This window comes from Aquila chrysaetos, chromosome 12 (genome assembly GCF_900496995.4).
Source record: "Aquila chrysaetos chrysaetos chromosome 12, bAquChr1.4, whole genome shotgun sequence".
NCBI classification, from domain to species: domain Eukaryota; kingdom Metazoa; phylum Chordata; class Aves; order Accipitriformes; family Accipitridae; genus Aquila; species Aquila chrysaetos.
The window spans coordinates 2127387-3165570 of NC_044015.1; the positions used below are offsets into that span (position 1 = coordinate 2127387).

General features: G+C 47.2%; 40 protein-coding genes and 6 long non-coding RNA genes across 158 annotated transcripts in view; 21 read left to right on the forward strand and 25 right to left on the reverse strand.

The window, feature by feature from the left end:
• PGPEP1 (pyroglutamyl-peptidase I) overlaps window positions 1–2406 on the reverse strand; it is a 16564-nt gene extending 14158 nt beyond the window's left edge. For 2 of the 3 annotated variants that reach the window (XR_003926162.1, XM_030034136.1), the window contains exon 1: window positions 1801–1900. Coding sequence is in view for 1 of the 3 variants with exons in the window: in XM_030034136.1 (XP_029889996.1) it covers window positions 1801–1834 (34 nt within the window). In the remaining 2 variants the exon portion in view is untranslated. Of the gene's footprint in view, window positions 1–1800; window positions 1901–2318 lie in introns of those variants that run through there. The other variant, XM_030034137.2, reaches the window with a different exon arrangement.
• Window positions 2349–8754, forward strand: LSM4 (LSM4 homolog, U6 small nuclear RNA and mRNA degradation associated). The gene is made up of 5 exons (XM_030034148.2): window positions 2349–2594; window positions 2788–2829; window positions 2961–3059; window positions 5592–5775; window positions 8320–8754. The coding sequence occupies exons 1-5, from the start codon at window positions 2592–2594 to the stop codon at window positions 8406–8408; spliced, it is 417 nt and encodes a 138-aa protein (XP_029890008.1). The 5' UTR covers window positions 2349–2591; the 3' UTR covers window positions 8409–8754.
• A 5818-nt stretch (window positions 8755–14572) lies between these two features.
• Window positions 14573–16051, forward strand: JUND (JunD proto-oncogene, AP-1 transcription factor subunit). Its single transcript, XM_030034112.2, has one exon. The coding sequence runs from the start codon at window positions 14782–14784 to the stop codon at window positions 15766–15768; it is 987 nt and encodes a 328-aa protein (XP_029889972.1). The 5' UTR covers window positions 14573–14781; the 3' UTR covers window positions 15769–16051.
• Window positions 16052–21120: 5069 nt separating this feature from the next.
• On the forward strand, window positions 21121–31884 carry PDE4C (phosphodiesterase 4C). Of its 6 annotated transcripts, XM_030034043.1 has the most exons (17): window positions 21121–21192; window positions 21764–21813; window positions 22422–22642; window positions 26755–26943; window positions 27032–27068; window positions 27179–27243; window positions 27365–27414; window positions 27989–28134; window positions 28265–28358; window positions 28887–29065; window positions 29149–29247; window positions 29319–29483; window positions 29567–29666; window positions 29756–29910; window positions 29996–30118; window positions 30324–30506; window positions 30579–31884. In XM_030034043.1, the coding sequence occupies exons 2-17, from the start codon at window positions 21772–21774 to the stop codon at window positions 31089–31091; spliced, it is 2361 nt and encodes a 786-aa protein (XP_029889903.1). In that variant the 5' UTR covers window positions 21121–21192; window positions 21764–21771; the 3' UTR covers window positions 31092–31884. The 6 variants fall into 6 exon arrangements, with proteins under 6 accessions (XP_029889903.1, XP_029889899.1, XP_040984058.1 ...); XM_041128124.1 differs by lacking the exons at window positions 21121–21192; window positions 21764–21813; window positions 22422–22642 and adding exons at window positions 23260–24071; window positions 24196–24802; XM_030034041.2 differs by lacking the exons at window positions 21121–21192; window positions 21764–21813; window positions 22422–22642 and adding exons at window positions 23261–24071; window positions 24196–24802 and having other exon boundaries at window positions 28025–28134.
• Window positions 31885–33759: 1875 nt separating this feature from the next.
• On the forward strand, window positions 33760–36522 carry RAB3A (RAB3A, member RAS oncogene family). Its single transcript, XM_030034135.2, is given in 6 exon segments — window positions 33760–33863; window positions 34948–35175; window positions 35475–35593; window positions 35739–35863; window positions 36301–36464; window positions 36466–36522. Coding segments are annotated over 5 exon segments (663 nt in total). The 5' UTR covers window positions 33760–33863; the 3' UTR covers window positions 36493–36522.
• A 1167-nt stretch (window positions 36523–37689) lies between these two features.
• MPV17L2 (MPV17 mitochondrial inner membrane protein like 2) lies at window positions 37690–41494 on the reverse strand. 5 transcript variants are annotated; one of them, XR_003926160.2, is made up of 8 exons: window positions 41364–41494; window positions 40131–40336; window positions 39718–39888; window positions 39333–39409; window positions 39115–39243; window positions 38904–39020; window positions 38566–38684; window positions 37690–37994 (listed from the first exon to the last, which is right to left on the reverse strand). XR_003926160.2 is itself a non-coding variant. In XM_030034132.2 (6 exons), exons 1-6 carry the CDS (start codon window positions 41477–41479, stop codon window positions 38955–38957), a joined length of 765 nt encoding a protein of 254 aa, XP_029889992.1. In that variant the 5' UTR covers window positions 41480–41494; the 3' UTR covers window positions 37690–38954. The 5 variants fall into 5 exon arrangements, 1 of the variants encoding a protein (XP_029889992.1); XR_003926161.2 differs by lacking the exon at window positions 38566–38684; XR_003926158.2 differs by having other exon boundaries at window positions 37690–38684.
• Window positions 41495–41585: 91 nt separating this feature from the next.
• On the reverse strand, window positions 41586–43818 carry IFI30 (IFI30 lysosomal thiol reductase). Its single transcript, XM_030034141.1, is given in 8 exon segments — window positions 41586–41722; window positions 41820–41888; window positions 41979–42131; window positions 42223–42318; window positions 42406–42480; window positions 42559–42738; window positions 43560–43710; window positions 43712–43818. Coding segments are annotated over 8 exon segments (882 nt in total). The 5' UTR covers window positions 43804–43818; the 3' UTR covers window positions 41586–41656.
• A 636-nt stretch (window positions 43819–44454) lies between these two features.
• On the reverse strand, window positions 44455–65143 carry PIK3R2 (phosphoinositide-3-kinase regulatory subunit 2). 3 transcript variants are annotated; one of them, XM_030034048.2, is made up of 16 exons: window positions 65013–65143; window positions 57323–58049; window positions 53701–53793; window positions 53110–53172; window positions 51945–52076; window positions 51541–51742; window positions 51145–51230; window positions 50740–50845; window positions 50536–50634; window positions 50217–50397; window positions 49851–49976; window positions 49421–49563; window positions 49037–49213; window positions 48679–48750; window positions 48280–48450; window positions 44455–48000 (listed from the first exon to the last, which is right to left on the reverse strand). In XM_030034048.2, exons 2-16 carry the CDS (start codon window positions 57660–57662, stop codon window positions 47808–47810), a joined length of 2184 nt encoding a protein of 727 aa, XP_029889908.1. In that variant the 5' UTR covers window positions 57663–58049; window positions 65013–65143; the 3' UTR covers window positions 44455–47807. The 3 variants fall into 3 exon arrangements, with proteins under 3 accessions (XP_029889908.1, XP_040984060.1, XP_029889910.1); XM_041128126.1 differs by lacking the exon at window positions 65013–65143 and adding an exon at window positions 62516–62860; XM_030034050.2 differs by lacking the exons at window positions 57323–58049; window positions 65013–65143 and adding an exon at window positions 53979–54338.
• A 1316-nt stretch (window positions 65144–66459) lies between these two features.
• MAST3 (microtubule associated serine/threonine kinase 3) lies at window positions 66460–101063 on the reverse strand. 10 transcript variants are annotated; one of them, XM_030034022.2, is made up of 29 exons: window positions 97957–98273; window positions 97088–97503; window positions 92328–92359; window positions 81039–81127; window positions 80707–80779; window positions 80492–80512; window positions 79301–79379; window positions 78591–78748; window positions 76788–76863; window positions 76193–76402; window positions 76010–76111; window positions 75257–75389; window positions 74682–74749; window positions 74206–74291; window positions 73856–74064; window positions 73370–73508; window positions 73004–73136; window positions 72727–72892; window positions 72338–72439; window positions 71935–72057; window positions 71504–71613; window positions 71214–71359; window positions 70781–71013; window positions 70469–70669; window positions 70158–70384; window positions 69911–70033; window positions 69623–69759; window positions 69237–69418; window positions 66460–69128 (listed from the first exon to the last, which is right to left on the reverse strand). In XM_030034022.2, the coding sequence occupies exons 1-29, from the start codon at window positions 98201–98203 to the stop codon at window positions 68083–68085; spliced, it is 5067 nt and encodes a 1688-aa protein (XP_029889882.1). In that variant the 5' UTR covers window positions 98204–98273; the 3' UTR covers window positions 66460–68082. The 10 variants fall into 10 exon arrangements, with proteins under 10 accessions (XP_029889882.1, XP_040984056.1, XP_029889881.1 ...); XM_041128122.1 differs by lacking the exons at window positions 97088–97503; window positions 97957–98273 and adding an exon at window positions 100887–101063; XM_030034021.1 differs by lacking the exons at window positions 97088–97503; window positions 97957–98273 and adding an exon at window positions 98294–98686.
• Window positions 101064–102551: 1488 nt separating this feature from the next.
• Window positions 102552–105618, forward strand: LOC115349029. Its single transcript, XM_041127815.1, has 4 exons — window positions 102552–102611; window positions 103063–103583; window positions 104010–104248; window positions 104559–105618. The coding sequence occupies exons 1-4, from the start codon at window positions 102552–102554 to the stop codon at window positions 104630–104632; spliced, it is 894 nt and encodes a 297-aa protein (XP_040983749.1). The 3' UTR covers window positions 104633–105618.
• Window positions 105619–111655: 6037 nt separating this feature from the next.
• On the reverse strand, window positions 111656–123307 carry ARRDC2 (arrestin domain containing 2). Of its 2 annotated transcripts, none has more exons than XM_030033155.2 (8): window positions 122779–123307; window positions 115446–115512; window positions 115144–115291; window positions 114701–114803; window positions 114148–114404; window positions 113641–113800; window positions 113203–113354; window positions 111656–113112 (listed from the first exon to the last, which is right to left on the reverse strand). In XM_030033155.2, exons 1-8 carry the CDS (start codon window positions 123041–123043, stop codon window positions 113059–113061), a joined length of 1206 nt encoding a protein of 401 aa, XP_029889015.1. In that variant the 5' UTR covers window positions 123044–123307; the 3' UTR covers window positions 111656–113058. The 2 variants fall into 2 exon arrangements, with proteins under 2 accessions (XP_029889015.1, XP_029889014.1); XM_030033154.2 differs by lacking the exon at window positions 122779–123307 and adding an exon at window positions 117196–117509.
• Window positions 123308–124133: 826 nt separating this feature from the next.
• TEX45 (testis expressed 45) lies at window positions 124134–129083 on the reverse strand. Its single transcript, XM_030033690.2, has 8 exons — window positions 128549–129083; window positions 127922–128025; window positions 127642–127736; window positions 127435–127550; window positions 126968–127086; window positions 126567–126768; window positions 125517–125605; window positions 124134–124972 (listed from the first exon to the last, which is right to left on the reverse strand). The coding sequence occupies exons 1-8, from the start codon at window positions 129081–129083 to the stop codon at window positions 124784–124786; spliced, it is 1449 nt and encodes a 482-aa protein (XP_029889550.1). The 3' UTR covers window positions 124134–124783.
• Window positions 129067–133551, forward strand: PEX11G (peroxisomal biogenesis factor 11 gamma). 4 transcript variants are annotated; one of them, XM_030033695.2, is made up of 6 exons: window positions 129067–129288; window positions 129367–129555; window positions 129641–129819; window positions 130021–130071; window positions 130195–130338; window positions 133431–133551. In XM_030033695.2, coding segments are annotated over exons 1-6 (771 nt in total). In that variant the 5' UTR covers window positions 129067–129081; the 3' UTR covers window positions 133432–133551. The 4 variants fall into 4 exon arrangements, with proteins under 4 accessions (XP_029889555.2, XP_029889556.2, XP_040983747.1 ...); XM_030033696.2 differs by lacking the exon at window positions 133431–133551 and adding an exon at window positions 132164–132250; XM_041127813.1 differs by lacking the exon at window positions 133431–133551 and adding an exon at window positions 130608–131327.
• Window positions 133446–136819, forward strand: LOC115349409 (ectoderm-neural cortex protein 1-like). Its single transcript, XM_030033691.2, has 2 exons — window positions 133446–135242; window positions 136219–136819. Exon 1 carries the CDS (start codon window positions 133446–133448, stop codon window positions 135213–135215), a length of 1770 nt encoding a protein of 589 aa, XP_029889551.1. The 3' UTR covers window positions 135216–135242; window positions 136219–136819.
• Window positions 136820–141823: 5004 nt separating this feature from the next.
• On the reverse strand, window positions 141824–195172 carry ARHGEF18 (Rho/Rac guanine nucleotide exchange factor 18). 4 transcript variants are annotated; one of them, XM_041127918.1, is made up of 31 exons: window positions 194792–195172; window positions 186970–187106; window positions 185981–186480; window positions 184132–184342; window positions 183156–183270; window positions 182151–182208; window positions 181892–181936; window positions 181523–181603; window positions 181013–181118; window positions 180280–180454; window positions 168197–168264; window positions 166556–166619; window positions 163317–163461; window positions 162401–162513; window positions 162095–162235; window positions 161373–161623; window positions 160518–160643; window positions 159139–159256; window positions 158493–158741; window positions 157608–157684; window positions 155174–155352; window positions 154692–154783; window positions 154200–154388; window positions 153389–153526; window positions 152232–152353; window positions 151735–151791; window positions 150994–151041; window positions 149927–150394; window positions 148883–149210; window positions 147035–147157; window positions 141824–146946 (listed from the first exon to the last, which is right to left on the reverse strand). In XM_041127918.1, exons 2-31 carry the CDS (start codon window positions 186982–186984, stop codon window positions 146786–146788), a joined length of 4563 nt encoding a protein of 1520 aa, XP_040983852.1. In that variant the 5' UTR covers window positions 186985–187106; window positions 194792–195172; the 3' UTR covers window positions 141824–146785. The 4 variants fall into 4 exon arrangements, with proteins under 4 accessions (XP_040983852.1, XP_029888758.1, XP_029888755.1 ...); XM_030032898.2 differs by lacking the exon at window positions 194792–195172 and adding an exon at window positions 193178–193268; XM_030032895.1 differs by lacking the exons at window positions 180280–180454; window positions 181013–181118; window positions 181523–181603; ... (5 more) ...; window positions 186970–187106; window positions 194792–195172 and adding an exon at window positions 174394–174467.
• Window positions 195173–198652: 3480 nt separating this feature from the next.
• On the reverse strand, window positions 198653–264145 carry INSR (insulin receptor). Of its 2 annotated transcripts, XM_041127889.1 has the most exons (22): window positions 264048–264145; window positions 259760–259876; window positions 246672–247223; window positions 223044–223359; window positions 221342–221487; window positions 220897–221041; window positions 220436–220650; window positions 217959–218085; window positions 217062–217312; window positions 216489–216656; window positions 215573–215774; window positions 210620–210891; window positions 210266–210408; window positions 209433–209592; window positions 209011–209110; window positions 208681–208748; window positions 208237–208466; window positions 207779–207889; window positions 207541–207700; window positions 206582–206711; window positions 206214–206348; window positions 198653–204540 (listed from the first exon to the last, which is right to left on the reverse strand). In XM_041127889.1, the coding sequence occupies exons 3-22, from the start codon at window positions 247210–247212 to the stop codon at window positions 204186–204188; spliced, it is 3975 nt and encodes a 1324-aa protein (XP_040983823.1). In that variant the 5' UTR covers window positions 247213–247223; window positions 259760–259876; window positions 264048–264145; the 3' UTR covers window positions 198653–204185. The 2 variants fall into 2 exon arrangements, with proteins under 2 accessions (XP_040983823.1, XP_029888215.1); XM_030032355.2 differs by lacking the exons at window positions 259760–259876; window positions 264048–264145 and adding an exon at window positions 254898–255284.
• On the reverse strand, window positions 262017–268091 carry USE1 (unconventional SNARE in the ER 1). 2 transcript variants are annotated; one of them, XR_005933696.1, is made up of 9 exons: window positions 267910–268091; window positions 267609–267658; window positions 267073–267151; window positions 266426–266578; window positions 266175–266193; window positions 265400–265430; window positions 265009–265171; window positions 264048–264776; window positions 262017–262351 (listed from the first exon to the last, which is right to left on the reverse strand). XR_005933696.1 is itself a non-coding variant. In XM_030032359.2 (8 exons), exons 1-8 carry the CDS (start codon window positions 268009–268011, stop codon window positions 264594–264596), a joined length of 780 nt encoding a protein of 259 aa, XP_029888219.1. In that variant the 5' UTR covers window positions 268012–268091; the 3' UTR covers window positions 263452–264593. The 2 variants fall into 2 exon arrangements, 1 of the variants encoding a protein (XP_029888219.1); XM_030032359.2 differs by lacking the exon at window positions 262017–262351 and having other exon boundaries at window positions 263452–264776.
• A 574-nt stretch (window positions 268092–268665) lies between these two features.
• On the reverse strand, window positions 268666–314067 carry MYO9B (myosin IXB). 19 transcript variants are annotated; one of them, XM_030032336.2, is made up of 45 exons: window positions 313995–314057; window positions 313326–313508; window positions 310879–310950; window positions 307408–307517; window positions 303233–304126; window positions 295063–295157; window positions 293277–293339; window positions 293051–293150; window positions 292802–292902; window positions 292458–292587; window positions 291928–292017; window positions 291572–291688; window positions 291151–291285; window positions 289099–289220; window positions 288351–288492; window positions 287865–288060; window positions 287200–287275; window positions 286654–286743; window positions 285505–285615; window positions 284369–284408; window positions 283715–283837; window positions 283158–283238; window positions 282841–282951; window positions 282169–282291; window positions 281532–281681; window positions 281254–281420; window positions 280075–281025; window positions 279466–279526; window positions 278965–279095; window positions 278123–278277; window positions 277810–278000; window positions 277236–277334; window positions 276541–276717; window positions 276010–276051; window positions 275361–275472; window positions 275107–275177; window positions 274461–274653; window positions 274012–274140; window positions 273274–273379; window positions 272408–272539; window positions 271319–271442; window positions 270804–270851; window positions 270130–270269; window positions 269718–269845; window positions 268666–269569 (listed from the first exon to the last, which is right to left on the reverse strand). In XM_030032336.2, the coding sequence occupies exons 5-45, from the start codon at window positions 304067–304069 to the stop codon at window positions 269130–269132; spliced, it is 6630 nt and encodes a 2209-aa protein (XP_029888196.1). In that variant the 5' UTR covers window positions 304070–304126; window positions 307408–307517; window positions 310879–310950; window positions 313326–313508; window positions 313995–314057; the 3' UTR covers window positions 268666–269129. The 19 variants fall into 19 exon arrangements, 13 of the variants coding, with proteins under 13 accessions (XP_029888196.1, XP_029888193.1, XP_029888197.1 ...); XM_030032333.2 differs by lacking the exon at window positions 313326–313508 and having other exon boundaries at window positions 313995–314058; XM_030032337.2 differs by lacking the exon at window positions 310879–310950.
• A 133-nt stretch (window positions 314068–314200) lies between these two features.
• HAUS8 (HAUS augmin like complex subunit 8) lies at window positions 314201–322278 on the forward strand. Of its 3 annotated transcripts, XR_003925967.2 has the most exons (12): window positions 314775–314844; window positions 314929–314999; window positions 315106–315161; window positions 315474–315570; window positions 316275–316388; window positions 316939–317021; window positions 317641–317712; window positions 318195–318353; window positions 319319–319460; window positions 320525–320666; window positions 321428–321603; window positions 321638–322278. XR_003925967.2 is itself a non-coding variant. In XM_030032358.2 (11 exons), exons 2-11 carry the CDS (start codon window positions 314930–314932, stop codon window positions 321546–321548), a joined length of 1056 nt encoding a protein of 351 aa, XP_029888218.1. In that variant the 5' UTR covers window positions 314201–314569; window position 314929; the 3' UTR covers window positions 321549–322278. The 3 variants fall into 3 exon arrangements, 2 of the variants coding, with proteins under 2 accessions (XP_029888218.1, XP_029888217.1); XM_030032358.2 differs by lacking the exon at window positions 314775–314844 and adding an exon at window positions 314201–314569 and having other exon boundaries at window positions 321428–322278; XM_030032357.2 differs by having other exon boundaries at window positions 321428–322278.
• A 3267-nt stretch (window positions 322279–325545) lies between these two features.
• On the forward strand, window positions 325546–390940 carry CPAMD8 (C3 and PZP like alpha-2-macroglobulin domain containing 8). 4 transcript variants are annotated; one of them, XM_041127886.1, is made up of 44 exons: window positions 325546–325621; window positions 326782–326879; window positions 334634–334785; window positions 336203–336225; window positions 338719–338884; window positions 339018–339070; window positions 339553–339570; window positions 340558–340612; window positions 340747–340860; window positions 341693–341777; window positions 342046–342154; window positions 342626–342853; window positions 343025–343195; window positions 343574–343702; window positions 345969–346158; window positions 347460–347632; window positions 347738–347887; window positions 348001–348162; window positions 350212–350354; window positions 351371–351433; window positions 354633–354864; window positions 355522–355675; window positions 356275–356417; window positions 356895–356946; window positions 357624–357922; window positions 358346–358571; window positions 359128–359304; window positions 362093–362174; window positions 363720–363876; window positions 364333–364407; window positions 366427–366592; window positions 367150–367236; window positions 368165–368301; window positions 368680–368835; window positions 369235–369297; window positions 369678–369916; window positions 373186–373273; window positions 378734–378808; window positions 379534–379639; window positions 379729–379839; window positions 380524–380736; window positions 381197–381271; window positions 386433–386601; window positions 386919–390940. In XM_041127886.1, coding segments are annotated over exons 1-44 (5631 nt in total). In that variant the 5' UTR covers window positions 325546–325555; the 3' UTR covers window positions 386920–390940. The 4 variants fall into 4 exon arrangements, with proteins under 4 accessions (XP_040983820.1, XP_029888209.1, XP_029888212.1 ...); XM_030032349.2 differs by lacking the exons at window positions 325546–325621; window positions 326782–326879 and adding an exon at window positions 332137–332334 and having other exon boundaries at window positions 351368–351433; XM_030032352.2 differs by lacking the exons at window positions 325546–325621; window positions 326782–326879 and adding an exon at window positions 332137–332334.
• Window positions 390941–391251: 311 nt separating this feature from the next.
• On the reverse strand, window positions 391252–395438 carry F2RL3 (F2R like thrombin or trypsin receptor 3). The gene is made up of 2 exons (XM_030032356.2): window positions 393732–395438; window positions 391252–393067 (listed from the first exon to the last, which is right to left on the reverse strand). Exons 1-2 carry the CDS (start codon window positions 393820–393822, stop codon window positions 391992–391994), a joined length of 1167 nt encoding a protein of 388 aa, XP_029888216.1. The 5' UTR covers window positions 393823–395438; the 3' UTR covers window positions 391252–391991.
• Window positions 395439–398384: 2946 nt separating this feature from the next.
• Window positions 398385–413044, reverse strand: SIN3B (SIN3 transcription regulator family member B). Of its 2 annotated transcripts, none has more exons than XM_030032367.1 (19): window positions 412938–413044; window positions 412098–412204; window positions 411388–411541; window positions 410105–410368; window positions 409559–409702; window positions 409184–409306; window positions 408581–408670; window positions 408027–408145; window positions 407050–407257; window positions 406201–406317; window positions 405596–405834; window positions 405160–405343; window positions 404340–404934; window positions 403665–403834; window positions 402934–403107; window positions 402557–402649; window positions 402188–402282; window positions 401535–401739; window positions 398385–401147 (listed from the first exon to the last, which is right to left on the reverse strand). In XM_030032367.1, exons 1-19 carry the CDS (start codon window positions 413034–413036, stop codon window positions 400917–400919), a joined length of 3411 nt encoding a protein of 1136 aa, XP_029888227.1. In that variant the 5' UTR covers window positions 413037–413044; the 3' UTR covers window positions 398385–400916. The 2 variants fall into 2 exon arrangements, 1 of the variants encoding a protein (XP_029888227.1); XR_005933693.1 differs by having other exon boundaries at window positions 401019–401147; window positions 401378–401739.
• An 86-nt stretch (window positions 413045–413130) lies between these two features.
• LOC121233706 lies at window positions 413131–437431 on the forward strand. 3 transcript variants are annotated; one of them, XR_005933698.1, is made up of 5 exons: window positions 413131–413302; window positions 419637–419703; window positions 421615–421663; window positions 423492–423643; window positions 436807–437431. It is a non-coding gene; the product is annotated as an uncharacterized LOC121233706 (long non-coding RNA). The 3 variants fall into 3 exon arrangements; XR_005933697.1 differs by lacking the exon at window positions 419637–419703 and having other exon boundaries at window positions 413137–413302; XR_005933699.1 differs by lacking the exons at window positions 413131–413302; window positions 419637–419703 and adding an exon at window positions 419732–419828.
• Window positions 413746–427592, reverse strand: NWD1 (NACHT and WD repeat domain containing 1). The gene is given in 18 exon segments (XM_041127901.1): window positions 413746–414145; window positions 414647–414752; window positions 415492–416048; window positions 416410–416527; window positions 417338–417531; window positions 417930–418020; window positions 418341–418447; window positions 418450–418612; window positions 418749–418948; window positions 419124–419246; window positions 419690–419884; window positions 420467–420631; window positions 421099–421216; window positions 421693–421852; window positions 422033–422236; window positions 422652–423924; window positions 424323–424611; window positions 427010–427592. Coding segments are annotated over 18 exon segments (4506 nt in total). The 5' UTR covers window positions 427163–427592; the 3' UTR covers window positions 413746–413855.
• On the reverse strand, window positions 429386–434282 carry LOC121233708. Its single transcript, XR_005933702.1, has 3 exons — window positions 432345–434282; window positions 430127–430585; window positions 429386–429507 (listed from the first exon to the last, which is right to left on the reverse strand). It is a non-coding gene; the product is annotated as an uncharacterized LOC121233708 (long non-coding RNA).
• On the reverse strand, window positions 434853–441562 carry TMEM38A (transmembrane protein 38A). 2 transcript variants are annotated; one of them, XM_030032376.2, is made up of 7 exons: window positions 441410–441560; window positions 439534–439612; window positions 439006–439162; window positions 438228–438412; window positions 437506–437593; window positions 437273–437390; window positions 434853–436963 (listed from the first exon to the last, which is right to left on the reverse strand). In XM_030032376.2, the coding sequence occupies exons 3-7, from the start codon at window positions 439149–439151 to the stop codon at window positions 436742–436744; spliced, it is 759 nt and encodes a 252-aa protein (XP_029888236.1). In that variant the 5' UTR covers window positions 439152–439162; window positions 439534–439612; window positions 441410–441560; the 3' UTR covers window positions 434853–436741. The 2 variants fall into 2 exon arrangements, with proteins under 2 accessions (XP_029888236.1, XP_029888234.1); XM_030032374.2 differs by lacking the exon at window positions 439534–439612 and having other exon boundaries at window positions 441410–441562.
• Window positions 441563–441622: 60 nt separating this feature from the next.
• SMIM7 (small integral membrane protein 7) lies at window positions 441623–444351 on the forward strand. The gene is made up of 5 exons (XM_030032377.2): window positions 441623–441877; window positions 441967–442008; window positions 442117–442169; window positions 442915–443005; window positions 443584–444351. The coding sequence occupies exons 1-5, from the start codon at window positions 441852–441854 to the stop codon at window positions 443597–443599; spliced, it is 228 nt and encodes a 75-aa protein (XP_029888237.1). The 5' UTR covers window positions 441623–441851; the 3' UTR covers window positions 443600–444351.
• Window positions 444352–446339: 1988 nt separating this feature from the next.
• Window positions 446340–470989, forward strand: MED26 (mediator complex subunit 26). Of its 7 annotated transcripts, none has more exons than XM_041127894.1 (4): window positions 446340–446769; window positions 465205–465279; window positions 466070–466147; window positions 466648–470989. In XM_041127894.1, the coding sequence occupies exons 1-4, from the start codon at window positions 446695–446697 to the stop codon at window positions 468340–468342; spliced, it is 1923 nt and encodes a 640-aa protein (XP_040983828.1). In that variant the 5' UTR covers window positions 446340–446694; the 3' UTR covers window positions 468343–470989. The 7 variants fall into 7 exon arrangements, with proteins under 7 accessions (XP_040983828.1, XP_029888229.1, XP_040983831.1 ...); XM_041127897.1 differs by lacking the exon at window positions 446340–446769 and adding an exon at window positions 447432–447626; XM_041127896.1 differs by lacking the exon at window positions 446340–446769 and adding an exon at window positions 453424–454145.
• A 979-nt stretch (window positions 470990–471968) lies between these two features.
• SLC35E1 (solute carrier family 35 member E1) lies at window positions 471969–480497 on the forward strand. The gene is given in 7 exon segments (XM_030032373.1): window positions 471969–472039; window positions 472041–472372; window positions 472910–472980; window positions 473376–473513; window positions 474210–474335; window positions 474840–475085; window positions 475542–480497. Coding segments are annotated over 7 exon segments (1203 nt in total). The 5' UTR covers window positions 471969–471983; the 3' UTR covers window positions 475776–480497.
• A 1259-nt stretch (window positions 480498–481756) lies between these two features.
• On the forward strand, window positions 481757–494745 carry LOC115349096 (calcium homeostasis endoplasmic reticulum protein). Its single transcript, XM_030032849.2, is given in 19 exon segments — window positions 481757–481873; window positions 481965–482138; window positions 482698–482879; window positions 483624–483761; window positions 483995–484146; window positions 484502–484613; window positions 484963–485052; window positions 485694–485928; window positions 486269–486447; window positions 486876–487272; window positions 489254–489324; window positions 489326–489493; window positions 490310–490443; window positions 490736–490822; window positions 491125–491274; window positions 491406–491522; window positions 492005–492099; window positions 492648–492833; window positions 493633–494745. Coding segments are annotated over 19 exon segments (2730 nt in total). The 5' UTR covers window positions 481757–481848; the 3' UTR covers window positions 493671–494745.
• Window positions 494691–500391, reverse strand: C12H19orf44 (chromosome 12 C19orf44 homolog). 5 transcript variants are annotated; one of them, XM_030032852.2, is made up of 8 exons: window positions 500114–500391; window positions 499227–499868; window positions 498617–498974; window positions 497966–498042; window positions 497116–497587; window positions 496133–496228; window positions 495839–496005; window positions 494691–495394 (listed from the first exon to the last, which is right to left on the reverse strand). In XM_030032852.2, exons 1-8 carry the CDS (start codon window positions 500360–500362, stop codon window positions 495308–495310), a joined length of 2148 nt encoding a protein of 715 aa, XP_029888712.2. In that variant the 5' UTR covers window positions 500363–500391; the 3' UTR covers window positions 494691–495307. The 5 variants fall into 5 exon arrangements, with proteins under 5 accessions (XP_029888712.2, XP_029888714.2, XP_029888713.2 ...); XM_030032854.2 differs by having other exon boundaries at window positions 499260–499871; XM_030032853.2 differs by having other exon boundaries at window positions 499254–499871.
• An 11-nt stretch (window positions 500392–500402) lies between these two features.
• On the forward strand, window positions 500403–504888 carry CALR3 (calreticulin 3). The gene is made up of 9 exons (XM_030034288.2): window positions 500403–500675; window positions 500830–500931; window positions 501084–501287; window positions 502003–502097; window positions 502861–503070; window positions 503186–503299; window positions 503413–503556; window positions 504205–504297; window positions 504398–504888. The coding sequence occupies exons 1-9, from the start codon at window positions 500489–500491 to the stop codon at window positions 504563–504565; spliced, it is 1317 nt and encodes a 438-aa protein (XP_029890148.1). The 5' UTR covers window positions 500403–500488; the 3' UTR covers window positions 504566–504888.
• Window positions 502344–506287, reverse strand: LOC121233707. 2 transcript variants are annotated; one of them, XR_005933700.1, is made up of 3 exons: window positions 505520–506287; window positions 503874–503991; window positions 502344–502675 (listed from the first exon to the last, which is right to left on the reverse strand). It is a non-coding gene; the product is annotated as an uncharacterized LOC121233707 (long non-coding RNA). The 2 variants fall into 2 exon arrangements; XR_005933701.1 differs by lacking the exon at window positions 502344–502675 and adding an exon at window positions 503485–503570.
• A 26-nt stretch (window positions 506288–506313) lies between these two features.
• Window positions 506314–553546, forward strand: EPS15L1 (epidermal growth factor receptor pathway substrate 15 like 1). 14 transcript variants are annotated; one of them, XR_005933695.1, is made up of 26 exons: window positions 506318–506433; window positions 511617–511658; window positions 511887–511976; window positions 512320–512367; window positions 513065–513160; window positions 513786–513848; window positions 514781–514906; window positions 517332–517391; window positions 517725–517961; window positions 518555–518712; window positions 519196–519352; window positions 520030–520092; window positions 521671–521756; window positions 522161–522233; window positions 522765–522932; window positions 523779–523976; window positions 524255–524419; window positions 526568–526694; window positions 526817–526867; window positions 527250–527386; window positions 528472–528532; window positions 528930–529012; window positions 530466–530598; window positions 543097–543302; window positions 547963–551605; window positions 552145–553546. XR_005933695.1 is itself a non-coding variant. In XM_030033004.2 (25 exons), exons 1-25 carry the CDS (start codon window positions 506404–506406, stop codon window positions 548107–548109), a joined length of 2745 nt encoding a protein of 914 aa, XP_029888864.1. In that variant the 5' UTR covers window positions 506316–506403; the 3' UTR covers window positions 548110–553546. The 14 variants fall into 14 exon arrangements, 12 of the variants coding, with proteins under 12 accessions (XP_029888868.1, XP_029888870.1, XP_040983825.1 ...); XR_005933694.1 differs by having other exon boundaries at window positions 547963–551162; window positions 551415–553546; XM_030033004.2 differs by having other exon boundaries at window positions 506316–506433; window positions 527250–527326; window positions 547963–553546.
• Window positions 553547–559918: 6372 nt separating this feature from the next.
• KLF2 (Kruppel like factor 2) lies at window positions 559919–562442 on the reverse strand. The gene is made up of 3 exons (XM_030033902.2): window positions 562310–562442; window positions 561230–562121; window positions 559919–560810 (listed from the first exon to the last, which is right to left on the reverse strand). Exons 1-3 carry the CDS (start codon window positions 562382–562384, stop codon window positions 560635–560637), a joined length of 1143 nt encoding a protein of 380 aa, XP_029889762.1. The 5' UTR covers window positions 562385–562442; the 3' UTR covers window positions 559919–560634.
• A 235-nt stretch (window positions 562443–562677) lies between these two features.
• On the forward strand, window positions 562678–568008 carry LOC121233709. Its single transcript, XR_005933703.1, has 3 exons — window positions 562678–564059; window positions 564147–565656; window positions 565893–568008. It is a non-coding gene; the product is annotated as an uncharacterized LOC121233709 (long non-coding RNA).
• Window positions 568009–589958: 21950 nt separating this feature from the next.
• AP1M1 (adaptor related protein complex 1 subunit mu 1) lies at window positions 589959–598392 on the reverse strand. The gene is made up of 12 exons (XM_030032998.2): window positions 598241–598392; window positions 597478–597634; window positions 597024–597091; window positions 596322–596452; window positions 596028–596175; window positions 595512–595638; window positions 594990–595132; window positions 594078–594149; window positions 593632–593790; window positions 592873–592998; window positions 592596–592671; window positions 589959–592070 (listed from the first exon to the last, which is right to left on the reverse strand). The coding sequence occupies exons 1-12, from the start codon at window positions 598280–598282 to the stop codon at window positions 592048–592050; spliced, it is 1272 nt and encodes a 423-aa protein (XP_029888858.1). The 5' UTR covers window positions 598283–598392; the 3' UTR covers window positions 589959–592047.
• A 446-nt stretch (window positions 598393–598838) lies between these two features.
• On the reverse strand, window positions 598839–600124 carry FAM32A (family with sequence similarity 32 member A). The gene is made up of 4 exons (XM_030032999.1): window positions 599987–600124; window positions 599744–599882; window positions 599572–599625; window positions 598839–599393 (listed from the first exon to the last, which is right to left on the reverse strand). Exons 1-4 carry the CDS (start codon window positions 600061–600063, stop codon window positions 599325–599327), a joined length of 339 nt encoding a protein of 112 aa, XP_029888859.1. The 5' UTR covers window positions 600064–600124; the 3' UTR covers window positions 598839–599324.
• A 710-nt stretch (window positions 600125–600834) lies between these two features.
• CIB3 (calcium and integrin binding family member 3) lies at window positions 600835–605824 on the forward strand. Of its 4 annotated transcripts, XM_041127518.1 has the most exons (7): window positions 600835–601241; window positions 601538–601572; window position 601639; window positions 603327–603418; window positions 603787–603934; window positions 604912–605107; window positions 605615–605752. In XM_041127518.1, the coding sequence occupies exons 1-7, from the start codon at window positions 601157–601159 to the stop codon at window positions 605634–605636; spliced, it is 579 nt and encodes a 192-aa protein (XP_040983452.1). In that variant the 5' UTR covers window positions 600835–601156; the 3' UTR covers window positions 605637–605752. The 4 variants fall into 4 exon arrangements, with proteins under 4 accessions (XP_040983452.1, XP_029888188.1, XP_029888190.1 ...); XM_030032328.2 differs by lacking the exon at window position 601639 and having other exon boundaries at window positions 603307–603418; window positions 605643–605824; XM_030032330.2 differs by lacking the exon at window position 601639 and having other exon boundaries at window positions 603307–603418.
• Window positions 605825–606336: 512 nt separating this feature from the next.
• Window positions 606337–614813, reverse strand: RAB8A (RAB8A, member RAS oncogene family). The gene is made up of 8 exons (XM_030032332.1): window positions 614640–614813; window positions 614081–614141; window positions 613777–613837; window positions 613298–613375; window positions 612747–612836; window positions 612019–612084; window positions 611446–611496; window positions 606337–610536 (listed from the first exon to the last, which is right to left on the reverse strand). The coding sequence occupies exons 1-8, from the start codon at window positions 614761–614763 to the stop codon at window positions 610444–610446; spliced, it is 624 nt and encodes a 207-aa protein (XP_029888192.1). The 5' UTR covers window positions 614764–614813; the 3' UTR covers window positions 606337–610443.
• A 303-nt stretch (window positions 614814–615116) lies between these two features.
• Window positions 615117–636144, reverse strand: TPM4 (tropomyosin 4). 5 transcript variants are annotated; one of them, XM_030032322.2, is made up of 11 exons: window positions 635974–636144; window positions 634547–635288; window positions 624837–624955; window positions 622222–622347; window positions 618929–619062; window positions 618536–618653; window positions 618125–618195; window positions 617806–617881; window positions 617096–617158; window positions 616941–617010; window positions 615117–615628 (listed from the first exon to the last, which is right to left on the reverse strand). In XM_030032322.2, the coding sequence occupies exons 3-11, from the start codon at window positions 624948–624950 to the stop codon at window positions 615546–615548; spliced, it is 855 nt and encodes a 284-aa protein (XP_029888182.1). In that variant the 5' UTR covers window positions 624951–624955; window positions 634547–635288; window positions 635974–636144; the 3' UTR covers window positions 615117–615545. The 5 variants fall into 5 exon arrangements, with proteins under 5 accessions (XP_029888182.1, XP_029888181.1, XP_029888184.1 ...); XM_030032321.2 differs by lacking the exons at window positions 634547–635288; window positions 635974–636144 and having other exon boundaries at window positions 624837–625380; XM_030032323.2 differs by lacking the exons at window positions 615117–615628; window positions 634547–635288; window positions 635974–636144 and adding an exon at window positions 616146–616382 and having other exon boundaries at window positions 624837–625422.
• Window positions 636026–648236, forward strand: LOC115348895 (putative ubiquitin domain-containing protein TINCR). 3 transcript variants are annotated; one of them, XR_005933618.1, is made up of 4 exons: window positions 643077–643228; window positions 643348–643556; window positions 645444–645566; window positions 646244–648236. XR_005933618.1 is itself a non-coding variant. In XM_041127519.1 (3 exons), the coding sequence occupies exons 1-2, from the start codon at window positions 636026–636028 to the stop codon at window positions 643115–643117; spliced, it is 264 nt and encodes an 87-aa protein (XP_040983453.1). In that variant the 3' UTR covers window positions 643118–643228; window positions 643348–643898. The 3 variants fall into 3 exon arrangements, 1 of the variants encoding a protein (XP_040983453.1); XR_003925961.2 differs by having other exon boundaries at window positions 645444–645549; XM_041127519.1 differs by lacking the exons at window positions 645444–645566; window positions 646244–648236 and adding an exon at window positions 636026–636285 and having other exon boundaries at window positions 643114–643228; window positions 643348–643898.
• A 141881-nt stretch (window positions 648237–790117) lies between these two features.
• ZNRF4 (zinc and ring finger 4) lies at window positions 790118–791131 on the forward strand. Its single transcript, XM_030032702.1, has one exon. It carries the CDS (start codon window positions 790118–790120, stop codon window positions 791129–791131), a length of 1014 nt encoding a protein of 337 aa, XP_029888562.1.
• A 57870-nt stretch (window positions 791132–849001) lies between these two features.
• Window positions 849002–850717, reverse strand: LOC115348707. Its single transcript, XR_003925907.1, has 2 exons — window positions 850238–850717; window positions 849002–849413 (listed from the first exon to the last, which is right to left on the reverse strand). It is a non-coding gene; the product is annotated as an uncharacterized LOC115348707 (long non-coding RNA).
• Window positions 850718–854199: 3482 nt separating this feature from the next.
• Window positions 854200–1019024, forward strand: PTPRS (protein tyrosine phosphatase receptor type S). 22 transcript variants are annotated; one of them, XM_030031769.1, is made up of 38 exons: window positions 854200–854325; window positions 918358–918525; window positions 937576–937721; window positions 938680–938821; window positions 946898–947086; window positions 950483–950491; window positions 954273–954290; window positions 956813–956923; window positions 959295–959306; window positions 969769–970038; window positions 972220–972801; window positions 973733–973866; window positions 974037–974181; window positions 980208–980513; window positions 982008–982201; window positions 982642–982668; window positions 984486–984603; window positions 988182–988772; window positions 989435–989532; window positions 989995–990248; window positions 990666–990759; window positions 990982–991197; window positions 992993–993150; window positions 994200–994211; window positions 996005–996117; window positions 998491–998538; window positions 1002758–1002855; window positions 1005624–1005747; window positions 1008544–1008719; window positions 1009300–1009419; window positions 1009550–1009704; window positions 1011731–1012016; window positions 1012531–1012709; window positions 1013705–1013831; window positions 1013911–1014036; window positions 1015084–1015238; window positions 1015951–1016086; window positions 1016638–1019024. In XM_030031769.1, exons 2-38 carry the CDS (start codon window positions 918438–918440, stop codon window positions 1016704–1016706), a joined length of 5826 nt encoding a protein of 1941 aa, XP_029887629.1. In that variant the 5' UTR covers window positions 854200–854325; window positions 918358–918437; the 3' UTR covers window positions 1016707–1019024. The 22 variants fall into 22 exon arrangements, with proteins under 22 accessions (XP_029887629.1, XP_029887637.1, XP_029887633.1 ...); XM_030031771.1 differs by lacking the exon at window positions 854200–854325 and adding an exon at window positions 858090–858109; XM_030031770.2 differs by lacking the exon at window positions 854200–854325 and adding an exon at window positions 880980–881097.
• On the reverse strand, window positions 1018226–1032625 carry LOC115348706. The gene is made up of 4 exons (XR_005933650.1): window positions 1031940–1032625; window positions 1028571–1028812; window positions 1027334–1027606; window positions 1018226–1019559 (listed from the first exon to the last, which is right to left on the reverse strand). It is a non-coding gene; the product is annotated as an uncharacterized LOC115348706 (long non-coding RNA).
• Between the last annotated feature and the right edge of the window lie 5559 nt (window positions 1032626–1038184).

Consider the following 1038184-nt stretch of genomic DNA (forward strand, 5'->3'; position numbering starts at 1 on the left):
AGCTAACCAATGTCAGTATCTCCCCAAAATAAATCTCCCAAAGGTCTCCACAAAATCAAACTGTAGGTGTGTTTTCCTGTGAGCAAACCCCCAACGTTACTAAGACAAGCTACGACTGCAGCACGGGCAAACAAGTCGAATAATTGAATGCCTTTTCAGCCGCTTCTGCAATTCAGCCATGTCCTACAGGACTCTCTGGAAACAATCGTGACCTGCTAGGTTTCATTCCTAAAGAAATCATGGTAGTCTTACAAGAGAAATAAAATACATCTATTCCTTTTTAACAACTCAACCACTGGAAGGCTGAAGTTCTACAGGTGCCCACGCATGTAACATAACCCTCTCACTCTGGAGCCAAACGCAAACTGGCACAAATACAACTGTGGGCTATTGCTCCTCTGACTCATCTCCTATATAGATCCCTCGTCTTATCTTTTTCGCAGAAGATAAGCAACTTTTGTCGGCAGCATCAAACTCCACCGAGCATGCCCAGGAGTTCCTCCGCATCCACAATAGGGCCCTCCAAGGCTCATTAGCAGTAAACCAGCTGCAGAGATCTTTATGGGATTATCTCCTTAAACAGTTCTAAAAAAGAAATTGCGCACAAATAATACTTATCCTCAGCGAGCACATGCTCGTAACTGAACGGGAACACAACGCCATTGCTAGTTTTAAAAAGGAATTTAGCATGACACTGACGACCGATTATCGAATATGGGTAGACCTGACAAGATAACCACTGCATTTTAGAAACAGACTTCCCTGAAAACGGGGGAAAAAAAGAGAAAGAAGAAGTACTGCAAGCAGCAGAGTATTTACTGACGCAAGTTTTCTGTTTAGTCACCGCTGCTCAGCACTAGATACAGGTTTGGGAAAGCCAGAATGTGCCACCTGCTTCTTCGCTCTCCGCAACTGTTCTCTGCAAAGACACTTGCCTCCAATTAAAACCGCTCCAGCGCATCGACGACAACGAACCCCTCGCCCCCACGCTTGCTATTCAAACGGCCTCAACTTCAGCTGCTGGGGGGGGGGGGGAGACCTGAATAGTTTCACCGAGTTCCCCATTTGTCACAGAACTGCCTTCCCCACAAATCAAGCCGTCCGGCCTTTGTACCCCGGGGAAAGGAGCCTGACAAGCTCTCGCCTGCGATGCCGGGGCCTTTCATTCCCTCGCTTATTCTTCCCTGAGGCGCTTCTGCCGTGCTGCTTGGGTGATTTTGATAACAGCTTCGACACCTTGACGGCTCAGGATGGGGCGGTCAGCGAGCAAATACCCCCCCCTCCGCCGCGCACGCCCCAATTGTTTTTCCCGCTCCTTGGAAGATTCAGTCCCCTTCTTTCCCCAACCAGCAAACTCTTGGGGAGGATCAGGGATGGAAGAGGGGGATCCCAAAGCCACCCCCCCACCAAGCGTTGGGAAAACCGCCGCAAAGCCCCTCACCGAACAACATACCCCCACCCCAGCTCCTGACACCCCCTCACCCACAGCGGCCCCCCCAACCCCTGCCCTCCATCCCCACTTAGCACCCCACACAGGGGACACCCCCCCCCCCCAAAACCAGCCCCCCAGGGTACACCCCCCCCCCCCTTCTTAGTCACCCCCTGAGGAGACAGCACCCCCCCCTCCAGCTCCTGGCCCCCCCCCCCCTCACTCACCTCAGAGAAGGGGTCCTCCATCAACCCCCCCCCCCATTTACCCCCTCACCGCCCCCCCCCCTCCTCCTCCTCCTCAGGACAGCCTCCCCCTCAGGCTCTCCCCCCCCCAGGACAGCTCCCCCAACCGCCCCCATTGCCCCGTACCCGTCACCACCACCGCCCGCCGCGGTTTCTCCATCGCGGATCCGTCCCGCCGCCGCCGCCGCCGCCGCCGCCGCCGCCGCCGCCCCGCACTGAGCGCTCGGCCCCGCCCCGCCACCGAGCGCGCTCCGCCCAGCCGCCTAGAGCGGCCCCCCCCACCCCCTCGACACCACCGAGAGCGCTCCGCCCAGCCTCCTAGAGCGGACACCCCCGCCCCGCCTCCTCCTACGCGCGGCCACAGAGCGCGCTCCGCCCAGCCGCCTAGAGCGGCCCATGGCTCGCCGCTTCCGCCGCCGGGGCGGAAGTTGTTCGGCGGGAGGGGGCGGGTGGGGGGGGGACCCGGGAGGGGCTGGGCCCGGAGCTGCTTCACCGTTAAACGGTGCCCTCCGGGCAGGAAATCTGTAAGGGGCTCCGGCCCTGCCGCCTCAGCGCGGGCCCCGGTGGAAGTTGGTTAAACCGTTATAAGACGCTCAGCCTGATCCACGCGCGGGGCTCTCCTCCCCCCCGGGAAGAGCACGAACCGGGACCTGGATCCGCGGGTACCGGGAGGGGACGCCGGGAAGCCGCGGGGCACTGTGGGTACTCCACCGCTTTCCCGCCCCGCTCTTCAATTTGCGGCGCTGTCGTAAAGACGCGGACCGGGCTCTCGCGACGTTGCTTGACGGCCGAGACCGTGTCCCGCTCTCTGATTGGCTCCGCCGGGGCCGCGCCGCGCTCTGATTGGTCCCGCGCGGGGCCGGGGGCGGTTTGAGCGGCACAACCCGGCGCGGCGGCGGCTCCGGGACTCAGGCACGATGGTGAGTGGTCGGTGGGGCCGGCCCGGGGGGCGGCGGGGCCCGGGGGGCTGGAGCCGTGGGAAGGGCCCGGCTCGCTTTTCTCCGCTGCCGCCGGGGGCGGTGTGCCCGGTGTCGCGGTCGGTGTCCCGGTTCTCAGCCGGTGTCCCGGTTCCCGGCGGTGCCTGAGGCCTCTCTCCTCATTTTCCTCTCACAGCTGCCCCTGTCCCTGCTGAAGACGGCGCAGAACCACCCCATGGTGAGTACCGGCAGCGCGGCACAGCCCCGGTTGGTCTCAGGCTCGCCGGTGCCGTGCGGGTGACACCGGGGGGGGGGGCAGGTCCCTGTACCGGGGCTGGCCCGGCGACCCGTGACTCCTGTCTCTTGCAGCTGGTGGAGCTGAAGAACGGGGAGACGTACAACGGGCACCTGGTGAGCTGCGACAACTGGATGAACATCAACCTGCGGGAGGTCATCTGCACGTCCCGGGTAAGGCCGGACCCCCCCGTCCCGGGCAGCCGGGCAGGGGTCACCCACCCTCCGTGCCCCCGGGGAGCGTCCCTGAGGGTGCCCGACCCCCGGCCCTGCAGTCGGGCTGGCTCTGCTGTAGCTCAGAGGCCATCGCTCCTCTGGAAGCGTGACTTCTGCCTGAACTGCAAGTTTAATATAGTTATTTATAATAGCTGCAATGAAGGAACGCAGTCGCCCGCACGCTCGAGCGGGGCGGCTTTCTGCACAGCACAGAAATGCCGTGCGAGCGTTTCCCCCGGCAAGAGGGTTCTCAGTGTGGGGCTGGGGGCCGCAGGATGGGGTGCGACAGCCCGTGCCGTGATGCTGAGCTGGGTTTCCCAAGAACGGAGCCTTCATCTGTCGCATGCTGTCCGAGAAGCGAGGTCTGCTTCAAACGCCACACTAACTTTTATTAATTTGCTTGTCTCTCACCCTCTTAACTCTCCACATCAAAACGGAGGAGCCTGTTGTTTACCTGTGCTGAGGCTCTGCGCTGTCTGGTACTTTCGCCCTTGGCCAAAGTTGCTCCAGAAGATTGTGATCTGTGTTTTGGGCTTTGACCTCAGTCAGAAGTGTCTGGTCTTGTCCCTACTGGCTGCGTGCTGTGGGAGGCGGCAGCCGGATGGATGTCGGCTGTCGTTGCTCTTTCCCTGCCCCGCAACATCAGAGCTAAATGGGAGAGACTGGCAGAGATCCTTGTTCTTCTGAAAAATCTCTCTGCAAACTCCCAGTACCTGTTGTCTCCACAACAGGAAAGCTTTGAGCGATATTGCTGGGGCACAGGGGCACATTTTCACGTCGATATGACAGAGTAAACATCTTGCACGAGGTTTAAGAGGGACCTTCGGGGCGGAGCAGTGGGGCTTAGAAATTTGTGGGCGCACCTTGGGTTGTGGTGGGACAAACGGGAAGGAACCACTGTTGAATTTAGCAGGAGGGGGACTAAAAGGAGGTGACAGCAAAGCCTTATCCGTGCCCACGACACGGGGGATATTGTCGTTCTCCTTGGGAAGTTGCTTCCTACGGCTCTGTGTTCTGCTGTGGAAGAGCAGTAGCTCAGGTTTTATTCCCTCTGAGTGACCTAGAGGGATCCTGTTCACACAACAAAGCAGCCGGGCTCATCAGCTGCGCCTCTGCCCGCCTTAAAACACCAAAACGCCTCCAAAGCCCGGGTGAAAGCGGAGCTGGAGCCTCTGCCCGGGTTGTACTGGTGGCACTGGTGGGGACTGGCCACTAGATGGCACGGAGCGGCGGCGGACGGGCTGGCCCGGCCCGGGGCGGGGGGCGGTTGTTTACTCCGGGGAGGCCGGAACGAGGAAGCGAGGGATCCTGGCTCCATCCCTTCCTGCATCCCGAGCCAAGGAGCAGCCAGGCAGATCCAAGGCAGGGTGGGGTTTGCTGGGTGTCTTTTGGAAGAGGACTGTTGCTCTCTGTCTTGTCTTGTGCGCAAAGGACTTGCCCGTACAGGCAGACTTGCCCCAAATAACTCCTGGGGTGGTGGTGGGGGGAAACCTGACTATTTTATCCCAGGAGAGGAGGAACGAGGCGTTCTTGTTTAACCCACTCTTCTGGGACATGACAGATGCCTCATCCGCATGCTGCCACTTGAGAATCGCTGGGCTCGAGCGATCCCATCTGCAGCCAAACCCTGACGGAGCTGCTGCCGAGCCGGGGCTGCGGTGGCGGAGCGGGGCGAGGTGGGTCCCCGTCCCTCCTCCCAGTTACATCATGGGCAGCAGAGTTGTTGTTCAGCTTCGATGCTCGATTCCTATTCCCACAGCCGCCCTCAGTATGCAGGAGCTGAAGCCCTGATAGCTTACGTCTAAGGAGAGCCCTGAAACTGCATTAAACAACTAACAAACAACGTACAGAGAGGGCTGCTCCGTAACTAGGCACCTGAAGACTTTCTTTTTTTGTATATATATGATCTGTAAGCTCCTTATTTTCCACAGCTGCAGTTACGGTGCTCTGGTGGCACACACCCTGCAGCCAGCTGGCTCCGGACCTGCCTCACTGCTCCATCCACACCCCAGAGGAGTGAAGGAGTGAGGTGACTCCCAGCCGAGGCTGCTGGAGAAGAAACCCGGCTGCGCATACGCCTTTACTGCAGCTGCGTTTTTCTTGCCAGAGTTGGTTGTTTGTAGCTGTTGTAACTTACCACCCTTGCCTCTCTATTCCTGCTTTCGATTCCCTTCTTACACAAGAAGGGAAGGTGCTTGTTTTCTCAGCCTCTTCTTCCTTCGTTTTCTGCGAGTGTTAGAGGCAGTTGTGGAACAGATTGAAACTACAGTTGCTCGTGGCTGAGTGCCCTCCCCGCCCCCAGGTTGTAGGGCTACGTGTTTTGGAGGGAAAAAAACACCCTTTTTTTTGCAGCTAGTTACAGATAACGCTTTCAGAAAAGATTGGCGGAGCTGTCGCACTCTCCAGAAGTGATGGAAATATTCAAATGCCCCAAAAGTGAAACAAAAGCACCAGGTTTTGTTTGTAGCCTAACGTGTTGCTCCCCAATAGGATGGAGACAAGTTCTGGAGAATGCCAGAGTGCTACATTCGTGGCAGCACGATTAAATACCTGCGTATCCCCGATGAAATAATTGACATGGTGAAAGAAGAGGTGGTGTCCAAGGGCAGAGGCCGTGGTGGGATGCAACAGCAGAAGCAACAGAAGGGCCGTGGTGTTGGAGGTGCTGGACGAGGTAACGATCCTGTTTGTATTTCAGCTCAGAGAGGGGTGAGCGGGATCCCTGCCTTTAAATTTCACCTCTTGTGCAAGGAACGGCTCTTCTCAGCTTTAAACCTGGGACTGCGTGTCTGGGAGAAGCTAGAGCCGCTCCTGCGCGAGATCTAGCCGAGCGAGTGTGTTGCCTCGCTTGTAAGGCAGCCTGTGCCAAAGAATAGAAGGGATTTGTGCCAGGGATGTGCCTCCCTCGTTACTGGGGTTGGGCAGGAGCTTAAGAGAGTCTGAACTTGACTGTTTCTACCCCTCCTGGCTGGTTTGGGAGCGTGGCCCTACAAAACTGGTGTCTGTTAGCTTAACAACTCTGGGAGGGAAACAAATGGCTATTCTGTTTGAAAATAGACTGGGCTCTGACCATGGCAGCGATAGAAAAACATCATCTTTTCTCCCATTATAATGGGCCTTTTGATCTCCTGACTTGTTCATTTGTTTATTTTTTTTTTTAAATATCTGAGGGTTTGTGTTCCTCCTGCTCGACATGAATAATTCGTTTCTGATAAAAGGGGAGGTTGCCACTTAGGAAGAAATAGGTCACCAAAACAACTCTTCCTTCCCTGTCCCACTTCATGGGGTTAGGTGATCTCGGAGCACTTCAGCCTGGGGATGTATTTGCTCTTTTCTCCCCAAACTGCCCTGCTGGAAGCCCAAGAGCCATTGCTCTCCTTTCCTGCTCACCCCTCCTGCCACGTCTTTGTGATTTTTGCTTTGTGGTCACCTCGCTCGGCCTCAGGGTTGCTCTCGATACAGGCTTAGCCTGCAGCAGGAACTTAAAATCCTGAGTGCGCTCACTTGCTACAACAAAATTGGGTTTGGCCCAGGAAATCTTAGCTTTTAAAAGAAGCCCTGGGGACTGAGACACCGACGGGCAAAGTCTCTGTACAGAGCACCCTGGGCAGAGTCTCTCCGCAGAGCACCCTTAACGAGCTGCCTGCATTTTGACTATGCAAGGAATCCTGGTAGGACAGCTGGGATCTACCTGGGGCCATCATGCCACGCTTGGACGCGCGACATGCGGCGTCTCCGACTCCCAGGGACTTCTGGAGGAAAAACCCCTGCGATTGCTGCTGCCCATGCTACCTCCTGGAAGCTCCAAGCATGCAACAGTGACCTTTACAAATCTGAAGGCGCCTTTATTTTTCCTCCTTCCCTTTTCAGTGTCCAAAGCGCTTGGCATAACAGCTTTTTTGGATATGGTTATTTGGACAAAACATTTTAGCTGAAATATTTTCTCTGCTGTGGAAATATCTACCTTGTGGAGAGCAGAGCTGAGCTCTGTTTGAGGTGGAGTTCCCTGCTGTTTTGATGTGCAGCTTAAATTCGCTGATGGAATATTTTAAAGGGAAGCTTCGGCATTTGCTAATTAGCTAAAAGGTTTGGCTCTCATTACTGAGACATGAAGGGAGGAGGGAAAAAAAAAAAGGCAGGACAATTTTGTTGAGAGGCCAGCAGGCAGAAGTAAAGCTATAATTGTGCACACAGTTGAAAGGATTATTGTTTCTGACACTGGTAATCCTTCGTCTTTTACTTCTCGGCTTGCCAAATTCAGAAGTATGGCAGTCTTTGCTCAGCTTCACTGGGAGCAGCCGGAGCCCTGTGAGCATCCCAAGGACTGCAGGCTTAGGAGCAATTTTTTTTTTTTTTTTTTTGCCTCTGGTCTAGGCATGCCTCCTCAATGAAGCAACCAGAGCAGAGGGCTCTAGAGAAGCAATTCTGCCTGGTGCCCGGACTGGGTCTCCTTTGGGTTCTGTCTTTCGTGCGGAGGTGGCTGACAGGGTAGATCCACAGTCCCTTTATTGCTTGCACGCCAAGATAAAAATTACTGCCTAGAATAGCTTTCTGTTTGGGGTGAATCTGAGGGGAGTGCGGGGGTGGGCTCAGCAGCTTCCACGACAAAAGGCAGTCGCAGCTCTCGGGTATGAGGACGCTCATAAGTCTGCAGCGGGTCTCACCGCAGCTTCCCAGTTCCTGCCACCTCACTGGCAGTGTGCTGTACCCAGTGCCCTCTCTGGAGCGGTGGATCGCTCTGACCAGCAGCGAGGCAATGACAGAGGGACGTATTTTTTCTGTTTTGTAGCTGAGCAGTCTTCAAACCGAGTCACCCTCTTCGCTGCTTTTGGTTTGCCCTTACAGCTTTGAGGGGACACAGTGTAACCTCCTCATCCCACTGGATTTAAAACCGTGGTATCGCTTCCTTGGTTCTATTTTTCAGAAGAAGTTCACTTCAATTTACAGTGATAGCACAGCTAGCTAGAGGGCACGTTAACACCCCGGGGAGGTATCGCAGAACTTGCTGGCAAGGGGGGATAAGTTTATGCACCTCATAAATACAGAGTCTGGAACTGACAAAGGTGAAATCGAAAAGTCCCGTTTCTGCTTCTAAGACTAGAAAACAGGCATGCATTTGGGTAAAACATAAATAGCTGTAGAGCTCTGAGCAGCTGGGAGATGTTGCTGGCTTACAGTGATGCTGTTACATCCGTGCTCTTTTCTTTCTGCCCCATAGGTGTGTTTGGTGGCCGTGGCCGAGGAATACCAGGCAGTGGAAGAGGCCAGCAGGAAAAAAAGCCAGGCAGACAATCAGCAAAGCAATGAGAGGCTGTCTGCACCCTGGCCGGGGACAGTGCTGCGATGCCGTTTGGTTTTTATCACCTCAGGATTGCCATGTGTTCAAAAGCGTTACCTTTCTACTCTTCCGTCAGTTGATCAGTGCCCGAATCGTGTAGTTTGGAAGCCCCTCGCAATTTAATCTCGTGAAGTGGAGTTATTCACTCCTTGTAGTCAGCAAGTCATTGGAAATATTTAAAAAATCATTCCTGGTTAAGGACCTAAGTTCTGCCTTCTCCTGAGAGTGAAAACACTCTTTACTTTTTCAGGGTCCCCAGGTTTAATTTAAAAGATTATCCTGTACAGTGGTATAAGAATGAAGGCAAACACTTTATGGATTGTTTGGATTTTTTTTATACTTGAAACTTGGGAAACTTACTGCATTTGTAACAGATGCAAGTGTTTTGGTTTAAAAACACTGAACTTGAGGATATTGTATCTTTACCTGAGTAGTCTTAAAGGTTTGGGGTTTTTTAAAAACAACAAACTTTTAAGCTATTGCTTATTTTCTATTTCTGGCCAGTCTGTTCTGTCTCTCTCCTATGGCTTAAAGGAGAACTTGGGATGAACATTGCATTGGCCTTCAAGGGTTGTTTCCAAGAGAGCTTTGTGATAAATGAGGATTTCCCAATTAATGTATTACTAATTTGACTTCAGGTTAGAAGCTTCCTTTAAAGGAAAGGGGTTTCTGTGTTTTCTTGCGGAAGGCTGGTGTGCCCCTTACTCTTCATGTGTAGGGGTTTTTTCTGAAAAGCAACCCAGCTGTTGATTTTTTTTTTTTTTTTCCCCACACTTTGAAAACTCTCTCCCTCATGCCTGCAACACAAAGTCCTGAACTCTGACAATATTTCTCAAGCTTATTTCTTCTGGTACCTAGTGATTGACTTCACTGTACGTACTTGCCATTTCCTTTTCTAGTCACCAATTATCTTTCCTTGGGGACAAAGACCGGCATGTGAGCGTGTCCCTCCTGTAGATTAAGAAAGCTCCTGTGAATTCCCAAGTCGGGTTGCTCCAGTCTTCCATCCCATGGGGTGCAGGGTCCCATGAGCAAAATGCACCTGCAAAATATCCAGGCTGATCTGAATTGAACGTCTGCATGGGAGCACGGGGGGAAGGAAGAGGCTCTGGCCATGCCTCAACCCCCTGAATGGATGAAATAGCTTAATTTTAGGGGAAAAGCTGATATTGTGACTTGCTCCGAACAGGTTTTTTTTTTTTTGGTTTGGTTTGGGTTTTTTTTTTTTTTTTTTTTTATAACCGATTCCCATGTTGAAGCCTACTCTCTGCCATCACCACGGTATTGAAAATGAGTAAAGAACATGCTTTTATATATACTTATTTTTTTAACGTTTATAGAACTTGTGCGCAGTGGTGAGTAGGAATAAATCGCCAACCTCTACAAAACGACTCCCTCTCTCTGTCTGCAACGGCGCTGAGCCCTGCCTGACCCCGCGCGCGCTCCCGCAGCTGGCCGGCTTCGCCTAAACCCTTGCTCGAGCCCAGGTATAAGTAATAAATCCCCAAGCAGATGGGCTAAACCTTTGGTTTCTAATAACAGCCACGTGTTTTCCGCAGCCACCTTTCCTCGGTGAGGCGTTAACCGGCAGCGCCGGCGCTCGATCCCCGTCCCGGGCGGGCCGGCTTCTGCCAAGGAGCCAATTCCAGACGATGGGAACAGGGCACGCGTGTCCTCCCTCCTGGAAACTCGGTCTCAACGTAAACACCCGTGTGGCATTTTAACAAAGTCCAAGCTGAGCCCTGTGTCAGACTTTCCCTTCCCAACCTGCTCCCTCCCTTTCGAGTCCCTCTAGCCACAGAAACTCCATGTGTTACAGCTGCCCTCGTGAAAAAGGAAACGACTGCAGCGCTGTCTGGATTTAAGGTCTGTTCTGGCCAGATAAATCTTCACCGCAACAATGGGACCTTTGGCTTCGGCTCAGGGTAGAGTCCTCCAAGTATGCCTTATCTCCTGGCGAAGCTCTGGGGTCAGGTGTTGGAGCTCGTTAAGTTCTGCTTTTGTTTAATTACAGCCTTCCCTGCTTGTCTCCCCCCTTCCTTTTTCCACCTCTGTAGGAAAATTTTTGTCCCACGCTGCGGCGCAGCCCCTGCGAGGGCAATTGGCCCCACGCGGCAGCAGGTTGGGTGGAAGATGGCTCCGTGTAAGAGCGGCATCGAGCCTGGGCATCGACGCGACGCTCATCTTTGGGCCTTTCTGCCCCGAAAACGGGTGTCTGGGGCTGTCGTGTGCTCCAGCCCTGCCCCACAGCAGCGCAGCAAGGGGTGTGGGGAGGCGAGCCATGACTGAGAAGAAAAAAAAAAAAAAAAAAAAAAAAAAAAAAAAAAAAGCAACCCAAACCAGGGAGGAGGAAAAAGGTCTGAGCCTTGCTGTCGGCGTGGGTGGGTGTGCGCAGCCTGGCAGGGCGAACGTGTCCCGGCCGGAAAGACGGGCTGGGCTGGGGGGGGACCAAGCAAAGGCCACCGTGGAAACCCTCCCTGCTCCTTTTGCCCCTGACGTTTTCATGGCGGCCGAGCCGGTGGCAGCCCCGGCAGCCGTGGGGCCGTGTCTCCGGCGCTGGTGCTGTGGCATGGCGCTGCTGGCCGCCCCACGGTGACTCATAACTTCTGTGCCTCGCCGGGGAGGCAGCACAGGAATAGTTACACACCAGCCGCCTGCGACGCGGAGGGAGTGGCTGCCGAAATATTTCAGGGTTGCGCTAAGCAACTAAAAATACACGTCAAACCCTCCTCCTCCTCCTTTTTCCTTTTAAAACGTGTTTTCTTTCTTTCTTTCTATTTTTTTTTTTTTTTTTTAAGTTCTTGTTTTTGATTGTTGGAGGCCCCTGCGTCTGGGGGCAACGCGGCCCCTCGGGGCTTCCTCGGGGACCTGTGTGGGTTTGGGGCAAGCGCTGGCGGCCGGCGACTTCTTGTTTTCCCGGCTTGGTTCCTCTCTCCCTCCCTGCGGCGATGACTAAGAGGCGGCTTCCCCTGTGTGCCCGGTGCCCGGGGTGCAAATCCCGGGATGGCAAACGCTCTCCTGCTTGTTCCCGTTCTGGGGAGAGGCTCGGTGTGCCGGGAGGGCAGGGGGATGCGGGTGCATCCACGGTAACTCGTGGGCATCTTGCTTTGGGTCCTGCCCGCGTCCTCGGTCGGAGCTGTGGGTGTCGAGCGCCGGCGCGGCACCTTGTCCCGGGCTCCCGGCTGGAGCGGCGGAGCGGGATCGGGTGCTGCCGGTGTAATGGAACCGGTTGCGCTCAGGGAATGGTCCCGTTGGGGCCGAGGAAATGGGGAGAGCAGGAACCGCGTGGGGACCCGCCGCGCCGGGAGGTGCGAGGATGCTCTGGTGAACGTGGCCCCGCTCGAGGCTCGTCGTGCCTCGCCGAGGTCCGGCGGCGGCGTGGGTTCCTCCGAAATCCTTGCTGCCTGCTCCGGGGTAAATATAGCCCGGCTGGCAGGTGGCAAGGCGCAGCGTGACTCAGTGGGCGCTCGCGGGGCCGAGCCGGGCTCCGACGCCTCTGGGAATAGCAGCTTCGGTCCCCAGCCGAGGTGATGGTGGCACTCGCCACCGGCTCCGTGGACGGGGACCGCCCCACTCGTGCTCCCCACGGGTCTGCCCTCCCGGCAGGCGGAAGGGGCAGCTGAATCATGACCCTCATTAAACGCTCATTAGGAAAATGAAGATGCCGGCTTGCCGCGGGCATCGGGCTGCCACCTGCGAGACAACCTGCGGTGTCTCCGGTTTGGGGACAAGGGACGTGCGGGACGAGCACCAGCGGTGACAGGGTGGGAGCGCGTGGGGTGTGGGGGGGGGACACACACACAACAGCGTGAGCACCCCGGGGTGCTGCGACCCTCAGGATGAGATGCCGGGGGGGCGGTGGGGTTTTGCCGGCAGGCGCCGGCGGCTGGACCCGGCCGGAGCGCGGCTCGTGGCTCGCATCCCTGGCCACCGGCCAGCCGCTCTTCCAAGGGAGGCCCCGGGGCCGGTTCGTTCCTCCCTGCAACTGATTAAAGCACCTACGGCCAAAGCTGGTTCTCGTTTCGTCCCGCCGCAGCCCGGATTGCGATGGTGGGGGGGGGGACACACACACGGGACGACACGCGGCACACGGGGGTGCGGGCAGGAGCACGTACGTGGGTGCCCGTGGGGCGTACACCAGTGACCGTGGGGTGCGGGCAGCCGTGTCCACGGGTGCGTCGCTGGTCCGGGGAGGGGGGGGGGTGTCCCTGTGTGGTGTCAGGGTGGAGCTGCCCCCCCCCTGCCCCGGTCCCTGTCTGCGTGTGTGTGTCCGTGTCCCCCCCACCCAAGTCCTTGTCCCTCGCTGGCCGGGTTTCGTCAGGACGGAAAGTCTGAACCTGCCGGTCCGGCCGCCGGCCGCACCCCTAATGACGGGTTTGCAGTGGAAACATGGACGGCGGCTTCACCTGGGAGCTCCTCGCCGGCCCGACCCGCCGAGGACACCGGCACCGGCACCGGCGCCTCTGCCGCCCTCCCTGGGTCAGGACGCCGGGGCTGGCGGGGATGGGAGGACACCAGGCACGGGGCTTGGTCACGCTCTGGTTTATTTGAGGTTTAATCGACTGAGTTTATTTGGGATTTAATTAATTGCAGCTGTGGGGCGGGGGGAGGGGAGGTCGCCGTCAGTCTCGTGCCTCGGTTTCCCCGGTGCCGGCACCGCGTGTCCCGGCCCCGTCCTGGTTGTCACCCGCGTGTCCCCCGCGGGCTGAGCTGTGCCGTGGCCTGCGCCGCGTGCCGTGCCGGTGCCCGGTGCCGTGCCGTCCCCACGCCGCGGCCCGCTGTGCCAGTCGGGCACGCCGGGACACGGGCTCCTCGCTGCCCTTGCCCACACCGGGAGGGCAGAGGGCACAGGGCCGACGCGGCACCGGCACAGCCGTCAACCTCCGGCCTGGCACCGCCGGCACAGGGTCCCACCGGGCCCCCCGCTGCCCCCCCCCCCCCCCCGGAGCTGCCACCGCTGATTTATTCGCCCTCGTTAGCGCAGGCCTGGAACCATCTGGCTGCAATCAGAGGCGGCTCGGCGTCACCCCAGCCCCGGCGTCCCTGCGGTCCTGCCGTGCACCGCGTGGTCCGGTGGGGGGGGGGGGGCGAGCGGTGCCGGGACCCCTCGGCCTGCGCCGCGGGGGCCGCATCCTGCCGGTGCGGGGGGGTTATCGGTGGTGACGTCAGCCGCTGACGCCGATCCACCCCCTCAGCCGCCCGCGGGCTTGGCCGGCCGTGACGTGCGCCATTGCCGCCGCCACCGTTGCCGCCGCTTAACTCCTTCCCCGCTGCCGGTTGAGCGGGGGGGGCCCATGGGGGGGGGTGGGGGGCCAGGCCCGGTTGACCCACCGTGCTGTGGCACCGGGCCCAGCCGGAGCAGGCCGGAACCGCGCTGGCGTGACCCCCACGGTGAACCGCGGTCGGCCACCCGCCACGCGGCGGTGCGCACCGGTGCTCGCTGGGCAAACCCCGCCGTCCCCGGTGCTACCGGGGGACGCGCCGGCGGCAAACGTCGGGGCTGCGGTGCCGGGGCGGGGGGGGTGTGTGTGTGAAACACGGTGAGAAGGGAGGTGCCGGGGGCACGCACGCCACGGCGGCCCCGTCCCACCGGGGCACGGACCGGGTGGGCAGGCCCCGGTGTGCCCGGGTACCGAACGGCCCCGCTGCCGGTGTAGCCGCCGGTCCGGCCCACGGCGGGGGGGGGGGGGGGGGGGTGGGATGTGTGTGCGTGTGTCACGTCCTGGCCACCACCGGAGGGTCCCGCCGGGGCGGCCCGCTGCGTTTATTGATTTATCGCGCCCTTTTCCAGACGGTTCCCGGTGCCCGGTTCCCGGTGCCCGCCGAGGCCCCGCCCCTCCCTTTGTGCCCATCAGCCCCGGCGGGGCGCGCGGCGCGCCACGTGACCGCCCCTCCCCCGCCCCTGACGTCAGCCCAGGGGCCCTCGCGCTGTTGTCCCGTTTACCCCGCCGGTCGCCGGGGCGACCGGCGGGGCCAGGAGGTGGGCGTGGCCCCACCTCCCCGGGGCGGAGGCCCCTCCCCTTCTTTATGCAAAGGACGGCGGGCGAGGACGTCATCTGCAACCAATAGGAGCTCGGCGCGGTGAGGTCACCGCGCCGGCGCCGCGTATTTAAGGCAGCGCGGGGGCCGCGGCGGCGGCAGACGCGTGTGTGCGCGCGCGCAGGAGCCGGGCAGCGGCCGGTGCTTACCGGCGCCTTTTCCCCCCCCCTCCCTTCCCCCTCCCCTCCCGTTTGCCCCGGCGGCGGCGTTCGCCCCGTTCCTTTTCTTTCCTTCCTCACCGCCCCCCCCCCCTCTTCCCCCCGCCCCGGCCCCGTTTCCCCCGCAGCCGGGCGGGGGAGGAGGATGGAAACACCCTTCTACCATGATGATGTGTTGAGCGGCCTCGGCAGCGGCTTCGCCCCGTCCTCCGGTAGCAGCGGGCTCCTCCTGCCCTTCCCCGGCGGCGGCAGCATGATGAAGAAGGACGCTCTCGGAATGGCCTTACCGGAGCAGGTGGCTGCGGCTTTGAAAGCACCGGGTTCGGCGAGCGGTGAAGCGGCGGGATTGCTGGGTTCGGCCGAACTGGGTTTGCTGAAGTTGGCGTCTCCCGAGCTGGAACGGCTCATCATCCAGTCCAACGGGTTGGTGACCACCACCCCGACCAGCGGGCAGTTCCTCTACCCCAAAACGGCCGCTTCCGAGGAGCAGGAGTTCGCCGAGGGGTTCGTTAAAGCGCTGGAGGACTTGCACAAGCAGAACCAGCTGGGCGGCGGCGCGGCGGGGAGCGGCGGCGGCGGAGGAGGAGGCGGCGGCGGCGGTGGAGGAGGTGGAGGAGGAGGAGGCAGCGGTGCGGGCGAGCTGCCCGCCGCCGGTCTGGCCCCGGAGCCTCCGGTGTACGCCAACCTCAGCAGCTACCCGGCGGTGAGCTACGCCGCCGATCCCGGCCCCTTCGCCGCGCCTCCTCCGCGGCTCCCCCCGCCGCCGCCTCCACCACCTCCTCCACCGCCACCGCCGTTAAAGGACGAACCTCAGATCGTCCCGGAGGTGCCGAATTTTGGGGAAAGCCCACCCCTTTCCCCCATCGATATGGACACGCAGGAACGTATCAAGGCGGAACGAAAAAGGCTGAGGAACCGCATCGCCGCTTCCAAATGCCGTAAGAGGAAGCTGGAACGAATCTCCCGCCTGGAGGAGAAGGTGAAGAGCCTCAAGAGCCAGAACACGGAGCTGGCCTCCACCGCCAGCCTGCTCCGGGAGCAGGTCGCCCAGCTCAAGCAGAAGGTCCTCAGCCACGTCAACAGCGGCTGCCAGCTCCTGCCCCAGCACCAGCACCAGGTGCCGGCTTACTGACCCCCCCCCCGCCTCCCCCACGGGGGGGGGGGGGGGGGGACCGAGGGGAATTCCCCTCACGTTTCACCGCGAACGGACTTGAGGGGAGGGAGAGGACGGTGTTCCTGAGGTGGGGATGGCGGGGGGGGGGGAAGCTGTGGGGGCTGCCCAGCAAACGGACTGAGGGGGAGCCCGAGCCGCCCCCCCCCACACACACACTCCCCACCCGCGCCCCCGCCGGGACTGGCGGGCCCCCGCGCCCGAGACATTCCAGTCAGGCCCCAGTAAAACCCCGCGACACGGAGACCCGCTTCTCGCTGTCTGCTGCGCCGAAGGGGAGCGACGCGGGGGGGGGGGGGGGTTGGTTGGTTGTGGGGTGGGTTGATTTTTTTTTGGGGGGGGGGGGGAGGAAGGGACGGATGGGCCCGGCGGAGCCTGGCGCGGCGGCGCGGGCAGGAAGCGGCGCGGCCGGCTGCCATCTTGGGGCGGGTGGGGGAAGGACGGGGACGGGTGAGGGGGGTCGGGGTGTGGGGTGCTGGTAGGGAGAGGGGGGGGGTTACCCCCTGGGAGACCCTGGGGGGGGGGTGCGAGGGGGGTTAGGAGGGTGTTGGGGGGGGGGGGCTCTGGGGTTGCTGGAGGGTGTTGGGGAGGAGGGATCTCATTTGGTGGTAGTGGAGGGTTTGGATGTTGGGGGGGGTCCTGGGGTTACCGGGGATCCCTTGGGGGGGTGTTTGGGGTTACTGGGGGTACCTTGGTGGGGGGGGGGTGTTTGGGGTTACTGGGGGTCATTTGGGAGGGCGGGGGGTGTTTGGGGTTACTGGAGGTCCCTTGGGGTGGTGTTTGGGATTACTGGGGGTCCCTTGGTGGTGGTGGGGGGTGTTTGGGGTTACTGGGGGTCCCTTGGGAGGGAGGGGGGGTGTTTGGGGTTACTGGGAGTCCCCGTGGGTGGGGAGGGGAACCCAGCTGCTGGTCCTGGCTGCAGCTCTGTCCTGGCTGCTGTCCTGCCAGACCCCTGGGGGGCAGCTGGTGCCTCCATGGGGGGGGTTCACCACCCCCACCCCCCCACACGCACTGCCCTGGCACCCTGGGGTCACCCCACGGGGCCCGGTTGGGCCCCAGCAAAGGCTGGGCCTCCGCAGCTCCTCCCCGGACTTCGGCAACCGGCCTTCGCTTCCCGGCACCACCGTCGCTGCTCCTCCTCCTCGTCCTCTTCCGCGTCCCCCACCTGCGAGGCCTGGTCCCCGCTCCATCCCACCGAGCGGCACCCAAGGGACGGACCCTCTTTTCCCTGGAGCGTTTGGGGACGGTGGGACTCGACGGCAGGGAGATCGGCCTGGCAGCCGTTGGCCTGCTCTGGCCTGTTTCAGCCGTGGCGTGCCGAGCGAGCGGTGCCATACTGTGCCAACACCCAGGATCGCCCTGCTGGCAGGGAGCCCGGCGTGCTGGGGCCCTGCCATGGGTGGTGGCGGGGGAGAGCGTGGCCTCCCCGGGGACCCGGTACGGTGCCGGGCTGGCTGCGGTTTGCCGTGCGGAAGCGCCCTTCCCCGCCGCGCGGAAGCAGCCCCGTGCCGGCATGGCCGTGCTGCGCCCCGGATGTGGTGTTGGCTTCGGCACGGAGACGGACGGGGTGGTGTCCCCCGGTCCCCCCCCCAGCGCAGCTCCTCCAGCAGCAGCTCCGGTGTCCCCGTGTCCCCACATCCCCACGTTTCCAGGTCCCTGTGTCCCCAAGCCCCTGTGTGCCAACATCCCCGAGTCCCAGAATCCCGATGTCCCCAGATCCCGTTGTCCCCACGTTTCCCCCCCCCAAGCATCCCTGTGTCCCCACCCTGACCCTTGTCCTCCTCGGGGTGATGCAGGCAGGGTTGGTTCCCCGGGGTGGCCTCACGGTCCGGGGGAAACTGAGGCACGGTGTGTACGGGTGTGTCTGTGTTGCCGGGGGGGGGGGGCTGTGAGATCCTCCCGGGGTCCGCAGGGTCCCCGGGGCTGCGGCACGGCCCCGGGAGCTGGCAGGGAGCGTTGGCGGGCGGGATCGCCCCCGCCTCCCCCGGGGCGGATAAAGGCGGCGGGCGGACGGCGTGGCCCCGGGACGGCGGCATGGCCCGGGGTCCGCTCCTCCTGCTGCTCTGCTGTGCCTCTGCCCTGCTGGCTGCAGGTACCGGGGGATGGAGCGGGGGGGGGGGGGGGGGGCACTTGGGGTTTGTGCACCCCACGAAGGCGGGGGGGGGGGGGGGGGCTGCGTGCTTCCCGGTGGCACCGGGAGGTGGGTCCGTGGCCTTCCCCGTCCAGCCCCGCAGCACCGGGCGGCGGGGTGGGGGGCGTCCGGGAGGTACGGGGCAAAGCGGGGGGTGTCCATGTGCTCCCCCATGCCCTGCACTCATGGGCTCAGTGTGTTCTGGGGCCACCGGGCGCTGGGAGGGAGGGAGGGAGGGGGTCACCGGGGGGGGGGTCCTGTCCCGCTCAGCCTGGGCCCGGGGGTTGCAGCGGGGCCGGATCCAGCCCTACGTGGGGCAGCCGGGGACGTGTGGCACAGGGGTGGGCTGCACCCACTCCCCGGGGGGCATTGGGGACTGAACCCCCAGGGATTCACCAGGCTGGAGGCGAGCACCCTGCTCCTCCCCGCAGCTGGTAGCGCCGTGGGACAGGATACAACCCCGGTGCTGCCAAACCGGCTGGGCCGGCTGGCGCTCGCGGTGGCGTGGGTGCTCCGGCACCGCCTTGGCATTCTGGGGGCAAAGGGCCTCGGTACCCTGTGCGGCTGGCGGCCGTCCTGCACCGTGTTCCCCCTGATTCCAGCCTGGGTCCTCAGCAGCCCCCACCCCGCACCCCGAAGTGCCTCGGCTCACCCGTCTCGGCACGGAAGCTGGCACCCAACGCTGGGTGCTTGGCCCCGGGTTCACCGCCATCCCGGCATAAGGTGGCAGCTTGGGTGGGAACGGCCTGTCCCGGTGGACCTGGCGGCTGTGGGGACCCCCAGCACCCAGCCACGCCGGTCCCCCTGGGTGCTGGCGCTGGGTGCTGGCTCTGCCATGTGGTATTTTGCTCCGGTGTCCCCCGGTGGGGCCAGGCTGGACCCGCTCCTCCTCTTGCGCAAACAGGACTCTGGCGGATAAGGGCACTGCCCAGCAAATGCTGCCGTGTCCCGTGCGCCCACGGCGGAGCCCCCCTCACGGCCCAGCCCCAAGGGTGTCCAGTGGGTGCCGCGAGTGCCGGGCTGGCACATGTCCCTGTGCCGTGGCACATGCCCGCCGCTGCCGCATTGCTCTGCTCGTCCCCGGCGGCGCTGTGCCCGTGCTTCAACAGCTTGGGAGGCTCTTCCTGACCCTGGATTTCTGGGATCTGATAATGGCTAAATCCCAGTTTTCTGGTCCTCTGTGTGTGGTGAAACCACCTGGAAAATGAGCACCGCAAGGCTGGGAGATGGGGCAGGCACTGCTGCCCTTTCTGGAGCCCTGCCTGTCCCCCCCCCGCCCACCAGGGTGCTGCCGTGTCCTTGCCGACCAGTTCTCTCCTCCACACTTCAGACACAGGACGTGGCATCAATGCCAGCAGCACAGTGTCTCTAAGCAGCTCAGGGACAACCGTGGCACCGTCTCCATCCATGACATCGGGATCAGCAACACCTTCATCTCCACCCAACACGATCACAGCACCATCTCCATCCACGAAACTGGGCTCAGCAACACCTTCATCTCCACCCAGTACGACCACGGCACCATCTCCATCCACGAAACCGGGCTCAGCAACACCTTCATCTCCACCCAGTACGACCACGGCACCATCTCCATCCACGAAACCGGGCTCAGCAACACCTTCATCTCCACCCAGTACGACCACGGCACAATCTCCATCCACGAAACTGGGCTCAGCAGCACCTTCAACATCTCCACCCAACACGACCACGGCACTGTCTCCATCCACGAAACCGAGCTCAGCAACACCTTCATCTCCACCCAACACGACCACGGCACTGTCTCCATCCACGAAACCGAGCTCAGCAACACCTTCATCTCCACCCAACACGACCACGGCACTGTCTCCATCCATGAAACCGAGCTCAGCAACACCTTCATCTCCACCCAACACGACCACGGCACTGTCTCCATCCATGAAACCGGGCTCAGCAACACCTTCATCTCCACCCAACACGACCACGGCACCGTCTCCATCCCACCCAACTGTGCCCAGCTCCCCGTCCACAGGGCATCCATCCAGCTCGACGGCAGCGCCAGCCCCGACCTCGCCTGGGCCCTCCAGGCCCCCTCCTGCTCCCAGCTCGCCAGCGCCCACTGTGAGCCCCAGTCCCAGCAGCTCCAGAACAACACCGGTCATCGGCACCAGCACCGCAGCCGGCAACTCAGGTGAGAGCCAGGCTGGGGGGGCACTGTGCAGGCAGGGAGCCCCCAAACCTGCCCGTGGCCATGGGCATGGCAGCAGCCCCGGGTACCCCCTAGACCCCCCACTCAGGGGCTGTGCCCAGAGCCCCCCTAGGCTGCCCCGTCCTCCTTGGGGGGGGGGGGATTTGAAAGCTCCCCCAGCCTCTGTATAGCAGAAGCCCAGCTGGGGAGGGTGGGGGGGCCCCAGGCTGGACCCCGCGGGTGGAGGTGACACAGGAGCTGGGTGCCAGGTCTGTGAGGGGTGGGATGGTGGTGGGGGGGGGAGCTGGAGCCAGTCTTGAGCCCCCTTCTCGCCCCGAGAACCGCCGCCGTGGTGCTCAGAGGCCAGGCACGAGGCTCAGCAGTGCCGGGGGGGGTCACAGGGTGCCCGTCTCACCCCTGCAGCGCAGCCCCCCGCCAAGCCTGACCCCGGCATGGTCATCGTCATCTGCCTCTTCGTCTGCGTACTGGTGGGGGAAGCAGCGATATTGCTGGTGTGGCTCTGCCGGCGTCGGACCCCCGGCTTCCATCACCTGGACGAGGTGCCCATGGTGCGTGGGGGGGGGGGCCGGGGAGCAGCGGGGGGGGCAGTGGGGCCAGGCTGTGGGTGCTCATCCTGCTCTCTCTCTTCCTTAGAGCAAGGTGACAGAAGGGTCCCCCATCACCCACCACGCACCCAGGTTGACCCCCACCACCACAGCCCCCCAGGCTCCCCACACGGCTGAATAAAGAAGCTGCTGCCTTGGCTCTGGTTTCCCGCTTGTCGTGTGCTCTGCTCCCCGCCTGGGGAAAACCCCCGGTCCCGGGGGGGGGGGGGAGGCCCTGACAGTTTTTTGGGGTCCCCCACACCGGGCTGGAGACCCTGGGGTGCCCCTAGGCCGGACAGGGTGGGTGCGGGTTGCGGTGCAGTGGTGCGCAGGGTGGTGGGGGCCGCGTAGCCCCCCCCCGGCGGGGTGGGATGGGAGGGAGCGAGCGGCCAGGCACGCACGTCGCCTTCCTTCTGCTCCGTTGCACTCGGCCGGGGCCGCGGCACGTTGCGAGGACCGTGGCACACCGCGAGGACCGGGCACCGGTAAGGGGCTGCGGGCGAGGGTGGGGGGCTGGCGGCAACACGGACCCCCGTGCCGGGGCTCGGCATCCCCCGGCCTTGGGTTAAGGCTGCTCCCGGTGCCGGCTGGAACGTGGGGGGCTCAACCCCAGGGGACGGGGGGGGGCTCCGTAGGCACAACCGGCTGAGCCACCCCCGGTGCGCCCCGGTTCCCCGGGGACGGTGGGTAACGGGTGCCCGTGGTTGATCATTAACGTGGTGCCAGCGGGTTCGCGGTGTGGCGGGTGCTGCGGGCTGGGGGGGGGGCCATCCCCGTGGCCTCGGGTCTACGTCCCCCGGGTGGCCCATCCTCATCCAGCCCTTGGGGGCACCGGAGGTTTGGGGGGGGGGAGAGGGAGCTGTGCCGGGGCGGGGGGGCCGGTGCGGAGCCCTGAAACCCGAGGCGGGGGCTGAGCCCGGGCAGCCGCCACGGCTGAGACCCGGTGCCCGTAAATCACGGGCGGGAGGAACCCCCGTGTCCCGGCCCCGGGGGGGGGGGGGGTCCTGCCGCTGAGCCCCCACCGGCCGCGGCTCCCGGAGCTCCCCCCCCCCGCAGGGACGGCGATGAGACGGAGCCGGACGGCACTGCCCTTCCTCGGTGCGGAGGTGAGACCGGCACCGGGACCGGGACCGGGTGTGGGGGGGGGACACACACACGACCGGGGGGGGGGGGGGGTGTTCCCGAAGGGGGTGTCCCCGGTACGAACGTCCGAGCGCCGGGCCCCCGGGCAACAATAACCGGGATGGCGGCGCTCAGCAGGAGTTAATTATCCCCTTAATGGGCGGTTAATTATTAGTCACCTCTGTGTAATTGCGCGCCGGCTCCGGGGTTTTTTCCGGTGGAGTCCCGGGGCGGGGGGGTCCCCTCCGGTGGCGACGGGGGGTGTCCCGGCGGCTCCGTGCGCTGTGGACCGAGCCGCTCCCGGTACATCGGCTGCGTCCTTGGCCCCGGTGTCCCCCCCTCCCCGGCCCGGGTGCCCCCCCCCCCGCCCCGGGCCCCGGTACCCCCGGGGTGCAGCGCGGCACCGTGCTCGGCAGGGGGAGCCCGCGCGCTACCGGCGCCCGGTGATGGGGAGGGGGGGTCCCCGGGGGAGGGAGGGACCCCCGTGCTGCGGAGGGGACACACACACACACAAGACACCGGGCAGCAGCACCCCGCAGAGCTCCCCGGTACCGGTACCCGCGCCCCTCACCGCCGCCCCGTTTCCCCACAGCGCTGCCGCGACGCCACCGATACCGCCCCGTCGGGACCGGGAACGGGACCGGGAACGGCGGTAGGAGCCGTCCGCCGGCGTTTCTCCGGGAGCCCCTTGCTGCCGCCGTTGGGATGCCGGTTGGCGGAGGCGGCCCGCGGTCCCGAGCCCGAGGGTAGCCGGGTGGTCTTCACCATCGAGGAGAGCGGCCCCAGCAGCGGCGACGAATCCGAACCCCCCCGGTAAGAGTGGAACGGGGAGGGGGGGAGGTGTTTGCTGGCCCCGGTGGTACCGGGATGGAGTTACGGGACAGGTCGCTGCCGTCGGTACCGCCTCCGGTTTCAGCACCGGTGGGCGGACAGCGGCTCCGGGGCACCGGCACCGGCACCGGCAGAGCACCCGCTGCGGCACCGCTGGGCTTGGGACAAACCCCTCTGTCACCGTCGCCGCTGCTGCGGCCCCGGGATGTCCGTCCTGATCAGCGTCTGTCCCCGTCACCCCTGTCCCCGTCACCTCCATCCTCAACAGCCCTGTCCCTTCCGTCCCCGTCACCTCCGTCCCCGTCACCTCCATCCCCATCACCCCCATCCCTGTCACCCTGTCCCCATCACCTCCATCCCCAACACCCTTGTCCCTGTCCCCCATGTCCCCTCCATCTCCACCGACTCCATCCCCATCACCTCCGTCCACATCACCCCCATCCCTGTCACCCTGTACCCATCACCCATCCCGGTCCCCATCCCCTGTCCTCATCCTCCTCACCCCATCCTTGTCCCCATCCCCTGTCCCAGCCGGGCTGGCCTGGCCCTGGTTGGAGATGACCTCGGTCCCTCCCGCTTGTGGCTCGGCCCCAGCTGTGCTGCTGCAGGGTTATTTTTGGGCCATTCCCCCCCACACACACTCCCTGTGCGTGTCCCAGCCCGGCTTGTGGGGACAGCACGGGGCTGGCACGGCCGAGGGACCTGGCTCCGGTGTCACTCCCTGTCCACCCCCTGCACAGACACGTGTCCGGCGGGGACAGCCGCAGCCCGGGAGGGGACAGGGACTGGCTGTCCTGGGGACGGGGACTGGCTGTCCTGTGGCCAGTCCTGCCCCGGCTGTCCCAGGGACTGCTGGCTGCCAGGCAGCCCGGGGGGGGGGGGGGGGCCAGCTCTGCCCCCACCCCACTGTCCCCTGGTGTCCCTCTGTCCCAGTGTCCCTCTGCCCTGATATCCCCATGGTCGTGCTTGCAGTCCCTCGGAAGCGAGGGGGACCCCTCCACCGGGACCCCTATCCGGTGGGTTTCGGGGTCCCCGCAGGTGCTGCCGTGGCAGGGGGGGCCCCGTTGCCGTCCCTCCTGGGTCCCTGCCAGCTGCCGGATATTTTTGTGGCCGTCGGGAACAGCAGGTATCCATCCAGCTGCCTCAGCGGGGCCGTGGCGTCGGGCTGGGCAGATGCCAGCTCCCACGGCCGGGCTAGTGGCTCCCCCACGGGTGCCACTGCCACCGGCCGGGCCTCATCCTGCTGCTCCCTGTCCTTATCGGGCACGGCCCCAGGAGGGGGCTCGGCACGGCAGCAAGGAGGGGCTGGGGGCACGATGTGAGCCCTGGGGCGGGTTTGGCTCTCACAGGTCCCTCAGTGGCACCGTGGCACAGCCACACCGCATGTCCGGGATGCTCCAGGCTCAGACACATCACTTGGTGGCACCGTGGCACGGCCACACCGTGTGTCTGGGATGCCTCAGGTTCAGCTGTGTCTCCCCGTGGCACCGCGGTGTGTCCACACAGTGTGTCTGGGATGCTCCAGGTTCTGACACGTCCCTTGGTGGCACCGTGGCACGGCCACACCGTGTGTCTGGGATGCTCCAGGCTCAGCCGTGTCTCTCGGTGGCAGCGTGGCGTGTCCACACAGTGTGTCCGGGTGGCTCGGCGCTCAGCGTGTCATTTTGCCGTGTGTGTCCGGACAGAGCACCCCTGCCCTTTCGGGAGCAGCTGCCACCTCGGGGACAGCAGGGTGGCCGGTGGCACAGGGCCAGCGAGGGACCACGTGCCCGAGCAGCCGGGTGCACACCGGGCCGATGCAGCCGGGGGGGACCCGTTCCATGTGCCGGCTGCCGGAGCCAGACAGTTGTTTAATTTCCCAGGCGCGGGCGGGAGGGGGATGGAAAGTTTCCCGGGGCCGCCGGGGCAGGGGCTGGGACGGCCGCACGCTTCCTGCTCCGCACCGGCGGGCAGCGTGGCCTCGCCGCCGCGCCAGGGGTCCCTGAGCTGCGCCATGCTGCCCACCGCACACCACTCGCCGGGGACTTCACCGGCGACGTCCCCCCGCAATTCCCCCCGCAATTCCCCCGTCCTCTTCAGGAAACTCTTGATGAACCAGAGCATCCGCCTGCAGCGGCGCTTCACCGTGGCGCATCCCCTCTGGTAAGGGGGGGGGGACGCCGGCGGGTCCCCGGCAAGGGGCCACGCTCGGCCCTGGGCGGGCGGGAGGAGGCACCGGGCTGCGATGCCGGGACGGGGTCAGTGTGGACCCCCCCCCCCCCCCCCCAACGCTGTGTCACGTTCCCAGGGCTGTGGGGACATGGGGGATGAGCAGGGGACAGCGGGGGTCACCACGCAGCCGGGGGCTGAGCCAGGCAGGGGGGAGCCGCCGGTTGAGCGTGGCTGAGCACTGGCGCACTCATTGCAGCGATGGCCAGGCAGGGACCTGGCAGATGTGACGGGCGTCCGCCCCACAGCGGCGGGGGGGGGGCCGTGGCGGGGAGGGAGAGGGACTTTTCCCGGCACAGCAAGCCACCAAACCGCCCACCGCAGCACAGCCGGGCACCTCACCGTGCCCCCCCCCCCCCCCCCCCACTGGAGTTATATAGGGTTTGTTTTGGGGTGCCCCCCTGCCCACACCCCGGTGTGCCAGTGGGTGCCGGCCCCACCTGCGTGGGCGCTGTGGGGATCAGCAGATCCCTCCTCAGCAGCAACAGCATCTATTTATAGCGGCCCCCGGCCCCCCCCGCCATCACCACCGCCATCCGGCACCGCCTGGCGGTTATTAATGCCGACAGCCTGTCACCGAAAAAAGGGGGGGGGGGGATTAATTAGGCACCAGCCCTGGGGTGGGGGGCTCGTGTCCCCCCCTGCCCTCCCCGGGGGCTCGGGGTTGTCCCCTGGGGTGGCAGGGGGGGGGGGTCAGAGGTGGTGGCACGAGGCCGGGAACAGACACGGGCCTCACCAGCGAGGCCGTCGGAGCCACAATGCGGCTTTGTGTCCCCGGTACCATCGGGGACGTGAAGCAGAGGCAGGAAAACAAGGGGCTGCGGGACGGTATGACGCGGTGCCTGGCTGGCAGTGCCGCTGCTGGGGACGGCCACGCCGCGGGGATCGGGGTTACCGGCGGCGTTGCCGAAGCGGGGAGATGCTGCCGGGAAATCGGTGTCCGTCCCGGAGGCATTCCTGCATCGGGTAGGTGCCGAGTTCCCAGCGGCGCGATGGGGATGGGGTGGTCCCAGTGGTACCCCCCGCTTTCCCAGTTCGCCCAGCGCACCGGGGTGGCTCGTCCCCGTCCCCCCGCAGCGGTGGCGGCTGCGGGAAGGGACAGGGGCCGGGTGGCCCTCGCCGTGTCCCCGCGCGCAGTCTTTCCCATGACCCCGAGGCCAGCGGAGCAGGAGGAGGGTGAGGCGGCCGTGGCCACCACGGGGACACCGCAGGGTCGCTGTCCCTGTCCCCTGTCCCCCCACAGACCCGCGTGGCTGCCAGGTGGCTCTGGTTGGGGTGTCCCCAGGCCGCCACCAGCGCGTCCCCAAGGGTCGGGGTTTGGTTTTTCCCGGCGGTTTCTGTCCTTCGACGTCCCCTGGCTCTGTGCCGTGGCAGGGACGCTGTCCCCCTCCGTGGGACACGGTGCCCCGAGCCAGGGTTGATGGAGGCTTTGGGACTTTCGAGGACTTGGGACAATCGGGGACCGTGGTGCTGGGGACAGGGAGGGGATGGGGCGGGCAGGGGCCAGCCCTTCCCGGGGTCTCTGGAGCCGGGGGAGTTTGGGGCAGGGGGTCCTGTCCCACCTGGGTGACATGGGACAACCTGCCTTTGCTGGCCGGTGTCCCCAGTCCCAGACTCCACTGTGCTGGCAGGGTGCTGAGGGGGTCCGCGTGCACTGAGTTGTGCCTGTTCTCAGCACCGGGGTGAAGGAACCAGCGGGGCCGGGCTGGGCAGTGGCCGGTGTCACCGCAGGGGCCACCGAGCCGGGGCGTGCTGGGCTGAGCGGGACGGTGGCACAGAGAGCCTGGCAAACCTGGCGGCATCCCCCGGGCTGTGCCCCCGCACCCGTTGGCTGAGGTCCCCAGGCCACCCGCCCCGTGCCAGCCTCGTCCCCTCTCCCCTCGCAGCTTTGACCTGGAGAATGGCCCCCCCGGCCGGGCCACGCTGGACCCCCAGGCCAGCCCGGGCGCGGGGCTGGTCCTGCAAGGCACCTTCCCCCATGGCCAGCGCCGCGAGTCCTTCCTCTACCGCTCCGACAGCGACTACGACTTGTCCCCGAAAGCCATGTCCCGCAACTCCTCCATCGCCAGCGACCTGTGAGTGTGTCCCGTCCCGTCCCCCCCCCAGACTCCCCTGGGACCCCCGGTCCCCTCCCTGAGGCTCACGCTCCCTTTGTTCCTGCAGGCACGGAGAAGACATGATCGTCACGCCGTTTGCCCAGGTAGGTGCTGTCCCCACGCCCCGGCGAGGAGGGGACCTGGCCATGCACCCAGCACCGGGGTGGGTGTCCCGGGGTGGTCCGGCCGGCCCCAGTCCCCTCTCGCCTCCCAGGTCCTGGCCAGCCTCCGCACCGTCCGGAGCAACCTGACCCACCTCCAGGACCGCACCGGCAACAAGTGAGTCGGCCGTGGGATGGCGAGGGTGAGGGTCTCGCCTGGCTGGGGGACTCCGACCCGTGGCAAGAGATGGGCGCTGCCCTGGGGGTCCCGGTCGCTCAGCCCCTCCATGTTTTTACAGGCGAGCGTCGAGCAGCAGCCTGCCCTCCGGGAGCAAGGCCAGCCTCGTCGGTGAGTGCCGGAGAAGGGGGGGGGGGGAAGATGGGGGGGATGCTTTCGGGACGAGCTGTCTGTCCCTATATCCCTGGGGATGGGTCCCGCTGGGCCCTGCGGTGGGGGCAGAGCTGCGGCTTTGCCCTTTGGGATCCATGTCTGGTTTTCGGCAGCTCCTCCCGCCTGGCCGCCCTTCGCGCCGCGGCGGCGGTGGAAAGGCTCCCGTTGACGTCAAACCTTCCATTAATAAAACCCAGGCGGTTGAGCGGGGCCCCACGGGAGCCTGGCTGCCCTGGGGCTGGCCGTCACCCCACGGGGACGGCATGGCACGCCGTGTGCCGGGGCTGCTGTACGATGAGGATTGTGTGACAGGGCTGAGACCCGCTGCCCGGGGATGCTCGACCCCGGCCCCCGGCCCCGGCCAGTGCCCCGCATCCCCCTGTGCCCCCGGCCGCCCCGCTCAGGGGGTGATGTGAGCAGCCAAGCCGGTGAGCCCCCGGGCTCGGTGCGGCACAACCAACCGCCGGGGCTCGGGGCGCCGTGGCCGGGACCCTGCGTGTGCCCCCGCGCCGGGTCGCCGTGCCATCGGCAGATCCCTTGCCAAGCCGGTGGGTGCCCCTGGCAGAAGATGCCCATCAGAAGCTCTCGCGGGAGACCCTGGAGGAGCTGGACTGGTGCCTGGACCAGCTGGAGACGTTGCAGACCAGGCACTCGGTCAGCGAGATGGCCTCTAACAAGGTAAGAGTCCCTGGCACGGAGTCCCCCATCACCCTGGGGGGTACCCCTGTACCACAGACCCCCCCCCGGACGGGCAGCCGGGGGGTCCTGCTTGCCCCCCACACCGCTGAGCCCTGCTTGCTGCCCGCAGTTCAGAAGGATGCTGAACCGGGAGCTGACACACCTCTCGGAGACCAGCCGCTCCGGGAACCAAGTTTCCGAGTACATCTCCAGCACTTTCCTGGGTGAGGACCCCGCCCCGGGGACACCGCCTGGTGTCACCTCTCTGCCGGCAGCAGGGTGGGCTTCGCACCTGGGCACGAATCCTGTGGCACTGGGTGCCCGCTGGGGTGGTGCCAGCAGCTGGTGCTGCTTGCTTCTTGCAAAGAAATTCAATGGGGGGAGTGGAGCGGGGGGGTCTTTCCCAGGTGTCCCCATGGGATTTGCTGCCTTGGGGGGTGTCACGGCCTTTATCCTGGCTGGGAATGCTGGTGTATACTGGTGCCTACTGGTGCGCATCGGCGCACTGGGGCTGTCCCTGTGGCCCCGAGGGGTGCCCAGGGCAGGGTCTGGGTCCCATGGCAGGCGGTTGGCCCCGTGCAGGGGGGTGAGGGAAAGCGTTGGGTATCCCCCATGAAGCCCCCCCCGTTGCCATGGCGTCACGGTGCTATCCGTGCCAGCTGACATCATCGGCATGACCGGGGAGAGGGATGCTGGGGAGGGGGAGTGGGATCAGGCTCCCACCCTGCTCACGGCCCCCCATGCCGGCCCAGACAAGCAGCATGAGGTGGAGATCCCCTCGGCGCTGGCCAAGGACAAGGAGAAGGAGCGGAGGAAGCGCCCCATGTCCCAGATCAGCGGCGTCAGGAAGCTCACGCACGGCTCCAGCCTTGCCGCTGCCGGCATCCCCCGTTTCGGGGTGCGGACGGACCAGGAGGGGCTGCTGGCCAAGGTGGGCCCCAGCGTGGGTGACCCGGCTGACTGTGGGGTCCCCGGCGCTGGCCCCGCATGGACGTCTGTCCCTCTGGTCCCCAGGAGCTGGAGGACACCAACAAGTGGGGGCTCGATGTGTTTAAAGTCGCCGAGTACTCGGGCAACCGCCCGCTGACGGTCATCATGTACAGCATCTTCCAGGTGAGCATCCCAACAGGATGTCCCCGTCCCCGTGCCCGGATGGGGACGAGCCACCTCCCGCCTCCCTGCAGGAGCGCGACCTGATGAAGACCTTCCGCATCCCTGTCAACACCTTCATCACCTACATGCTGACGCTGGAGGACCACTACCACGCTGACGTGGCCTACCACAACAACATCCACGCTGCTGACGTGGCTCAGTCCACCCATGTCCTCCTCTCCACGCCTGCGCTGGAGGTGAGCCCTGGTCACCCGAGGCCACCAAGTCTGTCTGGCGGGGCCATAACACACCTGCAATGCCTTTTTTTTACCATTTCTAGGCTGTCTTCACAGACCTGGAGATCATGGCTGCCATCTTCGCCAGCGCCATCCATGATGTTGACCACCCTGGTGTCTCCAACCAGTTCCTCATCAACACCAGTGAGCCAGGGTGCAGGGATGGAGCTGGGGGGGCGCGGGGGACCCCGGCGTCCAGGAGCCACTTTGGGGTGACCGGTGCCATCTCACAGACTCGGAGCTGGCGCTGATGTACAACGACGCCTCAGTGCTGGAGAACCACCATCTGGCCGTGGGCTTCAAGCTTCTCCAGGAGGAGAACTGCGACATCTTCCAAAACCTGAGCAAGAAGCAGAGGCAGTCACTCCGCAAAATGGTCATCGACATGGTATGGGGTCGGCGGGGGGGATCTGGGCTGGGGGGGCTTTGTGGTGGGGTCAGGCTGAGCCCCGTTCCTGCCTTGCCCTGCCCAGGTGCTGGCCACGGACATGTCGAAGCACATGAATCTGCTGGCGGATTTGAAAACCATGGTGGAGACCAAGAAGGTGACCAGCCTGGGGGTCCTGCTGCTGGACAACTACTCGGACCGGATCCAGGTGGGTGTGGGGACACGGGTGGGGAAACCTTCCTGGAATTGCAGGTGTTGGTCCTGGCTCCGGCCAGGGCTGCCGGGATGTCCTGCTTGGTGCCACCACCCCTCCCAACCCCAGTTAGCCATGGCCAAGGGGGTTCCTGGCGCAGGGGTGGTGGCTCTGGGGGACAAAGGACTTTAGGTAAGCGATGCCGTGGCTGTGTCCGCAGGTCCTGCAGAACATGGTGCACTGCGCCGACCTCAGCAACCCCACGAAGCCGCTGGAGTTGTACCGGCAATGGACCGACCGCATCATGGTGGAGTTCTTCCGCCAAGGCGATCGGGAACGGGAGAAGGGGATGGAGATCAGCCCCATGTGCGACAAGCACACCGCCTCCGTGGAGAAGTCCCAGGTGGAGCAGCGGCGTGGGGCTGGGGGGGAGGCCACAGGGTCGGGCTGGGGGCTCAGGTCTGTCTTCCCCCAGGTGGGCTTCATCGACTTCATCGCCCACCCGCTGTGGGAGACGTGGGCCGACCTGGTGCACCCGGACGCGCAGGAGATCCTGGAGACGCTGGAGGAGAACCGGGACTGGTACCAGAGCATGATCCCGCGCAGCCCGTCCCCACCGCCCGAGGGACCTGGAGCGTCCCCCGCCACCACCGACAAGTTCCAGTTCGAGCTGACGCTGGAGGAGGAGGGCGAGTCGGACACGGAGCTGGAAGGGGCCGACAGCCCCTTGGATGATGACAACAGCGGCTCCAAGACACCAGCCACAGACGACTCGGAGTTGGCCGACACCGAGCATCTGTCACCCGGCCCCGGGGACCAAGATTCACCTGTCACCCACCCCAGGGACGTGGACAACCGGCGGGCGCTGGAGGGGACGCTGCCGAAGGACAGCGGTGGCGGCGGGTGCTCGGTGCCGGGGCCCGAGGGCAGCCAGGGCCTGTGCTTGGACACAGAGGGCAACGTCACATTCCTGCCCCTGAGCACGTAGCGGCACCGGCCGGTGGGTCCCCTCGCTGCTGCGGGGACGTGGGACCGGGCGCTGCCCTGGCAAGTGCTGGGGGCAGTGGGCTGGCAGCGGAGAGCACCGGCACCGCAGGGACCGGGGTGGCCGCCGGGACGTGGAAGGACCCAAAGCGTGTCCCCATGCAGGAGCTGGGCAGGTCCTGATGGGCACAAGGACGCTGCTCGCCCTCTCCCAGCAACTGTCTCCTGCTCCCACCCAGCGTCCCTGTGTACAGCTGCTGGGAAAGGTCCCTGTCCCCTTCAGACAGGGCTTGGGGACACTGTGCTCCTGCCCTATCCCAGCCCTGGGGACATCGTGCCCCACAGGGCTCCAGGAGGAGGTCCCCCATGGGGCCAGGCATAGCCAAAAGCATTTCGGCGTCTCTCCGGTTGGCCCCTTGCAGAACAGCAGCCCCACGGCGGGACGGCGAGGTGGGTGAAGGGTGCTGGTGACAGCCCCCAGCACGAGGGACCTCAGTGCGGCCAGGCACCAGGGCACAGCACGGGCACGAGTCGGTGGTTTATTTATTTGGGGATAGGTTCACTTTTTAAAGCCTTTTGTAGCTCACTTTTTAATACAAGCCTCACCTAGGCGCACTCACACGCGTTCCTGTGGCAGAAAGATGCATTTCTGCTCTGTGATCAGCACTCGAAATGCTGTGTTTGTACTTTGCACTTTGGGCCCCGGCGGGCACTGCAACGCCCGGGGCAACCGCCGGGGTCCTTTCGGTTTCTTCCTTCACCTTCCAGAGATTAAACCTGGTTTGTTCCCCCCAAAATGTGAGCCTTGCAAGTGCCTCTTTTTACTGTGCTGCTGGCAGGGGAGCCATGGTTGTGCCGGTCAGGCCAGTGGCCCCAGGGACCGGTGTGGTTGGTGGCCCTGTCTCCTGCCGGGCAGCAGGGAGGGCCCTGCTCCGTCTTTGAACAAAAGGGAGCTCCTCCCTGGAAACGTCGATCCATCACTGGCAAACACAACCGGCTAAGGTAAATATTTAATCGCCGGCTTGGCGTGGAGCAGAGCCCGGTCCCCCCTCTCTTCCGCATTGCTCCCAACGGTGATTTGTATCTGCAAACACGTCCCCACCCGTGGCACTGCCTTGGCATGTGGGGCCCCGCCAGCTCTCACCCCGCTGCCCGCCCTGTGCTCCCCCATCAGCAGTGAGGCCGTGGGAGCTGGATGTTCCTTTCCCAGCCCAGCCGGTTTCCAGGGCTTGGCCGGGAGTGCCGGGTGCCGCACGGGCGGGCGGGTGGCTCTGTCCCATCCCTGCCTTGCAGGTGGGTGCTCGGGCATCCCCCCCCTGTCTCCCAGCGGAGAGGGGCTGCGTGCTGGCAGGTCGATAGGAACCAGGCGAGGCTCCGTGCTCCCAGAGCTCCCTGGGTGGCCTCATGCTGCACCCAGATCCAGTCCTTGGCTCTCCGCCAGGCTGGGAGCACGGCAGGAGCTGGCAGGAAAAGCCCTTTTCACCCCTTGTTTGGCTGAGGGGCTTGCAGCATCCATGCACCACGGAGGGCGGTGGATCCCGCACCCGGAGGAGGTGAGGGGCAGTAGCTGGATCCATCCCTGCCTCCCGGTCGTGACTTGACGGACTGCCGCTGCAGTCCCTCTGCTTCTGGGTGCTCCGAGCCGTATTCCTGCTGGGGGTGCTGCCGTCGGGCAGCTCCAGTGCCCACCGTGTCCGTCCGGGTTCCAGGCAAAGCCCCAAAGAGCCAGGGGCATCCGGCTCCGTCCTCCCACAGGCTGTGGCATCCTCGGCGAGTCCCTGCGGTGGAGAGGAGCTGCACCAGGACGCAGGCCCTTGAGACCCCAATGGCCGACGTGCCGCCACAGGCAGGGCAGGGCAAGGCAGGGCCGGCCTAGGAGGCTCCAGGGGACTGCCGGGCTCCGGGCAGGGCAGAGGCAGGCCCGGGGCGAGGGCAAGGCCGGCGGGCAGGGGAACGCCGCTGCCCCGGGGCCTGTGGAACTCCCCCCCCCACCCCGGGTCGGGCCTCCGCCACCCTCCCGCGGGGCCGCCATATGCTGCCTCCCCTTAATCCCCGCTGATTGCCTCAGGGGCGAGGGAGGACGCAGGGGCCCGGGCAGGACATGGCCGCCCACCTGCGCCCCTCGCCTCAGCTCGGGCCAGGCACTGGGGGTACTGGGAGGCACTGGGAGCACCGGGCTTCACCTCAGGGCCTGGTGCTGCTGTCAGGGGATGGAGTCAGGCTGCCTGTGGCTGCAGGCCTGAGGGGGGCCGCGCTGGCCGTCGCGATAGGGGGTCATGTCACGACATCGGAGGCTGTGAGGGATCGCCCCCCCGCCTTGAGCGGCGATGACTCGCCCCCCCCCCCCCCGAAGGGGGAATGGTCCGCCCCGCGCTCCCCCACCCGGCGTGGGGATGGCTCAGCCCCCAGCCCCCGGGGCTCCGCCGGACCACACCACTGCGCGCTGCGAGGGGGGCAGCGGCGCCCACCACCGCGGCGGGAGAGGGGGAGTGGGGGCGTGTGTTCTCCTCCCTCCCCCCCCCTCCCCTCCCCACCCCGCCCAGCGTAGCACCCACCAGCTGTCCATCACAGCGCGCTACCAGCCAATCACCACTCCCCCCCGGGGGCCTGTCTACTGACGTCCAGCTCTCATTTACATACTTCTCCCCGCCCCACACATCCCCCCCCCCGCCCCCCCGCGGCGACGTCATCCGGGCTCTGCAACCGCCGGGGCGGCGCGCGCCGCTGCTGCAGTTGCTGCAGGAGGAGGAGGCGGCGGCGCGAGCGCGGGCTGGAGGTGAGCGCGCGCCCCCCGCCCCCCCCCCCCGGTTCCCGGTCCCCCCCCCCCCCCCTTTCCCCGTTCCCCCCCCCCCCCGGCACCGGGGACGGTGGTGGCACCGGGGGGGGGGGGGTGGTGTGTGTGTGCTGCTCGGGGGGGATGGCGACTGCAGCGGGGTGGAGGGAGGAGGGGGGGGGGGAATCGCGTTCTCCGGTTTTGGGGGGGGGGGAAGCGGCGGTTTTGGGGGGGGGGGGGGTGTCTCTCGGTGCACCGGGGACCGGGTGGGTGCAGCGGGTTCGGGCCTGCGGGGAGGAGCAGGGGGTTGAGCCTCCTCCCTGCAGCACCCTGCACCTCCTCCCTGCAGCACCCTGCGCTCCACGCACCGCCCCCCCCCCCCCCCCCCGCAGCACCCTGCAGCACCCCCCCCCCACCCCCCCCCCCCCCCCCCCCCCACACGAAGCAGCACCCTGCACCCCGCAGCTGCCCGGCGCCCCCACGCTCCGCCCTGCAGCACCCTGCACCGTTCTGCAACCCCGGGCGAGCACCCCACTTCTGTGCACCCCTGCCCAGCATCACCACCCCCCCCCCACCCCCCCAGAGCACCCCCCCACCCCCCCCCCCCCAAAGCACCGAGCACCCTCCCCGCAGCACCCCGGCGCACCGCGCTGTGCCGTCAGGGTGGGCACGGCACGCGGGGGCATCGCTGCGGGTGCCATTTTGCAGGGGAGGTGCAGGAGAGGCTGCAGCACCCCGGTTGCCAGCTGTACCCCTGCCAGGGTCATGGCCCCCCCCCCCCCCCCCCAGTGCTGGCAAACACCAGGGTCTGCACACACCACACCCCCCCCCCATTTGCTGCGGGCACATTCTTGGGGTGACCGCATTGGGGGTGACGGGAGCTGGCCTGGCCGAGTGACACCCCCCCCCCCCCCCGCTGATGGCAGCGCACCTCGTTTCGGGTGATGCTCGCCCATCCCAAATCAAAACGTGACTTAACCACGCCCGCACCGGTGGGAAACGGCGGCTCCGCGTGCCACAACCGCGGCCCGGCGTCGCGCGAGTTTGCAACCGCCGTCCCCGTCGCGGCCTCTCCTCCGCCTTGCAGATGGCGTCCGCTACCGACTCCCGCTATGGACAGAAGGAATCCTCGGACCAGAACTTCGACTACATGTTCAAGATCCTGATCATCGGCAACAGCAGCGTGGGGAAAACCTCCTTCCTCTTCCGGTACGCCGACGACTCCTTCACGCCCGCCTTCGTCAGCACCGTCGGCATCGACTTCAAGGTCAAGACCATCTACCGGAACGACAAGCGCATCAAGCTGCAGATCTGGGTGAGACCCCCCCACCACCCCCCGGGGTGTCCCCGTCGGTCCCCACGCCGGCATGGGGGTGCGCGGCACGGCGGGGGGGGTCGGGGATGGTTGGCGTGGGGTCGTTCCGCTCTTTGCCGGGGCTGGAAGCGCCGGGGGCGATGCCGGGGGCGATGCCGGGAGCGATGCCGGTAGGGAGGGACGTGTCCGTGGGGATCCCACTGTCCCCCGAGGGGTGGCCGGACGCTGCAAGCTGCCCCACGTCCCCAGGGGGGGGTTAACATGCTACGTTTCCCCCCCCCCCCCCATGCCCAAACCAGGACACGGCCGGCCAGGAGCGGTACCGCACCATCACCACCGCCTACTACCGCGGTGCCATGGGCTTCATCCTGATGTACGACATCACCAACGAGGAGTCCTTCAACGCCGTGCAGGACTGGTGAGTTCCCCGGGGACACCCCCCTCACCCCCCCAACCATGTCGTCGTCGTTCCCCCCCCCCCCGCCACCTTCACGGGCATCCCCCTCCCGGTTCCGTGCTCTGCCCCCCATCCCGCGTGATTTCCCACTTTCCCTTCCCCGAAGGTCCACCCAGATCAAGACCTACTCCTGGGACAATGCCCAGGTCCTGCTGGTGGGGAACAAGTGCGACATGGAGGACGAACGCGTCGTCTCCTCGGAGAAGGGCCGCCAGCTTGCCGAGCACCTGGGTGAGTTGGCCGCCCCCCCCCCCCCCCCCCCCAACCCCATCTTCCCACAAATAATTTAATTAGGGGCTTAATTCCCTCGCCATAATTCTTCTGCTTCAATAGCAGCGGTGAGTTGTCACCTAAGGAAAAAAATAAGGTGTAATTAAGCCGTGAGCGCCGGGGTGCGACGGCGGTTTTTATTACAGACCGGTAAACCCGCCGCCGGCTGCTGAGAGGTGCCGGGGGGGGGGAAATTGGGTGTCGCTGGGTGGGCGCAGGGGCGGGTTGCAGCCGGGTGGTCCGGGCGTGCGGCACACGCAGCCCTTTCCATCTTTTAACGAAGGGAGGAGGAGATGTGAAAGGTTTCCCACCTCGGGTGGCTGGATGCAGGGCGGCAGCGGATGGGGTGGGGGTTTGCAGCCCTGATGTCGTTGTCGTCGTTCCCCCCGCCCCCCCAGGTTTTGAATTTTTTGAGGCCAGCGCCAAGGACAACATCAACGTCAAGCAGACCTTCGAGCGGCTGGTGGACATCATCTGCGAGAAGATGTCGGAATCGCTGGACACAGCCGACCCGGCGGTCACCGGCGCCAAGCAGGGCCCCCAGCTCACGGACCAGCAGGCCCCCCCCGCACCAGGACTGTGCCTGCTAGGGCCAGCCTCCCCACCCCCGACCCCCCCCCTACCCCCCCCAAAAAATCGGTCAGTGCACCCCTCCCTGCCACCCCCCCCCGCCCCGAGCCCCTCTTCTTGGGGGTCCCGCGGGGGCTTTTGCTGCTGATACCTCCGAAAGGGCTGCAGCCCCTCTAGGAGCCTTCCCCCCCCCCCCCCCCCCCCCCCATTCAGTTAGGCTGTGCCCCCCCCCGCCCCTTAATTTATTTTTAAGCCTGGGCTGGTAGAAAACTCCCCCCGTTCTGCTTTTAATTGCTCCACGAGCTCCGCTCTCCGAGAAATATCATTTTCTCTGTCTCCTCACCGCCGCCGGCTCCCATCACCACCGGTCCCGTTCACTCCCCGGGGAGCAGGGATGGGCCCCCTGCCCAGGGTTGGGGGGGGGGCTGCGATGGGACCCCAAAACCTTGTCCTGGCTGGGAGTCCCTGTGTGTCCCCCTCCCCAGCCTGGCAGTGATCCCCCCTGCCCAAAGAGCTCCTGGGGGCTCTTTGCACCCGGCTCCCCTCCCCAGATGAATGGATATTTCCTAACTCTTGTTTATTTGTATAAATAGATGCTAATTTATGCTCCCGCCGTCTTCCTCCTTGTACATAAGAAAAACTCCTTGTAAATAGGCATAGGAAGTGATGCTGTGCGCGTGACCTGCTGTGCTGTGGCCGTGTTGGTGCATTTATTTTTTATTTTATTTTATTTTTTTTTTCTCTGTGTGGTAACCTTGCTTGTGAATATCACTTTTGAAAAATCTATTATTTAAAGGTTTTAAAAAAAAAAAAATACATGAGCGAGGCTAGCCAAGCAAGCTGTAGCAAATTAGCCCCAGTTCAGGGATGGGGGACCTTTGCAGAGCCCCCAGTTTTGGCTCGTGGGGGGCGAGCAGGGCTCGGAGGAGCGTCACTAATTTGCTACAGGGCGTTCGGCTCCTCCTGTGTTCCTGTAGTACCGTGCTTCTGTGGAGACTGTGAATAAGTGGATATTCCTGTAGCGATGACGGACCCAGAGGTCTTGCTGCCCTCTTATTTATTTTTCTTGGAGCGCTGTGTCTTTATTTTACTGATTTCCCCCACTCCCAAACCCCAGTACCATCTTCTTCCCTTCCCCTTTCCTATTTTTTGTGAAGTTTACTTATGGAAGAGTTACACTGTACTGTACAAATGTCAAAAGTGTCAAAAGAGTACAATTTCCTAAAAATCACTGTATTAAAGAAATGTTGTGAAGAAATAAATCAATGCTGAGCACCGGTTCCTTGGGGTCATTGCAGGCGGAGAGGGGGCAGCGGGATGGTCCCTCTGCTTGGTGTCGATAACCTCGGCTCTCCCTCGGCCCCGCGCTGTTGAGCTCGTTGCCGGAGAGGAGCGAGAGCGATCTGGTTTCTTAATTAGCATTCACCAAATGGCTCCTGCCGTGGCTCAGCAGCTTGGCTTGCTGCGGTGGGAGGGATGGTGTCCCCCGGGGGGGTGGGTGGCAGGAGGGATGAGGACAGAGCTGTAAGTAAGACAGAGCTGTAAGTAAGGCACAGCTTTAAGCGTTAGGGGAAAAAAAAAAAAAAAAAAAAAAGTCACATTTAGGCAGTTTTGATCGATGCTGCAAATAATAAAGTGCCCAGGTTATGGAATGAGTGTCCTGCTTGCCCGGGGAGCTGCGGGGCTGGGAGAAGTGGGGGGGCTGTGGTCCAAACCCTGCAAAAACTTTGCCTTAAAAACCCCCAACCGCCTCCGTGTCGACTCTGCCGCTGTCAAACCTGGCGGCGAGCAGGTGGTGGCGATCACACCGCTATTTTTATAAAAATTGGGTGGCTGCAGCCCAGCCTAGCTGAGCCCACGCACGGCACCGGGAAGGGGGGCTGCAAGGTGGAGTGAAAAGGAGCCGAGTGACTTCTCCCTTCAGCTCGAAGACAAAAAGCAGCAGGGAAAGGGCTGAGGAGCGGCACTGAGAGCAGAGGGGCAGCATCTCTCTGCCAGGCAGCCGAAGCCGGAGCAAGGCAGGGACCCGAGTGGCTGGCTCTGCAGAAGAGCAGAGGGGAGGGTGGTGGAGGGGAGCAAGGGGCCAGCCTTGCCTTGGAGAAGGGAAAAAAAACCTGGCTGCAGCAGAGGGGAGAGCGCTGGGGCCCTTCCGTGGGGGCTGAAGGCAAAACGTAGCTGCAGCAGCTCCTCCCCACCCCGGGCAGCGCGGGTTCTGTGGAAGAATACAAAAAGAAATGGCTTTACAGGCTAGCCTGTGACACAAAATTGGTTAAAAACACCCAAACCCATCATTGCAATCAGTAGATGAGTTAATCGGCAAGATCCACCCAGGCTGCAGTGAGCTGCAGACAGCGGTTGCGGTGGTCTCCGGCCATCGCGTTCATTGGACATATTGAGCCGCGTCCACTGCGATGCCCAGAAAATCACTTGCCGCGGGCAGGAACCTCCGAAAACGTCACAGTCGTCGAGAGCAGCTGCCTCTTTACAGCCCGACACCGCGCTGGTTCTCACGTGGCGAGTCGTTCTCTGCACTCGGGGGGCTGCCAGGCTAGAAAATAGGAGAGACGGCACGTGTTCGGCGTGAGCCCGGCTGGTCGCGGCAGCGAGGCACGGCCACGTGGCACCGTGGTGCCGGTGCTTACCCTGTGTTTGAGGTAAGAGAGGTAGGTGTCCCAGCCCAGCGTGATCACATTGACGTAAACCACCCGGTACTTGGGCGGGACGAAGAGGAAATTCACGAGCTGAGCCGCCGGCCAGATGCACCAGTCAGCCTGCCGAAAGCAAAAAGCAGCCAGGTGCTCCCCGCCGGACCCTGGTCCACACCGGGGGCGGGAGGGAGAGCTCTGGGGGGTGTATTTACCTTGTAAAACTCCCAAAATTTCTCCTTCAGCTCCTCCCAGCTCTTCTCTAGAGACTGGCCCTCCAGTGTGCCCATGCCTGCGGGGACAGACGGACATCAGTGGGGATGGGAGCGCTCACAAGGCTCCACACTGGGGAGCGAGGATGGGAATTACTGTCTCAGCTGTGCCGGACACCAAAAAATACCCAAAAAACCCCCCACCGTGGGAGGGAAGGGCAGTGCCGGCACCAGCCAGAAGGAGGGAGCTCCAGGAAACCCACGTCCTCCCCACCAAGGGAGGGTGACAGGCGTCACGCCAGCACCCACGCACCGTAACACGTCACCGGCAGCGTGGGCCACGCACAATATTCAGCAACGCTGACATAAGGTGGGTGCCACCGCGTACCGAGGAAGTACCAGGCGCCCAGGGCGGGCGAAGCCACCAGCTGGTCGATAAGGACTTTCTTCAGGACGGTTTTCAGCCCCCGCACACCCCGCGCCGGGAAGGCAGCGTCCAGCCAGAGGTACCAGTAGTGCATCAGCGGGCCCATGCTGCAGCCGACGGCGAACATGCGTCCTGCAACACAACACCGCCCTGGTGACCGATGAATTATTTATGTGACCCCCTCCCTCTCTGCAACCCCCCCCCCCAGAAAGCGGATCCGGCTCTGGGGAAGGCAGGAAGGGAGCATGGTTTTACGTGGTACCGGGGAGCTGGACCCTAATTCCCCCCGCTACGATAACGAGCATGACTGAAACGCGTCAGGCTGCCCTGCACCCCCTCCCCAGTTCATGTGTACCCCCCCTCCAGGTTGTCACCTGTGCGGGCCAGCTGGGGCTCGGTGTCCGGGTGCCGCCGGCGGTGCCAGGCCTGCTGCAGCGTGTCGCCGGCGGCCAGCAGCGCGCCGCAGCTCGCCGTGTTGGTCAGCAGCAGCAGGCGGCCGGTGAAGAGCGGCTTCCAGCAGCGCAGGAGCCGCCGGCCCCGCGCCAGCATCCTGCGGGCAGACACCCCCCCCCGGCCCCCCCTGCCATGGGGGTCAGTGGGGATGGAGCCCCCACACACAGCCCCCCAGTTACCCTTGATGTAACCGCCCTCCCATCACCCTGTGCCCCCCAGTTACCCATGCTGTGCTCCCCAGTTAGCACTGCTGTACCCCCCCGGTTCCCCCTGTGGCCCCCCCAGTTAGCACTGCTATGCCCTCCCAGTTCCCTCTGTGCCCTCCAGTTATCCATGCTGTGCCCTCCAGCTCCCTCTGTGTCCCCCAGTTCCCCCAGTTAGCACTGCTGTAACCCCCCAGTTCCCCCTGTGCCCCCCAGTTAGTGCTGCTGTGCTGTCCTAGTTCCCTCTGTGCCCCCCAGTTATCCATGCTGTACCCCCCAGTTAGCACTGCTATGCCCTCCCAGTTCCCTCTGTGTCCCCCAGTTATCCATGCTGTGTCCCCCAGTTCCCTCTGTGTCCCCCCAGTTAGCACTGCTATGCCCTCCCAGTTCCCTCTGTGTCCCCCAATTATCCATGCTGTGTCCCCCAGTTCCCTCTGTGTCCCCCAGTTAGCACTGCTATGCCCTCCCAGTTCCCTCTGTGTCCCCCAATTATCCATGCTGTGTCCCCCAGTTCCCTCTGTGTCCCCCAGTTAGCACTGCTATGCCCTCCCAGTTCCCTCTGTGTCCCCCAATTATCCATGCTGTGCCCCCCAGTTCCCCCAGTTAGCACTGTTGTGCCCCCCAATTCCCCCTGTGCCCCCCAGTTTGCCCTGCTGTACCCTCCCAGTCCCCCCAGTTACTCCTGCTGTGCCCCCCAGGCCCCCCTGCTGCCCCCCCCCCGTCACTCCAGTGCCTCCCAGTCCCCCCAGTGACCCTTATGCCCCCCGTTACCCTTGCCGCACCCCCAGTCGTGTCCCCCCCCCCCCCGGACGCCCTCCCCCCTCACTCCAGTTATTCCTGTACCCCTATTTACTCCCCTGGGCCCGCCACTGACCCATCCCAGACCCTCCCAGTTCCCCCAGTTCCCCCCCCCCCCAGTTCCCCCGTCGCCGTCCCCCTCCCCCCGCTCACCGCCGCGCGCGCGCTTCCGCCCCCGGCACGCGGAAGAGGGGCGGTGTCCCGTGAACGGGACTTCTTCCGCTTCCGGCGTCCGCCATGACACCTACCGAGGCGCAGGCGGCCGCCATGACACCTACCGAGGCAGCAGCGTTTCCGCGGCACCGGGAAGAAGCCAGGCCCGGGGCCCAGCTCCCGCTCTTCCCCCCCCCCACCACAACACACCACTCCGGAGCCTTTTTGGTTTGCCACTAAACCCATCTTTTTTCTTTTTATTCACCGCCTCCTCAGTGCTCCCACGTCGTCCCTCAGCGCCTGCAGCCGGCCGGGGCCTTCGGGGCCCCCGAGCCCCCACAGGCACTGGGCTTCTCCCCCTGTCAGAGAGCGGCCGGTAGAGCCCCGGTGGGGACGGGGACGTGTCCCCCTCAAGCCCTGCCAGCCCCCACCACCTCCCCGGACCCCCATTCCCACCTGGTAGAGGCGGCAGATCAGCCCCAGCAGCGAGGCCTCGGCCTGCGCCTGCAGCTCGTCCGTGTGTTTCTGTGGGAGGGGGGAGAGGAGATGGAGCTGGTCAGGGGGGGTCCCTGCTGTACCCCGCTTCCCAAGCCCCCCCCCCCCCGGCCGCAGTACCCCGTTGATGACGATCCAAGGCACGTATTGGTGCGGGGGGTCGAGCGCCTCGGTCAACTGGGCGTTGCGGTGCATCAGGGCGGCCCCCGCGTCCCCCTGAACGCAGGCGGCGATGCGGCCGCCATCCAGCTGCGGGGCGTAAACCTGCAGGCACTGCCGGGACACGGACACGGACACACGGGTGAGGTCAGGGGGACGGGGACGTCCCTGCGGCGGGGCACAGGGGACGGAGAAGGGGACGTACGGCTTCCAGGTTCTTGGTGACGGAGCTTCCCGACTCCAGGCAGAAGATGACGGGGAAGTAGGTGCTGAAGTTCTTGGCCTCGTGCATCAGGCAGGTCTACGGGGACGGGGCAGGCGGTGAGGGGCTGCCGGACACCCCCCAGCCCCGTGCCGGTACCATGGGGACAGGGACCGTCGCTGTCACCTCGATCATGTTGCCCAAACATTCCTCCGGGCCGTGCTGGCACTGGAAGTGCCACTTCCCGCTGACGTTTCTCTCCTGCAGGACCAACCGGTCTGAGCGGGGCCGGTGGTGCCCCGGCGAGCGCCCGCGGCACCGGGTCGGGCCGGTTCCTACCTCGGCGTTGCCGTAGGGCACCAAGGTGATGCTCAGGACCTCGTCGGGCAGCAGCAGCCAGGTGGTGAAGAGCTCCTGGACCAGGAATCCGCGGCACGCCGGGCACAGACTCTCATAGAACAGGCTCAGCTCCACAGGGGCGGCCGCCGGGCGCGAGAGGTTGGCACAGCGGCTCTCCGCCTGCGTGCGGGAATGTTTCGGGGTACACAGCGGGGAGAGCGTGTGTGTGTGGATGTAACCCCCCTCTCCCATATTTGCAGGGGATGGGGCAAAGCTCTTGGGATGTGGGGCAGGAGGGGGACGAGGGTGTGCAGGGCCAGGAGGGAAGTGAGAGTGGCCGGGGGGCCTTCTGCAGCCGCAGGATGCTGTGTGCTGCCGGCACGCAGCGCTGGGGCTTTCCACAGGAACTTCCCCAAAATATTTTGGGGGGAAAATATATCCGGCAGGGCCAAGATGTGCCTGAGTGGGGGTACAGCCCAGCACCCACCACTGGGTGGGGGAAAACATATCCGGCAGGGCCAAGATGTGCCTGGGTGGGGGCTGCAGCCCCGCGGGGCTCGCAGGGTGCTGCCGAACCCGCCGTCACAGCGGTGTCACCATCCAGGGATGTTCAGGGCGGAATAAGCTGAAAAGCTATTTTATGCTGAAAAAGCAGAAGTGCCAGTGACGCCTAGGGAGGGCTTGGGATTGGGGTCCGGCTGCAGCACGGTGCTTCCCTGGGGATGCTGGGGAATGCCGCAGTGCCAGCGCAGCACGGGGGCTCTGAGCATCCCCAACGGCGTGCCAGCCTGTGCCGCGGGGATGCTCAGAGCTGGCACTTGCACCAAGTACGCTGCCCCGACACCGTCCCCGCGCACCCCATCCCTGCTTGCCGGGCAGGCACCCAGCCCCATCCGTGCCGTTTCGGTGGGACGTGTCCCCGCGTGCCGGGTGGCCCTGCCCTGCGTGGCCTGCCAGCGCGGGCGGGTGGTTGGGGCAGCCCTGGCACCGGCGGCTCTGACCTGGCAAGCGACGGCGATCTCCCATGAGCTGCACCAGAGGTGGACCGGGTAGTCACAGCCGGGGAAGGCCACCCCGAGCCCTGGGGCCAGCAAGGCCACCAGCGCCAGGAGAGCCAGCGGCACCGCGGGGGCCATGGGGGCGGTGGGGTGGCGTGGAGGCGAATCCGTCCCCGCGAAGACTTTTAAAGCCCGGCTGCGCCCGCCTCCGCGCGCCCTTCCTGCCCGGCTCAACCGGCCTCCTCATGTGACGCCGACGCTGCTGACTCACGCGGGGCCAGCCAGCTCTGGCCACCCTGTCCCCGCTGGGGGCCACAGCCCCGAAACGGGGCTTTGGGGTCACAGCCCCTCTTCCCAGCCCCGCCGGCGGCTGACGCTTCCCCGCAGGTTGCGACAGGTTGGGGACAGAAACCCAACTCTGAGCAGCCCGCGCTCGGCGTCTCCCAAACGGGCAAGGGGGTGGCTCCTTGCCGGACCCCTGCCGCTGGCTGCCGAGCCCCCACGGAGACCCCCCGGAGCTGGGTGCGGGTGCCGAAGCACCCCCAGCTTGGCAGCTGCCCAAAACACCCCTTGGGCTTATTTCTGGGGTTGAGCGTGGAGGAACCTCGTACTTCCCCGGCTGTTTATAGCTGTTCTTTCCGGCTGTTTCTCACCCCTTCGGGCTCGGCTGCCGCCTCCTCGCTTGCCCGGTCAGTGAGCCCGGGGCTGGCTTCCGTGTGCCCCAGTCCTGCAAGACCCCGGGGAGCAGAGTCCTGGCGCAGCCCAGCACCAGCTGGGCCATGGGCCGCATCCTGCACCCAGCCCAAGAGCTGGGGAACAGCCCCAAACCCCTCTCCTCCTCCAGCGTAACACCCCTCCCACAGAAACCCCCACAGCCGTTTCATTAATTCTGTTTCTTTCTTTCTTTTTTTTTTTTTTTTTTTTTGTGGGTTTTTTTGAAGTACCGTACAAAAATCCTCTTACAGTAACAAATACTGGGTTTACATTAGTAAACATCAACAGAAAGAGCATAGAGAACTACTGCTGGTAATGAACAGCTGAAGTGGCAAGTTATTTATTATTGCATATACCTAGGAACTAAAAATCTCAGGAGCGCTCACGCAGCCACCATATCCTCTCCGAGCACAAAGAGAGCACGAGAGCCCTCCGGGGTGGGGGGGGGTTTACACGGGGGAGCGTAGAGCGTCCCAAGCCGGGACACGGAGGGACAAGACCCGAGCTGTGCCCCGGGGAGCAGGAACGGCCACGTTGCACCCACGGGATGCGGGTGCGTGACCCGGTTGAGGGACACGGCGGGGGGGGTCAACAAGCAGCAAAGCACAGCCCAGGGCCTCAAAACACAGCGCTTACCGGGTTCATCCGGCAGCGTGAACAGCACGAGCGAAAGCATCAAAGGACAAATCACAACTAGCTTATTTTAAGGGAGCTGCGCTGCAGGCAGGGAGCTCAGGGCTTGGGCTTCCACTCCAGGGGGAGACGAGGAAAAAGCTGCGTTTTAGGGAGCCAAGTCAAGCACCGTCAGGGAAAGGCAGCCCTGGGGAAGGGCATTTTCCTCCTCGTTGTACACTGGACTTGCGAGCAGAGCCCTGTCGGGGATGGGCCACGGTGATGGGTGCTGGCGGGCAGGAATGGCAGTGCTGGAAGGGGTGACGGTGACCCCCGTGCTTACGCTGAGCTGCCCGCGCTCCTGGGGAGAAAGAGGCTCCGGCTGGGCGGCAGGAAGGGATAGCATGGGGAGAACAGCACAAATTCAGCCAAAAGGATAAAAAAAAAAAAAAAGCTGTCAAGAGAAGCTGGAATTTCCCCAGCCAGCAGAGCCAGGGTGAGCACCAAGCAAAATGTTGACAGGTGATGGCTTGAAACTGAGACTCTCCCAGATGCTCGGCAGGCCCTGGCATGAGCCAGGAGCAAACCTTCCCAGCAGGACCGGCCCCAAGCTCACGTTGCTGGGGTGGTGGTGGGGGACGCAGACCCCGTGGGGCGAGCGGCTGGAGGATCCCGTCTGCCTGCAGCCTGCCCCGTGGTGCAGGGATGTGCTGGAAGCGCAGGGACGAGCGCAGGACCAGCAGAGAGTCCCCCCAGGCTGAAAATGTGCCACCGGTGCGGGAGCCTGGCAGAAAGCTTTGGGGTGTTGGCACGGTCCCCCCGGCCACCCCACAGACCCCAGGAGGTCTCTGCAGAGAGGGCTATGAGCACCGGACCTCCCTGCCCCATTCCCACGTGCTCTTATCTCTCACATGTCTGAGCCCAAACTATTCCCTTAACTATCCCCGACAGCTTTTCCCAAGTGATCCCCAAAGCCAAACGCAGCCTTCCCCCGGCTGTGTGCCCCACAGCTCCCCCGACCTATCGCCTGCCCCTTCCGTGGCACTTTGGCACCCGAGCGTGTGCCCGGGCTGCGATGGGTCAGGGACAGCACCGCTGCCCCGCATCCTCAGAGCGCCAAACGCCGACAAACCAGAACCAAAAAACACAGCCCAGGGTCCGGAGAGGGCATGCAGAAAAGCAGGGAATGGGGTCTGTACAGTCAAGCATAGGAGAGCTGCCACAAGCAACAGGAATGGGATGTTTGCTCCAGCAATCCCAGATCCAAAAGGATCCGGGGACCAGCCCAGAGCAAGGCGAGCAACAGAGCTGACCAGGGGGAGGAGGGACAGCGCGGTCCCCGATGCAGACAGCATGTCGAGGACACGAGCAGCGGGAAGAGCACGAGCACACAGCACCCTGCAGATTCGGCAGAGCCCGAGTCACAACACAAAACAGAAGCGGCAAAGCCTACAGCATCCACCAGCCCGTCCTGAGGACGCAGCCTCCAAAAGGGAAAGAGCCTCTCTGGCAAATCAAGAGAACAATTAACGCTTTCTTCAAGCCAGGCAGACGGGATAACCCAATAAAGCACATGCCACCACGGCCTCAACTCTCAGCCCAGGTCCGGCTTTTAAAGCTCTTCCAGGACCACCTCCGTTGCCCTCGAGCCCTCTGAACTCATTCACAACAAATCCCTGCCCGGGCCAGCCAGCTACGATGGGCAGCACTACAGCAACCCCCAGCTCTTTCACCCCAAGTCCCCATACAGTACTCATGATTATAAGTGCTTTGCGTACATAGTTCGACATCATGCATATACATTGCTATGCGCTAAGGCCCGTGGCCCAGCGGAGATACCGTCCTCCTGCAGCAGAGAGGTCCTTCATTTTGTGTAGGGCTCGTAGTGTGCGTCGGACTTTGGCCCCCTCCTGCTTCAGCTGGCAGGACCCGAGTCTGCAACAGCCTGGCCAGCTGCTGCCCACGCGCTTGCATATCATAATGGGAGTTCAGCAAACACCAGTACTAGGTAAGCAGCCGATTACAAAAAGAACCGTATTTACAGAGCTACAGTTAGCTTCAACGGGTTACGTTTGCAGAGATTCACCGAAGACAGCCGGAAACAACGAGCTGTGCATCCCATAGATTCTGCCGGGAAAAACACGGGTACCAACACGGATTTCACAGCTTAGTTGGCACAACTAAGGCGAGAGATTCATCGCTAACCGGATCCTCCCTCCCCAGACAGCAACACTCAAGAGGTGGTTATGACACTAGGGAACAAGACGGTGAGGTGGGGCACAGCACAGAGCGGAGACCTCGGCCGAGAAGCCCCACTGAGGATGGGGTTTCTCCTTTTAAATGAGTCTCTGCACAGGAAGAGCAGTACCCCTCGTACCAGACACCACCTCAGCCTGCAAGATCACCGAGGGAAGCGAGAGTGGAGGATGCACACGCTCAACCATTCAGCAGAGCCTCCTCCTCTTCCTCCTCCTCCGGCATCCAGGCAGGGAGCCCCTTGCTCAGAGCAGCGCTCGCGGCTGCTCGGCCGGGACGGTGACTGATGCCGTAGCGCACCGAGGAATCGGGAACCTAGCTCTACAGTGTTGCGTTGTGGGGCGACCTGCCAGCAAGAAGGGGATCTGACCTGTTTATCGGGGAAGGGCAGGGGGCTGTGCTTGCCCCCAGCAATTCAATCACAACTGGATCCCGCCTCCTAGAGGCTGGAGCCCACTGGGAAGCAACAGCTCAGCCTTTTTGCCCCATCAGCCAACACGGGTTTCAGCTACTGACCAAGAGGGACATCAGGAACGGTCACAGACATCTCAGAGGCTCTGGAGGGGCAGGAGCACAGAGACTCAACTATACAGGGTGCAAGAGTCCAGAGCCAGAAAGCAGCGCTCTGGGGAGAAGCTGAAGGCAGCTGCTGTGTTGTGCACGGGCTGCTCATCTGGCTGGTGGCTGGGAAAGGACCGGGTGAGCCAGCGTGACATTCAGGGAGTCATTGTGCTGCACCAGGGACGTGTGCTTGTAGTGCAAGACCAGGTCCTTGAGGGAGGCGTAGAGGTTGTAGGGTTCAGCGAACCCGTAGCCGGTCGCTGTTTTGTAGATCACGCAGTGCTTGGTGTCACCGTCCACCCTGCCAGGGAAACAAGGCAGCACAGGTCAGCGGCACGCTAGGGAGACCCACTGGGATAGGCACAGGGACAGCAGAGCACAAGTGGGCATCACCGAAGCAGCCCAAAAATACATCTGGCCCTGGCAGGAGGAGCTGAGGCAGACGGGAGACCTCGGGGAAGCCCAGCCTGCCAGCTGACGCCTCCGCCAGCCTCCAGCATCTGGCGAGAGAAGGGCAGAGCGATGTGGGAGCGCAGCCCCTGCCAGCCCCATCCCACCGCGTCCGTGCGGGGGTACTCACACCACGGAGCAGGCGTAGCATCCCTTCTGGCTGCTCTCGCGGATCAGGAAGGTGCCGTCCCGCTTGCCGCACAGCATCTCTTCTGCCTGCAAGCGGTTGATCTTCCCCACGTACCACGTTCGTTCCTCATGGTGGGGCAGCTCCTCCTCATCGTCCATCATGGAGTACTGGCTGCAATCGAGCACAGGCAGGGTCAGACCCCCTCAGTTTCGGCATGTGGCCCCCACATCTCCCCTCACACTGCTAGCTGCCATCACCCCTTCTGGCAGGGAAGATGTCCTCAGCTCCCAGGCAGGGAGATGGGACTTGCCCGCAACCCCGAAGCAGGCAGAACCGGCTGCGCAGCCTGTGCTCCTGCAGCCCCCCCACATCCCACAACGCCCAAACAGGGACACTCACTCCTCCGTCTCGTTCTTGATGCCCAGCCACTCGTTGATTTTCTTCTGCCGGGCACCTTTCTGCGTCAGCCACCTGGAGAAGGAGAAGCAGAACTCAGCACAGGCAGCGTGCCCGGCCTGCGGCGTCCGGACCAGACACCGCTTGCGCAGCCATCACCAGAGGGCAGCAGCCGTCCCCTTTGAGGGACTGCCGTGCCCCAAGGCTGCATGCTGCAGGGCTCCATCCTGCACCCAGCAGCCCACAAGCCGGTTCGACAAGCCCCAAAGCCCTCGAGGAGCTAGCTGGATCGCTCCTGGTCCATGCCGGAGTGGCAGCAGGGCCCCGCTCCCAGCCCTCTGGGGAGGCAGGCTCTACGTACACCAAATACTGGTCTCGCAGTTTGCGCAGCTGCATGAGGTCTGGCTTGAGGCTGTTCATGCGCTTGTCGATCTCCCGGTTCTCCGAGGCTTGTTTCTTCAGGTCCTGCTCCAGCTTCATCTTGCTGTCGTGGATCTCTGTGATGCGAGACTTCAGCTTCTCCGAGTTCATGAGGATCCTGGGAGAAAGAAGGGGGGGGGGGGGTTTAGGCTGTGAGCCAGGGTGGGGGAGGCAGAGGAGGCAGCCTGCCAGCTCCAGCCCACAGCACGCTTCTGGAGAGACAAGGATTGCGCATGCCTCGGCTCTGCGCTGGGCCAGGATGATCCTTCCAGCCCCCAGAGCCTTTCCCCAGGCAGGGCAGGTCACCACCGCTCCGTGTTCTCACCGTTGCACCTCCTTCTCGTTGCCCTCCCGGCGGAAGCGCTCGATGTACTCCTTGCTGCATTTCTCCTGCGTCTGACACTGCTCCTCAAAGATCTTGATCGTCTCATTGAAGGCCTCGATTGCCGTCCTCTTCATCTGCAGCTCCTGAAAAGGGAGGGGAGAGCTGAGGAAAGGGGAGCATTTCGGCAGGTTTCTGCCCATTCGCATCCCCTCTTTCCCCCTCCCCAAAGCAGCACTGTCCTTGCTGCAGTCCAAATCTCCCCCTCTTCAAAGCCCATTCTTTGGAAGTCCCCTCAAGTCCCGGAGCAGACAAACGGGGCAGTGGGTGCCCGATCTCTGCTCTCCTCTGTGCACAGCGGTGCGGCAATCGGGGGATATCAGGGCAGCCCATGGGGCCTGCGCTCCCAAGGGGAAGGCAAGCGCCTGCGTACCTGGGAAGTGCGTGTGTACTCCTCATACAGCAGGTCGTACTCCCAGCTCTTGTCCTGGTACTGCTGGTGATAGACCTTCAGCTGCTCCCCAACGGCTTCCACACTGTCCTCTTTCACCACTTGGTCCTGCCATACGCACAGCCTCAGTCAGGACCTGCTCCTGCCCTACAGCAGCCTTTCTTCAAGGCAGCTGGTCCCACAAAACCCCAACCAGCCCTGCAGGATGTCTGTCACCCCACAAAGCAATGTCCCAGCACAGGAGAAGGGGTGGGATGTTGTCATCTACCAAAGGATCAGGGATGGATGAGAACATGGCCCTGGTTCAGGCTGTGCTGGCCAGCCACATCCCTGCGGCCCAGGCCTCACCTGCTGGTACTTGGAGATGGGGTAAAGCAGCCTGGTGTCCAGCTTGGCATTGTACTGGGCGAGCGATTCGTGCCGGTAATGGGTGATGAGCTCCACCACCGAGCCGAAAGTCAGCGGCTCTGAGAAGCCGTACTTCCCTTCCCGGTGAAAGATCTTGATAAGCTTGTTATTGCCTCCCTTCCTGTAGCAGGGAGGAGAGAGAGGGCACTTATCACCACCCCAGCACCCTACACCCGCCTGACGTCTGGGTGTCCAGGCAGCCGCAAGCACAAGGACACGTGCCGACAGCAGAAGCTCTCAGGGGACCCCAGCGCCCTACCTGAGTGTGAGCGTGTACTCTCCCTGGATCTTGCTGGAGGCATCGCGCACCAAGAAGGTACCATCCGGCGTGTCCCGTAGCTTCTCGTTCACCTCCTCCCTACAAGGAACACGATTGTCACGGCCTGTGAGGTGCAACCAGAGCTCCCCTAGATAACTCCACGGACAGGGCACCCAGGACGTGAGCTGCCAGCCACCCCCTTACCGAGAAATGTCACCCCAGTACCACTCGGCGTCCTGCAAGGGCACGCTGTTCCCGTTGGCCAAGCTGGCTGCACTGGGCTTTGGCTTAGGTGGTTTTGGAGGCAAGGCTGTAAGAGAAGGAGGGTTGAAGCATGGTGACCCCAAGTCCCAGCTCCCCACAGGCAATCCCTTGGAGCGCTGAGTCCCCCTCCCTGCAGTGACCATCCTGGGAAGCCCCGTTGGCCGGCACGCTGCCAGGAGCTGCTCCAGGTACATCTGCAGCAGCAGATAAATGCCTCGAGCCTGCCTCCAGGCACAGCTGGGCTACAGAAATGCCCTCGGCAACCCACTCACGGGGGCAGAGACTCCATACCCACGGAGCACAAACACCAGAGCCTTGGGCCCCAGGGAAGGGGCATCTCAGTACCTGGAGGCAACTGTTCCGGCTCCAGCTCCTTCGTCTGCAGAAGTATCTCCAAAAGCAGCACAGAGAAGTCAGGGCTCAGCTCTGGGCTGCAGGGAGAGAGGAGCCAAGTAAGAACAGCAGTTGTGGGGGAGAAGTTGGCACTGCTCCCGTGCCCCCCAGGCAAAGGGGCAGCCGGGGTCAGCTGGTTCATCCCAGCTGCCAGATCCCAGGCTGACACAGAAGCAAGGGCTCTGCCCTGGCTTTGAGTCCCACCTCTGTGTGCTGCCAGCAGTTTAATCCCACGTGCAACAAGGCAGGGGCTGTGGGCAGACCTGCTGTTACAGGCTGGACTCCTTGTCCTGGCAGGCACAGCAGCCAACGCTCAGTACGCGGCTGGAACCCAAAAGCCTCACGTACCTGGCACCAGGCAGCCGGAGGAGAAGGGGGCCGAAGATCTCTCCCAGGGCGCGAGGGTGGAGGCTGTTGCTCTCGGCCTGCTGCGATACCTTCCCCAGATGCCGGAGCAGGAACTGCAGGGTGAGCGTGTTCTGGAGCGGGACCGCAGGCGACTCCAGGGCCAGCAGCAGCTGCTTCCGACAATTCTCCGGCTGTGGGATCTCTGGGGAGAGACCAAGACACGATGGAAGGGCTGGGACAGCCGGCACTGCTCTCTACACTCCGGTCGCGTCACAGCGTGGGAGCGCTGTCAGCAGCAGGGGCCGTGAGCCAGACCCCATAGGGACAGGACTTATTTTAATACCCCAAACGCATCCGTCCTGCCCCGCCACCCATTCCCAAGCATGGCCAGGGGAGGCCCTTACCCTGCAGGACGCGAAGGATGTCTCCGTGCACGGACACCGGCACCACGGGGGAAGGCAGGTCCTGCAGGTAGCCTCGCAGCGCCTCGCCCAGGGAGTGCACATCAAAGGGCTCCAGGTCACCCAGGGTCCAATCTGCCAGGGCACAGATTTCCCATGGGTGGCAGGCACAGCACCAGGCACCCAGCCAGCAGCTCTGGTGCTGCCAGCACCCATCCCAGAGACCATCACACACCACCCAGCCAGCTATCACGGGACACAAGCAGCCCACATGACAAAGAATGCCTGGAAGTGCCCCCTGCATCCCAGAAATAAGCTGGCTCTGGGATCACACGCAGGTCCCCCCTGGGGAGGGGGTAGAGGTCATTTCAGGTGCCCACACCCTTTGCCCTGAGCCCTGCCACAGGAATTCAGGGCACGCATGACTCGGGTGAGAGTTTTGTTCCCTGCTGCTGGTAGAGACAAGTGCAGACTGACCAGTCACACACCGAACCCAACGGGGAAAACATCTCCCTCGAACTGCGATGTCCCACGAATCCAAGATGCAGGCTGTCAGGACAGCACGTAAAGCCTGTCCCGAAAGTGGCGTGGCCAGAGCTGACAGCACTGCGCAGTTGGGGTTTGCAAGAACATCTCTGGAAGGGGACAAGCCAGCGTGGTGCTGGATGAGGCCCAAGCCCAGCCGAGAGGCAGACAGCTCCGAAGGCTCCCCAACAGAGACATCAGCCGCTGGCACAGCGGAGCTAAGGCTCCAGCCACCAAGCTGAGCTGAAAGATCCTCCCTTGCTTATTAGTGGCGTGACAGAGCCAGAGAAGCCTCCGCCAGCCCATCGGCAGAGCACCCCGAGAGTGGGGCACGCCGAAGAGACAGCGGGAGACAAGCACAGGGGTTCACTTGTTGGCCTGCGAGTCTCCGAGCCGGTGCCGCGTCCCTTTGCTCCAGCCCACGGACAGTGGCAGGAATCCCCCCCTTTCCCATCCCTTCCTCGTGAGACAGGGACGTGTCAGGACGGGGACGGCCCAGCCCCACAGGCAGCGTGACGGGAGTCAGGAACTGCCGGGGACAGGCGAGCTTGGCCTGGATTGCATTACTGCTGGCGCTGTCACATCCACTAATCTCCTCCATCTGAGCCGATTCGCCTCCTCACCACGCGGAGCTGGTTCTTACCGGTTCTCAGCGCTTGCCTCAGTTCGGAGCCAGATGTCCTGTACAACATCTCGCTGTCTAACCCTGCGGAAGCGGGGACACCGCTGTGAGTTGCGCAGCTCCCAGCGCGCGCACCGTTTCGGTGCCAGCCCGGCACCCGCGCGCTGGCCGGGCAGCGGCTGCGGCATGGCTAACCAGGCCTGGGTGGTGTCCAAGCCAATGTCCTGCAGATGCTGCCGCAGCCCCCTTGGCCCCCAGGACACCCGGTTCAGTGGCCCCGTTTCTCCCCCATGGTGCAGATCCGGGCTGGAGGTGCTTCCCAAACTCCAGCACTCATCCGGGGCACGTAGGCATCCTGCGTGCAGACCCAGCCCCCTCATCCCAGGCCTCTGTGCAGGATGGCACAGGGGGTCAAGCTCGGCTCTGGGGAACAGCAGCTCAAGCCAAGCAGGAGCGGGAGGGCCTCCCCTTCTGCAGGCTGCTGTGTCCTGCCCGTCCCAAGGAGCTCAGTCCGACATCAATAGCTTTTGAAGACAGCTGCCTCCCCCTCTGCCCTCACTGGGGGGGTTTTGGGAGGTATCAGCCCCTCAGTGCTCAGCATTCCCCCCTTACCTTTCTTCTCAATAGCTTCCACCAGCTTCACCAGCAGCGGCGGTGCAATCTCGGGAGGGCTGAACTGCTCCTGCAAGTCCGGGAGAGGAGACCCTGGGGGAGAGGGAGGGAGAGAAGGGGTCAGCCCCAGCTCAGTCCCCACCAGATGCTCTGCAGTGGAACCAGGCCAGGGCACAACCAACGCTGCTCCCAAAGGCAGCGTCCGAGGGTGAGGAAAGCCGTGGCCCCTGCAGCGAAGCCGCAGCCCACACAAACGCCGCACAGAGGCTGCAGGGAACCTGTGAGCTGGCCCAGAAAACAGCACGGCACTTGTTGAGTCCGGCCTTGCTCCGAGCCCCCGACGGTGTGTGCATCCCTACTGCTCCCTGCAAGAGGCAAGGAAGCAGAGTCTGTCTCCCTGGGGACCCTGGCACCCTGGGCAGGGAGCACAGGGGTTACCAGGGCTCCTGGAGCTCAGGCCGGTTTCAGTCCCTGCCCAGCACAGGGGCTGCGCAGGGCTGACGGAGGAGCACGGCTAGGGAGCTCGCCCGCGGTGGTGAGCTGTGATTAATCCAGCGATTCAGACAGAACGCCATGTCAGCAAATTCCTGCCCTTGATTGCTCGTTTAACATGGAAACCAGCCCTCTGCCTCCCCCTCCCCGCGAGCCCACAGCCTCCGTGCAAGCTGTTACAGGGTGCGGACAGCCCGCGGCACAGGACCGGGGTCCCCCCCTTTCTGGGGGATCTACAGCCCTACATCGGGTGACATTTCGCTGCCACTTCCAGAAGATCTTGAGGTCCCAGCTCTGGGCACCCCCCTTTCCCCGTGCCGGAGGGGTGACGCATGCCGGGGCAGGAGCACGCAGGCCCGGCCGGAGAGCTGCCAGCGGGAGGTTTGCCGAAGGATGAGCGGTGCCAGGCTCCGTTTCGCTTCCAACTGAGCACCAGCCGGTGCAGGAGGCTCCTTGGGGCCGCTCCACAGCACCGGGCAGACCCTGGGGAGCCCACGGTCGGCGAGGATACCCAGCACGCTCCGCTCTGCAGGGAGGCAGAGCCAAAAATCTGTTGCCCGTTGCGAAACGCAGCTCTGTTGTCACGGATCTGACCCGAACTCGCCCAGTGTGGTCTCGCCACGAGGTGCGGCAAGCTGAAACTCCGCACCCGGCTGAGCCTCCTGCACCCACGGCTTCGCGGGGAGGTGAAACAGCTCGTGTCGGTGCAGCCACGGAAAAGGGGAGTAAATGGGGCAGGCACCCAGCGGTTCTGCAAGGGTCTGTGCTGCTGGGGGGGGGGGTGATCCCCCCACCAGAGAGAGCCCCTGGGCACAGGAAAGGGTTCAGGATGGTGCTGGTCAGGGTAGGGAAGCTGCAGGAAAGCTGCCAGGCTGGCAGCTCCGAGCCTGACCCTTGGGAAGGGCTGAAGGGAGAGTAAATACTGGTGCTGCCCACGTGGCCCAGCCGGGAATGTGCTGCTTCAGCAGGCAGCAGCTTGCCTTTTTTTATCAGGCAGCCTGTGCCGGAGCCAGCAGCGGCTCCCAAGCCTGCCGGGCCCTCCAGGCTGGGCTGCCGTGAACAAGGCCGCTCACAGCACGGCCGGGGCAGCTGCGGAAATATTTCCAAGCCACATTTTCCGCTCGTGTTCTCTGCGGAAGGCAAACACCGGCAGCTCGTAAATTCACCGGCAGAAAGCGCTGAGTCTCGATGCTCTGCGGGGCTAGCCCTGCTCCTGGGCTGCGTGACAGCTGTGGCATTGGTCCTGCTCCACGTGTGACACCGGGGGGCTAAGGGATCCCTGCCAGCCAGGGCAGGACCCGGGAAACACGGCAGAAACGCCACCAGTATAAGCTTTGTGGGGCAGCCAGGAGACATCTCTGCACCTCCCAAAGTGCAGACCACGAAGAAATAACATGGGCTTGGCTTAAATACAGTTTCTCGGTTGCAAAAACGTGTCTCCGCACCAGCATCCCAGCAGGCTGCGTGTAAAATGGCTTTGGGCATTTGAATTGCCACCCTGCAGGCGCCAGCTGTGCCCAAGGTGGAGGCTGGCCGTGGGGATGCACCCACCGGGGACAGGGCTGGCACCCCCTCATGTGCCCTGGTACCTGACCCTCACTCTGCTCCAGCACCGGACAGGATGCAGACAGGCTGGCTTTTGGTTTCTTTCCCAACCGCGTCTTTTCTGTGTGTCAGGAGCTTTAGCACGTATCTTCTTCCGCATCCCAATGATCCCCACCCCTGTGCAGGGCAGCGGCTTTGACCACCCAGACACACCTCCACCAAGCCGCGCTTGAGAAGAAGAGGAGAGCCCACGAAGGCATAAATACAGCCCCCGAGGGAGCACAAGGCTGGATGCAGGCAAGGTCGCCGCATCCACCGCAGAGCATGTCCCAGGCTCCCAAGAGGAGCTGCTTTCTTGGAAAGGCAGGTTGCGAGTGGGATGACTCAGGTCAGCAGCTCTTGCTGCCAACCCAAACGCATGGCCCGGTCACGTTCCCACCCTGCGGAGACGTTTCCTGGGGCCGCCTCTCCGGCTCCCGGAGCGAGAGCTTGGGAGGCAGCTGCAGGGAGCTGCCCCAGTCCCACCACCCTGGTTTCTGAGACAGGGGCTCCTTTCCATTCCTTAAGACCCCAGAGAGGTTTCACACAGCTAGAAGCATCTGATGGGACAGCCGTGGCTCCCAGGCAGAGAGGGACGAGGAGGACGCAGGACTGCCAGCTGGGAGTGTGCTTCGATGCCCACCACCTCCTGCTTCTGACCCTACTCCTCCCATGCCCACAAGCACAAGGTCTTCTGCAAGGCATGGGAAGGCAAAGTGTGGTTATCACCCCTATTTGCTGTCTCAAAGCACCCGGGGGCTGCTGAGCCCCTGCCACAGGGTTCATATGCCTGGGAGCAAAAAAAAATAGGCAAAGATAAGGCAGCTGCTACAGGCAGCACTGAGGCACGGCGGCTCTCCCAGCTCCCGGACCAGGTCCGTGCCAAGCCCAGCGCCGGCTGGGAGGCAGCCGCAGGTGCGGAGCAGCCCAAGCCCTGCCCGAGGGCGGCTGCCCAGCCCCAGCGAGAGCTCTGCCATCCGCGGGGAGGGACGGGTGCCAGGCAGACAAGCAATTAGCTGCAGTTCTCAGAAGTACTCTTTTAGACCCTGACTTTTCTCCTCTTGCCCAGAGACAAGTAATTGTGTGTCTCAGCGGGGCTGAGCGGCTCTTGGCAGGGAGCAATGCCCTGAGCGCTCCAGAGGCCGAGGCAGGGAGGTGGTTGGGAGAGGTCAGGACTTTTTCCTAAAGGGAGGGAGCAGGGCAAAACCCTCAGCGGAGCAGGGAAAGGAACCAAGGACCATGGGGATCATGGCTGGTCATGGGCCAGAGAAGGAGAAGGATCTCGGAGAGGTAAGAGCGGGACAAGGCTCGCCCCAAAAATCTGCTAAGCAGATTGATAAACTGGGGGAACAACGTGCTTTTCTCTCGGCCAGTACTGAGCCCACAAGCCCCAGGCAACTCGACTGCATTGCTGCCGGTGGGGACAATGCAGTGCTACCGAGCCAAGGGCTTCACCGCTGTCCTGCAAAGCCACTCACACTCCCTCACCCATCGCACGCTGGGAGCGGAGGTCTCCCGCAGCAACACGGCACGCAGCAGGGCTTACCTTGCTCCAGAGCATCCTGCAGCCGGCAGCCGCTGGCCCCCGGCGTTGCGGGCAGGGGTCTCTGCACTCGGGGCCGATGAGAAGGGACAGAGATCTTCACAGGCCCCACGTACTCCACGTACGTGCCGGGAAAGTCGCCCTTCTGCTTGGTTCGCTCGTTGACGCCCAGGATCCACCCGATCTGATTGGGGGTCTGCTCATCCCCGTCTTTGAAGCCCAAGGCTTGCAGGGCCCCCTTGCTCACCACCAGGATGTCCCCAGGCAGCAGATCAATGTCCTCCTCACGCTCCTTGCGGTAGGGGTAGAGCGCACGGTACTGGAACCCATCGGTGCTGCCCATTCTTTCTGCCGTGGGGAGAAGGGCTCTGAAGAGTAAGGCAGTGCGTTTCGGGCAGGATTGAAGGGATCTCAGAGGCAGCTCTCCCCCATCAGCACTCTGAATGTCTCTGCATGAACCAGCACCCCAGGTGCCTGGTACGGGTGCCCCAGTGCGCTTAGGTGCAGCCCCTTTTCCTTAGCTTGAAACCACGATTCAACCAAATTATGGAGCAAAGGGAGAAGGAGACAAACATAATCCAGCACTTGTGAGCGGGCATGCAACAAAGAAACAGGAGATCAGGGTCCGCTTCACCAAAAAAGAAGCAGGTTTCTTGGAGTCCAGGGGGCAAAAGCACAGCAGGCTTCCAGCCCAGAACGGCGTAGCATGCTACGTCTCCCTTCCCAGTGCCTGCAAAGAGAAGAAGACCTGTCACTGCACAGCCAGGCACCCCACACCCTCCTGAGACGCCAACATTCAAAGTAGGGGTTCATCTGAGTAGCTGAGAGAGGCAGGACTCGTTTCTCTCCTACCAACCAGCTGATGCTGAGCCCTGGATCCAACCAGAACACGCTAATACCAATTTACACTCCCAAAAGCAAGAGAAGAGCCAGCGGCTGTGGGCAGGAATGCCACCTCCTCTCTGCTACAGTCAGGCACCAGCTCTGCATCTTAAAGAGGTTCGCTCCTGCTTCTTCAGCTTACCCTCCTCGCAGCACTTATGCAAACAAGACAACAAGCAGGACAAAACAGCCTTTATGCAGAACTTTTGCAAACAGAAAAGGGTGACCCTGCAACCACCAGCTGGAGGCTCTGAATAGCAGCAAAACAAACAGATTTAACCTTTCCTTGTTAAATCGATTAAATTTCACAGTTCACCTTTACATCTCCCCATGCAATCCCCCACAAAGTCATTTTCTGAAGGTAGCTGCCCACAAAGGTAGGTTAACCAAGCTTTCAGCAAAAGGCTTTTGAGATGCTTTGCCATTCCCACAGAGCAGCACTTCAAAGCTTTGCTCTGAGCAAAGTAAATTTTTGAACTTTTCAAAAGCAGCAGCAGCATCAAGTGCAGGCATGGGTTCTTTTCACAGAGAGGGAGGTGAGAGGAGTTAAAAAAACCCAACCTTTAGAAGCCTTCAAGTCTACTTAGAACTGCTAACTGCCTTTCAGCTATTCAGAGAGAAACTGAAGAATATGCTGCCTGCCCTGCCCAGAAATCCACCAAAAAGAATAAACCTAGGTTCTAACATGTTCTGGAAGGGATGTATGAGCTGGGGCATTCCCACCAGCTGGGCACGTCCTCTTTTCCATCCCCTCCCGGCCACACAGGCGAGTTTTCCACCTCCCCCAGGCAAATCCCAGCGTTCCAGTTCCCGCAGCCACGGCATGCAACCAAGGACCGGACCTACAAGGCACCAGGGCAGCCAGAAACCAGCCTTCCCAGGGACACCCTAGGCCTGCTGAAACACTGCTTGAGCTGTTTTGGCCCAGAAACCACCAAACCCAGCTCAAACACTTGAGTCTCATCTGAAAACTATTAGTGAGCAGGAAGGCGCTTCTCAGGGCTGCCGGAGCCTCTGCAGAGGGAGGCGAGGAGGCAAAGGGAGCCAGGGCACCCTTCCCGGCGGGGTCAATGCACAACCAAGCACGGCACGAAGCCAAGGCTGCTCCGACCGACCGCTGGCTGGACTCTGCGAGAGGCACTAGCGTTGGTGATCTGCAGTATTTCAAAATAACCCTTTTGGGCCAGAAACACATTACGGTTCACATCAGCTACAAGCCCCCCCCGCTTCCCTCCTGCACATGCTACCGCCCCTGCACGCTACCAGAAAGTCTGAGATTGGTGCGAGTCCCCTCAGGGAAGCCAGCTTCACCTCTCTGCAGGCAGGCTCTCCAGCCCAGCACCACGCTGAGGGCTCCTTCCCTTGACAAAGAAGAAAGGCACAAAGAGGCCATGGCACATGAAACCTGTGCAGCAGCCAGAGCCCGCGCTGGTTGCCCGAGCTCGGGCAAGCGTCCCAGCTGGGCTGTCTTTGCCATGAATGAGCAGGCACTGCCCTCAGGGAGGTAAGACACTTGCAGCCAGGATTGAGCCTGATCCGGGTCACTGGAGAGCTTCTCTGGAGCTCCAGGAGTAAAACCAGGCTGCAGGACTCATGGAGAGACCCTGAGGACAGGGGGTGTTTGTGGGAGAAGCAGTACAACCCAGCACAGCTGCCGTGCAAGCTCCCACCACGCTGGGATGGCAGCCGCAGGGAACTCGCAGCGGAGCCCGCATTTCCCCAATCCAACTGGCCCCGGCCAGGAAAATATTACTTCATAATCCAGAGCATAAAGAGAGATTTATGACCAGGCTCGCTGCCTGCCGCTCGCCCCTCTGAACGCTGCCTGTCAGGGTCTGACGGAGCCGAGATGGCAGCACCGGGGGCAATGTCTGACTGCCAGGGGCCCGAGCGGCCACTGTCTGCTGGGAAAGGCGCCGGCAGCTCCCACTCCTCACGGAGCGGACAGACCCTGTAACGCACCCAGAGGCAACGGAGCCCAAACCCAGCGGGGTCGATGCTCCCCCAAAGGCACCTCCCCAGCTTCCACCCGCAGATCCCAGCCCCGACTCCAGGCGCCTCAGACATGCTGGTGCAGCTGAAGAGGCTGGAAGGACAAAACACTCAGCCCTGGCAAACTCGTTCAGTAGCTTTTAAAAGCAGATCTGCGTGGAGGGGTGGGAAGAGGAGAGTGTTGCTCCGGAGCACCGAGTGTCTCCAAAGAGCAGGTCCCGCAGCTCCTGCTCCGTCGACTCCTTCCAGCCTCCTTCCCTGCGGCGGGAACGCAGATGTGCAGCTCTGTGCCACCTTGCTCTCCACGTCCCAGCGGGTCACTGGACACGTGAAAAAATACAGATAACTTAGAGCCAGCCTGGTCCTGGAAGCAGCCTCACCTGCCTTCCCCGCACTCAGCCCATGTGGGGATCAAAAGCCCATGAACACGGGTGAGGAGCCACCCAGGAAACCCAAATGAGCACGGCTAATGCCGGCACCATCCTCTCCAGGCTAAAGACTTGTCCTCTGTCCTGCCGTGGACCCAGTGAGCGGCTTCCCAGGCTAAGCTGCGTGTGCAGGATGGCAGCCGCCAGTCAGAAAAGCTCTGCACCCCACAGAGAGCAGCTGACCGAATCGGAGTGTCTTTGGAGAGAGGGAATGCACACTTCTCAAAGCCCTTAAACAGCTCTTCGGAGGGAAGGCGAGTTGGGGAAGGCAGCGCCGAGAGCCTGGGACACGCACGAGCCTGTCGGCTGGAAGCACACCTCCGAGCGCAGGAGAGAGGGAGCAGCTTGCCAAAAGATTTCGGCTGGGCCTGGCTCCAGGTTCGCTCAGCTCTCCGAGAGGAACCTCGTGTGTCTGTGCTGGCGAGCACTTTGCTTAGGCTGCTCTGAAAATCCCATGCATCAGACATCTAAATACCTTTGGTAAATCTATCTCAGTGCCCAGAAACAATCCCTCGATTCATTAACTGCTGTCAATACTTTCTTTGTTTAATACATCGGTTTGAAACAAAAAACACATTACGAGTCTTTTTGTGTGTGCCCAGCACATAAATAAAAGCATCTTAACGTTTTAAATGTGGTTCCTGTGCTTTTTAACCCAGTTCCAAATGCAGTTCAAAGTGCAGCTTGACTTGAAGCGAGACTGAGCGTTACTTTCCCTCCAGTGAGGCGAAAGAACACATAAAAATATTTAAAAGAAGAATATGCCTACAACAATCTACACAGCTCAAACCTTTCCAAGTTACATCAGATCCTTAGCGAGCAAAAAACCACCAAAGCAAGTTTTGAACTGCAAAACGCTACATGTTAATGGGTTACAAACAATGAGAACAAATCTTTCCTTTATTAAAGGGAGAAAATAGGACAATGCAACTAGGGATGGAAATAAAAACGGACACGGAACTGCCTGCCACATCGTGGCCTATCGTGACAACTGCTGCTGCATCAAGTCTTTCTGACCTACACAGCCAGGGCAGCTCTGCCGGCCCCATCGGAGTAGCAGAAGCCGGCAGTGCCGAGCACGCCGTGGGTCACACTGCGTCCACAGGCAGCCAAAACACCGAGCAGCACCGGGGCAGAGAGGGCAAGGGCTTGGCAACCCCTGGTTTATAATTTGGGACAAACAGCACAGCAATTCCCCGCGATCCCAGGCAGCTTCCCAGGCCGGCTCCCTCCCCAGCCCTGCCGAAAAGCCTGAACGACGACTCGCAAGGCTTGAGCTACAAGCGAGGCCACGGCGGAGGTGGCAACGCCACGACGACCTGCGGAGGAATGAGCCGGGCAAGCCCGCAGGGAACTGGTGCGGGCGGGAAGCGGAGCTGGACACAGTCCACCAGCTGCCCCCAGGGAAGCAGCCAGAGGAGCGGGGAGAGCCGGAGCCATGCCGGGGGCTCATGCTCCCAGATTGGCAAGGGCTACGACACTGCCAAGCCAGCTGGTATTTCCCTCCAAAGAGGGAAAAGAGGCAGAGGAGGCGAGTTACGCCATAAGTCGTGCCCAAGCCAGGCCTGCTGTCCTGAGAGCGACCACATTGCAGCAGAGGCATGGGGCAGCCGAGGCCATTTTCACCTCTTTTCTCACCAAGAAATGCTTCCCACGCAGCTGGCAACAGAGCCTAAGGAGCAGCATCATCCTGCCCATGGCCACCAGCTGCCCTTTGCCCGGATACAGAGCATTTGCTGCTCAGACTTGAGTTTCATTAAATATTTTGCTTTATTCACTGAAGCCCAAGGAAGTGAAGGAATATCTGAAGCATTTCACTGAAAACGTAAATGTTATGGTTAGCAGAGACCTGAGGAGCCTCATAAATCCCTGCCTTGGCATAACCGATACCTACCTCGTTTTTGAGAGGCGTCTGGAGGTCTCAACAACCTCCTCCTCAAAGGCTGGACAGTCTGAGAGCACCTCAGGCAATCTGCAGACCTACTCCAAGGCTTCTCTTACTGTCTGGAGGCTTCTCCTGACATCGGACATTCTTGCTTCAGTTGAAGCCTGTCCTGTCTCACCCACCTCAGGGACTTTCTCCTCCTCCCTGCAAGAGCCTTTTACTTGGCTGGAGACTTTTACACACCCACACCAAGCAGAGAAGGACCAAGCACCCTATACCAGCGCTGTTGCTTCACTCCAGGCTCCCTTTATACCAGCCCCCAAGCAGCAAGAACGCACTACTTCCATTTTAGGAGCATTCATGGGGCTGGGTTTAGGGACTTTTTTCAGAAATAAACCCAGGAGCTGTATTTCAGCTACTTCCCTCAAAAATTACAGTTCTAAAAAAACTGAGTCCATTAAAAAAAAAATAAAAAAATATCCAACTGCTCTTGCTAACTTATCTGCTTAAAATCACATTCCCCGGGGTATTTGGAATTTATATGACTATTTCTTAGCAGCTCTGCACAATGCAGCAATCACATGAAGTAACCTACAAGATGAGAAGCAACCATGTTAGCAGACCAGCATTATTTGGATATTGGCTGAGAGAAGCAAGACCTTCCAACTTGAGAAATCCACTGTCCCTTCCCCTGTTTGCTTTTTATCTTCCATTACTTGATTACTTTAGCTCCAAGCTGCAGCTCCAGATATTCCCAGAGGAATCAAAAGAGCCCTCAATATTATAAATACTCTTTTTCATTGTAAACACACCCCAGCACTCAGAGCAAAGCGCCGGCGCTCTGACACGGCTCCAAACTGGCTCCGCAAACCACTCTGCTCCTCGCCGCATTCCAGCTGAGCTGTGGTTTCTCTTCCAACCCAGAGCTTTTGTCCAGCAAGACCCAACTGCGGGCAGAAAGGATTTTCCTGCGTGCTTAAAACCTTGTTCTACGAGTGAAAACCCGAGGGTTTGGGGCAGCAATCACCTTTAGGACAGAAGCCTCGCCGCAAACCACACAGGCAGATTGAAGCACGATCTGCCCACGTCAGAGAAGAGAGTCACCAAAGAAACCAAACCATGGCTTGGACTTTCCCACATCATGGAAGAGTCGATGACTGGAGCAGAGGCCAACCCAGCCTCGGGGACACACCAGCCCTTCGCATGTTAGGGAAGGGCGGGGGAATGGCCAGGAAAGCAGTGATTTAGGCTATATTTACTCAGCTGTCTCCATTCTCTGCTCTCACAGAGAAAGTCACAGGGCCAGTTCCCCAGTGACTCTAAGAGCTACTCGGGAAATAAAAGCCACGCATTAATGGGGAGGAGAGGCAGCCATTCCTCTGCCGCGCTGGGCACGGGTGCCGAAAGGCGCAATGCTGGTGCCGCTCCAGCTCTTCGCAGCTCTCGCAGAGCTCACTGTAGACAGGTTTCCCCCCCCAGGTTTTATTTCCCATTGAACACAGACCCTCAGTTTCGGAGGTACGTGACCATGAGAAGCTTCCCCTTCAAGGGGCTGAGAAACGTCCCCAGGATTGGGAGAGACATGGAGCACAAACCTCACTGGAAAGAGGTGGCCTGGCCAACCGTCCCAGAGCCAGGGTTTGGGGGCAACTGTGCCTAGAGCCAACAAAGCCACAGCCACCCCCAGGCTGGACTCCAACACATCCAGCCGGACAGGCGCATCCCTGGGTCATCCGGCCCCAACCTGGGGTCTGCTGGGGTAAAACCGTGGTGGGACCAAACCGCAGCCGGGGCAGGGGAGGGGGGACGGCGGTGGGTCCAAGCCCTCAGCCCCCAGGCTGGAGCCACCCAGCCCTGACAGGCTGCTTTTCTCCGGCTCTGTCACGCAAAGAGGGGGCTCAGGACCCCTGGCAATGGGGGCTGCACCCTGCCAAGGGGGGGGTGGGGGTGTCCCTGCCCTGGCACCACTGCAGGGGGAATGGCACAGAGATCCCCGTGCTGGCAATGGAGATAGACTGGGGGGGGGGGGGGGTTGATGGGGGGCACAGCCCTTGCACAGGGAGGGGACAGGGACAGCCCTGGCACCACGGTGGAGGGGACACAGCTCTGGCACAGGGGACCTGCCCTGGCACCTCAGGCTGGGGGGGAACGACGACACACACGACACAGGGCCAGCCCGGGGGTGGCACGGCCCGGGGGGGGGGGGGGGTGACACTGCCCTGGCAGCGGAGCACCCTGCGCTGACACCACCGGGAGGGGGACGGGGACAGCCCCGGTGCTGTCCCCGGAGAAGGGACAGAGGTTCGGCCCGTGGGCGGGAGGGGGGGGGGCCCGGCGAGGTGCTCCCACCCGGGGCGGGGGGGCCTCACGCTGAGGGGCCGCGCTCACGGCAGGTCCCGGCGCCAGCCAGCCCGCCCGCCCGCCAGGCCCTGGGTCCGATCCCGGCTCCCCTCTCTCCCGGTCCCGGCCTCCCTCTCCCCCGTCCCCGTCCCGGTCCCCGTCCCACCTCTCCGCCGGCCCCATCCGCCGCCGCTCGGCTCCAGCCCGCTCCTGCCTCTCAGCCCGGCGGCAGCCTGGGAAAGGGCCCGAACGCCGCCGGAACGGCCCGAACCCGCCCCGGAAAGACCCGACAGAAGCCGGAGAGGGACGAACTTACCCGAAGCCTCTGCGGCCCCGCCCCTTTCCCTAGGCCGCCGGCAGCGATCGGAGCCACGCCCCTCGCCCGAGCGGCTCCGGAAGGAGCCGAGGGGTCCCCGGCGCCAACCGCCGAGCGGCGCTTGCGGGAGAGCGCGGCGGCGCCCCCTGGCGGCGGGTCGGGACCGCGGGTCGGGCACGGCACCGGGCACCGGGACGGCACCGGGACGGCACCGGGCACCGGGACGGCACCTGGCTCTGGGACTGCACTGGGCATGGGGCACGGCACCGGCCATGGGGTACGGCACCGGGGTTGCACCGGGCACCGGGACTGCACTGGGCATGGGGCACGGCACCGGCCATGGAGCACGATACCGGGACTGCACCGGGCACCGGGACTGCACCGGGCATGGGGCACTGCACCGGGCATGGGGCACTGCACCGGGATTGCACCGGGCATGGGGCACTGCACCGGGACTGCAGCAGGCGTGGGGCACGGCACTGGGCACCGGGACTGCACCGGGCATGGGGCACTGCACCGGGACTTCACCGGGCATGGGGCACTGCACCGGGCAGGGGGTACGGCACCGGGACTGCACCGGGCATGGGGCACTGCACCGGGCAGGGGGTACGGCACCAGGACTGCACCGGGCATGGGGCACTGCACCGGGCAGGGGGTACGGCACCAGGACTGCACCGGGCATGGGGCACTGCACCGGGACTTCACCGGGCATGGGGCACTGCACCGGGCAGGGGGTACGGCACCGGGACTGCACCGGGCATGGGGCACTGCACCGGGCAGGGGGTACGGCACCGGGACTGCACCGGGCATGGGGCACTGCACCGGGCAGGGGGTACAGCACCGGGACTGCACCGGGCATGGGGCACTGCACCGGGCAGGGGGTACGGCACCGGGACTGCACCGGGCATGGGGCACTGCACCGGGACTGCACCGGGCATGGGGCACGGCACTTGGCACTGGGACTGTACTGGGCATGGGGGACAGCACTGGGCACCGCATTGGGCTGTGGGTGCTGTGCACATGGGGTACCGCACCGGGCACCGGGTGCTGCACCGGGCACGGCCCTGGGCACCCACAATCCAGGCCCAGGGCCAGGGCCAAGCACGGTGCCAGGCGTGCCGCTGGCAGGGCCATGTTCCCCCAGCCCCCCCTGCCCGAGCTGGGGCAGCTCCAGCACCCACCAGCCCCATTTACCCCTCGCCATCACCCCACGCAACGGGCGCTCCCTGCCCAGCCACGCGCCGGTGCCGGCAGCGCCGAATCCACCCGCCCCGGCTGCAGACACCACACCGCGGGCTCATCGCAAGGAACAATTTTAATACAACATAAAACTTCCCGAAGGTAAGAACAGAGCTGGGCGCTGGGCAGGAAGACACGGTCCCCTTGGCTTTTAAGACATTTTCCATTAAAAAAATCCTTTTCCCGCCATATCCACGCCTCCGGTGCGCAGCCGAACCCTCCTTTCCCACGGTGCCGGTGGGCACGGGGTGCCCGGTGTCTCCCCCAAATCCCGCTGCCTTCCTGAGACCTTAATACAGACGGTGGAGGAAGAAGCAAAGGAAACGCCGAGCAGCTCTGGCTGCTTGTTTTTTTGGGGTTAAACGGCGCCGGTTTAACGGCAGGAGAAGCAGGATACGGAGCCTGGCACAAACCGCACGCGCACAAAATAGTCCAACACGCAGCCAAAAAATCCGTTGGCTGCATTGGGGTAGGAAATGCGCCCGTCGGCGGTGGCGCGGTGATGCCCGACGGCAGGGGGGTCGGCAAACCGGGGATGGTCCCCCCCATCGCCAGCACGGTGCTCAAAGCACCGGGGCAGCAAACCGTGGCAGAGGGGAAAAGCCGGTACATGCATTATCAAATGGAAACATTTATATCATAGAAAACAGTAGAAATGGAGGGGGGAAATGCCAGGTTGAGCTGTAGTTTGCTGGATAAAAAGCGACGGGGGAGAAGACAGGGATGAAATTTCCAAATTACAAATGAAGCAGCAGCACAGGCGCTCGCTGGGTTGGGTTTTTAAAAAAAAAAAAAAAAAGAAATATTGGCTTTTCACGGATGTCTGTATGCACCCACCAACAAATGCCGTGGGCTGTGGTGGCAGAAGAAATGCAAAAAGCAAAAACCGACCCTAAAAATCCCATTAGTATTCGCATCCGATTGCTGACCCCACGGGGAGGTCTCTGCTTTTCCCGCCTGGAAGAGCTGATGGAGCCGGGTGGCTCCAAAAGGCTCCGAATAAAAGAATTAAAACCTTTACATCCGCTATACGCTTATAAAATGAACCATATGCATCATCATACGATGAAACATATGCATATAAAATCACCCATATGCATCCCAGCTCGGGCTGCCAGCGTTTGGGGGATGTTGCTGTGGGTTTTGGTTTTGGTTTTTTTATTTTAAATATTACAATTACCCCTCCTGACGGGGGTTTCTTAGGAGATTTGGGGTGTTTCCAGCTAACACTGACGTTAAAGTGGGTCTTTGCAAGGTTAGAAAAGAGCGTGTCATCCGGCTGGGAGCTGGGAGACGCACGGAAAAGCCTAGGACCCCCCCTGGGGCCGAGTCGGACCCTGTGACGGTCCTGCACTGCCCGTTTAGCTTATAAAAAGTAATAAATTAATTAACGAATATTTGCATCGAGTCCTTTCTATACACAAAGGCTGGGGCCCTGCCGGGGAAACGCCGCCACCGGAAAAGCTCCCGCGTCTCTATAAAAATATGAGCATCTTTCGGGGAGTACAAAAAGCCTTCGGGGGAGGCGAAGTGCCGGGGTGCAGCCAGCCCGGCCAGCGCCGACGTCCAAAATGGCTCCGAGGACGTTTATCTCACGGATACGCCACGCGGGATGGGTTTTTCGGGGAGGCGGTGGGATGCTGTGGGAAAGCTGAACCATCCCTGGGTGCCGGCGCGGGGCTCAGGCGTGTTCGGCCCCGCTCCACGTGCCGCCCCGGGGTGCCGGGAGCCGAGCGCCCGCCGGCTCCTGGCCGTGCGTCAGCAGCGCCGGCGGCACCCGCGGCGGTTGCCGGCGGCTGGTTGCTCTCTCCCCGCAGTTCCGATGCTGCCGGGAGCCGCGGTCCCGATATTCGCATCCATCCCGCCGCGGCGATGAGATGCTGCCGTCTGGCTGCTCGGTGTTGCCGATGGGGTAGGAGCCCTGGCATTCCCACTCGGCTGCCGCCGGCTCCTGCTCGTCGCTCTCGGAGCCCTGCACCGCGATCTGCGGGACCGGGCTGGGCTTCGGTTTCGGCTCCACGCCGGCCACGCCGCCGCACTGGAGAGCTACACCCTGCCCGGCTTCGCTCTTGCCGCCGTCTTCGCTTGCCGGCACCGTCTCCGGTTCATCGAAACTCACTTCTTGAACCGCTTCTTGCTTCTTGAAGGAGTCCCGGCGCTCAGAGAGGTTCAAGCGCCGCATGACCACCACCTCCTGGTCCCGGTCGTGCCTCTCCCCAAGCCGGGAGCCGGCAGGGTGATAACCGTGCTCCCCGGGGTACGCCGACGCTTCGCCCTCCCCAACGGCCTCCCCATCCATCGCTGGCATCTCCAGCCCCAGCTTGCGGCTGCCGCCGGTTTTCTTCTCCGCCAGGATGGTGACGATCTTCTCGGCCGACTGAACGCGTTTGAGGAGAGGGGAGCGGGGGCAGTCGGCGCTGCGGGGTCGCGAGCTCTGCCGGACGATGGTGGGGGGGGACAGGGTCTTGCCCTGAAAGGAATGGGGGGTTTTGGGGTACCCGGGAAGCGGAGACGGGGAGCGCTGGGGAGAAGGCGGGCGCTGGGCGGAGGAAGGGGTGCAGGCGAGGGGTGAGGGGGGGATGCTGCTGGTGGATTTGCGACGTCCCACTTTGTAGCGCTGCCCACCCAGTTTGGGTGCCAACCCGTGCAGGGAGCTGGGGCGCACGTGGCCGGCGGGTGACGTTGGGGTGCTGGAGGAGGGAGAGGTGCTCTGCGGGGACGCAGCATCTGCCGTACAAAGAGAAACAGGTCACCGCGAAGGATGGAGGGACACGTGGCATCCCCGCCCTGCCCGGAGCAAATATCCCCCCCCAACCCCGCCGTGGGTTGGGGTACCTGGGGGCAGGTCGGGAGCGGGGCTGCGGCAGGGTGTCGCGGGACCCGGGGACAGGCTGTGCGTGGGGGACTCCGGGAGGCTCTCGCTGGAGGACAGCGAGTGATGGAGACCGGAGGAGAAGCTGCGGCTGGTGTGGAGGACCGACGACTGCTTGGAGATCTTCTTGAAAAGGGATTTTCTCCTGGTGGAGGCGGGGGGACAAAGGTAGCAGGAAAGGAATAGACTCGGCTTCTTCTTAAAGCTGGTGGCCCCGAGTCTGCTCAGCTGGTGCCGGCAGGACCGGAGCCCACTGGACACCCCAGTATGGCAGAGCCGGAGCATCCCCCCCCAGCTTCAAGGACACCCCGGGAGAAATGCCATTTTATCCCGCTCTGGTTCTACCCACCTGTCCTGGCCGTCCCTTTTCCTGCTCTTCTTACTCCTCCGCGCCATCCTCGTCTTGGAACTGTTTTTCCGAGCAGGGCCGATTTTAATGGAGGTGTTCTCCAGGGCGGTGGTCCGCAGGGCCACTTTATTCCCGCTCTGAGGCACGGAAAACAAATTGCTGCAGCGTGCCGGATCTAAGCACCGAATCCAAACCTGCTCCTGCCTCGGCTGCCGGCAGAGGCGATGCCGGGGAGCCGCTGGATTGATGCACCAGTCCCAGGTGGGCAGAGCAGTGCCGGTCACCTACCTTCAGCAGCAGCTCCACGACGTCCCGGTGAACTAAACCCAGCACTGACTCGCCGTTCACGTGTGTGATGAGATCGCCCGCTCTCAGCCCCGCTTCCTGCGCAGGGCTTCCCTCTTCCACGCTCTGCAATTGAGAGACCAAGGTTTTATTCGGGTACCAACCGAAGTTTCCTCTGGGGGTTTTCCCATCGGGAAACGCGCTGTCTGGCACCACCCGTCCTTCTCCACGTGGAGCCCAGGCCACGTACCCAGACCATATGGTGGACAGTATAGACGTCGCTGTCGCCCATGTAGACGCGGATGGCTCGCAGGGTGAAGCCGTACTTCTTGCCCGAGCTGTGGATGATGATGGGGGGCCGCAGGCTGGCGATGGCGAGGGATGAGTCTCGGCTTGGGGAGGAGTCACGGGAAGAGGGGTTGGAGGAGAGGGAGTGGGGGGAGATGGGGCTCATCAGGGCACCGCCGCCAAAGTCATCTGCAAGCGGGAGAAGCCAAGCTCAGCCTGGGAAAACCACACGGCAACCGCCATCCACCAGGATAAACCACACGGCACACAGACCTGAGGTGATGATGAGGGACAGGGCTGAGACGGAGGCGGATTTGGGGACACGGCTGCCCGGCGAGGCTCTCTGCCTGTCTGGCACGTCCTTCTGGCTGCCCAGCCGACGGCTCCCGCCCGGCTCCAGGCCCCGGGGAGTTGAGTTTTTGGTGCCGGTGCTATTGCTCCGGAGACGGATACGGTTCAGGCTGACGAGATCGGCTGCACAGAGGGGAGGAGGGAGAGTTTGGGGACATAGAAAAGCCGCCCCGTGCCACGCAGGACCCCAGCTGGCCCCAGAGCATCCCGCACCAGTGTCCACAGCCAACACACCAGATAGTGCCGAGGGCTTCACCGCGCTGCCGGTCCCCGCGTCGGGGTCTCCCAGCACAAACTTGGGTCTCTCTGGCTTGGAGGATGCCACGCAAGGGCTTTCGTCCTCCGAGGAGAAGGCAAACTTGGGCATGGTGTCCAGGCTGTAGGTGCTGGGCAGTGCGGCGGGGCTGCGGCTTCGCTCGTGCCGGGAGGTGTACGGCGTGGAGCTGCAGGACGTCCAGGAGCGGAGCCTGTGTGGAGGGAGCAGGAGGGCTCGGGAAAATCAAAGATGGGCAAGGGGGATGACATTGAGCCGCCTCAGCACCCCCAGACACATCCCACCGATGCCTCTGCAAACCCTCGGTGCTGGCAAAAACCCTCCACGCTGGCACAAAGCCTCGGCACCGGCACAAACCCACATCAGCGTTGCATCCCCCATCTCAGCACGCACCGGGGCTCTGTGCCTGCCAGCCGGCTCCGGTCCTCGTCTCCCGAGTGCCTGTCCCATCGCTCCTCTTTGTCCTCGCTGTGACTCCGGTCGGAGGATGAGAGGCTGAGGTTGGAGTTAGCCGCCAAGAATTCGGAGCTGCTGTACACCTGAGGAGGAGACGAGCCGTCAGCAAGGAGCAGAAATTCAGGAATCCCCACGTGCTCCAGCATCAGCCAGGACACTGATGCTTGGCACAACCGTGCCAGCCACAGCACCCATCGTTTTGGATGCCGGAGGAGGGATTGGAGCACCTTGCTGAAACGATGGGAGCAGGAGGAGAACTGCCCGATCTCCACGGATGATTCCTCATCGTTGGTTTCTTCATCCTCCGAATCCAAATGGCGGTACCTCTCGGAGCGAGCTGAAAGCAAGAGCCAGAGCAGGCAGGGCTGTCACCCTGCCTGCAACACAGCGCGTCCTGCCTGCCCATGGGGCCCCGGTGGGACCTGCACCTGCAGGGAGCTGACAGCCCGGTCCCAAATCCCAGGAGAGTTTTGGGGTAAGAAAGCAAGGCTTTTGGTAAGGCTGAGCAGCCTGGAAACAGGATTGCACCTGTTTTGTGACTTTGGTTGTAAAGCGACCGACTTTACCCAGGAGATTTTCATCTCCTGCGGGAGCATCCGACCTGCAGCTGAGATAACGGATTGGCAGAGGGGGGGAAAGGGGATGGATTTGGCCTCACTGTCAAAGTAGCTGGTGTCGTCCTCTGACTCCAGCTGGGGGATGAACTCGGCCTTCTGCCGCAGCAACCCGTTCCAGTCCAGGTGGAGGAAGAAGGAATGGTGCTTCACCTCGTGCGCACCCCCTGCCAGGCAGAGAAACCTGCGTCAGGGGGACGGGGCAGGATCCGGGATGCTCCCGCTGCCAGCCCAAACAGTACGGTCTCTCCTCCACGCAGAGCAAATGACTTAAAACAGGATGGCCTCGAGCCCTGAGCTGCCTTCCCGGGGTGAACCCCAAGCAGGCGACCTCCCCTGAGCATCCTCAATGTGCCAGGACACACTTTGATTTCAGAAAATGGCTTGACATGAATTAGGGTTCCAGGTAACCCCCCTCGAGCGCTGCGCGGGGGCTGCCAGGCGTACCGGTGCCCAAGCGCTCGAGGGGACACTGTCTCAGCAACCGTGTGATCAGGTCCTGGGCGTCCGCGGGAAGAGCCTCGTCCCCTTCCGGCCACATAATTTCATCTGCAGGGAAAAAGGAAAAGGAGTTCGGAGTGGCTGGAAGAGTTTGGACACGATGGGGGCTGTGATGATGCGAGGTCGCAGGACAAGTCACTTCTGGGCAAGAGAAAAGTCCCCCAGGAGCCGCAGCAGATGAAAGCGTCCTCCCAAACTGGGAAATCAAAGCTTGAGGAGCCTCCTTGCCATTTAGCTGAGTATGAAATGAAGGAATGAAGCTCTCCATGTGTTAAGGATGAGCCATGACTGCTGGGAAGAGCAAACGGAGGAGCAAAGTTGCCACTGATACTCACCGCTGATGACCTGCCCGAAGAGCTCCTCGGGGGTGTCTCCGAAGAAGGGGACGCAGCCCACCAGGAACTCATAGAGGATGATGCCCATGGCCCACCAGTCGACGGGCTTCCCGTAGCCCTGTATGAGGATGACTTCTGGGGCGATGTACTCCGGAGTACCACACACCTGCGTGGGAAGCGGTGGCTGACACCTCTGCAATGACCTTTGCAACAAGTCCTGAGGCTATCCCCATCTCCCGGTGATGGCAGATCGGCCAAGCGGAGCAGGACCTCGTACCTGCTTGTCCATGAACTCCCGAGTGTCCTTCTCCATATGGCCTTCGTAGAGGTTCGTGGTCATGTTCATCAAGCCGATCTTTGACAGACCGAAGTCTGTCAGCTTTATGTGGCCCATGGAGGTGATGAGCAAACTGCAAGAGACGACAGATGCCCCATGATGATGCTCTTTGCTTCTGGGAAGACCTGGGCAGGACCAGGCAGACTCCAAGACCTCTGGTCCTGGTGCAATGGCACAGAACCAGGTCTTTGGGCACCAAAAAACCATGACCTCATTCTCCCTTACCCTCTTGGCTTGGATCAGTCCCTCTCCCTTCCCCATCCAAACCCAACCCTGTCCTTGCTCAGACCTGACCCGCGTCCTCACTTGTCAGGTTTGAGGTCCCGGTGGACGATGCCGTAGTTGTGGAGATACTCCAGCGCAAGAACGGTCTCAGCGAAGTACATCTTCGCCATGTCGACGGGCAGCGGGCCCATGTTCTTCAGCAACGTGGCACAATCCCCCCCTGCAGGGACACGGGTCCTCCTGAGCACGGGAGGCTCAGAGAAGGCAGGGAGGTCACCGGGCAGGGCTATGCTGCCTCTCCTGCCAAGCAGGCTCCCAGCCAGACCCTCCCATCCCTCCTTGGAAGCAGCGTTGATCCCTGGGAATGGGGCACAAACGCTCTCCTAGGTGAGCATGGCCACCACCTTCATTGAGGTGAGACTCAGGATCACCAAAGCATCTCCTTGTGCTTCCCTCTGCTCCCTGGAGCAAAGCAGGGCAGGAGATGTCCCGGTGCTGTCCTCGATACTCAGACATTGATTTTCCCCTGTCCCCGCTGCCCTGTCCAGCCCTGGATCCCGTTCTCACCTTCCACATACTCCATCACCATGCAGAGGTGTCGCTTTGTCTCAAAGGAGCAGAACATGCTGACCACGAAGGGGTTCTCCGCGAAGGTGAGGATGTCCCTCTCCACGAACACCTGCTGGATCTGGTTCCTCAAGATGAGGTTCTGCTTATTGATTTTCTTCAAGGCGAAGCGCTGCCGCGTCTCCCTGTGCCTCACCAGGTAGACGGCCCTAGGAGACAGTGAAACAGCTGGACCTCAAAACATGTCCTCCAACTACCAGGACCGACCATGCAGCACTGCAGGGCTCGGATGGGGAGGACTTTGGAGATGTTTACAGAGGGACACAAGTGTTAGGAACTTCCCAACTGACCCGTAAGCCCCGTTGCTGATCAGCTTGATGGTCTCAAAGTCCCCTTCGCACGGCTTCCTCCGAGGAGCGGTGGCCGAAGGCTGAATCTGAAGACGACAGAGGTTTTTAAGGTTTCCCGGTGTGCCAGCGCTCTGAGTGCAGGCAGGAATTCACCGAGCAACATCACATATCACCTCCGAGTGCTCCTCACTGCCAGAGAACATCCCTCCCTGAGCCCTCTCCAGCCACAAACCCCAAACCAGAAGAGCAAGATGCTCTGCAGATCAAGAGCCCCACTCTGAGCTTTGTCCACTCAAGAAGCCAGACGAGGGACTGTGAGATATTACACCTGAATACAAGTCACCCTTGGGGACAACCCGAATTAACGTCTCCCAGCCTAAGATAGCAGAGGAGCTGCTGGAAGGAGCTTTGGTGTGGGGTGAGGCAGGACGAAGCTGGAGGCAGCAGGTGGGACAGGCAGGTAGGGCCGTGCTCACCTCACAGGCGTCATCGTTCTCCGGTGTGATAGTGTTCCCGCTGTCAAAGTGATCCAGCTGGACCATTTCTGCAGAAGACAGGGATGGTTTTCACCTTCTTCATGCTCAGCCCCCACCAAAATAACCCCCCACCAACCACTCTCCCTCCAAACTCAGAGATCCCGCGGGGATTTAGCCACACGCTTTGCTCGAGCTATTGTATGGAGAAATTCAGGTCATGGCGTTAAGAGGTTCAACAGGAGGTTAAACATTTATATAATTCTCTTTTTTCCATGGTCATTCCCGTGTTCTTCAGGGATTATGGTTCCCCCCCAAGGCCATGGCTTCCTATGGATTAAGCGTTCTTGAGCTTAATCTGCTTTGCTGAACGTGTTGGGAGCAATAACGAGGGATGTGGGGCTGGCCAGGAGACCTGGACACCATCCTGGTCCTGCTGTGACCCACCCCATGACACCAGCTCAGCCCTGCCGGTCCCCCTGCCACCTCCCAGTGCTCATTCACGCTCGCCAGTGGCCAAACTGGGAGTCCGCATCCCACTGCAGGCCTCAAGGCCACCAACCCAAGCGGTTCCCTACCCTCCAGTGGGTCCTTGACGAGCCCCAGTTGGCTGATGATGTATCGGGGAATATCGGTCTTTATTCCCTGGCCAACTTTGGCGTGTCCTTCTGCAGCTTCCAGGAGATGGTAAAACTCCTCCGGGTCAAACTCCTGGATGGGGAAAACCAAGCACAGCTGAGGAGCGAGACTTTGCAAAGTTAAACCTTTCCTCTAAGCTTGCAAGTGACACCTGTAATTGGGGACAGGCTCTGGATGCTTGCAGGAGCAAGCTAAACACTCTGCTCCTGTTTCTAGCATTGTTCCCCATGTGAAGGGTTGATGGAAAAAAACGGAGCCCCGTGAGTTGGCCTTAGAGGGGAAACCAAGGAGAGCACACCAGCAGCACATTTCATCACAGCTCCTTCTTCCAGCTGCAGGAACCATAGCACAAAGGCAAGTGCTTTAGAAATTCAGCACAACAGCTAGAATAAACCTGAAAATGGATGAGAAAGTTCACTTCTTGCTAAGAAGTTCACATCCCACTACTCCACTAGGACAAACCAGCTTCTCCTCTGCAAGAAATGGCTTTAATGCTAGGAATGGTCTCAGCTCCTTGCTGCAGCCTGATCAGGATGGTGTGGAGCAGAGGTTCCCATGGTGGACCAGGCAAGGTGGTGAGGAGATGCCTTGTCCTTCATGGTCTGCGCCCACTCAGAGAGGAAGCAAAGCCTCCTCTCCGGGCAGGCACGGACCATGAAAGATAAGAAACATCAGGAGCTGCCATGTCTTACCAGGCACTCCAGAAGGCGAGCAGGACGGGAGATGATGATCAGCAGCTTCCTCACCAGTTGGTCGATGAACTTCACCTCCTCGCTCTCCGAACGCTCCTGAGCCTGCCAGAGAGGAGACAGAAGCCAGGCGTCTATCGGTAGCCTCAGGAGATGGCACCAGCCAGGGAACTGCCCTGTACTCACATCCCGGAGCATCTTCTCGAGTTTCTCCTGCAGCTCCATGAAGTAGCGGGAGGTGATGAGAGCTCCCTGGGACTTTGCCAGGCAGTCGCGGGCCAGCTCGATGATTTGGTGGTGGATGAAGCCCAGCACCCCGTCTGCCAGTGGCAGAGTGCTGCTCGGAGAGAAGTTTGTGATGGTGTCCTGCAGACGCTCTTCCATTTGGGCTGTGGCCTGCAAGGCAGAATGGATGGTGATGCCCGGGAACACGCGTCCCCATGGCATGCATTGGGTTTGGCCAGCCAGGATCTCATGCTACTACCTCCTGCAGCTCCAATATCCACATGCACATCACGGCCCCACGTGGGACCCAGCTTCCAGCAGACTGGAAAAACTCCATCAAAGTCTCCCAGAGACCTCTGCCTGCACGTGTGATGAGGCAGACCCACAGGTCTCTGCCTCCCCAGTTCATTACCACATCTCCAGTGTCCTCAATGCCCCCTGGTATCTACCCATGCATTCTATATTCCAGCACAGAGAAGAGGTTGTTCTGGAGAAGATGCTATCAGGATGCCAAGGAGGGACTAACGTGCTCATCCCCCCCAGTCCCGGCAGTTACCTTGGGGAACCTCTCCTTGTAGACATGGTTCATCATCACAACCTCATTATCAAACGTTCCACTCGTCCGTCCAGGGCTGTGGAGGGAGAAAACCAGTTGCATTATGAGGTCCAAGTCATTTAAATCTATGCAAATAGCTACTGCCCCTGGAGAGCAATTTGTTCCCTCCTCCTAACTCCCAATCCCAAGCAGTTAAAGCTCATCCGAGCGGAGCCATCAGCCTTGGGCCAGCACTTTCAGCAGCATCTCCCACCACGCATGGATCTAGTCGTCCCTGGCACCTGGTCCAGGGAATGTTAACCTCCCACAGACCCAGGTCTCCAAACTCAAGTCACTTGAAAATCCAGAGCTGAGAGGCTGGTGCATCAGTCAACTTGGCTTTGAAGAGTGAGCTCATCCTTTCCTTCCTCTGGATTCCACAATTTCTCACCATTGTTGCCCTTTTTGCAGCTCACCAGCAAAAAAACCCCAACCAAACCTCATGGTGGACGCAGGGACCTTCATTAAACAAGGCTTCTCTCTTCCCCTCACCCAACATTGCCTCTCGCAGGCCCCTGCCTGGTGATCCCCTTACGCAAAGCAAGTCGCAGGAGCAGCCAGCAACTCATTAACCACTATATAATAAATGCAGCGATTAAAACCAGACCCAAGCTGCTCGCTGCCAGCCCCAGCTCAGCCATTGCCGTGCCATGCTGACTGCAGAGCTGGCATCTCCTCGGTGAAAACTTCACCACCTACAAAACCCTGTCAGATAATTAATCCGATTTTAATGAAATTTCAGCCGCAACACGCAGGGCTATGGCTCTGCCTCTGGCGCAAAGAGGGTTGGGAGCTTTTTCAGTGGGAAAAGAGGATTTAACCGAAACATCCCCTGTAAAAAACACAAGCTCCTGGTGCTGGACAAGCAGAAACATGACCGGCTCCTTGCATGGGGCACGATCTTGGAGCAGCAACACAGAGCTCGGCAGGTCTGTAGGGTCAGCTCGCACGATGCTACGGCCACCGGCTTGACGCTCCCTCCAAATTTTCCTCTCTCCAGCCCGCAAATGCCTGTCCACCTGCACTCCTTGTTTTTTGCAGAGGCAAAGACCAGGCTGATGCTCAGCCCCAGCAAACAGAGGTGATCTTTCCTTACCCAAGCCCAGAAACGGGATTTTTAACCTTTTAATGGCAGGTCAGGCCGGTGGCCTCCCAGCCGTGCCCTGCAAGGATGGCCACCGCTCAGGCTTCTGCTCGGCGGTCCCCTTCTCTCCTCTGAAACCTTTGAGACAATTGAGCAAGAAGCTGCAAACCAACTATTTTGGAACAAATGCCACTTTCTCCAGCTTCAGCCTCAGGAAACCTCACTCTCAGGTGTTGGCTGCTGCCAGGAGAGCAATGCCACATCCCGACAGCTGAGAAGATGCTGAGAACGAGACCCTACTGCCCAAAATCACAGAGCTTAGGATCATAGAATTATAAACTCATGGAACGGTTTGGGTGGGAAGGGACCTTTCAAGGTCACCTAGTCCAACCCCCCTGCAACGAGCAGGGACATCTTCAACTAGATCAGGTTGCTCAGAGCCCCGTCCAACCTGACCTTGAATATTTCCAGGGATGGGGCATCTACAACCTCAAGCCATAGCTTCTCCACTCCCCTGCAAGGAGAAAACCCGTATCGGTGTCAACACCTTGGGATGGGCTCAGCAGGACCAGGACGTCCCAGGAGCAGCTTACGAGAGGGCAGAGGATGCGCTGGACGTGCCGGCGCCCGGCGCATCGTCCCAGCGGCGCTGTGGGTGCTCCCCGCAGCGGGTGCCGTACCTGAGGCTCCTCGATCGTGGGCGCAGGCAGGGCGAGTGCCGCCCCTCCTCGTCCGTGACGCTCTCCGTACTGCGGAAATGCTTAGAAAGGAAATGCAGCTCGTCGGGTGTGGGTTGGTACGGCAGCTGGTGCAGGCGCTCCTGGGAGGACGAAGACGACTGGAAAGAGAGAGAGATGCAGGGGGATCAGGAAAAGGATCCGCGCTTCCCGGCAGCGGGGTGGAAACCACCAAACCCACGAGTGAAATATCCCTCGGAGCCTCTTAGGAGGCTGGAAACACTGACGGGCAGCATGCTCTGTGCTCGGTAATGTGAAATAGGGACGGCAAGACCAGCCCGGGGAGGTCTGCGCTGCCCACTCCCACCCCAAATCCCCCTCCGGCTCTCCCACTCAATCCAGCTCCGCTGAGCCCCATCCCTTGTACCTGCAGCATCCCGGGCAGCTCCTGCCCGGCCATTCCCCTGCGCGGTTGGGATGTGCCATGACATGCAGGGATGCTGTAATGCCCAGGGATGCTGTAAAGCCATTCACGAGGCTCTACGGCTTTCTTAAAAAGCACATTTGGAAAGCACGATGCAGCTAAAGCACGTGGTCGTCTAGGAATGGAGGGGCTGCCTAGGAACCAACACCGCGGGGCTCAGGAGGCATTTCACCAAAAATCAAGGGGTTTGGGTTCTTCTCGCCTGCTGTCATGAGAAAGTAAACGTTACCGAGACAGTGGAGCTGGGGGTGTTGGTCCCATAGCCAGAGGAGGGTAACGAAGCCAGTGACCACCTTCTGCCATCAGCCCTGTGAGTGCAAACGTGCCAATCACATACAGGAAAAAAACAACATCTAAATGCAAATAAATAACGTCAGAGCGGTAAGGGTAGGGAAGAAGATGCAGGTTTGGCTTGAATAATAAAGCCCTGAAACCTCTTTGCAGAATGGACTGAAATTGAGTGAAATAAGAGGGGTTTGCAGGGGAGGGGGGCTGTTCTGCAACCCCAGCGTGCAGGCGGCCATGGGGACGGGGACAGTGACAGCGAGCAGGGTCCCCGCAAAGGGACAGCGCTGGGGCTCGGGCGGGTGGCAAATCTGATTCAGATGGGTTAAAAAAAAAAAAAAACCCCTCTGTGAGAATCTGATTTTTAATTAGAGCAAAATTCAGCCTTCTGGGACTTTGTTCTATGAGAAATCGGGATTCCTAAAGACCCATCCTGAGACAACAGGCGCCGCGGAGCAGAGCCCGGTTATAAACAGGAAGGCAACTGCTCACACGTAGGCGAATGCTTCCTCTTGGAGATGTTTCTAATGGACGGGGCAATGTCCACGTCAAGATGAGGCCCTTCACCTCCCGCCGCTGTTTCCCGTGCAGGGCCAAGGACGACGGGAGCTGGCAGGGTGCCGGATCCGGCACCGGCCCCACCGCATGCCCTCGCCGCCGGCAGGCTCGCAAATCCCCAGCCCTGCAGTTTGGCTTTTCGCTGTTACAAGCGTGAAAACCATCCGTAAGCCTCCAGTTTTTTTTCCATGTGACGATCAATGGGTTAAAATCAGCTGTCGCTCCCCATGCGTGCAGTTAATTAATTAGTTAAACAGGATTTTGGCATCTGTGTCTGGAGCAGTGCAGGCTGGGGAGGGGATGCAGCAAGATCTGCATCTGCGGGGACCCGGCCGAGCATCCGTCCCCGGACATCTGCCGAGCATCCGTCGGGAGCGTTCAGACTGGGTCCGAGCTGGGGCTGAGCTCGTGGCTGGGGACGGTGTGATGGGAATAGGGATATTTCTGCTCCTGGAGCTGCAGGGAGCCCAATCCCAGAGCAAAATCTCCCGCCCAGGGATGCACACAATGAAGGGCCTTGCCGATGCGGAGCAGACATCTCCCCGGAATGCAGCCCCAGCTGGTTTCCAGTACTCACCTGTCAGTCCGAGGAGCATGGCTGGGGGAGAGGGAGGTACCGGTCGCGGCAGTGGCAGAGCAAACAACACCAGACCAAAAAAATAAGGGAGAAAAAAGAAAAAAAAAAAACCAAAAAACAAAACCAAATCATTTGAGATCAACAGAACAGTCCCAGTTGGTGGATTATAATTATTAGTGAATATTAATGGTCTGGGAGGGGGGCCGGGAGCTCACCTGCGAGCGAAGGGGAAGTTGATGGAGGTGCTGGCAGAGAAGTTGCGTGGGCTGTCCAAGGGGCTGCTCCCGGCTGTGGGGAGAAAGGGGGAAAAGTCACCCCGATACCGGCCCCGGTGAGATGCCCAGGGTGCCGCGGGCTGCTCCTTCAGGGGAAAGAGGGGGTAAATCACTTCCCAAGCTATTCCCTCCTGGAAAAGGCACCTGTGGCCAGGAGCCAGTCCACTGCTGCTAACAGGTGCTGCAGAAGCAGAAGGGTCCCCCGCCACCCCTCCGAAATATTTGGGTCACTTTGGGAGATGGTCAACCCATCCCCTTGGGACAGCCCTTACCTGTCGGCACGGAGAGGGGGGAGAGAGGCCGCGAGAGGGTCGGAGAGGGGGTGCCCACCACTAAGCTCTTCCTATTGCTGCTTCGGCAACTAGGGAGGAAAAAGAGGAAATTAATTTGGGGAAGCGAAGGACGGGCAGGGCTGGACAGGCTCAGGCACGTACGGGTCCACTGGTACGTGATGTCCTGTGCCAGGGGACATGACTGCCATCACCCCATTGATTACGGATCTCCCACCGCAGGGAAGATCTGTCCCCGGTTCAACGCTGCCAGAGACGGGCCGACGGGGTTATTTTTAACGATGAACTGTCTTGTCAAGGTCCCACTTCTGGTTTTGGCTGGCTGGGGAGGGCAGAGGCAGGCGGCCCCTTGGGCAACGGGCCGAGGGCAGGAATAGAAAAAGGGATGTAAAAGAAGGAAGCGATGGAAATGCCAAGTGGCTCCAGGCCACAACCCAACCTGCTCCATCACATGGAAAATGCCCCCCAGTTCCTATAAACCTCCCCGCACTTGGTGGTCCCCAGGTCACAGCGGGGAGGACAGTTGGTCCCCGACCCTCTGAGACTTTGCGGTATCGCTGGGCATTTGCGATGCCACGGCAGAGATCCAGCTCGGCCGCGCTCCGGCAGGCAACAGGAGGAAGCCACGTGCACCGGCGCCAGGTGAAAAGCAGGACCACGTGCAGGTCCACGCTGACGGCACCGGCACCTTGACACCCCAAACACCCCGAAACTCCCATCCCAGTGCCGAGCTCCGGTATCCCGCAGAGCTCCTCTGGAACAACCAAAAGGCCACGTCCGCAAGCGCCGGGTCTCCGTATGACCATCTCCATTCCCACCCCCCCAACTCACAAGATTTCAATCCTTCTTGCAGGAATTTCCTTTTGCCTTTCCTTCCAGCCCTTCTCCAAGCCCTGAGCCCAAGGTTGCCTTACAAGCACAGCCCAGCCTCGAAAAGCCCACCCGCCCGCAGTGATGCTGCAGCCCCACTCCCACCGTATGCAGCCCATTTCAATATGAATAAAATATGATCAGCTCATTTAAGTTCTCTTTCACTCTGCCGAGAGGGAACTGCAGATATCCACAGCACAGAGCAGAAGCTCAAGCACGAGGACAACCTTCCCCTTCCTCTATCTGTGCTTCCTCGGGCTGCAAATTCTGCAAAGGTGACGCTGAATTTCCTCACTAGGCTGGGAACGGGAACCCACAAGGATGCCGCTAATTAAAGGACATTGTTTAACATCACGCCGCAGCCAGGTACACCCACAAAATCGAGGGGATGAAACCGGAGCGAAGGGATTCTCCCCGGATCCCAAAACCAGAAGTGAACAGCAGATACGGTATCCAGGGTGCAAAGGACGACATTTTGCAACACGCCATCCCTCCAGACAGATGTACATAGCACCGATGCACGGGCAATGCCAGCCACGCGTGGTCAGAGCTCCACACGTGTGGTCAGAGCTCCACACGCGTGGTCAGAGCTCCACATACATGGTCTGGTCAGAGCTCCACACGCGTGGTCAGAGCTCCACACACGTGGTCAGAGCTCCACATACATGGTCTGGTCAGAGCTCCACACGCGTGGTCAGAGCTCCACATACATGGTCTGGTCAGAGCTCCACACGCGTGGTCAGAGCTCCACACCCAACGCCTGGCACCCCGGCACCTCCTGCTGGCATCTCCCCCCCTGCGGAGCTCCTCCTGCTCCCACCCTAAAACTAGGAGCCCCAAGTTTTCTGCTCAAGACTGAAGGTCTCAGCCAAGCCGGTGACCGGGGAGGCTGCTTGGGGCCCCCCCAAAACCCTCCCCCCCCCCCAGGATGAGGTGTCCCTGGGTGCACCCCTGGGACATGCACCCCCGGGACACGCACCCCGTGACCACCCTGAGCTCACTCGGAGCTGCAGCGGCGTACCGGCGGGGGGGGGAAGGCAGAAACCTTCCCCCCCTGCAACCATTCACCCCTTCCTGCCCCTGCCTGGCCTCTGCATTTGCTTTTCTTGCTTAAACGCAGGCTTGAACACCAATTGCAGCACCCACAGCTGCAAACTCCCAGCTCAGCACCCACCCCCGGAGCAAGAGCAAACCACAGCCTCTTGCTGCCACCGGCTCTGCGTGCCGGATGGGAAACCGAGGCACTGCAAGCAAACCTGCTTCGCCGCCGAAGCGGCACAAGCAGAGGTTTGTTAACCAGAAGGGCTGCAGAGAGCTGCCAGCTTTGGCATTACTTCACCATTCGGTCCCGCCGCGGGGACCGGGGTGCACGTGCATCTGTGTCTTGCAGGGGGGGACATCCCAGGGGACGAGGGGCTTGCTCCTGCTTGCTGGGTTTCATTTTGGAAGTGAAAACAAACCTTTAACGAAGCAAGTTCCAGTAATGGTGACACAGAGGGAGGCCGACGTTTCCTGTTTCCGTGCGCTCCACCCTCGGCTCCGCAACCATCTTGCGCCACTTTAACCCCGCTTCGCCTGATGCATCATCTACAGCTGGTTCCCATCTTTTACGGCATGGAAACCTCGGGCTAGAAACAAGCCTCGGGGTAGAGACGAGCTGCCAAGCCCTGAAGGCAGGAGCTAGGGCTGCTGTCCTCGCTGCCTCTGTCACCTAATTGCACATTGGGTACCAAAAATGGAGTGGAAAATCGCCGTCAGCATCTCCCACGCTGCTCGTGCGGAGGCTGCCCCGGCCTCGGCGCTGCCGTTGCCATCCAGCACATATTTCAAAGGATGCGGAAAGTGTGTGACAACCAGTGTGACCCTGAAGCCTGGAGCAAAATAACGTGTCACCTGTCCCCAGGCCGCCTGCAATGAGGAACCGGCACGTCCCACCGCCTGCCGGCACCTGCACCGGCACCCGGCCTCGGCACGGCACGGCCGGGATGTCCACAGGCAGGAGACAGAGCAAAATCTGGCAGCTTCCCGAAGGCTGCCTCCTCGGAGCTGCGGGAAGGGCAGGATCCGGCTGCGCAGCACAACACTGATGCCTCTAACCGGCAAACGGCTCCACCAGGATCCGGGCGAGCGGCACTGGGTGGCAAGGAGTCAGCGCCGTGCAATACCGAGGGTCACGCTAAAGCACCCGGCCATCACCGGGAAATACACGGAGGGACTGCAGCATCCCGCTCCTCTCCTACAGGATCCGACCCCTAAAACTTCCCAGGATGGCAGAGCATCGTGTGTCAGATGCCAGGCCGGTGCTGGGCAGAATACCAGGCAGAAAAGCGGCTGTTTGGGGCAAAGTGGGTGCAGGGTGGTGGGAGCAACGTGGCTGCGAGGGCAGAGTCAGGCCGATAAGGGAGCGGGCGCAGTCTCAAAGGGCAAGCAGGCGGCTCCGCTCCCGGCTGCATGATTAAGAGCATGAGTCGGCGCTCCCGGCTCCCTTCTTTACATGGCTGCGGACAACATTTTTCCTCCATATCCCCCAAACGGGCACACGGCGCTCACGTGCCTGGAGCTTTGGGGAAGTGCCATGGATCACCACGTCCTGGAAAAATCGGTTTCCAGTGGGATAAGTTTGTGTTTAACGTTGAAAGTTGCCGAACCAAGCAGCTGCATCCCAAGTTTCTCCATGACATTTCTCCTCCGTGACTTGTGACGGCGGCGCTGAACTCGGCTGCCTCCAGGGATGGAGGCTGGGGTGGGGGAGGCTGGGGACCGGGGTCTCGATGGTAAAACGCAACACGCCGCCTGGCACGGGCCACGCACAACCCCACCACATCCGCACAACCCCACCAGACACCCGGCATCGCTCTGCGGAGCCGCTCTGGCCCCTCGTCCCACCCCAGCCGAAAGCCTGGCGCTGCAGATGCTTTTATTAACCCACCCCGGAGCACTGAGCAACACGCCGGGCACCTGTCAAGAGCAAAATCCCAAATCCTCGCAGGGACTCGCGGGATAATGAGTTGGCTATAGACTTATTTATTTCTTTGCGCTGCAAGAAAACAGCCTGAAGAAACCGCCCCGCACCCTGGAATGCATCCCTGCACGTCCCCGTGCCGCAGTTTCCCATTAGTGGGTAGAAAATGGTACCTGTTACGTCTGCCGGCACGTTTTTCTGCAGTGCGCGAGGTGTGAACAACCACAGGCGGCATCCACGGAGAAGAAGAGCCCCGTCAGCCATCGAAACACTGGCTGTCCTGCCCCGCGCCGGCCATCTCAGCAACCCTCCGCAGGAAATTAGGATCCCTCAGACCTCTTAATCCCACTAAATAACATCATATGCTTTCTGCCCACTGTAAAATAGGCCAGACCAGTTCTCGCTGCGGATTCTAGGAATACCGATGAAAGAAGAGCAAATCCTCTGCCCTTCATGAGAATTACAGACTCATCATGCTCAGCTGGAGACAGATGACTGCCTAGATCATCTCTCCAATTACACATCTCTCCCAGGGCCCCCCCGGCTCAGCCATCCCAGGTTGGAAAACCCCATCCAATGCCTTTTCTTATTTATTAAAGGTCCCCCTTGCCCGTCCTCGTGCGCTGGCAGCAGTAATTTCCACAGCCCAGGTGAAGCAGGCACCTTCCTGGAACGGGATCGGTGCTGGATGGATTCATTTGCTAAGCAACCGTGTTGCTTTGTGCCAGCCCACAGTAATATTAAAAGACATTCACAATGGCAATATCTCCCTTCTGCCTCCGCACTGTCTTAAACACCTTTTTTATATCAAGCCGTGGAAGGGTTTTATGCCTGGGCGGGCTGCAGCACCCCAAATCTGCTGGATGGAGGTGCCAGCCTCCACCACCCAGACCCGGGGGGGCTCAGCGGGTGCTCGTTGCACCTCTCCCAGGGCCAGCAGCGCTGCCTGGCCCCCTCCTCGGGGACACGTCCCACCTACCTGCCCAGGTCAAGCCTGGCGTTGTAGCTGGAGACCTGGGGTAGCCCCCTTAGCACCCCATTTTTGCAGCAGCCCCCAACACTGCCCCAGCCCTACTGCCGAAGGGCGTGTGAGCCCTTTGCCCCCCACTTTGACCCCCCCTGCAGCCTTGCCCAAGGGACTGGCCCCTTCCCCCCCCCTCCCCGGGCACCCTGGGGACTCTCACCCTGGCTCAGGACATGTCACCGCATGGGACACGTCCCATCAGTGCAGTGCCCACCTCAGCATGGGGGCTCACAGGGGTATTTTCCCCCCCCTTATGCATGGGAGACACCCCCCCCCCCCCCCGACATGCACCCTGCTGCAAAGAGCCCCAACCCACCCCCACCCCCCAGGACTAGTGCCCAGCACCCCAAAATGTGCATCCCCTAATGTCCCGGGACCCTAAACTCTGCACCCCCCCCGTGGCACTCTGCACCCCCCCCGTGGCACTGGGCTCCCAACCGACGCACCCTCGGATGCACAGCGCACCCCACCCCGGCAGCCTCGGGGCTTTGAGGATGCACCCTCAGTGCACAGCACCCCCCAAAAAGATGCACAGCACCCCCAAAACACACACCTCGGTATGCACCCCCCAGTGCAAAGCCCCACCCCCCCAAACCACACACGTCGGTGCACAGCCCCCCCAAATCCAAGCACCCCGGTGCCCCCCCCACCCCAAACCACGCACCCCGGTGCACCCCCTCCCCAAAAAACCATGCACCCCAGGGTGCACCCCCCGGTGCAAAGACCCCCCCCCAAACCCATGCACCCCCGTCTGCCCCCCCCCCCAGTGCAAAGCCCCCCCACCCCCCAAACCACACACGTCGGTGCACAGCCCCCCCCAAACCCAAGTACCCCGGTGCCCCCCCCTCCGGTGCACAGCACCCCCCTACCCCAAACCACGCACCCCGGTGCACCCCCCCCCAACCACGCACCCCAGGGTGCCCCCCCACCGTGCACAGCACCTCCCTACCCCAACCCACGCACCCCAGGGTGCCCCCCCCGGTGCACAGCACCCCCCCACCCAAACCACGCACCCCAGGGTGACCCCCGACCGTGCACAGCACCTCCCTACCCCAAACCACGCACCCCAGGGTGCCCCCCCCCCGCTGCACAGCACCCCCCTACCCCAAACCACGCACCCCAGGGTGCCCCCCCCCCCGTGCACAGCACCCCCCTACCCCAAACCACGCACCTCAGGGTGCCCCCCCCCCCCGGTGCACAGCACCCCCCCCTACACCAAACCACGCACCTCAGGGTGCCCCCCCCCCCCCGGTGCACAGCACCCCCCCTACACCAAACCACGCACCTCAGGGTGCCCCCCCCCCCCGGTGCACAGCACCCCCCCTACACCAAACCACGCACCTCAGGGTGCCCCCCCCCCCCGGTGCACAGCACCCCCCCTACACCAAACCACGCACCCCGGTGCACCCGCCCCACAACCACACACCCCAGGGTGCCCCCCCCCCCCCGGTGCACAGCACCCTCCCACCCAAACCACGCACCCCGGTGCACCCCCCCACCCAAACCACGCACCCCAGGGTGCCCCCCCCCGGTGCACAGCACCCCCCCACCCAAACCACGCACCCCAGGGTGACCCCCCCGGTGCACAGCACCCCCCCCACCCAAACCACGCACCCCAGGGTGCCCCCCCCCCGGTGCACAGCACCCCCCTACCCCAACCCGCGCACCCCAGTGTGCCCCCCCCGGTGCTCAGCCCCCCCCCCCCGGTACCTCTTGGAGCGCTGGAGCAGGACGCCGGCGGCCCGCTGGCCCCGGTAACCGGGCGGGGCGGCTCCCCAGCAGCTCGGGTCCGACATCGCGGGGGAGGCTCGGTTACCCCCCCCCCCCCTCCCTCAACCCACCCCGGGGCCCGACCGCATCCACCGACACGGCCGAGCGGCGCCGTCGGGGGCGCGCGGGACCGGGACGGGGCCGGGAACGGGGCCGGGAACGGGGCCGGGAACGGGGCCGGGCCGGGCTCCCGCCGCCGCCTCCCGCCGGCTCCCGCCCCTTCCCGCCCGGCGGCGCCGGGGTTCCCATGGAGACGGGCAGCGCCCCGAAACGGGGTCCGGGTTTCCATGGAGACTTTTTTGGGGGAGGGGGGGAGCACCCCCAAAAGGAGAAGGGGGGGGGAAATGGGGGGGGTAGTATAGAAACGAGGCAGCGCGCCGATATGGGGTTGGGGTTATTGTAGAGGTGGGGCTGCACCCCGAAATTGGAGGCTTGGGGTTGCCATAGAGGTGGGGCTGCACCCCGAAATTGGGGCTGAGTTATTGTAGAGGTGGGACATCACCCCAAAATGGAGGCTTGGGGTTACCGTAGAGATGGGGCAGCACCCCAAAATGGAGGTTAGGGGTTACTATAGAGATGGGGCAGCACCCCAAAATGGGGTTAGGGTTGCCATAGAGATGGGGCTGCACCCCAAAATGGAGGCTTGGGGTTACCATAGAGATGGGGCAGCACCCCAAAATGGGGTGAGGATTACTATAGAGATGGGACATCACCCCAAAATGGAGGCTAGAGGTTACCATAGAGATGGGGCAGCACCCCAAAATGGGGTTACAGTTGCCATAGACATGGGGCAGCACCCCAAAATGGAGGCTTGGGGTTACTGTAGAGATGGGGCAGCACCCCAAAATGGGGTTAGGGTTGACATAGAGATGGGGCTGTGCCCCAGAATTGGGGCTGGGTTATTGTAGAGGTGGGACATCACCCCAAAATGGAGGCTAGGGGTTACTATAGAGATGGGGCAGCACCCCAAAATTGGGGCTGGGGTTACCATAGAGATGGGGCTGCACCACAAAATTGGGGCTTGGGGTTACCGTAGAGATGGGGCAGCACCCCAAAATGGGGTGAGGATTACTATAGAGATGGGACATCACCCCAAAGTGGAGGCTTGGGGTTACCATAGAGACAGAGCAGCACCCCAAAATGGGGTCAGGGTTTCCATGGAGATACAACATCTGCCGCTGATGCATTTCGAGGGGCATGAATCCCGCTCCCAAGTCAGCGGGGGCAGCCCCAAAGCCTGGGACTCCCTTGGGGGCCTCCCCTAACGGCACCCTGCCACCCATGGGACACCGTGCTCAGAGGCCACCCTCCCGGCAGCACCCCATCGCCCCGCAACCTCCCTCCCACGCTGGCTTTCATATTTAATCGGGGAGATCCCGAGCAAAGACCCGGTGACATCCATCCTCCTTAGTGCCGGTGACAAAACCCCGCGCGGTGGCACACCGGGGGCTGGCGGAGCCTCCAGAGCCACCTGGGATGGCATCGCCACGCTCACCGGGCCGCAGCCGGCCAGTGCCACGGCCAAAAATCCCAACGCCGGCGGGTTTGGGCAGGGTTTCAGTGGGGCGAAAGGGCAGGACCGAGAGCCAGGCAGCACCACGCTTGCCTTCACCCCCTGCCCGGCAGCCGCAAGACGCCAGCACGTGGAGGCACCCATGGGTGCTGCCAGACTCCCCATCCTCATCCCCATCGTGAGTATCCCCAAAACCCGCCCTTCCCGAGGCCTCGGCTGAGCGACCGCATGGCCGCGCTTGTTTTTCCACACGCCGCGGTCGTTGCGGGCGAGGGGTGGCCAGCCAGGGCTAGCGGAGGGACCGCAGCAGGCAGGGACCCCGGCGTGCAGGCAGAGCGCAGGCAGCACCCTGGCTCCTGCCCGCCCGCAGCAAATGGCTCTGCCTGTTGCTGAGCAGCGGCAAAGCTCCCCGCCGGTTCCTTCTCGCTCGGTGCCAGCCGCTCTCCCCGACAGATGGATGGACGCACCCAGCGTCACCCATGGGTGCCGGGGCAGGTCGCAGCTCTGCCCTGCAAGCGCCACGCAGCAGCACAGGGCCGGGGTGTGACCAGCACGCCCGCTGCACCTTTGTCCCCAGGGCACGGCGCAGCCCGCACGTGCCGCAGGGTCCGGCCACACGCCTCCGTGACGGCAGCACCCCGTGGGGCGTCTCAAGGGGCTTGGAGGATTTTGGGTGGGGGGCACCCATCCCCCAGAGCAGCTCTCCCCCTCTCCTTCCCCCACGGCGGAGCAGAAAAGGCGGCGAGGGAGGTTTCCCGGGTGGGGTGAAGGTGGCATCCCTGCTCCCACCCCGCTCCCATCACGGTGCCCTGCCCCGGTCCGATTTTGAGGCGATCCCCCATCAAAACAAGGATGCTCGGAGCCTGAGCTCGAGCTACTGCGATGGCGTTCCCATCAGGGCTCCCCAAAATGGACCAGTCGGTAGCAAAGACGGAGCCCATCGGCACGGCCAGGCCGTTTTTGGGGTGCGCAGGGCTGGGGACAGACCCTGGCCACGTTGCCCTGCATGCCCTGCAGCAGACAGCACCGCTTTTGGGACCTCCCAGGGCATCTCTGGTGGGGGGGCACCCACCTTGCTGCCCCCATCTCCACCTCTCCCCCCTCCCCTACCCCGGAGCTGATGCCCAGGGAGGTTTTTTGGGGGGTCTTACCTCCAGGGGTGCAGGGTTAGTAAGGGGCTGCAGGGGCTGCAGGGGCTGCAGGGGCTGCAGGGGCTCAGCACTGTCGGGCTCTGGCTGCTCGGAGACAAGCTGCAAGGCAAGACGTGCCGGCGTGGCATCAGGGGGTGCCGGTGGGCACCCCGGTGGTACAGCCCCCCCGGCCAGGCTGGGGGGTCCGGAGGGGGCCAGGGACCAAGAGCAGAGGGGACAAGGGCTGGAGCCAGGGGACCAGGGCTGAGGGTCCTGGCAGGGGGGGAGAGACTGGAGGGGGAGTGCAGGGGACAGCAGGGACACTGCGGGGGGGGGGGGGGGGAAACACCGGGTGGTCTGATGCTGCCGAGGGTGGGAGGGTGTCACCGGGAGGGCCCGGGGCTGTGGATGCAGGAGGAAGGGCTGGGACCTGCGGCCCGGGAGTGGGGATACAGCGGGATGGGGGATGGACCGGGATGGGGATGCTCCGGGATGGGGATGGACCGGGATGGGGATGCTCCGGGATGGGGTTGGATCGGGATGGAGATGGACCGGGATGGGGATGGACCGGGATGGGGATGCTCCGGGATGGGGATGCGGCGGGACGGGGACGCCCCGGTACAGGGATGCCCCGGGGCCCCGTAGCCCTCCCCCGGGGGCCGGTACCGGCGCACCCCACCCCGGCCCCGACTCACTCCAAGGTCAGCGAGGGGATCTTCAGCCTGTCCCGCCGCGACTTCATGCCGCCGCCGCCCCGCTCCGCTCCCCGCTCCCCCCGCCGCCGCCGCCGCCGCCGCCGCACCGGCTGCCCCCGCGCTGGGCGGCTCCCGCGGGCGGGCGGCAGCGGCGGCCCCGCCGGGGCTCCGTGCTCGGCCCGCCGGGCCCGGGCCCGCCCCTGCGGCACGGCACGGCTCGGCACGGTACGGCACGGCAGCCCCCGGGCCCCCGGTGCTCCCGGCCCGGTCCGGCGGCAGCCCCGATCCGTACCGTTCCCGGGATGTGCTGGGGTGCTGCCGGTGCTGAGACACTGCAGCCCCAGCACAGCTCCAGTACAGCCCCAGTATAGCCCCAGTGCATCCCTAACACAGCCCCAGTACGGCCACAGTGCCCCTCCAGTGCACCCCTAACACAGCCCCAGTATGGCCACAGTGCCCCTCTGGTGCATCCCTAACACAGCCCCAGTACGGCCACAGTGCCCCTCCGGTGCATCCCTAACACAGCCCCAGTACGGCCACAGTGCCCCTCCGGTGCACCCCTAACACAGCCCCAGTACGGCCACAGTGCCCCTCCGGTGCACCCCTAACACAGCCCCAGTACGGCCACAGTGCCCCTCCGGTGCATCCCTAACACAGCCCCAGTACGGCCACAGTGCCCCTCTGGTGCATCCCTAACACAGCCCCAGTATGGCGCCAGCACAGCCCCAACATCTCTCCAGTGCCCTCCCAGCACAGTCCGTACGCCCCCCAGCACACAGCCCCATGACCCCCTGACAGCCCCAGCCCAGTGCCAAGACCCCCCTGCGTTACCTCCGCATCACCCCAAAACACCCCCAGTACACCCCAACACACAAACCCAGTGCAGCTTCGCAACAGCCTCCTACGACAGCCCAGTACACCCCAGTACACCCCAATACCGCTCAGAACAACCCAACACAGCCCAATACAGCCCAGCACACCCCAACACACTTCCAGCAGAGCACAGCACACCCCAGTACATCCCAGTACACCCCAGTACCACTCAGAACAACCCAACACAGCCCAATACAGCCCACCACACCCCAATACACTTGCAGCAGACCACAGCACATCCCAGTACACCCCAGCACATACACAATCAGGTCCCTCCAGTATCAGAGAACACGGCGATGCCACGCTGGATTTGAGCGCAACAAGCCCCGGCGCCATCCAACACCCATCCCCGCTGCCCCCCCGCGGTGTCGGTGCCGCGTCCCACCCGGTGACACCCCATCCCGTGCCCCGGGTGGCCCAGTTCGGGGACTTACGCTCTTCCTCGGCGCGGCAGGCTCAGCTCCTTCTGCAACGAGAAAAGCGAGAAGCAGGATCAGAGCGTGACCCCAGGTGTCGGGGGGGGGTGCCCAACGGATGGGACCCCCACCTCCTGCCAGCCACGGCCACGCGTCCGGCAGCATCCCCGCTGCCCGCAGCACCAAGCTGTCACCGCAGAATCCGTCCCAGCTCACTGTGCCCAGGGTGTCCCTGCTCTGCTGTGCCGGGTGAGGGTGACAAATCACCCTCCCAGGGTCAGGGCAAGGGGGACATCTCCTTCCAAAGTCCCCAGGGCTGGTGGCCCTGTGGCCAGGCCCAGGAGCAAGGGCACGAGGGCGGTGGAGCGGGAGCAGCACCCAGCTGCCCGGCTGGAGCGTGGCCCAGGGGTGGTGGTGGCCGTGCCCTGTCCCCCACCCCGTCCCCATAACCCCGGGCGTGGGGAGCAGCCGGCAGCTCCCACGCTGTTTATTTTTCCAGCCGCTGGGAATATTTCTTGCAAGAGACGTTTGCTCGCAGGTGGTGCAACAGGGCAAAGGGCAGCTGCGCGGGCAGGAACCCTGGCCCATGCCATCCTCCCGGCGTGGCGGGCACCAGCCGGCTCCGGCACAGACCCAGCGCCCACCCGTGCACCACCGGGCACGCCACAGAGAGTGGCAGAGATCCCACCGGCACGCTGCGAGGGGCACGGCGTGAACGGGCCGGTGCGTGCCCCGGCACGCCGCGGGATGCTGGCACGTGTGGTGTGCGCACGTGCTGGCTCATGCCCCGCCGTCGCCTTGATCCTGCGCCCACCGCCGGTGCCCGCCGGCCCCATCCGTACCCCTAAGCAGCTTAGACACATTCCTGGCACGGGCAGGGAGCTCCCCCCGGGCAGGGGCTGCTGCCACCCATGTAGGGGCACGCAGCAGCACCCATGCACCCTACAACCCCCGGGGTGCCTGCGCCCCATCCCGCTGCCCACGCCACGCAGCCCCTGCGGAAATCCCGGAGTTGGGGCGAGCTGCAACACAGTGATGCAGCAGAATCGCCATAGCAACGGGTGACATCATGCCTGGGCGCACAGGGACTCGGCAGCCCCCGGGTGTATGTCTGCCCCGGGGTGGCGTGGGTGCTGGGGGGGGGGGGCGGTTGTGGGTGCAGGGGGTGGTTGCCCGAAGCGGGTGTGGGTGTCCCAGTGCACCCAGCAGCACTGGGTGACCCCAGGCCTGGGTTGGGGAAGGGGATGCAGGGTCCCTGCATGGAGCAGGAGCCCCCCAGCACCCTCACCCGGTCCTGCCGTCGCCCAGCCCGGATCCCCACCCGCACCCGGGCCCGTGCCGCCGGCCAGCAGCCCCCGAGGAGAGGATGAGGCAGAGAAGGGTGACGCCGAGGGTTTTACTGCTCGGCCATCTGCAGATGGGACAGTGGGACAGAGGACAGACACCCTTGTCCCCCCACGCTCACCCCTGCCCCGAGGCACAGCCTCCTCACCCAACTATGGGTGCAAGGGTGCAGAGCGGTGCTGTGGCACCCAACACCCATCGCGGCCGGGGGCTCCCCGGCCACGCTGCATCCATGGGGACGGCCAGAGCATCACCCGAGGGCCCTGGGGACCCGCGTGGGGCAGCGCCATAGGGCCAGCACCCACAGGGTGCCCGATGCACCCATCCGGCACAGCGCATCTCCCATCAGCAGGTCCTGCTGGGAGCCAGGATTAAGCATCAGCTGATCCCTGCGGGGACGGCATCGGGGACAGCATCGCTGCTCGGCGCTTTGGGATTAGGTCCCTGGTGGGAGCCCCGTCCCACCCCTCCCGCCATGGGGATGTGGGCATGCAGGCGGCACCCCACGGCTCTGCTCTCCCCGGGGACTGCCAGGAATGACACCCACGGCCAAGAGCCCCGAAGCCCACTGCCGTGGCTCCGTCCATCCATCCATCCATCCATCCATCCACCCGCATCCGTGGGGAGGCAGCTCCCATGCAAGGCTCTTTCCCGGGCTGAGCGTGCAGCGGAGCGCAGTTGCCCCGCGGAGCTGCCAGCTCGGATGAAGGCAGCACCGTGCCATCTTCCAACCACCCAGACAGCTCGGGCCAGGCCCCCCGGTTACTGCGGCTCCGTTCTGCAGATGGGGATGAAGGCGTGAGGTCACCCGGAAAATTGGGCTCAGCCCTACGAGCTGGGAGGGGGGGAAGCCGTGGTCGTCACCCCTCCAAGAATGACAGCGGGTGCCGGGGTTCCTGCGGGGAGCGGGTGCGGGATGGGCAGGGAGGATGGGTGCCCATCGGCCTGCCAGGAGCAGGAGCACAGGGTGATGGAGGCTGTTCGGAGGGGCAAATCCGTGCTGGCACAGCCGTTTGGCATCGTGTGCTGGGCTGGAGGGACCACGGCGCTCCCACGGGATCCCTCGCACAGGCGGGTGCTCCCCCCCGCCCAGCACCCCGCGGCGTGGCTGGGGCTCGTACCCTGCCCTGCTCCCAGCGCTGGGTGCCCGGCTCCCGTCCCCCCCCCCCAATTCCCACGCTGCTCACACGCAACACCCACCTCTCGCACACGCAGCCCCCACCTCCCATGCGCACACACACACACACACACACACACGCGGGCGCAGCACCCACCTCTCACCCGCAGCACCCACTCCCTGCGCCCGCAGCGCCCACCGAGCGCGCACCCCGAGCGCCCACCTCTCGCTCACAGCACCCACCTCCCACGCGCGGCGCCCACCTCTCGCACACACACACCCCCCCCACCACCACCCCCGGCACCCAACTCCTACGCGCAGCACCCGCTTCTTGCACGCCCTCCCCCGGAGCACCCACCTCTTCTTGCACCCGCAGCACCCGCTTCTTGCACACGCAGCGCCCACCTCGCGCGCACCCAGAGCACCCACCTCTCACTTGCAGCACCCACCCCTTGCAGACCCGCACCCAGAGCACCCACCTCGCCCCCGGGTTCACCGGGGCTGGGTTCCCCCCCCCCGCCCTCACCCCGGTTCCCTCCCGTCCCCGCCGTGCCCCGCCGGGCTCCGGGCCGCCGCCGGTGCCCCGTTCCCCCGTCGCCGGTGCCCGCTCCCCGGTGCTCACCTGGAGGCCCCGGCGCCGCAGGATGCTGGGCTCGTCCATCCCGCCGCAGCCGCCTCCCGCTGCGCCCGCTCCGCCCGGTGCGCCCGGTCCGCCCCGCCGCCGCCGCCGCCGCCGCCGCCGCCGCCCGGTGCGCCCGGGGCGCCGCCCAGCGGCCCCGCCGCGTCACCGGACGCGCATCAGCACCGAGCCCGGGGCTGGCACGGCACGGCACGGCACAGTCCGGGGCTGGCACAGTCTGCCTGGCTCGGTAGAGCCCAGCACGGCAGGGGCTGGCATGGCACGGCACGGCACAGAGCTGGCATGGCATGGCATGGCGTGGCATGGAATGGCATGGCACAGAGCTGGCACGGCATGGCATGGCATGGCATGGAATGGCATGGCACAGAGCTGGCACGGCACGGCATGGCATGGCATGGAATGACATGGCATGGCATGGCGCAGAGCTGGCACGGCACGGCACGGCACGGCACGGCACGGCATGGCATGGCGCAGAGCTGGCGCAGAGCTGGCACGGAGCTGGCACAACATGGCATGGCATGGCACGGCACAGCATGGCATGGCACAGCACGGCATGGCACAGCACGGGGCTGGCGTGGTATGGCATGGGACTGGCATGGCAGGGCACAGTCTGGGGCTGGCACAGTCTTCCTGGCTCGGTACAGCCCAGCATGGCAGAGTTTGCCATGACACAGCATGGCACAGGGCTGGAACAGCCTGGCACAGCGTGGCACAGCACGGGATGGCCTGGGGCTGACATAGCACAGCACAGGGCTGGCACAGCCTGCCTGGCTCGGTACAACCCGGCACGGCACGGCCTGGGGTTGGCACAGCAGGGCACAGGGTGGGAACAGCCCCCCTGGCTCGGTGTGGCCCAGCCCAGGTCTGTCCTGTGGCTGGCGTGGCACAGCACGGTCCTTATGGCCTGGAGCAGCCCAGTACAGTCCAGCATGGCATGGCCCAGCCCAGTCCGGCATGGCATGGCCCAGCATGGCCCAGCCTGGCGTGACATGGTACAGCGTGGCCTGGCCCAGTTTAGCATGGCACGGCCCAGTCCTGCTGTATGTCGCGGCACGGCAAAGCCCGGCACGGCTCAGTTTGGCACGGCACGGCTTGGTGTGTCCCCCCACCCCAGGCGGGCAGGAGAGGGCACACAGCGAGGCAGGAGGGCAGGAGGTGCCAGGAGACCCTCTGTGCCCCCCACCCCGGCCATGCCCGCGGCAACGGGACGGAGGGGTCCCGGCAGCGCCGTCCTGGTGCAGGAACGCTCCCACCACCGCCGCCCTCCAGCCCCGAGCAAAAGCCACACAAGGGGACACTTTCTGCGGGAACAAGGGGACTCTGTGCGCGGCCCTCGGTGCCACCCGGCTCCACCGTCCCGGGGTCACCCGGCCCGTCACGCGGCCGCCGGCGTTCCAGTGACACCGCGCTCTCCTGCCTCACTGGGGCTTTGTTCGCGGCCGCAGGGGACAAGTCGTGCCCGGGATGGGCGCAGGAGCCCGGTTTCGGCGAGAGCCACGCGCACACGTGGCCGCGCAAACGCACACGCGTGCTGCCAAAAACCCGAACGACCCCAACCTTCGAGCGGCCGCGGGAGATTTTACCCGGTTACGGGCAGGGGATCCAAAACGTGCCCTGAAGTTAGCAAAAAAAAAAAAAAAAAAAAGCCAAAAACCCCAAGACATCTCTTTCGCTTACCTTGCGCTTCTCGCCGGGCCGGAGCACGCGGTGCGGCCGGGGCATGCGGTGCAGCCGGGGCAGGGTTTGGCCAAGTCCCAGCAGGCGTGCCAGCAGAAAAGGGGGATATTTCGTTTGCTTTCTCTTTTGCTTTTGGTAAAAGTGAGGCACGCATTCACGCCTCGCGCTCTGCCCTGCCTGGGAACAGCCACCCTTCGGCAAGCTTTTAGCAGAAGAGGAAACGCCGGGTGTGGGGAGCTGCGCCGAGCGCCGGGGCTGCCACCGAGCCGGGGGGGGGGGCACCCACTGGGTGCCGGGAAAGTGGGCAGCCAGGAAAGGCAGCGGAGCCCCGGATCCGGCGTGGGACATCCCGGGTGGCCGATGCTGGGGTGGCTGCTGGCAGCGCTGGCGGTGCTGGCGCGGGTTGGTAAGTGCTCCTGCGGCGATGGGAGATGAGAGATAACTTCAGAAAACTTTCAATGAACGATTTGGGGGCGATAAGGCCCCGGGGAGCTGTTGCTGCGATGGGGATGCTCGCTCAAAATGACAGGGTCGGGGTAAAGCCGGGTGAATCCCTGCCGGGGCGAGCAGCGCCAACCAGCACCGCATCCCCAGGGAGGAGGGAAATGGTGTTTTTTTGGGCGAGAATCACCCGCACAGCTGCTCCCATCGCCCGGGCGAGCAACACGGTGATCGGGCGACAGCTACGCCGCTGCTCCATCCTGGCCTTGCCCGACCCGCCGGGGTTTGGGGTGCAGCAACCCCCCCAGCCGTTGCCCTCTCCTGCAGGCACCGCCACGGCCCCTGGCTTCTCCTGCTGGAAGCAATGTGGCTCCCGCTGGTTCCTCTGCTCCTGGCCACCCCACGGCCCCGCCGGCAACACCTCCTACCTCCTGACGCTCTGGTGAGTCGGGCACTGCGGCGGGGAATGAGCACCACGTCCCTGGGGAGCCCGTGGGATGCGTCCTGAGCGGGACACGTGGGGACGCGTGCCCTCCGCATCCCAAGCCCATCCGGATGGCGAGCGTTGCCCCATCCGGATCCGACCTTGCGCCCGCTCCCCGCCCCAGCTACACGACGCCCAGGCTGTGCCAGCGGTTCGAGGCGGGCGCGAGGACGACGTACGCCCTGAAGCATCACCGCGTCTACGTCCTCACCAACGCCACGGCCTGGGTGGAGGCGCGCTGGGGGGACCACGTCCGCAGGACCCCCAATCTCACGCTGTACCTCAACGAGGCCGGTAAGCGCCGGCGGGGCAAGGCTGGGCGCCAGCGCCGGCGCTGATAACCGCGAGACCGCCTCGTCTTTACAGTCAAGCTGGATCCGCCCCCCGCCGGGATGCCCTTCACCAAAACCGGTGGCCGGCTGCGGCTGCGGGTGCCGTGGCCGCCGTGCCACCGTGAGGGCCAGCCGTTGCAGCGGGAGGCTCGCTTCCGAAGGACGGGCGACCGCGGCTGGACGCAGGTAAAAATGCCGTTTGCCAGAGCCGGCGGTGACCGAAAGGATGGTCAGTAGTGTCCGGCAGCCCGGGCAGCCCAGGCAGTGTGGGGGCTTGGTGACGCCGGTGTCCCCTCCCCAAACCCATCCATGTCCCATCTGTTTCATGGCGTTATCGGCTCTTTCCCGTCCTCCCGGCCACAGGATCCTGCTGCCGCCCTTTAACAGGATCAGGCCGCGATTCGCGGGGATTACACAGGCAAAACCCCAGATTATAGTAATGATGACGATGGATGAAATCTGGATGCTTGTCCCCAGCGAAACCCCCCGCAGCCAGGGATCCCCCCCCCACCCCTCTCGATTACTGCCAGGGGTGTCCCGGGGCCAAATCCGTGGTACCCTGGCCAAGGGGACCATCCTGGCCACCATGTCCCCTGCACCCCATTTGGCTCTCCCAGCCCCTGGGATGTTTGGGGGACACAGGGCAGCATCTGCTTTCATGTCCCAGTAGCCATACTGGTTTTACTGGCTGGCTGCCTCTGTCCCCGGTTCTCTCCGCAGGTGACATGCGAGACGGTGACGGATGAGGATGACTCAGGTTGGTTTAGCCTGTGGGGAAGTGGGGGACGAGCATCTCCTGGGGGTGCCCCCGGGTCCTGGCAGGGGTCTCTGCCCTGCGCTCCCCCCCCAGCACCCCATGATGGCCAAAAGCTGGGTGAAAGGGGGTGTCACCCCCCGCCTGACCCTGCCACCCCGCTCCAGTGACCTGCACCCTCGGGGGGGACGGCGCCTTCGAGGTCCAGCTCCGGCACAAGCCCCCCCCACTGGAGCAGCTACTGGAGCGACTGGAGCGGCTCCATCTTCGTTCCCCAGGGTGAGGAAGAGGAGAGGAGGCGGGTGGGATCCCAACAGCTCCCGAAAATGCCGACAGCCCAGCCGGCCTCATTCCTCTTGCAGAAATCCTGGCGAGTCCGGTACTGAGCTACCAGCTGGGAAAACTGGGGAGAGACGGGCAGCGGGTGCTGAGCCTGGGCTGGCAGGTACGGCGGCATCCCCCGGGGACCCTCCCGGGTGTCCCCCCACCATTTCATCCCCCGAGCCGTCCCTTCTCCCTCCCCCAGCGAGCCCCCGAGGACCAAGGGGACGTCACCTACACCCTGCGCGCCCGCGTGCCGGCGTGCCGCTGCGCCGAGGCGACCGCGGAGGACACCGTGGTGCTGGGGACGGAGGTGACGGCGCACAACCTCACCCTCTCCGGGGCCGAGTACGAAATCCTACTGACGGCGGCCAACGCCGCCGGGCCGGGGCCGGAGCGGCAGCTCCGTGTGCCGGCAGAGCAGCGTGCAGGTACCTGCCCAGCAGAAGGAACGAGCTCCCCGGCAGCCTCGAGGGTGTTATTCTCCCAACCATCCCTCACACGCCCTGTTTCATCCCAGATCTCGGCTTCAAGGACGTCAGCGTGGCCGGCAGCACCGTGTCGGTGCGGTGGGAAGCACGAAGCCCCGGCTTTGCCTACTGCTTCGAGCAGCAGCCGCTGCCAGGAACCCTGAAACAGGGTGTTTGCATCCCACGGGATTTCCCTGCCGAGAGCATCCACACGGAGAGAGGCAAGGGAGCGCCCTGAGCCCCTGTCCCGTCCCCTTCACCTGGGGCTGGAGCCTGGTGGAGATTTAACCGGCATCGCTGGTTCCTGCCCCAGGAGCGCTGGAAGCACCGGTGTGTTACCGCCTCGCCGTGCACGGCTGGGCCCCGGCACGGGGCTGGTCCACCTTCGCCCTGCAGCACCACTACGCCGGCAACGGTACGTATGGAAACACGGAGCATCCGCGCCCGGTTTAACCGCAAAAAGGGGGATTCCCGAAATGCTCCCTCTTTTTTTTTTTTTTTTTTTTTTTTTTTTGCACCCCCTCACCATCACGTGCAGCCTCGTTGGCCGTGCCCATCCGCATCGACGCCGGCGCCGGGGATGCCGCCGTCGTCCTCCGGTGGAGCCCGTCCCCCCGTGCCGCCTGTCCCGGGGCACTGGCCAAGTATCTCATCTGCCACGCGGCCGAGGGGGACAACGTGACCTGTGAGTGGGGACCCCCCCCCCAATCCCCGTGGGGCAGGAGGAGGGCGCTGCCTGTAACCTGCAGGCAGCTGCCGGACTATTGCCTGCTCGTTGTCGTTTGCCCAGACGGCGAAGCGGACGCCACGGCATCGCACTACACCCTCCAAAACCTACGGCCCGGCACAGCCTACAGGGTGGGCGTTTGGGAGGTGATGGCGGAGAGCGGGGGGACCTGCGGTGCTTGGTGGCACTTCCAGACCAAGGCACTGGGTAATGGCTGGAGACCCCATCCCCTCCCCGCTCCCCGTGGGGTGCTCTCTGTGGGGTGCTCACCCTCGTCCCAAAACAGCTCCCGCGTCCCACGCGGGGTGCTGGGGACAGAAATGCCACCACCCAGCCGTGCCCGTCCCCAGGTCCCCAAGGAGCAGCGTGGAAATCCAACCTGAAGTACCTGGGCATCTCGCTCACTCTCCCCGCCGTGGCCACCATCTACCAGCTGAGCAAAAAGAGGTGACGGCAGCACCCTCACCCCCACCCTGCTCTGGCCAACCCCCCCTCTAACCTTCCCCGTTACCCACCCCCTCACCAACCACCCCCCCTCCCCAGGGCTCGCCGCCTCCTCTTCCCACCCCTGCCCAAACCCGTGGGCAGCAAAGCCATCCAGTTCTCCGCCAGCGAAATGAGCCAGGTGAGATGCAAGGCGCAGGAGGGGCCGGATCCTGCACCCCGGCAGGTACCCGCGGGCGGCCCCGCCACGGGACCTTCCCACCCCAAACGCATCCGACCCTTAGGGCCAGCCCCGGCCGGCGTTCCTGGAGCCCTCGGAGAGGTTCAGCCCGGCTGAGCTGCTGCTACCGGAGCCAAATCCCGGCAAGGAGACGACCGACGCCGGCACACGGTCCGGCACGCCGCAGCCCGGCCCCGCGGCCGACGAACTGGCAGCGGTGTGCCCGTCGGGCTGCGAGAAGGAGCTGCCGTTTACCTACCGCAGGCAGGAGGTGCTGAGCCAGGAGGGATTTCTACCGCCTGGCAGCACCAGCTGCACCGGCCACCCACCGGGCGAGGAGGAGGAAGAGGAGGAGGAGGAAGAGGATGGAAGGCAGGGCCCGCGCCAACCGCCGGTCCCCATCGCCCTGCTCATCTCCGACAAACCCATCATCATCAGGGGCGAGGAAGGATGGGACCCATCGCTGGAGAAGTCGGTGCTGTAGCCAACACCGGGCTGGGGCAGCGGGGACGGATGGCGGGAGTGGGGGGTCCCGCGGGATGCCGAGCACCCACGCGGGATGCTGAGCACCCACCCCGTGGGTTCGTGGTCGCACCGGCACTTTCAGAGGGTTTTCTGGTTTCCAGGACACAGAAGGCGATGCCTCCGGATACAGCGTTGCACAGGGCCAGGATCTGGCCACGCGCTTCCCAGCCTCAACCTTTCATTGACGATAAATAACGAGGGAAGGCGGTCGCAGAATCCCGACGGGGCTGAGGGTTATTTCCTTGGCCGGATCGGGAGGAGAGGCAGAGCTTCATCCCAGCCGGCTGCCTCCTGCTCTCCTGCCGCAGCTGGGGCCAGCATCGCCCCGGCAGGATGGGGGCACAAACAGCCTCAGCACCAAACACCACAAAATACTTGCAAAAAACAAAAAATGGGGAAAAAAATTTAAAATGGGCAAAAATAAAAAAAATGTGCAAAAAATTTTAAAAAGTGCAAAAATAAAATATCTGCAAAAAATTAAAGACGCACAAATACAAAAATAAATGCAAAGACAAAAAAATTTAAAATAAATGCACGAAGCAGCAGGGCTGAGATGGCTTCCCTCGCCTGACCAGGCAGATTACAGCAAGGATTTAGAGTCGAGAACAATCCACGGCGCTGCGGAGGATGCAGCCAGGCAGCGGGGCCGGGACTGGGGGTGACCCGGGGCAGGCAGGGCCCCCCCCCAGCACCCCCAGCGTGGGGCCGTGCCGCCGCCTCGGGCTTTATCTGGGGCAGAACCGGAGATGCTGCTGAAGATGAAGAGCGGTTTGCGGTTTTGTCTGCCCTGCGCGCGGGGGCCGGAGGTGTCAGCGTTTACTTGCTGAGAGTGCAAAAAATAAAAAGGAAAAAAAAAAAAATATATATAAATGGGGTTAGTAGCACGGGGAAGTCCGGGGAAAGGCTGTGCCAGCGCAGTCGCGGTGCCTCCGCCGCAGCCGCCGGCGTACGGCTCGGCCTCGTCGCTGCTGCCTTTAGCCCCAGTCGTGTTTTGCAAGGGATTTCACCAAAACTACGCTTGCAGCACCGGCACGCGCAGGCGGAAACCGCGCCGACGCCGACTGGAGATAACGCACCGGGGGGCGGCGGGGGGGAGCACGACCGGAGCATCACACGGCTGCGTTTCGGCACGTTCCCCCACGCGACCTCCGCCACCCGTGGGTGGGTTGGGATTTACGGCTTTTCCCGGCTCTCCGGGAACGGTTGCGACGGTGTCGTTCCCGTGGCCGGGGGTCCCGGCTGGTTGCGTGCGCGCAGGACACCCCACCACCGTGCCCACCGCCGTCGTGCCCACCGGTGTCCGGCGCCGCGCGCCCGGGGCGTCTCGGCTGCCGGCGGAGCCACGAGGTGGCACCAGCCCCGCGTCCCCACGGTGCTTCCCCACCTCCCGGCGGAGCAAATCCATCTTTCCCTCCCCGCCACGCCGCCAGGCATCACGCCACGGGCCCCCGCGTGGCCGGCAGCCTCCGTCCTTGCTCTCCGACACCCCAAATCCCTTGGGGATCGGCTGACGGCCGGCGATCCGGCATCCTCCTGGCCCCAGAAACCCAGCCAGAGAGACCAGATTTAGGGTTTTTTTTACTGAGATTTGGGCGATGCCGGGTTTGCCGTCGGAGCGCACCGGGCCGGCCACGTGCGGAGGAAGTATTCGGTTACCGGCTCGGCGTGAGCGCACACTTGGGTTTCAGTGCCGGCCCTTGTTTACAGCCTGTTTTTGGGGCCGGAGCGGCGAAGGAAGAAGCACTGGCGTCACGGCTCAGCACGGCTGGGCGGCAGCGGTAAACACATTGCCCGGCTCGGGGCCAGCGCCGCCACCGGTTAATCATTCTTGTCCGTGGAAGAAGTTCATGCCGGGACAGCCGGTCCCGACCGCTGCATTAAAAACACCCCAGGGAGAGGGGGGGGGACACGACGGGAGACACCCCCCATCGCCCCAGTGGGGTCACCTCCTGTGGATCCATCCCACCCGTGGTGCCACTCATGTCCCCCCCCCCCCCCCCCGATGCCTTTGGGGATGGCCCCGTCCCCACCGGCAACCCCACGCATCCTTTCCCACACGTGTCCCGAGTTGGCCGGTGCTCTGCCGGGAACGCTGCGCCGCGCAGAGCCCACAGGCAATGTGTCGGTGAAAACTAATTAAGTCGGCCTTGCCAATTAGTGCAAGCGACTGGCTCAGGACTTTCTAATTAGTTTAAATTTCACAGGACTGTTTTCCAAACGAGTCTCCGGGAACCGCTCTCAGGCCAGCGACCCAAGGACAGCTGCCGGGCCAGCTTTCGCAGCCAGGACGTGACCTTCCCGGCTCCTCCGTCCGGCTCCGACCCCGTCCAGGACCCAGACGTGCCGCAGGCCATCGGTTACACCCGGTTACACCGCCACCCACAGCCTGAGAACAGGCAACTCATTACACCGAATGAGGGACTCCTTCTAGGACAGCTCTGGGGTAAGCAGCAAAAAGCCATCGCAACGGTGGGAAAAAAAAAAATAAATACTCAGCCCAGGGCAGGGGGATGGCAGGAGCGTGGCCGGATCGGCATCGATCCCAAAGGCACACCGAGCCGTGGGGTCCCCCCCGGCTTTGGGGTCTTCCCGGGTGAGCAGAGCGGAGCAGCCCCAGCCATCTACACACACATCCCCCAACACCTTTACAAGAAGCTAATTTAAGACCCGCCGCCTTTTATTTTTAGGGGCTATCTGATTATGTCCCACAATGCCTTTTTATATTGCCTGATAGGCTGACTATTTCCGTACAGCTGTTTACACCCGCCGGTGCCAGCGCTGCCCAAATGCCGTGGGTGAAGGTGCCGTTTGCCGGGGCCAGCGCTGAGCATCCCTCCTCCTATTCCCTCCCTATTCCCACAGGGTCCTGGCGATGTGTCCCCAAAAGCAAGTGGCACCAGGGACACACACGGGTGGATTTACCCCCCCCCCCCCCCCGCTGCCTCTGCTTGCTCTTGCTACGCAGAAAATTCAGTGCTGCATCCCGAGAAAGCACGCAGTGCAGCCAGCCGGAGCTGCGGGAAGATGCTCGGAGCCTGGGGATTTGCTTTGGCCTCCCTGATTTAGGGGGATACAAGCTCAGCTAGCACAGGGGGAAAACCATAAAATAGCCAGAGGGTTTTGCTGCAGCCCCAAAAACACCAGCTCTTGGGGTGTCCAAACCCCCAGGGAAGGTGAGGTCCATCCCTGTGGGTCCGGGCTGGGATTTTGCTCCCGGATCGAGGAGTTTAACCTGTTTCTCAGCCTTGGGGAAACACAGCCCCACAGAACAACAGCCTGATTTTAGCACGGGCAGCTGAGAAGTTTACAACCCTGCAACCCCTTCCCTCGTCTGCCCTTCTCGCAGCCCCTTCCCTCATCTATCCGTCCCTCTCGCAGCCCTTTCTCCCTCCCCGAGCCTCAGCCCAGAGAAGAACCGATGCCAGCGAGGTGTTTGAGCCCAGCCCGACCACGAGCCGTGGCAGGGAGGAGGATTATTTACCGGGCAAAAAGCCACCGCTGCCACCACCTACACAATGCCACCCGCTCCCGGGGGGGATTAGGTGACCATTCAGGAGCTGCTTTGACTTAATCTCTAAGCAAACAAACTGATCCCTAGGATATTTTATTATTATTATTATTATTTTATTCTTTAAGCAGAATTCAAGGGCTGTATCGCACTCAGGCGCGAGTGGCTCATCACTCCCCCGCCCCCAGCCTTGCAAAACCCCCATGGCCGAGATGCCCTGCAGATCCTCAGGGTAGAAAAACCTCTGCAGCTGGGGAATTTTTGTTTTTCCTCCCTCAGAAAAGCTTTTGGGGTTCTCCCCCGCCCCCCAAAAACCGCCCCAAGCATCGCTGGCACAGGCATCCCAACTGTGCCCGTGCAGCGGGGAAGGGGCTGCAGGGACCACAGCTGGACAGTCGGCCACAGCTGGACAGACGGCCGCTGGCCACAGCTGAGTTCGGCTTGTTTTGAAAGTCAGGGGTATTTCAGCGCTGGCATTTCGCAACCATACGGGTGTCACAACAACAACTGCAGTTCTACTTTGCAAACAGGGTCCGCGGCCACCCAGCACCCCCGGCTCTTTCCTGCTCGTGTCAGGCTGAGCTCGCTTTGCTGCAACAGCTTCACCCGGGAGAGTGTTATTTCCAAACCCAAGAATGGAAAATGACTTGAAGCAGCATCAAAATTGAGTATTTAATGGTTTTTTTCCCCATCGAGAGGGGCTCGGAGCTGCCCCATCCCCTGTGGGGCTGCACTGGATGCTCAGATCCCTGCAAAAATCCCACCGGGATGCTGCGTGCCCCAGCACACAAGCTGGGAGAAGTGGTTAGAAACCATCTTCTCCCTCCGCCATGCGAGAAACGCCCGGGTGATGGCAGGAAATATTTTCTTTCTGCAGTTTTAATGTTTTCGGATGGCTGCTCTCAGGGCCGGCAGCCCCAGGGGCAGCTCAGCCTCTGGCACGGCCGAAGCTTTCCAGGCTTTGGCAGCAGCCTGGTACAGCAAAGCCACAGCTATTGACTTACTATTGACTTACTATTTTTTTTTTTCAACCAGAACGTTATAATAATAATAATAAAAGAAATCCTAAAACAAGGGTGTCGGGAGCCAGGCGGCCGCCTCCACGCGCTTCCCCGGCTATCGGGTGATCTGGAAGGAAAGGACGCGGCGCCCTTATCGGCACACACACACATTCCCCTGCCCGCTTGGCAGCGGAGCCGTCCAGAGGTTTGCGGCGTAAACATATTTTGCTCAAGCGGGCAGCCGGGGGTTGAGCTAAGGATAGCTGGCTTGGTAGGAACCAGAGAAACCCCCAAAAATCCCATTTTTGCAGCAAATCCCCATCTGTGCATGCAGGGAAAGGGCTGATCCCGGAGCGAGCAACCAGCTGAGCTTTGCGGCAATAAACACAGGACCAAGAGCAATAGCCCCCCCGCCTTAAATCTGCTCTCCTGGTGTTTACTAGCTCTTTGCAAGCAGATTGACTTTCCCTCATTTTTTCACATACAAAACCGCCGGGAAAGCGGAGCAAACCGGCTTGGGGCCCCCCAGGACCGTTTAGTGGAGCCCCAGCCACCTCCAACCGGCTGGGACCCCCCCGGGCTATCGCTGTCTCCATCGCAGTGCCGGGATACGGTGGCATTTACACAGCTGCTTAACAGAAAAATCCCTCTCCCTGCTTCACATAAATCCTTGCATTTAAAAGTAATTGGGTGCAGGCTTGCTAACGAGGTCGGTAAATGGGGAGGGGGTTTAATTGCAAGCTCCTGGTGATGTATGGGTGTCTCTGCAAGCTGGCTCGGAGCCTTCCTTGCCTCTAAATTGGGTTTGGCTCAAGGTTTTTTTTTTCTGAAACCAGCTCAAAACTGCTGCTTCTTGCAGGGGTGGGGGGAAAAGGGGAAGAAAAAAGGAGCACAACCCGGTTTCTGGAGACTTTGAGATTGGGGAGCAGATGGGGGGGACCGGAGCCGTAGGGTTTGCCAGGGTTGCCCCCATTCAGGAGCTGCCCTGGGAGCGGGGCTGAGATGGTGGGGGACGGGGAGCAGCAGGGGTGACGGCCCCCCCGGTCCTTGCCTTTCGGCAGGGGACGGCTGTGTCCCCACCGGCACGCTCACGTCCTCCCCGGCGCCAGATGCCCCGCGCGAGCAAGGTTTTAGCTGCGGGGAGATGCGGTGGTCGGGGGCATGGGATGCCACCGCGCCGCGTTCCCCCGAGATGGGGCAGGGGACAGGCGCTCCGCACAGGACAGCGGTTTCCGCAGCGGCCGGGAGCGACGGCAAACGCGGTCGCGGTGGGGAGCGATGCTGGGAGCAAAGTCCCATCGCGCCACGTCCCTGGCACGGGGCACGGCCGTGTCACCCGTAAATCCCAGCCCGTGCCGGCGTGGGAGCCGTGCCGTGTCCCCAGCCGGGCCAGCGCCATCCCCACGGGCCCTGTTTGTGTGCCAACACATCACGCGCCGCCGCCCGATGACTCGAGGGGGGGTGAGGGTATTTTTTTAGTGTTGTTGTTTTTTTGAACAAAGCCAAAATATTTGCGTCCGCATGGGGATGGCTCTGGGTCCCAGTAGGAGAGGGGACACCCAGCTCGGTGGGGAGGGTCCCTGCTGGCACCCGGCGCCGGCAGCTCCATCCTCCTGCGCGGTCCCTGCTGTTTATACATAGACATGTTTGTGCGCGGCGCCCGGCTCCTTCCTTGCTCCCAAACAACTGGATAAAAGTCAAAAAGTCATAAAAATTTTCCATTGCCCAAGGGAGGGAGCGGTGACCGCGCGAGAGGCCGGGCAGCCTCACAGCGAGGGACCCCAAATGGGGGAGGTCGGCCCCACCAAAACAAGAGGTTGGGTTTGATATAGTGAATAAAGGCGGGGGTTTGATATAGTGAATAAAGGCGGGGGTTTGATATAGTGAATAAAGGCGGGGGTTTGCTCCCGGCAGCCTGCGGCATCAGCTGGCCCTGTGGCAAACCCGGCACCGGTAGCACCCGCCGCCGCCATCGGGGCTTGTGGGGTGTCTCGGTGAGCACCGTGATGCCCGTTCGCACCGGCACGATGCTGCCAGGGACAGGACACACGGCACACGCAACACGTCCATCCAGCTGCTCCAGACCCTGGTTTTTGGCATAAACCGACCCCGGTTTCTCTGCAGTCTTCCCCTGCACCCGGAGGGGCTCGCTGCCTGCACCGGCTCCGTCACTGCTCCGGGAAAAAGCTGTGATTCCTGTTGAGCCGGCATGGAAAGCCCCAGCACGGTGATGCGGGGACTTTGCCTGCGGTTTCCGTGGGTGGGAGCAGCTCCGGCAAACAGGCGGCTGAGTCAGCAGGCGGAGGACGGCCGCGATGCCGCCCCGGCATGTCGGGGTGCACGGCTGCTTCCCGGCGCCCCGGCAGAGCTCTGGCACTGCCACGTGAAGGGGGACCCTGGCGATGCTGCCAGGGTTAAGCTGTGCTGTTCGCAGCCCCGGTACTTTTGCAGTGCTGGAGGTCGGAGCAAAACCAAAGCGGGGGACCGAATGTGTGTCCCTGAGGGGCTCCAGGACCTGCTGGCGCAGCATGAGTCCCGTAATCTGCGGACAAGGAGGTCCCCGTGCTCCTGAGCACCCATCGACACCGACTCGCTGCTCCCCGGGGTGTGACCGTCCCGTCGGCTGCAAAGATGCTGAATCTGGATGGTGCATCGACCCTGTCCCCAGCACGGGGACTGAGCGGGGCATCCCCATTTGGGCAAAAAAAAAAAATCCAGATTTATCATCGCCGACCGCCCCTCCTGCAAAAAGACCAGCCCCTGGTGCTCCCGTGGCGGGTGTTCTAGGGGCGAGCTGCACCCTGCGGGGCTCAGCCCAGCTGGGATGGGGGAAGGCGGCTCTTGTTTTGGGAGCTGGACGGGTGCCCGGACCAGGAGGCAGCAGCCGTGCAGCTAATCCCTGGCCCTCGCAAGGCTGCGCCGGCGCCGGCACATTCTGTCCCTGCCAGCGCCGGGACGGCCACGAGCTTCGCGTGTCACCCTCCCCGCGGCATGGCCGCTCTGGCTGACCCCCCCCCCCAGAGGACAACGGCCTCGAGCGAAGGCCACGGTTCCGCCGTGCCGGGACTGAGCATCCTCCGGAGACGGGGGAGAGCTGGGGGAGAAGGAGCAGCCCCTGCAATGCGCTGCTGCCCCTGCTCTGAGCTGCAATGGGGGGGGGGGGGGGGGGGTCCCGGCACCCTGGCAGGGGAGGGAGGTCCCCAGCACCCCAGCGCCTGGGGTAGAGCGGTCCCACACGTTTTTGGGGCTGAAGGGCAAAAAGGAAAAGAGAGAGGGGCCGAGTGGGGTGGGAGTGGGGGGGGGGGGGTTGTTTCCATGCCCCTCAGAAGAAGCAGATTTTGCTGGGTGGTCTGGGAAGCATTTTCCAACACGCCGGGCCAAGAGCTATAAATACTCCCGGCACTGTAATTGCGTAACACACCTCCTGCCCGGCTTCGGGTCTCCGTGCCACGGCCGGCATCACCGCACGTGGCACGGGGCTGTCCGGGCTCAGCAGACCCCCAGGGAGACCCCACGTGCCCCAAATCCGCCCCCCCGGTGCCAATAAACAGGAGAACAGCTCGGGCTGTTCGGTAAGGACTTTGGAGCCGGGGAAGATAAACAGCGGAAGGTTGGTGGGAGCACCGGCGGCACTACCAGCGGTTGCGAAAGCACTGCCCCGGGTCGGGGGGGGGTCCGCGTCTCACCCCCAGCTCCGAATATCCAGACGAGGTATTTTTAGCCCCTCTGGGATTCAGGAGCGCAGCCCTTTGCTGGCAAGAGACCCAGACCGGCTGTGCCCCCTGCCTCGCTGCACTGCTGTCCGGCTATACGAGGGGAAAAACCTGGAGGCATTTGCAAGAATTTGTGCTGGAAAGATCCCTCCCACGTGGGGACCGGGAGCGGTGCCCACCGGCATTGGAATCCCCAGGCTGGCATAGCCTGTCCCGTGGCTGTCACCCTCCCGGCGTGACGTTCTTTCCCAGAAAATTACAGTGGGACGGACGGGGTGCTCGGCGGCTCGCCTCCCCCCCGCTCTGGCCTCGGGAATAAGCAGCCCCTTGTGCAGCTGGGGCAGATGATCAGGGTCTGACCAGCGGCCCCCGGCCGTCTGTGCCGCTCGGCGTTTGCCGGCATAGAATGGCTCCCTTGTGCCGTGCCGCGGCGTGGCGGAGGTTGGCTGCACGCTGGCCCCCCGGGGGGGGCTGATCACAGGGTTTCCTTCAGAGGCATCTTTAACGGGGGGGGGGTTTTGCAGCAGATCTGTGGTTCGTGCCCTCTCTGATGCCACCGAAAAGCCCCAGCGTGGCTAAACCGTGAGGCCACGCAGCACCGGCCGCCGCTACCGCGAGCGGTGGATCCGGGCACGCATCCTCCCGAACAAGGATGCAAACAAATTCCCTGCAAGGCCGGTTAATCCTCTTCCGAGGAAAATTACTCAGTGTGGCTGGGGATGCCAAAGAAAAAAAATCAGATTTGAATAAAGGTTGCACGAGCACCAGGTTCTTGCAGGCGAATGCGGGGACGAGTTATCTCGCTGGGCTGCGGCCAAGCGCCTGGCCCACCACAGAAGCACGTGCTCCGACACAGCCGCGGCGCTGAGCAGCTCAGCAAACAACAACAAAAAAAAAAAAAAGGGGGGGGGGGGGAGGGAAAAAAAAAAATCACATTCCAGTGGCAATATTTTTAAACAGCACAGTCTGTGGAAGACATAACTTAAGCCCTGACTCAAGCCTTGCTTTGCCCGTGCCAAGATTTGCTGTGCTCAGCAGAGATGTGGAGCACAGAAATGCTGTTAAAAACCCAAATCCCAACCCAAGGAAGCAGGTGAAGGAGCCTCCCTGCTCTTCCTGCACGGCAGCAGCCGTTCCCAGCCGGCACAGCGTGAGGCTGATCCCAACCCTTCTTGGGAATGACCGAGCCACCGCGGGAGCGTCCCGGTTCCCAGTTGGACCTGCCGGGTCCCTGCCAGGCATGTCTGTCCTCCGACAGCCCAGACACAAATAGGAAGCGAGCGTGGAAAAATACAACGGGATCGCTTGCAGCCCTGCTAAATCGGTGACGGGAAAAGGGCCAAACCTGTACGGAGGTGGAGGAGCCGGAGGCACGGCATGGAGCACTGCTCTCGGCACTCACCGGGGGAGCCTGACATCCAGGCAGGGCAGCGGGGCTCCGAGCACAGGGGATCAATCCAGTTAATCCCAGTGTAGAGCGAGATCTGGGCGCAGGGTGGAGCTGGGTGCCCGCAGGGCGATTGAAGCGAGGGGAGGGATCACTCCCGCTCCCGCCAGCCACATGAGCTGCACGGCTCCAGGCAATGGGAAGGAGAAAGAGAGCAACAGAAAAATATCCAAGCAACATCTGGGTTTAAAGAATTTATTTCAAACAAAAAATTCCCCAACAAAAAGTCGTACAAAAAGAATAGAGACAAGAGTGGTCATTACAAAAGTGTTCACAGATACAAAAAAAAAAAAAAAAAAAAAAAATCATCTGAGCAATCCCCAGCGAGCAGAGCGCGGCCCCAGCACAGAGGCTAAGGCACGCTTGGCTTTGGTTGTGCGTGGGGAAGCGAGCAGCCTCGCGGGCAGGATTGTCTCAGTGAGGGAATGCAAAGGTCCTCAGCACCCAAACTCTGCTCAGGTCATGCCGGAGTGAGCGGGGTCGGCTCCTGGCACCTATGCTCGAGCGGTCCTTGCTCCAACACCCGGCTCACCGGTTCCCACACTGGTGGGCACAGGTTGCTGCTGTGTCCTCACCGCGCCGGGGCCACCGACCCCTCTACGGGCACAGGATCAAGCCTGTCCTGAGCAGGACTTTTGGCCCTGAAGGACTCATTTCAACTCCACATCTCCCATCAGCTTTTGTGGCTGCCACCAGTCTCGGACCGGGCTTCCTTCTCATCCCCTTGGCCACCAGGGAGATGCCAGAGCCACACAGCTCCAACACCGCCGTGGTGGTACAACCGCAGTTTGGGGGTTGGTTTCAGCCCCGTCACGGGGGAGGCATCAGCACGTTGCGCGGGTTTGGTGCCGACACACAGGAACCAGCTCTCCTGTTCTTGGTAAACGGCACCAAAACGCTGCCACAGATCGTAAATTCATCCCCCAAGTCCTCTGCCCTGGTAACAGCCCATGGAAGCCTTTACGGTTTTGGTAGACTAGCTCAAACCATTCCCCCTGCAGGCATCACCAGGCTTGTGGCAAAGATTATCAGCAGCGGACAAAGTCTCTGCTTCATCTGGCCAGAAAAGGCCTTTTACTTTGTTAGGGAACCGCAATCCTGGTGAGCTACTGCAGGAGAAGGGCTGCACCTGCATCACCACGGGACTCGAATCTGAGCAACATGAAAATATTTGCTAGTAATCCTGAGAAACACCTCCAAGCTCCTGTTTTCCATGACAGGATTTGCCAGAGTACGGCCACTGCAGGCAAGGGGAGAGCAAATATCCCCGCTTTGAACCCCCAAATCCTGGGGCAGTTATTAACCCTCCGCATCCTGCCCAACTATACACGGAGCCGCTCCACGCCGCGGGGTCTCACGTGTTCTCCTACCACGGGCGAGTCCACAACACCACGCTTGATGTCGGTCCGTGGGACAGTCACGACAAGAGGAGTTGAGGGCAGTGAGCGGGGCTGGGGTCTCAGCGCTGCAGGAGCTCCGGTCTCATGGCCACCGCATACCCATTTCCAGACCGAAGTGCTGCAAGGGTGCAAGCTTTCATCCCAAGGGATCACCACGCTGTCAACGGCATCCGATGCGCTTCTCTCAACAGGTCATGCAGCGCGGACGGATGCTGTCTGAAGGGGGGTTTGGATCAATCTGCAAAACCAAGTTTAGAGTCAAAACCCTCGGCAGTGGGTACATCCCAGCCCCCTCCACCAGCCCTCCCAGCCCAGGGGGATTTGTTACCTCCGAATACAGCGGAGGTGGTCGGAAACGGAACTCCTGGATGTAGGCGAAGAAGGGACCTTCCAGGATGCCGCCAAGTTCGCTGCGGCACGGCGGAGCCAGGCTCTGCTCGGCCTCCGGGCTGGACACTACTGCCGAGTATTCAGGGGGAGCTGAAGAGAGGAGAGAACCATCAGGGAATAGGAAACACTCTCCATTAATGGGAGGCATGCAGGTAAAAGGGCTTCAAATCCACTATTTTCCCAAACCCTCCCAGTTCCCTGGGGAAGGAACCCAGGAGATGCAGGACCCCAACCAAAAAATTAAGTAAAAAAGCAAAAGCTGGTCCTGGAGCAAGAGGCACGGTTGAGAACTTGCTCTGACCCTCGCTCTCCAGAGCGGGTTGACCAGGGGGGTTTGCAGCACCCACACAGATCCCGGGGAGAGGGAGACGCTCACCCTCTGGCTGCTCCGGGATGGTGCTCAGCCAGTCCAGGTTGACGCTGTACTGGCTACTGACGCTGGATGTGCGGCTCCCGAACGGATGCAGCGGGATCGTTCCGATGACAAGCGGCAGTTCAAGGAGCAGCTTGGATGTCCCAGGAATATCCACACAAACCTGCAGAGACAGGAGACAGCAGGGAAGCTTAGCTGTTGGTGTTTTCCCAGTCCGGAGGGACAGATATCTCCCCAGAGCACTGGCTCGAGCTGGCCAAGAGGGAATTCTTGCAGCAGGCTGCAAAGGGAGATGCAAACGCTCCTGCACGAGCCCTTGTGCTGTGCACGAGGGGCAACGGGGAGAGCACGCAACGGGGTAATGGGGAGAACCCAAGACCTCATACAAATCACCAGCCCCCAAATCTCTGCACCGGCCCAAAGCGGGCACAATGAGCACGGCTCTGGTGAGAAGGGGAAGGCTCAACGCTGAGCTGAGCCGCCTGCAATGCTCCCCGCGAGGTCCCTCACCTTCAGGGAGTATTCCACCTGGATGATGCGGCACTGGAGGATGGACGGACCCACCGGTGGGATCTTCAGCGCCCGCCCGTGCCACACTTCCCGCTTTCCTGCTGCAATGGAGTCACCGACGATGCTGGTCACCACTGACTTCTTCTGCTTCTTGGTGCCTCGAGCGATGAAGGTCTGAGTCTGGATGATGGCCGCCTTGGGCACCACCGCTCGGCTTGTGCAGTTGTCGATCTCGGCAAAGATAGGGATGACCTCACCTACCAAAACAGACGCACACGTTGGAGGAAGGGAGATGGAGCCGGCTCCTGCCTCAAGGAATTCCTGCATAGGATCACCAAGAGTTGGTCATGCTATCTGGCACTGCAGGCACAAGGTTTAATCTAGCAGAAGCCTGTCCCGAGGAGGCTGCCCACATCAGGCGCACACACTGAAGCTCTCTGACTGATTTCGTGCCAAAAGTCAAGAGCCCAGCTCACGGTGACCCCAAAACCCCTCCCGCCAGGGTCTACCCCAGGGCCCGCAGAGGTTCGAGGGCACCAGCACATCGTCTCACCGGGGGTGTAGCCTTTTCGGTCAATCTTGGCAGTCACAGAAACCTGGCCACGATTGCAGTACCAGGCACGAGCAAGTTTCTCCTTAGCACCTGCCTGGGGAGCCTGGAGAAAGGGAAATATTTAGGCTATTGGGTAAGAAAGGATGAAACTCAAAGCAAGCGCCTCCCTGGCGCTGAGAACCTGCCGGGGAGCATCAGCAACTTCTTAGGTATCTGATGCAAGATGCTGTTGCAATGCATTAAAGTTTCCAAGAACTAAGAGACTACAGATGGCCTCTACCCAGTTCAGGTAATGCTGGAGGGCACAAGTTACAGGGGGGCTAATATTCCCTCTGGAAATCAGGCCAACATTGTAATGCCAGAGGGGAGCCAGACACCTTCCCCGTGGGCTTCCCGGGAAGTTTTGGATGCCACAGCCCCGAGGTGGAGCAAGGGGAGCTCACCAGCAGTGCAGGCGTGTTGATGTCGATGGGTTCAATCACAGTGAACTCCTTCTTCACTTTCTTCACTGTCGACCAGGGTCTGTGCAGTTTGGCTTTCACCCAGTAGCGCACGCTGCCGTGCTTTCCCTCGAAGGAGGTAGCCAGGGTCCTGTCCGTAAGCAACGAGCAATTTAGAATGGCTTTGCTGAAAGAATCTCATTTTTGAAGTGCCCTGTCCCCACTCCCAGGACCTGTGTCACGCACCAAGCGGCTCCTAACCCCCTTTGCATTAAGGCAACAACAACAAAAAAATGTCAACTTACTCGGGGAGCTGGAAGGTGAAGGGGAACTCGTGCCTTCCTGCCTGCAGGACGGTGACCTCACCATTGTCTGTGGGCAAAACAGATTTAAGACTATTATCTCTCTCCTGCAGAACTTCCTCCCTGGGCAAATCAGTGGCAGAGACGTACAGTACACAGCAAAAGAGCAGCACAACGGCACAGGAATATTTCTGCCGGGGTTTAACTGCAGCAGCACTACCACAGCTGTGACACGAGAGCCGGGCATGTCCCGTGGGTGCCGGGCACTGTCTGCTTTCCACGTGTCTCCAGGCACGCACAACGCAGGGGCACGTCCTCGGAGAGCTGGGCAGCTTCCCCAGGTGGGCTCACTTCATCCTGCAGCCACCCTGCACTGTGGCTTCGGAGCGAGAGCCCAGAAGTGCCTGGCCAAGCCAGGAGCAGCTCTGGGGGGGCTGCCAGCCAAGCCCCCTGTGCCCCCCAAGGTTTGCACCCCCATTCTGCCTGCATTGCACAGAGCAGCTAGGGTTGGAAGGGACCTCTGGGGACCAGCCAGTCCAACCCCCCCCCCCCCCCACCCCCGGCTCAAAGCAAGCTCCTGAACCTCCGCAGGAGTTTTCCAACGTTGCTTCCCTGCCAGAGAGCACCCACAGCAAAAGGGGGAGTCTTGTGTGAGGCCAGTCCCTAACTGGGGTGCCCTGCAGAGCAGCAGGGTCTGGCTGCACACCCCAGGACCCCGGCGTACACTCAGCATTTGAGGCGTCTGCGGAGGACCCACGCACCCCGTCCCCAGAGTGCCCAGACCCTAAGGCTCCCCACGCACCCAGATTTCAGCTGGTTGGGGTGTCGTGCACCCAGCAACTGGGGTGTCCCAAGGCACCCAGATTTCAGCTGGTTGGGGCGTCATGCACCCAGCAGCCGGGGTGTCCCAAGGCACCCAGATTTTAGCTGGCTGGGGTGTCATGCACCCAGCAGCCAGGGTATCCCAAGGCACCCAGATTTCAGCTGGCTGGGGTGTCGTGCACCCAGCAGCCGGGGTGTCCCAAGGCACCCAGATTTTAGCTGGTTGGGGTGTCTGGAGCACCCAGCAGTCAGGCTGTCCCAAGGCACCCAGATTTTAGCTGGCTGGGGTGTCGTGCACCCAGATTTCAGCTGGTTAGGGCGTCGTGCACTCAGCAGCCGGGCTGTCCCAAGGCACCCAGATTTCAGCTGGCTGGGGTGTCTGGAGCACCCAACAGCCAGGCTGTCCCAAGGCACCCAGATTTTAGCTGGCTAGGGTGTCGTGCACCCAGATTTCAGCTGGCTGGGGTGTTGTGCACCCAGCAGCCGGGCTGTCCCAAGGCACCCAGATTTCAGCTGGCTGGGGTGTCGTGCACCCAGCAGCCGGGCTGTCCCAAGGCAGCCAGATTTTAGCTGGCTGGGGTGTCGTGCACCCAGATTTTAGCTGGCTGGGGTGCCATGCACCCAGCGGCCGGGCTGTCCCAAGGCACCCAGATTTTACCTGGCTGGGGTGTCGTGCACCCAGCAGCCAGGGTATCCCAAGGCACCCAGATTTCAGCTGGTTGGGGTGTCTGGAGCACCCAACAGCCAGGCTGTCCCAAGGCACCCAGATTTCAGCTGGCTGGGGCGTCTGGAGCACCCAGCAGCACCCCAGGCTGCCCCACACCCCCCGTTATTTCAGCCCCCGGGGGTCTCCGGTGCACCCCCGCTCTCGGAGCCGAGCGGCACAGGGGAGCACCCCGCGGGCGGGCGGGCGGGCGGGTGTCTGCCGTACCTGGGGGTGCCAGCAAGGTGTCGCGGTGGCTGAGAAACTCCACCTGGTCGCTGTAGCTCTGCGTGTAAGCGGTGCTGGAACGGGCGCTGCGAGACTCGGTCCAGTGAACGCGGGCGGCGCCCATCGCCCGCAGCCTCAGGGCTCCGAGCCGCGCCGCCGCCGCCAGCTCCAGCACCACGCGGCCCGAGACCGCCTGCCCGGGGCTAAAAGCCACCGGGTCGTCCCCTTCCGTAGCCTCCAGGACGATGAAGAACCGTTTAAGGCGTTCGAAGATCATGGCGACAAGCCTTTCGCCGCTGCCCTGCCGCCGCCGCCCACCGCCGCGCTTTAAGTCCGCGGCGCGCCCCGGGGGCGGCCCCGGTGGGGCGGGACGGGCCGGGCCGGGGCGGCCCCGGCGGGGCCCTGCAAAACAAGGCAGAGAGCATGTGCGGGCCCGCTCCGCCTCTTCCCGGCTCCGGGGGCTGCGGGCGTGGGCCTCCCGGGGCGGCTGGGGGGCGTGGGGGCTGGCCCCGCGGGGGTCCGGGCTCGGCGGGGGTCCCGTCCCAGCGGGGGTCCCGTCCCACCGTGGGTCCAGTCCCAGCGTGGGTCCTGTCCCAGCATGGGTCCAGTCCCACCATGGATCCCATGCCAGCGTGGGTCCCGTCCCAGTGTGGGTCCCGTCCCAGCATGGGTTCCATCCCAGCATGGGTCCAGTCCCACCATGGGTCCCATGCCAGCGTGGGTCCCGTCCCAGTGTGGGTCCCGTCCCAGCATGGGTTCCATCCCAGCATGGGTCCCATCCCAGCGTGGGTCCAGTCCCAGCATGGGTCCTGTCACAGTATGGATCCAGTCCCACCATGGATCCCATGCCAGCGTGGGTCCCATGCCACCGTAGGTCCCGTCCCAGCGTGGGTCCTGTCCCAGCATGGGTTCCGTCCCAGCATGGGTCCAGTCCCAGCGTGGGTCCCGTCCCAGCATGGGTTCCGTCCCAGCATGGGTCCAGTCCCAGCGTGGGTCCTGTCCCAGCATGGGTCCAGTCCCAGCGTGGGTTCTGTCACAGTAGGGATCCAGTCCCACCACGGATCCCATCCCAGCCTGGGTCCTGTCCCACCATGGGTCCTGTCCCAGCATGGGTCCCGTCCCACCATGGGTCCCGTCCCAGCGTGGGTCCTGTCCCAGCATGGGTCCAGTCCCAGCATGGATCCCATGCCAGCATGGGTCCCACGCCAGCGTGGGTTCCGTCCCACCTTGGATCCCATACTAGCATGGGTCCCATCCCAGTGTGGGTTCCATCCCAGCGTTGGTCCCATCCCAGCGTGTGTCCCATCCCAGCATGCATCCCATGCTAGCATGGGTCCCATCCCAGCATGGGTCCCCAGCTCCTCCAGCTGCCCCGCGACCCTGATGCCACCACCGAGACATCCCAAGGGGCGTCAGCCCACGGGAAGGTGGTCTGGGAGTGGGACAGTTCACGGGGCTGAGCACTTCCAGCCCTGCCGTGGATAACCCCCTGCCTGCTGCGGTGTTGCTCGGTGCCCCCCCAAAACCCCCTCCAGCTCCCATCCTGCAGTCCCATCCCATCTACAGCCTCGGCACCGGCCAGAGAATCCCCGTTCCCAGGGTCACAGCCAGCGGCTGTGCCAGGGGGATTTCTCTCTCGGAGCAGCAGCCCCTTTGGTTTCAGTTCCCGCAGGCGAGGGCCGCACGCGGATCCACGTCCTTCCTTTCCCAAGAGCCGTTCCCAGGGGTCGGAACAGGCTGCAACTGGATCTGGGCTCCTCGCGCGGTGTGGCCAGGCCAACTGGCGACGAAGGGAAAACTGGTCTGGGACATCGCTTCGCTTATTTCTAAGAAATCAAGAACTGGCTCCCATTCAGCTTGTGCAATTACAGAGTGAGCAATACATCTTCCCTGCGCTTTTTAACTAGGCGAGCGCTGGTTTTCTACCGGCTCATACTGGGGTTTGTGTGATGCCGCTCCAAAACCCAGCGACAAATTACACCTGCATAGGCAGGCACGGCGTGGGGACTTGCTCTGTCGGCAGCATCTGCTGCTGCCAGTACTCAGCCGGGGTAAAAGCATGAAAACTGGGAACTGGTGATTCTCAGGGCGGACATCACCATTAGCAGCGCCTCGAGATGTTGTAAAAAGGAGGAGAAAGGGGTCTATGCCCCCCCCCAAAGGGTTAATCAGCTTTAGAAACTTCCACTTTAGTCATGGTTGTCACATTTGCAGAGCACCAGAGCTCTCCACCCCGGGCATGGGCTGGGGATAAGACAAAACAGGCATTAAAAATGTTACTCAGCATTTGGCCACCAAAGTTTTGAGGATTTTTGAGTTGCTCCCAGCCATGCTGGGCAGGACCTGCTGTGCTGAATTGGGTTGATCTCAGCCACTGAAAATGAGCTGGGCTGAAGCCTTGCAAAGCTTTAGCTGTCTCCAAAGCCTAACTGGAATTGTCTCTCTCCCTCCCCAAGGGAAGGGGACCGTGTTTTATTTTATGTGCACGACCATTTGCTGCCACGAGCAAACATGAATCATAGCAAACGCTGTAAACGGAGCCCAACAGCAATGGGAGAGGGAAAGAAGGAAGAAAGGCACGTCACAGCATGAGTTAACGGGTGACGCCAGCTCTGGGAAGGTGCCTGGTGTCCCCGTTGCGATGCACGGTGACATTAGGGGTGGTGGGGGCTCTCGAGAGGGGTGGGAGCCTCGGCCGGGCCAAGGCAGCTCCATCCCGCGCATGGCACCTTCCTCCTCCCGCCCGTCGGCACGCAGCCCTCAGCCCGTGACTCAGCCTTCGCCCACGGGATGAGAATCTCTGCAAACCTCCCTCCCAGCGTCAGCCGCACGAGATGTCCACGGCTACCCCTCGTTGCCTCCACGTGGGGTGCGAAGCCCCTCTCTCACCTCTTTGGGACCCCAGCGTCGGGAGAGGGTCTCTCCTCTCTCCTGGGATCTCCAGGTGCAGGGGCTGTGGGACCACAGCCAAGGGCTTTCCATTCAGGAATGCTCCTGGGTGCCCAAACCCAACTAAAACCCAGGCCAGGCTCGGTGGAGGGAAGATCTCCAACTCTTCAGCCCCACCTAGAGTCTGGCCAGGCTTAAGCCGGTCCCAACAGGAGCTGACACCCCTGCCCGGCTCCGAAGGGGCTTCTCCATCCCTGACCCGCTGCTGGGACCCGGTGGCTTCTCCCCACTGACCCTGGAGCCACACAAGGGTCCCCGGGAAGCCAGAGAGAGGGGGATGCAGGAGGTAAAAAGGCGAGTCAGCAGCTCTACCCTGACCCAATGCGGGGACAAGACAGGACAACGCAGAGCCTTGCACAAGCGCACGCTCCCGGCTTGAGGAATAAGCTCCGTCCTTGCCGGATTTGCGAGTGTTGCGTATGTAGGAGGATTAAGGTGCTGATCAAGGGCCGCCCCACAACGGAACAAGCGCCCTGATGTGCTCTTAGCCCAAGTGCCGTAACTCTCCTGGATGTCTCCAGGAAAATAAAACGGCTTGCTTTGCCTCTCAGCGGGGCAGGACCTACACCTCTGGGAAGTGCTGCAGGACCCCCGGACAGAAGGGATCACTGCACAAAAAGCATTTATGTTTCCTAGGGCTCTCTCACATCACCTCATGCAGAAGAGTCCAGGGCCTTCATAGCCTTGCCTTTGCCCATTAAACCCCTAGCTTGTCCTCTCTTCCTGCTCCCTATCTAAGATGATTACACAATATACATTTAATGGCCCTGCCACTGTCTGAACGTCCTTCTTTAACCCTTTTTCTTGTCCCACAGCGCAGCAACCTGGTGCCAGCGCTTACCACCCTGCCAGGAAACTGCAGATAAACTCAAGCTCAGGGGAGAGCAGAAGGGAGGGCTCTTATCTCTGCCTAGCTTCCCTCCTCTGCACTGCCTTGTTACCATGACAAAACCTGCATTTTTTAAACACCACGCAGACACAGTTGATCTCATCGAGAAGCAACAAGAAGGGAGCAGTCACAGGGACCTTCCGATGATGGCACATTTTCAGCAGCTTCTCGCCAGCTGACATCAGGAAGGTCCTCACGCTGCCGTTGGGGACGGTGGGGCAGAGCAGGACCCAGCGGGATCCGAAGGAAGCAATTTTGGCTGCGGAACAGCGCTTCTCCGCAGCCCACAGCCTTCACTCCCTTAAAATGCTCCTGCGATCACGTGCCCGCGTCCCTCTCACAAAGCAGAAAAGGAATCCGCGTATCGACAGAGACAATAAAATCCCAGCCCACAAGTTCTGGCGAGGCTCTCTGCTCCCCAAGGAGCCCAGTTCAACTCGCCCCGTGCTGTAGGCGAGGGCCAGAAACCATCAGCTCCAAGCTACAGGAGTGCAGGGTGCTGGCGAGGCCGAGCAGCTCGTGCAATTCCTCCAGCCCCTGGCCAAGCGCCCTTCTCCAGATGGCTCCAGGGGCTTCTATCATACACAATCCCAGCAGCAAAATCCAAACATGCTCGCAGCAGCTTGTGGCTTCCCTACAGACATTCACTGCGGGGATAATGGGGAATAAAACTCACCCTGTAACCTTATAGCTAATGCGGACACCGTCCAACCACTGCAGTGACCAAACGCTCAGGACCTTCTCTGCTGGAGTTCAGGTCAAGGGCTTCTCCCATGTCCTTAATTGTAATCGGGGCACTTAGCACAGTTGCAGCTGCAAAGGGGCCATCCTCAGCCGCAGAACGGAAGAGCCACTGCCAAAAGACAGAAACTCCAGAGTAATGCAGGTGTTTGGAGCAGATGACAAGGTACAGTCATCCAGAAATTGAGAAAATGACCCCCTAGTGCAGTCCAGAGACAAGAACATCTCCAGGAAGGCAGCTCACGTCCTCTTTCCATCACTCCAGTTTCTTCCTGCAACCTCTACATTTGCCAGCTAGGGCTGGCACCACTTTCTGGGTTGCACTTGGCCACTGACACAATTAAATGCCCTCAGCATGAGTGAAGTCCTACGGCCATCTCCAGTGCTGGGCGGCCCATAGCACTGTCACGGGCAATAACAAGGCCATCAGAAGCAGGGAAAAGGGAAAAAAAAAAGCCACAGAGCCATGACTGTAACACTCGTTGGAGGGGAGGGTAAAAGACATGCACTTTCATAAGAAAAGACAGAGTTAATGAGCAGATGGACAGCTGAGATGTCCCGTGTCCCTCTGCTCCGGATCATTTCATCCCAACCACACAAAGAATTCAAGTGGCTTGTCCTCTTGCAGTAGATCTAAGCAACCTGACAGCTGGGCATGCGGCCCCAGCATCAGGAAACTGAAAACAAATATTTGCTGAACTACTAAGTGCTCTTTCCACACTTGCGAACAGACACTTCTATTTGCACTTCCCTGTGCAAACAGAACAAAAGCCACAACTCTTTTCGTGCTCACCAGCTCCGAGTTTGCAGGCAGCCTCCTAGAAACCAGCAGCAGAGAAACCATCGGCAAAGGTGAGAAAGAGGGTGTCCAAGAGGGACAACCCTGCTTGGGTTGGCAAGCACCCATCGGGGCAGAGGTTCACCCGGAGGGGATGCCTGCAGCCCGAGGGGGTCCCAAGCCAAGGCCCTGGAGCAGAGAATTACCCCCATACCTCCAGCCTTACCGGGGATGAGCTGGCAGCGGCGGTACAGGAAGGTCTGGTAGGCTGTGTAGTCATGGTAGACGGTGTTGAGCCCCACGCTGCGGCTCTCCAGCCAGTGCGTGACGGCGCGTCCGCGAGCGCACACCTCCAGCGCCCGTAGCCGCAGCGTGCCGCGTAGCTCCAGCTGCACCCGGCCGTGCAGCAGCTCCCCGCTGCCGTAGGCGCCCCACACTTGTCCGTCCTCCAGCTCCACCGCCAAGCTCCGTATGCGCCCCGGGGGCTGCATCGCTGCCGGCCCTGCTTATACGGCAGCTGCAGGAGGCTGGTCCCCACCTTGGGACAGGCAGCTGGGCAGCCCTCCAGGGAGGGGAGGAAAGAGCAAAGGCTACACCGAGATCCCCTGATTTATCCCTGCTCCTAACTGGCCCAACCCTGCAGGCCTAATCTTCCCCAGGTTTGGACCGAGACCCTGTTTTGCAGTGATGTTTTAGCGTTGACCTCATGCGCGAGGCCGATGCCGGGCCGAGGATGGGGCCGCGGAGGCGAGTGACGTGTTTTTAAACTGATCGAGAAATAACGTGACTTCATCTTATCTCTGAGTCACAGACACTGCCGACGTGCAACTGGTACGTGCCGGTGCCTCCATCGGCAGGGAGGGGTGTCACGCACCACCAACCGTGCTGGCAGATTTCACATAGCTGGGGGAATCAAAGAAAGGCTGTTTGGCCTTCCCGGTTCAGGCATTCCTGGGGCATTGCTGGAAGGGGTGGGAGAGGAGCTCAGAAAGCAAAGACCCTTACCCCAAAAGCCAGTTGTACTTTCTGTATCTGAAGTTGCATCAAAATCCACATGAAAAAGAAAGTGAGCAACCACAGGGTCCTCCCAGCAACAGCTCCCCAGCCAGCTGGTTCCACCAAAAGGGTGATGTTCACCATTTATCCCCAGTGAACCCTGGCTGCTTCTGCAGTAGCACAGGTGGCAATGCCACTTCAGGGTCACATAAAAGTGATGAGGCAGACTGCTAGCAGATGCAAGTCCCTGTTACTACACCAAATGATGCAGCTGAGGTGTTTAAATCGAGGTGTTTGCAACGTACCGGCGTAAGATACTGACGTGAGGTACCTGTGTGCTTTCACAAGACTTGAGTATGCGGCTTCTTTGAAGTATGCGTGGAGCAAAGACTGTCCCTTTCCTGAGGGATGTAGGGTCAAATCCCAAGAGGAAAGCACAGGGGGCTCGTGGACGCAGCCACTGCTCACACACAAACTGCAGGACCTGGAAATGGTTTAGTAACCCCTGCTCAAATGCTTTGGTGCTGGCTCACAGCACATGTGAATCAAGCCCATCCGCATCAAAAGGCTGAGAAGAGCTTGTGAAGTGGCAGCTGTGACAAGGCAGCAGCTAACCCTGCTCACTCGTCCCCCCAAGGGAGGGGGCTGACCGGCCCACACCAATTCCTCTCTAAAATATCTATAGCCCAAACAGAGTTAGTGCAAACTCAGCATTCAGGAAACCCACGTGAGTTATCAACTCAACAAAAATACATGGCTCACCTCTAGGAAAACAGCCCACTCATCATAAGCTGCAGAGAGCTACCTCTCTGCCCTACTGTTCACTGACCTTTGGTTTCAGGCCTTGACACCAAAATCCAAACAGATAATGAGGGAATATTCCAGCCCACACACAGCCCTGACAGTGCCTCTCACTTTGCTTCTGATCTCTTGCCCTTTCTCTGAGCTTCCCTCTACCCCACCTGCTTCCTCCTGCCCCACTGCCTGCCTAGAGGCACTCCGTGGGTCTCGCAATCCAGAAAGATGTGTCACCCATGCCTTTGGGCTAATCTCCCGGTGTTTATTCTTGCCGTCACAACACCAGCTTGTGTCCTCATTCAGTTTGAGAAATAAATGTTCCCTGTAAACACACACACAGGCCAAGAGCAGGGCACCAGGATGGCTAACAGGTAACGCGGCGTGTAGGCAGTCCACAGTGCAGGAAGTTCTGGGCGGTCACTGAAGAAGGTAGAACATCATGGTGCGAAGAGCACCTTCCTCCGGGGACAGTATTCTCTCAGGGTCCCCAGGGGGACGCAGCTCACTTGGGAGCTTGCTTTTTGGATTTCTGCTGGGCCTCTGGACTTGGGCGTGAACTCATCTTTCTGCTCAGTCCTGAAGAGGTCCTTTGCCCTCCAGGGTAGCCCCAGGTGTGAGTATTTGATCTGAGAAGAGAGAAAAGCTTTCAGCACACAGGGACGGGGCTGGGGAAGAGGCAGGTGGTAACATGGAACCTGGCAGCCCCTTACATCTGAGCCCCCTGTTGCTACCTGGGGGGTCACCTCCCCGGGCAGCTGCAGTCTGTGCCTGCCTGCATCCTCTCTCTCTGGCAGATGCACAGCCTTCTCTGCTGGTGGTGCAAAGAGACGTTTACCCTGGCTGGACGCCTCTAGCCATGCCAATTTTCCTCCTCTGACCCTCTGTGGGGGACCAGAATCACCTTCCACCTCCCTCCAACGTTTCTTCACTTAGGGATTTGGTTGCCTGTCTTTCCCTTCAAAGATTTTTCTCAGCTACGACTCTGCTCCCCACAGAGCATTTACTTGAGACTGGAGGTAGACAAGATTTGATCCATGGCTGTCCCATCTCAAGTAGGTCAACAGCATACACCAAAACTGATGATGTTAATGGGGAGGCTATAGCTTTGCTTGGTATAATCCCACTTCCCCAAGCTCCCCCATGGTAAATCCAAGCCTATTAAGGCTGTACCTGCTGTAGCATGTCTTCGGAGAGTCGTTGTTTCTGCTGTCTGTGTGGGACCAGCATGGCCTGCATGGTTGTGACAGAACTTTCACCTGCTGACAGATGGAATTGAAAGAAAAAGTAAATTCAACCCAGTAAATTAGGAAGCAATGTCAGAAAAGCTTTGCAGTTTGACTTGCAGTCACAGATCTGCATGCATTTCCATTAATGAGAGGAAAAGACAGGCTTTGCCATCAGCACTTTGCTGAAAACCTTTGCCCAGACAGAAACCAATTCTCAGGGTGAGGAGGTAAATGAAGAAATTCACATGGCAGTTACAGGAATATCACTCCATATGGTAGTTATGGAGCTGCTCCAGAAGTTTGGGGCCAAGGAAAAAATCAATTCAACTGTGATCTGTTCCACATTTAGTAAAACAAATGGCTTAAAAACAGATACACGGCATAAAGGGACCTCTCTCTTAGCTGCAGAGTACTGGCCATCAGAAACAGGAGGTAACGTCAGAGGAGGATTTTCTTAATGCCTTCCATGACCAGCTCTAACCACATCCCTTCCTGAGGTTGCATAAGCAGAGCTTTTGATCGAAATCCTCTCCTTCCTCCCAAATACAAATGCAAAACAACTTCTAAAAACAAATGTAGCAAGGGAGAAAGATCAAGCTGCTGCTTCATATCCCAGAAATCATTCATGTCATCTGAACATGCTAAATGTTGCTGTAGGATGGCAGTGAATGCCTATGGCTGGCACGGGCATCAAAGTGGCTGGTAAGTGAGATGTCATTTGGGGAGGTGAAAGTGCCTGAGATTAGGAGCCGCTGTGAGAACCAGCAGCAGCAGGCATGGGGCTGAGCATGGCTGTCCTGCCTGGCTTTAGGATAACAGTCTCATTTTACTAAAGACATGATGCTGCACCAGTGCCTTCCTGCCATCTCCAGCCCAAGATGTCTGGGCTGCCTCCTTTTCCAGAGCACCAGGCATCGCTGTCCCTTGCACAGAGCTAGGAGAACCTCAGCAGTCTTCATCTGTCACCACGACAGTCTGAGCAATGTGACCTTACTGTGGTAGTTGAAGGGGATATGGCTCTCGCGGTGTCTCTTGCTGTCTGCCATCACCCTCTGGCTCTGGTGGGGTGGCTGATAGTCTGACTGCTGTGTTGTGCTGAAGAAATGGGAGTCTGAACGCTCATCTCCCAAGCAGACGTTGCTTCGATATTTCTGAAGTAGCAAGTCGGGCTTCGGTGTGAAGTTCCACCTGTCAGTCTGCAGAACACAAGAGCTGCTTTAACAGAAACAGGCTGTAGCTGAGAAAGGCACCCTATTGCACATTACACCCTGCACAGCCCAGAGTGGGGAGGGGAGAAGGGACAACAGCATTGGCTTTAGGTACCAGACTAGTGTATGTAAAAGAACAGAAGGTCTCCACCAGAGAAACACCCACACAGCAAAGCTGGGAACAGACCTCTGGGTAGGAGAGCTTTGTGGTAGTAGTTCTTGCCAACGCTCGATTTCTCTCAGGGTCTTCATCACCTCTGGGGATGGATGAAGCGTATTTGTTTGGACGGGCAGTAGTTACAGGCTCTGGCAAAAGCGAGAGTGAAGGATGTCAGAATACACCGGTCTCTGAACAGTTTACAGCTACAGCAGCTTTTCCTCATGCAATAGAGCACAGGAATGAATACAGCTCTTCAACCTGCCAGGGAAGTGGACTGAGGATGAAACAGAGCCTCACAGTGACGACACTGATGCTGAGTACGTAAAAACTATAAAATATTAAAAATACAAAATTATATACATATTATGTGAATGCATTATATCTTTATCTATAATTCTCTCACTAAAACCAAGTGACAAAACCTACGGTTCAGCTCATTATAAACCTCAGTAGTCGTCTGCGCACATTGCCTCTGTGTCACAGACTTACCCTACCTAGACTGTGCACTGGGAAGAGCTCTGACGTCAAGGTGGAGAATCTGGTGCAACCATCCCCCAGCTGCAGGTTTGTGCGGTGGAGCTGGGAGGCAGCATGTTCCTTGTCATAGACTCTGCAAGATATCAGGTATGAGCTGCTTAACTAGCAACGTTCATCAGAAAGAGCAGTTCCTGGGGATGCCCACCAGGTTCTCCTGCTGATACCTGTGTGTCTTCTTCTTTGGGGCACTGTAGGCATGCTTCTGCTCGCTCACAGATCCACTGCTTCTGGGATCCCCAAATTTAATAGGAGACATGCGCTGAAGGGAAGCCAAGAGAGCTACAGAACAGCCACTTAAAGCATAATCCCTTTGTTTCCCCTCTCTGTCTTTCCGTCCATCTGGTTTTCAGTTGCACAGATCCCACCCCTTTCAGGACAGAATTCAACATGGGGATGTGCTGCCCTTTAACTGTGTCTTGGTCCTCCCTAAAATCATGCTGTTACCTTTTCACTTGGCTTTGCAGGTGGACTCCATTCACCCTTAAACTGTGCTTGGTAAGAAGTATGGTAATAGGACTGTCCATCCCCTTTAATAGTGGGAACACATCCTGCCAAACAGCCAGGAGAAATGAAGGGCGTTATTTCTAAAAATGCTCTATTTACCCTTGTGAGGAAATATTAATGATATTGGAGCTGCAATCTCGAGGCAGCTGCTCTTTTAGCATTTTGGTACTACTGAATCTATTTCGTATAATGAAATGGTAAAGCAATTGACACCAGCTTGCAGTAAGGTGAGCCGCAACACTGTGGAACGTGGATGCAGTCCATCAGAACCAATGCAGCTCTGGCATGAAAACTGCAGCATCTGAGGATGCAGCAAGTGTGGAAGACAGCCGGAAAGGCTGCGCAGCAAAAGCTTGGCTGGCGAGTGGCTCTACTTAGTGCTATTAACCTGTCTTATGAGCATCAGATTGATTTACTCAGCTATAAAAAGAGAAAGCAAAATATCCAAATAGTCAGCATGACTCTGAGCCAAGCTACCGACCCCGCCAGGTGCCCAGGAAGCCTGCGCAGCACCGAGGACCGCAGGGAAGGTCTGTTGGGGACAGACCGGTCTGTAAAACAGCTCACCCCTGTGCAAGTGCCGTGGCCTGGCAGCGGGCTGGATCTCATGTGCCGGGTATGAGAAAGTATAGACGGATGGAGGGAGCCTTATTTTCTCCCTGTCTCCACAAGGAATGTTATCCTTCCATTTCTTGGCTGTGGGCAGGGGGGGTCTCTGAAGGGGGGTGTGGGGACAGGGGAAGCTCTCCCTCGTCGCTGAAGAGAGGACGTGGATACGGGGGTCTGCGTGCATGCGGACACACGATTCCGGGGGAACAACCGGGGCCACCGGCTGCAGGGGCTTCTCTGGAAACGCCCGGCGAGTTTCCGAGCAGGTTTCCCCACCGTCACGCCCCGTCGGGCTCAGCACCCACCCGCTGCGGGGCGGCGCGGCCGGGGCCGGCCTGTAAACCCCCCAGAAAGGGGGGAACTGGCTGTGAGAAAATGGCCGACGGGCGCTTCCCGGCGCCCGACGCTCATCCCCCAGCTGAAGGTGGGATGCCTTCAGGAAGGGAAGGCCCGTGAGGGGCTCCGGGATCACCGGCACGGCGCTGGCCGCCATGGCCGAAGAGGCTGGAGGCCGCCGCCGGGCTTCGGTAACCACTAGGCCCCGTCGCCATGGCGACGGTTCCGCCACCTTCCCGGCGAACCCCGCGCCGGCTCCGACCGTGTGTGTGACGTCACATCCCGGAAGCGTTGCTATGGCGGCGGCCGCGCTCAACGGCCTAGTCGCCGTGTTAGAGACCTACCGCGGCCGTGACCGGGTGGTGAGTGACGGAGAGCGGCCCGGCGGGGCCCTGTCCTGCCGGTAACGGCGGGGCCTTCACCGGGCTGTGCCTCCGCAGGTCCGGGCTCTCTGTTATGGCTGTCAGCTGGCGGGCGGAGCGCTGGCCGGGCCGCAGGCCTCGCCATCCAGGCTGCCCGGGAGTCTCTTGGTCGTGTCGGCCCAGCTGAGCGCCTGCCGCACGGCCCTGCGCCTCTTCGACGATTTCGCCATGCTCAGCTACAGCTGCGGTTACGGGCTGGGCCCCAAGGTGAGCGTGGGGGCACGGGGTGCACCGGTAGCCTTCCCGGCCGTGCCGCAGGCGTCAAGGTGTGTCCCCGCCATGCTCCCCGCAGGACGAGGACGGCCTGGTGCGGGGGCTCTCGGTGCTCTGCAACCTGGCCAACCAGCTCTACTACCCCTGTGAGCACGTCGCGTGGGCGGCCGACGCTGGCATCATCCGTGTCGGCTCTCAGAAGTGGTGGACTGTGAGCACGGCGCTCTGGGCCTTCTCCCTGCTCCTGGGTGTCCTGCGGTAAGGCTGGCTGAGGTGCCGCGGTCTGCGGCGGGAAGGAGATGGACAGGGGATGAGCCTTGTTCCCTGTAATCAGGCTAAAATGAAGGACCCTCTCAGCTGCAGAAGGGTGCTCTTCCTCACAGACGCGTTTAATGCTAGAGGAAAAAAAATCATTCCCCTTTGATGCTGTAGGAGAAATAACTCTTGTCTTGTTTTCAGATCCCTGAGAATCTTGTTCCAGTTAAGAAGAAAGCTGAGGCAGCACAAGTGGTATGATTTCCCTCCTTGGCTATACAGCTAATTTAACCCAAATACATCTATTCTCATTTGTGAGCTATCGCTAATTATTATTACATGATGGGCTATCACTAATATTACTTTTGCTTCCAATAGCACATCTTCGCCTCTGAGTCAAAAGGAAATGAAAGCCCAAGTGAAGGCTGAAGTTTTGAGCATCCTCACCGACGTGGCAGATCTCTGCAACGCAATCCACTGGCTGCCTCCGGGATTTCTTTGGGCTGGACGCTTTCCTCCATGGTTAGTAGGTCTCCTGGGGACGATATCTTCCCTGATTGGTATCTACCAAGCATCTAGAGGAGGAAATTCTGAAGCTGTATAAACCATAATTAAGCTTCAGGAGCCCAATTTCTACATGGTAAAAATGCCTTTAGTGAGGCAGGGTGTATTTTAACTTGCTTGGGTGTCGACAACTGTAATTTCACGCATCCTGTAATTGGGATTATGGTCAAGATGTCTATTACAGCGAGGATTGTTTACGGTTAACACTTTTTATTACTCTTCATCAGAGAAATCTTTCAGGCGAATCCTCCGAAAATCAAGAAATCTCCTAGGACTGGTAAAATAGAGGGGGAAAAAAGTCACTTCTATCCTTCCTTCCTCCGTCCCAAAAGATAAATGCAACCCTCCAGTCTTTGCTGTCACTTAAAAGAGCACAAAGTCAGTGTTAAGCGGAGAAGCGGCCACAGTTCTGTCACACAAAACTTCTAAGGGACAGATCCAGTGAGTTTGAGCTCCGGGCTCAGCGCTTGGTGCCTCCTCTGAACCAGGGAAGTGACCCGTATCGTGGAAGTTTCTCCGTCAGAGAGATGTTGGTGTTTGAGCCCAGAGCAGATCCCCCAAGCGCAAACAGGAGCAAGCGGTTATTTGGTTTGTGACGGTTGTGTTTCTTTAGAGGTGAGAGGGGAAAGAAGTAGCAACTGTAAGCAGGGCCTTGCGAAGCTTTTTCTAGTCTGTGTTGCTCATTTAAGGAGAAATACTGGAAGCTGAGACTTGCCGTGTAAAGGAGAAGCAGCACTGAGCCTCCAGCTGTGCCTTTACGGAATGCCACCGGGTGGAGCTCTTCCACCAGGCTCTGGCAGCAGCCAACGGACTTGTTTTTTTTTTTAAAAAAAAAAACAGCACATTTATTAATCACCTTTCAAAGGACCAGTCGAACCAATGCCAAGATGAGTTTTACAGTTATATTTCTAGGTGGTGCCAGTAATAAATGAGACGAACGCTTCAAAGGTGGCCTTGAGTGATCAGTCCTTCTGATAACGGGGCAAATGTTCTTTGTCTGGTTCTAGAAAGCTCCAAACAGTGCCTGGGTGACAGAAAACGTTTGTGCTGCGTTAGCTGCAGCTCCCCATCTGTTACCAGCCTTCCTTCTCCTGAAATAATTCAGAGCACCTGACTAACTGTCACAAAAATGCATCTTTTGAAAACAGTTCTGCTTAGTCTGCGCAGTGCTCGTGCTCCCGGCAACGCAGTACGGCGCACACCGTGTTTCCAGGAGATTTGACCTCTTTTTTTGTTGTTATTGTTGTTGTTTTTGGCACGGACGCAGGAAACTATCTCCTGCCTCTGCTCAAAGAGCAGAGCGAGGTCTTGATACGCTTTATCCTTTGCCCTGTCCTTGCTGTTTTTCTGGACCTTCACCCCGCGAAGTGCCCCAGAGGACGCCTTCCCAACTCTGCTCAGAATTTGGTGTCAGATTTACAGGTTTTGGTACAACTCGGAGTGTGGGCAGGCGTTATCTGGAAGAGACTCTCGTTTTTCCTCTAGTCATGCCGCAGGTCTTGTGCCTGAAGAGGCGGAATACCCGGGTCCTGCTGCTTGGGGACAGCTGTAGCTACTGCCCAGTCCTGTCACCCGCTGCGGTGGCTCCTGCTGCAATTTAGTGTTTTTTTAATAAGAAATTGGATTCCATCTCTTTGTATTCTTAACCCCGTGAAACCATTCCTTCAGAACACGCTCTCCTGCTTAGCGTGGGACAAGGTGTAGCTATAGCGATTTAAGAAAAGCCCAAATACGCACACCTCCAATGCCAAAACTCTAAACCATGCTTTTTATTTTAACGTAGAGAAAGGACGCTGTAAACTGGCCTAAGTGTGTTTGCTTCATCTGCTTCCTTGTTGGGTGATTTTAAATCACACCCAGTGAAGCGCAGGACAAACTGAAATGTGCAAAACCTGGTAATTCGGAAATTCTGAAATCCATATTTTTCTGTGGAGTGCTTTTGGTCCCCACTGACACATAATATTTAAGCACCTATGGTGGCTGCTGCTGCCTGTCCTGGGCAGCACGCTCTCTTTTTTAGCACAAACCCTTGCTGGGCAGACCCCATCCTCCCAAAACCTGCTTTTTTTTATTTTTTTTTTTTTGTGTGTCTTTTTTTCCTTTTTTTTCTGCTGCGGCCATCAGCCCAACTCAGCTCCTGCATTGCCCCGTGCAAGAAAACATTTGCTGAGCAGGGATGGTTTGTTCCGGCCGTGACCTCCCTTTGTCAGCAGCCCGTTAGCAGATGAGCTGCTGATTCCAGCCCAGAGCCCTGGCTCCTGATTTTATGGCCCCTTTGTGGCCGCGGGGGGAGAACACACACACACAACTCCATGATCAAAGCTGCAGCCGGCCTTTATGGGCGTCACGGCTGCCCTACCGTCCCCCTTTTCGGCTGCTAACTCCTGCCTAAGCCTTGCTGCGGCAGGGAGCGGTGAGAGCTGCTCTTGCTGGGGGGGGAGCAGCGCTGCGAGGCGCAGAAATGGAGCTGGGGGGGTGGGAATACGGACACGCTGCCGGCGGGCGGGAAGGGGTTAAAGCGCGGCGCATGCGCACGCCCCGGCCTCGGTTTCCATTCACAAAAGAGCGAGGGGAGGGCGTTGAAGCCGCTGATTGGTTGTTGCGCCGCGCCGGTTGGGGGGAAGGGGGCGGGGCTGACGGTGGGGCGGCCACGCGGCGGCGGCGGCGGGGAGCGGTGGGTGAGTGCGGCGGGACCGGAGAGAGGTGCGGGATGGCGGGGAAGGGTGGGCACCGGTAGCACCGGGGAGCGCATATCGCCCACTCCGTACTACGCAGCGGCCCGGCGGAGCCGTACCCTGCACCGGCGTTCGGTACCGGATCGCCCCGTGCTCCGCTTCGGTCTGCGCTAGGCGAGTACCGCCGCTGCGGGACGCCCCCTCCGAGGTCCCCCTTACCGGTCGGGGACCGTACACCCGTCGCTGGCTTCTCTCTGCGGTCGCCGTCCCGCTGCAGCCCTCCGCCGCGACCCCAGCTGCACCCCCGCCGGTCCCGGTTCCCGGTGACCGCGCTCCCGGCCTTTCCCTGCTGACTCTCCGGTTTTTTCCTTGCAGAGCAGCCTCACCACCATGTCCGTCAGCAGCCACGAGAACCGGAAATCCCGCTCGAGCTCCGGCTCCATGAACATCCACCTTTTCCACAAACCGGGCCACGCCGACAGCCTCCTCACCCACCTCAACCTGCTCCGCAAGCGGCACCTCTTCACCGACGTGGTGCTGCGAGCGGGGAACCAGGCCTTCCACTGCCACCGGGCCGTCCTGGCCTCCTGCAGCCGTTACTTCGACGCTATGTTCAGCGGGGGCCTGAAGGAGAGCAGAGACGCCGAAGTCAACTTCCACGATTCCCTCCACCCCGAGGTGCTGGAGCTGCTGCTGGATTACGCCTACTCGGCCCGGGTGCTGATTAACGAGGAGAACGCGGAGTCCTTGCTGGAGGCTGGGGACATGTTGCAGTTTCAGGATATTCGGGATGCTTCGGCCGACTTTCTGGAGAAGAATCTTTACCCCGGGAATTGCTTGAACATGCTGCTGCTGTCCGATGCCCACTGCTGCGAGCGGCTGCTGGAGCTGTCCTGGAGGATGGCGTTGGCCAACTTCACCTCGCTCTGCAAGACCGAAGACTTCCTCCGCCTGCCCAAAGACAAGCTGCTGGAGCTGGTGGAGAGCGAAGAGCTGGAAGTAGAGGATGAGACGCTGGTCTACGAAGCTGTTATAGGTTGGATCCGGTACGATTTGCCCCGACGCCATGAAGTTCTGCCAGAGTTGCTGCGCTCCGTCCGCCTGGCCCTTCTGCCCGAGTCCTACCTGCGGAAGCAAGTGGCCTGCGAGAAGCTGGTGACCAGCCACAAGCTGGGGGAGGAGATCGTGGCCGACGCCGTACGATGCAAAATGAAGATCCTGCAAAACGACGGCCTGGTGACAGGGTGCTGTGCCCGACCCCGCAAGGTCAGCCAGGCCCTGCTGCTGCTCGGCGGCCAGACCTTCATGTGCGACAAGATTTATATGCTGGATCATAAAACCCGCGAGATCATTCCTCGTGCCGACATCCCAAGCCCTCGTAAAGAGTGCAGTGCCTGCGCCATCGGGTGCAAAGTGTACATCACCGGCGGCAAAGGCTCCGAGAACGGCGCTTCCAAAGACGTCTGGGTTTACGACACCCTCCACGATGAGTGGGCGAAAGCTGCTCCCATGCTGGTGGCGCGGTTTGGCCACGGCTCCGCTGAGCTGGACCACTGTCTGTACGTGGTGGGGGGTCACACGGCAGTGAGCGGCGCCTTCCCGGCCTCTCCCTCCGTCTCTCTCAAGCAAGTCGAACACTACGACCCGCAGCTGGACAAATGGTCCTTGGTGGCCCCTCTCCGAGAAGGCGTAAGCAACGCCGCCGTGGTGGGAGCCAAGATGAAGCTGTTTGTTTTCGGTGGCACCAGCGCCAACCAGGAGAAACTGCCCAAGGTGCAGTGCTTCGATCCCTGCCAGAACCGCTGGACGGTGCCTGCCAGCTGCCCCCAACCCTGGCGGTACACGGCCGCCGCCGTGGTGGGCAGCCACATCATTGTCATCGGAGGGGACACGGAGTTCTCCGCCAGCTCCGCTTACCGCTTCCACAGTGACACCTACCAGTGGTCCAAATTTGGGGACGTCACCGCTAAGCGCATCAGCTGCCGTGCTGTTACGTCGGGTAACAGACTGTACGTGGTGGGGGGCTACTGCGGGGCTCAGCGCTGCAAAACGCTGGACTGTTACGATCCATCATCTGACACCTGGAGCAGCGTCACGACAGTGCCTTATTCCCTCATCCCCACCGCCTTCGTCAGCACCTGGAAGTACCTGTCTGCCTGAGTTACGGTGTGGCGAAGAACCTGGAAGGTAAACAGTTGCGGATCAACCCAGAACTCCTCTATATAACTTTGTGCTGCACAGGGGTTAAACCCCGAGGGGCGGATGCACATGGATCGGGACTGGAGTTGTCCTAGAGAACAGCCTTGTGTGAGCGTCAGCTCCAGAAACGTGCTTCCAGGCTGGTAGTTTGGGATCTAAAACCCTGCAGGAGAGAGAACGTCTCTTTAGGTGCTGAAATGCTGCAGGGAGAAGATTAGTATAAATAACGAGACACTTAACCTGGCATCCTAGCCCTTCCACTGAGTCTTGGCCTATGCAAAGATTTTGGGGAATGCTCTCTGCGAGGAGGATTGGGTGTCATCCCGGGTACAGAAAGCTCGTGGAGTTGAGCGTTATATTAACAGGCAGTCTGTCTGCAGGAGCTGGGATAGACCCTGCGGTGCCATGGGGGACTGGCTGCTGCTTTTAGCACAGCCTCCTCCTCCTGGTGCCACGGTTAATCTGCTAGTGGCACCCAAATGTCTTGTGGGATGTGAGGGCTGTGAGCTGGTGCCAGAACAAGATTATAGCTGGGATTTAGTCCCAGAATGGTTGGTAATTGCATTTGTAAGACAAGCCCCGTCTACATATAAACACAAGGTTTCTCTGCTTCTAATTATTCTCTGGTGTCCCTTTCAAGCCATTTCTTTCCTGCTACACAGTGATTAACTTTTCAAAAATTTGCAACTGGAATTAAACCTTTCTAAAGGCTCTGGGCAGAAAAGATGCCAGTGAATCACAGATCCCTGCAGGCTTTTTCTTTTCCCCTTGCAAGAGATGTACTACCCAAATGAACTTGTTTAATGTAATAAAATATCCTGCGATACCTATAGAAAATTCCTGGACGTAGAGGGAAATACGCAGCAGTCACTCCATGATAACAGCGTTTGAGGTTTTTGAGGCTTGGGGAGTGTTCTCGGGTTTGCTGCACACTGGTTTGACAATACTTTCTTCTGCACTACAGGCCTCACACCTGATTTTGCCAGTGTCTCACTTCACTGAGGATCCAGACAGAAGACACGGGCAGTAGGAACGCCTCCTCCTACCTAGCAAGTCTGTGAACTGGATGCCAGCCCTTGCGTGGATCTCATTAGCATCAGCAGGGCTCACGGCAACACAGCTTTGGCTTTGAACTGCTTCTGTAAATCCCCTTCGTTCAGACCAGGCAGGGGACAAGCACGGAGGGACCTCCTCGGACTGGCAGCTTGTGCTGTCCCTTGAGACGGCAAAAGGTTTCCAAGTTTTCTCCTAACTCGTGTGGTCTCAGAGCAGGAACCAGAGGAATATTTTTTACTTCTTTCTTTGAATATTTTGTTTTAAGTGATATTTACTAGAAAGGACAAAGGAAGCTTCTAAGTAACTGGCAGCAGGCTCTGGACTGTGCTGCTGTGACTTGGAATGCAGGCAGCACCAGAGGCAGTTGCCTGAAATGTCTTAACATGTGACAGTACTTTGCCCATGGGCTGGTTCTGTACTACCTTTTTTTTTTTTTTTTTTTTTATACAGCAGTTGTGTGTGTTTATTACTCAGCCTGGAGCTGCTTCAATAAATCTGAATAAAATCCATTGTGTCCCTTGCCTGCTCTGTATGCTTAAGCTGCAAGTTTTCCCAGCCCATGGTTGAGATAATGTTTAGCAAAATAGCGAAGAGCATTCCCTGCTTGAGTCCAAATCTTCATCAGCCATCAAGGGCTCAGATCTTCCTATCCTTTTGTAACATGGGCCTTAGGAAAGCTCAGGTCTCATACTCCCTTCTAGCTTTGAAGGAGACACAAATCTGTTTAAAACTCCAAAGATTAAGCTATTCTCTGCCCTTACCTGGTCACCCTCTGTGGAGCTGGGTTTCCTCACTGCCAAAAAGAATGGAGGAAAGCGCTGCCACTTCTCTCCCCGAGGGCTGGGTGCTCCGGGCCCTGCTGCGGGTGATGGTGGGGGCAGCGGTCGGGAAGGAAAAGCTCTGTTAAGGGTGGGAGGTATGAGACAGGAATCAGCATGGTCAGAGGAAACAAGCACCAAAGGTGCAACCAACTGTCTCGCCACAGAAGCATGGTTTGGGTGTGATCCATTATTCAATTTCAGAGTTAAATAAATCAATGTCACAACCCTTCCTTGCTGCTAGTATAGGCAAGAACTGGCAAGACTGGAAGGAAGAAAGCTGCCCTGCTGCTGGTGGCTGAAGCAGATAAACTGACTTCATTTCCATCCTGTTTTCTGACGCCTCTGCCATTTTCAGCCCCCAGGCTGGGCCGTTTTTTCATATCCCCTTGCTGTGCCGCCTCTCCCATCGCTTGCCGAGCCTAACGGGAGGCTTGTGCACCAGGCTGCAGGGAGACGAGCCCACAGCTTGCCCTGCAAACCCAGCCTGGAGCACTACAGGCAGCAGCATGGAATCATTTAGGTTGGAAAAGACCTTTAAGATCATCGAGCCCAACCATCCGACAGCTGGAGCGTGGGGAAGCTCCCAGCTTGGCCATGCCTCGCACATGCAAGTGCAAGCAGGCTTGCAGCCCGGGGGAAAGTCACAGCACGGGACACGGCTGGGACTAGAAGCCAGCAAGAAGCATCTCCATCCCTGCTAGCAAGCCGGGAGCTGCTTCACCTTTATTATATCTACAGCTATTCCTGAGGGTCGGACAAAGTCCGACTTTGCTCAGCAAGTCAGAGGAGCAGAGGTTTCATTCATGGCCATTTGAGCAGCAGCTGTTTTATTTATGCTGCCAAGCAATAAAGTTTGGCTCCCAGCCACATCCGCCTTTTGCACCAGGGACAAAGTTGCTTCTAGCAACATGGGTCTGTCTGCCTCCTGCTCCTGGCGCTGGAATGTTATCTGAGCCATGCTTGCAGCATTTTCAGCTAGGGGAGCGAGTGGCCCTGCTGCTGAAACCTTTGCAAGCGTCTGTGAGTTGTTTGCTCATTTCAAACTATACTTACAGCTAACTACCTCTGAGGGAAAACCAGCACTTCAAGCACACCTGGGCTTGGCTGGTCCGCAGTGGCTTCCCACTGCTGGCAACAAAGACAGCCAGAGCTGCATTTCATTGCCTTCATCCTCCATCATCTGGCAGAAAGCCCCATGCTGTCCCTCCACCTCCTCCCGGCAGGAACCAGCTCCCGGCAGGGAGCACCCCTCGGGAAAACTAGACACCTTTTACTCTTGCATGCTTGACTTCGTCCCAGCAGACCTGTTTTCCCAGTTTAACATTTCCATGCATTGATCCACTCACTGCTTCAGTGCTAGGGCCAGAAGATTTAGGCCAACTGGGCTGCAGGTGAATTTGGTTTAGGGGTTAATTTGGTTACTGGGACAGAAATCCTTCTGAATTAATGGAATTAATTTAGAATCTTGACATAGGTCAAACCTAGGCCTCTCCTCCTAGCCCAGAACCCCGCTTCGTGGCTGCACCCCTCCAGCTGCAGGAGCTAGACCCTAGCCCACGCTCACATCTGGAGGAGGCAACACATATGGGCATCACTAGGCTCAAAGCCAAAACAATCTAAGCTTTGACGTCACTCTCCCATGGGATGTTCCTCTTCTCACACAAAGCCTACAAGCCACCATAGCCGGAGAAATACAGCACCAGACTGACCCACCTCCCTCCTGGCTGCAAGATATAAAGCCAGCGTTGATTTTAAGTGAACTATACCGCTTCTTGCGTTTGTAGGTGCATTCTGCTCAGCAGCCCCTGCTGCTAGAGTGCCAAGGCAGCACACAGCCTTTCTCCCTTCTCCACTGTGGATGGTCGGTGCTGTTAAGCAAAAAACCAGCACAGCAGTAACTGAGAAATTCCCTTTACTGGCTAACATTGGATACGGATCATTCAAATGTTCTGCAGTACACCCACCATGCAGCTAGCAAGGAATGGGACTACGCGCTGCTGTTACAACGACAATTCATGGCAGCTCAGGAAAAACAAAGCACCACCTACACACCGTGTGATTTTGTCCGTGACTTCAAACGTTATAGAAGGGAAAAAGGACATTACACAACTATCTGTCTCAAATTCCCTGAAAGATCCGCATATCACATGCAGCCATTGGGGATAGCTTCAGGTCTAGCAATACACTCTGCCCCGTACAGTGAAAAGGCACCAGCTGCTGCTCCGACACGGAGAGGCACATCCACGTTGTGCTGCTCAACGAGGATTTTTCACGCTCCTCTGTACACGGAGCCCCGTAACAAAGCGATCCCTGCCCTGTTTGAGCCTCCTGTGCATGCGACACTGTCCCAGAGCCAGCGACCGTGCGTCGCACGCTCCAGCACTGCCAGCTCCAAGAGGGTTTGGCTTTTATCCTCTGCCAGATCCCATGGGCCCAGAAGCAGCAAACAATGTAGGCACCACACAAGGACAGGCCCCCCATCCCTTGTCTGTTGAGCCTCGGGCTGGCCTCATCGCTGGGATGAGAAATTAAACCGGATTTGAGTCACAGCGGTGAGGAAAGGGAAAGGCAGAAAACAGCACATTCCCACTGTCAGAGCACACTACGGAGCCAATATCCTCTGTGCATGTTTGTCCTCAAGCATCTGGCTTGCCGATGAATCTCAGATGCACGTATGGGAACCATCAGCCGTGTCTCACCCACATGAAAGAGGAAGGTTTAGCATAAAGCTGGTCATTGCCTATGGCCTCAGAATGATTCATCCAAATAGAAAGAATGTGGTTTGGGTTTCGGGTTAATTAGCTACAGATTTTAAAGAGAGACAAGGCAGGGCGGAGCTGCTGGAATACTGGTATGAGCAAGTTAACAGCTCTGAAGGCACCGCCATCCATCCTGACATCACACCCTCTCCTGAAATCACACCCTCCTTGTGAAAAACGGTTAATGTGCCTCACAGCCCAGTGACAGCGTTATCAATGATACTGTCAGTCAAGGTGTTTGCAATCACCAAAGGAATGTCTGCCCTGCTGTTGCGGCAAGAACTGAAGCATAACACAGAAACACCCACACTCCTTTGAACACCGATGGCTGCAGCAGCACCAAACTTCTAACAGATGCAAATTCTGCCCAAGATTTAAACTTGCCCCTGCTGAGCTCTGGGCTGCTGCAGCCGGGCAGTTCCCAGTGGGAATCTGTGCTGCCGGGATCCCTCTTGGCCACGTTAACCCTGGATCGACCCGATCCAGGTTCTTCTGTCTTTCTAGAAACAATTCCTACTGGTCTGACACATGATTATGGCTGCAGGAGAGTAAGGTGCAATTAGAAAATAAAAAGTAAACCCACTGCTCTGGAAGCAACCCCTCGTAATTTCTGTCCTAGACTGTCCCTCTCAGCTGTCCCCCATGAAATCACTCCGATTCCATTTCTTGCTGCTGAAAAATATTTAGAAATGGGCATGAAGTCACTCGCCTTGCTCTAGCGACAAAGACAGCGAGGTCTGAAAGCGCACAGAGGCAGTGACCTCCAGTGGCCACTGCGGCTCAGCTCCCTGGAAGCTGAACAGAGCAGAAGCAGATGTAAGAAATAGTCTTAGAGGAAGCGCGAGCAAAAGCTTATACACACACACACTTAAAAACTTCATTCGCTAACACATCAGTCTGTTACTTCCCATAAAGATCAAGTCATATTTTAAACACTGGTGTGCCTAGAAGTTTTTGATTATTTGCATATGTTGGAAAAGTAGAAAAACTTGTGTTTTTCCAATTGAGTTCCAGTTTGTGCTGCAACCCAGACGTCAACTGCACTTCAGAGATGGAATAATGCAGACTGTATTCTACTGACTCCTGTACACAAAGAACCCGGGTCCTCCAAAGATGCTCTGATAGACACAAAGACTTATCACTGTGCAAAGTGATTTGCAGAGTGCACCACTGGCACTGGCACATCCAAAACTGGCTGAAGATTTTCCTCAACGCTGGCTACAGCGCAGGATTCGGATGATAAAAATCATACCTCTTCCTTTGAGAGCACCGATCCAAGTCCCAGTTCTCCCACTCTCCCCAGTTTTGCATCTATTCTAATCTCTCTATAAATTATTTGAGGTTACAGGTTTTGGGTTAGCTTGCCAGTATGCCACAAGTGGGGATTTTACCAGGAAACGCAACTTGCTGACTCTGGAGCTGGGAAGCACTGCACCAGCCAGAGGCCATGGGATGGTGCCGGGAGTGAGAGCTGCCAAATTGGCACAAACACTAGGGAGAAAGTTTCTATTTTTGTTATACTTGTTCCAAATGGGAACCGATACTGTCTGGGACAGAGCCAGGCATGTCTCAGACAGGCACCATGCAAAGTACCTACATGCTAATATAAGCAGCTTTGTTAAGTTCATGCTCTCGCTATTATGCTGAGTTCAGACATTTTGAGACCAGCTGATTTTTTCCTGGGGTGCCCACCTCACTGACAAGATCTGCAGCTATTGGTATCCTCCACTTAACACCTCCTATGCTCCATCCTCTCCTTTGGAAGAGTTTTGTTCATACGGCACATTATTTCTGTCCAGGGTAGAAAATGAGAAGCATGTGAGAAGTGGCTGCTGCTTTCATCTTTGGCTGGAATAGAAAATAATAAATATTTTTATATTTATATATATAAAAGCAGTCAGTTTTCAATTTTTTTTTTTTTTTTTTTTTTTTATTGCTAGAAGTTGGTTTCAGTCCTATTGCAGCTCTGAAATCCTTCAGTGGAGAAACATTGCAATCATTGTAAAAATCATCATTTGGTGTGCTAAGATCAAGTTTACAATTAATCAAGAGTGCACAATTCAACAGAATATTAACATTTAACCATCAACTTTACAAATAAAATAGACTACAAAGATGTTGCTACTGCAGTATCAACAGTAAAGGAATTATTTACAATGTTTACACCCTAACAAAAAACAAAACCAAACACTTCCCCAACAAAATGGTCAATTTAACCACAGACCATGATTATTTATTAAATCTTTACAGTGCAAGGTGGGCCTAGAAACCAGACCTAAGACTAAAGAGCATCAAGACAGTTCACAGCTCGGAGTGAGATGCACGCAGTTACGCCAACAGTATCTACTTTCATGAGAGATTTCCTTCCAGGTACAAACAGAAATGGAATTTGAAATAAACTTTTCTAAAGTGCTCCAATTTCTTCCAATACAAAAATATAAAAAACTGATTTATAAACATGGCACAAATGGCACAAACCAGAGCTCACACAAACGGTATTTGAAGAATAACATGCTGATGGTAAATGATAAAGAGCCGCCAGTGATTACAAAGATGTTGGGTCTGGCCTCGAAAGAGAGAGCAGGGGAAAAGGTTTTTCTTTCACCTATTCAGCAAGAAGCTCAGGCAAGGATAGCACATGGTAACCTGGCGCCAAGAAGACTTTTTTCTTGTAAATGTGACAACTGCTGGGGAAGACAACAAAATGCTCCAAATTCCCTTGTATGGGGGCACAACACGCAGGGACTCCACTGAGCAGCACCAGGGAGCCTTAGCTCCTATTCTGCAGAGTTGAAAGTAGAAGTGAAACAAAAGACATATTTTTAACCCTTTCCTAGTTTAACTTTCAACTTTCATTGTAAATGCAAATGACAAACACCAAGCTCCATGTATGCAGGATCATTTGACTATTACTCGGAAAGACAAAACTGTCTGCAAATTATTTAGAATTGCTCCTACCTTTGCAGGAATGCTATTACTTTGATGAGCAAGCGTCTCTAGAAATACCAATTCTTCTGCCTCACATTGGGAAATGATTAGCAATCTCAATTTGTGGGACATGCCACAACTACAATCCACAGATAGCACGGTTAAAAACTAGGAAAGCATTTACAATACACACAGGGCAGATGCGCTCAGTACTAGTGAAGATGGAGGGATCCTCAGTCCGAAATACAAAATGACCACCTTCCAGATGGGAAGGGAAAGAGGAAGCATCCTTTACACCAGAATAAAACTGAAAATCAGAACCATCGAAACAACCTCTACATTGCAACATCACAATATTAAAGGACAAACATGACAACAATTTTAAGGCTGTGACACGAAGCAAAGAAGGTGGCAGTTCAAAGCTCATGCTGTATCTCCTCCACACCCCAGCTCAGAAAGAAGCCAAAAGGCACCTGGGAGGCACAGAATTTTGAACGGTCTAATCCTCAGATATCACTTAAAAAGAAACTTTTATCTGAAGTAATCAAAAAGTCAAATAGAAAGGATATGACTCAGAATCAATAGCAGGTTACTTAGCCCAGGACACAGCAGTATTTTGCAATCTAATTTGCCTAGAAAATTTATTTTTCTAGGAACAACATCTGAGTAAAGAGTCCAAAACTAGTTCAACTCAATTGGAGTGGTAACAATTTCAGAGGTTTAGTTTTGTAGAATTGAAGAGATGACCCATTATTCAGCTAAAGAAAATCTTTCACTTGCTTACCTCAGCCTTCTATAAATAATTTTACCATACTCTGGTATGGTAAACTCCACACTAGCAATGATATATCACAGCATTTACTAATTCTAAAACCTTCTCCGTGCTGGGTATGGTACTGGACAGGAAGCCACATGAATACTAGCATGGCACTTAGATGATTTTGACCCAAGTGAAAGGAGATGCAGTCTCTATTCAAGGTGAAAAGAGTTTTCATAAAGCTAGCTGCAGCTAGACATGTGTACTGAAGACAGATAATGACTTTTAAAGGTATTTTCTCAGTTACAGATTGAAGACCCATATTCCAAGGAGCTTTTGGGGTGCTGAACCAACAGCCTAGCCTGTAACGATTCTGGGTCCCTTTGCTAACAGCCAGAACTTATTCGAAGCACTGCTGACAATGAGTATTAAATTAGTTATGTTTAAGTTAAAACATTAAAAGAAATGAGACCTCACCGCATACTTTATTTTCCAGATGTCACTGTTCTATATCTGAGTTCAGTCATTGCACAGAAGAAGAAGAAAGTAGCCAAACCAACCCCTTCAGTCCATAGAAAACTCTCTCCCATATTTTAGGACAGGCACAAAATGAAACTAAATAAATGTTTCCAAAAATTACTTTCAAATACCCAAATAGACACATCCCTCTTTGGTTGAGGTGGTTTATTCCACTGATGCAACTTAGCTTTAGGCTAAAACTCCTAAAAACCTGGTAATTTAAGGCAATGGGGGCATAGAGTTTTCACTAGGAGTGGCCCAAACCACAGCACAAAGGAGAGAACATACTGTGCATTCTTGCTGCTTCACTGCATGTTTACAGGAGAAATTACACGGGTATCAGAGATGACTGAAGTCTCCACATCAGCCGATTCAAAAATCAGTCCTGTAGAGCTGCTGGATCTCACACGCTGGCTTGATCAGAAGTTACATTAATTTTAAGAAGAATTCCCCTCCATTCCAACCTAGCTTTTAGGAATGCAAAAAATGCATATAGGGTAGAACTATGTTCTAACCATCACCAACATCATATCACAACGCAAAAATCACTATGTTCCCCACACTGTTTTCTGCAAATCTAGCCACTGATAATCTGGGTAAATTCTGCAATGCTGATGATTTACCAAGCAGTCCTTTGGTATTACAGTGAAGCGTGTCCAATTTCATAGTAATAATTTGTTGCGGGGTGGGGGAGTATCACCAGCCTGGTAACAAGACAGATGGTTTAGAGTTTCCTCTCACTGAACTCAGTGCCATTGCTTCAGGTTTATACCAGTATCACTTTGCAAAGAAAAAGACCCTTAAATCCAAGAAGTGTTACAGCAAGGAGTGCTTGCTCCCTAAGACCAATTCAGTATTTTGTAGCTTATCTTTCCCCTCTCACACTGACCAGTAAATTTGGGTTTTTCAATTTCTTGTCTGAAGACAACAACCCAAATTATCACCACTTGAAAATAAACTCTGTATTTTCTGCTGAAAATTTATAATGTTTCTTGCACTGTAACTACTGAAATAATTTTAAAACTTTCAAGCAAAGCGAAGTTACGGCCTTAAAGAACATTACTAGCATCACATAGGGCCTACCCTGAGACAGCATCAATGATTTGAGGAGATTGACGCATTGCCATTTGATGCCATTGCCACACGACTGAATCGAGAACTGACCAGGCATTCCATCCACTGGTGCTAAAAATCACTTTAAACCAGAGTTAAAGATATGAAAAAAACATATTATCAATCATGTTCTGAAAGGTATTAACCCAAGTTTTTAAGCTCCAAGATACTGATTTAATTCTGTAATAACACCCTCTAAACAATCTCTCCTGTGCACAGTATATCTGACTGGTCACATTCAACATATATTGGAATACACATCCGTAGGCGACGTGTGTCATAAAGAACTGAGATACAGAGTGAAGTAATACAATACAACAAAATGACTGTGCAAATTACTACAAAGGGAAATAATGCCTTTTGAGCAGAACACTTAACGTCATCACTATTCCATGATTAAGAACTGACCCATTTAACAAGAGGTATCAAAGCTGGTTTAGCTGTAAGCAGCTAAGCCAACACAGGTTTAGCTAAGAGTATTTTTTTAAATATATTTTTTTAAATTTTAAAACCAAACTGTTTCCCTTCATTCCTAACACAGTACTGCAGAGAAGTCTCTGCAGTAACAGCAGCTTTGATATCTTCTGGTACTTGGAGTAAAGTCCCAACAAGTTAACAGACAAACAAAAGATGCAGAAAACTTAGGATTAAACAAGACAATAAATTACTGCATTCAAATGCTTCTTATACATGTCTTCAGCAAAGAACAAAATCCAAGTCTCTAAGTTCATTCTGAACCAACTCACGAGTTCTGCTCGGGAACCTGTACTGCTCTCACTAACATGGAGAGCTACCTAACATCTCCAGGGAGACAGGTATCCCAGTGCAAGCTGATGGCCCACGAAATGTGCATTTTGTCCAACTCCTCATTATCGTTGTATATTCTCACATGTCCAACCCTTCTCATCCACAAGCAGGTGGAGCTCCTGACCCTTGAAGACTCTGTTAAGAAGCTTACCTTCTCTCTTCCACTGTACCTGGCCACTGAGCATGTGCTCCACTGAATTCACTAGAGAAACAGAGATGCTAGTCTGGCTCCTGTGAGTGGGTATCACAATGCCTGTCATGCTTGGCTGTAAGGAGACTGGCTTGCTAGTCAACTACTTATCAACACACTGTTAGCATAATCCATTACTGACCATGTACCTGTGAAAACAGATTTAAAAATTCGCAGCCATTTTGGGGCCTACTACTAAAATTTTTACATAAAAATCTGCGCGGTTCAACATCAACTATAACAATTTACAAGATGGTGCCCACAAAGAGTGTACATTCTCTGAAAAGAGCACATTACAATAAATGGCAGCATTTTAATATGCTCTGAATTTATATACCCATGCCATGTGTCAATACATTTCCGTGTTTGGAGAATTTAAAAGCAAATTGTTACTACTGTGCCCTCATTCTGAGCTGCTGGCAGAGAAGCCAACAAAGTAGAACAGTAATCCTGGTCTGGTCCTTGCCAGTAGTAACGGGGCAGGGTGAAAAGACATCCATGTCAGGTCTCTGTCACGTTGAACACTGGGGCCTGAGTTCTTAAAACAGTATGTCAGAAGATTAATCTTTAAGTGGAAACAATTAGAAGAAAATCACATCTTCTTTGCTGGTATCATCTTGCACATTTAACAGACTCGGCTGAGAGGTCACCAGGGTCTGAACGTGAATGTTATTGGGCTTGAATAGGTTCGCTGAGGCAGATGAAAGTGCTTCTGGCTGAGAATCTGTAGGGCCATACAATTCTATAGGAAAAAATGGAAGAAGACAGGTTCATGACACTGGACAGAGCCTGACGCATTTCCATGGACATGCAAGTTGGTCAAGACATACCTGGCTGAAATGCAGTGGTCTGGCTGCTTGGGAGGACTGGACTTGCTGATCGTCTGCCCCTCAGGACACCCTCCTCTCGTCCAACAAGCCTGGGGGGAAGCAGCTGCTTCTGATCAACAGATGCTAAAGAAAATATTTTACAAATTAGTATTTGAGGCTAGCAGTACTTCACAAATTTCACTATTTCATGCTGGGGCCCACTGTACTGACACCTTTGCACATCCAAGGAAGCTGCTATACCACAAAGAGCCGGTGCTTCTGTTGCAAGTTACTTAGATTTTCTCTTCAGCTGTTTAGACCATGAATACTTTCTCTCTCCTCTTTCTTGAGGACTTCTAATTCAGTTACTAGCAGCCCCTGACAACCACAGATTTAAATCCTAGTATTATAAAGCACAGCAGAGGAAAAAAAACACAAAAAAACTTTGTCCCTAGCATTCAAATAGCAGTGGCTATTTGTGCTACTTTTAACACGCAGAACTGATGAACTTTTGTCTCTGCTTTCCATCTGTCTCACAGCTGCTCAGCAGCAGAGTACATTGATTCTGGTGTTATAGCCTGTCAGTTTCTTAATTTCAACAATAAAAGCAATTCATGACACGGTTACTCTGGATCCAAAGAACTCCTCTCAGTACACATTCCTCACACATCACAAAAACCAAATTCAATACACAGTATTTTGCCTCTGGTACAGAAAGTTTTGTTCCATTTTGTTCTAAAAATCTACGTATGGACATAACAAGCATGCATCCCACTAATGCTCATGAGAGAATAGAGACCAATATATTTGTTTTATACCTTTCATATAAATTACAGAAAAACACCATTAAGTACATTTCCACTGCAGAGATCATTACGTAAGAGCTATTAAAAAGAAACTTGGGGAGATGTGGTATTAGAGCTTTATTTTCCCTTTTACTAGCGTTTGGTATTCAGGGTAAGAGGATATTAGGCTTCATTTATGTGCAAAAACATAAGCAAGTTTGCATTTGTACTCAACTTTAGGCATGACAGAGACAGACGTTTCTACAATGTGCAAAAGACTGTCCCCCTCCCCTCCCTACACAGCTTTGGCCTTGAGTCCGCTATAGCAGTGTAGGCCCAAGTGATGGGTAAGCTTGCCAAGTCTGAATCCTACACAAAGCTAAAAAGATAATTTTGTAAATTAAAATTATAGGTCATTCTCCTAAACTGGCAGTAAGGCTATTTTAAGCGGTAGAGAAAAAGTGGTTTTTACTGCGTCTGTCATTGGCAAAGATCACTACTTTAGTACCTAGCAGTTAGCAGCAGAAATTACACCGTGACAGGGTGACTGTATTTTTACTTGCTTCTATTTGTGACAAAATTAGCCCCTTTCAACTTTACAACACGCACAGCATCTCAATTCTGGCGTGGAAATCTGTATTTAATGACTGACTGGTGCTAAGAAAGGCATTGCATTCAATGTCGTTACAACTTTGGACGGATAGTGAGAAAAGGTTAAGCCACAAAACATTTCACTCAGGCAGAACAAGATTTTTTTTTTTTTTTTTTTTCCCCCTGCCCCCTTTAACACTACAGTTAGGCAAGAAGATGTAAACATCCAGGTTTACAGAATGATTTCTGTCCTGCTGGATTACAGAACTTCACTTTCAACATTATCCCTTTGGGCTAGATTTCCAATTTAAATAGTATACACATGTAACTCCTAAGTTAAGGATTTGAAAAGCCTACTAACTGCAGTAAGCACACTAACAATTTGTAGCATATTAATTTCTTGGTTCCACATGGGTAGCCAGAGGTTTAAACTGCAGTGTTCTGTCTCCCTGTAATGCTGGCAGAGATCAGAAATGCATTTAAATACACTTACCTGAACTGTCTGTCCTATGAGAAGCTTTGCTCTTCCCACCTTTCTCTTTGCTTCCTTTTGTAAAAGTGGCCAGCTTAGTAGGAATCTGCTGCTGGACTGCAGCTGGTTTCTGTATTTGGTTAGTTGCACTCAGGAGATGTATTGGCACTTCATTCTTCAATGCAAGAACCGGACGATTCTCCAGGGTGGTACTGTCCCTACGAACCAAATCTGGCCGTTCCAGGTAATCCATCCCAGAGACGCTCACTCTCACAGAGGTTTTCAAGACGGGTAGAGATGGTTCCACCCCTTCTCCATTGAAGCTAACAGAATGACTTAGCATCTGGTTCTATGTGAGGAAAAAGGCATTCTAAGTCAAATAGGTATTTTCACACTTTCAGATACAATGAGAGACCACCCTCAGCCCTGAAAACATAAAGCACTTTCTAGTGAAAAATGCAACAGGTTAGACGAAGCCCACAGCATACTGGCAAACAGAAAGAAGAGCAAGATTGTAGGTCCTTGAACACTGAAAAGAACCTCAGCAGCTCCAGACTGTTTAATATTGCACCTAGCAAAGGAAGGCAAAAGCATACTGCATTAGGTGATGATAAGATGGACAGAAAGCAGGACTTTACAACAGGAACAAATGAGCCAATTTAATCAGACTCCAACCTTCACATTTTGAAACAAAAGAAATATTTTTAGAAATCAACCGTACAAAACGCTACCAATGTAGTACACCTTCTGCAATCACCTGCCTGCAATAGGGCAGTGCCTGTATTTAAAAAATCCTCAATCAGCCACGTTCAAAAATAACTTAATCTCTGTTTCTGTCTTTTAAAAAAAATATTCCCATTACCAAATGTCTCAGTGGAATCTCACAGACACTGGGGAACTGCCAAGCTCTGATCTCTCTGACAATAGCCATCACCAGCTATTTCAGATGATGGTTTAAGGAGCCCGGTAAAAAGCGACCATGGGTTAGTTCTGCAAAAAGGGCAACCTTCATTCAGAAACAAGCAGGTTAACAGAAATAAAACTCCAAGACAACAAATTCCTCACCTGTCCCATTTCTGGGGGGAACGTGCCTGACACTGTGTTCTGCTTCTTCAGCTTCCTTAGCTGATCCAGACGCTCCTTCTCTTTCTCAACTGCTCTCTGAGCTTCCCGCAGTCTCTCTAGGTCATGCTGATAGGCCTCCCGCTGCCTCTCGAGTTCTTCCCTGTCCTGATTCAACTTCTCTCTCAGCTGCCGAGTCTCCTCTTCACGCTCCTGCAGCCGAGCTTCTGTGCTTTCAAATTCCCTCTGCTGCCGACCCCTTTCCCGTTCCAGGCGTTGTTGCTCCAGCTTCAGCTGGCTCTGAAGTTTCTGTACATTCATCAGTTCTTCTCTCTGTTTTTCAAAGTTCCGCTGTTTCTCCTGCTCTAGCAGCAGATTGCCTCGTGTAGACTGCAGCCGATATTGCTTCTCCCGGTCCACCATGGTGGCTCGTTGCATCTCAATGTAGCTGTCCTGCTGAGATATCACTGCCTGGAGGGGAAATAAGAAGTTCAGCATAAGGCACATGGGTTCAAAAAACACGCACAGCTAAACAAAAGACAAGAGCATCTACCAGATTAGATCACAGAGACTTTTGTCTTCAGGAGCAGATCTAACTTCCAGCTTGTACAGCCCATCGTGACTGACACGATACTGAAGACGGACAAGCAAATAAGTTATGCTTACATATGTCCAAATTAACATTTCTTGCACCTAGAATTATCACTCTGAATCCAATCAGTGAAAATATTGCTGATTACAAGGTTACAGTAAAAACAACTAATACATACACACATGTGTATATCAACAATTTTAAGAGGAAATGAGCATGGAAAGCAGATGGAGCTCAAAGTAGCAAAAGAATTGCATTTAAGTGAGCAGGAAAAAGGAAACAATTACTTAAGACAACAGATCTAACACTTCCTCCAAAATACCAGACACAGTGTTTGTTTCCTTGAGTGTCACGTCTTAAATTCTGCACTTCGCTCTAGCTTTAGGGGATATTTTCAAGGTAGCTCCTCTCCACACCTGCATAAATTTTATTACATTTAATGCCTAACAAACCTCTTGGATAGTAAATAGTGGTTTACCTGAAGACTGAAGAGCAACTGTAACAGCGTTTGTATCCTCTGGACAAGCTGAAGAGGAGGTGAGGTAGGGAGAGGAAAAAAAGACATTAGACACTTGAACAGAGCTCTGTTTTGAAGCATTAGACTTTTCTTAAATTTTTAAACAGTGACCATAATCAACCCTATCCGTACAAAAACACACACAATGGAAGCATGGCTACAACAGTACTCTAACACAGTAACAGCCAACAGAGCAATATGCAGGCATGACAAATTTCAGTGTATCAGTCCTTGCACAGATGTAAATCAGTGCCCAGCAAATCTCACTGGGATTCCAGGGAGCAATCCTCATCATAGCTTTCTTCACATGAGCTATTTAATGACCACTTCCTCCCATGCTCCAGCACTGAATCACTACACAGGTACAGCACTCATGGGTGATTCAGAGGCAAGTTTTGTCAGTGAGCTGAGAACATGCAAACCCTCCAAAGATGCAGGAAAAGTAGTTATCCAGCTCTTTGAAACGCATGTCTACATATCCAGAACCCATCTTTATTTTCTAATGGGACTTTTATCTCTGCATTCATAATGCGTTAGAGTCATAAAGTACAGGCTGTTAATGTGCTTCTGGTTCCACAGACATTAAAAATACTGAGCTTTTTGGTGATTTTTTTTTTTGTTGTTGTTTGCTTGTTTTGTTTTTGCATGCTATTATAATATGGCTATTTCTCCTTAGATTTCCTAACAGCAGAAGTAACATACCTGAGACTCTATGGTGGGCTGAAAACCACTGCTGTCATCCAGCCTTGTCACATCACTCTGTAAAAAAGACAAAACCAACATTGCGCTAGAGACACTTGTTGGGCATTGGTAGTGCTGCCAGAACAAGCTGGAAGGGTTCTTCTCATTAGGGAACCGTGTTTACTGCTGGGAGTGGAGATTGGTCCCATAGACATATAAAAAAATACTTAAATCAGAGGCTAGGCTGAAACAGATGCATAGTGATTAAAACTAGTGTTAATGGTACAGCATCAAGTGAATAAATATAAAACCAAACGATCATGCCTCTCAAGTGCTAAGCTATGAACTCCCCCCACAAAACACCCTTAATAGACTCCAGTAATTTGACAGACAGAACTCTGTTACAGTCTAGCCCTACCAGCTATTACAATTTTTAACTTTACAAGATTTGTTCTGCACCACTATTATGAAGAGGAACACGAGGAAATGCATTTAAATAATGCATAAGCCCAACATACGGTTTGAGATCCTTCTTCTGCATCAGAAGGGAGGTCATGGAGTTGCACATCTGAACTTACTGCAGGGCCTCTCCAGTCCCACTGTCTCTGGTCACCACCACTGTTCTTCCTAAAACTACCACCTGAAAGAAGAGTGGAGTATGAGCAGCTCACACCAGCACAGGGCCTGTGAAAAATCATTGCATAACAAAGCAAGCAGAAAAGAATTGTGACTTTGATGTTAGAACCAATATGCAACTGCATGGCTTCTCCATGCTGATTCAAAGTAGAAGAGCAGACAACAGTGACTAGTAGAACTGCTCAAAAAAGCATAAAAACTTGAGGAGAGTGGGTTAAGGTAAACAGGGAGAGTAAGTTCAAATTACGTTATACTATTTTAAGTGAAGCAACCACAATGTATGCATGAAAATGATCATCTGTGGCTACCAGAATTGCAAGCTCATAACATGGAATACTTGTTAGTAGAAAGATTCTATTCAAAGCAGCACCACTGTAAGCGTGGAAGGAGGTAGCAGGAGATGGAAACCATACTATATGAAGCACCTATAGTATGACAGACCTATATAGCCTTTCAGAGACAACAGAAAGTATTCTGGATATTAACAACCAGTGAAGTAAAGACCATTTTATTTTTCAATAAATGCATGAAGCAAAACCAGAGATAAATAGTATCTAGTATTTCCACTCATTTCATTAATTAACTGATAAATCATCTGTGCCAAAAGGACCATTTATATTATCTAAGGATTCAGCAACTCTTTAGTGACTCTGCAGGTACAAAAAAAAGTGGAAAAAAAGTTTTCATGATTCAATAATAAAAGCAGGCAGCTGAATTTGAATTTCCTAGGTTTTCAGGTCAAGCTTTCCCCCCCCCCGCCCCCAACAAAATTAAAATTCTGTGTGGAATTGTGGTAATTATAAAGTATGGGTTAAGGTCATGCTCTTAGTGTAACACCAAGAGCCCTACTCTGCTCTCTAGTGTTGGTATCAGAAGCAAAACATGCTAGAAGTTTGCTCTTATCCTCCTTTTAGAGCCTGGTGAACCTTCCTTATATCAGAGCCTCACTTAATTCATTGTTCTTATCTCATTCTCTGTACAGAGAAACACGGTAAAGAGCTAAGAAGCTCAGAAGAATGCTGAATGGTCCCTTTCTTACTTTTATTTGAAATGGAGGGACTACTGTCATATCCTCCAAAGGTCTCTGCTCTCCTGGGCAGTCCTGACCCAGAGCCATCTTCCGGCTGACAGGATCCATTGCCTAAGTGAGTGAAGATAAGGTTCTGGAGATTTTCAGCTAGGAAAGAAGAGAACATGTCATGTAAACAGCCATGCCTATGCAGCAAGACAAGCGCATGATGCTAACAAGTTAAAAAAAAAAAAAAAAAAATTTCAACCGTCAAGTACATTAAAAGATCAGGCAGTTTAAGAAATTGCCTGCAGTACAGATGAATTTTCTTTTGCGACTAGCTCTTTACGACAGACTCTTTGTATTGCACGTATAAAGATGACCTCTTCCTTGATTGCAAGTTAGATTATCAAGCCTTGTGTGTTTGGTTTTTCTTTTTTTTCCCAAAATAAAAATTATGTTTGTGTTTATTTTCTTTCTAAATGTACTATCTTTAGATAGGCTATTTTAATATATAACCCTCATATAATATTATATTTCAGGACTGGTGTATTATTAGAGCACTCAGTTACCGATCTGAATAGACTCATCCTAAGACTCTTACTGGCTGACCCTTAAAAATAAAAAAATCCAATCTGTGGACAAGGTCCTCAACCTAAACACACAAGGTGCACTTTACGTACCTTGCAGATTGGTTTTGAGAATAAGGAAGTCTGAACAGTGTTACATAAAAGTATTATGTTATTACAGGGTGATATTCAGGATCTGTACTTAGATCCTATATGCTTATCCCCACCCCTGCATTTGAGTGAATGCATACACATTCCCACATTGCATTTACCTTCTGTCACTGCAGACCTCAAAATTGCCTCTCCTTGCAGATTTTCTGAGATATCCCCCCGAAGAAGTAGCCTACATCGAGATCCTTGGGAATGGTCTTCAAACCCATTCATTTCAGACATTTCCAGATAAATCTGTTGCTTCTCAGTTAGACTTTGCATAATCAGGTCATCTTTCATGTTCAAACGCTCTAAAGGAAGAGACAAACTCAGTTTTGCCTTCCTAATCACTGTCGGAATACAACGTTCAATTACTCATTTTACGGTCAGAGCATCAAATGCAGAGATATAATTAACAGTTAAGGGGAAAAACTCATGGAGCACACAAAGCTTATTAGGCTTATTTAACTTAACTATTTCTATATAATCTTGCACTACCTTGAAAGACTTATGAAGGAGAAAGTTGATCACATTATGTGATAAAAGAATAAGACAGTCATAAATCACAAATGATGCTGAGAAGCAGTTCGTGGAATATATAACTAAGTCATTACCTTGAAAGTCTTTTAACTTAGCAGCTCTTGCTTCAGCTAGCCTCCTCTCTGCTTCAGGTTCATTAAATGTTCCTCCTTCTTCATCAGGACAGCTGTAAAAAGGAAGAGACAGATGTTTGATTTACACATTAGACAACTTAAAACCATCTCGGGATTCAACCTGAAGTTTTTGCCTAGGATGTGGCTTATCTTGTGTGTCAATCTTTCTCCCTTATACAAAGTCCTGTTGTATTTGGCAACAGTGAACCAATTTTTTCGTTTATTCTTAAAAAAAGCAGAATAAAGTCTTTGGCTGTTTTTTATTACATCTTTATGAGTGGCTTCTTCCCAACGAACACAAACAGGATTGCATGCTTCAATCTTACAAAGGAAGTTTAGGGACAGTCAAATGGATTTTTACAATAAATTTACACCTATGAGTCCTGTGAAGAGAAGACAGATAAGCAAGAAATCAAACCCTCCCACTTTCACTCATAATTTACCTTTCTACAGCTCTGCGGATGTGTGCCATCCAGGAATTCCTCTCCTCTTTTGAGCTTGTGTGAATTTCATACATTTCTGGTCCTTTTAAGGAAGCGCTAATTAAGAACATTGCCTTTTCCTCATTAGCTACCTCTCTTACAATCAACTTTTGCAATGAGATAACTGGTGGTTTAGAGTCCTGTAAAACAAAATATAATTTATTGCACTACATTATACACGTTCTCTGGGGTTTGTGCTTCCTAGCTCCCCCCATCTTCCTACTTATACAGGGCCAACATGAGCCATAACTTCACAACACTATAACTTTATTGCTATGGCCTCTTCACATGACATTTTTTACATTGTCATTTTTTACTCATCAACCATAGATGAAAACATGGAATGGAGAATGTACATTTCAAAAACAAGAGGTCTTGGTACCGCTTGAATGTTAAAGCGTGTATCAATTTAAACACCTGAGGACTCCCCCTGGGTCCCAGAAGTCAAGAACAGGCTCAAAAATTTTGCTCAAAAAGACGCAAAAACAAAATTTGAAAAAGAAAACAAAAACCTTAACAACACATGTGAAGTGAAAGAGGAGAAGCGTTAGAAGTTCTAAGTTGGCAAGTTAGCTACAAAAGAAATAAAAACATAACACAGAGGTGTTACAGCGTGCCATCAGGCCCTGTGAATAATAAAACAAGGTGACAGATAGTATATTGTATAACTAAGGATTAACTGGATTAGCTGTCAGTCTTTGCAATGAAAACAAATTTACAGGAGGGATATTAGTTACTGAAAACCTATCTATGCTTCATACAGCATAGGTCCAATATATGTAGCCTAGAAAGATCCTCCCTAGAAGAAAACAGCTCTTTGTAACTGCTTAACCTTCACAACATAATCTACAGTGATGATAAAACGGAACTGTGAAACAGACTTCAGGAACACTACGTTTTTCCAGCTTCTCTGAGCAGCTGTACTGCAATTCAAGCCATGAAGAGAGGTCACTGGAAAAACAGAATCACTGAGCAGATCCATTTGCTCCTCTGGCTTGATTTATCTATGGAGAAGTGATATCTAAATTTCAAATGAACTGTATACATACAAAGATGCAAAAAATTGATCACTCTATAACTGTAGAGCATGTTACTGGGCGGGGGGGGGATCCACCATGTAGCAGAGATCAGCTTTTGGGGACTGTCATAAGCAACTGTATAATATATGCTCACAGAAAAGAAAAGTTACTAGGGGACATGTAAACAAGGGCATGACCTTGCCAGTGGAGCAGCCATACTGACTAAGAGCATATATGCATGCTCTTACTTCGTGGGAACAATGCTTTAGCCTTGATGTAAGCTACTCACACTTATCTCAAAGCAACGGCAGTCATATGGAAAACTGCCACAACAGTAAAGACACTGTACATGTATGTTTTTCCCCTCTATGAACTTGCTCTTCTGCTCATAGCTCAGATGCGTTTTGGAAAACAGGGCAGAATTAGTCTATCAGAGTCAATGTCATAAAATGAACTATTGTTCAAAGATTCACCTAATGCTGTTCAAGAGGAAACAACTTCCAGCCATCCTGATTTGTGAAAGTATCCCCATTCTGTGCATTAGAAGAAGGGTAATTTGAAAAGCAGTTGCTTTTACAGCCCTGAGGTCATCGAAATAGCTTTTGCCATTAGAATTCAGCTCTAATGTTAATGTCTTGAAAAAAATACACCCAAGAAAACAATTACATAAAATAGTTTCTCCGTTACTGGTTCTCTTACAGCCATAACTGAACTAGATCAGGACAAAATGTACACAATTAACTGCTCTGAGGATACCTGTAGAAATGCCCTAGAAAAGCAAGCAAATTCACTGAGTGTTCTAGAGTGCTGCAGTAATTACATTTGCATTTAGTGCTTACTACATTTACTTCAGGAAAGTTCTCTGCCCCAGTAAATCTTAGGCTACCATGACCCTGGTTACCATGTCCCTAACCAAAATGGAAGATTCTTCCCCTTCACATTAACACACAGAAGCAGACCTTACTTGCAAGTGCCTTTCAAAGCATGGTTCTAGCACGTTTAACATATATGACTTGTATAAAATAGGAGCCTAACAAAGTTCAGTGAAAGGGAAAGTCACAGCACAAGAAAAGGAGAAGCAGTGAACCTCAGAACGTGCTCAGGGCATCAGAAAGCCACAGGACATTTGGCAGCTAGAACTGGCTGATGCAAGGGACCGCTATTTTGCACTAAGGGACAGCGGGAGGGATTCAACAAGTACCAGAACTACTTCAGAAGAAGTGGTTCTGTAATAGCTGGCTGGTTTACTAACTTAATTTTCCATCTGAACCTACAATAACAAGTGTCTAACATCTCTAACTGTATCTCTTCTGTAGTTACTGTCACTTTCATAAATACTCTAAGTGAATCTATTAAATAAGGAGAACAATACCTACCACTGATGCAAATGTGTATTTTTGGTCCTTTTCTTGTAAGAGCAACAGTACATCAGTTAACAGGACTGCCAGAATATCTACAGTAACAACAGAGAAAAAAAAAAAGAAGATTTTAAAGCAGGAAGATTGTCCAGACTAAAAAAATCACTTGACTTAAATTTGCTGTGGGTCAGGGAATAGCACACGAACATCTGCAATATTGGGTGGGGTAATGCCTTCCGCTTGGGTTGTCCACAGACAGCTTGTAGTCGTGCAGAACCAGCACAATACAAATAGAGCCTATTTAAAGCTTGAAAAACAGCGACTCGAACACTCATGAGGGAACAGGTCTGCCTCAACAGCAGATTCTTCTGGAACTGCAGCCATTCACAGTACCACTTACTCTTGGCTGCATTTTATGTGCCATTGAAGCTTCTCCTTGAACACTTGAGCAATAAAGCTGTTAAAATATTTGCTGATGGACACTGTTTTGATTTTCTGGCAAAACAGACATTATGCAGAATGAAGGTGTCATGGGGTTGGCACGACACAATTTTTCAAAGTGTGAAGCAGAGCTCGCACAAGATAATGCCTTTCCACAGGAGACTAAGTCAGTATGACTCAAAGCTTTGTCATCTATCTAAAGACCTCCCACTTGAATTGGAAAGCAGATCAGACAGATAATAAGCAAACACCATAAGGAACTTACCATGGACCATTATAGAGATGCTTATTGGACAAGACAAGAATAGAACAAGTGCTATTTCTTTCAATATCCTATTAAACAAGCAGGTTATTGTCATCTTATTTTATACTCAATCGATCGGTAATAAACAGTTACTAAAAAAAAATTAAAAAAAAAGATCTTGTTCCCTAGTTGTACTTTTCCCCTTCCTGGTCCTTTACCTTTGAGTCGCCCTGATGCAGCTTTCCAGTACAGCATCCCATCCAGTAGAAGTCGCCTCTGTCCCATGTCATCCTTCCGGAAGAAAAGCCCATTCTTGCATTTCCCAGATGATTTTAGCTCCATTTTATGCATAATCTCTTTAAGGCGCTGCCCCTTCTCACACTCATTTACCATGGCATCTACATGAGTGATTGTGTCCTTAATTAAACTAAGGGCCTGGGTCAGGTCTTCATAATCTCTAGTTCCAGCTAAGAGAAAAGAGTAGCAGTCAGTCACACTTTCAACTCTGGAATGCAAGCTATGAGCCACCCAAACATATTTTAACATGAAGGTTCCATACTGAATATCTAATAGTATTTCCTAAGAGCTTAAGTTTAAAAACTCTAAACTCTAATGAACTGACAAGCTTTACTACGGTTTTGTGGTTTCAGACTTGAAACTGAATGCTGCTCTTGACCCTCTGATGAGGTGAGACTGATCTGGATCTGCATCTGGAACAGCATCTTCAGCTAACAAAGAAGTGAGAAGTAGGTACAAGGGAGTACCAGCCTATCCCTCCTTGTCTGAGGAAAGAACATGCAAAACATGGGAGAAAAAGGATCAGCAGGCGACTGTGAGGCTTCTAGGAAAGATTAAACAACCTACCTTCTGTATTCTGAATAATACGTTCCACCAAGACTGGATATTTGGTGATGCGTTGTGTAACTAGAAGAATACACTCCTGAACACCAAGTCTCCTCACAATGGAACAGTTGCCGATTTTCTAGAAAACAAGACAGGCTTATCACACCCGTTGCATATATTGCTCTTCTAACTCCCTCGCCTCTCCATCTGCACATTTTCTGCCTCAAAACATTTTTGTACAATTAGGCATAGCACCACATAATTAGCTGCACTCTTTTACTAAAGCAAAACTCCTGATAACACTATAAAAATTGCTTTTATTACTGGAAAATATTTTAGGTATTATTTTCAACTACTGTTAACTAAATCTGGAGCCAAGCAAAGTTCCATATCTGAACTGTCTGACTGCCTATTTGCTAAGTGATTGCCTTTTATAATAAGATCAGTCCTTAAATACATAGAAAATACTATCTTTTTAAAACAGACCCAATAACCTAACAGCCAAATTAGGTCAATAATGAATAAAATAAGTGTTTATTTTACCACTGTATATTCACGAGTAGGCTGATCTACAGAAACACATTTTTGTTTAGAAAGGGAAGACTGTAAAGCATCAGAATCCCACTAGTTAGTCTGACTGCAGGTACAGAACAATCCTGACAGCAGAATACAGTACCAAGATCTTTCTTTACAAGGACTGAGGCTGTATATTTTAAAACTCTGGTCACTTATTTAGTTCCTTGAAAGTAAAGGGTTCTCACTTTTAAAGACACCTAGTTAAGAAAAGCTATAAGTATAGAGCTATGTTGGAAAGTTCACACAGTATCACTTACTGATGACTGGAAAATGAGAATACTTAGGACTGTGCAACGCCACCTGAGATTCAGGTTACAGGCTTCCGCTTTGGCCATGTCTCTTCAGCCCTTCCTCTTAACTGCACATTACAGCGTACAGCAGATAAACAAACCACCCTGGAGCCAACCTTCTGGTTTTGGCAAGATGAAGTAGTGGTAGTAGTACTTGACTAAGAGTACCTGCTTCTTCTATAGTAGTTCATCAACAGCATTTCTCATTGATGTAATTTTTATCAAGCCGATTTACAAAGATGGCCACACAGTAGGGCAGTCGGTGGTAGAGCCATCAACAGAACAAATACTCTGTTCCCCAGTCCTATGTGCTCTCAAAAGCCTGCCTCAAATTTAACACCTGCTAATTGTGGCTTTGTGTCCAAACAGCTCAAAAGGTCTAAAATACAAGAAGCTAACAACCCATCAAATAACGAGATTATGCCTCTAATCGTGCTCATTCAAATTTAAGAGATCTTCAAGTACAAAATAAAACCCAAAGCGGTCAAGTATATTTTGCACGGTAAGAATGGGAGACTTCTGGTTGTCACTTACCTTTATTAAGTTTTGGAACTTCTTATTGCTTTGGAGAAGGTCTTTATAGTGACTAACAGCTTCATTGTGTCCACAACAAAACACACCGTATTTTTCTTTCATTCTCTCCCCATTTTCACCTGAAAACTAATTTGAAATATAAGAATGAAAGACATGAATCATTAAGAGTAAACCTACCTCCACTGCAAGACCCATGTTTAACACGGTTTTATGGTAACTGATTTCTGAGACATTTCTTCAATATTTCAATTTCTTCTGTACCAGAAATGAGAGATTTACAAGGTGTGACATCGGAGAACTTGGAATACCATAAGATAACCAAATATTAAATGACAGTTGTCATCATGAGAATTTTTAAAAGGATTTCTGGGCCTCTGCACTTAAAAAGACTGAGAACTGTAAAAAGCGAAGGGCAAAAAATGGTCATGATATATGAAAGAAATTGTTGCATCCACTCCATACCAGAATGGGTGCTAAAGCTGTAATGAGTTCAAAGGATCTTTACTGCATTTTTAAAAGGTCAGAACCAAGAAACTTGGCATTAAATGAAGGAGAGCCATGTTTGGGATGGGCACAAGAAATATGTTACTTTACTTTTGCAACAGAGGAAAAACAGAACCAAACCACCTGCATTCGCATATCGCACAACATGCATACACACATGCCCAAAGAACATTTAATGAACATTTCATATTATTTGTGACCAGGTATGTTCCTGGGAGTCATGCTCACACATTACACTGGGAAGATAATCTTAAACCCAGTATTAAATCAATCTTTACATAACTTTAACCTTACAGTTAGCTCTTTAGAAATTTAATAGTGTCAACAACATTGGTAGATTTTGATTCATACCTGTTTTACCAAGAGGTCTCCAATGTTCTGGATTATATAATTTCGGTCACTGCCTTCTTCCAAGGATTCCTTTCGTCGCTCCTTTAATTGGAGCAGAAATTGCCCATGCATCTCCAGCAGCTCATCCACACAGGGGAACAGCTTGTTGATGACTGCATTTGGGAACTGCAGTTCCTCTCTCATGGCTTTGGAGTATACCTTCAGCATTATTTTCAGTGTCCTAACATGGTGCATTTCAGTCTGCATTAGTTCTGGGCAAGGGGAAATAAAAAAAAATTAAAAGTCACTTATATGCTGTGCAGTGACTAGGGAGATATAAAAGAGCAGGCTCTGACAGCCACCACCTTTTGCACCACCTTCTTCTTCACCACAATCTTTGCATGACTGATGTGAAGCTCATAAATTTGCCCTGTTAATCTCCTAACCAAACAGTGACTGACCCTACTTATTTAATGACATCTCCCAGTTGCAGTTGAGCTATTCCCTAATTGTATAGCTGGTCTTTGCTGCTTACACAGGCATACTGAAAACTATGGGTTGCTTAAAATCATTAATAGGAGGACTTATGCACACTAAGACAGGTAACAGACTTGAAAATCTTCACTCAATTTTAGTTTTCAAGCACAAGTCAAAATTGGAGCCAATAAAAATGATTACTGCTTTGTTTCAAAACAATGGCACTATGAAATAGAAAAAGTTATAAGAATAACAAATACTCTTACCATAAATGACATCTTGCCTTTTTATAACGTCTTTCTTTTGCCTTTTTGCATAAGACTGTTCCACTGCAACACTCCAAGACTCCGCCTCAAACTCATGAGCATCTGTTTCTATTTCACTTCGGAGTGATACAGAATACGCATCTAGACCAAAAGCACATTTAAATTCAATTATTATTAATTTTTTTCCCACCATATTCCCTCACTGCCATCATTAACAACAACAACAAGAGTAAAACCATCTCAGTGCTGCTTTAAGACTGTGTAAGAAATTACATAAAAATCCTGAAAAGCACAGAAATTCCATACCTTCCAGAAAAATGGAGTCTGCTGTTGAAGGTGCAAGCGAGACAACGTCATCTGAAGTCTGCTTAAATTTTATAAAGCCTGAATCCCCTTCATCCATGTCTCCTGAAATTAGTCTAAATGGCCAAGGGACCAAAACAGAACATTAACATTTTTTTAAGTTGCTTGACAAAAAAAAAAAATCCAACTACTTTAACAAGCATCTTTCGTTAACTATAGTGCAATTAACTTAAAATAAATATATAAAAGGTATCATTGCACTCCAACTTTAAACAGTCCGATCAATTTAGCAACTCCACCACTGAAATATTACAGTTTTAATTAGAGCAGCATGAGTAAGTATGCAACTTCTGGTATGACATTTTAAAAAGACATCACCTGGTGACAAGCCATAGCCAGTTCAGAGTACAAAGGGCACTTTCACTGAGAAGGGAGCATAACTGTGGCACATAAAAAGTAAACAACTACTTTAAAACAGCAGATAGCTTTGAATTTGTCTACTATTTTAATCAAGGTATCCTACAATTTAAAACACTGCTGTCTTCTACAATAGTCAGAACTAGCACAACCTAGAATAATTGAACTCAGAAGAGATTACTGAATTTCAACAAGTCTGAAGACAAATATACCCATGAAAACCATAATCTAGACAGAGATACTCAAATACTGCCCTATTTTATATGCTATCTTTCATGACATAGTACAAAGAGACTAAAGACAGGGTGATTTAAACAAACAAACAAAAAAGCTTACTGTTCAGGGAAATTAATTTCAGCGTTAAAAGCTCAATAAATCTCTTTTGAGCTTGAAAACCAATGTGAGCTCTTGCTTTAGCTCTGCAATCGTTTTTCTTTTCACACTGGGGGAGTTGGGGGGTGCAGCAAAAGCTAGTGAATTAGAAGAGAAGCAGTTTACTTACCCAAATTTATTAACAGCTCCAGCAGTATTCAATGAAGACTGAGAATTTCCTCTTTGGGCGATAGTCATACCGAGATTCCGTGATAGTACTGGGGTGCCATCCGGTCCCAGGAGAAGACTTCGGGGCTGCTCCTTCAAAGAAGCAGCTAGAGAGGCAAAAATTGAATTGGTACTCAGAAAATGAGGCGTACACTGCAGATCGCCTGCTCTCAAACCTCTCTCTGAATGCGGACGGAGAACAGACAGGATCTTGGATGTCAAGAGCTCATTGTCCAAAAAAACATTCTCATTCCATTTTCTTGAAAAGGAACCACAAAAAGACAGCTCAGGATGAGCTGGAATTGTATTGCTTCTGCCGCTGCTTTTTGAATTTGTATTCCCCATGCTCACTACTGGCTGCCCTCAGACTTGGCACAGTAAAGTGGCCCCAGAGATGCACTGTTTTTATACTACCTGTGATCCTTCTAGAAATGTAAAGCTGCCACTTAACTTACTGTATTGGCTAAATCAGCAGGTCTGAAGTGCAGGAAATTGGTCCCTACTGTGCCCATTTAGTGTGGAAATTGCAAAGTATCTTCTCCTTTAGTAAAACACCAGAACCTACACACAATTATTCACACCCTACCGTATAAGGGCACAGAACATTTCATGGCAAACAAGAAAAATCTGAGATCACATAAAAACCACAAGTTCTTTGCAATGCTTATTGCTACACAGTGATTTATATCTGCATGCACACACACTGAACATAATAGATACCAGAGCTAAATTTAATTTTAATACCGCAGCTTTTTAATGCTTTTTAAATCTAGACAGGCTGTGAACTGGAAAGATATTTAAAACTTTAATCACTATTACACAATACATGGAAGCCTGTAATAGACTTATAAAAAATGGATACAATTATTTAGCACTAATGTCTGTAACGAATGATAAGGAACAGGAGACAAAATACATCCTTTTACAAAAGGAACTTCAGGGAAGTCAAAGATGAAGAATCAGCCAGACAATCTTTAAAACTTATCACTGACAAGGGCTGCAGCTGCCCTTTTTTCAAAGTGCTTTTAAGGACATGGGGGCAGAAGAAATCTCATGGACCCTTGAACCCAGGACTCTGCCATCGCAAGCAACCTTTGTCTTACACCCAGACCAAACTCCTCTTCCAGTACTGTGTCTGGGAGGCTGCTTCAGGACCATGCTGTTGTAGCAGTTCAAGAGGGTCTCCAGTTCCCCGCCAAGGTTTATGCATCGTCAATTTACAATTTTTCTTGTAAAAACACTGGTGTCTACCCATCCCCCAAAATTCCCCTTTCTTAGTCTGCACTCCTCGGTGTAGCTCCACTAACAATTACCTCTCCCTCTACTTCTGCCTTGCTCAACGAAACACAGCTAAATAAAGGTATTCATGTTTTTTCTTATGAAACAGGTTTTTCCACATTTCTTGATACCCCATACTCTACTTCCGCTTGTCTCTCATTTCACCTTCCTTGAAACAGTTGACTAGAATCGTATTAGCGCTGCAGTGAAGGTTTCATAAATGAGAGTTAATAGAAATTATATCACCACATCTCTTACTGCTAGAAATACCTTTCCCAAAATCTGTTTGGGTTTGCAATCTCCTGGTTACACACACAGCACATTCTCAATCTACAACAAACTGGTAAACTGAGTCCTCTTCCATCACCTCCAAGTGATGAGCTCCAAGCCCACTGTCCCAAAAGAGGAGACTAAGTAAATATTAGCAAGATTTGTAAAGGCGGCTTTCTTAAAGAAAAGCTTAATAATAAATGTCCTCCCATTTCCATTTGGGGAAGTATCGAAATCATTAGCCATCAAGTTCTCTTTCTGTGCTCCACAAGCCAAGAACAAGTTCTGTTTCACAATAGTAGGCCAAATCTAAAAATCTCCAGAGGTAAAACATGGGGAGAGGGATAGGGAGAACACAAACAACACAGTTTATACCTTTCTTAAAATGTATTTCTCTTTTACATTGATACAATACCTTTGGCCTTTTTTTACTGGGCAGTGCAGTCTGCAGTGTTTTACTGTGGGTGAAGACATATGATGCCCATGCCATTAGCTGTTCCTTTAACTTCCAGCTTCTGCTTTTGACTATGGAAAATAAGTACTGGCTGCCTAGCAGAGTCTGCACCAACAAAAAGCCATTTTCTGAGTTCAATTAGCACTGTCTGCACACTGCTGAGAGCCCGTATCGATCACTGTTAACCTATCACACCAGACCAGACTGTATACCACAGAGCTGTTTCAACGACAAGCCCTACGGCCAACTTTTCCTATTTTCATTATTCCTTATTGTTTCCTATTTTAGCCTCTGCACTTTCCCCTAAATGCACAAAACCATTCTCAGTAATGCAAACAGCCACTTATCTTCTTATAACAATTATTCCCTTTGCGCTACCTCTTGGTAAGAATCATTCCATATAGAAGTACACCTTGCAATGCAAGTCAACTGATACCTAACAAAAACATATGAAACACACATAGTAATACTCAGACATTCATGTCAACTGTGTTTCTTACAGCCATCAAAGCAACCAAATGGACCAACTGCAAGGCAGAAAATAATTCTGCTCCAGTTACAGTCAATCACCTGAGCACCAAGAAGCCTGTTCTCTTAATGCAGACTTCCTAACATCTACAAATTAAAATGCCATTTAAATTATACACCTGTGGCTGTGATGTCTTTTGCAGTAGCATAAAGCTATTTCAAAGCCTGTGCTGCAACAGAGCTGTTCTTTCCTCTTGTTTTTTTCTCCCAGATCCCTTTTCCCACTTCATCTCAACAAAGATTTATGTTCAGACCATTAGTGCTAGCTTGTCTTAGAGATTTCTAGCAACCACTAGCTACAGGCAAGTTTTAAATAGACAATTATGAAAATCTGATGTAAAACAAAGTTCACAGTTCTAGTCTTTTCAGAGGCCAGAGAATAGACAATCAATGAAAAACTAGCTTATTGATCCCTTTTCACCATGATATTTTGAGGTTACACAGCAAGAAGGTATAAAGAAAAATAAAAAGATAAAAAGATAAAAACACACAGGAGATTGCTAGGAGCCTCTAAGCCATTCCCAATAGAAAAAAAAATGAAGCCATCTTATTAAAAGAGACCTTTTCTATACTTCAATAACACGCTGTGTATAGCCTTTAAAACATATTAAAGAAAAAAATACAATCGAACAGATAAGCCTTGAGCACTGAAATCATTCTTTAGTACAAACCTGGGGAAATGCACTGGGGCGAACTTTGTGGAGATCCAGAAGGTCTGTGCTGCAAATCTTTCTGCTGTAGGAAAAAATACAATATTCTTACACATACAGACCAAACTCAGTCCAAAGTGAATCATATTTTTCCTATCATATAGCACTAACTGTAAGTGAAGCTGCATACAGAAAGTATAAAAGATTTGACACAGTAACAGTTTTGATTTTTTCCACATTTCAGAAGAATGGCATATAGACATTAACATTTTGTATAAAAATCCCATAAAGTATAAATCAGACTGAAGTAGAACCAAAAATTAAGTTACAGCTGAATTAAAGCTATGATAATAAATAATTTATTAAATGAAAGCAAACCCTTTATGTAGACAGTCTCCACCTACACTTTGTTGCTATTTAGTTTACAGCAATACTAACTAAACTAATCCAGCCAGTTTCAACAAAAATTTAGACTGCCCATTTAAAATTGCGTCTTTGGTAATCTGTACAGCTTTCTTGTTCTTACAACACTAGGATATTACAATTCATTGAGATACAATTTATCGAAGCTGCAAAGAAATTAAATAAGTAATACAGTCTGTAGCAAATGGCTTTTGGGGAGTCATGCTTCACTCTTGAGGATCTAATTTCTGACTTCATTCCTCATATCATTTTGTGCTACCGCTCCCTCTTTGCTCTCTTCAGGAGTGGTTTGTCAGGGCCGATTCAACCATGAAGGTGTGGGAGATGGTAAAGAATGGAAATGAAAGCGTCAGACCAAGTGAGTTTTTCAGTTTAAAAGGAAAATGCACAATGCCTTGAGAAGTTTGAAAGTATATATCGAAAACCCCACAAGAACATTTCTGCCCTCAAAAGAGTTACATACTAAATCACCAATGGTTGAAAGCACTTCCTCTAACCTCTAATTGGCCAGGTTTGAGCTGTTCTGCTCTCTCTTTTCCCCCTCATAGTACTCCCTAATCTGCTATCAGTCTCTGAAATCATCAACACTTGCAGGTTAAAACAAACTAAAACTCCCTCAAGTATAATTAGTTATAAGGAGGAGGAAATGGTTTTCAAAACCAATACCAGAATAAAAAACCCTGACAGATAGACAGCTATCTGAAACCAACCTGTGACCTTACATGCAATCACAGGCAGCACAGTGACACAGATAAAAAATGAACAGATTAGCAATATATAAAGTTCATCACAGTTCAAAAATGAAATCACTTATTGTGCATTGCTCAGCCTATACACAACTGTTTTAACCAAATTCCCCTCTACCCCTCACACTCTTCTGTCTTGCTTTGAGATGGCACAACCTATTAAAATAGAGTGGCATAAAATTCAGAGGTACCATATAATTCAATTATGTTCCCCCAAAAAGTGATGGGTTTCAGCATCCTTGTAAGGGTTAGTCACAGTTCTGACAGACACAAGCAATGGTAAGTAATTTTCAGTACAGCAATAAAATGTTTCAACTTTCTTTTCCTTACATACATTGTCATAAATTACTATAATGACAAGTTAATAACTATTCGATGTCTTGAAGATGTAGGGCAAGATCCTGTACTGATGTAAATTAAAACACTAGCACTAAATTAAGCTTACTATGCCAAGCACTGTTATTATAAAAGAAGAACAAATTTTAAAACCCACCTTGGGTCTGATGCTGCTGCATTCAGCCAGTAAACTCTTGCAGTTCTTATGGACATTCACTGCACAATCTGAAACACACACACAAAAAAGTCTTAAATTATTCCTGTCATTCCCATCTAGGGAAAAGGAAGAGTGACACATAAAAGATCTTAATTTTGTAAGAGATGCAGAGTAAGCTCAGGTGTTTCAGCGAGCATCCTTGTTGTGCATGGTCTGTTCTTCATTTTACACCAAATACTCAAGCTTCTTCAATAAGACTCAGAATCATTGATGATGCAATTCACTCGTGCAAGCATGAAGAGACACTACTGAATGCACTAACAGTACTCTGCTTAATTTCCACTCAACCAGGGCACTGCTCTCCTCATATTTGCAAAGGTTATTTCCATGTGTGTCAATTCAAATTTGATAACATTCAAGAAGGCAGCAATTTATTTGGCTCCGTAGGAATAGCTGCCTTTCTACACAGAGTATTAGTAGGAGCTGAAGTAAGTACAGTAAAGTTCAAAACGCACCACTGAATCACCAGAGTATTACCACCATCAGAGCATTACCACTTTTCTAGCTTCACAAAAGAACTGTTTCCAGATAAAGGAACTAAAGCAGCCCTCGCTCACCCAAAAGGCATAAACCCATTAATAGTATAGTAAAATCCAATCTCTTTTTTTTCCTTATAATAACTGCTGCTTGACAAAACAGGATGACAACTGGTAGTGTCAAATGTTTTCTGCAGTCTTTCTGCCCATGTATAAAATAAGATCCTTCAGCAGAAGCAGGACACCAGCAACTCAGACAGTAAAGGAAACCAGGATTGGTTTCTTCCCATATATTTCGGGCATGCCTGTTAAAAGAGAAATAGAACAAAACTGGGAAGATGAACACCGTATTTGCTAGAGAAAATCCTGTTTATGTTTAAAGCACAGAGAAAAAACTATTTAAGGTCTCTTCATCCAAACAGAACTATCACCCACGCCTGGCGCCAAGACTGGTGATCTGCTTTAAGGCTCCTGGCTTACATAGAGAAATGCTCACTTGTGTTTTCCATAATGACAGTACACCTCTAAGAACAGGAGCAAAATGCTTACTTGGCCTTAAACACAAGTAAATTAAGATAGATATAAAAACAAGACTGAGAGAAAGACTGAGTGCACAGTCCAACAGATGCTTACATGTTATGCAACTTCCACAAATGTGGGAAATAAGAGCAGAATACTGCACTTTGAGTGCCTGCACACAAAAAATTTCCACAAAAACAATCACCTCCTGTAACTTCTCTCTTATTTGTGATATTTCTACCAATACCACACCCTGTGCAACAAAACAAAAGGCCCTATATCTAATTTCAAATGCACATGCCTCTGCAAATGTATGATAAAAACCTATCAAAATTATTCACTAGCTAAAACTATGTAGAACTAACAAATATACTAGCTATTTCAGCATTGATAAGGCCTCCACCTATCACCAGAAAATGAACAGCTTGTTAAAAGACATGCCACAACAACAAACAACTAGTTGACAATGGAAACCTCTTTCCTCCTGAGACAAAGGAGCAAACTGTAGGACAAAAGGAAATAGAAAAAATTCTCCATGAGGTCAAGCTGGGCTGGATTCGAGTCCAGCTTACAGACAGGTTCCCTTCAGGGCAGAACAGGCACAGCGATGGAAGGAAGCGTTCTACAGCCACTGCCCTCCTACCCAGCCTGGCAACATCACCTCTTCTCTTGAAGTCCCCTTTATTCATCTAGAATTGTGTAATATAGTCATCTATAAACACTTTATCAAGCTTTAACTAGACCTTCATTTTCCCTGACATTTACATATCTTCAGTGATTACATTCGATAATTCTTTTCCTATTAATGATTAGTAGGACCAATTCTACTTCAAAAGCTTGTGTACTTGTTAAGCTAACTGTAAAAGGGATATCAACTTAAAATTGTATTTCAATTTTAAAATCATGCACTTGCTCTGTTAAAGATAACAGCTTATATCACTCTCGGGAGGTATTTTTCACTCAATCAGCTGACACATCTAATAGTGCTGTGTATTAGCACTGAAAGATTCTTTACACAACAGGAGAGAACATACTAGAAAACAGGAAAATGCTACAGAAAAGCCTCAGAAAACTGCAGTTGAATCCAAGGACCTGATTCTCCAAGAGTCTATTTGAAACACAATTAACTTAATGATTTCCAAGTGGCATTATTTTTGCCCATGTAAGAGAAGAGAATTTTGAAAACTGACAGAGGAATCAGACTGTTTTATAAGCATACTTCATTTATAAAACAGGCTCCAGCTTTCCCTATTCAACACACTATTGCAGACAGTGCTGAACCAACCACACTCCACTTAAGGATGAGAACAAGCATTCAAATACTAGTGAATTTGATTTCCTTTTTCTGCATGTAAGATCTCTTTGCATTCTTTATTCTTCTGGACAGCCTAATAGAGAACTGCAGGGGTCAAGAAAACAGTGAAGAGAAGAATGAGGGACAGAGGACAGTGAAGAAGTGACAGGAACCTGCACACATTGAGACTGATATATAAGAGCAGAGATACAAATGAAGGGTAGTTATAGGTGTACAGAAATAATAGGTATCTAACCTTAGAAAACACAGATGGCCATCCAAGGAAAAGGAGCACTGGTAAACTCAAAACTGACGAAGAAAAATATTTTTGCATGTACCATCTCTAAGTGGTAGCATTTGGTCTTACTTGGATCAAGAATTTGGGAAGGTGCAAAAATGAATTAGACAGTTGTGTTGGCAAGCTCTTCTCAAACTGGAGAGGCACAGAAGGTATTCCTGAGAAAGACAGAGCTAAAACCTCAGAGGACTGCCACCCATGCTCTTCCCTTCCTCTTCCACATCTTCTCCTCTCTCAATCACTCACTGGAACTGCAAGAAGATTTATTTAGCAGGGAAAAACATATCTTTGAAAGGATTTAATTTCGACACAGACTAATGAGAAGGGCCGTAGCTCTGGCTAGTGCTGAGAACACCAGTTAAACTGACCTAGAAGGTCCAAGAATTTGGGTTACCTCGACTGGGTGGGAACAGGACCAGCACTACTAGAGCTAAAGGTACTACAGCAATCGATACCACACATAGCATGGAAACTAAGCAAACCCACTGTGGTTGTTTCTGGGCTTAAATCAACAGTTTTGGAACTAAGACTGAGAATTTTGGGAGCATCACATTATCCCGCATCTGCTTACTACAGGGATTGACTGTCACTGCCTCTGAAGCATTTTGCATGGGCCAGTGCCAGCAATGACCTATTGCTCATTGATAGACTTAACTGAAACAGGGGCCTCATCCAGCAAAGAAATATTTAAGACCAAGAGGCTCATAAACATCATAGAAGATCCTGTTCACAACTGAGGGTAATTAAATTAGTATCTGGTATAACAAAAAAAAACCTTCCCTTATTAATGAGATGCTTTCCCAAAGGCTCACAGAAACCAATTTACAACTTAAGAGCATTTTATTGGACAACACATTACAATGCCCAAAAGCATAACACTGATTCACAGTATGCAAGAGGGCAATGAACCTAGCTGAAAAAGGGCAGGCGAATACATTTTCTCCCCCAGCTGGAATATCTTCCAGTGGATCAGACACTGGCAATGTCCTATAAATGTCTTCCAGAATTGGATTCCAGGACAAATCTATGACTCACCAGATATTACGAGGATTATGACCCTGACCTTTGGTCTGGAATGGTACTGCCCAATAAAATAACTCTTAAAAGGCCATTTGCAAACAACTACAACTAACAGACAGATATGCTGTGATTAATCTAAAATAGAACTACTGAAATTTTTTTTTCCCTCAAGCATATAGTTTTTTTAGTGTTTTTTAAATGACAGATTAAAAAAAACCACTTTAAAACAGCTAAGTTCAGGCAGGGACACCTTTTAACAGTGATTCTAATGATACAAGGAGCTCAAGCACTATTTTAATGCTAAGGATATATTCACCACCTATTAAATCCAACCAGCAGAAGGAAGCCATGGACAAAATAGTTTTCTTGAGAAATTAATCATTTTTCTATATTCAAATGTCCGATGCTTCAGGGATCAAAGAGAATCTCTTCCCTCTTTCCTCACCCTTACACCATACAAGGTAATTCCTCTCTCTTGAACTGACAAAGGTAACAACTTGCATATGAATGATTAATACAGAATATAAAATCTGAATTTATACATAGAGATACACAACAGCTGAGAAACATTTCAAACAACTACAGCATTCCAGAAAAAGCAGAGTGACTTCGTCATAGATCTCCTTAGGAAAGAGGAGGAGTTTCAGTGGAACATGAAGAAGTTTCTGTATTCAGTAAATCCAGGTCAGGTATCTTCAGGAACTCAGAGCAGATTTAACTTTGTCCTAGTGGCTTTGGTGACCGGTGTTTACTTGTTTTGCTAACTCGCCTAATTAGGCAGAGGCAGAAACTAAAAACTGGAAGGGTGCAGGGTGATGTGATACTTCAGAAATAGAGACTGTCCATGCGATAGAGCAACAACACTAATTTATCAGGTTTCAGCTTCCCTGTTAAAGCATTCCTCTTTGTCTCCAAAACGAACCTATAATTACTTTCTCACTGTATCTGATTTTATTGTCAAAATATCAGATAGACGGATCGGGGGGGGGGGGGGGGGGGGGGGGAAGGGGTGTCATTCCCAACACTGCAAGTTCTGGTGGCCTTGGGGTTTTCTTTAAGCACAGAAACCCAAACTGAACAAATGAAAACCTGATGTTTCTGTTTTTTAAACAATGCAAAGTAAAATTAGCATATTATCCTAAAAGAAATATGAGTAACATTTCAATTGTCTCACACGGAACCCTTCCCCCATTCTACAGGAACGCTACAGAACTGAAGCAGCAACTATGACAATTGTAAAAGGTATTCAAAATATTTCATAGGTAAACATTAGGTGGAACTACAACACACAATGTCTGATGGCTCCTGTTTGAGCGCCATATTTCATGGCTTTATTTTTTTTACCATACCAAAGGGAAACTATTGCCTTATAACTTTATAAATTTTAAAAAAAAGAAGTGCCAAATAAAAAAAGCCACCTACAAAACTCACTCTTAAGAGAGGGGAGTGAGAAGGAACTGAGAAGCAGCCATTTCTCCTCTTGGTTTTACATATTAGACACAGAGATACTACAATAACAAAACCACAGCACAAAATCTTCAAACAGTATTCAGAAATTTTGCTTATTTATTAGAGCAGCAAAACCAAATACAGTACCAGAAATATTCAGAAAGCTATTTGTTTGAATCACTCCCTGTTTCCCTCCACCTGCTCCAAAATCCGTCACCGCTCCTAGCTCCTAGCTCCTACTGGGGTTTCCTTTTGAGCACACACAAGCTAATCCTACAATCCGATATTATCTCCTGCTCCTCTCCCTAATATGCCAGGGCTGGGGAATATTTAAAATGGCTCAGACATCACAATTGTGGGTAAGGAGTTTTCACCTTTTTTTTTTTTTTTTCCCTAACACACTTAAGGTCTTTTTATGCACATCCCAGACTTTTCTCACGGCTGCAGCCCCAGCGCTAGCAGTACGTGTGTAAGTAACCGAGAAGACGAGGCGCAGGATTTCATTATCACAAGCATCAGGATGCTCAGACTCAAGCTGTGGCATAAAACGAACCAGTTTCACACGAGGCTGCACCAGCTCGCCTCCCTAATGCACTCGGTAACACTTCAGCTCCTTCTTTAGCCCCTCAAAGGTAAAGGCTGCATCTTCACAAGCTGCCTCCTGCCCCCCCGGTAAAGCCTTGAGCTGCCAACCTTGGGACGGCTATAAACCCTGCAGGATTTGTCAGGAAAAGGAAAATAAACCCGCCGGCCTGGCCAAACTGCCGGCGGAGGCCGGCCTCTTGTAACCCCCCGCTGCGGGACGTTGCTAGGCGGCAGCGGCCGGCGGGCAAGCTCCCTCCACAGTTCCCCGCTGAACCCCCGCCACCCCCTCAGCACTGCGAAGCCCCGGGAGGCAGCCCTGCCCCGCCACAGGGACCGGGGACGACCGGTCCCCGGGCCGCGGCCTCCCACTGCCCTGGGGAGGGGGAGCTCCCAGTGCCGGGAGGGCTCGCTAAGGCCGGGAGCGGGTGGCATCGCGGGGAGCCGGGGGCCGAGGCTCGGGGCGCCGGCGTGACGCGCTGACAGCCCGGTCTCTTACCGGACTCCCCGGGGAGCCGCCGGTTGCACTCTCGGTCCCGGGAGCCGCCGCCACAGCAACAGGAAACGCCCCCGTGTCCCGGAAGCAAAAGGGAGACGAAGCTGCGCGCCTGCGCGTCACTGCCCGGCTGAGGGGAGGGTCCCTTTCCCCTCAGGGAGGGCACGGGTCCCCCTCAGCCCGCGCTTTCCCCTCAGGGAGGGCACGGGTCCCCCTCAGCCCGCGCTTTCTCCTCAGGGAGGGCACGGCCACCCGCGCTTTCCCCTCAGGGAGGGCACGGCTCCCTCTCAGCCCGCGCTTTCCCCTCAGGGAGGGCACGGGTCCCCCCTCAGCCCGCGCTTTCTCCTCAGGGAGGGCACGGCCACCCGCGGCCCGCGCTTTCTCCTCAGCCCGCTCCTAGGACGGGGGAGGCGGCCGGAGTCGAGAGACCCCCCCCAGGTTTCTCCCTGACGGGGGTCCCAGGCTGCCTGCCCCCAGCCTGGGAACCGCTCTGGCCTCTTCCCCAGCCCCAGCCGGCGGATGTAAACATCCCGCACCACAGGGCATGTGCAGGGGACCTGCCTTCCATCAGCGCCTGGCTGCGGCCGGAACAAAGGCTAAACAGGCCCTTAACGGATGGGATGTAGCATCGCCCGTGACAGCTTTAACATGGTAGTTCATGTGTTTGCGCAGCGCCCGGGACTTAACTCTAAATAACATAATTCGTTATTAAAAGCCGGGTGGGATTTGCCATTCAAAACATGTTGACGTGTTTACAGCCACTCCTGCCGAGAGGAGGCTGGGGTGCCAGCTTCCTTATCGGCGAACGCGAGTGCCTGCCCAGGCCTTTGCAAATGACCCCTGTGCAGACAAACAGCGAAAGCGAAGGGGAATTATCTTCGCTATCAGCAGATTCATGCACTGACTTGTATAACTAAATTGCTTGCTGGAAAAAAACATCTTTTCCCCGACACCAATAAGATTTGACCTAGTGCTAGCAGCGGGCTGCTGAAGTACTCCGTGCAAGGGAGGAAAAATCAGAAAAGCTCATGACCTAGCCTTACCTCCTGATCTATGATTCACCCTGAGGATTTACAGTACTGGTCTCCATCACAAGTTTGTCATACTTTACATCATGCACATCCAAGTTGCCTGTCAAACTTGAAAATGGAACATACGCGATTACAAAACAAACTTCCCTCTCAAAATCCACCCTACAGCTTTCCCACGCTGCTTTGAAAGAATCTGTCACCATTTGGGCTGGAAATGTGCTGCAATCCTAGACTACCATGGGACCAATATTGTCTCTGCTTTCCACACTGTGACCTGTTTAATCGATTTTATTTTTCTCTTCATCCTATAGTTGCAAGCTTTTCAGAAATGTTCCCTTTTGTGCTGCTTCTGTACAGGACTTAGTACAATAAGGTCCGAGTCGTTTATTGGGGCCTCTCAGCACTACAGAGAAATAATCATTAAATAAAGCGATTTGGGGATAAACAGCTGGCTGTCACTTGGTGACAGATTAATCCTTAGACTTTGTGCTTCCCTATAATATGGAAGTAAAGCATTGCAGATTGCCCAACTACAGCTGTCATGGAGAGAACGTGCTGTGCTCATGTGGCTGGCCTCAGGGCATCTCCACAAAAATCAGTGCAAAATCTGGCACAGCAACCAGCTGAAAGACTTCGTAGCTTAGAGCTAAGGTTTGAATTGCAAAGAAGAGAATAGCACCAACTTTCTAATCCTGTGTAATTCTATAATAACAAAAGATTTCTTACTGAATGAGTTGCAGGTAGATTACTGTCATGCAGCCTTATGCATTTGTCAGGCTAAGTGTACAAGATCCTGAGGTTTTATCAGGGAATGGAAGGAGCAGCACCTTGGAGATGTTCCAGATGAAGGCGATACTGCCCAGATATGAAAAGAAAGTAAAAAGCAGAAAAGGAAAAGCACTGAGTATAGTATGTTCTTCACCTTCCTTTTCTAAAACCTCTAGAGTTCGGCAGAGCCAGCTCTGTGTCAGCAGACTCATAGCTCAGTGTTTCCTCTGAAACCAGCGCTGCAGACCACTTTCACATTTGCTTTAGATCCTGCTTCATTGGCTTATAACCGCATTAACCCACAGCCTATTGCAGTTGCTCTGGTTTTGCCTGTTTTATTTGGAGTCCTGTCAGTAATCATTTATTCCGAGTGGGACTCCCAGTCCATTTATCACTGTCATCATGTTACAGCAGCCAAACCTCCTTTATCCCCCCAAAATAGAAGCTTTTTGGCAGCTCTGTCTCTCTCCAGAAATGCAAAGTTTCAGGTTTCCTGCTGCTTTTCACATTTCTCAGGACTCTGTGTGGGCTATGAGCAGAAATTTCAGGATAGAAAATCAAGTAATTCCTCCTTATTATAAGCCAAAAACTGTCTTCCTGTATTGGCTTATTGGTGCTGCACTGGGAATCCTAAAAGCAAAAGCAGGCAGGCACAAGTGCCAAATGAGAGGTGAATTTCAAGTCCAAACCAAAAGCCATTCTGGACTCCCTTACAGATAAAGCAGCATGGGCGGAGGATGTTTGCCTGACAAACTGCAGAGACCCGCGTCCTCTATTAACCCACAGAACCGTTGTGAGAAAGGAAATGGTTCTCCAAACCTCTTTCACAACATGCTTTAAATAAGTCCTGGAGACTAGTTGTTACAGCAATTTGTTATAAATCAGCCCGTATACTGAAGCAGCCAGCAAAGGTCAGCCTAGGACAGGTGGACAGTCTGGTGTCCAGCACAGCCTGTATTGTTCAGGAAGATTCATTAAACCGAGCACCTTCTCTTAAAGAAGAGGAATTTGTCTGAAGCCTACCAAACACTTTGGTTGCAGCTATAGGTTTCCTTTTGAAGAGGATGGCCAATCTGACCTCCCTATGGGGGCCAGGGCTCTATCTTTCCCGTAAAGTAATAGACATGTAACTCTCAACTAAAGAAGGTGTAGAAGATCCACCCCTACCCCAGCGCTCAAGCTCAAGTCGCTAGGAGGGAAGCAATCCTCCTGCCATCTGTATTCCACGGCATATCCTTGGCTCGCCTCCATGGCACAGCCTGCTTGGAGAGCTCTCCTCCTGTCAGGGCTTTCCTGGGACTCATCTAACTCCTGTTGCATAAACTCTGGAAGCGTGTTTATAAGTGAGGATTAATTTAAGCACAGAACCTTCTCCACCCTTGACAGCAAAGGCTCAAAAGGAGCTTTCTCCATTTCCAGGTGAACAATAAACCTAGAGACTCGCAGCTCAAAGTTTACGTAACAGTGAAGTTTGGGTGGCCACTGTTGTCGAGATCCCAGCGACTGCAATCATTCCTCTTTGTTTTTCATCCCCTGCCAGGCTCCTAACATCACATCGGTGAGACTCCAAAACTAGAGCTGCAGAAACTCTCCTGCATCTATACTCTTGACACACACCACAGCCTCCTTCCCTGGGACACTTTCTACCATGTCGTGTCAGGATAGATGGGAGGAATCAGGTGGGAGAGGGAAACAGGTTACCATGTACAGGGCCACCCAGGCTGCCTACCCTGTTCACAGCTCATGTGCGTGTTTCTAGCAGTATGATGATTCCTTGTTCTGAATTAAAAGCAGAATTCCTCCTGCTGTTACTTTCTCTAATAAGAAGAGCTCTCGCTCTTCTATTTCATCACAGCCATGGAAGCCACTAGGCTTTCTGTGTCTACTGGACAGTGAAAAGAGCTCAGGCTTCCTAATCATTTCCCCATCCTTTCTCCCCCTGGCTTCAGCTCATCCCTTTCTTTAACCACCATCTTTTCTTGTTTTTTTTTTCCTTTCTATGAGCCTGTTTTGTCTTCTACCACGTGGTGGTGCTGCAGTTAAAAATACCATGGAGATAACATAAAGAGCAGCACCTGACCATGAGATGGACGGAGTGCTGGCCGAGGGCCGAAGCATATAGATGGTGAAATGTGAGTTCATTATGAGAAAACAAGAGGAGCAGCCAAAATATCCTCAGATCCTGGCAGCAACTACAGCTCAGACTGAGCCTTGATAGAGCAGCTCACACTTCTGAAAAGTAGGCCTGCCACTCTGGCTACCGGGTGGCCCCGAAGCTTGCTTTTCAAGAGCCCTATCAGTGACTTGTCAGGAGACCACGCACTGCTCCTAGCTGCAATAACAGGAGCTAGTGATATCAACTATCAACTCTGCTGCCCAGAAGCAGCTCGCAAAGATTTCAGCCCAGCATAATCCAAATATAGGCACTCTCAGGCTAACACCTGTCACACAACAAGTCCCAATCCAGATCTGACCACAGACAGGCCACTAATTTTAACGAACATCTCAGAACCCCGACCAATTGTTCAGCCTCCGTTCAAGCCACCACAAAGGGAACACGCAACAAAGAGCTCTGCTGCCCTGCCGCCCATGTTAGCCTGGCAACGTATCCCTGAGCAGCCCAGAAAGCCAGAGGAGATGTCACAGAGTCCCAAACACAAACCAGTTCCTCAGCCACCTTGGAGTTTTTCTCCTGAATGTTAGCAAGACTCAAGAACACAGATTCCTTACAGAAGGGCTGAGAAACAAGGTAAAAGTTACTATAACTCATGTCCAATCCCTGCGCATTTATGTTGGACAATGATATGCTGAGCCATACTCCCATTTCAACAGCTAGGTCCAACTCCTTGCCCTCCAGATCACAGATCTCCATAGTGGTTGTCTACAGAAGAATCACTCACACTGGCAATGTCCTCAGCGTTCCCAAGACCATCCAGAGCATGGCTCCAAGCTCTTGGTGCCGTGGGGATCAAGGACTGTCTGTATCCTCTCAGGTTCAGATATTTTTTGTAAAGCAGCACGCAGGACTGCAAACAGAGCCTCTGCTAGGAGGTTCCTCAGACAGGAATGACAAGGCATAACTCTGCCTTCTCTGGTAATATTTGGGTTCTCTCTAAATATCCACAAAGCACTTGCTCTTATTCAGCTCCCTGCTTCCTACTTTTTGCTGTGACGCCTGAAAAATGTTCACTAATAGCTGGGCCTGTGGTCCTTTTCAATTTCCCCCCAGCTGCCCTGAAGGGAAAATATGCTTCATGCAGTGCATGTGCAAGGGCAGCCCGTTCTTTTATGCCTCACGAAGGTTTTACTGACCTTAAGAGCCTCTGAGAGACCCTTACTGGAGAGCGAGCATACAGGGTAGAGAAAGAGAGCAATTCTCTCATTTCTAGAAGAATTTCTCTGCCCACAGACAATCCCTTGGGAATTAAATATGTTCTTCAGTGCCCTGAGTACCTCAAAGCGGAGGGACAGGGTTTGTCCATCAGCCAAAGCCATGCAGCAATGCCACAGTGAATGCAGTGGGACAACAGAGTCCCATGCACGTTGGCAAAGGAGCAGCTGCCATTCCTGTGCACTACTTACATCTGAAAAGCAACAGTCTCACCCATGCAGGTCCTGGGAGGCACCATTTGACTTTTGTGTTAGTTAATAACATTTTGGGTGCTCTAGAAAGCCCTGTACCCATACATAGGGCAGATGCTGAGCTGACACATCACTGCAGCTGTGAAAAACAGCCTAAAAGATCCAGCTTCACTCAGGCAGAAGGGATATTTGCTTGAGCAAAGCAGGACATTGTGAAAAAAAAAATTATTAAAGGAAAAGTTGACCTAGAGCCCTCCTTGGGGGAAAGGGGCAGGAAATGGTCAAGTGGCCAAAGAAAATGAGGATAAACTATTGCCAAGCAGGATTTAGAGATCATTTAGACTATTTGGAGAAACAACCGAGCCAAGCCAAGCAGGGTGGTGGGGTACAGTCAAGCCAGGCAGAAAAGTGAAGCAATCCATGAGGCTGAATTAGCCTCCGGAGCGGAGGCTGGGGAGCGGGATGCAGCCAGGCTGGGTCAGAGCCAGACAGTGACAGTCATACTCACTCAGGCACTGCAGACCACTTTTATTCACAAGAGGTTTGGCACACAGTGAGCAGCTGGTGCAACTGGAGAAAACCCCTGGCACAAGCTGGTGCCTATTGATCTCTTTCCACCTCTCTTTTGGCTCCTTTGTCTCTTTCTCCTTGTCTCTCTCTTTTGGCTGCTCTTTGTTCTTACCCTGGAAGGAGAGAAAAACACAGCTCTGTTACAGGCCTCGTGCTGCCCACACATTTCTTTCCCCGCTGGTAAAAATAAGCATGCAGAAAGCTGGTGCGCAGCAAGTACAGTGGGCACCTTTGTGCCTGAACCTTTGGGATGGTAATGCTTTTCCTAAGTGCCTTCCTAAGGCTTGGGCCAGTCCCTCCAGTCTAGGTCTATGTGTGATGAAGGGCAGGATGCAGCACTGCAGCACGTGTCTGTGCCTCCACAGGCTCTCCTCCTTGCCACAGCGGGTGATGCAGGCGGTCACCCAGCCAAAGCACTCCTCTCTTGGTCTGCACAACTCCTGCTAAGACAGCATGAGAGCAGCCAGAACATGTGCTGGAGCAAGGTGGGCTGAAAGTCGGGGATCACTCTGTTCAGTGCATTATGTTAGGGTTCACAGTGCATCTGCTGACCAATGTAGAGTCCTCAGCCATGCAAAAGCAATCCAAACAACTGGTCCCTGGGGTCAGATCCCCTTTTCTACTTGAAGTATTCAACAATTCCTTCTGCAAAGTCAGCATCTCTCCCTCACCTTATCCTTCTGCCAGGATCCAGTGACTCGGCTCCGCAGGGAACTCAGACGTCGCATCACCTTCGTTCCTTTCTCTGCTTTATCACTTTTTCCACTGTCTTCATTTCTGAAACAAGACCACAAATCTCTTAACTAAGGGGAAGTTAACTGGCCAAGCACAGTTCAAGGAGATCACTGATGAAGTTCATCCGAAGCATTATTACTTTAGGACCCCATCTCTGAGCTTTCCATCTCCTGGAGGATCTGGCTCAGCATCAGTCATGTCATTTATTAATGGGACACTTGAAAAAAAGGAACTGAACTTTCAAATTATTTGTGCAAATTCTGGCTATGTCTGTGTTTTTGTTCAGTGCCCTGCACAACGAGGCCCTGATCCTGGCTGAACCACTGCAGATACCGGTATCCTGCACACAGTATTAGCAGGGCAGTAAAGCTTAGATGGGGGGGGGGGCTCGAAATCAGTTTGCTCTGGGAACACAAAGTGTGTGGGTTACCGTCTGTCTCACTTACTCATTAGACAGGAACTCAAACCAGGTGAGGTTCTGCTGGGAAGAATCACTGCCTTCTTGCACACAAGCTCTCTGCTTCGCCCTGTGCAGGGAGAAGACATCAGACACATAGCAAAGAACACAAGAGCAGAACTTTTGGGTCAGTGGAAAGGCTCATCTTTGGAGACAGGGCAGGAACATGTTTAGAGTTACAGAAGAGGCACGTGAAATGCTACTTCTCCTTGCAATTCTACCCTAGTTTCACTGGAAGAATAGAGTGATTCTGGTACCCTGGGGATTTGCACCTCAGAGGACCAAGTGTCATTTGCCAGGTGGGTCCTAGGCAGACCTATGACCTCCCCACCCACATCCCTCTCCCAGACACACTTACCCATGGTAATGTTTCAGCTCCTGAAGTACCTGCTGGACAATTAGCCTACCAGGGATGGGGCAAAAGAAAAGCGAGGGATTAGAAAATGTCCTTGCAAAGACATTCTGCAGCCCACAAAGCATCAGGTGCTGGTTTACTACCAACTACGCAGCTGTGCCCCAGCATGGAGTGGGATCTCCTTTGCTATTGCACCTCCAGTAGCTCAGATATACTCAAGAACCTCAGCCATCTCAAAACTGCCAGGACTGACAATACCTACACGTGGTCTGGGGACACGTGGTCCTTCTCCAGCATCTCCAGAGCAGGGGGTTCAACACCTGGAACACAAAACACTCTCAGCAGTGATTCTGGTTTGCCTTTGCAGAGCACCATGTTCCAAGCTATGCAACTGGACCCCGTTAATCTTGCTGGGATATCTGCCTTTAATGGCGAGGGAGAAGTGCTGGGAGCAGTTAGGGAGGAAAAGACTGCACTGCATTTCTGTGAGGGAGATGAAGGCTATCTAACTTATTCTGTGTTACCCCTCCCTTCTCCAGTCTATATTAGTTTAACTTCTGAGGATCCTGCTTGCAGCCAGAGGGTAGGAGCTGACACCACCCCAGAGACCCTCTCCACGACAGCCAGCTTCCCCTCCACTTCCCAGGTGCTCTTAACAAGTCTCTACATTTTGCTCTGGGGCAGTCTGCACAGGTAGGAGAGGTTAATGGATTCCAGCAGCACAGAGAAGGCCAAAATTAAGTTTACAGGAGCTAAGGTGCCTCTGTTTTTCTAAAGCTCTTCAGCTTTCAGTGCGGAAACCAGAACCTGGCAGCCTTGTCCCAAAGCCTGCTCCCCTGCCAACTGTGCGCGGTGGGTTAGTAAAGGGCACTGCTGTCAGAAGGGACCTGCACACAGACGATGTTTGCCCCATTCTTTGAGGTACAGCAGAAAGGGCACATCTAAACCCAGGCAGATGAATCAGTGCCTTTTGTTCCTAGGAAACCATCTTTGCCTTGTGTGAGTAGGGAGTGACCAATGCACCAGCCACAGAGAGGTTATATAGCAATGTGTCACTGGGGATGGACATGTCTGAGCTTAGACTACGCCATTAGCCAGGATCAGAGTCAAAGTCAGCTTGACTTTTTATTTCAGGAGCTCCTGGGACCATGTAGAAGGGAAGGGCAGAGGATGTTTAGGCTTGCAGAGGTTACATCTCCAGTTTTTTATCTTCTTAATCACAAACACCTTGAACTCATTTAATGCCATATATATAGTCTATACCAACCTTCCACGGCTGGAAGAGAAGTGTCAAAACTGCAAGGTGTCTGAGGGGAGGCAACCGTCTCACAGACTGATGGGACAGACTTTGACCTCAGTCTCTTCCCGTTGCTGCCACATTCCTGGAGAAGTAAAAAGTCATGGTCATCTTTGGTCCTTTGTGCACCAAGGGAGCCTCCATCGGTGCACAGCATGGCTGGCAAGGTGTAAGGCAGGGAATCTTGACTTAAGTGCCAGTGACCATCCCTGCCTTCCCACAGCCTCCTACCCTGCATGCTCACCCTGGGAGCCCCAGGGCAGATTCTCTTGCTGTGTGGTTTGCTACCTGTGGTATATCAGAGCACAGGATTAGATCAAGACCCAGGATATCACTGGGAACAGGCTGACTCCTCACCCCTTCCCTCTCTTGTTTTGTCAGGGTTATGATGACGGGACACTATAAGGCACAGCTGTTTGTTGGCTTCAGGTGTGGGCTCCAGGGAGGCTGGAGCAAGTGAGACTTGTTGCTGAAACCTTCTTAGGCAGTTCTCACTTTTACAGGACACGTAGCACTGTGATGCAATTGTCCTTTTAATATTAATTGAATCCGAAGATATTCCCCAGAGGAAAGCAGTGTGAGAGGGGGGTGACACTGCTGTCTTCAACCACCTGACAGAGGATGGAGCCAGACTCTTCTTAGAGGTGCACAGTGGCAGGACAAGAGGCAACAGGCACAGGTTGCAGCAAGGGAAATTCCAGCTAGATATATGGGAAAAGGGGGCTGTGCATCAGCCAGCTCCCAGGGCCTTTATCCTGCAAGAAGGGGCAGTTTGTCCCAGAGCAGAGAAAGCCCATCCTTGCTGAGATTCCTGCAGACCTCCTGGCATACCTTGTGCAATGCTGGCATCAAAGGAGTCCAGCCTGCCGCTGACTCCTGCGTGGGTTGCCTTCTGCACCCCCAGCTTGCCCTGCTGCCAATACACACACAGCCCTCGCACACTCACCACCTCCTCCAAGCCAGAGCTGACCGTGAGGTTCGGGCGCAATGGCTCTATCTCCACTTTGATCACCATGCCACCCCTGCTGCTGCTCCAGGTTTCCAGTTTCCCTTTGGGCAGCTGAAGGGACATGCAAGGCTGTGGGCAGGACTGACTCCTCTTCTCCACATCCTCCTGCTCTGGGTCGCTGCCCATCTCTGTGGCATCCAGGCTGAACCTGATTCAGGGAAGAGGAACAAGCCAGTTTAGCAGACCCCTCCCATTGTGCCAGGCATGGCACAGCCCCTGGAATGTCCTAGCCTTGGGTGGACAGTCCTAAAGAGCTCATGCAGCTGGGACAAGGAGAGTCACCACAGCAGGCACATGGAAAAGGAAATGCCAGGAAGCATCAGCCTGGACACCAAGTCCTGACCCTCTTAAAAACAGCTTCCCTGGCTGCCATCAGCGAGTCCACGAGCTCCTTGGTCACCCAGGATGTTTAGTACTGGATGGCTCTCGCTGATCTCTTAGCAACCCCTGAGACTGTGCAGCCACCCAGACAGCAGCCTGCTTCACCCACGTGAGGGCTGCTGCCCTGTTAGCTGCAATGCCAGGAAAGTCCCTCTGGGCATTTAGAAATGGCAGATGTTGTCGTTTATCAAATCTTCACTGTGGCATCATGTCATAAATCCTGCTCCCACTGGGGCCCAGCTTCGAGGAAGGAAAAAGAAATCCTTTTCTGGGAAATGAGGGGTGGACCAGCTCCCCCAGTGCCCCATGGTTTCCCGAACACCAAGTGCTGTTGCAGTGCCAACAACATAGGAGCAAAATGATGGATAGGGCTCAGTGGAAAATCTTACTCTCTGCATGGGTTCTGTCTGCAGATCACTGTCACTTCATTCCTGCTGCCAGAGACGGGCTTCAGGAAGCATTTGCTTAGGGGACAGCGGGGCATATTCCCCTTCCCTGGCCCCGTGCTCACACATGCTTAATCACCCAGCGAGGGGACCGAACAAGTCCCTGACACTGACAGCCGCTCTGTGCTGCCGTTGCTCATGTGCCTGTTACACAGCATAAACTGTGAATGATCCACGGCACATGGAACAACAATAGGTCTGAGAACCAAGTCTGAGCTTGATAAAGAACTGCCAAGATTTCAGGCTGAGATAATTTTAGGGTACCTTATAAGGAGGAGAGATAAAAATAGTCCTTGCAGGCTTGCACCTAACTCCCAGTCATCTGGGAGATCAATACATTTGTCAGCAGGGAGAGCATGCACGTAGGAACCTGGAGCCCGAGGCATTCATGTAGCAGGAGCACAGGATGGCAGTAATGCCTGGTCTGGAAATCGTTCCCAGCCAGAGGTCAGCATCATGCTACAAAATACACTCTCCTCGGCAGCCACGTGGAGGACAGAGGGCTAGACGACACGGCGGCAATTGCAGGCACAGGCCCCACCAAGCCGACTCACAGACAAGAAGAAAAAGGATTTGACAGAGCTCCCTTAATCCCTCTGAGGTGGGCAAAGTTCCCTTTGAGCCAAAGGATGGAGGCCATCAGGGCAGCTGATGCTGTTCAAGGTTCCCTCCAGACAGAAACGAGCTCTCCCAGATGAGAGATCCTCTTCCCAGTCCCAAGACTGGGAAAAGAGGGTCTTCCTACTGCCAAGGAGACATTAAAGCCTCTTGCTGCCCTAGCATCTGTTCCTCCACATCCCACCCAACATGAGCAGTAGGCGTCCAGCTGCTTTGGCAAATGCTGACAAGTGAGGGAGACCACCCAGCAGCAGCTAGAGCTCAGGGCAGTGTGATCGCTCCAGCCTCACGCAGCATCATTGCACCGTATATATCAAATATTGCTCACAGTCCTGCTGTACCTGCGCTTGCAGTCCACGGGTGATAAAGGGCTCTCCCAGCTGTGCCTCCGAGAGGTAGACATAGATCTCACCAGTGTGGGGAAGGACTCCTTGGCCTTCTGCAGGTCCAGCTCTTTGTCTGCCTCTGCAGAACACTCAGAAGTGCTGGTACCATCTTCTGGCACCGCTGCACAGGAGCAAATGTGGCCTTTGTTCAGAAAGCGGCAGTCGGCCTCGCCGTAACGTACCGAGCAGGAAACGGGATTGGAAAAAGCAACATCCACAGACATTTTGCTCAGAGCCCCTGGTCTCTCTTCCAATAAGCAAATGGCAGACACAGCCTGGGCTGCTTGTTCTGGCTGCGCTGCCGTCTCTGGCGCTGTTTTGGCAACTGGCGGGCTCAGGAGTCCCAGATCTCTGTAATACTCCGTGCCATGGAGAGCAGAGTCTGAGAGGAGATCCTCCGTGCTGCTGTGCAAGTCTGCTGCTGGGACATCCAGCTCTGTGGAAGATGAGTCCTCCTGCAAAGGCAGCGACCGCTTAGCCTGAGCACACAAATCCCATCTGAGAGCCTTGCACCCATCCTGCGAAGGGACACCTCCTGTGCAGAGCTGAAGGTGCTTTTCTTTCCTTTCTCATGGCAAACAGCCCATCGCTGCTAGCAGGGCCAGGCCTGCAGCTGGGTTTCTCAAACCAGGCTTTCTAATAGTAGCACCCTCCTACCGCACCTTGCAGCCAGACCTGCCCCAGCCCCACCAGCTCGGCTTCCTCCAGTCCCCGAGATCTCTCTCTGCCTTATTCCCCCTAACGCCAATATAAAGCACATAGGTATGATTTTTTCCCAGCAGCAGAAGCAATATAACCTTGTATTCCTTGGTAGTCTGGATCAGTACCCATTTCCCCCATTCTTATTCCACCATGGACCCCTCTGAATATGGTGCTGACCACCCAGTTTGCTGACCCGGGCTCCTGCCTCGCATGGTGGTAGTGGAAGGAAAGAGGACACTTGCCTTTTGTTCAGCCATGCTGGTGCAGAAGGTGTCATCCTCAGCAATCAGGGATGGGAGGAAGCTTTTGGGGTTGGGATACTCCAAAGCAGGGGTGCTGTGGTCAGTGAATTCCCGTAAGCATGGCTTGCAGTCGGATCCTGCAAGACAGAGGAGATCACGGCAGGTAACAGATGGCTAGGAGGGATGTAAAATCAGCCACACACAGACAGGTGACATTAGGCAGCACCGAAATGCTCCACGTGGCCCTCTGCTCCCTCACCCCTTGCAGACAGGCACTGCCAGGCAATCTCAGGACCTCAGCAGTCTTGATCCGCTGGGAACCTGGTGCAGGGATCCCCTAACAGCAGAAACTTCATCCCTCAAGCCACAGCATGTGCAAGGGCAGAGACCAGGCTTGAACTGTCCCAGCCAGACTTCCATAGGACGTCCTATGCTGCAGGGGCTGTTTCCACAGTGAAACAGAAGAGTTAAGCACATTTTGATGGCCATTACTGACATTATGGACCCTTAAAGCAGAAATCTATGAATTAAAATACTGACAGTAATTTTGTTTTCATCCGTAAGGAATAAAGGATGCCACTGGGAGGGCAAATTAGAGGCACATTAGTGACTCCAGACAACACTGAATATGCAGAGCAATAGCGGGAGCGCATAATTCTCCTGGTGCCGGCTCACTCATGTGGATTTTCCCCACGCAGGAGAGCGAAGCGAGTGTGAACCTGAGTGTGTGTACAGCATCTGATAACTCATTGAGAAACAAAAACAAGATCTGGACGTGTATCATGGTACAATAGATTGTCCAGCTGACTGAAGCACATTCCTATGTAACGAGACACACTGTAAATGTTAGCCACGATCTCTAAACCATTGCATGACTCACGGAGGCCTTTTATTCCTTCGAGATACATACAGCTGAGGCGAATGGAAAATAGCCAGGCTGTTGGCCGAAGCACCGTGGTGGATCTCTGAAGATGCAGAGAACAATAGCAAGAGACTGTAAACGGCCATATCTATCCAGTGGGAAAAACGGCAAGAAACTGCTAGAAACCCATCATACTCCAGGAAAGCCAAGTATAAAAACATTAATATGAGGAAGATATTGTTAAAAAACACACTCTTGGAAACCTTGCATCCTGCCGTGGGTTTTAATGCTACACAATGCAGCCAGAAATTGTGTGGTGCCAAGTAGAAAAAGGCAGCAAACGTGAGGGAGAGTTTGGATGTTTGTTCCTTGGATCCCGCTGCACACTGCAGATGCCAGATTTTCTGTTTTAAGGAGTGTTTGGTGTGTTTAAATGTGTGTGATAATTTCAAGTGAGGGTCTATAAATAATAGGGAAAGAAAACACTCTGCGAAGGCACTATTTTAATTAAAGGTTTTCTAACTATAAGAGCATGGAAAATTTGGAACAGGCTCTCTAGCAAGGGTGTAGAATTTATTTCACAAGACATTTTTAATTAATAGACAAATTCCTGCCCAGGATGTCCTTGAGCCACATCTATAATGCTCTATCTGTAAAACGGGCAGAGGTTTAGTGAGCTATTGAACATCACCTTTTGCTTTCCTCAGATGCACCTGGATTGCCTCTCTTCAGCTTGCAATCAAAAATCAGCATTTTGAAGTGAATACACATTTGAACCAGGGCAGGTTTTGGCATGAGCTTGTAGGAAACAGCAGCCAAAGATGTCAGTGGGCAGTAAAAGCCACTGAACCCCCAAAACAGGGCTGGGATGAAGGCTAAAGTAGAACGGACTCAAGGGGAGCAAGGAGGTGGCGGGGAGGGCCCCAGGGGGACAAGAACAAAATCTTGCCCTCTTACAAGTCCAAGGAAGGAAGGAAAAGGACATTCCCTGCTCTCGCCATCCCTTGCAGCAGCGAACTACCCGCAGAGAAAGCGGCAAAGCCCCGAGAGGCGGCAGGGACGTAGCTGCAGGAGCTGACAAGCGCTGTGGCCTGACAGAGGCCAGAGCCCTGGCCCACAGGTTTAGCTAAAACAAAGAGTTTTTTTTCCTCCCAAGCAGAGTCCGGCCGTTCTGCCAAGGCTACGCTGGGCCTGCACCAGCCTCCAGCCTGCAGCTCTGAAGTGGATCCCTGGAACAGAGTCAGCTCCTCGGAGGCCTGGAAAATATTCCCTGTGCTCTGCCTGTGCCACGCAGGGCTCAGGATTTGGCCAAGACATAGGCTGCAGTCAACAGACCCCCTCCAGGCCCACCAAACGACTTCTATCCTCCTCGGAGACTTCAGACGCTCCCATTCAACGCGCGATAAATCAGGTTTGCAGCCAGCCGCCGGTGAACTCGGCGGCAGTGGCTGTTAGGCAGCAGCACGGGGCTACAGCAATGGGGAGACCATTTTAGGCAATGTGTGAGCACCAGACACGACAATTCGGGGCTCCCCGCATCCAACGCCTCCGTCGGTTGCTGCTGGGCTGGCACCGTGTATAGAGCCGAGCTGTTTGGACACTTGGGCAAGGGGAGGCTGCTGGAGGGGCTCACGGGGGAAAAAAACCGCTTTCAGGCGTCAGGTTGTGGCATGATGAGCAAGGAAGGACCAGCGTGGAGTACACACGGGAGGAAGGCACGTCTGGGGGACTGTGGACATCCCTATATCCATGATCGAGGTGGTCACCCATATATCATAGAATCATAGAACAGTTTGGGTTGGAAAGGACCTTAAAGATCATCTAGTTCCAACCCCCCTGCCATGGGCAGGGACACCTTCCACTAGACCAGGTTGCTCAAAGCCCCATCCAACCTGGCCTTGAACACTTCCAGGGATGGGGCATCCACAGCTTCTCTGGGCAACCTGTTCCAGTGTCCCACCACCCTCATAGCGAAGAACTTCTTCCTTACATCTAATCTAAATCTACCCTCTTTCAGTTTAAAGCCTTTACCCCTTGTCCTATCACTACATGACCACGTAAAAAGTCTCTCTCTGGCTTTCTTGCAGGCCCCCTTTAGGTAGTGGCAGGCTGCTCTAAGGTCTCCCCGGAGCCTTCTCTTCTCCAGGCTGAACAACCCCAACTGTCTCAGCCTGTCTTCACAGGAGAGGTGCTCCAGCCCTCTGATCATCTTCGTGGCCCTTTTCTGGACTCGCTCCAACAGGTCCATGTCCTTATGTTGGAGGCCCCAGCACTGAAGGCAATACTGCAGGTGGGGTCTCACGAGAGAGGAGTAGAGGGGGAGAATCACCTCCCTGCTGGTCACGCTTCTTTTGATGCAGCCCAGGATACGGTTGGCTTTCTGGGCTGCAAACGGACATTGCCAGGTCATGTTGAGCTCCTCGTCAACCAACACCCCCAACTCCTTCTCCTAATGGATTCTCTCAATCCACTCATCACCCAGCCTGTATCTGTGCTTGGGATTGCCCCGACCCACGTGCAGGACCTTGCACTTGGCCTTGTTGAACTTCACAAGGTTTGCACGGACCCATCATACCAGCAAGTATGGCAAACGCTGGAGCCCCTGGAGTCTCCTGGACTCCGTGCTCGAGCCTGTTTGGAAGGACCCATGCTCCGTCTACCTGCGGTGTGCTGGTAAGGGGACGGAGCATCTCGGCTCCCCAGGCACTGGTGGACAGCAGCATTCACCTCTATGCAGCTGCAGCTGAAGACGGGATGACAAAATGACACTTTCAAGAACATATGCTGTTTGCTTTAGGAGAACATTAAGCAGATTAGGTATTGCAGTTGCTTAATTCGCCTCTGGCCGGGAACCATAAAAGGTTATTGCTGCAGGGAGCAGCCTCATCAGAGGAATTCCCAGGGCAGAGCCGGGGATGAAGTGTCGCTGGCTGGGCCAGGCAGGTCCCGGCACACGAGTGGGGCTCCGCTGCACTTTGCCAGAGCTTCCCGGCAGGCAAAACATGATGACTCTGGGCTTCTGCGTGGGGAGGAAGGAAGTAGTGACAGCGTTCACTGCATGTGACAGCCTGGGAAAGTCTTGGGGGTTTTGATGCCATGGGGACAGTGGGACCAGCCAGCAGAGCTGGTTGGTCTTGAGGAAGAAAACTCCATGCTGCTGTAACTGCATGCAAGGCCATTGGGAGCCTAACAAAGATTTTAATACTTCCAATTCAGACCTACAGTCAAAACCTCCCTCCTGCAACCGCCTCTGCTGATTTCCCTTGGATGAGCCGGTCGCTGGAGACGCAGCCGCAAGCGTCATGGTGGGAGACAGCACCAGAGCAGCCAGCGCTGGAACAAGCCCTGCCGGCCCGTCCTCACCTGCCTGCTCCGCTGCTCGGCGCAGGATGCCGCAGGTCCCCGAGTGACCCTGGAGCCAAGCTGGCGCTGGCGGGGGAAACGTCAGAGGAAACACGGATGTGAGCTCTCGCCATGCAGATCACATCCTCCAAGCATCAAACACCCTCTGCGTTTTCACTGGGGAAAGGTCACACCAAACGCAGCGGGACAAAGGCACCGGTCAGTTCTGCTACATGAAACAATCCCAGGAGGAAGGAAAGACCAGAGCGTCTGGGCATTTCCCAGCAATGGGGTAGAGATTGTTGGGAAACTACAGAGACCATCACAGACAAGAAACAAAAATTATTCTGTCTCCTCCTGGCTCCTGCCCTGCTGGCCCTGCACCAGCTGCCCTTTATGTACCGCTGTGCAGGATGTCCAGAGCTATAGGGTAAAAACCTCTGTAAAGCAAGTGCTAAACTCGCTGTGCCAAAATCGGATGAAGTGCAGTGCTTCGCCTGGTCTGGGCCCCACATCATCGGCCGTTGGCAGCGGTGGGGATTGGCTCATGCGGCCCAGGCTGGAGGAGGGGAGAAGATAAGCTGTCCAACACTGTAACATACTGTACAGCGAGCTGCTGTCTTATCACTGCGTTTGGGGCCTGGGTTTTGGGCATGAAGGGCCAGGAGAGTGGGGAGCCAGCACAGTCCCCAGCTCACTCTCAGCCAAAGGGTCTCGGGGGGCCTGAGGGGGATTTGCAGCCCCTCTGATACTCTCCCAGTCACGAGAAAGAGTCACTGTGCGGCTTCTTCCTCCAGTGACTCTGCTGGGCACTGAGGGAAGGTCCCACGCGGACCGGTGAGTGCCATGGTGCAGAAAGCTAGTGCCAGGAGAGGAGCTGAGCGAGACCCAAAAGTTTTGTGCTAACAGCACAAGCCCCAGTGGGACAAATTGCTCTGCAAGCACATGCTGGGGGGAGAGGGCTCTACCAAGACACTCTCCAAAACAGTCAGTGCTTGCAAGCACTGTGAGGCTGATTTATTTCTTATAGAAATTAGCCCACCTGAGCCTTCCCAGTGAGCCCATGACTGCCCCAGCTGGCACAGCACTGGGGAGGTTGGAGTGGGGTGTCTTAGCCAGGGCTTGGGGGAGCTGCTCAGGGCTCACCACAGATCAGAGCCTGCATGACCCTGCCTCCTGCTCTGAATTAACCTTCCTTTGACCATTCGGTTTGGATCTTGGTCTCCTGCACATCCACATCGGAAGAGAACTGGGAGGCAGGAGAGTAAGGAGGGAGAAAGAGTATCAAGAGCTGTAATGCCACAGATAAAGGTACGCAAAGCATCAGCCTGAAGACGGTGTTTGCAGGCGAGGACAGCAGTGTCCAGCTCCTCCGGGACTGCAAACGTCCTGCTTCCTGGGGCTTTCGCGTCCCTCTTTCCAAGTGATGGCACTGCATGCAGGAATGAGGCCAGTTCACACCATTGCTGACATTTCCCATCCCTGCTGTTGGATACTGTGAAGCCCAGCCAGTGCCACACAAACCACCATGGCTCAGACTGTGCTCCGAACATGGGGGGGGTCTGCTTGTCAGCCCGCTCAAAAAGACTGGAGGAATCTTTTCCGCAGCATCTGCTCAAACACCAAACTCTCGACATAAGGCTCATCCCTCGCCAGGCAGCCGTGCACAGACAGCTGTCTGCAAACGCCGGGACCTCCAGCTCACTGGCAGCAACGAAACAAATTTATTACAAAACCAGAAGGCTGATATTTAACCCATTACCCAGCTCCTAAAAGCATTTATGTGCCTTGAAAAGAAGACAAAACGGAAGGAAAAGCGTTATCTGAAACTTATGCAGCGTTCCCCGCAGAGAGGAGCGGGGTGCGCTCAACACGAAGCCCTGCCCGAGGACCCCAGCGCTCTTTGCTACCTGCTCGTCCGGGACAGGCTCTCCCGACCGCTCTGCAGCAGCCCAGCTCCCGACACATGGCTCAGACCTCTTTCCCCGCACACAAGGCCATTACCTCGCTTAAAGGACCATCTCTTCTTCCAGCGCTTCGAAAATGATGGCCAGGAGTGGTTGAGCAGCGAGTCTGACATTTGGGAGCCCTCCGAGCCCTGTGCAAGGTATAACCCCAAGCAGGAGACAACAGCACGGAGCACGGCAGAGCTCAGCGCGGTCTAAGGCAGCACTGCAGGCTGCAGCCCAGGGGCTGCCAAGGGGGGAGTGGAGAAGCCAAGTGTTTTGTCAGAAGTATCAGCTGATGGAAGCTGTAGCCAGAGAGAAATTCCTGGTCTCTGGCGTTCCCACCTGTGTGACGGGTCAGTGACTTCCTACAGCGGGGCTTGGGGTTTAGTGGCCCCGGAGCGCACACAGCCCCTGAACGTTGCTTGAGGCTTTCAGATAGAAACAGAAAACAAGCTGTTAACACAGCACAACCCCCTTCCCCTCTCTGCCAACACCTCCCTGCTCCATTCATGACTATCAGCTGTCAGCCTGGCAAACCATCACCTTCAAGGCAGTTCTGCAGGGGCAGAACCTTCACCTGGGTAAGAGACACCTTCACCTTCAATGCAAAGTAAGACTTAAGACCACAGGCTTGATATTTGCACCTTTGGCATCGTTTTCAAGTGCCATGGCAGAGCCTCTGCAAGGGAAAGAGCGAGACCCTGTCCGTCCGCAACATCAGCATCATCTTGCAGCTCGCAGCAAGTCCCCATCCCCTGGCAAGGACCTTTCTCCAAGCCCTTCTCAGCTCTTCCATGTAGGGAGGCAGGTGGGCTATATCTCAGCTGTCTCCAAAATGCCCCAAGAGACTAAACTCCCCATCCCGAGGTCTCCAAGCCCACTGCTCCTGATCGGCACCAACCCCACAGCTCAGACTAGCTCCAAACTTTGCTCCTAACCCCTCGATTAGGCTGAAGAAGCCGAGTTTTACCCCTGTGCGGCTGCTGGGCTCCTGGGCCAGACCGAACCTTCTCCCCACTGTTCGGCTCACTCTTGTGGCCTCGCTGAGCAGAGCCCAGCCACTTTGGGAATGGCCACAAGCACTTCCACGGCATAGAGCCCACTCTAGGCTGGTGTTTTGTAAAGGCAAGTGGTGAAGAGCATTTTCCTCGCCTGGCCACAAACCTCAAAGCGTCATCTGCCCAGCGCAACCCTCCCCACACCCCCTCTGCTTTGATCTCCCCGATAATGCAGGGGCCCAGCCCTGGAGTGGACAGTTTGGAGGGGGATTCGGGGGACCCAGGTGCAGACCCCTCTTGTGTCCTGCCCAAACCCAGCTGTGGGCACTGCCAAGGTGTCCTTGCAAACCTCCAGCTGCGGCACAGCAGCAGCAGGAGCCAAGAGCAGCACCCACAGGGTGTTCGGCCACCCCAGAGCCAGCCACGGGACACACTGTGGGTTAAACCCTGACCTCATCTCCTCCTCTTCACTTGCAGCAGAGCGAAGCTCCTTGTAGGCTGGAGTCTCCCCAGCCCATGTTTTGCCTTCAAGCGCGTGCAGGGGGGAGGCTGAATGAAACCCAGCACTTGGACTTTTGGCTTCAAGACAAGCTGCTTCCTCCCAATGCCTTGAGGAAGATGAGCGACAACCCCGTTGTCGTGGGATGGACCTTGTGCAGAGAGCGACTTACCCGGCAGGCTGGAGGCATCTCTGTGGTGGGTTCCCCGTGCACGCTTGCACCTGACAGCCCTGGCTTCTTCTCCAGCTGCTGGAGCAAAGCAAGAAGCGGAGATTCATCGGGGAAGAAGCAGCTGTGCGGCCGGTTTGCTCACGAGGGCCTCTGGCTCAACCATCTCACCGCTTCCCCTTTCCGATGGCACAAACAAACCCGCTTCTCCCATGCTGCAGTTCCTTCGACAGCAGCCCCGGTGCTGCCCCGGCGCTCGTTCCCACCCTCGCGGGGGTCGGGGCTCTGGGAGGATCCAGCAGAGTCACCCGGGTTGTCGTGCGCCCCAAAGTGCCTGGTGCAGGGGCCCGGAGAGCTGCTGAACCAGAGATGGCTGCGAGGGCAGAAACTGCCGCAAACTGCTTCCTGTTCCGTTCAGAGAAAAACCGCTTGGTTTGTGCCACGAGAGCCTGGTACACGCGGGCTGTGCCCACGGGCTCGTTGCACCATTGCTCGTTAGCCTCCTGCCAGGGGCAGCGAGGCCTCACACAGGGCTCCTGTTATCGAGTCCTTTGTCTTCGCTGTCGTGGGTTGACTTTGGGCAGCAACAGAGACGCTGCCGCCCATCAGGTCTCGGTCTTACACGGGGTGAAGTGATAGCAGAGCACAGAAATGCCTGTGCTGGCCATATTCATCTGTGCAGGTGAGAGACAGGCACTTCAGCTCCCAAAGCAAGCGGGGTGATCCCTCTGCCCAGCCCTCGCCGCGTGCGATCTGGCAGGCAGAGCCCCCGGCACGGCCCGGGTTCGGGTTTTTCGGCACAGCCATTCGCTCCTTCCCAACAAGCCCCGTGGGCTGATGAGCGCACGCGCCTCATCCCTCTGCCCCGAGCACACGCCAACCCCGGCCAAGCCCTAATCAGAACAAGATCCACTCGCACTCCAATTACTCAGAGACCGCAGCTTTGGCAGCACTTGGAATAGCAATTACCCTGTGCTCCAGGAAACCACAAGAGCAAAGAGGAATTAAGGTTTAATTTCTCTGAAGTCCACGAGAGCTCGATTAGTATCAGAGATCGGGGCTGCTCCTAAATACCAGGCAGCTGCTCCAGCTGACGGGCTGGTGAGTTGTCCTCAGCTTGAACGAGGGCGAGATCTTCTCCTCCTGCCCGGTGCCTGACATGGTTTGGGGGTTACCGAAGCGAAGCCGTGGAGGCAGCCTGGAAGACCGACGAGGGATGATGGCACAAGGGCTGACCGAGCCTCAGCAGCCTCTCCACAGCATCCCAGAGAGCCCAGCAGGCAGCAAACCTCCTGCGACAGCAAGTTCAAGTTTTGTGGCTTTGCTTAATTTTGCATTTTACGATCCCCAGAGAGCAAGCATGTGCCAGAAGAGGCAACTCCAAAACATCTTAAAATTCCAGTTTGTATCTATCTCATTCCTCCCATCGTAAGAGAACTCCAGATGGGCTTAAAAAAGGGCTGAAGTCCAGCTGAGCTCCTTGGTGTGCCCAAAACCAGGCTTGGGGCGGTGGGCAGGGCAGGGCCAGCTCCGCTTGCCTTGTCCAGTCCCATGTTCAGAGGCACTAGGTGGCATCAGCACTGCACGCTTTCTGTTCAGCCAGGAACACCATCTCCCTCCCAGCCCTGGGCTGAGGTGGCTGAAGAAACAGTTACTGGAATTTGGCAGGGCCAGGGGCGAGGAGTGCGGCGAGGATTCACCTCGACCCCTCTGAAAAAGCAGCGCTTTTTGCAAAAAAGAAAATCACGCTGCTCGCTTTTATAGCAATTCATCGTATGAGTGTCAAACGACGTCCCTGGGTCCTCCCGAGGGGCAGGTCGGAGAGCAGAGCTCCGCGTGGGTCCAAGAACAGCCCCGAACCGCACGGTACCGTGTACAGGTCGGGCAGGGAAAGACCATCGCCAGGACGGAGGTGTGAAGAGCCAGGGCTACAGCGCAGGCTGTCAGCCCGCGAGCTGGGCAAATCGTGCTGTGGCTGCACCAGAGCCATGGGTAAGGAGGAAATATTAAGCCAAAACTATTAATTCCACCAGCTGCATTGCTGCACCATCCTGCCCGGCCGTCAGCGCCCGCGAGGAGCCTCCATCGGCAGCAGCTCCCGCGCACGACGTGGCTGGGGAAGGGGCTGCTCCTGCAGACGCGGCCGGTGGCAATCCCAAGGCTACGAGGAACAGCGCAACGCTGACCGATTTTGCTGAATGGAAGGAAAGCAGGATATCTTAACTGAGCGGCTAAATACAGCGAGAGGAAAAACAGCAACGGTCAGTTCCCCCACCTTCTTGGTGCAGCTGATCGGGAAGGAAATCTCACCTCTGGTGAAACAAAACATTTAAGTTAGAAAGATTTTACACTTCCAGAGTGGCCTGCTGCAGAGCAGACGGTGAGACCGTTCCCCGGTGCAAGCCTGGTTACAGCTGCTCAGCTGCGGGACAGGGATGAAGCAGATCCTCAGACTTTTAATTTTTTTTAAAAATTGCCTACAGGGAGGGAAGCCTGGGTCCGTGCATGTGGAAATAACAGAATTACGTTACAGAAAAGCAGCTCTCGCTGTTTCAGGCAGAAGGAATCCCTTTACCAATGTTTACCCGATGGCATCAGGCTGCCGAGAACCCCACGGTGAGGACACAGCCCAGCGTGGATCGCCCAAGCCAGCAGGCAGAGGAGTTAAACTGGCTTCAGACCACAAGCCTATAATTGGCAGATTGGGTTTTTTTTTTCTTAACACCATTCATTTTGCAACTGAAAGTATTGCTTAGTCCAAGATACGAATTTAGTGCTTTCTCTGTGGTAAAGCAGCATTCAGTGCTGCACAGACAGCAGACACAAAATGAACAGAGTTATTCTTGGATAATTTATTCAGAATTTTAATATAAACAGTTAATTGTTCAATATTCTGACACACAGCAAGATTTTTTTTTTTTTTCTTAATATTCAAAGGTATTTTCTGTACATGTTACTGCTTGGCTCATATAAGAAAACATTGAAAAAAATAAATCAAGGGGCAAGGTTTTTCCTCCTTTTTTAAAAAAAATCATGGCACATTGGATCCTTTATTTGAAACAAGAGGTATCTGCAATACTATTTGTATTCTGGAACCTTAGATATGCAGAGAGAAAGGTGGGAGCAGCAAGATTAAACAGAAAAAAAAAAAAAGAAAAAAAAGACTTCACAGAACATTGCTTAACACATAACTGAAACTGCCTTTAGTTTATTTAAGTGCAAGCAGAAAGCATTTGCTTTTTGGCTGTGTTTGATAAAGCCGATGTCCAGTACCCCCATCCATGCAGGTCCTCAAACACAAACCAGTGTTGATACTCCAAGAATAAAACCATTCCCCAAACTAAAGCAAAAGGAAACGCTTTTCCTTTTTAAATAACATTCTATCTTTTCAGATTTAGAAGTGGCTTTTCTAAAATTCTCCATCAGCCAGTTTTCATGGGACTCGCCTATGGGAGAAGTATTCGGGAACTAAGATGGCGGAAGCATTGCTGGATGCTGCTGGGAGAATCTGGATTAACAGAAGCGCTTTGGTAGGTATCAAGTCCAGCTCCGATCTCTTAGGTAATTAGTCCTGAGCTCAAGCTTTACTCGTGATGCTGGGACTGAAGAGGGGCTGGGACTCAGCTAAGCGAGCGCGTCTGTGCCCACATTTAAACTCCGCGGATGGTTCCTCTTTAGCTGCCAGAACTATCCCAGGTCCTCCCAGCCGGCCGGACCCTGCTCCCACAGGGACTTTTTCTGGACTGAGAGGAAGAACCTATTTAGTACCATCGGTTGGAACACTGGACTCGGAACAAAATACGACTGCCGCAAACACAATTTCTTGCCGATTGCAAATCTGTTGGCAAAAAAATAACACCACTGTAGGAGTTAATACCAACTTTATTATACAATATTTAAAAAGTCATTTCTCTACCTGTCCCCTTATAGCTTGCATTGTGCTGCAGTTAATTTGCTGAAACTGCAAGAATAAGTGCTTACTTCCGAGAAGGACAAGCAATTTCATTTTAAAAAGAAATACACATTTAATGACAGCAGATTTGCTAAAAACGGTAGCTTTAGAACTGCTTTTGAACAGTCAGGTTCCTCCAAAAGTCAATTGTATGATAAGCTTCACTCTTGTGATGCTCGTAACAAGGCAAGCCGGAACAGAACAGGTTGAACATGTTAATGCTCTTACACCAACATTCACATACAGAATCCAAGCAGAGTTAACGCAGAGCCAAGCAGAAGGTAATAAAAAGGCCAAATTCAATTAAGTTCATACAAATACCAAACAAATCTTATTTTGAATTTCATGTATTTCTGAAGTAACCATTTCTTGATTCCAATCCATTCAACAGCTCCTTTCCCTGGACCACGCGCACAGGAAACTACGAGGGGCATCGGCTGTTTGGCGGAGGTGAAGGGGTTCCTGCCGTGGCCGTGCCTGCGCGTCTCCCCACGGCGGCGGGCAGCTTCGAGGGAGGCTGGGACACTGCGAGAGGATCGGAGGGTTTATCTGCAGTTTCTTGCTCACTCCAGGCTCTGAACCGATCTCACATGGATCACGGGAGCACCTAGCACAGCCTTGAGAGTAAGGTATTTATGGCACAAAGATATTTTACTTTCTGACTTGTAAAACAAGGTTCCAGTCTCAGTATCAGGAATCGCTGCTCGCAGTGAAGGGCCCGGAGTACCTCAGGGTCCATCTTCGTATCGCAGCGATGTCAGGAGGGAACTTGATTGCCTCTCTCCCTCCCCTAAAACGGAGGCTCAAGAATAACCGGCACAGCACCCTTCTTGTTCCTGTCTTCTAGTTACCTTCATCATAGTTAGATCAATAACACAATAAGTGACTTTTGAGATTTTTCCAAAGAGATACCAACATTATATGCAACATACCAAAATTAAGCAAAGTGTCCCATCGCTATAATACAAATTTAGAAGGAAAGAGATACACTACCCATAAATTAAGAGTACCCTTTAGCAACCTAAAAGCAGCCTCCTTCCATACCAACACAGCTGCTTTATGATCAACAGAAAATATCCTCCTTGCAGCGTGGTCTAGTTCCTATCACCTTTCCCAACCCAGTGCTGGCACAGAGTTTATGTTATTAGCTCTTCTATTTTACAACACAATAGAGTATTTACAAGCAGCCAAGAAAGACACGTTTCTAACCTAGCAGCCAAGCTTTGCGATGCTGCACTGTACTGCAAGAGAAGTACCAGATTTGCAAGAGGCGTTCAGGAAGTGGCAATTGAATTTAACGTGCAAACACTTCTGAGAAACCTCTCCAGTCTCACGCTTCAAACATTTGCTCAGTGAAAACACAGCAGAGCGCAGAAAGCTGTTTCTTATACCTCCTGCTTCACCAGCTTTTGAGATAGTGAAGTTCTGGCTGGTTGCTGGTACCCTCCCTGTCCCCAGACCGCGCACAGGAGGCTACAGCTGCTCCTGAACAGGTTGAAGAGTCGGTCCTGCTGCCCTGGGCTGCGAGCGGGAAGTTCTCTGCCCACAAAGGGCAGGAGCCAACCCTCCAACAAATACCACCTCAAGGAAAGAAAGAGCTTCCCACCTGCCGGTCACGGCTGCTCTCCTCCAGCCATTCTACCTGCTTTCCTGCGCTATCACTTGCCTCCTCCTCAGCAGCAGCAGCAGCGAGTGCTCGTGCTCCCGCTGCAGCTGAGGTATTCTCACCCCGACACGGAGCTTGTCGGAGCGAAGAGCAGCAGCTCCCCCGACGAAGGCACGGCACCTGCTTGCACAGCACGCCTTTCTGGGCAGGAGTCCTTTGCAACACCCCACATAGAGGTTTCATTTAACACGTGCGATCTCAACTTGCACGCAAGCCCCGGTGTCTCCGACAGGTATCTGTGAGATCCAAGTGAGGGCTTCAGCATCCCCAGGGCGAGGATCTTCCAACAATAGAGACCAAAGTGTCAGCTGCGGGCTGAGAGTGAAGGATTTTCCAGGAGTGAGAGCTGGGCTTTACGGGTGATGTTCATTTCTTCTTCCTAATTCTATAGTCAAGTGCATGTAATCTTTAACAGCCACAAGTGGCAACCGCTAGTGTTATTTTTTTGTTTTTAAAAAGGGGGAAAACGATATCCTCACCACGAGTACCATACGCCTTTCCTCACCCTTGGCACAATGTAGAAAGGATGACTGGAATAATCTTTACACACAGTACTGGGTATAAACAACTGCTCTGTGTGGTGCAGAGTGAAGATGACAATATGAGCCATGTGAATGGACTGCCTGTCCACAAAGCAAAACACGTATTCCCTTGTTCAGTGAACTGAGTGTTGCAAGTCATGTGTACTCACAGGGCCAACCAATATCAACTAAATTTAAAAGCCAGACCCAATACAAGGTTCCAATGGTTGTTTATAGAAAGATCTTCTATTCCCACAGTTAGGATCACTGCAACTTAAAATGTTATCAAAACAAGGACATGCTGGGAAAGGTTTATTTCAGGAGGTCACATCCTACCGGCAGGACTCCGGATTACCTGTGCGTAGCGAGAAGGGCGGTGACCAAGATACCCCGATCCAACTCCAACAATGAGGGCTGGTCACAGTCCCTGCTCCACGCTGGCACATACTGCTCCAGGAGCAAGCAGTCTACTCCTTTTAGGTCATTAGTTCACTAAAGTCCAAACATTTGAATGGCTCCTTTGTTGTTTGTTTTTTTGGTTTTTTTAATCACAACAGAACTGAGAGGATGATATCAGAATATCAGATCCAAATTTGTAAATCAATTCCTTTGGTCACTACTGCTCAGATTAGCGACAAACAGTGACGAGCCGTTCTGCTACCCATTCCCTTCGGTGAATGGTCCCTAGTATTGGAATCAGCTGATATTGATTTTCCCTGATCCACAATAGGTCCAGACCAGAATATTTAAACAGGTTTAGAGGTGCGTAGTATTAAAAATATCCTTAAGAAACACTGAGGTAGACTGCACCAGAACAGGACAAAAATAATCCCACCACATCCACCTGCCAAGATTTTACGGATACAAATTTACATGTTCTGTGTGTTTAAGAAAACAAATTGTTTGTTGTTTTTTTTTTTTTTACAGTGTTTTATATATTAAAATAAATAAAAAAATTCTAATAAGAAAAACTTCTCTTCCTTAGAAAAGTGTGAGAATATGTCTTCTTTCCTGCAGTGTAGTATAGAGCTGCTAAACAGTTACTACTTTGTAAAGCAGAAGAAATGTAAACGAGGCCTTTTGAAATCGAAGGTTCTTACCCATGTCTGGACTGTATATCTTCCATCTAACTTTGCAAGCCACCTGTACCCTCCACCTTTGTCCGAACCGACCAGATTCAACCAGCACAAAGGCCCGACAGCTCGTGGTGGTGCACAGAGTCTGTCGGCCTCCCCCGACGTTGCACCGACCAGTTTAGCTACGGCGTGGCTGAGGGGAGCGGGCTCGGAGAGGCGCTTCCCTACCGACTCCAGCTCCTTTCATTCGGTTACAGGGAGAAAGCAGCAGCACCGCCCGGGGTGGAATGAAAAGCCACGCACCAGCTTGGCGTCCCCTCTCCAGCCGAGTCAGGAGAATGTCGTTTTCTCCTGGCAGAGAGCACAAACCGGCTCCTGGACTTCTCCAGGAGGAGAAGCGGAGGACTGAGCATCTCTCTCCCCTTTTAAGGCCACCTCCTGTATGACAAGGGGCTGCAACATCGCTCATCTTCATTTCTTGCTTTAGCACTTCTCCCTGCCAGCATGCTCCCTCATCACTACGAGACACGTTTAGTTTCACAATTATTTTCTAACATCTTATGCTAATCAGCTCTGTCTTTTACGCAAACAGCAGCAAAACAAAGCACAGTCCAGGAGACGAAAGCTGACATCCCGAAGAGCTGAAAGCAGTGGCTAACGCACGCACGCGTCCTGGGAAGTGCGCAGGACGCAGCACAGGTTATCTCGGGAAAACACGGAAGGCCTGCAGGCAGCACGAGGCCAGACGCCTGAGCAGCAGCAGACAGGCGGCGGGTAGCTAACCACAGTCACGTACAGCTTCTGCTTCACGTGCAGAGCGAAGAGCGTTGTGCTCTCCCCCCCTTAGATTGGCTTTAGTGTCTCTTTTTTCGGTTTGAGTTCTTGCTCGTCCTCTCTTGCCAGCTGCTTCCGCGGCACAGCGCGCACAGAAGGCAAAGCAAGGGACGTGGGGGCGAAGGAGTAGCAGGACTTGGGACCGGGATGTTCGGGTGTCCTTCGGCCCCCAAGAATCAAGTGAAGTCCCAACTACTTTATCTCAGGGCTTCGACTGGAGCCAGCTGACTGCATTGTATAAATCATGAAACTGTATTATAAAGCCTTGTCAAGTATAAACTTAACATGTGCTTCACAGCTCCTAAAAGGGTAATCGGCTAAAATTAGTTCATTCTGAAATCTTTGGACCACTTTAAGACCAAACAATCCCCCAAATTCTCCCCTCTCCGAAAAGGATCATAAACAGTCAATAATTTATATGAAGTTAAAAGTTAAACTAAAGACATTTTTAAATATGTTACAACAAACAATATATATACTCAATGCTGTAAAGGACAGAAAACTCCGTATCTCAGGTCAGGGGACTCCTACATCGTTTGGTCTTGAAAGTACCCACAAATCTCAGATTTCTGCTCCTTTGGCTCCCAGCACGTTTTCCTCATTTGTTAATGAGAGAAAACCTACTCCCAAGAGTCCTTAGTATAAAAATAATCTGTTTAGGATTCAGTCACTCCAGGGAAATGGGAAAAAAAGATAAGTACACACTTCCGAGAAGAGGAAAGCTTCTGTGAGAACATACAAAACTTATGTACAAAAAAAAGAAGTGTATATTTTGCTATACATATACACCCCACATATATATACTGCACACACACACACACACACGCACGCACCCCTGGGATTTAACCCATTTAAAAAGTATGAAAGCAGCAGCTATTGGTCAATCTGAGGATCTGGCGCGTCCAACTGATGTGTTGAATCCTTCAGCTCTAGTGAAGAGTATGCCTGAAAGCCTGGAATTCTACTGGAAATGCTTTTGTCCTGCAGAAATTTTGTTCCGCACCGTTAACGCTGTAGCTCAGATACCAGCAAATTTCACGTCTTTTGTTGGCAAACGTGGATGCTCCTCCTTCGGTTTAACTTACACGGTCGCTTCCTGTTTTGAAACCATGGTTACAGAAGGGACAGCAGCCATGGAAACCTCTTCCATTTATGTTCACAGATAAGTCCACTGACAACCAGTCAACTTGGCAAAAAAAAAAAAAAAAAAAAAAGTATTAATCATAAGATGATTACAAATCTGAAGAGTTTGTAGATGTGTGTCATACACTGTGGCAGCAATAACAACAGTCCTGAGATTTGTGGAGGGGAAAAGAGCAGACACAACCCTTGGGCCAAACAGGAAGCGTTAGGAAGGACTTGACCTGGGCATGGAGAGAATCCGCCCATTTTTCTTGCCACCGTTCATGTGAGTGTAAGGTATGTGCTCTTCATAGTTCCCCTTGAGAGCCATGGAGGGTCCGTTGTCCCGTCCCAGGACTTTGTCCCTCTGTGAGTACGAGGAGGGATCGAGGGGAATGCTCTCCATGTTCTCAAAGTCCATCTCGTACTCCTCTGTTTCCAGAGGTTTGTTCTCCTCACTGTAGAAGAACGAGACCTCGTGGAAGCTGGGGTGCAAGTCCTCCTTCAGCATCTCGATGATCTCGATGAAGGTGGGGCGCATTTTAGGGTTGTACTGCCAACACATCTGCATCAGGCTGTGCCTAGATCAGGACAAACAAGAGTCAGGGGTAGGAAGAAACAGTTTCACGTAGGCAGGGCTGGCACAGACCAAGACTGGTATCTGTGTCAGACCACACACACTACTCCTCTGACACTCCAACCGAGTTGTTTGTTCTCTTTCCAGTCTCCATATTTGCCTGTAGATCCTGACACTCCTTTTTCTCTATTTCTGTCTAGATCAAAAATTCCTTCCAATTCCTTCAATTGTTCTTAACTCAGCTTCCGAAGGAAACAGGGCTGTGGTTCACATACCCTGTGTATGTGCGCACGCACTTATAGCCACGTCACAATTTTTTAATTCATTCAATTTTAATTTCAGGTCAGCCTGAAAAATAACAAAGGTCCTAAAACTTCAAGGAAAATAGGAGACTGTGCAGAGGACAGAGGTCCTGTAAACATCCCACCCAAAAGAAAGGCTGCGGCAAGAGGTCATATGTTATCAGACACCATGGAGAAAGAACTTAAAAGTACAAATAAAAGTTTCAAACTGGAGTTTGTAACTGGCCATGAGACACAAACGTCCAGGACAGCAGGCTTTTTTCATAAGGATACTCACAAAGCATGTTTATTTTTTGACTCTGGAAGTGCTGTTTTGGCCAGAAGTGGGCTGGGTTAAGAGGTTACCAGAATTGGCGAGTTACCATCTGTGTTCCCTTTTCCAGCCAGGGCTCCTTCCCCTCACCGCTGCGCGCTGCTTCAGCAGTGGCTCCTTACACCCTTGAAAATGCCCTAGCTCAGGTTAAACACTTAATAACGGGATTTTTTTAATTACTCTGAGAGAAGCAGCTTAGGGAGCATCTGGGTATGCAGCCGTGCTGGCAGACCTGGGGACGCAGTAATCTCCAGACAGCAAACGTCACAAGCAGCTGCAGAGAATAACCCTTAACCCTGGCGCAGGAGAATGTCTGCCTTCAGTTTGTAATCTCTGCGAGGTGTTTTTCACTGTCTTCACGCAGTGCCCTCTTTTCTCCCTAACCTTGCAGGCAGCCTAGCCTTGTACTTTAAGTGGGGCAATGAGTCTGCAACAGAAATGAAAAGACCTCGGACATGATAAACAGCTCTTGGCTCAGCACAGCGTTCTGCTGCCTCTCCCTCCTAATTAGCCGTAAATTGGATTTTTGAAAATCAGTGGTAAAAAGTTGCTGTAATTCTCAAGACTACACAGTATAGAGAGATGAATTACAGAAAACCTCAGCAGACCTGGGATTAACAAGCTGCTCTCCAGCCTCTGTAGCCACGTGGATGCAGACAGTGGCCAGGCTTTGCCACGTGACATAAGCCAACGGCCATCTACTAGTTTGTAGTGGAGGAAAAGCATTTTGTTTGGGCCCATTGATACAGCGCTTATTTGTATTCTAAGCTTTTCCTGTGCTTTGTCCTTCCTTCTCTTGAGTCTGTACTCACAATGTAAGGTCCAGACTGGTTTAGCTTCCCTTCTAGTGAAATAGGCTGGCTCAGGGCTCTAGCTTTAATTCCTCAATCACTAAGGATGATGCATCAGTTGAATTTCTGAGAGAGGTGGCTCACTAAAGTCTGTTTTGTTCCTCCCCAACAGAGAAGGGGTCAAGAGGTGCCACATGTGGGGCCACCTTTGTTGGCCACACTTTAGTTGCAGAGTGCGGCTTGGTCGATTGTCCCCTGCTTTACTACTTACAGCCTCTCTGGGCAGTTGTCCGGCTGATCCAGGTATCCTCCATCCATTACAAACTTTAGCACCTGTTCGTTGGAGAGTCCCTGGTACGGCTGCTCTGCTAAACTGCTTATTTCCCAAAGGACAACACCAAATGACCTAAGAAAGAGAGAATGGTGAGGATAAAACATTCTGGAGATCTACAAGTGACAGTCTTATTTTGGAGAACACATACTTTAAAAGAACACAACTATATTTTTAAGAAAAGGGTTTCAAAACAATGTTTTTGTTTTGTCTGTACTCTGAAGAAGTCAGCAACTCACAATTTAAACTACGTGTGTTAAAACAGTGAGCTCTTGAGCCGGAATCTGGGATTGCAGAGTACAACTTACCACACATCAGAATAAGCAGTGAAAACACCATCCTTTAATGATTCGGGTGCCATCCACCGCACAGGCAGCAGTCCTTTGCCTCCTTTACGATAATAATCCGTCTCATAGATATCTCTGGTCATGCCAAAGTCTGAGAAAAGCAATTGGGATGTGTTAAGTGTTTCTCCTTCCTTGCTACTTTTACTGTGCAACACCTCCAGATGAATGTTCCTTCCTTTGATGCCAGGCTATTTTCATACACACAGTAAGCCTCCTATGGCCCAACTTGCAGTCATTTGTCACCTTATGATTAACATTCAAAACATTTTCCTTTTCCCTGCATTTTTTCTGCAGAGCTGTGGTAGAGATTCCAGAGTTAAAATTTTTAGTGACAGCTTCTATTCTAAACATTATTTTTATTCACCCTCTTTAAGTAAAACAGAGGTCTCTTTGCCCTGAAATCCCACTGCCTTGGCTTTAAGTCCAAAGAGGTCTGAAAAACCACCACGCTGTGGGGTTTTGGTTTATTTTTAAATGTTCTATTTACTTATTTCTAAAAAGGTTTGGGTTAAGAACTGGTTCTTGTGGAAGATAAATGACTTTTAAAAGGCACCTGACCTAATGATAGGATTATCAACACTTGGTTTGTTGTACCGAACACCTTCTTTGTCATAATTCTCATGAAAGCAAAGAACACTGAGATAACCCTAGGCAGCTTGGGCTGGAAAGGCAATAAACTTTTTGGATAGAGGTTTGAGAATAGAGAAGGTGAGAAAAGCTGCTCTGACTCTAAAGGAGATTATTTCTTACTAAAGTCCATAGAATTCTTTCACAGGGAAGAAAAAGAGGAAAGTTTGCTGCTTTTCCAAAGGTAGCCAGTGAAATTCACCTGTGTTTGCCACATTGGTCTTGGGCTTCCTGTATTTGCCTTTACAACAAATACGACCCACAGAATTATCTTCTCATCAAACATGACATACCTCCGATTTTTACGGTGAAGTCTTCTGCAACCATACAGTTACGAGCTGCAAGATCTCTGTGAACAAATTTTTTAGCATTCAGATAGGCCATGCCATCAGCGATCTCTGCAGCCATCTGGATCATTTCTCTCAGTGTTGGTGGCGGACGACCAGGGTTATTCTACAATAAATAAAGAAGTATTAAAAACCAAATTAAGTTACTCTGTCGCACAACAGACTCCCTCTCTCCTGTCTTTACCTCAGCATCAGGTCTTAAAGAGCGAAGATAACTTTTCAAATCTCCATGTGCCATTAACTCCATGACCACCAGAGTAGGTTGCCCTTTTGAGACCACTCCAAGGAGGCGAACCTGGAAAATAAGTGAGAAATTCCCTCAAGGTTGCGTCCAAACACACTGGGCAGAGCCCAGCTATGAAAAGAGGGGGTTGTAGCAAACCCAACACCCCCCCAAAAAAGAGCTCAGAACAGCACAACAAAGCCTCGTCACGCTGAGAAATTCTGAAAGAGCAAAAGCAAAATGACACAGGCAGATGCGTTTTATGAAATGTGACATGGAAAGATCCCAGCTCTTTTTGATCAACTGCCTCTGCAGATGGGCTGCTTTTGTAAGCTGAACGTTAAGCTTTGAAAGCGCTAAAGAACTGTTAGTTATACGATGAGACTTGCTAATCATCCGAGGCACCCAGTGATGCTTACCACATGATGGCAGCTGAATCCTTTCATCACAGAAGCTTCATTTAAGAACTCGATGCGCTCACGAAGGCTGGCTGATTCGTTAACAGTTTTCACAGCCACTCGAGTCTCCGGCTCTCCCTTCACTATGTCCTTGGCGATTCCTTCGTACACCATGCCAAAGGAGCCCTGTCCCAGCTCTCGGAGGAGAGTGATCTTGTCTCGTGGAACCTCCCATTCATCAGGCACATAGACTGTTGAGCAGAGGGAAACATTTCTGAATTGAGCAAGTACCTTTTGAAATACATTTCTGTAGCAGCCTTGTATACCACTGCCACAGGATACTATGGGTATACATTTAAAAGAAAGACTAAAACTCCAGAAAGACAATGCCAATCCCTTACTGCTGCACTGTCTGAATGCCTACACAAGAAATAAGTCACTGAAGAAAGCCCTCATTGTTCTCACCATCACTGGCGCTGAGATATTCAGGGTTAGAGGATGCATAGAGGGGTCCAGTTGGTCCTTCGGTTTGTCTGGAAGAGACACACAAATTTTTCATCACATTTGCAGCCTTTGACACATCAGAACTGAAGGCAGTTTGATTAATTCCCAAAGCATGCAGCAAATACAAACTGCCCCAATTTCCAAAGGCAGAAAATATTTCCTAAACTAAATTAATGTTGTAATCATTATCTAAATTAGAAAATAAACACAAACTTGCTCCCAACAAATAAACAAAACCTTTGGATATAAGTTTTGCTTGTCCTGGTGAAAACAACATAGAATTGCACTCACCTCTTCTTCACAAGCACGTAAGCAGCTCCAATAATTCCAGCAATTATTATGGCAAAAATAATCGGAACAATTATAACAGCAATATTAGGCTGAGCATTCACTAAAGAGAAAGAGAGAGTTGGAGGTATTATACAGGTCCAAAATTCAAGTCTTCTCCTCAATAAAATCTCCCCCTTGAATAAATTGGAACAAACATGAAACTAGAGGCTATTTCAGATACAGAATGCGGGGCTGGTCAGAATGAGAACTCATGAAGAAAAGCCACACATTTCTAAGTAATTTCAGTTTCTTGAAAGTAGATGTATTGGTAAATATTTTATGACCCTCTACAGATCTCTGCGCACTGCTTGCTAAACCCCCATCTTCCAAAAATAGCCTGTGTTTCCATCAGGAATTAAATGTTGAAAGTAAAATGAACTCACAATAATCGGCCACATAAAAATAGGTAGGTTCTGTCCATGAGCCATTTCCAGCCAGTGATGTAGCTCGTATACGGACACTGTAGTTTCCAGGCTGCAGTCCACGGAGTTTACAGCCCTGCTCGCTGGCAAAATGCTTACGGGAAACGCAGTAGTGTGCTTCCTGCGGGAGGAGGGAAGAGGAAGGCTGCGTTACGCTACCTCTGCAACAACCCAGAGCTCTGTAACAGCATACTAGGATTTCTACCTCGCCTCCTTGTCTGGCAAATGTACACAAATAGGGCTTTCACACGCTCAGGTCTTTTCCAATATAGTGGTTTGTCCTGGATTTGCATTTTACAGTTTAGTAGTTCAGATTACAGAGAGCGTATGCCATTTGCTGTACTAGACCTCAGCCCTGAAATCTGACCTGGGCTGGCAAGCCCTCCTACCCACACGGTACTGGCATTCTGCACAGGCAGCAGGGCTGCCCACAAGCTCTCTGGCTGCTCAACACTTTCTTAATTTCTCTAAGCAACTTAAATTTAGATGTATGGTGTCTGTCCTTCTGTGAAATAAAATTCCTAAAAAAACTCCATGCAGAAAGTTGGCAAATTAGATAAGCTTATTTTTCTAGGCACCATAGAGGTAGATTTTTATTTCTCGATGGCACCCCAGACAGAATTCCAGAGGATACAAATTCAGTAGTAAAGTTTTGTGTCACATTGGTTCATGCACAAGGAAACCAGACAGAACACCATACGCACGAGGACTATTAAAGACTAAACAGCCCTCGACTCCCAGGTGGAGCTACTTCTCCAAACGTGCTGTGTTGAGGGAAAAGCAGAAATTCTCACCTCTGTCTCTCCAAGACGTCCATAATTCACTTCATACAGCACAATAAGACCATTTGGCTCCTTTGGTTCTTGCCACTTCAAATGCACGGTATTTTTTTCCACCAGTTCATGGGTAACTGGACCAACGATGTCATCAGCCTTAGCTAGAATCAAGTTCATGATTAATAATAGTTTTATTTCATGTCTTTGGCAAAATTCAAAACTGCCAGTACTTCATCCATCATCCTTTCCTATCAGTACATAAAGACAGCACCAGTCCTACATGATGTGTCGGTACTGCAGCTGGCTCCCATAGAAAAAGCAGCATTTTGAGAACAGTCATCAACCCAAAGCAAAGCTCAGGAAGATAATTACCTTCTGGCATGGTCCTGGCACTGACGTAAGCTGCAACACTGCATCGGGATTCCTGAGCATCATGGTTACAAGCATGGAGCTCGATGCGATACCCGGTAAAATGCCGCAGGCCTGAGATAACCAAGGACTCCTTAGACTTAACTTTTTCAAAAGGTTTCTGTTCCTCTGCATTCTCGGGTGCTGCTGCAGAATTGTTTGGAGAGGATGAGATCGTGGGTATTACCACAGTGGCATTTGCCCCAAAGCCAAGGTCTCTTCGTTTTCTTGATGGTCTATTAAATAATAGAGGTTACAATGTTATTTGTTATATTCAGTGTAAACACATTCATCTGAAAAGGAAGAGTTAAAATGGGAGAGCTCAGGGTACCACTGAAAACTCATATTCAAGCCTCAAATTTGCAACACAACAGAGAAATTCAGGGCTTCTTGATTTTATTTTTTTTAAACAAGTAATCTGTCTTACCCCCTGTAATGCATACAGCTTTTAAAAATTATCTCTCTCTGAGACTCTCTCCCTGCACAACTTCATATAGCAAAAAAAAAAAAAAAATAAATGAATCCTAGTCTAAAGTATTTGCTTGAGAATTCAAGTTCTTCTAGATCCTCTCAGCTGAACACAACTTTACTAGGTTACCTCACGGATGCCTTGTACAGTGTTGCAATGCTGTGGAGTTCACCTCCTACACATCCTAGCTTTGAGCAAATGAGGTCATATCGCAGCCCCCAACTCTGATGATCTTAGATGTGCCACATGTTCCAAGTGTCATAAACTTGCATTTATAAAGCATTAGACCAGTTTCACAGCTCATTGGAATACACCTGCCACTCTGAACTCCAAGGCTGAATCTAGATAGATAAATTTTAACCTTTTCCTGAGAGACCAAATCTATTATGTTCTTTTCAACAGGTGCATTTTAAACTCACAGATTCAAACTACATATTAGTCGTGCGGTTTTGTTAACCAAATATTGCCACTCAAATTATTGCATTTTGGTCTGAAAATCAAGTTTTTTGCAGTTGTAAAAACAGAACCAGCAGCGTGATCCTGTCAGCTCCCCTGTTTGCAAGCGAGTGCTACTAGCCAACTTTAATGTCAGATTTTGTCAGTAAATAAACAGAATAAATTCAACAGAATTAAGAACAATTCACAAATTTCATTTTCTTGGAAATAAAAAGGAACATGTACCAAAACAAAATTCCTCGTTCTAACACTTTACGTCCTGCCACACGTTTGCCACGAGGAATTCCAGGTTGGGAACTACCCAACATGGTGAATCAGTAATGGTATTTAGTTACACAAAAGGAATTAATGCGATTTGAAAATCGGACCATGTATTTTAAGGGGATGATGATCTTTTTTTGTGTGTGCATGTGTGTGCAGCTATTAAAGGGTACAAAGAGTGACCTGAACTGAACCCACACTTGAGGCATCTCCAGTCTCTAAAAATGTAACAAGCTGTTGAAGCAAATCTTTGCTGCTGAACTGAACTTTCCACTGCCACCCTCTGACTACCAGGCAAATGATTGGCCAACAACTACAACGGGGGATTGCGTAGATCAGGTCTTTGGCTGCAACCCCCAGCTCCAGTCCCTAGTGTTATTTCTCCTCCAATGGCAAATGCAACCAGCTGGAAAGCAGATTTTAAGACTTCCTCAAACTAAACATCGGGTTGTACCCAACAATGTAAGCATATTCATCCACCTGATAGAAAAAAATGGGATGCCAAACGGCAGGTTCAGTAGAGCACATTCCAGTTTTTAGTTTTCTCTTTCCCTAATTACTAATTAACTCATTTTGGAGCTGCTGTTATCTCAGCTTATGCATTGTTCTGAACAGTGTCCCCTAACAATGGGGCAGAGTTCAGAGACCCAGGTCTGGGTCATGCCACCTCCCTCCTTTGGAAGGATTCTTTACGGTCAACCAGGACTTTGTTTGGACTTAAAAGCAAAGCTACACACCACTGTTTACAAAGTGTGGATTCAGCCGTTCCTCCTGTTTGAGAGAATTTTGTTTTTCACAAGTAAAACAGTAATTTGACCACTGATGCAACACAGAGTAAAACGCAAGAATAACTTCTCCCTTCTCAAGTAACAGAAAGCAAGAAAAACTTTTGAGGCTGTAAACCCCAATCTTCCTATATTTATTATCTTGGATTTGCAGCAATTTTCTCGCCAAATTCTCTGTATTTTCAAACATCTGATGTCTTCCCATAGTTGTTCCAGTGCAATTTTCATTATGGCCATTGCAGTAGCTCCAATGACTTTCCCTGTGAAATACTCAGATTCAGGTTCTTTCTCCTCCTACTGTCAGAGACGATCAGCGTGTGTGAGGTTCACAGAAGGATGGAAGTGACAGCTCATCACATGCAATATGGCCTGTGCTGGGGGATTTTAAAAATGCCTTAGCTAGCTTAAACCAAGTTTTTCCATGCACCTGAAACTAGCCCAGAACAGCTGGCCTGTCTTCCCCCTTGTGCTGGCAAAAGCATTTATATATTTGTCTGCACAATTAATGGGATTGAACTGGGAAACTCAGAAAAAAAGTTATTTTTAATATGAGCCATTTCCCAGACCTTGTTCAGTCTGTAACCCACTAATATTTGTAATGGCACAAGTGTGTGTGTGAGAGAGAGGATAGAGACAGAGAGAAGAGTGAGACTGCTTCTTCTGCAGTAGTGATGGTGGAGAGCATACATGAAATTACATCCTGAATAGCAGCCATTTAGTTTCCCTCTGCCTCTCAGGACTTTTATTGCTTTTGAAATCTTTCCACAGAATCACGGAGTGCTTGAGGCTGGAAGGCACCTCTGGAGATTGTCTGAGGCGACACCCCTGCTCAAAGCAGGGGCAGCTAGAGCAGGTTGCTCAGGACCATGTCTGGTCAGGTTTTGAATATCTCCAAGGATGGAGACTCCACAACCTCCCTGGGCAACCTGTTCCAGCGTGCAATCACCTATTTGCTCCAATCTGTACAAAACTCGTTCCAATATAAGAGCAAATAACACAGGAAAGAAGAAACAAAGCATCAGCTTCTGATGGCCACTTTGTTCAGCTACAAAGGGAGGTTACAAAGCACGTGGTGTAAAGATACCTGCTAGCTCTGACTGGGAAGGTGGGTATGGCAAGAAGCATTTAAAAACTTCATTTGCCTTGCCAGTGCCAGACCAAATTAATCCACAAGACTTGTGATAGTATCTCCTAGAGTATCCAATCAACCGTGGACATGGGGAAGGAACAGCTTCTGCGATTTCCAGAGGGGTTCTGAGCAAGTCAGGTGAGATCAGACCTGGACTAAGGCAGAGCATGGCAGATCCATGGCAGAGCCTCGTACGGACTGGATACTGCACAGGGATCAGATAGCTGGGAACAGGACAGGAGGAAAAAAATGGCACATGGAAGACAAGAAGACAAGACACTGGGGGAGTAACTCAACTGCTCTGTCTTCTGCACCTGTGCCACTTCATATTCCCTGCTGGCCTCATCTGTGAGATTCCTCCCCGTGACTGGCAGAACACTTCTTATCTCAAGGGAAGTCCACACAGTACCTCAAGAGAGGTCAATAAACTATCGAGAGTCACATAAAAAGCACCTGAAGTAAAACACACTTCACCTTCACTTGCCAGGCTCTAGATAGGCTGCCCTATGAACAGGCAATAGGCATAGTATTCACAGGAAAACTAATTCTAATTTACATTGTCACAGCCTGGAGCCTGTCAGAAGACAAGCAGGATGGACGCCAGCAGGAAGGTATCTTTCCTGCTGACTTATAACAGCAAAAGGGGCTTTGTATTAAAAGGATCAGTTAGCCTAGGGAACTGGAGATTTCTTCCTTAGCAGGCTGACAAGGTGGCACATCCTGGTGATTGGTTTCTTCCTAAAATACATACCCCAGAAACTGGCCTGAGAAGCATCCTGGGCTGGCTGCACAACAAAATTGAAAAAAAGAAAGAAAAAAAAAAAAAAGAAAGAAATCAGATTGTCAGAATTGTCTGCCTATATCAGGAGGAGTTTGGCTTTTCTACGTGGCTGGGTTCTCCTCTGCTTTTGAATATGTTGTGACCTGGCATCATTTTGCACGTTGAAACTTTCCCTTCTGATCAGCATGAACAGCAAAGAAACAGCAAAAGGAGTGACTCTGCACAAGCTTCCAGGTGACAACTGCAGGCATCAAACCAGGCTCGCAGATAAGAGACACCATCTACTAATGCACTCAATAATAAAAATGTTCAGTGCAGTGACAGAACTTTTGTCAAGCAGCTGCAAATAAACGTTTATTAGCTAAGTGCAGTAAGCAGAGAATACATTTAGAACACAAAATGCATGACAGTGAAGAGGGTAAATCATTACAGACTCTAACCTGATTCCCAGTGCTTCCTCTGTAAGTTGCATATGAAGTGTGAAGACATTCAACACCACTTAATGTGACACTGTGTGTGCCATTCAAAACAGGACATTCACCACCCACAGCAGTTGCATTCCTCATGGTATTGGAGGTATTTCCCAGACTAAGTGCAAGGAAGACCGCAAATACCGCGCTAAAGGACAAGGCTGTGGCATGGTAAACTTCCCTTTTCCTTTCTTTTCAACTGGATGAAAAAGCTAGACCACAAAATTTGAGGACAGAAAAAAAAAAAAAAGCTATTTTTGGCATCATACAAGTTTAAATGAGCTGCAGGCATTTAGCTATTTGTAAAGGATTCTCACTTCATTCTCAAGCCGAGGAGAATTCAGAGACAGGAAATAAGAGCAGGATCTCCCAAATCTGTAATAACATCAGTTGTAGCTGCTCAGCTCTCACCAGTCTCTGACACACGTATTCAGCTGGACTAGACAGTCTCATGGAAGCCCAGAGAGACTGGCAATATGGCCACATCCAGCCCAATATTTTTGTTTGATTATCAGCTACATTTCCCTACCCCTGACCAACTGGGCAATATTGTTTGATGTTCGTACCTGGGGACAAAGACCTCATTGTGAAGATAGTTCTCAAACGTCTTGCGGAAAGCAGACTCTTCCAGCTCCTTTTGTATTTGAGAGTCTGTTTTAGGACAGGAACAACATTCTCCACTGACATCCTCATTTTCACTCTGATTATACTTCTGAGGGTCTTCAGATTCAAAAGGAGGAGACCATGTCCTTGAGGGCAGTTTTAATCCTATGGAAAAAACAATTTTAGTATGACTTATGCTTGACATGGCAGCAGCAGATGTTTGATCCTACAAAGACCCAAAACTACTGTACACAAGATTTATAGCACATTCGGGCATCCTGAGCTTTCATATCCAGGCCTGAGCACCTTACCCTCTTTTATGACAGGCCTTTGATTCAAAACTGTGCTATTTTTGAAATGGAGCTCAGATGCTGCTGTAGTCAAACAGAGTTCTACCCCAGTTCATCTCAGTTTAGGTAACACAGGGCAGCAGGTGAGATTTTGGGAGTCCTCAAGTGAAACTCTGTGTTCTGAAAGAATTCCAAAACAGGCACAGGATGCCTTCAGAAATTACCTTGGCCACTGATCTCCAGAAGCACTGAAATTTTTTCCCTCACTACCTCCATAGCTGTTATTAAACTTATTACTCAGTTTAAAAGGAACTGTGCAGAAGGGAGATCCCCAAAGGAAAAAGTATCTGATTACTTTGTAAAAAAATGTTTTTGGAGAGCTTTTGCATGTAACTTGGCAATAGCACCTAATGTATAATGTAACGGAACAGTGGGAGACCACAGCTGCATCTCAGCCTGTTTCTTGAACAACAGTCTTGAAAACAGCAAAATCAGGCATCCAGAGCACCTCCAAAACATGTGAAAAATCTCCAGACAATTCTGAGAAAGCTTTAAAGAAAGGCAGAGAGAGAGAGAACCACACACTGACCTTTTAAGCAGTAATCCAGTTCATAAAGCTCACTATCTTCTGCCTGCTGCTGCCAGAACACCAGGTAGTGCGTGATGTTTCCATTGGGCTCTGAGGGTGGCTTCCACTTCAGAATGATCTGGGATGAAGAGTTGGAAACAGATATCGGATCTAATGGGACTGACGGAACTGCATGGGTGGGAAAAGAGACAGAGGTCACTTCCACTGCTCTGCAAGAGCTTGACAGAACAAAGGACAAACACAGGCGAGTTTCCATTTCCATGGGAATAAAGAGCGCTCTCCATAGTAGGTCAACTGACACCCAACAATCCTGCAGCAGGATACACCAGCGTGCACGCAAGCTCTTACACGTGGCCACATGAGCCTGAAGGAAGAAGAGCACGTTGGCACCATCTCCCCATGCAGGGAAGCATACGCCCTCCCATTTGTTTAGGAATACCTTCCTACCAAAGGAGAGCAGCAATGGCAGTGGAAAGTTTCATAGATATGGGACTATCATGACTACCAGGCAGAAGACTATGTAGCTCTATTTTCTTTTCACTTGCAAGGCAATTTTAATTTAATGATACTGACCAGTAGCGTTGGTCTGGACGTAGATGATTTCACTCTTTGCACCATATGTTCTTCGTTCATCTGAGAAGGTGACCAGAGTTTTAACAAATACAGCATACTGTGTCCATGGCTTCAAGCCCCTCAGAAGCCAACCTGGCTGGGCCTGGGCTTTGGGCTCATTTGACCGTGGGGGTGGGTCAACATCCACAACTGTCCAGCTATTTGACCCACATGCATCTTGGCCATCAAACTCCGTCACATTTTGGTATGGACTTCAGGAAAAAAAAAAAAAAAAAAAAAAAAAAGCCTCAAATTAACAGAATCCTAATTCAAGCTTTTAAAAACAACATTTCTAAAGACATCACTAAAAGTTATAATCCTTTACCATTTGGAGAAAGTATAACTATCTCATTGTATGTGTTCCGAAAATGAAGCATAGGGAGCTTTGCAACCCAGTCTCCTAACAGCATCACAGATCAGGTAGTGTTCCACAGATGATCACAACAACTAAATCCAGGCTAATTATTTCCAGCTTTATTAAAATCAGCTTGGTAACCTTGATTCTGTAAGAATGTTTCCTACCTCAAAGGGAATAGAAACCTCAACGTCCCATGGAGATAGTGGGGAGCTGATGAACTCCACGGTTAAGAGTATGTATGTCCAGAATAGTTGGAACAAGTAATGTTTGGATTGTTCTTAAATGAGGAATTTTGACTGTACACAACTCAGTAAGTCAGGGATCTTAATGAACACTTTTATATAAGGGTAACATCAGAAACTTAAGTGTAGGAGCCAGACAATTACAAAGATTAAATAGCTATGCCCACAGCAGGTTTAATATCTACTCTTCAATGCCAACTGCCATTTATGGAAGCCCAGCATGGCTATTATTTTGTAACCTAACAGTGGATCACTTACGCTTCTTTGTAAAAAAGCATAAATCCCAGGAGATCACGGAAATCAGGAGGCCAGTATGGCTCCCACTTCAAGAGGATCTTGTCATGAGAAGTTCTAATGGAAGAAAATTTCAGCAATTCATTTTCACCTGTTACAAAAGAGAAGTGACAATAATTTTGTGAATGCTAAAAAATAAAGGTTTCTATTTCTAATTATTTTAGAAGCTTATCTTCTCCACAGATAAATATAAGAATGTTGGCATTGAGAAGAGCTGTTCATTAAAAACTTATCTTACTTTGATGCTATTCCTGCCTTAAGCCAAGGGTTGGAATAGATGACCTCCTAAGGTTCCTGCCAGCTTAAATTTTTCTATGATTTTATGAAAATGACCCTGTAGAAGAGTTGAACTAAATTCTAATAAGTGGGAAATCTAAAGGCAACATATTTTGAAACTCGTGATGATCTACACAGCTGAACCCAGTAATATGGTTTGCATATAAGACAGAGGCTACAAAAACTAAGCACATGAATTCCCAGCCTTGCCCCGAAGTAGCATGGTCCCTTTGCAAACAGGAGGGAAGGACAACAAACAGTTGCAAGAGGGTGGAGTTCTGAGGCTCAAGGGACACATTATGATATGGTATGTCCAAGCAGCCCAAGAAGGACAAACTCTGTTGCTCTGATTGGATTTGCCATTCCTGCAGTAGCTGCACAAGAGAGGAAGAACATTCATTTCACTGGCACAACATCCAGAACAAACAAGGGCTTTTTTTTTTTTTTTTTTTGTAAACAGGATGCTGCCAATGTGAAAACTAGACTTGAAATGTAAAAACAAACAAAAAGCCAAACACACTGGCAACCTGTGGTTTGAGGTGGGGGGGGTGGCACAGAGAACAGCTCAGCACAGTGGAGTTAAAACTGGCAAAGAGAAGTGCAACCGTCTCCTCCAGCTGCCTTTAAGCATAACAACCAGCTGGCCCAGGAGTTGCACACAACCACACAACAGAGCTGGGTTTGAACCCCAAATCCAGTCTCATCCCCAAATGTGGGAAGAGCTCGTTAGTGTCTCGTGGGAGGAGATGACCTTTACAGGCAGCTAATTCCTTGTACCTCCTTCACTCTGCCCAAGCTAGAGCTGAGATATCCCCGAGGGTACGGCTCTAAGTAGGTTTTTTCACTGGTACTGCCGGTTTTTGGGCAGGCAGTCATTACGTTCCCTTCTCCCCACTGCACTGGCATGGCTGCATGTGTTGATATGTGGCAAACCAGATCAGGAAACTGATTCAGCTGAAGGATCTTCACTTTTTAAGTCTGTTCACAAATAGCTACATCAGCGTAACAAAGGCAGAATTGGGGAAGGCATTGTTTAAGCAGTGCTGTCACCAAATACAGAGAAACAGTGCAGCCACAGGATGATCTAAGCTGCATTGCAAGCTGTGAAAAGAACAAGGAACTGAAATGCAAGGAACTGAAATCATAGTTTAATTAACGCTGGGGGTTTTGGTGGCAATACCTGCTTAAGTGTCTCGTGTGTCAGCCTCCATGTGCTCCTGTTCCTGTGTGCATATTAAAACTTTGTGGGGCTAGACAATAAATCAGAGCACAGAGATGACACAACCCAAGAACAAAGCAGAAAGGGCTTGCTATTTTTTACCCCATATTACTTCAACAGTCTGGTTCACCATGTGGCCCTGTAAGAGTTTTACTGGCACAAACAGGGAAAGGGGATTGTGTGTGGCATAGAATGGGAACAAACAGCAGGGTTGGGGGCGCAAAAGGGATGCGCTTATGGTAGTACTGCTGCCCGAACAAGTGTCTGCAAAACTACATCTTCAGTAGCATGACTTTAGTTAGAGCATAAAGCGAGACTGTGTGTTTGCTCCTTAGCCATGCTGACACAGGCATGGTCTTATCATTGTTCACAAAGAAAGCCACTAGTTTAAAAACCTCTGAAAAGCTTAATAAAAATTATTGGAAAAATTTCTCTGACTGTTGTCATAGCAATTCCCCCACACGGCTCCAGAGATGGGTGGAAATCCTGTTTCTCTACTATGTTTATTCTGTGTGCATACTGTTGCCTCCTGAACACGGAAAAAGAAGTTTATGACTATTAATCAGGTACTCAGCAGTAACACAAAGTCCCAGTCTGGACTGAGGTTATGTTGCGCTAAACTCTTCAAAAAGACACAACAATACACTCAACCCTGAAAAACTCACAGCTGGGCACACAAAGAGCAAACTTCTGAAGACCAAAGTTGGCAAGGTAGGCTCCTGGCCAGATGGAGAACCCGTAAGTACTTTTACTCATGGCATATTGACAGTGTCACTGCAGTGCACAAGCAAGCAGCAAGTCACATGTCTGGTGCTTTACCAAAAGGACAAGGACAGTCCCTGGAAAAACATCATAGGCTAGGCTGAGAGAAATAAGAGTATGAGGTTAGCAAGGCAGAGGGAAAGGAAAATGATGCAAATCTTGCTGCATTCTGAGACTTTCTTACATGAGGCTTGATCACCGTTTGTCTTCAGGGCTATGTCGTTCCTTTCCTGACGCCCCTTAGTCCCAGAGATCTCCTCCATCTTGTGGATTTCTGACAAACACAGTTTGGGATTATAATGGAAGAAAAGTTTGCCTCGTGCAATAGTGAGGTTGTGTTTACTCCAGTCCCAGAGTTGGCGAAGATTCTGGTTGTCCAAGGCATAAAATGAGTAATTCCTGAAAGCAGAGAATGAAAATGTGGATTGGGAGGGGATCCACTGAAAACTCTTTTTTTCTCATGTGCTAATCCAGACACCAAAGAAAAATGAATGCAAACTATCTTCCCTGGCAGGCCATAAGCCGTGGGCAGGGGAACATTTAAAAATAACTTGGGAATTGTTTACCAATACAAATCACCCTGATAGCACTGGCACTCCTTACACTTCAAAGCATTAAAATAAAGTATCTTTTGAAAGAACTCACCCAGCTTCTAATGTTTCTCCTCTAATCAGATGTAGTTTACGAAAAAAAGAAAGAGAAACCAAGGCATAAGACCGGCGAATTTTTAGGTAACCTGAGATTTCTTCTATCAAGCCAAGATTCGCTTCTAGCTCAGCTGCTATGTTATCTATGGAGAGGAAAACATTGGGTTTAGTTTTCTGATATCACAGAAAGAAACACTGATATCGGAGCCCAAACATATTAAATAGAAGTGCTTCACATTAATTCATAAGACCTTACAAAAATCAGTTTGCAAAAAACCCCAAATGAACATCACAAGAGCCTTTGCTTTGTAGTTATTTTTCTGAATCACTCTTAAGATTCAGAGTGGTCAAAGCAAAAGAGAAATGCCCCAGCTCACATATAGTGTCATAGTCACTGATCTGACATCCAGTGCTCCCTACCCCCTTACTCATGCAGAACTTACTTCCTCCACGGATATTTATAACTAAGCTTCCATTAACAACTGTGCAGCCACGGAGCTCCTGTGCCGATGTCACTGAATCAATCGTCTTCTCTTTCCCGTAGTCGCAAACCTTTGGACAGGGCCCTGCGCAGGGTGTACAGTGCAAGCTGAAAAACAAGAGTTAGCAATGCAGATGCGATGCTTTTGCAGAACGTCATCTGGGGCATCCCTAGTGATTCTCAAAAGCAGAGTAATCAATTCAAAGCGACAGTGTTGCGACAATATGCCATGGGATTCACTTGCACCGAGCAGCACATGGCTCTTAGGAACTCCAAGTAACTGCTGATAATTCTTTAAGTTGTCATTTCCACAGTTTGAACACTAATTGCTCTGTCCCTTCCTACATAACAGAAACCAGAATGAAGTGATTTTGACTATTTTGAATAGCCCATCCACCACAGTGCTGCTTGGTGCTATACATACCAGGGGTTTCAACATCAAGAAACCCAGGCCCAGCCTCCATCCCAAGATCATTAACCAAACATGTAACTGATGAGCAGAGAGCTGGCCATTCATCTGGGAATCCTCTGATTAAGGACTGTACATAAAGTTGCTTTAAAAAAAGGCAAGCAAGCATGTGCTTTGTGCTCTGGGGAAATACTTCTTAAATGGCAGCAAGAGGATTGCTTGCCCTGGTCATAACACCACAAGAATGTGTTCCCAACTAGTTCAGAGAAATAAATGCTCTAGGAAAAGCATGGAGTAGTGTTGTGAGGTCCTACTGACAGCAGCCTGGAACAAGCATAGGAGAGAGGCGATGGCTGCTGTTACACAAGCAGCATATCTACTTTGGGGGCTGCTAGTCCATTCTTTTGAAAAGCAAAACAGGAAATGGAATAAAAAGTCCTGTTAAGAGTGAATTCCCTGAAATTATTATGGCAGGAGCAAATACATGCGAGCACAAAGCTACCAATATTCATAGGAAATCTGACTCATCACAATATATAATGTTATTGTGGGACAAGCAACAAAGTTTTCAGTGATAAACAGCTCAGCAACAAATTATTTAATTCCTTTGTTGAAAAACTCTGGGAATAGACAGAATGGCTGTTCCCTGCTTTGATTCATGCTACACTTGTTTGTTACATTGTCCATTTATGTCTGGCACAGCTTGAACCTGCTCATTGAAAGTAATTACAGGGATGAGGAACAGATATTCTGAGAATGATCCTCTCAAAATACACTATGCTCTTTTCATTAGACACGACTTGTCCCTATTCTGCTTAATAGCGAGGCTTTCTAGTCCGAGGTCTGCTTTGGAGGGGAAGGGAAGCAGGGCTACTACAGCTGCTCTATTGGCCATCTCCCATGTCCTGCTCAATTACAGAAAGACCCTTCCAACTTGAGGATGCTCCTCTTCCTTGTCCTCTCCCTCAATCTCCCTTTCCCACTTTTTCCAAGCTTGAGAGGAAACAAGGGAAGCCAAGGGAAGAATAAACTACTTGCCCGTGGCAGGTAGACCTGTCTGCTTTTAATGGCTTGAATTAGCAAGGTATTAGTTTGCAAATCATATTAAAGTAGACCAGGTAATTGTCACAGACACTCCAATGCCGGAAACCTTTGTTGGTCTTGACACAGAACACAGACCCTCTGTCCAAGCGAGAGAAAAGCACAGCACAAAAACTACAGCATGGTTTCTTCACCTGCAGACACTTGTACTTACTTGCTGGAATTCATGATGTACCCTGATGGGCATTCATGAACGCATTCGTTATTGTGGATGACGTGACACCCCGACTCCCTGGCATTTTTGCATTTGTTGTGCAGTTCCTGGCAGAAGCTGAAGGTCACACAACGCCACCCCTCAAAGCGATAGTAACCGGGGGGGCAGGTGTCCACGCATTTGCCTTCAAGGTAGAAGTTGCGGCAAGCCACGCATTTTTCAGGGTTGTTCGGCTCCGTGCAGTCCCCAAGACATTCGCTGTGACAGCACTGACCATCAGAGGTGCAGCCTTGGGACTTGCAGGCAGGTGGACAAACTGTGAAGAGAAAAGATGAAAGGCAACTGAGTATCATAGCACAACCTGATGACGTATGACCGTGAAAGGCTTATGAGCACCAACAGTTCATCCTGCTTGGCTTGGCAACTTTCTTTTCAGAGGCATCCATGAACTGCAGATGTCTGCCTCATCTACACTTTTCAGTGTAAATTCCAAATTTTAATAACATTTGTGAAGAGTGTTATCATTCGCCCTCACAATTCATTAATGCTCATCTTCAAAAAGAAAAAAACAAGTTTCCTCTTCTCTCAGTCCAGGACTACAAGGCTCCCAGGAGAGCTTTGCTTACTCCAACATTATTTCTGAAGTCCAGAAGTGATGAGACTCTACAGCGAGAGCTTCCCAGCCTGCGATAGCCAGTTTCAGCCAGAAGATTCTACTTTCTTAGTTTAAGAAACTAAGTTTCCCACAGTAATGTTGCAAATAAGGCATGCCCAACAATACTTCTATAAAACCCTTCAGCTTTATCAGGATTTGCTTCCTAGCTGTCTATCAACCTGTCACTGGTTCCCCTGGAGGAAACCTGCCACCCTGGCACCCAACACAAGCTCTTCGATGACTCTCCCAGCAAGTCCAAAAAGAAGGGCACCCACAAGTGTTATTGCTTGAGGTTTTTATGGTTTACTTTTTAATTACCCATTACTTAGCGCCTCACAATACTTTTAATGAGCGGTTTGGGCTTTGAAATAGAAACCAAGCAGGAGCATAGCTCAGAGCAAACACCATGACTAATACTGAGCAAAGAGCTGGAGGGGAGGCTGAGCAAATCCAGAGAAGCTCTGAAGGGAAGGACTCTGAAGTCCACGCTCAGCACCTTCACGCTCAGTCTTAACGGCTCAAACGAGGCTGAACCAATTAAATCCAACTGCTTAAACCAGAACACGCCACAGAACTTCAAGTCAGAAAAGATATAATAAAGCTGAAATCACTACTCCAAGAGCAAGCACCACAGCCAAGTACGGCTTTGACGCAGCCATTTAAACACCAGGAGGAAGAACTTTAGATGAGGGATGGGGGACATGGGCCTGGATTTATCCCTATGGTGACATACAGCCTTTGGGCTACAGCTGTGAGTTGCCAAGACGCAGATCAAGACATCACCTTCTTCTCACCAAACAGGAGAGTTTTGTCTGAGGGGACACCTGAATGGCTGCTGATGTCCTGTCTGAGCACCCTCAGTGAGGGAAGACAGAGATAAGTCCTCCTGTAATCTGTGCTGGCCAGACCAAGTAACTTCACGCTGAATTACCACCATCTGCCTTTAAACTTCCCAAGCTTTCTGTCCAATATTCAGTGTTGAAGCAGAAGGGGCTTTATTTGGGGAGGTCCCAGACACACCGATGTGCAGGGGCTAAAATGACATTTTAAATTTCTGGCTCATGTGCGTGAGCAGACCAATAGTGGAACGTGGTCTAGTTTTATTCAACTAAATGAGCAGCATGTAGGATCCACAGTACAGCGTGCTACCAATGTTTTGATGATCAAATCCCCTGCTGTGGTTAGGAAGAAAATCCCCCTCTGCCATTCTCCGCCCCATGTTAAAGGATTGCAGAATTAAGAGTGTTAAAGTGGTTAATGCTGTTCTTGGAATAAGCAGCAATAGCGGCAGTAGACGGGATAGTAAAGATGAGCAACCTCAGGTTTGTTCCAGCCTGATAAATCCTTTGAAGAAATATGAAATGGATAAGGTTGAAATTCTATCACAAGGTCAATTTAATCTCAAATATCTTACTGCTTCCATGTCAGTCACTCACTGAAGGTATTTTCTGTGTGCACCCCTCAAGATTCATCCACTAACAAGAAACACAAGCATGTATTTCAAATTCATTTTCTTTTACGCTGACCAACTTTTTGCCCTTTTCTAGCAATAGGTCTTATTTTGTGAACCTGTCATAAATAGTAACTGATCGAAATGCAACTGCCAAATAGAAGCAACCTGCAGCTGATACCTTGTATTAGACTAAATATAATATGAGAAGCTTGTTTTAAAAGCATGGTTATACATTCTTCACCAGGCCACAGATGGAGCACAGTTTAACAACAGAAGTTATGGCTGCAGTTTATGAGAAATATTGGCAACAGAAAAACACAAGACAGAAAATTCCAGAATTTAGTCCAAAACACTATCAAACTTACTAATTCCAGTCTAAAATATCAAGGTTTATCTGGCCAAAAAAGTCTGGGCTATTTCTCACACACTTCCCCATGTTCCTAAGTGAGCACTGACATACCGATGTGTTGCAAGGACTTCCACGCTTGCTAGTACCAGCGCTGGCTGCAGCACACACCTCCCTGAAGCGGGTTTAGCATCCAGCTGGAAAGTAAACTGCTACAGCAAATGCATGCAGCAATGATTTGTGCAAGCTGGAGGGCGAGTGCTGGCAGCGCAAGTCACAGTGTTCATCATCAGTGCTTCCTGCAAAAGGGTATTTTCCTGGGTCTGTTTCATGTTTGAGAACTACAAAGTTTAAAATATTCAGATGACAACATTTGTTTCTCAAGGAGCCAGTGGAGCAGACAGGTGATTGAGAAGAGTTGGTCCTCATGCAAAACACCCAGTGACACATGGCACCTATTTAACATTACGCTACACCGTATTTTTTTTAATCTGTTATGGAAACTAATCTTCAAAGTCCTATGCTTATTTACACATTTTGAACCCAGCTGCAAATATTCACAGGGCAGAAACTTTAAATTCTCAACTCTAAAGGCTTTTAGAAGATACAGTTAAACTATTTTTAAACTGTTCTTAATGTTTCTCTTTTTCCTGTTCTATGAGCTTTTGATGTCTAAAAGACAGCTTGAAGAAAGCAAAGCAGCCAAGGCAACATCTTTTTTTCCATTAAGCACTCAAGACCAGAAATTGTCAGTCACTATTTTGTGCAAATCCTCATTATGCAAGATCCTGAATAAATGTCATCTTGGCATTATCAAAGTATGCATGCTAGAAAGCACCTGAAAGTCATGTAGAAACCTCTCCAGCATATCTTCATTGCCACTTCTTATAACTATTTCTACAGCATCCATGCTATGTGACTCCGGATGGGTCAGATGGGGTTTTTTGTTTGGTTTTTTTTGCTGCCACATTAGGCTTTCACTGCAGGATGACATTGAATAGGTTTATGCTGACCAAGTGCACCTCATTAACCCTTCATGATTGAGGTTTGCAGGCTCCAATAATTGTCATTGGCCCGTGTAGATTTGCCTCTTCACAATGAGATCACACTTCTGGGAGCTGTGGCATGGTCCGGTACAAACCAAGGAGGCACAGGGTATGCTTAGGCATAGCATCTACGCAGCCCCAGCCTCTGGTTAATGCCGCGGGACTTTTGGACAATGCAGTGCCTCCCTCTCAGCATAGGGAAAAAAGTAAATTCTCTTCATTCCTCCCAGAAGAGGAGAAAGTCAAACGGGAACTTCATAAATCCTAGTTAGAGAAAGGGAAACAGCTATTTTGGGGTAGGGGCAGAAGCCACCACACTGTACCATAAAAGCTGCTGCAGGAAAAGGGCTTCAGCACCGGTACTGGAGCAAAGCTGTTCATCACAGCCATGAAACCGCTTCATCAGATCTTTAAGAACAGAACTTTGAAAATCTCTGTCCCAAAGATGACAAACAGCATAACACTTAACTAACCCGCCCTGGATGGGGGAGAAATGGAGCCGACACAGAGGTTCAAACCTGTTGTTCCAGAGGTGAATAAATATTTAACTAGCTAGCTAGAGTGGCTCCAAAGACTTAGGAAACAATGCATTTCCCAAACCTTTCTGATTATAGATTCAAACTGACATTTCTTCATGCTGCTGAGGCCCAGCTGGGGGGGACAAAAGGCAGCAGACTCAGCGCAAAGGAATTTCTACCTCTGTGGATTGCTCCTGTCATTTCACCACTTCCCTGTGCTTCAGGTGGAAACAAAACACACTGATACTGTAAACATATTCCCGAGCCAACACAGGTAACCAGGAGATCCACATTTAACAGGCAAGTCAATTAAGCATTAAGCTGTTCAGCTAATAAACACAGTGTGTCTGAATACTGAAGTATGATTGAACATGTTTGGGTTAGGTCTTATCTCTTGCTTTCTGCTAACAAAAGAAAAGCAGTTAATTGTCAGAAAAAGAGGAAAAAAAAAAAGATAAAAATAACTCAGGGTAAGTTTTGCTGTTCCTTTGGGATGCTCTGCCACTGGATGGGTTTAAATAGCAGTGTCCTGGGTGAGCTGAATTGAGTATTCAAATCCATGGTGGTTTGGGTATGATAAGAGGTACACGGTTCATTAAGAAGAATTCTAAACCACCCGTGTGAACATCAAGATACTGCATATATACTGTACAGGGACAGATGTTCCCACGTGGTTTTGGGACCGATCTGTCATGAATTGACACGATCTTTCTACCGTGCAATAACAAGCCCCATCTGTGTGAACGTGGGTCAGCAGCGGCAGCCCGGGCCACCACGGGTCCTCTCGGCCGGCCGGGGCCACCGGCCACATCCCACGCAAGTCACTCCTCTTGGCCGCTGGACGAGCCAGCGGCAAGAAGCAAACTCGCCTTACACCGACAGGTCCTTTTTCATGAATTACACAAGCTGGTATTTTGATTACAGACAAGGCAATTAAGAGGCTCCAGATCCAACAAAGTCCAGGACAGAAAACAACTGCGGCAGGAGAACCGCCCTCAACCTCAGCCAATGCATTTGCTGCCTGCACAGGGAGGCATCCAACCGCTCCGCTATCTGCACAAGGCAAATACGCCTTAACCCCTTGCCAGCCACCCAGAACGGGGCTCCCCAAACAAGCCCTCGCCTCCCACTGCTTGAACGGCAGCCCACGCCGCTCTCTGCCCACAACGCTGCAAAACTCATTAGGCTAACGCAACGTAACTGGCGATTGCAGAGTTTTTTTCTCACGGCGAGTGTTTAACTCGTGAGGCGTATTTATAACCAGGAGAAAAACGTAGGAGGAAGCCAGTACGAACCCGGCATTGACACAGCTTAAAATGGCTTGTTTTGGCCGCAATATGTATCGCTCAATGCCAGAGCTTAGGTTAGTGTAATGTTATATGACGTGCACAAGCGTATAATTCAAAGCCAGAGTCCCACAGAAACAGTATCAGAGCGCTCTGCATTTCCCTGTGTTTTTTTCTCCTACTGTAAATGGCTGTAATATCTGTCATATAAATTTATCCATGAATAGTCTTGCACACACACATATAATCATACTTGAGTTACAGTTGCAGCGGGAACTGTAATTTAATTTCCTAACTGTAGAGTCACGATAATGACCTCTGTAGAAATGGGTTCTTGTGGTTCTAAACAAAAACAAAACCAACAAGGAAAAAAAATGAAACCCGAGGACTAATCGCCCACAGCAGTAACTCCTCTGAGTGTGTGCTGCAAGCACGTGATCTTAATTTAGCACTATGGAGTTTGTGCTTGTTTCCTGAATTTCTGCAAGTGCTGAGCAGCATTGCTGCTATTGAAATCCATATGAATCTGACCTCCTTATAAAATTATATATTAAATCATGTTATACGTACATAGCATTTTCTACTTGATCACTTTTCCTCAAGATTAACTCATTCTCTTCCTGTCAGAAAGACTCCAAATTTACTAAGTCGTTAAGTAGTGTTTGTTACAGAGTTCTATAACATAATTTTTACCTGTAAAACAATTTTTAATTTTTTTCACTTGTGATCTTCTATTTTCTTGTAAGCATTTACTTGATCTGAACACGTCAAGATGACACCTAATCTGAGTGCATTAATGTATAAGGTTGAAAAGAGCTATTAAAATTAATTAAAACTGTGTCCAGTGAGGACTAGGTATAAATCCAAAGCTCCATAGCAGAGTGGGTTGACAGAGGGTTGCTGCAAGAAAAACAGTGTGCTGTCAGCCCCTCTGCACTGTGGCTTATGTCCTTCAATTATTTCTTCATGTCACCGAGACCAGAGAGGCAGAAACCTAAACCCTAAACCCCACCAGCGGCAGTTCTTGGGCTGCACAGGGCAAACTGCTCCCAGGGCATTACGACAGCAGTAACGTGCCTGGCAAGAACATAGTTAGAGAGGTCCACCGGACTGTAAAGAGCACAAGGACTTTTGATCGCCTCAGTGACTAACAACAGTAGCGCTCTCAGACCTCCCCGAATCTACAGAACAAATGCAGAAGCTAGAACAGAACAAAAAATAAGAGGTTAACATGCTTCTACAAAAAGAGTGTCAGCAACACCTGACACAGGCTGTAGTTATCAAGCAAAATTCAGGAAATAATCACAGGACATTCAAGCAAACTTTATGCCACTTGCTCACAGCGCTCAACTGCTCTAACAACATTTATTCCTCCCTTTTCCCCGACACCAAAGACATCCAAGGAACAACCCTCCCAAAAACTCATCAACTCAAATGCTGTTATCCACACACAGGATTTCAATTTTTAGCACCAACTCAGGAAGGAGCAAGTGCCAAATAAGTTCAAGGTTTTACAATCAGCACTAAAATTAAAGTGGTATTTATAAAATAAGATATTACAGTACATAATGCCACAACCCCACTGAACTGCAAGTTGGGAACGTTAGGAGGTCCGTATTTACACAGGAACAGATAAAATTAACTGCAGGTGCCTCCCTTCCCATAGACAGCGACTTCCAAAAACAACACACTGTTACTAAAACGTAAAGGAAACTCTTCCCATTGACATTTCTCAGGACAACTTTACAACTCTTATCTCATCTATCAGTAAGGATAAGAAAAAACTTGTTTCGCCTCCCAACCCTTTCACAGGTTACGTGCTCGTTTGGAGCTACAGGGAATGTCTCAAATATTCCAAAACAGGACCGGTGCCATTTGCAAACCCTGTGTATTCGGCTGCTTCCCGCAAGGCATCCTCCCAGACAAGAACAGCCACCACAGCTAAAACTGAAGGAGATGCTGGTACTGTTGTGTGGACCTGTTAGGATCGGCAAACGTGAGTTTAGAAAAGATAAAAGGGTTTGGAGTTGTGTGCCACCTTGTTCAGTTGTGATAATGGACGATATGGAGGTCTGTGAAGGAAGTTGTTGAATGGAGATAGAGGGACAAGGTTGAGCTCTGTTGTTGATAGAGGAAAAGAGCAGAAAAAGGGAGATCTCTCTAGAAATGCAGTCTCTTCCATGCCAACCTTCTGCTGTTTAGAATGTGGAGTAATCTATTATCTTCTGTGATACAACTGCTGGTGGCGTATTTCTCTGAAAACAGAGAAATTTACTCATATGTGAATTATGCCAAGGAATACAGAAAACTTACTAGGAGGAACTCATACATATATGCATGCATACATACATACACACATACTTTTATTTATGTAATATATAAAAATATATTTAAGTATAAGTCATCTTAATATGATGAAGCCTGGAGGAAGTCATCAACTGCAATGGATTCACAATGCCTTTGGTCACTTGCTCTTTATCTTCTTAAGAAGTTAAAACAATTGCAAACGAGCTTCTCCAGCTACCACACCAAGGACACAACGCAGTACCTGTGCCCAGGCGTACAAAGCCCTGCCTAACTTCAGATCCGATGGCTCACCTCCGTGGCTGGAGTTAGTAAGACAGCCCAACTAAAACCTCTTATTTTTGGGGATAGGACTTCTCAGGTTACAAACCTCAGCCAGGAAAGTTCCTCACCTTCTCCCATTGAACCTTCAGGACAGGCTCTCATTTCACAGATCTTCTAGACCTTTCTGTTTCTCTCCCTTGAAGGTTTTCACTTCTGCTCTCCTGTCACCTCATCTATTTACACAGAGAAGTGGATGCCTCCCACTCGAGTATGCCTAATATTGCCCAGACAGGATAAAGATCAAAGAAACATTTTCCTTTCATGCATTTTAAGCAGTCCATGTGGTGTTTACACCATGGCAGCAAGCCCCTTATGAACTTACAGAGCAAAGCATCTCTCTCTGGTGACAGCTAGGGGACAAAGACGAAAAACAAACAAACAAAAAATTAAAACTCAAGACTAGGTCTGTTTTCATTCTCCTAGTACCCTTCAGTCAAGCTGATTCCCCAAGCAGGTAAAAACAACTTGCAGAAATCTGGCTAAACTGTTGGCAATCAAGTTCAAAATACCAAAACAGGGAGCTTGATTTGAAAACACAGCAGCACTGTTAAAGGCGGAACAAGTGTCACAAAGTGCACACAAGGATAGCGACGAGAAGTTGTAAATACTTTACCTAGTGTCTACAACACTGCTGTTGTGCCATTCTCTGGCAAGCAGATCAAGCCTGCTCCTTGTACTTTGTGTTCAAAATTACACGGGAGCTTAGCATAAGGGATTGGAAATAACCACCAACCTCCGCCTGCTTGCTTGTTTTTCTTTAATATGCAAGCCCCCAAAATGACACTACATCTTCAGGCAACACCTGGAGTCCCCAGCCAGTTATCACTAAATATAACACCCCCATCCAAACCGATACTAACTCCAGGCTTTGCTGCTGTCAGTGCCTTTAATTATAATTGAAGAAGATTAACAAGCCACCACATCCACTCCTATTCCTCAGGTACCTGAGGATTGGGAGGCCAGAAGATTCTGAGCTTCAGTCCTTCTGACAGTAATTTGCTAAAGAGCCACTAAGAGAAATCTATCTCCCTATAAAAAGGGGCAGAACTGTTCAGCATACCTAACCTCTGGGGAACATGGAGATTGTAAGGAGTAGTTAATTTTAAAAGCAGTTTGGACATCAGCCACCTCATATTGTACTTGATTCTGTACATCAGAACTGAGGATTTGTAATTTAGACCAAGACCAGAATCTTTAAAGTTAATTTGGGGAATTTTTCTGTAAAGCTTTGTTCATTGTTTTACTCACAGCTACGAGGGTGCTTTTTTGTTGTTATGGCTTGTTAAATTTCAATCCTTATTACAACCTAAGGATTTGTTTTTATCATTCAGTGGTTGACACACCACCTGGGAGCCTCATGAAAGCTTCACGTTAATATTTAACTATATATTACTCTTTCTGATGTACAGCGTCTTGCAAACATCCCTGTTCACTTTAACCTATGCCCGTCAAACCTGCTCACTCACATTGCGATCCCAGAAGACCCAAGAGAATCACAGTGAAGTGGTCCATGCAGCCACAGATGTCCTAAAAATAAGTGTAATTGCATGTAAAGTCTCTATCCATACTGTATTTTGAATACAGATCTCTGCTCTCTGAACCAGCAGGATGTGACCCATCTCCCTCTCCAGCCAGGTGACCGTATCAGCACAGTGCTGGGGGCAAGCTTCTCATCAGACCAGTTTATTTCTTAGTGATCGGCAGCACAGACTGACCAGAGTAAGAAGTCAGCAGCTTAGTGCTGAATGAGAGAAGATGCTGCATCAGGACAAGCCATAAAAGAGAAGGATGGGAGTTGGTATCAGCCCTACTGAGAAACTGAGACAAATGGAGATATGCAGTAGTGCTTCAATGTACAGTGATGGTCTAAGAATAAGGTCCACCAAATTTTTCCAAACATAGGTCTAAGACAAGCGATTACTTTTACGTGCAAGCCCTGTCCTGAAAACGAGGAGCGATACGATCAAAGCGTGAGGCGAAATGTATAACCTTTGCTTTCTGCAAAGATAAGAGAGGGATAAGATTGCTTTTCTCAAGGCCATAGAGAAGTATGTTGTAGTAAACAAGGCACGAAAGAATGAAAGCTAAGTTGACACATTCAGCTATGTGGGGATAAAGAAGATTGCATTTTAGACATGTTATGTGAAAAGATGCGTAAAATGTAACCGAGACACACAAAATAAGAGCAAATCTACACCAAAAAGGACGTACAGATTACAGCAAATAGGAAAGTGGAGCTGTCCATAACTGAGAAAGGTAATGAAACGGGCGGAAGTATAAGATTAACCACAAGGAGATTAAGCTGATAACTAATGATCTACACAGAAGTGTCAGACAGAGGTTAAGATTTTAATCTGGACAGATTTCACGGCATAGTCATGAATTATAAACACAGATACTGAAATAGAACTTGTTTGTGGATGAAGATACTGAAAAGAAGCAGAGAGAAAGAAGAAACATAATTTATTCCAGATCCCCCCTTCCCACTTCACCGCCCAAAGAGGATGAGGAGAGAGAAAGGTAAAGTATTACCTGAAGGCTAGCTGTGCAAAGAAATATCTGGAGGATGAATTTTCCTGCGCAGCAGAGCTAACTAGCTCTACCAATCAGACGTTTTTTTCTTAAGTTACCAGGACATATAAACTGTTTTAGTGCACGGTCATTTAGCATGCTGCCCAAACCCATGCTAGACACAGAACGGCTGCGGTGGGAATCTGATCACAATGCCGGTCTCTGTCCCACTCCAGCCACTCCAAGGGTAAAGGGTTTCGCTCTGTGCCAAGAGAGGCTGACTACCGGAGACAGCAGCAGAGGGAAGGCGACTCTGGGTCTCGAGCAGCCTCTCTAAGCAGGCAGCGCCCTTGGAAGAAGTGCTGCTGGTCAGCTGCCTGCTCCCCAACATAACCCGAGGCTGGCAGCAGACAACCTGGCAGGAATCAAAACAGACCAGTTATACCCCACACGAGCAGCCAATGCACGGAAGGATTCACCAAAGGGCTAACGCATACATCCTTCTGTTACCAGATTTATTTCCCACGTAGATACATCCAAAACTAAATATTATAAAGCATGTCTTCCAGTAATTTAATAGGTGTCATGGTTTTCCCTGAACCTACAATAATTTTTTTCAAAATCATATTTGAACTGTGGAAAGGAGAAATGTATGCAGTATCTCATTACTAGGCATACTAGTATCAAATGCATAGGTTCTATGCACCCATATAATATTCTCTCAACCACTCTAGTCATTTTGGCCTCATCAGCTCATGCCCACTAATTTATACACCCTTCTCTCTTTGCCCAAAGCTGTAAGTATACTCTCCACAGTTTATTTCTAGGTATAAGAATTTACTTAGCTGTACTGAAATAGATACTGTTTGCTTGCAGTCCCAGAGCCAAGCAGTTGAGACCTCTCTATGAAATGTATTTTTATTTACTACTCGCCCCACTCATCTTTGGCATACCAGGAATACCCATTTTCAAGTAATTCAATGTATAACAATATGTGGCCCTGCACAAACTATCCAACTCAGCTCTATCCAGAGATATATCTGCTTAATGGCTTCTCATTACAAACATACTGATCCCTGTAGTTTTTGATCTATAGGATGTGTGCTGTGCCACATCACCCTGCTTCTCTAATCAAAGGGCCAAATGAGAAATGATAAAAATGACCAAAAGCCTCACAAATACAACCCTAAGGAAAAACAAATTGCTATAGATTAGTACAAAACCCATTAACTACATTGCGCAAGCCACCCTTAGAGGCTATTACTCTATTTCTCCTTGTAAATTATGCAAGCAAAAGTTGTAATCTGAAGGAATTTAATTCCAAACTAGTTGTACCATCCCAACAAGGAAAGACCAACAACGAGGGAACTGAATCTTCTGAAGTTACATTAGACTCCAAGGAGATCTCGGATTCTCAATCTTTCTTCCACAATAGTTAATAGATCCAACTGTCAATTGTCAGAATCATGAAAATTCTGTTTTATTTCATGCCTCTGCCTTGGTAAGCTCTTAAAATAACACTGACCGTCACTGAAGTCACTTTGTTCAATAATAAGGAAGTACAGTAGTAGCAAAAGTCTCATTATCTGCCCGTTAAACTGTGCTCGGCCATCAAGAGAAACAGGATCTGCTTACATAACACAAATTGTGCAGGCGTGCGCCACGGTTGCTAAAAAGCTTCAGCTTCGTGGATGTTTATCAGCATGGGAGTCAAGATACGGTCTAATCACCAGCTACCATCAGTATTGTCCATTTTAGAGCGATTAAGACTATTCAGAGCTGGTCTAATTGATACCCTAGCGTGAGCCGCGACACCTGCCGAACCCTAAATGGGGTAATTACTGAGAGTGTAGGGGAAACTTATGGAAATAACCTTACAATGGATAGAGTCCTCTGGGGAAAAAAAAAATTACACAAACTAGCGTTACCTAGCAAGAAGAAGAGATGGGACTCTCCTCTACAAGAAACCTGAAGCCATATCAGTTTCTCCAGAGACAAAGAGTCTTTTTCTTAAGCAAACTATAGAGGTTTCAAATCTCAGCACAGAGCTGCCTTTATTGAAAGCGATCTTCAACTGGAAGGGAGCCGAAGAAGTTTTTTGAGATGCCGCCCAGTCCTTCCACCTGTCCAAGGCCAGATCAAATACTTTACCTAAGATGTTTCTGACAGTTGTTTGTCTAAACCCATCTTAAAGTTAAATTCTGCCTTGAGGCACTTCCTGCATTCACCATCTGAAGTTTTCTAGCTCGTCAGCAGGTCGCTCTGATCAGCTCCACGTTACACTGAGGCACAGTGAGGGACACAGAACCACCCAAGAGGCCAACAGCAGCAGTGAGAAGGGATCGGTGGTATCCAAGTCCACATCCAGTGCACAATCCTCTGCAAAATACTTAGTATGAAGCGAAACACTTGACAGTTTATCGCTGAGTCCTGCTCAGCCTCCCTCAGTATCAAAGAAAGGCTCGTATTTGAAACTCAGCCACTTCAAATTAGGCTTTGGGTGGATGGATGTATTACCACAGTCGTTAGTCACTGGCAAATCTGAGTACCGAGAGACCTAAAGTGTGTTTGAAAAACACAATCTGGAGTTCTTTTTGTTATCACAGATTAGAGCATGTGGAAAAACAACACACTCTTCCCCACTGCTGAACAACAAGAACGGTCATGCAGCAACTCCTCCTTTCGCCAACAGAGCCATGCAAAACACGAGGACGTTTTTCTTATCACACCCACCAAATTCATGCACTGTGCAGGCTCAAAGGAGAACATTTTATATTCCCCAGAACAAAAACTGACACTTGATGCAGATACCGAGTTCTAATAGACTTGTGGACTAGAAACTTGATATCTAAGCACTGAATGAGCAGCCAAACACTATACAAATTATTTAAGCAGCCCTGGCGATAAGGTTATTGGAGTGTGGAAGAGAAGCCTAAGAAAAAGGTAATCTACACATGACATTTCTTTTGCTAATTTAATAATTGTAGAAACCTGCCGATGAGGTGAGAAGTTGTTTCAGATAAAGCACCAGTTTCCACGTAAATGCTTTTTCATTAGGTCTCCAGGTGAGACTGCTACTGCCCGCTACGCTTTCCCTTCTGCCAGAAACACAGAGCGTGCAGATTCCCCGAGCCTAAAATCCACAGAATTGAATGAACAGAGAAACGGTTTATAGAGCTTTAAAGGCTTCACTTCAAATACAGTTTTAAAACAAAAGCCTTATTCCTTTAAGCCATGTTAAGGCTCCACTGGGCGAGACTTTCAGACAGTCAGACATCACACCGAGGAGCTCCATTTCCTCTCTGGCTTTTGGGAGCTTTTGAGGGGTACTTACAAGGGAACTCTTGGACTCATTCATCTTGAACTGAAGCTGTGTAAACACATCCAGTGCGATCAGCCTTCCTTCAGAAAGATGACATTCAGAAAAGACTGAAGACCAGAAAAAACAAGTCCTATTCATTTTATTAAATCATTGCTGTTAAGTTTTCACTACCCACAGAATATAATTGGTTTGTCTTTTCTGCAAAGACAAGAAAAGCTTTTGTCTGATACTCAGATTTTAATGAATACTTTCATTGCTCATAAAATATTAAAATCCTTGCAGTGTTGTAATGCAACATGGATGCCTAATGAAGTTTAAAATGGTAACAGGAAAATGCTTAGTTATCCCGTGATGTCTGCTGAATTGGACGTGCCTTATTCCTAAGAAACCCAATACACTGGTAAAGCTTCCTGTATCATTCCTAAGATTTTCTAATCATGCCTTTAACAGTGCAGCAGGGTTCAAGCCCACCTTTGAGTGCAAGCATTCTTTACGTACTTTCTCAAACATAAAAAGTTGCCTATATGACAAGAGTTTTAGCGTGATGTCTGAAGTTTCTGCGCAAGAGATTTCCAGATGCTCAGGTCAGTGCAATAGCTGGAACTTGATTTTTTTGCAACAGGTTGCTTAGTAAAATCTCAGTTACTTTTCTCAGCTATTTCAGAACAAAACTCAGAAGCTAACAGCATCTCACTCGCATTATCAAAAGCAAAGCTGCCAAGTTCAGCAGCTCTCCCACAGACACTAAATAATCCTTCCCTTGAACACACGCCATCAGACTTGTCCCTCTTCACATCAATAGGGGAAAAATCAGCCAGCATATGAGCAACCCCATTTTCTGTCATGCAAACTGCCTTGCAGTTTTACCACACGAGAACGTTACATCTCAGCACTGAACTCTTTCCTCTTGGCAGGAAAGATCCATCTGTTCCTGCATCTCTGAAACACTGCAGATTACATCCTTCTGTTACCAACCTCTCCCTTACCGTACGCGTGGCTCTTTCGCCCCTGCCCATGGGTATTAAAGCCTTACATTGCAATAATGCTGTGCGCTGTTAATATAATTAAACCCCCACAGCTACAAAATCAGAGAAAATATTGAAAATTGAGTTGGAAATTATGGCTACACAACTCCAAGCCATGCCTGTTCCCTTGGCCTATAAACCCTTCCCTCCCTTACTATCCTACAGTCCAGCAGGCTTTATTTTGATGAACAAATTGAGACCAACCTCCTCCCTCCCTGCCCCAGACAATTCACTTTTTAAAAACACTAAATGAGGAACCATGCTTAGGGGTCAGGCTAAAGTGAACTGAGAGGAGCACGAAGAACCAGAAAGCCAGCAACCTTAGACATTACTGCTGCTCAGTCTGCAGATATTTTCTCTGATCTCTGACAAGCTTGCTACCTAAGTTGCCTTAACTCTGCGCATTGACTTAAAAAACATCGGTCTTTCCCTGTAACTTGAGCTCAGGCTCAGCTCCTCATGTCAGGGCCCTGAAATTCCAGCGTGGCCACATACCAGCAGCAATTCTGTAGGAGTCCCAAGTGACCAGCAATAAGATGTGTACATCTCCAGATGCCTTCAAATTGCACAGAAAACAAAAGATTGGAGTAGATCTATGAACAGATTAATGAAATTCCCCTTCCCCAACTAAAAAGACCTTGCAAATTTTACAGTCTTCATCAGATCAATCTCGCTAAATAGCTGTCACCCTCATTATGCTTGCATATAAACAAGGGTCATAATACTTAACAGCTCAACTGTCTGGCACCTGCCAGTGCTTCAGCAACTACAGTGTGGGAGCTGATGTCTGCAGAAGCTGAAATTGCCTAATTTACAATTACAATAGAGCAGTATTTCTTAACATCCTTGAAAAAGGGCACCTCTAACCTGATACACACAATTAAAATCACATTTATTTTTCTGGAGCGCACCAAAGTGATGCCAGCAAAACCACATATACCCCGAGTTCTTTAAAAATATGTAGAAGAAAATTAATCCCAGCATTCTGCTGAATGCTATTCTAACCGGACTTCCTTTCCAACTCTTTTATGGGATTTCCTTCAAAAGATCTTCTTCCTCAAAGCCTCCAACCTCTCAAGATGCCCACGAGCCAGCATCTGGTCAGGTAAATAAGAAAGCGCATTCTTAAATTAAGGAATTCACACTGAGGGTGCTGAGCTAGAAGCTCCTTGTTAGCACAGAGCATCCTCTTGCCTTGCCTGTGTCCTTCTCCTCGACAGCAATTCTGACCCTATTTTGAAGAAGGGAGAAGGAAATTACACGTTAGAAAACTTTTTAGATGTGAACAGGTGCCGAGCGTTCTGCCTTGTTTTTTTAGTTCATTTAAATACAGATTCACAAGGAAGCCAGACTCAAATGAAAACATTATAGTCGCTTAGCCAACATGTAAGCACTACACAGAGCCAAAGTTAATTCTCTGTTTGTTTTAAATGTCACAAGCCAAAATAAAAGCACCTCTCAAACAATGTCAGCCCAGCCAGCACAGTGCCCCCCCCATTACCCTCATCTAAAAAATCTAGATAAAGACGATGAACGCACACAGCTGTAATCTACAGTATTTCAGTGACCAAGCCGCAGCACGCTGGTTTGTACGCTTACGCCATGCCAGCCGCAAACCTGGGATCAAAGCAGCAACTGAAATAACTACAGGCACGTACCAAGCAGCTCAGCCCGCTGCCAGACAATCCCAGCCAGTACCCCCACAACTTCCCCCTACCCAACATTTTTTTTTTTTTCAGCTAACCAACCACCCTCATTAAGAAGCATAAACATCCCAGCAAGTTCATTCACATCCCTCCAATAGGAACTTGCACACAATTATAGGATATAATTGGGAAGCATGATCATTGAACTTTTAACCAGCTATTGTTACAAACTGAGTGAAGGGTAAGTGTTGCTTCCTCCAGGACACAGTTGGTTATTCACCAGCTCTGTAATTAATCAAAAGGTCCTGAAATCCTCAACCTTTCAGTTAGAAACAATCTTTGCACTGGTCACACCTGGGGTTTTTTGACCTTTTTTGTGTTTTGTTTTGTGGTGGCTTTTTTTTTTTTTTTAAAACACAAAATTTACTTACAGAGGCAATCCCTGTCAAATCCAATTTCTGATAGAGAAAGATGTCTCAGAGAGCTTTGCCAAGTGACATATTTCAGCTGGTCTTCTCACACACACTGAATACACTTCTTTGTATGGACTCAACCGTTCACAATCCCTTCAAAGCCTTCTACAACAAAGATTTCCAGTTCCTTCATCATAAAATGAAAGAATGCTATGCCATCATACACAGCTTAAATTTATTTTGCTCTGTTTGCCTAAATCCAGGAAGGGGCATCAGAATTGCATGTGAGATAAAAAACTTTTACAATTAATTAAAATTTTCAAGATTTAAAATACAGAATGATTGTTCTGCCTTCATTAAGGAGGGGTGAAGGGAGGAAAACATACAGGATATATAAGCTGGCCAACTCCTTATCTTCACTTAGGGCACCAAAGCACACCCAACATTCAGCAGGATTTACTCTGAATGAAACAAGTCTCCTCCTTCCTGAGCAAACACATCATACCAGGTGAACCATTTGCAGCTCTCCCATTCATGCATTACTAACACAGGTTAACTCTGTTGTCAGTATTATTTTTTTTTTTTTTTTTTTTTTTTTTTTTACATTCTGTGACTTCCCACTTCTACATCCATGCCCAGACAACAGCATTTTCCAACAAATGTGTCTGCCAAGTGTAGTCAGTCTTCTACATTTTATCTAACAAAGGGCAGTGCAGGTTCCCTTGTTTAAGCAAATAAGGTAACTTGGAACTGTTCTTGAAGCGGGAAAAATAAGTATTCTACCTGAAGTACCCTTGGCACGCCACCCTTGGAAATCACAAGCAGTCGACGTCACCACTGAAGATCGAACAGAGATCTTAAAACAACTTCCAGTAATATAAGTTCTGAACCACTGCATGTGAAGTAATAAACTCCTCTCAGCCTCCTCAGTGGCCCAGACACTGACTTAAATAACAAGTGTCTTGGGGAAGGGGCTAAGGATGAAAGAATTAAAATGGCAGCTTAGACCAAACAAGATGAAAACTTTTCCAATTTTCACTGTATCAGCAGCAACATACCTCATTCTCCTTTATAACTAATCAAAAACCTTTGCCTTGACAAGACCTCCGTACAGAAATTAAGATATCTTAACTTTGCGGAGAATTCTCTCAATTTACTGCTTATTAACTGTTGGGCGAGCTAGGAATTAGTTCTTGTTCAAATGCACTAAAGATGGAACCGATCAGACAGTGGCTTCTGTCTAAAGTGCTGGTCAGGAATTGGGGCGGGGGAAGAAAATCTTCAGCCCTTCTGCATTTAAAGTAAAGATGCAGCAGTGACGAAGCCAAAGAAACATAAATGTGGTGAGACCATAACAGCTGCACGCATGGGGATTTCTCAGCAAGTTGAAACTGTAAGTATTGAAATCCTACAGTCTTGTGCCACCCCAGGTCAGTGGAGAAAAGCCTAACTAGATGCTTCTTCACAGTCCCAAGTTTTATTTGGTGTTTTTAAAGTAAGTAGTATACTCTTAGACAGCCATTTGTACGGAGTGACTGTTTCCACCCCTTTTGCCCCAATTCTGGGCTGTATCACACCATCAAGCACCATAAATCTCTAAACTACTCTTAATAAGCTAAAGTGAATTAGTTTAGGATGTCTAGCCGTTTGCAAGCATCACAATAGCCCCAACCACAAGCACTACATGCACTCAATAAAGCTGTCGCTTGGCAAGGTTCAGAACAGACGCCCCAGTGAGATTATCGGGTGTCAACTTCCATCTGGCATTTGTCAGAGCTAGGGGAAAAAAAAAAAAAAAAAAAAAAAAGGCAGTTCTTATCAGATCTCGAAATAAAAGGAGCACTTCCACTTCATATGGTAGCAACTGGAAAAATTTCTTTTGTGTTTGAAGCTTTAAAAATATCTCGCCCTTGAGGTTAGCTAAGTCTGTTCAGTGCTTTGAGACCCTTTCCCATACAAAGGTAATAAAACTAAGCTTATGGTTACAGAAATTCCCAGCACATAAAAATTACAGGAAGCTGTTGCTAAGTAATATTTCTACCTAAGTAAACATCACAAAACATTTCCCACACACACCTCTGAACTTTGTTATTCAAACCTGCCTTGAAGATGTTCATAGTTGCAGAATTTCTTCTGGCACCGGTCTCTTTAAAAGCACTTGGTGCTATTTCACAGCAGTTGAAAGACATTTCAGGCTGAGCAATGTTTTTCTGACTGCTTTGTTGTGTTGCGTGTACTAGGAAACAAAGCAAGCTACTAAAGCTACTCTTCAGTTCCTTACCTGACTCCCACCTGTCCCAGAATTTTCCCTGGATAAATCACAGGAAAATTAAAGAGAGATTCTGTTGCATCCCTAGTCTCCAGACCTGCTTCCCCAACATCATTAAAAAAAATCTGGACAAACATTATTATTTTCATACAGTACCTTCCTTCAGCAGCTCCTTTGAACGTCAATTACTCCATCCAGACTGTCATCCCTTCTATCAGCTCTGTTTTACCATACTCTTCAACTGGCCCAAATGGTTTCATACTTTCCACTTTCTTTTCAAGAGGTTAACACTTTGTAACAAATTCTAGATTGCACTAATTGAGAGACACCACTTCTGATTTTATTGCATAAAGCCGGATAATAGATTGAAGAAAGAGCCTATCTACAAACCTGAAATGGCCCACACTCCTAATAACTCAAATTTCCTGGTAGCGTGAAGTCCCCAGATCAAGAAGATAACAGACTCCTACAAAAGTTTCATTCAGTACGAATAGGAGAACTTAAATTTCATCACATCCTCTACGGAACAAAGCCTATATTTTGCATATCCATCCTGATATTCCACGAATGCGGCCCTACAATATTCACCAAGGGACTGTCCGATATTGCAGATAATTTTCCTGGTCATTTTTATTTGGTTATCCTACTTTTCCTGGCTATTACCTTACTCCACCTCCAGATGACCCAATATGCAAGTAAAAGGCTGAACCCGCCTTTATAATTAGATCGTCAAAAACATCAGACAGCTTCAAATTATGTATGGACAGAGAAGAGTGACTGCAAAGAGAATTGGCAGGAAATCCTATTTCAGAGGGAATTGTTCCTTCCGCAAGTGGAGTGACAGACATATAGCATTTTTATTACATAAAAAAAACACATGTGGAAAAAAATGCAAAATATGAAAATCATGTTTGGCAGATCTAGACTGAGGTCTAGGACGTGGCATTTCAGCATTTTTGTTGTCTGCATTCTTCAGCAAAGACGCTCTCTGCATGAACATGCTGCACCAAATCAAGAACTACGTTTTTACGGCAATAAAAATAAGTATGTATGTAAAAAAAACCCTTATAAAAATGTGGGCTGAAAAGGTACAAAACCTCCAGAACAGGAACAGCACTTGGCTGCCATAAACAGCATAAGGCTAGACCCAAATTCCAAACCGACTACATAGTTCCCTCCCTTCCTACCCAAAATATAACATGAGTTGGCCTTAATTGAACCGACTTGCTTTTCACACCAACACAAGTAATTTAGAAAAAAGAAAAGAAAACTTTCAGGAAACACATCCCGACCAATCTCAATCTATGGTATATCCACCTACACATCTTTGCACTCAGACACAGATTCCTCAATACTGCAACTGTTTTTTCAAAGTGTGCAGCTGCCCACAAATCATTTCAGTTCCTCCCAACCAATTTCATCCACAACCTTCACTCTAACATCTGTAAGAAGATCCTTTACTTTGTTGTCTTGAACATGTTATCACCAACTGAAAAAACTTCTGGGCTGGAGTTATAGCTGCAAGGATGATTCAGAGACTTGGATGTGTGCCTCAGAGATAATTACATGCTATAACTGAAAGTTAGTTTTGGAGTTAACTGGGATATCTGTGCTGATTAAAATAAAGAACTATCAAAGATGCATGACCAATATGAGATGTGGCAGGGATAACGTGAAGGAAGCAACCACAGAAAGCAGGAAGGGGAAGGTCAGGGACTGGTGTGGAAGAGATGGGGGACACCCAGGACCCCACTCCAACCCCAACCACTGCCATCTCCCTTCCCACTCCCACAAGACCTTTCTGCGACATCTTTCAGCCTTCCCATGTGCGCGCTCTCAAACTTCTTGCCCATCTCCTAATTTTCTCCAAGAAGACTCAAAGCTTAGCAGGCTGGGAAAGCTTGCCAGCTTGGGACTTGTCTCTGTCAATTGACACACGCTCTGTAACATCAAAACAATCAATATTTACATATTCTGTAAGGATTTTTTCCAGTAGACAAAACAGCAAACAAAACCTGACCCGCAGTCCCAGGGCAGCAGTGCTATCAGTTTAGACAGCAACAACTTCCCATCCAGAGATGGAAAACCAAAAAATAGCAAACAGGAGATTCTACACCAAATTTTATAAAAACAAACTAGGGATACAAATAACCTGCGTTAAAACAAACAACACAAAAAACCAAACTTCCCCCAATAAAGTTACACTGAAATTGCTACATTTCACTCCAGGATTGGTCAAAAGACAAACAAAAATAAAAGAAGGGAACCCACTTAAAAACAGAGAGACAGGAGACTTCAGCACAACATTAGCTGCTGAAGACTCCCAGATAAACTGCAAAAATGCAGAGGGAAAGATTTAATGACATTAATACCCTCAGTACTGGGAGTTGCTATGAGGCTCTTCAGGCTAAGGAAAGCCAAAGTACAATTCACACAAGCTCTTAATAATCTTGACAAAACAAATACACATGCTAAGGATACATTATGGCTGGCATGAGAACAGAGAACACAGCGATTCCACCAACAGGTTCACTAAATAAATGTCACTTAATCTCTACCACAGTTACTAGCATGCATGTGTGCTGAAAGTCTAAAGACTACTCAAAAAAGTCTGAAAAGCCTCAAAGACTACTCAAGCTGGTAAAATAACTTTAGAAGCATACAGGCAGGTGTCACAAGGCACAATACAATACAGATAGCAGCTTGCCGAGAACACCAGCTACCAATAAATAAAAGTACAAATCTTAGCATTCAAAACAAAGATAAGCGTGGTTTGTTAAGTGATTTTGAAAACGCATACCAATTACAGCCAAAATACATAGAAGCATTGCTTCTCTAAATCTTCTACAAGGAATACAGAAAACCAGATGGGAGCATCTGTATATAATTACTTTTGAAACCATTTTCAAATTCAAATTTCAATCTCAAATTCAAGTCAAATGGACTTAGTAGCTTGGCTTCCTTAGGTAACTAAGCTAAGATAGCGTGTGATACTGTCTGGGTATTCTCCAACAGATTTAGCTGAATTTGTATGAGAGGCTGAGGAGCTGAGATTTCTGCCCCAATGGTAAAATACTACATTCCTACAGGTTTCATGGAATCAGGCAGTCATATAAAGGAGAGAAACCATACATTCCAGCCTGCTGTAGCACAGCCCCAGAAAATTCACAGGAACGAGGGACATTATGAATGGTCTAGCCACAGAAAAAGTTTCAGTTAGATCTTTAACCTTATGAAATAGCAGAAAACATAAAACACGAACGTGTAAGAAACCAGGTTTCAGCACTGCTGACAACCGTATACCAAAAGAGTTTACAAACTAAAATGCTTTATAACCTTATTTTTCATTTTAAAAAAGGAACACACATACACGTTTGCATCTTCTTGCCCATACCCTGTTATTCTGGCGACAAAAAATAACCACTTTCTTTAAAAGGAAGCTAGACGATTTTGGGGTGAGGAGTAGCAGAGGGGAAACCACATTAATTTCATTAGTTTATGCATACTGGTAGGAATTCCTTCTCAAATTTGGCACTTAGTGCTCAGAATTGCCCTTTAAAGCTTGGCAAGAAATTCTCTCCAGCCCGCAAGTTTCCTAATTTCATCTTAGGACACACTGCTTCATTTGGATGCACTACCTCCAGAAAGACAGACAACTCTAAATGTGTCAGTTTTACCTCAATTCACTTTGCTCCCCATCAGTCAGTTTTAACATAAATCAAAGTAAATATATAATTAAAACTAAACTTAAGCTCAGTTCCGAGTTTGGAAAACACAAATCTGCATGACATTAAAAGCAACCCTAACACAGTTTAAGAACTGGAGTTCAGGGATTGCAACAGCAGCTAGCTTTCTGAACATACCTTCTCCCCTGAACCAAAACCCCAGGCTCAAAGCCCAGTTATTTCACCCTCCCCAGGACTCCCGCTCCAGGCAATCCCCGTCCAGGTCCTCTCTCCTCCTTCTCCTTTTCCCTCAGGTCTGACTTGGCTTCCAGCTTCTTTATTCTGTGCAAATGTTGCTCACTCATCCACATATCTTACACCTTTTTATGGCAGGAAGGTTTCAGTAAAAACGTAATTGTACCTTTCTTGAGTTGGGTTTATTCCATAAAGACTTTTCCCCGCCGTTCTGTTTCTGCCTGCTGCAGCCTTTCAGTCAATCTGGACTTTTAATCCCCTACCCAAACCCCACCAGAGATACTAATGCCACTTTAAATATTATACCAGATACCAGTTACACCCACAGTCCGTTAAACTTATGAGTTCTAGGCAGTCCGTAACTTTCCAGGGAAACCAAACACATTATTCAAGTAGGTGAAAGAACTGCTAGAACAGCCCCCGCCCAAAGGTCCTCTCTTCACCTGTCTAACATCAATTTTGAGCCTTACTTTTAGGAACTTGTGCTAAAAGGTAGCAATTAATAGGTACCTATAAACCCTCCAACAGATCTGACAGGTTAAAAACTGACCGCAAAACCACAGTTGACATATGTGACTCTGCAGACTCACCTCTCTGACAGCGATCATGGGTCCAGCAGCGTTCAATGAAAATGCCATTTATCACAGTAGGCGGACAGTTGCTCTTCCCTTTCACAGTTCCCGGACACACATCTCCACACTCTTCTTTGTCGTCCTTGTTGGCCACGATGTAATTATCTTCTACAGAATCCAAAATCCTTGACCAGTCAATCGTGGACAAGTAACATAATTCGTTGTTCTTCTCAATCCGCACAGCGCCTCGAGTAATGTTCATCAGGTTATAGAGGCCGATCTCTTTTAGGTGAACCATTTCAAAAATGACTAGCGCGTAGTTAAAAAATAGATGAGTTCCTCGAATCACAGTGAGGTTGGGGAAAAGTCCCTTTAAACTCTCCAGACCATACACGCGAAAAAGAAGCAAGTAGTCTGTAATCATAGTCAGTTTAGGAAAGCTGAGCTCACGGAAATCTTCAGGCTTGGTTTTAAACATCAGCAATATTTGCAAGTGGCCCTCAATCACAGTGCAGTTCTCAAGCATGTTCAGCCGGGTCAGATTGTTGCGAATGTCCATGCTTCTGCAAACTGGAAAGCAAAGAACAACATTGTTTGTTTATTTAAGAAAAGGTAATTGTTTCAGTTTTCTAAATACAGTTTTGTCCAACTGCACCATAATATATAGCTACACTCAGAATTCACGACTAGGTCATTTTCAATAAAGCATGCTTCAAGTGTTAAGAAATATACTGGGGGGCACATTCCCTGGTATATGATTACAAAATAAGACTGAAAGAGTATTTCATAATTTTTTCTGCCATCTTGAGTTTCTGGATGTTACCTCTATCACGACTGCAGTTGTAACACCAGTCCTTAGACGTCATTCAGCGTTTACAGAAGTAAGAGATGTCTATGCAACAGAATCTGTTTTCTTTAGATAGTTGCCAGCGACACACCTACCTCATCTCAGATTGTGCAATTAATACCAGTGGATTAGAGGAAGTAATTTAGAATGGTTGCAGGGAGGGGAAGATAGGAAAAGAATAATAGCTAGGAAATGGTAGTGCTTCGGAAGAGAGCAGAAAAACCTGGAAATACACACATGCAAGAGCACAGCCGACACTCTTGCCTAGACTTTTTTGACAGGAGTAATTTACTACACTAGTAATTTTTGCCCTAAGCTTTCTTTTCAGATTAGGTGTTTAGGCTTTTTTGTTATTATTTTCTCAAGGTTGCAAATTTCTCTGTCTTGACTATCTGGACAGTCTATTTAGTAGAACTGGTAACCCAAAGAACTGGCAAAGCGAACAATAACATGAAGCATAAATTAGAAGGTAAGCAGAATAATATGAATCAAGGCACCAACAAAAGGAAAAGACGGAAAGCAAAGAGTTTGAATAGGGAAATTTTTTTTTAACTCTAAGCACAGGTAAGAAATCAAGAAGGAAGTTTAGAGCACCATGCCTGCATAGCACAACAGAAGTCCCTCAGATGACCCTTTTAAAACCAAACTTCATAAAAATATACACCCAGACCTCAATGTTCAAGGGAGAAGCCCGTGGAAAGGCAAGCCTGCTTGCCAATACAACGGTGCAAAACAACCGTCTACCTGTCCTGTCCAGGTGGATTCTTTTTTAATTTTTTTTTTTTTAAGACTGCATCCACTTTAGGGATTCTCTTCTGTTTATTGCTGAGACAGCCTCCCCACCAAGAATTAAAAGCACAGGATCTTTACTCTTTTTGTCACTGTATGTAAAGCTTACCAACTATAAAATTACCACGTTACAGTTTCAAGAAATCACCCAGCAACAATCAGGCCTTACAAAATTGATGTAGAGACAGATGTTTAATAGTTACAATTGTTTGACTCCTCATGGTTTTACAGAGACCACTGCTGTGTGGGTTAAAAATAAATTCTATGCAAACGTCTTAATGATTATTCAAAAATTTGCTCCACTGCAATAAAAAAAAATAAATTTGGCAACACTAATATAGGATTTGAAGCAATGTTATTGCCCAATGGGATTTTTTGGCACTATATCCAAGTCGTTTCATAAATTGCTTTCTGGAAGAACAAGCTAATGCACACAGTGCCTCAAAGATCAAGGATGTACTTTTTAGAAGTGGGAAAAGAAATCTGATGACCAACTAGCAGCAACCTCTTTGCCCCATGAAAAACTGCAGCCAAAGTGGAAGTAAGCCAGAAAGCTGTCTTGCTGCACATCCCAACTGTGGGCTACAAGAACTGGGAGAGCAACAGATTCAGTTTAAGTACTCTAAATATTTATTTAATTATTTAAGACAGGTATTTCCAAGGAAGCAAGTGTGTGACAGGCCAGGCCAGCGGTTTCTTCATGAAAGGAGAAACAACAGGACAAATAAAACTCAAACACTGAAACTCAACATACAAGTCACCAGTGCAGCTAAAGCTATCCAACAAATGCAGAATCCAACATCCTGGTTCTTATTCACTGCTTCCTGAGCACAATCAGGCAAAATACAGCATGCTTAGGTGGTACCCATGACCAGCTGCTGTATCACAGTATAAAGTACTACCTAGAATAATCTGAATGTATACAATTGACCTTAAGGAACGGTCAAAAAATACAGCTCAACTCTACAGACTAAGAACTACTTTCAAGAGTAAAAGCCATAGGCTTTTATTGTGGCTCAAGGCCACAAAATGCATCTATAGACTAAGCTTAATTACCCGAGCCTTTCATCATTTCAACTAGAATTAGGTAAGTCACTAGAAACTGGCCACAAGCTGGCCCCCAGACAACCCCCTGATCCACACAGCTATCCCTGCTCCGAGAGCGCTGCTAAAAAGAGAGAAGCGAAGCTTGGGAATAAACAGCAAAGCATTATGAAGTGTTAAATAATCATATAAATCTACCAGAGCTGGAAGTAGCCATCCACAATCAGGCAGTTGTTTGCATTTTAGAAACATTTTTGTATTTTTCACCAGCTCTCATACAGAATGCATTATTTGTAATTAGTGCTGCCAGCACAGACCAGACAGGAGATTCCACACATCCTGGCAAACCAGGATGTGACCCGAGTTATTCAAACTGTGCTGCTTTCAAAGCTGAGCAATAGCAATGTAATAAACTGGCACACTGTCTGCTGTGCTTAAGGGGTTCCAATAGTGGGGGCTTCTGCACAAGTCCCTTTAACTGAAGGCAATATGAGATGCCAACGTTAGCCTGGTATAGAAACTTAGGAGGAATTTAAAACAAATTAGAGGTTTGTTTCTGAAATAAACAACCGAATAAAAGGCTAATATAATTGTAAATGTACAAAGATTAAAAGGTTTTATACAGATTTTTCCACAGTTAGAGAAAATTACACTTAAGAATTATTTTTCATGTTCTACTTCAGTTTACTTTTTAAGTGATAAATGCCACCACGGTATCTGAGCTCCTTTTTTTTTTACCACCTCAGGGATCAAGGAGAATAATAAGAATGTCTGAAACAAAATATGGTTTTTTTTGTTGGGAGGGTTCTCGATCTTTTCATGCTTTTGAATTCTGTTCAGCAATTTGTACCTTCTCTTCAGTAGGTGCTTAAGTCACCCCATAAATTTGTTACCAAGACAACAAGAAGCAGTTTTAAGCAAAGTAATAAGTGTTTTTCCACAGCTTCTCTCGATAGTATTTCTTCTGCAGGGACAGAGGAATTAATCAACAATTCAGTATGAAGGCTAGGCAGGTTTGATCCCAGAAGGAGACCAAAGTTGAGCAGTCAATTGTAATACAGACAACCTGGTTTTAAAAAACCACATAAATCAGCTTTCAGGAAAATAAAAATCTCAGACTGATTCTCCAGTAGTAGGCCCAAAGCTATTCCTGTTCAAACTACTGGCAAAATCTCTACTAAACATAAATTCCTAAATTTCAGCAGAAACAGGCTCCATGTCCAGCAGCACAGCATTGCAACTGCCAGAAACACTCCTCCATCCCTAGTTACCAAGCTATTCAAAGTAACTTAAAAAAAAACCCAAAAACCCAAACATCGTTATAGACAAGTTTCATCAGACCCCCAAGAAAAAAAAGTTGCAAGGCATGCCTTTTAAAAACAAACAAACAAAAAAATCCCAAGATGCCAAAGCCTCTTGAACAAACTAGTTTGGTAACAACCTTAAAGTACTGAATGAAGAAACTAGATCTGACGTCAGAGGTTAGTTTTCAAGATAGAGTCTAACCAGGGGAATAGCTGGAACTTAAGCCTTGTTTATAGTAAACCATGTGGATACCAAACCTGAATGATTCACTGCTTCAGAGCTCTGGCCCTTTAACAATCAAGACCAGAATAATGTAGCATTGTACAGAAAGATCACAAACCATTTAAGATAACTATTAGTTAATTATGCATTTTTATAGTGTTTGCTGCCTACTTGAATAAAAGAATTATTTAAGAAAAATCACACTCACTTTGGTCAAGTCAAAAGCTTTGCAACTCTGTATAAGGCTGACTTTTAGAAGTGGTATTAGGAAACTGGAAAAAGGACTTTCGGGTCTTTCTTGGGATAACTGCTGAGACAGGATAACATCCTGTGAAGTGACAGGCTAGTAGAAGGGACTCTAAGACAGCTTCTAGCCTACTATAGCAACAGTTCAATAAACATAAAAATACCTAATTGTGAAATATTAATTTTTAAACTTCAGTTGTCCACCTCAGTCCTTTAGATCTGAGCAACGAAGCCAATTGAGATATGGACTCAAAAAGTAAGCCTGTCCATAAACCTCCAGCCCCCTCCAGTAACATCTCAGATGCCTGTTATCTTTCACTACTCAAGACAGTGCTGCCGAACTGAGGGCAAATCTCTCACCGAGGCTGCTTTCTTTAATGCCAAAAGCATATATAACCTCACAGTCTGGCCTGTAAAGCCTGGTTTGCTGTATCATTATGCTCTCCTCATTCAGTTCAAAACATAAACAGAAAATACGATTCATACTGTTACGCTTCCCATACAAAGATAAAAGGCAGCACAGCAACAGCATCCCAGGACCACGGGAGATCACTCAGGGTAACGGACAGAAGTCAACACTAACAGACCTTAAGATCCTCATCACTTCAAAGGCAGCAGGAACAGGTTTTACACGTTACCAATATCAACATAATTTATATTCTGCAAGACAGTCACCCCAAAATTGACCTCCAGAAAGCTTACGGGTTTTACAGACTATTCAGAGAGACAGTGTACTACCTCTCTTTAAAATAGCACAAGGGCACACTGGGATAGCCGACAGATGCAGTTGTTGCCCAGTTTTGATACAGCCCTGCCCTGCTGCACTTACTCTTTCTACTTTATACTCTTGGGAACAAAATCTCATTCTACACCGAGTCTCTCAACATCAAAAATTAACACAGGGTTGAGGTGGAACAAGGAACCAGTTTCTTAACGAGCTTACGAGCACAAAAAAATCTGCATGAGCCAGAAATAACAATTAAGAAGCAATTTATTTTAAAAGGCTATTACTATAGAAATACAAAGTGACATCTGTCCCATCTGATGATTTAGGTAGAGGGATCTCAGCTAGATTTCTAACTCCCACCATCAGCAGCAGGCAATGGAGCACACGTGCAATGCCCAAATTTAGGTGAAGAGTTTAGAAGGGGAAGAAGCGTATTCTAAACTCTAGTGACTGTATCGATTAGTTTTCTACTTATCACAAAAGGAGCTCAAAGCAAGTTGCTCAGTCGGTAGATGCAACCAACTAAAAACTGGGTGAGGTAAATCCCACCCTAAATACCACAGCTAATGAATTGACGTGCATGAGTCATGTGAGAGATTTATTTCAAGAAGTTGCATTATGTTTACACAGTGATAAAAAAAACACACAAACCTGTTTTTCTTCACAAAACAAGATATATGTATCTTCATTTTATGGGCAGGTCAGCTCTCCTTTCCTTAACCCTTGCTTCTACTCCTCTCAGTTATTTCTGAACTCACGAACTAACTTCAGTCACATGTAAAAGAGGAAAGAGAGTTCTCACACATCATATTCCTAAAAGACTTATGAAAACTGAGGATGGGTTAAGGAGGAAAAACTCAACATCTCCATCCAAAGGATGCTTTAAGCGTGAACTCAAACCATCCGCCCAGTTTGCCTACTGAGCCACCTACACGCACACCACATGCTGCTTTCCCCCAGCCTCTTACCAGATATTGTCTAAAAGAAGTAAAGGGAAGACAAAGATACGGGGCACAAAAAAACACTAGGTATGGTTGGGCTCAGAGATGGGAAGAATACTGTCACTGGAGAGTAGCATTATCATGGGGCATGTCTGTAGAGAATGCAGGACACAAATCTCCAAGAAAGCAGACTTCATTAGTTCCGTTGCTCAGGGAACAACTTGTTTGCTTATGCAACTATTGTACGTGCATTTACCCTTCGAGCCACACTGATGCAGGCCTTCGCGTTAGTTGTTGTTTTCCATCTGCACTGTAGCGCTGTGTGATCTAATCATTCTCAGAAAATGGAGTCAAACATCAAAGTGGCTGAAAACCTTTTGAATTAGGGACCTTATCATCCGAATTGTCTGCAAAATACTTTACAAAGTATTTGCACTGCATGAAAAATATAAAAATAATCCACCCCAGACTTGGCTGCGACATCTTGTGCATCGCTGCTGTTTCTCACTCCATAAATTGTAGAGCATATTATCCTACCACATAGTAATAAAGCAAAGATTGGAGAGTTAAGATTATAAACACACTTGCAACCCAAAAAGCAGAAAGTTATTTAAATAAACAAATAAGAAGCTTTACTGTAGTAGTTATAATAATATTTTCAAATTAGGAACTGCTGGACCGAAGTTGTATACGTATTTATTATTAGTGCTATATGTCAACTACCTTTTCCATTTCTCTACTGCTCATGGGCAGGTTTGTACATGCTTGCCAGCTGGAACTTAACCCTCCCAAGTTAAAACTGTACCACTGGTCTCTTCCAAGGCTTCTAATGTAAAAACATGCTAGGAAGGAACTGGGGTATTTTTGACATATACCGCTTGACCGATTGCTGGAAAAAAGAGGCTGTCTTAAGGGTACATCCTGATTTATTCCCTGAATACCAGACACGTCTCAAAAATGCCCATCATTGCATTGTCTGCACTTGAACCAGTTATCTCTCTATTGCCTTTTCCGATGGGAAAGCTAACAGGTAGACAATGGGACTGCCTACGGGACAGACAATTTACGTATCCAGTTAGCTCTCTCTAAACAAATACTTTCCCTTTATTAAAAAACAGCTGTAAACACCACCCAACATTAAAACGTCTAACTAGAAGAATTTCCTAAGCAAGTTTAACATAAGCCTTACGAGCTGTTTTGGTGGGTTAAACTCGCATCAGCCATAGATTTCAGAAGTTCGCGACCTCCAACACAACATCTTTCTATCCCTATCTTGTGTTTTACAAGACCCCGTTTAAACACAGAGCCCCACCTCCGAGCTTCATCCCCCTTTAATACCTGTGGATTTGAAAGACTACCTAAAAGTATTCCTGTGGTTAAAGGCAAAACCTCCCAACTCTGCGTCTCACCACAGCGAAAACCCTTCTGAAACCAGAGCCGGTTCTGAAACCGGCCGAGGAGAGAGCAGTGTCAGGGCACGGCGGCTCAGACCCTTCCCAGCAGCAGGGCCGGGGAAGGGACCGTGTCCTCCCTCGCACCTGACCCACGCAGAGCCCCGGGGCACGGCTATCCCCTCCCCGGTCCCACGCCTTAAAACCCGGTCGAGCGAAAGCCCCGGAGGGTCAGGACGCGCCGGTGAGTAAATCCCCAGGCGAACCGGGGAGTGTGGGGGGTTCCAGCCCTGCCCGGTACCGACCGTCGCAGCTCCAATCTCGGCCGCCGCCGAGCCCTCCTCCCTCACTGGCCCGCTCTGCCCCACCGCGGTTTGGGGCCGAAAACACCGAAGCCAGGGATGAAGGTGACCCCAGCCGTTCCCCGCGGGAGGGCTACCGGGCCCCGTTCCTCCGAACCGCAGGCCCCGGGCCGAGCCACCACAGCCGCCGTCCTCCGCGGTGCGGCCTGGAGCGGCGGTCGGTCCGTCGGTCGGCCGCCCCGAGCAGGTACAAAGGGTAAGCGCGGCGGGGCCGAAGCCGCCCCGCGCCGCCCGCCTCGCCCCCCTCACAGCCCGGGGGCCGCGGCCCGCCGCCGCCTCCTCCCTCCTCCTCCTCCTCCACAGCCCGGGCCCCGCCACCTGCGCCAGCTCCCCGCCGCCCGCCTAGGCCGCGCCCCCGGTCCCTACTCACTCTCCCCGCGGCTCCGACCGCACCAGGCCACCAGCACCACGGCCACGGCCAGCGCCGCCACCGCCGCCACCGCTCTCGGTCCCATGCCCGCGTCCTCTGGTAAAACCGCCGACGGTTCAGGCGCGTCCCGGTCGGGGGGCGAATCAGAGGCCGCGGGGCGGGCGCGGGGGCCGGGCCCGGTTTCGCATCGTCGGTAAGAGACCCGGCAGAGGTTCCGCGGGTCTCCTTTATAGAGCCCGGCCCCTCCCTGCCCCTTCGGTGTCGGCCCCGGCTCCGGCGGCCCCTTCCAGCGCAGGCCGGGGCTGCCTGCCTGCCTCTCTGGCCAGTAAACAAGGGGCTGCCCCCGTCAGCTGGGAGCGGAGCGGGGCGGCGGCAAGAGGCGGCGCGGAGCCGGGCAGGGGACGGGACGGGCCGCGCCGGGGGAGGAGCGGTAGCGGCGGCATCCACCTGCCGGGGACGGCCCCGCTGGAGGCGGCTCCGGGCCCGGGGAGGGCAGCGCCCGGCGGCGGCGGCGGTGGTGGTGGTGGCGAGGGGAGGCCGGAGGGGCCGCCCGCCCCGGCAGGAAAGCGGCCGGGGTGGTTTCTTGGGAGCTTTGGCCTGGCGTAAAACCGGCTGAGGGTGAAGATGCGGGAGGGGGGAAGCCGCCCGAGGGAGCGGTTTTGGCGTCGGTAGCTTTGAGCGAGTAGGAGGGAGAAGGTGAGGAGTTGTGCAGTAGCTGCTCCTGGGGGTGGGGATGGAAGGGGATGGCTGTCCCCGACGGGTGAGAGCCGGGCTTCTTCCCGACCTGTGACCGCTCCACTCCTCCTCTCAGTAAAGCACTTTTAGCAGAAAGGAATTGCCCCAGAGACTCCCTTTACAGGTCTTTCTTACTAAACGCTACCATTTTCACTTCAGTAGCAGAAAGCCCAGTCCACATGGCCGTTTCAAAGTCCCGGTTGTCATTTGCCAGAGGGATTCAGCATTTGATGCCACCTTCTCCTTTTTTAATCATCTCTGCATTGGAGTCGCATTAAGCCACGGCAGTAGGGCTCCTGGCAACTTCCAGTAATCTTATCTGGCACTTGCTTTCACCCATTTCTGCAAGATACCGAGTTATAAACTGCTGGAATAAAGCTTTTTTAATTCAAAAATACTTGGTAAATAGACGCTCTTCTTTCATGTCTTTCCACCATCTTCAGCTTACAACAGATCTCACTTTTGTATTACATTTCTTGCTCAATGAGCCACTAGACCGGCCAGTGGTTACCAGCAGGTCGCTTAGCATTGGCTCCTTTTTCTAGACACTGAATTGCATTAAGAGAGTTTGCACTACTTTAAATGCTTTGTGTTTCTCTTCCATTTAAAGAATTGCTGCAGTTGTCACAGGGATATTACATAGTTGTGAACAGGAGGAGGACTGGTCTATGAAATCACATCTATTTTGGCGTGGTTCACTCTTTGACGTTCCTTGGGGTTTCCCAGTTGGATGGGGTAAGGTTGAAGGCCTGATTGGACTAAATCACTTGAGTGCAAGTAGTATTAACTGTGATGATACCTGTGTAACAGTAACTACACTTAGCATTTCCAAACTATTTAAATGCTTAGATGAAAGGCCCTGCTTAAATGAGGATGCTTTCTCTGTCATCATTATATACAGCACGAGAAGATGTGTGTCTGCACAGCTCATTAGCTGTTGATTCAGCCTGTTGGTGTGTCAGAATTGCCATCAGGGGAACAAATTTCCCCCACTTTTCTGTTCTTGCTGCCATTTTCTCAAATGTACACTACTACATAGAACTCACAAGTGCAGAAGAGACTCAGAACCTAACTCATGTCAGAATACTTCAGGAAGTAAAGGCAGTTAAGGAAGGGAAATAAACAACAAAACTATGTGTTCTCTGCTTGCAAATTAACCTGCTTTATGACTATAGGCTTTGCATAAAACAGAACCAAACATCATCTAGACAGCTTGGGCTATGTGGAATTTATAATGTGACTGTAATAGCAACCTACTTTTGCTTACTCGCTTATGTTCTCATTGCCTTTCATGTAATAATGATATCAGCTTACAGATTGGCACAGGAGGATTAAAGGCTACAGATTTATTATCTTTCCCTAAAATACTATTTTTAGTTTCTAATTACTGATTAAGAACATCAGGGTGCAATCTTTCCAGCATCTTTCCCATACGCTCACTGCTACATATTCATCACGCTACAGTACACTAGGTTTGCCATCAGATAAACGAACAGTAGCAATGTGGGCACTAAGAAACTAAGCCAGTGCCTGCTTAGTCATTTATTTTTTTTTCTAATAGCTGCACTGCAGGCTCTTCTCTAATTTCTGATTCAAGAAACTACTAAAAATCACTAGTGTGATATACTGATGACTCCTTTCTTCGACAACATCCATGTTTCTTTCTCCCCTCCACAGGTGTTTCATGGTTTAGTTAAAATAACTTATAACTAAACGGTGGTAAGTGTCTGCTATGAACTGTGACACTTACAAACTACTGAGGTTCATTTCTGAACCCTCCTAAGAAAATAAATAGAGAGAGACTTGAAATAGAGGTGTCTATTTATTTGACCCCACAGATTTATTTTTTTGTTTTGGTCCGTTCCTTACTTAAATAAGTCTCCTAAGTATCAACTGCCAGGGAAAGGAAGGAAAATGGGTATGGAACTTTGAAATAATATTCTGTTTTCTAACATTTATCATTTTTTCTCTTTGATGCAGAAAATTATCTATAATTACATACCTGAACAGTGTACACTTGCTGAAGGATATTCTTCATAGGACGAAATTATTAAAAATGTACAAAAAGTATCAGCCAGGTTACTATTTGTGTCTAGAGAATCCTAAGTGCATTTGGAAGGCAGGGATCTTTTCCTTTTGAAACTATTTAGAAAATTAGCATGACAAAATTTTTATTGTATTTTCAGAGCTGGAACCCAAATGGTGATCCCCCACTGTGGTGTTTTCATGAAAATACCCTTCAGTTTTTGTCATCTTTGGCATTTCAGCTGAGGTAACACACAATAGAAGTGCTATATACTATACAGTATGAAAGCAGGACCTCACAAGATAATGCAGTAAATTTACAGGCCCCATCAAAAGCCTTGTTCCTTTTGAAATCCCAAAAAAGAGCCGTCCCATAGATTCACCTTTGCTCTACAGTCACTTCACAGCTGTCAAGAATCACAGGACAGACTAAAAGGGTACAAAAGAGCCAGAGAAAGAGCAATGTAAAGCTGTATGTCTAGTGCCTCCTCATAAAAGGTGCACAATGTCTGTAGGGTCAGTGCCCTCCAAACAATGGCATTCGCTGTTTAGAAAAAATAAAAAATGCAAGCCCTTATTCTTTGCTTATTAATGTAAATATACAGAAACACAAAGGTTAAAATAGTCTAGGGCTATGGGCATGTTGCTATCATGCCCGAAGTTGTTTCAGGTTATGTTCCTTTTACATGGCACACTTGGCATGTCTTCGAGTCCTGAAGAAGGACTTTGACATATACTGTCACCAAAAAAAAAGTTTGGGGGCCCAAACCTCACACTAGTTTTTTGCATTCTGTGTGCACTGGTCTGCTGTAGCCCACAAGGGCTGAGGAAAAAAAAATAAATTATAAAAAACCCTTTCTGGAGCTGTGTCCCAAGCTTCCTTTTCTGGGAGACTGGAAACATGGAGTCATACCGCTCTGCCCTACAAATGCCTCCACGTGAAACCAACCTAGGTGTACCGACTTCCTAATCAGATCCCAGCTCCTCCAGATCAATGCTGCTAGGAAGTGAAGTCCTTGGAAGCCCATCCCTGGCAGCAACATCCCTAGAGGAGGAACCACCTTTGCACGAATGAGTACAGAAGACGACTTTGTCAACTAGCTTGACATTACTCCCCTACCTTCTGAAAGGGCTGAAACTGCCAGCTGTATCATCATTTTCATTTAGCTTTCCCCTGCTCAAGTTAACAAAGCTAAGACAGACTGAGCTGTTTAGGCACCAAGAATACAGTTCTCCAAAGTCTCATCTCCAGGGCCTGCTGTCTGCAGCAGTGTGGGTACGCTAAATGCATCGGTGTTTGCACGCTACCCTTGGAGCAGTCACATCCTTGTATTGACACAACTGCATGTGGAGAGAGAACACAGCTTGGCTAACCAATCACCGAGATACTGCGCTTACTGAAAGCTTCGTGTCTTGAAAATGAAATGTATACACACTGGAAGCAAACGCACATGTGGGTGGGTGGGGTTTGGGTTGGTTTTTTTAGCCATACAAAAGTAAAGTTCCATACTAATTAATCAGTCCAGGAATATTCAAGGAACACAAAGCTTTGCGCCCAAAAGGAGCTTTAGAGCAGTTGACTCACCATGAAGGTAGATTGGTACTAATACTCTTTTAAGAATGAAACAGCTGAAAAACAGTTCAGTGAGCCAAAGCTACACAGCAAGCCAGAAGGCCGAGCTGAGAGTCTTTCTGCCTCATCCACCATTCAGTACGGCCTTTTCTTAACAACAGGCTGCAACTGCCTGAGTGAATTGTTACCCCGTTGCTCAGGTCGCTCTATTTTTATTGATTTGTCAAACATACTTTCCTGCTCACAAGTTTCTCACCATGCAGTACGCACATTATTCAGCCTCCTGTCCTTTGAAGATGCAGAAGAGTTGCTGTTGAAGCCAACAATAGCTAAGTCTCTGCATCATTGACAGGATGTTGCTGTAAAGGTTACAGAATTGACTTCTCAGTGACTAAACCTAAAGCTGAGAGTACAGGAGAGCTGACCTTGGAAAATTTATCTCATCCTGTTTGGAGTCACACAGAACCATTTGCCAAATCTCTTAATGTAAAATATTTCACGTCATGGATTGACAAAGTTCCTTTCTTACCCTTCCTTCCGTCCACACCAAATCCGATAAGTGACTGCTCTCTTCTCGATGGGAGAAAGCTCAGAGGATGAAGATCCGGTCACTTTACGTGCTAAGGACAGAAGTCCCAGTTTTTTACTGTTGAAACAGGAAACACTGTCAGATCCTTCTGGAGAATTCTATTCTTACATTATTAAATACAACCTTTGCACCCAAGGTGAAAATGGCAGAGGGTATCTCTCTGCCACATGCAGTTCAAAGAAACTAGAGATGAAGGATGCAAAGGAAATCACAGCTCTCCATGGCCTACTGCAGCGCTGCCTCGTTTTATCTTTTTTTGTCTGGTTTCTGGTTTTGTTCAGTTTGAATTTTGGATGTCACAGAGGCAGATGCAATATTGGACTTACTTTCCATTCCTTGTCAAAATTTTTTTGTTCTAATTCAGCATCAAACTTTTCAACTGGAAAGAACCTAGATTTTTCTTCATTGCTACAAGAACCACACGACAGTCAGCATTCCCAACCTGTGTCTACCATGCAGGACCCAGCTGCGAAACAGCCAGGCAGATCTATATCTGGCCTTCGGTCCCCTCCAGCCTCCTCATCCACCATTCTTTCCTACAGCTTCTCGCAGCCAACCCCACGTCTAGTTTGCACAACCTACTCTGCTGCTGCCAGGCATGCTGTTCTATATCAGCAGCCACGTGCGAGTTAGCGGCTGCGGCAGCGTCACTCTCTAATACATAGCATGGGCATGCCGTGCTCCAGGCGACCAACTGGCTACACCAGTTCTAATCTACAGCTCACCACCCCTACCCCCCTCCCCCTTTCTTTGTCTCTTTTTTCTTTCTTTACACCAAGGCACAGTTTTTGCTGAGCCAGAGTCAAATTTGGAGGGAGAGCCCTCTGAGCAGCATAGGGGAGTTCAGCAAACCATAACTGTGTGCTCCACACTGCTTTATCTCACGTTTTGCATTCTGGGCAACACAGAACTTCTAGTTCTCGTTTTGATAACCAGTTTGTTCTGTAGCTAGGAGACACGCCCTTTCTTTGTAAATGTTACAAATCAGGCATATCTGATCCATTATTCACTAACTGCTGCTGCTTCCCACTTCCATCTCCTATTAGGAGGTAGTGCTCATGCCAGAAATGTCACAGCAGTGTCATGTGACAGGTGGTATTGATTTAGCTAAGTCGGGTTTTAATGTCACTCTTATTTAGTGGGAACGCACGGGGAGTGCACAGCAAGCCTCAGCAATGTGGCAGATCAGGACAAGAGCTACCACCCACCCCTGCACTGGGCTATAGGACTCTGGAATGGCATCAGCACTCTGCTGTAGGCCAAGAAATTTAATTATTATTTTCTGCTCCTATCTGCTATATTATCATGGTTAAAATTTTTTTCATGCTTGTAACTATCAATCATAAGACTTTGATTCTGAGGTTTCATTTCAGGTTTACAGCAGAGACAATGAGAATGGAGGTGACTTCCCCGGTATCACATGGTGAACAATCAGGAGCAGAACCCTGGTCTGTCCCCTTCCATCATTTTCATCATTTTCACCCTTTTACAAGATACCCGCTTTTGGCAGAATAGCTGCCAGTTTTGGAAACCTGCTCACAGCCTATAAAGTCTGATACAGAGAGGCTTTGCAAAGTAAAGCCCGGGAAACATATGTCCAAAACAAGCTGAGAATACCCAGCCACAGAGCCACTGTACACAGCGATCTGTTCCTGCCATTCATGCATCCTTACTGACAGCCTATGTACTGTAAACAATCCTTCCAAAACATCAAAGCTAGCTGTGACTGAGGACATCGCTTAAACATTAAGCATTACAATACAAGGAGTCTCTGTCACCAAGGATGTTTGCCAGAAAAGCTTAGACTGACCCATAGTTACTGTTGCTGCCAGGCTTGGAAACGGTGCATTCACCGGCCTGACGTGACCCAAGTCTCCAAAAGATTATTTTTTTTTTTTGCTTGCTTGCTGTCTAAAAGTAGGTAGTCTGCCAAGAAGCCAACCAAGGCCCAGCCCTATGCCTGATAAACATCTCTCCATCTGGATTTCCCAAGCTTTTGGGAAAGTTAAGCAATTCTCACTTCACAATGTTTGCAACTCTCACAGAAAGCTATTTCTCCATATGACACTATTCTGTATTGAGAAGCACATCAGAGCCCCATGCTATGAAATGGAGCTGAGGGCTAGAGTAGCAGATCACACAACCACCACCACCACCCATATATCAGTCGAATATAAAAACTGTCACTCCATCGATGAAATGTCACAAAGCCTTGAGCGATTGTTTATTCTAAATACTACTGGCACTGATCTTCAAAGTGTTTTTGAATGACTGTAATTACTAAATGAACTCAAGAAAAGCAAAGACTGCAACTGCCAATTGACAAAACAGCCATTGTGTGCAGGGAGATTGCTGGCCACTGAGGCAATTAATCCGTTTGGTTTGCCAGGGCAGAAGGTAACATTCTTCCACCAGGTCAGAGGTAACCAGAAGCTCAGTGCAGCGCTGGAGGCACTATGCTCAACAGCCATGTGAGGTATCACAAAAGGTGTTAGCAGTTACAGGATTCAGTCTCAGTTCCAGCAGTTCATCCTTCAAAATAACAAACACTCATGAAACGTTAACAGTCAAAAGTGAAATAGCATGTGTTTCTGAACTGATTTCCTAGTAGGCTTCTTTGAAAAGGGATTGCTGTTGACTTAGAGGGGTGGATATTTTCTTGGGGGCAAGCTATCACTAGCAGTTCCCTTTCAGGTCTTTCCAATTGAACTTAATTTATAAGTGCCAAAAAGTTATAGGCAACACATGGCTGATAGCAAAATTCAGCTTTAAACTTGTCTGTAATGATGCACCAAGTCTTTTGCAAGCTGGAAAAAAAAAAAATTTCAAGTAATAAAGGGGAAAATGTTACAGATGATGAAGAATTAGTGTTCTATCATTCCAATATCTCACACACAAAAAGAATGCCAGCACTACATTCAACCTCTGCTTTAAGAGAAGAGCTCAGCACTAAAACGCCTGCAGGGAAAGTAGTAAACAATTTGAATTAAAAAAAAATTTGGTGACACAGCATTCACTAATGAAGCACAGTGAAATGTCAGACATTACAGTTGAAGAAAAACTTCTGGGAAAAGTAAAAATGTCCATAAATGGATTGCTACAACTGTAAATTTCTATAAAGTTCAAGGTAAGTAACAAGTTTGCTCAAAGAGAATGAGCATATCCCATAAATGAGTTGCTAGAAGAAAAAGGTGTACTTCACAATCTGAACGCTCATTTGATAATCCATAAGTGAATAGTATACTACATTGCAAACATCCTGTTAAATGACCAAAAATACTTTATGCAAAAAATCTTAATTGTCTTCATTAACACAGCTGTTTTTGTAAAGAACAAAGAACAATTCTGAAACAGAGCCTGCTACTTTGGGATGCATTCAAAGAAGCAGTCGGGTTTTCATAAGAACTCAATTGTTGGGACAAACAGCTCTTCCCCCCACCTTCCTCTCACCCAGGGCTGCTGTGATCACCAAACAGACAGGCCTAAACCACCCCATCTAGTGGTTCAAAACAGCAATAGAAATGGCAAAAGAGCACCCGGGGGTCATCTGCTGCTCCTCACTTCCTCAACGTGAAACTACACACCTGAACACCAGCACTTTCAGAGTAAGACTCCAGAAACGACAGCACAGATGCAGAATGGTTTGCTTTTACCTTATCACAAGCACCTAAAAGTGGCTCTTAACATTGTCACAACAAACTTTACTTTACTGCAGGCTCTAAACTTTTCTAGCAGTAGCAGTGTTTAAAAAATGTTCATTCTAGTTTATTTTATCTCTGCTTCAATGTAGTGACCTCTTAAGAATACAAGTTTGACACAAACACTGTTGACCAGTACGCAAGTTTGACACAAACACTTTTGACCACAATAATTTGTCTCGAAAAGTAAAGGCTGAATTTTTTTTTTTTAATTATTATTTCTGTCTTGAAGACACCAGCATCCTTTGCCCTCATCTTACAGTGAAAAAATGTTTGTACAGGTGAGGCCTACACCAGAGAGTACTGTGTGTACAATTCCGTGGTGCCAGGGTCACAGTGTTTTCTTGATACAACATCAACATAACAGACAATGAATAAGTGAGAACATTTGTGCATACAAAAAGGGAAGCAAACATTGCAACAGCAAGCAACTTCAGCCCTTCTATAGTAAGCCTAAACCAAAGAAGATTGCGAAGTTCAAAGTCCCAAATACCCATCTGGGAAAAAGGTGAGCCTGAGAATACTTTTACCTGTTGATACTCTCTGAATCTGAGCCAGGCAAGCAACTCAGTGGCAGCATTCTCTTCCTACGACCTACAGCTGTGTACGTATGTAACTTTGTAATTAAACATCCTGTTGGCAGCAAGGTGCTAGTTCAGTACAGTAAAGCTGAAAAGACAGGAAAAATGGTAAGACTTCGACTGTTACTTATATTCCTATTGAGTAAATGCCTTTTAGGAGTTGTAACATTTGCCAGACTACTGTGTCTATCCACTAAAGAACTTGATACCAGCTCAGTGTAAATTGCCACCTTTATCCCAGTTCTCTCCTTCATAGACAACAATATTCACTAAGTAAAAAAAGTAACTGAGTATCCAAGTGTAGAAAGCTGTCCCCATGAAACCCTTCACTGAATCCAGTGATCGCACAAGAGATGGAAGGGTAGCCCTTGGATGGCCTCTTTAAGGACATGACAGGTGGCAAAGAAGTTGATTGCTGAAAGTTATCATACCAGCTGAGCTTTCCAACTGCACCTCTGGCAGTTTTGGGGAGAAAAAAAAAAAAAAAAAAAAAAGTCATTTTAGTTTGGGGAAAATCCTGATAAAGAGAATCATGCTGATGAATATAAAACAAACGACAATTAACATTATCCATAATAGCCAGTTGACCGATTTCTTTGCATGCTGTTCAAGGCGATCAGATTCATCCTTGAGCTTCTCAAAGTTCTGGTCTGCCATCCTGAGAGAATGCGATAGTGTCTGGGGAGCAAAGAGAATGAATGGTTTCAGACTCAGATTTGAAAGTTCTGACCGTTATTTCTTCCAACGGAGAAAAGGTTCAATTGCACTATAAAAGCAGACAGGCATTGCCTCCAAGTCTCCCCACTCTAATCTCACCTGGAATCAAGTTATAGGTATAGTATTTAACTTATTAGCACTTTAACCTTCTGGGTTGCAAAATTGAGAGGTTAGCACTTTAAACACACGCTACCTGGTTATCTTGTTTTATCACATTCTGCGCAGCCAGAGTGTTGTTTTTGAGACTGCGAGCCAAGCTTAGCATTTCTTCAGCTAACTTCTCCTGCATATCCTGATGGTGCTGTAACACAGCATCCAGCTCGACTGCTGACTGCTTCTCATCAGATGTAAGGCCTCTGCAAGAGCATAAGGGGAAAAAAATTGGGATTTTTACTTCCTTGTGGGTTGACCTCCCAGACTCTGCAACTCTGACAAGACAAGAACTCTTAAGTCAGCTGAAGTCATTATATTTCGGTTTCTACCAGCAGGCACTTCACCCAAATGGAAGTACATCTGCGATTTAAAGGTCACTGGGAAAGCAGTTCCCAAAATGCTGAGCATGAGAATGAGAAATTTTGACTTACTTCCGCTTCCTTATGTTTAACTCCTCAGAATCTGGGAAAAAAAGAGTTAAATTTGTGTTTTAGCATGTTATAAATTCCCATGCAATCATAGACTGAAGAAAATCCCTTACAGAAAACTTGTTTCAGATGTCCAAATCCTACTTGGCCCTCTACCCCAGGGAATATGGATTTCAAATGCCTACCTGCTTTCCGCAGGGAAAAGACAACACATAACATCAAAAGTATGGTTGAGAGAAGAAAAACCCAGATGAATCATATCCCTGAGGGCATGGTTTAAGCCTGCGTGTCTTGGTGTTCTCTTTCAGGACACGTTAAGATTGGCCTAGCTCCAGCCACTGTAACAGTAGCTATGGAAACTGCAAATTAATTCCTACCAGTTCCCTACATGAATAATATGGCTGTATATTTAAGAGGAATTGAACAACGCCTACTCTAAGCGCCTAAAATAACATGATTTGCTCAGAGCAGAAGAGAACAGGAACAACAATAAAGGTAAACTGTACTTGCTAATTCTATAATTAAAATGTCTGTTTCTGTATGAATTCTAGAAAAATAGGTTCTGGCAAGTCCCTGCTACCATACTGATAACAACACTTAGGCTTTCATCTGTTAGGGTTTTTAGTTTTGTTTGTTTTTAAAATCTGCTATCTTGAAAAGAAGTGAACCACTAAATTAAAAGTACACTTTGGCCAATCTCTAATACCTGACCTTCCTCCTTCTTTCCCTGTAAGGCTCAGGTTAACTAAAGTTAGAGAAAACAACAGATTAAACTTACCATCGATAGCCAAGGGGTCCTGGGAAGTAGAAAGAGAAACAAATCAGAAGATTACAAAGGGCCAGTGAAAAAAGACAGTCCTCCAGGCCTCGCATAGTACCTGTGCCCAGTATTTAGACTATCCAAACCAGAAAAAGGTGACTCCCCACCCAGCCTGGGACATGTGTGAGGCACAGCCACCCAAGGCAGCTGAATGCAACAAGAGACAATCTATAAAGTAGCAGTAAGGAAGCAGCAGCACCAGAACATACTGTACCAAGCAGCTCACTCCTCATCTTGCCTGTGCAACGAGCCTTTGTCTGCAGATGGACTGTTTTAGTAGCTGGGGTTCTCTCTTTGGTTGTTGTAGGGGTACGTCCCGGGGCCAAGAACTGATTTGCCAGAGCCTTTTCAGTTGATGAAGACTGTGAGTAGCAAGAAGCAATGAAAAGTCATGAATACCACATTCTGTAGCATGAGGCCACCTGGGTGTGTAACTGACAAAGATGCAGGGAACAGTTCCACAGCTGCTTCCTGCAGAACAGTGAAGACAGTCTGAACAACAGCACTGACTGTACCCGCACTAATTGCGGTATGGCTTATTGGCATTTCATAGCTCTCCAGATGCATGTGGTACCATCCAAAACAGGCGTTAGGCCTAAAGGACAGTACCTGTCCCTGTATCTCTCATCAAAGAAGCGAGAAGGACATAGGCAAGATGTACTTTGCTTTTGAAAAGAGGAAAGAAGTTTCAGATTTCATACAAAATACAAAAATCCAATTTATTTATTCATGTTTTTACAAGGACTGTGTGATAAGATTTTAACAAGTGTTATTTTGAGACATAAGATAAAGGCAACGATAGGAACAAGGTGATAAGGTGAATATAAGCTTTTCAAGCTGAACTAGTAGATCTTACCAATTTTTCAGCTTCTAAAAGTCCCTTTAGGAAGTCCACTTTACGACAGTATTCATTCAGCAGTTCTGGGGCTGGCTTGCTATTAGAATTGAAAAATAAGAATAATGTGAAAACCAGAAGTTATCAGTATTTTCTATTGTTCAGGTGACTTTCCACATAAAATAAAATAAAAAAGCAACACAAGGTTCTTCAAAGAAGCATCTTCTAACAGAAGTAGCTTCAGGCTAGAAACATGCTTGCAACCCCCTGCAAATCACCTTTTCCAAGGCACTGACAGCTTGGGGCACGGGCACTGCCCAGGGCCAAGGCTGACATGCAGGGAAATGTGTCTAAGGACACGACAGAGTTGCACAGCTCCTCGCAAGGCTGTGTCGTAGCTGCTTTGGGGACACAGTTTCTCCCTCCCCGACAGCTATTTCCACAGAAAAGAGTAGGCACTGCTGCGGTGTTTGTGGGCTATGTCTGTCTTACAGGTAAAAGACTAACAACACCACAAAAGACACCCGCCCACCCCAGGATTTCAGAGAGGGACTCACCTGGACTGCTTCTTCAGCTCTCGGAGCATGTCTTCAAGAGCGGCCACATACTGAGGAGAAAAAAGCCTTTAGGAGACAGCATTAAGCAGAAACATTCTGTCTGGCAGAGGCTGCCGCACGGCTGAGAGCGAGGTTGAAGTTTTAACACTCCACAGCACTCGCTGCCTCAGTTTATTTCGAGGAGCCGAACCGCGCTGCTGCGGGGACAGAGGGGCGGGAGGCTCCCGGGCCGCCCGCTTTTCCCAGCCGGTGTCCCCCCACGGAGAAGGTCTCCCCCCCAGAAGGCCGGGCCGCGCCTCACCTTCTCCAGCCGCCACTCCTCGGGGTCCCGCCGCTCCGCCGCCAGCGCCTCGCACCGGCTCAAGAGCCGCATCAGGTTCAGCTCCAGCCGCGTCGCGGCCATGGCGGACGGTCGCCTCCGGAAGCTGCCTCAGGGACACTTCCGGGCGGCGGGCGCCATCTTGGGGCGGGGCGCCGGGCGCTGAGGGGGCTGGAGAGCGCTCGCAGTGGAGTGGCCTGAGTGCTGTTTTATTTTAAAAAAACACCCCAAAACCAGAATAAAAACCCCTCCACACACGTCCAGGGAGGTGGCTGCTGCTCCGGGCCAGGGGGACAGTGCTGTGGTGGCACTGCCACAGCTCCAGAGACAGCGACTGAGAGTGCCCGAGGCTGTGCTCTTTTGGTTCAACATGGAGCAGGGCCAACAGAGCAGGGAGTTCAGGCCAATTCAGGCGCAGAGCCTGCTGCTTTTCAAAACGTTTCATGTATGATCGCATCTCGCTCGCAGGGGTTTCACTGCGCGGCTGTGAAGCGTGGGGAAGAGGAGGCAGCTCCACGCAGCGCAAAAGCATCCAGCGCCATGGCTCGGCGTGGGGTTGTACGTTTGCTCCAAGAGCACCAAAATGCTCTGAGGTGACGCTCCGTTAGCGCTTCCTTTGTGTGGAGAGCTTTCCCAATGCTTTATTAAGTACTGACAAAGCTACGCGATTCCAATTAAAGGCTTCCTTCGGAAGAAGTTGTTCATCAGACAAGACAGACATTGATAAACTAACACATGTATTTTTAAAAAGTGCAATGTATTAATAAACGTTTTTATATATTTTGGTCTCAGTTAAGGCTATTACAACATTAACAGTTCTGTAAACCACACGGAAAGTTGTCATAAAAACATAAAAAAATTAAGGCAACACACATTGACCCAAACTCACTGTTGGTCCCATTAGTCCATTGTAAGGCAAATGGAAAAAGGCAGGGCAGCAGAATCAGGGGACTTTTTTTCTCCTGTACACTCAACCCATGTATTTTACTCAACACAAGTTTTATGTTCTGCTTTCTTTGTAGGGTTTTAATTTAAAGAGAAGAATATTTGTTTTAAACAACCTTGCTTAACCCTTACAGTACTGTACATTTCCAGGCTGCCTTCCCAGCCACGTAAAATAACATGAACAAGTTCACAGCCTTCAAAGGGTTAAAGCCAAAGCTGCAGTCAACTTCAAAAAAAGTCCAGACAGCTTAAGTATTTCACTTCTCTATACAGGGAATGTGAGAGTAAGGGTCCGAAAACCTCCGTTTTACTTTTGCTGTTGGTTCGTATTCATCCAAGAGTTCCTGAGCGTGGGCCATTGCAGACCCTTGTGCAATGTATACAGAGTGGATTTTATCAGTTCTCCTTGCTGGCTGCTCCCTTCGTCTCACCATTATTTGAGACTCTTCGTTAGCTGAAATCTTGCCCTGGGATTCTGTACATTTGAAAATCCCAGGAGGAAGTTTTATATTTGCTGTTGGCATCACTGGAGTTCGACGGGGCACTTTAATCCTGGACAGTGTTAAAGATGATCTGTGTCTTGAAGCCAGGGATGCAGAGGAAGAATTTGAAGAGGTTTGCAAAAGAGAAGGCACTTTGAAAATGTCTTTGGCAGGCATACTGGAGCTCTGAGCACGGCAGTGTAATCCGATAATTGCTTTAAAGAAACAAGATACTTAGATACTGAAAGCACGCATAAAAAAGTAACTCAATATAAGCAACTGTGACCAGGTAACATCTGGTCACCTGGCTGTATGCAGTGAAAGATGTAGAATAAAAAAAACACACACTACCTTAATACTGACCTTCGGTATCCATCCGTCCTGTTCTATCTTCAAGAAGGCTCTCTGTGCTTGCTGAGGTCTCAGAGTCTACATTTTCTTCATCAGAGCCTCGCTGATCAAGCTCAGGTAACCGGTAAGTTATATCTTCCCTACATCAAAACAGAGATTGTAGCACTCTGGAAAGACAATGTCTCTGACACAAGCAACTTTATGCAGCTCGTATTCAGACATAAACTTTCCTGCATGTAGTCACTAAATATTAATTCTCATGGTATTTTCTCTCAGCTAGTCCTTTGTATTTTCCTTTTCATGTTCATAAAGGCCTACAGAACAGAATGAACTAGATAATTTTGGACAAAAGTTATACTGCTTTACTATCTGTATTACCTCCAACTGCAAAAGGCATGACCTACAGAGATAAAGGGTGACTTACTTTTCTTCTTTTATTGACTGTATGCGATCAATGAGAATCTCCTTTTCCCGGTTATCGGCTTCAGAAACTTCCTCTTCTTCATGCAGTGAGTCCAGTTCTGAGTTGCCACTGTCATTTCCTTTGACCTGTGAGCTTTTACTCTGCAAGACAAATGTATGTGTAACACTTCTTAGTCATAAGAAGCTATACAAGCCTTGACTGTCTACTAGTTGCAAGGTGGAAGACAAATGAGTAGGCCAAATGAAAGGCTGATGGAACTGATGAAGAGCTGTTAGTTATCCGTATAAATGTTTCAAAAGGTAATAGAAAATTTTCTATTCACCTGATTTCTGGGATTTTGTTACTGTTTTTGAAGCACAGTAATTTGATTTGCCAGCCTCAGCTTAGTTTTAGTAGTCACTTATAAATAATATTATTACATCCAATACAAGTTGCATTCAGAATGTCTATAAAATACCAGAGTCATGACAGAACAGGTCAGCAGCCCTGCATGCAGTTTGAGGAGAAAGTTGCACCAATACATGCAGTCTCAATTGTTCGAAAGAGTATTTAAAATGAATTGAAAGAGCATTTAAAACCAAGTTACAATACATGTAGTAAGTATTTTAGTCATGCAATAGTACCATAAGAAAAAAATAAAAACCAACCATGCACTCTTAACACAGTGTACATACCAGCATCCCCTCATAAGGGGAAGAAAACCCAAGTTTTACAGGCCAGAGCTAGAGAGAGATGAAGATCAAATTCACTATATGCAGCTTCTGATCAGTTTGGTTTGTTTTAATCAGTACAACAAAAACAAAAGAAAAAGTGTATTTGCCCTAATAGAACGCAGCATATTTTTGTCCACCATCCATCTCTGGAGTGAAGGAACTCCTTTGCCACGTAAGGGACTCAGGAATCCTAGTTCTACTGAATGAATTATGTGGGCATAGATTTGAACACTACAAGAGCAGATCCCCACCCCTGAGCCCCTCATTTATGAAACTGAGATTCCAGTGCAGCTGTATATTTAGCTCCTACCTACAGCTCTGGGCAAGTCCAAATCCCTTTTCTTCTCATCTTGCAATTGATCTTTGACTTACTGGATGGGATGGACAGGATAAATAAGTAGCACACCCCTTCCCAAGAAATTGGTGGGATGCTTTCTGCTGGACAGTGCGGGTCTGTGATTTATTTCAACGCTTACCGTATTCTGCCGAAGCAACGAGAGTCGTCGAAAAGCAATGCTCTCAGCTGCTTCCAGCTGATTTATTTCATCCATTTTTATCTTGTACTTCCTTATCTGTTCCTTTATGAGCATCTCTACACACCTGGACAAAAAGGCAAGGAGTTTATTGAGCAGCCTCATACTATAAAGGCTGTAGGGACAACCATGGTGGGATGAGATGCCCCTCCTGGCTTGGGGATGTTTGCCACACACACATGTGGATGGCATGCAATCAAAGTGCCCCAATGCATGCCTTATAAGGGGTAGCACTGCATGGTAACAGGGTGAAGAGTCCAACACAGCAAGCAAAACAGGACAGACTGTTAAAGGTAATGGCACATGTTCTTCCTGGGATAACCACAGCCTCTCACACTGACTGTACACAACAATGGTAAGCAAACAGATATTACCATGGCTGCTAACTGCTTCTTCTACCTGTCTTCCCTGTGCTGGCACAGACTGGTAGATACAGAATGAGCCTGCAACCACCCTTTTCCACCTCTATGGCCCCATGGGTCAGTAGGAAGTTACAAAAAGCTGTCATTTTTCAAACTCTGTTTTCGTTGGAGGCAGATGCAAGGCCAGCCATGCAGTGAGGATGGCGAGGGGCATTCAGAGAGCCAGAGCTGCTGGAGGGTGAGGAGAACAAAGAGGATCAAGGACAGAACCTTCTTCAATTCAAGGAACAACACAGAAGAAATTATCAGGGGTTTCCAAGTATGCAGGAGACAGTTTAATTCTATATTCTACTGTTTATTACAGCTTGTATCTCAGCAAAATATATATGATTAGTGTACAAACCCCCCAAAAGATTATCTTGATGTAAAATACAAACCTGATATTTAAGATTTAAAAGTTGTCCTACTTTATGCTTTGTAAACTTGAGACAGGTGGAAGGACTCAGAGAAGGGCATATAAATTGGCAGCACTAGCAGAGCCAGAATTGAACAACTCTTAACCCTCAGTTTCTCAGCTTGATAAGAATAAGGTTGTAACAAATACAGGTAGTAGAACAGGTCTTCCATCATATTTTGAAGTACTACTTTGCAGCAGACTACTAAAACTTACATGGTTGTTTTTGAAACATCCTTCATGCTGGTTAAAGGGTCAGAGGTATCAGGACAACGCAAGAGGCATGGAGCAAAAACAATGGCCAAGGCATTGGGTGACATGCGGTTGACATCTTCTATCAAAGCCACTCTGAAATTCAATGTTCAGAACAAAAAAAGATTTTTTTAAGCGAACGTTTCTATAATACAAGTAATCTGATCAAACTTTGCCAGAGTTCCCAAATAACATGAAAGGAAGCCTCTAGGGTACTAAGTATGTACAGCAGTTCAAAGAAGTTTTAAAATTATTTCACACCTACTAAGTAGACAAGTTTCGTGCATCAGAAAAAGGAACAGGAAGCCAACCAGGTTAAGCTAGTTTGGTAGTCTCTCAAAGTATGTCTGGTGATTCAGTGCCTCCTCTTTAAAAATCCCTTTTCCCTATGTTCAGAGGGTCACTTGGAAAATTCACAAGTTCCTTGGATAAGAGCAGCCCCCTTTGCCAGTACCATTTATCCCTGCTCCCAAGACTAGCATATGTGCAAGCGTTTACAATCCTTATGCAGTCCCTACTAAGTACGCTAACATCCTTAGTTCACTGTGTACCCATCCATATAAATCCTGGTGTTCAGACAACTCGCCTAGTCTGTCAGATCTACCTTGTCTTCAAAGCTGTTCTTACATCATTTGATACAAATACACCAGATGGTAGAAGTAAGCACGCATCTGTTTTTAAGCACAACTATCAACTTCAATTCTTTCATTTCTAAACCAGCAGCACAATCCCTACACTGACACTCAAGGGGTTAAGATTTTAGAAAGCTTCCAAGAGGGACTCAAAGTCACATGGAGTTTCTCTCCAAATGAAGTAATTGAACTCATTACTTGACCAGATGGAAGATGAGTCGCTCCAAGGTATTATGATTTGCTTGTGGAAGCTGTTCAAGGACACTGTAAATGGCACAGAGTTGCTCCTGTTTTTCTGGTAGTTCTGCACAAGGGGAGAAAGCACAAGTTCATAACTGCTGTGCAACGCTAGTGGAAAGCCATCAAGCACTTAATGACATTGTCTCAAACTGCCTGCAACAGATAGAGATTAAATTCTTAGAAGTCACACTGTCAGTTCATTTACCAATTGTTGTAACTGGATGTTAAAGTACGCCTCACGGCACTGCAATTTTCCTGCTTTTTCAGCTGCTGCTGCTAGCAATCATCAAGTGACACATCAAGATCTCCAACAATATTTAGGGTGCCTTACTCCCACTGCAGTTAAATGAATCTAAAGATTTGAGATATCTGGCTAGCTAGATCTGGTCCAGAACATGAAGGAGAAGGAAAAAAAAAAAAAACCCCAACCTGTACAAAGGGAAACATGCTTGCTGTTTTTAGAAAGAGCAGTTATATAATGACATTATACTACAAAAAAAGGAATCCTAAAGCAAGGTCAAGTAAGCTAGAGGAGAAATTGCCTGAAAAGTGTTTTATGAAAAATGTCTAAAATCACTGCTGTAAGTGTACTGGTAGGAAGCTGCTCAGCCAACATGAGCATCTTAGAGGTTTCTTTTCCCAAGGACATAGGCAAGTTAAAGAAAAACCTTTGCTTCAAACATTTCTAAAACCTACCTACAGCTCGGAGAAAATCGTTGTACTGTGCAGATGTCATTAGTGGATCTGGTAATTCCCGTAGCCATTGCTTAAGAATCCCCGTAATAGTGTGAATAGGGTAATTCTCCAGTTTCACTGAGTTTGGATCTGAAAAGAAATGTTTTGTTTTGAGCCGTTCATTCCTTTGATGTACACAATGGGGCCCCAAAGAAATAAGATTAGAAACACTCAAATCTCCTGTTCACAGAATCGAAGTGGCAATTCAGAGGAAAAAAAAAATTTCGCTGACAGTCACTTATAGGTACTAAGTAGCTTTTTCCAGCCAACAAAAATAATACAGCCCACATGGCCACCAAAAAGCTGTTTTTTAAGACACTAAATGTGCCAGATACTTTCAGATAGAAGAGAATTGCAGGGAAAACCAACATTGTACAAGGAAGTCAAAAGGGTGGACAACATTGCCTGACCTGCTTGCAGCAACTGTTTCAGCTCCTTCATACGATTTGCTGATCCTGATTTCCTGTAAATGCCTTCTGTGTAGAGGCCGTGCATCTCCACATACTCTAGCAACTTCTCCATGACAACGGGGACTGAATTTTTCTCACTGGTCAGGGAACTCACACACACCCCAAAATGACGTGGTTCTGCATCCTGTTCGTTCTAGAATTCATACATGTCAAGCACTGTGAATACCTGTTTCCAAGCTAGAAAATTCTGTTGTTTCATGCTACAATTAGCTTATGCTTCCAGGAACAAAAGCTGAGTGTTTTATTCTAGCTTTCTACAAGCCTTTGATCATAAGGCAGATTTCCTGAGCTGCAGCAATAAAGAAACTTTATGGTACACATTGAGGGATCTCTTTTAACAGTTTGTCCAACACAGTGCACATAGTCTAAAGGGAGAGTTCCCAAAGTAGCTCAAGTATCACCTTTTAGAAGAATGTTCTGTTTCTGCAACTGCAGGGCCTGCCTCTGACTACAGGCAGAGAACCATTTAAGCAATTTTTATTCAGTGCCTGGACATCCACTGTTCATTTGCTGAGAAAATAAGGCAGTGTTTTGCACGCATCACTTATGGCATCACAGTACCGCATCCCAGTTCTACAGTTCTTACCTTTTTTCCACAGGATGTACAGCTGCTCTGGATTTTGGACATGCATTTCTTGTGACAAGTCAACTTGCAAACTAGAGAAAGGAGCAAATGTTACAAGCACTCCAAATCACATTAAAATGCTAAGTATCTTGTCTTAGTCACTTACTATATAACCTGCATGTACTGTTCACTAAGCCCCATCTGTACCAGCCAAAGTTACAAGGAATCTGCACATATTGTAAACTAAGTGGCAAGAACGATGTGTTTTCACTTACCACTGCAGAGACAGGCCTTTTCCATGGGCCAGATGTAGGATGAGCAGTGTTCACACGATTGCCGTATGCTCACTTGGTAGTTTGTGAATACGTGGCCATTGTGTTCTTCAATCTGGTAGGAGACAGGAAGAAACTAATGAACTTTTTTGCCTTTTTTATTATTATTAATAAAACTATCTACCCTATCTTAGATTTTCCACTTGTGTTTTACAATTACAGCTGATGGCTTTGACCTTGAAACCAAATTTCACTCTATCTTAAGGCAGCTGGTTTGCTGGATCATTTCATAATTGACTTGCCGCTTTGGTTAAAGCTCATCAGTGCAATACATTAGCTATAGTTTGTTATTAATATTTAGTAGTTGTTTTCCTTTAAACAGTCCCATGATTAAGGCAGCCATTAAGTTCTAAAAGATGCTATGGACAAGCAGGAAAATACTGGAGTACCACCTATCGCTGCATAAGCAAGGTCTTTGATTTATGGAAAACAGTTTTACACTGCGTCACATCTTCATAATAAAGGTAAGTGGTTTAGCATGCAAAATAAAACAGAACTTCAGTACAAAATCAAGCTCTTTCAAGAGTGTTTGTCTCTGTGTTCTGTGAGTGCAGCTGAGGACTTAGATTACTGCAAAAAAGAAAGTACTTACTGCACGATCTTGTTTTCGTTTCTTCTTCTGGGCTTTGGTTTGCTGCAGTGGAACACAAAACTGGCATTAGTCTTTGAAATTCAGACATTCCATTCCCTTTTTTTTCCTATTCAGTTTACCAGACTCTACTTCACCTCCAGACATTTGAGACACTATATTGCAGCTTCAGCCTGGTATGAGGGTTGTCTGAGCTCACACTGTCAACTTCCTAAAAATCAACTGAGCTCACTGCCTGATGACAAAGCAATTCCATCTCAAAAACCTTCAGAAAACTCCTAAGTTTTCACTAAAGAAAATGCGCAAACACTTTTAAGATTCTGAAAATACTAAGAGTAAGTTAAATAATGAACAATGCCAAAAAGGTGTATCAGCATTCAGAATTCGTTATACACATGATTTGTGTATGGGAAGTGTTTCCAAAATAATGAAGAATGCTATGGAAAAGATTTCTGAGGTAACACAGGTTCCTTATCCTAGGAGACTAACATTGTTTAATCATCCCATAAGCCAGTAACGGAGTAAGTTTTATACCTTGGGCTGCTCAGATTCCTCTTTTTTTGTATATCCCCTGATGAATTCATCCAGAAGGGATTGGAAGAGATTCAAAACCAGCTTGACTTCTTTCTCTTCCCTTTTTTTGGCCAGATTTGTAACTAGAAGCTGGTAATTTTCCACCAGATCTTTGTAGCCAACATGGATTTGCCCATTCTAGAAAAGGAAATGATATTATTCAGAAGACAGTCTTCTTGGATATCATTGAGACAGTTTCATATTTGTATGTGTTTAAGTTCAGAGATGAGAGAACATGCTCATGATTAAAGTAAAAGATAACAGCCCACGACAGAAACAAGTTAGCACACTTCCCTACTACACTGTAGAAGGGCACTTGGCTGAGACAAGGCCGTGTCGGAAGAATATTGGAAAAGCTGTTGGCACTTCTCTTTGGTGTTTAAACACAGCAACATAAAGAGGCTGAAGACAGCAAAATCCACCCATTTCTAAAAATAAGTTATGGCTGAGTAAATGAGAAAAGGGAAACAAAACACTGCTTAAGATTACAGCAGAACTCTAAAATGTTCTTTTTCAAGTCTAACATTCAGCTTTGAATTCTATGCTAAGAGTTGCTGAATTGCTTTGTTAAAGAGCTGTAGGTCAAGCATTTAAACTGCACATTCAATTCATTTACTACCTACCAACTTTTTACTTTATTGAGACTTACTACTTACAGGAGCAGAGTACATGGTCTTGATGTTTCCTCTAAACTTCTCTGTGGCTTCAAAAAACAAACATTCAACACCAGACTTCTGGGATCGTAAGTCATTGATCTAGAAGGCAAATACATCTGCATCAAATTTCATCCAACCAGCGTTAAGCTTCAGTTGCTGGACTTAGTCGTCTATGACCATTTCAATTATTTAAAACAACAGTTCTTAATGCACTGCAATGAGGATACAAAATAGGAGAGTCAGGTAGTCAGGTTCTAGAGAACTCTCTCTATTTCCTTATGACTCGTACTTTTTTTTTTTTTTTTAAATATACAACTTTTGCTGCCCACTTGTTTGTAAACAAATGAAGAACTAACACGAATGCCACAAGTATTTAATGTAACATAATGCGTTCAGAGACTTAAAGGAAGGAATACGAAGGGCTTTAATACAGATATAAGTTGGTCAAGCTATCAAATCAATTCCCCTTTGCTTTAAATCCTAATATAAACTTGTACCTAGAAAAGTAGTCTTTAAAATTCCACACAAACAGTGAACATAGACATGAATTTTATCATAGTTGCATGCCTTTTACCTTGTTTAGAAGGAACTCATCAAGATGTTTCAGTTCATTGGCATTCGCAATCTCACGGACCATCGAAGCTCGCCAATTCTGAGACACACTTGAGATCTTGCTGATCTTTATAGTACGGTTCTTCTTTGTTTTACTGCTCTCTTTCACATGGCGCTCCCCTGCCTGGAGGCGACTTGGCTGTCCAGAAGAAGCTGGAAAAGAAATTAATTTGTATATTAAAGCAGGATGACTGAATTCTGCAGTATTTGTTTCCATGCAAAACACTACGGAAAAGATGGACATTAGAAGCTGGGGATAAGTCACAGAAACTCACCTTCTGAAACTTTCAGGGTTCCTCCTGTTTCTGGAAAGAGGACACAAGATACAAGGGAAAGGCCATCTTCATCAATCACATCAGGACTTTCCTTTGGAATTTTCTTGTCTGGCTTTTTCCCCAAAAGTCTACGCAAAGGACTTTTAAAAGCAGACCTAAACGTAAAAGCAGACACAAGTCTGTCACATTAGTAATGGAAGCTGGCTCTACTACAAGAAAAGGCTCTTCTAACAGTATAGCTAACACCCACAATAGGATTGACCACTATTGTGCATATATTTCCTCTAAGGTCCAACCTGCAGAAAAACTGAGCCTCAGAAAAAAGGAAAGGCAGTCTGGAAGCACATCTGGACATGCTGATATTTACTGCATTAGGGCACAACCTTCAACATACACAGAGACAACACGTCACATATCCAAGACATCATTTCTGGCTCAGCAAGTCCCTGAGTTGCAGAATGCCAGAAGCTGGAGAGGCAGGCCAGGGAAAGAGAATTACATGCTTGCTGGGTTCTTAAGCTTTTCTCTTGGTGTCTTATTTCTTAGTCTGGATGACAGTATGCTATGTGAACCTTTGATCTGAGCCTGTACGATGGTTCTCGAGTTAAAAAGAACCAGTTCAAAGTCCAGTGTTATGCAAGAAGCAGAGGATCTGTTCCTCAACAGGGTCAGATATCATGCTTACATCAACACGAAGCAGCAACCCAGCCACTCGTGTAGCTGATGTCAACATGTGTGTTTCCACAATCACAGTCTCAAGATGCCCAATTCAAGTACCAGCGGAAAAAAATCTCCTTTTTTCGTTTTCTTAAAGGCAGGCCAGTCACACACAGAATACATACTTGGCATCTATTTGCTGACTTGCTGGCTGCATGGAAACAACAGCATCTGAGGTAGGTAAGAGGTCACTGGGCTTCTTTTGCACAGGATATTTCTTGTTGCCTTTTTCTTCTTCTGTTGCATCTGGTGATTGCTACAGCAGAGAGGAGTCATCAAAAAACTACATATTGAGTGAAACAGATTCTTTAAATGGTTTTAAAAACTAGAATGGCGAAAAAAGATTGCTTCATCAAGGCAGAACACTTTACCCAATACATATTAGCTTACTAATGTAAGATCTAAGTATATTTAATGCTTTGATCAAGGGTCCATTTATTAAAAATTAAGTTTTCAATTTGTTGTATAATATTTGCTAATGAAATTTTTTACATAGATATCAAGCCAAAAAAATCAACCTGAAAGGAACACAGGCATACAGAACACACTATAGCCAATTATTCACAAATATTTAATATTTATAAACAAGGATAATTAAGTATAAATATGCACAATAGCATCAGTACCTGATTCATGGCAACAGACTGGGCCAGTGTTGAGAGATCACTTAATGAATTCCCCTTCTTTCTGCAATGTTACAAGATTAGTTTCAGAATATATATTTTATAGAATTCTGTACCCTCTTAATATTTACCACCATTTAAGTAATGCACATATCAATGTTATATCTGAGAGAGAATCCTGATCAACTCTTGCAACTCACTTTCAAATGCAAAATGTACTAGAGAAGTAAAAAATATGGGTATGTCAGATTTCCTGCCACATCAGAGGGATGATGCTTGCAAACCACAAGTCACTAAAACCTTGTTTTCAATGGACAAAAGACACATGAAAATAAACTCCAGACACTACTTTAACTAAAGCCCTGACTCTCCATTTTAATTCAGTAAGGCAGGCTTTGTATCTTTTGTTAGCTTCTGAAAACATTCTACCCATACAGATTCAACTACAGGACTGGGGACTGGGAGCCAAGAAAAAGCAGCAGTTGTTCATAGCTCTATTTTCTGCCATAACACGGCCAGATGCACAGGCCCTCAGGAGTTCTCCATCTATTTTTAAATATTACAGGTATCTGTTTTCTGAAAACATCAAAGTAATTAGGAAGATGCCCTTACTCTAGCTGATCCTGAGGAGACTTATCCGCACGTGTTCTTTCATCCAAAGACTGACTCAGCATATCATTCTGACCAGCGTCAGACTGTCTCTTTCCTTTCCACTTCTCTCTCTTGTACTTCAGCTTCCCTGGGTCATCCACATATCTCTGGATTGGGGAAGAAGTGGGACTATCCAGATCTTTGGTTGCCTTCTGAACAAGACGTTTGGTTTTATCTGCCCAGCATTCAGCTGGAGTTTGAAAGCTCCCAGTAGCAGATAGTGTATTATGAAGATTCAGTGCAAGATTTGTTGGCCTTTCAGGGCAGTTAAAGCTTTGGCTGCCTCTTAACTGGTTATTTTGATTCCCTTGTGTTTTCATTCTATCAACTGCCTTATCATCTACTTCTGATACAGGTGGTTGCTCAGGAATAAAACTACTTTCTTTTATCTCGCTTGATGGTGACATGTCTGAAAGACCTTTTTCTTCACTCGGACTTTTCTCTCCCTCGCCGCTTCCTTGAAGGACAGTATCTTGTGCTGTGGATTTCTTTGGCTCTGGAACAGTTTCCAGGGCCTCTTCAGAAGAGGTTTGTTCCTCATAGCACGCTGAAGGTGGTCCTTCGAAGGAAAACAGGACATGCTTATTCTGTAACTCGTTATGTTCCAGCCCCCTCTGCCGGCGAGATTCACGTTTCTCCCGGCTGTTTGTTACTTTCTCAGAGCCCTCTGTCATGTTCTTCTGGGGTAATGTGGCTTTTTCAGATGAGCTCATGTTTTTGGCTTGCTCATTTGGAGTTTGATCTCTGTCCCCAACAGCTTGATCCACCTCTGACTTGTGTTTCACAAGCAACTGCTCTGTTGCTGGTTCACTGTGCTCATCCTTGCTTATATCATTCTCTCTGTCTTGATCTTCCTGCATTTCTCTCTGCTTTTCTTCAGCTTTCTGCTTTTCTATAGCCATTTTCTGAAATCTGTTAAGAATTTGTAAGATGAAAACACAAATATTTAATGCCCAGCAGTCAACAAAAGTACCCAACTGTTTAAATGCAGCCTAAATAGCAATACAGACACAAAGTACAAATACACTCACAGTCCCAGTATGTCAACATATCACACAGAAACTGAGCTTGGCAGGTGAAGCCAAGTAGCTAAGTGGTTAAAATGCATGTTTTCATATCATGTTGCTCCTCTTCCTTTACCTCTTACGCTGTAGATGCCCTCTGACCATGGCTTGCAGGAGACAAATTCTCTTTTTCTGTTGAAGGTAGCATTTTCGCTCCCTGTATCTTCGCCATGCTGACTGAATATAAATGGCAGCGTTATTCCTTTGCAGTGCCATCCTAACACAACGGGAACGCCAGTAGGCCTAAGAAAGAAGATTTCTAAAGTAAAGGAGGGGTACTTGAAGGTGGGGAGCATTATTTGAGAGGGTTTGTGTGTTTGTTAGGAAAAGAAGATTGGCAATTCTCAAAGATACCTGTAAAACAATGGCTGCTTGTCGTGTTCTGAGAAAACGCCTCCTTTCTAAAACCATCCTGAGCCAGCTCTGAAGGAGAATGATTTTCCTGATCACTTCTTTGTGTAGTGTATCCTGTAGTATCTGCCGTTCAGCCTCTTTCATAAAAACCTGCTCAGTTAAAGAAAAGTTCATCAATAAACAGTTAATAGGAGCCTTTCAGCCCCCACTGGATGTATCTCCACAAGCTTAAAAATAAGAATGGTAATGCTTATTAATGAACTAAACCTTATCAGCTGACAGCATCCCCCAAAAGTAAAAGTCCTTTTGTTTTACCAAATCTCAGTGTTTGGACTCTAAAATATACAATGGTACTTACAGCCTTCAAATCAGAACCCTTCCAAAATGAAAACATTGACCTGTTTGACAAATGCCAATAGCAACAATTTTCCAAAAGTAATATCCATATAAAACAGATTTGTACTGTATTGCAAGAAGACACGTTGGCATCAAAACCAAGGAGGCAACTACTAACATCTGTGTCAATATTTGCAAGAGTTAAAATAGCTAATTTAAGTACAAAATGCAGAAAAATGAATGGCACTAAATTTGCAGTGTACATCAGTATTTCTTATTAGCTTATGAAAGTTTCACAGACCTTCGTCTTCCCTATTTGATAGTAGTTTTCATCCAGTTTTAGTTTATTCAAATAAACACAAATGTCTTCCTTAGAGGCTTTGGCATTTTTGGGTAGTAACACCTGAAACTGGTCTATGAATTCCTGTGAAAAGCAGAGACAGCAAGAGATCAAAGTTAGAAGGCAAGTCACAAGTTTAGATTTTTAGCTTTATTTTAGAAATTTAGTTAAGACAGCTAAGCTACAGGGGTTTGAAAGTACTTATTTCTCATTCCAGACTTAGCTATTTTTTCCTACTCTGTAAAATGCAGGCTTCATTCAGCTTCCAGTTAATGGTAAAGATCACCTATATGTGATCTATAAAGCTACATGCATAGAGTATTTTATAGAAAACTAATTTACATACAGAGTAATGTGCAGCACCGATTGCTTGTATTTGCAGCACAGCACTCAGAATGTTTTCCTTCATGCAACAAGTAGAACAACTTTCTGGTAGATGACTCGCACAATAGTTTAGACTACAACTTGTTACCATGCCAGCTCTATCAAAACTACAATGAATTTTTACAGTTCATCCCAAGTGGTCATGAGCTTCAAATGAAGGGACACACAAAAGACTCTGACGCAATGCGTGTTTTTCCAAAAAGAGCAGGTTTTTCTGAAAGCATAATCCACTTCCAGTTCCTCACATACCTCGAATGTGTATTTGGCACTGTAGCCAGATCTTCTGATTCGCACAGTTTCTAGCATGCCAGTGTATCTTAACTGTTGAAGCACCAAGCTTTCATCAAAAAGCATCTCTTTCTGAAAAAGATCAGCAGTCAACAGCTAGTAAATGCCTGAAGAGTCCTGTTTCTATCTAGCAGAGAAAGCACATTCTGTTTTCACACCTTAGTTATCTTTCACCTTCATACAGAATGACAGTGAACAAGCTGAAAGTGTTATATTGCAGGGCTAGAAGACTTAGATCCTCAGCAGTGACATCAGGTCAGGTCTTAAGGCAGTCTTACCTTCTCAGCATTGGAGCGGATGCAACGGATGAAGAATGGCTCAGCTTTACCCAGTGTCTCCAATAACTTATTAAGTGAAGTCTGAAATGAAATATTCAGAAACATTTTTCTTCTTCAGATATCAGCATCTTGAGCTGCATTTGATAGCAGTACAGCTTCTTCCTCAGAAATAAGGTTGTTTCAGGTCTGATGGCTATACAAAATCCTATTTCATCCAATATGGAGGTTCTCCCATACTGCACAGCAGATCCCTGTATTTGTTTTTACCTTTTCTCAAGATAATTAAAAGTGGGGTTTGAATATGCTACAACAGTAGCACTAGATCTGCATACAAGGATGAGGCTGATTGGTAGAGAGAACTAACACATTTCATAGCATAAGAGTAGTCTCTAAATGTAGTCTAACTTTAATCAAGTAATAAACCTACTTCAGACAAATCCCAAGAATAAAAACCACTTTGTTTTTCAAGCAAAATCAGCCTAGATCAGACCAGGAAGGTCTGTTCCCATGAGGTCAGTGTGCACCCAGAGGTGTGTACCACCACATCAGTCACCTACCTGGAACTGTGCACTTATGCTAGGGGGTTTCTTCTTTTTGTGTAAGTGCAAGAGGGATTTTGTAGTTCGATCATGCAGAGTCATGCTCACTATGAGCTTCAGAGATTTGGAATCCAGCAAGTTCTAGAAGAAAGTTTTCATAATCAACAAAGTGCAAGTCTCTTCACTGAAGGGGAAATATTTCTGTCTGCATCAAAATGAGTAAGAATGAAACCAACTACCTACAGCTCCACATTCAATGACATGTTACACTTCATGATTACTTCTATTTTGGACCAAAGCATCTTCTTAAGAGTGGAACTTTTCCATTGCCCCATCCCAAGAGTGTAAGGTGAACAAGGTGCATTACATAATCACTGCGTTTGCCTTCCATGACTTGATAAGAAATGGCTTTATGTATTTATGGCATCTCTAGTCTAATTAAACAGATGCCAATTCACAATTTCTTCTGGTTCAGCAATTCTTATAAAGGTGAGCACTTACCTATCCTTTAGATAGTCAAAAAGGAAGTTTTGGAGGATAAATGATACAACTTCCCTACACTATGAAACAGTATTTTCTGAAGTGAGTTCTGTCAATCAAAATGAATGTTCACAGTGCAAAAAACACCAAACCAAAAAACAAGAGAGATCTAAATTTACTGAATAACTTTACCTTGGGAATGATCTGCTTTTGTTTGACACCTCTACTTTTCCTGTTAAAATATTAAAGGTCATTTAAGAAAAAAAATACGCATGATTTTTGGTTATTTCAGCAAGCCATAAGTTGGTGCAATTTATGAGGCAAGATAAAGAATAGAAAAAAATTAGCACAACAGCATCAGGGTGTGTTCATGCATGTCTCTTACAAGTGATCAATGCAAGAAATGCAAACTGCTTCGCAACAAGATTATTTTTTTTTTTTTAAATAAACTGTAGGTATTGGAAGCTTTCAAAAGTGAAACATTTTCTCTAAAGTTAAAGCTATTAAAAACTGCACTGTTGCATAGACTATTTTTGTGCAAGTTATTCTATTTAGCTAACTGTACAGTCATTGAACTCTTGTCATAATACTAAGGCGCTATCAAATAAAAATACCTGATTCAGAAGTTATTGCTGCTTGTACCAGAACCCCTGTGAAAGTACTTAACTGCTCACAGAAGGACAACACATGCCCCAGCACTCCACTTAAGAATTCTGATACATCTGAGATCATCCCCAGATCCTCCTGGGGCACTTCACAAACTTCAGGCATAACTCTCATCCACACACAGACAGTGAACTAGAAGGGGAAGCTCTCAGAAACAAGGCTGTAGTTTACAGCCTCCTAATTCTAAGCATGTTAATTCCATCATGTAAGGCATGTTCCAAATCCATGCCACCCAGTTTACATTTATTTATTGTACAAACGGACCACAGATTGATTTTCTTACACGTGCATAGGTGTGCACATGTGAAGAGTCTTAACCCAGCAGTATAGACAGCATTAGCATCCTAAATTTCAGGAAAGCATTAATTACAACTTATGAGAGATTTCATTGACGAACGTTTTGCAACAACAAGCTTGTAGTACATGCTTGGGTTTTAAAGCAAGTTTACATGAAAAGTAGGTTTAACTTTCAGCTAATGCAATGAAGCAACAAAGCCCTCTCCATAGCCTTTACATTTTTAGAAGAAATTATTTTATTCTTAATTGTCTTGTTTAGTTTTTTGCAGAAGACAAACTTGGGACAAGTATATTTTTTATGGACTAGAATAACTGCTTGGTTACTGTTGCACTTTCAAAGCAATACCTAGAGCACCAGAACTCACATGAAGTGGGAGCGGTGTTGAAGTCGACTGAGTGACCGAAGCAGCTTACAGGGATCATCACCCTGCCATGGAAGTCCTTTTATACTTGCGATGATTTGTTCATGCATGTCTCTAAAATGATTCACAGCAAAACAAAGATGGCAACAAAGATACACAGCCATGAGAGAGGGGAAAAAAAAGGAGATAAAAAACCAAGAGATCCCATCACCAAGTGCGCTCCAAACAGTAGCAGGTCAATCCCAGACTACTTTCCTAAGCATGAATGATTCTGATGTCAAGTCAGCACTTTCTACACTATCAGTGCCCTAAAATTTAATTGCCAGGGTCTCATATTCAACTTACTCTCTAATTCTACCTTTTAATGTAAATTCTTGAGCCATCAATTCAGAAAACAGAGGGAAATTTAGCAAAATGTAATTAATGGGCAAGGAACCTTTTTGTTAAGCTGAGTAGCCTTTTCAGATAGATATAAGCTTCTTTACAATCAAGCAGTAAATATTTTTATATATAGATTTAACTACCAAAATGAGGCTGCTTAAGCAGACTTGCATCAGAAAAATAAGTTAAAAACTAGCTATTACAGGAATACTTGATGAAATTTTGTTTTCCATTTCCATTTCAAACTTATTCACACGTTTAGCTTTTCAAAGTAAGCCTGGGATGGTCCCTAATTTGTGGCAGATTCCATTATTTTAAGCATGCACCGTGCTTGTGAACTGTTGTGTCTTGGTGCAGGACTTACCTTCTTTACTCTCCAGAGAGGCACAAACCAAAAATAACAGAAGCGTAAGAATCACTTCTGACTGTTAGATGCTATCACCATTCTGAGCTGCTCACTGAGGCAGCAACTTTATTACAGACAGTTGCTTGCTTCCCTTTGTACCTCTGAACACTCTTGAATACCGAGATTTTGTTTTAAGATATCACAAGGAAACAGATATATGACTAATCCTTTCATCCAAATTGTATCTTTAGTTCTTAGTTGCTACAAGCGACAAAGATTGTCCAGGATGAAGTAATTATGAAGCAGCGTGAAGTCACTACTTTGTGTACTTCATGGCTTCACTTTTACACAGAGCACGCTCAGAAGGTCAGTCTGTCCAGGAATGTGCCTCCCTGGCCTTTAAGTGCAGGCCTATTTCTACTTACTTCTTGTTTTCATAAAAAGAAATGATGTCTTCAAAAGCATTTATATCGAAATCCTCAGAACAATCAAATGAGAAATCAAGCATTGAGCAGCTGCAAAAGGAACATGTATAAAACCTAAATACTCCTTAGAAAGGCAAATATGCCTATGCAGAGCAACATGTGGAGGAGAACTGTAGGACTTGCCCTGCCTCCTAATCATGTCATAAGGCTGCAGAAAACATGAGTGCTCCTACGAATCCTTCAGTGACACAGACTGGCTGCAGAGGAACACACAATGCTAAAAGCAACATATACAAAGCACAGAGAACTCAAAAACCCAGTGGTAAATTGAACTGAGGCTATGTCACCAACATTTGGTAGTACTGGGTCTTACATAAAATAAGCTAGAGTACTGTTTTGATAATATTAAAAAGGTCAAACAAAACAAGACAGAAGAAATAAAACTTGCTATCCTTGTGGAAAGATCTAGCTGACATTTGATATATGAAAATGTGACTCAGCAATTCAGGTCTTTTCCCCAATATGGGTTACGTATGTGTTTCTCACCGATAAACTTTTTCTACTGGTGTATTTGATCTCTGGAGTTCTCCAAGGGGAACTCTGGGTCCTTGACGTACCACTCCTGTTATGAAATAATCAACAAGTTGAATTTTGACAGAGATATGAGCATAACAGAATAAAAACCCCAACAACCCACCAACTGTAAAAAGCAAAATATCTATCCAAGGGCCTGGAGTTTTTGTCTAGTACTTGAGCTGTCAAGCTAGATCACTTTGTTTCTCAAACTCCTCACTACTAGAAAGTAAATTACAGCTGCTCAGAAAAGCTTTTCAAAATTAGTATTTAATCCTGAATACTCATTTGAAACTTCAGGGAGGTCCGAGAAGACCAAAGCCAGTGATAGGACAAGCATGCATACTAGAACTAGTAATAGTTTCCCCAACTTTTACAAATAGGACTTCAAATTTGGCACAGCCTACTGGAAATGGTGCATTTATTGGAGGAGTAAGTCTGAACGATCTCAGATAAAACAGTGACAATCTCTTTGGTGTGTGAATGTTAAGCCATTTTCACAAGTCAGTTTTGTCCTTAGTACCAAACCAAAATCACATCTGGATTACAAGGTTTTGTCATAAACTAGTTCTGTCAACAAGCACTAACCAATTGTACAGTATTTGAAAGCTTTTCCAGAGCATTTTCTCATACCATACCTGCAGTCTTCTGAGCTCTCTGGCGTCCAGCTTCTGCAAAGACAGCCATTGCTCGAATAGCTGCTCGCAGAACTGCCCAACGGAACACAGCTACAGGGTCCATTCCTATCAGCTCCCGAACGTAAGCGCTGTCGCTGCTTCGTAGTAAAGCAACAATATCTGGTCTCATGTAATCCATATTTTTCTCTCTGAAATCCTGCAAAACAGGCACATTGAACCACAAGCTCTCAGGAAAGCTGTGTTTTGACGCAAGATATTAATCACTATTTAGAATAATTCATTATTCCAAACAGTTCTCACCACAGTGAGCATTATCTTCCAGTCTACACCACCAAAAAAAAAAAAAACCAAAAAAACCCTAAAGTACATCTGAGGACACATCTGATCCAGCCCATTCCCAGCAAATTTTCTACATCCTGACAAAACCTATCAGAAAGGTGAGGATTTTTTTTTTTTTTTTTTTTGGCCATCAGCGCTATCACCTACTTTTATCTGGTATTTAACTTTGCCGGCAAAGTGTCGAATAATAAAAGCAGGCTCCATCACTGGGGTTCCAACAAAAAACTTGTTCTCCTCATGCTGCTGTTTGAATTTTGCAAGTAGAGTTTGGTTGGTTGCATGTGGAAAACTAGGAATACAAAACAAAAGAGATCAGCTATTTTTCAAATACAGGTACGTTTATTGAGGTGCAAGGTGACAGAGTGAAGAATACCTACTGATCCTTGTGGAAAGTATCGTATTGTCCAAGATCTCTACACTTTAACTGAGACTTACACACCTGCTTTGCATCTTAGAGGTGGGCTTAATTTCTGGACCAAAACCAAACAGCTCCACACGTAACAGAATATTCTGAGGTTTCAGGAGTACATCAATGCTTCCTCCCACTTCACCAGTCAAGTTTAGTTAGCACCACATTAACTATTTACCACGTTTGCTACTTAATGTTCCAAAGACTTACATACATGCATTTTACTTTAATTGTAATTCCATGGTAAAACACAAAAGTGAAAGTTTCTAAGTTTGCTTAAGCCGAAGTTCAATTCTAGCATCAATTTCTATCACCACCATACTGGAGATGTTAGAAGCAAACTAGAGTGTAGATCATAGTCATAAGATGACCCGTTGCTTCCCACAACATTCCTCTCCTTTTTAAAGTGCTGTATTTTTGTTCCCTTTCACACTCCTTCCCTCCTCCCTGCCACACATTTTTTTTCAGAAGACGTTTGTTGCTTACTTGCTTTCTTCATCCAGAAGATAGAAGAGGCCAGTGGGCTTCTTGCTGATTAAGTGAATGCAGGCCACATTATCAGTATAGTCAATATTGTGCCAAGTGATCCCTTCACTCTTATATTCCTCCTGTGTAGCTCAAGAAAATTCCCTCATCAGTACAGTGCCCTGACCTTTAATGTCCTGTGGTCTAAGTGCTTAAAAGACATCCTTGAGCAGCTATGGCAAGTTGAGTTTGTTAGTTCAGGCAGCAGAAACAAAAATAAGGAAGATTTATAAATAAGAACAGAACAGCAGGCATATTGGGTCAGATCAAAGGTCCACCTAGGCAAGTCACTCAACAGCGGATGCTTGGGGTAAAACTATTTAAAAACCAAAACAGTGAAAAGAATGTTTTGCTGTGCCTTCCCAGCAATCAGCACTCTATGAACTTGGAGTTAGACATTACATCCACATCATTACGTTAAAACCCTACGTAGACATATATTGGAGGAATTTAAGTCTATTTTTCTCTTCCATAGTTCTTGTATTATGGGAAATGACAAATATTTAATATCAAGTTCCAGAGTTTCCAAATTGCACTGTCAGACGAAATAACAGAAGTTTCAAAACAGGCAGTTAAGCCCTACACAACATCAACACCAGAACTTCCCTAAGGAAGCAATGTATATCGCTGCTTAGGTTCAGAAAATTTGGAGCTCTCTGACAAGAGAATACAAAGCCCTTCTGCTGAAATGACAGTGCAACAAATGGCTGTCAGGACAAGCTTCCCATTAAGATATGGAACCAAAATATCAGTTTTTCTTAATGCTGTAAATGCCCACTGAAAAAAAACCTAATGATAAGGCACTAATGTAGAAAAAGATATCGCAAAAAATTAACTAATTTAGTTTTATGTTTAACAAAAGACAAAGAGCACCTCTCACTGTTCTATATGACGATGATGATAAGAAGTGGATTATTTTTAAGTAGGTAGAATTCAATCTGCCTGATGACAGACTGCTCAGTGTGCATGCCACATTACAGCACTGAAATGCCATTTTCCACAGACAAAAAAGTCTTTCTTTAAAAAGATATAGATATCCTCCCTGAGGGCCCTCATGCTGCAAGAGATACAGGAAATGGGTCATTCAAGGATTAAGCTTATTTAGAAAAATGGCATTAGAAAAAAGAAAACAATGTAACTATTTACTCTACTTAGCCTGGATAGCCACTTTTGTCGTAAGTTACAGAACAGGGACCTTAACATTATGTTTACATATGAAGTTTGTATGTTTGGTAATTTTCTTCTCTTTAAAATGCTTGTTTAAAGTTATCTACATGTTGACAAAATATCACATACTACAGAATGACTTCTTTCTTTCAGCAGAGTGACCTGAGAACAATACTTTAGCACAAACCAGAAAAAATCCAAGTCTAGAGCAAAAAACCCCCCAAACCTCAGTCTAGAAACAGGATCTGTTAGCTCTTGCAGCACTCAAAGCGCTCTGTAAGAAGATGATACCATCTGTGAACAAGTAAATCAATATATGCCAGTAATATCAGGATTTCAGAACTACTGCCAGTTATCAACATACAGTTGTATCCCTTAAATGCAGTCAAGTGGGAGAAGCAACAAAGACTGGTTATTAAATATTTACAAACTGACAGAAATATAAGAAACTGTTTCCCAACCATTAAAACAAAACAAAACCCTGAAACAAACACCTCACCTACAGACTTTCAATCTCAAAGTTTACAGTTTCATCTGACTTCTGTCTGGGATTGCCTGAATGTCTTTTTAGTTTCTTGCAGTCAAGCAGAAACTTAATGTTAGCCCTCTGAAGAAAGACCCCGCTATCATCAGTATACGTAGAGCACTAAATATAGTAAAGCTACAACCTTCAAACAATAACAAGCAATAATAAAACAAGATATTAAAACACAAGACTTTTGGAAATGTATTCAAGCAATTATAAAAATTATGCCATGGGGTTTTGCAGAATAGTGGCTAAGTTTGCATAATATATGAGCACTTGATAAAAAAGAAGCTTTTGTTTCAGCAACTCTAATTTCTTACCTGTTCCAATTTGAAAATATGCTGATTGAAATAATACTGAAGCTGCTCGTTTGCATAATTTATACAGAACTGTTCAAAACTGTTGGTTTCAAAGTCTTCAAATCCAAAAATATCAAGTACACCAATGGACAAACACTAAAAGGAGATGTGGAAATCTAGGTAAGCAATCTGTCATACAGTGACTTAACCCACAACAACTAACCATTACAAAAAGCACTGTAGTGTATGCTAATAGATTTTGAATATTTAACAGTTATGTCTATTCTGAAAGCAGAGATGATTAAATATTACCAAGAAATTTACCATGGACTTCAGAAGAATCACAATTTATCCCAGGTATCTGAACATGTCATCTATAGCATTGTCTGTCAGCTCTAACTACACAATCATCTATAAAGACTTGTTTTTGTGAGAAACTTACTGTAACAGATTCCTCCATGTCCTTCTTATTAAGGAGTGCATGATTAATTCGCAGAACAATCCAATCAAACAGAGCACTGTATAAAGACTTTGCCATTGAATCACGAGCTGTTATTGCCTGCAGATGAAACAATGTTCAGAACTTTGTTTAAAAACACACTTCTATTTCAGACCAGTGTCACTCAAAGGTTACAGTCCTAGCAGAGGCAAATAAAAACAAAATTTTCCTTTAATGCTAACTTCTAACTTTCCAAACATCCCTCACTAAATGTGAAAGTGTACCATATTAGCTCTTTTTAATCCAAAAAAGCAAGTTTCAGTTATTTAAAATCATTCTACTAGTGTTCTTTTACTCACCTCATTGAGACTATATGGCAAAATAAGCTTATCATTAGCAGTCACAGTTTTTCTTTTTGTTAGCACTTCTACTAGAATTTCTCGTTTAACCTTCAAAACAAGCAAGAACAAGAGTTACTGTCACCCTCAATTTCCTCAGAGAAGCCCAACCTCTTTGTCAGCAGCTACATTCATCATTCATCAATAGCTTTACAAGTTCTTCAACTTCTTTAAATTATTCTCACCTTAGATTCATTCAGATGTTTCCCTATGGTGGCAAAGAACACATCTCCACTAAATTTATTCTTGCTGAGCTCTAGGATTAGTGAGTAAACAAATTCTATTTCCATGCTATGGGCTATATTCCATCCCTAACCCCAATAATTTCACCAATTTCATCCATTTCCCCTCCCATAAGATAAATGTTGTGGAAGTACCATAAACAAGGTCTAGATATAACAAACTGAGCAACAAGATATTCAAGTAAAATGCTGAGGTAGAGCATAACAAAAAGGTGTATCAACCATTAGAGCTAAAGGGAAATACACTACTTTCAAAAGCTGTGAAAGAATATCCAACACTTCAGGAGGTCCTACTTCCAACCCTTCATCACGACCTGTAGCTTTCTTCTTGTACGTAACATTGCCCAGATAAAGAATAGCTGAAAGTATTGAAAAAATCCTAAGGAAGGAAAAAAGAATTTCATAAGAATAATGAACTCATAAGAAAAATAACACGTTAGCAGACTTAATTCTTCTTCAAGATTGTAAGCCCTCGAATACTCATCTCTTCTTGCTTCCTACTGGACTAAATGTGATCCTAACACACACAGTTTATTGCAATTCATAAACATTAACTAGCTATCAGTAACAAAAGCTTAAAGGATTCTACTTACTGTTTTTTAGTTGCTGAAAGGAAGCCAACCATCTCCATGGCTTGTTTTAATCTTTCAAAGTCATGTCGGAGATCTTCCCCATCTTCAATTTTCAAGTTATGCTGTGAAGAGAGATCCATAATTAAAGGCAAAGAACAAAGCCCAAACATCACAAGAAAACAAGCATGATCTGTTCTGCTTGCTTTCATCTTTAACACAACAGACAGACAACACTTATCAATGCATTAGTAAATCCCTGTCACAGATTACCTGATTGAGGTAGAAATAGTCTTCAGGTTGCTTGAGGTGAAATTCTTTACGCTCTTCCTCATTGACTCCAAGTAGCAAATAATAAAAGACATGGTAGTTCCTACAAAGCCAATACATTTCTGTTTCATGAAAATATAATTACTTTTCTTTTATTCTATATACTTTTGATGCTCTTAAACTCTTGCATTGATTATAATTGTGTTAGTAAAGCGTATTAATCTCTTACCTTTCATCCTTTTCTTGAGAAACCAGACGAGATTTTTCAAGCAGGTATTTTTCAACGACAGCCCTAAAGAGCCACAAAAAAATGAAAAAAGCATGAAAGAGCAAAAGAAAAGACCTCACAAAACATCAGGCAGCAACTGCCAAGACAGTTCAAATAATGAAATCTGCACTAAAATATACAAGAGAATAGCTTAGTCGCCATCTTAAATCTTAACCAAAAATTTCAGTATGCACTATGTTATAATTGGAACAAAAAGAAATACCTGAGAAACACCTATCTTCAGTGCTTGGTTTTAGTAGACATAACTGGAAAAAGGCAAAGCTAGAAAAGTGCTGATGAAAAATAGTAAGCAGAAAGAAGATATGCAGAGTGCTAACAATATGTTACCTACTCTGAGATTAACAGTTATCTGACAAGGAATACAAAGACTACAAGACCTGAAAAACACACTGGATAACTGTCTGATTCTCCATCTAACAAATTTGCTAGGTTTTTATGGCAGTATATATGTCAGCCTAAAACGGAAGCCAGGCAGACAGAAAACCCCTTACAATTTGACACAGTATCTCCTAAATGATAATCTAAACTCCTTGACATGGGATACAATGTATGAGGCCAAAGTTTGAGCAGCTGCTTCTCATGCTGAAGGCAAAACAAATGTATTCAAATTGTACCAATCGCCTGAGCTAGTGCGACTTCATCTGAAAAGATGCCAATTTTGTTCAGAGTAACACTCAAAGCCAAGTGTGGTACAGAGTTCCTAGTCATTTATGTTATTGCCATTTTCTAAACCGCAAACACGAAGACGACCCAAAGGAAAGACACACTGGAGCACAAAAGTCAGTGATAGCTAGTGACACTCCATAGTGCAGCAAACTTCAGCTTCAGGCAGAATTCCATACCAGTCTTATGTATTATGGCATTGCACCTAAACTAGCACAGGTACATCTTTATAATATGTGTGACACACTGCTGTGAATTTTGCAGATTCAAAGCATTAAAAATTTAAGAGGCATTTTACAGAGCAAGATCCAAAAGAAATTATTTTATGGCATGATGTTAGACAAGTAACTACACAAGTATTTGCACACAAATTACCAATATCACAGAAAATTTTTGGGCAAAATTCTTCACTTGAAGTGAAAGTGCCCACTACTGAAGAAGAGCGAAGCATAAGTTTTGATTAATATTGAGGGACTACAGTAATATGACATTATAGCATCTACTACAGGGTGAAAAATAGAAATAGAATCCTAAGACTCATCTGTGACTATCGTATATATAAAAAAATAAATGTAGTTATAGAATATTTCATGTTTGACCTTCAGATAGAAGCACACAATTTCAATTAAGTCAAGTAAAATCATAATTTTACAGTCTTCTTTATCTCTATAACTGGTGTTTAAATTGCTTCTTTAAAATGGCTTCCCCAAATCTATTTCTCTTTTCTCCAACTCTCCTCTTAAAAATTCAGATCTTCTGTTTTTAATTGCAAAATGGAGAGAACGATGAGCGTTATGAAAAAAGCCTTCATTTAGCATGAAGGTAAAGATGCAGCAGCAGTCAAATTCTTAACCTGGTGTGGTTGTACAGCAAGGTAAGAATATTACGTGTCACCTGATTATTCCACAAAGCTTCAGTTAAGAGAGTCTTGTAAACTCCACAGCAGCAAGCTATTCTCACATGAGAAGAGCCTCAATAAGGCAGCAATTTATATACAGCAGAGTCTTCACCAATTCCTAAAAGCACAGAGATCAACCCCAGAAGAACCTCATACCGTACTTACCCTCGCACAATACCATTCTCTAAATAGTTGACTTGAATAAACTTTCCAAAACGACTGGAGTTATTGTTATGTGCTGTTTTTGCATTTCCAAATGCCTGTAACAAAGCAAAATGAGTTAATTTGCAATTAAACAAACTATACCAACACATAGGTTTTCAAATTCTTCTTTGTTCAGCCTCCTGTTAGCCTCCAGTATAAACTCAAAATACTATGGAAATGGCAGCATACAGATACCAAAAAGGCAGGTTAGGCAGCTTCCACTCTTCCTCACACATCTATATCCATCTATTATTTGCCCCATGCAATATTATTTGAGGTACTGAGGGAGAGGAATAATACATTTAGATATTTCTCAGAGTACAGGAAAGGTAATCACAACTAGAGTGCACATATCAGCCTCAATCACTAACAATTATGACCTTAGAGAGGATATTCAGTAGGAAGAGGACAGCACAATTACCACGAAATTGCCTCTCCCATAGAAAAGCCACAAACTATGTCCTATTCCCTAATGTATTGCTCCCACTCAAAAACTTCACAATAAACACAATTTTTCTTTCAGTGAGAACAGAACATTAAGATCTCATTTATGAAAGTTAGTCCATGAATTTTCCAAGTTGTGTACTCAAGAAACAGGAAAAAGACAAACAGAAAAACTTTGGTTTACAGAACCACGTCATACTCCTTGGCCAGCTAACTCCACTATGCAACACCCAAAAATGTAGTTTCATTACGAGGTGTTAGGAAAGGGGAAACAACAGGTATGGCACAAATCCTAATTGTGCATCTTTAATACTTCTGCCTGTATCATGAGCCCTCTGATAGTTGCTAGCACACACATACCACAAAATATCCTCTGCATGAGCCATGCTTAAGAACTATAAAGATAACTTATTACACCTAAAAGTCCAGTAGAATTAGTTATTGGGAATGTCCTTAACTTTATCGACTCTTAACTATGTGTTCTTAGGTTAAGAGAAACTTGTCACCCTTCTAACATGCAGGAGGCAATCCAGCATATAGAGAAGAAACCCTGTGTAAAATGCAATTGTTTGGAAAAATACACTGCTTGGTGTAGACTATCACCAGCAATTCCTGCCACAGATACTTCCTCTTAAAGCTCCAAGCAATTAAGGCCTCCATTAGGAAATCCGCCTCCCCTAATATAGAACATTCGTGGAATGATTTCACAAAAAGGCCACCCTCTTCCTCCACACACACACATCCGGAGTATGATGGACATGTGCATACTGTACACAACATAGAACTAAACTGTTTATACATAAAACTGCCCAATTATGGTTTATATCGTAGGGGAGTACTGTTTTCATGACAGTCATATTGTCTGTATATTGAAACTCTTCCCTTCTCTCTCTCTTTTTTTTTTTTTTTTTTTCTCCAAGCTACCTTAAGGGTTGCAGCTGCACTGCAGTGTGACACCTGGATCACTCTTTCCAAAATAGGTTCTCAAAGCTCTCTTGCAAGTAGATTTCTACTGCCAGCTGCCTAGCGTTCAGAGAATCTGGGAAACTTCTTATGAACTGGGAGAATGTCCATAATTCTTCAGACAACTGTTATCTCTGACCTAGAGGAATAAGCTAAAGGAGCTCTTCCTGTGCATGGTGAAACCCCCCAGGGTGATTCTACTGTAACTTCAGAAAAGTCAACGGGTTTCTAAAGAGAGAATATTTGTGTCCAGCAGTGCTTATAGATGACTGAGGCTGAGTATAGCCTTCTAATTTCTAGAGATCATGCTACATGTGCTATAATCCAAACAACATCCCCACTCAGATTTTTCAAAGCAAGCATTGACCACAGTCATCAATATCTTTTTGTAGCTACTACCTAACAAGTTATCATCCAGATTTTTTTTAGCCCATTTTGCATACATATGCATATTAATGTATGCATAAAATCCAGGTCAGCTCCTTACAGTTACCAAACACCACCAAACCAAAAGTGGAAGTCCAGTAACATCCGCACAGCAAATTGTCTGCTTTGTAAATCAAAAAACCTATTCCTCTCCCACCAACAGTGGCTCAGCTGTGGCTCTCTGAAGAACACCATTCAACTTCCTATTTAGCATATTAAGAAATCTGTTATAGTGAACTTTGCCAGGCTGCAGAATTGTGAACTTGCAAATTGATTCTGGAAAAACTTCTTTTTAGAAAGTTTTCTAACTTAAGCCACCAGTTAACTATCAGTTTACTAGTTATATTCAAGAATTCAAAACAGAGTAGAGCTAAATTTCCCATATTATTTTTTAATAATAAATATTTTGGCATTATAGAGTTAAGAAATCCCATAACCCAGGCTTCCTGAAAAACTTTTCTTAGTGATTACTCATGTGAAGAATGAATACAGTTTAAAACTAAAGGCTCTTATGATCTCATGCGTCTGGTATTTAGTCAAAGCACACAGCAAATTCTTAAAAGCTGATCTAATATTATCAGTTTTTAGGAAAGTTTTCATGTACTGAATGGTTTTCTCATAAGAGCATTTAACATCTACAACTTTTTAAAGAACATTCCAAGTCACTTAACATTTTGGGTGGGAATTTTTTTTGGTAACATTTAACTTTAAATTCTAATCACTGCTACCATATTCTTCAATGTACTTTGATGAGTTAACTATGTAAGAAGTGACATTCCTGTCTAAAATCAGAAAGGTACAAAAATTTGAAGTGTTAAATATTTTGGTATTTAGCATTTAGATATCTTTAACCTACTGTAGGTTTATCCTAGAAAAAAAGGATTACAAACAAGAATGAAGGTCCCATATTACCTAGCCATTGCTCTGCATGGAAAGCATCTTTCACAGATAATTCTAGCCAGGTACTCCATACATAGCTCAAATTCAACTAAAATTATCTTCCTGGTTTGCCTTTACAGAGAGCCATCTATGCCTTCACAAAATAAATTCAAAAGATGTGAGTGGACAAGACACTATTTTACCTAAAGAGAAAGAATAATTTCTATAACCAAGCCAATTTACTGGTTTTCCTTGTGAGTCCATGAGGAGACAGATAAAAATGAAAAACTAAAACTAAATCTCTTCAATGCACAACACCAGCTATATAAAAAGAGGGTGAGTCAAAAATAGCAGACCAAGGCCTGCAGGAATCAGAGTTGGGATAGCCTATTCTGGGAGTCAGGAAGTCATCCAACCCATCCTCTTACCTTGAAATGCAAGAGTCATAAAATGGAGTTGGCTACTCAAAACTCCTACAACCGTGACAGCTTTAAAAGTATTTGGAAAAATGCCAAATTCTCCTTTTATTTGCTGTAAAAAGAAAATCCCAAACCACACACATGTCCTATCATCTACCTCAGGAACACAGCTAAAAATCTCATTTAATTCTTTCGTAAGAATTGCAAAAATCTGGAAAAGCTATCAGAGTTTCTAAGTAAACCACTCTAATCCATGGCAGAACCACCATTGCACAGACCAATCTTACTGTGCCAAATGACACCAAAGACTCTAGTTACACACCCTGGAAAAGGAAATGACTGCTTCAGAACTGAACTCAGTTTAGTAGTGGTCTTCACAAACATGCTGCAAAATATCCTCTCATTAACACAGAAGTTGCAGTGTTCAGGGTAATTTTGCAACTCTGCGTGCTGTATGATGTCCTGGAAAAGTCTAAGCAATCCACATGATAAGACTGCATAAAAGACAAGGTGATTTTTCCCCAAGAGACATGTGCAGCAGGGAAAAGTATGCAACAATGCATTTCCACCAAAAAAAACCTAGTAACATCCAACCAAATGGAAAAAGGAAGTTCCATTTCTCCTCTGATTATGATTCTTAAAACAAACACATGCAGATAATAGCCCCAAAACAACTACTTTCCCTTAAATAGAACAGACTACACCCACTAAATATATATGCAGACTTTTATGGCAAATACAAATGAAAACCAGAGTTGAAGCACCACTCAGCTTAAGTCCTTCTTATACCAAAACCACAAGCACAATGGGACTGTAATAAAGAAAACAGAGCTGATGGCAAATTGCTTTACTCTGTCTTCCATCAAATGGTAAAGCATGAAAGTTTACTTTCTACAATGAAATTTAACAAGCTTTTTAATATGCTGAGTTCTAGAAAATCTCATCCCCCCACCCACCTGATTGTGCTGTCAATATTAATTAATTCATATTTACAACTGCCTTTTTTAGAAGACCACCTAATGAATGCTTCCTGTTGGACTTTGCATTTTATTTGGGCCTTAATTCTTTTCAAAGAATGGTGCAGTGCCATTAAGAAACCTTCAAGAACTTATCCAAATGGAAATAAGCAATGCTTTTCAAAATAATACATGAAAAACTTATGACACCCCCAGCATTTCCATCTGTCCTGCCTCTCCTCAGCTTCCATTTCAAGGGGAAATGAACTTTCAGCACACTAAGCAAGTAACTTCTGTAATAAACTCAGGATACTAAGGGTTACAATTTAACAACAGACAGCAGGCCAACAGGAGCTTTGCTGCCAGAAGAGGAAGCTCCAATTCCCTCCTACATGTCCCTTGCCACATGCTCCCATCCTCTCGCTCAATTTTCTGCCACTTCACTAAATTAATTGGCTCGAAGAATCTGATAAGTTAACTTTATGTCTCCAAAACAAGTTCAGAGTCTTTGATTGCACACCATGCATTTTATAACTGAAACATACATTTAAAGACATTTTTCCCTGATGAAAGGAAAACACAAATTTCTTGGAAGCTTCTTAAGTGTGTATGGAAAGGTTTAATTCTCTTGTTCGAGACTAAAATAAACAAAAGTTTCATTCACTATTCCCAATTTGACCCAAATAATAGTTCCCAAATGTAAATTCCTTCTTAGGACTTCAACCGTAAGTAAACTAAACTTAACAGTCAATACAAGAAGGCAAAACTCCAAGTCAGGGAACTATACTTAAATCACTAAATTTAGAAGAGAATGAAAAAGTCAGGAGTATCTTAAAACAGAGCCTATCTTTATCTTCCTACCAGTTTTAAAGAAACTGCTCTTCACTAGAGATGATCCACGTTAGCCTGGAGAAACAATTAAAAAAAATAAAATAAATCTGAGAGCAATTCCTATACAGCTAAGGCAACTGTATGTCTCATGAACTGTTAAAAACCAGCACAATACATGGGTTTAGGCTGTGCTGCAGCATCATGAAGTGCCACGGAAGCAGCCAGCCGTTCAGATTCTTTTTCTCTAGAAAGCTCCAAGCAGTGCCAAACGTAATCAGAAGTAGCACAAGTTACCTCTGCTTATTAGATCCCTGGCAAGGAATCTTATGAACAGCTCAGACTCTGGTGCAGAGTTTGAGCAAGAAGCACTGAGGATCAGAGACTAACCCATGACCAGCTTTCCTTTCACTAGCGCATGTGACAGCAATTGTGCTAGCACTACATTTAATTTTTAACTACACTGTCTCAGTCTTATGTATTTCATTTCTCAGATGTTTGAGAAGGTAATATCAAGCCACATTTAAGGTCAAATCTCCTTTCACGGTATAGCTGTAACTCCATTTTTCCACGTCTAGAAATTGTGAACAAGGAGCCAAAATATTAACAATAGTTTATCTTCAAATTACTTACAGATTCGAACAGAGATTAGTTAGCCAACACAGAAAAAGTATTGGGTGAGAACTATGTTTCCAAGTTCACTAAGTATGTGATGATAAAATTATAAATCCACCTCCATAACACACTAATAGTGCTCACGTCTCTGTGTTAGAAATGTTTGCTTTAAATCCTTGAACTTTTACAAAAGGTCAGCCTACAAACAGACACATTTTACTTAGGTGTCAGGAAATTAAGAGGTCACTAAAAAGGGGAAGTTCTGAACCAAAATGCAACCAACTTTTACATCATAAAAGTCAGCGAAACAGACTCCAGTCAAGAGTACGTTTTAATCTTTCATGAGGACTCAAAATAAAACTTCAAAATTAAACAGAACATTCTCAAATAGTTTAGGCACACTACAAAACCGTTCATATGAAAAAATCCCCTGAAAATCCATTTAAGAAAAATTCCCTTGTACCACTTTAGTTCCCTTAAGTAAAAACCCAAATGAGTCACCATAGTTGGATTTAGAAGTGACCAACTCTAACAGAGGAGTTTGTCATCAGTTTAACTTCCACAAAGCAAAGTAAGCTTTCTGTGCATTCCTCCCCCAGACCAAGCTTTGACTTGTTTTTTTTAAAATTACGCTTAGTGACTGGAATTGCACAAGAGCATCCATATTGGGAAACATGGAAGCTTCACTGTCAGCTGAATCCACTCTGCTGTATCCAAAGTAGGACAGCTTGATTCTACTTCCCTATGTTCTAAACCTACCATAGCATCACTTTTTGATGTGCACTGAAGTTATGTAAACAGAGAAGTATATTCCCATTATTACCTTAAATAGAGTTGTGCCAAAATCACAGGTACCCCAGTGACTTATTTCAGCCTGGAGAAATCTTAGCCTCTGCAAGTTTCAAAAAGGTTTCTTTCTCCATAATTTCAAGTCAATGAATAATACTTTTAACACAAAAACAAATATTCAATTCTGAAAGATATTTTAGGATTCAGATGTTCCTACATTTTTTATATTTAGTTGTCATAAATGCTTTTATCTTTTACAGTATTTGGGAGGACAGGTTTACACTGAATCAATTTGCAACTGACAAACACCCTCAAAGAAGTAGAAGAAGAAGTTTCTCTGAGAATTTCAGAAAAGAGCCTCGCATTTTAGCCAATATGTACTCCAACAGCCATGTTAGAATCCATTTGGCAAGTTTGCAAACTAAACTTTCAATCAGTCATCATACTTATAGCTAGCAAGACTACTTTCTCGTGAAATGCATTGCTAAATGCTCAGTGGAAGTCTGAAGAAGTTGCAGTACTTATGACAACCAATCTTACTGTAGAAAATCACAAATGTCTCTTCATTAACATTCCCAGACATACACAACATTTACCTGTGACTCCAGCAAAGTTAACAATTTTAATTTTGAATCTAGGGCTATGTGCACTTCTCATTCAATGGACAAACCGCAACACAAGATTTCACACCTCTACCTGGTTTGACGCAGCTGTATCATGTCCAGTAGATGAGGATCTGAAACAGTTAATTTTATCAAAGGCAGAAAGATCAGCTGATCAAACAGTGCTTTCCACAGTGACCCCTTCCTGTTTTCTGTTTAGAACTGCATACTTGAACTCCAGCAACCAACAAACCTCAAACAATTTTACTTCTTCTTTCAAGCAGCAGAAAGCAAAGCAAAAAAGAACTTGCATATATTCCTCATTTGTTAAAGAAAAGCTTTCAAATCACATTTATAAATGTATCACATTTTAAAGTTTAACTTCGTTGCTTTTTCACATTTTGTCTAAAAGATTAAAAAAAAAAGCTTAAATTTTTTTTTAATGAAAGTGTTGTTACATTTGAGAATATTTAAACCTAAAAATTACAATGGCACTGTTCAATCTCCCTGCTGTTGAAGATTACGGGTGACCATTAAATCCATCCAAGCTTTCAGTTTTTCCTTTCAGATGAGAAAGTAAAAAGGAGAGGTTGAAGTCTAAAAGATCAGTTTAAGTTTGTCCTGCCGTCACCTAACGCAAAGCAAGCTGTACCCCCTCCTCACGTGTTTAGTTTTGCTTTCTGTTGGAAATGCTGTAGTAATGAAAAGCCAAAACCAACTCACACTTTCTCCCCAACCAACAATGTTGCTCTCTTCAAAACAAACAATTGTAGAAAGGAATTAACTCCCTCAAAAAGTGAGTTCATAAAAATGCTGCAGGACATGCTTACACACAAAGGTACAATTACACTAAGCAGTTAATGTTCCAGTGGAACAATCTTTTTATGAAAACATTTACTTACAATTTGATTCAAATGTCATCAAAACTTTAAGATGCAAAACACAGGTAACCTCTGTCCCAGAATATTAGTGTTTAGTGGTGGAAAGTTAAGTCAGAGATAAATTAAAAGCAACAGGAAGTCAACTGAACGGAAGGATGAATTAAGGAAAATCAATTAGAAGCAGTTGAGCAACACAGCCAAACACCAGTGCAACCTAGTGATATTTAAAGCCTAAACTGAGTAGGTGACTCAAAAGTAGTACTCAACAGCAGTTATTTGAAGTTTTCAAGACACAATTTTCACAGAAGGCAATTTTAGCATAAATTTACCTCCAGAACTGGTCCAGCTCCTAGAATAGTTCTTTCCACACCGCTTGCGTACCCTTTCTGGCTCAGTGCCGTGAGGCAGTGAATTAAGAAGTTTGTGCTTTGAGTTTTCCCAGACCCACTTTCACCTGATATAACTATGCACTGATTAACCTGTTTTTTAAGCATTGTGTGATAAGCCACATCAGCAATGGCAAAAATATGAGGCTCCAACTTGCCAAGTTGATGATTCTCATACATCTTGACATATTTAGGATTATAAATGGGCAGGAACTTGAAGGGGTTAATTGCAATCAGAATACTTCCTGCGTAAGTATAAATTTTGTGTTTTAGAAAGCGACATTTGAGATTCTCTAGGATTGTTGTCTCCGTTAAGCTGGGGAGATTGCACAAGTCATCAAAGTCCTCCTGGTGCCATGGAAGAAAACCCCTTTCAACCAAGCGTCGAGCATCTGTCTCCTTGGAAAGCAACTGCATCTGGACATATTTGATGGTCCCATCAGTGTTCCTTTCTTGCAAAAGAAAGTAGTACCCATCCTTCTGCGGATGCTCATCCTGAGCACGACGAGGCCAAAGTAAAACCCTATGAACAGGAGAATCATTTATATCAAGTACCCATTCTTCGCCACCTGATTCTTTCACTTCCACGAGCACATAATGTTTCGAGACATCCAGGTTTAAGGTATTAATCACATCCTTGATGACATCTGAAGATGTGCTGTCCTTGGTTGCTGTCACTTTGCAGCAGGGAGCACTTTCTGTTGAGAGTTGGGGGTAAATATGAAGATTATAGGCTGCCTTTGCCTGGCAAACTGCACTGTCAGCATCTTTAAAACTCATTCTGTCCCCAAATGGGCTTCAGTCTTCCACGCCTGCTTAATATGCAGTGCCCATCGTCTGAAAAAAAAAAAAAAAAAAAAAAAAAAAAAGAGAGAGAGAGAAGAAGAAAAGAAGAAAAAAGTCAGGTGTTAAAAAAATGTGTACAAGAGGTATTAGGGCAAGGTATTATTTTCTGGAGGATGAGAATAAAGCTATTAAATAATCAAATTATTAAAGAACAAATGCACTATTTATGCACCTCAGTGATAGTATTTCAGTCTGTTTAGCCTATCCCACGGAGTGGATAGCTGCCACAAAATCTATCCTCTTTTCACTTTTTCTTCTATTCCCATGCCAACCCTTCCTCCCTGTTATGGCAGCACAAGCATTCATACAGCCACAAAGCAAACTGAACTGGGATAAATGTTCAAATTAAAACTCCCTGATTTCCCCAGGTTAGTTTTAACCCAGATAATTTCCCTGACCTGGTTCACTGTATGGCTACACAAACATTTTTTCATCCTCCCACATAAACCCTCCCTTAAAGCTACACAAACAGCTTGAGGTAGAAACAGGGCCTGATCACTTCTTAAATCAGCAGGGACAGTTTAGAGCAGCCATGAACTATGGCAGAAGGACCAGTGCACAGCTGCAAGGAGAAAGATGGTTCTGACACTGAGATCCACACTTTTTTTTTTTGTTTCCCCCAGCTGACGTCTTTTCACAAAAGGTACAAGACAGGTACAGTATTTACCGCCACTCAACATAAGGAAACACTGCCTATAGCTGACCAGCAAAAATACTGCTGTCAACTCCTTCTAACCCTGCACACTGTAGTTATTTCTTGAACACGCATAATTTACCCAGACAAGAGACTGCTAATTTCACTTGAGTGAACCACATCCTTGCTACAGAAAGGTTTGAACGTGCTTTTTATCTTCCATTTTAGGCAACAAAGTAAAATTAGTCTTATTGCAACTACATTTCAGTTAAGCTAACAAGATACCAAATAACCCACACATTCACAAGCCTTTATACCTATCACATCAACTATTTCCTCACTGGGTTTCAGGAATCTCATGCATGAGTCTCCAAAAATCATTGATTCTGATTGCTTTTTCCTCCTTTCAACCCTGATGCAGGCCAGCAATCTAACTTCAGTCGAAGATCAAACTCACGGAAATCAACCTCCTCCTTACTGCCAAGTCTAAAAGTCTCTAGACTTAGTAACATTCTGTGCCTTTGCTGGTGATTTTTTTTCTCAACTGCAATTCAGTACACCCAGATTCCCAGGACTAAGCTTGCTTACGTTGCTTTAGTTCAACAGTTTACTAGCTTATCAATGGGTAGTAAAAGGAGAAGGATATTGAAGTACCCCCTTTGTTTTAACAGTCTGTAATACTTCATACCCAGAATATCAATTCAATTTTTGTTTCAAGAACAAGGTGTTCTAATTACACACTTACATGCTGAATATACATATGAGGAAAAAAAAAAAAGGCAGAAAAATGCCAATGAAGTTGCTTTTTGCCACTAAACAACTGCACAGGAACTTGCATAAGACCACAGAGAGCAATCATTTCAAATTAAAATCAGTAGAGTTGGAAGCATTTAGCTGCCACTTCCACTGCAAGTAATGAATCACTTCACAGAAACATATGACATAGTTCTGCCTCATCAACAGCCTCAGAGCAGAGAACTGTGCTTTAAGGGAACTCTGAACAGTAAGCTTACAGAAGACATTGTTATGCAAGCTGGATAATTCTTAGTGGCTACTCATCAAAAGGAAGGCTGAGCAAGCCACAGACAGCAAGACAAACCACAGCACATCTCTCATCAAGCTGTATGATCCCTCCGAGAAAGTTGTTTTTTTTTTTCCCCATTAAATTTCATTCTTCATTCATTAAGGACAGCTTATTGCAAGAACTTGATCATAGAGAAGGATGGACCAGTGAGCTCAAAGTCCCCTCTCCATTTCCTATAATTATCACTGACCAGTAGCTAATAAGTCTGAAGTACCTTTGAAGTAATTATGCAAGTGTAAAGCATTCTTAATGTACAGAAGCTCAAACACCTTAACATATAGTAGAATCTACAGTAGACTGCTGCTCATGGGGAAGATGAATCTGGAGCACAGACAGAAAAAAAGAACAGTGACCATTTTCCTCTCAAGTTAGCCAGCCAGTTCAAGGGACACAGTCTTGTGCAGACTTCCTTTTTTTCCCCCAGCAATTAGTTTCAGACACACAGTCTGGTACGATAGAGGAAGTCCCCTCAGTAAGCACTTTTGCCAAAACAGCACCCTAAGAAATGTGGCACCAACTTTTTGCCCACACAGAAGAGCTGAACCTAGGTGCTGACCTCTGACTTTACTAATATACATTTTCTAACCTCATCTCACGTCAGCTACCAAGATATATCTGATACATTGCTCAAGACTCCTATATCACAGTTTCCAAAGAGGAAACCGGAACACAGATGGCCTCTTCTCTACTGGTGAAAAACCCAGGCCAATTACAGGAAGCAACAATGCGATAGCTGGTAGTGTCTGCTCAGGTGTGTACAACTGAAAAACTAGAAAGACAAAGACCTCTCATCCTGAAGACAACAGATTTCTGACAAAGCAACATGCAGACATCGACCTTAATGTATTTATGCCATATACAGATTTCTAAATTATGCAGTCGTCATACAACTTGATAGAAGTTCAAGCAGGCTTCCATCACTCTATAGGAATGATTTGGAAGATAATGTACAGTAGAAAGAACTTGCTGAAATATGATTTCAATGCACAGTCACGTCAGCAGTAAACAGAAAGACAGTCAGCATAACACTGCCCCATTTCAACCAGATGTGAAATCGAGACACTACTTGCTTGTTTTCAACAGCATTGAGCTTTAAGACTGCTCTTTCACTCAACAACTTAAAACAGATATGCTACTTTGAATCATTTACTACTGATTATGAGGCTTTAAGAAAAAAAAATTAAATTCTAAAAGTCACTTACGGAAGAGTAACACCCAATTACTGTTAATTCCTTTTAAGCAATTCTGCTTTTGTCACCTACGGTTTATTTACCTGAAAATGCACTACATGAGTCCCAGAAGAAATAACATGATGCTTAAATTCTGCTATCCAAAAATCAGAAGGAGAATATCTAGTCATTACAAACAGAGGTTTGAGGAAAACCTGCTGGTTTCCAACTCCTTGTGATATTCTTAGAAAGGGTAACAAATTGATCTGATAATAATACTGCTCTAAAAGACAGACCTCTGACTTCATACTAAGCAATATTTCAAGCCACAAATTAGAACATAAAAGCAAAAGAGCATACACTGAACAGATTATAAGTTGGTTACCTAATCAGTCCCAGTATTCAACTAAGGACAGGGTATCATCAAGCAACTGGAGGATTAGATTCTAGTGAAGTTGGATTGCTGGCATCAAAGCAAACATTTTCATGATGGTTCTAAAAGAAAGAAGAGAGTTACTGATAAAGAATGTATCATAGAGAGATTGAGAAGGCACTAAGTAATTCAAAAAGCTAGATCAATTATATAGTTCAGTAGCACAGGAGCAAGAAAACAAACGCTAAACAAATTTCAGCTCAATTTATAGATATATAACTTCAAATTTATCCAAGAAACAATCCATACCAGAGGGATAGAATGGGAGCTATCCTGAAATAGGCTTGAAAACCTTAGCAAGTAATCATTTAAACATGGTATTCTAATATAGCACCGCAAGCAGGACAGTGAATGTAATCCCCAGATAAACATCAAATGACTATTTAGTTACACCGTATTACCCTTGTACTGAGAAGGTACATGACCAATACTGCATCTAGGATATATCCAAAATTCAATTAAGAAACTAAGAACAGCAACAACAACAAAATCTGTTAGAAAATACCCTCTTACAGCAAAATACTCTAGAAGCTTTGTCTATGAGAAATACACAGAGAAGACTGATATCAGTTTAAGTCCTTGCATGGAAAACTAGAGTTTGGTAACAATCACCAGTTTGGAGGACAAAGCTATAACACAAGCCAGTGGCTGGAATTCAAAGCTAGACAAACTCAGGCTAACATAAGACATAAATGTCACCAGAAGAGTACCCTACACTGCAAAAACTTAACTGACACTATGAGGCCTGATTGCTAAAGTTCTTTTTAGAAAATCAGCCAGTCCCCAGTTACAGATGTGCCTCTTAATTAGAAAAGTTAATTAGGTACTACCCTTTCATTTATGTCATGGTCTAAGCAGACAATTACAATGATTCCTTCTAATTTTATGATCTCTAATTATTTAGAAATTTTTTGAGCTATTGAAATATTTATGCCATGGAATTTGGCTCATCAAGGAAGCACAAGCCTGAATTCAGGTGCAGAGAATACTGGAAGAAAAAGGAGAAATACAAGAGTAGAAGGTAATAACGAAACCGTATTGGTCAGCATGCAAAACAGCAAACTTGGGAAAACAGCAGCCTAACCACCACTGTTGAGTTCTTCCTGTAGTTGGAAATTCTGCAAAGTTACCTCAATGTCTTTCAACACGCTTCCTTATAAGAAGCTCCATTCTAATGCATGGGAAAAAACCAAAGCTGTGTGTTAGAGAATTTAATAAGTGGGAGGCAGAAGCTGGCACTAGGTGCACATCAACTAATTTTAGACTTCACATTCAGACTCCTTCCTGTTTTATTTTTCACAAGCATTTTGTAGCACAAGTATACATCTTCACAGCACTTCAAATTTACTAAGTACAGTCATAAGCATCTACAAAACACAGCAAAGCATTATTTTTCACTACACTCCTGTTTTACAGATGCAAACACAGAGTTAGGCAAGCTGGGCAAGACAAAAAAGTCGAAAAAAGTTAGACATGCAAAGCTTTTCATTCTAACCTTTTATTCAATATATTACACTGTATTAATTTTGAGGGCATGAGTGGGGCAACTGCTGCATGGGATTACTGTGTTAAAAGATATAGTGATGTACAATTTGCACCCTTGAGGCAGTGGTTTCATTGTGCCAGTATAACATACACAATTTAGTGGTACCTATTTCAAGTGAGATTGAAAAGAAGTAAATCTGGAATAGTGCCAGACAAATTTAAATGTAAGATACCAGTTACAGACCACCTTTACTCAACTATCCTAGAAGGATAATTCCAACAGGTCTAGAAAAATGGAAGCAGGTCTAATCAATCTAGAATCTCTCTTCAGCATTTTGTTCCCTTACCTCATCCTTTGCAAGTTCTACAGTGTACTTGTTAATAGCACTAACATAAGTTTATAAGGCAACAGTCTAATGTCATATTTATTTTTATATTAGCTAGCAATTAGTACTTTCATTTGCTTATTAAAAAACCCAACTCACTGGGCTTACCAAACAATAACCTAAGTGAACATGGGGCTGTACTATTTAATCCATCACGGGAGGATTGATAATACTTGCCACTTAAATCACTGAGTAGGGCAACATTTCAGGTAACTACTTCAATACTTTGTAGAAGAAATGCAGTAGGCGACGTAATTGATCATGAATCTGTAATTTTACTTTTTGCTCAGACAGTGTTAACAGAAATAGAAAACAAAAAATTCCAATTCTATATAGTAATTTTGATGGTATTTTCTAAGTGTTTTCAAGTCTCCATTAAGCCAATTAGTTTTTTAATATGCATTAAAGCCAACATTGTCCAGTTAATAATGTAGTAAAATTCTAGAAGAGAACTTTGCCCCAATCAGCGCAGGGTATATGTTTAGTTTAAATAAGGCCATAATTTGAAGCCACATATTTAGTCAATGAATCATAGCGAAGCTAAAAAAGGAAAGCTACCATTACAGCAAAATTGTTGGGGATGAACTTTGTTATATTGCAGTTCTTCACATTTTCACGTACATTTCCAGTGCTGCTCAAACTGAAAGATTCAAGGTTCTCCCATTGTTCATCAAGTAACTTTCAACACAGAAGTGGAAACATATCCTAAGTACTTGACCTCTAATATTCTTGAATATCAGAATCGCCAATGACCATACCCAAAAGAGACCCTTCTGTCTGATCAAATTGAAAACATTTAGCAATTTCAAAAATACTCAGCTATTACTTATCCTTGATTTCCAAAGCAAGGAATTTCCAGCAAGATAATAGGCTATAGAGACACCCTAAAGTTTCTGCAATTAACTTTGCATTACATGTAAGGCAAGGGCCTCAACCCCTGCCTTACCTCCTGTCATAAGGACCTACGGTTGCCGTTAGTTGAGCATAATTAATTTTAATTTTTTTCCAATATTCCAGATATTTGCAGATTACCTGAAGATTGCTTAGCATTCTAGTAACACTTCAGTATTTTTCTTGGTCATAAAAAATTCTGCTGGACTAAACAACTTTAGACCCTTGGTTTTCTTAAATTAAAAGCTCTTGGCTTTTTCTACTCCAAAAGGAGTAGCTCTGAATGGAGCATACAAATTTACAACACATTTGTTACTACTCTTCGTAATCAACCCTGCCAGAGAAGTTACTGCCACAGACTGCCTGACAACGGAGAAGCTGGACTGCAATGTAATACAGGTAATGCAATGTAATACAGGAAAAAATAAAAGAAATTACTTTGATTACAGGCAGTTCCTTCCAGTCACCTTCTCCCTACTCCCTACGGCCCTTGAGACCCTGATACCAATCTAGGATCTCCATGGTCTCTTAGGTGGCCCTCAAACCACCTAAGATGCAGACCTCTACTTCCTCTCAATGACTCAGATGCACAATTTAACCTCAAGACAAGGATACCTTATCAGGCTTACAGTGACATTAAGTGTCTATAACATGTTATTACCTTACAAAAAGTGTGATGTCAGAGTTACAGATGTATGCTTGAGTATGATTCAGAGGAAATGAAAACACAGCCCTGTTGAGAAAATAAGGAATAAAGGCAAAACAACTGAGAGTGTTAGAGGCACAGAACATAAGCCAAAAGAACCTTGGAGACTATTCTACCTTCTTTTGTAGTTTTCTTAATTTTATCCTTAATAGCATTACAGCTGTCAACAAAGGAAGTAAAAATTTAACTGGTCTAATGCTGCATTTACACCAATAAGAAATTTTCTTAAGAAACTTTAGGTTGAACTTTTGTGTGAATTATAAGAAAAAAAAAAAAAAGGATGGTTCATCAGCAGAACATACACATGTCAAAAATACCTTTAAAAACTCTTTTACTGTTAAACATTGTTGGTCTTTAAAGGAAGAGCATATTTTTCTAGGATCTGCATTGAGTTTCATTTTGTAATCAGATACAAACAACACAATAAAGCCTAGATAAAAGCAACTCTGCAAGCCACACAAGTCACTTGATACATCAAGAAAACACAATATACTAGAGACAAAACCTCCAAATTTTCATTTTCTGAAACAAAGACACTCCTAGTCCTTTCAGAGGGCAGATCTTCTATTAAAATAGCTATTTACTGAAAAAAAAAGAAAATCCTTATCAGCATGTCAGGCTTTACTTCTCCTTGATGTTAGAATAAGTAGGTCTTGTTTCTTAGAAATGTGATTAATAAACATTTTCAGCCTTCAAAGACACAACGAAGTACTGAACCACAAACTTTTTGTTGAATCTTAATTTTTCACTCTTTTCCTTGACTGTTGACATAGTTAATACTGTTGCATCTTTTAGGAATTTTTCCTTTTTAAATGCAAAACGTGGTATTTGACCGTCTAGCCAAGGAACAGCCATATTTAGCCTCAGTAATATTGAACTACGTGCAGATGAGTCAAACAGTTATTCATACACAGGATTATTCAGGAGGTCTAATATTTGAATCATTATTTGTCAGAAAACTCAGTCTGTACAAAGCATTACTTTCTAGGTAAACCTCATTTAAATTTTTCATCAGCTGCATTTTCTCTTCCTAAATTATTCAGTTCTATAAGCATTTTAGGTTCCACAGAAAAACACAAACCTATGAGTCTTCCCACCTCTTGATTTGACTATCCATTTGCACAGACAGCTGCCCTGTCACTGCAAAAACTACAACATACAACTACTGAAAAAGCTTTTTGTTGAGACAAATGTTCAAGCAGGGCAACAAAAATAACCCCCACAAAAACCAAACTCCAAACAACCCAAATTGTACAGTGCCACAAAAACAGTTCCATCACATTACTGCAGTAACTCCTGAGTTTTATGGTAATAAGTAAACACTAATGATTAAGGAAATGGCCTTAGATACATCATCCTGAAAAGCACAGACAATGTTACTGGACTTTACACGTACAGAAAGTAAAGAATCTCATTGTTACTTCCAAGACAAAAATAATCAAGATTAACTCTTTTTAGACACAATGAATCTTGAAATGAATATGAATACACATATACATTAGAAGTTCTCCATATTGCTTCTCCTACATTAAATGGATTTGTTCCTGACAAGATTCCGAGTTAAAGACACCAAAGACTTGCTAAAACTTGAGGGGTGTGACACCAATATACTAAACTGGAAAGCAGGGTTACCTCACACTGTTACTTTAGGGTGAGTACTTCAGTCATGTATTCCAGCTAACAGACCTGAAATCAGAGAGCTTCTAATTACCCATGACAAACTCTTATTTGCAAACAGCTAGGTAGACAAACCGATACCAATCCACCTCTAGGAGTAATGTGGGAGGATGCTGATGACATCTTTGAAAGGCTAATTGCATTTGCCAGATGCCTGAGATCATCTCCAGCCCTTTTCTACACTGTCACCCATTTCCAGAAGGGAAAATCAAAGAACACTGAACTCATTTGTATCCAAAGTACTTCTCACTTTTCACAAACAGAACTTGCAAATAAAGCTGAGTAAGAATTTTGTCAAAATGCTTACAGAGTAATAGAAAACAAGGCTAAAAATTATACTGGGAAGTCATCTTACATTAGGATAACACATACCTCTATCAACTGTATGGTCACAATAGTCATGAATCAGGATAGTACTCTTGCTACTTTTAGTCTACAAACATGTAACAAAAAGATGTTCCCAGCTTGCAAAAGTTTTATTTTCCAGGGATTGCAAAACCAACCTTACCAAAAAGACACAGCACTACCAAGATACAAAAAACTACAGGCATATATCAATTAAGCAATGATGGTCACCATGATAAAGCATGGCCTCAACACAGTAGCAGCCCTGATGTTGTCAGGAGTTGCCTAAAAATAAAACAAAGAAACAAACCCAGAGAGTTTTAACGATTTTTTTGAAAGACGCTGAGATACTTGTACGAAAGTTTACAGGCTGTTCATACCCAGAGTTAGAGACATCATGTGAAAAAGCAGAACGCTGCGTGGCTGTAAGATCAGTAAGCAGGAGATGGAAGTTAACATCGTGCCCTGATCAACGGCAAGATCTTCCCCCTGCGTATCGCCTGAGAGACGGGAGGTGCAGACGGGCGGCGAGGCATGTTCCTTCCCTTAGGGCACGTCCAGCTCTTCGGGCACATCAGATGCAAAACGAGTCAGCAGCAACACATCTGCCATCCCGTCCGTTACAAGCCCACGCAGCCGCCCAGAAGCCAGGCACACCCCACAGCTCCAGCCTACCCCTCATCCCGGCCCCGAGCAGCGCACCGCTGCAGCGCCCACCGCCCCGGCCGGCCCCGGGGGCGTCCCCGAGGAACGGCTCCCGGCCCCCAGGCTCCCGAGGGAAGCGGCGAGGCCCCAAGGCTCCCGCCCGCCAGACACCACGACCACCAACCTCCCTCCTCCTCCACACACAGAACTCTCCCCCGCCCGCCACACCGGCCCCGGGGCTCGGTGGGTCAGCGCCGTCACGGGTCCGTGTGAGACCCGGTCCCCTCTGAGGCGCCGCCACCACAGAGTTCGGTCACCCACAGAGGAAGAAGGAAAGAAAAGGAAGGTAGGAAGGAAAGCGGGCGCCCGTTGGGGGCGCAGGGTCGCGCTTCGCCGCCGTTTACCTCAGCCGGTGGGTGAAGCGCTGGCGACCAGCACCGCCGCCCCGCCACAGGCCCCTGCTCGCCACTTCCGGGTGGAGGGAGGTAGGGAGCGGGGGGGGGGGAGGCAGGGCGGCGCCCATTCAGAGCCGCGCGCGCACCGCGCATGCGCCCCACCCCGCGGCGGGGCCGTGCGACGCGCCGGGGCGGGAGGCGCGAGGCGTCGCCCGCGGTTGTGGCGGGCAGCGCTCGCCTCGGCCCGGCTGCTTCGCCCCTGCCTGCGGCTCCCAACACAGCTCGGTGAACGGGTGCTCGTCGGGAGCCAGGTGTTTTCTGAGGCGGGGCCTTGCGGCGAGAAGCGGGAGTGGGCGAATTTCTGTCAAAACCAAAGAACCCCAGTGATGTTTCTCTGCGGGGAGCCTCGCCCCCCACCCCAACCCGCCCGACGCTGTGAGGGCTTCCGCAGAGGCGGTGCTGCTGCTCACCGCCCTTTTCCAGCAGAGAAGATCCCTAGCCTAGCGTTCTTGAGCTTCACCAGCTGAAGCCGCGGAGAGTGGCCTTCCTCCCACCAAAGGCCTGGAGGAAGAAGAGCATTTGGGGTCAGTCACGCTGTAGGCGTTGTCAGACTCTCGTTTCTTGCTTTACCTTGGTGCTGAGGGGAACGTAGCAGGCGCAGCCCGAGGGGGAAGGCATCCCCCTTGGCGAGGGTCCCCTGCGGCGGTGGGTGTCTGCCCTGAGGGAAGCCGGCGGCGACGGCTTGTTTCATTCCTCCGCGCCGCCAGGGGGCGCGCGGCTCCGTCTTCCCCTGGAGGGCGGGGGCGGTGCTGCGCCTGCGCGGCGGTTCGAACGGGATGGCGGCTGAGGCGGAGGAAGGGTGAGGGAGGGGGGGAGCGTCTCCCCCGCCCGTCTCCTCATTCGTCGCCCGGTGCCGTTGTCATCTCCCGTTCTGTCTTTGCAGGATGTCCGCGCTGGCGAGCGACTCTAGTACTAAGGTGGCGGGCGGAGAAATGTCTACGAAAAAGCGGAAAGGTAGCCGGCGGGTGAGGGGGAGCCCGCCTCGATGGAGGCGCGGCGGGTCGCTGAGGCGGGAAGCGTGGCGGCGGGCCCGGCTGAGCTCTCTTTGCTCCTTCTTCAGGAGGAAGAATCGTGAAGTCTCGCTACTTGCAGTACGATAAGAAAGACGCCAAGAAGGTACTTGGGCGCCTCGCTGCCAAGCTCAGGTGTCGCTCAGCGAAGGGTAGAAATGGTGTGAGGGGCGGCTGGGACGTGTGGCAGCGAGAGCTAAGCAAAAAATGACTCCGCTGGGGTTATGAGGGAGTCGTAGATGCAGATTACTAGATGCAGGCTGGGTTGGGAACTTGGGACTGTACTCAGGTGACTTGCAAAGCGTCAAGACGCCCTGGGATTGTAGTTGTTTATTGTCAGCATTCAAGGTGGAGGTAAGATATATTGCTGATCGTCATTACCGCTTATGTTCGGTCTTATCTGTTTCTCGGTTGTCAGAATACTTCAGCAAATTCCTTTTTATCGTCTGCTGCTAAACCATCTTCTGCAACTAAACCAAGATCAGTTCTTCTTCAGAAATGTAAAACTTCTGCTGGTAGGTTTCACCAGAATTTAAAAGCTATTTTGTGAATTTGTATTTCCAACCTGTGGAACTCTTAACAACTCTAAAACATTCTTAAGAGATGATATTTTGTATTACTGGCATCACTGCCAGTTATCACCTGTATACAAAGAGAATTAAGAAACTTGATGCAGGATTAAGAAGTGTAAACTCAAGTGCCTTAAACTCTTGTCTGGACATTCTGATAGAAAACTAATCTGGAACTGAGTAATTGGGCTGTCTAAAATAAGCATAGCTCTTGCCTTCTGCACAAGGCTTTGAACTATTCTCTTACTATGCCCTTGCCATTGCCCTGCTCTTTTTATTTAATCTTTTTAATAAACCCAGTGTAAATGATGGAAAATCCCTGTCTGCAAAACAGTCCATTTTTATTTATTTTGCAAGAATTGCAAAAGACTTTTCTGGTAAGACCTTAGCTTGACTTGAAAATACTGAGGAAATAACATTATTCCCTTTTCACATCTGAGTAGTGTTGTTGAACTGTGAAATGTTTAAGAGGATAACACTCTGAGCTACCTTATCTCTAGGTAAGTTAGGGAGTATACAAATGATGTATATAAAATAAATGTGTAAAAGTTCGCATAAGGTTGCCACATATTAGTGAAAGCATATATAATTGTGAACTTGTGCAGAATCTGTTCTAATTCTTTTAGTTTGATAATAGCTTTTTTCTACAGATGTTCTCCCTGGCTCATTAAATCAGAGTAGTTTTGAGAAAGGGGATTTGCAGTCCACTTTATTGGATGAAGGTAAAATTAGTCGACCGGACCTTGATCTTTCAGCTATTAATGGTAAGCTTCCACTCACACTCAATTTCTTGTTTTATTATTTTTAACATATGTGCTGTAACTTGATTTTACAATAAAATACAATTTACAATACAATACAATAACCCTTGTATTCTTCTATATTCACAAAAGGATTTTGTTAAATAAGGTGTATGTTATTTCAAGTGTCTTTAAGCAGAGGTATTAAGACCTTTGGGGTTTAAATTAACCTCTCGTTTTTTAGTATCTTTTGGGTGCTCTGTTCTTATTGTTTAAGATCAAATATTAAAGAACAAAGTGCCCTCAAGTCTTTGTTCCTATAACAGATGGGTGTTACAATTTTCAGAAGGGATGATAATCTATCACATCTATCTGTAACTGTCATTTAAAGCTAAATGCTCATATGATCCATATTCCATGAGTATCATCAGAGCCAGAAGTAGGGCACAAGTCGACTTTACTGGTACACATAATCATTTTGAAATTATCTTTGCCTTTGAGGAACCTGATGCCATGTTGACAAACCCTATATACTTTGGTAGAAGAGAGCAATAACTTTTCTGTTGTGATACAGATACAGCTGTCCGCAAAAAGACTCCTGGTTCAAAATCTGCTTACAAAGAAGGTACAGGGACATGTCAAAAAAACAAAAAAGTGGTGAGTCTTGCTGCTTTCATTTGTTAAGCATATTTATTTTGAAATGTGTGAAATGATTTTCTATTTATCTTTAATCTTAATAACAACTTTGAGGTCCTGAGCCTTCTGGCAGAAGTCAGAGGATAGGTCTGTTCTACTGCTAGCGGTGTTTGTTTTGTTTATCAGATGTCTCAACACGCTTTGCTTCCGTTTCTTGTGGTAAAGAATCTGCTCCGATTGTAGGATCTCCTCAAGTGGATTCTTTTTGTATTCCTGGCCATACTTTTTAATTATACCACATTATCCTTAAATATTTTCTGACATTTTTGCTCAGAAAACTAACATTGATTCAACCTAATTTGAAGTGCCTTATTTAGGGATCTCATTCAACGTAGCACTGAAACTTCAAGTTCTCTACCAGTATTACGAAAATCTGCTGAAAATGTTATAAAAAGTGGTGGAACGAAGGACAAAGAGGTATATTTAAAATGCGTTGCTAAAAAAACCCAAACTTTTTTCATTGAGCTGACTATTGTTGATGATGATTCCGGGCACAAATTGGACTTCCACTATTTGAATGTTGAAAAAATAATTGTTTAAATACCAAAATTGATGTAGTATATTCTTTTCTTTTCTGAAGGGAAATGATTCTGATGCTCTGATGGAAGAGCTGGAATCTCAGACACTGCTTTTAACTTACCTAAGAGTAAAGGTGAGAATCAGTCAAGTACTTGGTGTTTCAGATGGAAGAACTTGATATTGAGGAATTGTTTAATTTCTTCTCTACTCTATGCTTTCTGATCCGTAAAAGTTAGATTTTTGTGACATTATATGTTTAAATTAGTGCCAGTTTATTAAGCTGGTGCTGGTTCTTCATGAAGTAGGGGTATGCAGAAATTTTGGGAAAACCGTGAGTGAGAGTGTGTGGAATTCAAGGTTGTAGCAGTGACTTTGTGCTTTGTTCACTCAGTGCTGTATATGTATATTTTTCGTTTACAAAAAATATTAGTGGGGGTGGGGGAAGAAGATGGAGAGGGGCTTTAACTATAATGTACTGTGCTTACTGCGTGAGGTCTCCGATTCATTAATTGAAGCTCTTTGACCTTGTCCAATGCTTACATTTGTTTATTCAGAATATGTTAATTACTTAGATGTAGCATTACTTTAGTTGTGAATATTTTTTGGATGTAATAGGCAGAAAAAAATCTTGCCAAGCTGGAGAAAAAAGCAGAAAAAAACTTGTTAAAGTTGTGTGAAGAAAAGGAGAGACAACAGGAGAAGCTCTATGAGTTGAAGCGTGAAATTCTACTCAAAGAGAGAGAGCAGAAACTTGATGATGCATTAGACAAGCAGGTAGGCTTTATTACAATTTATGCTTCTCCTATATTTAAACAAGCTCACTTATGAAGTAGTCCTTTCCCCAGAGAAGATTTCTCTGCTTCTGTAGCCTGCTGGTGTACAATTTTATGCAGCTTAAACAAAATAAATATCTGCTTCCTGTGGTGGCACGTAATGCTCTCTAGTAACCTAAGCAAATGCCTTTGTCACTTTTTTGTTGTCCCTTGTGGGTAGGCAGGAAGGAGAAGTTAGAGCTATTAGGCAAGGGGCAGCAATAGCGCACTGGTTGCCAGGGCAGTTTACAGTTGATGCACAGGAGATGCAAGTATCTTAAACGACGTGAACATCCTGCAGTTATGCAATTACAGTTATGGCTAGAGCTGAGGTGCTAACTCTTAGGTGAGAAGTGAACATCTGTTCTTTATTTGTCTTATTTTCGTATGTTAGACAGTGATAGTTCTGGCCTGGTTGTAAGAAGGCAAGTTTCCAATGAAGTCCTTGATAATAGGTGATCTTAAAAGCTACACCCTCCCCCTCTTTGTCAGTATTTTGTTAGTTCTGTTGTGTGAAGTTAAAAGGTAGTACTTTCTGAATAATTATTTTTCAAAACTGAACCAATGTTTGCTTTTAACAAATATGCATTGCAAAAATTAAACAAGACTTGTCTTCTTGTGAATACACTGTTAACTACAGTCAAAGTATCATATATAGAACACTTTGCCTGCTATGTTGCTAATATCTCTGAGCTACAGTAACAAGGAAACTGGTATTGACCTAGGCGTTTTGGGGTGGTAGAGGAAAACTTATTAAACAGCATGACAGGAATATCATACCACAAATTTCTTGAATTCCTCTGTCAATGAGCATTTCAGAGTGGTACTTGGGTCTTTTTGTAAATTATTTTTCTGCATTGAGCCAGGTCTGTACTAACAAAATGGCTGCTTTTGAAGAAGTGTTGGTTCATCATGTATCTTTTTCAGATAGAAGTACTTTCTCCCCTTGTTCCAGTTTGTGGACAGTTTAAAGACCAATATAAAAGCTTTGCAGTTTCCCTGGATGCCACTAGACATGAATTACCCATAAAGAATATTCACATAGAAGGAGATATGCTAACATACCTTGGTATGAAAATTTGATTAATCAAATTTATTTTCAAAAATAGTGGGTTTTGGCATGCTAAAATTCTTACATTGTTATTATTGGATCTATCTGTGGCCACTGGAGGAATTTTGTGTACTCTTAGATCTTGTATAGACACTGGGCTGCAACATTAGTCACGTGTTTTGCTGCAAATAATTCTTGTTTCCGTTTAACCACTAAACTGCCCTTGAGCAAGTTTTTTATCTTGCAGCAGGAAAAAAATTAACTTTCTAAACTAGGGCAGTTTTCATATACACTTTCTTTAGCAAGTTTCTGTATCTTTTAACTGTGTTCATGGCATTCCTCCTCCTTTCTTGTTCCTAATGGGTAAGCAAGTTGTAGAAATGCTGTGATATCTTGTTTCTGTGTTTGAGGGATAAAGTCACAAGGGTAGACTTGCTCATGATTCCTGTAGAACTAGAGCTTAAATATATTGTGTGATGTCTTGAATCAGAGAGTGTTTGTTTAATAAATTAGTACTTGTGGTTTGTATTGAAGTCTGGGCAAAAAGTTATATTTTTAAACTGCTGGTCTGCAAGAAATGAGATTCTTAAACCATTTGCAATAATCTTGCTTACACTTTAAAATGAATGGAGAAGGTTTATCGAAGAGCTTAGAATTCTTGTAAGGAGGCTTGAGAGAAAATAAATACGTGTTTTTCATTTGTGAATGCTAAAGGAAAGGACTGGATAAATTTTGTGTTGGGGGTATATGCCAATAGCAATATATGTAACTGGCCAGGGAATTTTGGATGTTTAAAACTTGGTTTTTTTCTTGCATTTGTCTTGGAAAAAATCTTTGACATACTCTAAATGAGAGCTTGATTAGCAGTTTTAATAGCATGTTGCTGGTGTTAGTCTTCATAGCTGAAAATAATTTGGCTTTCACAGTGTTCTCATAGTGTGTTTGCAAAAGCTGAACAAACAGTAGTTTTCCATCATCTAGTTCACTTGTTTCTGTGGTTACTCCAGCTATTAAGTAACCTTGTATTACCTGATGCTACTGCATGCATTTTTGAATAATATCTTTAACATCTCATATTGCAGATGAACTGCAAAAGCAGTTAACTATCACACAGGAACTTCTGACAGAAGTTATGCCAAGCTACTCAGAAGAAAGTGCAAAAGCATTTAGTGTGCTGAAAGACCTTAAAGGAGTTTCTCAGCAACTGGATAAAGAGCTTCAAAGGTATTTACAACAATCAGGTGAAAAGACTCGTTGGCTAAATATTCAGAGGAAAATCTATAGTCTCAGTGGAATATATCCCAAATATAAATTAGAGGAGGATTAATTGAGGGGATAGCAGCACTAAGTTTAATTCTGTTTGTAGCAGACATCTGCATTTCTATCCCTACCCCATCTACAGTCAAAGTAAAGATGTTTGGGGGTTTTTGTTTGTGTATTCTAAGCAAACTACTTCAGCATGCCATTCTCTGACACTTCAGCTGAGAATTTCAGTGAGCAAGAATAGCCCTGGTAAAGTGCAAATACGTAGGAGAGTGGAGAACTCCAACAGACAGAAAAGTGAACTGGAAGCACTATGTCTTAAATAATAACCAGGCAAATATATCATCCTTTAGGAGGTACAACGAGGACAGAAAAGGTTTCTTTCCTGGAGTGTTGTGTCAACAAATACAAAGTATCATGGAGAGCATGAGGAAGAGATAAGGCATGATAAATTCCCTTTCCTTCCTTCATTTCCCTAGAAGAGATTACAGCAAAACCTTTGAAGATTGAAAGACCATAAAGCCACACATCTCCCCCCTCCTGCAGACTGCCCCTCCTCTCCTCCAAATTCTAGCCTTTGGGAAGAAAATTCATATTTCACATTTTTTCTTCTGGTGTCTCCATGGTAGGAGAATGATGCGAATGTCCAGGCACATAGCCTTTGGGGTTAAGCAGAAGTTATCCTCCAGAGTAACTGATTTAGCTTGCTTCATTTGTTCCAGGAGCTTCACAGAAGTGCAGAACCTGTCATTTGCAGTTACTAAAGAAGTTTCTCTGCATAACCAAAGAATATGCGAAGAGAAAAATGGACTAGATGTTGTGAAACACTGGTACTTCAACTAAGTTTGTGTATTGTTTTACTAACGAGTGGGTTCTAAATCAATGCCAGCATACTTCCTGTGTGAACATATAACTTATCCAAATTTTCAGTTATACCAGAATATGAAACCAGCAGCATGTATGCTTACTAATGTAAGAAATGGAGTTTTCTTCTGCATGTCCCATAAGGAGACATCTTTTTTTAATATGAATTTCTGTGACACCGTTTTCATCACCTTCTGCCTTGACAATACTGAAAGGTAAATAATAAATGTTATTCTTAGCAAATATGACCTATGTATTGTTAAACTTCTTGTTCTACTTCCTTGGAACTGGCTTCAAGTACACTGTTTTGCATCTCTTTCCGAAGTAGTGTTCCTTAGAGGGCAGCATATCAGAATATAGATGTGGAATTGTGTATGTGGTACTGTATATTTGCTGATCTCATCAGGAGGATCTGTAGGAATGTACAGCATGATCATTGGTGGCCCAGTGAAGAACTTCTGGAGGAACTCTTAATTGTCCCTTATTTCTGGATTTGCTGAGAGGAAAAGCTACCAGGGTAACAAATAATGAGGCTGATGCTTGGAAGGAGCCTGGTTACTTGTAACAAGTGAAAAGTTTTGGTAACTTGTTGCCTAATTGTCTTGGAAACAAATTATTAAAATCATAAATGCTTTTGTATTAACCTGATGCCTTCTCTTGAAGGACTTTATTTATTCTTTTTAATAATAAAGACTATTTTCCACTGCTATATCAATAGCCTTCATGTTTTAATATCTTCACTGATCTCCTGCAGAAGCTTTTGTTTCCATTTGGGCTTACATAGGACTAGTACTACACGATATATGCAGTGGTGGACTTATAGACACTAACCAGTCCCAGTGGCAAGCCATGACCTACTTGCATCCAAAGTGCTGAGACCAGAAGATTGTGCATGTGGAGAGAAACTTCAAACCTAACTACTGAGTAAGTGCCTGAGAGTGTGGTCTTGTTATGAACGTACTTGCCAGATGTGTCAGGTTTTTTCGACACACTTTACATTTTTATACATGGAATGCATTTCTCTCTGAAACGCATGCTATATCCTGTATTTTTTTTACCTGTGGAACCTCTTTCTCTGATGGTTTTTCAAAAGCTTTGCTTTGTATTGTCTGCTTAGTGTTATGTTTCTGGCTTAAGCTGTGTCTATAAAGCTTTTTGGCCCGCTCAAAAAATACTTGGAGCGTTCTCCTTGCACTCCTTGAAGTGCTATTCGGGCTTTCTTCCTGGTATTACTAAGAGTCTAACTAGATTCTTGTCTCCTTTTATTAAAAATTAGGAGTAAATTAAGCTGTAGTAACTGGATCAGTGAGATGTGCAGTGCACTGGATGAGAAGTCAATATATAACAAACTGTTAAGACTGTATATAATATCAGTGTCATTTTTTTCACAGTAACTTATCCATGAGCCAGTGGGAGGGCAATGAGTTATTTTAAGTTATTCATCTGTTATTTCTTCTTCCTCAAACATGTTAGGTGATCTGCACTTAACAGTTCACCTGTGTGTGCTGCCAGTCCCTGAGTCATAGGTGCTGCACACAGCAGGATCATGCTCTGGGCCAGGAACATGAGCTGCACCTACGAAGTTGGCCGCTGGATGGGGAACTTTGCTAAGCAGTCAAGTCATGGGTTAGCTGCAAATTAGTAGTCTGTTTATTTTTGGTGGATGGAGATCTCAGTAGAAAGGCTCCTATATGATGAACCTGGTGGTCAAACAACTGTTTTTCCTAGGTTTGGATAATTGCTAGGATGTGTGTCCTCATGCCTTTAAGCTGCTTATCATGAGTGTGTCATTCTGAAACTCAGAAAATTAAGAGTGGTCGTCTTAAATGTGAGGGGGGAGGGATGAAATGAAAATCAAGTTTAGAGTCTCTTGATAATTCTGTGTCTGCACAGACACAAGTCAGAATGTCTTTGCTAGGTTTTCTTGATGGTAGACCTCATTGCTGGTCTAAAAAAAGTTTGGTTTTTTTAAGAAATACTTTTAAATTAAACCCATCCTCTTCAGTCAAATTACTTTCTACCATTGAGATACTATTGTTTGTGTGTGTATATATATTTATTTTTATATATATATATACACACCCAAATGATACTTAAGCAACAGACAGCAATATAAATTTTTTTAGAAGTGCTTTGATTTCAGGTACATATTTTCAATCTAATGCATAAATGTACATGTTCTGATTTTAATGTTAACATATATCCTTTTACTCAGTAATTTGGAGAGGGGTGAAAGAGGACTTGGGTAGAGTTTCAGCTTCCTTCTGGATTTTCTCACTCGGATCAATTTCTAGACTAATCAAGTGCAATATATCTGCATTGATATTATAAAGTGAAGTGGAACGCTATTAGTTCTCTCCCATGAAGAAGGGTGGAGAGAAAGGTTCTGCTTGCTGTGATCACGATTAAAGGCTCTGAATTTTCGGGGGCAGTAGTTCATCCTTGCTGCTGCAGGTGGCAGTCATTGTCTACACAAGCCTAAGGCAAAGTGGGAGTCCTGGAGCTAAAGGCCAACTGCATGTACAAAACAATGAAATGCTTGGGGATGTGCGCTTATTGTTTCAGAAGAATCATAGGCATTGATTTGAGCATTCTGGCCATTCTTTTCCTTAAATTGGACACTTGTGTAATTCTTTGTACAAATGGTAGACAAGTGTTAGATAAAGCAGCTCAGCCTCTCCAGGAAAGGGTTTTAAGCTGTTTTGAACTGAGACTTTTCCATTTTTATTTTCCTGAATATTCTTTCTAAGTGGTTCTGGGTTGGCTCTTTGCAGAAGTGTTTTAGGCTCCTCCACCTTGAAATAGCCACAGAACTAGATGCTGCCACATTTAACACTGTACAAACAACAACAACAACAAAGAACTGCAGAATCACTGGAGCAGGAGCTAAACAGATGTGACACCACTTATTTTGTATTTTCCACCTATTTTCTGACAATGTCACATGCTCTGAATCGGTTGGAATCCTAAACAATTTAAGGGCTCTTTTTATTCAGGTTATCAATCTCCTTTTTTTTTTTTTTTTTTAAACCTAGAATTAATAATGTTCTCCCTTCTATAATTTGTATCAATGAAGATTTAGTTTTGTTCTCTCTGAATTTGTGCAGTACTTATTACCTATGTATTCATCTTCTAGGCCAGAGGTTCTTACTGACCAATTGTTAACATTCATGTGTCCTAATGCACTTTTTTTTGGGGGGGGGGGCGGATGTCTTTTTCTCTTCCAAAAACTGAAAGCAATTATGAAACAAGCCAGCTAGGTCTGAGGGCCTGGGTGGGAAGGGGAGAGCACACAGAATGTAAGTATTTGTACCCTGCAAAATTCTCTTAATTGTCTAAAAAGCAGTTGGCAAGATAGTTTTGAGCTAGGTTTGCACTGCACAGATTGCACTGCCTGGATTGTGATATTTCTGGGGGAGCTTTGACTGTGTTCTCTTCAGTTACGCTGGTGTTGCCTGACTGTTTTGACCACCAGCTCAGGAGGGCTGAATTTTTTTTTGCTGTAATTCCTGTGCTCTCTGCAATAGGGTCACCAGGGGTCAAGGTGAGGGAGCATCCCTCTTTGCCTGTGGTGCACTATCGTGGAGCTGCAGCCCAGGACATAATCGAGGCCCGTTCGTCTCTTCACCACCACCCCCCAACCCTGCAATTCTTTGTTCACACTAGCTTCAAATGGAGCTGATTCTTTGCTCATCAACAGCAAGTAAGCAGCTCATGACCCCAGCAGATGTTTCTGCATTTTAGGCTAATGAGAACTTATTGGATTACTGCAGTCTTCCCTGCCTCGGAGTAAATACCACTTTGTTGGAGATCCGGAAACTCATACTGAATATGATAAACAAACTGCTGGCTGGACTGTGATTGCCAGGACATGAAAAGAGTTCCACAGCGGCAGAAGATCTAACAGCTCTGAAATGCACCACTGAGCCACACCAATTAAGAGCATTTCCAGTGATTATGTGAGCATTCCTGTTCAACTCACAGAAATGATTTTATGTTGTTTCTTGCGCTGCGTTTGTGTGTGGTCTGTAAAGCAAGCACAAGGATGGAGGATGAGGTTTGCAGAGTAGTCTCAAATGCCTCTGATCAGTTTCTTTTAAAATATTTCTGTGATAATGTATCTGCGAGACCTATTGAGTTTCCTGCTATTTCAAGATCTTAAACTTCGTATGTTAGGGAAGCAAACACAATTTGCCTCTTAAGACATAACTAATTTCTTGTTTATATAGATAACGTGTTCAGAGATGGCCTGTAGGATATAAAAACTTAATTCCTTGTTTTAATATCTACTGCATGTGGTGGTGGGAATTTAAACAGCTGATTGATTAGTAGAGTTTTCAGGACTACTACCCGAAAAGATACTCTGTCTGTGGCACTTAATCCTTTCAGCAGTCATGCTTTGTTGTGTATTTCTTCAGAACTTTTTAGACAGTATTTCAGTAAGTGAAATGGTAAACAAGTAACTATAGGAGTGCAGCACTGATTCCCAGCTAAACCAAGATGAAGCTTATTAGCTTGACTATAGAGCAGTGTTGGTACACTTACACAGCTTCAGCATATTACGGACAGGGTAAGTATGGAATCTGTATAGGCAGTACCCAAATATGGCGAGAGCCTTTAACCCTTTCTTGCCACCTTCTTTGTCTTAAGAAATTTGTCTCCACCTAACTGAACAAACTCAAATTTCTCAAATTAATATGACTTGTATGATAAAAGGATGCCTCTACCCATTCCTAGTTATAAAGGTGTCCAGCTGAATTTTTAATAACTCTTAAGTGTGGAGACTTCACAAGCTCTCTAGATCCCTTATTTATGTATAAAACTGCCACCAAACACTAGACTATGCACAAACTTCTATTGCATCAGTCATATGTAGAGGCTGAGAAGAAAACTGGGAAGTAATTTCTTACTAAGTGTCTTAATGACCAGCCACTTTTAATTAAGCACAGTGCTCTATTCCCATTCTAAATTGACATCTGCCCATATGAATGATTTCTTAGTACTATCTCAGTCATTTTGTCAGGAATTAAAATGTTATACTACTGTGAAAGATCAGCCTCTCCTGTTCTGTAGATGATTAATAAGCATTTTTGACAGAACTGTTTAATAATTATGTTCTCGATATCATTATCTTCTTGTTATATGCTACTCAGATTACATTCTTATTTTGAATGTCCTTTTTAATTATCCTTCGCTTGTAATTTTGTTCTAGAGATGCTTGTGTTGCTGGGAGGCAGGATCAGTCTTGTTTCTACCGCTCTGTATCTGGACTGATGTAGTTTCTGTTAAAAGACATTGTCCTCATTGCTGGTAAGCTTGCAGTAGTATGGCGAAGCCAATAGGACACTTGTTTTGCAGTTATCAGTTTCTACATTAGGTATCCATGTTTGGCTAACGGAAAGGAGGCTGTCACAGGAACACAAAGGGAGAGCAAAACTGGGAGTTAAAGAAATGGGTGAGGGATTTTTACCATAAATATAATGCTGTAAAAAGTAACTAAGACCTTATTCTTGACTGGCGGTATGTAATGACTGACATGAGTGTTTTCCGTTGGGAACGGGGGACAAATGATTCTGGCTTCCCTGAAGCTGATGAATTGTCCCTTGTTTTTTATTTTTCACCCACCTTCTACTGAAATCTAGTGCGTACAGGACTTAATGCAAAACTAAATAGTTAATAACCTTGTTTTTACTGCAGCATCTTTTCTTATGTGCACAATTTACACATGTATTCTCAAAATTTTTAAATAAGTGAGTGTTACCTTGTGTGCCTTTAGGTCTGGTCACCTGTGTGACAAGTTAGTGATAACACTCATGCTGAGGCAGTTAAAAAGGGCTAATTATTAATGGCATGATCCTACCACTTGATTCTTGTGACTAGTCTTACTGATCTGAATTTTGTGATTGCGGGGGAGGGGGAGGCAAAAAGAGGTACAGCTGACAGTATCAGTACTCAAGAATTAGTATTATTTAGAGCTTAGTGTTAACGCTGTTTTTTATTTGACAAATACCTGTCTGATAATTTTAACATTGCATGTAGTTTATTTAGTAGATAGATGGGACATGGGGGGTGGTGGTGAATTCTTTCTTCTGCAGAGTAATGATGAGAATGTACAAGCAGTCAGGACATAAATTAGATCTAGTCAGAACCAATATAGATGTACTTGCACTTTCTTCTATAAACTGCAGTCCCTCCCTCACCTTTCTGACACACCAGTATAGCCATACCAATCCCCCACACACTTTCAACCTGGACAAGTGCCTGAGATTCCTAAAATTTCATGAGGAGCAGAATTACGTTTTTTGTAAACGAAATAAAAATCCGAACTATGCACAGTGCAAGCCGGTGGGTGAATATGGCCCATAGATTTGACTGATGAATAGTTTTTATACATAAGCAGTTCTTACAGAACTTCCTTTAAACTCCTAACTATTACCAGATGTGGGTTGCAGGCGGCTGCTGGAATTCCAACACCTGTTGCATCACACTGAATAGGATTCATTTTGGCAGGCACAGAAAATTCCATTTCAGTAACTAAATAGTTTGAAATGATATCTAAAGCCTCCTTTTTTCTCAGACCAAGCTGATTCTAGCTTTATTTACAGGATTGCACATACTTTCATAATTAGAAGATGGTTTGCAGTCTTTAGAGACTGTAATTGCCTGATATTTCTTATAGTCAGTAAATATCAAGTAGAAAATCTTCAATTTGGAAGAAATGTCTCCTTTAAAAAAAGTTAACAGTTATTTAAAATGGCTATACTCCTCATGACGATAATTTCTCGCTGTGATTTCTGAAATGTAGAAATACACTGTTTTGTGTTCAAAAATATTATAGCATTATGCTGAAGATGATGGAGCTCCATTTTAGAAGTGTACTGTGCTGCATTCATCAATTTGTTGCTGAATCATATTGCTTCTTCAATGTCCATACCCAGAGCTTTTTCAAAGATAAAATGTGGATTACTACAGAATGGATGTTTAGTGGCACTTTGTGGGGTTTTTTTGGTATGTACCCCATAGATCTCAGGCATGAGTCTGTAAGGAACTGTTTGTAGGTCTGCTCTATGAAGAGGTATGGATTAAGTGTAGAGATAGTTATTTTTTCAACAGCATGATGCTGTTTTACCCAAAACATACCTGATCTCTGGAGGACTATTATTAAAATCATTTTTTTGATTGGTGAGGTATTGTACATCAGTTATAGGCTGCTGTACCATAAGAACAGCAAAGGTGTTTCATTTTCGTTTTGCCTCCTTATTGTCTTTAATCAAGGGATTTCAACATGCTCTTAAGTGTTACCCTTAGGAAGGAGGCTAACATTAGTACTGCTGCTTTGCAGACAGGAAAACACTGAGGCATACAGGGTTTTGTGGATGTATTTGAGTATATGATGAAGCTGAAAAAGAACTTGGATTTACCAGATTTTGCTTTATCTTTGCATGTTTTGGTTTGTCAAAAAAAAAACCAAACCCAACAAACCAAAACCACAACATTCTCACTTTAATGGACTTTCTAGTAAGTTGCTTCTCATAAAGCCTAGCTGTTTGCTTGGGAAAGGATCTTTATGGTTCTAGAGTTTGAATGAGTTTGAATAAACTGGAGGAGAATGCAGCAGTAAGGAGGAATCTACTCTTTTAAATTTAGATAATCCAGCTATTTCCATTTCTAGTTAAGTTGCAAAGGCCAATCTGTGTTATAAACCAGAGTTATTTTATTAAGAATATCGTAAACTGTTTGAAGTGAGACCTAGGTTTGACAGAGTTGGTGCAAGTTAATGTTGATCTCAACAGTGCTATAGTTGCATTTAGTAGGGAGAAAGATAAAACTAATGTTCTAGTGAAACATTTGTAGAAAAATACAGCTCTTAATAAATCTGAATGGCAGGCATTATATTTAATTCCATGTAAAACCAGTGTAATGTCAATTGAACTGACATCACCCCAAAGAATACTAGCGCAAGGTTTGTGGAGAGTGTTCACATCTTAAACTAACATAATCTAACAAAATACATTACCTATTCTTACAGATACTGCCTTACTTATAACCTTGACCATCATAGCTAGTACAAGCTAGTACAACTCCTAGTACAAGTAGAATAGTACCATTTGAGTACAATTACACATTTCTGAGGAATGGGAGATCAGAGGAAAAACCCTATATTCTTTAAAGATGGAGAGAAAAGATGTGTTAGGAGGGCCTCTTTTTGACTTCATGCTTTCTTGCACGTGTCTTCAATTTGGGGCAAACAAAAGAGTCCCTTGGTAGCTCTTGTAGCGTTGTTTTGTCATGTGAAGATACATGAGCAATGAAGTGAGCAAGAGAGGAGCAGTTGTGCTTAAATAGCACAGCAGCAAGCAGAATGGATTCAGCTTACATAATATTAAAAGCTGAAAGCTGCTCCAAGACATTCTGCAACTCCTCCCACAGATGAGCTATAGCTAGAAAAATCCCATTAAAAATAAATAAAAATAACCTTTCCCAAGGTGATGAACAATCTTTAAAAACGTCTTGTTCAGTAGTGAGAGCATAATTTTGATGTTCTTATTGTATTGAATAAAATTTCTTGACAATTAGGGCAAGTCTTAAAACAGGATCTGTAGACAAACATTAGTTAAGGATTGTTGATGTAATAAGAGTGGTTTAAATAGGTGATTTCTTTAAAACCTTCTAAACTTGCTTGGCTATGATTTTAGCTGTCGTGTCCAGTCCTAAAAACTGTAATAAGCCTTGCAAAATACATAGTCCTTTTGATTTGAGACTGTGGTTTAAGTTGTCTGGTATAAGGAATTTTCAGGAGAGACACAGTTTTTAAAGCCCTAGCCTAGCTTTTCTTTTTTTTTTTTTTTTTTTAATTTGACAAAGTTTGTTCCCTCTTCTTCTAGACTTGTTATGCCTCTCCACAAAAATAAGACAATGCTGTTTTAAGATAAGTGTAAGTAGGAAAATGTAGCCACATCTAGCAGTGTTCTCCATTACTGTAGATAATCTGAATTTATCAAAAAGCTACTGAGTTAATGATTTATTTTTTTTTTAAGAGAAGTCATATTAAAATTAGTGTAAGTTTCAAACAAGATAAAAAATTTAGGCACCATTTTGTTGCTCTGCTGGCTGTGGACTGATCAGCCTCTGAAGTCCTATTGCTGAAGTAGTCAGGGAAACCTCACTCCTTTTGGTGACTTTTTGTTTTTAGGGAATGGACTGACTTGCAGAAAATGTGTTAGCTAGAAATGATACTGCTAAAATATATGGTGACTGAAATAATTTTAAGAGGGCGATAAAGAGTTTTAAAAGTTTAGCAGCATTAGCAACTTGATTTGCTGTTTTTCTTGTCAGAAGCTAGAAGAAAGGGCCTTTGGTAAACTATTGAGTTTACTTTTGGATACAAATCTGTATTTTTGCTATATAAAATGCTGGGCTCCATATCAGTGATTTTTAGAAGAAATGGAACTGAGGTTCAAATAACAGCGCTAACCTAGGGGAAAAAAAAATAATAGTATTTTAGAATTTTTTTTCTGTTTTCCAAGTAGTTTACCTTAACCCAGGTGTGTAGTGTTGGGGAAAAAAATATGATTCAAACTACCTCCATTGAAGGTTCTCACTTATTCCTGGGGAGAGAGTTCAGCTCTGCAGAAGCCCATCTGGGATCCTGCCTTGCCTGGGTTGTCTCCAGCAAGGGTTGGAGAAATCATTCCTTGGTATCTATATGCAGCATTTAATCCATGGCTGTGGGACATGGCATTTATTCTGTCACCTTCGATCTCTGCTGTTGCTTTGGATATGCTTTTCCTCGATTTGTGTAAGCTCTGCTCTTAGGCTGCACCCTCTTCTTCAGACCGGTGTAGTGAGAGCTCCCCCTCCTGTCTCAAGCCCCTGTAACCAGGGGCTAGGACAGAGGGATGGAGATGGATAGATTAGGGCCTAGGGATGGGGGAGGATAGAGTAGCATCAGTCCTGGCACTGGGTTTCGGGTCGGAAAGCAGTTCTTTGGCAGCGCTTAGTGGAGGGCCTCGGAGCACAAAGGCTTAGTGAATGGGACCAGACCATGCAGGGGCTGCTGTGCCCTGGTCCGGGTTGACGGGACCTTTAGGAACCTGAGCTCTGGCAGCTCTTGCATCTGCGTGAGGCGCACCGGCACCCTCGGGGGCTGGAGGAGGAAGGCGGAGGGCTCGGGCAGGTGCTCTCCCGGGGCTGGTCGGGCTCGGCAGAAGAGGAGCCGATGCCATAGCCACCCTCGGGGAAGAAGGCCGGCCGGGTTAGGCTGTCCGGGCTGCAGAGAGGATGGTGAAGGTGAGGAGCCGGTGGCTTGGAACCCTCCGGGGCCGGGGCCGGGGCCTGGCGCCGGGCGGGCAGCGCACCTGGGACCGGGCGGTGGCAGATTGCGGCCCGGGGCCGAGAGGCGGAGGTGCGGGGGCCCGGCCCCCTCCCTCCCCCGGTGCACGCTGTCAGGAGCAGGCGGGGAGCCGCAGACAAAGAGCCGGGGCCGGAGCCGAGCGGGCACCGGGGCCAGGAGGGGGCGGCCCGGGGGCGGGGACGCGGCGGGGGCGGCGGCCAGAGGCACCGGGGAGCCGAGCCCGGGAGCGGGGCGGCGGGGGAAGCTCGGGCTGCGCTCGCCGGGAACAAAAGGCTCCCTCTCGCCCGCGGAGAAACGCGTCCCGGCTTTGGGGCTCCGGAGCACCATGCCTCCCCGTAAGGAGCCCGGCTGTTCCTGGGGGGTCCTCCTGACCCTTTGCAGCCTGAGCGCAGCCCAGCCCCGAGAGAGGCAGTAAGTAGCGGGAGGAGGTCGCGCACCCTGCGGGGGGAGCCTCCCCGTAAAGGAGGCGGGGGGGGACGGGACACACGAACCCCTCTGTTTTGCGAGGGGGTTCCGGGGATGGCTGCAGCAGCCGCTTAACAAAGCCTGGGAAAAGTCCCCTCGAGGGGCTGGGGTCGGGGAGGCGAGCTGCGGCGGTTCCCCAGCCGAGCAGCACGTTTGTACTCGCCGGTGCAAAAGTGCATAGCGCAGGGAAAGGGGAAATTAAAAAAAAAAAAAAAAAAAAAAAAAGCAAGCCTCCTTAGAAATACCTGCCTCTAGCTCCTCCAGCCAGCGGCTGCAAAGCTTTTATCTGCAAACAATTATTTAAGGAATCTGGGGTGTTGCGCAGGGTCTGCTGTTGTGCTGGGGATGGTTGAAGGTAATGTTGGTTGCTCCCGAAGAGCGTGTGAAGCATTCTTGTGGGGAAGATCATCCGGGGAGAAACATTTCACTGCGGGGAAAGTTCTCTGGCTTTTAGAAACTGAATCCGGAGCTCGTTCCAGTGGGTTTAGGTTAACTTTGATTAAGGTTTGCTTTGTTCTTTATCCCTAGCTTATTATAACCCATCAACATCGTGAATAGCTGCGTTAACTGAGTGCCATGGAGAACTTATTTTCACTTGCTTGCTAGAAAATATTTCACGTCCTGCCAAGTTTTGGTGTAACCTGACAGAGCTGTTAGTCAAATGTGCTTAAAGGATCTGTCCAGTCACTGTCCAGTTAACTGTTTAATTGCCAGGTTAAATATTCAATATTCAAATGCCACTTAAGTGATTTAAAGAGCCGTATCGACACACTGATACTTCAGAAAGAGTTGCAGCAATTTAGAACAATGTGAATACATGTGCTTCACATATGGCACTGTAGTGCTGTGCTTATGTTGACAGTTTGAATCTAATCATTTCATACTGGATGCAGATGGTACTCTTTCTCCTTCTGCAACTAGATCAGCTATGCCTTTCTTACCAAGAATTTGCAGGCAAAGTAGTAACTTTTTATTGTTATTTATTATTGTTCTGATGAATTTTCAAACCTGGCAACCATAAGGTTTTGAATCTGCAAGTACCCCATGCAATTTAACTCAAATGCCAGAGAGATCTGAACTTCCTTTGGGGGTAATGGGATCTCCATGGCAATGAGGCCTGCTGAGAGAGAAACATGGGGTTGGAATTTGATAAAAGATGACTTGGGGGCTGTAAAACACTATCATCCTCATCCCAAAGCGATAATTAATCATGAACTAAAGCAACCTGGCTCATGGCACTGCAGAAAGGCATGGGCTGAGAAATTGGGCTTAAAGAGTTGTATGAGGAATCGCCTTCTTTTAAAAAATCCTTTTGGGTAGAAAAAAACCCCAGAAAGGTGTGTCATGAAGAGAATATAAATGTGTTGATTGCAGCCCAGTGCATCAGAGAGCTCAGAGACTGTAATGCTTTTAGTTGACAAGTTCATGGCATGGTGCCATTCAGCACAGAGGAATGGTACAGATTCCATTCAGAAACACAAGGATTGTAGTATATACGGGAGGTCGTCTAGGGTGGCTTCAAAACTGTGTGTGTGCCTGCTATGATAATTCCTTTTTGCTGGGGTTTTTAAACTTGAAGGATATAATTGTCTGAACAAAAAATTGGTAGCAGAACTGAGAATTTGAGCCCAATCTTGTAGCTGCAGTTTCTGGGCTGCTTCTATATAAATTGGAAGTTTAGACACGTTATATGTATGCGAGTCTGACATTTAGAAAGTGCTGAGTGTCAACACTGAGAGTCACTTCTTTTTTTTGTATATCAAGTTGAACTATGGAAATGGAGCCATGAAAAATAATTGAGGAAAAAATGTTAGAAGTGTCTAAACTGTTTCAAAAAAAAGCGTTATCTACAAAACTCTACTGGAGGTTCAGGTACCTCCTTATTCTTTCATGAACTTGACCTGTTTTATGATGAGCTAGTTGTATATTTAGTTTGTTTATATATAATATATAAATAAAATTATTTACTATATTTGCAATAAACATCAATATTACTGTGTGTCTTTGAATACTAAGGATTTGTAAGCCACTTGGGCTCTGTTTGTTTCTATGTGCATTCTGTGTTCATTTTATGCATGTTAGATACAGGCCTAGACTGCTGGTGTTCATGAATGTCACCCTACAGGGGCAAATATGTTACAGAGTAGTCTGTTCTTTTCCTTTTGTTGTACATAAAGTGGCTTACAAATAAAGATCACACTCTGGTTGCTGTTCTTGACCATCCACTTCCAATTTTGCTTCTCAGGGGCTATTTGATTGCGGCACCTTCTGTTTTCCGATCTGGTGTTGAGGAGGCTATAAGCGTAACCATCTTTAACTCTGTCAAGGAGACAACAGTCCAGATTCAGTTAGTAGTCAAAGGAGAAACTGTGTCACGAGGCCACGGAACAGTTTTGGGTAAGTTCCTGTAATTCTGAACTTGAGAACTAGTTTGTAAGTTGAAGTGCTGCGGGAGCACATCAGTATCTCTTAGAGAATTGCTTTAGGTGATAACAGTACTGGAACCAAAGTAATATTTAATTCATTGACTACTGCTAAATGTTCTCAGTTGATTGTGCTCATGTGGTTTTGATGTATGTGATCTCAAACTTCCAAGGCTGATAATTTTGGAACACCAAGACATACAGAGACCCTAGATAATTGATATTCAAGAGTTTTAGAGTGAATATCTTTCCTTTTGAAACCTGAATGTTTGACACTGGAGACTGTATAGGGAATAAGATAAGCTGACTTTAAAGAAAAAAAAAAAAATCTACATCATTTTCTACCCTTATTTTAAAATAAGTGCTGGAAATGCAGTCTCCCCATCTTCAGGACTGAGTATTGCTGAGAGAGGTGGTAATATTTGTGCAGTTGGATAAGTCTTTAAAATCCAAGACAGATACCTCTCTGTCCTGTGTGTAAAGACAAAAAATGTTTTGAATATGTCCCACTTAATACTGAATGAATTTACATTAGTGAAAATGAAGTCCTGTAGCACTGTTCTACCACTGCTAGTAGCGGTGTAAGCTGTAATGTAGACAAGGCTCAGGCAATCAGACTCTTTAACCATCATGTTTTAACCCTCTGTGTGTAAAAACTGGGAGTTATATAAAAGCCATTTCCTTTCTTGGAACAGATTGTCTCTGATTTTATCCTCCCCTTGTCATCTTTGAAATTGGCTGACAATTGCTAAGTAATTCAAAGGGAGTGATGCTTACACATGTGGACAACATATGCTAAAGAGAAATCTTAGGTATGGCTGTATCCAGCAATCAAAATAGATTCTATGAGTGTTTGTTTTGAGAATTAGTCAAGTCCCAAAAGAGGCCAGGTCCTTTTTACAGCAAAATACTTCTGTAAGCATAGGATGCCCTGTGCTGAAACTTCAGCCCTGGTGGTACTTTCTAACCACAGAACACTTTGCAGTTTACCTTGTAAACAAATGTGGGCTAAGTTTATTTTAGAGAACTCTACTGGTCCGACTTGCTCACACTGCAGATTGTTTTACACAATGCAGGAAAATTACTTCAGGTGAAATCGTAATTGCAGTTAGCAGCTCTATGACATGGGGTGTCCTTTCACTGAACTGCAAATGTCTAAAACATTAGTACCTTAGCTTGAGAAGAATAACACTCTCTCCCTCTCTCTCTCCCTCTCTCTCTCCCTCTCTCTCTCCCTCTCTCTCTCCCTCTCTCTCTCCCTCTCTCTCTCCCTCTCTCTCTCCTCTCCCTCTCCCTCTCCCTCTCCCTCTCCCTCTCCCTCTCCCTCTCCCTCTCCCTCTCTCTCCCTCTCCTCTCCCTCTCTCTCTCTCTCTCTCTCTCTCTCATTTTAGATAAAGGAACAATTAAACTGAAGGTGAGTGTCAATTATTTTAAGATGTTTTTGGTGAAAACCTGAGGGACTTGCCTTCAACCACATCAGGCATTGCTCTCTGAGCAGCTGCAGCACAAATACAGGTTACATTGTGGTGCACACACCAAGGAGGAAGCAACCTTCGCAAGAGGAAGAGTGGAGAGTGAAAAGAACAAAGCTTAATCCATCACAGCTCATCTGTCAGGCCCTTACACCACTGAAGAAAATCAATGGCGGAAGCTGTGGGTCATTGCTCAACATAAAGTTCTATGTTGTGATTATTTTATAAGAATGGTAGTACATATTGCTATGGAAGTGTTGTGGAGCATTGGACAGACCACAGAAATCCATAGAAATGGCAGATTATTGAACATTGTGTCTCTGCTAGTTATTCTGGTACTACTATGTTGTTTAAAAAACATAGGCTTTCACCAGTTTTGTCTACATTTTAGCCTTTGACATTAGTAATATTTTTGCCATCAGCATAGTCTGTAAAACGAAGCTTACCTGTCCTAAGAGATGGAGGGAATGAGAACAGCTTTTTATTTCCAATGAGGGTTTGTAGTGGAGTGAAATAATGATGAATTTAAATGCAATTCTGGCAGAGAGTTCTAGTAGCCATTAAAAAGAGACTACATATTCTTACCTTAGTAAATCACATTTTTTAAAGCAATATCTGGCTTTATTTGAATCCCTAGGATACTGGAGATCTGGGGTGCAGTGAAAGGTAGTCATTCTTACAGCAGAAAGACATCCTGTGAAAGATCTTCCCTGCTTTGCGCCTTGTGTGAGTTATCCTTCCTCATGCCAAGGAGTGAGCTAAATGCTACTGGTTCAGAGTTCACTGTTCATTGAAAGAAGTAATTCAGTTTATGCTGTATGTAGGACTAAGTGATACCATACAGAGAAAAATGAAGCCATTTTCATGGCTTCTGTGAGATTATTTGGCTGTGCTTCCATACCTTTGTCTCCATCCCTCTTCCTAGATCTTTGAAAAGTGGGGTGTAAATTCAAAGCAATATGAGTTTTCAGTCTTGTTGTTGATTAAGTGCCATCAAAACATTTGGAACTGGAAGAGGTGTATTATGTATGATGTTTGGTGATTTGCAGTGGAAGATTATTATTTCAAATGTAGGCAAAATGGAGCCGGACTGAAGAACAAGTCTTAAGTGTCGGATCTCTTAACTTAGGACTTGCTTTGGAGCTGTCATCTCTGATAGGAGGCAAAGGGGCCAAGTGGAACAAATCATATAAATATTAAATTGTGATGCACTTCTGGAATAGCAGTAGCTAGTACCATGCAGAGCTGTAGGCTCTGGATAGTATGCTAGATTAACCACTGTATCTTATGACCCTGGGGAAAAAAAACTCCATATTGCATTGCTAGCTCTTGACTGAAGCTGGTCATGTCTGAATGAGTCTTTTCTATGCAGTGCCATAAGAAAAATGGTCTGTTTTCTTTGCAGTGGATCCAGGTATTTGGGCACATTTCTATTGTATTACTGTAGCACAGCATAGGTGCCTTCACTGCAACTACTGCATCATCTACATTATCATTGGCCTATAAGTAAATTGAAGCCTTTGATTTACAGAAGTCTAACTAGCTTGGTGATGGTCTGTCATGACCAATTGGATCTCCTCTGCCTTGGTGGCATACCCCAGAGTTTTCTTTGTCTTCTCTTTAATTACTATATAGCTGATGTTAATACTGCTCTGTCCTGCCAGTAGTTAAACTGTGTCTGGGAATTAAATTCTAGAAAGGGTTTGATACTTCCCTGCCCCCACCCTTTACTGTGCTAATACACAAATACATAAGTATCTACTCCTTTTGTTTCAGGAAGGTATAATATAGACCTATGTAATAGGAAACATCAGCAGTTACACCAAACGCTATAGATTTCTTTATCCAAAGACTATAATTCAAAGCTGAATAAAAACTGCAGTGTCATTGCTGATTTCTGTTTTATTTATTTTTTTCACTCTCAAAATATGACACATTATGACAATATTTCTGTATGATCAGATTTTTTTACTTTGTAATTTTTAATCTACCATCATTTTAGAAGTCTTACTTCTCTGAGCAACTAGTTGAAAATGTGCAAGCATGCGTGTTTTGGTTTTGGGTTATTTTGTGTGGGTTTTTTTTATTTATTTCTCTGTCAATAGAGCTGTGTCTTCCATAACATTGTTGATTTTCCCATGTAACACACCTTCTTTATTGGAAGCTGCACATGTAGATCAAATATCACTTTACTTGAGTGATAAAGAAAGGGTAGAAGAGAATTTCCTGCCGTGTTTTTAGCATGACTTTGCATCCTTTGAAGTTTATACACTGTAAAAGATCTAGTATGTTCTTCATTTTCTTTTTATTACTAACACATAGTTACACTGAAATGCAGCAGGTGGCTGCTCTTTGCTCACTTCACTGTCAATTATATTCCCCAGAAAACTCAAAGGCTTTTCTGTGTCTTCCTCACCTCATGGTCTGTTTTCTAGGTGCCTTCAGGACTTCGTGGACAAGCACATCTAAAAGTCTGGGGCAACCGACATCTGGCAGAGGAAGGCTACATTTTTCACAACTATACCACAGTAACCATTGATAGCAAAGGATCATCAGTGTTCATCCAGACTGATAAACCTGTCTATAAACCTAAGCAGAAAGGTAAAGTGACCTTGCCAGATGCTAGGCTGCTTTCAAGCAAAACTTTTTTTCAAGGGTAGGTTCTAGGATGAGATCTTCTGTCCAGTGTCAGCTGTGATGACTAATAAATTTCCTCTTTTCCTTTTTTTTTTAGTGTTGATAAACCTCTTTATGGTGACTTCTGACTTGAGGCCAGTCAATGACAGGGTAAAGAAAACTGTTTTCTTTCACACTGTAAAATATGATGGAATACTTGGCAACCTGTATTTTATTCTAATGTACATTTATGCAGAAATATAATTGGATTTTTTTTAACCTATTTAGGCATATCTTGTCATTGCTTGTTGTTATTTACAATTTAGTTTTTTTCATTTGGTCACATTACTGTTGAAGGAGAATACACACTTTGGTAGTGCTAGTAAATACAATGTAACGATGCCAAAGCAGTCAGAAGAATTTTTCAGAGACTTGCACTCTGTTTAGGTAATGCACAGATATGCAAAGTATTACTTTTCCAGTTTGATGTGTGGATGAAATGTATGTTTCTCAGGCTACTCTTACCAAAGAAGAGATGTTTAAACTTTGTCACTTTGTGCATCATACCTTGCTTACTCAGCAGTTCATCACAAGAAGCAGAAAAAGTAGCTTTGTTTCACAAAGCCTTTTATTCTTTTGTTTTTTTCTTTCAGATTGAAGCTTATGTGGTGGTGAGTATCTGTCTGCCAATCATCTAGCATGTATCCTGTAGAGGCACAAGATTCTTGTGGCCTTAAGAGGAACAAGTCACACATCTGTACCTTTTCAAGTTCATTATGGCCATTCCCAACTGTAACCTATGCAATTATCTCTGTCCCTGTGTCTTTAACTGATCTTTGTGTCTTGCTTTTTTGTTATCACCAACAAATATACTTGTTTTCTACTTCAGTTTCAGAAATCCATTCCCATTTTTCAGCCTGAGAAGAATTGGCTAGATTCACTGGGGTTTATAAATGTAACAGTCCCACTCAATTTCTCCCTTCTTTTCAATGCAGACACACTCCTATCCTTCATCTGGCTGGGCTGATATAGCAGGGCCAATCTCATCTCTGCACCCAAACATTATGATAGTGGACAATAGAAATTCATGGCAAGGAAAGGGTGCTCCTGTCTTCTTCCTTATGAGGTGAATGAGAGGTTCCTTCTGTGTCTAGTCTTTTTTTTTTTTTTTTTTTTTTCTTAACCATGTGTTTTCTTTAGCTGTCAGCAAGCAGAAGAATTCACCCTCTTCTCTTGTTTGCATTCAGTCACAGATTTAATGCTGACAAAAACAGCGGGATTAATTTCATCTGACTTAGTCATCTAAAAATTGTCTTGCTAGTTGTACAGCTTGCCTTATGAATAGAAAGTGTCTTCAGAGGCCAGTTCATACCATCCAAAATAGGTGTCTTAAGATAGGTGGAAGATCTGCCGCTTGACAGTGCTTGCTTGTGTACATTGGTTACAGAAGCAGTGTCCTTAAATGAATACTGAATTTTAGAAAGCAAATACTCCCTGGTAAAGTATCTTCAGAAAAATTTTGACAGATGTTAGTTACATTTGAGCTGTTAGTGAAGTGTATGTATTACAAAATGAAGTTCTTTGTTACAAACTGAGTTAAATGTATTAGTGGTATTCATTTTCACTGTGATGTTTCTCATTCCTAAACCACTATGCAGGATCCTCGGGGGTCTCGTATGATAGAGTGGAGCAATTTGAAGCCATTTTGTTGTGGTAAGTTTCGGATTATCTTTTCTCAGTGTATTGTTATTTGCCTTTGCTTCTGCTTGTACTGAGTTGTGTTCAATAAGCCTTGACAAGGGCTGATGAGTGACACAGAGTTCACAGTATGTTGTTTACTTTTTCAGGTATTGTAAATATGACTTTTCCTTTGTCTGATCAGCCAGTATTTGGTGAATGGCTCATCTTTGCTGAAATGCAGGGGCACACATACAACAAATCCTTTGAAGTTCAGAAATATGGTGAGTTGTATCCAAGTCAACTTTGGCTATAACCCAAGTGCATTTGGAAGAACAAAACATTATGAAATTTTTCACTTGAGATGAAACACCTGAGAAGTAATGCATTTAAAATGTCATGAGGAAAAATTCTTCAGAGGCTATGTATTTCAGGGACATAGACACTTGCAACTTAACCAAGCCCTTTGTTTCTGTGCTCCACACTTCATAAAGTAAAGGACCTGAAATGGAGTGTCATACTGCACGGTCTATTCATGTAACGAAGATTTAATTTTGTTTTGGAAAAACTCTTTAAGATGCTTTTAGTCTGTCAGTGCTTTCCTTCCTTTCCCAGAGCCCTCCTTGGAATTCTGAATTCTTTTTTTGCTACCCTCCTTTTCAGTCTCAAAATCTCTCTGTTTGATGAAAGGTGGGCATCCTTACAAACCCAGCAAACCATCTATGACATCTGACCTGATCACACAAGCATTTATAGACACTGACAACTGCTAATATCTCGGCTCTATTCCTGACACATTGTGGAGGAGTCAGTAGCGAGTTGTCTTCTTTACCATGTATGTAAGAGAAAAAGTTTCGGCTCAAATCCTGGAACACAGATCCCTCTGAAAAGAAGTAAAAATCTAAGGGTGTTTTGCTAGGGTCATCTTGCCAGGATGGTCTTGGTTTGCTACTTTTGTTGATTCATTCTCTGCTGAGTGCTGTCCTGTCTAACATTAGCTACACTGCCCTCATCCGACCATAAGCAGTGATCTTGTCAGAGCTGTGTATGCTTTTGCTATAACCTGGACAATAAGATCTCCTTGACAAGATTCTATTGTATTTCTTTTCATTGTAGTATTACCAAAGTTTGAGTTGCTGATTGACCCCCCTCGCTACATTCGTGACCTTTCACTCTGTGAAAAAGGAACTGTCCATGCCAGGTAGGAACACATCCCAAAAAAAGTTTCATTGCAGTCACTGGAGCTTGCATCTCATCTGCTGCAGAATTTTCCAGATGATTTCTGGTCATCATCAGAAGCTTTCCTATGTAACAGCCTTCATAAAACATGTTAACAATAACAAGCTGGAAAACCTTCTGTGATATTTTTTTCTGTTTTCTAGATGTGCAGATCACATGGCACTAGCCTTGATACAATCAGGAAAACAGAAAACAGCTGGAAGTTATTCATTATCTTCTTTCCATTTCAGATACACATTTGGAAAACCAGTGACAGGAAAGTTAATTGTCAATATGACTATAAATGGTGTAGGGTACTACAGGCATGAAGTGGGACACCCTGTCCTCAAGACCACGCAGGTGAGGGAGACCATTGAGTCACCTGCGATAAAATGCCTGATCTGTACTCTTTGACGTTAATACCACAGCTCTATTTTACATTACTGATGGGAGATCAGAAAATAAATGAATAAATGTAATAATTGGGTCCAGCATAATAAAAATATTACATATTTTACATGATATGTTTATGATTTGGGGGGATGAGAATGTGTTGGCATAGTATTAATCTGGTTTTAGAGCATATGGGGCTGAGGGAGAACAGAAGAATGAGGGACTGTGACAGTCCAGACTATGGATAAGGGAGGAAAATGAAACTTGCTTTCTTTCCTCCTTCCTTCACCCACTCCCCAATTAATTGCCTTCACTCCACATCCTTTAAAAAATACTGCTGCAAACTCCTATCAAGTGCCTACACTTTAGATTTGGCTTCTAGACCCTTTTTCAATGCGAATACAAACTTATGTTTCCATTCCCCAACACACTTCATAGATTGATGGCTCTGCTGTTTTCGATGTGTGTGTGAAAGACATGATGCCAGCTGATGTTCCGGAACATTTTCGAGGTACAGTCAATATCTGGGCCACAGTGATCAGCTCTGATGGGAGCAAGCAAGTTACATTTGATGACTCAACACCTGTTCAGAAACAGCTGATTGATATCAAATACTCCAAGGATACCAGAAAACAGTTCAAACCTGGACTCCCCTACAAAGGAAAGGTAAGATTAAAAGTAGAGACACTGACATGTGGCTGATATAAGGTTATACTGACTTGATCTCAGCATGTTACACCACGTTCTGGTGTGTTTTTCCCACCTGCTGTTTCTGTCACTGACTGGAACTGCCTATAAATGTGAACCCTGTTGTTCTATAAATGAAACACTGTGTAGGTAGAAGTCACTTACCCTGATGGAAGTCCAGCTGACAGAGTCACTATCCGAATTAAAGCTGAACTCACACCAAAGGACAACGTTTATACAAGTGAACTGGTATCAAGAAATGGCCTCGTGGAGTTTGAAATCCCCTCCATCCCTACAGCTGCCCAATATGTCTGGCTGGAGGTGGGTGAAAGCTCTTTATAGGATTAGCGGGCTTTAATGTAACTAATCTTGTCAAACCTGCACTTTATAAATCAGTGCTACAAACAGGAAATCAGTGCCTTTTAGCTTCAACTTCTTGATTTAAATGCAGCAAACACTTACTTTGTTTCTTGCTGCCAATAGAACTGATGTTGATAACCATCATGAAAAGATGCTTCTCCAAATACAGCTTAACACAGTGGTAAGGGTCCAATATTTGGACAGTACTGTTGCTATGTAAAGATGACAAGAGATGAACAGCTGGAAAGTATAAAATGGGAGATGGTGATACAGTGTAAGAAGAGAGTACAAATCAGGCTTTCTATGCATGCATAACATTCAGATGTAACTTTTGTTAAGACCAAAGTGACAGCGATTGATGGGAAACCGTCTGGGGATCAATATCTGCCAAACTACTTGTCCATCAGTAGCTGGTACTCGCCCAGCAAGTGTCACATCCAGCTCCAGGCACCAGATAAACCTTTCCAGGTATGTTGGCTTCATATTCCATCATGGCAACAACTGCATTTCTTGGCTTAAAGTACTTTATTCTAGTTAAATATTTCTAGCTATTTCTGTTTCTGTGATCCTGGACTGTTATTGTTTCCACTACAAAGGTTGAAGTAGCTGCAATTCAGTCACCAAATAGTTGTTCAGTGTCGGCTGCATGCAGTTCTAAGCGAAGTACCTTTGATGCTTTGCACAGCATCTCATTCTCCTTTGTGTTGTGGGGATGGGGAGAGAGAGTGGATATAGGCAGTGACAACAATTTTAATTCTGTGCAACTCCAGTAACACTCACATATGAATTGTTTGGTGAAAATGACATGCTTTAATTAAAGTCAACAGATGTTGAAAGATTGGAAGTGATGTTAGTGGGAGTAGCTTAATTATTAAAGATCCAAATTAGGGCTATGTAGTCTCACTAGAACTTCCAGTTTAAATGTCAGATGGGTCTGTTTAGTCTTCCATTTAATAAACTATGACCATAGTTTTCTTGTCGTCTTTTGTAGTTTTTGTAGGAGCCTCTCTAAAAATGTAGTCCTTCCATATAAAAGTTGTCATTATCTCTCTCCTAAAGGAAAGATATGATTTAACCACAATTCCTGTTGCATATTGTTTTACTGAGTTGTTTAGGGTTTGTTCTCTACCCAAGAAGACGCTCTGAGGGTCTGCATATTGCTTTGGGGAGAAAAAAAAAAAAAAAAAAGAGGGTTTTGGCAATATACACACTTAGATTTCTATTATCAGCAGATCCGTCAGGTTGGTTTCAGACTCTTTGTATCCAAATAAGACCTTTTTTTTTTTTATCACTGCATTTCATGGAAGTTTAACGGCTAATTAATCTTTTACAAGTTTCCTGAGGTATGGAAAGGGGATTATACACTGCTAATCTGAACACATTGTTCTTATTATAACCTGATTAGAACTAATTCTTCTGTGGGAAAGCTAGGAGTTGGATAACCAGCTGATGTGGGAACTGTTTCCCTGCTTTGCCAGCTCTTACTGGGTGTTCCAATTAGCTACATTCATTTTTTAATGAATTGTTTCATCATTTGCACTGGGGAATTCTTAATACTTCAAATATTTAATGTCACGAGGCACTTCTTGGACTCTGTGGCATTCTCACTGTATTTAACCTTTAACAGCTCCTTGTATTCAAGTCCTTGCCATTTTGGTTTGTACCATATGTACATTCTGGAAAGATAACACTGTTAGAGCTGAAGAAAGAGGTTTTTCAAAAGATTTCTTTGGGATTTAACATTGCTATTCAGCCTTAACAGTCTTAGTTGGGCATTGCTATGCTTTAAATTGCAGGAGGATCAGGAGTGGCAGTTGCTGAAGAAATCCTACTTAACACAAGTGTTAGCTGCTCCTCATATCCCAGAAGCAAGAAGTTTGTGCTCCTAGGAAAGTTGGCTGCTCCACAGAGGGCTTATTACTCAGCCAGACATGACCCAGTCCTAATCCCATGACCGAGCACTGATGTCTGTTCTGTTGAGATTGGCGGGTTTGGGGGGATTTTGTCTCCAGGGTATTCAGTACTTAGTGAGTACCTCTGAGTGTAGGACTTCAGTGCACAAAAAGTGCAGGAGGTCAGTGTGCTGCTCTGAAGCCTATTGCAGGCATCAGATGAGTTTACCCAGAAAAAAGAAGCTCTCTTCTCATTTATTTGTGTTTGACAGCTCCTTGAGTGCCAGACTTGCAAATTAATATCAAGACTTGTGTAATTTGAAAGCATTTTCCCTCAGATCTATTCCCAGTAATTTCATGCCACGTTGATTATGTTTGAATTAGTATTTGCCATATGAAAGTAATCACCATGTATAATCTCAATTAACTGCAAAGACTATCAAACATACATCTCTTCCCACCCCCAACCCATCTCTTTCTTTTTGGACTGGACTACTGAAGGGGTGTCTAAAATTCAACCAATTCTGACAGCTGCTCTGTGCCAAAAGGCTTAACTTTCAGGATTCCAGAGATTCCTTTATTGTTTCATTAATGCATACAACGCCCCAGCCCATTCTCCTGTTAGATTTGCAGGGAGTGAAGAGCTGAACACAGGGCCCTTTTTATTGTGAAGAAAGTCCATGAAAACAGTGCTAATGTAATATAGTTTTCAATGCATACATTTCTTAGGAGAGGGGTCACATCTCTTGTGGACTGAAACCCAAATAAATTTCTGTGCTTTATAAATAAAAAGCATGCATTGTAACAGACCAGATCTTTTGCTTTTCTGTCTCTGGGTGCAGGTAGGAGAGGAGGCTTGGATTGCAGTGAAGTCCACATGTCCTTGCAACTTCACTCTACATTATGAAGTGGCATCGCGAGGCAACATTGTCCTTTCAGGACTGCAGCCCAGTAACGTCACCCAGCAGAGGAGCAAAAGAGCCACCTTTCCCTTTGAGAAGAACATTGATATCACACGCTTCCCAGGAACAGGTAGTTAGCATCATAAATGCAAATTCGCCCCTGTTTTCAGGGAAAAACAACCTTTCCGCAAACCTAAGTATCCTCTTTTTTAAATTTTATGCTCCTTAAAGGGCATAGAATAATTTTGTGCAAGAAAAATAGTTACATCCATTGCACACGTAGTCATATAGAAAAAAGATAATTTCTTCAAGAGGGATAACTCTTGGAGAATTTTCTCTAGTCTTTCTGTTGTCTTCCTCTGTTAAGAAAACTCTAGTCTTAATATGCTAGGCTTTGGATCAGCTGAGTGGTAGGGAAGTGTATGATGGGGCTGGGGCAATTTACTAAGCTGGCTGAGCTTAAACTAGGAAGATGATGTTAGATGAACTGACAGCATGGATCAGGCTAAAGGAGAAGATCATGCAGTTAGCATGGGGAAGGGAAATAGAGTGTGGGCTCCTAGTTTGTACAAGGAATAACAGAAAGATATGAATCTGATGAATTCAGGAAGCAGGGGGATAAAGAATGGTATACTTGGGAAGATGCATACAACACCTGCCAAAGGAAAAGTCCGTCTATCCCAGTAACATATCTGCAATAGTAGCCAGTTCCAGAGAATTAGGGAAAAAGTAAAAGAAACTTCCCTATGTGTACACATCCAGCTTCTGGTGATCAGTGGTTTAAGAATTCATAATAACTTTCTGCACTGAAGGTTGGTTCTGAGGTGGTGTATTTACAGGTTGCCCAGAGACATTTTGGTTGCTCTGTCATTGGAAGTGTTCAAGGTCAGGTTGGATGGGGCTTTGAGCAACCTGATCTAGTGAAAGATGTCCCTGCCCACAGCAGGACAGTTGGAACTTAGATGATCCTTAAAGGTCCCTTCTAACCCAAACCATACTGTGATTCTATTTAACTGTTGCTGGTAAAACGATGCTCTATAAACTGCACAATCCTTTTTCAAACTAATTTATACTTTTTCTCTCAGCAGCATTCTGCAGCAATAGATACCCTTTCTTTGTTTATTTTAAACGGCTTGATAACTTAATTGTATATTTCCTTGATTTTATGGCAGGAAAAACACTGGGTAGTCATTCTCTATTCACCTTCTCTATACTGCTCATTATGTTATGGGTGCTAATTGCCTATCAGCTTTCATAAAGAAAAGAAAAAGGAAAGGAAAAGTTTCTGAGTTCAAGAAGAACACATGCAACAGGAACAAGGGAAGGATGCAAGTCCTGGATGCAGAGTTCTGTGCCTTGCAGCATTTGGATGGGGCAGGAAGAGAGTGATTTTGATAAATAAAACTGTCCTTTCTTCAATTTATTTTTTAGCACCTACCAGTATCCCTGCAGCAGAGGTCGAAGTCTGCATGACATTCCTCCGTTTCTCAGTAGTTCACAACATGGCTCCCTTGGGCCGTCTTCTGGTGTATTACGTCAGGGAGAATGGAGAAGGGGTCACGGACAGCCTGCAGTTCACTGTGAAGTCCTCCTTTGAAAATCAGGTATTGGCAATGTAGCTAGTGGAGAGGAAGGAGTGGTGTGTTGTTACTCTTTGTAGTTTTGTCTGTTGATTATGAGTCAAGATAATGGAATTGTTAAATTCCTAGGTTGCAGTGGCTCTCTCAGCAAATGAGACCAGACCTGGTGATGTTGTGAATATCAAGGTCAGAGCTGCAAAATCAAGCTGTGTTTGCATTGCCACTGTGGATAAGAGTGTCTACTTGCTGAAGACAGGTTTTCAGCTGACAGCCAGTCAGGTAAAAGGAAGCTTAAGCCACTGATGTCTTTTTCTTAATACTGCTATCTGCACTTTACCTTTAGTAAGTAACCTTTATACCTAAGGACAGCAGTCTCTTCCCTTTCCCTGCAGGTTTTTCAAGAGCTTGCAGAGTATGATGTATCTGATGCTTTTGGAGCTCCGAAGGAAGAAGGGCACTTCTGGTGGCCAGGCATGTCCTCACGTAGACGCCGTAGATCATCTGTGTTTCCCTGGCACTGGGACATCACCAAGGATGCTCGCTTCGCGTTTACAGTAGGAAGAATCAGCCTCACTTCTCTATGGAGTGTCTTTTTTACTTTCATGTTTGCAGGATAATTTTCAGCTCCATAGGCCATTATTTTTTTTCACATCAGAGCTGTTTCTCTAGGGGGGTGGGCTTAAAAGTAATTTCTGAGAATGGAGAGTACACTGTTCCAGCAAACGTATTGGAGAAATGTGCTTTGATTTTGGCCAATCTTGATATCCTGTTGGGTGAAGGAATTCATGCAGGTGGTCTGGAGAATCAGGCAGGGGACCAGAAAGTTTCTCCAGTCATGGGCAAGCTTGCAGGTCTCTTCTGCAGTTACTTTGACAGGGAAGGAAGGTGGAACATGAGTCTTTACTTTTATAGCCTTTTAGGCTATCCTTTGGAAATCCTTTAAACTTCTTTCCTGCCCCAGTTCTGCCAGCTTCTGTGGCCATCTGTGTGAAAGATCAGTAATGTTTTTTTTGTATCCTTGATCAGGTTACTACTTACATGCCATACATTTAAGTAATTATGTTTGTTTGATGTCTTTAAATAGTTAAACTTGACCAGGTTTTAAAGATTTTTTTCCTTTGATCTGTGCTCTGTATTTGCATCAACTTTCAATCTGGGCATTTAAAATGAGTTAGTTGGGGTTTTTGTTTGGTGTTTTTTTTTACATGTACTCATGCAAGAATTCATTTCTTCATTGCTTTGGATACTAACAATGCAGTCCTTTAAAACCAGTTTGGTCATCTGTAGGTTTTAAAAGACATGCTACTGTGTTTCCATTAGCTTCTTGCTTTCCTTTTGATTAAAATTATTGTTACCTGATCTATTTGAAAAGTTTTGCTTGTTAGTCTCTTTCTTCCCTTCCTACTGTTGTACAGTAGAGTCCATCCACCCTTTCAGACCCTGCTGACATCCTCCCTCTTTGCCTTCCACACCACTGCGGCATGTAATCTCTATTCCTTGATTGCCCAAAGCTGTAAGGAGATGCCACGTGAAAGGCTGTGATATACATGCTTTATATACTTTACATAGGCTTCTGCTACTTGCTGCTCTTAATGGGCCTAGAGAACCAGTGTCACAGCTTTAATGTTTTATGTTCTTTCCATTTTTAATCCACATAACTGCTAATAATAATGAACCTTGCTTCCTTCAGATCCTCTGTCTCATCATTCTTTGTCCTTTCTGCAATTTTAGCTAAATTGTTCTATTGTGTTGTCTTAAACACCATAGGCTTCCACGTATTCCCCCAATGCCTCAATCTCTTAATCATAAACTCTCAATCCTCGTTAGTGTCCACTGCTGCAGGAGTCACTGCTTCTTCTCACCCTGTGATTTGTTGGGGTTTTTATTTTGATGCTTTTTTTTCTTACTGAGAGGCATAAACTGTTGGGAAAAGGTACATATGTTAATAGCTGGTATGTATGCATTACTGCATACCTGATCTATAATAACTGGATGTGTATGTAAAGAGAACAAAGCTCATACTCCCTTTGGTGTCTGGGAACTGCTGTCTCTTATGAATTAGTGCATTTAGGGGACAGAGCTGGCAGACAGTTTTCTTATGAATTCTGTATTTTTACTGTGAAGCTGTGTGGACAGTTTCCATTTTGCTTGGCATTCCCTGTAGTGCAGAATTGGTGATGTCTGATGTGATAACTGCCTGCTAACTGCAGCAGAACACATTGGAAACTTTTAGGAAGGGTAAAAAGCTGTAATGTAATATTTAGGGGAAAAATATGTGTAATAATTTTTCACCTGTAGCTGCCTGGCAGTTACACATGCCCAGTAGTGTTAGATATTGGTTTAAATGCATTTTCCAAGCAAACAAGAGCTTTCTCATAAAATCTCTGCCTATAAAGTGCCTATATATTTTCACATTAACAGTCATTTTTATATAAAGTTTTAAAAAATCCTCAAGTTTCAATTGAAATTTACTCTATAAATGTTGGAATAGGGTTGGGGAATTGTGTTCAGAAAAATTGTTATTGGTACATGTTTAATTTTTTTTTTTTTTTTTTCCCCCCCTTGCTGGTTTGTGTTTTGCGGTCTTCATTTTTATTGTCTAGGAAACTGGCTTGGTTGTAATGACTGATATAGTCAGCTTAAACCACAGACAGAATGGAGGCATGTACACAGATGAGGCTGTCCCAGCTTTTCAGCCGCATACTGGGACGTTGGTGGCTACAATGCATTCTAAAATAGCACCAAGGTAACATTTTTGTTGTAATGCATATTGTCTATGATAGCTTTAGCTATTTTTTTCTACATTCTCAGTTGTTTTCCACTTCCATGCCTCCAGGAAATTGCTTGGTTTAGACAACGTGGTTGTGGGGAAACTCTCTTCCGTTGTCTTGATAGACATAAAAATTATAACTGACAGTACTTTGTTAAATTAATTCTGGAAAAATGCAAAGTAATATTCTTCAAAAGGATCATTTGAAACTCTTTGCATATCTTAGTTTTCTGTGAATTAGTTGCTGCTTCTCAATATTTGCAAACTAGCCCTTGTTTTGCAGAGTTGCTCATTGCTTATTATTTTGACCATTCAGCTGGTGGTCAAAATAAATAAAATGAGGGACTGCATGAGGAAAAAGTCATGAAGTATTATGACTAATGCTGCAACTGAGGATGTGCCTTCCCTTTGTGTTCTGAACCACCTGGTGGACTCTCTTAGCGGAGTAAGTTTTGGAGGTTAGTGTAAGAAAAATATAATGAAGCATCACAGGTGTAGAAAAATGGACTAAATTATGAAAATATTAGAGATCAAGACAATTCCAAGAGAAGAAATGGAGGGGAATATAAAGTAGTGATTGTAGTAACTGCCATTAGTAAGGCTATATCATAATATCATGGGAAGTCACATGTTCTATACGGTCTCTTTGATTTTGTTTGGTGAAAGAATTTGGATAATAAAACCTTTATTTTTTTAAGATTCTATTATTTACGCTAGTTTTTAAGATTATCTTATTTATACTATTTTTTTTAGACTCTTATTCATGTCTCCAGACTGTTTGATGTGTGTGTGCACAATGGGATCATTTGGAAAGACCGTGTAATTTGTGTTATAGATGATACACCTATTCATTTTTTAATGATTCTATACTAGCTAGAGTTTCGGTTGGTCCTGTGAGCTGCATTCAGGTGATAACACTGATTTATCGGTTACTGTTAAAAACGTTTTATTAAAAGAATTCATTGCCAAGGACTTGTTTCTTGTTCCAGCAGAGCAGAGAAGAGAAAAAGAACCTTCTTTCCTGAAACGTGGATTTGGCATTGCCTCAATGTCAGGTATTGACAGGGAATTCCCTTAATTATATCCAGAGGGTTGATCCTCTTCAACTACAGAAAACAAAGCTCTTTAAAACCTACTGGAGTTACATTGACATTCTCTGATGTTTTTTGTTGTTGTTGCTTTTCTTCATTACTGCTTTAATCAATAATCTTTCTTTGTAACGTTTCATCTGGTCTTGAAGTCTATTCACTTCAGCTTGAAGTGTGTCAGTTGTGACTACCTTGCAACCCATGTGTAGTTCACCATGGTGTCACAAACAAAGGAGTATCTTCAGGGAAGAAAAGGAGCAATGGTTTGGTTCAACACACTTCTAGGTTTTGCTCACTTCTGGAAAGGGTGTATCGACAAGTTATTGAAGAGCAAGTGAGGATATAGGTTTGCAGTGATTAGCTACTGTGAGGAACTACTCGTTGCATAAGCTTGCCTCACAATAAATGCAAGTCAGACTGCTCTTGCAATAAAAAGAGACTATAAGATATAAAGTGATTATGCACTTCTAGCTCTGTGCTAAAATCTTCATATGAACCAGAATTCTATGTACCACTTAAAAGAGCAAAGGGGAATAGGAAATCTTGCTAGAGTTCACAGTCAAGAGGCAAGATCAGCCCCTCAGAAATGCCAGTTTCCATTTACAGTGGGAGATGAGTTGGGTCTGGATTTGTGTTTGGACCCTAGAGTAATCCAGAAATGTCAACTTCAGTGAGTGCTAGTGTTTTTCTTCCTTTCCACCCCTATTCTAGCACCAATTCCTGCATATGCTTTAGTGGGAAAATGATTCCAGGGTAATATGAGATGGAGGCACAATAGCTGCTTCTGTAAATGCTGGTATAGCCTAACCATGCACTGGTGAGTATTCTATATTGATCGCTTTTTAAATTGCACCGACCTCTTCTTTCTCTTTCATCTGATGCAAGAGCATCTCCCCCAAACCTTAATTTACTGCCCAATAAATCATGGCTTCCACCTGGTACAACTGGAACTAAAAAAAATGAATAAACAGATAACTAATCTTTCCCAGAAACAGCACATCTAGGATAATTTGAAGCAATTATTAAAAGGCTTCTACAGGTTTGCTAGTAAACTTCATTCTCAATAAATGATTATAAATTAAATTTGACAGGAACTTGCAGCAAGTGTATTCAAATCTGTTCAATTGAGTGTGAAATATGCTTTGTAGAAATACACAAAGAATTCCAGAAGTGCCCGTTTGGGCCTCAGCAAGCTGGGGCAGTTAATTATAAGTGGGAGAGTGTGGAATAAAAAGTTGCAGATTGCATTTTCTCCACTTCATTTCATTAGAAACAACTAAGTTGAGCATTCCTTGATTTCCACTCTCTTGAACAGGAAGAATTTTTTTTTTTCTTCTACCAGTTATAATTATAATATACAATCCTCAAAAAAAGAAACAAAAGCCTAATGTCAACTTCCCAAACCAATTCTAAAAATTCCTAAAGCCTGGCTGGAGGGTCTAATGGCTGGAAATGTGTGTGTACTTTGGACCCCCGCCCAGAAGAGTAAGTGCCCTCATGTGTGAAAATAATGTTAATGCTGGTTATGGGCTGAAATCCCAGTGGAAAGAACATCAGCTGCAACAAATTGTCCGGTTAAACAGACTGGAATACTGCCAGTTCTGGAGCTAGGACACCCTTCTGCTTACTCTTCAGGGCTGAAGTTTATTGCAGGTACCAGCTACCTAACTCCAGTTAGGATGAAGACCTAACTATTAAGAAACTAGTGTTCTTAAAAGAAGTTAAAATAACTTGGTGCTGTCAAGTCAAGTGCATTTCCCAGGCTCGCCACTCTGTAGTTTGAGCTGGGGAACCACATTCATTGGCCAGAGTGCTTGGAGCCTGACTGAACCTAGCATGCCTATTCAAAGGCATAGTGATCTCTAGTTTTTTATCAAACTATTTGTTTTAATCCTTTTCCTACTGTGATATAAATACACAGACCAGTACATGATATGCTGCCTGGTTACCAACAGTTACCATAGTTTAGGCTCATTGAAAATTACAAACAGCTGATTTAGACGATGAAAGTAAAGATACTTCATTGGTGTCGAAAGTGTGAATAACCTTCAGCTGAAAAGCGGTGAAAGCCCAATTCTTCCGTTTGTCCTGGATGTGAATCAGGCGGTATTGCAGTGTTGAAAGACAGTATGTTATGCTGTAGACTCACAGAGCTTATTCTGAAAATCTTGCTTTCTTGTTTTCCATGCCAACTAAGATGCACGTTGCTCTCAAAAGATTACAGAGTTAGCAGCATGTGTATCAAGCTCTGGGGAATAAATAAGAACTTGAGAAAAAACAACCTTAGGGTGTACTCATAACTGCACCAATCATCCTGCCAGTTGAGCCATGAAATAGCTTTTGTTCTTGCTTTAGAGGAAATGTTTTCTGTTCCAGGCAAGGCCAAAGCTTCTTTGCAGGAGGGAAATAGCAAAGTCTGCAGAACAAAATTGAATTTCTATTATTGCAAAGCATGGAAGAGGATACCAGCTTTATGACATCCTGTTGTGGTATGCACAGTAAAGCTGAATACTCAGGATAGAAATTTGATTTTTAATAATTAGTTTCAATCCCCGTTGGAAGAAAACGATGTTTTTGGAAATATTTCTGAGTCAGGCATTCCAAAAACCAACCAAAGAAAATGTTTCTGAATCAAAATACTCTCCCCTGGACAAGCAGTTGCTGAACTTGGTGTCTGGAAAATTTCTGATTTGCCCTAATGTTCAAGCAGAGTCTGCAATGTGGCAATGTATACAAGGACAATGGGTTCCAACAAAAATTACTTTTATTTCACTAGCTGTTAAATTATTTATCCAGGACTTCGGTCTAGGATTCTTTCTTTTCTTTTCTTCTTTTTTTGTTTTTTTGGACTTAGTGCAGACATTTGCCTCTAAGAAAAGTGACTCTATAAAGCTTTTAATCCACTAAGTATTTGTATGTTAGACTGTATTTTGCAGAAGCAACTACTTGCAGTTCTGCCCCTTATAAATGTGCATAGGTCTCAAAAAAACTGATAGAAAACATTGAGCCTTTTATAAGCTGTTGTTCATAGCAGACACTGATGCTATGTTGTAAGTTTGGATCTGGAGGGAATTCCCCAAAATGTTTGGGTCTGTGTGCTTTAGCTTCATTCAAAAGCATTTCATTAATCTGATCAACTGGAGTTATTCCCTGTTCTCTTTGGTAGTAATATATCGGGAGAAGCACAGCTGCACGTGGAAGTGCCAGACTCCATCACTACCTGGATAACCGAAGCTGTGGGTCTGTCTGAAGAGAAGGGGTTGGGCATTGCCAGTCAAACAGAACTGAAGACATTTAAACCTTTCTTCATTGATTTCACCTTGCCATACCATGTCATCCGGGGAGAACAGACCAAAATCCCACTGACTGTCTACAATTACTTAGCTGTCTGTGTAGAGGTAACAGCCCTCTTTATTCCTGTTACTAAATTCTGTTTTATCATCAGAATTTCCTAAGTGATCTACAACTTACAGTAGATAAGGTATAGGGATAATGTAGTGATAAGCTCGGCATAAATGCTTTGAACAAGATAAAAATATTGCTTTTCAATATGAATAAATGTCATTGCTTTACTTTTAGCTTGAAACAACTGTAGTAGTCTGAAGTGTCTTGCAACATTTCAGAAATACAAATATTGAAAAATGTAGGGAAGACAATTAGGAAGCTTATGCTGAACCACAGAGAGGAAGTTCTGTCATAATCAGAAAGGTGCTGAAAGTAATTTGTTTTGAAAGAATGTGGTGGTGGGTTTTTTTGGGTTTTTTTTGTTTGTTTGTTTGTTTTGTTTTTTTCTCCAAGAACTCCTGTCTCCCTGGATATTTTCTTCTCAAACTCATTATCTGTCTAGCTCCAGTAGTATCATTCTGAACTACCTGGAGAATTGTTAAGCTGAAAGTAATGCTGTCAGTCAAATATATTACTAGAAGGTTTGAAGAGTGAATAATCTGTGCGTAGTATGATTTTATTGAGCATTTTGTGCTTTTCAGATTTTGCACATGTGTCAGTTGGTTTTGCAGCTGAAATTTGCAATAAATGGCATTCAAAAATTTTCACAGGTCCATGTGAAGATTTCTGTTCCAAAAGGCATAAAGTTTGTTGGGCATCCTGGGAAACACCATCTGACAAGAAAGAAGTGCGTTGCCCCTGGGGAAGCTAAACCCACCTCTATCGTTTTGTCCTTCAATGAGCTTGGACTGAGCAACATCACTGGTAGTATAGAAATAAAAATAGCTTGCTGCTTGAGGGAGTTTTACAAGTGTTTCTTTTTATTACTTTTTCAGAAGAAAATTCTTATTTCCCTAGTACCCCAAAGTGGAATCATTCATTCCACTTGCTGCCAACTTAGCTTTTCAACCTCATTTGTTTCTGAGAAACAGATTCTATAGCTATAATGCACTGAAGAGGCTGTATGAACAAACTTCAGGAGATTCCCTGGTTATCAGTTTTCCTGTTGTGTGATATGTGGTCATAAGGTTTGGACCTGTTATATCTTCCTGAAGAGATCAGTGGAAATTTTTAAATAAGAGAATAAGAACAAATTCTGTACAACTCTCAAGCAAATAATCACAGTAATTGTGCAACGCTGGAAACTAGGAAAGAGTCTCTTCTTTGCCCCATGACTGTCCAAATATTGTCTAGTTTTAGATGTGACTGTTCAATACAGAATGAAGGTAATATGAGAGAGCTGTAATTACAAAACACTTGAGGTATTGCTAATCAACTGTATCTAACTAGTTTAGATCTTCACTTGAACTCCTGAAGATCTTCCTATCTCAAAATCTCTGCTTCTTTTCCCTTCTGTTTCTTAGCAAAAGCTTTTGCTTATGGTGGAACTAATTGCTGTCAGGATGAGATGCAGACCTTAAAGAATGGCAAGCACTCAGAGGACAATTATATGGACAAAAGGACCCCAGTGGGAGTGGATTATGTTCGCAGTAGTGTTATTATTGAGGTAAGAAAATATGAATTAGTAATAATTTGGAAAAAAAATTATAAATGGTTGGGCAAATCATGAAAGCTTTAGGTAGTTAATCAAATGTGAATAGGTTTATAAGAAACTTCAGGTTGATTTATGGTATGTTTACATGATTGGAAATAATCAATTTTAGTGGTATGTGTACAGAAAGAGCCCATTTGATTCTGAGTTCGTGCTGGTGAGTCTTCAGTACTGTTCAGAAGAAAAAGGGATAGAAATTTTATTGGATAAGCTTGTTCTGTTAATCTAAGAAATATGCTGTGACGTGAGATTTGCTAGTAGTGGTTAGCATACCTCTAGCTAACAGAATACAGTGTAATAACTTTTCAATAAAGGATATAAAACACTGTAAGCAGCAGAATATTATTTCTGTATTTTGTAAGTAAAATTGAATAGCTGTTACTGCTAATCCAAGCACTGTATTTTTATGTATGAATTTCTGTCTTTATATAGCCAGAGGGACTGTCCAGGGAATACACCTATAGTGTGTTCTTCTGCCCAAATGGTAAGTTTGTGATTTGAATTAGATATTAAGTTTGTTTGATTTAGTTATAGTAGAAACATGTGGCTTCATCTCATGGAAAAAAAAATTAAAAAATATTTGTTTCCATTTCTCTATGATTGATGAGTTATGGTGTGTAGGAGGAACTTTTGAATAAAGAGTCTTTCTTACCCGGCTGGCTAATTATGAATTTGCTTTAACTGCCCAAGTGATTTCTGGAAATGGCAATTAAATTCCTTTACTTTATGAAACAGTTTAAGTATTCAGCACTGCGGACAGTAACTGTGACTGTACTGTATTTTCAGTTGATGTTTTAAAATTCAGTTCTGGAATCAGTATGTCCGTCCTGCCTGAGATTTGGATAGCTCAAAGTTGGCTCCAGTAGCTAAACAGAGATGCTTTTGACCACTACATCAGAACTGAAAAATCACTTACAGATTTCGTAAGAAATCCAGCTAAGCAGTTTAAATTGAAGGATCTTCTATATTGGAAGGAGGTATAAATAGGAGAAGGGAAGAAAAATCCACATGTACTTTTATAGTTTGTTTGAGAGAAGATGGAAAAAACATGTACTTAGGAAAGGTCTGTTTGTTTAAATTTTAGTAGTTAGCTATGGGTTATTTTTGAAGTATGTGAGCTAAGCTCTAATTCTTACAATATTCCATTATTTTTCTGACTAGAGAAAATACACATTTCTACACCTAACAAATATGAGTACCAATACATGCAGAAACCTGCCCAGATGACACACTTTGACATTGCTGTGAAAGCACACAATGATGCTCACCTGGCCTTGTCCTCTGGTCCACATGACATGGCAGAGATGACCGAGATTGTTATTGGTGGACATCAAAATACTAAAACGTGGATTTCCATAAGCAAAATGGGTGAGCCAGTGGCCAGCAGAGACACAGCTGGTATCCTCTCCTGGGATGAATTCCGCAGCTTCTGGATCAGCTGGAAAAACGGAATTATCCAGGTAGTGAGTTTATCTATGTAATGGTCTGGAAGTCTCTTGCTCTCTTAAATAGAGTTTGAGCACACATATGGCAGATTTTCATTAGGCTTGTTGTAGAAGGTGAAAGCTTTGTTCCTGTTGCTTTTTCTATATTAGGTCTTGAGCAGGCTGTTTTAATCAGAACATATCTGCTTGCCACATTATGTTCTCAGGACCTCAGTCTTTGATGTTTTTAGTGCTAAGTGTGCTGAAAGCCTTGGATGTCAAGCCTGTGGAATTCTTATTAAGCTTCCTTGGATTGTTTTGTGGGTGGGAAAGAGCAATGTACTGGTCCATCTACAATGTTCTCTGATGCACACATAAGTTACTAGATCCAAGGACACATGGCAGACTGACTTCATATATGTGGGTTCTTGGAACTGCATGGTTTTTTGTTCCTTTCAGGTTGGCCATGGTACTCGGGTGCTAAATGAGTCTATTATTGTGGAGTGGACAGTCCCCAAACAGCTTGAGGTGAAGTACATTGGCTTTTCCACAGGCTGGGGGTCAATGGGAGAGTTTAAAATTTGGAGAAAAGAAGAGACTGATGAAAATCACAATGAAGCATTTACTCTTGGAGTTCCCCACAACATAATTCCAGGATCAGAAAGAGCTACGGCTTCAATAATAGGTATCAATTATGAGGAGGTATCACTAGGCACCAGTTATCAAATATGAAGAGTTACTGCAGCTGTTACTTACTTCTGACCAGTATTTGAGTAATACACACCAGATAAGGTGGTTATAGGCAGTTACAAAGGCATATGCTGCTTAATTCTGGGACAAATAATTTTTTTCTTTCATCACTTGTTTGAACCCTGTTTGAGTTGACAGTGACTTAAAGTTGATACCATCTGAGGGCTTTGCAGAGGCACCGTCTGTTAGAATTCATGGTATTAATTTCATAATCATCATGATCACAAATTGTGCTGTTATAAACTAGTAGTCTAAATTGGGGAGTTACGGCTAATCAAACTCTGAAATGTGAAATTTCTTTATTCCAGCACGAGCTTGAAGGGCTAAGACTTAACATTTGAAGGACTTCCAACTTATGATACAGTTTATTTAAGCTGACTATGTGTAGCTAGTAGAAATTAGTGTAGTCAGATGGGTTTTAATCATAAGACATCAAAAGGAAGTAAAGCGTAATTCCTTAATACTGAACATATTGCTTCTTTTTCAAACAGGAGATGTGATGGGTCCTACATTGAACAACTTGGACAATCTTTTGCGATTACCATTTGGATGTGGGGAGCAGAACATGATCCATTTTGCTCCTAATGTTTTTGTCCTGAAATATCTGCAGAAAACCAAACAACTCAGTCATGAGGTGGAGAGTGAAGCTACTGATTACCTTGTTCAAGGTAACTCATTACACTTACAGTTTATAGAAGGAGAAAAGGCTTGTAAGTTGGAAGAAAGTTTTACTAGTGTCACATTGTCCTTCTAATCAAGAGTATCCCAAGCGATGAGGATTCATCATTTCTTGTAGGATAATCTCACAGATTAACAGATTTTGATGGCAAGAAGTTTTCCCTTGATATGTAGCCTGTTTCCCTTCAAGAACTCATAGTTTAGATGCTTACTGATTTATATTTTTTATCTTTTTTTTTTTCCTTAGGCAGCTTATTTCTATGTTTAAACATTTCAGAAAGTCAAGGAAAAATAAATTTAGTAAAAATCTGTATGTTTAGGTGTTTTGCCTTAATCATAAACTGTCTTTCCAGTCCTTTAGTCACTACATGGCTCTTCTGATCTTTCTCTTTTTTAACAGCATTTTCTTAGGAACAGTATACCCAAAATCAAAAGTTAGTATCCAAAGTAGTTAACTTAGAGCCATATAATGAAGGCTTTTATCTGTCCTTTCAGTGTCCTGTCCTATCTCACTAAACAGCTCAAAGCAATCTATCTTTTTATGTGCTGTTTTTCTCAGCATTTGTTTGGGAAGAGTCACATGCAAAATAGTTTTATAACTAAATACAATTCTCAGGACAAGTAAGAGTTCAGAGATCATTAAAAACAAGAATGACCCAAAGGGACAAAGCTGTCTTCTGTATGAGTCAGACAATAGTCATGTCATGAAATCAGAGGTGACAGGATTAGGTGGTTCTCCTCTGAAAATATAAATATAAAATGTAATATGTAATATATTTCTTGTATTCAGCAGCAAAAGCCCAGTGCTGCTTCCTTTGCCTGGCTACAGTCATTTCACTTGTAATTTTTTGTGCTTGCTGATAGCAGTAAGACAAAGAGAGTTTTTTAATAGTTTGGGTCAGTGTTTCCTTTGCAATATCATTTGCTTTTGTTTCTTTTTATGAATCTGCAAACCTTCCAGGTTTTTGGCTCCGAACTCTGCCTGCTAATTAACCCTTACAGAAGAAATCCTCAAGACTTTTAAACTTTTCTGTGTTTATTGGAGCCCTGCCAAGTATAAGGTTTAGATGGGAAAGTCTGTTTGCTCACTCTAGAAGGCTTTTGTAACTTACTAAGCCAGAAAACTTTTTCATCACTTAGTCATCCATCATAGAATGTGCTGATACCCAGCAATTCCCATATATTCCCTAATCTTTAGAAGTGGCCTGAGCTAAACTAGCCAGTAATTTTTCTACTTTCCCACAATGCAGTTCTACCAAAGCAGGTGAACAGGTGAAAACTGGAAAGGTGAACCTCTCCAGTGAGTCCAAGCATCTAGAGGAGTGTTTAGAAAAAAGAAGATTTCAGAAGAGCAAGCAAGACATAAAGTCTGTGCCACTATCAACCTAGCAAGCAAAGAAGAATAAATGTAAGAGCAATGAAGCATAAGTCAACTCAAAATGAACATTCAGATAAAAGAACAGACAATATAATAAGACTGATATAAAAATACGAGTACTTAATTTGTCCATCTAACGCACTGGAAATGAATACTTAGGAACCATTTGAGGAGGAAGTGCTCAGTAGTAAATTGTATCTGAGGCCTATGTAGAAGAAAAGCAATCTCATTTAATGTAACACCTATTGTTTGGAGGAAGAAAAAAAAATAATACTGTTACTTATGCTTTCTGCCATGTATATATCCCACAATCCCCAGAGACATTGTTTTTACAACAAGAGCATCATTAATCTCTAGGGCTTTGCACCTTCCATTTTTCAAACCATTCTATCTGCATTCCCTATGAGCATTGGAAGGCTATGGAGAAACAGGAAAAAGTGTAGGAGTCACAGGCAGCCCTTACTCAGGGATTGTGGAGCTACCTATATCTGGAGAGGTCAACAAAGAAAGCTCACCTCCAGAAATGAAAAAGTAATCCATTCCCATAAAAATAGCATGCAATGTGTAATAAAACATCTATTAACGTATCAGAGAATTAAGCAGGCACTAAATGTCTTTGACACAGTCTTCTTGCAGTTTTGATGTGTCTCCATATCAAATACCCATTCTGAAGGGTTTGATCCCAGTGGGCATTTCAGAGCTTTATCAAAGTGTGTATTCTGTATTCCTCAATATGGAGGCTTAGAGTGCTTTATTAGGATGAGCAGTTCATGGTTGTAAGACAAACAGGTTTGAGAAGCAAATTCTTTTCTTAATAGGAAGAGCAGTTTGACTATTTTCAATCTCAAAAGACATTCTGGTAGAGAGTTCTTATCTTCAGCATTCAACTTGTTGATAATTGTTGTCTAAAACAAGCCTTATAAGACAGCCCTGGTAGCTAGGAAGTGTTCGTATATGTTAAGATCACAGCTATTATTGTCATGTTACACTAAGTTGTCCCAAAGAACAGCTTTGGAGAAAGGTCTGAATCCAGTTGTATCATAGGAAAAAAATTTTCATCTGCATGGTACTTTCAGTAAAATGGAAGGAGAATGGCTGTATGCTTAAGTAAAAATCTTTCAATACTGCATCTTTTCAGAGAGGTATAAAACTTTTAACATTTCTGCTGGCCAAAATGCAGGAGTTACAGTCTTACAGATGTTAGCCTGAATGGTTTTCTGAATAAGCTACAGCATACGTACACGGAGCTGGCTCTATCACTCACAGCAAAATAAGAGGTTGCCTCGGGCAGCAGAATCCCTTACACTAGTGCCAGATGGTCTAAGTCTTCATTCACTTTACATACTTGTTTTTCTCTGTGTGAGGATTTTGGACTCCCTCAGTTCTTTTGTGACTTCCAGGCTACCAGCGCCAGCTGACCTACAAGAGACAAGATGGTTCATACAGCGCTTTTGGCGAGAGGGATTCCTCGGGGAGTATGTGGTGAGTTGCTATTTAAAACAGAGTTAGAAAATTCAGTGTTTGCTAAATGGGAAAAATACACAATTGGCAAGGAAAGAAGAGTAATTTTCCAGCTTCCATCATGGTATCGCACACAGTGGAGAATAGAAGTAATACTCAGTGACTATAGACTTACTGTTTCAATGCTGCTGAGTGTTCATACTATACTAGCATGCGTATTATAGATATTTCAAGACTCAGGGGCAGTTAAGGTAGTGACATCTACTAATATGTCCAGGCTTTAGGCACAGAAGCTGTAGTTAAGGATCATATTTTGTCTACTGGAATTGGAGTAGCAATGTATGGGGCGTTTAAGCACCTAATTGCTCTAGGGAATGGAGCTTTGCCTGAAGCATGTACTGAACAACTTGCTGTCTCTAGAAGCGGCAGAGGCATCTAACAGGGTAGGGGAAAAAAAAAAAAAACCAACACCAAAACCAACCTCAAAAACCCCAAAGGAGTCTTTCTCCCAAGTGCTTTATGTCCCCTCACAGATGAAATGGAATGGTATGGATTTATGCCCTGAGAATTGAAGTGCCGGACCTTACAGAGTCAAACAATATGAGAGCCAGAAATTATGAAACTGAGAAATCAGCTCATCTCAGTAACGTCCCCCTTAGGAAACCATGGCCTTTACAGTTGTACGTTACATCACATTAGCATGTTAGTTGACTATAATATCTCAGATGTAGTAGATTCTTGTCTTCATTCATTTGCTTGTGCTTCTCCATCTGCTCTGTATTTTGCTTTAAGCTGATTTTCTTCATGAACTCATCTGAGGGGAAGTACCACTTCTATGATGCTGCTGCCTCACTATTTCTAAGATAGTAAACTTTTATCTTAGATCTGGCATCTCCCAGTCCCTAGATGTAAAATATGGTGACACAGAATTACTTAACACTTGAAAAATCCCCTGCCAGGCAGCATGCTTTCTACCCTCCCATTCCTCAGAGGCTTGTAAAATGAATGATTCAATCTCCCAAAGCTGGCCAGAGTTCACACTTGTTGCTTGTCAGAGGTTTAGAATTCCAAAAACACTTCTATTGCTTTCTTAAGTCTTAATTCTGTATAAAGCCTAACACAGCCTCAGACTTTAGCAATGGGTCTGGATATCTTTTTCTTTTTTAGTTAACAGTAGCAAAATTGGAAAATTTAGTCCTCTCTTTTCTTTACAAATAATTCCATATTTATAAGGATACTGATTCTTAACTTAAAAGTTTTAATAATGTGGGTAGCAGATGAGCACCTATAAAAGGGAACTGAACTTCAGAGTGTGTCATAACTAAGACAACTATACCTCCCAGTTATACTTTTCAATTTAATCTGTTGACCCTTAATCCTGCTCTTATCCAGAAGTTTGGACAGTATTCAGGTGCTTTTATGTACTATTAATTTTTTTTAACAGTGTTTAGTGTTTCCCCAACAAGATTTTTAAAATTTCTGCTTTCTAGGAATGTTGTTTTCCCCGTACTGATACATTATTCTGAATTTGTTTTCTCAGTAAAGATGATAAATTCGTATTTACAGGCTAACAGCTTTTGTCCTCAAGTCCTTTGCACAGTCTCGTGGGTTTATTTTCATTGACCCGAAAGAACTAACAGCTGCCAAAGACTGGATCATCCAGCATCAGAAAGAAGATGGTTCTTTTCCTGCTATGGGCAGGATACTAAATAAGGACATTCAGGTAAAAACTATACAGACTCAAAGTCATGCAGTAGGTGCATTTTTAAAGTTATTATTGAAGCATGAAGTGATGCAGTTTCTTATGCCTAATATGAGTATTGCATTTGAAAGGCTAGAATAGTGTAGGAAGAACCAGCAGAATTTTGGTTAAAAAAAAGTCTATCAATGTATCTGTGTGCTGTACTGTTAGAATGGAAAGCAAGATGTCAGAGTCATGTCTTGGAGTATGAAGTTATGTGCATTGAGTCTGTTCTCAGGCTATTGCTAGGGAAGGAAGCTACAATGTTGGATCAGGTTCCTAAGTTTCGTACTCCTTATGTGCAAAGGAAAAGAAGTTCTGTGATGCCACAGCTTCTCTTATAGTTATAACATATTCTTTGTCTTGCTTCAAGAGTCTTTTTATCCAGCGTCCTTTTCTCTAGTTTTCATCCAGTGGTTTGCGTTTGTTGTCCTCCAGGGTGGAATCCATGGTAAGATCTCCCTGACAGCTTATGTGGTTGCATCTCTTCTGGAAACAGGTGTAACTTCTGAGGTAACAAAAACTTAGCTAAAATAGCTCTCATGTTCTACATATTCTAAAAATTCTCTCCATTTTTTTTTTTAAACTTGATTTTACTGCTGTTCACTTTCAAAGGTTCTGTGCTCACTAGAATGATAGCATCCAGGTAACAGAGGCTGTTGGAAAGCCTTGAGATTATTCTAAAGTTAAGGAATCTTGAAGTTATTCAAGGTGATCTCCCATCCTTCAAGCACCACCTCAAGGGTTATTCTACCAGAGCAAAACTCTTCCCTGCAACCCCATCCCCCAACCTCTCCCAAAAATAGCTGCAAAAAATGTTTTCTGCCTTGCAATTTCAAGGTGTGATTGCAGCCTATGCAGATACTGGTAGTTTGCCTATATATACTCAAAAAAACTTTAACTAGCTAGCTTAGTGCTAACAGCAGATTAACTAGGGCTGCATAGGCTTTGGGGATCCAGAAAACTTCTGCGGTCTGCCTTTTGCTACAGCGGCCAAAATGCTACTGCTATTAGATTACAGTATCTTTGGAGAGCTGCGCTCCTGTAATGTGCTGGATTGAGGACTCTGGAGAAAAATGTTTCTCTTCTTTGTAATGAGACAGAACAGGAACGCTACAGAAAAAAATAAAAGCTACATAGGAACGTGCAATTACGCTGGATAATTTTTGACGGAGGGGAAAAAAAAAATCGCTTCCAGTACAACTGGCGTTTTAAAGATTCTTTCTTAAAACTCATGGTAAAAACAGTGCTCCTCTGCTCTGTTGTATTTTTGCCTGCATGTAATTTCACAAGAATGGAGGTGATCAGGTAACATCACAGTTAAACGTTCCCACTAACTGACTGGGAAAATGTCCACTTGCAGATGTGCTGAACAAGTCATGAATACAATTCTTCACTTGCTCTTCAACAGCCAAGGGAAAGAGTGGTGGTGGGCAAGTAGGTCTGTACAGGTAGAACTGGAAAATTAAAACAGGAGGTGTAGTGGATATTGCAGCATGTCTTGGTGATCTGTACTCAGACAAAAGGATTGCCCATTCAGGCAGTCCATTTCAACCCAGTGAGTTTATGGAGACTTTGAAACAGTCAGTGCAAACAGCAGTAACTATTCAGAAATTCTGTGATAATCTCAGCACTTCTGATGGCATCCCTGTAGAGCTTGAAGAGTGAGACCATGCTGCTGCTGCAAGCAGATACCCCCTAACCCCCAGTTCTTGTTGGAGCGGAAGGCCTTCAACCTTATTAAAAATTAAAAAAAAAATAAAAAAAAAAATTAGAAAAATCCTCCAATGCTTGTAGAGTAACTTTCTGCCTCCCTGTCAGCGGTGTCCCCCCTCTGAGAAGTGATGTGATGTTCTCCCTGGGCTGCTGTGTGTCAAGACAGCCCTAGCATTTTTATTTGCTGGAAGTGCAGTTTATGTGGATCTAATAGTTTTCCTAGAGGAGATTTGCAAGTGTTACTAACGATCTTAGCTAGGAAATGAGGAAGGGGAAGGTTAGTGCCACAGGGAAATCAAAGGAAACCAAATTACATCAAGTCCAATTAAATTGTTTCTATAAATTATCAGAGCCACGTTCCTACATGGTGAGGTCATTGAGGGAGTTAATAAAACATGTTTGTTGGCTGCAGGGACCCCTGGGAACCTTGGCCTTTATTATCCTCTGGCGTCTGCTAGACGCTCCAGAGTGTCAGGAACACAATCAAACATACAGTAGAGAGCTCGCTTCTGCTCTGTTCATCTGCTGCCTTGCAGGGGCATGAAATTTCTTCAGCGTTAGGGGGGAATAAATGTGTCTCAGTGTTAGTCTAGATCATTCTTGCTGTGCTATTTGCTACTTTTTTTGAATTTGTGATGCATGGCTTTTCTTAGGGAAAGGAAACTGTTAGTGTCATTCTGCAGAGAGCAAAATGCATCTTTCCTAGCTGTTTTTTGTTTTTTTTTTAATGGACATAAAGCAATGAGAAATAAAGTGATTCTAATTTCTGAGATATAGAGGCTGGTAATCTCTCTGGGCTCTTTCCCCTAAATATAGGAAGAAAGAACAGCTGTTGACAAAGCAAAACACTTCTTAGAGTCCAACTTGTATTCAGCAGAAGACCCCTACACTACTGCCTTGATTGCATATGCCCTGACACTGCTACACAGTCCTTCCGCTGCTGTGACGCTGCGGAAAATGAACAGCATGGCTATTACACAAGGTACTGTGCTCCTGGGTCCAATCTGGCAAGTCCCTGAACTGGCAATCCTCTTATAGGAACAAGCAAATAGCCCTTGCAACTTGAATGATATATTTGAGTTACTAGAGAGGATAGAGCCTGTGAGATGAGGTCTTCCTCACAGTACAATTTGACTCTGTAAGGCAAGAAGAGTTTTCCTGATTCTCTGTAAAGAGGGCTGAGTACCTTAGTTTCACACATGCAGCTGATGCTGAAGGAAGGCAAGTGTACCAGAGGCTCTCCAGTGCCTTTCCTGTCAATATGACAGAGTTTGCCTTTTAATACGTCATATTCCCTGATGGTGTATTTTGATCCAAAATCCAAGAATTACCTAATTTGTCACATTGAGCATCTTTGTAATTGCAAAGGGAGCCTTTTGCCCAGGGGATGCTTGTCTAAAAGGAGGGACAGTGCAGTTCAGGGCGTGAATCTGTTCTTTGAGTCAATGCAAAAGTAGAATTTGATTCTTCCCATATACAGAGGCTTAGCTGCAGTCCTGCTGTAATAACATGACATATTCCACTGTCCTATTTTTCTAGATGGCTTTACACACTGGAGCTTGACGGGAACTCTTGTTACTGATGAAGATACCTTCATGGGATTTAATGATGGTCTTTCTCAGTCAGGTACTTGTACTGCAAAGACAGAGATAAAGGAATGGTCTGCAACAGCAGGCCACTGACTGTGTGTGTTCTAGTGAATTGCTTATATAATACAAAGTATTCTGAAAATGGCAGTCAGTCAGGGCAGGGTCTGGATGAAATGAGAGCTCATAAAAGGCAGGTAACATGCTGAAAGTGCTGGTTAAGAGCAAATGAGAGACAGAACTAGATGTGGTCAAGACAGGACTGTCTTTTCAGCCCCCGCTATCTCACTATTTTTCAGTCCAGTTTTTATAAAAGACAGTGAGTGATACAGAAGAGTGAAAGCCATATGGGATTCCATCAGGGAGGAATCACTTGAAATGGAAAACTGAGAGAAGTCAAATACATGTAATTTTAGAGCTGTTTAGCTTGTATTTTCAAATGGACCTAAGCTAGGGATTGTATATCCAGCTTTTATTGCCAGTCACTGGCATTTCAGCTGATTTCCTAGACTTTAACTATCAAAGCCACAACAACAGTGAATGATGTTATAATTTTCAAGTCACTTAAAGCCACTGATTCTTCTAATATAATGTAGGTGCGCAAATGTTCAGGAGGGATCTAACTGGATGTTGTAAGAAAATCTCTAGGACAGGAATACAGTATGGGCAGCAGCAAAGTAGAACTGGAGTGGGAGAGAAATTCCTTATGGGATACAATCAAGTAGAAAGGAGGTTATCTATTGTGTGAAGGAAAGAGCGTATGTTGGAAGCAGAGATGTCTTTGGAAGGTGATGCATCTTGGGTGCAGACTTCTTTTAACTTCACTTTTCGTGTGTTTACTTCTACAGGCTCTTAACTTTTTTTTTATTTTTCAGTTAATGAATATTCATAGAACTATCTCTAGACTTGCCCAGATTCTCACTTCTAGATGGTATTTTGATTTTTATTTTTTCGCCCCTCTTTTTCAGTTGTTTCTGCAGAAGTGGAAATGACATCTTATGCCCTTTTGACGTACACACTCCTAGGAGATGTGGCCTCTGCGCTCCCAGTAGTAAAATGGCTTTCACAGCAAAGGAACGCACTTGGAGGATTCTCATCTACTCAGGTGGGCTGCCTCCGAAGAAGGTAGCTTCAATGCATGCATAATCAATTGTAGAAATCAATTGATTCAGGAATGGTTAACACAGAGTTTCTGTCTAGAGTCCAGACAAAAACTGTCTGTGTCCTGGTAAGAAGAAAATCTTTCCCATGCTCTTTACTGCTTTCTTCTCGGACTGATAATTTGGAAGGAACCTAGACTTTATCTTTACAGATGCCTTTGACAGCAAAAGTGAACAAAACCTAGTGTTTCTTTTGCTATCTGAATTAATAAGGAAGATTCTGCTACCAGAAGCTGATGACTGTACAGCATGGTGCTTGTTTGTAAGTTTAATGTGCTCCTGTATTCCTCACTATTCTAATCTCTACCTGTTCTGATCCGTAGGACACATGTGTAGCCCTGCAGGCTCTGGCTGAATATGCTATCCTTTCTTATGTTGGAGGAGTCAACCTTACCATTTCCTTGGCTTCTACTAATCTAGACTACCAGGAGACATTTGAGCTTAACAAGATGAATAAAAAAGTCCTCCAGACTGCAGTGGTAGGTGGCTTTGTGTTTATGTAGCCAATTTTTTAAAGTGATCCATGTGAGCTGTCTTCTGAATGACAACTCAGGTAAGTTCAGTAGTGGTAAAAGCACAAGTTAAACACTGAGATCTTGGGACTTTCTGGGGTTTTATGGCTGGGTTCTGATGTGAAGGAGACAGCACTCAAAGTTAAAGGCATTTTTACCATAACTAATGCCTGATGCTTATTTTGTGCTGCTGCTTGGTTCTACCATTGTTAAATGCAGGTGGCTGAAAAGAGTGAGCCCTACTAACTTCACTTCTGCAGTCTCCTCTATAACCGGAAAGATATTTTGTACAGAATAAAGCTAAAATTGATATTTGTTTCCATTCTGAGTGCCATGTCTTGTGTCTTAACTGTGGATTCTCTCCAGATCCCCAGTATTCCAACGGGGCTGTTTGTGAGTGCCAAAGGTGAAGGCTGCTGTCTGATGCAGGTAAAGTTGCTATAGGGCTGGAGAAAGTTTGTGAGCAGATGATCTCTAAACTCACAGTCTGTTTGCTACTTTTTTTAATCCCAGTTTGCTATGAGGAAGGAGTTACACTTTGAATTTCTCTCAAAGTAGTTGCATAACGTGGTGTTGCTTTAATTCATAGAAGTAAATGTGATTGTACTAGGGTGAATCTGCTCTGGTACAGCTTTACCTATATATAACTGTGTCGTAAAGCCTCTATTGCCTCTGTGCCCGCCATTACCTCTCTCTGAAGAGATCTGGTGTTTATGCTTGTCTTTAGGGAACATTTATAGATGCTATGAAACGTTGGGGTCTAATAAACTGCCCTGATTTGTTTTGGTTTTCCCCACTTTCTGCTGCAGATTGATGTCACTTACAATGTACCTGATCCTATTGCCAAACCAGCTTTCCAGCTCCTGGTTAACCTGAAGGAGCCAAAGTCAGAGCAGCATCTTCAAGCTCCAAATCTCCTGCGGTCTGTCTCTCCAGATGAGAATCGCTCTGAAGCCTTGCACAGAGAGAGGGCACTGGTGGATGATGATGACCCAGCTTCAGATCAGGACCATCGGGAATACAAAGTCATACTGGAGACATGCACTAGGTAGGAAATGCCAGTCTGCATCATGTCCTGCCTGTTTCTCAAAGACCGTCTAGTTTGCTGATCAGCACATCTATACTGATACATTCATTGATACAGGAAAAATATCAAATTCTTTCTGCACTGTCCGTATCTCAAACAGCGTAAGATAGAACACCTCACATGCAGATTCCAGAATTTTAACCATAATTGTGGGTTGTAGGACAGTTATTGCATGGACATCCACAGCATTGTCTGCTGGCATTAATAAGTTTAGTACTAAATATATGTCAAAGGTAGAGAAACAAGAACAAAATTTACTAAGAGGGCAACACCTTGGGTTTTTATCATTAAGTTTCATTATTGCCCCTCCAAACCCTGAAGAAGACAAATTGAACATCCTTTGCTTGTATCAGGAGGAAAATAAAAAGTTCTGGATTATTTTCTAGGTCTTCAGTAACAGGCTTTCCTTAAAGCCTAAAAGAGCTAGGTAATTTCAACTGGTTGACTAATATCTTAAACGTGTCAATAGTTCTATAAATATTATTGACTTGACTTTAATGTTTGAGTTGCTTATTCTTCAGTTCTGGATACCAAAAACCTAACAGAAGATGCTTGTTGCCATGGTATGAATTTGGAATCTATGGTAAAGGCACAATATATGCAGTTATTTGTTAATAAGCTCTCTAAAGCTCATTGCTTATCTCCTTGTTCCATATAAAGAAATTTAAAATAATTTTTAAAGATGGCATGATACTAAAGTCCCAGAAGTTTCATTCCTAGCTCTCAAAGCACTTTGCAAAGTCATTAGCAGTTCCGTCTCATTCTATAGATTGGGAAACTCAAGATATTAGGAGAAAACAACTTGCCTATAGACAAACAGCAGCAAGAATAGTTTCTGACCTGTATTCAATTCACTTGCATGTTTTGCTTAAACATGTTAGTACTGCTGTAGTTATCAGGAATTGCTGATCTCTTTACAAAATGTTTTGATTTTTAAGGAGGTTGTTGGAAAGTTGGCCCAAAAGAGGGAAAGCTACAACCACAATAAATGAGGGCTTACAGCATCCTACTATATACCAGAAGAAGCCATTCCCAAGAAATTCATAACTAACCTGCATATTTGTGACCAGGAGCATGGCAGGTGGTGGGGCTACAGCTTCACTGAACTCAAACAGCAGAAGTCAAGTGAATGGCTCAGATGCAATTCATGGAAATGGAAAACTTTCGCTCCCCCATCAGGTTCTGTCTCCTTCCTTCCTGCAGAGGCAAAACCATACAGTGACTACAGTCCTGAAAACAGTCGCAGTGACTCCAGGCAAAGATGAGATCTTGTTATCTGTCAACACACTTGCCCCTTGCTCGCATGGCCATGTTGCTGGCAGATGCATTGCCTCTGATTGCCACAAGCCTGTGAAATCCTGGGCCAGGCATTGTTTGGACTAGTTGAATTCTTCCTCCCTCCAGTAACAACAGCCAGTGACGAGCAACTCAAACTCATCATCCAAAAGTTTGCTAGGGTTGGTCTGGCTGTATATAACACAATATCCCTTTCTCAACCTCTTCTCCCCCTCCCTAAGCACTGCAGCTTGTATTGGGGAGGTAGGCTTGTAAAGTCTTGTCAGTCCCTTGAAGATGCCTGTAACTAAGGAGGCTGCCCTGCATCAACACAACCTTTCTGTTTTTATTTCTGAAACTTCTGCCCTGGGAATTGCTGGAACAAAGACAGAAATTTGAGAGGAAGCTCAGTCCACAGAGATTGATTGCTTGGAAAGAAAACAAAAGCTTTCCTCCCCTTCTTCCTATAATGGTGCTCCTTTAACTCCTTCATCATCTTATTTAGGCGATGCGAATAGAGGAGTGCATCTAAGGATGACAATTGAAATATTTTGAGCTGGGGGTGTTCTTCAGAATGTAATTAAGTGTTGTCATGCTCAGTGAAGTCCTTGGGGCGCTTTCGAGGAGTTAGGGAGAACACAGTATGGGAAATAGAGGGCTATGATATATAACAGAGGATGGGAAAAATGCAGGTAAAGGGATACCATAGGATTTTTTAGGGAGTATGGTGCATGGAATTAGATTGGGATTAACAAGGCTTAACGTCTCTGGGAGACTGTCAGCCCTGAACTGTCTTATGCAGAGCCAACTGGATCTGTCTGCAGACCATCTCACGCTACTGTGGGCGTATGAGCTGGGCTGTGGCATTACATCCAGGTTGGCTCTGTGCAGTGTTTCAGCAAACTCACACACCCACCCCAGCTGTGGAGGTCTCCATAGAGAGGCCTCCAAGTAGCCCTGCAGGAGCCAGTTCAGATCTGGCAAATTTTGTCCTGGAAGCTGTGTACTGTGTTTTCTCGGTGCTGGGCATGAGCTAGTAAGCCCTCCTGGGTCCAAGCTCATTGTCTTTGTGGTGCAACTGAACAGCAAGCAGGTAAGCTGCCAAGGAGGGATAGTTTAGAGCTGACTATATGTGGATGCAGAGAAAAGGAGCATTGTTTTGGAATTAGCAAGAGCTTCTTTGTTATGATGTCGACTCTTCTGCCATGCTGCAAGAAATTGAAATCTTTTGCAGTGGCCCAAATAAACTTTCTCTCCACCCCTTCCTGTGTTTTGTTTTTGGTTTTGAGTTTGTTTTGTGCACGTTTCAGCAGTAACAACTCTGAATTTCAGTGGTTTTTTTGAGTCTCCATTGATATTATAGAGGATGATATAGGCAGTGAATTCTTTAACACTAGTAGCTAGAGAGTGAGTTTGCCGAGTCATTAGCAAAGATACTTTTCTCAGTGTCAATTAGATGCTGCAGGGAAATGGCCATTTATGAAACTCCAGGGTTGAATGACTTTGCCTGGTATTGGGAAGTAACATTCTTCTTACACCACAATCCATTTACAGCCCTCCACTTAGGAAAGAACAGAAGTTTCTTCTACTCCAAGGGGTTATTTCCTTTTACCAAGTGCATTTTCTCAGTGATTAATTGAAAAATAAAGCAAGCAGCCCCACAGGAGACTACATCCTTCCTTCTGCTTTTCTACCTCCATTTGCCTGGACATCTTCTACATCTCTGCCCTCTGTGAGTTGTGCTTATTTTTTGTTGAATAAAAGCAGAAAAAAGGATTTTGTAAAACCAAGTAGGCTGTGGCTTTCAACAAGTCCTTCAAAGAAGAGTAGATCCTTTTAATATTTTTTCCTCTGAAGTTTGTTTCAGTTGTTCTCCATCATGAGTTGTCCATGTACCAGTTGTTATCTTGGATCCTGAGTTTGTTTTCATTCTTTCTTTTTGTTCTCATGGGAAGATGGCTGCACTCTGGATCTTCTAACATGGCTGTCTTGGAAGTGCCATTGTTCTCAGGGTTTCGTGCAGATATTGAGAGCCTAGAGCAGGTAAGATGTTGTAATGAGAGTGCAAGGCATGATCTTGGGCCTGGACCTGGCTCTCTAATTGGCAGGGATTCCCTTTGGGGAGCAAATGCCATTGAATGTTAGAGCACTGTCTGAAAAGATGCAATTAAAATTGGGGAGGCAGGAGATTTCACTTGTCAAAAAATATTTCTCAGAAATGAGTAAACAGATGTTCTGAGCAAGATTAACAAATTTACTGAACATGGCCAAGTGAAGGTTTATTACTGAGCACAGTGCACAGTAATTAAATGAGACCCATTTGGAAATGCTGAAGTGAAAATGTGCTCTAACAGGAGCTGTTTATGGCTTCTTAGTGGGCTGTGTTATCTCCAACATCTGGATTCCATTTCTTTGGAGGCTCTGTGTCTTGGAATTTTTTGCCTTTTTTTTTTTTTTTTTTTCTTTTCTTTTCTTCTGGGAGAACATCATGTTTATTGCAAGCCAAACTAAGGTGGACAGAATGTGCCTCTTACCCAGCCAGCCCTCTAGGGGAGATGAACTGTAATCTTTAGCTTTGCTTTACATTTTGTGGAAGCATTACAGTGTATTCATGTGGGGGTTTTATGCTGCAAATAGTTTTTAAGGACTCTTTAACTAAAGAGGTGTAAAATCTTTGCATCCTTGAGAAGTAGTAAAGAGCTAAAACCTATTTTGCTTCCAAAAGATCTCTTCCATTAATAACTTTATCTTCATTATACTGGGAGGGGGAGGGATTTGGGGAAAGAATTTTAAAGTAGAATTGTAGTGAAGACCAGGCAACTTAATTTGACATCCTAATTGAAGGAGAAGTGCACATTGCTTTGTCTTCTCTAGGATTTCAATTCATTTGGCTAATTTATAATATAAACACCATTGCATTTCCTTGGAGAAAATGAGACCGATATGTTCCTCTTCAGGGGCTTACAGTCCATGTCAAAAGTTGCTGTCAGATAGTCTCCTGGGCTGTCACTGAAGCCAGAGAAACTTGTGTATTAGTCCTTGAGAAGAGAATTGCATCCTTTCAGTATTAGGGAGCTGTGCTGGAATACTTTTGTACAGAGATGTGTGTTGATCAGATACGAAATTATTCCTGTAAAGAGAAATATCAAAGTTATTTTATATCTGTTCACAGCTGCATGTTGAGAAATCTGTTTTCAAATGCATGCATGTAAAATGTATCTAATTTTTATTTGCCTGTTGACCTTTGAGTCTGATATTCTCTCTCACATGCAACAAATGGTGCAACAAACTGAATATGGCTATTGAGATGAGGCAAGACCACCAGTAGGAGGTCACCAGTATCCCTGTGGTAAGAGAAAGGAGGAAAATTAGGTGAGGGGGCCTGTAGTGGGTTTGGTTACTATTTTATTGCCTCCTGCTGAAGGTGCTAGAGTGACAGTCGTTTGTACTGCTTTCAAATAAGTTCTCTTTCATGGTAATTTATGTAAATAATGGTAGAAAAAACATGGATGGAAACCTGGCTTAGGACCAGAGAACTCAAAATGGGACAGGAGGAGAACAACAGGATATCTTTATGGTGTTAAACCCACAGAATGTTTTATCAGCAGAGGGAAAGAGTTGAAACAAAGAGTGCAAAGGGGATTTCATTACAGAAGAACAGAAAAAATTTTAGGTTAAGTAACAAATCCCTGTACGCCTTATTTTTCTTGAAACAGGCTAAGAAGAAATTACAGAAATAGGAGCTCCCATTTTCCAGGCTGTAGCGAGTGAATATCTCCTTTACTGGTTTCAGCAGGGGACAGAGTTAAGAGTTTCTAGGCTGAGAGTCCTGAGAAGGTCCCATATGCTCATGTTTTACAAGGGACTCCATAGGTTCTGTCATTTCAGTCCCTGAACGTTTTTTCCTTTTTACCAAGGCAGCTGAGCTCTGGTGTGAGACTTATTTACATGGCTGGGCCATGCAGGTGTCCCAGACAAAGACTTGTAAACCAAACATGCTTATTTTGTATTTAGTTACTACTAAAAGGCTGCTATATGCAGCAGTCTGCTCCTGTGCTGTGTCTGATGGTTTACACTAACCTGAGTTCAGGGCATGTTGTACATGTTCTAAGTAGCGGAAACTGAAGATAATAGTGAATATAGATTAACGTTAGGATATACTCTCTGCAAGGAAACTCTGATTCTGCTTCCCCAATGAGCCAGCTGTATAATGTTTCAAAACACTTTTGTTTGAGGTATCTCTTGTTCTTTCTTGTCTGCTAGAGTGTTGCCATAATCCTTGTGCTCTGCGACACCAGCTTGCCTCTGATGTTTGGTTTCTCACGGTTTCAGAGATTCTTGTGTCACATTCAGTGCCATCTTGCTGGTGCCTCAGCACTGCTAGTTCCTTGACCAGGTGCTGGTCAGCACTCCTAAATCAGAAACAAACACTGGGCATATTGAAACTGGAGCAGAGAAAGAGAGAGACTTACCCACACTGCTTGTGTGTCAGATGCATCAACGTCTGGGAAGCTTCATGCGTCAGCTTCCTACCCTTCCTCCGTTCTGTCATCTCCCCAAGCGTGGTCTGGATGGAAGCAGTCAGAGGGTAAAAGCAAGCTGCCCTGCTACTGCACAAGAGTTATTTTCTCAAAGCTGAATTGAATGAGCTCTCCACCATGTTAGGCTTTCTTTAGCACTAAGCAGATCTGTTGGTTGTGTTTTCCCTTGTGGTATCTTGTTGCCTGTCTGAATCTCATGTTCCTGTCTCTATGGGTAGAGAAGCAACAGAGTCCCAGCATAGCCCCTTCTGTTAGGGTCTCTGGGCATAGAATAGCAGGTGGTTTCTTCTCCTTTCTCCCTGTCTTAAGGGGGAAAGGAGCTGATTCTGTTTCTTAACTGGTAAGGCTGAGTTCCTGCAGCACAGAGCTGATCTAAGTCCTTACAAATCTCAGAAGGATGTCAGGTACTTCATGCAGTGCATACTTCTTCAGTGCTTATAAGATACAAAAAAGCTGGTTCAAAACCCGCTGTTTTGAAAGTTCTTTGGGTGAAAGACAATGTAGTTGGTGCCTTGATTTGGAGAGAGGATTCTGCGCTTGCGATTCAGTACTGGGCCGTCTATTTCCATAATCAGAACAGAATTACTTCCTTTGGGCAGTAGGAGATTTTGCTAAATTGGGAAGGATATTGCATCTTCAAGGGGGAATGTTCCCCTTGAAGAGCTGAATTCCATCTTTGTTATTGCAGAAACACTTTGCATCTGTAAAAATGAAATGTAGGGACAAAGCTCAAGCATATATATAGGTAGGCAGTGAAGATGCAGATCCAACCCCTATGATTTATTCATGGCTATCAAATTTGTATCCAAATCATGCTGACCAAAATGAAATTCTTCAGTACTCAGTACTAGTTTTGTTATGTATTTTGGACACCAACTTCAGCAGAGGCAAGTCCTGTCATTCCCACTGCTGCATTTTCTTGTTACCCTAGCCATTTCCCTCTCCTCCTGGTGAGGAGGGGCAGGGCTGTAAATCAGATTTCCTTGTTTGTTGTTTGCCCTCACAAGGGAGCAGTGTGCGCAGAGCGGACCCACGTGCAGCTCCGGGGCAGTGATGGTTAATGAATGCTCTGTTGCACGTTGAGGGCAGCCCCCCTGGCTGTACAGCCACAAATCCTTCTAATAATGCTGGGTGTCGACAAGGTCAGGAGGTCACCACAGGCTGGTATATATCAAGCTTCACCAGAAAAATGCAACTTTAGCTGAGCTGAGCATTTCCCGGTGGCGCCAGCCTCTCCAAGCCCTCATAAAAGGACTGTCTGCAGCCATCTACTGCTGAGTAATAACAGCCACCATCAGGCCCCTAAAATTATAAGGACAAATTAAATTGGCCCTTTCCATATTGTGTGGGACTTAAACACATGTTCCTTTGCTTGTTACAGTAATAGCAGGAAGCTGTGTGCAGGGTTTTACAACTAGAAGCACTATACTGAAGAAATTCACAGTTAAAGCTGTTGGTAGCAGGTTTGGGCAAATTTCAGTAGAAATGCTTTTTGCTTCATGTCATTCTTTCTAATACATAACAATAATAATGCTTTATTCTCCTTTCCACAGAGTTTTCATTCTACGATCTCAAAATAACTTAGGAACATTTACTTAAAAAAAAAAAAAAGCCAAAGAAATATCATCCCTATGTCACAAATGGGATTGTCTGACAGAGAAGTTAAAATAATAGGACAGTTTGGAGGACGGAATTAAAGTTATCTGCTCTGGCCCTTACTCGACTCCCCAAACTGGGATTAAAATGCAAGAGTCCTTTTCCACAGACCATCATCCTTCCTAGATTCTGGATTATATGTTTTTCACATGATAGATGTGTTCTGAATACAATTTATCAAAACAGTAATGATTGATCAACTTATCAAGTACATACAGCATGATGGTCATCATAATATTGAGATGTTAGTATTCCAAATACAGAAAATCCTAGGACTAACTCTTTTGGAAATTTTATTTTTAAAATGTTGCAGAATTATATCAGATGACAGCATTTGTATTTTGGGGGTGATTCATTAACATTCTGTACCAGGGAGATAGTTACTGGATTCTTTGAGGCGGTGCAGTAATTTGTAAATGAGGGCTCTTGCACTTTCCTCTGAAGACTGTGATCATGATATACGTACAGACCCGCACTCAGCATGAGGAGATGAGCTAGGGCACTTTTACAAATGTCTGGGGTAGATTAGGGGCAGTAGCATCCCAGACGTGGGAAGTACTCCTGGACAGTATTCTGATATTCCTTAGGTATGCAGATTGTCCCAATAAATAAAAAGCATAAGAAGAGGTAGTTTGTGGGCCTGACTGGTTCAATGCAAATGACAAATCCCTGGGACTCAGAGGGAGAGAAGATGAGTAGCAGAAGCCTGGCCTGACCCCATTCGTCAAAAGGAAGGATGCCTAGGGCTCTTTCAAATGGCTGCTCTTTTCAAATGTAAGGATTAATTCTCCTGGCAGAAGAATGTTTTGGATTTTTCAGCTGGTGGGAGAAGGGGACCTCTAATACCCGGTGTGATCCAGCAGCATAATTCCCTGGCGATCTGAAGGAGTGTAAATAAGAGACTTTATCGAGTGTTTTGGGGTCTCTGAGGTCTTGCTTGAGCCTTGGTACTGAAAACAATCCAGGAGCTATTCAGTTAGATTATGGATGATTTGTCAGGCATAGTATGAGAGAGATAAATGCACCACAGACCAGGAAGAACACTCATCATTGTGCACCTTGCAGGCATTCCTCATGAGGTCACAGGAAAGAACACAGATGGCTTTTTCCTCAGTTGTATGATAGTGACTGCAAACCTCTTTGCATTTCCCTTCCTTTATTGAAACATCCTTTTCCAGCAAAGAAATCCCTGGGGTATAGTGTCTGGTCGGTTTTCTAAGCATTCTAAAAACCTTTCTTTTTCTCTAATTTCAACCCGTTCTCTATAAAATGAGATGAAACTAAACCTGTTGATTTTTTTCCCCAGTTATTGATGAACAAGCAAATTGGATTAAAAAGATATGAAGTGGATGGAAGAAAAGTCCTTTTTTATTTTGATGAGGTAATGATTTTGTTTCTTATAATTTTGTTGCTTTTCAATGAAAGGCAAATGACCGGTGAATCAGGCATAGATACATATTGATGTTGATGGTCCCTCACAGATGAAGGTTACCATGCAGCTTTAACTGGCCGCTTGCTTGAGCCTCTTTTGAGGCAGGTAGGTGTTGTGGTTTTGGTTGGAAACCAAAGCATAATAGAGGCAAGTGATTAGCTTCAGCCTATATAGAATTTCTGGGTAGGTATTAGTTAATTTTTGCTTCAAAATAATCTAACCTTCAGGTACAACTAGTGTTGCTAAAAGGACGGAGTAAAAGTGCAGTCTAATTCAGATCTCACAGCACATACCTGAGAGTGGAAGATGAGATCTCTCCTGGCTTGGTCATCAGCAGTAAATTGTTAGCTAGTTGCATTAGCAAGCTGGCTGATGACAGGAGTGGTGTTAGGTAAGTCAGAGAATAGAGCTTGAGTTTCAGGTTTGACTTTCTAACATTGTTGTATGGCAAGGATGTGCTTTAAAGACCAGCAAAGTATCACGTATTTTAATTCATCCTGTTTGGCTTTTATTCATTATCTTTGTCTCTATACCTAGTATTGGAGGTGTCTTTGTTCTCCCCAAGTCTCCAGCACAGCGAGGAGCATTAGGGGCACATGCTACGTTTATTTGTCTCTCTCTTCACTTAAAGTGCAGGTTTTGTTACAATAAGTCTTTTACACAATTTCATACAGATTCCTAGCCAGTGCATGACCTGTGTAAAGTTTCAAGCTTTCAGAGAGCATATAGTTGGGAAAACAGCTCCTGTTCCTATCAAAGTGTATGATTACTATGAGCCAGGTATGTGCCTGTTTTCCTTTGATTTTTGCCAGTATTAGAACTGTAGGCATAAGGCTTACTTGTGATTTCTCATTCTTGCTGGCTTGCAGCTTTTGAAGCAACTCGTTTCTACAACGTGAGTGAAAACAGTCCCTTGGCTCGGGAGCTCTGTGATGGGCCAACGTGCAATGAAGTGGAAAGCTCAGCTAGCCAATGGGTTGGTAAGTTGCACCAAAGCCAAGCAGATTTTTTCGAAAATGGAGCACACAGACATACTTTCCAGGAGTTCAGAACTCAAAATGATATTTAGAAAAATGCTCTATTTCACTATCTGTGTTAGTGGAAGTTTTACAAAGGTTTGTGGGATAGCAATATTAAACTTAGGACAGCCAAACAGACCAGTGTAGTCTGATCTTCAGTCATCAGAGTGACTATTATTTGCTTCAGAGTCAAGGTATAATGTGTAATTCTGGAAGAATGTGCACAAGGTGAGATGTGTTAATAAACATAAAGGTAAAAACTTTCAAATGCAATTTGGTTTTCTTTCTCTACAATATCTTGCAATAGAGTTCCACAATTAACTGTAGGAAGATTGAACAATTTCATGCATCAGTGAAAGAAATAACTTTCCCCAGAAACTATACGTTCCTTTCTGTTCTCTGTCATACAAAACAGTTGCTTTATCCTATATCTGGAATTTGCTTCAATATGGTTCTTTCAGAAAGACAGCTTTATTCCCCAAGCTTTTTATGCTACCAAGTTTGTAAATTCCTATGAGAAGTCTTAGGTTAGGGACTTCAACATGAAAACTTATATCAGAGAAATAGAAGAAAATTGCCACTCCATCTTCCCCTTCCCTATGCTATGCAAAAATATTGCTTTGGATGTTTGTGTTTACTTTTCAGGCTTTGTTCATTCTGGACCATGCAATAACATTTTTGGCTGCTTGGAGGATGAGTATTTCGAGCAGTGCATGTGTTCGCGAGACTGTGGCTATGATGGGGAGCCTGTATGTGGATCAGATGGACAGATTTACCCGAATCATTGCCAGATGGAAGTAGCATCGTGCAGGAATAATACAAGGATAGAACAGATGCCCATGTCTCAATGTTCTGCCTGTAGGTTTCATTCAATTCCCTTTTCTGTTATGATCTAGTTGCAGAACACTACAAATCCTCGTCTAAGCAAATGATAATTACATATGTGTGGTAGGGAAAAGAGGAGAACTCAAAACCTCCTATCTATTATTTTGCCACTCATACTACAGGGGATTAAATTATAAGAGCAGCTGCCTTCCTGCTTAGGTCAGAATAACTGGTTTTCTGTTCTCATGAATACATGTTTTACCAATCGGAATGAACTTCAGAGAAAATTAGTGATAGTGTTTTATCTGAAGTGAATAATCCTAGATAAAAATCACATCCATGAAATGTAACATTCTTTGGAGATTCTGCATGGGCTTTCAAGATGTGCAGTGTAGTAGCTCAGTGAACTGAGTATTCCACCCCTGGAAATGCAAACATTTTCTAGAGACTCATTAACAAATTTTATGACCAATGCATTTGTTTTTATTTACAGCCAAGAATTTGCCAGAAGAAAGGGAGACACAATCCCACACAGCTGAGCAACCCAGTGTTCAACAAACACCAGCAGGTAATATCATACCTTTGCATTTATCCAAGGCCTTTTTCTTTAGCAAAGTTAAAGCTTATCCTATCACTGCATAAAAGTATATATGGCTCTTAAGCACATTTAAGTAAAGATGCTGAATTTCTTCATCTTTTAGAAAAGACAGAACATTCAGAAATCAGGAAAAATTAAGAGGTCAAGGAAACTTAGGATGGTAACTATTCAACAACAGACTAGCTCTTCTAGTCTTTTTCCTTTCAGGAAGTCTTGAATGATACCTGTTCTATTCAATGCACGTGCAAGATTTAGGTAATTGTTCATAGGAGTGGGCAAGTGAACATCCTATTTTCTCAGCCTTGGTATGTTTGAACAACACATACTCTGATCTTTTCTTCAATGTTAAGCTGGAAAGATCACATTTAAAACCAGGCTGATGTAATGTGTTTCAACAAACAACTGAACAGGACATGACAACAGACCAAACCATTGCAAGAACTAGGATCCAGGTGGATTAACTTTGTCTCTAGCAGTTCTGTGCAAAAATTGAGCTGGCAGTCTTGATTCTCTCAGAGCTGCTGTTTGAAATAAAGGGCCTTAGTGAGCAAAAATGTTAAGGTCAGTAGATGGAGTAGCCAGGAATTTGACTGCTCATTTTATTTGGTGCTTATGTTCATACACTTTTTTCCAAGACTCATGTCGAACTTGCTCATGGCTCACAATAAATCTCACCAAGAAGCAGTGGAGGGTCAACAGAATAGTTTGTTTCATGCTGTTTCTAGTAAATAAACTGGACTAGATTTTTCCTGGCTGCTTTCCACTCATTAATTTTCCCCTGGCCTCTAACTCTCCTAACAAATCAGTAAAACAAGTTAATTCTTCAAGAGAAGACTCTGTGCCTTCTCATGTCCTTCTTGTGCACCAGAGTTCTGACAAGCATGTGTCCAACATGAGAGACACTGTCCTGTTCTTTGCCCTTCCTCTCCTCTACAGAAGTTGATGGACAGTTTTCTCATTAAGTTGTAAATGTGTAGTGAATATTCCATTATGACTATTTCTATAGGTCATTCAATCTTACAGTGTTTAGTGTCTCATGTTTTCCCTCCCTTTTTTTCTGGACTTAGTGTGAAAATATATATATATATATATATATATATATATATATATATATATATATATATACACACACTGTCTGTTGGAATAACTGAGATGAATGCTTGTTGTCTTTTATTCTGTGCAAATGCTGTGTACTCAGCATGGAAACTCTGTTTGCAATCTGAACCCTTTAAAGCAGCATTCCCAAATTGCTCTGTAGGGCACTGCTGGTATGCAAGGCCATAGAAAGTGTTTTGCTGCTGGTCTACAAAATGGGACTGCAATGACATTATTTTCAAATAAAAATTTGATAGTAAAAATATGGTTACCTGAGAAAAATATTGTGGAACTTGATGGTAGTCCACAGTCCAAAAATTCCTGGTTACTATTGTGCATAGGAGTGTTACAGTGCTTCTGAACTAATCTGCATTAAAGTATCTGTCTAAGAAAAATAACCCTCTGGTTTCTGTTCTAAACAGACAAAAGCACTGTTAGCTCAGAAGGCTATCAATAAAAGCAAAAGTGGAAACTCTGATTTATTTATTTATTTATTGTGTGTGTGTGTGATTTTATACAGATATTAGATTAACAAACCTGTATGCCGTAAGGATATGTTTGTCAAAGCACAAGCAGTTAGAGCTGTCTTTATTTTAGGATCTGTGAGTGTTCAAGTTGAGAGTCTCCTGGAAGGCAGATACTCTTCTGAACTGAGCTGTCTGAGCAGCCATGGCAGAGTGAGCATTCAAAAATAAAACTGACTAAATCCTGCATCAGGAAAAGAGCCCAGCATGTGATTTTCATTAATCCTCTGGGCTCCTCTCAGGTCAACCACATGGTACATGAATCAAAGTTTAACAAATGAATGAATCCCTCCTTATACACAGGTCTCATTTGGACTCACTGGTTTGTTAGCATTGAAGCATGTGATTGGTTTAAGTCGGCTCAGGTGCTCTGGGTTTCTAGTGAAAGTTCTGATGAGCCATGTCTAAATCTGTGATTTCCTAAAAGGATGCAAAACTCCAGGAGCCAAATCAAGCTTAGGGCAGGTTGGGGAAACTGCCTCAGTGTGTTAATCTTCAGGAAATACCATTTTCTTGGAGAACCGCGTGGTGTTTATATTGTCTGAAATGCTTCTGTATTTGCCATATGACTTGTGCAGGCTCAGCTTGGTTTGATTGATGCTTTCATTGTTAGCTCTTGTCTATGTTACCCCAGCAATGGAAACAATGAGAGCCAGCTTCCTTCCAGCAAACAGTGGGGAACTTCATAATGTGTTCGGGCTTACTCTGACAAACGCATACTTGCAGTGTAGTTCCATATACACCAGTGAGTTTGCTAGAATAAACAATAGCTTTTGAGTTATGCTATTCAAGGTAAGCAATTGTATATAGATGGTCCTGAAAAATCAGGATGCAGCGCTTCTTGCAGCACCTAGCTATTGTCAAAGCATTTTAAAATGCCTTTCAAAAGTCTGTAGCAGATGTTGCAGCAAGTGAGGCACAATGGCTGAGGTTTGACCTTAAAACTGTAGCCTTTTTTTGTACCGATGGGTAGATCCTCTTTGTATCTTTAGAAATATTCTTATGATTGAGAGGGAGGTGTGCAGGGTGACAGGACTCAACTAAAACAACTCATGCCTGAATCCCCTTCCTCAGCGGTTCTTTCTCACAGGTATATTACTGAGACTCAGAGGGATGGAACAGGCTTTTGATGAGTAGCATGGACCCATGTCTGCCTCTAAGCATTGAAGATCTGCTAGTATGCTTTCACAGCCTGTTCCAGTCATATTTGTTTGGACTGAAAGCTCCTGGAGCAGGATTTTGGTTGTTAACTGGAGTATCAGTATCTCAAGTGCCTCTCTGTCGGTGGCTTTCCTAAGATCATTGTCACACTAGGCTACAAAAATATGGGTGGATTTCAGAGCCTCGGGGATCCTCAGTAGCTCTGATACCATCTCTCTGATGAAGCGGTGCTTTGACTGCTTCTATAGATCATTAACGCTCTTCTGAAATTGCCTAAATCTGCTCTGCCAAAAGTGCTAAATGTATAGCCACTGATGTTGGAAGACAATATATTGATATGACGGTAATGTTGCGAATCTACATGTACTTGATAGAAAAGCAATATCCAAGTGCGTTGCGGCAGTATTCAGTGGTATCAGTGCTGCTGTGGTGTCACGCTCTGTGCTGCTCTGAGCAGGCAGCCCACCCAGCTGCGTGCTGTCTGACCCCCCAGCCTTCTCCCCACAGCTGGACCCCTATTATTTATACAGTTCTGCTCTAGCAGTTAGAAGGGCCAGTAGCTGGAAGAAAATTCTAGGTGGAATTATGATACTTTCATTTGGTAGTCTTATTACTATTTTTTAAAAATGAAATGCCATCACCCATTACTAGCTGCTAACAGGAACATCGGAGTGAACTCTGCTTCCAGGTGGAGTCATCTCGCAACACTCCCTGGCAGCCGCATTATTCACAGGACCGCTGTTCTTTTAGGATTGATTGAACTGGCAATGGGCCATTTTTCCTTTCACCCCATCGGTGTTCAGCAAACATTGGCTTAGGCACAAACATTTGGAGATGGGGGAGTGGTTTGTATGTAACAGGAAATGTCGGCCTTTTGTCTTTGCTTTGATTCCAATGCCGCATTCCTGGGAAGAGCAAGGTCTGTGATGTTAATTCTGTCCCTGGTGGACAGCAATCATCCATTCATAGAACGAGCTCATGATCTGGCAGGTTCTCACATGGAGAAGGCCAAGAAGAAGCGAACACAGAGACTGACTCTGCTTTCAGGCAAGCATTCCCTTGCCTAGAGCTGAGCCTGTTGCTGGAAGGATGTGGGAGGCAGCAGGGAAGAGCCTTCAGATATTTTATTTCTAGAGAACAAACATTTTCAAAGGCCTTGATGAGTGTTCCCCTTAAATAAAGCCAACTTTGCAGGGGAGGGAGAAGGGGGACTTTTCTTCCCTGCAACAGCTACGTTTCAGTGATTGCTTTGGTTTGGATTAGAGCAGTGTATACAGAAAGCAAACAGGAAAGATGGACAGCTGAGCTGGCTCGAGGAACAGTTTAGAAAACGGGGACTTATTGATATTCCTAGAAGTTTTATCTTGCAGTCTTTCACTCTGGACAGTGAGCAATCACCCAGCATAGAGAGGCACAGCCTGTTTTGAGTGGGATATGTACTGTGTGAGTGACCTCCCAATGTCTTAGTATAGACTGGAGTGAATGCAAGGAGGATAAATATCTTTTTCTGCCTGTCGTGTCTGTTCCCATCTTAAATGATGGAAGTTTCTCAGTGGTATGTGACTGTGCTGAAACAGATGTATCTCAGCTACTGCTAGTTCAGGCTGAGGGAGAAGTGAATGGCTTTGATGTAGGCTCGTGGCCTATTGTGCCAAAATCTTCTTTCTTGTTGGGCTGAAAAGAAATCTAGCTGCTTACACTGATCTATTTCATGACATGCACCAAGTAAACTACTCCATTACAGTCTGCCCTCTAGCTTTGTAACTTACTTTTATAAAACGGCGCTTAAATGAGCGCACACTTTACACATCTTCGTATGGATTGGACTCTCCTTAACTGAGGTACTTGGCTTGGACCTAGTCAAAGGAGAGTGATGTATTTCCAGGGTGCAGAGTAACTCATCTGTGACATCTGGCATTCCCAAGATATCTTTTACTTTTATCTTGCTATATACAGACCTCAGGGTGAACTGGTTCCTAACTTAAGCACCTCAGTTAGTTAGATACTTTAAAGTGAGACTTTGAGATTTTTTCAGATTACATGGCCCTTTTTTCTCCCCCCCACCTTTCATTTTTTCCAGTGCCCAGGTGTCAGACTGGGAAATTGAAAATTCTGATTTACAGCAGCTTTTCTCCTCACATGTGAATCTAAGCATGTGCACACATGCAGGTCCATTGACATGTGTAGCTGCCTTTACTCATGTAAGGCACTTACTTGGCCCCTGATTTGCCTCCCTGATTAAAATTCCTTTCCTCTTACGTCATTCCCCTTCTTTGTGATACAATATGTGATGCTGAAATGCAGTTTCTTTGGCTAAAGCACAATCTGACACTCTATGGTTTCCTTTCCAGCAGAGGAAGGCCCTCCACTACAGACAGATCTGTCATACTACTCCTATGAATATGAACCAGACCCCTATGCGTCGGAAGCTGATGTTTTTGAGATTGTGGCAGAACTGACAACAGCAAGCACATTAAAAGAAATGGACAAGATTCAGGAAGTAGTGACCACAGTAGAATGGTGAGCCGGAGAGCGGGGGATCATAGATCTGGTTTGAGAGTCAACATATAATGTACTAACTCATGTGTTGGGTCAAAGGTATTCAGTTCCTCAAAAGGGGCATTCTTACAACTGACTTGCTAACCTCTTTTGCAAGGAATCACCAGGAACAAGATCTTGCTAGGGCAGCATATAAAAGTCTTTGTGACCTGAATGTCTCCAACCCTAGCAGAATAAAAAGTGACCTTGTAAGATTCTCTCTGCCCAGCCCCAGTGATGCTTCACGAAGATATGTAATGGGAAAGTGACTTTTCTTCATTATCTTCTCTTTTCAACAGAAATATATAATTTAAATAAAGAGAAGAGGCTCAGAATCAACTCCTGTATGAGTTTGTTCCTACAGACGACCTGCTGCAGAACAGAAACCGAACGATGACTACTTCCTGATGCACTCAGAACTGTAGGCTTTGTTGCCCCATGGGGGGGGATCTGGAGCGCTAAGGGGGACACTCAGCGTTATTTTTCTGTCAATTTTCCTGCCTTTTGTGCATCCTCTTTGGAGTACTTCCAAGGATGGGAGACCAATATGCTGTGCCCTCTAGGTGAGAAAAATAGGGGCTGGAATTCAAACCTATAGACCATTTCAAAGTGTTTTCTCTACTATCAGAATATTGCAAATGCCATTTCCTAGCTACATTTAGAAGCTAAGTCCAGGCCTTGTGCTTAGCTGAACTGCTGTTTGAGGAAAGATGGCTGAGAAGTTTTCTCTCAAATTATAATAATAAAAATCAGTGTGTTTTGCTAATTACGACATAGCAAGAGGCTAATCATCTTCCCTAGCCCATAAGTCTACTGCACCCACGACAAAGTCCCACAAGAGAAAAACCTCCCTAGTGGCTCCATGTTCAGGAAAGTTGTTGGGAGGTACATTTCACAAGAGAAAACTGTAATCCACAGTCGGGCCTGAAAGGCTTGACTGTCTACCATGTGGCTGCGGGCTTCAGGTGCGGAGTTTGCCAGCCATAGCAGTGACAAGGATTAGGTGGGTGAACCCTCTTCATGTTGCACTATGTGCTGATAAGAGCTGCTTGCAGCCTTCTCAGCCCCTTTCCTCCTTGTAACGCTGGCATGAAAATAAAGCTGACCCAAGGTGCAGTCCTTTTAAATGCTTGCCTGACTTCACCAGTTACTTTTATTCTGCTCCCACTAGGATCCCCATACAATGGTTGTTCTGGATAGGGTAATCTATGCATAGGGCCTGGGTCTGCTGGCCAGTACAAATCACTGGTGTCACGGAGGCTGAACTCCCTTCGACTGACCTGCCCCAAGCAATGTGGTAAAACTAAAAACAAAAGCTTTGTGTTTCCAAAAGTGCAGGAGCCAAGATTTTTTGGTTTCCCTTCCTGCCTGGAGCAGCATTGTTCTCTTTGGAGGAGCTACATGCAATTGCCTGTTGCAAAATAGTGTTAATATTTTATCTTCCCACTTCTATTGTTACCAGGACCCAGAGTGGGGTGGAAACTCCTTTTGAGGGTGTTTATTGGTGAATGGAAACAGGAAAAAGCCCAGCTCCATTCATTTTTAGGGCTTGTTTACACAGGAACCATGACAAGAATATATCCCAGTATAGACATTCCATTCCAGAATAAAGGCAATTTTATTCCAGAAAAATGTCCACATGAGGACAAAACGGGAGGTATCCCAGGAGTTGGGCATATGTAGTTTCCAGTCCTTTTTGTCTGGGGCCAGATATTTGCAGAATGTAGTTGACATGATGAAGGTCTGGGTCTTGAAGTTCCCAGAAATTTCAGAACTGCTTTGCTGGCAAGTTCCCAAGCCTTCCTTCATGGCTGCCCTGAGCTTTCCTCACAGGATCTTGACGTGGCTTCTGCCCATGTGTACCCGCTGCTGCTCAGCAGAGGTTTTGCCACGTGTCTTCAGTGTGTCTTCAGTGTGCATGAACAGACCATGTCCTCACTGTGTCCGCACAGCACAGCGGAAGCACTGGCGGCTGCATTCCTGTCTGGCAGGTAAATAAATGCCTTTAAACTAAATTCCATCTCCTGTAAGCAACTGGCCTGGCAGACACTGGCTATTGTGTACACACACAGGACTGAGTCAATATTTATCCCCTGGGTAAATAACAGACCTAGTGTCAGCTGCAACAAGAGAGGTTTTTTTCTTTTCTAAATATCAAAGCTGCACAATACAAACCCTGCTGTTTGCTGGTTCCAGCCTCAGCTGTTTAATGCTTTGAGTCTGGGAGAATGAGACATTTAGTCACCCTGATAATGTCTGTGTGACTAGCTTCCCGCAGAAGATGGGACCTATGTTCTGGATTCTTGATTTTCCTGTCCTCTGTCCCTTTCTGACTTTAGTTTCCTTATCTCATCCATTGTGTGCTTCTGGATAGATATTTGAAGTAATTTTATATTGCTTGGTCTTCTCATAGCTCCTTGGGCAGTCAGACAGCATCACCAGTGGGGACAAGGAGATGTAGGTAGGGAGTTTCAGCCAAGTATTAAACCTGACTTTCTTTACTTTCCTCAGGCTCTGGTCCATGCAATGTACTAATTCAAGATGCAGACTTCTCCCCATTGCTGCCAGCTAAATAATTCCTTCTGGTGGTGCCAGCCCATCAATCACATCCTTGTTCCGTGGGGTCTCTGTGTGCCAGTGCACTCACCTGTTTGAGGCAGAGGAGTCTTGCTTCTGTTTTACAACTAGAAGAAAAGCCAGGGAGACCTGAACCCTCAGAAGGCAAAGGCAGAGCAGCCTTAGCATCCTTAAACAGAGACGGTTAGAACAGGACAGTGAGTGTGAGGTAATGTGCCAGGGTTTCTGGATCCTGGAGAGTGAATTCACCTTTAGTGTTTCTTCACAGCTTTGGCACTTTCAGGGAAATCACTAGTCTATCTGCTTTTGGCAACCTCCGCCTCCCCCCAGTCTTGCCACACCAAACCAGTTCCTTTCTGTAGTTAAAAAAAAAGTAATTTTATTTAAAGAATTGAATAAAGGAACCTGCAATTACACAGTTGTGGTTGCCATTTCTCCCCTATCACAGGAGTAAAGGAGCAGGTCTCTGCCCTCTTTTCCACCCCAGCTGATGGTCCCTCTGTCCATAGCTTTTCCCTGGCCCAGATCTGTTGTTCATGTTTCTTGTAATCATCATTAATTCTTATCTAGGAAAAAAAAATTTCCTAGATTATTTTTCCTCCATTCATCAACATCCTACTTGGAATACAGAAACTCTTTAGGGCTAGGTCCATGAGAAGCACTGGACACAGCATAGCCTTATCAGACTCAATGTTATTCGTAGGCTTTGGCCCAGTTCTGACTCTGAAGCTTATCAGTCACGTTCCCATCCCTGAGAACACAAGGACATCTCAGCACTGGAAACTTAGGCTCCAAGTTTGTGAAGACCAGCCAGTCGTAGTCTGGAGAGAAGGGATTAATTTTTTTCACCAAGGAAGAGACCAACTTGGTGGTGGAAAGCCAGCAAGGACAGCAGACCTGCTGCTGCTTTGGGCTTTGAATTGTTTTGGCTTAGAGACATTTGCCTCCCTCTGTCAGAGAGATGTTTCTCCTTTCTTTTTTGTGATGATCCCTCACTGCAAAATGAGAAAAGTGCCAGTGGGTTTGTAAGACACAGAAATTCCTACTTACATCAAGTTATGTTACTGAATAGCTGCAGCAGTGCTAGTTATCAGTGATTTTTGCTTGCAATCCTTTCAATGAAATTAATATTTATATATCTGTAACTGTACATTATGCAGAGTAATCACTACCGTGGTATTTATTTTAAAGCAATAGTTCCCTTGTTCTTTCTTGTCCAAGTGTTTTGGTTTTGCCTCTTTCCCTCCTTCTTAATCAGCCTCAATAGAAAACAAACACCAGAAGAATGTTCAGTTTGCTTGAAGAACGTCATTGAAACAACAGTACTTGCTTTGCTGATGTCGACTATTGACATTTAATGCACAATAACCTGGTTTTCATTATTGTGAATAGATCATCTATTTAGAAAACCTCAGCTCAGTTTGGGTTTTGGGGTTGGGGTTTGGTTTTTTGTTGGTTTTTTTTTTTTTTTAGTACTTGCTATTTCTGACTGAGTGGCAATAGCCCTGGCTACACCAGGTCTCCTGTGTTCAGTAGCTGGCACATCCTCTGCACGTGCAGTACTGCACCCATAGGAGACAGGCTCTAGTTTTTCACCTCCATTTCACCCCTGCACATACATGTACGTGCAAACAGTTCTATGACCATTTTTGTTTTGTTCACACAAATCTTAGCAAGTCTGAGTCCAGAAAAGGGTTTGTTTTAGATTCTGATAAATATTTTATTAAAAACTGATTTTAAGACTTATCTTGTCTGCCTCTACTTATTCACATTATAGGCTGTAAGTTTGTTTGGTAATAGGTTAGGGTGAGGACAGAAGTCCTGTCTGTACCAGTAAAACTAAAGAATTCAGGAACTCTAAGAAGGTTTATTGCTCATTTTCTACCTTGCTGCTTACTGGGATATGGCCTAGTTGTGTCTGAGAGATGAGCTGGCTGCATTTTGTCAAGTTGCAACAGCTTCCAATAAGCAACAAGTCTGGTCACCTGTTTCATGAGAGACAGCGCTTGATTATGTGAGACATTATACAAAAGAAGTGTGGAGTTCTAGAGCGAGGGTTTTCTCAATTCCTTCTTTAATATTTCCCTTCAAGAGACATAATTTTTAAAAAAATCCATTAATACAATCTTTGCCCTAAAGAAATTAGGGATGCCAAGGGTCATTTGCAAAAATAGGGATTAGTAAATGGGATTTTTACACTTGTTACCAACAATGGGCTGACATTACTATGATGTTGCTTACTAATCAAGCCAAGAATGTATTTGCTAGAAAAGTGCTCTACATTCTCTTGACAGAATATTTTAGTTCAGGAGAGTACCTTTCACATAGGTACTTCCTAGTACTTAAATGTTTAGAAATTTGGTTTTGCAAGTGCCTGTTCTTTTTCAGTTTTAGGTGAGGGGAGTATGCGTTCAAGGACAGCAAGCAAGTCAGTAGCAGAAAAAGAAATAGAACACAGATATCATCAGCTTGCAAGATGTATTAGGAAAACCAGACCTAGGTATATTAGCAAGAGCATCCCTGGCAATATGTGACCAGATGAGAAGCTGCATGCAGTGTCCCAGTAACAGATCTATACGTGTTCAGCACTCCGCATCTTGTCTGGGCTCCACACCTCTCAGAATCCTGTGGCCCAGGTTTATTCAGTTTTAGCTACTCAGATGGGAGGAAGGACTTGTCTCCTGGTAAATACTGCTCACTGCTCTGGATGAAACTTGTAGGATCCCAGTGTTGTCTTCATCTTATCCCCAATGTATGTTGTGAGTGCCTTGGGAGCACGAAGCTGGGATGGAGGCTTACACCAGTGAATCTTTGGAACTTTTTTGAGGGAGTGTTTCCTTGGAGGTTTTTAGGGATGTGGTGTTTTGTTTTCTGTGACTGAAGAATCTTCTTCTCACCTTATCCCTGAAGTCTTCAGAAACGTAGTAGTAGACAAAGGGATCGGCGCAGCTGTTAAAAGTGCTGATGGCCAGGCTCACCATGTAGCTGATGTACAGGTTGCCATACAGCTTGGAGTTATAGCTGGAGTAATGAACAAGGAGCAGAACGTTGCTGGGTGTGTAGAAGGCCACAAGTGTGAACAGCACGAGAGCTGTGAGCTTCATAGAGTAGGAGTACCGCTTCCCACTGTCCAGGAGGGCTCGCAATACTGAGCAGTAGCTGAACAACATCACCACGAGAGGAGCGAGGAAAGCACAGGCGATCAGGCAGATGAAGTAGTAGAAGTAATAGCCATCATCCTCGTGCCTGGGGAGAACATCGTGGCAGAGAGTGACGTTTACTCCGTACAGGGGATATGACTGCTGCTGCAGAGTCAGGGGCAGGATGAGGACGGCAGCACAGAGCCAGATGGCAGTGCAGGTGCAGGCAGCAAAGGCAGGAGTGCGGAAAGAACGCGAAAAGAAAGGATGCACCACAGCCAGGTACCGGTCAACACTGATGCATGTGAGCAGCAGTACTGAGCAGTACATGTTCCCATAGAAGAAAGCTGTGGTGAGCCGGCATAGGCCTTCCCCAAAGGGCCAGTTATTGCCCAGGAAATAGTAGAAAATCTTGAAGGGCAGCACCAATATGAGCAGCAGGTCTGCTGCAGCCAAGTTCATCAGAAAGACAGTGGAGGTCAACTTCTCAGTCCTGGTGGCCAAGACCCATAGGGCCAACCCGTTGGAAGGCAGCCCCACCAGGAAGATGAGGGTGTAGAGGCAGGGGATGAGCCGCACTGTGACCACGCTGCCCAGCTGAGAGCGTGTGGCCTCATGTATCAACAGGTACGTGATGTTGTTTATGATTGCCTTTTCCCCAGGGATGGCTCGGGGACACGGTGTGATCTCTGGTGTCGTTGCCTGCTCGTTGGTGCTGTTCTGAGAGTAATCTGTCAGATAAATGCAGTCTGTTACTTGCTGCTTGTGCGGTTACCCTTGTACTTTGCAGAGCAGGCTGCATACATAACGTTTACCCTAAAGGCTACGGTTTTGCATTTTACGTTGGGGTCCCTAAAAGTGGGAGTGTTGTGTAAAATGCTATTGTGTGATGGGCAGAAAAAGTTGCCTAACAGAATTAGGTGTGCAGGAATAACCATCAGCAATCTTACTGAAAATTTACACGATTCTTCTGTCGTGTGGTTTCCCACAGCTCACAAATGATTGCTATATTTTACAACTATCAGCAGGCCTGGGGAACCAGAGAGCGATTCCTCTGCCCAGCTTTCAAAAGAATCCTAAGACCTGGGGCCACTCCAGATTAAAGTGATGGCTGTGGGAGTCTAACTTTTAGCTAAAGATTTTGGTTTCAAGTGCTCTCTGTTTTATTTCTCCTCTAATTTTTCTTTCTCTTTCTAGTTTCTTTCACCCCAGTTTCTTTCTCTTCTGTATCCCCTTCTCTCGTCTCCCGCTTCAACTACAGTATGCATGAATCTCAATTAGAGTGTGCTCCTATGCGATAGCTTTAAAAAAAAGAGTTTTCAGGGGTCTTATAAAGGTACTGGATATCCAGTACTTTAAGAAGCAGCAATTTTTCTCCCAAAGATACACACTCACCATCATAGTCAGGAGAGGCCAGGCAGAGTCCCCAAAAGGCACAGCACAGCATAAGCCCGTGTGACAGCCGTCCACTCCTGAGGGTCTCCATTCTGGTGCAGGATCCAATAGTGCACTACTGTGCTCAGAGCTGTGTAGGAAAGGCAGTACTAGTGACCCTGCTTACGCATTTCCTTCTGTTAGTCCTTAACTCACGGAAGCACCAGGCTTTTCCCATAAAGGATGAAGCGTATGAGGGGCTGTCACGACATGCACAAGTGTGTGTTGCCCAAGCAGAGACTTAGCACCGGTATCGGACGCAGGACTGGGAGGAGCATACGTGTCCAGATCTACAGTATATTGGGGCCGTACTTAATTGTCAGAGCTAGACGATGGCTCAAGTGACTCATTTGGACCTCCTTCCTGCTCCAGAATATTCCTGGAAATAACAGATGTGGTCAGATTTGATGCAGTCTGAACTTGGTTTAGAGTGTAAACTGAACTTCTGACCTCCTACATCAAACATCCTTCCACCCAAGAGAGACCCAAGTGGCTCTGTGTGAGATTCAAGGTCTTTCCCCACACCCTGTTCAAGATGCTTTCTGGTAGTGCAAATTGCGAAGATATCATCCCCTCACAGAAACAAATGAAGTGCAGGAGAGCTGCAGATCCAGACAAACCTCCCCAGCTCCCAGGGATTACACAGGGCTCTTGCAGCCTCATGTTGTGGCAATTCAAGGTTTTTAGTGTCTGCCCTGCAGCCCCCAGATCAGGCTGGGCCTTTCAGAGTTCTCCTGTATTTTTAATTTCTGCTCCTGCTACCTGGCTAAAGAGGGGACAAAGCTCCTGCACCTTCTTTCTTGATCTCACTGCAGAGGTTGATCAAAAGTCCTGTGGGTCGGAGCTATTTGCTTTTGAAAGAATCAGCACTAGCACCAGCCTTGGGATGCCATAACATACAAACGATAAGTGGCAGGGTCTCACGGCTTTAGGGAGACACTGTGCTTCCGCTGATAAACTACCAGGAACAGGGAGAGCAGCTCCATCCAGCAGGAAAGGGGCCTGACAAGGGTGTACGGGAAGTCTCTGCTGTTGGGTAGATAATGGTGGATTTCAGTCACTCTTGCCCAAGAAGAGCTGTGTTTTTCCAGAGATGTGCAGTCTCCACCCAGTAAACCCCCAAGAGGGTTGAGCGCTCTGGGTTAGCTAATAGCCTGGAGCAGCGGCACGCCGCTGCCACATACCTGCTGGTTGTATGGGGAAGACGACTCGCGTAATGGTGTAAGAGGGACTGGCAGACGTTCCCTGAACCTTTAAGATCCTTTGCTGCTTGGTCCCCCCTTCTCTAACTCCTCGAGAGTGTAAGTTCCTTCTGTGCTCTGCCTTGCACAGCATTGCTGGGAAAGTCCCAAATCCTCTCCCAACACCTGTGTAAGAGCCCCAGCTCGAACACTTCCCAGTGGTCATCAAGTGGGTAGGCCAGTGGGGCAGAGCTTGAGAGGTTGCTGGTTTTTAGGCTTTTGCTCTCCAGTCCCCTGCCTGGCTCTGCAAGGGAGTAAAGACAGAAGCTGGAGTCTGGGCAGTAGGAACTGTAAATTTGGTTTGGCAACCTGAGGAGTAGTTCATTTCTTTCTCCTCAGCTTATGAATGGCCTCTTCTGTGAAGGTTGCAAATCTGAGCCTGGCTGCTGTTTGATGAGATTCTTCTATTCCAAGGAGAAAATGATCCTATTTCCTTTGCTTTCACCATATTCCCACATCCTTGTGCCGAGCGTGTCGAGAGGTGGAGTTCCACTGGCAGGGACAGGGAAGATGCAATGTTAGATGTTTTGCTTTTGTGATTCTCTCAGGATTTATGAACCATTACAGAATGACTCATGTGGCCACATATTTTCCATGCCTCAGCCAGGATCCTTTCCATGCTCTGTATGCAAAAAATTAAACATAATCAGGTTCAGATAGTGTGCAAATCGCAGCCCTGCTTCCTATGGCCAGGTCTCTGGAGTGGAGCAGAGAGAGGTTACTCATTGCTGTGTCCTTCATTTTTCAGATGCTGTGTGATCTTTAGTGACTGCTTTAGATGCAGAACAGCTTGCTTGAAAATTCGAATGCCAGAGGTTTGTCACGGCTTGTTAACATCTCTTTAAGTCGTGTGATCCCTGCCCTGTGGGGTAACAATTTGGTTTTAAAGTAATTCATTGTGCAATAGATCATCTCCTGGGAGAAGGCGCTCTTTTATTCCATGGCTCTGAACCCAAAAGATGTAATGCTGGAAAACAGGCTAGGGATTTTAAAGCTCAGAGGGAGGGTACAAACACCACCTGGCCTGTCCCATACAGCTTTAAGGCTTGGAAGAGCAAATTGTGGTAGGCAAATAATGGGGCTTGCTATTTCTGCTCTGTTCCAGCAGCTCCAGAGAGTTCTCCAGCTGCAGCCAGCAGGTGTGAAGACAGAAATCTTAGTGCAGCTAGTACCTGCCCCAGGCTGAGCTCGCATTTGCGATGCAGACACGAGAGGCAGCTGACCACGGAGGCAGCAGCCCTGCCTTAGCGCCAGCTGCATGAAGCATTTCCACCAGTGTCAGCACAGCCTCACATTTTCCATGAATGCAATGCTGGCCCTGCCTTTCCCAGCCACGGGGTGTGCAAGCATCTGAGCCTTCTCAGAACCACAAGGCACAGAAAACTTCCACTGACTATTGAAATAGAAATGATGGTCCTTTGAACCAGGTTCCCCCTACCCCAGATTTGTCTTCGCAGGCTCTGGCACGTACAAAATGACTTCGTACCTTGGGCACTCTTCCTGACTTTGCCATCACACTGGCTCCCCCTCCCCTCGCTTCGTCAGGTCTCTTACCATCTCCCTGAGACTCTCCCCAGCTCCAGGGAATCTCCCTGCCTCTCTTCTGCTCGTTCCACAGTTCTCCTGCTCCACTGGGATCCCACCCATCTCTTCCCTTGGTTATGCCACACCTTCTCCTCACCACTTACAAGACTTATGCTGGTGTAACACTTTGGGGGACACAGGTTTTTCTCAGAACTACTCTTCTACATGCTTGCAGTTTTTACTTCAGAGTGTAGAAGTCCACATGAAGCCATCCTTCAGGAATATTTGAAGTTTCTTTTTGGATTCATCCCTTAGCACAGGTACGGTTTAGAATGGCTGGACTTTAGTCTTTAATTTTGATGAGTGGAAGACAGAGTGTACCTCTAGTTTCATTAAGGCTAAGTTAGTTACTCATTTCTAATCCAGCGGAATGGCTAAAGCATGAAGAAAAACTCAACTCATATTTACACATATACTTCTAAACTGCCTCTCACTGGTTCGCAGTCCTGTATTTCTGTGCATCACTGCAATACAGAAACATGAAAAAAAAAAAAAAAAAAAAGTCCTGAAATATTAAATACTGAATTCAGGTACTCCCTTTAGCAGTTCTTAATTTAATTTAGAAAACCATTAATTCTTACTCCATCCTGCGAACCTGAAAGATTATTTTTAAGCTGTCTGTCTTTGCCAAAGCTGTCCACTTGCTGAGATCTCCAACTGCTCTTGGCTGATGTCAGATCTGGCTGTCCCTCCCCTTGAGCACAGGGAATGTCCTCTTTGTGAGAAGTCCAAGATCTCTGCGAGAAGACTTGTGTAAAGTGGACTGTGTCCTCTGAGACGCCACTACCATCATTTTAATCAAATTATTCCATGCAATTTATGCATCAGAGGATTGTTATTAGGAGAACAACAGCTTGTTTCCCTGTGAGCAAGTAATACGCTGCACAGAAAGCAGAGTTGCTTTTTGTTATGGCAACGGAAGTGTTGAGAATGATGTAAAGGAAACTCCTATCAGATCTGGGTCACATCACTACAGCTTAATTTGCAAAATCTACACATTCATTTGTTGTGCAGAGCTCACAGGGAACACAGTTAAACATGTTATTACCCAGGAATTTGGGGAGGTTGAGGGAAAGGCGGGTGGAGGGTTATTTTCATGGTTGCAGTTGTATTGTCTTAACCTGTAGCAGATGTGCTTATAGATTTCGGAACTGGAATCAGTCACTTTTCTTCCATGTCTGTTGTATTTAGCGTGCGAGTACTTGGGGGCCAGGCCTGGACCATATCTTTGCGCCACACCTCTCGTGGCAAAGGTGCTGCTAGAAATAAACCAATCTGCAAAAAGATATGCTTTGCTGGCACTACACAATGTTTTCTTTTGAAACCTACCTCTGTGTGGAGCAACTGTGCCACCCCCTGGACTCCCGTGCTCTCGGCCAGTCGAGGGCCTTTGCTCCGAGAGAGGTCTTGGCAGCACACACGTAAGGACAGAGCCACAGGCACCGTCTTCCTGCAGGGGATCTCCTATTGCACGCTACTTGCAGGAAACTTTTATTTCCCTTTTATGTTAGCTAGTGCACTGGCTCACGTATGCCTACTGTGCACTGACTTCTCAATGTGGGTAAGGTTCAAGATTTGCTGCCTGCTGGCCCAGTGGAAGCGAGCTGGCACATATATAAATCATGACATCCTGCAGCCTCTCCAGCAATTGCTTGAAGGGCAGTTTGTCTAACTTCTGAATTGCATTTTTCTACTGTTTAAAATTCAGTTTCAGGTGCAAGACAATCACTTCTGTGGATTATCAGAAAGTTTAAATTAATTTAAAATAAATTTAAAACAGAGAGCTGCAGACTTTTAAAATCAATATTTTATTTTACTTGAATGTGCAAATAAATATAAAAAAAACTACATTCAAAGAGCTGGCAAAGCAATTACAAGCCCAAAAGCAAATATCCTTCAAAAAAATGGAAGAACAAACTCTTGAATCAAGGTCGTGCTAGCAGATACACAGCAGTCGAGCTTAAACTCCCAGACATTAGCAAGCCACTCTCAAACCGGCACTGCCTGCTTATTCCATTTGCATCACTTGCTACTATCATTTTTGAGACAATAGCACTGTAAAGGGCAAAAGTCTTACTTAGTCTGTTCAGACTATAAATTAAGGTTTACAAAATAAGGATGCTTAAAAATACCTGAAGTACACTTAAAAATGGGGAGATGGAACAGGATGGTGCCCAGGTGCGTTACCCTCCTACACCCTGGTACACTTGGAATCAAATGCATTTTAAGCCACAAGTTGCAACCTATTTTCTAGTAAACATTTTTCTGTATCATAAAACCATAAAATTTGGCACAGTTGTCATCTCCACTGGAAGACAGCAGAGAGGTAAAGAGGACTGAGGTGTATTTTGTTGAGCTGTCTGGAAGCAAAAGGGGGATACTGTGCTTTGCACTGGGCTTGTCCCCCCGTTCTTCCACCCAGCCCTCCCATAGCTACGTCGTCAGTGTCTTTTATCACTTACTGCAACAAGAGGAGGGGAAGAACCTTCAGATCATTTCAGTAACCAAAATTTAACAGAGACCCAGACAACGAGAACATGAGTTCTTGATGAAAAGTCCTCCGCTGGCAGTGGTTGTGCAAGTGGCCAGGAATGCCAAAGACTGGCCTCCCTCCTTCCCTCCTACAGATTATTTTGCAAAAAAGACAAAGAGTCAGTACAGTTTTCTATTAAACGTACCCCAAAGGCCAATTTTTCTACTGTTAAGTGAGACAATTGCAAAACCAAATGTTGTACAGTGGAAATAACCAAGGACAAATCCTACAGGCTGCTACTTAGGCCTGGCAGAAATTATAACCTAAAAATCAAAGCCACAAAAAATATTGAGGTGGGGGCGGCTATTCCCCCAAAAGCCAGGAAAAAGTTGGAAGCAGAGCATAAAGGAGGCTGGACCTGCCTCAAGACATTATGTTTGTAATACACTCCATGGACAGTGTGCTTGCCCTTGGCCCCTGAAAAACAAGAGCGAAGTCACAGTGGGGTTACAGGACAGACACAACTAAATTTCCTTGATTTTTCAATAGATTTAAGTCAGACAATTGATGTAGTGTTCTGCACGGTTCGGGGTAGGTTTTTTGTTAGGTTTCATTGCAAAAAAGCTTAGATAGAAGTACAGACAGTTCAGTGGAAAAGCTTGTCTACGATGGTTGTGGCTGGATCTAATACTGCCCATTACAGATTTCCATGTGTCACTGCAAATACAGCATCTGTGCTGACCCAGCAGAAACAGCAAAGTATCTGGGACAAACCTCAGATCCAGTGCAAACACTGTGCTGCAAGAGCTCCATCTACTGATGTTATTTCAGCGGTACAACCCAGCAGAACCACGGAGTCCGGGCATGCACAAGGAAAGCAAAGCGCCTGAGAACACAGGCTCCAGAGGCTGCCAATCAACATGCAAAATACAAAAAAACCCCAAAACCAAAACAGGCCAGACCTCGCAATGGATATTCCTCCCCACGCACACGCCCCAAGCAGCTCCAGATCTGAGAAGGCAGAGTCTGCAACAGGTCGTAAGTTGACAAAGCAACAACATGGGATCCGGTGCACATCTGCAGAGGGGTAGCTGATGGGCCTAGGCTGTCTTGCGCCGCAAGTTGCTCTTGCCTAGCACTGCAGCTCAGAGAGTTTCTTCCCCTTAGTTCATGCTCCAAAATACTTAGTTGATGAGCAAGAGTTAGAGCGTTTAGTACGCTGTTCACCCATGTCTCTCAGTTTTGGCATTTTTCTCAGCAGAGCACCAGTAACAAATACTGCGTTCATTGCCTTATTAGTACACATAGATAACGAAGCAGCCCATAGCGGGGCTAGCAATCTGTGCCAGGTGCTCGCAGCCCCGCTGGCACTCGGAGGTTACATTGAAGAGTTCTGCAGGCTCCAAGACGGCATAAATTCAGGAAGATAGGGAACATTAAACCCTTCAAAGTGGAAGCAGCTGCCAGCATCTGCTCAAACACCAGCCCAGCTCCATCTGTCCAACAAAGCCACTAGTGGTAGTTCGCCCAGAGCCTGACCCCCTCGCTCAGCCTTCCAGTATTGGCTGGTCAGCAGTGGCCTAAAGCTAGGAAACTACTAAAAAGTGTGTGGCAATGCCAAGAGCCCTCTTCCCATAAAGCTTTTAAAAGTCTCTTCACGATGGCTGGAGGATTACACTGCAAGGAGACAAGTCTATGCCATATGGAAAATACATCATAATCCAAAGTAAAATGCTGTTTGGATAAATATCATTAATACATACATTGCATTCCCACCACTATTCTCAGAGTAAATGTGTTTCACCAGCAAGGCTCCTACTTGTCTTGGCCCCAGGAACAAGTCTCTGCTCACGGTGAAGCTGGACGGCGACTGTACTGAACTCTGTATCTGTTCACTGGGACCCCATGGACATTCACCGTCTCACAAGTTGTTTTACAGGGCACCATCTCCTCGTCTTCGTCTCCCATTAGCCAGTCTTGAACTACATCAACTGCCTCCATGGTCACGTTCTCTTCTAGCCACCTATTGTGCCACTCTTCAAACTGCTGGTGGTGCTTTAGCAGTACCATTGGCTGTACCTGAAAGCAGGACAGTAAAGATCACCGAGAGGTTTCTGGGCGAGAAGCCGAAACCCTCACCTATTTGTATGTCTGAGATGTGCATGCTTTACAACACAACACAAACAGTAAAACAGGAAACCGCATACCTGCATTTAAAGATCTCTATTTCTTAATGTTTGCCACTCCCCCTTAAAATTTGCATGGTAAAGAAAAGGCTGCTAAACTAAACCAAAGTACGGAGCATTTACCAGCTCTCCTCCATGTTTCATCCAACACAGAGTAGTAACTTCTGGGTGTAGTTTGCAGGAATTCAGCCACAATACTTCTTATTGGTACCTGTCTTTTGGCTCACATCCTCAACCTCTGCTACTGCCTGAGCTGCAGAGAGAGTAATAGGAGATGCACCTGCTTGGCTCGGCAGAGAGCTCCCCGCCTGTACATGTAATCCTCCGAGTTCATGATGAACATCATTTTGTGGGTGTTGAGCTTGAACCGGCAGTCCACGTTGCAGGCACTTTCCACCCCAATCAGCCTCTTCCAGGAGCTCTTCACTTCACTACGCAGAGCTCTCACTTGCTTACATTGCCACTTGCGAAACTTTTTTAGGTTTCTAGAACAAAACAATGATGACAAAACATGTGTCACGCTTGGTTATCCATTCTCTTAAGCTAGCAGAGCTGACAGCACAAGTATGAAATTTGTATTTCCACATTTAGTTTTCAGACTTTCTCCAGGACCTTCCCCCATACAGTCTGACAAATATTTAGTGAAATGGGAGCAAATTAGACCTCAAATTCCTCCCAGAAGGGACTGCTTAAACAGTCCCACTCCCTTCTAAACACGGTCTCATGAACAAACCTCAATGCAGTGGTCATTAATTTTTTCTTCAGCATTCTTATGCAGTACACTGGACTACAGCAGCCCCTTTGGACCTCAAAGATGAGTGCATTTCCCTGGAGTTGCTAGTATGGCACATCACCTAAAACCACTGCCACATATGCAGAGAGGAAGCAGTACCAGCTGCTGCAGGTGTGACTCAGGAGAGGGAGCGTGCTCACCTTTGCAGAAAGACTGGTTTCAATAAGAAGCCGTCATTCTGGTTGTTCGGAGCTCCTTCTACCCCAACGTACTGCTCCATGTAGTTAGCCAGGTGCTACACAAGAGAGACCAATTTCAAGTCAGATTTCGTGCTCATCAAGACAAACATCACCGCAAAGAACTAGTTTATTTCCAAGCTGCTTTTTATGGAGCTGATTTATGTTGAAACATACCCATTTCTGTCAATGACCACATGTAATCTTCCCACCTCCCAGGTAAACTTATCCTCCCGGCAAAGTCTCACATTTTAGAACAAGAAAGCGGGAAAGCATTCTTACACATCTGCTTTTTCTGTGGTACAGCAGACTCCGCAGTCACTGTAATATTACCTGGACCTCCACAGGATCTTCTGTCTGGGTTTCTTCTGTATCCAGAAGCTCAATGGTCATGATCACCTGTCCTTTCCGCTGAAGAAACATTACCTGTAATAAAGTTACAGGCACAAGATATTGGCCACATGGGTTCACAATAAAATGCTGTATACTCACAAGAAGTCATTTGGACAACAAATATGAGCTAGGAGAGGAGTAAGCAGCAGGGCTTTTCAGTGAGCCAGCATGCCACTTTTACTGTCTGTGCTCTGGTTTTTGTACCTTCTCTCCATATTGCTCTCTCTCACCCTTATGGCCTTGGAGCTTCCAAACCCAATTCTCCCAGGTAAAGTGCCACAGTCACTTTATGAAGTTCCCTGGCAGCATGTTCTTACCTTGAAACAGTTCTCATCCGCCATGCAACGTTCAGCCTTCCACTGATAGCTGGTCTCCTTTGCTGCCCGGACACACCTAGAGGATAAGTTACCTCCAGCAGCACCTCGCTTCCTTTCGTTCAAGTAGAGCTCAACAACCTTCAAGCAGATGTCATCGCTCACTAGATGGTGAAGCTTCCATTAAAAAAGGGGGAATTCAGTCAGCAAGTCTGGGCCAAGAGTTAACTCTAGTGTGTTATGAAAGGAGCACAAAACTCAGCACAGCATCACACCTCAGATGAAGTACCAAAGCTTTAACTCCAGAGACTTCACACATTTCACTCCCTTTTTCATTACTTTGCAATAAAAGGAACAGAGAAAAGCGAGGGGTTGATGTGCCTTAACTGTAACAAAACTACAATTAGAAGACAGATTTGAGTAAAAGGACTGGACCTTTTTGGTTTTTTTTCTTTTAGATGTATTTTGGGAATGGCAGAATTTTGAAAAGACTGGAACTTAAAAAATGCTGGAAAAGGCCAGGAAGAGTAACTCCCCTAAGGTAGTTCAGCTTCAGTACAGGGACCATCTCACTGAACTTCTGTTACTGTTTCCCCCACATATATAACTTTCCTATGAATTTGCTGTATGTTTAGTGAGTCCTTGCATTACAGGGTACTGCGAGAAACCTATTTGTCTATAGAAGGGAGATGTGCAGCCCCCCAAACACACAGCACAGCCATCAAATTAGTTACCTGGCGGACAATATTCTGCACCAGTTTGTCCATAGTAAAGCCAATATAGGCATGGATAGTGAACATCTCCCTCAGAGTGTCCTCATACTGCGTTGGGTCAATATTGCCATCCAGCAGACTCCTCACCATATCCAGGAACGCAGGGTAGTACTCCTCCAGTTCCACCTCACCTGGGTAGGGGAAAAGTGCAGTCACTTAATGCATGTAAGAGGCAGAGTGAAGTCAAGAGATACAAGGGACAGCACTGCTCGAGAAACATAACATTCAGTACCAAGAACATGCTTACAGACAGACAGTTCTCTGTAAGGAGTGCTGATGGACTGTAACAGTTTTATCTCATGCACTTCCATGACTACCTTGTGCAGTTAACTATTTCGTTGTGGAGCCATTTACATTTTAAATCAAAGTAACAGATTAATATGAGACACTTGAGAACATCTGACAACAGTGGGCTTGTGTGAAGTCTCTATGAACTATGCATGAGAGCCCTCAGAAGATAAATTACAAACGAGCTATCCTGTTAAATTAGCTGTGTCCACAAATCACAAATAAGTGGAGATTTGCACCTCTACATTCCTTACAGACTTGCCTGCTGGTCTCGGTTACTCAGATACATACAATTGAGCACTAGCAACCAGAGCATTAAGAATGGACTATGTCCCGGATTATTCTTACTTGGTTGCTTCAGTCTTAGTTCCATGGCTGGATCATTGGTTTTTTCTTTTCTTCCCTCACAAAGGAGTTTCTCTCTCTCTTTTTCAGTCCGATATTCTAGAAGCTGCTTCTGAGCTTGACGATAAATCTTTAGGAGCCTTGAGCACAGAGTCTGGTGAAGGCGGAGGAAGAAATACCAATTATTATTGACAAAGAATAGACTGTAAACATCATCCAGGGTGTTGTGGGGCTCAGCAGCTGTAACATCACAGAAGGTTGCTTTTGCCTCCAAAGGACTGCTTGGAGGCCCAGGCACGTGTTTTTTCCGTAGCTCAGGAGTATCCAGGTTCTGCCCCTGGTGGTTTTCTCTGTCTTCATCGGTTGATTCTTCAGAAATACTGTGCTCAGGGGGCTGAGAGAAGAACAGCTCAGGTATGAAGTGATGCACTATCTGCCGAATGGTTGCTTGATCCTCCTTTTGGATAGTAGGCTGCCTTTTTACATAATAGCTGATAAGTGACGCTGCATCTTCCAAAATCTGCTTATCTTCATAGATAAAGATAAGATGAGGCTCATTTGTGGACGAACTTCTCCCCTCTGAATGCTGCTCCTGATGCTGTAATCAAGAGACAAATAGATAAAGATCCTTCCAATCCATGCTCAAGAGCCACTCCTGCCAGAAGAAATAAGCCAGTATTAACGCTATGCTTGGGACAGTCATTTTTGACTGAGCACTCTTCAGAGCACTACCACTTCAACGAGGTCCCAGGTGCTACGTAAACTTCTAGATAATATCATAAATGAAGGACATACCGGATGGGTTATTTACTAGCGTACGCACCTCATCATAGACACTCTCAATTTCATTCAGCAAGCTCTTGGAGCGCAAAGCTTTGGTGTCATTTTGTTTGAAGTTGACGGCCTGGTGGTCAAGGGACTTCAAGTAGGCTTTCTCATACTGCTCCCGCCAAATTTTGTTAAAGCCCTGCTGGGCCTCCCGCCATTCCTCCTCTTTTGCTTTCAATCTATATAAATATATAGTCTACTTCAGTTCAAAAAGACAACCACAGAAATACACACAAAGCATTTTTAATGTAGCCAACTGTGATGTACCAAAAACTTTTCAATATCCTTGGAAGCAATAAATAAATAAATAAAATCACCACAGCTGAAGACGCGTTATCCTTTGAAACAACATCTACAGAAACCAGTTGTTTAAAAATGCTTTAAAAATCCTTTATCAGTTTCTTGAAAGAACACAGGAGAATGGGAATTACCTCTTAAGAACAACAGGAACTGCAGTAACTGGGTTTTTCTTAAGACTTTCAATGATCTCTGGTGCTTTATCACCATAGATGCGATAGATGGCCCTGCGCTGGATCACTTCTGATGTTCCTCCCAAGCAATCGTCCAGTCGAAATTTCTCCTGATCCTCTTGAGTCAGTCGAGACAGTTTTTTCTGCACGCTCTCCAGCACACGTATTGTGGCTAAATTGGTCTCCAAGACAACATCCAACTGTTAAGAGTTCACAAAAGACACAGTGTAAGAACAGGCATAGCAGGAAAATGGAGACCAGCAGCACTCAGCTTTGTGGCATGCATTCCAGCCCCACTGGGTGGAGCTAAGAAGCATCAGCAAGGTTTCTTCCTAGAAAATACACCTCCGCCAGTTCTCCCAAAGGTAACATGCTTTTTAGAACTGGACTCATGCCTAGAAGAACTATTAGACTCCAGGCAAGTGGAAAACACCAAACTCTACCTGAAACCAACAAACAGTAATAGAACTTTCAGTATTTGGCCACCAATTAATTCAGTCAAATTCCTCATAGCTAGAAGTTTTGCTTTCTGAGGAGGCAGACAGGAAGTTCAGTAGCAGAGGTACCTCAAACCGCTCATCTTCACAGCGGTGCAACTGCTCCTCATAAGGGGTCTTCTTGGAGCTGACAAAAGTGGAGTCTTCAGACCAGGATGGAAATGAAACCCAGGTATCATTTAACACCTGCAACAGTGCAAAGACATGACATTGAACAGAGCCCTATGAGCTCAGAGCTGTTCTCATGGGGTCTGATACTTCTCTGTTTCATTTTTGCAGTTCTTCCCTGAATTTCTATTGGAAGTTTCAGACCTAGTTCACAAGTCACTGTCACGACTGCTCCTCAGAAGATTAGTGGTCTGTGTGGAACTGTGCCAGGGCCCTGCTCAGAAAGCTCGAATGCACCTTCACCATCACCTAACAAACCACAGAGATCACTCTGCAGTAGTCAGCAACTGTAAGTAAAGGAGACAGAGTTGCCAACAGCAGCAAGAGGTAGGAGCAACTATGCTGCAGATGTCTGTTCTCACCGAGAACAGAGCTTAAGACGCTGGCTCACAGTGCTCTTTCAGGAGAAAAACTGTTTCTAAAGTCTATATTGGTCCACTGCTAGAAAATTAATTTCAGGCTATTTAATATTCTTTTCTGTCTATAGGAATAAATTTGTGTATGCACACAGACTCAAAAGGCATTAAAAATGAAAGACGCCATTTGAGATGGGTTCAGATAAAGTTAGTAAAATGCATGTGGATACTCTTATTTCAATAAATGGGATGAATAACCGATGTGAGATTAAAGCTGGCTAATCAGCATTAAAGAGGGGAATCCACATGCAGAAGCTGTAGCTCTAACTACCCCACTTCAAGTTATGTAAGTGCAATTTGTGTTCAGGGATTGAATAGGTTGATCCCAAAATACCTCCTTGCAAATGGCTGTTCTTCCACTGCACTTTGGCTGCTGATAGGTTTTTGGGAGAGCCCGGTAACTTGATCCTATGCGTTTACAGGAAGCATAATCAATTTCCCGACTCATTCCATCCCCAGATCGGTCGCTCAGTGGAGAAGCAAATGAAAGCTCTTTCACACCAAGAAAGGACTTGAACTGTGCAAAGAGTTCTGGGAATTTCCTTCAAAAAGACAAGTAAGGGTATTTTGTTATTTCACTCTGACAGTTTTAGGGTGGCTAACGTGTGTCATAAAAGCAAGGGAGAAAATCTAAACAAACTTAGCATTGCAGTGAGAAATCTTTTACCAACATTTTACCTCTGTTGTCATTCTCTCTGAATTACTCTAGGTTTTTTGTTGTTTTGGGTTTTTTTTGGTTTTTTTTTTTTTTTACTTAAGGCCGAAAAAGAATTTCCCTTCACAACTTCACAAATACTCCCCTCAACCAACTGAGGAGTCACTGATCCTTGCCATGTGACTCTCCCTCCCCTGCTGGAAGCCAAACAGCACAAGAGGCTCACATCAGAGCTCGAACTATTTATCCTTTTCACAGCTCTGTTCTGAGATTTCATGTTTATACCTGTATGGTATTTTGAGAGATTAGAACAGGGAGTGTGAACAGAGACCACCCTCCAGAATTCATGAGATTCTCTGCCCTCAATGACTTAGTATAACATCAGGTAGTCTGATGCTTGTGAGGCTTTCAACTGGATGCAGAGAGGAAAATATCCTCCCCAAAATGCATTTTAAGAGCTGTGTAGATACGTTAAAAGATTCAGATTTTATTACTCCTCTTTTTGGATTAGCCTTCCAATTTCTTGCATGCTACCTAGGAGATACTTCTTAAATTAAATCCCAAACTTTAGTAACAAAGTTCACAATGTCTACCAAAAAGTAACAGAGTAAGACCTAAAAAGTACGACACAGCAGAGAAGGTAGTCAGTAACTTACCCTAAAAATGGTGTAACTAGCTGGAGCAACTCAGAGCCAGAAACCAACTCCTGGTTGAAGAGAGCAATGCAACGGAGAAAATTTTCATAGACTTCCTGACTCTTTAGCACCCTACGCACCTAAAGCACAATTTGGAGAGAAACGATCAGATCACTTGAACACCACTTTTATTTAGTTCATATTCCAAGTAGTCTGAACCACGGGTACAGTGACAAACCTCTGTCTATTTTGCAACATAAAAAGAGAATATGCAAAAAAATGCCCAGTTTCAAACAATAATCTAGTAACTACAGATGGTAACATGAGGAAACATCACTGAAAAAGAAAGAAAAACACGTCCATAAGAGACAAGCATGCAGGAAAAGGTTAATTGTCAGTTTCTATTCATCTTCCAAACCCACCTATTTTCTCTTTTCTTGGTCTGTCTTTACCACTTGAAAAATCAGGCAATTGCTAAGTGCTGACAGACAGATTGTATAAAAAACCAACCAATTATAACTACATAAATGGTTGAAAATAAGTCCACAGAATGTGAGAACAGGCCAAATACTGACCTTGTCAAAGAAGGAAAACTCTTGCAGTGTTCCATATTTTCCCACTGTTGCTACTGACAGATCTTTGGTACCTCGCAGTTTCATTTTCTTCTGTTAAAAGAACAAGCAGTTACACTTAAAATGTTGTGACACAAATACTATCAAATTCCACTTCACTGATACATAACAGCTCTCTGCAAAGGCTGAAACTCCGTATTTCCCAAACAGTGGTCTAGCATTGCTGTGTCAACTCCTCCACAGCAATCTCTATCAAATGACTCCCAGCTAAGAAGAAGAAACAACAACAAAAAGGATGAATTGAGAATTAATTCCAAAGAAAGACTTCTTTCTAGAAGAAATAAATTGTCCCTTTCCAGGGCCAATGCTTAGTACAGAAGGTCTTGATATTTAGTATTCAATATGTTACCACGCACACGTAAGCATACTTTATAAATTCCTTTTCTCTGCAGTAATTATTATTTTTAAAATAACTTTGAAATTTTGTTCTCATACCGAATACCTACATACCTCAAAGATGCTACTCATTACTACTTTATCTAAGCAATTATCTAAACACAGTGAGTAATATCAGGTTATTCTAAGTTTTTACTTGCGAAAAGATACCTTTGCTGGGCCAGAAACAGGACGCAACAGCAGTGGTCTAGATCGCTTTTTGCTGTGTTCCAGATTCTTCTCATGCTCAGTTTTCTGGACACTGTTCACTTCACATGGTCCATTTCCTGTGAACTGAAGTAAATAAATAATGATTTCAATGTTCTCTTCTCCACTGGTGCAAATAAAGAATCCTATATAACTGAACAGAACACGGAGCATGTAAAGTCACCTGTTCTGCAAAATTCCAAGCAATGAAGAGGAGCAAAGTTCATCTACTGGCTGTATGTTTTTCCATAACGTTTTGCATTCCTAAAGCTTCTTTATGTATTCTACATACAAACAGAGAGTATTCAATATTCTGCCTTGTTCTAAGCGTACACATACCAAAGACCTTTTAGCCTCCGGGAGGAACTGTCCAAACTCAGAAAGCAGATCCTCCTGTCCCCTGAACAGATTTGCTACTTCAGTAAACACTTCTTCTTCTGACATGCCTCGAAAGGGTCGGCCTTTAGTGTTCAGCTGTTCTTTCTGAAAAGATACGCACAGATGTTAAAAAGAGTCAAAAACATACCTCACTATGCAAGAAAACTCATCAGCTCAGCCAAAAACCTTATGCTACACAAACTTGAAATAACTATCAGCTAGCCTAAGGTGCTCACAGTGCATCCTTTCACTCAGAATATCACTAAATCAACCAAAGGTTAGCAAAGACAGATCTAGATACGACCCCTTTGCACCTCAGACCCTGGAAAGTTCTACAGTTTTCACACTTTTGTCATTTCATGGGAATATCTATGAGGCAATTGTTGGACAAAGGCTAGTGCTTGGGAACTGTACAAGCCTGTTCAATAGGCAGACATTTCATTTGACAGCTACTCCTCAAACAGCTACAGTGCAAACCCACAATCGCTTATATGGAAGACTCTTTACCTGGTAAGTATGAAGAATTTCTAAAAAGGATCTGTAAATTTCTGGATGGTCAAGAAAACGTGTTTTGATCTTATTCACGTAACTGATAGCATTATTGAACTCTACAGAATCAGACTCCAAAGGAATTTGGGATTTATCTTCTTTGTACGGAAGCTGTTGCCTAAACTCCTCGGAACAGTCACTGTGATTGTGTGAATTCTCCTGGGAGTAATGCAACAACAGCCCGCTGCCAGGGAGAGCGCTGGGAACAGGCTCTGAGGGCACCTAGTGGCATAAGACACATAAGACAGTGACTTGTACAGAAACATAGGTGCAAGTTCAACAACAAGCTAGCATCAGGATTTTCAAGCTGTCTAGCTAAAAAAAGATTACCACGTGACGTGAAGAAGAAAGAAAAAAGATTTAATTAGCCGATAAATTTCCCTACCTAGTTTAATAACACCATCAGTTAAAAAAATCCCGTAAGTCATATCCTGGTTTATGAATCATCTGACTCATTACTGCTTTTGACTGTCACTGCATTATCCACTACACTTGAGAGGGTGTACCAAACAACACGCACTGCAGTTTCTGTTACCACTGTTTTATTTCAGAGGAACTGTCAGTTTTAAGAAACATATTAAAACATAAGGCTCTTAAAGGTGCTAAATTTCTAAGCAACAGAGAGATCTAAGGGAACTGAGATCTAAAAGATATTTACTGCTACTAATTAGAGTTAAACCACAAGTTTATCAGTAGAATTCAGGTAATAGCTCTGTTTCAGCCTCCACAACCACACAACAACAACAAAAAAAGCAGCAGAGGCCAATATGTATCCATCTGTAGTACAGCAGATGTCTTTCATTGCAGGATGTTAGCAATTGCATGGCAATACCTGACATTTTTTGCCTATTGCCTAAACACATCTCCCCGTTTCTCAGTGGAGGACTGGAAATGCAGTTCCTCCAGGATCTCTTTTTGAAATTTGTCACTACAGACACCATGTCTTAAGAATCTATATGTCAAGCTAATTACAATTTCAGTTTTCAAATCTGACTGAAGTATTTGGAGTTGAAGTGGCACTTCATGCAGGAATATCATTCTTGTGTAAGCTAAACTAACAACTGGTTTGAGAATAAATATTTAAATTTATATTATGCCCATTATCATAGACTTTGAAAACCATGTAAAAACTTTAGCAACATGCAATACACGTAAATCTACATAGCCTAAACTGTGCAAGAGATGTGTATAGCAACACATGTAACGGAATTTATTTAGAGAATATGAGCTCTATAACCTACCTGACTATTCAAAGGTGACTGTATACTTAACTTCCCGTTCTTTGGAATTTCTATCCTGTAGCCCAGAGGGAGGAAAGCATTGAATCCTACAATGAGGTCAGGATGCTCATGGAAAAGCTGTGAAACACGTCGGATTACTCCAGGTGTGTCAATGCTAAAATTGAGAAGAGTTTGTTACTTGTGTCCAAATCAGAAATACAAGTTAAACACAGAAAATTACACAGGTATGGGAAGCATCTGGCTTCTTAGAGATGCAATTTTTAACAAGCAAGTTTGGGAACCTCAGGCCTAGAAATTAGCCCAAGCAGAGGGAATGACCACTGCAGCCTCATACTGGGAGTGTTATCCACAGAGAGGAGATATGAGCGTGCAGGTTACCCAAAATGGGCAAGACAGCCATCACCTCTAGGGCTGACAGGTCACAGAGAGGCTCTGCATTCAAGCTTCCTCACTTATTTCCAGATCTGCATTTCAGAGTGGGAAGTAAAAACAGATTTGCCTTTTCCTGTGGATTTCATCTCTGAAAAACAACGGGAGGGACAGAGACCCTCCACCTCCAGCGTCTAGTGACTGCACTACTGGCGGACAGTGTGTCTGCGGAGATGGAGAGATGGCGTGAAGGCAGAGAGACCCCCGCAAAGGCTGAGCGACCCCCGCAAAGGCTGAGGAGCTCCCCGGAGCAGCCCTGGGGGGCAGGACCTGGGTTTTACCTCTGGCTCTTGAACTCCTTCATGATCTCCAGGAAGCCGTTGTAGGTAGCGGGGTCGCTGCCAAAGCGGATCTTCACCTGGTCCAGGTAGGAAAGCGCATCCTCCACCTGCGGGGCGAGAACGCGGGTGAGGCCCAGAAAGGGGGAACAGGCCCTGAGGCACCCCACGATCCCAGAACGGGGGGGCAGGGGCACCCCACGGCACCGAGAGAGGTGGGAACAAGCCCCGGGGGGGGGGGGGGGGAGCCCCACAGCACCGGGGAAGTGGGAGCAGCCCGGGGATGGACACACGGTACCAGATGAGGGAGGCCCCGAGGAAGGCAGACCCCCCCACGGTGGGGTGGGCACCACCGTACTAGGGAGGGTGGGCCTCACGGTGCTGGAGGAGGATGGCAAGGGGGGCTCGGTACCGTGGAGAGGGGGAACAGGTCCCCGGGGAGGATGACCGCGGTACCGGAGGAGAAGAACCGGGCGCGGGGGGGAACAGGCCTGGGGGGGGGGGCCTCGCGGTACCGGAGGAGGGGGACGCAGGCCCCAGGGGACCCCGGTGTACCGGGGAAGGATGGCGGGGGAAGGCCCCGGGGCACCCCAGGGTCCCGGTGCAGGGGAGGGGGGGGGGACACACAGGCACCGGGGGGTGGGTTCGGCGCGGAGGACAGGGCGAGGCAGGTCCCGGTGGGGCGGGCAGGGCCATCCCGCGGCGGGGGGGGGGGGGGGGGGGGTGTCGAGGGCGATGGGGAGCGGCCCTTCGCCGGAGGTGGGGGGGGGGGGGGGAAGGGGGGTTGGGGCGGAAAAAGGGAGAAATCACGGTGGTCCCGGCCGGGGCGGTCGCCGCACTCACATGCACCGGCAGCTTCTCCTGTGCCGCAGCCCGGCCGCCGCCGCCACCCCAACGCGGGGCGCTGCCCCCCCGGCCGCCGCCGCCGCCCCCCGCCGCCATGTTGGGAGTCGGGCAGCAGCGCGCGCCCCCCCCCCCCCCCAACACACACCCGCTCCCCCCCCCCGCCCCCCGCTCGCTCGTTCGCTCGCCCGCCCCCGTCAGCGCGTGCGGAGCGCCTGCGTCAGCGCGTACGGCGCCACGGCCCGGCGCGGAACCTTGGGCGGCGCGCGCTGCTTCCGGCCGTTTAACCGCCATGGCGGGAGCCGCGCCTCAGGGAAACTCATCCGGTGGCTGTGGGAGGGAGAACGGTGAAGGCAGCGGGCCCGGTGAGAGGTTTAAAGGAGGGAGAGGGGATCACCGGGGGGCGGTGGGGGGAGCGCGTTCCGGGCTGGGGGGGGGGAGGTCGGGGGTGGAGGTGGGTAGGGGGCTGGGGGGGGGGCGTCGGGCCTGGAGCCGAACCCCTAAGGGGGCAACGGCGGCCCAAAAATCCGGTGTTTCTGTGCCGGGAACGGGAGGCCTTCGCGGGAGGGGGAGAGCCGAGGTGGGGCGCGGGCAGGCCGCAGTGGCGAGAGCCGGTTGGGCTGCGAGCAAGGGGGCAGGCCGAGCTCTGGTGCCTGCTCTGTGCGGTTGGATAAAGTGTGAGTTTAGGGTCCGTTTCTTTTTCCTTCCTTATTTACCTTTCTTAAGTGGTTATGAATGGTACGCGACAGCAGTGGTGTTGTGCAAAAGTATCAATAGACTCTGAACAACCACACAGAGGGAGTTTTCAGCAATGTTTAATATTGTAATTCTGAGACACTGAGGCAAAAGGATAGAAAGAGAAACCTGCAAGCTCAATCCTGGGTGTTTATGCTGGTTTATCCTATTCATCTTTGCTTTTTACGTCACTGAACAGATTTGAGAGAGTTTGCTGGTATGAATCAGGCTCCCAGAAGAATTTCCTTGGTTGTACTGTTGCTTGTTTGAGTTTTCCCTCTCTGTCTTTCTGGATTTTACCATACCCGTTGCCACAATGTTCTGGAGTGGGTTATACCGAGGAGGGGTGGTCTTAGGACAGTGAAACTTCTTGTGAATTATATAACCAACTTCTGTTATTGCAACAAATCCATCTGCAGTTGGTACAATTCTGTTAGCAGTTGTGTATACACACTGTACAGCCAGCAAGGCACCTGTGGAAACCAAGCTTGGAATAAAGCATTTACTGTGTAGTAGGATTGGACTTAAAATATGCCACTTCCCTCAAATGGTCCCTTGTCACCAGACAATTTGAACGCAGTAAAATTGGGTCACATGAAGAGCAAGGAGGAGAGGGGGAAAAAAGTAGCCGTGCTGCTTGTTTCTCCTTAAAGCATTATAGAAGATTTGCATAATGGAAACTTACAGAAACCTTTCTTGCTTTGCCCTTAAACTCGCCGCTGGTATTTGAACCCAGAATGTATTTCTCTGCTATGGGCTGGAATACTCCAACTGTAGTTTTGCAATTGCAGCTTCCAGTCACAATGCGAATGTTACCTATGGATTTGGTATTCCAGCCTCTGTTCTGATACTTGTACAAACTGTTGCTGTATGGCATGTTTCCCCCCTTGCAACATGAAGGATGCTACAAGCCTATTTAGTACAGCAGGGAGTACAGGCTTTCTTGTTGTTGCTAGCATTTCACAATTACTTACCACTTGCAACATCCCAGACTGTAATGGACTGATCCAGCGACCCAGTGTACAAGTACTTATCTTTTGAGAAGCAAGCACAGCAAATGCCTTTCAGGAGCGATGTGGGCTGAAAATGGGTGTTTAGAATTAGATTGTTATGCTGATAAATACAGGTTGAAGTGAAGGTGCCTTAAAATATTCAGTTGTTATTCAATGGTTAAGAATAGAGGTAATAAGTAAAGATTTTTACAAGAGTGTTCCTGGAAGGAGGATGGGAGGTATCACAAAATAAAGCCCCTAGCTTGTGAAGCAGTCTATAGCTGTGCAGGAAAGAGAGCCTAGTATGACTGTACAAAAACCCATTATTCCACCTATGGAAAGGAGTAGCTCAGAGGTGTCCATAGTGTATTGTCAGGTAAAAGAGTAACAGCATTGATCCAGCCTCCACCATCATTTTTTTTCCCCCTACTGGATGCTCCTGAACTGGCCCAATTTACCCCTTGTGTTGCTATTGTTAACTTGAGAAGTCTCATTCTCTTCACTGATTTGTGTCTTCTAGCTTACACCAGCTAAATGAGCAGTAATAAGCTGTAGATAAATAACTCCTATGACTTACGTTTAGTGTCAGAGTGGTGTTAACAGTACTCATTCACTTAGACAGCATTGACACCTTGATAGTGTATCTAGATGTAAGGATGCTTTAAAATCAGACCTAGGTGCTGAGAATAGCTTGCTGCCTGTCAGTTTGAACAGCTGTGTACAGGATTTGGGTATTCTTTTTAAGAGCTGGGAATCCTGTCAGTTAGATTCTCCCTGACAGCTCAGGGCAGTACTTGACTATTGATACTGTCTTACCACGGTAGTACCTTGTAATAGCACATCTCGTGTTCCTGCTGACAGAACTCCAAGTCCCAGAGACGCTGCAGGGAATCTTCAGATCCACTGAGTGCTTGCTGCTCTCCGTGGCTGCTTTCCAAACAAGAGATCTGGCTTCTGTGACCTTCCAAAGGAAACACTTGGGCCCGAGGGCAGTCGTAAAGGAATAAGTCCCCGCTAGTCATGCCATAGAGGACTCTGTAATCTGCAAGGACAGCCACGCTGGAAATCAGAGAGCCAGGGATCTGAGTTTTAAAGGTGTAGGTGGGCCTGTCGATCACTGGGCATGGATCTGCAGGCATAATATCCAGCACAAGGACTAAATCATCATATGCTATGGCAAGCTGCTTTTCCTGTTTGTTGATTGCCATGTCGTTGACTGGTTTCTGTGACTCTGGAGGTGGGATGCATGCTACATCCTGCCTGGAGTTCAGTGAAAAGACAAGGACTGTTCCAGATACAAGCCCTGTGAAAATGAGCTGGTTTTGTTCAGCTATTTCCAGGCATCTCACTTGGGCAGAGGTGTCCAGTGTGTCATGCACTTCACCTGTAAAACAGAAGGAAATCAGCAAGACTGTTCTTATTCCAACTGCATGTGAATGTCTTCCCTCAGATGGGGCCCATGATTGGCTTCTTTATTTGTGAAATATTTTGCATATTATTCACATTTCCAGTTTTCCCATGTCATAATAATAAGCTATTCTAGACAAAAACTTTGGAGACGAGATGAAAAAGCTCTCCAAGCCTGAAACAAATTTCATGCTTAGAAAAAGCAGAAAGGAGCAGACTATGCTTGTCATATGCTCAGAAAGCTAACCCTGCCTTTGCTGCCTCTGTGAGTTGTTTTGTTTCTATCCTACCCCATATGCAGACTCAATTTAATGCAGTATTTCTGAGATGCAGTTCACCTTCTGTGGCGTTCCAGATGATGACTTTCTGTGTGTCTTCAGGCTGGGTAAAATAGACATAGTTCCCCCCATGGGACAATGCAGCGCAGCCTGTATTTGGGACAGGTGCCAAGGTTTTCTGCTGATGATTGTAAATGAGGTTCCACACTCCTAGATAAGGTGTGCTGTGGGAGGCAGAAAGCAAAGTGCAGTCGCACAGGTCTAAGAGTGTTACCAGTGCTCCCATGCCATCCAGTGTGTCAGTAAGCAACCCCTGGTCTAATAAACTCCACACCTGGGAAAAGTTGGGGGGGGAGAAGTCATCAGTGTCTGAGCTACTTTTTCCTTAGTCTTATTTAAGAGGTAGAGCAATATACCTTAACTAACTTGTACAGAAACGTAAGTAAAGTCAAAGAATAACATCTTAATACTAGAAGACAAAACATTGCATTCTTACTCTAAAACATATGTTTGAAGCACCTGGAGCCATTCAGCCCACTTGCTTCCTTTGTTCTGAAAGATGCCTAATTAGATTCTGCACATTTTGGACTGTTCTGGCTGTTTACCTCTTTCTTTGGCAAGAGATGGTGCTCCAGATGTGTGTTCCATCTGGCTCCTGCTCACAGATGGGTAACAAGGCAGCTTTTAGGAGTTCAAACTTAAAATATTTCAGAAATGAAATAGTATTTCAGGCCTCAGGCATACACTGGCTTGAGGCTTGCCCCCTGAACTGATAAAGTGCTCTCCATTCAGTGTCAAAAATAAAAGAACAGAAAGGCTTGAAGCAATGAAGAGGAAGGGTCAATGGTCATCTTCTTTTTAGAAGTGTGGCAGTACTAGAAACATGCTCAGAACTGCAAATCCAACCCCCAGACAGGTTGCTAGGGATCAAGACGACCCTTTTACTGGCTCAGGGGCATATTCTGTAAGCTGGATCTGTAAGAGATGCTTCTGATTGGGAAGATGCCCAGCCTTCCTCCCTCCCTACTTGGATAGATGCAGCCTGAGAACCAGTAACAATAATGCTGTTGCCAGCAGAGATAACAGCTGTATGAACCACTCCTTCATGTTTCAAATCTGCCGGTAGGAACCTGTGGAATCCCTTTGGGTTTGCCATGTACCCTCGCACATACTCCTCAAAGCCTAAAACAAGAAAATGTTAGTTACTGATTTATTGAGCTGAGGAAGTCTCTAATCCCATTCAACACCATGTCCTTATGCATATGATTTAATTCCTATATTTCTTTAAAGGTAAGCCCAAAGGGTAGCTTAGAAACTGTAAAAAATAATCATGCCAGTTTAAGTCCTTTTCACTACTGACATCTCACTTATTCCCTTGAGAAAGGGCTCCTGGTGCACAGGAAATGTTCTGACTCCTCACAAAGAGAGTTTCACCCAATCTTTGTTACCCCCTTAAGCACAATAGTTAAATAAGGCCAGGCTAATGGGAAATTCCACATGCTGGCCACTTTTAAAGGACACTTGGCATGTGGGAGAGCAGCTCTTACGAACGCTTTCCTAAGGAATGGGTGCTGTTGAACCTGCAGCAAGAATAGACTCATCTTCTGACACCATCGCAAAGTGAACCCTTCCAGGAAGCTTCTTTAGCAGACTGTTTCCATCAGAAGAGATCTGCACAATAATAAGGCAAGAGTAAGACGTGAAGTTAGGATAGCTGAGCTGCCTCTGTCCTGAAGGAAAGAGTATAGATTAGCAGTGACATTTAATTTGGCTGCATGGTATTGGGCAAAGCTATGAAGTGCAGCAGGATAAAAAGTGTTATGCTTGTCCACTTGGGAACTAGGATATGGAAGTCTGAGGAGGATGCTCTGTTCAGAATGGAGAAGGAAGGCCCATTCGTTACCAGATCTGTTGTCTGGCTCAGTAGACCTCTGGATATTGTAAGAAAATACAAGAAATATTGTAAGAAAGTTGAACAGATAGATGTGTACCATGGATAGAGATCCCCCGCTAAATCCCACTATCATCTTCCCTTGCTTCTGGATCAGAACACTGCATGTTGGTGTTTCTTCCTGTAGCCCTGATAGGTGACATTTGATCTCAGCTCGCCAGTGTTGCTGTTCCACAGATTTAGCATTCCTCCTTCAGACACAGTCATAATCACCAGCCTTGGGCTGAACACTGCAGAACACATCCATGCATCTGATGCCTCTCCAGAAATCTGGAAGATGAGTTCTGCTGTCTCCAGGTGCCAAGCATTGACCTAATAAAGAGGTGGCAAAAGAGATAGTACTAGCAGGGACTGAGCTAGCTTTTATGTCTACAACCTTTGTGATTGGTACTGTAACTTCTAAAGTTCTTGTTCCTTCAGCATGCTTTGAGTTATACAAAGGTATGGCCAGTCTTTCTGAGGAAGAATATACAATCATATGCCCCTCATCCACATGAAGGTGATGTGAGGGCTGTTCTTCGATATGTGTATCCCGGATGATAAACTTTGCTCTGCCAGAAATCAAATTCCAGATGCGCAGACTGTGATCCGTGGCAGCTGAAACAGCACAGGTTCCTTTTCCAAACACTTTCACACACCTCGCCTCAGCTATAAAATAAGATGAGGATTCACAAAATGAGGGATTCTCAGTGCTTTCAGCAATTGGGAGAATGCTGGCAGCTGGGAGGTGTCTGTGTGCCTACAGCTCAAGGATTGCCAAGCTGTCAGAGCTCTTTTTGACATGAAAAGAGCTTTCCAACCATAAAAAGTGGAGAAGGCTCACCAGAGTGCCCAGGAAGGACGTGCAGCATCTCAAAAACTTCCATATTCCAGACAAGCGTTGAGCCATCGTGGGAACCTGCCACCAGCAGCCGGTAATCAGAACGAAGTGCTATCACTGTGACACCTGCCATGAGACACAAAGAGGAAAGGCTGTTCTTTATACCACAGACAGAAAAGAGACATTTTGAGATTGTTAATATGTTGTGTTTCCCCAGCTGGAACCCCCCTATACTGTCTGAACCCCATAGTCTATGCCAAGAGCAAGATTAGGTTCCCTCAGACATATCTAGGTCAGTGTGTGCTTTTGTTGTCTTGATGACAAAATGACCCACTTTTTCCTCATTTGTGGAAGCAATTGCAAATGGGACTGGTGCATGACTGAGCACAAAGGCAAATGGACCTTTGTCCTGCCTTTGTGTAAGCTCACAGGCAAAACTGTATTTCTACATAAATAGATGTTCTCTCCTTCTTGCTCTGTTTATTTATTATGTTTCTTGGATCTCATTCATTACAGATGGATGATTAGATATATTCTTGGGCTGTATCTGTCCCCAGGACTAATCCTACCTTTGAGGAATCCGGTGAGTGTTCTGTGTAGGGCCCCACCAGGTGGCTGGAGAAATCCACACCGTGGAATGAGAACAGGATAGGGACAGACACTGCACCAGCTTAGACACTGCTGGCACAGCTTCCTGATTACCTCCGGGTAAGAAGGCACGAAAAAAAGAAGCGCGGCCAACATTTCTGTGTATATTATACTCACTCCTAAGAGGGCAGAGACAAAAAAGCATTTTAGAACATGACCTAAGGTGGGCCTATGAGAGCTACCATAGTTGTATTTTATGTGATGTGCAGTATGTAGTGAACTGAGCTGGCCTTTTCTGGCCAGGCACTTGAGTAATACAAGGAAGGTTACAGTGTAAAACATGGGTAAATTTAGTGGTGTGGCAGGATTTTTCCCCTGAGGGAGGAGTGGGTGTTCTGAGGAGAAGACAGAGGAGCAGCACTGTGTGCCGTCTCCTCTAGTTAACTTTAAAGCTGCGAGGGAATCCAAATAGCTAACAGGTACTTCTACTAGGCGTGGGGCAACAGGCACTTTGGTTGTGGTGAACTGCTCTAATCAAATAGACAAAGTGTCTGTTGGCAAAGAAGAAACCTCAGCTTCCCATACAAAGGCCCTACCAGCATGAGGCATTTATGAGTCTTTTGATGGATCCCAGAACAGAGAATTTTGTTACTGGTTTTAATTCCTCAGAAAAGTACTTCTTCTTGGAAAGGGAAGCTTCAATTCTTTCTTCTGGTAAACATTTGTGTCATGCTCTGTCACTGTGACATAGTTGTTACCTTCAGGGCTGTGTATACTGCTGACTGCAGGCTTCAAAAGGAGAAGTATGTCCTGCACAAGGTGCAGTTCTGGACAGCTGATGCATTCAGTGCACATGGCAAAGTCATCAACAACACTCTCTATTCCAGAGGCAATTATTTTACAGCTGATCCAGTTCATATTCCCTGCAGAAAGAAACACTATTAGAGCAGAGAATATCAGCCCTGAGAATGCACAGTTATTCTGAAAAAACTGAGATTAAAAAATGCTTTTTTGGGGAAGGAAGGAATAGGAGGATTTACAGCCACTAGCAGTGGAACTAGGACTCATTTGCTGAGGAAGTGGAGGGCTCCCATTGTCACAGTTCTTCTTTAGCCTCTTAAATGCTCTGTGTAATTTTTTTTTTAATTTGTTACATTTTTTAATATGTTTTCTTCTCAGCATTTGGAGGATCTAGATAATTTCTTTCAGCTACTAAGGGACTGTGGTGATAATTCTAGGATAACAGTTCATAAAAGTCAGCTTATTTCTCTCTTTCGAGCTTCCTTCTCACAGCGGTTATTGATGCTGTGCAAAAAGGTTGTGATTCTTACCTGTGGCTGTAAGCATGAAGCATGCCTCTGCAGAGCACCCCCTCTTGCCCAGTCCTTACCCAGCACATCCTGGTTTAGCTCCTGAATTCGTCCAGCTTTAAGTAAATGAAATGGCAATTCACTCAACTTCCTCAGATTTGCAACAGTATCAGAGAACCAGAGTGGCTGAGGGGCTACCTAGGAGTAACCAGAACAGTGGATTTGAGACATGGTGTGTGGATTAATCTGTTTGCTTTCACAACTGCAGTGCTAGATGCTATCTCATGGTATGCCAGACAGCACTTCCAGGACTTTCACTGTTTTCCTGTTAGTAGGAAATGTTTTTCGTGACTCTAAATTTCTCTTGCGACAATCTAAGACAGGCTGCCTTTCTGCAGATGTGAATAATAAATGACTTCCTTCCTTGTTGCAGTAGCCTTTTACATATATGAAGACTGCATGACATTTTGTAAAATTACTTTAGAGCTCCTTGGTTAGAGATACCTGTTTAAAAAAAACCCAATATATATCTTTGTCACTGTTGAATGCACTGAATAGTGTTATTTACTATTATTTTCATCGTCTTCTGATTTCAGACCCTGTCCAACAGTCTGGAGACAGAGAGCCCTGGTCCAGAGTTTACAGGTATGGAAAAGCCTGCTGTTAGTCCTCACCTTCCTGTCAGCATTCAAAGTCCTGCTAAGGTGTGGCAATGTAAGAGGTTTCTTCATTCCCCAGCTCCAAGTTCCCTTGAAGAAATCTGCCAGGAGAAAATGCCTCTTGATTTGGTCTTGTTTTGATAAATAACGAATCTGCATCATTTCAACAACTTGCCTGGGAAGGGAAAAAGTAATAGATGTACTGGAACAGGGAGCTGGAGCTGGTTTTTTTCTAGTCTCAGCACTGACAGAGTTTAAGAATGGGGAGGACTCTAGGCAGGGTGCCTGAAAGCCCAGGACGGAAACATCCCATACTCAGAGGTTTGGCTTCTCATTCTCTGCTCTCTAAAAGTACCTGTGTGCAAAGCAAAGAAGGGTGAAGCCATCTGCCTTCCATTCTGCCAGGCACTCTCCCATGTCACTGCGTAGCCGTGCCCGGCAGAGAGGAGGAAGGCGCAGGATAGTTTTACTTGAAGGAACGTGGCAGTGGTGAATCTCTGAGAGAAATTCATTGTCAAGGGATAAAATGTCCTTCAGCTCCGTGTCTGACAGCCCATTTCTGCAAGTGAAGTGTGAGATATGAAAGGAAATTATTTATCCTCCTCCTTACTGTTTACAGTGGTATCCATAGTGGGAGGGTGAGTGGTTTCTCTGGTAGTTCAGAAGTACTAGTCACCAAAAATCTCACTAGCTCACATGCACACATGGCAGTCTCAGCTGAGAGCTTAGACACTGGATAAGCCATGGAGATTGATTTCTTTTTCCAAGTAATCCCAGAACATCTCCCTTCAAGACAATGTTTTAGGTAGGCTGCCAGGTATGAGAGGAATGTTATGCTTGCTAAATATATGTATGAACACATTCACAGGCTCAAAGAACTGAGAGCTTTGGTTGGGTTTGGCTGTATTTAGACATACTCCCTATGAACAGCAGGAGGTATGGGCTACTTTCATCAGAGATACAGCAGTACTCACCGTGAGGAAGCAATATAGCCAAGCACGTGAGCCACAAGGACTGTGCCGTGTGACTTTTCCAGTCTCTTGGACAGACGGTACATGGCATCCTGGGCTGTGCTAGCAATCACTAGTTCTGAAGGTGAAGTGTAAGATATCCATTTTCTGGCCTCATGGAAGGCCAGCTTGAAGAGCAGGGCTTGCCCACCACTAGGGAAGCTCTGATGGAAACAGGCCCATTGACCTGGGCTTAGCCATCGTGTGTCTGATGCTAAGAGCTTCTCTAGCATCTCCTCACCTTCCTCACAGGATAAGGGTCCTACTTCAGATTATGCTTCAGCCTCAGGCACAGTGTGTTGGAGAGCTTTCAGAGTATCAGGCTCTGCTGTGGAAATGGAAATGATGATGTGAACCTTTGGAGGGCAGTCTGTAGGGAGCCAGTAGAATGTGTGAGCACCATCATTAGGAAGTAATCTTTCCACAGAGTCAAGGAACACCATCAGTGTCTGTGTTCCACAATGGGAGACAGTGAGGAGGAGTTTACTGAGGAACAAGACTAAATCACTGCAAGCCTGTTTGGTCTGGCTTGGAGGTGGTGGCAAATCAAATGCTAAACACACTTGGAGACAAAAGTCCCTCAGCAGGCTGTAAATGGCAGAACTGAGCTGGGATGTCCCCAGCAAACGAATCACAACTACACTGTCTTGCCCTAAAACAGCTTGCACCCGCTCAGATAGTTTGCACATCACAGCTGTTTTTCCACAGCCTGGCAGCCCACAAAGGATGAGGGTTGTGTGGGTTTTATCATTGTTCTGCCTAATACGGTGAAAAATGCTATCTGATAAATTCTGCCTCCCACAGAAAAATCTGCAGTTCTTCAGGCACAGAGCTGTGTGGTGGCCCAGCTCCTGCAGAAGTCGCCCTGGCTCCTTGCTGATCTCTCCTCAGTATCGAAGATTCTCTAAAACCTGGTGATTAGTGACAGCAGTGAACTGCTCACAAAGTTGTTTCAGGTATTTATTTCTCTCCTTGCACCGAGGGTTCCCAGAGTCTTTACTGTATGCCAGTGTGTGTACTTTGAGGTGTTCGGGATAATGGCTTGCAATTTTTGCTTTAAGGTTGCTGAGCAGCTGTTTAGCTTCGCTGTCCAGATTGTCCTCTTCTTCTAACAGCTCACTGTTTGTTGCTTGCCCAATTTGTCTGTTGGAATCCTCACCCTCTCTGAGGAATATGAAAGCCCCTGGGTTGCTCTCCTGGCTATTGAGGAGACCCTGTTCAATCTCCCATTCAATTGCTACCAAAAAAAAAAATGGGGGGAGATGTGAGCATTCCGTTTCAGAACAGAACACAGGAAAAGCCATCCATCAACATTAATGTGACATCCCTTGGTCCTTCTCTATTTCACATGATGCTAGCAGGTCAGCATTGCCCATGTCCTCTGAGCTAGGCATACTCCTGGATGTGGGCAGGGACATTGGGAGAAAAACGAGAAACATTTCTGTCTGGTGTATTATTGTTTGCTAGTCAGCACCAACTTCCCTCTTCAGGATTTGGGATATGGCAGATAGTTAGCAAGTCTCTTCCTTCCCTGCATCTTTCCTGTTATATACAATCTGGTGTTGTCTAGAAACAAACAGCTGTCCTCCCTGACAGCTCTGGTTAGAAGGACATTACAGCCCTGCCAGAACACACCTGATTTGTGGTAGCAGTGCCTCTGCTCTGGGCCAAGCAGCCCACACCTCTCTGCTTTCTGGGCTGCCACGCGCAGCGCTGAGGCCAGGCGTCTCTCCAGGCAATGCCAGGCCTGCCTGTCAGCCGGCTGCAGCACATAGCAGGTGGGCAGCGCGTTCTCGTCCCGCTGGTACCACTGTGTCATGAGCTGGGCAGAGTCCCCTGACAGCTGCAGAGTTAGGGCTTCAAATTCCTTCTCCACAATGAGCCGAGACACAGTCTGGTGCCCGTAGTGGTCCCCCAGAAGTCCCTGCAAGAGGCAAAAAAGGCTTCTGCAGTGACAGCTGGGGTGTGGACTGGCTGCTTGCCTTAGCACCTAGGATTGCCAGGGAGGGCTGCTCAGAAAACTCGCTGGTAACCACAGCGCCGTTGTGGCTTCCGTGTTGGATGAGGACAGCCAGGCAGAGCCCCAGCCTGCCCCATGGTCAGGGAGAAGCAGCTTTACAGCAGCTGCTCCTCAGGCCTTTACCATGTGTCTGAGGGGGGCGGAGAGTGATGGAGGTGAGGCAGTGGAAGCACAGAGCAGAACTGGTTTGGGGACTTTGGCCAATGGTGCTGTAAGACTGGCTTTGGGGTGGAGAAGAACTAAGGGAACGGGACTGAGTCTGGGGATGTCTGATTAGGACTGAAGGCTGGGCTGGGAAAGAGTGAGATCCTGAAAAGGGTCAGCATCCAGTATCCATGCAGTCTGAAAACAGCCAGAATGAGCTCAGAGCGCAAACCCACAGTGTAATCCTTGAGCAGTGCCCTTCTGGGGTGTGTAAAGACAAGTGGGAGTAGTCAGACCTTTGTGGCTGGCTCTGCTGAGGTATCTAGGCACACAGAGAACCAGCCCAAGGAAAACACTGCCTGAGTGCCTACTAGTGCCATCTGCATATGCGATACAGCGCTGCTAACAGAGGTGTGAGCTGCAGGGAGCTCAGCGATTGTGAGCTCCTGGGTGCAGTAATGCTGTGGTGAAGCTCTCATGGTCTCTGCCCCTCCATTGCTGGCCTCTGGTGGAAGTGTCTCGAGGGAAATCAGGCACAACTTGCACAAATACTTAATTGGTTATTTATTTACTTGTGGCTTCAATTATGCTCCCTGGGACTGCGTATTTATTCTCTTTGTTCAGCAAAACTTTCTTTCTCCCTTTCTAAAACCAAAACAACCTGAGGAAGCAACCTGGCACTTCTACAGGTGCGTCAGACTCCTCTCCCCTTCTGCAAGGCTTAAAGTTCTGAGTGTGGGTTTCTGTACGGGGCTGTCACCAAAGTGCTTCAAGGAAGCTGAGGTGGCCTGCTGCTGTGGAGAGCTTTCAGTGGTTCAAAGGAGTGATTGGAGGGATTTGAGTAGTATTTGCAGAAGCATGGAACAGGTATCAGCTTGCAGTGTGACACCCTGCTCTGTCCCTGGTGGTTGCTATGGCATTTTCATTTCTGGTTCTTTGCCTGGGGAATTTGTATTTATTCCTTAGTTACTGAGAAAACCTCCTCAATATTGAGGTATTGGGCAGGAAGCAAGCTTGGAGCTTCTTGCCTTATGTGCCTTATGTCTCCATCTGCCTCTTATATCTGCTAGTTAATACACACAGCCCCTGTTATCTTCTGCTCTGAAGAGACTCTGTGTTCAGGGCTGGACTATACGTGCGTGCCTGTCAGGGCTTCTTTTGTCTTTTAGGGACTACTGGCAGTTACTGACATCTCAGCCCCGTCTGCTAGCTGATTTGTGAAGCTGCTCAGGCAGGCTAATTACTTTTGAAAACCACCTTACTTGTCCAGTAGACCTTCTGAGTGCATGTGGCCTGCTCTCTATGTCTCACTTTAGCCATTGGGAATTGAGTGTGCACCACAGTGCTAGAACTTATGATGAAGGTGGGACCAGCTGACAGTTTCTGACAGGCTTCAGTTTCCTCCAGAGAGTTATGTGTTTCTGTAATCAGGGTCTACAAGCTCAGAAATACCCCATCTCAAGTCAATTAAGTCATTCTATCATGTTTTAATTTTTAGATCAGGATGAACACTAGTGGTACACAATTTTAATTACTGGAACTCTACAAAAGACACTGAGATATTCAAAATCTCTCAGTAGAGATTTCTCCTGTGAAAGACTTAGGAATTTGGGCCATGGATGACCAAGTAAGCAAATTGATATTTCAGAACAAGGAATCTCAAGACTGTAGGTTATTTGCTGCAACATTTCAAGCCTGTCTTCTATCATAGAAGATAAGGACCCCAAACATTTCAATAGCTCCTTTTATGCTAGAAGCTCTATGCAAATTAGTATAATTAGGACTAGTTCAACTACACCTGAAGTACATCCGGTGGAATTTATACATGGAGCTTTTTTTCCAATTGAATATATAAACAAAAGGATGATGTAAACTCTCATGTCCAGGTGCTTGGAAGATGGTTAGCCACCTAACTCTTCGTTGAAATCCATACAAGTCAAGCATACAAGATGGTTAGCCACCTAAGTCTTCGTTGAAATCCATACAAGTCAAGCATACAAGTGAACTTAATACAAAAGTTATAGGAAATTGGTACAGCAGTATTTGACTCCTAGGAGGCTTCTAAGGAGGTGGAAAACCTATGAGCATTTTGTTTTTTCCTCCATCACACATATTTTAATGGCCTTTGGACAGGATAGACAGGAGAGAAGTGATTTACCTCAAACATTAGGCCGTGCTTCTGACAGAAGGCCTGCACTTCTGGGTATGCTTTCTCCAGGAGGGTGTCTCTCTCTGTAGCCATGTCCGCATGGAAGGATTTGTGCAGCACAATAGAAGTTAGGAATTTGGAGCCAGGTTGTGTACTTGTCATTGTAGACCTTGCACTGAAAATGCAGTTCGTATTGCTATCATCTAATCTATGTTGAGTTTCATATAGATGACATTGTGGTGAAGTCTTGTAAAACCGTGGTTTCCAGATGTCTGCAGGCTTGTGCCCATGTTACATTACCAATGCGAGTGCATTTTCAAGGTTCTATACTGGCTTGTCACGTTGTATTTTTATTTGCTAATATGAAAACTCTGGATCTGGAAATTTTGGATTGCATAGTTATAGAACACAATACAGCAGCATTGATCCAGAAAAATATATTTCTTGCACCTTACTGCGGCAAATCCTCCATCCTATTTTAAGACCACTTGGCCATACTGTTGGCTATCTCAGCAGTGATAAATAGCCACAATAAAAGGCAATTCTACCCACAGGGAATCTTTTCATACAGAGTCAAGTCTGTGAAATTTTTATGGCCACTTCCCCTGCTGTGCTTTTTACAAGAGAGATTACCACTTTCTAGAAAAATCTTTGTGACACCTTTTAAGTGACATATTCACAAATTAAATCAAACAACAAATTAGGTAAATTTAAGATAAATTAAGAAGATAAAGCAAATAGGAAGAAAAGTAAGTGCATGTATGCACACAAACGCAAGCATGAGTGCTCACTCCCAGCGCCCACAGCTGTGTACCCTCTCCTGTTCACTGATACACAGGTCATGGATACTTTTCACACCTGCAAAATTGAAAGACATGGGGAACATAAAGGACGTTTTTCTCCTTATGTATGTTTTGTCATGAGAGATTATAATTTCTTCAGAACTGGGATATTCTTCCCCCCAAATTATGTAAAGGTTCATGGCACTGCATGGGTACTGCTAAAGTAGTACAAGAGGGAATGCTAAAATTAGGACGGGGAATGGCTGTATCTGCAGCTTTCCTTGGGACTGTTTGAAATGAAAAGTGATCACTAATGAAGTCTGTGCCAGCATCAGATGAGGAAGGAGCTCCCTTGGGTTAGGAATTATCATGTCTGCACTGCTGTCCAACAGGGAGCAAGCACTCTCAGTATAATACCTCTGGAATAATTCATTAGCTCTCACCAAGGTTGCAGTAGTTACGGGGAATCCTTGTATTGCTTTACACTCCAGCCCACATGAATTCCAAACCTTACAGTGAAAGAGTGGGTTTAACTTGTAACCCTGTCTTTTGGTGAAAATCCAGTCATGTCACATCCTTTGTCCCAAAACTGTTCCTGAAAATACATGAGGTCTACCACAACTTGGACAGGTGTTGTAGGTAAAATCTTAACACTAGTTGTGTCCTTATATGCCCACTAATTTTAGATTGTCTGCAGTTCTTGCATGTCTTCCAGAAACTGCAGCTCTAACTGTTTCTGTAAATGCTGACCTATCTGCTTAGGCTGGAAACACCTCACTGTCCAAACAGCATATTCATCCCATTACATCCTGCTGGAGGAGATGCTGCAGTATTTTCTTTCTTTGGAAGGCACTTTTTGTGGAATTGAGAGCCTATCTAAGCCTGTGTTTTCTTATTTAAAAATGGAGACAGAGTGAATGATTTTCAGAAGAAGGGGAAACTTGAGTTTTGTAATTCCCGAAAATCTGAGTCATTGCTACTACCCACTGCCAATTACCACTTCAGGAGTTCAGTCTGGCAATTGTCCCAGTAGGCAGAGGAAGTGGGAAATATTTGGATATTGCCCAAGAAGAGAAGTTCTTCACAAATATTTCTTGCTGTTACAGTGGTGGATGGGAATCAAATGCGTGTTGCCCAGGGTTTTGAGAAAGCCTGCAAACTTTGCTGTCTTGTGTGCAGACAGGCACTGCGTTGCCCTGAGCTGTTATTGCACAGTAGTGCCTAGGCTGAATTTGGCTTTACTGCAAATGCCATTAGGTCCTCAACTAATGCAGAATTCTGCCATCATCTCTGACGTGTTCTAAGTGCAAATTGGGTGTGACAGAGTAAAGCTCTATATAAAATGCAGCAGATCATAGGCCTCTTCACTTTCAAATGAAGCTGCAAGCTTACAGCGTCTCTGCTAAGCACAGTAGTCTAACCACATTCTAACACTTTGCAGACTCTAGCAGAGGGAGTGCCTGATGCATTCAGCAGCTTCAGGACTTTTTAGCTTATTTACCTGAAAAAACTGAGCTGATGAAGATTCAGACCAGGCTGGAGGGCTGGAAAGGAAGAGGAACCATCTTCCCACAGAGAAGATCCTGGCGTGTGTCTGGACTGAAGCTCATGCCGCTATCTCAACTCCCTGAGCTCTCCTCAGCAGACACTGCTCGTTATAGGGGAGATGACTAATGGCAGCGAACACCACGCTGTGGTGCCTCTCTCCAGAAAGCTGGCTTGCTCCTTTTTTTAAGGAAAACCTGGGAAAATTTCAGCTGCTTTGACAGGAACAGTAGGAAATGGTTGACTGTATCCACTGAGATGCAGTGAAACTTCACTGCATCCTGGAGTGATCCATCTGTATTTGAAGAGGACCGGTATCTCTATAGCAACCAGTGTTTGTCACTTGTGCAGAATCCCCAGGGTCTCTTTCTGAAGCACTAAATGTGCTCCCTATCAGGTGCTGTACACCTGAGGTCCCTTTGTTCACTACCCTCGACTATTTTAGAAATAATTGTCTCGGTATTTTAGCATCACATAAGCCTACCAGTACTAGTATCATGTATGGTTCAGGCACTTTCAGCATGTAAAGCAGGTTTCTTAATACCCAGGGAGTATGCCAAAGCCCTGTCACTATGTGCCTTCTGTCAGGCTGTGCAAGAGTGAATTTACTAAAAGGCGTTTAAACTGTGCACAATAAGTACTTACTACTTTATGGCTATGTTTGCACTGGAGTACCATCCCCAAAAGAGCAGCACATGGGAAAAGAGAGAAATAAAAATTTAATAATTAAAAAAAAAACCCAAACAGCGAGTAGGTAGAAATCAGAAAGAGAGAAGAAAAAAGATTTCCCAAAGGATACTACAGATAACAGTAGAACTCCAGCGACAGAAGCTGTTTGGCTGTTGCTCCTAGTTTTGTGTTATATAGTGCAGGACAACATCCAACACCCACCTGCTAATCCCACCCCGAGGGGATCAGTGCGTACTGCTGCAGTGCTCACCCTTAGTGTCAACTGTTGAGCTCAAAGGCAGGAAACTGCAGCTGTCAATGGAGAACAAGTAGAAAAATAACATCTTTGCCCAAACGCCCTTGGAATGCAGAGGGAGAAAAGATAACTGGTGCACACATCTCAACAGAAACCCTAAGAGAATAGGTGTCTCCATCTCATGTTCACAGAGCATGCTTTTCAATGTCTTTCTTCCATGCTGGTGTGTTTTCCAATATTCACAGCATGTTGCTATTTCAGTTTGTTTCAGTATGTGTTTCTGTATTTATTCAGTATAGCTTTTCCCATAAGAAATGATGCTCTCTCCATGTCCTGTGAAAACAGAGATGATGCTATACCAGCCAAGCAGATTTACTCACTTGGAACCACTTTCTGCTTCCCCATTTTCTCACAGGAGACCATAATCCGTTATTTCTGTGACTTTTTGCCTTTTCCAGGAAACTGAACTGAGCATGTCAGAGAAAACCAGTATCAGCCAGAGCAGCTGCTGTGTTTTTTCTGTTTCTCTCATGAAATGAGATTTAAGAGGCTGGTGTCTGCCCTTGTCTGTACACCCTCTGTATCCCTCTGGCATACAGAGGAATAATTAAAGAAAAATTAGTAATCTGTATTTATGGGCTCCTTTTGCAGACAATACTTGATTAATCTCCACAGTCATCTAGCCAAATAAGAAGAGATTAACCGACATCCTAATCTATCATAAATCAAACAGGCAGGGAGACGAAGCGTCTTACCTTAAGAGACAAACATTACAGAGAGCCTACATTAGGGTTTAGCCTACATTATTCTAAATCTAATTTAAGCCAACATTAGGACTCTAAAGTCATGGCTTTTTAGACTGTTCTTCAAGGCACTGCAATCTGTGACGTGCTATGTGCATCTCACACTGCATATACCTGTCATTGTTACTGATTACACCAATTCTTGTCACTAACAAATCAAAGAAAATTAGCTCACTCACTGATTGAAGCAGTGGGTTGCAGTGGGACCAGAAGTCCCCAACTAGCAGATCTTTTTTTGGAAAGTCAAGATCTGCCAGCTCAATTGAGAAGCATCAGGGGCTGGGATAATTGGAAAAGCAGCAGCTTGCTTTCTGCAGGAATGCAGCCTGTGTGTTACGGTTTCTGGTGAGCTTTCTGTAATTTGCAAATCAAAACCAAACAAAATCAACCAACCAAATCTTTTCCAGAGACATTCTGGATTTCCTCAGGCTATAAAAATGTTCAGGCCTCTAAACATATCAGACCTGTTTTCCTGCATTCCACGCCTATAGCCTACCTGTACCCTAAAGCTAAGATGAAATCACTATCTCACACTGATTCTTCCCAAAAGGTTACATTCACAAGCTCTCTAAAAAATTCCCTCCCCAAATTGTCTTTTGGCAGATAAGCGTCGTGATAGAAAATATCATAAATGGTACTTTTTCTAGGTATAATGTGTGAAAGATGCAAATGCACAAGTGTAGAAGAGAGACCAGACTCAAAGATATTCATGAATGTTGATCTTAGCGCTATCAACATCTCCTTTTTGTCAGAAATGTCATCACAGAGGTGAAGTGAGTAGCAACTGTGAGTCACGATGGCAGCGTGGGCTCTGGCATGATAGGGAACTTGTTTTCTCACCGTCTGTCTGTTCCATGAGCCATCATCCATCCCCCAACAGCTTGCTCACAGACCACATGAGAGCAGGATTAAATTCTTAGCTGGGAGGTAATTTTGTGGGTGTTTACCAAGTAAGAACCACACTGTGTCTGATGAAATCCAAACCCCTTTAATTGGTCTTTGCTTACAGTGGATGGGCACACAGGACAAACCAGATCTCCTTGGGGCTGATAGTAAGAGCATCCTAAAGAGGCAAATATCAACCCTCTGTGTGCAGAGTGACTGTCTCAGCTTCAGTATCAACAGCATATTTTCTCCACTGCTAGTAGTTTGCTTTGTCAGTGTCCTGTCTTCCTAGTAGAGATGGAAGAAGCTCATACTAAATCCAAACTATCTTTATGAGCTTTCTAGAAAATCTTTTATAGATGTATGTTCTGATTTTTCATTATTTTGGCAACGAACTAAAATACCTTGAGAGAAAAATCTTTCTTGCAGTAAAAAGCTGGGTATTCAAGGTCATAGGAAATGCCATGCTATACCAGCCTTACCTTCCATATAATCCTCTGTCTTGTGTCTTACACTAGCCAGTTAGGTCCTTTAAAGAATAGCACAAGAACCGTAAAGTAGACAATTATAGCTAAGGGCCCAAATAAAGATGTGCTACTGTGAAACGCATAATGCTGTAATTTTTAATGCTTCTGTGTGTCCTGTGTGCTATTTGGACTGACACTCTCAGCACTGATCTAGCACTTTACACCTTTAAAGCACCATACAGCAGTGAAATAGGGTGCAGGAAGAAGCAGTCATTTGGCAGCTAATCACCTGACAAGTGTTAAAAGGAACAACTTCTCTGTTGCTCAGGACATGGCCAAGGTAACATCCATCTTTATCTCCTGGGTCTTTCTGCTTAGCCGGATTATGTAATTTGGTTACTCTTTGCACAAAATGTGGAAGAATGTACATACTGTCATTAATAATAAAAGGAAAAGGGGAAAACAAGAACACTGGTTGTTCTAGCTTGGCGCTCTATTGTATTGGCTTTGCCCTTTCTCACATAAGCTCTTCAGCATAGAAATGCTTTCCTTTGGCCTCCCATTTTTTTTTTTACTTCAGTTCATTTACTGTGAAGAATTATTAATGTTTTCTGTAAAATTATCCTGTGGGTTTGGGTTTTTTCTACAAACACAGTAAGGGCTGTAGAGCTTTCCATATCTGTGAAGCTGATCTGCAATGATGAAAAAGTTGTAGACACTGGGTTTGGCTCGCTCTGTGTAATAGAAAAGGGAAACCTGTCAATCAACAAGAAATGCTGAGAGCAGCAACTGAAACACTTTGCTTTTTCCGTCAGGCAACCAGGGCCTCTTTGAGGATTAAACCTATTGCTAAATTTAGCTACATCTCACTAGAGTTAGTATCAGGAGTTATCAGATCAGAACATCTTTGGAGGGAATGACGTCTGTCCCATGGAAGTCTAAGCCCTGGCATGCTTCTCTCCTACCCTGTCCTGCAGTGGAGTTCGAAGCCGAGAACATTCTGCACAGCCAGCACAGCCTGGGACTCTTGATAAGACATCGTAGGATTTTTCAAAAGCACTTGAAATACCTACTCTTATCAGCCTGCTCACGTATTGTTCCGTCCAGGTCCTGAGCACAATTTATTGATAACACTGAAATGGATGTCACAGGAGAGGTTAAGCCACATGAAACATTCTAATGCTTTTTTCTGGAGTTTTTTGAAAATATGCATAAGGCTTGCACTGACCTACTTTTCCATTGGTTGGGTCACACAGATTCTTTAAATCCCACACTCCAATGCACCTTATATTCTCCACTGCTCTGATAAATTAAGGAGTATTAATAAACATTTGACAAGAGTTAGATCTGGGGGCAGTCAAGAGAAACCCTTCAGAAAATAAATAGCCCTTTACAGGTCCTCATTTAGTGAGCCAGGTAGATTGACTGTGTCAAGTTTTCCTCACTGCTCCCATCTCTGTGCCATGGCAGCGAGTTACTCCATCCCTCACGGAAATGCCCAGCTACCATTTTCATTCTGGTTGGAGAAGAGTCTTAAGGAAGAAGCATATGTGCAGGTGAAGTATGGCTTCCCAGAAACGTAGAAGCAGCTCTGTAGAACCCTGCGTCCCTGCAGCAATGGTTAAAGTATGCTGCTTTTTGAAAGATCCATCTTTGCTTCTTGGGATGAAGGATGCCTGTCTGGAATTGTACCAAAGACTACCAGTGCTGAGCCATGGAAATTCAAGAAAGGTTCCGTATCTCTCGCTATGAAAGGCTTCACTAAATAGAACTTGTGACTCTTCTTTATTACAGTTGTCTTCTCAATACTAATCCCATTCCAGATAAAGTACTTTGAAGGTGTACAGAGCTTTAATTTTAACATCTCTTGGAATATTTCTCCTGTCTGTTCTTGGTAGGCAGCTATGATTTGAGTCAGTCCAAAAGACTTTGAAGAGCAAGGACTCTGGCACTTAGAAAGGAGAGCAGCAGCTAAGAGTACCTTGCCAAATAAACACTGACCCTCGTTCAAAGCATTTTGATTTTTTTCAGTTTTAAATAGAAATACTGAAAAATCCATATGCTAGAATTGTGTGTGCTTGGTTGTATGTGTGTGTGTACATTTACCTGTCCCAGGTGAATGTCCACCTTCCTTTTATAGTGACAAAAAGGAAAGACAGTCAACTGGTATAAACACCAAAGGAAGTTAGTTTCCTTATTTCCCTCCCTGAAATCTCAGAAAGTCTGCTTGGATGCCAACACTACAAATACAACAAAAGCAATGGACCTTTCACCATGTTGTTTCCACTTATAACATGCTTAGGCATACTTGTAGGACATATCAAAATTTGATCTCTCCAGTTGGAATCATTTTGTCAACAGGTCAGGGAGAGCTTAAGCAGATCAAGGAGTGTGTGGCTTTTGAGACTGGTGAGAGTAAAAGAAACACGCATATTTCTTCAGGTGTCAGTGGACAATCAGAGTCACTTCACAATTTTTATTTGTTGACAGCTTTTATAAAACAAAATTCCCCTTGAATCAGACATCTCATAAAACATTTATAGTCTTGTGCATGCTAGTGATACATCAGGTTTCAGTAGACCAGTATCTGCAAAACCAGACAGTTGTACTGTCAGGCAGGATTCCTGTTTTCTACTGAAGGGGAGGGAAACTCACAAAATTAAGGCACTGTCAAAACCCAAGGCCACAAATCATTTGACCTTTTGTACTGGCTTTCATCTGGTTGTATACAAGAATTTTTTTTTTTTTTTTAATTAACTGTCAATTTCAATTTTGAACAGGGACAGAAAAACCAAAACAAAACGAAAAACGCTTTTCTTAAATCCTCCTATTTGTATTCCCGGTTGCAAGATGACAGCAGCAAACCTTATTGCTAGGGATGACAATATGCTGCTTAACTGAAAGCCCAGGGCTACATCCCCATGCATGCCATTTTCACCACAGTGATCCCAGCCCTTGGATGATGACACTTTTAAGAACAAAATCAGTTACAAGAACAGCTTAAAACTAGTCTAAAAGCCAGTATTTACTAAGCAGAACATGAACGAACTGACAGACTCCTCCCTCAGCCATGCAAGGCATTTCATATTCTTCTTCACTCATTGGGCACAAGCTGCTTTCAGAGACCAGTAGTTTGGCCAAAAGGGACCCACAAAGGACAATCGATATCTTCAGCTCATGTGCTTTTAGTAGTCCTTTAAAGTAGTTTTAATCAGCTGGTGTGAAATCTACATCTTCAGCCTTTATATCTGAATTTAAGAATATAGGAAACGTTCCTTCCTGCATCCAGTGAGAGTGTTCAGGCTGTCCTTTAGCACACCAAAATCACTGCATCAAGCACAAACCAGCATGTAGCTGTGGGCTTAGGACCATACTTAGAAGTATCCAATTCTCTATATAAAGATGCAACGTTTTAAAAAAGCCAGTTTCAGGTCCATGAATTAGATGCCCTGGCAATTATAAATAAATAGTAATAAATACTTACTTACACTCACACACCCTTCTTGTATCCCCTCGGATTACAAACAAACCAGAACCATGCTTCTTCCCTAGTTAAATATGATCAGGTTTGAGGTGGGACACACTATTATTAACAACGTGCAGCAACGCTACACAACAGTTTAGAATAATAACAGTACCAATACATAGCACTCGGAGCATTTCACAGCTTCAAAGCTCTTGCGAACACAGACTTAAGAAAGTGACAATGTTCTGTCCATTAACAATCAGCGGGAACTTAGGTGAGAGAAACAGAGTTTGGCTAGGACACCAGAGTCGATGTCCTTATTGCATATAAAATGTCACATTAATTGGAGGTATGGCAGATGTGGGAGCTAGGAAAAATTAGATCAGGCTCATATCAGACCATTTAATTTCCTTGAGTATGAAATCCAATTTCCACATTGATTGTGTCTAAACACTTTGTTGCTTTGGTAGACGTCAAAAAGGTCAATGAAAACTCAAAGGAACTTAGGAGTTGCAGGAGCACAAACCATTACCTCCATTCATAAATAAACACAGTGAAAGATTTTTACATCAATTGAAAATGCTGCATCATAATTACTGACAGCTTGGGAACTGGCACCCACTTATCATCCTGGCACAAATCTACAAATCCCTGAAAATATGATCAGAATAGAGAGACAGAGACCAAGAAGCAAGCAGCAGGACAGACAGCACAAGTGAAATTCAGGGACCTGCCTGGCAGTGTCCTGGCTTCCACCTCTCCTCTGCAGTCTGAGAGAGAAGGACGGGAGAATAAAGGAGGTCACAGGTGGTTTTGAGACTCAGCTCTGGAAGAATTTTCTTGGCCTATTTACTGTGTGGCTGCTTTTTTATTCAGCTTTTTTTGCTTTCCGTTTCCTTGTGCCTTCATTTAGCTCCTCTTTTGACTTTGCAGGAGGAGGCGGAGGATGGGAAACCTCATGGGAGGCCCCATGCTGATCATGATGATGACTAGTGTGTCCACTAGAAACAGAGCCAAAGAAAACTGGACAGATGAAGCTTTCCACTGGAGCAAAAGGCGAGGCGTGAGAGTGAGTTGCCGTCATGAAAACCTGCCATGCAACAGTGAATACTTAAAGATCACGTACATCAGCTATGAAATACTAACTAGTAAGGAGCATTCCACTTACTTACCCCAGATAAAAGTCCCTATTGCTACATGACTCAAGGCTATATCACGAGGATCTTCTACCATAGTGCCTATATCATGAAGAATTTAGCCTATAATTTCCTGAGCCGATCTTTCCTGGTATGTACAGCCAATGCCTTCGATAGTGGCTTAGGAAGGTGAACACCCCCAGTTTAAGAACCTTTTCTCTGGTTCTGTAGATCTGTTAGCAGCACACCTGCTGTAAACTTACCTTGCAAACTATCATGAACATGGTGAAAAAGAAGATGAGGTTGGCTTCAGAGATAGGGAGCCAGTGAGTTTGTTGCAGAGTGAAGAGGATTGTGCCATACAGACTAGCCTTTGTAGGGCTAGAAGAGAAATAAAGAAGTTTTCTAAGAGGTTTGCATCATTTGCATCCAGTCCTGAATGGTTCTTTAAATTCCATTTTTGGTCTGAAAGAGAATTTACAGGCTACCTACTTACAAGGACATATGAAGAATTTCGTTTGTTTCTGGCTTCCAGACCCCACGCAGCAGTTGCTCAAAGTTAGACATCAAGGCAACACCAGAACCTGTGAAACAGTAAAAGTGAACGGCTACAACTGCCACACCGGAAGAGAGCTCTGCTGTTTTTTCTAGATCCCCAAGGGATAAGGATAACCTAAGGGGAACAAAAGGTTCATTGCATTCTTCCCAAATTTAAAAGAAGTTAGCCTAGAACAACAGAGCAGGGCAAACACTTTCTAGACTTTCTATAAAGTGTTTCCTGATGCAGGGAAAGGGCATTTGCCTCTGTTCCATTTATTGATGCTCAAATGCTTGCTCCGAACAAAAGCTAAAGGAAAACTGACTGGGCTGTTTCAACACTGATAGAAACCCCCCCCAAAAGGTACAGGTGAGGCCAGACACGGTAGAACACAGGAGAAAGAACAAAGAATTCTACACCCATATTTCATAGTGACTCCAGTTCTTCATGCCTCCATTAAAGTTAGATGATGACTCAACTGACAACCATTCTGGAAGTATGAATAAATACCTGTGTTCTAGGGAACTTGATTGATTGAAGCCAGCAGACCACATCCACTAACCCACCTGCTGGTCAGCACTGAGTGATGTGGTCACCTTAAGCTTCACTCACAGATTCTCCCATCCCTCCCCACAGGGCTAGGTGCCTCCCTGCTGCATTAAGAGTATCTCATGTTTCACCTTTGACCCATCCAGTAGCCATCATAATGAACCACCCGTGGTGGTAACGGTGATGAGCGTGGTGGACCCCAGCTGCAATTTTGCGAACTCTGACCACCTCCTTCATTGCCACAAAGATGAGTTTCATAGGCAGAAAGCTAACACATTTGTAGAAGAGGTTCATGGGACAGAAGAATATCAAATACCTGGAACAAAACCACAAACAGTTTAAGGACGCATTTGTTTGTCCTGATCTGGGACGTATAGAGAGGATTGATTAAGAGTACTGTGGTGTTCGCCTGAATTATGTCAAGGAGAAGGAAATGCTGGTTCTGTCATGCAAAAGCACATACAACCCATACGCACCAAGGAAATTAAACTTGGAGTAACTGTGATTAATTTGTGCACATTTCACTAACACGATGAATAAAATGCCCCCAAATCTTCAGTGTGTGCCACTCCTCTACTCTAAGTGGTATCGGTGCAGTGCATGCTGCTTTTGCGGTTTGGCCACAGTTCAGCTGCAGCAGCTATGAATAGAAACGCCCAGCGATTGGACCGGACCCAACCCGTATAATCAAAGCGTTAGACAACTGGTCAGAGAAACTGGAAACTAGATCTAGGAATACAAAAGACTCAAAGACTACCTCACCGCACCTTTTCTTTCCCCAGTTAATCCAAGCAAGATAATACACGTGTGTCACACAAACAGAGTACCTCCCTTCACACCAGATGGTTTTTCGTACACAGCCGGCAGTGTCTCGTGCTTAATAAATTAGGTGAAGTGCAAAAGACTCACCAGACTGCTGTGGCCAGGATGACACTGGAGTTATTACTGAAGTAATCAATAGGCGGTTCTCCAAGTAACAGATCGGCAAGTATGTAACTTCCAAAGCAGTGGAGCATAGCACAAAGCCAGGAGGCAAAAGGGCTCTTACGAGACATCTCCACAGCTCCTGTGAAGCAAATTCTGAATGAGAAGACGGATTCAGCAAATAAGCAGAAACTTCAAGACCCTCTAAGAAAGAGGCTTATGATTCATGTTCTCCAACAAAATAAGTCAAAGAAAAGTGCTCGTAAACCAAAATACAAAAATGTGTATTCTGTGAAGCCTGAACAAGTACCAGATATTGTCAAGAAATGATATCTGTGATCATAGCTTGCAGGCCCCCCGTAAGGTTTCAAATGAACTGAGTCATTAGAAGTTTATGCACTGGTTAAGAGTTTATCTCCTGTATCTGCTGCTACTTACTGCAATCAGAAAGAACATTTTTTCTCTTCAAATCAATGTCTTTTTACAGTCTAAAAATAAAATGCATACTAGTACCATTCTCTCCATTGCTTCAACCTAGGTGCCCTCTAGAATTCATGAACAATCTGTTCAGCTCTTTCATTCATAAGATAACCTGTAAAAATAGAACAGTAATTTTTAATCTTTATTTGAAATAAGAGGATTTGAGGATTCTTCCCTGCTCCTGTAGTAGTTTGGAAATGCCCTCTGAAAATACAACTAGGTATTAAAACAGTGTTACTATTTGGTAATACATTATGGTCTCCTCCCACAACCTTCTATTGCTTTTTTTTTAATTCCTCTAGCCATTTTCATCCACCTCTGTACTTCTTCAAGGAAGTCTCTCAGGAACATCAATTCTGCAAGGTGGTTTCATCACCTTAAATGGCTCCAGAGGCCTTTGTGCAGCCTTTCAGATACCAGACTCTGTTCAGTAAGCCGGTAATAAGCAGTCAAGAGAGAATGCTAAAATGTTATGTCAACGTTACTAACAGTGGCCTACCTTAAATAGTAGCAAGTGAATCAGCATATGCTAAAACTATTGACTGCTCAGACTCCTCCATCCTCAAAGGCATTTGAACCAGCTGAAAACACAGTGGAAGTGAGACAGCTGCAACAGCCACAATAGGAAGCTGGTTCTATAGGAACCTGAAGTTTAGCTTGAGGCTTAAATTTAGTAACACTTGTTTTTCTTTGGCTCTGTGAAGCCATGCTGTCTCCGAGGAGGAAACAGGACAGACACCGATCTTCAGCACAGGAGCTGTGGGATGAAGCGGTGTAGGAATCTAGTGAAAGGTCCACCCCAGCATTATCCAGTCCAAGTGGATTACTGGGCTTACATATTTTTAAAAGCTATTTTCATAAGGGTTGCCTGTTAACTGTTCCGTTCAGGACTTAACGCTGGAAGACAGCTGTAAGTGATCGGGCCTTGAAACCCCAGCACTTCTGTTTACATGGAGTTTAAATAGAACAAGTATGCAGGTTGTACAGCACAGAGATCTGACAACTGGAGGATTTCGAAATCGTACCAGAGCGGATTTTTGTTCCTCCCTCAGTCACCGGGCAGTTACACTGAAACCGTTAAAAACAGAGCATGAAGAGTGCACACGCTATCAAAAATACATCGAGAAGGTGGCACTCGGAAAAGACCAAGGCACCATCAGACTGCCAACAGGGCAGAAAGTGAAAGCCAAGATGCAGGTCTATCGATCTTTACAAGATAAGCCCAAGAGAACAAACAAAGCAAGGTCAGCTAGGGTGCCTGAGAACAGATTACGGTATGTTCTGGAAGGTAGGAAAGAAATAAGGTTTTACTTATAGGCTTTTTGTATATAAATAGGAGGAGAGTATTGCCACAAAAATAGAAAAGCCAAGGAACTAGACTAAGTCCTGGGATAGCAGCAAAGAAGTGATTGGACTTAAATACTTCAATGTGGTTGGAATCCAATCTTAAATAAAATGCAAGATTAATTTCCAAAATCAGATTGCCTAGTTCTTGGGGGTTTTTTTCTGCTTTATATTTAGGCACGTGTGTCAGAACCTCTGAAAAAGCAGCGCAGCGAGGCTGCGAGCCCTCAATCCTACCACCTGCGCGGCACTGCGGCCGATGACAGCGACAACCGAGGAGTGCCGAACAGGCGGGCAGGATCACCCGTCCGTGCACAAAACCCCTCAGGTTTATACCTCAAGACAACGCGACCCCGGCGGTACTGCTGCTCCCCAACACGCACGTACAGCCCCATGTCATTCACCGCCCTTAAAAAGCGGTTTCACACCCCCCCCCCCCCCACCTCAGCCCAGCCCCGCCCGGCCCGCCCCCGGCCCTGACTGACGGGGCTAGATCCGAGGCGGCCGCCGGTTCTCCCGCCTCACCCGGGACCGGGCCGGGCGAGACCCGAGAGGCCGCACTCACCTGGCTCGTATTTGAGGTAGAGGACGGAGACGATGAAGTAGGCCGTGTCAAAAAGCGGGAAGACGGGAAGGGCGGCGAAGGCGGCCGCCAGCTCCCCGAGCTGCAAGGCTCCCGCCACCTCCATGGCGCCGCGGCAGCGGGCACCGCTGCCGCCCGCCCGCCCGCCCTCCTCCGCCGTTCGGCCCGGACCCGCCTCCAGAGGGACGTCCCGGGGCGCGGCCTGGCGTCTAACGGAGCTGTGGCGGCGGCGGGAGGCGTGACCGGCGCAGCTCAGACCCACGGGGCGGTTCGTTCTCCCGCCGCCGCCGCCGGCGGACAGGGGTCCGGCCGCGGTGGCCCCCCCGCCCCCGTCCGCCTCACACGGTGCCCTGAGGGAGCGCAGGCGCCGCAGCCGGTGCGAGCAGTTCCCGCCTTTTCCGCTTCCGCCGCCGAAGCCGCCGCCATGATCGGGGACCTGCTGCTTTGCGGGTACCGGGGAAGGGGCCAGGGATGGGGGGGCGGCCCGGTTCGGTCCCTCCCGGCCGTGCCTGACGGGTTCTCTCTTGTCTTTTCCTTAGGACGCTGCTGATGAACGCCGGCGCCGTGCTCAACTTCAGGCTGTGAGCGGGCAGGGAGGGAGGGAGGGAGGGTGGGTTTGGGGGGGGGGGGGTCGGTGGGGGTGGTCTTCACCCTACCTCACGGACCTCCCTCCCCTCGCCGACCCGCAGGAGGAAGAGAGACACGGAGGGCTTCGGCGAGGAATCGAGGGAACCCACGACCGGTAACGGAGGGGACCCGGGAACCGCGGAGCGGGTTCTGGGCACAGCCAACCTGCACCCTTAGGCCTGGACTGCCTGTCTGCTCGGGGTTGTCGAAATAGATACAGGAATGGGCGTTTTCTGAAGGAAATTGTTGGTTAAAGCATTTTCAAGGCGCCAAAGTACAAGTTTAACCCCGTTTTGTGTGGATGTTAATTACTCTGTGGCTGGAGTAACTGGTTTACTAAATTGCAACCTAAAATTGTCCTCCGTGATGTTTACGTACAGGCATGCTAAACCTAACTGTTGATCCCAAATTGGTGATTTCAGAAGAAATACAAAAACGCACATTTCCTTCTGCATTTTTGAATGTAGGTGCCTGTGCTACAGAGGTAATGCTCTGCATACAGCCCGATTTCCATTTTGGTGTCCATGCACACGCATTGCTCCTTTGTATCTCTGCTTGCTGGTTAAAAGTGGCAGGAAGGCTGTAAACGACAACAGGGGGCTGTCCTTCCCTAAAATGTGACCCCTTTTTATCATTTATTGTTTATTTTGCCACATGCCCTTATAAGGATGCACTGAACGTAGCACGGATCATACACCTAAAACTTCAACTTTCAGTTTTTTGTTGTCTTGACCTTTTTGTTTGGTTGGTGTTTTTTTCTCCTGTCAGAGTTGCTTATGTTTTTCAGGCAGTGTTGAAAATATGACTTGTCAGTGTGTTAGGTATTTTTCACATCAAGGGCTTCTCCTCTTGATTTTTAGGTGACAATATCAGAGAGTTCTTGCTGAGTCTCAGATATTTTCGAATCTTCATTGCCTTGTGGAACGTCTTCATGATGTTCTGCATGATTGTGTAAGTAACGCCGTGCAACATCTTGTCATTTGTTTATAGGCAGTCATATATGTTGGGATTGTTCTTGCACTTATATTTCTTTTTGGATCTCTTTTTCTCCCACTCTATTGTTCAGTAATTCCTTTTCATTTCACTTGTTTATTTCAATCTTCAAAGAGACATTGGTTGACATCACAGTTTTTTGCTAATGTGGGCACCTGTAGTGCATGAAAACCTTCTCTGCCAGCGTGTGAGTCATTTAGCTGTAGATGTAGTGTTCCTTGTTGTGGGTTGCTAAGATAAAACATCATTTGGGTCAGCATTTCAGTTTAACTTTTGGGATGTTTTTCATTTTGGGGGGGCAAAACCCCACCAAGTAATAGAATGGAATTGGCCTCGAGAACAGTCTCTGGAAATAAGAGGTTTTAGTTCTGATAGACAAGCCAGCAGGCTGCTTTCCTTTCACTATATGGTCTGATGTATGGGGGAGCAAAACCGATGGCCACGCGTGCGCTGGTGGTGTGAGTTTGAAGGGCATTGGCATGACGGTTCACAGTTGCACCCGGTTCTCATCTACTTTTTTCTGTTGCATCCACTAGGTTATTTGGATCTTGAAAGTCATCCACAAACATGTCTGTTAACTTGGAAGAGACTTTTGGCTGGAAACATAACTTTTCTATAAAGTAAAATATTATAATGCTTTCAAAATTCAGCCCTGGGATTGTGGCTTGTTCTTCGGTACAAACTCCTAACATGCTCAAGGGACAGGACACGTTCATCTTCTTCAGCCAGTCGTGTAATAATACGGTGCGTGCTGGTTTGCTTGCTGTCGGGGGGATTGAGCCTTTAGGCCCTTAAGCCAAAATCTTCAAAGTAAAATTATTTCAACTTTACTGAAATAAAGAGAATTTAAAATTGTTTTGCTAGGCTTAGAGTGGGTGCCCAGTATGCGAGGTAGAATTGCAGCACGACTGAAGACCACAGTCTTAAAACTCTGCATTGTTAGTCACTCCCAGCTCTGGATGTGTCTGCTAATGTCACCATTGTCTAGGGTACTTGGAAGTCCTACTGCTCGATTCTCGTTTTTACAAAGTTGAGCAAAGTCTTGGTGTAACTTCTCACTATTCCATTTAGTTTTGTTGGAGAAATAGAAAAGGATGGTTAAGAAAATGGGATTCTGACCTTCTCACTGTTTTTCCAACGAAATGCTTTTTAAATTAAAATCTCAAGGGTTTTTTTCTAAGCAATATGTAAGGGATTTTGAATAGGAACAATAGCAAAAATGATTCTATAAGCCAATGCTAAGGAATAGTTTTGGAATAATCTTGGATTTGGTTGAATAAAGTTGTTCTTATTTAAGGGTAAAATACGTATTTGATGCCGTGTTCATTCTGTTACAGGAGAAATCAACTCGGTATTGGTGCGTTTTGTGAAACTGTAACTAGTCTTGTAATTGTGTCTGGATTCTTGTGTTATTTTTATTTATGTTAAGTTAGCCTCTTTGACCAGAAACTTTTCCCCAGCCTCACCAAGATAATTTAAGAGAGAGTGCAGTGCTGCGTATCTTTTAAATCAAACTGTAAACTATTAGCGGAGCTTCCTCAGCTTCAGTTTCTTTAGCTGTCTGACTGCTGAGGAGGAGAGAGAGGCCTCACTTAAATGATTCTGAGGCTCAGGTTTTAGTGAATACCTTGAATTTTATCTGGACGCAGTGGAGCAGTCAGACACAAGTGTTGGGAACTCACAGCAATTCACTCAAGTCATTGTCTTTTGCGTTAACTGAAGTTTTCATGTTAATGAAACACGAAAGGGGAAGGGTAATTTGAGGGAAGATGCCTTGCTATAATGAACATAGAAAAATGAACGGAGGAAGGGATCCTTCAAGTGTGGTTTGAACTGTCTGGAAATACTTACAATCCTAGGTTAAATTTAAACATATTCCTTTTCTTGTCTGTAATTTCTGTGTTTTATATTTTAACCTCTTCCCAATTCTTTTGAATGAGAAAAAAACCCCAAGTAGCATGCTGCCTTGTCATGGCATCCAAACAAAATCCAGTGCTTTATGTAGTTCTTGGAAAACGTTTTCTCCCTAATTTTCATTAAACCAAGTCTTCCCCTGCAATGTAAAGGGGAGGGGTGGAAGCAACCATCAGCGTCCGTGTGTAGCACATTAGAGGCCCCTGGACTCGGCACCGCAGTGCTGGGGCTCGGGTTTGGACTCGGGGGGGGGGGGGGGGGGGGCTTTAATTCTTACTCGGAAAAAATGGTTGATCCTGTGCAGAACTGACAGTCTGCTTTCTGAGCAATGCTTTGAATACAGTGAATACAGGAAATAGAGGATGATCAGGCTCTCCTGGTAAAGGAACACGGACGATTTTACTGCTCTAAATAGATTACGTGGCCTTAATAGCGTGCTGTCGCCTCCAGATTTCAGTTGTTCACAAGAATAAAAGTCGTTGTTCAGCTCCTATGCGGGTGCTTTAAAAATTACCAGTTAATTTTAAGCTGCTCTTAAATGTTTTGGAAAGTTTCAATGCTGGGCTGAGGGCTTACCCGGCGTGGTGCAGGATGTCTTTCGCCGTCAGTCAGTGAAAACTTTTTGTGGTACGGCTGCTTTTGTACCAAGTCAGTTTTTGTACTCTGAGCTTCTGGAAACCTGACTGGCTTTTCACTTGCGCTTTCTTCTGAATCGAGGAGACAAGTGAGAAGGTAAACATGTCTGCATAAAGAACTACTTGTTCAGGTTTTGTAAGGTTAACTCTTTTTTGTAATGGTTGCCTGACCCGTTATTTTGAAAATAATGGAAATAAAACGTTCTGCCGCTTGGCAAAAACATTCAGTCCCAACACCTTCTTCCAGAACACACTGGGTTTTTCGCGACCGACAGGACCAGGGCCCCTGCCTGCGAGCCTGAAATAAGACACATACCATGGCGTTAGGTCCGCGGTCTCCGAGGGGCGATGCTTTATTTCCCAAATTAATTCACTTCGCCCCTCTCTCCCCACGAGGCTTCATCCCACCACCCGCCCGGGGCGGCCTACTCAGCCCGGGCTGCCCTGTAAGAAGCACCGACGCCCGGCTAACACCGCCGGCAGCCGTTCTCGGGGGCTCGGCGGGGACGCAGGGCTCGCTCCTCTCCCCTCCGAGCCGAACCCGGGGCTCCGGGCTCCGCCGGCCGCCATAATCCCCCGGCCTCCCCCTTCCCTCCACCCGCGCAGGCGCGCCCCCTTTCCCGCCCACTGCGCAGGCGCGCAGCGCGCCCCCTCCCCGCTCCTCCCGCAAAACCCCCACTGCGCAGGCGCCCTCCGTGCCCGCCGGTGCGTGCGGCGGGGCGTCAGGGGCGCGCCGTGCGTTACGGCGTCGGGCGTGTCCCAGGGTGCCCTGCGCGGGGCTGGCTCCTGCCCACAGTTGAGTTTGGCCCCGAGCGGAACAGTCGGGCCCGGGCCCGGTCGCGACGTCGCGGTTCCCTCTTTTCCCCCCCTTCCCCCTTCCCCTCCCCGCTTCCCCCGTTCCGACCGCCGCTGCCCGTTCCCTTCCCCTTCCCTCAGCCTTTCCCCCCCCCCCCCCCCCCCGCCTCGCGGGGAGCGAACATGCGACTCCGGCTCCCCGAGGAGGCCGCCGCCGGCGAGTGAGGAGCCGCCGCCGCCCCGGCCCGGCCTGGCCCCGCCGCCCGCCCGCCCCGGCCGCAGCCGCCCCGCTTCGCCCAGGCAATGACAGCGGCTCCGGCCCCCTCCCCGCAGCAGATCAGGGACCGGCTGCTGCAGGCCATCGACCCGCAGAGCAACGTGAGTACGGCCCGCCGGGCCCCGCGGCTCCCGTGCCGGCAGCGCGGGGAGACGCCGGCCGCGGGCCGTCGCCCCGGCCCCCCTCCCCTACCCCGACACACACCCCCGCGTCCCCGTCCCCCCCCCCCCCCCTCCCGCCCCGCACGCCGTCCGAGGGAGCGCCGGGACCGCGCCTCCCGCCGGGACCGCGGCTGCGGCCGGGCTCCGGTTCCTCCCCGGGCACCGGAAGCCTCCGCTGCGGGCGGTAGCGGGGAGCTCCCCAGCGCCCTGCCCGGTCGGGGTCCCGCTGCCAGCGGCGCCTCGCCGCCCGCTTATCTCACACACAACACCCCCCCCCGCCCCCGAGCCGGGACCGCGGGGCCGCCCCGGCGCTGGCACCGGAGGCCTCTCCCCCTCCTCCCCGGGGGGGGGCCGTGTCCGTCCCCCCCCCCCCCCGCCGCCGCTTCCCGCCGCCGCACGGCACACACACCACCCACCCCCCACACCCCCCCCCTCCGGGGCCCGGCCCCGGCGCTGCCCGGCCATGCGGCGTGCGGCCCGGCGGCCTCCCCACGCCAGGCCGCGGCTCGGGTGCGGCCTGCAGGGGGCTCTGGGCCGGGCTCCGTCGCGACCGACCGGCACCTTCCGGGGCGCCCACCTGTTCCTCGGCCCCTGCCGCCGCTTCCAGTCGGGGTCGTGGGGTACCCCGGGCTGCGGGGGCGCCGGGAGGGCTTCGACGGTGGCTTCGGGGCTTTGGAGCTGCTTCAGCACCGAGCAGCCTCGGTCTTGGCTGTTATCCTTTCCTGCAGCGCGCTAATGAGCTTATCTGCTCCTTCTGGGATGCGGTGTAAGCACAGAAGTCGGCGTATGTTTTACCTGTAAGTGGCCTTCACGTCTAAGTGGCGGTTATCCGAAGTATCATTCACTCCTTTTAAGGGTTTTTGGGGCACATTAAAGCGGTTCTCCGCTTAGGTGTTGGTTACTGTGAGAGGACCGCAGAGCCTGCGATATGTCAGGTTTTTAAATCTTAGATCAGCAGTCACCACAGCAGGACGCAAAGGTGGGTTTGTCTTGGCCATCTGCAGTTTGTGGGGGCAGCTACGGGTGCGTCAGGCTGAACGCATGCACGTGCGTGTTATTCCAGGAGGCTGGGTATGTGAAATGGTATTTTGGTTCTATTAAAGTCATACCTGCTTCTGTCTGAACGAGTGGGTTTTTTTGTAATAGACCTGTATGGAAGTCTTAAAGTAGGTAATGAAGTTGTTGCCCTTTGGAGACGTTCTGCAGTGGCCTGTGTGTGACATGAAAACTGAAGAAAAATCACCCTGACCTTGTAGCTTCTTTAGTAATCCCCCATGATGTGCGTTTGTCGAGCTGCAATGTTACATGTTCGAGTAACAGTAATGAATTATAATGGTAATTGTGGGCTTTTAAATGTCAAAAGTTGTTTGAGTTTGCAGTACTTTAACGTGGATCTTGCTGAAATGTCAGTTAGTACACTTCATGAATTTTGTTTGCTCTGAGTTCTCTTTTTGTGGCTGCAAATCTTTCACTTTACGTTAGACCAAGTGTCAACCTAGTAATAAGACTCTAACAGATCTATGGTTTCTTTTAACTTCAAAATTGTCAGTACCTAATTCTGGTGTTACTTTCTAAAACACTGTGGCTGTGCGGAATTAAGCAGCCAGGAAATATATTTTGTGATGGATACGTTTCCTTTTCTCCATATGTTAATGTTGCGTTATGCTGCGAACGTGCTTGCAGTTTGGTTGTGATGAGGGGGACCAGAAATAACCAGGCAGCTGTCTGCAGGGGGAAGTTAGAGCATCAGCCAATAGCTCTGCTGAGCTTCCAACAGGTCAGTAGCCCCATAAGCTTAGGAGTAATGTATGTTAAATTATAATTCTACATACTTGATACTTATCCAGGGCAATAATTGGTGGCAGAAAAATCAGCCCATTGTTTAGAAATGCCTGTAGGCAGAGGGCTGTCTTCCATTTTAACCTTTTCTTCGAAGGAGAGCAGAGGTGGTGTAGTTGAGATTCATTGTGCGGGCTTAGATCTCGGACTTTTTTCCTCCGAAGCACATAGAATATGTGGTAAACAGTCAGTAAAACTACCTGTCATGCCACTTTCACGAAGAGAAGAAAAACTTAAATTTTGAACGTGCTTAAAAGCAGATGCTGAATTTAATCACACTTGGGCAGCAGCGTAAAAGTATAAGAAACTGTTCCGACATTTTCCCGCAGGAAGAAGTCAGTGCAGCTACGAGCTGTTGCACTTGCAGGTACTCACAGAAAACCCTGGCTACTTTCTTCTGACTTTTGGAATCTTCTCCTAAAAGAAGTGGTTGCATTCAAACTTACAGTATTCATTCTTGTGATTGACTTCCTTGTTTACCAAGCAAGTCAAGCTTTGAGGCCTGGATTTCATTCAGGCTTTTCAATATAATTGTTGGTGTGTGTATGTGCGTGTTTCTGGAAAAGGGAGAGGGTGAAAACTGCACTAATGTTGTCAAGCGTGCAAAAAAAAGTCCAGTTTTGTGAGTTTGAGGAGGAGATGTAGTTCTTTATAGCGCTTTACTGTGGGACGCTGTAAATTTAAGCTTCACTGATGCGTTCTCCAATACAAGCTGTTTCTCCATTGTGGATATTCGTTCCAGTGTAGCTGTAAAGGTCTTTGTGGTATACACAGATCTTGGTTCACTCTGAGGTCCTGCCTTGAATTAAAAAAAGAGAGAGAGAAGTTTCCCTACCTGTATTGAGTTGAACTGGTCAAAATAATCTTTTCCCCAGGCTTTCAGAACCTGCTTGCTTTGAGAAACCATCTTCTTTGCCAATTGTTCATCTTTGTTTGGACTGCTGCATAAAGCCGTGCTGACTCAGGAGCAATGTTTTAATTGTACACATGCATTTAGCACTTGAGACCTCTTCTAGTAATTGCTGCAGAATATATTTATAACTTAGTTTCACATACTTAGTTCAGAATTTACAGGGGTAACCTCTATTTCAAAGGAGGCCTATAAGAAATAAGCTATTTTAAAAAAATTACATCATCTTGGAAGCCACCCGGGATGTCTGGTATTATGTCTTCATTTATTCAGCCTTTTCCCCTCGAAAAAACATATGGGCAAACTACTTCTGCTACATGACTTAAGCACTGAGTATCAACATCAATTTCCTTCCAAAGCCTGTGTGTTAGCAAGAACGTACCACGACTCATGTTGGAGGAAACATGAGTTTAGTGGTATCACCCACAACGATGGGTGATACGATTTTCTTGCAGGAAAATCCTTTTCCTGGAAGGACCGTGTAGAAACAGGAACTGGAGAAGAGTGTCCGAAACCTTATGGTAGCAGTTGTGTGAGGTCTTCTAGGGGAGATATTCCTTGGTTCTGGTAGAAGCAAGGCTTTTCCCTTTGGGCTCAGTGTGCTGAGAAACCGCCTCTTCCACCAAGCAGAGCACCTTTGCCTTGTTAAATCGCGCTCTGTACTCTTCAGGGAATTTATTACCTGATGCCAGGAATAATGAGATCTGTTAGTTTTTGCTCTGTGGGACAGCCTGTCGTTTCCAACTGGCTGTTAGAATTGTGCTTGCAATTAAATGGTTCCTCATCCTGAATATGTAGCAATCTTTTCCTGATTTTAAATATTAGACAATAATTTAATTATTTGCCATTAATACATCTCTGTGATGCAAACCCAGCTTTGGTTTGAGTAACAACCCATTATTTGCTCACCGTGTGGTTGGAGTTGATTGTAAATCAGGTTGCCATTCGTGCAGTATCTCAGTCGGCCTTGCTGCTCAGACCCTTCAGGAGAGGTCCATGATCTGAATTATTAATAATAAATTGGTCCGCCTGTTGTAATATGTTAAGTAGTGCATTGGCCTGGGGTGATCTTCCAGTTAACGCATGAGTTGCATAGTTAAAGATGCTTCCATGGCTGTTTTCTGTATTGATTGCTTTACCAAAGTCCTAGAAACAAAAGCCTCTGTCATCAGTGATAAATATGCCTTCTAGAATTGAGTTTAAAAAGGAGGGGAGAAGGTGCAAGACACTGCTATAATAATGTAAATGTAGAGAGTGGAGGAAGGTGATGGTTCACTCTGGGAGGGTCTTGGTGATTTCTTTGGATGTAGGGAAGGGTTACGTGTGGGCGAAAGTAGACTAGGCATGGCTTTTGCTTTAGCTTTATCCTTTTCTGTGAGGCCTTAATAAGCTTATCAGTTTTGAGGAAGCTGCAGTGCGCAAAGAGGCTGGAACCTGTTGTACCTCTTACCATTTTTGTTTATTTCCTTATTGTAGCTTGTCTTGTTTCAAGTATTGCATTTTGCGCATCAAGGCAGCGGATTCAGTGTTTCAGGTGCGTGGTGAAACGTGGGTGATTGTGGTGTTTCCTAATGCGTAGGGTCTGAAGCGTCGTTACCGTGTCAGTCCTGGGTTCCAGATAAAGATTTGGGCCTGTTGCAGTAAGTCCCTTTGTATTCAGTTTCTTCATAATTCTAAATAACCTTAAATGAGGATGACAGCTTTTTTTGATGCTCTATATTGTAAACAGCTGGATACACTTGAACTCACCTGTTTGAGGGTGGTGGTACAGTTAGTTTCTTGGCCTTCCTTTGCAGCTTTCCTGTCCATCTCTTTCCAAAACAGCTTTTTTTGCTTGGTGGAAGTGTATATTCCAACAGTGCCTGTGATGCTTACATAGGTACTGAGTTTAACTAGACCAAGTTAGCATTTGTCTGGTTAGTTGCCTGGATAGTCCTGGATAATTTTTTTGGAGGTAATAGGGCTGAGAGGTTTGGGGGGGTTAAAAACTTTTCACTTGCACAGTAACCCTTTGCAGTAGTGAGACCATTATAAAGTTTGAGGCTAAGACAAAATCTGAGCAAACAAAAGTGGCTGGAAGTTTAGGTTGAGGGGTCAAAGCAAGGGGAATGCCAAATTGCCTTTCTATTGTTAATTCCTTGAAACTCCACAGGTTGCAGTGATGATGGCAGTAGTCATTTGCTCTTAAGCTGTAATTTGAGTGTTTGTTTCGGCAGCAGTGACAATTTAAATAACACTCACTTCTTACTCCTGCTACACACACCCATTTTATGTGGGCCGGTGCAACTATTTGCAGGATCATATGGTGAACTGAACTGGGGAATTGATCAGGGTTTAAAAAAGAAAAGACAGTATTTTTTTTCTTTTTCCCCAGGTAGTTTTTGATGTAGCTCAGTTATCTGGTAAAACTTCTGGTGCATCACAAACAGGCACAGGTGTGGCAGCAGAATTGGGTGTTAAAGTGTTTAGGTATGGAAGCTTAAAAAATGGAGTGCTGCTTGCTTCCTCATGCTTCCCTGCTGCCTTAGGACGGCTTGGGACCTCGTAGGAAAGAGGTACGCGTTACCTGTAAAAGTTAACCACACCTGTCTGTGCTTTTTAAGATAAGAATGGATGCCTTATGGTCAAGTTTCACTTGTAGAGGTTTTATTGTCACTGTCACTTGTGGGGGGTTCACAGATGTCTGGCATCATCCCCCATGTTCGTTGCGATGCAGTAATGCAAGGGCTCCGCACGTGTCCCTGGGATAAATGCTGGGAAACTTCTTTATGGATAGCCAGGAGGATGCTCCTGAGTAGTAACTGATAAGTAAGCTTTGCAACTCAAAAGTAAATCACCTCACACTAAAGGTTGTGTGGCTAATGCTCTGAATAACCAAAAATTGAACTGACTTGGCTTAAACTTGCATGCTTACACCAGCTGAAACTGCCAACGGAGCCGCACCTGGCGGGAGAGCTGCTGTGATACCTGTCCACTTCCCCACCTCCAGCTGCACGTTCCTGTTACCTCCCTTGTGCGGACCCTGCACTGGGCCAGCCGAGGAACTCACCGGGCCAAACCCTACCTGAAAGGGGGCTCGTCTGGGGCCTCTTTCCCTGCCCTGGCTCATCCTGGGCTCGGGGAGGTGGTAGTTTTGGCACAAAGCAGTAGTTGGGGGAGTGTGTGTGGCGAGGAGAGGTGACGGTGGGGCAGTGGCAGCCCCAGGTGGTACGAGCTCAAGCTGTTGGAGAGCAGCACCCGCCAGCCAGACACCCCTCACTTTGTTGGGTTGTTTCATTAAAGGGGATCAGGCCTTTCAAATCCAAACAATAAAACTTTGCAGCAAGTACCTGTCTGCACACGCTGTAGTGTGGACCCTTGGTGGGAAATGAACGCTTTGATTGCTCAGAGCCTGGAGAGAGGAAGCGCAGGGAGGGAAATAACTAATCTAACACATTTTTCTTGGTGTAGCCATGAAGCAGTTTTACTGAATGGAAGAACCAACTCTTTGTAGGTAGAATAAGCATCAGGAATAATCTCTGACAGTCACCATGAACCACAGCATGGAAAAGACAGCTGATGTGCAAGATGCACATCCTTCCAGGAGAGATGTGCTAAACCAAACTTCCCAAACAGCAAAGAACCCAGGGCTGCAGTTTCCCAAGTTGCCGTGACTTGGGGCAGCTGTGTTCCTGTGGCCGCTGGTGCACCTAGCACCCTGTGTTAAGCCATTTCTGTGGACGTTGGCACACAATTAACCCAAGAAAGCAGGGAGCTGAGGCAGCTGAGCACGGGGTCCTGGGAGGGCTGGAGCTGGGGTGGGGTGGGCATGGGGTGCAGCTGATTCTGCTCCTGCTGCTGAGGCACTGCAGCCTGATGCTGGCATGGGTGGGAGGGAGAATATTTGCTGTCAAAAGCCCCCAAGCAGGGAGAGACCCAATCTGTGTCAGAAAATATGAAGACCTTCAGCTTAGCCCATGTTTCAGAAGTCTGGACTTAGGATAGAAACTCTAATTTGTCATTTGTTAGGGTTTTGTATAATAAGTTGAGGGTGAGCCCAGTTTAGGAGTGCGTAAGGTGTGGGTTGTTGCCTCTCTTCAGGGTTTTTGGTATGGCCATATGACACAACAGCACTGTCATTCTGGCACCTTTGGCTGCTGATCAAAGTAGTTTCAGAGCAGCTGAAGCTTTTTCTCCCAGTATGCTCTGAGGGGAGATCCTTTTCCAGTTTCTTCAAGGAGCTGCTGCAGTTGACAAGTAGTTTTCGTTTTTCAGGAACCACAAAAGTTTCAGGATAGGGAAAGAAGGAATTGATTCTGCCTGCTGTGGAAATTTGATGTTAATTAAGAAGCACTTCTTTTAAGGCATAGTTACTCCAATATAGTAGATTTGAGTTCAAATTAACGTCAGTATAGTTTTTATAAATGATGAAAAAAACGTGTCTGTTTTGGCTGATAACGCTTTACTGCTATCTTGTCTCACCCACTTTGCACTTGCTGATAACTTCAAATAAACTTTCTTCGGTCTGTATAACATATGGTATGATGTGGCCCCACTTACGCACTTGGTCTTTAAAGAAATATTTAAGGTAAAAGTAATTACATCACATTCAATTTAATGTAAATGTAGGTTTGTTTGTTCAGTATTCTAACAGCTGAATTATTCTTTCTGCAGGTAATTCATGCTTTCAGTGTTTGGAACAATATTTAAGTGCTAGCAAATTGCTTTAATTTGAGGTGCAATCTGCTAAACTTAACAGCGTGTCAGTGTTTTCTGGGGCATGGCTTTCATGGGGCAGTGGTGCATGCTTAAGTGTGACTGTTAATATCAAAGTATAGAATTTTCAGCATGTCCAAACAGTCGGTGGTAGAAATTTCTACTGAGGAATCACTGGAAGTAGAATGTAATTAGTTCCATTTTATTGAACAAAGTGGTTTTCTAACATAGCAGTTGGGGAGGAGAGGAATCCTACGTCCAAGTCGGTCTGTAGTATTCAGCAACATACTCAACTGGGTGTATTTTGAAACTTTGTGCTGTGAAGATGATTGTGCAGAGGTGGAAGTCTTGTCTGAGAGTGACAGCCAGCACTTTTGTGGAGCTGCTTTCTCACATACTGTTTTCATGCAGAATCAGCTTGCAGAACATCATGATTATACTACAGGGCTAAATTGATTTATTTTTTTAAGGAGTGTAGAACTTCTGAAGGTAGAGGAGCATGTTTTTTCCCCAGGGTAGTGATGCACATTCATAACTTGTCTTCAGTGACCAAACTTCCAGCTCATCTACAGCCAGCTCTGTGCTTCTGTAACTTGAGCTGTCGCTTAAGCAAACTCTGAGCTGGCTAGCATGGTCAGTATGTAACACTCCTTGTGCTGTGTAAATTAATTGCATGGGAAGGAACGTGGAATCTTTGTCTGTACATAAGTTATCTTGAAAGTTCCAGAAAAAATTTATACCTCAATATTATAGTTTATCCTTGGAGAAACTACAGTTGATTCTTGAATAGAGTTGAACATAGTGAGATGGAAGAGAAGGCGATGTTTTAAATGTATTTGCAAAGGTGGGGTGCCTGCAGCCTGTATACTTACCGTGACAACTCGGTCTCTGTTGTCATGTGTGTAAGAGTTTGTCTATCAAAATATGAGCTATTGGGTTTTGACTTTGTATATTATTTTCTTCACTGGACATTTTAAGACAGACTGCCAAGGGGCTTAAGCATCAGTGGGGCTTTTTTAAGTGGAAATCATGAAGTTTTTTGCTGCTAGATTAGAAATAACTAGCGCCAGGTTGTAGTTTCCTAAGTGTTCTGTATTTACATATAAATAAAATGCTGATGGGGTACTGTGTTCTTTTGTCTTGTCATGATCACACTTGGCAATTGGCTCTGGAGTGGAGCTGGTCTTAAAGTAAAGTAGCTCTCCAATTTGTAAGCCCCGAGATGAAAGGTGCTGTGCTGACGGTCCTCTGGGGGAAGATTTTTCCCCAGCCAAAGGTAGAAAACTCATTTTGTTTCCAAGTAGCTGCTAATGATCCTGCCACTGAATGGAATGGCCGAGCATTCCCGACTGATTATCAGGGGGGTCGTCTGCTTTCCCCGACAGGTTATATTCACCCGAGGACCTGCACAGTCTTCAGAGAATGGAGGCATTTGGAAATGGTTGACTGGCAGCAGCATTTTATCTAGAATTTGGCGAGCAGTAATTCTAGGAGATGGGTGAATTGATTTCAACTTTTTTTTGCATATCCATAAAACTTCTCTATGGCATGTGCTCACGGAAATTCTGTATTAGTAACTGCTGTTGAAAGGATACAGGGACTTCTCTCCAAACTTGGCATTTAAAACTTTCCCAATTTGTAAGACTCTTTTTCTCAGGTTTTGTGAACAAATACGCCATGCTTAAATTCTCATGAGCAGTCATGCAAGCATACTGCACTTCAGTGTGATGAATTAATAAATTCCACAATGCAGTGTATTCAACAGGCTCTTACCTTAGCCTCCTTTATCATTTAAGGAATCAGCTGAGAAGCTTCCCTAGCATTTTGAAAAAAGTTGGTCTGCTGCATTTAGAAGTATACCAATAATATGGTGATAGATGTTTCTATTTTTTTAAGAAAAGAGTGAAAAGTCTATATTGTGGTGACATTAGTAGGGCTTTTCTGTATATTACTTTCAGATATAAACAGCTTCATGATAACAGCTCTGGGTAGATACTCCATGAGATGGGTAACATAATATGTAAGAACTTCAGGAAGCTCTTGACCCTTTGAAGCCATTCTCATCAAGTCCTTAAATGCGTGTTGCATAATTTTAAATCTCCACTAGTTCTCTGGAGTGCATTAAGATTAAGCAGGTGATTGCAGAATGATTCTGTCCAGGCGATGCCTTTAAGGGTCATTCTCATAATCTAGTTCGGTGTCTGACTTTGCTCTTACCGTAACGCAGGCAGATAATAACAGCGAGCTCAGGTGAAGTGGAGAGCTGCTGTGCTGGGAGCGTCCTCGGCTGCGCTGGCACCTGCCTGTTGTGCATTAACTCTCAGCGTTGGCTTTTCACTTCCCTGAGTAACTGCAGTCAAAGTACAGACTTCTGGCTGAACGAATGGATCTCCCCTTACCACAGAATGCAGCAAGATAGTGATAAATCAGAAGGGGTGTGTTTTAAGGCTGAATTTTCTGTATATTCTGTATTATTTTGTCTGAAAAAATCAACAAACCCTGTGTTTCTCTCTTGTTGAAGTAGGACCTGTTGTTCCTGTGACTTTGATTGCACAGCAACCTCATTTTATGGCTCTCTAAATTTTTAAGCAATAGTTTTGAACTTCAGTTCATGGCTTATAATAAATAATAACTACCAAGATTCATCTGGTTAAAGTTTCTGTGCAGGTGGAAGAGGAGGAGAAATGGTTATCGCATATATAATGAAACTGTATCGTGCTTAGATGACGGTAGGACCAGCGTAGTGATTGGGTTTTTAGGGCTTGTGTGTTAGTGATGTGTTCTGTGGGTGTTAGGTATTGTGCTGAAATAATCTGTAGCAATTGCTGCACCAGCGGGGGCGTGGGGGGCACGTTGCATTATTTTGTACTCTTTGGTTGTGCAGCTCAACACTTGACAAGTCTCCTTCTGTAAGACATGCTACGTTTTTCCACTAAATGTTAAACACGTTTGTAGCTGGCCGTGTGATCGGTAGGATTTATACCAGAAGGCAATGGATGTACAGGGCTGGGTCAAACCTAATACTTTCCGTTGATATTCTTGTTTCATTATGCTTTGTTTTGGCAGGACCATGCTGTTTTAGAAATGCGCTTGGGTGTTGGGATGTAGAGGGGAAAGCACGAGGTGGTTGAAATGATATGAAGTGACTACAGAGCCTGAGTGGTGATGAGCCGCCTGCGACGGCTGGGACAGCCTTGGCGTTTCTTCTGGGGTCACGTTCGCTGGGGCACTGTGCTTGGGAGGGTGAGCCTGGCCTGTGTGGTGGGGCAGCGAACTGTGAAGTGCCGAATTTTTTCTAAGTCCTTTATAACACAAACCGCTTTGTGTAATTACCTGCGTGTACCTCTTTGAGGGGACAGAATTTAGAATTACTATTTTGAGTCTAGCTCGGACTAGATAGAAATGGGTGTTTCAGTGTGTTTCCACTACTTGCTGTTGAGTATCTGTTCCCCAGGTGTGAATCATAGGGGTGCATGGCTGGAAGGGACTTCATGAAGCTATGTGGTCCATCACCTTCACTGGAGTAGCATCACCTATACAAAGAAACTCCTTCCAGACTTGTCTAATCTGTTCTTAAACCTCTGTAGTGGCTATGGAAACTATTTGGGAGCTTGTCTGAGTGCATCTCTGGTTATTCCTAATATGTAATCGGTATTTGTCTCGTTGCAAATTAGGCCAGTGAGCATGAAAACAGTTGATTGCTGTTTTCTTTATTATGACTAATAATGCACAGGAAGGCTTATTTCAAGCTTTAAGTGTCTCTTCCCTATTTATTTCAATACTGTGTGAACTGAGTACTTAAACTTTTTCTTATTAACCATGTTTTCAAAACCTCTTATCACTGCTTTTCTCTGAACTCCTCTTTGTATATGTTCTTGAACTGTGGCGCCTTGAGATGAACATGTAATTCCAGCTGATTTTGATGCCTATACCATTCCTTATCAGTATGGTGTTGAGTGAAAAAACAAGACTAAAATTATCTTGCTTGCAGTATGCCGTGGTAGGTGCCATTGAGGCTGTGGTCTGCCCTGCTGTGACAATGACTGCCTGGCTTTGTGGCAGTCCACTCCTCTTCTTACTCTGTTCCCTTATCTTGAATTTGTGCCACACATGTCTGTCCAGTTTAATAGTATTTCATGTAACTAACCTTCACTTCAACTGCTGGGCTTTTTAAATAAATTTGTTCCCCAAAAAGGTTTTGCCCAACTTCATGGTCTGGTGGTCTGGGGTGGTTTTTTTTTTGTTGTTGTTGGGGGTGGAAGAAGAAGTGTTGGGGGATCACGTTGCAGTGAGTCTTCTGTGTTTCATAAACAACTGAGGGGTAGGCACTACAGGTACAACTCTTATGATATTATACAAAATGTTTAGCGAATGTTGAAGTTGACAGACAATTATTCTTCTCTGTAGTAACAAGAATGTTTTCCAATTATTGGCTAATAAATATGAATGGAGAAAAGTGTTATACTGTTGACTGTTTTCTATTTGCTTTAAAGATCTCTTCCTGTAGAACAGGAAGACTTCCCTCAACGTGCCACTGCTGTCCTGTGAATGGTTGTGTTCTGGGTGTGTGTCTTGTCTCCGTAATCTGTATTTTACTACCACTTATATCTTACCTTCTAAATGACTCCACCGATGGATACTCCTTTCATTGGGTGGTTTCCCCTGCCTTGCCGAAGTGTGGAGTGTTTTCCTGCTATGTTGAGGGCCCCTGCCAGGGTTAGACGTCTCCTTTGGAGAGGACCGTGTAGAGAAGAGCTAGAGTGTTGATGGCACTTATCAACTGCTGTGGATTTGTGTCTCGAGGCTGTAACTGCCAGGGTAAACTGCATTTTCTGCTGGCAAACTCCTCTTGATCTCTTGGCTGTTCTAGTCTCTCTACACCTTACTTATGTGCGTATGTACTGCCAAAAGGTAACAGAGGGCTAAACTGTTGTCTCACTCAAGTGAAATATTTCAGGTCTGCTGATTTCTTCCCAATGCGGTATTTTGTTGGAATCTGACCTTACTCTTGTTTGATGATCCTGGCTTTGTAAAGTGTATATGGGAAGGTGTCTGGATGATGTTACTTTACCATTTAATAAAGCCTAAGTACAAATAAAATATATGCAAATTGTTTTGACTCTTTAAATTAGACCTGGAAACTTTAAATGCAGAGGTAAGGATAAGTGCTTGCTGTGCCTAGCCACTTTTTTGACTGTTCTTGGTAGTCAAGGAGCATTTCTTCTACCTGTTGTTTTGCAGCACAAATTTGTGATCACTTTTCAAAGCGTGGACTCCAGATTAATTTCTCTGTCGTAGAAGATACTCTCAGTGGATGACTTTGAACCCAAATCATTGATTCCTTCATGTGTAAAGATCTGCTTTACTAAATACTATTAGAAAACTCGCCTCCACCTTTAAGAATATCTTTTGTGTACTGATGAATATTTGAACTCTGCTTAGCAAACTGACTTTCAAACATTTTCAAAAATTATGAACAAAGTAGTGCATGGTCATCTTTTTGGTATGTCATTTCTGTGAATAGTATCTCGTGTACCCTATCTTTAGACAACATCATGTCACATTGGGGGTAGGTGAAACTGTTAATAGATCAGTTGCAAGGGAACTGAACTACATACCAGCAGGTTGTAACCTGAATTCTAACTTTGTGTGTTTGGTCTGTATCTTTGAAAAAATGACATTATAGTTTATTGTTCATGATATGTATTGTTAGTGTCTGGTATCTAATGCATCCTATATGAAGTGCTAAATAAACACTATACTACTGTATTTCCGTTGCCACATTTAAATAAAGCCTACTATGAATAGCAACTTTTCTCTTCTTACTTCTTATTCCATGTTTCAGATTATTATGCAGTGAAGTAGCTTTTATACAAATGCAGTGCTGGGGGCAAGATCTGATACTGCTCAGAGACCCCAGGCTGGGGTAGGAATTGGTGCTTAGATGCAGGTAATCAGTACACTGCTTTGGAGAAAATAAATGCGAGCGGATGACATTGCTTGTGGTGCTGTTTCTGTACCCACCTTCTGAATCAGTTCTGCCTTCTTGGCCACTTCAGCAATATCGACCTTGAACCTGGGATTTTCTTGAACGTTATCCTGTGCTACTTAAGATATACGTGGCCCATAGATACATGACAGTTTTTATAACTACCCAATAAAATGCTGCTGTCCCTAGGAACAGAGGGAAGGCAATAAAAAATTGTACAAATGCTCCTGTGAACTTCTGTGTAGACCATACTCCACTTCTTATATTAATTGCCAACAGAAAACACCAACTTGGCAATGGAGATCTGGATTTGTATCCGTAGGAAAGGTAGAAAGATCTGTTTAGTCTTCCACAGGGGGTCCACTTCTCTGCTTGCTTTTGTGAAATTGCTTTGATACTACAGGTGGGAAAGTGTAACAAAAGTACTTTCTTTGAAACTAGCAAAATATTGAGTATTTATAGCATATTCTGAGGAAGTAAGTTGAAGTATGATGACAAGTACATTCTGTCAAAGCCAGTGTCTTCTGATACAGCTGTATAGTCTGTTTCAAAATGCCTGCAATGGAGTCAAGATTATTGATTATTATAACCTGTGATTTCAGGAGGATAATAGGTTTGTTTTTAGAAAAGTTTCAGTGATTAGGGACTCTAGACATACTAGGCCAAGTTTAAGTGCCCTTTAGAAACTTTTAAAGGTACTAATGTGACCCATATGGATGATGATACTGTGTCAAAAGATGCCTTTTAGTGCTGTTTTGTGAACTTTGTGCAAGTGGTTAAAAAGAGCCTTTCTAGCCAGAATCCAGTAGGATAGGAATCTGTATTAGCAGTTTCACTGCAATTTTTTTTGTATTTGTGCACCTAGCGCTCAGGTTTTCATGTTACAAGGAAATACCTACTCCTTCTCCTACTTGAGGCCTGTATAACTAAGTGTCTCAGCAGCATCAGCCTTGCTAACTCAGTTCTGGTTTGTCATCTATCGTGGTCTAGTCATGCATGCAAAGATCTTTAGAAAAATCCCTGTGAAACATTAAAAAAAAAAAAAAAAAACAAACAAAAAAAAAACCAAACCCAGAATTGCTATATTCAAATGACTGCAATTGAATGTTTCTGTAACGTTTGCTTCTTAGGCAGCAGTGGAGTGAGATGGAGGTTGTCCTGTGTGTCGAGGCAGTCCTGAGGAAGAAAGAAAAGTGTTACATCGGTGCTCATTTTGTGTTTTTTATCTGGACTGGCCTGTAGATGAAGGAAGAGAATCAAAGCATAACATCTGAGTGTGCTAGTCCAACATAAAACGCGTCCCAGCACGTGGAAACAGTGATACCGGCTCATGTGCGGATGCTGAGTTTGCTGCTATTTTCAAATCTGCCAGGGAAGGAGGCAGTAGAGTTGGAGGTGGCAGGGAACAGCTGTACATTAAGCTTCCCGAACCCTAACACACTTTTTATCCTTTTAAACTGCTGTATAACACTTACCCTGAAGTTAGTTACTGAATTGTTCTTGATTTATAAAAACTAAAATAAGATTAAGATGGCAGTTAAAGAAAGGAAATTAAGCTGCTTGATCTTTTCCAGAGAGTTCAGAAACCCATGCTTTTGTCTGAAGCTGTAGTAAAAACATTTAGTGCTTACTTGGAAAAGATCTCAGATACCAGTAGTAAGCTCCAGAGTATAGCTGAATGACTTAAGGAGACTTGCGTGGAATAAATAAGATTTGTTTTCTGTGACTGTCATTAGGGTTGGCTGGAAAGGATTATCATAGATGACTCAAAGCAGATGTTCTCCAGTAAACTTTCGAGTGAATTGGTCTGTGTGCCAGTCAATCTTCACAACATGGGAATAGCATGAGATAATTTGAAATGCCGTATGAATTATTTTTAGCTCATTTCTGCAAGCTCCTAAAATGCGAGGTCCTGGGGTTGCTTCATGAAAGTTCTTGTTTTGGGGGGGTAGTAATGGGTTGCACCGTAAGTAGACAAAGGCAAATAGAAGCTAAAATGATGTGCAAGTTCCTGAGATGCCATCTTACGCAATTGTACTCTTAACTATCGTCTGAAGAGAGCAAGGTTGCCAAACTCCCTTTTCCCACTCTGCTTTACGTTACTTTGGCTATCTGCTGTGTAGCCAGTAAGTATTTTTAATAGCAGCTTGCGTTAATAAATTATCGTTTCTGGTGCTGTTCAAAGTAGGATGATGTCCTGGTAGGTTTTGTAACTTCAGTCTCATGTCAGTAGTGTGACTATATATTAATTTTATTAAGCCAGTAACAGGTGGTTAAAGGTAAAGGTACTGATGAGCAATACTGATGTGCTGCTGGTACCAAAATAGATGTCTTCGCATTGAATAGATGATACTTGAGGCATTTTAGGGAGGTCATCTTGTTTTCATCATAATGTTTAACTATACCACAAGAAATTTCATAGTCTGCATTATTTTAAAATAGGTGAATATGATTTTTATTATAAGCTTCTCTTTGTGGCAGTTTGGGTGAAGCATTCCAAGAAAACTACACAAAACTACTGGGAAAGGGTGGAGAAGCTGTTGAACCTGCCTGAACGTTTTATTATTTTTAAGAACCACGCTTCCCTGCAGGTCAAAAAGAAGGAAAAAAAAAAAAATGAGAGGAGCTTCCTGCAGTTGATCTCGAGTGTGAGCCTTCGTGCTCCTTGCAGCGATTGCTTCAGTGCGACAGCATGTTTTCAATTGGTTACAAATGTGTGAAGAATCTGAAATGGGTGTTTTGTGTTTTACCAGAAGTTGAGTGATCAGCACAGACTCAGCGGTGTAAGACTGCTTTCACTGTCTTAATTGGCACCATGTGTCCCTCAAAGGAGGGAATGGAGTCTATCAGTCTTGGTGTAGACCTGGTCTCTGGTAGGTGATTTAGCATTCAGGGGTATCCCTGTATGTGTATTTGGGTATATTGAACAAAGGCAAAGCTGTTACTGGAAATTCCCTGACCAATTTCATCTTTCTGTAGGTGTGCATATATGTGAATGTATCGCTTTCCCCATCTTGACCTTTTGATAGACTAATGATCCTTCTTTGCCATCGGTTTGTCATTTAGATAATGAATATTTGGGGATTACCAGTAACTGCAAAAATAATTGTACCAATTATTGGTGTGTGCAATACACAGAGCCTTTTTGCACCCTGGTAATTCATAGTCTAAAATATGTGTTGGGAAGGAGAGTATCATGTTTTGCAAGTCTAAAAATGTTTGTCTGGAAACTCCCAGAATTGAGCATTAGCTATTCTAAGTACTCTGGTTCTAGAAACTGAAAAAACCCCCTGGTGTTATGTATTACTTAAACTGTGGTGCTAAATCAGCCTTCGTAGGCACCGAGGGCAGTGCAAGGATCAAAACATGGAAGAAAGTCAGTGCATTGAAGTGAAATAGTAAGAATTAGAATCTGTCAAAATACATGCTATTGCTGCTTTAAAGCTTAAGCAGAGTTTTAGCAGACCTGACCGGATGGTAGGGCTTTAAATATCTGCAGAGGCATTGTCGTTCAGTGAAGAAAAGACCATGACAAATTAACTCATCTTTGGTCTGAATTTGGTTTTACAGCCTGTAACCGTTAGAATCATTCAAAGCCTATATAGACTTTAAACATAAGTTTGATAAAAGTAAATCTAAAAATCAGGTAAAGTGTTTAATTGCTGACAGCTTTATCCAAGTATCTCCTACATTAAACAGTCCTGCTGTGATGGAAAAAACATTGTCTATGCACAAGACTTTCTGAAAGGAAGAGCCTTCGGCTCCTGATTCTCTTGTTGTATCTTAATAGAAGGGTAGAATTGACTTGAAAAAAGCTAATTCTTCCGAACTTGCAATCTTTTTAAAATGAAGAATCTTGCAGCGGAGTGTGTGACTGGGAGGGTAGAGCGACCTGATTATGCTCCTGATAAGACTTCAGGATAATGTGGGATCCCTGCAGAGGTTCTTGCTGAGAGATTTTTCTCACATGCAGTTCATGTCCAGTTGAGTCACAAATGCAATTAAGCAATAAATGAGACTGTGATTCAAGTTTTCCTTTGCTTATCTTTTAAATCTATCTACAAAGGTGAATTAGAAATTCCACTTTTTGGTGCTCTTAACATCAGGTAATGGAAATACGGATCTCTGTGTAGTCTGGGGTTTCTCATAGAAATTACTAAAATCACACCTGTGCTTAACATCTACGGATTGTGGCAATGGCTTTTGTGTGAGCTTACTCATGCCTACAGAAATGTTGCAGTGAAACCCATCAGAAAACGATGCAGGCTTTGTTAACGTAACATGAATATCTGCAGTTACTCCTCACCATCTTACATATGAGGAAATAGAGTGGTAGAATGATTGCGGAGTTTTTAGGGTGGCTCTATCCCACGCCTGGTGCTGGGCGATGGGCTGAGGACACCTACTGGGCACAGCTTTTGCTTCTCCTCTGCTCTTCAACTTGGAGGAGTTTGTGCCTGGGATTTTAGACTCTTGGTGCGTAGCTACAGGAAACATCGATATTTTGAACAAAATCATAGAACGGTGACTTGCGTAAATCTAAAGCAGTGCCTAAAGGGATGAATGCAAGAGTTCTGATTTGACTTGTTGCTCTTCTTGGCCCACTTGGCACTTAACGTTTCCAGTTAGGCTGTAGGACAATTAACTAACACCTTGGCTAGGAGTCTCAGAACTTTGCTAGTAAGTCACACTGGTTTTATTGCTAATGTTTCCTTTAGTTTTACATAAGAGTGTGTTTGTTACAGCTCCTGCAGTTTCCAACTAGGTCAGTAAAGTGTCCTTGTCCCTATTCTTTGAACAGTCAGCTCCCTAAAGCCAGACAGTGTGATAGCAATTTTGTGATTAATGCTTCCAGCAATTATAAAGTGGAAGGTCTTAAATTACATTTGATAACTAAGACCTGTACATGAAACATGAAGTGACTTTGTCTTCCTTGTTGCAGATCCATAACATGGTGGCAGTGCTGGAAGTGATCTCCAGCCTGGAGAAATATCCCATTACCAAAGAGGCACTTGAGGTATGTCACCCTCTAAACATTACTTGATTTTTGTGTGTATAAAAGGACTTTCTCTGCCTATCTAATTTCCATAAGAGCTTTTCTTGAAACAATAGAATGATTGCAAAGGATTCACAATTAAGATATTATTTTGTCCCTCGTGCTGCTTCTGACATCTCAATGCATACACAGTGATTCTTTCTGGATTCAGATCAGTATTCTGTGCAGCACAGTTCCTGTTTGTGTGGGGCACTAAATTAATCATTACTTGCTACTGATTAATTCTGTTGCATTCAGCAACATCACTCTGCTTGCTGAAGTACTGGTCACCTTTTTAGATGTTTGGTGACCAAGCACCAAAGAATCTGAAATAGGAATATAGTTACTCTGTGTCTACAAAATTAATCTTAAATGCAGCTAAGCAGGTTTCAGTGCCTGATCTAGTTGGTGAGATTAGTTGTATTAAAAGTTGAAGTATCAGATGGGATAGCTGCAGTCTCACTGGCCACTGTTAGAAACAGAGCCCAAAGAAGTTTTTATGGCTAAATTATAAAATTCTTTTATATCTTTATATTGAAATTATTGGTGTTACTTGCTTTTAGCTGTTGTTTAATTATAACTCCAGCTGTATTTCAACGTATGTATCGCAACGTGTTGCATATTTCTCTCACAGACTGGTCCATGTTTTCCTTTGAAGTGCTTTTCTTAAGTAATCTGACTTATGGAACAATTCTTTGTTTTCAAATGTGCTTTGGGAACAATCAAACACTTCACTTCCTTCCGCTTATGAAACCACTTTGGGACACCCTAGGAATGCTTGTTTAAATCGGTCTTTCATACCCTTTCAAGATACTGGGGAGTGAAGGGAGAGGAGAGATGGAGGAAGAAGGTAGGACATAAGTCGCACTCTGGCTAGTCAGGTTTGTGAAATGGAGATTTTCATTGTCAACGTATTACTGTAACAGGTGAAGATTCTGGAAGTTTCTTCTCTTGCCTCTTTCTGCAGATCTTATAATTTCATTGTGATAAACATGCACCTTTTTTGCCTTGGGTGCTGCACTTCCCCTCGAATCCAAGCTTGCACCTTTATTCTCAAGATTCTTGCTGATTAAAGAATTCCTTCCTGATGTTTTTCACAGCTAATGGCTCTGGTGCTTTAGCTGGGGAATAAAGACAGGGCGACTGGAAACCTACAGTAGGTTTCATGTTGCGTGGCGGAGCACTGAACCGGCTGGGCTAATCCTTTCCAAAAAGATTAATTCAACATTTAAATCTTTAGTGGATTTTAACTAGGTATTTCTTAGGGTAAGCATTACAAAGCAGAAATGTACCCTAAGAATTCTGTTTAGAATGATACCTGTTTGTAAAACAACTTTTCTTTCTTTATAGGAAACGAGACTTGGGAGGCTTATCAATGAGGTGAGGAAGAAGACATCCAATGAGGAACTTGCCAAACGTGCCAAGAAATTGTTGCGGAATTGGCAAAAGTTGATAGAACCTGTAACCCAGAATGAACCAGTGCCAAGAGGGTTGCCGAATCCACCTGGATCAGCAAATGGTGGTGCTCACAACTGCAAACCAGAAGCGCAACTTCCTGCTGTGGCTGGATCAAAGCCCATCAGCGAATTGAAAAGCAGGAATGATATACAGAAACTAAATTCTCCAAAACCAGAGAAATTGGGAAATCGGAAAAGGAAAGGTGAACACAGGGACGGGCATCAGGGCCCTCCTCCCCCCAAAGTCTCCAAAGCTAGTCATGAAGTATTACAAAACTCTTCACCCCCTCCCACAAATGGAATTGGAGGTAGTCCTGAAAATTTCCCTAGTCCTGTAGACATAAATCTACATGCAGGGCCCGAAAGCAGCAGGACAGAACTCAGTGAAAATGATAAACACAATAAGATCCCAGTCAATGCTGTAAAACCTCACACCAGTTCTCCAGGACTTGTAAAACCTTCAAGCACTTCCTCGTTATTAAAGACTGCAGTGCTTCAGCAGCATGATAAATCGGAAGAAACCACAGGACCGCACCAACCGAAGAGTCCTCGCTGTTCCTCGTTTAGCCCCAGAAATGTTAGGCATGATACTTTTGCTCGGCAGCATACTACGTACTCACCAAAGGATTCAATGCCTAGTCCATCTCAAAGGTCTCAGTTCTTAGATACTGCACAGGTGCCATCACCGCCACCATCCCTGATGCAACCGTCGACACCTCCAATGCCAGCAAAAAGACTGGAGTTCTCTCAGCAATCGGTAACTGAGGTATCTCAGCACTGGCAGGAGCAGCAGATAGCTTCTGAAAGCCAGCACAGGCATACAGCAGGGACACTTCAACAGCACACATCTTCCAGCTGCAAAACCAGCTCCCACCCTGGGGAATCTCTCACGCCACACATGGGCTTTTCACAGGACACTTCAAAAATGGACAGTGATGATGCTGCTTCAGGTTCCGATAGTAAAAAGAAGAAAAGGTACCGACCCAGAGACTATACAGTCAACTTGGATGGGCATGTGACAGAAGGGGGTGTGAAACCTGTGAGATTAAAAGAGAGAAAACTCACTTTTGATCCCATGACAGGACAGATAAAACCTTTAACACAGAAAGATCCTTTGCAGGTAGAAATCCCTGCACTTACTGAACAGCACAGGACAGAAACGGAAAAGCAGGAGCAAAAACCCAACCTGCAAAGCCCTTTTGAACAAACGAACTGGAAAGAATTATCCAGAAATGAAATCATTCAGTCATATTTAAACAGACAGAGTAGCTTGCTGTCTTCATCAGGAGTACAGACTCCAGGAGCTCACTACTTCATGTCTGAATATTTAAAGCAGGAGGAAAGCACTAGAAAAGAGGCTAGAAAGACTCATGTTCTAGCTCCTAACAGCAAACCTACAGACTTGCCTGGGGTCACAAGAGAGGTCACAAGTGATGACCTCAACAGAATACGTGAACATAACTGGCCAGGCGTGAACGGTTGTTATGACACACAGGGTAACTGGTATGATTGGACACAGTGCATATCTTTAGATCCACATGGGGATGATGGTAGATTGAACATCCTGCCTTACGTCTGCCTAGACTGAGTACAGTTTTGCTAAAAATGCTTTTACATCTGCAGTTAGCAAAAATGGCAGACACTATGCCACTTAAAGATGGAGAAAGCCTCCTGTCCTGGACAAACAGGCCCAACGAGCAGAGGGTGTGAGGGAGCTGGTTCTTTACAGCTCTTCCCTTTAAATTCTCCTTTTGTGAAATGCTGCTACCAGTTTACTAACAATTGCAAAGGAAGGCATACGAAGGTTGATAAATTGAGTTCAAAACTCTTATAGCGAGCCAGCTATAAAAAAGTGTTAGTCCCCAAGAAGTGAAGAGGATTTCCAGCACTTTCTGAATGCCGGAATCTTATTACAGGCAGGTACAGAGAAAATTGTGGAAGTTACCTTAACAAAATATGCATCTATTTATTTGACTTGATTTGGGTTTTTATTTGGCAGTGAGATATTCGAGAGACAATGTGCAAAAACTGTAGTTTTATTTGTATCACATCTCTGAACATGATTGCGTTTTTTTAAAGTCATGTGGTACGGAGATTGGGTTTTAAACAGCAGGTGTTGCACTGCAGGCTGGGAGACCAGCTTCAGCTCAACATTCCATAGGCATCCACATATTTTAGTCTGGTTTCAGTTTAAATCCAGTCTCTGAGAAATGCTGCAAAAACTAGATGTTTAATGATATTTTTGATCCCACCACCACCAGCCAAATATTTTTCCTCCTTTTCCCTTCCTGCAAACTTCTAGGAAAAAAAAAAAAAAAAGAAAAATCACCTTTTCTAGAATCTAAATGTAATGAGGGTGCTACAAGTTTGTAACTGTACTGTGAGAGGGAAAAAGGAAGCCTGTTTGTATGCTGGAAATATACTTGTTACCATTCCTTTAGATATTGTTTGCCTTATGGATATCCATCATAAACGCAATTTGCAAAAACAAAGAGCCTTAGTGAATGTACAGTACCTAGACTTCTGTGTTCTTGGGATGCAGAAGGGAGCAACTTTGCTATTTGGTCCTTTAAGTGGACACATTGTGATATAAATGTGGAAATAAAAAAAATTTGCACAAAACAGTTTGTGAATTATTTATACTTAACTCATTTTTTTTAAAGTTTGCTCAATTCAGACCAGCTAAGTGATCATCAACACTGAGAATCCGTCGGAGCAGTGTGGTGAAGCCGAATCCCATCCGACACTGTCGAAAGCAGCTGGCTGTTAGGGATATACAAGATGTCTTCCAAGTACGTTGGTGGTATTCAGTCGCACAGGTTGGATTTTTTTTTTTTTTTTTAAACTCTGGTTGCATCCAGGGTCTGGAGACTGATAACCCAATTGCTGTTAATGTACCTCAAAGTCTAAAAAGATCATAGTTCATCTTTTTTCTCAGTAACTTTGTAATATATTATTCCTAATTGTTAAAATGCTTTCTGAAGCAGCCTGGTTCAGTATAGAAGGCTAAGAATTTCTATTAACTGTAATTGCTTTAACATTCGGGACTAGTTGTTTTCTGCAGTCCCCGGTGCTGGGCTTCTGTCCAGGGGAAAAGGGGAGGGGACACTATACCAAAAATATTTCTAGGCTTAGTGATGTTAACTCTGTTAACCCGTTTGTGCTGGATCTCGCTTCTATGGAGAAGAGCCTTGGCAAGAGTTCTCCTGCCTTGAGAGGAGAGTCAAGCTCTTATGTGATTTTTAAAAGGGTGTTCCTCGCCAGGTATATGTTAAGTTGGTTCATTCCCTGGAATACAACTGATAAGGTTTGGTTTATTTTTAAGTCATTCTTGTTCAAACCTACTGCTTTTGTGATCTGACTGGTATTGAAATGTGTGGGTGTCTCAGAAATCTTAACTGATGTCTGTGCTTCCATTTCTGAAATCTGGGGTCTGAGTGTGAAACCAGAAAAAGTGGTTACCAAAAAAATGCTTCCAAGTATATTTTCAGTTTACTTCCATTTTGTCCTTCTGCAGTTGATGAGGTCAAGCAGTGTGTTTTAAAGTTGGGGAAAGCTACTATCCTGCAGTTCAGAAAGGTAGATTTGATGGTAGAGGGCTGAAAAGCTGGTCATTTTGGAAAATGCTTGGGTTTTGTTTATGTAAAAAATACTGTGCATCTTATCTCCCCCTGCCCCTTCTCCCTTTTTCCCTGAATGGTCGCATTTAGGAACAGGGTCCATGCTCTTCTGAGGCCTTTGAATATAGGGCAAATTTCAGGAAATGACAAAAGTATTACATTAACACTTTATAAAACCCATCTTTTTCTCCACTGCTTACGTTTCTGATGCAATCGATGGCCCTTGTGGACCACACTCGGTGAGGTGATGCCCTAAGGTCATCACTCCTTTCAAATTACATCCAGCTCTCAGTAGCAAAGCGACCTTGCTGATGCTCTCTTTGCTTGAGGGAGCGTCAGGTATTAGAGCCAGCCCTTTCCCTAGCGGTACTAAATCGTTAGAGAAATTCACTCACAATGCAAGCTTTAAATCTTGTTCCATACCGAGTTTGTTTCTGCTGTAAGGGTCAACTCACTGGGATGTCATCCAGGGTGAGACGAGGCTTGACAATCTTTATTTCAGCATGCTAGTATAACCAGTTCTGTGAGCTCCAACAAATGTGAATAAGTTTACAAGGTGATATTTTTTTTTGTCAATTTTGTAAACAAGTTCAAATGAAGTTTACCGTGTGCGTATCTGCTGTGTACTCTCATTTTTGCATGAACTCACGTTTCTTTGCTACTGCTTTCTTCCTGCCTTACAAAATTTATTCTTCTAATCCTAAAATCTTAAATTAATACACTGCCACCTCTTTCTTGTCACTGGATGACATGAAATGGCTCATCTGCAAATCTTTGGGGAATCGCCGTTACCTAAAGTGCATGTTCTTATAGGTAGATTAATGCTGTAGGAATGTCTTTTGACAGAGTGCATGGATGGAGTAGGCTCTAGTAGAACGCCCTCCTGCTTGACAGGTACTCACCCATCTTTTAATACAGCCAGCATTACATATTCCTTGAGTTAGTTTTAAAGGTCAGAACAATTGTCTCACTACCTTCCAGTACGTGACCTTTGCTCGGTCGCTGCGCCGACTGCCCTTTTGGTTTCCTGCGGCAGTCTTCAGGGGTTAGGGCCTGCCTTCCCCTCGGGAGCGCTCCCGCTGCTGTAAAACCAGATCAGAAAAAGAGTTTTTTTTTTTTTTTTTTTTTTGGGTGTGTTTCTTGTACACCGCGCTCCCTCCTGTGTTATTTTAACCCGGGGCTAAAGCACCCAGTGCTGTGACGGGGTGGGGGGGGGGGGGGGGGGGTGTGGCTGGGCGGGCTCCTGCCTAACGAAGGAACGGGCTTGAACTGAGGGGAAAACCGGGCTCCGGCCCTTCCCTCGGCCCGCTCTGGCGGCGGGAATGCGGCCCCGGCTCCCGCTCCTGCCGCAGGAGGGGCGCGGGGTGGGGGCGGAGGGGGGCTGTACCCGGAGGAACGGTGAGTGCGGGGCGGGCGGCAGCGGCCCCTCAGCGGCGGCTTCCCGCCAGAGGAGAGGGAACGGCGGCGGCGGAAGTGACGCGCGGGACCGGCGCGGCGGCTCCTCCCGGCACCCGTAAGCCGCTGAGGCGGCGGCGGGCCGGCCCCGCCTCAGGAAGCGACGCGTTGGCGGCGGTGACGTTTCACCGGCGGCCGGGCGGCGCAGGGAGCCATGGCGGCCCCGCTGGCGGCGGGGGGGGGCGGCGGCGGCGGCGGCGGCGGGGAGGGGGGGCGGCCGCGGGCCGGCGCTACGCGAAGGAGCGCGGGTGTCGGCGCTGTGCCTGGCCTGGTACGGGCTGAGCGCCGGCGGGAACGTGGTGAATAAGCTGCTGCTCGGTGGCTTCCCGCGGCCCGTTACCGTTTCGCTTTTTCACATCCTGGGGCTGTGCGGGCTCTTACCGCCGTTGCTGCGCGCCTGGCGGGTACCGCCCGCCGGTCCGGCCCAGCTGCCGCCCCGCGCCTACCCCCGCTACATCCTGCCGCTCGCCTTCGGCAAGTACTTCGCCTCCGTCTCCGCGCACGTCTCGCTCTGGAGGGTCCCGGTCTCCTACGCGCACACAGGTGAGGCCCGTTGTCCCGGGTCGGCGGGGTTGGGTAGTGCCCGGCGGAGTGGCCTTACGCCCGGTGCGTGCTCGGGAGGGTGCCCGGTGGGATGTCCCGGCGCCGGTTGCGCTCCTACGGGGGCCCGGTGCGGTGGCCCGGGGCCCGGCGTTTGCTTACACTGGTGCCCAGTGGGGTGACCTGAAGCCCGGTGCGTGCTCGTATGGGTGCCCGGTGCGGCGTCCCGGTCCCCGGCGCACGCTTGTACTGGTGCGGCGACCTGAAGCCCAGCGTGTGCTCGTGTGGGCGCTCGGCACGGTCTGCTGTGCCCCAATGTGTGCTCCCGTGGGTGCCCGGCACGGTCTCCCAGAGCACCAAGAACCGGCCCGCGTTTGTACGAGCGGCCAGCACGGTGACAAGGAGGGACGACCCGGCGTGGGCTGAGGTTACGGCTTTGGTGGGACCGGAGCTGAGCCCCTCCTCCGTCCCCAGCGGATGGTGGTTAACGGAGTTGGCCCAAGCTTCACGTCCCCACCAACATTTTCTTTCCGTTCTCAGTAAAAGCGACGATGCCAATATGGGTGGTTCTTCTTTCGCGGATCATAATGAAGGAAAAGCAGACGACGAAGGTGCGGACAGGTTTGCTGAGGTTTCTTCACTTGGTGGCGTTTGCGGTGCGCTCTGCTTGCTGGGATCGGGAAAGCTCAGGCTTCGGTTAGCTGGGTGAATTTTGTGATTGAAATTAGATTATGCAGTTTTTACAAGTTCCTTTCCTTTTGTTGTGAATGTAAAGAAAGCACGTCTAAACATTGAGCAAAGTGATGCTCTCTGATACACTGGAGTTGTTACAGTGTGTATTGTAGTCTCTTCATTTCTTCAAATTACAATAGTATAAAAGTTGATCCCTGATTCTGTTGCTTTACTCTCCTTTCTCCTTTCCTCCCCAAAACAGCAGTATGTATAAACTCAGATGAAACAAAAATTCTTAGAAGTCGTAAGTTGCTCCTCTCGATTCCTCTTTCAGGTGTACTTGTCTCTGATCCCCATAATAACTGGTGTCTTGTTGGCCACCGTCACAGAACTTTCCTTTGACATGTGGGGACTCATCAGTGCGCTTGCTGCTACTCTGTGTTTTTCACTTCAGAACATCTTCTCAAAGAAGGTAGTAGTTTTGCTGTTCATAACTTCGGTCAGTAGTATCATCCTTTAGCAGGACAGTATGTATTTTCCAGTACGTATAGATCTTGGGGTTTTTTTAAGTTGACTTTATAGTCAAAGGAGCCCAAAGTAATGGTTGGCTATTTTGTATGCCTGTTCTCTACAGCTCTTTCCTACCTGTCAAAGTGGTTATACTGAAAACTGGGCAGAACTCAGAGTTTATCCTGAGCCTTTTCTTTACTCCTTGGCATGGAGGGGTTTTTTCGGCTGACTGTTCAATAGTGCTTAAATTTAACAGTTTGTTTGAAAGCTTTTAATGTATCTTGCTGTATCGAATCCTTTCTCTGTAGCGAATGAGTCAGTGCTAACACTGGGCACTCCTTGAACTCTTAGAAACAAAATTAAAATGTATGCCTTGAATCTATTTAGTTACAAAATGATTTCTGGTTTGTAGAGCATTTTAAATGTATTATTATCTTGTTAATACTAAGAGTCACCACTCAAGAAACCATTGTTTTTCAAATGGACATCTGTTTTTCTTTAGTCATCTTGATAGGAAATTCATGCTATATAACAGTATTTACTTATTTTTGTAATTTATCTGTTGTCTAAAGCTGTTATTGTTACACGGCTTCTGAATCTCCACTGATAACGTGGGCAGTAGTGGCTGAAGAAAGTGTTTAATCATGTTTTTTGTCAGGTGTTAAGAGATTCCCGAATACACCATCTTCGGTTGCTGAACATACTTGGGTGCCATGCTGTGTTCTTCATGATCCCAACGTGGGTTTTGGTAGATCTTTCTTCCTTCTTAGTAGAGAATGACTTGGTAAGTGTTGTATTTGGGAAACTGTCTGCTATTAAGAAAAGAGGAAAAAAAACCCCAACCAAACGAACACCAACACCCATGCCAAAAAAGTGCACTTAAGTGTTTCAGTGTAGTTCCTCATCAGCACAGGAGGAACTGTTGTGAAATACCTGCAAACTGTTTCACGAAACAATATAAAAAAATAAGCATAGTGTTTATTGTGAGAATTCATGTCAGGGTTAGGAGAGGTAGCTTACGTGACAGCGTAAATCTCAGGAATTAGTAGCTGGAGACAGGAACAAATGCACCCGGAATGTGTGTTACAAGTGTGTAGAGAGATGTTTTCTCAGAGTTGCTGGTTGCAAAATGTAACATACTCGGGTGCTTCTTTAGAGTTAAGTTGCAGATGTTCTTCCTATCAATGGCAGGTAAGAAGTGACTCAAGTTGTATTTGTGTTTCTTTGTCTCTTACGTGAAACCTGAGATAATTTTTGTTTCTTCTTGTAACGTCTGTCTTTGTAACAGAGCACGATGTCTCATTGGTCCTGGACCTTGATGCTGCTTATAATCAGTGGATTCTGTAATTTTGCCCAGAACGTCATTGCCTTCAGTATTCTTAACCTGATCAGCCCGCTAAGTTACTCTGTCGCAAATGCCACAAAAAGAATCATGGTCATCACAGTGTCCCTTATAATGCTTCGCAATCCGGTTACAAGCACCAATGTCCTTGGAATGATGACAGCTATCTTAGGGGTCTTCTTATATAACAAGGTAAGGGGTTGGTTGATTGGTTTGTTTATTCAGGAAACTCACTAGAAATGGTCCAGTAGCTTTGAGCTATTTTTTGTACAACAAGTTAACAGCTAGCAGAACAAAAATGTAGAATGCATGGCATAAAACTTCATTGCAGAGGAAGTAGGTGTATCACCTAAGCGAAGTACTCAGGTGCTTGGGTCGGGCCAGCTGTTGCACCTCTAAAAAACTTAAATTTTGATCTTAATATTTTCATGAAAAATGAAGATTGGGAAGTAACTCAAATCCCTTGAGCAAAAGAGCAGCTTACTGATTTGGCATATGAGACAAATGAGCTTTTTATTAGAAGCCACTACTATTTTAAGACTCTAACAGGCACAAAGAGTAGTGTAATTGTAAAACTGTGTGCTTTTTTCTAGGTATATGAGTATGTTAGGTGACATCTAAGAAAAACATTCTTTCTTTCTTTCCTAGACAAAATATGATGCAAACCAAGAAGCAAAGAAGCAGCTACTTCCAGTTACAACTGGAGACCTTGTGAATTTGGACAGGCATCGAAACACTCCTGAAAAGTCTCAGAACGGACTTACGGCATTTGCACAACACGGAGACTATCAGTATGGTCGAACCAATATCTTAACAGACCACTTCCAATATAATCGGCAAAACTATCCAACTACCTACAACTTAAATCGTTTTGATATATAGAATCCTGGCAAGCAGGTATAGACTGTGATATCGAAGTGTCCCCAACATTATCAGAAACTTTCAGTACATCCATGAATGTAAAGCCATTTTATTGTACAGTTTTGCAGAAGGGAAGGTGCATGTGTAGTGAAAGCGGTACAGACCTTCAACAACTTCTAAGCAGACCTTTAAACGTGAAACAGCTAGATCTGACACTGGAACTAAATGCACAGTGTAGCCCTTGTACAGAGATTCTGGTGAAATGCACGTACGTAACTTCGGAGTAAAATTCCTGCTGTCACTGCTCCTTTTCAGAGCCTGTCAAGTGATTATTCTTTTGGCAGCTAAATTCTGGCCAGTATTTTGTTTCCGCGCTGGTAACGTCACCTTTAATTTGTTCTCTAATATGTTTTAATGATCCTTTCTTTTAATGAAATTTTCAGAAAGAAGTGAAACTAAGGCGTACTTCTGGTTATCAGGATTTGTCTGTTTGAGGAGGATTGACTTATGTCTATCAGTTGCAGATAGGTAGAGTTGAATTCACCTCGAGCGACTACGAAACTTCACGTGGGTATTAACTCCTTTTGTGCCTATGCCTCCGGTTCTTGATGACAAAACAGAAGTGTTTCTGAAAGAGTAGGCAGTGGAAGGATTGATCTCTTCAAGAAGCGTACTTCAGGCATAGAGAAACAGAATTCTCTGAAATCACTGTTGTCCCAGTCACTGTAGATAACAAACAAACAGAGCTTAAGACCATGATTGTTTTCTGAATAATGTAGTCCTGTAACTTCAGACATTGCTCTTCCTTGGCAATACAGAAAACACCTTCATAAATAAAGTGTTTGGAATAATACGATTTTTTTTTTACTTGCTTCACACCTGTTCTTAGAAAACTCTTCTGTTGCTTTAGAAATTGAGAGGTATCAGGTGTTTTCTTCTCAGTTTTATGCACAAATTATGCTCTCTTACATGATTCTTATATTATAAATGCATTAATTTGAATAATCATCATTCTTAATTGTTTCTTAAGTCTACCTTTTTAGCCCCTAATTGTTTAAGTTTCTTAATTACTGCTGTTGGAGTTGCTGCGTGCATTTAGCCTGACTTCCACTTCCCACTGAAAGAAGTTAAATTTTGTATCCTGCTCTGTTCCTGCAACTCCCCTAGCTCAAATAGTAAATTGTTAAGAAAAAATTATTTGAATCAGCAGTAAATAGATAATTTATGGTTAAGAAGAACTGATTCAGTTAGTATAAATGAACGTACTTAATTCTAGACAAGTTGATTGTTGTGCGTCAGATACTGCATTTGTGCGTGAAAGGAATGAAACCAGTTGAACTTGGGTTTCACTAAACCAGATTTTGTTATTGTTATTACTTTAGCAAAAGAAGATTTTAGGGACCTTCCTTCCTTAACAGAAAAGCTGTTGTACAGTGAGATTTTTGATAGCGTAAGTATTATGTTTTTACTAGAGAGGTATTAGACACCAGTGACAAAATTTAGGGTGTAGTACAGAACACCCCCTCTACTTATTTATTGCTTTTTAAATGACCATTTCCTTGATGTGAGGTGATGATTTGACTCCTTTCTGGATAATAAAGAATTTATTTTTAAGTGCAAAGCCAACCTGATCTTATTCTTTTGGCTGACTGTGGAGGTAGTTACGTAGACTGCCTTCCTCCATACAGCCCAAAAGAGGAAATGGTCCTTCTGAAACTTCAGAGATGGTTAAATATGCTGCTAATGTTTGTGAGCAGAACTTCCTTGACTTGACCGGAGTTGAATCTGTTCATGCTAGCTTAGAACTTGGGCTTTTAGTTTAGAAAATCTAAATAAATTATTGCCTATCCCATGTTAACAAGAACAAGATAACGAGGAAACGCATTATTTCAGATGAAATTTCTTTTGCCTGTTCAGTATTAACTTATGTATAATTCTTTCTTTTCAATGTGGGAAAGTGCAAAATGTGTATTTTTGAGGCTCACTTCCCGATATTCAAGTGCTTTTTACATGTATGTAAAAAGGATTGTGCGGACTCTGGATTTGGATTAGGTTCTGGCTCTGCAAAAGACTGATTTGAGGATGAGATATTTAGGCTGAGATTTTTAAGAGAGGCTGAAGTTCTCCAGCTCCTTTCAAAGGGAGCTAGCTGTAAACTGTTAGACTCCTGCAAACGCTTAATTGTGTTCTTTGTGCCTCAGTTTCCCGTTTGGAAAATGTAGATGATTCTTCCCTACTTCGTAGGGGGGTGAAATACCAGAAAAAAAGTAGCAGTGGGGGCCCCAGGGATGTACAGGTGTACTCTTGAGTTTATCTGTACATCTTCTGGTATGTCTACCGCTGTACCATCTTGATACAACTTGAACTGTTACTTGGAATAAAGCTCCGCATACTTTATTCACAGATCAGAAGCTTTATTAAATACATTTAAATGGTTTCCTTTTAAAGAACATAACCAGATCTTTTTTGCAACTGTTTTCAAAGAAAGCTGGCATTGTGCACTTACTGTAGGCAGGTCTTTAGCTCAGTTTTTTATTGTCAAGAGTACGGTAGCAGGTGAGGGCTTTCCGTTGAAAATACCTTGTCCCAAATTCCGGTCCGGGCTCATGGCCTCACTGTGTCTCCAAAACAAAACTACTGTACTTGCAGAGCAAAATGGGACTGACCCAAAACGAGGATATCATCCGTTCAGGGCCCAGAGAGTGAATCTCTTCCCTGGAGACTTCCTGACAGTGTTCATGCTCTTCTAGTTTAGGTCTGTGGTCAACTGGGTTAATTTTGTATGGTAGAACATATAATTAAAACAGTTAAGTGAATCGGTTACAAGAGGTGGTTTTGCTGATTACCTGAATCCAAGTCCTTAAGCAATATTGTCCACATTCAGGTAAAGGAAGTTTCTGATACTGTTGTAATATATATTTTAATCTTGGACCTCTGCGAGACTTTGTTTGGCAAGGTGAAACATTTGTTTTAACATGATTTGTAAATTAATGACATATTTAACAATGTACATAGGTCTGTAGAAAGTATGGAAACACTGGAATAAAAAGGGCATATCTAGACATTTCGTGCATAATGACCCTGTAAATAAATCAAAGTGAAGGGGGTTGGTTTGCGTTTTTTCCTTGCAGGAAACTTTGGGAGTGCCACACATAAGTAGTCATGGCCACTTGTGAGAAATCGGATGAGTGTGTTGCCGTGTGGGTGTGATACCTTACCGGACGGTTACGTAGGCTGAAACGACGATGATTTGGATGCCGTAACTAGTGTTAGCACACGAGTCGCTGGTATCCTTAGAAATGTTTTGATTTCCATTGTGCATTTCTAACATACATGTAAATGCATTACAAAATTGGGAAGTTCTTTCCAAAACAGTCCTGGATAGTTCTAGAAAGACCAGTGTGAAAGAAACCCATCTCTCCCCACTACGTATGGGTTTTCTGTTGATAGCTCCATGGAGTATTTGGTGCTCTTTGAAGAGATCTTCAAAATATTTCCCTTGCAGATTCAGTTTTAGTACCTAGTAGTGATTAGAGCATCTTCATCATCTGGTAAAATGCTTGTGTTTTTTAAATAACTGAATGCTAAATAAAATTGAGGCAATACTTAGGTTTTGTAGGTGTACAGTAATTTTTAAAATAATGTTGGTAATTTGGGGTCAACTTACGATGATTCCTGAAGCTCAAAACCTTTTCTTTCTGATCTGTGTTCAAACCCACGTTTTTCTGATGTAGCATTTTGCAGCAGCAGCGACTTCTGCCATGTAGCTATTTGTGAAAAAGGTGCAATATAAATAAAGGGAAAGTTTTGTTTTTCTAAGGCGTCCATTTCCGAACCATGTTGTAAAAGATGTTAAAGATAATTCTGAAATATCTTTGTGGTGATGGTACAGGCTGGTAAAACAAATTTCTCAATCCTGAGATGACTGGTATATGATACAATCACATTACATAGATACGTAAGGGCAAATACGCAGGTGGCAGTCACCACCCTTTTTTGTCTGTTTGATGTTGGTATTCTATAAATTGATGTGACTATGGGTGGTTTTACGAAAAAACCCAAACCCCGCGTTCCATACTGTATGAAATCTGGCACTTAAGCTAAATGAACGCTTTTGTATTGTTTTCCTGTTCTTACTTCAACTCTGTCGTTCTGCAAAGTTCTGGATGTTCCTCAGCTGGATTGCCTGCGACACACCCCTCCAGCCTGTCGATAACTGCTGTTGAAGCTGGGATCCCTCATGGGCTGACAGGAAGAAACCACACTGGTGACTTCCAGGTACTGGGACTCTTCCCTGTCTAAAATAAATCAGGGGTTCAGATGGTTTTTGGCAGACACCTCTATCAGGTAACTATAGCTTTTGGGGCATTTTGTGGATAAACCATTGCTGCATGCTGAGGGACGTGGCAGCCTGGACGGTGACTGTGTGGGCTCCAACATGCAAAGCAGTAACGTTTGCGTTGGGATGGAAAGCGACAGCAGGAATTTTGAAAAGTTTCTTATTTTTAAGTATGAGCCAAGATTTGAACTTAATCTGGTCTTCCGGGATCTGTGTTAATTTCCAGGACTGCAGAGTGATGTAGAATCATGGTCAGAGTCTGTATTTTTTTTTTTTTTTTCCATTTGTTATTTGGATACATGGAAACATCCCTCTTTCTGAGATTTTATATTCTGTAGATAATATAGAGGGGTCTTCATGGTATGTCTTGTTAAGAATAAAAAGTTCTACCTTTTTTGTGAGGATATCTGTGAGTGTTACCTGTGTGACTGGAAATCCTGTAATTTAATGCCTGAAACTAATATCATGATTACAGCTCCAGGTGAGCATTAGGATGCTCAGGTTTGCTTTTGGCCTCATGTAATTCCCAGATGATCACTTTCCACTTGTAGATTCAGTTTTCCTAAAATATTAAAGGATACTAAAATTATTTGGGCCCCACTTCGAGTTTTGATGTCTAGTTCTCATGTCCACGGTCTTCAAGTGTGGTGCGGTTTTGTGGTTTTTTTTGAATTGCGTAAGTAGAGGAAGTTGAGCAATTTCTGCTATGCCTTGTAGCTCTTGACTTTGGTGTGAAGCTGATCGGATCAGTACCTTGCTTTTGAAGGAATGTTTTCCTGAATCTAGCAGCCATGTAAATATTTTTAATCCCACTTTGAAAAATAACAGGGTATCAGGTGCAAAATGGAAGTTAAGAACCAGAAATTATTTGAACATTCTCGTTTTAACTGCATGAAGAAATGAAGTCGCTTGAAGAAAGCAACAGCGCTTAAGTAATGTCCCTGCATAGCAACTGCACTTTCTTTCTGTAACAGTTGTATTTTAGGTTCAATTTGCTCCTGCTGAGCTTCCTACACATCCATGTTCCTTCTTCCGTTATGCCAATGGTCTACGTTGCTGAAGTGCTGCTGCGATGGCTTGTCCCCCGAGATGAAACGGATGTTAAATGACATGCTTTCTTTTAATGCTCTCTATTAATTTCTGGCAACTGAACTGCCGCTTGGATGTGATGTTTTAAAAGTAGAGGAACCGTGCGCTTCTTGAGCGGAGTGATCTGGTGAGCGGGAAGCCGAGCGGGAAAGGATGAGGTCTCACACACCGCAGCCCAGAAGCAACTTCTCCTTCATTCAGGGGCCGGCGAAGGCGATGTGTGGTGCGAGCTGACGTGCCGAGATGGCTCCCGCAACCCTCACAGAGCTGCCTCAGGCCTTGACCCGCGGGCCCCTTACACACCCGGGCCTTGCCCTGGCCCTGCCCCAGGCCTGGCTCCCGCTCCCGGAGCCTGCCCCCGGCCTCGGGTCCCGCCCCCGGGACCTACCCGGCCGTCCCCGGGCCCTTCTTTCCCCCCCACACACCGACCCTTGTCCCTGGGCCGGTCCCCGGTTTCTCCTCAGGACGCTCCTTCCCGCCCGCCGCGCGCGGAGAGGGCGGAGGGCGGGGGAGCGGCCCCACGTGCCCTGCCGCCGCGCGCCGTCTCCATAGCGACGGGGCCGTAAAGCGCGGCTGCGCGTGTGTGCCGCCTTGGCGTCTCGCGGCACTTCCGGCCGGTGCGGCCTAGCAGTGGCGGCGGCGACCGTGCCCCGTTGTCCCGCAGCCATGGAGATGCCGCTGCCGCCCGACGGTGAGCGCGGCCCGGGCGGGAAGGAAGGGGAGGGGGAAGGAGAAGGGGAGAGCAGGGAACGGCGGGGTCTGACGGCGCTGCTTCCCCACAGACCAGGAGCTGCGGAATGTCATCGACAAGCTGGCGCAGTTCGTGGCGCGGAACGGGCCCGAGTTCGAGAAGATGACGATGGAGAAGCAGAAGGAGAACCCCAAATTCTCCTTCCTCTTCGGGGGCGACTTCTACGGCTACTACAAGTACAAGCTGGCCCTGGAGCAGCAGCAGCGTGAGTGGGGCCCGCGGCTTACGCGGGACCGGCACAGGGCCGCGGCGGGCTCTGCTTCTCCCCCCCCCCCCCACGGCCGCTGGTTCCCGGCCCCCGCTGGCGGAGCCGCTTTTCTCTCTCCTGGCCTTGCTGTGACCCGCCAGCCCCGGTTTGCAGCCTCCTCCTGTCCTCTGAGCTCCAGGTAGTTGGCCGAGCCCTGCCCGCGGCTCTTCACGCCTCCCACCCCCCCTCCCCGTTTGCGGGTTTTGGAGGTAGGCAGGGCTGCACCGCAGGGAGACGGAGCTCAACACCGGGAAGGGCCCTCGGGAATAGGGTGGTGCAGCGCAGCAGCAGCAGCTCCGGGGGCTGGTCTTGTGTTGGAGTCATTCCTCTCGAAGCGCGGGAGGAGTTGCTGACACTCCTTTTCTGCACCATCTACCCTTGACTGCACGATTTTCATTTTGTGTTAAGCAATTATGCGAGGGTCTGTTTTGGAACCGGCACGGTTTTCATGTGTGGGTTGGCGGTAGCAGGTTTCTCTGTGAGGCTTACTTTAAAAGTTTGCTTTGTCCAATGATAGTGTTGTGCAAGCAAAGTCAAGATATTGAGGCCACCGCACAGATCCAGCCACTGCCACAACCATCTCTCCCACCGGCTGCACCTATCCCAGCTCCTCAGGGCACTCCTTCTGTGGAGGAACTTATCCAGCAGAGTCAGTGGAACCTGCAGCAGCAGGAGCAGCATCTCCTGGCCATGAGACAGGTTGGTTGAAGATAAGCGCTCACCTGGTTTATCCTAGACTGCCAGTGGCTGTAGAAGTTAGGAGCAAAGCGGGAGAGGAAGGCTTCCTTCTGACTAGTGGTGGTGAGGACGAGGAGTATTACTTTGCTTATTTTTGTTCTGTGGTAGCTGCCGTCATCTCCGTACAACAGATGTATCTGATGTGCTAGCGAGATTGATCTTTGGTTAAAACAGTTTATTTACTATATGAAAAACCTTGTTGGTTTGCAGAGCGGAATAAATTGTGACTGCTTTAATCTTTGTTTAATGCTGCAGTTGCTGGGAACTGCAAGACATTCCAGCCTGGTGGTTTCTGATTAGGGGTGGAAGGGAACTGCGTGCTTTGAACTAGTTGGTTTTTGCAGGTGACGTTTTGCTGTTAAAGCTAGTGGGAACCAAATTGAAGAGTTCCTGGAGGAAACCAGTATGCCTAGATTGTGTTCTATACATTTAGGAGCTTCCCGCAATTATTTTTTGCATGATGGAGAGATTTTAGAGGTGAAAAATTAACTGGACTTTACGGGAAGAATGAGAAGAATCTTCTCAAAGACAAATAACTGAAACATTTTTATGGGATCACATTGCTTGTAAAAGGTCTTGGGTTTTGAGCTAACTACTTACGTACGGTTAAGAGGACAGGGATACAGAGGCTTAGTTCTTCAAAAGAACATTGGATGTAATATAATTCTTTTTTTGTTTTGTTTTGGTTTTCCTTCTTTTTTTCAGGAACAAGTCACGTCAGCAGTAGCCCTTGCAATTGAGCAACAAATGCAGAAGGTTTTGGAGGAAACTCAGTTAGATATGAACGAATTTGACAACTTGTTGCAGCCAATAATTGACACTTGTACAAAAGATGCAATCTCAGTAAGTGACCTAGATCTGAACAGTTATTTGATGGTGTTGTGGATTAAGTATAATTTGAATGTTGAGATTGCGTGTATAGTAAACAGCAGCTTTATTGCCGTGTTGTATGGTAGGTAAGATGATAGCTGTTACTTGAAAACTTCACTTCTTGCAGTTATTTCAGAGTTCTAGGAAGTCCATATGATGTGAACACGTTAGACTAGCTTAAAATATTTTAAATTTGCTTTTCTAAGGCTGGCAAGAACTGGATGTTTAGTAATGCAAAGTCTCCTGCACACTGTGAGCTGATGGCTGGGCACCTGCGAAATCGTATAACGGCAGAAGGAGCTCACTTTGAGCTTCGGTTACATCTAATCTACTTAATCAATGATGTATTGCATCACTGGTAAGAATTAAATTGTGGGTTTTGGTTTGATGTTTTGATTAATTTGGTGAAGTCTCTCTCTGCTAGATACATTGTTAGTTTGACTTTTTATCTTTAATGTATTAATCGTTTTTAGCAGCTGTCTTAAGATGTCCATAGCTGGCACAAATACCTAGTGCTTTAATAATCAAATTCAGCTTTTACCTGCTTTGTGTATTTTTCCTCCAGACAAGACTTGACTGTAAAAGTGTAGAGAACTCTATTTTATGAATCCACTACTTCTAGTATAGCAGAAGTTGAGATGAACTGAATGTTACAGTGCTCTTAGTGTTACAGCGAAAGGCGGTAACTCTTCTCTTCCATTCCTTTTTTGAAGCCAGCGGAAGCAAGCACGAGATCTCCTGGCTGCTTTACAGAAGGTGGTTGTGCCTATTTATTGCACCAGTTTTCTAGCAGTGGAGGAGGACAAGCAACAGAAGATTGCCAGAGTGAGTATCTGGTTTTGGTTTAACTGTATGCTTTGCTTTGTTAGGTTAGTGCTAGGCAAATGCACAGATATGAGGATGGAAGAAGATCACTGAGATTTTTCTAGTCTGATTGTCTTCATAAAGTCTATTACAGGATGTGCTTTAATTCATGTTTAAGCTAGAACTTAAAAGTACCTAGCTTTATTTAAAAGTTATTGTAATGATGAATGCATCTGTATCTTCAGTGGTTCAAAGACAAGCGCTGAAATCCTAGGTCTTTTGACAAAGTAAAGACATAAAAATGCTGTGCCTCAATTTTTCTTTTATTGTTCTGCATTTCTAAAAACCTTTCACTCTTGAATTTATGCAGCTTCTTCAACTATGGGAGAAAAATGGGTACTTTGATGAGTCAATTATTCAGCAGTTACAGAGCCCGGCTCTTGGACTTGGCCAGTACCAGGTTAGCCACAAAAGAAAAGTAATAGTTTTCTTATTTATGTAAATATTTTGAAAACAAATTTAGGAAATGTTTTCCTTTTTTGAAAGGTAAATATTAATTCCCTCCCTTCCCCCTCCTTGAAGTTGTTTACAAGGGATTACAAAAGTGATGTAAAACATAACCTCGTTATTTCAGACATTCAATAATCCGGCTGCTGATACGCTCCCGGAAAGTCTATTTGCCTTTGTAACTGCTACAGTCATGTACATATTTGACAGTGTGTTCTCTTTTTATGGAAATGAATGTTTGGTAAAAAGGAAACTAAAGAAACCATAGCTTTAAATTAGATACACTAAGCATAAAAATTGTTGTGGCAGCAGGAACTATTCATATTTAGCATTAATAATGAATGCTGTTGATTTTAGCTGTATTTGAAGCTGTATTGAATATAGACAGTGGATTCTAGCCGGCAGAGAATATTTTGGAAGTCTTCACAGAGCTTCATAGTGTGGCCAGGTGGTTCTGCCAGCAGGTTATCCTGCGTTCTCGTGCATTTTTGGGAGGGGGTGGAGAGCAATATAGGAGGTTCTGAATGAGCAGATAGGATAACTGTTTTAGGTACAGTCTTAACTTGTTCTTCTTAATTTATCTCATTTTATCAGGCAAATTTGATCACTGAATATGCAACGGTAGTACAGCCCGTACAAGTAGCCTTCCAACAGCAGATACAGAACCTGAAAACTCAACATGAAGAGTTTGTAAACAGTTTAACACAGCAGCAGCAGCAACAAATACAAATACCACCACTAGAGAACGAGGTGAAGTCAACACCCCCACCTCAAGCCCCCACAGCAGCACCAGCCTCAGCTCCACCGTCTGCTCCAGTTACGCAAGCAGGTACTAACCTGTTCTGGGGACCTGAGCAGAAATCAGTGGGTGGCAACACTGACTTTTTTTTGTTGTTGTTGTTCCTTTTTTAGTAGCGAGGTACTGGTTTGGTTCAGGCAAAAGCCTGAAACTGTTCTGAGGCTTGCAGCTGGTGCAGTCTGATGCTTGACTATAAAAAGAACCAAAGAAACGAATGTTAAACGGATCAGAAATCCTCTTTCCCAGTAATAGATATCTGCAGAGTGTTTACACATCCAGCGAAATTCAGACAGAGCCTGCTGTAGGTGCACGGGTGTTTTACTAACTACATGTGACCTGGATGCTTGTAATAGTCTCCAATTTGTTTCAGATGATGGTAAATCTCAGCTGCCTCTAGCTGGTTCTACGGAGTATGACACAACAGGGTCTGGAGTGCAGGATCCGGCCTCTGGTGGACCACGTGGCCCTGGATCTCATGATCAGATTCCTCCAAATAAACCACCCTGGTTTGACCAACCTCACCCTGTTGCACCATGGGGTCAACAACAGGTAAGAAACGCAGTTCTGAAACAAGGTGTAGAGGGAGGTGGGGGTTCAGCATGACCATCTTGGTCGTGGAAGTGTGGTGAACAGCTGTGAGAGTTAGAAATCCAGATTCAAATGCCAGGCTTTCTTATTCTGAGCCCAGTTAAAGGCAAAGTATAAACTGTATTTCAGTTTGTCAGCCATCACACTTTCCCTATGACCAAGCAGAACAAGAAGTTCTGTCTTGAGTACAGAGCTGTTTGATTTCAGTAACAGTTTGGTCTTTTCCTGTCTTTTCTCTGAAGCTGCAGTTTTTCAGACCTTGTATTCGGAAAGTTCTTTCACTTGTGCATGTTTCCTACAGGCTGTATTTACTTAAAAAAGGTAGATTGTTTTTATTGCGTTCTTTATTTCTGTAGTCTAATGACCAGGCTTCTTTTCTTCACCACTAGGGACCACCTCATTGTCCTCCGTGGAATAACAACCATGAAGGAATGTGGAACGAACAGAGAGATCAAGGCTGGAACAATCAGCGAGAGACACCTTGGAACAACCAGCCGGATCCTTCTTGGAACAACCAGTTTGAAGCACCGTGGAACAACCAGCATGAACAACCTCCATGGGGTGGGGGTCAAAGGGAACCTCCATTTCGAATGCAGCGGCCACCTCACTTCAGAGGCCCATTTCCTCCACATCAGCAACATCCCCAATTCAACCAGCCCCCGCATCCGCATAATTTCAACCGCTTTCCACCTCGCTTCATGCAGGATGATTTTCCACCTCGCCATCCCTTTGAAAGGCCTCCTTATCCTCATCGTTTTGATTACCCCCAGGGGGATTTTCCTCAAGGTAAAGTGTGTACCAGGCCAGGTTTTCTTATGTTGCGATGCTGATTGCCATTACAAAATTATCTAGCGCTTTGGGTGACAGCTTATTCGTGGTGGACTGTTGTGGTTTTCCTGAGAAATGTTGAGTTCGGGGGTTTGGGAAGCTACTGCTAACAACTCGGTAGGAAATACATGCAGAGTTGGATGCTTCCTTGCTTTTTGAGTCTTCCTTTTCTAACGGGTGCAGATAACCAGAAATTGTAATCCAAACTCAATTCAGCATCTCTACAGGCACCCCTTTTGTGACTATTTCACTTCAAAAATAGTAAGCTCAAAGGTGAGGAGCAGCATTTGCTTGTAAATTCAGCCTCCTGCACATCAGGCCATAGATGAGGGCTCTTCAGCTGTGCCCTCCATAGATGGAGGAAGTGAGAAGCCGCCAGGCTGGAAGCATTTGTTCTTGTGCAAACATTCATCTATGCCCTTCTTTTCTTCTCTTTATTTGTACTGAAAAGCTATTTTATCTGCCTTAATGTTGTGTGGCTTGGTAGTGTCTGGTGAAATGATCCTTACCTCCCATTCTCCCTTCTTGTTTGGTTTGCTCTCTTGCTGGAACAGGGGGGTGTCTGAGAGCATAGTCAATGCACTGCTTGCCTGGCCTTTGTGGCTCAGACTTGGCTGCGGGCTCCCTTGTGAAGTCTGGTATACTTCTGCGCCGATGTAGTTTCTATTCCACATGCAGAAGTTATGATTATTCTGGAATGATCCTTATCAACATAAAGTCTAAAGATCACTGTGGTTCTGTATGACAAGCCACTTAGAAGAGCAATTATGTTGCTATGTAGGAGTTGCTGTTTTAAGCTTAAAAGATTCTCGATTCCCCAGCTGCAAAAAACATTGAAAACCAACGAATTGGAGCTTATATATTTAGAATTGTGATTAACTTCTCCAGTAGAGATTGGGTTTGGGTTTTTGGGGGGGGGTTGGTTTTTTTTTTTCCTGTTTCTTTGGGTTTGTTGTTTGTTGGTTTTGTTTGGTTTTTTTTAAAAGTTGTGGTAGTGAGTAGGGAGAACAGCTTTTCTTGTCCTGGGGGAATTAAGGTTTAAGCTCAGAAAAGATGCTCTGTTTTGGATTGTAGTGGTGATCCAAAACATCTGTTGTTTCACGTAAAGTTGTTGGGAGTGGGTATCTACTAAAACAGATGGCTAAAATTGGGAAAGTGGTGAAGCAATGACAACACAGACTGTGCCTAAGTTCTGATGAAGATGAGTCAAATAATACTGGCTGAAGATTGGGCAGTGACTGTAATGGCTTTTCCTGCAAAAACTGTTGGTCCTGCTGCAGAAGATGTTGATTTTCAGTCTTGCGTTTTTCTCTGTATAGTGCAATGAATTCAGCAGGGTATCCTGGTGTTCATGGCAAATGGTTCGTCCATCAGTGATTGGATGGATGTCATTCACTTCTCTATTTTAACAGGATATTATCTCTACCTCTTCTCGAAACGCCTCTTTAATCAAAGTATTTTCTTGTCACCTACTCATGTGAGTTAATTCCTGCCATCTTTATTTCTTTATATATGATGATTTGGCATAGAGACAGAACTAATTACAGGTCCATGCAAAGCTGCGATTGTGTATTTAGGCTTCAGAAATAGATCTCATCAGTAGCTGCCCTGCTGCATCTGAAACCTTTTGTTCTTGAGCGTATCTTTCTTGTGGTACTTTTTGACCACAGTATGTCCCAAAGTAAGCAGTGGCTTAGGGTTAAAGTATCCTGTTGTCTTGCGAGTGGTTGCTATGGCCAGGGAGGGAGAGGCACTGCAAGATATTAACGAATGTGGACCTGTAGCCCGCCTCTAGTTCTTCAGTTCTGTTGCTTTTCTGGATCTGCAAGGCTGTGGGTGCCAAGATTGTTTTTTAGGATAAATGCACGAATTGAAGTACATCTCTCTGCTTTCCTTTCTCTATAGCTAAATAAAATGTTTTAACCCTCCCACTCTGCAGAAATTGGACCTCCTCATCACCACCCTGGTCATAGATTGCCTCATCCTGGAATCAGCGAGCATCCTCCCTGGGGGGGGGCCACAGCACCCAGATTTCGGGCCTCCCCCGCATGGATTTAACGGGCAGCCTCCTCACATGCGGCGACAAGGACCCCCTCACATGAACCATGATGATCCTAGCCTGGTGCCAAATGTTCCCTACTTTGATCTTCCTGCTGGACTGATGGCTCCACTTGTAAAAGTAAGTGCTTGCAATGGGCCCTGACTAGTAGAATTAAAAGATCAAAATCCCATGGCCAATAATAGGGACAGTTTAACATGGACATTTATAATTTCAAGTCTTTCCATCCAGCAACCATCAGCCAAAGTTGTTGTGGGGCATAAAAGGGCAGCAGCAGGGGGAGAAGGTGAAAATGGTAAAATTTTCAAGTGTCGTGTCCCCGTGAAAGCCATTTGAGCTCATATATGTGAAAGACTTAACTTACTCTTGAAAATCTTACCCGTTTTTAGCAAATAGAAATCACCAGTGATTTTCAGATGGGCAGAGGGACCTTGCAGTTCTGATGTGGCCACTGTGTACTAGTTTTTGGTATTCAGAGTTCTTTCTTACAAAGATGTTTTGCAGCACTAATGTTATATATACAAAGAGTGATAGAGAACAGGAAAAGTATCTGTATCAGCATCTTCGGGGATATATACATTTATGCATTAGGTCTCTTCCATCTCTAACTTTGTGTTACACTCAGCATACACCAGCTTTTGCCAGGCTTCCATCCAGGCACTGTTATCACAAAGGTGGATAGGTGAGCTCTGCATTTTATCTACCTGGCGATCCAGTTAATGCTGCAACCTGTGTAGTGCTGGCTTTTCTCATAGAACTCAAAATGGTAGTTATAGCATGAGAAAGCATTGGGTCATCTGCAGAATACTTATTTCTGGACCATTTGTTATCCAATACTGAAATGTGAGGTCCCTACACAGTTAAATCTATATTTATCTCTTCAGGTAGCCACCCCATGACACATGACACAAATGTAATTTGTTTTGTTTCCGGCAGCTTGAAGATCATGAGTATAAACCTTTAGATCCTAAAGATATACGTCTTCCACCCCCAATGCCCCCCAGTGAGAGACTACTGGCTGCGGTTGAGGCATTTTATAGTCCACCATCTCATGACAGGCCTAGAAACAGGTAAGAGTAGGTATAGCTAACAATATGGTAAGGAAAATGCCCTAAGAAGCTGTCTCAAACCACGAAGTGCCTCTCTCTTCCTTCGCCTGTGTCTTGGTTCTTCTAATGCTGAAATGAGTGCTCTTGTTGTGTTTTAAACTGCACACGCTGTTTGATCTTACACCGAGATTTGTGAGACCTTTTTGCCCAGGCCCTTTGTTCCCTGCAAAATCTAGTGGAAATCCTGAACGTCTCCATTGATCAAAATAGAATTTTACAGATGTCGGTTCTATGTGTGGTTGATTTATTGCAGTGAAGGCTGGGAGCAGAACGGACTGTACGAATTCTTCAGAGCTAAAATGAGAGCGAGGCGGAGGAAAGGTCAGGAGAAGAGAAATAGGTGAGAGATCCTGTCTGCTGCCTTCTGATGCATATGCTTTTTGTTTGGAAGCTGCTTGGAATACCTTGGGCTAAATGCAGAGGGAAAGCGTTCAGCAACATGCTGATGGAATAACTGAGTTTCAACTCGCTGGAATTTCTCTAATCTGCAGAAAATAAGTTTTTGCCACACTCCAGTCTTCACTGGATTGTCTGCAGAAATACAGTGCTTGTGTGTAATTTGAATTTAATGAGGGGTATATTTGCGTCTGCCGTGCTTCTCCCAGGAGTTTCACTGGAGTTTCTCTGCTTTTATCTGTGCAGTGGGCCTTCTCGGTCTCGCAGTCGGTCTAAAAGCCGAGGTCGCTCATCCTCCCGGTCCAATTCACGATCTTCAAAATCATCTGGCTCCTATTCGAGGTCACGATCTCGCTCTTGCTCCCGATCACGATCATATTCGCGCTCCCAGTCCAGGTAGAGTGCAAGGGGCTGAATCTCGGGAACTGGCAGGGTGGGAAAAAAACCAGCCCTCGGGGCTGAATGAAGAACCGTGGATGTTGCTCTGGTAACTTGCACATCTGATCTTGTGTGCTCTCCCTTTCCAGAAGCCGGAGCAGGTCCCGCTCTTCTCATAGCCGCTCGCGATCACGGTCACGCTCAAGGTCAAAATCGTACTCCCCAGGAAGGCGGCGCCGGTCCCGCTCTCGCAGCCCCACTCCTCCGTAAGCTCTTCTCTGTTTCTCTTTTTACCTTGGTTGTTTGGAAAAGGACCAACGAGGGTGCTTTCTCATAAGCTGGGTATAATAAGCATTTGAACAAATAGTAGAAAAGAAGATGGAAAGCAGATTTAGAAACTATGTATATGCGATATATGCATATAGAGAGAATATTACTCTGTTGGGGTGGCTTTTTGTTAAAACACTGTGCAACTATGAAGGCTTTGTATGCCTTTCTAGGAAGCAGGACGAATCCTGTGAGTAGTCTCTGTTAGGAAGACCGTAGTGTTTGATTTCCCATGTATTGAGAAGCAGGTAGGGTGTTTATGGCACCTTTGTGATGCCATAATCCATTAGCCTTATAAAAGAATAGCTTAGTGGAGTGGATGGGATTATATTGGGCATTAATGTTTAACAGAATATAAAAGACCTTGCTTTTTGTCAGAACAGGATCACTTGTTCTGAATTTGTTCTTTTTATTTCCTTAGTTCTTCTGCTGGTTTGGGCTCCAGTTCTGGGCCTCCTATACCAGAATCAAGACTTGGAGAAGAAAATAAAGGCCATCAAATGCTAGTGAAGATGGGTAAGATGCTGTTCTGGAATCTTAGACAAGCTAGGAAACAAAATCAGGCACCAAACTCTTGGACACAATTAATTAATGCATGTTCATAAGTAATTATCCCTTGGTATTCCAAGGTCAGTGTAAGGATATTCAGAGGTATAAGTATACAGAACATGGAGCGGTGGTGGTAGTTGCCTTTCTGGGAAGGATATGGAAGACAGGGATCTGAGTTTGGCATCAGATAGAACCTACCTGCCCCGAGGTATTTCATCACCCTGTAATGTAATCAGCAGGGTTGACTGGACAGATCGGGCTTGCGCTGTCTTTCCCCTTGCTGCCTTACACATTTTTAGGGATAGTGCTGATGTTTGCCAGCTCCCAGAATCTCTGCATATTAATGCTTTGGAAATAAACAGGACAGTTCATATGTTGTTTCAGGCAGGCTGTTACCATCCTGCTGTATCAAATTAACACTTGCTTTGGTTGTTTCCAAAATGCCTATGTCTGTCTGTCTTCAGAATTCTAGTAATAAATAGTTACAGAATTGCAATGTTGTGTCCTTTCTACAGGATGGAGTGGATCTGGTGGATTGGGAGCCAAGGAACAAGGAATTCAGGATCCAATTAAAGGAGGGGATATCCGAGACAAATGGGATCAATATAAAGGAGTGGGAGTTGCATTAGATGACCCTTATGAAAACTACCGAAGAAATAAAAGTTACTCGTTTATCGCACGCATGAAGGCCAGAGATGAATGTAAGTGAATGTTTCTAAGCAATTTAAAAAACTGTGCAGACTTGATAGCGATTTTGTCCTATTTACTGTAGACTGTAAACCCAAACCAAAAGACTAGTAACTCTTAATTCTGTCTAATGTAATGGACACAGTAAAACTACAGGTAAGTAGACATACACTGTGATTAACCCAGCATCTTTGCCCTTTTAGGAGTTGTGTTGTATTCTCATTTCTGAAACATTAATTCATTAGCCTGTTCAGTGTAAGCCGCTTCCTGGCTGCAATACCAAAAGCCTGCATCTTTGAATGTTACCCTTAAAAAACAGGAGCAATCCCAAAGGTAGAGGAGGGAGCCATGCCACAGGAGGGATGGTTGCCAGAGCAGGAACGTCTCTGTGGTTGGGATGACGTTAGACCACACTTACTGTTTTTCCCTGCCCGACTCCTGAGTTTCCTACAGTTAGTGCCGCGTTCTGCCAAAGCCAGAACTGGTAATAAATTCACTGTAGTGCAGAAAGGGTTCCAAAAAAGTGGAGGTGCTTCCTAAGAGATGAAGACAATTACCCAAATGATGGATTCTTGCAGAGAGTCTGTGTTAGGCAGAACAACTACACTTGCCAATGACTAAAAGGAAAAAAATTGGCATGCTAAATGAAAAGTCACTTCTGCCTACGGCTGCAGTAGATCTGTGTAATCAAATGGGTTCAAATAAAGCCCAAAAGGAAAAACTCCTTATTAATAGAGCCCTCATTCCATGAAACATTTCAGACAGCTTAGGTAACTGCAGAATGTGTAAGAACTCTTTTCCCTATTGTTTCAGTGAAGCGTGAAACGCAAGACCCTCCACCACCTGAATAAGACTCTCTGAAGAAAGATGTCTTGCATCTTCTACAAAACATTAAACTTGTATAAATCCGGATTAAAGTCTGGAGGAAGTGACAAATGAATTACTTTTAAAACTATGGTGAAAAATGGAAAGCTATGACATGTACTTCAACACTTGTCATTTAGTCTTTAAAAAAGGCCAGTCGTTACTATGACATGTCTAGCAAGTTTAAGAATTTCCATTTATTTTGCAAAATTTTTTAATTAGTTACCCATTTTATACTAGAATTAAACCCCAGTCAAGCTATCCCTGGTGCAGGATTGTGATTCATTCATTCCTGTGGAATACAGAGGTTATCTGATACGGTTATATGTTCTCTAGTTCCATAATGTATGTTTATTTCTCTCAAAAGGTTAATTCTATTTGAAGTGGAGGGGTGCTGCCTTGGGATCAAGTCAGACTGATGCTGAGCAGTGTATCCTAATGTCTAAATGGGGAATGAAGCATCTAGTTCCAGTACAGGTGACCTATGAGCACTGTGCAAGCTTGTTAGAACCTACCCTACAACTTAACGCCCCTACACACCAGCTGCTGCAGTCACAACTCTGGTCAGAACACGAGGGTTAACTGTTCTAGCTTTTCAAGCGCTCTAAGGGATGTTCAATGCTTTGTAATGGAAGACATTCTTTAAGCTTTTTATATTTTTGTATATACCCTTTAATAAAAGCTAATTAGTTCAATAGAAGAGAATCCATTTTCTCTGCTCTGCAAGTTTCTAACAATGAAACGTTCTTGGAAACTTCCTTTAATCTAAATGAGAAAAAAAACCTTTTGTAACTGTTTCCAGAGACCACCAGCTAAAGATGTTAGGCCCTTACACTGCACTTCCACTCCAGAGGTCTGCGTGGTGGTAACCTCTTCCAGCGTCATTTGTTTGTATAGCAGAAACCCTCTTAAAACCATTCAGTTAATATGGTGAAATATCAGTTTGTTCTAGATCTACTGTAGTTGTGGAACTGTAACTGTCTGTGAATCAGCATACAACACCTGTATGTTATCAACTTGTGAATTTTATTGTTTTGCCTTCCAATAAACACTTTTTTTTTTTAATAAAAAGAAAACAGTGGCTCCTATTTCAGAGTAAATGGATTCCCATACAATGGCTATAAGCCTTCCTTGTATTGAATTTATCTTAACTGTGCCTGTGTTTGGTTTTGTAGTAATCTGGCAAGGCTAATTATACATAAACACTGCTTAAATATGGCACTGTGAAGGCAGGACGTGGTATTTTTCTACTGTGATCACACTCCTCTAGTGCCATAGTACAGACTTTCATTTCTACCATGATCACAGGTGTGACCAGAGAACACACCATCTACACCATAAACATGCATCCTGTGACGACTTACCATACTCCCTTTGGAGAGAAGGGTTTTCTTGGTTTCTTTTTTGCTGAACACTGGCATAGTCTGGCTGAAGGTTCCTGCCTATCCCTGTATCATGGACATTAGTACGGAATTCCGGTATAGGAAAATAACAGTAAAATACATAGCAGTTAGTGCAAATCCTTCTAGCACAGAGTTTATAGCTTTTTATCTCTGCAATTTGGAAGGGTTTCTTGTTCCAGCTTGACTGCCATAAATGTAAATTTTACTTAAAATTCAAAGAATCAAAGCAGTTTTTCCTCCTGTGCTTTCTGAATTTCTTCACGTGCTTGCTCAATTGTTAGAGGTGGGGATTTGTGATTCTTGATGTACTGCAAAAAAAAGTTAATATACAAATTTCTTTATTATGTAGACAAATATTTTCTAGTATTTAATAAATAATAAATCTTCATGTCAAGACACCTGCACTTTTCTATAATAGCAACAGAAACTGATACTTCTGTTGCAGCATTAGGAAGATCCTTGCTTGTTGAGGACAGCTAAACACTACAGCAGAAAGCTTACGTTTTCAAAACTATGGCCTTCAGTAAGACTTCAGTCTTTTTTTACTGTATAAACTCCTGACTTGTTATTAATATGGGCACAAGCATTAGAATATTCTTCTTCTATGAAGTAATTTATTCAATGATAAAGTTTGTATTATCTGATTAATGAATAATATGCAAAGAAAATTTGTTTGCTGCAACTACTAGAAGTGTTTGGAGATGAGTAGATGCTCACTCTCTCTAGGCTGCTGTCTAGGCTATCAGAAATACCTCTTTAGCCTCTTCCAGGGTATGGTAGTGGAACTTCTCGTTCTCTAACGACTCCACAAGGGATAAGTGAAGGTGGTGAATGTTCTCTACAAACTGCTGAGTCAACATCAAGTGCTGTTTCAACATGGCATTTAAAACAAGAACTGACGGGCTGTACGCTGTCAAGGCTGCAAGAAATGGAGAGTATATACTTTAGTGATATGTTAGTCAGATAGTAAGGCAAAACAATCCAAGAAGGGCTTAGATGCATAAAATGTAGTAAAAAAGAATAGTAATAAATGTGTTTTTCAGTACCTTCTACTGCATCCGTGCTGACGACGTGACTGGCAATAGGTATTGGATCAACGTAACTGTTTCCTACCGGTGGGTCAAGTACTGCAGAGGTGTTTGCTGTGTATAGGAGAAAATCAGAATTACAGGGTTTGGAGGGTGGAAGGGTATAGCACCAGAACTCGGTTCATCTTCAGCAGTCTCTTGGGACATCAGTTGCCATAAGAACTGCTATAGAGCCTAACAGGAAACTGTCAGCCAAAAAATGTTAGAATAGTTCTATGACCTCCACAGTTTCCTTACTCTCACTTTCACAACACATGGCATTGCGGAAGGCATCTTTTCTAACCCTAGACAGAGTAAAAATAAAGGCTTTTGTACTTGACAGAAGCTCCTGGTTTCAAGCACACCCGAGTTTCTATTTTCTCCTCCTTGAATGTGGCAAGAAGTGGCTTTTCCCACTTTTTCCTTTAAGTAAAGAGAGGTAGGAACAGAGCTACCCCTCAGAAACAGTTAAAGGTTACGGCGGTCTTTTGTAAATGAGGCCATAGTGCTTTCCCAAGAAACAAAGACAATGCAAAAAAGAACTCTATGATGGGTGATCACTTTAGTAACAACACAAATGGTATTGTTTACAATAGTAAAGATACAATAAAAATGTTGAATTCTGTTTGAGAATATTACTGGGGCTATTGCAAGCTCTGTCACTAACGCCATCTCATCCATCCAGCGTTCCTGTTGGGTTTTTTTCAGCAAAAACCAGTTCCAAATTCTTATTCTGTTGTTCAATCCCAATCTTTTCTACAGACAGCAGATTAAAGTGTTGGGCTTTAGAAAGTTTTTAATTTAACATCAGCCAGGGGAAGCTAGTACTGAAACTAAGAACTCTATCAAGGCTCACTAAGGCCAGCATATAAATATTTTTTATATATATATATTATTTATATTCCACATAAAATACAAATATGTAAAAATTGCCTCAATAGGGCAATACCTTGCGAACTTACTCTTTGACCAGCAATAGGTGAATGGAGGATCCACTGTCTGAACCGCAGTTTCTTTGACAGTTACTCTGTGTACCTGGTCCTGCTGCTCTCTGGTAAATAAAAGTGACGATGCTGAAGATGGGTGTTTTCCAGAATATGTGCAGCTCTCAGAAAGTTCCTCTGACATTTTTGATACAGATTCCCTGTCTGTTGTAGACAGAGACTTTTCAAAGTCTTCAGAATATTCTGAATTAACAGTTCTCTCATCATGATCAAGATAATCCTGTTTGTGTCCAGGGAAGTCTGCAGAAACTCCACTCAAATGCTCAGAGATTTCAGCTTCAGTCACAGTTTTTTCAATATTCCCTTCGGAAGCATCATTCACACCAGTTACTGCACTTGTCATTTTAAGAGAAGTTTGGTCTTTTTCCACCAGGAATGTATCTTTTTTCTTATTTCTGTTTGATTCTTGAGTAACTTGAATGTCTGTCCCCTGTAAAACAAAACAGCTGTATGTTAGAAGAATCAGCAAAATATAACCTATAATATGCCTCCGTTATTCTTCATCTGTTCTGCTGTGTATCACCGAGTTAGCTACTGCTTTATTAGGAAATAAAAATGTTGCTTTTCTCTGTCACCCCACAAACTGTGCAGTGCTGTTACATTTAGTAAGGAAATGCAGACACTAAAAAAAAAGAATTTGGTCAGGTTTCAGTAGACTGTAAAATCCTGAGGGTAACCCTTACAGCTAGTGAGACATGCCCACTGCAGATAGCCTATGAGTAGAACAGAAGTATTTATTTTAGAATATTCACCCTCCACCAAACAAAGGCAGAATGGAAATATGTGCTAGTAGGGAATTTCTACTTACTTTCTGCTTTAATTCTGCTACCTCACTGGTGATATTTGGTGCCAAATCATCGAGGCTCAGGATATTCAGTCTGAAGTCTGCAATCAAATGACATATTGTCATGAGAATTTGCATGAAGATTACACTACACTTTCCCTTAAGTGAGAAAAGCGGAAAAAAAAAATTAGTACTACATTCCTAGTTTAAAGTGTAATACTAAAAAGTAATAGCAGTCAATCACTCTAAACCTTTAACTTAGCAGCACTTTCTAAAGTTTCCTCCTTTGCCTGTCGGCAGATCTAACCCAAGAGATTCTTGCTACCCCTCCTTCACACTTGTTCTCACTCAGACCAATTAGTACATTGTCCCATTGATGTATGAAAACTATTCTAAATGTTGTGATTCTTTTGATGTCATAAGTAAGTGTCACCCAGGGAAGGATCATTAAACTGAACCCATTAAATCAAAAGCCAAGAAAAATATAAATACGTTACACTAGAAAAAAGAAACAGATCAGCATAATTCCTTTGATAAAGCCTTGGTTTATGTAAGATTACACCAATGAATCCTTTCAAAGTGAGTATTTGCCCATGTTTATTAGTAAATTTATCAGTAGATTATTAGTACAGTTCATGCCAAATCTACTGAGACAATATTTTAGAATGAACTTACCATTTGAGCTGCTGCTAATTGAATCTTCTGCATCATCTGCTTTTGAAAATAATTCATCTAATGATTTTATTTCACTTCTGTCACTTTCAAGCGATATTTGGCTTTGCTTGGTGTTGCCTGTTCTAGGCAGAGTAATCTTTACGGTATTGTCTTTCATGGAAGACGACGGCGATTGAGATCTCATGTTATGTCGTATTGACAGGTTTCTGCTGGCTGGTGAAGGTGCTGGCGAATTACCTCTACCAAAACCATTTTTCTCTGAGTCTCTGCTATGAAAAGAAGACGTTTTAGATGCCTCTATCAGTGAAATTTCCTTATGAGATGGAGGAGGCATTCCTGACGAAACTGGAGTCTTACTCTTTTGAAGAACATGAAAAAGAGATGTGTTACTTCATTTATTATGTGTAGACCACTAAAAAGGAAAATAAATTATAATGGGTAAAACGCAGTAATTTTAAAACATGAATTGAAGCTAAATCATATCATGAGCAAGCTACAAATGCAAAATTAAAATTTAGTTTCTGGTGTTATCTAAAAAGTGACCTACCACTTAAAACAATTTCATGAAAGTCTAAATACAAATATATAATCCAGCAAAGTCTGTATTTACCTTTCCACCCCATTTAGAATCACTTACAACAACCTTCCAATTCTCATTTCCACTGGCAAACTCCAAAGAGCTCTCCATCAATTCTCTCATTTCCTCTTCATCACTATCCGAACCAAGCTGTTGTTTAACCATAACCTTCTTTTTAGGGCTTTGGATGCTTTCCTCTCCCTTAGAACAGGCATTACTGAGGGTTGTATTTCCACCAGTGGTAGCATAATTCTTCAGATATTTCTTGCCCCTTCCACCATGTTCGTGACTGGAAGCAGATGAGAAGGACTCTTCGTCCAAAGGCTTATGTCCCAAGTCAGTGTTTTGCAATTCCATCTGCTTTTTTCGATTCATGATTTTGCTTTCTAGCTGGGCCACTTTCCTCAGAGCTGAGCTCGAGCGCGTGTGGGAAGCACTACCCAGTGCGCTCTTTGCTTCGTGTCTGTTCACCATCCACCCAGCGCTTCCCGATGTCTGGCACCACCGGCTTCCTGGTCCGTTTTCGTTGCGCACCTTTAGGAATCTGCTGGCGCAGAACAGAGCTCTTCCACTTTTCTCCAACTCTGGGTCAACCACAGAGAAGTCACTGCAGGAGCGAGGAAGGACGCTGCGCCCGGCTGTGATGGTTCTCCCACGGGGAGCATCGCTGCGTCCCTGCCGAGAAGAGGATGCAAAGAGCGCTCAGAGGCGGACGGCCCAGTTCAGCTCCCAGGACTGAGCGGACACCCCCGCTCCCCACGGCCCTGCCCTCCGTCCCAGCCTGTGCCGGTCCCCTCCTCCCGCTCTCCGGTGTGGGCCCTCCCCACAGGCGGCTGAAACACCGGCTCGGGGCCCGCCGCTGCCCAGACACAGACCGAGGGCGGCTGGCGCTGAGGCCGGGACGAGAGCGGCCGCCTCACCTGCTCTCGGCCTGCGGGCGCCATCTGCGCCCGAGCGATCGCAGCCATCCGGGACGGACCGGCCGGAGGCGGCGGCGGCTCCCTCAGGCCGGGGCGTATCCCGGAGACCTGGACTCCCCAACATCCCGTCCTCTCATTGGCTCCGCGCAGAGTTCCCCCCTCCCCCTGGCGCGCCCATGCTTGGGCGTAACCAGCCAATCCCAAGAAGGCAAACCCGTGAGAGGGCCGACTACAAGCCCCAGCATGCATTTCGCCAGGAGGGCACGGGGCAACCCGCTCCTCCCTCGGGGGCCGCTACGCCAATCTGATTCCGTTTCACGATAAGCGAGGGAAGCGCAGCCAATCAGAGCTCGCGGCGGAAAAGGCGCCAGGCCGATGTTGATCGGAGGCGCGAGGACGCCAGTCCCTGTGAGGGCGGTGGCGGCCATGGCGGCGGCTGGGCTGAGAGGGCGCGGTGGGAGAGCCCCGGCCGTCGTCGCGCTGAGGCTGGCCCTGCTCCTTGGGGCCGCGCTGGGCTCTGCCCGGGCCAGGGTGTATTTCCAGGAGCAGTTTCTAGACGGAGGTTGGGCGAGGGCGGCAGGGGGGTAGAGGGGGCGGTGGGACAGCTACCGGTGGCTGTGTGAGCTGGCTGGGAGGGAGCCCCCCCCCCCCCCTCACGGTACCGTGCTTATTGACCCCGTTTTTGTGTTGTTGCTGGCGTTGGCCTTGCGGGACAGTCAACTGGCAGAAGAGGTGGATTAATTCTGAGTACAAGGCAGACCTTGGAAAGTTTAAACTCACTGCAGGGAAGTTTTACGGAGATCCAGTGCGAGATAAAGGTATGTGGGTTTCATTCAAAACACGCTATGGGAGCCGTCTCTAGAGTTGGGGGTTTGCCTTTATAGATGTGCTATGCATGGCAATAAAAGTATTTTTTTCTTTGCAAATGGAGAAACGTGTAAGTTTGACTATTACACTAATATCTCTACAGGTCTACAAACTAGTGAAAACTCTAAGTTTTACGCTATCTCCTCACGATTTAAACCATTTAGTAACAAAGGGAAGACTCTGGTCATTCAGTATACTGTGAAACATGAGCAGAAGATAGACTGTGGTGGGGGATATGTTAAGATTTTTTCCTCAGACTTGGACCAGAAGAACCTAAGGGGAGATTCACATTATTACATCATGTTTGGTGAGTTGATAGTTATTTCTTCATTAGTAAACCACTGTCGCTGCTGTTCTGCAGTTCTTCAAAGATGGTTGTGGAAATGGTGGAAAAACCATAAAGGAAGGCTGTCTTAAAAAAAAAAGGATGTCGTGACTGTAAGCAGTGAGTTCTTCCGTGCTTGAGAGATCTCTAAATATGTATTAACAAAATACATATTTATGCAAACATTCTGAGCTGATTTGAAGGACATAACTGAAAATTATTAGAGTGACCTTAGAATAAAAGTAGTTGTTCAGCAGGATTTATTTTTTTTTAAGACTTTTAACTGAAACAACATTCTGTAGGCCATTTTCTGCCCTTATATACTTGTATGTAGTTTCCAGTGACTTAGTGAAGTTTGTACATTTGTATGTCAAAGTGAAATTTGTCATTATGTATCTAATATAATTATATAGCTATTCAGCTTGTGCCATAGATAATGTTTATTTTGCCTGGATTTTTGTTTTCTGGGTTTAGTTCTGTAACAGAACTGTAGCAGAACTAAACCCCAAGCTACACAAAATCTAATTCTAAGGTAGATTTAGAGACTTTGAGTAGAAGCCACATCATCCATTAGAAATGGAATACACCAAAATACGTGGAATGGGAGAGATGTCTAGCAGTATTAGAAGGAAAAGGTAAACAATCTGTATTTTTCTGCAAAGAAGTTAAGGATACAAAGCATATAATCTCTTTGTAGGGCCAGATATTTGTGGATCTGAGACAAAGAAAGTCCATGTTATTTTAAATTACAAGAATAAACCCCATCCAATCAAGAAACCGATCAGATGCAAGGTAAATATACATTTCAAAGATACAAAAACTTTAAAATAAACAAGTTACAGGGATATTAGGAAGGGAAGAAAAAAAAAAACACCAAACCCAAACAACTATTCCAAACATCTAACACCTTTGAGAAGTTCTACTTTTCATCATATCTTAAGTCATGTTAATTTGGGACTTTAGATATTTCTTAGTTCATGATACGTTTGTAATTTAATGCTTGCATTCATAATACCTGATACTGATAAAGGATGAAACAAGGTTCCAAGGGTGCTGTATGTTGTTAAGAAATGTATGTCATTGTGTTTCTTAATTGTAACTTTAATTCCACATTTCCTAGTGAGAGCGCACTTTCTTCTGATATAAATGGCTGTATTTTCAATATTTTTGCTTTTAACCCATGTAGTAAGCCTTTTTATGTGCCTTTGCTGTACCTATTTGGGATATAAGTAGCTTGTATTTGATATTAACTAAAATCATTACTTTATCTGATACTATTTTCAATCTTGTGACACTTCCTCTTGCCAATCAGATATAGACTGTGTTTTCTTGCAACCACTCAGTTTTGTTCAGAGACCCAGATGGGAGGACTAGAAAATACATGTGAAAAAATGTCATTATTTTTCCCCTCTAGGAGACTTTGGGAATTACTTTTTCTTACTACTGCTTATGAAAAATCCATTAGAAATTAGTATTTTAATTCTGGTGCAAGGCCGTTCCTAAGAACTATATTTAAGGTTCTTAAAAAATTTTACTTGCTTTCTTTAAAACCCAGGTTGACGGATATACACATTTATATACTTTGATTATAAGGCCAGATCAGACTTATGAAGTAAAAATTGATAACGAAGTGGTTGCATCTGGCAACTTAGAAGATGATTTAGATTTTTTGCCACCAAGGAAAATTAATGATCCAACAGTGAGGAAACCCACTGACTGGGATGATCGAATCCAAATTGATGACCCAAATGACATTAAACCTGAGGTAATTTTCTCTCCTTATTCTGCATTACTGGATTTAATTTCTACTGAACACACATTTGATATAGTTGAATTCTGCACTAGTTTTGCTTTCTTAATCTTCCTGTGTCTTTTTAAAGGATTGGGATGAACCTGAATATATCATGGACACTAGTGCTGAGAAACCTGAAGGCTGGGATGATGCTGCGAATGGAGAATGGCATTATCCTATGGTCAAGAATCCTCTATACAGAGTATAAATAATCTTGTATACAGAGTATAAATAATCTTGCAATCCTAGTTATGGATAACACTTTAAGCAACTTTTCTGTGCCTGACTGTATTCAGAACATGTCATTTATCCTAGGGGGAATGGAAACCAAGGCAGATTGATAACCCAAATTATAGAGGAGTTTGGCCTCATCCACAGATTGACAATCCAAATTACTCACCAGACTCCAGCATCTATAGCTATGAAAATATTAGCATCATTGGACTAGATATCTGGCAGGTAAGATGCCTTTACTGGAAAATAAAGAACTTTTCTCTCACTGAGTATATAGCAACCTTTGCATATAAACATTATCTGTTGTTTTGGGATCTTAGAGACCTATGTCTTTAACTTGCTGTTATGTAAATATCTGTACAAAATTGAAAAATCTGTAAGACACACTGATCTTCTGTTGTAGTTATTGTTTGGATTGTAATCATCTACAGGTAAGTGAGGGGCCTAAATTAATTTGTGTAACTATTGTAAAGTATGACTTACTCCACCTGATGTGAGGTGCGTAACTGAGGTTTCAAGCAGCTCAGTTACTCCTGACTTACCCAAAGATTAATGAGGAGAAAAGTGCCCTCCCGGGTGCCTCTCAGATCTTCCTCTGTCTCAGGTTTCTTGACTAGCCAGTGATGAGACTTAAAACTTTGTAGAAGAGCAGTGAAGTACCTAAAGTTAAAACAAGTCCTTTACATTCTTGAAAACAGTTGTCCAAAAAGAGAGAATTCTTCATCAAATTCTGGGAAAAAAATCTAATGGGGTTCTTGACATGATTACTCTATATTGAATATATGATACAAACATATTGTTAAAAAAAGAGATGAAAGCTCTTAAGAAAACAGAGGCATTCTGTTGTGTTCCCCCCCCCCCATTCCTTTAAAGGTGAGAGCTGGCACAATTTTTGACAACTTCTTGATAACAGATGATGAGGTTTATGCAGAAGACTTTGGAGATGAAACATGGGGAGAAACGAAGGTAACATGAAACTCTTGTGCCTGTTTTGGTTCTTTATTACCCCATTGTAAAAATCCCCTGTCTAATCTGATCAAGAACTTCTTGGTGCATAAAAATGCAGGGTCCTGAAAAGGAAATGAACATAAAGCAGACTGAGGAAGAGCAGGAGAGAGAAAGGGTTACAGAAGAAAAATACTTTGAGCAATGGTTTAAGAAAAAGCTAGAGAGAAAAAAAGAATCTGGAAAGGTTAGAGCAGTGAGGAACACTATTGAGAAGGAAGAGCTTTAATTGTTATTTGAAAGAAGTTCACTTTTTTTTACTTAAGTCTCTCTATAGAGATTTTGGTTGTTAACAGCTTGTTGGAATCTGCAGTGATACAGTTGTATTAAAACAGGATTTTTTTTAAAAATTCAACGTTAAATTTTGTGACCAGTTTCAGTTATTTTTAATAAAAATACCATAACATAGTTAAATTCTCTATAGAAAGGTTGTTTTTTTTATTAACTGTATCTTAGCCCTCCTAAAATACATTAAAAACACCTGTAATAAAGTACTAGGTTTTGAAAGCGTTCTATACTTTCATGGTTTAATATTAAATGTAAAATTCATGCTCATTTTTGTTGAGGAAATATAATAATCTTTTTATATTTCATTAAAGGGTTCAGCGTGTCAAATGCGTGAAGCATGTTTCACAACATACTCCAGACTAAGGAGGAGATAAGCTTTGCTAAGCTTCTGTAGTAATTGTGCACCTGTCAGAGTTTCAGGGATTACTGCAGCTGCATAGCTGCCGCGAACACACCGTGGCTGCTCTTGGCTGTTCTGCCATTGCTTATCTGCTGATGGAACGTTCTAGCTCTCTGTCTCAGTGTGGGACCTGAGTGGACTCTGTCCACAAATCTGTCCTTAGAAGTTTAAATGTATTCAGACAATTTTTTCCCCTTCAAAAATCTGAAATGAACACATAACAGTGCTTGGAAGCTGTCTTAAAATTATTTTTTTTTTTTTTTTTTTTTTTTTTTTCCTTCTCGTGGGGGTTGGAATTTGAAACTGAAAGATGCGTCTATTTTTGTCTGACCGGTCTTGTAACTCACTCATGTAACTTGTTCAGTCACTTCCTTCATCGCTTCTCAGGTCCTTCTGCTCTTCTGCATTCCCCCCCCCCCCCCCCCCCCCAACCTAATGCTATAAATTTAGCAAAAACTGAAGCCCGACCTCCAAAGCCAATGGTTTTGCATTTACCTTTCAGTTACCCCGACACTGGCTGAGCAGGGTTTTGTGTGGTAAGGAGATGGGGAGGGGGAGGATCTGTGGAAGCCCTGACTTCAGACAGGCCAGTTTCTAGCCTGTGCGGCGACTTGAGGTCAAATTCTTTCGCTTCCGCTTGTCTGAGTGCTGTCCCCTGTAGCACAATTCCAGTGATGCTGTGGGGTGAAGAACTTTGAAAGCTATTGTAACACACTGGAATGACAGTCGCCCTTTACCTTTTTTCCTAAACAAATTCCTGTTGATTTAGCTTTTATATGGCCACAATGATCTAGCCTCGTTCAGGCTGCTCTTCAGTATTTTATACGTTGCAGTCGGGGATTTGTTAACTTTGTTGTATTTGACGCTGAATATTTGATCACAGACCAGAGGAAGCTTAATTGCGTGAGGTCTGTTTTGACAAGGTTTCATGTAATGAAGTAAAATAACTAGGTTTTTCCAGGAGAAAGTTGGTCATCCAGCTAAAAGGTCGATTGGTGCGTTGACTCGGTTACCTGGAAGAATATTCCACCGGGCAGCTGCAGTCTTCCCTAGACCTACTTTGTCCGTAACCGTAGGTAGGTCACCGCCAGCTTCGCTGGAGGAGAGAGCCCCGTCTGGGAGCAGAGAGACTGCGGGAAGCAGGGGCGGGACAGCGGGACCAGCTCATCGGGCTCGGGAACGAGCTGCCGGGCACAGATAAACCCCCGTCGCTTTGTTCCCGGGTCAAACGCGTCTCCTCAAAGCTTGCCGCGGCCCGCCGGCCGAGGCCAGGCCCAGCGGGGCCCCGCGGTGCCAGGCGCGGCCGGGCGGTCTCCCGCCGCCGCCGCTCGCTCCGCCTTTCCCCCCGCCCCGGCCGCTGCCCGAATCACGGGAGGAAGATGGCGGCGCTCATCCCCCTCAGCCAGCAGGTAATAACCGGCCCAGCCCGGCCCGGCGGCCGGACCCTAGTTGGGGGGTGGGGGGCGGCCATTTGGCGCCGGTGGTTGAGCGCCGATCGGGGAAGGGGGAGCGGGCCCTTCCCGGTGCGGGTCCCCCCCTTCTCCTCCTCCTCCTCCTCCTCCTCCTCCCGCAGGCGGGTGCATCCGGGGCCGGGTCGGCGCTGGGGCACAGGCCCTGCCTCTCCCCGCGGTCGGGGGGTGGCTCGGCCCGCGGAGGGGAGAGGGTCGGCGCGCGGCGGGAAACAGGCCCCGGGTGGGGACGAGGGGACCAGCAGCCCCCGGCTTGTCCCCCGCCGTCGGGCCGGGGCTGAGCCTCCCCTGGGCGGGCTCCGGCCGTTTCTGTGGGGGCACAAAAGGCGCTGGCTCCCTCCCCTCACGGAGGCCCCAAGGGCTGTCCCCCGGGGGAAGGGAACACCGAGGCTTTCTGAATTCTTTCCCTCCCCGAGCTGCAGCTCCGGGCTCTGAGCTGCGGGGGTTAATGCGGTGCCGGGGGTCTGAGGGTCGGGGGCTGGGCTGCAGGGAGAGATGGGGCTCGTTGTCTGCTCGAGACTCTCTGACTTGGGTCACGTCACCTTGTTTTTTTTCTTTGTAACACGGGGTTAAAGCCGCCTTCGGCTGTTGGGGTGTCATGACTGTGCTTAATATTTGGGAGGTGCGTGAGTAGCGTAGCCATAGGCGCGGGTACACCGGTAAAAGGACTCAGTACGTAGGAATGAGGAGGATTTCACCCCTCAGCAGGAGAGTGAGGATTCTGCAGGGAAGACCCTGAACCTCTCCCACAGGGAGGGTGGCGTGCCTTTTCGAGCTCTGGTTTAATGTTTGGGGTCCTTGGGTGGATCATTGTTGTTGTTACAAGTTTTTTTTGATGCATTTCTCACCCAAATAATTTAAACCTGAACAGTGTGACCGCTGTTTATTCTTTTCCATACTCTTGTGAGGATAGTCAGTTTACTTATTTCCTTTAAAACAAAAGAAAAGCAACGCCACCCCACCACTCCCCAATGACTTGAATTTAAAACTATTTTCTACACTGTGGCTAGGCCAGCCAGGAATTCAGAACAACACGTATTGGTAGTTCAAATTATTTAAATGTATCCATTTCTTTTTAATAATGGACCTTTATCTGTGATACTCTGAAAATTTATCTTTCAGTGGAGTTATGTCATACTTGGGTAATTGGTAGTTTGCTGTGTGTCTCATTAAGAGAGTGCACTGCTTTTTAGCTTTTGAATAGCAGTAGGAGTCCTGATTAACACCTGTTTAATTAAATGAACACGTTCAGAAACATCTGAAAACATCCATGCACATACAAACTGTTACCAAAAGTTTTCAAGTTCAGTAATGTGGTGCAAAATATACATGTAAAATAAACTCTGGACTTGAAAGAGTTTGTTTTTTAAATTCTATTTGATACTTGAGAGACTGGCATCAATGGTGTTTTCTTTTGTATAACTTAATATATTACCTTGAGGGAAAAAGGGCAACATTCTGTGAACATAACAGTTACTTTGATGTATTATTTTCCAACTAATTCACTGGAAGCATTCCAGTTTTCAAATTTTTTTTTCTATATTGAACTGTCAAGGGTAATCTACCTATAATCAGGGCAGTAAACAGATTTTTTTTTTTTCTGGAAATTAATAAACTTTCTCTTTTAATAACCTCAATTTCGTGATTACTACAGAGATATGTGCTAGTTATAATAAATGCCAGAAATGATGTTAAAAGGAATGGGAGAAGTTACAGGTGCTGTAATGTTGAAGCATGTTCACTTAGAAAGATATAAAATAAGAATATTGATAACATATTGGGAGCTATAAACAATATGGTTAATTCAAGCATGTGAAAGTGTTTAACCATATTTGTTCTCATAAATGAATTTTATTATGGTTCTATTGTTCTATGAAGTTATGTTTTTATGATGCTTTTATGAAAGAGAATTTACATGTCTAACAGTATGCAAATTATTTAACATTTTAGCTGTCTTTGTTTCAACCGACTATGCCTAAAAACAGTTGAAGAGCAAGCATGTAAAATCAGTTCTTGGAGTTAAACAACAACTGAAACTGGATTTATTTACCTTTGATAATTTTATTTTCTTGAATATTTGATCACCTTATCAGTGGTCTTTCCACTGTGCCACGCATGTTCAACCTACAGCCTCTGGAGGTCATGGAGAGTTATGTTAGAGATTTGGGGACAGCACAGATGATTTTGTAGCTCAGATTTCTGAGACAACTCAGGATACTCGGCAAGTAGAATAAGGGCAAAGGTAATCTTTCTGGGGTAGCAGTGACCTTCTTTTGGCTCTCATTTTTGTGGGACACACTGGTTTTTTCCCCTTTCACAGTACCTATTTTCATCCGTCATCGGATGTGACAAGAGTGGCTGAAAAAAAATTGTGAAACGGGAGAACATCAAGGAAAATAATTCATCTTATCCAAAGTTCTTTGTGGCCCTGAGATGACCTCCGGAAAGAGGGCTGCTAGGAACTGGCTTTATTACTTGTTCTGGTGGCAGCAGCTTAAGCCTGCCTTTTTCCCAGACCTGCGTTAAGGGACATGGAGACTTAGGCACGTGCGCGTACTGCGTACCACAAATGCGGTGTACCAGATCTGCTGTGAGAGTGCAAGTTCAAGGCTTGAACTTCAAATTTGTACAGGAAATCAACTTAGAGGTCGAACAACAAGGCACAAGGGTTCTGAAGCGTCTGTTTGGGAGACGGTGTGAAGTGCTGGTCATAGATGACGTTTTGGGGAATATGGAGTAGGCACAGAAACCAGAGCGTTGTTAAACTCTAAGTCAAACTGAACCGCTGTATAACAGGTTATATCCTTTGACCACTCAACTGCAAACTTTCCAAAATTCTTTTCTCTGATTGCTGACATTGACACTGTCTTGTGTAGGTTCTTCATCAGCAGATGTCATCAAATTACAGAATTCTCTTGAATGATAGTGATGTAGTCATATGTGGTGATGGGTAGGGAGGCAGCTGTGCTATTTTTATCACTTGATCCCATTTTGTCTGGTGTGTTTCATCACAGAGATGCAGTCATTTAGGTAAATCGGTCAGAGAGGCTTAATCTTTGTAAAATTCTACAAGTAGGGAATCGAGTGGTAAAGTGCTTTCCAGTAGCACTTGGATGCATATATTGCCGTAGAAGAAACTTGACAGCATTTAAGCACATTACCCTGGATTCTTGCCACCTCTGTCAGGTAACTCAGCTGTATGTCATGGCTGACAATATCAAATGAGGATGTCAAGAATGTCTGGTGATGGGATGAGATCATTCAATACTGCTGCTGGAGCGGTTTGCTTTGTATCTTGGTATGAATCCAGTCTCTGCGTGCTCTAGGATACTCGCCAAATTAGAGGAGCTCGTAGCTGGTCTTTGGCTAGCTTCTCTGAGCCATCTGATAAACGAGAGTCGTATAGTTGGGTGATAGTTGGCTAAAACATACTAGATTTTATTCAGAGTTGGACAGACTATTGCCTACTTCCACCTTTTCTCTGAATGATGTGTTTCCTACTTTAGACAGGAACATAGTGCTTATCTATGCTGATCATTTACAAGCCAGCAAAAAGATGAGTCAGATTTATGAGTTATGCTTGTAGCTTTCTTCTGAATGACTGTCCAGCTTCTGGAAGAGCAAGAGCTTCTAGAGTGTACAGGTGGAGAATGCAGTGGCTTGTTTTGTTGATGGACATAAATGAAATACCTTTAAAATGTTAAGGAAACACTTCCGAAAATGAATGATCTTTCTAACCAAGTAGAACAATTGATCTTGGAAGAGCTCAGTGTTCACTTGCTTTTGATTAATAGGGTTTAGTTATTTTGGATATCTCCTTAAATTAAGATTTGGCATGTTTATTGTAAACTCTACAGAAAGATTCTCTTTGTGTAAAACAAAATTTCATGCTCTTCATCTGTCTGTTTTTTTCCATCATGTTTCTGTCTCCCTTCCCCTCACTGTAGGCAGAACATCTTGAAATCCATGTGGATGACAAGGAAGAAGGTAGCATTTGGGAGGGGATATACCAGTGATCAGAGTTAGTGCAAAATAATCATTCGTCAGATCTCTGACTTGTGTCCTGTAGGTGGAGAGCAGTTGCCCCAGGCAGGCTTTGGGATGTTTTGACTTCTCTGCGTCTCAGTCATTAAGCTGTGTTTATTGGGTTGTTTTGTTCCTTGTTTTTTAAGGCCTTTGACTGCTCTAAGGGGTGACTTGCTTGATACTGGATCGTAATATTTTTGCTCTTGGCATTGAGGCTGGACAATGGTGTGGAGGTATAACCTGCTTGTGGCTAGAACCTGTGTGGCAATTGTACGAGGCAACTGAGAAGGCAACTGAGAAGATGGGTGTTGGGGCTTCTGCCTCCTTTGGCATTTCAGTTCCCATTTGCTTGGAATGTTAGTAAGAGGGAGGAGGAATCTGCTTGTTTAGTATTCCTAAAAGGCCTGGCCTACCTTTGTGTCTGCTGCTTTTGTGTAATGCAGTGATAACACCAAGTCAAAATCCTCAAACAACATTGTCAGGGAATTGTGATCTTTGTTAATTAACCATTCTTGGGTTTTTGTTTTTTTTTTTTACTCTGTTTCAATGTAAGATCTTAGTCCTGAAAATGCATAAACACAGGCATATTTTGATACTAGGGCCCTGTGTCTGTGTATATAATTGTCTGCTGAAATTATTCCATAAGTATATATACAATGCAGGAGGTAGTCAAATCAGTGTTATGTTGAAAACTCTGCCTTTGATATCAGTAGTTCTCAAACTGTGATCTGAAATACCTTGGCAAATAGTTCAAAGCTGTTCTACAAAACCTTTATTACCATATAAAGGTAATGGTAACTATATTACCATATAGTGTTGTTAATTAAAAGTGTGAGTTTAAGTATAAATGCTGGTGAGTAAGAAGTTTTAAGAGGTGACAATAGTCTGTTGGCTGCAAGTTTTGAGGGATCTCTGTTATCCACTCTTAGACTTCAAGTATCCAATTTGGAACACAGCAAATTAACATACCGTTTTATATTTTCGATAGAAGTAATACACAAAGTACTATATGCTTTTTTTTCTGTCAGTCCCTGAAGGTGTGCTATCTGTGATTGCAGTTCATTCTTTGTGTTCTTAACATCTCTCTTGTTTTTCAGTTTTCTACTGGGAATCCATTATATGAAACTTACTACAAACAGGTAGGTTGTTAAAAAAGAATTCAAAAAATAAAGTGCATTTTCCTCTGCCCTAAGATGTCCCTCTCTTTCCTTTCCCCATTGCAGTGCTAAACTTCTGTGAATTCTCTCTGCTGAGTGGTAATGCGTGCTTGTATAACTCCTTTTGACCTAAGACAAGAGGGGTTTCATTTCTTACCTCTGCTTTCATGACAGACATGCTTCAACTGAATGTGAATTTTTATCTTTCAGGTAGATCCAGCATATACGGGGAGAGTTGGGGCAAGTGAAGCTGCACTGTTTCTTAAAAAATCTGGTCTCTCTGATATTATCCTTGGAAAAGTAAGTTGAAGGAATTAGATAATGCAGTAATTGTTTGTACGCTTGCTTAAGTGCGGCTAACATTGAGAGAAGGGGTTTGCAAAAAGGAATTTGGTGGAATGCAAATCAGATCCATAGAACCAGGTTAGGTTAACCACAGATTGGTAATAGCTCCAAGGTATTGTTCCAAGTTTCGTAGGAATCTAAAAGGAAAAATTGTCTTTTCTGTAACATTTTTGTTATTAACTTGAGAATTAAATAACATTGTGTGTCATAACTTGGAAGTTCAAGGCATACAATATGAACTGTTGAGCTGAGTTAAGTTTTATTTTAAAATCACAATGGCTTTTTTGTATCTCCACAGATATGGGATTTGGCTGACCCGGAGGGTAAAGGATACTTGGATAAACAGGTAAATGAAATGTGCCTGTACACCTCTTAGTTTACCTTCTACAGATAAGCATCGTTTCAAGAAAACTCTGATATCAATAGTAGTTATCCTTAGCTTTTGTTTTTTAAAGTTTTCGTTTACAAGATGAGGTTTTATCCTAGCACTGCTCACATCCAAGTATATTACTTGGTGAGGCTGCTGGAGAAGTTTGGATCTAATTTTCTATCTCTTTTGTTTTGTAAATAATCAGTGTGTGTGATATAGAGATACAGAGTCATTGAGTCTTTCACAAATACAAACTATGATTTTAAGATTTATTTTAGAAGTCTTTTTTGCATGAGAAAATATAACTAGCATTACTAAAAGTGGCTTGGAATATCAAATACCAAGTTACTTGTAGATATGGAGAAATTTTTTAAAAACAGTATTAATTTTTAAGAAAAATTGGTGAAATTTACTTAATTTTGGGAGAGTCCTTAAAAACTAGCTTAGAAGTTTTTTGCTCTTTGTCCATGTTATTGCAGAGTTTTTCCTGAATCATCTTTAAAAGCAGTGAGGTAGTTGCCACTATGCAGTTAACTGAATGGGGCTATAGCTCTGTTGGTTCCATACGTTACTGAGTTGCACATGTACAGTGTTAGTAAAAATCATAAATGGGTTCTTGAAGACTGATTTAGACTGGTTGCTTTTTTTTAATAGAAAACACTATTGTTTGTAGGGTTTCTATGTCGCGTTGCGCCTCGTAGCATGTGCACAGAACGGCCATGATGTTAACCTGAGCAGTCTGAACTTGACTGTGCCACCTCCTAAATTTGTAAGTAATATATACCTAAATGTATGTATGAACTAAGGCTTCAGTCAGAACACTGGAATAATCTTCTGTTTCATAAATGTCATGGTTTTGAGACTTCAGGCTGCTGTCAAAACTGTTCCTTAAGACAACTGCAGTAATGGCTGCCGTAGTCCTGTCTTCCTGAGTAATATGTACCAGTCCCTTCCTGGACTGCAAAACTGATGCAAGTTTAACTAAGGTCAGCTTGTTCACGAAGCTGATGTGGCTAACTGCTAAATTTATGGGCGGAAAAAAAGAAAAAAAGATTATTTTTGGACTAGGTCGACAGGAGTGTGTAGCAAAGGGCATGACTGCAGCTTTGCCTGCAGTAGCTGCTGTGGAACCTCCTTTAGCTTGTCTTAGTTCTGTGTTTGGGTGCCTAATGCACCTAATGTCCTTATCAAAGTACTGTAATAGTATAAATCAGTATGACTTTTTTTTTTTTATTTGGGTACATGTGCAGCCTTTTTTCTTTTTATCAGTGTAGTTAAGCTTCATGTCTATAACCATCTCTTAAAGCAATTAGTAAGAATTAGAAACAGAAGTGTGTGTATTTTTATATATATATATATATATATATATAAATAAAAAATTCTTTAATTTTTAGCATGACACTAGCAGTCCTTTGCTGATCACACCACCTTCAACAGAGACTCACTGGGCTGTTAGGGTAAGTGTAAAAGACAACACATTCCATCCATTCTTTAAAAGTAAATATTTTCCTTGTCTGTAATTTTCCCAGTGAGAGAATTTTCTGTCAGATATATTTCCCATTTCAGAAGTCCTCCGTTTCTGATGACAGACTTGTGCACAATAGAGAATATTGAGCTGCAGTTTTATATTTGAAATAAGTATTAAACAAGCCTTTGACAACCCCTGGTGTGATGTTTTTAAGACACAATGAATTTTAATCTTCTGCCTGGATTTCTTCCAGGATCCTAGTAGTAGGCACTTTCATGTTTGTGTAAAGGAACCCCACTGAGAACAGCAAAGCATTTCACCAAATCCATCCTGAAGTATCAATTTAAAGCTTGACTTCATATGTTCTAATTAGTATTCTGTGATACATGCTACATATATAATTGGGAAAAAGTAACTTTTGATACATACATGGGATATTTGTATTTAGTTAATTTTCAATTGCAAACATTTTTGAAAAGGTAGAAATTTAATGAAATAACTTCTAATGCTGATTTTTTTTTTGTTTTGTTTTTTTTGTACTTGCATGTTGTACTTTTAAGTGGGATGCAAATTATTTGGGAAGAATAGTTTTTAGTTCTACAGAGTTTGTCAAAGTTTGCTTAAAATCTGATCAGCAGTGTTTTAATCGGAATGCACTGTCCTTTTAGAACACTACAGAAACACATCTTGTATGCTGCATGTTAAAATTTCTTGGCTATCATAACCTTAGCTTTGAAATTGAGCTCCTAAATCTAGCTCCATGGGGTTTACATTTAAATACAGCATGGTAGCACTTGCAAGAAAGCTTGGAAATCTAGAATGAATACATTACTGACCAGTCTTAATTTCTTGCAAGATCTCATTTTCAACACTCACACAGGCACACTTTTTTACTTATTCAGGCTATTTCTTACCAACTAGGTGGAAGAAAAAGCAAAGTTTGATGGTATTTTTGAAAGCCTTTTGCCAGTAAATGGTTTACTTTCAGGAGACAAAGTAAAACCAGTACTGATGAATTCAAAGCTACCTCTTGATATCCTAGGAAGGGTAAGTATGCTGTTTAGATTTAGCTATTCTCTATTTAGCTTCTTGTAGTTGCAGTGTTAAATATTTAAATGTAATGTATCAACATAGACCAGGTTTTGGCTGAGTTTTAACATCGAGTGCACTGAAGTCTTCCACTTAGAAATGAGAGTAATAGTAGTAATTTGGACCCTGGAGTAGATTGGCTTCATTATCTCTGTATTCATTTTAAGAGCTGGAAGTTTTGACTTTGGTTATTTAAAAACAGAAAAAAGCTCTCTTAAACCATAATAGCTTTTATAACATTGTATTCCACTGTTTTGTCATTTTTCCAAATACAAGTAGTTAGACATACCATTAAATCTATCCACTGTTTGTACAAGAGAACACTTTAAAACGTCCTAGTTTATTGTAGCTGTCAAATTGTCAAGTATTTTTTTCATGTATATTTATAAATACTTTTGATTCCTCCAGTACTTAAAGGGGGCCTACAGGAAAGATGGGGAGGGACTCTATCAGGGAACGTAGGGAGTCTAGTGATAGGACGAGGGGTAATGGATTTAAAATGAAAGAGGGTAGATTTAGATTAGATACAAGAAGAAATTCTTTACAATAAGGGTGGTGGGACACTGGAACAGGTTGCCCAGAGAAGTTGTGGATGCCCCATGCCTGGAAGTGTTCAAGGCCAGGTTGGATGGTGGTTTGAGCAACGTGGTCTAGTGGAAGGTGTCCCTGCCCATAGCAGGAGGGGTTGGAACTAGGTGATCTTTAAGGTCCTTTCCAACCCAAACTGTTCTATGATTTGATGATCTGAGTTTAGTGCATCCATTGCATATTTGCAAGGGAAGCAAACCTCAAAGTATTTTTCTGCTTCCATTTAAAATACATATTCTTTAATGTTTTGCATATTGATATGACTGAGAATGAATACATTTTGTGTAAGAGCTGTATGTGCGTTACATACTTTCATCTCTTCAGGAAGAACTGCCTCTTTGTATTATCTACAACATCTAAGTATGACTTGTTTTAATTCTGTACTTGAATATTGTGAAGTACTCAGTCTTGAAAGGCTTTGTATTTTATCTTGTTATTGTCACGATAGAAATTCAGGAAGCTTTTTCCTGTTCCAGAAAAGTTTGTGGACGAGATAGGGGACTGAGGAAATGGGCAAAGGAGTACTCAACTAGCTTAAATTTGTACAGAGGTCCAGTGATAGAGCTGGGAGTATAGAGTTCAGATGACTGAGCCTCAGTCCTAGTTTTCTGTCCACTCTACTGTCTCCAAGTCCTATTGATGATTAAACAGTGCTAGATAATGGCTGAGTATTAGAGTACACAAAGTTTTGTATCCTTGTAAATCTGCAAATTTTATTGACTGTACTTGACCTAATAATGACCTAAAGTTGATAGATGCTTAAATTCTGTCCTGTAGAAAATTCTGGAGGGTGGACATATTTTTTTGACTAAAAATGAAAACTAGAAATTTAAGAATGGAATGAAAATTGGAAATGTATTGACTTTTCTAAAATATTTTAACTTTCTTATAAGAGACAAATTTGGGAAATCTGCTAGCCCACACCCTCTGGACAATTCTGAAAGCCACCTCTGGATGTTTTTAGTCAGCTTGATGACTCCTTAACTGCAATATAGAAAGATGAAAAACCTGCCTGTGTTGCATCCAGAATTTGTTAGAACCAGTGTATGTTCACATTGCCAGAAAACTCTAATCCAGTCTGTTTCATCAGAGAATGTTTAGCTAGGTGTCATGGTTTAACCCCAGGCAGCAACTAAGCGCTATGCAGCTGCTCGCTCGCTCCCCCCAACTTATGGGTTGAGATAAAGACAGTTGAATAGGACAGAAGAGGAAGAAAATAATAATAATGATGATAATAATAAAATTACAATAATAATAAAAGAATTAGAATATACAAAACAAGTGTTGCACAATGCAATTGCTCACCACTCACCGACCGACGCCCAGTCAGTTCCTGAGCAGCAGTCACCCCTCCCAGCCAACTCCCCCCAGTTTATATACTGGGCATGACGTCGCATGGTATGGAATATCCCTTTGGCCAGTTTGGGTCAGCTGTCCCGGCCGTGTCCCCTCCCAACTTCTTGTGCCCCTCCAGCCTTCTTGCTGGCTGGACATGAGAAGCTTGAAAAATCCTTGACTTAGTATAAACATTCCTTAGTAGCAACTGAAAACATCAGTGTGTTAGCAACATGATTCTCATACTAAATCCAAAACTCAATACTGTACCAGCTACTAGGAAGAAAATCAACTCTATCCCAGCCAAAACCAGGGCACTAGGTCTAATATAACTAATATGATCTTCACAAAAATCTATTAGGACTCTTTAGAGAGCATGCTTAATATGATGACAATTAACATCAACAGCACAAGATATAACTTGTTCTCTAAGTCATTGTTTTTGTCATAATTGCTGTAGGTCTGGGATCTCAGTGATATTGATAAAGATGGTCACCTGGACAAGGATGAATTTGCTGTGGTAGGTTGCTTTAAATTCTCAGTTCACAGTGTGTCTGCTAAAGCAAATCGCTCATTTTTTTCTCAAGAGCTTTTCAGCTTTCTCTGCTACAGTTGACTTTTCTAATCTAAATTGTTCACATGGAGCTATTAAATGATCTTTCTCAAATCCTACTGACTCTTGCCTGTGTCATCAAGATTAAACTTTTTGGAATTACATTCAAAATTATCTGCTCTGGTTTACGTCTCTAATCTTACTGTCTTTGTTTTACTGATATGTAAATGACTGACACTGGAAAATCTTGTTACTTTTTCTTCTAATTGTTAATGTTATCTGACCTTTTTGCCTTTGCAGGCAATGCATTTGGTTTATAGAGCTCTTGAGAAAGAGCCAGTTCCTTCACTATTACCCCCTTCTCTCATACCACCTTCTAAAAGAAAGAAGACGCCTGTCTTTCCTGGTGCAGTTCCTGTTCTCCCTGCAAGTCCTCCACCAAAAGATAGCCTCCGTTCTACCCCATCTCATGGTAGTGTCAACAGTCTGAACAGCACAGGGAGTTTGTCTCCCAAGCACAGCATCAAACAAACACAGGTACAAATCTTTTTTTCTTCTTTTTTTCTTTCTGGCATCAGTAAACTGCAGGAAAAAAATAAAACTGCTTTTTGATTTCTGCCTCATGTGAGCACTTTTCTGAAAATGTGTTTGTTGTTGGGTGATTTGGCTGGAGGGAATGAAATGAGAAGGGTTAGACACGGAAGAACGGAAGAAGAGCAGGTGAATTTTAGTCAGAGTGACCATGAGATAGCAAATCTTACAGGGAATTTTCACTTTTCCTAGAAAGTGAAACCATAGAAAGGTTTTATTCATGTATCCGCTTTAATACCAAAGAAATCATTAATCTACCTTCTAAAGCTCCCATGTTATTAGCAGGACTTAATATGCCTAGTTGGGTCCATATTTTGAAAGAATGAATGCTTTTCAACTGATGAATAGCAGTTTATCAGTATTGATAATTCAGATAAAAAATATTAAGCTAAAACATTAATGGGAAAAGGGGAAGTACCTATTTACCAGACTTGATTGTGCAAGATGTTCAGCACATCTGACTGAATAATGTCATATATACTCAGTGTGTTGATAAAGACTGTTTATCTTCTTTTGAAATATAAAACTTTGTTTTACAGCCATCTGTGAATTGGGTAGTACCAATGTCTGAAAAAGTGCGATACGATGAAATTTTCTTAAAAACAGACACAGACATGGATGGTTTTGTGAGTGGCCAAGAAGTAAAGGACATTTTTATGCATTCAGGTCTGTCTCAGAATCTCCTAGCACATATATGGTAAGAATTCTCTAGTAGCTGTATTTTTGTAACTTGCTGATCTGGGAAGTCAGATTACCCAGCCAGAATTGTGATCCTAACATTAAAACAAAGCAAAATAAAACAAAAAAACCAAAACCCCACCAAACCCAACCTCTTTTACCTGTCCTGTTGCTGTACTACTCTATGTGGGCTATATGGAAAAACAAGGGAGAAATAAAAACTCACTTTGCTTTTCTGGGAGAGGGGTATAGGTCAGTTGGTGAATTGTGATTGTTCTTTGAAGTTCTCGTGCTCTAAATATTTTCTCAGAGTAATGTTATTCTATCCAGTTAAATATGTCTAATAAAATACTGCTCTGTTTATGGAACTCTTTCACTAGAATAAGCAAGCTCTGATGAGGCTGAATCCAAAAGGAAATTACATGTATATGTGTGTTTCAGGCTTCTTGGCAGAGGAGAAATAAGCTTTTCTTGTTTATTAGTATGATCTATTTTTTACCAGGGCTTTGGCAGACACAAGACAGATGGGAAAGCTAAGCAAAGATCAGTTTGCACTAGCAATGTATCTCATTCAACAGAAGGTCAGTAAAGGGATTGATCCTCCACAAGTGTTGTCCCCAGATATGATCCCTCCCACAGAGAGGAACACTCCCATACAGGTAAGTCATTGATTATTTGTAGATAATACTGAGCTTATGTGCTTTGAAAGTAATGGGCTTTGAGTATTAATTTTGTAAAATTTTTTTTTTTAATATTACGGTAAAGAATTGCCAATATTTTTTTTTCTTACCTCCTCTTACAAAATTCTTTTAAGATTTGAAAATACACGTCAATTTGTAACAACGCAAGACAGTAAATGAAGAAAAATGCAGTAGACTAGTCCATAAATAAGGGAATAATAGCTTTGAGAAAAGTGTAGCATGAAAAATACTCCTTTGTTATAGAGAAGGGGTTTTTTTAACTTCAGGGAACTGTTGAAAGCAACTGTTAAAAGCTGGTCTAGTAGCCTGTCCCTGACTGTGATCAGTACCAAATTCCTCCCATGAAAATGTAAAATTTTTTAATGGCTAAATGAAGAGTGATGACTTCCTAGTTTCTAGGAATTGGTGGTTGATTCGTCCCTTGTAGCATGACAGTCCATAGTCATATATCCATCACTGCTAATACCATTTTACTGGAGCATCTAATCTTTTACTGAACGCTTTCCATAAATTACATAGTATTTTCCTTTACTTTTTTTTACTTTCCCTAACCAGAAAGCTTTTGAGCCTCTAAATATATTTTGTTGCTGTTGCTCTGGTCCTTTTAAGGTTTTTCCTATATCCTTTTTCTATAGACTCTGTCAGGTTACTTGACCCCTGTAGGAACTGAGATCTCAGCACTAACAGAAATGCGTCGTGTGAGTAATTGTAATGTCCAAAAGAATGCAAATTTGTTTATGTACGCTACTTGTAACTTTAAAGAAGTTTTTATTTCTACCCCTTCTCCTGTCTCTTTGCTCTTGTTCTGTGACACTTGCTCTTGGCATGATGATAATGTCACAGTAGTGTGAAGTTACCAGTATTGGCTGTTGACCTGGTAATATTGCTTCCTTCAACAATTTGAGACACATTGATCTGTCAAGAAGTTTTTTGACAGGCAACTCGGTGTTGGCATGTTAAAGTTACTTGTGTACTAGTTCTCTGAAGCTGTGGGCAATAAATACACCGTAGTGTGAGAGCTTTAAGCTTCCCATTATTTTCAGTTCATTATATCTTTTTTTCTCATCTGCTGTGGTTTTAGCTGAATGTAACATGAAATAAACTGTATGCTACTGTGAACATAGCAGATTAGTTTTCTGTTCATGTGGAACAATGAACTGTGTTAGCCTAACCAATGCAGCAGCTCGTTTTAACTCATTTCATAATCATACTGGGTAACACCTTATTATGATCCTGTACAGCATACAGTACAGGTGTCTCGGCAAATCTGTATCTGGTCTGAAAATATAAAAGGGATATTAGAAGCTTTTGATTTGCTAGCTTGAAGAATTAGTCTGGATTGTTATTTATGATTACTTAATGGCATATTAACGAAAGGAATGCTCACCCAAAAGTGAGGACTTAATTAACTTACTGAAACTGTATATTCACTATTGTTTCTGCAAAAAATGTCACATTTTACTATGCTATCTGTTTGTGATTTGTTGGTTGGGTTCTTGGGCTTTTTTTTTTATACTGAATAAAGCCAAACTTTCTGTGGTTATCATGGTAATCTCAAAGTGAGCAAAGCAAGCAAACTGTACTGTCTTTTTTTTAAAATGCTATTTAAAAATGGTAGGTCTCCTGATTTTGTCATACTAGCAGTGAGTTTAAGTGTTGCAGGTTTTGCTCAGTTGCAGTGATTTTTTTCAAAGGACTAGCAATCCTTTTTATAATAATGACAAATTTTCTATCAAACACTGAGATCCTTTCTCCATAATTTCTAATGACAATTTTCTTGTCTAAAAGAAAAGGGATACCCTCTGCATCTTCCTTGATCTATGCCTGAATGGCTGTAGAAATGACCTGCAGGAAATCGGGTATAATTGCAGAACTTGGCATTAATTTGTGGCAGGGCTCAAGAAGACTGAAATTACAATATGATTTTGTTAAGTTCCCTGGAAGCTTTGCTATTGACAGTAGCAGAGCTGGGTTTTTAGTTTTTGAATTTGAATTCTACCATTGCCTGCAGTTTATTTGTTGACATTGTGCATGTCCTTTAACTGCTGTTTATTTTGACTATCCCATCTGGTAAATGGGCATAGAGAAAATTCTCCTGTCTCACAGGTAGAATTGTGTGGCACGCTCAGTGGTTTTTGCGTAATAATTTGATGTCTTCCATAGAATTTTGCAAATGCGTATATTGAGGATTGTGTCCCACCTTTGTCCTCAGCCTTTGTAAAGGAAGGTCTTCTGTTACGACTTCGCATTTTAATAGACTATTTCGTTCTTAACAGGATAGTTCAAGTTCTGTTGGATCAGGAGAATTTACAGGCGTGAAGGAACTGGATGATATTAGTCAAGAAATTGCACAGCTGCAGAGGTAACAATTGTGGACTATTAAGAAAATCTTGGAGTAGGAGAACCAATTAAGAACATAGTACTGATGTGTCTGTTACTTTTGTTTTCTTTTAGTCAGTTTATCATTACTTGTCACTGAAGTTGGTGGCAATCTCCCACTGATACCCTACACTTAGCCAATTACATAAAGCCAGCCTGGGTTCTACCAGGTGACTTCAGAAGATTTATTATGGAACAGATAGTATTTTTCAAAGAACAATTGATAGGTATACACCTTTACTCCTTTAAAGAATATATCAGGATATGGGCTGGCATTTTTGCCTGTGTGGTGTTTCCAGAATAATATTTAATTGATTTTTGCATGCACGCATGTGTATGTTGTATTATTTAACTATTCATGAATCTGCATGCTTGTTTATTTTACAGAGAAAAATACTCGCTAGAGCAAGACATTAGGGAAAAGGAAGAATCAATCAGACAGAAAACCAATGAAGTTCAGGTAAAAACTCTATTTATCATATCAGTTTTCATTTTAATCTGAAATAATATAGGGGGAATTAAGCGTTCTGTCTTTCCTTATGTTGCTTCTGGGCAAACCCTTCCTCCTTTCATGGGATTTTCCTCTAGCTTACAGAAAGATCTTTATTTTCCTGTTCTCCATCAGAAGTGTTTTCTTCTGATGCTGGTTAATATAAGTAGATGATGATATGTGAACAGTTTGAAATGTCTTTTTTTGTTGGTGCTTGACTAACACTGTAATTTAGGAAAACATTGTTCAAAGATATTGGGTTTGAAATCAGGACAGCTCAATGATATGTGCTCTGTGTCACAGTCTCTTTCCATCTTGTGGGCACTGATTTGTTTCCTGAGGTCTCATACAAGTTCCTGCAGAAACAAAACGTACACATGCAAGGAATAGCCTATATGACATAGAAAATGTTTTGGATTTTGCTAGCCTGTTTGTCTGTGGTTGACCATTCCTGTAAGATAACAGCTAAATGTAAGTTACAAACTGTGGAATTTTCCTCAGGAACTACAAAATGATTTAGATAGGGAGACAAGTAACTTGCAAGAGCTAGAGGCTCAGAAGCAAGATGCCCAAGACCGCCTGGATGAAATGGACCAGCAGAAAGCCAAACTGAAAGATATGCTGAATGATGTAAGGCAGAAATGCCAGGAAGAAACACAGGTGGTGAGTGTACGTTAATTCTGGACATGCTCAAGAGTATTGTGTCTTTTGTTGAAGGAAATTCTATATATTTAATGAATAAGCTTGCTTTGTTTTTCATTTTTACCATAAATAGCAATTTGCACACAAATACAGAGGTCCAAGAAAGGATTTTGCGAACCTAAATATCTTTCATAATGGTTGGAAATGGGGGGTTGAATCAGATGATCTCCAAGGGTCCCTTTCTACGTAAATTGTTATTGTTCTGTGAATGTATGAAACATTTATTCAACCTAATAGGGTGGTTGAGAAGCATTATTACTGACCCATGAGACAGTCATCAACATTTGATCACTGTGAACCTCATCAGTATTCTGAGTTAAAAGTGGGTTTTCAGGGGATACAATTGCCAATGTAGCTAGCATGCTATCTTAATGTAGAAACTTAGTGTATAAGCTCATGTAAGAAAGCATATAAGGAGAATCATATGCAACTGTGTAATTTTAACTCTTATCAGAGTTAAAAGTCAACTTTATAATACTTGGTAAATGTTTGAATGGAAAAAGAGCCAAATTCTGAAAACTACAAGGTAACCATCTAAGAAACACCTTTTAATTGCCTTAATAGTTAATGTGGTATTTCTGTAATTTAAAATAGTAATATTTCTTGGTTTTATTGAATGTCCTATGTGCTTTTTTATCAAGGATTTTGTGTAACATAATAAGTAGTATGCAGTTCTTCATATTAAGTTCTTGTTATCTTCCTTAGCGGTTGATAGATTGCTTTACAACTTCCTATTATTTATTATAAATTCATGATTTATTAAGGTACATTTATTTCAGATTTCACTCTGATTTTTGTAATGTTTTGTTTCAGATTTCATCACTAAAAATGCAGATTCAATCTCAGGAGTCAGATTTAAAATTACAGGAAGATGACCTTAATAGAGCAAAAGCAGAGCTGAATCGCCTCCAGCAAGAAGAGACTCAGCTAGAGCAGAGTATCCAGGCTGGAAAAGTGCAGCTTGAAACAATAATCAAATCTTTAAAATCAACACAGGAGGAAATAAACCAGGTATTCACTGTAGTTTATACAACTTCTCTTTTGCTTCTTGAAAGGCTAAGAGTTGAACATCACCTAGAAAGATTATTTTTCAGAAGAGAAAAAAAATACTGGTTCATGAAATAAGCCTTTTTGACCGGTGCTTAGTAGGTTAATTCCTAGTTTGAGTCAGGAAAAGTTCAGCTCTGGTGGGGGGAAATTGCAGCTGTCTGGCAACCATGTTTAATAAGAATGCAAGAATGACAGTGTTATTGAATGCATAACATAATAAAGCATTTTTCGCTGCTTAGGCAAGAAGTAAACTTTCTCAACTTCAAGATAGTCATCAAGAAGTCAATAAGAGTATAGAAGAATATAATGAAGCTCTCAATGGGATTCACGGCGGTAGTCTGACGAATTTAGCAGACATAAGTGAAGGCCTTGGGCAGACGGAAAGAAGCAATTATGGAGCTATGGTAAAAAAAAAAAAAAAATTACTGTGGTTTAGTGTATTTTACAATATTTAGGTTTGTAACTTGCACCTAATCTGAAATAGTTAAGATGTTTGCTTAGTTGGCTTTTGGTATTTTAGGAAATACCGTGATCCCTGCAAGGTAGCAATCTCCAGTGCAAGGCAGGGCAAAGATTTTAATGCTGGTGGAAAACCTGATTTTTAAGCGTTGGGTTAGATCTTGTGCTAGGATTTTGTGCCTGTCTAACTGTAACAGTGTGGATATGTAAGAAAACTGTAATTATGGAAACAAAAAGAAAAGGTCGTGTTAACCCTTGATTTGCAGCCTGTCACATCTTTAGTCTCAGGAACTAGGTAGGACTTTATTTCCAATTCAGGTATTCTGGTTTTTTCTTGCAAGTTCTCCAGTTTACCAAGGTGACACCTTCTCTTGCTGTAAACTTCCCTTTAATCATATATTTCTTTCTTATTTCCAAAAGAAGCTATACAAATTTCTCCTTTGCAGTGAGCTATATTTATTACATATTTCAGTAAAAAACACTTTCCCTTCCCAACAGACATAGATAGTTCTCTTCAGCTTAAGCAATTCCAGCATCATTTATCTCATTTATTGTGTTTTCTTTTAATCAGTATTTTTCCCAATTCATAAGATCCTTCAGGTTCTTAAAGATTTTTCCAGTCAATTTCTTTTGGGTATCAATTGTTGATTTGGATATTTAATAATACTCTAAATCACAAGATTTTTCATTTTTTAAGCCTATTTCTTCGCTTTAAACATGGAAGTTGCATACGTGCTTGATTCTACTTGCACATGTACTTGGTGCTTCCTCATTAGGGAAACATAATTTCCAAAATCCTTGTAGGCACAGTATTTGCTATGGTTTTAGTATGAAATTAAATATACGTCGTGTACAGTGTATTAACAAATATTCAGCAGGCATGCTACCTTTATGCCCTGCTTTACACTTCCTCTGTAAAAACAAAATGCTCAAAAGAAAAAAGTGTAGGTTAAAAACAACAATACATTGAGAGACATGGTCTTAAAACGCTTTGGTGCTTAGTTTCTGTGCTTGCATGGCTTGCATAAACATTATGTTTACTTTCCAGTGGAAACTTCCAGATGTTTCTCTTACTTGCAAAACCTAAGAATCACTTACTGGAACAAAACTCCAGTATATGTTCATAGTAAATTTTTTAAACCATTGTGTCCCTTTCCTGTTTCTTAATTCTTCCTTCCCCTTCCTCCGCTCCCCACCTCCCTCCCTGCTGTTCTGAGAGGTCTTAATTAAGACTTCTTCATTTGCATCTTTATATAAGGGATGAAAGAAATCCCGTATCTTTCTAGTGCTGGAGGCAGTGTAAGTGGGTAGTTGTTGTTAGGTATTTCTTAGATTGTCAGTGGAGCTCTGTTGTACAGGTGCTGTATGCACATATGGCTACTGTGGCAAGGACTGGTTTCATCAGAGACCCAAAACAGACAAAAAGACAGGGGTATCGTATGCAAACGAATGCAATGAACAGGTTTTGTAACTTTAGTTTGCTACTTTTTCATGCAGGATTTTTTTGTAACTTGACAAAGCTATAGGTTGGCCTCTGATGACAAACCTCTGTATTGTCAAAATGTTGGGGTGACGCTCTTCCTGCCATGTAGTGCTTTGTAATGTGAAATCAGTACTTGGAGCTTTGAGCTCAAGAATGGGTTAACAAGAAGCAATCTTGAGTATGACTACTCAGGAGTAATTTCTTGTATTTGTAGTCCACAAATGATTTGTGTATCCTTTCCTTTTAAATAACTGTCTTACCTGAAGCTGAGGTGTAAAATAGCTGGGAGAGAAGAATTTTTTGATAGTATGATGACTGGGGGTTTGGTTTGGTTTTGTTATTTAAGTATTTGAGAATTGAATATATTAATATGAGAAACAGTTTAACCTTTTATTGTTATATGTATTTTTATCTTTTGATGTTCTGCGTAGCCTTGGGCTATGTATTTCTTTTCACTGTGTAATTCCTTTTGCTTAGAAGCAACTTATTCAGAAAGTTCTTAGGAAGTAATTTTTAAGATCATTAAACAGGAACAGAATTTCTGCTAAATGGGTAACTGGGCATTTCAATCATGGTAAATTGCTGTAATGTTTCTTCTCTTAATTTTTAGGATGATCCATTTAAGAATAAAGCCTTGATGTTTACCAATAATACACAAGAATTGCATGCAGACCCATTCCAGTCAGAAGATCCTTTCAAATCTGATCCATTTAAAGGAGCAGACCCTTTCAAAGGCAGTAAGTGACCAGTGGCTTACCTGAGACCTTGAAGACCAATTGTTGAGTAAATTATATTTTCACAAACTTTTATCATCTTGGTAAATAGTGGATAAAACAAATGATTTTTCTATTCTGCATAGGTGACCCATTCCAGCATGATCCTTTTGCAGAACAACCACCTGCTCCAGCAGGTAATAGCCCTTTTGATGACAGGACAGATGTGATACAAACAATTTGTAGCCAAACACAAAGATTTCTAACGTTTCCCTGGCTTCAGATTTTTGATTTGCATGTGGGAACATGGAAACCTGACAGGGTGTGCATTCAGGATCAATATGTTAATAATATGCATGTAACTCTTTATTAAGTCCATAACCTTAATATGAACATGTACTTGTTCAAACTTAGTAAATATCCTGTTTAGAGAGGTGTCTGGAATTTTATCAGATTTACCAAATCATTGTGTGTTTTTATAAGAAAAATTAAACCAGTGAGTATGAGGTCAAATATAGAATGGTTCATAATGGACAGACTAGGTGCTACATTCTATTTACCTTTTAATCTTCCTTCTAGATCCATTTGGAGGTGATCCATTTAAGGAAAGTGACCCATTTCGTAGTTCTGCCCCTGAGGATTTCTTCAAGAAACAGGTGAAGAGTGACCCATTTACCTCAGATCCATTCACAAAACCCCCCACTTTACCCTCAAAGGTCAGTAATTTTTAAATCTACACCTAATAGATTTCTTTACTATTGACAAACTTCTTGTCTGAAAGCTAAAAAGAATGAAATATTACTAAATACTTTTCTCCTAACTGATGAAATATCATTAATTTTATTGTTAAAATTTAAGTATGAATTTTTAAGGCAATCAGCAGTTTGTTCTTTCCAGTTCCGTGATGATGATGTATATTCACCATGAAGATGCAGCTAGGTGGATGGGGTTTTTTTCGCTGTTGCCATTTCAAGCCACCAGCACCCACTCATTCACACCATTACCTCCATTCCATTGGTGTTTCTGTTTGCCCAGTCACGTAGTGAATCAGATCACGGAACTGATCTGGCTAAAGGATTACTGAGCTACCAACAGACAATAGAGCCAACACAGTGGAAGGACTGCACAGAACACGTTTGTCAAATGTATAGTCACAGTTCTTAAGCTGTCCTTACGTGTATGTGTGTGGTTGTTTTGGGGGGGGTGTATGGATTTTTTGTTTTGTTTTGTTTTTTAATTAATCCTTTCCCTCACCCTTACGGCTTTCATTGACTATTGCCACCCAAGTGTTAGAACAGTATTCTAGTATCCGTCAGTGGGAGGTTAGTTTGTCTTGCAATATGGGTTTGTACTTGGATAACAGCAGACTTTTCAAACTGAAGAGCAACTGCAAACACCATCTATTTAAAAAGAAGTGATATACAGACTCTCTGAATTAATAATAATGTAAATGCCTGACCAGGATATTCAGTCTCTGTTGCTTAAAGACTGAACACTTCTAGGTGTAATTTCTTATTTTGCCCTGGTAACTAATAATGCTTGTATTTCAGTGTGATTACACTTTTCACTAGAATGTGTTTCTCTGTAGGTACTTGGTGTTTTGTTTAAGGCTATCGATAGCCAAATGTACTAATAATGCAAATTTCATATAATCAGTCAGTTTTATCCTACTATATGTCCACTGAACAGAGTGGTCTGAAATTGGAAGTAATTTGTCTTAAAGCAAGAGATTTTGATATGCATAAAAAGACAAGTGCACAGTACAGCAGACCAATAATTATGTATATCTGTTCTTATTTAGCCTGACCCTTTTGAAAGCAGTGATCCTTTTACGTCTTCCAGTATCTCTTCAAAAGGTCCAGGTAAGAAGAATAAATTTTTCCATGAAGATGAATAAGGAGGTATCTCTTTATGAAAGAAGAATGAAATGTAAAAGTTGAGAATAAAGAAAGTTGTCTTGTGAACTGTTGGCAAATATCATTGTGGTCCTGTTACGGATTATGAAGATTAAGTCTTCACGTACACTGTATACCTCACTTATTTCTTTTTTTTTTTTTTTTTTTTTTTTTTCCCCCCTCCAAACAACTGGTAGAAAACCTATTGTTTTATGGAATTCTCATTTTAACGTCTCATGCTAGGTCAAAATGCAAGTGGTTTTTAATCACCTGCCTAGTTTTATACTTCATTGGTACCAAGCATTCTTCATAATTCTTAAGTATTATTTAAAATAACTTTTTTTTTTTCCTGTATCTGTTTCAGATCCATTTGGAACACTGGATCCATTCGGAAGTGGTGCTTTCAGTAGTGGTGAGGGATTTGCAGACTTCAGTCAGATGTCAAAGGTAAAGATTACAAGGAAAGCAACTGTCCTTTTAAAAAATGTATGTACAGGTACTTTTTTTTTTTTTAAGGGTGTGATACGATTGTAACTTTCCAGCTGACAATCCACTTTTGTTAATTTATTTTAATCAACCTCACCAGTTACTCCACAAAGTGTTTTTTGTCTATCTCGGATAAGGCAAAGTCCTACCAAGGCTGGTAGATTCAGCAGGGATAAATCAACTTTTCACAAACATTTTCAAATACCAGAAGAGCAAAAGAAATAAGTTCTAGTTTTTACTTGTAAGAAAAGGTAGTTGTTCCAGATGCTAATATATTTCAGTGTCCAACCTTCCTCTTAAGTCCTGAAGTCTGTTTCTTGGTTACTTCACCTCTCATAGTATTCTGACTTGTTTTTAAACTTCTCCATGAGTACAGGGAGCCAGGGGAAGGTGGAAAACATGGTGTGCTGACATTTCATAGCTCTTAACAGAATTGCTGTTTCCTTGGTTTCTTGGTAGAAACTGAGTATATAGAGTATTTCAAATAGAACTAGGGCCTTACCTCCTCATCTGGATCAGTCACAGTCTGCTGTTAGCTTTCTGGGATGGACTTTGGAATTTACGGTTGACATCAGCTGCCCAACTTTTTACACTTAGTTCCACAATAACGCCTGAACATTGTAGAGTAAATGTTAACTGGAAAATAGATTATCATATCACTTTGACTAATTAAACTTCTTGTATTTTTTTTTTTTTTCCTAACTTTTACTGTGCTTTGTGGGGGTTTTAGCTCTCCACTAGGTGGCAACAGTCTTTACAAATAGTGATGCGTTTGGCTTGAGTGAGAAGTTTTAGCCAAGGTCTGTCTGCGAGCTTTGCCTACAAAATTCCTCTTTCTTCATTTCAGAATGATAAATTTCCCTGCATGGCATAACTTTTTGTCCCTTTTTTAACTAATAGGAGAGTCCTTCACAAGAGCCAGCTGAATATAGGAAACATTAAAAAACACGTTCTTGGAATTTTCCCTGAGCTTTTACAAAAAAAGACAAATAGCTGTGTGTAATTTAAGAAAAGCTTGGAAAAAAGCTATCTATTCTGAAATCTACCGCATTTTTCCAGTTTCTATCATGGCTCTGTTTATTAGAGTGAAGGCCAGACTGTCGTATGACTGTTCATTGCCAAATAGTAAAAAGTAGAGTTTTACTTCCTTCTGTTTTTCTCAACAGCTTTTTGCTAGGAGTAAAAGTTCTAGAAGTATTTAAGTGATTAAGACCATAAGTACTTTTGAATGTTAGTGAAATCCTGGCACCTCTGTTAGTGGGTGTTAGCCTCTTACATCACTGACATAATTCTGTAAATCTGTCCTCATTTTTTGAAGTTAATGCTTTTACTTGAGTTAACTTGTAGCTTTCATGAAACAACAGATACTCTACAATGTGCTTACATCCTTTTTCATTTCTTTTTTCTCATGTAGTCAGTAGCTTCAGACCCCTTTGCCTCCTCTTTTGGAGGGATGGGATTCTCAGATGACCCTTTCAAAAGCAAATCAGACACACCAGCGTTACCACCGAAGAAAAATGTCCCTCCACGACCCAAGCCACCCAGTGGTAAGGAGGTTTTCTTTTTTTAATAGCGAGTTCCCCCAATTTTCTGTATATTATTGGACATAAGGACAAGTTGACAGTCTTCTATCTCATTATCTTATATTTCAACCATGGAGGAAGATATGAGATTATCAGTAAATTGGCAGAAATTGTCAGTAAGCGAGACTGGAACTCTTCAGACTGGAAAACAGATGATTAGGGAGTTGAATGACAGATCTGTAAAATCACTTGTGGCAGGGAAGAATGGGGAAAAAAAATTCTGTCTTTTCCAAGTACGCAACAGATGGAATTGTTTATTTTGAAGGTGCCATTTACTAAAGAGGTTTGTTTTTATACAATACTCTGAATGTGGGAAATTTTTTTTTTCCAGAGAATATGGTAAATCCGAAAAAGTTGAAATGGGCTTAAAAAAGAACTAGATAATTCTCAGAAGAAAAATCCAACAGGGGCAAGAGGGTCTACCAAAAGCCAAAGTACTCTCTCTGGCTCCTGTGTTGCTGAATGTCTGCAAGGTAGTCTGAAGTATGGCTGTATGTCTTGTTTTGATGTTCTTCCTGAGGCATTTGCCACTGGGTACTAAGAACAACAGGGTACAGGGCTAGATAGACCTGTCCTGATCTGTCCAGGTATGATCATTCTTACATTCACACATTGCTGCATTCATTAAATATAAACCACTTTCTGAATATATGGCTTGTTCCTGCTTCAAGTCCATTGTGTATGGAAAGTCTTAGAGATGTATGAATCTCCTGAATTGGAAATAAGATCTCTTTTAAAGAACAACTTCCACTTGTTTGCCCTCCCTAGAGTTGATTTTCAAAATATTCAGATACCAGTGAAACTGTTTCAAGAACTGAAGCCACTTAGAACTGTTAGTTTCAAGTCTCCTTTTAACAGCAGTGGTATAGTTCAGTTAATACTAGCAGTGAACATTTAGTTGGCTAAAAAAAAAAAAAAAAGCTGGGCTCTGCTTATGAATAGGCACATAATTTTGCACCAAATATGTAGGTCAACATCTAGTATTCTCATGTATCCACTGACAGTGTTAGGAAGCATAATACAAAGAAAACAGATCCATTATTAATGTCTCCCTGTCTAAATATGTGGACCTTTCTGCTGTTGCATTTTGGAGCAAAGCATGCACTCTGCACTCATCTTGTTTATAACAGGTATTGTTGAACTGGCTGGTTTTGCAAAGCAGTTATGCTAGAACTAGCTCCTTGGATAACGTGAAAAGTGCTTTCTATTACTGAGGTATCCTGAAGATGTCATTAACTATCCCATAGATTGATCCAAGGTTTGGAAAACATTATTTAATACAGTAGACCTGCCATTGCAGCAGCATTAGTTTGTTCCTATTACTATGATTTTGTTGCTCAAGAGATGATGATGCACACTAAAACCCTGTAATCAAATTATGAGGTTCTGTGTAGGTGAGTATTGATGAAAATTTGTCAGGAAATGCTGTAGAATTGTGGAAAAGTTCTTGCAGCAGTCTGTTCCATGCTTGCTTTGTGTAATTACTTTCTACTGTTGAGGTACTAGAAAACCTTTAGTAATTAAAAACCCCCATAATATGTCATGTTGACAAATATCAACTAATAGGACACAAATGAATAAAAGCAGAATTATAAACGCTGAAGGTAATCTTATTTGTCATTGTGAAGGATGTTATTTTTCTTTATTTGGTTTTCAAGGAAAGTATGTGAGTGGCCATCTTTTCTTTTTAAGAAGTGTCTACATAAAATTTAGTGTTTAAAGGGCCTGCATAAAGTTGAATGAGTCAAACAAATACTAAATGTACCTATATTATCTTTCATGTGGTTTCTTTCTATTTCTTGTTCGAAACATGATTATTCCTAGCAAATACAGTGTAGTAGTAGCAGCATAGATGAGAATTACATGCCGTAGGATTGACTCACCTACATGGTTGGGGGTTTTTTTTGATTTATGTCTCTTCATTCCCTCCTCTGTACATACTGGGGAATTTTGGAGAACATTTAGCTTTAATAATTTGTTTTGAATTTAGACGTGTGCACTCAGCCTTTAATCAGTCTTTTAAAAAATTTGTTTAAATGTGTACCTTCCCCTCTTCTAGGGAGATACAATATTTGTAAGGTTCCGCTGCTCTACCAAAAGCAAATGTTGTTATGATAAAATAGACTAAGGAGGAAACAAAGCAGGGTTTTTTTTAAAGCAAATGAGCCTCATGTGTTTATGCAGTTATACTCCTCCCTTCCTTCCACAACTAAGGCAATCTTCAGTGGTTACTTAAAGCATGAGAAATTATATAGTAATATACTGCGATTCTCGCAAGAGATACAGGCATGTAAGTGTATGTTAGAAATGGGAACGCTGCTCAGAAAACAAACAGACAAGAAACTTCCGTTGCTTCTTACCTTTCTCATTGGCCTGTTTAATTAAAAAACAAGTAGGTGATAAAGATCTTGCTGAAGGATGAATAAATGCTAGTTATTACCAGACAAATCTATAGTTTGCCTTTCTGTTCCCAGTCCGTACTCTTTTTAGTAAAACTGTTCTTTCGGGGGGGGGGGGATTTTTACTATTGAAAAGCACTTGTATGGTTTGCTTGCATTTTGCTAGGCAGGTGCAATGATCTAATATAAAGCTTTACTTGTCCTCAACACTCTACAGTCAAGTAGAAAATACTAATAAATATTTTTGCAGGGCTTTGAAAGCTGTCCGATTTTCCAAGTAGTTGTTGATAGGGGAAACTAGCAAAACCCACCAGGGATAGTTCCTAATTCAGTGCTTTTCTATATCCAAAGTGTTTTAGGGATTGTGTGATATGCAAGCATTGTCTGATCAATCCATTGAGGTATTGCAGGGTATCCTGGATGATCAGGTTGTGGCCAAAGTGTGCCACAATTTCCGTCTTGCCCACGTGGCTGTGTTTTGTCCAGATGAATGAGAAGTTGTGCATCAGGTCTCGTTTCTTCACGAAGGCAAACGGAGAGCAAACCTTTGGAGCTGAACACGGGGCCAGGGCAACACTTCAGAGACAGCCTCTGTCAGGTTAGATCAAAAGGCCTTCAGATGTACCTGGAAAAACCTGTAAAAGGAATATGTCATTCTGATTAGCTGCTCTGGTATTAAGGCTCTGGAGACCGTCTTCATACCATGCTTAAGGGAACTTTTCTGCTACTGCCAGCTTTGTCAGTAGCAGGATTGCAGTGGGTAATCATTGTCTGGCCTTATAAATCCTGACCTGTTTGCTTGCTGCTTGTAAAGTGAAGATTGGCTGGTTGTTTTGGTTTGGTTGTTTGCTTTTAGTTCGTGTTTGTTTTTTTTTCAAAGCTTGGACACTGAGAAGTAGCTATGATCTGCTGGCTGTATTAGCAGATACTTCAGTTCACAGCTGTTTGTGGTTGTCACTATCTGGTAGGGATAGGCAAACACTTACTGTGTGGCATGGATTAGACACCCTTGAGATCCATATCTTTCCCTTCTCAAAAACTAAGGTTAAGAGAGGGGATGACAATCATAAGATTATTTCCTTAAAGCCATATCTTAAGCTGAATCTCAGGCTTACACTTGTTCTGTTCTTCATAAATCATTTTGCTTCTTTCTCACTCCTTTTTGAACCAAAGTCTTTCAAGATCTTTCAGATGTTACAGAGTCTTAAACTGATCCTTGCTTGGTCCTAGAGAAACTTCATGTTTGTTTTTCTGATTAAATGCTCTATTGTGTTTTTTCAATATAACTATTTAAAGGTAAAGTGCAGAATCTTTAAAGAGAGTTGGAGGAAGGCTAATGAATCGGTGAATAAAAATAGAGAATGACAAAGAGAAGGTGTTGCAGAGGCAGCAAGCCTGGATACCAGTATACATCAGAGCTCCAACATACCTGTTACATGGAAAGATTTGAAAAATCACTATCTCTGTCCCTCACCTGGTTTAAGTTTCTCTTTTTAGGTTGAGGAAGATCAGCTAAGAAAAAGCTCTTTAGTTCTTCTCACTAGACTGTTCTAATAAAAGTTCCCAAGGGAGTTTGTGCATGTTCTTTCTTTTCAGGAATGCATTCATAGTCCGTGAAGTTCCTAATGGACATGAGGTTTCATACAGCTCCCCTGGGACTTGGCTGAAGTAATTTGATGTTCACCAGGTGGTACTGGAGAACTTGAAGGTTTCTTCCGAGAGAAGTGGAAGGTTTTCTGTATTAATTGTTGCTGTATCTTGAATAATGCTCAAAAAGCACCAAAACCAATACAGTATTAATTACTTATATTAACAAAAATAATAGTAGTGTATATTGACATACTTAAGCAAAGGTGCCCTGTGACAGGGATCTAAATTCCAGTGCAAATTATTTTCTCAAGCTGTCTTAAAACATAGCTAAGTTTTGTAGATTTATAAGTATGTTTTATTTCTGTCACAGAGGATTACCTGTAGTTTTTAGCGCTACTGAACTTCTGGTCACTTTACATTTCTTACACTAGTTCTTGGGTTTTGTAGGACTTCTGCGTAATTAAGAATAAAAAAGCCTGAAAGAGCTGATACACTGAAACCTGTCAGTTAAAATGGTTTTTGTAGGTTCTCACAGATTAACAATTCTGTTTTCTGCCATGAGCTGCAGATTGAAATCAGTCAGAGTTCACCGCTAACTAGTTTCTAGGTAAAAGTTGTTGATTACAAAAAGAGAGAAACAGATTTTTTTCTCTTTTTTTCTTCTTCTTTTTTTTTTTTTTTTTTAAAGTACAGGAAGTTGCTGTGTGGGTGTCAGTGATTGGGTTATAAGTAAAATTCAATGCTCTAGTGCTTTGATCGTGGGACCTACTGCTTTTGCCCCACCCTTACCACTTCCTTTAAATGCAGCACCATGCATTCCACATTGCGGTTATAACAGTACTGTTAACCAGTGATATTAGTGGAAGAACCTTCACCACTAACCAGTGTGTAACCTTCAACCTCTTCTAAATTTTTATTGCTTGCTTATAGTGGTTTTGACCTTTTTAACCTTGAAAGAATATAAAAGTTTTAAAAATGCAGGAAGAAAACATATTTTCCAATTTCAGTGTGCTTTCTTCTTGCAATGATTATTTAATAAAACCAATTATTTTTAACACTCTAGCTTTTTTTAGCCTGTGTAAATGTTATAATTTATATTAAATATATTGTATATTAGTGACTAATAGAGGTGATGGGTATAGTATTAATAGTGAACTTCTTCAGTGCTAATGTACTTCTAAAAATTCAGGGGTTTGGGGGGATGCCAATACATAAATAGCAGAAAAATATCATGTAACTTGGAATTCAAAGGACAACATACTGAATTCACCCCGTGTAAGAAAGATATCAGTGGATTTATTTAGCATGCTATTTGAAATACAGGTATTAAAATAAATTATATTGGGAAATTATTGTTCCAGACTGTACACAGTGAGTTTGTCGAAGGTCTTTGGCTTTGTTTTTTGATTCATTGATTCTTTGTAGGTCCGATGTATGTTGGCAACTGAATTTATAAATTGGCATTTCAGAAGATAGTGGTTAACACCTCTGTGTTTGAGTTAAGGACTTCGATTCTGTTCTCACATTGTTTTTATGACTGGTAGTGGTTTTAAAATGTCAAAATACTGGAAAAAGTCTTGAGAAGGCAGAATAGGGAACTAACCAGCCTGCCTTGAATTAAGAAGTCTGATTCTAATCCCTCAGAGATGCCTGGCTTGTGTGGAGCCCCAGAAGACCTCAGTGCAAGCACAAAGGTTTGCACAGTATTTAATATGAGTGACTAGAAATTATTACAAAATAATAGTAATGATGTTATTGATAATAAATCTAACCAGCCGAGGTGTTAGGGTTCAGTATTTTTAACAAACCACAAATTGCAAAACTGCTAGATGTATTTTGCTGTCCCACCAACAAAGTCAGAAAAGGCCTCTACTGACTTAAGCAAAACCTGACTGATCAAGTCCTACTTTTTTCATCTTGCCAGTTGGAAGATAAACAATATCTGAACCTGTTGGTGGCTTTAAAAAAAATGAAAAGGGGTCAGGGCTTTAAGATCTATTAAAGATCTATTAAGATCTTCAGGATCTTAATACTTTGTTGAACTAATCTGAAAGCTCTTTTAGCTGTGATGCATGTTGTAATCCATCATCTACAGAAATAATAATTCCCTAGTTTTGGGTGAGGATCCTTTGCCTTTCTTCACAAGTGTGGTTGCAGGAGAAGATTTGTTGTCAGCCCCAAAGAAGCTAGAAATACAAGAAAAATTAACAGCCAACTCACACAGCAGCTTTCTATTCTGTTCATATGTTGCATGGACCTTGGAAGGTAAATTTAAGATGGATTTGCCCGCTTAAGTGCTCATGATTAAGAATGTATACTGAAAGAAAGTATTCTGAAGGCAATTTGACTTCAGAGCTTTAGTGAGTGGATACCCAGATGGGGTATGCACACATCTTCGAGGCTTGCCTGGACCAGGATTGTCCAACTAGAAGTTTTTGAGCTAGATTCACTCTGTAGGATGTCTTTTTCACCCCTTGAACCATTTTAGATGCCTCTTACTGTGCATGATCAGATGCTTAATGCTGTCAGCCACCACTATGCTTGCATGAATCAGAAGGGCAGTGCAAGCAGCTCACAGAAAGGCGATGTTTGTACAGCCCTGTTCTGCTGTCTTCCTTTGTGTTTGATGCTTCCTCCTCCTTTATGTCAACGATAAATACAGTTCTTTTTCGTGTGTGTCACTTCTCTAAACTTAATTTTACTGTTTTTACCATTTTACACTTATTTTTCATTTATAAAGCAGTACAAGAGCACTGCCAGTTCACCTTGACCTATACTGACAGTTTTCAGTGAAGAAAGAGCGTAGATCTTTGCTACTTTTTGAGTTGGACATATAAATGTATTTAGTAGTGTTTGTTTGCCTATGCTGTGTCTTCAATGTCTCAATTAGATGAAAATTAAGACTTCACAGTTGGTTCAGTATCTTGCTTAAAAAACCATTCAGACAAAATCCTGAATGCTTTGTTGTGTGCATTTACTGATTAAATTTGTTGAAAGAAAATTGTCTTATGAATACTTGGTGTTTAAACACATGACATTTTTGTGGCCGTTCTTTTTGGCCTGCACCATGTACAATGTCCCCAGGATATGAATTTGCATAGAAATTTGTTCTATGTATTTAGTGAGATAATTTTAAGAAGAAAGAAACCATGTTAAGTATAATAGATGTAATCAGGAGTTATGAACAAAAAAAAGAATTGTATTAATCAGAAAAAAATGTAAAATAATTCCCTTGCATTTCTTTGCATGGGTATATTCAAGTTGTGGGGATCAATCATTTGGTCTAGAGGAGAGTATAGAGTTCTGCTCTTTATTCGTTGCATGATCACAGGAGTACAGGAGTGTTATGTTTATTTCTGAGTGGTACCACACACCTGTTTCCTTACAGCTTCTTGAGTACCCAAGGTTATTCACGAGTAGCGCAGTGCCTGTTTACCTTTATTTTTTTCCTCATCTGCAGCCGAGAGTGAAAAATTCAACCTCAAAGTTTGTGACTGACAGGAAAACTTTTTTTTTATTTTTGATGCCTTCTAGAAGACCTGACAGTTGCATTAGAACACAGGCATCCCTTGTTGTGTAGGATAAATGAGTCATGGGTGGAGCACCTGCCCAGCCACAAACTAAAAATTCCATTCACGCTTTGATTCTGTTGTTTATGCTGATCTCTCAAAGTAAAGATATTTCAGTACCGATTGTTAAAAGAGGTTGTTCAGAATCTGTTTCAGAACAGATTGTTAGCCTGAACGTATAACGATTTCTCTTCTCACCTTTCAAGAAGTTTGTAGTTTTCAGAATATTTCTCTTAAGCTAAGGTTTTCAGAGTTTCGGGCTAGCTCAAGGTGCAAATTTTGCAAATATTAAGCAAAAACGGTTTCGAGGGTTTTTTGCATAGGAAAAATTCTTCTGTTACTAAAAATATGTGTTGTGATTTTGTGCAGAGAGCATTATTGCCAAACAGTTGAGTTTGAAATACAGTGCAGAAATAGCCCCTGTTGAAGACAAATACCTCTTGAGTATTCTGTAGAAAATTGGTTTTAATGTAACTAACCTTCAAGCACATTTTGAAAACTAGTAATAATTTTTCTGTAGGTTCCTAAAGTTCACAGTTTATGAAAGTTTCACTCTGCATCAGTGGAAGAGCTGGATAGTTCAACAGGATGGTGAAAAACATGCTGAGTAAGTTAGGAACGATTGGTAAAGTGCCAAGAGAAAGATGTGCTGGGAGGCACCTTACATACTGCACAGTCTCCGAAGTTTTCTAGAGTAACACTTCCTCTGCCATATAGAGAGGTAGGAACCCTGGTATTATACGTTCAAGTATAATCACAGGTGTGGACTTAATTCACACTGTCACTACTTATCCTATGTAGCATGACTCTGACTCTTAAAGCATAATATTTTTCACTTTAGAAAGTTTCCTGGAAGGGAGTACTTGTTTAGTGAAAGTTTAAAGTTGTGTCATCTCAACTCTACCCTGTTTGCCTGTGATAATCCAGTCTTCAAACACATGAAAACATGCTGCTTCTCGTAATTCAAGAAGATACTCTTCTAAGCAGAAAGTTAGGACCATCTTTGAAACATAGAACATAGAGAAAATGATAAATGTTTCACTTCATTGTTTCATTGTCAATATCTTGTAATTCAGTAAGACAAATTCTGTAATTGCATCCTACCAGTGAGATTATATTTGCCTTGAACTATAGATCTCAACCCTAAAGTCTGCTGTGGGGTATGAAATTAGATAAAACCTTCATAAGGGTGGAGTTCACTATAAGTTAACAGCATTTGCTGTGGTAAACCATTTTGTTCATCATCTCTTTTTGCTGAAGTGAGTCCTCGGTGTGGTTTGGGTGCACCACTTGGGTAACTGCTGAAACTGCTGTGGTTTCAGAATAGGACCTGTTTTGCTTTTTTCTGAAGTTTTTTCCCTTGACACTAGTAGCAGAAAAATCAAATAAGTAAGGGTTACAACTGTTTGCCTGCACTTTTGTACTACCATACCTCAAAAACAATGAGCAGTATCATATGAAAATGTTTTTTCCAGTGAATATAAGATAAATGCAATCTCAGTTACTCCTAAGAGTATATTGTGCAATATTACAATTTTACCAGTGTCCTTCGGTTCAGTTGGTGACTTCTTAATGCGGTTTGAGTATCTTTGCTTTACATTATAGAAATACTGTACCCACATTCTTGACATACTAAACATGGGAATACAAAAATCTTTGTGTACTTCGGTATACACGTACTGCACTGGGAGATTCACACTTAGTATAAGCCAGCAAGGATGTCAGAAAGATAATTCTGGTGTCATTATTACTAATTTGTGGCTAATAAATGAGTAAATTTGAACATCTAACTGAACCAAACAAACTTCTGCCAGGCCTCAAAACCATGTTTGCTGAGTGTGGCAGGATGAAACAAACTATAAGCAATGTACAAAGCATAGTGAAAGAGGGCTTGTTGAGGACTCTGTCATGAGTGCCTGGATTGGTGTATTCAGCATGGGCACTGCCTTAAAATTGCTCTGCAAAAAGTAAACCTGGCTTTTTAAGGGTTTCCCTCTTTCACCTTTTCTTCAAAATAACAAAATTATAGTCCCTTTCTATTCTTTGATGTATAAAAAACTGAAGAAAATGGCACTTGGGCCATAAAATGAAAATTTTCAATATTATTAGCAGCAACTCTAGTATTCATGGTGACATTTCCTCTACAGCACAGTTACTCTTTGTAATCTGTTGTGAAGATGAAGCACGAGAAACCCCGATGCTCTTTGGGTATGTTCCGAAACCACTAGGGGCTTCGTGCAAAAACATTAAACAGGCCACCTAGAAAAAACAGGTTTGCTGAGCAAATACATTGCAAACCCTGCATTTGTATTAAGTCACCAGTTCCACAAAGTGGTTTTGGCAGCAGCAGATTTAACCTAAGTAAAGGGCAGCTTAAAATGGGTCATTTTTGCCTCTATCAGTCAAAATTGGTTTGGGGCAATATCGGGTGAAGGATACTAGGGGGAATTTGCTTGCTAGTAACTGGCAGTAGAGGAAGGAGAAAAAAAATGTAGACAGCTCTTGGTTTGCCTTGACCTTAAATTAGAAATGCAGATACTTTAATTCCCTTTGTAATTTAAAATAAGTTGCTCTTTTATCTGGAGAATTACATACAAAATGCAGAGTTACTCATCTCGTACCAGGTTTGCTTAATTACCTAGTACTGCATAGCTGTGACCAAAGGTGATATCTCCTAAAGGCCATGGTGGTGAGCGGGATGTCAATGCAGCACTCCATTTCAGAGAACAGAACGTGGCCTCTTGTTGATAGGAAAGGCAGTTTGATACTGTGGTGAAGGAGGGTCCATGCTTGTGGGGAGAGCAAATGCTGCTGGTATTTCCTGTATATTTTGTCACTTCCTTCCATGAAGGACAAATCACTGGTCTGATCTGCCTGTCTTTTCAAGTCCCACATGTGGTTGCTAATACGGGTATCTGTATATCCTTGCCACATCTGTTAACCAGGATGGAGCATGTACTGAACCATCAAAAATAGTACTGGAGTGAACTTGAACAGATCTCATTTATCCTCCAGCTTCAAGGCAGCTAAACCAGTGTGATTTCTAGAAACCAATTCTCAAACCTCATGGACATGGTGATGGAATGCAACAAATTCCCTACGCAGTCTTGAGTATTCTTAAGTTTTAAAAATGTTACAGATTGTATAATGTAAATCTCTCTTGGTAAACTCTAAATCCATTAGCCTTTTTCTTGATGGAAGACTTGCCTACAGGACTGTGATCAGATTTCCCTTGAATACCCTTAAGACTAAACAAATCCAATTATCTCCTACTGCATGTATCTTGTTTTCTACACCTCTTTCTGTCTGCTTGTTCAGCTGTGGGCTTTCTTGCTTCACATTTTCCCTGAAGCACAGTGCCTGCAGGCGGTCACTGTATTGCATCCGAGCACTGCGCTAACGAGATAAGAGTCTGCATGTTTTCCTTCAGCTCCCCTCTAAATCTGTGCCTGGCTGAGTTTTTGAGGACTATAGAGTCCGTGCGGTCGTTAAGGAGGTGCCACCAGCACGGTGCAGAGCCTGCTGTTGGCAGAGGGCTGTACGTCTGGCAAGCTGAGTGCCAGGGAAGATGGACTTTTGGCTGGCCCCTGGGATAGGAGAGGCCGAGCTGTGATTTATCGGCAGGTGAAGGCAGGCTGCTGGGTAGGTTATTTATTTAGTGCAAGTTTGCTGATCTTTATTTCTCTTTGACAAATGAGGATGTGCACAGATTTGAGCAAATATTATAAAGTTCATGAGCAGCTACCAAAGTACATTCTTAAAAGCTGTCAGGCTGTGTCTTAGACATGCCAAGTACATACTCTGAAATTTGGGGTTTCGACTCCATTTCTCTGTGCTTTCCTAGTATGTGTATCCTGATGTGAATAAATAATAAGAGTCCAATTAAATCATAGTTCAAAGAATTGGACATTTCAAAAAAAGATAGTTTTATTAATGCAAATAATGTATGTAATTCAGGTTAGTATGCAGGAAGTTGTAAATATTTGTTTCTTTTAAAAATGTTTCTGGATTTTCCTTTATCATTTTTCAAGTACACATTATAATCAGGATTGTTCATCCAAGGAGTATTTTTCCTGGAGGCTGGATCGTGTACCTGTCAGGAGCAATTGTTAATTTTTTTTTTTTTAAGAAAAAAAAAATTACATTTATCTGTTTAGTTATTTGACCTAACAAAATAGTACTTTTTGCAAGGGGAATTAAAAATTAACCATGGAGGTTCTAATTGCAACAAATAAAATATACAACCATTATTTATGAGCATACACAATAGTTTCTGAGATTTCATTTGTTACTGGGGTGGAATATAAGAACAAGCAGTCACCTACAAAAGGTGGGTTGCACAGCAAGCACCCCAGAACAAGGTGATTTCTTAATCAGTCTCTTTTCCCTTGTACGTGTGGTGGTAGAAGGATAAACCAGTTCCAGGAAAAAAAACCAGAATGCATGCATTCTGTAAAGTCCTAGATAAGTTGCTATTTAATTCTATTTAATATGATCAATTATTTATCTTTAGTGATAGATATTTTTTAAGTATTTTGTCTTTTATGTAATCCCGAACTTAAACTTGAAATGTCTCTAATCCTGGAAAATGAACTAAAGTCATACTTTTCAAATTCTTGTGACCAAATGTTTTTATATTGGGTTTTATCATTTAAAATCTTGGTGGTATTAATATTGCAGTATGTATAAGTAAGGTAATGAATCAATTTAAATAAAACAACTGTTTGAGATGATCTGCATTGAGAAATGAGTACCGTTATATTTGATTAAATTTTAAATCACCCCAGGAAGAATGGATGATGCTAAAGTGTATAAGCACAGTTTCCTATTTAAGGGGTTTGCATTGTCCATGGTAAGTAACTTCTCTTTTTCTCCTTTTGTTTTTTTTTTCCTAAACTTTCCAGGTAAAAGTACTCCTGTAAGCCACCTTGGGTCTTCAGATTTTCCCAAGCCCCATGATCCATTCCAGCCATTTGGGGCTGACAGCAGTGACCCGTTTCAAAGTAAAAAGGGGTTTGGGGACCCATTTAGTGGAAAAGATCCATTTGCTCCCTCCTCTTCAAGTAAAACTTCTAAAGACTCTTCCTTGGGGTTTGCAGACTTCAGCTCTGTAAGTTAAGTTCATTGTCTCTGAGCAAACCACTTTCTGCTCTGCTTGCAGCAATCTATTGGGGTTTTGTTTTAACTGCAAACCTACTGTTCACTGGCTTCTGTCTCTTAGTACCTTCATGCTGTCCTCATTGTTTTTGTATTAATATTTCTGTAATAAAAAGGCATTATTTCAATAAAAAAGAAGTTTCATACTAAATTTTAAAGGGTTTACTTGCATTTAAATTATTTTAGTACAGTGTGCCTTTACTCACAAATTCTTTGTAGCAGAATCTGTGTATTGTTTTTGTTGCATGGAGGCTATTTTGTAAACTGATTTTTGGGAGCCAATGATGTAAAGATTCAAAAACAATTGTTGAAAACATTTATATAGCAATTTCACCATATCCACAGAAGCAAATCCTTAAAGGGCGAGATTCCATAAAGTATTTGTAATTGTTTGTAAAAAAAGTTCTAACAATCCTGTCGCAATGTTTGCTGTATATGATGGACTGTGGTCATAAAGATACATATACAAGACAGAGATTGAAAATTTAGCTGTTGAATTTTGTTCCAATTACTGATATTGTTGAAAAGCCCTTGTTAGACAAAGAAAACAAATATGTTTTGTGGAACCACTATAGAAATGTCCATACTGCACTCCAAAAGACAGTGTCAGAAGGTTTGAAAGCAAAGCCAAGTACCCATTCATTAAAAAATACCAGGGTTTCTAAAAGCCTGGCTTTGGTTTTAGTGCTGGCAGTTATGTTATTGAGTTGGAAATCACTGTAAATGTAGTAGTAGTGTGGTTCTTATTGCTTCCATGAGTAGATAGAAATCTGTTCCATCCACAGCCTCAGGCTTCTTCCTCCTTTCATGTGTTTTTGTTCTGTCACATTGCCATGCAGTAAAATTGCCAACTTAATCTGTTATTTAACTCTGATGGACACAGTTCAGTGTTCAACAAGTGGAGATCTTTAAGCTGAATCTTTCAGGTTGCTTATTTTTAATGTTTTTTTCCCCTAGTTAATAGTAAACGTGTATCACTTTCCTATTTGATATTGTTAGTTGAGGTCATCTGTGCATACTTTTAGCTGGCCTCAGTGCTTTAATTTATCTATGATACTGAAGACGTCAAAGTTCAAGGTACTATGTATGCTTTACCACAGTTAGTACTAGCCTGTTGAATTTGCACAGTTAAATTCTGTGATTGTATACAAAATGGTGACATTCTTAATAAAAATAAGACGCAAAACTTGCTTTATCTGAAATTTCTTGAACAACATCTAATTTCTTCTTCCAATGAAAGACAAATAATGGAATGGAATGACTGTTACCCAACTATTGTCGTCTTACTTTGCAGACTGCATTTCTTAAGTTACAAGTGTGGCTTACACTGAGTTGATTGTATCAAATGATTAACCAAAATCTCTGATCCCCATCCCAGTGGGTGCTCTAGTGTTAAATTTGCAGTGCCATCAGGTTTTCAGGAGATGAGATTAACTTTAGAAGATAAGGAAAAAGTAGGAAAAATGAGATCTTGAGCAGCAGCCACTTATAATTACTGTTAAGTGGCACTTCGTCAAATGAATTAATTTTTTAATCAGTTTTGTGAATTGCTTTCTACTGCTGTAAGAAAAAAAAAAGAAGTGTTAACTGAATTTGACTGAAGGGAGAGAGACTTGATCCCTGTTCTTTTCAGTTTTTGGTTGGTTTTTTTTTTCCTTGCCTATAACACAATTATCTTGCTACACTTGATAATTCCTAATCCTTCTGTATGAAGTCTTAAGTGTACTAGTTACCTTGTAATCAGCAAGAATATTGTGCTTCTCTTTGCCTGATGTTTGGGAAACTTTGTTCATGATGGAAATTAAAAGCAATTTTACTTACAGAAGGATTTTGAAACGTAGTTTGAGTCCATGGAATCTGATAACAGAATCGTAGAATCGTGTAGATTTGAATAATTGAATAACCTGATTTTTAATTGGAATTCTTCACTGTTGCAAAGAAGTAACATGAGGACCTTCACTAGATTTTAGTAGCACTCTAGAAAACTTGCCTTTTTTTTGAGACACTGGCAAATTCATGCACCCAGACTTTAAGTATGTTCTCATTGCATTCTTAACTTTTCCGCTGGCATTAAATATGACTCTTTGGAACAAAACAAAGTCTTTTGGTAGCTCATATTTCAGGTATTTCTAGGTTCCAGCTTCAGTTTACAGAACAACAAGAAAAGCAATCTTTCCACCAACAGAAAGCATTTAAATTTCCAAGAAACAGAGCACTTAGAACTAAACTAAAATTTTTCTCTTAATATAAGCTGGTAATTTAGTAAACACAAGTCAGTGCAGCTTTTTGTGTATTTGATTAGTTTTGCTGCAGTCTGCTGTTTTCCTCATTTATACCTTGGGTCTAGCTGTACTTCTGAAAAAGAAGAAGAAAAAAAAAAAGAGGTTTTTAACGAAATTACAGATATGTGATATATATTTATAGACGTCTTGAAACCTGGACATATGCCAAAAAATTGTTACTGTATTAAATGACTTGTAATTCAGTTACATTACCTTTTTATAGGCAATCTGTGCAAGAATCAGTGGCATTAATGAACTGTTGTGTATTTCACTATCTAATGGTCAGAGTTATGCTCCTGAAAATTGTACTTTATGCTAACCATTTGTAATAAGGCACATCCAGATTTGTTTCCAATGAATCACTGGCCTATTTTTCCTTCTTTTTTTTTTTTTTTTTTTTACTCAGCACTTTTAACCACAAAAATATAACTTGTGTACCATAAACAAGTCATAATTGGGACTCTCATGAGCTTTGGAAGACTTATCCTAAGATGTACCCTATATAAGTAAAACTGTTTTCTCAACATTTAAAAAAAAAAAAAAAAAAAAAAAGACACCCCACAGGGTTTGACCAAAGCTTATTGTATTTCTGAAAATAGTAACTGTTTTTCTCCATCCCAGCTATATGATCTTTTTGAATTCTTGGAATAAGTAGAGAAGTCCTACTTCTATTTGAGTCCATCTTTACTGTATCTTGAAAAAAATAATCTATTTAAAATCTTAGTGAGCTTTTAAATCTTACCTGTCAGCATTATTTAAATGAGTAATGATAGTAGGTTTTCTTGATTTTAAAAGTAAATGATCGTAAAATTTGTGGCACTTCTATTGTATTTCAATAACAGTGAATGTAAAGGTCCTCATCTAAATTTTGATAGCAATGAAAGCAGAGGTATTGTTTGAAGAAAAGTAATTTTAAAAAACTCCTTTTTTTGCATCAGATCATCTGAAAAATCATATTGAGAGAAACAAAATGAGGAATTGTGAGCATCCGGAAGCACATAGATGATAACTAAATTATGAGTAAGGGAGAATTGGACTTGGGTTGAAAGAAATTCAAATAGGTGCATTTATTTAAAAATACGAATTATAGATACGATGCAGAGTGGAAAAGGCAGGGGTGGGGGCCGTCACGTAGTATGTATGCAGCCAGGCATAGGTCTAGCACTTAAAAGTTGCATTTAATACTCAGTTCAATATTTCAAGCTTGTGTGGGAAGGTGTAGCCATATCAGCTAGTGCAATGGCGTATTTTGCTGTGTTCAAAGTTACTGTGTTGTGGACCACAGGGCAATTTTTGCAGTATACATTCAGCTGAAATTGAACCTATAAATTCCACGTGGTTTTCTCTTCCAAAAATACCCCAAATAATATGTTTTCCTGAACATTCAGAAAAAAGATAGTACAAAGCAAATTTTAGAAGTGGGATATAATGCAAACATTGGCATGCAGCTGTGTGAACGCTTCTGTTACCATCATCCTCTTCAGCGAATACTAAAATTAAACAGTCATGGATTATATTTGAGTTTTGAATTGTTACGATTTCAGTAAAATACTTTAATATTTTGTGCAAAAAGGTTAAACAAGCAAACTTTTGCATACTTCAATGGTAAATACTGGAATATTATTTTGGAATAGTTTTGCTGCAGTGTACTTAAATGTGTTTTGGGAAGCTCAAACAGGCTTAGAAGCTGAATGTTCTAATGTGTTATATTTGCGTAGTGTTTTCTGCTGAAGTAAATTAGATTCTCTTACGTTATTTCTTACTGGAAAAACTCTGCACGTATTTTTATGAACAGTAACAGAAGCACTTCTTCTAACTTTTGATTTGGTGATGAAACTTCCCACAATCAGCAGTCTCCAGAGTCATTATTAAAGCCCCTCACCCTTCGCAGGAAATGCTACAATAAAACTCTCTGCAATGGAGTTGCATAAGAGTAAATAACTCTTGTTTTTTACCAGCTATTTACTATTCTTAAAAATGGATGTTAGGTTGCTATGGTCCCAAACCACTAACTTGCTTTTTTTGCGTTTGTGGAGCTTTTGTTTGGCTCCAATCCTCTGGCTATTTTCATACAAAACTGAGACATGGATGCAGGGACGTGCAGCCCAGATGGGTTAGTTTCCTGGTGGGAGGAGGAAGAAATTAAGAAAATAAATTAAAGGATGAAGTGAGGAAATCAGTGAATTTTTATCTTAATCCAGAAGAACTACCCTAAGACAGCTTCGTATACTTGATTCATATATTTAATAAATCTGATTTGTTGTATTTTCACATAGTTTCTTCTAGCTTTTTGGTAAATTTATTAATTTATTTTCCATTTTCATTTTTTAGTTTGGAAATGAAGAACAGCAGCTGGCATGGGCAAAGCGTGAGAGTGAAAAAGCAGAGCAAGAAAGACTAGCTCGATTGCGGAGACAAGAGCAAGAAGACCTTGAGTTGGCTATTGCGCTCAGTAAGGCTGATATGCCAAACTCTTAAATAGAGGTTCTTTGGCTCCACCCTGTCCAAGTGAAACCTTTAAACATGGCTTTTATAAAAATACTAAATTCTTGGTTTATGTTGTGAAAATAATTTTAGTCACCTTCAACTCTAAACAAGACTGGCTGGTTACGTCAAACTGGGTTCTGTGTGGCTTTTCAAGTGCATAATATGCAGGAAACACTGTATAAGCTGTATTACATGTTCTAGATAAAATTTACTGCTTGTAAGAAATTTAACGTATGATCCTAAGATACTGAAAACAAAGTTTCTTTATCTGGAAGACAATGTTGCATATAGTAAACTGCAACTTGTGAATCTGGCTTTTCTGAATTCCATTGGTTTTTTTGAGGCTGCAGTATGAATTTCAAAGAAAATGTCATAAAAAGATAATATTTATAGAATTAGCTTTCACTTGTTACATTGATTTAATAATCCATGGTAGGCTAATCAGTATGTCATCTATGTCAAAGTCTTCAGCATAAAGTCATTATTAGATGGTCCCTTTTTATCCAGGAGATGTGGTTCTTACAAAAGAATATGGCAATTTATATATGATGAATACAAACATAGTGAACTGTATAAAATAATATGAATTTGAAGCCTCTATGAATGAGTAGTTCTTCTAATTTAAATATTTGTTTGCATTGAGTTTTAATAATTGTATGTGATGTTGTAAAAGAGGGAGTTAATTCAGTTGTAGTAAATTGCACAACTAATTTGGTAATTAAACCATTAGGTAAAAATCTTGCTTTATCTCATAAGCAAATATGATTGCAGGGTTGTGATACAAGTTTGAGTGCTGCTTTCATGTAAAATCAAGTGATGGAAGACTTACTGAGCTTTTGAGCAGTGTTCATCGCTACAACTCATTTTACCCTCTTTTGCTCCAACTGCCAGAACATAGACCGTATTATTTGTGTTACCCAATGGACTGGGTCAGACAGTCCCTGCCTCTGTTTCTTTAATTCCACCTATCTTATATTATGGGGTTACAGATCAAACATAGTTTAGCTGAAATAAGGCCAAGTTGAAACAGATTTTATTTGCCAAATACATGTTCATGCATAAGTTATAGAAGTATTGGTAGACTGGATTGGCTTTAAAATACGGCTTGTGGTCGTAAGTCCAAATAGGAACAGATTTTATATATACCTGTAGAACTCAATACTTCCACCTGGTAAGGATAACACAGAATGTGTTTTACAAGTCATATATAAAATAAGTCCTTATGATACGTCTGTGAATTATTTACTTACTAAAAATGCCTTTTCTGATTACAGGAATTCTAAAACTTCCGTTGACTTTGCCTTGGACTTTTATGTCTAATGAGAGTAGGCATCTAGCACAAAATTTTTAAAATGTCCTTAATGTGTATCTGCTTTCCTGTCATTAGTTCTGTAGGAATACAAAGCTTAACATTCTGTGGTTTTACTGACGCGGCCCTTATAATGTTTTCTCTATTTTTTTGAAAATGTGGTATTCCTTCATCATCTTCAATGCATTTATATTTTTTACATTCTTGCTTCCTTACTTTTATTTTTTCACAATACAAAGATAGTGCCTGTTCACTGAATGAAAACAATCTTTCCCCATTCTGTTGTAATTGCCTTATTCTGGATGCTTTCCTTACACAGAGATAAGAATCAGACTGCATCATTTTAATCTTCTTAGTAGTTTTCAGCTCTGAAATGCAGCTAAGATGTGGCATTTGTTGTCTCAGGCATTTGTGAGTAGGTATATGGGCGAGTGCATGTCTGTGTATGTACATGCACACACACGTGCCCACATCCATCCATTTACATAGGCAGCAATACATATGACAAAACTGAAACCCCGTATCCCAAAATGCAGTTTTAGGGGTCACAGTTCCCAGTTTGTTGTGTGTCTCCTGTGCTAATGGTACTACAAATAATGTGAATCTTTAATTCCTCTCAGAAGGGGAGATGTATTCTAGTATCAAAACCAACCATATAGTGATTTTTAATACTGTCTTCTAATGACCCCTTTGGAATGCAGTAGAAGGTATTTCTAATTTTACAGAACCTGATTTGAAATCCTGTCCCACTGTGGTAATTTTTCTCTAAAATAAGTTAGGTTAAATGATCAAACGTACTAAAATGTCAGCAAATTCTCTTTTCTGTTGGTGTACAAGACTTGAAGTCTCTGAGAGCAAACTTGGGTCTGTCTATAGCTAACATGAGATAAAACTTTTGCTATGAGAGAGCAATTTTCAAAATTGAATGGCTGCAGGATTCTCAGTGAAGTTAAACAAATTGTATCCATGTGTAAGATTCTCCTTTTCATTTTCATTTGGGCCTGAGTCTTTGTGGTGTCTCTTCTGCTACAATAAAACCCCATTCATATGTAGTGCCATTTTAGAAAGGAAAACCACTTTTGGCCTACTGCTTGGATGATGTCGCTCCAGTGGGACGGGGTGGATGAGCTAAATAGCTTGATTCATTATTTGAGTTATGTACCATAACAAGACTTTCTGCTACTTTGTCAGTGCTCTAAAATACTGTAATTTATAATGCTTCTCAGGCAATGAGTCTGTGTTTTCAAGATGTTCAGCAGGAAGCCAGAAATGTGAATTAATCTAGCATTCCATATAGTGTTAGAACTAATTGCTCATTTTCCTATTTCCTTATTGATTCATTCTTCATATTTGCTTGGACAGTAACAGAAGATCAAGCAAATGAACAAGGACAGAACATGTTCTCTATGCACAGTGTATTAGATTTAGTAACCTTAGGTTTACTGAAACACTCTTGATTCAAAATTTTAGACACTGCAGTAGAAGAAAACTTAGCTGTGATTTCTCCCCATTGTATTTAATACAGTTTTCCATATAAAAAGGAAGATTACCCACGTTCTTCCCTTATGCTTGTAACTCAGTGTTTTGTATAATACCTGCACTTGTTCTTCTAAGACAAAACTTTTATCGCAGGACATTGATCATCTTCTTCCTCCAGAACAGTGAAATTTAAAGCACAAATAGGGCTATCGCTATTTGGGCAGAGAAAATATGTACAATGCAAGATATATAAAATGTGAGTATACACAATGCATATACAGTGTACATTATGAGATCCATATTATTTGTGTCTATGTGTGTATATATATATATAGTGTATTGTATAATGTAATAATAGTGTGTGTATATACTATATATGTCCACATACTATGTCTAGTATATAGTTACTTGTGCTGTACATAAAATGTGTATATACAATGAATATGTAGAATATGCATATATATTCTATATATTAAAGCTTGTGTGTATGTATGTATTCTCTAAACAGAGATGGATACAGAAATGGAATTTTTACAGAAATGCCGATTAGATCATGGCTCTTGGAATTTCAAAGTTCTGGTGAAAGAAAAAAAAGGAGAAATGACTACTTCTAATAAATTTGTTTCAAGATTACTTTTATTGGCATGAAAAAGTGTGTTCACTAGCTGTGCCAAGTGTAAGAGAGAAACCTGGCAGAAAGTAGGTATCATCTGCACTGGATGTGATTTCACATTCTTTTGAGGTTTTAAAGTGTCTTTTTGAAATGTAGACTCAATTTCTGATCTTCTTGCATGTGATGGTCATGTGGTGTCATCTTTTCTTTTTTCTCTAGGCTGAGGCAATGATTTTTCTCCTACGTTTGGTTGTAGTTTCACTTCTTTGGTTGTTTGGGTTTTTTTTTCCCCTCCCCTTTCTTAAAAACTCTTTTTGAGAAGCTGTTCTCATATACACACACCCCCCAAACAGTCGCACACTAAGGTGGAAAACATGTTTTTCTTGCTTCATTCCAGTTATATAGGTTGCACATAATTGTCATCTGGACTTCAGCTCTGTTTTTCCTCCATTTCCACCTAAGCTTTTACTTTAGGAGGAATGACTATCCATTGAATTCTTGGCTTTGAGCAAGAATGGAGGTGATTCTACTTTCTACTCGGATAAATTATTAGACTCTGTGGTACATTGAGCAATCACAAAGAGTTTAGTAGGCTTTTATAGTGGCACATGTGTGTTTTATACAGAGTATCGTCACTGCTGGAATGACTCATGGAAAACCGTGAATTGCACACAGCACCGAGGCACAACAGTTAAAACAGGAAAGACGGACAATTATTCACGTTGAACCTACGCATGCAAACTTTGCATGTAGGACACAGGTATTGAATTACCCACATTATCCTTTATAGACCAGTATGTTCACATTTGCCTCGAGTGGTTTCCCTAAGTTATATTCAAATAGTCTTCTTGTAAAACATACCAGTCATTCTGCAATAAAAACAGATGCTCATAAAAGTAGTACTTCTACAATAATGCTGTATGAAATATTTTTATATTGGCAAATATTTCCTTATGAAATCTCTGCCCTATGAAGATCATCAGTCCTTATGCATTTTGTTTCATATGGCGTGCTCTCAAAGTGTAGGAAATTCCAAGCTGTGTCTGACTGTGTAACCTTTTTTTTGTTTGTTTGTTTGTTTTAAATTCCTGTCTGTGAAATCTGTTGTCAGAAATTTTGTAGAAATTATTTTGTCATCTTATGCTCAAAGATAATGCACTTTTCTTGGATTCTTCTTATAATCCTTTTGGGGTTACTATTTCTTCTTTAGTGTTTCTCCATTGAGAAGAGTATTTATTCTGTAGAACTGAGGCCCAAGGAATTTTGGTCCAAGTATAATTGTTGCTTTCCCTCATGTAAGAGTTTGATTTCTCCCTTCTGCGTTTTATTCCTCCCTCTCAGGAATTTCATTTCTGTTTAATCCTCATTTAGAGTTGGAACTCAGTTAAAGTGAATTGATCTGTGCTAATAATGATCTAGTTCAAATATCTTCCTACACCGGTGGAACAGCTAAGTTTTTGTTGTGTGTCAACCATTGCATCTCTCTGTAGACTTCACAACAAACATCTTTTCTTAGAAAGGAATTTTGCTTGGAGTATGGTGGAATCATAGAAGATTTATTTTTAGAGCAAATATGTTAACTACTATTCATTGACACACCTGTTTTATCAGTTGATATACTGCTCTTTTTACTTGAAAGTTTTATAAATAAAGGCTAATTTGTTATAAAATGGAATTTTCATTTTTCCAACTTCTGCCTTCCCCTTTAAGTTTAACTTTGAAAGGAAGACTAGTGACTATGGTTCCTTCTGCTGTTACAATTACAGAGTGCTCTTCTGGTGTCCCTTTTAATATGACGTTCTTTAGTCGGACCTAAAAAAGGTGGAAACACAAAGTGGAAACTGCAATGTTGACCTAAATTTGACTAATATCTCCAAATATGTACAGTATTGTAGTTATATTTATCTTTCAAATATCATAACAAATTGAAAGGTATTTTAATTTTAACCCATCTCGTGTGTTTATTGTTTAATATAATAAGAGAAATGTTATTGTTTAATATAATAAATGAAAAGTTACTTTTTGGAGCTCTGAGACTTCAGCAATCTTTCTTTACTTTTTTTTTTTTTTTTTTTTTTTTGTCCGTGATTTCACAAGCTTTTGTGTCAAATTTGTGAATCTTGCTGTGAACAACTGCTTGATTCTCTGCGTGGAGATCCTTTTTCTTTTGGCTGGTGCCTTCTGCGCGCTGTTTTCCCTTCTGTCCTTCCCCTTCTTCCTTGTCCTGGCCACATTTGGTCTGTACAGCCCAGTCAGAAAATCCGATGCCGCACCCATTCCAAAACAATTTGTGTGCCGCAATGCTAAACATCCAGGCAATTTATACTGGGAGGGGTTCAAGAGATCACCAGAGACAAACCCTTTCTGCTTGCTGGAAAAACACACCTCACTATCGTACTATTCGACATTATTCACTTTGACTCATTATTCTCCCATCTGTTTATTTACTCTGCTTCTGCACACACTGGCATGGTTAACAACAGATTGCCAAGGCAGGTTTCTCTTGAAATTGCTCTCCAGCAGTATTTTTAGTACGTTGACATTTTGAAGCCAGGATTTTGACTATAGTGTGTCACGGACAGGCACAACTTCCTACCCAACTTCTTTCGTCGTGTAATGCTCCTCTTCGCTTACAAAAACATGGGCCACGGCTCTGTGTTTTGCTCCCACTCGAGTTTTTGGAGTCTGACATACACAATGTTCTCATCCTTACGCTTTCCCAAATACTTGCCTAATCCATGCTGTCCATGCCTAATCCAAGAGGAGTCCCTGTACCAGGCATCGCATGGAGACCACCAGGCTCTTCATTGGGAAGGGAAGAAAAGCGTAGGCATCCTCTTCCAGAAGGAACGTTTACAAGCGGAAACTCCAACATAAAGGAACTCCAAGCTATGAGCCCAGCTGTTAAACCTCTAAAAAGCAAATGTAGCGTTGTTGACTGTACCTAAATGTGACCCAAGAGCAGCTTGTGTTGTGAAAGTCTGAGCTCTCCGAACCCTTGCTGCCATCCCTATCACTGAAATTGCAGTCATATTTTTCTTGGGGAGGCACTACCGGGAGAAAATTGCTGAATCTCCTGTCTGCTGTACGTGACTATCAATTTAGTCACTCGGAACATCTTTTACCTCCTGGCTGGTTAGCATTTTTTTACTGTAATGACTGCAATTAAAACTTTTTTATTGGTGCTGATACAGCATTTCTTACAAATGCTGTAGCCTCCCCCATTGATGAATTCTCATAACGCTCTTTGCCAGCTCCAAACATAATATATTTCTGCTGTTTAACTTCCCATAAATGTCCTCAATCACAGCTTTTCAGAAGGGAACTGTGCAGAGGAACAAGCCCTGTGCTTTCTCAGCCCATCTCTTGCACCCGAAGGAAGGGCACCCAGGCATCTTATATCCCTTGTTTTGTAAGTGCTTGTGATATAAAATCATTAATATATCAAAAAACACTTATGCTGTCATCACGCATGGGCTGTAAAAAAAGTGGTTGTTGGGATTTGAGGATTTTTTGTGTGTGTTTTGCTTTGTGTTTAAGCCTCAGGCTCAGTAGCTTCTCACCTAATACATTAAATGTCACAGGGGATGTTCAGTGTGATATTCCAGATATTTCCTGATGACATAATGATAGGTCAGAACTCCAGGAATGCTCTGAGCTGTAAGAAGTGCAAGAAACTAAAGTAAAAGTGATTTAAAGGGATACCGTGTCTAATTATAAACCTGTAATAGGTAAGTTCATCTGCAATTTCTGAGTTGCTGAATTTATGCTTACTACAAAAGGGCAGAACACTTTTGATTTGCTAAAAGGAGTTAAAATTGAAGCAGGTAAATAAGCAGGTAACTTATGCTAACTATGGTTACGGAGGAAATGAGAACTTTGTTGCTCCTGCTCTCCTTGTGCTTGGAAAGGTGGTTTTGGTAAAGTTAATACATCTTCCTTATATAAAGCAGTGCATATGACTCGTTTTTTTGTGTCTACATAAAATATTATAAGATCAAATAATTGTGGCTGAAAAGTCAGACCTCAAAAGATTAAATCAAACGTATTTTCTGCCTAACAAGTTTAGGATAAATCCCTGCCTCCTCTGCGCGCTTCAGAGCACTGTTTCGTGGCAGAGGCTATTCCCAATCTCCGCCTAAGTGATGGGGAATTGGTTGTTTGGGATCAAATCGTACGGAGCTTTAAGGAGTCTCTGGGAATCAATAAATTGAACCAGTTACCTCCGGGGCCTGTGAACTGTGTATGGCTACGTGCTTTCGGTTGCTGGGGTTTGCCTTGTAAACCTATTCCTTCTCCTCCAAATCTACGGGAAGCACGTTTCTGAGCGGAGGTGTGCCTAAGCCTGGGTCTTCGGTCATGGCAGAGGGGGGGTTGCTGCAGTGCCGGCAAGTTTCGGGAGCTCTAACCACTCTGCTCTTGGCACGCAGGATGAGTCCCGGGCAGGTGGGACCTGTTACAGACCCAGCTGAGAGCGGCTGCTTCAAGGACACGCAGGAATTTTAAGGTTTGTAGATGCCACCGAGTACCTTTTGGATGTTAGCAACGGGGAGAGCTTTTTCCCTGTTAAATTACATGGGCTTTGGACTGAATGTTCCTCTTTATGTTTCCCCCCAACACTGCTAGTTACCATAGCGATGGCTACATGACTTTGTTGTAGTTGTTTTATTTAAATATAGCAAAAGAAATTGCTAGAGCTTGGGATTCTGGCTTCGAAAATTCAATTTAAGAAAAGCCTAACAGCTACTCTGTGTTATAGGTGCACAAAATAGCTTTAGAAACCACAGAGCTTCTACCACAGAAAACCACAGAACCGCACAATCCTATAATTTGAAGAATGGACAAACTTTTTTTGGCACTTCTTGTGGATGGAGGACCAAAGTTTAGAGCGAGTCAATGTTTTCAGGCAGTTTGTAAACGGCCGCGAGTAACCAAGGACTCGCACAGGCTGAAATCCCCCATCCCTGCGCGAGGTGAGCTACGGCCAAAATTAAACCTTAAACTCCCCCCAGCCGCGATCGTCTGCAAAACTGCAAATCTCAAATGAACTTCCAGAAAAGCCGGCGGGTTTCTAGTCCAGCCTTCCACTTCAGGGTTGAAAAAAGAGAGTGGTTTGAAACCACCCTGCCCGCTTGCTGGCAGGGTGCTGGCGTGGTGCTGGGCTGCTTTTGCAGGGTGCTGCGTCTCCCTCGAGAGCGGCCGAGCGACGGCAACGGCCCCTCGGGGCTGCAGGACGCCCGTTCTGTTCTGGGTGCTGGTTCAGCAGCAACAGCCTCCGTGTTAGGGTGTTTTCTGAAGATGAGTTCCCAAGTACAGATTTAACTGACTCTTCTGAAGTCAGCAGGTGAGAGAAAAACCGTTTTCAGCGTAGCGAAACACAGCGCTCTGAAACCCAGAGAGGAATTAACTGACTTTAAACAGTAACTCCTCTGGATGGTGTCTCGAGTTCAGAAATATTTGCTAAAAACTTTCACTAGGAACGTTGTGCAGGATTTGCTAGTTTCTGTACTTAATGTGCTCTATCTAATCTGGCAATCTATCTTGCAAGTATAGTGAGCCCATCACTGTGGTATCTTATAAGAATACGTGTGAAAATCTTGTTTACAACGGACTCTACATTTCCTCCTATCAGGTTCAACTGCAACTTCTTTTTTTTTCTTTTCCCTAGTGTGTCACAATCAGATCCAGGATAGCTGCAGATGGAAAGGGCAGGTCTTCACTGCATGATCCCCGGGAGGCATCTGGGATTCAGGGTCTCTGGTGTTAATTAGAACAGAATTACTTAAAAGGTGATGACCTGATGGTCTGTTATTAGAAGACGGTGCAGAGCATTAGTGATTTCCTGCTGGCCAGGGGAGGCTTGGTAGATAGATAGAATCGTATTGACGCATCTTTGGATGTACTAATTTAAGGCAATTAAAAAAAAAAAAAAAGAAAAAGAGAGTTGACAATTACTCATAATAGAATGTGAGAAGAATGAGATCAGCATCTCTTTCTTTCTGCTACAAGATTATCTCGAGATTCAAGAACCTGCAGTTTCCTGTAAAGATCACACAGAAATTATCGTATATGCCCTCCCTTAAACAATTAAAATAAAGTTGGTCATGAGTTTTTACTAGTGTTTTGGCCCCCCCATCTCTCCCCACTTTGAGAGGCCTGTATTTATGTATTTTTATATGGGTTTTTTTCTTTTTATATAAGAGGATGGCTTTGCCCTATTTTCTGTTGAGTCGCACCAAATCTAAAAGCTCAGAGGACACAGCACACTCGTCTGTACACAGTGAACAACACGGCGCAGAGCGTATCATCTCCACCGTTCGTCGTGATTTGAGCGTTGTTCGGTAACACGGTATCATGCAGATAACAAAGTGCCTTATCTGAACAGGAGCAGAGGTAGCAGAGGTTATGACCCTTACAGCTTGACGATTCACTGGAGCAAGGGGAAGCTTGGACCTTCCCATGCAGAGGTACCAGAGGAGGAGCACCCATTGCGGTGGGTGCTACAGAGGAGCCGCACAAGTGGGGTTTTTTTTAAGGGTTGGTGGATGCAGTAACGTTTCTCTCTGCGTGCAGGCACCGTGCAGCGTTCCTATGCTTTGTGCCGGCTCACTGGCTGTATCTGTCTTCCACCCTTGTCATTTGGGAGGGTACAGAAGTGGCCGGACCGAAGGCCACCCAGCCCAGTATGCGGCTTCTAACAGAGGTCAAGAGAGATGGCTGAGGACGAGCAAAGCCAGATAAGCACGTCGTGGTGCTTCCAAGCTCTCCCCCGCTGCTGGAGAGCTCTCGTCCGGGGACCTTCCCGAGCCAGATGTGGGGCTGTGCACTCAGGGGTGGCCGTAGCCACTGCAGCGAGGTGTCAAACCTCGGCGTCTTTTTTAATTATGTTACGAAAGAGGGAATAGTTTAAGATTGCACTGTATCACTGAAACCTGGGAATGACTGAAAACATTGCCAGTTGTTCAGAAAGAGCGAGGGAAAGCCAGGTGACTATGGCAAGGTAAGGGTAAGGCTTAATTTAAAAAATAGTGTTCTTAAGGTTATAAACACCAAAAGACATGCTGAAATAGGAAAATCTTCGGCTATGAGGAAAGAGAAGGAAATACCTAGAACTGTTGCAACAATGAATGTGCTAATTTTAGAACATCTTTAAGTCATCCTCACTTTCTGGAATTGGATTGTGCAATTTTTTTCTAGCAAATAAATGAGTTTTGTTTTTAATGAAGAAATGTTAAATCTCCCTTATATTTCACTTTGAAAGAGCTATAAAAGTGAAATGTGGAACTCATTCTTCCATGTCAATGATTAGAAGCCCAAAATACATCTGTTCCACATGAACAACTGCAGACTTTGCTTTCACAGAAGAATAGCTATATTTGTAGTTACTTTAAATGTATTCCTGTTGATTTCATTCTTGTGTATTCTAACTTGTAAAGTCAGAAAAATGTCACAACCTTGATTAAAATCAAGTTCCAAGTACCCAGATGTTAAGGAAAAATGCTTCAATATGAAGCTGAATCTGCATATTTAATTAACAGTGATTTTGTTCTACAAGTATCAAGGCTCACCACTAAACCATAGCTGTAAAAACAGAGGATCATCAGCAGAGTTTCAGAGTAATTGCACAGATATATTACTTGGACTTATGTTCTCATTTACAGCTGTGGAAGAGCTTTTTTGGGGGGCTCCATTTGACTTGTTGCAGCTATTTACTGCTATAGCTATTGCAGTATCCAGTTTATTTGAAATTAGTTTTCAGAATCTGGATTCCTGGCTAACTTACTTTCCTCCAAAATAGTTAATGTCTTTCTTAACTCCTGAAATCTAGGTGGGATTACAAACTATTAAGTGAATTTAAGTTTTGGGGAATGAGTTATGAAGGTATTTTAACCTGTGTTGTGAATTTATGTTTAAATTCCACTACTGTTCTATTGGAATTCTGCACTGAGCTCTTGAGAGCAAGGATAATTTATGTACAAGAATGCCTTAAAATAAGCCTCCGTAATTACAAAAATGCAGTGTTTAAATTTATAGTAAAAACCCACACACTGCTGGCAAAACTATAACTGCATCTGGAAAACATTAAGGATGCTATTAAAATAGTCTAGCATAAACTAGAAATGAGACTGAAATTACAGTGTTGCTTACTTAACCATTTTTAGGAAGTATATTTTGAATATGATCTACTTTCCTATTTGACTTTTTGATAAAACACCGCACTGTATCTTGTTTACTGCTGAGAATGAAGTACGTACTCTCTTATCTACTTTAGAAAAATCCATAGCTCAGATTTTTTTAAGCGTCTTCTTATAGTTGTCGATAATTTAAACCATAACCAGGTCCAGCCATCAGGGAAAAAGTAACAGGGAGATCTCAAAGGAGAATAAAAATCACAGCAATTAAAAACTTATTTTATTAAAAAGATGAAATGTTTTCAAACATTGAAAAATTACGTTTTTATAAAAACAGAAATAGGCAAAATACCCATTTGTCTTCTATTTACATATACAATATTTCTCATTGTATAAAATTATTTACAATATATAAAAAAATTACAGTAAAATAGGTTATTTTCTTACAAGACATCAAGCCCTGTACTTCTAGTGTAGATCATGGCAAACAAGAATATTATTGCACCTGTGAAACAAACAGTCTAACAATAGGAGTGTTCTCTTAGCCATGCCTTCAACTGAGATCTAAAATAACATCATTAGCTACAGTAACATTCATTTAATCTCTTCTAGGGTCAACTTCAGGCAGTTTCCATACAAACATTGTCTCGTAAAGCTTAGGACTGGGCAGTTAGAATCGGAAAAAAAAACATATTTACAGCTTCTTCTATACAATCTGTATGGAGTCTTATGGAGTTTACCCTTCACAGAAGCTGCATAAATTAACCCCTGTTCTCCTGACCGGGACGGTCAGGTTCACTGATACAGTCACGTCAAATTCTCTGCAGGAGATGACTGGCTAAGTCTCCTTGTGTCAAATCCTCCTCAGCTTCCATCGCTAGAGCGTCGGTGCCTCCCTACGTAGTACCAGCTACAAGTTTTTAACGCTTCTGCACCTGAGCAGTTAAATAACGTCCACTGTTCGCAGGTCAGAGTCTCTAGGGCTACATGTGCCGTTTCATGTGCAAAGCCAGGTGGTCTGACCTGGAGAACGCCCTGTCGCAGAGGTGGCACTGGAAGGGCCGGTGGCCGGTGTGCTTGCGATAGTGACGGGTGAGTTCGTCGGAGCGAGCGAACTTCCAGCCGCAGCCTTCCCAGTTGCAGTGGTAGGGCTTTTCACCTGTTGGAGAAATCACAGAGAGCGTGACTCAGCGCGGCACTCCCACGTACAGGCTGCATCCCCGTGCTAGGCGACCTTCCGAGTTTATCTCGGCGTACTCTTTTATTTGCTACCAAAGCCCTTCTGCGACAAGATCCAAGTGCTTTTAAGCCAAACGAGACTGCTCTAGCAATTCTTTTACTAACCTGTACCTGCAGTGAGAATCTTTCGAGAAAGGGCATTGGAAGTCCTTAGAAAAGCTTTGACCTACGTCTAAGTAGGAAAACACTTAGACATTATAATCTGACCACCTGTCATAGCTCAACCACGACTACTCCTGGAGTTTAAGAGACTACAGGGTTAAAAAACTGTTTTATACAGGCGGCTACTGCAACCAGCAAGCAGCGTATCTCTGGATGAAGGCAAGCGGCCGTATTTACCTGTGTGCGTCCTGAGGTGAGCCTTCAGGTGCGAACTCTTGGTGTAGGTCTTCCCACAACCTGCGTAGGTGCACGTGTGAGTGGCCGTCCTCTTCCGTGGCCAGGACCGACGTCCTCTTTTTGGTTTGGAGTCCAGCAGCTCCAGAGGGGAGGAAGGAGGGGTGAGCATGCCTCTGGGAGCGGAGGGTTGTAAGGGCAGGCTGTCCTCGAAAAGGCCAAACTGGGAGGTGTTCTGGTACTGGAGATGGGTCTGCGGGTGGTGGAAGCCGGAGGCCGGGTGGTAGCTTTGCTGGAAGGACATGGACGAGGGGCACATCATCTGTGTGTGGCAGTCATTCACCATGAGATCATCGGGGCTCAGCGGGGGGGTCTCTGCCCCGGGGATTTGGGGGGAGCTGGCCACCCGGGGCTGCTCGTAGGCCATCATGCAGGTCGCGTTGCCCTCCTGCTTGATCTTTGGGCAAGCCTGGGGCACCAGACCCAGGACCGGTCCATAATTGTCCATGTCGGGTTCGGGCTTAATGTTCTCAACGAACTGCGGACCCCCGAAGTTGGGTGTCACGAAGAACCGCCCGTGGACGTTGCCAGGAGGGCAGTAGTTGGAGTCCATCTCGGAGCGGATCATCTCCGGCACGATGCCGGCGTTGTAGGGCGGGGGGCTGCCCTGCTCCAGGGCACTGTAGCATCCCGGGGACGGGTTTGTCTGGTAAAAACCGCCGCTCTCCCCTTGGGCGGGGGGATAGTCCCCCCCAGCCGCTCCCTGGCCGTAGCCGTCGCTGCCCATGGAAAGGATAAAATCCAGCACGTTGTTGAGATCTTCATCCTCTTTGCGAGGGGAGAGGCCGCCCCAGGTGCCGGCGGGGGTCTTGGCCTCTTGGTCGCACTTCCACCTCTGGGGAAAGAAAGAAAAGGGAGAAGGTTAGAGGTGGTGGTTGAGGGGGGGGGGGGGTTCGGTGGCGGGTTTAGGGAGAAGCGGGACCGCGGCACCGCCGCCCACCCGTGCAATGAGCGGCGCCGGCCTCAGCGCGGGCTGGTGGGGTTGGTGGTGTTTGGGGGGGGGGGGGGGGGGCGAGAACTCACTTCGTGGAGGGTTTTCTCGCGGCAGGGGCTGGCGAAGGTGGCGAAGGAGGGCAGGATGGTGTCGCTCAGCGCCATGGTACGGCCGGGCGGGACGGCGGACGGCGCGGCGCGGCGAGCCGCCCTCCCCACCTTATAACGCGGGCGCGGGCGCTCTCAAGCCAATTGCAAAGAGCGGAGGAAACGCGTCCCGGACGGGGCGGGCGGGAGGCAGCGACTCGGGCGCAGCCTAAATTTAGCCCCGGTATAAAAGGACGCGGCGGCGGCGGTCCCAACCCGAGCGGGGCGGAGCGGAGCGGGGCCGGGGCCGGCACGGAACGGCACGGCATGGCCGGCGGGGCCTTCCCCCCCCCTCCGCCCCGGACCCCGATCGCCTTCTCCTCAGCGCGGGGCTCGCTGTGGAGCGGGGACCCCCCCCCCCCCCCCACGCCGCCTCGGGCCGTGGCCGCTGAGGGGAAGGGGAAGGGTCCCTGCCCCGGCGACGGCAAGGGACCCTCGTGAGCTGAGGGGACGCCGAGCGGGGTCTCTGCCTCCTCTGGGGACGCTGAGGGGCCGGGGGGGGGGGGGGTCCCAGGCCTGGGGACACTGAGGGAGTCTCCCTGACGTGAGGGGGGGGGCCATGCGCTGAGAGACGCTGTGAGGGAGCTGCTGTGGGGTGGGGGACACCGAAGGGGGTCCCTGCTGTGGGAACACCAAGGGACCGTCCATGACACGAGGGGACACTGAGGGGTCCAAGCTCCAACAGAGCCTGTGAGGGACTTGCAGTGGGGTGGGGGACACTGAGGGGTCCCTGCCCTGGGGGGGACGCTGAGGAAGACACCACGAATGAGGGGTTTGATTCCCCTCCCCGACCCATCCCTCACAGCGGCTGCCCCACAACCCGGCCTCATCGCCTGGGACGCGTGGTGGGACCAGACCCAGAAAACGAGGGTGGGAGCGGAAGGCGTAACGAGCACAGCAAGGGAGGCAGGTGCCCTGCGCCGCGTGGGTAGACGCGCTGGTGAGCCGGTAATGGAGGCCTCCGGCTCTGGTCACCCTAAAGGTCTCAGACCCATCTCGGTACTGACAGGAAAGCGTTTAATGCCGCTCTTGTACGGTCTCCGCTGGAGACTTGCGTTTAATGGAAGGCCAGGTCTCTAGCAGAGTTTCCATTTGCCGCATGAAGATTGCCAAAGTCAACGTTTCCCTATGACATTGTGAGAGAAATAATGCAAGTAGCTTCTGTGATCTCCTCTGGTCATAGCCAATTTATGGTCCTGGGCTGGATTTTTCAGAAGGGAAGACTGTTCTCCTCCCTTACCTTGGCCTCTAGCTCAGATGCCCAGTCTGAAGGAGCTATTCTCCAATAATTTTTGATAACGTGCCCCAGACTCCTGTTTTTGAGGATCACGGCTGCTTGGCAGTCTTCCAAGAGCAAAGGAGCAAAAGTGGCCATTCTTAAAGGAGGAAAAATGATGATCTATCACAGGACAGACTGATTCTTTGAGAGCCTGTTCAGAGAAAGAGCTATGCTTTCCCCTTACCTCCTCCATATTTCCTTTGCAATCACTTCTAAAAGGATTTCTAAGTGAGCTGAAGATCAGAAGAGTGCGGGAGAACAACTCTCACTTTTATGCACTGCGCGCCCCACGAGGGGAAAGAGTGATGGCCCTTGATGGGCTCTGGTTCTCAGAAGCATTTTGAGCATGTTCGTTAGAGCCCATCCCAGGCTTGTGGCTGTACGCAGCCTTCTCAGGAAAGCACGGTTGCTAGGGTGAGTAAATGATCTTTTCAATAGCTACACATGTTTTAAAATAATGAATGTCTCTTGTTCAACTTTCTATACTTCTTATTCTAAAAGTTCACAGGATGGCCAGGAGGAGCAGCCAAACTTCTGTGACTGGAGCAGAATCAATACACTGAATGCATGGTAACGAAGTACACAAAGATGTATGACTCATAGCTATGTAATGTCACACTTGTGTAATCTTTCAATGTAAACTCTTTTCCTCTAATAAAATGTTAGTAAGTGTACAATACGTATATATGGTGCTGTGAGTCAGCCAAGAAAATATACTCTGATGAATTCAGAATGAATGTGAATGTTCCCTTGATAACACACCCTGAATGTCTGTGTCAGTTTATGTGCTTGTGATTTCAGCAACAGCTATAACAAAATATTTTGTTTCTAGGATATACAACTGTACGTGTACATTTCACTGAGAAGCTCCAGTTGGATGCTGTCTTCTAGTAGGCACTGGAAGGACATTTGTTTATAGCACTGCACTGACTCTCTCACCTAACTGCGTTTTTTCTTTGCATAAAGGAAACGTTTAGTGGGTAGTGAGAATGAAAGCCAAGTGCACAAAATAATAAATTCACTGCCTTTAGTTTCTTTTTGTTTTCAAGCAAAGCGGCGAAGCTAAAAAACTATAGCTATACTAAACCTGGTGAGACGAATGTGAGAATTTATTTACGTTGTGAGTCACTAGTTCTGCACAAATCGAGTACAACGTTGCCATGACCTTCCACTTGGTCCATGATCGTTGTGCTGACATTTTCTGGCTCTGTGCTGTATGCAACGCTTATTTTAAATATCTAAACCCAAGACCCTGGCACTGATCTCATTTATGGCAGCATAGATCAGGAGTGATGCCACTGGTGTATAAATGTGAAGAATGTGAGATTAGAAAGTATTTGTTAATCTGCTGCGGGTAGAGGAGAGCTAAATGATGTGTGATTTGTCTTCCAGCCAAAGTAAACACAGGCTCAACCATTTTTGAATGGCAAAGTTGATCTTTCTAGGTGTTGCTGCTGATCTCTCTTGTTACTTTTACATCAAGAGAAACTTTTTAAGGGATTGCAATCAAGATTCCACATGTTAATAGAAGAATCAAAGCTGGGGCTGTGTGATGAACTGCACCCTTGGTGAAACACTGCAGCTGGATGGGTTGGTGAGAATGCCCAGGTCACCTGGCTGCTAGAGCACTCTGAGTCATTACAGGACTCAAACAAACAAACAAAAAGCTCCTTTCTCATGGGATTGTTCTCAGAAAGTCCTGACTGCACCTAGAGAAAACGTAGTAATAGCAGGGTAAACGAGCTGAGAATGAGACCTCTTAGCACCACTGTTCAAAATCACAATACTAGTAACACTGTGACCAATCACTTCATATTTAAATGAGACAAACATTATATATGATTTCCCTGCCTGCATCTCAAATTGCCATAGTTCTGTTGACTATACAATTTTTTTGCGAATTTAAACTGCAGATTCTGAGTTAGGACCTTTTAGAGTCTGCTTTCAAGGAAGTTGATAAAATTATGTTAACAACCACATAAAATTAAATATACAGGTATTTTTTGGAGAGGTGTAGGGTACACCGTTCGGAAGATCTCGCGATGTCACGGAAAGGTAGAAGGCTAGTCGTCGCCTCCCTATGACATATCAGTAATCCCACCTACCGTTGTTAGTATAAAAGGAATTAACTGCGCAATAAAGGACGGAGTTGGCACTCACACCATGTGTGTTATCTGTCTCTTCCCTGGTCCGGGCCGACCAGTGATCTAATCGCGGCACCTTGATATGTAGCACTGCTACAGAGAGGCATGTCTTAATTTGGGGAGAGTGATTTAATCCTGTAGGCCTTTTGTCTGATTAAAGTAACATCACCAATTAATTTTATAAAGGAGCCTTTTTGACCAGATCTTCCATGACTGGAGCTTGTTCCCATTTGAGGACCTAAAGACAGAGGTGAACGTTCATCTCTTTGATAAGCTTAAGTCAAAGGGACTCATTAAGCTTTTAGGATGGCATATTTTCCTTTAATATTTTTTGTGATTCTCATCTGAACTATGTGCACATTTTCAAAATCTTTCTTGAGGTTTGAGCACTGGAGATGTGGAGCAGCAGACAAATATGAGTCACCCCTCTTTAGCCAAGGACTGCACTTGTGCGCTTACAGTCATGGCATTGCACTGAAGATTACCCACGAGTTCACTGTTTCGCAAAGCCTTCCTCTCCCCCAGCTCTTCCATCGCATCGCAGCTCCCCAGTCAACGGCACCACCACCATGAATATACGGTCTGCGCTCAGGTCTGTGCTCAGTGCTGGCTCAAGGCTTTTCGACTAGATTTAATTTATGGCAATGGTGGAAAGCAGAACACGTGGGACATGGGGGGAGACTGGAAGGTGGAACAGAGCCCTGGGAGGTCTGGTGAGAGTGCTGGTGGGCCATGGTGCAGGGCTGGGAAGCATCATGAGATGCTTGGAACAACTGGGAGGAATCCAGCTTGTTTAGGGCTGCACAGATGGAAGGTAGAGACTGCAGAAAGGTACCATGAAGAGAAGCATCTGACAAATGCCTTCTCCAGCAGAGCAATTTTGCTGCCCCAATTTTTTTACCTGTTGGCCTAGGTAGAACCCATACTTTTGTCTATGCCAAAAAGCAGAGCTGCTTGCAGTTTTCGTTGCTAGAAGTGTGGCCTTGAGCTTGCCTCTATGGCCATGCATGGTGTTTGTTTCTGCCTGGATAGTGCACTTCTTATAATGCTTTAACAATGGCATGTTCTTCAAATTATGTTGCACTTCCTTGATCTTTGTCATCTAGGACTTTTATCAGTAACAGTTTCTGTTTTCTTCCAGGTCATTGTTAACAACATTGAATGGTAAGCGATGATAAAAAAAGATCAAGAACTAATAAACTTGCTTGATTAAAATTTAAATTAGATTTCAAGATGTATCAGCTTGTGCTTGGACCAATTTGCGTGTGCACACCATATTGATTTGTCATGTTCTTGTTTCTTATTGTGAAAATCATATTGCACCGAGGCAAATCCTTACAGAGATTTGCCTGTTACATCAGCACTGCTGCCCTGTTTAAAACACTGTTAAAAGCCATTGTCATTAGCTAAACCATCTTTATTTATAATTCTTTTTATATATGAAGTCCTTCCAGTCTTTTGCCCAGGTTTATATAACGCTGACAGGCATATCTGGGTCATTCTGTTTACCCTGTTAAAATATTGACATAATATTAACATTCTTCAAGTCACCTGGGGCTTCCTCACTGTTCTGAAATGGATTGATAATAAACATTAACCATCTGGATATGTCCTTACTTGGTTCTTTTGAAACACTCACTTATAAGTTACCCAGACCTGGCAACTTAATATTGTTTGAGATGAGTAGCAGTTGTTTTAACATCCTCCTTAGTTACTGGAATGGAAAGTATTTCAACATCATTATTGTCCGATCTGAATACAGCATCTGGCTTTTTCTCAAAGAGAGAACAGAAATATTTTTTAGCACTTCTGCTTTTTCAGCATGATTATTGACAGTTCTATCATTTCCATCCATTGTGATGGCAATCTTAATTCATTTTAATGAAAGCCTTGTTAACTTAGTTCACAAAGATTAGCAAAAGTCAAATGTTTATACTCTCAACCACTGCACACTTTAGCTAGGCAGACTTCCATTGATGCAAAGGAAAAATAAGCTTAAATTCCATTTCAATAAATAAGTCAAATAATATAAAGAAAACTTTTCTCAGAAATATGCAGAAAATACTGTTCCCATCATTAAAGTGTGTTCATGATTCAGTAATCATGCAAAAAAATCAGCTGTTTAATGAATTTAATCGAGGTAATTATGTATTGTTACTTGAATTTGCTGTGTGAAGAATGATAGCATTCAGCTGTAAATGATTTTTTGTCATTTTTGATTTGGGGACTCTTCAAACCTAAACAATTTATGCCAGTTTTTTAATTATCAGCTTTGATTAGGTATGTAGTTGTGTTTCTGCCAGCTTTTACTGATGTGTGTGTTGAATGCACATATGTTGTATTGCAGATGTCCCTTTCAGCTGTCAATTAAAAACACATTTGACAGATCTTTTATTTTTTTTACAGAACTGTGAAATGATACCACAGTTTCAAAAACTCTGCAAACATGTTTAATCGTATCAGTGAAACTGCTTAAAATACCAGTCACTGATTATGACTAGCAGTTTTCAGTTGTTGCCAGGTGCTTTTTAGTACAGAATGAAATCTCTAGTGAAGAAATGGGCAATAAGGTTGTGGAATAATAGGAGCATAGGTCAGAAAGTAGCCATGTGCTTTCATTCAGAAAAAATTACTGTTACTATTAACAAACATGTAATAGCCTCTGTGAAGTCGGAAGCCCAGTAAGATGAAACTCATTTAATTCTGGAATACAGTGGGTGTTACATTGTGAGATTTCATACTAGTCACGTCTTTCGTGGTCTGCATTTTAGGAGAGAACTTATATAATTGGTTGGAGATGACAGGAGAACAAGTACAATGATGTCTTATCTCTTATGTCCACTTGGGACAATTGGTAATGTTGTAAGACATGTGAAGTTAACTGGTTTTAGAAGTGAGAACTGTGTTTGGGGTTTAATTAATGCAGGAAAAAATGCTGTTTGAGGGAACTTCAAAGAACTAATCAGATGCACTTTTCTCTCTTTTTAATTTGTGAGATCTGTTGCAGTCTGAGTCAGCACAGCAGATGCAGATGGCCGCCTTAGTAGATTTTTTTGTCACTTTGAAGTTCACAGGTTTTAACTGGGGGTGGGGGAGAGAAGGCTGGACAAAGTTTAAACCCAGCCACAAGAAGACAATTACTTAGAAGGGAGGAAGGTTTGGGGTTTTTTTTCCCTCATTGGCATACAGAACATCTTTATAGGTTATGGTTTTATCTGATAAGTGGAGGTTTATTCACCAAATAGACAAAGTAGGAGTTCATATAGGGTGTAGGGTGGAAAGCCTTGTTTAACGTGATGAACATGTGGGGTTTAGTTCTCATTTATAAAATACCTTCTTTGTACTGCACCTGTATTATTTATTAGTCATATGTCCTGGAGTTGAGTAATGGGAAATACTGGAGCAAGCATTTCATTAACTGTGACACTGTTAATTGGTATTGCTCGCTGCCTGGAATTACTTTCCCTGTCTGAATACATGGAAGTATGAATCAGAGCTTAGTGAATTAACCAGTGAGAGGAAGACGGGCATCTTTGCATGATAGGCTGTATGTATAGAGCAGCTGATCTCATTTGTCTTCCTGGACTGTGAAGTCCTTTTCAGACTTAGATCACTGAAGTATTCAGAATGGTATATACTTTTTTCCATAATCACAATTAGTTATATCATTATGATTAAGCTTTGAAACTTCAGTGGGATATTTTGGGACAGACTTTTTTCCAGACTCTTATGTCCATTGTTGTGACCACTTTTTTTCTTGAGCTATTAATGCGTACCTTTTAGGATATTTATATATTTAAACCCCTGGGTACATCTGATCTTAGGGACAGTCCTTTGTGTCTCGTAGACAGTGCTTTCTATTCAGAAATGAAACTTCAGCTTATTTTTTCAGGCACCTGAAAATTTACTCCGAATTGTTCAGCTGATATGCCTTCAAGGAATGTCACACTTATTGCTGACAATAAGGTCTAGGACAGAATTAAGTGCCAGTCATCAGGGTTGATACTGATCAAAATTATTAATATTTAGTGCTATAGTATATACAGCAATTATAGTTTAAGAGAATAATGCTGTTGAAATCCCTTGAGCGGTTACAGCTATTCTTGAGCAATAAAATGCTTTTCAAGGGACAGCCTAATACAATGCAACTTTGTAGAATGAGTTGTGAAATTTTCTTTTCATTTGCCACATAAAGTGCCAAATAAATGTTTGCAATAAAAATACAAGCCTGGGAAGAATGTGTTTTGCCAATTACAGCATAATGTGGGCTACAAAGAAGTGCTCAGAATGGAGTTCAGTATGGATGTTAGTGTCAGGTTACAGCAGGGAAAAGGGTGCCTTGATTTGCCAAACAACCAGTGTGTTTTTTATCCCACATTTGCAAGGAAAATCACTGCCTTTGAAAGAAAAGAGATGGGTCTAATTCTATGCAAAATTAGTTTGGTGAGGAGAAGCAGGCAGTCTTCGGCTCAGTGAGAAACCAGTGCATGGGGACTGCAAAACACTGATTGATGCCACCATCGTGGGCCAATCCTTTCAGCGAGTGGTTGCCACATTTAGCTCCTCCAGTTGGCCAACGCCGGGCGAGGGGGGCACAGGGTGGGATTAAAGCTTCTGTAGCAGAAGTGGTACAAGCCACATTGGGCTGGTGGTAACAATTTTGGGGGCCCTTTCTCCTATTGCTCAAGAGCTTGCATGATTCACCCTGTTCCCTTTTTTTAAGTTTCATATCACAGAAAAGCGAGTTATTTTTCAACATAACTTTTACTTCAGCCTAAAGTTAGATACCGAAGCTGTGTCCGTAGCTGCAGCTTAGCTCAGCCTGACGACGCTCTTGAAATAAAGCCTAGGATCCTGCTTGCCGAAAACATGCAAAATAAGGGCTATCTTGTGCTCGACTTCTTCGCGGACTGTTTTCTGTCTTCTTCTGCTTAAAAACCACCTGCTCCGATGAGAGGGCAATGCGTCTCATTCACATGAAATCAGCGTGAAGCAGCCAGCCAAGAGGCAGCGGCGTGTATGAGCGAGAGGGGATCCTTTGCAGCCTTTATATACCAGAGTTATTTTTAACCACAGCCTCCATGCTTATTACAGTGTTTCCTCTCTCAGACGCTCAGGAAGCCCACTTGGCTCTGTTTCCTGCTAACATGCGGCCCTGGCTCACAAAATCTCTGAGAACAACAGGCCTGAGACTGCTCGGCTCCATTAAAAAAACTGGCAACTTTTCAAGCCCTGACAGAAAACCTTTGAAAGCTCTGGATTTCCTCCAGCTAACGTATGAGGCTCCTACATCGGTGACAAATTAGACTGAAACAGCACAAAATGCTCCTATGTAAATAGCCTTTTTCTGCGTTCACCCTTTTAATAGTTCAAACATTATTTATAGTTATTTCTCTGGATGGAAAAATATTTTTATATTTTTCCAAAGATGGGTTCTAGTGAAATGTTTTCGTTGTTTGTTTGGAGGTTTGGGGTTTTTTTTCCTTTTTCCTTCGAGATTTTTGTGACAGTTTTCTTAGGCTCCAGGAGCAACCTTTCCTTCCTGGAAACCAGGACAAAATGGCTGTTGTGAGTTCTTCAGTAAAAGGCCTGTGTCCAGTGCTGAGCCCAACTCTCTAAACGCTGCCATTCCCCAACTATTGAATAATAGTTATAACAGGCACAACTGACTTCTGCTTTCCAAAGGGGCAACAGAAGAGGTCAGTTGCACTTTATCGGTGCCTTTACCCATGCGTTTTATGTGTAATGTTAGTCCTTCATATTTTATTTTTTCTTGCAGGCTTTTCACTGCAATTCCAGAGGGACTCCTGCTTCCAAAAATGCTTTCAAGTATCAGAATAGATGTGACCTTTGGTGCAGAGAATGCTATTTTCTCCTGAGTTGACGTTTTACACTATTCTAAGAAATCTTACCATGAAGTGACTTCTCATGTCTGTCAGTAATACTGACTTGGAATCATAGATGATAACTCCAGAATATTAGACTTACATGATTTTCTGATTTTCTAGGAGTATTTCCAGTAGTCTCATCTTTGTCTGGGTCAGCTTCGCCTTAAGGGTTATTTATTGCCCTGGGCATGAACAAGAGTCATCTGTAACACCTACCTGGCCTCTCTAGTCCCAGTATTTATCCCAGACACTGGAGGGACAAGCACGGTCGTCAGGAGCAGGTTCACTGGAGCAGGAGGATTTCCCTGACTGCCCATTTTCTTGCTAGCTGGGCAATAAGGTGTGTTTATTCTGCTCCCCCCCAGTTTTAATCATCCACAGCTTGAGCATGTAGGCTAAGAAATTGTAAGGCTCTGTTTGTACTTAAAGGAAAGAGTGATGGAGAATTCATTGCACCCTGGGATGATATGGCCAGTTCTTAGACAGCTAAAGGCAATTGCAGTTAATACCATTCCAGCTCTACAGATTTGTGGAATGCCCTCCTATTTTCTTTTTCCTCGTTAAAGGATTCTCTTCAGTCCTTCAGTCTCTTCAGTCGTGCCCTGAGCTGCTAGGCTATGCCTGATGATAGAAAGAAAAAAGTAATTATTCTGTTTTCAAGGTTGACCATCTCTGTTGGTTTTGTATGCCAGCAGCATTTTTGCCCTCTGACTTTCCCTTGGAGCTTGGCTATTGTGCGAGAGCATCTCCAATGGGAAAGGTCATCTATGTCATGAGGAAGAGAGTAAAATTAATGTCTGTTTTACTGGTCTCAGTAACGCTGCTCAAGCAGCTGTGCTTTGCTACACCAGTGACAATGAAATACTGAACTGGGAGCTGGGTATATCAAGCACGATCTTGAATGAGTAACTACCACCATCTCTCAGATGACCCTTATTCAGATTGAAATCATTTTACTCCCAGTTATCTACATTTCACACAGATGTGGTTAAATTTTGCAGTTGAAAATTACTCTTATGAGAAAAGAAAAATGTAAACAGTTTCTAGATGTGAAAGAGCTGAATCCCACATTTTGTAGCTTTTAGCAACTCATTCTGCTGTTCATTCGTTGTTTGTTTGGGGCTTTTATCTCATATCATACCCAACAATTGGGCTTTGGCTGTGCCAGGGGCACCCTCCTTTGAATGAATCTTGGCAAGCGAGTCTTTTAAATTCAGCGTATCATTTTGGCAGGTGATCTTTATTTTGCAAATGTAAGTTTTGTAGTTACAATCATAGCTCACAGCACTTACCTGCGTAGTTTATGGAACAAGTGGTATGCAATAGCAGATTCACGTTTATTTTCAGGCAGGAAACCAAAAGTGCAAAAATGCATCATGAACTGAAGGGTCAGGGTGAAGCCTTTTTAAAAAAGAATCAAGGTGGTTGGGGTGCGTTTATCACGTGCAGTCAAGTTGTCTAAAATTGACTTGTTTTGATGCTATTTGGAGCTCGCCGTAATGAAAAACTGACTTTGTGCAGATTGACTTTCTGCGTCACAACCCGTCTTGGGATAGTAATACCAACAAGAACAATTAGTTTAACTGTCGTTCACAATTGCTGTTTGTTTGTACTTGGTGGTTTATGGTAGAAACTGCAGGACAGCCTTCCATTCGAGCTCTTGCCAGTGGCCTCAGTAATTGCCCACTAGTCACTGAAGGACAGACTCACCAAGGACTTTCAAAGCTAACTTACCCTCCTTCAAATATAACTGAAATTTATAGCTAGCAGCATCTAAAATAACTCACATCACTACCACCTCCAAAAACAGCTCTGGGACCATGTGGCCTTGTGGTTATGGCTCTGGGGTTGTGGTGATGAAGTCAGAGATTCAAATCCAGTTGTAGGGAGATAAAAAGCTTCAAAGAAAGTGAAACTGTTTTTGCCTTGATTATGTGGAAATAATAACACCTCATTTTACTTACACCTGAAAAACAAAATTCATAGCTAAAAATAAGGTATGGTGCAGAATACCATGTTACGTCAGGAGATGCACTGTGGATAAAAGCATGTGGCTGGTATGAAGAGAGCTTATTCGAGTTGACATGTCAGAGGGGTTTGCTTCTCTTGGTACATAATGTCAAGGTGTAGGGTGATAAAAGTCAAGGTCTGAAGCCTCCACAGGCAACACAGTCAGAAACTAATGAGGTCCACTGTATTTTTCAGTGTACCATTTGCCTGACTGACTGTGGGCTTGGGGTTTGAGATAAGAAAGGATTTTGTTTCCTTGCTTACTTAGAGCTGCCCAGAGGTTTCTCTAAGCTCTTAGGGGCCATTTGCAGTGCATGGAGGGAGTTGCATAAGAATCCCATGGATGCTATGCTGGAAATTGTTATTATTGTACAATAATTAGTAAATGTAAATAGAATAATAGCTGTATAAATGTACATTATACAGGCTCAAGGGGGACAAGGTGCTTCCTGCTGTTAGAAAGCTGCTTTCCAGGACTGCAGTGTCCGTGTCTCATCTCACATTTTGGAGTCCTCCTGCTACAAGGTTCTGTAGGTTTTAATGAGTTGTCAGACAAAGCAGACCTGCTTCAGGTGGAGGACTTCAGAGACTGCCACTGTGGGCTGGCCAATGTCTCGGGACTAAAATAGTGTCCTGCAGAGAGGTATGTATATGTTTACGCACGCACACACGCACACATGATATGTATTCAAGTGTCTCAGGCCAAAGAGGAATCTAAACGTGGACTAAATGTGATTAAATCGCTGAGTTATTTGGCACAAGGAAGCACACAGGTCTTTTTCAGCTGGAAAGCTCTGACTTCCCCCTCAATATGCAAAATTATCACAAAGCCATTGCTATCCTGCTGAGTTACTCCTATAGCCAGTTGATATGTTTCCAGGGGCCTTGCTGAGAAATCCTTGAGGGAATCTCCTTCAAAAACCAGGCCAGCTCCAACACTGGCTTTAGGAGGGACCTCCCCCCCCCCAAAAAAAACCCCAAACCCCACCAAAACCTCAGCCTTGTGATGTTAACTTTCAGGTTTTGTATCTCTCGCTGATACTGTACTCAATCCCCACTGTTTACACATAGCATGAGATGATTTTTAACTTAAGCTGAGAGCGAAAGTCAGGTTACTTTGTACATAGGATGTAAACGTGAAGGCATATTTCAGGGCATAAATGTCTATAGACTCTCCGCTACAGATCATAACAAGAAGAGTCCATGGTGCTATTCATCCTAAGAATAGCTTTTATGGGGTTATGATGACATCTAGAAGCCCCAAATGAGCTTGTCACATTTTTCTGATTTATTTAGTAGCATTTCAATGGGAAAACATAGAGATGATAATGAGCATCAATGGTACATATTGTCTCTACAGTGCACAGGGAAAATCCGAACCTGATTCATCAGTGACAAGCTTGGCAGATTATTTCTTGAACTGCATCAAGATTTAGTCTACAGTAGAGACAAGCACTGAAGCGTTTACAGAAAGAGAACTGATGTTTCCGTTGTTGGAATCCAGTGGATATCAAAGATGTCTTTGAATTTCTACAATTAGAAGGAGCCAAATAAAAACCAAATAATTTTCCAAGCAGATGGCCTTAGCCCTCAATACCAAAATTATCAAACTCCCTAAGTAGTGGTTTTAAGATAGATGTTAATGGATCTTTGAGCAAGAAGCATTAGTGATCTGGACTACAGCAACATTTTAATTAAAAAGTTGTACAATAACAGACTCAAAATGTAAACTTCAAAACATTTAAAGCCTAAATTACCGTGGGTTAAGAACTGGCATTAAGTATGTAATTTTTAACATTCCAGACTGCCTTCATTATAGTTCAAGAAGCCACAGAAATACACCGTTACGAGCCAGGAATAGTTCCTCCTTTTATTTGGAAAGAGAATTACAGAGGGAGCTATTGGGAACTGAAGTTTAGTTCCTAAAGCAGGAGCAGGCTACAATATTTTTATACACAACTGCAACCACAGACTTGCACTCATTCAAACATGCCGGACTAAATGGTGCCGGCTGTATAAATACTCAACACTAAGTTAAAACACAGGTTCTTTTTTATTTCAGCTTTGAAGGTTTATCATGCTATTTCTACTTTTGCAATATCATTTAAAGTCTAGATGCCTTATATATATATATATATATATATATATATTAAAAAAAAAAAAAAAAAAGAGTGCCAGTAACTTAAACCTACAAATTATGACCATGGTTCTTCAGTAGGTTTGGAGAAAGGCTGATTCCGTTCTGGTCATTGTTGATGGACAGAATGCTTGCTTTCATTTGTGAACATGCGCTTAAAATTACAAAGTAAATCCTTCTGGTTTTGTTGTAATTTTTTTTTTTTTCCAGCCAGTTACTCCTCAACTGCATCATAATGCTCGTATAATCTTTTTCTCAGAAATTGGACTCACATAACTCGCTGGTATGCAAAATATGCAAGGCCCCAGTCTGCTCTGAATTACACCCATGCAAACCGTTGAAACTTAAAAGGGAATTTAAAATATGCATGAGTAAGGAAAACAAATGGAGCCCTCAATTTGCAAAGCGCTTTGAGATCTCTAGAAGATAGTTGTACATCTTGTTACCTGTGCCCTCAAGACAGGGAGGGGAGAGGATCTGATACTCAAACTAAGATTATCAAAAACTAGGTTTTATCAGTGCTTTTGATAAATCAAAAAGGGAAGGAGCAGCTACTGTCCCACACTAATGTTCTACGTTCACTATAATTAATTAAAAAGCTCTGATGGAAACATATCCTAAATCTCACAGCTTGTCAGAAATCAACTGTCGTTTTGTTTTGCCAAGAGCAGTAAATAAACCCTACATGAACAGACATGAAAGGACTTTCTAGAAGTGGTTGGCTGCGATAATTCCACTCAGGAAGCTGCTGAAGAGCAGCAGAGACTGGCTGCCCTTGCGTTTGCCGTCTCTTTTCCCCATGTTGTTATAAAAGAGGGGGAACTGATTTTGCTTTGTAGCATTCGTTGACTTGGACACATGGAGCTGTGCTTCTGAAGCCATAATTCTGGGAGAGAACACTTTTTACATACTTTATAAACTGTTCTGACTATTTTCAGATTGACTATTGAACCACAGTGGAAGTGTATGGATTCAAGATATTTCTGGTGATTGTGTAACTGGAAAAAACTGTCCTGATTTTAAAGTATTTTTGGCATACAAGTGAAAGTAAATAAGCAATTTTAGAGACTCACTGGAAAGTAATTGCTCCTGCAGGACACTAGCTGTGCCAGGAACTCTGGCAGATGCACTGAGCCCTCACTATTAAGCTTCGAATGAAAGCATTTTTAATGCACAAGATCAAAAACAAGGATATATAATCTAAAATGTAAGGAATTTGGAAAGAACGAATGCCTGCGAAGGGAAATGTCTAAACATATGAACTGCATTAGGAGGGAATACAACGGAAGAGAAGCCTGATAAGCTCCAGAGACACCTTGGCTTGCCATGGTGGGAAGCATGAGCTGTGGTGGTAGTGACACGGCCGTGACGCTGGCAGTGAGGGCGTTGAGAGTCCAGAACCTGGTCTGGGGATGGAGCTGCCTTCACCCATGGCTCTGCTGGTGACACACAACCCTCCAGGGTTATCAGAAGCAATCTTGGGCTGATCAGCCCTGCAAGAGCTTGGACCAGCTGAATTGCTGATGATGATGACATGAGAGAGAGCAAGAGCAAGAGAAGCACCTTGTTTCAGGTGACGGTGAACCACCAGGATGGCAACCTTTAGATGGGAACAGTCTGTCCCTGTGCTTCCATCCAGTGATTCATCGGTGACTACGAAAGTTATAAAAGCACCACTGTCAGCTAATGTGTCATTAAAGGAAGTGTTCTGCTTTTTTTTCCTAAACAAGAAGTTAACAAAGTATTATTTTTTACTGCCTTCATCCTGTAAGCTGGCATTTCAAAGGCTGAAGCTACTGTCCTTTGTTGTTGCTTTACTTGCTCATCTTGAAGCTGTAATTGAATCCACCCAGGCTGTTTTGCAGGCCTCTCAACTGTCAGGTCTCTCCATAGCTCGTCTGTATAAAGCCCTGCTATTAGCTCCAGCAGCTTAACAGTCGATCAGTAAACCTCAAGGGGCTGTGGACAGCCACATACTCTGTAGTAAAGGACGCAAGTGGCTTTGAAACTGAAGCCACCTGCAGAAAAAACTTCAAGACGTGTTTGGCCAACCCCTTCCTTCCCCCCAAGTTTTGTTTTTCATTTTTTTTTAATTTTGACCAACATTTGCTTGAGCTGCCCTATTCCTGGGTTCCCAGCCTGGGGGCTATAGCACAGCAATGATTTTTTTGTGGGGTAGATTTATCCTGGATCTTTGTAGACGCTCCTTTGGCAATCCAACCCAAATGGCCATGTCCAAAGAAGCTTAAGATTTCCTGAGACGCTCAGAGTACTTCAATGCAGGATGACAGATGAAATAAAGCATTTTTAATGCTTCAGTATGTATGGCTTTGTCTTTAGGATTTGTATCTGGGTTCAATCAACAGAGTATCAAAGTATTAAATCAACCATATGAGCATTAGCTCTCCATTTACTCTAATGGGAGACATTCAGTTCCCTTCTTCTGAAATGCACCAAGACAAGAGAGGGAAAAGCCTCCAGAGAGAGAAAAGCTTCCAGGTTACAATAAAATGCCATCCAGCCAGTGAAACCGAGATACGTGCACATCTCTGGTCCCATTTCCCTGAAAGTCAAGCCATGAAACTCAGCTCCAGCTCGGTCGGCTGCTCGCTGCACACCTGCTCCCTTGCAGCCGCCAAGTAAATGAAAGTTGTTTTCCTCCTTGTGAGCAGCAAGTGAAAAAGCTGCCTGTGCTGGCCTCAGGTTGGGATTTTTTTTTTTTTTTTTTTTATTTTACTCAGTCCTTTCTGCTTTTCTATAAAATACTGTCATGGGCAGTAAGTATGAGGTGCTACAATTGTTAATAGTAGCAAAGGTCCAGTTTCCTGACTAATAGAGATTTATAACATCATAACTCATCTTTTATTGGTACTTCATTTTTAAAGCAAGCATAGCTAAGTCATTGCATTCTGATTAAATTTTATATATATATATAAAAAGCATCCATATATAGCCTATACTTACATGCATGTGAACACACACACATATATAAACCCCAGGATTTTATCCGAGAGGTGCATTGGAGGAAGGCGACAATAGGAGAAGGGCTCTTGATGCTATAGACAGAGACATCTGTGCAAAGAGAAGCTATTTAGCCATAGCACAGGTTTTTGGAATGAAATGTTTCAATATATTTTTTGGGGGGGGAAATGCCTCAAAGCCCCTTGTTGTGTGTATAAATACATATCATGTATGTATAAATACAAGAGAAACCATCACTAGCTCAGCAACAAATGGCACAAAACAAGCATGCCCCAGTTAAACCTCACAGGAAAGCCCGTCCAAGGCTTCAGCCTTACAAAGGGGGGAGAACAAAGCGTGAGGCAACTGCTTGCAGGGTTACCCAACTGCTATAAATCTCACAAGCTGTCCTAGCGTGAGTTCATGTGGGTGTTTTTGTTTGATTGGGGTTTTTTTGCTTGTAAGCCAACCCCATCCCTCCTATGATGCTGTTAGATCAGCTGTGGTGTGGGGAGGGTTGCTACGAGATGCGATGACAATGCTTTGCCTTTTCCATCTTGTCACTGCCCGTGCCTTTGGCCGTGTGGCAGCGCTTCCTAAGTAAATGGGCTTGTGGCAGCAGAGAAGCAGCTCAATTTTTCATCCCAGGTGCTTCTCCAAAGGGATAATCCGGCAGAACATCGCTGTACACCTTCAGGGAGTCACTGGCACCAGGGTAGCAATTGGATTTCGGTGGCAGGATGAAAACAGGCAGCTTCAGGGGCATAACGGGTTGTTTCAGGGACACGGTGCAGGCTTAGCACTGCCTTGTGTATTGGCTTTACGTTTGGCTGTTTGGCTTGGGTTTTGCCAAGAGCACAGCTGAGTTTTCAACTCCTCCACAATTTCATATCAACTGAACAAGTCGTTAGAAACCACAGAAACTCAAACCTCTACGAAAGCAATGGTCCCATGAACCGTGAGCTGCTGTACAGCACCTGATGCAGGGGCTGAGCTGACACAGCGTGAATCGGAGTGACTATTAGCAAGGCTCCTTTTTTTTCCTTTGGAGCTGATTTGGAGGATGCTGCTGTGGCCGGGGGAGATGCTGCTGGAGAAGGACATGACAGACCCCATCCCTGCAGTGCCTGGGTGCCAGGCAGAGAGACCCTGTCATTGTCAGCTCCTCCTCTTGGTTTTCTGAGAGCTCAGATAGCCTTTTCTGCAGAAAAGCAATTCTTCAAGCGTACTGTCATGTTTGAAATTGCAGTCTGAGCACAAACAAAACTCATTGCATTGCACCAATGGCATTGCCTGTCTCCCTGAGCTCTCAGCCTTTGCTATCACTGACACTTCCATGCAAGTTGGGCATTATTGTACAGACGTTGGCCCTACAAAAGAGATTAAAACCCAGCTAGATTTAAAAGTGAGTGATAATTGAGCTCTTTAGGGCAAGGACTGACTTTTCTCTTTGGCGCTTGTTCACTTTGTGGCGCAGGGGAGGCTTTTCTGTGCTTGGGGCTTCTCGATACCACAGCACAAGTCAGTGCCAATAAAATAATATGAATCAGGGCAGGTCAATACTAGGGCCATTTAAGTAGCGGGTGTTGTAATATCGCCGTATGCAATAGCGTATCTCTGAGATTTGCAGTGCTCCGAGCAGACGTGAGCGGCTCGCTGCAGGAAACAGCGGGTGAAATTCTCTGGCCCTTCTGGAATGGGTCAGATGGGGAATCACAGTGTTCTCCCCGGGCTTCAAAATCTCTCTTTCCCTCCAAATTACTCTTGGCTTCTCCACTTGTGCAGCTGGTAAGGACGTGCTATGAGGCAACCCCTATAGGCACTCTGGATTTTGAAATGTGCTGCTCAGTGAAGCAAGTAAGTTAGTCGTTGTCAACCTCCCCCCAAAACTTCAGGAATAATATCTTAGAGCCAAAGCGAAGTCTGCCAAGGAACGAATGCCCTTGGGTGGAGATTACTAGTATTGTATTTGTTATATTAGGCAGGAGAGGTCAGACCATTCTTTAAAATAAGTTACAGTAAACAAGCTGGGTAGCTGAGCCCTTCAAATGTTTCATTACTGATGAGTTTTAACGTTAAGAGCTTCTATCGTACAAATCTTGATCAAGGGAAAGATAAATGTGCTGTTTTTTAGCATTTCACTACAAACACGGTGTTTGTGCCAACTGACACAATGATTAAATATGATCCTCTCTTCTCAGAAATGAGGAGAACTGTAACCGCACCGAGCTCTCCGCCGCTGATACGAGATAAAAAGAGTCAAATCGTGTGTGGTTTCCTTCAGACCAAACTTGTGGCGTAGCATTTCGTGAATGATGTTGTCCAAAGTCAAAATAATGTGTTTTGCCCAAAGGTATTTTTACAGAAGACTGTAAGAGTGTATTTTTCTACAGAATAATAGAAAAGGGTCGTTTATCCTTTGCACCGTGCTCAGCGTTGGCTCTCTCTTAGTGCAAACAGAGGTTCAGTGCCCCAGTATGGGAATAGGAATTAATAGGTGCCCAATTGCTTTCATTCTAACGATGGCTAAAAAGGCAATCCAGCTTTAAAACAAGCTGGATTTGTGTTGTTGGTTTTTTTAAATAAAAATTAATATTCAGGACATTTTCCCACTACTGTGCCCCAGCCCTTCTCCCTGCTCCTGGGTGCTTTTGGCTGGAGGCTTTTGCTGAACGGTGCCACCGACAGCCCCGGACACGGGGCTCAGCTCGGCTTCACGCAGCATCGCGATGGCTGTGGCAGCCCCATCACTGACCCCTGCTGAAGCCACAGTGCTGGTTAACACAGAAAATGAAAAGCAGCTGTTTGTTTCTTTTGAAGAGTATCAGAAAAACAAGAAGATGGTCCCCTCCCCATGGGGGCCAAAGGTTTCTTCAGCCTTTTCACTTTCAGCCACACTGATAGCAATAATTGTCTGCCTTTCTCTAAGGAGCTTTTCCAATTTATTTCATTGATGCTCTGCAGGCCTTCCCATGTTGTAGACCAAGACAAAAGCAGTGACGGAGCCGCCCAAAAAAAAAAAAAAAAAGAGGCAAAGAATCGCAGCCCCAGACACCTCCCCACCCTGAGGTTGCTACAAACTTTGTGCTTTGCAGCTTCTCAAAGCCCTGCAGAAGGTTTGGTTTGCTAAATCTAAGTAGGATGCCTCACCCTTCTCGTGAGCAAAGTGCGGCCGTACTCGCGCTTCCTTCGTAGAAAGCACTGACACTGCACCGGTAACTCCAGTTAACAGCAACCACTTTAGGCGGGCTCCACCAAAACGTGAACCTTCACTTGGCACAGCTCGGTCGTGCCCTGTTCCCCAAGCTCGGGCAAGTTTATCCCAAGTCCTTTAAGCTTAGCTTTATAGAACACAGGCTCAGTGCAGTGCCCTGCTGTGCAAATAGCCTCTTCTGCAGCACCCTGGGCAGCCTTGGAGAGCAGCACTCACGCTGCCAGGAATAAGATCTTAGAGGAAATTTGTTGTGACCGACACCTGCTAGTTCCTCCTGTGCCCTGTGACGTGGTCTTGAAACCTTTTCTCTGCTTATGGAGCTTTTTAATGGCTCTGAATTGAAGGCTGTGGCTGATGGGATCCAGCATGGGGCACAAGTAAATGTTGGGCCGCAAAAAGGGACGCTAAGAGCCTCCCTTCAGAAATGCACTATGGATGCAGGGAAAAGCAGCTGTAACATTTGTATTCTCTCTCACTCTGAGGGTATGGGGAGAGGAGATGGTCAGAAGCCAGGAGATGTGAGGCCGGCATCCCCCATGCAAGCACGAAGCCAACAGCTTCTAACCCATATGGCAAAGGATAGGGTAAGCAATATCCTGGAAGGGAAAAGGGGAAAATACCTGGTACTCAGTCCAAAAAAGAGGCCGTATTTCCAGCAATGGGCTGTGTACGTGGATGGCGGGCAGGGAACAGAACGTTTATCGTACCAGCTGCCCAACAAGGCAGGATGGGATCCACCATGCGCTGTCATGCCTTCCCACGCTGCTGGCTTCCCCCGTGCCCTTGCACGACCGCCACTCTCACCCGGGATTCGTGCAGGAAACGTGGGTGAGAAGTTCTCCGAGAGCAGACGTAATCCTGCCGCGGGCTGCCCACGGAGGCACCCGGGCACCAGCCTCCCTCGGCGCGTTGACTCAGCGCGTGGTGCCCCGCTCTCAGCCGGGGACGTCCCATGGCACCTGCAGGAAATTTAAACTTGAGTGTGGAGGTGTGTGGCTTGTTGCGAGGGCAGGAGCTTTGATGAGCTCAGCAGGGGAAAAAAACCCTCTAGGAAGGATTACTCTGAAGTTTTGGAGGCAAGGGACCGCTATGGTCTTTTGTAGCGTCACCTTTTGTGTGATGCACAGCAGAGTCCACTCCATGGCCACGGACACGAGCTGCTGCAGCAGCAGCTCTGGGACTGCAGCTTTTGGAGAAGGTGCATCTTTTGGAGGAGATGATAGCCCCATCTTCACGCAAGGACCTCTGAGCTCTCCCCTGCACCAATTCTTCCAGCAGCAAATACACGCAAACAAACACACACGCTCTGTTGGAAGCAAACACTTCTTTTCTAACTTGACTTTTAACTTCCAGCCATTGCAGCTGCTGTTTCTTTTCTCTGCTGAATTCACGTTCCTACCCCAATAAAAAAAAAAAAACTTGTTTGCTACAAAAAAAATTTCACTTCATTAATCTAAACCCCTCTGGCTATACTGTCACAAAATGCTGCTTGGAAAAAAGAAAGCTGCTTCAACGCTGCTGCCTCGGAGAGCTCGGTTACTCACATGCTGAAGTCAGGAAGACCAAAATGTTCCCTCCTTTCCCGCCACCTCCACCGGCATGTTGCAAGAGCGAGCAAGAGGGAGGAAAAAAAAAAAAAAGCTCTCACAATGCCCCATCTATGCACCACGTCAGTCCCTCAGAAATAATTCCTGTTGTCATCAGCCCCTGATATTTTTGGTATTTGACACAATACATGGAGATAAGTTTGGGGACATAATTTTGCACAGCAATCCAGGGCCATTCGAGTGCTGCAGCTCTCGCAGCACAGCTCTGGAGACATCAGGACATTTTGGGACAGCACTGCCCGGGCAGGCGCAGCACGGCCCCGCATCGGCCAGGGATGCTGCTTTGTGCCAAATGAAGCTTGTGTGACCAACCAAGTGCTGAAACGAGCCTGCAGACTGCTGAGGGGTTTTTGTGTGTGTGTCTGTTACAGAATAAAACGGAAAACAAAAACCCGACTTTCCTCATGGTAGAAGTCAGTTTTATCAATAACAACATGATCCCCTCGCCCATCTCTACCAAAGAATTTGCTATATAGAAATACCATTGATTTCTGAAGTCAACGGGTGTTTAAGAAGAATTGTAATAAGAGTAGAAGTTAGAAAATCTGACTTTGGGAACTCTGTGAAAGCAGCCGTGGATTAATGCAGTAAAGGTTGCGTAGCGCTGTTTATTCCGAAGGTTTAAAATGAACCTTCAGTTATTAGAATTTCTCATTATGCACTTTTTTAGGACAAATTTTGGGCTACCGTCATGCTGGGTTTTTTTTGTTGTCGTCGTTTTTCCTTCTCAGTAGTTACAGTTACTTCGGATGAAAACAGTGACGGCAGCTATGGAAAAAAACACTCCAGCTTTATCAAATGGTCCGAATGAGGTTTGCTATAATCAGCGAGTGGTGTAATTCTGTACAGAATATTAATTGCAATATTGGCCCCCTTCCAGCTTAGCTTTTTACAGCTCCGTTTAAATGCTATTTGCTCTGATTTAATACTAGTTATAGATGTTACTGGACTTTTTGCCGTTAACTGCATGAGGCAGAAGGGCTGTTCCTTTCAACACATAGATCATTCAGCGCACGGAATGCTTCTTATTTCAGAGCCCAAATATAACATTTTATCATCTAGCGAATCTGAAATTTGCTTGGACAGAGCTCAATCCTGCACCATAGAAGTCTGCGAGTATTTAATGAAAGCTAAACAAGGCCTGCATTGATGTGATTTATTGATTCGTTGTTTATTTGCTAAAGGCTTCTTTACAAGACTTATATCACCATGTTAATTACTTTAAATATGTCCATCTGCACTCAAATAATAAAAATATACATATGAACTGTAATGAAATGCCACCCCGAACCGTGCAGGGCAAGAAAAATCATTCATGCTGCAACTATAGCAACTACTAAAATAGCAAAGTACACTGATTTCTGACATGAACCTGTTCCTAATGTCCAAAAGACACTGTGTGCTGCGAGCTTTATATACCAGCTCCCAAAATATCCGAGTCCTGATAGGATGAGAAAATACTGTCATGTTCTTGCACCAGGCCAATTACAAAGCTGTAGTTCCTGTGCTGGTAAAGATGTTTCCTGTTGATAACACAAAAGGACAACATAGCACTTAGCTGCTAATGTTATCTGGGACCCTTGTGACCTCTCGGAAACTTTAACAATTGTAGAGTTCACAACACGTAGAAGCGCTCTGTCTTGTGCTTTTGTTTTAATAAATAAGCAAGCAAGAAAATAAACACTCGTTCTGCAGCCATGTGCTCACTATTGGTCAGGGAGTAATTAGAGGTGGCTGGAACACAGATGAGAGCTTAGCTCTATTAGCAAAGGGTTCCTACCTCTGGCATGGGGCAGTGCTTGACTGCTAAGTCCTTTTCTAAACAAATACGGGGAAAAGGTGGAATTTTACACTGTAATATTTTCTTTTATCAATTTTAAACACATTCCTTTTCAACTTTATAGACTGTTTTTTTACCTCTGAAGATGAAAAAGCAGATTTCATTTGTTTATAATGTTGGCATTTCTAAACAGACCTCATTCATATCCTTTCCCTCAAGCTTTTTCTCCAACTTTTACACTGAAGCCTCTTCAAACTCTTCCTGTCTTTGTAGCTTTGTCCCATCTCCTTGGCTAGACCATAGCAGTCACTGGTACACAGCCTGGAACACAGCACTCCAGGAGCTTTAAGAAAGAACTTCTTGAAAATATAAAACCACAGCTGGATTTGGGTATTATATTCCCTCTTAACTGTCTATTTCTAATGCACAGTTGAGATCTCCTACCTGACACCCAGCTGGTATTTGCCAGCCCACTCACAAAGCCCTTATGGTAAAAAACCTCCTAAATTGTGATAGAACAAGAAACCCAGCACCTTTGCTTGCTCCTGGACTTTGTGGGGTTGTCACATCCCTCATTCCCTGCTGGTGCAGGAGCACGCTTACACTCACCAGAAAGACCAGGGGTAGGAACCAGCAGCTTCTACAAGCTCTTTAATCAAGTGGCAAAACCCAGAATGAGATTTGTTCTCTCTCTTGATTTGGAGCATAGGCTCAAGACCCGGTTTCCCAACAGCGCAATCCAGAGTCGCTCTGCGGAGCCTTCCTGGTGATCCAGCGGGTACATCAATGACACGTAACCCAGCGGCTTGAAGATTCATAAATAATAGATTTATGGATTTAGCCTAGTCTGTCTGATTTCCCTAGATATTCTTCTGTCCTTCAAAATCCGTGGTGCAACAACCATGCTGCTTCAGATGGTCTAAGGAAGTCTCAAATCAGGTATAGGATGCTCCTTATGCAGGACATTTTTATAGCCTTATAGTTGAATATTTGGGCTTTAGTTCCATGCTAAGGGTGAGTCCTTTCTACTACTTAATGCTACTTAAAGCACCCCATCCGCTCTTCACCTATACCTGCCCAACTGGAAGAGCAGAGATAAAACTAGTCAGCGTTTTTCCTTCCTCAATTGTTATTCCTGCTGGAAAGAGGCAGAACTTCTTGCGATAGTTTCCTTTGAGCAGTGCTTATTCACAGCAAGTCACAGTGGGAGAGGGTGGGAGGCAGAGTTCATTCATTTTTGTAGCATAACATAGAGCAGATTGTGTTTGGATTTCACTAGATATTTGTTGTTTTACGTTTCTTTGCTTTATATTGGAGAAGGGCCTGCAACAAAACTTTGATCCAAGGTACAAATCCACAGCCAAGATTTGAACTAAGCCTACAAAACTTTCTCCAGAACGGGCCGTAGCCCAGCACGCTGACTTTGGGAGCGTCTTGTTCTTCACGTTGCTGATCATTTGATTCAGGCCTGTTTCTGCTTATTTATTTGACCATCAGCCTGCAAATGCACTTGGAGGCTCCAGGTTCACGTCCGTAATTTTTTGAGAATAACCCAGAGTAATTCCACCTACAGCACAACAAAGTTGCACCAATGCAATGCTGCAACTGCCAGGGCAGTCGACAAGACCCGAACGAGCATGAAGAAATGCTAGCAGCTTGAAGGAGGAAGGAGAAGAAAAAGGAGAGAGACAGGTCATAAGGTTAAGCTGGGCAAAATTTCTGATATTAAACTCAGAACTATCCTCTGGTTCAACCAGTCTGCCAACAACCACGAGCAGCAGAACAGCTGAAGTGGGAAAAGTGGCTTTAATCTTCCCATGCGATGCCATTGATTTTGCAGGGCTGTTGACGATCTCCATTTCAGATGGCTGCTCGCACCAGGTTCCTGGGAACTTAGCCCAGAACGCATCCTAATAAAACAAGAATCCTTCATTTTCGGGAGAACAAAACACAGAACTGAGTTTAGCTACAACTCCTATCTTTAAAAACACGTTACGTTTTTTTGTTTAGGAACTGGCACACAAGGAACAGAGCCGGACGCGCTGCTGCCCAGAGCAATGGTCACATCGTGAAGAGTCCACACCCAGAGCTGGCCACGATCCGCACACAGACCCTGCGCTGCCAAAGCCAAAGAGATCAAAGTTACAGCCCAATTCGCCAGCCCCGGGAAGGGAGGAAATACAGAAGGACCCAAAGTCTTTAACTAATGCGCTAATGACAAAGTGAAATAATTGCAAAAGGGAACCTCCTGCATCTGACTACAGCGAGAGATGTGACTAACTGCGCTTTCATAAACGCTGAGTCAAGACAACGTGCCGTAACTACAAGAGAAACAAGTTTTATCTGTGCGTAGGGAGGGCATGACTTGTAGAACACTCTGGATTGCACAAAATTCCGTGGAAAAAAAAGTTTATGATTGTTTGTGATTTCAGTAGAACTTCTCCTGTAGCATAAATGAGAATGTTGTATAATTAATTACCATAGCAATTAAGATTATTCATATTGTCCCTTAACTTTGCTCTCTCACGCTATTTTCTGCAAGGCCACCAACCCTCGCAGTGCCAGGGCTGCTGAAATTACAAACAGCAGTGGGTGTCAACCACAGCAGGGGGGAAAAAAAAAGTGCTGAACGAATTGCAACATACTGCGTTTGGCACAAGATAAAGATAGAGGTGCCAAGGTTTAGCCCATTTCTTGTCACAGAATATAAAGTCAGAAATAAACAGGTGCAATCTCTTAACCCAAGTCAAACCCACTATGGATAAACTCTTCTTGTCTCTCTTTATGTGTAAGAATGTTTTACAGACAAAACCAGCCCAGATTGGAGTGGGGAAGCAAATCTAAGCAGTTCAAACAGTATACAGGCATAAAAGAATGGCAATAAGGAAGGAAGAGTAGAAAGATGTGAAAGAAAACCAGTGAAAGAATCTCCCCAGCTGGAAGACAGAGGTGGAATGAAGCTTTTCTAATGTGCCCGTTTTATTTGACTGGGAGGTAGGTTCTGGCTTCTTTTAGCAAGACAAAACCAGTTTTCTCTAGAGGTAATCAAGTGGGGAGGAAAGATACTCTTTCTCCTATGTTGTATCAAACAGGAGCTTCCAGATGACCAGCTGAGTCTTCATTTGTGACCCAGCAATGTCCGACACCACCAACTTACAACTCGTGAGTAGCTGCTTCTGTGGTACCGCAGAGCTGCTCATCCCTTCCCTTTGCACTGATGCCCTCTACTCTGTTCCACAGTATTGCCACTATCAGCCCCCTGAGAGTAACAGAAAGAAGTAAGAACGTTAAGAGAGAACTGTCAAAACTAAATTGAGAAGTTACTGAACTCCAAAAATCATGCTGTGTAAGCCTAAAAAAAAAAAAAATTATATATTTTTTTAATAAACTCAGAGGAACTAAAAGCAATACCTTCCAAATCAAAAGCCACATTTTGTACATACTGTGAGTGTACGACTCTTTCTGAGAATTAATGGGAAGCATGCAGCATGCTCAGAATGCCATCTACTGGCAGAACTGGCCGGGGGGGGGAGGAAAAAAAACTCCAAAGACCTAGTAGTGTGTTGCAATCTGTCATTCTAAGAAAACCAAGGTATCAGACACACGTACACCCCACTACGGGAAGTAAAACTACCCATTTACTCCGACGGGGGAGTGCCGCTGACGCACCTTGAGGAACAGCTATCTAATCAGTTAGCAATTAAATAACGTGTAGATGAGGCTGGTTTTGCGTGCCTGGGGAGGGAGAGGGGGAACGCTTCCTGCTGCTGAAATATCCTGAGCCAGCAGTCTGCGTTAAGGATAGAGCGGAGGAAACACACTTCAGCTTGCTGAGAAAAAACTATCACGCTTCTCAGCTTATTACAAAAAACAAGACTGCGGAGAACATTTAAACATTGCTGGCTTAGCATTAGGAAGAGAGGTATGTTTTCAGAGCCACTGAAGAAGTTTTGTCTTTTAATGTTCCAAATTCCACATAACACAGCTATGAAACCACATCGAGCTGAAAACGCAGATGAGACACTTTACTGCTTATTTGAATTATGCAAATTGTCTTTTTAAAGTATTTTATATTCGGCACTTACCTGTAACATAGTGGCAGACCGTCAAATTTACATTTTTCCACATTAGGCAGAGAACAGAAGCCACCAAGATAAGAAAGATTTAAATTTATCAAAAAAAAAAAAAAGTTACTCCTTGAACAAGCGCTGGTGCTAAACTAATACCACATCTCCTCATTTCTGCCCTTATCCCTGTGTAAGTACACACAGACCCTACATTTCGACAATGAATGGATGAAGAGGTGGGGTTTTTTTCGCTTTCTGAAATAAGAGGGTGCGAACGAGCACTAATTTTATAGTGCATGGACGAATTTTGCAGAGAACAATAGAAAAGCAAAGATTTTGTCAGTATTTAGTAAATGAATTTTGGTAATATGAATACTTTCAGCTTTTATGAAGTTCAGTTCCACTTATCCAGACCTCATACCAGAACAACTGAGGGTACTCTAATATTAAGGGCTAGAACTTGCTGTAGATCAAAGTGAAAAAAGAACAAGTGAAGTGCAACTGATTAAAAGACAACTTTTTGCCCTTTTATTACTTCCTGGACAAGCACGGCTGATGCCCCATCATCAAAAGAGAGTCAAATTGTGACAAAATATGGCAAAATACTGTTCTGGTCTGCAAGATACAACCTTCAACAGGAAAACAAATGAAGTTATTAAGAGTCCCATTTTACAGGCAAATAATTATAAGTGAACACTTTGAAGAACAGAGTCATCAGAAAGTGATTTGTCAACCAGTTACAGTTTTAATACAAAAATGTTTAGTCCAGTCATAAGCTTAATTGTTCAAATGAAAATGAGTAGTGGAACCAAAATCTTGAACAGATGATTTGTTTCAACATCAAGCTTGTTGGGTGACAAATACAGTAACCTTACTCCGGAACATACATGTCCACACTTATCGTTGCCTAACCAGCTGCCTGGTTATCGCCTGGGTACCTTCAGGTATCGGTCCTTTCTGGGGCCGATCTTCCTGCAACGCTACAGCGGCCACATCTCAGGGGAACTGAGTTGATTTTTTGCTAATAGTATATACTGCATACACAGGTATATCTCTATATATAGTCTACAAGGATTTAGTGGGGACAGTGACTGAAGTATCTTCTCAATCTTGCCGCAGAGTCCGGGACTGTCAACGGAGTGGGGCGGAGAACCTTGCACACAGTGTATTACATTGCATTTGCGGACGTATATATATTTAGATTCTGATGGTTTAAGTTTAGCATCTGTCAGGAGTACTAAATTCAAACCAAAACATTCTAAAAACTGTTTAAAGAAAATACTGATAACCATCAAAATTCTTCTGAAAAATCAAAATAACTATGTACACCCATGCCAATCTTATAGCTTTCCAGAAAAAAAATGAAACGGCATGTAAAAAAAAAAAATAATACCTTTAAGTATAACGTTCTGAACTGTTATCCATTCTGCCAGGAAGTTATAGTAATAGTTGTTTACAAATGGAAAAGACTGAGAAAGAAAGCACCCCCCTTTAGGGCAAAAAAGGATAAACAATTCTAGCAAACTCTAGCAAAAAAGGGAAATATTTGCCCTAAATTAACACAAAGGCAGGCTGGAAGAAAGATGGCAACTGTATTTTTATCGGCCTCTTCATAAACAACAATCAATTTTCAGGAAGAGGTTGGAGTATATTACTATTATCTGGAAAAATAATAATAAAACCAATCTTCCTACCAAATTTCATCACCTCCAAAATTGTTTTTGAATAATTAATCCAAGGTCTTATGTCTACACATTACAGTTTTGAACTTTTTATGAACAGAAATTTAAAAAAGGCAAATAGTAGTCAATTGGCATGGGGTTTCCATGCCCTAGGGGTATCACAGGGTTGAAACTCTTCAGTCTGCATTTCAACTAACTTGAACTAGCAACCATCATGCTTCCACAGAGATGTTCCCATAGACATTTACTTCCGTGATCTCTTGTTCTCAGTTAACTTAGTCTTTAATGAACCCCTGTTTTTGTTTCCAAACCCTTGACTTGAAGTTGTTCTGTCAGATTAATTGGTTTGAAGCCATGCAAAAGAGCAAATAGTTTTAACTCATATGCCAAAAATTTTTATAAGTTAACAGAGCTTTGAAGGAGTTAAGGCACCCAAATGCCCAGAAAAAAATAAATACCTTGGGCTAAATACAACTAAGTGTTCAGCAGTCATTTAATTGCACAATTGTCTCCCTAATTTGTAGCATAATGCTGCCAATGTCTTTAGAGATCCTAAAATACAAATACTAGAAACTTTGCGAATGTAACAGACAAGGCATTGACAAGAGATTCTCAAGGTTCGTTCTGTATTCCTGGCTCCTCAAGGTAACTGCTACTCCTAATGTAATTAGCATTTAGCAGCAAGATCAGCATGTTCTAAGAATGAAATAAATATTCACACAATCAATACTAATGGTTCAAATGCTCAAACACATTATTGAAAACACTAATTTTCCAATCTTTCTCCTGCCAATCCAAGATTGCAGAAACAAGACCCTTGGCAACAACATTCACAGCTCTCAGTACCACAGAAGCTTCTGCAAACAAATTCTAGGCCTGAAGTTTTGTCATCTGTGGTGCTTGCGAGGTGTTTTACTGTGTTCGAAGCTGGTAGTCTGTAAAGGGGAAAAAACCCAAAACCCCAGTTTTAGTAATTTGTCTAAGAATAATAAATTGAGATGAAGTGATTAAAATAAAACCAGATCTTTGCTTAGAATGGCCACGATAACTAGCTCTAAAGCAATTAAGGTAATTGCAGGCAGTCATGCTTCCATGCCAGAAAAAAGTTAGATTAGAAAAACAACAAAAACCAAAACCACCCCCACCACTTTTCCTTGCTAACAATCTAGTATCTTTTAGTAGACAGTGTCTTATACATTTGAAAGCTGGCAGAGTGATATGTGTGAGCAATTTCTTTTTAAATTTATGTTCCAAAAATCCCAGCTTAATTACAAAATACTTGAACAGCATTATTACTCAACTATCCCATTGGGTCTTTCATTAAGACACCAAAAAAGGTGACTGACAAAAAAAAAAGGTGACTGAGCAAACTGGTTTTGTGTGTTTCAATTTGTAGGTGTATGCTGGAAAAAAAAAATAAGCAAGTTGGACACGTCTACAGTCTATTGCCTTCCATTTACCTCCATTCTGGGTAATATAACGAACCCACGGGAGAGCCTGATAGCCACTCTTCTCAATTATCTTTAAGTAGCGAACCTGGAAAGAAAGATATGTTAAGAAATAAAGTCTCCCATGTCAGCCAAGCAGCGTTTAGCAAAAAAGAAGAAATATTTTTTTGGTCTAAAATATGTTTTATGGATAACATTTAATAGGAATCATCAAGAAGATGAGAAAAAAACTTGTGTGTTAAGAGTCTAGCATGTTAACTTGCCAGTATTTCTGTTTTCAACTACTGACCTGGATTCCTGAAGTGGTGAAATATGGAATCTCGAACTTTACACTAATGGGAGGTTTTCCTTCCTTATCTTCAGCTTCAACACTTGGAAGTCCAAAGTGAGCTCTCATCAGGTATTCTTTTCCACCCTACCCAAAAGGGACAGATTTTTTTTTTCTTGAAACAAAAAATAAAAAAAAAAAAACTTGCAACAATACAAGTGGTTTTCTTAATGTCAAATGGCTGAACTCCACCATTCATTTCAGCTCTTCTACAGGGCTTAAACGTACTTGTTTTTATTTTAAAGATGCAGATCAAATTAGGACCAGCCTGAGGCACAATTCATTTTCTTCCAGCCTCATAGTCAAAAGACAAGGGTGCCACTGACCATGCTGATTAAACGGTGACAGACAGCTCTACTACCACACAATTAGAATCTGAAAGAGCTCATGCTTATGGAACCACCCAAGAAGGAATTTGACAAACTAAAACAGCTGCTGCTAAATCTAGGCCAAGGGATTACACCATCCACAGACATCGCTCAAAAATCTGCTCTCTAACCTAGTTCTGAAGAATTATCCCAGTTAAACAAATATAAATAACAGTATCTTAAACATCTATCAGCAAGTTCCAATCCTTCATCCAAGGGAAAAGAGGAAGAGGCCAGTACTACTTGTCTGATACTATTAGAATTTGCTTTAGGCGGAGCCTGAACATTCATAAAATATTAATGTTAAGTAATTATTACATTATTAGGCGATAAGACTAAAAATAACACTTACTGGAAAAGATTTAATGGACCAGACAATTTCACTGTTCTCTGGAACCCATTTGACACTTCCAACAGTGGTTTTAAACTTTGGCGAGTCTGCGTCATTTGGAACTGGAATGTGAATCTCCACATTGTTGGCAGTTGATCTACGCTTAAATTGACTTTTTGCCTAAAGAAGAAAAAAAAAAAAACAATCAGAAAAGCAGGCCTGTAAGTATTTCCATTATGCTAGTGAGTTCAGAGAGCTGCGAGACAATTCCCCTCCACCCCGATCTACATCCTGAGAAACAGGACTGTAACGCAGAGATTGTAACTTACAAATGAAGTTCTCAAAAAGATGCAAGTCCCACAAAAATACTAAATACTTGTACAAAAATGCACATACTGGTAGTCAAGCTTTGAAAACAAAGGGAAGAGAAGACTAAAATTTGCCATAATTATTTTAGAACTTCTGACCTTGATCATGTACTCTATGCGGCTATGCGAGTGTTTTTCAATCACAGACTCAATCCAGATCAGTGGTTTTACCTATGGGGGAAAAACACTTAACAGCTGTAGGTTTTACTTTGACACGGTCGTTAAAATGTTGCTTCCCATAAAGCTACACTTAACACATGAACCCCACAGAAAACAGAAAGTCTGTGGTGTTCAAAATGACAAATGAGTTGTGTTTTTATTTAAAAAAAAAAAAATTTACACAAATGAGCAAGCATTGATATACCAACAACCAAGTGTTACAAGAATTATAGGCTTAAAAAAGTATGTCTCAGATTAATCCCTAATAACAAACACTTGCACTCCAAAATATTTGATAATTTAACACACTAGGGACTGAACTATGACAAGCCCTAAAAATAACTCTAATTCAAACTACTGCCCTTGAAAAAAATTAATACTAAACTTTTCATTTGTTGTCTCCTGTCATAGTTGCATATTATAGACCTTCTCTATACTGAATTTTTCCTTTTCTGAAAGGAAAGCTATCCTTATCACTGTGGCCAGCATATTCTAATAAAATTCAACTACATAAATACTGCTGTTGTCAAGCACAATGAATTGTTACACTGACATTTCATCATGTAGTTAGCTTAAAAAAAAAAAAAAATCACAGGAACAGTTATTTCAGAACCAGTTTCAATAGTAGTTGGAAAAAAAAAAAAGAGAGACTTATTACCAAGTTATTTCTAAACTCATTCTTACTTCCTCCAAAATGAGCAAGCACAAAGCTTTGCTATTAACAGTTGACTTGAAAACTACTATGCTACCCATACTTTAAGAAAAAAAAAAAAAAATTAAGGGAAAGCCGTTAGTAATTTTGCCTACAATCTAAAACACTATCACATAAAAAATGCAAACATCCAGACTTACGTGGGTATTAAGACGATATGACATGAGTTCAAACTCTCCATCAGGCGGAATGAAAGAAATTGTCCTGTCGTTTTCAAAGCGAGAGAGACGAACACACTGGTGAAACTTCACATCTTCCAGTTCTACTGATTTACTTTTGCCACCTAGCAGAAAATACACGTTTCAAGGTGCTACACCAAGCATGCCTGAAGTCTCATTGTAGCCAGTTACACAGCTAAGCAGTTGTCTGCTGACACTCCTCCCTTTTAGCCAACACTTTCTTTAGCTTGCTATAGGTTTTTAGGACTGCAGAAGTCCCAAGGAAAAAGAGATGAGGAAGCCTAGATGGTTACCACATATTACCATGGCGTTCCATCTTTGCTTGGTACTGTCACACAAGACCTAATGTGGTTTTCTACACTGATAAAGGGAGTATTTCAATCATCTTAGAACAAATCCTTTCAGCTGAACCTCAAGCATCCCAAAACCTAAGACTTGAGATAACTTCTTTCATGATTATTGAGATATCACCGAAATACTCACGGCCTGTATTATCAAAAAGAACTTTGTCATTTAAACCAAGGCGCAGCTCTGGCATTCCCGAGAGAAAGACTCGCATTTTAATGGATCCAACTATCTCACTCCGTAATACATTTCCGTTGGCACTGACCTGAACAAAAACAAAAAGAAAGGTAAGATGGCTCTGATGTTTGATGTTGCAACATATCACAACACTCCCACTCCATCCCCGTGTCCCAAGTTTTCTTGGGTGTCTTTCTCCTGGGAGATTAATCCGGTAGAATAGAATTAGATCAGGGAGGTGATGGGCATAGAGGGAGGAGGAAAGGACGTATCAGAAATCAGCAGTACATCCAAATAAAGCATTATTTGTCTGCTGGATGTCCTTACAGGTACTTGGTCTTAATGACTGACATTGTTTTGAGCATCACAGTACACTAGCTGGTCTGACTTTCTATTGTACCCTTGCAGGTTTTCAGACAATAAGCCCTTTTCAACACTTCCTATCAAAATTCTCCTTAAAAGTTAAAAGGTACCCACCAAAAGGTTAACAGACTCTATAACATCCAGGAACACTTCATTTTTCCTGTATTTTATTCCTTCTGATCTCCATGAAACAGCATTTGTAACAGTGGCAGGTGGACGCGGAGCTCCAGTTTCAAGTTTGTGACCTTCCTGAGTGATGTACCTTTACAGCCACATAATTGGCATGAAAAAATGAAAATTAGCTTTTTTGATAACTAGACCAAGCCAAAAGATTTGTTTGTGTATGGGAAGAATGCTCAAAACTTTCCAAGGAGTTTGTCACTGTAAGTGATGCAGAATGATACTTACTCTTGTAAAATTTTACTATCAGTGGTTTGTGGATAACCAAAATCCATAAGCTCATCTAACAACTCATAAATAATAACAAAATTATCCCTAATGCTCTCTTCTTCCAACTCCTTGAAATATTCAGAAAAAACCTGAAACAAAGCGACAGGAGGGAGGGGAAGAAGGAGGACATTAACTGAGGAAGTACAGCACATTCAGAATGTGTTCTTGTATCTAAAATAGCAATTTTTAAAAAGCTCCAAACCAAACCCCATAATTCACAAACAGCATTCTGTTCAGAAGATTAGCCTCAGGAAACCCACCTCAGTTAAAAGAGAGCTAGAGAATCCTAGAAGCAACTCTAACTATTATGAAAAATATTTATTCTGGAGAAAATATTTTTCATGCCAGGTACAGATGAACCAAACATAGAATCTATGTGATATACCACTACTCATGCATCAAGTTCACAATTCTCCTCTGTGTTCTCAGGTCTTGTGCAACTACTTACAGCATTGTGTCACATCCTTTGCCTACTCAGCTACAAAATATCAATTCCATTATTAGTGGTTAGGAAGATAGTTCTACAAAATAATCAAATATAAAGTAAAAATGCTATTACCACAGAGTTCTTAAAAATGTGAAAGCTCTACGCACTTCTATTTAGATCAGATTTAGACTGAACCGAGAAGACGGAGGTTACTTTGGAAATTTCATACTCACCTGAACTACTTTATATAAAAACGAAAACACCAGTGATACACAAGCATTTTTCTTCGAAGTTGCAACAACTGATAAAGGATGTTCAGGAACATGCATTCAAAGTCACCATTCAAAAACCATGTTTACTAAGTGCATTTTTAAAAGCCTTTAGGCAACTAGAGTTGGCCAAAAAACCTAAGAGTTAATTAATGAACAGTACCTCTGGTCTAATGAGATGTGAAGATAAACATTTAGGAAATAATTTAGTAGAGTAGAATCAATCTAAACACTTTTCTGCACCCTGTGCTGCTGGTGCACATTACACTACGTAAAGCATAAAACGACTTTATTTAATAGAGCCTCCTTATGTCACTTCACCCATTCTCTAGCTTTGCTTTTAGACACAAAGAACAAAAATAATAAAGCAGCACTTGGCATATCAGCGTATGAGAGCTATCTGCAGTATAAAGGATACGATACAGGTTGTTATGTTTAATCCACATAAAACGAACTCCTCCATGTGCTAGAATAGGAGAAAGCGTCCCCTCTTCTTCCTTTTCCATAAGGATTGGCATAAAATGCTCCACCTCTGACATGTCCACATCTCCACGGTAATTCCGACAAATGAGAACCTATAAAGACAGGAACAAAATCTTTATATTTTTTCTCTTTCGTGAGATGATGTTACCACGCAAGATCAACGCACCAGATATTTGGACGGTGTCTTTAAGTAACTTTTAAAAAGCCACCAAGCTTCACTCTAGCTCCTACGCATACTATAAATGCAAATCACAAGACCAAGATACTTTTCTGATCGGAATGCAAATCCTAATCTTTCATTGCAAAGTCACATATTAACACTTTCCAGAGTTATTCTTCACCTATTGCCGCCCACGCCCTAATAACGCTTTTAAGGTAGGAAAACATGCAACCCCTCTGAGACAAACCACCCGCAATTACAGCAGGGATTAATTACTCCAGGTGGGATGCCCAAGGGCCCTGCTAGCACCTCCCTCAGCACCTGTAACTGCGAAGAGGAGACACAAGCCACGACCCCCCTTCTCACAGCGCCATGTAAAACCGGGGCTGCCGGCAAGAAGGCGCCGGGAAGGGGAAAGCGGCCCCCGCAGACCCCAACGAGGCCGGGGGACCCCCCCGCCATCCCGGGGCCCGACCCCCTCAGCGAGCCCGGCCCCTCCGCTTCGGCCCCGCAGAGATCGCCGCGGCCTGGGCCTCACCTTCCCCTTCAGGTCCAGCACGTAGACGGCGCTGGCCGACATCGCCCCGCCGCCGCCGCCTCCTCCCGCCCGGGCCGCCGTGTCGCCCGGTCACAGACACACCGACTTCCGCTTCTCGCACAGCACTTCCGGCAGGAAGTGACGAAACGAGACGAGGTCCGGCTGCTGCGGGGAAGGATACGCGCAGGGCTCCGCCGCGGAAGAACACCTTAATTCACACCATCCTCATGTTAAAGAGTCCCGAGGGTGGGTCTTTTTATTTTTTTACTTTTTTTTTTCCCCCTCCCCTGCTGAGAAAAGGTCCCACAGCGCTGCGAACAGCACCAGGAGCGGGGCTAACAGCGCCAGGACGAGGGGCCGCAACCTGAGCACCCAGGGCCCCGCCAGCGACGGCAGAGGGACGACATTCAGGTTTAAGACCAATATTGGGGTTTAAGACCAATATTGGGGTTTAAGAGGCCGGTTAGGATTCGAAACGTCAAGCTGCACGCCACGTCTCAAAGGGAGTAAGAATTGTAAAGGCGTTTCAAAAACTCCAGGTGCAAACTGTTCCCTCAGTGCGCTGCCCTTGGTTTTATAGGTAAGTCAGCACCAAAAAAAGGATGAAAGCAGCATTTTAATAAGAAGTTACATCGACATTACAAGTTACAGCGGACCCTCCACCTCTGAAAGAAGTCTAGAGACAAAGAAATTATACAATTCCTATAACTTACAACAGAAGCTGATGCTCTGTGAGACTGTCAGACTCTTCACCTCCAAAACAGAGAAGTATTAGTATCAAACAAATAAAGGAATGTTTCCCAGCGGGCTCACGGCAATTGATTTTGGCCTTAATCTCACTTTAAGCACTAAAAAAACCCCAGCCCTCTGCACCTACATAAATCAGAGCTCATCAGCCAAGAAGAGACTTTGTTGAATATTTGATTTTAAAAAACAAAACAATGAAATAAGACAGTACAAAGTCATAAACGTTCGGAAGATATATTAAACATTCAATATGGAGAATACACTGATTTACACAGCAACCCTGTTTCATACAAACAAAATGCAGCTCCTGATCCAAAGCCTTGAAAAAGGAGCCCGTTCACTTAGTCCAGCTGACTTTAGGAATGTCGTAATGCTCAGTCAGAGTATCCAAGTGCCTGTTGAAGTCCTAGGGGAGAGAAGGAGAAAGAAAATGTTTAATATTTGGTGCCGACATCACTGCCGTTGAGCCGCAAGACCTCCCCGGTTCTGTGGTTTCACAGAGGCGAAACAGTTCCCCCAGCCCAACAAGCCTGCGTGCTGATAAACACACACCGGCCTGAGTAAATCAGGGTGATTTAGCTTACCTCCACCCTCTGCTTATGGGTTTTAGACGCTTTCTTCAGGATCCTCTCCATTTGCTGGGGGAAGACACAAGAGAGGCCGGTTACTTCCAGCACTCGTAGCCCCTCATGGGGGGTTTAACCCCCCCCCCCCGAGCCCCCAGAGGGGGTCTGGCCCAGGCAGGGCTGCCCTTACCCTCTTCTCCTGCATCTTCTCGTAGGCCACCTGCGCCGGGGTCCGCTTGTCCAGGCCGCGCTTCTTCTCCTCCTCCTGCTTCTTGCTGCTCACGATCTGCTCCAGGATCTGGGCCTTGTCCTTCGCCTTTTTCTTCTTCCTGCGGGCAGAGGGCGGTCACCGCTGCCCACCCCGCCGACCCCTCGTCCGTCCCTCCGTCCTTCCCGCCGTCCCCCCCACGCCGTTTCCCCGCCGTCCCCTCACCGCTTGCCGGCCCCCAGAGCCCCGCCGCTGCCCTTCAGCCGCAGCGGCCCGCGCTGCACCGCCTCGTAGTCCGCCATGGCGTTCCCGGCCGCGCGCGCACTGCGGCGCCCCCTGGCGGCGCGCGGCGCCGTTGCCGCGGCAACGGGGCGTCCTCTTCCCTCCGTGAGGGAAAACCGTTACGAGCCGAAGCCGCCCCCGCTGAGAGGAAAGTCGAGAGATCCGGGCAGCGCCAAAAAAATAAAAAACCAACCCCAAACCCCAAAACACCAGTCCCAGCCCTCCCCGCACACCTTGTTCCACGCCGAGCGGAACAATTCTGAATAATTTTTGGTTATTTGAAGGCGCGCCGGTGGGTGAGGCTGGCGTTCCTTCGCTGAGGGGAATACGTTTTCCACAGGAGAGAGGGGCCCACCCAGCTGGACGGTAGGAATGACCAAGAAATGAAGGTTTTACAACCTGCCCGTGATCAATAAATAAGGCAGCCTGCCACATGTTGTAGTTGTGCAGTCAGTTCCTCCTTCTAGCTTTTATTTTCATATTTCATACAGCCTGTAACATCACATTTCTGTTCGCGTGTATAAACTATATACTCGCAGGTACTTTCAGTGTAACGGCCATACAGGTATCAGTATATATGTATCATGGCACACAAATAATGGTTGACTAGTGGTAATGTGTATTAACAGATAATGCAGAATAAAGGGAACGAGTGGACTTTATAGCTACTTCCTCCAGTACAAACTACCATTAGCATTAGTGAGAAGGGAAGGGCAAGGGGTTACTACCAGTGTTACTGATTTCTAGCATTTGGTGTTAATTCTTAAAGAAGAAAGACATTGCTAAGACTTTTCAGTTAATTTACCATGTTTGAAGGAATGAAAAAGTATGATCCATTAAGTCCACCTGCTGCTTCAAAGACACAAACAAGAAGCTATTAGTTGTTTGGCTAAATACTGTAACAGGAGTCTTTGTTGTGCACACAGGAGACAGGTGGGTAAGAGCCTTAAGTAGCCAGACTGAAGATTTGATGAAATGCTTCTATAATGATACTTTGCAGCCTGTGGAACAGGGAAGCTGGTTACTTGATCCTCTGCTATACCTGAACCTCATTGTTGCAGCTTTTAATAACTGAATATCCAGACCTCCTATAAAGGTGCCTTTGAGGAAAGAATGATGGGACAAGAATCAGCATTCAGAGCCAGAAATGGGCAACAAGCAAACCATTTTCACTCCAGAGCAGCTGGATGCATATCAGGTATAAAACAAACTAAAGGGCTGTTCAGATAGAACATTGAATAATGGCGAGGGCTTTTTTAAAACAATCTCTTTTAAAAATTATTAAGTAGGACTATTAAGTTACAGCAAAGATTTTAGTAACATGGTTTGATTCTTACATCAAGAAGAAGGGTTATAAAATACTCCTAATTATATGGCAAAAAGAAAAAGCTTTCATGCTTGGCCACATATATTACAATATGACTTCATTCAAGTCACTGTACCAATGCATGCTGAAAACTGTCATTACATGTTCTATCTTTTCTTCTTTCATAGGACTGCACATTCTTTACAAGGAAAGAAATTCTGAGGTGAGTCTTGTATATGCATTTTGTGGGTAAAGGGCAGACACTGCTATAAAGACAGGTTACATAGAGGGTGAGGTATTTTAAAAATAATTTTTAAAAGGATTTACACAAATTTAAAGCAATATCATTGGACAATTTGAGCATTTTTGTTGCTTTTTTTAATGTACAAACCCTATGTTATCTATCCTAAATTGAGCCAGAATTCTAAATTTAGTATTAAGGTACCAGACTCTCTTTATTTATCAGAAATAAATTTAACAAGTTATACTTTAGTGCATACTTTGCCAGTGACATCCATGTTCCTCTCACCTTGTTTTGTGACAGCTACTTCAAAGTATACTGATACTCTTTGGAATACTTTGCCTGGTTTATGAAAACCTTAACAATTGTGTCAAATTTTCTTCACATTTTCTTCACATCTTCTTGTAAATAATTATACTAATACTCTAAGGTGCATTTTCCCCAAAGCCTTCATGTGCTTCATCGAACATTGCATTTAGTCTCCAGCCAAAGGATCTGATGGAGGCAGGTTCAGTATTCTGTTCATGTGGGACTGAGAGTCTTCACTGAAAACCTGAACTTGTTCTCCTCTTGTTAAAAATACTTACCCAGATAGTAATGTACATAATATTGAAGTTACGTTTGCCATTCCTGACCATTGGGCGTACTAACAGAAAGGGAAGTGTTCAGTTTCTGCATCTCTCAAGATAGCATCACACATGATTTGCTAATTTCTCTGAAGGGCAGAGCACGAGTGACAATTTTGTACAGGGCATGTCCCTCTTTAGAACCTTGATAACTGTGTGAATTCTATACAGGATAAAATACGAATGGTTCTGTAATAATTGAAATCTAAATCTGTCTCCTTTCCACATAGTAAATAGAGGCCAGAACCATAATCGTGTCATGACTAAGACATTTATTATTGATAAGGATCCCTTTTAAAATTCTGTCCTATTGTTTTGTTGATAACAGCTGTAAATGGGATCCTTACTCTAGCACAAGACGTGAAGCAAATAGCATGCTGAAAAAGTGGTGAATACATTCAAATTATTATGCACATTTTCTGTCTCTTGAACCCGAGTTCTGTGGAAAAAATGGAAGATATTTGGGGTGGATAAAAACCTGCTAGAGTTGGTCCCAGATCTCTCTCCCTGCCCATGGCTTTAGGCATTCAGGGTTTCATTCTGACATTTAAACTGGATCTTTCATGCTCCAGTTTAAGCCCATTATTTTTTGTCACATTCATTGTGGATTTGGAAAATGGATCCCTTTTGCCCTGCCACAAGTTTTTTTGTGTTTGGAAACTGATTAGGTGGAACTTCGGACTGAAGGTCTTCTGCCTTGTTATCAAAAACACATAAATCATAACTACACTACGTGCCTGAACACCGTTGCTGGCAATGTAGAAGTAAATCTGAAACTTTGTAAAGATCAGTTTTCAGATACACGGTATCTGTGTATATTGTGTAGTGGTTTGGCTGCCTGACGTGTGTAAGCATTTTCACCTAGTTGTTCTGTAAGCATGAAGGCTTTGTTTTCACCAGTTACACTGTGGTGTTCTTTTTAATACTGTCTCTTCCACCAACAACTACAGAGTATATTAAATGTTAGTGACTGATATCATCCACCTGGTAAAGGATGAAAAATGTGAAGAATGATATGGAAAAGGCAAACACATGGTTCTCAGTGGTCTAAAAAACTTGTTCCCTAAACAAGCCTTTCTTTCTATTTCAGACTGTTTTACAGATACCGAGATCTAGCCCCACAGCTAGTTCCACTTGACTACACAGATAAACCAGACGTGACGCTTCCCTATGAACTCATTGGCAGCATGCCAGAGCTGAAGGTACAGAGCAAGGAACGCAACTAGAATCGAGTGACACATTTCAGTTTCATCTACCCTTTTTTAATAATTCATCCAGTACTAATTGCTGGGAGGCTGAAATACAAATAAATTTTGGCTATTGAAGTCAAAAGTCTTTCTGGAAGCTTCTAGTGATTCCCTGAAAACACCCTGAAATTGCACAAAAGTTAAAGAAGGCTGCAGCTGTGTCTACCTGATATAACATTAGACAGGAGCACAATAGCAGAAAGGGGAGTATTTGCCAAAAAGGGGTTACAACAAAAATAGTCTCACTCCAATTGTGTCTTATCTGCACTGAAATTAATGCTAGTAAAGATGACCTTCCCTTGCTCCTGTGTTCTGTTGCCCAGGACAATCCATTTCGTCAGCGGATAGCAGAGGTTTTCTCAGAGGATGGAGACGGCAATATGACTTTAGATGATTTTTTGGACATGTTTTCAGTGCTGAGTGAAATGGCTCCCAGAGACTTGAAAGCTTATTATGCTTTTAAAATTTATGGTGAGTGAGACATGTATAAAAAATAAACCTTGTGGAAATCCTGCAGCTTCATGTAGGGATGCAAAATAATCATTTTGTCACCACAATGATTTCTAGTTAGGTATGTTTCTAATGCAGCCTTTCTTTTCATTGCATTTGAATGTCTGTTCTCTCTCCTAGAAACTTCTGGTCTTCTTTACCCTTTTGTCTCTTCTCTTATTTGTTTGGGATTAGGATTTACTATAAAATTTACAACCTGAAATTATCTGCAGTTTTCAAGAGCTGATAAAAATTTAAGAAATACTTCTGTCTGAGGGGCTGCTTGGAAAAGTGCAGCACAAGGGATTTGGCTGCCCATAAATCTGTAGCGTGGTTTTGGTAGGGGGAGGTGGGAGGCAGGGAAGCACACTTCTAGCATTTTTCTCCAAGGACAAATTTAAAGGTTCATTGTGGGTTGGGTTTTTGGGGGTTTTTGTTGTATTTTTTTTTTTTTTTTTTACAGTACCATTTTCAGTTACTTCCTTTATGATCAGCTAAAGTCAAACAATGTATCAAACAAACAAAATCTTCTTTTGCGATGTAAACTGTACGTGATTCAGCAAAGATGTTAAAAAAGTGAACCCCCACCAAAACTGAACAGCCCATTCTCTTCCTTTAACTTCATACTATTTCTTGCATTTGGTTCAGTAGTAGTGATTTGCCAGAATGATTTAATTATGGCTAGGCTATGTTTAGCCATTCAACTATTTACAATTGTTAGCCTTATGCATAAAAGGAGAAATTATTCCAGGATTTTTATTTTGTTATTGAATTTTTATACAAGCAAAGACAGAATTTTTATACAAGCAAAGACAGATAACTTCATTTCCAATTTGAAAGTTCTATTTACATAAATACATTACAGCCTGGGAACCAAACCCTTCCTGTTAGGTCTTGGCAGTCAACCATATAAAATGCTGACTTCTGTAACTTTGAATTCATTTTGTTTCCTTTGACAGATTTTAACAATGATGATTACATATGCAAATCAGATCTAGAGAAAACTGTTAACAAATTAACCCGAAATGAACTTACCCCAGAAGAAGTTAGCCTTGTATGTGAAAAGGTGATTTATGAAGCTGATGTGGACAACGATGGCAAGCTGTCTTTGGAAGACTTTCAGCATATGATAATACGAGCTCCAGATTTCCTCAGGTAGTATTTGCTTTTAATTTCTAACACAAAATTGCTCTTAGTTTTTTTGTCAGAAGTCTCTGAAGTGTGTGTTTTACGTCTCCTCAGCCATTACAGATCACCACTCTTCCCTGACAGTTTCTAGTACAGCTGCCCACCACAAAGACTGGGAAAACAGAAGCTTGGAAAAGTGTGGAGGCTTCTTGACTTGCTTTTTGAGCCTCTGATGTACTTTTTACATGACAAAAAGTCCTGGTAATTTAAAAAGTTAATATTAGCACTTAGGGTCCATTGATAGGTATATGAGATTAGCTCACTCAATGCGTAACATAGTCTTAATGTGGTTTCTGATGCATATGTCTTACACAAAGCAGCACTCCAAATCTTGTGTTTATTTTATGTACTTATTCTTTGCAAGTGCTTTGCAAAATGAATTTTCCCATTTATTATACAGTCCTAGGATTAAGTTTAGTGAATCCCTTTGAATAGGGTGATACATAAATGATCATTACTTCCTCTTTCTAACAGCACATTTCACATTCGAATCTGAATCTAGTGAAACATGCAGATGGAAGTGCTTCTTGAACCTTCAACAACTATTACTTCACCTGAGATTACCACCCATGAGAAAGCAGAATGAGAGGAGCAAAGACGACAATTTCTGGTAACTTAACCAGTCAGAGAACTCTTGTCTCTTGTTTACCTCCTTAAAGGAAGAATTCATTAAGCTCTTCATCAAGATTTCCCTGTAACTTAACAAAATGTCTATTCTGTCCCCTCTGCTAGAGTAAATCTGGCCTAGACAGTGTGATGGGAAATATTTTTTTAAAGTTCGGACACCACCAGGTAGTAAAGGAACTTGTATCAAATTATACCTTTAAAAAAAAATTCCTAAGCAAATGCCTTAACCAGTAAAAAAACCTTGAAAATAGTTTCAAAAACATTATGGTTCATCAAAATTGTGTAAGCAACTCCTCTGATCAGCTATAGTCTTAACAGACGGTCCAGTGAATCAATTTGCTGAAGTATTCTCCCAGTGTGTCACAGACATCCATTATGGGTTCTGAGAAGAATATAGAGAAGAGCTCTCTATTTCAGAATTTATAATGAAAAGTCAACATACTTTAAAGGACAAAAGAGGCTACCCTAGGTTCCTGTCCCTCTTTTCTCTTCTTAGAAATATCCTATTTTCTACACGCGAATCTATATGCATGAATGATGAACAGGACTGACAAACTAAGTTTGTAAAATTCTCTTTTCATAAGAAGTTTATTTATGCAGTGCTCAGGGTCCTGTACAACAGAGTAAAAACATACATACTGTAATAAACAACAGTTTTGTTTTTAATACAAACATGAAAATCAATGAGAAGTGTTTAAGAAAGCAGTTGTAATGTGGGAAGGGTGGCAGCCAAAAGTGGTCATTCTAAAAACACAATTTACAGTTGTTTTTAAAAATATTGGGATGCATTAAGTTCCCTTCAAAACAAAGTCATAGGCCCAACTCGTGCTCAACGCAGAGCATATGATTCCTGCAGAAAGGGTAGAGAGACCAGCCCACTAAACTTGTACTACCTACAGAAACAAAAACTCCCAATGATCGGTGAAAGAGATGGGTCAAAGAATAAGGCAGCCTGAAATAATCAGACTGCACATTACCATTAACGTTCAATTGAACAGATCATTATTTAATCTATAAATGAAGACAGAAGTCAGTCATCATTCTTTCCCAACCACTATGAACTTCTAGTACAAATGGAGACCATCCTCTACGCAGCTGTTTGTCCATTTCCTCTCCAGCATAAACACCAGCCATTTCAAGTTCAAGAGAACAAGAAATCATGGTAGCTTTTGAGCATGATCATCAGACAAAGACACCGCCACAACAATAAAACCCTTAACAATTGTCAGTGAGATGATTAGCATCTCACATGAAAGGAGAGACCAAATAATTTTCAGCAGCAGTAAAGAGACTTACAATAATCCATAGGATTTATAAATCTGAGGCTGAACGTCTGATGCTGGCATAAGGCTCGGATGTCAAGGAACATTAGATGTGCCTATCAGCATAGGACCTAGACAACGTAAGTGTTGAAATGGTGAAGTGTTAAAACAGCAGTTCCACCATTTATTGACAGATGAGCTACTGACAGGTCTACACCTGAAGGGGTGAAGACTATCTGATATATTGCAACCAGCCTCAAAAATAAGGTCAACCACAGAATTCCATGATACTCGTTAAAGTAAGGGAATTTGAGAACATACTCAAAAATGGGTTTGTTTCTCTACAAACCAAGTGTTAATCGATTACCTGAAATTTTAGTGGCATTTAGACACTGAGAATGTGTAGTAAGCACATAGTTAGTTTTTTGGATCTACTTAAATTCCTCAGTTCTACAAATTTTGTATCCAATTGTTTTTTTCCTCCTTAGTTAAAGAAAGCTTAGATATAAATACATTACTGTATGTATTTACGCAGTACCTCTTTTGATCATTGTGTTTTCCATATCATTCATACTTAAAAAGTACAGTAATTTAATTATGTGATGGAAACATCAACTACATATTGTACTTCTCCAAGATTTGATGTCTGCATTTAGTGACACACAGCCAAGCATACATGCAACTGCAGTGTCTTTAACCTTTTGCTGTCCTACATTTCCGTTTTAGATTTCACATTGCTTACACCGATTTAATTTCTGTGTAGAGTCTGTATACCCTAGAAGTACAGTGATGACTGTAGTCACAGTAACTGTATGAAACTTCCTGAGATCAGACAATAATGTAGTTGTTCATTGAGTAAAACCAATCATTTCATAAAAGGAAATAATGTTATAAATTAGGTACATAAACATATGTGCAACAACCAGCATAAGTTTAAACAGAACGTATTCACATACAAAGAGTTAGCTTTGAATGCAAAAGAGTAACTTAAGATTTAGAAAATGAGGAGTGAACACCACAATTCCATCCTTCAAGTTTTATCCACTTGTAAATTAGTATGGTTTGCTTTCTCATCTCAAGATGAATTATTGATTTAGACACTGTTGACAGGCAATGCCCAGTATCACAGTGGACAGCCTGTGATACCAACTTGGACTAACCACTTATTTTTCCAGTCACTTTGAAAAATAAGTCTGGCTGTACCACCTGGCTGTATTAAAGTAGAAGGATGGATGCGAGACAATCCACATTTACTACTAAGCCAGAAACAAATCATTAACCAGATCAGTTTTGTATAGGAAAACAACATTCAGACCATGCCTTAATCACCTCCCCAATTCTGCCTCAATTTCTTGAAGCATACACAAAGTCTTTCTTTAAAAGCATCCTTATCTCAAGATAGAAGCATTGCTTATCCAATCTATAGCTCTGTATTAACTACACTTCGAAGCATACACTGACTAGAAGCATATACTGACTAGAAGGCTTTTCAGTAGCTTAACATGGTTTTATCCTACAAATACACCTGCCTGTAATCCACTATGGTGCATGTTCACCAAGTCCTCATGCTAAAAAGCCATGAGTAAACAAAACAAACCCTCATCATAAGGTTCTGGTTAAAGGAAAGCTTTATGTGTGATTTTAATCATGAACAGATCTCATTGTAATCTGCTAGCTATTAAAAAAAAAAAAAAAAAAGTTGGTAGCATATAAAATGCATTTTTATAAACCAGTAACTTATACAGTAAAATTTCCTTTTTCCATTTTAGAAAAACAGACAATATTCCTGTTGAGCCCAATTGCATGCTGCAGATTTATAAAGTTTAATTATGAATCTGATAGATCTTTAACTACAGTAACATGAGTGCTACTCTGAGGCCAGAATATAATACCATAAACTTGAAGAAAACAAAACTGGTGAGTAAATTAATTAACTTCAAAATCAGCTTTAATTTTACCCTTAAGTGCAGTTGTCAATGTAAACAAAGCATGTTAACAATTCCAGTGAGTTGCAGGACACAGCTGATATGTTCATTTGAGTTAAATACACCGTAATTCCAATCACTTGACAGCAGACTTTGAAGTAGATGGCTCTTACTGGCTCCTTTTGTCAGTCTAATTAAGAGTCAGGCTTACAGCCTCTGAACTAAGAGCAATTAGCTACCTAGGAGCTTTACTTGGCTGTTATATATTTTATACATCGGAATGTAATAGACTGTGTTTATAGGAATAAATACATAGAATATTTCCACTGAGGACTAAACATCATTTGCATTGATGCACGCTATTAACAGGTCTGTTGCTGCTTGAAATCTGAAATGATCAATACACAGCAGCAAGGCAAGTCTCAGTTTAAAAAAGTCTGTTTTCAGAAAGTGTTCGTATGTGCAACATTTATTTGCATATGTGAGCAAGTGTGCATGAGAACACACAACTGGAAGCAGTGCAATACATTTTCTCGTCACAATTTAAAACCAGCTACTACATCACGACAGATCTGGAGTCATTCTCAACTGGAGAAGAAAACGCCACCCATTGTAATGTTACAGATTTTGAGGGAGTGTCCCTACCTGAACCACGGTCTGTTTCTCTAAGAACAGACAACAGATAATTTGCATGGGACTCACTGTAGTTATCATCTCCTTTTAAACACGTCTAAACATCTGGAGTACTTAATTAAGCATGGTCAAGTCTAACATGGATAAAGTACTTCCTGATGGCAAGGATCCATTATATTTACAGCACACTTTGGTTTTTTAAAAAAATAGAGATTCCTTTGAGGAGGATTTTTTTTTTTTTTTTTTTGCAAAACTTCAATTATACTTGTGGATTGTCTACAATAACGCAACTGAGTAATTAACAGGCAGATTAAGGATTTTCTCTGGAGTAGCAAAGAGGTGGAGATGCAGAAAGCTTCCTTCTACCTTCTGAAAAGGTATAAGCCTGTCCTGCTTACGTAAGTGCATTTACTTGATGTTTTGATGTGATTGTTCCATATGCATCTATAGACATGGATATGCACATGTATCATGTACACATACCTGTACTTTATTAGCATTGGCATTTCAGTTTCTTATTTTGATCATAACTTAATCTTTCTAATTTGGATACATTACATATATGAACAAAAAGATTGAAGCCTGTCAGCAAAGGTGCTATATCACAGGTCACGTTTGATCTGTACTCCCTCTGCTAGACAATACGCATGCCCAGTGGCAATCTGACAAAAATAAACTTGTTTCATCTCCAAAATTGAAGAGTCAGACAATTACTAAAATAAACAATTTCTTATTCAGATGGTCACAAAGTGACAAGGTATGTTGAAAATGCTAAGTCCACAGACAGAGGAAATCTCACTCAGAACAGGCACAGTCCAGTTCAGCTGAGCAGATGCTCAGATTAAGGCCGTGTCCCTCACAGAAGAACACATCGGAAAAAGCTGCTTTTCTTTTGCTGGTCTGGTGTGATTTTGACTCCCTGGTTGCTGCCTTGCGGGCTATTGCCTTCCTGAAGATGCAAAGAATATTCAGTTACTTATTTATACTTAACCGCTTCTAGCATCCATACTTCATCTATTAATTTTGTTGAATCAAGCCTGCCATACACAAAAAACCATTGCTAAAACCAACAGGAGCCTTGACTCATTTATCTGAGCCTTACATCAGCTGCTACAAGAAGTCGGAGAACTGCATCTGCTACTTTTGGCTTTGACTAACGTGCACCGCGCCTATTCGTCTTCTTTCTATAAACTCAAAGACAGCCGAGATTAAAAAAAAAAATTTATAGGACATGTTTGGCTCTTGCTGAAACACTTAGGAATCGTCAGCAAGACCCAAAATATCACAGCTCTGTCAGCACACGTCTGGTCACATGAAGGTGGAATACTCAGTGAAAGTAGAAGGAATCTTTGTTAGCTTCATTTTGTAAGGAACAAACTGACATTGATACATATTTATCTGTTGTGCAAAAGGTAACCCAACTGCTTCTCAGGATGCTTTTGCAGAAGTTATCAAAAAAATTAGTTCTTTACCTATTTTTAAACATACTAGTTTCAAGACTACCCTGAAGTATGAAGCGGGCCTCCTTATATGACTAATTTTTCAGACCACAAGAGCAAGAAATATCATTAAACAGCTCTACCACTGGCCTGACTTGCAATAAAATAAATAAAAGATAATTTTATTTAGGAAGCCTCAACCATTGCAGCTAATTCCTGAAATGCAGAGACAATTTTTATACGACAAGGCCAGAGAGTAGCTTGACAAAACTAAAAATAAATTTCTATAACCCCCATGAAAGAGATGACAAAGTATTTTTTATACACTGTGAAGCAGTACTTGCTATTTGGCTTTTGGTTGAGGTTTGGTTTTTTTTTTCTTATTTAAATACAGTGTGGACCAAGTAAAGGTTACTCACCAACTTCTTGTCCATTTTTGCTTTGATGTCTCTTGCAAGAGTGAAAAATGCCTGCAACAAGTAAACCAGTTAAGTGTTAATATATTCTAACATTTTTGTTTAGCGATAAGCTGCCTTCCCGAGTTTCTACATATACTGAACTCCTGAAAAACAGCAAGTTTTCAGGTTCCCCGCGCCCCTCTCCAGGTTTTCATGCTCCTTTTCTAACCCCACTACCCCATTTCTGAGCCTCAGAACCACCACGGCACAACCTGGGCTTACGTAGAGGGAAAATGTCACCCTTTGTCAATCACATTATTGAATGCAAAGGCCTAAGCCCAGTTTTTCAGTGTGCTGCCCTGCCGCAGTTTGCTCTAACACCCTTGTGCTACGCTCTAAGCACCCACTTCAACTTAAATAAATCGGCATAACGTTGGCTAGACAAGCCTTCATGGAACGCGCAGATATGTACTTAATAACCCATCCGCAGTATCTAACAACGGAGTTTTGCACCCAACCAGGACGGGCGAGTGTTCTTATTGCTTGTTTGCAAAAATAAGTCAATACATATAAGAGAACGGTTATAGTACTTACATTCTCTATGTTTATATTTGCTTTTGCACTGGTCTCCATGAATTTAATTCCAAAACTTGCAGCAAGCTGAACAAAAGCAGGTTTCATGTTAGTTGGATAATTGCGGGAACAGCTCTAAATATAACCAACTGCACAGGATCTGCCCCTTCTGGCGTGATTCATAGCAACTTGGGGATTTACTCAAGCAGAACAATTTGCACAAATCAGGAACTAAATCTCGTTCCTATTAGTATCTCTTCTTGCTGGGCTTTTTTCTGCTGTTTCACACTCTGCACACATCTTCATCTGCTCCTTTATTTTTTTTCTTGCATGCGTATCCGGTCAGTCTCGTAACATCTGCAGTGCGTAGAAGCACCTTTCCTGACTAAGTAACATCCAACGCCAGAAAAGACAATCCTGTCTACCTTGTCTCAGTGGGTTTCAGCCAAAGACAGACATTTCCTAAATGTCAAACTCTAGCACGTTTTTTCTTCCTCTTTCTAAGAAAAAAATCCAGCTTGTTGCTTCGCACCTAATACATCCTGACCAGCCAATCGACAAGAATTCTTAACAGCGACTCATCTTTTAACCAGAGTGGGGAAATGTCCTGCAACTACAGCCTGGGAAATGTTCAATAGTTCCGCTTAGGAACACCACCGAGGTACCAAGGAGGCGTACAGACCGTAACGAATGCAGGTTTTACGCTCTGAAAAGTCTAAGTTGAAATACGTTAAAGCTACAGCACTTACCTTCTCCCCTTGCTCTCTAGAAACTTGTCTTTTGTCATTTGCATCACATTTGTTCCCAAGGATCATTTTTTCAACATCTGGAGAGGCGTGCTGAGATAGAAACAGATCAAAGAAAGGACTTTGGCTTGGGTCTTTTTAGACAAATATTGTCAAAAAGATGAGGCGCGCATCAAGGACTTAACACGGAGTGCCAAGCATCTTCCGCAGATTTATGGGCTCCCCCAAACCCCTCATCCCAGCAGTCCAGCGCATCCTCCATAACGACAGCTCTCGGATCACTTGTTGTGGCAGGAAAACATCAACTATTCGGTCCCCTCATGGCTAGAAGGGCTACAGTCCCCCCGGCTGGCTCTCGTGTGTCAGCACAACGGGCTACTGTTAACCAAGGCGTTCCAGAAGGTATTCCTGGTTTTCATTCAATTTATTTTCCAGGCACCCTTCAGCACATGAATCCAAAAGAAAGGTAACGCTTCTGAAGCAATTAAGTTTCAACTACTTTTGGAGGAAGAAATTGCATCTTTTAGTATTCAATAAGTAAATAGAGAAATTACCTCTTCAATATTCCTGACCCAGTTCCGAATGTTTTCAAAAGATTTTTCATTGGTGATGTCATAGACTAACATAATGCCCTAAAGATTAAGAAGGAGACAATTTCAGCTAGCGTCAGTTTAAGCGAGAGTTAAAGACTTGTCCACAGCAGAAAGGAGCAACTTAACAAAGACTATTTTTAAACCAGTTGGTTCACACTTCCACACAACACCGAATCGCAGTTTGTGCCTGGCTAGATAAGGTGTGCGGGACGTGTATTTATAGAGCGAGTCACGGAGGGAAGCTGCCCCTACGAGCTCCCACGTCGTCCCAGCACAGCTCCAGCACCGCCTGAAACAGGAGCGCCGCTGTAAACATTTAGCTGGGCAGAGTTTACGTGCCGGAAGACATCGGCAGTCGTGCGCGTTCCACATTAAACCCAGCCGATCTGTGACAGCGGGATCGCCCGCGTTAGGTTTAGCATCACCCGCACGGCTCCTACCATTGCTCCCCTGTAGTAGGCGGTTGTGATGGTCCGAAATCGCTCCTGCCCGGCAGTGTCCCTGGAACAGAGAGAACGCGGGGGCTCACGCAAACCACCGACGGCAACACGCTCAAGTCAGAGCCACTGAAAGGTTTAAAGAATGTGAAGCAGTCTTTAGGTGCACTAGAACTATCTTTTAGTTTCTAAGATGTCGTAAACCGCTGAAGGGCACAACTAGGGTAAAGACTTCACGATAACATCGCCGCCCCGCACCGTGTGGACACCCAGCGATTGGACGTTAACTTCAGAAGAAAAGTCTTACCATATCTGCAGTTTAATTCTCTTGCCATCTAGCTCTATAGTTCTAATTTTAAAATCAATACCTGAAAAGAGAAGCAACTAAATTACTCCCGGTTCCTGCCGAAAGCCCAAATCTCATTTCTTCCCTCCCCCCTCATTTCGCCGCTCACAGTTTCACGCTCAGGAGGAGCGCCAGCAGAGCGTCCTCCCCTTCAGCGAACGAAAAGAGCCGCCCAGCTCGCAAAGGCGGCTCACGTCCCGCCGCGCAGCCGAGAGCGGCCGGAGCCGAGCCCGAGCTCCAGCCCCGAGCCCTGCAGGACAGCCGAGCCGAGCCGAGCCCCGCCGAGCCGAGCCGAGCCGAGCCGAGGCGGCAGGGCCGGGCTGCGGCCCCCCCCCCACCCCGAGCCTCGGAGCCACCGGCGCCGGCAGCGAACCCGCCCCCTCCGCTCCCTCGGCCCGAGCCGGCCGCCATCAAACTCCTCCGGGCGGAACGAGCCGTTTCCAGGCCCCGAACCGGAGCCGCCGGCCGCGACCACCGGCCGGTGCGGTCAGCGTCGCCCCGGCCGCCCCCCTCCCCTCACCGATGGTGGAGATGAAGGTGGCGTTGAAGGCGTCCTCGGAGAAGCGGAAGAGCGCGCACGTCTTCCCCACGCCCGAGTCGCCGATGAGCAGCAGCTTGAAGAGATAGTCGTACGTCTTCGCCATGTTCGCGGGCACCGCCCCTCCCCGCCGCGCCCGCCCCCCGCGCCGCCTCACCGGCCGCGCCCGCCGCCCATCACCGCCCGCCGCGCGCTTATTGGCCGAGCCCGGCGCGCGTCATCGCCGAGCCCGGCAGGAAGGGCGCGGAGCCGGCGCCCCATTGGAGGGCGGCCTTCGCCCGCTGGGGCAAGCGGCGGCGCGATTGGCGGCTGGCTCCGCTCCGCTCCGCCCGCCCGAGCGTCACTTCCTGCCGCGAATAGCGACGTCACGCCTCTAACTCCCCGCAGCTCGACGTGGTGTGCCGGCTCGTGACGTCACCCGAACGGAAGCGCTACAAAAGGAGCGGGAGGAGACCTCGGTACCGTGAGAAATTGTTTAATATGAAACGTCGCTAACAGGCTGCCGGCGGAGGGCGACACTACTGCTGGGGTACAGCTGCTACCGGGGTTTATATAAAAATGACTAATCAACCGTGAGGAAAAGCTACAGCCGCGCTATCGATAACCCGCGGAAATGAAAAACGAGGGCGGCTCCCGCCGCCCTGGGCGCGGCTCGCGCTCTCCCGCGCGCGGCGGGAGGAGGGTGCCCTGGAGGGGCCCGGGGCCGGCGCTGCTGGCGTCAAGAGGTGCGCGACGGCCTTCGAGTCACGCCAGAGCCTTACGCGCGTCTGTACTGGTCATAACTTAATCGGTTTTTTCCAGGAGACAGAGCGAGAGAGAGAGAGGGACGATACGGTAAATGCAGACGGAGTCTTCAGTTCCTGTTGGCCGCTGGGGTTCTTCGCCATCTCATATACAGTTCAGTTCGTTTAGCGTCTGGTCCAGTGTCTGATGCAACCCCAAGTTCTCTTCTTTCGCTTGAGCAAGTTTTTCTAGTGAGAAAGAAGAAGAAAACAAGACTTAAACCACACATGACTCCACCGCCTTTTCGCTTTAAATAAAAACCGTGATTACTTACCTCCACGTTCAAGACAACACTACACCTCCATTCACAAAACAAGGCCAATTTTGGGGGTAATTGCTCTAATTTAGTGCAGTTTTGGGACACGTTTTATGGGTAATGTGACAGACTTGTGTTTTGATTGAACATGTGATTTATAGCACGCGTCCTTCAGAGTTTCCATTGCCCCCAGAGTTTTTAACCAGGCAGATGGAACACCGCCAAGTACACACCCGAGCGCACTCAAAAGCTTTGCGTTGCCACACGCGTCCTTGGGGACACCAAAATTCAGGCGTTTGCCAGCGCGCCGGGTCCTGCCCCTGCCAACGGGGGCACCTGTGCTGACGGCATCTGCCCGTCCCCGGCGCCGGGAGCCGGACTTACCTTCGTTGTCGTTACTAGTGTATTTTAGGTGAATTATAAGGAAATAAACCCCAAAAGCTGAAAGGTAGAGGTATCTCGTTTTTATTGAGCTCAGTTCTCACAGAGGGGACGGAAGGGTCGCTTGTGGAAGCTGCACAGAAGTGACAGGTATTACAGGCGAGAAAAGCTTAGGAAATGCAGCGAGTCAGAGCGGCCCCCGTACCCCCCCAGAGGTGCAGATCACAAAGAGGTCATGTCATTGAGAGCATGGTCAAGCTCCTCACTGATCGCTTTGTACTTCAGCTTCTGAGCGTACAGCTCGTCTAGCGGTGACGAGGGCAGAAGGCACGTTTCAGCAAGAAATGCAGAAAAACAGTCCAGAGAAGAGGCGCAGAGTAGGAGACATGAAGACAGTCAGAAGGCAGCAGCCAAAGCAGTTGGGGAGGAAAACAAAAGAAGAAAAACAGATGCGTAACTGAGTATCGGTATGAAAGCAAAAAAATCCACACAGCTGCCAGGTCAGAAGCTTCACCTACATTTCCTTTTTTTTAATATCACAAAATTATTTTTCAGTGATCAGATTAAGTAGGGTTGTGAACTTGTTATTAATGGAAAAAGCCCTTGAGGCCATGTATGTGCGAGTTGGCCAAAATCAGGTTATTGTTACCAACTTCTGGAAAGAGAACTCTTTCAGGAGAACTTCCTCTGGCCGGGAGGTACCACGCAGGACAGACATGTCCAGTGAACGCATCGTGCCAGTCTACCAATAGGCCTCACAAGCACTTCTGTCCTTTCCTGATAAAATCTAATCCCCTCTCCTAGAATTTTCTTTTCTGATTTGAAATTGACCATTTTAAAATGAAACTCGAGTAATTTCATACCTTCCAGGTCATCAATAGACTTTTCCAGTTTGGCAACTGTTCTCTCCGCAAATTCAGCACGAGTTTCAGCCTGAAAAAAAAAAAAAAAAAATAGAGTAACAGGATGCTGTTAAACAAACGATGCCAAAATACAGGTTGGGGATGGACAAACTTACTTCTTTCAGCTTGTCAGAGAGAATCTTGATTTCTTCTTCATATTTATCTTCTTTTTCCGAGTACTGTGAATGAAAACAATAAACACTCTTTAAGCAACTATTGTTGCTATTAAGTTGTAGCAACAATAATAAATGTTTATGAAACCGTGACCTATTTATAACCACTTTTCCTTTTACAACAGCTGCAAACACCCTTTCCAACCTTTTCTCCTCTTCACCAAGACATTTCAGACTCTGGTTCAGAAACCATCATTTTAAAACTGGGAACGTCCCAAGTTCCTTTGTGCATCATCTTACGCCTTAATGGGCTTACCTTCTTGTGCGGCACAAAAACAGCTGAATGTACAAGAGAACGTGAAGCCTCCCATTACCAATTTAGACTAGCCAGAAACAACTGTTTAATGAAATCGAGTTTCAACAAATTTACTTATTAAGAGGGCAAAAACCACAAAAAGAGCAAGATCAGAAAATCAAGAGCAGTCAGCAGCGTACCAGTGTGGGAAACGGGAGATTAGGTCCTGGCTTGAAGCAGTGTTGCAGATAATTACCAGATTACAGACTTGGGTTTGGGCAGAACTGATTCAGTGTTATCAACAGTCTCTGTTAAACAGGCAGTTGGCTAAACCCTTTGCTTATTTTGATTATTTCTAAGAATTTTATTTACAAGTTTTGACTTTGCCCCCATCCCTCAGTTTACTGAAAGAACCAACCTTTTCAGACTGAGCTTCCAAGGACTTCAGGTTGTTAGTGACGTTCTTTAACTCCTCTTCAAGGTCACTACATTTACTATAGGGGGGAAAAAAAAGTATAAATGACTACTGTCCCTGTTATGACTTAATTTAATTTTCAGAGAGTCTAAAAATACAAGGGATGAAGTAATTATTAAGTCTGAAAGGAGAAAATTGGGTATGTAGGCTACAAAAAAGCTTTTCTACATGCCCGCCTACCAGTAGTAGATTTTTCTACTTGAAATACAGCTTTGACCTTTACTGTATTCTAAGCTGCTTCCGTGTATACGAAATTACTCACACTTCAGACACCTCTGCACGCTCTTCAGCTCTTTCCAGTTCACCCTCCAAAATAACCAGTTTACGGGCAACCTGTAAACAGACAATAGCTGTATCAAGCCAGTCTGTAATTTCTTACACGTTTCTCTCAAAGCGCTACACTCGTGCTTTCCTTCTGAATGATAAAATTAGGTTAAAACATACATGCACAGACATGACAGACTTTTTCCTCAAATAAATTAGATTTTGCAGTGTTCTTAGCATTACATATCTAAGGTGCTGCCAAAGTCACTATTAAAATTACTCCTTTTTGGGAAGCTTCCAAAGGCGAACCATCACACAGTGAAAAGCACACAAAGAATGACTAAACTGAAGAGTAACAAAGTTGTCCGTGGTTCTCCCGTAAGTTTAATCATCTCCTTATCCCTTTTACCTCTTCATATTTGCGGTCAGCTTCTTCAGCAATATGCTTAGCCTCCTTCAGTTGCATTTCCTGAATTTCCATTTTCTCTTCATCTTTCATTGCTCTGTTCTCAATAACCTTCATTCCTCTGCAGAAATCACAGCAAATATGTTTAATGTAGAAGCATTTTAGCACTTTTCTCTCAAAGGTCCTAAAGTGGAATTCACTCTTTGTAATCAAAAAGCGGCTCGTTGTGACCATACTATCGTGTTCTTCAAGGCTAACAGAATTACTCATTCAAGCTTATCAAAAAGTTCCGAGTCTCTGACCTGCAATCCACATTAACACGTGCAGATACTAAATGATACAGGAATATTTTATTCATATATATTCATTTTTTACTGGGAAAAAAAGGAAACGTACCTCTCACTCTCATCCGCTGCTTTCTCAGCCTCCTCCAGTTTCTGCAAGGCTGTGGCCAGCCGTTCTTGGGCACGATCCAACTCCTCTTCCACTAGCTGGATACGTCTGTTCAGAGCTGCCACCTCACCTTCAGCCTACAGGAAATACAATCACCCAGAACTGAGGTTATGTACAAGCCACTCGCTGGCTGACAAATGTTCTCAACTAACCAGTTTTCCTTAAAACTGCAAAGGCTTCTCCTTGGTAGGGAGCAGAGAAGCTCTAGGAACCTTTCTGTGTCTGCTCTTTGTTTGTTTAAACTGTGGCATCTCAGGAATTTCAAGGTATGGAGTATCTGCTTCTCCTTTCTTTTTTTAAGGTACCTATCATTCCTGCCACACAACAAAGGATTTAACACCGATTGCCAAGGGAGAACTATTTTCAGATCACTTCATAGGGCGGGATCTACCCATAGGATTCCAAAGTTAAATTGTTTCCATAATGGCTTATTCCAAAAACTTCACAGTTGATTTCTCTGTTCTTGGTTTCATCACAGATTGCAGCAATATCCTCTCATAGCACGCTGCTGAAGTTAAAACCATTATCCATTATGGGCTCCTGAGCCTGCAAATGCTATATAATCTTTACACAGTCAGCTGGGCAGATACACTTGGCCTCAGCATGGGAAAGTCAGTCTCCTTTGTAAAATAAATAGGGAAAAATTAGGTATGTTCTTAAAATAAGTTCACTTTCCTTTTTCATTGCTTCCTATGGTACTTAAGGAATTAGGCTGAAAGAATTTCCTAGTAATAAGGTCTGTTTATGTATTATTGAATAAACTGCACAGTAACTGGAAACACTATCAATGCTTAAAAAATAGACTAGATGATAAACGGAGAGGTTGTTAGGAGAAACGCTCGCATACAGACAGTATGAACAAATTGGTGCCCATAAATACATAGTGTTTATTAAGATATGGTTCCTTTAATTGCTTGTTATTTGAAGGAAAATAAAGCCCTACTTTAATAACTGCCAGGTTTGTGCTCTTGTCCTCAAATCTGAGCATGATTGCCATGTATAACTTTTTTTTTTTTTTTTAAACACTTTTATGGGCTCTAGATCCTAGAAGGGCAGCTGTTTTATGCTTTGTGTTAAACACTTTGAAAAAATACTTGTTTTGCTGCAGCTTTGCAAATTTGGTTACTGACCGCTCCTCCTAGGCTGGAGGAAGTGGTTTCCATTCATAGCTGTACCATCTTGGAAAGGATTTCAGTGACTGATCCAAATGGAAGCTGACCCAGGATTCCACTAGTCATAAATTATCCAGCATTTCATTTGTTTTCTACCCAGTGCTATGTGTTTAACTTTCTTGATTTACACACAAGGCATCGATCCTGTAGAAAACTGGCATCTGTTATGTGGCAGTCTGCAACTCCTTCCACTAGACAGGCCACTTTTAAGTCATATTTTAATTAAGCAAGATTCCAAAGCTATGGAGACGGGGCCACTGGGAAGCTGGAGTTAGTCTGGCTCCACCTCTCCCAGAAGCAGCCCGCAGTCCTTATACGGTAAAACTAACTCGCTGACATGTGATAAAATAGCAGGAAGATGCCGGGAAGGCTGATCACACACAAATCTAAGTGAAACCAGCTGTCCGGCCCCGGGAGAGCCGCACACTAGTGGAGAGTTCTCATTTCTCTGTGCAAACCAGGAGGGAAAGTTATTTTCCAGCAGTTCAGACATTTCCCAGCTGTGCTGAAGCCAGCGGTGCGGCGCCGAGAGGCGGGAACTCCCCGCTCGTTGTCATGCAGCGCTTTTTCCTAATTAAACAGCCATTTCCTACTAAACTCGTAACCGCTTCCCGATGCCGATCGGCGCTCGCAAACGCCTGTTCCGAGGGGAACGGCCCCATAGCGCGATAAGCAGCGGGCGCCTGGGACGAGCCGCCGCCGCCGCCGCCGTGCCCGGCGGCCCCGGGGGACGGTGCGGGCGAGGCGCTGCGGCAGCGCCAGCGGTTTCCGCAGGGAGTCCGCGGAGCGGAGCAGCGAGGGGGACAGCTGAGGAATGAAGGCAGCCGAGCCGTGCTCCCGGAGCAGGGGAGAGCCGGGCACGCCCCAGCGAGAGAGAGCCAGAGACAGGAAGGAAGGAGCAGGGCAGCCCGGGAGAGAGCGACCGAGAGAGGCGAGCAGGCAGCCCGGGCGGTCTCACTTTCTCCCGCAGGTCTCGTTCCAGGTCCAGCTCCCGCTGGAGGACCTGGGCGCGATCCTCCGCCTCATCCGCCTGTTGCTGCAGGCACTGGATCTTCCTCTTCACCGCTTCCAGGGAGCTCGGCGCGGCCATGGGCGCGGCGCTGGCGGCGGGCAAGGCGCGGAGGTGCTGCACGTGGCGGCGCGCGGCCCCGCGCCTTTCAATGGGCCGATGACGTCACGCGGCTGGAGGTGGAGGTGGGGGGGTGGTGACGTAGCACAGAGGAGTCGGCGCAAGCAGCGCCGGGACAGTCGCGCCCCGGGGCCGCCCCGCCCGTTCCGTCCCCGTCCCCCGTCCCCCATCCCGCGGGGGTCCCCGCTGCAGCCCCGCGGGCAGGCCCGGCCCCGGGCCCCGCACCGCTCCGTGATGCAAAACCCGCGGCAAACGGCCCGGCTGCGGGACTCCTGGGCTCCCCGGGTCAGCCCGGCCATCCCGAGGACCCCGAAAGCGGGGTTCAGCAAACCGCTGCCAAGTCCTGCCCTCCGGTTTGTTACTGCCCTGGTCGGGCCCGCGCGGCCAGGCGAAGCTAAACCTAACCGTTCCGACAGCAAAACGAACGGGGCGTGCGGCTGGGGAGCTGGGACCGGTTTTTAAGCCTGCTGTGGGGCTGAAGCCAAACTGCATCCTTAGGCCACAGCGGATCCCTGCTTCTGTCCCAGCTTCCCTGAAAGAGCACCATTTTGTTTATTTCGATTAAAGGAGATTTCACCTTTCCTAAAGAATTCCCACCCACAAACACCCCCCCCCCCCCCCCCCCTGTTTCAGAAACCCCTGATGGGGGCAGTGCTAAAAATTCCCCTTTGGGTACCCGTTCAGCCCTGCGTGGCGCTGGCTCCCGGGGGGAAGCTGCCTGTGCCATGCGCTCAGCGCAGAACAGCCAGCCCAAGCTCATTTGGGAGAGGGGACAGGAGACTTACGTCCCTGAATCGAAACACTGCCTTTCCCATCCCCCGATCCGAGTGCTGCAGTGCAAAAACTCTCAGTGATTCTCATCATCAGTGTACAACATACATACTGCAAAATACAGAGAGCATAGTTGCAGGCAAATATTAGCCATAGGTACGTACATCAGTGGCCTTCTTTTCAGCCTGCTCTAGTTTTTCCTGGGCATCTTTGAGAGCCTCCGAGTACTTATCCAGCTCATCTTCGGTTCCTTTCAACTTTTTCTGCAGAGCTACCAGCTCATCCTCTACCTTTCAAGAGAGAAAAAACCCAAAGTAAACATTCTGGTGTATATCAGTAACAGTTTAATATGGTTAAAACCTCTCTTTACTATTAGTTTTAACCTAACGTAACATATGAAGAGTCACAAAAGAGCAGATCAAAGTTCTGCTGGGGCAAGTAGTCTGAAAATGTCTGGTAGCAGTTGCCAGGGAAAGATCATTAGAAACATACCACCCTTAGAACAGTATTTCCTGCCACCGCGCATACAGGATCTGATTTAATACGTAACTTAGTATAAGCCCTTTTTCAACTCATTTCTATTTTGGACTCCACAACACCCCGCAGCAGTTTATTCTACAGCATAATTATAAATGTTTAAAAATTATGTCCTTGTGTTTGTTCTAACACTATTACTTGATGATTGATTAGGAAAGTGTTCAGTTCCTGCATAGCTAGAAAAAATGAGTGGTCATTCCCTAATCATCTTTTGTATGTTGTTCAAGACACTTCAAACCAAATGTGATACTCTGGAAGCAGGAGGGAACAGGTCCAGGCCCTGCTGTAAGCAGGAGGTGGGGCTCGACGACCTCCGGAGGTCCCTTCCAACCTGAATTATTCTCTGCCTAATTGTGGGCCAACAAGGTATGTTCCATCCTACCATGAGGTTCAGACTCTCTCCTCCATACCATATAAATCCGTATTGTACGCTAGAATGGTACTATTTATAACCTGCTGGGAGACTGTTTAATGACAAACTGTCTCATGCTCCCTGAAGAATTTACATTATCAGGCGGCTTGCTGCTGATAAGGGTGCAGCCTGCAAACCCATCTGCTCCATCATTTCATTTGCAATACAAAACAGTTCAGTCTATAGAGAAATGGATTTAACCATTTTGCTCCACCTTCACATAAATTTAGTCTATCAAAATAGTTCACTCAAAATAGTTTGTGTTTTAGTGCACTGACTTTCTTCATTCTAGCTTCAAAGATAGCTTTTATGACATTTTTGGTAGCATACTGTTCTTGAACGTTGTTATGTTGCTATACTTCTACTCAGAGTAACCAGATAGTGTGAGAGAACTGAATATGCTTGCTTACACACTTTAACAGAGGGACAGTAAGCAGGATGAAGGAGGTGATAAAATCCCTACTTGAGTACTGTGCCCACATGAAAAAAAAAGCTGAAAAATTTCAGACAATTCAGAAAAGAGGAGTAAGATCAAAGATTTATTATTCTCTTTTAGCTTTTTATTGTGAATTACCCTCATATAGATACTTGAAAATTCCCACAAGTGTGTCATTTATCAGTCTGTAGGAAATCACCTTTGATAACTAAATGTAAAGGAAGGCTAAGCATTCAATCACCATTAACTGCTCTGAATAACAATCTGCTGTGGCTGTTACTGAGTGCAGAAAGATTAGCTGGGGAAACTGTGGCGCAACAGAACAGCATCCGATCAACACCTCTGAAGCTAGGAAAGAAATAGGGACTAGGTACACGGACGATGCGTGCAGCTTGTAGAAGCTTACTGTAATGACACAAAAGAGACAAGTAGTTTTCCTTATGTTGGGGGTGGAGAGGGAAGACAGCAGCAGCTGAGCCTTTTGGAAACTTTCTTCCTCTTCCTTTAGCTAAACGGATGATCAGTTGAAAGTTTAGTTAAGTCATCCAGGATCTCAAACTGAACTTGAATGTTAAGAAATATTTTGCCAAATGAATGCTAATAACGTATTATAGCAGTCTGGAAGATGAAGTAGAAGCAGCCACATTTAGAGGATGTAAAAGCAAAAGACATGGTAATTTTACAAGAAGTGCTATAGGAAACTTGAATGTAGTCAACTTACATTTCAAGATCGTTCTGAAAATACTATAGCTCAAATATGAGATAGACACCCAGAAAACAGAACATTGAAAAGCAAAAGGTTATGAAAATATTATCACAAATTCAGTTAAAAGAAGAGCTTTCAAATTAAGGTATTTCTGATTATTCTTAACAAAAAATAATACAACATATCTACTGTTGAGTCACAGCTGGCACCTCTAAGGGGCACTCTGTATACCAAGGACTAGTCAAGTGAACTTTATTAATTCACTCCAAGGAGAGGCTCAATTAATGTTTAAACACAGCTGACTCTTCAGGAGGTATTAACACTAGTCCTACAGGTGTTCAAGGTACACAGCTTTGATTTGGAGTATGTAAGGTCTTTTCCATGGAATCAGAAGCACAAGAAAATTAAGGCAATTATGTAAGATTCAAGAAAAGTTAGACAAAGCTCTCTTAAGAATCTGTGGATAGTGCTAATTTTGCAAAGACTCAGATGGCTGAAAAGAGAAGTTAATACCTAGCCCTGGCTGTATGAGTGTAACATCACAAAAAGGCAAAAGACTTCAAAAGAAGATTAGCAGAAAACCTGACTTCAAATTATTTTGCTTTCTGAATCAGAAAATTGCAACATAGTATTTTGTTACACTTACTTCCACAGCACACATGCAATCAGTGATTTTATTTCTACTTACCTGTTTGCATTTGTCCTCAGCTGCCTTCTTATCCGTTTCAGCCTGCTCTGCTCTGTCAATGGCATTCTCCTTGTCCAACTTCAACATCTGCATCTTTTTCTTGATAGCTTCCATTTTTGCTAAAGGATAGGTTGTATATGTCACGCTACTGAAAGAATTCTGAAGAGTAAAGTTTTAGATTTTTACCAGCTTGGGCAGAGAAAGAAGTTGTACCCAGCCAAGTCACAGGCAAAATGAGCTCAAGTGCTTGTAGACAGTGCTTAAACCCAGAGACCCCTGGACAAAACCCAGATCTACTGGCCTCTTCTCTGATCTTTCATACACAGCCTTTCTAAGGAATGAGCTGGAACAGACTCACTAGAGGAATCTTCACCACTCCATCATCTCCTTATTTGGGTCCTGTTTTCTTAAAGAGAAAACTGTTTCCATTTTTAAGCTTCTGACAGAAGCAAAAGTGTTGACATATGAACACATGCTTGAAAGAAAGCTTATTAGCACCCCTCCGTGTTTGCAGAGCAATTAAACAGCCCAATAGATCTATGAGGATGGCCTGGCTTCTTATAATAATAGCATAAGACTATGGAAGCAAAGGGAAGGATCTTTTTTGATTACTCCAAAATAAATCCATGCATAAAATAAAATTTTAAAAAATCTACCCTTAAGAGGTGGCTAAATTTATGTTATAAAAAGATGTAGAATATGCTATGAGACAGCAGGTTTTTTGCTGTGAATAAGGACTGGTGTTAAAGAACTAGCTATAACCTGTAATAGTATAATACACAACAGAGGTCAGATTTAGATCCCAAGTTCAGGCTCAAAGACATTCAGTGAGTTTGAGTGCCTGTCTTTGAAATTTCACTCACTAAATACTTAGGGAACTGAACAATACACCTGAAGTTGCAGTCTGATGAGCACTGTAAATTATTTCTTCTATGAAGGAGTCACCCTCTTTCTGAGGCAAAGCAAGAGCAGGCTCTGGGAGGAACATCAGGGGCAGCTCCACTGAGGACACCAACAAGAGCATCCAATGGCCCTGGGATGAGCCCTATTTCCTTTCGCAGTCCTATTAAACACAACCCCATACCCCCAACTGCCCTCTCCCATCCCTTCATATGCTCTCGCTTAGCTTCATAGCCCCTGACACTTGCTTTGTCCTTACTTATTCCACCTCCCTGAGCAGACTGAAAGCACTTGTTAGGGACCTGCATGGCCTCATATTCCCCCACTTCTTTCCTAAATTCACGTCCCATTAACCACTCCCTGATCCTTTCCTCCCCGATTCTGCCCCTGCTCTGCTCTCCACAGCGTCGTGCTCCCTCCCAGGCAACTCTGCACACCCTCACAAACCCTGTCAGGCCTTCCCTCAGAAGTGCTCACAGCATCCCCAGCCAGGAAGGGTACCAAAAGACTCAGCACAAGACCCAGGAACTCCCTCATCCTCTGGGGTGAGCTGGCATGGCACCAAGAGGCCTTCAGGACAGACTTCTAAGGAAAAATTGCCTTTATTTAGCTAAACACGATGGCAGAATGGACACAAAGCCAATACCAGCACAATGCCCATAAGCAAGGCCAGAGTCCCACAAACCATCCCCGAAGTACCACCAGGCCTGTCAGAGGACTGACTACACTGCTCAGGTTGCCTTTTGTAAAAGATTTACTGTTGTTTCGATTCAAAATAAAAACAACACCCACACCGCTACTAAAACCAAGACCTCAACCCCCGGCAGCCCCACCCGTTGCCTGTGAAAGAGGACTTCGCCCCCTCCCCGGCCCATCCCAAGATGGCTGCCAGGAAGCGCCCCGAAAGGCTGTGTGGTGGCGGCGCCAAGATGGCGGCGCGCCCGAGGACTACACCTCCCAGAGGGCTGTGCGCCATCGTCCCGCCGGAGCGCTCCGGCCCCTCCTCAGCGCCGGACCCGACACGCCCAGCACCTCCATCCCTCATTAACGGCAATTAAGTAACGCCAGGTTCAGCCGCTTGGGTTCCCCCCCCATATGTAAAACAATGCTCGGAATTTTTAACAGCGGCAAGTTGAGTGTTTGCTGGGAAACCGGTGCTGGCTCTTCCCGATCCGGTGTGTGCCTGTATTCCTTGGCACGCCTCACGTAATTCAATCTGCCTTTTTTCCCCCAAATCGCCATATTTGCCTCCCCTCCTCTGGCCCGCGGGTACCGCTGCGACAAGGTGCCCCCATGGGCGTTTTTTTGTCCAATTCCGATGATTTGAACAAAGATAAAAACACGTAGGTCCTGAGCCTGGGAACAGGTTTAAGGAGTAGGGGCGAGGCACTAAATTAACCTGCAGAAATGGCGTTAAAAACTACTCCACCATATTGATCACTGTAACATGGCTCGCATTTCCCCTTGCCGTCCTCCCCCATGAGTTTGCTGGCTCAGCCCCAGCCGAGGGCAGCGGGTTGCCGCAGGGATTTGGGCTGATGGCGGAACCCCGGCCGTCGAGTTAGGGTCAGCGCTGGTGGTCGCAGGCCGGTGCCGAAGTGCCGGAGGAGACACGCGGCGTCCTGGCAGCCGCCGCCGCGCTGCCGCTGCCTCTTCGGCCAGCCGGTTGCGGCGGAGCCGTGGCCATCTCCACTAGTTTCCTTTGGAGCAATGTACGCCTTTAATAACTTTCTTCTAATGGCTGCGACCCAGTGGTCCAGCTCACACGCCGCTCCTGTGAGTTCAAACCAGTCGGCCATGTTTTATGGCTCCTTCAGGGCTTCCCTCCCTTGATCGTGCCGTTGTTACCGAAATCCGGAATAAAACTCCTTAACACCAATGTGAAGTTAAGAAGCAGGCACTTTGTTCGTTGCGGTGCTGGGGACACAGGGGATCGCTCCTCCAAAGGCATGTCCAACTTAGTATCAAAATCCATCAGTTTTTATAGACTTTTTCAGTCAGGTCATTGTTACATAAGCTCTTCACATAAAAATGCATACTATGCTCGTTCTTAAATTTAACCTTTATAATGATTGGTCCTTTGATTATATAACCTTATCAATATTCTTATTTAAAAACAATCATTGGTCAATTTCACTTAGCTCTACTGATTGGAATCTTCGATACTCAAATCGAGATGGGAAGGGTAAGGGGTTTCCAAGCAGCATAACTGGTGGCCATGACAGTTTCCTTAGTTTCCTGAAACAAAACATAGAAAAACCAGTAACTTCCTAGTGAGGTTTCTATGGTTAGCTATTTCAAACTTCAACAATATCAAGGTTCCTATAGTCACACATAGCACAGTTCCTAAAGTTTCTATGGCTACATTTCAAACTTAACAATCCTATACATTATGCTTCACAATTTTACTTCTTAATCAAACCTAACTCTTCTATGTGATTAAATTTTGATTTCTTTATCAGAATATTTGCAACACTGTCGCTGGCACCCTGCCTCCAGACCGGACCCTGCAGGGCCGTACCTGTTTCACCCTGTGGTCTTGCATGCCACGAGGGGTGGATGTGCCACGGGCCTTGTTTGTAGCTCTTTTTTAGAAGGAGCAGGTTTTGGGGTGCAGATTTGGAGACGCATCAAGTGGGAGAGGAAACGGAGAGGGGAAGGACTGCATTAGCCCCGTCTGACCTGGCACGTGGGAACTTGTGTGATGGAGGCAGATGCAAGACTGTGCACGCCTCCCCCTTGGACTACAGCTGCCATGTAGCCTTAGGCGCGCATTTTGAGCTGTTTCTATGGCTGCTCTCACAGCCTCTTCATAATTCCTGATTACTGAGATGAGCAGAGCTGGCTTTCCAGCCAGCTCACCAGCCCCTCTCCTGCCGCAGGCTCGGGGAGGCTCAGAATCAGGGCTGGGGAAGCGAACACTGAACAAGACTCTTTTGCCTTTGTATTTCTACTGCAGGAAGATAATTCTTCTAATCAACTCAGTAGCATGACTCAGAGCCACATTTAGAAAGGAACATCAAGGAACATGTCACCCTGTGTAGCCCTTCAATCAGGTACATTCCCTTCTTCCCCTCCCTGCTTCACGAACTGGAGAGAAATACCTGAAAAATTCACTCTGTTCTCTCAGTAATGATAATCTTGTCACTCCCACAGCCTCTGGCTTTCATTAGCTTGGGAAACAGTGAGCGACCGAGAGAGAAAAACAGAGCCCTCCAAACCATTTCTTTTTTCTTTTTTTTGGGTGGGCAGGAAGGTGCTTTACAGGCTGTAGGAGTTCCTTTGTTTTTCCTTTTTTTTCAGAGGGATTGTTTGGGCCTAGCAAGGCTTGGCAAGGTTGGGTGTGTAAATATGAGAGGATACCAGAAGGAAATGAAGTTGGATTGTTCGAGAGTGTGCTCATTTCTTTGGCAGCACGCTGCACGGGAAGCGCGTCGCAGCAGGCGTTTTAACAGACTGCGGTGGGGGGTGGGGGTGTCGGACCTGCAGCCTAAAGTCTGGCAGGTCTCAAAATTTTCTATGCTCTCAATCCCTACTCCTTTTTTATTGCCTAGAATTTAGCTGGGACCCACACCACGTCCCATTTCACTATCTGGGAAAAGCAGACACTTTATATACCCATTTTCTTCTCCAGCTCCTGCTCCGTTCTAAACTCCTGGTCATAAAAGATCACCTTCCTCTCTTTCACGTTGACTGAGCTCCAACTCCTTCTCGTATGCAAAGCTACATGTGTCAAGGCTTGAAACATTTCAAAGCAGAAGGAAGAAGCTGTTGATAATCCTTTACCAAAATTCCTTTGGTTTCTTAATGTAAATATCTCCTAGTAGTCCACTCTTGTAAATTTTCTGTTCTAGAAACTATATAATATGGCGTATCATTAGCAGTGCACTTTAGCAAAGGTGGCACTAGAATTAACATCAAACTTGTCTCTTCCTGGCATTTCCTTTTAAATGACAAAATCCATAAACCCTCATATCTCACTGAATTTCTTTTCTTTGTGGGTTCTCCCTGCAGGGCTGTCGCCCAGCATGAAGGGTACGGCAGGGCAGTAACAATCTGTAATACCCTCTTTCTGATGCTTTCTCATTAAGTATCCATTACTCACCACAGGTCAAGACAAGGTACTGGGCTAGGTGTGACCAAAATGGTACATCTACTCTTCCCGTGCCTAGATCCAAGGGGAATTTACCTCTTTTCTTAAATAATCCTGGTTATCTGCATTTCCCAGCAGGGTCTTGAACACCTGAGATGCTGAATTTGACACGGTTTTCAGTAGGATGGCAGAATTCACTCAGCACCTGAAACATGCACCTGCTTGGGAAGCCTGTCTCACTGCAAGTGTCTGGTACACCAGAAGAAAGCAAATCCCATCCTATATGCATGTTAACATTCCTGGCTAATACAGAATGGAGCGGAGAGGATGCCAGAAGAGGAAGAATCAGCCGCCTCTATCCCAAGACTTTGGCTACCCTTCCTTTCTCTGGGCTGGCTGTATTGCCTTCACCGGTGAGACCCATGCAGTCGCAGAGAAGGATTTGCCTTTAGACCAGAGGACAACCGTCTGTATGGACCATCCCCTCTTCGGTTACTTTGCTATTATAGCCCATTTCTGGGCCACAGTGAAAGCTTTAAGCTCTTCCTTGCCATTAGATGGCAATGTAGATCCACAAATCCTCTTTCTTCCTTGAGCCCCTGGAAAACCATCTTGCTGCTGGTGGAATGGCTGGTAGAGCCTCAAATCTATTTCTGCCTACCTCACCTTTTAAGACTGAGGCATCCTGAATTTGTTTCGCCTGCAAACGAATGGAGCTGGCTGCCTGGGATGCCAGATCCTCTGGAGTCCTCAGTGGCATGAGCACTCTCTCTCCATCTAGGACCTTCCTTTGCGCACAAAGGTTTATTTTTTTCACTCCTTCAGCAATTAATTAATTTATCTTTTGTTTTGCTGTTTCCACAAGCATTTTGCTGTCTTGCTTGTTTCTCAGCTTATTGCCAAATCTGGCAGGCAAGTGAGTCATGGGCTGCTGCAGGCCAAACCCTGGAGGATACAGACTTCTTCCTAGGGTCATGAATCTCCCATCTGGAAAGTTATAAAGAACTGCAGTGAGAAATAACTACCACCGCAAAATGCTTTCCTCCATATCCATTTTTCAGCTTTTTCATTGTCTGCACTTGACTGGTTCATTTAACATGTGCGTTACTGGTTTTTTTTCCTTCACATTTCCTTTTCCACCAGAAACTGTCACCAACTCACATCCAACTTCTGCGCAGAAAACTTGCAGGTTCATTTATGTTTCAAAACCAGGCAAGTTTTCTCCTTCAAAGCTGAATATACTCAGCTTTTTTTCTGGAGTCTGTTTAAAGTTCAATCCTAGGCCAAACAGAGTCCAGCAGCTCCCAGTAACGCAATATTGATTGATGCTGGGCAGCTAGCCAGGAATGTTGTAGGGCCTTTTGGAGTCTGATTCAGATACTGCAGCAGGATCCATCTGACTTGGTAACTTCAGCTGCGTTAGTGGCAGAAATCCTCATTTGTACCAAAAAGAATGAAACTAGGATCAGCCCCCTTTTTGTGACAGCTTTTTTTAAAGATCTGTTATACTGCTGGAGCAGATGGAGAGCTCCCGACTGTGGTCTAAAACAGGACAGGATGACAGGGACATTTTCCCCTGTGCCAGGCAAGGATGGGAGATTGTGGCTGGGTATTCAGTGGAACAGAGAGGCCATTTGGCCTGGGAGCACAGGACCCTATAGCTTGACAGGCAGATGACAGGACAGGGTCAGTGCAGAGACTGCCACCTTCCCTCGTCACTCACACCTCCCGTATATGTTAACGTAAGCACCTTGCAGCTTTTCTGGATTTTAAATGGTCTAAACAGTGAGGATTTTGCCCCTAATCCCCAGGAGAAGTGCTTCTCCATCACAGAAAGGCTCTTTCTATTCCTGGTGTGCAAGAAGTTAATAGTATTCCTAAGCACTCTTGCAGATGTGAGCAGTATGTTGTAGATAAGTTATATCAGGAGAAAGTGTTATCGCTTGGGCTTACATATTTTGTGCTTATCCATTGGACTCTAAAAAGCTGTTGCATTTAATTATCCATTTCTCAAAGCATTTATTAATCATTTTTTAGCTCTTTGTTCATTTGCTGTAGATGTAACTTGACATATAAAGTGAGCCCAGTCATTTTATAACCAAGCACATCTCAGGAGGAAGAAAGCACTGGGTGATAGGAAAGGCCTTACTCATCTTGGCACATGGTGGTACAGCTCTAGTTAGGGCCTCTGGGTACTTCAGGAATATAAATACTAGTGCCTTAAGCTGCCCCATCACCTGAGATATCTGGGGCACTGAATGAATTAGGTGGCTGGAGATTTCTAACCTTAAGTTACCACTGTCAACCCTCGTGATTCCTCCTGCATGGCCATTCACTTCCTGTGAGCGAACCTCTCCCAGCCGTGTGCTCCCCAGCACCCACTGTGGGTCTCGGAGCTCACAACACTGCAGCCTTCCCTCTGCACCATCAGTTAATGGAGCAGGAGGACAATCATGGGGTAGAGAATGTGCCCACCACCAGAACTGTGTACTTAGGGGAGTCTAACAAAAAGCCCCTCTTTGGTACCCAGTGTTGTAGAGCTGCAGGTATAAGCATGGTCAACCTGACAAGGGCAGTCATCTCTCACACTTCATCCCTTGCTGTCTATCTGCTCCCAAACACAAACTCACCCCAAACAAACATCAGAGGAAAATCCTTAGTTTTCAGCATTACTGACCACACGTCCTGGGATCAGAGAGCTTCAGGAAACAGCAAAGTATCTTCCTTACCAGAAAGACCAGCACTGCGAGAGTGCTTTCCCCAAAGACTTACAGGCTCTGCCAGGGGAATCGCTGTTGAATTTTCCCCAGATGTTGCAATTTCTCTATGATTGCTACCAGGAAATAAACCTTTAATAAAGGTTTCTTTATTTCCTTATAGAGCAACATCCCACTTCTCCTCTGTTGTCCTCTGCAAGGAGAGCAGCACAGCAAGCAGCAAAACACAGCCATTGCCAAACAAACAAACAAACAGCCCACCTAAGAAATTAGTGTCTCTATTCTGGCATTATAAGACGACATTATAAGGCCCAGGATCATCTCAACCAGCTTGAGACATCTTAATGAAGCACCTAATTTAGGCAGGTGTTTCTCTTTTGCTGTAGTCAATGGAGTAAGGAAGCTTTCAGAACAGAAGAGGACACATTTTATAAATGCTGTTGCTTTATTTCTTCCCCCCCTAAAAAAATCATAGCCCACCTGGGTTTTAGATTGCTTTTCAGGCTTTTCTAATGAATGTTTCTCTGAATGTTTGCATGTCTTCTGTTTGCCCTCAGTATGGGGAAAAGCTTAAGTCAATAAGTTTTTATTTGGTTTGTAAATAATGCAAGAGTGACACATTATTGGAGATTCTCAGAACTCTGACTCCATGTCTTGTCCTCTAGATATGACATGCCAGAGACATCACCCAAGTAGGCTGCATGGTGCAGGGCAGGGGATGGAGATTAAAGTAACTTTGACAAAAGACCATCTAGAACTTTATCCTGTACCTCTGTTTAGCCCACCAACTGTCAGGACCTGGTGAAATAATTGCTTTGGACAGATAATAAAACATCCTCCAGCAAAACTAAGGTACTTAATATACTGCCCAAGTCAATTTCCCTTATTTCTGCTGTCCTCTTGCTTTTAATAATGGTTTAATGAAAAATTCAAAATTAATTGGAACTGGCATTAGACATTCACGTGTTCCAGTGAGGGTTTCACTGCTTCAATATTTCATAAGCTGACTTCACTGCTAGGCTTCTCCTTATCCTGGCTTTCATAGGCTAGAATATAATCTTTTTTCATAAAATGAAGGGTCCCAATATGGGCGGATGGGGGTACATGAGAAAAGTTTGCAGCCACATCATAGGCAAAGAAATAAAAATAACAGCTGTGTTTTCTTTCTGCCACCATCCCCCCTTTCTATGTAATGATACGCATCTGAGCCTTGACTGGAAAGAGCTGTCCTAAAAATAAACAGGAGCCGTCTGAAAGGTGTCTGAGGGAGGTATTTGGCAGCTGTCAGGCTGTCACGTATGCTAGAAGGATGGAGCTGATGGACTTGCCGACACCAGACGGGCTCTGCTGAAATAAGAATGCCTTATGCTTCCCTTGGCACTCACTGGGCAAATTCTGTTGGCCAGAGCCATCAGACCTCGGTGTGTCTGGGGCCTGATCCAGTTCTGGTTGCCGTCAATGAGAGTCTGCCCTTGGATGGCAGTGGGAATTGGATCAGACCCTTGCTTTACCCGTGAGACTCTGGCTTTACACCAGGGATGAATTTTGGCTCCCCAAGTGAATGTCACCCCAATGGAGAAGGATATGCCAGGCCCCAGGTTTGAAAGTTTCTGTAGGTCTCTGAAAATGAGACCTCTCACTGAGATGCCTAGATATGGGGACCAGAGCCTAACCTTTGACATTTTTTGTTATAACAGCTTTGCACCACCCTGTGCCTCAGTTTCTCCTTCTCTAATGGGGGGGGTGTTGTCCTGTCTTCAAGAAGATTAGTGACATATCTGTAGATCCAGGCATTTTTAAATGCTTCCAGACCAAGACTGCGCTGAAAGCTGTTCCTATTTCCCACAAGGCGCTTAATGGACACGTGTTACACCATGCAGCAGTCATGAGATGAGCAAACAGAAACACAAAGGCATGACATGACTCATGTGAAGCCTTTGCAGCACCTCAGTGGCACAGTGAGGACCCAAGAATCCCAGTCCCCACCAAAACAATCATACCTTTACAGTGACTGAGTCTGGAAAGAAAATCTTGCTAGCAGAAACTTCAGTTCTTCTCAAGTGCACAGGGAAATCTCCATTGCCTGTGGTGTAACTGAAGATATTTGCTGCTGTTCTTGGCAGAGACATAATGTGCTGGGGAGGGAAAAAGAAGGGAGTCATGAAGACAGGGTGGAAACCTCCTTGTTTCTCAGTGGGAGAGTGGACATCTCTTGTTCTCAATGGGAGCTGACTGCTGCCATATCTGAAAATCTGACAGTTTATTTTGTTATCTAACGGGGAAGAGCAGCCCCTTTTTAGTGAAGAGCAGACTCTGAAGTCAACTATCTTGCAGTACTTTGGTCTGAAAATGCTGGTCTGTGTTGAGAAGAATGGACAAGGGAATTAATTCCTGTAATATGGGCTGCAGGAAATTACCTACAAGATAAGAGGGTGACTTGATCTTTTTGAGGAAAAAAAAAAAAAAAGACTTCCTTATCTTGATGATGTTTGCTCTGAAGTATCATCTTGTGACTGCCAGAGTCTGCCTTGCAGGATCATTCAATTACAGCCAGCTCCCGTGGCTGGCATCGCTTCCTTCCTTTCGGAGGTATCGTTGTATTTACTAAAGTATTGCATGTTCCTCTTGGTATTCTGAGGCCTCTGTTGCCACCTGTTTGTGTAGCGTGCCTGCAGCCCCATCATGCTGTTCCCGCTCACGTGTTAAAGGAGGATACAACCAGCCCTTCAATTAGGCAGGGATCTGAAAGGAAGAGGAAATCGAGATGATGAACCAGTGAGGAGCATGTGTGACTCAATATTAGATACCTGATGGTATGACAAGCAATGAATGAGTCCTACCCCTTTTGGAGGGTCCCAGCCTGTTTGCCTACAATAACTATACAGATCTCCTATGGGGAAACTGCACTGCACTAACAAGGGGTGTTCACACCAGCCAGGGTCTGTGTCTCCTTCAGGATGCTCTGGTTACCTCCACGAGGATTTTTTCACTATGCAGAGTACTTTTCTCTTCTTCATTAAAATGGCCATGTTAAATAGCTGTGAGGTTCCTCAACGCCTACTTTGTTGAACTGATCTACTCCACAGCTGGCAGCTTTTTAGAGCAGGAGACGTGAGGTTACTAAACCCATTCATTTCTCACATGCACCCACATTTCTAATGGCTATGGAGATCCAGCGTTAAAGTCCTCTGAGAGCCATTGGAATGAAGAGCACTTTGTGAAGACATTGTAATTATTATGGGATTTAGGGGTGTGTGGAAATGATTCATGGAGAGGTTTCCCAGCCAGCAGGCTCTTGAAGCCAGGTGAGCTCTTCCCTGGAATGTGAAGCATGCAGCACGGCAACTGGGAGGAACAGGTTTGGCAGGACATTTTAAGTTGTTCACGGCAGACAGCCTCTTCAGAGCCACATCCCTGCTTTACCTACCTCCCAGCTGGATGCTCCTCTCTGCCACACTGGCCTTGGTGAGCTGGAAAGGATGGACACGCTGCGAAGGAGCCTTTCTCGCTGGAAGAGGTACCACATTAAGGTGCACCTGGCTGATGAGGACCTGATGATGCCCCTGACGGTCAAGCCCAGAGACACAGTGATGGACCTACGGGCTCACTTAGTACGGGAGGGCGTCACTTCCTGGAAGAAGACATTTTATTACAACTCCAGGCAGCTCGAGGAGCACGAGACTCTCAAAGAAGCCAATATCCAGAATGGCTCTGTCCTGCTTCTAGTCAGCAATAAAAGGTAGGCAAGGAGCTCATCTGCAGCAGGGGCGGTGCAAAGGAAGGGGAATGCTCTGTGTACCTCAGCCCCTTGGGACGCTTTCCTGTTAGGGTTTGCAGAAAGCAGATCAGGAACTCAAACCCTGCAATTTCCAGCAGGCAGATTGAGATTCAAGGCTCTTCATATCCAGACATGCTGTGGTGTGAAATAAGGGGGTAAGGGGAGGAGGAAATCTGGCTGGTGCTGCCTGTCCTGTCTCTGATCAGGTCTCACTTTCCCGACTACGTGGCCAAACACAGAGGGAGAGACAAGACGTGCAAAAGGGGAAGGGTGATCGTGCGACATGGGGGAGTGCTCTGGGAGCCTCTCACTTGCCCTCATTCTTTCTTCTTGTGTCTGGCTCTCTCCATTTCTTTTTAGTAGATACTTTCTGCAAGTATTTGGGGGTGGCGCAGTCCTGCTTTGACAGGGAAGAGCTGTGAGCCGCCAGCTTACAGCAAAGCACAATGAGTGCTGGACAGAGATGGCAAGAGGCTGCAGCTTCCCAAAATGTGGCCAGATCGCAGCAGAAAGTACAGTGAGACTAGGGACTTCCAGGATAGGCGGTGCAAAGGAGAACAGTTAGGGCAAGTATTATATTCCAGTGGGAATGAAACCTGAGATAATGGACCTGAGACCCACTGGCCCACAGGATAGTTTAGATTCAGTGGGGTGAATTTATGCCCACCTGCGCTGTCTTTCCTAATACCTGGTTGTTGCTGGCAGCATGATTAGTTCTGTGAAGCATTTGGGGGATACTGGATAGAAGAGATGCACAGCAGAGCATGGGTGTATTGCATCTAATTCAGCTTTCTAAATCCAAAGCCCTCTGAGTTATGTGTCTATGTTGATCAGAGTTTCCTCTGCAGAAAAACCTGCGCTAAAGACTTCAGTTCCTGATTATATGCCACATACTGGAATGGTCCTATTTTCCAGTCCAGAGGCAGCTTGAAATCTCACACAAAGAAGATTTAATAAAGCATTGCCTTTCAGAGCTCAGCCAGACACAAGAGATTTCACATCGTTCAGCTAACTGCAAACCCCAAGTCACCCACGGCCCCTTTCTCCAACATCTCATTTCAGCTCTCTGATTAACTTGGCTCAGCTCCTCCTTTTCACCTTGTTTTTAATGGCAGGAGCATTTCTATTTGTTGTTGTTTCCAGTGTTTATTTTCCTAAATTGTACAGCCTGAATTTTTGAGAGTAAAAAAGGATTTGGAGGGACTCAGTTGATGGAGTGCACATATTGACGCTCTTTTGACAGATGCCTGATTTCCATAATATGCTATGCACCTTCCCACATGCTGCAAAAGCAGGGCATAACTGCAGCAGTGCAAAAAATCACCAGGAGATCCTGTCCCTGGTGCACTGAGTTCAGAGTGCCCACCTGAAGTCACTAGCCGTTTTTGAAAATTTAGTCTGTTGCTTGAAGTCCCAGCTCAATTTTTGTGAGTACATGAAAAACGGAGTGGGATTTCTAATATTTTTCTCCTTGAATTTCACCAAAACCTTCCTGGCTCCTAAACAAGCACCTTTGGCTGATCTCTTACTCCTTTTCCCAGGGCTAGGTGCATTGTGGGGGGGTGGACAGTCTCTCCCTGAAGTCACGTCTCTCCTGGAGTTCTTGGACCTGAAGGATTATTGGGTTGTGACAACCTCAGCCACTCCCAAAGTATTTTGTGTGGCATGAGTGGTAAATGCCCAGGTATCAGGGGTACATTTCTCTAAAGGCTCATGGGGATGACTGAGCTATTGTTGTAGCGTGGTCCCCCTAGATATTTCTGAGACGTGCTTGTGTGTGGCTTGGTAGTCATCACCCTGCTCGGTCCATGGTGCTGGGCTGAGTGCAGCCTCTGTGACTCAGCACCTTGTCAGATCCTCAGCATAGGGAAGGATGGTTTTTAGAGGGCTCTCTCTATCAGTTCAACTGGGGGTTAGGAAATACAGAGTGGGAGAAGGCAGGTGCTGCATTACAACTGATATTACAGCACCATTTTGAGCCTTAAGATTATTCAGCCAGATCTTTAGCTATTAAAAATCCATGTTGCTCCAATAGCGTCCACAGAGATATGCTGGTCTGTATCAGCTGGGCAACAGTGTGCAACCTTGGGGAATACGAGTAGTCTATGCAGTGTTGGGACTGTCTAGGAGCCACAGGAGCAGAGAGGAATAGAGAACATGGTGCTGGGTTTGGCCAGCAGCCCCGAGGATTCAAGAGTTGGTTTTAGTACTTCACCGACTCAGTGAAGTATGGACCCTCTCCATTAAAGGTCAGCATCTGCTTCTTAAGTTCTCCCTGAAAATCTTGGTGTCTCCTACTTACTCTTTTGTACTGAGATGCCAGCCAAGCAGAGCTATATTAATTCCAAAAGTGGAGTTGCTTTGATTGCCAAGGTCTGCAGCTCACTGTCGTGCCTATAAATATTAATGGTCACTCTGCATGCTATGTGTTCCTACAAGTGGCTCACGGGACAGTTTACTTTGAACCAGAGAAAACATGAAAATGACCCTATTTTTCATCCCCCCCTGCTTAATGCCTTTGTAGATAATTGGCATTTAGCATAGGCCAAGTCAGCATTTCCACTTCTTGGTCGTGTTTTCTGGGGTTTATAACTTAGTCATAAAAATTCACTTAAGGCTGCAGCTTGGCAGGAAAGGGATCAGCATACCAGCTAATGCCGAAAATTTATCTGGACCTTAGTGTTTAAAAGTTTGAGCAAGCCATTTTGGAGTTCAGTCAACATGACCTCTCGCCCTGGGAAAATACACGGGCAGGCCAGAACAGGGAATATTGCATCCACTGAGTATGCAATTCCCCTTTGTGCAGAGCTTGTTAATCACTTCACTGCTGTACTGATTGAGATTGCAATCCTGTTGCAGTAGAAGCTGAGCAAAGAACGTGCTGAAAAACAGTTTCTGCCCTAGAGAGCTACATATTACAGTAACATGGTTTGCAAGTGGGTAAAACAAGCAAAGCAAGACTTCAAATGTGAATGAACAAGCAGAGAGAGAAACCCCCAAGCTCAGTGGCCTTGGGCCAGCCTGTGGTGTTCGAGCCATCAGTGCCCAACGCAAGGAGACTACCAGTGAGTCTCGACATGAAAAGAGCAGCCATCCAGCACAGATGCAACAGCATCCACAAGGACATGCAGCAGGCTGTCCCAAATGCCCGAGGCGTGATCAGTCCTGGCACTGTGGACCACGCCACGGCAGAACCTGTCTGGCTAGCTCTGGAGGCGGTGCAGGGCCCCAGAGCCAGGTAGCTGCTCAGCTGGTCTGGTGGTGATGTGGGAGTTTCTGAAACTGGCACGACTCTTCCCGAATTTTGTCTGCCGCAGCGAGCTGCCCGGATGCTCCTTGCTGGCTGCATGCTGTGGAACACCAACCAAAGAGGCCTCCCACGGTGTAGTCAGCAGCAGTGTTGGATAGTGGGTGTACGACATTTGCTGCTTCTTGTTGATAATTTGTTGGCTGCATTTTGATGTTTGATGTTAAGTGGAGGGATATTGTCTTGAACTGGTGAATCCACCACTTAATCCATGAGCTATTTCAAACAGAGGATAGAAATGGGTGATCCAGAGCAATTCCTAGACGTGCTGTGTGCCTGTTACTGATGGTAGCTGATGTACAGCTCCAGTTGGATCTGAACATGGTATAAGCACAAGCACATTGATAGAGCCTTCGCACTTGGTTTCAGGCTCCTTTCTTGTGTGGTCACCTCTAGCAGTCAGTCAGACAATGTCTGTACTAATAAATAAACCAGTACTACGACTGCTGTCTGTTACAATGCTGGAGTATTGCACTGCAGTTTTGGCCCAGTTCAGATGCATTTCAGGAGCCAGCATGGGCCAGGCACTGTTCCTTATGGGCTGTCTGGATGTGACCATGCAGGTTTGGAGGGTAAGAATTTTATATGAAAACATTAGCCATTCTGTGCCAGCTGTCCTCTCAATGCAGAAGAAAGTCCCAGGCACATTTAATTTACTGGCATAGACTTAGCTACAGCACATGGGATCCCCTCAGTCTTTTGGAAGCTGAGGTTCATTGAGGCCAAGCAGCTATTGTCATCATATATGGCATGCCTGGAGAATGGAGTTCAGTAAGTCACTGGTGAATAGGTTAAATAAAGTAGATGCCAGCATTGAGTTTAGCAGAAGTCTATTATCTGGAATCTATTGGTGTTGTTTCTCTGGCCTGGAGCCACCTGAAAACATCTATCTCAAGGCATTAGCTCAGTTACCATAACAACTCATCTAGGAACGACTCCTGACAGCTCAAAAAGCAGACCAAGGTCCCACGTGGTATATAAGCCACTCTTAGGTCAAGATAAGCACGTCCAGGATTCTCCCTCTTCTGCAATCCAGCCTCAGTGTCTCTGGTGAGTGCCAGTGCTTATACAAGCTTTAATATGCTTGGGATCCTGTTTTATCCTTCAGAGGCAGTTCAGCCTAGTTTTCCAAAGGTCCATCCAACTCAAGGAGCTACCTCCTGGCAGAATAACAAAACCATCCATCTTTGGGGAACCTGGCTAATTCCCTTATTGGCATTCAGTTTACAGTCTCCGATTTTTGGCCTCATAAATGAAAACTATGACTGAGCCACTTGCATAAGGTCCAGTTTAGCTGATGCTAAGAAACTACTGCCTACATTTGATTCCCGTGATGACACATAAGGATCGATGTTTGACATAGACACTTGGCCATGGCTCACTCCAGGCTTATATTACTCCACTACCCTGTCACCCCTTCTAACTCCCACTGGAATTCCCTGAGAAGCAGTCACCAAGCACAGCAGAAGATGTTGGATCTCTAGAAAGAGAAACCAGAAAAATAATGGGATCTACACAGTTTGACCCTGCACAGAAAGCCAACATTACAGCCCAGACATGAATTAAGTCCCTTACACTGGGTTTCAGTGTGATTTTGTGATGCCTGCTCCTTGCACTGACCTTCCAGCTCCTGAGGTTGCTCAGCAATTACTCCTCAGCATGGAGGGAAGACTTTTCGCTCCCATCCAACTACTACAGACTTGCCCTGTTAAGCTTAGGCCTAGCAGCAGGCTCCAAGGCATCTCACAGTAGGATAACGATCCTTTAAATAGCACTGAGAGTCTCTCTTCTCAGGGAGAACTAATTAAGTTCTTCAGCACATGCTTAGACATATGTTGACCTGGTATGGCCTTAACAGGCCTGCTTCCATCTACTGGATAAATACCACTAGCTTAAAAAATATCCTCCTAGAGATGCGTTACTTAGGCAACAGCCAGGTGGGGGACTGACTTCATCTCTGTGGCTGAAGGTATTATTTATGTGTACTACTCATGGGCCAAGCTCTCTGTTGGTGTAAACTCCTTGAAATCAGTTAAGTGATTTTTAAGTTCCGAAAGCACCAGTACAGTTACCTCTGCTGACCTCTTGCAGCGTGCAGGCCAGAAAATGACATGTGTATTTAGCTCAGTTACTTACTGATCAGCCCAAGAAGCTCATTTAACAAAAGCAGAGGGTTGCATCAGCAGAGAACATGGTCCATAGGATCTAAATTCCTCCCCTGTGCAGTTGCATGGGATTGCAGTAGATGAAACTGAGCTAATATGTCCCATGGGGGGGGGTCTGTCTTGGCTCTAGGCAAAGAATTAATGGATGGAAAGTACATTCTAAACTAGGTTCTTTTCTGGTGTGATAATGGCACAGCTTCCTGGACTTCACTGTAGTTGTGCCAATTTATACCAAGTGAGGATTTTGCCCAGTTGGGATAAATACCCTCTCCTGTGTCCTGGTGTTTTATGGGGTAGATGTGCTACAGGGTGGGCTCACAGCAATCCCCTTGGCTATTACAATCCCCTTAAATTTCAAGTGGGGAAGCAAGTACTGGAATATGAATCCTGTTCCCGGGTTTTGCAGAAAACCCAACTAGTGATTGATATCAGCCTAAGTAGACTTGTAGTGTCCTTTGCTAGGACCCAACAAAAAACCCCACCCCATAAACTTTGAACTCCTCTAAGTTCTGATGAAATGTTTGCAGCACAGGCTCAGTTTCTTGTCTGCATAATCACAAAGAGCAATTCACAGGAGTCAAAAGACTCAGCCCTCCACCTACTGGCTCGGCTGGGTGGGGTGGCTGCCTGGTAGAGCTGCTGCCTACAGGCCACAAGTATCTTGGTTGCAGTCCAAGGCGTGATAATAGGCTCTCTAAGCAAATGTTAGCCCTGAAGAGGTACCCCTAGCAACTTGCAAGAGCTTCAGGCTCTGTTCTAGAGACCCCAGGGGGTAGCCATAGATGATTTCTAAGGGTCTTCAGAAGAGTAACTAAGAAAGTAATCCTTCTTTTGCTAAGCTTAAGTTTTCTGTGCAGGGTCCGTACCCCGTCAGAAAACGTTTATGGAACCATAACCCCAGAAAACCACTGTTTAGTGCTAATGCATGGGGGTGAACATGTCTAGAGCAATTCAAGCTCTGTCTTACTGTAAACATCCTCAAAGTGCTCCTAAAGCTACAGGCTGCCCTTGTTCTAAGATGAAAAATGGATTTCCAGGAGCATGCACTAAAGAGGGAGAGCCTTGCTTATGGGAAAAAGGTTTACAGACAGTTGCAGATTATCTGAAGGAGGGTGAAGGCATCTTTTGCAGAAGGATAAACAGGTCTGAAACCCTGCAAGTGGCTTATCCTCAGCTATATAGTGTGACTGAAAAAACAAAACAGTCAGAGGATCAGGTTTATATTCTCCCCACGTCAGGGTCAGTGCCTCCTTGGTCAAATGCCATTTCTGATTGCATGTCTACAGTGCTCCAAGTATTTGCCTCTTTCTTATTCAGATAATGCCAAAGAGCACAGCCAAAGCCATGAGAGATGGGGAGTGTGACAAGGGCTGAAGGGAAGCAGATGGAAGAGAGCTTGGCTGTGGAAAGGCAGCCCGGCCACCAGCGTTTGGTAAGTCCCTCCCTGCACGCCAGCTCAAGGACTGTTCAGAAAGCAGCTCTGAGTGTTTTCAGCACTGTGCCCATGAATAATTAATCCAAACAAAACAACAAATAACGTTTCCTCATCAGCGCGCCGTGTGGTCTCAGCTGCCAAAGGAGAAGCGTGGGTAAGACTGACTCAGCTCCTGAGGGCAGTGAATCAGAGTGAAATGCCCATGAAAGGGTGACTTCTGCCTGGGTGATGAAGCGAGAAGGAGCTGAGGTGGACTTTGCTTAGGGCCCTAGATGGGGACATTGGACATCTGAGCCTCCTTCCAACTCTCTCACAGGATTCCTCAGTAAGTTGCTGATCTTGGCCTTTGTCTTCCTACATGTAAGTCTGAGATAATGTAATCTGCCCTTCCTTCTACTCTTTGTCCATCCAGCTGTAAGTGATTCATGTTAGGGACTGTCTGGGCTCCTGAGCAGTTCCTATACAGCAAGGCCCTGGTTTCTAGGTTGAAGGCTATGTACAGCAAATAAGCGCAGTATAGACAGTCCTGGAGTTTGACAGCCTTTATATATCCAAAGGACAGAGACTGGTTGGTCACTGTTACAGCGACTACCTCACCTGACATTAGGGACCCATTGTTACACCAGAACCGCCTTATTTTTGAGCCAGGGTTTATAAGGCAATGGGCCTCTTTGTGTTGTTCTTCCATCTGTGTGCCAGTCCCCCCGCTCCAATAACTTCTGAACTAGCTGACCTGATTCAGCCCAGTTTGACGGAAAGAGAGAGGTCTCACAGACCCAGGATTCCTGCAATTTTCATGAAAAAACAGCAGCTGGATAGCAGAGAGACAGAGTTAATATCCTACTGAAGGAAAGGTAATTACACCTCTTGTTCCCTATCTATTTTGAGATGCAGCAGCCAAGTGACCAGCTGGCATTTAGATACTGGCTGGTCAATCAGTACCTGCCTAGCTTCAAACCAGCTCCTGCACTTGCTGCCCCTTGCCTGCAAAGCAAGAAGCTGTTGGAAGAGCTGAGGGCTTTGCTGAGGAGGTCTGGAGGGGATAAGGGTGCCCTAGGGATATTACAGTGAGCTGGGAGCACCAAGAAAGGAAGAAATAAAAAGGAGTTGTAATACAAAAATCAGAAGAACAGGTTTCACCACTTCCCTTGCTCACAGAGCAACTTGATTTTTAGGTTCAAACTTATTTTCAGGACAAAATGGATGTTTCTCTAACCACTACAGTACTTTCCCCAGAAAATTTCAATGACTGGCAACTGTCTTACCAAACCCCCCAAACCTGCATTTTCTGTTTTTCAACTGAAAAACATGCCTTTCTGGACTTTTTTTGGCAATGAGAAAACATTTGATTCTTTTTCCCAGCAAAAGCATTTGAAGAAATGCTACAGAAAATGGAGTTTCTCAGATTTTTTTTTTTTCCTAGGAACAAAAATATTTCCCCAAGTATTTCCTTGGACTTTGCACAGAAAGAGATTCTAAGACAGACAAAGACGTGATCATAGTCACAGCTGAAGATCTTTCAGTCCAAGCAACTGAAATGGACAAAGAGTGGGATGGGACTAAGCATGGGAAGAAGGAATGTGACTTTTCCAAGGTCAACCAACAAGCTAGGCGCACAGTGGAGAGTGTGCTGGTGCTGTTGGGTCAGCATTTCTGCCACTTGACCATGCGGCGCCTCTGCACGTCTGTCTGTCCTGAAATAATGAGTTTCTTGGACCAGAGCCAGTACTTTCCTGAGTGCTTGGAAAGTGCCTCACGCAGCTCTAGGTGCAGTCATAAATAATAATTTAAATGATAATAATAATAATATTAAAGTGGAGGTGTGCCACTGAAGATGGGACACACTCAGCAACGGAGTCCTAAATCTATGCCCCTCTTCTACTAAAAGGTACAGTTTGCCTCACAAAGCCTGGGAGACCAGTATTTACTTCTCTGGACATGATAATCACAGTCTTTTGCTCTGAAAAAGGCAAACTGACCTGAGTTGAATTAGGTCCAGTATCTACTCTAACACCTCATGCCTGTAGCTGGCAGCTCTGGTCAGCTCTGGAAGGCTTTTTGCAGCTCAGAGGGATATCTGGAAAGAATAAATTAACTGTGGTGGTGTGGGGAGCTGCCTGGACTAATGTTTTTTTCAGAGATAGGCTTTGATTGACACTTCAAATCTGCCTGACAATCTTTTATTCTAAGTGCAGTTGTTGCCTTTCTTCAGAGCAGGAAGAGCTGGTTTGGTTGCTGTCCTTCAAATGATGGATCTTATCACATGGGAAAAAGAAGGAAGAAAAAAAAAAAGGCAAACCACCTAGAAACAGCCACAGGTACAGCCTAAAAAGAGGTAAAACTAACTGGATCTATTTGAGGTATTTCTGGTTTTTCCCTCTATGCCATAATCCAATGCAAGATATACGAGAAAAGAGGCTATGCTCTGAGGAACAAGGGCTGACTGTTTTCTTTCTTTACTTGACTGTTCATTATGTTGTTTTCCTTCAAGAGATTTTTTTTAATGCTTTGCAGATAGGGCTGTGCAACCCTCCAGTGACGAGAGGACTGGGAAGTCAGTGGGACAACCTCTTTTACTCACTTTTTTTACACTGCCTCTTCTAATGCCTGTCATCCCCACGCTGTCTCTTACACTTTAGTTTCAGGTATCCTTAATACTTGCTAAATGCTGGGACCTCACCATTCAGCTGCTCTCAGAAGAGGTGACAGCCACTTTTTACAATGTAATTTAGACATCTGGGGTTTACCTGAGTCTGGCCAAGAAGAAGGTGGGGTCTCCAAATGGGCAGAGGCTTGCTTCGAATCCTCTTCTGGACACACACTTAGGTGGCAAAATAGGTGTCTTATTTGAGATGTCCTGTCTCTCCTCACTTGTCTTGGTCCATCAAAAAACAGCCAGGCTCTTTAGACTGCAGAGTATAGCGCTGCTGTTGTACGTCCAAATACCAAGAAAGATGCTGATACTAAGAACTGCTCTGAAATGGATGTTTCCCTTGTTCTCTGTGAATACAGGTGTGGACAAGACCAAGGACCAAAGCTGAAAGGTGTGCAAGATCCTGTCTGCGTGCCAGCCTGAGCATATTGCAAGATGGAGACATTTGCAACTTCGCATGCTGCACCATGGATGGAATATCTTCTTGTTGGGAGTGTGTATCTTTGGGATCCTACTATCGATGGGGCATCACAGACAAGATTACCAAAAGCACTGCTGTTCGCTACTGCATTCACCTCCACCTTGGAGCTGCAGCCAGGCCTCCCCAGCCAGCTCTTTCTCTTGAGCTTCACAAGCAGAAGACAAGCCCAGGCAGGCCATCTCCACCAGCTGCTGTGCTTCAGCAAGGCAGCTCAAGCTGAGGCATGTTTCAGCAGCTCTTCTGAGCTTCTCCTGTACCCGAGTCATGGATGCATCAAGTGCTTCAGTTTACAGGGCCATCAGCCTGGCAGCTTTCCTTGGCACTAAATTTACTTTTTAAAGTTACATCAGTGTTGCACCCAGAGGGAATGGAGGAACAGATGCAGCCTGTGAAGTCTGGCTTTAATTCACCTGCCTCATTTAATTTCCTGCCCTGCCTTCTAATCAATGAGTCTGCACTAGCGGCCCTGGGAATGCAGAGGTTTTTTCATATACGGGAGAATTCAACGCAGCGGCTGTGCTGGCTGAGCTCTTAGGGTCTCGAGCAGGCTGTGTCACGTCTCCTTTGAGGCTGCTTCATTATGGATTTCCCTCCCCCAGAAGCATTTGCACACACTCTCCAATCCACGGCAGCTGCACCACATTTCCTTGCAGGAGCTGGTTGGCACTGGGCAGCTGTGCCATGTTAGCCTCTCTTAGTCAAGGCTGGCTGTGCAGCATTCCCTTCTGGAAGTGCTCTCCTTCCAGGTGTTCCTGGTTTTCAGCCACATGGCTTTCTTTTCAGGGCCACATGCTGCTTTCTGGGGCTCTGACCCCACAGTGGCTCTGCTGTGCTACCTCAGACAGGCTGCTGAGGCCAAATGTGCCTCATTACCTCCAAGGGATCCCAGCAACATCATGGGACCAGTGGTACTTCGCAGGGGCTCCTTTCTGGAGGCAGCTGTGCCGATGCTCCCTCACAGGGCCTTCAGGCCAGGCCATTGTGCTGTATTGGCCTTGTGGTGTGTCACTTCCCAGGTGTTCCTTCATCGAGGACAGTAGCACCATGTCACCTCAAAGGTGCTTTCAGGACTACGTTGCCTCAGACACTCAGGGCTATCAGAAAGCTCCGATGAAAGGGTTTCTGGCATTTTTGCTTTGGTTAAGCAGACTCCCACTGTCCTGTTTTTTTTTGAGCTCATGTTAATTCCAGGCAGTGCTGCCCAGTTGCTTAATCAGCTAGTGTCAAAACCCTGGGAGACAGGAAGGCTGTGGTTGGTAGCACCTATTTTGTGATGTTGCTGCTTTACCTCACATATTATAATCTGTATCAGATTGCTCTTTGCCTGCTAAAATGGACAATTAGGATCCAGTTGTAATGCAAATTGCATGGTGGAATAAAAACCACGGGGAACAAAATCACAAATAAGTGTTTATGTCAGCCTTTGTTACTGTGTGATGGGTCCCACTCAGTTACTGCTCCGCTGTGAAGCATCAGACAGAAGAGAACCTGGTGTGCCTTTGTGTTTTATAGGCACGAGAGGCTCTGTGTAAGACTGCCTTTAGGCACTCGCGGCCCTGATAATGTGTATGTATGCAAACCTAACAGACAGATTGCCGCCTACACTGGAAATTTGATGATTGCCTTGTTTTTTCAAGGCTCTGCTTTATACACTGCAGGCCAAACCCATGGGGTAATTTCCAGTCTCTCTGCACAGGGCTGAGATGACGTGGTGAGAGAAGCGTAGAGATGCTGAAATTTCAATCTGCCACATAATGTGCTCCTAATACTGATAGCCTTGTAAGTGTGGTGTTGTCATTGGTGTCCTCGTGGTTGTTCTTGTCATTGTTGTTTTCCCATGCTTGCTGTTAAATGTTGTAAATTAAGAGAAATATTTAAATTTGAAAGTTACTGTGGAATTAAACACACAGGAGTCCTGCAAATGCAAATGCAAGAGGAATGTCTTCATTTAAAATGGCAAGCCATATCGACGTAAAGGGATATGCTGCTGATGTAGCTGCTTTTACTGCATATCAGCTTTGCATTTCCTCAGGCTCGAGGTAACAAAGAACCAAGCTGCATGTTTTCATAGCAAAACTCATCTTTGAGAACTGAGGTGGAATATCCATGCTTATAGTTACAGCTGGCAGTCAGGACGCCAGTGTTTTAAGGGTTAGCTGAGCTTGTACAGTACCTGTAAGATCCAGAGTAAGAACAATGCCTGTTCGTATCCCATTGAAATGGTGGCTTCTAGAGGACAGCAAGGAACAAGAGTGAGGGGTTGTGAAGCCAGATGGATGAGGCGAGTTCAAAGTCCTTCTAGAAGCTATGGCAACATAGCTTGTATATCTACTCAGAAAAGCCTTTGCAACTACCATAAATGACTCTAAATGGCCTTATTTTCCCGCTAGCAGTGAAATAAGCAGCTTCAATGGGGAGGAGTAAATCCATTTGATTGCACATGTTGCCGGGAGTAACCCTCTTATTAGTTATTAGTAATAACCCAATCTATTGCTAGCAGCGTGGCCACCAAAACAGACAGCCTTATCTGCCAGAGAATCATTGTATTGCTCCTAACGTTTCCAATTACAACTGAACAAGGGGAGCTGGAAGGGCCTCAAGGGAGGAAGCTCTATAGGAAGCAAAAGCCAACATAGAGAACTTGGGTTATAAACAACGTGTGTGACAAATGAAATATATCAGGGCTAATACATCTTTTAAGGAAGACTACTGCCAGGCAAGGCTGAGCTCTTTCTGTTCCTGCCTTTCTTCTAAGCCAACGCATGGTATTTGTATGTTAGGTCATGAGATGGTGGAGGTGTTGGCTTGTTAACTCATCTTCTGAAGGAAAGAGGGGCTTCTATACCTTGGGTGTGCAAGGCTGCAGCTGTCAAGCTCAGGGCTCCGGTCCAAGATTTAGATGAAAATTCTCCATTGAAATCAATGGCAAAACACCTGATCGCTTCACCGCAGCAGGGTTGTTCTCGCATGGCAACGCCCTGGGAAATTCTCACTTGGAATAGATCAGATTCTGCTCTCATTTATGCAATTATAAATCCAGTGTAGCTCCATTTGAAACAACTGTTTTCATCCAATGCAAATGAGATCAAGATCTGGCCCAGGCTGTTTTTGTACACAATGGAAACTGACTGAATTGTGGAAAACAGGAAACAAATCTAATGTAAATCTAAATGGAAATATCATGCTCTCTGTTACATCAGAATAAATTGGAAGCAAGTCTGTTGATTCTAATGGAATTCATCTGGATTTACACCAGACTGTGGCTCAGCATTTGTCAGTTGGCTGCACACCGACATCAAAACGCTAACCATGCTACCTCAGCTGAATAGCTTTGAAAAATTTCTTCCTTTTCCTTTACATTTAAGCAATTGCCTCTGCATCCTGATAGCTGATTAGCCTTTTCAAACAAATAGGCCCCTGCAAACAGACATCAACAAATGAGCCCTGCTCTTGCTAGCATTTTCAGAATCTAAGTGATGAATCTGAAGTACTGAGCTTGGTTTTGGAGTCACTTAAACTTGCTCCTGTTCCTCTGTGTTCACAGTGTAGAGCAGTAGGATTGAGCTCACGGGAGGACAGACCTTAGCAACAACTATTCTGATTTCCCCAAAGTACGTCAAATTCATTGCCTTCCCACCAGCAGTGGTCAGGAGCAGCTATTTCCTAGGATGCACAGGAGATCTTTCAGTAGATAAGCAAAATATTGTCATACTTCCACTCTTGCTGTGTTCAGTCAGATGGTCAGAATGGAGCCATAACCCTCCCTAATGGATCTAATAGGAAATTGCATCATGCTCTGTTCCCGCAGGCAAATTATTGCTCCTCTGTGTGCCTCTGTGCAGCTGGCCATGGGAGCCCATTGCTCATGGGGCACTCTTCATGGGGAAAGTGAGAGGGTAAACTCATGTCTGAGCAGCAAATTTGACTCCCTAGGTGAAATCCAGACATTGTGCTTTTCCAGTGACTAAGAGCACAGTCACGTCAGCCCCTTCCTTTGAATCTCAGTTACCCCAGCTTCTTACATAATTCAGTTTTTAATCTGTGTTCTTGTTTCTCTTTTGATAATTAGCAAAATGTACCTTAATTAAAACAAGAGGAGGAGAAGATGACAAACAAACTAAAGCCCTAAGTCAATGGGATTCAGGGAGGGGCAAAGCTATTATTCAAATACAATTCTTGTTGGTAACCAGGCAAACATGGTAATAACAGCTATGGAGAGTGTTTCAAAGGTAAAGAGTTTTCTGACTGTTGGATAACTGTTTGCTTGTACACCCTTCTTTCAAGGGACTGGCTAGAGCCTGACATCTGAATACCACAGAGCCTGGCCTGCAATCAGTCTCCTGGGAAGAAGAGCTAGGGGAGTGGTGTGGTCAGCAACCCGTGTTTCTATTTCTCTACCACTGATTTTCTGTGGGATCCTCAGGAAGTTAACTGGGCAAGATTTTCACAAGTGGCCCCTGTCTATGGTTGCTTTAATGTATAGACGTTCAATCTGAGACATGCACAATCACCCTTTGCTGGATCATTAGCAACAAAGCACACATAGATCTTGACCAGCATCTGAATGTGCCAGCCACTACCTCTCAGAGTCTTTATGTTCCCATCTGTAAAATGTTATAATAAATACTTTCCTGATTTTATAAAGCTATGAAAGTGTCTCTAACAGAGGCTTTCAAAGACCTATGATTATTATGGCTTACTCTTGCTTAGGCTTATTCCTGCAGGTCAGCTGTGCTTAATTTGTGAGAGCTTTCTCATTGCTGGCACTGCAGACCCCACGTGGCATGCAATGTCTTGCTATCTTGTTTCTGTTCTTTACAGCGTCACCTGGAATAAATGCCTGCAGACAGGATGCACCTGACAGTTGTGTTGTTGATACACAAACAAAAGCTCCAGCTTACTCATTGCTCACAGCCTCTATAACTCTGTTTGCCATGCACCACAGGCTTATTTCATCCATGTTGGTGAAGTTGGCATGTGTGAACTTGGAAGCAAAGAGAAAGCAGACGTGAGAAGTAACTAGGTCCCAGCCCAATTCCAGCTCTGTGCAAGAATGCACCATGTGCAGTCATGGGCAGCACTGGACTGCAAAGTACATGTAATCCTAGGGAACCAGCTAAAGTCAATTTGCCAAGCTCCTTGGGGAGTCTCAGCAGCATCACTGCTTTTTACTCACTGCCTGTAAATGATCCTAGTGCACATGAGAATAAAGCCTATATTGAGGCGGGTGTAATAGGACCACCAAATGCGGAGTCAAGAGAGAATCACAACTGCAGAGACATTTTCTGCTCCAGCAATACAGGAAGATAGGGGGCAGTTATTTGCTTTTATAGGAATAGAACTCTTTAGGCAAGGACCTTAAAAGTAGGGATAATTGTAATTTACTGTTCACATTGTGCAGTGGGGAATCAGGCCCAAGTTTGTAGCTACAACCTTTAGCTATAAATGCTGTGGACTGGACTGTGCTGTGCAGAGCTTTACTGAGTGACTAGTCACATTGATTTCAGAACAGCTTTCCCCAGGGTACAGCACTGCTTTATGCGAGTATGGATGTGAGACCCTGCGCTTGATTCTGATCTTATATTCTGAAAAATTGAGTGATTTTCAGTGGGTATATGCCTGACTTACTTGAATATGCATGTAACATGGCTTCAAGAGCTGGTACAACCTTGATAAAATTCTTATTAAGTTACTCTTCTAATTAAACCCTATCTATGTTGGGCAGAATCCCATCCATTTCAGCATGGAGACTCTTGTGAAAACAGAGCTGGGTCTTATGTCAGAAATCAGGTTTGGCCATGATGGCAATAGAACAGGTTAGCCTATGAGCCCAAAGTAAATTTGCAAACTGTTTAAAAAGAAATGCACTAATAGATTCTATGACTGATCTCCTGAAATGTCATTTGAATAATTTTGACTGTGCATTTGTTTTATTCCTGGGAAATTTCAGAGTACAAAAAGACTTTCATTTTCCTTCTTCATTTGCCAAGAAATCTCTTTGAAACTTGTTTGTAATATAGACTGAGACTTGGACCAGATCTTTAGCTCACATAAGCAGATGTATCTCTATTGACTTCTGTGAAGAGATGCTGATATACATGACCTGAGGATCAAGGACAAGAAAATGAAAGCATGAAACTCCTCGGTATGAAGCTTTTTGACCAGGAAGTAGTTACTCCAGGAAATGTGTTATTTCCTAAAAAACTGATTCTTCCAAAATGACAGTCTTACCTATTTGGGATATGAATGTCTAGAGTGTGTCTTACTGAGCCAGTGCTGTCTTTCAATCCATCTCTTTTTATGCTGATAGTTTGAGGACTTTCCCACTGCCTGCTCTGCCTCCCAGGGCATGAGCAGGTAATGCTGGATGGTTTGAATTCAAATATTTCATTGTGAAAAAAGTCACAATAAGTTTTTTAAATATAAAGCCTTTGGCAATAGCTCCTGATTGTGAATTGGAGAATGTGGTGGTATGGGAGAGAGTCTGGATTATTTTAGATGATTTTAGTGCTTCTAAAAGCAAGTGCTTCAAAGCCAAATGCTGAGAATGCAACAGATAATGTATGTGGATCAATGTGTATAGAGATGCTTGGGTGAAGAAGGAGAAACGGGGACATAACGTAGATGTGGGATAGAGCTCTAAGTGAGGAGAACCACCCATAGACTAATGAGACACTAACATTAGGAATAAAAGGAGAAAAAAAAGAAGAATGAGTAGCTGGACTCTTGATCTAGCCCTAAGCACTGAAGTACATTCTTACTGTGGGGCATCCTTCCAGATTGCTGCAGTGCGGTAAAGAGGCCTGGATGCCTCATACAAAATGCTCAGAGAGATGTTCAGAAGGGAGTCTGGACATAACGTTATGAGGCAAGACTGTATGACAATAAAGAGGGTAAAAAAAACAATTCAGGGTTTAAGCCAGGGCTAGTTTAAGCTCTGGGTACATTAGGCTAGACCTGCCCAGTTCTGGTTTCTTACAACTTCCTCCGAAGCTTTTTGTACAGCTAAAGGATGCTGGAAGTGAAGAGTCTCCTGCTGCTAAGCCTCCACCATCACTGGGGAGGTGACTTTTTTGTAGTTTAATAGTACGTTGTCAGTTTTCAAGCCTGTCAGTGCACTGCCTTTCTCCCACAGCGAGTAGCTCGTTTCAGTAAGGAGTTATTCCTGGTATATATGAAAGAGAAAAGAGCTTCTTTTTTTCTTTAAAGGAGAGAAGAAATAGTCTTCCTGACAGAATCCCAGTGAAGGCATTGGGCTATCAAATGCTGGGAGAACTCCCTCAAAACATTAATTACGGTAATGCCAAAAGCAGCAAAAGCTATACTGAGAGATGACATAAGAAGGGTGCCCTTGGCGAGACATAGGGCCAGCCCTTCAGGGCTGTGTGCCCCCAACCAGCTGCAGGTGCTTGGGGAAGGAACGCAAGACCAGGGGATGCTTGGAAGTGTCTGTTCTTTCCTATCCCAGCTTCTGGAGGCTCATGCTCTGCCCAGCACCTCTTCTCCTTCCTGTCGCTGTTGACTGAATTGTGTTTCTATCTTCTTTCACTTTGAACATGAGGAAAGGAGGGGAAGCAGGTCTACAAAGCCATTTCCAATGTGCTTCCCTATCTGTCTGCCTGCTTTGTACAAATAGTTGTTTTTCTTAGGGATAAAGGCACAAGATAATTCCTTTAAGTGGCAATTAAGCTCCAGGTGGCTGCAGAAAGCTGCAGCTTTCTCCAGCTCCTGCAGAGACACAGCTTGAGCCACAGGTTTCCCTACTTCCCTAAACCGGGAGGTTTTTTTCCTATCTTTGTTTTGTGTCTGGCAGTGATTACAGCCCCACTCCTCCAGGGTAGCCCAAAGTGATTGGAGCAGCAGGGAAAATGACAAACCGAGGATGCTCCATAAACTGGCTGTGTCCTCGTTCTGAAATGCACTGATTTCATAAAGCAGGGAATAGTTTCCTCTCGATCCTGATTTGAACTCCTCGTGTTTCACCTGCAACACCTCTGTTTTCCAAACACTGAGTCCAGTTCAATCTCCTTTTATCTCTGCTGTGCTGGCAAATGTTGGAAAGAGACTGTTGATCGTGTTGGAGGGATTACTTACTGTGGGCTGATGAAGCAATACTTGCACTCCAAGACTAAAAGCGAGTCTCATCAGCAGACGTGTGTGATCAGTTTGGTTCATTAGTTAATGAGGTTAATGAGGACACCTGTACAAGCCATCTGATATGAAAGGGGACGTGTCTAGCCATAGTGATTGCTCAAGATGACACAGCAAATCACCGGCATAGCTGGGAGCATGCAGAGCACAGCAGGGCAGGGCTTTATCTTCAGGCCTCCTCCAGGTCTGAAGTCATCCCATCCACTCTTTGGAGCAAGTGGATGGACATAGCCATAAGCTTGAGGAGAGAGCTCAGATTCAGTTTGGTGTTGGGGTTGTGCAATGGGAGATACAAAGATGTCAGCACGCAGTCTGGGTTGGAAATGTTCTCCACTATCAGTGAGGCTGGTGAACCTTAAGAGAGCTTCAAAGCCTACCCGCACCTCCATTCACAAAGAAACATGAGCCAGAGGATCTCCCTTTCCCAGATAAGCTTATTATCAATGGTATCAAATAGTGGGATGTTGCCATTTCTACCTGGTGTTAATGACTTATCACCCCTGAATGATGCACCATTGGTGACAGTAATTTTCTCTGATTTGGACAGGTGCATGGAATTACGTCTCTCTCTGTTTGGTGTGCTAACAGAATCAGAATTAATATTTTGTCTTGCCTGGCTTATCTTAGCTAGACAGTAGCTATTATTTCACCTACTCTGTTTCTTTTCCCCCCTCCCTGCCACAACTAAAATAATTTGATTTTGAGCTATAGTTGAAGCAGGACTCACCTCAAATCAGATTTCAAATTCCTTGACTGGAGTCCGATCTCAATGCTATCAATCTCCACCATGTCCGAGCACAGTCAGTCATGCAATAGGATGGATCAAGCAGGGAGAACACATTTTGTGGGTCACTGCAGACACCTGCACACAAACACACACACATATTTGCATTTGTGTGCCTGCAAGCCAGCATGGGGCAGAGCCAGTGAGAAAATGCTTCCCATCAGCCAGCATGGCACATGCTCCTGTGCCCCACACTGTGGCCTTAGGGCCAGGCAATCCCTCACAGAGATCATGGTTATGTCCCTCCAAGTGTATGAAAGTGCACACGCAGAGGAGCATTCCTGTCCACTCCTGCTGCATGGCTCTGAGTGTGTCTGTGCATACCTTGCTGTGTGTGTGTATGCTGGGAGGCAAGTGGGTGAAAGCAAGGATTTGATTACTCACAACGTGCTTTTCCTCTGCCCTTTCTTTTTCTACTTTGCTCCCACTGGTGCTGAATTACAGTCACCACCACTGGTCTTTGCCTCCCAGTAAGGGACACTGTGTTGTGTTAGATTCTATACATATTGCATTGTTTGCTGCCTTGTTTTCCCTTTCCCCTCCCTGCTCATGGTTGGTTGTTTTCTCTTCATGTGTGGCATCAAAAGGCCGTTTGAACAGCAACTATCCAGTCTGAATGAAAGGGGATGTTTCTTTTGGAAGATCCAACAGAAGCCTGAACAGAACTGATACTAAATTATGAATTAGCTGGAGATTATTCTCACCTCTGTTCTTTCTCTTTATTTTTTCTTGCTTTTTTCCCCTCCCTGTCTACCTTCCTAACCCTAATTAAAATGTGCTAAGCACAAAACTGTAATGAAGGCCTGGACTCATTATTTTTGTTTATAGCAAAACCCAAGCAGAACAGAACTCTAAATGGGCTCTGGTTGAGTCCCATCACCCTCCATAAAGAGTGTAATAAATATCAGCCACATTGATTTTCCTTCCCCATGAACCCTTTGCTATTTGTTCTGGTCTAAGTGCACTGTGTTTTCCTCTGAGGTTTCTTTTGCTCTAACTGTTCTATTATCTGTTGTTGTTGTTAATCTGTGTTGAGTGTGTAATTGAGATCCTAAGAGGGAGGTTAAGAGAAACCCCCTCGGGAAGACATCTGACCTACATGAAGAAAGAGAAAAAATAAAATAAATAACCCAAGCCATTGAGGCCAACTGCTCCGTTTACCTGGTGGAGCCATTTCCTTTACCAAGGGCTCTCATCCACCCCAGGCTTAGCTCTCTTTCTGTAATTAGTTCTATGTATGTGTTTTTAACATCTACTTGATTTTTGCATTGATTTCTTTGCCTTGGGGGGACATTTGCCCGTTGATTCCCTAGGCCTTGTTTTCCCATTACCTTCAGTTGTCTGCTGAACTGGTGTTACAGTCAGAGACATCGTAGGCAGAGGTAGGATGTGGCCCCTTTTCTCTTCCCATTTGCATGCTGTGATTTAACCTGGCCCAAGTGATACAGTACATGTTGGGGGGTGATGGAGAAGATGTCTCAAAGCACAGATGCAAGCTACTTAATTCCTCTTGGGTTTCCCAGGGAATGAAGCATGGGCATGGCTGAAAGTCTCTTGAGAGACTGTGTGGGAAAGGTGTGTTCACCCAACCTCAGACACTGCTCACCTGATTTCTATCCACCACCGGCCACCTGATCCGGGCAGTCTATGTCCTGAGCACTTGAACTTCCCGTCTCCCTTGTTCGGTTGCTGCCGCAGGGACATATTGCAAATACACGGAATCCATTATTGCCTGCTCACTGTACCGGTTCCCGAATCTCAGCAGATAAAGAGTTCTTAGTGTTTCCTTAATGTCTCTTTGTAGTTTATTAGAGGCCTAGGAGGCATGAGGGGGAAATGAGAATGTGACTCAGAAATCCCTGTTCTGAGTCACGTGCTTCCTTTGCAATCTCATCTGTAACCAGACTATTAAAAGTAAATTATCCGAGCCAAGTGGCAATGCTGAAGCATAAGGGCTGGGAGGTGGGAAGTAGCACTTCCCTCTGGTGTCTCCAGATGCAACAGCTTAGTTCAGCCAGTTTAATCTGCCCCTTTCTGCCCATACTGGCATTTTTGCTGTTACTATGGGAGGATTGTTGGCGCTGACAGTTGTGGACGTGGCTGGCTTGATTTTCCCTCCAGACCTGATGAAAAAGTGCCCTTCTTGGCTGCAGCATGGGGATGTCTTCACGGTCTTGACATGAAGCTGGGAAGAGGAGAGGGAGGTGCCCATGTGATGCCAGGTCTGCTCTCCCTGAAGAATCCATCGATGGAGAGGCTGTGAACTGACAGCTCTACTTGCTGTCATGGTTCCATCATATTTCCATCACGCCTGTTTCCAGGGATGTCTAATAAACTGGAGCAAATTGGGATGAGGGATTATCAGGCGTTAAATGGTGCTACTGAGCCAAGCCTCCCGCTCCGTTCATTATGACGAATTTCTATTTTCTCCCAGGGACTGACTGCAATCCAAACTGAGGCAGGCTGAGGAGGCGGCTGTTGGCGTGTCTGTGCCTGTGTTAGGCAGTTGGGGCTCCTCCAGGTCCTGGCTTGTCTCTCAGTGAAGGTCAGGTCCTGTTTCTGTTGAAGCAATTTCATATCTCTCAGTAGGGGCTGGATCAAGCCTTTAAGGAATTAGACTCTGCTTCAGTTCATACAAGCGAGCTCAACCTCTCAAAAATTCCCTTTTGATCCCTCCTATTCTGTTCAGGAATTGCTCTGAGTGTATCTATCGACTTTCCATGGAAAGTGGACATACCCATGTAAAAAACCTTGCTGCTGAAGGTTTTATAGAAGTAATATTGACCTTCCCATAGATACTGAAGAGAATAGAAAGTCCTGCTTCTCTGTAAAACTAAACTAAAATTGTATTTGACGAGTTCTATAAAATGCTTATAGATTTTTATTTTTCCCTACTTTGGCCAAAACATCTTTTTTCGCACAAAGGCCGGAGGCACAATATTTACAGAGAAGGGGTGAAACACTTTTTTGAAAAATATTTGTGCTGGCAAATAGTTGCAAATTTGTAAGCTCCCAGATGCATCTAAATAAATAATAGCAGAACTTTGGCTGCATTTGCAAAAAAATGCATTGGATTTATGGGCTTGTTTCAGGTATAATCAGGATCTAGGTTAGGCTTACTGAGTATATACAGGCTTTATACAGTTTACAATGGAAGCAGTACCTGTGCAATCTTGTGGGAAGTAAATCCAGGTCGCACCCACTCCAAAACCAGGTCAAACCCTATTTTTACTGGCAAGCCTCTGACTGTTGCAGTCGTGCCCTGCTGCGGCCACAGGCTCACAGATCCTTCCAGAGATGTTGCAGATTTTCAGGTGGCGACATCAGTTCCTTCCTTGGGTGAAAAGGTGAATCTCTGCATACTGGGAGAAAACAAATGGTTCAGGGTTAGGTTGGGCCTGTAGGGATACTAGCTCCCCAGGGGGATATTAGCTTGCTAAACTTCACATGGTGCCGGGCTGGACAAGCCTGAGCTGGGCAGAGAAAGATCCATCCTGTTTCTGAGCTGGTGCCCAGAGGGATCCCATGGCATCTTGTGCCTACTTTTAAAAGGTACAGGAAAATGCCAATTCTTCCTAAAAGCAGCTCAAATCTTCCGTTCTTGCTGCTTATTTTCTCCTGTGGCTCATATCCTGACAAGAGCTCATCGCTTATCAGCATTGCTTGCCCTAAACCCTGCAAACCATCGATCAAGCCTCTTCCCTCCCTAGAGTAGGAGCGTCTCCAGCAATCAGAGAATGTCTTAAAACAAGAACTGGATCTTTATTTGCTTTGTGGCTCTCAGCTTCACGTTTTCGATGTTTTCTGCCACAGAGAGAGTATAGAAATGTTCCTCTCATTTTTAAAGAAAGCTGAGATAATCTGTGCCACAGGAGACAGCACCACAAAAGGTTTCCAAAGAATTTAAAGAGCTACTACTTAATACTCTGTGGCCACAAGCAACCTGTTGTCTGAGATAGCCTAAACCAACTGATTATTACAATGTACTTAAATATCCATTAATCAAAAATGTATAAACTCTATGTGTAAGCGTCATAAAGTACATGATCCCTGCTTTCCTCTGAAACCTCTTTCTTTCTTCCCACTGAGTCTTTTATTCCCCTATCAACTCTCTATGTCTTCTTTTCTGTCTTTTCTCAGCCCCTGATGGCTTTGCTCAGTTCATCCTCTGTCATTTGTGTCTGGATCTGGAAACATTTCTCAGGACGTTTGACTCATCCATCATTTAGATAATCAGAAGGAAAAAAAAAAGAGTTTCCAGCTATGAACATCCATAAAAAGCACCAAGGAAAAAAACCCTCACCTTGAACTTCCCTTCCTGCTTTGCTTTTCATTTCATTTGAGAATCTGACTTGACAGTCTTTGCTCTGGCAAAAGTCCCACTGAAGTTATTAAGGGCAAGAGCTTGTCAGGATTAAGAGGAAGGATTTGAAATATCTGTGAGTGATAGCAATATCCCCAGTTCTATTAGGCTGGATAAGTATTCGCAAAGGACATTAACCCTGGTGCCTTGAGCCAGCTGCTGACTGCCCTGGGGGGAAAGGAGATGATGTTTCCAATGGGGACACCACTCCGCAGCTGCCTGTAATAAGGTTTTGCATCCCTTCCCTTGCAGAGCTGAACTCAGACCACTTCCTCTTAAAGTATCCATCTGACCGTCAGAAACAGGGTGCTGTTAGAAATGAATGGGCAGCGAGGAGCCTAAATGGGAATTAAGACTTAAAACTTGACGTTGGCGCCGAGTCTGGGCATGCTGGTGTCTATCAGATGATGACACAGCGGGTCCAGCCCAGGCAGGTGGTTACTGACTGCATTGCTGCTTTGAGGGCTGGATTTCGAAAGGCCACCTAAACTGCGCTGCAATCAGTGGGTGCAAATGTTTGGGCACTGGAGCTAGCAGAAACACCACAATCAGAGACAGCTGTAAGCTGCAGTAATGTCTTTTATCTTTCAGCAATTTAGCATCCCTTTTCTACTGATGTGAACTTCTACTCCTCCTTTGCTTCCACTTCTCAGGGAGTGACTGTTATCACAGATCAAACGTTCACTTGGCCCATTTGAAGGGCAAATACAAGTCCGAGTGCAAAGGGACAAAGGTGAGTGGATCAGGAAAGGAGAAATCAGGATGGAGTCAGTTAAAAAAGCTTTTCTCACACCTTTTTATGCTGTTGTGAGCCTGCAATACTGGACAGATTGAGGGATCATATATATTCCCAGCTGGGTGCAGTGGAAGACAGTTTACACATACCTGCTTCAGAAGAGGCAGACAGCAACACGCGTTTTGTGCAGCAAATTCGGGTGCTGCTCCTGCTCATGCCGCCTTCTCTGCTGTAATTCCTGCCCCGACACACATGGCATCTACATGTGCGCATGATCTGCTATCCCTCTTGTCAGGGGGAGATCACATTAATGTGCATGTTAAAACCAAATAAACACTGAAACATTTAAAACAAAAATAGCGTTTCAGAGGCTGTGTTCCATTCCCGCCACCCACCACCATTTATAACTAATTGGGGCTTTGTTATATTCTCTCACCCAGTGACAGATAAATACTAAACTCCACTGGTTAACAATAATCACCCTAATTATGCCAAGATGACATTTACAATACAGGCAATTGCTAATCCATTACCTCACTCTGCTGAATACTAGAACACTCAAATTAAAAGTTATTCACCCACAAAGAACAATGTTTTAGTAGCTGACACAGCTTAGTAAAGGAATTTATTAAAGTAATTTGCAGTTTTCCCATAAATAAAACATTCTAGAGTTCCCCCGTCCTCCCCCCGCCCTTCCCCCAAAATAATCTTTTGTGATAAATCTCTGTTTTTTCCTCTCTTGTAGCGTGGTTAAAAGAATAATAATTGAAACTGTCAGACAGAGTTACGTATTTAAATTTGCTTACCTGAAAGACAACAGAGAGCTTCTCTTCCATCCCTTCAGGTTCTTTTTGGAGAACTGGGGTGATACTTGTGGTTTGTGATGTGTAGGAGGTCACTGCCGTAAAACCTTTGCCAATGTGGGGTTTCGATGAAACCTAATGAAGGCTCTGAATGCATCAAGGAGTTGTGACCAGCGCTGAGACGTGCAGTGTGTAGTTGATGGTCCAATGTAATATACCAGATGGGACTGGCAGGACTCTGGCCCTCATCAGAGAGATGCTGAGGAGGAAGCAAAAGGGCTGTGAGTCTCCTTAAGCATGGGCTTCAACTCAAGCACAGGGCTAAATGCTGAGGCCTCTGCTTTATATGATGTCCCAAAACAAAGCCGAACAAGAACCCAAATGCAGCTGGCTGTGTATCCCAGCCTGTGGCGAGCAGCAGTGGCGTGGGGAGAAGAGAGGCACCTGGGAGGTTTACTCCAGTACCTGGAGGCCTTTTTTCTTTCAGTGATCTCTTCCTGACTCTTCTGCCAGCGTTAAAACACCCACAAAATGGGAAAATACCCCTCAGTTTGATTACCTAGGAAGGGAGGGAGTCCCGTTGACAAATATTAATGGAGGGGGGAAAGTGTTAAACAGACACAAAAAAATCAGAGGTGGGTTTCATTGCACCCCCTGAGCAGCCCCTTGCACCTGGTGCTGGCAAAGCCTCTGCCAGCAGCAGATCCAGCTAAAGGATGGAGCAGGAAGGGATTTTTGGGGGTTTGGTTTTTACTGTTATCACAGCAGCTATGGCCAAAGCTATTTGCAATAAAGCAGCAAGTCGCAGCAAGCCAAGAGTCCCTGCTAGCACATACCCGCTACGTGCTGGCCACCTGCAGCGGCAAAGCCAGCATCCCTCTGGGAGCCAGTGTCAGCCAAGCCGCACAGCGGGCCCCAGCCCTACATGGAGTGAGCAGCTTGCAGGGGAAGCCGGGTGTTCGGGGAAGCATCCACCAGACTGATCACTGCCTGCTTGGGAGATGGCTAGAGGACTTAGAGCGGAGCTGCTGTACATCTGTGTCTCCTGCCCAGACCCTCTCTTTCTGCCCAGGCATTTCATCCCAGTGTAAAAAAAGATGTGAGCCATTTCTGTGGGATATTAAAGCTCTGGCAGCTGGGCTGGAGCAGTAGCTCAGGGTGGAGAGCAGATGTCCAGAGACCTGGTCAAACAGCCCCCATGCACGTGCAGCTGAGCTCTCCAGCACAGACACCCTGGGTCTCTCCTGTCTCAGACGTGTTAGATTTACTCTGTTTATGCACGTTGTCATTGTGGCAAACGAACTGTGACTCCGCATTGTTCTGCCCCATCCATGCATGCCACAGTGTATGTGACCATCTTTATGATCAGCATTTGGGATACGAGAGTGAGCCCTGCTTTATTCTGTGCTACTGCATGGTGATTCTGCCCCTGGCTGAAGCAAAGGAACATGCTGAAGAGGGAAAGCCCTGTTGCTCTGCTTTTTGTACCAAAAGTGCTAGCAGCATTTGGGAACAGCACTGAAACGGCATGTACACAGCCATGCACCCCACATGCTTTGCATACAGCCACTCTGGTTCAGTTCCTCCCTGCATGACACTCTCTCGAGGGTAGCTTGGATGCTTCTGTCCGATGGAGACAGATCGCAGGAAGGCAGCTCTGATAAACAAAGATCTGCAAGCCTTGTAATCACCACTACTCCTTCTTCTCCCCCAGCTCAATTAAGAGACAATGTTTTCCTGCTTTTATTTGCTCCATCTCATGCTTCTGCAGAGTTTTTCCTGCCCTTCCTTCTGCAGCTGAATGCTAATGCAGCAGGCTCTACTCCAGCCCCGAGCTCCTGGCCCTGTGCAGACTCCCAGGGCAGGAACGAGACAACTTCCAGAACTGCTCCTGGGAAAATGGGAGCTTTTTTTTAAAAAATAAGCCTTGCTGCAAAGGAAATCTGAGTGAGGAGAAGGTGTGCCATAAAAGATAAATCTTTGAAATGCACACTGAACCTCATGTGGGGGTGCTTCTACTTGGTGATAAAGTAGTGTTAATTTGAATGAACTTTATTCCTTCCCAAGGAGTGTAAACGAAGCCTGATTAAAGCCACTTGAATTCTGAATAAAAGAGTCTGCCCGTGGAGTTAATGGTCAGTAACAGGCAGCAAACAAAGCCGGGTAATGCTTGTCACAGCAGGGTTCAAACTTCAGCACATAACTTCTTATGATCTGAAAACTATATTTCATCTCAACATACAAACTGACAACTCCAATTTGTACAGACATACCAAGACAGTAATATATGCCACTCTTTACTTGTTCCTATTCTAGGCCACACAGGGCCGTAAATACACAAGCGTGGGGGTAATAACAGATCAGAGGAGAATAAATTCTAACCACGGCTTGGAGGGACGCAGCAATACCACCACTTCAGCTCTGCTAGCTCAACCAGGTCTGGACCACGTCATCCTTCAACTATCAAAATCACATCTTAAGTAAATGCAGAAGCTTGCTGAGCTTACTCATGCCAGTTGTGACTACAGTCCCAATTCTCACTGTAATTCCTTGCCCATTTTCCTCTTTTTTTCCAACTTGTTGCCATTAATCTGTTTTTTCCTTTCCCCTTCTGCCCCCTGCCAAATTCCTGCCCAGTTGAACCCAGTAACTCTGGCTCAGCCATTTCTCTTCTGATGGAAAGCTCAGCCAGCATTTCAGTGGCCATTCAGCTTTGCTTCCATCTCCCTAGCTGTGCAACATCTCCAATTCACACCATCAGATCTGAACCCAGAGTTGTGAATGCTTCAGCACTGGAGTTGAAGGTATGACTCTTCTCTACACAAACTGGAGCAGAGGGAGGCAATGTGCTGGCCAGAGAGGGTTAAAGCATTTTACCTAGCATCCAGCATCTATTTATAAGGAAAGGAGAAGGCTCTGTCAGCCTGGAGTACTTCCTTATTTTCCCTGAATGCAAATCTGAATTTTGGTGACAAGAAGCACCCGCAACTCTGTGTGTTTGACCCCCACTTAGCCTCTGACATTAGCAATGCAGAAAATTCACAGTCCCACCAAAACAGGGAAACTGTAATTGCATCTCCACTGACAGATGCCGGTTGTTGAACTGTGAGGAGCAACAGGGGATTTCTTGCTCTCTGTTCTTAAAGGCACAGAAAGATGGAGCTCCCTTGTTCCTCACTGATCGCAATTATTTTCTGTCTTTTCCATTTTGAGCTGCATATTTCTTCTCTGCCAAGCTTCTACTTTTATCGGACAGTGTCTGGTTCTTATACTGAGGGTGCACAGAAGTGATGAAAAAGAAAGAATGAAAGAAAGAGGGAGGGAGGAAGGAGTAACATTAAAATCAACAGTTTCTCTTCCTCTCATTTTAGGTCAGAAAAAGTCTTCCCAACTTTACGAAAGGCATATTGAAAAAAAAAATCAGTAAATTCATGAACATGCAGTTATTACTTAGCAGACAAATTACATTTCTTCCGAAATGTTCCAAAATGCATTCATTTTCAGAGTACATTACTTTCATAATACTGTGTGGAACATTAAATGAGAATTTCCCTGACTTGGCTACAGAGCACATTTTTATATTTCATAGTCTGACACAGAGCCCAGGGTAACTAATGAAAATCTTTTCGAAAAGTGACAATCTTGTCTAGCAGCCTTGCCTGTTGAAGAGATTGCAACATAAAACAGATGAGTGCCCTGCTTGACAGCTAATTGTGTCGGGCTTAATTACAACAAGCAGAATTTAATCGGCTGTGCAGTGCAGTTTTTTAGGATGGGGGAACCATCTGGAATGTACCTTGCTCCTAGGCTGATGGAGGGGCGGGCATCGCTGGATTTCAAAGACAGGGGAGCAACTGTGCACGGATTTAAATGCAGAAGTAGTTCCTTCCTTAGTGTATTTCATTTGAGCTGTTTGATGAATTTTAGAGATATTTATGCAAACCCGCACACTGTTGCCTCGTGAAGACAAGGTTTTGGAAACCTTCCCAGGCTCAATTTGATGAGCCTCGTTCCCCTCCGCGGCCCTGTGCTGTGGCCAGACCTCGACACAGAGCTGTCAAGTTTCACATATTGAGTCACTCTCTCGGTCCCTTGCTTCGCAAGCTCCACTGCGATGCCTGCCTCTCTCCCTGCCCCTGCGATCCTCCGGCCGGCTCTATCAATCAGGTGTGGCCAGTCCCAGCATGGGACAGCTCTGCTGCAGCCAAGGGAAAGTGCTGCAAACCCACATTTCTTGGTGTCATTGGCCTGTCCTGCCTTGCAGCCCGGCTTGCCAGAACACCAGGAGCTGGAGGGAGAGCTCTGTTTATATTGGCATGAAAATATTTGAAAGGGAAGCACCCTAAGTCAGGGATCTCCAGGCTTTCAGCAGGAGGGGAGGGACAGGAGGGAAGAACCAGCCCTTTGCATTGTTACATATCCCACTTTGAGGCTGAACATCGACACCCAGGGAGTACAGGCTGGGGAATACTCCAGCGCTGACCCTGGTGAGACTGACACAGTCTCCTGCTGAACTCTGATGGAAACAGGCTATTGATAACAGACCAACTCCCTGAACTGCAGGCTAAACCAGTCCTTCATTTCCCCCCCCTGAATAGATTTAATACATAGCTATTAAAATAGTCCCTTGTCATGTCAGAACAAGGAAGAATGAAACATGCATTTCAAAGCCTTTGAAACAACAACAACAAAAGGCTCTTGCTAGCCCAGAAATCCTTTGGTACCGAATGCCTGGCAATAGCTGCGTGCCCACAGACTGGTCCCTGCAGGCAGGAACAGGGCTGCTCCCGTCCCTGGGAGCCTGGCAGCCGCAGCAGTGCTGCCCAGGAGCGAGGAGCAAGCAGGGCCTGGCTCCAGACTGCCCTTACTCATGCACAAAGCTATCAATGCCAGTGCAATGGGGATTTGGCTACAACTGCCCCAGCCTGTGGTGTGCCTGCATTGCCCAGGCAAAGAATTAATCACTGCAAACTTTCAGGACAAAGTCAGTCACAAAAGACACCACTGAGCTCCCTGTGTCTGCAGTGTGCAGATAGGTTCCTCACTTCAGGGGTGTTTTATCCAGCAGTCTTTGCTGTTGGGTAAGCAGCAGTACATGCAAGAGTACTGAGCCCTCGGCATCTATCCACTGCTGTTTTCATCCACCAAGAGTTGGCTGAGTAAGGCCTCTCTGGAGGGAGCCCCAGCAGGGAACTCTAAGGATCTAACATCTCACAGCACAGTCCTCACGTCCTCTCCCAGGCCTGTGTGTTTAACCCGCTGCCTTCCTCGCCTCTCCCTGGCTTGGCATTGCTTGCTGGGCCCTTCCCTTTGCGGCTGCTCCCGCACGGCCGGTTGCTATTCCTGGCTACAGGGCTCTAATCTGCTTCTTGACTTCAGCTGCTTGTTTTGCCTTGGCTCTGCTGTGAAGTTCCTGCAGAGTTTTTCTTGGTGTAATTGACTTAAGGCATCTTCCTCCTTTTTTCTGTTCCCCTGTCCATTTTACCCAGTCTTGTACAGTTTGATCTCAGAGAGGCTGCTGTGAGCTCCCTGCTGGGCTGACACTGCTCCCACACCTCCCATCTTCTCCAGTGCTGATGGAGTCATGGACGATTGCAGCATGGTGTCAGAGCGGTGTTCATGCCTCCCCTTCCCTGATGCTGCATTTTGGCCCAGCAGCGTGGTCAGTGCATGGCCCCGCTGCACTGAGCAGAAGGGAGACCCTGCGGCATCTTGCACAGCATGGGATTTTTGGGAGCTGTAGGACAGTCCAGGTGAGTGCCCTTCATTTTCAGCACTAAATCCACTCAAAGCCAAGCAGGCAGATGAATAGTGATGTACTAGGACAGGCCCATCTGCATGGAAGCAGTGAAGCGTCTTTGAAGGGTGGATGTGAGCCATGGGATGGAGGAGCCACCGAAGAACAGAACACGCAACCCCGTTCAGGGTGAGGGCTGAGCCCAGCAATCTCATTCTGGTAGTCTGAGTGACCAACAAAAGGAAAGCCCAGAGCTTTCGGCTCAGCAGGGGCTCATCCACAGACTCATGGCAGATCCTGGTGAGCTTCAGGCTGTTTTTTATGCGTGGGGTACTTAAGAGAGTCCTTAGGAAGGTGGAGGGAGCACTCTGCTGAGCCTGGGAAGATACACTGTGGCTCCATGCTCCCATCATTTTCTCACAACCACGCCAGCAAGTCTGTACCCCTCTCCCAGAGCTGCTCTGGGTTTATTTGGAAGGAAACTGGGAGCAGAATTTAGCCCAGGCTCTATGTTCCTTGGCCTCACACCAGATGTGTGGAAGCAGAGCCACTGTGCAGCCATCGCTTCCCCCTCAAATGCTGCTCTGGGTCTGCTGAAGTGACTCCCAGCTCTGCCCAATGCATGGTACAGGGAACTGAAGCACATGGTGGGGTGTTTGTGTGTGCATCAGCAGCTTTTACAGCCTGTCTGTGAACAGGCAGCACAACCCACTGGTTACAGCAGGCTGGCAGCACCTGCAACACTTGGGTTCATTCCCAGACTTCTCATATGACCTTGGGCAAATCGCTTGACCTTATATTTTTTTGCTCCTTTGTTCAAATGAGAGGAATGAGACCATCTGTAGGAAAAAGCTCTGAGATCTCTAGAGAAGCAGCTCCTGCATCCCACACTCATTGCAAAACCTTCCTTCTGTTTCTTCCCCTCTCTCCTCTGTAATTTTCAAGCCAATAATCATTAGCCATCCCCCAATGAGCTCCCCCCCGCTCCCCAGCAATTAGTATCTATTATGCCCATTTTACAACTGCAAAAACCAAGAGGCAAGGTCAGCCACTGGCAGACTAGAACTCAGAGGCAGGGAGAGTATGAGAACAGCCCATTTTCCATACCAGCATCCCTGCTTTGACCACTAGACCTTGCTACACTCAGAAAACATATCAGGGAAAGCCAGACGACAAGCATTGTCCACAGCACTAATCTTCAGAGGACCATATTAGTGCAATTTGATGTCAAGACGCCTTATCTATCATGAAGCAAAGAGTAAGATTAAAGGACTGAAGTTACAAGTGCCTTTTTGTTTGCACTAACTGGCTGAGTGTCTGTCTGGAAAACGGAGGCTTTCAATCTAAATTGCTGTCACGTTTGCCATACAGGAGTAGATTGGTCTCAGCACCCTTATTAAAAATACTACTAGCATTCTACAGCGGCTGCTTGAAACTCTGCAGCTCTCAGTAACGAGGTTGCAAAGTGGATGTTGAACACCAGATACTGATCACTGCTACCTTGGTGTAAATCTGAAGCAGCTTCCCTGATGCCAGTGGAATAACTCCCAGATTTACACCAGAACCCTATGCTGGGGACCTGCTTGCATTCCCCACCCTCTTTGCACCAACTCAGCTGCAGCATGTCCTCTGCTCTCCCAGACTGGCAGAGCCACTGTGGACCTGGATAGATCTGTACTGATTACACTGCCTCTGGTTTACCACGCTAAAACTGATACACACTGGTGTAAAGGACAGTCAGAATACAGTCCTTTCAACTGTGTCATATCTCAGTGAGGTATTACTCCAGAACACCCCTGAAATCACTGGGGAGAAGGAGGAAGGTGGAAAAAGACTAGATTAAAAAGAAAGAAAAAGGAAAAAAGAAAGAGGATGGGTAGGAGAAATGCAAAAAAGAAAGGCAAGGAGGAGCATGGGGCAGAGCGTTATCAAAGGCTTTCGTTGTGTGCTTAATGATGCTTTAATCCCATAATGACATGGAGGCACACGAACATGAATATGGAAGGCAGGTACAGCCAGGATCAAACACGATTGGGTTTTTTGTGTTTTCACCTGAAACGCATCCAAAACACACTGTCAGATAGTGTTTGCTACACTTGTCTCTTGCTGCCGCTACTCTGCCTGGCAGCTACACTGACACTGCTCCAGCAACAGGGTGAGCGAGGGAAAAGGGACTGCAAACTTCCTCGGGGAAGAGGATAATAACCATAACATAGATGAGTATCCTCCTGAGACCGTCCGGCTTTGCTACTAGCAACAACAGCCCCGCAGATGGCAGCGGCAAGCTAAAATCCATCCAGCTCAGCGCGCTGCCTCCGATGGCAGCCTACATGTCTCAGCAGATACAGTTCCTCGACTATTGACAAAACCAACAACTTTTACACGGCCAACGCTGGTTATCTTCTTGCTTCAAGCGACATATTTCCTTTCTGCTTTCTCTTCCTCCGCAGGCTTGCTTTAGAGGTGAGCCAAGGCAGTGAACAGAGCAGTAGTGCTGGAAGGTGCAGAGAGGCAATGAAGAGGGGGACATGGGGCTGCGACAAGTGGAAACTTGGAGACGCGAGGGCAATACTGGGGGGCCAGGGAGGAGCAGAGCGAGGTAGTGAGGGGAGCAAGCAGATAGAGGAGAATGGAGCTGAGCAGGGCAAGGGGAACATACCTTCTCCTTGGCACTCCTGCAAGCTCTGGGGTAGACCCCAGGCACCCTGTGGCCCTGGGAGCAGTGTGGATGAAAGGCTATTGCTTATTACCATGTATTTATTTGCGTGGTGCCACGAGAGCACAGGGGACTTTATAAGAGCAGGAAAATGGAGCCCTTGCCTTTAAGCACTTCGCAACTCAGCAAGGAGAGAGATTAATATGAGCTGGTGCTTTGGAGGGCAGCGGGGAGACAAAGTGCAGGAGGGGGACTTATATCATCAAGGCATGGAAACAGGAGGTGAGCACAGGGAACTTAGGGGGCAGGAACAACGTATCCTGACTTTAAGCAGCTGGATGTTGCATTGCAGTATCCTCTCTCACCTGCTCTTTGCTCAAATTACCAGCAGGAAAAAAAAATAATTCCTGAGTCTAACTCCTGCAAGTTCAGTGGGAAGGGCAGAAATCTGCATTCTTTTCCCTCTAATTGAAGCTCAGAGCTCACCAAGACATTAAAGAGGGGCTTATCTTCTCCAGAGCTCTCCGTTCACAGGGGAAAAAGTGGCACTCTCTGGCACTGTGGATCTCCTTGCCCTGTACCCTCCAGTACACATGGTGATACCAACCATGAACTGAAGAGCTGAGTGCAGACATCCCTGCCCCAAGTTTAAACTTTGCAGCATGATGTGTATCCTGATAGAGCTATGCCACTGCACAGACTCAGGGCAAGCTTCAGGTTCCCCCAGCGCTTACGCCAGACACCACAAAGCAGAAGAGGCAACTCCTCTGATTTGTTCTGAAGCTGCCACCAGGGACAACACCCAGAAATACCGTGACTTCACCTGTAGCCAAGGGTGTATTTGATTTCTGGCTGCTTGCAAGAGCAGCATGGACATTCAGAGCCTGATCCCTACCCTATCTGTCTGTGCCTTGTGTGTGTAGTCAGTTTTCCCACACTGGGTGTTACAGCTTCTTCTGTGGCTGCTTGGACAAGAATAACCCACTGGCTTCCTCGCAAAGCCAATTAAGCAGGAGATGTAATCTCCTGCCTGACTTTAATCAGGTGAATTGCCTTGATGTCCTCATGGGCTCCCTGTGAAGGGGAGGTGGCCTCCAGGTGGGCATGTCTGGATTCCTCCTGTTCCCATCTACAGTATCAGGACACTTGCTCTTGTCCTGCAGCTTGCCCACTTCGTCACCGAGCAGCTCTTTGACCTTCGGGTGTGCTCTGCATACACAATATCCCAGGTTTAAATAAGGTAAAAGATTAAGTATGTAAAGTGTAAGCTGACTCCAGGCTGCCAGAGCTGGGAAGGAAGCAAGGAGACATTAACATTAATCCATCACCCGTTACTTGATTGTCAAAGTTGAGCAAAATTGCTCCAGCGAGTCTGCTGCTATAGGAGATCCAATAAAGTGCTGGGAAATCCTGATCACTGGTGGTAGCCTGAGCACTCCCTGCTCCCAGCCTTGATGCAGTAGGTAAAGATGGGTCCTCTGAAAGACCCTTCTACTCCCTTGGTCTCCCCCCCACACACTTTTTTGTCATCTACTTCTCTCTCATCCTCTCCTCCTTGCTGATGAACGATGGATCTGTCATCTTCATGTTTCCAGGGTAACGAAAAGAAGTTTCCCTCCAGCCCAGAGGTAGAGCAAACCCATTCTGCTGGAAAATTCAAAGCAAGGATTAAAATTTATAAAACAGCACACGACCAAGTGCAGCATCTCCCGTTCCTGCCAATTCATCCAAATCGCCGCATATAAATGGCAAAGCTGCGGGCCACCTGCACGGGATTATTCAGTGGGTCCCTTGTGGCTGTGAAGAGACAGCACTTGCCTGCAGTGGACAGAGTTTTGGTTGTGGAGGCTACTAGCTGCTAGTGGGTCCCATGGCTCTCTCTAAATCAGCTTGTGCTCCTTTGACTAATGACATTGGTGGATCCAGACACAGCCTGGAGAAGAGAGAAGAGAGCAGCTTTATTTTTAACAATGATTCTGGATCTCCCAGTTGGCCTGCTTGACCATGTCCTGTCTAATCTGGCAGCACTAAAGAGGAGGGGCAGCAAGGAAGAATAAGCAGAACAACTTCATGCCCAAGTAAGAGTTCAAGTATTCTTTAAGCAGGACATGGCCTGGGTCAATCAGGCCCAATCAATTCCCAAAGAACTCTGTACAACAAAACTAATGGTCTCTTGAGGCACCAACTGGAGATACGATGGTCTGGAGCAAATGACTTTGCAAGACTTAAAGGGTAACAATTTATGCATTTAATATTTCAGGCCATCGAACAGATTTCTTCCTGAATGAAACCTCTGGGAATTAAGTATCTGAGTTCCTCTCTGGAACTGATTCCAAGGCATCCCAGTCTTTAAGCACCTAAATTTCTCAGGCGCTTTTGTTATGCCTCTCACCAAACCATGCTCCCTGCCTGTGAAGGGTTTACATCCGAGCAATAAGACAAGAGCCAATAGTTCGATGCCAACAGATGGAAGCAATAAGCAAGTACAGTGACTGTAACAGAAATAATAAACAACCACACGTAGAACATTTTCTTCTACGCTAGCCAAGGAAAGTCCATTAATTCTCATCTGGAAATCCCTGTAACATTTGCAGCGAGGATCTGCCATGGCTGGGCATGCTGCTGCCCTGCAGCACACATTTGCCTTGGTAATGTGGGCCATCACCCAGTGAATTCTGCTGTTTTCTCCTACCAGCTCATTTCCACAATGCCCAGGGAAGCAGAATACTCTGATTAGTAAGAGCGAAGCCAGATATGGGCGAGGGCTGGGTAGGATGGGAGGGAAGGAGCCTTGTACCTTGCAGAGGGGTCTTTCTTGCCCTGTGGACTGGGCTGGTGAAACACAGGGGTGAGATGTTGTATTTATAACACCAGGAGTTACGCATGAGGTGATCCCAAAGCATAATTACTAATAAATGTTTAATTAATAGCTTATGAATGTGTTGTTAAGTTCATTAAAATGATGCACGAGCACATGAATATTCCAGAGCAGGCAGGAGTCAGGGAAGTTACTGCTGGAAAGCGTGTTAACAAGGTGATTACATGGTTTACTTGTGGAGTCTGCAAGTGCTCAACTCACTCCTGTTCGATGAACAGTTTATGGCCCACTAGGACTGAACGATCTCATTGCAACCTCCCCTTTGCAAATCTCTCACTTTTCCTCTTTAATATAAACAAATGGATGACGTTTTCCAGTTAACAGTAATATCCAGCAGTGTGGACCAAAGCAAATGACTTAATTGCTTTAAGAAGCTTTAACTGCATTTCTACCCATTGGAGTTATTGCTTCTGGAAAAACAAACGTTAAAAGCCTCCAGCAACAATAAGCAAGATACCCAAAGGGTCAACTCTCTGCTGGTGTGGAGCAGAGATATAAATAAAACCAAGCACTGAGTGATTTTGTCTGCTTGGGCTCTTCCTGTCTTTTTTAGCTTCAGAGAACTAAAGTTGATGAGCTCTCCAAGCGGTTGCCTGTTGCACCCCAACTCTAGAAAAGACTTTGGGCCACAGCCCTTGCTAACTGCTAGCACTTGCCTTTCCTTCCTCCCCTTTCTTTTTTCATCTCAGTACAGAGAGGCAAACTGGGATGGAGGCAGTGTTCTGGACAAATTCAAACGCTGCCTGATTTTGAAGCCTAGAGGAAGCATGTTTTGGTTTTTGGCATTGCTGCACAAGCTGTTTTTGGCTGGGAAAGTGAACAGGAAGGCCAGGGCAGCAGAAGAAGAGCTGCTCTATCTAATCTCATCTTCTTGAACTAATAATCCCCCTAGCTGTTCATGCTTTTAGATCTGTTCTATATTCTAACTAATCTATTTTACCAGTGCCTCATCCATTCTGGATCCCTCCTCATCTGTTCTAATGATTTATAATCCATATTGGATTCTGAGAACAAGTTCTAAAAGGCTCTTTTGAGGAGACTAAGCCTTGCTATAAGTTTCTGCGTGAGTGAGGTACCTACATACAAGTCAGAAACATCGCAGCTACTCCTAAAGCACTTGGGAAGTTTCACCTTTTTGTCTACTGCACCCTGAGACTGAGTCCATTCTACGTAGATTTAGGTAAATTTTTGTCCAGGTGTAAGCTGGTAGCCTTGCCTGGAGTGGTAGCAGCAGGGAATCAGGATACAGCATCATCATCAGTATAGGAGAGATGAAATACGGTTATTTGTGGCATTTACAAAGACAAGACTATAGTTGCGACTTTTTGGTCCTTTCACAGCACAAATAAAAGAGGGAAGCACAAATATGCCTATCTTTACGGGTGCCAAAAATATCAAGCTGCCTAAAAGGTATTTCCAAACTGCCTATGAGTGGAAAAGAACAACCCCCAGTCCTCTCCTCATCACATGCTGCTGACTACTGTGGGTACTTTACTCAGGGCTATCAAACATCACCATGGAGGGAAGAGTAATAAAAAACACAGCTTGTGACCAAGACAGCTCCAATTATTTAACAACCAAATCTTGAATAATCCCACCCCCATTACCCAGGACAGAGAGCTGGTGATGTTCTGCTCATGTGAGCACCCAGAGAAACCCAAACATGGCATGGGGTCTCCCCCCCACCCATGCGACATGCACACGGTGTGCCCGCACCATCTGCTTAGTGCCAGACTCACCTCCCACACAGCAAGGCAGGAGCACCCGTGTGCTGAGCATCCTCAGGGGACTCCACAGCTTTCAGCAGGGCTAGGAGCACAGCTTCCAGATCTCAAACCACAGCCAGTCTCCCTTAATGTACCTGTCTTTGTACCTCCTCATCCAAAGCTGGCTGTGATCACAACCTCCCAGCACCTGAGTTAATGGCCCTGCCCAGTGAAACATGCTCTCATATCACCAACACACCCATCAGCTTAATTCTCACTTTTACTATATACCACCTTTCAGGTGATTTGAATGTGAAAAGCATCTAAGCACTAAGCACCTCTCCTCTTAATGTGGTACATCTTGTCCTGCAAAGGATGCTTTGGCTTGTATTTTCTGCTGACAGGGGAAAAAAAGTCAGTCTCATTGTTAAATAAATAAAACTAGTAACTTACTTGGGAAAAACCTCTAATGAGGTCATTGGGGGTGAAATGCCACCACTGCAACTGGTGACCTTTTCTCATCTCCAAAACAACATTTGCTAGATATAGACATATACCACTGGTTGTTTATAAAGTGATTGAGGATTTTTGCTTACAGAGATCCTAGTTTCTGACTTTTGCTACTGCTCACAACCTCATTCCAACAGTGACTTGCAGATAATGACTTGTAGCCTTGCAAGGGGTTTCACTGAAAGTTTGTGAGAAAGAAAAAGTCTCTTCTGAAGCCAGAGAACAAGACAGGAGGTTGGAAACATTTAATTTGCTAACAGCAGTCCACAAGCAAGAAGGGTTTGCAGCTTGGTAAACAAGCAATAAAAAGCCCATGGCCAAACCTGCTTTGCCCCAAGAAAAGGGAGTGGAGGCAGCAGGTGAAATACTGCTGAGGAGCAGCTCCAGGCAGCGAGGACCAAATGACCCGATGCCTCTGAGCAGACCACACCAGCCCCAGCCCCAGCACGTCCAGCCCCCTGGGCACTGCAGCAACAGATTGTGGCCTTCTAGCTCTGAGAGATGGGCAAACACATTGGCCTTGCTGGCATCTCAGTGCCAGCACTAATAGCCACCAAGATCAAACAACAAACAACCTCAGCTTGATAGGTCTGAACAGCAACAGGTTGAGAACAGCTTCTTCTAAGAGCTACTTCTCCTAAACTTGTATTCCATCCCTGGGGACTGATCCTTCCTCTCACTTGGCCTTCCCAGTCCACAGCATCAGCTCCATGGGTCGCTCCATGTGGGTGACTATGTTGGTTTCATACCCATCCCCTTGTGCACCCCCACACACGCTCATCTCAGCAGCTCTTTGCCTCTCACCTCGGTCACGTTGTAAATGAGGAGGTTAACCCACCAGCCACCAGTGAAACAGCAACACCTTTCTCCTTGACATTCAGGCAATTGAAAAGCTCCTTGTAGGGTCAAGCACAGCGGCTTTTAAATAATGCATTGTGTTTGTTATTGTGTTGGCATTTAAGTGCTGGCTGAGAGAGAAAAAGCAACTGGGGCCCCAGTACTCTGTGTTCTTTATAACTGGGCTATTAGAAGCCCTTGTGCAGACACAACACTTGCACAGTCGCCTGTCTCACCACTCACTCCCTCTCCACATCCCACATGTGCCTCAGTAGCGCATCACACCTCCCGCATGCGTTCTGGCTCCCTGTGCATGGTCATCGACATGTTTCCACCTTCACTTGCACATTCTATCCCTCTCCACACCCCAAAACCTCTGCACTTTGCACCAACATGCCCACTCACTCAGACCTCATGTTGCTGGCCTGGGTGGGTGCATGGATAACTACACCTGGCCCCAAAATGTACCTGTACCTGTATCCCTCCTGGCACATGCACTGCAAAACAGCAGGAACCCAATGGCTGTGATTAGCTGGGTGTCTCTCATTGCCCTGGAGATGCGGAGGAAGAAGGTGGGTTTATGCACCAAATGTGATCTATGACATATGTCCGTTCAGAGAAGCAGTCCAAAGCTGCCTCCAGAGCCCGCTGTGATAGACAGACCTCTCTTCCAACCCCAGTGTTCCCTACTAGAGCAAGAGACATCGTGGGGAGTTGTGCTCTGGGTCCTTCTGCATCACTGCTTTGTGAAAGAAGAGAGAAGGGCAGCAGCCAAAATCCACTTTGCTGACTCTTAGCTGAACATTTTGGAGGACCTGGTTTGAATTTTCAGGCTTGTGATGTGTTGCCAAGAGCTGTCACTTCTACTTGCATCAGTCATCTTGAGCAGTGTGTTAGCAGGTGGTGTCACACCTCTGCCTGGGATCACTGAGCAGAGATGGCGAAAGGAGCTGGAAACACATGTGACCTTCAGCTGGTGCCTCTCCTGCTGCTGTTTGTTACTGCAGAGCATTTTATTACTGAAGTCACCCTCTGCTGCCTTGTTTTAAAGCTGCTGGCAAGTGAGGGTGAGTTGGGATGTAGTCAGTGTCCACCACCACCCTGGTCTAGAGTCTGCTCCCTTCCTGAGGTCCAGAACACCTGGGGACACTGTGTCAGGGCTGTGGCCTTCAGTGGCCCAGCTTCCCAGTGCTTTCTGAGGTCCAGAGTCAAATGCATTTGACATTGCTGCAAAATGTGTTTGTGGAGGATCTAGGGTCTTTGAGAGCAGGTGGATTTTCCCAAGGTTGCACGGTGACAGCGGGGGAGAACCCCGGCATTCTGCCTCCTGCTCTGCTCTGTCTGTCAGCAGCTCTCACCTCCCCAGCTGGGACTGAACCACAGATGCCCCAGCTCCCTGTGCTTGCACTCATGGGTGTTCTCTCTAACATCCCAACTGCAGGCTATGCCCCCCACTCCCCCCATCTCTAGAAGAGAAACATTTTAATCTAGAGGTTGCTTTGGTCTACTCTACTGAAAACCTAATAAAAACCTCCCCTTCTCTCTGTCCCCAGGACCCTTTCTGAATATTGAAAACCACCCAGGTCCCAGCACTTAGGAGCTGATCAACATCTCTCTCCTTCTACCATACATCTCTCCCTGATTCTGCAGGGCACCACACAAAAAGCTGGGGAAGAGAGGGGAAAAGCACTGAGATGCTCAAGACTGCAGCACTCACTGTGTGGTCTAGAGGTCCCCAGACTCGGGCTGGTATCAGTCAGTCATGGGTTTTGCCCTTTGAGGATATGACCATCTACTCTATTCCTTGCATCTACCAGCGCAGGAAGAGAAAGCTTCCCCCCCTGCCTCCCAAAGCCCCTTCCACCCTTGAGATTACTCTTTCAGCTTTTTCAGCCTTGTTTGCATAGACTCAACCCTATGCTGATGTGCGGCATCAACCGAAGAACTAAACAGCACGACTCAGGGGAGCAAGGAGAAAAGCAAACTGCCAAAGAACAAGAGGAGAAAATGGGGAGATGATTTTTCATTGTCCCGACAAAACTGGACTGAAAGCACTGCATGCGATGTGAGCAAGCTGGGGACATCTGTAATGCAGACAGTCGAACTGCCTCACAGTGCTGCACCAGTCACCCTTTATAGCAGAGAAAAACACAAGCGATCCTGTGCAACATGGTCGATGTGCCTCTGGAATTAAAAGTGTGCAGCAATAAATGGAGTCTGATTTTTGAGGAAACTGCTGGTGTGCAACACACACCTTTGCATGCAGTATCACCCTTAGTGTGCTTGCTAGGGCTTTGTCATATACAATGGGTAACCGTGCAAGAATCAGTGGATCTGCTCCAGATTTACACGGTGACAGGAAGTGAATTTTGGCCCAGATCATTTGTGTGTGGGTTTTCTTTTTTTTTCCAAAAGCAATTAATTAGCCTTGGTTTACAGCAACTTCCCTTCCAGCAAAAATCAGGCCTCGCTGCGATAGCAGCTCTAATTGCCATGTCAGATATTTCATAGCCCCATTCATTCCCCAGCACCATCAGCTATTGTTATAAATTAATAAAGCCTGGACACATCCCGTATTTAAGAATGAAAGCACAGAGAGAGGGAGTGTGACGAAGCCTTAAAGAGACAGGAGATCTGAGGGCTCCTGACAAGACCCCGAGACTCTGATCTCCTTGCCTGCTTTCCAAAACCAACAACAAAATGTGGGTCTGGAGGTGTTTCTAAATGCAGCTGCCTAAAATCACATCAGTTCAGAATTACAGGGTATTTTTAGACTGTAAAAAAGAGCAGATATAAATATGTCTTCATTCCTGCTGCAATCCAATTGGTTTAATCAGTTACATCACTGATAGGTTTGATCCATGCTGTACAAACATAGCTTTTATTACAGCGTGAGCATGCAAAGCGTATATGTGTGTGTGTGTCCCTGGAGATATATATATTTTTTTATATATTTGTACATAATATATATATATTTATATACAGGCATAGACACATGTACCCCTCCCTTTTCTATTTAAAAAAAATGCTGCCTGAATCATTTTCACAAATAAGACAAACCCCGTATTTTGCTGGCAAAACGATTATGGCTGTCAGATCTGATGGATGCAGTGTCTGCAATGAATTATTCATGGAGGCTAATTATAAGCTGGCAGATTTCTGGTGTTGTGGCACAAATGGGCTGGAGATCCCGGTTATTTGTAACTGATCTGCTCCTCCCAAGTTCCCGAGGCACCAGAGCAGAGGGACAAATGGATACCATTTACTGTGGCATACACTGATTCACTCCATGTGAAATAAGTTAGGTGGGGACTGAGCCCTGCTCCTAGGAAGTTCTGCACGGTACAGCATAACCCCAAAAGTGACCCCAAAAGCCACAGAGGTTGTGTGCTCCAAACTGCCATCCCAGTCTCTAAGAATTTTATAAGGGTAATTGTTATGTGAAACAGCTACATGGGATCTGCCAGCTGCTCTGCAAGTCTAGTACCTTACATCTAGCAGTGGAAAACAGCAGATGTCCTAGGAAAGAGCATAATATTGGGGATAGCAGTTCAAAGCCAGAGCCTGGGCTACCTCTTCTAATCAGCACTGCTTCCTGCAGCTCTTGTGCCTTTCCTTCTTACGATTCCCAATAGCAAGAAATAATATGACTCCTCCCTTCCCCTCTGCTGACTACGACAGAGCCCCTGAGGCTGGTGATAAAGAGTATAACAGACACCAGTGAAGACTGGATTTTTCAGCAGATGAGCTTGGAGGGTATAAGGGGCCCTGACCCAGCCCTCATTAATCCACTGCTATTTGGAAAGGTGCTGAGGCACATGCCAAGCCTCTGCCAAAGTCCGCAGGCACAGGCGCGAACTGAAGTGTGCCCATACGCCCTATGCTGAATCACAGTCCTGATATGTGTAAAGGTGAAGAAGAGGGGGACTACAGGGAAGGACAGTGCAGTGACCAGTTGCACTGGCCTGACCGGGAAGCAGAGGCACTGCACCAGTCCAGACTGAGCAGTGCGGCTGGACTGGATGTGGGAGATGCAGTGTTACCTTCTACTGGTTTTCCAGTCAGCATTTCAGGCGTCCCTCCCTCCTGTCCCTCCTCAGCACTTTACTGAAAGCCCACTGTGAGAGTCTGTAGCTCTGGTTTAACGCTACTTGCTTTCTTTGAGGCTTTGGGGACTTTCCAGGACTTTTATTCACCCATCAGTCACAGGCTGGAGAATAAAGCATTACAGGCACAACCAAAGGTCAAAAGACATTCCCTGTTCAAAGTCTTCTCCTCAGCAGGAGTTAAAAATGGCATCAAACTCCACCGCCAAGCATTATGCCTCCCTGAGGCTCCACTTCCATGGCTGGAGTTCACCTCTGAGCAAACCAGAGGCCAAAACTCCCAGGCTTTGACTGGAGGTTTCAGACAAACTGCCAGGCTCTGCCCCACACCAGGAAACCTGGGCTAAGGACGGCAGATAGAGAAGATGTGAAGATTACAACATCCACGACCACAAATTCTGCGTCTGAGAGAAACATCCAAGGCAAATTTCTTTAGGCTTCTCCAACCCATTAATCTTTTACCCAGTAATATAAGACTTAACGCTGTTAGCACTGGACACCTAAAGGGGAAGGTTCAAGGCTTATTGGTTCAAATAGTCCAAGTAGCTTCCAACTTCAGTGGATACTTCATTACAGCCCAACAGAGTCAGTTACTAATGGTAAAAACAGGACATGTCTAAAAGAAAATGAAACCCCTGTTTGAGCCCCTGCCTAACCCCGGCTCCCCTGATAGCCCCAGTTCTCATTGAAATCAGACTCCCCTGGGTGACATCTGAAACAGAGCTCTGATTTCTCACTGGCCTGTGGGGTCACGCACACCTATTCCATCTGTGTGGGCAACTACTGGACTGGTGCGATCCCAAAATCCTGAGTGTGCTGAGAACACCTGAGGCAGAGCAGATAATCTCATTGCACATTCATCCATGTCCCAGCTCCCCTCAAAATAAAAGGGCAGGTTATGAGCAAAAGAATGAATGTCCCTAATAAGGCCAGGCCTGGTAAATAACATTATGCCCGCATTTGCTCTGAAACCATTCATATTCTTCCAAGCAGAAAGGTAACAGGAATTGTGCAGCAATAACAGATCGTCAGCTGTTGGGAGCTTTCAAAATTTGTCTCTTCTCTCAATACATGCTATAAAAATTACCCCCCAGAGTCTTTTCTTTCTCTTTCCTTTTCCTCTTGACATACTGTAGACATAAACTCTCTCCCTGCAAGGAAATTTCTTCTGTGAGTTCCAAGCTCAGTGACATTCTTCATGGTGCCCCGGAGCACAGGGCCTCTGTGTGCGTCTGTCTCTTTGGTGTGAACTTAAAGATCAAGAGTCATTCATTTACAAAAATAGTGAGGACACATTTTCTCTTTGCCTGAGTCTCTTCCTAAGTCTAAAGAAAGGGGGAGCTTCTCAGATTAAGAGGGAAGCAGGCGGCATGCATGCTCAGGCGATGGGTATAGTATGCACGTCAAGATAATTGCAATGCAGAGAAGACAGACATGGCTGATGATGTGGATAAATCCCCCTTGTCTCTAAGCTGCCTTCCCCACCCTACATTTCCTCTGCAGTTTTAATGTTTTGTTTCAACCTTTGGATTGTATTAAAATATTAATGCTAACGTTTTATTATAATTTTATATTCCATGTTTAATATTTTAATACAATCAAAAGCCCAAATGAAATCTTTCAACGTTATCGGGTGAAATGATTATGCACAATTGAAACAAAACAATCCACTGGAGCCAGGAAGATGTTTTCCTGGAATTTTCTTTCCTTAAGTATTTACCAAATGTCATTCTTTTGTTCTGATGGGAGGACAGCTCCCCCACCCCCCAATATTAGGAATTCAATTGAATTGTGCATTCAAGTGCCTCAAATTGAACCAAACATCCCTAATGGGGCTCAAGATTTACCTTCTTGCTACGAGATATAATGTACTTCTGAGGCCTGAAAGGAGTGGGGATGTCCCAGGCAGTAAGGTACTAAGTAAAGACATGAGACAGAAGGACGCCCAGCCATGCTGCCTCCCGCCACACGCCATCCCAGCACACTATCCCGTAGTGCTGAGTTTGCTATTCTGCCTCCCCAAAGGGCCAGAGTGACACAGGAAAGACCACCACGTTGCTCTGCTACGGCAGTGAAGGTGACCAGCTGAGCCCCTACATAAATGTAGACCACAGCTACTCTGTGCTGATATCCCTCCAGTCCGAACACTTTCGAGATCCTCCTTGGGTGCCACGTGCCTGTGATACCCCCTCTGTTTTATGGCATGAGAAAGCTGCGAACACTTCCAAACAATTTTTCAATTTAAGGCAGATTAAGAGCAAAATTCTAGTGGGACTAATAGTGTGTAATCTTCTTTACATTTCTCCTCTTGCTTTATGAATAACAGTTCACTGCAATGGCGTATTTCACACTCTGATGCTGATATTTCAATTTCCTGCTTAAGTTACAATAAAAACTGCCCATGCTGCTGATGCTCCCATGAAGAATAATTTATGTTGATTGACGTTCTTTAATTCCCTTTGGATGCAGCTAATGATTAAGAGATGCCAGGAAATTTAAAAGCACGTCCTACCTGCGGACTCCTCTAAGCTCCTTTGGAAGGCTTTGAAAAGCTTCCAATTTCAAGCACAAAACACTGCTACTGATCTTTAAGCACCTTCCTCGTCTTCCCTCTCTTCCTCCCCTACTTCTTCCCCACCCCACAGGAAGACAGAATTCAATTACTGAGCTCAATCAAAGCCTAGGGAATTGAGTTCAAGGCAGCAGAGCAATGCTGGGAGGACACTTGCCTTCCTGCAGCTCATGGCAGGGCAGCTCGCTGCAGGACACCCTGCCTGCATTGCCAAATGGGTCTTTAGGACAACCGACAGTTTGATGAAGCTGAAAAGCCCGTGACTGGGGGTTGTATCGATTTTGGGGACCACCAGGACAGATTTCAAGACCCTGATGGGCAACTGTGTCCTCATGTAAATCAGGACCTATTGGACAACAGAGTGACACAAGTTAGACGTTAGCAGAAGGGAGCAGAAGTACGGAGCCTCAGGCATCAGCAGTTCTGCAAAGGTATGCCCTGGAGTCGTCCCCCATGCACTCAATTCTGCCAGGCAACTTCAGCTACTGGGGAAAACTGCTGCAGAGGAAACGCTACAGAATCAGGCATCTGGGCGTGAAATCAGGCTGCAAACCTGCTCCAAAAATGGTCCCTGCACTGACACTCTCAAGCCAACTTTGCTGGCATCCTTATGTTAATCAAACGTGAGAAAACATGCCCTTCTTCCCCTCCCTGCACCCCTACACACCTTCCCCAGCATGCACAGACCAGCACCCCGTCTGCCCCTCGCACACTTTTGCCCCTGCCATGAAGAAATAATTTATATTGGGTCCTTTTGCCAAGATAGTTAACGTTTGCCTTGTATTTGGCAAAGCAGCTGTTTTCCTATCTTCTGTAGACAGGAACTGCATCTCTGTGAGGAAGATTTGCCTGCATGGCATGGATTTACTCTTATTCCAAATTAAATTCAGCTCCACAAGCTGCTAATCCAGCATATCTACAGCAGAATAATCCATACGGCACAACTACGTGAGTGCATTTCCCTGTGTGGACAAAATCTCGTAGGCAGTTTGCAGGCTGGTAAGCGGAGAGAAAAAGGGAACTGGTCCCTGGAGCCCCCCAAACTTCGGCAGATTCCCCCAGGAGTTGCAACAGGGCTGCTGAAACTCAGAGGGTTAAAAAGCAACCCCAAGCAAGGGAAGACTGAACATGGTTTCAAAATGCTGAGAAATCTTCTCATCAAAATAATGTCAGAGCCTGTCACGGCGAAGGGAAAACAAACGCGCAATACATGATGGTTCTGCATGAAATGTAAAATGCTGTTTAGTTAAAACAAAACTCTTTCAAAGCACCCAAATGGGGAAGAGGAGGGGGGGAAGAGGTAAAGGCAGAAAGCACTCCACTCTCTAAGCTTAAAAGATATTTAAATGGAGAAACCTGTTGAGGCATGCACAGCCCTGTCTCAGTTTCCAGCATGTGCCGTGCGACACCCACAGCACAGTGAGTGGTAATTACTGTCACTCAAGGAGATGGGAGCCCCTTTGCCCAGAGCTTTCTGGCCTCCTGCTCACTTTTAAGCACCCCCTTCCTCTCCTGTAGCAGCCACAGGACAATGGGAGTGGAGGGGAGAAGCCTTTTTCAACCAGCGAGAAGAAGAAAGTAAGAAGAGACTGTGCCGAAAGGGACTGTGATGAATGGTTGCCAGTGAAGTGCTGGATCCCTGCAAGTGCAGCTCCTGCCCCAAGATATTTCACTCTTTCCCATGGGCCTTGTTTCCCATGCCAGGAAGCAAAATGCTTTTTTCAGGGATGCACTGACATTGCTGCAGAAAGTCAGGGTTTCGAACATAGACTGCCAACACACCACTGTACCCTTGACACAACACTGCTCTGGCCCTGCTTTTTGCTCTCCAGAAAACCTTTTGTAGACCTGGCTCTGTAGCCCAAGAGAATTTGACAGAAGGAATGCAGGCAATGGAATTGCAGTCAATAGAAAGGGTGCTACAAGCTTTGGGGCTTTGTTGTCAGCTCCTCCAGCTTGCTGCTGCGGAGAACAGGACTCTTGCATGTGCCTCTTACCTCATCTATACATAGTCAAATTAATGCAATCTCCCTCTTCCCTGCCCATCTGTGAAATAGATCCTTTTAACATGTAACAGTTAATAATACCTGCCAAAAAGGGCACCAGTTCAGAAGACAATGACAGAAACCACGGCTAAGCAAAGAAAAAAGATCCATTTAAAATGGTGGAAGATCAGCATACCTGCAGAAAGAGACTTTCATGGACATGTCTTTAATCTTTCCCGCTTCCAGCCCTTAATAGCAGAACCTGATTTGAAGACCTGGTGATTGATTTCCAACCCAGACGCAAAGTGACAGGCTCATTTTCAAGTATTGCACAGCTATAATTCCATGTTTTATTTGTTATTATTTTAACCTGCTGATGGAGTGGGGCTGTATTCAAGGTAGCGGGTAACAACTCTGGCTTGAGGCATTATTTAGAGTTAGGTGTTTAAAGCGAGCGCCTCGTGCCTCTTGATATTTATGAAGAAGATGTGCCTGTAGCTGCAGTGCTCGTATCTTATTTGTTTGTTGTTCAAACAAAGGATCAGGAAATTGGATGCTGTTTCTAGCGAGTGATATCATCTCAACGGTTAAGGGAAGGCTGCTGGTCTTTACATGTTTCTCCAGCAGAGCAAGGAGGAGAGTTGTCTCCAATTCAAGTCACCTTGGAAAGTGCTTTGTCTCTGTAAACAGGAAGGGCCCTGCTCCATAAACCCATGGGACAGAACAGGCTCTCAAATAGGGCTGAGCAGCATCCTCGAGGTTGTGGGGTCCAACCCCACTGCCTATCACTGAAGCTTGTCTTCTGATTTGTGGGAAGTTTTCCCCATTTCTTGCCTTAATTTCCCCTCTTCTAATTTAAGATGAAATTAAGAAATCTTGCCTTGACCACAATGGAGAACAGTGCACAGCATTTTTCTCACTCAGAACGAGGTTCTTTGAAGACAAATCTTCCAACCAGATTCAGTGAGAGACCTTATTCCACTGGAGACCAGTAGGAAAAATCCTGCTGTGGCTGGCAGGGCTTTTGTGGGATTAGGGCATGTTTACGTACCCAGAGCAAAGAGTCATGCTGGGTCCCCCCCTTTTCTAGGCCAGAGAAGTGCCTTAGCCCCAATCTGGCAGCTCTGAAGCTACGCCTGGGTGGTTTTAAACCTCAGCTAACCTACCTTGCCTTGCAGCATGGCTGCACAAAGGAGATGGTGCACAACTTGCTGCACTCTATGAACTTGCCTGTGAGCTCCTAAATCACTCTGGCAGCTTGGAAAAGTTCATTCAGCCTGAGAAACTTAGCCTGCTGCAGCAGCAGAAGCCAAGGAAGAGACTATTTGCTCAAGCTATGAAGTTTAACCTCTGCCGTGCTTCTGTGCAGCAGAGAGCAGCGGCATTTGTGCTCACAACACAAAACGAGCTGTAAGCGGTGATTTCTGGATGCTGCTCAGATACCCCCAAGACAGGCACAAAACAGAATTTCTTCACACAGCCCAACAGTTTATGCTGAGATGTTGAATGTCTCCACGAAGTCTTCGGCATTGTTATTCCAGTTTCTCATTAATTGTACAGAAGACCAAACACTGCCTACTCACAAAAAGCTATGAGCTCTGTAGGGCTTTGCTTGCAGCAAGAACCAACAGACTTCAGCCCAGTGGATTAAGAGAAGGCAATTTGAAGCTGATCCAGTGTTATCTGTTTCTTAAAGATCTCTCATTTTCTAGGCTTTCTCACTAAGCCCTGGTCAGCAAGCACCTGGCGTGCCAGGAGCCCACACTGAATGCAATATGAAGACCCTGAGCTCTGTCCCTGTGCCAGCTAGTGACTCAATGGATGTGCAAAGCACAGGACCACAGCCCCGGTCATGTGCCGGGCACCCTGAGAACTGGTGTGACTCACAACACACACAGCGAGAGACATGCAACTACTCCGCAACCTGCTGGTTTGCCAATCCAAGAATGAACAGGGATGAAATAAATATATATCCCACCCAAGCTGCTACCAGTTCTATTTTACCAGGGTGTTATTCATAAAAACAATCCTGGTGCCAGCTCTGGTTCCCAGCCAGGGCTGCAAACTAATGAAATTGCCTTTTATACCGAGCGTGCGAACAAGACTCCTCTGACTGCAGGAGTGGGCCAGACTCCTCACTGTCATCCTTCTGGGGGTGGTGGTAGCCAGGTCCTTATGGACCTGACAGCAAACGGGACGTTGAATTGAGGGCAGAGCTAAAATTGCTGGAGCAGCTCTGAATCCTTTCCAAAGAAGAGACTGCAACAATCAGGTTCATGAGGGAGCCAGCATGTCCCTCGATGCCCTGCAGCCATTCAGCTGGCCTGGAGGGGCGGAAGGACAAGGGAGAAGCAGGGAATTAGCTAAGTGCTTAGAAGAGTTCTTGGAAAAAAGACAGCAGTCCTTGGAGAACAATAACCCCTGCCACTGCTCAAAGGCATTCAGATCTGTTTTATTCTCAGTGGGTTTTCTCCAACTCTCAACCCCACTGCCTTCTCAGCAGCACCACCCGGTGCATTCAGAGACATCTTACATTAACATGAGTGTTAACAAGTGAGTGGGTGTAGGGTGAAGCTCTACTACCCCCTGTGATAGCCCTTCACATTAGCATGTACAGGAAAGTAGAGAGCGCTCCAGAAGGCGTGCAGAATCAGATTTAACAAACTCAATAGTTCACAGCAGTCACTCCCTATATCCAGTAACCCCCCTCCCTGCTAGCAGCAGGCAGAGATTTAACAGAGAGGAGAGGAGAGGGTGCCTGGGCCACCTGGGGCTGGTGCTCTCTTTGTGCATTAGATGATCCCGGTTACATGGTGTAGAGGTGGCTACACAGCTGCCTGCCTGCAGGGTGGCTGCAGCTGGCCCTGCTTACAGAGCCCAGCTGCCACCTACCCAGCCTGCTGAACACCCCTCCTACATGTTAGCCATAACCCTAATACATCACGGCTGTCTCAAGCCCCAGAGACCAGGCAGGTACCTACAAGAAGCAGAGATTTTCCTGGAACAGAGAAGAAAATCCTCCCACAGCACGATCATGAGTGCTGAGGCACTTCAGTCCTATTGTGGATTACTATCCGCAAGTCAGCTGCTTAAAAATGATGCGGTAAGGCTAATTTTGAAGCACTGTGTCCTTTAGTGGATCAAAACTGCAACTTGCCTGTGCTTCAGTTTCCCACAGTAGAGAAAGGAAATGACAGCCCTTAGTGCTGGAGGATAAGTATGTTAAACCTGAGAGGTGTTCATCTACCACAGTGCTGGGACTAACAGAGAGGCAAAATGGCAAAGGGGAAGCAGGGACTGATGCTGATGCGACTGAGATGCAGCTAATCATTAGTCAGGCACTGCATCCTACCCCCAGCCTGACGATCTCAGAGCCACACGCAATTAAACTCGATGCAGAGCTGCGCAGCGCAACCAGCTTGCTTCTTCCACTCAGCCTCCTTCTTTTCCCTTTGCAAAGCTGCTGTCAGCCTTTTTTTTCCACCAAACGTGGCCCTCTTGTGTTCACAAGAGAAATACGGAGAAACCAGTAACAACTGCTCTTGAATCCAAGAGGGTTATTAGAAAAGTGGCTTTTCCACACCCTAAACTCTATTCACATGGTTCAGGGAGCCACAAGCAGCATCCTACAGGCATCTGCCCCAAATCCCACAAGAGTGGGCTGAACATCAACTCAAGCATCACAAAGATTTCTGCCTTCCCTCCCATCCCCACCTCCCTTCGGTTTGGAAACAAAGACTCCTTAGAGGTTTGCAGATCTAAACATGCAGTGCTTGGAAGAAATAAAACCCAAGTGCTATTATCTGAAGGGTGGAGAGGAAGACCCGCAGTAAAGAATACAGATCAGTCTGGTTTCACTCTGTGCGTGTGTGTATACACATGTGTATGTATGGCCACATGCACACACAGAAGGAGTTTGCAACATGGCTCAGATGTACAGAAATGAAACAAGCGGTCGTTTATATTAGGGTTTCCATAGAGACCAAGTTTTGAAAGAATTAAGGTGGAATGATTATGTATGTTCTGAAGGGCTTGAGATAAAAATAACCTTGCTAAGCGTTGCATGGACTAATTAGACGATGATCCTTGACTCCAAGCTCTCCTTGGTGATACAGTCAACCTGGGCTTCTGGGCTTGCCTGCACGTTACCAGTCCCTGATAGTGTGCAATGGAGAATGAAGCACCTTAAACAACGGCAGTCATCCAGAGCCCTGAAGCCCATTTCCCTGGAAGGCTGTTACGCTCTTCAAAGGCTCGTCACCTGCTACCACTCTGCTAGCTCAAACAGAAGCAATGTGTGCTCCGGCCCTTCCACTGTCAAACTTGCTGTCACCAACATCCAGGTGAAAACACTCTGGGTCACAACAGCAGGCTTTTGCTGTGGTTTTGCAAAAGTAAGAAAGAAATAGAAAGGTAAGGAGGAGCCCAATGATGAGCACTGGTGGATTTCTACCAGCCATGGCAAGGAAAGACTGCTCCAGTAACCCAATTGATCAAAGCCAGCCCAAAAGCACCACCTCGATGGCAGCACATGCTCTCCAGCCTCAGACAAGGCTGGCTGACCTCCCAGGATTTTCAGGAGCTCCAGGGAGCACTAGGCAATGTCACACCCAGGGAAGGGGGAGGGACAGTGGGGACATGGTTAGTTTGCTCCTTACTACCTCTATGAGAAATGCCCTGTCATTGATCTGGCACCGCTTGCACATCCAGGTACCAACAAGAAAACAAAATACAATGGTAGGGAAGACCCTAAGCCAATGAAAGAATGGGAGGATCTCCGACAGCATCTCCCAGCCTGTGTTATGATAGAACAATTCCTCAGTCTTGGCCAAACCTTTAATCCTTTAGAGACTGGGTGGTTTTCTTCCTACTTATTGTAAAAAAATGCAGTTTGGGTGTCAGGTCAGCAAAAACTGCTCATGCACTTGGGTCAAAATGGCAGTATGGGAAAATTCCTCTCTTGAAGAAGCCAGAACAAAATCTTCTCAATGCTTCACTTTGAAAAAAAGACATTTTGTTTAGAACTGCAATAACAGGGTAAATGCATCCAAGAAAGCAACAGAAAGTTTTGCTTTGGCGTGAAACAAATACAACTCTTTGAGGCCAACTACTTCTACTTCGGCAAGGGATAATGGAAAAAACTTTGTTTCAGGTGGCCTCCCCCCAAATACATCACTCTCCAGTTTCCTCCAGTTAAAGCCATAAAACAAATTAGAAATTTCTCACTCAGCTGTAGTCCTTAGCCAGAAGAGCAATTTCTGTGCTGCCCTCAGCCCAGCTGTCTCACAGTCTGGCTATCTAACAAGCCACAGTGACTCCCAATATATTTTTCCTAAAGCAAATTCCTAATGATGGTTATGAAAACCTCCTTATGGTTTCCCAGCTGATGCAAAAGTAACATATAGTAACAGGCCATGATTCACACACAAACATTTCTAAAAGCAGCCTCTGATTTTTGGGGCTGTGTGTGGGTCCCTTCCGAATCACCCCAAATGGGCTTTAGAGACTAGGAACACACCACCTTCACCCCCAAATCCCCTCCTTCACACCTGACCACTGTTTCAACACACTCACCAAGCAAGTGCTGACACCTTCTGTGTCACCAACTCTGCCTCGCTTACTTCTTCATGGCTCTCGCCCAAAGACTGAGGGGAAAAAAAATAAATAATCCCCTTTTCAGCTTCTGAAGCCTGACAGACAGTGGCAAGTGATAGTAAAGATGAAGGGCTCCAGATCCACTGTAGTTTAAGAAAGGGGGAAAACAAGTAAAGAACAGTTTTGATTCACAAGACTGCTCCTCCAGGATCTCTTCAGGCAGGCTGAAGATTTCTGCCTCTGCATCCCACTGTAAGAGCTCAGGAAGTGAATTATTAGAGGAACATTTTCCGTCTTGCACAGGATAATCCCCTGCAAACCCTCCTCTCCGTCTGAAAGACCGCAGCGTCTCCTTCATAAGTGTCTTTAATACGGAGGCCAGCTACTGTTCTTGGCAATGGTAATGTAAGTCTGGTGTAGCACCATCGATTTCTGAGTGTGACTCGTGCTTTCCTTGGGTGCAAATGGGTGCAAGCATCTATTTCTGCTTCCCACGGTACCCCCCTACAAAAGATCAATCCTGCCTGAGTAAAACAGAGAGCTGCAAGGGCTTGAATTTAATTCAAGCAGACAGCATGCTCCTCTGCAAACAGTGCCAGGGCTCTGGCATCTGCAAAGGTTCCATGTGACGCAGTAAACCTGAGTCAGGCCCACAAAGACACGATCGATGAGGGCAGAAATTGGGAGGCAGGACTTGTCTGGCAGACAACACAGGCCTAGAGTGTCCTGTGTTGCTCTTGTGTCAGCACAAGGTGGAGCGGATGTGACGTGATTTGACATGAGCAACAACAATACAACTTTCCTCCTTCCAAAACAGCAAGTTTCCAACTCATCACCTGTTCTCAATACAGCCAACAAACTGCCAAATAGATTTATTTTTTAGCCTGGTCTCCTGTCAAACCAGGTTTAGGTGATCAGTGTGTGTGCATCTATATCCTTTCCCTTTTTCCTTACCCCTGTAATTTTGAACTCACTGGACAATCCAAGTCTAATCTGACAGAGACAGAGGTCTCAAAGAGGCTAAATCCCAAGAGATATGGCAAAAATACATATTTGATAAGGTTTGGTAGACATTGTAATGAAGAGAAAATCCGAAGTGTCAGCTCAACCCTTACTACACACTAGAGATGTCACCCCAGAAGGGAATGAGCCAGAGAGAGCCTTGCAAGTAGGCTTTACCTGTGCTACAGGCAGACAAGACACTTCAAGCTCTGCTTCGGATTTCCCTCCTGAGTTGCCTCTCCCCCAGCACCCTGCTGTCTCCAGAGCTGCCTTCAGCTCCATCAGAGCTGCCAGGGTAAACTGCTCATCACGTGAGTTGATTACAGCCCCACTGGTCTCAAAAAGGCATCTTTAACCCTGGGAGAACTACAGCATGTGCCAGTGTCTCTTTCAAAGATCCAGTGACACCTAACATGAACATGCCCATTCATTGACATACCTGAATTTGGCTTGACTTGTACCAATACATGAGGCTTAGGTCATAAGCCTGCAGTAGAATTAGGACTGAGTTTCCAGCTGCTCTCTCCTAAATCCAGGCCTCAGCCTCACCTTATCATCATCTTTTCACCCGCCCACGGTGCCTCCGATCTGTGGGCAGAGGTGCCCGCCCATGCCAGGCACCATACAAACACAGCCATTGCAGGCTGCCTCAACTCGCTCACCATCCGCTCAGACAACTTCAGCAGGAATTTGCCTGACCCTCCCCACTACACCAGGACTTGGCCTTTTCTCAGCAATTATCTCCTGCGAGGGGAAAAGCAGCTCAGTGTTCAACTGTCAATACATGTGAAGGAGCCCTGACCCCCCCTTCTTCCTTCCCACTCCAGGAAGATTAGTACCAGCTGCTGCAGGTGTTGCCACGGCTCCTGGGGAAAGAGTACAACAAAAATCCTCTGTTGAAGGTCACCAGCCACAAAGTACCATGCGAAAGAGCGGGCAGAACACACCAAAGATTAATGGCACTTCAAGGTTTAGATCTGTCTGTGCTGGGAGGGTCTGTGGAGAGAGCCAATAAAGGCTAATATGATTTTATATACAAATGAATCATTTCAAGGAGTGAAATGCCCCGAACAAGCCTGTACGTGGCCACGCTCCTGTCCTGAGGAGCAGAGGGAGGTATTCCCCACTGATTTGCAAAGAGCATAATTAAAGATGAGAAATCACGTTTTTCACAGGCTGAGCCTGTGGGGTTTTGCAGTCCTTTGCTCAGGCAATAATGCCAATGTCAAGAGCATGACTGGGGCAGCGTGGCCCCTGGGCACAGTGCAGGGCTGGGTAGCCCAGACTCTCACCCTTGCTCTGACACTGGATGCTGTGTGGCCTTGGAGAATTTATGCCTCCTCTCAGTGCCCCTTTTAAAACAAGGATACTGACACTGTCTTCCTTTGTAAAATGCCCTCAGAGCTAGCAAAGAGGAGTACTGCATCACAGAGAGTTATTGCTCCACCTAATTCCTTCCCCTGCCCTCCTCAAGGTAATATCTGAGCATCTTCCAGACCTGCACAAAGCGATATGACTCATGTCTGTCATATGCGACTCCTCTACGATACCCAAAGAGAAAATTAGTATGTGGTGGCGTGTTTTGTTTTGGCAGGGTTGTTTCATGTCTGGGCTCCGTTTCTGGACGAAGGGCTCCCTGTGTGTGTTGCTTTTTTTAGCCAGCTACAGTGCTCTGTCTGTGCGAGAGAAGTGAGGGTGATAAGCTGCTTGGAAACCAGGCAACAGGCAGCCATTTCACAGTTTGGGGTCATTCAGACCTGACATTTAGAGGCAAAATATCCTTGGAAGCAGCAGTTTCACAGACCCCAGTGGCACCAGGCTAGGGAAAGCTGGGTTAGGGCTGGGCCTTGGTCCACTGAAATCCTCCTGGACTTTTATTTCCACCTTATGTCTTAACTCCTGTCCCTCTCCTGAGATTCAGGAGAGAGAAGGATGAAATAGGCATTGAAAGCTCTCTTTTCCTTTGCTCCCACTCCCAGCTGAGGCACTGACCTCTCTCCCTCATGGATGGAACATGCCCATGCCACCGGCTGCACAGTTCCTCCAGCCACCCAAAGGGAAGTGGCCCTGGCAGTGCTGCCCTGTGGTCCTCTGCTAGGTGAGGGCAGATAGCGTGAGCCAGGTAACCACCTCCTGCTGAAGGCTCCATCTTTAATACACCGGGCTTGAGAGCACACACAATTCCTCCTGATCACACAGCAGGAGCATTGCTGAGCATCAGGAACTTTGACCTCTTTAAGCCTCCAAGGCAGGAGATGGTGGGCATGGTCTTCCCCCCTCATCACCACAGGCAGCTGCTTTCCTTCAGAACCAGCTGTGTAAGGAAGCTCAGATGTGGATTCACAAGTTATAGCTGATGTCTGGAGCATGGTCAGCCCAGTACCTCCTGTGCTTTCTGTTAGCAGAGGTGCAGGAGAAAAGGGGAACACGAGATATTTTCCTCAAAAAAATGCCTGGGACTTTTAAATTGTTTTTCCAAAGTAGTAAGATTTTTCTTTTAGTTTTTGAAAGTACTTTTGCAAAAAGTACCATGAAAGGAAAAAAGTTTTTCATTTCAGGAACATTTGATTTTAGGATCTTTCTGAAAGCCCCAAACAAAAGTTGAGTGCTCTGGGCACAACTTTTCAATACTTTGAAATGAGAATTTCCCCCAACCTCCATTCCCTCTGTCATAAAAGATCTATTTCATGGCCCATTTGGAAGATACTACTTTTTGATTTTGTCCTTCAGATTCAGAACAAAACTCACATTTCTACAACCTCAGTATTCCCTCTCCTCAGTGTGGGCTGTGCTGAGACCTCCTTGTTTTCCTGTGAGGCACCTACTCGGCCAGCATCAGGCGTGGATGGAGCCTGCAGTGCAACAGTTAACGTGGTAATACTCCAAGGATTTTGTTTAGAGTTTTATAGCATTACATACCAGCCTTATTGGATTTAAATGGCTTAAATTAACTGGGTTATTTAATGGATTGTCCAGATTAGGGAGGAATCTGCAAAGGCTGTTACTTCAAGAAGAGCAGCTGCACTGGAAGAAAAGATCTCCAAGTAACATTAATATCCTGGAGGCTCACAAGTCCTGACAGGCCACTCCTGTCCTTTATTGACATTCTCTCATACGCATTTAGCCAGGTTTGTGTTTAGTTTAATAATCTTCTGAAAGTTTAATTGTTGCTTTATTCATCCATGACCTTTCCTTCTCATCTGGAGACATATTATTGCTAATCTACAAATTTCAAGAACCAGATTTATTTGCAAAACCAATTATTCTGCTATGCAAATCTCCTCTCTTCCTGCAGCCTGCCTGAACAGGGCTTTTTTACAGCCGCCATAAGATGTAGACACTATTCAAATATTTAAATGTAAAATTTATCTATATTTCTTTTCAAGCATGCCCAGGTTCTATGTGGTACAAAGTTAATTAAAATCTTTAGAATCAAAAGCAGGTTTCCTGACCTTGATCCAGACCTGACAGACTTTAACCTCCAAAGTCCTCACTTAACCACAGGGGAACTGGAACTGCCAGCAAAGCAGAAATCACTTCACTATCGGTAAACTTCTAATGGAGAAACACGTCCTCTCCATTAGTGTCAGACATGACAACACCAGTTCAGTCCCAGAGACAGAGACGCAGGTTTCCTGAGCTGTCTGCAGATGGCTGACCTGAAGGAGGTGTAGGAAAATGCTCTGAACGAGAGTCTTCGCTACAGATCTTTACCCCAAAACATGCTCGGTGGCACTTTTCTCATGTGTCCTCCATGTGATGCCTCCACTCAGCCTCAGGATTTATAATCCTGCTGGCACAGGGTGGAAGATAGAACACTTCATTTGAACGTGGGGGTGCTCCAAGCCTCTGGAGGTCCAGGGACTTGAGCCCTCTTCCCAAATAATCAGTGACCACAGTACTTAACATTAACTTTAGCTATCCCCTGCCTCAATTTCCCCACCTCCAGCAATGGCAGGCATACTACCTATTTGTGTTCACTCAAGTTTCGAAGTGAAATGCCCCCTACTATAATCATCCTGTCCAAAAGCACGGCCAGTGTCCTATGACTATGGAGCATCATTACCACAATTACAGGCGACCAAGAAATCAACATTTTATACTAAGCCTTATGTCAGCGAATAGCATTATCAGGGAAGCTTGCACAATTAAACCATAATTCAGTGGATGGATGTTAAGTACTTAGAGATGAGCAAATTAAGAAAGCATTAGCCACAGGATTTGAGGGAGAGGCAATGTGGGTGCCAGCCAGTGAACAGAGACCATTGTGCTTGTGCTCCCAGCACTTACCCTGGCACTGTGCCTGCTCACCCAGCAGCCCCCCAGCTCCTCTGCAGCCCACCCTGTGGCTACAGGGGTTCTGGACCCCCCCAGGTCTGGGCTCCCCCAGCACTGAGGGCCCCAGGGCAGCCAGAGCCTATGGCTCAGCTGTCACCAGGTGGTTGCAGAGAAGCGAGGATCCACTGGTCCTCTCCTGGATAATTTTGAAGATGTGGAGAAGGAAGCAGAAACTAAGAGGGGGAGATTTTGAGTCAGAGGCGCTGTAGATAATGCAGGATTATGTCTGCTGAGAGAGTCTTTATTCTTGCCTCAACATGTGAAATGTTTGCAGTGCTAGGCCTGGAAAAAACAACCAAAACAGCACGAGCTACAGGTGGATCCCACGGGGACAGAGAAGCACCCTAGACTGCCAGGGGATGCCATGGTTCACTCAGCTACCTACCCACTTGGATCTGACTGAAAAGCAGATTGATTGGAATCAGAAACTTCTGATTGTTTTGCTTCAGGTTGATAAGACAGAAATAGTTCCATATCTCGCCAATAAATCACCACCATCAGATTGATGGACGGGGAACAACTCCAGTAGTCTTTCATTGAAATGGAATTACTTGTGCACACACAAAAAAGACTGGAAGTATGTGTTGTTGGAACAGCCATCTCCTGTCCCACATATTGAAGGGGAAGGAAGGAGGATGAGGATAGTTTGTTTCCTTGAGATGTAATGGACCGAAAGCTCTGCTTTAGGCAGGCAACCGCAGATGAGTCTTACACACTTGTGTCTGGAGCAGCCCCTTTTCCCTGGATACCTGCGGAGCTCAGAGATGGGAACTGGTCATCTCCTGGCAGCCAAAGCTGATGAAGTCAAGCACACCACTGGCTTCAGTAAGCTCTGGCTCAAGCTTTATATATTTCAGCTACGGGTTGCTTTAAGCTGTTTTCCACGGTCTGTGGATTGTTTCTCTTACTCAAATAATTTAGCTTTAACCTGAGGCTGTGGGCTCAATCCTTGCTGTCGAAACCCAGTGTGTAGCTTTGCGTGCAGCTCCTGAGGGTATGGGGGAATACAGCATGAATCTCTCAGACTCCTTCAAAGTCTAGCAGAGCTGCTTTATGTTTGCAGAAATCGACATAAATAAAAATAAATCTGACAGGCTTTAGTCTATATTTCTCCAGTATATCCTTGTCTGTACTGGATTTACCTGAGTTGGTTCATATCTAACGGCTTCAATAGGGATATGTTTACAGTGAGACAGACCCCAATAAATATTAGCAGGGATAAGGGTTCACTCTCACAAATAGATCCAAGCAAAGCAACGTGTAACATGCAGCCTATGGGCATGGGTGAAAGTAGAGACCCACCAGAAATCCCAGGCTGGGTCTCCCAGCTGGCCCCCAGCCCACTTCTGTGGTTGCACTGTCAGGTGCACACATTATCTAGTTGGGGTACTTCAACCCCACGCTCACAGCAGACCAAGCTGCTTTAATTACCACTACAAATGTAAGTTACAATGCAAATTGCTTTGTTTTCACTGCTATTTTAGCTTAAGAACTACTTTTTGTTCTTCTTAGTACAGGCAAACAAGACTCATAAAACACCGTAATAGCGTCCAATTACACTTGGAGCTGGAAACCTTAAAGGTTCCAACGACAAGAGAGGCCACATTCCCCTGCTGCTGCATGTACCGTGTCATCGGCATAAATGAAATGTGAATTACACCACTTTTACCAGTGTAAATGATTACAGAGGAGCTGCAATCCAAGGTGAAGCTGAGCCTTTAGTAGGTTTATTTTAAGCTCAGACACCATTAAATATGACAGAAACATGAAAGAAACTTCCCCTCAGTGACATCTGGATGAAAATGTGACTGATTTTCTGGTGCCCTGCAGCTGGACTCTGGCACCTGTACCGGGCTGGCCACAGGCACTCAGTGCTGGGATAAATGTCTCCACGAAGAGCACGACAGTGTTTGTAATAACAGGCCACTGTCAGTTTGCCAGAGTTGTTTGATATTTTTAGCTTTTCATCACAAACTGACTCTCATCTTACCTTGCAAAGCTGCTAGTGAGGCAGAACTCCACTGAAACCCAACTTCTAATCTAAGTGCATGTCTAATCCATTAACAGCGACCCACTGAAAAGCAGTGGGTAGCATCGCTCTGGTCTAATGCATATTCAGCTGAGCTCAAGGCAATAAGAGAACTGGGCTGTGGTTTCGCTCGATGAAACCTTCAGTGGCAATTTCAGCTGATTGCGTCACCACTGCCCTGTTCATTCCTGTCCTCGCGCTATCCTGCACAGCCCCTGCACTGTCCTGACATGACCAGGTGTGTGGACAGGCTGAGAAACAAACTGGGAAAGTGGATCAGCTTAAGAGAAAAGGGAACTCTTTTTTGCTGGGTTGATGTTCAGCCAGATCAGTTCCACAATCCACTTTATGCACAGCCACGTCAGTGTAGTGCACAATGTGTGCCCTTGGGGATGAGCTGGATTGGTAAGAAGCAGGGACACCCTAAGTCTGTTTCTGTCATCACAGACTTTGTTGCATGATGCCACATGCTCCAGACCTGTCTTTCCAAAATAGGCATCAGCCTCATTGCTTCCCAAAGCTGAAACGAGTAACAGCAACCTTTTAACTGACATCAGCGCTCAGCTCCTCTGCCAAAATCTTGGGACACAAGAACCTTTGTCTCCAGATTACACTCATCTTTTCCACTTCTCCTTCAAATAAAATGAATCTTATAATTTGTCACATAAGTGGTGGTTTCCAAACATCATTTACCCAATGGAGGCTGGGAGGCTGTGCTATTCTTCAGGTCAATTTGTGAGTCATTTGGCTTGCCAGTCAACCAAGTTTCACTCACTTGGAGACAATATATCTGAGCTATAAAACCTTAACCTCGAAACATAACTCACCAAATTTAGTGAGTAGCCTGTCATCACTGAGAGCAATGATGCTTAACCCCTTATCTAGCTCTGGGGAATCATTATCTGCAGTTGTTAATTTAAGCTTGTTTTAAGTAATAAAAAAGTATTTCTTTCTGCTAAAAATCTGTCACTAATTCCACTACTGCTTCATTATTCAGTTTCATATTAAGAGTTATTTTTATTGATTTCTCATAAAATTGACATTCAAATAAATACGATACGTACCAGTCAATTAACATAGTCACTGGCCAAATTTCCAAGCATTTTCACTAGCCAGGCAAGGGCTGCAGAAGCCTCTGAAAACAATGAAGCAGAGTTTAATCCACCCCTGTTGAGCTGTGCACGTATGAACTGTCATCCCAGCCATTGCAGAGGGTACCAGACAGTGAATGCCAGGCTGCATGGGACACTGGTATGACTCTGGGATGGAGTGTGGCATTGCCCTCACCTCGTCTGTAGTCATCTTCCTCCTTTTAGCCCAGTCTCTCAAGCTTCATCCTTCAAATTCACTTTGTTTTGCACCAATCTATGTACATTCATGTACAAAGTAAGAACTACCAGATGCAATGGTGCAGGGCCTAGCAGGTTTCAACTCCTACTCAGGCGTCCATTTCTCACTGAAATGCAGTGAAGGTTGGGGGCAGGTCCTCACACTAGGTAATATCACCCAGAAAGGGGCCCCCAAAGTGTGTCTCAGCTCATAGATAACAGTAATACTCCCTCGCAGCTGTGGGCTCCAGTAGGATGAGAACAGTCAGGCTGAAGGCTGGACACCAGTCACCAATATTTAGAGTGGAAAAAGAAAAGTCCCAGAACACAACAAAAGCAAGCTGACCAGGTTGGGAATATAATCATCCACAAACTTCTAAGGCTAGCACAATGACCACAAAACCCTCAAGCAATCCATCTGTCAGCTGGGAAGATGTAATTCAGACACTGAATGGAGTCACACTAGTGGACAGCTCTATGGGAACCAATTTACTTGAAGAAGGAAGAGAGTTTAATCAGTCAGGGTTCAAAAGGCGTGTAACTCATGTCAGAGGAGAGAAAAACTGATTGTACACTCATCACAGGTGAACAAAAGATCAGGGAAGACAAAACAATTACAAGCAGATAATGAAATGGATAGTCAGTAGCACAGACAGAGCCTCTAAAGGCGTAAATCTAAGCTAAGCGTGTTTGTAACAGCAAGGAATGCAGGAGGAAGGAGAACCAGTGGCTGCTAAGTGGGCACCAGGACCAGCCTCCATCTCCCCACATGCTGGAGTCCCCAGTCCACTCTGAATGAGGGGACAGCCCAGATCTAACACGCCCCTGAGGATGGTGTGGTTTGGGAGCTAGTGTCTCTCCACCACCTTCTTTGTGGCTTGTGCCACGACCCCCAAAATGTGGAGGAAATAAACCCATTTCCAATTCCTCAGTTAAAAATCACCAGCACTAGCAGTTTTAGGGTGGCTGCTCCTGCCCTTCCTGCTCTGCTGGAGACCTGACACTTGCTTTGCATGGATATGAACTATTGTTCACCAAAACATCAGCTCTGAAGAAATAATTGCCCCAGGGAGCCCTGAGACACAGTCATGGGGAGAGGCAGATTAGAGGAATCAGTCTCATTTTCCACTGGAACAGCTGGGAATGTGCACGCACTGTGGGCAACTACATCTCAGCTGAGACAGGTTACAAGCAGCTGATAGAAAGGAATGTCTCAAACTGCTCCATTGCCTGTGACTGCCCAACTATTCCATGTGCTGAGACACAGATATCCAGCAGGATGTTTGCTCTGCTCTTCCAGCACTTTGTGGAGCAGGGAAAAAGAGAGGTGGTTTTTCCATCCCCCCTTTTACCGGTGGGGCTGATGATGCCAACTATCCTCCCACACAAGGAATGTGGTCTCCAACCCCACGTGGTACTTGGGATCCCAGAGCCAGAGGCTGCAGGGGCTGTGCAAAGCCCCAAGTGGCCCAGTCTGAGCAGGAGAGCATCAACTGCACACACTCACACGAAGCACGAGACCCTGCAGCTCTCTGCAGGGTTGCGGGGAACTGGGCACTAACTCCCCAGCTGCTGCTTTGCTGCGCCCCATCACAAGCGGGAGGATGTCAGCGGCAGCTCAAAGGGCCTCTGGGATGGGGGCCTGTGTGAGCAGAGCACTTGCGGAGAGCAGGAGATAATTATCTCCTTGGAAGCAACAGGGCTGGTTTCTTAGAGAACAATGCTTATCTTTCCATCTCGCCTGATGATCCCTTATCATTACCCAATCCTCCTGGGCTTCGCAGACATTAGCTAATCTTGTGATAAGAGATTAAGAGAAAAGCCAAGACACGTTCCCAGCCATTAATGGCAATTCCCCCAAAGCCTGGGTGTGTGACGCAGAGACCCAGAGATGCCTTACAGGCCTTGCTGTGTTTGAAAGATGCAGGCAGAAACCTGATTATTCCCGATTGACCTGCTGGGTACTTAGTCATGGTCGTTCAAGTTGTTTTAAGATGAGAAAAATATTATCATTAGGAGGAGATGTGCTAGAGCGGTATAGCAATGATAGCTAGTGCTTTGATAATGCCCGTAGAGAGGTAAGCACGCCAGAGGGTAAAGCAGCATTCTGGTAACATTTCTTGCATGCAAAGCAGAGCCATCTCTAATGGGAAGGTCAGCCTCTTACTATAGGTTGGGACAAACCACACTGAAACCGGTAGGTTTTTAACTGTTACTCCTTGATAAAATAACTGCAGTTAAACACATGCATCTACTGAAAACAGAAAGGAAATGCAAAGCTGCCCTGAGCAGGAATGCTTTGAGAACGGGAAGGGAGGAGGGGGATTCCTGGTTTAATTTGAAGAGGGAGTGAGAAAAGGGGCAGAGAAGGAAAGTCAAACACAACCGTGTGTGTCTTGTGGGGAGGCAGAGACACGGAACAAGCTTCAAAGCTGTGTTTATGTAGGAAGCATTTGGAGCTGTTTTTTTAGGCTGTGGGGCTTCTCCCCTGCTCTAAAAACCAGACCTTTGCACATCCATGTAAAGAAAATTGCCTCAAGGATTCTTGACTTCAGCACCAGTTTCCTCCCAACAAGAGCAGTCTACAGTATCTCCTACTGTGGTCAAGAAGCCAGAGCACCAAGCAGCAAAATGTAGAACTCCCCACCCCTGAAGGTCACCCAACTCATTTAGTGGAGGAAGGTGAGCAAATTTCATGGTATTGCTGCCTGTCTTGGGAACAACCTTTGGGAAGCTGCTCTACATCCAGAACTTGTTGCGCTACATCAGCATAAATACAGGATCCTAACAACAGCTGCAGTTTCCAATACTTTCAGTGCCATGCACTCTTTTCTGCACACAAACAGCATGTTCCATTAGCCCAAATTACTTTTGTTTTCAAAGGAAGACATACCAAAGAAGAAAGAACAAAAATAACATCTCTTGCCCAGGACAACACAATGTATGTATTTTCTGGCTCACTTTCTGCAATGGCAACATTTTTTGAAGACAAAAATATCCTAGAAATGGTCTATGGTGCACAGAGCAACATTCAATACAAGGACCACAAACCAGATGATGCCTTTGCTGCAGAATCAGAGGGCATTAGGGAGAGCACCTTTCTGAGACACATCCTGCTCCACTGACTGCAAAAATAGCAAAGAAAACCTCTCTCCTAGAACACATTTCATTCTGCATTAAATGTTATGGTTTCTGAGAGCTGCTCCTGCGCAAAACCAACACTGTTACTTATGAAACAATGCATCAAACCCACAGATGGGAATTGGTTCTCCTGGCAGCACAGCCAAAAAAAAACCCCCAAACCTCTCTCTTTCCCCCCCTCCTGTAACAAATGGCCTCTTTCCCCAGTCATCTGCGTAACATTTAAAGATTAATGTCTTATGTGGCACGACACAGAGTCATTTGCTTCCTTTTAAGAAAGCTTAAAGCTCTTTAGAGACCAGGTTCTACTTTCAGAGTTATCTGTCTACAGAGCAAACACACTTCAGATGTTCAGCCAGTTTCTTTAAAGAACGGGTTAGCTAAATGAAGGGTTACCAAGTGTGATCTTAATGGACTTTGCTTACTTTCTGATTGGCTTTCATCTATTTTATTGTCCGTTCTTCAAATTTGCAAATGACTTGGACTGTGAACAGAGCCTTGGATTGAAAGACAATTTGCAGGCAGCAAGGAAGGCTGTGCTGTTTAATGGACAAGGAACTGGCCTGGGACACAGAAAGCCTAATGCGCATCATAGTCCTACCACTCCCCAATCTACTACTGCCTGTCACTTCTCTAGCTGTCTTGCACCTAGAAAATGAGGGTAAAGATACAGTTCCCAGGAACCCCACAAACCAAATCACTCTGGGTAAGTAGCATCAACCTTTTGCCCTAACCAACTCCAGGCATCCACTTGCTCTCTGGTCTCCAAAACACTATTCACCCCCCACAACACAGGACATCTGTACTCTGGGAGTTTGTATCTCTCACCTTTGTTGATAAGGAAAGCGTGGACAAGTAGTTTAGGTTAAAATTCTTAACTTTCAGCTCAGTTCTCATTACCTTCAGCACCTGTCATTCCTTTGTCTCCCTTGTCTTGCTGAGATGGTGCGCACTTGCCAATAACATTGGTAAAACACCTGTAGGAGTCCTAGACAGAAGTTATTTCTGGGAAATATTAAGTATTATTCTGATTATTCTATTAGAATGACAGGATGGGCAGAATGACAAAGTCAAGTGTCAGGCCACACACTGCCTGTTACAGTCACTCTGCAGAGACCTGTGGTGAAGCAGAGCAAATGTACCAGGAAATTCCTCGGAGACTTTTAGATGTTAAACAAGAAAGAAAAATAATGGAGGAGGCTGCCAGACTCTGGTTGGTTTTAAATGGAACAGTCTGATTGCTTCAAAACCTTTTTCTGGTTGGTGCTGGTATTTTCCCTTCCACAGGATGTTTTGAAATTTGTACCTTTGTTTTGAAAGAGACCCACAGCTCTTCCCCTTGGGATTCCCCACAGAGCAGAGGCTCCTGCAGCAGACTAAGGCCTTATGCCAGCCCTGTGTGAGCCAGGGAGCTCTCCTGAGCAAGGGAAGCTGGCAGGGGACATTTTCCAGTCCTTTCAAGACCTTTGTAGGCTGCCAGAGTGAAGCAGAGGGGCCTTGGTATAATGGAAACCCTGTCCCCAGAGAGGAAATGTGAACAGAACCCTGCCCTGTCTTGAGGCCCTGGACTTGTGGGGGGAAAAGGTGACTAATTCTGTTTGTACAGTTGCAGCTACAGAAATGGCTTAGCAAAAGAATAAAATAAAAGCAAAGGCACTTCCCCTCACGGCTCCCTCTTTGTCTTGTGAGTCTTATTTGCTGACACAGACAAGTTTTGCTGATGTTAGCAGTATGAAACGGCTGCAGCTCCTGGAGGGGGAGAAGGGGTCTGGTCTGCGTTATATGGGGACAGGGACACGCTGGGGGTGAGCCCAGCAGAGCCCCTGGCCCACACAGCAGACCAGAACCTGCCTGGTTTGATTCTCACTTACCCAACGTTGTGTCTCAGTCTAATTCCACTGATTTCAGAGGGGTCTTTCCTGATTAACATCAACAGAACATAACAGCCTGGCCCTTCTTCTACCACAGCTTTCACACTTACTACAACAGAGGCAGGATCAAGGCCCCAAACAAGAACAGAATTAGGCCTTCAGAGGCTCTGTCTAGATGAAGGCTGCAGGATTTGGCCTTTTTGTCAGCACTTGGGCCAGTGGTGTAGCTGCTTTTTTTTTTTTTTTCACTGCCTCTTTCCAGCTGGGAGAATAACACTTTGGCGAGTCAATGATAAAATGGTTTAATGTAATAAACATGAATCTGTCAGACTCAAGTGCCCTAAAATATTCCAGGCTGCAAATGCAGGACCAACAGTGAGCTTGTTGATACAGCCTCAAGCCAGAACTAATCAGACATAGACACCATTTGCTTTCAATAGAAATTATATTCAAGAGGGCTGCTTCCTGCTTGCAGGGCAAGATGGGAGGCGAAACAGTGATGTGGCACACTGAAAGCAGAGTCCTCTCCCGTTAGGCTAAACATCACGGGGTTTCAATATCTTGCAGGGGGAGAGGCTTGCCGTTTGACTAGAGATCCTGCTGACTCAGCTCACAGCTGAAGATCTTCCCGGGAAGCAAAAACATACAAATAAATAAAATAGACCTTTTTGTGTGCAGGGTTGTAAATAACAGGGAACGAAAGCAGAATCAGCAGCCAACAGGCTGGGGCTGTAAAACTGCACATGTTGGTGCTGCATCAGGGCAAGAAAAAGGTCCTTTACCTCCTTGATCTGGCACAGAGATAACATTAATTAGCCTTTCAAGTGGCCCTTTGATGCCTAGGAAAGCCAATGTCACTCGATTCTGGAGTCTCTGCAGGCAGACTCAGAAAAGAACTGGCAGGAATTCAGTGCAGATGCCTTCCAACCTCTGTTACGCTGGATGTAAATCCAGCCCAGCTCTGCTGACAGGAGAGGAGTTGTGATTTACCTCAGTGAAAATGAGAGCAAAATTCATTGGAATTAGCCCTCTGAGATAATTTGATCTGATCATTAGGGATGGGTAATTAGAAGCACTTGTGCCTGTAACCACACATAAACACACAAAGAACTATCCCCGAGTTAAGCAGAAGTCTAACTTTAGCTCATCATTTCCACAACATTACTATTTTCTAGTTCTACTTTGCGGGGCTCCTTCCAGGACCCCCCCCCCCCCCCCCCCCCGCAAGCAACGCACACATTATGGCACTTTTCCTTTGAGAATTGTAGGTCCTGGCAGTATTAAACCCCAAGACCTGTTCCTACAAGATCAGCAGCTCTGCTTTGCAAACTCAAGGACTTCAGAAAACTTGGAGTGGATCCAGGTTCAAGGGAACTTAACATAGATGTGACAAGGGCTCCCTGGTGCCACAGTAATAAATAATAATTAATAATAATTAATCACTTAATGACGAGGTTCCCTGATCAGTCATGATCACAATTTCATGGCTGATATCACCATGCTTTGAGACAGATATGGCAGGCTTGACCTTTCCTCCTCACCAGCTTTATGCTGTTATAATTTTGTTAAGCCAAACCCTCAGCTTGTGTAAATCTGCACAGCTAGAGTGACTTCTGATTTATGCCAGTACAGGAAGGGAATCACATCCTCTACATATTTTACCAGCCTAACAACCTAACACCTAGCAAGGCAGAGAGTCAAATACAGAGGAGGACTCTCTTTTCCTTAAACTGCTGTCTCTCCCCTGCAGAGAGGAAAATAAAATCAGCTTTCAGGCTTCTAGGTACGATTGCTTCAGGGTCAGGAAGGGGAAACTCATTCTGTCTCCCCTCCCATGCAGTTGCTATTCTCCTTCAACATATCACATGGCAGCTGAATTAGTACTACGCTGCCTAATTACGTTTGATCACCTCTGAAACATCAGATTTCAGCCAGTGAAAGAGGGACTGCATATTTGCAGCCGCAGCCCAAATCCTACCTGACTTTCTAGGGGAAAAAGGAGAGAAACACTCCTCCCACCCCCAGAAGATCTTTTAATATTCCTTTCTTCCTCCTCCTGTGGCTCTTTTCACTTTTCCAGAGGCTGCAGAAGACTGCCTCCCTGATTGAAGCAAACTCCCTCTTAAGGCTTTATCTCTTTAACAGAGTCGAGATGTTCTGGCCCAGTGCTCTGCTGTGTGGGCACCCTCCCCACTCCCGATGTTCTTATTATCCTCATTGTCATCGGCCTGAGTCATTTTGTGCCCCTTTTGTTACGCTCCCTAGAACGGCCTGTGATAAAGACACTTTCAGCATTGTTATTGCTTTTGCAAAGTTCTTTTTATTTCTTCTACAGCCAAACAATAATCTAAGGAGCCATATTAGAGGTAACGTATTAGAAAGTGCCTGCTTTATTATCAGCACAATATGGGCCTGTAATCTGATAATGATAAAAATCTGCCCCTTTGCTTTGGCTCTTATCATTTAATTGGAGTGAAGGAGCACATTCGTTTGTTAATAATTTTATAATTGGTGCTATCTGCCGAGACCCATCAAAGGAACTGTGCGCAACAACCGCTTTCAGTACAAACCATCTCCCTGATAAAATGAGCTTTATGGCATTTAAATGTTCCTGTTATTGTTTGCAGTGCAAGGGTGCCTTCAGGGCACACAGCCCACCTATAGCACCTTGCAGCTCGGCGCTAACCCCCACCTTTGCATACTCCCCCAGCTCCTGGCCTACACATGGACCCGTGTGCTGTTGCCAGGGGAGCTGGTGGCTTTTGCAATCCCTTCTGTTCTGGTTTAACTAGACATCCCAATATTTTGACAACGCAAGGATGTGTCTCTTCACACTTGTGTCTCCACGCGGCTCTCAGCCCGACTCACCTGAGGCATCTCCTCTCTCGCTCCGCCATCTGCTTGTGAGCAGAGAGAAAGCAGAGACAGCTGGATCCGCACAGGGTGTGAAGGGAAGCACACACCAAAGGGTTTGTTTCCCCCAGCAACGAAAACACTAAGGATGTGTCTACACTGACAGTCAAGTAAGAGCCAAGTCTGTTCTTAAATCCAGACCTACACTCTTTGCACCGGGGGCTTAGCCCCATCTCTGCGCTCTGCAGAAGCAAGATGCAGCTGACTGCAGGCACATCACCTCTGTGCCAAGGCAAAGGCAGTGGATTAGTCCTGAGTCACTACAGCCCAATCCACCAAGCGCTGGCCTATGCTTGGCAGCTCTTCCCCACAGCATGGGCACTTTGGCTGTGGCTATAAGTACAGAAAAGTAAAACAAACAGGCCACAGATTGGTCTTTTGCCTGAGGGTAAATAGCATGGTTTGGCTAGTTGCCATATAGCTGAACTCTTCCTCTTTCTCCCCCAAAACCCTCATTGCTGCAGCCAGAGTGCCTATTGGGATGAGTCCCTACACCCTGCCCACGTGTCATATGGGACAGTGGTACTTGGACTTGCCAAAACTATGCCAGGGAATGAGCTAGCAGTGAAATACTCTGGGCAAGCGAAGACACTGGGCACCCTGCACTGGCCACAGCCAGGCCACTCGCCAAGTCCCCAAGCCTCTGGAGCCATCTCAGCTGCAGTGTGGACACTCCCCTATTAGCACACTCCAGCAGCATGACACATGGTGGCTAACCTGCTGCAAATATCCCTAATGCAAACAAGTTCTAATAAGCTGTTGCTCTTGTAGCACTGTTTGCATTAAGGCACAGAGAGCAGGCATTTTAACAATTACATGTTTGTTTAAATATCAGCTAACATAACAGTAACCAGAGCCTAATGAGAGCTGCTCCTGTCTTGAGCTGTCCTTGGCGAAGGAAGGGGCCATCCTGCCTCCCTCCTTCAGGTCCCTGCACCCAGTGTAACACACCTCCATGCACCATCTCCTGCCCTGATGGAAGCAATGGGAAGGGCCAGTAAAGCAAAAACTAGGAAAAGAACAAGCATAATAAAAGAGGAAGCTGAGGCTGATGCATTCACTTGACTCCAGACATAAGCATTGAAGAAAAACAGCCAAACTCATCAAATAAATGAGAGGTATAAACCCTGCACCAGCCACGCAACTATAGCGCCCGAATAGCAGCACAGGGCACAGTTCTGCAGCAGAGCTTGCTCTGCTTACGGGCAGGAAATGATGGCAGTGAGAGATGTGTTTTGGAGCATCATACTGCTGTTTAAGACATTATCACTTCACCTAAAGTCTGGTTGCAAGTCCTGCCCACCCCACCGTTTCACTGACATTTATGAACCCAGAAGTTGTCAATGTGACCAAATGACTAAGCAGCACTTCAAAAAACCATCATCCTCCCACGCTATGACTTCTCTTTACCAAGCAGAAGAACTGAGGCAAGCAGAAATCGGGACTAATCCTTTTAAAAGGGCTTACCAACACCAGGCACCTGGATCTCTGCAAGGTGCCTTCTTGGAACAACCCCCCTTCACCTCCCAAAAGAGGAACAGCACAAGGCAGCTGCAGTGCTGAGTGCAGGATGCATGAATCTTTGACAACATGCTCTTTTTCAGACCTATTTTAGAGCAAGATCTGATGCTGTGCTGTGGAAAATTTGTAGGAATTTTCTAGTGCTTTCCAGGAATTCCTGGGTCTAGAAGCTCTCAAGGACTTCCCAGCTTGGAATTTTCCTGGCACCTTCTCTGAATTTTCTAGTGTTTCATAGGAATTTCTTGATCAAGAAAGGTTCCATGCCCAGGGTTTCCTGGAAAGCTCTGGAACCCCGCAGTTCAGCAGCCTGTCATTAAAATGATTTGGACAGAAGCTGAGAGAAAAAGTTATCACAGGTTCCCCCACTGCCGGCACCTTCCCGACACTCTGGTGTGTTTATACATCACCCAGGAATTAAAAAAAAAATTAACAAAACTGATTAAATTTAAATTTGACCTTATCACATCTGGATGGGTCTATTAAGGCATCAATCAAAGGGAGAGTAAAAAAAATAATTTGATCTTTAATAACCCTTAACAACAGCTCTGTATTTACCACCTGTGCTTGCACGGATGACAGCATGAAGGAGGAAAAAAACCCACAAGCTTTGTCTGCCAGATGCCGAGTGGCTGCCAGCTTCTGGAGGGGACGTGAGGCCGCCTCGTGCTGCCCTCAGCTGGGGCTGGCTTGGGACCTGCCACACAGTTCTTGTTACTAGGCCAGGTCTGCCCCAGGTACAGAGATGCCCCCGTCCCTGTTCTGCTCCTTGGGAGCACACATGAGGCTGGGATAGCTGGGGGTGCAAGTCCTTCCCTGGAGTTCTCTGCCCTGTCCCCACTGCCCTTAGGTGAAATAGGGAGGGAAACTCTGGTCCATCTGTGCTAGAAAGCCCCAAGGAAGCCCTGTGCCAGAGAAACCACAGCCCAGGAACCATTCAGGCCCAAATGGCTGTTCATCTCTCTCCTCCACCTTTACATCCCTCAGCCCTGTCAGGGGACTCAGACTTTTTTTATATCCTAGAATAAGCACTGGTTTGACATGAGCAATGATGATCGTTTGATATAGCAAGGGTGAGAGACTAATTAAAACCCAGAGCTTTATGATTTCATTCGGCTCCTGCAAGATCTGGCTGTCTAGGTTTATTTATGTGAGTTTTAAGTGTTTTATGCAAATTCTAGTGCTTGTGAAAGGCCCTGGATTCCCCAGCATGGAGAAGAAAGTACTCTGTTTATTCACAGGGCTGTCACAAGCAGCAGAGCGTCTGGCCTGAGCTCTGGAGGGATTCCTGAGGATTCAACTGGACTGTTTAAGGTGCTATTGTTTTGACATTGATTTCCATCCACATCAATTCACTGGGGCTACACACAGAGACCAAATGAGGCTCTGGAACTCACGTGCATTTAGCCAAAGCAGCTGAAAAACTTATTGCTCCCACCTGCAGGGTCTGGAAGCTCTTTGCCAGGAACCCTCAAAGCTGGCAGGGCACACAATGCGATGCCCTGCATGGGAGTCACAGAGCTGTGCCTGCACCAAAGGTTTCCACTGGCTTTACTGCATCAATCAAAAGCCTGATTGAAATTAAAACTAAGGCCCAGATTTTGCAGTTTCATCTGCTGTCTCAGTGATGTGACAAAAATGGGAGATAACACAATGATACCTGGAAAGAAACAGAGAGGCTGTGTACAAGGCAACAGCCTTTGGAGCAGAGACGGTCTTTTCAGCCTGTGTTGATAATGCAGCAGGCTCTCCCAGTGGCACAGACCAAACTGAGCTGGATTCCCTTGCCTCCAAACCATTGTACTTGGCTTTGGTGTCTGAAGGGACAGCCCCAACTCCTGTCCTTAGCTCCCCTAGCATTGCAGAGGTCTTGGTCATGTATTAGCATCCTTCTCACTCCTGTGTGGCCCTGAATGCATCCACAGTGGCCTGCCATGCCTGTTGGCCAGAACAAAGCACCTGCAGGGGACAGGCAGCCTCCTGCTAGGGACATCACCTCTTTCTGAATGCAGACCCAGTAGCAGGGAATTCCTTAATGATGTGATAGGGACTTGCAATGAATCAGTCATTCTGCACCTTCTGGAGCAGAGCCCAAATGTGCAGACAAGCCCCCCCCTGCCCTCCCAGAGCTGGACTTGAAAGCTGGGCCCTGCCCACTAAACCTCCCTACAAATGTCCAAGACAAATGGAGAAACAGAAATAACCCACAAGCTCCAAGCACCACCTAATCAATTACTCCCAACTATTTCCTTTCTTTAAAAATAGACACAATATTTCCTTTCTTCCCTACTTCCCAGGGCAGTTCAGAGGATTAATTAATACTGGATACACGTTTGGGTCTGACACACTTTATAAACAGTTAGTATTAATCAGATTGGAATTGATCAGCTCTGGCTTAGCGCAGCCCTTGTCAGCCACTCTCACATCTCAGTGCTGATTGCCAATGCTGTGATACATGACTGCGCTGCGTCTCAGCCCAGGACCAACCATCGGGACAGTCTACCATTGGCTCTTACACACTGCAGCGCTTCCCTACCCCTCCACACCATGGGGTATGCACAAACCCATGGGAAGTGCATCCTTGAGGTCATCCAACCTAAGCAGAAAAAAGGGAGGGCAGATGATTTACATGAAATATCCCATGTGAGACAGCAGTGAACGTCTGTGTCACCAGCCCTGTGTCCATGCCTGGCATTCAGACCTGTCCTTCATGCCAATCTTTGTCCAGCTCTGCCTTCTCACTATTTCCTGCTTCCCATCTGTGTCACAGCCTGCCCTTTGCCTTTTTTTTTCTGCACTATGCTTAAACCCTGGGATCAAGAAACAGGAATACTGGATGGATCACAAATAAATTTGGAGATTGCAGTCAAGCACCGGCCAGAGCAGACCCTTCTCTCAGCTGAGAGAAGTGTTGTCCTGTTGCTCACCTCCTGCTCTTTGCTCTTCAACACATGGTGTCAATCAGCCTTCAACTCAGATGTCAATAAAAGCTGCTTTTCTGATTGTGAGGTCTCTGCTAAGCATGGCTTTTGGGATTGGAGAAGCTGTTCACCAGGGCCTGTGTGTCTTGTTTACCCCTTGGGTGATGTAACACAACAGGCTCTTCTGAAAGGCAGCTCTACAACTGTTTTGCATTTTGAGGATACACTGAAGAATCCCCTGTCTGGGACATGGGAGTGTGATGATCTCATGTGCCACATGTGTGAGCAGTGAGCACTCCAAGGAGCAGCTCATTTGCTATCACATCAAGCAGTTCACCACAGTGCTCTGAATCATCTCACTCTGCAGTCAAGGGAGAGCAGGATCAGCCCCTCGGACGGCAAATGAACTTGCTCTAAGGTTGGTGTTTAGGGTGGAAGGACACTCACTGACTGCTCTCCACCAGCGCTGGAGGGACCTCGATGGATGCCTTGCTTGCAGAGGACTGATGCCATTTTGCTCTGTGTGCTGACAGGGATCAGGTAAAAGTCTTTGCTTGGCAGTTCTGTTGTGCAGTTCATCTTGCAACAAGTTACTAACAGGAAAAAGTAAAACCACGTGAGGTGCCAGACTGGTGAGGAAGGAACTGGGACCTATTTACCCCACTTTCCCCTGCAATAAGACAGAACAAGCTGACTTTCCCCAGCTATAGATAGACCGAGGCATGTCCTATATCCTGCCTGCAGAGCCAACTGATGCTGGCTCAGCATTAGCCTGGCCATCCTCCAAAATTGGATTTCCAATTAATAGCGTCGACTCATCACAGAGAAGAGGCAGCTCAGGTCTTAGTTGAAGGTCAAGGAACTTCAGGCAGCACAGACAGATTTACACACCACCTAAGTTCCCAAATCACCTGCAGCATACAAGGGAGAGGCTAGGCCCAATGCATGAGCCTCTTGTCCAGCAAGGGTGATGGGAGGCTTTTATATGAGCTCAAGATGGCTGATCCTAAACCCAGCAGCACTGCAGAGAGTCAGAGGCAGAAAGAGACAGAGGGCTTTTCCCCCCACACTGGCAGCCACTGGGATGGAAGGGCTTAAGGAGACTCAGCTCACACTAAACCTTCCCTCCCTCCATGCTGAAGGGTTAAGACCACCCAGGTGCTGTCAAGCCATTCCCTGTATGGGATGGGGCCCTTGGAAATGGGCACAGCACAAACCAGCACCTTATAGCCACTGTTTGCATTTTGAAGCATTTCCCATTCTCCTGTTTGGGCAAAGGTTCAAGATTTGAGGTTGGACGGGAGAACGGGGAGGAGAAGATATTTTATTTATAACTGCACATTCATTTGATTAAGAGCTGTTTCTGAAAGATTTGCCTGAAACAATACAAAGGGAAGGGGTGGGGCAGCAGGGGAGAGAAATCATGCACTACAGTTTAATCCAAGGAGCACTGCAGAGGGTTGGGAAATGGCTGGCACTCTCCACCCAGCCCCTTCCGAAGCAGCTAAGCAGGGCTCATTTCTAACTAAAAGAGACAGCAGTTCCTGGAAGATGCTTCCTTTCCACACACCCTTGGAGTAAGGAGTCTCTGTTCTGGACAGATGGGATTCCTTAAATACCAGTTTCATTCCAGGGATGGAGAAGGGTTAAATTCCCAATGAAAGGACCAAAAATCCATCTGCTTAGACTCACCGGACCATCTCCTCCTCTCCCAGAGGGTGCTGCAGCCTGGCAGGACAGTATAATCACTTTATCAGTATTTTCCCGTCATATAAATTCACACATTAAAAAAATCAATTAACTACCAGAGTTGTTGATTATAAATCAACTATTTACATAATTAATTACTATATCTTTAATAAATGGTATGCAGGAAAGGAAGCTGGCAAAATATAGCCATTCTTTTGGCATCATCAATTATTTGGAAGGGAAGGCAATTACACTAAATCTTTCTTCCACCTAGCTCTCTTGTCAAGGGAAATATCTCCCCCTCCTTCATCCGATTCAGAGCCTGGAACTGGGCCTCCAACATCACATTACTAAATTGCTTAAGCAGCATTTTAAATAACAAAAAGGGATATCATTTAATTTTTTTTGAAACATGAAAATCAATAAGCTGTCCTTCAGCTTCCCTGAGTGATTGGCCAGGGCTGTCTCTCTCTGAGCTAATTCAATTTTCAGCCTTATTCAGAGCAACCAAAGCTTCAAAAAATAATCAGGCTGATCTTATGTGCCCATCTGGGACTTCATCGAGGAATTCCTTTCATTGAATTAGATATCCTGTTCTTTTTGAAAGGAGATGCATTCCTGTCATTATTTGGAGACAGACCCTGATGAATAATCCTTACTGATATTTATGGCTGCACTATGGGTTACAGTTCCTTGCATGTACATGTACAGTGACGTGGAAACCAGCTATTGGATAGGGAGTCCATTGACTCACTGCATGGGTGAGGATCTCTCCGAGAGTGGATGCCCAAAAATTGTCAGATGGTTTCTACCTGGAAACTCTCAACCCCCAGGTGCATGGGAGGGGAGAGTTCACAATGCTGAGCACCTTTTATCAAGGGCAAGAGTCCAGCCTAGGAGCCTGGTTGAATAAGGGTCTTGCAAGCAAGGAAGTTTGGCCCTGGGTGGGAAGAAAGAATAGCAGCTGGAAGGTAGGACTGCATCCTGCTCTGTCAAAGGCTCTGTAGGTGATTTCCAGCAAGATGCTTAGACTGGAAAGATGCCTTCTTCTTAATGTAGCTGTGTAGATGAAGTCACCAACTGCTGCCCATCTGCAGAGAGTTTCAGCTACACAACTCTGCCAGCAGAAGGGACTCCCTGAGTGTTCCCTAATGCCAGAAAACTCACATCACCTTGCCCAGCATGTCAGCAAAGGCACTGAGCTGTGAGCTGGGGCAGCAGAGGTACAGACAGACACCCTGATCAGCCTCCTTTGCTTTTGAGGGCAGTCCTGCCACAGCTGATAGTCTCATCTCTTCCCTATAAAACTGGTCTAGGACACCTTTCCTCTATAGAATGCTCTCAGTTTCTGAACTGGTAATTGCATCTCCCCCCTGTGTCTGTAAAGCACCTTGCACAGCTCTAAATGCCACTGTATTATGAAAAATTAATCCTCCCTCATGAAAAACCCAATGAACAAGGGAAAACACAAACCCCCCTCCAATCTCCACAGCCACTAGATTTTAAGAGCAAAACAGGAATTCAGAGCAAGTGTCCCTCCAACCAAGCACAGCCTATCTCCAAGAGTGGCCAGCAGAGGATGCTTAGGGAAAGAATAAGAAACAAGCAAGTACAGCATGAATTTATACCTTCCCAGCTCCCAGCAATCAGTGAAATGAAGGCTTTCTGAGCCAGTACTTGCATCTGGACCATCCTCTCCAATAGTTACGCTCCCAGAATTTTTCTGATGAGGGACTAGCATCTGCGTGCCCTTCCTTCTGTTTGAGAAGCGCTGCATCTCCCTACCCCTGGGACTGATGCAAGGGGTCCAGATGTGACAGTAATGGGGGCTACACCAGTATCAGAGCAGGGAAGGCAGAAAACAGGTCATTTCTTTACAACAGCTTCTAAGATTCAGTGGGAAATGATCACTCATTAGAGGTTTCACAGGAAAATGAAACATAAGTATAAATCTGCTCTGGAAGTCTTGACGTCAGCTGCAACATTAGGTCATACAGCACAGAGGGAGATCCCTACTCAATTCACCGAGATTATAGACTCATTCATCAGAATCCTACTAGCTTCATCTCATTACAGTCATCTACCCCAGAGCATAAAAGATGCTGTAGCCATTAACTGGATGACTAGCACTGCCCCATTTTAACAGATAAACTGGGATAGAAGAGGAAGTTACAGTGACCTCCCCAAGGGCAGATGCTGAGAACAGAAAAGCAGTGGCCCACTTCCTAGTTGCTTTATCCACATGAGAGATTTCTCCCTCAATACACACATCTGCGTGTTTTCAGAAGACTGTGCGTTTACACGGAGCCCAGTCATAACAGAGCAAATTTGAACATCCACTGAACCACCATAAACAACACTCGGTTTGAAACATTTTCTCCATCTTTCAAGATTATTGCAGCATCTGTTGATCACATTAAGTTGTAAGTGTGCTGTCTCCATGGAGACTGCAGAGTCTCCCTGGGTTTCCAGTTACTGTATGTGGTTTCAACTGAAAGCAGAGCCACCCAATGAGTCAATCTCTATTCCGTGTAATGAAAGGAAAGGATGTCACTGGGCTGACTGTTAGATATGTTGGATAATGAAGCTAGATTTATCATTACACTTTCTTAAAGAGACATTGGTATGGAAGTGACACCTCAAATTGGGATTTGTGTACGGTTTTGTTAGAAGACAGTCCTTAAAAGCAGTAGGCATTCTGCTTCCTTGAAGAGATCTTCATTCATCCATAGGGAAACTCACCCCATGAATTTGCACGATAACCATGAAATAACCAGAAATTATATGGTGAAACAAGCAGCCACAGATAAAAGCCACTCTTCAAGGGGAAAAAGACCACAGTTAAAATCTCTTTTGCTTTTAATCAGCTTGGAGGCCCCTTGCAAGAAAGGTAAGGAAAATATTTTTTTGTAATGGATCAGGGCTAAATTCAAGAGCATTCAGCCAGCGTGCAAAGTGACAACAGTAATGAGGAAGCTCAGTTAATTTGGCTTGCAGACTTCATTCTGTCAAATGATTAGAAGCCCTGGAATTCCATCTTTTAACTGTGCATTTGCTTTTAATTCTTGTAAAGGGAAAAAACCCATCATAACATCTGAATTCAAATCCTACAGGAAGGAAATTAAACACCAAAGCAAGCAATGACAAGAAGTGAACCACCTCTTATTGCAGATGCATTATAAATTAAAAAAAAAAAATTAAAAAAGGAAAAAAAAATATCTTTTTCCTGTTCTCCCAAGCTAAGAGAAGTCACTGATGCTGACCCATCTTCACAGCCTTTACACAGAGAGACTTCATTCAAGAGGCTTTCCTGCAGGGACAAGGGAATCTGAACTGATAAAAAAAAGGAATATTGTGTGCAGGATCCTGGCTCCTCCCGGTAATCATGTTTCCAGCCAGCTCATCATCATTTTTCCCTTCATTTCTCCATTCTGTACAGACCTTTCTCTGCACCCTCTGCATGAATTGGACAATTCTCCTCTTGAAGTCACCTCTGCCTGCGCCTGAGCAGCAGCACTGCCGAGAAACCCATGCTCCAAGAGCACTCCCACTCCTTCCACGTGACTGCTGCAGCACTGTCATGCTTCATAGTGTGGCACAGAGAAGTTGCAAAGGGCAGGAGCTGCTTGGGAGCAACAGTGACGGCACCTGTTCACTCGCAATACTGCCTTGGAAAAATTCAGCTCTGTACCCTAATGCTTGCAGAGAAAGTGAGCAAGCTGTGTATCCTCATCTGAAGCCACACAACCCACCATTCTCATTTCCATCCCTCCATATGGTTGCAGCAGGCCACCTGGCTTGACCTTCCCCCTTCCAGAGACTGCGCTACTCCTCACCTCTCCCATTTTCAAGACAGGGAAACTGAGGCACACAGGTGCTGCATAGGCTTGATTGGTGCAAACACATGTGACACTACTCTGCATCTTTTATTCTCATTTACAACAGAGCACAGCAGCTGTGTGATTCATCAGGCTGAGACACCCTGCCCTTGAACTGGTGTGAATGACTGACAAGGACTGACCTGGAACCACGCTCTCAGCCATACCAGTATTCCGTGCTTTCTCCCTTATTTACACCCATCTCTTTGCAAAAGAATACCACAGCAAAACACTCAACAGCATTGCTTGCCCAAGGATGAGGGGCCCTTTAAGGGGCACTGAGCTTCACTGTGGTTACAGGCTCTGCACGGGCAGACCAAACCCCTGAGATGATTGAGTGTGGCATCCCAAAAGGAGGGGAGGGAACACAAATAAACAAACCGCTCTGCTCTAAATGAAAGAGCTGCTGGATTTAATGTGACAGGGCCTGGGATGCTTCATTTGACACAGACTGGCAGCAGTCTGGTGATTGGCAAGCGCTCGGAATAATGGCTCTCCGGACTGTCATAACATCGCAAGATCATCTGCAGAGCAGCCCAGCCAGCCTCAAGCAAAGTGTGGGATCTGCTGGGCTGTGGTTAAAAATGAAATAAGCTCAGTGGCTCGGCACTCTCCATTGTCAGAACCTGGAAGGAGGCAACCTGCAGGGTCCAGATCACACATACCTGGCTGAGCTCTTGAACGCTATCTGGGTATTCATATCTCTGGCAAGAGCAGCTCCAGGCCATTCAGAACTGCAGACTTGTTGCTTCATGTGTCTTTCCATGAACAGAAAACCTTGGAGGAGGCAAGTAGGAGAAAAGTTTAACTGAACTGCCCTCAGTAGTACACTGCAGAGAACTGACTCCTTTTGCCCTTTCCGCTTGCAGCCATGCATGTATTTGCAGGCCTGAACTGCAGTATCACTCTTACTCCAGGACCAGGTACCACCAGCTGAGCTAATCTCCAGCCTGGTGCCCAGCTGCACAGGAGGGTCCTGGAGAAAGGTGGAGGCTACAACACTGTGCACAGAGCCAGTCCAAGGCTTCTCAGTGCTGGAGGAAGGATTTGACCTTATTTTTAGGACAGGAGCTGAGGGAATTCCCAAACATGAGCGCTCTCTCGGGCACTACCACCACTGGCAAAAGTCTCAAACCCACCATGAGCTGTGCCTTTCCCTTCCACAAAGGAGGAGAGCAGGAGCATGGCAAAGAAATCTTCCCCCAAATCCCCCTACGGCATCCCTATTCAAACCTAGCGACACCCCAATGATCGTATAAGACTTGGAGGCAGGCCAGCAATCTTCTCTGGGAATAGCAGACTTGCTGCCTTCTAAAACACTCCACTATCAGAAGGCTCCAAATAGCTCATGTTACTATAAAAAAACATGCCACCCTTACAGAGTTACGCAATATAGTGCAATACTGAAGCTGTTTTACCTAGGCTGCTAGGCTTCAAATGGGGTATGCAAACACATGTTCAGATAGCTGCGTCCATTGCTGAAGCTAACACACAGCTAACACTCTTCACTGTCTGTGTGCAAAATACCATGCCTTCCCCCCCTTAATTAAACTGCATTTGCTAAGCTTAGTTCAGGGTGGGGAGGATGATGTTGGCACTGCTTTGAGCCTGGGTACAGCCTCCTGCTACAGTCCCGAAGCTGCAGCTCCGCTGGGGCGTTACCTTCCCCCTTGCTCTTGGCTGTGACAGCAGAGCAGCTGTTTGGGTGGGAAAGCACTTGTGTCTGAGCAGTGGTGTGGTTCAGTTGTTGCCCAAGCTGTATTTATGGTTTTCAAGGCTCTAAGCTGGCAGTGCCTGCCTGAACAGGCTGGTTTAGAAAGCTGTGTCTGCTTCCAGAACCACATTCAGTTTGCAGTGGTGGAAGAGGATAGTTCAAAACAAGCCAGGCACTGGCTTCCTTCTAGGTTAACCCACGCGGCTCCTGCCTTGTATGTTTTGGAATATTAACAATCCCCACAGCAGTAATGCAGTGCAATGGCTGCGAATCCTTCCTGCTAACCACTCTAACAAGAAAGAAAATAATCAGGCCCTTTCGTGTTTTGGTAACCTATGGCTACACCAGCCCTGTACCTTGCTGAAATTAAAAGAAAAAAATGCACCGAGAGCTGATGTATTCAGAAGATGACCCAATGGGCTGTTTCCTTTCTCTGCGAGATGCCATCATTTCCTCTAGCCAAAGTCTTCTAAGTCAATGGGTGTTAAGGGTACTAGGAAAAACATTGGCTCCCCTTACTTAAAGATAAATAATTTTTTTGTTAAAGGGCAGCTGGTGAAACCTACAACCCCAGTTGCTAAAATCAGCATCATCTGTTATTTCCCATACCGTCGCAAAATGTTCCATTTTATCTGAGCTAAAAACAGCTTTTCTCTGCTGGAAACATGCAAATATCATTCCTTCATAAAGAAGCCACCAGATGGGAACTTAATAACTGTAGACTCTAATTCGCATTGCCTGGAGTTGCAAAAAACACCAAACTTTGAAAATTCTTGTTTATACCCTGCTTATTCAATGGTTTAAATATGTTTCCATGCACAGTCATCTGGCCCACAGCCAAGCTGTGTTAATACTAAGGTTATTTGTCCACGCAGGACACAAGCTGAAATGACTGGTGCTGTTTTTGGCTTTCCTTGGCTCTTTCTGCAAAAGGGAGATTTACATGGCATAATTGCTCTGAAGGTGAGCTGGTGGGAGTACATTGGCTCTGCGAAAGCTGCCCTTTCTCTTTGTGCTTGTTATTTTACTCACTGTTCACTTTTTTAATATAAAGTCCGTTCCCCCCACATCAAAATGTCTGTGAAGTGAAGCAGACATTTTTCTGCTCTTGCAAAAGTACGTGGGAGAGAAAATTTTATTGGAGTTTTATGGATGCCTAAATGGCTCTGCTGTAGGAGGGAAAGAAAAAGAGCACAGGAAGGAGATGGACAGCAAAACACAAAGCAAGAGTGATATCCCTCTGTGCTCTAAAACTTAAGCAGGGGAATACAGAACCCAGAAACAGCAAAAGAAATAAATTCTTCATGGATCCATTTATAACCAGAACAAGCGTTTGCAGTGCAGGGAATAAAAGCAGGCACTGACAGGGCAGCTTTTACGTGTTAACTCTAACCATCCTCCAGCACTCTTACAGAGCATTTTGGTGCAGGCTGGGCCTGGCTTTGTGTGTAAGCAGCTTTCAACAGCTTCCTGCAAGGTCTGACTTAACTTCCTCCTTGGTGCTTGGCAATTGAAGCCTCATCTTTGCCCCACTGCATCCTTTGGGCAGGGAAAATCTCCTACATGCCCATACACAACTCAGTGCAGACCCCTACAGAGGTGCATGATTGAGTTTGGCTGCTAGGAACATAGATCAGCGTGTTCAACCCAGGCAAGAAGTTTCCTCCTGCTAGAACTCATCTGCCTTCGCAGAGCATGCACTAATGTCCACGCTGCTGCCAGCACCTATTCTACACTGGCAAGGCCATGTCAGGATCTCAGCCTGCCACTGCCATCTCCTGTTTACGTATCTGCTCCTAGCTCCCCAGGGTTCTGATTTGTATCTCCAGGAGCAAATTTAATCATTATAATTTGTAACAGTAGCTTGTGCTAGGTGAAAGTGAGCAAAGATGTGGGATGTTTGAGATTCACTTTACAGGAATAATATCTACATTTAGCTGGAACACCTATTTCTCCTACTCACTACCTTTGCAGGGTTCCATCACAGCCAGAAGGGCTAAATATGTTCTTGTTCACACATTCATTTCTGCTCATCACATTGTTTACACTGACAACTAGAACAACCCCCAGCTGTCACTTATTCAGCTCATTGCATCAGGGTGACCCCAGTATATACACTAACAGCATCAAGCCCACTGTCTTTGCATTTCGCGTTGTGTCTGTGATCAGATCAAGTTCCCATAATGGACAGGATCAGTCTAACACACGCAGGAACCTCTTGGATTCAGTTAACACCCAGGTTATAGCCTCTGTTTTAAGTATGAATTATAGTCTTTATCTAAAAGATGCTATGGGTGTATCTGTTACTGAGTATATTAATATGAAAGGCTGTTGTTGAAGACTGCCCACTAGCGAGGGCTGGTAAAGTACAGAAGAGCCTTCTTCCAGTTCAGATCCAGATCCAGGCCGGGTTGGTAATAATCAAGAGGTGAAATGAGACTGTGATCTCATCCCATTTCCTAATGGGAAGCTGGCCACACAGCAGAGCTGCCACCACTGCTACTTGCTGTCTACACAGAAAGACCAGCTGGGCTGTGCAGTGAACTCCCCTCCCACCCAGAAAAGCAGGGGGCTCTGGGGGCAATCTAACATGCCAACACCAGTACTGGCATTAGCTGTCTGTTGTGCCATTACACAGGGATGCCAAACTTTTCAGCACAGGGACAAAAGGTCAGTGGGTGAAATGGAGTCCTTCCTATAGTTGGAAGCATCTGCACAGGAGAAAATAGTTTCTGCAATTGCAAACACTGGGCTGAAAGCTGAGGGCTCAGAGTACATGGCTCCTCTTTCCTCCCACCAGTAACACTCCTGCTGCCGTAACATTATTGTACTGTTATATTCCCACATGGGAACCCTCCAATCTCTACAGATATTTTACACTCTTGAAATATGAGCACAGAGGAAGAAACATATAAATCCAGAGTCTCAATCCATAACCGAAGCAGGAATGAAGACAAATCCAGCTATTAAAAGGAGGGTCATTGTCCCTCCAACACTGAACTGGAAGCTCAGGAGGCATGAGAGAAAACCACAACTTCTGGTGGAAATTATGTGCCTTGACCACCCACTCACCTCAAGCAGGTAATGAGAAGTTAAGACCCATTCTCTGGAGATTAATCCAGAAAGAGAGGCCTGAGACTTCACCTAGGCAGTAAACGATAATTAAAACCTGCTAAATCTACCATCAGCTTTTTCTCTCTGGGTGTACAGAGAGAAAAGAAGGGGGGAGCAGGGAGGGAGGGAGGCATTTCATACTTGAACCTAACCTGTTTTCCAGATGAGTTTTTCAATGATCAGATTCAATCTACTGTAAAAACTTCCCAGGGAGAGAAACCCTCAGCGCATGAACCAAAAACGTAATGATCTGGGAAATGTATTCCTCTTTAGGGGGAAGAAAACTGGTTTCACCTTTGTGCTCCCACTTTTATTGTTCACAAACTATGAAGATTCCTTTGCTACAAAGGGGAGAGTCACAGTGACAGAATGATGACACCAAGCCAGCTAAAGGCATGAGGATCAGGTCCTTGTCAAACACACTGCCCCTTGGAGGGGCTCCCAAACTGCCTCAGATCCAATGTCTGTCTGCTCACTCTCTTCCTCACATTAAGTACCATCCTGGACTCCAGAAGGAACAGACCAGCTTAAATGCACGGTTTAATAAACCTGCAGCAAAATTTATCATCATTAGCTAACATATTTTTACATATTTTTGCCATCTGTAGCAGTGTCCACCCCTATGCTGACTCTTGTTAAGTGCCTGGCCTCAATGGCTTCCTGTGGCAATGAGTTTTACAGTAATTATGTAGTATGTTAAGAAGCACTTTTTTTTTTATCAGTTAATGCAGTTCTGGCTACATCTGTGCTTCCAGCTTCTGCTAAAACGTCTGGTCCCTAATCGATGCTGCTGTGCCACCGAGAATCCCCTTGTGACCATGCCAACCCCTGGAAGTCTGTGCTTTCATTAGCAGAGCACTTCACCACAGTTAGCAGGGCTCAGCTACCAGCACAGAAGGAAATGTTGCCACTGTAGGTCCATTCACACTTGGAGGTCTATGTCTGTGCAAAGCCCCAGGGAAAGGGATCTTCCACTGGGTAACTGCTGTAGCTGCAGTGACTAGACTTACAGGTCAGAGGTCCCGATTTCACAGTAGCTCTGAAAGCAACAGCTGTTCATCCTCCATGCCCTGGACCTCAGGTCTCTGCTGTGCTAAAACAAACAGAGTATGAAATGCTACCAGCTCAAAACAGGAGGATTTTACATGCACATGAGCAGCCATGCAAGTTGAAGAGTAACAGAGAAGGAGGCCTGAGAGTCCAGCCAGTCCCTGGTATAACTGTTGGTGCCCAAAAGCAAACCACATGACCATGTTTGTCAGTTTTAAACATCACTCAAAATGACTCCTTCAGAACTTTACAACTAAGTTGTAGCAAGCACCTTTATAATCATGGATACAACATGATGTAGCATGTGAGAAAAATTTACCAGACTAGCTGAGATCACCACCAGAAGCAGGCAGAACAGGCAGCTAAGGAGAACCGTCACACTCATTGCATTGAATGTTTTCTGCAGACAGCATAGGGCAACAGGGAGAAACCTTCATTCTCTACCCTGAACATCTGAAAACACCCAGGGTATAGGCAGGTAGGGAGATGAGGGGTTTCTACATTATTCCCAGTAAAACCTTAATCTGATTCTGTGCCTGCTGATACGCAGTCCCTATTGCTCTTTGATTACGTGGTCCCAAAGGCTTGTGTTCATGTTAGTCTAATCTCACACAGCACTCAACATCAGAGCAAAGAGGACTGCGGGCTGCAGCCCAGCCCAGGACTACATAAAGACAACCAGGATTTAAGGAGATCCTGTGTCATCCCGAGAAGGTGGCATGCTGAGAACTGGGGCTTCAGAGCTGAATCCCACTTAGCCTCAGTCCTCTCCCCAGGACAGAGCTGACCCACTTCATAAATTATGCTCTCTTCCTTCAGCATCCAAATGCCACTATATCATTTAGTACTACCCGTGGGCTAATTTTCTCCCTCAGGGATGGTAGATTAGATCCTACAATTTTTCTCCCCCCCTGAGTTTTCAAAAGGTCTTTCAAGTGTAATAAACTCAGGTATTTATATATCAATCTGCGTTACCTGAGGCACATATTATAGAGGCCTGGGTCATAGCAACATCGTTACAGTGAGTTTTAAAGAGAGCAATGGGAATAGATAGATAAATAATTCTCTCTCTGTGGTGCCCTTTCTATTTGTATGCTGAAGCTTAGAGCAGCTCCCTGCCTTGGACACACCTTCAGAAATACAGTATTTCACACCAGAGCTGAAAACATCAAGGTAAGCAGCAACCGGTCCTCCAGAGCTAAACAAACAGCCTTTTTCCCTTTAAGTTACAGGCAACACATCACCTTGGTTCCTGTCTTCTGCTGCTTCCTCCCACTTCTTAATCCCTTGAAGCTGTTGCACACCTGCAGTCGCTGCTTTTCAGAACATTTGTGCTGCATTTTTACACTGCCAGGGACATTACAATGTGAGAAAAAGAGGTCATGGCTTGGCTGCCTTGGGGAGCAGCATCAGCCCCTCTCCATATTCTGCATGGCACTGTGGCAGCTCAGCTTCAAGCAATCTGTTCAGTCACAGACCCTAAGGCAGATTCTTCTATTTAAGCACTTGCTTAATATTTTGTGGGACTGGAGGCTTAAATTGGGCCACAAAAAGGCCTCTGAACACCTGCAGAACTCTTTGGTACAACACTTCTCTGATATCAGTTTACCCAGTTCCTAAAGAACGTAGTACACGTTTCTGACTGAAGAAAAAACCAAATCACACAAAAGGACTTCAGAAGGGTTGTAAGCTCTCTTGCTTACTCACTAGCCAACACAAGCAGGTCAGATCACTCACTCCAATAACAGCATTTTGTTGTTGTATTCACAGGCCAAACAAAAGTCAGGTTCCTCTGGCACAAGGTGATATACAAAAATGCTGCAAAAGGTTTATGATAGCTAGAGGATATGAAGAGGCATACAAACATCCGGAGTCACCTAGCACACACCACTGACTAGATGGCCTGACACCTAGTCTAGGGCTCTGGCCATGCTTTCCCATGTGTACCACAGACCAGCTGTGGACTGACCAGCTTTCACCCCTAAATTCCTGCTCACCATAGGTTTCATTCCGGTTTATAAAGGCATTTTAATGCATTGACTTGCCTCTGAGGAAGAAAGTGCCTGGCGTTTGTTTAAGTGTCTTTATTAGACCTGAAACAAATACTGTATCATTTAACTTTGAGGCTTTTGTTGTTGGTATCAGTCGTGTTCTGCAAATCACAGACTCAAGACTGCATCTAACCCCTAATAAGCAAGGAAACTGCTATTCGTCCACCTCCCTGCTTTCCCCCAGCTGCTGTTATCTCTGTGTGAGACTGGGAATTGGAGGAAAGAATGACCCAGTGATTGTCTAAATCAGCCCAGCTCTAATTTACTGGAATATGGTTTGAGCAGCTAATGTAACACCTACTGTGAGCAAGATGGAGCTATCTCCAGGACTTCTGTAGGCTAGGAATATTCACTTAAATGGCATTGTCTGGCTGCACTCACTGGAGGGCCTGCTGTACCACAGAGAGCAGTTAACCCTTGGAGTGTGAAATTAGGTCAAAAGAACCAAGCTTTCAACTGCAATTGGAAAAGTTAACTTTCCACAGAAAATTGGGTGTCCTGTTTGCCTCTGTCACTTTCTCAACTCCTTGTGTAGCAAATAGCTTGAGCAATTACAGTGCTCAGGTAAATAGACACTAGGTAGGCGTCCTCAGGACGCCCTCAGTGTGGCAGGAGCTTTTCTCAGCTTCCCCAGCCCTCACTGAAACGGTTACATGTCATGTTTCCCATGGCTGGATTAAGTAGCTGGTCTCTCCCTAGATAGAAATGATAGGGTTTTATTCCTTCTTTAAAATACAGGACTGAGTCACACAGAAGTCAGTGCCTTCCCCAGCCCTGGTACAGAAGCTGAGCTCCCTGGAAAATTACCTTTGCCTCCGTCCTTCAGCTCCTCATGATGAGGTGAGAGGAATAATTTATCCTTTGCCTATTGTCTGTAAGCATTTCGAAGCAGATACTGGTTCTTGGCCTGAGCACATAAAGCACTCAGGACCCCACGACAGCAGTACCTGAGGGGACAGGAAGATGCTCATCACATAAACAGCTTCAGTTTCAACAGCAAGGTCATTTCAAGCTGTTATCAAGTCAACACTCGCAAAGGATTCTGCAAGTATGAGACAGAAATCCTGTTTTAACAGGTTTTGGTAGAAAATGTATTTAATTTAACCTTCTTTTCAAATGGAAGGATAAGTTTTCAAGAAGCAGGGCTTTCCAATCAGATGCTATGGTGTAAGAGTACGTCTGTATCAAACTAATTATCCCCATTTTACGGATGGGGAAACTGATGCACAGAAGAGTGGTGGATAAGATGGAACCAGCTGTGGATCCATCTGGTTCCTGAGCACCCAAACCACAAGTATCAGTCAACTGAGTCCCCTCCCTGAGACACAGGACCAACAGGTCAGCAGCTAATAAGGCGGTTATCCTAGCACCCTGGAACAGCCCTTCTCCCAAGGACTCCTAACAGGTTCTCTTCCGCAGTAGTTTTGTCAAAAGATGATTTTGCCATCTTCCCATGCAGTAAATTTCCACTGAGGCTGGCTTCAGCCACAGGTAACATTCATGTTCCTTTTCATTGACAAAAGGCAAAATGGCAACACAAGGAATGCAATGCTTTCAGCCTGAACTTTTCATCGTTGTGGAATCACTGGAGTTTAATTGCTCATAGAGCCAGAGTTCCAGATTAAGCTGCATGTAATCCCTTTACCTTGCAATTCACTGGGTTGTGTGCAGGTAGCATGTAACCTTCTGGTTTAAAACCTGCCTTCTGGCAAGCACAAGCACAATTCCCATTAGCCTCTGCAGTTCAGGGGCAGATGAGCTCCCCCAGCCTGAAAAGCTGAATCGGTAGAGAGCACCCTTGTGCTGCTCCACTTTCCATGCTGGGAGATGCCTCTGGTCCCTTTATAACTCACATAGCCTTTGCATAGAGGAGGCCACTTCCAGCAGCTGACTCACTTGCCTCCCACAGAGGAGCCTGCAAGCACACAGGCCTCAGCTACAGTCACAGCTGCAAGGGAACACATCCCCATGTTAATGCACAGCCAGGCAGCATGTAGACTGGGCACAGGCTGAGGGAAAGTGGCCTGGATTCAGATAATATCCTGCTTATGGCTTCTCCATCTTTCCACATAACTACTTTCCTAGAGCAATGATACACTGGCTCACACTGGCTCACTGAAATTAGTGGAGGATCCCCTGGCCACCCTCAGGTGAAGGCCTCTCTGTACTCCTTCTGTGGTACTGTTGGGAACTATTCACCTGGCCAGGGACAAGGCATCTTGCTTTATTCTGGGATGCCTTTCTCATAAAAAGACAGTCCTTTCATAATACTGGCCTGGAGGCAGGCTGCAACAGTTTTAAAAGCCACTTCCGAAGGAACAACATTAATGAGCGTAGCACCATCTCTGGAAACAAGGAGAGAGAAAGCAAGAAAAACTGAAGTACAGGAGACAGATGTCAGATCAGCTTAAAAAGAGACTAAGCGACTTCAGAGGAAAAGCCTATGTCTGGCAGAGGTGGCTGGCTGGCTGGATCACAGAACCAGTCTATGCCCTTCACTGCCCCCAGATGTTCTGCTGCTCAGACCAACCATCTAGCAAATATGACAGCGCACTTACCAGCAGCTGAACCTCCTCTACTTCTGCAAAGCCACTGTGCCACCCCAAGGGACTACCAAAACCAGATGATAGGTTGAGCTATTGCAAGATCTACCCAGGGAGGCTTTTCAGATGTTCTCCCACTCCCCTGGGTACCATCTCTCCCCTTTCTTGGATCACCTGAAGTAGGCAATCACCTTCACATCCCATCAGCTGATGTCCTCCCCAGGCACCTGTAGCACACTAAGCTCAAGAAGGGTAATAGCTAGGAGGATTTAAAACATCCCCTCCACCTTGTCTTGCTCTAACTACAGCTAAAATCCAATTTTTAGTTACCATGTTACTTTAAAAAACAAAAACCACACAAACCCCCCCAACAGGCTTTATCCTAATTCTCCCAGGAAATAATGACTTTCTGTTATTAAATAATGTAAAATGATTGAGGTGAGTCATAAAGCATTTGTATTAACACTAATGGATCCATGATTAATTTTTTCTTTATTTTATTATTATAAAACTTGTCTGTATCTCCCCCCCCCCCCCCACCCTCCCCATCACATTTTGTTCTCAGGGGAGGTAATCAAGACTTCACTTGAATTTCTCATTACTTGAAAGGTTCCGCATCACAATATGATAATGGGACAGTTTTATAATTACAATTAAAAAAAAAAATCAGGGCAAGAGAAAACTGGAGAGGTTTTCAGATGCTTTTGTCTTTCAGTCACCCAGAAATTAAAGAATTGCTTTAAAACATATTTTAAAAAGGAGGAAAGGGCAGTTTTGATTTACTGTTATGCAAAAACCATTGTGCCTGAGCTTCATTTTGGAAAGTCCATCCTTCCTCCTTATTTCCTCAGACTACCTCCTCACTCCTATTTTTTTCTTTTCTTTTTTTCCTTTTGATAAAGTACTAGGCAACATTAACTTCCAGTAAGATGCAAAACTAGACTAGTAACTCTTGCATTTTACCACTAATTTCCTTAAAGACAAATTATCCACTTTGTGCCTCTGTTTCCCTTTTGCGGTGGAAGACACTAGAGGAGCTAAGGCTATTCTGCTATTTTTACCCAGAGGAGATCTACAGACTTATACAGCATATTTTAAACCCTACCTTTAGGAGCAGGACGCAGGTGGCAGACATGAGCAGAATTAGCCCTGTTCTCTGCTAACAAGCTTTGAGATCCCATAGGATATAAGGCTGGATTAGATGTGACAAATAATAAAGATTATTCTTATTATTCTTCCTAGAACTGGCCCAAGACATCATCAGCTAGAGATATGTCAAAGTGGCAAGACATTATGCTTTATGTGGGACTCTGAAAAAGCTAGAATTTCTGTCTGAAAGTAAGAGTCCTTTGCTGGGCTCTCTCAGGCCCCAAGGGCATTCCCTGCACAGCACAAGCTAGCCATCCTGATTCCTGGGGTCCCTTCTCAGACTGGCTTATGACTCTCGTGTGACCAGAGGCATCTTGCAGTAACCACACCGTGCCTCAGTTTACCTACTGCTTCTTCCATAACGCTCTTCACTGCCCTGAGGGTGAACCTGCACAGTGAGACTCTCAGCAGTACATACAATGCTCAAAAAAGCTGGAAGGAGGTGACCCCCCCCCTCCCCAAACAGCCTGCTGCTCCATCACAGCACAGCCTGCACTGGCCACAGCAGGGACAGGGATCACTGAGGTCCCCTGTCCTCTGCTTCATCCTCATGACACAGCCAAACAGGTCCTCCCTGGCCACAGGGAGAGACTCTAGCTCTGCAGGAAGGAGACTTCCCACTAGCCCTGACACTGCTCAGGGGACAGAGCCCTCACATAAGGCCCGGCCAAGCCTCCAGCGGTCTCGCCTCTGTGACTGGCAGAGGAGCACAGGAGCTGAGGCAGGGAAAAGGAGGCTGAAAAAGCCTTTGCCCACTTTCACTTGGCAAAACCAGATAACTCGGACTAAGCCTTTACAGCTTACCTGTCTGAAATCGACAGGGCAGCACCCAGCAACCAACACACCAGCACCACTGTGAGGGAATGCCTGCCCGGCCAGTATTTATAGCCTCGCCATGAGGTAGTGCTGGATGGGATTGGTTGGGGTGAACAGGTGGCAGCAGCTGATTGGCCAGTGAGGGGGCTGCCCGCCCCCCACCTGAGGAGCAGCCATTTTCCCTTCAGAAGCGGTTGTGTGTGTGAGGGGTTGTTTGAGTCTAAGTTCTGAGGTGGCTGTGCTGCTGCCCCATCTCCTCACTGAGGTTTTACATAGTCTAGATGCTTTGGTTTTGTGTTTGGTGTCAGATGGGTGCCCGGGAATCTCTCTTCATTGCCCTGGTTCTAGCTGTGAAAGGCAGCCTGGCTGCTGGGGCTGTAGGTCTTGGAGGCAGGACCAGCTCCCTGAGTGTTGGCACAGCTCCCAGGGCCCTGGCCTGTGGTAGGGCCCGATTAGACGCTGCTGTAAAGCAAATAATGCCAAAATGCAAATAGCGGCAGCAGCAAATTCTTGATTAAATATGAACAAGCACAGAGAATTGCTTATGTCACTCACCCCACTTCTCTCTGTCCTCCATCTGTCTGCTTCCCTCCTCTTCCACCATCTCTTCCCCCAGCCATCTGTTTATCACTCTCCCTCCTCTTCCCTCCCTGTCCCCGCACCCCTTTCGCTTTGCAGCTGTTTCAATTTGAGTGGGTCCCAGTTAGCTGTTCCTCACCCTGCTTCCAGGCTGGGCCAAGCCCAGGATTGTATGTTGCTGGTCGAGCTCTCTGGTGTTGGTTTGGGCGGTCAGTGGGGATGTTATGTCAGCGCAGGAAAGCTGAGGACAGACGGTTCCTGCTCCTCTGTGTCCCCTGGGAATGTCTCCCTGCCATCCTGCTTGAAGGAGCTGCTGGTGGGAAGTGGAAGAGGGCTTTTAAACCAGGTTAGGAACACCAGTTGCCCTGCTTGTGCAAGGAGGTATTTCGTAGTTTTGAAGAGCAGCCACTTTAAAGTGGGCCCTGGGGCAAGAAAGTTTCATAGTGCTTCCCTGTTAACCTGGGACACCTGGCCTCAGAATCCCATTTGGGCCAAGGGCAGAGTAAAACTAAAACAATTAATATTTGGCCATACATGTAGGTAGTTAAAATATTCAGTGGTCATAATGGGAAAGATCAAACCCACCCCCTCACAAGCCTGTTGGCTATCTTGCAACATCATTTACACTGGTGCAATGTTTGCGCAAACTGCTTCTCAATCAGAATAGTGGCCTTTTAGCGCACCTTGCAGGGTTTTATTTGCTTTTCTCTGGAGTAAACAATAGCACGAGGCAAAGGCACCAGATCAATGGGCATTAAAAGCTATGGAAAAGACATAAACCTCATTGCCACAGCGTATCACCTACATCTTCCTGGGGAGGTGGGAAGGATGCCCGCTGTCTGGTTGGGTTACCACCAGCGCTCCTGCTGCAGGGGATTTGTGTGCTACCATGGAAGCCAACAAAACTGGCTGCTATCAGAGACAGAGATTGGGTTTGATCCAGACTGGCAAATCCAAGGTTCCTATAAAAGAGCTGAATAAGGGCCCTGTGTCTGACAAGAAGGAAATAAAACTATTGGATTGTTGGCTTTGATAAATCCTTTCCCTGACACATTCCTCAGACTTTGTCTCAGCAAAGGATAATGGTATAGAGGGAGAGACAGTGTCCTTTTTTCTGGTGATTTAAATACAGTGAAACAACAACATGATATCAACATAAAGCTGTTAGAAGAATAACCTGACTGTGCACCTTCTCTCTAGAGTCTCCAGGGTGGAATCAGTTTAGATTGATGCATGATAAAGGAACGAACCTGTTGCCTGAATGGGGCTGCTCTTGGTGCAATAGGCAGAGCTGTTATCAGACCTGTTAAACGAATAAAGCTGTGAAGTGCTGACATATTGTCTAAAGCATAGGCACACGGGCTTTCCAGGCAGCTGAGATCTTCTTAAGGAATCCTTGATAAAGGAACAAGCCTGTTCAAGTTAATGGATATCCTCCGGTGATGCTTGGAGAGGATGCGTGAAGCGAATGGGGATCTTTGCTGCGGCTGCTGATGCACATCCCTCCCCTGCACAAACACGCCCTTGTTCATGGGGGCACTGCCTTTGCTGGAGCAAGAGGAAGAAGAAGGGGACGTTACTGCACACACAGGGCAGAAGGTAGTGATGGATGAGCCAAGCTAATGGGAGTAGCCCCAGCCCTGCCCAGTGGTGGTAGCAAAGGAACATTTGGGTTGTCAGGGGTGTTGGACCTACAGCTGGGCCTTTGGACAAGGACTGCTTTTCCGGCAGAGTTCACAGAGCAAAGAGGAATACAGAGGGTTCGTGGCTCACGGCTGCTTTGCCCAGTGTCCCACCTCCAGTGACCAAGTTGCTTGGAGTAGGGAAAAGAGGAGCGATACAGGATTTGTCCCCAGCACGTGTCCTCCAGGTGAGCATCTTTCAGGAACCTCTTCAGTCAGAGGCTATCCAGACTGTCCCAGTGAACAGCTCTGTCCTTAGCCCATGCTGTAGTATCCACAAACCAGGGCCCTGACCTTGAGATCGTCCATCTGGTAACAAGAATCAGATGCCAAAGTTAGCTTTTAAACCAGCTTCACGCCTCCTTCATGTCACAAGCATCTTTGGACTTTGTCCTGATTTGCCCCAGCTTGTGTGAGAAGAAAGCCAGGCTTCCTTCAACTGGGTTTCTAGCAACAACAAGAGAACAGTAATTTCACTGCAATGTTTTTCCTAAGGAAAAAAACCCTACAATTTGTTTGTCTGCCTGTGACAGGGAGAATTTTTCATGTTACCGTCAGCCCCGGAGTTCATTCACCTATTGGAAAGATGTCCAGCTTTGAAGGATGTTTAATCTTATTTGAAAACAGATAATTAGGAAAACACACACAAACACATGTGCCACACGCTCACAATCTCATTAGAGACTTTCTCCTTCAGCTGAGGAAAAGGTTTTATTTTGATGGTGGGGATGAATGTGTTTTCGTGCTTGGTTAAGGTGTGTGTGCGCATATGTGTGTATCTGTGTGCTTATGTAGGTGCATATTTATGTCGCTGAAGGTGAGAGGTTTTTAACTTGTTGAAACCTGTGAAATTCCTTGTCCTGGTTCCATTTTTGGAAGCAGATTTTGATGAGATGTCTCCCGTCACTGCACAGAGAGCATCTAATCATGCTGTACAAAGACAGCCACAACTGACAATGCGTCTCCCTCTTCCAGGAGAAAGGAAGAGGGGGACAAAATGAATAATTCAAATTATAATTAGCAGTGTAATTATTCCTGTTTTTAGAGTAACCTACAGGACAGAACATCAACGTATGAGTCACTGGCAAAGTATAAACAGAAACAATTTAGAAGATGCTGTCCTAATGCTTTAGAAAGGGACTTGTCAGAGACTTTCTCTTCTGATCTCACATTGGCATCAGGAGTCCCCTCCAACTGCTCCCTCTAAGGTCAAAACTGGCATCAGTCATCTGGAGCTCAACTAAGGGAGAAGGGGAGCTTCAAAAGCAGTGATAGGCAGTGAGGGCACGCAGGGAAGACGGAGGCTGGTAGAGCAGTCAGAGCAGGGAGTAGAATGAGGCCCGTCAGCTGAACACCCATAACATCAGGCAGTGGTTTGGGCTTGATTCAGGCCGAGGAACAGTCTTTTGCTATGTGTCTACGCAGCCTGGTGTAGCACATCCCAGTTGCAGGTCTGGCTTTGAAGTGCTCCAGTCCTGCAACTAATGATGCCCAGACCTGAGATCTTCTGCATGCACCAGGGGTTGAGGTCTGCAGGTGCTGAACCATGGGGAAGAAAGCGGAGGGTTTATCCCTGCATTTTAGGCTGAATTGGGAGGGGTGAAGGTAAAAGTTCAGTCTCAAGGTGTCCACACTGTGCTTGGGAAGAGCCAAACCCTCTGTACGGGACAGAGTTGTCACATGCCTGATGCTGCTCTAATCCTTTCTGGTAGGGATACATGCAATAAGTCTGGACTTCAGCTACAGCTCAGACCTCTGCTTAACCAACAGCCTTAACAATTTTCCAAACTTACAATCACTTTTGCTTTTTTAAAACCTGGAGCACCTCTCTTTAACAGGAAACATGAAACCTCCGTGGCTGGAGCAGCTCCCGTCGAAGGAGACACTGAGGCAGCAGCAGCAGCCTGTAAAAGCGAACAGCGGGATGCCTCTTGGCACTGTAACACAAGAAGAAGAGAAGAAAGATGTCTTTAATTTGCCTGGTAATGATCAATATAGAATCAAATCCGACCTTGAATTTTAATGGCTCTGTACTAATAGAAAGCCACTTGCAGATGGATGGAGGAGGATCAGAATAGCCTGGGGGAGGGAGGGCTGGGTGGTCCAAGGCACAGCAGGCTCAGCACCCTGTGTGGCCACCTCCTGCTGCCATGGATATGCTTTTCTGGGGCTGGCAGGGGGAAAATCACTCTGAGGTGGCAGTGGCTGGGCATGGGCCATTGTGGGCACAGGAGGCAGCATGACGCAAGGTTTCCTGGGTTCCCCCAAGCGCTGTTTCATCCAGCAATTTCAAAGCACTGTTTTAAAAGCAAAGGCATTTACTGACAGGAAAACTGAGCCAAGAAATAGCTAAGTCTTTGGCCATGGGTCATGGGGCAGCACCCAGAGCAGAAGCAGGTCTCCCAGGCCCCATGGCACCCTCCCCATGATGCTGGGGCCTCTTCATTGCTCCCTGTCTTTGACATGTATCAGATGCTGTACAGGCAAGATGACTCAATTTCTGACCCAAGGGACTGACAACATTTGCAGTTGGCAGACACTCCTTAAAAAGAGAAAAAAAAATGCATATATACATTTATATATATAAATAAATAGAGGTGAGATTGACCAGTTGAAATTATATAGCAGCTGTTAACACTGGCATTTTTATTTGCTGCATCAATTGTATTTGGTTTAATCTTGTTCCCATGGTGCTGAAAACATTTGACTCATCTTCTGGTTTTTTTGTTGATATAGAATCATTTTGACAGTTATCCTGTTGGCTGTTAATAAATATCTGCACTTTCTATAATCAATCATAAAACAAATCCAATCACCTTTTCACTTTTTATTTGACCTTAATCCTAACAAATCTCCCACTATTTTATTGAATTTACTCATGAGCCAGCAGAAGAAGAAAGAAAAAGCAAGGGTATCCATTGATGCCTGTCCATCTGTCTCAAGCAAAGATTGTCTAGAGGAGCTGAGATGGAAACCAGGAAAAGATTCATCTGTAGTCTGACACTGTTGAATCACCCCGGCCAGATCCCTTTGCCTTTCATGTCCTGCTTCCCCTCCCAGAGGACAGAGTAAAACTACAGGGAGCTAAGCACCACATTTTTCTCTCCCCTCAACCAAGGATTCACAGGGCCAGCTGCCTTCTGTCAACCACACAAGAAAAGGGAGTTATCTTGCTTCTCCAGGAGCTGTGGGAAGGACTTCTCCTTAGTGGTCTCATCTGGACTTTTAGTGTTCACCAGTCTGCAGGTTTCCCCCTTCCTTTGCCCCTCACATTCAGGGGAAGCAGAGTTGTGCAGCTGTGGTGTGGGAGATCTGGTTCTTGTAATGCAGCTGAAACAAAGTGGAGGGAGCTGGAGGGCAAAGGATGCTCCATCCGGCGCATTCCCCACCACGTGGCTATCCTTACTTGCGTGACGTCTGTGTTTTCTTCCCTCTCTCCCCTCCCAGACTTCTGCCTGCAAAACCAATCCCCTGAGCACTCCAAAACTGCCAGGGAGATGAGGCTTGCCTCTCGGCACAAATCCTGTATCCCGTGCTGGGGAGGAAGGATGCAACAGCACTCTTCTGCTCTTAAATCAGGCCTGGATCTGCCCTTGCTTACCACCACCCCAGGAGGCACGAGGATGCTTTACGAGCAGTTCTGCTATGGTTTCTACTTTCCAAACGTTTCCCTTCCTGCGTCCCTAACAGAACAGGATTCAAAGTTTATATGTGAAAATAAATAAATAAAAACAATTCTGCAGTTAAAGGAGAGGAGGAAAAAAAAGGATAAAAGCAGGAGAAGCAACTTTGTCCTTTGGTGCCAGCAGCACCAGGCTCCTGTGGTTGGAACCCCAATGAGAACCAAAGTATCTTCATCATTATCTAGCTGCAAATGGCAGCTGCTTTGCCAGCCGTTGCTCGGGCAGGACGGTCTCTTTTACGAGAGCAGGAAGGGAACAGTGGGGCAGGGAATTAAAATATGGGCTACAAATTGGAAACGGCAGGGGGTGGAGGGGGATTCAGCTTAGCCGGCGGACGCCCAGCGTGCTCCCTATTTATGCTATGCCAATGACTTTGCTCTCAAGCAGCTTGCAGGAGAGAGAGAAATATATATATATATCTTGCAGCTTGCCTTGGCCCAGGAAATTCCTGCAGAAGCCAGTGGCAGGAGAGACTGCAGTGCCGTAGGTCAGACAGTGATGCAATAGCCCATCTGCAGCCATGAATTACCTGCCCTTGTGCAGGTTGCTCTGTCTAGAGAATAATCTTACAGATGAGGAATTGGCTGGGGAGGAAGGGTAGATGCAGCAGTGGCTGCATCCCCTCATGGTATTGCAAATCCCATATGGGGTTGAGTCCAGGCTAAAGACAGGATTTGATGTGTCAAAGCCCATCCCCAGCCTTCTCTCACACTCAGTGGAACCTGAACTTAAATTTGTGCTCCTGCGTGACCTTGACACCTCTGTGTCTCAGTTTTCCTGCCTTTAAAATGGCAATCGGTGCCCAGCACTGAGAGCACCAAGGGGATGAACATGCGGAGAGGTGCACAATGCTTGGACAGGTCTGCACTGGGGCCACACAGCCCTTCCTGGAGCTGTGGCCCCTCTGCATCTGGATGTCCCTTTCCGGCAGGACTCCCTCCTTGTCTCTGCTTCTGTGGCCTCATATCACCCCAAACCCGACCAACAGGCCTGCACTTGGCACGCACTGCCGGGAGAGAAGCACGCAAAGGAGACGGAAAATAGTGCCTGAGAGGTGCCTCCCTAGTACAGCGAGGTCTGAGAGCAACCAGAAATAGAAACACGGGGCCATGAATTAAACACGCTGCAATCTCTCATCTGTCTCCAGCAGGGAGTTCAGCTCAGGGCAGATCGCTCCTCTGCTTGAATGGACGCAGGGGTGCTTCCCTGGGAAGGCAGGGCATGGGTCAGCAAGCGCCCTACCCCACTGGTTTGAACAGAAGCAGTTCCTGCGAGTGTCCCTTTCCCATGCCATCCCCACCTTCCTGGCACTGTTGGGCTCTTTGGGACAATGCAGACCAGTCCCAGGCACTTCCCAGCAATGCGGTACCCTGAAGCATCCCCCAAAGAGATCTGCTGCCCAAGGGCCAGAGCCACTGGTTTCTTCTACATGTCCCAGCTGGGAGACCACCGTGCCTGACCCTGCAGAAACAGATGTGCTGCAAAGGGGGACTGGGAAGGCACAAAATGCTTGTGGCTCAGCTCTGCACAGTCCCCAAAGCTTCAGCAAATGAAGGCTGTCCCTGGGGAGCACCCTGCACAACCAAGCCGATGTGTAATAATGTGACAGGCAGTTCAATATCAAAATAGCCAGAACTTCAATCTACAGGTTTCTCCTATGGCAGGAGACAGTATTGCCCTGTTATTTATGGTGCTCCCAGCCTTGGAAGGGAGCACAGGGCTGGGCTTAACATCTTAAACTGACATCAGTTGTGATTATCGCTCCTGTGGACACAAATCTCTGCTGGCTTCTGTGCCTGGGCATGATACACAGGCAGGGTCTCACCCCGCCAGCATATACCCCAATTCCTGGAGGCACAGCAGCAACGAGCTGTGGTCCTGCCAACTGCTGCTTGGGTGTGAGGTTGGCACAGGCAGGAGGAAGGGCTCAGCCCTGGGGCTGAGCCACCCGTCTCTGCTCCTCCCGCCAGGCTCCCTCCACTCTCAGCAATTGTCTCGATTCCCTTCGGTGGCACTGAGGAAGGACCAGCCTTTCCCAGAGGCAGGCAGACGTTCGGGGGAACATCACTTGGGCGGTGGATGATTAGCTTTGCTGACAGCTGTCTCAAGTGGATGTGATGGATGGTGCCTAAGTCTGCCCAAGCGCCGGAGTCTATCGCGTGTCTCTGAAGTCCACCAGACAGCAGAGCTCGCAAAGGATTAGCCCCGCGCATGCCTGCAGCCCCCGGGGCTTGAGACAACTCCAGGAGTGACGGGGAAAATGAAGGAAGTAATTTAGAGCCTAACGAGGGGAAATCCACAAAGCCCTGGCTCAGTCTGAAAGCTGGTTGCTTGAGAAGGGGCTTGATTTTCATCTGGCTTTGCAGATGCTCTGAGCAAGTTTTCCTAATTCATGAAGTGAAATGCATGGGGATTCGGTATGGGGATGGCTTCTCCCTCCCATCTCTAGCATCACTTCGTTAACTGACCTCGCAGAAGATGCACAGCATTTTCAGTTCACAGTTAAAACACATTTGCTACATGGCTCACACATGCGCATGCCAGATGGCATGTGGGGACACGGTCAGTCGTGTAGATTGGCTACACACAATTAGGCTACAAATGCAGCTTGCACACAGACCAGCTGCAATGAGCTTATATATCACTGTTAGTCTGCTCAGTCCTGCACACACTAGAGCACTTACCTTGGTCCCCGGGGATGACCACACTCCCGTTCCCTGCCACTCTTCTCTTTTTGCTGCCTACAGGCAGCACATGTCCCCCTCTACGTGTACCCAGGTCACCTACGATGCTTGTGGAGATGACTGCCATGTCCATCACATGCAAGCACGTGCAAAGTACGAGCAGAGACACTGCTATAATACTGATCCCCCATACACAGTGATGTTTTTATGTGGATCAAACAGCCACAGGATCCCTAGTCTGGAAATCGCACATGCGTCTCGGCGAGGGGACAGGGCTTGGATAACCAGGAATAGGAAACGCAAGGACAGGAGTACCACATACTGCTCTCCATAGGGATATCTGGGGTAAAGGATCCTATAAACAACTGATCCAGACAAAGCGGGGGCCTGGGGACCCCCAAATTCTTTGTATCTCTCTCTGTTCCTCTCCCTCACTTGAAAAGGCCTTGCCTACCCCTGCAGAAGCCCTCTCTGCTCTGTCTCCCTCCTTTTCATCGGGTTAATTGGCCGCTGCCTTACTGGGGGAAATCTCACCCTGGCTGTCAGCCCCGAGCCACGCTTAGCAGGCTCCAAAAGCTACTGGAAAGGCGCTGACGCAGGGAAGGGTTTTTAACCTGTCACAGAGGCAGCTGGGGAAAGGAGCAGGACTTGGCTGCCTCTAATTGCTCTTTGCGCAGAGGTGCCTTGTTTATTCAATTAATTTGGAGCCATCAAATGCCAGAGCTCAACAACAGCTGCTGAGTGGGGGGATTTTTGCCTCTCCAGAAGGGTGGGGTGTGCAAAGCCTTTCTTTCCTCAAAACAATATCCATCTCTTTATAGGCATTAACGCTTGTTGTGCCCTTAGTGGCACTGCATGGAAATGTGTCTGTAATGTTTTTTCCCCCCAAAGTCATCCAGAAGGTTACTGTCAGAGCAGGATGGAAAATGCTAGTCCAGACCCAGGAGTTAAATCCTTGAGGCTGTGCTATTTGGCCAAAGGAAATGCCTATTTCCATTGATAAATGAACAGATACTTAAAAAGTAACAGATATTCCCTCTTCCCCAAGGCTGCAAATCCCAGACCCAAATTGTCCTCCTTGTTAGCAAGCAAAATCCCCTCCACTCCTGATCTCTAAATGTCAGGCACCGGCCCTAGGAAACATGCAGCAACCACCACCACAGCCTGGAAGGGGGAGAAGGACCCCTTGCTCTGAGACATAAAACTGTAAATCAGAGCAGAATGTATTTCCTCTGCCTGGATTTCACAGCTCTCTGTATGTTAATTTGGCCAGTTGCACACTCTGCATGCATCGTACCAGGACCCCCTTTCAGCAAGGTCTAGGATTTAGCTTTTTAGAATGAAATAAAATAAAATAATACAAAAAGCCCTGTTTCAGCTTGCCTGTTCACAATCAAATTTTCCCTAAGCATGGGCAGCAGCCTTACAAGCCATTTCTGTTTGATAGCTTGGGTTTTATTCACGTAGATAATGAGTTTGGCAGGAGGTTAATAAGTGTCAACTGAAAGATAATTTAAGAGTTGTAAAGATAAATTTGTTGTGCGCTCTTTTTCTGTGTGTGTGTGTGTGGCTAATATCTCAGTGCCCATACATATGCCCACATGCACACAGTGCTCAGGCTGGTTTCTAAGTTTGTAATCTATATGGTTTTCTTTATTCCTTGAGGTATTGTAAATATCTAAAAGTCCCAGTGAAAATCCTGCTGCATGTAAATTCCCATCTGCCCTTTTTTTTTTCCTTTCCTGCGCAAAGCGATTAGATTAACAGAAGGGGGGAAAGAGGAGTAAAAGGAAAAGAAAAAGAATAGAGATTTAGAAAAGTGGTTTTTCCTCCCCAACATAAAGCTCAAGCTGATAATTTCCTTGTGGACTGGACAGAGATGTGGCCCTTAGGCAGAGTTTTGAGATAGAAAGGGAGTCTTTGGAAAGGTTCATCTGAGTTTAGGCAGCTGTTTTTTCTTCCCCTCTTTTTTTTTTTCTTTTTTTCTTTAACCTTCAAATAGGTTTTTCCTTAAAAATACTCCAAGTTCTGCCCCACTGTAGCCAAACTAATGCATGCTTCCAGTGCAGATGGTGCTTGGCTGGAGCTTGGTGCAAACCAGGGCTCAGGACACTTGTGCCCAGAGACAACAGGAATTGAAATCCTCTGTGGGGATGTGGCCCAGGATCTTTCCTACCCAAATACCCTGCAGAGCAGCATGGAAGTCTAGCATGTCCCTTCTAACCAGGGTCAGGCTACTTGGAAGTGATTTTCCCTGGTAACTGATGCTTTCTGCCTCTCTCAAAGCTCTATTTGAGCTTGAGCCTCCATGTTTTAAACATCAGGATCAATGCAATACTTAGCAAAAGATATAACGCTCCCTGCACCTCAGACAGGTACAAACACCCAGGACAAAATAACCCATCAGTGCTCAAAGGGACTTCACCTGCCCCAGCCATTGCAGGGGCGAAGGGCCCTTCCTGGCTCAGCAGACATTTTGGCTGCACCCCGCAAGCAGCTAATCAGCCCCAAAATGTACGCTGGCCCTTGCCTTCCTCCTCTGCTTCGCTCCATCCCACCCTCTTCCTAATCCCTTTAAAGCAGAATGGTTTAAGAAGGATTCGGTGGTGGATGCTGTGTGGCGGGGGCGAGAGAGAGGACAGCAGGGCTTTGTCACAAGTATCAATATGATACTGTTCCATAAAACAAACCCCCCGAAGTTAAAGATTATTTACATTTTAGATACGGGTAACAACCATAATCTATTTGATTAGGCGAGGCTTGAATTAAGTACCAAATTTATCTCTTTACATTGTCAAACTTAATAGTAGTTTAAAGATAAACCTCATTGAAACTCTGCCTTCCCTGCTGGGCTAATTAACACCCATTTAGGCTCTTAAACCTTTGATGGGTGTTTCTGTTCCAGTGCTTTGGTAATAGGGGAAGCTGCTTTAATAAATCAGAGAAAAATCTCAGCCAAGCAGCATGAACCAAAAGGCTCTCTGACCAGGTGTGATGGGTTTTCAATGCGGTAAAAGAGATAAAAGCACTTTCTTGATTAAATACTGCCACCAGGTTGAACTCTGAGTTTTCAGGTGCTGGTACTGCTACCACTGCTAATGCGCACTGAGGGTTTTATTTCAAGGCTGGTCCTGTAAAATGGGCCAGATCAATGGAGAAACTCAGCCAAAATGTGCTGAACTCAATGGGTGGCTGCCTGTGCATTTGGTGATTTTGGGTAAATGGACATAGTCCACAGAAGATCGTGAGGACTTCAGACTCTCTTTGATGGCGAGATATTCTGGTAAAACAGTGCCTAAATTAAGGGAAAGTGGGAATTTAACATGCTGGTACAAGGAAATCCCAAGCGAGCTGTGACTGCTGCAGTCATGTTGGGCACTGGAATGGGATCAACCCCAATTTTGCCCTACCAAAATCAGGACTGGGGGATCCAACTGGGAGTTACAGCCATGAGCTTCTCCCACATGCCTTTGATACTGCTTGTGGCCTGTATTTGGCTTTTTTGAGGAAATGCCCAGTTACTCTTTTGAGTGGCTCAGTCTGGATTCCTTTTGAGACAGGAAAGAAACCTGCTCCTGGCTCCTCCACCCACACGTGAGCTTAACCCTGTGCAATTCCTGGTGCCCCAACCCCTCCTCAAGCAGCAAGTGTCTGAGAGCACCAGTGGGGACGTTTGCCCTGGGCTGCAGCCACAACCGTTGCAAACTGGAGCCAGAGAAAGAGGGCAGGGAACTGTCTAAACCCTACATACTCCAAAACACTTTGGCAATTCCTGTTGCAACACCAAAGTTGTGGGGGGCTCAAGCCCCCCTCTGCTGCCCTAGGCAGCAGGCAGGGTGCGGGGTGGCTCCTCACTGTTGCCCAGGGAGAGCAGCTCCCGGACCCCCAGCCTGCTTTAAGGAGCTAGAGCTGGGCAAGGAGAGATGGTGTCACATTTAATTAGCTCTCAGCAAAACCAGATTATTCTTAACATTAAACTAATCTTCAAAAAGGGAACCCTTTAAATGAAAAGAGAAAGTGCAAGGCTAGGAAACCATTAATTGATTCCTTATTCATTAACCTTTGCAAACCACTCAAAAGAGCTGAAAAACGACTTCCTTTGGAGCAAGGGCTTATGCAGGGGCTTGAAGGACCCTCTCATAACCTACAATGCACCGAGCAAGAGAAGGGACAGTCCCAAACCGCTCCTTATTTTGCTAATCAGAGAGCAATTCCTCACACCGAGTCCCTGCTGTAAACACCACTGATCTTGAACACACTCATCTGAAACCACCCTGGAGCCACGACAGCTTCTCTGATATTTAATCTGTAAACCTCAAACTTCTCACTGAGCCTAGCAGCTCAAGTCTCATGATAGTTATTTTTCCTTTTTCAATCCAGAGCTTCTGGAGTCAAGGGATTTGCATTAAAAAAAAGTCCTCACTAGACAAGATTGTGAAAAGCAGTTTGCGAAGGGCTTTTGGGTTTAAAAAAACCCAACCACCCAGAGCCAAATGAGGCTGACAACAGTGTGCAAAAATCCAGATATAAAATCTCCAGTTTAGTCACTAAAATGAATCAAATGGGAAAGGCTGATGAGCTGCCCGGGGAGCACGGGCATCGCGGGCACTCGGGCTGGGAGCACCTTTTTATGGTCACCCAGAGAGTCAGGAGGAAGACGGAGCAGTTCCCATCCACCCACTGTCCCCGAGCATTGGCATGCGTGGCCATGGGTCTCTGTCCTGCTCCCCTGCCTGGCCACCTCGCAGCTCCCAGCCCCCCCCCAGCCCCGTGCCCCCAAAGGCAAAGGTCCCATGTTGGCTTATTTTGCTTTGCGAAAGCTTTTCCCTGGGGAGCTCCGCATGCCTGCCGTGCCCACCTTCCTCGGGAAGGCGGACAAACAACGGCAGTTTCCATAGCCACTGGGGAAGAGAAGAAAGAAAAAGCCTGCCCGGTCAACGGCTGCCAAATCGCCTTTTGTTTGTGCCTAGCAGCACTTGGATTTTCCCTGATCTGAAATGACATTTTTCTCCCTTTCTGGGGTCTTGTTTTCTGGGTATTTGATTCTTGTGCCAGGGCTTGGACAGAAACCAATGGCTAAAAGCTTCCTCCTATAAACTCTGGAATTAACAACCCTCTTTCCCTGACCTCATCAGCACAGTGGGGCAAAAAACTAGAAACATTTTCTCTCTTCACACGGTTTAGGCAGAAGGGAACCAAGCTCTTTATGGGAATGCCTGATCCAGCCTCTCTCAGGGGGCATAGACCAAACCTGGAGATAAGGTACCTGCAAAACTGAGATGAAGTCTGGACGTTCCCATCAGGGGTAACTACGGACTCACCTGATATGCCACAAACCTGATGCTTTGGAGACATATCAGACCCACAAAAGACTGTATCAACTGAATTGCTCCTATTTGCAGGAGGTTCTGGGTTTGCTGCAGAAGGACTGGAGGAACCTGTGTCCCCCAGAGCCCCAGATCATGCTCCCCCTTGGGCTGAGCATACGCATCTCTGTAGCTGGAAGCATTAAAAGATTTGTGCACTCCATGAATGTGGGACACGCAGCGCACACTCGTCAGCATATCTGTATTGCACTGGCCTCTCAGCAAGGGAATGAATTACAACCTTAGCACGTGTTCAGCATCTTTCCCAAATATCCCCCCAGCAGAGCTCACGTGCTTGGAAAGTCACAGGTCCTGATCTTAAACAAAACTGCCACAAACCACCTTCTCCTCCTGAGCATCCCCTGCGTAGCACAAGGGCCATTTCCCTGTCACTGCTCAGCATCCTCCCTCCGCTCCCAGGCTCCGTCCTCGCTCCCCTGATTCCTCCTGCTTCGCTCAGCGTTTGAAGCCGGGTGCTCTTTAAAGCAGTCTCTAATGATACTCCATTGATCTCAATTATCCAGAGACAACCCTCAGTTATCCTGAGGCCGATTAAGCAGGTTGCAGATTAATCATAGCCTGCTAAGTGCCCCCTTCATCCTCCTCACTGGTTCCTCACATCTTGATTTTGTTCTTTGAAAGAAAACACACAAGACACCATGTGCTCCTGTTTCCCGTAACGCAAGTCACGACAATGCCTTTGCTGTATCTGGCTTCGTCAACCTGATTATTAACCTGGACATGTAAGATTCAGCTCGTACTTTTGTTGCTATTTCTTATTTCCATCACTGAGAGCTGTGCACCCAGGAAAGCAGAAAAAAAAAAAAAGGCTCCAAAGAGATTCTTTTCTCCAAATTCAGCAAATTTTTCTCTGTTGAAATGGAAACCCCTCATCAAAGAGCGCTGGGGAACGTTTCACTTATGTTCCAATGTTCAGATCTGGCTTATCCCAAACTTGCATGGTCGGTGGTGCCCCGGAAGAAATCTCAGGACTTGGCTAAGGGACTGAGATGCTTTGAGGTGCTCCTGTAGGGAGAACCTTGGAAGGCACAGGAGCTTTCTGGACACCTGGAAAGCACAGAGTGCAAGGATTTCCCCTCCACGCCAGGCAGTCCCCAGCTCAGAGGTAGCTCAGATCAACCCCAGGCTGCGTGCGGGCAGGCCAGGCTGAGGGCACAGCCCTGGCCATGAACCTGCACCCCAGGGGACACACGTGTCCCATCAGTGCCGGGCAGCGCAGGGCTGGGTGGCCTCTGCATCTCCATCCCACCACTGTCCTGCTGCCAACCTGCGACGTTCCCAGGGCATGGCTGCACAAGGGGATTGCTCTCCCCTCTTCTCAATTATTTTGGCTTTCTCCCAGAGTTTGCAGCTTTGCAAGATGCTTCTATCACAAGAAAGAATGGGTGGAGGAAGAGGGTTATGCTGTGTCTGGGCACTGGGAATATTAGAGCAAAATACACTGAAAGAAAGAAGGAAAAAAAAATATGACCAGTAGCACACTTTGAAAGCTTGCTGTTTTCCCAAATTTTTTGTTTCTTCTTTAAGCTCTTGGCTCCAGTTTACCCAAAAGGAATATGGGGCGGGGGGGGGGGGGGGGGGGGGGGGAAGTGAAATAAAAGCAGCGAGAGCCGGGAGCCCCGCACTGCTGCCCTGCTCAGGCTGGCTGGCTGCGAGGCGCAGCCCAGGCGAGGCGGTGCTAATGTCCCTGCGCTTTCCAGATTAAGCACAAGTGCTTTGTGCAGATAAATTGAAAACCCTCAGCCCTGGAATACAGACTCATGTAGCAGCGCTGTCAGGTTAGAGAGGGAGAGACGGAGCAGCTGCCTATGAAAAAAAGAGATAAAAAGCCGAGAGAGAGACTGGTGTGCCTTTATGTCTTGAGCTGTAAGCCAGAGAGGGCTTTCAGACAGGAAAATGCAGAACTTTGAAACATATGTATTTATTTATATATTATACACCCACACACACAGCTCCACGTATACTAAATACAATTATATAGGCATGCACACAAATATATATATGCACAGACACAAGTGCTAGGAATATCCTACAACCTCAGCTGCTTGTGCCTCCCTACGGCACGTGTCCGAGCGCCAGCCCGAGCAGCGCAGCACCGAGCTCAGACCACACGGACACAGCAGCCACGGCACGACCGTGGCCACAGCTGCTTCTGCAAACTTGGTGGCAGCAGCAAAAAGCGGAGGAGGAGACGGGGCCCAGGGCAGGCTGAGCGGCAGCGCCGGAGCGAGCAGGATGGCAGCAAGCCATGCGTGGGGGTGAGCACGCTCCAGTACCCCCAGCTGGCCCAGCTGCCTGAAGCAGGGACACCCTGCTCCTCCATTGACTGCCATTTAATTAATTATCCTTTTCAATTAACTCCTTTACCTCCCTCCTTTCACATTTAGCAAGCAACAGTCCCCAAGCCATCTTTAGCATCCCTTGGTAGAGAATGGAGGCGAGGGTGGTGGGGATGGGGACAACAGGACCAGCTTCTGGGGAACGGTCACATCTGCTGGATGGGTTGGGAGGAAGGGAAGGAGGAGGACTTCTGGCTCTGTTTCTGCTTTGGGAGTTGAATCACGACAGGGAAAGGCTAACAGCAGAAGTTAAATTATTTCCCATCTTCCCCAAGCCTGGCTCTCTCTCTCACACACCCCCACAATCTAGCCCATGATCTTTAAGTGAAACTGGCTTTTATCATTACTTGTTCAATCTAGTCAATCAAAATTTCAATTAATGGCAGGGAATTATCCTTCCTTTCGGCACAGAGATTTTAAAAAAAAAAAAAAAAAAAAAAAAAAAGAAGAAGTGGCTGTCATGTTGCTGATTCAAGCACTGGGCAGCCTCTGCCAGCACCCCCCTATCAGCAAAGCAGCAATGCTGGGGGCTTCCCAGCCTTCTGTGTACTGCAGGTTAAACCCACCGCTGCTTTTTATACACAGAAACCACCAACCCTGCTGATACTTTTTTTTTTTTTTTCCTCCTTCCCTAAATTCCCTGCGTGGGATTTCTCCATAGGGCAGCAGCTCACTCTGTGTTGGTGAGGAAGGGGAGGGTGAGTGCAGGAGGGAAGGATGGAGGGAGAGCGGGGTTAGAAGAAGAATCCATTTGTAATTACTGAAATAAACACAAGTCGGGGAGAAATGCAAATGCCTCATGTTGTGAATTACTTGACAGAAGAAGTGACAGCTTTTTATTAGGGTGATAACAGCAAGGAGTTTTAAAATAGAATAATCGGTGCAACAAAAGCAATTTTCATTCTGAATTTTCATTTTAAATGGATGATCTCGTTTTAATCAAGCGAGTCATCACAAAATGCTTTTAATTACCAAAAGTCAAGAGCTATATTGTAATTTTAATGTCTACTTTCAGGCTGATGATTAGATTTATACAAAATGGGGGGGTGGGTGTGGGGGGTTGTTGCCCCATTCCTGCTTTCTGTTATTTCCCCCTCAAGTGAGCACAAGATCTGAATTTACCATTCAAAAAACCTAAAAGGCTTTCCAAAAGTGCACTCACCTTGCCAACAAATACAGAATGGGCTTGAAGCAGAAGATATTTGTTAAAATCTGGGTTTGTTTATTTTCTTCCCCTATCTCCTTCTGTGTTATTTGAAGCAGCTGAGCTGCTAACACAAAGTTTGACTTTTTGTGCTTTTAAAGGCATTCTGGGATGCTGCCGTAAGCCGAGAGATTGGACCACTTCCCGCAGACTCAGAGAAATATCCACATCCACCATCTACCATCATGCCAGTGAAAAGGCTAATTTCAGGCTCAATTCCAAGCACAAAACCCACCTCTTCAGAAGAAAAATGGCTGAGGCTGCGTGCTTTGTGATTAGAGCTGAGACTACACAGCCAGGTCCTTCCCGGCTCTGTGAGGGACTCCTCAGCCACCTACCTGAGATTCAATAGAGTCATTTATACCATGCAAAATGGGTGAAAATCAAGAAGGGGAGAAGCTGGCCCTTTTGTTCCCCGGTCCCTTCTTCCTCTTGTTTAAATATGGCAGGTTTAAGATCGAAGATGGTTCATTTGAATGAGCACGGCTGCCAAAAAAGGCAGTGGTCCTGGCCAGCCCCTGGGGGATGCCCCTGAAGCGGCCATGCTCAGCGGGGCTCACTCAGCAAGTGGGTGTCCTTACTCTTCTTGGGGAGTTCAGCTGAGATCTCCTGGACCCACTGGAGAAATCTTGCACTGTTTAAATAACCTTGACCTGGCCTGCAGCAACTTCCAAGTGGTGGGAACAGCTCCAGAGCTGTGAGCAAGAGGAACGTGCAGCATCGTGGCCGGCACGTCCTACCCAGCTCCAGGCATCCCTGCCCCGGCTAAAGTGGGGAGAAGGAGGGATGAGCCCAAGCTGCAGCTGGGGTATACCTGGCCATGCTGAATTTTTGCATGTTTTTGCTGAATTCGTGCTCTGTAACCTTCCGCCATCAAGTCCTACCCTAAAGTTAGAGGGAAACGGTGTTGGCTGCCACAGGAGGAACCGGTCACTCACCCCAAGATCCCATCGGAGATCATCTTCTCTGTTCAGAAGACAGCTTGAACTTCACAAGCAGCCCAAGGTCTGGAGAACATCCCCAGCTCTGCCATCGACTTCCCACATCTCCCCTTCAAGTCCTTTCAAACTCCGAGTATACTGCACCAGCCCTGAAATAAGGAAAGCTACTCAGAAAACTTTTTCTTTTTTTTTTTTTTTTTTTTTTTTTTTTTTTTTAAATGTAAGACTCGGAGGCACTGGCTTTGGAAAGTCAGTATAACAAGGCTCCCTCACATCCTTTGGCTTTGTGTGTCTTTTCCTCCCATGCTGCACACTTTGCTCCTTTCATGCTGCTGTTCAGACCCAGCGTGGTGAGAAGGGATGAAAGCCATTTGCAAACAAGTTCTCAGAAGAAAAAACTGCTCCCCCCCCCCCATTTAAAAAGCGATTCCTGTTGCTGTGCATTGTTTGCATGCAGGGATTAAAAACGCTTGAAAGCCCGAACCAGAAACGAGATGTCGCATTTCTAAATTCTCCATGAAGGCGTGAATGAAGACACAATACGGAGCCAGTGCTGACATGCACAAAACAGCTCATTATATGGGAGAAAAAACAGCACCTTTCACCTCCAACAAGCTGGAAAAGAGAAAATCTCCGCCAGATAACCTGACCAAAAGCCTCACAGGAGAGGTGTGAGCGTGCTGGAGTGCTGGGAGCTAATTGGGAGAGCCTCCACCATCTCGGAGCAGCAGCAGGCAAGAAAACCATCCTTTCGCAGTTGAATAAATAAAATATGCCAACAAGAGACTCCTTGCCTGTCCTCCTTAATTCCTGTGGCCCCAAACTGAGCCAAAACCATGCCCTCCGTTGGCATCATGCTGCACAGCTGAGCAGACCTTGCTTTTAGGAGAGCTGTCAGGCTCATGCCCACACCATCCCTTCAGACATTTGGGACAAGGGTTTTGGTTAGGTTGGTTTAAATCCGTATCTGCGATAGTCACGCCATGGGGGCTTGGAAGGGACTAACTTCAGGGCTGTTTTAATCAATCCTGCTCAGGATCCACTAGCCCCAATGGGGCACATTGTCGAGTGCTTTCTTGGCCAACAGGTCGCTTCTCCAAACCCCTCAAATTAAAACTACTCGTGTTTTTAAACTCTGCCCTATTTGAATGGCTGGTTTATTTTCCCAGGCAGGATTGCCCCAGAAGAAATCCCCTTCCCCTTGTCCTGCCACTGCCTGCATTTTTTGACTCAGAGCTAAGACCATCTTGATGTCTCCATTTATTTATTTATTTTTTTTTTTTTAAGAATTTAATAAAGATCCTCAAATATTCAAACAACGCAAGCATCAGACACGGAAATTAGCTGAGCCTTTAGAGGCCAGCTTTCTCCCTTCATTAATATCAATAACAACCGTGGAGCTTAACTCAGCCACTTTGGAAGCCGCCTTTGGAAAGCGCACGGCACCGAGAGAAAACCGGGCTCGCCATCACGCCTGCCTCCCCTGCTGTGCCGCCTCCTGCAAACTCATACCCAAAATCTGCTGGCTGCAGGAGACTTCTACCTGGGGAGGATGGGGAAAGCTTCCCAGCTCGTGCGATGCAGATAGCTGGGCGAGATGCACGTCAAATGGATCCTTTGCAAATCTTTGAATCATTTCCATTGTGAGAATCAGATTTGCTCATCCTGGGGATGGAGACTGGGGGAGAAGCAGGGTGGGAGGTGGGTGCTGCCGCCCACGGCGGCTCACGTATCCCTGCCTGTACCTGTGTCTTAGTGTCTTCCTTACCTAGAGCTGTTCCAGCTCTCTTAGTCACTGCTTTCCCCATTTCATGCCTGGAATTTAAAAGATCTGTGTATTTATCCGCTGCTCTGTTCAAATTACCGACTGGGCTGTGCTCTCCACGGTCTCTCTGGGAACAGGCAAGATGCTACATGGCTTTTTGATTGAAGCAATCTCTCTGTCGAGGTGTTTTTTTCCTTTGCACAGGGAAAAAAAAAAATGCAGATTTTTTTTTTTTTTTAATATCTTTTTTTCCCTTTCTTATTTTTGCCAAAGAGCATCAACTTGAGGTGAAATATTTCCCAGTGCTGACAAAAGCTTTGATATTGTAATGCCAAATCTGTCAAGCCAAAGCTTTTAACTCTGCATTGTTCTTTTTTAAAAATATTGGATTTGTGACGTTTGTTCTCCTTCCTCTTGCCCACGATTGATCCGCCTGTCCTATTTATCTCCTCCATCTCACCGGGCCATGGCCTCAAGCCCACTGGAGACTTTGCATCGATTGCTCGGGATTTTGGATGAAGCCAGCCAGTTATTTTCCCTTCCCCTCTTCACCTCCGTTACCTGTTGTTTATCCTCTAACCGGCCTCGGTGAGGTTTTTTTCTGAATCCAATTGACCAGAAAATGCACATCCCAGCTTTGTGAACCAGAGTCAATTTTGGTTAAAAAATAATTTTAATATTTAAAAAGTTCTTTCATGAGTCAAAATTCTTCCTCAACATTTCCAAAACCAAACATTTCCAATGTGCGGACATCAAAAGTTTCATCTAGAAATTAATCACATCTAATTGTGAAGTAGCTTTAAAAGATGATGGAAATTCTTAAACATGGAGAACAAACAAATTTTATTTTCTCCAACTCACCAAAAAAATAAAACTTAGGTCAGTTTTAAATGGTATTTTCCTCCACACCGGTGCAACCTACGCATCAGTTAGGGAATGTCAGCATCTATTTCGTGGTCCGACCCTGATCTGAAGGCTCAGCCTGTCCCTCCAGACCTGCCACCACCACCCCTCTCCCCAGGCATTAGTCTAAACCTCTCCCAGCACCGACTCTTTGGTATTTCTAAATTAACTACTTATTTCACTACTTTTCCCTTCAGTCAACAGAGAGAGACTATCTTCTCTGGAAAGCAATTGCAAACACCGAAGCTAAACTTGCTGTGACAGATTAAAACAGGCTCTGTTTGGAGAAAGAAGGAAAAACACCGCTGTGAAGGTGGTCGCTGCAGCGTTTGGCTCGAAGCAAATCCAATAAACCAGGCAGGACGTCAGCTCTGTAACTCCAAATGGGCGCTGGGATTACTGGGAGACTGACAACATCATGGATGTAAAGAGTTAGTGTAGAGGATTAAACTTTAATGAGGGCTTTTAGCATTGAAGGTATTGAAAGCACAGCAAGAAAGAAAAGAAAAAGGTTTCAGGGTCCTTTCCCCCATTCACACACACACACACGGCATCTCTCATCGTGGCGTTTGCTATTAAGGGTCATTTTGAGATGAATTACATGCTGGAAATGTTGTTTTCCAGCCTTGAGTCCCTGCACGTGCTTCGACGCTGCCACGGGGCAGATTTCCCCTACAAGAGCATTTTGCCCTCTCTCACCGGTACCAGATAGTGCAGCCAGAGCCATTTGAGTACTTTAACTCACAAGTTTTTGCCCTCCAACCCTCCTCCAGGGTCTCATAAAAATCCTCCCCCCCCCAACAAACAGGAAAAAAACCCCACCCAATTGCTTAAAATGGGGAGAAACAGCAATAAAGTTCCCCCAGACCAGCGAGTAGGGATTACACAGGCTATAGGGATGAGCAACTCCAAACTCCAGCATCATTAAACAAATCTGGTCCTTACAAAATGCGGCAAAACCTTCCCTTGAAAATGCTTTGAAGGCAAGAAGCAAAGTACTTGCAACGCTGACCAAGGAACCTGTGATATAAGTCTCCCTTAGCTCCTTTCTGCCTACTTTAAGACTTAATTAGCATTAAAGGCCCTAGGAAGTCTGAAGATTATTTATGGAGAACTTAGTGGTAGATATGGCCTAAGGAAAAAAGGAGGTAAGGCAGAACTGCAGAGCCTGTCCAGGTGACTAAATCTACATTTTTACTGCTTCATTGCTTAAGGAAAAATGTAGGTGCAAATTTGGGTTTTTCCCCCCACTTCTCCTGCCCAAAATGTCAAGATATTGCAAACCTTTTCAAACCTGGAATTGGGAGCACAAAGAAAAAAGGTCAAAGCCCTCAAAACAATTTGGAGAAATCTTGGCCGAGATGTTTCATTTTTACTCCGACAGGTTTTTTTTATTAACTTGAACAATCATTTAAAGCAAAAATTGATCTGCTAAGATACCGAGAAGCCGTCAGCCCAACATGGGAATGGCTTTACAAGTGTTGCGGTGAGAGATGTTGGTCTCCCCAGCTCTGAAGGGCCTTCTGTGATCTCTGCCTTTGCTGGCATTAACTCAGGATTTCTTAGTAATTAACAAAGAATAATAATTAATTCTTAGTAATTAATACTAAGAATTCTCTTCTTAATTAACTCAGAATTTCTAGAAATTCTTAGTAATATAAGGTCACTGAATCCCAACCCTTTCCAGATAAAAAGATGCATGGGTGCTTTCTGTTAATTTGCCTAAAGTAAAAGTTGGAGACACAGATGACTATTCACAGAAACAAGAAAATAAATAAAAATATTCCCCTGTGGTCCCTGCTTGGCTGGAACATGCTCATTCCGTTCCCATCTCCAAAGTGGCCCCAGGCTCAGCGCATCCCCAATGGTCGAGTCAGCTCATCATTGCTCAGGGCTGGACCGTGCCCCCTCCCTGTGGGCAGGATACGGCCCTGGGCAGAGCTGTCCCTCGCTCGCAGCTCTGTGGCCAACGTGGCAGATTTTGCCTTCAGTGATCACACTTCTAAAATATATCTCTGGGGTTTGCATTATAATTTTTGTTTGACCTTTAAAGAAAAGCTCTAATCGACAACCAATTTCTGTCTCATTTTGTGACAGCTTGCTTTGTACTGTCAATCACAGGTAAGTTGTTAAGGAGAAAATCAGGTGGGCAGCCTCCCCCTACGAGAGCCTCGACAAAGAAAAGCCTATAATGACACCAGGAATTCCTCTAATCACTCTTTTCCAGCTGCTGAAAACACCACAAAGGGTTTTCATCGAGATGAAACTTTTCTAAGGATCTGTAGACAGTATCTCATCAGGAGGTGGGAGAAAACCCACGGCAAGCTGCTGCTTTGGCACGGTCCTTCCCGACACATTGGTAGTGATCGATTCTGCCTGAGTCCCCCAGACTGCAGCCGGGATGGACCCCGTGGATGGGATGAATGCAGCGACAGGAGATTGTTGAATGTGGAGGCTCCTGCCTCAGGGAAATAGTACAAAACGTGGGAAAAGAGAAAAGAGGTAGAGAGGCACACGTGGGAGAGCACAGAGCTTGGAAGAATCATGTTGGGATGCTTTGAGAGGTGGGACAGAGGCAAAAATGCCATTTTGATCCCCATTTTGGCTTGCAGAGCCACAGTCCTTGCTCAGGCATCTCCCCCAGCCCAAGCCTGCTGGTGCCTTGCTCGCATTTGGACAATACACCACCACCACGGAGCCTTTGCCTGTCCTGTGGAAAAGAAATCCCATCCATGGAAAGGATGGGCAGACGCTGATCATCCCTCTGCCGGGGGCTGGCTCGGCTGCAGACAGACACAGAGGCACTAATAACACATCACCCCTCTGTTTTCGAGTCCCTTTTCACCCCAAAGGGAAGCTGTTCAATGTGCTTTGTGCTAAAGATGAAATGAACTTTGCTCCCTAACTCCACTCCCAAACAGCTGCTCCACACTCGCTCCGGCAGCCGTATTTCACAATTACCACTGACTCTATGGTTGGCTCTAATTAGCTTCTTTTCGCCTCCAAAAAGCACAGGCGCGGGAGCCACGGGGCCCCACGTCCAGGCAGGGCGATGAGCAGAGGCCATTGGAGAAGCAGCCTCATCGTCTGCCACAGCAGCCTGCGCTGTCACCGTCCTACGAAGCTCCTCGCTGCTCTGGGGTATAAGCACAGCTCCGGGCAGGGATTGCTATTCGAAAGCAAGTGTCACCCCTCCGATGTGTGAGCGTGGCTCCCTTTTGCGCCTGTGGAAGTGGACGAGACAAGCCTGAACGCCAACAGCACGCAGCAATTGCGGCGGCTCCTGCGTAACGCCTTGAGCGAAATCGGGAGGGCTGTGGGCCACGATTTCCCCGCAGTGGGGCCAGCACCTTGCGGCAGCTGGATTTTTTGGGCAATAGCATCTCCACGTCCCTTCCCCACAAGTGTAGACTGCTGTTTCGCTTGGAGTCACTCAGCGAAGATTAACCACCATGAAAACAGCACCGGTTTTGATCAGATAAAGCCTCGGAAAGGCTGAAACAGGCACCTAATTAGCTGGGGATTACAGGTATTAAGCAGGTATTAGATCCTGTCGAACAGGGGCTGAGTCCTGCCTCTGTGCTGGCCCACCCTGGTCCCCATGTCCCTCCATCACCGACTGCCACAGGGCGATGCAGGAGGGCTGCCCAGGGCTCAACCGCCAGCAGACTTCTTCGCTTACAATATTGTACAGACAGCTGAAGACACGAGGTCTGCTTCACCCAAAACTCAGGCAACTGACAGCAAAGGCATTTGTCACTCTTCCCCCCTCTGAAACCAGGGAGCTTAAACAATATGCATCATTTATGCACCTCGAGAAGCAGAGAAAATCAGAATTGAAAACAGACTGGTGCCTCTGTCTGCATGTGTCTGCATGAAATATTCAGCACAAACTCCAAGTCCTGCTGCGTGTCAGGGCTCAGGAGCGCCGCATCTCCTCGCTCTGCAATCAGAAACCATGACAGCTCACAAAAAAATAACAGCTGTGTGATGCAACAGATACCATTTCAGGTCAACTGCTAGGATGAAGAGGTGTTTCGAAGCCTCTTCAATATTTAAACCGAGAATGAGAAACATCAAGACCCAATCGCTAATGGCTTCTTGCCTTGCACTGCCACAGTAACACCAGGAAATTGGATGACTTGCTGGGATCGCTCGAGATAGTCAGGAAGGGTGAGGAAAGAAGTGCTGTCTGTTGTAATTGCTAGATGTCCAAGCCTGCTCTGCCTGGGATTGCAGCCAGGCATAAACAAGGAGGAAGATGTAGGCTGACTCCGGAGAAACCCGAGGAGCAAATGAGCCCTACCTGGGTGGACCAGATCCTGCTTTAGGAACTGCTTGCAAAGTTTTGTCTCTGGATAACAGTGAGCAAGATCTAGTCTTTCAAACACAAAGATGACAAGCCAGATCCTCAAACCCTCCCTGGCTGCTTAAAAAAGCTTTGAGGCTTCCCCTCGGTGCCTCGCCGGGGATCTGCTGCTGGCACAAAGCCATCATGGGCAGCTTTGCGATATCTCCTCCTGCAACACCACGGACCAGGATGCTCCCACTTGGCAGTGCTTAGCATGGGCCCCCTTCGAGGGTGGCAGCGGCGGATGAAACATCAAGCTGAAACATCAAGATGAAACATCCCCCAAAGTTTTTCCATTATTGAGAGGATGACTTAGCTGCTAACTTACCCCAGGAAAAACCAGACTAGTGCCTTCTTATTTCTAGTTTCCAGCAGCAGACGGACACTAAGATGGATGGTAAAATCACCAACCCACAGGATTCCTATTGAATCCCAACGAGCTGAACAGGGACCAAACATCTGCCCTCCGGCGCTGGCGTAGCCTCCGCTAGTTACAGCTCACACAATAGCTGGGAGTGGCGAGCAGGTGCAACGCATCCTCGGCACAAACCGGCACGTGGTGCTGGGGAGACCCTGCTACAACCGTGGTTGCAATCTCTGCATTCCAATCGGCAGCTGTTGAGCATCCCCTGCCTGTGAGCTGCTTCCCACCCCACTGGTGCTCCCAGCTGAAGCTAAACAAGGGCCAGATCTCCTCTGGAGCAAGGAAAGGGAGGTGGTTTCCCAAGGGCAACTGAGATTGGGTTTTGGGTTGAAATTTGTGGCTGCCTTCTTTTAATCTTCTCCCTGGGACTCTGAGCATGGTTTGAAGTCCTTCAGAGCAGACAGAAGCACTAAAAATAAAATCACCTGTCAGGTTTCCTAGTTATTACAAACAAAATGTCCTTTACGAAAACGTAACAAGTAAAACCTTCATATTGTGTGTGCTTATTCACATAAAATATTTAGAAAGCTCCTAATGTTTTTATGGCTGCAATTAATCTTGTGTCGTGTTGGGGGAGAACAGAACATAAAAAAATTACTCCGGCATCAGGCAGGAGCTTGGGCTTCCCAAGGCAAACCTGCGGTGTGTCCACGCTCCTGAGGGCACCCATGCACATGCTTTGTGGGGTCCCTGCTCTGCCAGAAGAGCCTGATGGGGACGGGGCAGGGGGGGGGGCTAAGCCACATACCCATTTATATCACGTTGTCTTTGCAACATGGATGCTCAGACCATTTCTAGCAGCTTCGTAGCTGTGGATGTATCAAACGAGGGGTGACACCGTGATTTACATCAGCTCTGCTCCCTGGGGCTGTGCCTCACCTGCCTATGCTGTTGGTACAACTCAGCTGGGACTGGGGCTCCATGCGTGTCTCTCTCTGGGGGAAAGCTAACCCCACAAGATACGTGCTCTTTTTAATGTCTAAAATCACAGGGATTTTAAGAAAAAGCTCCCTGCACGTTCACTGCAATTGTCTGGAGGACTCTGGCTAGCACAGGAGTCTGAACACATATAAATTGTTACTGATCAGAGACTTCTGGCCCAGCTTACCTTGCCAATAACTTATCTGATGATGGGAATATTCCCAGAAATATGATCCTTTAAGATCAGGTCTGGCCCTTGCTATCTACAGCTTCTCAAAGATGAAATTTTGGCCAAGATGCAAGAGATAACGTCTTCCTGCAGCTCCCCATGCCACAGAGGGAGAATAACCAGCCATGGGGGGAAAAAACCAGACAGCTGCTGGCCAAGGTACCACTTGCTGCAGGATGACAGATCAGCCTTGGCCAAAATGGGTGCAGAACCAACGTTTCTGGTAACTCAAACTGTTTTATCATAAAAGCACAGGAGAACCTGGCTCATCGCACTGGGGCTGGGCATAGAGGAGTTTGCAGTTGAAGCCCAAGACGAGATATAGGTTGGCCTCAGCAGAGTAAGGCATTTAACTCGTGTAACGAAGAAGAATGTATTTGACATTTTAATCTTGATCCTTACACTTCTAAATTGCCCTTTGGAAGAGGAAAATAACATGTGAAGTACAGGGCTGCTTCTAGGAAAGCACTGGCCCATGAAACACCAACATCCTGATGAAGCCGAGTGCCACAGACCTTGTACAGCTCAGGGATTTGGATCACCCAACGGAGACACCGGGATGGTAGAAGACCTGGCCCAGGGACAGAGCTGAGCAGAAGTAACTGGGCATCTTGGTTTTCCTCCTTGGGGGGAACAGGGTGTTTATCCAGGCTGGGAATTAAGATCCACCAAGATCCATCTCTGGTGGTCACTCCCAAACCCTGCTTGGCTGGTGGGGCACCATGGAAGGGGAGGGTGGTCCCTTTAATGGCACGTTGGTGAGGTGTCCAGCCAAGCATTGCTTTGAGTTTGTATATACCACAAGCACTATGTGGATTTATAGCCCTGTTTATTATTCAAAGCCATCTGGGCTTTAACCTTCCTCCTGCATGGAGGAAGAAGAGTTCAGGTAACAGCACACACGTCTCACATGCAAAGCTGTTATGCACATCCAGAGGTACAGATGGACAGCAAGAAAAATAGAAAGGCTAAAGGAAAAAGAGGTGATGCATAACATGGCCCAGCACATGGACCGCAGGGGAAGGGACATGTTTCTGCATGGGTTGCATGAAGCTGAGGACCGGGGTTCAGCTGGACCCCCAAATCCAGCAGTTCCCTTCTGCAGGCACCTCCTCAACTGCCATATATTTCTGCACAAGCTTTTTTTCTTTTTTTTTTTTTTAAATTTAGTTGACTTTCAAAGTAGCCAAACTGCCAAAGCTGCCCATTTTGCCTGCAGATGCTCTGCATTGGCTGCCTCTAAACCCCTTTAAATAGCCACAGCTAAATCACAGCTCTGTCAGGCGATGCTCTATTTAACAGAAGCTGCCCGTCTCGCACAGCAGCCGCAGCCCAGGAATCTCCTCCTGAGTCCATTTTCTCAGTGAGTGGCAGCAATAAATAAAATCCAGCCAGTTGGTCCTTGAAACACTACCACGGCTTGATTACTTCTGCCCAGGATTTTGCCAACTGTGCTGCAACCTCCTGCAGATGCTGCCTCCCTCTGCCTGCCACCTCCCCGGGCTGGATGGGAGGGAAGAGGCAGTGACGGGATCACGTGTGGAATGGGATCCAAGTGCACATGCAGGGCAGCAAAGGGGCCCGGAGGAGGCATTTCCAGAAGGACATGCCCCCGTCAAAGCCTCTTGCCCTTGAGCTGTGCAGCGAAAGCAAGGTCCTGCCCAGGAAAGCTCTTGGGTTGTTTCTTGCAGGAGCAAGGAATGTTCCCCCTGCCTTGGCCGGGCTCCAGGGTAGTTAATTGCATTCCGCCTGCCCAACATTAATTAATTTGGTGTCGTGCAGAGACCGCTGCGCTGGGTACATCCGTGAAAAAAAAAAAATCCACCAACTCCCACACCCAATAAATGTGAGAGGGGGAGGGAGCCAGGCTGGCAGTTGGCTCCGAGGCTCGGCAGCCTGGACACGGGGTCCCACTCCCAGCGGGAAGCATCTTGTCAGGATTTGACCATCTCCTTGCAATGCTGGACCCAGCTTGGTTCGCCCTGACACCAGTTTGCTTTCAACTACGAGTGAACAGATCCAAGTCACACACAGAGGTCACCTCCAGTTTGCTCCCTGCATCCGTTCCCAGGGCGGAGGATGCCGGTGTCAGCCAGGAAAAGTGCTTCAAAGACCAACTGATGGACAGAGAGAGTCGGGTACCGACTGGCCGCCTTGGCAGTGCCAGACTGGGCTCGCAAGAAGGTCCATGGGATTCAGTGTGGCTGCAGAACTTGAGGGATCTGGGGGTGCCTTGGGCTTCATGAGCACCAGGGGTGGCTGTGCTGTGTATGGAAATCCTCTCTATTGACTCATGCAATCACTGGGTGGGCAGGTGGGCATTGCTACCCTCTGTCCTGCACCCCCAAAAAAAAAGTACGTGCACACCAGGGCTGGGGAGGTAAGAGAGGTCTCCTGTGGATCTCTGGAGGCTCACAAGCAGAGGGGTCAAAACTGCAGGTGGAAAACAAGCCCCAGGTATGTTTCTAGCAAGGTGCTCTCAAGGCGATCAAAGCTGCACCAGCAAAGTCCAGGATAATCCCTACCTCCTGCAAAGACCCTCGCTGCCAAGAGATGTTTGCCTCTGGCTAAGGACTTCTCCAAGCAATGCTTGTGGAAAGTGCCGCCAAGGGAAACTCATCCCATCCAGGCAGCAAAGCTGCGAGGGATGAGGCATCCATCGAGAGTGGGCCCCGAGCACGCGCCTCCCCTGCAAGGTTGTTTTTGGAAGGCAGAGCTGTGGTAGGAGAGCCCCTGCTCACACAAAGAACAGATGCTGGTTATTTTAAACCCTACTGTTAACTCATTAAAGCAGCTGTCTGCCATCCCCCGAAGACAGACAAATTAGGATTCAACTCAACCAAGAGCACAACACACACACACAAAAAATATGTGACCGCATGAAACACTAACAGGGCTGCTCCCACCATGCCGGGCCTGGGAGCCGCTGGACCGGGGGGCTCGGGGAAAGAGGTAAAAGGAGGCAAAGCAGCAGATTTGTTTCACGTTGTCAAGTTAGAGCACAGTCCAGCCGTTTCCCCAAACAAGCCAAAGTCATAAGCCATGTCTAGTTTGATATTTTGTTTTTAAGTTCTTGCAACAATGATTTTTCAGATTCACAGCTGGGATCTCAATTGCCAGAGAAGTGGTGATGCTAAGAGTTGGGTGTCCTCTCCTCCTGGTCCTGAGAGTTAATTCCCTGACCTGCAACTCCCTCCCTGATCGGGATGATCAGAGGGGAGGGAAGACCCTTAACCCCACGCAGGGTGCACAACCGAACCCAGCACCCACGGCCACGATACGTGGCTGTGCCAGCGATTCACACAGCAGACGCAGCGCATCAGACACGCCGTGTGTCCGACGTGCAGCGCACACCTCGTCCTCGCACAACGATGGGATGCTGGAGAGCACGGGCAGAGCCTTCAGGGTCACACAGCAACATTTCAGCACCTGAAGAGCCCTCGAGTCCCTCTGCAAATCTTGGCATAAGCGCCCCGTTCCCTGCAAGGGTCTCAGCCTCGATGCCCCGTCTCCAAACAAGAGGAGCAGTGCTGGGAAATTTAGCACAGCAAAACCTGCATCGCTCAGATGCTCGGGCGAGTCAAACGATCATTCCCTCGATAGCCAGAGGTAGCAGCACCGACACAGCATGTTCCCATCGCTGAAAGCGTGTCTCATTCAGGCTCAGTTAATAGTTAAAGGATCCAGGTGATTATTTCCGACCTCCTGCGAGTGACAGGAGACCGCTTTGGAGCGATTTGTCATCTAACAGAGACATTAACCTTTTAAAGCATCTCCCGGTCTCCCTGGGGCTGTCTAGGGACACTCTATTGTGCAGGGGAACAAAAAGCCCTGGTTATTACTCAGGAGTGAATGGCAGGGATGAGCTTTACATAAAAGAGATCAATAAAAATATATCAACAGCCCATGCAGGGCATTGGGAAGAGGTGGAGGGGCGAGGGCTGGGAGGAGACGCAGCGCTGACCAGCCAGGTCACAGCATCACGGCGGTTATTCAGGAGTAGATGAAAAGACACTGATTGGGCTTTTAATCTCTCTGCTTGACACACGGGTCCCCAGGGCCGAATCCGCACTTTGCTTCAATGCTGGTAGGGCTGGGGTGGGCGTGTGGGCAGGGGCTGCCTGCCCCAGAAGCTATCCTCTTCCCACTGGGTTTCTCCAGTCCCATCCCTTCCCAATGACATGGCTGGGGGACCGAGAGCTCCCACAGTAGCTCCGGCAGCACGTGGACCACAGCTGCATCCCACACAACTCTCCTCCCAGCACAAGAAATCGGAACTGTACTGCTCACACATGCAATGAGTTCGGCAGGTCTCAGTTTTGCTCCCATGCACACTGGTATCCCACAAACCCAGCACCGATGGGCAAGGAGTGAAAGAACAGAAGGGAAAAAAAGCCTGAATTTCTGCAGGGATCCTCCCAACACACAGGCATTGACGCTCTCCGTATCGATGAGACGGCCCCATGAGCAGGGAGCCTCGAGGAAAGGCTGTTCTATTTCTGGCCGAGACTTTCCCGTCAGGGAAACGTGTAGCACCAAACACAACACATCAAGCCTGGAAAGCAGATGGTCTGTGGAGGTGAGTCCCACTGTGGTTGTACAGCGAGTCTGACACCCCAGGGAGAAATCCCACAGACAGGCGAGGTCCCCGCGCTCTTCCCTGACAAAGCTTATGGCTGGGGGGACAAGACAACCTATTCAAGAAAGCCCAGATACACCCTAGCAGAGGCACAGAGCAACCAGGATTTGGATGGTGCCACCAGCCCTTGGAGCAGCAGTGAGCGGAGGGTGCCTTTGCCCATGCAAAATAACACATATTTACGGATGTGTTCAGGGATCATTAACAGTCTGTTGCTATCACCAGTCCCCCTGCCAGCCCTGATCTCTCTTTCACTACACAGAGCATTGAAAAAACACCTTGAAGAGGCTCGGAGCCGACCTCGCCTGCCTCAGTACACGTGGGAGAGGAGGATCTGGCCCTTTCCGCCAGCAGCCGAGCTGAGTCCTGCCTGCTATCGGAGAGCAGATCTGGAGCAGGCGAATCAATGCACGAGGCACAGCGGCTCATCTGCACTGATTTCACCGAGTGGGGTTATTATCTAAATCAGATTAGAGATGTGAAAAAAGCCGGAGCGGCAGGTACAGCAAACGGAGGAGGCCACCAGACTGGAGCAGGAACGTGATAACAGCAGGGGCTTGAATGCGGGGAGGAACGTTTCTTCAAATCTCTTTGTAAAGCATCCTCCTCCAGCCGTGGCTGGATGTTGTTTTCCAAAGGGACTCTCTTCCCTGCCAGCTCCATCGAGCCCTCCTGCAGAGCAGGAACAGGGCTCAGAAGCAGATTTCCAATGCTGCAGGCAAATCCCTCCCTTTGGGATCCACCATCGCACGTTGGTGGCGGAGCATCCAGCAGCCTTCCCTGCTCCACACCCAGCTCCCACAGGAGCCTGGCAAGAGCCCACCCTGCACCTCTCACCTCCAGGGCTCGGTGCCGGCATGGCACAAACTGTGAGCAACTGGAAATTGTTCCAGCCTCATCTCTTTGACTTGAAGGGGAAGTGATTATTTAAGCAGCAGGTTTCCTGCAGATGGGGTCCACAATACAAGCTTTGCCCTAGCCAAGATTGAGCGAGAAACCAGGAATGGAGCTAAGGCTGCTCCGATTTCTGCTCTGGCAGTAGAGCAGGAGAACTGGCGGGAGCAGAGGAGGGAGCTCAGCTCTCCAAGACGTTTGGTGCCGGCTGCACCAAGCCTCAACAGCAAAGACAGGGTTGTTTTATTACTGGGCTTTGCTGAGCAGAAAGTGGCATTTTGCTTTCTGGGGAGGGCACAGAAAATGACACCGTGGGAAAGAGCCTCCTCGGAAATTTAACCCAAGAACCGCACAAATTCAGCATCTGCCTTTGGCCCTCGACTGTTGGAGCAGCTCAAGGGAATAAGGTTGGTTCCCAGAACCTCTCACCATTGCAATATTTGTTTCCTTTTGCAGACCAAAACCAAACCCTTTTAAAAGCTTGCGTGATGCAGGATCGTGTTAAAACAGCCGTTTTGGTCTCAAGCCCCTCAGGCTTTTCACTGGGGGCTCCCCCCCCCGCCCCACTTCATGCCTCCTGGTTAGGATGTGAAAAAAGAGCCACCAAAACACAAAAGCGAACACCGTCAAAACCAAAATATCTTCACAAAACAGACCCCTTGGCTGCAGCAAAAAACCACATCTGACAAAGTTTCCACATTGGCAGAAAGGTCCCAGCCAGCTGCAGAAGAGGGGAACAGCAATTCATGACACCTTTACAAGGTGAACATCATTTTCTTTCCCATTTGTATAGCACAGAAACAGAGATCCCAATTTTCTTCCATAAATTTCCTATCGGAGCAGCCCTTAACTAAACCAGGCTGCAAAACTCCCAATTAACGAGCAGACTGCACCCTCCTCGCTACCACTACAGGCCACTCACACCAATAATACCACCAAAATCAGCACAGGAAACGGGATTTTTGTACAAGCTGTTACAATCCTTTCGAGTAACATTAATTTTATTCAAATACCTAGGAAACACTGGAGGTAACAGCTGAAGTCTCGGTTCCTGCCTGACCCTTAGGGCAAGAAAATATTCAGTTAACATCTTAGACATCCACCCAGACCATGTGTTGCTGGGGCTCCTATTCCTCATTTTATATACTGAAAAATACTAAGTATAATTCAAAATAAGAAATAGATTTTAAAATACAGCATGCCAGGGCTTCTTTACTGACAGATACTTAATGTACTTTGATTTGCTTTTCCTTGCAAGCTCTCTCTCAACTATTATTTTCTTTACCAGTGGTGTCATTCTAATTTTCAAACTCAAGCAAAGAAACAGCTCATTCCTCACCTCTGGTCAGGAGCCATCCCGGGGGGGTTTCTTCAGCTTCTCAACAAACACCCACTCAACCAATACCTACAAACTTCTCCCAGTCCTGGGGAAGTTATAGCCACTGAGCAGATGTTATTAATCAGCATCAACAACTCAGGTGCACCATAATGAAGCAACTTTGCTTCATTAGAGACCTTTCCCCCCTCTCTCACCTTGTGTAGGAGGTCTCCCAGGGTATGAACTTGCAGAAGGAGGGGGAAAAGAAAAGTTTTGCGGTTTTTTTTCCCTCCAGATGTGAAGTTTGGTTTGTGGCAATGGCCAAGGGGGAGCACGGCTGCCTTGGGATGGAGCTGCGTGCTTGTTACCGAGCTCCTCGGTGTCCCGACCACCATCCAAGATGGGCCATTGTCATCTCTCTGATGCCCTCTCTCTTCAAGGGAATGACATCAGCCTTTTGGGTCTTTTCTGAGTCTTTTTCCCCTTTCCTTTTTGCTCGTCACCCTGAAAATTTTAAGAGGAGCTGCCATTTCCAAATCATCGCGTGATGGGTCTCCCTGTGGTGGCACACATCATGCTGAGATGTGATGTGACTGGAGCCATAAAGTGCTTTTTTTGTGGCTGTCACTGTGGATAAGAGCACACAGAAGAAGGATTTATGTATATTTTCTGTCCTCTTTCACCCCACTACCCCCTACAAGCTCCAACTGCTCAAACCAGAGCTTTGACTTAATTACACATTGCCAAGCAAAGAGTCTGGTTTAGAAATCAAGCGCGAAGGGATGTGTTTGGGGACTCTGCCAGCATTAACAGAGGAAACGGGGGTAACCCGACTTCACAGGAGGAAGAGCGAGCGAAGCAGCGGCCTTCGGTGCTCCTTTGGGCACACTACAGCGGTGGAGAACTGTCGAGGCCCATGAGGCTTTTCACCAAATCACCCTGATAATGGGCATTTGGCTTCTGGTTGAACATTCAGAGTCCTCTGTGTCCTCCCTGTTACTGGGAGGTGCTTTGCTTCCCCCTGTTTGGAGGGACCTGTCCCAGCCTGGGCTTCAGCATCTCCCACAGATATTGGGGTCCTGAGTGGGGACATTAGGACATCACACCAGGGAAACTTCAGCCTCCAGCTTGGAGGACCACATATGGTGGATTGTGAACCACCATAGCTGACCTTCAGGGTTTTCTCCAGCCCCAACCCTTACTAAGTACTGTATAAACATTAAGAAGCATATATGCATAAAATATATAAATATATATGATATACTTGGGGAACAAATACAACACCAGGTACAACTTCCCATCTGGCAGTTGAGGTCACTCAACTCTTCATCATCATAGTGGTATGAGACCTTGCTGCACCTCGTCAGTGGGCATAGACAGGGCTCGGGGTGTGTGGCTGAGCCCTTCGATGCCTTCCAGGAAAGGCTGGAAACCTCACAGCCACTGTGAAACCAAGATGGGGAAACTGAGGCACACCATTAACTCCTCCCAAAGCCCCAGAAGGGTTAATTGCTAAAGCTGAGCTTTCAGCCTCAAAACGCAGTTGGCTTCCTGCACTCGCATGGTGGTGCTGCCCCTTCTCTTGTCTCCTTCTCTGCATGAATCTGCCCCAAAAGATTATGGTCTCTGCCATAACACTGCTGGGGAAGACCCTGGCTGCACAGTGGGTGGGAATAATCTGACAAATCATTTCCAGACCAGAGCAAGCTGCTCCCCAGCAGGGATGTCAACAGGGAGAGGTTAATCCTCCCAGGCCCAGCACTGTATGATCTGGTGACACTGAGTTTTACGGGCTACATCCAATGCATGCCCACCTGTACCAAGTGCTAGCATGGCATCCGGCAGGCTGGGAGCTGGCAGAAGACCCTGCGCTGCCCTCCTTGCTCTCCGATTAACCCCGAGGGACTCCTTGCAAGGCATCTTGCTGCTTTGTGCTTCCATCTCCCCATCTGCAATACAACTTGCTGCTGTGAAGCAAAGAGAGATGGAAAAATACTGAGTCCGTTAAATATTTTTATTTATTTCTCTGCTGCTAACATCTAGTTACCTCTGATTAAATCCAACCAAGATCCTAACCGGACCAGTTCAGGCTTTCAGAGGAAGCAAGCTCTGGTTAAAGGTGAGCTTTGAAATAGCTCACAAGCAAAAGATCCGAAAAGGTATAATCTAACCCAATCCAACCTGCCAAAGCCGTCTCCTACTTGCATAGATTTAATAGAGTTCAAAGCCAGAAGGTCCATTATAATCTTCTAAAGCAGCGTTTCTGCACGGAAGGGTGGAGAGAGGGAGGGAGGGAAGGTGGCTGAGGGTCCTGCAGGCTGGGAGGGTTGCGTGAGAGCAAGCAGAGACAAAAGATAAAGGCAGCGTGGATGACAATTTGTGGGATTTGGAAACGGTAAGGAGATGGGGAGACCTGGCCAAGCCCTGACCCGTGCATTGGGTCCTACCAGACATCACCGTGCTTCCCCCCAGCAACTGGTACCAGTTAGCAGTACAAACTGGGACCAAACACCATGGTGGCCGGACTGCAGCCAGTGCCGCAGCCATATGGCAGCATCTCCAAACCAGCCCCACCAGCCAAACATATACACTCGAGGCTCTGCGTGAGCAGCAAGGCAACCTTCAACCTCTTTTCTCCTATAAATATAAAGGGGGCTTACATCTTCTTCCACCCATATTTTACTTCCTTTTCCCTTCCTTGTCACCTGTAAAGGATGAACCTGAAGATGTCACCTCATGTCCGACGCTGAGCCTGGAGCCTGCGGTGCGCTCGGTGTCATTCGCAGGTTTGGCTTACGTCTGCTCTGACGAAGCCGAGCAAAAACAAACTTGGGAAGATTTTAATTTTCCAAGCTTTAGATGAAAAGGATTCATTTAAAGACTTTAAAGATTTAGCCCACTTCGCAGTTGCTTCCAGAGATCGGTGTTGTGCTCTTTAAATAGGAGACATGTTTTAAAGCTCCTGCCATCATTTATTAAATTAGCCTCAGACTTGCAAATGCAGCTACCTCATATTGAATCTTGTAATATTTATTTGCCAAGTTGTGATACTTGAAACTGCGCACGTTACACGTATTGGGGAAAGAGGGAGGCGATGGGGAAGGCGTAAAGGGACGGGGGAAGGAAATCACTTCTACTGTAAATTGTGTAAACACACTTGCACATCCCAAGAGGGGTAGGGAAAAGGTATTGTAATTAAAATGACTGCCAGGGTATTTTAAACAAGGGAGAATAAATAGATTTTTCTCTGCATGGTACAGGCTCCTTTAACTTGGAAACTTCGTGACAGAAGATGATTAAAAATATCTTATGGCGTGTCTGAAATCTGCAAGCTTTGATGAGAAAAATGTTCTTGGGAATGAAAGGAGATCAAGTGAAGGAGGAACAGTCTCCTACACAGTGTTTTATAGGCCCAATTCATGACTGCAGATGTCGCAGAAAATAATAATAAAAAAAGCTTTTTTTCCTTTTTTTTTTTTTTCCTACCTAACAGAACAGGAGAAAAATACCCACAGGGGCTCCTATAGCAAGAAGATCCCTTTACTCCGGCTCTTGGAGCAGCGGCATTTAATACTGGCGAGAGGATGCTCCAGGAAACCATGGCAATGGCTGAGAAGCTGCTGAGATCTCGGGAGATGTCACTCCTGAGTTGGAGAGGGCTCAGGGCTGGCCCTGGTACCCCCACATCCCGCTCCGGGCTGCCTTGGCAGGGCCCAGGGCCACAGGACAGCCTGTCCCTGCATCCTGCTTGCTAAAGTAAAGCTCTTTTATCTCTGCCAGGTTTCAGCCCTGCAGAGCTGCTTTGCCCTTAACGCAGCCCCGAGCTGCTCCTGGCAGAAGCAGCGGCAGCTCCTTCAAGGGCTCCTTGGAGAAGGGCCGATCTCTGGAAGCGAAGGGGCTGGCAGCTTTTCCCCACACCCAGCCAGCTTCTCATCCGAGTGACTGCGCTTTAATAAAGCCACGGGGTCTAAACCTGGCCCACGTTGCTCGCCTTTCCCCCCCAAAATCCCCCCCCCGAAACCCTCGGGCGGGCAGGGGGATGCTGCCCTCGGCCCCGAGGTCCCCTTTGCCGGAGGGCAAGGTGGTGGCCGGGCCACTGGGGTCCCCATGGAGGGGACCCCCTCGTGCCTTCCCCGGCAGGAGCCAAGCGGTGTTGGCCGCGACCCCGCTGCACCCCAGGCTCTGCTCCAGCTTGCCACCAGCACCCCATCTTTTCAAGAGTGGGAGCCCTCCCTCCTTCCCTCGTGCCACCAAGATGCGGGGCAAGGAGGAGTACGGCCAAACGCAGCCCCCTGCATCCCCCCCCCAGACACGAGATGATGGAATTGGGGCCCATGGGGAGGAGATTTTGGGTTTGCTGCAGTTTGAAGGTTGGGACGGGGGATTTTGCGAAGCACGCTGTGCAAGGGACTCCCTCGGAGGATAAAACCGCTCCCGCAAGGGCAACTGAGTTTTGAAGGGTTAAAGCAATGACTGGGGAGAAGCAGCAGCATCCTGCTCAGCAAGGGAGACAGCTGGGATGGAGGGATCTGGATATGCCTGGGACTTCAGGGACCATTCCAGGAGCTGGAGCCATGGTAATCAGGCACCATGTCCCACTGCACTGACCATCGCTTGTCCGGACAGGCTGGAGATGCTCCAAATGTACTTTCCTTCTTTTTGTTTCAGTTTTGCAAAATTTACTACAAAATAGCTTTCCCTTAAGAAGTGGATCGATTAAAAAAAAAAAAGAGAGAGAGAGAGAGAGAGAGAGAGATTGAAAAACCCCCTTGATCAGAAACCCTGCAACACAAATACTCACCCTGAGCTGGCAAAATCACCAGAGCTTTAGTGCTGGAAAAAATTCCCTGTAACCTCGGCCCTGCCCCGAGGTGAGCTGGGATAACACCTCGCCAATAGGTTTTCTGAAGACCTTAAAACTGGGAGTGCCTGATTTTCAAAATGAGCTATTTCAGATCATTTTGATCAGGCTTTTTTTCTTTTTTAATGATTCTAATTTTTCTACCGCTCAGAGCCCCAGACCCGGTAACCACGGAAACTCAGCTTCACAGGCAGAGGGAGTCGAAAAATACAGGAGCACCACCACCAAGTACAGAATCTAATCATCTCCCCTAACTGTGACATTAAAAGAGCCATGTGATGATGCATAGCTGAAAGAGAGGATTTGATTAGTGTTTGCTTCATAAAACACTATCCTTTGTATTAGGGTGTGCTTAAGTTGGGGCCCTACAATGCAAGTTACAGTCTGCATCTGAGAGGGCTAATGAGTCCAGCGAGACAAGGCAGATCGGGAGGAAGGACAGGAAGGTTGTGTCAAGGCATATAGAGAGAAGCATCCCTGGAAGTCCCAGACACACTCCCCTCCTGCCCAAGACAGGAGAGCAAGGTGGAAAAAAGGAAAAAAATCAGGGAAAAAAATTGCACCAGGGAAGGTTCTTCTTGTGCTAACGCTGAGTAAAGAGCCTGTGGCTCAGTTTCCCCATTTACATTAATTATCTAAAAAGCAGCAAAGAGCAGCTCTTTCTTGCTGGGAGGTGCAAGCTGTTGCAAGCTTTTTCCAGAGGGGCCCAGAGCTGTGCCGACAAGCGACCCCATCACTGCTGGCAGCTGAGGAATTAAAATGGGCAGCATCTGGCCTGACTGACTGCTGGCACAGTTGCCCATTGCTCCTCAGCTTCAAAAACCTCAGGGTAAATCTCTTTCCTCGCCAGCATGGCTGTTAACCCCTGTTTTTCTCCAGCAAATTAACCTACCCGCCCCATCTCCATCATCTGCTGACGGGTCAGAGACGGTGCCTCGGCTGGGCTATCGCTAGACTCGCTCAACCGTGCAGCATTCACAAACTATTGCAAATAGAGAGGTTCTGTCAAATCCTCTGCCCCCAGGGAAATCGATTCCTGCCTCCCAATTTAATTATGATGAGAGGACAATCTAACTCTTGAGGAAAAAGCCACGCGGCTCGTTTGGGTACCTGCCCTCTGCACGCACATGCCGCCCTTCAGCCTGGCTCTCGCTCCGGCTGAGGGCAAAGCAGGAGAGACCCATGGGGAAGAGGAGGAAGAAGGGAAAAGAAGGAGCGTGCAGAGCCTGAGCATGAGGCTTTGCGGCTGGAAGGATCAGAGGGCTGGCAGGCTCCCGAGGCCGAACCCAGGTGCTGTCCCGCTACCCCCCTCCGCCTGGCACATGCTGGAGCATCGCTCTAACGAAGACAGCTTTGGCACAGGCGCTGGCCAAGTTTTCTCGCAGGCCAGTGGATCCTGTTCCTTATCCAATTCCTACACATGCTCCTCCTGGACCCAGCTCAGCTCTGCTAACAGCCCCCGAGCTGGAAAGAAGAAGAGAAAGCAAAGATAAAGGGGTAGAGAGCAGCAGGGAGTGAAGGTGAGGGAATGCTCTCTGGCAGGACAGAGCCTAGGAGAGGGTGGCCGTGGTGGGCTGCTGTGAGTGGCAGAACTGGGCAGGAGGAAGGAAGGAGGTGACTTCATCTCATACCAGAGAGCTGACAGCCAGCGGAGGATAAAAGCCTGGGAATCCCTCGGCTCCCGTGAGGAGACCTCTCAGCTGCCAAAAGCTGAGAGGGAGATGGGAAGCTGGGGTTTGAATTGCAAGCTCAGCCTCCTGCCCTTGGTCTTTCCCACGCCAGCGAAAAAAAAATAATCAAAAGAGTGGCACAAGTGACAGGCGGGACGCCTGGGAAGGGAGCCGGCTGCCGACAACGATGCCTGCCCTGCTGCCTCCCTCCTCGCCGGCTGCCAGGAGGCTGCGGAGCACCGGGGAGGTGGACGGAGGGAACATCTGCGGCTGCTGAACCGCACCATCCATCACGCACGGCTGCTGCCGGAGACAGCGTCGGGGCCCACCGCCGAGCGCCCGGTGTGGGCAGCGGCTGCAGAGCCTCCTGCACCTCTGCCTGCACCTCTGCCTGCCCTCCCCTCCAGCCTGCCCGGGGCACGGTCCTCACTTCAGTCCCGGCAGAGTCCCCTTCTGCTTGGAGGTGAGCCCTGTAGAGTCACCCCAGCCTGTCCGCACATCCCCTCGCTCTCCAATACGTGGGAACGAAGTAGCTAACGGGCGGCACGCACCCTGCTAGCCCAGCGTGGGAGAGGCTGGCTGTCACGCTGCACGTCTGGTGGCATTTAGCACTGCAGGAGATGCATGGGGAGCCTGACCAGCTTCCCTGGTCAGTGCCCAAATCAAAGCTCACTGGCTGCACAGTTCCTCTCTGGGCTGTTGCAATCCCCACCAAAGGTACTGAGTTATTTCATAGGAGAGTTTTGCCCCACCGGGTTTAAACTCCTAAAAGAACTTTGCTTTTTTCCCTCCATCTCATTTTTTTTGGCTGCTACTCCAAACCCCAGGCCCAACCTCCAACTACCATTTGGGGGAAAAAAAAAAAAAAAGTAATCAAAGTAATTACTACCTCCACTTCAAACATTACATTATCAAGCTAACCAGCTACCTATTGAAGACAATTAATCTGCACATAGGCACCAAAAGAAACTGTCAGCAATTAGAAGTGGAAGCGCACCTTTGTAGTTAAATGGGAATATTGCACCTCTGTTACGTGTTTAATTAGTTGATGGAGTGTGTCCCTTCTCAGACATCTTTCTTTTTGAATTATACCTGGAATTCATTTTCTTTCCCACAAAATTTTTTTTTTATGTGCAAAAAAAAAAAAAGGAAATAAAGTGTGAGTAGTCTGAAACCTGATTCTGGCTCTTCCTTAGGTTGCAGCTTATAGTGTATACACAGGAGTTTATAGACCTCCAAGAGATAAGGAGGAAAAGTTCTTTCTTTTCTTTCCAAGCTTCTCTTTTTTTTCCATTCTTAATCTGATTTTAAGACCTTGCCTCTGCATTTTCACACTTCTCCCATAAATCTCATTTTCTTCCTGTTTCCCTTGGGATTATCAGGTGATCGAACGGGCGGGCCCGAGAGCTGAGCAGAGTCGGGCACACACTGCGATACATTCATTTTAACACTTATTTTACAAAGGTTCTAAATTTTATCTTTGCATAATGATGCTGCTTTGCATATCTATAGCCGCTTTCATCCGGTGATCTCAGTACAGTCTGCTGACTGTTAATTAATTCTCAAAACAACTTGGTGAAGTCAATAGGAATGCTTTGTTGGGGTAGTTTTTATCTAATTTGTAGGAGGGGAGGGTAAACTGAGGCAAGGGGAGACTGATGAGGCGTCTACAGGCATTTGGACAGTAACGGGACAGCATGACAGGCCTGGAAAACCGTATTATAGAAGCCTTGTCTTTGCAACTCCTGTAGGCAGAGACACATCACAGTCAATGTGTCCCTTGGTCCAACAACTGCACATCCCTGGTTACCAAATAACCAAGATTTAGCCTCAGTATGATATTAAACGGGATGCACCCCAACCCACGAAGCTGTGCTCAGCAGCTCTGGTACCCACAGGTCCTCCAGACCATGTTCCTCCATGGTTTCATGCTAACACACACCTCTCAGCACAGCCTGGGTCTCAAATGCTCTGAAGATGCACGTACAAAGACCCCCCCCCAGCCAAAGAAACGCTCTGCTTTTGTCATCCTTGGCACTGCTTTCCAAACACTCTAAAATGAAAACATTTTTATACCCAGAAGGGCCTATTTTTCATCACCTCAGAACAGCATAGACCAAGAATAACTTTGTTGAAAGCTAACAAATACACTTGCTGGCTCAAGGCAAGAATCAGCCTGGCAATATACGCCTGCTTGCCACGAACAGGAAAACATCGCAGGGCCCATCTCTAACCCCGGCTGTGACGACCATTGCTCCCACACCGTTGAAATCGCAGCATGGGTGGCACACATGGTCCTATCTGCCAACTCCAGCCAGCCTTGCTCCAGCTCTGAAAGAAAACACTCTGCCAAAATCCCATCACTTCAAGCAGAAAGATCCAGCCTGTAGGAATTCAACGTGCCTGGAGGACTGCTGGAGCAAACTGCAACAACAAACCTGTAGAGAACTGAGCTGGCAAAGCCAAGAACACCAACGCAGCTGCCGTCCTTACTGCCGCCCTTCAGAAAATCTTTCCTACGTTATTGAACGTCATCGACACGTTTGGAGCATCATTGCAAGAAGCGGACACCCTGGCTGCAAATCAGCTGCTTCATTTTGTTATTTGCTGGAGCAAAACCATCCAAGTTACGACTCGGGTTTGGAGAAGGGAGGAAACATTTCCAACAGTTGAGCTGGTGGGAAAAAAAAATGAATTACTTTTTAAGTTGCCTGAAGACAACTGCACACTTTTAAAGGGCAAGAATTTGTGTGGGTGAGTCTGTATTACTCTTCGTCCTTGGGCAGGAGGCATTTCTGCAGCTCAGGAGGATGCTGTTGGGGTTATTTTCTGTGTTTGCCTCTTCTCCCATCTCCAGGTAGTAGGTACAGCTCATCAAACACACTGTCTTCTGGGGATGGAAGCAAATGAGACAGATCACAGAAACTACCAGTACCGTTAGGTCATTGCAATTTCAAGCCAGCAGCAGCAGAAGCTATTCAGTGTAGCGGTGATATCATTTAGTACTGTCGGCCGAAATTCAAACTGCATTGAAGTCAAAGGGAACGTATCCACTGGGCTTTGGATCAGCCTGCAAAGCACATGGAGCGCGTGGGCGCTTTCTCTTTTTGCCAGGGACAATCCAAGCAAAACTCAACCTCCTTCTTCCTTCAGCTGAAAGAAAGCATCAACAGAAGACTGAAATTTTGGCCTGAAAAGGAGCCAAGTGCTGCTGAAAGCTGGCCGATGGTCCTTGCACTGAGGATAATGAGAATTGCTGAAGTGCCTTTGAAAAGTGCCTTGAGATTGTGCCATCTTATGTCCTGCTATCGCACAGGGATGCAGGAACAGTCAGAGTCAGAGAAGGGAAAGTCTCCCACGCTGACCGTGAGGTTGCAGTCTCGTCCTCCCCACTAGCTGGGCATCTTGGGCCATTGCAATGCAGCACAAGGTTTTTTCCCTTGCCCTGAGCCTCTGCGGCAGATGCAGGCAGTCGGCTGCTCTGGGAGCTGTGCTGGGCACCCAGGGCTAGGGAGCAGGAGAGATGCGCTGGTGGGAGCGGAAGGGGGGATCCCCCATCTCATAAAAACCATCCTCAAAAGGACCTCCTCTATGTAATACATCCCCAGCTGGACCCTGATGCACCCCCTTTTCTCCCAACACACATCTCTTGTATGCAGCAGAAAGCAGATATTTGAGACATCCCTTGGCCAGTCCATCTCTGATAGCCTATGGTATCAGCTGTTGCAGGCAAAGATGCAAAACCCCACCTATCAAATCAACCCCCTTTTTGGAAGTTAGAGCATAATCTGCTCAAAGGAAAATTTCCATCTTGTCCCCTCCTTTAGAGTTTAGCGTGTGCCCCAAAGCAGGAGGACTTAATCTCAGTTCCAACACTCATAGATGCTTTTAAATCCTTGCTTTGTAGCTCTGGCCACTCTAGTAACTTCTTATGATAAAGGGAAATCTCTTTGCTGGAGAACTGCGCAAAACAGCTTGCCTGAAAGGCAGCCGCGTGTTCGCGTGCTTGACCTGCTTTTCTCACAACCTGAAAAGACCCATGCTACTAGCAAACCCAGCACATGGTGACAGTCCCCACAGCAGCGTGCCGGCAGCTGCCTCGGCACTATTTGACTGTGGAGAGATGATAGGGGTGAGAGCTCACTGTGCTGAGGGGGTGCAGGGGAAGGGGGGAGGGAAGCTTTTCATATTCTGCTACCAATTTTGTTTTTCTTGCAGGCTGGATCCTCCTCCCAGCCCACCCACAGCAGGCAGCTCGACCCTGCTGTGTGCTGTTTTCAGGCAAACAGCTGGGGAACGTGTGCAGCCGGGCAGGTTTTATGTACCAGCATATTTGGGGGGCTGCCAATCACTGACTGCATCCTTGTTTCTCCCCTCTTCGAAGGAGAGGTTTTCCATGGCACAGAAGTGAGAGCAAGGAAACCAGATGCTCAGGGACATCCTGCAAGGCTCCAGGGCCAGGTTTTACTTGTTGCTTCAGGCACCTGTCATATAGGGTGAGCATTTTTGGATGCAGGGTGCTGAGGGCTGTTGCCTGGGGGTGCTGAGCACTTTTGAAACCCAGAAAAGTGTGCGGCCCATGCAGCCTGGGGAAATGAACACAGGGACCAGAGCAGATCCCCCTGTCCACGTTCATCAGTGAACGCTGCAGGAGGTGGGGGTCATAAAAGGTGTTACCTGGATGTGAATAAATGCAGGCTAGGAATGCAAAGGCATCCCCACCTCAGACCACAGTTCAGGTGCTAAGGCTCTGGACCAGGATCCCCAGGGGAGTAAAATGGGACCAAAATCTTAAGTACTATAGGATGGAGTGTGGTTTCTGAAAGAGGATTATGAGGTCGGAAGATCATGACCACAGGGGCTGAGTTCGATGACTCAGTTCCTTCTGTCCTGCATCATCTAACAGCAGCATCTGTTTGTGTCCTCCAGCCTGAGTAAAGAATTCCCTTTTTTATATATTAGCACAGCCATGTCCTGTCTTACACACCAGCACTGGTACAGCCACAGGGCAGAGTATTAATTCTCTCTTAAGCTGGTGTGACGTTCTCATTATAGCAACCCGCTGTCAGCTCCTCCGGCTTGTGCGGCGCTCGCCTTTGCTGCTGCAGAGCGCATGGCACCAGGTGACTCCTTGTCCCATCACAGGGGAAAATGACAATTTTCAACCATCTCCTGCCTCTTGTCATCTGGTCACACGCAGACAATTGGCAAGGGACAGGGTAGAGAGACATGACACTGCTTATGGGTATCTACCAAGTGGGTAGAGAAATGGAGACCACCAAAAGCCCAGAGGGTTTGTTACTCTGGATGTGTCCAGGATTGCTTTACTGCATGACAGTGTTTGCCATGTAGACATACCTTCACAGCGATGGCATGTGCTGGGGTCTGCCGAGCCCAGGAGATTCTCTGTACTCTGAAATACCAGTGGTAGGTCCTCTTCCATCACGCTGTGGGGACCGGAGAGCCGAGGAAGGGCCCGTTACATTTGCAGAGCTCTGCGCCAAGAAAGCGCCGGCTTGGCCCCATCTGGAAGGAATTATCAGAAGAGCTGTTTGTCAGCTGCTTCCACACAGAGGAAGGGCTGCGATTTTACACCACGAGCCTCCCCCAGATTAAAAACCAGACAGGCGAGGAGATTTATTACACACAAACCTCACAGGATTACAAATGCCCCATGGAAGGAGACCTGCCTGAGAGAGTGGTTTTTAACTGGCATGCAAGAACAGAGCAGCCTCGCCAAAATTACCTTGGAGCATGGAAAATGGAGCAGATCCTTGGCTAGATTAAACAATGGCATCAGCAAATGCCTAGTTTGAGAAAGGAGGGGGAAAGAGGAGATGAGGGCTCTGACTTGAGGACCACCCAGGAGATGAAAGATGCTTACTTGAACTGCTGAGCCCTGCAGCTTCAGCTGGTGCCTACATCAAATTCGGAGACTGTGATGATCCCCCAGACTGATCTAGTTGCAAATGACTTCAGTGGGATTTGAGATCCCAGGGAGTGGGATCTGGTCTCATTCGTCCCTTTACCAAGGATGAGTTTGTATATGAAAAATCATCCCTAGAGATGACTGTATAGTATTTTCATGGATTTTTATACGTCTTGTTTACCTGTTCCCAAATTGCAGGAGTCATTTTTGTTTCTTTGTTGCTAAGTTTTCCACAAAAGCTTTGCTAAAAATCAAAATTGTGTTTGAAACAGATATCGAGCATGTTTTGTTTCCTGACAACCACACGTAGAGATTCAATTTGTATATGCTTCTTGGTGAATATGTCACACTGTGATTGCTCACACATTAACTGACACAGCAGAGCTGGATGGGAAACATTTTTTCTATTCCATGAGAATTTCAGAGACTAATAAAAATACCAATGGATTTGAAAGAGACCTTGATGTTTTGTAATGTGTAAGACAAAAGGGTTTACTATTTCATTAGCCAAAATGTTAGACCAAAAAGGATGCTTTAGATTTTGAAATAAGTCAGTATGGAAACTTATAACTATTTTCTTCTTCTCCCAAATTAAAAGGATTTCAGATTGGGAAAATGAAAAGGAAAACTTTGGGGAAAATGAAAGGATTACTTTGTCTTATGAATAGTCTCAGTTAAATGAAATTGGACATTTTCTGCTGAAGGCCAAATCAGAAGCTGCGAACCCAATCCAGCCGCTCTCGCAGACAGCATCACCCTGACAAACGCTCTTCTCTCGACAGTATTGGCTCACACGTTTCCTCTAGAAAAACAAAGATAACAACTAACTTCCACACACTGCGTACAGACACCGAGCAACCTTATGCTGCTTATTATCCTACATGCAGGGACATAACTCTCTCCTTGATCTTCATTAAAGAGAGAAGGGAAATTCCAACATTTCAGAGGCTTTGTTATTATCTTGAGTACTACAGTAACAACTAGAGAAAGCATCTAACAAGACAAGACAAAGGATGGGTTTTGGAGACAGGGCACAGCAGCTCAGACACGCATTGGGTCTGTGAAGCTGAGCTGGAGGATTCCCAACAGTCAACTTTTCATCTGCCCATCAGCATTCCTGCAGTGGGGAATTGCAGAGTCAGAAAAACCAACAGAAATGGAATGGGGGAAAAAAAAAAAAAAAAAAAAAAAATCAAAACCCACACTCATTTTTGTGGTATAAACACAAGATTTGCCTCAAACGCAGATCTGTGAACAGCTATGTTCGCAGCAAGGCAACGGGAGTCAAATTTGTTCCAGCAGTCGCCAGCTGCACTAGGGCCACGTGGTGCTTCGTGGCGGAGCAGGCAGCGTGCCTGATCCCTGCCCTTGCTGCACCACGCTGCCTGCACGCATGTGGAGGGACACCCCCCCCCCATGCCTATCTATGCACCAACACCCCTGCTCCTTGAACTTTACACTTATCAGGCCCTACTCATCCGGACACTACTCTTATCCCCGGCTTTGATCTGCCTGAGCCTCAGCGCACGCATTTTTTGACGTGCGTTGCATCGTCCCTGACGCACATGTGCGTGCCCACGCACCCGTCTGCTCCCTCTTGCACTCTCCCTGCCATCGCTTGCATACACGTACGCGTCTGTGGTTCACAAACACATTTCTGCTGTCTGCTACAGTGCTTTCCCCTCGCGTTCGTCAACACAGAAACCTTTCTGCTCCTTGCACTTCATCCGTCTGATTTTGCTTTCTGCGTGCACATCACCGGTGGGCAACCACACACATGAGCAAACCCCAGATGCTCACCGGCACCGCTCTCTCCTCCCTGCATCCAGCGGGGTGGCTTACGCAGCAGCCACCAGAACCAGGGATGCTAACGGCTGGTGGTAGCAGGCAGGTGCAGAGAGGGAGAGAAAGGAGAGGAAAATACGTATTTTTCAAGCAAAGTTTAGTTGCAGGGTTAACTGGATGATGAATGATGGCAGGTGCATGCTTAACTGCATCCCGCTAGCAGAGCCCTCTTGCCTCTCTGCCCACTGCAGTGCCAATGTAGTGGCTCCATCACAATGAATGCTGTTTCAAGGTTACTTAAGCGATAAATTATGTTATATGCTTAACATCCCCGGCAATAACACCCACCCATGACTTGCTCATCCTCCCCATTTGTTTTCCCCTTGCAGATGCATGGCCTGAAAACTGCTCCAGCTTTTACCTCATTACAGGGAAGGAGGGGCCTTCTCCATTCAACAAGCTGCAAAAACAGCTACAGCTCAATAATGAAAATAATAGGGGCCAGATCCTCCACCGGCACAACTTCTCTTTGCTCCAGCAAAGTTTTGGGAGCTGTGCTGATTTACACCAGCCATGGATCTACTTTCTGTAGCATATCATGCAAACCATCAGGAAAATATCTGTAGTGGGTTCAGGCATGAGGTAAAAACCATAAGGGACAGTGGCAGGGCTGCTAAAGGGGAATTGTTGCAGAGTAATGTCCCCATATGCACTGCAAACTGCACATGAAAAGGAGAAGAAACTCAGAGGGCTTGATTCTCCCTCCAGCTTTAACCATACATCAGGAGGACTGAGCCCAGAGGTCTCAGTCACCCCTTTTCCCCAGTGATTCCAGGTATAAACAGCAAGTTTCAGTCCTGGAGATGTCCTTTCGGGCCCAGAGTTGGACACTTTCATTTTAGCACCGAGACAAGGAGCTGACCCAGTCTCACACCTCACATCAGCCTCCACCCAGCTGCACCTTGGTTAGATGCATTTGAAAGGGCAATACACCTGGCTCCTCCATCCCACCCGGCACTGAGCATCCCCTGGGGAGAACAGCACAGAGGGCTGGTCCATCCGTCCTTCCTCATGATGCCGTCTGGCTCCATCAGCAGCAGTGCCCGACATGCTCTGCCGTCAGACCTTTGCGTGCCAGATGCCCTTGTAGGCAGCTGCATGCAGGATTAAGAGCAACATGTTCAAACCATGTACAATTATGTGCAACTGTTTCTCCACTGCAAATAGATGGAGTAGCAACGGAGCAGCAGTTATGGTCTCGCATTAGTAATTTCCAAAGGACAGTTGTGTGGCCACTGTCCATTACAGCCAGGGCAAATGAAGATGAATGAAAGTGAGTTTGGATGCTCCATATGCCTTTGTTCATTAGTGCAGGGAGGCCTGCATTATAGGAAACAATCACAAGAGAAAATTTGCAAGGGGCAAACAGTTACAATTTCTACCCAAATCCCAGAAAATAATGCATTTAGCTGCAGAAGCAAAAATCAAGTCACTTGAGATTTGTCTTACCTAGCCCTACCTAACTCCCTATTGCTTTGCTGCAATGGATCTCAGAGCACCTACCAGCCTTTATCTCCAGCAGTCCTAGATGGGAGATGAGTAGTGACATTCCCACACGGCAGGGGAACCACCAAGAAATAAAGCCATGATGAAAAAAGGAACTTGGGAAGACCATAAGGGGCTGTCTCAGAGGAACAGAGTACCACCAGGTTCCAGCAACTTCACCTGGTATGGAAGGAGGAGGGCAGACCATGGAGCTGCTAAGCATCTACCTCAGCATCTCAAATAAAACTCCAGGAGACAGGAGGCAAAACAAACTTCATGGATGTACCTGAAAATCTGGCCTGAATTTCAAGGTCATGTAGTAAATTAGCAAGAACAGGACCCAGGTATCCTGAGCATGATCCCTTTCTACCCTAATCAGCACAGCCTCACATAACCATTTGTGCAATTGGCTTATTTCACAGAGTGACTTATAGATGCTATTGTAAGCAGATCCAGTCAATATATTTATTTTCCTTTTGATATACAGCTACAATAGGAAGCCATGCATGAAGTTTATTAAACCTGGCTAATTTTCTATCAGTTCTGCAAAATATCGATTCTATGCATTCAGTTATCTGGCTCAGCCTCAACCTGGAAAGAGAATCGTTTAAAAACAACAACAAAAAAGCATCCAGTTCCTGTGAAACAAAGCTAATCTGAGACTGCAAAGTGTCACTGTTCTCATGGGCAGAGCCCTTTGATCGATTGAGCCAAAGACAACTGTGTTATTTAGGAGCCATTTGCAAGCTGGCAAATTAAACAAGACTTTTTTTTTTTTCCTAAAGGGCAGGTGGGGGGGAAGAAGTAACAGCTTTACAGTAGCAGTAAAATATCCAAATGTTTGGTGGTTTTTTTTTCCCCCTCTGACAGAGCCAGATTCTGCAGGTTATAGGGGCAGGAATGCAGCACAGAGAGATCTGCCATTCTCCATCTCCCCAGGACCACCGCAGGGGCCAAGTCCCTTTGCTGTACCAATATTTTGATGTCTCCCTGGCGAGTCAAGAGCACAGCTGGCCTCTATAGTGGTACAGGACAGGATCCTGACACACAGTGGAAGCATGGAGGAGGTACCCCAGTGATGCATTAGCAGGGTCCAAGCCTCATAGGAAGATGAGCATCTCTGTGGGACAGTAGCTTGTACTGCTCCTGAGCACATGCTGGGCAGACGACACTTCTGAAACCATGAGATTTTGCAGGTGTCTTGTTCTTGAGAGCACAACTGCAAGTCCTGTCCAGCAGGCAAGTCTCAAGCTTAACCCCTGACTCTCTGCCTTTCTCAGAGCATTTGCAAAGTAAAACCAGAGGCAGGGAGTTTTCTATCTTTAAATCTTAAAGCTTAACTGATATTCTGCACAAGCAAACCATTATTGTGTCCATATTGTGATGGAAACCAGCAATAAATGTAAAGATGCTATCTAAACCAATATGGCAATGTGTTTTACCACATCAATCTCAGGGTGCCTACACTTGGATTAGCATGTCAGGCCAGCTTTCAGCGACTTCCTTTGGTTTAAACTTAACCTGCTGCTTCTCCTGTGCCGTAGGCTGCTCGAGACCAGCTGCGAAGCATCATTGTACAAGACAGAACATATGCACAAGTAAACAAATTAAGGCTATCTCCAAAACAACAGTCCCCTGGCTTCCTGGAAGAGCTGCAAAGAGAAACTTAATCAACAGCAGCGGGTGAAACGGTAAAGGGGAGGAGATGGACCTCTGCTAATGAAGGCGATGCTTTCAGATTGCAAATGCTTGCTCGCAGCACGCAAGGAGGCAATGGCAGGGTCAGCGGCAGCGACACGAGAAGCGCATGGAGCTGGCAATCACGCTGCCTCCGAGGAAACTCTGGTTTTCACAGCACAGAGCAGCCAGTTCGAGCCGATGCAGAAAGAAAAACAAGGAGCCGAGCAGGGGCGCAGGCTCAGCCTTGCCCCTGCCTGTTACAGCGGGTGAGAGCTCAGCTGTCGAGGCCAGATTAGGGCTGGTATCGCGGCCTCTCCGGGCCTCCCTGGCTCCCTCCCCAGGGGCTCATTAACGGTCTGAAGTTGTAGCAGTTAAATCAGTTGAATACCAAGACAGTTAAATCTCTGCACACCTCTGCGCAGATGCTTTCGCGTCAGTTTAAGCCTGCCTGCCACTGGCTTCACCTTGTGTCTTTAAATGAGGGAGTACTGTGGGAAAAGAAAATAGCAGAAACCTTTCCCTTCGCTTCCCAACTGCAGGCAGGTTCCTCTCCAGCCTCACCCTGGAGCTGAGGATCCTGCTTGGCTAAAAACCTCTGCCTTGACCCTTGGGCCCAACCAGACTGCAGTTGCTTACAGTGTATCTATCCTCTTGGGAGCTCATGACCAGCAAAATTAAACTGTGACAAATTTTATTGCCAAGCATGATAATTTAGCATTGAAGAAAAATCCATATGTTTTTAAAAAAACCACATGCATGCACCTGGCTGTTTGCACCTCTCTAACCTTATATTTTCATGACCAACTAAATCTTCCTGGTTTTCCTTTTACCCTGAAAGAGCAAGACAGTCAGCATGTGTTCTCTTAGCAAACCTAGAAACCCTCTGAGATATCCCAGGGTCTCTCAGGCCAGTTCTTGCAGCCTGCCTCTCTCGCTCTGCTCTCCAGACTCACCTCCCTTTGCCAAAGCAAGCTGCTGGAGAGACAACTGGGAGCCCCAACCTCAGAGCAGAGTCTGGCACTGAAGTCTAACACAAATCCCCTGGTGTGATAACAAGCAGTCAGGGCATCTGAAAGCATGAGGAAACTGTCCACGATTTATTTGGGGTTACATATGCCATCACTGGGTCAGAGCTACTTTGCCTCAGGAGGATGCAACATCTGCTCACAGCTATAGAAACAAAATCAGGACAGTCTGACTTGTGATGGGTCAGTGTATTCACATGCTCGCAGCCCGGTGCAGACCACAAACAACCTGCAAGCAACCCAGCTAGGGGAGAGCACTCTCACCCATCACACACATGGCTAGACCTGGGCAAGCCTGAATTTGAAGTAGGGGCTGTTCAAATTTAAATCAGGTAAAATACAGCTCGCACCTAGTTAAAGGCTGAAAGGTATGAGCTGCTTCATTATGGTGTGCACCCTTGCTCACGAACACAGGCTAAATGGAGAGCAGAGTTTTCTTTGACAGATGGGTGCCCACAGACAGAGCTACCACAGCTTATCATCACACCTCCAGGTCAAACAGATGTTTTCTTCCAGATACAGATGTGCCAACAGAAGAGATCACTGCCCCAAGATGCTCTTCACTCCTTCCCTGCCAGATGTTCCTAGGCCTACACACCTGACAGCTAACAGAAAAGTATTTAAAATAACTGGCTGATTTATGACAAGTATCTCCTTAATCCTAAGCAGTTAGAGGTTGCTTTATGCCCTAGACTACAAAGGTTTGCATAGCTAGTTTATTATATTTTTAAAGCTGCTTTAATGTAACAGTAGATGATCTGCTATTCATCTTAGGCAAAGCAGGAGGAAAGCTAGACTCACACTAAAGTTGGAAGAAATAAGAAACATGTAATAACTTAGATCTTACTATTGCACAACCTAAAATCCCCTACAAGCACATGAGAAAAAAAAAATCAGTGTCTTCACTACTGTAGAGCAGGTGGAAGTTCATTGCTTTTTCCTCTTTGCAATTTCCCTCTGTAGCTGGAAGGCCCATATCTGGGACTGAAATGTGGAGCAGTCTGACACTGCACAAAGGATCAGCACCTCCATTTGTAAAAAACCAGCACGGCTCTAATCCTCTTGTTCTCCCTGGTAACAAGGAAAGCTGCAATTCTTTATTTCTAAGCAACTTTTCTCTGTCTACACACGCATGGGCACACCAGACCAAGCAAACACGGAATCAAAAGCAACAGAGGAGCCCATTCAGCTGAGCGCCTGCATTGGTCTGGATGGATTCCCAATTCACCATGTCAGCAGAGGACACCAACACCAATGACTGGCACTGTCAGGGAATAATTCAGGGAAATTATTCCTTGACAACTCTTTCTGCGTAGCAATATCTGTGCAGATCCCTGAGCATCGCTAGCACCCCTTCCTCTCTTAGCATCCTCTTTCCTTTTACCCTAGCACCATCTCATTTATAACCTCCTCATTTAAAATTCCAACTCTTTTCCAAAGTAGCAAGTTCTCCAGTCCAAGAAGGGACATCTTTAGGCTGTTCCCATCTTAAGAGGAAAGAAAATCTCAGCCCATGCCGGGTTGCAGGAAGCCCACGATACCTGCAGCATTTCTGCTGGCTCCTGGAGTCCAAATGAGCTGTCTTACTGCTTTTCCAACCTATGCTGATTTTCCAAGTCCTTTTCCAAGATGAACTAGCATCAAGGATGAGCAAGGCAACTCTAGCAGTACAGACCTGCGTGGCACTTGCAAAAGGAGCTCTGCATCACTTAACTATTAAATCCTGACACAGGAATGTACCGGCTGTGGTCTGGCACGTAGCTCCAAAGGTGGTGAGAGGTTCCATCCACAGCTCCTCCAGCAGCCTGGAAACTCTGCACCTGCCCTGGTGGGATCACTGCAGGACACTGTCAATGCCCTATGGTGTAGCTGTCACAAAAAAGGGGGTCTCCAAAGGGCTGTGCTGGCACTAATCACACCTGAGCAGTGTAAGATGTCAGGATCCTCTCCATGACTACTGGGAAAAGAGCTGACATGTAACGAGTTGCCTTCACAAGATGGATCTGGCATGCCACCGTGCCAAGCTGAGATCCAGGTCTGATTTTGGCTCCTGCTGCACAACCCCATCTTGCTCCCCGAATCCAGTAATTTTCAAATCTGGGCTTTTGCCTGGGTCTCGTCACTCATCAGCAGTGGATTGCGGGAGCTAAACTCCTTGTTGTAAAGCAGCGATTCCATTTTCCTCTGGTCTTAAGCAGCTTCAATCCATCTTACTGCATTACAGAGCCTGCACTGATTGTTCTGCTGTAGTGAGTAATAACAACTTGTACTTTGCAGATTACCCCAGGGAACCACGCTCCTGGCTCTGCCATACCACCGGCTCCGCAGGGCAGGCACACATCTGCCCGCAGCACCCCCAGAGAGAGGCATGGGGCTGCAGGAACAAACACGGCAGAAATTTGGATGAGAAGATGTGGAAGAGCCAAGGGAGCCGGCATATGGCTGGTGACTGTGGGGAAATTGAGCCCAGTCCTGTGAGGGGTGAACATCACAAGTTGGTGGACGGGGAGAGGGTACTGGGGAGGGAAAGTGATGAAAAAATTAGGACAAAGGAGAAAGGGAAGATCAGAAACAGCTGGAAGAGCACATACTTGTGCCATCATGGAGAGCAGGATGAAAAGCTTCTGTGACTGGGCTTCACTGACATGGCATGGAGGAAGGGCAAAGTGTGTTTTCAGTCATGAGATGGGGGCAGAAGCAGTTTTTGCCCAAATCTCCTCCTTTTTTTGCCCACCCAAATTCCCCAGGGCCTTCCAAGGGGAGGAAAACACGATCCCCTGTGAAACAACCCCCTCAGAGCAGCAGTTGCTCCCTGCAAGACCCTGTCAGGGCTGCCACTGCAATGGACCACAGGAGGAAAGAAATGAAGATGGGAGAGAAATGGACACGACAGGGAGAAGATGGGGAGACATGAGGGGAAGGCAGAGGCGCCCTGTGAGGCGACAGCCCTTGCGAAAAGACAGAGAAGCTTCTGGAAGGAGTTGGCTGGCCTTGGCTGCCTCAGGAGCCCGCCAAGGGCCTCCCCCTCGGGGCTGAGGCACCCCACCCCTCCGTACCTGCTGTCACCAGCATGTGGCACCCGCTCCTGTCCCCTTTCTGCATGGCCACCGTGATCCTGTGCCTCCAGCGGGCTGCCAGCAGCCATGCCAACGGCACTGGGCCAGGCGGCCTAGCTCTTGCTGCGTGCCCGGGGCTGCCCCTCAGCGAGGGCAAGATGGCGGGCAGCCCTGCTCTCGGCCAGGCCCACACAGCTTCCTTGGCCCTCAGCCCCCAGCGCCGCAGGGCCGAGGCCTCTCCTGTTCAGCGAGGCGGACACGAGATCACCACCAACACACCCGGCTTTGGGGTTGTGGCACCAGGTACCGGGGAGATCATTGGAGGGCCCATGGTGGCCTTCATCAGGGAGGTGAACATGAGGCTGCGGAGGAAAACCTGCCAGGCTGAGCAAGGGACCATCATTCTCCTGGATGACTGCTGCTTCTGGAACGACATCGTATGGAGCTTCGGCCACCATGCCTGCAGGTGCCTCACCCACAATCGAGACCTCCTTTACTATGGTCTGATTCTGCCAGTCTGCAAGGTCACCAGCATCCTGGTCACCATAATAACAGGCATCCAGCTTCTTGCAAGATGCGTGAAGAGTTACCAAAGCTGGAGGGAGAGCAAACAGCAGAGCAAGGAATGGTGGCCAAGGTCTCCCCTCAGCAAGGTTTGGGTGGTTGGTGACTACCCTGAGTGTGCCATCTGCCTGCAGCAGTATGAGCCCGGCGAGGCGCTGAAGTTGCTCTCCTGCTCCCATGCCTACCACAGCAAGTGCATCGACCTGTGGCACTGTGCTCAGCCCGGGAGCAAGACCTGCCCGCTCTGCCTGCGCAGCGTGACTGCGGTAGCATTGATCCCCTTTGGTGCACACAACGGCAAGCAGGACTAACCTGGGTAGGCTCACCCAAACTCCCTCCTGGAAAATCAAGAGCCCCCATACACACTCCCACCAGCTCTGGCTTCCACTCTCCCTGCAAATTCAAGCCCCAGTCAATGCCTCTCAGGAAGCATGAGCACAGCACAGGATTAAAAAAAAAACAAAAAAACCAAAAAACACCAACATGTGGAAATGTAGGAGTAGGGAATACAGATTGGAAGGACAGATGGAATACTGAAGACCTATCCTTGGCTCTGCCCAGTTTGGGCAGCTGATCACATACAGGTCTGCTTTACACTAGAAGATTTGCGAGGGCCACAACCGCAGATCAGAAGCAGCAGCTAGCTCTTGCCAAGCCCCTGGATGGCTCATCCTGAGGTTCCTCCTCTTACTCTGTTTCTTAAGCTCCCTCCCAAAAGCCTGCACAGACAGGTTTATTCCAACAATGGGGCCAATTACCACAGTTACCCTCTAATTTTTACCACAAAACCTAGGTTGACAAAACAAGCACAGTTTTCTACATTTCTTTTTTTGCATGCAGATAGTTAAAAAGAACAAAACCTGCTAAATGGACAAGATGGTTTTGCTTTACGGCCAAGGTTTTCAGGGCATTTTGCCAAAACTAGAAGAGGCAAGATATTATTTCCAGCACCAATATCTAATAAAGAAGATGTCTCCCTCCATCACAAGGCAAACAGCTGGAACTGGAATCCCTTTCCAGACATGTATGCTAAGTTGCGACGGCCCAGATTTGCTCAACTGCCTTTTTTAATTGTGGGCATTAGCAGATTATGGATACTTTTGTAGCAGGTCCATAAAGCACTGCTTTATAATCTTCTGTATGCATTAGGGCCCAGATTATCATGCTTGTACCTTGTAATAACAGAGGAGAGATTGCCTGGACCCCTGGGAAATTCAGCAGAGGCACCTGGTAGAGCACAGGCGCCGAGACACATGTAGGGGACAGTGCACACAGCAGGGCTCGCAGAGCTCCCGCATACCTGCTCTGCCACAGTGGCAAATAAGGAGGCACAAAACCTTTCTGCACACACAACTCCATTTCTCATCTACCCAGCTCACACTTTGGGTGGTGACTCTGTTTCAGCTATCCATTCTGTAAAGACGTGGGTCATCCTTTCCTTTCATCCTAGATGAAAGGAGGTGGTTACATGCACCAGTTTCTAAATCAGCTCCTAGCAAAAGAAAAAAAAAAAAGTCATTAACAGGGTGCAGGTCTGCCTTCCAGCTGGCTCGCTGTGGAGCTGGGGACTTGCTCACTCAGCAGGAGGGAGGAAGTGTGTCCCACATATCTTTCTTTTAAGAGCAACTGGGAACACTGGAAACACAAAGGTTTTCACTGGAAGGTCACTAGATGGCCCCAGATCTTCCTTCACAGCAAATCACTAGTATTTCAGCTCCAGGAGCCTTGTCTTCACTAATCCTATAGCATGAAACCAAAGGAGCAGCATGCCCTGATAAGAAGGGCACCAAGCTAGAACCAGGGATACCTCCCAAGATGTCTTGAGCAAAGCATTTAACCCCCCCGAAGACTTTTTCTGCTCCCGGCCTGTGGCTGTTGAGAGCAGGGAGAGTCTGTTGCGTGTCTGTGCAATGCCACTGCCTGTGGACCTGAGGCACCGACCTAATAAAGATAAAGGACAAGAAGTCTGATTATGTACAAACTCACATCATCCCACTGCCAGGCTGTTCTTTTCATGCTGCAAAAACCTCAGAGGGGAAAAAGCCATCTAGACTTATTCCCCAAGTTAAATCAATGCTGGTTCTGGAGCCTGTAATATGTGTTTTGTTGGAGTTGTAATGATGTCCATATAAGTCAGTCTCCTCTGCGTGTCTGTTACAGTTTAAGCTGTTTGGGCAGGACCAGAGTTGGATTGTGCTAGCAGTTATGTGGGTCTAAATCAGCATTAAATTCCTCTGGATTGAGCAGACACTTCTGTGGAATAAAAGCAAAAGGAAGAGCTGGTTTTATATCCCAGCTCCTGCACTAAGTGGTAGCCCCAAAGAAAAGGTATAAAGGAACACAGGGACTTTGGGAGCAGTGGGGTAAGTGATCAGTTAATACAGGTAAATGGCCTCTTCCTTTCTTCTAGCTTGGATCTTTGTTCAAGTGGTAAAATGGGACCCGTTCCCTGTAATTGCTCTGCTCTTGCAGACAACTGCCGTCTCCCACGTGTGGCTTGTTGACATTTAAATAAATTGCAATTATTCCGACAAAGTAGATTGCAGGGACTCCAGAGAAAATGGGTCAAAAATATGTCCAGGAGCATCTGCAACGTATTTAACACATGAATATAACAGGGGTAGGGGAGGATGAGAAGGGGAGTACGGTGCTGGCTATAATGAATGCAGCATGGGGCTGGAGACAGCCTGGCACAGCCCCATACCATGGTGGGATGCTTGGCTTAACATCAGCCAGCAGGAGCCAAAGTCTCCAGGGCATTGATGATGGAGGAGGCAGACAGCACTGATGCAAATGGAAAGCACGGAGGGAACCAGAGCAGAGAGGGCACCACTTTGGCTCGTTGAGTGAAGACCATCTTGGCCAAAGTCCTCCTTTAGCCCTCCTCTCCTTCCTTCTGCAAAAGCATTCAGGGATTTCAAAGGGGCTAAGGGCTAGGGTTTCCAATCTCACACTGCCTGTGGGTGGGATACGGGTATCCTGCTCCCCACCCAGACTTCAGCTTTTTCTCTTTCCTCACTCCCCAGAGCCTTCTCTGTACCCCCTATTCCCCTCTTCCTTGCCCTCCAACCTCTCTTGAAGAGAATTTGTCCTTTTGCCCACATCTCTCTGGGTTACTGCTAGGAGTTACTGAGATCCAGGTTGGAGACTGCAAACACCTGATTTCTCCTTTTATCCAAGGGTTTTGGTGAGCAAGCCAGGATGGCTGCTCCTTCCTGCCTTGCCGATTCTAGGACATAAGAGGTGGTGCTGGAGCAGCCAGGAGATAACAGCACACCAAATACAGAGGGGATCATTCCTTGGTCCCACATCTGTCACAGCTCACACAGACACATGGCTCCCTGTCCAGCCCCAAAGACAGACATACCCCTTATGCAAGCAGCAGGTCACTGTCAGTACATAAAGCTTTGATCTGGAGCCAGAAATAGAGCATTGAGTGCAAGTAAAGAGGCAAAGATTTTAAAGAACACTAGGATGATGGATGCCATCACAAGAAGCACAAGACCAAGCCAAAAATCCACCCTCAAAAAGGTCTCCCAGCATACCTCCATTTTCTTCTTTCTCTCTCACTCTACTAGAAAGCATTTGGCTTCTCCCCCCTCACCAAACCTTTTCCTTGTTTTGTTTTTAAATGCATCAAAATGTCTCCCTGCAAGTGTAAAACTCTTTAGATGAGGGGAAAATAAAATCGATTTGAAATCACAGCTGCTGGGAGTCTCTGGCGCACACACACACACTGTCTGCTGACATTTTCTGTAGCTCTTTTCCCAGTGAAATCTGTCTCAACCAGAGCCCAAGGGGGCTAGTAACAAATCAGTTGCCTAGTACATGAGTGATTTTTTTTAACTACAGGTCCAACATAACTGCACTGGAAACCACGGGGCTACTCTCAAGTGAATCATTAAACAAAAAGGGCTGTTTGTTAAAAAGTACAGGTTTTTAGGGATTTGTGGTTCCAAACTGACCTGGGTTCATTGCATATTCAGACCTAGTTTGTTCTGACAACCAGGAGAGCTATTGCAATCCCATCAGGATGGCGTTCCTCTGGGCACTGAGCAGTTACCATATGAGTTGGGAATTGCCTGAAAAATGGGAGCTTCTGCTGTCAAACACTCTGGGATGGAGGGACAACACTTGTGCCTTATGCTTTGCACTCCTTTTTCAGCTTTTTCACCATAACCAGAATTTTTAAAGCAGTTTTTATAGCTAGAAGCTAAAGTCTTTTTTCAGCCATTTGATTTCCAGCAGCTGAAGTTTTAAAGTAAATAAGGTGAAAAGCCCCGATACAAAAGTTGGTGGTAGCCCTCCCAAGCTCATCCACCACCCACTCTCCCTGTGGTAGGACAGGAATCCAACAAGCTCAGCCCCAGCAAGACCCCAGTGTATCAGCCCCTTCAGCAAATCTAGCTGCTCACTCGGGGGCCTTGAAGGTGGATCTGCTCTCTTGGAAGTTTACATAATGGCAGAGTGAGGCCCCACAAGCAAAAAGAGACTTTCAAGTTCTGCTAGCTGCCATTTTGACTGACAGTTACTGATTGACTTATTTCAAATGACAGAAACCACATCTACCCCAAGTAATTTATTTGACTTGGTCTCAGTTCAAAGATCACAATTTTAAGGAAAAAGTGCATGTTCACCAGACCAGTCCAAGCTGCCATACACACCCCCCGCAGCAGAGGTTAACGGCTCATTCCCACTCTGCCACATTTTCCAGGAATTGCTTTGGCCACCAGCATGAAGCATTCCGGTCTGCGGTGGGCAGATGGGGAGGCTTATTTATCCTGCCTGCACATCATCAGCAAAATGAAACCGGCATCCTACCGGTACCTAGAGGGAGATGAAACTAGAAGCTACGTGCATAGAGCAGACCAAAAAGGAAGGAGAGAAGTTTAAGCAGGTTGGCAGTAATGTTACATGATCTAGCCTTGCAAAACAGTCACTGGGCGACATCACAGATCTGCAGAGATGATGTAAGGGTGTTGCTTAGCAGCTGGAGACAAGAGAGACAAGTTCTATCCTGGGAACCTCTGAACCTACAGAAAATCTGCAGAAACCTCTAGGGCAGAAACAGGTTTTGATCTCCATCCTCTCCATTGTGGCTCCATGGTGGCAGAACCCAGGTGGGATAGCGTCTCTGTGACTGTCTCTTACACCTTTCCTTTGGGACTAGCCTGGAAATCTGTATTCAGAGCTAGCCAACTGCATTCAGTATGAATCTTCAGCTCCAGCTTCTTCACTTTGTCCTTGCCACTGCCTTCTACGACACTGCTCTTGCAGAAACCTTTGGTTACGTGGCTTACAATGACAGCTCCAAGTGCGTTGCTTATAAAGCCCTGCCTGCATGCTTCGGGCCACAACTCCCGGCAGAAGGACTGACAGGGTATTTGGTGAGGGTGATACCACCAAATGCTTGCCACACAATAGAGAATCCTCCAGCACCAAGGACGGCCTCTGAGACATATATTGCACTCATACAGGGGTATGACTGCTCTTATGTCAAGAAGGTCCTTCATGCCCAGCAGGCTGGATACCAAACCGCTGTTGTGTACAATGTGGACTCAGAGCAAGTGATTACCATGACAGCTGATGACAAAGAAATCCACCAGCTGATTAAGATACCATCACTCTTTACTGGACAATCGGTCTCCCTCCACTTGCAAAGGACTTTGCAATGTGAGAAAGGAGCATACATCAGACTTCTACCACCCAAACACCATTTGGGTCCTTGTCAAGACAATGCTAAAATGCTGCAGGAAACTTCCATCATGCAGGATTTCAGCGACATGTTCCATGTCATTATTGCCACTATCTCAATCATGGTTGGCTTAAGCTGGTACAAGAGGGCTTGCAACACAAAACTGCACACATACAAGCAGGGCGACAAATACGAGATGTGTGGCATCTGCATGGCAGAGTACCAGGAAGGGGACCGCCTGAAGATCCTGCCCTGTTCCCACGCTTACCACAGGGCCTGCATTGACACCTGGTTCCAAACCCAGCCCGGCAAGAAGACATGTCCCTTCTGCAAGCACGTGGTGACCACCTATGGGCAAGGTGACCTCCTGCCAGAGCAGGCTGGTGAAGATGTGAACGAGGAGGAACAGGACAACGAAGACAATGCATTCAGAGAAGGGCATGAAGATGAATATGTTGAAGACAAGAAAGATGATGCAAGCACAGTGGAAGAGGAAGGGTTTAATGCACTGGAGAACAGCGTCATTTGAGCTGTCACTGGGATAAGCTATCATTAAACCAAGGGAAATCTCCCCTGTACTTTCCTTCAGCTCTTGCTCCAGGCTAGTTTTTATTGGGAAGCAATTAACATTGCAGCTTTCACTCCCCTCTCCTGGTCCCCACAATTTAAGAGAGGCATGAAATCTCATCTGGAAATATCAAAAACTCCTTGAGCCAGAAAAACAAGGGAGAAGCAAAAAGGAGGGAAGCAGGGATTTAAGAACATTTGGTATGGGAGCTGGTTTACACCTGCTAGGATGTTTCCTCAATTCCCTCCCAAACATACAAGTGCATGGACACACAGGCACACACAAACACACTGAATCTTGCTTTTCAGTGTTACTTAAGGGGAGTGCCCAGAAATCCCAGGTGAGAACTGTCCCCCATGTATTGCAGCTAGCAGGAACCATTCTGTAGCCTGACAAGTAGAGATGGGGAAAAAAAAAAAAAGGGGGTACTAAAGGGTATAGATGAAGCAACTCCCCCCCTCATCAGCAGTGAAAACAGAGCCCCCAGCACCCCCTCATCACCCAGTGCACTGACACACACTGTCTCTAGGCATCAGGGTAGCTCAGTGCTGTCCACTGCAGAGGACAGCATTGGCCTTTAACTACACCTGCAGAAAAACTGAGCTGGAAATATTGAGGGCACTTTAAACACTATCTCCTCAGACAGGAGGTGATGCCAGCAGGAGGTAGAGGTCTTTACAGCAGGATTCGCTTTGTGGAGCTGGGTAGATGGAAGAAAGAATGAAATGCTTCTGAGTGTGGCGTAATTGGCTGCTTTTGCCTGCTGGCTGACAATCTCACACGCTCACAGAGGCCGACGTGACAGGTACATGTAACCTCCTGCTACCTAGGTTGTTCCAGGTCATTATCCAAATGTGCCTAAGCACCTTAAGGGGAGCTGGATTTATGTACTAACATGATGCAAACAGATCTTCATCTCATCTCTAGATACACCAGGTATAGACATATTATTTGGGCAGCCTCTGAATATATTTCCAATTCTGCTTAAAGTGAGAGCACGAGCAGAAATCAGCACTAGCTCCCCAGGCTGGTACGGGTGGCTCTAACACCCACTGTGGATGGGGCAGCTAGCCAAGTCCCAAACTGCATATGGGGATACAGAGCTGGAAACACTCACAAAACCACTATTAGCATTTAATCTCATATAAAAGAAAGGCATAAAACCTCTTTAGTAAATGCCAAAAATTTAGGAAGCGAACAGCTCTAACATACTGTGACCAAAGACATCAAACCTGCACAGCTGTACAAAGGCTAAACTCCCAAATCAAAGGCTCTCCTCTAAACATAAAACACTCCATTTCTTATGGGCAGTATCCAAGAAGTGGGCTGTCATCAGATCACTATTAGGACCATGCAACTAGATGACACAACTATGGCCAGCAAACAAGACTAGTGCCTTGGAGTGTTTTCTTTTTGAGTGGTTACATAAAGTCTCAAGAGGCCAGGAGTTTAGAAAAACGTTGTCTGAAAACATCATGCTACTGAACCGAGAAGCATGATCTCTGCAACACAGAAACCTTGGTGACTTTTGAAAATAACAGCACCTAGATTACTCAGATATCTTTAAGACATCCGTATCTTAAAAAGGGCTGGGAAAAGATACATGAATACATGCGATAGCCATTGACAAGGTGGACGTGAATCCGTCACTCCTGCCCCAGGGAAAACCAGACAGCTTCAGGTGGGAGGAAGACAGGAAACTGCAGTTTCAGAATTTTTTTTGGCAGTGGAGAAGTTTCAAACCAATTTTGCCTGGAATGAAACATGACAGCATTTCCAAGGACTTGATGGAAACAAGTCTTTCTGCAAGTCCTCAAACTGAGCTGTTTCATTTGTGGAACAAATGGGGAAAAATGATTTTAAAGTCATTTCACAAGAAAACTGCCCTCCTCTGCAGGGTGTGCAGCCTCCTGGGAGCCATAAATCACTTCCACTGCAGAACAAGGCCCCTCAGGGTGCCTGAGAAGGCAAAGGCAGTTGTCTCCATCTGAGGAAGGAGACAGGTCCTTCAGATGGTGATTAGCAGCAGGAAGTTCATTTAGGTGCCTTTAATTGCCTTCTGGAGATAACTTTGCTGTCAGCAACTTGGAAGGAGGCAGGACTGGCTTACCTAAGCTGCACAAATGTCGTCTTCATCCACTGCTGAGCATCTAGAGCTGGCCTGAAAGCTCCCCTGGGTCCATAGCCCCCACTGAGACATGAGATCCCAGGTCCTCAAAGGGAAGGAATAAAAGGAAGGATGTTGGTAGCACTCCCAGTATTCTCAGCACATTCTCACTGCCCTCATTCTCCCTCAGCCAAGGTCTGAAAAAGCACAGATGCTGCAAATGTGCAGGGAGCAGGCTGAAGAGCCAGTATTTTCTGCATGCTGATGGCACAATGGGCCAAAACAGGGTGCTGCCTCCCACAGCAAGTGTCTCGCATCCTACTGATGAAGGAGAAGTGATTGAATAAGACCCCTGAGCCAGACCTTGAGATGGTTCTCGATAATCACACAAAAAGCCACAGTGTCATCCAGCTGCAGAGTGCTGGGCTTGAGAGGAGAGTCCCAGGGGGAATTCTCCAGGGTGTATTATGCATGAGGTGAGATGAGCTGATCATATTGCCCTTAATATCTATGATTTCTTTCCATCTTCAAAAGCAGCACATGCTCTAGATGGGCTGAATTTTTACTGAAATGGGTCAGTAGAAAAATAGATCCTTCTTACAACGCAATGCTGCGTTGCCTTAATTTAAAAAGGAGAGGAAAAAAGGAACAGAATCTGGGTAAGAGAGAAGCTCTTCACTCCATTTAATGTTATGAAAGCCTATTGCACTGAAAATCTGAAATGTGTACCACAGCGAACCTGACCTCCAGCCCTACAGCTGTCAGATCCACTGCCCTCCATCAGCATTAATGGCACTTCTAACATAGTGAGGTTAGCTTATTGCCAGGGTGGGACATGCAGCCCTCATAGCCTGAATGAGGATTATTAACTTCCCTGGAGGTAGCACTATCCCAGCATTTAAAATAAACTACAACAGACAATAGACAAGAGAAAAAAGGAGAGCGAGGGGTCTGGGTCCTGCTGGGGCAGAGCTGTTGACTCTGGGGACAGTGACGGAGCTGTATATCCTACAGCAGCTCAGGGATGTGGCTGTCCCAGTTCAACAGCACTGCAGTTTGGTTGTGAACCAGGAGAGAAGTTAAGGGAAGCACAGGGAGATGAGGTCTGGAAAAGGCCATGCTGGGAGGTGGTACGAGCTTTTGCAGAGATGCTGTAATGGCAGTGAATTTAGTTGTCACCAAACCACACAGAGGATGCAAGAGATGAGAAGACAGCAGCTACTGGGAAAGGACCCCCTATTTCTCTATGTCCCAGAGCTCAAGCAGAAGGGAAATGGTATCTGCAGAGTTTCAAACTCATGCCAGAAACAGGATAACTAGAAATATTTCAGACAAATGTTGTGCAGAAAAAGATTAACTAGGGGTGAGGGGGAAGGCAAATGCAGTCTTACAGGTCCAGCCAGGAACAGCTTGGAAGACCAGCCAAAGCCCTAATGAACCCATCAGAAAGCCCTAATGAGGGAAGAGCCAAGGACAATCCAACATGTACATTTTTGATCAGAGCACTGGTGCTGGCTGGAAGCACCAGTATAACCCACGTGGAACCTCCACTGATAACTCTGCCTTGGGGGAGCAGCCAAATAGTTGCTTAAATGAGCTGCCAGGAGCCCTCCTCCTTCTAGCATGCTCCTGCCCCATAAACTGAGCTCCGCTGCACATACTCTATTAAGCAATAACCAGGTTCCGGCACAGCCTCAAAAAATGACTTACAGATCTCATTTGTCAGGGGGTTCTTTCCCATTTCTTGCACATTTTATTGCAGGCTTTTTCTGCACAAATGTGGTTCAGTATATTGGTGGGAGAGTCACCAGACTGTGACCCAGAGGGAAGCAGCTGATGATCCAGCACCAGGTACTATTGACTTCACCACCCGCACGTCAGTGCTACAGATCACCAGGAGTAATTAGGGTGGCTAATTACCCCATGTGCAGCCTATGGGCAACTGTCCAGTGGAGACATTTTCCTCACACAGAAAGCCAGCACTAAGCCTTGGCAACAACATTTAAAGAACTACTTCGAGGGTTTAAGTGAGATTTGAGTGATCTATAGATCCTGCGCAGGCCAAAGGTAGGAATTTCAACCTTGAACACTCAAGTTTAATACTTACTGTAATTAAAAGAAGAGAGCCAACTTCCCTGTGGCACAACCCAACTGACATCAATAGCATTACAGCAGCAAAGAGCCTTACCTTTGATCTCCAAAACCCATCTGGGATGGAGATGAAGGACAGAATGTGCCTGCCCACAGGGGCAGGAGTCTCTGCTACCCAAAGGCTGCAAGACCCACGGAAACCTTCCTTCCTTGGGCCATAGTGCCTACCTCCCACACCATCATATTGCAGGAGGGTTTTATTTTTTTCCTTGCAAGGTAGGCATTACTCAGTGCCTCCATTTCACCAAAAGGACCTTCCTTATAGCTGTCCATGCCCACCAGCACTTCAAGCCTGGTGGATGGGCTGCCTGTACCCCTCGCAGCAGGGATGGGGGCTGGCTCTGGCAGCTGTGCTCCATCTCAATCTCAGGGCTCATGCAGGAGCAGCAGGCTTCAGGGAGCTTTAGGCACAAGCAGCTTTGCTTCCCAACTCCCTGTTCTTCCCCAAGCATCTTGAGCACATGGGGACATACGGTCGGCCCTTTATAGCTCTTCGGACCTAAGTGTTCCTTCCTTCATCCGGTCTATTTCTCAGCCTCCTCCTTTTCCAGGTTGGGTTTTCCCACCTCAGGTTCTGATGCCCAGTTTTCCCTCCCACCAACCCATCTCCTTATCCCCCCCCCATGATGCTCCCCTTTCTCTCCTGCTCATGGAAAGCTTCATGTGTGCCTTAAATCAGGTTACACTGAGGTATCTTTGCACACAGGAAGCCTGGTACAGCTAAGCCAGGAATCCAGCTCTCGGGGGTAATCTGCAGAGTATGCCTGGTTATTAGTCACTACAGTAGAACAATCAACACCATTTCTGTAATGCAGTAAGATGGATTGAAGCTACTTAAGAATATAAGGAAATGGGATCAGCGCTTTGAAAAAAAAAGTAGCTTGACTCACCAAATCCGCTTCTACTATAGCAGCTCTGTGCTCACGCACAGCCTTTGATTGCGCACGCTAATGCTGCAGCACAGATGCTTACAGCTGGCAACGCCAGGCCTGAACAGCCAGCCTGACAACAGTCAAGCCCATACTGGGAACACCAACACCCTACCCTGATGGCAATACATGACAGTCCCATGCTGAGGTAGCAAGGAACAAGCTACAGCTCTGCTGTGTTGCTCCTATTCCTTTCTTGTTATCAGAAGAGATCACACTTTCACTCCGTGTCTGTTTTTGCACCAGAACAGTTCTGCTCTTCGGCACTTTTCCCTTTCAAATGTACTCGGAAAATAAAGACCCAGCTCTTCCCATTGCATCTGCACCAAGACCTGAGCAGACTGCAAAGTCTCAGAGGCTTCAAGCTACTTGCTCTCTTGCTTAATCACAAAGATTGATTCCACACCTCCCTTAAAGAGATGAGGCGTGATCAGGTACAAAACTCCTTCCCTGACCCAAAACCACTATTTCTCCACAAATCTCTCCCCTCTCTTGAAATCAGCAGAGATGCTACTCCAGAAATTTAAGAAATGGTATATCAACAGGGTAAAAAGTCTCCCCAGTGCCAGATCCCACTAGCCACAGTAGCACTGGGAAAGAGGGATCATAGGTATCGCTGGCCTGGCATTGTAGGTGTTGGGAAGCATCCTCCATAGAGGCATCTCCTGCCTGAAGAGCCAAGACCAGTATGTGACAGTGATCCTAAAGAAAAAAAAAGTCTTCTGCTGACTCAGACAAGTGTCTTTTTACCTCCCAGAAATCAGGGGGTGTGAATGGCTCTGTAGAGAAGTCTGGAGGAAGGAACTGAGAAACAGCCAGGGAGACTGAAGCAGGCTCTGAAAAGCCTCTGCAGAGAAGCAGCAGCAACAGTACCTCTTGGAAGACTATTCTGTGCTTTCACTGCCCATGCCCTGTCCGCAGGAAAACTCCCCTGCCCTCCCATGCCCAGAGAGGGCAGCTACCCCACTGCCAGCACTGAGCTTGGCCAATACAAGGAGGGAAGAAAAGGACCAGGAACTTGGAAAAATGTGTCTGATGCAACTCATTTCTATGTGAATGAAACCCCAAAGTCTCCTGAGAGAGAAAGCAGGGGAATGTGGATGAGAAATCACCACTTTACAGGTACTTAACAGAGGTGCTTGGAGAATGGGGGCACATCCAAGGCTCCCTATTTACCCATTCCATGAAGTATCTCCTTACTACTCCTGTTTATTGACTAAGTGTAAACTACTGTAGTAGTCTAAGGATGGAGATCTGAGCCAATTTTTTTCTTCTGACCTTTGTACCCCTCTGCCACAAGGCTGGGGGAAAGAGGGGAAAAAACTGACTTGGCCCCGACTGCCCTAATTAACTGGAGTCCTGATTGATTTTGATAAGTAGCTCTGGCCTCATTCATCAGCACAGCATATACCCAGATAAGCAGAGGAGCAGCGCATCAATCCAGACCACCCCAAGCAGCACAGAGCTGGTCTGAGAGCAACAGCATCTTTTATACACCTTTTCATATGATGAAACCTCATAATCTTTCCCATTCTCCCCCCTGACACTTTAAGACCTTCTAAGGAAAATCATCCTCCCTCTTCAGATGGACAGCAAAGATTATCCCCAAGGGCTCAACCTTGTTAAACTTCAAGTTTGGGGCTGTGGGAAGCCCTGACTCCATCAGAACAAGTGACAGCACCCAGGATTACAGGGTCCAGATGCTCTCAGCTCCTCTATGTTACAGAACCAGGTGTGCAGCTCCTGTGCATCACTGTAGGGAGATGCACCACAGGCCAGCACAGAGCTAAATTGAAGATCAGTAGGCAGAAATCAAACAGGGAGATTAGAGGCAGGCTAACACAAGGCTTAAGATGGAGATTTTGATTAAGAGGAGAAAGGAGGAAGAACACACATGCAGAGCAGCATCCATCTCTGGCACCAAGAGCCCCACCAGAGCCCTGCAGTCCAAAGGGAGAGACTCCGAGCATTTTGCCCACTGGATTTGAAAACCCTTTCCGCTGTCAGCTTGGTTTTGCTCTCATTCAAGCATGTGATGGAGAGAGAAAATGAATGCAAGAAAAGAGATACTGTTGATTTAATTGGCCATATTTGTCACTGGAGCAAGAAAACTAACCCTAGCAATAGCAGTGGCTGAGTGACATGCATTTAATTGGTATATGAGATGCATTTGCTTTGGTCAATGAAATATATATGAAAATCTTCATCTTAACCTGACCTTTCCAGGAAAGCTCTGGTCTAAATAGCACTGCCCAATGCTGCTGTGACAGCTGGGCACTCCCCTGCCACTCCAGCAAGCCCAGAGCAGCACTCCTGCACCACCAAAGCCTCCCTGCTCACCTCTGCTTTGGCTTTCCCTGTGCACAGCCCAACTCTGAGCTATGTCTTGCTTTGCACTGTTTTCTCCACCCATTTACCCCCTGACATCTTCACACTGCTTTTCCCAGGCTTGAACTAACCACCTTCCCCCTTAGAGGCAGTGCAACTCATGTCGTCCAACAGCCCTGCCAGCGGCTGAGCATCCTCAGATCCCAGTGAAATCAGTAATTTTCCCCTGGCAAATTAATTGCCTGGTGATGAGCAGGATGCCAGGACACGGGACCTAGAGGCTGACGGAGGCAGATCTGCTCTTCCTGCTGCCCCAATATTTCTTTAGCTGTGGACAGTAACAAACCCAAGCTGTTCATTCAGCCTTGACTCCTCTGGTCAGAGGTTTACAGCCAAAGTGTTTTACTGAACCTCCCTAAAATCCTTCGTGGTGCAGCCCAAAGGCTTATTTAGGGTGGTGTCCTGGGAGCACTTGGGCTTCAGCCAGTAGTGCAAAGGCAGAACCAGACAGATTTGGTGGGGTCCGGTGTCTGCACCCACAGTTGGGATTCCCACTGCAGGAATAAGAGCTCCACAAAACAAATTACATCTAATTAGAGCAGGCACATTGTGCCCAAGGAGCATCATTGTGCAAATATTTATTCAAGTCTTTAAAGAGACCTTTGCGAGAGGCAAAGCAAACAGTGTTTCTGTAGCCACGGATGGTCCTTCCAGCCAGGTGGGACTGCAGCACCGCAAAGCCATCCGTCAGCGCCTGAGCTCACCCTCTGACACAAGCCATACATTTTCCATGCCTCTTCGGGGCAGGATTTGTGAGGCTTTGATGACAGCATGCTCCTTTCCAGCACAAGGTCAAGCCAACCATTTCCTCCTTCCCAAGGCCTCAGATTTACCCTGGGTGTAACTCCCTCAACTTCACCAGATAGATTTGGGCACTGTGGCCTCTCTCTTTTCTTTAAGTCCCTTGCTACAGCATGAGGAGACACCTGGCAGAACCGTTCTGCCTGGAAATCCATCCTTGGATTGTTTTATCTCTATTAGCCCTCGCAAGCAGATGACAGGGGAGCATGAACATAGACAGCGTGGGATGAGACATTCACCCAGCTGCTAGTTCAAAGGCATGTCATCATTTATAACACTCTCAGCTATTCCAACTCTCCCTACTTGTACTCACTTAAAAGAAAGAAAGAAAAGCAAGCCATTTCTAGTTCTGTATATTTAGCATTCAGGGAGACACTGTTTATTTTGGTGCCTTTGCTCTCAGGGTAACACAGCTTCCCCAGCTCCATGGGGCATTTCTCTTCCAGAGCAGTGCTGCCAAGTTGTGCTGTAACCCCTCAGCATCTCACCAGCATGAGAGTGCAGGAACAGCCAGCAAAGGGAGAAAGACAGAGAGAGAGAAGAAAACCTCTTTAGGTACCAGGTTGGCCCTGCCTGCACCTTGCATATCCCATCTGGCAGCCATTTAGCCCTGCCACAGTCTGCGTGTGGGGCCCTGTCATTGACAAGTGAGCCACCGCTTCTCCACACTGGGAAGAAGTTCAAAACCAATATCGAATCAATCTGCTAAAAAGGCTTTTATCTCCATTGGGCTGGCATTCCCTCAGGGCCAGCCCACAGACACCTCACTGGAATGGGCTGCCATGGGCTTGAGAAAAAAAAAACCATGTCTGAGCCTCGGCCAGCCCAGGGATACTGCAGCATCCAGGAGCCATGGCACAAGCGGAGGGGAACCCGCTCTGCTGAATGACTTCATCAATGTCACAGCCTGCAGGTGACATCCAACCTGAGCTTCCCTCGGTGCCTTAGTCCCCCCAGAAACAGCTCCACCATCCCCAGGTTTAAGCCAGACCCACCCTGTGCTCGCTCCCAGCATCTGCGGCAGGGAGCAAGAACCCAGCCCGAAGCAGGTCAATGAAGAAATAAAAGCGGTGCCTGCACATTTCCCATCCTTCTGAGCCCCTGCAGCAGTCCTGGTGGGTCTGTACAGCCTGGGAAACCTGGCCAGGACTCCTGGCTTTGCTGCAGCCCCCACCAGCAGGCATGGGATGCACAAAGGAGCATCTTACATTAGACATTGCCACCCCAAAGCACCTCTCCTGCTCTGAAAAAGAGCAGCAGAGGGGAGTTAAGATGAGTCCCTTCGAGTTACAAGCCTCTCTGCAAATAATTTGGGCACGTTTCCAGCCCATCACTAAGACGACGCAGAACCAACTTATCCCCAGAGACTGCAAATGGTCTGATCCAAATTCCACTGAAGTCCACGGCAAGGCTCATTACCTCCGTCTGGCATTAGCTCTGGCTCTTTGCTCACGATAGCTCCGGGCAAGAACTCCCTCTCCAAGGAGCCCCAACGCAATTAACTGGGGAAGCATCACTCCCATCTCAAAGCTGGGGAAAAGCCCCAGATCCTTCCCCACCTGACATGGACACATCAGCACCGACCAAGCCGTTCAGGCTGGGTCCAATAGAGGGCAACAATATTACACGAACCACTTCATTAAACTAATTGGGAGCAGCCAAGGTGAGATTCACTGCCCACACTCCTCCAGGGCTGGATTTATCCCTTCCCTCCCTCCCCGTTTCACTGGGAGGTGAGTGGATGCACAGGCAGCCTGAGGCTTCAAGAGATGGTGGCATGGTCAGGATGGACTGCTCCAAAGCATCTGAGTTCTGGATGCCTCTCAGCCAGCCTTGCTGATTTTCCCCTTGATGTGGGACCCTGCAAAACTACTGAGCCACCCATCCTCTCCTGTGTCCTACCAAGCCACAGTCCCTGCACCAAGCTCTGCCCCACACACTGCCAGCTTCTGCCTCCCCCTCCCCACCTGCAGCTTATTACAGCAATAACAAGATGCACTCCATGTAGAACCACAACCTTCTGCAAGGCTGTTTTGCATAAAGACACCTTATACACTAGCGAACATTTGTTTAATTAACACTCTTGCTTGCTGGAGGTCTGCCCACAACCCCCATCGCTGCGCAGGGAGAGAGATTTTCCCCACCGCAATCCAGTTCTGACCCCTGTGAGCAGGGGAGTCCTTCAGAGCAAAGCCGGGGATGCACCATCCCCTTCACCCTGGGGAATTACCCTGTGCTGTACTCTGTACAACCTCCCCAGTGCTGCTCTGTATCCAGGCTTGTCAGCCTAACGAGTCTGTGCAATTGTATTGCTCAAGGGGAGCGTATCCGAGGCTCACAAGGAGTGCCCATGGGATGCTGGCAACAGGCATCAATGCAAAACAGCTTGGCTGCATGTTAGTGAGGTCTGGATTGCAGCAGGCCTGGCAAAATGGGGACTTTTTCGGGGGAAAGCAGTACAAAAAGCAGAGCTCTGAGTTGTCTGTAGTCAGCTGAGCTGCAGGAATCCCCAGCATGCTTGTATGGTGAAATGAATTAGTGTAACGACTATCGTGTGAGGTTAAGCTAATATTTTACTCTGCATCCACAGCAGGCAGGGAGCTTGCAGGCAGACAGGCACTTGTAACTGCCCATCCTGGGCTAAAGTGACTGCATGTAACCATGATTTAAGCTCTTATGACAAGAGGGTGGAGGCAGAGCTGTAGACAGCTTCTAGAAGGTGGGATTTCACCCTCACTACCACCTGGGAGTCCACTGAGAATTCCCACCGACATCAGCAAAGTCAAGGTTTTACCCTTTCCCATCCCTGGGGTTAGCTCATCCCTCCTTGCGTTTGGTACAGCACGGGTGGCAACCATGTCTGTCCACATCTGTCAGCATGTTACACACCACGTGTCCCGTCATTGAAAACAAACTGTGCCCAAGGAATTTGGTGGAAGTAGCAGAGATGAAGAAGCTGGGATTTCACTTGGGTTGGCAGCAGAGCCTCAGTCCCAGCATCCCCCATGGGTTCCATTCGAGCAGGCTCAGACAGGCAGCTCACGTCAGAGCAGGGTCGAAAGCCTGAATTGCCCAAATCCCAGGCTCCTGCTGTATCCCAAGCCATCTCCCTATCCACAACACACAGGCCTCCTCTGGCACATCAGCTCTCTGCCAAAACCTGCTCACCAGCTTTGAACATCCTTGCGAGAGGCCACCAGAGAGGCTCCGTCCCCAGCACCAAGCAAGCCCCGTTCAATCCGTGAGCCAGCACAAAGGCAGAACTCAAGAGCTCGGGAGAGAAAAGGCTGAACCCAAGCCACAGTGTTGAGCTCAGGGACTAAGTTACCTCCGCATTTGGGGGACTGAGAGGAAAAGCTCCATTCGACCCTGAAACCAGTAGCTGAGACAAGCTGGGAGCTGCAGTTTGACCAAAGAAATTCCTCCCACCAGCAGCTGCCGAGCCCTGTTCAAAGCCCTCAAGCCGAAGGCTTGGCTGAGAGCCTGGAGGACAAGCTTGTCTCTCACTGGATATGTATTTGTTTTCATCTAGATTTACATGACGAGATCAAAGCAGCTGCACTGAGGTTAGACGGGATTTACTGAAGGCAGAGCTCTGGGGCATTTGGTTGGATAGTTTTGCCCCATCTTCATTTCACCCGGGGAGGGGTTTCAGGCTGTTTGAAGGATGAACTGGGCTGATTTGCTGCAACCCACTGCAACCTGTGTGCACCCAGTGCTCAGTGCCACTCGCCTCCTGGCATGAAATATGCCTCCAGACAGCAGCCTCTGGCAGAATATGCCAAAACAAGCTCCCAGTGCTTATTTTTTGCTGGCTACATGCTAAGGCTATTCACATCTCCGCACAGGGGATGGACACACTGAAGCCAAGAAGGACTGCAAACCCACCTTAGGGGACACAACCAGGGGACCTGGGCACTTGTATGCAGACATTCAAGTCCTCCTTTCAGGCTGGAGAGGTTACCAGCTTTGCTTTTACCAAAGCAACGATGTTGGTGCAACTTCAGTAGCGCTGGCACAGACCTGTCCCGCAGCAGGGCAGCAAACGGCTGCTTTAGAGCCTTTCTCCCAGCCCTCATATCTCATGTGGCCACACATTCCCCTACACAGTAAAAGCAAAATGCTCCCACAGAACAACACACTGCCACGTGCTGCTGGGCCAGCCCAAATGGCTGAACCCCTCTCTGCAGCAACACTGCAGGAAGGTAAGAGCTAACCCTCCGCTTAAATACGTAATACAGGAGGCAACATCACGGGGAAGCACACAGGCTCCAAAGCCACGTTCTCCAAAGCTGATCCCTGTGTAGTAGCAACACTTGAATTCTGCAACGCTGCAATTCACCCTGAGGGTTTGGTGCTCCATCACCAACGGTGGGTGACACCCTCCCACAATGGCTGTGGTTACACCAGGTCCACCAGAGCAACCTCCTCGGCACCAAAATTATTAGGGCTGAAATTTGGGGGAGGCGGCTTAAAGAACAGATGGTCGTGCTTTAGTATCGCAACACACTGCCAGTTAATTAATGCTAGCTGTAATTAAACTTTACACAAATTAGCTGTCAGCTATGCTAAAGGGAATCATTTCTCTCAAATGCCACCTTGAATCGCTGAGTTGTGAGACTTTTCTACAACGTAATTAAAAGCAGGAGGCTGGCATGGAAGGGGGTGGGTGGCAGGGGAGGGAATAGCCAAAGCTGCAGGCTGGGAAGCAGCTGGAGATCCCCACCCTGCATGAGCAGCTCCTCTCCTTTGGTCTGGGGGACCCCAGGGGCTCGCTTTGGCTTTTATCCCCACCAGCATACAAAGGAGGTTCCTCCCCATGAGTCACAGTTTTAGTCTGAAGCTGAATTTTTGGCTCTTTGAAGGAGAAAGTTTGAGCTCAAGAGGCCCAAGAAGAGGTGGTAGGACCTTAGGAGGACAAGGAGAAAGCTGGGTCAGGAGTTGTTGCAATGAAGCCATTCTATTCAGAAAAGCAGAAAACAAGATGTATTTGCAGGGAAAGGGCCGGTTTTGACAAGTCTTCTTCTTAAAAGAAAGAAGTCTGTCAAAACAGCCATGTTGACATTTTCCAACAAGTCGCATTTTATTCCAAGTGATGCTTTGGAAATTTTAGCTCATTCCTTGCTTTGCGTGTTTGCCAGTGCTCATGGAGCTATGAGATGACTAACACAAGAGCACCATGACCAAGCAGGCAAATGCTCCCTTGGGCTGGGGGGAAATGGGAATATTAAGGCTAATTTATCCCAAATTAGCACAGGCTTTGGCTGGAAATCAAATTGGGGAAACAGACAACAAATGTCTTAGCATCAGATATATTGATGGTGACTGGTAGAGGTTTTCAAACATGCCCCTCTTTGCACACAAACATACAGGACACATTGTGAGGTACCTGAACATGGTGATAGCCATCTCTAGAAGAAGCTTCAGGGTCTGGACAGGCAGGAGATGAGGCTAGAAACAAGGCAACAGAGAATCCATAAAGAAAGCAGGGCTGAAATAGAAAACACTCCCACCCAAGCCTGTCCTGGGCTTAAATAGCACTCCTGGGTGAGTGGGTGGGGGTCCAAGGTGAGGCTGCTCAGGGCAATTAAAGCCTATTAGTGCACTCAGGATCCATGAAGTCAAACCACAGCCTTAAGCAAAAGCCCAGTAACCCTAGTTAGACTTAATGACTTCAGTCCTCGGAGTTATTTCCCCACTTTCCAGTTCTGTGAGCCACCTGCAACCCTGTCCAGGTGCTGGGGATGGTGCATTGCCACCCCAGCCCCACGTGGGGCTGGGGCGATGGGCCCCAAAGTCAGCTCAGGGGCTGGGCATGTCCCCTGCGGATCCGGCTCAGGCAGCCCAAGGCGTTACTGATGCTCATGTCTCATGCAATCATGGGTGATTGATACGCCCAGATGTTTTCCACTCCATGATACAGAGGAAAGCAAAAATCTCCGTGGTTCCTGCCAGACTGACATGTGGAAAATTCCTTCCTGATCCCAGATCTGTTAATCAGATCAAGCACTTCAGGGAGACTTGGCGGGCGTGCGTGCCTCGGGAAGGTGTCCCTACACCCCCATCACCGCGCTTGCTGCCCATCCAGCATCCCGCCTCCCACCCCGCTGCTATTCGGAACACCTGGGAGCACAGCTGGCCAGATGTGCGCCTGAGAAACCATTTCTCCTCAACTCCTGCGGACAACTGGATGAGGCTCAGCATAAGTTATAGTCATGGCCTTGCCACAGAGCTCCAAGTGTTACGAACATCTTGAGGGCAGAGCGGGACGGCCTTCTCTCCGAGGGCAGGAGCGGCAGGGATTTATGAATTAAGGTCAGGAAGGGCCACTGTGACTCTCTCCCCTGCTCCTCCCAAACACATACGCCGTAGCTATTTTTCTCCTCCAGCAGCTGAATTAAAGCCTCTGGTTTGTAGCAATACCAAATCTCATTTTGGAGGCTCTGAGTAACAGTAAATCCCTGGTCCCTTGCTCTCCATCAGCCCTCGCTGCCCTGCAGCATGTCCTCCTCCAAGGTTGCCTTCAGCTTCCAGCAATTAGGGCTTCTCCAGCATTTTGCTTGACAGGCTGTAGGCTTTGTTTCCAGCCCGATACACGCAGAGGAGTTCAATTCCTCTTCACCAGCACTCTCCAACCTCCCCTCAGGGAGACCGAGCTTCACACCCCACCGCTCGCCTCCCACCACCAAAGCCCCTTTACCCTTTTGGGCTGGCCGGCACGGCGAGCAGGGCTGGCCCCGACAGCCGGGCAGATTAGCTCAACCATATTCCCCCCCACACTGTGCAGACTCAAGAGCACTTCTCGGCTTTTCTTTCCTTTTCCTTTTTTTTTTTTTTTAAAGCTCAATCAAGGATCACATCAACTTCTCTTTTTCCCGCAGCTCTGTGCTGGGAGCTCATGATGAGGGAGTTATACACCCATGACCCCTAAATCCTTTTCTGAGTCACTGCAGCTGCAAGATCTGCTCTCCCATCCTGGAGGCAAACAATCCGGCTCCTTTGTTCCCACCTAAGCTACAGCGGCCTTGTACAAAGCACCAAAGTCATTGGTATTTTACGCTTCGGGAGTGCTTTTTTTTTTCCCCCAAAGCAGCACAAAACAGTCATAGTACAGCAATACCTGGAGTTCCCAGCATAGACCAAAGGGGTTCAAGCTGTGTATTGCTAAGGTCTGTGTATTACTAAGGTAGTGATGAAAAGGTTGAAGATGGGTGCTGATGTGAGCCCTGGCCAAAATATTTGTCCTTTCTGGATTTCTGAGCTCCTCAGCCTGGTGGCAAGAGGGACCCCAACCCAAAAAGCAGGAATGCCCCCAAGTCCTTACTCCAGGGAAGCCCCGATCCTTGGCTATGTGTGAGAGTTTGCCCAGCCTGCGGCTGCCTTGTCCCTGGTCCAGGAGTGATTCAGCCCATTGCAAACCTCATGGGAACCATTTAGCGGCCTCCGCTTTGCTTCTGCAGCGAGGCTGGGACGTGCAGAGCTTTGCATGCAGCATCGCGTTTGGCCGTGGAGCTCCCCTGGGCTGAGAGAACGGCTGCACGGATCCTGTCCCACCTCAGGGCTGGAGGAAGGGGACAGAGCTGCCAAGCACAGCAATGGCCAAAATCCGGCACACAGACCAGGCTCTGCACCTCATCCTGCTGCCAACAGCACCCGCAAGAGCTCAGTCGTGGCTCGGAGATTCACCCAAGCTTCTCTCATGCTGGACCAAGGACGTACACCTGCTTCTTGCTCCTCTAAGTGAAAAGGATGGGATTCATTTTTAAAAAGAAATCAGAGCACACTCGAGAAGTGGTGGATGGGAGAGCACTGTGCGTGTGAATGCAGGGTTCTGATTTTGCTCCTTCTTCCCCCTGCCAAAAGATGCCTGCCTGAAAGTCAACCAGAAACAGCCCCCAAACACCTGCCTGAGCGGTGGGAGGCAGAGAGCTCAGTCCCAGCATTACAGCATCGAGAGCTGCAGGAGGTATCGGCTGCCTTCCCCCACCTCCTCCAGTTCAATTAAGGAACAACATGTTTTCCTCATTGCCGCCATCCTTTTATCTCCGGCTCTTTCTCGTGCTGCTGTTCTGTCTTTCCCTTCATGTGACGGCAGCGTCGTGGTACCCAGCTCACGCAGCCCGCGGGAACACGGCTTCATCTCGCAGCCTGCAGGCTCCCGGGCTGCAGTGACACATGCAGCTGTGCGTGTACGTGGGTGTGCACGTGTGCATGCATGTGTGTGCATGCACGTATGCATGCACGTTATCCCCACCTCTATGGCAGGGCTGGCACTGGGGAGTCACTTTGCCGGCTGCCTCTGCCGGGGTGGTTTAAGGTTAAAAAAGGTGGTTTTCATAGCAGGAAAGGAGTGAGTGTTTGGTCAAGGATGTGTTGTATCCAGCTGCGGAGCTGTGCCTGCCCGGCCGCCCCAGCAAACACCCAGCAGTGCCCCGCTTGCAGGATGCTCCTCCGCATTTTCCACGCTGCGCTCTAATGCTCAACTGGGGCGAGATGAAACACAGCTCTGGGGAAAGGTCTGAGCGGGGTTAATGAGAGGGCTGGTATGTGGGGGGTGTGGGGAGGAAGGTCTGTGGGCACAGTGGGTGTTGGTTAGGGGTGGGTGCGCATTTCCTCCTCCGGTGGCTGCGCTGAATCACCGTTTGCATCTCACTTGCCGGAGATTTGAGGGCTCGGCTGCCCGGCTACAGCGCGCGCCCACTTTCCGATGGTAAAGGGAGCTTTCCTGGAGGAAAGCCCAAACAAAACCCACACACAGATCTCCCGCGCCCAGGTACAAGGTGTCAGCTGTCACCAAGCGTCGTGAAATGGAGGGATACAGCCCCGGACAATTTGTAGACGTCGCAAATAAAGTTGACGGCGTTGACAGGGAACAGCTCGAGGACATCACCTGCAGGGAGACCCCACCGGAGCTACAGGCATTGGCTGCTCTGAAGTTGTTCAATAAATTCCTGGATTTAAGACCGCGAGAGATCGTTCAATCATCATGGCTGACCTTGTCCGTCGCAGTTCCCCCCCACTTGCACCAGGAATCGCAGAGATGAGGGTTATTAGAGCTGTTTCGGAGCGGTACCCGGCGGTGCTGCGGACGGGAACTCACCGCTCTGCTCCACCGCCCACCCACCCGAAATGCATCTCCCCGCCTGAGTCAACTCCTGTTCACACGTCTCTCACTAAATCAAAGGCCCCTCATTCTCCCTGAAGGTAATGCTGTGTTGTAATCTCAGCAGGGAGCTTTTCACATTGCTCACTGCCAGGGCTTTTCTCCTCGCGGTCCCTTCGCTGTGTGCCAGCCCTGGCTGTGGGCATGAGCCTGGCTCCACGTAGGTGCAGGGAGATCTCACCCTCCGAATTACCCATCTGGGAAGCAAAGGTCTAAACCGAGCACATCCCCCTAAATGTGGCTATGGTGAGCGAGCGAGGTGGGCATCCTGGGGGTGACTTGACTATTTCCACTGAATTACAGCAGGCGGGTTTCTGCCCCACTGCTTCTTGTGGTCACAGAAGCCAGGAGCAAAGGGACAAATCCTGGGGCAGGCACAGGTCTGGTCGTGCTTGCAGAGGCTCTGCCAGCCTGCTCCGTGGGCTCACCACAACTGACGCCAGCGTAGGAGAAGAATCAGGCCCATGTCAGCGCTTGAAGGGATTGATGGATTCATCTTTCAGGTGAATAACTGGGGGTAACTGAACAACCTTTACAAAGCGAATGGGATGTTCAGGCCCCAGTAGCTGCGTGGTACAACTGGGAATCCTGCCTGGGCACAGGACCCGTCCTCATTCCAGCTCCGCCATGGTGATCCTCGAGGAATTTAGCAAAAAGAACAGAGCTGCTTTGAATCCGTAGCGAGAGGATGCAAAGGCAGAGCTTGGCTATTTGGGAGCCAGAATAAAAAGAGGATAAGCCCTTATAAAGTCTCAGGCCTGGGTGTTGCCGCACTGAGCCCAGGTTTTGCTGTCCTAAAACGCTCCTCTGCATTTCCCGACACGCAGTGGCAGATGCCGTACAGGACACACGGACAGAGGGCTGTCTGTCTGCCACCATCCAGTGCTGAGGATGGAGACGCTGGTGCTACTCCCAGCCCTGCCACTGACACACTGTGCGGGACCTGCTACGCTACTTGCTCCTCAGCTTCCCCATCCTTTAATCAGGGACAACAAATACATTCTCCAAGCTGTATTATTCACGCATTAACTTTATTGATGAGCAATACAGGACATCAGGCAGGATGAGGACCCTGGTAAATGAAGCAACACAAAACTGGAGCTCAAGGCAAGTAGAAATCTGCCCATCTGCAGCTCTGAAGTTCAAGATATGTCTCCTTAAACCGGGCTGCAATTTCATGAGCCTCTGCTCTGCACTATTTGCTTTTGCTTTATATTGTGCTTGGAGGGCTGTGGATGACAAGGACACTATTATTATTATATACTCCTGCATGTGCGTGCCTGCACACTGGCTCAGGTGTCTATCGGTCGGAATAAATTACAGAGAGACAGCAAAAGGAAATGTTGCGTTTCATTAAAGCCCTGCTTTTCATTTGCACTGGGAGTTTCTCCGGTTAGAAGTCAAACTGCACACCCGCCACTTGCTAATTGCACTTTTCAGAATCAAAGGCTTTAGCCAAAGGGATAAATATATAAAATTGTCGGGAAGGAAACATTTTCTTCTTGAATTCCAAGTGAAAACTGAACTAATACGGACTTCTTTTGATAATAAAAGCAGCAGAAACAGATATCTGATCTTTGTGGCTAAAGGCAGCTTGAAACAGAAGTAAAAGATTCGCTTATCAGGCCAGGAGGACTGTTCTAAGTGACTGAAATTACATTAGGAAAATCATGTCCCTGTTTTTCTTCTATAATTGTCTCTTGTTGTTCTAGCCTCTCTTCCAGGTAACTCAGTCACTGAGATATTTGTTCAATCTCTGCTTTTTTCCCTACTTCTTAGATGATCTTGCCAAAGGGGCCAGCAAAGAACATCGCTGAGACAAACCACGGCGTTTGAGCATCCCAGTTGCCGGATCCCCAAACACCCACTTCTTTTGTTTCCCTTTTTTTCCCCTTCTTTTCCCAGCCAAACCACAGCCATTCCTCACTCCTCAGGCCCTCGGACAGGGAGATGGAGGACAGAGTCACGCGTTGTTAACCCCCACTTTCCTATGGCTGCCGGTGATTTATTACGAGCAACGAGGCATGAGGACAGTGAGGCGAGGACCAGGGAGCATCTTCGCTCCGTCCCAGCTCAGGGCTGGTTAATAAGCCATTTTAAAGGGAAGAGGGGGAGCAGTACTTATTGGGTGAAAAAGTAAAGGACATAGGGTTTTATTTATTTCATGCCATGGTTCTCAAGGAGGAAAAATGTCTCCATTTCAGATAGGGCAGCTTGAAAGCATAACGTCTGCAACACGCCGGGAGGATTCAGCCTTGAGCAGAGAGGCCAGATCCTGCTCTCAGTTGCAGTTTCAGACACTTGGGTGGATTAGTGGGTGAGAGCTTCCCCCGCCGCTGCGTAATGAAGGCAAAACCCATGCATGTGCCCCTGTATTTATGCATTCTTACCTGGTTTCTGGCTCAGGTTTCATCATCTGGTTTCCTTTTTGCCCTAAGAATGAAGTTGGTTCACTGATTAAAAAAAGAAAGAAAGAAAAAAAAGATGTGATTACTAAATAAATAAATAATAAGAATAAAAAAACTCTACTGGAAAGTCTGCAGCTTTTTGCAAAAACGACTGTGAAATTTATGGAACGACAGCTAAATTGAATGAGATTAGGAAGAAAAGGGCCTGTCTATTTATGTGAAGAGTTTTCAGAGTTATCATAATTAATTATAACAAACATTTTGCAATGCACATTAAATCTCAGGCTTCAAGGCTTAGGCTGGTTCCTAACACTCCAGCTTGGGATGAGGGGCTGAGCTGCCGCAGGCATCCTCACCGCATCTTCACCGGCAGGACCGCAGCAGCGGTGTAACGTGGAGCAGAGTGCGACCCTGCTTCTCCACCTGGGCACTGAAACGAAGCCAGAAATGCAGTAAAAAAACCTCATATTACTTAAAAACATATTAGGCAGGGTTTGTGTAAAGAAGGCAAACCTGGTCTGTGCATCCTCCCAGCTCCATGGACCAGCCGGGCTCCTCGCAGCAGGATCCGACCCAAGGTGTACACGTGGAAACGCATCATCCAGGAGGAAAATGAAACCAGGGCAGGGTCAGAAATGCCTCGCACGGATTTGGGGGATTCAAGGAGTTAACAGTGGGCTCAGCTTTGTCCGCTTGCCCCTTCCCACAGGTCCTGGTGCCTGGCTGGAGGGGATGGATGGGCACTAATGACTCCAGTGCCACTTGTTAAGATTTAATTAGGGACTGCTGGCTGCGGATCCGGTCCCACCTGCGGCTCTTGGCTCTGCACAAATGTTAACTCCCAACGTGTAGCAGCTTCTAAAAGAGCCTCCAACTCTCCCTCCTGGCTGCCCAGATTGGAAATAGGTTGGGGAAAGATGTCAGGGGAGCCCGGGAGAGATGTACAGGCAGGAAAATTGGGGAAAACAGGGTGATGGGGATGCCCGAGGATTCACGCAAGGAAAGAGACGCCTCGGAGCTGAGTGATCCCAATCCAGAATAAAGTTCAAACCCTCTGTGGTTTCAGTGCTAAGGCAGGAGGTCTGCAGAGCCTCTCAGGCATCTCCGGCTTCGTGGCTCTCGATGGCCGAGGGCAGCAGCAGCTGCGCGCTGCACGGCTGAATACAGAAATTGCCAAATCTGCCGAGAGAACTGAAGCGGGCAGAGGAAAGGCAGAGAAAAATCCCCTTTGCCAGGCTCTGCGTGTGCTCTTGGGCAAGCAAACATCAGGCGCGATATCTCGCCTGCGGGGTGGTGCCGAGAAACGTTCCTTCTTGCTCCTCTGGACAGAGGCAGGAATTTGAGGTAAATGATCCTGATTTGAGCAGGATGTGTCCCCCAACGCAGTGGCCAGCCGACTCCCTCCTGGCCTGTCCGCGAGGGCTGATTGCATTCACCTTTAAACTCTCCCAAGGTTTTTAAGATGCATTACTTGGGGGCTTTTTTGTTTCCTGAAATGAAGGTTAAAAAACCCTAAGACGACTCAGGCCGGGTTTCCTCACTCTGGCGCAGGGACCCTGGTGCCCAGCACCCTCCCAGAACCGGCCGTGCTCAGCACTGATCAATGTTGCCCATCCCACCTGGCTCTCACCGGCAGCTTGTGTTCCCATCGAGCTTTTCCAGCCAAAAAGACAAAGGGGAATAAATCCAAGGAGAGTCCACGCACGTCTCCCAGGCACAACCCTCTCGCTCTACCTGGCGCACGAGGATCTCCTCCAGCAGCGCTTGCCCCGGTCCTACGAGCGGGGGTAGCTCAGCATCGCGATGCCGGGGGTCATTTTAGGTCCCAGATGCAGCAGGGCTGATCCTGCCACATCGCCCAGATGCAGCGATGTCCTCGGAGCGAGCCGGGAGCTCGGCACGCTGCCGCTCCTCGCTGCCTCCTGGCATCCCCAAAGTCTCCTTGAATATTTGGCCCAGCGACAGCAGGAGATGGTTGGTCAGGCTTATCCTGGCGCTAACCAGAGACATTTTTTATTATTATAGCTCCATCCTGATCACCAGCCCCTGCCCCAGGTTGCAATTACCCGCTGGGTCCAACCGAGATAGATGCAGGGACTTGATCCCAGCTTGCAAAAAAAGGGGTCATTGGGGATCCTGTGGCACTCTGGTCACCCCACAGCACCCAGTCATCCCATGGGAGGTGCAGGCACGGGCACAGCATCCCTCCGCCGGCAGCGTCCTGCGGCCGTGGCCGGGCTCCAGATGGACTCTCGTCCCACCGCTGATTTGCGGCTGCCTGCAGACCTCAGCCCGCTGTGCCAGGAGGTAAATCACTACAAGTTTTTGTGCTTTCAGCAAAAATGAGAAAGGAAAGGAAGTTGGAATAATAAAAAAAAAAAAAAAATCCTCCTGCCCCCCAGCAAGGTAATAAACTGCTGTGGAGCCATGACCACCGCTGGCTGCTGAACCGGGAGGGATGCAGAGGGCACCCAGCACTGGTTATTGATGCACTGCAACACTGAGAGCAGGGTGAGACCCCCCCGGTGCCACCCCACCACCAGCAAACACAGCACCAGAAAAGCTGAAAGTATCCTGAGTTTTAGTGCAATGGTCAAGAAGAGGGTTGACGTGCTCCCCTCGTGCTTCCCCTCGACTTGGTAGCGTGGAGGCATTTTATTTCCACTGTACTAAGTGATTCAGGTTTGGCTTCTGATGCTAAAATAAATATTTTAATTTAATATGCATAACAAGCTTGATATTATAATCCACAGCGCTCGTCCAAACAACGTGCTTTAACCATTCGGGGAAAACAATTGTGCAGATCCTGGAGGGAAATCCCAAAATTCCAGCTACATGCTCCAGTAGTGCCCAATGACAAAAATACTCATAAAGCGTATTGCAATTTTCAGCCGTTTCTGTGAAACCCAGGGGACAGAAGGACAAACTGGGGACAGACAGACAAGGGCCAGTAAGGCCCAGGGCATTTTTTCGGCATGCTTCACCATTTCCAGTGTTTCCCTGTGCTGCAGCGGTGAAACGAGCAGCTCGATGGCATCAGCAGTGCCAGTAAAAGGCGTGGAGTTATTCCTCCTACAGCCCGATGCTGGACCAAGTCCCAGGTTTGCAGATCCGAGGGGTTTGGATTAAAAAAAACTTGGTTTGGTGCAAGATTTGGTTTTAAGCAAGGTTATGAATACAGCTGCCAGGCAAGGATGCCCAGCTGGGACCCATGGGACTGGCAGAAAAAAGAAAAGGCAAGAAATACAGAGTCAGATTCCTCCCCAGACCAGGACCTACCTCCATATTTAAGAAAAAAAAAGCCAAGTTATGCCAACACAACTCCACTGAAAATTTCTACTTAATCTGCTACCATGATCGAGCCAGATGGATAAAATTAAACCTACTAGGGAAGAGCCACACGTGCTTTTCTTCATTTGCAACCAATATATCAACTCAGCCTTCCTGCATGGATTATGAAACACAAATCTTCATGCTTTTGGAGCCCAGAAATAAAGAAATAATGGCATAGAATTAATATAAATATTGGGGGAAATCACGTTTCCTGTCATTTAAAGAAGAAATCTTTATACAACAGAAAAGCTGGCAGGTCTATCACAGTGCTGCTGGCTAAAAAAAATAATAAATCATTAGGCAGGACCCAGGAATCATGAAACTGATGCAAAAAAACTACATTTTTAAAAATGGAGATTAAATCGCGCCCTTTGATACACGTCCCACACTCCCACGCTGTATGTCAGAGCAGCAGCAACAGGGTCCACGGGGATTATTGGTGGGTAAATCCAAGGGCTCGCGCTTATATCTGAAAAGCTGTGGTTTTGCGTTGTCACTTCAAATGCTGGGTTAAATATATTTTTGTGTGCATGTATATATATATGTATATATAATCTCTCTCCCAGGCCTTCCCTGCTGTCCCATCCTTGCGGGGTCTGGGGAGGTTAATAGAGACATCTCTGCCTCCCCCTTCCAGGCAACAAATCCATTATGTAAATGGAGCTGCCTTTGACTCATCAGCCTGTACCTTTTATGCATTTTGGCAGAGAAACATCATTGACTCATATCATAAATCAAATATTTCTCCCCGCGAAGCTCCAGCCAGGCTTTGAACGCTTTCATTAGGATTTGGGGACACCCTGTCCCGGCTGGCCGGGCTCGGACCCAAATCTTCCCCTCCCAATTGAGTTAGCAGAGGGAAAAGTGAGGGGGGTTGAAGTCAGCCCTCGGGATGGGTGAGCTGGGGACAGGGCTGTCCCCCTTTCAAAGTGACCTTTGCTGCAGCGGTGTTGGGAGCAGGCAGTGTGCAACGGAGCGGGGTCTGCAGGTGGGGGGGCCCAGAGACCCCCCCAGCTTTCTGCATGGGCACCCGGGGCGTAGAGCTTATGGTCTTGCTGTGGAGGCTCCGACCAACTTATTTTGTCACTCTCTGCCTCATTTTCCTCCTTTCTAAAATGCCTCTGCTGCTGTTAATATTGATAATTGATTTTTGAGGTGCTCAGATGAAAAATAAAATTCAAAAAAGACCCAAGTGCAGGAAATCACTGCAGGAGCAAAGTCAGGAGGACTCTGTAACCCCAGGCGGCCGCTCTCAGCCCACCTCGCCTTTCTGTCTGCAGCGATAGCCGTCCCTCATCCATCACCCTGACTGTACAAGAGCCTTCTCCAGCCTTCGCACCTCCTCCTGGAAGGCCCTGACGTGCTTCTTGGGCTTAAACCTGCAGCTGGCAGAGAGGTTTCCTTACAGACTGCTTGGAGGGGGGGCTAATTCTTCCTGGAAAACTGCCCCCAGCTCATTTCCCAGGTCCAAAATGGCCAAAAGTGGAGAGTATAGAAGAAAAACTCCAGCGTGCATTGGACAGCAGGCAGGGAGCAAACACCCCTGCTACGCCAGAGTGGGACCGGGGACTTTCCTGACCCAGCACCCCTGTTTGGAGGATAATCTCTGTTTGGAGGATCACCATCCCCTGCATTTGCAGCTGCAGACTCCAGACATTTGCTTTTCTCCCATGCCTGCTGAAGATGGGGCGGCCAAGCCCATCGCATCGCTGTACCCAGAACCGAGCACGCACATCCCTCCTTAAGCACTGAACCCAACGGGTGCCTCTGCCAGGACCAAAGCAACCACCATTAGAGGCTCCTTTAGGAAAATTCCAGCCCAAGGCTCTAAAAGCAAGTTAGGGACAGGAAAAAAACAACCAACAAAACGCAAATGAATTTAATAAGAGCTTAATTGGATTCTCCACAGCGGAGAAAGCTGCTGCTTCCCAGCAAATGCCCCCCGCAGCAGCCAATAAGTCAATCCACTTCCCCAGTTACACCAGTTTGGGAGGGGCAGGTCTTTCCTTGGGTGACCACAACCCAGGTCATGTCCTCGTGTCCCCACCAAGCGTGGCTCAGCCAAAATCCACGGGGTGATGGACAGGCGGGTGCTGCAATAGGAGCATCTTGTAAGCACCAAGCCAGGCAGCTCCGGGGGATCCCCGAGGAGCAAGAAAGCAACTGAAAATGATGGGGAATAAAAACCCAGAGCGAAAAACGTCCCCTGCATCCCCCCGGCTATGGGCTCAGGCACAAAAAGGGGCCGTGTTTGCCTTTGAATCCTTCACGCAGTAGCTGCTAATCGCAGCCAGGGCCCGAAACTGCTCCCGCGGCAGATGTGACCCCTCAGATGCGCAGAGGGGTCCCCATGGGCAGAGACATGGCAGCGGCCGAGCCCCACTGATGTGTCCCCGCAGCTGGGATTTACTGTCACGTGTGGGGTTGACGGTGCATCCAGCCCTCATCCTTGCGGCTCCTGGACATCGCCAGCCCCCTCCATCACTGCCCCAGGTTTAGCCACGTCTCCGACCAACCTCTCCCAACCAGGATGGCTTTGCTGCCTCGTCCTTCCCCTGATTGACCGGCGCCAGCTACAAATAAAAAATCTATGGAGCAAAACTACATTAAATCAATGAGCCAATGTGCCTGCTGCTAAGATAAGCACAGCTACCAGGGTCTCTCACTCCATCTTTAGTGCTGTAGGATTCTCAGAGCCAGAAAACCCAGGGAGACTCATTAGGAGAAGCGGCACTTCTGGCTGGATTTACCGAGAGGTTCTCTCCAGCCTCCGCGCGCCCCTTTTTCGCTGCAGGAAGCCCTGCCCTTGCTCTGATCTGGTATGCAGCATGCGGAGCCCATAAGGCTTTCAAAAATAACATGCTATTAAAATAGTTTTAATCAGAATTCCTCCAGCCAAGACACAGCAGCCAGAGATCCTGCTGTCTCTGGCAGAAAGGAGCTCGGAGAAATTAAGCAATGATGGGAGGAAGTGATTTCAAAAAGCCCGACTGCATCTCGCTCCATCAAGATGGACCTGGAGTTTTTCATGAGGTTCGGACCCAGAAGGAGAAACCCAGCCTGACTGTAAGAACAAATTTAGATTAAGCGATGAAGATCCAAGCGCAGTTCCTGTTTCTGCTAAAGGTTTTCTCTATGATCTTGGGCAGGTCACGTAATTTCTCCGTGCCTCGAGTTCCCCAGCAATCAAATAAGCTTTTGCTTCTCTTCCCTTCTACACCACATCCCCCTTTGGAGTCGAGGTTTCTCAGGAGAGCAGCACTCTGATCTCAGCTTCAGCATTATAGTGAAAAAGCAAGGAGAAATCACTTCTGCACACGGGCAGGACCACAGACAAGGAGCTGGCAGGAGGCCTTCAGAGATGAATCCTGGAGGCAGCATTTTAAGGAGCAATCCTTACATTTCATGACTTCAGCTCCCCTTTGGTACCTGGGGAACTCAACAGGACCAGGACCTGTCTCGGTGATCAGTGTCCAAGAGCAGTGGGTGCTTGAAAAACCCCATTTTGGTTAATATGTGGCAACACCTTTGCACACAACGAGGCAACAGGCTTGGCTTTTTGGGGTCTCCCCTGTGCAAAGGTACTTTTGGCAAGATCAGCCTCCAACCGATTGATTTTGGGTTGGATCCTTGACCAAAGCTTGGCCACTGGTGGTCTCTCACTGGAGAACAAGGGTCTGGCTGGGTTTTTTTGGTCCAAAATCCAGTTTTGCTTATTATGGCCTGCATATCTACCCATTTTGAGAAAAATCAGACCTGTGACACCTCCAGGAAGCCACCCCCCCATCACTGCCCAAAACATAGGACAGCTCGAACTCAGCCCTCTTCCAGCAACGCCACAGGGATGTGTCCACGGAGCAACGGAGACTGGGCTGGGTTCACAGTGGATTGACTTGGATGTGAGAAGCTGCAAGCCCAATCTGGAGCATTTTTGCAGCCTTGGTGATTTTTTAATAATTTTTTTTAAAGTCTTACCTGTGTCGTGTGTGGATTCTCCGGGGTCTTGTAAGGTCGTTGCCGTAAAGCGGGACCAAGACCGGCGGGGGCAGTGGGAGAAACGGCCTGTCCAGAGGAGGTGGTGCAAGTCCTCAACAGCAGCACGGAAGATTTTCATGCTTTTCAGGCTTCCCCAACCCTGCAGGAACTCAAAAATGAGTGTAAATTGAGATCAGAGCCACTGACAAGCACCCCACAGTGAAGCACAGCAGGGCTCCATGGCCCCCAGGGAATGGGGCATTTCAGGGGCATTTTTTCAATTAAATTTAAAAAGTTAAATTTTTAACTACTCTCTGGCAGAGGGTAGTGAATTTGCCAGAGCAGGCTGAGATCTTGTTTTATTAGGACAGGTATTAACCTTCTGCCCACCAGAGCCAAAACGACCACGCATAGAGCAACCCATCCATGGTGGCCATGGGCAAATGGAAGGAGGAGGAGGAGGGTGAGGGGTCCCTGAAAGCCATTCACTTTCCTGCAGAAACATTTGGGAGCAGAGCCCCAGAGCGCACGGCAGCCCAAGCATGAGTGCGTTCACTTCAAAAATAAAACAGATGGTTTATAGCACAGAGAAACAGGCAAACAATGAATGGATGTGTTGGAAAAAGCCAACAAAAGCCAGATGTTCAGGATTGCTTGAATAACCTTAAAATACACTTTTTTTTTTTTTTTTTAATTCATAAATTGCTATGAATTGGGTTTCTTTCCTCCATTTCCAGCAATCCTGAAGTGTGGTGGCTCTGCCTATTCCCATCCCAAATGGAGGAGTGGGCTTCCCCACTATCTCCTCCTTGCTTTACAGGAAAAAAATGGGGTTCGGCCCTCATTTTCCACCCACTGCAAAAATCCCTTCCCCACGCACACCTCCAGGCTGGCATGGCCCGGTCCTCCCAGTTTAGCAGCCCCAAGCTCCGTTGCCAACCACCAGTGTAGGGCTTTGCTGGATGGACATCATCTCCAGGAGGTTCCTGTCCATCGCCACGTAAAAATGGACCGTCACAGCCCCAGATTTAATTAAAATAAAATATCACATGCCAACAGGAGCCTCGTTGTCTTTCAGGGTTGTCTCAATAATTATAAAATAAATTGCATTTCTATTGCGCCTTTCATCCTTGGATCTCAAAGTGGTTTACAAGCGTTAATTAATTTAGCTTTCCAATAGCCTTTCCCTCTGATGTCGTATAAAAATTTAATAAACAGGTAGTGGGAGAGGCAGGGACCTGCTCTGGGGCACGTGGCAGGTCAGCGGCAAACACGGAGGGAAAACCCCCAAACACCAGAGCTTGCAAGGTATGAAGGTGTCACAAAAAGAGGAGAAAAAGCCGTGAAGTAGAGATCTGACCATCTCCGCGTCTGTTCCCGCTTTGGAACCCCGGAGCCCCCCACGTCCCCCATGGCTGCGTGCCAGTACGGGGAATCACTGCCGGGGAAGGGAGAAACCCAGGCTGGGAGTGTCAGGAGCTGTTAAGGCGCATGACATATTGAGGGAATTAAAACACATTTAGGGAAATCTCCAAATAGGTTTTTTTTTTCTTTTTTTTTGTCTCCTCTTTTTTTTTTTTTTTTAGCTTTAAAGAATAACACTGACTGTCTCAAGCTGTGGTAATGTATTCAGGCAACACAACTGAGTCAGAGCTAATTGAATTTAAAAGCAGGTATTACATCTGTGCCTTCGGAGTGAGTACATCCTGAAAATCACTTCAGTGATGAAGTGTTTTACCCAACTACTACTTAATCTTTTTACATAGAAAGCAGAATTAACCCCGCTGCGCAGCCTTCATTAAGGAAACCAAATGAAGTTACCTGGTGAGGTTCAAATGTGCTGCAAGTGGTAAAACTTCAGCTGAAGTTTCTTAAATCCAGAGGGACTTTTTTTTTGTTAAATCCTGCAAAGTGGTTTAAACCAGGTCAGTTATCTGGGTCCTGTTTTACTTTCCTTTGTTAAATCCGAGAGGAAATAAGCACACCTGGCCCTGTGTATAAATACATATATGACTAGAGAAATAGGTCAGCTTCCCGCACCCCTCTCCCTGCCACCGTCCGTACGTGCCCTCTTTTCCCCATTCCCATCCCATTTTCTCTTTCCCTCCAGACCATCTCCCTCTCTCCAGGAGAGAGGATAAAATAAATGAAGGAGAAAACGTGCCCTGAAGAAAACTCCAAAAATAATCCAGGGCCTGCCCCCGCAGCGGCACTGAGCATCGGCCAGAGTCCCCCTGCTCTCCCTCAGCAGCTAAATAAGTCTCAGGGCAGGTCAGCAACCCTAAAGCTATGAGACATTAACTCTTCCTGGATGGAGTAAAAGCCCATAGCTGCTTTATATATATATTTTTTTTTTAATATATATATATATTTATATATTTACTTTATCTTGTATTACTTTATATACTTGGTATGTTATTTTTTGTATTATATATCTCATATATATTATACATCTTACTTTATATACTTGGTCTCTTACTTTATACCAAGTCAAAGCCCAAAGCAATTAGCTAAGCACAAGAGCTCAATGCACCCCACCATCGCTCCCATCCTCAGGCGGATGCAGGGTCCTGGGGGAGGTGATAGACCCTCCTTCTCTAGGCTGGAAACAGAGCAGGGAAAACACCCCAAAGAACCATTTGTAAAACTATTCCAGCAAATCAACATTTTTGGCTGGCTGTATTTATCCATCAGCTCCCAAGGCAGCCACGAGGGAGCTGGGAAAGCTGTGGGGATCCCCTCAACGCTTGATGAATTTCAAGCGCAGACAATTGATTTACATCGCCAGAAATTTGCACGGGGATGGGGGGGGGGGAAGAGCTCTTCACCATTCATTAATTTTCTCTAAAATTCATTCATCCAATTAGGGAGCTGAAATGGTGCGTTGTAATTTAGATACCCTGTGACACACCATGACTATTGATGGTTCCCGATTCAAAGGGAACAGGAACAGAATAAATCCCAGGCTATGGGCTCTTCAAAACCTAATTTCCTTCTAGTTATGAACCAGGAAATCATCCGGAGAAATCAGAAGAGATTCAGACAAATTTAGGTTGGGCATCAAGAAACAGAGCAGGCTTTTTGCTGGCTGTGAGCAAGAGTTTGAGCCTCAGCTCTCAACTGTAAATTTGGGGGAATTTTTCCTTTACAAAATATCTCAGCATTTATCACTGATTAATCTGAAATAGGGGTACCCACCCGTGTGTGCCCACCGAGGAGAGCATCTCTACAGCACCGCCAGCTTTCTTAATTGGAGTTTCAATTTCAACCTCATCATCTTTATTAGCAGGGAGAGGTACTGGGCAGGACAACTGCCAAAGTCAGTACATCAGGTTTGTGCTGCAGAGGGCAGGTTTTAAAAGCAATAAGGTGATTTTACATTGCCTCTTTCCCATTAAGAGTCACTGCAATTTGCTGACCAAGATTGAAGTGGATGTTATCAGGGTAATAAAGGAGAGACTTGGGGGTCCTGTGGATGTTACCAGCCAGGTCTTCCTGCTCCATGGGGCTCAACCCATTTTGCAGAGGATGAAAGCAAAGCAGAGGTTATTTTCAAGTCTTTCAAGGTATTTTGCAAGTTGAATGGAGTTGCAATCCTAGAAAAAAAAATCTCACCGAGGTACTAAAACACATGGAAATCTGTTTTTCCCCAATTTCCCTTACTGACTTCACTGGGAGCCAGGACACTCCATCCACTTGTCTGCAAGATGCATTTAAGTGGCCCCATTTAACACAGCTGAAGAGGGAAATTTGGGGCCAAATTCATTTGGAGGCTCCCACAAGTCAATCACAGGCTGTGGAAGAAAACAGTGGACTTCACATTCCCCTAATGACCATGAAACCCCATGGCTGGGCTCAGGGTCCTGCTCCACCGCAGGGCTACGGGAACACACTACATAAATAATACAGCAATAAATATTCAAGTCAGCTGGCTTCATCCTTTAAGTGAATATGGAGATATATATAGATACGTATTTAGAGAGAGTTATAGGCAACTCATCATCATAACATGTGAACACTTATTGAGTTTTCCAGGATTTAGGGTGAGATCCAGAGATGCACTTTAGGTGCTGTAACTTGGGCAAAATGATGCCTAAAATAGGCAATGGGATGCTCAAGGACACAGCTTCCAGGTGCAGTTGATGCCGAGACCTCCACATGAAAAGCTTCCCTTCCTGGCTGCATCAAAGGATTTTCCTGATGTCCATAGAAATCTTGGGGCAGCACCAGGTTTTAAATCCAGATGTCCTCAGCTTCAGCCCACCACCTTGCCTCCAAAACCCACACGGTGCAAAAGAACGTGATATAAACCCATGATGTGGGGAGCCACTGAGGGTTTTCCCCCTTGATCATACTTCCCTCTGGATGCATTTTTTCCCTGATCCCTCCTTGCAAGGAGGAGAACCACCTAAAATCTCTGCCTGGGGAGATGTTGGGAGGAGCAGGAGACCGAAACCTTCACAAGCTGGTCCGTGCCATAAGGGACAGCTCGTGCTGCTCCATTGCAGGGAGAAGTACCTGCCTTCCCCCCCCAAAAAAATCAAGCTCCAGAAACACAGAGTTAAGATCTGGCGGTAAAAAAGAAAATCCTGGTGCCAGGTCCCTGTCAGCACTGGGGAGAAAAAAAAAAAAAAAAAAAAAAAAGTCCCCTTTCCCCAAAAGCCTCCCAGAAAAAAAAGGAAGAAGTAAATAAATTTCACTGAGCCTTTTGAAAACGCTGTAATTGCCTTTGTGGTCTAATTGCTCCTGGTTTTACAGCCTCATTTCTTGTCATAAAATTAGTCCCACTTTTTATGCTTTTTCCTTTGCTACTGGTCTGTGATTATTATTTTTTAATTGCTTTGGTATGTTGATCTCTCCCACATCTGCCCGGGGAAGGGGGCGAGGGACCCAATTCTGCGGCCGTCGCCCGTGCCGAGGATGCCGCGGCTGCCAAAAGGAGACGGCCGCTCAACTTTTTGGGTGAATTAATCTCCACAAAATTGTCTTTAATACCCACCAGCAGGGCTGGGCACAGGGACCGTGCATCCGAGCAGCGCCCAGCCATGAGGGGAGGAAACAGTTACTAGAAATGCAACCATTTCTTGCAGGACTTTCTGGGGAAAGAAGAGATCTAGATACAAACCACAACCATCGGGAATGTAATAAGAGCAGAGGAGGAAACAAAACCACCTGAAAAAGATAAAAGCTGCATCATCTGTAACTGTTTTAATAACCATCTTATTTCAAACAGCACCAACTTCTCCTTGCTGGCTCTCCAGAACAGCATCTATATTTGTTTTCTTTTTGATATACAGCTGCAATAGGAAGCCATGCGTGAAGTTTATTAAGCCTGGGTAATTTTCTATCAGTTCTGCGTGCTATTGATTTCATCTATACTGTTATCTTGCTCTGCCTGAACCTGAAAAGTCATTTAAAAACAACAAAAAAAAGCATATAATTCTTTAAAAATGCAACTATTATGGGATGTAGGACGTTGCCATTTTGGATGCATTAACAACGTGCTGAAAATGATTGTGTCGGAGATACAAATCTTATTAAGGAGACTTTGATGATACCGAGACTAAAACGGAGGGAGCAGCTTGAGCTGAACCAAAACACGGAGCCGAATCTGAACTTAACTCCGCAAATTTCTTTCTCAGGGGTGGAAGGAAAATTGGATTTGCTCTGGCTTTCAGCCAGCCTTGCTTCATCCTGAACCGGCTCTCCACTGTCCAACCTCTCCCACGTCCTTGGAGTTACTCCCAGTTGATGGCATAAGCAAGAGTGAGCTCAGAGCGAGCGGCTCTGCCCACCGCGCTGGCAATGCTCAGAGCTGGCGCGGGTCCACCTCGGGCTCGCAAGTCTTGCACAGTGTCAGAAATGCAGATCCTCAATGCAGAAAAAAAACAAACCTCAAAGCCTTCTCCAGGCCGCAAAGGGTTTGCAAAACTCTTCAGGTCTTCCTACGTGCTTCTCCCCGAAATGAGAGCACCCAGGGGACGCGGGACGGAGGGGACCACGTCCTACACGCATCCCAGCCCTGTGCCCAAGAGCAGCCATCCCAAGCGAGCAAAGCTTTTTTCCACAGCCGGATCATCAGCCTTGTGTTTTGGGCTCCACAAATCAAAAAGACAACGGTGACAGAGCAAGTTAGACACGGGTCCCAGCCAAATCCAAACCATCCCGGAGCTATGGGATGCCGGGATTTGGGTCAGGCCCATCTGTACTCAGTTCATCGTCTCTCTCAGCTAACTGGCACAAAGCACCCTGCGGTGACATTTAAAACATATTAATTAAGAAATCAAAATATAGTCATCTAATTTAGCCTGTTCTCCAAGCACAGCTCCTTGTCAATCACAGGGATGGGCACAACCTGCCTGTCTCCAAGCACAACTCTCCAGCCCTGCAGCTCTCCCTGCCCTGCCCTAACCAAAAATGTCTTTTCTTTTTTCCCCCCAATTTTCCATGGTTTTAGGTCTCCTTCATTTTCTTACACCAGTCAGACCACTGCAATCCAGGGACATCAACCACCCCAGACCCACAGCACAAGGAGAATTTGTCCTGGCTGGACTTAGACAAAAAAAAAAAAGCAAAGTACAGCTGAAGGCTGCAAGATGAGTTGCGGGAATGAGAGTGCTTTGTGGGACATCATCCAATTCCTGCTGGACAAAATCCATCATCCCCTCGGTACTCACCTGCCTCTGCGCCAAGAGACACCAAAGATAGCCAAGAGCTTCAGAGACCTCCAAAACTTCGTCCTACCAACTCAGGGTAGAGCACCTCAGGGGGGACAGGGAGGGGAAATCCCAGATGAAATCGGTAGAGCTTAGGAGCATCCCGAAATACCGATAAGAAGCAGCAGGACTGCTCCCCACAGCTGCAGCCCGGAACCCTGTGCTTGTCCCGGGCGTTCTCCAAACTTCCCTGGAGAACATCTCTGCGGCACAATATTGCACCTCACAGGCAGCCTGAGGGAAGAGATGCAGGACGAGCTCAGGCTCAAATCTCCTCTGCAATTCAGCTCATCGCCAGCATCTGTGAGCATTTTGGGGAAGGGGCCAGATGCCTTAATCACCTCCCAGCCCCTGGTCTCACAGAAATATCAAGTTAATTGCTGGTGCCAGGTTTTTTGTGCACTGTATTTTGGGGGAAAAGATGGGCAGAGGGGAGGAATGACAAACTTTGTCCGTAATGCTCCAGCAGCAGCAGCGGAAGGCAGCCAGGCACTTCCCAAAGAGCCAAGGAGCAGCCCCATGGCTGTGACATTTGCGATGCATTAAGTTTAAACATTTTCAATAAAGAAAAACAATCCATTCAGACTTGCTTTATGATTCATAGTAATTGCAAATAGAAGCAGTTAATATAATTGTCCAGCTGAGACCAGCAGGCTGGGAACATGTAGCAGTGAGATGTACAATCAGGGAAGGTTGGGAGGGAATTTAAGTGCAGGTTAAGCAAATGCATTACTTTAATAACACACAGAGACAGCCCTTGTAGTTATAAAGAGGATAAAATAAATATTGTACCAGAAATCTACAGAATGGGAGGTTTTATCACCAAGAACTGCCCGCTTGCTATTTACTTTCAATTTAGATTTTACAAAAGCTGCACTTGCCATGTTTTTTATGTATGGAAGAGAATGACTTGAATTGACAAATGACCTTATTTCTCCATAAGTTTTACAAGGGAGCCTCAGTTTCTCAAAGACAAATGATCACCTCCCAGCAGTCGTCCTGCAGAGAGAAAGATGCTTTTTTTCCTTTTTTTTTTTTAAAAAGGAGGACTATAATTCAAAGAGGAGATGGTGCTTCTGCTCCTCTCTGCCTTGGAGGTGGGCCAACCTCTTTGACTTCTCCAAATCGCAGAGGGAAGGGACCTGCTTCTCTGCAGTGGTTTTGTGCCTGAATTTCAGCCCTACCCTTACTCCATCTCGGACGTGACCGCGGTGGTAGGTAATGGCCTGGGAGGAAAGTCCAGCTTTGGGGCACAACTCTGACATTGTACGTGACCCTATGTTAGATTTCCCAATCCTGAAAATTAGGGGTTTCTCCCTTTTAAATAATTAACTTGAGCTGGTTCAGTGTGAAGTGTGTAAAGAGGAGAGGGGTAAAGAAGAAGCTATTGAAAGACATCATCATCTTCATTTATCCAGCTTAACCAAACTCTGGCTCTCCAGAGAAGAGCTATAGTGCTTTATTTATTAAAAGGTATTTCTGAGGGCAACACATTAAATTAAAGTATCTTGTTCACAGCCTCCCGACTTAACGACACATAAACAGCTAAACAAAACAGAACATCGGCTCATTACAACCATTTATAAAATATTAAGGGTCTTAAAAATTAATTATTCACAGGCACCTTCCGCTTGTTTATGGGGGGAGAATGAGGATGCACAGGCTCAAATGGGCAACCCGCAATACAGAAAGAGAAATATTGTTGTAAAACTCCCTCTGCATGTTAGCTGGTGTCCCCTTTTATTTTGGAGGTGGGGGGCAATGGATTAATGCGATGGGTTAATTCTGGGGTGGCAGTGCCTGGATGTTGTCACCTCCGCAGCAGGCTGTATCCTCCAGCAGCCCCCATCCAGGTGAAGGGCTAAGAAATGCAGGATAAGAAATGTAAAAAATATCAATACCCACAAAACCCCTACCCAAACTCAAATGAATAGCGGCTCTTGCAGGGCACCCCAGGACTATCCATTACGCGGCATGGTTGCAGATGTAGTAAACAAGCCTGTAACCAGAGGGCTTCATACCAGGGGAAGGAGACAGGGAATGTAATTTTAAAGTCGCAGAATTTAGCATAAGAAGGTAATGGGATTGCAGTGGCTTTCCAGTAAATGTCATTGCTGTAATTAGGAGAACAATTATTGTCAACCGGCAGAATTGTCCCCTATCTGTCATTTCAGCAGGAACAGCCAGAGCCACAATTAACACCCGCTCAGGTGGGTCGCCCAGTTCAAACGCCGCTAAATGGGATCGACGAGGGCAGAGCAGTGCCTGCCGCCGGCCAGAGGTGCTGGGGGACAGGGTTTTTTGGGGGTCCATCCCCACTGCTCCCACTCCTGATTCAAGCCAGCCGTGCACAAGGCAGCAGCGCATCTCCCGTCTTGCTGGACCTATTTACTACGGCCCCAGCCTGATGCTCTGGCCTTGTACAGGAAAAGTCTTTAAGCGACTGCTTAACTTGGAAAAAAATAATGTGCTGAACTGATTTACAAATTTGAGACCTTGGAGGCCAAACTTGCCTCCACCTACAGCAGCAGGAAGCTGGAGGAGCTCCAAGGAGGAGGAGGAGGATGTCCCAGCGATGAAGCCAGCCCAGGAACACGTACATTATCTCCAGCTTCCCCTCCATCTACTTATTTTCTCAGTGAGAAGGTTGCTAAAAGTGCAGCTGAGAGCACAGCTGAAGTACGGGGCACTGATAAATAAAAAAGAAGTTCCCATGGTGTTAGAGAAAGGAGGCGGCTGCAGCCGTAACCTGCTATTAACAGCATCCCAGTCCCCCGAGACGGCTTATCTCCAGCTCGAGCCCTTCGTTTCCCAGTACGCGGCCCCAAGTTCCCAAATTCCCCTCTCCTGCTGCACAACCTGATGTGCAAGCACTGCTGCTGTTGAGCTATAATGCAAATTTGGGCTCGGCGGAGCACAGCCCTTCACCGACTCTGTGAGGGTGTCACCGCCAGCGAAGCCAAAATAAAAAAAGCAAGCAGCAGCGTGCATCCAAATTTCTCAACGTGGGTAGAGAAGAGGCTCCTGCTCAAAAGGAAAGGGGGATGCAGTGGAGGGAACGAACCGGGGGCAATTACATCCACTGAAAGCATTTGCAGCATCTTTGCAGCTTGCCATGATTAACTGTGGCCAGAGTGCTATTAGCAGCCTGGGATGATGATTAACAAGCTCTCCTAATAGCTGTTTTTAAACTTGCTTTAAAAAAAGCCAGAGCAGTGCTGGAAGGGGGTGGGGAGACTGGGTGGTATCTCCAAGGAAACCAGAAACAAAATGGGCTTTGGCACATCACAGAACCAGGCGGGTAATCAAAGATTACAACCAGTTTTAATTTAAGGTTAATTATTGTTTACTCTCCGGAGGCCGCCCCGTTGGAAAGCAGCAGTCGGTCTGACCTTCAGCAGCTCGTGCTGGGGCCCTCCGGTTCTCCCTCCGGAAAGGTTCACCAGCATCTCCCGGTGGGAGCAGGGATGGAGGGGGGGAAACGGGAGCTGCAAGAGGGAGGAATCGATGGAAGAAGATGGTGAAAGGAAACAGAGATGGAGGCGTCCGACGCTGAGATGGATCCCGCCCCAGCTGCATGCTGCAAAGCTTCATTCAGCTTTATTTAAATGGTTGCCCCCGCTGCAGGCGTGGTTAATTAATATTGGACTCCCATCGATTTCCCATTCGGTAGAATCACACTGGCGTTTTCACACAAAAGCAGCCCCATTTTTATCAATGAAAATACCGCGTGCAGAGGCGTCTTCCCCTGATGAGACCACCTACGCCCGCGGAGGAGAGACGGAGGCTTTAACATGGTCAGGTCACGGCTGCTCGCTCGGGGATGGGACGTCCTGCCTGAGGACGGGGCCAGGCGGCCGTGAGGATTCAGGGAGCTCCTCTGACCAAAGACCATGACTGATCAAGCACCAACACAGCCCCCAGGTCCTCTCGCTATCTGCCGGTGGGGAGATAAGGACGGCTCCTTCCCCCAGATCAGACACGATGTCTATAGACGTGGGCAGAGACAGGGCTCAGCGCCCCGCTCTCACACGTCCCCATCCCTTTTTCTCCTCTTTTGCACTCAAAGATGCCCCACAAGCCCAACTCAAACTGTTGAACCCAACTTTGCAAAATACCCTTCCTGCTCTAATACCCCCTTGCTCTTCTCCAGGCTGGATCCACCCTGCTTTTCACAAAGCAGAATGCAAAGACGTGGGACATTTCTCAAAGTCTAGCCTGGAAGGCACTTTTTTCTCCCAAAACCCCATTTTGCCGCTGCCCTGACAGCGCTGCTGAGGAATGGCAGCTGAGATTAAGGATGGCGACAACTCCCCTAAGCTCTCCTCCCTTTGCTCAGAGACAGACATATTTAATTATGATAGAAAGGCAATCCTGGTGCACGCTGCAAATACTTAAGGTGATTTGAAGCGTGAAGCTGCATACAGTTTGCGAGATTTGAGTTCCCAATCTGTTTGGGCTTGTTTAGACAGTTTCTGCTGTTTATTCCCTCTGTATTTTTACATGCTTTCTAGCATGCAGGGACTTCAGAAAGACAAGTCTGAAAAAAAACATTGCGTAAATGTTTCAGTAACTTCATTCCCTATTTGATGCCTGGGATGAAACCCGTTAGCAGCGATGGGAGCATGGGGTTGGGTGAGGAGGGGACAGGTACGGGAGGAGGCATCGCTTCTCTCCAGGAGCAGTTTTCAGTCCCTCTCTTTTGGATTCATCTCTCTCTTGCTCATCACTTTGCTGATCCCTTTGCTTTGGCTTCGTAGGGGTTTGTGAAGGTCTTTGTAACCTTCGTGTGTGCATTGGACAGAGGGGAAGAGGGAGAGGGCTTCCCCGTGATGCTGATCCCTTGGGGTGAGACTTGTGTGTTGTCCTCTCCCTGGTACAAAATTTAGGGTAGGGGCAGTGGCATCAGCAGGAGTAACAAGGACACTGACGGTCCTTCGGTGCAACCCACCTGACGCAGAGAAACTTGGGGTGCAGTAAACCTCCCCTTCTCCTGCACTCCCGAGACATGGAGACCCAGCAGAAAGCAGCTCTTGGAAGTCAACATGGACCTTGGTCAACTCACTGTCCCCCAATCCAACTGGTTTACATGTGGATACTGGAGATGGAGGGCTGGTTTGGGATCTCCCTGAGATACCAGTGAGACAGGAAGACTCAGCAGAAAGCAGCTCTTGGAAGTCAACATGGACCTTGGTCAACTCACTGTCCCCCAATCCAACTGGTTTACATGTGGATACTGGAGATGGAGGGCTGGTTTGGGATCTCCCTGAGATACCAGTGAGACAGGAAGACTCAGCAGAAAGCAGCTCTTGGAAGTCAATATGGGCCTTGGTTGATCTGCTCTCCTCCAACCCAACCGGTTCGCACATGAATGCCAGAGATTGACGGCTGGTTTGGGATCTCCCCGAGCTACCAGCCAACGTCACGTCCATTTGCTTTTGATCCCGGCAGGAACCGACCGATAGCAGATTTCAGACGTGGATAAGGACAGGTTTAAATCCTGCCTGATTGGAAACACTGCAGGTATTTGGAGAAAATAAAACAAAAGCCTTTCCAGTGTTAATATTTACCTGAGAGATCAAATGATTAAACGATAATCTCCTCAGAACTTTTCCTCTAAGTTGCCTTTGAAAATATTTATCACGCTTCCCTTCTGCAGCATCGCTATCCCTGCAGCGACCCTGATGCCCTCCCACCCCAAGGAGACCTGCCCAATGCCATCAAAAAGGCCAGCACTAGAGCAAGAACTTCAAACCAAGACGACAAAGTGCTATCCCAACACTGCCCCATTTGCCCCAAAAGTGAGATCTCGGCTCCTTTGCTGTCAGAGGATGCTCTGGAGCAGCCTGTCTCACCCCAAAGGAGGTATCTGGGTTGGAGAAATCATCCTCCCACTGTCAAAATGGTGATGGGAGGAATCTAGGTGGCTTCATGGAGACCTTTCCCTAAATCTGCCCCAAATCTGCAAAGTCCTTCAGTCACAAAGCATCCCCCTTCCAGGCTGATGGATGCTCTGGCTCCCGTGCTCACTTTGTTGCTGTGCCGCCTTCGTTTCCAAAGATGCACTCAATTAAATGCAAGCTCTCCATATTCACTTCACTGAACCAGGTTTTAAGGTACTCAGATACATGTAATTAAATCTTACAGATCCTCCAGCATTTCTGCACATGCATTTCCTATAAGAGATGTGCTGTGGTTCCCTACAGTGTCATTTCTATGGACACCCATTGGTTTTTTTATCCCCATTAAATATTACAAGTGTCTCTTAGGATTTCTTTCATAGGTACTTGCTGTGATTCCCAAAAGACTAACTTCTATTAGTTTAATTGCTCTCGCTCCAGCTCCCAGTGCAGCCCTGGAGCCTTGTACCATCAGGTTTTGCTGGGGGCTCTAAATCCTGGCTGGGTGCGGTGAGACGACAGCAGCCACACAGTCTGGCTTTGGCTGAGCTGGGGGCTTTGACCCAGCCAGTGAGTATTGATGGGGGTGAAAAGGCAAATATTTCCCTTGATGGAAAATAAATCCCAATTTTCAGGCAACCAAGAAGTCACAATACATATAAACATCGGATTTGGGCCAGACCCTCAGCGAGGCCCAGCAAACATCCAAAACCTATGGGATATAACTGTCACATGCTGCATGATGTCCCCAGGTGCATCCCTGTCATGAATTCCTCCTTGTGTGCAGGGTCAGAGGATCCTGCAGGCGTGCACACACATTTGCACGCTCCCAGGGTACGTCATTCGTGTGGACACTCAAGGGCAGCCTGAAGCCCTCAAGAAAGGCTCAGGAGTGGAATATCATACCCTGCTGCTACAGCTGCAATGGGAACACGGACAGAAATGGCTCAGGCTTGGTGGATGTGACCATTTCACACCTTTCTTGGGCTTATTTTTCCCCCCTTGAGCTACTGAGGCAGGGAGCACACCACAGATCATAATGGCTCAGTGGCCAAGACGGTTACCACCTCTGCACTGAGGAAGGTGCAAGCCATGGAGGAAAAAATTAACTATTTTGATAAATATACTCATAACAGTGCCTGCTTGAGATATGGCCTGGGAAGACGGACCTGTAGGGGAATGCGGGATGCCGCAGTTATTTACACCTCTGGTGCGGAGGGTACCACCAGGCAGCACCACCTCCTGATCGGGTCCCAGGAGAAAAAAACCAGGTTGGGGGGAATAAGGCGAGAAGGATGCTCTGGGTTTCGTGACGTGGAAGATTTGTTTGCTTTGGGTTTTAAGCAACAGTTTTGCATCCCCGGTTGCCATGGCAGCGCAGAGCGGGCTGCACGCTGCAGAGCCGCCTTGAGCAGGACCAGCAATGGCCGGGCACAGCTGAGACCCAAACAGGGTGTCAAAGGCAACCCCAAAACCTGCAGCGAGCCTCAGAGCAGAGCAAGGAGCAAGCCTGGGGACCCGGCACAGAGCTCGGACCCTGCCTGCAAAGAGGGACACGCGCCGTCCCCTGCCCAGGAGCACTTTGGCCGCCGCTTTCCGCAGGACCCAGCTGCCTCCTCTGCAAATCCCCTTCCAGCCCTGCAGCCCGACACAGCACTTTTAAACTCAATTAATGGCAGCAGCTATAGAAAATCAGCACCTTCCCCTTCCCACCCAGGGCTGACACACGCCGAGGAGGTGACCCTGGCATCGCCTTCTCCTCGGTCTCCTCTTCGCAGTGGCGTTAAGGGGCCGTTCCTGTTGCTGCCCACGCAAAGGGGCACGGCAGCGAGGGATGTGGGAGCCCAAACTTTACAGCTTTAGCACGTTTCCCGGCTGCTGTTTCCCTCATAGTTGCTCCCAGCATCTCCGTTCCCATCTCAAATCCGTGCTGTCCTTTTCCCCGTTACCTTGAGTGCTTCTCTTTATTGTCCTGTTTGTCTCCTCTCCACAGTGTAATTTTATCTTGTTAGAGCAATGCCGGGCCGTGTTTACTTTGTTTTACTTTTGTAGTGTTTTTTATTCTAAATTCTCTTCATCTGGGCAGCACTTTATCAACAAGGGGTAGCTGAAGGAAACTATCTTTCATCCTTATCAAGATCCCTCTCCTTTCATTATCTCCAGTGCTGCTACAGAGCATCAAAAGGGCATCTTTGTTCTTGCAATCCAATGTAATTTCGAATATAGCAGTTCAAGCCTTTTGAGAAAATTACGGACGCAAACACACATCCATTACCACCCCTCGCTCCCCCTTCCTCCCCCCGCAACACTCCCATGGGAGCCCCATGGCTGTTTTGGGGCTGCCTGGTTTTAAGGGGTGCAAAGTGGAGGAAAAGGATATTTTTAGGGCCATGTGGGCTGAAGACGGAGGATGGGGATGAGCCAGTGTAGGTCTTGAGCATCTCCGGTCCTGACGCTGTCCCGTGGGTGTGAGGATGGCCCCAGGGGCTGGGGGGGCAGTGGGACCAGTCAGGAGCTGGCACTGGGCGATATTTTCCTCCGCCGATGTGCCCACGCTCGGCTGGAAGCGCTGCTCCATGCCAGATGCCAGCGAGATGGTCCAGATGTTTCCTCCTGGCTCCATCTGTGGCAGAGCCATCTGCAGTCATTGATCTCATTGCATCTCCCACGCAAGGAGCGGTGCAAAGTCCGGGGTGGGCTGGGGGAGTCGTTGGCAGTGACGGACGATGCTGCTGTTGATGGGAATCTGGCCGGGCACAGCGGAGGAGGTCACAGATCTTCCATTGCAAGACGTGACATGGACGGGGTGAGTGGCCGAGAGGAGATGGGGAAAGCAAAGTCAGGGGGAACTTCTGGCTGGGAGCGTTTCCTGGGACTCACTGGAGAGGTTTGAGGGGGGTCTGGCTTGAAATCCTCCTTGCTGGGGCAGCCAGGAGCCCCATCCCTCGTGGTCCTGCTCTCCCTTAGTCCCAGCCAAGAAGAAACCCCAGATTTTGCTCAGCCATCAAACACTGAGAGCCAACGCAGGGTTTTCACCGCACCTCAAAACCCTATGTGACTTCCTAAGTGCATTCACTAAAACCCGTCCTGTGCTTCCCCCAGCCCAGACCTCACTTTCGGCTCCTTTTCTCTCCCCTACACTTGGCCGAGCAGATACCTGGAGGCCTGGATACGGCCACGTCGCAGCCTGGGGTAGCCCAAGCACCCATCTCCCACCTCCGCACCCCTCCGGCTGCTCTGTCCCCATCACCGCTTCAGCCTGACACCTCTCCCCGGCTCATCCACATTTCAAAGATAACCAGGTCTGAAGGTGGAAAAGCTTTTTAAAGCTCCTGGAATTAAGGAACCTGAGGGGGCTTCGATAGGTTTTGGAATAAATTGCCCATGAAAGTGCTGGGGAAAACCTATCTAGGGAAAAGAAGAGAGAAAGAGGGTGAGACAGTGATATATCTAGGAAGGAGAGAAGAGGAGAGATCGGGAAGCGACTGGCTGATAGTTCCATAAGCACCTCTTAAAAGCAAACACAATAGACATGAGCAGTTTTTAAAATGACAGACAATACAATGGGAGATAATATATTTAAAACCCATATCAGTTGTTAACAGACCATAAAAACGCCGGTACATTAATCTATGCTGTCTGTCATAGACTCATGAAGCAGCTGTGTTATTTTATAGTTTCATTCCTGCGGGCTTCTCTGACACTTCCACAAATACATCTCAATTTATTTGGATAAGAACAAATAGAAATATTGAATTCTTCTTCCTCTGCTTCTGCTGCTTTTTTATTTTTTTCCCCCGGCCCCAACGACTTGCAGAAGGCACTCGGTACAGCTTTGCCAGTGTATTTTTATCTGCCCAAATGATTGTTTTAGGAGGAATGCACCATGCAGATGCATGCCTCGTCCCTCACTTTGGACTTTCTGAGCTTCTTTTGTGCCTTCACAGCGAGTGGGATGAAGGCTGGGCTCCTGCAGCACCCTTGGGTGCCAATCCCAGCCAGGGTGGTGGTGGGGAGTGGTGACTTGCTTGCACGGGGCAGCTCTCTCCATCCTGCATCACTTTGGGACTCTTCAGCCAGCCGGTTCTTAAATGCCGAAGCGGGACGTGATTTCTGCCTCAATAAATGTCCATCTTTCACCTTTGCTTGCAGAGCTTTGTCCCCATCTCCACCTTCCTCCTCCTTCCCAGCAAGGTGGGACCAGCCCGTCCCTAAATCACGTCCGAAATCCCATTGCCTTCGCTCCCTATTTGCTTTTATTTCTGAAGGGGAAGGAGGAGGAGAAATAATGGGCTCCTTTGCTCCCAAGGAACATAAAGCATGGATGAAATGTTTGCTCAAAGCCATAGTTTTGTTTTCCCTCTAAATTTGCACTCAACTTCTTTAAGCATCAATTTTGTGATCATAAATACACACACACACGTGAAATGAAGCGCACGATACTGTTGACAGCAGGGACAGCGGCTGATCCCAGCCTGCCGCTTCCCGTGTGCAGGATGGGTCCCATGCAGCCCTTTCCCAGGGACTCAGGACCCACCCCGTGCCCCCATCCTATTAACCCCATGAGCAGTGCTGCTCTGCAGGGGCTCTGCAGATCTACGGGCATCCCGCAAACACACCGGCGATGCTCTCAGCCCCTTCCCCGTTCTCCAGCACAGCCCAGGAGCAAGGGGAGCTCTGGTCCCCGCACCACTACAAGCAAATGTTTAACATGAATTATTCCAGGCGATGACATGCGGTACATTCAAAGCTTGGATACAGGCTTTGGTGTGGGCCCTTCAAAGAAGAGGCATTTCTGCTTTGGGCCCCGGGAGATGCTGGTTAGGAATAGCTTAAGAAGCTGCAAAGCGCTCGGTGCGTGTCTCTAATGAGGGTGGAAGGAGAGCAGGAGCCTGCCTGGGGAAAAGCGGGCAGGGGTCTGGAAAGGGCTTGCGCTGAGGAAGCCAGAGCGGCTTTTTTTAATGCCGAACCAGAAGCTTCGATCACCCTTAAGACGTGAGCGGAGGTCTGGTGACCCCTGCAAGGGGAGCATCGCCGTGCCCCCTCCCCGCTCGGCCTCACTGGGCCATTGCTCTGGTTTAAAGCTGATGGCTGTCGCGGCGGGTACCCCAAACCTCAGTCCTGACGGCACTGGCTGTGTGCCGTGCTCCCGGGCAATTTGCGAGCCGCTTCCAGTGTCAGTAAAAGGAGGACAGACCCCTCTGCATTGGCAGAGAAGGAAAAGCACCCACCTCACAGCTACCACGGGAGAGCTGGTACCTGGGAATTCTTCACCGTCCCGTTGGATTTTCCTCCCATTAGGAAATCTCTGTACAGAGATGAGGAAAAAAACTACCTTTATTATTATTATTATTAATATTATTATCATCATCGTCATCATCGTCGTCATCATCATCATCTTTCTTCTGCAGCTACTTATCTGAAGCAGAGCTGGACTCTGACCCTTTCTACATACCCTGCCCCAAAGGAGAACGCACACACCTTGAAAACGACTGCCATTCCACCTGCCAAGCCAACACAATTACTTCCCTTCAATCACAAAAGTATACAAATAAACATCTGTCATCCACACATAACCTTTTGGTTTGTCAGCTGAAATACTGCTGCTGTCCCCAGTATATTTTATGTCCCAGCCCAACTCCGTCCCTGCTATCTCCAGCTCTCAGGGCTGTCACTCAGCTGCAATTTCCCACTCCGGATCTGCGAGAAGGAGAAGCTGCGAATCCTCTGGCACTGTCAGGATATCATTAACCTTTGCTTTGGATTTAAATGGTCTCATCTTGTCAGTTCAGAGCTGCGCAGTCGTTTACTTCCAGCCTCCTTGCTCGCAGCCTCCTTCTATCCTCCAGGTTTTGGGCAGCGTTTTGCTTGGTCTCAGCACAACCCGGAGCTCACCCATGCCCACGCACACGCGCGCCCAGCAGATGCGCGTGTCTGTCCCACTTCTGTCCTCTCCATCTCCAAGGAGGACACCCACGGCAGAACCGGCACATCCACCTGGGAAACCCAGCTCTGCCGCAGCACTGGGTCGAAACTGAGTAACCTGCTCTAGTGGAAGATGTCCCTGCTCGCGGCAGAGGGGTTGGACTAGATGACCTCGAAAACTCCCTTCCAGCCCAAACCGTTCGATGATTCTATGATTCTATATCCACCAGCACGGATGGCAGCAAACCTCATCCCAGCAATCCTGACCGTGCTGCCACTTTCAAAAAGAGGGGAGCTCCTCCAGCTTGCTCTACGCGCGCGTGGGCTGCCAGGCACGCTGCTCTCATGGATGTCTGCAGCACAACGAGGGATGCTCAGGCCACCTCCTCCTCCACCCAAACTCGCCTTTCCCTCCCCTATGACATGTAAAAATCAGACACTCAATGCAGCCCCAGGTACCCCTTTTTCCCCTTGCTTTTATCTTAATTTATGCTTGTTACCGCAGGCTCCAGAGAACAAACCAAGCAGTGGAAACAACAAATTTCCACGTTTCCAATTTGCTGTGTTTCTCCCGGCAGCCCCAGTTTCTCCCCTCTCCAGCCGTGCAACTCTTTTAATTACAGAGGCGGCAGCGCTGGGGAGAGGCATTGATGGGGAGGGCGGCTCGATACAGATATCGGCTGCTTCTCCCCATAAATCACTCCCCGGCGCTGGTTTGTGTTTCCCAAAGCCCTGGGGGGGTGGCAGGGCTGGGGATCCCGATGCTGCGGACTCTTCGGGGCTGATAGCTTTTGGTTCAGTAATTTATTGGAGTTTTCTCCCCTCCACATCTGAGGAGCTGCAGGACCATCGCGAGCATGGCCAGCCCTTTTCCTGGGAATTTAGGGGAAAAAAAGTGGTAATTTTTAGGGGGTGTGTGGACATGAGATATGAGCCCCAGGTGCATTTATAACAGCAGCTCCTTCCTTGATCAAACCCTGGGAGATTTCTTTGGTTCATGGTCTCCACTCCCCTCCCTGTGGTCACATCACTGTGGGCTGCCTGGATCAAGCATATAAAAAATAATAAAAAACCAAAAATAAGTGACTTTTCCAATGCAAAAGGGGAATTTGCTTCTCTGATGCTTTGCACATGAGGTGCAGGCAGAAAAACGCACCCGCAGCCCCAGCCGCATCCGCTCTGCACCTTGCTCAGCACCCAGCAAAGCAAAAGAATAAAAATTACAAATTCCAGGAGCGTTTGGCTCCTGCGGTGCCCGGGTCCATGTGTTTGCACAGAGCGGGTGGGGATGTGCATCACATCCTCCTCTGTCAGCAGCCCAGAGGGCTGTCGGCGGCTTTCTCCGCTTTTGTTTTTTGCGAAGTTTTTCTCTCTGTGTTTCCTGACTTGGAAACAGATAGAGCTGGAGTGATGTGGAGGGGCCGGAGCGGGGATTGGTAGCGATGGATAAATTGCAGCCCAAGAGTCACTCTGTCAGGTTTCCAGAGAGACTTAACCCTCCTATTTAAAAAAAAAAATAAAAGAAGAAAATATATAAAAACTAGACAAGAAGAACTCAGCCGAGATCAGATAGCGGGTAAGCAGCACGTATCAAATCTCGCTCCGGAGAGCTGAGAGCAATGAGATCTTCACGGACGATTGAAGAGACGTAGCCGGGCTGGCCCAAACCGCCTTTGCCGCGGTCGGGAGAAGCCGATCACGTTTTGGGGCAGAAATCAGCCGTTTGGTGATCGAGCTGCAGAGCTCCACGCTGCCGAGGCGCTGCTCTCCGCTGAGACCCAGCCGCCGCATGAATGTTAAATGATCATCAAATATACAAATATAATGAGGAGTGGGAGAAAGGGGGGGGGGAGCAAAGCCATCAAATCTGGGACGGGAGCCAGGCGCTTCGCATCAGCCCCGCGCTGCTCCTGGGAGGCAGCGGCAGCTCCCCGAGCTCTTACGATGGGCACAAAGACTCGGAGTTTGCTTTTGAGTATGGAAACCAGATTTTCTTCTTCTTGATTTTTTTTTTTTCCTCCCCCCAGCAAGGGAATTTTCTTCTCCCAGATCTCCCATCCCAGTCCAGAGCCAAATGTTTAATATGAGCTAATGGGAAGTGGAGGTTTTGCAAAGGTTTGGGAGCCAGGCAGAGGGAAAAGGGCAGTGTTGGCCGAGGATTTCAGTAAAATCAGATATTTCCGTCATTTTGAAATGGTTCCTGTCTTTTATACCGCTTTGCATGCGAATTTGTTCTCAACTCAAGCTGGAAGAGCAGGGGAGTTTTTCTTTCTAAGCACTAGAAAGGAAGTTTTGATCATTTCAGGCTAGTTTTGTCCATCAAAACCAAATGCACAATTCAGGAAACATGTGGAAATCAGGTCTGTCCAGCGGAAAATTTGAGTTTTAACATGAAAAACACTTCTGCAAAGGAAAAAAAAAGCTGAAAGTCCCTTCCACAGTGATGCCAGGAAAGTCTGCTCCCTCCCGGCACTTGTGGCAGATGTGGGTGGACCCGATCCTCTGCCCTGGGCAGGGCACAGAAGGGTGGGATGAGGATGTAGAAGCCTTCGGTCCCATTTTGGCCCCATTTTGGCCCCATTTTGGCCCTGGTCAGGGACGTGATGCTCGGGGGGGCGGCGATGCTGCTCAGCAATATGCTCCAGCCCGCCCGCCCGCGTGTGCAGGACACCTCTCCCCACGGTGCCATCCTCCCAGATCGTTAGAAGAAAACAATTACTATGCAAATCTTAATGAATCAAGGCCGCAACCCACAACTGGGAACATAAATATCAAAGTGCGGGCTTCAATTGAAGGCAGAGGGAGAACTGTAATTAATTCCATCACGAACCGCTGCCCCGCTTCAACGAAGAGCCGGGCTGAGACTCACCGCGGGGAGGACAGGTATGGATGCGCCCGTGCCCCGGGCTGGAATTGGGGTGCCGGACCCCATCCCGTTCGGGCAGTGCCCTGCCGGAGGACACGGCTCTGTGTATCTGGATCTTGGCTCCCGGCTCAGAATTAAAAGGTTATTTGAGACTTTGCCAATTGCTTTTAATCTGGTGATGAAAGATGATGATAAATCTTAAGAGACCCAAATTAATAGAGAGGAAATTGATTTTGTAACGTGTGGACTTGTTTTATTAGACTCCTGCAGGCTGGGCGAGATTGGGAAGGCAGCAATGTTCGGCTGGATAAGAGCACCAGCACGTCTCTGCCGGCCCCGTTCACGCAGGCAGCATCACATCCCACGCAGGCGTAATCCCCCACCCACCCGCCTTTACACAGATACGGGCAAAATAAACTCATCGCCCGGTCCTGCCCCCGCAGCACCCCTTGCCATGGGCTGATGGGGTGACGGTGGGGACCGTGCAGGTGCCCAAACCCTTCCCCATCGCTGCCTCCTTCCTTGCCACGCAACAAGAAACATTTGCTTATTTAAAAGCTGTAGATCCCGCTTCTTCTCCCCCTTCCCCAAATTACCCCCCAAACCTGGAGCGTGACCTTCCAGCTGCGAAGATCTCAACTGCTGGGGTGACAGCTTTGCAAATAAGGGAGTTAGCAGCCAAAGGACCAGGCACCCGCATCTGTTTAGTAATTATAATGACTTGGTATCGTTCATTAAGAGCTGGAATTTATTTATCAGGCAGAGGTGGAGTGCCATGCGGCATTAGGGTTCGATTTTGTTCTGTGAGGTGGCAGAGGAGCCCAGGAATTAGGAATGACTCTGTGCATTGGGTGGGAAAAAGATGTACGGATCAAGCTAATGACATGAGAGAGAAGCAAAATTGAGATACATGGCGCATGCCCGCTCCGTTCCAGAGGAGTAAATGGACGTACATATTATTATTGCAATATAATTTGAGCAAAGTATTTTCCTAGGATCTAGAGCGTTTGCTATAGTTAATTGAGATCCCGAAGTTCAGTGCCTTTCATTATAGCGAAGCTCTGGAGCGGAATACTCTCAGCTAATGATCAGAGCAAGATGGAAAGGGCATTTACTGGAGCTGCATAATGCGGTTTGGAGGTGGGAAAGTGTCAACAGACGTGCTCCAACTCCCACGCCGGGGCTGCTCCGCAGCACAGCGGTGTAAATTTGGAGTGAGCTGGAAAAACCTTCCTGGGGTGCGAAAGAAAGCCGGAGCATGGCTCAGTGGGGTCGAGGTCTCGCAGGGAGAAGCTTTGCGTGCTGGTATGGCTGAACTCGGGGAGCGGGTGAGCACCGCAGCCTTGCAAACTGGGGGTTTTGCTCTCCGTGTCTGTGTTTCTGCATAAGGACACCGACTCCCCGTAAGCCCACCTTCCCGGGAAGGAGCGGGACCGTCCCCTCCGGCAGCCCCACGCAGCCTCGGGAGGCTGCGGGACTTTTCCTTGCCTTCTCCCCCAGCCGCCCTTTCCAGCTCAGAACCACGCCGTCTTCCAAGCAACAGCTTCTCTCTGCCTTTCTCCATCCCAAACTAATCTAAACTAACAACGGGAGCAGTTATTCTAATAACCTCCACCCTGCTGGAGAAATAATTACTGCAAGTCCAGAAGCAAATGTTAAAAAAGTAAAAATGGAGCTCAACAAAGGGCTGAACTCGTGGGATGGGAGCCCGGTGAGCGTGCCGGCGGCAGCTCCGGTTCAGTCCGTGCCACCGTCCCCTGCCTAAACCCCACCGGGGACAAGCCTGATACAACTTTGCATCAAGGAGGAAAACACAGTGCAGACCCCGTCGGGGTGACAGCCAGGTCCTGCATCTGGCAGGAGGCACCAAGCCCTGGCTCTTGGGTCGTTCTCATGCACGTTGCATGTTTTTTATCTTGATTCCCATATTTATGCCCATGCAACCATCACGGCACGAACTGACCCCGCACCCAGGGGATCAGCAAAGCACAAACCAGAGGCTCAGCTTGCACCATCGGAGCGATGCCGCCTGCCATGATCCCTCCACCCCTCACCTCTTCCTAACACAAAGGTGATATTTTCTCACCGATCAGGCTGCAAAGCCATCGAATGCCAGGGGCTTGGGGGGGTGTCCCCCACCACCCCCCAAAAAAAAAGGCTCCCCTGGGAAATGTGAGCCCTCAATCATTTTGATGTGTGCACCTCGGCGCCTGTCATCCGTCCCACTCCACCTGTGCACAGCAGGCTTCGCTTTTCATTAGAAATAAAAATAACCCTTGTCAGAAGGTGGTTTTTTTTTTCCCCGCGGTTGAACGTGGAGACGGCAGATGAGTGTCGGCTGAGCCGGGGCCCCCTGGCAAGGCTGGAAGCCAGAGCATTTCTCTGGAGTTTTTCTAGGTTTAGCGAGGCGGAAAATAGACAAGGAGAACACAAAAGCAAAGGCCGTCACTCAGGGTAACTTTATCTCAAATTAATCCTGCCAAAACGTGGCAGTGAGGGAAGGGGAGGGGGGGAACGGGAAAGGGAAAAGTAAAATAAAATGTAATATGGAGAAAGTTCTAATAAAAAGGTGTTTTTCCTGTGGCCAGGGAGTCCGGTGGCTCTGTTTCAGGGCGCAGGTATTTGATCTCTGCCGCAGCTCCCAGGGTGCAGGATTTCTCCCACCAGCTGAGGAGGGTGCCCAGGATGGGGTCCCGGTGCCGCCCGGCACATCATGGCACCCGTGAGCCAGGGTTGCACCAGCACCGGCAAATTCAAGGCTTTAACCCCTGAGAAAGCAATTTCAGCTTCTTTTTAGAATTGAAAATTGGGCGGGGAGGAGGCACAGCCCCCAAAATGTGGGTGCTGTGCAAGGCTGGGTGGTGCTGGGGGATGAGGGGGTGACTGCACCCACTGCCATGGGAGGGAAAGGCGGACGAGAAAGACCCCACGGGTACGTGGAGCTGGGATATGTGCTGGGTTATATGGGAATCTGGGAGCACACAGAGGATCTGGCCCTGCTTTTTCTCCCCCCGTGTACCGTAGCTGCTCTTTGGGAATTAAATTTAAAAGCTGAGTGAGAGAAACAGCCCCCCAGATGCTTCGGCACCAGGTTCCCCACCCCACGCCCGGGGAGCACCGGGTCCTCTCCTCCTTTTCAATCTGCTTTCCACCAATGCTTTTATTTTATTTATTTCCCTTCTCGCCTGCTTCCAAGAACCTTCGTCTGGTTGCTATAGCACCTCCCATGCCAGAAATGCCCTCCTTGCCCACAAATCTGCCTGATTTCAGCCCAAAAGAGGCCGGGTGGCTGCAGCCCCCGGGCACCACCCAACCGCCGGCTTTGGGGTGCAGCTTGGTAGCTCCGGCACCATCGCCCCTCTCTCCTTGGTCCTTCTTTCTAGCTGAGTATGTTCTCACTGGAAACTAAAAAACCTTCTTATCGCTGGAAAAGAAAACCTACACATCTGCCTGGGGTTAAGCAAGGTGTTATTTTAAGCTAGATCTATTTTAAGATGGTGCCGGTCCTGAGGGAACTGAAGCGGGGTAAGCGTGTTTACATGAGGAGCCGGGGAGATCTGTGGCATTAAGCCTTGTCACGCTGAAAACCCCTTGTTTCCAGCCGCTTTTCCTCTCTCCTGTATTTTTTAACCCTGAAGCCCTGCACCCGGTGCCTTTATTGGTGTAGGAAACATGGCCGAGAGCTCTCCCTGCTATGTCCCCATGAGCAAACTGGGACCAGTGTGAGGGTCATTGCTGGGGGAGACCTGGGGGGCAGCCGGTGCAGAGCAAGGAAGGGCTCAGCCCAGAGCTGCAGCTCTCTCTGCGCCTGTTTTATGCTGGTGTAAATGACCGCATAGGTGCCAGGGAAGAATGCGGTCCTGGTTGGGGCTAGAAGGAAAGCAAGCTGAAAATGCAGTGTTTATTATTAGTTAACATCAGGGAAGGAGGCTACTGAAAAGAAAAAAATACCAAACCCAAACCAAAAACCTTCCAGATCTTATTTCCTTCTTTCTTAGCTCAATTTTCCCCTGGAGGAATGACGTTTCCTTTGTGAGGGTCACTCCCCAGCCCCCCAAACCCTGCGCTCCAGCAGTTCTGTGGCTGCCCCTTCTCTCCCGTTTGCTGGTCCTGAGATTCACACCAGGACATTAAGACTATCGCAGGGGTGGGTGGGCGATGCAGGGTGCGAGGGGCAGCACCCGCGTCTCCCCTCCACCGTGGCACACCTGGTGAGACGGGGAGGGGGATAGAGGGGTGCAGGGACACATCTGGCAGACGTGGGTCCGCTCAGCCCTAACACATCTGGACAGATGAGCATGCGTCTGACAAAGCTCATCAGGCAGGGAGCAGGCAGGGGCTCTGCAGCATTAACCCCGCAGGTACTGCCAGGCAAAGCTCAGCTGGGAAAAAAATAAGCAAATCCCAGGGCATGCGGCAGGGAGGGCTCTGCTCCAGCTCCCCAGTCCCAGTCTGGCTGGGTGACACTGGAGATGAGATGGGATGTGCAGCCATCTCCCTGGTCACCCTATGCATTTGGCGGTGGGTTATAATAGCACCCTCATTAAATACTAAAAAGCCGCCAAGGTAATAGGGACAAATGGCCAACACGCCTTCAGAGTTGCTTCAAGAGCGCCTGGCACGTCCGTAGGAAAATCAGCCAAGCCATTTGGCAAGCAGCCAGGTGGCAACCCGAAGCTGGAAAGGGGCTTTAAACTTGAAAGATTTACAGCCGTCCACCCTCTGAAAATCCTTTTACATGATTAGAGCGATAACCACGGGCCATGTGTCAGGGTGAAGCGCGACTGCTTGTACCCAGCACGGGGTGCGTGCAGGCACGACGCATCCAAGCCCCATTTGGGAGAGAGAAAAAAATAGCGTGAAACCTCTATAGGTGCCTGTAGGCTCATATATGCCAGTGAAAGCATCATATATGCCTAGGCTGACATAGCCGTGTATCGGTGTGACTGGTACCCGAACGGATGACACAAACACAGGCAGCGCATCCCCGCGTCGGTGGGTAGGTAGGTGCCGTGCGTGTTGCTGTGGCGTGTAGCTGTGTGGCATCGCGTGTGCGAGCCCGTGTTGTGCACAGCGTGCCCGAGGGTCGGGGCTGGCGTGTCCCGGTGAGCCCGTGGAGATGCTTCCTCTGAGGTTATCTGCAGGTCACTTCCCTGTGCTTGCAGAGAAGAAAGACTTTTTTTTCTTGCCCAGTGACCAGGCTGAACTTCCCAAGCTGTTCGAGTGCCTGTGAGTGAAAACTTCAGCTCATTAATTAAGCCCAGAAAATTAGAAACGGGCCTAAATATAGCTGCCCAATGAGACTGCAAAACGAAAGGAAAACATCCTTCTAAACCGCCTCGCCCGCCCACCCACCCGTGCTGGCAAGCAAATAAAAGCCAGAAATTCCTATTTAAACTCCACTTCCCCTGTGCACGAATGAAGCTTCAGGGACCCGCGCGGAGGAGAAATTCAATTAGAAAAAGAGCTGTTTGCAAAGAGGTTGGTCCAGTCTCCCATCCTGCAGGTCCCTGGGATGCGGGAGCTTCCTCCAGGACGGGGAAACCTTCGCTTTGCTGCACGGTGTGAACGTGCGGTGCCTGTTTCCAGGGCTTGTGCTGGCAGCAGCCGGGTCTCTGGGGGCTTCTCTGGCTGCCATGGAGCCAGATCTCCTGCAGTTTCCTACCAGCCTCTCATTTGAGAGAGGACAACAGGAAAAGGGATGGAGGAAGGGAGGGAAGGACGGAGGGAGGAAGGAAGGAAGGAAGGAAGGAAGGAAGGAAGGAAGGAAGGAATATAAATCTTTCTCTTCCTCCTCAAGGGCAGGCAGAGCGTTAAGACCTCATTTGTTCAGCACAGAGATCACCGGAGTCCCATACGCACATTTCATTCAGCCTTAGTAGACTGTTTCCTATTTTATATTCTGGATAATTTAATCCACTCCAAACAAAAGCTCCTCTCCCTGCCCTAAGCACAGCAATTCCCCAACACACTCACACACTCCAGTGAGGCACAGACCTGCAAAGAGCCATCCTGGGGGACAGATCCAGATTTTTTTACCCATAGGATCATGCTGGGGGGTCAGTCCCCTGTTAGGTCCTACAGGACATATGTGCACACACACACACACATACATAGTCCAGACTACAGAATTGCCATCATTTTCCATTTCCTTCTGATGGACTTTTCCATAAAGAGGCACCGGCTTCATGAAGGAGCTTTTGCTGGACCAGGGGCACTGGAGATGGTGACGGTGAAGCATCACTTGCTCGCGCCCATAGAGAGTCTCAGCCACCTGCCACCTCTCGGGAGGTGACACTGCTCTGGCCTCGGCGCCTGAGCCTGGCATTGCGCACGAGCTTTTCCTCCTGATGCCTCTTGCCACAACTCCTGAGCTCGCTCCGGTCCCCGCTATGGCAACATTAGCCTGCAGTCACTCCCCGGCAAAGCCGGCAAAGCAGCCAGGATGAAGCAGGCACCCAGTGTGACGGCATCTCCCTTCTCCTGGGATACAGGCTGCTATGGTAATGAGGGCTGTAGAAATACCAGGCATCAATCAGCCATAATTCCCCGGCCAAGGAAAGCAGGGCAGCGGGTTAACGACAGCCCTCAGGGCCGGATCCTTAGCTGCACCGAGGAGGAGAGCAGAGAGGGATTCCCTCTCCTCCCCGCGCTTTCCCCCGGCTCGGCAGCCCAGGGTTGTGTCTTGCCGCACCGCGATGTTCTGCCATGGCCCATTGGAATTTATGAGCCTATTTGTCTCTTCTGCCTTCCCCCTCTTTTAGCTTCCAGGGCACAGGAGGACAAAACCGAAAGCAGAGATGGACTGAGTGACACCCGTAAATACGGTCCCGCTGGCACAGGGGGGTCCGAGCGCCGGGGCCGGAGTGAGTCAGCTTCCAGGTAAACAGCAATGCTCGAGCGTCTCAATTAGCAGCGACTCCTGAAGAAGGTGAAATGACTAATGACTAATCTCACCGCACTATTCCAACCAGTTTTGTTCTCATTTCATTCGCACAAAAAGCTTCAGCTGCCTGCTCCAGCCGGGGAGGAGTGATTTTAATAAAGGCAATAGCAGTAACGCGGGTGGTTCCTGCTCATGCTGTGCTGCCCAAAGAGTTTTTATTTTGTTGGCAGCTCCGTGGGGTGACCTCAAGCACAGGGGAGGTGGGACGGGGGCGGCCGGCGCTGAGCAGGACTTTGGGGTGCAGCGAGGAAAGGGATGCAGGGCTGATCGGGGCTCAGCCCTGGCAGCAAGGATCCTTCTGCATTGGGCTGGAGGAGGCGCGTCTGGCATGGGAGCAAACCCCAGGGAAGCAAGAAGGTGAGGATAAAGCCTGGTTTGGTAGCTGGAGGTGGAAGAAGAAAAGGAGATAACTAATAGATGGAAACCCAGCCCAGAAGACACGCCAAGGCACACCCTGCAATGCAATCTCTGCATCCGTGCCGTGATGTGCAATTGCTCTGCCTTCAGGAAAGTCTTGTGCCTGGCTAACAGTGACGGTGCCCAGGGTGCGTGCATGCCGGTGGCTGCGGCCAGCCCAGCCATGACGTGCCACCTCCTCGCAGCCCCTGTGCCAGCACCCACCCACCTTTTCCACTGCAAAAGGGAAAATTTGCTTGCAGCAAGGAGGGGAAATTCCTGCCATTGCTTCTCCCCTCCTCCCTCATCTCTCCCGTGGGGACCAGCCGGTGTTTGGGAAGTCGCCCTGGGAGGGCACCCGCTGCGGCACGGTTTCACGTCAGCTTTGGCTGGTGGTGGGGAAAGCCAAACCCCAGCGTGGGTGTGAGTTTGGACCTCACATACGGAGTGGGTTACATTCGCAGCGAGGCTGTTCGCAGCATCCCACGCAGCTTTTCCTTGTATAGCCCGTTCCATATTTATCCCACGGGCTCCTCTCCCCACACCAAAACCCATCTCGATTTAGGCAACGCAGAGCAGAGGATGAACCCCCGCCCCACCGAGCAGCTGAGCTGGAAACGTCCCTCCTGGAAATGAAACCGGAGGGAAAGTATCTGATGGCTTATTTCCCTAACAGATTGCTTTCTGCGTGTAACAAGTTGCTGTCAGCACCGGGCACAAGGATGCTGCTGCCTTGATCCAAAGCATCCGCATTTGCACCCAGCCAGGCTGGAGCACAAAGAGCCATTTTTAGGCTTGGAAGCTAACAAGATTCATCAAGATTTTATAGCTTTTGCTCTGCAGTTACGAAACGGTGACCACAAGCCAAATACCTCTGTCCTTTACCTTCCTGCAACACCAATGACTTTGGTGCAATAGAGAGCAAAACTCAGCGTGCCATTTTTCACTGCAAAGACAGAATCCAGCCCGTAATGTTCTTGATAAAGCAAAGTACCAATGACACAGCTGAAAAACATCAGCGGAGCAAAGAGCAGTGAAAACTTCCCTGGGCTTCCATATGGCATCGCTCCATCTTGGACCGCGTTATTATTATATTTCATCCAGCTTTAGCTGCTTTCTGTGTTATCTGACGCGGGGAAAATGTTGATGGGGAGGACTCCGGTACAGACACTTGGCTTTTCTCTCCCGCCAATGTGTGCCGCATTTGAATTCTCCCCAGTACTGCGACGTTTTCAAAATGTTTTGTTAAGTTAATTTGTATCCGCAGCCACTTGTGAATTTTTCAGATTATTTGATCTGTAACTGAACTAACATGAAGAGTAACTATTGTTCTGCAGGAGCAGACGATGCCAAAGCGTGTCTTACGTGTTTGACGCGTGCCCGTCTTCTAACCTCAAATGAGGTCCCCAGGCACCAGCAGTGCTGCTGGAAACCAGTTTGGGGATGGCACTGGGTGCATCCCTGCACCGCTCCAGCCTGAGCTGCCACCCCACAGCCCCCAGGCACCATCACCCCCCAGAAAAACCTCGCTGGAAGGCATTTGCCTCCATTGCAAATTACCCCAGATCGTAAATTGTGCCTCAAACATCCTCCTGCAGCCCAGGGAGCATTTTCATGTGTCTCATGGACACTGGTTTTTTGGGGAGCCTCTGAACGGGGGCAGCTTTGCTCGAGTCTCGGCGGGGGGCTCTGCTTAACAAGGGAGAGCTTTTTCATTTTTCTTTATCAACCTTGGCAGCTCCGTTGCATTTGGGCAGCGTGGGGGCCGAGGCTGAGGCTGGCGTGCAGCCCTGCACAGGTCGGGTTTACATGAGCTCCCCCCATCGCTGTGATTATAGAGGAATTTATTTCTCACCGCTTTTCTCTGGAAAACAACATGGTAAGGACTTGGGAGCAAGGAAAGAGCACAAAGCTGGAGCAAAACCTCCTGACGGCATCGGTGAGCTCGGTTTTACCCCTTCCAGCTGCTCCATCAGCCCGGCTGTCCCAGCGCTGCTGCTGTGCGGGAGCCGCGTTCTGGTGAGACGACAGCAGTGGAGAACCACTCTTTCAGTTAGATCAGGAGATGAGTTTCTGCCTCAGGAAGACCCCAGGATGAGTATTTTGGAGCGATTTCTCAGCCGCTGATGAGACCTTCCCCAGGAGGATATAAGGCAGGCTCTGGAAATCGGGGGGTTGCTCGCTCCCCGCGGCTGACCTGCCCAAATCATCCGGTGACCAGTAAAACCGCTGATCTGCTCTGGTTGGAAGAAAATGGAAATTAAACAGAAAATCTGATGGAATTGCAGACTCGGTTATCCCCTAGCATGTCTACCCCCGGTGGCAGGTACGTACGCATTCGGTATCTGCCAGGAGCGGTCGCGGCGACTCCGGCCCTCGGCTCGGGGTCGCGGCACAGGCTCCTCTCCCGGCGGATGGGCTTTATGGATCGGCACCTGCCCTTTCAACCAGCGACAAGCCGGCATTGATCGTGTGCCGTGCTTGTTCTTTAACTTGTTGTTTTACCAGCTTTAATTTAAGATCTGAATTCAAATGCCATCAAGGGGAAGATCAATAGCTTTTTTCACAACCCACCAGTGACCGTGTCTGGGGACGGCAGCTACGGCTGCTGGAGCAGACTCACTTTCCACCCGGCTTTTAGAGGAATTAAAACCCAGTGGAAACAAAAATAGGTTGGAAAAGAAGTTGGGAGCAAAGCCGGCTCCAGCACAAACCCCAAGTGTCAAGGTCAAGCCCAAACCTTTGATCCCCTTGGGTGATGCCTTTGGATGTGGGTGTTGGGTTTACAGGATAAAGGATGCTCCCACCTTCAAAAAGTCTTGCTACACTTCAGCGGACCCACAAAATGCGTCTGCGTGGTGGGATCATATTGTCTCGGTACAACATGATGACAAGATGGCATTAAGATGTGACTATTTCACACCGCAGAAACTTCTCCGCACCAGCCACCGCTGGGCTCGGGAGAAGATGTCACATGCTTTAGCAGATCGATCGATAAAAAAAAAGATCAAGCAGGATTTGGGGACACATCTCCGCAGGCTCCACGTGCACCCGAAAACTCACCCATTAGTCATGAGGACACCCAGCAATTGCGCATCCTTGCAGTCATTCACGGCTTTATGGCGAGTCATGAGATATTTGGTATTTTCCTTCAAGCAAACAAAAGCAGATGATTAAGGAAGAGGCGCAGCTTGCTCGCTTTCAGGAGGAAGACAGCTTGCAAAATGCAACTCTCAGAGCTTCAATAAGACTCCAGACAGCAAATAAACAGCCTGGCTGAGAGGAGAATGCTCCCAGTTTCCTGAATTTTAAGCCAAATTTGGGATTCTGGGGGAGAAGGATGGGGATTACCTCCTGCAAAACTGGCACCAGTGAAAATGTCATGAGAGCGTGGATACTGAAATGCAAAGACAAATGTGTGTCGCAGCCCCAGCCTGACTTTTCAGGCTGCATACACACCAGAAACTTCTAAAACTTTGAGTGGAAAACCATTTCCAAGTGGAAAGTCAAAAAGAAAGCAGCTGAGTTTCACCCTTCTTCTAATTTCTTTTTTTTTTCAGTTATTATTTTCATTTCCAAAGCCATTTTTGCCGAAGGCAACATGTTTATACAAAATGCCTCACTCAAAAAAAAAAAAAAAAAAAAAAAAAAAAGAACTATTTGCAGATGGAAAAATATTCTGTCAGAAATTTCCTGGCCACCTCTCCGTTTCATGCCAACGCTTCGCACACTTTGAGGGGCTATAAATGACTGTACGGCAGCAAATTTGGCCACTGAGATTTTAAACCGTGGTATAGCAGCCCACTACGTGCAGGATTTAAACCCCCCCCCCCCACTTATTTTGCACTTTCCTTCACAACTGTCTCTCAGCTATAAAATATACATGGATGCATCGATTGCTCTAGTGATCAAATCTCTCTCCCTTCAAAAATACAGCCTATCCAGAAATGTAAGCATCCTAATTAAAAATATGTTGGAGAGTTGAATTGCAAATAAATCAATTCCTTCCTAAAAAAATAATAAAAAAAAATCCAGTCAAGCAAGACCAGAATGGGATGGTTAATAATTGATATTTACATTTCTCCCATGTCTGATCAAAGGATTTGATTGCATGACAAATGAGGAAATTACTGTAAAGTATTATACATCCATTAAGAACATAGATGCGGCAGATAGGACGCTGGAGCCGTGGTGATACGGTGTTTGCCACTGGGCTCCGCAGCCGTTCAAAAAGGAGTTGGGCTGATGGTGCGAGCTGATATTTTCCGGATGTGGAAGAAAATCAGCGATCGATCTCCGTTTTATAGGAGATGCTGCAGGAAAGGACGGGAAGGGGTGTCTGGGATAGAGCCAGGGACTCTTCCAGGAGATGGGAAGGTGGGGCTGGACCCCGCAGCGACATGGAGGGCACCTTGTAGCTGGTCCTATGGGTCCCTATGGGCTCCTGCAGACTCCTATGGGTCTCTGTGGGTCCCCACGAGCTCCTGTGGACCCCTATGGGTCCCTCTGGGCTGCTATAGAACCCTATAGACCTACAGAGACCCCATGGGTTGTGATGGACCTCTACAGATCTCTGTTTGCTCCTATGGACCCCTATGGGCTGTTATGGACCCCAATGCATCAGTATTGACTTCTATAGACTCCTACAGGTCTGTATGGACCCCTATGGGCTGTTATGGACCCCAATGCATCTGTATTGGCTTCTATAGACTCCTACAGGTCTGTATGGACCCCTATGGACCCCTACAGGTCTCTATGGGCTCCTATAGACCACTGTGGGACCCTACAGGCTCCTGAGGGATGCTATGGGTCATGCGGGTCCCCATGGGTGGGGATGGATCTCTACAGATCTCTATACGCTCCTATGGACCCCTATGGGCTGTTATGGACCCTAATGCATCTGTATGGGCTCCTATGGAGTCCTACAGGTCTGTATGGATCCCTATAGACCCCTACAGGTCTCTATAGGCTCCTATAGAACCCTACAGGTCTCTATGGGCTCCTATAGACCACTATGGGACCCTACAGGCTCCTGTGGGATCCTATAGGTCATGCAGGTCCCTGTGGGTTGCGATGGACCTCTACAGATCTCTGTGTGCTCCTATGGACCCCTATGGACCCCTACAGGTCTCGCCGGGCTCCTGTGGGCTCCTATAGACCTCTATAGGTCTCTGTAGGCTCCTATCATTGGAAATGGCCCTTTCTTGCAGAGGAAAATTAATTTAAAAATCAACGTGAAGGTTCCTCGTGCTGCCTCAGGCCCGCCGGGCTCGCACGCTGACGCCGGCGCCGGGACCTGATGGCGTTTTCCTGGGTTATCCGTGAAAACGGCGGAGGTTTAATGCCCACAATTTATTTCCAAGGCCGTAGCAACGGCAACCTCTTGGCTCAACAACAAGCGGTTCTCGTCATGCAGAAAAACGGGCGAAACCCCGTATCGACGCCCGCGCCCCAAGGCTGCGCGGCGGAGCGGCTCCTCTCGGCCCCTGGAAGAGAAATAATAACATTTTTCTGCCGGATTTCCGCAGAACGGTTAAAACTCGGCGTTCGGCTGACATTTGGTCAGTATTAGGAAGCGCACGAGGGGATCAAGGAAAGTTCACGGAGCAGCAGATGGGGGAGCGGGTGTTTGCCCTCGGAGCGAGAGTGCCCGCCTGCTTCACCAGCGAGATGGATTGAAAATAATAAAAAAATGCTTCCTCTAATTCACTACTTTTTTTTTTTCCTTTTTTTTTTCCTTTTTTTTTTTTTTTTTTTTTTTTGCCTGTTTGAAAGGTGCTTAGAGCATTTTCCCAGCATCACTCCTCCGGCTTCGGATGCCAAGCCCTCCTGTGATTGATGAACTGCCGGCCATCGGTCCTGCTCTCCCAAAACTCACCCCTTTTTTTCCATTTTTTTTGCTATTTTTTTGCTATTTTTTGCTTTTGCTCACCTGAGGCTGGGGGCATCGCATGGCATTGCAGGTTTAGAAATGGAAAGAGCTGCTGTGGTAGGGCTAAACGGTCCCCACGTGGGTGGGAAATAGTGAAGGGGAAGTATGGAAAAGGGATTGAAGATGGGAAATATGGGGAATTTATTAAATATGGGAAATATATTGAATATGAAGATTATATTAAATGTGGGAAATGTATTGTGTATGAAGACTATATTAAATATGGGAAATGTATTGAGTATGAAGACTATATTAAATATGGGGAATATAATAAATATGGGGAATATATTAAATATGAGGAATATACTGAAGGTGAGAGATTTAAAATATGAGAAATATGTTGCATGTGAGTATGTATTCAGTATAGGAAAGATATTGAATATAGGTAATGTATTGAATATTGGCAATGTATTGAATATTGGCAATACGATAAATATGGCGAATATAGCAGATTGGGAGAGGGAGACAGAACACTATATTCGCTATGAGGAATTTGCTGAATTCCGTGAATATCGCGGATGTTTGCAACGCGCTTTGTGGAAAACAGAGGCGACATCGATAATATCTTAAGGGAAATACGTCGAATATGCAAAATGTATTGACGACGGCAAATCAACTGAATATCGCAAACACGCCCCACATGGGAAATATAATGAAAATGGGAAATTGATTGAAATAGCCGCAGCGGGGGGGGGGAAGGGCCACCAAGGGGCCACCCCGGCCCCGCCCCTCCGCGTCCCTCGCGGCTCCGCGCCCACGTGCGCAAGGCGCGCGCGCGGGGCCTTTAAGGCGCGGCCACGCCCCTCGCCTCCGCGGTGACGTCGCACCGCCCCCCGCGCCCCCCCCCCCCCCCCCCAGGAATAGTGGAGGAAAAAGGAGGGGGGGGGGGGGAAGAATGGAGGAGGGGGACCCGCCCCGCGGTGACGTCAGGCGGCGGCGGCTCGGGGAATGACATCACCTGTGCGAGTGGCCGGCGGCGGGCGGGAGGGAGCTCGCGCCGCAGTGTCCCCGCGCCGCGGCCCCAGCGCAGCCGCCGGGCGGAGGCGGAGGGAGGAGGAGGAGGAGGAAGGCGGTGGTGGTGGTGAGGAGGAGGAGGAGGAGGAGGAGGAGGAGGAGGAGGAGGAGGAGGAGGAGGGCGGTGGTGAGGAGGAGGAGGGCGGCCGCGGCCCTTCCGCGCCCCTCCGCCGGCCAGCATGGGAGCGGGCGGCCGCGCCGTCAGGTACGGCGGGTGAGGGTGAGGGGGGGGGGGGGGGGGGAGTGGGCGCGCGCTATAGCGGGGAGGGGGGGGGGCGCTTTGTGGCGGGTGCAGCGAGCGCGCGCTGTAGCGGGGGGGCGCCGGTGGGTCGCGGTGGAGTGAGGGGCGCGGGGGGGGGGGGGGGGGTGGTTCGCTGAGGGGCCGCGTTGTAAAGGGGTGGGGGGTGGGGGTGTGTGGAGAACGCCGGTGGGAGGCGGCGTTGTAGCAGGGGGGGGGGGGGGGAGAGGCAGGTGGGCTGCGCTGGGGAGGGGTCGCGTTATAGCGAGGGGGGTGGTGGTCAGCGGTGTCGCGGCAATGGGTGGGAGAGGGGTGCGGGTATCTCGCGGGGGGGGGGGCGCTTGGGAGGGGTGCGGGCAGGCTGCCGTGGGGTCTTGTTCCGGGGGGGGGGCGGTGCGGCCGGCTGGCGTTGAGGGGGTCGCGTTGTAGCGGGGTGGGGTGGGGGTGCGTAGAGGTTGCCGGTGGGTGGCACCGGAGAACCGGGGGCGTGTTATAAAGGGGGGGGGGGGCTGCATTGGGAGGGAAGGGGCCGCGCTATAGCGGGGGGGTACAGGGAGGGGGCGCGCTGGACCCCCGGCACTGGCAGCGGGGGGATGCGAGGGAGAGCCGGGTTGGGGGTACCGGGAGGCGCCGGGGGGGGGGGGGGGGGCAGCCCGCCCCGGGGGGGGGGTCCTGGGGTGCATCCCGTCCCACGGCCCGGTGCCGGTCCCCGGGGTGAGCCCGGCTCCGTCCCACGGCCCCGGTCCCCACGCTGTGCTCCATGCCCGGTCCCACGCCCCGGTACCGGTTCACCCTCTCCGCCCCCACCGCCTTTAGGGACCCCCATGTCCCCGCCGTGCTCTCCCTACCCCGTCCCTATGTCCCCCGTCCCCCCCGCCAGTCACCTCTCAACTGGGGGTCCACCGGGCGAGTGGGCGCTCGGTTCAGGGCGCTGACCCACGAGACGGGATTTGGGATGTTCTGGTGTCACCCCCGTGCTAAGGGCTGCGCTCCCACGGAGCAGCACTGTGGGACCACCCGTGTTGGTGGGAGGTGGCCCACGTCCCCTTTGGGTGGGATGGGTGGTTTCTCCAACCTCCCGGCATTTGCGTGCGCCGGGGATGCTCCGGTGCCGAAGCCGATGTCGCTCCCGGAGCAGCATCGCCGGGATGCAGGTGTCGGAGGAGAAGACGCCGGAGCGTTCCCCGCGATGCTGGCAGGGCGATGCCGCAGCCTGGGGACGCGGTTGTGTCCCCCCCCCGGGGTGCTCCCCTCGCCCCACCCCAAACGCCGATGGCCCCACGGGTGCCTTGTCCTCCCCGCCAGCTCCGGAGTACCTTGGGAAGTGGGTTTCACCCTATTCCCCCCAGCTGTGTAGTGGTCTGGTGACGGTGACAGCAGCAAGGAAAGGACCTGGGTCACCCCAAAACTCCCCAAGACCCCGTGTTGGAGTGTGTGGGGGGGTCCCCTCCCCTGTTCTGGGGTGGCTGCACCAAATCTGCTTCTTCTGCAAGGTGCAGCTGGCTCCGCGGACCAAGGGACATCCCTGGGGTTGGCAGCGAGCGGCCCTTTTCCATCCGTCCTCCGGGATTTCAGCTGAAATCCCGAGCCCTGGGGCCATCCTGCGGCGGGTGAGAGCTGTCCCCGGTGTCCCCGAGCCAAAACTTGTCACATGGAGGGTGACACCCCCCCCCCCCCAATAAAAAAATAGTAATGATTAATAGTGTTTGTGTTGCAGCGGGAGGATCCCGTTCCAATCCCTCCTGGGGAAGCAAATGGTGCAAATGTGGGATAAGGGGGGGAAAAAAAATGCTGGTGAAGAGGTGACACCCGTGGAAGGGTGTTTGGGCTCTGCAGGGGCGCGTGGTCCCTCCCAGTGGGTGCTGCACCCTCCCCGGGCTGGGGACGGCTCTGCTCTTTGGGCATTTGCCCTCTCCAAGTCCCCGGGAGGTTTTGCTTTTCTGAAAGTGCTCCTTGCAACTGGGAGGAAAAAGCGGTTTTGGTTGGTTGGGGGGGCGTTCCTAGCCCTTCCTCTGAGCTGGGAGACCCCGCAGGGGCGAGGGGCTCTGCGTCTGGAGTGTCCCCCTGTCCCCTCCCCAGACAACCCCCCCGCTAAATTTGGAGGGGACGTTCCCCATAGACACTCGCACTTCTGCTCCTGCCCGCAGCTCCCGGGCTGTCAGCGCTGCCTCGCAGCTTTGCTGGGGCAGGGACATGTGTCCTGAGCAGTAAAATATTATGGATTTATATATTTTATTTCCCCCCCCCCCCCCCCCCAGCATGTTTTGGGGGTTGCGTACCTGCGCCAGGCTGGGGGAGCTAGTGGCATGACCTGATGGGGGTCCCGCTGTGGGGGGACGAGGCTGCTCATCCCTTCGGGCTGGGGGAGCCCCTGATGGGGCGGGGGGGAAAGTCACATTTGGGTCCTGAGCGTGAAGCTGGTTGGGTTTGGCAGGGCAGAGTGCGTGCCGATGCGGGGACCCTCCTGCCCTCCCTGGGGGGAAGGTACCCCTCCTCCTGCCAACCTGATGGTGGGAAAGCTGTTAATTGTTCCCTGCCAGATTGACTTATAAATTAACGAGTTTGCTGGCACTCTCCTCCTCCTTCCTGTGCGTGGTAAGGGCCCATATTTCAAATGGGAAAAAGTCATAAATACTTTGAGTAATGCAAGAGGAGCTTCCAGCTGAAGCCGTGCCACCGAGTAATGCGGGGGGCTGCCCGCGGGGGGAGAGGGGTCCCCCACGGCAGAGCCGTTTGTACCCTTGGGCGTGGGGCGATGCGGGGGGCAGGGGGTCCTCGAGTCCTCGTGTAGTTGTCTTCTGGTATCAGCCTTGCTGGCAGGACGGGATCAGGTCCTTTGTGCCACCCTGGGTCTCTGTCCCCCTGGTCCTGGGGCTCGCTGGGTTTTATTAATGTGAATTTAGTAAATGCAGCGTCTTCCTGAGGTGTCTCCTCCGTCTCGCCCCGAGGGGAGCGGGTTTGCTCTGCCTTTTGTCTGGATGCTAAAGAATAACCGGTGTGACACGTTGCCTAAGGAGAAGAGGAAAAATGTGCCTTTGCTCTTTCTCCAGGAGGGTGGGTTCTTGCTATACCCTCGATTCTGCTGCTGCTTTGAGGGGAGAGGTGGGGGAAGAAACACCTGAGGTCCAGCCAGGTGGGATGTCCGAGGAGATGATGTGGCCACACACTGGGGAAACTGAGGCTGGAGGGGTGGTGGTGGTGGTTCTTCATAGCATAGGAACAGCTCCTGCCTGCCACGCTTGCCCAAAGGGCTTGGGCCATATTTAGAGACCTCAAAGCCGGCTTTGAGGTGGGAGATTGTCCCACCTGATGCTGCTTTGAGGTCTCAAAACACAGCCCAGCGGCAGGTCGGCTGGGCTGGCAGTGGGTCAGGATGGATGCCCTCTGCGGTGCCCGGCGTGGCTGTGCCCTCCGTGGTTCAATAGGCTCGAACCCGGCGTGAAGCGGGGTGAAGTTCCCATCCAGCTGCTCGCCTTGTTGCAGAATAACTCGAGGTAGTTAGTGCGTGTTGAACTGTTGATCCGCTTTTCCACGTGGCGTATGAGGTTGCGTGGGTGGCGAGTCGCCGTGATGGATGCGACATGTTGCCTGTGGCCTGCCACCGCGTATGGATTTTATTTGAACCCACTCTGTTCCCAACTAAAACGGTTTTTCTTTTGCATTGCAGAGATAACAAAATTGCGAGTATAGGATACCGAGATAAAGTGAAGCCAGATCTAACCCAAGTCAGTGTGGGCAGTGCGAGCGTATGGTAAGGAGAGAGGTTATTCAGTTGCATTGAAAAGGTGCTGCTGAGTAGTTTAATCCACAGTTGCTGAACTTTGAGCTTTAAATTCTTCTTATATGAATTGATAAGAACATGCATATTATTCATAACTCTCTCCTCAAAAAAGGAAAATCTGCAAATGACTTCAGTTAAATATCATTGCTTCAACAGTGTGAAAAAAGTGCCTAACTTTCTACTTCAAATAATCCTTTCCCTTGGCCCAGCTCCCTCCATCCATGAAGCTCTTTGCTTCCTGCTGCTAGTGCGGAGGTCGGTGGGAGCGGGGTCGGGAGTCCTGGGCTTTGCTCCAAGCTGGTGACTCTGGGCAGGATCCATAGAACTTTCTTATTTTATTTTATTATTATTTTTTTATTATTTGCAAACTGAAGAAAATAGCCAGGCTGGGCAGGCTGTGAAGTTTCTGGCTATAACAGTATTATTTTTTTTTTTTTTAAATTGCTGTCGATTTTAAACTTGTGAGCCCTGAAGTAGTAAAGCTCAGGCCAGCTTCCTTTCTGCAAAGTTTATTACACAATAAGCTGGAACAATCTAAGGGCTCTGTTTGTTACGCTCTTTTTTTTTTTTTTTTTTTTTTTTCCCTCTTGTCCTCTCTTTCTGATTGTTTGCTTTATAACTTGCCTGATTTTTTTTGTTTTCTTTGACATCAGCCTAGCAAACTGGAAATTGTCTTTTTTTATCTTTTTTTTTTTTTTTTTTCCCCCGCCATCCTTCAACTTGTAAACCCTCCAGACTTCTAACGTAATTCTCTTGGACTTTTTTTTTTTTCTAGCTTGGGTATCATTGTCTTAGCTTAGTAATTTATCGAGCTTGGTGTTCCCATTGCAATAGCTGCCTGCGCTGTCGGATTATTTGCTGTTTGGCCGAATAAGCCCTTGCAGAGTTGCGTGTCCTGTGCGCAGAACCCTTTGCAGATGGCTATGTCCCAGCATGGCCCCAGCATCATTGAAAACAATAATTTTCAGCCCGTGTTGCCCTCTTGACATCACTTGATAAGGAGCTGGTTGGGAGGCATGAGTTTCTTCAAACTTTAATTTTTTTTTTTTTTTTTTTTTTTTAATCCATGAAGCCTTTTGGCTCCTGTCCTCCCACCAGCTCCCGAGGGCCGGCACGTGGCTCCCACGCACACGTGGCAAGCAGCGCGCTCTGGGTGCAGCCGCCGAGGGAGGAGGCGGAGGTGCTGCCGCGGCAGAGGAAGGGGACGGGTACGTGTGTGTCCCCCCGGGATGTCCAGGTGTGAGGAGGGAGCACGTGCGGATACGAGGAGAGCGGCATGGGCTGTGCGCACACACCTGAGCTTTTTGAAAGAGCTGCAGATCTTCAGAGGCACTTAGGGATGCTCTGCTCTGGAGACAAAGGGGTGATGATGAGGGTGATGACAGCCCAGCTCATGGGGATGGGGGACACACCAGGACCCAATACTGGGATTTCTCCCTACTCCTGGGACTATGCCGGCCCCATCAGGGACTTCTGTGCCCTGCCCTGGAAAAGCAAGGCTTCGCCATATCCCAATCCAGCCGGCCTGCTGGGGCCCTGGGCTATTTGGGACTCACCCGGGCTTGTGCATCTCGTGTTTGGAAAGCTTTGGAGGTGACCTCCGCACAGCTCGTGGTGTAGCAGAGCGGGGTTTCGGAGCCCTGCTGCATGGACGTGGCCAGCCTGGAGGGAGATGTGTTTTTTAGCGTTGCCCTCTTCCATACGTTATTATAGCTCAGGCCATTGCGGTTTGAGTGTTGTCATACAAATAGGATATGTCATAATGTCCGTGCTCCAGTTCCCTGGCAACATTTGCACTATTAAGAGCTGCTCTAGATTAGAAAGCAGATCTTAGTTTGTCTAAACAGGTTTAAAAACCTATCAAATTAAACTGGGCCAGGTGACTTGTACAATATGCACACCTAAATTGGTTTAACATTTGCATAAATCAGATTAAATCGGGGCTGTGGGATGGTTTAGGTTAGGAAGCCTGTGGCTGTTTCTGCCCAGCTCCTGGAGGTCTGCACTCCCACCACGATGTTGGGGCTGTTTTCACAAAGCTAGCAGCTGAATCACTTGTTTACAGCCTCGTTTCATAGGTTATTGCTCTATACGGTGCTGGTTTACATCAGACCGGAGGGTTGCAGTTTGGCTGGGACCTCGCAAGCAACCGGGATGCCCCCACCTTCACGGGGATGTGCTAATGGAGGAGGAAACCTGGAGGTCGAGTGGCTTTTAATGGTGCGATTTGGGAGGGTGGACGGCAGCACGTGGGCAGCGTGGCTGCAGGTAGGAGATTCGGATCACGGCTGGTTCGGCTGCAGCCGTGATTTGCAATGTGTGGTGCGTCCTGCAAGTGGTTTGCAAGAAGGGTCTCTCTCTCTCTCTCCCGGGGGATTTTAATCCTGTTGGGGTTTGAGTAGCGAAACATTTGTGTGTGAGTCTTTACGCAGGGAGCACGGTGCCTGGGGGGCTCTGCCTCTCCGGCTGCCGTGTCTCCGCTTCTTGGGGCATCTCGGACGTGGCACACAGGGGCGTGAAGGTGGGAATGCAGCTGGTGTCCCGCTTTTGAGCATTGAGTTTCTTCTAGTTAGCCAGTTTAAGAGTGCGACAGGTAAGCTGGTTTGCTCAGACTTTAGGAATGATTCGTTCTCGTCGGCACTTGCTGCTGTGTTCCTGGGAGGTGGTGGATTTACATGCCTGATTGAGGGATGAGTTGAGATACACCAGATCCTAACTTTGGAAATGCCCTAACTTTTTACATAATGCTGTTTTCAGGATTTTTTTTTCCCCCCTTTCACTTCTGCTTGTGGGCAATTGACACATGATGTGATGCGGAGTTACATGGGGTAACCACGTGCTCTGGGTGCAGAAGGCACAAGGCTGGAGGCAAAGCGCTCTCGATCTCTCTTGCTTGCAGCCACTGAGCCAGGATTGCAAATAGTGGGAAGGAGAGGGAGGGCATGGTGTGCTGGTTTCTGCATGGCTTCTCAAAATGCAATAATCCTATCTCAGGAAAAATAGCAGCCTTGTCTGAAATTCAGCGCATTGTCTCTTTGTGGTGCTCGAGTTGTATCTCACCATCTCTCCCTCTGAGCTGTTGCTTAATTGTTTCCTTCTTCTTGGTGTCCCTGTATCCGTATCAGTGTTGCTAGTAATTCCACAGATGATTTAAATCTGAAAGGTTCTTTCCTTAAAAGTCTCTATCGTGCTTCCCTCCATTTTGCTTTTGTGAAGACAGCAGCGATGGACAGACTACCTGCTTGCCGTGCTGCAGATGCACATATGTGTGCACGCATGCAAAATCTGCAGGAATTGGGGATTTTATTTTTTTTTTTAAACTAATCTTCAGCTCTGTTATCAAGTGTTTGCTCTGGTTCCCGTGAAAGGTAGATGGGTGCTGCTTCTGGCTTGCACTGATCAAGGTTTCCCTCCCGCTGCTTCTTCCCTTTGTTTACCGTGTTGCTGTCGCTCGCTGGCAGCGGCTTCGACTCTTTCCCTCCATCGGCTGCGAAGGGTAGTCGGAAGCTGAGCAGCAGTTTCCAGTCGCCACGTAAAGTTTCCGTGTCACCCCCGACCGGCACGGCTCAGGATGTGTGGAAAGCAAAGGTGATGGGCAGAGCCGTGTCCCGCTGGCAGCTCCGAGGTGGAGTAGGCAGGTGGGGACCAAACCGGCCTTTCTTTCCTCCCTGCAGGAGGGGACATGCCCGGGGTGGAGGGGTGGCCCTTGGCAGGCAGGGATGGTGACGGGGAAGATTTGGTGTCAAAGCACATCAAAGGTGTTTGTCAGGACGCTGTGGTTTCCACCAACAAATTGTTGTCCCCTGGGATTGCTCTTCTCCTCTCCATCCAGCTGGCTGATGCACCCAACCTCCCCGGGCAACCTGGGAGGAGGGGAAGACGGGGGCTGAGCACCGCAGCCCAGCACCCATACCTGCAGGCAGGCACCCGATGGCCACCTGGGAGCGGGCAGGGTGGTGGCAGTGTCATCTCCTGGCCAGGCAGGACCTGGTTGAGCTGAACACCTTGCAAAGGGCAGAGGGATGCTCTGGAAACCCAGAGGCAGCGGTGCAGGAGCAATGCAGAGGGCTGGGCGTCGTGGTGGCCGCTGCATGGGGTTTGCCCAGTGTAAACCAGTTCACGAACCAACTGGCGTTTCTGTCCCCCAGTCCCCAGCATGGGGTGGCTGGCGGCGGCGGCACGGACCTCGGCCCCGTGGCATTTTGCACTGGACCACAGTTTGCAGGGCGGCGCAAAAACCTCCCGGTCGGCTCCTTCCCTCTGAGTCGCCATTTTATTTTTCTTAAACGTTTATGTATAACCGTACACTAACCTATAAAAATTAGTTTAGGATGGCTGCCAAGAAAATCTCTGCAGTGCCTTGTGGGTAACTCCCTGTGAATTACCATAAAAGCTGTAGTGGCGAGGCTGCTGTGGCAGTTGTGAGGATGCCAGTCATAATGCTCTGTATTTAAAATTCAGATGAATGTGTAATGCTTCGTGTCTGGATTGCAGCAGCTTGTAGTGTTTCTGGTGTCCTGCCCTGCGTGCCGCTGCACCCGCTTTGGCTTTTTAACGTCGTCTTGCGTTCTTCCAGCGTTTTGTCTGATTGCGAAATGCAACAGGTAGCAAAACGTGGGCTAGCCACGCTTGGAGGGAGAGTGGTTTCTGATAGCTTCCTCCCAGGAGGGACGAACCTCCTGCTTCCATTGAGCCGGCGGCAATATTTCACTTAAGGGAAAAGCCGCTCTGTAACCCTTCCCCTCCGCATCCTGCACGAACGACGTCCTGTTTCCGAGGGCACTCTATTTCTGGGTGTGCTGAATGCCAGGACCCGAACTCGCTCGAGTCAATGAAACATGGGTTGTCCCGATGCTCAGCGGAGCCTATGCAAGGGGGATATCTTGCTGCCGTGCTGGAGAAGGCTGTGGCTCTTTTGCAAGCGAGCCAGTTAGTGTTGCTGCTTCGCTATGTGCCCTTGGAAATATGTAGTGCTTTTCTTTTATCTGTTGCTGCTGTTTTTCCTCCGGAGCAGTGAGCCAAGGTGACTGCAGGTCTCCACAGCGGAGCCTCGGCCGAGGAGCCGCTCCGCTTGGTGCGGGTGCTCGGCAGAAGGTGTTGCTGATCTTCTGCTGGGCATGATGGATCATTTTATTTAAATTTTCCTGAAATATAATATTCATCACGGTGTCAGTGTCCCACCTTCATTATAGCTTACTGATAAACATCTCTAATCGGAGAGCGATCTCTCCACCCTGCCAGAAACTGCCTGGGGATAACGAATACATTTTTGGAGCCGGGAGAGGGTGTCTCGGGGATGTGTTCCTGCTCTCCCACCTCTGTCTGTGCGCGTAGAATCGCTTGCCTGGCTGATAAATAAAGCAAGAAGCAAATCTGTTTTTCCCAGGTATATTGGTGGTATTTGTATGTGGCTGTTTCTGTTCAGGGCTCTAAAATGGTGGCGGTTCAGATGTAACCTGGTGTCCCTGTTTTCTTGCCCAGGGATTTCTGAAGGGACTCTTGAACACTGCAGCCCCTGTCCTGCCTGCTCCCTGCCTGCGGCTGGGGGTTTAGGGCAGCACCCCAATGCAGCTTAACCCCCACCATGCTGGGCAGCCGGGCTGCCTCTTCTGCCCCGTGAGGGGTAAATCCCTGCCACCGTCCAGGCTGGATTTCGGCAGGAGGAGATGCAGCTTTACGCCAGCTCTCGCAGGATGCCGGGGCAGCGATGGCCCTGCATGCGGCGAGGCACGTGCCGCGTACGGTTCAGATGAGCTGTTTTTACTCTTCTCCCTGGGGTGTCCAGAGCAAGTACGGGAGCGTGCAGGATCCAGCGCAAGTCCTGGGGGCGGTTCAACCATCGGCAGGCTGAGCACGACGCCGGGGAGAGCAGGCTGATTTGGTGAGCTCGGGGGGCCAAGCAGCACGGCTCACCTCCTTCCCGGTCCCCTGGCACGCAGCGCAGCCACGATGGCCCCAGCTCCCCGCCTGGCACGGTGGCCTCTGCGTCCCCGCGTTGCCGGCAGCTGGGGAGCATCCATCAAAGCGCTGCTCATCTCTTTCCTCTCTTAATTGGTTTTACTGCTGAGGAAGGGCGGCTGTTTCATGGAGGGCTCTGACTTGCAGGAGCTTGGCGTCTGCTCTCCCCATCGGGCACGGCTGGGTGGATCAGTGTGCCCCGGCTTGGCTGCCGGCCTCAGCCACCTGCTCCAAAGAGAAGGTAATGTCCGCTGTGCCTGGGATGGATTTTTTTTTTTTTTTTTTTTTTTTTTTTCATCTGTGCAGCAGTGGGAGATGGTGGCTGCTGGTCCCGTGTGCCATTGGGACTGCTCCGCTTCAGAGAGTCGTTGGCTAATCATCCTCTGAGCCCCTTTTGGGAAAGACCCCGGAGGTTTTGGGAACCGGCTCCTGATCATCTCTGGGGTTTGACCTTCAGCATCAGAATCGAAGTGTTGTGAGTCCCCAGAAGCCTTGTACAGACTTGACCTCTTGAGCTGCTCTTCTGGAAAGGGCTTTCCTTTCCCTGCACCTCCGCTTGTGCCTCCGCTTCCTCCTCTGCATTTGACCCAGAACAAGCTGAATTTTCCTCTGGTTTGGGATTTCCTGTCACCTCTGTTCCTCTCCAGCATTTAGGCCCTGAAACTCACAGCCTGTTCCTCTCCTGTTGCAAAACTAGCCAGGAGGAGAAAAGTCCCCCTGAATTTGGAGTTGCTGGATACTTCCCGACTGCTGTGCGAACCCTGGCCCTGCTTTGAGACCCGTGCAGAGACCCAAGGAGGACAGTCGAGGACGTTCCCTGCTGACTCCTTCCTGGAAGGACTTGTTGCACTGTGCTGATAAGAAGACTCCTTTTTTCCAGGAGCCCAAAGCACAACTTGACACCTCCAAAGGCTGAGGATGATGATGAACCCGAGCGGAGCTGGGTGCAGGGCAGGAGATGGCGGTGAGGTCTGAGAACGAGTCACCGTCGCTGCCTGTCCTTCCAACATTATCCCGCTTCCTCAGGGAAGGACGAGGAGGAAGCTCTGGCTGCCGGCAGCCCCTATCGCCTTTCAGCGCCTCAATTTTAGTAGCCTGACCTGCAGAAGCTTGTCTGGTGCTGCGGGGTGGGAGCACCGGTGACGTTTCTGGCCCCCGAGGCTGTTCACAGACTGCATGTCCTAAAGGCTTTGCTGTTGGTGCCCGTAAGGAGATCCTGGTGAGGCCATCTGGGTTTTGAGAGCAACCACGGACCTCTCAGCATCTGCTCCCGAGCTGCAAACAGCAGGACTACAGCTTCAATGCTTTATTCATCCATTTCTTCCTCTGCAGAGCAGCTTGAATATCCCTGGGCTGAGCAGCTGCCCCAGCAGTGCGGAGGGCGTGAGCATCCCTTTGCTTCTGCTCCCATCAGAGGTGGTGCGGGGGACAGCACCCATCCAGCAGACCCAAGATGTGCTGACCTAAAAATAGGTGCACGGCTGCTTTGAAAAGAGGAAAAGTAGGGAGGTGGGGAGGAGCTAAAGTGTTTCTTGGAAGTAAGAGAGGAAGGGCATAAAATATTGAATAGCCCTTGCAGCTAAGGCTTTTCATCCCGGCTGCCTTGGGGAATGTGCTGCGTGGGTTGTAGGGGCTCAGGTGGGTGCCCAGATGGGTGCTGTGGGCCTATGGCTTGTGCCCGGCCTGGCAAGGGGCTGGATTTTGGGCTGGGTGAGGAGCAGCGACAAGGGGATGAAGAGAGGAGATGGAGTTTTCATGCTTGGAGTTGTGTTTGCGGCTGGCAGGGGTCTTCCCAGTCTAGGTGTGTGCGCGGAGCTGCGCGCGAGGACCCACCTGGGACATCGTCCCCAACATCCTACCTCGTCCTGTGCTTTAGCTACTGGGCTGTCCCCCCTTATCAAGGACGGGTGACATGGTTTGGGTCTCTCCTCGGTGTCTAGGGGAGCTGGGGGACAGGACCGGTGAAGAGGGGGACGCAGGCAGGTCACGTCTGCGCCGTCTTCGGGTGCCTCCTCGAAGGGGTGAGCTTGTCGAACGCTTCGTGTTGCCAGCGTAGCCTGTGCGGAGCGATGAGATGGGAAGCCAGGGGAGAAGAGCTTCAGGTCTTGCCCAGAGCCTTTTTGCAAAACACTTTGCAGAAGGCTGTCCCCAAAGGGGACCTGGATCCGCCGTCCCCAGCGCTGGCCTGGCCGCTGGAGTCCATGGAGCACACAGGCTTGTATTTCGCTCTTAAAAACCACCCAGAGCCAGGCTGTAATTAGGCTGTGTTGTCTCGTAACTGGATCTCCCAGCCTGATGCTTTGTTCTTGGCTTACCCTTGACTTTTTCCAATGTCTTCGAGTGAGTTGTATCCCTTATCGGTGCCTCAATTTTTCATCCTCCGTCCTGACTCATGCAGAACAGATGCTCTCGAGGCAGGGGCTGTCTGGCAGTGTCTCAGGTGGTGCTTGCCCTGGAGAGCCTTGCTCTCCTCCTAGCCCTCTAAACCTTCTCATGAGGAGTGTTTACAGGTGACTTGATTGCAGGTTTTCCTAGGAAATATCAGAGGAGCTTGTGATGCTGGACTCATATTGGGCCCCCAGAACGCTCTGTAGCATGCTTTATTCTTTGGAATAAAATTAAAGCGAGACTTTCAACTTGGATTTTTCTTTGGAAGTCACTTTATTTTAAACCCACTTTTTTTCTGATTATTCTTTTAGGAGAGGGAAAAAACCCCTATATCCTGAAATCTATGTAATAATTGCCAGGCTTGGGCTTTTTTAAGTCACAAGATGGCTGTACTGCTTTCTCAGTGCCCTCTGTCAAGGTAGCGCTGAAAGCGGTGGCATCAAACGGAGTACTGTCTGTCCATCCCTTTCTGTCTGTACCTGCATCTCTTGGCTTCTCTTACAGTTGCAGCCTCTGGATGTGGATAGCGGGAGCAGGAGAGCATGGGACAGAGGGACCCTTTGGCACGCTCGTGCTTGCAGTCGGCTGATGCCATGAGCGCGCACTTGCTCGCCGTTGAGTCTCTCGAAGCGTGCTTTGGCACAAATGGGCAAGAGCTGGGAAAACCCATGTCGCTGCCAAGCAGCACCGCTCCGGGGAAGGTTTTCCTGCTCTTGGAGAAGGCTCTGGGGCAGGCAGGATGGGATGAGCCAGGAGCACTTGGCGCGGGGGCAGACGGAGCGGGCGGCAGCAGACGGGCGCGTGGGGGATGCCGCCGGGAAGGAGGCGGTGGAAGGGACACCGGCTGCGGGAACAGCCCGTGCGGCTCGGCGGCGGAGGGGGTGCGCAGCCCTGCTGCTCAGCTCGGTGCCAGCTGCCCCCTCTCCGGCTGTGCCGTTCTTCCCGGCGGGGCTCTGTGCTGCGGCCGCCCCCCCCTCCCAGGAGGACGCACAAAAGCTTTGGCGGAGCCCCGTGACATGGGAGTGGGAGCTCCCTGCTGCCGCGGGAGAGTCCAGGCTCCATCTCACCTCTGCAGATGCTCGTGGCACGTCTCCTGCGGGTGCTGCAGCAACAGGCAGAGAGCAGGCGGCCTCTGCTCAGCCGAGGTTGACCAAAGTAGTGTCTCCCTGTTCTCCACTCCTGGGGTCTGGCAGTGCCCGCTGCTGCCTGGATCAGGCCCTTCTGGCAGTGCTTCTCTTGGTTTCTGTTTTTCCCTGTTCCCCAGAAGCAAACTGGAGCAGCATCCCTGCTCTGCATCTTCTTGGTCAGAGAAGCCAGCAGCCCTTCTTGCTGCTGGGACCAGGAATCATCCAGGGAGCATGGCAGGCTGGTGTGGGAAGCAGGTTTTGCTCTCCCACCTGGTACCTGCTGCTCTGGGATGGGGGTTTGGCATTTTGGGACGGGACTGTGAAATCTCAGCACGGGCTCCCGCGTTGCATCGCGTCGTTGCGCTTTGGACGTTGCACAGAGCCTGAGATTTGGACCAACAGTGTGACTGACATCCCTGTAACCTCCTGCGTGCAGACTGGTGGGAAGGGATGGGAGATGCTGCAGCTGACCTTGGCTGTTGACCCCCCGTGGGTGTGTGTGAGCAGAGATGCCTTTTGGGCCAGCATCAGCCTTGCAACGTACGGGGAGGCTCCAGCCCTGAGATAAGGCTGAAGATGACGCACAGAAACCTGCAGCAGCTCATCTTCTCCCCAGACTCTTGCAATTAAACACGCAACTGGAGCGGTGTCTGCAGCAAAGCTCTGGCCCTGGGGACAAATGGACACCAACCATTTTCGTTTTCAGGCGCTTTCATAACTTGCATAGCTGGGCTTTGTGCCGCGGGGTGTCCTGTTCTGCTTCGCCTCCAGCATTGGCCGATCTGTAACTGTATGTTCCCAGCAGTAAATTCACCCGTGAGGGGAGGTCTCGGGTTCCCTCCCGGCTGGAGGGGTGCCCGGGAGCTGCAGCACTCGCTCCCTGCCCTGCAGCGTGACCCGGCGGGGAACGCAGCCCTGTCTCTGCCCATGGCCTCTGTGACCGGCTCCTGCTGTGCTGACGCAGCTTTTGGGTCCCTCTGGTTTAGAGGCAGGGTGCCCTGAGCACCGCTTGCGGGATAACGCAGCAGAAACCCTTCTGGACATCCCTGTTCCGAGACCCAGCTCAGGGGAGGTAGAGGTTGCAGCAAAGCGCCGTTGCGTCGTTCACCGGCACCGGCCAGAGCTTTCCCTGCTCCTGGTGGGATACAGATGGGCTCTGCGGTGCCTCCGATGCTGTGTCCTGCCCAAACGGCCCTACAAAAAACCCTTTGGCTTTGTTTGTTGTTGCTTTTACCGTTTGCAGTAAAATGGAGCGGTGTCCTGGGGGCTGTGAGGCACCCGAGAACCGGTCTCTGTCTCTGCTGGGGCAGAGGGAGCTGCTTGGGGCGTTGCTGGCAGGCTCTGAGCAAATGCTGTCCCACAGCCAAACCCTTTAGGGGTGCAAACTCCTGCCCTTCTCTGGGGAGGGATTTACAGTGGATTTTCCACCCTGTTGTGGGGCAGCTGGCAGCACTGCTCTTTCTCAGCTGTTGGGGCCGATCTGCCACCGTGCGTGTTGGTTATACGTGGTTTTTGGATGCAAGGGCTTGGCTAAGCGTTGTGGCTGTGTTTTTTTTTTAGTCTCGGGTGAGCACAAGAGCAGAACAAGCCCTCCGTTCCCTGGGGTGGTCAGAGAGAGCAGGGGAAGCTCAGGGAAATGTGATGGTTCCAGCTGGCCCCTGAGTCGAGGTGACTGTGGTGGAGGATTTGGAGCCAAGGAGAACAAAAGGGGCTTGTCTGCAGTCACGAGTGGGTGCTCGTGCTCTAGCACTGGTTGTTAACGTCCCTCTGCGCTCTGCTGAGACCTCGTGGGACTGGGAGCACTGGGCTTGCAGCTGGGGGGAGGTGTGGGCTGATGGCCCCCTTGTCCCCAAGCGATGATGGTGGCCCCGTCTGCCCCGTCCCCTTTCCCTTCAAGCTAAGCAGGGGTAGCTCTCGGAGAGCTTCTCCCGACCTTTCCAGCTCCGTGCCCTCAGCTGCCACCGAGTGACACGGTGACATTTCACGTCTTGAATGTCTGAGCAATTTCATAAAGCAAAAGCCAGCAGAAATGAAATGCTTTGGCTTTTTGTGTCCGACAAATTGGATTTGTTAACCTGAAGGTTCATCTGTCAGCTGGCAGGTCCCCTCTGTGGCTGGCGGCTGATGGGACAGGGTGGGAAGGGGAGGCAAAGCGTGGCTGGGATGTGGGGAGGTGAGGAGGAGGAAGGAGGAGGAGGGAGTGGTGTTATGCAGCAGTGTGTAATATTTGCTGCGTTTTCAGCAGTGCGTTTGTGGAGGTCTTTTTGGAAGAGATGGGTCTTTGCATCAGACATGGGACAGCTGAGCTACCGGTGCTGCAACCTCGCCTGGTCAAAGTTGCAGTTGTTGTTTCTCTCTCCCACGCCAGGAAAGCAGAGTCTTTACCTACCTCCATCAATTAGGTGATGCTACCGTATGCTGATTTACCCCAGCACGCTGCAGTGGCAAAGCAAGATCAATGCAAATGACTCCGCTGCACAAACCGCAGCCCACGCCCGGGCGTGTTTGGACAGGGCAGCGCCGCCTTTGTGGCCGCGCGTAGCTGCCAAGCTCGACGTGCGCGGCCCTGAGCACGAGCCCGTCGTGTTTGCACAGAGCAGAGGCTTCGTTCGCCGAGGGGGAGGCAGGCACCTGCCTGTGCCGCTGCCTGGCATGACTCGACGTGTGGTGGACAGTTGCACAGGACCCGCTTTTATAATAGCGTGCTGCATATCACGTTATTTATGGTGCTTGTGTGTGGCAGGTAGAAGATGCACCCCCGGGTCCATTCTGCTGTCCCTGGGGAGCGGGAGGAAGCGTGTGTGCAGGGGGAGGTCATTTCTTCTGCTTTTGGGCTCTGTTGGAGAGCTCTGTTCAGACTTCGTGCAGTTTGACTTTGCTCTGGGGATGGGCACGAGGAGTCCTGGGTCCCTGGAGAATTGCAGAGTTGCTTCCCTCCCCTTTTCCTTTTTTCTAAATTAAGAAAAAAGAAAGAAAACAAATAGAAAAGGCTCTCCGTGAAGCAGGCGGGCGAGCGTGCATGGGGAGAGCCAGCTCCTTGCTGAACTGTTGCGGGCAGCAGCCGTCACTGCCTTGGGTCTTTGGGGACCCTGCAGCAGCCTGGCGATGCTGGCAGCGCTGGAGCCGGCTGCTCTCGCTCTCTGTCCCTCCATCCCCTCAGCTGTGGCACGTTGCTGCTGCAGCTCCCTTCGTCTGCGCCGTCTTTTTAAGCCTTGCCTTTCCCCGGCAGTGGTTTTGTCGTAAGTCCTTGGTAGATCCATTACTGCCCACGTGGTCCTCGTGGCAGCTTGCAGCCTGCGTTGGGGTTTTGCAGGTCTCACTTGGCTGCTCAGCAGGCTCTGGTGTGGGATGGCTGCAGGCTCTGGAACTCTCCAGTGCTGCTCATATGGAAAACACTCTCAGTAACCACAAAGAATGGAGATGATGCTTAAAAAAAATACACAAAAAGGTCATCTGTGGGGGCCTATAGGATGGGGATATCGAAGCTGCCTTGCGCAATTTCTGCTGGGGTTGTGTGACTTGAGAAACTCCTTCCCCTGAGGGATGTCTTTACAAAGCAGAGCTGTGCAGGAGATGTCCTGTCCCGCAGATGTCATTGGACTGGGTGCTCCCTCCCGCCCGCCCAGCCCTGCCGGGAGATCACCGCCAAAACACCCAGTTAACAGCCCCAGTGGTGTTTCCTCAGGAGGGCTGATTAACCCTGGTTTTTTGGTCGCATGAGTCCTTGTGCATCAGCTGCTGCTTTGGGCATTTCCTGCACTCCTGGAGTAATCCCATGGGAGGGCAAAACACAAATCCTGAATCCTCCTGCACGAGCGACTGCGGCCGCTGGGACAGGAGAGGAGCTCTAGCTCCACTGGGGACATGGGTGCCCGAGCTGGCTACAGCTTGCTGCCAGCTTCAGAGGGCTCCAGGAGGGCTAAGGGACATGGCAGATGTCTTGCTTAGGTGTTGGAAGGGTGTTGGAGGATTCAGCAAGGTGCTGCAGCACCATGAGCCTGTGCCTGGTATCTCCTGTGGCTGTGCTTTTGCAGGAGAACTGTTAGAGAGAGAAGCACCTTCCAAGATTATTTGGTTCCCAATGTGCACGTTGCAGTTTTCTCTGTCCTAACATCACCCAGAATATCCCCACCACCTCACGCATCAGGGATGCGCAGCAAAGTCCAAGGCCAGGAACTGTATTTGAGACTGAGGTGCCCAAATGCTCCCTGGTCTTCACACAGACCAAAGCTCAGGCACGGTGGGCAACAAGTCCAGTGGGGTCACCAGTAATGTGGCTGCCAGAAGAAACCCAATGGGGTGGAAAATCCCTTTATTCAGTTTTCCCGTGTCTGAAGTGCGAGTGGGAGACTTGGACCTGGCTTTTTCCCAGTGTGGAGAAAGGGGCTGAAACCTTCTGCCCAGGCACTGGTGCCATGGATGCGTGTGGCACGTCCTCCCGTCTCCATTGCCTTGATTTGAGGATTTGATGCATCCTGCTGTTTAAAAATAAATAGCTAGTTATTTTGGGCCAGGGAGGCAAACAAATCAACAGGCCAGTGATTTCTTCAATCATCCTGCATGCTGCACAGGGGAAAAATTAATAAAGTACCTGCCATCCCCAGAAGCTATTTGTTAAAGCCAACGATAATGATGGGCAAAATTGAGTTCCTGCTTACAACGGGTTCACTCACACTCCTGCGCTCCCGCTCCCTCTCCGAGGCATCGCCGTTCCTGACATTGCCGTGGTGGGAAAGGAGATACTGATCTGCAGTCCAGGTCTGAGCTTTTCCAGTGTTGGGAAGAGCAGCACGGAGCTCTCCAACCTCTCTGGAGACTTGCTCGTGCTCTGAGAATTGGGTCCTTTTAGGTGTTTTGGGATCCACCAGAAATCTGGATTATCCATGGAGTCACTGTCCTGTGGTTATTGCTCATTTCTTGGTGAATTTGAGCCTTTAGAAGCTTTTCAGGAGAAACTGCTCCTGGTGTGTGCCTGGTGGAAACAGCCACATGTGGTGGTGACTGTTGGAGGAAGGATGATCGGGAGCAGGCTCCATTCCCGGCTTCGCTGCAGACCATGGGACTGTTGTTTTTCCAGTTCATTCCTGAACATTCTCATCTGTGAAATGGGCACATGTAGAGCTATCCTTCATCGGGAGCCCAGGACTCAACTCATTGTGAATCCACGAGGTTTTCACATGACAACCATGAACTTGAGAAAACCAGGCTTTCCTTGGGCTACTGATAGCTTGCTCAAAGAAGCAGCCAACACTACCTGGCTCCTTAGGGCTATTGGCTACTAAGTTTGCCCTTCAAAGGTAAACCAAAAAAACACTTGGCTTCTGACATTGAGAATAAAACACTGCATCATGGGAGCATCTAGCATCTCTTGATAGAAGAGTTATTGGTGTAGGAAGGCTGAAGGAGCATTCCCGCTGCCGGGAATGCAGAGCAAACCCCTGTGGACACCCAATGTGTTATCTCCCCTCCCCAGCCCCCTGTGTTCAGTGGCATCCAAAATGTTCCTCCTGCAGCCTTGCAGCAGGGACCTCCCGCAGCTCGTTGCAGTTTTTGGGTGCTGCTATCCAGCTGCTGCCATTGGGTCTCCCGAGAACTTTCCTCCCGGCCAACTCATTTCAGGAATATTTCATGCCAAAGGTGGTAACAGTGCAGGATCTCGTGTCAAGAGAGATGGAGGGTTTGTCCAGCTGGGAAACGGGGCTGTTTGTTTATGGGTTTAGTGCTGTGTGTGTCTTGCATTGCCTCATTGGAATATTAACTATGTAAACAGCAGGTTAAATGGCCGTGAGGGTAAGAGCCAGCCCCAAATACGCCAGTGTGGAGGCCAGAGGGAAAGCTGAGCAGGTGAACGCTGATATCCTGCAGCTCGAGTGGACAGAGGTCTCTTGAGAGATGTCTTGAGAAGAAAAACCTTTCTCCCCCCCCCCCCCCCCCCCCCCCCCCCCCCCCCCTGACTAATGCCCAATCCTTAACCTTGTCCACAAGAGCCCTTTTGGCATCAGGGAGGCTGAAGGCAGTGTTTGCTGCTCCATGTTTTGGGTTTTTTTGTGATGAATATTATCCTCCCCCACAAAATACCCCCCTTCAGGCTGCTTTCATGTTCAAAGCAAGAGGAACACGGCTCCTCCTGCTAATGAATCTTTGCTGGTTGCCCCAGCTCGTGGGTGGGTGTGAAGAGCAGATCTGGATTTAGCTCACTGCTGGCGAGGCTTTGGGAGAAAGGGGGGGAAAGTCCCTTTTGAGTTTACTGTTGCCGTAAGAGATGCAGGCTCTGTGGCTGGCGTTAATTGGGGAACGTGGCCGTAAGGTGGTACGAAGTGGCCCTCGAGCTGAAGGTGTGCTCCATGGCGGTGGATGAAGCTCCCAACCCACTTACTGGATGGCTCACGGGTCCCATCACGGCCCCAATGAATATTTAAACCAAGAGTTGGTCTGTGTTCAGAGCATTTAAAGAAATAGAGTGCAAGTTGTATTTTTAAGATGCTGGTGTTGAGCTCCTGGGAGCCCATGGATGGCAAGGACCGATGGTCAGTGGCATCTCACCATGGCGAGGCAGCAGCTGCCCCTTTCCAGCTGGGTTCATTTTGGGGCTCCGGGTTCCCCTGTACCTGTCTCTGTGCATCCTGCACCGTCTTTGCAAGCAGAGCAATACATGGTCTTTTTAGTGAAAAAACACTAGTCTGCAGTGATGGCAAATGAACTAAAATTTCACTGCTCTTGGAGGAAAAGAGAGATGATCTGGTTCATGCTGGATACAAGGAATGGGTTGAATCCTAAGTCCTGTCCTTAGGCTCTAGATGTCTGTTTTCATCTCGGGGTGGTGGGTCTGAGGCTGGACTGTCCCAAGGGACCCTCTCTTGAGTGTCGGCAGGAGCTGACCTCCCTTTCAAGGGGTGGGTTGCATTGGGGCTGCAAGCTGCTCCCATCCCAACGTGCAGGGTCCTCACCATGAATGCTCTTGATAACGCTGCGTGGCAGCCACTGCGAATGGCTTGGGCCTTCTCTGGCACAGAAAGGACAAATTAAATAAACATGCTTGATTGCTTAAACATTTGTTTTTTAAATTAGCAGCAGCTTTTTTATATTAAAGTATGTGGATATGCTGCTGGGGAACACTTTAGCAAGTTGTTTTTTCTTCCTGGTGCTACTTTTCCAGAATGATTCCTGATTTAAAAACCAAATGCAAAATGCAGGCCAAGTTTGAGGTTTAATCCTGTAAAAGATGTCGATGGGAAGAAACTGCACCGCTTGGAGCCATGGGGCCCTGTTTGGATACGTGATGAGACAAGCCTTGAAGGCAGCGGAGTTTGCAAACCGTGCCTTGCAAGCGCTGGAGAAAAGGGTCTGTGAACGGCTCATAAGGGCATCCTTGAATGTCCACAGCTTCTCAGGAAAAGTTTTAGTGGTCCATGAATTGTCAAATGTTGAAATCTGCTGCAAGGAGGTGTTTGGAGATGCTGTACGTGGGAACGTAATTGTCTGTGTGCTCACAGGGATGTGGATCTGCAGCCCTTGTGCCGTGGTCTCAGTGAGCTGGGCTTGGGCTTGGCATCTTCCCCTGCACACGTGTGGCATGGTGGGTGACCCTGCACCCAGCTCTTCCCTGGCTGTGCCTCTGGTTTTGTTTTTACTCTTTGGTCTCTGTCCTGTTTACATGGCAAAGAGATGGCCTGGCGTGAGAGTTACGGCTTGTTCAGCATTACAGGATAAGGGAGTTTTAGATGCTGCTCTAATAGTAACCAAGATTGCTAAATAGCATCTCTGGGAAGGCAAAATGCAGCCAGAGAGACGCTAATGCTTCAGATTGACCTTGCTTGAAGCATGTGGGGGTTTTGCTGTTTCCATAGGCTTGCTATCAGTTTCCTAAAATAGCATCCGTCCAACAAATAACACCAATAACTGAGCAAGGATCCCTGTGTACATACCTGTGGGAGTGCTGGGGCTTTGCATGTGTGGTGGCATTGTGGATTAAACTGTGCTTCTGCAATTTTAGAAAAAAAAAAATAAAATAAAAATAGAGTTCCCACAACCCTACTGCTTTTTGTGTCATCCCCCCAGGTTGTAGCAAAGCTCCTGGCAGTTGGCTCGGGGACCAGCCTGGCTTGGGGGAGCCCGCAGGAGGACCCTAGGCTGGCGCTGCTCCCTTTCCTTTTGCATGGACCCCAGGCCACATCCTTATTTTTTAATTAATGGATGCATCCCGCATGAGTGCAGCTCCAGCTCAGCTGCAAGTGTCCATGCACGGCCGCAGGATCGGGGCCTCTCCGCATCCCGAGTGGGGAAGGGGATGGGGAAGGCAGATGCTGCTCTGTACCCTGACTCTACACCCTTCCTAAAGGCGACCAGCAGTGGTTTTGTTGTTGTTGTTTTGTTTCTACGTATTAAAGGTTTAATAAATGGAATTAAATACTGTGAAACTTAAGGTAATTAAATGTGGAAGCAGAAGGAAAAAAATTGTAAAGCATCCTCTTCAGGAAACTAATAGGCTCCATGCCTCCTTATCTTAATGATTTTCATAATTTAGCTGAATGCAGAGATAATGGATCTGATGAACCTTTCTGGAGCTAACTTTAGATTTAATGGGCTTCTTGCTGGGGAGCGGGGTGGGGGCAGGTGCAATCAATGCGCTTAAGGAGGGAGATAAGAGCAAGAGAAGCTGAAATAAACAGCCAAACGGGTTTTCCGAAGACTTAAAAGTTGCTGTGTGTCCATGCTGAGTGCTCCCTCCTTCCCACCTGGAGTTAACCTCGGAAATCATTTTCAGAGCCCACGTGATTTCCTCCGGCTCAGCCACACCGGCACTGCCAGCGGGTTTTGCCTTTCTGCACAACCTCTGACCCTCCCTGGGACGAGGGAGCTGCAAAGCCGGGATCATCTGCGTTAATCTGGTCTCATTGAGGCGGGATCAGTGAAACCACCTCACAGATTCACTGTATTATGGAGCAGATTGAGGGACTTAGAGAGCAAATTTAATAAATATCATTTCGATATTACTTGGCGGAAAAAAAAATAATATCCACTGAGCGTCTCATGTTGAAGTGCCCTGTGAAGGATGGTTAATAGGGACGTGATGTATTTGGAGAGCTGGGGGAAAGGGAATGGGGAAAACGCTGAATATTGATGTGGGGTGGGGGGACAGGAGGAAAGGACATCCCTCGGGGCTGCTCTGGGCCAAGAATCTGGTCACAGTGGCACATGCAAAAGCAAGTAGGGCTGAGTGTGCTTGGGGAAGGGGGGAAATGTGGATGTTTGCTAAGGGATGGTGGTAACATGGTGCAGGACCTGCACCTTTGGTTCCTCTCTGGTGCAGCTGTGAGTCTTCTGCTGCCTCCTTGGCTCTATCGGCAGTTTGCATAACCAGGGCCTGCACAGAGCTCTCCAGCTGATTTAGGGGCAGAGCCGGGTGAAGATGCTGAAGCTGGACCTGAAGCAGCTTTGCTGTGTCGGTGCCATGACGGCTGCCCGTGATGCAGAGCCAAACTGACCTTTATGCACCCGGAGCCAAGCCAGCATCCCTCCACGGACTCTCCGGGCAGTGTAGCTAGTGGCTCTGGAGGCAGTGGCCAAAGCTGGGCTTTTTTGCAGCTGGATATTTGAAAGTGGCAGCTGCCATGTTGGTTTATGTCTGCTTTGTGTCAGGGAGGTGGCACGGTGCAGTGCTACATCCAGGGTGGCTCTGCCATGTCCGGGTGCGGGGCTTTGGGGGTCCCACGCTGCCTTTGAGCCTCAGGGCTCCCTGTAGTTCCCGGTGGAGGCTTTGAGCTGTGCTCTAACATGCCTGAAGCCTCTTTGGGAGCTTTCCAGTGGAAAAAGCGGACCTGCTCAACAGGCCAAGGGCACGAATCAGGGGACGTGAGGCGGGTGCAGGCACCCAGGGAGTTGAGAGCCGGGTTGAGAGCAGGCACTGTGCCTGCGCTGCGATCCACGCTCCGTGCCAGGTCCTGCTTGCGGATGGGGTCTTCTGCCCAGCCACGAGCAGAGCAGAACAGCCAAGCAAAATCCGATCCGTGGGGCCTGAGGAAGGCTCTGACTACAGGGGAAGAAGGGAAAGCGACTGCGGTGGGAAATCCCAAACCCTTTCTTCTAGGGCTGGTCACGGTAAGCAAGGTTTTGGCTCTGCCAGGGTGTGGGGACCGGTGCTGCTGCCCGCCGCCTCTCGTGGGAAGCGTGCCCGGGTCACGCACCTTCCCGGAACGCTCCGGCCAGGGCAGCGCGCCCGTCCCACGCCTGCGCTGAGGACCCGCAGCGGAAGGTGCAGCGGTCGCAGCCAACAGGCAGCCGAAGGGGCTGGTTTGTCTTTGTCCCTGGCAGGACCCCCTGCCTGCTGGAAAAACACTTGGGTTAGGAGAAATGTGTGACCTCTTGCTAACCCCCTTCCCCTTTCGCTCTGCAAGATCTTAAAAAGAAGGGGGGGGGGGTAGAAAAAAAGAAAAAAAAAACCCCACGCTGTGACCAATCCAAGGAGGGCCAGAGCCGGGGACCATATCATTAAAATGCTAAAAATGAGCGTGCTGAAAACAGACACAATTGGGTATTTAAAGCTCTGAATGAAAAGAGTGTGTGTTAGCTGCCTTGCGGAGAGCCGGTCTCCCAGAGCCCCTGGAAAATATGTGGTCAAGCTCGCACCATTAACTTTTTTTTTCTGGTTTGTAAAGTAGCTGTGAAATCCCGAGGTGGGGGGGGGGGGGGTGGCATGGACCCCACATCCCTGCCAGGCCGGGGAGGATGCCCGTGCTCTGCTGGAGGGGCGGCTTTGCCAATCGTTTGATGCACGTCGGGTAGCGGCTTGTGCACACCCGGAGCCTTTTGCTGTCCTGCGGCGATCTTTATCCCAAAATGCAGCACTCGGCACGGTGACTCGTGTGGCCCCTGCGTCCCCATGTCACCGGGGGACCCCTCTGCCACCTCTGTTGCAGACCGAGTGGGATTTGCGCCGGTTGGTCCCTCTGGCATCAAAGCGTGGGGTGTGTGGACGGAGGGGCAAAGCGGGAGGTGTGACCCAGAGTGGGAACCGCTTCAGCCCTGCCCCAAACCAGCCACAAATTGACTCCTGGGTGAATCACCGCTAAGTCACTTCAGGGCTGTTGCATCATTTGTTTGCAGCTTCTTCAAACCTGGGCAGCTTGGGCTGCTGGAGGTTACCGGCTCAGGTGCCCAGGGCTGAGAGATGTGAGGTCCTCCCATGGTTTATGTGCCTCCTTTACCTGGAAATGTGGATCTTTGCAGCCGCACTCGAGCACGGGTTTGCCGCATCCCAGCTCGTCCCTGGGTGGAGGTTGTGGCCGGTGTTTAGCTGCAGGTTGACGCTGGCCGCAGCATGCTGTGTGGGAAGGCGAAGGTGCGCACGGGGTTATTTCTGTGCACGTACGCGGGTTTCCCTCGTGTGCATATGCAGAGGGATCTGTGTGGGTGCAAAATGCCCCTAAAATGTCTCCTAGGGCAAGCATTAACTGCCAGGCTGGGCTTAGCTCCAGCAGGCAGGAACAGATGAATCAGACACTTAATGGTAAAATCAAACCTCTCAAAGTATTAAAAACAACCCAGCTCCAGTGGGCTCATCTCTGCCGTCCAGGGAGCCCCAGCGAGAGGGAACGAGAAGGGATTTTAAACCAAACTGGGATTTTTCGGACTCCCCCCCCCCCATATCTCTTGGCTGCCAGCCTCTCTGAAGGGGAAGTTTTACCCCGCCTCCCGCGGTCTCGGATGTCAGGTTGGCAAGAAAAATCCCATCTGTTTTCAATCTGGATCCTCACTTCCATCCACCCAGCCTTTCTCCTCCCCGCGCTCCCCCGCTCCCAGCCCCCAGAGCTGGCGTGCACACCAGGCAGGCCTCGGTGACGCTTTTTTTTTTTCCCCCTTCTCTTTTTTTATTTTTTTTTTTTTCTTCTAAAAATGTATGTGGCCTCCTTTGCCCCCCGCATCCCCCCCTTCTCCCAGGCACATGCTCCAGTGCAGCCCTCTCCGCGCTGGGGCCTGCCAAGAGCCTCTCTGCGCTCAGCCTCGCTACGGTCGCTGGCTCAGAGAATTCCCAAATGACCGAGGATTTTTCAACCCCGAGCTTTCAAAAAAAAAAAAAAAAAAGGCAAAATATCTCTCTGTGTGAAAAAAAAATAAATAGGCAAAATCGAGAGGGGAGGGAAGGAATTTTGTTGTTGTGATTTTGTTTGGGGGGGTTTGTTTGGTTCCAGTTTCTTGGTATGATTTGGAAAAGAGCAAGTACAGAGTGTTTTGTTCCTGTCCAGAGATAAGAGAGCTACTCTGAAATCCTATATAGAGTCAATGCAAAGATGTATATGTAGCAATCATAATACCCTAATCTCTCTCTGAAGAAACCCTTTTGTTGCACACCCTCTCTCGCCTTTCTCTCCGCTGTCCTCTCTTGCTGCGTTTATGTCTTATTTAAACTATAAAGTCCTCAGGCTAGGAATTACCTTCTCTCTTTACAGATGGCTGCAAGAGCTTTGCACGTCTGTGGAGCTCCATGAAAAATAAATGAAGAAGGTTGTGGCTTTTGTCGTTGGGTTTTCTTTCCTTTTTTTTTTTTTTTTTTTTTTTAAAAAGTGTTTGGAGGTGAGGGTTTATCTGATCATAGCAAGGACCCGATGAGTGTGGCGCTGGGCTTTGCATCACCAAAAATGTCAAGGTGGGGGTTATCCCAGCTGCACCCCTCCAGCTCTCTGCACCGGGCTGGCGTGGGACCACTCAAAGCTGCCCCGTGTCCAGGGTTTTCCCGCTCTGGCTGGGGTTTGGGGGGCTCGAGAGGAGCCCCGGCTCCTGCTCCGGTGGGATCTGCTGAGGGAAGACCCCAGGGGCTGCTGGCTGGAGGGGACGGGGTGCGCGCGCCGGCTGCCGTGCCTCAGTTTCCCCCTTCGGGCAAGCGCTGCCAGCGAGCGGCCGCCCTGCGGGGGACGAGTTCATGGCGGCGTGGCCGGGTGGGCTGGGGGGAGCAGCGGTGCTCCCCTGGCACGGGTGGGCGAGGGGGGGCTTTTGCTTTTTCTTTTGGGGAGTACCGCGCGAGTTGTGGGGAGAGGGCTGCGTGTGAGGGGACCCAAAGGGACCCGTGGGGACCCTGAATGACCAGGCTGGGCTGACCCCAGGGCCAGGCGCGGGGGGGGGGGGGGGGGGCACCCCAAAGCCTCCGCTCCAGGGCCACCGGGGGAGGAGGAATCCGGGACCGGGCTGTGAGGGACCCCCGCGGCCGGGCGCCCTGAGGCGGGGGGCGCAGGCGAGGCCTGGCGGGCCGCGGCGCTCCCCCGCCCGGGGCCTCCCGCCGCTGATGTGTGTGTCCCCCCCCCCCCCGCCCGCCTCAAGCCTCCCGCTCCCCCGATCGGGTTGAGCCCCGCGGCCCGGCCCCGCCCCGGCTCCGCCTCCCTCCGCCCGGGCCGCGGCGGGCTCCTCAGCGGGGTCGCGGCGCCCGTGGGCCCGTAGGCGCCGCGGGCCGCCGTGCCGAGGGCGGCGCGGGTGGGACGGCCGGTTCCCCTCCCGGTAAGTGCCTCGCCCTTGCCCCGCGCCCCGACAATCCCCCTCGTCCCCGGGGGCGCCGAGGGGTTCTCCTCGCCCCACACCCTTCCCGCAGCCCCTCGGGCACCGAGACGAGACTCGAGACAGGCGGTTTGATTTAAAAACTTTTTTTTTTCGTTTTACCTCTTTTTAAGAAGGAGAAACAACATTTACCCCCTCAGCTCCACCGGTAGCACTTTCCTCTGGGGAGCATCCAGCGCGGCCGGGTCTTCCCGGCGTCGTGTGTGGGACGGGCCCGCGGCTCGGAGGAACCGGGGCCGTGGGGGTCTGGGGGTGACCGGGGAGGGGGGCTGCCTGCCGCCGGCTTGGCTCCCGCTGACGGATAAGCGTTAAAATACCCGTTTTACCACAGCTTTTCGTGGCCGGGCTTTATCTGAGGAGCGTTGCTCAGATGGAAGGGGAGCGCTGGCTGGGGCGGCGGCGTTTGGAAGTTGGGAAGGGGACATCCCCCCACACCTCCTTCTCTCCCTTTTTCTCCAGCTTAAGGAAGCGTTTTGCTGCAAAACAAGACAAAAGTGTAAAAACCGCATCCAGCCCCCCCCCCCCCCCCCCAATCATGCTGGCAGCGCTCGCCTGCATTACAAAGGGCCGGCTCTCCAGCTCACCCTTTTCTCCAAATTACCCCTTTTACTACATTGGGTTTTTCCCGTACTGGAAGCACCTTTTATTTTTTAATGAGTAAAAGGCAGCCCAGGTCCGCAGCAGTCGCCTGCGCGATGCTCTCTGCAGCTCGGGGCAGGACACGGGCTTTGGGCGTTTGAGTAACGTACAAAATTTATTCACTGTGAACATTGCACAACTTCTGCGCTCGGTTCCCAGGATTAAAATGCAGCTCGCTTTCTTGGTTTTATATGACTTGCTTGCTAGCCATTATACTACTGCTCAAGCTCGAGATGCAGATTTGTCTAAAATGTGTAATTTTAGAAACATAAAAGGGGAAAAAAATGCTCCGTTTTGTTACGGGAGCTGTGTAGCTGGAACTTTCCTGAGAAATGGCCATATTTTATCCCTTTATGATTTGTCTCTCGCTCTGGCAAAGACAAAATACTTTTATGTTGCAGGTAACTTTTACGCCAAGGCTCTAACTTTGAATTCGCAGCAGCTGGTCTGACTCGAGGCAGTTAAAGGAACACTTGAAATTAAATTTAAATTTATATTGTTCGTTGGCGGAGAACTCTCCTGCAGTTAAGGAAAAAAATGTAAAGATTAAGCTGATCATTACTATATATGAAAAGCAGTTTCAAACATTAACATTATGGTTCCTTTCTTAAAAAAAAGAGGATTCTTTAGCCTGTGCTTTGTATAGCTGCATCTCGCTATCCTTTCATTTCCCTTTTCCTGAAAACATCACTTAGCGGAGGAGAAATCACAAATTCAAGTGCACTGGGATCGCCACACACAGAACAGAGGAACATCTGCTGAAAAGAGACTTTCTGAGAATAACAAGCCACCTGCACTGAGAAATTTTTCTTCTCTCCTAACTGGCTCAGTGTTCGTTGGGTGCATGTCTGTAATCCACCACTGGTCTGTTTCTGGCTGCAGAGGTGTTTGTCAGCCCTGGTATTTTACAGGGCTAATATTTATTTACAGATTTACACTGTTGGTTGGGGTTTGGGTTTTTTTCCACCAAAAAGGAGGAAGTGAAAAATCTGCATTTGAGCTAATTGAGCTATTTTAACAGTTTCTTCGTGATTTGCGTTTTCTCTAACGTAATGAGCGTCTGGCGTTGATTGGTGCCTTTCAGGCCGCCCTCTCACTTCTTGTGGAGGAGTGTGTTGGGATGTGGGCTCGAAGACGGTGAGTAAGGCTCGCTCAGATGGCAGCTCCGGCTAAATGAGGTGGTCCTGCACCTGGGACTGAGCTGGAGGAGGGGTCCGCAGAGGACGGCAGCTCTGGAGCTGCACTTTCCTCTTTTGCTTTTCGACCCTGGAGTAAAAACCGTAACGCTCGCCATCCTTTCATGTTATTGCTCCAAGAACCTGCCAAGTAGAAGAGAAGGTATCGGTATCTTTTGTCATCTTGGGAGCATGTCGTTGATCCCTGGTGCAGAAGGAGGTACATCACCTCCAGGAGAAGTGCGGACGCTTGTTCCAAATCTTTCTGCCAGTCAGAGTGGGAGTGGGGGAGTGTCAGGGCTCCTGCTTTGTGGTCCTGCTGCTCTGCAACCTCCTCCTGCAGCCAAAAGGCAAAGCAGTGATTTTTCAAAGGCGTAGAAACCAGACAAGGCCCAATTACGCCTTTGACTTGGAAGAAATGCATATCATTTTTTTGGGAGGTGGAGGTACCAAAATAAACCGTCTAAAGGTTCTGTGTGCAGACAGAGAGTGAATTTAGTATCAGGTACTAAATTCCTGCAAAGGTGACAGTTGCAGCAGGTATATGAGGAAATCCCTCATTACCCTGCAGAGCTGGAAAAGCAGGGTATGGTGTTTTATTATGTTTCTTAACCTTGATCACAGCAAGTTTCAAACACCCTCTTTACCCTCACTGTTGAATCTGGCCTGTGGGTACAGATTCTTGTACGGCAGAGCTATTTCACTAGATTTAATCTCTAAGGAGCGTGCCAGAAAAACAGCCTTGGGGAAATGGCAATCTGCTAGCTTCCTTGTCTGTAAAATGGGAATAGCGATGCGTAACTCCTTTCCGTAAAGTGTTTTAGGGTCGACCAGTGAAAAGCGCTGAAGTGCCATGGGTTGAATTGTTCAGCCAAAAAGAGATGAGGCAGAAGCAGTAGCGAGGCTTGCCCAGGCTCCCGCAGCAGGTCAGCAGCGATGCCAGGAATAGACCCGGTATCTCTGATTTCTGCTCGAGTGTCCCTGTCTGCTGCGTGTGGGCGCAGGCCAAAAAAGAGCAGCAGTGCCGGTGTCACCCGGCTACGTGTAAAGAAGAGAATCGAGATTGCATGATCCCGTCCTTGGTGCCTTTTCAGAGGCTGCCCTGTGGTGCCAGGTATAGGAGTGACAAGTTGTCTGACACCGGTCCGCAAAGAGCTGGATTGAAGCCACTACTCATTTCATGTTGGCTTCTGTGCAGCCCTTGTGTAGTAACGACTTTGTAGATGCTGCTCACCTGGGCTGAATTTTTAACCAGTCACCTGGAGATGAAAGGCACTCAATCCCATTACCACTCCCCCCAAGCCATCCTCTGCCCTCTGTTTGAAGAGATTTTGAACCCCAGGTATGTTTTGTTCCCATGCAAGGCTTTGCTGTCGGACTCGGCAGAGCTTGCAGCGCATCCTGTGGCACTGGGGAAGCGTAATCTTGTTACATTTGAATTTATTTCATGCTGCGTTTGCAGGTGTGATGAATGAACTGGTAAAATTAGGGACCGTGGAAGGTGTGAGACACTGTGTTTGTTCAAATGCTGACGGTGGGAAAACATCTGTTAGAAGCTCTCTTTGAAGGAGTAGCTGCCCTTCCAGAACTATTTTGTAGGAGTAATAACTGTTGCGGTAGGTGAAACCTTCTGAATCAGGAGGCACCTGGGAGCTGTGAACGTGCATGGGCTGATGCAGGGATGGAGATCTACCAAACTGAACCCTACAACACCTTTATTTTTCCTATGCATCTTCAGTCATTTCTGATGTGACTGCCGCCTTAATTTTGCGTGAGCTCATGTATGCTTGGGTGAGTTTGGGTTTTTAAAGAAGCTCTTCTGCCCTTCCTTTCTATTTACAGATAACTCTCCTTTATGGGTTTGTAAGGGTGTGTTTCAATTTCTCCATGTGCCGATTAGTGCTCTCATTATCACTTAGCAAGTGCGTTGCAAAAATTCTTTATTAGAATCTGTGTGGAGGTAGGTTTTATTCATGTGAGGAAGCCACATGGTGCTTGGTTTCAGCATCAGCTCCCAAGTCGCAGGATGACTTACCTGCTAATTTTGACTTGCTCTCTATTTACGGTAAGGCAGGAAGCAGAGCGTTGCAGCCAAGGGAATTGAGCCTAGCCCCCTGTTTATGGTAATTCTTAAATAGTTCATTTGGGCGTAATGCCTCTTTTTACAGTTGATTCTCTATTACAAACAGATTTTCTGATAATGGCACCTGTGCCATTCAGATGGGATCATTATTATAATAGCAGCAAGTATTGTTATGGAATCGGTATGTGGAATTTATGTAGGATCGTTATAATGACAGAAGTAATGCCATAAATAAAATGATGCTGTAACAGCAGCACTAAACCCGGGTGTAACAGGGAAAATGACAATTCAAATTTCCCCCAAGCCTCGGCACCTCGAGCCTTGCGAGGATTTGTCGCGTAAGGTCCCTGCCTGCGGAGGAGGTGGGAGCGTGGGTGACTGGGGAGGGCAGGGGCTGTCCCCACGGCGCAGGGATGCTCGGGGTGTGGGAGGGAGGAGAGATGCTCATCGTGCAGCGCCCGTACAAATCAGGGAAACGATTAGCTGGAGCCGTTTCAAAAGCCGACCGGAGAGGTTGTTGCAATTAATTATTTCTAGAAATGGGGCGTTGCTCTCATTCGGCAGGGAGCTGGGTTTTGCTCTTGGGCTGGCTCCATTAACACAGTTTTTTTCGGGACGGGTTTCAGGCGGGGCTTTTGCATGCACAGCCTGTCCCTCCTGTGTGGTGTTGGGACAGTCTGTGCCTGCTGGCACGTTGCTTCTCCCGTTTCTCTGCGGGAAATGTGGGAAAGCTTGAAATTGCATTTGTGAAATAAGGATGGGGGTTGAGACTGTAAACTGCCCAGCGGGACTTGACAGAGAAGGCTGATGTAAGTAGCATGCCCTAATACCGGAAGCAATAGTACCAAACCCCCACAAACAGAAGAAAAAGGGAAGAAAGGGTGGGAAATCAGTGCATTTGAAAAGTTACTGAGGATGTGGAGTGGAGATATCCCCCCCTCTGCTTTTCTTTCTATGAAAAAATCCCTGGAAATGGGTGTGTTGTCTTAAAGGCCGGTTTTGCGGTCAGGTTTAGCAGATACGGATAGTCCAGATGGCTAATCTGGAGCGTGGTTTGGCTAGCAAAATCCTTCTGGCAGGCCGTGAGGAGGATGCCGGGAAGAGGTTTGCAACAGTCATATTTAAACAAAGTCGTTGCTAATGCTGCTTCAGCCGTCGTGTGGACAGAGCACAGATGTCTTGCTTGGGTTTTGATTTTTTTTTTTTAAATAAAATCCCTTTTATTTTCTATCAGTGACCCCTGTTTTAAATCCCTGATCCAAGAGGGGGAATTGTAACCCTTCGGTGGGCTCAGCTGTAGTTTGAGTTTTGTCACCGTGTCCCCTCTCCGGTGCGCTGGTGCCCAGGGCATACAGCAGCAGAAGGATGCTCGGTTGCAGAAGGATGCTGGGTTGTTGCGCTTTGAACTCGCTTTTTGCCCAGGGGCCCCATCGGGACAGGGGTGATGGGGCGATTACTTTTTGATGCTTGGCGCTGCCTTTGTCAGTGGACATCTGGTGCCAGGATTGCTGCTGTCGGGGGCTGGGGGTGGGCTGCAAGGCCAGGGAATTTGATGGATTAGTGCGGTTGGAGGGCTGGGGGAGGGGACGGGTAGGGTTTCAGCTCTTGCTGCAGGTAGAGAGAGAATTTGGAGATTAGGGGCACTTTTCTGCAAGCTGCAAAGGGGGGAGGATTCGGAGAGGGGGAAGGGTTGGCAAGAAAATAGTCTTTCCAGTTTTCCCAAAGAAATGACATTTGTTTGCTCTGTAAGGCAGCACAAGGGAAATGTGTGTGAGTCCAGAGCAGGGGATGAAAAAAATCCACAGCAAATCTGGTGCCGGTCTGTCCCCACAGCTTTGTAACCCTTGGGAATCTTGGTTGCTTGTGCCTGGCCTCAGGGTCACTTGGTTCATTCCCTGCTGCTTCCTATGGATTCAATAACCTCCTTCTCTCCCCAGAGATCAGCGTAAATTAAAACTTTACTTAAGGAAGCAAGAGGCAGCTTCTCCTTATGCTCTGTTACAGGATCTGGGTAGTTTGCACATCCCCATCTATCCGTCTTTCCCTGTGGTCGCCAAATGGGCTGTGCTGGGAATTGGGAGCTTTTGAGCCTCTGGAGCAGGAGGGGGATGTGGGGTATCTTCTGCCCCTGATCTCCTTCAGTGAAGGAGTAGGAAAGAAAATCCTGATTTTTAAAAGCCTCCCCTAAGGGCAGATATTTCAATACGCTCTGGCCTGGAAAGGGGAAAATTGCTATTTTTCTTGGGGTAGGACCAGCCTCCCCAGGGATATCGCCGGGATGCATCACACAGTCCTTTCCCAGAGCTCTCTGTGCCAGCCAGTGTCCGTGCATAGGTGGAAATACCCTGTCCCTTGTCTGCCTGCGAGAGCAGGAGGGTTTGCATAGCGGCGAGGGCCACCGGGAACTGGCCGAAATGGGGACCTCGAGGAATAGCCACAGTGAAATCCAATCTCTGACAAGCGCCGTGTTTGAGGATCAAATCCACGTGTAAAAACTGCCTGGAAGATTTAATGTCTGCTGGCTTTGCCTCCTGGAAACACTGCTGCAGGGAGGTCAGCTCTCCGGGAGGCATGTTCGGGCCTTTGATTCATGTTTTGGGGCTACACGTGCACACGCGTGTGTTGTAAACATCGGTTTTGTTCAGGATTGGATTTGTTTCGTGTGGGGAGGACGTACAGCCGCCCCGCACGCAGCTCCTTCCCGCCTGCCAGACGTGAGCCATGTGCAGCAGAGATACAGCCCCAGCCAGGCAAGGAGATCCGTGCTTGTGTTGTAAAATAAGCCCTCATGGGTGATTTTTTTTTTTCCCCTTTCCAGCAGAAATCAAGACAATTGGAGGTGAGGAGGAGCAGGAAATTCATGTGTAATGAAGGAAACTTTGGGACTGAGATGAGGGAGGTACTGCAAAACATGAGAGAGACCTGAGGGGCGTTGGAGGGTTTGGACTGAGGGATCTTTTGTCTTTCCTTGTGTTGCTATAGCCATAACGTCAAGCCTGTTGAACTGCCTTTTGAATTTTGATTTTTTCTCTGTGTTAAACAAAGTGGTGGCTAAGGGCCATGGCAATGCAGCAAGTCTTGTGTCTGCAAGGTTTCTAAAGTTGGAGAGCCTTAAAACACTGGTCTGAAAAAAGGAAAATGAAAAGTAAGGGATAAAGTTACAACTACCATCCTGAAAATGCGTTTATTTGAACTTTAGGAGCAAAAGGCAGAAAAATCTGAGGGAGGGTGAGAGGAGGGAAGAACTCACTGTAAAAATGCGTGCAGGGAAGTGAACAGCTGTGTTGTTCTGTGAAATGGGAGCTGCTCGAATTCAAAGGATTATTTCACTAACCAAGACCTGGTGTTTGCGCTGGGGCTGAAGGCTGCAGCCCCAAGCGTGCAGGCAGGAGGAAAGCTTGCAGAAGTTAAGGCTGCTCCAGGCTTCCCGGGTGGATTAACTCCTGTTGGAGATGGGCCCCGGTAGCCAGGAAGGCTCCGGTCTCCCCAGCCCCTATACTGCAGCATTGTATGGGTCCCGGTCTCCTTGGAGTGCTTTCATGCCATCCACACCTTGTACCTAATGCATTGAGTACGTGTCGAGGAGTGAAAACTTGGTTATTTGCTGCCATTTCTCCAGCATTAATGGATTTGGTGTCTTAGATGCTGCAGGATGCCATAGGCAAGCGCTCCCCTGTGGTCCCTGCCCCACCGGACTGATCCAGGGCTCCTTTGGGTCCTCTGCCAAGCGGTGGTGGCTTGGAGCTAGGAAAAAAGTTCACCCAGACAGGTAATTCCTCTGAAGCGTCTGCTTTTGGGTGCTGCTGGCGATGGTGTGCTGGACTAGATGAATCACCGTTGCCTCCAGCTTGACGTGTTTGATGGTTGCAGCGCTGCCTTCCTGGAGGGGAAGGAATTGTAGTCCATTACCAGGAGTCCATTTCTCTTACCGAAGGTGGAGCGTTGCACGAAGCACCGAGTGCTACTTGCTGAGTGCACCCGGTTCCTCGCTGCAAGCCTTGCTCGTGTGCCATGAAACACTCGCTTGACAGCACGTTCCAGAGCAATATCCTGAAATGAATGATGGGCCCGCGCTGTGCTTTATGCACTGCCCAGAGAGGTGGGAATGTGTAAATCGCACCATCCAAATGATTTAGCCCCAGGTATAGTTGTGATTCAAAATGAATTTCTGTCCCTGCTTCTCCCTTGCGCCAGCGCTGGAGTAACTGCTTGCTATAAACCAGTAGAAAATTGCAACAGCCCGTGTGCCGGGGAGGTTGTACGGGGCTGGGCTGGGAGGATGTGTGGCTGTACCCTCCTCCGTCCCCTGCATCCGTGGTCTCGATGTGCAAGCACAGGGATGCAGGGTGTAGGTTTGATATCAGTCCCTCTCTGCCTCTGGGCGACATGTCCAAATCTGTGTCTGTCCCTAAGCAGGGAGCCGCGCGGCGCACGGTTTCCGTGAGGCTTAATAGGGAAGATGAGTGACATGTTAAAAGTGGCTTTAGGTTTTATGCAAAGCCAATGATGCTTAAGCCAGCTGGTGGATTTTGGGGTTTTCAGCAAGTTTCATTGGACAAAAACTTCCTTTGGAAAGTGTCTCAGGTCCAGTGTGAAATTTTGGTGGACGTCAAGGTGATGGGAGTTGTGGATGGCTCATGTGGTGCTTCACACCTCGTTGCCCTTTTGGGAGTTGACTGTCTTCCCTCCTGCTTTTGGGGAAAAATGGCAAAATCGTGAGAAAGACCCGGTTTTCTTTGTGGCGAGGAATGAACATTAATATTAAAACGTTTGGGGATTTTTTTTAAAGATTAGTTTTGCTTCTTGGCTGGTACCCTGGTTTAGATCTCCAGGAATAGCTTTGGAAATGCAAGTTTAGGCAAATACATAGAAAAGATGAGGCATGGACTCCACTCTGTCGTTTTCCTCATGATTTGCAGAGCTCTTCTAGTGCTTCACTGCTCTCCTGCCGCTGCCGGATGTCCAGGAGTCAGTTGTTTCTCAAAATATAAAGGTCAGAGGTATTGGAGGAGGGATGAACCCCAAAGACTCGATCACTGTTTAAGGCTTCAGCTATCTTCCTAAAGCAGACCTGGTATGGGTGCTTTCTTCTCAGGGAATTCTTAAATCTACCTGTATTAATTTCACTGTTTTGAACCCTAGAAATTAAAGCATGCCTGTATATTCTAGAGAAAAATACAGATTGCTGTTGTTTGCCTGTTACGAAGTGCGGTTTTGTGGATAGCCGAATAAAATTCTTGGTTCGAAGTGTTTCAGTAATGTGTTAAAGTTTATGGAGCATTTAACAAACTTTTTTAGTGTGCAATAGTTTATAGTGCCAGCAAACAGCCAAGTGTCACATCAAAGTTGTAGTCTTTTCTCACTTAATGGCACAATGTTTAGTGCTTGTTCAGTTTATCTTGGGTGGCTTTCAATGCACAGCTCAGCATGGCTTTTTCTTTCCTTTTTCCCCCCCCAAGACTCTAAAAGACAGATTATGAATACTGATATAGGGCCCACAGTTCAAGCAGAGTGGTTGGATTTATTTTTATCTTTAAAGAAAAAAAAACCCCAAAGGCAAATAATCACAGTGTCTTCAGTGGTGTTCTCCCTGTGCAGTTCCCTGCTGGGCTGGGAGAGCAGAGCAGTGAGATGAAATCTGCTGTCATTGAAGGCAAGGAGGGTTTTGCCATCAACTCTTACAAATCTGTAATGATTTGTCTTTTAACGCAGGAGCTGGGCTGCCTCTCAGACAGGGATGGTCTCTGCAGCTGAGATTAGCAGATATGGTCAAGCCAGAGCCCACTGACACCAGCATCAGCGAAGCTGCAAGTTTGGTGCCTTTTGCCCAGATTTTGGGATTTGCTCCTTCTCTGGACTGGAAGGGGGTGAGTTTCAGGGAACTCGGCGAGGGCTCTCCTCTGCCCCAGTGCTTGGGATCGCAGCCACATAGGACAGGAGAGGGGAAGGAATATACAGGGAGTTAAACCTCCAAAAGCAGCTGCTTCCATCCAGAATGCCCTAGAGCTTGAGGTTGTCATTTCTACTAAATTTGAACTAAATAGGTGTAAAAACTCGATAACAAGGTCTGGATAATGCATCATAAACTGTCTTATTTACTTTATTGTAGATTTAATTATGATAATGCATATACATCTAATTATGTCCACGTGCAAGTTCTATTCAGTAGTAAAGGGTTTATATAACGTTATAAATAATGAAACCTGAGCTGTATCAAGGGCTCCCTGTAGCATCCTTCATCATATCCCAGCTGAAAGTGGGAAAGCTCCTTTTCCGTGTGAATTACACACAGTTGGGATTATTGAGCTTCAGCCATTTCTAAGGGGTTGGGTTATATGGCATGGGGTGTGATTTTCATCACACCGCCTGCATTTCAGTCTTAGTTTGCTTTAGAAGTTTCCGGTAGAGTGGAAGACGGCATAAAATGTCTTATTAATGTTGATGTGATCTGTCATCGACAGTAACCAGTGAATTGGTATATGAGAGAGGCATGTAAACAAATTTGAAACCAAAATAATCTGACTGTGTTTTATTAAAAAACAAGCCAATATGCAGCAATATAATATGAGGAAATTCCATTTTGAGTTTCTAACGACAAACCTTTTGCACGTTCCTCCCATGATTTATATAATTGCCGAATCGCTTTGATGGCTTGATGGAATTATAGCTCTGCATTACACGATGGATAATCAATCAAAATAAACTGTGTTTACCCCTTTGCTGCAGCATGTGTATGAAACAGATACGTTATAGTGTGAATTATTCTTTAACGCTGGTAATCATACTGAGTTTCGGGTGTGATTTCAGGATCTGATATCTGCATGAACCTGACCTCACCTTGTAGGCTTCAAAATCGTGTTGGCTTAAGCAGGGGCTGTAGTAACTTGCTCTTTCTATGGTGCATGTAGGAACATTTCTGCCTAAATATGCAGTGGGCTTGTTTGTTTAAATATCATAGAAAATAAAACCGCAGCGAGGAGGCAAAAGGTGCCAACACCCGAGCTCTTTGTAAGGGCTAGGTAAGGCTTGTAGGTTGAAATTCTGCCTTTCTAGGCAAGCTTGGAGTTGGTTGCATCTGATATTTAATAGGCTGTTCCCCGCCTCATTTGCTGCACAAGTTATTTGAGTTTTAGTCTATGGCTTTAGAGGAATTTCTTACCCTATTTACCAAATGTGCTGTTGTGAAATGTGGAAACCCTTTTTCTGAGGGATTGCTGGAGTAAAAATTAAAACCAGTCTTTGTAGCGAGTGATAGCTAGGATAATGTATAAGTGGTTAATATTTGTATTTAAATAGATGAGTTTTGCAGGAGATTATCCTGCTTCCTGTAGCATAGAGCACAGTCGTATCCTTTAGTGGGCCTTTCGCTATTGCCTTCCCCCGTGTTTTAGTCTGTTTACCTGACGGCAGGGCTTTTTTAGGGAGGTTACAAAGCGCAGCGTTTGCTTAAATGGCTTCCGTGGTATTGTAGACCCGGGGCTGCGCGTACGCAGCGTCCCTTCGGTCTCCGTCCTCCGCGTGCAAAACCTGCCAGATTCTGATGAAAGGGAGATAAAATGGACGGACTCGGGCAGGGCTGCAGGCACAGTGCCTCGTCGCTCACCCTGCTCTCTTACTCCTTGCCGCAGCATCTTCATCTCCGGCTGGGGTTTATTTTTGGGTCTTTCTCCCGCAGAAGGGCGTCTCTCCCCATTGCTTCTCCCCGGAGAATCCCTTCTCCTCTCCCTCCTCGCCTTGCTGTAAGGGGATCACAGCTGCTGAGTAAATGTTAAGATAATAGTGTTATTACGGAGTAATTATACTGCAAGTTATTGAATTAAAAGTGATGAGACTGCCTGTAATGCTGAATGGGGAGAGGAGGGAGAGGCTGGGTGGGAGAGCACAGAGCAGAGAAGGTGGAGAATAGAGAAAACCTAATAAATTTCCTCTTGTCGAGAGCCCCTCGCTGCCGGGACTGGGACTGAGAATGAATGAAAGGGAAGCTCAAAGAGCTAATAAATAAACCATTTCCCTGAGAATAGAGGATATAATTAGAAACCGTGGCCCTGTGGTTTTGTGTCTGCCCTGGGGTGGAATCTGCTCAGCGCTGTACTGTGGCGATAAAACAGGGAGACAATGCAGAGATGATGTCGCACAGTTGTTAACTTTTGAGGAAGGAGATGCTTTGTTCCCCTCTTTTTCTAGAAAAAAAAATAATAATAATAAATAATTTAATCTTTATATTGCAAAACTTCAATAACTGACTATACCCTGGAGCCTCTCCATCAGTAACTCTGGCTGATCTTGCATTTTTCTTTCTGTATATTTTCTTGGAGGGAGGGTGGTTTTCACTGTAGACCTTAGAAGACTTTACTTTTTTTCATTTTTCTTTTTTTTAGTTTTTTTTCTATCTCAGCCTGAGATTTACCTACAAATTGAACACCTCTCATTCCTCTCCTGCTATAGCATTGGTGTCGCTATGCTTTTCAGGATGGTTTGCTAACTGATGGTACTTTAGCTTTTATTTTGTCCTTACCAGCTCAGCCTGTCTCTGCCCTGGAAGATCCCACCATCTCGGCTGTGGTGTGTTAGCCACGGGGCCTCCCAGCTTGCGAGTACGAACAGCTAAAACTTGACCCAGAAGGAGGATAATAGTGTGTTAAACACAGGTTTGCACTTGAGCCTCAATCTCTCCCTTATGGCACAGGGATCCCCCATGAGCTTGGACAAGCTGCTGCCTTCTCTGGTCCTTCCATTCTGCATCTTTGGGGTGGGGATAACAGGTGCGATGGCAGATGCACAAAACGTTGTGGAGCTCTGCAATAAATGCAGCAGTAGACGTGTACTGGGGATGCATAGGTGGAAAGCCACAGGGGCATCAGTAGCCTTATAGTTGCAGGGAGAAGAAGGAAAAGGGGATGTGTACTGTGCTCCCTTTGGGTCTGGACAGTCTTTAATAGCCACAGAATTTTCATAGTCTAAAAAAAATAATAATAAATTGCCGTCTCCTTCCTGTCCCGACAGAAGATGTATCACTGTCTGCCTGTGGCTGGTTCCTCTGCAGCCGTCTGCGAGGGGGTCAGGAGTCGGGTGAGAGGCAGCCCCTGCCCTGAGTGCTGGAGCCGACATATCTGCAGAGTCGTGGGCTGATGGAAGGGTGGCTGCATGAGGGCTGGGGAAGCTGCTCCTTTTGTCTGTAATAATCGGTGGAACTTTAAAGAGAGGAGACAATAACTAGTAATGAAAGTCTGGGGGAGGAGGGAGGAGAGTGCATTTTGCTGCTGTTCAACCTCAGAGTATCTTGGGTGGCTTTGGATGAAAAGGGGGATGATGCACTCATATCTAAATAGGAAGGGTCCCCCCACGTGGGTGTTTGTGAAGCTTAAGTAATTATTTCTGAGAAGCGCTTTGGTAAGTGCTAGAGAAATGTGGAGTGTTTACCTTACTTTACAATCTAAAAAGCCCTAATAAAATACACAACAGGAGTATTAACAATGAAACTATTTTGAGGATTATTAAGCTATTATAAAAGAATGGAAGAAAATCTGCCTGGCATTATGTTCTATGCCACTAGATATTTAAATTAATGCCTTCCCTATAGCAGCTCCTTCAGAAATCTCAAGGTACTTAAACATCTTCAGTGAATTAGATACTTGGTATTGTTAAATATCTCTTCAGCATTCTCTATTTATGTAGCACAGGGGGGAAACTGAGGCAGAATGATTTGGCCAGTGCATTCACCATGGGAAGGGTGAAGTGGTGTTCTGATTCATGTGGGTTTCTGTGACCCTTTGGCATGATGTATGATGGAAAATGTCCTTGTCCAGCAGCACTTCCCACTGCCTGGGGATGCTGGACTGTATTTCTTTCCTCTTCCCACTCTCGTCCTGCTGTTGTAGAGCAGTGCTGTGTTGTGGGCACCAAGAAAATCCTTAGGGTTTTGCCTTTTGCCTAATGGATGCCTTTGCAGTATTTACAGCGCTGCCCGTGCCCATCTCAGGGAAGCCCATAAACCCTGATATAATGTTATTTACTTGTAAAAGGCAATTTGTAAAGATCTGTCTGGGGGCTGCTGTCACCATATCCATGGGATTTATTTCCCGTTTATTTACGGTTTGTGCTCATGTATATGCGGTTCTTCTTTCCTGTCATAATCCAAAACTTGATTGTCCCTTGGACTTTTCTGTCACTTGCAGCATCAGCTGTGCAGGTCCCAGGGCTGCCTCTCATGCAGGTTGATTTTTTTTTTTTTAATTTTATTTTATTTTATTTTTTTGAGGATGGAGAGAAAGATCTGGAGGCATAACATGAGCCTTGGTCTTGAAATTTGCTTCAGGAGAAGAGAGAAGGGCGTGGAGCTTCTGGTGCAGTCATGCTGGGAGTGAGCTTCCCTGAAAACAAACCTTTTTCTTTCTTGCTTTCCTTGGTCTGGCTGCTGGGTGATTTGCCCCAGCCTCTTTTATTTTCCGCAGAGTCTCAAATCCTGGGCTTGACAAACCTTCTTTTTCCTTCCCTTTTTCAGACTTAGTTTTCTGTTGGAGGTGGAGAAACATAGCCGAGCAAAGGATGGGAGACAGCACCTCCAGGGCAACCTGGGCCCTTCACATCAGACAGCAGATGCTTTTTTCCTGCAATTACCCCTGCACAGAGCTGTCTGTGCTGCATAGTAGCTAGAATTATGGGCTGCTTGCTTCCTGCAAAGAGGGAGGATGGTGGTATTGACCAAGCATTGCTTAGAACAGGGGCATGTGTGCTACGGCAGCTCTTTTCCAAATGGTCTTGAGCTGCAGCTGGCTGGGTCGGGTGAGGCTGCAGCTTCCAGGTTGCTGTGTGTAGGACGAAGCCGTTAACATGGAGCAGACTCCCCCCTGCACCACAAAGATTGAGTGTAAAATTTTTGGCTTTAGATTTGGGTTAATAAATGAAGGATTTCCTGCCTTTGATGGAGCACAAATTGTTTGGTTCAGGAGTGTATGACTGATTTTAAGGAGTGACTTCTTCCTGGTCTCTGCAATCTGCTTGTGATGGGGTTTGGGGACTCTTCTTGCTTTACCTGTCCTTACAAGCACTTGAGTGTAGCAGGTCAATACCTGGGAATGATAATTTAAAAATAAGCTTATGGCATCCAGCAAAAGGCTCTGATGCATTCAATGTCTTTAATTGCCAAAGTTTGGTATATGCTCAAGATTTCTACTTGCTTTCACTCGTAATGATCCCACCCAAAAGAAAGGCTCAGCTCTTCTCCATGGTGGATATCCTTGGTGGAAGACAACCTCTGCCTTGAAGGGAAACAGCTACTGCAGATCTGCGGCTGAGCTGGGAATAGCTCCTGGATCTTCAGCATCAATGTGCGATCCCTCGTCCGTTGAGCAAACCTTGAAATACATCCCAGCACAGCCACGGTCCTGGGCAGACATCTGAAGCAGTTGTTGTGGCAGCTCCTGACCCAGGGGTGCTTTCTTCAAGGAACAGTTCAGAAAAGGGACCTAAACTGGTGGAGTCATTTGGTTCATGGAAGAACACGCTGTAGATATTCTGAAAAAAACAAAATCAAATAGGAGAACTGGTAGTGGAGCTCTTTGAAAATTGTTCAAAGGGACCCTGTCAATGTGAAATTCCTATTTATGTTTTTTCTTCCTCCTCCTTTCTTTTGTTGATACAATCTTGGAAGTGGGAGGATTTACAAAAATGCATGTGTTTTTAAGCTGCTTCATCAGACACCTTTTTTCCCTTGTAAATATTGTGTAAGAGGCCAAAATGAAAAACACAGAAAACAAACACGGAAGAGTCCTCATCAGACCCCTCCTCTAATCACTTCAGAACCTGAAAATCAGATTTGTTGTTGGATGTGTCGTAAATGTATTCTCACAGCTTTGCAAACGCACCAAGGATAGACCTGTAAAACCCATTGCTCGGACCTACCTTTAAGCCAAATTAGTGACTCCTTTAAAGGTCTGGTCTGCCGGAGCAGGGATGCTCAGCACCGCCAGGGCTCTCAAGGGAGGCACCTTCAGACTCATCAGCCTGAGGGTCCTGCTTCCAGGAGCTTCGGTCCTGCTTCTGGTGGACCCATCCAGTCTGACTGGGAAGGATTACTTTGGTGTATTCGAGGGCATCTAAAATAACCCTGAATTTGAAGGAATAGGAGCATCCGTCAGCCTCCCCTGTGCTGGAAGAACTTTCAAACGTCCCCTCCCTGTGTTGGACCCCATCAGGGCATCTCCAAGGATGGCAGTGAGGACTGCTCCAGCAAAGAGAGGGCTGCCAGCACTTCAAGCAATAAAAGTGAGTTTTCAGAAGGTTTTCTGCTGCTGGTTTCGGCGGCAGCAGCAGCACTAGGGTGGCATGAGTGATGTACAGACCTGGCACACAAAGCCAAGGGGAACTGAGGAAACTGTGTATTTACTGAAGTTAGCACCAAAGGCTCTGTGGATGCTGCTTTTTTCTCCTTCAGGTGGCTTACTAGTTACTTGGAGGCTGTGTAAAGGCTGAGCAATCTCAGGAGAGGGTTATATCAGAGGAGACTTACATTTTCATGCGAATTAACAAGTGAAGGCAAAACTTGTGGGGTCGCTTGGCTTTTCAATCACCGCCTAGCTCCTGGGAACTCTATATGTACTTTGGCTTCTGGGCGATGCTCTAACAAGCTCACGCTAAAACTGTGCCAGCCCTGACTTTGCAAGGAGCAGGTTTCTTAAATCAAAGTAAGTGTTTTTATTGGGGGTTTGCATTGGTTTGGCTGAACCATTCGCAAAGGTGCATGTGAACAGGGGAGAGGGGATGGCAGAGCTTTGCTCCCTGGCCGGGGCCATGTGGCTTTGTGCTGGCAGGGTATTCAATGCGGCACACGCAGGCAGAGAACAAGAGCAGGCGATGAAGGGCATAATTACAGGGAAGGATGTGGAAACCAGTGCGCTGAAAGGCAACACGATTTGCCCAAGGACGTGGGGTGATGGAGCTGGGGTTGGAGCTCAGCAGCTCCGTTTCGTGTGCTGGAGTGCTGTGTCCAGGCTGGTGCTTCTGCAGGGAAGTGGTTTTGGTGTAGATTGCCAATACCTTTACCTTGATTTTTCTGGCTGTCAAAAAAACCCAAAAAGGCCTGGAGGACTTGAGTTCAGATGACTGGTCTGCATGTCTCTCCCTGGAAGCTATGGAAAGCAGTACTTGCAGTCCTGTTTGAACTTGTTAGTTGACAAGTTAAAAGGTTGTTTTGACCCTTCAGGATATTTAAAAAAAAAAAATTTCTTTCACCTTCCTTCTCCCAGTTTTATGAGAGGGCCGAGCCAAGAGCTTTGTATTCGGCAGTAGGAGTGTAATTACAGCAAGTCCGGGCGAGCGATTCTCCCCCAGGGCTGTTTCATACTCGGTTTTTACTTCTCTTTTTTTTTTTTTTCCCCTGCCCCCTCCCCCCCAATGTTATTGCCCTTATTCCTCCACCTCCCCACACACGTGCGATGCCGCAGCAGCTGCGGGACCCCACTCCTTCCCCCAGAGCCCCGGTTGGGAGCGGTCCGGTTTTGCTGGGGGGGGGGGGGGGGGATGTGGCCCTTGCATGCAGAAAGCAGACGAAGCAGATCGGAGCTGGAAAGGAGCAGCAGCCAGCGGGGTCTTGCCGCCAACCGACCCCAAGCCATTGCAGGGGAACGGCTGGACGGGACCCAGCGCAGCTGCTCTGGCCGGGGAAGCTGGGTCCAGCTTTCAGTCCGTGTGTCTGTGCAGACTTGAGCAGGGCAGGACCGGCGGGCAGATGGAGCGCTGCCCACCCAGGAAGCGTCTCCCAGCTCTCCTTGCCCGTGGCACGGCTCGGCGGGGTGGGCACGCCGGGTGCGTGCCGCTGGCGGGGCTTGGCGAGCTCTCGCTTTGCTCGTTTGTGCTGCGTTTCGTGAGCAGAGAGGGTTTCTTTTTTTTTTTTTTTGGTTGCCTCTCGCCTCTTGGAAAGCGCGTAACTCCTGCGGAGGCCGTGCTGCCTCGGCGTCTGTCGGTTTGTGCATCCTCGGTGTCTCGGGCTCTCCCGTGGGAGCACGAGGGCAGGGCATGCCCACGGAGCAGCGGGTCTCACGGCATGTCCTTGTCTTCCTGCTCTTAGCAGGCGCGGGGCTGGTTATACACAGCTGCTGGGCATCCTGCGCCCCGCTGCAATGCTCCTTGCTTTTTTTGGGGTGGAAAGAAGCACTGACCGTTTTCATGGGTGGGAGAAAGTGTGAGCATCTCCGTCGCCTTTGCCACTCCTGCCAGCAGGATCTGAGAGGGCTGGGGAAACTGGGGGGTGGATGCATGGCTCTGCCACTTCCCTGCTGCGTGACCTTGGTCATGCTTAGCTGCGTATAGGATGTGAAATCATTATTCTGTGGAGAAGTTAGAGCGTGGCGTGGACCCTGCCGTTCACCCCTGGCACCCTGGCCCCCCAACTGCCCCGTGGGCGCTGGCTCCTACCCCCGTGGCCACCTCTGGCACATGTCTGTATGGCACTTCCCTGGGGTGCACAGGCACTTTGTGGGTGCATATCTTCTGTCTGAAGGGGTTTTCTTTTGGGGTGACTGCCATTAATCCACCTGAGCATGTTTTCAACCAAAATGAGCATGTGAGCAGGAGCATGGAGAGGGTTGGCGGTACTTCTGCCTCCACAGCGTGGTCTGTCCTGGGCTTTATGAATGTGAATTGAGCTTTGTGATGCTCCATTACAGAGCAGGATATTATCCCTTGTTTAAAGATAGTGAGGGTTAAGCGTGCGATTCCCTGTGGTACAGATGTGGGGCTGGGTGGCCAAGGGCTGCTCTCTGCCACTGGCTGCTCGGGGGGGTCAGGCTCAGGCTGCAGCAACACCGTGACTGCAAACAGAGGAAAATGCCAAAAGAAATGGCGAGTGCTTTGTTTCTCCAGGGGAGTCTGATTGAGCTGAAATGGGTGGCTGAGAGCGCCTTGCTGTGCTTGCTGCCTTTTGCCCACTTTATTTAATCGCCAGCCCAACCGAGCCCTCTCCAGCCAAATATCAAAGCTGCTTGGGTGTTGTTGCCAGCCAGGTGCACTCAGCAATGTGTGGGGAGGTCGGAGGCGTGTGTGGGTGTGCAGAGCTGCCGAGTGCATTTGTGGAGCTGGGTTTCCTCCCGTTCCCAGCCACGTCTCTCGCCCCAGGTTTCTTTCACCTCGAGAGCTGTGCTTTGAGCCCAGTTGGCTGGTGGTGGTGGTTGGAGGGGCAGCAAGCCATGCCCAAGACCCGTGGGGTCGGCACCTCCTCTTGCACCTGGGAAGCTCCCTGGCTGGAAAAGGTACTCAGTGCTGTGCTCCTCTTGGGGCTGGACCACAGCCATGGCTTGATTTGTTGTTGTCCAGGCAAAAGCCAGTGTCTTTGGGGTCTGATATTCCCCTGTGCAGATGTGCCTTTGCATCTCATCTGGAAGGCTGGATTTATTCTGGAATAAACTGGATGCAACCCCAGATTGGTTCTGCTGGAAGAGCAATGATCATCAAAGTCCCTTTAATTCTCAAATTAGTCTGTCTGCCCAAGGCTTTAAAATTGGTTAGATAAACCACATTAAAAGTTAAATCTGAATTAACCTTTCCTTGCATAGGCAACCCCTTGGAGCCCCGACTGCAGCAAGAGAGAGCACAGGCTTCCCATTAGGGCAGCCCCTTTCTGGGGCCAAAGTGGGTGCTTTTGGGTGCATTCCCCTCACAGGACACCCATCACAGCAGGGCTGCTCCTCTTTCCATGGCTTAGCCCTGCTGCGAGCTGACCCTTGGCACAGGGCTGCTGCGCCGGGGTATTTTTAGAGAAGATAAGAGCAATGGCAGGAGAGAGGGCTCCGTTCCAGGGAGCTCCGACTCTTTAATTATGTTTTTGGTCTAGAAAATTATATGGTTCCTAGAGCGTAAATAGAGAACGTATGGAAGGTAATTGCACCTCCGGGTGCAGATTAACTGGTAGCAGGGAGAGGCTATGTGGAGGCCGGGATCAGAGGGAAGAGCTGGGCGGAGGGAGAGGGAGAAGCCGGCTTCTGGGGGCTGCCAGGAATTGCCCTGTTGCGGGGCAGCTGCACCCTGCCTTGCCCCGGGCTCCTTGCACCCCCATCTTCCCCACAGTGCTTATGGGGGACCCCCAGCCCCATAAAGGTAAGGACCAGTCCCGTGAGCCATCCCACTGCCATTAGTCCCTGCATTTTGGGGGCAGTTTACTTCAAACCTGCCTCCGGGAGTACCTCGTTGGGACCTCCCTGGGCACAGAGGCTGTGCCAGGTTTATTGGAGATGGTGCAAATCTGCCCCTCGCCTCTGTCTGGTGGGTGCCCTGACCTGCATTTGGCTCCACAGGGAGGAAAGAAATTTAAAACGTGTTTTCATGCTTGAGCCTTCTACCTTGCTCAGGAGTGTGGTACATACAAGGAGAGCCTCAATTTTCTCTGCATTTTCTTTTTCTTCAGAGCAGCCCTGATTTCAGATGTGTAATCCAGAAGTGCATGGGTGTGGGGTATGGGGCTCGGCGTGCATCCCTCGCCGCTGCGTGCTGCCAAAAATGATGCTCTCATTCAGCATCAGAAAGGGCAAAAGCAGGAGCTCTTTCTTTTAAGTGCTGCTTTTTATGTGGACAAGCTTAATATTTGGTGCATCCTTTTCTTTTAAAGAAAGCATTAAATTTAAAACCACCCAAAGCTCTGCGTTGGCGGCAGTGATTTTCTGCATGGTTCCCTCTCCCTTCCCACCTTCCACGAAGTGCGAGCAATTTGGACGGAGGATCCTGCAAACAAAGAGAAGGGTGTGAGCTTGGGCTGCTGCTGCGTGCTCCCAGAACAGCGAAGGGCAGCGCTTTGAATCTGCCGGGTGCTGCTGAGCGTGACTGGTCTTGCGGAGCTGAGTAGCTGCAGCAACGAGAGTCGAAACCTTCGTTAGGTGCAGAAACGTGAGCAGGGACCTGTGGTAACCCTGTCCCCACATTTGCACGGTTCCCTGCTAATACAGATAAGGAGGTTTCTCCAGGTGGGACCTCAGTGGCCAGGCACCTCCCTCCCAACCCGTAAAGTCCTTATGTTCTTGGGATCTAGAGCCTGTATTCGAGGCGAGTCCAGCAAACTCTTTTGCTTGAGAGGAAAATCAGAGGTCTTTGTGATGGGAGGAAGCCTGGCTGCTGGTGCTGGGAGATAGGAAAGGGACTCTGGAGAAAACAACTGGGATTGGATAAGGACATTTGGGCTTCAATCTCAAATCCGTCTCCAGCTGCAGTTTGTGAAGCAGTTTTGCAGAACCTTCCCCCTGCCTCCCTCCTCCAGTTTAACCCTCCACCTGGCCAAGTGCTGGAGATGTGGGATTTTTTCCCCCCCAGCCTTCTTTCTCATGGTTCCCAGTATAAATACATAGAGCAAAGCCGCCAGCTCTGTTTATTGAACACAAATAGAAGATAAAATAGTGGAAAACTAATTTTTTCATGCTCATTGGTGGGAAAGATTAAAATTATGCAAATCCTCAGCAGCGAGCTTGGTGCAGAGATAAGGGGATGTTCAAGTCAGCTGGCTGCCTGCTAATTCACTCATTGAAAAAGAAATGAGCAGGAAAGCTGTGATCAGCGTCACCGGCCCCTCATGGCGCTCATGGGGCTGGGATTTCTTTGCTGTGCTGGGAGGAAGCTGAACAAAAGAAACCTTTTTTTGGAGGCGTGTAGGATCCGTGCCAAGATGCTCACCCTGAAATCACGTGTCTGCCGAGTGCCGGCCACGATTGCTGCCTGATGAGCTCTGGGATGCAGCACCTAGACCTTGTCTGGGGTGTTTCTGCTGACCTCCAACCAGTTTGCAATGACCTGAAAACCCCTGAAAGTGGTGGGTTTTCTTTCCCCTAGCATGATGATTCTGGGGGTGAATCAGATGAAATCTGCCACCTTGATCCCTCTGTTGGATGCCATGAGCAGAGCAAGGCTGGGAGTTGAGTGGGAAACCACCAAAGACAAGTGGTGCTGGAGCTCGGTGCTTTCTGCTGCACCGATGTGGCTCTTGGGGGGCTGCGAGAGGCAAAGCGGGGTTCAGCAAGGGGTTCACTAACCCAGTGCATGAAGGATTGTGCGAGGCAGGGGAAGGGCAGGTCTGTGCTCTGTGCTGGGTCTAGACTTTATCCCACGATCCCAACGCTGCCATCAATGAAACGGTGCCCATCTCTCCCCCAGAGACGCCCGCTTTGTAGTGGAAAGCAAGTCTTGAAATTCCCCTTATGGGCACATTAATTAATTTTTGCAAAGCAACAGTGCTGTGGGGGTTTTCCCGGGATGAAAGGCCTTTGTGTGTGTGTCCGTGAAGGATCAGGGTATGTGCAGATGTGTTTGCGGTCAGGAAAAAGTGAGTGTGAAGCAGCATCCCATCACCCCCCTGACTCTGGGTCTCTGACTCAGCCCCGCGTTTCGGCTGAAGGAAAGATTTAACTCCTTTAGACCAAACTGAGCCTGTAGTGCTGGAGAGCATTAGCTGGCCACTTCTCCCCTCCCCAAGAGAGATTAGGGCGAACAGTGGGTCTTTTGCTTGTTGTGCTGCACACTTTGCCCAGTGCAGGCTCCTTGGCCATCCAGCCCATGCATTTCTTTCTTGAAATCTCTCAAGACGATGCCAGTGCATGATTGCCCGGCACAGGGGAGACCGATATCCCTGGAAACTGAAACCCTGCAAAGCAGCTCAAACTGCCGACCGTGCAAAGGCACCCATAAAGTGATGACGGCTGCTCATCTTGCTGGGAGAGGGACCTGGTGCCAGCGTGTGTTTTTGGAAGGGTTTGTCTGACTTCCTGTCAAATCAATATTTATTCACAAATCTATTTGTTTGCTTTTGTCACTGAAAACTCTTGTGGGTTGGTTTTTTTTGTGTGTGTTGTTTTGTTCCCCTTGTGTATTTTTGGCTGCGCAGTGCTGGCGAGAGGGGCTGCTACAGCTTTTGCTGGCTCCAGTCATTCCAGCTGCTTCTCCTAACCCATGGTTTTGAGCCTCTTTTGTAAGGAGGGACTCAGCTGGCAGCTCTCCTCTGGCTGGGCACATCTTTATCCCTGCACGCCCCTGGGCTGGAGGCAACAATGGTGCTGGGATTGGAAGGGGTTGACCTTAGCAAATGTGGACGGCATTTTTCCATGACTGCCTTATGGATCACGGTGGATGAGGGGTGTGGAAGAGATCAGCTGCCCCCCAAAATGCAGTGACAGCATTGGTGCTGGCTCTGGACCTGTGCATTTGGTTTTCCTTCATCTCCATAGCCGTAGCCAAAGCCATTGCCGGTTTATGGGCACGATGGGAGCATGCTCTGGGTCCTGGGGGGTGCGGGACACCCCCTGCTTCCATGCGAGCCCACCAGTTGCAGGAGCTGCCTTGACCGCAGCGTGCCGTGCCGCAACCCCTGAGCCATCCCTCCCAGTGCGTCTGCCCTGGCAGCCTGCCTGGGACCGGGTGAGAGTGCGTGCGCAAGCTTTCCCTCCAGGCCTGCAGTCGTACTCCAGTTTCACCGTCACCACTAACCTTCCCGTTCATTTATTTTTCCATTTTACTGTGAGTGAAACAAATAATGGCTTGAGCTTCGCCCTCTCTCCAACCGCTCTCCCCCTTCTCTCTGCCTCCATCCCCTGACTCATTCCCAACCGCCTGAGCTCATCCTACTCGTGTTTGTTTTCCTCCCAACCGACGCTCTCACTTTCTTGCTGGTTTATTTGCACTACTGTAGTGCTTAGCGTACGGACGGGGACCGTGGATGTAGCACCTCTCTTTTGCTTCCAGCTGGCGTGGGTCCAGCTGTTTGCAGAGCTCTTTACACCTGCTGAAAGCTGCGTGTGATGGAGATGGTGCCGTGATGCAGGCACAGCCCCAGGCTGGGGGCTGGAGCTGCAGGTGGAATAAAAAAGGGGTTTTTTAGCAGCCGGCTGAGGACCTACAGTGCTCCAGAGCACCTTGGGCATGGGGAGAGCATTGCTTCCTCCTGGGGTTGTCTGCAGAGCCCCGTAGCTGGGATGTTATTTATCTCCCCCTAGCCAAATCACGCAAAGCTAAATTGAGCTGTGGCAGGCAAAAGTGTGAAGCATATTATTAGGAACAGGGAGCTCTTGTTCCACAGCTGCTGCTGCTGCTGCCGTTGGTAATTAATGTTTGAGGAATTGCAGATCTTCATTAGGAGAACAATTAGATTAACGAGAGAACTGGAGCTGAGGCTGTAGTGGGAAAGGGTTGGGGGGAGGCTTTAAAAACAAAATAAAATCCCGCCCTGGCACCCTGCCTTGCTGCTCCAGAGACGTGCCGATGCTCTTGGAGGTGTGCTGGGAGGAGACCAGTCCTTTCTGCCTGAGCAGTGACAGGCGCTAACAGACTCGCGGGGGGTTGTGTGTGCAGGGGAATCATTATGGAGAAGAAAGAAGCAATCTACGATTGTCATAAATATTTAAGGCAGCCCAGCACCCATCATTCGGCCGCAGCACCGGGTTATTAGCAGAGAGAGCATTGGGCGAAGGCTGCTCACAGCTTATCAGGGTCCTGGGCTTGCATCGTTACAAGCTTTAATTGGTGTCCTTGTTGCTGGAAACACTGACCCCTCCAAGGCAAGAGCCACTCTGGCCATGACATATCGCCTTCAGGGTCTGGGCTTTAATTCAGGCCAATGAACGGGCCTGAAGTTGAGGGATTTAAGATGCTTCTTAACACTTTTCTTTCAGCAAGAGGTGTTTGGGGTTCCCCCACCACTTATTTTCTTCCCTGTGGGCTGCCCCATGCTGGGTTTGTCCATGCACCTGCAGCGGGTTTGCCCTCGCACTGCACGGCCAGAGTAAGGTGCTGCACAACTGGCTGATGAGCAGAATGCAGCAGGGATTCGCTCAGAATAAATGAACCATTTAGAGAGGTTGTAAAATCATAGAAAGTAATGACAGAAGGGAGGTTGGAAGGTCAATTAGTCCCTCTCGCTGGCCCAAGGCAGCATCGCGCGTTTGGAAGTCGTTTGCGCAGATGCATGCCTGGCCTTCTTAAAAACCTGCAGTGATGGTGTTCCCGTCCCTAGGCTGTGCTCCCTGTCTGCCTGGGCTGCCTGGCTGTGGCCCCGCTGCCAGCTCAGCCCCACACGGCCTCTCCCGCCGGGCACTGGCGATGTCCTCCCTTGGGAAATACTCCACGTCGCCCCTCCAGACTGGCCGCACCGTCCCCTGCTTCTGGTGAAAGAGAGAGGATGGGGGATTCTCACCTCCTCTTGTTTTAAGAAATTTAAGCACAAGAAACTCTGTTTTCCAGCAAGGTGGAACCCCTAAGTGGTGCAGACAGGTCTGAGCTGGGATGGGGGAGGCTGTGGGTCAGCTCTCAAAAGCAGAGAGTATGGGGGTTTGGGGGGTTATAAAACCCCAGTGTGTTACAGAGGGGGCTTAGCTCTGTTTCACCCATCTCTGCTTCCATTGCGTGGGGAGAAAGCAGAAAGTTTTGCCTTTCAGGGGACCGCAGATTTCTCTCTTCTGTAATTGATGGGGACAAAAAAGTTCCATTTCCTGGCGACTCCAGATGGTGCAGCGTGAATAAAAGCATTTTCTGCAATATGGTGGCTTCTGCGCGTCCGAAGGAGAGATTTGTTGTTGGACACGTTCCTGTTTGGCTCAGTGCCTCCAAAGATGGACAAGTCATTACTGAGTGCTCGCGCTGACTGGGCAGGCAGAGGGGTCATGGGCTCTGGAAAGCTTCCTGTAGCCGCACTCATCAAGAGTGAAAGAATCTGCTTTTATGAGGCAGTGCTCTTCCTTGCCCTGCTGAAAATGGAGGATAAAAGCATCCTTCTCCCTGGCCAGGCTTAGCCCGTTGCATGCTGATCGTCTTCACCTGCCAAGTAAATACTATTGCATGTTTAATTCATTGCCCACTTCTCACGGGGGGTGTGCGTGCGTGTGCATATGTGCTCTTTGGTATTACAAAAACATTGTCGTGAATACTCAGACAGCCTACTCAGAAAAATCTCTTTGCCTGATCTTTGTGATGATTGACTGGTAACAAAGACACCTAGATGATCTCACCACCTTGTCAAAAAACCCCTTATGTTGGTTTAAAGTAAAATAAAAAATGACGTGCCTACCAGGTGGAGTCTTTTTGAATCCTGGGTAATGGGTAGGTTCTCCCAGGGTCCTCTCGCGAGCTCCTTTCCTACAGCCTGCTGTAGGAGGGATATTATCAATCTCTGAACGCTTATAAATGTTTTAAGCCACCTCTGATGCATCCCTGGTGTGGACGGGCTGCGTATGGGTTGCTTTATCTTAACCAATGAAATGCAACTACCTCTGGAGTGGGATGTCTGTTAGCCCGGCAGGACCGTGCTGCTACAGCTGCTCAGAGCAGTAAAGGGAGGAAAATCATATTTAATAGAAGTAAGCCAGCAGGGCGAGATCAGGCTGTCAGACAGGAGCTGGAGTATCGCGAGGATGATGTTACTCCCAATTTCTGCTTATTTAGCAGCCTCTTAATTTTGCATCTCATATGGAAGATGAAAATTGCAGCAAAGCCCTGCCTGGCAGAGCTGCTCAGCTCAGAAGCGTTCCTGGCTTGCACCACTTGGGCGTTGCTGCACGCTGGTGTGTTTTGTGGGGCTTCATTCAATGCATTAAGGTAACTCGTGGAGACACCCACTAGAGCTGGGGTTCTCTACAAGGATGTGACAAGAGCCAGAGGCTTCCTGAGACAGACAGGCCAGAATTAAATCAGAGGGAAAGCAAGCAAGGAGCGTGGATGCAGCTTCCTAGCCCTGTTGCTGACCTTGAGCCGTGCAGCCTAAGACTCTGTCCAGTCTGCTCTGGTGTCTGCTGGTCTGCAGGGCTCTACCAGCCCAAGCAGTGACCTAGCATCCTCCCAGCTTAGCTCTTAAATTCAGATGAGATCATGGCAGCGAGTAATGGATGGGTTTTTTTCTTTCTCTCCTCCTTTCTTAATCTCCCCTGGCTGGTCGGTCTGAGACACAGGATTCCTGCCAGAGCAAGGGAAGGGATTTGCTCATATTCTGTCTTGCAAGCTCAAAACCAAATCCTCTTTATGGAGTTTAACCCCCTGTGTTGGCTGGGAGGGATGCGGTGCCTGGCAGGGAAATGGTGGGGGGAGAGGTACTGAAGGAAAAGACAGGTTGAACTAGAGAGAGGGAAGGACCCGGAATGTCATCTTGGTGCCCAAGGGGTGCACTCTGCCTTTGTGTTGGTCGTGACTGCAGCACGCTTGATCCTGGGGTGGAAAAAACATGTATGGAGGTGTTGATGGGCCTGCGGCTGTGGGAGCCACATTGCCTTGTGTGCTGGCCGGTGGTGGGTCCTGGTGGCAGGGTGAAGCGTCCCCAGTGCGCAGAGGTTGGGCGAACGTCCTCGCATGCAGGGCTCCCGAGCAGGCTGCCGCAAAACCCAGGGAAGACAGCACTTACTAATAACCTTGATTAGCTTTACTTGCTGGTGGCTAATCGGCAAGATGCAAGCTGTGGTGGCAAAGCCAGCCCTATGGTATGGACCGAGAAAGATGAGCCTCTCTATCCTTCTTACTGTGGCTCAGGATCCCCGTCGTCACTTGCTGGGGGATTTGCTGGTACGGTTGTGCTGTGCGGGGCACAGGGCAGCCAAACTCGCCCTCCTATTCCCACTGCTGCTTCTAACCTTTCCCAGTTGAAGCACAATTGTACCTTTTTTGTGGGGTATGAGGAAGCAAACCAGATCATCAGCTGCACTGTTGCCACAATGATTTTCATTTGCCACCAAATAGTAATTATGCTAAACTTTGCGTGTTTGCTTCACTACTTTTATTTCCTGTCATTTGTTTTTTGCTGATAAGCAGAGTGTGTGCAGGCGGGTCTGTCCTTGCACAGGGACCACAGCACTCCCGTGTCATCTCCCAGCCTGGCTACCCAGGGGTGTGCAGACAAGAGTGGCTGTGTCACGTACAGGCCATAGAAGGAAATGTATTTCTTTCCTTTTTTGTTTCCCAAGCCTTTTGGCTTGCCTGTATGTGGGTCTGAGCTGTTCCAGCCTCTGGGTTTAATTGCCTGTTCCAGAATGAGAAAGCAAGGGCAGTCCCTCTGCATCTCTTGGCCATGGGGGACCCTAAAAATGATAAGCGGGGAGTTTAAGTTTTCCTCTGTCTTAATGTAAATCCAGACCAACTTTGTGTTACTCAACAGGAGCCTCTCTGGGTTCACTGGGGTGTGAGGGAGCAGGGTCCTTGTCTGGGTCTGTAGTGGTTAGCTGAAATTCTCCAGGGTGTCATGTTTGGAGAGTTTTGGTTTTTGGTTTTCGCCTGAGGTGTGCGTGCGTGTGGTTTGGGAATTTTGGGGGTTACTTCTATCGTAGCTAATATTATTGGGGACTGTGTCTACCTGGGGAAAAAAAGGAGTCATGCAAAATCTGGATGAAGCTGGAGGTATTAGCGCTCCCCTCCTTGGGGCGATGCTGGTGGCAGAGAGATGCCTGCACTGGGTGGTGAGCTCCAGTGGGAGCACCAGGAGGGTCCTGCCACGACCCTCCCATGGGGCCCATCAAGCTGCCTGGGTGCTCGGTGTCAGGTTCAATGGAGAGCTCCAAGGAGCCTGAGCCCTGGTGAAGATAACGAATGGAGGCAATCGATCAGCAATTGCCTGTAATGAGAAGGTCGTTCTTGCGAGAGGGCTGGTGACACCCTACACCGGTCCAGCACTCTGAGCTGGAACTGATAAAGTACCCCCATGTTCCTAATTAACTTTCTTTCTCTAATTTTTTTTCTCCTTTCAATTTTTCATCTCTTTTCTGTCTTCTGCTTGGGCTGAAGGCTGGTGAAAGATGCTTTGCTTGGACACAAACTCACAGCAGCAACGGGTGGACAGGTTCCATCACTTGGCCGCAGTCCTGCCCCGGCGTGATGGTTACCTCTGTGGGGCAGTGACTGGCCTCCCGTGCTTCTGGCCCAGCTGCTGGGGCTGGGGACCCACCGGTTATCCTCAGGGGAGGGTTTGCACAAAACTCTTCAGTAACAACCACCTACTCTGTGAGAAAGCGGCTTAGGTTGCCCTCAGAGAGTAGCGGAAAACCGTGCAGGAGCTGGAGGAAGGCCAGGCAGGTGTCTATCAGCAGCTGAGCTGCCGTCAGCGAGGAGCAGCGTTGTCAGCCCCAGGAACGAGGTTTAACCCCCGCTGCTTGCACAGGGGTTTTGGGGTGAAGGAGGGGGCCGTCACTCCCTCCTTCTGCTAATGGCAAAGGGAGTCCCCGTGCAGACCTGGCGGAGGGAGCGAGGGGTTTGGAGAGAAGGTTGCAAGGTGCGGCAGCATCCACGTTGCTATGTGAAAGGGAGCAGTAAGCCAAAGCGGGAGGGATTAGCCTGCTCAGAGGGACAGATGCCATCTGGATGGGCTCTTCCCAGTACAGGTCATCTTCATGCCATGCTGCAAGTCAGAAGAGTGCTGGTTCCTCATTGTTCAGGGTTTTTCTCATATGTTCTTAGCTTGATGTACACAGATGGGAGTCCAATAAGTCTTTCCTCCCCAGGAAGGTGGAGCACTGATCTGAACCTTCATTTGATCTGGGGTGGAAAACAGCTTTGGACTCCAGATATGAGAAAAGCTGTTGCAGTTTTGCTGGTGGTGGGCTGTTGTTGAGGTTTGGGGTTTTTTTTTTTTTATTTTTTCCTCTGCTTGCTTTGAGTGGTGCTTGATATCTCTGATTTGGAAAAGGTCCAGTGATGATTATGGCTGCGTTGCCCAGGTTGGAGAAGGGATGGCTGTGATGGGGAGAGGTGTTAGTGCTCCTGCTGGCGCAAGGATTTCAGAGTGAGGACTTGTGTAATGGGATGCAGACCTGCAGGTTGCTAGTGACCAACATGACTATAAAAGATGTCAAGTCTCTTGCAAGGGATGGTGTGTGTATGAAGGAACTGCAGCCTGGTGCCTTTGGTGTAGGTCGGAAGTGGGCATTTTCTTCAGACTTGTTCAGGAATCCCTAACTGCTGAAAACGTTTGGGCCAAAGAAAAAGAAGATTTTGATATTTTTTTGAATCGTGTATCATTATCATCTTAGTTGGCAGTGTGCCTAGTGTCCCAAAGGCCAGAGTGGTTTGGTGCTGGGTGTGTGCTCCTTTGCTGCCCTCTGGTTCCCCACCAGTCTTGAGCACGTTGCGATAATCCAGCGTCACCCATCTGCCCGGCTCCCAGGCTTGGGGTGCAGGTGCCTTGGGAAAGGGATGTGGGTGATTTTCTCTTTAGCATTATTTTCTCGCAGAAGATCGTGTTTATTCCCCATGCGGAGGTTGGCTGTGCTGAGGATGCTGTGAGATGAGGCTGACGGACGATTATTTACCCAGTGCTGTTGGCGTGCGTGTGCCGAGCGCAGAGACGAGATGCGGTCTGTGCCCCAAGGAACTCCCAGTCTGTCAGGCAGCTAAGCTGGGGCTAATGATGAATGACTTCCTAAATAAATAAATAAAGCTCGAAGGCCTGAAAAAAGAAATGCAAAGTATTACCCTGAACCACAAGGAAATGTAGTTGTCGACATGATGCTGTCAGGCTCTCAGTGGAGAATTGCAATGGTTTGTTGGTAAATGCTGAAGGATGGTGTGTGTTTGCCCGTGAGCGAGAGGAAGGGGATGGGGAAGGGGGAACGTGATCCTGGGTCGGATTCTTCCCTGCCTCATGCCTTTGTGCATCCCGGAGGAGAGCCTAGCTCCTGCCTTGCATCCACAGAAGCAGAGGAGAAGCCACGTCTTCAGCCCAGCTCTGCACTGGGCCCAGGAGGATGCTCCTGGGATTTCTGGTTGCTCCAGCATTGCCTCCCTCTCGCTGGCAATGCCGTGGTGCTGCCACCGGCACAGGCTTTTTGCTCTGCCTTCGCTGCAGCAGGGTGGTCCTTCGGGGTCCTCCCTGCGCTGCGGTCGCAGCACCCCACAGCGAAGGTGGGCTTGGGCTTAACTGAGGTGCAGCCCGGCCAGGGGAGCTATGCTTCTTCCTCCTCCTCCTCCTCGTCCCCTTGCTGCTGGTTGCCTCTGGCTGCGGCGATGTCCCCTCTGCCCCTGTCCGTGCTGCGCTGCACCTGCTGAACGCTTCCTGGCCGCCGCAGATACATCACCGCTTGTCAGAGCTGTCGCTGCGAGGAACACGGTGGGGGGAAATTAATTTCTCCTGACGATTCGAACCCAACTCGGAGCGCTCCTGTCTCATTTCTCCTGCAGTGACCACAGCTTAACCCTTGCCATGCCATCGTGGCCCCGAGCTGGGACTAGCATCTCTTGCAACACCTGCACTACTGCACCCCAAAAGGCCCCTCGTGCCTATTGCTTGGGGACAGTGCTGGGCACTTTGCACGCATGGGAGGACCAGAAATGCCGCAGGAAGAAAGAAAAATGTGTGTGTGTGTGTGTGTGTGTATGCGTGCAAATGCAGCGAGAGGCAGTATGACTTCATGCTCAGAGCGAGCGCTGTCTTAGTGTGCAGTTTCTTCTGGTTTCCCACGTTGTAAAAAAGGATAATACTGTCATATCAAAGCACTTGGAGATCTGGGGATGAAAAGCAGCGTATAGGACCAAGGCAGTCCTGATCAAAGCTCTTTTTTCTCCATCTGTGTTTGCTTCCCCATGGAAGATAATACTCTGCCTCTTTCTTGTAAATATTTTTTATAAGATCTAAGTAACTCCCTGATAGATAAACAGTCATGCTTAGCTCTGAAGGATTTCTACTGGCTGCTCTAATTGTGTTTGCCAAGACCACGGCCTGCGTTTTGAAGTGGGCTGGGGAGCTGCATTCAAGTGTAGAAGAGGAACTGTGTCCGGCAGCTTCGGAGGGGAAGGGGCTGACCTGGAAATACTCTGACATCTCATTTTCTGGGCAGGATCATAGTCTTTTGAGATCAGTCCTTTCTGCACAGCCCTTGGAGCTGGGCACCTAAAGCCACCAGTTAGTCTTGAGGTGAGCTTTGCTGGTGCACAGGGGTTGTATTTGTGTTATTAAGGTGTATTGAAGCACTGTGGGGAAGGTGGGTCCTGTGGGAGATGGGAGCACGGCAGTCCCCCGTGCTCCAGCAGAGACTGGTCCTCTGAGCAGCAGCAACAGGCTCCCACATCTCCAGGGCATCTTTGCTGAGATGAAGTGGCCCAGAAGGCAAAGTCATTCTGGGGGCTTTGCTGGCCTAATGAGCGTGATTCAGCAGGCACAGGGAGGTCTGTAGACTGTGAGGAGTCTCCCTGTTGTGGGGGAAGGATGTGCAGAGTTCTGGCACTGGGTCTCGCTGGGACTTACAGCATTTTGCTTTTGTGGCTGGCAGGTTTGTTTTGTTTTTTCTATCCCCTGAGCTAGCCCTGTGAGCAGCAGCAACGATGCTGTTGCATGCAGACCTGGCTGTCTGGGTGAGCTTCTTCTGGGGCTCTCCTGTCTAACCAAGATTTGAGGTCAAGTGGCTGCTTTTCGAGCAAAGGCATCGGCAGCATCTCCCTTTCTGCCCCGACGCTGGCTTTCAAGTGCCTGATAGGGAACTACGATGGCTGCGGTCTCTCCTTCCCTATTAAATAGGGCTTAGCTGGTCAGCACGTTTAGTGGGTGGGGAGGGGGAAATGAGTGTCAGAAACTCATACTTTGAAGCTCATGTCTTCATGCTCTCTTTCCTCAGAAAAAGAGGGTAATACTTGCCAGCAAAGCAACCTGAGTATGGAGGCATGGGCCACGCGAGTTTCCAGGGACAGCATTGCACGTTGGCATCTCTTGCTCCCCAGCACCCACGGGGAAGGTCCCACGGTGGGGTCCTGGGCCAGGTCCAAGCAGGCAGCTGCCCACATTGCACGAGCCACCAGCGCTGGTATCCCTGTCCCAGCTCTGGTGGGGTTGAGTTTGCCGAGGGCAGGGTGTTAGATAGGAGCGAGATAGAAATGCGGGGGGCAAATTTAAATTTCATCTCTCCCCTCCCCAGGGGAGGTGACAAATGAGCTAGTGGTTGTGCTAAAAGCTCTTCTTTCTTTCTTTAAAGAGGTTGCTGGGAGGAAATGAAGTGACCCACTGACCTTTGTTAATATGCAGCACAAACTAAGCCGGTGCTGCTGGAAGGAAAAGAGACCTCAGTGCAGCCCTCTGCCTGCAAGGTGTTTGCTTCGATTGATACGTCTAATGGGAGTAATTCTCCTGCAGCAGCTACTGAAAATGAAGATGTTTAATCATCCGCTCGATCTGTGTGGAACTTTTTGCAGAGACTTTCTTTAAAATTGCCCTTCTCCTTTTCACATGCAGGTGAAAGCACAGAAGAGAAGCCCAAATGCTTTTTTGTGAAGTTTTTTCCAAGTTGTTACATTCTAATGAATCTGAAATGAAGGCATGATCCCTCCCTCCTGGACTTTTTTTTAAATGCAGAGCAAACTTTTCCATCACTGGCTCCATGGGGGCTAAGAAAAAGTAACATATGGCAAAATACCTGAGTAGCTCTGACCCATCCCAATGTCTGTAACTGTGCAGACACTTGTTTTTAGCAGCATTTCCCACAGGCTCCCTCTTTAAGCAGCGGGGACCAAGTTAGCCAACTGGTCTGTAGATAAAGCCCCCTCCTCCTATATCCCCTCTGATACCCAAAGTAGCTTAAGGGAGTTAGGTGTCCAGCACCCTCTGAAATGGGAGTTGCTGGGAGGAAAATCTTCAAAAGCATCTTAGCGGCTTAGGTTAAGTCCCTTTGACTCTCAATGGAACTTAAGCTCTTAAGAAATGTAGGTGCTTCTGAGCATTTTACCCTTTGTGCCTAGCACCCTTGGGTCCCTGGAGATCCCTCGCTCTTGGTACTGGCTGGAGGAGCCACAATGGGAAGCTGCTTCTTGGAAGCGCTTCTCAGTTTTATTCTTTTTTATAATACTCTTCAAGATCCTGTGTTCAGTGCTTACAAGATGCACACATGTACATACTTAGAGCTAGAGATCAGGCAGCGCACAAGAATGAATGCCTTACAGGAGCTCTTTTACTGTAAGAATTAATCTTATTCCTGAAATGTGACCGTATCTAGCACAAATCTGACCCCATTGGCGGCCATGGCTTCACTTAATTGCATTCTTTAGCAAGGATTGAGGTCTATTAGGTGGTTTGCTTGTGCTGCAGGAGATGCTGTGCCAGAGAATTTAGTGAGGGTTTGCAGGTCCGTGGAGCAGTGCAGGAAAGCTGCCATTATGTTTACTTTTATGGTGCCAGGAGCTTGGCTGGGTGCTCAGCAGACAGGCAGGAGGAGTGATGCAAACCTGCTTCAAAGAGCATAGACAAGGTAAGCTGTGCACGTGCAGAGAAGGGGAGAGGATGGGTGATGAAACCCTTGTGATTTGAGCATTCATCAAAGCAATTCCCACTTGAATTCAGCACCGCTGGGAGGGCAGGAGCGCCTTGTTGCATGGTAGCTGGGTTTCCAAATGTTGCGTGTTCTGCATTGTAGGCAGGAATTGTGCAGTGGATAAGAGTCTGTTTCCAGTCTCCCTATTGCCAGGGTGCTATCAAGAAAGCAGAGCAAACTCTGGTCCCAGTCCCTCCTTGATATCCGCAGGGGAACCAGGTGGGTGCATGTCTTGCTGTCCTGAAAATCCCATATCCAGGGGGAGACAGCCAGTGACGTACCTGCTCTGAAGGATGAGTTGCTGGATTGAAGTTGACATGTCGTAATATCTCTGCCAGCACTTTCTGTCTCCGTCAAGGGCTCGGGAAGCACATTAGCACTGGAGCAGAAGTGTCACCCTCTGGCATCTCCTTCTCTAATCTTGGAGCTGTTGCTATATCCCCTTTACCAGATCTTCTCTATCAGAGCCCGTTATATGGCATGAAAAGCCACGCTAGATGTGGGACAAGACCTTCTCTATCAGAGCCCATTATGTGGCATGGAAAACAGTGCTAGATGTGGGAGAGTAGAGCTGCCAGGCTCCTCTCTTCGGAGGAGGTGGAACATTTCCCTGACATGCCTGCATTCAGCTCCATCATCGGGGAGCCTCTTGACTGCTCTGAGCTGTGGAAGGGCACTGGTGCCACATCTGGAGAGCACATGAGGCTCAAGGAGATGTTTGGTGGCATTTACTGGGACTGCGGTGGGGGGGATATTGCTCTGATGAAGAAAAACAAGAGTTTCTAAAATGCTGGCTGAGCTAGCCCTGGTGGGTTTTTTTTAATATAGATAACGAAAATGGTTGGGAGGATGCTTGCTCTCTCCGACTGCTGCCCTCTCCCCCTCCAGCCTCACTGGTGGGAACTAGGAGCTGCATGACTGAAGCAGGGAGAAGGGAGAGCCAGCGAACAGCAACTCGGTTCCATTTGTTGTGCTGGCATTGATACCACATCCCCAGTTTAATTAACAGTTACTATCGCAGCTATTCATAATGTTCCCGGTCTCTGCTCGCCTCTGACAACAACAAAAGAAACCCCAATGCGTTGTTCTGCACCCTGGAACCCTGTGAACCCCGCGTTAAGTCTGGCTGGAGCCTCTGTGTGTTTCTCTAAGTGTGTCTAGAACAAACATTTGAAGAGATTCCCAGTGGTATAATCCAGATTTTTTCTCTTTTTTTGTGAGAGGATCGGTATTTATGCTTGGTTTTCACAAGCCAGCACTGAAGTGCCATGGATCTAGACTAGCACAGAGCACACAGCAGAGGCTTTGTAATCCTCAAAGTGCAAGTCCAAAGCTTCTCTCTGAAAAGTTGCTCTTTAGGACTGAGTACATATGGGGACTTCTTGTTTATCCTGGCTTTTCTTTTAATTGTACAGTTCAGCCTTGGAGAGTTAATGGGACAGAAAAAGATTAAAATGCCCCTTCACACTGCCTGTCCTGATGGTCTCATACCCTGATGTGTATCAGAAAGCTTAAGCAACCTCACTATCCCCTTAGTCCTTTTAAAGCCTTTGATCACTGTACAGTATCTCCTACCTGGCTTTTCTCCAAAAGGTGATAAACCCGGGTTTTGATTTTTAATTGGGGTAACTGATAGCGGGAAGGAATCTGTACAGATCTGAGAGCATCCTTCACACAACTCTGGCCCATTATTCTGGTGCTCAGAGCCTGTCTGATGGAGGAACCTCTTAGCTGCTGACCTTACGAGGAGGCTGTGGCTGCAGTTTTCACTCTATTTTCAGCCCTTCTGGGGCAAAGCTCGCCTCTGTCACTGAAGGAAGCGTTTACCAGTGTTGACACACAGGACTGGGGTAGTTGCTAAGAATACAGCTCCCTTAATGCCATTCCAGCTTTGCAAAAAGGGATCAGGATAAAGCTGTAAGCAGGCAGCTCCGTTTGGAGCCAGGAGTTGTCTCCATGGAAATGTGCCGGCAGGGCAAGGGCAGCAGACTGGTGCTGAGCTTGCTCTCCCCTGTTGCAGCCATGCTAACATGCTGGTGCTGTCCTGCAGCCACATTCTGCCACATCCAGGGCAGAAGCGGTCAAGAGAAAATCTCTCCCGCATCCTTTGGAGGTTGTGTTTGCTTGCTGTGCCTTTTGGTCTGTCGGGATTGACTGTGGTACCCCCTGCTCCAGGTTTTGCCTCTTCCGTTTTGTGTTAGCTCAGTAACGCGGTTCCTCTGTGTGTTGCAGGTGGGGAAACTGAGGCACCGAGCCCGGTAGGGACTCTCAGACTTGCAGAATAGCTGCTGTAATCCCAGCCATGGTAAGAAGCCTGGGAGACTCACCAGTGTGCATTTGCCTTGCAAGAGGGGCTCTGGGACACCTATGCTGATTCCAGCGCTGAGGTTCAGGCTTGCTGTGTTGGGGTGAGTTCTGCACAGCAGAGCCTGCCTGGGCAGGAAAGAAATCCCTCCCCCAGTTGCATGGATCCTCAGCAAACAAAAGGAGACACAGAGGAGACATCTTCTGCTTCATCTTCCCTCGTGGGGGATTTTTTTCTTCCTTCCCAGGTTTTTCATGTGTGAGGTTTCATTTTTTCTTCGCCTGTCCTGCGCTTTTGTGGAAAAATCGCCCTTTAAGAGGGTCCCTGGGCCCTGTCGGGTCAGATCCCTTCACACCTCATTGCTCGTGCGCTGCTCGGCCAGTGCTGCCTTTCTCCAGTGTTGCGGAGGGAGAGAAGCCGATGGGTGTTAAACTTTAAACATGGGCTCTGTGCCGTTGGTGCCTCCCGATTGCGCTTCTCTTTCTTGCGCCGTTCCCTCCCTTTGTGTGAGTGCGTGCACGAAAATTCGCCATTACCTGCCGAGGCTGGAGCAGGCTGGCCTCGTGCCCCCACCAGTCTGCTTGGCGATGGAGCTGGCCCAGTTCTTTGTGGCTTCAAGGTGAAGGGCTGCCTGGCCTCCCCGCAGGGACCGTGCGCAGTAATTGCTTTCTCGGGACTCCGCTGCCTCTCCAGGCTCTGTTCAGCTGCCCCCTCCCTCTGCAATGTTGGCTGCCCTCCTTCCTCTCTCTAAGTGCTCTCCCCTTCACCTTTGTGCCTCCACAGGTGCTGACAACGCTGGGGAGACGCTGTGAGTCCTGCTGACCCAGAGCCTTCCTGGCTGGGGCTGAAGGCCATTGCAGAGGATGAGGATCCTTCCCAGCCCTGGGATGTCTTCGCTGGTCTCCCTCGTGAACCTCCTCTCTGTGCTGCTGATAGGCTGCGTAGCTGAAAGTAAGTGACTCTGCTGTTCCCCTGCTCCTTTTTTCCACCCGTGCTTCACCTCCCCTGGAGAAGTCCAGCAGGAGCAGGCTTTAGTGCTTAGAGCCAGCAAAGTATCCCCCTCTCCTTTTTAGCATTAAAGAAGTGCTCAGTACCTTATCATGTATCTTAGTTTTCCAACATCTTTAGCGTTCCACCAGTGCCTTCCTCTTGGTCCCAGTCCCACCTTAGAGGGACATAGGGCAGGTAGGTCCTCGCAGCCTGCTTTGAATCTCAGGTTGCCCCTAAGACTGCCAAAGAGCTGGAGAGAAGGGGAGAGAACTGCCTGACAGCTCTTGCCGGAGCCTTCCTCCCCCTTCTCCCGGCCCCATCTCCACCCAGTTCGCCCATATTGTGCTCTCTTGCTCTTGCCTTTCAGGCATCTGTCAGACACTAGTGACCGTTGTTATGTTACTTGCCGGGGCTGGATTCAAAACAGCATCTGAAGAAAGAGTATTATGTTTCTCCTTCCCCTGAGTGAACCAGTTCCAGTTTAACACAGTTTTTATCTTTGCTGCCTTTCAATTCCTGCTCTAAAAAATGAAAAGGGGAAGGAAAAAAAAAGTGAAAATCTTCAGCGACTTGAATGTAATGTTCCTTCGACATGAAGGCTGATCACTTCAGATCAGTGGGGAATAGAGTCTTCCAAGCTTATTGAATTATGACTTTTTTTTTTTCCTCCCCAGCAAAGCTGCTTGAAGCTGGTGAGAGGGCTGCTCTGGTCAGCGTAGCCCTTGACAGCTTTTAACGTAATCACTTCGTTATCAGGGTTTATTAAGATGATGTGGTCAGGGGGATTGAATGGATCCTCGACCTTTTGTTGCTGGGAGATTTTTTTTGAACAGTGCTTTCTCTCTTCTCTGCAGTAGGCAAGTGGGGATATATTTGCCCTTGCCTCACTCCTGCGTTTTGTTCAGTTCATATTTAGCCCCTCTTTGCAGGGAGAAACGTTCATGTGCAGAAAGGTAATGTTTCCTTTTGTTCCTTTTCATTTAATAAGCCCGGGAAGTGTGCTGGGCTCCAGGAGGCTCACTACAGGGCCACTTTTTTTGGTGTGTAGCTGTGGGTCAGTCTGTGCCTCAGACAGTGCCACTAGTGTTCGTAAAGACATACCCCACACTTCAGTTTGAGCTGCCTGTCTTGAGTAGCAGGAACAGTGAGGTGTTTGGCAGCAAGGAGCCCTTTGCCCAAGTATTTATCCAGGGTCCCACTTGGATGTTGCAGCCAATGCTCTTGTAGGTTCTTTATGAGCACCCAGGGTGGATGGTTAAAGCTAGCTGCTGTGTTCCACCTGGGCTCAGGGTGGCCTTGTTGGCTTGTGAAAGTGGGCACTGGTGGTAGGTAGGCTGCCACCTGCATTAGCTCCTGCGACAGCAGGAGACTGCAAGCAGAAATCTCCATTCCTGGCTTTTTGTGCAGTAGAGTCAGGAGGGGAGGGGATGTTTACAGTGGAAAATCCAGTGTCAGGGTTCCATGGTCCCGTTCTTGCCACTGGTTTGCTGTAACACTCCTGGCCAAATCACTTTGTCCTCTTCTTTTCAAAGCCAGCAATTCAGCTTTGCAGGTGCAGATGGAGAGTTCACGTGTGTGCAAGTGCTCCTCTGTATAAGCAGAGCTCTGATTCATCTACTGTGATGTCTGAGTGCCTGTGAAAACTGGGGTCCTTTTTTCTTTTAAGTGTACACCAAGCCCCGTGTGCTCACTGCTGGGAGTGGGCACTCTGCAGAACCAAGGCTTCTCAAAATCATGGCTGTGTGACTTCGGTTTTTCTGTGGTTTCGGTTTTCCTGGGAAGGAACGAGCGTCTTGTCTGTCCCTGCCTTCTGTGGGGCAAGATTTGCTCAGAGATTCCAGCAGAGCTGGGAGATCCCCCATGCGTCTGACTGCTACGAAGCACTTCTGGTGGAAGTGTGCCCTCAGGAAGGGCTGATGCTGATGAGACACAGAAGGCACCAGTTGTGTGGCCCAAGCCCTGCTGAAATCTGTCACTGCTCAGCAGACACCTTGCTGCTAGCAGCCAAGTTTCTCTCTCCTGTAGTTCTGCAGTGTCCTTGGATCCTGAACTGTGAGGTTTTGTGCTTTTTTTCCTCTTGCTGCTCAGAGATGCACATACGGGAACTTAGCAGGTTGTGGGACTCGGTGTCCGAGCCGGGGCTGCTCTTACCTGCTTGATGTGCAGATGAAGTTGGGCCAGGCGTTGTCTCTTCTCCTAACCTGTAGAGCATGCCGGCATCTCCCCGACCTGTCTGCCCTTGGGGACGCTCCCCGTTACATGCCAGTTGTTTGAATTGCTCTGTGGCTGTTCCTGTCTGCCTGGTGATGACGAGTCGATAGCTCCTGCTTTCGGAGGGGCTGCTGAATTCTGCCTGGAGAGGCCTTGGCCTGTGCCAGGCCAGTCAGTAGCATCCCAGCTGGTCTGCAGTGCTCCCCGCTGAGGCACGCAAACAGCAAACAGCTTTGTCTGTCACAACTGCAGAGACTGTGTGAGGAGCTGTCACTCTGTTCTGACAATGTCGTCTCCCATCAGATGGCCCTGGGCTCTGTCACACTGCCTCTCGCGTAATCCCTTGGCCGGCTTCCATTTGGCTGGCGCTTGCCACGACGCTGACCCGATTTCCTGCCCTAATTCACCAGAGGGGCTGCCAAGGCCTTGCAGCCCCCAGGGCGAGCGATGCCAGGCGGTGCTGGGGTGGTGGGAAGCCCACGTCGCAGGTAGGAAACCCCTGGGACGACGACGACGGCGGCTCTTGGAGGCACCACCTTCCCAGCGTCGCGGGGGAACGGCTCCCCTTGCAGCAAAGCGTAGGGCTCAAAGCTCGAACTTGCCTCCTCTTCCAGTGCAGCGCTGGAGGAGCTGCGGCCTCTGCAATCAAAGGACCATTAAAATACTTCCCTTGTTTCCTAGGCTAATTGATCTTAGTCAGTGATTTAAATCTTTCTATGGCAGGAACATTCTATTTAAAGGAAACTGCTATTTAAATTAAAAAACCAAAGCACCACACTGCTTTCTGCCTGCTGTTCTTCCTTGTGAAGCTGAAGAGGATAATAATTGAAAGGTATAAAGCAGACCTGTTTCTTCTCTGTTTCTTTGGTTGCATATGGACACTTTCTTTGTTTCTTCTGTATGGTCAAGGGCAGCCATAGAACTGGAAATTGCTAACTCCATGATTATTTTCAATGGCGTCTCATTAAATGGAACGCATTACCATTTTGTTAAGGATATAGCTGGTTGTACGAGTAACATTAATCGGCATTACTGCAGTGAGTTAGGGGAGGCCTTCCCCAAGGGCTGCGCCCTGATGGGCCGCACAGCCGAAGAGGCAGGTCTCGTGCCCCTTAGAGCTGATAGAAAACCAGACAGCACAGACAGATGAGGGCTGGATATGGGTCCGGGGAGGGGAATAGTTTCCCAAATTGCTGACGTACCTGGGCACAGAACCAAGCCTTGCTGTTTCCCGGTCATGCACCCAGCCCGAGTCATAAAACCTCTGCAGCGAGCACCTTAAAACATCTCATTTTGTGCATACGCAAAATCAGTCTCGTCTCGCTGGCAGTAGCTGGACAGGATGTTTTCCTGCCCGCGCTGTGCAGAGTGCAGCTTCATTTGACTGGGGCTTAGGGCAGTGGTCAGGTACTCCTGCCCTCCTGTGCTACCCGAAGGAACAATGTGCCCACTTTTAAGTGCTCCTCAGTTGCAGATAAAAAGCCATTTACTGTATAGAAATGTGGTAATTTTTATAACTGAAATCAGCATGCTCACTGTTTTCAAGTGGATTTTTCCCATTGATTAAACCTTTGCGTTTTACAATAGTGCTTTGCTAATTGGTACTTTGCATACACAGAAGGCTGGTGTGTGGCGCTCTCCGCCCCAGCAAAGATTTAATAGCAGATGCAATAGTGAACATTACTTATTACTTAGGTTTCCTTCCTTCTATAAATCACGTTATAGAATGCTTACCAGCACACTCTGAAGTATTACCATAAATAATTAAATCTAAATTGCAATTGACAAAATAAAAGAATAAAGCCCCTTTTATGATGCATTACCCTGGCTTTCTTCCCTTTTAATTGCCCTTGCTCCATCGTTAATTTGCAGAACACAGTAATTCATGCCGGGTGCATGCGTGCGGGGGGCTCTCACACTCCGTGAGCTGCGGTGCATCCGTGGAGGCTGGCAGCAGATGGCAGCAAGAGTTGCACCAGGCGTGCAGGGCTTGTGGAGAGGATGGAAAAGATGTGGGTTGGGAGAGGAGCTCGTGTAAGTCCACGTTCAGGCTGACAAAGCGGCCCTGCGTTTCGGGAGCTAGCGCAATGAAAAAAGGTGTGTGGAATTTGCGGGTTCCATGCTGCGAGATGCAGGAGCTGGTGGCTGGCTGCCCAGCTTGTCTCGCCGAGATCCAGATCACAGCTACTTACAGGTGTATCTGACTCCTCTCCTCTGAATGGTCCCTCCTGTGCTGTTATCCATGGAGGATTAGCCTCTGCAGCAGAGCTTACAGCTTTTAGCTCTGGAGGTCCTAGCTTTGATCCGTTGTTGGCCAAGACAGCAGTTGTCAGATAAGATGGTAGTAAAAATCAAGGAGGCTCCATCTTAGGAGTTGATAGACATGTTAAGACGACATCAGTGGGAAGTGAATCTTTTTCCACTGTGGGAGAAAGCTGCTCCGTTTATAAGTGTTTGAGACTTATTTGTGACAGTGCAACAGCGCTGTCCTGAGAGAAGGTAGATGTTGAAATGTGGTGAGGCTGAATTCCCCCACAAGCAATTCGGATACATGACAGTGTACCTGCTGGGGGCTGGGGGGATGCTGGAGAAAGGCTTTTTCCCCTTGGTGGGTGTGGGCTGGAGGGGTAGCAGATGTTAAAGGTGGGGACATAGAGGAGGTTGGTTGGTCGGTTGGTGGGTGGTGGAGTTCCTACTTGGTGTTGCACATTGTTCCTTCAGTGAGGAGAGTCTTAACTGTGCAAGAGGAGGCAGCATCTGAATTGCATCCTCCCAGAAGGCAGAGATCCCTGCTTCCCTCCCCCAGATCCACTTGCTGCTTGTGTTTCCCATGCACCAGTTGCCTTTGTGGGCAAGGAGACACCTTGCTGTCCTTGTTTCTGAATTGCCCTTTCCTTTACTGCCTTCTCTGTCTGCCAGCTGTGATCCAGCCTGTGGTTGCTGAGGGTTCTGGACTAGTTGTTGTCTCACTCAAGGACACCGAATTAAGCTTCTGTGTCACCTTGTTTAAGTGCCTGATTAAATTAAACCTTGCCTGCCTGGATCGAGTGATGTATCTCTGTTTTTTTTTTTCTTTTTCTCTCTCTCTCTCTCTTTTTTTTTAAGATAACTCAGATTGGAAAGGTTTTGTCTTCTATAGGACTGGAGAGGAAATAAATCATCTTTTGAAAGGGCTTCCTTGGGGGCAGGATGGGCTGTCACCTCCCAGGTCTCAGCTGTGCCCCACACTGTGAATGCTTATTAGATTAATCTCTGCTGAGGAGCACCTGGGGACAGCAGCAGCCATGGGTGTTTGGGACCCAGTCATGGGTGTCTCCTGGTAAAGGATCTTTTCCCAGCCAGAGGTTCTTGCTGCTCAGCTTCATTAGATGGCTAAGTTAGGGGAAAAGAGCATCTGTTTGTTGTGTAAACAAGTGACTTGTGTGAAAATGTCATCTGCATAGTATTTGTGTTAGAGAAAATGCATGTCCTCACCATACCTGCATGCCGAAACTAGGGCTTTTACATTGTCAGACTTTACCAGAAAGCCAGTACTTACTTCTTTGTGACTTTCCCCTTTGGGTGTCCTTTTCACCCAGACAGTTCTTGCACATGCTGCCAGGAAGGACAGGATAGGATCTTCCTGATATCTCACCAAGACCCTGGTGAGATAGCTTTTCATCAGCTTTTCATCTGTCTGGCAAGGTCTGTGTGGTTGTGTCTTTTCAAGACCAACTAGATATGAATCTCCTGGGTCACTGAAGGGAATCCGTGAGGGTATTCCCACCCGTTTTGTGGCCTGGCAAGCCCAATATTATTCTTAGAAGGCAAGCAGAGTGGTTTTCAAGGACGCCTGACCAGAGGAATGTCGTTCTTCAGTGTGCGTGGGATGGAATCTGGGCTTAAATTGGCCTGTGAGACACAATCTCTGAAGGAACAGTTTTATTTACTCTGTGCCACTCTTCCCCTCCAGTCAAGGATGTTCTCTTGCAACATAATTGGTCCCAGTTCCCACCTTAGAAAGCTGTGATGTTCCTTGCACTGCAGCTGCCTTTAATTTTTTGGGATTGTTAAAGTTCATGAAAATAGTCACGTTTTATGCCATCTGCTGCATGTGGTGGAGTTAACCATTGTATGGGCTGTGGGCTGGGTACTGAAACAGGAGTCAGGAGCATCCTCGCTCTGTGACTGCACCTTCTCAACCCTCCTTCCCTCCTTTTGCTTGTCTAGATTTGCTTTTTTGAGCAAGGACTTCTCTTGCCATGTTGTTGTCCGGTGTAATTAGTCTCAGTCCTGGTTTGGGGTTCTCATACAGCAAACACTAAATAGTCATGTTAGGGTTTGGCAGAGGAGCTGACTGTTCCGTCCAAGGGCACAGCAGATAACAGCGTGACTATGGAAGAGATCACAGCTAACCTAGACCTGAAGATTGCCAGGAGAGAGCATTATAAATATATTTTGGATGTCTACTGCTAAGACTTTGAAAGGGGATATTGCAATGAATGATTTAAACAGTTGACATGAAGGAATATGGATTGACCTGTTTTCACAGTATCATTGCGTAGAGTTAGCATGCCCCATCTTGCTTGTTGCAGACATGAAACACTGCTGTTTCATATGAGCTTGGTTAAAACCAATGCCGCTAGTTTCATCTGTAATGCGCAGAATCATTTCTGTTTCCTTTTGAGGCCAAGAGGAAAAACAAAGCTTTAAAAAAGAAAAAAATAAATAGAGGGAGCTGCAACTGGTTTAGCATTCTACAAAGTTTCTCTGAGTCCTCCAAACCTCTAATTGACTCAGGAGCATAAAATTGAGAAGGGGAGAGAGCGTGCAGAGTGGCGCGAGCGATTTGAATAATTTATTGTCCTTTGAAGTTGCAAGAGAAATTTCAGCTGCCTTGGGGAGTAATTTCTCCCCATTCTGAAAGGGTTTCTCCTTATTTTAAACTCATTCAGAGGATGATAGTTTTGCATTTTCTGCATAATTAATGAGCATAACTCCCCCCCACTCTCACACAACCTCTGAAGAGTGGTGGGGTGATGAAACTTGGTGGTTTTTTTAATTAATAAAGTCAAATTAATTTGGCTATGTCCTCTTCCTCCCTCACCTCCGTTAGAATTCGTGGATTTATTCATAAATTAGTCTGAGCTTGCTGTTAAGAGTGCCGACACTTACAAATCTTTAGCCTGGACTTTGATTTGTTTGAATGAATTTCTGAAAAGATGATGTAGGTTTTTTTCAGTTCAGCTATTAGAGATCACCTTGAGACTGGCTCTCATGTGATCACCCAGTGAGCCAGGAAGATCCTTCAGCTCTCATTTTTCTATGACTGTCTGCGTGGGTAGGATCTGTTTGGCTTTGAGGGCTTTCTATGTGTAGAGTTGGTTTTTTTCTTTATGAATGCTATGATACTCTCCTTATAACATCTGCTAATTGTAGTTAATTCCAGTAGCTGCCACTTGAGGGACTGCCTTCACCTGAAAGGGGAAGGCATCTTCTGCCCTGGTGCCTGGAGGGGCTGCATTACAGCCTTCTGATAAGAAGCTATCCCTTGCATCCCTTGGCAGGAGTCAAATACGAAGAGAAACCTGTCCTACTAAAAAAAAGCTCACCTTCCTTAATTACTGTCTTTGATAGAAGAATTTAAGGGGTCCTTGCTGCTGCTTTTCCATGTTTCCATTTCTCTCTCGCCCATGTGTTGCACCGTTTTTCTGCCTCACTGAATTTCTAGTTACCCCATAGCTGAATTTGTTAGGTTCCCACTGCTGTCAGTTCTCAGCACAGTTGTTGGATTCTCCTTTTTTTTCTTCTTTTGTGTTGATGTGCCCACTGCAGATCTGAATGATGAGTATTGTGGTTCAGAGACAGAAATTGTAATGACTTGTGTGGTAGGAGTCGAAGTTCATGATTGTTAAAGGTTATGTTCATGCATTAGTCATGGCTTTATTAGGTTTTGGTTTCTTGTTTTCAAAATCTCCCATCCTGATCTCCCTTGACATCCCAGTCCCAATACTGTTAAGCACTACAAGCTCACAATATATTGTTAAGACTCAGGGTAAGATGTTTCAAGCTTTTACAGCCAGAATCTCCTTTTGTTCCATGGAAAATGTGGGCTGAAGTCTCTTACCAGAGGTCGGATAGGAATGATCGTACAAGCTTTTGAAAATACCCCAAATTCTGTGCGCTAGGAATTCTACCTTGCCCTTTTCCTGTAGACCAGGAGACTTCCTTTCTTGCCTGAATGAAAGAAATAGACGACAGCTAGTAAGTGGAAGTAATAGAGCTTTTATTTACAGGAGTAAAAGAGCAGAGTTTTATCAGACAATATTTTATTTATCTGGTGTGCTTTTCATCCCCAAATGATCCCTACATGCATGTATTAGCTAGCAAATCTTGATTGGGATCATTCATCTACTGCAGTGCTGCAGCCCCTTCTGAGCTGGCTGTGCAAGGCAGGGGACCTAGCTATGCGTTTACATTTTGCAAAAGTCTTTGTCATATCACTAAACCAAGGATCAGAACTGATCTCCCTGATCACATCCTTGGGGCCTCTAGCACTGTGCTTTCTCTGAAAGACCATGAGATGCAGAAGCTTGTAGCAGTTTGTTTTCCCCATTGCTGCTGACTCTGCTGTCACTTTTCAGTGGCTCAGGACCTCTGCTGGGCGATATTAAGATGGCATGGCCCCCTGGGGGTTAGGATCCTTGCTCATTAAGCTTTTTCTTCTTTCAGGCTTGTCCCATAGGAGTGGTTTTTCATATTCTGGTATCCCCCACAGACTCTGATTCTTTAGTGACTCAAACAGAGCAGCGGAAGTTGAGTAAAGAGCCAAGTCCTTTCTAGCTGTGTCTTTTCTAGGTAGGGGGTGAATCGAGCTTCTCCAGGATGCCAATATCAATGACATGGCTGGAGTAGAAGCTGTCCTAGCAACATGGCTAGGGAAGGGAGAGCTCCCTGCCTTAAGCCTCTGATTGCAAACAATCTGGGATTGCTGTCATGACATTGATGGACAAGGGGCCCTCATTAAGTTGCCAGGATAGCTCCTTGGGTTTCTTGCTCTCGCTCTGCTCTGGGTTATTATGCCTTGTTACAGGACTCGTGGACAAATATGGAATGAGATGTTGTTACAGTTGATTGAAAGCACTTGTGTACCCCCAGGGTCCTAGCCTGCCACATTGCTGAGGCTGCATGTGCTCCTGTGCTTGCTGGCCCTTCAGTGACTGATCCCAGGGCTGCCATCTTACACGACAGCATTGCTTGTCTGCTTCAGCTCTTGCTGGTCATAAGGAGGAACTTCCTTTCTGGCAGTGTGTTGTAGTGCCAAGAGGTGAATGAGAATCCTGGCCAGAGGTCCATCTGCATTACCACCTTCTTGTTTGTTTGCCCCTCAGTTTGATTAGTACCAGGGCGGGAGGGTGGAAGCACCCTGTGCTGGGTGCAGGCAGTAAGCAGAGAGAGAAGTGGTTAGTATACCTGAAGCGCTCTCCGTCTGAATTGGTTAGAGAAGGGAGATGGGGAAACTGAAGCACGGGGGGAGGATATTTGTGCAGTGAAGCCACAGAATGCGTTGAAAAGCAAACTCAGTCTTGTATCTTCTAGATCATGTTCCCTCATGCGCATACTCCATATGCTGCTAAGTGCTGCCTTTTCCATCCTTTCTTGTGTTATGTACAGAGTCCCGTTCTGATGCTGGGCACCAGCTGCCTGATGTTTGCTGTCCTTTACTGCCAAATACAGATCTCTTCACTCCCAGTGTTAATCCTCTATTTCTCATTCATAAAAGTGAAACTGAAACCCACATGGTGCTCCAGGCTTCACAATGCCACAGCTCTCACAGGATGGGTAGTCTCTCGTGTGTGCAGGCTACGTGGTATGAGGTATCAGATACCAGTTTTCCAGTGGGAGGGAGGGAGGGAGGGAGGGAAGAAGAAGGTCCAGAATACCATCCCACTCCCTGTAGAACAGGGACAGCTCTCTGTCCTGTCCTGTCGAGCAGTTTGCATCCTGTATGACTACAATGTGCCCTATACACTTGCATAAGTCACAGTTAGAAGAATGTTTTCCTTGGCTGTATTAGGGTGCCAGTCACTGGGGCTGGGACTGATCTGTGGCGGTGACAAATATCCTTTGTGCTATGGAGAGAGGTGGATCCTTTCCATACATACAGATGTACGATGGTAGCCTGGAGAAGTCCTGCCGAAACTGGATGACTTCATACTAGCTGCTGTTCCCATGTGATAAGGCCCCGTCCCATCCCTGAAAACTAGCAGTTTAAATAGACCAGAAGGAAGGATTATGTTTCCCCTCCAGCAGGCAGGATAATGTGGTTTTTCTCACCTTGGGTGTCAGAACTAGGAATAGATCTTTGGTAGCCTCAGTCTCATCCTGCCTCCACTGCTGCAAGCTCGTACCTCCTCTTCCAAAGGGTCTGTATCTGAGTGCATTGCAAATAGGAGCCTGAAGGCTGTATGGATGTGCCAGATCCCCAAAATTACAAGCCTCATGGCAAGAACAGCTTGGCATGGTGCTAGCTATGAAGGTCTGCTGCCTCATCCTGGCTGAAGGGAAAGGTGGGAGCTGGCAGCGCAGGCAGGCGTTCAGAAAGGAGCGGGCGTTGGGGTTGTTGGACAGCCAGTGTAGTAAAGGTGTACGAAATGAGTTCTTGATCCTTCTCAGCCATTTTCTGCTTATGTTGAATCCTGTGCTGGGTGTCGTCCTTCACTGCTGTCCTTCCTTCTCTGGAGCCTTGCAAGAAAGGAGAGGGGGTAATCTTTCAAGGATATTCCCCAGTGTCCAACAGGGGAAAAGCCTGCGTGCACCTGTGTATAGCCCAGCTTTTCTGAGTCAGGTAAGGGCTTTGGTGGATCAGCAGCAGGGGAGTAGCAAGGTGGAAGTATTTCACTTCTAAGAAAATGTCCTCGGATCTTTTTTTACCCTCCTTTCCCCAACCTTGCCAGTCCCATCTCCCTGAAGGGAGCCAAGAGCTGCTGACAGTAAGAGGAAGTCTCTGTCTGAAGCCTATAATTATCCTGTCTGCCTTCCCAGAAAAGGCCAGTTGGGGAGCGAGCGTGCTTCTGTTTCATGGACCAGCCCTGCGTTCTACTGCCTCCCCAATTACTGCTTAATGGACTTTTTATGATGATAAGACGACTGGGTTGGGGAGAAGTTATTGACGGGGAAATGGAATATAATTCACTCCCTGTTTGTTTGTTCTGTCAGAAAACCCTCATTTTAATTTTATTTGTAAGGCACTGAGAAACAGCCCTTGGGAAAAAAAGTGCAAAATCTGTCAGTAAACCCCTGGATTTCAAGGGGACCAGAGTCTCTGCAGGACCTCTCCAAGGGGTGTTTTCAATCTTGTTGAGTGTCTCCACAGAGACCTTCCCCACAGCCTGCATCAGTCCTGCTCCCAGTTTGCAGCTCTCACTCCTCTCATGAAGAAAAATGTAAATTATGGAGCCATCTTTCTTGCCTCTACCCCTCTTGCAAGCTCCCCCGCTCCCTAATGCTGCTGCTTTGAAATACATACCCATTCCAAACATCACATTCTTGCTCCCCACTCTCCATCTGTCTCAAATTTGGCTGCTCTCTCCTGTTTTCATCTGCTCCGTGGTTTGTCTCCTCTATCTAATCTTCACTTCCTTGCTCTGGCTCTGAACATCTCCCTCCTCTCCATCTTGCTCCAGTTCTCTTGCATTTTCCCTGTTCGTCTCTCCTTACCGCCCCTGATTTTCCTATCCTTTCTACCCTCTGCTCCCCTCTTTAGCTACCCCGTTCATTGGTGTGACAAAGCTGTTCCTTTGCTCCTCTGGCCGTCCCTCCCAGTCTGTCCCCAGCTGCTCAGCACTCCCATCCCGATCCCTCAAATGCAAGGCATGCATCTGCTGCATGCAAGCAGACCACAGCAGCATGCATGTGTAAAACACGTTTCCTAAATAAACCAGCAAACAAACACTCGGTGCATGGCTGGACCCAGATCTCACGTTCCTGGAGAGGTTTTTAGGAGGGGAGATGAAAGTGCTACTGCTCAGGGCTGTAGTTGGGGGAGTACCTTGTGCTCCTTTTCCGATCGTGAGCCTGTCAGCCGTTGTGGAAAACGGAGATGGGGTTTCACTAGATCAGCAGAAAGTTTCAGCCCAAAAACCAAAGGGAAGAGGGAGGAGGAAGAGGAGAAGGGGGGGGTTTAACCCTTTGCATGCCAGTGAGAACGCCGTTGGATTCCTTCCTGGTTGCTCTCGAAGTTAGCAAGGGGTGAGCAATAAGGAAGAGAGATGTCCCTGTTCAAGCTAACGTGACCTGGTTGTTGGGAGATTGCAAAGCTTTTGTCTGGCTTTTGTTTTTTATCTTCTTCTCCCACCAAGAAGTACATGTGGAAGAAGGTCTCTGAGTTCTGTCTCTAGTGATTTTTTCCGGTGGTCATTTTCCTTTGCATTACAGTATTTAGAGGCTGTAGCTGTGTGCAATACCACCTAGGGTGTTGAGTGCTGAACAGATCTGTTTGGAGACCATCCTTTGCTCCAAATTACTTGTAGTGTCTAGACCAAGGCAGGCAGGCAGGCAGGTGTGAGAAATGAGGATTGTCACCTCTGCGCTACATGTGGCAGACTGAGGTACGGGGAAGGGTGAGTGCCCAAGGTCAGCCGAATTTGCGTCAGAGCCAGAGATCTGAATCCCGATTATTGGAATCATCTGGAGCCTGGAAGAGCAGATTGGGGTGTGCTAACACTAACAACAAAATAACATTGACCATGAATGGCTTAATGGTCTCATCTTTTACCTTTGTTCTTGAAAGGTAGAGGTGTATATATATGCATAAAGAAGGGTGAATTTTGATCTGTTCAGTATTTTTTGAGGTAGGATAAAGGCTGTCATTGGCTAACGTGCCTTGAATCTCTCTCGTAGCGTGGGCACGCTCTCACGGTGGGCAGCTCCGCAGGGAAATGTGTGGCTCAGCACCACAGGGCCGTTTGTTGAAGCTCGACCGGGAACGGTGGGCAGAAGGATGACTGCTGTAAGCGTTTAGGAAGGCTATGATAAGCCAGCCAAATGGCAAGAAAATGGCCTGCCTGCTGTGCTCTTCCTTTTACTTTAGTTTCTGTGGTGGGTCTCAGGTACAGCAGTGAGCCCTCTCCATTTCCCAGGCTGGGGATAATGAGTGTTTATTCACCAGCGAAGGAGAAGGAGCCGAAACCCGGCGCTTCGTGTGTCGGCACCGTCGGTCAGTGGGACCAGTGCATGGGCCTCCACCAGAGCGCTGACAGCGGGGACCAGGGCCACCAAAAATGGAACCAAAACCTTTTAAAATGCGCGTTGTGTCACTGGCTTTCTTTTGTCTCCATGGATTGCTGCCGCTGTGGGCGAGGGGCCCTTTCAGCCACGCTCAGGCTGCTCTCTGTGCTGGGGCCAGCTGAAAGAATAAGTGGTTTGTCTTTATTTGTGGTCCATTGTCAAGGTGCTTTGCTGGGGGTGGCGGGAGGCGGCTGCGGAAGGGAGGGACGTTAAGCACGGAGGTGAATTTTGCCATCTAAAACCAGCACCAGGTCCCTGCCGTGGGGCTGGAGATGAGGGGAGAGAGCTGGGGGAGACGTGGAGGCGACTCTCTGCAACCCCCTCAGGGAGAGCCTGCGGGGCAGAGGGACAGCTTGCACACACACTGCCCATTCCCTCCCAAAGCAAGGGCAAATAATACAGTAATGCGGTCAGGGACCATCCTCTGGCCTTTTCCTTGGTGCCCGTGGGGTGAGACAGGCCTGTTACTATGGCGGTGGTGCCTCCAGGCCTCCCCTGTGGGGAGCGGGTGGAAGGGGACGTGGTGGACATGTTGTCCCTCACCCCGTGGGAGCAGCTTTCTGCCTCAGACCTGCCCTACGGCTGGTGGGCTGTAGCTCAGGAGGGAGGAGCAATTTAGGTCACAGTTGGGTCTCCCGGCCATTTTGGCAGCAGATTGTGTGGGGTCTTCTCTTCCCCCATGGCGGAGAGGTGGAGGGCAGTGTGCCGCCGGCTGGTCCCGTGCCTATCGGGACTGAGGGTTTTTCCTCAAGAGCTTCACGGTGTAGGGCAGGTTCTGGCCATACGCGTGCGCTCGTGCAGCCCAGGCTGGAGGGGCAACGGGCTGTTTTCAGTCTGCTCCTGTTGGCCAACCCCACATTTCCCAAATTGTCCTGTATTCCCGAGCCAGCACCAAGCCGTTTTGGCTGAGGGTAGCTGGGAGCATGTCAGGGTACTGGTCTGGCAGGCTGGCACAAAACATTTTGAGAATCCGTTTTGTCTCAGAAAGGCCCAGGGAAGTCAGTATTTCCCCACGGGGAGCTGCCTCTCTCCTTCTCCCAGTTTGGGCTAACTCTGGTTGCCCTGAAACTACCCAGAGAGCTGGGAAATGGGCTGGCAGCTGCCATACTGGTTTTACACAGCCCTCTGCACCGCCAGGGCTTCATTCGACTGCCTTAGCTGAGCTGGTGCGAGTTTTCCCCTCAGCTTTTCAGGCTGCTTCTCCCATTTTGTGGCTGGAGTGTACTGGGGTAGTGTGGAGAAAGCTGCTCCTGCCCTGCGGTGTGGTCTGCGAGGCTGCATGCGTCCCCGGCCTCCTTGTCCCTCCGTAAACCCACCTGCAGTGCTGGCAGGAGGGGCAGCCAGCTCAGTCTGGAGACGAGGCAAGGGAGAAGGATCTGTTGTGCAAGTTCATAACTGTGCTTTTTTTTTTTCTCCCCCCCCCCCGCCCCGTGCTCTGCTCCCCTCCAGCTGTCAGCTCAGATATGTTAAGCCCATTTGTGCTCCTGCCTCTCTCCCACCCCTCAAACCACCTCTGGGTTCTCCATCCCTTTCTCTGTCTTTGGCTTTTGATGTTTCAGACAGGCATATGGTGGCCAGCCTGTCTCCCTCGCTTCTCGTCCATCACCCACTATTCACCGTGGCAGCAGTTCCTGAGGGACATTTGGGTTTAAAGGGTGAGATGTCCCTTCCTTTTCCCCACTCCTACATCTTTCAAGCTTCCTTGCTGTAAAGCTTCTCAGGCTGTTTTGTCATCTGTGTATCATTAGCAGGGAGACATTGGGGTTTTTTTTTTACATGACTGCATTTGAAGAACTTTTTCTGCTTTGGTGTCATGTGAAAAGAGGGAAAGAAGGAGAGGTGAGGCAGCAGCATTTTCCTCTTCTATGAGGAAAGCTGCCTTGGTGTGCAGCCCTTGTACGTGGGCTGATGTCGTACCGTATCCTCTAGTGCGTGTGCCTCGGGGATGAGTAGGAGACCCCACCCTTATCACCTCGCAGCTTCTTCTCAAAGTCTGCGTTAGAATTCACAAAATCCTAGCAGCAAATGTGCGTCATGTCCCTTCTGAACAGATGCCGGCACCGCCTATGTTTCTCTAGGCCTGCGCTTTGGGAAGTGAAGCCAACTGGAGGTTGTCTGCATAGGGGTGACCGGGAGGCTGAGCGCATGGTCCCATCAGCTGCCCTCGACAGCAATCAGGGATGCAGGGCAGGAGCAGAGCTATCTGGAAGGGGTGGCAGAGGTTAGGTCGGAGGGCACACAATGTGCGTGCTGATCGTCTTTGCGGATGCAATTACAGAGCACGGGATGGATGGTGAATATGTGTCTCTTCCTTGCAGTCTGTGGCAACTATCCAGCGTGTCACTTGCCCTGGCTGTTGCTTTTGGGAAGTGCGTAGGTGGTGGGCAGGAGTGAAGGGTTCAGTTTGACTTGATGGCTTTCCATTAAGCTGTAGAGAAGAATCACAGGTACACAGCAGCCATCCGGTCTTTTCAACCTTCTCTCCAGAGACCCAGACTCCGCAGGAAGCCTCTCGTAGTAGGAAAATTCTTTTAAGCTCCAGGTTTTTCCATTCCAGTTTTGATACTGCAAAAAAACAGGTTCTGCTATTTTGCAAGCAGAGAAAGGGGAAAAAGAAAAATCTCTTGTGACCACTGGACCTAGGTGGAACTCAAACTGTCTTTCCAAGACTGACTTGTTCTCAGCTCTCCATGAGGGAAGATTGGTGAAGTGATATAAAATCTCCTGGATTGCAAGTATGTCATCTGGAAAATGCCTGTCTCTGTTTTTTATTTATTTGTTTAAAACTGAGGTCCTGCAATCTTGGCAAATGAGGGGAAACACATAAGCCCCTCTGAGTGGGCTGATAGTGTTTCACTTTCACGTGGCACCTTGTTCCTGTTTTTGGAGGCTTTCAAAGCAATTTGCAGAGCTGAAGACTGAATTCTAACTGCATGTTTCGCTGCAAGCTAGACCTGGCACGGCAGAGCTGTGGCAGTCCTACGCAGCACGTAGGAATTTGTTTCAGCTTTGTGTCATCACCACCTTGCCTGCGATAGCGCTGGCTTTCTCTTTCCCAGAGGGGAGAGGGTTGTTCTGCGATTGGCGTGGGCTGAAGTGACAAGTGCTGCAGTGACTAGGGGTGCATAGGTGGAGAGCACAATGGGTGATCTGGCAGGGGGGGAAGAATCAAAGTCTGGAGCTCAGAGGCCTGGGCAGTTTTTAAATCAACAATTTAGCTTTGATTTTCACAGATTTTCCAAGTGAGTAGCAAAATCTAATAGATTGTTTGATAGGGATTTTAGTTTGGTTTCTTTTCTTTTGTCTCTCGCTGTCTACGAGTGAGTTTATCGTAAGCAGTTAAGCATTGCAGTGAGCTCAGGAAAGCAGTGTTCACAAAGCAACTCAGCTTCCCTATTACCACACACTACCACACACTGAGTCAACAGAGGTCCCCAAAAAGGGATGCTGAGCAATCACTCCAAGTTCACTGTTTTTTGGAGCACCGTCCCTTTCTTCAGGACAGAAATAGAACCTTATTTTTCTCCTCAGCTGTGCTCTCACTGTACTGCTTGCGCCCATTTAAATGTATATGTGACATTAAGGATTATTAGGGGCTTTTATTTTAGGAAATGAACTTGCATCAATACGATGTTCTTAAAAGCCCCGGATGGTTTTGGCTGTACCTTCTGAATTGACTTCTGCAAACTCTTCAGATATTGAACTGAGGAGAAGAGAGGAAGGAAGTCAGGTTGCGGGCAGAGTGAGCATGTATATTTTAGCCTGAAGCAAAGTTTTGGTTTTGCCTTTGTCAGATGGAAGACAGATTCCCCAGTGCCAGTACCTCCAGTGGCACTTGCTTGATAACCTTTAGCTGTAACATTGCAAAGACAACTCTGACCTCTAAATATAGATTTGGATATTTATAAATCCTATGCTTTGTACACACAGCATTCGGTGGGACGTAAACAGCTCCAGCAAATTGTATTTACCTCCAGCATGGAAACAAATGCTTGATTGCATCACATGAGCTTGCTGAGTGGCTTTTATTTATATACTGCTGGCCACACCAGGCAGGGAAGGGGAGAATGCTTCCTTTTGTCTTTCGACCCCTAAAAGACCCTGGAGACTTCTCTCTAGATACCATTTGCCCTCTTCTTAAGCTCTTTGGTAGGCTGTTTACATCTTATTTTATAGACTCTGAGTATGTACATATAAATATACACATTTCAGAGTCATGTGGTCTGCTTTTCTCAAGAATAACAGACGGGAACTTTATGATCTGAGTGATTTTATTTGAACACAGCTGTGGCCTTGTGATTTAAATATTTCAATAAATTTTAAACTAACTAGATGAGAGGAAACTGTGCAGGGAAAACAGGTTAGAGCACGAAGGAGGATTCCCTGAGGGTAGAGGCAATATGGGCTTTGCACGAACACTCCTGGCCTCGTCTTCCTCTCATGAGAAGGCCCTTGACACCTTCTTTGGTCAGAAAGCCCATCCCAGCATCCTCTCCCCTCCTTGCGGAGGTGCTCTTGAAGGCAGTCAGACATGGATGGAAATCAGTGACAGGGGTGAGGGAGAGGTGCTGCGACCTCAAGCGTTGTTCCTTTGGGTCCAGTCTGGCTAAAATGCAGCCCCAGGCTCTGAGTGTGTTTGTTCAGGCATCACTGCACCTTTGAGCATCTGGTTATGAGAGGAGTTTTGAGGAGCTTTTGGCTTCTTCCTTCAGCAGTGTGAATTCCTTGGTTTTCTCAGATGTCTCATTATGAGAAGGGGGAGAAGAGGAGAAGGGGGAGCTGCAGGAGCAGACTGCAGACTTGGCTGGCCATGTTCTTGGTCTTGACAACTGGGTTGTTTTGAAATGATCACAACTTTAGCTTGTTGGGCTGTATCCTATCAACTTGCCTGTTCTAAAGGATGGCGTGCCTGGTGCTGTGTAAATGTACCAGTGAGGGCCAGAGGAAAGATTTGCAGATGAAAGCAGAGGTACTACAAGCCAAGGAGGTTTCACATCCTAAAGCCACTGGCATCAGCCTGTTGCACACCATCATCCTCAAGATCTCTGTGTGCCAAGTTCCTGCTCCATTTGTTTCAGGGTCCGTCTCCCACCTTTTACCCCTGCCTTGGGTATGTTCCTATAAATCTCCCCCATTCCTTGGTGGTCATCTGCTAGGATCTGGGGAGTGCAGTTCAGGGTTTCTAGATGTTGTTTTCAGCTCTACCAGCTTTTGGTAATTAGATGGGCTTTGCAAGGGCAATTTTCCCTGTGCAAAACAGTTTAAAAGTCCTCTTTTCAGAAGTAAAAGAGGCCTTGCAACATCATCGCATTGAAATCTCTTTGTAGGATCAGGCTCTTAATCATTTTGTGCTGTAGCTTCTCCATATGTAAAATGAAGGTAAAGACTGTTTGTTCCTAAGAGGCCAAGAGGTTTAATTTCATCTGGGATCATTAGAGAATAGCAGTGATAATGCTACTATTAATTACAAACAGTGTTTGTTAGAGTTTGTCTTTCCTTGTGCCAATGATGATATTTCTTTTTTTCTTAAAGGTCCCCCTGTGTTCATTAAAAAACCTGTGGACCAAATTGGTGTGTCAGGAGGGGTGGCCTCCTTCGTATGCCAAGCGACTGGAGACCCAAAGCCACGGGTCACCTGGAACAAGAAAGGGAAGAAAGTGAACTCTCAGAGGTTTGAGGTAAGAGATGTCCTTGAAATCTGTGTCTGTGTATGTATAAAGAGAGAGAGGGACTGACACAAAGCAGCTAGTGCTCTTCTTTGGCCATTCTTAGACCCAATAATAAAGGGAGGTTTGGAAGGGGAGGAGTTTTAACAGCAGAAGGAGTGAAATGCAAGCTCTTGGCCATGTCAACAGCTGGGTTTGTTCCAAAGCAAGAGAGAACTTGGCTCACTTAGGTTATTGGAGTTGTTTCTTTTGTTCTCTTGGCTTTTTCCCCCTCCTGGGATACAATATAAAGCTGCCTTCTTCCTTCCCTAAGAAACCCCAACTAAGCTGGTACTTCTTCAGCTCTGTAAATGCACCTTTCATACCCATCCATGGCTCATTATTTTAACCCTGAGACAGCCTGGAGTAAACATTACAGTTTCTGGCAACCAGACCCAAGCAATTGGCATTGTTCAGATAGAAATGAGAGTGGAGGAACAAGGACTAGGAGGTCATCCTGTGGAATTTGCTGTGGGACTCAGCCCTGCCAGGCAGCTGCGTGCTGAGAGGAGCTTTGTGGTGTCAGCTGCCCATGCAGATGGAGGAACAAGGCAGGGGTTCATTTTTATTTTGTTTTCACTTGGTCTATTTCCTCCTCCTTCATCACAGTTGTACTCTGAACACCCACCCCACACACACCGTCAACATCGCTCATTCTTTCAGAACGTTTGAGGTGTACATAGCAGTTTTGGTGGGTCAGTGGTCGCAGACGGGGTTTGGCATGCAACAGTTCTGTCACCTTGAGGTCAGTGGAGACACAAGTTGACCATGTCGGTTATGTGTAGGGGATTGTGGGGCAGCTGCTGAAGCGTGTTTGTGAGTGTGCGTGCTTGTATACATGCTGGTGCCTCCTTTAGAAGCAGGAATGAACCTTCTACTTGCAACCCAAGGAGGCTTACTATGTGTGTCTCTCTTTTCCTTTATCCCCCAGACAATTGAATTTGATGAAAGTGCAGGTGCTGTTTTGAGGATCCAGCCCCTCCGGACTCCCCGGGATGAGAACATTTACGAGTGTGTTGCTCAAAACCCTCACGGGGAGGTCACCGTCCATGCCAAGCTCACTGTCCTCCGAGGTAAAGAGCATGCCAGTGTCACAGGGGAGAAGGGATCCTTCAGTTTCTCCCTCCCTTCAGATGAGTGGGAAGGCTGTTAAAAAATGCATGGCCAAGGCACAAAGTCCTCCTTTTTTTTGGTTTGTTCTGACCTGTCAGATCTGTTTGCTGTTACTACCCCAGAGAGTCATAAAATTGTGATGTAAGAAGAAACAAGGCTAAAACTGGATCACTTTAGGAAGTTTGATGGGATGATGTGCTGAGGTTCCTTCCAACCTGAATTATCCTATGACTCTATGATCTACCCTCCCCTCCAATAAAAATTCCTTCCCCAGGTTTATGAGCAGCACCAGAAACTCATCATTCTCCTCAGAAATGTGGCACCATTCATCCAGACACCCAAGAAAACCTTCTTCACTGAGGAATCACTTAAGGGGCTGAGGTTAAGATGATTATGCATCTGCATTGTCTTTCATGCAGTTGGCAGCAATGCCAGTCTCTTACCTTGTGCAAGATATCTATTTTGCCCTTCTGGGCATCTTCCCTCTTTCCAGAGGTCCTTTGCTCCATGCGCTCTCCCAGAAAACAGTTCCCCTCTCCATTTTGTTCTGGTTCTTTTTTTCACTTGTCCCTCCTGTAGAGGATGTTTACATGGATGCCTCCTTCATGTCATCTGTTTGAAATATGCTCCGTAAACTTGGTGTGGGGGAGGGACCGATATGCCATGGCTATGGGTGCCTCTGGATGGTTACTGTTACTGCCCTGGAGATCTGTAAAATCACAGTGCGAAACACTAAGCTAGGCTGCTCACTAATACTGACCCATTTTATGGGAAAAGATGTGTGGTGTTCTCTGTTCAAACCACAGGGCAATGCAAGTGATCCTGGCAGAAAGGGTGTGGTGGATAACTGCCTGAGAGCTCCTGAAGGGAGTTCAGCTTGGGAGTGTTGGCTATTGATGAAGCCATCAGCAGGAGGTGCTATAGAAAAGCCATGGGCTTTTGAATAGGGGTACTTGCAGTGAGAGCCATTATTTCTGCAGTGAGCATGGCTAACAGTTTTAGGTGCTCCAGGCAATGTGTGATCCTCGTAAGGCCAAGTGGTAGCTCTGCCTGTATGCCCGTTGCTTTTTCTTCAGCAATTTCAGTGTTCTCTCCAAGAGCATCTTAAACCCTTTTGTTTAAACAGACAGTGAGTGCATCCTGAATAGTGCAGAGTGAAATTTGTGTGCAAATCTCCAACATAAAGCAGTAAATAAAAACCAGACATAAAGGGCACATGGCAAAGCCCTTGACCACCCCTTGTAGCCGGGAATATCCCTTCTGCTTCCCACCTGGCAGCTCTGTCTTGTCAAGATGCTGGCTGCCTTGGAGCATGCGGGCCCATGGTCCAGTCATGCCTGACAGATTTGTGTAGGTGCACTTAAATCTTTGTGTAGCTCCTTTGCCTGGCATGGCATTTAACCTTCTGTTAGCAGTACGTGGTGGGATGTACCTGTCGGGAGATTGCCCTTGCAATCATATTCAAAGTTTCTACCCCTTGAATTTAGCTACAAGCAGCGGCAAGAGAGAAGGTTGTCCTCCAGCTGCTGCCCTCACAAATCCCCTGGATTCTCACAGCATTTTTAAGGCACTCTTCACCAAAAGAAAGCTGCAATGTATGGGAAATGATGAGCTGAGCTCAGTGACTGTCCTTAGGGACCAAAGTTCTTTGTACACGTCTTTTTGCAGCTCTTCCTTCCAGTATCGGCATCATACACATGTCAGCTAGAGAGACAGATGACAGAGCAGGAGCTACATCTCCCCACTGCCTGACTAATTACGCACTTTGCTGATCCCACCAGAACATTATTACTGTGTGCTTTGCTCCTGTGTTGTGCTGCTTTCACAAGCACTCCTATTCTGTTTGCCTAATAAGACCTTGTTCGGTAGCTTTGTTAACTGACTGTGCAAGAGCAGCTGGGGTACTCAGTTCATGAAATTTGGGGGAGCAGTCATTAGCTGCAGGCCTGGGCCAAGACATTGTTGAAGAGCATCAAGGAAGCAGTTTTGATAGCATACCCTCCCCTTCCCTGCTCAGTTGGAGTTATTCCATCCTTAATCTTTCCTTAGGATTCACACAGCAGAGATTGTCTCCTCTTTATCCGCATTTTTAAGTGCTGGGAAAGTTAAAAGGACCAAGCACAAATCCACTAATCTCCACAGTGACAAAGTTAGCATGCTGACATCTATTCCTCTCTTTTTCCTCCCTGCTTCTGCATTCACCCACTCTCCTGTTTGTCTTTTCTCTATCTTTCCTTGCAAGACCTCCTCCTCCTTTCCATCTTCTCTCACTTTCAGAACTAATGCTTAGCATAAAGATGGAGGCTGTTCCACAGCTTGGAGATGAATGTGAGCTGTCATTTGCAGAAGCTGTTACCTTGGCATACTGTGGAGTATGGAAACCTGGGCCCCAGCTGTTACAAACTCTGCGGGATGGGCTTTGTAGTCATTCTGCAGCCTGTTGGCTCTGCTGTTGTAATCACAGTGAGACATATATGTGTGTACCTTCATGCTATACACATGCATGAACAGTTACAGGATTTCCTCAACAGCAGTGCAGACAGTCTCATGAACAGAAGTGGGAAAAAAATACATTCTTCCCTACTAGATGCAGCTGCTGAAGGGATTGAGAGTAAACCCCTTTTTGCTTATGCACGTGACTACTCCTGGATCGGACCCTGATAGAAATCCACATGCATTCACTTAAAAACAGGAAGCTGCAGGAGAGGAAGCGTTTGGGAGCTTCTGAGAAGCAGAGCTTGTGATGGACACCGTTCAACTTACACAAGTCTCTTAACACCAGCTCTGCTGGCTTGTTTGTCCTTCCTGCTCTTCTTCTCAAGGGATGTGAGTTTTGATAGGGCTGTGGAGATTTGTTGTTCTTTCCACAGCTGGCTAGACATAGTGCCTGCAAACCTGATTGCTGCAGAGCCTGAAGAAAAGGAAAAAGTGGGTTTGGGAAGCATTTTCCAGTTATTGTTGACTCCAGCTGCTGTCATTTTTCATTATAACTTAGGCAGAAAGGAAGCTAGTTGGTACCGGCACCCCAGCTCCCAGTTGGTATAGTTTCTCTAAGCTCCACACTCCCAGGAAAGATAAACATATTTTTTTATTTTTATTATTATTAATGCTTCTTGTATACAGATTATACTTTCCCTCTACTTCTTCAGCACTGAGACAGAGATTCTCATGCTGCGAAGGATTGTCCGCAGCTGAGTGGGCTGAGAGTACAGCGGAGCCTTGCTGCAACTTTCTGCCTGCGTTGCCTCCGCTGCTGGGAGGCGCAAGCTGGATTTCAAGCAGGGGCCAGACTGGCGTAGTTCTTTGCTCTGTTGAAACTGATAGAGTTCCGTGGAGGTTACCCTTTGTGAGTCGTTAGTAAATGCAACATGATCCCATAAAAAACAGTGCTTGGTCCAGTTAAATGTAATGGAACAGAATTTACGGTGCCCTGATACATTGCTCGCCGCATAGTGGCCAATGCTATCTTTTCCTGATGATTACTGCACTCTGGAAAATTGAGGAAAACTGCCTATTAGACGTGTAAGGTCTGTGGTACTTACTATCAGAGTATGATTCAGGCTGCTATGGACAGACTTTTAGAACTTCTTTTTGTGGTGATTCCCTGTTGATTTCTTTTTATGAAGTGTTCATACGTTTCTCGAACAATTCTGGCCTGAAATTTTCCTCACACATTTCCTACTCCAAGAGGACATCTGGTGTGGGCATGTGTAAAGTTCTAGCAAGATCCCTGCTGTTTTGTTGTTTTTTGTAATCGTTGGCTTTCGATCAGCAAAAGGTAAACAAAAATCAGTTCTAGATGCTCAGCAGAAAGCATTGAGTTCCCCAGGAGCATATCTTAAAGAGAAGCTGGCCCCTCTGAAATGTTAACCTTGCCACTTGAAAACTTCTTGGCAGTCTTTCTTCAAACTTGACTTGTTTTGCTTTTCTTGTAGTGACCTGAAAATCAGGCAACATTGAAAGCAGATTAGTTCTGTAGCTTGTGAACAATGTCAGAGAGATTTTAACTCAGATGCCTTTATAAGGAGGGTACATAAGGATACATTAGTGTAGGGAAGACAGCGTTATTATCTGCACTGTTACAGGGTCCAACACGCATATCTAAGTGTGTATTTATTGTCTATAAGCCTGCAAATTTTTAGTAACATTGTTAGGCTATTCCTATTTTCATAGTAAAGCTTTCAGATCAAAATAAATGGAAGCAACAGATAGAGCATGTTACTGAGACTCCTCCATGTATTAAAATTGTCTTTGGCTGTGAAATAACAGTTAACTAAGACACAGGTACATACATATTGATGGAAATAACTTGATGTAATATCACAAGGTGCATAATGCCAGGATACCTGTTGGGGAGGGGACAGCTGTAAGTGTTCATAAACTTGATGAAAAGAACAGGGATAAGTTTCAGGAGTGCTGGATTTTGATCCTGATTCTGCTTAAAACTGGTGTCACTCAAGCTGCTTCATCTCTGTGTTCTTGGTTCTTCCACCCTGAAGTGAGGATAGTTGACTGCTTAGAGACCAGCCAGCATCCATGAGCTGAGCGACATATCTCCAGAGAAGAGTGAAAAATTACTCCTCTTCTTCACTTCAGCAGCATCCTCATTGTGGCTTTCTGCATTCAATACATAGCGCGTCTGTACATGCTCACACCCTCCTTCTCCTCTAAATTATTAAACAACTGTGCACACCCTGCGGGGAAAAGAGCAGCAGCAACACCCGCTTTATCTTTCTTTATCATCTTCATTTCCAGCACAGCTAATTATCTAAACACAGAGCCGCCACCTTCTAGAGCGACAAGGAGACAGTGAGCACCGGTGTCTCCCTTCACTGTAGCTGGTGACCCTTGCTTTTTCAGTATGACCGTGTGTGTGTGTCAGCGCATGCGCCCAGGTTGGTTCAAGGCATGTCCCCCAGCATAGAGCGAGTCCTCTGGTAGGATTTATTATAAATGAACATTGAAGTGCTCTTCTCTCCCTGCCTCCCTCTGTCCCTCCTCCCCTATTCTTTCTCACCCTACTTTGTTCAGTGGCCTTGAGATAATTCACCAGCTTTTCATCAGGGGGGCCTTTAAACAACTCAGTCTAAGAGCAAGTATGAACAAGGTGTTTGGGATGCTCTGTTAATGTGGCAAGTGCAACACGTGAAAACATTTGCCTGCGTAAGCTGGTATGATTTTCAGCAGCAGGCAGCTGCCCAGATGTGCCCTTGAAGCATCTTCAGCTTGCGTCTTGGTTCTTTTGTTCTTGCAGTTGCCTGGGCTGCTTTTAGAAAGAGAATTCACAATCCAAACCATTCCTTTTTTATTTATTTGGTAACAGGTTTGGAGTGATGTTTGGGGATTGATGGGGAGGGTGGCAGGGAGTGTGTGTGCATGTCTTGTGGGGATTGAGTTGAGGTTGTAATTGCATTATTACAGGGAATCCAATTGTTAGGGGATGAAGGCAGTTTCACTCTCCGGGCAGGAAGGAAATCTGAGCACTTGAATCGGTGCAATATGTGATGTTCAGAGATGCTTCCTCCGCTGATCTGATCCTCAAATCTGATCACGCCTCTAGTCGCAGTTGTTTTAATTAAACTCAGAGGAATTCTGCACATTGTGCTGCAAGATTAACATTTTTGTTTAATTAGAAACACTCAGTAATAATAGTTGTACCGGGCCTCCCCCAACACACACACACGTGCACACGCACGCACACTCACACACCCCCCCTGCCAGTCAAGAGGGTTATTATCTCTGTGGATGAATTGGCTCATGAAATTAACGGACACGGGTTTGAGCCAGGTGGAGTAGCATCACCAGGGAGCAGGATAAAAGAAGTAATCAATAATGATGTCATCTGCAGCCAATGCGGCAGCAGCTCAGCGGCTCCTTAACAACACACCACCGCCTGGTTAAATAGCAGAAGGGAAGAGAAGACAGTAAAAGCCTGGCTGAAAGCTGTGCAAAGGCGAAGCAATTCCCAGGGCCCCTCTGTCCTGAGCTCGCTCTTGGGGGGCTGGGATTTTGCAGCACATGTGATCTGCAAGAGCGCACACTGTTTGGAGACTCCTACAATGCCCAAGCACAGCCGGGTGAACCGAGAACTCAAAGGTTTGGTTCAGTCCCTAGTTAAAGATGTTTATGTTTCTAATTTAGAAGGCAATATCCTGGTTTAGAGGTGCTTCAGGTGCACCGAAATGACTACGCCTTTATACAACTGTAAGTTTGTCCATACTAGGAGATCTGTATTACTTTAGCAGTTATAAAATGGTATGTGTTTTTGTTTGTGGTCACATTCCTTTGATATGTGAGGAGAGGTGTGGTTAATACATTTCACTCTCCAGTGAGTCACAATAGATCCTTTATAAGTCTCCAACAATGGTCAGAGGAAGGAAACAATGCATTTTTAAACACGCAATTGAGGCATTTAAACCCTTTTCTTCTCTGCAGTAGCTGTGCACTGCTAATAACAGTATTAGACAAGAGTTTCTTGGCCTTGGGTATCAGAGCATTGCACAAACCTTTAGCTCTGCCTTCATGATTTCATAGATTTCATAGAGTGTGAGGCACAGCAGTGTGGAATAGCTCTTACCCAAATCACGTGTGTTTGGAGCTTGTGTAGAGCAGTACTGGGATCTGGCAATTCTGCTTTGCTCGTACAGGAAAAGGCACCCACCATAGCAAGGCCACTGGGTTTCTCTCTTGTTCCACCGTCTCTGGGTTCAGCCATACGTAGTTTGGCTCCATTCCTTCTGGTACGTAATGTGCCAGCAGTAGGAAATGAGCTCTTGTTGTGTTTGCAGTTGGCAGGAATGTTTCCCAACCAAGGCGAGGGTTTCCAGCCCATCTCTGCTGCCGCTGTGAGAGCTCCCATTGGTTTCAGTGGGGGGCTGATTGTGATGTATGTTACTTTTTTAAAAATCCCACCTTTTTAAAATCCTTTGTTATTTTCCTTCTGTTCCCTCAGCTGCTTTTGGGATGGATTCAATGCCATAGATTCCCGAGGCTGTGATTCCTCAACATGCCTCATTTGAAATGATGGAGAATCCCTATGAAGTCTCACCCTGGTGCCTGCATCCTCCTTCCAGGCTGCCCTCCCCTAGAGACTGATTTTCAGGGGGGAAAAAAATGGCATGTTCCTGAGCTGTATCAGCCAGCACAAGACAGCTCTCTTCCCCATGAGTTAGGAGGTCGTGACAAAGATTATGGGGGAAGCACTGGGGTTTTGTATTAGTTATCACAAATTAGTCAGCATCGGTTAGGATTGCCCTCCTCCTCACCCTCATTAGTGAAAGCAAAGGCAAGATTGAGAGGAAGCAGGAAGCTCAGTTGAGCCTGTCTTTTAGGTGCTCGTGCCACGTCCCTCTTCTTCTAGGGCAGCAGCACTCTGAATTAATAAATCTAAAAATCACACCCTGTCTGACAGCACTTGGCTTACTGTTGTTATGTATGTCCCCTCTGGTAACTACAGCTGGATGATATTTCCCTCTCCTTTCTCTTCTAGTTTCCACTGTGTCTTTGACAGGCCTTTTCACATAGTCGCTTTCATTATTTCTCTTGTGCAGTTTGTTTCATACTGTGGGGTTTGGAGGGGGAAGATGAACCGCTCCTTTTAAATGTGAGTGTATAGACTGTACTCGGCAGTGCAGGGATCTTTGCCATATGTGTGCACAGCTTCTGCTGTAAAAACAAATAAGTGCGAGTCACTTACCTGACAGAGGGATTCAGTGCAAGACCTGGAGAAATTTTGAAATGACTACTCCCATGCCCCAAAGGGTTTTAATAGATTGCATTTAAATGTAGAATCTTCTTGTGGGACATGAGAATAGTCACATGAAATGGACAAGCTGGTAAATTTTACTGTATAATGTGTTTTCACAAACCATCTATTGGACCATTTACCATAGCCTTGTTTTAAATTGCATTACACAGAGTACTGGGCAGCAAAGTCTGCCTGATGCTTTCTTTGGTGTATTCCATTGAACAGCTCCACCAGCTGCCCCGGTTCCTCGTACGTGTTTAACCACTCTTCCTTTGTTCTCTACCACCAGAGGACCAATTACCTCCTGGCTTCCCAAACATTGATATGGGGCCCCAGCTGAAAGTGGTGGAGCGGACACGAACAGCCACAATGCTCTGTGCAGCCAGTGGGAACCCAGACCCAGAGATCACTTGGTTTAAAGATTTCCTGCCTGTCGACCCCAGCGCAAGCAATGGGAGGATAAAACAACTGAGATCAGGTAAGGTCTCTGTGTGAGACTAGAGGAATTGAGACCTAGATAGAGACGTGAAGAGACTGCTCAGAGGTTTCTGAAGCAGAGGAGAGAGCTGATAGACATGGGCACCACTGCTGTGGATTCGGGCGTTAGCTTTTCTTTGGTTTTGGGACTTGAAGTTCTTAGCCAGGGAGTGGTTGGAGTATTTTCCCCTCCAACCCATCCTCCTGGCCTTCCCTACTGCCTAGTTGACATAAAGGGAATCCCAGCAGGGAAGGTGGTTCCCGTCCAGGGGACACTGTAACTAGTTCACTGGATAACGGTGCTCTTGTGGCTGAGGGGAAACTGGGGACTGGATGGGGGCTGAGGGTTTCCTCCTCAGACCAAGAACTGGGTAAGGAAGAAAGAACCGCTACAGCAGACATGGCTTTTTAGGCCACACACACCTGGTATAGGGTCCACAGCTCAGGCAACCTCTTACGGTCGAAACATGATCCTGTTTGTGTAAATTGAGCCTCTGAAAGCTGGCGTTGAAGAACAGCTCTTGCAGGATCTCTCCGGCATCAAGTCCCTGCAGTCATCGCTGGAGAGCAGTTGTGAGCATTCTGGAGTGACCCCTTGGTGCTCAGTGGCACTGCCCATGGAGTGGATCTCCATGAACAGATGTACCCCAGCTCTGTGGCTCTTGTCAGTTTTCTGTCTTTCCCCATCTGCTTGTCCATCTGTCTCTTTTGTTTCTTTTATGTTTGTTGTTTTGTGTGTGTGTTAAGGTGACACCTCTTAATATTCACATTTCAGGACCTGTTTTTATACTTGTTAAATCTGCCAGTTCACTGCGTGAGAATGTGTGTATGCGTGCAAGGAGGGCACAGGTGTATTTATTTTTGAATGCTACTGATAAAGCACTTCCATTGATAGCTGCAAAAATGAAATAAGCTTTGGAAGTTTTACCTTTTGACAAAAACTAACCTGAGAAATAATCTTTTTGAAATACTGCTTGGACTGACTGCTTTGACCCAGACTAAAGAAAACATATCTGTGTGGTTGGACCTAGCAAGCACTAGTGTCACTTCAGCTACTCAGAACGTTCCTCTGGCCAAGCGAGATGGAGCGTTTTGAAGAGTCTTTTTTGGCAAAAGAATGGCATTGTTGTAGGTAAAGGGAGAGCAGAAGCTTCAGTGAAGCAAGTGGGGTTGCTGTGTTCGTATTAGATGTTTTACAAGTCAGCCAGTCAAGTGATAGCTGACTACTTCTGCCCAGACCTCTGCTGGCTCTGAAGAATCAGTTCTGACTACTGTAATGCTGGATCTGAACATCAGAGAATGTTTTTCCTCTTGCCCTGTTCGGTAAAGATTCTACATAAAGATTTTTAGTTCTGTGGGCCACCAGTAGAAAAGATTCCATATAGTTCCAATTCAATGTAGTTTTTCTATACCTCCATAAATGCATCCTTATTCAGTGAAGCAAACTCACAAGCAGATACCTAAACTGCTTTGTTGAATTAGAATGGATTGTTGAATCCCACAAACACAGATGAGATTGACCTCCCTGTTTTATCGTAACAGCTGAGGCAAATGCAAATGAAAAAAATCACTCAGCATAAATAATGAGAGGTAAACTAGAATTATATCATGCTCTGTGACCATGATCTGAAGTGTGAGTAATGCACAGGCAGATTATTTTTAATACATTTATCATCTTGCTAGAATGCCTTTACACTCTTTAACTGGGTTTGATCTGGTGTTTTCCTTAAAACCACCTGAGTGCTGCATTTTTATTCCAGTGAATTGGTTAGCCTCAGAGTGAACCCTTGGCCTTTCTGATAAATCAGAGGATACCTGCTGAGAATTAAACTCATTTACAGCTGCTTTGAATTAGTAAGCTGGTGAAACCCTGAAGCATCCCTGTTGTCCTTAGGGGCAGAAACCTGTTGGTTGTGTGAAAGGGAGTGCAGATTCCTGGACAGTCAGGACGTCTGAGTTCCCCTATTTCATCTACTTTTATGGCTTTCAAAACTTGCATGTTCTGTGATGCAAAGGCCTGTGAAAGTGCAAAACATACTAACACTAGGGTCGTCTGTACTGTGTTAATATTTTGGTCAGTGGAAAGGAGTTGTTTTAAGACCAAGGCAGAGCAGATTCAAGCCTGTATTTGTAACCTGAGCATGATGTGCAAGGCAGTGCCTGTTTGAGCGCTGATGATGTGAGTGCTGCTAAAGTCAGAACTTAATTTAATACATTTATCTTTCCAGAAAACAAACTTTGCTGCCAGAAGTGCGGCACTAGCACACATTAGGGCATTGGATGCTTCAGGACACTGCTGATGAGCTTCAGTGTCTTTCACCCACAGGTCATCAGTATGACTCCAGCCCAGCTTCTTGGGGATTAACAATTACACCCAACTAACGGGTGTTTGACAAGCCCTCTGTGAATAGGAGTGCAGGGAGGAGGAGTGACCCTGGTAGTAAGTCACAACTTCATTGCTGCACATTGTGCTAACAGATTTAGTGCAGAAGCCAGAGACTGTGTTGCCTCTGAAGACTTATCTGTGCATTGCTCCCTGATGGAGACTGGGACAGGCTGGGAGAGCAGCAGGACAGGACAGTCACCCAGATTCTGCCCTGGAGGCGAAGGCGTCAGGATGTCAGCTGTGCTGCTTTATTACAGAGGCTGTTAAGAACTGAATTTATATCAATGTATGAGTTAGTGGCAAACATGCAAATTAGCTCATTAAAAGGTACAAGTGAAATGTCATACACAGAGCTCTGCAAAACTGGGTAGCCCTGTCCAGATTTGGTTCTCATTTATATTAAAACTGAGTATTTTGCTGGCAATATAAATGGACCTCCGAGACCATGGTCATTATATTCACATGATCCCAGGGACTGATTTATGTTACGGGTCTTCAATATAATTGAGAAACAGGTGATACGTCATTAACCATAGTGGCTTTTCTCTATCCAGTGTTTCTTCTTCTCCTTTCCATCTCCAGATAAACTTTCCAAGCCATTGGAAATCTTATAATGCTCGGGGGTTTTGACTGAATGAAAAGCTGAATTGTCAGTCAAAAGCAAATGGGAAGAACCTCTGTCTAGGCTCCTGCTTCCCTTAGGCATACATGAACATCTCAGCCTTAGAGACCCAGGTTGTCTAAGAGTTTAATTGGTCTTGGTGGTGGAAAAGAAACAGATATTTCTGCTTAACCCCGGTGCAAACAGTCTCAGGACATTTAAAGAAGCCAATGTCCTTTGCTCAGCCGTGCCACCTAGGGGGGATAACGGGAGGCAGCCTGCAGCCACCTTCTTACATCATAGAAACACTAAAACCTTTTGTGTCTTGTGTGTGTCTTTTGTTTTGTAAATAACTGGCTATAACAAACTTCTTTTTTCTTTTTTTTTTCCCCACTTTTTTTAACATTCAGAGACCTTTGGTAAGTTTGTTCAATTAAAAAAAAAAAAAAAATCAAACCAAAAAATCCCAAACCTGCTAATGTCCAGACTTGTAACCCTTGCCCTTTAAACTAATTCCTTTGTAACAGCTTCTTAAGAGGCATGCTATGCATTTCTTCTACTAACTCTTTCAAGTAGGGATATTCTGCCCTCTTAATAAATTTCTGCAGGGGTATTGCAGGCTACAAAAAGAATAATGATAATAATAATCCTAATTAATATATCTGTATAAAAAGATAACACCTAAATATGAACCTCCTAACATTGGGTAGATTTTTGTATCTTAGCAACAGTTGTCCTGGAATTCCCCAATTACACAATAGCTTGTACCCTGGAACTGTGATAATTGTGTTCACACCTGCAGGAGGTCTTGGAGTTTCACATCTAACAGGGTTATTGGCATTTTCAGAAGGGAGAGGTGGGGGTGCAGCATTTTCAAATTGAAGCTGTAAATCACAGGTCATTAGCTATGGGAAAGGGTTGAGCAAAGGAAAAGCCCCCCCCGCCCCGCTTCAGATCATCTCTGTCCTTTGAGAAGCCAGGAGCCTGTCTGCAGAACTCACGTCACATTTCCTCCGTGTGCCAAGTCCCCTTTTGTTATAGAGATGTAGCAATTGCAGCTGTCAGCCAGGATCCGGCATTTTAAAATTGCAGAAGACCCTTGATGATTGCTTGCTTGTTTAGAATAGAAAGCTCCCTCCAGCCCTCGGGAGAAGAGCATAGCACACACATGTTCTCACACGTGGCCTGACAGAAGGTGGGGATGTGTTTTCTGTCATTACTATGGCAATGGTGACTGTCCTCCTCTCCCTGTTTTCAAGGCTTGGAGAATCCGTAGGCAGCTTGGTATGTGGGAAGTCAGAGGAAGGGGTGGTGGAAGAGCAGATCCCATCCTCTGTGACAGAGGGGGACACCTGCACGTGGTATTCTGCCTGGCACCATCTTGGTCCTTTATAATCCAGAGGCAAGTCCTTTAAGCTGCCTTTTGCCTCTGCTACTAAACACTAGGCTGGCCATCTGGGCTCATGCAGCCTCAAAATTTGCCCTAAATAGGCAGATCTCCAGATCCTAGGAGGCTGTGGAAGGCCATATGAATAGTTTGCACGTGGCATCTCCAAACCAGCTTTTCACTCAGAAAGTCAGCATCCAGTGTGAGTTCTTCCTCCTTTAGTTTTCCTGCAGAGCTGGTGCCCTTACTCTGCCCTGAGCAGTGGTTAGCCTTGTGCACTTGTTCATGCACTGTTTAGGACACCAGGCAAGCCAGCTATTGAACACAGGTGCCTCCCCTCCACCACCATGACCCTATATCAAATCTTACAGGACCTGTCAGAGTTCTTCAGAATAATTAATCTATTTCATATCCTCTTCTAGCACCATCCTGCTGCCCCTGTATTGAATATGAAGCTGGTTAGATGTGAAACTCCAACAGTGAAAATCTACCATCTGTGTCTCTCTGCCATTCGAACTGCTGTTCTTTCCTCACAAGTTACCTGATCTCATTCTGATTCAAATTCTGCCCCCTCCATCCCTGGTGTGGGGCATCTTGCAAAACATGTTTTGCTCTTCACCTCTGTGTTCTGTGTGCCAAAGTTAGAACTGGAAAGACCAAGGTGGCATTGCTTGGCTTAGCTTGCTCTCCAAGAGCACTGTCTCCAAGACAGTCTGTCTCCGAGAGCTGCTGACAACCTATTTCCAGGGGCAGCGCTGATGCTTAGAGGGAACGGGGAATAACTAACCTACAATGACCCAAGAAGGTAGCGTCTGCTGTTGTATGTATACTTACATAGCTCTAACTTCCAGCATGTTTCTCCTGTCAATTAGAGTGAACCTTTGCAGGAAATTGCCAGGCTTAGCCAAGGCCAAAGAAGCTTTATAGCAGTGGGTGACGTTGGGGTCTCTTCCCCTCCTCTACCCTCTTCCCATTAGCCTTGTTCCAGATTTGTGCCACAGATGGCAGATTTTCACTCCAGTTTCGAGACAGAAGGATGTATCAGAGGCTGTTTTTATTTCCACTGAATTGAACTATAACCCTCTGCTGCTTAGTCTCTCTCTCTCGCTCGCTTTTTAAACCCTTCCTGCTGTCTCCTGTGTGGAGATCTGCCCAAGTACACGCTCCCCCCACCTCTTTCTCTTTCAAGCGCTGTCTCTCCAACCTTTGTCCTGATAGCTAACCAGCCTGCTTTATTAACCTTAGCTAGTTCCTAACCCTAACTAGATGCTAACTTTTCTCTAGCAAATAACCTAACCTTTTAACTAGAAGCTGAGTATAACTAGAATCTAATATCCTAACACTATAGTACCTCTCTTCCCTCATCTCCTTTGAAAAATAAAGGTGAACTGTAATCAGTTTCTATATATTTTTACCTTCTATCCTGAAAATGGAGGACTGAACCGCAGCACAAGAATGAGCAGGGCTGAAGGATAAGGAGGGAAGGGGTTTTCTGGTGGTTAAGGCAGAAGACTGGCACACAGGAGGCTTTGACTCCTGTTCTTGCCTCTGCCACAGACTTCCCTCTGTGACCTTGGGCAAGTTGCTTCACCTCTACCTCGGTTTCCCCATCTGTAAAGCGGGTGTAATAATGCTGCTGTACCTCACTGGGGGAGAGGAGAGAGTGTAAGGCTGCTACTTATCATGCAGCGTGCTATACGAGCCCTGGCTGAGAGGTGCTGCAGAATGACAGCATTGTTACCATTGCAGAGAAGCTCTTGCATTTCTCCCTAGTAAGAGGCAATACTTGTAATTGCGGAATCTGCCCTGTTCTCAGGATTGGGGTAAAAACCAACCAGCTAAAACCCCTTCTTTGATAAGCTGTGTGACAAGTTTGAATGCCGCTGTGAGCAAAAGGACCTGCCGTGTTTTCAAAGGAAGATGGTTGCAACCTCAGGAGGTCAGATGGGGGGACAGTGATTTTACCATTGCCAGTGGCATGGTTCACCAGCCACAATGTCACTTCCTCTCATCTGTGAGACCTGCCTAGGCAGAAGACTTACGTTAGGCACTTAGGGACAACTGGAGGGGGTTTGAGTAAAAATAGCTCAAGGGAGATGCAGTCAACAGGCAAGTGTAGCAGGACTCCTCTCTCCATACAACTCCCTCTTGCACTGGCATTAGGGAGGCTTCCAGAGCAGTTGCATGAGGTAGCCCTGTCACTTGTACAGTAGCATGGCCTTCTTTAGTGCAGAGCATCTGGCTTCAGTCTCTGTGCAGAGCCACTGAAGGATAACTGAAGGTCCTGATAAGGACATGCATTGAATTCCTTGCACATCTGTGCCAATAACTAAAGTTTGGAACTAGGAATTTGCTAGCAAAGGTGGGCTCAAACTTGCAACTCTTAATGTGACGCAGGATACCAGGATGTCCCTGGCTAACATGGCCATAATGCCAACCCTTTTCCCCAGGAGTGATGAAGATAAATGCAGGTTCATCATATGTTCTGCAAGTAGCAAACAGTAATGTTAGCTGAGAGCTTGAAGATTGTCTTGGCATTCTTAGCAACAAAATGGAGCCAGTCTTAAGACTTTCCAAGCCAAGTGCCACGGAGGCTCTGTAAACAGCCAGCTAAATTGGACTGCTTTAAAAAGAGCATCCCCACCTTAAGTACCCCGAGCCATCTTCAATCTGTCCCTATAATTTAAGATGAGGCAGAACAGGAAGTTTCCTACTGGGAACTGTCTTCCTTGACTCAGGTCCTTTTCCCACGGGCAGTCCAGGTGTTTGGGGTTTTACAGTCTTTTCACTTATTTTCTTTGTTTTCTTTGCAGAAGGTACACCGATCCGAGGTAAGACACCCCCAACTCACTCACTCACCCACTCTCCAAACACTTCTCTTCACTCAGTTCCTGTTTCATTGACCTGTGCTCAATAGAGATTGTTGTTGTTGTTGTTATGTTTTCTTGTCCTGCTTTACCTCTGGATATTTCTTTTTTATACCTGTCTTTATTTTATGTATGGTTATAATGTCCTTTTTTGTTTGCTGGGTGCACTTAGTAATACCGATACTGTTACTCTAATAACGTCTCAGGCTGCACTGCCTCAGATTTATGGTGGAGTTTTAAGAGCTAATCTCTCCAGGACTGTGAAGGACTGAAGTTTATCTTGAGCATTAAATGCTATCAAAGCTTGGTAAATACTTAGGACCTTCTCTTGATTGGTGCAAAGTGCTCCCGAGCCACCGATGGTGGTGAAAGTTTTCCAATCCTTGCTCAGTCAGAGCTTCAGCACTTACCATGTCAGCATACTCATTTGTTTGGCTTCAGAGCCTTCTTTCCCCTTCCTCCCCACTCTCTTACCTTTAGGTTTCTCTGGGAAAGATACCAGTGGTAAGTAGCTTCTGCACTGTCTCTTTAATGGAGCCAAAAAGATACTAGACCTCAAGCTGTCATGGAAGGTCAGCAGGAATTGGGTGTGCACCCCTTGGAAGACCCTGCTTTGGTTTTATCTACGCTGGCAAATATAAAAGTCCATAATTCTCTGCTGGTAAAAGCAACAGGAGGTGCTGTAGGTGAGATTTACTTTTTCACACATCATCTCTATTGGCTCCTGACAAGTGCTGAAAACTGACTGACCTCTCTCAGCATAATTTCCACCACTGCATTCACCAGCAAAGCTGCAGTGGTCAAGATGAAAGGGGTGAGTCCGTATTCCCCTGACGAAGCTGCCTGCCTGCAGTTCATGGTTCTGTTCCTGCTCTGCAATGTGGCTTCGTCTCCCCTTGTGTACGCTCGGACAACCAATGCTTATGAGCCACACAAAAAAATTGTCTGGAACCAGTGGAAGCAACCCACAGATTTGTCCAAATTAACAGAAATTTCAAGGAAAACTCACTGACCGGCTCTCCACCAAAGTGGAACTTTCCGATAACAGAGCATGCTCAAGCTGTAATTCAGTATGAAATATGCTCAGCTGGTGTCTCAGTGTGAAGCTTCAGTCTATTTGGTTTCTAACTCCTGTTATGCTGAAATACCTACAGATTCTTTTGAAATGAATTTATTTTGGTTTAGTGGTTTGGGTGGGGTTTTTTGTTCTTTTAATCCTATCTGTTCTGCCTTTGGGAGCTACCAGGCACAGTGGATGCTGGCGGGAGTCGCACTATCACACCCCATCCCTGTCATAAATACTCTCACAGCCTCACGTCTTCCCACGCAGCATCGTTTTTCACCCATGCACACACAGAGGAACATGAGCTCCGTGTCCTTCTCATTTGAACACATTGGTTTTTCCTTCCTGAAGAGGCTGTATCTGCAACTAACAATGATATCATTTGCACTTTTCTCACTTAAGATTTTATCAGTAATATTATGCTGAGCTGGAATTGTTTGGTTTTCATATTTAGGTTTTTTTTCCAGAGATGGGAGTTAAGAGTCTTATCACATGTGAGCTCTGTCCATATCTGTAGTATAATCATGTACTCCTAATACATAAAACATTTGATAGCCTGTTGAATTATTTATGTAGTAAGTATTTTAACTGGAGTTTTGCAGGGATGAAGCCTTCTGAGGTAAATGAGGCAGTTTTCTTCCATGTAGTTACATGCTGCATATCTCTGCATGTTTGCTTACAGGAGTGTTTAGTATGGGCTCTGGGTATATTCTTGTAGGCTGCAATAATGTACAGGTTTAAAAAAAAACCTTAATCCTTTTGACCCAGTTGGTGTAAACCACACAGGCAATTTTGAAGTTCCAATGCAGTATTTACAGGGTTTTCCCTTGGGAATATTCACTATCAGTAAGGTGCTTTTCACACTGACTCTTATCTCCTGTAGGCTTTCTGTGAATCGGGCATTTAGGTACAAAACAAAGGCAGCAGTGATAAAAATGCTCCAGGGATCCTAGGCAGTGGGTGACAAAGCCTTTCGCTTTTATGGTCACTGCTTCAAATCAAGCAAAGGAAAGTCAACTGCCTTCTGATAGATTTCTGGGGATGACAGTAATATGGATTATTGAAGTTGATTTCATGAGTTCTGGTGCAGAATGCCTGCATTGCAGAAGCCACAAAAGTTGGTACTTTTGCTGATCATTTCAGTACAGAGAGTAACACTTAGTATAGAGGGGGGTATTAAATTTTCTCTTGGGTATGTGTTGCGTATGTGTCAAGCCGTAACGCTGAGCGCAGGCGTTAGCTGACGTCGGCAGAGGGCTCGGTGCTCCCAGAGCTCTTAGCCCAAGCCCCCCCAGGCAGTGTCCCAGTATGTATTAGCCCAAGGGGAGGAAAAAGCAAAACATTGACGCTATTGCTCTCTCTCCAAAACAAAACAAAATGGTGATGATCGTGTCTTTGCTGCGGTCTTCTTCTCTCCTCCCAGGTGGCCTGCAGATTGAAAGCAGTGAGGAGACAGACCAGGGGAAGTACGAATGCGTCGCCAGCAACAGCGCCGGAGTGCGCTACTCCCCCCCTGCTAACCTTTACGTGAGAGGTAGGGAGCGCATCGGCTCACAACACTGGCAAATATCTCCCTCCCCGTGGCCTTCTTTTGTCCCCAGCTGTTTGATTCGATCCTGTCCCTGAGCACAGGGGAAGCACTGGTGTTAATCGGTTGGATCCTTACAGGGCACTGCTCAGCTTGCAGGGGGATCCTGGTGCACCCCGACTTCCTCACCATTGCTGGTGGCTCCAGCTACCACGCCAGAGTTGCAGAGCAGCAGTACAAGGCTGTGTCACCCACAGCGAAGTCAAGTGTGACTCAAAATAGTGTGCCCAAGAATCTGCCAGCATCAGCCTGCAGAGCCCAGAAGGGAATGAACAGCTTTGGCTGCAAAGAGGCCATAATCCCCTTTTCTCCCAAAGGATCCCTGCTCTCTGGAAGTGGGAAGGTTTCAGTTCTACTGGTGCGGGTATGAGAGGAGGGGAGGACCCTCTCAGCCCCCTCCACTGAGCTCTCTGTTCCCCAGATCTCACCAGATTGCAACAGGAGGGTGCATTCTCACTTCTCACCTAAGTCCCAGCTGGTTTTCCCTTCACTAGCAGTAATTTGCCACTGGTTCCTTGGGCACGAACGCTGGCCATGGGCACAGACTCACAGAAAGCTGGAGACGGCCAGCAGACGTCTCTGCTGCAGTGACAGATTCCTTCACCCATGTAGCATGGGGAACAGATGACAGGGGGATTGGCTTCTGCTTGATGCCCCCTCGATGTTCTCACACCCAGCGGGGCAATAGCCTTTCTGCCTTTCTTTGTTATTTTATTTTAATCTCTGACCTGTAATATTTTGTGTGTAGCTTTGGTTTAATATCTTTCCACAGCAAAACCCTTTTGGTAATGAGAGAGCAGGGCTGGTCCTTCTCACTTTTTTAAAAAAAGAAAAATACCATTGGGAGGAAAAAGAAAAGTTACATCCCAGCAAACTGTTCCCATTTCCATCCCATCGACAGAGGAAGCGCCTCCCACCTACACTCACGTTAACTCTGCAGTCAAATGCAGAGCCATGCTCCTGTGTGCACTCCTTTCTCTCTCTCTTTCTCTCTCTCTCGTGTCTCACGCTCACTAAATCACATGCACATGGAGAGAAGGCTTTTAATAATTTAATGTTTCCAAGCTAAATTTTTAAATAGCCTTTTGTGGCCAGCTGGAAATTTGCGTTTGAAATTTGCCCTGTCGCCTGGGCCCCGAAATTCTTCTTTTGGGAGTGTAAATCTGGATCTGACACTAATTCAGGGCTAAAGCCTTTGCAGACAGCTTAGCTTGAATGTTTTGGGTTCTTTTTTTTTTAAAAACAAAACAAAACAACAGGAAAAAATGTGGGGATTTTTCATTATTCTTTTATTTATAAATATCCGCTATCTTTCTGGCCACTCGGAAACTACCCAGGAGACAAAGGTTGTAACCATGGAGTTGCTTGTCTCCGCACCTGGATAAGAGTCTGCTCCAGGTGGATAGCCCTCTTTCTATCCAAGTTAGCCTGTGTGTACCTGAGGCCTGCCTGAAAAACAAAGCCAGCATTAGCCGGCCGAGAGAGTGCAGAAAACACCGTGTAAGCAAGCTCGGCCTGTGGTTTGGGTGTTTTTCATGCTGTTTAATTCCTTGTTTCTTGTGTGTTAATATCGTGGAAAGGTAACAAATTTCTGAAATGGATTTGCTTTGGTGGGAGGGAAAGTTCATGCACATTTTTCTTCCCGTTTTTTGTTTTAAAAGAGTCTTGAACACTCTTGTGTTTCCAATTGACTTGTTTCTCCCATAACATGCTTGTCTCTATAGAACACCTGGGATAGGAGTTGTAAGTTTTAACATTGCAAGGAAATGTTTTGGTTTTGTTTTGCTTTTCTTTTCTTCTTCTAATTATTTCTTTTTCCTTATTCAGTCCCATTGTGGAGTTAGTGCAAGCAGGGCTGGGTGTGGGGGCTGGTGGGAGCACGGGCTGGGGGAGCAGATTTCCAGCTTGGGATCTCCTTTGTACTGGGTCTTCTCTGCCTGGTACAGGTTCCGCTCCCCCTTCGCTAAAGAGCAGATGGACTTAAAGAACTGAGAACTCCTTTCTGGGGTTGGCACCTCTGTCGGGTGCTGATTCTGAATTAGGATTGCTCACAGTCTGACCTCTGTACAGAGCTTGGTTGTTCTTAAACAGAAGGTGCCTAGCTGGATGGGAGGGGGAAAGTTAGGAAGGCAGGAAAGAGGGTCGTTACTATCTTCATTTTTTTTCCTTTCTTTTTATTTTGGTTAAGAGAAAAAAACAATCAATTTGCAGCTGACAGCCTTGAGAAGGCCTTTTTTTACTCTCTCTGTGTTTCCCCTATTTTTCTCTTCTCCTCATGTCATTGTGTTCCGCATCAAACCCCCTTAACATCCCTCAGAGCTACGAGAAGGTTGGTGTGGTTTTTTTCTTTTTTACTTTCTTTACCCACATTTTTACATTCTTAAGAGAAAAAAATAAAAAAATAAAATAAAAAAAAAAAGAGAAAAAGCAAGAAATCTTTAAGATGAGCGAGACCCGCCCGTTCCCGGGTCTCGCAGAGATGAGTTGAGTTGCATTGTGGGCCTCTCTATGCATCCTTTGGTAATGTTGCTGAGTTCTTGCACTTTTTTGTCGTCATGGTTACCTTGCCGTTTGGACATTGGGCCTGATGCATGATAGGAGAATGTAACAATCTTCTTTGCATGCCACTTTTTAAATTAATTATGAATTATTTTTTCTATATATAAATATGTATAGTTTTTTTTTACAATTCTGGTTTATTTGAAGTGGATTTACTCTTACTTTCTAAATTTTTTGTTCTGTTGGGTTTTTTGCTTTCTCTTGATTTCCTATTTCAGTTTTGATTGGTTATGCTGTGCTGTAGTTTATTCCAAACGCATTGTGAGAAGCCAGTGTTCCTGCCCACCCGGTGGTAACTGAACTCCTCAATCCCTCCAGGAGGAAAGGAGTCACACAGCTCTAACGCCTGTCCATGGAAGCCCTGCTGTTTGGGACGAGCCTTTGTTTTGGGGGGAGGGAGGGATCTGGGAAGTGGAAAAGATGGTAAGAAGCCAGGGTGTCGTCCCAAGAGTTAGAGCAGACCCTGGGTCACGTTATTACTTACATATTTCTTGGAGGTGTGGCTCTTGTTCCACATCCTGCACACAGAGAAAAACCCTGATCCCTGCTCTGAAGGGCTACCCCAGCGATGCAGAACTCGCTCACTGGTAACTGGCCATTTCCCTCCAGTAATACCTAAGACGCTGCGTACGGGAGCTCATTCGCTGTCAGCCCAGGATGGGGAGAGACGGAAAGCTTCCTGCTGTGTTACTCAATCACACGCAGTTGTCCTTCCTTTAGCACCCATGTGTGCGTGGAGAGCCCCATCGTCAGGCAGCGCCTTGTCTCATCAGCAGAGCTTGGCAGATTCCCTTGTAGGAGGGTGATGCCTCGTCCTTGCAGTGTTGGAAATGAAGGGCAGCCAGCCAGCCGCCTTCTGCGGAAGGGTAGCTGGATCTCATGGCTCTGCCTCTCCCCATTTACCTTCTTTCTTCCCTGTCATTTAACCATTGTTGCCTGGCTACAGGCACCTTGAAAACCAGCCAGGTCCAGAGAAGGTAGAGCCCTCCTTTCTAAAGGAGCGTGGGAAGAGAAATGCAGCAGTGGTAGATACAAAGAGGCTGCTGGGACACATCTGGCAGCTGCATCTCTATTGTAAACAGCAACAAGAAATCTGACAAGTTACATTCTAGCTGAAAATGCCTCTTTTCCCTCTTCTCATCTCCCTGTTTATCCCCATTAAGCTTCTGTTGCTTCCCATGTGTGCATCCTGAGTGGGTGAGCCACATGGGATAGTAAACAGGTGGGTTTTTTGCAGTGTGTTAGTTGTACCATTGATGCTTGGTGCTTTTGCCCTTTGCAGAATTGAATGCCCTTCCTTTCCCTGTTTATGCATTTCCCTCTGCCCATCAGTCCTCACTACTCAATAATCTACCAAAGGAGTGGCTTTCCTAGTGTACAGGTATTAAAGCTGTGTGATTTTTGAGAAATCCAGTGCAGTATTGACACAGTATCTGTCTCTCTCTTTCTCTATTTCTCTCTTTCTCTCTGTCTGTCCTTCTCTTTTTCTTAAAATGCTGAGATTTCAGTGCTCGGACCCTCAGTGCTGGTATTCTCCCCTCCCCCTTTCAAGTCTCTCCCCCTCTCCCCTTAGATACAAGGGTACCACTCCGAAATGCTGCACTGTTGATAATGTCTTTCTGAAGTGGCCAGCTGTGGCTCTTCTAACTTTGATGCCAACAATAGCCAAAAGATATCCCCCAGCCCCAATGCTCTATTTAAAGAAAAAGAGGGAAAAAAAAAAAAAAAAAGAAGAAGAAAAAAGGCTTGTTCTATTTAAAAAGAGCAAGAGAGAAGGAATAGTATTTGAAATGAGGTGTTCCCATCCCACCTCCCTCCTGCCTAGGACTAAAAGGTGATAATCACTACTAATTACAGGATTTTCCTTCATGAATAGGAGTTTGAGTTTCAGGATTTAGGTGCAATTAAAAAGGGATTTATACACCATTGTTTTTTATTTGTTTCTTTTATCTTTTATAAAGTATTTCTAACATGTCCAAACTGCACTGCTGCTGCTAGAATCTCTTGTGATCTGAGAAGGTTTTAAGATTAAATTCTTCCTTAAGAGCCAATAAAAATAATAATAACATCAACAACAATAAACTAAAGCTAAATTGGATATAGTCATGATAGGCTGGAATGACACTGGGCAAGGAAATAGAGACTTGATACCTGGCTGAAAGAGCTCATATGGTTTGCTAAAAGTTCTGGGCATGGTCTTGAAATTATTGGTTAAGGGTTTGCCTTGTGTGTTATTACAGATCAGATCATGCCATGGTCCAAAATAACAAAGAGTCTGCTAACAGGGAATTTCCAAGGTCAAATGCAGAAGCATCTTTATGGAGACCCACAAAAGCAAATCAGAAGTAGGCGAGATGAATTGTGCCACCAGCCTAGGGTGTATGAAAGTTTCTAGTCTGAGCCAGTTGTCCAGATTTCACCTGTAGTCAGTGAAAAGAAAGACACGGTTCTAGCGGGCAAGTCAGCACACCTTAAGACGGGGATGCTGATGTTTATGGGAGCTATACAACTCAACTGGCTTTCAAAAGTCTCATTGGATGCTTCTCCGTATCCCTAGGGCCACAAATGCTATCAAACTTCTGGCCCATAGTGATTGCAGGAAAGGACGGATTCAAAGTCCTGTGTATCGAGATGGCTGTCTCACTGCTGGTGTTTGAGAGCTTCATGCCTCTCCTTGCACAGCGACAGGGACTTGCTTAGCGCAGGGGAGGCCGGTTTGAGAGCCTGGCAGTTCTCACAGCTAATCAGAAGGCAAATGTCTGTGTATAGCTTCCATGCAGAGAGCTGCATGGCATTCTTTCAGCTGGGATGGAAGGGAAACTTTTTTGGCCTTTTTAAGAGGCTTTGAATCTTGCCCAAAAGGGCTGAGATGCTTACTCCACTTTGGTGGATAAACCCAGGTTGAATTGCTCATACCTGACGGTATTTTTCTCCCCAAGCATCAGTGAGTCAACACGTGCAGGGTCCAGGCTTTGCCCCAGAGAGGGCATATGTCTGCTTGTCCAGGATCTACGGCCACAGCTGTTTCACCCCCTTGAAACGGAGCAATTTGTAGCCCTCCTCTTAATTTTGAAAGCTTCAGACTTCCACCTCGATTGCTCTGTTTTGATCCAAATAGCCAGCTGCTTGGCTCAAGATAGAGCCCTGTATGTGAGGATGAAGAGTCTCTGCATGCTCTTCCATATTACAAAGGGAAAGGAAGAATGAACAATGCACCGTAGAGCTGTGTGGGCTGTGCTTTAGCAACTTCTGAGTATGCAGAGCTGCTGCTGTTGGTACAGGACAAATTGTCATGGTTGAATTTACCAGAATTAAAAATTTTCCCCTCTTTCACACAGTGGTGCCCTGTCAGGAGTTACAAAAGGCAGCAGTTGTGGTGCTGCAGGGATAATCCTTTTTCCCCTTCGCTTGAGCTTCTTGTTGCTCTGCTCTTTTCAAGCCCAGGGAGTTTTAAATGGTTCAGCAGGCATTTAAAACAGCACAGTGCACTCACTGTGCCTGCTTAGGCCTTGCCTCTTCTGCTGCGGGAGTCAAGTACAGTGCTTAGTCACCCAGAATCAGGTTCTGCAGCCCAGGTCCTGCTGAGAACATTTCAAATATTTTTCAAGGCTCTCTGGAAAACCTCAACTCATTGAGAGACTGCAGATGAAAACAGGCCAGGGCTAAACGTATAATAGCAAAACTAGTTGAAATCCATTAAAATAAAAACCTTAGAAAATGCAGAAATAGTGTGCCTAGGACCTCAGGAAATAAAGCTTCAAAATATATTAAAATGTGACTAATTTAACAGATAATTTAGCCGGTAGCCTGCTCCTGGTTTAAGTTTTGCTCATATGTAATTTGACCATCAAACCAGAGCTGCTGGTTGCTCAGCCCGTCCCTCAATAGACAAGTGGAATGGTTGTAAGCTTTTTGCTTTCAATGCCGTTTAGAGGTTAGAAGCAAATAATTTCACTTGCACTATAGATTTAACAAATAGCCACGAGGTCAAAACAATGATATTTTAAAATATAGGAATTTTAATAACTTTTTAGACGAGCATTGGTAAATTCTTTAATGGAAAAGGAGGGAGGCAGAACTACCGCTAGTTTGTACAGCTGCCCCTGTAGTGCCATCTTCCAGGCGCTGGAGTTTAGGGAGGGAAAGTTCTGTGACAATTTTTAAGCATTATGTTAGCACTTCCATGGGTGGGGGAGCGCCCTGTCCGTGTTTGGGGTGTCCTCAGCTCTGAAATTCTAGTTCAAAAGCAAACAAAGCAAACAAACAACTTTGCTGTGTTTCTGCAGAAGGATTTCTCAAGGGTATCAGGAAATGGAAATGGATACAAAAAGCCACCCCCCCAAAAAAAAAACAAAATTAAAAAATCAAAACTGGATATATATGGATATCTCTCTATAGAGGGCACTTTGCAGGAACACTGTGCTGTACTGATCTCGAAATCTCTGCCTGCCTGTGTCTCTTACACCTTTTGCATCGCTGTTCTCTTTGTTTTAGGGGAAAAAATTAGATTACACCTTGTCAAATTAAAATAACAAAAATAAAATAGTAAAGTCTGTGTTTAATGTTAGAGCTGCTTGAAAAACAATTGGGTTCAGATTATTTTATACTCAATCCTGTAAAAAGCAACAGAAAAAAAAAAGAATTACAAAAGACCAGAGATGTTCAGCCAGCCTGTCACTCAACTAATGTGTTTTTTTAAGTGGAAAAGTAACGATGATTGGGAAGGTAATGGATTTCCTCCAGACCAAATCCAAGCCTTGGTCTCATTCTTTATTTATCTACCTATTTACTTATTTATTTTTATTTACCGTGAAGGAAATTAGGAAGGAGATGGGCATGAGGAGGGAAGTATCTCGTCCTCTGGAGGGACGGAGGTCGGAAATCCAAACCCGAACAGCGTCTCGCCCCAGCGGAATGAACTTGCAATTGGAATGGGAGAGGGAGAAGGCAGAGGCGGCTGCACGGACAGCACAGGGGCAGGGACGGACCACCTTTTGGGAGGGGAGGACAGGTGTAATCTAAGCTTCACTAATAATGTAGAGGCTGCACATTATTTTGGCACCCTTTCCCCTACCCCCTCCTCATTTTGGAGCAAGACGGAATGACTCCTGTCTCACCAAAATGGCCAATAATGTCCGCCTTCTCACCTCATTTGGAGCAGCAGCTTGCTGAGTGTCAAAATGTTTAATACCATTTGGTTTTGTTTGGTGCTTTCAACCAGTCACTTCACTTTCTTTTGTTTCCTTTTTCAATTAATTTCTTTAAGATATAAAATCTGTTTATCTTTTAGTTGGTTTAATGTGAATCGGGGTTTGAAGTGACGGGTTCTTGTCCAGTACGTTCTCCTTTCCCCACCTCGCTCCTCCTCCAACATTTTTCTCCCTGAGCTAATCTGGAAGGGGCTTAAAAAGTGGAACCGGTGGGTTTCCTCAGCACAAACTGGTTGGTTGGTCCTCAGATTTCTCTCACTAGCAGCGTCCTGGGAACTCATTTTAAGGATGGATTCTGGTGTTGCAAAAGTCAACCCTGGATCTCCCAGTGTCTCTTCCGATCAGGTCTGTAAATCTGTCCCTTTCAAAAACATCTCTCACCTTGTGGACCCCAGCTCTCTTTTTAACTGAGTGGTGGTGGTGGGGAACCTTAGCAATGTTGATTGGTACCTTCTTGTTGGAAAGAATAATGCACCGAAAACACCACTCACAGAACACAAACTGGGTTAACCTCTCTGCATCCGTGAGCAGCAACAAAACCAATTGGCTTTACAAGGGTGTGAAAAGTTACGGATCTGTTCTGTTTCTAATGAAGGTTATGTTATGCAGAATTTGGGGTGCAGGTTTGCCTGTGTGAAATACTTATCCAACAGACAATATTAAACAGACTCATAACTAACTGCACTTAAGAAATCTTTCTGTGTCTCAGAAATGGCTTCTCTGCATTGAAATAGTATGACTTGCATCACAAATGTCCAGCTCCAGTTCTAAAATCTGGTTCTCTCAGTAACAAGCTGTATCCTTGTTTGAAAAAAAGCTCCTGAGAGTCTTTTGGCCATTGAAAATGTGTGTTTGTGTGTGCCTGCTTGTGTGTGTATATTGGGAGATGTTGCACATGCACATGGAGCATGCACATATGTGTATGCATGCAAGGTTGGCTTCGTAAAACAGGTCTGACAAAGCTGTCATGGAAACCAAACATCCCTGAAGCTCAGGGAGGGTGCTTCTTGAAACCAGAAATTGGTAAAAGTATTAGATAAGTGTCTATAAAGTAGAGCCCTGACTGCCCCATCCCAACTTTTCCTTTCCAGAGAGGGTTGTTCTTCTTTTCTTTCTGGTCCTTTGAATGTGCTGGATAGCAAAATGGAAGGAATCTCTTCACCACATTTTTTACATGTAAAATTTCACTCTTACAGCTGCTGTGTGTGAAACCCAGCTGGATCCAGAGGTGAAATTGTTCTTGATTCAATCTCTAGCGGCACTTCAAGCTTTCTTCCCACCACCGCTTTCCTCCTCATAGGCCCTGACCTAAACGCTGACCCAGAGATTCTCAGCTTGACAAATCTCATGTCAAGAGCCAAATCAGAGTGGTACAGCAATTAAAATAAACAGCAGCATGATGGTTCTTGGTATCCAGAGATGACCCTATGAGTATTTCCTGTTACAGTAAATGAGGTTGTCACAGCCCTGAGCCGTAGCAGGGATGTATCTAGGGACTCCCTGAGGTCTCCACCATTTAACGTTGGAGTTATTTTCACATCCTAGACTGGTGTGTGGATGTTTGTATATTTGTGCACACACAGGAGTGTGTAGCTTTTTTTAAACCAGGATGCACAACAGAAGTGCTACTGCCGGTTTTGGTCTTGCATTAGCCTGCTGCTAACCCTGATCCAAATTCTCCCTTTTTGCAGAATGCGCATTGTTTTGGGCTGGCATCCAGATGTGCTGGTTGCTTCCCATTAGTTAAGTGTGACAAATGCCGTTAAAAGAGCCAAAAAGTAATGCTGCCCTGAGACCCCACCAAGCTGACCTAAACCCCGGGGTACTGCGAGGAGGGTGGGGAGAACTGCTTCGCAGTTGTTCGTGAGCGTGCTCTGCACGGCTCCGGCTCCTTGGCCCTGAGCTTGTGTTTTGTGAGTGGATCTCTTCCCTTCCCTGCCCAAAACCACACAGACAGCAGCAGTCTGTTCCCTTCAGACTCCGATTCTCAGCACTCCACATACATCAAATGATGCTTTTCAGTTATTAAATTCTGGTTTGTTCTTCCTTTCTCTTTTTTTTTTTTTTTAACTTTCTCTTTTAGTTCGGTTTTATTTCTTTGTGATTAGCCTCGGTTTGAATTAATTGTCTTGTTCTGTTTCCATGACAACTCAGTGTTTGCATCCCACCTGCCGTTGTTTGTTGCTGTTGATGCTGTTTGCTGACCGGATCTTGTCCGGCATATGTCTCCCCATTTCTCCTCACCTCTTCCCACCTTGCCTCCCCTCTCCAGAAGGTTACATATCAGCCCCTCCTCAAAAGAGTCATCCCCACCCCAGATCTGTCTGCATGTTGACCCCACTTGTTTCTTTTCAAGTTCTCTCCATGTTGTCTCAGATTGTGACTGGTGTGGTCTTCACATGGCTCCATTTTCTGAAATGCGGTACCTCCTGAAGCAGACAGTGGACAGAAAGATGGAGTAGGCAACAGGGACGTACCCTCATGTCTAGGGCTAAAAGTCTTCCATAGCGGTGTGACAGGCGGGAGAAAGGAGCATGTTGCCTGGTCTCTTGAGCCGGTGCTGATGCCTGAGTTTTGTGCGAATACCGTGGTACTCTCCTTACACCTTTCTCTAAGCAGAAAGTCATCTTCTAGTCTTAGTGTCCAGGTGAGTTTGCAGTCTGTCCCTCCGCAGTCCAGTCCCCTCCCCAGCTACATTGGAGGTGAGGGCATGCTATCCATTCTCTTTGCGAATCCATGCATGCAGGAATTCTCCTGTGACATCTCTGAGCTCCTAATGCCGCAAATCTGGAAGTCTTCTCTTCCTTGCCTCTCAGTACTGGTTCCTGGGTTCTGGTAACCGTGCAGGAAAGGATCTGATAGCACGATGGGAAGAGCACACCTTTCTATGAAGACACCTCCTTGCCAGCTTGCTGGAAGAGGCAGGGGCTATATTTGGCTTTTGTTTAACAAAGCCCCACTAAATGGAAAACAGCTACTACCTCTCCTGGCAGCGCCCTTCCCATCTGAAAAGATCATAATGTTGAGCAGCAGCCAGGGAAGTGGGCTGGAAGATAAATACTGGAAAAACCCAAGACATCGGTTCCAGGGGACATCTGAAGGCACTAGGACTTGGGAAGAGCAATGGCAGGCTAAGCTCTGATGTCCTTTGCATTGCTTTTGCATGGATGCAGTTGCCACTGATTTGTTAGAGAGGTTGTTCAGAGGGGTTATCTGGGAATAGGACAGCAGGGACAGATATTTTTCAGGCCCCCAGCACTCCTAACTCTCCTGCCCCCTTGCTCACCCTACCTGAGGGGAGTTGACTGCATGGCTGTCTCTGAAGCTGGAGGAATCCTGCACTCCTTTTCTCCTTAGTCTGCTGCTGTGCCTGCATCTTCTCGGGGTCTGTATCCTTTTGTCTTTGCTTGCGGGATGGGACCTTGCCCTCAACTCTCTCCCTAAGGCCCCTCTGATCCACTTAACGTTTCTCCTTTGTCTGTTCTCCTGCTTTCACCCCTAAGGAAGAGCACCCACCTCGGCCACCCAGCCAGCCCAGTTAGTTCAGAAAATGGAGCCAAGGAAACCGCACCCTCCCCTTTGCGTCCATGTTCTTATTGTGTAAGGTCTGGAAGCTGCATCCACCTCTCTGCTAAGGAGATGCACAGAACATGTCACTGTTTTCTCAACGTTAAAGTTTCATTACCTTGTTTTTCTTATTAATTCTATTCTATTTATTATTCCGCCAGGGCTGAGATGTGACAATGTGAGCCACCACATTGGGTCACATCAGCTAGAAAAAGTATGCAGCATTAAAGTGGGTTTCCCCCTCCCCTCCCTCTCTTTCTCTCTCTTCTTTCTCCCTTCCCCTCCTTGTTCTCCTTCTCCTTGTCTTCCTTTCTTTCTCTGTCGCTCACTTTCTATTCAGTATCCATGTGGGCATTTGCTAGCCGCCCATAAATTATATTTCTCTGCATTTCCTCTCTCTTTCTATCTTTTTCTCTCTCTCTTTTTTACCTATTTTGCATGATGTTTGTGACTCTGAGAGCTGCATCTATCGATGGAACCGTGTCAGATCTTAAAGAGGCTTCGTTAGGGTTTCTATACCCGAAAACCACAAAAATTTCATTAGAGTTTCTCATCTTTTCCACACTCTTTCTCGCTCCAGGGGGACTGCCTCCCCCTGGACGGTTCTCACACGCAGACACGAACTAAATTCTGTCCCGCTCCGGGGACTCCCTCTCCTCCCAGTTTTTATATTTTTGCCTCTTTACTTTTCAAGTGGTGTGTCTCTGGCATTTGGGGATGTGATACTTCTCTCTTTGTTGAATTCTCTGGGTCCAACAAGGCAAAATCTTGAGAAGTTTCCATCTCCATCCCAGCCTTCTCCTCGCCACCACCCCACCTCTGCAGCATCCTTCGGGCACGGAGCGGCCGGTGGGAGATGGCCCCTCTCTGGAGATGGAGGAGGCACCTGGACCATTTCAGGCCGTGGTGGTGGAGGGGCTGTTTTGTTTTGATGTGGGAGAAGGTGATATGGGAGTCAGACTCCACTGGAAAAGGGGAGGAGTAGGTTTCCCGGGGCGCGGAGCGGGGAGCTGGGGGCCCCAGCGGCTGTGGAGGAGATTTTTCGACGCTCGCCATGCCAGCTCTTGCCAGTAAAGATGAGAAATTACTAATAAATTTTTGTGTATTTATCTGTGCTGTGATGGGTCTAATCTTGATCAATGGAACCCTGTTGCTATGAAATATCGCTTTTATGTCTATATTCTATATATTGTTTGTGAAGTAAAAATTTATTTGAAGTTTAATTTTTTTGGTTTTTGGTTTTTGATTTTTTAATTTATTTGTTTTTTGTTTTGTTTTTAATGAAGGAAGAAAATAAATGATGACAAACCCCATCTATATTTAAATTATCTTTTGCTCTTTTTTCTTTTTCTCCCTTTTCTTCTTTTTCTTTTCTTTCTTTCTTTTTTTGTTTGTTTTTTTTGTTTTGTTTTGTTTTGTTTTGTTTTTTGTTACCTCTGTGCGTCTCATCCACAGTTCGCCGTGTGGCCCCTCGCTTCTCCATCTTACCCGTCAGCCATGAAATCATGCCCGGTGGCAACGTCAACATCACCTGCGTGGCCGTGGGTTCGCCCATGCCATACGTCAAGTGGATGCAGGGAGCAGAGGACCTGACGCCTGAAGATGACATGCCTGTGGGCCGTAATGTCTTGGAGCTCACGGATGTCAAGGACTCAGCCAACTACACGTGTGTGGCCATGTCCAGTCTGGGAGTCATAGAAGCCGTTGCTCAGATCACGGTGAAATGTAAGAGAGTGTGAGCACGCCTGCGTGAGCGAGTGCGTGGGTTCCCCGACTGCATGTTTGTAGGAGCGTGCATGCACAAGCGTGTGAGCTGCTGCATGGGTCTGTAGATGTGCAAGGCACGTGTTGGGTGCACGGTCGTAACAGAGTGTCTGAGCATGTGTGCAAAGCAAATGTGGGCATGTGTCACGTTCATGCATGTGAGCATTTGTAGATACGTGGTCGTGCCTGTCAGCCTTCACCGGTGCATGAGTGGGAATGTCACTGTGTGACTGTGTGGGTACCTGTTCCTGCTCGTGTCTTTGTCTGTCTGCATGGGGTGAGCCTGTGACTGTCTGATCTGCACATGAGGAGTGTGGGGACACAATTATGCATGTAAAAAGGTAGTTGTGCATGAGTGTGTGTATGTGCGTGCACGGGAGAAGGAGCAACGTGGCTGTATGGGCATGTGGGTGCCTGACCGCATGTGTGTAAGTCCGTGTTGTTACAAGCCTGTAGGTACATGCGTAGGTATGTGAGCATGAGCAGGAAGACAAACTCGTGCACCGCGTGTGCCATGTGCTGGGATCTGTGCATGCATCTTTGGGGATCCCGCACACAAAGAAATCCACAACGAAGGGGAAGCTGGTGGCTTGAGATCTTTCCTTGCTTTAGGACCACTGAGCTGTTTGTTATGAAGAAAACTGTGATTCAAACCCCTGCATGCTTGTTTCTGTCCTGGGGTATGAGGCTGGCTGGGCAGTTTGCAAGGAGCCTTGGATGGCTTGAAGCCTGCATGCCATCCTGTTCCAAGGTTAGAGATTCAGCCAAGGCCCTGAGGATCTCTGGCATGTATGCCCTTGCAGTAGAGCCTAGTTCCAGCATCTTAGTGGCCTTTGTTGCCTCAGCAAGAAGGGGAATAACCCCAGCTTCCAGCTAGCAATTCCCAAGAGGAGCACGGGTGCAATCTTCAATCTATTCTGTCCTCGGCAGGGGTGTATTAAAACCCAAGCGGGATGCCCCTGTGGTTGGGTGAGTGTAGAGCTCTTTGTATGAGCTGGTGTCTGCTCTGAGTGATGGCATTGCCCATGAGGGATCTGGGGAGAGAACGGGTGGGAAAGAATGCAGGCGGGTGGGGGAGAGGAGGAAAAATACTTTGGAGAAGGGGAGGGCTAAAGAAAAACAAGCCTGTTGTATCAGTGCATCTGACTAAGGAAGGTCTGACAGTAGAAATGAGTAGGGACTGGTGAATTTTGACATGACACTCATCCTGAGCTTTTGCACAGGGAGTGGGCTCGTGCTAGCGGAAGGATGCCTGGGGCTGGACTGAGGTGCTCTTTATTTTCCTGAGTATTTTCTTCCTTCCCCTCTTTCCCCGTCTTCCACTATCAATTTGAAAAGCTGCTGTGTAAGATAACATTGCTTCTGCTTCCATCTATCCTGTCTCCTCAGATGGGGAATCTTGCCCTGCTGGTACCTTCTGCCTTTTGTCATTTCACTTGTATTCTGTTCCCCCTTATGTTCCTGCGTGTAAGCATCTGCAATCTTTCCCAGTCAGAAGATGAAAGGAGAAGTTAGAGCTTTGAGGTGCTCAAGTCTAGAGAAGATGAGGTTGGAAAGAGTCTAAAGCGTGTAGTGAGGAAAACACATAAAGCTTGCTGTTAAAGGTGTCCGACATTTAGCGTGCAGTGTCTAGCAAGCTCCAAAGGTAGTCTTCTGGATGAGGGACAGGAGAGATGAGTATTAACACATGTTTGTGGCTTGAGAGGAAGCACTCCAAGTTTTTATAGTTTTCTAGTTCTGGAGAGTGCAGCCCGCACTATACTGTTACCTGCATGCTAAACATGGAGAGATTCAGCAGTGCCAGAGCCGGGCTGCCAGCGCTGTTTCAGAAGATCTGATTACATGCTCGGAAGGAGCTCCTGTGAAACTGCTTTTCCTTACTGCCATGTGAGCCGGCGGATGTGCAGCTGAAGTCTGTGCTAATGATTCCAGATGTTTAGCTGAACGCTTTCCTTTTGATGGAGCAGTTTAAGGAGGATAATAGAGTGCATAACTAGGTTCATAATATTTCAGCAGCACTTTACTGAACTGCCGCACTGTGATTGGTACTGTGCCTCTGGCTCCTATAGCCCTAACTAGCCCAATTAGGCACCATTTCAGCATATGTTTTTTTTTTTAATGTCTGTTCTTCCTGATTCTCAGCACTCCCCAAGGCTCCTGGGACGCCAGTGGTGACAGAGACGACAGCGACAAGTATCACCATCACCTGGGACTCTGGAAATCCAGACCCTGTGTCCTACTATGTCATTGAATACAAGTCTAAAAGCCAGGATGGACCATATCAGATCAAAGAGGACATCACCACCACACGCTACAGTATTGGGGGGCTCAGCCCCAACTCTGAGTACGAGATCTGGGTCTCTGCAGTCAACAGCATCGGGCAGGGGCCTCCCAGTGAGTCTGTGGTCACTCGCACGGGGGAACAAGCTCCTGCCAGTGCCCCCCGTAATGTGCAGGGACGAATGCTGAGCAGCACCACCATGATCATCCAGTGGGAGGAACCGGTGGAGCCCAACGGGCAGATCCGTGGCTATCGTGTATATTATACCATGGAGCCTGATCAACCTGTCAGCAACTGGCAGAAGCACAACGTGGACGACAGCCTCCTGACCACGGTGGGCAGCCTTCTCGAGGACGAAACCTACACGGTCCGGGTCCTGGCCTTCACCTCCGTGGGAGACGGGCCTCTTTCCGACCCCATCCAGGTTAAGACGCAGCAAGGAGGTGAGCACCTGTGTTGCTAACCTTGGATGCACTGGGCTGCAGGAGGGAGAGGTGTTGGCTTATAGAATTATCCAGCTGTGGCTGCCATGTCACCAGAGCATTTATTTCTTTATTGGTTTAGTTTGGTTAAAATAGAAATCTTCTGTGAGGAAGCTCGGTCCAGTGACTGGAGCCAGGGAGCCTGGTGCATGATTTCTGATCTGTTTTTTCTCGGAAAGGTGGTTGCTTAAATGGGTGTGGCAAGCAATTATGCAAAGAGAATCCATTTCTGCTGTGCCCTGTTTCAAAGTGAGGTATCTTATTGCTTCCAGTTTCTAAATGTCTATAATAGACCTAAAAGCACTCACTGCCCAGGCGACGGTGAAGCTTAACTCTTCTTAAAGTACCCAGAAACTACCTTCTCAGAGATGTGTGGGGAATGAGCCTTATTTTGCCTTTTTCTAAAAGGGGAGCAAACCAAAGCCTTAATTGTCACAGCAGATGTGTTGAGCTGAGAACAAAAGATGTTTTATCACAGGTTGTCACCCAGCACACTTTTGGGTGCTCTGCTTACGGCGTGGGATGCTGGTGAGGAAACCCTGCATCCTCAACGGGGTGTTCATGGGCTTCCCACTTCCAGAATCTTTTAATACTGGGGATTAGTGGGAAGGGCTGTATCCTGCACTGCTAAGAAAGAGGCATGTGATCCAGTAGGACTCTTCTGTCTCCAGGAGCTCTGGACATGCTTGAGTCCTGCAGTGGGATTTAACCCTGCCCTGCTTTAGAAGAAGGGCCCGCCCAGTCTACAGCATGGCATTTTGCTGCTGACATGCTCTTCACACACAGGCTTCGAAGAAAACAGGATAGGAGTCTTCCAATTAGCCAACTAAATGTGGTTTCTCCTGTCTCTCATCTTGCCTTCTCTGCCCCGTCGGCTCCTTGTCTGTGTCAGTTCCTGGGCAGCCGATGAACTTCCGAGCGGAAGCCAAGACGGAGACGAGCATCGTGTTGTCGTGGAGCCCTCCCCGCCAGGAGATCATAGTGAAGTATGAGCTCCTCTATAAGGAAGGAGACCACGGCAGGGAGGTGAGTCCGGAGAGGAGCAGCGCAAAGGGTTGGGGTCCCGAGGAGCATCCCGGCCCTCCGGTCCCCGAGGTGGCTGAGAGAGGGGAGTAGGGCAGGTGTCTCCAGGCAGGGCTCGCCTCTGCTCCTTTTTGTTTGTTTTTATTTTTTTCTTCCCCCCTCGCCCATCTCAGGTGCCGAAGAACTTCGAGCCAACGACCTCCTTCACTGTGGAAGGCCTGAAGCCCAACACTGAGTATGTCTTCCGACTGGCTGCCCGCTCGGCTCTGGGCCTGGGGGCCTTCACCCCGGAGGTCAGAGAGCGCACCTTGCAGTCTAGTAGGTGTCTCTCCTTTTCCCACCCTTCTCTGAGGGGAAGACAGTCAGGGAGCCAGAGATGGTGGGCACAGGGGTACGGAGCTGTGGGGCGGACGTTTGCGGTGCTGCGGCTTATCCCACATCTGGGGTTCCTCTGCAGGGAGGTGGGTGGTGGCGGGGGGCACCTCTGGGACCTGCTGCCTTCTCCCTTTGCTGCCCCAGATAGCTGAGACGTGAACGAAGAGTGGGGCTGGTGCATGCTTTTGGAGGAGGGGGGGGGGCGGTGACGGGAGGCCAGTTAGCACCATCCACTTGGTGGGGTGGGGAGCGGTGAAGAGCCTGTTGATGGGCCACGCTGGCCCTTGGTGCTGAGCATGCTCAGGGAGGACAGCACCCCACCGTCGTGCAGCAGCTCGCCTGTCCACCAGCAGAAACTGAGCAGCAGCTGTCCGGAAGGGGGGCACAAGCAATGGAGCAGGGAGACAGTGGGGGAATTGGGAGGAAGAGGAGAAGGGAAGGTGATTAATCAAAAGTCCAATGTTTTCACCAGCCTTTGGGAAAGCGGTCCTCATGCTCTTTTCCATGAGCGACTTTGTAGCCTCAGGGAGGAAGGCTTGCTGGCCCAGCGAGCGCTGGGAAGAGTCCCATTTGGGCTCCGGCAGAGGGGGAGAGAGAGGAGTCATGTGGAGGCTGTGGGGGGGGATATTAATGACACCAGGATGGAGCGTACGCAACCAAAATGTGCTGGTTTTAGTTTAATGGATTGTCTCCCTTCGCTGTTGCCCTGGGGACAATAACCCTGGATGGCAATATTTCAACCTGGGCTTTTCACAGATCTTTGCTTTTAAATGAGGTGTTTTTTCACTGCATGAGTGGCTGTGGCAGCTGTTCTTTGTGTTTTCTGTCTCCTCTCATCTCTACTAAATCACTCCGCTGCAGTTTGGAGTAGCTGGGAGCAGAACTAACTCAGAAATGGCTCTGGTCACCAGTGTGAGGAGAGAGCGCGCCTGCTCCCATCTCTTAGAGTCCTTAACAAGGGAGAGCAGTGGGCTCTCGGCTGGGCACCTGCCCCATCTTTTCGTTTTAATTGTCACATCCTGCTGTCTCTCTGTCTCTTCCCCTGTCTCTCTCCTTCTCTTTCTCTCCCCCCAGGAGTGGGAGGAAAGGGGGGTCTGTTTCTGCATAGGCAGAATTCCTTACTGGGGCTTTCTCGCGCCTCCAGTCCGTTCAAAGATATTTTGTTTTCTTCTTTCCTTCAAATGTTTTTCCCCTTTTTTCCTTGTATTTTTTTTTCTTATTCTCTCCATGTATCGAAAGAAAATCCTTTCCTGACTCTGCTGCAAATCTGCTGGTTCTGATCCCAGTATGGTACTGTCAGAGGGAGCATCACTGTGGGGTGGGGGAAAATGAACTGAAAGGAACTGAAAAATAAGTGTCAAACTTACTCACACTCTGCTTCTGTTTTCCAAGGGGTTTGCCTCCTTGAGATTCATGGGGATGGGAGGAAAAGAGGGTCTGGGATTTGTGCTTTCTGGTTCAATAAAAACAGGCTGGAAGAGGGGTGTGGGAGCTGACGGCAGTAGGGCTTAGCGACGCTGAAAATTTTTCCCTAAAGGGTGAAGAGAAGGGGATCCGGGAAAGGGGAAGGCTTTGGGGCTTTTTCTAACTTGGCACCTGCCCAGAATGAGGCCTGGTTTATTTCTGTGTAGCTCAGCTTTCATAGGGATAGTTTCGTTAATTTAACACTCTTAAAAACATCAGCTGGGAACTGTCAGTGTCCTGTAACACGGTGAAACATTTTTTCCTGGCTGGCTGTTGGAGGAACGAGTCAATTCTCCCTGGTCCGGGTGACATCCTTCGGCTCACAGACCTTCTGGCTCGGGACAGGCTTTTGTGTCTTCCCTCTGCAGCTCCTTTTCTGTTCAGCTCCTCCTTGGCCCGCTCCATGGCTCTTCTTTCTTTTCTCTTCTGCTGTCTGCTTGCCTGCCTGCATGCTCTAGCAGCCTGATGAAACCAGCTCCCTGCTCTCTGTCTGTCTGTCTCTTGCTGGGCGGTTTCACACCACGATGGCATCTTGTCTCTGCAACGGCAAAGCCTCCTTCGTCCTCCCGCAGCCTGCCGAGGCGTTCGGTGCTCTTCCCCTCCTAGCTCAGCTGGCAAGCATGTGCCTGCATGCCGCAGCCCTCCCTGCATTGCACACCTTTCTGCACAACACCCTCCACCTCCCTGTCAGGGTGGCTCCTCCTGAGCATCATAACCAAAGTAAAATCCATTAAACTAAAGGTAAAGTATCTTTTTCTTCTTGAAGTAGCTGGGTTTTAACTCTTCAAGTACCAGAGACGTAGATTGTAAAAATAACAGAATCTCGTGGTTGGAGGAAGCTGGTTTGCCCTTTCTAACTAGCCATGACCTTCCCAGGGCTCCTTGGCAACTCTCCTACTCAGAAATTTCAGAGTGCAAAGCATACATCAACAGACAGGGGTGGCAGGGTGGGTGCTGTGAGGCTGCATGTGCAGGTGTAGAGGAACGATGGGGCTTTCTTACCCTCTGTTCCTTCCTAAGAAAGGATGTTTCCCCCACCCATTAGCTCTGCTCTCCTTCCCTTCCCCCTTCCTCACAGTATATGAAGTGAACGAAACTTATACAAAGTCTATGGTACCTAAAGGGTTAAAAAACATTGTATTGTACAAGGTCAGTAAGGGTCATTCTTGTGGCTTGGACAGTCAACTTTAAAGCATGTAAAAGATGCAGTTCAGGTGAGTACTGGCTGGTCTCAAGCGGATTCACAAATACAGTCCACCCTGTCGCCGCAGGCTCACACACACACGTGTGTGGATCTGCACACACTCCTGTATGTCCTGGAGCCCATGGGAGGGCGGGGAGGGGTTCCCAAAGAGCTGTCTGCCTGCTAAAAACAGAGGCCAGCAGACAAAAGGTGACGATCTCCTGGCTGGAGGGCTCTCGCCTGTGCTGTGGCTCCCTTTCCAGCAAAGGGGCTCGTTGCAGAGGTGAGCTCACAGCCTCCGGTTTGGGCTGCGGTACTTTGCCTCCCGCACACAGCTCCCGCCTTCTCGACGCTGTCCCCACGCACGCATGCACGTCTCCAGGGTCGCACAGGTTGGGCTGGATTGTGAAGGAAACTCACAGTGCCATGAACTCCCCAGATGCGTCTCCAGTATGGCCAGCCAGCACTTGGTGGCTGTTTTCATCCAGGTGCTGTAGTCGATGAGAGTGACGGGGAGGGGGTCTGGGTGGGATCTGGGCCTTCTCCCCCATCACCCACCCACCCTGCCTTTTTGACCAGAGAAAGTGCAAACCATCCCAAAAGGAGGCCTCGCTCCAGGGCCTCTCGGTAGGTCCCTGTGCTGGAGCGTAGAGGGTGAGTGAGCAAGCGAGTGTGACCACGCGCGGCAGCTGCCAGTGCAAACAGTGAACCCAAGTGCCAGCTGGAGCTCCCGCTCTGCTTACTGGGGCTTTCATAATGAGTTTCAGGATGGAAAGGGTAGGTCAGGTCAGACCCTCTCTGCAGTGGGTTTCTCAGCCGTGGTGGCTTTGGCTGGACTGCTAAGCAGGAAAGGTGGCTTTTAATACTACCAGCCCCTGATAGGGAGAAAAAAAGAAGCAAACGGCATCATGGCAGGCACTGGAAAAGGGTTGAGTCTTTTTCTCCGTACCCTGAAAGGGACTTGAGTTGCTTCTGGGGTGTGGGAAGGAGCAGTGCGCCTCCGTTCTGGAGATGTCGGTGCTGCATCAATCACAGCAGATGGAGAGAGCTATAGGGGGAAGGAAATCCATCAGCGGGAATCTGCCGCCCTGCTCTCTGGTCTCTGTACAGGTAGCTTAGCAAAAGAGAATAGATTGGGCTCCAAAATTGCCATTACTCCAATAGTTAGGGTTCTGCTGGCGGCGGGGGGAGTAACTCAGTCGGGGGAGCTAGCAGTGGGGAAGGGTGGCATTTTAAAAGCCAGTCATGTGCAGAAACCCACCAGGAGCTTGGTCTGGCCTCGTAGCTCAGATTCTCTTGTTCTCTCGTAAGAAAGTCTTATAAGTTAGCAGTTGAAGCGTGGAAGGTAGGTAAACAGACTGGGAATGTTCTGGAAGGAGTCACTTTTTATATCAGTATTATTTTATTATTATGATTTCCTTTCTGATGTTTTTTTGTTTCAAATTACTGGCTTGATTTACGTTTTATTTTCCAGTTTGTTCCTTTTGGTTTTGTTTGTTTGACATATTTTGTATTATTTTGCGTGGCTAGCCATGGCCGGGGATCGTCACCCTCTGCAGTGGGATTTCTGAGGATAAGGGTTTCATTCTGCCATTTTAAATACAGCCAAAATGTAGCAATAAGGCATGAAAGTAGGAGGACAACACCCAAAATGTCCTACTGGACAGAGTGCTCAGCACTGCAGCATAAGGACTATCTTTACCCTTTCTGCAAAACCCACTTACTTCTGTTTAATGGAGGCACATGCAAAGCATGTGGCTTTCACTCCAGTGCAAACTAGGCAAAGCGTGACTTGATTTAGCAGAGTCCTCAAGGCAAGCTGGGCCTAAACATCTGTTTGTGAGTCAGGGATGGGAGTAAGAGGTTTGAAAAAATCATTCCTCAGTAAAAGAGCTTTTTGTTGATTAAAAAGCAACAGAGAAATGAGAAATGGTGACCAGCATTTATCTGCTCCTGTGCTTCTTGCAGGTGATGCTTTGGGGGCTTATAAGGACAGCCCAGTTTCTGGCAGTGTCTGTAGAGACTTAAGAGCTATTTATTGCAGTTTGACTGTATCGGGTGAGATTAGATTTGCAGAGTTGCCTTGAAAATGTATCACTCTCTCTGCTTACCTGGGCTGATTGTAATTAGTGATTGAAAGAAGTCTGGTCTAAGATTTCCCAAAGTGACCAGGTTACAGTTGGAATACAGAAGTGGCACACTCTGTCCAAACTTTGCCAAGGTCTCAGACCCATGGCATCTCCATCAGCAAACCTGTATTTCTTGCAGTTTTCCATGTATCTCAAGGCACGGCTGTGGCATAGCAGTGTGCGCCGCGGCACGTAGTGTCTGACGGAGCTGGTGTCAGCGTCCTGCTTCCTACTGAGCAGACCATGCTAAAAATTACCTTCTGCAGTTCAGTAAACACCAAAGTGAGCAGGCCTGCACTAGAAAGCTGTGGTTTACACCTTCCCCATGTCCTGAAAATCAGCCCTGAGACAGTTGACTGCTGCCACCGTGAGAACATGTGGCTGTGTAGGGCCTCACTTCCAAAGGTTTCCTCCTGGGACTTCCAGAAATACCTTGATGTAGTTTAGGCAGAGAGTGCAATGGGACTTAGATGTGCTGCCACTTCTGAAAGCCGCACTGGGTACCTGAATACCTTGTCAAACTCGCTGCCTCGCTCCTTTGCAAGGCTTTTTTCTCTAAAACCCTCCTATCTAAACATATATTGTGGGCTGATTGCTTGGGAATATCCTGGGCATGACCCCCATGCTTTTTCACCTCCTTCAGTCTGTGGACAACTAATAACTCCCATCTGGAGGTACAGACTCTTAAATTTAAGCCTCCTGGCAAAAGAGTTGCTTTTCTTACTTTTCACAGATCCCTTCAAAGAGATTCAAGATCCCAGAGACTGCAGTTTGGAAACAAGTGCTTTACCAGCCAGGGCAGGGTTTGCCAGACTGCCGTAAAACAGGGAGCTAAAGGAAAGGACTTCTGTAGGGTAAAGCTGGGTGCTTAGTTTTGTGCCAGCCACACTTACTAGAGGCAGCAGGACCCCACTTGGCTAGCCCGCTTGCTGTTTTAGTCCTTTGCTTTATAACATTTCAGTTTCGATGCCCCATTTCATTTCCGTTGGCTTTTTTTTCTTTTCATTTAAAAAAAAAAAAGACAACAACAAAAAGCTCTCTTCTTTTTTAATTTTATCTTCCTAAACCAAATTTTTGTACGTTTTATTTTAGATTTTTTTGTTATCATTTTCCTTTTTTTTTTCTTTTATCTTTCCCATCTTTTGTTTTTTCCCCCTTCTTCCCTTTCCCTCCTGAATTTTCCCCCCTCGTAGAACCGTCTGCCCCCCCTCAAGACGTAAAATGCGTCAGCACCAGATCCACCGCCATTCTGGTAAGTTGGCGGCCGCCTCCGGCTGAAAGCCAAAATGGCGTCCTGGCTGGATACAGCGTCTACTATCGAGCGCTGGACTCTGAGGACACGGAGCTTAAGGAGGTGAATGATATCCCCCCAACCACCAGTCAGATCCTACTGGAGTCCCTGGAGAAGTGGACAGAGTATCGCATCACTGTCGTGGCTCATACGGAGGTGGGGCCGGGCCCGGAGAGCTCGCCGGTTATCGTCCGGACAGATGAAGATGGTAATTGCACTTTTTCTGGTTTTATCCCGAGTCCCCTGATGAATACGTGTCCCTGGAGTGGGCTTTTTTCCCCCACTGGGGAGGACACGTCGTGTCCATTCTCATGGCTTGTGTGGTGCAAGACCAAAGCCTGGATGGGGCCTCAACACAGCCTCCGGTCCGAGACGTGCAGCGGCCTTTGCTGCCATCTCCCCAAGCCCCTCTGGGAATTGGAGTCTGTAGGGTTGTCCTTCCCTGCTTTAGCGTTGGGGGTTTTTTTGATTTCTGGGGTTTTTTTAATATCAAGTCTCTGAGCCTTGACTGCACCGCTTTTCCTGAAGAGATGCTCTTACTGAGCAGGGAAGCAGCTGAGGCAGCAAGGAAATGAAATCAGAGAAGAGGAGACGATTGCTGCCAGAAACTGTTTTAAAATATTAAGAGTTCTTCCCACACGTTCCTTGTTACTAGCTCCTCTCTAAGTCAAAGTTTTGGTTAGTGGTCGAAAGGAAGAAAAAACCTTCAGCGGTGAGCAGTTTAAACTCCAGTTCAGTGGCCCAGCTCAGAGACTTTTAGCACAAACACAGATAACGAGACCTGAACTTTCCTGCTATCTCTACAGTAAAATCGGGAAAAAATGTGCATGTATGCATGAAGGGAGAGCACCCTCACTGTGAGGGTAAGACCCACAAATAATATAGGTCAAGTAAATAACATACGTAAATTCCAAACTTCTCAGACTTTCTGCTCCATCCCAAATAAAAAGCATTTTTAAAAAAGCAACAGGTTTGTCCCCAGTGTGGGTTCTGTTTCCCTGAGTATCTGCCCACATCCAAATGGATGGAATACCTTGCTCAGAGAAAGTATGGTTTTCTTGCAGATGAAGCTGTCATGCACTGTATTATTATTATTATTATTATTATTATTATTATTATTATTATTATTATTATTATTTCCAAAAATTCAGACCAGATTCCATCCAAGACATCTCTTGTTTCCTGCCCTGAGATTATGCAGCGGCGGTAACCACCAACCCACCTGCCCTGCCTGAGAGACAAGGGAACTCTGAGGGAAAGTCCCCCTCCGTATCCTCTTCACCCTAACATCCCGCAGGCAGGACCAGAGCTTTTCTGGCTCATTAGAAATTGGCATTGCCCTCAGAATGTGATGGGGAATTATATGGTTTCTTCCATCTGAGCTAACTGGGGACAAAGGAGCCTATGGAATATTGGCTGGAGTATGAGATGGACCTATTTCCATGCATATCTCTGAGCCATGCAGATTAGATGCCCCAGAACTGCTTCCCTGCTTCACTGAGTAAGAGCAATGGCAGATGATGGGATGTCTAGTTTGACTGTTAAGTCTCCGCCACCTTTCAGGGCTGTAGATTCAGTGTGCGTATGTCCCATAGGTGAAGTGAGTATGTCCCATAGGCGAAGTGAGTATGTCCCATAGGTGGACAGGCTCCAGACAGAAATCCCCAAGTGACTCTTAATGCCTTTTTTCCCTTCCTCGCAGTGCCCAGTGCTCCGCCTCGGAAAGTGGAGGTGGAGGTCCTGAACTCCACTGCAATCCAAGTGTTCTGGCGCTCTCCAGTCCAGAACCGCCAGCATGGCCAGATTCGCGGCTACCAGGTCCACTATGTACGCATGGAGAACGGAGAGGCCAGGGGGCTGCCCCAGATCAAGGATATCATGCTGGCTGACGCCCAGGTAAGGACTCGCCTCCTGCTCCAATCTCCTCTCGTGGAAGGTTTGGGGGGGTGGGTGCTCCAGCCTCCTTGTCTCATCCCAAGCAAAATAATGCTGGAGAAAGTAGATGAGTATCTCTATGACAAGGTATATGTTGTCTTTCTGCAGTTCATTTGCACTCCCAGACAGTAGCTATTGTGGAAGAGTATGAACTGCTGTCCCAGCACTGAACTAAATACCATCCATCCTCCTTGTGTCTGGGAAGTCTTTTAAGACAGGCAAAGGCCACAGTGGAATCTACTAATTTCTCCCACTCTACTTCTTCCTTCATGCTGGCCTGGTAACTTCTGACCTTGTGTGGCTGCTTGCTCAGGGACTCCTTCCTCATGCTGTGTCTCTGTCTTTCCCTTCTTTCCCCTCTTGTATTCTCATGTGCAAAACCTCTCTTGTTCTCTGCCCAGTGGGAAACAGATGACACTGCTGAATACGTAAGTAAAAAAGTAAAAATCCTCCCATCCTGGTTCTGTCCCTTCCCTTCTCCCACTTCCTGTTGTGGTGTGATACTTTCCTTTTCCTTTATTTTTTTGCAGTGCCAGTGTGCCTGTTTTAAAGCCTGTTGTTGGTGTTCCCATGCACTGTCCCCACCCTGTTCGCTTTGCTCTGCAACCCTGTGTGATTGTGTAGCTTGTCAGCACGCAGCAATGCTGCAGGGTTTTTCCCTCGGCTTTGAAGGAAGGGTGAGTCTGCTGCTCCTCCATGGGGAAGCAGATGGGACGTTGAATTTGGGACTACCTTGAACATATGCTTAAAGATGGGCTGGTCTGCAAGCACCTCTGGCTTGTGTCTGAAAAACATGGTTAGGCTGAAAAGCATTGGGTAATCAAAGCCCCATAACTCCTAAGCTATCAGGACATGAACAAATGCTTTGTGCCCTTAAAGGGCCAAGATCTTTAGATACTCGTTGATACAAAGCACTGGATCGCTATTGGCACTTTTACCTTTTAAGTAGACCTTAAAATCAGCTTGGCTGTTTTGCATTTGCTACTTCTGCTAAAATGCTAAATGTTTTCCATGATCTTACAGCTACAAAGCAGTAGGAGAAAACATTTCCTTCTTGGAATGGCAGGGTCCCAAGATAATGCACTACTAAATCGAATGTATTCATGTCTCCTAGAGATTGCCAAGTGCCCTACAAAAGTGAGGGGCCTCTCTTTTACAGATGGAGAAACTGAGTCACATGAAAGGTAAAGTCTCTTGCCTAAAATCTTAATAAAACTCAGTGGCAAGTGTGAAAGCAGAACAGGTTTCTTGACTTCTGGAAGACAGACCTGTCTCTGTAGCTAGTGGCTTCCAAACTTGTTGATCAAAATCCCACTGTTTTGAAGTTTGGCTGTTCCACTCCCTGCTCAGCTCTGAAGGCAATACAGATGTTTTCAGGACCAGCAAATTCTTCCCAAGTGCTGCCCTGATATTTAATATTGAAAGCACAAAAGGGCAGTGGGGGGTGAGGGGAAAGGAAGGCCGTAAAACATGCACAACATTCACATCTCCTTCCTTTTCAGGGCCTTGGAGAAAACCCTGCTGCATATGCTCTCATTCTGTTTGATTTAGCACGGGTATTCCTTTTACAACACAGCCCTTTGAAGGGCTGAGTACTTCATGGGGAAGGGCTATCCTTGAGGCCAGTCTTCTAACAAAAGCTCTTGGGAGCCAGGTGTGGTGAGGCTGATAGAGGATGGAGGAAGGAAGGTGTTGGGGATTTAGCAGAGAGCTTTAGCGTGCAAGCAGAAAATGTCGTCTTGCACTTTGCGTTAAAGCAATCCCTTTAATATTATGAAGGCATTAAAAAATATCTCTGAGGAGAGAAGGGAGGGGGGTAATGGTGAAAAAAATGTAATCTCCCTGAAACCGCTGAGACCTCCTCTGAGACTGCATAGTGAAGAGGAACACTTTGAAGAGCGCAACAGCGTTTTGATGGCTGAAGCAGTTTGTGTTGAGATAGGGAACGTGTGAGAGGTAGATCTGGAAGAGAACGCACTGAACCAGGGCCCTGCAGAGACATGGTGTGTTTACAGAGAGACTGTTTGTAGCCGGAGTGTGCGTGCGTCTCGCTAAGGGAACGTGGCTCTCATCCTCCTGCCAATTGCCACATCTACCCAGTTGCCCCAGAGTGTCTTGTGATTTCAGATTCAGTGAATGTTCCTGCATGCTAGAAAAGGGCTGAGACTCCTGCAAGGAGGAGAGATCTACCCGTGTGTATGTACCTGAATATTTACATGATTTTCCTTTGGAATCTCGCAAACAGGAAATGATCATTGCTGGGCTCCAGCCTGAGACTGCATATTCCATTACCGTAGCCGCCTACACCATGAAGGGAGATGGTGCTCGCAGCAAACCGAAAGTGGTCACCACGAAGGGTGCAGGTAAGAGTCTTCTCCTGAACTGTTGGGATTCACCAGTTTCCTAAAGCCAAGAAGCGTTTTCGCCAGGTGCAGCTTCTTTCATCCCACTCCCTTCATGAAGGACAGACTCGCAACAAATACCATGCTGCCCTGAAGACAAAATTATTTCTAGGGAGGCAGAAACCCCTTCATTCCTCACATGTACCTCTCACTAAATGACATATTTTTCTGTCCAGTGCTGCAGAAAGCCCAGACACACCCAGAAATGCAACAGAGGATGAGTTCATTGCTTGTAATCTCTAGTGCTATAAATTCCAGTGCACCAGAAGTAAAGAGAATCTCTGCCTGGTCTGACACTCTGGAGAGACTGTGTAGCTTTGGTGGTTGGCGCACACAGGTACCCTTGGGAACGGGAGAGCCAGAGGTCTGCTGTCATGGTGTTGACTTGCAAAGTTCTGAAAAGCAGCAGGAAGACAGTGGTGGCTTTTACTGCCTACTCTTCTTCCAGTATCGTCTCTGAATATACGACCCCTCTTTGCTTAGGAGTAGCAGAGGGAAAAGTACTGACAGTATTGACCTTTCCTCGCTAGCATTTCTGGGACCTGGGCTCTGTCTGCACATACCACCCAGATTCATTCCTCCCTTTGACCTATTCTTTATGGCAAAGTATCTGTCAGCCTCAGAACAGAGGATGTGGTGCCAAGCTAGGATGGCAGGGCCTAAACAGAGGGATGACAAAGGGCAACAGGGTATCTTTTGCTCCTCCAAACAGTTGTGCTGCAGGCAGAAAGGAGAGGTACACACTCCACCTGTCCTCTCAGCATCTGCATTCCTGTGGTTTCTGCTCTCACGGCTAAACCGCTGCTCTGCAGTATGGGAAGGGGTTTGTGCAGTGGGGGGAGACTACGGTGCCTAGGCCTGGAGTTGTCCCTCATCCAGCCCAACTCTTGCTGGACTGTGATTACCTTCTCTCACCCCATTTTGCTCATGCTCTTTCTTTTGTTCCTGCTGTCAGATGATGGCTTTCTCCCCTTTTCATTTCTTTTCTTTGTCTACTAACCTCCCAACCCTGGCTGTTTATTTTCTTCTTAGTTTTGAGGCAGTCATCTTCACTCTGCTTGTAGCAGCTGCATAAACTGACATCATCCCTTGTTTCTGGAAGGACATTGCTCTCTGCTTCTGCAGGGATCGAAGGCCTTCGGTCAGCACTGCATAATTAACCTGGAAACCTCTGCTCGGGCTCTGGAGGCAGCACAGACACTCAGCTGAGTGTACAGGACAGAGAGGGGTCAGGAGCCCTGGCCTGGAACACATAGGGCTGGAGCTGCAGCTGACCTCCATGCCCTCGCCTTTTCCCTGCCCTAACTCACATCTTCATCTCATTTTATGTTCTTGTGTTCAGACAAGTGAATGGGATTTGAGCCTTTCTCTCCTCTCTTGCTTCTCCTGCCTAGTTAAGAGAACGGTACACAAGAGAACAAGGATGCTTTCCAGGACATCAACTCTTGCAGATGTTACAGCAGGGTACATTTGGATGTCAGCATCCAGGCTGCTGTCCTCACACCTTGTAGTGTCAGTGCGCTGTCAGAAGCCTTTTCTTTCACTCGCCCTCTTCTCCTTCCCCCTCCGGCTTTGCCCATGTTTCTTCTCACTAGCTCCCTGGTTCTGTCCTCTCATTTCCTTCTTCCCGAGGCTCTCTACCCTTTTGATTTCTCTCTCCTGGAGCCTTTCTCTCTGCCTCCCTCCCTTGTCACTCTCTCTTGTCACCCTCCCTCATCTCTTCCCATTAGGATTTGCAGTGCAGGTGATCAGTCACAGAGGGATGTTTTCTCCAGCACAGCAGCTATTACCCAAAACTCAATTTCCCCCAACTTGAAATAGCTATTTTTAAAAAAAAATCTTTCAAATGGCTCTGTAACATTCTTATCTTCCTTGCAGTGTTGAGTCAATATACCTTCTGAGAGGAGAGATTTCTTTCTTTATCATTCAGGGCTAGGGGCTGAATTTAAATACGGTAATACATCCAATTTTCTCCTTTACTGTCCAAACCAATTGCAAAATAAAACACTTTCCCCCGCCCCACACTTTCTTCTCACCTTTCTTCTAAACCATATTTGTTGTGCAAATGTAATATTTTCAAGCTCAGCTGATTATAGTAACATTTGTGACAAAAAACGAAACATAAAGGTAATGGCATTGTTTTTCTCTTTAATGTGTTTCTTAGGCATTTCCAAGGGAGGCTTCCCCAGCACTGTTCCCTAGCCATTCTTTGGCCGTTTGAAATGAATAAAGCATTTGTTTCAGAGACAACCCCTCATCCCCATGTTCAGATGTCAGTCGATGCAGCAGGCAGAGTGGTTTCCTCAGTTTGGCTCTGCCAGGATCCCTGACACAGGCAGCATCCTTCCTCGCAGGCTCCCTCCTGCTCGCTTCGTTAGCCGCACTACAGCTTTCCAACCTGCCGACCCTTGGTCAGACTCGTGCTGCGAGAGTGGGCCAGGATCTCTCCTAACTCCATTCTCTCTCCTCCTCCTGTTCAACCAGAAGAAATACCAAGGCGGAGAGAAGGAAATTAGATCTGTAATAGTGGAGTTGAGTGTAAATGATGCGTGAGCTGCTGGAATTAATGCTCTGGTTTCTCCAGCTTCAGGAACCTCTGGGCCTACACGTGTCATTTAACTGTGGCTGGGGGCTTGCTTAGCAGTCGGGCAGTGCCAGGGCTCATTAGACAGAGGCACAGCATTGCTGAGCTCCTGCAATATCCCCCCAAATGTGGAGGAACTAACTGACGTGTTAAGGAGGGAGCTAACTGAAAACACACCGACATTCAGCTGTCTTTTCCCTTCCTCCAGAGGAGAGAAACTGCACAGAGTAAGCAGCAATTCTCCCTACCCACTGCCTCGCACAGATTTTGGGCTCTGTTTCCACTCTCTGTGTGCTTCCTTCTTTCTGTACCCAACTGGGTGATCAGATGCCTGCCAGACTCGCTTAGCTGGCCTTGTGCCTGCTGCTCAGGACCTTGGGCTGCCCAGGCTTCCTTTCCCATCCTTCATTACTTCACCCTCAGCTGCTCTGGACTTCCCAGCCTGAGCCAATCTGTTCCAGTCTCTTTCTGCATGAGTTGTGCTGTGTAATGGAGAGAGAGAGGGGACGGGAGTTTGGGGGACTCCAGCATTTGTTCTTCCCTGCCCTGGGAAGCAATCTGCTCAGGTGATTAGGACAGGAGGCTGGGAGTCAGGACTCCTGAGTTTGTTCTTCCCAGCTGTGGGAGGGTATGTGGTCCAGTGATAAGGGAGGAGCTGTGCACACCTTTCCATCCTGAGGAGAGGGAAAAAAAGAAATCCAGAAATGTGTCAGTACCTCGCAGCTGGCACGTTGGCAACGCACTTCATTTCCTAAACTTGATAGAGACCATCCACTTGCACTGCGGGTGGGTAGCAGCAGCTTGGTTTACAAGGGGATACACTAAAGTACACAGAGTCGAGCTGAAACCTTGCCCCTGTTTTGAGGAACCTGTTACTGCAGCTTTAGAGTCTCTGCATCTCCTCACCAGCCACCCTGTCCCACATTTGACTGAAGGTGTCTCTCTTCTCTCCCAGTCCCAGGGAAGCCCATCCTGTCTGTGCACCAGACAGAGGAGAACACTCTTCTGGTGAAATGGGAGCCTCCACTGGATGCGGAAGGCCAGGTGATGGGCTACCGGCTCCAGTTTGGCCGCAAGGATGTCGACCCCCTGGCTACCTTGGAGTTCACGGCCCTGGAGGATAAGTACACCGCTCCCAGCATCCACAAGGGCGCCACGTATGTTTTCAAGCTGGCCGTGAAAAGCCGGGCTGGCTTTGGGGAGGAAGCTGTGCAGGAACTCACCACCCCTGAAGACATCCCCAAGGGTTACCCCCAAATCCTCGAGGCGAGCAACATCACTTCCATGTCGGTCCAGTTTGGCTGGCTCCCCCCCGTGCTGGCTGAGAGGAATGGAGCCATCGTCAAATACACCGTGGCCTACCGGGAAGCCGGTTCTCCCGGCAACCCACTGGAAAAAGACCTGCCCCCCTCCCCAGAGAACTCGTACACCCTCAACGGCCTCAAACCCAACACCGCCTATGATGTTAAAATCCGTGCTCACACCAGTAAAGGCCCCGGGCCGTACAGCCCAACCGTCCAGTATCGGACGTTCCAGCTGGATCAAGGTAGGACTTACCGGTTTCTCCTCTCTCTCTCTCCTTGTAACCGGGGCTGGTGCCAGGAGGCAGAGAGCTGGAGAGGTCAAGCCAGGCTCAGCCAGGCTCGTGAGTAAATGCAAAGCACTCTGGTTTCACACTCAGTCCCTCAGCTCCTCTCTGCCTTGTGCCAGGTAAGTCCCTTTTACCACTTTCTTCTAAGTTAAGTCCGGACACCCTTCTTTCACTGGCATCTGAAGTGGGGGGCCAGTCGCTATACAGGTGGGAAGAGCATTTTCTTCAGCTTTTGCAAACAGCCAAAAGAAAACAGAAAAATGAAAAAACCTCAAAACGTGACCTGGGATGGGTTTCCTCACCTGAGCATGCTCAGAAAGCCAGCACCTCGTTCCTGCAGCAGCCACCCAGACCCATAAGTGTGTGGGCAAAGCCACACACCCTCCTTCACCCCTCCCTGGGGTTAGGCTTGGGGACAGGGAGCACTGGGAGATGGACCTTGGCAAAACTGAAGCAAAGTGTGGAGGAGGGAACATTCCTGCAGTGGCAGCCAGACCCAGACTGGCAGGCCCTTTTGCCAGTGCCTGACGTTCTCTTCCTTCTCTTTCTTGCTCTTCCTTCCCTCTGCTGCCTTTTCTTCTCCTTTCTCCCCTTCCTCCTCACTTTTCTCTCAGCAGTTTTACCCAAAAACTTCAAGGTGAAGATGGTGACAAAGACATCTGTCCTTTTGAGCTGGGAGTTTCCTGAGAATTACAACTCTCCCACCCCATACAAGGCAAGTGGAATGGAGGAGTCAGAACTGTGTTTCTTCCTGGTTTCCTGGGAGTCTTTTCTGTTGGTTTGAATAAGAGGTTGTAAGAGGCAGGAATTCTGGATTCTTTCCTCAGATATGGGCAGCTAATGATTAATCACTAGATCAAGGAGGTGGGCTGAAAATCAGGGCTGTTCAGTTGCATTCCCACCTCTGTTACCAAATCACTGCCTCCCTAGGCAAGTTACTACAGTTTTCCCATTTCCAGATAAAAATTTCTCTTCCCAGAGAACTCTCAAGGCTTTGTCTTGCATTTGCCTTATGCTTGGGGACCCTCTTGTGCAGTGAGCACAAGATACAGACAGCTTCCCACTCAAATGACTCCTATTCCTGTGTTTGCTCCAGCTCTGGCAGAGCTGGGCGGAGCATGGCAGAGCCGAGTGCCCCATGTTCTCTCCAACTTTGCTGCCTCTTCGCCTCCCACAGATCCAGTACAACGGGCTGAATGTCGATGTGGATGGCCGCACCACCAAGAAACTCATCACCAACCTGAAGCCCCGCACATTCTACAATTTCGTTCTTATGAACCGGGGCAATAGCATGGGTGGCTTGCAGCAGAACGTCGCTGCCTGGACCGCTGCTGACATGTTATCAAAGAAGCCTGAGGTGACCCATAAGCCTGATGCTGATGGCAACGTGGTGGTGATTCTCCCAGATGTGAAGAGCTCTGTGCCTGTCCAGTAGGTTTCTGTTAAGCTGCAGATGTGGGGTGCTCAGTTTATGTTGCAGGGGTCAGCCCTGATGGCTGGAGTCCACAGTAGAAACCCGCAAGGGCAGTGGCAGGGGGTGTGTTCCCTGCATTTTCAGCCTTGCCTGACTGTTGTCTTTTGGAGCCACTTCCCGGAGCTAACAGGGGATGCCAAAATGCAAAGGGAGTAAATAAAGAAACATGTCATACGGGGTTGCCACTGAATCCAAGCTTGCTCGAGGAGCAGCAATAACAACTGTGCTAAATTAAAAATAAGGGGTTTGCTGGGTTGGGCCAGTGGGGCTGTTTGGGCAAACCTAGCCTTCCACATCAGTTTGTGCACTCTCTTCTGCGGCTTGTAGAAGGAGATTAATTCCTTCTATTTATCCTGATTATTCCCAACTCTTAGGGCTTACTACATTGTGGTGGTGCCTCTAAGGAAGTCCCGAGGAGGACAGTTCCTCAACCCCTTGGGCAGCCCTGAGGAGATGGACCTGGAGGAGGTGAGTGTGGGTGAAACTGAAGCCAGCTGTAGGGAGAGAGCAAACAGCTGAAATGGATGGGATGGTGATGTGAGAGCCTGGGAAGGGTGGTTTTGGGATATCTGTGCTCCACGTTCTGAGTAGCTAAGGTGTGGCCAGTCTGAGTGGGATGGTTTGGCTCTCCTTCCTTCCTTGATGGTGCTGAAGGCATCAGGGCTCAGAGTGTTCCTTTGCTTCCTCCAGCTCGTTCAGGACATTGCCAGGCTCCGACGCCGAAGTCTGCGTCACTCCCGACAACTGGACTTCCCCAAGCCCTACATTGCTGCCCGTTTTCGCTCCCTCCCCTCCCACTTCATCTTGGGGGACATGAAGCACTACGACAACTTCGAGAACAGAGCCCTAGAGCCAGGGCAGAAATACGTCATCTTCATCCTGGCAGTGCTCCAGGAACCCGAGGCCGTAAGTGCTGCCTGCTTTCTCTTGCCCTCTTCAGATCCTTGTGCCCCTCTGTCCCCATTACTGACCAGAGACAGCAACTGCTCCCTCGTGAGCTGCCAGCAGTCCTGGTGCCCTCCTGGCATTCTCCGTAACTCTCCCACCAGATGCCAGAGCTTGAGGTTTTTTCTTTGTAAAGACCTTCCAGTCCAGCTGTGGAACTTTTGCATGTGGCTATTGGAGCTGTTTGTGCATGTGTCTGCATGCAGCAAATGTGCTCTTCCAAGCAGACAGGCTAATGATGCAAGCATTTGTGCACTGCTTCTGCATTTTGCCAGTCTTCCTAGGCAGGACTTGCTACACTTGTGGCTCCAGATTTGAGTCTAGAAGAGGGAGTACTGAACTATCCGCTCAGGACTACACTCGAGTTCAGAGTTCCTTAGGTCAAACCCCTTTACAAAGAGTAATTTCTTGTAAAGGCTGTCCTTTTATTCCTTAGAGCAATGACCCTAGACATCCTGCTTTGAGAGCAGCATGTCACACACCCTGGTCATTACTAAGTTCCCCACCAAGCAGAGAGGGGAGCATTTTTTTATGGAAAACTACATGTGCTCTTTACCACTTCAGCACCTCTGCTGATTTCAGTGGTGCTGTGTTTGGCTTCATGAAAACAACTGTTTTAATATTTACCTGCCTCCTCCCTCATGCACAATAGGAAGCAGTCTAATACTTTGCTGTTTTTAAATCCCCCTATGGAGTTGTAGCAGGGAGCTATTTGAAATTAAGGGTTTTCAGAGGTTTTTTCCCCAAATAAATATTTAGTTGTGTATTTGATATTAAAGGATTAGGCTGACACGCTTCTGAATGGGTTTCTCAATCGGATTACTGCAGCTTGTGGTAATTTCTGCTTTAGAACAAGGTACTGCATACTCGCTCACAACGGTCTGGATTCACAGCAGCTCCCAAGTATGTAGCAGTATTTCAGTCTTGCTGAGAGCTGGTAGAGTTCAAGGACCAGAGCCCAGATCTCCTGTTCTTGTTCTGTCCCAGACTTTTCACTCAAACCATGCCATGCCAGTTCTCCTCTGTGTATTTTAGTTTCTGTTGTTTCTCTGTAAGATGGGAATGCATCCTTCCTGGGGTGGGTAGATTGTAGAACTCATGAGAACAAGCAGGCAAAGCCCATTCGTTAGGACTCTGATGGGTTTGAATGTGCTTCTGATTCTCCTCAAGAGCCCAGCTCACTGCAGAGGGAGCAGAGGAGACATACTGCATTTTATTAATTTATATTTAATTGTAAGGGTTGTTTTTTTCAGTCACCAGACCAGACTGTTTCTAAGCATTAATTCTTGTCTCAATCCCTTCCCTCTTTCTCTGTAATCCCATCTGACTGTCAAAATCCAGATGCTTACATGAGAGCTTGGAAAAAGTGTTTGTGTGTTTGTGGCAGTGGAGAGGGCTCAGGGATGTGGTGGAACAGAGGCATAGTCAACTGGTTTTCTAAATGCACCTTCCTGGCTCCAAGATCAGGTGAGCCATAGGCACAAGGCAGTCTACAACTTCATGTGAATGTGATCTTTCAATGGTCTCTCTTGCCTGGAGCATGGGAGGAGGAAGATACCTGTCACGTGGATGCTCACAGACAAGAGTTTTTTCTGTAGGTTGAAGAGGGCATTTTCTCTGTTACTATTTGGTTTGTGCTGCGGAGAGCTCACATCCTCTCTAGCAATTTCTCTTGTGGAATACTGTGTGCTTGCCCATTGTTTTCAGTCCCCGTTCCATCTCTGAACTGTGTTCCACAATCTTTCATGTCTTCCAGACTTTTGCTGCTAGCCCGTTCTCCGACCCCATCCAGCTGGACAACCCTGATCCACAGCCTATCATTGATGGAGAGGAAGGGCTGATCTGGGTCATCGGTCCCGTCCTGGCCGTGGTGTTCATCATCTGCATTGTCATTGCCATTCTACTCTACAAAAAGTAAGAGATGCTTCTTGCCCAGATCTGTGACCATTCTGAATGTCCCCAGCTCTAGCCCCTAAAGGGAATTTCCTCCTTGGTCCTATAGTTGTCAGCTAAGGGCAAATCCTTCCACCAGCACCACAGAGAGGAGCCCTGAGGCACAAATGCTGAAGTGGAAGGGTCTGACGGGCACAGGAGAGATTAGCAGTGGGTTTCAGGGACTTGCTGCTTCAGAGTCTACCCCATAGCGCTCTCAGTAAAGCTGTGCTTGTCTGTAGACAGTCTGTTGTGGCATGTGTGCAATGAGCTTGTCAGGTCTCTTGCCTGTCTCCCCCAGAAGAGCTGCTCACAGCCTCGGGCTCACCTTCCTGTGTTCTCTGTGTGTGTGTCTGTGCACAGTGGGGGTGATGCAGAGAAAGCACCTTTGTGCTGTGGATCAGCAAAGACCTCCATTGTTCCCAAACTAGTTTTCAGCTGGAGTTGGGGCACAAGAGCAGCAGCAGTAAGGGTGTAATGTGAGTCTGCAGGACAGAGGAGGGAATGACCCCTGGAAATCTCTCCCTTTTCCTTGGCTTTCTGAGCAGCTCATGGCATGTGCATGGGAATGGGGGCCCTTTGAGCACACACAGGCCACACTCTGCAGTGAAAGAGGATGGGAGGGGAAGCAGATGCTGAGCAAAACAGATCAAGAAAAGGGGCAGGATGGCAGCTATGGCCAGGGCAGGGGTGTCCTTAGCTGGGACATCTAGTACCCAGGATGGAGGGAGCTCTCTTAACCCTGCTCCATCTTTCATCTGCACAGGTGTGTTTGCTTATGCACATGGGCATGTCTCTTGCATCCCAGCATGTGTGAAGCTGCTAGACACACAGGTGCTCTGGGGTCAGGGACTCAGGTGGTCCTTGTTGGTGTCATTAGCACTGATCTAAATGGGTAATCTTTGCTGGTCCTACCTTCCACCTGTGTTACCAGGGTTAGAGCTGAGCAAATGCTTCCCCTTTCCTCTGCAAGTCCTTTCTAACCTGGACATTTGTCTTGTCTTCTCTCCACTTACTGCTTTCCTGGACAGCAAGCCAGACAGGTAAGAGCACCAGATTTGCCATTTACTTAGGTTCTTTCTTGCTGTGTGTTAGGCAGTGTTTACTGTCTGTGGTGATGGGGCTTTGTTGGTACAGTTCCTACTGTTAGATCTGTCCTAACAGAAACCCTGTGTCAGATTAGCATGGGACCATGTTTGAGCTGGGGTAGAAAAAGCAAAGAAAGCCCAGCTTTCTCCCGATTGTCCATTCCTAAATATAATGGCCCTTTCTCAAGCTGAGCAGCAGTGACAGTAAACGGCTCATAAAATGTTGGGTTAATGGAGCAGAGAAACACCCATTTGTGTTGCAGTCAGAGGTAAAAGCGGGTTTTCTCCATGTCTGACTGCTCCATACAGGCTGTCCCTGAGCCACTGGCATACTGGAAGCAGAATCTCACCAGCTGAGCTGTCCTCGCCCCATTGCAAAAGCTGTTCTTGCCCCATCAGCCAGGGACTTCTAACAGAGTTTGTTTATGACTGCAAAAATCAGACTTATTTCAAGCCATTTCCAAGGCTGGGAGAGCTTTCACTGGAAGTAACTGATGGGTTTAGCCAATGAACTATTAACAGCAGTTTCAGTACTGCAGCAAAAATAAACTACTCCCAAATTGCAAAGTGGTGTAATTCCAAAATGCTGCCCCATGCAGTGCTGGCAGGGCTCATGCCACTTCTTCTAGCTATTAATGACATTAAGAGACAGCTAAAAATGTACTGAATAACCTCCTCTCTGCCTAAGTAATTGCCATTATTGCTGCAAGCATATTATTGGAGGCTTCTGTGCAACCCAAGCAGGAGAGGTGGGGAGTTCTACTGCCATCTTGCTAGAAAGGCTAGGGCAATATTTGCAAGCCTCAGGGTGTGGGTACACGTTCTCTGCCTGCTGGAGAAGTTCTGCTCCCACCAGCTTGTCACTGTTCCCTCGCCAGAGGTTATCACATCTTCAGATCAGCACTGGGCTTTGCTTCCAAATTCTTTTCAATGAGAATGAGCCAGGTCAGCAAAGACTTTTCAACTGCCTCAGCTAACCTAACCCATTTTGAGCAAAGTATATTAGGAAGCACTTACATGTGCAGCTCAGCTGGCAGGTTGGAGCGGGCTTCAGCTTCTGGCAAGAAGGTGAGACAGATCTCAGCAGGCACAGCTGTGATGGGAGAGGATGTGTCTACGCTGTTTTTTGAACCCAGATTTTTAGGGTTCTGCAGATCAAAAAAGGTTGAAAACCATTGCTCTGACTTCCCTGTCTGCAGCAAGGCACTGAGAGCTCCTAAACAAGCCAACAGAGCAATATCAGTACTTTACATCCAAGGTCACAGCCAAGAGATTCTGTACTTTTCCAAATGATTATGTTGGCTCTGGTTCTTTCAGGCTGAAAATGGCTTAGCCAGAATTGGAAGGTTTCTGCTTGCAGAGCTCTGCAGAGTTCAGGGGAGGCTTGTCTGTGCAGGGAGGCTGAGGTGTAAGTTCACAGCACCTCAGCTGCTCCTTGCTGCCTGTCTGTACTTCTGCTGTGAGAAGGGGGAACTTCCAGACTTGTTGGAAAGCTGCTGAGGGGCTGCTGGGCTGTTGTAAACCTATCAAATATAGCACTGACAAAACCTTCCAAACCTCATCCCTTTTCTAATGCGTTTTATGTAACTTACATCCTTGGCTGCATCTGACCCTGATTTTGGTGGTAGCTGTGTTCAGGTCTGAACATGGCCTGAGTAGTTGAAAAGACTAAAAGGCCCATAAGCTAAGCTGCTTTGTCTTTTTGTTTTTTCGTTTTTGTTTTTTTTTTTGTTTTTTTTTTTTTAAAGCAAACGGAAAGATTCAGAGCCACGGACAAAATGCCTCCTGAACAATGCTGAAATCACCCCTCACCACCCTAAGGACCCTGTGGAAATGAGGCGCATCAACTTCCAGACTCCAGGTAACCGGCTGCTAACCAGCCTTTCTCACTGGGAAGGCAGGAGTGGAGCAACTGCCCTTCCCTTAGCCCCTTTCTGCCTGCGTGAAGGCTGCTGCAGTGCTGCCTTTGAGACCCAGTGCTAACCTAGGATGCAGCAAGGAACCTCAAGCCTTGTCTATGCTAAGCAAGACTGCTGAAAGAAACCTTTGTTGGGAAGCCTCAAGGACCTTGCACAGGCTCTACCCAGCGCTAGCAAGGCAGGAAGAATGGCTTTCCTGGATACCCAGCTAAATTGGTGCATTCTGGGCTAAGTACACAGCTGCAAGTGCCGTGGCCGTGCCGAGCTTGCCAGACCACCAGTGCTGCTGCGCAGCGCCATGCCTCGTGCTGGGAGATCCCCAGGGGCGGTGGAGATGAAGCGTGGCAGGCTTCCCAGCACGCGGTGCTCCAGCCACATCTGTAGCTGGCGCATTCTGCATACGTGCCAAAACACTCCGGTTAGGAGCCAGGCCTGCCCCGTGGGTTGTGCGGAGAGAGAAAGGCAGCTGGTTGCTTCGTGCAGACGAGGCAGCGTCTCCTCGCTTAGTGCAGACGCCATCGCTGCAAACAGCCGCTGAGCTAGCGTGTAACTGCACTTAACTCCCGGGCAGAGAGGCTCAATGCACCCTCTTTTCTGTACACGTGTGTCCCCATGCACATGCATGTCTAAGCTGCCTGCATGGCACCTCCGCAAGCCACCACTGACACGGCCCGGCTCGGGCATGTCCTCACGCAGACAGACACTTGGGGATGCTGAACAGTGCCTGCGCACTGGTACGCACCTCTGCCTCCGAGTTCCTGGTGCTTGAGGATTTGGAAGGGAATTTATTGTGCTTTTGGGGGGCTGGCTGTTGTTTTCAGTTTGTTTGTATTTTTTTGCTGTTTTGTGCTTGTTAGTAATGTTTCTGCAGCTCTTGTTTCCCCTTCCCATCCCAGTCCTGTCCTTAGCGTTGTCTGAGTTTTCTTAGGGTGAGGTTGGCAAGTCAGTAGGTACCCAGAGGGCAGGGATCTTTGGGGAAGCACAAAGGCAGCATTCAGCTGAGGGTTTCATATCAAAAAGAGTTAGGAACAACCTGTTATTATCAGCCCATGCTTAGGAACATTTCAGTCTCAGCTGAGGAATGGAAGTGGGTTCAATCCAGCATGCAGGGACTGAATGTAGAGCAGTTCAGCAGCAGTTAGGTCCCTAAATCAGCTCTTATTTAGTGGTGCTCTTGCAGGAGAGTCTGAAGGTGTTTGAGATCTTTTGAGTGTCCCCAGCTGCAGCTCAGCAGCAGTTTGCATTTGTCTGGGCTCAGTGTTATATACTGGCTGCAAACAGGAGCTCCCTTTGGGAGTGTTCAGGTTGGCTTCTGGGTGCTCCAGGTGGTGCTGTGAGACCCAAGAAAAAGAGCTGCACTCCCCCATGTGAAACCTATGCTGAGATAAAAATAAAGATAAAAGGTTGTGGCCATCCAGCTTAGCCTGGGTGCTAAGAAGCAGCTGGAAGTGCTGTTTCATGTGGTTCCCTTACTGGGTATTTCTCCCTGTCCCCACAGGACAGCAGAGTCAGCTAAGGGCACTTCCGAGCTTCAGTTAATGTGATCGATAGATGAGTGAGTCTGTCTTCTGATAATGCTGCTGTTCTGGTCATGCTGTACCTCTGAATTCTTGGTCTAAGAAGCTTGTAAAAGGTAGCTAAGACATGCAAACCTGCCATTAAGGCTCTACTAGGCAAAGGTCTGCAGATCTCAAAAGACTCCCTGGCTCTGTCCGGTCTAGCTTTAGAAAAATGCTGTCACCTTTTCTTTTTAAGTTTATCTAGCCAAAGCGTTTATCTAGCTACTTTATTCTATGTAGTTTGTAAAGCAGTAAAAGGTTTTAAAGGATTTGGGAGAGTTGGTCACCTGCCTCCCACAGAATTTTGCAGACAGTTGGGTGAAAATGGAAATGGATGGAAAATCAGAGCTTGGAGTGTGTTGGTGATGATGGAGAGATTGTGGTGCAATTTGCAGGGGAAGACTCCATAGGTGTTGTCTGAATTGAAGCCATTTGAATTAAATATATTGTGGTTTAGAAGGGGGCCTGTAGGCTCTTCTTCAGCCAGATGACCCGGGGTCCAGCAAGCAGAGAGTCTCTATCCTGTCCCCAGCAGCAAAACAGAGGGAGGACATGGGAATGGGAGTACGTGAGCATCTGTGCAGCTCAGAGAGGGGAAAGCATAGCACATCTTAGATATCCTGTCCTAGCCTAATCAGCACAAAAAATAACTTTCTTTTCCTCTTTAGATTTTTGTTGGTTTTTGGTTTTTTTATTAGCATGAAATTTTTAAAAAAGTGTATATTTTATTTATTTATTTTTTACTGTTTTCTGCAGATTCTGGTCTGAGCAGCCCTCTCAGTGACCCTGAGTTTGACTTTGAAAGTTAGTTCCTGTGTGTTTTTGTTCCTGTTGGTTTCATTTTTCCCCCCATTATAATTTTTTTCTCTTCTGTCGCTTTCCTTTCCAATTCTGTTTCGTTCCTGTTATTATTATTTCTTTTTGCCGAATTCTCTGTATTCCTGCGGTGTTTGCCCATCTCATCCCTTTTCTGTGCCATCTGTTTGTCTGAACTGCGCTTCCAGTTTTACAGTATCAAATAACAGGCCTTTTGCAAGACGAGGGTAGTAGCAGCAGCAGAAGAATAGAGCCCCTGGTAGCAGCGTGGGACACTGTCCGTCCTTCTGTGTCTCTTTTGCTATCCCAGGAGAAAGACCTGGGTTTCAAGGCTTCCTTTTCTCCCCATTGTCGAAGATGTTTCATTTCTGAAGCTTGGCTAAATGTCCCTTGTACTTATTCATGGGCAGAAAGCAATCTTTTGTGCACCGGTGTGTGAGCATTGTATGTGTGCGTGCCTGTGTTTTTGTGTTCATTGCTTCGTAACGTGGGGGAAGAGAAAACCGGAGCTGCAGCTGACGATCCCCTCTCTTTGGAAAGAGCTGCACAGGCACCTTTTCATGTCAGACGAGGAAAAGGGCCGTTTCCCATCTGTGGCAGGTGTCTGTTCCTTGGCATCAACTTGTTCCAGGAGCACAAAGACCAGAGGCCTCTCCACGGTCCTCCACACCCCCTGCGTTTCATGCGGAGTGCCATCCAGCCGTGGTGATTTTGCAAGGATAAATGGGCTCTGGCCCATGTAACAGATGTTAGGGTGACGTTTCTGGCGAGTTGGCTGGTGCACAGAGAATCAAGTCTTTTGTGATAAGATTAGAGAGATTCAAGTGATTGAAATGTTAGATGAGACTGGCTCTAAAAGACTTCATCCCCATTAGAAGCCAAGATCCCAGCTTTGCTGGGTGGGTTTGATTTTTTTTTTCTTTCTTTCTTTCTTTTTTTTTTTTTTTTTTTTGAATGCTGGGCAGGGAAGTAGATGTGAGGTTTCAGCTGATGTGAAAAATCACAGGTGCTGCTTGTGCTCAGAGATGTGAGGGCTGGGACGTTTTTCTGAATAGTTTAATCCAAATATTGGTCTCTTTGGTATTGAATACTCCTGTCGATACTGTCCCAGTCCACCTGCCACCTTCCCTCACCCCCCTTATTGTAACAGAGGGGTTTTGTGTGTTTTTCCAAGCCACGCTGATCCCTGGCTGAACCTCAGCTCACGGCAGCGCTCCCTCTGCCACCCTCACCGCTGCAGAGGTCTCCCTGGGTGGCAGCCCCGCAGGTAGCCAGGAGGCCGCTGAGCAGAGGAACCTGCGAGCCTTTTCCCTTCGTGTCTAAATAAGTTATTGAATTAAAGCAGACGAAAGAGAAGCTGCTGCAGCTGACGCAGCAGTGTTGGCTGGTACCACCGGGAAGTACCGCTCCTGGCTCGTTTAATATCAAACTCCTCCTGGATCTTAATGGGAACCCTGATGCACTTGGCATTTTGACCAGGAAAGTGTTTATCGCTGCAGAGGTTTCCGGTCTTCTTTTATTATAAAGAGCCCTAGAAATCGATCCGACAAGGAGATTTCTGTCTTTAACAGCAGCAAAACAAGGCAAGTTCCCATGTGCTCTCAGCCAGTGTCTGTTTACAGTGGGTTGGAGGTGGGGGCAGGATGTTCCCCAGCAAAGAGACAGAGCTGGTTTTCAGGAGGCAGTCACACTGAGGATTTTTCTCGGAGCTTTTGTGAAGGAAACTTGTGAAATGCCTTCAAGGGGAATGTGACTTCTCATTCCAGATTGGCACAGTGGGCCTTTCCCATGCAGCCCACTTGCTCAGAGGGAATGACACGTACTGCTCCGTGACTTCTAAGCCAAAGAGAATCTGGTTTTTGGGGTTTTTTTTTTCTTGCTTGCCCATTATTATCAGGGTTTCTGATTGTGGCTTTTTTTTTAACTTTTAACCTATGTGTTCATCATTTGGGATTTCATTTACGGCACTGTGTTTCTAAGCACGCTTCAGTAAATAATCTCTAGCTTTTTGCAGCAGTCAGGTGGTGGCAGCTGGGCTGGAAGCTGCCCAGCTGCCTCCCAGCCCAGGGGGGAAGAAGTCAGTGAGGAGGTGACCTACAGAGATCTGGAGATGGTTTATTGAGTTGCCAGAAGTTGTTCTGAGTAGGGTTTGGCTTTGCTCTAATGCTACAGCTCAAGGTATGTTTGCTGCCCTCTTCAGCACTTACTTTCAGAGGCAGAAGGACAGACACTGAGAAGAGTGTTTATAATATTAACTTGGTTTGGTCTCTGATCTCTGGCATCTCAGCCAGTGTGGCCTTCCTGTCCCACGCGGGCAGAGGGGACTAGTTCCCCCAAATGCCCCAGTCTGCATTTGTTGCTGTGGTACTGGGGTGGACAGCAGCCGCCTTCCAGTCCAGGGTGGGAAGCAAAGGAAAAATCCTTCTTCAGGTGCAATGGGCTGCAGGACAGCAAAAGATTAACTAGGAGCTTCTCCTCCGTAAGCTGGGAGAGACTTTCTGCCCTGATACTTCGCAGAGTAGAACGGAGCCAACGCAGTCTCCAGAATACTTGGGGGTTATTTTTGTGAGCTATTCTGGTCTATTCCCACCCCCACTTCTATTTTCAGCCAGACTTACTTGTGCTGAAAATAGATGTCTAGTTAGCTTAGGAGAAACCTGTTTGAGTGGTGGCTCAAGTCCCCACTCTGTGGCAGACTCGTCCCGTCCCCAGGCCTGGGGGAGGCAGCATCTCTCCAGAAGTCACTGTAAAACTGAGGATGTCATGCTTGCTTTGCCATCTCTGTGCTGAGTTTTCAGAGTATCTGACCATGCTGCTGCCACCGCCGCTGCTTTGTCACACACCAACACCCACGGGGCTCGAAATTCTCCCTGGCTTCCATCTCTTCTCCACTCCTGTCCTTCTCATTGGGGGCACTGCCCAGGGCTTCTCAGCATGCTGCTGTCCTTGCCTCTCCGCTGTCATTCGTAGCGGGATCGGCTGGCAGACAGCATGGGAAGCCTTTGGAAAAACATGATCCAATGCAGATGAGCAAAGCACGGAGCGCTTTTCCACCTTGATTTGTAGCGTAGCTATTTGACATGATAGGACAGGAAGGATCCCTGCTTTTTCCAGAGCTCCAGCTGCCCCTTTTGGAGCAGGATGTGCAAATCGCACTTCAGACTGAAAACCCAGTCTGCCTTCACTGCTCAGCCCCATTCGTGGCTGAGATGTGCCTTCAGTCTGATGCAGCGTGGCCCTCCCACTACCAGTACATCTCAGAGAAGATAGAGTCTGTTCCCTGCCAGTTCTGTCTGCCTCAATATGAGCACAACTAAGTGTTGGTGAGAATTGCAAGGGCAGCAGGTAAACCAGGGTCATGAGGCATCAGTCTCCTCAGCAAATTGTTTCCCATCCCCCAGACTGAGAGGGTACAAGAGGATCTTTTGCCTCTCCTTCACAAGAGGTAATGACCTCCCCAGCAGAGACTGCGACGAGGTCGGTACAGCCTGCCCCATAGGTGGGAAAGGGAGGGCGAGGACCGAGCAGCGCTGGCCGTGTGCGGGCTGTGCTGTAGAAGGAACATCATCCACCGGCCATGAGAGGACGAGGAGCCAGTGCTTGACGTTTCCATACCTGGTTGCCCTGTTGGAGCGGTGAAGGCTAGACCGCTGCGTCCATGAGCTCACCAAGAAGCTTACAGAGCCAGTGTTGTGCAAAGGACAATTCCTGAAAAGCCTCCCCTGCTTCCCCCCATCTGCATTCCCTCCCTCTGCCCCACATCACCATGGTTGGCTGGATCCCTGCCCCTTCCCTTCTTTTGTGTTGGAGTTTGTTTATGATCATTGCGGGTGCTGTAACATTTGCTGCGTAGGTTCCTCTGGCAGCGTTTGCTCATTTTAAGTCCACTATTGGAATCGCTAACATGCATCTGCTCTTTGGATTTTCCTTTTGGTTTTGCTCTGATTTATACATTGAAAATGGGGCCATCACGGAAACACTCTCATTTTACTGGTTTTTTTTTTATTTCCTTGATTTTTATTTTTTACTTCCAAGGACACAATTTCGAGCCCTGAATTCTTCTCTTCTAACCTCCCTACTTTCATTGCAGATCTTACATTGTAATTTTTTTTCTTTCCTTGTTTCTTCTTTCTTATAAAATGTTGCAACGGTTGTGAATTTTAGTTATTATTAAATGAGATTCTTTTCCTGCTGTCTTGTCTTTTAGGTATGCTCAGCCACCCACCAATCCCCGTTTCCGAGCTGGCTGAACACACAGAGCATCTCAAAGCTAATGATAACCTGAAATTGTCCCAAGAGTATGAGGTATGAGCAAGAGTGAGTGCTGTGCATGGGTTTGCAGAGCCAGGGAATTAGGAAATTCAGACAGGCCCTCATCCAAATAAACATAGCTTCATTTTAAGGATCTGGTTAGTTGAAATAAAAAAGCTATTTATGTATTGAAAATTAAGTACTTGCTCAGTGCTCTGCTAGATTCAGTTCCAGATCATAAAATAGAGGCTTGGTTCATGAGCCATTTCTGTCCAAAGAGTGAGCATCTTGGGCAGGGTCTGAGCTCCCTTCATGAAGGGGAATGCATTTCTGGAAGATGACTGCCAGACAGATGGGATGGGGAGTTGTCCTTGGGGGTACCTGTTTCTTGCTGCTGAACATGGAGAGGACCAAGCCAAGGAATGTGATACCCAGTTTTAGGTAGCTGAAGTTAGATGAAATGAACAGTGAGTCCTCTGCAGCTGGCATGATCAGCAGCCACAGAGCTAAAGCTGAGAAAACAGGGTGATTTGTGCCTCTCTTGTCTTGTCTGGGGGTTTTGTGCTCTTTCTTCTCCTTCCTGCTAATGTTTGGTTACTCAGATGCGCTCCTGCAGGCGACCAGCCAGGCAGAGCAGTTGCTGCTGGACTTGCATTTCAAATGACTATCCTGGACTGTAAAATTCCCACCTTGCCGGGGCTGATGGGTCAGGCCAGTCCCAAGGCGGACTGAGGGGGGAAGGTGAAGAGCATCGTAGCCCCCACGTTACCACTGCCACTACATAGCACGGCATCCTTGTCGCCAGACGGAGAAGGGCTGTGTGCTTGCACAAACCCGCTCCTGTCTGCTCGCGGTATTGTGGCTGCATCAGCACTGGTTAAATCCCAGTGCGAATGCCCGGTGCTGCCGGGGCCATCGGTATGCGGGTTGCTTTCATTGCACATTGAACATATGACTGAATTTTTTTTGTTGTTGTTCAAAGACTTAAAATGCCCCGATATTTTTAGACTAATAACTAGTCTAGACTGCCTAGTTCTGTTTGCAGGCAGAGAGCGAAGGGATATTTTCTGAACAAAGGACTGGTTCTGGGATGCTTTCTCCCTGGTCTGGCTTGCAAACATCGGCATGCGTGAAGCAGCTCTGTACTCGCAGCTCCACACCCGCGGAGGGGGTTGTGCTTTGGAGAAGGCACATTTGTTCTGCTGGGGTCTTTCACCCCACATTGGGGTGCAGGGGGAGCAGCAGCCTGTTAATATGCTCTATCCAGATTTCAAAGGCTGATTTGCATAATGCAATATCCCAAGTGCCCTGGCTTTGTTCCAGCACAACCTCCTCTAGTGGGAGAGCCAGAGCTAAACAAACATCGCTAATGAAATGAATGTGAGGCGAGATTAGAGGGATAGAGAGCAAACAGACACATTACAACAGTATAAATACCCATTAGTTAGAAATGCTCCGCAGCGAGAGTGCAAGAGGACGTTTGTGTTGCGTGGTTTTGCACCAGCATTGCCACAACCACCGGAGCCGAGCTGTGCCTGGGGGGCTCTGGGGTCAGCACAGGCAGGGGAGGGCAGCGGGAGCGGGTGCCTGGCAAGGACCGACCTCTGTGAGCTCAAAGGGACGAATCCAGGCAGGCGTGTGCGGGACCCTGTCCCCACCAGCCAGGAGAGGCAGGCAGGGAGAGGGAGAGCGAACAGCAGGAAACACGACTCAGCACGTTCCTGCCAAGCCTCCAATTGAGGCAAACCCCTAGGGCTCTGCAAAATGATGAAGGAATTAAGCCCTTGTTTTATTTAATTCTCTGGCTGAGGATTTAGAGGTAAACGTAATTAACCTAATTTCCATATCTGGGACAGCTGGACTTCAGAAAAAAAAAAAAAAAACAACCACCAAACCTGGCATAATTCACCGGGACAGGCAGAGAGAATTTTTCTCTCCAGTGCATTTCATTGTTTACTCCTTCATCCCTTCTAGGAAAAAGCCATGTTGATTCAGGTTCTTAGGGCCAGGGTCCTTACCCCTTCTCTGTCCGGGGAGATGCACTCCTTCCACCCTGCTGAGCAGGCAGGTACCTGCCCCTGCCAGACTCCCGTGGTGCTTTCTCCCTTCTCCGCACCTGGGAGACCTTCGGCACTTAGTCTTTGTGGTCCCAAGTAATGCTGTCTCTGCTCTATATAGAGCAGCTCTATCCCTTTCTGCTGCCCACGACAGCAACTTTTTTCCCTGATGTTTCATATCCTGCTTGCACACGTGGTTATAAACCTTGTCCTAGCTTAAATATCTTCTTCCCCAGGTATTAGTACTCACCAAGACACTGGTATATTTATGCCCTCTTATTTGTTGTTTAGTTTAAGCATGCACAGATTTAGCCTCTTCATCATTTCATAAATACATCCTGATGTGATTGTTCCTGTTGTTCTCTCCCAATTGCCGGCCATTTATCAGTGTCGGTAACGCAGGGCTGTAACTAATCCAGTGCAGCCTCGGCAGAAGTATGATCCAAGGCCTCTGTATTGCAGCCTGAAATTGCACTGATGCTTTTGCCACCGGGTTGCACTGCATCATGCCAGAGGGGGAATTATCTCAGGTATCGCTCTGGGTGTGCTTGGGGCCACGGGAGGTGGGACGTGAGCACACTGTGCCACCGGGCTGGGGCTATTCCACAGCAAAGATGAGTTCCCGAGGGAAGCAAACGGTGAATGTGCGTTCCTCAGCTAGATCTTCAGAGCTGTGATCTGTCCCACACGGAACAAGGTATTCAGATCTTGATTTGCTGTTTTTCTCCTCTCTGACTCTTCCATTTTCTTTCCCAATTCCTCCAGTCCATTGACCCTGGCCAGCAGTTCACCTGGGAGCACTCCAACCTCGAAGTGAACAAGCCCAAAAACCGTTACGCGAACGTGATTGCCTATGACCACTCGCGCGTCATCCTGCTGCCCATTGAAGGTACTGTAGCATCTCTACTCCCACACGTCAGTGCTAGGCTGAAGTTGCTGCAGGGAAACATGTTGCACGTGCTCTTCTCCCTTCCCTGTCACCCTCTATTTACATTCTTCTCTTAGCTTCTCCCTGGGAGTTGAGCAAGCAGGAGATACCTCTGTAAACCAGGCATTTGTTAAATTCTGGTGACTGACATATTCCCTGGAGCTGCAATCTCTCATTTCAAGGGCTGGTTTATCGAGAAACTGTCTTCCCTTTACTTGGAGATCCCTACTTGATACATTTTTGACTAACAGGAAGAATTCAGACCACATAGTGCTTTAGAGAGATCAGGAACGGGGCAGTGGGTGGCAATGGATGTGGAGTGTATCTGTACGGCGGATGAATGAGAAGTAAGCGTGGGGCTAATTGTACAAATGTGAGTGTCAGCAACATAGCAAAGATGTGGCTGCTGAGTTGTACAGATGTAAAGATCACTTGATATGCAGCTCCTGCTGCAGTCCTGGCCCCTAAAAGGCTAAGAATAAGAAGGGGTTAGTGTTAGCCTGGTAGGTCATAGATTGTTCCCTGAGCTTCTTACGTGAGTGATGGTGCAGTCAGAAAATTTACATTAAATTTCACAACTCGGGGCTCTTGACAGAGTTGCTCTGGTGCACGCTAGGATAAGAGAAGCTGTTAGTGGAGAGGAGATGGAGTTTAGCAGGGCACCTGCTTTGGTTGCTGCTGCCGAGATAATACTCGAGTTTTGTTGTCTCAGGTTGTGTGTGGCTGTGCTGTATGGATAAAGCATTTAAGGCCAGTTCTTGCATTGCCAAGAGCTGTTCATCTGAACAGAGAGGATACGGGATGTCCTGGTAACCCGCAGGTGAATGTAAAGGTTAATTCAGAAGCCCTCGTGACAGGGCAATTGCTAGAATAATCTCCCTCTGCTGAGGTAACTCTGAGGGACATGGGGAAGTGGAAGAGCTGTTCCTGAGGTAACAACAGATCACGGTGATTTGCCAAAAAGCTGCACAAATCTGGATTGGTCTTGTCTGCCATTAGAGGATTTTAAACATTTCTCATTGTAAAGATGACTGTGTCCTGGCTTGTTTTTCTTCTGGGATTAATATTGTATGAGCCAAGGAAAGCAAAGTCTTTAAAAAGTTGCTTTGTCATTCAAGGAAAAAGAGCAGAGCACAAGTGTAGAAATGAAGGACACTTTGGGTTGGTCTCAGCTTTCAGGAAAACAGAAGCACGGGGCTGGATGCCGGCAGCAGTCCTAACTCTGCCCGGGTGGCATCGTGAGGGACCGATGGTGCAAGTACGACAGGCTGAGGTTTAATTTTCAAGCACCCGAGAGGTTCTGACATGTCTTGGCTGGTGTGTTCCTTCTTACCAGGCTGTATTTTATGCTGAGGGCTGGAAGATGAAAGGAGTTGGAGGAATTAGTTGTTGCTTTCTCTTTGTTTTAAATCTGGATTTGTCAAGGCTGCAAATTGTCATCGTCTGCTTGGTCAGGAAGAAGTAGTGGCTTTAATTCCGTGGCTTCTCTGTAACTGGGCCTGTCACACAGCGAAACATTGCAGGAGCTCATGGCCACCATTTTAAATTACAGAGTGGACCCGAGGGGGCTGGAGAGGAGATTAATTCCGGAAGCTCAGCCTTGATCATGTTCCTGCTGCTGCTGCACAGCCACCTTCCCTCCTGAAATTTCAGATTGGGAAGGAATGGGGGCAGGGAACCCTCCAGAAATTTAATCAAAAGGCATTTCTACCAGCAGCTGAAATTACCAAGTACCCTTGAGGACTGGCAGGCAATTCAGCGTGGATTGCACCTCGCCAACAGAAGAAGCAATGTCTATTGCTACAGCAGGATGAGGACTAGCAACCCAATTTCATATTGGTACTTCTCCCCACCCTTGGCTCCCCCTTGAGACAGGAGTTAAGCGTTCTGTACAGAGTTAATCATAGGTTAGCAGAAACCTGCCAACCTTGCCAGCCGCTCTGCTGTGATTAGGAATGGGCCAAATCGCCAAACAGTGCGGATCCTCCGTGCCAGTCTGAGGCTCTCTAAAGCTGAACCTGAACATCAGTGCTTGCCAATGTCCATTTTAACTTCAGAGCAGTTTTCTCCTGCCATGTCCCAATCACCCTCTTCACTCTGGCAGTACGTCCTGCCACTCATACGAAACCCCTCAAGCAAAGATACAGGCGAGCAGCTGTAACTCAATAGCCTGTAACTCATGTGAATAGAAAAAAACCCTGCTCCTAAAAATTACAGCGGACAATTTAAAGCAAGTCAAAGCCTGTAATTTCAAAGCCTTTACTGGCTGAATCAAGCCTGGTTTTATTCCTTACTTTGTCCAGCTGTAGCTCACTGCCTGGGATTAGACTATGGACCGTGCAGTGTATTGACCAGGTGCATTTGCTGCCCAGGCTCTGGGTGTTCTGGGACAAGGACTTGGTTTTGTCCTGTTTGAGACCAGCAAAGCAAGAGCCCTAGGCCAGGACTTTTGCTCCTGGTAGCAACACCAGTAGGAAGACCATGGTTTCAAGGCTTGATATTCGGTCTCTTTAATATCTTTTGCAAGAAGTTATTTGTCTCCCTGCAATGCAGACCTTCGAGGCAGGAACTTCAGCTGGGAAAAACTTGCAAAGAGCCTGTTAATCCCAGCTGTGATTCTAACCCACCAAGCCATGAAGGCTCTGGTGTTTTTCAGGGGAATTATCTCTAGCAACATTCCTGCAAAGATGTCCTCATGCTTCCAACTATATAAAGTCCTGCGCAATTCACTAACTTGCTTTTGCTGATTTAATACAGGAATTGTGGGCAGTGATTACATTAATGCCAACTACATTGATGGCTATCGGAAGCAGAATGCCTACATTGCCACGCAGGGGCCTCTGCCAGAGACCTTTGGAGACTTTTGGAGGATGGTGTGGGAGCAGCGTTCAGCTACTATTGTTATGATGACTAAGCTGGAGGAGAAATCACGGGTAAGATGCATGAGAAGGATGACTAGTTAGTCATAATCCTGGGGGATTGGAGGGTAGGGTTGGGGAACAGCAAATCCCTTTGATCTGCAGCCCACACTTATGTCAGTGGGGGATTTCTGCCTGCTTTGCCAGCACCCTGAAAGTTCAGTGATTCATTGCTTTTAAAAAAACAAACCACTCGCCCTGGAAAGCTGGAGCCTCCTTTGCAGCTCCAAGAGAAGAGGACACTCAATCCCATTCCATGCTTTGTAGGTCTGTCTCGGAGTTAATCATGTGGCAAGTTTCACATTCAGTTCTCTTGTTTAACAAGCCCCAGTACATTCACTCTAATCTTCAGGATCATTCCAGTCTATTGTCTACATGATTGATGCGGTGCATCAAAGCCTGTGCTTAGTCAGTAGGAGCTTTTCGTGCCGGGTCTGTCCCTGTTGTGGTGCTCTGGAAGGATGTTTCTTGCACCTTCCCTCCCCTTTGCGACCTGGCCAGCTTCACCTGTAACAACTTCACGGCAGTTCTGGAATGAGTTTCCCCTGCAGTGTAGGGTTTGTTCCAGCATTGAGCAATACCTCCTGTCTTCCAGATAAAGTGTGACCAGTACTGGCCGGGCCGAGGTACAGACACCTACGGAATGATTCAAGTGACGTTACTCGATACAATTGAATTGGCCACATTCTGCGTTCGAACGTTCTCCCTTCATAAGGTAAGTTTTTTTCCCACTCCTGTTTTTCCCCCGGAGATGGGCTACAGCACGCTTTCCGTACACAGCACCGGCAGGGTATGGCGGTGTGCTGGTACCTTACATTACTCTTGGTGCTCTTTTGTCTTTGCAGAATGGCTCCAGTGAGAAGCGAGAGGTCCGCCAGTTCCAGTTCACAGCGTGGCCTGACCACGGTGTACCCGAGTACCCCACCCCCTTCTTGGCTTTTCTGAGACGGGTGAAAACCTGCAACCCCCCTGATGCTGGTCCCATTGTGGTGCACTGCAGGTACCGATTTGCTTCACCTAACTCTTGCATGGGGCCGTCTGCAAGGGAGGCAGAAGTTCAGAAGGATGTTGATTTGCACCTAGGAGACATGTACAGTCTCCTAGCGAGTACCTAGCAGGGGAAAGCTGTCCTGTAAAGTGGATTCCCAGACAGCATCTGAGGAGGATACTTGGGGTTTTCATTAAGCACAGAATTTCCTGAGATGAGTGGTTTAGTTTCCACCAAATCACTTGGATCTTGTTAGCGACGGGAAGTGCCCCGTGCTGTACTGGTGTCTGGTTCTGTGTGTAGGGGTTGTTTCTTGTCACAGTGGGAAAGGAGGAAGATCGAGTGCGACCTAGGAAGCTGCTTGGTGTTGCTGCATCGGGTGTTTGGGAGGCAGAGCTGCCTCAGCTGTCAAAGGGAGAGCTGACAGTGATTGAAAGGGGAGGTTTTTTTGAGTGCTGCAGCCATTCTGATAATGACAAACTGAAGGCCCCTATGGGCAGGTAGTGTTCCCTAATTCAATTTACAACCCAAGGAGGAACGCTCGCAGCCTCAACTTAGATAAATCCCTGTGTTCCTCAGGAGGGAGTGGAGGAGCCTGCAGGTTACTCGGCACTGAGGAAAGACATCTGAATTTTACAGGCTGCTGGGGGAAGCTACTCCTGCCTCTCGTAGAGGATGCCATTTAAACAGTCTTTGTAAGCGGGCAACTTATCGCTAACCTTGCAGATGGCAATTGTTGTGCACCTCTCAGAAAATGAATAAAGAGAGCTGTCAGCTCACAATGTGCAGGAACTGGCTCCCAGATCAGCTGCTCAATTCTTGCCAAAGCTCCAGTCACCTGCTTGGTTCAGGTGTTAGGCAGTCTAATTAACAGAGATCAAGGGGGCTTTATGAAAAAAGGGGCTGCACTGGAATAGTAAAAGGAAACCTTTATTAGCAGTGGCAAATGCATAAACCCACAGAGCCCTGCTGATTCACAAATGCCATTACACACAAGTTTGATGTTACCTCGACGCACAAAAACATTTAGGAAAAGAGGTGACGCATGTTACTCATTACAACATCAGTAGTTTCTCAGCTGCTGAAAGATCTGAGCGATTAAACATGCTTTTTAAGCCCTTAGATCGTGCCAGCCTTTTGTTCAAGCCTAGACCCCCCTACCTACAATTGTCATAATTGTGTGTCTGCCAGGAGAGCTCCCGTCCTGGGGATGTCACAGATGAAGAGGCAGGAGAAATGGGGCAGATCGGTATGGAGGGGCAATAGGCATGTCACCAGAGGCAAGTTTTCATCTTCCATCCTGTCCTCAGGTGACATAAGACCAAACTTGGGTTTGGGAAGTTTTTGTTAAACTGAGCTGAACAAAGCAAACCTCTGCACGTTGCAAACTCTTTGGGGCTAAGCCTGAGTACTTCCCTGTACGGACCGGCACAAAAGATGAGAGGACCTTTCCCCCTGCTGGCTCTGATCCAGCAGCCTCTCCCTGCTGTTGCGGCAGCACTGGCCTAGGTGGGGTTCAGATAAACAGCTTTTTTTTTAGGTTCCAGTGCAGGCTTTACTGGCCCCAGTGCAGCACTGTGCTTGTGCACTAGAGTGACTCGGAGCAGCCGTGACTTTGGTGTCACCACTGTCCTCCACTACATTCTGTACAACTGTCCAAACCCTCCAACACAGTATTTTTAAACTATGTCAAGAGCAACACACTGAGGTGAGTGGGCAGTAGCAATCACCAGAACCAGTTCCATTAGGCAAGTTCCTTTAATACAACAAAATTCATGGAACGGCTGGACCCACACATTTGGCTGGTTTGCCAGGATTTCCTTTGCCTGAGTCCAAAAGCTGTGTTCACAAGGCCATGGTTCCTTCCCAGTCACTGAGTGCATTTGTTGTTCTCTCTCTGCCTTGTGCATCTGTTTCTACCTTGTGTTCGCTGCTGTTTGTGGCAGTGGAAAGATCCTCACTCGTGGTTGGCCTTCTGGAACGTCTTTCTTCAGTGGCAGAATAGTCCATCGCTTTGTTTTTTCCCTTTTCTTTCCAGTGCGGGCGTTGGACGGACCGGCTGCTTCATTGTGATCGACGCCATGCTAGAGAGGATAAAACATGAGAAGACAGTGGACATTTATGGGCACGTCACCCTCATGAGGTCACAGCGCAACTACATGGTACAGACAGAAGACCAGTACAGCTTTATACACGATGCCTTGCTTGAGGCTGTTGCTTGCGGCAACACAGAGGTCCCAGCTAGGAATCTCTACACCTACATCCAGAAACTGGCACAGATTGAAGTTGGAGAGCACGTGACAGGCATGGAGCTGGAGTTCAAGGTAATGCTAGATGCTTGAATGGGGACAGTAGTCACTGGGGAAGGCTCTGTATTCCTCACAGGAGTTTTGTTCTGCTGGCACTCATGCATAGCAGACAGGGAGCCTTTATAAGGCTGATGGGAACTTTTTGGTTCCATGTTAGAGAAGTAATTACTTTTCTGACTTAGGCTGCTGCCGTTCCCAGGGGAGACCTACCTTCACTGCAGGAGGCTTGTCTGGTCATTTCAAATAGAGATTGAATTTGCTCCCTCCTTAGATTGGGTTTTTAAACACTTCCCCCCCTACCCCCCCCCCCCAAAAGTTTTGCTTAGGGAAAGGTCTCAGATTCTGTCCCCACCCCAAACGAAAAAAAAAAAAAGAGGGCTCACCAGGAAGAACAACATGGTGGAACAGTGGAACATGGAGGGCAAGTTAAGTGGGCTGGCATAGGGCTCAAACAAAAACAAAACAAAAAAAAAAAAAAAAAAAAAAAAAAAAGCTGAACAAACGTTTGTGACTCTGCTTTTGCCTTCAGCGACTTGCCAACTCCAAAGCCCACACCTCCAGGTTCATCAGCGCCAACCTCCCATGCAACAAATTCAAGAATCGCCTTGTCAACATCATGCCATACGAGACCACGCGGGTCTGCCTTCAGCCCATCAGAGGAGTGGAAGGGTCAGACTACATCAATGCCAGCTTTATTGATGGCTACAGGTAAACGGCACCGTGCTGTCCTGCCGCGGTCAGGGAGTTTTCTGTGTATGAGCCTAAGGATGCAGAAGTACTAAGGGCTGGACTAAGTCTTAACGTGAGTAGTCTGTTGTTCTGTCCCAACACCTAGGTATACCCACACGCAGTGGTGCAGTGCTAGAGGTAAATTCCCTCTTACTGATGGCCAGCAACCTACATAGACTCAAATACACAGATAATCAGCTTATCAGGCCCTTCTGATAAGCTTTTTCTCTGTGGTCTTAAAATTACTTACTCCCTAAAGCAAACCAAACCCTTTGCCAGCTGCAGGTCCTAAACATAGGGTGTCAGTGAGGGGTGGATTTTGCTGTTGGGAGGTTTCTAAAAACAGATTAGCCTTTTTATTACTTTTGTGATTTGGGGATGTTGCAATTCTGACAGCTTCCCACAGGCAATACATGCCATGTGCTCCAGCCCTAGGAGTTGCAGCCCTCCACTGGTGTGCTCTGAGCCCATCAGCTAAATCTGAGCCCTAACTGAGGGAACAAAGCAACCCCATGTGCATGTTTCCTCACCTCCAGGTGTGTGTAGCAGTCCTGGCCCTTGCACTGGGGTTAGGGCATCTCCATGCCTGGCAGTTGAATTCTTGGTGCTACTCAGGCCCAGAAAACATGGATTCTAGTTCCAGGAATCCGGCATGCAGCATGTTACACCTTCTTTCCATATAGGGCATCATGCTAGAGTAATCTAGATTTACCCCTTGGAAACAGTATTTACAGAAAGCTTCACCAGTGGTGCTTTTTTTTTTTTTTTTTTTTTTTTTTTTTTTTTTTTTTTTTTTTTGTCATTAGCACCAAAGTCACCTCCTGCCCCTTTAGACCTTGTACTGTTCTAGTTCTTCCCCAGCATTTCTGTTTGTTCTCCTACGCTCTAGCCTTTGTATGCATTTCCCAATGCTTCTGCCCAAGGAATTCTCCACCCTGCCTTGACCTACCCCTTGCGTTTGGGTTCTCTTTCAGACAACAGAAGGCGTACATTGCTACTCAAGGGCCACTGGCAGAGACCACTGAAGATTTCTGGCGGATGCTATGGGAGAACAACTCCACCATTGTCGTGATGTTGACTAAGCTTCGCGAGATGGGTCGGGTAAGTCTGTGCTAAGGAGAAGCGTGAGGGGAAGCCTGCGGCACAAGGGCTAACAGAGACCTTTCTTTCCCCTTGGCAGGAAAAGTGCCATCAGTACTGGCCAGCGGAGCGCTCTGCCCGGTACCAGTACTTTGTAGTAGATCCCATGGCTGAATACAACATGCCTCAATACATCCTGCGAGAATTCAAGGTCACCGATGCCAGGGTAAGTGGTGCACAATGTGCAGTGTGTGCTTGCAAGGGTTATAGCTGGGTGGCTTACCGAAAACAAGGGAGTTTGGTGTGTTTTGGCTCCATAAGAAAGACTGAGGTGTAAACACTTTCTCTGTGAAAGTTTGGGATTGGCATCAGTGGAGGAGAGCTTACTTGTGATGAGGAACAGAACACACAAACACAGACTGTACTTGAATACATCTTACAAATTGAAAGTAGTTTTCTAACCTCTGCTCACTAATCACAGTAGTGAGTTCCTTTGTTAGAGATGTACCCAGCTCTTGGTTTTACTTGCAGCTTATTTGAGATGAAAGGAGAAAATAGTATCTCCCCACAGCTAATAAAAACACAGACTTGCAAAGGATACTCTGCACCCTACAGAAAATGTACACTTCTCCTATGGCTTTAAGAGGAGCCACTGTTACTCGTAGTCAAAGGGGCACATTCACTCAAATAATCCTAGGCTCAGTGTCAGATTTCTCATCTGAAGGAACATTTCAGTACCTTCTGAAATTTGTTTAGCAAATGTAACCCTCACTCTCAAAGTAGTCTCTCCTGCTTTTGAGGTTGCAGGTATTATAGAACCTGATAATTCTATTTGCAAGGTTGAGAAGGAGGATTGCCTCATCAGTCCTGGTAGAACAAGATTTATCTTCCTGTCAGCTGTAATTCTGACACTACAGCAACTCTTTTTCAAGATTGATAGAGAGGCCATAACCTCACCTTCAATGTTCCTTTGCTGAAGACTCCATCTGTGCAGTCTTTGCAGTGGTCAGGGCTTTCAGCACACCTGCCAGGAGTATAGATGGGTACTGACAAGCTGACTCCAGAAATGTCAACAACTGCAACATGAGCAGCTTCATCATTATATATATAAATTATACCTATTTTCACTTGATTATAACATAAAGTTGGTTCAACTTTTTGTGCTCCTTAATGAGCTAGCAACAAAATAAGGGGGGGGGGGGGGGGTTGCCTTTTGTATTCAGTACCACAAATACAGGCTGTTTTCAGTATTACTATTTATTTTCTCCCCCAGGATGGTCAGTCACGAACTGTTCGTCAGTTCCAGTTCACTGACTGGCCAGAACAAGGTGTGCCAAAATCAGGAGAAGGGTTTATCGATTTCATTGGACAGGTACATAAGACCAAGGAACAGTTTGGCCAGGATGGCCCCATCTCTGTCCACTGCAGGTAGGCACATGCAAATGGAAACACCTAATTCAGCTGAGGATGCAAAAGAGCAGAAGGAATTAAAATCCTACAGCTATCTCCCTCCTTTCCCACCCTTTCTTTGCAGGCAGATTTCTCGGGGGTGTCTGGAGGGGGGGGGTGCCAAACACCGTTGCTTCTGCCAACCACACTTACCTCCCTTCAGCCCTGGGTGCTGCCCATGAGGCCCCTGACCCTTTGTATCTAGGGGAGAGAGGTATGAAATGCTGCTACTCTGAAGGAGATGGGAACCACAGTGTTAATGTTTGACCTGCAGAACTAGAAGTATTTTTTACCAGTCTTAGCCCAGTTCTGCACCTTGAACACTGCTGGTTTGTGTTTGCTGGTAGTAAGAATTGTACCTCCCTACCCCTGGGCAGGAGAGGATAATGCATTCTTAAAATTATTCAATTTTAAAAGTGCCTAATGTTACATATTAGTAATAATTTTCACACTGAATGCTGTTTACCACTACCCAAAGCTTTTTTTTTTTTTTTTTATTTCACTCAGACATTTGTTTGGGTCACACACTCTGGCAGTTTTACTGTTTCCTACCTCCTGCAGGACTGACAGAGGCTCTCCAGTTGTAACGTGTTCATAACACATAGCTCTACCATACCTTAACCTCAAGCATTTAGAGAAGCATTTGAACATTGTAACATACAGTTTCCTCCTTTTTCTCCCATTCCTGCAGTGCTGGTGTGGGCAGGACTGGAGTGTTTATCACATTGAGTATCGTCCTGGAAAGAATGCGTTATGAGGGTGTTGTAGATATTTTCCAGACAGTAAAGATGCTGCGAACACAACGACCTGCTATGGTGCAAACAGAGGTAAGGTGGAACGGGGAACCCATCTTCTGTCACAGTTTAGAGGGCTGAGCAGCAAAGCACCACAGCTACAACCAATCCCTCAGCTGCCCTGGCTGAGCGCAGCATGCTTTTTGCCTTTCTAACCACTAGCAAAACCTTACCTGAAGATTACTCAGCAAGCCTGGGCTTCACTGCTGATTTTACTTAAGTCAGTCAGTCATTTAAAACAAAAAAACCCAAAACATTGTTATAAAGTCTCTTAAAGATTTCATCCTGGTCTGCTAGCCTTGATTCTTATCTCATCACTGTCTGAGATAAGGGGGACTCACCTGCCTCTAAACACAGCCCACGCTGGCTGCAGAGCCAGAAGAGTTAGTAGTGGGATGACTGGTATCAATGAGATGCACAAACAATAAAGGGAAGGGATTTCCTTTCCGAGTAGTTTGCAGCTCTTTGAGAATAAAAGAGTCTGCGCATGGTTCCTGCCCAAGTATGTGCTAGCTGGAAAGCAGGGCAGGGATCCTGAAGAGCTATTTCAAACCTCTGAAGCTGGTTCTCTTTACTGTTCGCAGGATGAATACCAGTTCTGTTACCAGGCAGCTCTGGAGTATCTGGGAAGTTTTGATCACTATGCAACATAAAAAGCCATCCGTTGTGCAGACTCTACCAACCACTTAAGTCCTGGAAGGCCTCTTTTGACCCAGGAGGAGTGCTTGAACTTACAAAACTGAATCAGAAGAAGTACCTTTTCATCTGGACAATGCATTGGGGAGCAGGGGGAAGGATTGAAAGGAACACCCCTTCAGGAACTCCGTGTTGTAACCTGGACCGTGAAGAGGCAGCTCAGGAGATTGCTGAAGGACTGCTTTAAGTGGTGAACTGCTCTTGTTACCTCAAGTGGTGTTCGCTGTGGAGGACGTATGGACATCATGAAACAGATCCAAAAGCTAAAACACACCTTGCGAAATGTTACTGCTGGAGAAGGGAAGGAAACCGACTTTGGTTACATCATTAGAGTTCAGTTTATTTACTAATATAGTTGGCAGTCTTTAAAGGAAGTCACTTGCAGAATTGAAGGTGTTCTGTAAAAGATAAGAAAAGGAACTAAATCTCAACACTTAGGCAAACTTAGGGTCAGGAGTTCTTCTAGCTGGAGTCTTAATAACCTCAGTATCAACATTGGGATGATTCTGGGCTTACAGGCACCTTGCAAACAGCATTCACTGAATGCCCCTGCCACGCGAGAGGTTTTATAGCTCACATTTTGAATACTTGGAACATTCCTCATTTCTTCTAATTCCAAAATTTTATTTTTTAGGATATTTAAAATTATAGAGAAAGAGAGAGATACAAAACCCAGACCTGGCTGTGCGGTGTGGCCCCCTCCCCTCGCACACCGGTGGGACAGGCAGAGGTGGCAGCTCCCCTGGGCTGGGTTTGCTGACTGCTGGTTCTGTTCCCCCTTTTCAGCACATCCAGCTAACACAAAGGCATTAATTTGAGCAGTGGTGGGACACCCTCTAAAAAAAAAAAAAAAAAAAAAGCAGCCCCTTTCCCATTCTCTTTGCACATTCACACAACCCCACTTCTGCTGCAAGCAGCTGTGCCGCCCCACCAGTTCCTGCTGCAGAAGGCCAGGAGCATCTCTCTGAAAGGAGCCCGAGAAGCACCCTTAAGAAATTTATTTCCAATAGCCAACTGCTTCTTGCTGCCAACCCCTCACCTCTGAACACAGCGGCTCTCCGGGAGCGATGCAGAGATACTCTCAGGACTGCCCCGGTACCACGTTCCACCAAGCTCGTTGGCACAGCTATGAACATGCCCTAGCTGTATAAATAACGGGGAAAGATCAAGTAAGATGCATTCAATGGCATATACTGTGAGTGGCTTTCTTTAAAGTATCGATGTAACTGTAACAAGTGACATTACCTTTTTTTTAAATAGTGTATTTTTTCCTTTTTTTTAAAAAAAAAGACAAAGAATATCAGTCAATGAATTTAAAAGAAAAATTTGCTTATTTGTTCATATTATGTTCAAAGACAGTCTATTTTTTCACTGTAGAAATGTTACGTGTAATGGCTGTGATATATAAAAATGCAGTGCAAATTGCTACTTCTACATATTGCTTTTCTACCATTTAAAAGGTTTAACTTGCTCATGTAAGAACAAAATGTCCTTTCTGGATTTTTTTTTTTGGGTTCTTTTGTTTTAAATCGCAGACATATCACATGTCTCTGGAAGGGTGTGAGATTAGCAGGCAGGCCTAGACACGCTGGCAGTGCCAACCCACTCCCCTTCAGCTGTGGCCATGTTGCCCAGTCTTAACAGGGCCACAGGTGAACTGGGAGATTAAACAATACCAGTGTCTTACGATGACTGAAGACAGAAAGACAGCGGATTTTGGAGCCATGACACACATCAGTGCACGCACAGGTTTTCTAACATCAAAGGTGTATTGTAGGTAACGGCCCAAGTCTGTCCGTCTGCTGGGTTGTAGATATAACGCTCTTGCAAGTGTACGTGACAAGGAGTTTTCTTGCAGAAGTGCACAGAGGACAGCATGTCTTGGAAAAGATGCACTGCCCTGAACACTGCTTGCCTGTGACTTTTCCTTTTTTTATTTTTCTAGAAGGGGTAATCATGGCCATCAAGTGCTACCCAGAAGACCCCACAACAATCTATTTCCTGTCTTTAACTGAAAAAAAAAAACCCAACAAAGAAACAAAAGGCTTCTTCAAGATTTTACTTCTTATTTGTGTGAAAGTTGCCCAAATTTCTAAGTATGTTGCAGCAAAATCTTACTGGACAAGTTGGGGGGGAGGGGGGAGGTTTTTTTCTTTGTATGAGAGCAAAGTGCTGTTGCTTTCACACTGTTATTTCAAACTGAAACAGTAAGTGGTTTTCATACCACTGTGTATGTAGATATATTGACTTTGTATTAAAGGAAGATTGTCTGAAAGGCCTGACTGCAAACCTGTTTGTTGGTAGGAGCGGGCAATGAACGAAGCAGTTGCTCTGTGTAACACAGCGACTGCAAAAACCTTTTTCGCTGGTGCCCTGGGCCAGGTAGCAGGTTGCTCTCCCTTTGCTGTGCTTATGCTCCTTCTAAAAATAGGCCACCTTTACAAGCCAAACATGTGGCTGCAAAGAAACAAGCTCATTTGGAGAGCTTTTGGCCAAATAGCTGCAGCTGACACAGGCATAAACTTGCTGCCGCTAGTTCAGCTAGAGCAGTGTGGACTTTGGCACGAGCGCAGCCAGGACCATGGCTCAACCAAGAAGCCACAGGTGTGTGGGTTATGCCTACCTTGAGGTTTAAAACCTTTGGTGACCTCCATTTCTGCTGACTTGTCTGTGTTTCCCTTATGTGGGGCAGTAGCTTTGAAAGGAGCAGATCTCATCCCCTTCCCTGCTCAGTCTGGAGTCCAGGTGGGAAGAGGTTGCCAACACATGCTGTCCAGGTGCCGTCCTGGCTCTGGATGACAGCTCCGAGCCTGCAGGCAAGCAGAAAAAAAAAAAAAAAACAAAACACCAACAACAAACTCAGTGAAGAAACAGACTTACTCAAAGCAGAAGGCAGCTAAAGCCAAAAGTCCCATTTGAAGCTCATGGCCACGGCAGATGGAGGTCTGCCTTGTTACGCTGCCGGAGGTTCCCACGTCTGCGTTGAGGGGAATAGTCCAGGAAGGGAGAGCAGCTCAGCTCCTCCGCTGCCTGGAAAAGCCCGTGCCTCGCGCTGCCGTAACCTACAGCGCAACGGGGTGGCAATGCTGAAAGCAGAAAACTTAGCTGCCTTCTCAATGCCAACGTGAGCTGCTTAAAAATCTTTGTCCACCTGAACCAGAGCCTAATAAGCCAAACCATAGTCTTTCTTTCGCAGGTCTGTGCTAACAGTGGCTCCTACTCACAGGTAGGCGCAATCCAGACTGAGGTTCCCACTCCATCCACATTAAGACAAACAGGAGCTGAGCAGGGAAAGGCTGGTGAGGACACAGGTTTTTGGAAGCAGCAGCAGGAGGATGATGGGAATATTCTGTATCAGGTATTTTTTCCCTCCCACTTACAGATGGGCTGTGCCACCACCAGCTTTTTGGCTTAAGCTTAATGGGCGGGGGGGGGATAAAAAAATCAGCAAGTTAGCATAGAACCATGATCAAACATCAGGTGAGTTGCAAACCCAGGGAATTACATCACCTTCAAAACATTGCTACTCCACATGATAGATGGAGCAGGTAGGGAGCCAAACAAACATCAAACAGCAACAATCCTGATGGCACAGGAAAAAAGGAGAAGGAAAAAAAAAAAATCTCCTGGTTTATAATTATGTATGTGAGTACCTCCAGGCAGTTACATGAATAGTAATGACTTTTGACTCTTCGTAATCTCCTGGATTCATAATGTGTAGTACTGAACTCTACAGATCAGCAGTACAACACAGGACAGACACCTTTCATCAACCTTGCATCAATCAATGTGTTGATTTTGATGATCCCTTTATTTTATCATTGAAGATTAGAAAGGAAAAAAACCTGATTTTTCTTCTAAGCTCTGTTCATCAGCCTCCTCCCTACCTCAACCCTGTGCCTACCTGGTCTCCTGCATTCTCAGCAATGCTATTCCTGTCTCTCTGTGATGCTAATCACTCTCATCGCTGCTCTCCAGTCTCTTATTTTTATTCTATTCTTTTTTGAGCTGGTGTGACCATCCCCCATGTTGAGATGCAAAACCCTTACAGAACAGAAATAAATTCCACATGGACTACAGGAAGGTGAGTGACAAAGAGAATTGGAACAACAGCTGGGAACTAAGTAAATCTTTCAAAAAAAAAAAAAACCCCAACCAATACAGTAGGAAGCCAGTTAGAGAAGCAAACACAAAATGAAGTCTTCACAGCACGAGAGTAAAGCTTACAAAAGCTGCAAAGACTTGCAATGACACTGAGTCCGCCTTCACACTACAGCAGTCGTGATGGTCCTACAACAGCTCCTCGTGGAAGGTCAAGAAACACAAGCATCATTGCTAGGAAAAGCCCATTACCATCTTTGCCTTCCGATTTCCATTGCATCACTCCACGCAAAACTTCGAAGATAGTTAAGCCAAGTCTGTAGCAGCCGTAACAAACTCGGCTCCTTCCTGCTCCTCATACCACAAGATCAGGAAGAGCACGTGGGGGGAAGAGGCAGCAGAGCCCTCCCTCCTTAGCCGATGGACACAGCGGGATGCTCCGGACAATGATTCTGGCACAGAAAAACCCATCGGAGGCGTCCTGATTTGGCCATCCAGAGAAACCCCCGCTGACAAGGAAGAGAGCCAAGATGTCCATGGCCAATAAATACCTCTGTGGTTCCCTGCAGCCAGAACAGGTCGGGGACATCTGGTTTGGATGTACCACAGGTAACTAAAACAAGATGCTCGGTGGCCTGGGAGGAAAACACCACATCGCTCAGGGCCAGGCAAGGGCTGACTCAGACCATCAGAGCCAAACTGCGCTTTTAGATACCTAAAGATCACAGCAGAAAAGCCATAAAGGACCATAAGCAAAGAGCAGAGACCACGTACAACCTCCTAAGGACAAAGAAGGATAACAGAGGACCTGCAGAGACCTGATCTCGGCTCCACAAAAACCTCCTAGCTGGAACACTTGCTACTTTGACTTGGCTCAATGTAATTCATACTGCAAAGCTTTTCACAGATTTCGTTTTATCACAGAAGATAACCAGCAGGTTTTTATGCTCTCCATCTCTGCTTTAGACCAGGACACCCTCAGCCTCAGCAGAGGCATCACAAAGACATTGAAAAAACCTGCACGTAATAGTCCCATTGACGCAGCCTTTCACTGATGCTCATAAGCTGCTGAAATTACATTCTAACTTGCGGTTTCTGAATGCGATAGACCGATTTGCTAGTGGTGTGATTAAGCATAAATGATTCCGGGCTCCAGGATGTGCGTGGTACACCTCGCCTGTGCCGCGGCGCCGGTCCTCGCTGCAAAGAGCAAATGAAATCGGAGTTCTTGCTACAAGCTCAGTCTTTCAGGGCTTGCTCTGCCAGACAGCACCAGCCTGAAACCTGGCACACAGCTGACTTTCCTTTTATTTTAATTACACACTAAGTGATGGTCCATTAATGCCCATTTTCAGCAAGGAAATAGGGAAGGCTCTTGTTTCTTATTGATCCAAGGATCTTTTTTTAATCTGTCGCACTCTTTCTTTAACATGAGCTGCAACAGACAGCTTTGACAGCAAGTTTATTAGCGATGCTAGCACATGGTGGAAGGAGTAAATCATTGCAGGTAATATTTTTATGGAAAAGGACTGTCAGCAGGGCTCTGGATCTACACCAATACGATTCCTTACAGAGGATCAGGGTTAAAGCACAGATGGTGGTTTTACCAGGGAATCTCAGCTGCAGAGCCCTCTCTTATTAAAGGTGAGATAAAGATCGAGAACAGAGCCTAATCCACCCCTCCAGAACAGCATCCCACAGCAGGAGATTCAGCCAGGAGCAGCCCTGGCAGGACTCAGAGCCGACCGCGGCCCTGGCCAAAGCGGGTCCCATCACCAGGGACCCCCAGGGCAAACACCCACTTTGCCTTAGACGGTGCTCCCCCCGCTCCCCGCCAGCCCCTCGCTGGAACCTTGCAGCCAGCACCCAGCCCTGCGCTGCCCTCTCCAGCAGCAGGTGGATCTCAAGGCATTTCTGACATCATTTACATGTAAACCCTGAACCGATTCTTTTCACAGTTTAAGGAATGTCTCCTTAAGCCCTCCCTCTCTCCTCTCCCCTTTACCATAACTATTTATGCTAGATCCAAAGGTCAATCCCGAATTACTCTTTCTCTCCTCAAGCGCAGCTGCTGGAAGGCCACCAAGCCCTGAGCCCCCCTTGCCAGGGCCACCTGCGGACCCCAGACCACGGGTCTGGCACGTGGCAACACCAACCTGCTCGGTCCATCCCCAGGCAGCAGAGACCCTGCACGTCTGTCCCTCCGTCTGCCGTGGGACGTCCTGCCGGGGCCGCGAAGGGCACCCGGACCCCCACGGCCAACCTGGCGCTGCCACAAGAAGCTGGAGCTCCCCGCGGCGGCGGGCCGGCGGGTCAGCTCAGAGCGGCAGAGACGGTGCTCAGCAGGAGAGAGCCCTTCTCGGGGGCTCGGAGGGAGCAGGCTTGTCCCAGTTCTCATCTACACCACGCTGGGCAAAACCAGCTCGCGCATCAGTCTTAATTTGCAACGGCCTGGATGCCAAATCCCTAATGGATTGATTTGCAAAAGCCCCTACGCCTCTGCAGAAACCTAAACCAAGAGCCCCTTCAGTCCCCTGCAGCAGAACAAAGACTTTAAAGTAGATGTAACTGTAATTTACATTCCAGAGGAAAAGGAAAAGCCTTTCTTGGTTTACAGAATTACCCAAGTGGCAAACCAGTTCCCAGGCCAGGAGAAATTCTTCATGTTGCAATATGCTTTAATTATACCAAGAGAAGCAGTAAGAGAATGAGAAATCAATTCTTTCTCCTAAATAAGATGGTTGCAAATTCCAAGTCAGTAACTGAACAGATGTAGAACTGAAATGGAAAAAGTAAATACCCTCACAGGCACTGAGAAAATTGTCTTACTATCTATCTCAACAAGTTCATCCACTGGGAAAGGGATACAGGGAGACTGCTCCCAAATTTCCTAAGAAGGAAACCACAACAAGTTCAATCACTTTTATTGCAGTGTCACAACGGGCACCTGAACAGACATGCCAGCGCTCCCTCTCTGCGCCCACGGCTGCACAGAAACCCTCTCTCCCCTTTCAGGAGCAAATCCCACGTTGGAGCACGACAGAAGCTGCAGCCCAAGAACCGTCAGAGCTTTCCCTCCTCGCATCCGAGCTTCAGTCACTTCTGCAGGGGCTGAAGGAAAAGCCCACCCCGGCTACCACTTTCTTGCCGCCAACTGCTCACAACCCTCCCGCTCTCGGCACCAGCCTCAGCTCGTCCAACACCAACTCTCGGCACAACCGGAGCCATCCCAGATCCACGTGGCAGCTATTGCTCCTCCTATAAAGCCAAACACCCCACCAGCCTGGAGAGAAGCCTCGTTCACTGGTGAAAACCTACTTACATCGGCACGCTGAAAGCACGACCCCGACACCTTTGACTCCACGGATGGTCCCCGGACCCTGGCTTGCCACCCCAAGGGTGCAGAAGTGAGATGCCCTGGGCGTTCCCCTCTTGGGCTGACAGGCATCGATGGTGCTGTGCTGGCTGAATCGGGCTGAGGTCAGTAGGGATGGAGCCACTGCGCATCCCCATGTCCCCATCACCAAATCCATCTATCCCAGGGAAGCAGAGACGGTAACATTTGGCTCAGTCTGCACACACTGACCTCTCGGCTAACAGCAGGATTGGGACTCAGCTCTGCCAGCAGCTGAGATCCAAAAGACAAATCTAAGTTTGAATCCCAAGTGTTGCTTTTGCTTGACCTGTGATTTCTCATTCGAGATGATACAGGAGATATTAAACAGCCTCGGAAAGGAGACAGCTTCACCTCCTGATCCGCGCGTGAGAAAGGCCAGGGAGGAGGGGTAAGGCACAGCCCCTCTGCTTTTACTGTTCTTTGAAACATCTCTAGGGTGGAAGGGGGAGTGTATATTTTAAAGCCACATTTAGGATACAGCAGATAAAGAATAGAGAATTATGAAGAAGTTGAAGAAAACACCGTCCTGGTGACTAAGCAGGGCATAACCATGCAGCCACAAACAAGAAGGTGATTGCTTTAAACCTCACCATGCATACCGCTGCGTCTGCTTCTTGCACTTGCGTTAACTATTTACAATAAAATCAAATTACTAGATTGTTTCAAACAGAGGAAGATGGCTGAAACCTGAACAGCGGCGCTATATTTCTATTTATTAACAGTACGCTCTCTCCAGCCATTTAACTTATTCATCCCAGTCCATCTTTAATCTGCCTATTTTTCTATTGTCTACTTATCTATCCATCCATCTATACGCTAGAGCAAAAACTCTAGATCCCTTTGCAATTTGTACAGAGATCAACCCCTGATGTTGCTATCTCATCATGCCTTTATCTCTCGAAAGACCGACACGCACAATTCCCTTCCAGTCATTAAAAAGATGCCTGATTAAGAGAGTGTGGGGCTCCATCCATCTGTGTATGTATACGGCGATGCATACATACAAGCACACACATACATGCAGATGGCAATCCTAGATTAATAGGTTACACAAGGGTTTTATCCCAGGCTTACTGAGGATAATAAACCCCTCTAAAAAAAATATTGTGTCCAAATGATTAAAAAAAAAAAAAAAAAAATCTCTTTTCTTTAAATACATAACATTCTGTCTGAGCTGCATGTAAGGTGTTGTTCAGGAAATTGCCAAACATTACTAATTCAGGTTCCACTTCCACTGGACCCTCCTCCCATCTCTTTCTGGCTGGAGAGCCAAACACTTCCCAGCAGAATAACCAACAGCCCCAATGGCACGGATGGGGACAGCACACTGGTATTTCTGTGAACAACAAACAACCCAGACTCATTCTACAGATATATGTAGATAGATATTTATATATATTATCTATATATTTCTTTTTAGGGCAATAAATGCCCTGCTTAAGGCTCAGGAGGTGTCTACCTACACGCTAAGCCTCAGGAGAAGGAAGGTGGGGGGGTTCTGGTGCCTTCAACGCTGACGGCTCCCAGCTGCACAGCCTGGGGACCGCAGAGCCCCCAGGCTCCACTGCATTTCCAGGATTCACCATTAAAATAAGTAGATGTCCAGCTTTTAAAGGCAGGGGTGGGTAAAGGGGAGTTGTGAGACCTTTACTGTGCAGTTTATTTAACCCCTCTCAAATGCTTTGGGTCTGGTTTTGCTGACGAGCTCCCGGTTTTGTTCCTCACCCTCATGGCAACAACCAGGACTAGACCAGAGAAACTTCCTTCACTTTCCTTGGCCAAACCCAGGCAACAACAAGGGACAGACAAAAGCAATCCCGTGGAAAAGTGCATTTGTGGTTCCTATTTTTAATTCAGTCCCTTACAGCAACCTAATTCATTTCTGCCAGACACTGAAGGGGCTTTTCTTAATAAAACTTGACCATGGCTTTCTAACACAACTCATCACGGCACAATCTTATCAAGACACTTCAACAAGGCCAGATTTTTTTGAAGGCATCTCCACTACATTCCAAACCCCACCAAGCTGTTATTTCAAACAGGACAGGACTGGCACCTCCAGCATTACTGCCAACATCTAGGGAAGCAGAAATACAAGCAAAGCGCTTGAGTGCTCGCCAGTGACCTGCAGCCACAAGTCTTCCAAAAGGACACAGTCACACCAAGTTAAACAGCAGCAGAGACCTTCTGCTTGGTTTGTTAATCCATACAATCATTTTTAAATAGATAAAACTGAAATAACATTTTCCATACTGCTACATTTAACAGACAGAAGAGGACACAGCAGAGATTCATACATATTCTTCTAAAATGTGGGGGAGGAAGAGATGGTGAGATTTCAGTATAATATGCATCCATCTTCACTTCCTCCAAAACACTACAATGAAATGAAGCTTGCAGAGCATTTGCCTTGGGGGTGAGGTGCAAATCCTTCCTACAGACTGGCCTAGAGATGACAGTCGAGGCATACGGCACCTCGCTGAATCACACAGCCATAAATACAATGCAAATGACAAAAAAATGCAAATTATTAAAAAAAAACTGCCGTGGGCGCTGCAGATGCCACCCACGGGATATTTTTAGGGGCTGGGGAGGAGATGCTGAAGAGTTACCTCCAGAAAAGTGATGCCAGCTTTCACTGAGCCACCCGAAGCAGACAGGGTGAGCGGTGCCGTGCTTCTCCATCTCCTGGCAGTTCCCTTTGACTTGAGTTTGCCCTGGGGGGTACTGGGGGGTCTCCCCAGCTGCCATGTGGTCACCAGCACCTCTGGGACTGAGCTGAATCTACATGAGCTTTTCCACACCAGCACCAAACCCCCCGTACAGCCTGCTGAAGCAGCTGGTGCCCAGGCACTTCGTACCAGCAAACAACATCGATTTGGAGGGCAAGACACAGACATTTTGATCCCCGGCCCTCCTGCACCAGTGGGACAAACAGTGGGAAGACAAAAACATCCTGGGAGAAGATGGAGGTGGGACAAGGGAATAACATGAAAGCAGAACAAGTTGGGAGGACAATTACTAAGAAACTGATAGTACTCGTAAGCTGCAGATCCACCACCTCTTGCAACAAAAACCCGACTAACCTTCACCCGTACCAGCGAACCTCCATCCACGGGGGAAGCGAAGCGAAGCCTCTCAGTGATGCCGAGCTCATGGACCTGCCAGGCTGCCCTGGGACAAGCAAGTGCAGAACAAAGCAGCGAGCTGGAGCAAAGCAGGACTAGAAATGATTCAGACCCCCAAGTCCTGCAAAGTGGCATCAGGTGTGTGATTTGGGCAGCAAAGCAGCTGGGCAGCACTAACGACCTCTTCCTGACCACCAACAAAAGAATTCATGTTCTTCTCTGCTTCTTTATCTGAAAGAGAAGCAAAGAGAAAATCTGCTACACCTGTCTCACAAAAGAAAGGATATTAAAAATGTGTAGGAATACAATTCCCAGAAAACCGCACTTCCAAAATTAAAAGAAAACTGTTTGTTAACCCTCATGTTCTTAGCTTTGGAGGCTGTTATATTCAGAAGATGCTGCTCAGACTCCCAGATACTTTAACAACACTTAGAAAACTGTTTGTCTGGCAGGTGGAGATGTTCTGCTGTTTATGAGGAAAGGAGGAACATCTGTTCTGTCCCTGTTCCCCCTGAAGAGTGAATAAGGTGCCAGGAGAAGGAAGGGGGGGATCTTCAGGTCAGCACAGTCTGGTCAGCCAGGTTAAGCTGGGAAGGGCACAATATAAACCATCTGTGCCACTGCCACAGAGAGTGGGGTGTGGGACCTCAGGACTCATCAGATGAGGCAATAGATGAGAAATTTCTTTAAAATAGTCTTATACCAGCAACAGGCCTTTGACCAAATCCCGTTCTTCGTTTCCATGACAAACACCTCTGCCCCGATCCTTGTCCTTTCAAGCTAGAGGTCTGCAAAAGCCATGCAAAGCACAGTGTCCGGAGAGTTGGTCTTAGTTATTTTATTTTTACTGAGGTCAATTTAGCATTACTCTGGTGAAGCGGCAAGGTCTAGGAATCATATTCCTCTAACCTGGACATTAGTCCACAGGTGAGACCTCAAGTGCTTCTCACTGTTTTCCACACAGACTCTCCCTTCAGGCACCAATCTGATCTTAAACCACCGGTGCCCTTTTTTCCTGTGCCAGTGAGGTGGATTTTCCACCGTGGTTGGTATGCACAGCCTATCCTGCGATTAAATGGGGTTAGGTGACTTTGGGACAAAAAGATGAGCTACGGGGCAATGTGTGTCCGAGAGAGCAGAGCTTCAAAAGCAGACTCAAACAGGTGTTTAAACAAAGAAATCGTAAATAACTCACCTTTGGTGTGCTTTCCTGCAGAGCAGAATGCCATTTAATGTACAGCTATACACACGTTTGTAATATTTATGTAACTCCACTGAGGTAGATGTGTTCAAACTCCCTGGCGATGATTTGCAAAAGCTCACTGAGGGCTCAGTCCATCTCTTTGCAGAAGATGAGGCAGGCAGAAACAAACCATCTGCGGGTCTAATTAGTACGGCAGATTGGCATCAGAGGGGGAAGGGTTCCACAGGTGTCATCTGGAAACACAAATTTCACCTCTTTAAGCAGGAAGAAATGCTTTCACAATTTCTCAGCCTCAGATGTCTGACTCCCCATCTCCCACTACCATCCCATTGCATCCAACAACCTCCCTCTCCTTAGGGCTCTCAGACACACAGGGGGGTTTCTTGTATTTTAGGGTATCATCTCTTAGCTATGGAGGAATTTTTTAGGTTGAAACCTACAGATAAATCCAAACAAATCACTATTCCACCAGGAAAAGCAGATTCAAATTGCTGTGCAATTTTTAATCTAAATAATGTTTAAATTTTAAAAAGGGGGGAAAAAAAACTAATTACATCTTTGTGTGGAAGATCATAAATCACATAATTACAATGGGAACCTCTGCATCTTTCCAACAGACTAAAAGCAGACTACACAAGTTCTTATCTCATTACTGTTTAATTAAGAATTATGTTTGAGCATCTTCTTTTTAATTATCACAGAGCCCAGATGACTTCTAATCTCTTTTTTACCCAAAATGAGGGAGGGCGCGGTCCAAAATGGGCACTAATGAATTTACAGTTTGCTCTTTGGGGAACTTTATTAAATTACTCCACATAGAAGATTAACACTGATAAAGTGAACTTCCAAAGAGAACATTTGGTTCCTTTCAATTACCTTCACAACTGTAGGAGCTTATAAGGGGGATGCTGACGTGTTACTTTTTGGGGCAGGGATGGGATGTTCACACACAGCTCCATGTCTGCGGCTGTACCTACACCCCAAAACACAGCCCTACGCAGGACAGCAGCGATGGAGGGGAAAGGGGGCACAGCAGAAACCAGCACCCATGCCTGCAAATGGTTCCAGCCCCTGTAAGGCTCAAAGGCTTGCGAATGGCTTCTCACCCATCAGATGAAAAAAAATCAGATCCTAACACAACACTTCATCCCGCACTGACCGCAAAAATCTTAATCAACATCTGAAAAGAAAAGCTCAGGATAGCTGTATTTTATTTTTTTGCTGTCTCTGGATAAAATCCTTTTATTAAGGCTGCATGTGCTTTGTGTCCACCTGCACTAGAACAGTCATTCAGCAACAACCAAGTTGGAGGCAGTGGGATTCCTCCAGCAACTAAGATGCTCCAGTTTCCTCCTCTTAACATCACGGGAAAGTTTGCCCCATCAAAACATTTTTCCACCAAGTGCCTCTGTACTCTGTGCCACGCTAAGCCCTGCTGATGATCATCACCCGAGGTAACAAGTTGCAAAGAGCACACATATATTTTTTTAAACCGAGCACACAGCGAACACCTTTTAATTCAATTGGTTGAATCGACACGGAGAGATTATTAGTTTTCAGTAAGATTTGATTCAATTAATTAGCCTGAAAATATCAGCATAGCCAGGCAAGCAAAGAAAAACAGAGATAAATCCCTGCCATAGCACTGCTTCATCTTTTAAAGGCAATTAACTCTTAGTTATTAGCTTTTAATTAGGGAATAATAATGACACCATTAATACAGTTTATTATACTTGTCAGCAGACAGCTGTTCCAAACAGATTTTATTATCAGATCTTGGCAGCTTTTGTCTGCTCCCTTGTTCGCAGGGGGAAGGCAGCGACTCCCCCAAGCCCTGGCTGGGGGTCCGCGGGTGAAGCTCTCAGACGCGAGGCTCCTGCCACGCAGAAATCGCCGAGGACCCTGCTCCGGGCTGGGTCCTTGTCCCCTCGCTGCCATCGGCAGGAGCTGGCTCTCATCCCCAGTCCCTTTCCGATGAGGGACACAGAATGAATGTCAGCTCCCTCCGAGGCTTCAAAGGAGCCTTACATAATTTGCAGGGATTTTACTTTTTTTTTTTTTTTTTAGGAAAAAAAAAAAAAAAACCCAACTAAAATGGTTTCTCTCTTGGAGAATTCTGGTGGCAGCAGGATCCACAGCCTTGACTGTGCATTTGATGTCTCTCTCGCGGGTAATTCTCATGCCTTTCCTGGGGGGGGATGCTGGATCTGCGCCAAAGCTGGTTTTACACCTCGGCTCATAACATCTGAGACGGCATCCAACTCGCGAAACATTTACGATGCCAAAAACCCTCACTGTTTTATTTTGTTTTCTTCTGAGCTTATCCACCTCTTTGGAAGCGCAGTGTACATTCAGAGCACAGCAGAGATGATTTGGAAACAAATAATCACTTTAAAGAAATTAAGCATTCCGAATAAGTTTATCCATTCATAATCTCATTCCACCCTACTGCTGGGTGCATGTCACTACGAGAAGGCAGCTGCAAAGGGTGGCAGAAATACCATGTAATTACTCTTTCTTCTTGCCCCAAATTTACCCTGAAACTGTAAACTTCAAATCCTTCTGTAAGAGTAACCACTACCACATTAGCAGTGGCCAAGTGCCTCAAGTTTTCATTGATGCTTTATTATTTCTTTGTCTACTGCATCACTAAAATAAAACATCCAGAAGGCTGGTAATTACACACGCTGTCATACGCACAGCAAACCACATGTTCCTATTATTTTCATCGTCATCCTTTTTCACTGTGTCCTAGACAGAGCTGTGGTATCTCCCCGACAAAGTCTGCAAACCATTTCCAGGGCACAAGCCTGTCTTAACCGTGTTTTATTATTCCTGTATCATACAGTCTTAATCCCAATTGTATATGCAGGATGCTACTGCAATACAAAAATGCAATGCAATAAATTTCCCTGATCTACTTCAGAGCTGTTAAATCACAAAACCACTGAAATAAAAAACAAGTGTAAAATATTGTGTTGGGTTCCACTACCTTGATTTTAAATTTTTTCCTTGCTCTGGACTGGAGGAAGCCCTAAGGGAAATACCAGGAGCTCGGAGGAGCTCCTCGGCACCGAAAGCCTGCTCGTGGCAGGCGTTTTCCTCCTCCTCACCCAACATGGTGCAGTGAAGTCCCAAAGAAAGAAATTAACCTGGTGTAGGAATAAAGCAGCTAGAATAACCTATTTGCAATTTTCTACAGGAAAGCAGAGAGTTTCTAAATTGAAAGCAAGGCTGTTCAAAAGAAGAAACTTCCCCTACTGAGAACCGACATAAAAATAAGAAGGAAAAGGCTGGCAGGATTATAACCGTCACCATACAGATTTAGGAACTGAGGCACAGAAGAGCGAGAAGCTGTACCTAAGGCAGAAGGCAACGGCAGGACGAACATCGGCGTCAGGAAACTACCTCGGGACACGGCAGCTCTCCGGGCAGACAGCCCGGCTTGCTCTGGAGCTCGGCTGGGCCTCCCAGGAGCTAATTTTGTTCTCGTTTTCACCCCTGCGCTGACAGCGGCTTCAGGTCCCAGGTGCGATGCTGGAGGAGTTTTGCGTGTTTGTGTCGGCGCGCAGCTCCCAAATCGTCAAAAGTTCACTACTCCTTCACACTGGTGACTAAGCCTGAATATTTTAGGAGAAACTGTTTTAGAGATCTTGGTACGACTATAAAAACTTCTCAGCTGAGGGGTTTTTTGCGCTCAGCTGTATCCGGGCAGAAGCTGGGAGAGGAAAACCAACAGAGAAATTGAATTTCATCAAACTTTGTCTCCAAAATACATCTGATGCCTGAGATCACAAGACACTTCAATACGACTTTCCTCATGTAGCAATAAATGGCTTGAAACGAGGGTTGCAAGGGAACTATAATCAGTGCTCCGGTAGCACCAGCGCTACCGAGAGCTTGTGGCCATTGGCCTTTAAGTGCCATCGTCTGAGATCGGACAGCCGTGCTGGGAGGGAAGAGCCTCAGTCCAGGTCCCCAGAGGAGGACGGGTTCCTCCTCTTCTTGAGTAAGGAACGTCCATCAGATGTGATCTTGGGGATCCTCCCAAGAACTCAGTGGCCGGAGAGAATTAACTTACCTGTGACCGGAGCTGGGCAAGTTCACCTTCTCTGCGGGTCCCACTCACCTTCCCGGCGGACCCGGGCTCAGCCTAGAAGTGGTCCCTGCCCTCTGCGGAGCCGGGGGGTCCATGCCCGTGGGGGTCTCCTCCAACGGGAACGCAACACATCCAAGGTGGACAAATCTGCGGAGAGGAGCAAACAACGGAACGGTTAATGCTTTGCCTTTCTTGAGCTGAACAGGGGATAAGGGAAGAAAACTTGCCTGCAGCCCGGGGGCTGCGGGGAGCGGCCGTGGCTCCGCAGACCCCAGCTCAAGGCGAGGGGAGCGCAGCCCCCACCCTCCGATCCCCCTGTCAGTCTTCTGCCAGGGGATTAATTTCCTATTTTACTGCTGCTCTTTATGGGAGAGACAACTCTGAAAGGCACAAATTTTCTCCCCCACAATGGACCTGTCACAATGACAATTATACTTAATAGCGGCAGTTCAGCCTCGCCTTTCAGGGGTGCCGATTCTGGCAGTAAATAGAAGCACATTAGAGAAGTGACAAGACACTGACAGGCTGTATTCACGTTGCATCAGGGGACTGGAAAGGCCCAATCACACTGTGGTCTTGACAAAAGAAACCCAAGGGACATTCCCTTTTACTGGGCTTTTGGTGAGGGGGACAGGTAGGACCATGAAGTTAAAAATACTCTGGTCTAGGACCAGGAGCAGCCGAGAGAGCCCAGGCTGTGAGGGAAAGGGGGTAAGGAAAAACCCAGTGTGCCAAGTTGTTTCCCCTCTTTGCAATCATTCACCCGCTGAGAGTGAAATATTGCAGTGATTCTATCAGTGCTGTAACTAGACGTGAAGTTTGGTCTTAGCGCTTTAAGAGTCTATCTTTCAAAAACATAAAACGATGTCCGAAGTCGAGGGAAGCACCCACAAGCGTAAACCACAGTGGGGTCGGGAGGCTCCATGTTGGGGTTCCCTTCCCAGCTTTATCACATAATTGTTGGGAAATCCCTGGGCAATTTTCAAAAAAAGGAGCTGCAATATGGGGACTGTAATAAGGCAGTTGTGCTGCTGCTCATTGCAGAGCTGCACAAAGACCATGTCATCTGCAGGTACTCAGCCACTCAGGTCTGAGCATGAACATCTCAATCCCAGGTAGAAAAACAAATGAGGACATCTCTTCCTGCTGAGAAAAACTGCAGAGAAATTAATTTGGACAAAATGGACCAGGTCCTTGATTTGAAAATATCACAGAAGTGAGAGAAATCATAGCATTTAATAAGCCGCCAATTGTCTATACACTGAAGGAGTAAAAAAATGTTATGATAAATTGTTCCTGTAAAACAGAAACATCCCTAAGCAGTGGGAGCTCACGGAAACAGTTGCACTCGGGCAGATTTTTCACTACACACTGACAAAAATCTCACACTAATCACCCAACCCAGGACACAAAGCTACTGGATTGCAGTGTTAATTCCATGTTATATCTGAATCCCAGATTAATCAGATGCACCACTTCTTCAGCCTAGATATTCTCTAGCAGCTCCGAGCTATTAAAATAACAAGAAGAAATAAACCTCAGCTCCAAGTGGAGACACGAGGAAATCAGACTTGCACAACAGCCCTTCTCCCCATCTCATTGCTTCTCCACGTAGAAAATTGTCCAGTGACCCTTCTGTACCTACAATCAACTCGGATTTAATCTTTTTAGTCAGGCAGATGAATCCCAGCTATTCTAAACAGCAGCAGCATCTTGGCTTGTATCATGGGTAACTGACCATTCATTCCTAATCAAAGAAAATTTGCTGTGTTTTTGAGAGATGGCTCCGTTAAATGAAGCAGATGAGCAGTGGATCTGTCCATTTATTTATTTTTAAACCATGATCTGGGGCACAGGGGAGGATATCACTCCTGTTTCAGAGACAGCTTGGCTACGAGCTCATTTGCTGGGGGATATTAGCAGCTGGCATCTGAAATGGCAAGGCTAGGGTACGGAGGTAAGCCAAAGTCAACTGTGCTGAAACACAGCCAAATTCTTATTTATTCCACAGGAAAAGTGGCTAAGCTGTGGTCGCTATATAATTCCAAACAATATTCGCACAGTGACCTTTACGTTTCCCCTCTTGGAAACAAAAAAATTTAATTGTTTTGCTCCTCTAATGCAGAATAACTAACTCCCAGTAATTTTCTATTGGTGTGCAAGTAAACCAACTAGCTGCCTTTTTCTGCTATCAAAGCTGCCAAATAATTCTAGCTCAACATCTCCAACTCATTTGAGTCTTGGTATTTTGCCAAAGTTGGTTTGCTTTTTTTGTTTTGTATGTGTGTGCGCACACCAGTACAGTTGTTCATGGGACGGGAAGGAAGAGAGATGACCTGAACGTGGGGCTAGAAATCAGGAACCCACAGGAACTCATTCAGAGTGTTTCTGCTGGAGTCTCACATAATTTGTTCAACCTTTATTCCGGTTGGCAAGCTCAAGGAGCACCAGCAGGTATCACCTGTATTAGGTACTCTGAAGCAGACGCCATTTAAATTCCACCGGGTTAAACTCATTCACGGGGTCTCTTCATTAACCTGTAATGAGATAAAAGGGACAAATTGTCCTTCTAACCCAAGAAACATGTAACTAATGTCATGGGAGATAACAAGGGTCACAAGAGGTGCTCGTCACGTGGCTCCTCCGTGCATCCTGTGGACAGACACGCAGGCGAGCGCCCCAGGAAGCAGCAGCAACGTGTCAGACGACGGGAGAGCGTGGAAATAGCTGTACGTAGCTGTTCTCACACCTACCTGGTGAGAGGGACAGCTCTGGCACTTGGCAGGTTCCACGCAGACAGTGTTGCTCCTTGCTTTAATCCGTCAGAGTACCATCGCATGCCTGAAAAAGCTCTTCTACAAACCTGCACTCTTTCCAACTTGGTCTATTTGCAGGTCATGACTTTGCAATCATTTAATTATTTCAAAAAGGGTGTAAAAAGTTTATTAGACAACCTTTAGCTATACCTAGGGCAGGGAAAAGAAGCCCAAACAAGAAAACTAACAAGGACTTGCCTACTGCAGCACTAGCAAAGGAACCTACTGCAGGAAAGGCTTCACCTTAGTGAAGAAATTCAAGCCAGAGAGAGAAGTGACATAAGCAACATGCTGTTCTACCACCATCTTCCTCCGAGCCCTCAGATGAATGATGCCCACCACCACAGAAGACATGCCCTCATGAGAAATTCCACTAGTTTAACTCAAATTGCTATTAAACTAAAATAGCGTGCCCAAATTCAAAGGAAAGTTTAGTTTAAAACGGCTCCCGAGTACCTTCAGCTAGAACTCCCCGAGTAAACCACTCCAACCAAAACAAGGGCATTCTTCCAGAAGGGAACTGCACCTGTTTAATGAGCAGTTTTATTAAACCAGTGCAATTTGTTCAAGCTGAAGGAGAACTACTGATGAAGAACTAATATGAACAGCAAGGGAAGAGGAACAGAGAAAAATCCCCCCAGAATAACCTCAAAAAAATAGAAGTTCTGCAAAACTGGCCAAAGCACAGATGTCTACAGCATGTGACAAGGTTTTTCCATCATGTGCTCTTTCCCTGAACTGAACAGTCACAAAAGTAAAGCAAAAAGGCAAGGAGCAAGTACACCAAAGAGGGAGTGTCTGAAAGCCCGTGATGTCCTCCCATGTACAAGCAGTGAAGCTGGAAGCCAGGAGAGGCCGTGAATGGGAAAGCCACAAAATACCCTGTGTGAACATGCTCACATAGATCTGCTCACTGGAGATTTGCAGAAACACATTTGCAAGAAGAATCGTTTCAACAGGATTAGATGTTATCACAAGTAGTCCAGAGTGGGAGAACCATGACGCAGCAAAGGACAAAGTGGTAGACATCTAATCAAGCTTTATGGAATTCGAGGCTGTCCATTCAGCCTCACCACTAAATAGCCTCACCCCAATCAACACTGCTATTTTTAGTTTTCTAAATAATGCTGTCCTTTACAAGGAGGAAAGAAAAAAAAAAAAAAAAAAGAATTCTCTCCTCCATTTCTTCTCACCAAGCTAAAGATCTTTCTCCAACCAGACAAGGAGTTAATGAATCTCCATCCACTGTTCCACTCTCCAGGCATAAGGCAAAAGTCTCTGCTGGCCTCAGAGTAGAAATAAGCAAGCAGCCTGTTGATCCCCATTCTTCTCATTGCTGCCAGCAATTATCACAGAACAACTTCATTGTGCATGTGACAGTTGGTGACACTAACTCAGGGAGTTTTATCAGTTTCTATGCTCCAGGTTTCAAAACATCTGGTTGTGTAAAGGCACCCCGCTGTTCACCAGCCCAAGCGAGCTGGACTTCTGCAAAGCAGCAAGAAGAAACGGCAGTCCTTTGCGCAAGACAAAGCATCGCATATGGGCATCTCGTCCCTACCTTGGCAACCCAGGTCCGTTAATGACCAAGTCCTACGCAAAGCACTCTGCAGGGCAGGACCAGAGGCAAGCACCTGGCAGGAGGGAGCTGCACCGCAGGTACCAGTGCATGAACATGCTGGCCGGGGCTGGAGGAGGACAAACCCGCAGGACCTCCAGAGGATGGAGCTGGCACAAATGGAGAACATGGAAAAGCAAAAGTAGGAAACCAAAACATGCTTTAGTAAGGATGCAGCTCAGCTGCATAGGTTTAAAAGATACACACAAATACACTTTCTCCAGGGATAAGAAAGATGTAGAGGTTAGAAGAGGCGGCTAATAAGTTGTGCTCATCTACACTCTTTCATCCAGCCCCAAACAGTAGACAGAGGAAAGTGTAGGAAGCAAAGCTCTTCACTACTGCAGCTGTAGTATTCACATTATCTCCCCGAGGACTCCCTGGGCACAGCATGCTTTCCTATAACCCTACATCATCTATGTTTTAGTGTAGCAATCTCAGCAAGTAACAGAAAGCCATGGTGACTTAGCGGGGGTTGTGTGGAAATGTCTATTCCACCCTGCAAGGCTGTGACAGAGTGACAGAAAGGTTTGATCCTTGCCTTTTGATCACTGATCCAGGCAGTTACTTGGAAGTACGTACTGCTGCTTAAGACATCTTTAAAATTATATTAGTTCTTATTACAGCAATGTAGCAGATCTTAAATTCAAAGGTAAGCTTTGTGTGGGTGTAAATTCCAACTGACTTCGTATCAGCAGCTTCTTCCCACTAGTATGATTCCTCAGATTATCTCAAGAAAAACTATTAAGCTGCAAAAGACTGGAAGTTGGAGATTTCTTTTCTTTTGCATAATCTGCAGCATTAGCCTCATACTGCAACAACTGGAGAGGAATCTGTAGAAAAGTATCAGGGCTCAGGATGGAAAATGAAGGTGTTTAAATGAAGGTGCAGGAAGATGCTATTTTAAGACGTTCAATGTCAGCATGACCTCCAAGGGCTAGAAAGAAAGGCTACCGGAAGGCTATAAAGCAGACTCCAAAAAGGAAGTAGCAAACTGGTGATTTAAAAAATTAAGGATTTTAGAACCACCTCTGGCTATTTAGCATCCACGGTTCTCATGAACGAGCCAGCT

Excerpts from the sequence above, each read along its gene's own strand:
- ARRDC2 (XM_030033154.2), bottom strand. The coding sequence starts at position 117,472 with ATGATCTTCGAACGCCTTAAACGGTTCTTCATCGTCCTGGAGGCTACG. Across the intron at positions 115,513-117,195 it reads CACCTTGCTGGCACCCCCAG|ACAATGGTGAGGTCACCGTC; the intron begins GTACGGCAGACA and ends TTTTGCCCACAG. Across the intron at positions 113,355-113,640 it reads CATCCCGGAGCAGCCAGAGG|CTCCCCCTGAATACTCGGCA; the intron begins GTGAGCGTCTCC and ends TCCTCTCTTCAG.
- F2RL3 (XM_030032356.2), bottom strand. The coding sequence starts at position 393,822 with ATGGAGACCCTCAGGAGTGGACGGCTGTCACACGGGCTTATGCTGTGC. Across the intron at positions 393,068-393,731 it reads GGCCTCTCCTGACTATGATG|ATTACTCTCAGAACAGCACC; the intron begins GTGAGTGTGTAT and ends TTTATCTGACAG.
- SMIM7 (XM_030032377.2), top strand. The coding sequence starts at position 441,852 with ATGATCGGGGACCTGCTGCTTTGCGG. Across the intron at positions 441,878-441,966 it reads GGGGACCTGCTGCTTTGCGG|GACGCTGCTGATGAACGCCG; the intron begins GTACCGGGGAAG and ends TCTTTTCCTTAG. Across the intron at positions 442,009-442,116 it reads GCCGTGCTCAACTTCAGGCT|GAGGAAGAGAGACACGGAGG; the intron begins GTGAGCGGGCAG and ends GCCGACCCGCAG.
- MPV17L2 (XM_030034132.2), bottom strand. The coding sequence starts at position 41,479 with ATGGCGGCCGCCTGCGCCTCGGTAGGTGTCATGGCGGACGCCGGAAGC. Across the intron at positions 39,889-40,130 it reads GCCCCAGCTGGCCCGCACAG|GACGCATGTTCGCCGTCGGC; the intron begins GTGACAACCTGG and ends GTTGTGTTGCAG. Across the intron at positions 39,021-39,114 it reads TCTCTTACCTCAAACACAGG|CCTGGCAGCCCCCCGAGTGC; the intron begins GTAAGCACCGGC and ends CCTATTTTCTAG.
- HAUS8 (XM_030032357.2), top strand. The coding sequence starts at position 314,822 with ATGGCGGCTGAGGCGGAGGAAGG. Across the intron at positions 317,713-318,194 it reads TAACTTACCTAAGAGTAAAG|GCAGAAAAAAATCTTGCCAA; the intron begins GTGAGAATCAGT and ends TGGATGTAATAG. Across the intron at positions 319,461-320,524 it reads AGATATGCTAACATACCTTG|ATGAACTGCAAAAGCAGTTA; the intron begins GTATGAAAATTT and ends CTCATATTGCAG.
- KLF2 (XM_030033902.2), bottom strand. The coding sequence starts at position 562,384 with ATGGCGCTGAGCGACACCATCCTGCCCTCCTTCGCCACCTTCGCCAGC. Across the intron at positions 562,122-562,309 it reads GCGAGAAAACCCTCCACGAA|AGGTGGAAGTGCGACCAAGA; the intron begins GTGAGTTCTCGC and ends TTCTTTCCCCAG. Across the intron at positions 560,811-561,229 it reads TCACCTCAGGACGCACACAG|GTGAAAAGCCCTACCACTGC; the intron begins GTAAATACGGCC and ends TTTCTCCAACAG.
- AP1M1 (XM_030032998.2), bottom strand. The coding sequence starts at position 598,282 with ATGTCGGCCAGCGCCGTCTACGTGCTGGACCTGAAGGGGAAG. Across the intron at positions 595,133-595,511 it reads TCTTTTTGATAATACAGGCC|GTGGCAAAAGTAAATCAGTA; the intron begins GTGAGTATTTCG and ends ATTTTCTGCTAG. Across the intron at positions 592,672-592,872 it reads TCACCACTTCAGGAATCCAG|GTTCGCTACTTAAAGATAAT; the intron begins GTCAGTAGTTGA and ends CTTTCTTTCCAG.
- JUND (XM_030034112.2), top strand. The coding sequence starts at position 14,782 with ATGGAAACACCCTTCTACCATGATGATGTGTTGAGCGGCCTCGGCAGC.
- INSR (XM_030032355.2), bottom strand. The coding sequence starts at position 254,982 with ATGGGACCGAGAGCGGTGGCGGCGGTGGCGGCGCTGGCCGTGGCCGTG. Across the intron at positions 210,409-210,619 it reads TGCCAGGACCATGCCAGAAG|CTAAGGCTGATGACATCGTT; the intron begins GTAATTATCTTC and ends ACTTGATTCTAG. Across the intron at positions 204,541-206,213 it reads GACAACTGCCCAGAGAGGCT|GCACAGCCTGATGCAGATGT; the intron begins GTAAGTAGTAAA and ends GTCCTGATCTAG.
- PDE4C (XM_041128124.1), top strand. The coding sequence starts at position 23,834 with ATGCCAGCTCCCACGGCCGGGCTAGTGGCTCCCCCACGGGTGCCACTG. Across the intron at positions 26,944-27,031 it reads TCCTCCATCGCCAGCGACCT|GCACGGAGAAGACATGATCG; the intron begins GTGAGTGTGTCC and ends TTGTTCCTGCAG. Across the intron at positions 28,135-28,264 it reads GCGAGATGGCCTCTAACAAG|TTCAGAAGGATGCTGAACCG; the intron begins GTAAGAGTCCCT and ends TGCTGCCCGCAG.
- MAST3 (XM_030034022.2), bottom strand. The coding sequence starts at position 98,203 with ATGCTTCAGGGCGTACGTCGTCCTCGCGCCCGCCTCGAACCGCTGGCA. Across the intron at positions 72,893-73,003 it reads GGGAGTTCATGGACAAGCAG|GTGTGTGGTACTCCGGAGTA; the intron begins GTACGAGGTCCT and ends CTTCCCACGCAG. Across the intron at positions 71,360-71,503 it reads GCTCCCATCGTTTCAGCAAG|GTGTACAGCAGCTCCGAATT; the intron begins GTGCTCCAATCC and ends TCTCCTCCTCAG.
- LOC115349409 (XM_030033691.2), top strand. The coding sequence starts at position 133,446 with ATGTCCGTCAGCAGCCACGAGAACCGGAAATCCCGCTCGAGCTCCGGC.
- USE1 (XM_030032359.2), bottom strand. The coding sequence starts at position 268,011 with ATGGCCGCGACGCGGCTGGAGCTGAACCTGATGCGGCTCTTGAGCCGG. Across the intron at positions 267,659-267,909 it reads AGGAGTGGCGGCTGGAGAAG|TATGTGGCCGCTCTTGAAGA; the intron begins GTGAGGCGCGGC and ends TTTTCTCCTCAG. Across the intron at positions 266,579-267,072 it reads TTTTAGAAGCTGAAAAATTG|TCTTCATCAACTGAAAAGGC; the intron begins GTAAGATCTACT and ends TGCTACTCACAG.
- LSM4 (XM_030034148.2), top strand. Across the intron at positions 2,830-2,960 it reads CGGCGCAGAACCACCCCATG|CTGGTGGAGCTGAAGAACGG; the intron begins GTGAGTACCGGC and ends TGTCTCTTGCAG. Across the intron at positions 5,776-8,319 it reads TGTTGGAGGTGCTGGACGAG|GTGTGTTTGGTGGCCGTGGC; the intron begins GTAACGATCCTG and ends TCTGCCCCATAG.
- TMEM38A (XM_030032374.2), bottom strand. The coding sequence starts at position 441,533 with ATGGAGGTGGCGGGAGCCTTGCAGCTCGGGGAGCTGGCGGCCGCCTTC. Across the intron at positions 438,413-439,005 it reads ATCCTGGCCACAGCAGTCTG|GTATTTGATATTCTTCTGTC; the intron begins GTGAGTCTTTTG and ends GTTTTGTTCCAG. Across the intron at positions 436,964-437,272 it reads TGTTCATGATAGTTTGCAAG|GTTTTCATGACGGCAACTCA; the intron begins GTAAGTTTACAG and ends GTTGCATGGCAG.
- FAM32A (XM_030032999.1), bottom strand. The coding sequence starts at position 600,063 with ATGGCGGACTACGAGGCGGTGCAGCGCGGGCCGCTGCGGCTGAAGGGC. Across the intron at positions 599,883-599,986 it reads GCTCTGGGGGCCGGCAAGCG|GAAGAAGAAAAAGGCGAAGG; the intron begins GTGAGGGGACGG and ends CTCTGCCCGCAG. Across the intron at positions 599,626-599,743 it reads AGAAGATGCAGGAGAAGAGG|CAAATGGAGAGGATCCTGAA; the intron begins GTAAGGGCAGCC and ends GTCTTCCCCCAG.
- TPM4 (XM_030032322.2), bottom strand. The coding sequence starts at position 624,950 with ATGGAAGCTATCAAGAAAAAGATGCAGATGTTGAAGTTGGACAAGGAG. Across the intron at positions 619,063-622,221 it reads CTGAAAAGAAGGCCACTGAT|GCTGAAGGTGAGGTGGCAGC; the intron begins GTACGTACCTAT and ends TATTTCCTGTAG. Across the intron at positions 615,629-616,940 it reads GTCTATTGATGACCTGGAAG|AAAAACTTGCTCAAGCGAAA; the intron begins GTATGAAATTAC and ends CTTTCTCACTAG.
- ZNRF4 (XM_030032702.1), top strand. The coding sequence starts at position 790,118 with ATGAATCTTCAGCTCCAGCTTCTTCACTTTGTCCTTGCCACTGCCTTC.
- CIB3 (XM_030032328.2), top strand. The coding sequence starts at position 601,191 with ATGGGCAACAAGCAAACCATTTTCACTCCAGAGCAGCTGGATGCATAT. Across the intron at positions 601,573-603,306 it reads ACAAGGAAAGAAATTCTGAG|ACTGTTTTACAGATACCGAG; the intron begins GTGAGTCTTGTA and ends TTTCTATTTCAG. Across the intron at positions 603,419-603,786 it reads GCAGCATGCCAGAGCTGAAG|GACAATCCATTTCGTCAGCG; the intron begins GTACAGAGCAAG and ends TCTGTTGCCCAG.
- LOC115348895 (XM_041127519.1), top strand. The coding sequence starts at position 636,026 with ATGGACACGCTGCGAAGGAGCCTTTCTCGCTGGAAGAGGTACCACATT.
- TEX45 (XM_030033690.2), bottom strand. The coding sequence starts at position 129,083 with ATGGCGGCCAGCGCCGTGCCGGTGATCCCGGAGCCCCTCACGGGCCTT. Across the intron at positions 127,551-127,641 it reads CCAAAGAAGAAGACACACAG|AGTCTATGACAAGGAACATG; the intron begins GTATCAGCAGGA and ends GATATCTTGCAG. Across the intron at positions 125,606-126,566 it reads TATCCCCTTCAACTACCACA|CAGGTGAAAGTTCTGTCACA; the intron begins GTAAGGTCACAT and ends TCCATCTGTCAG.
- RAB8A (XM_030032332.1), bottom strand. The coding sequence starts at position 614,763 with ATGGCGAAGACGTACGACTATCTCTTCAAGCTGCTGCTCATCGGCGAC. Across the intron at positions 612,837-613,297 it reads GGGTCAGGAATATTGAAGAG|CACGCCTCTCCAGATGTTGA; the intron begins GTAATTTCTCTA and ends TTTCTATCTCAG. Across the intron at positions 611,497-612,018 it reads CAAATATAAACATAGAGAAT|GCATTTTTCACTCTTGCAAG; the intron begins GTAAGTACTATA and ends TACTTGTTGCAG.
- CPAMD8 (XM_041127886.1), top strand. The coding sequence starts at position 325,556 with ATGATTTTATGTTGTTTCTTGCGCTGCGTTTGTGTGTGGTCTGTAAAG. Across the intron at positions 342,155-342,625 it reads CTGTCCTCAAGACCACGCAG|ATTGATGGCTCTGCTGTTTT; the intron begins GTGAGGGAGACC and ends CACACTTCATAG. Across the intron at positions 379,640-379,728 it reads GTATGATTACTATGAGCCAG|CTTTTGAAGCAACTCGTTTC; the intron begins GTATGTGCCTGT and ends GCTGGCTTGCAG.
- PIK3R2 (XM_030034048.2), bottom strand. The coding sequence starts at position 57,662 with ATGGGCAGCACCGATGGGTTCCAGTACCGTGCGCTCTACCCCTACCGC. Across the intron at positions 48,751-49,036 it reads CTGCGAGACCAGTATTTGGT|GTGGCTGACGCAGAAAGGTG; the intron begins GTACGTAGAGCC and ends CTCCTTCTCCAG. Across the intron at positions 48,001-48,279 it reads TGCTACGCCTGCTCCGTGGT|GGTGGACGGTGACACCAAGC; the intron begins GTGAGTACCCCC and ends TTTCCCTGGCAG.
- ARHGEF18 (XM_030032898.2), bottom strand. The coding sequence starts at position 193,253 with ATGTCAGACTCGCTGCTCAACCACTCCTGGCCATCATTTTCGAAGCGC. Across the intron at positions 186,481-186,969 it reads CCAGCATGGCTGAACAAAAG|GAGGACTCATCTTCCACAGA; the intron begins GCAAGTGTCCTC and ends CTGCCTTTGCAG. Across the intron at positions 154,389-154,691 it reads TAAGTTAAAAGACTTTCAAG|AGCGTTTGAACATGAAAGAT; the intron begins GTAATGACTTAG and ends CTCTTCCTTTAG.
- CALR3 (XM_030034288.2), top strand. The coding sequence starts at position 500,489 with ATGTTGATCGGAGGCGCGAGGACGCCAGTCCCTGTGAGGGCGGTGGCG. Across the intron at positions 500,676-500,829 it reads GGAGCAGTTTCTAGACGGAG|TCAACTGGCAGAAGAGGTGG; the intron begins GTTGGGCGAGGG and ends CTTGCGGGACAG. Across the intron at positions 504,298-504,397 it reads AAACATGGGGAGAAACGAAG|GGTCCTGAAAAGGAAATGAA; the intron begins GTAACATGAAAC and ends ATAAAAATGCAG.
- EPS15L1 (XM_030033000.2), top strand. The coding sequence starts at position 506,404 with ATGGCGGCGCTCATCCCCCTCAGCCAGCAG. Across the intron at positions 511,977-512,319 it reads CTGATATTATCCTTGGAAAA|ATATGGGATTTGGCTGACCC; the intron begins GTAAGTTGAAGG and ends GTATCTCCACAG. Across the intron at positions 543,303-547,962 it reads GGTTTGCAGACTTCAGCTCT|TTTGGAAATGAAGAACAGCA; the intron begins GTAAGTTAAGTT and ends TTCATTTTTTAG.
- PTPRS (XM_030031769.1), top strand. The coding sequence starts at position 918,438 with ATGAGGATCCTTCCCAGCCCTGGGATGTCTTCGCTGGTCTCCCTCGTG. Across the intron at positions 984,604-988,181 it reads GGTCACCACGAAGGGTGCAG|TCCCAGGGAAGCCCATCCTG; the intron begins GTAAGAGTCTTC and ends CTTCTCTCCCAG. Across the intron at positions 996,118-998,490 it reads CATCAACTTCCAGACTCCAG|ATTCTGGTCTGAGCAGCCCT; the intron begins GTAACCGGCTGC and ends TGTTTTCTGCAG.
- MYO9B (XM_030032338.2), bottom strand. The coding sequence starts at position 304,069 with ATGAGTTTTAAAGATGCTGACAGTGCAGTTTGCCAGGCAAAGGCAGCC. Across the intron at positions 274,141-274,460 it reads GAAACAGTTGCTGCAAGCAG|ATCCAAACTCAGTGAAACTG; the intron begins GTCAGGCAATGT and ends ATTTCTTTTCAG. Across the intron at positions 273,380-274,011 it reads CGATTTTCTCCGAGCTGTAG|AACTACCAGAAAAACAGGAG; the intron begins GTAGGTTTTAGA and ends CCCCTTGTGCAG.
- PEX11G (XM_030033697.2), top strand. The coding sequence starts at position 129,082 with ATGGCCGAAGAGGCTGGAGGCCGCCGCCGGGCTTCGGTAACCACTAGG. Across the intron at positions 129,289-129,366 it reads ACCGCGGCCGTGACCGGGTG|GTCCGGGCTCTCTGTTATGG; the intron begins GTGAGTGACGGA and ends GTGCCTCCGCAG. Across the intron at positions 129,820-130,020 it reads CTGCTCCTGGGTGTCCTGCG|ATCCCTGAGAATCTTGTTCC; the intron begins GTAAGGCTGGCT and ends TCTTGTTTTCAG.
- LOC115349029 (XM_041127815.1), top strand. The coding sequence starts at position 102,552 with ATGCTGCTGAAGATGAAGAGCGGTTTGCGGTTTTGTCTGCCCTGCGCG. Across the intron at positions 102,612-103,062 it reads CCTGCGCGCGGGGGCCGGAG|GACACCCCACCACCGTGCCC; the intron begins GTGTCAGCGTTT and ends GCGTGCGCGCAG. Across the intron at positions 103,584-104,009 it reads AGCACGGCTGGGCGGCAGCG|GACTGTTTTCCAAACGAGTC; the intron begins GTAAACACATTG and ends TAAATTTCACAG.
- MED26 (XM_041127894.1), top strand. The coding sequence starts at position 446,695 with ATGACAGCGGCTCCGGCCCCCTCCCCGCAGCAGATCAGGGACCGGCTG. Across the intron at positions 446,770-465,204 it reads CCATCGACCCGCAGAGCAAC|ATCCATAACATGGTGGCAGT; the intron begins GTGAGTACGGCC and ends TCCTTGTTGCAG. Across the intron at positions 466,148-466,647 it reads AGGAGAGATGGAGGAAGAAG|GAAACGAGACTTGGGAGGCT; the intron begins GTAGGACATAAG and ends CTTTCTTTATAG.
- C12H19orf44 (XM_030032851.2), bottom strand. The coding sequence starts at position 500,362 with ATGCATGCTGGGGCTTGTAGTCGGCCCTCTCACGGGTTTGCCTTCTTG. Across the intron at positions 499,872-500,113 it reads CGCCCGCAGGCCGAGAGCAG|CAGGGACGCAGCGATGCTCC; the intron begins GTGAGGCGGCCG and ends TCCTCTTCTCGG. Across the intron at positions 498,043-498,616 it reads AATTAGCAGCAGCTCAAATG|ACTTCAGACTGAATATCCTG; the intron begins GTAAGTTCATTC and ends ATTTGATTGCAG.
- SIN3B (XM_030032367.1), bottom strand. The coding sequence starts at position 413,036 with ATGGCGGCGGGGGGCGGCGGCGGCGGCCGGGGGGGCAGCGCCCCGCGT. Across the intron at positions 411,542-412,097 it reads AAGGAGTTCAAGAGCCAGAG|CATTGACACACCTGGAGTAA; the intron begins GTAAAACCCAGG and ends TCTCAATTTTAG. Across the intron at positions 403,835-404,339 it reads ACTAAGACTGAAGCAACCAA|GTGAGGTGGAACTGGAGGAG; the intron begins GTAAGAATAATC and ends TCCCCTACCCAG.